The sequence below is a fragment of the Spermophilus citellus genome (genome assembly GCF_964194105.1).
Source record: "Spermophilus citellus genome assembly, chromosome: 4".
Taxonomy (NCBI): Eukaryota; Metazoa; Chordata; class Mammalia; order Rodentia; family Sciuridae; genus Spermophilus; species Spermophilus citellus.
In genome coordinates, this window is record NC_138185.1 from 169546280 (window position 1) to 170699712 (window position 1153433).

General features: G+C 33.9%; 2 protein-coding genes and 1 pseudogene across 4 annotated transcripts; all 3 read left to right on the plus strand.

Annotated features, from left to right (window-relative positions):
* Nucleotides 1-58897: 58897 nt before the first annotated feature.
* Nucleotides 58898-834796, plus strand: MDGA2 (MAM domain containing glycosylphosphatidylinositol anchor 2; the record flags this gene model as incomplete). Of its 2 annotated transcripts, XM_081292268.1 has the most annotated exons (17): nt 58898-59183; nt 408197-408336; nt 494169-494343; nt 559308-559504; nt 569098-569230; nt 593022-593291; nt 628822-629151; nt 652792-653085; nt 715643-715912; nt 750219-750367; nt 798277-798454; nt 802534-802554; nt 805768-805923; nt 806413-806571; nt 821980-822110; nt 832044-832149; nt 834708-834796. In XM_081292268.1, the coding sequence occupies 17 exons, from the start codon at nt 58898-58900 to the stop codon at nt 834794-834796; spliced, it is 3084 nt and encodes a 1027-aa protein (XP_081148394.1). The 2 variants fall into 2 exon arrangements, with proteins under 2 accessions (XP_081148394.1, XP_081148395.1); XM_081292269.1 differs by lacking the exon at nt 802534-802554.
* On the plus strand, nt 815596-816569 carry LOC308648664 (aminoacyl tRNA synthase complex-interacting multifunctional protein 1-like; annotated as a pseudogene). Its single transcript has 2 exons — nt 815596-816102; nt 816254-816569. The product of its transcript is annotated as an aminoacyl tRNA synthase complex-interacting multifunctional protein 1-like (transcript).
* Nucleotides 834797-1015092: 180296 nt separating the features above from the next.
* RPL10L (ribosomal protein L10 like) lies at nt 1015093-1015737 on the plus strand (the record flags this gene model as incomplete). The annotated part of the gene is made up of 1 exon (XM_081292358.1): nt 1015093-1015737. One exon carries the CDS (start codon nt 1015093-1015095, stop codon nt 1015735-1015737), a length of 645 nt encoding a protein of 214 aa, XP_081148484.1.
* Nucleotides 1015738-1153433: the final 137696 nt, after the last annotated feature.

Below are 1153433 nucleotides of genomic sequence, written 5' to 3' on the forward strand. Positions count from 1 at the left end.
CCATTTTAGACCACAGATATATTTCTATCCAAAAAGCTATAATTCATTTTCTGAATGAAAGCAACTTAATACCTTAAAATAATGGAAATTAAAATGCCCCTTAATGCAAATAATATTAAAAAGTTTGATTATATATATATATATATATATAATATATATATTATATATATATTTACACACACACATATATATATGCGTATACATATATCTTATATCTTATACATATTTATATAGAATATATGGATTTCTAAGCAATTTTTTTTTCATTCTGGTCAAACATTGCTTTGTAACTTTCTACTTGGGTTTAACTAACTGGACTATACATTGATATGATTTGCAAGCAAGTGTTCAGCTGATTCTCATTTGCTCATGTCTGCATTGTTCCTGACTGATACTCTTAGAATGAGATAATGTCATGGGCCCAGAAATTAAATACTTACTGGAAAGCCCAATACCCATGAATGGGTATCCCATGCCTACAGTAAAATCTCTTCTCTCAGGCCCTGCTCATGTGTTTTGCTATTGTTGTTGTATTGGGAGTTGTTTGTTTTTGTTTTTTCCATTTTATGGGCTTCTTTGTTTCCTGCTGATACATTTGGCTAATCCCAGCAGCTGAGATTCCACTCAGAGTTTATGATTCTCTTCTCCCAGAGAGATGCACTAAACTTCCGTTTTTTATTTGTATTACCTTCCCTAGCCAATGACCCTGATGCAGCCAACAGTTCCATCTATGCTCTCAGTGATTTCTAATCTATAGAATAAAATATAAACACTTTCAAAGAAGAAGTCATGGAACATAAAAGAACACACTGATTTTGAATTGGGCAGTATGAAAAGGCAGATGTCAGCTCTCAAAAGAGAGCTTTTAGTGGCTAAACCTACCTCAGATATAATGAGCTAATCCAAGAACCAGTGAGTAAGTGTGAAGATAGTAAAATACAAATTTGGCAGTCACTGGTAATGATGAAGTGTGAATTAAACCAGAACTAGAATGGTTTAAAATATGATGCCGAGGATCATTCCCAACTCTATGGTTTTACAATATTGTGTCATGGCAAAAGTTGCATGTAACAAGGTTACAAACCCAGATCTTCCCATGTGTCACAGATCCTCACATAATTTGCTGAACTTTCTAATCCTCAGTTTTCTCATGATTTGGGAATACTCATGCTTTCTTTCAGTGTTGTAAGAACTAAAGAGTGTTTATAAACTTCTTGGGCACTCTACTTGTAGGCAATGCTGTAAATGAATTATAATTATTATGTAAATAGTATTTGATTCAAAACGTGGATCAAAGACCTAGGAATTGCACCGAAAACTGCAAATGCTAGAAGAAATCATAGGATAAATATTCCAACATATTACCTCAAGCACCAAGTTCCTTAAGAAGACCCCTAAAACTCGAGAAATGAAGCCAAGACTCAATAAGTGGGAAGGCATCAAATCACACAGCTTGTGCACAGCACAGGAAATAATTAAAGATCATGAAGAGAGAGCATACATAATGGGAGAAAATCTGTGCCAGCTGCTTTTCTGACAGGGGATTATTATCCAGAATATATAAAGAACTCAAAAAACTTAGAACCAAAAAAAAAAAAAAAACCCAATAAATGGGAAAAAGAACTAAACATATCTGATTTCTTAAGAAAATATTATGTGAAATGTAAGTCATTTGAATTTGGATAAATATACTAATTGGAAAACACCATGAATATGTACAATATTTCTACAAAACATCATGCTCCACAATTTTCACTGATAAACATTCATTGTGTTCAAATAAAAGTAAAGTAAAACATTTCTGAATTAACTAATGGTCAGAATGGAAACATAGGTGTCTGGGCTTATGATAACTTGTCAAAATCCAAAGACAAGCCAAAAGTTTTCAGTGCCCATGTTTTTAGTGCCTATGTTTTAAAATCACAAGGGAAGCCTATGGAATTGATTTCTCCTGTATTATTAATTCTCTTTATCCATAATTCATTAAACAAGATAAAAATCTGGGGCTGGGGATGTGGCTCAAGCGGTAGCGCGCTCGCCTGACATGCGTGCGGCCCGGGTTCGATCCTCAGCACCACATACAAACAAAGATGTTGTGTCCGCCAAATACTAAAAAATAAATATTAAAAAATTCTCCCTCTCTCTCTCTCTCTCTCTTTAAAAAAAGATAAAAATCTGAATCAAACTTAATATGTAGAAATTCCATATTCACTTTAAAATTTAGAATGAAAAATTTTTATAATTTTCAATTTTATTTTTAAAAATGTTACAAATTTTGAATTTAATTTCAAAAACATTCAAAATGGCTTCATCAACATCATTTTATAAATGTACTTACCTAAGTATGAACATACATTTAATTTATTCTTCTTTCATTTTTCAAATAAAAAAAGAAAGAAAGCTTAAAACACAATCAATGCATTTTTTTTTTTTTTTTTTTTTGTTACTGGGGATTGAACTCAGGGCACTTGACCACTAAACCACATCCCCACATCTATTTTGTATTCTATTTAGAGACAGGATCTCACTGAATTGCTTAGCACCTCACTTTTGCTGAGGCTGCCTCTGAACTCATAATCCTCCTGCCTCAGCTTCCAGAGCTACTGGGATTATAAGCCTGTGCCATCGCACCTGGCACAACCAGTGAATTTTGAAGTGAACAGTTTCTCAAAGTACTGACTGCTACCTTGAATACCTTAAATAATAGTTATCTGTTAGTTCTATAAGCTTTTGAAAGACTTATTTCGAGAAATAATTGACACTTCATAAAAGTATACAAATTACTTCAAATATTTTTTCAATTTTTAAAAAATTACACCATAGAGAATTTTTATGATTGAATTAACATGTATTTATTCTTTTTCTTATATTTATTAAATTAAATTGAGTCAGTAATTTATTTGTTTTTATATTAGAATAAAAATTTAAGTTTATGCAATTTTAAATAAGAATTAGATATCTGTTTAGTTTCCTTATTTAAATTATTACTGAAATGAAATTAAATATTTTAATGACCTTCTGAATAATATGTTCTAATATGAACTATTTTCAGCCTACTACAACAAGATTTTGTTTTCTAATTTTATTTTTTAATAATCCAAAACCAGACAAAAATTTCAACATAGTAATTTTTCACCTGGAATTTTATTCTAAATCCTATATTATAAAATCTATTTTATTGTAGTAGGCTATCATCATTAGATTGAATAAATTGAGTGCCACTAATAAGTGTGTATAACTCCAGGAAAGTTGTAGGTGGATTAAGGAAAAAAGACTATGATGTGAATATTTACTATTTTTATTCAATAGCTTCAAGAAAACTATTTGGTAACCAAGATATTTAAACTGCCCTCTTTGTGGTCATTTTTAATAAGCAACAATATGGTATAGTGCACATAAAAATTTGAATATCATGGTATACTTGTCTTGAAATTTCATAGTATTCGGAGATAGTTCAGTGAGGACACATTTAAAAACATTGCAGCTTTCCATCCTACATTTGCGTGTTTGAATAGATGAGCAGGAGGTGGATGTGAGCTTCTTTGAACATGGTAGATGTTTTGAAGCCATTGTGAGCTTAACATTCTTAATACAGTCTCTTTTGGTTCATCTTCTTTTCAACACTCCTTTTTGTTTTTTCTTTCTATCATGTTGATTCAAGTTTTCCTTGCTAGCTCTTCTTTCAATACTTCAAATATTGTTTTTTCCTAAATTATGTCCTTTGGTTCTCTCATGCCTCTCCTTTACCCTGATATTCCATTCACTCCTAGTGCTATATCCACAACCTTTATGTGCCTGATACCCAGTTCTAATCTGTGTGTGTGTGTATCCACATGTATGTTATTTGGTATGTTAATTATATGTATACATATGTGTGTATATGTATACACTTATACTTTACAGATTAGCTATATATAAAATAACAGCAATAATATAATCATTAAAATGTCTCTCAATATGTGATAGGTAAGGTTGAAATTAGCAATCCAATTACAAAACTTTACAATGCATCAATTATTAAAAATATATATTTGTCTAATATAATGAAATTAATTGAAAATTCTATTTGCTTAAAAAGTTTTAAATATTATAAACAAATAAAAACATAATATAGAAAACAAAATATTTAAATATAAAATTACAAATTAAACACTGAGATAAATTACAAATTTATCTTAGCAATAACTTAAAAATATTAACACATCAATAAATAGAGTTCATTATTGAAGTCAAACAAATATTTAACATTATTCATAATGAATGGTGAATAATAATTGTTGATCACATCTTCTCATAAACTGGTGGCTGCAGCCTTTAGGAGTTAATTTTGAGATTCAGTATTTGAAGGAGTATTTGGAATACCCAAGCATAGGGAGGAAGGTAGACTAGAGAATAACAGGATCCATTTTGAAGACTGGTCCCCTTGCCAGACCTCATCCATGCTAGACCCTTAAGGAGACAGCAGTATGAAAGCTGAATCTTTTTCCGCTTTTATGTGGAGAGACTCTGACACCCAGGGATAGCCACGAATGCTTCAGTGTTGTGGTGACAAAGTTTGAGAAATAGTGAGAGATTGAGCTCTTTATGTGTCTGCCAAAAGAATACATGTCCTTAGCCGACTAGGAACTCTCAGCATTTGATCATTGTTCTAGTATATTAAGATCTTCATTTTCACAAGCAGTAGTAGACATCATTCCTAGCCAAGACATCATTGTTATCAAAAAAGACTAAGGAAAAAATAGGAGTGGGTGCTCAGAGCAGTTAACACCCACCATCAGCTCTCAGTGAGGTAGAACTAGTGCACAGAGATAAGGAGGCCAAAAGCTTGATGTTAAAACATTTTAAAACTTAGATGAAATCAACAAATTCTAACAAAATGTCAAGTTAACAGAATTGCCTCAAAAAGAAAGAAATGAAATATATGTATATGTATATGTATATATATATATAGAGAGAGTATTATATATATATATATATATATATATATATATATATATATATATATGGTTTATAACTATACTACAGAAGCCCATAACTACTACAGAAGTTAATATAGCAAGCTGACATTTTCCCACAAAAATACATCAAGCCTAGAAAGTCTCTTTGGTAAGTCATTACAAATACTGAACCAAAGACGAGTAACTTTTCCATAGAACAAAAAAGGGGAAACATTTGCAAAATTTTTCAAATCAATCTCACTCTCGAATATATAGATATAAAAATCCAAAAGAAAAATCAGAACACAATATACAGAAAGATAAAGAATTTGGAAATAACACAGAATTTCAGAGTTGTTTTAATGCCAAAGAGTCTATAAATGTAATTCATCACATTAAGAGATTAAAGAAGAAAGTCTAAATGATCATTTTGATAAATGCAGGGAGAAAAAATATAAGTCTGTAATCTTTCATGTTAAATCCCTTAACATAAGGAAGAAAAGTAAACTTTCAAAATATGATAGAGAATATTTATCCCAAAATTACAGCAAAATATATTGAAATCTCATATTCCTTTTAAAATTCAAATTATACTATAAATCTAGAGTGTGCCTACTGTGAACAATTTTATTTCATCTTTTATAGCATAATGTCAGTGTAACAGAGAGGATAGAGAAATAATACACAAGCGAATGAAAAGAAGAATCAAATATTTCACAAATAAGCATGTGGTGCTCTAAATAGGAAGCCAAAAATATTTATAAATATAATTAATATGTAATTCAAACCACAGTCAGGAAAGAATAAATAAGAAAGGGATTTAATGCCAGTAATTATGTAACAAAATTATTAGAAAGACTAAAGAAGCAAAGAGGATATGTGTAGTATTCTGGAGATTAGGAGAGATAGGGAAAGAGAGCAGGAAACAGAGGGAGCCACCACTGTCCAGAACATCAGGCAATCCATACACAGCAGTCACTACTAGAGCAGACCCCAATCCTTTGCTGGTCACCAGTCTCTAAAACTTGTTTTCTTCAGAGTTCATTTGTTTCTATCCCAACTACAACCTAGTCACCACAGAGACCAGCATTTGCTTCTGCTTAACAGCACCACCACTACTAGAATCACTTGTCTAAAGCCACTGCCTCTGTACTTGAAGACAAGGAGAAAGCCACGGTTGCCTGTGGAACCCACAGGCCCAATACTTCTCATTCAACAACCTACTTTGCAAGGCATTCTGGGAAGCGTAGTTTTTCAAGCCTATAGCTCCAGCTCCAGTCCTAGAAGGAGCGAAAACTGAGTGTGGGCCTCAGAACCAACAGAAAATATCAGTTGATAACAATAAGAAAGATGAACACATTTTCTTAATATAAGAACTAGATTTGAAATCACTGTTCAAATGTAAATTGAAGTTTCTTACAGAGCAGAATCAAAGTAAACATTAAAACAGTGTTTGCAATATTAATAAAATTAGGTTAAATTATTCTGAAACAAGATTAAAATATCTAGAACTACAAAATAAATTAAGTAAAACTTTATTATAAAATAAAAATAGGGGCTGGGGATGTGGCTCAAGCGGTAGCGCGCTTGCCTGGCATGCGCGGGGCGCTGGGTTTGATCCTCAGCACCACATACAAATAATAAAGATGTTGTGTCCACCGAAAACTAAAAAATAAATATTAAAAAATTCTCTCTCTCTCTCTCTCTCTCTCTCTCTCTCTCTCTCTCTCTCTCTCTCTCTCTCTTTCTCTCTCTCTCTCTTCTTTCTCTCTCTCTCTCTCTTTAAAAAAATATATGAATAAATTAAAAATCCTGACAAGAGTGACTCAATATGTCCTGTATGTCAAAGCTTCCCAAACTGATATACTCAATGTATAAACGTCAATCGCCACTATACCATCTGTTTTTTTCTTTTTGTTTTCCATTAACTCTAAAATTTATAGTGAAAATCTAGTTCCAAGATGCATCTGAAAAAGAATGAGTATAAAACTACAGAGATTACAAAAATTTTATCATATAAATATAAATAATTACTTCAATAGAAAATCAAAATAATAGAAATTTTACAGAAAATATATCCATCTGATAAATGCATGAAATGATAGTCAAACCGAATTATTCATTAAAAAGTATTTTTAACAATCTCAATGTAATCAATTGTACATCCATCAGAGAAATGTCCCACAATATTAAGAGTTTTCAAGGATGTGGAACAAATGCTGATAGAATATAATTTGATGCAATAAATTTGGAAAATGATTGTAGATAATCTGGTAAAAGTAAAAGATATGCATATTTGAGAAACTGTTGCACATATACAGATGGAGAGATTATAAGAACTTTTACAACTATCTTGTTTACCTCAATAAAAACTGGCTACAACCATAATATTCACTGAAAGGAAAATTATTAAAAATATTTAGTTAGTATATCAAATTTGCCTAAATCACAGAAAATTAAGGATGATATATATTTCCAAAACCTGAAAAATTCAAATACAGGTTCAGAGAAAATATATTTTTCTCCCACTAAGATTTTAAGGAAACTCAAATTTATTTTTTATAGATAAGAGAAATGTGACCTATCTAAACTGTCTAATAAAAATACTAGAATGACAAATTGAGAACAGAAATGTAATAGATCTCTGAAACAGGGTGGCATTCATCTGAGAGTTTTGAAGTTTCTAAAATACAAACCTCCCACAGAAAATAATTAATATCAAAAACAACTGTTTTCCAGAAACAAAGGAGTTGTCTAACTTTGTCTTGAACTTAAAAAAGCTCTTAATGGCTATTGAGGGGTTTATGGAGTAGTAGGATTGACATCAGAATTTCATCCCTCCTATAGAAAAATCAGAAGGTAAATACAGAAAAAAAAATTGTTAGTCACAAATCATAAAAACAAATTTAATTCTTCAAAATAAACCATTGTGTTTTCTATGATGATATAATAAAAAATGAACTTTTGTTTCAACAGGTGAAAACTAGTCCATTAGGGGGTCTCAAAACTACAAGATATATTTGGAAGGGGTGAAAACACTATTGATCAAGGGAGAGAAGATGGTTTTTAATTTTCTTTAATTTACAATGTCTTAATGAGACTATGAGATAATAACATAGTGTAAGAGAAAGTTATGAATTGAAATCTAAGTGAGAACTCAAACAAAACTCAGCATGCATCTCTCAAAATGAATATAGTAACAATGGAACCATAATCTTCATTTTAGGACTACAATTTCAATATACAATTTTAACAATTATACATTGGTCTACAAGGTGTGTTAGATATGTTTTAATATACAGAGTAATATTTATTTAAATATTTAGGAGACATTATCAAAAACCATCTAATTCATTTATTTTTTAGTGCATTAAAATCAGAGTAGCAAATGCAACAAATTTAAATTTTTAAAATGCTCATTAAATAGAGACATTCTTGACTTGTGGTGGAGTTCCATTGTGATAAATCAGTTGTAAGTTGAGAATATCGTAAGTTGAAAATGCATTTAATACATCTAATGTACCAGACATGATAGTCTAGCAACACAGTATACATTACTGCTGCCCAGAATTGGCACAGATTGTCAATCAGGAAAAGATCCAAACTCCAAGTACCCAGTTTCTTTTGAATGTGAATTACTTTTACAACATTGTACAGCTGAACTGTCTATCATAATTTAGGAGACTAGCTGTTTAGAAGACAGATTTAGAAGGACCTCCTGGCATTCATCATCTCCTTGGTAGTTCTGCCTTCCTCGTATTCAGTCAACTCCTTTAGATTATTTCACTGAAGTGTTAAAACAGTTAATTTTTATTTCATTGAACTGTTAAACCAGTTAATTTCTTTAATCTAGTTTAAAGAAAGATGAAGGCCCTTGTCTGTCTGATTTCAAACTGTGTTTTAAGTTACAGTAATCACAATAATGTGGTAATGGTATAATTTAACAGATCAATCAGGAATATAGACATGAAGTGACAATGTACATGTATAGCTGACTTTTTACAAAGACACCAAAGGAAGTCAATAGGGAAAGTCTTTTCTACAAAATATACTTGTAAAGTTGGATAACTATGTGGAAAGAAATCTTAGTTTTTTACCTAATGTAAATACTAATTTAAATTCTCAGTTTTTTACACTAACTTACATACTAATTTAAAAGAGATCACTGACCTAATGTGAAAGTTAAAACTACAAATTATTCTAAAAAGAGTGACAAATGTCTTTGCAACTTTGATAGACGATGATTATTTTAAATGCTAAAAAGTAGTTTATCACAAAAAGTAAGAAATAAGAGGTGGAGAGAGACAGGAGAAAGGGAGGAAAGAATAGGATAGGAGGAAATAAAGATGAAATCAAGGGAGGAGGAGGAAGAGTCAATAGACAGGTGCCAAAGGAGAGATTGTGAGAGGCCAGAAATAGAGAAAGAGATGGGAAGAAAGATTTTATAGAGAAATTCATGTAAAAACCGAAAAAATAACATTGCACTGTTTGCAGCTCAGAGGGACCTTAAATCCCCAGATGCTTGCCTAGTTCCTCTATGCTACAGCAGAGTCTAGGCCTGCAGATCTTATTCACTCCCAGGCCAACACGTGTATCCCTGGACAATATCCAGTGTTATCAAGACTGATTTACATGCATGTTCTGATCTTGAGAAAGTCATATTTGTAACTGGTTACTCTCTGTAAGCACATTTTCTATTTTAAAATTAATAAATACATGGGGTTCATATGTACTTCATGATACTGGGAGCTGGAGTGGGGAAGGAATAAGATTTGCTATAATGAAAATTATAAATTCCATAATATAGCATCTAGTGAAAAATTCCATAGAGGTAAAAAAATCATTGTATTTAGTTATGAGGAATACATAAGTGAGTACTCACTAGCTATGTAGTCTTTTGGATTTTTATACTCTGGATATTTCTAGAAAAGTAAAGAGAAAAAATCCTTCTCAAATAAGTATGTAAACTGGTCATAAACCTGAATAATCTGAACTTTCTGATATTTTTTGAAAAACCTATAGAAAACTCTCTTTTGGAACCAATTTATATAAGGGTCTGAGAAAATTCCCTAGAAAGCAGTCATTCTGTGGAACTACATGTTAGTTTTTTCAGTAGCCTGCCAGATAAGTATCTGATTGTGCCTGGGGAGGTTGAATCCATTTGAAGTATCAGTGGTAGGTAGCCAGTGAGATCATCACTTGGCCTGATCTCTTGTGTTCCTGCTTGATGCTTAGCCCAAAGAGGCTGCAATAAAATTTTAAATAAAACTTTTGAAACCATCGACATTGTAAAAGCAAATCATGAAATAACCTTAGGTATAATCGGCTTCTGTCGCAAGAAGTGATGGTGCTGAGATATTTGCTTTAAAGGAAGTGTGTCTAAAATGGCCAATGACATCCAAGCTTCAGTTATGGATGGGCAGAAGGAGGGGTAGGACCAATGCTGTGATCATCATTTATGGGATTTACAAGAGCAATGACTTCACCACTTCACCGTATCAATAGAAACAAAAAGTATCACCATAGATTGCTGCCTTAATAAAGGAGTAGATTGATAGGTGCTAAAAATAAATCAAAAACTGACATCAGGATGATTTAAAGAAAGGCAAGGTACCTTTCCAAGGAATAGAATTTAAAAGATGATAGAGGTATAGTATAAGGATGGGGATCGATATAGGAGTAGGGATAGATATAGAAATAGAAAGACAAATGAATATTATATAGATGGATATAACATTAATTTACATAAGAAAATGTAAACCAGCAGAAGAATAATAAGCAACAGAAGAAAAAATGGATAAAGATAGAATGTTTGGGGTAATAATGTACAAGAAACATTAGAGTGAACAAGAAAGAATTTGTTAAGGACTTGTAAGCAAAAAAAGCAATTAATGAGTGATGATGTCTTATGGATACCTTTATTGTCCTTTTTTAGTCAGCTTTTTCACTACTGTCATTAAAGAACCCGATCAGCACAATTTTAGATAAAGAAGAGTTTATTTGAGGGCTCATGGGTTTAGAAGTCTCAGTCCATAGAAGTCCAGCTCCGTTCCTCAGGCTCGAGATGAGGCAAAACATCATGGCAGAAGAGCCTGGCAGAGGAAATCAGCTCACATGACCCACGGGAAGCAGAAAGAGAAAGACTTCACTCTCAAGATACAGAATACATGCAGAATATATACAGAATCAGCTCACATGACCCGCGGGAAGCAAAAGGAGAGAGACTTCACTCTCAAGATATATATACCCAGTAGCCACGTCCCCATAAAATACTTCCTCCAGCCACAACCACCTGCCTCCTGTCGCTACTCAGTTAATCCCATCAGGGATCAAGTCACTGATTAGGTTAATGCAATAGCCCAATCATTTCTTCTCCAAACTTCCTTACATTGTCTCACACATGAGCTTTTGAGGGATACCACATCTAAAACATAACATGTCCCCAATAGACTAATTTTTAACTGAATGTTGGAATTCTTGATGCTTAACTTAATGTTGGAATTCTTGATGCTCTACTCTCCTCTTTCTGCACTCAACTATTTTTATGTCCATGCTTCATCTGCATTGTGACTCGAAAACTCAAATCTTCAGTCCAGTTCTGTAAGCAACGTGCTGGTGGCTATTGATAATAGCTGTCCCTTGACAGACCAGAACGTTCATCATTGCTCCTCAAGACAAGAAGCTGCTGAGCAAGCTCCATGGCACTAGATGATCTAAAGATGTTTCAATTTCTATTCCATTGACTGAGAAAAAGAATGTATGTGTATGTCTCAGTGCTGACTGTCTATCCACACAATCACAAACATTTCCTTCATTTCCAGCCCCACTGACCATGCAGAACTCACCACCTCCCAGGTTGATGATGTTCTGCTTTCACTGGGGTCACTCTGGCCTTGTTTGTATTCCACACTTATTTCCAATCAGTTAGAAAACTGACGTTTTTATTTTCAAGGGCATTTTTTTCTCCTAATCAAATACTTTTTAATCAAAAGCTTTGACTTTCAGAATGATTTACTGTTGTGACTTTCAGAATCTACTTTGTAATTTTGAAACAGACTACTCACTGGATCTTTCTCTTTGCATTTCTGTAACAGCAATCGTGTTTACCTATAGATAATGTTGATGTCTCTGAGCCCACAGAGAAAGAAAAATGAATGCCTACATATTTCTGTAGATCGTCTCACTACACACATATTAATTAAGCACCCATTCTGTGACAGGGGAATGGAACCTGTGTCTTGGGAATTCCCTCCCAGTGAACACATCCTTCACTCACATAATTTATAAGAAAATATTTGTATGGATCACTGGGAATATAAATGTAGTCAGCCGTCATGTATCACACGTCACACGTCAATTATGAATAAATGAGAGAGATTGGGCTGGTTGTGGCTCAGCAGTAGAGCGATTGCCTTGCACTTGTGAGGCACTGGGTTTGATCCTCAGCACCACATACAAATAAATAAACAAAATAAAGGAATTGTGTCCATCTACAACTAAAAAAAAATATTTTAAAAGAAGATATTAGGGGGCTGAGATGGTGGCTCCGTAGTAGAGCACTTGCCTATCATTTGTGAGGCACTGGGTTCGATTCTCAGCACAACATATAAATAAATAAAATAAAGGTCCATTGACAACTAAAAAATATGTTTAAAAAGATATTACGTGAGTACTCCAACCAAGAGAAACCTAAAGACCATTTAAGTTACCATAAACAGAAAAAGTCACCAAAACCATTATAATTAGATTATCAAGTATGCTTCATGGGTTTTTCTTCTTTGTTTCATTATAGCTTCATGTTAAAATTAATTTTATGTTCCTGCTTTTTTTTCTTTTATATGTTTTCCTGTTTCAACTATTTCTGATGTGTACTATTGCATGTTTCTATATTCTGTAAATTGTAATTTTTATTTATATATTTTAGAAATAGGATAGTACCTAAATAAATAATCAGGCCTTTGATACTTAACTAAGGTAGATCAAAGAAAGTTAAAGGAATATTCATGCATGTTGAGAGTATAGCAAGTACAAGAGTGATCCAGCAAATTTCTGGTGTATCTTAAAGTTATTGCCCTTATCCCCAAAGTTCTTGGTATATATTAAAAGTCATGTTGGTGAATGCGGGCTGAAAAATGCGGAACATATGGGTTAAGAGAAATTGTCACCACACTGGAAACCTGGCAGCAGCCATGAGTACAACTATTTGGATAGGAGTTTAGGTTAAGGTGAAAGTGAGATAAATTTTGACACCACAGAATTGATAAGAAAGACATCAGCACAGGGAATGTACAGGAAGGATAAAATGAGATCCTCAAACTGCTGACCAGGAGGATATTTAGACTGTGTGTGCCATTGTAAAGATCAGAATAAGTAAAGAAACAACAAGAGAAGAATAAAGTCTCTATTTCTGTATTTTTAATTAAATCACAGGAGATTCAACAAAGGCCTTAAAATGGATAATTAAAAATTGAGAATATCACAGGGCATGTTACAAGGACATTGGGGAGGGAGAGTGCAGACAAGAAGAGAAACCTGTCAGATGCTCACAGAGAAGTGCATTGGGAAGGTAACAAACCCAGGTAAGATGTCACAGGCTACTGGCAGCATGGAAACCTGAGAACACAGCCATGTCTTCCAGTTGACAAAGAGTTCAAGAATGAGAGCAGTACTTTTGATCCTAGAGCATTAGAGAACTGCAAAAACTTACTTCAATAACAGTAGTTTCCCTGGAGTGATTGAGGAAGTAGCCAAACTGAAACACTACAACTATGAATTTGGAAACGAAAAGACAAAAGATGCAAATAGAGGGTACAGTTATCAATTAACTTTTTTATGCTATGTTGTATGCTAGATACTCTGCCTGTGTTTTTTCATTGGAGGCTGCAAATATAGTGATAATAAGATAAATCAAGCAAATTCATTTACAAACTAGGTGACTTCAAGAAAGACATTAATCAAGAAGGGTTTTAATCATTTAAAAGAAAGTTCAGACAAGTGAGGTTGAGAGTCTGCAAAGTAATTGGCCTATACTCCACAAAAATATTAAGGTCAAGAAAGATGCAGATGGACTGGGAAACTGTTCCAAAATAAAAAAGACTAGAGAAATACAACAACTAATAGAATCAGAGTGCTACAAGAAAACTAACTAATAATAATGGTATTCAAGTTTCTGTGATAATAGTGATATTTTTTCCATTTTTAAACACTTAAATTTTTAAGAATTTATTTTTATTTCCCAGTAAATATTCTCTGTCAGGATTTTTATTTGTAATGCAATAAATTTGCACTATAATAGAATTACAATATAAAAAATATCATTTTTTTTCTCTGAGGGCCCTGAAAATATATGAGCTTAAAGTCCCACAGAGCCTTGAGTCTGATGCTAGAAGACAGAGAATTCGTATTCAGAAATTAAAGTGGGTATTTATAGAGCAGACATGTGCTATATAGTAAAAGAAGTGGGGATATTCATGTAAAATATATAGTCATATTTTGTCTGAAATTATTGCAGACCACTTTATATGGATGCATATAAACTCTAATGTTTAAAATCAATATTTAAATGGTCAACTAATGTATATAGCAAATGTACACACACAATAAATTATCATAAACTATCTATATTATCATAATCAGAAAGCAATTTTGCAAAAGATTGGCATTTTCTCTGAAGCAGAATGAATCTGTAGAACCCTACTAGAATGTTTAAACTGTGAAAGAGATAAACTAAATTAAGAAACGTAGAAGTTAAAAATGAACGACTTTAAGTCTGTATTATCCCAGACATTTGCATTCAATTTTCTAGGCTCCTTTCTCATCCTGTTGATCTAGTAATAGTCAATTTTGTGATGTCAATGTGCACATCTACACAGACCAGCCTTGGGCAAGAGTTTAGTTATCTAATATTTAAAAAACTAAAAGTACCCATCAATGGATAGGACTGTTTGCTTCTCCTTTTAATATAATAATCAAAAGAAGCAGACTGCCTCTCCTCAAATATAAGTTATTTCTTAAAAATCAACATCTAACATGGGTCTAACCTTTTATGTATTTGGATTATCTTCCGTCCTCAAAATTTGGATTTGCTTCTGTCCTCAAAACTGAACACTATTTTTATTCATTAAGTTTACTCATTTAACTTTACTCATTAATTGTATGTCATATACATTGTACATATATATGATAGAAGTCTGTGTTGTACAAAATCTATTATATACACACATTTGTGAGATACGTGTGTGTGTGTGTGTGTGTATTTGTACACAGACTTGTATCATTTATAAAAGTAAAAAAATATATATTTTGAGTTTCAGGACTTATTTCAATGCTTCAGAATGACATGTAAGGCCCCCAAAGAAATTCTTACGTGGTATTATGTGTTATCCAGCTGAAAAAGTATTAAAGGAATTTGAGTATAATTTCTTAGTAACAGTTGCCATCATTTTAAATACATGACACTAAACTTTAAACTCATCTGCCACTCCGTGAATGTTGTCTTGTTTGAAGAGTATCTTGTTCCTGTCTTTTCCCCTGAGTAAATAAGATAGCAACAGGGTATTACTTGCACTTATCTGTGACATCAGCCATCAGACTCACCAACAAACTGTGACTATGAAGCAAGAGATGAGCCTTTAGAAAAAAAGCATTAAAAGCCTGTCAAAGATCCATTTACTACTGATTCCTCTGGGGGAGTTGCCTTCTTAGCATCCACTCCCTGACATTGATTAGAGCATGTGATCTGAAGACAAGTCACTGTTTGTTAGCCCCAAATTACACTCTGCAAAGATACATGGCATCTGGCTGAATTCTGTTGTCAGAAATTCTTTTATAGCCAGGCCAGAAAGAGAGATTCTGTATCTTATTTTTGTGGCCAACACACTGTTAATTTCTAATCTGGTACAAAGATCTGATTAGTCAATAAACATATTTTGTTGATAAAAGCTCCTGAAAACAATTAAAATGCAAACTACTTTGTTTTGGAAACTATTAAAACTGTCAAAAAGACTTACATCTGGCACCCAAAACATTTCAGCTCCCATCGAACTCTGCATGTCCCAATTTTTGGCCATCCCAGTTCATGATTATTCCCAATCTTTTTGGAAATAACCAAAGGACTAATTGGGTCACTTGTAGCTTGGCTTTAGTGCCAGGTCCAGGATCCCAGCTGGAAGTGAAGGCACTTAGGAGAGCAATCACCATGTCCAACACTGCTGCTTGGCTTTGGGGATGATTGACATTTCAAGAGCTGAACAAGCTTAACATTGAATGAAATGCACTGAGGCAGAGCTGACACTAGGAAATGAACACATTTGTTCTACAAATATTTGCCTAGCATTTGCTACATGCCAGCTATTGTGCTAGGTGCCGAATATAGCAAGATTAAAATGAAACAGCCTCTACCCAAAAGGAAACATAGCCTATGGATTCAGACAAGTGTGTGATTTACAATATTATATGATGAAGGTCACAACAGATGCAAAAAAAAAGAGGGGCTTGCTAGAGTACAAAGCAGAAGCATAAAATGAGTGTCAAAGGAACAAGGATGAAGGTTTTGAGGAGGAAGAGATATCTAAATAGGAAAGAATAGCACGGGCAAAGCAGTGAGACAATAGAAATCGTGGCACCTCCAGAGAACTCAAGGCTCTCATAACATACTACGCCAGCCCATTGCCATGGCCCTTGATACTGTTTACAACTTCTTCCTTTCTTCACATTCTTAAGGTGTACACTACTCTCTGGGTGTTCAAGCCTTTGTTCAGATCCTTCAACACTTTTTCCTGGCTCTTCAAGAGTTCTTCAAGCTTTTTCCTGACTCAGTCTTTACCCATGTGGTTCCGCCACAGTTGGATCAATCTTATCCTTGATTTCAGCTTATCACCTCCTCAAAGATGTATGGAAGTTTTCACATATCCCTTACAGCATTCACCATGATAATCTACAGATCCCAGGACTAAATAGATGTGACAATGTATATCACTTATTTTTACATATACTTGTATGTCTATTGAAAAATCTCTATCTCCTTAACATTTTATAATTTTCCATTTTTCACTTTTCTTTCATTTTTTTTTTTTTGGATAATGTGAATGATATCTCATCAGCACCTAGACCAGTGCCTGGAAAATAGCAGATGTTCAATAAATATATGTTTAACAAAGAAAGGAATGGTTGTGTCTTCTTCGTTCTGCTTCAAGATAGCAAAGATAATACATTTTATTTACCCTTGTATCCTCAGAGTTTGAAATTAGTTCTTTTTTTTTTTTTTTTGTACTGGGGAATGAATTCAGGGGCACTCACCACTGAGCCACATCCTCAACCCGTTTTTTGTATTTTATTTAGAGACAGGGTCTCACTGAGTTGCTTAGCGACTGGCTTTGAACTTGCTATCTTCCTGCCTCAGCCTCAGAGCCACTGGGACTACAAGTGTGCACCATAGTGCCTGGCTGAAGTCAGTTCTTGACACAAAGTAGACCCACAAAAGATAGATATTGGTCAGGTGAGTGAATTAATGAAATGTGGAAAGCTGTAAGAAATTAAATTGATGAGGTAAATTGGGAGTCAAACTCTGATGGGTTCTTTAAGCTTAATTAAAGAATTTAAATTTTCCTCTGAGGGTAATATGAGTAAATGAACAGTTTTAAAATTTGGAATGACATAAGAACTTTTGTATAAAGGTTCCCCATCTGAAGTTTCACAATGAATCAAGGGGATAAAATTATAAATGATCTGGGGAATAATTTCATAGAAACAATCCACATCATTAATCTTTGTTGTTGGGATTCAAAACACTGGCATAAGAGAGATCATGCTATCAAAAAATTGTCTCTACATAAGCTTTTTATCTGTGTCTGGTATTGTAAGCTTTATAATAACTTTCATATTTGTGTCCAAATATTCATATTCTTGGACATGAAAAGAATGTTCTGAAAACAAAGCTAATTTATTTTAATACCAATGGGACATATTAAGAGGAGAAAGGTTTAATTTTCCTCAAAAATATATAGATTTATCAATACTTACCTCCTTTTTATAGGTTTTTGTTTGCATTTTGTTTGCTAATTTTTTAAAATAGAATATCATACTAGCATCTTTAAAAATTTATTGAAAACACTCTATGACTATCTCTGAAAACTTAACCTCCCCTTCATCCTCACACAAGAAGCTGCATTTGTCTAACATTGAGGGAATAGTAATTTGCCAAGAGAGACAGAAAAATGAATGACTCTCTAGTATACCTTGGCCAATCTGCTTCGAACTTGGTGGTATTTAGATAAATCCAGAAACTGTTTAATGGCCCCAATGAAAGCAATTTAATGATTTATTAAGTCTGACATAGATGACATTTCACTTATATGGTTTAATACTAAATGCATTTTATCATTCAACGTAATGAAAAATAATGATAGATTCCCTAAAAGTTGATAAATTTTTGAATATCAAGAGAAGCATAAGGAGAAAATTATACAGATTGTCACTTTCACTTTCTCTTTAGGAGATAATGTAATACCACTAAATGTGATCACAATTTCATATCAGGTCAGAGTAGAGCTCACATTTGAAAACATACAACTGACATACATAGCCTTTGATTTAGTCTGAAACCACACTTTATTCCTCTACATTCCCATTTGCTTAGTATCTCACAGGTTCATCAGTTGTAAATTTGTTTTTCAAAATATCCTTATTCAAAGAATTTCCCTTTGCATTACAGATCTAGATATTTGTACAGAGCATCCTGTGTGAGTGATATCTGATAAAACTGAATAGCAACATGTAAATCTGATCACATAAAAATCCAGATGTCCTAAAATATGATTCAAAAACAACAGAATGAATAAAATGTTCCAATAAATAATTTTTAAAAAGTGAGGTAGCAAGTGACAAGTAACAAAGAAGAGAAATATTCAATACTATCAACTTAAACAGGATAAAATTTAAAACATGTTTAAGAAACAATACTTTTAATATCTGTTAATTGATAGGCATATTCTGGCAACAAAGGATATTTATTTATTTATTTATGCTTTTATGATCTCTACAGATTCAATTCTACATTGAAATCTGCTTTCCTTAAGCTAAAGAGAATTAATGTAGTAAAATATTATGACTGTGCATTTTTGATGTCCAATAAACTTATTAGAACATTCTAATTCTGAAAGGTAGTTTATTTGCATTTATTAATATTACTTATGCATCATTGATTTGACTTAGCAAAATGGGGTTAATTGATAAAAAATCTCAAGGATAGCTGAGATACTTTCCTTAAGAATATAACCTGAAGTTTATCCTATAGTTCTAGCACAATGGATATACTGGAAAGACTCTACCTAAATGTCTAGATGTCTTCTTTATACTCATTTTCCATTGGTGCATTACAGTTTTACATAATAGTGGAATTTATTATGCCATATTTGTACATGCACATAACATTAATTGATCTACTGCATTCTTCAGTATATTTCTTGGCCACCTTTGCTCTCTCCCAGGATCTGCTTGCTCTACTCTCCTGATATCCCTTCTTTTGTTATTATTAACATTTTAATTGCTTCACTATAATTATATACAAAAACAGGACTCATTGCAGTATCATAATGCATGAACATAGTATAATTTGGTAGATTTTTGCTCCCCAGTACTTCTCCATCCTTCTGTCCCTCCCAATCAATCCCTTTCCTCTACTCATTAATCTCCCTTTTATTTTCATGAGATCCTCCCCACCTTATTATAAATTCTTTGTTTTTTCCTCTTTAGATATCTTATGCTAGGAACAAAAAAATCAAAAGACAAAAAATTAAAATCTATGGAAGCAGTAAAGAAATTACATTTTTCACCTTTACAGAGTCCACATCTATAGTCTAAGTATTTATAGAGACAAAAATACAGATTGGGATTTATAATATACATCTTTATTGCATTCACATTCCAGATTTTTCATAGTAAAATATAAACTTTTAGTTCCTCTTACTAAATAATAGTCTTCAAACTACTTTTAAGAAAGACATAATTTTCCAAAAGTATTCTGAAAAAATTATTTTAATTGGTTGTTTTACTATGTCTCTAATAATCTTAGGTTTTGTTACATCATTGGTTATTGAACATAAAAGATACTAGGAAAATCAGTTAATAATGTGGTTTATTCAGAAGAGAATATATATATATGTATATATATACATATACATATATATACACATAATTATTCCCTCAAGACTATATCATGGGTAAATTTTCATGTACAATAATATGTAATTGAATCTATACTTAAAATTTTGTTGTCATTGCTGTTGTTATGTTGTTTGTTTGCTTTTTAGTGGAATCTAAAGTGGCAGAAGGCAACAACTGGATCAGTTCCTCTCTGTAGTATGAGCTCCACTATCTTCCTGGGAGAAAGGCAGAGCCCAACCATGTCTCCCCTTATGTCCTTTCTCAACCCTCAACCCCTCTGTCAGCAGCGCATGGCCAAACACATCATCAGGCTGACAGCAACCTCAAAAACAACTGATACACTTCTTACTGTTTAACAACTGCGGGGTTCAGATGGCAGCTTAGATTAAACAATCATGGAAATATTAATGTTTACTTCCACATTAGAAAGATTAATAAAGCATACCCTTCTCTAATTGATGAAGGTGACTCTCTTCTTTCAGAATTGAAATAAACCTACTGGTGGAGTACAAAAGGGTTTTGTTTTTTAACCAAAGGGAACATTTAATACTGTGATTGCTATATTGTTTAATATAGGTGTGTTCTCTTCTTTCCTCTCCACCACCACAACACACACAAATACATGCATACTGCTATTCTGTGGCCCATGTCAGGTTCCATGAATCAGAATTTTAATAAATCTGAAATTTCATCAAAGGAATAAAATTTGAAAGTCCACTGTTCCAAGCTCTTGATAGATAATAAACTATATGCTCATGTCCACATACATAGATTTACTATAGACACAGAGGGAAGGATAATCTTATTTACAGTTAAGCTCAGAGAATGTTCTAAAATGCATATCATTGATGAATAAATACAGCAATTGGGCATGACAGAACAATTTATTATATAGTTTATATATAATTTTAATAATAGCACTACAAGTTATAATCTTTATGAAAGTGTACCAAAATAAAATTGAGTTACATGTTCTTTTATTTTATTTCACAGTTAAGATCCTTTTAATTTTGAACATTTTATTATCAGAAACAACTCAAATTAAGCAAAAAGAAAAGAAAAAAAAAACTGCAGGAGGAGAAATGCATTGGCTCTTGCATTCAGGCATTCAAATAGCACCATCAGCTCTTGATTGGCTTCATTCTCAGCCTATGCCCATGCAATAATGTCTATCAACAGTTTACATGAGTTCCAGAAAATATGGGTTCAGAAAACGAGATGTTGGAAAGTCTACCACAGGGAGGTCTGACTGGTCTGGCTTAGGTCATGTGCTCATGCCTGAAAACTCACTGTGTCCAGGTGGGCAAAGCCATTTGACTGGCCAGGGCCAGGTCTTATGCAACTACTCAGGGAGGGAGGTGACCCTGGTCAGCCCTCCCTCTACCTCCTTTTACCATATGAACTGAGAAAGATGCTATATCATGAGGATCCAGTAGTTTCCTAGTGGAAGAGATCCTGGGCTAACACACATGCATTTCATAAGCTTGATGTTAAGACATTTATAGTCTAAGGTAGAGTGCCTCTCTTTTCTGTAACCTGTAGTTTGTCTCTTTAAAAAGTGCTTTTATTCATTTATTTTGTAGGCATGACTTCTACTTTTTTATTTAATTGATTTTATTTTTTTAAGTACATGACAGCAGAATTGTAATACATGTTCTTTTAATACAATAGAAATGTAAAAGGTCACATGGTAGTTGTTAAAGTCTTGTAAACTTTTGATTTTGCACACCTAAATGTGATCTTATCCTTTTGTCTATATTACTTCACTTATTCACCATCAATGTAATACACAAGTCCCCCTTTTCCTTAGAGACTATGGTTCAAGAGTCCCAGGGGATGCTTGAAATTGTGGATACTATTGAATCCCATACATACTATGTCTTTTTCTATTTATACATACCTATAAAAAAGTTTAATTTGTTGGTTAGGCATAGTAGGAGATTAACAATAACTAATAATAAAATAGAACAATTGTAACCAAATATAAAAATTGATAACATCACTGTTCTTGCATTTTCGGGCCATATTATGCAAAATAAGGATTACTTGAACACAGGCACTGGGATACCAGGACAGTTTGATCTTACTGTCCAGATACTAAGTAACTGATGGGTAAGCAGCATATACAGCATGAATACACTGGCAAAGGGATGATTCATGCCTGGATTGGGACAGAGCAAGACAGCACATGATTTTACCATGCTACTTGGAAAGTGTGAAATTTAAAATTTATGAATTATTTGTCTCTGGAATATTCTATTTAATATTTTCAGAGCACAGGTGAATATGGGTAATTAAAACAATAGAAAGTGAAACCAATGTAAAAAGGGGAATACCGTGTTCCTAAATGAATGACCCTAAAATATTATTTTCAATAATTTAACATCACAAGGCTCATTTTGTTTGTAACTACATGTGTTGCTAACGGAGAGTCAGGGTTTCAAAAAAAAGAACAAATTTGGAAATCTGTTTTAAATTAATTAGATTTCATTTCATTTAGACAAGGAAGTTAGATTAAAAATTTTAAAGATGACTTTCATGTTTATGTGAATTGTCAGGAGAGGTGAAAGTTAACTGACCTGTTTAACTTCCTTTCTGAAATACACTGATAACATGTTGTAGTTGGAATTAAATTCTTGGCAATCACAAGAGGGTCATAAACTTAGGGTGACTTGAGTTCTTCTTTTAAAGACAGCAAAAGATAATGTAAAATTGAAGTCTTGTCAGCATTTCAGTATAGATTATATGACAGATTAAGAACAAGAAAGAAAAACTAATTATAAAAAAATTGCATTCAGAAAAAAATACATCATAAAGCAAAACCCACCACAAAAGTGCTAAATAATAGTTCTCATAAATTGTGGTAAATCAAATAACACTCGTAACTTGTATGAAAATAATTCTGCCTTATGGAGATTATATATTATTGAACTTCATGTTTACAGGAATTGTCACATTACTATATGTATCATTGTGCTTTGCTTCTTTTTGTTTTTATTTGCATATCTGAGAATAATGCATAAAAGTATGTCATTCAGAAACTCAGGAAAACAGCTATGAATAGAATAGTCTTTACTGTCAGAATTGTGGGGTAGAGGGCTAAGGGTAGAGCTTAGTAATAGAGCACTTGCCTTGGGTTCAATCCCCAGTAACACACACGCGCGCGCACACACATACACACACCACAGAGATTTGTAGTGTTTAAAAGATTATTCTCTGAGCAGAGTCAAAATTTGAAAATTATATAAAGCATAAAATCAAGTTATAAAATCCTGGGTATGAAAAAGAATAGTTGTGATAATATGTGAATTCCCATAAAAATCATGTGCTAAAGCAATTTTTGAGGAGCGCTAAATCATAGCAGAAAATGCATAGCATGAAAATTATGTTTTTGCTCGAAACCCCACAAATTGGAAAGATTTACAGGAAGGTAACTCAGTGGTTGCTTTGATCATCTCACTCTACATCTGGGGAATATTTCTCAGTGCCATCAATGCCAATCACAATATTTCATTCACCTGTGAAACCAGTCAGGCTGGGCACAGTGGCACATGCCTATAATCCCTACCACCCAGGAGGCTGAGGTCCTGGGATCCTTAATATGAGGACAGGCTCAGCAACTTAATGAGATCATGTATCAAAATAAGAGTAAAAATGGATGGGGATGTAGCTCACTGTATGTGCACAGTACCACAAATATATAAATACATACATGCATACATACACACACAAAAATAATCCAGTTAGCCACTAATCCTACATTTTGTACCTTCATAATTCATAATTTCAGCCCTTTTCTAAGAGTTTCACTCTATCTAGGTTCTGTATAATTGGATTATATGCTCAATTAACCTATTCATCATCAGGCCCAAGATCAGCTCCAATCTGCTTAGACCCTTCCTCTAATTCCTTCTGTTTCCCATTCAGGTTACTACTTAAGCATATGTACCAGATAAGTTTGTGCACATACTGATGCTGTATTACTAGACAGTGTGTAATCTTCACAGAGAATGGGGAAATGTGTCCTTTAACTTAATTTTGGTCCTCAGATTAATACAGACATTAATACACAGCTCTTTCAACATTTCATACAACTGTGTATCCCCAGAACATGCACCTGCTTCTGGAAAGTCTAAGTCAGGTCTTCCACATGGTACCAGCAACCTCTATGGTTAAAGCTTTCTCATCATACCACACCTCACACATTCCCAAGTAAAATTCTCTCTGAATACTCAAAGTACTGCCATCCAACTCCATTCTCATATCTCAATCTATTCAGTTTATCCATCTAAATACTTCATTCTCCCATGAGACATTAACGTCCATATACATCATAAGACATACATGAACTAGAGGCCAGTGAAATGGGAGAGAGAATGATGTTATCGATTTCTCTAAGTGATGCCTAACATTGAACTACTCTAATAAAAAGAATTTAGCTAATACACTGTGCAGATAATTGCTGTACTAAGAAATGATATCAATTTATAAGATCCAAGTTCTTCTACACACAATTTCATAATCATTTATGAAATGTTTATTTTTATGGTGTACGACCACCATGTGATTTTGATCATCCTCTCCAACAACAGCAATGACAATAACAAATTCTCAAGTTTCTTTATACTCTGTTCTTTTTATCTGTGATACTGACATTACACATACATTTAACAGGTTGCCAACATGTTCTGCTTTGTTCAACATTTCATGCCAAGGCACTAGAAACACATCTGGGATAGAGTGGACATTTGTAGTAAATATTTGTCCAATAAAGAATATCAGCTTGCTAGGGCTACCATAGCAATATATCACATACTGGATGAGATAAACAATAGGAACTTACTTTTTCACAATTCTTAAGGCTAAAGTTCAAGACAAAGATTTCAGCAGGATTGTATTCTCCAGAGACCTCTCTCGTTGACTTATATATGATGCCTTCTCACTGTGTCCTCATGTGGTCTTTTCTCTGTGTACCTGCATGCTAGCTGTCTCTCTGTACATCCAATTTCCTCCTCTTATGAGGACAGCAATCAGATTGGATTAGGGCCCACCTTAAGGATCCAGAGAAACAAATTGAAGAAGTCCATTATTAAACTATTTAAATATACAGTGTTAAAGTTAATCTGAGCAAAGAAAAATATCAAATGTTTTCTCTTGCATCCAATTTTATAAAGCAAATGTACCTTCCAAGTAACCAAGTTAACACTTTAGACATATCTGCAAAGATTAGGGCGCACCTGAGCACCTCATCATAACTTAATCACCCCTTTCAAGGTATGAATATAGTTAGATTTAGAAGCACTGTGGGATAGGGCTTCAACATATAATTTTTATCAGGCCACAGGTCAGCACGTCATGAACTGTGAATATTTACATCACCCAAAGTTCTAAGTACAATAAAATAGGAAATGCCAATTTATTTACTTGTAAGTTTCATTATTATTTGTTTAGTCAGTAAATACCCATATCCTAAAAGTCTAAAATAATTAATGGAGAAGAAATTTTTAATAAAAAATTTAATAGAAAAAAATTACAATTGTATAAGGATTACACTGAATAGGTTACAGATTCTCATGAAAACCCCTTCACAGGGACAATCCTGAGAAACAGTTCGAAGAATGAAGAGACAAGAGAAAAGGTGTAAGTAAAAGTCAAGTATCCAAACCGAAGGCCAGCATATATAGTTTACAACCTAATCACACAGATGGTTTTGTAAAAATATATTATAAAAGCATTGAAAAAGATATGCAGAATCCTGGTGTAATTAAAAACAGAGTAAAGGAGAGCTGCACCTGATTCCTTGTTGCTTCATTCCCTGGGTGTGATTTGCATGACTTATGTAATCTTCCTGAACCTATTCTCTCTTGAGTAAAACAAGTAATAATTGGGAATTAAAAGAAAGAAAGTTGCTCAACACCTAGAAAATAATATTTAAATAATACAAGAAAAAGAAGAAGTATATAAATTAAATGGAATAACATATACTCAATTTACTCAGGTTAATATATGGCTGTGGACATGTGGTTCATTTGGCACATATTTAGTGTTATGTTCAGAGCAGTAGATATGAGATCACATAAATGTCTTTTTCTTCTTGATCGTTACCAACCTTTCTGTAATTTATATTTATTGAAAACATGGTCTGTGAGACAATATACTAGACAAAAATGTCTAGTGTTACATAGTGTCTAGTGTTACAAGCATGATCTTATTTAATGACCCTTCTAAACATATGCTCATGGGCATGGGTGAACACACACAAATACTCCTTCCTACCATTATTCACCTTTTATAAATGATACAAAACAATTTCCCAAATGTCATACAGTTACCAGTAAATTATATCTGCAAGGAGGTATCTAATCTATCAGCCACCTCAATTTGTAGAGTGGACCATGAAATAATACACAGAGGAATTATTTGCTGCTCACCTTGCAAAAGACAAGTTCTTCCTTGATAAACAGTTCCTTGAAGGGAACCCAACCCCTCTCTTTTGGCGTGTGCGTGTTGATCACTGATGCAGAAAGATAGGCTACTTGGAGCAACATGAGTGATCTTGTCATAAGAATTAAACCGAAAGCCTCCTTTGAGGTGTTGAATTCAGCAACTCTGGGACAACAGATATTTTTGATATTAATATTCTTCTTGATATTTTCCTTGATATTTGTGTAGTTTAAGCCATGTTCATTTGTGCTTTGTCTTATTGAAAGTCAAAAACCTACCTCAATGACCCACATGCAAATCTTTTATATATATATATATATATATATATATATATATATATATATATATTTGCAGATGGACACAATACGTTTATTTTATTTGTTTTATTTTTATGTGGTGTCAGGGATCAAACCCAGCGCCTCTCATATGCTAGGCAAGCGCTCTGCCACTGAGCCACAACCATGGCTCCTCATTATGCAAAATCTTGAATAATTAAATTTGAATTAAAAGTGATAATACCTTATATTGATAAAGTTTTTCTAGGTCACCTTTAAGCTTAATATATACTTTTTGGGTGGGAAATAGATTATAATTTTACAACAAAAATATGAAAATTTGTTTTTACACCCAAAATACTTTTGCCTATTATTAAATTAACAGAAAAGCCCTTGGCAAAAATTAAAAAATTCCAGCAAGAATAATTTCACAGATGATACAGAAATTTTCATGAAACTGTGTAATTATGAGTTTATTGCCCACAAAAGTTGTTGTTATTTATATTCATATCAATAACATGCCAAAACATAAAAAATAAAGGAGGCCTTGACATCTTTTAAATGATCATTTTGCCTTAAAAATGTACTTTTTGTATATACTGTTCTATCATCAGTGATATAAGAATTCATTCTATCTTTCTGCAAAAGCTGTCACACTATATATTCTCAGTGCAGACTATTTATTCAAAATGTGGAGACTTGGCTGGCTGTGAACCGTATGTAACACGGCTGCCTATACTCTCCCTGGTACTTATTATCCCTGAAATGCTTTCTGAAGTTTTCAAGCTATCATCACAGAATCACTCAACACTGTGGCCTCCAGTCATCTGTGCCATCATTGAAATTTCTTTAAAGAGCAATAAAAAGAACAAGAGAAAATATTCAGAAGCCAAAAAGATCTTTCTTCTCCCCTAAGAGGCTTATGAGAGTCTCATGCAGAACTGGGCATCTACATAGATGCAGAAGCTCAGAAATGCGTCACAGATTAGAAATGTACCTGTACCCACAAGCCACATGAAATAGCTATTTTTTTAAACAACCAGTTAATAACATGGTGTAACAGATTAGAAACCCATGAGAAGCTTCACATTTTGTCACTGTTTAAAAATGAGGAGGTTCTTCTTTCTTCTGAAAACCTGTCAGAAAGCATGTCAACGGTATGCTATAATATCCCTAAGGACCAATGATATGATATAATGCAAAATGAAATGTTATGTGTTAATATAGCTGTGATAAACACTTAAACTTTTAGGACATAGCTTTTAATATCTTGTTTAAGTTTGAGAGTTCGTTATCAGGAAGGAGTTTTCTTTGTTCTGTGGTCACACTTGTTCTATAATACATTCAAACATCATTTATTTTATGTTAATGATGCAATGCTAGAAGGTAGTCTGGGGGGATGGAAGCCTGTCAAAATCATACAAACTTGAAAGCTGATTCTTCAGCCCTAATTAAGTCTTGAATTGACTGCAACTCTGGCTGATAGCTTGACCACAAGCACAGGAGAGACCCTGAGTTTATATCACGAGGTTAAGCTGTTCAAGGATGATGGACTAAGATGATAAATATGTTAAGCTGCTAACTTTGGAGGCGATTTGTTAAATAGCAAGAGACAACTACTACAGATACAAATTACAAAGAAACAATTTCCTCTGCCATAGGAGTTGAGAGTAAATAGAAAGAACTTATAAAAGATATAGCACTATTCAATTTGTAGCATTTGTAAATCATGGTGTATGGACATTGATTAAAAGTATGTATTTCAAAATGTAGATTTGACCATTATCAATATATTCTTAGCCTTTTTTAAGTTGTTTTAATTTACTTTTTTAATTTATTTCTTACATACATGACAATCTTAGCCTTTTTATAACAAAGTCCCAAGATAATAAGGCTTCATGTCTGCTTATTATCTAGATAGTTATCTGTATTTCCATCCATCTTTCCATTTTTCTACTCGTCTATCTAAAGATTTGAACAAACTGAACCATGCCTGATTTTTAGCAGTCAAGATTATTGAACACAAAGGGCAATTTTTTATTGCCTGATTTTGTATTTTAAAAAATTAATTCATTTTTAAGGTGTTACTCATTATATACTATATGGTATTTAGTGGTAAAGTTATTATAATATAATCTAAGGTCATTTGATGCTAGAAAACATCTTTGGACTAACCATGAAGATGTGTAAATATGTAAAAATTATATTAAAATAAAGTATTTGAAAAAATATACTTTACAAAAATTTAAATCTTTATGTGAGCAAATAACCTTTATTATAGCAGGACTCAGAATATATGATCCTCTGGTTTCCATATCTGCTAATTGCTTTAGAATTTATAATATATATATATATATATTATATATATACACACAAAAGATATATACATATATATACATATATGTGTGTGTATATATATGATATGATACTATACATATATATCACACATGCACACACACACACATAAAACTAGAAAGAGAAGTAACCCCCAAAACCATTTCACTTATGGTGATCAATGATTTTTTTAAAGGAAAATCTTATTTGTCATCATGCTCTGTTTTACATAATTGGTCTAGATGATCAATTTAATAGCTGCCAGGTGATATTTTTTATTTAGTCCACAGGTGTTGGAAATAAATCTGGAAAGTTGTTTTAAGTTACTTACTTTTTTTCAGTACTGAGAGTCGGTTGATTTAAAAAAAAAATCTTCACTATATTTGGGAAGTGGCTCTGCTAATACAATATATGACCTGTTTGAAAACATATTAACAATATTTGAGGAATATGCACCTATTCAAAGATGTATCTTGAGAGTACCCCAGTTACATATTTTGGATTTTTTTTAGAAAATGTGTTGCAATATTTATCATCATAAGTAATATATATTCACAATATTCCCTTCCTTGATGAAGGTGCTTAATCACCAAGATCAATTACTCCCTTGTAAGAATATTTAGATAATGCAAGGTCTTCCTTCATTCATGTTTCCTTTTGATTTTGATATTTTAAGTCACTTTCTATATTTGTTATCCTTTCTCTACTTATCCTTTCCAGTTTCTTTTCCCTTGTGATCTGCATGATTTGGAAAATAAGAATTTTGAACTTAATGAAATTCATCTCAACTCATTTTAAAGAGTGTTAATTGAATAGTTAAAAATGATCTGTAATAATAACTGGCCCTGAGTTTTTTGAGGTGAATAAGATAGAAAATAAGCAGAACTTACTATCAAGGGCAGGGTTCCTCTAACCATATTCAGGAAGGAAACAGCTTTTTATTACCTTCCAAATCTTTGTAGACTAATAGTTTTAGAAAACACAATAAAAATATGATGTTTGGGGGCAGAGAAAGATAGCTGCTGAGTAAGCTCTTCCAAGGAACTCTCCCCACAGGCACACCAAGTTGAACAGCTATGCACATAATAAGCTACCTTCATGAGAGCCAAGGAAATCAGGTGAGAGACAATAGTGTTTGCTTTGAATATAGTAAAATGAAAAAACAGACTAAAGAAGGAAGAAACAAAAGAGTTACCAAAATCACCTCTCCCCAGACTTCAAGCTGCCCAGCATAGAGAGAGGTACCTTCTGCTTACAAGAAGGAAACAGAATTAAATCCAGGACTTGAAGCCCAGTACCAGCCTTCCACGGTGAAACCCATTGATGGGAAAAGGCTTATAACCCCTACCACCAGGACAAGACCAGGAAAATGAGCCACAGAAATTACCTAAGGCTAGGTAACTGACAGCCCCACCACACCTACCCTATGATGGGCAGCACAACAGGGAACAGGATTCCACTTGCTGTGGAGGTGGGGCATGAACTAAATTAGCATGGGCTTAGTCTCAGAGCCCAGTGTGAGGCCCATCACAGTGAAACCAAGTACCAGTAGAAACTGAAGGCAGCACACTATGGTGTAAGACCCCACTTATTAGGAGTAGAGCAGGGTAGTAAGCACAACACTTTCCCCTTAAACTTAGTTCTGGACTACAAAACCTGACACAGAGTAGATCGTAATAGCCTCATTACCAGGCTGACCTGTGAACAGATAAATACCATATCAACACAAATGGAGGACAAAAATAAATCATATGACTATCTCAGCTGATGCAGAAAAGCATACAATAATTTAAGAAAATTGTGACTCAAAAAAAGAAGGAGGACATGTGGCTCCAGTCTATCAGACTAGTATCTGGGGTTAGTTTCAGTGGTTCTTGGTTTGCAAGTCCAACTCAGAAATAGGCAGTCCATAGCAGCATGGGTCTTGGTCCTAACCCAGTGTTGTATTGGTCTTGATGGGTTGTGGGCTTAGTTTATACCTTTGGTGGCAACCAGATGTGATCCGAAACTGTGGAATGGGGTTCATCTACAATGACTTTGCCCAGATTTGGGCAGAATAAAGTAGTGTTTTACCAAAGGGCTGTAACTGTACAAGGAATTCAGACCTTCCCTAGGCCCAGGGAGAAGCTTGTTGGGCCAGAGTCTGCTCTCTATGTACTCTCCTGTTTCTTTCTGAACAATATACCAGCATTGTTATTTGTGACAAACCTGGGATTGAATTGTCCTTTACTACTGAAACAGTAACAACACACCAACACACACTTCTGTCAATTCAAACCTGTGTGCCAACTAGTTCTGAAATAGTGGAAAAATTAAAGGATCAGAAATAAAAATAAAAACAAAAAACAGCCTGCTCAGAATTTCTTCAAAAACAAACACAAAACCAGATTAGGAAGACTCTAATAATTACTTAATCTGTCAATGACAAGATGATGTTGCAAGTCAAAAAAAAAATCAAGAGATTTAAGAAAATTGTGACTTTTCTTGTACTCAAAAAAAGAAGCCAGAAACAATCCAGGCATTAATCAGAACCAGAATGAAGGATTTTCAATGAATTTAAAACAGCTATTTTAAAGAAACACAATGAACTTAAAGTAAACAGAGAGAAATGTTTCAATACTCAAACAAAGAAACTTAACAGAGATGGAAGCAATTTTTAAAAACCAAATAGTAATTCTTAAATTGAAAAATATATTTAGTGAAACTTAAAAGATAATAGAAGACATCAATTGCAGGATAAATCAAAACTACAGAATTAGTGATCACAGAGTTGGAGGAGAAAAAAAAGAATGAAGAAAGCTTTTGGTAACTTTGGGGCAATGTTAAGAGAAAAAATATTTTGGTTTGGGGGTTCAAGAAGGACTTGAGAATGCCAAATGGGAAGAAAGATTATTCCAAAAAATAATAACAGAAAAATTCTCAAGCATAAGAATGGATAGAAATTTCCAGGTTCGTGAGGTCAAAGGTCATCAGTCAAATTTAACTCAACTGAGTCTACTCCAAGATATCTTATAATACAGAAAAGATCAATGAAACAACAATAAATTCTGCAAAAAGATAAACAAAATTGACAAACTTTTAGCTAGACTAAGAAAAGGGAGAGAATATTGAAGTAAATTCAGAGATAAAAAGAGAACTATTAAAACCAATACCACAGAAACACAAAAGATCAATAAAGATTATTACAAACAACCAGTTAATATAGAATAAATAGACACATTCCTACATTCATGTACCTTATCAAGATTTTATTGTGAAGAAAACCTGAACAGACCAATAACAAGTAATAAGATTGAATATATAATAAAATTTTTCTTATCAAAGAAAAGTCCTAGGCCACGTAGCTTCACTGCTGAATTTTATGCAACATTTATTGAAGACCTAACATCAATTCTCCTTAAGTTGTTCCAAGAAAAGGAAAACAATTATTCCAAATACGTTCTTTGAGGCCAGAATTACTCTAAAACCAAAACCAGATATGGAAACTTCAAAAAGAGAAAACTATGGGCCAATATCCTTGATGAATATAAGATGCAAAAATCCTTAACAAAATACTACCAAACTAAATTCAATAACACATAACAAAAATTATTCACCATGATCAAGTGGGATTCACCCCAGGCATGCAAGGATGGTTCCACAGATGCATATATGCAAATCAATAAACTTGAATATGAGGGGTGGGGATATAGCTCAGTTGGTAGAGTGCTTGCCTCACATGAACAAGGCCCAGGGTTCAATCCTCAGCACCACAAAAAAAAGAAAGAAAGAAAAAAAAGAATTAAATACCATATCAACACAAATGGAGGACAAAAATAAATCATATGACTATCTCAGCTGATGCATAAAAGCATTCAATAAAATTCAAAATTCTTCAGGATAAAAACAGTGAACAAATTGGGCATCCAAAGAATGTTCCTCATCATAATAAAAGCTATTTATAGTAATCCAACAGCTAACCTTACATTAATTAAAGATAAAAAGTACTGTCAAAGATATGGAGAAAATGGAGCACTGCACACTGTTATTAGGAATGTGAAAATCCAGCCATTATGGATTTATGGATAGTATGGAAGTCTCCCAAAATTAAAAATAGAATTATCATAGGATCCAGCAATTCCACCACTGGGAATATATCCAAAGTAAATAAAATCAGTATGTCAAAGAAACTTCTGTCCTCCCTGTTCATATCAGCACTATTCACAAAATCCCAGAAATGAAACAAACTAAGTGTTCATCAAGCAATAAATGGATAAAGCAAATGAAGTACATATACACAATGAAATTACTATTCAGCCATAAAAAGATCAAAATCAATGTTCAGAAGGAGGTAGAAACTATATTAGCAGTTTGACTAGGAAAACATAATATATAGGTCAATTAACTAGTAAAATGGGGTTAAGGGCCAAAATAGTAAATATAGATTCAAAATGGCTTAAAAGCAGCACAGAAAGCTGTTACTATGTTAGGAACAAGGGAGGGAGAATGTTATGGGTAAGGTATGAGGTGTCCCCCAAGAGGTCACATGTGAGGCAATGCAAAAGTTTTCAGAGGTGAAATGATTATGAGAGTTGTAACCTAAACAGTGATGTGTTGTAATCTAATCCACTGATATGGATTAATTGGGCAGTTGATATAAGAAGATAGGGTGTGGGTGGAAGAGATAGGACCCTGGGGGCTTGCCTCTGGAGTTTATCTTTTGTCCCTGATGAGTGGAGCTCTTTTTCTGCTTCCTGATTCCCATGCCCTGAGCTTCCTTTCCCTTCCATACCCTTCTGCCCTGATGTTCTGTCTCACCTCAGACCCAGAGTTACAGAGTCAGCTGCCACCTATGACCACCATCTATGAACTGACTCCTCCAAACCCATACGTACAAAATAAACTTTTCATTCTCTGAAATTCTTCTTGTCAGACTTTTGGTCACAGTGGTGAAAGCTGACTAAAATAGAGGACAAAATTACTATATATTCCAACCTGACAAGATGCAGCCATACCTCATACAAGCAAAGAAGTTCTCAACTTTTTCTCAAAATAAGGAGACAGATTGTCCTAATACAGTTGTCCTGATACAGTTATGGTGTCAATTGTTGGTTATATTAATTAATCAATCCTCAAATTCATTCATAGTCTATTGGATTTACCTTAAAATTGTGCAAAGTAAAAGAAGGAGTAAAATATGTATGTAGTTTATATGTATGTACACACACACACACACACACACACACACACACACACACATATATATATATATATATATATATATATAATTTATAACATATCAAGCAAAGAGAAAATTTGCACATCTAAAATAACCCTTCTTTCTATAATTAGTCAGGAAGTGGTATCTATGACATCAATTTCCCCAATGCTAATTTATATTTTAAGTTTCCTTTTGCAATCTGGAATAGTTGTGTTTTATCTATTATTTTTAAAAGTTTGAGACCTTGATAATTTTATTTGTTCATGTTGTCATTTTCAATTAGCACTTACAATGGTCAGGAAAGGACTTAGCGGTACCTCAAAATATCTTTTAGGTTCTAGACATAATCCTCCTTGCCCAGTGATGTACCAACAAGTCCAATTTCTCCTTAATAATTACTTCACTCAGTAGAGTAAGTCCTTTGTCTGATCAGAAACATGAGAAACCTCAAAATGTGTATGTAACAATTTGTTCTTCAAAGTGATGAAACTGCTATTATGTTTCTCAGGGAAACAGTCCCTCCTTGGGAACTAAAACTTCTATACCAATAGACCTCCAGGTTTTCAGGATGAGAAGCAAACAACTTGAATTTTTTAGATAACATAGTGAGAGTCTACTTCCTACCTTTGACTCTCAGACCTGTTTTGACTATGTGGGAGAAAGAAGCATTCAATATTTATTTTCTGATTCAAAGTATATGCTGCATCCTATGATATAATGTCATTTCAATAGGGTGACTCACAATCATCAACATAAATGTCCCTTTAGTAAGTCATTCCAATTTTCATTAGGCCAACTATTTCTGGGTGAGAGATTTTGTAGAAAGACCAATTAACTCAGTACAACTGTTGCAACTGAGAAATTAGTTTCTTGATCAGAATCAATGCTGTGCAAAAATCTCATGACAGTGATTAAAATACTCATGAGTGTTGATGATGGAGCTAGGAGAAGCATCATGGTCACTGAAGAAAAATCCATTTCATAAAACACTTTTTTGACAGGAAAGTTAAATTCTACGTCTTCCCTCCTAGAAAAAGGCCTTATATCAACCTGCTTCTAAGTGTCATGCTGAAAAGTTGCCATATAGAGAACTCAATGTTGGTTTATGCTACCAGCAAATTAAGCACTCAGCAGTGGCACTGCCCATACCAGCCTTGGTAAAATGAAGTCCTTAGGTTCAGCCTATATTTCAACACTAATTGCTGTAGGCTTGTTGTTCATGCGTCTATTGAATAAGAGCATGGCTGGAGAGCAAGGCCACAGACATTCACAGGGTCATTTTTCTACATTATCATTTAAACTTTTCTTCAAAGTACATGACTTTTGGTAGGCATTGAAGAGAACTAAAAATATCTTTCCCATGTATGCCCAGTCAAAGATGTTCATCTACATACCTCCTTCCCAAGGGAGTGTTGAAACAATCTTCCATTTCTATTTTATCAAGTCTATAACCACCCAACCAAATTTCTAAAAACTGTGCATAGGTCAGCATATTCCTTATTGCCAGAAGCCACCCAGGAAGTGTGCATGAACTAATCAGCATAGAAGCCATTGGATAGGAAAGTCTGGTATCTGGGAACTCCCAGCAGCATCCCTATTGGTTTGAGACTGCCTGGTACATATGACTTTCTATTCAGCTCTGCCACAGGTTCCACACTGCACTGGAGATGGGGTGACCTGCTGCAGCCACACAGCCTCTCAAAGATGTGCGAAACTTGCCACTTGCACATATGTCTTTTCTAATATATTTTCAGGAACTAGGAAATGGCTGTGGAATCAAAATATATAAATATAATTTTTTGTATAAATGGATGTTTTAATACTTTATATTGTGTCTTTGATTCTAAAGTGAGTCACTTTTTAGACAAAATGCAGTAGATGATTTTTAAAAATCCATCTTTGCCATTTAATTTGAAGAATATAATTCATCAACATTTAATGTAATTTCTGATAAGGAAGAACTTACTTCTGTAGGCTCCTGTTCTTTAAATGTGATTAGTGATAAAGAAGAATGTCTTTCTGCCATTTTGCTTTTTGATGAGCCTTACTTTTTAAATTTTTTTTTAGTTGTAGATTTACAAAATACCTATATTTAATTTAAATTTATTTTTATGTGGTGCTGAGGCTAGGTCTTCACAATTCTGAGGCGAGCACTTTACCACTGAGCCACAACCCTAGCTAAGTTTCAACAATTTTTAGTTTTTCAATTCTTGTTATTGTTTTATTTGTGTGAAATTGATGTCCCCTAATTTACCATATTATTTTGTCACTTGGGAGTTGTGTGGAGATGGAATAAGTAACCCTCAGAGGTATGGGCCTGATGGAAATAAAAAATCTGAAAAGTTGTATTAAGAAATAAAGCAGAGGGTGGGGTTGTGGCCCAGTGGAAGAGCTACATTGCCTAGAATGAGTGAGGCACTGGGTTCGATTCTCAGAACCACACACAAATAAATAAAATAAAGGTCTATCAACAATTAAAAAATATTTTTTAAAAAAGGAATAAAGCAAAAGACGCAAAATATGTATATCGAAAGTGGGGGCATAACAGGTGGAAGAGACCTGATGGGTCTGATAATAACAAACAAAAAACCCATGAATGCTTTATAGTGAAACACACCAAAGGAATCTATTCTGAGGTAGGGTTCTTCAAGGTAAACAAGAATCCAGTGGCTTTGAGGAAGTTGGCTGTTTAGAGACTTATCACTTGCACAGTAATTCTTCTTCCTTTAGGCAGCTGGTGCCTCAATGCTAGTTGGGACACTGATATTTCTCTCTACCTGCAAGGGGTTATGTTTTTAACTAGGTATGTCTGAGCTAATAAACACTGAGGTATCACAGAATTCTCTTTGAGCAGGATTTGCCAAGGCAATGAAGAGTCTCAAATAAATGAGATCACACCAAGAGTTCTCTGAGGGGCACACCTCCATTTCAAAATGGCCTGTCCCACCCACAGTTCATTTGCAGCTTCCAACAGAAATTCCCTTGGAATTTCTCTTACTGTATTCTTTTTTGTTATTTTCTTAGTGGTTGACTAATAAAGTATATCAATAGAGCAAAAGGAAAGTCCAGATGATCATCTCAATCAAATAAGAATTGTTCAAAATCTAGTATTATTTTTTTTAATTTTTATTGTTGATTGTTCAAAACATTACAAAGCTCTTGATATATCATATTTCACACATTTGATTTAAGTGGGTTATGAACTCCCATTTTTACCCCGAATACAGATTGCAGAATCACATCAGTTACACATCCACTATTTTACATATTGCCACACTAGTGTATGTTGTATTCTGCTACCTTTCCTATCCTCTACTATCCCCCCTCCCCTCCCCTCCCCTCCCATCTTCTCTGTCTACCCCATCTACTATAATTCATTTCTCCCCCTTGTTTTTTTCCCCTTTCCCCTCACTTCCTTTTGTATGTAATTTTGTATAACAATGAGGGTCTCCTTCCATTTCCATGCAATTACCCTTCTCTCTCCCTTTCCCTCCCACCTCTCATCCCTGTTTAATGTTAATCTTCTTCTCATGCTCTTCCTCCCTACTCTGTTCTTAGTCGCTCTCCTTACATCAAAGAAGACATTTGGCATTTGTTTTTTAGGGATTGGCTAGCTTCACTTAGCATAATCTGCTCTAATGCCATTGATTTCCCTGCAAATTCCATGATTTTGTCATTTTTTAGTGCTGAGTAATACTCCATTGTATATAAATGCCACATTTTTTAATCCATTCATCTATTGAAGGGCACCTAGGTTGGTTCCACAGTCTAGCTATTATGAATTGTGCTGCTATGAACATTGATGTAGCAGTGTCCCTGTAGTATGCTCATTTTAGGTCTTTAGGGAATAGACCAAGAAGGGGAATAGCTGGGTCAAATGGTGGTTCCATTCCCAGCTTTCCAAGAAATCTCCATACTGCTTTCCAAATTGGCCGTACCAATTTGCAGTCCCACCAGCAATGTACAAGTGTACCCTTTTCCCCACATCCTCGCCAGCACTTGTTGTTGTTTGACCTCATAATGGCTGCCAATCTTACTGGAGTGAGATGGTATCTTAGGGTGGTTTTGATTTGCATTTCTCTGACTGCTAGAGATGGTGAGCATTTTTTCATGTACTTGTTGATTAATTGTATGTCCTCCACTGAGAAGTGTCTGTTCAGGTCCTTGGCCCATTTGTTGATTGGGTTATTTGTTTTCTTATTGTTTAATTTTTTGAGTTCTTTGTATACTCTGGATATTAGGGCTCTATCTGAAGTGTGAGGAGTAAAGATTTGTTCCCAGGATGTAGGCTCCCTATTTACCTCTCTTATTGTTTCTCTTGCTGAGAAAAAAACTTTTTAGTTTGAGTAAGTTCCATTTGTTTATTCTAGTTAGATACTCTTGTGCTATGGGTGTCCTATTGAGGAATTTGGAGCCCGACCCCACAGTATGTAGATTATAGCCAACTTTTTCTTGTATCAGACGCCGTGTCTCTGATTTGGTATCAAGCTCCTTGATCCATTTTGAGTTAACTTTTGTGCATGGTGAGAGAAAGGGATTCAGCTTCATTTTGTTGCATATAGATTTCCAGTTTTCCAGCACTATTTGTTGAAGATGCTATCCTTCCTCCATTGCATGTTTTTAGCCCCTTTATCAAATATAAGAAAGTTGTAATTTTGTGAATTGGTCTCTGTGTCCTCTATTCTGAACCATTGGTACACCGGCCTGTTTTGGTACCAGTACCATGCTGTTTTTATTGCTATTGCTCTGTAGTACAGTTTGAAATCTGGTATCGCTATACTGCCAGATTCACACTTCCTGCTTAGAATTGCTTTTGCTATTCTGGGTATTTTATTTTTCCATATGAATTTCATAATTGCTTTATCTATTTCTACAAGAAATGCCATTGGGATTTTGATTGGCATTGCATTAAATCTATAGAGAACTTTTGGTAATATCGCCATTTTGATGATGTTAGTTCTGCCTATTCATGAACAGGGTATATTTTTCCATTTTCTAAGATCTTCTTCTATTTCTCTCTTTAGGATTCTGCAGTTTTCATTGTATAAGTCTTTCACCTCTTTTGTTAGGTTGATTCCCAAGATTTTATTTTTTTTTTTGAGGATATTGTGAATGGAGTGGTTGTCCTCATTTCCATTTCAGAAGATTTGTCACTGATATACAGGAATGCCTTTGATTTATGCATGTTGATTTTATATCCTGCCACTTTGCTGAATTCATTTATTAGCTCTAGTAGTTTCTTTGTAAACCCTTTTGGGTCTGCTAGGTATAGAATCATGTCACCTGCAAATAGTGATAATTTAAGTTCTTCTTTTCCTATTTTTATGCCTTTAATTTCTTTCGTCTGTCTAATTGCTCTGGCCAGTGTTTCGAGAACTATATTGAATAGAAGTGGTGATAGGGGGCATCCCTGTCTTGTTCCAGATTTTAGAGGGAATGCCTTCAATTTTTCTCCATTCAGAATGATGCTAGCCTGAGGCTTAGCATAGATAGCTTTTACAATATTGAGGTGTGTTCCTGTTATCCCTAGTTTTTCTAGAGTTTTGAACATAAAGGGATGCTGTACTTTGTCGAATGCTTTTTCTGCATCTATCAAGATGATCATATGGTTCTTATCTTTAAGTCTATTGATGTGGTGAATAACATTTATTGATTTCCGTATATTGAACCATCCTTGCATCCCAGGGATGAATCCTACTTGATCATGATGCACGATCTTTTTGATATGTTTCTGTATCCAATTTGCCAGAATTTTATTGAGGATTTTTGCATCTATACTCATTAGAGATATTGGTTTGTAGTTTTCTTTCTTTGAAGTGTCTTTGTCTGGTTTAGGAATTAGGGTGATGTTTGCCTCGTAGAATGAATTTGGAAGTTCTCCCTCTTTTTCTATTTCCTGAAATAGCTTGAAAATTATTGGTATTAGTTCTTCTTTAAAGGTTTTGTAAATCTCTGCTGTATACCCATCCAGTCCTGGGCTTTTCTTAGTTGGTAGGCTTTTGATGGCTTCTTCTATTTCCTCAATTGATATTGGTCTGTTTAGGTTGTGTATATCCTCCTGAGTCAATCTGGGCAGATCATATGACTTAAGAAATTTATCGATGCCTTCACTATCTTCTATTTTATTGGAGTATAAGGATTCAAAATAATTTCTAATTGTTTTCTGTATTTCTGAAGTGTCTGTTGTGATATTGCCTTTTTCATCCCGTATGCTAGTAATTTGAGTTCTCTCTCTTCTTCTCTTCGTTAGCATGGCTAAAGGTCTGTTGATCTTATTTATTTTTTCAAAGAACCAACTTTTACTTTTGTCAATTTTTTAAATTGTTTCTTTTGTTTCGATTTCATTAATTTCAGCTCTGATTTTAATTATTTCTTGCCTTCTACTTCTTTTGTTGTTGTTTTGCTCTTCTTTTTCTAGGATTTTGAGATGAAGTATGAGATCATTTATTTGTTGGTTTTTTCTTTTTTTAAGGAATGAACTCCAAGCAACAAATTTTCCTCTTCGAACTGCTTTCATTGTGTCCCATAGATTTTGATATGTTGTGTCTGTGTTTTCATTTATCTCTAAAAATTTTTTAATTTCTTCCTTGATGTTTTCTATAACGCAATGATCATTCAGTAACCTATTGTTCATTCTCCAATTGATGCATTTATATTTTCCCATGTGAGTAGTCTAAGAATTCCAAAACCATCAAACCATCAATCCTCCTCCTCCTCTCTTTTTTCCTTCCCCGCCCCAACCTCCTCCTCCTCCATGTTTTCAGTGCTGGGACTCTAACTGTAAAGAAAGCTCTCTACCTCTGAATTATGTCCCCAAGTGCACATTTCTTTTTGCTTAATACCTCTACCTGAAATTTATCTCTCTCCTCAAATTTTACTATATGCACCTAAAATAAATGAGGTCAAAAACCCTATGGGAAATTGCATAGCTAAATATTGTTCCATAGTTCATTCAAGTTCTATTATTGTATGATTGGGTTGCATTTTATTCTTCTGCTATTGTTAATAGCAGTGCAATCAGTTTCCTTGAACAGGTCTTGTACATACTTTGCTAGTGCATGTTTGGGATAGACTCTGAGAAGAACTATGAGATTAGACAGAAAATACATATGTGATTTTGCCAAATTGCCTGATTTCTCTCCATAGTTGTTGAGCTGTTTTGTTCTATGCAAGAGTGCCCATACCCCATGTCTTGCTCACAGAATATTTTCAGATTTTTGAACTTTTGAAGCTCCAAAAATTAAAAATGACATTTAGTGCCACTGTTTTTTGCATTTTTTGTTATTATAAGAGTGTACATATTTTTTTCTGTTAAGAATTCTTCATTTCATTTTGATGAATATTTTCTCTGGGTATAGAATACTTACCTTCTCTTCCTACTTGGAAGATATTTGTTCAATGTCACCCAAGTTCAATTTTGTTTTCCTTTTGCAGAATCTGTCTTCAATCCTATTGGATTTCTTTTTATAAAATTCATTTTTTGTCCCTGGATGCTTTTATGATTTCGAATTGGTTTTTCTTTGGGTATTTTTATTTTGGTTTTGTTTTGTTACTGTTCCAACAGCACAATTATCTTTTTGAATGTGGATACATTTTCTTTATTTGCTTCTTAATCTGAGGCTTTTCATACAATTCAGTTCTAAAATTCTAAGCTATTGTTTTTTCAAATCTGTACTGTTTCTCTTTTCCTACTTTCCATTCAGTAACTACATAGACCTTTTCATAATTTCTTTCATATGCTCTGTTTTGTATTTTCTATCCTTTTAAAAGTTTATGCTTCATTTGGGAAATTACCTAGTTCAATATTCTATCTATATTATATATATTAAATCCATCTTTGAGTTTTACATTTTGATTTCTGAATTTTTCAGTTAGAGAGTTTCAATTGAGATTACTATTTTAGTTTTTAATTTTCATGTAAAATCCATCTTTTGTTTGAATCTTGTAAAAATATGCTTTGTTGGGGCTGGGGATGTGGCTCAAGCAGTAATGAGCTAACCTGGCATGCGCGGGGCGCTGGGTTTGATCCTCAGCACCACATAAATTAAAAATAAAGATGTTGTGTCCACCGAAAACTGAAAAATAAATACTAAAAAATCCCCTCTCTCTCTCTCTCTCTCTCTCAAAAAAAAAAAAAAATATGCTTTGTTTTTCATTTTAAGTCAATGATCAATACCACCACTATTTCCTTGGGGAAACAAATTATAGTGACCAAAGGGTCACTATATTAGTATACCAGGGCTCACAGTTTTAGAAGTCTCAGTCCATAGACAGCCAACTCCATGGTTCTGTGCTTAAGAGGCAGAGAACATCATGGTGTAAGGGTGTGGAGGAAGAATGCAGTTCAGGACAGGGCATTAAGAAGCAGAGAGATGTTGAGAGCCACAGTTTAGTCGGAATGACACCTGGCATTTTTGCCAGAGGGAATGGTTGAAAGGTGACCCTGCTCCGGGATTAGGGCGGATCCTGCTGCCTCTGGCGCCTGCAATTTAGGAGTTCCATTTGAGTTCTTGCGCTGGGTTCCAAGAGATTTGGCGGGCAAAGCCCGGTGGAGGGAGTATATTCCCAGGAAGTGTGCATAGAGTGCCAGTGAGAGTTCAAAAATAAAGAGTTGCTGTTTGAACCTACCAGGCTTTGTGGCAGCTCAGTTATTTGTGCCCAGCCAGACTGCGGCAGAGAGAGACTAAGCTCAGCTCACTAAATGTATACCCCAAAGTCAGGCCCCCAGGGCCTCACTTCCTCCAGCCACTCCAAATCTGCCTGAACAGTTAATTCCTATAAGGAGATTAAGACACTGATTAGATTTGGACTCTCATAACCAAGCAGTTCACCTCTAAACTTTCTTTCATTGTCTCACACATTGGTTTGGGGTATACCTCATATGTAAACCATAACAGACTTCAAAACATGAGTTGGATGGGGGTGTTTCCTCCCATAGAATTTGCCTTATTCTTTATATCTTTAGATATCTTGGATTGTATCGTCAATATTTATTATTTTTTTAAAATTAGGATTTTTGTTGACACTTAAGATAATATTACCTTTCTTTAGAAATTACTTCCAGTTATGTCTGGCATATATCGTGTATGCTAGTAATTCTTGATCACCTGAATACAATAAGTGCTGGAATTGACTTAAAAAATGTGATTCAGACCCAGTGAAGGCTGGTCTATTTTAGTTTAATCCTTAATCCTATGTTGTAAGTCTTTGGAGTTTCAAATCAAAGTTGGTATTTAATAAGGCTCTATATTTTAATGGGTCCTGAGTCACAAATTCTGGCCCCTAAGTCCTTGAATTTGTTTAAAATTTTAATTTGTTTTTCAGCCTCTCAGCCACATCTTTAGAAACATGCTAATTCTTCTTCAAGAAAGTTGATTTAAAAATGTTGTGTTTGTATTAATAGATGTTTATCTCCTTTAGATTTTGGACTTGCAATTTTCAGTGCCTCCTTAACACTCTCTTGTATAGATACATAGACAAACAGAAAGGTAGATAGAAACAATTAAAGGTATAGATACAGAGGTATACAGAAATTCCTGTTTGAACTTTATGTTTTTCAGTGGAAAAGTTGATCCAAATTATCTACACTGTCATTATTAAGAACAAAACTGCACCCACTGATAATTTTTAATGGATTCAACAAGTCTTACAAGCAAAAATAAAGTAGAAAGGAAAAAAAAGACATTTAAAAGTATTTTTATTTTTTCACCGATAGATAATTCAAATCCTTGTAATTATTATTGGTGAGTTAAACAATTAATTCTGGGTATTTTTACTCTAATATCCCCCCCCTTCTTTTCACAGAAGCCTGGGAGATAAATGCTTTCAACAATTTTTTTTTCCAAAAATTGATTTAGACAATTGGAAAGAATATCTTTGAGTAAATCAATTTGGTTAAAAAATGCCTAAATTTTAAAAGCTTGATAAATTATAAAAATGAATGACAAGTATATGAATACAGAATAACAATAGAGAAGAGAATTGCAGTTCTGTATGCTGGAAGTTACTGTTTCAGAACATGAAGTCTGTAGATACTTAGTTAGGTTTTTGATTCAAAATACCTGATCAGAACAACTTAGAGAAGGAAAATTCATTTTGAGCTCATAGTTTCAGACGTTCAGTTTATGGTTATGGGATTCCAAAGCTGTGGGTCTGAGGTGAGGTAGGGCATCATGGCAGAAGGTTAGTGGCAAGGAAAGCTGCTTACCTTAAGGTAGAAAGGAGCAGAGGGACAGAGAGGGAGGAGCTAGGGACAAGATATAATCCTCAAGGGCACACCCTCAATTACCCACCTCCTCCAGTCACCCCAACTGCCCAAAGTTACCTCTCAGTACAATAATTTCAAATTATTAGTTCATCATATAGATTAATCTTCTGATTAGGTATGGCTTTCACAATCTAATCATTTTATCTCTGAACATTGCTGCATTGTCTCATCCATGAATTTTTGGGGGAATACCTCATATCTAAACTATCACAGAGTTGAAAAGACAAAACAATGATTATTATGAATTATTTTTATAATTTGTCACATTATGAGAAACTAATTATGAATGAACATATCTTTTTAACGATTTCCTATTGAATTTTTTTCTTTTTTTTAAATTATTTATTCGGTATGGAAAATCCATGTGAAAACCAGGGATTATTTTGAAATCCAAAGACACACTTGATGAAGTTCATAACTACCTCTTTATTTTTCGTTAGCAATAGGAGGGCTACATTTAGAGAAAAGAGTACACTGAGCCAGACACTGAAGCCATTGTCTCCTTGGGACTTTTGTCTATCAAAAAGAAAGTATCTCATAAATATGGTGTTACTCTGGATTATGAAGAAATACAATACATTCAGATTGCATTACATTATGTTACTATTAAAGTTAATTACTTTGAGCATTTTATAAATTAAAAACTAGATTTATAAAACAACATGTATATCTAAAGAGAAAGAAAACTATCATTATGAAATGCCTCTAGTTATCCTAAAATAACTGTTCAACATAGATTTTGACTTATGTCCAGCAAAACAATTACTTTTAAATCTGGATTAATGTTATAATAAAATGATATAAGGATAATGTTAATAAAATTACAGAGTTTTATAGCAAAATAGTCCAATTCAAAATGGTGCAGAGTGAGAACTCTTATTAAAAATTCACTGTGTTTATTTCACATCTTTGAGCACAGGACACCATTTCCCTACTTAAACCTGAGTCCGTAGAGTGAAGGCATGCCTTTTAATCCCTCATTATGCATCTTTATTTAATTCAACAAATCCAGGCTTATAGCTCATTGCTACTGGAAGACAGAATTTTCCAACCTATTTGTTTTTTGGAAAAACTATGTATGTTTGTATGTAAATCATGGTGGGTTTATGAACCAATTTTTCTTTAGATTGTACTTCATAATATACAATAAAACAGGAGAGATGTAGGGGTGAAAAGACAAGAGTTTATGTTATTTTTTTCAAAAGATTCATGCAAGTTAGATGTTAAAATAATATTTGCCTTTATTAGTATGAGAAGTAACTGAAAAGGAGCTTTTAAAGGGAGAGGTCTCAGGGTTCCTGGTAATATCTATCTTATTTGTGTGATGATTGCACTGACATATTCAGTATGAGAAAATTCATTTTGCTGTATACTTATAATCCAAGCATGTTTCTGTGTGTATAGTCAATTCCATGAAGATTTTTTAAAACAAGTAGAATAAGACACATAAAAAGCAAACATAGAAGATGTTTACATTTATTGAATTTGGATGACAGGACATGTGGGTTTTCATACTCTTATTTTTGAATTAAGATTTTAAAAATAAAGTTAAGATGATGCAAGATGGATAGCCCATTTGGTGACTGTTGTTGACTTCCTGATGCACACCTTTGCATGGATAACTAGCAATATTATTATTATGTAAAACAATGTCTTGGAACAAACATTTTGTTTGCACACTTATTGAATAGAATCCAATCATTGAAAAATTATCACTTATGCTTATATGCGTTTATTGACTTCTCCTGGCAAAAGAAAATTTTTTATGGCTACCAAAGACAGTATAAGGAACAATACCTCTCATTCTATGTTGCCTAAGACTGCAAGTAGAAAGAATGACTTAAACTGAAAGTGACCTAAAAATTTAAGTGTGATAATCTGCATTCAAATGACATCTGGCAGAGATGCCACTAATGTACTCTTCTCTCTGTAGGAAATACAATGTAGAAAAAGACAAAAATTAAAAAGCAAGTAAAACATCCTTAACCATAAGCTAGAATCTGGAAGGGATTAATATACTTAAAATATTAATAAAAATTGTTGGAGGTAGGGTAAGGAAAAAGAAGATAGATAAGAAAGAAGAGAAACCAACTCATCAATCTATTCTGACTTCAGCCCTTGACTAAGGTCAAGAGATTCCTTATAAAAAAACTAAGGAAGGAGCTTTATACATTCCCTAACTTTGATAGTCTGTACTAACCAAATATTAAGCAGCCTTCCCTCCTCAGTTTTCAAGAACAATTTGCAAAGAAAGTAACACAATGCATAATTTCTGAAAAGTATTATCATTACAAATGAGTACTAAAGAAGGGACAGGTATAAAAACTTCTGCTGCAGTATGCTGAGAATTATATTTGCCTACTATATTGATTTACCAAAAAGTCAGATTATTCAGAGAATAGGCAATAAAGCCCAGAGGTAAAGATAATTGCATGGCCTGCTCCTTGCTAGAGCTATAATAACCTACCTTTAGTTTTGGCTGTCAGAAGAAATTTCAGCACCCCAAAAACAAAAAGAGCATAGGATATGAGAAATCCACTTGTTCTGTTAACAAAACTTAAGTCTTTGTAGATATATGCTCTCTTTTAAAAAGTAATAATTGTAATAGGACTAATAAAAAATTTCTGTGGCAATCTGGTAAGGGAACAACACCGAGAAGAACTCATCACTTACAGTAATTTATTGCCAGATCTAGAAGAAAATTAGAGTTCTTAACAGGGCTGATGACCTCCTAAGAGACAGAGGAGGATATAAACAGAAAACAAAATGAAGTAAAGAAAGCAATCAATTCATTATCAAAGGGCTTCAAGAAAAGTTATAATCAGTGATAACATTAAAATTTCCATTTGACTCTGGAGTGAATTCTTACTTCTGTGGAAAATTAAAGAAGTATGTTCCAAAAGCATGGGAATCTTTCCGAGAACAGAGAGGAAGAAAGAAACAGAATAAATGAAAATATATAAATGTATGTAATACAGGAAAATAATATATACAACATAAAAGCAGATATCTGTGTTATGATTTAGATATGAGGCATCAAAAGCACACGTATGAGACAATGCAAGAAGTTTAGAGGTGAAATGATTGGGTTATAAGTGAACCATTTAGTGAATTAATCCCTTTATGGGGTTTAACTGAGTGGTAATTGAAGGAAGGTAGGGTATGACTGGAAGAGATTAGGCCACTGGGGGCATGGTTTAAGGGCATATATTTTGTCCCTGGAGAGGGCAGTCTGTCTTTCTGTTTCCTGAGGCCATATTCTGAGCCACTTTCATCTGCCACACCCTTACACCATGAAGTTCTGCCTCACCCTACCCTCAAAGAATCCAGTCGGCTGTTGACCAAGACCTCTGAAACAGTGAGCCCCCAAATAAACTTTTCCTCTTGTAAAATGTTTCTTGTCAGGTATTTTAGTCAAGTCTGATTAAAACTACCTCTAATGGACAAAAAATAAAATTGGCCTTAAACCTGTCATCTGTAATATGTGACACAATACATGGGTGTAGCAGGCCTCAAAATATATTAGGATACAGAGCATATTGATAGTCTAATTATGGTTATTTTTATGTATTTACATTTATATATAAAACTTATGCAAACCTATAAGGTATTTTCAAAGTCCATAAAATATTTACTTAAGGGAAAAAGAGTCTTCTAAAGGGCCACAGGGAAAAATGCCAGAAACTTCCAATCAGAAATGGTATCATCTACATTTCTCCAGTTTGCTATGCTTAATGCAGCAGGTAACTAATAACAAGCAAACATTTAAGAAATTCTCTGTGGCAAGCCTAATTAACCAATAATTCACACCAACAATTATTACAGTGTATATGGAAACTATTTAAAAGAAAACATATGTCAAAAATATGATGAAACAGTAAATTCTACATTTAGGACTGGAGGCATAAGTGTGAATACATTCATTGGTAAGCAGTTAGGAATTTAAAAACCTAATTATTTGATATAAGAACTTATAACTGGAATGCCAAACTTATCCCAAGGAAACTAAAAAATATAGAAATAATTAGAGACGAAAACAAACAAAATGATTAATTAGGAAAAAAGGAATCAGTATAATTAAAAGACACATTTGAAGAGACAAAAAAGAAAAAAAAAGATGAAACTTGAAAAAACAGAAAACATATTCCCTGATACATACACATAAAGAAAACAAAAGTGCTATTTTGAGAATAAGAAATGTGATATGGGCTGGGGATGTGGCTCAAGCAGTAGCGCGCTTCCCTGGCATGCGTGCGGCCTGGGTTAGATCCTCAGCACCACATGCAAACAAAGATGTTGTGTCCACCAAGAACTAAAAAATGAATATAAAAAAAATTCCCTCTCTCTCTCTCTCTCTCTCTCTCTCTCTCTCTTTAAAAAAACCCAGATCTTTTTTAAAAAAAGAAATGTGATATGACCACATTTAGAGAAGATTTTTATTAAATTTTATTAAATTTTAAGACTATACTATTCATAAAACTATATTTTTGTAAATGGTAAGGAATACATGATTTACTAGTATGGAATATATTGAACAGGACTAATAATGTTTTCCCAAAGCATGCAGGCTCAGATGATGAATGGGTAAGCACCTGTGAACTTCTTGTAATAATGTATGACATTCTGGAGCTCATAAAACTTGGAAGCTTCCCAATTAACCTAAGTATTATGGCACACTTCAGATCAATTTAAATAGAAATACAATAAATTCTAAATAGAATTATTAGTAAATTCAGCATTTTATTAAAGACAATGTATTATTACAAGTATGGTTTTTTTTCTATAAATGCAAAAATATCTTAACATGTCCTCTGTGCCTTAGTTTCCTCATTTTGAAACTGTCTATCTCACATTCTTGCTGGTTAATCCACACTGGGTGACTTTGGCTGTTATTCTCTTTTGGCTTCTAATTTGTTGATACAATAGGACACTTGTCTATCTTACCTCTTAATCATCAATTTCCTGCCTATAGGTATTTTTCCCCTCCTTTCAGGTGGTTTTTTCCACTGATTTCCTTCCATGCCCTCAACCCCACCTTGCCCTCCCTTGGATCTACTCCTGAGCTTCCATAACCATATTTGACCTTCATAGGCCACCGCAAACAGGGAGGTCCTGCTGCTTCCAGCTTTCTAACTTACCTGTAGAAGGCTAGGATGTGCATCTATAACTAATAGTTTGAAAAATTATCCTGTGTTCCGTTTATTGCTGATTCAGCTCTAGGGGTGGTTGTACATTTATTAAAGGCAAGTATATCTTCAAAGTGGAAACCAAGGGGGAAAAAGAAAACAAGTGTTAGACATTGAGAAAAAAACACAAATTTAGGGGGGACCTCTTAACCCATGATTTAAATTATTATGCTGTGGCTTGGAGGATTTAAACTATAGCCATTATTTTTTTTTTCTGTATACCAGTGAGTAGGAAAGATGAAAGACTGGAATAAGGTCCATTTTTCTCTTTATTGGAAAGGTGAAAACTGCTTTGGTGTGATGGGGGCTTGTAAAACATTTATGGTGAAGAAGAAGCCTGCAAGAGAGAGCGGATGGATGGGTAGATAGACTGGGAGACTGCAAAACTGGAAGACAGAAATGTACATGTGCCTTACACACTTAATAATTCCATTTTATAGAAAGTTTGTGTTTTTAAATCCTGCCTTAACTCTTTTGTTGAAGTTCCTTAAAGAAGGCAAACAAAGAATCTACAAAGGAAAAGAAATGTCAAGCCGTGTGTGATGGTGCACACTTGTAATCCCAGGGGCTCAGGAGGCTAGGCAGGAGGATGGCAAGTTCAAAGACAACCACAGCAATGGTGAGGCACTAAGCAACTCATTGAGACCCTGTCTCTAAATAAAATATAAAATAAGGCTGGGGATGTGGCTAAGTGGTCTAATGCCCTGAGTTCAATCTTCAGTAGAGAGAGAGAAAGAGAGAAAGAGAGAGAGAGAGAGAGAGAGAGAGAGAGAGAGAGAGAGAGAGAGAGAGAGAAATGTCAAATAATATATTCAGTAAAGAGAAACTAAAACTAGTGCTGTTTGGTTTTTCAGTGTGTGTGTGTGTGTGTGTGTGTGTGTGTGTGTGTGTGTGTGTGTTTTCCAGAACTTTATGGTGACCCAGAGAGGAAGGAGAAGGACTTTAGGGGCTGGAGGGATGGTCAAAGATGGAGGTTAGTAAGAGTAGGATGTTGAGTTTTTCACACCTAAAGCCAGTGGATTCAGCAGGGTATGCTGTTACATCTGAAGATGCAGTGGGGGTCAGCAGTTCTGGGTGGAAGGGGATATTGCAGGACAAAACATGAGCCAGCCATCTTGAAACCCAGAAATACTGGGCAGTTATATAACCCAGAAGAGATTGTGGCTTTTTTTTTTTTGGCTGTTGTTTTGTTTTTCCTTTTTTAAACCCTTAGCTCATAGGAGAGCAACCTGTTAGCAGGTTAAGTTTAATTATAGAGAATGTCAAAAGTCACATTTCTATATATGGGTTGTGATGGCAAATTTCAAACCCACCACCTGGTTAGGACCAAAATTTCTTTCCCTTTATTTCCTATTAGAAGCTCATCTGTAAGTTGCTCCAATGTATAATTGTGAAACAATTTTGTTCTACTCTCTTCTAGTCCTTTATATCTTATCTGTGGGTTAATCGAATCACTTGTTCATCAGAAACAGTGGATTTCTTTATGATTTCTAATCTAACTTTGATGTTGATCTTTAATCTGGTCTTAATCTAGTCTATTGGTGACCTAAATGTGTAAGCATCTTTTCTTTCCAGTTTTTAAAGATGGTAATCCAAGCATCCTGATAAGAAGGGACTTCCATGCCTTAATATTTACATAGTGGAATTCCCCAAGAATACAACCTGGCATATAGCACTTTCAAAAATAATCTTAAAGCAGTACTCTAATCTCACATTTTCAAGTTTTTCAAAGATATTAAGCTGTTCCTGAGTACTGAATTACCAAACTCTTACAGATAAACTATGGAAAACTTCAGAATTCAATGTGACTGGACAGAAATAGGGCAGATGAACTTTAGAATAAAAGAAAATAAAGCAAAGCTTCATCATATTTACAAAACTAAATGTTCTAAACTGTCAGCTAATCCTGAAATGGAAATCACTCAAATTATTAACCCCATACAGTAATGATCTGCTACGATGATCAAATGATATTGAGAGAAATATCAAAAGCAATGATGCTATTTTTTGAGGACTATGTGCCAGCTGCTGAGCCATGGTATCTCACATGCATTATTTTATTTAAAACCCTTCAGCAAATGTTTGCTCTTTTCCTATCATGGGATAAGGAAGGTGTCAAGGTCACACCCATGAGAAAGATTCAAACCCAGGACAGCTTGATGCCAAAGCTCAGATGTTGACCTTCTGTGTTATACTACTCTGCACAGAATATCCACTCTGAACAAATCAGCCTTGTGTCTGTTCAGGAAATTAGGGCAGGCTACTAAAATTACCAAAGCTATAATAACTAAGGGTAGATTTTTAATTATGTTTTCCAGATAAAAACTTGTATAGAAATTGTGAGTGGTCCACAAAGTCTTCAAAGTCCAGAGAGCTAAATACTACAATGTTGGTTTCAAAGAAATAGAGCAGCTGAGAAGTAATGCACTTACTGAAGGAGTGCAAATTCTCAGAAAGAGGCAACTGCTTTCAAATGGAAGGTAGATTATCAAGAAAACCAAGGCATTTGCTTGTTGTTTCTAGCCTCTGCCCCGACTTTCCTTGCTGAGGGCCATTGCCAAGTAGGAATGACGCATCGAAATTTCCTTGCCAGCGTACCCCATGTTAAATGGACTTGCCTTGGAATTTCGCTGTTGACACTGCATGTAAGGTGACCTTGCTCAAGGACCAGGGCAGATCCGGGTTTAGAGCTGATCAGGTTTGAGGAAGTATCCCGATCCTTGGGTTTAGGGCGTTCCCGGTTTAAGATAATATGGGTTTTAGGGAAGTTGGAGGTTGAAGATTATTGCTGCTGGAAATAGGGCGTTCCTGCTGCCTGAGTTCCCATTGAGTTCTTGTGAGATTCAGAAAGAAAGTATTAGGAAGAAAGCCTCGTGGAGTAGGTGAATTGGGCGGTGGCAGAACTGGGATTTCCCCAGAACGTGTGTAGAGGCCGGTGTGAGTTCAGGAATAAAGATTGCTGTTTGAATCTACAAGGTGTGTGGTGGCCCGTGATCTTGTGCCCAGCCAAGACTGCAGCATTTCCTCAGTTTGTCAGATATCCTCAGAAGCACCCACAATATCTCTGAGACCTTAGCCCCATCATCTGGTTACCAATTACCTTGGCATCCTCTGAAAAGGGCATCCACATATTCAGCCTCTGCTGAGCAACTCCATCTCTAATTGGATCCTACATTTTTGATGTTTAGGAATTATTCTTTGGGTATTTTTTACATCCTCAAGCTACCTCTCTCTCTTTAACCTCTTAGTCCATACAGTGGGAATATGACATGCTTCCTTATTTCAAAAATTAGCAGTTACTATTCTCATTCCCCTTTTTGTTATCACTAAAGCCCTGTGGAGGGACAACTCTGATCCCAATACTAAATCCTCATTTCATACCTAATACCAGTGTCTGAGTCCCACTGCTTAAGAGCAACTGGCCCCTGCCCATCTTGTGCAAATGACCAGCATCTGGAATCCCCAGTGCAATGCTATGCTCCATGCCTTTCATTATCATCTGAAACAGTCAATTCTATGTGATGTTGCTAAAACTTCTAAATTTGCATGTTGTAAGCCATTACTAAGTAATAGGAAATAAAATGAGGTAGGGATTTGGCTAGATAAAATGGTTATCAGGACAGCATAAATGGTGCACTACAAGTGTGGTTCCAGTTTGGGGCTTTTATCAAACTGTATAATAATCTGAGTTAACTTTTAAAAAATCTGGTCCTTTGGACAGAGATCAAGGAAGTGACACTTTGAAGCCTCTGAGGTATATGTAAGCCATAGAACAATGGAGCATACCTTAGCAGGCTCTGGAACTTCCAGAAGCAGATAGAACAAATGGACTAGGTCAGGGGTTCAGATATGTAGCTACCCCACTGTGGGATATAGTCCTAGCAAGCTGCACTTTGCCCAGGTATCTGTGACTAATAAAAATAGGGCAAATGCAAGGAAGTGTGGAACAACAACTTAGTGTGTAGCATTTCCAAGAGTTTACCTATATACCACTAAATATTTTCACATTCTTGTTTGCTTTTGCAAAATGCCCAGGCAATAGTGTATATGGGAGTCTGTGTGATTTAACTAGCTGGCAGGGAAATTGGAAATAAATGAAAATAACATACAAGGTTTGACATTTGTGTTGTGTAAAGAGGCCAGATTGAAAAGAAAAGACAGATTTGTCACTGATAGTCTGAATTTGCCCTCAGCTGTATCTCCAGAGTGACTAGTTTTTCCCGTTTCTTTCCTTTTACCTTGGGTGGATCTTCACAAATGATAATGTCCATTGCTGCACCTATGAGAGAGGATGCTCTTGAATGGACCCTGGAAGTAACACAATTTGGGCTTCCTTATGGTGCTATGCCCCAGGTAAAATCCATATTCAGTGTGAAAATCCAAGAAACTGGTTGCCAATGTCTTGGCTTGGCACAAGATCACGAGCCACCACACACCTTGTAGATTCAAACAGCAATTCTTTATTCCCGAACTCACACCGGCCTCCACACACGCTCTGGGGCAATCCCAGTTCTCCTGCGGCCCAATTCACCTACTCCACGAGGCTTTTTTCCAAAATCCCATTTGAATCTCACGAGAACTCAACGGAAACAAGCAGCAGGAACACCCTAATCCCGGCAGCAATAATCTTCAACCTCCAACTTCCCTAAAACCCCTATTGTCTTAAACCAGGAACGCCCTAAACCCAAGGAGCTGGATACTTCCTCAAACTGCAGGATACACCCTAATCCTGGATCCACCCTGGTCATTGAGCAGGGTCACCTTTCTCAAACACACATGCTGTGTCACAGCAAATTTCCAAGGCAAGTCCATTTAACATGGGGTACGCTGGCAAGGAAATATCGATGCGTCATTCCTACTTGGCAATGGCCCTCAGCAACTGGTGACCTCTGAAATTATTTATATACTACTTCTGGAGGAAATTTCTCTGATTGGGCCACATAAAATATGCTGTGTCTGATTTCTTAAGAGTCTCTGGAGCTTTGAAGGCAAGGAACACTTGTCTTCTCTAAGGTAAACCATCTCTGCTTTTCTTAAGGCTTAGCTCAGGGTCTCCACCTGGAGGCCTTACACAGCCAGTGCTAGGTGTGGCTACATACATCATATCTGTTGGTCAGTGAAATCTAAAACAAAGTTGAATTTCAAGGAAAAATACCTTGGGTTTATTGAACTTCCAGTTATTTCTATCAGTAATATGCACAGTATTTTCATAGGAACAAAAACATTAAATGTAGTACAGTTTTTCTTCTGTTATATAATCCAACTAAAGGTTGCATGTAAAATCTGCCTCACCTATGCCCAATACTTTATTTATAGTACTTATAATGTTAATAGAAGTAATGGTGTATGTGTTGACCAAACATCCTGGTCAATAGAATGTGTGCTTCTTAAGGGAATTATGTTTATAAATCCATAAATGTGCAATATGTAGGATAAAACCTGGATCAGAGTAGATGCACCTGGCTATTTCTTCAAGTTTTATTTCAACAAAAATTGAAAAAATTGCAAAATGACCAGTTTCCTTAATGTTTTTCCCAAGATTCAAATATTTCACTCAGGAATTGTTGAGGGATCTATGGCAAATGGTTCTTCCCTGTGCAGAAATATGCACTCTATGGAAATGAAAGTCCCTATGCTCCTGAAGCTTATGTCCTAATGCTGAAGGTTAAGAAGAGTAATCTACCATATGACCCAGCTATCCTACTCCTTGGTGTTTATTCTAAAAAAATAAAATTAGTATACTATCATGATATAGGTACATCAATGTATATAGCAGCACAGTCCATACTAGCCAACTTATAAAACTAGCCTCAGGTGCCCACCAACAGATAAATGAATAAAGAAAATGTGGTATATATACACAATGACTGGAACTGGAGAACAGCATGTTAAGTGAAATAAGCCAGATTCAGAAAATCAAGGGTTGAATATTTGCTCTCATATGTAGAAGCTAGAGAAAAAAAAAAGCAGGGGGTGGGGAATCCCAGAAAATTTTAAGAAAGTTCATTGAGTAGAGGAAAGGAATTGAGGGGGAAGGAACATGGAGAATTGAGGGTTGGGAAAATGCAGGAACTGTGAAATGAAATTGAACAAATTATGCTAGGTATATACCACAAAGAATTTCACCTCTATTTGTATCTCTAAAGCACTGATTAAAAAAAAAAAAAGAGCTGTAAATAAATAGAAGGAAGACCAGTAGAGTAAAGGAAGGGGCACAGAGGAAGGAGGAGGGGAGAAGAAGAGAAAGTACTAAGGACTGAAATGGAACAAATTATATTTCATGCATGTATGATTAAGTAAAAATGAATTCCAATGTTGGGTATAACTATACTACACTAATGAAAACATTTAAAAAGAGTAATTTACATTAGGTATACTTACTTTGTCTGGGTTCCTTTGTTAAAATTATACACTGGCTTTTGGGGGAATGATAAAATATTCCAAGCTAGAGTATTGAAAACACTCAAAAGAATCTATGATTTCATAACTAAGAGTTGAAAAGGACAGTACAAATATAGAGGTAAAGTACGGAGCTCCCATCTGAGAGAGTAGTTGCAGTTAAGTGGCTCATGAAGCTACTGTGCTGCAGTGTGCAGGAATGATCTACTTATAAAAGGCAGAATCATAAGACAAATTTTCCCTACAGGTGACCACTAAGCCAGCTTCAGTCATTTCCCTTCAGAAATGCCTTACATTGAATTTTGCTTCTAGAGATACTTCATGCCATCTAGTGAAAGTGGAATCTCATAAATAAGGGGTCCTCAAAGATGTGAGAGGCATCCTCTGGGACCCTTTCAAATTTCTTGGTTGCTCACATCTTGCAAACCTAGAAGGTAAGCACAAGCTCACACCTTATAAAAATAATATGCACAATTCACTTAAGTGAGAAAAGGAACCTGGGTGGAAAAAGGAGGGGGCATTCATTTTCTAGTGCTTGGGGTCCCTTCCCTCCAGCAGAAGCAGAGTATGAAGAGAGGGACCTGCAGTGTGCTATAGCAATCTGTTATGGGGACCGAGAAATGAATACTGTGTTCAGATTTTTCATAGTAATTACTTTTGTAACACATGTATAAATGCACGTTTTAAACTTTGTCAGTCACTGTCCTTCTCTGAATTATATTCAACAAAGTGAATTGCATAAACACTAATTATTTTGATTAAAGAAACACATTACAGCCCCTCCAATGTTCCTAGATTTTCCCTCTTGTTTTTTAGTGAAGGAGTTTTAAACCTGTTCTAATGTAAATTAAAGATGCTTTGAATTTTGTAATCCTTGTGTAACCATGAATTTTTTAAGCTCCTCAAGTTAGCTCTGCTTCAATGAAAGCCCTTTCTTTCACAAAAGGGAAAATATTTTCCAAGCAGTTAACTTTAAGAGACAGTACATATAAAATAAACTAATCTCTGAACTCCTAGTGTCCCACCCCCCACCACGAGCCTTCATCCGTTGTCACGTCCATAAAAAACACATTAAAAAAAAAGATAGAAATGAGGAATAAACGATGCCACTTCCAAGTGCTGTGGCCTGTTCTGCCCTCTAGCCAAGCAGAACCGATACTAGAAGACCTTGGGCTGCGGGGAGGGGATAGTGTGTCCTGTAATTACCGGGAGTCTAAGGTGGTAGCTGGCCCTTCCGCGTGCAAACGCAAACAGCAGCATCAGAAATAAATAACAGGCACTCGCCCCCACGGAGCTCCGCGAGAGCCAGGGAAGGGCCTCGGCAGAGTGGGCTGGAGGCCGGACGCCACTGGCCTCGCAGAACCGCCCGGCGCTGTCCATACAGATGAGCTCCTCCGCTGATACAAGAAAGCAGAGCGAAGGAGGAGCGGAGGAGGCGCGGAGGAAGGCGGCAGAGCCGCGCACCCAGCTTTGACGTCGCCGGGCTGCGGCTACCAGCTCGCGCTCTCAGCACGTAGCACACAACGTGACCACACACAGCCTTCCTCCCCGGCAGCCCGTCCGCCTGCGCTCCGTTCGCCGCTTGGCCCTCCGCCTCCTCCCTCCTTTCGCCTCCGCTGCGCGCACCCCCGCGCAAACCCAGGGATTCCGGCCATCGTCGGCCCCGGGCGCTCGCCGCCCAGCCCAGCACCTCTGCCGCAGCTACCGCCCGAGCGGCGGCCACGCAGCCTGGTGTCCTCCGCAGGCGGCCGCTCCCGCGTTCACCTCTGGATGCCAGCACTACATTAGCCCAGGCGGGGAACCCCTTCTGCGGCTCCCTCCTCTAAACTCCCGCTTGTCCCGACCGCCCCCACCCCCTCCACCTGACGGGGGCGGCGCGGAAGCGAAGAGGACGCGCGCAGTGCCGGTGGGCACGCGTAGACGTGTGTGCGGATCGGTTCTGTGCTTGACATTCTCCCTCTCTTGCAAGTGGCGTTGCCTGGACTCTGCTTTTGGCTCCTGGAATTGGTGCGGCCGGCCAGAGCACCCTCTTCGCTGGCGGGGCGCTAAAGGCTATCTTGGAGAACAGTGGCGGTGGCTGTAGCGGCTGAGGCTGGTGCCTGGTGGAGCTCCAGACGCACACTCCGCTCCCTGTTGGACCCCTCTTTTCTCCCCTCCTCCCTTTCCCTCCTCCCCACCCCCGTTTCCCTAGCCTTACTCCTCTTCTTCCTCCTCTCCGGGTTCGGAAATGCAAGTCTGTATCGTGTAACAGGATTGGCGTTGCAATGGCAACTGATGGAATGGGGGAAGGCAAGACAGCAGGGCTGGGGGCTCCGGACTGCAGGCGGGCGGGCCGCTGCCGCCGCTTGACGCTCCTCTGGGGACCTTCGCGAGTTACTTTGTAAAGGAGAACCCAGGCGAGATAGCCCTGCTTGGTGCCCGGGGTCAGAGGCCACTTCCTGCTCCTCAGCTGTTCAAGCCAGGCTCCACCGCGCGGTACCCCGGGCCCCCTGCCCGCGCCTGCCGCCAACCCAGCGCTCCGCCGCTGCAGGCGCTGCGGAGACTGGAGCCCGCTTCCCTGAAGAACACTTCGCCTCGCGGCTCCCCTTCCCATCACCGCCCCCTGCTCCTCCCCGGCGTCTGCGATTTTCTCAGGCGCCCGGTGTGAGTGCGGCGTGCGTGTGTGTCAGGGTATTGTGTTTGTGTGTGTGTGTATGTGTATGAGTGTGGGGTGTGCTGGGCTCCTGCGCTCCGCTCGCGGCCGCCGCCTGGGAAGGACGGACGGACCGCGCTGCTTCCTTCGGCGAGCGGTTCCCGGGCACCTCGGCTCGGCCCGGACGCGAGTGGAGCGCGCCTGGCTGGCCGCCGGCCTCCGGAAGGTCCCACTGCATCCCCCCTGGGCTGGATATGTTCATGTTCACGTGAAGATGGATTTAGTGTACGGTCTCGTGTGGCTGCTGACAGTCCTCCTGGAGGGGATCTCTGGCCAAGGAGTGTACGGTGAGTGGAATCGCGACGCTATCGTGACCTTGTGATTCTTGGGCAAGATAGGCTGGTGAGCTAAAAAGCACGATTCGCGCCGTTCCAGGGCCCCTCCCGGCGTGGCATTTGATTTACACTTCATCACGTTATTGGGAGCGATAAGGAGGCAGCGAGCGCGCTGCGGATTGGGCTGCTAGCGGCTCCCCTGGCGCCTCGACTCGGGGCTCAGAGTTGGGTCGAGCCGGCAACATCGCACTTCAGCGTATGAGTATCTTTGCACTTGATTTATCCCCGCGGGGGACATGAGCTTTAGCAGTCTTCTATTTAATAATGCTTTGGCTCCTTGCATGCCGCGGTGTCGTTGCCGCGGTTTCCCCCGAAGGGAAGCTTCAAATGTGACCCCCGTAAGTCTCCCCACCCCTCTCCGCCCCCCACCCCCGCCCGCCTCCTCCTTCTCTCCACCTTTTTCTTTTTTCTGTGAATGCCTACATGACTTGATTTTCCGGCTCAGGAAGTGGGGTGACAGTTGAGTTGCGTTCTGCACCAGCCGTTGCCATGAGCACTGACTTGGGGAGGGGAAATAGCAGGCAAGATTCTCAGTGCCAGACACAATTAAGGGACATGTTTGTGTGAATGGATGAGCAAATGCATGAATGAACGGACGACCAAGTCCGCGCAGGACATCAGCTCGCTGTAACCAGAACACTATCTCAGCTCTTCCCCAGAAAATCCAGATCTGGAAGGGTTAGGACATAACAAGCGTGAGCTTGTTAATTGGAAGGTTTTGAAGTCCTCAGAAGCAAATTCAGGTTCCTTTGCCTGTCAGCAGTTGGCACTCTTGGCTTTCGGCATTGAAAACACACACACACACACACACTCTCTCTCTCTCTCTCTCTCTCTCTCTCTCTCTCTCTCTCTCTCTCTCACACACACACACACACACACACACACACACACACACACAGGCTAGTAATGGGCTAAAATGTAAGTCCTCTCCTGGGACAAGCAGGCGGTGCCCCAGAGAAAAAGAACTTTTATGTCCTCAAGTTATGGTATGAGGTTAAGGTTAAGGGGCAGCCCTATGGAGGATAGCAGGCTAAGACTCGCCCACAACTCCCGATCCTGCTTCAATACCCATGGAATGTGTGCTGGAAATGAAGCCCACATTATCTTTGGTTTCACTCTGGGGTTTAGATTCCAGCAGTGCAGGGCTAGGTCAATAACTGCCTCAGGGCCAAGAGGCAGGAGTATTTGCGGAAGTGTCAGAGTTTTCCCCGCAGACCCTAGAACTGACTGCGGAATGGTCATGGGTGCAAGTGGACCTTGAGTCCTCAAACTCTCTGATAACACGTAGTGCAGAGTGGGCGGATGTTTGAGGAGGAATGCGGGTGAGCATTCCTGTGCGTTATGTCCTGGGCTGAGCGGTGCTGGGGAGTGGAAAGGGGTGGTCTGCTGCAGAGAGCTCGGGTCCCTCCAGTGCTCCATCTGCTACTCCTCTTTCCTGCCTTCTTCCTAGGTTCTCTCCTTGGCTTGGGTCTAGAAACCTTCACTTTCTGCCTCCTCTAGGCATCTTAGTTTCGGCGCCCCTCCCCCACCTTCCCAAATGAGAGGACTTGCCTGACAGCAGCGGCGGTTGTAGCAGCGGTAATGGTGGTGGGTGTGTGTGTTTTGTGGTACTTGAGTGCGGGAGCCAGACGCTCAGTCTCCTCAAAGATTGACTGGAGGCAGGCGGTGGGACTTGAAGAGAGGAGAAATTCATTTAGTGCTCTTGTGACTCTGCTGGACTCTTGTCCTCTGAACAGCTGTAAGAGGCTGGTATTCTTGGGATGAGGATTGTTGGTGATAAAGCCTTCTCAAAGGGCTATTCCTTGGTCTTGGGAAGTCTGAATCCCTCTCATCCATGCCCAGGTCTGCATTTCTCTCCCACTGGTTCAGATCATCCTAGCTAAAAGGAGTTTGTTTTGCTTTTAAAATTCTCTCTCTCTCTCTCTCTCTCTCTCTCTCTCTCTGTGTGTGTGTGTGTGTGTGTAGAGGGTTAACAAGAAGTGACAAAAAAATGGGAAGAAGTGGAATACTGCAAGGGTGGCTGCAACTGCAAGGATTAGAAGGGAATGGTACCATTTTCCTGTCACTTTTGGTTAGATTGTTTGTCTTGATAAATCTCCTTTTGGGCAGTGGGAACTCATAAGGTCCAGTAGTGGACATAAATTGAAATCAATTTCATTAACATACTCTTGAGCCTGTGTCACTTAACAATAAAGGAGAAGGTAGTTCCACAACTGAACTGGTGATTATGAATAAGGTTGGTGGTCTTTGTTTTAATATTGATGTGGTTATTAGTCACATAACTAGGAATAGAATTGGCTTTGTGAAAAAAAATATATTAATCACCTTCCCTGGCCATCATAAATGTTACCGATATTAGGTGGGCTAAAAATTCATTTATATATTTCTTTTCAAATTTGTTTTACATATCACAGTTGTTAGATTCTTAAACTGTGGCCTGGAATCTTCAGCATCAGCATTATCTTGGAGCTTGTTAGAAGTACTAATTCAAGGACCTCTTCTAGACTTTTTACATCAGAAATTCAGAGTGTGCTACTGAGCAATGCCAGTTGATCACCAGTGGTGATGATCAAGATGCACTCTAAAGTCTGGAAACCCTTGCCATGGACTTAAACTTTCATTGCCTTGACATTGTAAATCATTACCTTTCTTAATCCAGAGTAGTTTTATTTTTTTTTATTTATGGGAGAATTTATAGGGAGAGAGCAGTTTGCTTTTATTTAGTTAAAAAAGGTCAATTGTAAAAAACACAGATATAAGATTTAGTTTTAGGTTAGAAAATGGTTTTTGAACATCTTATATGAAGATCTTCATAAATGATTAATTTTAAAATAAAGCAATTTTAAACAGAGACTTCAAATACCTGGATAGTAAATTGGCTAGTATAAAAGTTTTATCCTTTATTTGCCCATATTTGTCATATGTAAAACTTATACTATACTACAAAACATTATTTCTTAACAGTATTTTAGGTAGGTTCAAAAGGACATAAAAAGTAATTTCTAGGTAACTTAGGCAATTCCTTACTCTTTTACTTCCTGGCTGACTAACTCTGAACATGAAATTAATATTTTAATTTTTAGTAAATTTAAAATATTTATATAAACATGTGGATTATATTGTCAATATAATATTCCTGTTGTGCTCAATCAGCTTAGGAATTATGGGCAGCACTTAAATGTAAAAGTTTCTGTTATAGCAAGGAATTTTTTTTTTCATTTTTCTTGGATATTATTTAGCAATCTAACCATATGATGGCTTACATTTATATGTGATGTAGCAGTTGGTAAAAAAGATTATCCTTTAACTGCCTATCCAACAATAATTCTGATGTCATACTTTTTGAAAATTGGATTTGTTCTGTATATTCCGTACATATTTCATTTCAGATGTGATATTGCAGTAATAATAATTATTTGAAAACATTTCTGAGGGATTGCAAAAATCTCTTCATAATAGAGCAACATAAAAAATCATGTTCTTTTTAATTTTTTTCCTGATACTTGGAGATTAAACCTCACAACATTTAATCACTAAGCTACATCTCTAATCTTTTTATTTTATCATTATTTTTAGACAGGGCCTTGCTAATTTGCCCAGGATGGCCTTGAACTTGTGATCCTCCTGCCTCAGCCTTGTGAGTTACTAGGATTTCAGCCTGCACCACTATACCTGGCTAAGTTCATGTTAAGCAATAGATTCTTCTTCCTTGAATTTTAAAATAGTTATTTACATTAAGAATTTTCCAAAAATACTCTTATAACTTTCAAGTTTTGCTTGGAATTTCTTTTGGTTTAAACACAACTGAAAACCAAAAGTCATAAAACAAGCATTTCTGGCCTTATTAATTTGCTGCACTCACATTGCATTTTATTTATGATAACAAATTAGACATAGCATCAAGGATAAGAATACAAACTCCAGTTTATATTCTTAGTGATCTGAAGTATTTTACTGATATCAAAATTTTCCTTCATTATTTGTTATTAAATTGTTTGGACTACTAAATTGTGTTTTCTAGAGGTAATGTTGATAATAACTTAAAATTAAAAATCATACTTCCTGTAAATTGTTCAGTTGGCTTCCAAAAAAGGAAAAATTCCACTGATCCGTACTGTATTTTCATTTCTGGTCATTGTGTTCTTAATGTCCAAGGCTGTTACTAAAACCTTCTGATTACAGTAGCAAAGAAAATCCTCACTACAAATGAAAAACAAAATAAAACTCCAAGTCTGGATAGTTTTTGTGGGAAACAAACCAAACAATTACTTGATACCCTGAAATAGTTAATATGCTGTTCAAAATTGCTTCCAGTATATATATTGAAGGAACATATAGAGAAATTTTATCAAACACGTGTTTGACGCATTAGCAATCTTTATTATTCCAATAACATCAATAAATCTCCCACAATTTAAGCATGACACCCTACGCAGTAGCTGGACAGAAAGGCTTGGTGGAATTGAGAATAAGGAGATAAGTGAGATCAGAAGGATCTCAAAGAAATTTCAGACTGTGGGTGGGTTGAATTTGTTCGACAGATTGTCTTTGATGGCAGGATAAAGTTACTATCAAAGGTCAGTGGGCCATCATGGCTAGTCTCAGGATTTTGCCACCAATATAGCAAAGTCATCTCTGGATCCATTGTTGGGGATTTTGTCCAGTTTGGGTTTGCAAAGCCTTGAGACAGGATACTGCTTTTAAATGAATCATCTTTAGGGCATGAGCCCAAAGAGGAGGAGGAGATGACTTCAATAAACACTGCTAAAAACAATGTGAAGCTTTGTTATACAAATAAGCTCTGACCTCTCTTCCCACACCTCTGTCCCTACACCCAAACAGACAGGGTTATGTTGCACCCTCCTTGGCCACTTGAGCTGCCCACTGAATTTTGTTATTATTTTTTGTCCATTCAAGTTGGTTCTTGCTAGTTATACATATTTTCACATGCAAAATCGGCAGTTTATTTTATTCCGTGTTACTGGCTCATGTCCTAAAATTCCCTGGGGAAGCCCCTAAATTTGATAATAAGTACTTTAGACTGAGGAGGTTATATGTCAAGGCCAAAGAATCATTTAAAGTGAATAAAGCAGTGATGGTGCCAGGGTTCTGACAATTAGTCAGAGGTAAAGGTTTAGAGATTAAATAATTTTGATGAGTAGATACTACAGAAGAAATTCTACAGAGGCATTTTTTCATTTTCTTACTTTCTTTGATTAATTATATTGTCTCTGAATCTGATTCTTCATATTTGTACTGTGTCATTATAATGATTTTTGTTTTACAGTTTCTGGACCACCTTACACATTTCTCGAGAGGCAGGGTACCAACAAAATTTTCTGCAAGAGGGTGCTTTGTATTCTTTACAAAAATGTGTTGTTTTAATGTGATTTGGGTAGAGCCCATGAGGAGGCAACTGTAGCATGTGTCTCATGGGTTCAGTTTATGTCTTACTAAGACTATGCTAGGAACTGTGGTCTAGGGTTGCTTTCCAGGTATACAGGTGATTCATCACTCATGTTTTCTGGCTTTGTCTTGGAGGTTTGGGAAGAGACTTCCAGAAGTTGAGTTTAAGGCTTGTGACCCATAAAGGCAACTGCAATGAGCCAGGTATGCTAGCCTCAATATGGAATTGAACTTCAGAGCTTGTGGTCTTTGGCAGGTAAAGTTGTACTATTTGCTTCAGGTTAAATTGGGGAAGATCTTCTTTACTCTCCTTGTTGGGTATTTTGCAAGGATATGCAAAGTATTATATTGAATGTATTTCAAGTATGAATAGGTGAGCATTTTTAGCTTCATTATAATTGCTATTAACTGAATAGTCCCACAGAATGAAATTTCATTTCTTTGCTTCAGTGACTGTCAATGTAAATATATTAGAGAAGGCTGAATAAATGGTTGCATTCATAGAGACCCGTGTCCTATTTTTATTTTCAAATCCAATTAATAAACTTTTGACCCTGCCAAATCATAAAGTTATGAGAAGAGACTTTAAAATATCATTAAATTATCCCACTAATTTAAGATACAATGGTTTTACCATTATGCCAGGCAGTTGGAGGTCTTATGCTGTATGTGAAATATCTTTTTTGTAGAGTCCAGGCACATTCATTGGATTTTTTTCAAATTACTGAAAGCTCTCATGTTCTATTGTTGGGGTACTCATGTATTTTCTGGTTTATACCAGTACAGATCTATTTTCTTTCCTTATTATCCTACCCTTCACCAATCTCATGCAAGATCTTTTTTATATCAGTTTCTTGCTACTGTTCCAAGACACTATGTCATTTCTAATCTTATATTTTAAAATACTATTTCCCTTCCTGTTGATGTCACCGATTGAATTGAGTAAAAAAGATGATTTCCATTTCATCATTTGAATCATGTATTCTCCAGGAGTTTATAATCACAGAAGAAAACTTCAACTATTAGGTACATACCTTTTGACTACCACACATTTCCTGTAAGTTTATTATTGAACACATCTTATGGTAGGATGAAAGATATTAGAAATTTTATCTTGTAACTTATTGTCTTTGACTTTTAGTATGCTACCTCTATAACTTTGCACAACAATGGGGGCGGGGCTGGGGTTGTAGCTCAGTGGCCAAGCTCTTGCCTAGCACATGTGAAACATTGGCACTGGTTTCCATCCTTTGACCAAATAAAAATGAATAAAGTCATGCTGTTCATCTACAACTACAAAAAAAAAAAAATTAAAGAATAAGGGACATCAGTTTGTTTTTGGCCAAGTCTATATATTAAGGAGTTGTGTTGTTGCTAGATAGGGTCAAGTATGTGATATACTTCACCATATCTGTAAGCAGTATACTTTTTGTCTTACTTTGTTGTAATGAAAATAGAGGAAAATCAGATAATTGAGAGGTATCATGGAAAGGTAAACACATCTGCCTCAAGAGAAAGGGTTGGTTCACAGCTAGTGTCCCAGAGTCCTACTGGACAACACATAAGGCAACTGAGATCTGAAAGAAGCAAGTGGAAGAAAAATGCATCTGCCCTTTAAGCAATGGCAAAACAGCAAAATCATATTTTATTTTCTGATGTAACTAGAACTTTGCTCAAGTGCATCAGAGTAAGAAAGAAAAATGCCTGTTGTCTGGCTGAAGGACATCTTCAGGGAGATTTTTCTGGTCTTCCGAAGGGAAAGATGAAGGTATGTGGAGCTCTTAAGTAGAACTTGTGGTTATTGAGACCGGATAATTTTTCCTCATGATTAATTGTATGATTTGGGAATGTGGCACAGATTAAACATTAGGGCCTTCTGTTTTTTGCTTCTGACTGTACCTGCAGTCCATACCACTCCTCCTGTGGCCTTCTCACTATAAGGCTACAATGAAGGATAGAAAATACTTGAGGAAGACATGCTGCTATCCAGATATTGTTACCAGAGGGGATTTTACACAAATTAAATGTTAAAGTCGAGTAATTGAAAATCAACAAATTATTACATAGCTGCTTTGTATGATTCATGTAGCTATACAGTAAGGACTATAAACTCTAAGACTTAGAAGTTGATTAAGGAGATAAAATCAAGTGGAAACAAATAAAATAGGGCTCTGTAGGAAATATACAAATGTTCGTGCCTAAGTAAGAGAGGGCAATTACAGTTGCTATTAGAGATAGAGATAGATAGAGGAAACTTGAAATAGCTGGCAGATATGTGATTCTTTGATACTTGGGAACTTGCTCCTATATTTATGTCCACCAATATTCTGAGTTGGTGTGTATCCAGCAGGAAGCCGACTGACCTGTTCTTTAGCAGAGAGGATAGTATCTCAATCTGTGAGATACTGAACCCGCCCCATATCCATATGGATTTGGCAAACTTGAAACTGCATGGAGGCTCCTTTTGGAGTTAAAAGTAGAAAACTTTCCAAAGTTTTAGAGTGCTAAGAAGAAGTGCTGCTTAGAAGCAGCAGAGCATGTGTCCAGAATGACTTAAAACATCATGTTGTTCTTTGCAAAGGCACAGCCACTAAGATGAATGCATTGCCCCCTTGAAAAGACAGATATATGCTTTCATTGTGGTTTTTTATTCCCCTGCCTGTGCAGCTGGAAACAGCTGGGTAAGTTGGGCTTTCTTCTTGTTCAGCAGCTACTTTACTGTGTTTTCCCAGGCAAAACCTTAATACCTGTACCCCAGTTTCTAAATCTAGTAAACTTTTAGAATAGTGGGCCGATGTAGAGAGGAAATGTAAGAAATAGCAAAAGTTTTAAAAGTGTGTCTGCATTTTTATACCTGAGATTGAGGAGGAAGAGCATGGAGAGGTCCTCTCTTCTTAAAAAGTTATGCTCAGATGCTCCAGAAAGTGAAATGCACAATGAAATTGCCATTTTAGATTTTAGAACAGAATAAAGGACTACAAAGTAACAAAGAGCATGAATAATTTTCTCTGGAAATAATATCCAGTGTGTCGGTCTCGCAGAAAATGACTCAGGAGGTGTGTTTTTAAACACTGTATAAAGCATTAGTAGGTGCATGAAACTTCTCTCTGGAATTGTATTTTGTATGCACATGTAGTTGACATTGCTTCTGAAGGAGCTAGCTGCCAGCACTCAACCCACATGATCCAAGGATTTCTCCTGCCCCTTAATAGTGCGGGTCAGCAGGAAGCTGGTATTCTCCCTCATTTGAGAGCTCCAAAGAACATTATTGTAACACAAGATTATGGTCATGGGTAAATTTATGCTTATGTAAGTATACATGTGTGTTGAAATATATGGATAAATATTTGTATATCAAGAAGCAACAATATTTTTGATATCCTCTATCCTGAGACTAATTGAAAAGTAGAAGTATATAAAAACAAGTCATTTGGATGAGAAAAACGGGAATATATTTGTAAGAATACTTAGTTGTACTTTACAAATAAAAGCAGAAAATAAGGAAAAATAATTAAATGAGATCATCATAAATTTATTGTGTAACATCGTTTTTTGATCTTACAGTGAACAAAATTACTGATTCCCACCTACTCATTTAAAAATCTTTTAAAGCTAAGAATTAATTGAAAATGCTGGGTCCTCATTCAGTGTTAAACTGTGACATCCATATACATAAGAAAGCATTATATATATGCTACACTTTAATAATCTTTGGAAAAACACTTTCTACTTTTTGAGAATGAAAGAGTTCATTTCTATAATTTATGTTCATATTCATAAAATGTCAGGATATTAGCTGTTTATTGGTTGTGCTTGTGGATCAGGTATACCTTTAATCAAACCACGTGATCTTACTCAGGACTGTGAACAGATGACAAGATTAATTGAGAAGAATGTCTCCATTTTATGGAATGAACAAAATTGACTTTGTTTAAACAGGTAACCTTGAGCATACAGTAGACCCTATAACATGTCCAGATAGAACAGCCATGTAGTTTGGGTGTTCATTGTCAGTCTTAACCTCAGCACCTCAGAATTTATGAAGCTATTATCAAGAACCAATAAAGTTAATATTTTTATTCTGTTTCTGTATTGGTTCTTTGCTTTTCATGACTTACTCTAGACCATTATTGTGATTCTGCCTTATCCTTGTAGTTATTTTTCTTTTGGTTCATGTTTCACACTGATTTGGTCCACCTGCCTCCTTTCCTGTATCAAAGCTGCTATATTTATTTTAAAGTTTTTCATCTGAGTCCATAATTAATCAAAGCTCAATCTTTGGTTAATCATGGATTCATCTAAAAATGTTTTGATGAAATGGCATCTCTTCTCCGTTATGACCTATTCCTATGGGGTTGTCAGTTATATAATGATATCACCACTGTGAAAACAAGGGTCTGGGAACCTCCCAGTCTTTCCCTACGACAAGAATGATTCCCAGTAGGCTGCAACCTGAAATAATCTGCCTTGTTACTCAGAGGCTGCTCATTCTGATTATTTCCTGTGCCTCGCTGGCACATCCCTCCATTTGCAGCAGCTGGCTTTGACAGTAGCCGTCTTCCCGCTCACTGTGATTTTGCTGTTAAACTCTAATATCATTATATTTTGTTGGTTAATATTTTGAAAAATTTGTCTGTCATCATTGAAATTCACTTGTTAATGTCCTTTCCCTCTGAGCGTGCTATGACAAGAAGTACTTTGAAACCTTTATGTTTAACCATGTCTCCAGTTTCAAAGAAGGGCTAAAGAAGTTACACAGACACACAGGCAATCTATAAATATGTATTTGCATATAGAGTGTATGTATATTTACTGTAGAATGTATTCATAAATATAAATGGCTTAACTATGTAAGTATATACGTATGAATATGTATGTATTCATAGAATGGGTCTCATGGAGTGATAGCTGAACTTTATTTAGGTTCAATTCAAGGAACTGGGAGGATTTCCTGCTTCACTTGCAAAGCCGACCCTGATTTAGTGTTGGCAGCCGGGTATGTAAGCCCTCACCTGACCTTCATTTTTTAAAAATATCTTTTATGATACACTCACGTTTGTATTGTTCATGAGTTTAAAATATTGCTGTTAGAAACTCATATTCCTTGTCTTTCCTTCTTTATTTGAAGGAGAACTCTTTCTTAGCTGCATAACAGCAATCCATGTGGAGTTATTTTTTGACCTGCACTGTAGTGATATATACATTGAAGCCCAGCATCACTTATATACCGAGAACACTATTCCTGCTGTTGTATTAGTTAGGCCTTTTTCATGGTCTTTCTCTTTTTCAAGTGAGTTTTTAGTGCATCAAGTGTATCTGTGTTTCACACATGGGTACAAAAATACACCAACAAACCAAATTAAAGTGACTTTTATGGAGATCATTTTTTTTTACTGAAAACTAATGTACCATAGGATATAGTGTATTTTAATAAAATAATTGCCATTTAGCAAATCACTACTGTATGCCACAGCTGTTAGGAATATTTTATACATTATGCCATAATCTCATCTTTGAATGAGAGAGATTCAAAATCTGAAACTCATAAAGTTTAAATAGCTACCATACAGGTGCTGGTAGCTAATTTAGAATCAAATCTGACATGCATATTCAAATAATTATTTATACACCTTATATGTATTATTTAAATTATATTAAGATATGAGTACTTTATTATGATTAAAATATACAAATTAGCAAGCTCCAATTGTGCTGTGTACAAAACTTATCTGAACAGCATATGTTTGAAATACAATTTGGATGATAAACTTTACCTTTTTGCCCAAGAAATATATATAGGTAGCTAATGTCAGCACTTTTCATACCTAGAGTTTTCTTTCTTGGAATAGAAAGATATGATTCATATATATATATATGTGTGTGTGTGTGTGTGTGTGTGTGTGTGTGTGTGTGTGTGTTTTGAGCATTAAAATGCCCATACTGAGGATTCTGTCTGGTATAATGTATTTTGGACTGATAGATATTTTAAGCTTATTCATAATTAGTAACCCATAAAAATGAAGAAATGGTTCTACTATGTATTTTGCAGAAATGGTTATATTCCTCCATGTAAAATATCAGGCATGTGCTTATAAAAAATAACCACTGTCAGGTGTACTGCTTTATGTCCCCCAGGCTGATTAACAATCACTGGCCTTGGAAAGATTGATAGTTAAATGTCATATTTGGCCTGATTTTTGCCTTGAGCTCCCTCTGGGTATTGCTTGAGCATTTTTCGCACAGAGTTAATTGTGGAGACTGTATCAGCGCATTTCTTTTCTTGAAAATCTTGTTGTGTTCAAGAGGACAGTGGATTACAAGTTCGGCCCTTCTCTTAGCCAGCGAGTGAGTTCCTCAAACCTCAAAGCTTACAAATTAGTACAGTTTAGTGATTTGTTTTAGGCAGTTAGCGACAGGATCTGCTACTATAAAAGTCATTTTTCCTATGCTTTTTGAATGCAGTTATTGTGTTATATAGTATAACCCTGTACCATTCCAGCTATTGTGTGATTGATACAGAAACTGCTTCGATAGGAAACCATTTCAAGAGAGAACAGGAAAGGTATTATATTCAGCTGTAGTGCCATGCATTTCTAAGCAGCTGATGTTTTCTTTAACTGATAACCAACCCCCAAATTTTCAGAGGCAATTGACTCTTTAGAACTTTAACTCTTAATTCAGTCTAGCTGCAAGAGCAGTGCCCTGAAATTCATTATACATTCACATTTCACAATTGGGTATTCATTAATTCTGTAGTGTAACTATCTTGATACTGTATTTTAAAGGCAGATCTTCTTATTTTAAAAACATGGAGTAGCATTGCTTTTGTGAATTCCTTCTCTAAACAGTGACTTCTTAATACCTGAGCCAAATACTTAAAGCTAGTGGGATATACTTTTTGCACATTGAAATTGTGATAATATTGTCTAGTGGTGTGACTCTCATGTCTTTTGTAAGCAAATATTACAAATTAAACTGCAAGCATTTGTGAAGGAATAAAGTAAGATGAGTTAAATCCAGGTTCAGAAGTGTTTAACAGATTTCATGTTTCTACTTTTTCACACTTTTAATTCTATGTTTGGAAGTACTTACCAAATATAGTACACCCCCTTTTTATGTCTTGCTCCATTTTCAATTTTTTTTTGTTTTATTATGCCTTATATTTATGCTGTATTTGGGGTGAAGGAGAGTAATGACTTGATCACTGAGGTATAAAATGATATACCTATGACTTAAGTGTATCTATATTTTATGATTTATATAACTACAATATTAGTTATTAACAGTAATTTAATTGAATGTTTATAAAATATGGAACAGATATTCTTAAATAAAATAGAAGTTGAAATATCTTATACATCTGAAAATGCCATTTATATATATTTGGTTTTGACAAAAGTGAAGATTCTAGATAGTTTTAAATTTTTTCCTGAATTTGATCAAAAAATATTTTCTGGCAGCTTAACCATTGACTACTCCTCATTCATATTACATAGGTCTCTTCTTTCCAGTAATTACTATGACACTGTAGTGATTTTCATGTCATTAATGAAAGACTCAGACTTTCTTCCAATAGGAAGTTATTGATAAAGCAAATGATGAAACTAGTAAGAGACTTCCAACATACTCTTGTGCTCTGGCCTGGGAGACTGGACTTGAAGTTGCATGACAGGTGCACATGTGTTGGCCTGGCCATAGTCTTAGCTCAGAGAAATAAACAGAATGGCAAGAATTGTTTTATATTTATCACTGGGAGATGATAGAAGGCTCCCAGCTCATGAGAATTGGTTGGATAGATGATGGTAGGATGCAATGTCTGTGTGACGTAGATTGGCTTCTTCAGAGAAGGTGTACATGCAGGTGGGTACCCTCAAAAACCAAAATGCTTTTGAAGTATAGAGAGAGCCCAGGATGAGTGAAGGCAAAGGTGAACTGAGAAAATGGCAACAAAATCCTAACCTGAGTGAATGGGGTACTATGAAGCTAAGATGGATTGGCAGACATGTCCCAAATAGAGAAAATTGTTTATTTTCCTCCCTTTTGTACCAATCACTATACACAGGCTGCTCCGGGGAGGCACAGTATTTCTGAGTAAGACAAATACCTTTGGTTGAAGGCAGGTTCTGGGAGGAACTGCGTGGAAGCAGTTTTCAGGTAACATTGGAGAATGAATGTGTTCTGAATGATGCATCTCATCTTCTAAATTTCACCCTTTAACTGCTCACATTTTCTTGCTTATATGTGTTTATCTCATCTGAAAATTCATTAGCTAGAAGAAGGCTTCTTAGCCCTTAGAAGAGTTTGTGGGGAGAAATTCAGCACCTGCTGTTGTACCTGGTCTCAGAACTGTGACTGATGTCCCTCACCCCTCACCCCTTTTCTAGTAGCCTTTCTAGATCCTCCTTATTCTCAGCTAGTGACTCTGATGGATGAGATGGACTCCTTGATGGAGTGACCCAGAAGGGGTCTTCTCAAGCCACAGTTAGCTGATGCCTTTGTCAATTTTTTTTTGGTCATAATTGGGAAAGGGAGCACTAATCGATATGAGTGTGGGTCATCTGGGCAGCTTATATCTTCTCCCTGCTCCCAGTGTATAACATGGGTCCTGACTTGTACAAAACATCAGGAATAATTATCCCTGCAGGAAAGGGAACACTTTTCTTTCCCTGCTGTCTTTTGTGAAAGGAGCCTAAACTGCACAAGTGATCTTGCAGGAACTGTTCTCACTCTGGGAATCCAGACATATTGGCCATGTAGAGCCTAAAATTTGAGGGCCAGAAAGTACAGATGCTCTCCCTGACTTAATGGGAGGTAACTGAGGGCCATGTGTACTTCCAACTCTTAACTATTAGACCTGTGTCTATACCTACTGGGGACACAGCTCTACAGAGTGGTTGCTAATTAGGGCTGTACCATATCCTGGAGTTGTAGTGTCCAGTCCACTTGAGGTATCAACTCCAAGATAGTGTATCAGCTGCTCCTTCCAGAAACTTCTATCATTGTGTCAGGCCAGCAGCTTTTGAGTACTATGTGATATTATAAAACCAGTAGGATTCTGTGATCACATATCAATTGCTGCATTTTCTTTTCTCTTCAGATCCCTTTGTATAATGTTTTGGTAGATTATGTTTTCAAAAGCCCTTGATTTGAAATTTTTACTGAGGCCTTATAGACAGGTAAGGTAAACCCATACCCAGAATGTGTTTCAGTTCCAACCAAGATGAATGCATATTTCAGGTATAAATGGAGTCCAGTGTACTCAGTTGCCACCAAGTGGCTGACCAGTCTCCTTTAGAAATGGTGTGTATCCAGGGTCCCTGTGGGTAGCAGGTTGTAAATTTAGCAGCAGCATTGGCTAGGTCAACCTTGATGAGTGGGAGCCTTGCCATTCAGTGTAGGCACAATGTCCATACTTTCCACTGTGGTTTCTTCCTTATTGGAACCAGTGAACCAGCATTAAAATGGTTAGTTTGCAAGCTGACTAATGTCAACTGGTCACGTCATTCTGTATGCTTAGTTATTTATGGCTTCAGTCTAATGATCTTAGTCTGTAACAAGCCACCCCAACAAAGTTAGTGGTATAAAGGATCTGTGTGTTATCATGGATTATGTGGGCCAAGAGTTCATATCTGGGATGATCAGAATGGCTTACCTTGCTTCATAATTTCTGGGAATACTTAAAGTTGGATGGTGACTTCATATTAGGAGACTGGAGTCATTTAACATCTTAACCACTCACATGTGTGGTGCTTAAGATGCTGGCTGATGCCTGGAATGTCCACTGAGTTGGAAGGTGAAACACGTGCATATGATCTCTCCAATGGGCCTTCCCATGGTTTGGGTTTCCCCAAGGCATTATGGCAGGATCCTAAGATCATGTGACTTAAGAGGTTGGAAGCATTTTCTTGGGATTGTGCTTTGGAAGTCACGTGTATCAACTCTACTGTACTCTTTTGTTTGAAGCAAAGGTCCACCCAAGTTAAAAAGAAAGGTATATAGATCCCATTGCTTGATGGAAATAGTTTCAAGTTCACATTTAAAGAGCACTTGTGGACTCTGAGAAATTGTTTCAGCCTTTCTTAGAAAGTACCATCTGCCACATGCCACTTTCATAGTAGATACTCTCTGGGGGCAGTAACATGTTATATAAGCCCTATCCACTTTGTGCTTATTCTCTAAGAGGTCTATTTCTTGGCTTCTTCCCCTGAGTTATTGTTGCTGGTCTTCTTCTGTTTCTCTTTTCAGGCCTCCAAATGAACAACCAACCAAGCTGTCCACTGCTTTACATATGAGGCATTATATATTCTTACCTCAGCCTCTTCTTACACACAATATGTGATCCCAGCAATTCTGATCTTTGGGTGGGTTTTCCCTTCATTGCTGTCTTTGAAGGCACCCTTTCATGGACTGCAGCAGAGGTGCAGTACTTTTTTCATTTATTCATGCAACACAACCCATCTGTGAATCTAGTTAGAACTTAGTGCTTATAAGTCATGAGTATGGGCTGAGGGATGTGAGTAGGTGCCACAGGGTCAATGCAGTGTCTGGACCATCTCTGCATATGGTTTATCTACATATTCTCTTTCTACTTGTATTCCATCTCAAATATACTGCTTTCATCTAATAATGGACTGATATAGGACCTGCCTGATCTTATGAATTAGCCAACATAATCTGGCTCATAATGAATATTTTTGGCAACATGGTCTCTTAATAGCCTATTTGCAGGGCTCAATAGAATGCTATAAACTGCTTTTCAAATGATTTGTAATTCCCTATTGCAAAAGGCTTGCACATGATAAAAAAAAAAAAAAACCTTCAGAGTTTATGCTGTGATATTCCTATTGGTTCTTATCATGAACACAAGATGCTATATTGTCCCACCAGATAGTTCTAGTATCATGGAGTTTGTGGGGTCATAAGATCCAAGCTGCTGGGTTTCTGTAGTGGAACCTGTGTACTTCCTATAAAGAATTTTGCTGCTGTAGTCCTTATCTCTATCCAGCATCCTTCTGTGGCACAGGGTAAATAGGTTAGAGAAGTACTCCCAGGATGGGGTATGTCCTCTCTGGAATCCAAAGAGGCCTGCTAAGGAGTGTGCTTCCTTCTTATTGATGGGTAATGTGAGATATAATGGTGCGTCTTTTCCTTTGGATGCATTGTCTTCCCATGACTCAGGCCTTAGACCTAAAATATTCACTGATGAGGATTTATTTTATGTCCTGTGAGCCCTTGTGTCTTACTAGTGCTTCCAAAATGCTTGCCCCTTTTTGCTTGTCTGGTCCCCTTTTGGATGTCCTTGATAAAATGGAATGTAATGTTCTTTATAATATCCAGTATGTTTAGTTTCCAGACTGCCAGGCTATTTTGTGACAGAGAACAACAACAAAAAGTGATCAAAAGCTTGGTTAGGAGGGTAGATGTGTATTGCTGCCTGTCCCAAGTGAATGGAAACTGCTTCTGACTCCCCTTCTTGATGGAGATGACAAGATTGCTTTTACTAGTTCAGTTGACCTGAAGTTGTATTAATCTGCTCTAGCACATACACCACAACCTGCTAAACACCCACAGTTGGGGCTCCACGGTTTCAACCCAGCTACTGACATAGTTAGTTCAACTTCCTGTATCCATCTGTCTGTTGTATCCATAAGACTGGTGAAAAATTGGAGGTAATAGTGGGACTACATCTGTCTCATTTAGGTCTTTAAGGTGTTATAATATCTTCCCATTACTCTCTGAATGCAGTATTGTCTCTGAATTGTGGTCTTGTCTTAAACTGCTAAGTCCCATTATCACAGATATGGGACACCTTTAAAAACTTAAACTGAACAACAGATACACCACTTATGGTAACCTTTGCAATAAATGTTGTGTTTTTAAAGAAAAGTAATAGGTGCTAATTAGAGCATTTGAATATATATATATATGTATAAAATTCTGATTATATATATTATATATTATATCTGATTAGAGCATTTGAATATATATTATATATATAAAATTCTTTTATATATGTGGAAATAAATGTGAAGGGTAAAAAAGCTCTAAATTATGGTATACAACATATTTTAATGAATCTGTGTTGGTTTCCTTTAAATATTCATAGAATCAAAAACTTGAGACTTAATGAGTTCAGATGAGACTGCAGATAATTTAGAGAGTCCCTCACCCTGGCTGCCACTTCAACTGTGTACCTTCTTATGATAATTGTGCCCACATTGTATCTGTTGGTTTAGAATCTAAAATGACCTCTATTATTTAGGGATCCTGTCATTCCCACTGCTATCAGGGAATCCAGACCTGCATTGACATCTCCTGCTGTGATTCCTGGCCTCGGCAATATGGAGATTCCTCTTACTGATGCCGATATAGTCAGCTGGTAATTTTTTAAAATTGGGTTTAGGGAGTATATATACTCAAACATTCCCACTTATCTTGATCTTTAAAAACGTTCTTAGTCCTCTGTGATAATAGTGCGTTCTTTGGTCTGATTAAACCCAATTTTTTACGGAGCCTCATGATAAAGAACAATATTGACTGACTCCCCATCCCATGTAGCCATTTGCTTTTGTAAAATTTTAAAATGCTCCATTGTCACGCCCTGTATTTCTGCATCTTGCCAATAATATGTTTCTTTTCCAAAGTGGTTGTCATGCACTGAATTATGTCTTCCCATCAAGTTAAAACCTCCATATGATTCGTTTTGGATGTGGAGCCTTTAAGGAAGTAATCAAGGTTAAATTAGGGTGTTCCTCTAATTCAGTGGGATTGGTGTCTTTATCAGGAGAGGAGAGACACCAGGATGGTATGCACAGAGAGAAAAGTCCAAGGATGCACACAGGGAGAAGACAGCCAATTGGACATTGAAGTGAGAGGCCTTTGGAGAAACCAATCCTGCTAGCACCTTGATCTTGGACTTCCAATCTTCAGAATTTTGAGGAAATAAATTTCTGTTATTCAAGCCACCTACTCTGTGGTATTTTATTATGGAAACAAAACAAAATAGATGAATACTTCACAGACTAATACTAGAATCAGTAATAGAGTGACTATAATAGCACAAATCCACCTCCCTTTCTAGGAACAAAATGTTTTCTGTTTCTCAACCCGCTTGTCTCCTATATGCCATGATATTTCTGTCATCTGTTTCAACTAGTAAGAGGTGTAATTTATAACCAAATCTGACCATTCTATCCTAGTAATGTTATTTCATCATTTTATTTTGATGTGGGAGATACAGGATTTAAGAACTCCTCATCAGGGTGTTCTTAAATCCCGTATCTCCCACATAAAAATAAAACCTTAGGTATCCAATTTTTTGTCCCTTCCCATCTTTTTTTTTTTTTTTTTTTTGGTATTGGGGATTGAACTCAGGGACACTCAACCACTAAGCCACACCCCCAGCCTTATTTCATATTTTACTTAAAGACAGGATCTCACTGAGTTGCTTAGTGCCTCACTGTTGCTGAGGCTGGCTTTGAACTCCAGATCCTCCTACCTCAATCTCCTGAGCTGCTGGAATTACAAGTGTGTGTCACCACACACAGCTGTCCCTTCCTATCTTAATTCAGCATTCTCAAAGTCCATCACCTACCTCCTCCTCCTGCTCCTATTGGTTCTAATTGGCTAACTCCATCTCTTCGGAGTGTCTCTCTTCTTCCTGGGTAATCTGAGCACTGTTGCGGATACATCAGATTGTAATTGTATCCTGTTTATTAGTTTGGCTATCAGTACAAGAATTGGGGCTAGATTCTAAGAATGAAATGCGTTATTTTGCTGGGCAGAAGTTTTTGCATCAATGAGCTCTCGTTACTCAACTTTCTGTTCATTCTCTGTCAATCTAGCATCCTCAGAATCTGCCCAAAGCAATTCTACTGATTGTGTTTGGACATGTTGGACAGGTCCTGAGGCCTCTTTAGACCACTGTCCCTTTGCCTCCTTTGCAAGTTCAGCACTTCCCCAGTGGGTTATGACTTTCCCCTAGTTATTGATCTGTTAGCCAGGAGAGGAGGTGGTAACAGATCCTGTGTGGGGCTTATGTCCTCTTGCAGGGAAGAGTCATTTACCTTGTCTTCAAGCAAGGGCAAAGAAGGTAGCATGGGTCTCTAACAGGGGAGAGGCTTTCTTGGGCAAATAGTCTAGGGAACCTTGATGATCAAGACTTCTGGATGATCAAGATCTCTACAGCTTCTAAAGTTAGGCTATTACTGTGATGTAGCTGACTTTGCAGGTGAGTTTAACTGTATAGAAAGCTCTTGCTCTTTTAATTAAGTTCTGTATCTGATCCTATGGATATTTTTAACTCTGTTTTTTGGAGAGATGAGATTCTTTTCATTTATTAAGAAGGAGGCTCTTTGTCATGTATTACCTTGGATTGCTGATTGTATTACTTTTCTATTGCTCTTGTAATAGATTACCACAAATATTGTGGTTTGAAGCAATACCAGTTCTCTTACGGATCTGCAGGAAGGAATTCTTTTATTTTATTTTATTTATTGGTTGTTCAAAACATTACAAAGCTCATGACATATCAAGGAATTCTTACGTGGGGTCTTACTGGACTAAAATCCATGAGTCAGCAGGGCTGTCTGTTTTTTTTGGAGGCTCTAAAGGAGAAGCCATTCCTCTCCCTTCCCAACTTCTGTAGGCTTCCTTATCTATGTTACCTGTGATTTTCTATCTGCAGAGCAAATAACATCACATCTCTCTGTGTTTTTCTTCCATATTTATATATCTTTTTGACTTTTCTCTAATTCCTGCTTTCTTCTTTCAAGGACTCTTATGAGTATATTGGGCCTACCCTGATAATCTAGGGTATTCTATTTAAAATAGATCTTAAAGATCAACTGATTGGCAACCTTAATTACATCAGTAAACTTAATTCCTGTTTGCGAAGCAACTTAACATATTCAGAATTTCTGGGGATTAGAATATGGATATTTTGGGGAGGGAGAAGTGGGTATAATTCTGCTTGTCACCAAATAATGAGTCTATTTCAGATCTCCATTGTTTTTATCAAATACATGTGTACCTTCATAGATAGCCATCCAAATTTGCAGTTCTTTTCATTATTACTTTGCCCAACCTCTCAAACACCTGAGATTTTGCATATACCTTCCCTGGTATACAATCCAAATTCACTAGGGAAGACACAGAATCCCATGAAGCTCAAGCAGTGTTAGTCATAAATCTCAGCAACACATCAGAAAGAGCTATTATTTATTTCCATGGTATATTCCCTTGATGAATGAATTGTATTCTGAAAGGTTCATTGCTTCTGTCTTATTCTTTTTGCTTGAGTTTCTTGTGTTCCATAGAAAACGGGTCTTTATATAGAGTCCTTAACTATGGCAATTTTATGTTGCCTTATGGTAAACATCATTTTCTATCCATCTAGATTCTTATTGGATATTGAGGTTCTATCAGGATAGCAGTCTTATTCATCAATGGCTCCATGAATTGGGTTTTAGAAGTTAGGAGGATGGAAATGGAGAAGATAGTCCACTGTGGAGTACTTCTTTCTTGTTATCTAAATTTAGCTCAGACTTTCAGGTACTTCTCTATGGTGTGGCTAGATTCTTACCCATACATGCCAACTCTGGGAATTTGAAATCTTGATTTCTAAGTCTGAATTATAGCCCTTATTAATTTTTTTCTCCTTTGAAAAAAGATTAAAAATGACATTTTCTTTTCACTTTCAATTATCCATTACTGGAGAAAATAGAGAAATTATATGTATGTGTGTATATATATTTGTAATTATATGTATTATAATATGGAGATATTGGACAGATCTTTGCAATTTTAAAATTTATTAAAGAATTGGAAAGTACTGTTTTCTTACCAATACCTATTTGTCTGGCTTGCTAATGTTTATAATGCTTGTTTTACCTTGAGAAATATTTATATAATCCAGAAACATTTTTAATGTCAGCTTTAAAAGTTTGTTACATTTGAATCAAAGTTTAATTCTATTTAAGAATTATATATAAATATTATAAATGTTGACTAAATGAATATTTGAGGGTAAAGGAAAATTACATTGTGATTTTTTTTTCTACATCATTGGAGTTAGTCTCATTTCGAGAAAATTTAAGAACATTCATGTGTTAGCTGATATTTTTATTGCTTGTTATGTATGTATAATGAAAGTTCAGGTTTCTCTGTGAATAATTTATAAGGTCTGTATAAAATTTTGTTCTCAGGAATAATAAATGAGTGGAATATTGGTCATATTTAAGTTTTCTGTAAATAACCTTCCATATTCCAAAAGACATTGAGTCGTTTCAGTAGTACTTTATGGTAAAAGAAAATAATAATGCTTTCTAAAAGAGAAACATGTTTGCCAGATAATGCTTGTCTAAGTCCTTTAGTAGTTTATCCTCTACTCCTTTATCAACAGATGATGAAGAACCTCAGAGTTCTGTCTTTGTCCTTTTGTTCTCCATGGTGCAAGTCTTACCTTAGGCAATTCAAATGCCATCTCTCTCTGATGAATTTCAAATTATACTCCACATCAGGTCTTTGTTCTGAGTTCCAGACCACTATGTATAACTGCCTCTTTCACATTTCCACTCAAAGGTATCAGAGTTAATATGTTAAAAGCAGAGTTTCACTGTCACATAATTTTTTTTCTCTTCATCCTTCCCTTCTCATTAATGTTACCTGGCCTACACAGTTGTTCCATTATCTATCTGGAAGTCATGCCTGACACTACATACTCCTAAAACTAGCCCATCATTTTATTGTAGATCAGGCCTGCAGAATAGGGCTTGGATATGCCTCTGCCACCACTCTGGTCCATGCCATTTTAAAATTTTGTCTCTGTGAATGTAGTAGTCTCTAAACTAGTCTCCCTTTCTCTTATTTCAAAGGTCCTCTTCATATTACATACACATATCCATACATCAAATTCACATTATTAAGAAAAAAACAGATTTTTACTCCACTGCTTTTTAGAACTATTCTGTGATGTCCCATTCCTCTGAACAAAAATTTGAAACTCTTCTATCATTAATATAAAATGTGGCTCCTTTCTACCTTTTCAGCCCTCATCTTGAATTGCTTCTTATTTATTTAAGCATTATGGAGATACAGTGATTTTTATTTTATTTCCTATGATCTGTATGTTATTTGTTGCCTCAAAATATTTGTACAGGTCTAGCTGTTCCTCTGAATTTTTTTGCCCTGTGTTGGGGTTCTCCAGAGAACAGAACTGATAAAAGGTTTTTTTTTTTTTTTTTTTTTTTTTTTTGTGTGTGTGTGTGTGTGTGTGTCTATGTAAATAAGGAATAGACTTGTGCCATTATAGAAGCTGACAAGTCCCAAGGTCTGCAGTTTGCAAACTGGATGCCCAGGAGAGATGGTGTCATTCCAGTCAGCAGACCAGCATACAGATTCAGAAAGGGCTGATGTCTAGGTTGGAGACCAAAAGCAAAAATAAACAATGTCCCAGCTTAAAGACAGATAGGCAAAGGCTGGGGATATAGCTTAGTTGGCAGAGTGCTTGCCTTACATGCACAAGGCCCTCGGTTCAATTCCCAGCACCACCACCAAAAGGAAAAAAAAATTGGCAAGAGGAATTCTCTCTTATTAAAATAGAATTTTTTTGTTCTGTAAAGGTCAACAGAGTGGATGAGACCCATCTGTATTAGAGAGGTCATCTGCTTTGCTCAGTCTTTTGATATAAATGTCAAATTCATCTAAAAACATCCTGACAGAAGCACCTATAATAAAGTTTCACCAAATATCTGGGCACCTTGTTACCCAGGAAGGTTTTATAAAGCTCTATGATCACATTTCCTTCTTCCTTCCCACACCTTGAGCTGGTTTTTCAATTATCAGAGTAAAAGTAGAGCAGCTTTTTATGATCACAACTCAAAATATTAAGCAGTAGGAAAGTTTTCTAGTGTTATCATTTTATACCATATCCATTAAGAACAAATTATGCTTTACATCTTTTTGGTATTAACAGGAGCTTTTGGGGACACCTTATATCCAAACCATAACACATAATTAGATATATCTTTTTCAAAATCCAAACAAAAATGGAGAAAAGATATTGTATTTTTTATCTAAAATTATACTAATAACAATTATACCATATTAAATGATGTTTTATGTATGAATTCTAGCCTCATGTATTAAACCTAGAACACTTATTTAGCAATGGCAATTAATTTAAGAAATACCCCAAATTAGTCACATAAATATTTGTATGCTCATTGAAAAATTTAATCATTATTTCCAAAGTCAGAGTGAGTAAATTTTCTCCACTTTTGTTTGAATTTTAAAGAAGATATGTCTAGTTATGTGTTATGGTTTGGATATGAGTTGTCTTCCAAAAGCTCCTGTTAATACAGGAATATTCACAGGAAAAATGATTGCATTAGAAGAGCTATAAACTATTCTTTCCATCCCACTCTGAAAGAAATGAGTGGTAACTGTAGGCAGGTGGGGTGTGGCTGGAGGATTTAGGCCACTGGGGGTGTGTCCTGGAAGGGTGCACCTTTCCTGGGGCCCTTCCCATGCCCAGCTTCCTCACCCAGCCAGTAACTGAGTAGCTTTCCTTGGCTGGACCCCCATGATGTGCTACCTCACCTTGGGCCCATAATAATGGAGTCAGCCATCCATGAATTGAGATCTCGGAAACTGTGAGTCCTAATTAAAGTTTGTTTAAGTTGTTCTTGTCCAGATTTTTTGGTCACAGTGATGAAAAGCTAACTAAAACAATTTGGTTTAATAAAGCAGTATTGAACAAACATGAAGAAATCACAAAATTAAGTGATTTGTATTAACTTTATGACTTTTCAATTAGGTCAGAATATATTTCTGAAATGGATTCTGCTGAGACTATCACCTGGTTTTATTTATCCAGAGGTGTTTCAACTTTTTCTTTCCAGTTCTGGTGCCTTGTATGCCACTGATCTTTCTCTGACTGTACCAGCTCTGTCAGATCTCCTTCTTTGAAGCTGCACTGTTTTTTTGTACTTGCATTTTTTTGTACTCGTACCTGATGATTTTGTACTTAATTACTCTCTATTTTTGGTTAAAATCGAGCAAATTATTATTAGTGCGTACCTAGTATAGTACTTTCTAGACACTTAGGAAACATTTAAAGAATTAGAAGGATGGCCTTTGTCTTAAGAGAATATATACTGTTGTTAAAGACTCAGGAAATTCATAATGATGCCATAAATACCATTTACTGAGAATGTGTTTTGTACCAGGCACTTTGTTTTATTAGTTCTGAAAATATTCCCTTAATAGTATCCCAGAATTCTGAGGAAGAAAATGAGTCTCAGACGGGTTGCATAATTTGTGAAAAGTTATGTAGCTAATAAGTGTGAAAGCCCGGATGAGAAGCCAGAAATTTCTAACTTCAAATCTGTATTCATGTTTCAACATCATATAGCACATCATGACATAGAGGATCGGATGATTCATGTGCAATATAGTTTGAAGTTGTATGTTAGTGGATAATTTGAAGACACAGTTTGAAGTTGTTAGACTGAGTTTATTGTAGTTGTTGTATTGTGGGCTGTAAGAATGTGCCTATGTTAATCACAATAATTATTTTTTAGAATTGAAGAGGAAATGAAATGACGGCAGAGATACCACAGTGTTTATAGCTGATTCTGTATCTCATAGTATTTCATGTTTAAGGTTCTAAAATTATTGAAACAGCTATAAAACATCCACCTTTGGGATATAAGGTATTGAATTTCTGTTGTTTTGTTCTAGAAGAAAAGAGGCAAGTCATCATACCACTCTAATATAACTCTACTCTATAGAAGGGATAAATTAGGTGTCAACATGGGTAATGTGACAACACTAGCCACAAAAGAAGATCAGCACTGTCTGCAGTTTTATGATAGGTTGAAGAAGTTTGCTTCTCCATTTGGACTTTAATCATCTAAGTTGAGAAATCCATGACAATCAGTCCCTGAGATAGTTGGTGAATTGGAATTACATTTTAAATTATACATTTTTGTACCTTATTAGCTTGTATCTAATGTTAATACATATGATTATAAAGTCCTCAAAAAAATGACATTACAATGATGCATTCTATAATAAGATGAATAATTCATTTGAAATAGGCCATATATATATTACTGCTGATAATGTAACATAACACACTGTAGTTAATAGAAAACCTTTGAAGTGAATTTCATAAGGTCAGTCTTCAAAGTACCCTTAAACAATTGAATTTTAGAGTCAATTTTTTTTTTTTTTGCAATGTAAGGCCTTGGGTTCAATCCTCAGCACTAAAAAAAATATTTCTGACTTATGAGTGTATGAGTGTCATGTGTTTTGGCAATGGATAAAAGGTTTATGTGTTCACTTGAGCTATTAGTATACCATATGTGATATTAGAGATTAATCTTAAACAATATTTTCTATAGACCACCAATTCCTAGGGAAGGGTGATGGGTTTCATTAGTAACTCAACTCTTGGATATTCGTGTAAATTGCAGTGTGGTAGAATGCCTCTAAAGGGTTGAGATGACCTTGATCCAACAGATATAGAAAATTTAAACATTATACAAAACTCTAGTAACACACATTGAAGAATGTGGACTTAAAGAGGGCTGGTAAACATCAAATTCAAATTTCAGATTCACAAATAATCTCATCTGACATAACATCTCTCTGTGATCCAAATTCATTCCTAAGTCAAAATGTCATCTCATTTTTGCTGAGTATCAGACCTTGTGCTAAGAGTTGTAAAGCATAAACCAAAGTGTAAAAAAGACTTTTAATAATAGAAATTGCACACCAAGGATCCAGACCAAAGAGAAATGACTTTGAAGCATGTATCAACAATCAGAGTAAAAAGTTGGTGTAAGTATATTTTAAGAAAACTACTTTGGTTTTCTTTAGCAAGTGAAAATAAATTATCAATATGTCGTATATATTTAGAACTTAAACATGTTTAACATGGAGCAAATTTCACTAATAAAAGTTTCAGGAGTAGGTGATAAAACAGAAAAATTATCTTTATCATTTATGTTGGGTGTTTTATAACTAAAACATGTTCTGAAACAGTTTACAGCAACATAGTTATATTTTGGTGGTTGGAGTTTGTTTTAATTAGTTACATTTTTTTGTTATGGCTAGTAGTGGATTTATGAAAATGAAAATATTATATAATAATACAACAGACTCGTCTGCCTTAAATTGTGAGAATTGTATGTGAAGATGGTAGATATATTATGGTATTTTTGTTCCGTATTGATGGTGTAATAAATTGTCATAAATGACATAGTCTAAAGCAAGTTAAATATGGTATCTTACAGTTCTGGGGGTCTGAAATCAGGAATGGGCCTCTCAGGGATAGATTAAACCCATTCTTTAGAGGCTCTGGGAGAGGCTGTTTGCTCTTCCCAGCTTTTGGAGGTCACCTGCCTTCTTTGGCTCCTGACTCCTTCCCTGTTGTTCAAAACCAGCATAGCAGGATTTTAAAGTCTTTCTCCTATTATAAAGCTCTTCTCTAACTCTTGTAAGAACTCTGTGATTCTGTTGAACCAATCTGAATAACCCGGAGTGATTGTCACATCAAAATCTTCCACTTAATCACATATACAGATTCCCTTTGCAGTATACATTCATAACTTTCAGGTATTAGGATGTGGAAATCTTTGAGGAGCCCTTACTCTGCCACTGAAAGCCAGATGCTAGTATATAAAGTGACTGTTTTCCTATGAAAGCATATCTTTCTTTGTCTCGCTGCACATATATAGTTGCTTTAATAAAGTAATTTAAAATTAGCTGTGAGAAAACTCACCTGTTCCCCACTCTGTTCTACTGAATGACCTTTTAATGGCTCATTTCCTCCTTTTCACTATGTAAATTATACTCAACAAGGAGAGCACTTAGTAATGAGATTTTAGAGATTACTGCTTTAAGAAAATACTCATTTATTCAGTAACCCTCACATTTTTTTTTCCATCTAAATGAAAAAAAAAAAACAGAAGGGAGAATCTAAACTACTACATTTTTATTTTAGCACAGGTTGTTCCTGAGTTTGTCTTTCTGAGTAAAATGAAAACCTAAAAAGCAACTTGGTTATACAATCAAAAGACTATTATCGTATAAAGAAAATGCCAATCAAATTATAGCTTCTTACTATTTTTATGTACACAGAAGAACTTTTAAGGAGAGATTAAGCACTTTCATCAGGTAGGTTAACAGTTGGCGGCTGCTTGCTTCCTTACATTTGAACTGCCAGTGATTAAAAAGTTGCAAGATTTTGTTTCAATAACTAAAATGTTATTCTTTTGCAAATTAAACTACTTCTAAAATATGGGTATTGAGGAACATTGGCAAGCAATCACCAGTATGGCATTCTCTTTACCTCAGGAACCCAAACCTAATGGGCTTGGAGAAATCAGTGATTTGCATATTCATGTCCAAAGATGATAAATGTTGGTGATTTCAGCATCATTTTAATGATTGACAGGAAGCACCATAAATGCTAAAACAGTCTGCTCATTAAATATTGTCAGCTTTTGATAGACATTATTAGAATGGCATAACAGTGCTTTAAAATGTTTTCCTTTTTTAAAAATTTGTTTTATGGGCAGAATTTAAAATAAATATACAGCATCCATTATATATTTTTGTCCCTTAGAGTAGTATATGACTTGGGAGGCCAAAGCAGGAGTATCACAAGTTTGAGGCCAGCCTCAGCAACTTAGTGAGATTCTGTCTCAAAATAAAAGATAAAAATGGGCTGGGGATGTGGATCAATGGTTAAGACCCCTGGATTCAATCTCCAGTACATAAATAAGTAAATAATTTCTCATCAGCATAAGGAAGAAATAGAATTTTTGAGCTTCATCCAGAATAACAACAATTATAATAGCAAATGCTCACACCGTGCACGCTATTTGCTGCGTAGGATTCTAAGTGCTTTATGTACATATATGTATACATGCATGTGCTGTTGTTTATTCTCATTTGACATATGAGGAGAATGAAGCAAAGGCAGATTAAATCCAAGTCCCATCACTAGTAAATAAAAGCTAGGGTTTGAACCCAATTTATCTCCAGAGCCTGAGCTCTTAACAAAATAAATCATATTGGATTATTAAAAATATCATTAAGCAGTATTCTTGATGAGTATACAAATAATTCACTGCACTTAGAAATTTTCTGAAGGTACAGTTGCAAAGTTATCCTATTTTCATTAACAGAGGTTGAGGTATGAAATTTACAATGTTTATGACATTGGTAGATATTTAGGTGTTGAAGTATGGAAGTCTCTAGGACTTCTAGTTATGCGTTTAGGAATGGGGTATGTTTGAAAGATGTGAATCAATGATTGCCTTGCAATGTGTGTGAGTCTATGAAAAATGTCAATTTTTTGATACAGTTGTATCTAATGAATAATGTGTTGGAGCTAAAGGTTTCTTCAAACCCTCCTTGGGAATGCCCATGGGATGTACGTTTTATATATGTATATACATATATATGAAAGTCTGAACTTATTTGTTATCTTAAAATGCATACATGTTTATTTAACATATAGTTATATAGTGCTTATTATGAATCAGGCCTTGTTCAAAGTGTCTTGCAAATATTGATTCATTTCATTCTCTTAACAGTGCCATGATATAAGTAACAACCTAATCCTTATTTTACTGGTGGGGGAGATGAGTAATGAGAAATGAGCTAACTTCCCAGGCTGTTGAGACACTATGGGGTCGACCTAGGATTCAAATCCATGAAACTTGTCCTCAGAGTTCATTTTCTCTTCATAAAGTAACTCAAATCTATGAGAAAAAATTCCCTTTGGGAGAGAAGCCTGTCCCCTTCTGACTTTAGCCCTGTGCACAATATTTTCTATATTTCTGCCATCATCGGAATGAAATAATTAAGTACTGGGCAGTCCTACCCCAAATCTTCACTATAAAGTTTCCTAGGATTGTTGCAGTGAAATTGTACTGAGTTTCTTTCTGTCCCTCTGCTCCTCTTATCAAATAAGTTCGATAGACAAGTGGTGTGGCAAGTGAATTTACATAGATCTAAATTGGCTGTTAGTGTAGAGTGCCTGACAACATGGGAATGAAATATTGCAGAAAAACTTTCTAATTATTTCATATCAAATTGTAGTGTTATCACAAATGCTTAAGATGTATTCCAAGAGGATTATATCCTCATGATGACAAATAACAACTCATTAGAAAGTAGCCATTGTTTATTACTCTTTCTATTGAGCTCTCATTGACTCTGGTCTGGACTTCTGAACTCTCAAATGTCATTCTTCTCCTTATTTGTATGCTAGTTCCTACTTGTATTTTTTATCCACTGAATTTTCTTTCTCCCTTCCCTTTTTCAGTAATACTTGGCCTTTTATATATTTTCATTATGCCACTTTATCATTATATTTGTACTTAGGATCAAGCAAACAGGTGAGGTGTCTCTAGAGGTATTCATTGAATCAGAGGTTGCAACTCCTCACACTGAGAGAGTTGATACATAAGTGAGGAAATAATCATGCTTTGGAATCAAACTCGAATATGCTTGGCCATCCTTTAGAAAAGATGTAATATTAAGAAGTAAGGTATCTTTGGTTAGATCATGAGCTTCTTGGCTTACTTGCAATATATCAAGTTTAGATGTATGTAATTAACATTGTGTTGTGTTATTTACATATGTGTAGTTGCATAAGTAGGGTTTTTTTTTTTCTTAAAGGATATAACAAGAAAAATTGAATGCCTGCTATGATTCGTTCACTGGGAATGAGATGAATATCCCTTCTTGCAGTTGAGAACTATTCGAGTAGGGAAAACAAAACAAAAAATGGAAATAATTGTGAACTTGTTTATTCAAGAAATATTTGAAATGAACTTGTTAGAAATAGGTCATACTGAGCTCTCAATATGTAGTTGTAGACACAGGAGAGAGTGCTCCTGCATATCAGGCTCATGCTGTGATCTTATATGAAATGTGAAAGGAGAGAAATGTACAGAAGAAATGGTGTTTGAGTGAGTATTCATAGAGGCACTAGAAGTATTTCAGGCAGAGAGACAAGTGTGTGCAGAAGTCTGTGTTTCTTATTAAGAGAAGTTGAAATAGGAAAACTACTGGAGTCATGAGACACAGAATATATTTAAAGAAGAGGGATGGCCCTTGTCATGTGGGACAGTATATGATATACTATCAAATTGATTTTTAAGCATTCTGTAAAAAATCTAGGAAGACCTCCACAGATTTTTACTAATTAATAATGATATAGTTAATTTTATCTTCAAAAACAACCTCATAGGGCAGCCATAGGGCAAACTGGAGGCAAGGAAAAAACTGATGTAAAGTCACTGAAGTAAATCTGATAATAAATAATGAGAACATGGATTGGCATAATCATGCCAGTGTTAAATGAAGAAAAAGTCACTGAGAAGACAATTAGAGAAAGCCTACAGAATTTAGATTTCATATGCATACATGGCGAGGAAGGTTGATTCTTACATGTTTGGCTTGTGTGGATTTCATTTATCAACCTATGTAACATAGAATAAGGGGATTATTTGGCATTTAAACCTGAGGGTAAAAGAAGGAGGGGTGGGTAAATATGTGACTTGTGTTTTTAGCATAGTGTGCTCTAAATGCTCAAAGGCACTCCAAAGTCAGTTCAGCATGCCTCACGGTTAGGTTGAGATGTAGTTCTGGATCCTAGGAAGGGAGATACTTAGCGTGACAGACTGACTTGCAAGTAATCATTTATTCAGCAGATATTCACTTACCTTCTGTTTCATGCCAAGCACTGTGCTTAAAGCTAGTGATTCAATAAGGAGTAGATAATGGCCCCTTCTCTCAAGGAGCTAAAATGGAAGAGTCAATAATGGATATTTGGGAATCCAGCCTGGGTAGATATCAGAGATTATTCAGAGAGTACCTGCACTGCAGAGTCTTAGGAACATCAACATTTTAATGGATTGGTATTGAAGGAGAAATCTTTGAATCAAACTGAGAAGCAGAAGTGTGAGTGGTAGGAGATGAATGGCAAAGATATAGAAGCAGAGAACAATATATAATATGAAATGCTATATGTGTCTTAATAGAAAAATAACAAAAATAGCATGTTTACTCAAAATCCTAAAAGGTTATCTGTGACCTATTTAGAGGAATCACAATGTAATTCTTAGTAAAATTCAACTGGTTGTAATCTGGGATGAAATGTGAGATAGAATGGAGATCATGAGTGATTGTATAAAGAAGGAGAGATAATTTGTTAGACAAACCAAAATAATATACTATCTCAGTTGTATTTGGTGTGGAAGGATGTGGAGTAATGAGGATGGATTTATTTCTCTCAGAAACTGAAGTGTATTGAGGAAGGATGTAATGATAAGAGATGTAGCACCTAAAGAATATGTTCATTCATCAAAATTTTAAGTGACATTCTCAAAAGACACTAATAGCTGTTCTTATACATATTATATTCTAAAGGATGAATAGACAACAAATTTACATATATCTATACATACACATTCAGGTGATAAAAGTGCCGTGAAGAATATTAATGATGCTGAGGAGTGATACTGGCTAAATTATGTTGTTATATTGTGTGTATGTATGGATATGTAACAACCAGTCCCATCATTATGTACAACTGGAATGCATCAATAAAATGTGATAAAAAGTAAATAACAACAAAAAAAAGAACTTTAAAAATAACATAAGATGGAAAGATAAAGAACATTAGCAGGTGGTTTCTATTGAAGTAACTGGGTGTTCATGTGGTAACAATTCACCAAAGACATAAATTATATGAAGAAGTTAGGATAGACCACTCTAGACTGAAGGAATTCTGATTGTTAAGACCTTGATATAGGAATATGACTAACATGTTTAAGGAATACTGAGAACCTCTACAGCACTAGGGAGAGTACTATAATAGAAGGTAAAACTAGGGAGGTAACCAGGATCCCCTCATGTAAACTTTGAGGATCATAGAAAATATATTTACATATATTCTGATTAGATTAAGTGAAAACCACAGGGACTGAGCAGAGATGTGAGAGCCTCTCTCAGATCACTCTTGAGTGAAGGTAAAGAGTAGATGACAAAGGGTTGATATTGGGTCACAGAGGTTGGTTAGAAGGCATTTGCAATGGCTAAGGAGAAAAATTATGTAATTTGGGCTAAGGTGGGAAATGTGCAAAGATTCACAACGTATTTCCAAAGAAAAGTCCAATAGAATTATATATTGGACTGTGAGGGGGTGTGGGAGAGGAGAGACCAGCACCTCCTTGGAAATATCAGCTGGAGGAACTGTGCAGAATTATGCTGAATAACTCTGCAGGTGCAATAGATTGGGAGATCTGTGATTCCTGCTCCTTCACTAGCGTTGGGGAGCACAGGTACTGGAAAGCCTCACACATGGTAGGTAGTTGAAGAATATTGACCTTAGACTCAGTTCCATCTTCAGGATGCATGGAGAGTAACTTTCAAAAGGTCTGTGTGCTAAGAATCACTCTAGGTACATTTGCTGCATTAATCTCACAGCAAAACTAGATTTTTAGTTTGTCATCTCCCTGCAGATTTTTTGTGCCCCTCACTCCTACTGCATGCATTAAATTTATTTTGAATGACTTCAGTTTCAAAAAGGATTTTATGTTTTTACATAGAATTGTGTGTCAGCACATATATTCATGTGCATCAGCCTATTCTAGTAGGGTCAGGCCCAGATTCATCCACAATGACCCCTTCACTGAGTACTTCTGACTCTGGATTCAGGGGCTTCATCCAAATTCTTTGTGTGAGCCGTCGTTAGTTAGGTCAGCTTCTTTGACTGTTGTAGCTTTGATGACCATAATCACATGTTCAAAGCCTGGCAGGATTTGACTGAAAATGATGACGACAAAGGAGAGTTCAGAGTTGTGTCCTTTCATCTACTTGGGTAACCACGTGTTAATGTTTGCCTGTCCAAAGCCAGTGTGGGAAGACAGCCATGCAATTAGCTGATAGTTCATTCAGGAAAAACAATGAAATGAGATCAGCTAACGTTTAGGATTATATATATTACATCTGAAATGTGACACTTGGCTCTGTCTAAAACTATCTTGCAGTCAAAATTTGGATAACATTTTCCATGCCGACTTCGCACTGGTTTGTGTTTCATGTAACATACTACTTAAGGGTGTTTCTATCCAGAACCACACACATTTATAATACCTATGGAATTTAGAGGAGGAATAACCTATCTTGGAAAAGCTCTAATTCTCAAAAATTATTTCCTTAGTCTTCACAAGAATATCGTTCTCAGAAAGTTGTTTAAAATTAGGTTCCATACTAGTTCTTTTAAGTGACCATTTGGCTATGTTATCTTAGAGGGAACTCAAACCATAAGAGAGAATGATGTTTCTCTCAAATTCACTTTCTTTTATTGATATTTATGCCAAATTTATTGGTTATTGAAAATAACTTACTAATTTACTGCTAAAATAAATAGTTTATTCATGCAGTTAGAATTTGTTATGCTGTATTTTTAACTGTGGGCATTCTAACCACCCGAAAAAACAGCACCTCAAAATGGTTAAAATTTGAAGTTTTAGACTTACTCTGTTTGACTTGAACCTTGTTTGTACCTCTAGCCTGATGAATGATACTGGGCAAAGACATTCAACTATGAACATACATCCAATGCATAAGCATATCTCATGAGACCTTTTCTTTTATTTATAAAATGTGAATGGAAGACCAGCTCTTAAAGAGTTGTTTTGGAAATTGAAATGATGGAAGATATATGCCATCCTTATGATGCTTAGCCCATTATGAGTACTTACACATTTTTTAATTGCTTAAAGTTGTTGGATTTACACACACATTAATGTGTTTATTCCTTTGGGCGTCTGGACACTGTATATCTTCAATTGATGTACCTGTTTCTAGCCTTATAACAACTTTAGTGGATTTTGCTCTGATGATTAATTCAAATCTAGAAACCAACAAAATCTATTTATCTCCTTCATTTGCGTCTGGGGAAGACCAAAATTATACTGCATTGTGGTTTTGGAGATTTTCTTTCCAGTTACATCTCATTGTTGTTTTCTACAGTAAGTATGATATCCTATGTTGTCTTTTTGCTGAAATTCAAGTTATGCCTGTAGGTTTGTTTTAGGAGTTTTTGAGTTGGGGGGATAAAAGTGTTTGAAAAGATCAGATGCAGTGATAAGATACCCAGGTTAAAAGAAATTATTGTCTCTTTCTATCAAGCCTTATTCCCTGAGAAACTTTTCAAAAATGCTTCAATTTATCCTGCTTCCTTTTAGTGTCTCAATGAGAATTTTAAAGTGAGCAAATTTTAGAATGAATATTTGCAGGTGCTTATTTTTTTTTTGGTCATAAATTTAGTATCTGATCCTTATTCTCTTGGATTATGTCTTGCATGAGGTGTGTCTACTTTCATCTTTTTAAAATTTAATCTTTCCACAGTATTCTTGGATATTTCACACATTGGCTTTGGACAAAACCTCCACTCATTGGAAGATAACAATAAGCATAGTTTTTTTTTTATAGAAAATCATTACTTAAGGGTATAGGTATCATTTCTGAGAGCTTGAGTTGCTTCTGATTGTAAATAACATTAAACTTTGAGGGCTACCAGGCACAATGGTGCACCCTGTAATCCCAGCCTCTCAAGAGGCTGAGGCAGGAGGATCTCAAATTCAAAGTCAGCCTCAGCAAAAGTGAGGCACTAAGCAACTCAGACCCTGTATCTAAATAAAATACAAAATAGGTTTGGGGATGTGGCTCAGTGTTTGAGTGACCCTGAGTTCAATCACCAGTGCTCCCCCTCAAAAAATTGAGGGTTGTTTTCTGTGAAGATAGAATTAAATCAAATCATGACCATACTCCTTTGTCCCTACATGCTGATATTTTTTTATAGTCTTGTGAAAGGTAGTTGCACTCTGGCATCAAAGTACACTTAATATGTAAGGGATAATGACGATTCACGACATTTAGCCGGTTGAAATTATTTTTTATAAATTAACTTCATATACCCTGGAGAAATATTTTTGCAGGATTACACCCAGTTTTTAAAAGTCTTACTTGTAAGCCATCTAGTGTATTAGATACTACACCAGGCCATATAAAATTTAGGAGAGACTAAATTGATTATATTGCCTTGAATTCTATTGTATGTCTTGTTCAATCCTATCAAAAATTTATAATGTAGGTATTCATCCCATTTTATTCATATGGAAGCAGATATTGAGAGAAATAAATGACCTGCCTAAGGTTAAAATTTCTAAATTTAGAATTTTATGATTTTCTCTTAGGAAAGCAATATAACATTTATTTGTTGCCCTGCTTTGGAGAGTACATTACATAAGAAAAATATGTATAAATCCTAGCTCTGATTAAAGTTGAGTGATGATTATATAAATAATGTACATTTATATGGTATTGCCTGCCAACCACCATTCTAAATGCTTTCCATCTATAAGTACATTTAGTACGACCATTCTATTGGGTAGGTATTGTTATTACTTATGATAGTAAACCAGATGAGCGATTTAAAGCACAGATGTGAAGTAAATTGCCTGAGGTCACACAATTTAGTAGGTGGGGAACTGGGATAATTTCAGAGTCTGTCCTTGAATTCAGTTTTCTTTCACTGGAATGGCCTCTTTTAAAAGTGATCTGTTAACCTGTACATAATGTTGATTAGATGAAAGAATCTAAGAACAGTATACCTTTTATATATCATCCTATATATTCTTCATTTGTCACTAAATCAAAAAACAAAATATTTTTATTTGATATAAACCATAGCTCAAGAACTCAGTAACAGGACTCAAATTAACTGGATTGAAATGAGTCAGTCTTTCTAGCTCAAGTCTGTGGTTTTGGCTGATGAGATGTAGAGATTATCATTTTGAACAAAATGTAGTCCAAAATACAGTTTATAAAAACTTAAAAAAATAGTGATTTACTTATGATCTGATTTGTAATCACTATTTTTTTAAAAAACATTTGGGGATTTTTATAAATGGAGAGGTACTATAACAAATATGTATAGTTTATAGAATTTATTAAAAAGTGAGTATTCACATTTGTAAAATATCAGTTAATATTAATATTAACTAGTAAGTTATCATTTACTAGTTAATCATGTTCTTATCTATTCCTTATTGACATATATAATTTCTATATAATTGAAATAAGTGTGTAAAAATGTGCTTTTATTTTATATTTTATAGCAACACAGAAATGTCTCAGTAAGTTATAATTTTATTTTTAAGGGTTGCGTATGATCTGTAATAATACACTACTAACCTTTTTCTTATTTCAAGTCTGCATAGTTTTTAGCCTTTTCCTATGTTTTGCAAAATACTACAATAAACATCTTGATGCATTTGGCTTTTTAAATTTTTTTCAAAACATTTTTAAAGATGTTTCTAGAGGAGGGATTATTGGGTCAAACTACAAATATTTTTCCAAATTACCTTCTGAATGATATATATCTTATTTTTTTTCTAAAAGGATCCATTTACTGGTTAGGTACATATTGCTCTATCCTTCGTCTTATGAAAGGACAGTCTGTTTTAAAAACTTTTACCATTCATAGTATTTCAGCATAGATAGTTTTCCCTCTAACTCTAATTATCCTGTTCCTACAGTTTACAATCTTCAGGGTGCAAGAAATCATTGTCTTGCAGCCAACCATGAGAGTGGACTTTGGGAGCTGATTTGGGTGAGAGATCCAGGGGATTTCTTTGTTTAGAGTGATTGCACACTAATATCTGCATCGTTTTAGTAGTAGCAATAGTAGAATTCTACAGCTTTCACATAGCATTTGTCAAATAAGCAAAGTATGCAGTGTAGTTCACTGTGGATATGCTTGATAGGAAACTAGTTATTTCCAAATGTTGAAATACTCTTTCCTACACTAAATTTGGTATTTCTTTATATATGCCCATTTAGTGTTTAATCATATTTATCTAATAATTTATTTATACTTTGCATTAATCATCTCAAATTTAAGACTCATTTCAAATTTAAATAATTTACACTTAAAGATTATTACTGAATGCTTTAACTTTCACACAGTTACACATGCATACACTCTGTGATAATCATACCTTCCAGAAGCAGTGTGCTACTTTGAAAAATGTATGACCCGTGTAGTTGGAAAGGGTTCTTTGAATTCTGCAGCCCTGCTCTTTTATTGCAGTAATGTTTAACTGGTACTATTAAAGACTCATCCCTGTGCCAGATGTCAGGAATTCAGTAGTAAATAAAATGGATATAGTCTTGACCCCAAGGATCTTCAGTATAGTGGAAGATATAGAACAATAAAAAAAGATAGAGTCATTCCATGTAATGGGGACAATGACAAGAACAGTAGAGGGCAGGTGAGGGCAGTTAGGGTTTTACTAAAAAATATTTGTAGAGACATATAAGCCTCCCAGGAGCATGTGAACAATAAGATTTGTCAACAGTATGTAGCAGGCAATGTGCCAACCACTTTACAATATTATCTCACTTAATGCTCACAGAATTCTATGAGATGCACATTTCTATTATCCTCATTTTAAACAGGAAGCGACTGCAAATTAGAGAGCTTAAGCAACTAAATTCATGCCGAAATTATAGAATCTCCATGCCAACATAGGGTGAGTTCAAAATCTGAGCCTCTTCTTTTCAACAAACACCTGAAAAATGAGCAAAGTGTTTATCCAAAGGGTAAAAAAAAAATGTTTATCCAAAGGAGAGAGATTGGGGAAGGAAGAAAAGAGAAAAGAACCTTTGCCAGAAAGGTTCTGGAAGCCAGAATGAGCATGCTAAATTCAAGGAAATTTAAGAAATTTATTATGTTTCTTTGAATAGCAGGAGGAAATCATGAGAGAGAAAGCTAGAAAGTGAGGCAGTGATCAGTCCTTAAGGGTCTTTTAAAGTAAACCAATAAGTTTGAACTTTATTCCAAGGGAAATATGGGGCCATTGAAAGGTTTTATTTGGGAAAGTGACTTTTTTTATGTTTCACCTCTTGTAGGAATCTCCATGACTGCCATGTGTAGATCGGAAAGAAGGAACAAAACTGGAGACAGAGGGAACAGTTGAGAATGGTAATCCAGGTGCTAGAGACTAGCAGCCAAATTAGGGGACTGAGGATGATGCCAAGAGGACTATTTGAGAATGAAGAAGAGGCTGCCGAGATGGAATAAAAGGAAAAGGTTCAGAGTCAAAGGAAAAGAGTCAAATGCTGGGGTATTAGATAAAGTGTGATATCTGTGATTTTGGCGAGAGTAGATTCTGTTGAGTGTCGGTGTAGAAATCAGACTGACACGTGGATGGCAGGAAATGTCACCATCCATTATGGATAACTTCTGAAACCGTGAGCCCCCAATAAACTTTCTCCTCTGCGATTGTTCTGGTCACATCATTTAGCAGCAGCAGTGAAAAAAGCTGACTAAGATGGGGGGAGACTGCACCCAGAATTCAGGTTGAAAGAATACATATTGGGTGGAGTGCAGAGAGAGGGAGAGCAGAAGAGAGAATGGGACAGAGCTTACCTCTGTGACATACAGCAGAGGAAGGAGTGGAGAGCACAAGGACAGGGGTCAGTGTCTAGGCCTGGTGGAGACAGTTGGGAACCCCCACTTGAAGCTTCTGCTCTCCTGTGAAATAAAAGATGAGGTCATCTGCTTAACCCTGAGGGGAATGGGGGAGAATGGAGGGATTCAGTGTCGTGGAGTCTGGTTTTTAGCTCTGAGACACATTAGGATCACCGGAGGGACTTATTCTCAGTGTGAAAATCAAACCCAAGACTACTTAAGTCAGAAGCATTAAAAGAGCTAGAATCCAGGAATTAGGACTTTTAAAAGCTCTCCAGGTAATTCCATTGAGTATTCCTAGTTAGGAACCATTGGAACATGGTTACCTGTCTTTTCAAAGGAGAGTAGGAGCCACCTTGCTGTAGGACCAAGGGCAGGTTAATACACTCCTGATTCATTTTTAAAATGAGGATAGGAGGACCTACTTCACAAGGTCACTGTGATGAATAGCTCAACGAAGATATACAGAACAATTTCCCAGTAAATATTGATTCCATTGTTTGTATCCAGATATGAAAAGGCTCTCAGACGCGTCATTTCTAATATATCGTGATTCCATGTGCCCTGGACAATGTTGGCTTCCTTGACATGAAGAGAACAGATGTGCTGGTTATCCTCCTTTTCTAATTCTCACTATCATCATAATTCATTTTCAGACTTATATAATGCATGTGTGCATGTAACTTGTTTCATGTTTGGATTTTTTCCCCAAGGAAAAAATACAGTTATGTTTGTCTGCATAGCATCTTTAATATAGGGCCATACACACACACACCTACACTTAACATATATACATAGTACATTCAAGTGTACCCAAATGAAAATCTGGAATTTTGTTCCTGCAGTAAAAGAGTAACCTAATGAAACTTTTAGTGCCCTACGTAGTTCATACTTTAAAAATGCAAAACATTTTGTGGTATATATTGCAAAAGTGGCTTTCATTTGCTTCCCACAAGTACTTGTTATTTTAGTCAGCTTTTTCACTGCTGTGACATAAAGACCCGACCAAAACAACTGTAGAGGAGGAAAAGTTTATTTCAGAGCTCATGGTTTCATAGGTCTCAATCCATGTACAGTCATTTCCATTCCCCAGAGGGTTCAGGTGAGGCTGAACATTATGGTGGAAGAGTCTGGCAGAGGGAAGTAGTTCACATGATTATCAGGAAGCAGACAGAGAGACTCCACACCCCAAAGCCTTGCCCCCAATGCCCCACCTCCTCTAGCCCACACACCTGCCTTCAGTTACCACTCAGTCAATCCTATCAAAATGTTAATTCACTGATTGGGTTAAGACTCTCAGAACCCAATCACTTTTCTGAACCTTCTTGCATTGTCTCACATGTAAATTTTTGGGAGACACCTCACATCCAAACCATAACACTTCTTAAGGCTGGCAGGGTTTTGTTGGTGTGTTCATTTTCCAAGTACAACAATTAAGAGGTAAGTGACTTTTTTTTTTTTACTTATGCTTATTTGTACTTGTGTGTTTGATTTTATCCTTTCCAGAAATGGGGTGTGTGTGTGTGTGTGTGTGTGTGTGTGTGTGTGTGTGTATGTGCATATATATATATATATATATATATAATTCCCCCCCCCCCACTGAATGATATGTCAGAAATGCTGGCTTATATCTAAATCATTTTCTGTGCGCTATACTCAGGTTTTTCTGGAATTTTTTTATAGCTTGCTGCTCAGTGTAGCCCATAGACCAGCAGCATCAGAATCACCTGGTGCTTGTTAGAAATGCAGACTCTCAAGTCTCAGCACAGAACCCTTGAATTAGAATCTGCATTTTAATGAGATCCTTTGGGTGATTTGTGTTCACAGTTAAGTTTAAGAAGCCCAAGGGCCTCAAGGGAAACCCGTTCTTCTCTGGTAGACATTTTCTAATGAACTGCTGAGGAAAGAGCATGTTTGTTCCTTTAGAGCAAGGTATGTGCCTAATTTTAATTGCTTAACTTTGAAATATGCATAATTAAGGTATAATGAATGAAATAGTAAGGGTTAAGTTTTAGCTAGCTTGCTGAAAACTGCCAGTCAGCTAGATGATTCCTTTATTCTAGTAACAAACATCCATGTCTTCTTTCTGTGTGGGACATCCCTTCTTATCCTGAACTAGTTACATGTTTATCCTGTAACACTTACTGGCCTGGCCGAACCAGTGCACTTATAAAGATTCACTTCCTTCTTTTGTTAAACAGAGACTGCCCACACTCGTGTGGCCCAAGCATCATCATGCACCCGCTCTCCATCATTTCCTTCAAGACTTTCTTTAACAATGCATATTGTTATGGTTTAGATATTACATGTTCCACAAAAGCTCATGTGTGAGACAATTCAAGAAAGTTCAGAGGAGAGTTGATATGGTTGTTAGTCTTAACCTTATCAGTTCATTAATCCACTGATATGTATTACTGGGGAGTAACTGTAGGCAGGTAGGGTGCAGCTGGAAGAAGTACATCACTGGAGTCCTAATTTTGGGGTTTTTATTTTGTATCTGGTGAGCAGAGAGGGTTCTTTCTGCTTCCTGATTACCATGTCCTGAATGCTTCCCTCCCTTGTCCTTTTCCTCTGTAATGTTCTGTCTCAGCTTGGGCCCAGAGGTGTGGATTCGCCCATCTATGGACTGAAATATTAAAAATCATGAGCCAAATAAACTTTTCCTTCTCTAATTTTTCTTGTAGGGCCTTTTGGTTACAGACCGAGAGGCTAAAACATATGTGTTCTCTTCAGGTAAATAACAGACCACAATGCTAAATAATATTTTAAAAACCTAAGGCAATGTGTATGATCTACAACAGTGGTTTACCACATTTTCTTTATCTGTCATTCTTATCCACTTAGACTTCTGAACTACTGTTCCTCTGGTCATGCATAGGTTTGCCATTAAGCACGATTTGAGATGGATTTTAATATGCAAGAATTTGTTGTACACGCATCAACAAATGCATGTACAAGTGAAGGGGATAAGAAGGGGGAGTGGGTGGAGGGAGAAGTTGAGTGATTGTACAGCACTCTGAAACCCCTGGTGAGCTATGGAGGTAGGATGGCCCTTTAATATCTTGTCTCAAGTTGGAGTAAGGGTGACTGGATCTTTACATTTTCTAAGGATGAATGATGCCCCTGAATGAAGCAAGATTTCAGATGCAGTGATTTTATTCTGCTGAGGCAATCTACAAAGTGAGTTCACAGGGGAGGATCATTTTCTGTAACATTCTCACCAGCTGGAGTGATTCCTGAAGGGGGAATCACATTTCCTATTATAGTGTCAGTCTGAAACAACGCATCTTCAGCATGTCCACATAAGCAAAGAAAGGCTAGTGCTGTTCAGCATGGTTTAAGTCATAGTAATTTTGGTTTGTGTTTGAAAATTGCCCGTTCGCTGATCTATTCAGTGAGAATCCTCTATGAGGAATTCATTTTGCACAACTCTTTGGTGCTAGAATGTCATAAAAATCACGATTCCTCTAAAATAGTATAGCTTCATGAAAGACACTTTATCATTTAATAAATATTCCTGAACATAGCACTGTACTAGTCCCTGTGCCAGGCACAAGTTTACAGTGGTGAACAAGAACAATGTGGTGCTGGATCTCAGGTAGCTTATGGAGTATGCAGAGACAGACATCAAACAAAAAGTCATGGGATTAATAATGAAATTATAAATTTTGGCAAGTGCCATGAAAGAAAAGAAAAATAAGCCATGAGAGAGAAACCTGACTTAAAAACAAGTGAGGGTACTGACTCTCTGAGGAAGTATCATCATATGAGCCCTGGGAAAAAGCTAGGGCAAGAGTGGGAAGAGGGGAACTTGAGACAGAAGGAAGAGAAAATGCTAAATCTTGAAAAGAGTTCAGGCTCCCCCCTACCCCCCATGATAAAATACTATAGTAGGTAGCATGGTGTTTGGAAGAAGAATATTTCCAGGCTGATAACGATAAGGCTGTAGATGAGACATGGGCTGGACAGTTTCAGGAGGGGCTAGAGAGGTTGCTTAGAATTCAGGAGGCATGACTTCATTTTTAAAAATGATGTTATTAAGTTTATGTTCCTTTTTAACTCAACATTCTATCTGCCAGGCAGAAAATGGATTTCAGTGTAGATTACTGACTGATAGGATGAATATTCAAAGGATGCTGTGAGACTCACCTAGGAGAGCATCTAATCAGGAGTAAAGTAACACCTGAGCAAAAACTGTCCTGAGTGAGCTTAGCTGTACCCAGGAAGGGGAGGGAAAGGGTCCCAGGGTGAGGAAACAGGGTGTTGGAGTTACAGAGACTAGAAGGTCTGTCTCCTGCCCTGGGTTCTGCTTCACCATAATTATCTTCCTAAGTATAGCAGAGAAGTGTGGAGCTGAGGAGAGGCCTGAGTCTCAGGGCTCCTGAGGTTGAAATAAGCGATTTTCCTTCATTCATAAAACTCTGATGCTCTGTGAAGTCTAGGAAGAAGAAAAATGACAGTCTAGTGAAGATATTAGAGAGCTCAGTCATGCAAAGTAAAGATTGGAGAGTGATATGAGTAGAGCTAGGCAAGTGTTTAGAGAGATGTTTCTATAATTCAGATAATAAATGAAGAAGGCCATTTTTAAGGCAATGAAGGTGAAGGAACAGAATCTAGAAGTATTAAGTATGAATCTGTCTGTTTTCATTTACCAATTTTATTTAATATCAAAAGTCAATGGGCAATTTTGGTAACCAGAAACCATAGTTACTCTATTTAAAAACTGAAAACTCAGGATAAATTTTGTATAACATTGTTTTTATAGGAAGTTGGGAACATTAGCAGTGGTATGTGATTAGGAGGAACCATCCAAGAAAAGGTTTAATAGGAGAGGAAGTAAAATGTATTATAAATCTTTTTGTGAAATAAAGAATCTTGTGCTCTTAAATGAGATGATTGTTTTGGGATCAACACATTATTTAGGATCATTTGTGTTCTTTATCCCTAGTACAGATATAAGAAATTTGGTCAAGCTTTATCAGACATCACTGTAGTGCTCTTAAAAGAGGCTGTTGCAAGGTGAATTAAAAAAAAAAAACATTTTCAGAAACAATTACACTGTAATTTGTTGTTGATAAAGGAAACATAGATTTCAGAACACAGGGCTTAAAGTTTTATGCTTCTTAGTTATGTTATTTTGGGGAAAACTATTTAATTTTTAGGACAAATGAATTTGTCAACGCAAGTAAATTAACACACACTCTACAGATAAGAAACTTTAAAAGGGGGAGTCTCTGACTTTCATGTTAAGTTAGTGGTGGAATTAGATCTCAATGAAGGTTCTATGTAATTATGATTCTTAAGTGAATGTTCATATGAGCAAACGTTAAAAAATATGTATCATATTATCTTGCATTTGGAAAAAAAAGTTTTATAGGGTGTCTTCCATAAAGTCCCCTTATTTCTATGCAGTACAGTCTGTTTTATGTGAAAAGCATTTGTTCATTACAAAGAAAATAAGCAGAAGTGTATGTTTCCCCAGGTTGAGATCAAAGGAACTAAATTGGTTTTGACTTCCACCAGTTCAATGTGACCTCAATTTTAATTTAAAATTAGAAGCACATAGGGAAATTGTTTACCATTTATCACATAGCCTAGAGCGTTTTCTTTGTTTCTTAACTATTTGTATGTAAGAATATTCATTTTCAGGTCCTGGAACCAACCCCTTGGCTCTATTTATAGTCTTATAATTTCATAAAATGTATAGATTTTTTTCTCAAGGGTAAACAAAAGAAATTTGTCAAACAAAAACAACAAAGACCTTTAACCTTAATAAGTTGTAGATGCATCCGTTAGTTTACAATGATTAAATTAAAACGGTATTTCTATCATACAGGTAGACATTAAAGGAAAATCAATGACTCAAAAAAGGGAAAGTCAAGGCTGACATCACCTGAGGATATAATGTAACTGAGCACACTTCTCCCAGAATGCCCAGAATAAGTTAGCCTTTGGCCTATAGGTTTGGGAATCAAACAAAATAACCTGTTTGAAATGATGGGTAATTTCAGTATATATTAGGGTTTTTGTCTTATCTATAATGTTTCTGTCTTTTCTGGCTTGGCTGTCTAAGAGGCAGGCATAAAAACAATAAATTGGGTTCTAGCTAAAGGGATTTTAGGCAAGTTTTAAAATTTGCCCAAACATCAATTTTCTCCAATTATAAAATGAGGATATTAATAGTGATTTTCCATAACCTAAAAAAGTGTAATGGCTGTCATTTGAAGGGAAAGGAAATGCTCTGCAGATGAAGTAATTATAGCCCTTAGCTGCCTTAAATCATGTCTGTTTGGTTGTTCCCTGAGTGAAGTGTTTTATGTATCCTGATGATACAGACAGGTGGTAATTGCATAAGATATTGCATTTGACCTAAGTTAAAAATATCCATCCATCCATGAGTTAGCTTCACTGAGGCCATCAGTCCTCTGTTTTTGTAGCATCTATGAGTAGAGGAACCGTGACCACCATCATTTCATATTCCTGACTTAGAGTCTATTGCAGTAGCCGCTGCTGACTCTTTTCATGAGTCCAATTTCTCATTGTTTTCACAGAAACTATCTGGCATCAGATGTAACTCTGGCACAGGCCACCTACCTCCTAGTCAGTCCAAGTCTCCTCGTAGAAAAATCACCCAGCTCTCAAGATCCAGGCCACCATGTGACAACAATGGCATACTCGGCTTCATTGCTTGCTTTCTGTGGTGGCTGCATCAAATGCCATCGAACTTCGCAAAGATCAGTTCCCTGCCACCCCTGTCACTGACAGTGGATGGCTTTATTTGCTTTCACTGTGGAATAATCATCAGTTGTTTGCTCTGCTGGACATATTCTTTGTATGCCTACATTTTCTCTCCTTCATTCACCTGCCTCTCTTGATTCTTGAGATCACAACTGAAGGGAAATTCCTTGACCTTTCTCCAGAGGGGAAAAAAAGAAGTGCACTTTTCTCCATTAGAGGATGCCTGAACTTGGAAATGCTGTGTACTCTTTCATTTTCTCTCCATATTAACAAAAATAGAATTACTTCATTTATAGGAGTTTCCTTACTGCTTATCGGTGTCTCTGGTTCACAGTTAAGTTCACTAAATGTTTATTGCAAAAAAAAAAAAAAAAGTGATTCTATTCATTCTCAACTCACCTCTCCAAATCTTATTCTCTTTACTGTAGTTTTCTGCGGGTTCTATTTATTTATTTATTTTGGACATTTTCTTTTGACATAATATAATACATATTTTAATCTCCAATCATCTTTAAAGCATAATGAAAATTACTATTTAGAAAACAGTGTTCTCATTTAAAGGATATGAGAATGAAACAGATACCTGTGGAATGATACCTGAATAACATTCCATCCCGTGTTGGCAGTTGCTTTGTAAGGAGCCCCGGGGTTAATCTCCACGTGTATTATCTCATTTTCTTATCACTATAAACCTATGTAATAGTTTTCTTTCAGTTATACTGTGTAACAGGTAATCTAGAATTTCAGTGACTTCTAAGAATGTCAGCTTATTTCTTTTAATACATGTTGGCTCTGGTTCAGCTTTGACTCTATCCCATGGCCGCCTCATTATGGAAACCAAGCAGAGGGGCATTCTGTATTTGAGACATGACTTAGTCCATTTGTAGGTCACTAACATTCAGACAATAGCAAGACATGCTATTATTGTGACAGAAGGAAAAGAAGTGTCAGAACCATTTCTTGGTTGTAGAAAATATGTAATTTTGCTCTCATTTTATTGGCCAAAACAAATTACATGATGCCCATGTTCTGAAGGGTTGAACATATGAGTAAAGGCTATTTGCTATGGGTATGCGATTGAGAGAACTGTGGGGAGCCGCCTGTGAGCTACTTGAGGAGTCTTTACTCAGTCCCGAGACATGGAGACTTAGGTTTTTTCCTTGGGAACTCTCCCTTCTTTCCCATTCATATCAGATTGCCCAAGGATTGAGATCTCTGTCTTTGATCTACTGGTGAGACAGCTCTCCAGCTTGGATTTGGGCCTAAACTGTTGGGAACTGGACAGCCCACCTCCTACCTTCTTTGGCAAAGAACATTCCATCAAACACCTTTGATATTCTCCCATATAAATAAAGGAAGTGCGGGCTCCGTTGTTCTTTCCAGTGTGGAAGCTCCATTTCTAAGATTGAAGAGCCATCCTGCCCCCACTTTCTAAAATTACATCCTCTGTACTGTGGGTTTTTTTTTTTTTTTTTTTTTTTTACCGTTTTCTTTTTCTTAGCTTTTATTCCACAGCCAGCCCGCTCCAGTAAGAGGGACCCCAATTCCATTGCCTGTGCAGGACGCAGGCGAGAGAGAATTATGTGAAAAGAGGCAAGAATGTGTTATTAATGAAGGATGGGCAGGATTGCCCAGGGGTGTCTGAACATTGAGAAAATTAGATGGACGGAGGAAGGGAGAAGAATAATTACTAAGGACTACATCTTCATTGTGTTTAATGAAGAGTTTAGGGATTTGTGAAAGGACTTGAGACTGTGGATGAAAGGAAAATAAGGTTCTAATATGCAAGGCTGTGAGTGGTGTAAAGGGGCTTGGGAGTTAATGAGAGTGGTCACTAATGCTAAATGAATATGTTCAGACATAAACTCATTTGGCAAGTTTTAAGATGATGAAGAAAATTTCCAAGGATTTGCTCTAAGTAATCTTCAAATACTGTTGTATTAAAGTATGTTAGAGGCAAATGACTGAATCTAATTTCCAGTATTAGGGATGCTCAATGATTATGGTTGTCATTGTGACAAATAGTGGGCACACTTGCTAGCTTATGCTTCCCACTGTCTTGGTAAGAAAGACCGTGTGCCTCAGGCAGCCTGACCCAGGCTCGGTGAACACAACCAATCTTGTACTGCTAGGGGGAGTCTGTTGTCCACCCAAACTGAAAGCTACTTCCCTGGCCTCTTTTATTCCTCTCCAAAGCTTTATTCTGCATCCAAGCCATAAAATGGCAACCAGATTCCTATTTCCTTATAATATTTTGGACATTTTTAAGAGTTCTGTATTGGCTAACCTTATAATAGAGAAATAAAAATATACACATTTTCTGAGGCAAAGTTTATGGCATCATAAACTACGAAAGCAATTAGTTTCTCCAGTTTTCTTGTTGTTTGAATAAGAAAGAGATGTATTAATAAGAATACACAATATATCTCTGATGAAATGTACTTTCATGTAATCGGATATTTAGGACTTAATATAGTATTCAAATTCGATAGGTTTTAATTTTTTAATCATTTATGTAGAATCAATAATTCTTTCCACTGCTTTTGAGAAGCGTACACTGTGCAGATTTCATTTGATACGTTAGGAAAGTAAGAACTAGATGTTTTTTCTTTGAAATTTGGAAACTTTAACATCATCAAATAATTCAACTTGCCTTTACCACAGATTTCCCCCAAATGGTTTTCTTGGAGTAGCTCAGCTACCATCACTGTGTGTCCACTGTGCATCTGTCATTTTGTTTCACATGTCCTTGAGCAGGCCATGATATCTTGACTGCTAGTTATTATTCCAATTTTAAAGCTGTTGTCAATATTCTGTTGACTCAAAAATAATGATTAACAGCATGATTAAATATTTTATTGCTTTTAGCTTCTTGATGATTCATTACTTTATAAAAGCTCTTTGGTGCTTTGGTATTCATGATATATGCACTGTTAGATCTCAGTTTCCATCCTTTGGGTTTAACTCTTGATCTCATAAATACCAGCATTAATCCAAGGATTGTGTGTACCTACAGCCTGGAGCCTTCTGTGAACCTTTTGTTCTTGGCTTTCTCTAGGGAAGTCAAGATGTGAAGGAGGGTCTGGGCTATCATATTCAAGTGGATGGCTGTGTGCTCTGCTGAGGACAGCAACAGATCAATCTGTGGGTCAGTGGGGCTCCACTGTTGGGAGCAGAGCAGCTGTTGCTAGCCAAGTAATAAGTTAAATTGCAATCACACTTAGGATCAGTGTTGAAAAGCTGTTCAAATATTGTGTATGTGTAGTAATGAAAGTGTCCAACTGGATGACTGAATTTATTGAAGGAAGAAAAAACATAAAATCCACATCCTTTCTAAATGTCAGGACCAGACTTGGAAAGGGCAGTATAGCCTTATGCTTGACCTATATCCTTGTCTGTGAGTCCTGTAGTGCAGTCTCCTGAGAGCCTTTAAGGCTACTTCTGTCCTGGGCAGAAGCTGGGGTGGTATTTCTCTGTTGTCCTCATCTCCTTTTTCCAGTGCATTCTGAATGAATCCATCTGGATTCTGGGCAACTTGCACCCTTCACTCGATGTGTTTTGAGAAGCTGTTGATTTAAGAATAAAGTTATTACTTTTCTTATTCATTCAAAAAAAATCAAACAACTATTCCTCTATTAGTGGCCTACCTCATAGTGATGATGATGATACAGCTCAACATTATTGGATGAGGAGTAAAGTTTTTGTCCATTTGATGTATATTTTGAACATATTTTTAGGCAATAAAACTATTTGGAACTATTTATGAGTTCTATTTAGTATGTAACACGGTGGAATTTGAGACATATATAAAGTACCTATTAGCAGATGCTAAAACTAAGAAACTGAAGTTCAGAAATTATGCTAGTATATCAATATATGAAATTGAGTATAACCCAGAGATTTGCTCTCCAGGGCTATGTGCCAAGATCTTAATTCTGTGAGCATTTGGACCAGCAAAAGATCCCTGGAGAAGTTAGAGCTCCTGCAAAGGCCCGACTAGTATGCCTATACATGTGGTCCTTCTCTGAGTGCAATCAAAAGAAAGTGTGGAAAGTTTAAAAGCCTACTAACTTGTGGTACTGGAGTTTCAACTCAAGCCTAGCCTGCGTAAATCCAAAGCTGTATTATTTTGCCTCATTATGGATCACTATTTTTTTTTGTTTGTTTTTAATCTGAAGCTAATTTTGTTCATGCTCTGAGCATAGAGATCTTTTAAATTTGTGGCCAGTTAAAAATACTGCAGTAACAGTTGTAGCAAGCCAAATGAAAAGAAACATAAGGTTAATAGGATATCAGTATTTGACATTCAGAAAGATTGCAAAAAAGTGAATAGGATAACATGCTTGCTCTTAATTAATTTAGGGTATTTAATATCATGTTTATTACAGTAGGAAGGTACAAATGACACATATAGAGAACCTTCAGAAAGGATGGGTCACTTTGTGATTGAAACTGGTGAAAACATCCTGATTGACATTCATAAAGCTGGCTTTTGATAGTGAGATACCGATGGATACTTGGCAAAAGGAACAAAGCCACACAAGTGTAGATACAGTATGGGAATGTCTACTAACTTTTGCAGAATTCATTTAATCTTTCACTTTGAACTTCATGCACCAAAATGGCACTAAAGTGGGTCTTCACTCCCTCACTACTTTGTAGATATCAGAACGAGACTTATGAATTTGATACAATTTACAGCAGATTATTTTGACTGGAAGAAACATGTATAGTTGAAGAAACTTGTACAGTGTGTGTTTGTGCATGTGCTTGTTCTTGCCTCCCTTTTAGAAGTAACAATAATAGTTTGTTCTGTCAAAATTGTTCTGAGTTTCTCCATTTTCACCTCTATAAAAGACTGATGTGATTTATCAAAATAAACCTGAGCTCTTAGCCAAATTCAGAGTCTAAGATTCAGATTATATTAAAAGCTTTACTCGTTTACTATATTGGGGGTTCTTTTCAATTGCTGGAATTATGTTGATGTAAATATTTTACTAATTAATTTTTTGCAATGAACGTGAAAGTACCCACCACTGCCAAATTACACTTTCTTTCTGAATTTGTCTTTGTCTCTTGAAAGTATTGTACACACAATGTCTGTGTGTGTATTGTGTGTATGTGTGTGTGCGTCTGACCCAAGAAACAAAGATTAACTGCAAATGACTTTGTACCAAGTAATCTAGAATCATTTATATTTTTTCAAGCAACCTGATAAGGAAATTGTGTTAACAGAGTCAACAAAGAAACTAAATATATATGAAGCCTAATAACTATAGCAAGCTGGTAGTTTTATTGCAGAAATAATGCTTTAAGATTGTAGTAACTTATTGCTAATAGCACACAAGTTCACCAGGTCTTCATTTAAACAGGACCAGTAACATTTATATAGTCGTAGAAATGCTTTATTATTCAGCCAGTTTACCAGATTATATTTATTCTTCACTCTATGTGAGAATGTTAGATTCTTTGGAAGCATATAAAGGTAGTCTTTTTAAAGTCCTTTATTTTACAACAAGGTTAGTGCAAGAGTGCTATTCTAAACCGGTGGAACTTACTTGGGTAATGGATGTTTTACATTAGTGCTTGCTGCAGTCTGGCTGGGCACAATTCAGGAGCCACTTGTCAAAAGAAACTAACTTTATTTTTAGAACTACAAGCGCCAAACAAAACCGCTCCTCAGGAAAACACCCTCAGAGCCCAACTGCCACCACCGGCTTCCCCAAGCCTCTCACCCCCACACAAACCTCACCACCTCCCACAATCCTCCTGCTCTTGAGGCTGATTGGCTGGGTCGCGTGGGCGGAGCCAAAGAAGTCCCCCAATGAGCAGCTCCGTGGAGGAGCCAATCAGCTAGATGTTGCTGGGGACGCTGTGAGCCAATCATCAGCTGGCAGTCTGAAGGGCAGGGAAACAGCCCAATGAACATCACCGCAGAGGAGCCAATCAGCTAGATGTTGCTGGGGCCACTGTGAGCCAATCATCAGCCGGCAGCTGGAAGTTTGCTGGGGCCCCTTTGGCTGTGGCTCTCAACAAGTGCTGCATAATAGGCAGTTGCTAAGCACATTTGATTTTTGAGCACTTGAAGTTAGTGAGAATTAAGAAATGAATTTTAAATTTTGTTTAACTTACATCTGTATAGTCACATGCGAGCAGTGACTACCTAGTGCCCAGTTCAGTTTTTCTAATGTTGGGACAAATATGTCATGTGAAAATTCCATGAACTTATACAAATATGGATAAAATTTACATTAATAGTCTATTCTCTTAAAAAGTGCTCTTTTTATTTCATATTAAGTGCAAATTTTAAAAGTCTATGGAGTTTTAGTTCTATTTGTGTGACAACCTCAAAAGTTAGAGAAGACACCTCTTGGCCCATTCCATTTTGCCTACAGCAGACAGTAATTAGCAGGGGAAGCATAGAGAAGGATGTTTGGAAATTTTTCAGGCTAAGACATGCCTCAAGAAAAACCTTTTTGAAATAAAGTAGTACCTGCCTCAGAACTCTATTGGCAGGTGAAGAAAGAGGAAGCCGAATTTAACAGCATCTTATAATTCAGATCTTGTTTCTTTGTCATGTTAGCCTGGTACAAGGAACAATTGGAAGTGCATAGGCGGACGCAGTTAAAATAAACCCTCTAACTGGCCAACTCGGATTTCACCACCAGGAACAAAGTAGTCTATGAATGTTAGAAGAACATCAAGGAGGAGCAGACCATGCACAGACAACCACTTTCTTTCCTCAGTTAAATCTAACAGTAATGACTCTTCCTGTTTTACTGCCTGCTTCAAAATTCAGAGTCAGGTGTATTTTTGTTATAGCATTGAGATGCGTGGTGGTTACTGGCTGCATGCTGAGGTTTCATTGGTCCTGATCACTGCTCTTCCTGCCTCTAGCTCCCACTTGTTCCTTCCAGCAGAGAGATGGATTCACTTTTCTATTGAGTGAGAATGGAAGGAAGGAAGGAAAACTTTGGTCTGTTAGTGTTTCCAGTCCCACCTATGCCAGTGCCAGAGACCTTGCTTATAGGGTGCAGCCTTACATTGTCCCAGTGCCCAGTGGGCATGGCCAATTCGTTCAGTTCTGGGGTCAGTATCAGAAATCCTATTTGCTAATAGATGTACACTACAATTTAAAATTTAACCTTATCAGTAGTAAAAGTTATATTCTGGCTATAATTGCTAGTTAGTTCAGAACTCAGATGGGGAATAGGGCAATTATTTATTGGACTCATTTGAAATCAAATCCAAGTGGGTAGTAATTAGATTGAAGCTTTAGAGTTTTCATTAGAATCTTCAGGGTAGCTTTGCAAAGTACATTTTCCTTGTCCTTCTTTCTTCTCTCCAACTGACCTTACCTCATGACAATCTCTGATAGTAACCTCAATGAGAACTATCCTAGATGGTAGAATTACCCATTGTGGTTTTGGTTAGGGTACATATGTGCCCCCATTTCATCCTTTACTATACCAGATGACTATACTGTGAAACTTAGCCTATTTGGTTTTTGGCCTAGAGTCACACTTTTTTTTTTTTCCCACATAAAATCACATTCTTTAGAATTATCTTATTTGTTTTGTCAATATTTAATACAGCCATTACTATGAATAAATTGAATCACCCTTAAGATGTCCAGGAATTTCAAATGCCACATTAGTTTTTAATAAATATGCATTGTTATAGAATGGTTAAAAATCAGTATTTTGATAGGAATTGAAAGCACAACTAAATCATTTTTTATCCAAATGATATCATTTTATATTAATTCAATGTCTGTTGTTTAGGAGGTCAAGGCTTATAATATGATTTTTGATGGCCATATATTCATGAGAAAAGCTAAAAACAAAAATGAAATGGCACACAGTAAGATGGACCAAACTAGTTTTGGACATTTTAAAAATTAAATAATTATTCCCGGGGAGAGGGGCAGGGAAGGTCTTTAATATGCTCACCAATGATAGGATCCACTTTGTGATTAATAAATAAGGATAAGTCAAATTCAAACATTTATTATGTACCAGATGTAGAGCTACATCCTTCATAGATACTCTCCTTTAATCTAAATCCCACTTGAAGTGGATACTGTTATTGGCACCATTTTATGAAAGGATAGTAAGACCCAGAGGAGTTATATCATTACTAATCCTTGGAATCAACATCTTAACATCTTTTGATGAAGAATTGGTTGATGTCTGGGATACACTGAAAAAAATTGGTACACTCCTTGTTTTCTTATTTTATTCAGTTAAAGCTCCGTGTTAGCAGGGGTTTGATCTGATCAGTTAGCATTTGGACCCTGTCCTACCAGTGGTCTTTAAATCAGGGAGCATGGAGGTTTTTTTTTTGTTTGTTTGTTTGTTTTTTCCTTTTTTTATCCATAGCCATTTCTAAAGCTCACTTAGTGGTGAACACTTTTAATTAATATGGATCCAAAAGAACATTCTGTTAGAATTAACCTGTAACTGCTCTGTGAGTTAGCATAATGAATATGAAAATAAATAAAATGAATGTGTGTGCATGTACCAGTATTGGCTTATAAAATAAGTAGGCCTTTTGCTGTATAAAACTCAGAATTCTGACTTCATCTGAGGGAAACATTGATTTAAAAGGTGAATAACCTACCTCTGGGCAAATTTAACCAACTTCTTTATGAGAAGGAAAATGTTTTTTTATGGGGAAAAACTTTAGTATAACTTTTAAATAATGTATATAAATTTCCTCCAGTATGGCACAAATTCTGCTGACAGTCCCTCAAATAGAGATAAAGAAGCCATACCTAACAAAGCTCCAAATACAGCAAAACTACTATGAATGAAATAACATCTAATGCAAGAAATTAAAAGTATTTCATGTAAAAATGAAAGTAAAATATCCTAATGAGTGTATGGAATCTTTTGGGGCATTGTTTTTATTGCAACTTGGAAATTAACCACTTGAAATCTTTTTCTAGTAAACAAAACTATGTTGTCAGAAGAGATAACTGAGGATTTTAGATAGAAATTACTTGCTTAGGGTACTTAATCAGCCACTGGCAAGGGTCAACATGAGCTCTTTGACTTTAAAAGCCCTGTTTTTCATCATATGGCAAACAGCTTAAAGTATCTATATCCAAATGATTTTTGCATCTTAAACCATTAGCAAGATCTTAAAGAAATAAAACAAGTTACAAGGTGAATTTCAGACATTTTTGTTTAATGAATGTTGACATGACAGAAGAGATTATTCATCAAGAAAATGAGGACAGCCATATGTAAATGTATGCTCAGATAGCACGTAAGTCCATACTCTAGACTGTTTGGGTATTATTAGATATCACATTTTGAAAGGAATCCCTCTTTTATGATAATATTGTAGGAAGTTTAGGGTTTGTTTTATGAGGTGTGTGTGTTTGGTTGGAATATGTGTAAGTAAAGTTTCCTCCAAAGTGTGAATTCAGAAACTGTCTCCCCAAATATATATTTGTATCTCCTGGTTAATGTCTGAAATCCACCTTGTGATTTGCTTTATTTATTTATTTATAACTCTGCTAATTGTTTAAGATGTGAAAAATCATTTGGATAGAGATGCTCAGGTAGTTTGCAATATGATGAAAAGCAGAGCCTTTAGGGTCAGACAGAGCTGAGATTGACCCTTGCCAGTGGTTGGTTGGGTTCCCATAGGCAAGTTACTTACACTCTGAAGTTATCTCTTCAGGAAAGTACGGTAATAGTACTTACTACAGAGTTGCTGTGAAAGAGAAAGAAAACCAGAGCGATTATCACAGTGGCTGGCTTGTGGAATGTGCTTAAAGCTCCATGGGAATGGCTGGTTCTTCCTGACTTTAGTGTCTGTGTGAGGAAATAAGGGAAAGAAGAAAAATGTATCAGTGGATTTCTAGATGATTATGAAATATCAAGGGAACCCAAGAATGGAAATCCTAGATCCTCCAGAAAAACTTGGTCTGCTTTTGAGTATCATCATGTTTTTATTTCTGGGATACATTTGTCTACATTTTTAATTAGCATTGGTGTTTTAAACTGGATGTGAATTTTACTTTGTATATTTTTACCTGTGGAAATAGAATTTATTTAAAGTACACTTGACTTCCTGTATTTCCTGTAATGACGCTATATTCATAATTTGTGAGGGGAAAAAATTACAGATAGTGTTTAAAGAGCACTTACAGTAGCGCATTATTTGGAGAAGGCTTAACACTTTTCAAGTAGTAGCATATCTAAATAGTTTTGCATGGCCAATCATGGGAAAAAAAATTGTAAATGCTTGTTAAGAAGCTTCAAGACAGCGAAATAAACCAAACTCAGAAGATGAAGTGTCATCTGTTTTCTCCCACATGTGGCAACTAGAAAAGAAAAAGAAAAAAAAAAAAGGTGGGTGGGGTGAGGGATCTCATGGAAAGGGATCAGGAGGGAAAAAGGAAGGGAAAGGGGAAATACTGGGAAATGATTAAAAAAAACTTCAAGAAAGTTCATTTTTGAATTTTAATCACATTTAAAATTCATATGCCAGCAATTACAACCTTGGGCACCTAGAACATTGAACAGCTTTAAGAAACTTAGTTTGTATAGAACTTAATTTTTTTGATTATTTTTGTTAGAGCTTATATTTAATAAACATTTTAATTTTAAAGTATTAATAATACTTTAATAACAATGATTATTATTGTTATTATATGATGTGTCTGGTCAGTATACACTACATCTCAGACAATCTTATTGTTCCCACTGGCTCTGTAATGCTATATTTGGCACATGAATTTCCAGCCACCTGAGACTTGGGGCACCTGAAACTTAACATCAGAATTTAGTACCTGATTTTTCCCCAATGGACCTGATTTTCTTGGGTTCTTTACCCTTTCCATAAATAGAAACTTCCAAAGGGGTGTGGAATCTATTTACTTTTATGATTTCTTTACAATAAGTCTTCATCTTTCACCTTCTGTCGCATCATGCCAGACACTAACACATAATGCAGTACAGACAAGAGATGCCTTAATATAGTTAAGATAGAAAACAGAACATGGTATGCGTACTGATGAAGTAGAATTGGGGCATAGATAAGGGGAGGTGTTTTGGAAACTTGAGAAATATTTCTGAATAAGAGGCCAGTGCTTTTCTATTCATACATTATGTTCAAGATTCCCATTATTTTATGTTGACTGTTCTATGCTGTCTATACTTTGCTGAACACATCATTCTACCATAGGGTTTTAAGAAAGGGCTTCTGGTGCTTTTCTCCTTGTGGGGCAAGTAAGTCCTACTGCATGGAGCTGAGTCACCTGATGTTCTTCCTTGTGATTGTTTTATGTACATGCTGTGCTGTGCTCTTGGCCACTGATGTGTCTGGTCAGTATACACTACATCTCAGGCATTCTTCTTGTTCCCACTGGCTCTGTAGTGCTATATTTGGCACATGAATTTCCAGCCACCTGAGACTTGGGGCACCTGAAACTTAACATCACAATTTAGTACCTGATTTTCCCCCAGTGGACCTGATTTTCTTGGGTTCTTTCCCAAGCAACTTCATTTTTTCCAGTTGCTTGGTACAAAAACTGTGACTCTATTTTTTTCTTCTTAGACTGGATTCCATCCTGTGAACACAGCTCTACTTCTACATGCAGCCTGAATCCAGCCAGTTTCCTTGCGACTACCCTCATCCAAATGACATTGTCACCTGTCAACTGAATCATAGATTAGCTCTTAGTTCCCTGCCTCTGCCTTGCATCCCTATGGTCTATTAATATTTCCTAACTTTTTAACTGACATATGATGGCACATATTTATGGAGTCCAGGGTAATTATTTGATATGTATATATACCATGTAATGAGCACATAAGGATAATAATAAGCATATATATCATGTCATACATTATTACTTCTCTGTAGGAAGCACATTCAGAAACCTTCTTGCTGTTGTGGAATATAAATTATTGTTAAAGATAGTCACCCTACTGAGCAATAGAAGACTACCACTTATTCCTCCTACTTACTTGTAACTTTGTAACTGTGACCCAACCTGCCTCCTCTTTTCCTCCCTATGGCAGTTATTGAACATTAAGGCAGCCTCCATGATTTTTTTCAACTTATGTTTGATATCTTTCTCCTGCTTAGAACTTTTCAGGGTTTCTAGTTTATTTAGGGAATACATTTTGACTTGGGGAAAAGTCAAAAGTCTCTTGGTGGCATACCAGGTTCTACATGCTCAGGCCCCTGTAGTGTCTGCATTTATTTCTTATAATGCCTATCTATCCCTCTTGGTTTCAGCCATCTGGACATTCTGTTCATGGGTCTTCATGTATGGACATGCATTCCTACTTCATAGCCTTTATGTTTACTATTCTATTTAGAATGTTCTTTCCCAATAGTCTCATGCCTTACTAAAGTCTGCTTGCCACAGTCTTCCCTGACTACTCTAGTAAAAAGTGCACATTCCTGCATTATTTTTTTTAAAGAGAGAGAGAGAGAGAAAGAATTTTAATATTTATTTTTTAGTTTTCGGTGGACACAACATCTTTGTTTGTATGTGGTGCTGAGGATTGAACCCGGGGCCGCACGCATGCCAGGCGAGCATGCTACAGCTTGAGCCACATCCCCAGCCCAAATTCCTGCATTCTTATCAATATACATTTCCAATCACCCTGCTTTATTAATCACCCTCAGATACATTATATATCACCCTGAATACTTATTTCTTTATTTTCCTACTCCTCTAAGCTTCATGGGAGCGGATTACTTTTTTATAGGTTCTATTTACTTTATACTGTGCTCAGAATTTTCTCTGAAATATTATATGCTCTCTAATATTTTCATATGAATGTATGAATTTTGTGGATTCTACAGAGAATTTGGCATGTAACTTGCCTAGTTACATCTGTCTGAGGACTTTCCTATTTAATGAGGATGATTTATTTCTCATGGTGCTGATTGAAAAGAAGGTAGACAGATCTTACTTAAAAAAAAAAAAAGGATATGCCAGCTCACCAGCACCAGGTAGTGCCCATCAGCCTTTCCAGAATGAGTGTCCACAGGCCATAATAAATGCTGTGGTGCCTTCCCCAACATGAGTTATAGATGTTACTAAATGGATGTTAGGGTGTGTATTTTATTGCACTTAACAGTGAATCTCTCAAACCATTACCAATGTCATTATGGACTTGGAATTTTAAAAGAAAATGATGGTAATTTAGATAATGGAAAGTATTTTAGATTTTTGTATTTTTACCCATTGGGAAAAAAGCAATAAATACAGTAAGTATTTGAGAATAATTTTGACAGTGGTGCAATCCCAAGTCTTGCTTCAAGACTTGATCTTATCACGTTATAAAAACAGTTTTCCCATGGAGACAGATTGGGTCATTCTTGTATACATTAGACCATTAACCTGTTTTAGGTAATTGAGTAACTATTGACTACTTATTTGAACATACTGAATTAAATTTGTTTCTTATCTAACATAATTTTCCTATATACATATACGAAAATACCTAGGTGAATCCCACCATTGTGCCCACACACAAGAATGGGGTCCTAATTAGAATTATATCCCAGGCTTATATAATTTTATCAAAATGGATTCTACAGTTATGTATAACTAAATAACAATACAAATTCCATATCCTCTGTGGCCTACATGATGAAGTCAAAACCAATTTTCTGAATGTAGGGCCCTTCCTAATGACCCCCTCATGCTCTTCTTCCTTTCCATTCAACTCATTGACCAAAATTGCCCACATTGATTCTTTCTGCCCGCCATGCAATGACTTAAACCATTTTCTATTTAAGCCTGACTATCTTAAATACATTTTCTATACCTTTAATTTTAAGTTTTTATATTGCCTGAGCAATAGTTCTGTTAACAACAGCAACTAACATAACTTTGTTTTTCCCTCTTAGCTACAGTGAAACTCAAGAAAGGATTAAAATAAGTACACGAACAAGGTCCATTATGACTTATAGTGATTCCTTGTTCTTCAAATGACCTTGAAATTCCCACCTTCACATATATAATACTTTGTTTTCTTCTTTAGCACTCTGCCTCTATTATAAGACAGTAAAGAAGGTACACAGATTCAGAAGCAACATGTATCTGGTGACAGATGTCATGCAAATTATTTTCTACTGAAATATGCACTATAACAAAGAAATGTGTTTGTTTTATTGAACACTGTATTTATTATAACAAATCTTAACTTTACATTTGATTTTACCCTTACTAGTCTTCTCTACCATGAACAAATAATACTAACAAAAAATCTTTAAATTGCTTTGACTCTTCTTTTATTGATTAAAATTTATAACAATTTGGTCATACTGATACACGCAGTTTTAAATTAAAACATACTCATGTTATAACCTTTCTCCACATAAGATATCCTTTCTTATTATTCATGAAATTGTTAATAAAATGCAAAAATGATAGAGAAAACTGAGTTATTTTTTTGAATTGTCTGTGGCACATGGAATGAGGCGTTTCAGTTTTGCACTAGATGCAGTCTGACTCTCTCACAGCAGCTCTTTTTGTCCTACAAACCATTTCTTCCCAGTGGGAAACAAATCATATCATACATCTTTATAAGTGTACTGTGCACCGTAGGGAAGGGTGGTGCATTTTCAAAGTGATGTGGGTGGATCTGCTGACACAAGGCAAACAGTACCTTTAGTGTTAGCCACAGATGTAAGGTTTTAGCTGGAGGCAAGGATTTCAAGATTGCTAAACACAAGCAAATCTCAGTTACCTCCAGTGATGGAGAAAGAGGGGGAGCTGTTTCTGATCCTGACATGATGATGAATAAAATACATTTTATAGAATAGATATTTTTTGGATTAAATTATGTTTTTTCCATAGCTAACATTTAAAAATAGTTTTATTAGTTCCATATTAACATTTAGTTTTCTTTTCTGAGTATTGGTTTTGATGGAAAAGGGAAGAGATTCCAAATTGTGTCATATGGCAAGAAGTATTTTTTGCTTGGCCAGGCATTCAACTCTGTAGTTCTGATCAAGTTTATTTACTCAATTCATTCATTGAAGTCATATATTCTTAGTGCTAAGGACATAATAGCACATAAAGGAAGGTCCTTGATCTCACGGACTGTATAAATTAGTTGAGGAAAATAAATAAGTCAACAAAAAACATAAGTAATTTCAGTTAGTGCTTTGTGCTATCTGCAATTATTTAATATTAATATGAAAAATGCTCCCTTGGGGAAGGGACACCATTAGATACAGAGTTTGGAGATGGCCTCTGTGCGACCTTACTGTGAAAGGAAGACTTGGAAGAGGATCATGAAATAGCACTGTGGGTGGGCTGTACATACTGGGGGCGGGGGACAAGGCTATAATACAGACAGAGAAAATTGAAGGAGAAGAGTAGTGATGTGCTAGCAGTTAAATTGTTTACAGTGTACATTATCAGATATGCAAGCATTACATAATTGAATGACAGAGATTATGGGAATTTAGTGTAAATTTCTTTTTTACAGAAATTTTTTTCCTTAGATTGTGAGATGGAATTTCACAAACCTCCCTTAGAACCATATTGAAGTAACTAAAATTTGGACAATTCATTTCTTTCATCATCACTGGTATGAATCTTACCTATAGGACTCTAGGAACATTGGGCAACAACTTGGTGTTGTTTTCTTATTGATTTGATATGATTTTTTTCTCATTCTAGTAAGTGATGTGGTTCTCTCTGTAGTTTTTTTTTTATAAAAAATAGGAAGGATACAACAGTGTCTAAATTTCTCTCTGTCTACCAGCTGACTCATCCATCCCTCTGTGTACATATGTCTCTTCCATAGTTAGGATTTCCTGTATTTTAGTAATAAGATGCTTGTAGCTATAATAAAAAGTGTATATGCAAAAACATGTGTTGCCTCTTAACTATTGTGCTGCTTATTTATAAGTGAAAAGTAATGACTGACTGACTTCTGTTCCATTGGAAAATTAATTCATGGATTTTATCAATTGCTTATCACTAAGACAAAATGATTTTCCAAGTGCAAGGAAACCCTTAGGACTAGACAAATACAATACACTTTAAATTTTACAGGAGAAAGGAGTGGCAGAAAATGAGAGAATGAAAATTGAGTTTATCATTTGTGTATTCCTTCATAAAAATAACCCCAAATTTGTTAGCTCAAGTACAATTTATTCCTAGTGATTTTGTGGATGGTGGGATGATTCTGTGGGTTGTGCCTTCATTCTTTCATGAGGATTGATTCGTTCATCAGTGGGATGACTTGACCTACCTACCCCCCCCCCCTCTCTCTCTCTCTCTCTCTCTCTCTCTCTCTCTCTCTCTCTCTCCTTGTTCTTATTGGTGCATGATAATTACATATAAAGATGGTGGACCTCTCTTAATGCTGCCTTTTGTCCTCAAGGAAGCTGGATCAGGATTCTTCAGTGACTTTTAGGTTATCAAGAGGGTGAAAAATAGCCTTGGCAAGACAGCAGTTTCATCAAACATCATGATATACTGTCTCAGCTTCAAGAAGTGGAAAAATAGATTCCTGTTCTCAAAGGAAGGGGTTCCGAAGAATGTGTGGTCAGTTCTCAGCTGAGAAAGAGTTAGATCAAGAATACAAAGGAGGAGGAAAGGGCGAGGGTGGTATAGGAGAAGGGAAAAGGAAGGAGGAGGAGGAAGGAAGGAAGGGAGAAAAGTGACACTTGAAATGCCAAATTGAAGGTTATAAATAATCCTTCCAAGTTTTATCCTGATTTGGCTCTGGGAAAGTCAATTAGTCACATGGGTTTAGCAAAGTCTTACAAGGGTTTGGAGCATTGAGCAAGAGAAAAAATGGGGCAGGGGGGAGAGATTGGGATGAATGAGGGAACTGGAAGTCAATCCACATTCTAATTTTAGCATAGTCACTGGACAGAATCAAAGCATTTGCTAATGCACAGGATAGATCTCTTTTTAGTTCAAAGGAACAATCTGGCATCGGAGCAGTTTTCACTGTGATATCAAATAGTATCCCTTTTTGAAGCAGCGCTTCTTTGAACAGTGATGATTTTGTGTCTATTGTACATAATTTGAGGATGTTCTCTGATGCTTTGGACTAATACTTCACTATGTGGAACTGATACAGACTGTTGTATTAGTTTAAATAAAGCATTCAACTGAAATCTGATTGCTACATTAATGGCTAGAACAGGATTGTAGAAGCAAAATCAATTATCAGTGAGACAAGAAAAATTAGAATACCTTTATTTAAATCATTGAAAGTGGAAAGAGTACAAATGTTGCATGGTGCTGCATCTTGGCAAACTATTATTGCTTGGAGATCTGTGGCCCCAATTTCTATTGGAGTAGATGACATACATACTCACCTATGTAAGCCCCTACATTGGCCTGATAAATTTATAAGGACAAGCAACCCCTTGTGGCTTTGTGTGCATTTTAATGCAGAGTCTATTTAATATATGACTTGTGGTCCATGTGATATCTGTTCTTATTAATAACTTGAAGCTTCCAGACCAAGTACCTCACTTGGATTCCCATGATACATTCAATCAGAACAAAGATCAAAAGTGTTATGTAGCATTTGTCCTAACCCTCTGCACTGTGGAGACACTTTTATCCAGTGAAATGCTATTCATTCTCTGAGCCCCGAACCAGGGAAATGTGGGTGTTGTGCACATTAGTTCCAAGGTCTATATTTTATCAAGTGTGCATGATAACCATGAACCCGTAGTGTTTTCCTGTCATTTGTGACCTTGTGGAAAATGTCCGGTACTTTTCTTCATCACTTTTACCCATCAAAGAGGCAAAGAGAAATTTTTTTGTTCAAATTCTCTACTGTAAATAGTTTTTCATAAAGAGAGGGTAAGAAGCTAAGCATATGCAAATTTTAACCTAGTAAGAGAAGAAACATAGGTGTTCTCTTTTTTCCTCCTGATTTTAGAGGCATTGTAATTGTTTGTATTTTACAGAGCTTCTGAGCTCTGTAAACACTCTCTAAAAATAAAGTGGAATTATTCTCCCATTTAATGAGTGATTCATCTGATCAAAGTTAATGCTACTCATCTCTCTCGGCACTCCCTAATCTAAAAGCAGGCACTAATGAGTGCTTTTAACACACTGATTCTCTGCTGGGCTTCTTGATCTCCCGTCTTCTCATATTTTAGAATGACTGGCACTGTAGGGCAAGTTGTGACTGGGTCTTTGTTAGTTTTTCAGTGCTGGTAATAGAACAGGGCATTGCACATCCCTAAGCTATATTCCTATCCCTTAACATGGTCATCTTATAGAAATATTTAATTAATGTACGAGATTGAAATAAAAACAAGTCCCACTTTGTGGTTTTTTTTTTTTTTTAACTGTGCCCTGTTCAGCTTAGTCACAGGTTTCCAAGGTTCTCAAAGGAACTTTCTTAATTAAGGACATAGTTTGTAGTGTCCCTCTTGTTCTGAATGAGTGACTTTCCTAAAATGGTTGTATCTAAAATAATGCATAGTAACCTCAGGAAAATAAACTTAAACCAATACCCCAAAGCTGAGGGTGAAAATGTAATTTTTCTATTTGCATACATTCAAGGGAATTCTTTGATTATAGAAAGTTCAAGTTTGATTAAAGAATGTCCACTAGTACAGGTCAATACGTACATGAGCTTGCTTTCAAACACTGTTCATGATGATGTGGCTAGAATATGACTCTTTGACTTCATCTCAGATGATTCTGAAACTGGTACCAAAATATCTTTTGCCCACATTTTAAAGAATAACAGTTTAAATTTATTTCAAGTGTTTATGGAACTCTGACCAAGTATTGTCATTCTTACAATTTTTTTATAAAACCATTTAGTTTCAATCTTGAATTATGGAAAAGGAAAGTGAATAGAGCTGTCTTATCCTAGATTAGTAATTGAAAATGGTTTATATATAAATATCCTTTATAGTTTAAGGGCCAAATATTGGATTCTTGTTTTTTAATCCCTTGCTATCTTCCAGAGAAATAACTGTCCTGAATCAGTGTAATTTTTATTTTTTATTTTATCTTAAATTTTTGCTTCTAAATTTAGGACATAAAGTAGGAAGTGTTGATTTCAGGCACAGTAGATTTATGGCTTGTCAGCTTGAACTTCCCTATAATCATACCTTTTGTAAACAGCCTCTACCAGTTAATTTCTGTAGATACCAGAGAACTTCACTACTTTCTTCCTGCCTCTGACTGACTCCTCATGACTAGGTGATGACATGAAATAACCCTGATCCCACAGAGCGTAAGGAATATACAACATAACCATCAGCATATAATATAGTCATTGATATATACAATATAGTTGGTGCTCAAAAATATTAAGGTCCTTCTTATTCCTTTTTGACTTGATTTATCAAATATTCTGTCAATCTATACTCTCCTTGAAAAACCTGTGAAGACAGACTTTTACTCTTAAGTTATATAACTCTACTCTCTTACAGACATTAAAAAGATATTTTGTGTCATATATCCATCCCTGCATATTATAAAAAATTGCTAGTAATAACAGAATATAATTTGGGTATCACTATATTTAAAATTCTTGTTGAAGTTGCCCAGTAAGTCAGGGAAAACTTTATTAGCTATCATAACTTTTCAATATATGAGAATGGCTTTTATTCAGCTTTCAGACAGACACTTAATTGAAATCTGCCTTTTAGCAGCAGTGATGAATTCATACCAATTTAAATGTACTCTTGCCTGCTCTTTTTTCGTGTTCTGAAAGTCAGACACACACCTCTGATGGAGTTTACTAGGACAAGGATGACGGGTCATGGCTGTGGACCACAGGTATCGCCACCTGTGGGTTTCAGTGTATTTCACTGAAACTCAGCAGCCCGAGACTCTTAAGAATTCACCTTACTTGAGAACTCTGGAAAAGGTGTTGACACAATTTGTTACATCCCAAAGGAACTATGTATTCATAAATTCAGTTAGAATTCACTAAAGTATTAAAATATTCTGAGAGAAAATCTGCCATATCCATGCAAACTGGATGTCCACCAAACATGCATGTTATTTCCTTGTAAATTTGAATTAGTTCTTTATTATTTGTAGTATAAATTGACAACCCTATCAGTTTTTATGTTTTCTTATATGGTAGTGATATTATTGAGCATATACCAAAGGTGCAATAGGTCATCCACCCTAAATCTATATTAAAATCTTTATGCACACACACACACACACACACAAAATTATATCTCAAACAGACCTCTCCATTTCAAAATGAAGTGGGTTGAGGTTATAATGACATAGGATAATCTGCAGCAGAGTGGGATCCCAGTGTGGCTCTAGCTAGGTGACTTTGAAAATGTAATTAACACTCTCCTTGCCTGATTCATTTGTGAGAGGAGGAGTTGAGGTCAAGCTTTTTTTTTTTTTAAAAAAAAAAACTTGTTTCAGATTTAAATCAATACAATTTTAGACTATCAACCTGAAAAATGTATTGAAGAGGTATCATATTTTCCAGATAAGAATATAGAGGCAAACAAAACCTTCAACTTACTTGAGCCCCGTTCTTTGGTAAGGGGTTAACTTCATTGAGGGAGTTAAATGAAAAACTTGTGACTCCTTATTCCAAGCACATGCTACTTTCTATTACTTCTTTGAAGAAATAAAGTACTGAATGCAGTAAAATACTCAGCTGTGTTTAAATGTTTTGAGTTTTATGTATTCTCTTTTATTTTTGTGCCCAAGTATATATAAGTAATTATCTTAATTTGATTTGCTACCATTTGAATAAAAATGGAAAAAAAAAACCTCTAGCACTCATCTTAGTTTTCAATTGACTTAATTCTTTCCTGCTAGCAGATTTTCTGTCTAGTTATGTTTCAGATGGAATGGCTTGACAGATTCTTTGAAGTTAAAAATCATTGACTCAATTATGGAGTATCCTCTGTGTGCATTGTGCTGTTGTGCCTAGCAGAGGACAGATGTGTTGTCTTTCCAAACTGATTGTATTATCTAGTTTAGGTGATGAAATAAACCAATGAGAAACAGAGAAAGACAGGACATGGGTATAGTACCCTAGCTTCATAGATTCTTTCTACCAAAACTGTATCTGTCTAGATTTTTTTTAAAAAACAACTCTTCTTACAATATATTCAATAGCAGTTCTCCTACTTCTTGTTTCTGTGGAGAAAACATCTGGACAATATTTAGGTAGGAAAGACCCTAGAGATGATTTCAGTTTGTTAAATCTTTTGTTTTAGTAAAATGTAAGTAACATATAATTTTAACCATTTGTTAGTGTACATATTTAATGTCATTAAATGTGTTCACAATGTTTTGTACCCGTCCCACTATCTACATTCACAGCATTTTCGAAATATCATCCCTAGTGCAAACCTTGTATTCACTGAACAATAACTCTCATTCCTTTTTCCCCCCTCCTAACATCTGCTTATCTCTATTCTACTTTGAATTTGCTTATTATAGCTGTTTCATTGAAGTAGAAACATACAACATTTGTTCTTGTCCTCTTTCATTGAACATGTTTTCAGGGTCCATTCATGAGTTTGCATGTATGAAAATTCTTTTTTGCCTGAACAACATTCCATTGTATGTATATGCCACCTTTTGTTTCTCCATTTGTCTCTAGATGACGGGCTCTCAGGTGGTTCAGACCTTTCTGCTATTGTGAATAATGCTTCTACAACATCAGTATACAAATATCTGTTTGGATGCCCGTTTTCAGTTATTTTTGGATACAGCAAGGTCGTACAATAGTTCTATGTTTGACACTTTGAGGAGCCACCGAACTGTGTTCCATAGCAGCTGCGACACTTTTCCACCAGAAAAGCATGAAGCCAGTAATTTCTCAAGATCCTTACCAACATTTAATATTTTCTATTATTTATTACAACCTTCATAGTAGGTGTGAAGGTATGAAGTCACATCTCATTGTGACTAATGCACTTTCCTAATGATGAGATTTTGAGAGCCTTTTCTTATGCTTATGGCAGTTTTTCTTTATTTTTTTTTCAGCATGTGGATTAGAGCACAAGATGTGTTTATGCCTTTTAAATACTTGCTAGTTTGCACATACCTTTGATGGCCTAGTCAATCAATATTTCTCCTTTCTCAGGGCTTATTATATCTGGAGGAGGCAATTCTAAACTCCGTGTGTTTGTCTGCATGTCGTCTTAAGGAATTCTTCACATATTTAACCCTCTCTGTAATTAACTTTATTTTTTAATGGAAGCTGCTGTAATGACTATTGAACCCAGCAAATGTTTAAAAGTATTTCCAGGTTGTTATGATAATGATGATCAGAGAGAAGAATATAAAGCAAGGTCACTGTGATTCAAACGACTGTCAACTTGTCATATTTATATTAATAAATAATCTCTTCAAAAGGAAATACCATAAAATTATTTCTCAATTTTTTCATTTTCTGAGGCATAAAAATACAAGGTGAAAGAACTTAATGAATATAAGATACCTTAAGTCTTAGTCATATTATCAATTATCAACTGATGACTTAGTCAACATTATCAATTTATTTTCAGTATTGGAAATGAGTGTGGAAGTAGAAAAAAAAAGACTGAATAATTTCACCAATATTTCCCCAATTGATATTGTCTTATTGAAGTAAAGTATTATTCCTTTAATTGAAACATTTAGTTTGTTTAAAAAACAGACTACTTCCTAGATGTTATTTTTTTTGAATGTGAAAATACAGTCTTGACGAATCTATGAAAATTAGTCTTTGTGAATTTTTTTTGCTGATTCCCTTATATTTTTCTGAACTGATTACCTAGGCATTTTAACCTTAAGGTTTCATAGTTATGATCTGAAGTTTTATAATGAAAGTGCCTCAGGACTCCCTGTACACATTCCTCTCTCATAGAAGTTTTAGCCTTCAGTAGAAAGAAAGCTTTGATGGGATTTTAAGTATGTGGTCTGGAGCAACACAGTGAATCAAGATCACATTAGCATGAATCCTTTATTTTATTTAGTTACCACTTAATGCAAAGAAGAGCTCTGACAGAATTGGCTTATGCACCAGCCCATGTTGATTATGGACAACAGCCCCTGACTTGAACTTGAATTAAGATTCTGAGTTATTAGCTTTTAGAAGTTAGGAAAGTAGACTATCATGTCCAGTGAAATAAGTCAGTCCCCAAAAGCTAAAGTTCAAATGTTTTCTCTGATATGGAAGCTAATCCACAATAAGGAGTGGGGAATATAAATTCAGTAGATTAAACCATGGAGAATGGAGGGAAGGGAAGGAAATAGGAAAATTATGTCCTATTCATTCAGCTGTCTTTCCTTTTCCTATGTGCATACATGAAAACACCACAGTGAATCCCACCATCATGTACATCCAGAAGAATGGGGTCTTAACTAGAATAAGGTTAATTCCATGCTTATATAATTATGTCAAAATGGATTCTACTGTCATGTATAACTAAAAAAAATATTTAAACAAAAAGGAAAACTTCCTGATCTCTACAGGACTGATTTATTTTTCATGTTAAAAGCATTGTAAAGTAGTGACCATTTTGAATATTTTTAAACTACTTTTTTAAAATCTATTTGTTCTTTTTAGTTATATATGACAGTAGAATCCATTCTGACATAATTGTAGAAGCATGGAATATATCTTTGTTCTAATTCAGGCCCCAGTATCTCTCCTTCCCCTCCCCTTCCCCCACCCCTTACTGCCTTTCCTCTAATGATATTGCATTTACCCATTTTTAAAAATTAATTTCTTGTGGATGTGCACAGCGGTGGGATTCACTGTGGTGTATTCACATATGTACTTAGTGGAATACATAGCATAACTGTCCTATCTTTCCTTTTGCTCTTGCCCCACTTCCCTTCATTCCCCTTTTTCTAATCCACTGAACTTTTATTCTTTTTTATAATCTACCCCCTTATTGTGAGTCAGCTTCCACATATAAGAGTAAACATTTGACCTTTGATTTGGGGGGATTGGCTTAACATGATAGCCTCCAAATCTATTCATTTACCTGAAAATATCATACAGTTTCTTCTTTATGGCTGAGTAATACACCATTGTTTATATATTTTTTTAAAATTGTATTTATTCTAATTTGTTATATATGACAGTAGAAAGCAATTCAGTTCATATTACACATATAGAACACATTCATGTTTCTGGTTGTACACAAATTACAGTGAATCACAACATCTGTGTCTTCATACATGTACTTAGGGTAATGATGTCTATCTCATTCTACCTCTGTTATGTATATTTTGAAAACTAAAGAGACTATTACTTTAGCAGAATGCCTGGAAAATGTCACATCCTTAAGAAGTATCATGTATTAATACCATTGGTAGTAACTTTTGGTAAGGTTATGAAGAGAGGAGAAGAGTACAACTTCTAGGCATTTGTGATAGATGAACCATACAAAACAGCGAGAGAACAGATGAGTTTTCTGAGAAGGGACAGAGTGAGTGGGGAAGGTGAGGCTGAAAGTGGAACTAGACGATGTTTAGAAACAATATTCACAGGGTCCCCAAACATAGACCATCAAAGGGAATCATAAATAAAGGCATACACCATTAAAATTGACTTTTCAGGATGAGTCAGAAATGCTTTCAGAACATGAAGAGTGAGTAGTTACATTTCCAGATTACCGTTCTTGCAATGAATCAACTGCTTACATTTTGTTAATTCTCATGAAAGTTCTATTTCTTGATTCTAGAATTGATAGCACAAAACTGGATGCCTTTGGGGTTCCTTTTTATTTAATCTTTAAATAGGTTTTATTGAGGCATAATTAACATGCAATAAAATGTCTGTATTTTTAAGTTTGCTGTTCAACTAAATATATACACCTGTGTAACCACTACCACAATCAAACTATGGCATGGATTCATGACTCCCTCAAACCATCTAGCTTTTCTATGTAGCCATTCTCCCTGCCCTAACCATGGTTAACAACTAATCTACTCTCTGACTTTATACATTAGTTTTATCTGTTCTAAAAATTTATATAAATGGAATTTATATAAAATATATTTCAATATATTACCTTTTTTTTGGTACCAGGTATTGAACCTAGGTACACTTAAACAATGAGCCAAATCCTCAGCCCTTTTTAGTTTTGATTTTGGGACAGTTGCTTAGAGCTAAATTGTTTAGGGCCTCACTAAGTTGCTAAGTCTGGCTTTGAACTCATGATACTCTTGCCTCAGCCTCCCTAGCTGCTAGGATTACAGGCATGCACCACTATACCTGGCATGTAAAATATATTCTTTTGACTTATTTTATTCGGCATGGGGATCCTATTAAAGTCCTATTTGAGATGTATAAAAAAAATATATATCTTCTGCAGACTGTCTGTATCATTTTAGGGCTTTGGAAACTACCAGGCCATGTGGGGACTTAGAGGGCAGAGATCACTACATGCCTACATACTTTTGCCTTGTGTGGGCACTGCCTCAGTGACTCATTGGAGGTGATAAACATTTAAGATGCATGGCTGAGGGTGGCTCCTTCAGAGAATATAATTAATGCCTGTCACTTCATTAAACTGTCATGTCCTTGAGTGAATTCGTCACTTGGATTCAATTAGAAACATGGTAGGATAGATTTTGTGGGTTGCTTTTCTTTTTATTTCTCAAAGTATATCAGTTTTTATATTTGTTCTATGTGGTGCTGGATAACGGCAAAGAAAGATGGTTGAAAATCTCTAATGAATCTTCTTTTGAATTTACCAATTATTTAATTAGCCACATGATCTATCTATAATTATCAGGTCCCTACAGGATGCACACCTTTTTGTGAGTCACTTTCAGGAATGGGAGAGAACCTTAGGGTTATAGGTTTCATTCTAGAGAAGCATGTAAATATGGAAATAGTGTTTGTGGAAGAAGTTAGGAATTTAGCTGTACCTTGAAAGTAGATAAGATTTCAGTGGTAGGGTGGGGAGGCATTTTCTCACTTGGGGGGAAACATGTGCCAATAAAGGCTAAAGAGTTGGAGGGATGTCAAGGAAATTGGGGAGACAAATAATATATGATCTATATCATATAATCAATCTCTTTTATCAGGTGCATTAGAAGAAACCTGAGAACAGAGATGACATTTTGCTTCACTGTTTCCAGCACCCAGAACAGTACTAGTTGCACAGTTGGTACTTAAAATATCAGTGGACAAATGAAGAGCTGAATGGTGGGCAGATGGGGCCTGGTAGAAAGTGGCTCTGCATGTACCTACCTGAACTGTTAAGAACCACCATCAAGTCCTTGTTTAAGTGATGAGCATAATTGTATCTAACTCCTGAGAAAAATATGGACCACTTAGGACCTTTCCTTCTAAGCTTTGAGGAGCACTGAACCTAAAGGATCTGCTCAATAAAAGTGACACTGTCTTTTGCTCCATTTTAAACTTTCTGTTAATGTATTCTTTTCAATGGAAAATACTCTATGGGCTCCTTTAGAAGCCTCTGTAGAAGAATCTGTCCTTCTGTGGGAATGTTGCATTTGCTTGCAGGCTCTCAGACAGTGTGCTGATACTTTGTGATGAAAGAATAGGATCAGTTATCAAAACGAGAAACCTACTATAGAGGTACGGGAGAGAATAAGGTAAAGTAGGGAATAGCATTTATCTCCATCTCCTCATGGTGTCCTAAAAAATAACTTTGAAAAGCATGACCACAGTGGGAAATGTGGTGAACACCTGTAATCCCAGCAACTTGAGAGGCCGAGGCAGCAGGATCACAAGTTTGAGGCCAGTCTCAGCAACTTAGCAAGACCGTATCACAAAATAAATAATAACTAAGTAAAAATAAAAAGGACTGGGGATGGTACTCTGTGATAAGGTGCTCCTGGGTATAATAATCCCCAGTACCAAAACAAAAACATGACCATCTAATGTAATCTCAGACAAAACCATGAATCCTTTGAAAGAGAGTGACCCTTTTGGAGTTAAATTTACTTTGTACAAGGACTATTGTGCCCAGTGCACACTGAATCTGACTTCCTTTCTGAAGGAGGAAGTACATTGATTGATTGATTTTTTTTTTTTGAATAATTTGTAAGTTTTATTCTAAAAATCATACCATTTTAAAAATTTCATTAGTTTTGAGTTAATGATATTTAAATGTCATTGGAATGTACAAGTCACTGACAAAAATCTCTCTACCAGAAAACTATTTGTAGTAACTGAACTCTCGAATAATTAAGCAGAGTCTTAACTTAATTGCTGTCTTTGCATGGCACTGAGATTTTCAGATTATTTGATTGCTGCCAAACTTTAACAAGGAAGTGAGAGAGCATGAATGGCAGATATCTCATCCCAGCAGTCAGACATGGGAATTTTCACATTAGATTAAGCAGCACTTCTTCTCATAAGGATGAGCAGAGAGATTCCTTTTTGTGAAACAGGTACTGAAATTGAATAAGTGTGCTTAGGATAAAGCCATTTTTTTAATCATTTATCAAAGTTCTATTTATTGTCAGTATAAAGATTAAATGTCCTGTTTTGTTCCAAAATTAAGCCATAATTAAGTTAACTAGACATTTTCCCCCCAACAGTTCATTATTATGTGTTTACTAGTCATCAATTTTAGAAAATATTTCTCTGTGAGGTCAATGGAAAACCTTCCTTATCCTGACTTGGAGTAGTCAGTGAATATATTACAAAATATTATTCAAGTAAGTATTATTGTAGTTGTTCTGGGGTAAATACTTATGAAAATTTCTTGGTTGAACTGATCTGTGTTACTTCTTAGAATTAAGTAACTAATTAAAGTCTATTTTCCATGTTCTGTTTAAAAAATCGGCTATACCTAGTGTTATGTGCCATGTTTAATCTCTTTTTTACTTTGACTATAATATATCTTTCCTTGTTCAACTATAACTCATCCTTCCAGATACAGCAAATGGATGTGCTTTTTTATTGGAAAGGAAGAAATAAAAACATGTCTTAGTTTATAGAATACCTGATGAATATATGTGCACATATACATATACACAAACTATTAGAACTAATAAACTAATTCAAAGTTGCAGATTATAAAATCTATATATAAAAGCTAATCACATTTCTGTGCGTTGGCATTGGGCAGTCCAAAAGAAAGCAATTCCTTTTGTAATATCATCAAAAATACTTAGAAATTAATCTTACAAAAATGCAAGATTTGTATGCTGAAAGCTGTAAAACATTATTGAAAAAATTTAAAGACCTAAATAGATGGCAAACATTTCTTATTAATGAATAGTTTTATATGACAGCAACAATACAATCCTTCTTATAATTCCTACTGCCCCCCTCTTTTGTAGAAATTGACAGAATAAGTCTAAAACTTGTAGAAATTTATGTGACTCAGATTAGCTAAAGCAGTCATGAAAAAGAAGAAAGTTGGAGGACTTAAACTACCTGGTATCAAAACTTATTACAGGGGGCTGGGGATGTGGCTCAAGTGGTAGCGCGCTCGCCTGCCATGCGTGCAGCCCGGGTTCGATCCTCAGCATCACATACAAACAAAGATGTTGTGCCCGCCAAAAACTGAAAAAAATAAATATTAAAAAATTCTCTCTCTCTCTCTCTCTCTCTCTTTTTAAAAAAAACTTATTACAGGGCTGTAGCATACAGAACAATGTGGTATGACTTGGGGCAGTCTGGCAGTACATTTATATATTTATAGTAAATTGATTTTTGATAATCTTTTGACAAGGACTCGAAGATGAAAAACTAGTCTTTTGAACTAATGGTGCTGGGACCACTGGATATGTATATGCTGAAGAATGATGCTGGGCCTATCCGTCATACCATAGTAAAAAATTAATGTCAGATGAACTATAGATGTTAATGTAAAGGCCTAAGTAATAAATCTCCTTGAAATAGAAAAGATAGGTCTGAATTTTCATGACCCTATGTTAGGCAATGATTTTTTTAGAAATGATACAAAAACACAGGTGATAGGTAAAAACATAGACTGTGACAGCCAGAATAACTGCCCCACGCTCAAATCTCTGAAGCCTATAGTTATCTTTTGTGAAGGGACTTTGTGGATGTGATGAAATTAAGGATCTCAACATGAAGAGATGACCCTGGGTTATCTGTCTGGGCCCAGTGTATTCAAAAGAGTTCTTATGAGAAAAAAAGAGGAGGCAGGAGAAGTCAGTCAGAAGGAAATGTGAAGCTAGAACCAGAGGGTGGAAGGATGTGAGGCATGAGCCAATAATGTGTGCAGCTTCTGGAAACTGAACAGGCAAGGATATGTTCTCCCTAGAGCCTCCAGAAGGGATGCTCTCCTGCCAAAACCTAGTAGAACCCATTTTCAGTTTTTGATGTCTAGAACTCTGATGTTCTTATTTGTGTTGATATAAGCCAGTGAGCTTGTAGTCATTTTTACAGAAACAAAAATAAATAAATTAGACTTCATTAAAATTTAATGTTTTGCACTTCAAAAGGCAGCATCAAGTAGTGAAAGAACAGCCACAAAAATGGGAAGAAGTATTTAAAAATCATGTATCTGATGAGAAACTTGTATCTAAACGATATGAAGGATTGTGAAACTTAAAAAGAATATTATCCAACTTAAAAATGGGAGACCTTTTTAAAATGCCTCAAAAATAAAAGTAGTTCAATAATAATATTTATAGAAAGAACAAAATTAGAAAGACATTTTCAGTTTTAATGAAAAGGTGTCTGTCTAAAAATGAGATACATCAGGTGACAACTTTTGGACTTCTGCTGAGAATCTGTTTTAGGGGAATGATGAGACAGAGCAACCAGTTATCACCATTTCAAGTTGATTAATTAATGAAAAAACTCTATAATACACCACTACTTTTGTTGTTGAAGCATTATTCGTGTAGTGCTGGGGACTGAACCCAGGGCTTCATGCATGCTACATAAGCAATTTACCACCCAGCTACATCCCCAGGTCTGGAAAAGTATGTTAATAAACATTTCTCCAAGAAAGATATACATTTGTCAATAAGCATATGAAAATATGACCAACATCATATCATTAAGGCAAAGAAAAACCACAATGTGAGAACATTTCACAACTATGATGAATATAAAAAATGGACAGTAGCAAGTGTTGGTGAGGATGTAGGAAACCGGAACTTTCATGTGTTGTTGCTGTAATATAAAACAATTCAGCCATTCTGGGAAGCATTAGTGTTTTCTGACAGTGTTAAACACAGAATTACCTTAAAATTCCCTAGTTCTTTGTCTTGGTATATACTTGCAAGAAATGAAAGTTATTTTATACAAACACTTGTGCACGAATGTTCACAGAAGCATTATTTAAAATACACCAAGTGTGAAACAAACTTAAAAGCCCATCAACTTATGAATGGATGAATAAAACATGGTATGCTCATACAATGAAGTTTTGGTTCATAATAAGAGGAAATTAAGAATGCATGTCACAAAATGATGAACCTTGCAAACATGCTAAGTGAGCAAGGCCACAGACAGGCCACATCTTGTGTGATTCCATTCATCAAAAAAGTCTTAAACGGGCAAATTCATAGAAAATGTATATTGGGTGCCTGGAGCATGGGTGGGCAAAATGAAGAGTGATTGTTATTGCATACGTGGTTTCTTTGAAGATGATTTAAAAAAAGTTCTAGAATTAGATTGACAATGAAAGTAGAATTTGGTGAACACACTAAACTGAAAATGACTGAATATTACATAAAATAGTGAGATTTGTATTGTGTGGATTATATTTCTCAAGCTGTTAATTTTTTAAAAAAAGATAAAATTAGGAAGGGTAATGAATATGGAGAAGAAGAGAGAAAGTGCTGCTGTAACCTAGGAGTGTCACCCCAAGATGATTCTGGTGTGAGGGGAAGGCTTCATGACAGAGATATGTCAGAACATGATTTGTTTACCCTTCTAATGATGTCCTGGAGCTAGTGACTTTCCTGAGAGGACTGTAATTTCATAAGACACAGTATTGAGAGGGGAGCAGTTGAAAGGCACAGGAATGACATAGGCAATCAGCAGGAAGAGCTCGATGTCACTGCTATTATGGAAGCATATGGTCTAGATTCATATGGTCAAATCTAAGGAATCTAAGACATGTTATCTATGGTCAGGAGTACTAGGCTTCAAAAGAAAGCCAATGTAGTGTAGTCAGTGACTGCCAAGGAAGTTTGAACATGACTGGGTTCAGGGATAGGATGATCATCAAGAAAGGGTTATTGGATAGAGCAAAGCACCTGTCATTTCCAAAATGGACATAAGATAACACAGAAAACTGTGTGTACTCCAGTCCCTAACCTCTTGGTCATCTTTGTTTTCTGTTGATGTTTTGCTACAAGTTTCTGTGGCTTTTGACTCAGTTTCCTTAAGGGAGGATGTAAAGAATGCTGGAGGATGGACATGCCTCAGAGCTGCCTCATCCACTGACAAATGGATGTTGGACATTGGAGGATAAATATTCCTGTTTGTTTCAGTTTTTGATAAAGACAACTCAGAGCCCTGGCCATCTGAGAGGTGTCCAGTAGACTCAAGTCCCTGATGCCAACAGAAAGAACCTGTACTTCAGTCATACCATACTGGATTATCTGTTTGATACTTTATTTTACTCCTCTGTTCCATACCGATGCTTCCTATGATCTGTTATGAAACATCCTGTTGTAGTGCAATCCCTGTGTCTACATCTAGTAAAACAAAACAAGTTTTAGATATTACTGAAAGAGGAACTGAATTATGGCATTAGGCAATAGTCTGTATGATTAACTAAATCTGGTCGCCTAACACAAGTGGCCAGATTAGAGCATGAAGTATCATGCCATTAGCTGGATTGGTGGCAGATGTAGTACTAAGTACAGTCTGATGCCTGTATATAATGTTAGATCCCTCTTCTTAGGGAATAGTCAATTAAAAAGAAAAATCAGGGGCTGGAGATGTGGCTCAAGCGGTAGCGCGCTCGCCTGGCATGCGTGCGGCCCGGGTTCGATCCTCAGCACCACATACCAACAAAGATGTTGTGTCCGCCGAGAACTAAAAAAAAAATAAGTATTAAAAATTCTCTCTCTCTCTCTCTCTCTCTCTCTCTCTCTCTCTCCTCTCTTACTCTCTTTTTTTTTAAAAGAGAAAAATCAAAACAAAGTTTCGTTTAGCTAAGAACAAATATTATTTAAAAGGTTAGTGTTGTAACTGTGGTTTGCATCTGTTCAATCTACCCTCTCTCCTGTTTTGATGATAGACTTCACCTTCCTGAGTTAAAGAGTAAACACGTGACCTAGGTTGTACATGTTGTAATAGTGACCCCTTCCAGCTAGTGATTGGTCCCAAAATGGAACTTCAGAAGGCTTCCCAGAGATTGTACAGACTGTGGTATGAGAGGTCGTGTTTCCTGTTTGCTCTTTTACTGGGTGGTTTGGGAAGACCAAATGGACCTAGAGAACTGAAGAAGGCCATATACAGTTGAATATCCTATTGCATACTGGGGTGACTGTAGATATCATGATGTACAGTATATTTCCAAAAAACGAGAGGAAAGGATACTGAATGTTTCAATCACAGAGAATAAATATTTGAAGAGACAGGTATTCTTACCTTGATTTGAACATTACCAGTATATAAATGGATGGAAACACCATGTTACTCCATAAACATAAAATTTTTATGTGTCAACTATGTTTTAAAAAAGTGGCACAATGTTCATAGAGATATTGAAGAGAGAAGAGAGAGAAAGATTGAGTTTGAAAGAATTAATGAATTATGGCAACCTATTTAGGGCACCTAGTAAAACTTTATTTTTGGCTTCAGTTGACTGACAGCAGAACTACACCTATACCCAAGAGTCTTAACTATCAAGTAGCTGCCTTTACTGAGTACTTTTGTGTGTCAGGCTTTGTCCTAAGCATCATGTTTGTATTCTCATTTCATCCTGACAGCAGTTTTGTGAGATGGATATTGCTATCTCCATTTTATAGGTGGAAAGAAAAAGGTTTGGATATGAGGAATTTGCTTGAGTCAGATAGTTGTTATTGGCGGGAAACAGGATCTTAAATATGGGGTGAAGCTTCTGAGATAATCTAGCATTGTTCAGGGAGCCAAGTACTCTCTGCTGCAGAGAGGCTATTGGCAGTCTGCATCTCTGCATCTGGAGTTCTGGAGAAGGGACTGCCATCACATGCCATACATAATTTTGTTTTCTACAAAACATGTATGTGTCTTACAAATATTCAGCATTGTTTTCATTGAGTACCAAATTACCCATTTATAATCAACTGTAAAGATTCTAAACCTCATCAGATTATTTTCAACCAAGAATAGAGACCCCTGTATACATAACATTTCTAAAAGTTTATTAGAGTCTGGGAATATAAATATATATTAACTGTTATAAGGGACGATACAGAGGAAATACATTTCTTTTTTTTTTTTTTAAACTAAATGGGGAAGCGGGATTTGAAAAAGCTTCTCTGAGTGGAGTCTTGGTATGAATAAATGTGTGTTACTGAGGATGAAGAGGTAGGCATTCCAAGAAGAGGGAGCAAATGAGGAAGGTGTGAAACCGTAAAACACAGTGTGAGTTGTAGAACTGTGAGGAGTTCTGCCTAGCTCGGTATGTGGCATTGATGAGATGTAGGTCAAGAATGTCTGTGAGATGCTGTGGAGTTCTAACTTTATCAGTAGGAAAGAAGGAACCATTAAAGGTTAGTCACAAAAATGAAACAAGATGATAGACTAGTGAAGGGAAGGTGGTTTGATTTGTGCAAGAGGGGAGATTTAAACTTGCTGATAATCCAGGCAGGAGGCCCCAGATTTCTGAACCAAGGCCATAGCAGAAGGAACAGGGAACTGTGAGGGCACCACTATGAATGTTAAGGGATTTAAGAAACACAGAATTTAATTGTCTGTATCCAACAATGGAACAATGCTTTCCTCCATATAATAAATGTAAGCAAAGCTCTGTCTTATTTATGGTTCTGATCCTTAGATTGAAGTTATGTAGATATAACAACAACTGTTGATAGAACAATGTGTCCAGATTAAAGGTTAATTTATAACAAATATGATTATTCACAGGTGTGATCATGTTTTACATTGTGTGACATATTCCATGAAAGAAATAAGTGACTTGATTGTCAGAAGAGACTGCATTTGATTGGAATTTGTGTCTTTGGTGCCTAGCACAGTCTCTGAAAATGGAAGTTTCAAACAAAAGCTTGTTCAGTAAATGAGAGGTCATTACGTTTCATTGAATCACTGGATTAAAATCATGAAAGATTTTATAAAATGCAGATGATTTTATTAGTTAAATGTCTATATGTTTCTCAAATATCCAACTTCTTAGCCTTGGGGAGATAATTAGATAAGGTGGTCACATTTTATTCATATTTTTGAGACCATAAAATTCAGACTAGAGAGTAATCAAGAACAAGCAACTTATTTGCCCAGTGCCTCAGTTTACTGATGAGCACAGAAGGGATAAGGTTGTCTTCCCTTTACATCACTGAGAAGTATTGAGGATTATGTGAGTTTAAACTAATTAAAAGTAAAAGTCTAAAGGGGTAACTGAGCCCTTCAGAGAATATGCTGTCTATACCCAAGGTGATCATGTAAATTTCTAAAGACAGCTAATAATGAATCTGTCTTATAAAGTAATTGCATATTATCTAGGGATCACATTTTGACTTGAAGATACATTCAGCTTTAGATTATTTTAATCCAAGATCCAAATATCAAGATTTAAGTAAAAAAAAAAAAACAGGTGGTTATTAATAAACAGATATATTTAAAATCTACCACTTTCTTCACACTCCTGGACATGAAAGGCAGATGATTTTGGTGATGAGACCTAAAATAGTCATTAACTTTCTGATGCAGAGAGGAGTCAATATATGTATTGAAGTATACATACCTTTCGATAAAATCATGATTATTCAACACTCCAAAGTATGGTGCTCTAAAGTTTCTGAAAATAAATTAGAAATCAATTAAATAGCTTTAAAGAGAATTGTCGGGCTGAATCAAGGCTCAAATTCCCATTTAAGCCAGGAGTTGTAAAGCTCTCAGTTCCACTGGCTAAGGGCTGGCTGCTTGTCATTCGGAGTTCAGTTTGAATCTCATCTCCTGAGAGAGAAGTTCTCCCTATCCACACGATCTAATATAGCCGTTCCCTCTCCCATCATTCTGCCTTAAGTCTCTCTATCACACTACTGGTATTCATTTATTTACTTTCACATTATCTGTTTCCCCCCAACCCTGGTGAGATTGGAGACCTTGTCTGTTTTACTTACATCTCTCTTTCCAGTGCCAGCACCAGTGCATGGTAGGTTCAGAGTAAAGGCTTATTGAATTTGTGAGTTATGGATAAAAATCACAGTTTGTATTTATTATATTTAGAATAAATATCTTATGTTTTCACAAGATAATGCTAGTATTCATCAAAGAAAATGCTGTGGCAAGCTCAGGTACAGACTTTGCTGTACTTAGAAATTTATGCAAGTGAGCCAGAGTTGAAACTGACAAAGAATGATGAGTGATTTTTGAATTAAGAGAAGATTCTTTGAATATTTCCATAATAACAAAGGTTACTGATAAAGTATGATTTTATTGAACTATGAAAACTTCAGGAAAATCTATTGCATACTTTTAATTTTTTTCTTTTTTGCAATTATTTTGGGTAAAACAATGGTCATGTCACACAAGCCTAGCAACTATATGTGTGATACGCTACTGCTAGTTAAGCTCCAAAAGGTGAAATATATTATGTGATTGTACTTAAGAATGTAAGTCGTAGTTTTTATCCCCAAATCATTACTGATACCTCTAATTTATATTGAAAATCTAAATTTTTTTATAATTACTAAAATAAATAAGAAACTGCTATGCAGTCATCCAAAATAGATTTCTAAGTATAAATATGTGTGTGTATTTTAAATTCTGAAACTTATGTTCTTCCCATATTACTCAGCTAAGCTTATTTTAAGGTGTATCGTATCGATCTGCTGTTTTAAAGCCCCTATACATATTACCATAAATACTGGGTTGTTCTCAATTCTCATAAACTCAGTTAATAAAAATAGTCATTTTCAACCAGCTCTTGAGTTATTGGAAACTTGAGGACCCAGCCAAGTTAGCAGGCAGAGGAAGTGTGAAAATGATGCCTTTGCATCTTATTCCTATTCCCCAATCCTGTTGGAAACGAGTTTCTTGAAAACAGTGCTTTCTTCAGTGCAGGAAGTGGGCCAAATGCAAAAAGAAATATAGAAGAGGTTGGACAGAGAATTTTCTTTCCTATATGACCATGAAAATACATGTTTATGACTTTCATGCACTTAAAAGCTGAATAAAGGGATAAAAGCTTTCACAGCAAATTGCTGAAGTGATGCAAGGCATTGTGACAACTTGTAAGTGCTTCCTGATTTTACATGATTAACATCTAGCTCTACCAAGTGATTGAGCTATTGAAGCTTTAAACTTATTAGCAACCATTTTTCTTTTCTAAAACAACATAAGTTAGAGAAGTTGCTAGGCCAGGCAACCACAGTTGAGGTGCACCCTTTGATGTGTGGCCTGTGGAGAGGGCCATTGTCACCAGGATGGCTGAGAGGCATCAGGCAGCATGGTGTGCAGCAGGAACATTATTTTCCATAATTGCAAACCATGTGGCAAGAACACAAGTGCCTTGTTTCAAATTAAAGCCTCAGGAAAATGCAAATACATATTGTTTAAAAAAGAAATGACTTCCAAAAGACATGCTGACAATTTTTTTCTTGTGCTTCCAAATATATAGAGACCTCGTTTATTCTTGCCTTTTCAGAGATTATGGGTAGGTGGAATATTTCCTCTCTGTATTCTTGTTTCCACAATCTCAGATCGTCTGTTGATATGGCTTATACTAGTGGCTTGAAAATTATACATATGATCACATTTTATAAATACTAATTGCTACAGTGTGAATGTTTTTGTCCCTCCAAAATACATATGTTGAAATCTAGTCCCCAATAGATGGTACTAATATTTGGGGCCTTTAGGAGCTGAGTAGGCCTTAAGGCAGCTTGTTTGCTCCCCTCACCACACATGAGGATCCATATGAAGCACCCTCTATAAGGGGTGGGCCCTCATCATATGCTGAATCAGTTAGTTCCTCCATCTTGAATTTACCAGCCTCCAGAATTGTGAGTTATAAATTTATGTTGTTAATAAATCTCTCAGGCTGGGTGCGGTGGTGCACGTCAGTAATCCCAGCATCTTGGGAGGCTGAGACAGGAGGATCTCAGAGTTCAAAGCCAGCCTCAGCAAAACTGAGGCAATAAGCAACTCAGTAAGACTCTTGTCTCCAAATAAAATACAAAATGGGGCTGAAGATATGGATCAGTAGTTAAGTACCCCCTAAAAAAAACCCCTCAGTCTAAGGTGGTTTTTTTATAGTAGCAAAAATGGACTATATTAAGACACTAACTCACATGTGAAAACTTGAGCATTAGAGCACATAAAATAGAGATAGTTTCAAATTCTTGCTCTGCCATTTAATTCTGATTAAGTTTGATAGAGGAAGCAATTTCTTTACATCTGCTTCCTTACCTGCAATATGGGAATAATTCTTCCCTCTTTGGACCTACCATGTAAATTACATGTATAAGAAATTTATAATTCTATGTATGTGTGTGTATGTGTGTATATATGCATACATATAAATACAAATATATATATGTATACACACACACACACACACCCATAATGACTTAGGTTATAGGTACTCAGTAGTTTTTAGTGATTTCTATCTGTTTTTGAAATTTTTAACTGAAACATGGATACGTGCCAGGAACAGTCTGCCCTCTGTATACCATCCAGGCCTGTTGGATCCAATTTTAGATTTTCATGTCTTTTGAGAACAATTCTAGCTCTCTGTAAGGATTGATATGTCATGAATTTTATTATTTCTTAGAGGCCTTCCAAAGGACAAACAGGACATTTACTACTGCTTAAAAATCAGAATGAAACTCTCTAACTTTTAATTATCACATGGTCCACTGGACCTTTTTATAAATCTAAGATGTATTATGGGTTTTAAATGGTATTTTTTTCTGTATCTTGAGAGTCTTTACCATTTCATTATATCTAGGGATTATTTCTTAATTCATTATTCATTGAGAACCACTATACAAATTCTAAGAAACAAAGATATTTCACAATTAAGTGAATCAGAAGTTGAATGAAAACAGAGGAACACTCTACACTTTGATGTTACTGATATTTTTGGTGGAAGTGAAATCTCAAACTATGGCTCTTAAGATTGCGAATCCCTATAGCTTCTCAAAATCAAGAAGTACATGAATAATAGTCTTAAAGGACAAAAATAAATATGGCATCCTAACATCTTTAGTCATTAAAGTGCAAGGGCTTTATCATGGCATACCTTACTATGAAAACTCGATCTATCTTATTTGGATAATTATCACTGTAACATTTGTATACCAATATTAATTGAAATATGTTGTTTTAGATGTTTAAATTCTTACTACAAATTATATCACTATATCTTTTCTCTTCTTTAAGTTATTCATGAACTTTATAATATATGTGAACCCAGGGCCTAAAATAAATATTTAAAAAATATGTATGTGAAAAGTATTTATATTTTTTTAAAAAAAGTATTTATATTTAAAAAAAGAGGCCTGGGGCTGGGTTTGTGGCTCAGTGGTAGAGAGTTTACCACATTTCGAGGCACTGGGTTCGATCCCAATACCTCATAAAAACAAACAAAATAATGATATTGAGTCCAACTACAACTAAAAAAATAAAAATAAAAAAAGAAGACCCAGATGATAAACATTGATTATTTTTCCTGGTATGCTGAGGGTAAAATATTCATGTTCTTTTACCTACTGTTGGACTCCCAGTAATTTGTCCTCAGAAAATGTTTCAATTTAGGCTAGAAGAAATTCATTGAAACACAAAACTAAAATACACTAAATGCATAGCTTACAGAAAGCTTTAATAAATTATGGCTTGTCCAAAGGATGGCATATTATGTAGCCTCTAACAATGACAATTATGAAGAACATGGGAATTTAGAAAAATATTTAAAATTTTGATGGAAAACAATAGAATATATTAAAAAGATTAACCATATTATCATTCAAATAAGAAGGAAACAAACTATCAAAACTAATTAAGCTTAAGTCTGCCCTGCATTGGTCATGTCTTTTACCACAATTGCTTGGGTAAGGAGATGAACTCAGATTTTGATATGTTTTACATAGTAATGTGGATATGAAGCATGCTTTGGGGACATCATGAAATTATTTTGCTTAAGCAGGTTATTGCTAAGTTCACTTCTTTGTTCTGTCTCACTGAATTTCCTCCTTCCCAGAAATATGCAGAGTAGCATGATTATGATTACCAAATTTCTTCAAAAATACTCTGGCTAAGCAGGAAAGTAGATTTTTCAAAGATGTCCAAGAAAGTTTTATTCTAAAGTTTGGGAAAAGAAAAAATTCCATTCAATGGTCAGTTATATGTTCTGACTTGTTTTCTCCTTCCTAATTGGGTTGAAAGCTTCCTGGAAGCAGACAGAGTTTCCAAGTTCATCTCTAGCATATGATAAAACCATAAAAGTACTTCTTAGATTGAATGAATTTAAATGCTTCTTTGAAAACAAACCTAGGGCAAGAAGAACAATATATTTTGAGAGAAGGGGAAGGGATTAAAGAAAACAGATTTCTTGAGTACTTGAAATGTGCTATGAATAGAGATAAATTTCTATCTCTGTTCTAATAATAGTTTCATATTATTATCCATACTTATAACATATGTAGGCTAAATTTTATAATCTCTTATATGTTGAAGGTCACAGTGCTTGCTATTCTCTGAGTCAGAATTTCAGCACTGGTCTACATGTTATCTAATGGGTATTCTATACACTAATCCATATTGTGGAAAAGTAGGGAGACAGAATAATATTGTCTACTGCATAAGCTGTTTTCTAATGCTTGGGAACACTTGTGCATAGTTTTATGTAAATATGGCTGCTATCCTGTACTAATGATGAAACCTAGAGAATATGTAATTAATTATTTATATGATCCAACAATTTACAACAAGCCAAAGGTAAAGAGTAAAAAAATAGCCTTTCTAAGCTTTTCATTCTGTGTTTTGTGTCCCATGAAATCATCTGTTGGCCTTATCACTTACACACACACACACACACACACACACACAGAGAGAGAGAGAGAGAGAGAGAGAGAGAGAGACACCAGTATGATCCTTGTATAATGAACTTTGTTGTTATGGCTTCAAGCTGTTGGGCTAGATAATGCAGCTATATTGGCATATGTCATCCTGTGATAAAGCTCACATAAGTGAGAATTACAATATAGCTATAACTAGGTTACTATAAAAATGTTACCAGACATAGTTTTTGCTTCTGTTTTTATTAGAAAAAGGTATAGCAGGTCATGGGTTTGTGTTAGCATGTTTATGATCTGCTCTCTACATAAATCAAGCACAAATTTACAAAGAGACTGACTTTACAGTGGGTTTGGGGAATGTGTGGAACTTCCTTTGTAAGGAAGAGAAAAACTAAAAATGTCAATGAAACCAAATGAAGACTGGAAAATATAATTCTCAAGTTAGTGTGCTGGGATTTCTTTTCCCTTTGATCTCACAAAAACTTATTTCTGTTTTCCCATAGAGCTTTAATAATGCTTCCCAGCTTCCATTTGCAAAAGATGGAACTTGTGAGGTGCAGAATCTCTGTGACGTTGAAAGGATTAAAGAGGGCATATTGATGGAGGACTAGAACTAGTGAATGTAGCTTGCTTTTTTTTTGAGGTTGGATCTAAGGGATTATTATCAGGTAAATGAATATTGGCCCATAGTAAGCTGTCAGTACTTTTAGTATCATAAAACATTTTCCTCCCTGCCGTATAATAATCAGTTAGTGTATTTCTGCAAGACTCTCTTATCACATTTGATCCCCACTGGTTCCTTTGGTTTATATTTTTTTAATATTGTCATATTTACTTTGGGGCTTGACACATTGGTGAAATATATTTTTATTTTTGCTTTTATAGTGATTTGATATTTGCACCATTAAGTATCACTAGATTTTATGATAAGATCAAAACAGGAATGAAAAGCCAGTCATAAAGAAAAAAAAAATCCCTCTATTTCTAGTTGTTCTCTATATTAATATCTGCATTAAATGTATATTGTAGCAGGAGTTTTAAAGTATTGATCTTTGCTCTTAAGAGATACATTAGATTATTATATGCTAAACTTAATTATTTGTTAATAAGATTATTTATATTTATAATATCTGTTTTGTAAGAACTTAGATAATGGTTATAAAATAGTAATCTGTAATGAAACAGTAAAAGAAAAATTGAATTAGAGAATCTGTTCTGAATGTAAAGATGCCAAATGATAAGCATACAGATAAACAGTTTCTGTGATTGATGCTGATCTTTGGCTCCTAGCTTCCAGAAAGCTGGAGTTGGAGTTCAGGAAAAAGCAAACATACTTTAATTATACATTTTGTAATGCTTAAAAGGAATACACACACATACACACACACACACACACACACGCACGCACACGCACACGCACACACACACACAGACGTTCTTCAGAGGAAACCTATGTTTCTCTTGCTCTGAATTCCAAAAAGTATTGTGTAGGTTTTTATGTGCTAGATATAAATTGATATAATATAAAATGTCCTAAATTATATTTTTACTTATCACTATTAAATTATATATATATTTTATATGACCTTCATAATTAGGGACACAGTTTAAAATGTCTTTTAGGAGAATAAAATCATGGCATTTGCAGGTAAATGTATGGAGTTGGAGAATATCATACTAAGTGATGTAAGCCAATCCCCCCCAAAACCCAAAGCCAAAATGTTCTCTCTGACAAAGGATGCTGATCCATGATGTGGGAGGCATGGGAAAAAATGGAGGAACTGTAATGGGGCAAAGGGGGGGATGGGAGGGGTAATGGGGCAGGAAAGATGGTGGGATGAGATGGACATAGGGACATGTGTGACTGCATATATGGTGCAATAGTACATCATGTAAAACCAGAGAAATAAAATGTTCTGCCACATTTGTGTACAATGAATCAACATGCATTCTGCTGTCATATATACCTAATTAGAATAAATAAATAGATTTTTAAAAATAATAATAAAATGTCTTTTAGTAAAGTTGTTTCTGTTACAAACAAAGTGAATGGAATTCAATTGATGTATTGGTAGTAGCTTATCTTAATCCCTAATAAAATTTAAAGTACTGAGAAGAAAGGATGGCTCATATGATAGTATCTGTAAACATCACTTTTTGTCCTTGATGGATAATGCTGGCAGAACGTGCAAGGCATTGTTTTCTGATGATGACCTATAAGGTTGGTATGACAAGTAATTTTTGCCTGAAAATATTTTAAAACCCAGATCAGTAGTTACCATATCCAGCCAGTTTGGTCAGTGGGGGATTTCTGAGGCTACATAATATTTAATGTCAACTAGAGGATTTTGGTCATTTGCCAAGTATAATGGTTTTACTTTTGGTGGAATTAAAATGGAACTCTTATTTCTGGGAATATTTAGATAATAAGGGCATATAGTTTTGTTGTTTGCTATTTTCTATGAAAGCATTACATTATAATAATTAAAAGGTATATCAGTGTTTCAGAGTGAGTTGCTTTTCACAGTGGTACTGAGGTTTGCTTTTTACTATTTTCCTTAGGTATCTAATAAAACATTCTCTATTCTTTCATATACTATGGTGGTGGACATGACAATTAGAAATCCTTTAATCTGTTTAAAAGTAACTTGAGTAAATTTAGAAGCTGCTTGCTTGCCCTAATATGTAATGGCCATGGGCCATTGTTGTCTAACAAGAGAGAACTTTTAGCTTGGTACACAGACTGACATTTCCTCCTGCACTTGTGTCCCATGGTGATGTAACACACTCCTGGCATTACCCTAGCTGCAGTAAGCACTAGGAGTGAGGCTGTAGGAAGCCCAGTGCACATGGTGGCTTGGAATGAAGTGGTAAAAGGTACAGACTCTGGGGCTAGACTTGCTGGGTTCAAATCCAGCTTCACTTCCTGGACTGAAACCATTGGGCAGCTTATTTACTCTCCAGCTCCTCAGTTTTCTCATCTATAAAAGGTAATACCAAGAGAGTTACCATCCAGATTAAATAACTAACATATAAACAATTGAGAAGGTTCTTATCCATAGAAAGCAATGAATAAATCTTAGCTATCATTTTAATTTTGGGTAGTAATAATAGTATTAGAAATTAAGGCAGGGAACTTTCCTTATTATAAAGGAAGAAATCAGATACTGGAGTGGACCTGCTGTGACCAAGTTAACTCAAATTGGTATACATTCATGTATAAGAAAACCAAATCAAATTGTTGAAAAGAATCTTGTAGTTATTATTCATGCCATCAAGCTGTAGTAGGAAAGACAGATTTGAGATGTAGAACTAGGAGTGGTAGGGCATGCCTATAATTCCAGTGGCTCAGTAGGCTGAAGCAAGAGGATCCTGAGTTCAAAGCCAGCCTCAGCAATTTAACAAAGCCCTAAGTCAGTCAGTTAGACCCTGTGTCTAAATAAAATACAAAAAAGCGGATGGGGATTTAGCTCTGTGGTTAAGTGTTCCTGGATTCATTCCCTAGTACTAGAGAGAGAGAGAGAGAGAGAGAGAGAGAGAGAGAGAGAGAGAGAGAGGGAGGCAGGCAGGCATATGGAGTAGGCTGAGAGGCCAGTCACAAAGTAGATGAAAACTTTGTTTCTGAACCAAGGCCAGAAACCCAGGAGAGGATAAGGGCATTTCCAAATTAGTTTATAAAGAGGATTCAAGCATGGGGACCTTAGCAAGAAACCCAGGAAGAAAGAGCATCAAGTGGTACAGCATCATAACTTAGCTTGATGGAATGAGTTGGGTCAGAGATGGCAGTCTCCAGGAGGGACATCAGTTCTTAAATCCCCTATTATCTTTGTGGGTTTAATCTGCTCTCTTCCTTGGTCTTATTTTAGCTTCAAAAACCAACCCACAGTTGGCAGAACCCCTTTTGCTCTCCGTAAGAACTTGCTGCTGTCTAAGCTAGTTTCTCTGCTCCTCCTTGAATAGATCATCTATATTTTATTAATAGAACAACAACAACAAAAAAGAATAATGTGGGAAAGAAAGTCAATTTGGATTCAAAAGCACTTGAATGCAGTCTGTGGAGTTTATTTTCTTATCAATTTCGAAGCTTTTACCCTCTGTAGTTTTCTCTTCTTAAAATACAGACGGCAACATTCCACAATGAAATCAATTATTTAATTTTAATTTTGATATTATCATTATTCATATTTTGACAGGGATCAAACCCAGTGCCTCTCATATGCTAGATATGTGACCTATCACTAAGCCATACCCCCCAGTACTCACTTCTTAATTTTTAAAACAAGGTTAACAAATTCATGAGTTGTAAAACACTCCTTCCATGTCATTTCCTCCAATCAGCTCTTGACATGCTTTTAGCTGATTTTCTCCTGCTTATTAAGAGCAGCTGTGTTTAAGCATCTGGAGCACAAGTTGGCCAGTAAATGCAGGCTGTATAGATATTTAATACCATTTGGTGCTTTATCAGGCTTTATAACCTCTCATTAGTTAAACCACAGAACACCCCAGCACATTAGGTAATTATTACTTTCCCCCCATTTCACAGATAAGGAAACTGAGCATGAGAATGATTTGTTTTCTACTAGCATCTAAAGGTTAAATGAAGATACATGTAAGCTGAACATTGTTTTTGTGGGGAAAAAAAGGTGCTATCCTCAGGACTGTGGCAATGAGAAATGTAATAACATGTCATCCAATATTATCCAAAGGGTTATAAGGTGGTTTATAACAAGCTACTTTCTCTGAGCTAGAAATAGTCTATGAACATTATGCTGGATTCTTTAACCAACAACTTATGCTTTATTTCTTGGAAAACACTCCCTAAAAGAATAATGTTCAGTTCCTTACTGTTAATATCTTAATCAAGTCTCACAGTATTTCATATTTTCATAGATAATATGATATAATTGATGTCTGTTAATGTTTCCTGAGATAAAATGAGGCAGAGAAGCAAATTCCTAAATTTGGTTATGGAATTATAGGTTAAGGTTTTGGAAATAATTAGTTTCAAGAGGGGTTGGTCGTTGGTATGATTGCATGTTCAGAACAACCAGAAATCCACAAGATTGTGGTAGATGAATTAAATTGAATCTTAGTATAATTTCTCTCTGTAATTATTGTTTTCACTGAACTACAGATAAAATATGAAAATAATTAGAAGATAAAGAATATTTATATAACATGCAATTTGGGTAAATCTGTTTCTTATATGAAGTTTTAAGGTTGTGGTCTGAATGGTTTTCACTATTGGTTGGTGTTGCCAGGCAAGAATTTCTGGTTTCATTTCTTTATAGGCCAATGATTTTTATAATGACCATTTTTTTAACTTTTGTAGATTGTATTACCAGTTCCAACTTCTTTCTGAAATTAGGCTGCCTATTTTGAGTAGTACCTAGGGTGATCTCACAACATCCATATCAGGAAATTTAAGGCCAACATATGCTACCTGCTGTAGGTAGAATTTCTACCTGAAAGATTTTTTTTTTTTTTTTGTAAACCAATTCAGCAACACCTGAGATTTGAGTGTGAAATATGTTAGTCAGTTTTTTGTCACTGCAACAAACCTCCTGTGATAATCAAATTAAACGAGGAAAGACTTGAATCTTAATTTTAGATATTCAGTCTGTAGTCTGCTGAATCCATTAATTCTGAGCCTATGGTAAGGGCATCATGCAGAAAGTGTATGGTAGAAAAGAGCTGCTTATTTCATAGTACTAGGAAGCAGCAGAAGAGAAAGGGACTGAGACAAGATATAGTTCCCAAGGACACATCCCCAAGAACCCACTTCCTCTGACAAGGTTCCACTCCCTACAGTTTGTACTGTCATCCAATGGATTAATCCATTGATGAGGTTGGAGCCTTCATAATTCAATCATTTCCCCAAAGCTCCACCTCTGAACACTGCTGCACTCAGGACAAAGCCTTCAACACATGAGCCTTTGGGGGACATTCTAGATCCAAACCATAACAGAGTTCTACTACTTCATTATATGAATATAATATCTTTAACGTTTGGTTTGGATCCGGGTCATAATTTTTAAAATCATTAAAAAAAATTTTAGTAATCACATTCAAGTAATTATAATAAATAACACAATCCTAAATACTTCTAATTCAAACAGGATGTGTGGTTAGGAAATATGAGGATTATCATACATGAAATAAAACCCCCTTATTTACATAAAGTCTATAAAGGGACATTAGAAATTGCCAGGTTCTGTGGCACATGCCTGTAATCCCAGTGGCTTGGGAGGCTGAGGCAGGAGTATCACAAGTTCAAAACTAGCCTCAGCAATGGCGAGGCACTTAGTAATTCAGACCCTGTCTCTAAATAAAATACAAGATAGAGATGGGGATGTGGCTCCATGGTTGAGTTTAACCCTGGTGACAAAGGAAAAAAAATGAGAAATATATTAGTGATTTTTATAGAGTAATAAGAATATCATATATAAATCAGATTATTATTAATGGTTACTGCATGAACATACTTTTTGTTTTAAGAAGATTAAAATTAGAAAAATAAATGACTAGCAGTATAAGAATTTGGAAGAGTATGGAATGAGCTTGGTTAGCCTAAGCTTCTCTGGAATTTCTTATAAAATAGTACAGAAATGAAAGATGTGCTATTCAGAAGGAATAAATAGTAAAAGCCCAAACTGGATCTTGTATTCTTGCTCCATTTACTTTTCTTTAATAGTTGAGAAAAGTGTGCATGTGTGTGCATATGATTGTGCTAAGAAGGTGGGGTATATGTGTGTGTGTGTGTGTGTGTGTGTGTGTGTGTGTATGTATCTTTTTTAAAAGAAAACATGTCTGGTTGAAAATTTGAAATGAAATGAAAGAAAAAATATTTTGTCACATAGAATGTTATATGCCACTTAATTTTCTGACAACTCCATAAAAGGCATATTATTATCCTCATTTTGAAATGAGTATGCAGAGTTAGGCTAAGGAACTTGCCTAAGTAGAATAAATATGTCTTACTCTAAAATCTGTGTTTACTTGACTATGGTATTAACAGTTTAGTTTTGAAGTTCACACTTGAAGGTGACATATTTAGGAAGCTCATTCCTTGAATTTATTGTTTCTTAAGAAAAAATATTCTGTTTGATTTTAATTTCTGTGTTCTGTGACATATTTGAGAAGGAAGATAATATCTAATGTTAATTTTTACAACACCTTAAAGGGACATAGTGTAATGATACATATGGATTAAAACAATGTTTTTCTTTATTCATTAAATTTTATCAGTGCATGAAGTTACATTTAATTCCATTTTAAACATTTTTCTGTATTCATTCATAATGATATGTTTTCCCCGAAACGTTTTTGTCAATACTTTATTAAAGTTTTTGCTTTGTGAATATAACCTTGTATCTTCAGGGCTACATTTTATGGTTTATTTATCATGGTTATGATAAATCTTTTCTTAAAACCAACCTTTTTGATTGAAGCACCTTAGAAGTTATTAACTGTACTTTATTTAGAAGATAAAGAATATTTATATAACATGCAATTGTACTTTAGTGGAATACTAAACTATAGAAGAGAGATCAATATCTGAAATATACTTGTGCGAATTCTCAACTAATATATTCTTTTAGTATATTGAATCAGTTATGATGCTATGGAGCTGTAAGTCATGGGAATTCTAAGGAAACTGGCCTAAGCAGTAAGGGGATTTCTTATCTCAAAAATTGACTGTTGATGGAGCCAGGCTATCAGAGACTCTCTGCCCCACTGCTGTGCCATCGTGGGTGCATAGTTTTCTCCTTAGGCCTGTTTCTGTTATGGTTTCAAAATGGCTGAGAGCATGCCCTGGGCCTGTGTGGGGTTGTGTTCATATTCGATGAGGGACAAGAAACTATTCCATAACCACAAAATGTCAATTCTCTCTTTAATATGACTAGGCCAGACATTGCCTATAACATTGTCATATTCTTGCCATGTGCTGGTTAGTACTCAAAATCCACCCTGTGGAGGCAGTGATAGGGAGGATGCATGAACAAATTTTGGATTTCACAACTCAGATTCTGTCTTTAAATAAAATACAAAATAGGGCTGGGGATGTGGCTCAGGGGTTCAGCACCTGTGAGTTCAATCCCTGGTATACACCCCCTCCAAAAAAAAATGGCTTCCAAAGAGGAGAGTGATTATTAGATTTTTCCTTGAAATACTACAAATATGTATTATTTCATAATCGAATATCAATACCATTCACAATTCAACTCTTGTTTTTGTATAAGATCTTTCAATTATCAGAGATATTTCACAAATCAAATAATGGTATTAGAAAAAAAGGGAACACAAGGCTAGGTATTTTATTTCAGTAATCAGCCCATTGCATGTCAGAAGGCCAAAATAGTTTAATGTTTTAGTTAAATGTAATGGAAGACACTTAACTACAAAAGGAAGTAAAAAAAAAAATCCTCAAGTGGAGGATTAGTCCACAACCATCAGTGCTAATTAAAAAAATTAAAGTATATATTTCATAACTAGCAAAGTGAATGCTATCTAAAATTTGTCACATGAAAACCCTGCATTTGAAAATCTTATTTTGAATCCAGCAATAATTTCAAACATGTGAAATATAATCTGTACTCATTGGTAGAAAGATACTTTTATCTGCAAAGAATTTTAACAGCAATTATCTAATTCTTCTTCATCTTTAGTTTCTCCAGAATATGAGTTTATAGTGTTTGAGTAAATGGCCAATTAAAAAAAAACTCTCGGGATCTAAATCATCCATGCTACCATCTCCAAAGACATATTTATAGTTTTTCTGTACCATGAAGAGAATATTCTCTTTTTCTGGTGACACATTTTTGCTAAAATTGCTTATTAATCCATATCCCACACTGTCACAATCAGTATTTAGATGTAGTTGTCACAAAAACAAATTCCAGAATAATTGCACTTGGTTAAATTAGAATGATTCATTCTGTTTTATGCTTTATTTTAAAATTAAAAAAAGAAAGACTCCTGGTGAATGCTTTGGAATGAGGGAAGCCAAACAGCCTTAACACTCTTTCTTGTGGTACTGGAGTAAAATCCCCTGTTAACAGCAGTTGGTTGATGACTTTCGTCTATATAGACAGCATGAGGTCCATAAAATCCACATGTGGATTTTAAACTTTTAACTTTAATAACCTTGCTTGTGTCATAACTCAGGCAGGCTGGAACATAATCCATACTATTAAGGCCCCAGTAGTACTGACTACTGAAAAAAAGAAGGAAAATGAAATTCTGTGGCTACAACTATGGAACAGGCTGTATGGTGGGGGAGCTAATAATGGCGTTGACAAGAGCCCAACACAGTATCCAGGAATTTGGAACATGCCAGTAAGCCAAGAGACAGAAAAAGGACTTGGATACTTTGACAATTTGTAGTAAAATTCAATCCATTCCTGTAAGTTTAACAGAGTTGTGTCCCTTTTGTTGGTGAGGCACTTATTTTTTTTAATTTTTTTTGTGCTGCTTTTTAATAAAGTAAAAAGGAGGGGCCCCAAATTCAAAAACAGACATTTTAATTGATAATACTTTTTTAAAAAAAATCTAGTCAATTTGTAGAAAAATCAAATCTTCGCTTACATCTAAGCACTTTTTAAAAATAAACCCCCTTTAGTAATAAACTTGAGGCTCTAATTAAATTTTTCTACAAATGTAACTATTCAATGTGTTTTATAAATATGGCATAACCTACTAGTATAAACTTTTTTTAAAAAAAAATTGCTTTTATTTTTTTAAATACATGACAGCGGAATGCATCACAATTCTTATTACACATATAGAACACAATTTTTCATATCTTTGTTTGTATATAAAGTATGTTCACACCAATTCATATCTTCATATATGTGCTTTGGATAATGATATTCATCACATTCCACCATCATTGCTAACCCCCTGCCCCAACCTTCCCCTCCCACCCATCTGCCCTATCTAGAGTTTGTCAATTCCTCCCATGCTCCCTCTCCCTACCTCACTATGAGTCAGTAACTGTATATCAGATAAAACATTCGGCATTTGATTTTTTGGGATTGGCTAACGTCACTTAGCATTATCTTCTCTAACTCCATCCATTTACCTGCAGATGTCATGATATTATTCTATTTTATTGCTGAGTAATATTCCATTGTGATTTTTGCCACATTTTTTTTATCCATTCATTTACTGAAGGGTATCTAGATTAGTTCCACAGTTTAGCTATTGTGAATTGTGCTGCTATAAACATTGGTGTGGCTGTGTCCCTGTAGTATGCTGTTTTTAAGTCCTTTGGGTATAGACTGAGGTGAGAGATAGCTGGGTAAAATGGTGGTTCCAATTCCAAGTTTTTCTAAGGAATCTCCATACTGCTTTCCATATTGGCTGCACCAATTTTCGGTGCCACAAGCAATGTATGAGTGTGCATTTTTCCCCACGTCCTTGCCAACACTTATTGTTGTTTGTCTTCATAATATCTACCATTCTGACTGGAGTGAGATGGTATCTTAGAGTAGTTTTGATTTGCATTTCTCTAATTGCTAGAGATGATGAACATTTTTCATATATTTTTGATTGATTGAATATTCCCTTCTGAGAAGTGTCTGTTCATGTTCTTGGCCCATTTATTGATTAGGTTATTTGCTTTGTTGGTGTTTAGCTTTTTGAGTTCTTTTATACCCTAGAGATTAGTGCTTTATCTGATGTGTGAGGAGTAAAAATTTGCTCCCAAGATGTAGGCTCTCTATTTACCTCACAAATTCTTTCGTTTGCTGATAAGAAACTTTTTAGTTTGAGACCATCCCCTTTATTGATTCTTGGTTTTAATTCTTGTGCTATAGGAGTCTTATTAAGGAAGTTGGGGCCTAATCCCACATGATGAATATTAGAGCCTACTTCTTCTATTAGACGCAGAGTCTCTGGTTTAATTCCTAGGACCTTGATCCACTTTGAGTTGAGCTTCATGCATTGTGATAGATAGGGGTTTACTTTCATTTTGATGCAAATGGATTTCCAGTTGTCCCAGTACCATTGTTGAAGAGGCTATCTTTTCTCCAATGCATGTTTTTGGCACCTTTGTCTAATATAAGATCATTGTAAGAGTTCTACAGTTTGTTTATTCAACTTTTTTCGAAGATCTATCCAGTGGTGAGAGAGGTGTGTTAAAGTCACCCAAGATTATTGTGTTGTGATCAGTTTGACTCTTTGAACTTGAGAAGAGTTTGATGAACGTAGCTGCACCATTGTTTGGGGCATATATATTTATGATTGTTATGTCTTGTTGGAGTATGTTTCCCTTGAGTTCCCTTTTGATTAACTTTGGCTTTAAGTCTACTTTATTTGATATGAGATGGAAACCCCTGCTTGCTTCCGCAGTCCATGTGAGTGGTATGATTTTTCCCAACCTTTTACCTTCAGTCTGTGTATGTCTTTTCCTATGGATGAGTCTCCTGGAGACAGCATATTGTTGGTTCTTTTTTTTTTTTTTAATTCAATCTTCTAGCCTATGTTTTAATTGGTGACTTTAAGCCATTAAAATTCAAGGTTACTATTGAGACATGGTTTCTATTTCCAGCCATATTTGTTTATTTTTGTTACTTTACTTGACTTGATTTTCTTCTTTCATTAGTTTTTCCTTTAGAGTACTGCCTTACTCTGCTAATTTTCATTGTTTTTTTTTTTTCCTTTTCATGGAATATTTTTCCAAGGATGTTTTATAGTGTCCATTTTCTAGCTATAAATTCTTTTAACTTTTGTTTACTATGGAAGTTTTTTATTTCATCTTCAAATCTAAAGCTTACTTTTGCTGGATACAAGATTCTTGGTTGGCACCCATTTTCTTTCAGAGCTTGATATATGTTGTTCCTGGACCTTCTAGCTTTTCAGGGTGTATATTGAAAAATCTGCCATTATCCTAATTGGTTTTCCACTATATGTAATCTGATTCCTTTCTCTTGTGGCTTTGAAAATTCTCTTCTTATTCAGTATGTTAGGCATTTTCACTATAATGTGCCTTGGTGTGGATCTGTTGTGATTTTTTACAGTTGGCATCTTGTAGGACTCTTGAATTTGGATTTCCAATTTATTTTTCATGTTTGGAAAGTTTTCTAATATTATTTCATTGAATAGATTGTTCATTCCTTTGGTTTGGACTTCTTTGCCTTCCTCTATCCCAATAACTCTTAAATTTGTGCTTTTTATGCTATCCCATATTTGTTGAATATTCTGCTCATGGTTTTTTACCATTATTACTATGTGGTCTATATTCTTTACAAGATTATATATTTTGTCTGATGTCCTATCTTCCAAGTGGTCTACTCTGTTGGTGATGCTTTCATTTGAGCTTTTAATTTGATTTATTATTTCTTTCATTTCAAGGATTTCTGTTTGTTTGTTTTTTAGGAACTTTATCTTCCTGTTGAGGTGTTCTTTTGCATCCTGTATTTGTTTATGTAGCTCCTTGTTGAAGTGATCTTTCACTGCCTGTATTTGCTCTCTTATATCTTCCCTGAGTTCACAGAACATTTTAACAATGTACATCCTAAACACCTTCTCTGTAATTTCTTCTGCTGTGGCTGCCAATAATTCTAATGATGTGGTGTCTTCATTTGTTTGGGGCACTTTCTTCCCTTGTCTTTTCATGTTTCTTGTGTGTCTTCCTTTCCAGCTCTGTGGGTCTAGATTATTATTGTTTTTATCCTATAGGGTTTTAGTGCTCTTGTAGGGTTCCAAGACCTCTCCTTTGTGGGGAAGGACAATGTTAACAGATCCTAATATCAATATACCTCCTATGAACAATTTGTTGTTATTAAGACATTTACAGTTTAGTCTCAATGTACAGAAATGTTGGATTTAATTATTATCTAAAATATAATCAGTAGTTTTATAAAAAGGTTTACAGTTTCTATGGTGGACAATAAATTGGGGGTGGGGCTTAGGTGATATGCTGAGTAGGTGGGATGTGAGGATATAGAGTTAATACATCTTAGGAAGTGTGAAGGAGAAATCTAATGAAGAAGGTTAATAGCAAGAGAATAAACGGGAAGTAATTTAGGGTAGGCATGTATGTGGGATGACAGTAGAGTACATAACACAAACACATATAGGAATTTAGAAAAATACAGATATTAAAATAGTAAAATTTGGAGAGGGAAAGAAAAATGAAAGAAAAAAAAAAGGAAAAGGACATATACAACACTTCTATATTATATTATTCAGATGACTCAGACCCCAAAGTCCTATTTGATGCAATGTTCTTGGTTTCACATATGTTGAGGATGTGAGGGCCGGAGGATAGAGGTGTAGAAAAAACAAATAAATGAACAAAAAAAAAGAAGAAGCAGGGTTGTAGCTAGCTTTAGACATCCATATCTTTCCAGCTTCTCTTCTCATCCACTAGGTGGCGTCATCTGTTGTAAGCTGGTGTCTCTGTCCTCTGGATGGTGGAGGTAACCAGGGTGGGAAGACTGGTCTTGGTGCAGGGTGCCTGGATGCCGGGAGTGGCACCCACCAGTCCCCTGCAGAAAGAGTGTACCTCATGGGTCTCTTTTTGGGACCGCTTGCATGACTTAAATGCCTAGTACTATCTTCCTTTCTTGCCTGGAGATTTCCCAGTTCCTGGCCTCTCTGTTAGGCTCCAGAGAGGTGCCCCGTCTCCCTCTCCCTTAGCAGTTCCTAATTGAGGAAACTCTCACCCATGTCTCCTGTGGGCGGTTCCCTGGTGGCACTGCACAGCTGTGTTGGGAAGCTACTGTGTTGGGTTACCACAGCTGGGGAGGGGAGAAGGTTGGAAGGTTGGAAACCTGGTACCTGGCTGCTGGAGATCAGATCTAGGAACTGCCCTCACCTAATATGGCGAGAATGTTGAGCCAAGATGGCAGCAGTCTGCTTTTAGCACCAGTGTGCCTGGGGAGGTGGGGGTGGGGAGCCTGATGAGGTGGGGGGAGCTTGGTGAGGTTCCGGGAGCTAGGCGATTTCCTTGTGCTGTGGGTAGGTAGCAGCTGAGTGACTTGCATGGGAGCAGAGCCAAGTCTTGGCGATATGCAGATGTGTTGATAGTTGATTCTGCTAAGGCACTCCCTGAGTCTTGGTGGGCTAGAAGTTCAGGCTCTGGGTCCTGCTCCAATGACAGATGTCTTACTCAGCCACTGAGGCCCTGAGCCCTGAGTGGGGTCCCAACACTGGTGATTTCTGTGGAGAGCAGCTGTATAGGGGTCCTCTAACACTCTCAGAGATGAAGTATTCTGTCCAGGTGAGATCTGCAGGCACGGGGACACAGGGCGGCTCATTCCCTTCCCACTGCGGTGTTTCCAGCCTTGGTGAGGCACTTATTGAAAAACAAAACGAATAGTGTCAAGGCCTTAGTTAAGTGTAACACTCTTGAGTCAGGTCCCTACCCTGGGAAGAACAAAGGTGTGAGGGAAGTGACATTAGAAGCCTAGGCAGTCTGTGAATCCTGTAAATCAAAATGTAGTATCTATCTCCAAGGGTGCCTGTGACACCAAGCACTTCTATGAGTACTGTGGACATTGTAAGGCAGGACTCTTGATTACTCCTTACCTACTGATGTTTAGTCCTGTCATGGTTGGATGGGTGCAGAAAATGATGCGATTTAGCTTCTAGAGATAGAATATTGCTGCTTGGGCAAGCAAATGTTGAATGATTGCTGGAGTGTGTATTGCAACATTTGGCATCTCTGGGATAATGCATGATAAGTATTTGTCTTTCAGCTGAATCAGACCTTATTTTAGCTTTTACTTTAGTAAGTAAAGCTTACTGTCTATTATAGATACTTGTGTGCACAGATTCTATAATGAAAATACATTGCAAATTATTGCATGTGATGAATATCTGGATGGATACTTTTCAATTGATTTAAAATGTGTATTTTAAAACTTTTTATCTAATTTTATTCATGGATATTTTAAAGTGCTTATTTTTGGAGACACTTATATAAACACTTGAACAGTTTTTTTGTAAAGATCTTTCACAGAACCATATGCATATAACATATATTTAAAGTAGTATATTATGCATCTGTTTAGTATATGTGTATATATACATATATAGATATACATGTTTTTTAAATGAAGTAAATTTTTATAGATTATAACTGCCTATTTTTCTTCCTTAAAAAAATGGTACTAAATGGTACTATCTCCAAGCAGGAATGATAGCAGGTTTCTAATCAGGGTTCTGTTGTTAAAAATGATCATTTGTCATTATAAATTCACCCAGAGATTTCATTATAATTGTCATTATATCTTCCTTATTTGCCCCTACAGAGTTATATTTATATGTATCCAAAAAAGTGCAAGCATATTACCATTGACTATCAGACGACAGTTATTGTATTAAAAGTAGAATGTTCTCAGAAAGAACGGAGAACATATACATATTTTCTCTCTTGAAAAAGCTAATTATGAAATTCACCTCTTATGCCCTGCTGTCTTTTGTTAATTCAGATCATTTATTTATTTCTGAAGTGCAGAGACGTTTACTCATTATTTTTAGAATTTTGACAGTTGTTCTTCATTTTGTTTGGGTACAAATAACATACTCCCCCAGAAAAGTGCATAGTGAGTAAGTCATTTCCAGTAAATGTTACTTTTTTATTGAAAATATAACTTCCTCCAGATGCTAGGTTAAGTCAAAACTAGTATCATACAGTCTAACCTGAAACCATCTCTAGGATATCAAAGTTGACTTTTTTTTTTTTTAATTTTAACCCCTGGTTTATTCCTTCCTACCACAGGTCTTTTAAATCTGGGATTGGAATTTCTGTGAAAAGTAACTTCATTTTAAAAACCCTCACATTTATGAAGGCATAAATGGAAATAGTCTTCACTGATCCATAAATGTAGTTTGAGACGTGTTGTAATCATGGTCTCACATAACTATGCCTTCTCCCTGCCACAGCTCCACACTGAGTATAATATTCACTGTTATTCCACAGGATTCTTTTTTTTCATTTAAATTCATGGTGATTTGTATTTTTTTAGGGGCGAGGCCATTCAGAATGATAACTATGTAAGTGAAGGTATTGTTATGGAAATGTGGATAATCAAAAAATCAATTTACTTGGCTGTTGAATGTCAATGTGGAGAGGTTTGTTTAGCCCCCATTCAAACCTGTGTTAAAAATGACTTGTCATTCAAACATACAAACTAGTTGTAGACCTAGGTTTAAGCAAATACTATTTCCTAATAAACCACAGATCTTTTATCTACCATAATATCCATAATGCCTGATATAGAACATGACACAGGTAAGTATTTATTGAAAGTTTGTAGAATGAATAAAAGAAGAAACATCTGGGTATGGTGGCCCATGCCTGTAATCCCAGTGGCTCTGGAGGCTGGGGCAGGAGGATCTTGAGTTCAAAGCCAGCCTCTACAACCTAGGTGCTAAGCAACTCATCAAGACCCTGTCTCTAAATAAAATACAAAATTGGGCTGGGCATGTGGCTCAGTGGTTGAGTGCCCCTGAGTTTAATCCCTGGTAACAAAAAAAAAAAAAAAAAAAAAAAAAGAAACAGATTTAACTGGAACAATGTAACAATGGTGGAAAACTATCTATTGAAATTTTGAATGGTGACTCAAGCTCCTTAAGGTAGTGTTTGCCCTCCTTTCCTCCCTCTCCCATTAAACCCTTCCCAGATATTGGAAATGCTATATCTCATTCTGTTTTTAAAAATCTGGTTAAGGAAAGATCCTTTCTCACAATTGATTTGTAACCCTAGACTATCAGGAAGTTTTATAGACCTAAGAATTCAAATAAGATACTATAAAACTAAACATATTTATTTTATTTTAAAATTGCATACTTCTTGTGAATTTTCCCAGATATAAGATGAAAAATACATATTTGAATTGTTCCTGTTCTTACTTGAGTGTTTATAATCAGTCATATACTAAAATGTGTACATCCTCAAATACTGTAAATTTTACTTCCATTTGATTTATAAATTTTACATACCACATAATATATTTTTTCTTGATGATTTGTTCGAGGTACCTTAGGCATTCTGAGAAAAAAAAATGCCATTTTACCATTGAATAATAACTTACAAAATGTTGCTGGGCATGGTGGCACATGCCTGTAATCCTAGCAGCTTGGGAGGTTGAGGCAGGAGGATCACAAATTCAAAGCCTCCCTCAGCAAATTAGAGAGGGCTTAAGCAACTTAGTGAGACCCTGTATCAAATAAAAAATAAAAAGGGCCAGGGATGTGGCTTAGTGGTTAAGTGTCCCTGGGTTCAATCCCTGTGCCAAAAATAATAATAATAATTCATGAAACGTATTTCGTATACATACTTTGCACAAAACAATTAGTTATGTGATCTGGGGAATATGAGGATTCTGAAACATAATCATGCCCTGCAGCCTGGAAGCTGTGCCCTTGTGCAGTTTGTTGATAGCGGTGTCAGAGAGGATGGCATTTAATAGATATATGTGTATCTTTGGGTCAGTCTTTTCATCTCCCAGAATCTTGTGTTTTTTTATTGATGAAATTAAAACTTCCAGATTACTGTTATTGTATTGATTTTATTTTTAAATACAGAAGTTTTGGTAAGCTATAAAACATCACATAAAATTATTAACTATCCCAGAAAATCTTAAAAGTATCGTACACCTTTAGATGTTTTACTATTTACTGCAGTAAAAAGTACCTTAGAGAGATAACACAGAAGCATGAATTTATTGGGCATCTGTTATATGCCAGACACTTTTTATTTTAAACTCAGGTAATCATCCCAGTGATGTCTCCTGTGCAGATTAGGGTACAGAGGCTAATGAAATGATCCTGACCAGGATTTTCCATTTGGAGAAGGGAGATTCAAATTGAGGAAGTCTAGTTCCTTTTCTTAAGTTTAGGAAAATGAGAGTTTACATCTAACTACACTCTGGAAAAGTGGCCTTTTAAAATCTAGCATTGAAAAATGTGTAGATTCTAATACATGAAGAGGGGACTTCTGGCAGTAGCTTTTCCAATTTAGGGAGTTCTGTGAGAGAAGCTTCATGGGTAGGGAAGCATTGGGCAGGGTTTGGCATGACTTGTGTAGTTGTCTGAAGAGATGCGAAGAGCCAATGAATTATAGGTTCTGATAGTTGGGTTAGATTAGATCGTGGAGCCTTAAATGTCGGAGGATGGAGTTTGTATTTGATTTAGTGTGCAACAGGGTCCCATAACCAGTGCTATGTGGCACTTGCAATTGACAGAAATAGCTTTGAAGCTAGAGTTAGGGCACTGCCTAAGATCTGATACCAGAATACACACAGTGTGCCTCCTGCCTGAATGCAGCCAGAAAGAAAGTAGAACAGGGGGTCAGGTTTCTGGAAAGAAGTCCTCAATTAGACTAAATGCAAGAACCTCAACTCAAGATGGAGCTTAAATTCAGAAATTCCAAGACACAAGGCAAAGGAAACTTTCAAGACTAACAGGCGATTTTGTTAGGTGGCAGCCTGTCTGAAGAAGCTTGTTTTCGGTGGTGGTGGTGGTGAGGACGACGGTGGTGGTGGTGAGGACGACGGTGGTGGTGTTCCCTCGGGGTTTGAAAATGGGGCTGCCATGAAAAGGAGAGTAAATGATAGATTTTTGTTTGTAGAAAAATCAATGTGATTCAAACATGAGAAAGAAGAATCTAGAGATAAAGGCACAGGTTAAAACATCGTATACAACCAGAGAAATGAAAAGTTTTGCTCCATTTGTGTACAATGAATCAAAATGCATTCTGCTGTCATACATACCTAATCAGAATAAGTAAATAAATAAATTGAAAAATAAATAAATAAAAAGAAATCCAGCAATGTTTTTGGCCCACTGAATTATTTCATTGTGGAAGGTAGAGGGGTGATAGTGGCTCTCATTCTCACTATAAATAAATAAATAGTGGCTCACTATTTCTAAATTTTCTTTTCTGAAAAAAAAAAAGTCTGCAATGAAGAAAATAATGTTTTATAACTTCTTAGAACATCATTATGATAAATTATTACATGCCCTCCGAGTCTTCTTCCTAAGGATACAGGAGGAGTAGGACTTCAGGTTGAACATACATGGTGATTTTATGTCAGCACTGAGTACAGCAGCATCAAGTGTCCCAAGCATACATGTTGATCGGCACACAATGTGTGGTACCCCCACCAGAAAAGAACATCATCCTGTCTTTCCTGTCTGTCTCATATAGAACTCACAAAATCTACATCTTCACACTCCCAGGCTCGTAAGCACAGGACTCCAGTGATTGAGAATGTTGTAGCATTGATGAAAGTAAAGCAATAAAAAGACAGTTTCTGGGTTATAATTCTGTTGCTGTTGCTAGCTAGCCATGTAACCTCAGTTAAAGAGATTACAGAGCCATTTGTCTTCAACTTGCCAAATGAAGTCAGAGAGAGCACTGACAATCTGTCTTTCAGTCAATGAGAACAGACATGGTATTAAGCCTATCTCTGGTTGTCAGCTTGTACTTTGACTGGGTAACTGTCCTGTTCTAATGACCTCCTTTCCTGTAATATTTGTAGGACAGAACTCTATTCAAAATGTGCTTGACTAAGTTGAACTTATTTACTTGTGTAGATTCGGCTTTCCTCTAACTCTGGGGGGAGGGGTTAGAAAAGAAAAACATGGAAATGAAGGAAAAAAAGGCAAAATAGTGCCAAAACACGTTGTGGCAAATAAATTTTGGCCTCAGTTTGCACACAGGTAAAAGAAAGCAATCACTTTCTTTACCTCCTAAGTTGCTTGAAATGTGAACTACCTTGTAAAAATAAAGTCCAGTCCTAACTACTTCATTGCAAAAGAGAAAATGGATTATTTTGAAACATTTAAAACACATTAAAATATTTTTATTAATACAGTTAGGAAAATAAATATTTATTTTAAATTAGAGTAGAATTAGCCTGCTCCTTGGAAACCTTCCCAAAGAATCATTAGCTTCTCAGGTGTCAAGTCTACCTGTATGTATACATACATCTTCATCCATGTAGGAGAGTTTAGTTTTAATGTTGCCACAGTGGTCTATGAAGACAAGATTGTTTTTTTAAGGTTTTCCTATTCATTTGAGGATATGTTTCTGTGCTTGCACACATAGTCAAAAACATACATTTCAAAAAATAATCTTCAAGATTATTTTTTCTAGCAGCAAAATTCATCCACATATTTGTTTTTCTGTGAAATAAAATACAAATGACTAGGTGTGCTATATACTCATCATCAAGACAGTCAGATGGCAGATGTAGACTGCAGCTCAGAGAAAGGAACACAGCCCAAATCAATAACACTGTAATGGAACTCCCACGCCAAGAGCCAGCACATAGGCATCCAGAGACTCAAATGCTCTTCCATAATGGAGAGTGAGTTCAGCAACTGAACACATGCTGAAAGCAAATGGATTTCTTAAATGATAACAGAGAAATAAAAATAGAAGAAAGGGTTAAAACAATACTTAAGTCCTATAGAACTGCCATTTCCCCACCTGGAAAACAAACAGAATGCTTGGCCTCATTTCATCTGTGCCTTTGCTATTAGGAAGGTAGAGAGTATTTATATATTATCTTCATTATTAATAAATTTTTAGAGAACACATAATGTGTAGAAAACACCAGCAGCTTCTAGAGACACAATAAAGTATAAGACAACTTGTATCCTCATGCCATCCAGATATATTTTGGTTCTGAGAAGTCTTTGAATCATTGAGTGTGGCTGATAGTTCAATATAGAATGAAATAGTTATCAAAGTTTTGCAAAAGATAATGGACTTGAACTGGAACTTCAGCTAATTTAAATTCCAGTTACGTGAGATTTACTAAATAAGTTAATTTATGAGCATACAATGGACTATAATGACACTATTAATGTTTTTCACACACAGTTAATGACCTTATAAAATATAAACACATATGTACACATAAGAAAGTAGCAGGAATACATATTTCAAAATATTAGTATCATGAAGATAGAGGTTGACATCATATTCACTTTTAATATTTTCCACAACATTCAAATGACCATACCAATTATTTGAAAAGGACGCTGTTTCTTTAAATTTAAAAATAAGGTATCATACATTTAGGTATTACTTAATGAGTTAATTATTTCTATCAACTAACAATAGACATTACTGAATACCTAACAGGTTCCTAGGGGCCAACCACAATATACAAATATACATGTTGATTTGCAGATGTCTCCAAGCCTCATCGCCACAATTAGAATATATTTATCATGCACCTACTCTGTGCCATACACTTTTTTTTGTTGTTGCTAAGGAGCAATAAGAATAAACATAATGATATATATATATATATATATATATATATATATATATATATAATCATTATCATTATGTATTTTATATATATATGTATTTTATATATATCATTATGTATTTTATATATATATGTATTTTATATATATATAATATATGTATTATATATATATATATAGATATATCTTTTTTTTGCCATAATACTGTTCACATTCCAGTGGGTAGAGTGGCATGAAGCATGCGAGGGAAGAAGTCAGGGCTGCAGTTTAAAGGGTAGTAAGGGATGAGAGAGTAGGTAGTATGTAAAGGACAATCAGAGTGAAGTGAAGGAGACAGTTCAGCACTCTCTGAAGAAGGGCAATCCAGGAAGAAGGAAAGAAGTGCAAAGATCCTAAAGCCAGAACTGCCTAGTGTGTTTTAGTGTACAAAGGAACCAACTGCAGACAGGCGAGAGGTTATATAGTCCTTTGTAAGCCACTTTAAAAAAATTATTCAATTTCAATAAAAACAACAGCAATAACAAAAGGCAGCAGCCGCCATGGTGGGTTTTGACCAAAAGAGTGACACACTCTGACTTTTTTTACTTTTTCAATAAAAGATAAAAGGCTATTTGAACATACGAGTAGAGAGTGCCAGATGAGGATGGTTTGAACTGATGAAAAGGGATGGAAAATATGAGAGGAATCTGAATATATTTTGACGATATGATAAACAGTACTTGCTGAACGATTACGTACTGTTTTATGAGAGGAACCAGGAATTACTTAGTGTATTTGACCTGAACAAAGCAAAGGATATAGTTAGTTGTATTTGAATGAGGGAAGTTTAGACTATGATAGGGCTTTCTGTTTTTATTTTTGTTTTCTGTTATGTGAATCTAGTTTTTGACCATCTGATTTAGAAATTGCCGGGTTTCTGTTCTCGCGACTAAAAGGCTCAGGGGTCACTCTAATTAAACTGGGCTAACTGGGCTGCATGAAATAACCACACAAGAGACACAGATACCTTTTTCTTTGGGGTCGCTGTGAGGCTCCTCTGACCTTAAGGGTCCACAGAAAGAGAGAGAGAGAGAGCGAGAGCATGCGCTGACCCCTTTTATTGAGGAGAAGCTATTCAAATGAGGCCAGGGGTCAGGTTTCAGGGGGCTGAGTCTATTTTCGTGATGTCCACTGTCAGCAGGTTGACTGACACCTGGGTAGGCCACACCCAAGGGCACAGTAAGAGGAGGGGACACACACAAGGCACTTCCATGGAAGATTCTATCCCTATGGGGCAAGGGGTTATATTACAAAGGAACAGGTGAGCATAGCTCCACCCATGGGGCTGTAGCAAGACACACCCATTTCTGTGACTGAGCACCTCAGCACCCAGCTGGGGAGTGTAACTCAGTCACCCGTAAGATTGGCCTCCCACAGGAAATGCCCATTTAATATCCAGCTAGATATATTGAATAGATATTTGGCTAGTCAAGCCTGGAATTCATGAGAGTCTGAGGATGGAAAGACATATTTAGGAGTATTCAGTCAGAGATGGTATTTAAGGACAAGGACCATGGTAGAATCTCTGGAAGACTGAGTTCTTTTGTAACAAAGAGGAAGGTCAAGGGATGACCCTGGAAGGACTGCCTTATATAGGGTCACTGAATTGAGATAAAAGCAAAGGAGACTTAACATGGAATGGCAAGGGAAGAGGAAAAAAACCAGGACTACCAATGTCTTGAAATATTATTTTTAGTCTAATTGAAAACTAAACCCCAAATGACTTTGGTTTTCCAATAAGAAAGTATACTTTCTTATTGGAAAACCAAACCAAGTGACTTGGTTCCTTTTGTAATATTACCACTGTGGTTGTTATGTTTACTGTTGTTTTTCAGTTTCCTTTGTCACATACATAATTTTCTCTTACTGCGGTACCAATAATAAACACAGGACATACTGGGAAAGGACAAAGGGAGTTGATTTGTACATCAAAAGAATTCCATGAAACAGTTGAAAATTTTTAGAAATATGCTTACAATTCTTTTGAGCTTACATTTGTTGCTTTCCAATATGTTGAGGAATAGATGTGAACAGTGTCAAGGTCTTAGGAGACTTGGCTATTCCAACCAGCCAACTAATACATTATATGTTGTGTCTTGATTCTTGGGAGTTGTTAGGTTGTAAAATAAGCTAAATGTCTGGTAATGCAGAGACCTCTTAATTGGAGAACAAAAAGAGATCAGATCGGGAGAGGGGTTAAATAATTGAAGTAGGACACTAGAGACACACTATCTTACACTAAAAATGCCATCAAGGGTGTTTTGTGGTGACTTGGAGGAGCAATATGTACATATACAGGTGTGGAATGAGGAAGTGTGAGCATCACGACATTTAGCCTGAAGTGCAAGTGCAGCTGCATGCAATAGAGATGTTCTGATAGATCAGAAAAGCAGAGAAAGCAAAAGTGTTTATCCCCAGGCAAAGAGCAGGCTCAGTGCTTTCTGAGTTGGTAATCAGAAATCACTCTAATAAGTTATAGGCTGGACTCTGATAAAAAGCAAAAGGAAAACCACCTATCTAAGCAGTCTGGAGGCAGACTTCAGAGCTATGTAAGTCTTAATGTATTTGTTGAATCAAAAGGAAATATTATCTTCTGAAGTATACTAGACAATTATTAACTATGGTTGTAGGTTAGTTTGGACGATGTTATATTGTGCCAGCTTTTTTGTTGTATCTTAATATTTTATTAGTATATTTTAATCAGTTAATATTAGAATATTAATAATATTCTCATTTCAGAATGCACTTTCACCTTCGTTAATAACATCAAAATCATAAATGAATGATACTCCATATGTGCTTCCAATAGTTAGGTTGGCTTGCCTCTAAAAATATCTACCGCCCATTTAATAAGAGAATACTGGAAAAAACCACCAAAATGATCTTTTTTAGAATTCTAGAAATAAATAAAAAATTGTAATAATCCCAGGAGTATTTAAATGACTAAATACTTGAATTTCAATAAGAACAGAGAACTATGACATTTCTTATCATTTCCCTATTCGTCCCCCTCTCTCTAGCTGCAGTGTAGTTAAGAAAGCCATCAGCTTCTTGATTGCCTTAGCTGTTAAAACCAACATCCTATCAGCCACTATTGAGTGAAAACATGTAGAGCCCCTCAGAAAGCTCCTTCCCCACAGAAGTGTCAGTATTTGACCTATCTGGCAGATCCCTGGAAAAGTCCCATTCAAAGGGCCTGTTTTTATTTGACCTGACTGGACGCTCACTCAGTGAAGAAAGCACTATCATCAGGCAATTTATTAAATTAAAAACAAACAACAACAACAACAACAAAAAACCCAGGAAAAACCAAAAACAAACAAAAAAACTTAGCTGTAGTTCTTAACATGAAACTCTCTGATATAAATGGGACTAAACAGGTTGGCCATAAACTTAATAGAAAATTTGAGGAACAAGAAGTCCATAGGAGATATGAAGATCTCTGCCATGCTCCCATGGAAGGACTGTGGAGGACTGTGAGTATGCTAAGAAAGAAATTCAGAAGGCCATAATTTCTCACCTCTGGCTGATCTTGAGGCTTTGCACAAACAAAAAGAGAAGGCTAAAAAAGAGTTTTAAAATGCTGGAGATTTGAGAGCATGCCTCCAACACATGCAAAGAGTTCTTCTTCAAAGGCTTAGAAATATATTTGTTCAAAGCTTTAAAGGAAATTTCTGTCAATTGATGCTATGATAACTAAGCAGAGACTTCAGAGGCTGCACATGATATTACTCAGACTTCTAAAAGCAGTCCAAGGATATCATTAAGCAAACAGACAAATCTTGGGTATGGGAGATCTCATTTCTTAAATTGTCCAGTTTTCTACAACAATACACACAAAGGAATGGGAGAGTATGGCTCATGCATAAGACAGAGTGTCACATTTTCCCTGAGGTAGCTCAGATAGTGGGCTCAGTAGAGAAAGACTTCAAATCAGCTACTGTGAATATGTTTACCAAACTAAAGAATATACTATCCAACCAAAGGGACATTTGGGGCTGTCACAAAAATGAGGAATGTCAATAAAATAAAACCTTTGGAAATATTGCAATCGTGACATTGAAAGTGTAATAAGTAGTATAAAAATTCAGTAAGGACCTTGATAGCATATTTGATCTGGCAGAAGAAATAATGTGGAAATTTAAATACAAGTGAATTGAGATTACTAAATTTGAGAAATAAAATAAAATGAACAGACTCAGAGGCCTATGAGATGAGAGGAGACATCTTCAGGTGTTCTTAAATACACATAATAGAAGTCTTATAAGGAAAGGAGAAAAACAAAATAGCAGAAAGAATATTTGAAGAAATGATAGCTTCAAATTCCTCAAATTTGATGAAAATCCTTAATCTGAATATCCAAGAAAAATAATGAACTCCATGAAGGATAAACTCAAAAGAAATCTATGCCTGAAAACAACATATTTAAATTCTGTAAAGACAATGAGAAAATGTAAAACATGGTAAGATAAAGTACCTTATTATATGCCAAAGATTTTTAGTAAGATTAACAGCTGACTAAATCAAAAATCATGGAGGACAGAGAGAGTGGTGACTTTCAAAGTGCTAAAAGGAAAAGATTATCAACCAAGAATTATATATCCAGACAGACTACCCCTTTTAAGAAATAAGAGAAATTAAAAGATTTCCAGATAAACAAATTGACAGAAGTTGTCAATAGCAGATATGCCTTAAAAAAAAAAAAGAGAGAGAGAAAGTAATAGAGTCCAGTAGGCTGAGATGAAAGAGTATTGGGCAGTGATACAAGTCCACAGGAAGAAATAAAACAAAAGTATTCATGCATATAAAAGAAGTATTTTTGTTCCTCTTTTATTTCAATTTTAAAGGGAACTACATGGTTGATGGATTTGTAATATGTGAATTGTAATTTGCATGGCAATGATAGCACAAGGCAGGGGAGTAGTAAATAGCTATATTGGAACACAGATTTTATATATTAGGATTAATACCAAGTGAATCTCATAACTAGATGGTTTTAAGATGTTAAGTTCATACCCGAAGGCAACCATTAAGGAAATTATTTTTTAAATGTAGTTAAAGAGTATCAAGAGAATTAAAATATTATACTAGATAGGTAACTATTCAACACAGAAGAAGGCAGGAATAGAGGAACAAGGCAGGACTTACAGAAATAAATAGGTGGCAGTCCTTATCAGAATTACATTAAATGGAGGAAAGGAGGGGAAGATGGCGGCGAAGGGAGTGCATCACCCCAGTGCGCCGCGTCACTGTGCGGGAGAAAGACGAGGTGAAACAGCTGAAGGCTATCTTGTTGGGAATTTCCAGTGAAATTGAGGTGCTCCAGAATCTAGTGGACGGATTTCCATTGCGCGAGGTTCGGCTGTGGGGGCTCGGTGGCGGGCGATTTCTCCGCACGGAGGGTCGCAGTGCCTGATCTGCGGACCGCCCCGCAGCTGGAGTCTGTGGCGCGCGCTGGGAAGCGGAGAGTGCCGGAGCAGGAGTGCAGCGATGCGGATTCTGGGGGCTCCTGCCAGTGGTGCAATGGCCGTGCTTAGTGCTGAGCTCCGGCTTTGAGACAGAGGAGAGAAGCGGTCCAGTTTGGTTCTCGACACCGGTCAGACCATGGAGGAGGACAGCAGCTGCCATCTTGGAGAGCTGATGTAATCATCCCTGTTTTCTATTGATCTCAGCTCATTCAGCTACGGAACAGGTGATTTCAGGCTGGTACTTGGCTGCGTCTCGCAGACAGATCGCTCAGGCTCGGGGCGGGAGAACCTGTGGAGAATACTCCTTGGGGCTCGCTCCTGGCAAGGCGTGAGCCGGGCTTTGAGCGGCCGGATTCTGGTTCCCTGGGCTGCTTTGGCCCAGGGCTGGGGAACCTGCGGAGACTGCGTGTTGAGGCCAGCTCCAAGTGGAGCATGCGCTGAGCTCGGGGCGGCTGGGCTCTGACTCCCGGAACAGTTTTGGCTCGGGGCTGGGGAGCCCGCGGGGACTGCGTCTTTGATCCTGCTCCCAGCGGAGCGTGCACCGGGCTCTGGCTCCTGGGGCTGCTTTGCCCTGGGGCTGGGGAACCCACGGGGGTCGCTCCGTGGAGCCTGCTCCTAGTGGAGCGTGGCCGGGATTGGAGAGGCCGGGTTCTGGCTCCCGAAGCTGCTTTGGCCCAGGGCTGGGGAACCTGCGGTGACTGCTTCTCGGTCCGGGTCCTGCTGGGTGCTGTGGGGGCCAGGGGGGCAGAGTGGAGCTGCCGCCTGCGCCCAGAGCAGGCCAAGTGACCCGCCGGCGTGGTATCACGACACCCCAACTGCAGCTGGGGACGAAGAGAGTAGCTGCCCACGCCTAGAACAGGACCAGCGACCCGACGGCGCGGTAGCCAAGTCACCCCATTTGGAGTAGGGGCTGTGCAGAGCCGCTGTCTGAGCCTGCGAGGTAGGCAGACCTGCGACCCACTGGCAGGACAGGCCCGGTAGCCTGCCAGCGTGGTGGACAAGTAGCACCGAGGCAGTCACGTCACACTGGTTGGAGTGGGGGTGGAGCAGAGCCACCGCTCGTGTCCGGAAAAGGCCCAGCGACCCTTTGGAGAGGCAGTTAGGTACCCCCACTGGGAGTGGGGGCTGAGCAGAACTGCCACCCGAGCCCGCAAGGTAGGCAGACCTGCGACCCACCTGCGGAACAGGCCTAGAGGCCTGCCACCATGGTAGACACGTCACACCAATTGGAGTAGGGGCCGAGCAGAGCCGCTGCCCACATCCGGATCAGGACCAACGACCCGAGGGTGTGGTAGTTACGTCACCACAATTGGAGTGGGGGCAGAGCAGAGCTGCCACCCGCGCCTGCAGGATGGGCAGACCTGCGACCAACCAGCTTGGTAGACAGATAACCCTAATTAGAGGAGGAGCACAGCCACTACCCGCCCTGCAAGGGAGATTTCCCAACTATACAAGAGCAATATAAATAAATAGGGGGAAAATTTCAAAAACACAACAGTTTCACCAAGCAGAAAGAAACACGAACAGTATGAAAAGACAAGGAAAGAAAGGACCAAAAGCAATGCAGGTCAACTCAACTTTAGAAGAGGTAATAGCTGCAACAGATGGAATGTCAGATAAAGAGTTCAGGATATACATGCTTCAGATGATCTGGAGTCTCAAGGAAGACATGAGACAGCAAAATCAGACAATGAAAGATCACTTTGACAAGGAACTACATAAACAAATCCAGGAAGTAAAAGATCAATTTCACAGGGAGATAGAGGTAATAAAAAACAAACAAATAGAAATCCTAGAAATGCAGGAAGCAATAAACCAACTTAAAAACTCAATTGAGAATACTACCAGCAGAGTAGATCACTTAGAAGATAGAACATCAGACAATGAAGACAAAGTATTTCAACTTGAAAAGAACATAGACAGCTCAGCAAGTCTGCTAAGAAACCATGAGCAGAACATCCAAGAAATATGGGATAACATTAAAAGACCAAACTTAAGAGTCATTGGGATACAGGAAGGCACAGAGCTCCAAACCAAAGGAATAAACAATCTATTCAATGAAATAATACGAGAAAACTTCCCAGACTTGAAGAATGAAACAGAATCCCAAATCCTAGAAGCCTACAGGATGCCGAATGTGCAAAATCATAAGAGATCCACACCTAGACACATTATAATGAAGATGTCTAACATACAGAATAAGGAGAGAATTTTAAAAGCTACAAGAGAAAGGAAGCAGATTACATTTAGGGGTAAACCAATCAGGATAACAGCTGATCTCTCAACTCAGACTCTGAAAGCTAGAAGATCCTGGAATAATATATTTCAAACACTGAAAGAAAATGGGTTCCAACCAAGAATCGTGAATCCGGCGAAATTAAGCTTCAGGATGGAAGATGAAATTAAAACCTTCCACGATAAACAAAAGTTAAAAGAATTCGCAGCTAGAAAACCATCTCTTCAAAAAATCCTTGGCAAAATATTACAGGAAGAGGAAATGGAAAATAACATTGAAAACCAACAGTGGGAGGTAGGACAGTAAAGGGGGGAAAGAAATCAAAGAGGAAAACCAATCAGGTTTAGTAACATTAATAAACAAATATGGCTGGAAGAACAAACCATATCTCAATAATAACCCTAAATGTTAATGGCTTAAATTCACCAATTAAGAGACACAGGCTAGTAGAATGGATCACAAAACAAGACCCAACAATATGCTGCCTACAGGAGACGCATTTGATAGGAAAAATATACATAGACTGAAGGTGAAAGGTTGGGAAAAATCATATCACTCATATGGACTTCGGAAACAAGCAGGAGTGTCCATACTAATATCTAATAAAATAGATTTCAAGCCAAAGTTAATCAAAAGGGATAAAGAGGGACACTGCATACTGCTCAAGGGAACCATACACCAACAAGACATAACAATCATAAATATATATGCCCCAAACAATGGTGCAGCTATGTTCATCAAGCAAACTCTTCTCAAGTTCAAGAGTCTAATAGACTACCATACAATAATCATGGGAGACTTCAACACACCTCTCTCACCACTGGACAGATCTTCCAAACAAAAGTTAAATAAGGAAACTATAGAACTCAATAACACAATTAACAACCTAGACTTAATTGACATATATAGAATATACCACTCAACATCAAGTAGTTACACTTTTTTCTCAGCAGCACATGGATCCTTCTCAAAAATAGATCATATATTATGTCACAGGGCAACTCTTAGACAATATAAAGGAGTAGAGATAATACCATGCATCTTATCTGATCATAATGGAATGAAACTGAAAATCAACGATAAAAGAAGGAAGGAAAAATCATGCATCACTTGGAAAATGAACAATAGGTTACTGAATGATCAATGGGTTTTAGAAGACATCAAGGAGGAAATTAAACTTAGAGTTAAATGAAAACACAGACACAACATATCGGAATCTATGGGACACATTGAAAGCAGTTCTAAGAGGAAAATTCATTGCTTGGAGGTCATTCCTTAAAAAAAGAAAAAAAACAACAAATAAATGATCTCATACTTCATCTCAAAATCCTAGAAAAAGAAGAGCAAAACAACAGCAAAAGAAGTAGAAGGCAAGAAATAATTAAAATCAGAGCTGAAATTAATGAAATCGAAACAAAAGAAACAATTGAAAAAACTGACAAAACTAAAAGTTGGTTCTTTGAAAAAATAAATAAAATTGACAGACCCTTAGCCATGCGAATGAAGAGAAGAAGAAAGAGAACCCAAATTACTAGCATATGGGATGAAAAAGGCAATATCACAACACACACTTCAGAAATACAGAAGATAATCAGAAATTATTTTGAATCCTTATACTCCAATAAAATAGAAGATAGTGAAGGCATCGATAAATTTCTTAAGTCATATGATCTGCCCAGATTGAGTCAGGAGGATATAGACAACCTAAACAGACCAACAACAATAGAGGAAATAGAAGAAAACATCAAAAGACTACCAACTAAGAAAAGCCCAGGACCGGATGGGTATACAGCAGAGTTTTACAAAACCTTTAAAGAGGAACTAACACCAATACTTTTCAAGCTATTTCAGGAAATAGAAAAAGAGGGAGAACTTCCAAATACATTCTACGAGGCCAACATCACCGTGATGCCTAAACCAGACAGAGACACTTCAAAGAAAGAAAACTACAGACCAATATCTCTAATGAACCTAGATGCAAAAATCCTCAATAAAATTCTGGCGAATCGGATTCAAAAGCATATCAAAAAAATTATACACCATGATCAAGTAGGATTCATCCCTGGGATGCAAGGCTGGCTCAATATACGGAAATCAATAAATGTTATTCACCACATCAATAGACTTAAAAATAAGAACCATATGATCATCTCGATAGATGCAGAAAAAGCATTCGACAAAGTACAGCATCCCTTTATGTTCAAAACTCTAGAAAAATAGGGATAACAGGATCATACCTCAACATTGTAAAAGCAATCTATGATAAGCCACAGGCCAGCATCATTCTGAATGGAGAAATATTGAAGGCATTCCCTCTAAGATCTGGGACAAGACAGGGATGCCCTCTCTCACCACTTCTGTTCATTATAGTCCTCGAAACACTGGTCAGAGCAATTAGACAGACGAAAGAAATTTAAGGCATAAAAATAGGAAAAGAAGAACGTAAATTATCACAATTTGCAGATGACATGATTCTATACCTAGCAGACCCAAAAGGGTCTACAAAGAAACTATTAGAGCTAATAAATGAATTCAGCAAAGTGGCAGTATATAAAATCAACACGCATAAATCAAATGCATTCCTGTATATCAGCGACAAATCCTCTGAAATGGAAATGAGGACAACTACTCCATTCACAATATCCCCCCCAAAAATAAAATACTTGGGAATCAACCTAACAAAAGAGGAGAAAGACTTATACAATGAAAACTACAGACCCCTAAAGAGAGATATAGAAGAAGACCTCAGAAGATGGAAAAATATACCCTGTTCATGGATAGGCAGAACTAACATCATCAAAATGGCGATATTACCAAAAGTTCTCTATAAGTTCAATGCAATGCCAATCAAAATCCCAACAGCATTTCTTGTAGAAATAGATAAAACAATCATGAAATTCATATGGAATAATAAAAGACCCAGAATAGCAAAAACAATGCTAAGCAGGAAGTGTGAATCAGGCGGTATAGCGATACCAGACTTCAAACTATACTACAGAGCAATAGTAACAAAAACAGCATGGTACTGGTACCAAAACAGGCGGGTGGACCAATGGTACAGAATAGAGGACACAGTAACCAATCCACAAAACTACAACTATCTTATATTTGATAAAGGGGCTAAAAGCATGCAATGGAGGAAGGATAGCATCTTCAACAAATGGTGCTGGGAAAACTGGAAATCCATTTGCATCAAAATGAAACTGAATCCCTTTCTCTCACCATGCACAAAAGTTAACTCAAAATGGATCAAGGAGCTTGATATTAAATCAGAGACATGGCGTCTGATAGAAGAAAAAGTTGGCTATCGTCTACATACTGTGGGGTCGGGCTCCAAATTCCTCAATAGGACACCCATAGCACAAGAGTTAACAACTAGAATCAACAAATGGGACTTACTTAACCTAAAAAGTTTTTTCTCAGCAAAAGAAACAATAAGAGAGATAAACAGGGAGCCTACATTCTGGGAACAAATCTTTACTCCACACACTTCAGATAGAGCCCTAATATCCAGAGTATACAAAGAACTCAAAAAATTAGACAATAAGATAACAAATAACCCAATCAACAAATGGGCCAAGGACCTGAACAGACACTTCTCAGAGGAGGACATACAATCAATCAACAAGTACATGAAAAAATCCTCACCATCGCTAGCAGTCAGAGAAATGCAAATCAAAACCACCCTAAGATACCATCTCACTCCAGTAAGATTGGCAGCCATTATGAAGTCCAACAACTACAAGTGCTGGAGAGGATGCGGGGAAAAGGGTACACTTGTTCATTGTTGGTGGGACTGCAAATTGGTACGGCCAATTTGGAAAGCAGTATGGAGATTTCTTGGAAAGCTGGGAATGGAACCACCATTTGACCCAGCTATTCCCCTTCTTGGTTTATTCCCTAAAGACCTAATAAGAGCATGCTACAGGGACACTGCTGCATCGATGTTCATAGCAGCACAATTCACGATAGCAATATTGTGGAACCAACCTAGATGCCCTTCAGTAGATGAATGGATAAAACAATGTGGCATTTATACACAATGGAGTGTTACTGTGCATTAAAAAATGACAAAATCATAGAATTTGGAGGGAAATGGATGGCATTAGAGCAGATTATGCTAAGTGAAGGTAGCCAATCCTTAAAAAACAAATGCCAAATGACTTCTTTGATATAAGGGGAGTAACCAAGGACAGGGTAGGGATGAAGAGCTTGAGAAGAAGATTAACATTAAACAGGGATGAGAGGTGGGAGGGAAAGGGAGTGAGAAGGGAAATCGCATGGAAATGGAAGGAGATCCTCAGGGTTATACAAAATTACATATAAGAGGAAAGGAGGGGTAAGAGAAGAATAATACAAGTAGAAGAAATGATTTACAGTAGAGGGGGTAGAGAGAGAAAAGGGGAGAGGAGGGGAGAGGAGGGGAAGGGGGATAGTAGAGAATAGGATAGACAGCAGAATACATCAGACACTAGAATGGCAATATGTAAATCAATGGAAGTGTAACTGATGTGATACAGCAATCTGTATACGGGGTAAAAATGGGAGTTCATAACCTACTTGAATCAAACTGTGAAATATGATATATTAAGAACTATGTAATGTTTTGAACGACCAACAAAAAAAAAAAGAATTACATTAAATGGAAATTGAAGATCCCAAGCAAAACTAAAAAAAAAAGAAGAAGAAAATACACAGAAAGTTAGAAATTACTATGAGATGAATGAAATAAAGATATAGCATACCAGAATGGATGCTGCTAGTGTAGTACTTATAGGAAATAACTTACATCTACAAGTATCTAGTATAAAAATATATTCTTAAATTAATAATTTTACATTTCACTGGGCATGGTGTGCATTCCTATAATCCCAGTGGCCCTGGAGGCTGAGGCAGAGGATTTCGAGTTCAAGGCCAGCCTCAACAAAAGTGAGGTGCTAGGCAACTCAGTGAGACCCTGTCTCTAAATAAAATAGAAAATAGGGCTGGGGATGTGGCTCAGTGGTGGAGTACCCCTGGGTTCAACCCCTGGTACCAAAAAAATAAACAATAAATTATCTCCATTTCACCTTAAGAAACTGATGGGGGAACAAAAAGACTAGAATAAGCCCAAAGCAAGGACAATGGAGAAAATCCCATGAAGATTAGAATAGAAATAAATGAAGTAGAGTATAAAAAAACAGAAAAAGTTAACAAAAGCAATATTGGTTCTTTGAAAATATTAACAAAATTGAAAAACATTTAGCTAGACTAAGAGGGGTGGAAAACCTGAATTAATAGAACAAAGAAAGAAAAAAGGGCATCATTATTAATTGTATAGAAATTAGAAGTATTACAAGGCACTGTTATTATAGATAAATACCACAGTGCTTGGATGTTATAGTAAATTACTGCAAATTTAGTGACTGAAAACAAGGCAAATTTATGGTCTTACAGTTCTTTTCTCCAAAAGTCTCAAGTAAGTCTTATTAGGTTAAAATCAGGGAATCGTCTAGGCTGGATTCCTCTTCAGGAAGTGAAACCTTCCAGTTTCCTTGCTCTTTCAAATTCTGCTCATATTCCTTTACTTGTGATCCTCTTCCCCCATCTGCAAAGCCACCACAGCAGGTAGAGTTCTCACTGACACCATCCTGATCTCTTTTTCTGTCTGCTTCTTCCTCACTCAAAAACCATTCTACTTATATTGGGCCCACTTGGATAATCCAAAACACTTTCCCAATCTCCCAAAGGAGCAGCAACCAAAAGAATTAAAGTCCGTATACTTTAGGGATGTGCATGCCTATGTTTACTGAAGCACAATTCATAGAAGCCAAGTTACACAATTGGCCTAGGTGTCCATCCACAGGTGAAAAGATAAAGAAAATGTAGCATATATACACAATGGAATATTACTCAGACATATAAAATATGTCATTTTAGGAAAATGGATAGAATTGGATACCATAATTTTGAGCAAAATATAAAAATGTTTTATATTTTCATCATTAGGATAGATGAAGGAGATCAGGGTGAGGAAGTTAGAGATGGAGATTAGCTTAAATCACAAGCACATTGTATAATGTATAGACATTTTAATTTTTTTGTTTTATAAGACTTTCTATTTTTCAAAACTTTCTTTGATTTTTTTTACTTCCTTTATATTTTTGGACCTATTGGGGAATGAAATACATCAAATTATGTTTTTAATTATGTATGAATATGCTACAATGAAACCCACCATTATATTTAATTAATATGCACCTATAGAAAAAGAAATGCATCAGTAGGAAAGCCAAGTTTTAAATGACACATTAATCACCCTCTCTTAAATTCCTCACATCACTCTGTCCTCTTCTGCCTTCTACATTTTATGATTGGAGTGATTACATTGGATCCATCTTCAATATCTAGGCTACTGTCCATATGGTAAGGTCAGCTGCTCAGTTAACTAATTTCTACCTGCTACCTTAATTTCCCATTTCGAGGCAAGGTAAGAAAGTCATGTAAATTGAGATATGAATATCTTTAGAGGATCTTTATTCTGCCTACCAAAAACTATGAATAATTTATGCCAATAAATTAGATTGCCAAAATTAAATAGAAAAATTCCTAGAAAGACACAGACTACTGAAACCGACACAAGAGGAAACAGAAAGTCTGTGTATGTATACTACAAGTTAAAGAGCTTTATCTATTTTTCAATTTGTGGTGAGGGAGAGGAGATTTTTTAAAACTTTACTCAAATAAAAGCTCAGGTATGTAGGACTTCACTGATGAATTATACCAAATTTGTAAATAAGAATTAATAATATTCCATAATAAATTATTCCATTTCTTTTCAAGAGTAGGGGGATACTTTCAAATGTATTCTTTGGGGTCACTGTTTTCATTATATCAAGAAAATTAAAGGCCATTACTCTTATGAATGTAGATTAAACACATTAACAAAATGCTAGCAGACCAAATCTAGCACCATACATAAATTACATGGTCATGCTGTATAATCTTTTATCAGAGTTAAAGACTGATTTACTATCCAAAATTCAATCAACATTAATAGAATAAATGCCAAAATCACATGTAATTTCAATAGGCACATGGAAGCACTTGACAAAATCTTAAGCATTCAACTATCTATAAATGAAAGTGAACTTCTCCCACCTGATAAAGAGAATCTATGCACAAAAATAATCCAGAGGTATCATTATGGTTAGTCAACAACAATTGATTGACTTTTGAGATCAGAAGCAGGGACAAAAATGTCTGCTTTCACCACTTCTATTCAAGTTTATTGAAGTCCTAGGCAGGGCTGTTAGGCAAGATAAAGAAAATGCATCTATATTGTAAAGGAAAAAGTAAAACTATCTCTATGTATAAGGTGTTCCAGTTCATGGAAAGTCTGAAGGATACCTTAGAAAATATGACTAATACATGAGGGTAGCAAGATTACAGGATACAAAGATAACTGTTCAATCAGTTGTTTGTGTACTAGCAGTGAACATGCCAAAACTGAAATTAAGAAACATTTCAACTTAATTAGCATAAAGACAAAGACAACTAATAAAAGAAGTACATAATAACAAAATGTCTTTGAAAGAAATTGAAGACAAATGTATTCATAATTTTGAATGGTTTATTGAAAGGCAGTGTTCCCCAAATTGAATTACAGATTCAATGTAAGTTATATAAATATCTCAGCTGCCTTTTTGTTTTTATAAATCAACGAGTTGATCCTAAAATTCATTTGAAAATATGAGGGTTGCCATAGCAATATTGAAAAAAATAAAGTTGGAGGAATCACATTTCATGATCTCCAAAATTTACTACCAAGCTACATAAATCAAGATTATGTGATATCAGCATAAGAATGGGTGTATAGAAAAGTCAGTGGCATATGGAATAATCCAGTGAATCTGTGAAACAGTACTGAGATTTCAGAAATTAACCTTCACCTTTATTGCCCAATGGTTTTCAGCACACATACCAAGAAAGTTCAAAGGGGCAAAGGACAGACTTTTCAAGAAAAGATGCTGGAACATCTGGATACCCATGTTCAAAACATTATTAATAACACATATAAAAATTATTGCAAAATGTGTCAGAGACTTAAATTTAAGAGAAAATACTATAAAAGTCTTTAAAAAGCAAAGAAGTTAACCTTCCCAGACTTACATTTAGAGGTAGTTTATCCTAGGTGACACCGAAGAGCACAAATAACAAAAGAAGAATTAAATATATTTCATGTCATTAAAGTTTTGTCCTCTAAGAACAATTAATAAAATGAAAAAACAGCATACAGAAAGGCAGAAAATATTTTAAAATTATATAACCAATAAGGAATTTGTGTACAGAAAACATATGCATTGCATAGTAGCTACATAATATATATTATATATTATTTATATTACATATTATAGTTATTTTTATGTTTATATGAGGGATTTATATATGAAATATATACACACACATTTCATGGTAGCTATAGAATGAATAATAGAATATAATTCTGTTTCTATGGATTTGCATATTCTGGACATGAATGGTATCACAAATTATGCCATCTTATGTGTCTTTCTTTAATTTGTATGTCTGAGAAATTAATTTGTTTGGCATGTATCAGTACTTCATCCCTTGTCCCTATTATATATTCTGTTATGTATATTATAAACATTTATACATTCTATTAGGTACTATAATAGAATTGGGATATATATATATATGTGTGTGTGTGTGTGTGTGTGTGTGTGTGTGTGTGTGTGTATTTTCACCAACAAAAGGAGAAATAATCTAATTTAAAATGGGTAAAAAATTTGAAGAGATTTTTCTCTAAGGAAGATGTGTATATAATCAATAATATATGGAAAAATGCTGAACATAATTATTCACTAGGAAAATTCAAATCAAAATTGCAATGTGATATAGGAAAGCATGCATTTTATTGTATGTAAATTAGATGTTGAAATTGATCCCAGATAAAATATAGTTATTCCTTTCAGAACAATTTTTTTTTCTGTTAAGGAGTGAGGACTATAAAATTTATGAAAGAGAGGAAAAGGATCATTGATAAATCCTGTGAGGATTGAAATGTTGGAAGATACTATGAAAGAAATTGAGATAGAGACGTGGAAAGTATAACTGAGAAAGCATAATTTGATAATTGTATTTCATGTGAAAAGTCAACTTTTTTTAAGGCCAACTCATTGCTTCTAATCATGATTGATTACTGATATTATCAAATTAAAACTATCTGATTATCCAATTTATGTACATCCTTGCTTTTCCAGCTCCAAAGTTTGCATGACATCGTAACCTGAGCCAGCTCCGTGAGTTAGGTCTGTGCTGATATTGTTACTAGAAAAATATCAGAACTGAAATTTTCCATTTTGACCATTTCACTCATCATTATGCCAATTTGCTCATATTTTGGACCCGTACTAATAACTTCAACCTTTATGGAGCAGTTGACAGTTGTCAAAGTGTTGAAAATATATGAAATACATGCATTGGAGACATCTGTCTCAATAATTAGAGGTTGGTTCTAAAATTCACATCTCAAAGTTGTTATCTGATGACCAATTCTAGGTGAAAGATGTATTAAATATGCATTATCCTATTAGGGAATTTTACTTTTATAATCTCTTCATTAGTATCTAGAAACCATAAACTCCTTGAAATCCAAGAAAGTATTATTGAAATGTTTCTAACAATATTTTTTAATATATCTAAAAAACTAGTGGAAGACTACATTGTCTCATGATAAGGCTACAGAAGACATCGGAGGTATTAGATCATTCATTTGAACTGAAAACATATCTAACAAACTAAAAATATAGCATGTACAATAGAAGTCCTGATACTCTGTTCCTATAGGCTAGACAAAATTATGAGGTTATAATTAAATAAGTTAGTGTAAAAAAATCTCTAAAAAAATCTGTCTGTTAAAAGGCTGATGTGGAAGTTGTAATTGAAGGACTTCACATATTGCAATGTTTTCCTTCTTGTTAACTCAGAAAATCATTCCAACTGCCTTGTAATCAGATCAGACACAAAAGACTGGGGAGGTAAAGGGGTTTGCAAAGGCATACAGCCAGTACCCAACCACGCTGAGATTGAATCCAGGGAACCAGGACAGCACTTTCATTCATAATCACTGTGGTACACTACAGTTTTTTCTTTCCTTTTAAAACACACAACATTTTTCTCAGTGTTCTTTCCTTTCACCTTTACCTACATCCCCAAAGTAACAGCATTAAAAACAGGTTACAAATATGGTTATGTATTCTTATTTTGGGAAGAATATAGTATATCTAGATTTTATTCTGTTGAATTTGACAGTTATTCACGTGACTCCTTTTTTCCTGTTTAGCAGACTTGTATTTAATGCTTAAATTCCTCAGATATAAGTAAGTTCAGGCATTTTTTTAGAAATATATGAAAATAGAACTAAAAAATAACAACTTTCTCATTCTGCATACGAAAGTCAAACTCACTGGTAGCATAGTTGGAGCAATAGTTGATTTTAAATGGCACCACAGGTTATAGCCATATTTTTACATATTAGCTTCCATTAAGAATTACAATTCATATCATTTTAAAATGTAAAATAATATTGTTCAAACTTACTTAAAAATTACCTGACTCCTTTGAAATAGAAGACATTGTTATTCAAGGAAATGAGGGTATATTGCTGATAGTATATTATTATCACATTTTAAAGGCTATTGAGAGAATAGAATTTAAATTAATTTATTTGGCAGTTAAATATTAAGGTTAATAAGGTCTAAATTCTTATGTTATTCTGAAGATTATGAATGTATAATATAGCTTCTGAATATCTGTACCACTATGGAGAGTTTTTATTCTATACATTTATAATTTAGATAAAGATAACTTTCTAAAAGGCCAACCATTCTTTTAAATCATTAGAGCTATGAATTTCATCATAGAACTTCATAGAGTGAATTATGATTTAAGGTTTTTGTTTTGTTGGCTTTTAAATCCAGTTCAAACTTGCTCTATGACAAGTGAAATCTCAGAACATGAAACTAAGGATGCCATTTGTAACATATAGAAAAAAAAATCAGTGTCCATCTAGTTATTTAACCAGTTTTCTCATCATCATTTTTAGTGAATATATAAATGTTTTATTGAGTCTGTAATATATAAGATATTGTGTAAGGTCCAGGTTTCATTATCAGATATGAATATTCATTTAAAAAGCATTAATTTAATGTGTTTCCGCCTTTAAACTAAAGAATGATGATATGCTTTAGTAATGGATAATAATAGAAATACAAGGTAATACTCAATAATTAGTGCATTCTCTCCTCAGTGGTAATTTAGACTAATCATATTTAATAATGATAACCACATGCAGAGTGAGGGATATAACATATCCATTTACAAATGTCTAACTGATGTTTATAGAATGTAAATAACTTACTCATAATCACGCCAAGGATAAGCATAGATTTTTAATTGGATTTCTTTCTTATAACCTCTGTGTTCAGGATATTTAATCTTTGAAAGAATTTTTTGTAGCCAACTTCCTTGCTTTTACCTGGATACACCTAAGAATGTCAAGTCACTATGCAAATACTATTTTCTTTTGTCCATTTGCAGCAGTTTGTCTGTAACTGTCACCTTCACTTGGCATCACTGACTCCCAACTCCTACTGTCCCACTATGTATTTTATTCAGGTCCCATCCTAGGGGGAAACATAAGGGCCCCTAGGAACAAAAAAGAGGAAGATAATGAGGAATTCCAAGAGAGTAAATTCCTAGACTTGTCCTGTTCAGTTTGGATTCTGTTGAGCCCACAGAGTGGCACAAGGTGGTGGTACAAATAAAATATATGGGACCAGTATCCAAAGGTTTCACAAATTGTAATTAGTGCATATAACAATTGATGACTACAGTTCTGCCTACTACCTTTTACTCAGGCCCTGTTTCTCTCCTGTCATGAAAAGTCTAGATTATACTGATCACAGTGTTTCTCTAATATATAGCTGGTCTTAATGAATTCTCTCATATATGAAATTTATATTTTATTTTTCTTTCACTATCTTATTGATAAAGAAAAAAAATAGTCTAGGATTAAAGTGCAATAATTTTATTCTATATTTTCTTTTAGTACTTTGTGTGAGACACCTCATTAGGAACCTAAAGAGCTAAGTACATCTTTCCAGAAAATATACATTGAGGAGGATTTGTGAAAACCACCTGCTTAATTCCTTTGTGAGTACAGAGGATAGATAATGGTCAAGATAAAAATTTACCATGAATTCATTTGACTTATTCACCTAAAATCAATCAGGAACTAGTTTGAAGCACTAGGTTACAAGTGAACTGTACTCAACTCCCTGGCTTTCTGGAGGTGCACTAGGAAATGAAATGGGATAGCATAGGAAGTGGAGGGTCTGAGAAACCACCCTAAGGTTTGAAAGTTATATAAAACTGCAGACACTTAGTCCCTGTCCCAGGAACTTCTTTCCACCTTTCCTCGATGGCTAAATCATTTGTCAAAACCAAAGGGGCTTTCTTATGTGGCTTACTTTGGAGAATTTCCATTTTTAATGTCTTTCAGGTAGAGTTGAAGGCAAAGAAAAAATTCTAACTTTGTATGGAGTAAGTTTCTGATGATCCAAATAATGTTTTTAAATTTGTTTCCCCAAAAAAAATATGATGATGGTTCTCTTGACATTGAAATATTGCAGCCTAATTCAATAATATTATGACAGATAAATATTAAATTCTGTAAGATAATGTGTTTCTGAATATACATACTAACCCTCAAGTAAAGTGTATGTGTGTATATGTACATATATACATACATACTTACATATACCAATAAACCTCTACATATGCATAAGTTTATATATCTTGGTATCTTATAACCAAATGAAGATATTACCCCAAATCATCCTGTATTGATACAAGCCTTCCCCATTATGATCACATGATGCCCTTTAGAATTATCTGTCAGGACTTTTCTGTTTCCTACATACCTATTTACATGCTGCTTTCAGATTGTCTTGTTCCCTTTGTTTCCTTGTTCAGTGTTTCTTCCTGTTAAGCTTTATCACTGTGCATAAACCATGCTTTTCTACCTTGTATTAAAAGTAATATATATATAACTGCTTCTTTTCTGGATAATTATAAAATTCAATTAGTATAGCCAGGCTCCATAGCACACTCCTGTAATAGCAGCAGCTTAGGAGGCTGAGGCAGAAGGATCTCCAGTTTAAAGCCAGCCTCAGCAATGGGGAGGGGCTAAGCAACTCAGTGAGACTCTGTCTCTAAATAAAATACAAAAAAAAGAGCTGAGAATGTGGCTCAGTGGTTGAGTGTCCCTGAGTATAATCTCTGGTACCAAAAAAAAAAAAAATAATTGGTATTTATTTCAACATGCCAATATACAATTTGGAGTTATAGTTTTGTTTTTCTCTTAATATAGTATGCTCTTTCCCCTTCTACCATCATACCAGTCAATTTAAAGGCAGGGATTATGTGGTAAACATCCATATATTTCCTCAAAATTCCTACCACAGTATCACATTTTTAGAGGAACACTTGAAACACAGCCTATACACGAATGGGGCTATCAATATCTCGGATGACCATCTTGATAGACTCAGGCTATTTTAAAGTTGTTCACAGTGCACTTGATGGACATTGCTTTCAAGCACACATATGCTATTCTCTTTTTTATTTTCGTTCTTAGCAAACTGCTATATCTGAGACTACTGCTGGTTTATTAGTAGTAGTAGTACTCAATGTGAGGATAAAAACAGTTCTTCTTTTTTCCTTTCACCATGACAGAGTTCTTAAATGTCATTGATTGACACCACAGAGTTGAAATGTATGTTAGAGAAGAAATCTTTGATGGCAGAAAGTCACTCTTGTTAATAATACATTATAAGCAGCATCCTGTACAGTTTTCATTTGCTTTTGGTTTACACAGACCTTTAATCTATCTGTGGCTTTCATTCTTGTTTACAATGTATACCAAATCATGAACAAATTCCTTTTTGAAGTGTGTCCTGTACCTTTCACATCATCCCTGCCCCTCTCTCTAATCTATTCTAATCTATAAAAACATGAGATGTTTTAAACCAAATATTGAGTCTATTTGACCACAAATTGGAGATTTCCTCTTTAAACAAAAGTGTGTGTTGATGGATTTTATGGTGTGCAGTTTAAACTGCTTCTCAGCCATTAAATGTGGACACTTAAATATATTTAGAGCTTAGCCAACAGCTTTTAGATACATTGGCCTTTCTATTTTATTCTTTTATTTACATAACTATTATTAAACACAGCTGATGGACTTACAATTAATTCTTAAATATGAAACCCATTTGTTACAGAACTTTACAAATTTTCATAGCATTAATCAAGGCCAGTATGTTTCATGTTAGTATTGAACTTTATGTGCATAGTTAAAAATGAAAATAATTCTTCCCTTCTTAAAAGAATTGAAAATCTATTTCAGTTGCCACAGAATATAGGCAATTATTGTATACTCACCTCTATATCATTGTGTTGGCAAACTACATTAAAGTAGAAAAGCATGGTTTGCTTTAAAGAACAAACCCAGTTTTAACCTGAAACATCTCTGATGACCTAAAGTAGTTTTGAGGGTCAGGTTTTCCATACTGGCCCTGTGACATCACTTTCATAGTATCTTTATTTCCCTTCAAGTTGTTCGTGGGAATAGAGAAGTTTTTCGCAACCTTTCCTGACAAATATAATTGGAAACACTAGATTAAAAGAAGTTAATCATGTTTGCTTTCCACAGGTTTTTCATCGTTTCATGTTTCTAGCCCATTAAATAGTCTTCTTGGTGTCTTCCATTGCAGATCTGGTGGGAGAACTGGTGTGAGTGTCTTTGCTAATTAGTGTTACCTGTGGTGAGAAGACAACCCCCACAGTGCTTTACTTCATAGCTCATTAGCCCATTCACTTGAAATTCAGTGCACACCTCTGGACCAAAAAGCAACCATCCCTCCTTACAACAAAGAAAACAACTAAGAGCAAAGCAAACACAAAGAACACATAGCATAGGGTTTTTGTATAAGGAAGCATCTTAGCTGGCCTGGTGTGGGGAGGATATTAGTCTTTACAGGCATCTGATTGACATCTGACATCTCCAAGTGTATAAATTCATTCAAAATTGAATCTGAAGTGTCAGTGTTTATTAATAAAGTACACTTTAATCTAGTAATGATTTTGCAAAAATTGAAGGAGCTTAAACATGTAGTCTTATAGCTGGGTAGGTCTGAAAGCAATTAGGTTTTTGATAACTGCTGTTTTCTCATTAGTAATATTATTCTCAATATTTAGTCTCTAACATGTGTTCTAAAGTCTTCATATTTCAAACATAGATTTTTGTCTTTAGCTTTTTTGAGTACATTTATTATTATAACTATATGGGAATCAGTCTCAAGCTTTCAAGGTATTCCTGGGAGTACCGAAATTTGTCTAAATGTTTCCTGACAAATTTAATGGGAATACACTAGATTAAATGAAGTTAATCATGTTTACTTACCACAGGTTTTTCAACCTTTATATGTTAATATACTTTTGGACTGTCAGAGAAAGGGCTAAGAAGCTGACATACTCGACTTTCTCTTTAAGAAATCTCACTGGATTAATCCTGTGCAGTATTCACTTTGCTGACTGATATTTTAGAGCTTAATCTCTTAGATAGTATCTTTCAAACACATCCCCTTGATGATATATAGATTTTTGTGGCGTCTGGTGGGTTGGATTAGATGATTTATGACTATAACTAGCAGAGTGCATGAGTGAACACAAGATATTTTTGAATTATCCAAGTAAATTCATTTGAAGTGGCAAGAGCAAGGGTCATTAACTTATTAACCATGGGGAAAAACTGAGAAATTGATGGTGTTACCTGTTCAGAAGTTACATGAAATTCTGTTCTTTGAATCCTGTCTATATCCTTAGGTCTCTTAATTCTGCAGTATTAACAATATAACCTATGATCCCCATGTTTTGGGGTGTTTACTCTGATTCCACATAATGGGCAAGAGGGTAAATTATAATCATCCATGCAATAGTGAGTTTTGTGCCTGATGTGGTTTGTTATGCTTTCATGATTGCAGTTATTATTTTTTGAATTTTTGTTTTTTCTACTTCCCATGCTTTTTTTGAATTTTTTATTTTTTATTCTGGGGATTGAACTCAGAAACACTCACCCACTGAGCCATATCCTCAGCCCTGTTTTGTATTTTATTTAGAGACAAGGTCTCGCTGAATTGCTTAGCACCTTGCTTTTGCTGAGGCTGGCTTGGAACTCGGGATTGTCCTCTCTCAGCCTTGGAACCAATGAGATTACAGGCGTGTGCCACCACTCCTGGCTTTCCATGTTTTTTTTTTTTTTTTTTTTTTTTTTTTTTTTTTTTTTTTTTTTTTTAAAGAGAGAGTGAGAGAGGAGAGAGAGAGAGAGAGAATTTTTAATATTTATTTTTTAGTTCTCGGCGGACACAACATCTTTGTCTGTGGTGCTGAGGATCGAACCCGGGCCGCACGCATGACAGGCGAGCGCGCTACCGCTTGAGCCACATCTCCAGCCCTTTCCATGTTTTTATAAAGTGTACATGAATTACTTTTTTTCTACCAGAAAAATAAAATACTTGAATAGATCTGTTTTCTCATTCAACACAATATGTACCACATATTTGCATTAACTAGTTGCCAATATCCAGAAATTAGTTGATAATATAAAATGTAAAAGGATAGGTGAATATTATATAACATTTTAGAAATTCTCTCAAATTCTTTTTAATGTCATGCATTTTTGTCCCTGTTAACTTGTGGATAGATAGTCATTTTTCTTACACTTTTTTTATCAGCACAAATTTATTCTTGTTAAACCAAATCTAAATGATATTTTTTATCTTCTAGGAATTATTTTAAATGCTGTCCCTTTTAAAACTATACTTGATTGTAATCTACAGGATGTGTTGACATTTTTGACAGAATTTATCAGTAAAGATGTGAAATAATATCTGGGTTAAAGCAAAAAACTGAAACTTCAGATGGGCAGTTTTTAATCAACCTCTGAATTCCATCATGTGGTAGCAGGTAATCAAAAGTGACTCCCAGGGGAGTTTCTACAAAAATCATGAAAAGTTTACTAACGGAAATTCTTTTCAGAGTTTTCAAATGTCCTTTAAAGACATAATAACAAGAGATTGTGAGTAGAATATCCTTTTATTAACACTAAAAAAAAGAATTAACTGCTTTTTAATATGGATATTTTGATTTAATATAAAATATTCTTTTCTCTCTTAATTATTTATTATGACCACGTAGTTCAAGAATTATGGATCACATGCTGTGCTTTAAGATTAGGTGATCCATTCTTTTACCTCCAACATGGGATAATGTGTAACAAAATAGTTGTTTCTCATTCCTCCTCTTCTTACTCTTCCTGTCTCTGTGCCTTGTGTCCACCCTGCACTCCCCCACACATATACCCACTGTCCCTCTTTTGTGCTAGCTAAAGAAAGCAGGTGATATTGAATTGAGAGAACAGCTCATAAACCAGAACATTATGTCATTGGTTAAAGGGAGTTTACATGAAGTTCTAGCACTCGTACTTGTATTTTACTGTCTTAGGAAGACAAAGGAGACTTGTGTGATCCTCCCTTTTAAGCAGAGATGAGAAGAGCAGCCAGGGCCCTTGAGGACAACCCAAGGGTATGCCGGGAAGTGATGGCAAGGCTTGTGAAGAGAACAAATGGAGTGGTTGCCAGGGGAACTCTAACACCGTGAGAACACTAGAGGTGGAAGATATAGAAATGGGTCCAAGTTCTCACAGCAGCCAAGAGGTAGAATGGAATCCAGCCCCTTCCCCCACCTTCTCTCTGTTTCCAAACCAGATGCTCCTTCTGTGGACTACTGGAAGAGAAGACTGAAAGAATAAAGGATGTAAGGAGGGCAGTGGGGGGAGGGACAATAATGTCTTTATGGAGGCAAGGCTTATTTCATAGGAGAGGACTGCAGCATTTAGAGTTTGAGCATCAGTACAGGAGGAGCAGATTTAGAAACCTGGCAGAGCATTTCCTAATAGTCCAGTCAAGCAGCCTCCTCACTGCCGGGTTTGCAGTCAGACCTAAGTCCATTTTGTTGATCTTGCAAAGTGTTTTGGGTTTTTGGATTCTTTGTTTTTTTGTTGAATCAGTACCAGTGTGTACAAACTAATAGAATATACCCAACAATTTTATTTTATTTCTTTTGAAATGTCTTAAAATGACAAAATTTGATTCTTATTCCTGTGTGATCCCAGTTTTTAAGAGAGATGTTGAATAGCTACTCTCTTCAGATAAGTCATGAGTTTTCTTCTTCATCCAGGACTCTGCCCAGGCTACTTCAGTTATGAGTATTAACTGCTTGGCATCCATAAAGGTTTGGATATTTTACACCAAAGGAAAGAGTGAGCAATAATCTGATCCTGTTGGGCTGGGGATGTGGCTCAAGCGGTAGCGCGCTCGCCTGGCATGCATGCAGCCTGGGTTCGATCCTCAGCACCACATACAAAGATGTTGTGTCCACTGAGAACTAAAAAAAAAATAAATAAATATTAAAAAATTCTCTCTCTCTCTCTCTTTAAAAAAAAAGATAAAAAAATAATAATAATCTGATCCTGCACTGTAGAGTAAGACTCATTTCACAAATATTTATTGTTCATCTAGTAGGTGTCAGGCACTGGCCTCAGACCTGGAAGGCACAAAAAGTAAAAATCACTGATGGAGATTATTTATTTGGATGTCTGACAGTAACCAAAATAATCAAATACAATGTAGAGTGTATTGATGATGAATGTGAAGGGAAAAAATAAAGCAGGGAAGGGGATGGAATGTGTCGGGATATTGCTATTTCAATAGTGTATTAAGGGAAGTCTTGAGAAGGTGACATGTGAAGAAAATGAGTGGATAGCATCTGTGGCTCTAGGGAAGGTATTGTGGTAGACAGGGAAAATTTAACTGCAAAGGCTTTTTTGGAATTGCTAGTGTCTTTTTAGGATTCTTAAAGAAACCAATATGGGGGATACGGAGTGAACCCATGACAGCAGTAACAAGGGTACGGATCTGTAATGCCTTGTAGTTGATTGGTAGTACTTCAGATTTACTCTGGGTATGATCTATACAACCATAAATAATAGGCCTCAGAGTAGGCGAGTGTATGTCAAAATACACTAAGCTCTACCTTGAGGATGGATATGATCCACTTTATCTAAATATTCTTCAGTTCTTGCAGATTAAAGTAACTTGTGCTCTTGAAACCACCTATAATTAATTGAAATGGATGGGTTATAAGAAAAAGTATGAGTAGGACCAGAAACAAGAGAAGACAGGAATGATCAGGTACTGAATGAGGATAAATTTCTTTTTCGATTGCCAAATGATATTTTCGTTATCAATTAATTACTTCTTAGCTCCAAAATCGCCCTTCATTATCTGCTCTGGTGTAATGGAGTTAGACCCTTTAAGCATTTCTTCTTTCCAGTGATCTTGAAAGTAATCTTTGCCAATAGAGGGCACTAAAGCAACAGTTCAGGGGGAAACTTCCAGTTCTTCTATGATTGATTTTTGGTTTTGCTTCCATTGTAAGAATGCTGCGTGGGGATATCTGGTGGCAGTCACCCAGAGCATCCTGTCTGGTGTACCATTTTGCCATGGTTCTCCCGGTTCAATGCCATATACCATTCTCCTGCTGCTCTTCTGGTGAGCAGGCTCCAATGTCTGACTCCTTCTGTGTGCTCACCAACCAGCTATAACCTGTCTACACCATGTGGGATATTTTATGCTTGCCTACAAATTGTGGACCAGTTATAGTTCTATGCAGCTTTGTGTACTTCTTCATGATCTGTCAGGCAGCAATCACAATTCCAGTGAGATCTGAATCTTAGAATTGGAGAAGTGTCTTTACTTATCCAAGGTGTTCGTCCCTTGAGTAGTCTCCCTCAGCCCTGGAATATTCTTTACACTTTTCATTATACCTTAATATGTATATAAAATATATGTTATAAACAATATATCCCCCACCTTATTTAATATTTCTTTATATTAAATTTTTCTTATTCAAATCACAACATGGTTTCTGAATTCTGATTTGACCCTAAATGATACAGGTGGTGAGAGCAAGAGAATTAATTCTGAAACTTAGTCATTTGACTATCTTTCAGTGTTCTCAAGAATGTATCAAGTTGGAAAACTCAGCCAAGTTGTTGAGTTTCAGTAGCCAGAAAACTCAAGAGTGAGACCAGCATGACAGTGAAGGAATAGAGGTAACTGATAGAAATGAAAGCACTTTTGACTAGCAAAGCATTGGGGACTTAATTAGAAAGATAGGGTTTGAGAGCCACACACAGTTTTTGAAAGAAGTTCACATGCCAAATGACATGGACACTTGCCCTGAAACACACACACACACACACACATACACATATAAGAAAATATGTTCTCTCAACATGCACGTGTACGCATATGCACTCATCACTAATGCAATAATGCAGTCCTGCAATCCAGATAAACTAATCCAGATTAGTCAGGGAATTTTTAACTTAGAAATAACTTAGAATTCAATGAAAGTGTGTGAGAGAGAAACACACTCACACAAACAAATACACACAATCACATCCTGATGTGATAGGACGCATGATGGAAATACCAAGAGTACAATGTAATAGGAAGGTCATTCTGTCAGCACACATAATGCTCCTGGAATAATTTACTGACCAGATTCTGCTAATTATGAAAAAAAAATTCACAAAGTTAAAACTCGTATGTCAGTCGAACTGTAATAAAACATTGGTGCAGAGAAAGTTCTTAGTCCTTTTTTTTCATCATTAAACCATAAACCCAGTGCACATATTTGTATGAGCTGAAAATGTGTTAACACAGATTCAAAACATCATAAATTTTTTTAAACTACTGACTCTTTTTAAGTAATTTGAACTTAAAACACTCTAATATGTTATTTTAATTACAAATAGAAAAACATAGAGGATCTGTTTATCTGAATCTGTATTCTCTTAAACACTGGTGCTGGTGACAGTACTTTTTTGTTTAACAATATTTTTCCTTATTATGTAAATAGTGCATTAGGATATAAAACTGCCTACCTGTGCTGAACACGTTGTTATTCATAATGTTGTCCTTGGAAAGTCTAATTCCTAAATATTTATTAGTATGAACTCATTCAATTGTTTTAATACATGAGGAATATGTTGAAATCTTAATTCTGTTCTTTTGAGACTCAGCAAACCCTGGACTTAATGTGGTAACTAAAGTAGAGGAAAGTTTAAACCACAATTTTTTGGCACAAGATCAATGGATCAGTTCCAGTGTAAACAAAGGTTGGTTTAGTCAAATTAGCCATCTGTCTCTGATGAATTTAAATAGTAATATGACACATTTACAACTGTAACAAGCTTTTGTTATTTTTAAGTTTTTCTTACAGAGAGGAGGTATCAGTGGATAATAGCAGCCCCCAGGTTTCCTCTTCAGATTAATTCTTGAATTGCCTAGTAACATCTCCCTTCTGTGTCAACAGCTGGTGTAATTTGTAATGGTTGCACGTTTGAAGGAACTTCCATTTTTGGATCCTACAGTTCTTAAATTCTTCCACAGTCACTTGACCTCTATTCAAAGTATTTTTTTCTTCATGGATTAACCAATTAAGTCTGTCATTCTTCCATCGAGTGGTCTATAAGCTTTAATTACATGCTTAGAGTTAGTGCCATATTTTACTTTTGAACAGATGGCAAGAAGGTGTCTACTTCTTTTGTAATGTGACTGACTTTGGAGTAAAATCATATATTCTGGGAAATTAAGCCAATAAAATCCCTCTCGATCGTAAGGCTATGTGGAATAATCATGCTGAGCTATCAATATTGTTGGTTATTTAAAGCAAAGTCTTTGCTTGTTACAAAGAAGTGATTAGTGGTTTTGAATTGTCTTGCTGGAAATCTTCACTTTTTAAATTTATTTAGATAGGTAGTTGTGTTGGGAATAGAATCCAGGGGCTTGTGCATGATAGGTGAGCACTCTAGCACTGAAGTATAACCCCAGATTTTCACTTTATTATACTCTCAATTATGTCTCACAATGGTGTGAATATATATATGGGTACTTATTTTTCTCCAAAGTTTCCAGTAGTTAACTTTTTGACTGATGTGCAGTCCTTGTGAATTCTCTCTTTGAGTGGCAGAAATTTATGAAACTGATTCAAAAGAACCTCATGCATCAGGATAGGCAAAATGCAAGACAATTATTACCTTTTAATTTTTTGTGATAATGTTTACAACACATTTTTGCATACTTTTCCCAGGATTACAGATGTGTTTCATAAATTCTGGACCACTAGCTGAGGAGGAACACACATTTAAGTTTGTATTTGATAATGCCATTTTCATACACTGCTCTTAAAATTTTTCATTTGTTTGGCTGGTTAAATTATTGCACAGATTAAATTATTGGCCTTAATAGTTCACCCTTTCCCACCTATACACTTTGTCTCCTGTCTTTGTCTTTCATCTAACAAGAGACAGGAATTTGTCTTGATTTGGGTTCAACCATGTCACTTACTTGAATCAACAGAATGTCAACAGATGGGGACACTTGAAGTGGCTTTCATTGTATGGCTGGGCTTGCCCCCTTGTGCTCTGCCATTGCCCAGAGCCTAATTAGCCTGAAATTCCAGAAAACAGAGACCTGTGGAGCCAATTTGCGAGGCAAGGCTAGCTGAGAGCAGCATATATCAGCCAATTCCCAGCCAACTTGAAGATATGGGCATGAGAATAAATTGACTGTTTTAAATCATTGAGTTCTGGAGTGGTTGGTCATACATCATTTTTATAGTTAAAATTTTAACTGATACAGTGGCTCTTATTGTGAAAAACTTTTAATTTAGAACTGTTCTGGAAGTTAAAGAAGATGAAAAATTTCACTCTGTACCTATTTCATATTTAGTTTTTGGTTTTTAAGTTGTTTATATGGGACATCATCATCCCAAGCATCCATCATCTGCCTCTGTTCTTCAACTTGTCACTATATTACTGAAATCTACAACTCCCCTGCTCAGAGCCACATCTTCACCTTCCTTTCTCGCACAGGGTTGATAAGCCCTGATCTATAGTCTTGGGGAAAACAATCAATTCCTTGTAAGGATTACCATTTCTATCACAGTCTTTCAGTAAAGCAACACCATCTCCATACTACAAAGTAAGATATGACATAAATTCCATTCCATTTCAACTTTACATTTTATTTAACTTTATAACTAAAGGAGTTACCTTAAAGAAACTCAGTACATGATGTATCTGCATCCCCAGGAGAGAAAAATAACTTCTTCCAGAGCAAAGAAACTATCTTAGGAAGGAAATCCTGTTTCTACTATTGCTGCCATCATAAGGGAGGAACTGTCAATTTTAGATATAGCAGGTTTATTTCTGTTTGCCAAGTCCCCAGGAATATGAAGGGTCAGTTTTAGAGCTTCTTGTTGAATGAAAGTAATTATACAAGTGATATAAATGGAATTTATTTGACTGATTTTAAAAAATTTTCTAGACAGGAATTAAAATACTATAGACTGAATCAGTGGTAAACACTTGATAATCCTAATGATGGCAAATATATTCTGAAGAAATAAAAATGAAGACCATGTTGATATACTGTTAGGTTTTTCTGACACGTGACTATTGGACTCAGTTTCTAATTTTGAGGCACACTGTTTATCCAGTCTTTGCCTGTGTCATTCGAAAATGGCAACAGTAGGTGGAGAAATACTATGCACCTTCAGCTGAACTGATCTAAACTGATCTATACAATATTTAGACTCTTTACTTCCTTTCCAGATAATCTTGAAGTTCCTGTAGAGTTTAAAGGATATGCCTTGATGTAGACTTCACAGGTTCTGCACATGTCCACTGACAGTTTTTACCTTTTCTCCTGTTGAGGCCTCAGTGTGTTTCTGAAAAGTCCACAGACCCGATTCAGAGAGCCAGTGTCACCAAGGAGACCCATGCTCATGAGGCTACTATATTTGTTGATTCCAAAGCCATTGGACACCAAGCCCACCCTTTCACATCACTTGCTATTTTATTGAGGCCATCGGCCACTACTCATACACTTCTCCACTCTGGAATTTATATATGAGTTCATAAAGACTGGACTATAGATCAAAAAGAGTGATAGATATTTTCCTCATGATAAAGCACAAACCTCTTCAACACCAGATCACTGGCTTTAAACCTCACGCTTTACACATAGGACACTTTTTTTTCAGTCGCTTTTCACTTACATAAGTATATTCTGAGTTAATTGGTCATTATGGTAAAAAGGGTGGCTGCTAAATCTACAACTTTCTTTTACTTACAAAGAATATTTCATGAGATAAATTTGACCAATTCAGTTGTGTTTATTGTGACAAATGGGATGTTGGGATGACTTGTTCCTGTTTTTTATCTTTTGTAATTGAAAAAAAGAAAAAAAAAACATAATGTAGTAATTAATGCTATTTAACAAATACGGATTTGGGACCACCAATGCAGAATCATTTGCTGAACTTGAGCTAGTAAATGGTTCATAACAAACTGACTTATTTTTCTAAATAAGTGTCCAGTCTATTAAGGACATATATATCCATGGTAGGAAGAGGGATCGAGACGTGAGCAATGAATGTCATAATTCTCAGTGTTTTAAATTAGGAAATAGGCATGATAGCTTATGTTGATTTCAAATTATATTTTATCTTCATAAGAGTCTTCATTTTAAAGTTTCTTATTCTTTAGTTTCCACACATGAAAGAAAACTTTTGGTTCTTGACTTTCTGAGTCTGGCCTATTTTACTTAAGTATAATGTTCTCTAGTTTCATCCATTTTCCAGTGAATAAGTTAATTTTATTCTTCTTTCATGGCTGAGTAAAACTCCACTTTGTATATAACATGTTTTCTTTATCCACTTTTCTATTGATGGGGACAAAGGCTGGTTCCATAACTTGGCTATTGTAAATTGCACTTCTATAAACATTGGTTTGAGTGTATAACTATGATATGCTGATTTTAATTCTTTTGGATAAATACCAAGGTGTGGGTTAGCTGGGTAATATGGTAGTTCCATTCCTAGTCTTTTTTGAAATCTTCATACTGCTTTCCAAAGCAGTTTTACTAATTGGCAGTCTCACCAATAATACATGAGTATACTTTCCCCCCTACAACCTTGCTAGCATTTACTGTTTATATTCTTGATGACTGCTATTCTAACTGGAGTAAGATGGAATCTCAGTGTTTGATTTCATTTCCCTGATTACTTAGAATGTTGAACATTTTTAAATATATTTGTTGGTCAGTTTTATTTTTTTTTTCTTATCAATAAACATAAAAATCAAACTGAAACTAGATCTTAATTTTATTTGATATGAGCCACTGAATTATTTTAATAAAGTGGATTTGGATTGATTTTAGTGTTATGTGCAACAATAAGTTTAATATGAATAAAAGATATTCAGAGGTGTAATGGCAAAGAACATAATAGTGAGAAAATAGAAGGAAGTAGTACTTATGGTAAGGATGGATTAATTTTAAGGGGGTAGTATAAAGAGATGACTATCATGTAATTGAAATAAAGTGGATTTGCTTTATTGGCTCCTGTAAATATAGTATTCGTAAAGTGATGAGGGAAGATCTAGATATAAATATATTTGGACATTTATTAGGATGAGAGTTAAATTCATTAACAATGAAGTAAAGAAAAATTAACAGTAAAATTCAGTGGACATAGAGAAGAAAGTTCACTGGTGAGGCAAAATGGGAAGGTGAGAAGATCCTTAAGACAATAAGGGAAAGAGACTGGGTCAGAGACTGTCAAAGTTATGAAATCCAAGGAAGGAGGAATGTTAATAATGTCAATGAAAATAAATTGATATAATGCATTTCTTTAATAGTAACAACTATAACAGTAGTTAATTTGTAGGATAAATACTAGAAATTTTTATCTGCCTTTATTTAATTATAAGTATAAAGTTCAAAGGCTGCCAGTTGATTATAGTTATATGCACCATTTCTCAAAATAAGTGAAAAGCTTAATACCTTATAAGGAGATCCTTATGGTGGTCAATAACCCTTATGGTGGTCAATTTTCCATAATATTTGTTATAATTATTGTGATATATTTGTTAGTCTTTTCCTCATTTAAATTTTTTCTACAGAGCCCTTTCCCTTGATTTTGCCTAGTCCCTTGAACCACTTAGGATATTTAATTCTAAATGTAGATGGCATTTATCCTAAATAGGGATAAATGCCACAAATAAGAAACCATTATTTCCTTAATTTCAAAGGGTAAACGTATCCAATATTGTGGTCCACATTTGACAAGTCCTTACATGTTTTGAGTCTAAAGAAGAATAATTGCAACTATGATGAAATAACTCTGGTTTAGAATGATAGCAAAATGTGTGCTATGATCCTAGCACTGTTTTAATGGCTTTTCTATGAATTTAATTTAATCCCAATAACAGTTCTATGTGGTGCAGTTACAAGCAAAGGACTGAGATTCAGATAGGTGAAGAAGTTAAATATCTACTAGTATTGTATTTACCTAATGACTGCCTAAATCAATTAAAATACTTCCCTTTTCCTTTGAATACTGGTCTTTGTTAGTATTGACTTTTGAAGGACAGCATAACAATGTACATATTTTGTGATCATACATTTTTAATTCTCATTTCAAAAATGATTGTGCTTGGAATTTTGCTGAAAGAAAGGTACAAAATCCAAAGAATTTCATTTTCCACCTGAAATGTAATGTTAATTTCCTAGGCATTTTTCACTTCTATTAGAGAGTTAATTTTAGCCTAGAGACTTAATGTAGATTATATGAGCTTGATTAATTTATAGTTTAGAAAGAGGAACCCTAGAAGAAAATTACACTTTGTTTTATTTTATTATGCTTTTTTAGTATTGCACCCTCATATTTCTAAGTAGCGAAATGTTCAAACTAAGGAAAATATGATTCATATAACTGGCTACCAGAACAGTGATGAATGGTGGAAAATGCTCAGAACTATATAAACGTCATAGTCATACATAACCTGCCACAACTTCTGTGCAACTATAATTGCTTCAAATGACAAGATTTCCAAAATAGAAGTCTCTGGCTGTGACGCAGATAATGGCATTTAGTCAAACATGTAGGCTTGCCCCTTACCTTCCAGAAAAATTAGACCTCTGGGTACAGTTCTACCTGACCACTCTCAATGTGTTTTAAAAGAAAAGAATTCAGAAATTCAGATCAGGAGTTCAGAATGCTGTGCTGGAGCTCTCCTAAAGGTCACTACAAATATGGAAACATGTGGCACCTTTTCCATTTTACCTTTACAAAAATACATCTTTTTAATACAAAATGAAACCTTCTCTCTAAAAAAGCACCAATTATAAATGCTTATCCTAAATTTTCTAAGAAAGGATGGCGTAAATATCTGTGTCAGATTTGTAGAAGTTTTGCCAGGATGGTTATCCAAGAACAGATTTACTAAGACTGTGCAATGACTGAGCTATATTCTAGATGTAGTTTATGAGAAAAAAAAAATCTTTAAAATCTTCCTTGGTTTTATAGGATTTAATAATATCTGAATTTTCCTAGAAAATTTTCTGAAATTTTTCTTAGAATACATATAGTTTATACCCAAGATTGTAGGTTTAAATTCTTGTCTCTGAGTGGTAGATGGATTGTTTTATAAAATAAAATGTCTCAATAATCTTATTTATGAGTTTCACAATCAGATGCAAAAAAGAGAATTTATCAAAGGCTATCTAAAAATTAAAAGAACATTATTTGATCTGGTCAATTTAATCTATAAATAATAGATCTGAAAGAAAATAAATCTTAATATAATCAATAATTTCAAGTACATAGATTATTTTTAAGACCCTAATGAATCATAACTTTACATATACTTGTTTTATTCAATTTTGCTGCTATAATGTATCCATGATTTTAATGAATGCTTGCTTTCTAGTCTTATTTTCTGAAAATAGATTGGAAACCTATGCTCATTTGGTGGTAGTAGGGAACAAGACCATCTTTAATGTAAGATGCAAAGTTGTCACATTTCCAAAACCACTAGCCAAAAATAACCATACTTTGGATCCTAGAATACATGATGATGACTTGACGGGACTTCTAGTCAACCTAAGCACTGGGTAGAAAAGACCTGATATGGCAGCAATTCTTGTGAAAAAGATGTGGTGGTTTTATTTGACCTTAAATATAATATGTGCATGCTCTGCAGTGTGCATACAAAAAGGTCAGAGATAATCATATTCTACAGTACAACTTCCAGACAAGAGATCTCCTATTAACTTCATGCTCTTTTGCCATCTCCTTCAGTATTAGCCTTCTGATTATTCCTTGCCTCAGTTTCTAAACATGCTCAAGCTCAGAGTTAAAACCATTGAATTTATTTGGATCTCACCACAGGTTTATCTTTTTCTTCTCTGTCGCTCCAAATTATTAAGGAGAGTAAGTGATAGTTGATGTCTGTGTCTGCAGTTTCTCCTTTTGTTGTCTTGACCCCTCTGCAAGTCTGGCTTTGCCATCACTCCCCTGTTCAAAGTAGTTCAATTTAAGCCACTGATGCTGATATAATGGGGCTCAAATGCAGAGGAAATTTGCAAGAAATCTCTACTATACTTGAAACTCCCGTTCATATTTTCCTCTTGAAAGTCTATTATCTTGCTCCTAAGACTTCAGTTTCTTATTTTCTAACTATTCCAAGCTCACTACTCCTTGCTCTAGATTGGTTTTCTTCAAGGTTTTGCCATCAGACCCACTGCTGGTTTCTTGTACACACACTTCATAGATAATCCTTTCAATGGCTAGTAGTTTTAACAGGCTATATTTGGCTGATGATGTCAGCCTTATTCTTTTTTTTCTGACTTTCAAGGATACCCTTTTCCCTTCATTTCATCCTTCTTTCTTTTGTTCCTTCTATGCATCCATCCATAAAATTCTTGGTGAATATACAATAAAATAGTAGCTATGTCTTGGTGAGAATCAAGAAGTAGTTTCTAGTTTCTTTTTTAATAGTTTTATTTATTTTCTATTTTTTTAAAACAATGTGAATTTCCTATAAGAAAAGTAGAAGCTTTCTGCCAGAGGCTTAACAGGCTTGCTGGTTTGGAGGGAGAGACTTTAGCATTCAGGGCTGCAGAGTAGATCAAGACTTGAGGGTGAGGATGAAATCGCAGAACACTGAACCAGAAATGATATAGTTTCCTCTGAAGGCATTTGCCATTTCTTAAGCTGCATTAGTGCATGATGTGACTCCTAGAAATCAAGTAAAAACCTGTTCCCCAAAGACTAAGGAACTGAGCAGAGATATGAGCAATCTGATGGTCCTAGGGGAGAATGAATTTAGAATTTAGTGCCCATGAAACTGGAGTGGACTTGTATATTTTACAGGCTTGAAATTTCAAACCCAGTAGCATTATGACTTAGGAATAAGGGCAAACTGAAATGAAACATAAAACAAAAATCAGACTGCACAAAACCCAAACCCACAAATTAAGGTGCCAATATTCTATCTGCCTTCCAGAATAAAATAAAATTCTGTGTATAAAGGAAGAATATCAACTAGAGCCTGTGCAATATTTTATATACCTCATCTGGTATCCATGTAAAATTTCCTGGCATGCAAATAAACATTTGGATAACTAGCAATGAAAAATGAAAGAAAAAAAGAATCAGTTCCAAAAGTTGGTTTCAATATAAAGTTTTTAGGAACCCATAAATAACTAAAATTTATATTTTCAAGAAATAGGGGGAAAGATAAGAGAATATTTCCCCCAAACTGGAATCTGAACATTGCAAACACTGAATATTAAAAACTCAATAGATTAATAAGTTTGGCAAGTCAAAAGAGAAGGTTAGTGAACTAGAATGGCTAGAGATATACAAATTAAAGCCCATTGAAGAAAAAGGTTGGAAATTTAATAAGAGTATTAAAAGGTATGATATGTGCCCAACCTTCATATGATTTAGAGTTCAAGAAAGGAGGAAGAGAATAGGACAGAATCATGAGAAACTTAAAAAATGGATGATTAAGCCACAGATCCAAAATCTTCAGACCACAGTAAAGTATACACAATGAAAACTCACTTTTAAATTTGTTATGCTTTGGCTCTTAATGTCCCCTGAAAATCCCATGTGTTAGGTAATGCAGGAATGGTTGTCAGTGAAATGACTAGATTATTAGAGCTGTAACCTCATTAGTGGATTAATCCATTTATGGATTAGTAATGTGAGTAGACTGCTAGGTGGTAACTGTAGGCAGGTAAGGAATAGCTGGAGGTTGTAGGTCCCCAGGGCCATGGCCTGGACTGTATCTGCCCATGGTCTTTCTCCTCTCCTCTCCTCTCCCCTCCCCTTCCTGAGAACTGCTTTATTCCTCCATATTCTTCCACCGTGATGTTCTGTCTTACCTCAGGCCCAGAGCAATGGAGCTAGCTGACCATGGAATAAACCTCTAAAACTGTGAACCTCAAATAAACTTTTCCTCTTCTAAGTTATTCTCGACAGGTATTTGGGTCACAGTGATGAAAAACTATCTAGCAAAAGTTCAACATAAAAAAAAATTCTACAAAGTAAACAGGAATAAACAAATGTTAAAAGCGGCCAAACTACATTTTAATTTTCTTCTTATTTGAAATGTGTAGAAGATATATTAAAACTAGAGCATATGCAGTGGCAAGTGTCCAGAGATCACAAAAGGACTGGAAACTGGACCCAGATACCAGAAAATAATAAAAAGGTGAGAGGAATGGGAGTGTTAGGCCAGAAAAGAATAAATGAGACAATTATGGTAATCTTAAAAAATCTGAAGTGTTATCAGGGTGAAAGGCAATTTTCTATCCAGAGGATAGCACTCCGATGCAAGAAGCCAGGAAGCAATTTGTGACTGAACATAGGAAAGCCGAACAAATGGAGCTGAATAACAATGGAACACAGGAATCCAATCACTGAAATTTTAAAACTTGGATTTAGATGACCAAACTTCACAGTTGTAGAAGATATTCGTAAATTGAATGTGAGTTTAATGAGCTCTCCTGTAAGACGTCTTATAACTCCAAGGTTAAATTATTCTGCAATGTAAATTTTAGTGATTGGTGGTTGTATTTTCCTGACTGCAACTGACTTAAGTCATTCATTTAATCATTAATTCGGCAAATATTATTTAGTACCTGCTTCATAGAAGGTCCCATTAATGGGCATTGAAGCTACCAAGAGGCATAAGACACAGTCCCTGGCATCATCTTGATTGTGCACACGAGAAAGCCTATTGTGGAGCATTTTATAACTTATTCAGGTCACTATGATATAACAGCACAAGGGACGACAGGACATATATAATTAAAATGGAACTCAATAGTGTAAAAGAATAATTCATCTCCACTAAATGGGTATTTTGTTCCTTTTTACAGAGGAGATTACATGCTGTTTGTCATATATTTAACAAAACTGCCATAAATAAAAACCCTTTCCAAGACACTGGATGATCTTAGCATGTCATAGCTTAGTGCTTTAGAAGCCATGCTTGGAACATCAGTCCTTAGCCATGATTTGCATTTTCTTAAAGATCCCTACTTTGCATTTTGCTCATCAATAAAATGATTACAATTTTTCGGGCCTGAAGTGCTCAAATAAGTCTTCACATAATGGCAGAAGAACAGTGTTGATAGTAATTTTTAAATGCATTTTATGTACCATTAAATTAAAATTCTCTACACTTACTTTCTACCCCAAACATTTTCTCCTGCTAACACTAATGGGTTTGAAAATCTTTGATCCCATCACTTTAATAACTCAGGCTGAGGGGTTGCCTTATGCTCACTGTTGTCTGAAATAATAAAGATGCATATCTTCAACAACATACTTTTCATACCAGAGTCCATTTAAAAAAAAAAATCTCATCCTGTAAAAAAGATGCTTTATTTTTAAAAGCATCTTTTTAACTGGAGTGGGGGAAAAAGAAATACCTCATAACCAAGGTCTTTTTATATGTCCTTGATTTGCCCTCAAGCATTTCTGAAATATGTTGTTATTTTCACTGACTGAAGATTGTTTGGGGGGTGGGGGAATAATGTTTCAACTGCCATGTGATGTTCCTATTTGACAGACCTTTCAACTTGTAAGCTGCTCAAGGAAGAAATAAGGACATTTTGTTTCACTGACAAACTAAGGCAAAAGCAGCTTCTAATATGATGAATAGCGAAATATAAAACCTAGATGTCTCTGTTGTGATCGTGTGCGGAAGGCTTAATGAACCTGTGCATGGTCTAGCCATAAACTCTTGTTCAGGCAAGCCTGGAATCACCTGTAGTCATCCTGAGACTGAGCCTACCTGTTGATTACGGCACCTTTATCCTTCCCATCTCCCTGAATGTTCCTTCCCTTAGTTTCATTCCTCAGAGTTTCTTATGAATTTAAATCCAGGGGAGCTGAGCTGTCTATGGACCAATTACATATGTGACCTTCATACATTCCAAATTTCTTCTTTCAGTAGATTATCTTAAAAGTACACTGCTCAAAGGAGGTTTTCTCTAAATGGCTTTACAATTTTGAATTTCAAATGAATACTTAATAATGTAAGGTTAATATCAATTAAATTATATTCAACCCCTCCTGTTTGATTAAACTCCTGTTGTGTACCCAAAACTGTTTTGGTGATTCTGATTAATATAGGTTTTTGTGTACTTATGGAGTATTTTGGACATTTGAAAACCAAATACACAGGATAAATGTACTTGTTGATTGTATTTTTATTATTTTTTCTCCTTCTTGGCTTTTGCTTCTCTGGCATGCCCACATAGGGAGGACAGGCTGCTTCCTATTTCAGGAGAATGTTGTTAGTATTTGATAACTATATAAATGTACACAACAATACTGATGAGCCAGAGAAATTAAGCTTTGCAAAGGGCAGCTTTAATTTGTTGATTTGGAGCTTGGAAATGTGGGTTATTTTGTGATTGAATAACATTCTTGAATGTTTAATGCATGGCTCCATTTACCTTGATTAGCTCAGCAATTCACTACACATTATTTCCAAAGATGCTAATCAATTTTAAATCAAAATAGATTGAATTGCCTCTAAAATTGTGGAGATTACCCGAAAGTGTCAATCTCTTTGGGAAATTGAAATTCTGGCATCTTAATACAACCTAGTTATAGAAGTACTATACAAGAATAATAGGTTTGGGAAATTCTGTAAGTTAGGAACAAGTTTCTGAACATAATAGTTACTTGGAAATTAATTAATTTAGTACTGGAATTATCGGCAATTCCATTCTGTTTAGAGAAACTACTTATGGTATTATTGCAGATCCTATTTTTTTATTGATAGAATTTGAAGCATAGGTTTACTATCTCACTCCTTATTACCTATCTCACTTACTTCTTGAATGTTCAAACTTCACAATTTTGAAGAGTCTTTCTGTTCAAAAGGCAATGAAACTGCTCAATACTGTATGAACAAAACTAAGCAGAAAGAAGACATTTTCTTCAGTGAACATAACCAACTGAATATAGCATTTCTGCACATATTTGTTTATGTACATATATAAATATATGCTGGAAATTTAAGTATGAGAAGAAAACATTGCACTGTTTTTATTAACCTGTTTCACACACGAAGGGCAAACATTCATATTGTGAGAAAATCATTAGCTTGCTTTTATAAAGGAACTGAAATGCCGAGAGTTCTGACCATGGTTTTATATTAGTTTGTTTATTTTAGTTCTGTGGAGTATTAAAAATAACATGAGAATACAAAGGGAATGTATATTCCCATACAAAAGTCATTTAGGGGCTTGCAATATTAAGCAGTGTAAAGAGAGAGTGTTTTGGTCCAAAAAGAATATATAAATATGCCTACGGAGATTATGTCCCAGTTTTAAAAAGCATAAAGATATCCTGAAAAGTCATTATAGCATTCTGGAGTTCATGTGATCCCATGTCAATTTCAAGCTCTCCTCATTACTTACAATCTTTGTTGCTTTGGACAAACTTTAAACTCTCAGGGCTTCAATTTTTCTCATCTATAAAATGAGACTAATTCCTGCTATTTTATAGTTTATTTTGGGTAGAGAATCCTGGTGAGATTGGGATTTAATAAAATACATGGAAAGAACTTAGTACTATACCACTGTGCCTGGCGGATGCTTTTGTTGAAATTGTTCTTTTTATAATTATATATGATTAACATGTATTAATTGTACATATTAATGGGATTCAGTTTGTTATTTTCATACATGCATACTGCTTGCACTGATCAACTTCCCTTTGTCCCCCTCCCTTCCCACACACACTCTTATTAACCTCTATTAATGATTGTTCTACATTCAGGTGGACAGTTTTTTAGCTACCACTTGTAAGAGTGAACATGAGCTATTTGTCTGTGTCTGACCTACTTCATTTAACATAATATCCTTTAATTCCATCTATACTTTGTATGTGTCAGGATTTTATTCTTTTTATGGTTGAATAATATTCCGTTGTGATATATAGTACATTTTCTTCATCCATCCATCCATTGACAGGCATGTAGGCTGGTACCATATCTTAGCTATTGTGAATAGTGCTGCTATGAACATTGGCATGCAGGTATCTCTTTTGTATGCTGATTTAATTTCCCTTGGATATATAACAAATAGAGGAGTTGCTGGATCATCTAGAGGCACTATTTTTTAGTTTTTTTTTTGTTTGTTTTGTTTCTTGAGGAAACACCTAATTATTCTCTGTAGTGGATAGATGAATGTCCATTCCCACCAACAGTTATAAGAGTTTCTTTTCTCCACATCTTTGCCAGCAGATGTTACTTCTTTGTTTTAATTGTTTCCAAATAACTACTATTTTAACTGAGGTGAGATGATATCTCACTGTAGTTTTGATTTGCATTTCCCTGGTGGCTAATGATATTCAACATTTTTTTTTCATGTATTTGTTGGACATTTGTATTTCTTTTGAGAAGTGTCTGTGTCGTTGGCCTGGTTTTAAATTGGATTATTTTCGTTGTTGAGTTTTAGTTCTTAATTTATTAACTCTTTGTCAGATGAATGTTGGCACAGATTGTCTTGTTTCTTCACTGTAAAACTGCTATTAATACATGAATGATGAGTCAGGGAACATTTCAAAGTACACCGAGGGGGGCCAAATGGAGGTCAGGTGAGGGCATCCAAAAAGAATCCTCTCCAGTTTCCATTTCTTTATTTAATAATTGAATACTAACAATGCAGTCAATGACCCAATAAGCAACTTCCCCTCGAAGGAGGAAGCTTGTCTTTCCATGCAATGATTGAGACTTATTCCTAGGAGGTGGGAAATCAATTTAGTTTCTGTGTATGGGGTATGCCAGCAAAGTAAGTTATTTTTGTTAAGAAATATCCTTGACAGGTTTTGCTGTCTTTAAAATTGAACCAATGACAAAATATCAATGTTCTTCCATAGGCATTAGAAAATAAATAAAACTCTTCATAAGTTGAAATCATTTTATTAATATTATTTTATAAATTTTATTTTATTATTCCTTAATTCTGGACAAACAACATTTTTAAAATTTTTCTTCCTTTTTTTTGTACTAGGGATTGAACCCAGGTTTGCTTAACCACTGAGCTACATCCTCAGCTCTTTTTATTTTTTGAGACAGGGTCTCACTAAGTTGCTTAGGGCCTACGTTGCTGAAGCTGGCTTTGAACTTGCAATCCTCCTGCCTCAGCATCCTGAGCCGCTGAGATTGTCAGTATGAGCCAAAAGGCCCAGCACCATTTCTATAATTTGAGAGGAGAGTCAATATTAGTTTTAATTTGGACACATCTTTACCTTAAGGAAAATTTGAGTTTTTTTGTGTAATGAATACAATAATTTGGAATCATATTTCCCGTAATGGTCCTTACCTAGTTTCTTGGGTGTTCTGATGTGTATATTCATTTCCAACACCTCAGGTGCTTAATTTAAAATACTTATGGATTTTTGATTTGGGGTTGGCTGTGAGCTCAATTATTTTACAGAATTGTTAGTAAAATGTCAACTTTATCCTGTTCTATATTCTATATCTATTTTCTGACTATATCACTTATAGTCTGTCATAGAAAAAATGTCTAATGTAATTCCTCAGGCCTTGCAAACTACATAAGTAGTTTAATATCCATATTATAGATTTTTACATTAGAAGGTTCACACACGTTCATGCTATGAAGCTTGCTTATCATTAATATCAGCATCTTCTGGGAAATTAATTGCATAATGGCTTCTAGTGGGATAATAGCAGCAACTACACTTTTAGACAATCATTTTCAATGTTTTAGGATTTTAGACAACATTTTTTTTTTTCTGTAGGTATCCTGAGAGCACTGTTTAGTTTGGTATCTGAAAATGCTCACTCATTAAGTTAGAAGCAAAGGGTGACTTTTAAAAAAGGAAAGGGAGACACCATTAAAGAGAGAATAATTCAGAATGAACTCAAATCCTTAGGAAACTCACAGCCTACTTGTGAGAGTAAGTAAAAGCAAGTGATTTCATGATGTGGTACATCCTAGGGAACACGGCTCAGGTATGCACTTCCCATGACAGATATTTGGAATCTCTCTACTTAGCTGGTTAGATAGACATAGCTATTGCTAATAAATCAGAAATGGATTTTTTAGGAAAACGAGGTAGTTCCAACGCAGTTCTCCTCATTCTCAAGCAGTGGGCTCTGCTGATTTAGTACCTGGCTTCATGAAGAGGGAGCATTTGTTATCCAGAAGCATGATGACCTTCCAGCTCAGTGTGCTGAGGAAAGGATCTTTGAACTCTTTCTCTTCTTATATCAGAAAAGAAAAAAAGAAGTAATCCTTCCCGACTCAGAAATCATTATCTCACAAAGTATAGCCAGAGGTGAGAATGCCTGTGGTATATATGTAAACTCACCACCTATTTCCTGCTGATGGGGTGACTGAGAAGAAAAAACTGAGAAGTGATTAGGAAGAATCATGAGGGATGGAATTCTCCCACTGCTCTTCTGATGAAAGAATCAAATGGAAACTTAAGAGAATTCAACCTTTGCCATTTTCTATAATTGTATTCAACCTTCATTTTCCATAGATAGCCATAAACTATTTCAATTAATCATTACTTGTAAATTAAAATATTTCCCTAATATAGAGCTGTTATCAAATTGCCCAAATGTGGAGTGTTTTGAAGTTATACACTGTATACAAGGTCGTAATTTAGAAGACTTACATTTTGGGTGAGGGGGGCAGGCTTAAATGGCCTAAAGTAAGTAAATCTTCCCTCTGTGGGATCTGGGAAAACATGAAGCAAAAATCTAAATCAGGACCATAAATTAGACCATAGTCATGCACGAAATATAAACTAGGTTAAGAGCTAAAAATAAAATATTTTAATTGGAAGGATGTTAAAATTTCTAAATTAATTATTCTACAACTTTTAACATTTTAAATGAATATTTCATAAAGATGCCCATCACTACTTGTTAAGATATAAAGCAAAATACCAATGATAAAACATTTGGACATAACAGCTTGTTTTTCAATAACAAAAGAGATGGGGCTGTCAAAATAGGCTAAATAGTAGAAATGATGATGGTGTAGGACCTAGCTGATTCTGCCTGTCCCCTGAATGTGTGCTTGACAGCCTGAAGTGTCACTAGACTATATATTAAAGCAGAGTGGTGCTATTGGTGGTTTATGGGTCTTAAGTACCGACACTACAAGTTGCTTTAAGTGGTTTGTTTATTAGTCCTTCAACTTTCTTTCAGAAATCTTTCTCCATGGAGGGTATCTGTTAGAGATTATTAAATTAAATATAAAGCATAAAGGCAGGTGTAAGAGAAAAAGAAAAGATTTTTTTGGCAAGTATACTGTTCCAAATTATGTATACATCCCTACCTGTTTGAGCATGTGATGTGTAGATCAATTGTAGAAATGTTAAGTATTCTAAACAATTCATTAGTGTCATACAATAGTTTGCACCAAGTTTTATAAACACACACATAGGCATATATATAATTTTAGCATAAATTTTCTCAAGAAATTAATTATCTGTATATAGAAATGTTAAAGTTTGTATGGATGTTTTCTTCTCTGGAAATTTAGCAACTTGCTTCTACCTCAGCATTTCTGAAGTCTGTTGATCTCATGACCACCTACCCATCCACCTCCACAAATAGAGCACGTTTTTGAGGTTAGAATATTCTTCTTCTGCAGTTTTAGAATACCATAGGTCAGTTGCTGGAGAATAATTATTTATTTGCCCAACTTGATGAAATATCTGCTTGTGCTCACTTAGCACGCCGATACCACATCTTTACTCTTTACGGCTTCAGTCACCTACAAAATAACACATGCTGGTTTCAATCCTATATCTTCCTGCCCCAAACCACCCCACAACAACAAAAAAATGTACTTACATACATTTTACTGTCCTCTTTAGGGGCACTCAGCACCTTAATTTTTCACAATATTAAGATTAAACAGAAAAAATAGAAGCAAGGTAATTTAAGATGTGCAATATGCTAAATCCACATTTCTTCAGTTAATCGGGACCAGTGAACTCATATAACTGGGTTAATTGGCATTTTTGTAATTTTCACATATTCAAGCATGTCATTCTTCATGATGCTTGGATGATGTCATTTCAGTCGGCAGCCTTGTGCACAAATGTGAAGAGTAACTGACAGTAGGAAGGAGTCAATCAACTGCCCAAATTCACTGAGATGAGTATATGGCAGAATCTAAATGCAAGTTCATTGCTTCTGCCTCTATGGAATAGTCATCTAATATATTTTGCATTCGATATAAATTTAGCACATATGTGATTTTGTGATCTTTTTCAATTCTCTCTGGTTTACATGTTGCATTTTTAAAATGAAGAGCTAAAATAATATTTTTGGAAGTTAATCTTTCTAAATATTTTGCTCTAAATATCCCATTTTCTTCTCCCTTTTTGTACTCCTGGGTAAGTGTACACATAGTGGCACACTAATATCTCTTTATCAACTTTTGCTATAATAACTATTTTGACAACATGATTTCCCTTTGGAGCTCTGTCATATTTTAAGCTTGACTTTTCTTGGTTTTGTTGAAAGATTTCCATGTTGTGTTCAAAGTTCATCTGTAAGACTCAGCTATAAGCATTTTTTTACAGACATGATTTTTTTCCATGTAATTGGGGAAAACAGTCAATTTATGTGACTTTTATCAAATTGATATTTTTCAGTCTAAAAGGAGGAGAGTCATGTGTGAAAACATTTGTGAAAATATTTGTAAACTATTTGTTGACATCACAAATATGGTGTTTCTATCTGTAATTCTTTGCTCTTATTTATTCTTATTGATAAATTTGTAGTTCACTAGGGTATGTTCTTGTAAATAACAATATCCATATTTTTGTTTTTATGAGGAAGAATATCTTTTCAAATCATTTTCTGGTTTTTATTTCTGAATTAGGAATCTTTCAGATACAAATTGCATAAAACCTAAGTTGGCTTCAAAATTAAAAACTGGCTTATGTACCTGCAAAATTACAGATTTTCTGACTCCATATACAGTTGGAGTTAAAGGTTTTAATGTCACTGGACTTTGGCTTGGATTCTCTGCAGTTCTCTAACAGTGTTTTACCCTCTGAGGCATATCATCCAGGTTGATGTCCCATAAGGTAGCCACAGAGGGATCAAGCCTCATAAGGTCTTGACAATGAAAGGAAGGCAGTCTTAAGAGGATGAGAAAGAATTTCTTCTGGCACTCCCCTTAAAAGAGGGGGGAACTGCACTCCTGGAAGCCCCAGAAAATACCTCTTTTGGATTTATTGGCTTGGTCTGGGCTGTTCTATCCCTGAAATTTGCATTCAAGAGTATGTTAAGCCCCTAGGTTAAGCATGTGCCCTTCTGAATCTATAGGTCAAAAGATTGAGGATGAGGTCAAGAGGATTCACCAGGGGAAATTCTAAGTGAAGTTGGTGAGAGAAGTGAAGATTAGTTGTAGAGGAGATAACCAATAAATTTCTGTTGTATATCTTTGTGTAAAAGACCATTTTCCATCATTCCCTCTGGAAAATAATCAAAGATGCATTTTCAATTTTGTATAAGCTAATATTTTTCCTTTCTAAAGTCCAGAGTAGCAGAAAAATATCATCCTGGATAGGTACCATGAAGAAATGATGATTTTGCAAATGAAGGCATACCAGATACATAAGCATCATTTTTAAGCCAGTCACCTTTCCAGAAAACTATATATTAATGAAGCCAGGGCATAAGAAACTATACTGAGCCTTTGAAATTGAGTTGAATAATTGATATGTGGTTATTTTCCATTGGTTCATGAAATGAAGAATCCCATTCTCTTTGGTTAGGTTCCTTACAATGGAAGGCAGGCAGTCTTCAACTAAATAACTGCTAGTAAGTGATTCCAAAATTAATTGGGTGGTTCAGAACCTGAAATGAACATGCAGATATTGGTCTGCCTTAATCATAACACATCATGTCCTTTAAACTATTCATGTTTGCAACCTTACCTACCATGGCTTATTTATCTCTTCATGCTGCTGAGCAAATATTCTGAGATGTGAAATTACCCCTCCAAGAATAGGTGATTTCCATCCCATCTCCATCTTAAGGACTAGTTGGAATTTGGCAACCAGCCACTGAATATTCATCTATATCCAGATTGAGGAGATGGTGCATTTTCCAAATATCAGCACCCCACTTATCCCACTATGCAAACAAAGTCAGCAGACATAGTCTGCTCTCTTACCATAGCACCATCAACCTGTGATACAGGCTCAACCCATAGGGTGTGAGCTTTGATGTTGATGTGTGCAGAGTATTCATAGATTATTCACAGTAGTGACAACCAAATAAATCTAGGAGCACTATTGAAAATCACTGTAATAGTGCCAGGGGCAACATCCTTAATATTTATTCCTGTGTTATCATCTCTCTGTATAATCAACTAGCTAGCCCCTTATCCAAACCCTTTCCCTATTCTTCTGTGCAAATCTATAAACCATTCTAAATCCTAAAATAAACTTTTGCAAAAGGTCATCATGATTACTTTCTAACTCTGACTGGCAGAGCCACTTTTTATACTCCCTATTCTTCCACTGATTTTCTATTTAGTCGGTAAACTTTACAAGAAAATGCAAAGTGATATAAAGTTAGAATTTGGGGTATATGAAGAGATAAAACATATTTAATCTATATTTTATAAATAACCATGCTTATGTTATCTAGAGATTTCCATCACAGGAGATGGAAGGGGACCTCTGGTTTTCTGCTGGCACAAGAATAAAAGAAAAGTGAGAAAGAAGAGAGAATATTATTGTAGTGTGACCCCCCCTCCCAAAGAGGCTAATGGGTGTCTTTTGTGTAAGAGAGGGTAATGTGTTCTTTTGATAACCTGTGGAGAGGGGAGATGAGAAGAGTAAGAGAAAGATCCGTTGGTTAAGGCTGTTATTCCTATGTGATCTTTCAAATATGTAGGAAAATTTGTCATATACAAATTAGTCCATGTCTGGTTTAATGTTCCACAATATATAATGGAAGTATACATATAGACATACAAGATGCCGCTCTAGACTCAGTACCAGTATTAATAGGTTTCTGATCTTATAGAAAACATTTTAAGATTTTCCAAAGTTCTGATTTTTAAAATCAGTATTAGGGGCACTTAAAGAATCTTCCTTTTCTATCCATGCTGGGAAACTCAGGAGTAGGACAGAAATTCATTTTAGTCTGGAGTGACTTTGTGATCAAATTTCACTTGCTGAGATTTTCATTTGCTGAATCCAGCCAGCAATTCACAAATGAAGGATGGCTTAACATTTCTCAAGAACTTGGGGACATTTTTAATTTTTCTTTGAGATTTAGAAGAATGATGTACACTGTTTAAAGGAAGAAAAATGTGCCAAACAGTTTTCTCTTAACCTGAAGTTGATAATTCTAGGAATTATTCCCTTCACCATTTTTTAAAACAAACCCAACAAATGAAAACTGGGCCAATGGTATGGTAGTCACCTTGCTAAAATTAAAATTGAAATTAATTCCTTGTTAAGTCTGCTGTTGGTTACTTTATTGACCACTTCTGAGTTATAACTCTTCATTCTAGTGTTACTATATTTTAGTAGGTGTTTTAGCCCACTAGACTATTTCTAGAAATCTACAACAATTATTGCGCATTTACTCTATTTTAGGTATTACACATTCTTCTCAGTGCATCACACAGCGTATGAGTAAATTAGAAAAGGGGAAAGGTGCACTTATGAATACTTACTGAATCAATTTATTGAGTGTTAATTTGCAGAAACCATTTAATATTAATTTTTATAACATTAGAAATGGAGGTCAATTAATTTTTAAATAAGGTGTGTAATAGAGAATACTAGTTTATTTTATTTCCTGTTCTTTGACTTTCAGACATTCTGCAGCTATCATTTATGAATGGTTCTTAGCCTTAGGGATAATATCAGAATTTCCATGCTAGAAAATATTTACATTGCAATTCATTCTGCTATTACTAGTAAAATGCTTATTTGTGGATTTTTTTCATATTCTTAAGTTATTTTTCTATTTCTCTAATTAGTAGAAAAAGGTCACCAAAAATACCAAGTAGGAAAAGGTTAAATGATCCCACACTTTTTCCATATCAGGAGACCAAACCAAAATATTAAATATACTATGTACATAAGATTTTAATATATAATTTTGAAAATACTAAGTATACTATGTGTATAATATTTGCCCAGTGCTGAATCAGGCATATATAAAATTCTCAATATTTGAGGTATTTGAGCAAATAATTCTACCACAGTATTTGTTTAATTTTTTATTTTAAATTAGCTAATGCTTTCTCTCATCCCACACCTCAAGTTTTTCTGTAAGTCATCCAGTATTTTTATAGATTTGATTAAAATAAATGCATATATTATAAATATGGAATAACTATATATTAAGAATATATAAAACAAAACTTACTAAAATGTACATGAAACAAATTATAAGATAACTAACACTGGAAATATATAATATTATTAAGATTTTCCTTGCACTCTATTTGGTCAATTTTGTGTGTGCATTGTGTAGAAACAGCAGAATTTCAAAGTTTAGCCTTGAATTGTGATTGAGATTTAGAAAAGAACACATATTTAATGAGTATGATGCATGGATTCTATTTTCTTTCCATTCTTTCATCCAATTCAAAGATGGCTGCCACCTTCACAGTGAAATCATGAATTTGAGTGCCTCCCCAGGGAATTTGCTTTGTAAGAGACTGACATCAATAATTTCAACATTATGCTGTCATCTCTTAAGAAAATCATTGAACTGTGGATTTAAATTAGCATTCACAGTTGAAGTACTGTTAAGTATGGACCTTGGCATGGACTATGATAGATTTATGATGTCGATAGAACAAGGCATCTCTTCATAAGTCATTCAAATCTTTGGCACTTGAAAGGTTGATACCATTTCAGTAAGTACAATGGAAATTTTGATTTATGATTTTATGATTTTATGCTCCTATAATTTGGGGGTCTCTGAGTCTTTGAGTGATTTTGAGCTGTGGAGGAATTGAGATCATATGAAATGTTTATGTCCAGTGAATTATTGTATAGCAAGAATTTTAGTGACAGAAAAATCAAAAGAAAATTCTAGAATGAGTAGTTTCAAGGGCACTATTGTGTTTTCATCTGACATTTAATTCATTTTTGGAGGTTCAAATCAGATATAAGCAGAAAACATTTTATATATTAATATTCTTAGTCCTTCAAATATGCAACCTGAATTTGCAAAGAATATGCACTCTTAAGTCAATTCATGGCACTCAGTGGGCATTTTCCAGTAATTATCACTGTTTTAAGGCAGTAGCACATATCAGTTCTATGACTCTTAGCAAGACTTCAGTTTACTGAACCATAGTTTTATTGTGGGTTTCTGTGTTTATGTGTTCAAATGGCTAGAAGAAATTAGTGTATATAGGCTTGCAGGTATTTATCAATAAATAAATAAATAAATTATATATATATATTTATATATATATAAATTATATATATATAATTTATTTATTTATTTATTTATTCATTCATTCATTCTTTTGGGGGTAGACCCAACTATGATGGCTGTAAATTTTTCAGCTATACTCTTTATCTTCATGTCTTTTTAATTCCTTTTCATGGTTTTCCTGCTTGTTCAATACACTGAAGACAGATTCCTGATCTGGATGCTACATTACTGTATTGGTATTTCTTGTTTAAAGATGTGTTTATTGCAGGAAGTAGTGGTGCATGCCTGTAATTTCAGCTTCTCAGCTCAGGAGTCTGAGGCTGGCAGATAGCAAGTTTGAGGCCAACTAAGCAAATTAGTGAGGCCCTAGGTAATTTTGTGCAATTTGTGCAATACACACTAAGTTAATGAAAATAGTTTTTATTCTCAGGAATATAATAAGTCACATTTAGGGCTACTAGTGTCAGAACTATCAAAAAACAACAAAAAGAATCAAAAGAAAGTCCTCTTATGAGTTAACCATTTCCACATAAAAGAAAATTGTAAAACGTTTGATTATTTCTATATCTTTGGTATTGTAAATGACCATATTTCTTCCTGTGAACATATTTGATGTTGGGTTTATGTTACAGTCTCTCAAAATTCAATTTCCTTTGTTTTTTTGTTTAGTATTTATTTTTTAGTTTTCAGCAGACACAACATCTTTATTTATATGTGGTGCTGAGGATGGAACCCGGGCCGCATGCATGCCAGATGAGCACTACAGCTTGAGCCACAGTGCGCTCACCTGGCATGCATGTGGCCCGGGTTCAATCCTCAGCACCAAATACAAACAAAGATGTTGTGTCCCCCGAAAACTAAAAAATAAATATTAAAATTCTCTCTCTTAAAAAATATTCAATTTCCTTTACATTAATAATAAGGTTTCTTTTAGAACAAAATATAACTTGTCTTCATTCAATCATTAATTCATTTTACTGAGGTTGGTATACTGAGGGCCTTCTTCCTGCCAGGCATTCTACCTGGACCAATAGGTCCATGAAGGAAGGACACAGTCCTTACCTCCATTGTGTTAACATGTGGGTGGATCAGCACATACCATAGCAGCACTAAAAACAGGAAAATGAAGATAGCATTGTTTGCCATAAAGAAGTTTAGACTGGGCAATGAATAGAGAGTAACAACTTTGTGGAGAAAGGTTACTTTATCCAAGATAAGGAAGTCTGTGCCAAGAAAATGGCAGCTGAATCAAGATCTGAACTATGGGAACAAAGCACTCACATTCCAGGTAGTATAAGTGACAAGAGCAAAGTCCCCAAGGCAGGATGATGCTTGAGCAGGGACAGAAAGAAGCATGTTGAACGGAAGGTAAAATGTGAGGAGGTCAGAAGCACAGAATCCAGCTCCTGTAAGACTTATCGACCACTGTTAGGAGATTGGACTTCCTTGTAATCACCATGGGGAATCACTGGAAGGCTTCCCAGTTATCCTTATACCACCTCAGTGATATTGGTCCTTTGTTTCAGGAAGAAAAGGGGCAGGAACAATAGCAAAGGGAATGGCATGATTATTTGGAGCTGGGCTGTTTATCTCAGGTTTTTTAAAATGACATTGAATTAAACAATAAAAACAAATGAAATTACACAAAAACTCATGCTTATTAAAGAAAGGCCAAAGGCCAAAATAAGGCAAGGTTTGTAAAATTATTAACACAAAGCTTTCTTAATATTATTTTGCAACAACAAGTTAAGCAAGGAAACTTCATACTTCTGTTTTTTGCAACTGTGCTTTTCTGTTTTAGATTGAGTTTCTGTAGCAAAGATCCACCAAAGATGGTTTTTAAACATTCATTTCTTACATCTCTCCAGGCTGAAGTTTTAGGTCAAGATATTGCATGGTTTCTGGTGAGGCCCCTCTTTCAGATGGCCAACTGCTATCATCTTGCTGCATTTTTACATGATATAAAGGCTGGTGGAGCTCTCTGGGGGACTGTTTTATATGGGCACTAATTCTATTCATGAAGGCTCTGCCCTCATGGATTATGTCTCATAGGCCCAACCTTTGACACTATCATAATTCATAGTTAGGAATTCAGCATATGGATTTTGATGAGACACAATGAGTCAAGCTGTCACATTCCATGACTAGTCCCCCACCCCAGTTCATTTCTTTATGCACGCAAAATGTATTCATTACATGCCAATAACCCTAAACGTCTTAGCTGCTTCCAGAATCAACTCTAATATCTAAATCCAAAGTCCCTCCTGAATATCACCTAAATCAGATATTGGTAAGACTCAAGGAAAGTAGATTCATCCTGAGGTGAAATGCAATATACATGTGAATCTGTGAAATGAAAAAAGTCGCATGCTTCCAAAATTCAGGCATAGGGAACAGGCACAAGATAGACTTATGTTTTAAGAAGGAATAATGGATCCTAAGTCCTAACTTTAAGACAAACTGCCTGAGATCTTAAGGCTCAGGGATTGGGAACAATCCTCTTTGGTTCCATGCTGTGCTTCTCAAGCCCTCTGGAGTGACAATGTCATCTACATATCTTGGCAGGAAGCCCATTGCAGTGGCTTTCTCTCTGGTTCTTGCAGCTCTCCCTGACTAAGGTCACACATCTGTAATTCTGGTAGGTGGTCCTGTCCTTTGAAAGCTAATGGGAGCAGCCATGGCTTGGGCTCTGCTGGGCACAGCTTTCCAGGTCCAATTGCCCCCACACTCAGGAATAGGTGGGTTCCCCAGATGTGTCTCCTCTGTATTTTTATCCCACTTTCCTTTGAAGATGTGATTCACTTTGATGGGTCACCACCATGCTTACACTTATCAAACAGAGCTCTTTAATTTTTTTCTCCTTAGTTCCAAAATAAATATACCAAAGGTTTTACTAGATATAGCCATATACAACCCCACTCATCCCAGCAAAGATTTTTCTAGCCTTCTATCTTTTCCATATTATAATCTAGCCTGTTACTCAATGCAGACTAAATTCTCTCTCATCTGGACATTTCGATTTTTCTCTGCCACCTTGTAAAATTGGCTGTAGCTTTCCTTTGTATGTGTGTGTGTGTTGCCCTTGCTGACACAAGTTCCCTCAAAGGAAACTCTCCATCTGCAAACCTCTTCATTGCTTCCCTGTAATCCTGTAGCAAGTGTTGATCTTTACTATTATTTATAGTTCAATACTGTCCAATACTATTACTTATATATGTATGTATTTATCTTATTTTTTCCTATATTACTCAGGTCCCAATTTCTAAGCTATCTACCAGATCTCAGTCCATATAACAAACAGCAGTGAAGAAACAGTAACAAAAGAGCCCTCACTCACTTGGAGACTTTAATCAGCAATAAATAGAAATGGAGGCAACACCACTCTTTTTTTGTTTCTCACCCATAGTAAACAACAACAACAACATCATCAGCAACAACAAAAATAAAACAGAAATAACTACTGGTAGGAATAAGAATTAAGACAACCAGCAAATTAGGAATACCTAACTGGCACTAATTACTTCTCTGTTACTCAAGTATTTTTAGAGGAATTACTTAGGCATTGGTGAATCAGAAAGTTGTTTTTTAATGTTCAAGAACAAAAGATACAATCTCAAAGTACTATTTATCTCAGATTTCAGAATTATTCTAATTAATTCAATGATTTATAGTTCTTAAATTTATCACCTGAAACAACATATATGTACTAAGAAAAACTCATGGAACAGTACTCCAATTTCTTCTTATTTTCATCTATTTCTTTGTATTTTTGTGTTAAGTTTTGTCCTTCCTTGCCCAATACTATTACTTGTATGTGTATTTATCTTATTTCTTCCTATATAATATGGGTCACCACTGTGCTTATAATTATATAAGCACATGTTACATGTTATAATTTCCAATTAGAAAAGCTGAGATTTTTTTCCCCAGTAGTGGTATATTTGGGATATCTTTGTTTAAGCACATTTTACAACAAAGTGACTTTTGACATAATTTTGACTAATATGAAGAAATAATGCCCAGATGATTCCATAAATCATGTTAATTTCATAAATAGTGACTTTCCATTTTCTGATACTATGACTGAATACCACAGACTGGATAACTTATAAGGAATTGAAGTTTGTTTAGCTCATGGTTCTGAAGTCCAGGAGTTTTCTTGCTGGTTTACAATATGGCCAAAGTTATTACATGAGGAGACAGAGCAAAATTTTATAAAAAAGTCACTCCCTAGATAACATATCCATATATTAATCCATGGGTGGATTAATCTTTTCACAAGGGCAGAGCCCTCAAAATCTAATCACTTCCCAAAGGTAATATCTTATCACTGCTGCACTGGAGACCAAGTTGCCAGTGAATGGATTTTAGAGGAACACATTTAAAGCACAGCAAACAGACTGAATAGATGGACATGAGACCTTAGTAATGAAAATATATCACTCCTGAAGGAGGTGTCTGGTAATGTTCTGCTTAATTTAGAACCTCATCCTTTAAAATTTTTTTATTGTTTTTTGAAAGGATGTTAGATAAAATTCAAAGATAAGCAGTGATGTGTAATCTGGGTCCAAACTTGGGATGCACAAATTTTTTAAACAGACTGGACTAATACAATGGATTAAAGTGATTTTTAACAAGAACTAATATAAAACTTTTTACTTAAAATATTTTACTGTGCATATGTAAATTAACAGCAGCATGTTCTGCTAATTTTGACTAATTTTCTTGTGTTGATATTGTTTGCTGTTACTGAGAAAGGGCCCATAGTAAATTCTGAGGTGAGCAAAATCCAGTCTTAATATAATAGTTTGATTATAATAGATGACAGTTCTGACTCTCGACCACTGATCAAAGTCAGTTTAATTTTGTAATCTACACTAGACGTGTACAGAATATAGGTATATAAAAACCTGTTTCAAAATGAATTACCAATAAGGTCAAAGTAATGAAAATAGCAACACGAGGAATTTTTTAAGGAACTGGAAATTTCTAGAGTAGAAAGAAATTTTATAGAAGACATAGGTTTCTTCAAATATTTGAAGTGTAGTCATGTCGAAAAAGAATTATCCTTACATTGAGAGTCTTCTACAGAGAATTGAAATGATTACACTACCATATCAGAAGGCTTCCTAATGAATAGAGCCATATAAAAATAGATTTCTCTTTCAGGGATGTCAGGAAGTAGCTGGTGATATTTAGTTAGAGGAGAGACTTGTCAAGAGAGGTGTAGAGGGATTCATGCAAGGGGATGTGTTGGACTACATTAGACTTACAATCCCTGTTTGAATCACTGCTTCCGTACTCAGATTCTGTGCTGGAATAGAGTAAAGAGCATCTTGGGTAATCCATTTAGAGATCTTAAACCAAAATTTAATTTTCTTCAGTTACTGACGTAATCTCGGCAGAAACAAAATTTTTATATGAATTATTTAGGCAGTTCTGACAGTGAAGATAAAAATCCATGTAAGTATTATCTGAGAAGGTATAAAGAAAAATGTTAAGAGAATAATGTATTACTTTTATCACTAGGGAAAAGTTGAAATCACTATTCAAAGCCTTTCTTCTAGTGTCTGATAATGTATAGCTAACATGTTACTGCCACTTGAAAGGAACTTGGAGAGGTTTATCAGTTCTTTTTTATTTAGGATCAAACATGGGTTTGTGAAATCCTGTCCTCTCCCTTTCTATATCTGATCTGTTTTGTACAGTCTATATGGTCGGTATTACACAGTTTATTTTCTCATGTAGTTTTTAAGCAAATGGCTTTCTAAACTGAAGATTCAGTTCTACTCTCTGGCTGGTTTCTCTTCTAAATTTTTAACTTGGCATTGAATGTGCGTTTTTTCACAAAGTGTAATTCTATCTTCCAAATTTTCTTCCTTATTCCATGACTTAATTTTGAAAGTATCCCATCCCCGCTATTTCCTGGGCTGATAGAACAGCTGGATGATCTGTTATAAACACAAATTTTCATTCTCTACTATTTACCTATATATTCTCTTTTACATTTTCATTCATGATATTAGCAGGTTTGACATTGTTAACTATACACACTTCAATCCATCAAACACAGCTGCCAACAAATGCTTCTTGTTGAATTGTAATGATATCATGGAAAAACAGTGATGGCATGAGGTTAGCATACAACAACAAAACTAGTGCCCTCTTGTCTCTTCTTCCAAGACCATAAAAACACAAAAAGTCCAAGTCCATAACATAAAATCTATATGCTAGAGGTCTATCCTGGCTCTGCCTCAGAAAATCTTCAAGGATCATCTTTCTGATGACCCCACACCTTAGAGCTCTGTGCTCTCATGGATATTTGAAGCCTAGTAAACTGTCAGAAACTTCCAGCCTGTAAGAAGGGAAAGCAAGAAACAAATGAAAATCCAGGAAAAGGAATTTAAAGAAGCAAGAAGTGACTTGCACAAAACACTTCATTCCTGTGTCATTATCAAGAAATTGGTCACAGGATCTAACTGTAGGCAAGCATGGGGAATAAAATTTCTAAATGACTAGCCAAGAAAAAAAAATAGATTTTTGAGAGGCCAACGAACTGTGTCCTTCATCAATGGTATTTTCCGTATTTTCTCTTATATCTTATACATCAGCCTCAATTGTATGCCTTTGCTCATCCTGGTCAGTCAATTTGGATTTCTTCTCTGACATCCAAACTTCATTTGTCCAAATACTTCATGCTCAAAAGTTACTTCTCTCCGTAGAGAATATGCTGATCATGTCAGGCAGTAGGAATCTACTGAACTCCCATAGTTCTTTGTACTCTTGTCACTAACAACTTATTCATTTTAGTAGTTATTTATGTCCATGCATTTCCTGTAAGCTTTTTCTTCACAGAGAACAGATCTGTGTCCTATTCATAATTTTCTCCAACTTCTCTGAAATGTGTGCTTGTATACCATTTCTACTCAGTATTCATTCAATGAGTGCATGAGTAAAGCAATTATTATTTTTCTAGAGTTGGATTCAAAATGGAAAAACTAGCAAATGAGATGTATAATGGAACTATGCAGAATATGTTAAGATTGGAGCTTAGTCTATAGATAAGTGAACTATGGATTTAAATTTCAAATTGTATTTCTGTATTGAGTTTGTATTAATGTTATGGGTGACTGCAATATATGTTGAAATTTGGGGGTTAACTGAAAATAAGGGAAGAATTAACCTTCACTTTACAAATAATGCTATAGTGCTTAATACCACAATAGGTATTATTCCTTTTTATAGTTACTAATAATTTTGTACAACTTAATGCCCACACAGGCATATATTGTGCTCTGATCTCATCATTTTCCCTTCTACCTTCTTTTTCGCTCCCCCTTTGGTCCCTGTCCTCTGTCCCCTTCCCTAATAGTCCCTCTACTACTTCCAAGTGATTTTTTTTTTTTAAGTTTCCTTATGTAATGAAAATGTGCAATACTTGTCTGTGCCTGGCTTATTTCACTTAATGTATGTCCTCTATTTCCATTCATTTTTTTCTACATACAAATGAAAGGCTCTTGTTCTTATGACTGAGTAAAATTTGCTGTAAATATGTACATATTTTCTTTATCCATTCATCCTTTCACAAGTATGTAGGCTGATTTCATATCTTGGCTATTGTGGATAGTGATGCAATAAACATGGGAATGGTATGGCTGGTTTATATGGTATAGTTTTAAGTTTTTTTTTTTTTTTTTTTTGAGGAAACTCCATTCTATTTTCCATAGTGGTTGTATAAATTTATATTTCCACTAATAGTGTATGTGGGTTCCTTTTTCTGTATATCTTGACCAGCATTTGTTATAGTTTTTTGTGTTGTTGTTGTTAATAGACATTCTGATTAGGGTGAGATAGAATTTATTGTATTGATTTTCATTTCCATGATAGCTAAAGATACTGAGAATTTTTTCACATATTAATTGGCCATTTTAAATTCTTTTGAAAGGTATCGGTTCAGACATCATTCTTAAACTGATGAGTGGCTAGATTCTCTGGTTGAGTTCTTTGGTGTTATGCACATGAAAACAGAATGTAGTTCTGGAAGACAGTCCTAATTTTTTTTTTTTTTTTTTTTTTGAGAGAGAGAGAGAGAGAGAGAGAGAGAGAGAGAGAATTTTTAATTATTTTTTAGTTTTTGGCGGACACAACATCTTTCTTTGTATGTGGTGCTGAGGATCGAACCCGGGCCACACGCATGCCAGGCGAGCACGCTAAGGCTTGAGCCACATCCCCAGCCCAACAGTCCTAATCTTAACTGTATGTTCATGTTTAAACCTAAACATCGATTTCATGCATTCATTTCCTCATTCCAACCTTTCTTCTAGATCTTTTATGTTCTACCAAATAAAGAAACAAGTGAAACATGTACCCTTAAACTTTAATATTTGTGAAGAATTCCTATTTTTTTTCATTTCTTCTCTCACTTTGTTTTTGCACAGTAATTTTAATGCAAATCTCTCACCTGCTTTTTCACATATAAATACTTCAGAATGTATTTCCAAATAATACGGACATTTGAGTAGCGTATTAATTTTCTAGGGCTGCAATTTTGAAAAGTACCACAAATTGGTGGCTTAAACAACAAAAATTTAGTTATCTCACAGCTCTGGAGGCTAGAAGTCAGAATTGATGCTTTTGGCAGAGCCGTGGGCTCCCAGGAAGGTTCCAGGGAAGGGACTGTTCCTTCCTTCTCTTCTTGGCTTGCCGATAGTGTTTTCTCCATGTGTCTCTTCACATCCTAGTCCTATTTGTGTCCTTTTGTCTGCCCAAATCTTCCTTTTATGGGATGCGTCATATTGGATATGGGTCCACCCTAATGACCTCATTTTTAACTTGAGGTTAATGGACCTCACTTAACATTACCTCTGTAAAGCCTTTATCCAACAAGGCCACATTCTGAGGTATTGGGGGTTAGGCCTCTGACATTTCATTTTTGGGAAATGAAATTCAACCTGTAATAAGTGGTATCCCTTTAACCACATTATCATACTAACAATGTCCTTAACAGTATCTGATACCCAGTTCTTATTCCAATTTTCTTGGTTTGGTCTAAGATATATTTGTAGACTTGTTGGTTCAAATCAGGAGCCAAATAGGTCCCATTTCATTTTTTTTTTATGTCCATTTTATGAGTTATGTATAACTTAGTATATATACATATTTTAAAATTATACCTTACAGATACATAAAACAAAATAACATGTATTAATAGGACAATATAAGTTTATATACAAATATATATTATGCGATATTTAAATCAGGTCAAATATATCTATCTCTTCAGACATTTATCATTTCATTCTAATGAAAATCTTCAAAAGTTTTTCTTTTATTTGGTACTGGGGACTGTATCCAGGGGCTTTATTGAGAGTTACATCCCCAGCCCTTTCTATTTTTTATTAGATAGGGTCATGCTAAATTCCTTAGGTTTTCACTAAGTTGATAAGGCTCACTTCAAACTTGTGATCCTCCTGCTTCAGCCTCCCGAATTGCTGGGATTACAGGCACGTACCATGACATCTGGCTCTGCTTGCTTTTTAAAATGTACTGTCTAGTGGGGCACAGTACTGCACACCCGTAATCCCAGTGGCTTAGGAAGCTGAGGCAAGAGGATCATGAGTTCAAAGCCAGCCTCAGCAAAAATGATGTGTGAAGCAACTCATTGAGACCCTTTCTATAAATAAAATACAAAATAGGGCTGGGCATGTGGCTCAGTAGTCAAATGTGCCTGAGTTCAATCCCTGGTATCCCACCCTCCCTCAAAGAAAAAAAGTTATTATCTGCAGTAAGTATACTGTATAAGAGAACTCCAGAACTCCTTGCTTCTATATAATTGTGATGTATTTTTATTGTGCAGTGAACCCTGTCCCACCCTTTTCTCAGTAAATGCCACTGAATCATAAAGAAGCAGATTATTTCATCCTATAGAACTCCCATTTTTTCATCTGACTGGCTCATTTCTCATGATATCATGTGACTTCTTCTGTTATCTCCTATCACCTTTAAACTAAACTCAGATTCAGAGGTTTGATCATATTCCTGTTTAGGGTATTTGATTTTATATCATATTGAGAGGCACCTCTTTTCCTGGCTGTCTCCCTTTAGGAGACATTAAAATTCATTAGTAGTTTCAAGGTGTTTTTTTTTTACCCATTTTTTCCTGCATTGTGAATTCTCCATCAATATTTAGTCTAACAAAATTAATTGATCATTATCTGGATCTATTATTTAATTAGGGTTGAAGCAGTCACTTTCTAATATTAGTACTCCATTTATATCATCAGCTAGATCTTTAATGAAGAATTCTATTGTGTTACTTAGAAAAAGCACCATAAATGCTTGCAGTTTTTTTTTTTACCAACTTTTGATGTAAATGTTGATTCTAACTAACTTGAGTTGTATCTATTAACTTTTGTTAATATCATTGTTGATAGATGTATTTTAAAATATTGAATGTATTTTGATCATTTATAGTCAAGTTTATTTTCAATGCTAAAATTGTTGCAAGATGGACCAGTAGGAGTCCCTTCTGCTTGGTTCTTGGAGTTTATATGCTCACTGGCACATGTCCTGGGCTTATCTATAGGTATACATCCATAGTCCAGAAACCAGATATTTCTCCTAGGAGCTCTGGTTTCTTAAAGTAGAAACTAATATTTGGCCAACACAACGTCAGCATTGGGTATCAAATTTGATTTGTAAGTAAGTCTCATTTCAGACTTTATAGCTCATGTATCTAAACCAGTATACTTATCTACTAGTTTTAATCTTCTACTGTGATTTTAATGTTATTCACAAAAAATAGGAAAGAATCCTAGTTGAAATTGTAGTATACAAAATAGTATAAATTTGGCAAAAAGTCCTGTTACTGGTTTAGGTTTCTAAATCTGCCCCCCCCAAGATTAGTTTAATGAAATTATTATTATTATTATTATTATTATTATTCATACCAGGGATTGAACCCAGGGGCATTTTACCACTCAGCTACACTCCCAGTCCTTTTTTTTAATTGTGTTATTTGAAAATAGGGTCTTGCCAAGTTGTTGAAGGGCTCACTAAATTTCTGAGACTGACCTCAAATTTGGGATCCTCATGCCTCAGCTTCTGGTCACTGGAAATACAGGCATTCACCACTGCACTGGACTTAATTTAATTCTAAAATCAAACAAACAATTTTTCAAATAACTAAGGAGTTCAGTTATCAGGATAAGAGGAAATGTGTGCAACATAATTTTTGCTCTAGTTTAAAGGGTACATGCCATAGACTTACATGTAGGGATTTTATGTGTTTTCATGTATGTTTATCATACTGTTTGTGAAAGTCTACTAATTATTTTTGAGAGAAAGAAGATATGTAGGTTTTTTTTTTTTTATCACTTTAAGCACTTCTAATGATGGTATATTTTTCCAACAATGTCTACTACTAAACTTTACATTTTCTTTCATCTTCAAGTTAAACAAAGACATAAATTCCTATGGTTATCTCGACAAAGATAAATGTCAAGACACAAAATGATTAGAATACACTGTTGTAGTAGATTAAATTAGATCTGATTGAAAATGAAAATCTATTTGTCAATTCTCAAGCTTGGAATTGCTAGGCCTATGAATTGTCTCTTCTCTGGAGACAGAGCCTGGCTATCCTGATTTAGTAAATGCAAAAACCCGTCAAAAAATAAGTGTGGGTTTTGCTCTTGTTGTGTCACTTATTCCCTTCATTATCATTGAAATAACCCATTTGTGTTCATCTCTACTGCTGGAAACTATAGATATATTAGTTGATAGTTGAGGACTTCCGGTACAACTGCACTTTTAGGATTCTAACAATGTGCATTAAAATAGATTAATTTTCTGCTTACAATTCATAAAATGCTTTCTTGGTCTAGAAGAATAGGGAAGAATTGTGATTATATTGTGGCTGTCAGTAAAAGTGCATTATTTTGATTGAGTGGTTGTACTTCTGTAAAAATACTAATAAGCAAAATTATATTTGCATATCAAACAAGAAATAAAATAAGTATTTTAATAACATCCCAACAGTAAGAAATAGATATGCAAAATCCACATATAAAGGGTGAAGTTCAGCTAGCTATGCTCAATGCTATAGGATTTTCTATGGATCTAAGATATCTCAGCAAAGACTAGTCAGTAGGAAGATGGCCAGGTACATTTTATGCAGTTTTGCTCCATTATATTATGGACCAGCTCCAGCTGGAATAATTAGGAAGAAATATGCCTAAATAATGAACACATACCTTTCATTTCACATATAGACTAACATTATCTTTCCTGGAGAAATATGAACATATGAGCACAGGATATAGTCCTACAGGTGAGAAATAGTGCCAAGATTGTAAGTTTTAAAATCCTGCACGACTACTTCCCAGCTATGTGAGTCATAAACTGTATAGTTTCATAAACTATAAATGGTGATATGATGGCAATGAACAAGGAAAGTGCTTTTTTTCTTTTCCAGGTCAAAATATATAATGATATACAGGTTTTTCTATTTTAGAAACTGCTGTGTGAAATTCTTCTTATGATTACTATATATTTTCCATTTTTCAATATAGACTTGGTATGTTTTAAAATATCTTTACTTTGCTAAGCACTGGGCCCCTTTACTTCATGTGTTCCTATGGTGAAAAACTTTCTCAAGTGCTTTTCTCATACTTTGAATAATGTCTTTTTTATCCTGACTTGGGAATATATTTGAAATATATCATTTCTTAGTGAATTTCTGAAGCAATGGGTTCTTATGTTTTCTGAAAGCACTGTTTCTTTTGTACCTCCATAGTGGAAAGGCATTGGAATTACACATTTATTAATGCTAGTATAAGGGTGACAACTCCTTCATAAGAGCAGAGACTGATGAAAGAATTAAGGCAATCCACATTGTTCCAGTAACAGCATCATGAAGGGAAAAAATTTGTTCTTTGCCCAACATTTTACTGTAAGAATATCAGCTCAGTGAATAAGTTGCACCAATAATTAGAGTTGATAAGAGGGGGTAAGTGCCTCAGAATACTCCATGGAAATGAAAATAATTGCATACAGCAAAAAAGATCCATTTAGAAGATATTGGTGTCTGGATGTGGATAGAAAGTCAGGGGTTTATAATTAAGATAACAGGTTTCCTATCCAGTGGCAGTTTTTTCATCTCCTCTGCTTCTGCTGTTTGCTTTCTGCCTCCCATATGGAACATCTTGGATAATTACTTAATTTCTAGAAAGAGTACCCAGAATATAAAATTACACCTGATTCTTAAAGACCTACCAGAAAAGTAATGTACAAATGAATTACTGTGTATAACATTGTATCTTTTATTGGCTTACAGTAACAATTTTCAGATATATTCAGTGTTTAGATTTATGTTCAGTAAACTTTGAACCTCTGAAATTTATAGTCTCCCAGATTTTCATATATCAAAAATTATTAATCTGGTAACATACTTTTAACTGTATCGTAGATGAAAGTTACTCACAATTAAAAAGGAATGTTCTGATAAAATAATTAAAAGGAAACTAGGAACACTGGTAATTATACACTAATGCACTTATTTTTAAGTTTTGGTTTCAGTGTCATGTTGTTTTAACTTAAGTGTATCATATTAATAGAATATAAAGTCCACTCTGAAACCTTCTATTAAATTGAAGCCAGGCAGATTCAAAGAATTATCCAAAATCCCCTACTCAGACAGTGAGTGGTAGTGAGAAACTTTTTTTTTAAACTGAATCTGTATATTAAAAGACAATATTGAAAACATCAATATTACTAATATCTTGTTATCAGTAAACATTTTTTGAGGTTTCTAAATTCATGAAAAGCATATGACAGGTGAAAAATGATGCAAACTCATATTGCTGAGATTTGATATATATACGTATATAGATATGTGTGCACATAAATATTATACATATATACACACATGTATGTTAAAGAGAATGTCAGTCTTTTAAACTTCAATACCGATGCAATTTAGAGTTCTTTCTTCTAAAGTACTTTAGATAAATTTTCTATATTCGGGTTGGGATTGTGGCTCAGTGGTAGAGCGCTTGCCTAGCATGCATGAGGCACTGGGTTCGATCCTCAGCAGCACATTAAGTAAAATAAAAATATTGGGCTGGGGATGTGGCTCAAGCGGCAGCGCGCTCACCTGGCATGGGTGTGGCCCAGGTTCGATCCTCAGCACCACATACAAAGAAAGATGTTGTGTCCGCCGAAAACTAAAAAATAAATATTAAAAAAATTCTCTTTTTTTTTTAAAAAAAAAATTGTGTCCACCTATAAATAAGAAAAGAAATACTTAAATTTTTTTCTATATTCATTTTTTCAAAATTCAGTTAGAATTTTATATGAAAGAAGAGTTTTTAAGAATATTATTTTTCCCTATTTGCACATGCTTTTGATGTTAAATGTTAAAATTTCCTCACAAGCATTCATTCATTCATATGGTTCAAAAAATTTTGCCAATTATAAAAAATGACAAAATTATAAACATTTTGCTATAAATATGAAAATATGTTTCAGTTATTAAATATTAAATATGAAGAAAGGGAATTTATAAAAATGCCAATGCATAACAAACCTTGGAAAAAATATTCAATCTCACTAATTTTCAAACCTAGGTTGAAATAACTTTTTACTTACTGAATTAACAAGAATTTTAAAAATGAGAGAACCCAATGATTTTGAAAGAACAGTGACATGAACATTTATAATTGCTGCCACTGAGAATGCAAATGTGTGCATCCATTTTGAAAAACAACTTGGAGACACATGTCTGAGGAAATGATAATTTCTGTGTTTCTATTGAATGAATGATTGCCATCCCCATCACTTGGGCTGTGGAAATAGTCAAACAACCAAGTATATTAGATGTAAAAAAAAAAATCATAATTACAAATAACATTCTATAATTTTAGAGATATAAAACTCATTTCCGTTTCAGAAGTTTTGTCACTGATATACAGAAATGCCTTTGATTTATGCGTGTTGATTTTATATCCTGCCACTTTGCTGAATTCATTTATTAATTCTAGTAGTTTTTTTGTAGACCCTCTGAAACGGAAATGAAGAAAAACACCCCATTCACAATATCCTCAAAAAAAAAAATAAAATAAAACACTTGGGAATCAACCTAACAAGAGAGGTGAAAGATTTATACAATGAAAACTACAGAACCCTAAAGAGAGAAGTAGAAGAAGATCTTAGAAGATGGAAAAATATACCCTGTTCATGGATAGGCAGAACTAACATCATCAAAATGGCGATATTACCCAAAGTTCACTATAGGTTTAATGCAATGCCAATCAAAATCCCAATAGCATTTCTTGTAGAAATAGACAAAGCAATCATGAAATTCATATGGAAAAATAAAAGACCCAGAATAGCAAAAGCAACTCTAAGCAGGAAGTGTGAATCAGGCGGTATAGCGATACCAGATTTCAAACCATATTACAGAGCAATAGTAACAAAAACAGCATGGTACTGGTACCAAAACAGGTGGGTGGACCAATGGTACAGAATAGAGGACACAGAGACTAATCCACAAAGTTACAATTATCTTATATTTGATAAAGGGGCTAAAAGCATGCAATGGAGGAAGGATAGCATCTTCAACAGATGGTGCTGGGAAAACTGGAAATCCATATGCAATAAAATAAAACGGAATCCTCTTCTCTCGCCATGCACAAAAGTTAACTCAAAATGGATCAAGGAGCTTGATATCAAATCAGAGACTCTGCATCTGATAGAAGAAAAAGTTGGCTCCGATCTACATATTGTGGGGTCGGGCTGCAAATTCCTTAATAGGACACCCATAGCACAAGAGTTAATAACAAGAATCAACAAATGGGACTTACTTAAACTACAAAGTTTTTTCTCAGCAAGAGAAATAATAAGAGAGGTAAATAGGGAGCCTACATCCTGGGAACAAATTTTTACTCCTCACACTTCAGTTAGAGCCCTAATATCCAGAGTATACAAAGAACTCAAAAAATTAAACAATAAGATAACAAATAACCCAATCAACAAATGGGCCAAGGACCTGAACAGACACTTCTCAGAGGAGGACATACAATCAATCAACAAGTACATGAAAAAATGCTCACCATCTCTAGCAGTCAGAGAAATGCAAATCAAAACCACCCTAAGATACCATCTCACTCCAGTAAGATTGGCAGCCATTATGAAGTCAAACAACAACAAGTGCTGGCGAGGATGTGGGGAAAAGGGTACACTTGTACATTGCTGGTGGGACTGCAAATTGGTGCTGCCAATTTGGAAAGCAGTATGGAGATTCCTGGGAAATCTGGGAATGGAACCACCATTTGACCTGGCTATTGCCCTTCTCGGACTATTCCCTGAAGACCTTAAAAGAGCGTACTACAGGGATACTGCCACAGCTATGTTCATAGCAGCACAATTCACAATAGCTAGACTGTGGAACCAACCCAGATGCCCTTCAATAGATGAATGGATAAAAAAAATGTGGCATTTATACACGATGGAGTATTACGCAGCACTAAAAAAATGACAAAATCATGGAATTTGCAGGGAAATGGATGGCACTAGAGCAGATTATGCTAAGTGAAGCTAGCCAATCCCTAAAAAACAATTGCCAAATGTCTTCTTTGATATAATGAGAGCAACTAAGAACAGAGCAGGGAGGAAGAGCAGGAGGAAAAGATTAACATTTAACAGAGACATGAGGTGGGAGGGAAAGGGAGAGAAAAAGGAAATTGCATGGAAATGGAAGGAGACCCTCATTGTTATACAAAATTACATATAAGAGGTTGTGAGGGGAATGGGGGAAAAACAAGGAGAGAAATGAATTACAGTAGTGGGGTAGAGAGAGAAGATGGGAGGCGAGGGGAGGGGGGATAGTAGAGGATAGGAAAGGTAGCAGACTACAACATTTACTAATAGGACATTATGTAAAAATGTGGATGTGTAACCGATGTGATTCTGCGGTCTGTATTTGGGGTAAAAATGGGAGTTCATAACCCACTTGAATCTAATGTATGAAATATGATATGTCAAGAGCTTTGTAATGTTTTGAACAACCAATAAAAAAAGAGATATAAAACTAAGGCTATGTGAGTAAAAAAAATGCTCAGAGCAAGAATGTAGAAAACAGGAATGAATAATATGAAAATAGGATTTTATGAGCCCAAACTTTAATTTACAAGTAATTATATGTGGATTTATAGAGAAAATCAAAGTAACATGGTAGCTAATTTGTCACGGCAATATTGCCATATGTTTCTAAGGTCTTTGTTCTAGTTTATCTGAAGGAATGTAGCTTTGGTCATCCTGTATAATTTTAAAATAACAGGATAGTGATCTGATTTGTAAATATGAAATAAATTTTAGAAAACCTAAGTTTATATAACACTCTCTGACAGAGGTTTCTGTGAAACAGTTGAATGTGTTATGTAGCAACTGATATCTTTTCTGTTGTGTGATTGCTTGCATAAATTCTTTTCCTAACTTTGAATGTTACGTTTTATGTTTTTATCAAACATTCCACTGGGCATAGTATATGCATTGGTAATGACAAAAAGAAACCAAATATTTAAATATTATCTGCCGCAGTCTGGCTGGGCACAAAATCATGAGCCACTCAAGCAGGAACAAACTTTATTTTTGAAACTGCCGCCAATGCCCAGTAAGCGCCCCTGGAAGATTGCTGGTCCACACATGCGGTGTTCTCCCGGAACCCCAGAGGAAGTTCCTCCCTCAGAATTCCCTCCTACTGCACTTCCCCAACCAATGGCAACTCTCCAGGAGTCCTGTAGCAGGCTGAGGTGAACAGCAGGAGTCCAATATCCATATGAATGCAAATCTTAACATAATCATATCATCTCAATGGCTAGCTGGTGTCACCTTTCAACCAAAAATGCCATGCATCAAGTTACTTGGCTATGGCTTCTTGCAATTATCTTTAATTATCTATGAGATAGGAAAATATTCCAAAATGAAATTTAAAAAAAAATACCACTGTTACTTTTGGAAGATAAAATTAAACAGATACTTAAAATCTATTTTAGGTGATCCAGAAACACCTTAATGGGAAAATAGTGTACATACCTAGTAAAATATTTCAGAGATGAAAAAGTAATTGAATATGTGGTTAGTAATCTATATTTGGCTTCCCATTAGAGGTGTTACTTGAAAATATTGAGGTAGTTATGTTAAAAACTGTGTAGATAGTTAAAATGCAGAATTAAAAAATGTAGGAGAAATTTATTTATTTATTTATTCATTCATTCATTCTTTTTTTTAGTCTTTATTTTTTAGTTGTAGTTGGACACAATACTTTTATTTTATTTATTTATTTTTCCATGGTGCTGAGGATTAAACCTAGGGTCTCGCACATGCCAGGTGAATGCTCTTCCACTGAACCACAACCCCAGCCCATGTGTTCATTTTATTTATTTTTTATTAGTTACACATGACAGTACAATGATCTTGACAGTTCATACACTTATAATAGCTATGTACTATATTATCTTGATTCTGGTGATAATATGTTATTAGAAGGATAGTGTGTTAAAAGTTGCTGAGAGAATATAACAAAATAATTAAAAGTAAATATCCATAGTTTTGGAGACAATGAGAAAGTAGAGCAGTTTCTCTTAATTAACATGAAGTAACTCTCACTTAGGTTTGTGGTTTGATACTTTTAGTATATTACCAACTTGAATTATGAACTAAAAGACTATATATCACATAAGTTTAATGTCATGGAAATTATAATTGTATTGCTGTGCATATTTCAGGTCTGGGGGAGACAGGTTCAGGACATTTTCTTAAGTTCCCCAAATGTTTTGATAATGTTGTAAAAATATCTTTAATGACTTCTTAAAAATATTTAACTGTCCTATCAAAGTAAAAATAAGCTCAGATAATATGTTCTGAAATTGACCATAGTTTAACTTACCTGTGATGATGTTAATTCATTTCTAATATAACCTATATTGAAATGAATAAATTAATTAACCATCCATGAATCATTTTTCCACTAAAGTATCAAATATTTTCTCTATGTATCTTTTGTCAAGATTTTTTTTTTCAGTTTTCTGTCCTGAATCATAATTTTGTACACGTCATGGCTGCTTATATCATAAACCTACTGGGAGCATGTTCTTTGTCTGATTAATGGTTGTACTATCTTCAGGAACCAGCTTGAATAGTACACTTAAATATAAAACTTGATCAGTGTTTGTTAAATGACTGAATACACCATCTCCACCCTCTGCTTATGTCTCTTGTGCTACCTGTACAGAATAAAAACCATCGCAAATTTGACACTCTGTAGTTCGTGTCTACCGGTGACAACTCTTCCTCATGCTGATGTTATTCCTTTGGAGACGAAAAATAATTATTTGATCATGGCTGTAGATCTAGGTCACCAGTTTATCTTAAAATGAAAACAAAAGCAACTGTACCTTTTTAGGTCCTCATTTTGAGCTCCACATCTGTCACCAAGGTGTCTTTAAGCTAATCTGAAAGTCTCCTGCTTAAGCAGAATTTCTAGGTGATAAAGTGATGATCTCTCCTTCCAGGAGATACCTCAATTTTCAAGTGGGGTTGTGGTGTACTCTGGTCATTTGAATTCATGTGGGGAAAGTTCCCTTCTCTTTTCCTTACAGGACAAAGGGAGTCTTCATCACTGTGAAGTGCATACTCTTTTAAGTGCCTTTTAAGAAACTCTGGGGAAGTGTTGGTACATTGGTATTTGGTGGTAGTAGGGCCAGTTGTGCCCTAATCAGTAAACTCTGGAGATGTCAGTTGGTCCCAACATGAGGGTCTTGCACACTGATTTAAAATTTAAGCTAATTAATTAGTTTCATTTTCAGCTAAGGGTCTTAGAAATAATTATAGGATAACAGAAAAAAATTCCACTCAACATTCTGCTCTATTTCCTAAAACTCAATTTTTCTTTAGGAAGTGATTAGATTTGATTATCCATCTGTCTACTTTCAGGACATAAAGGGCTGATTCTTCTCGTTTTTAAATAGTCAAATTTAAAACCAAGTAAGGAATAGTTTCTGAAAAAAAGAGAATTTTAATAGGAATCTCATCCCAGGTTCTGTGAGACATTCTGCCTTATTACATAGCTTTTAGCTTATTGCTGGAAGTGGCACCTGTACTATACCCAACCACTTGATTCTCACAAAAAGGGGGAGTCATTCTATTAGACAATCTGTGATTCAAAACCCTTGAAGAGGCTTTTACAGAGTTTCCCATGACAAATTGATATTTGCATATTATATCTAATCTGAGATTCTTCATTACCACTTAAAAGATTTTCAAAGTTTTCTTTGTAAATTCTTATGCCTTTTAGTTCAAATTCTACAATTTAACACTTCTAATGTTGCTTCTATGATTGCTTTGTAGCACCTTCTTTTATGCCTAAGAATACATATAACATTGTGGAAGTGGAATTTGGCAATTACTGTGTTAATGTGATCTGTGTGGAGGAGACAGATATGCCATCTGATTTGGTTTCAAAAGGAATCTTCATTTAGTCCTCAAAGAGGTATTATATGATGCTGTCATTCACCATTTATTGAACAGAAGCTTATTTTCTTGAAAGGTATTCAGGGTAAGATTCTTTTTCCCAGCTCTTTTATTTCTTGAGCTTCTCTGGTAGCATTTGATTTAAATGAAATGTTTTCAAATTATGGAAGATGATTCTTCTGTATATGCAAACTATTGTTAGGGTAGTCCGTAAAGTTCAACTTTTTCTGCAAGTAGGAAAGTGATTTTGTATAAATAACAGTAACAAGCACAGAAAATAGGATTCAGAAACATTTCATATTAGCTAACCCCATGCATTGGAATTTCTACACAGTTGATGAGCAAAGAAAGCTCACTAGTCTCTATGCTGTAGGCATTCGCTTGGGGAATAGATTTTATCCTACTGTTGACACATTATCTCTCATTAAAGCAGCCATCACTGTCTCATTTTCATTTTCCAAATTACAGTTATGTGCACATAGTCATTCTTTGTTAGAATCCCTACAGAAAACAACCTTCCCACAAAAGTATGTAAGTGTGAGCACTACTGAGTAATGTCTGATCCTGAAAATAGCATTGTTTTCAGGAATTAGCCACCAAGATGTGAAAGAATGCTAATGATTATCTTGAGCTATATAAGAAAGAAAAACCTGTCCCATAGAGAGCAAGAGAACTGCAGGCACTGAAACTGATAAGCTGTGCAGAGAACCGAGTGCTGCCCTGCTCTTTCAGGGAGCATATGCACAACGTTGGTAATATTTTATTTGTTACTTGTTTTCTCTTTATTAGGTAGAGATGTAAGTGCTCTGAATTCTGATAGGCTTTTTATTGGGTAAACTACACACAAACCAAAAAAAGAATGAAAATTTTTAAATGTGTTATACAAATGTCATATATACAAAATGTATTTAGATTGTCAGTGTCCTTTCCTTTATTTAGTTTCTTTTATTTTGACTGCTTGGTTTAGATAGTTCATGAACCTTAACCAAACAGATGGGGAGAAGAGAGTAAAAATGGCAGCAACAAAAACCTGCTTTTAAGATATGTCTTGTTTAGCCAGACACAATGGTGCATGCCTGTAATCCCAACGGCTCTGGAGGCTGAGGCAGGAGGATCATGAGTTCAAATCCAGCCTCAGCAAAAGTGAGATGCTAAACAACTCAGTGAGACCCTGTCTTTAAATAAAATACAAAATAGGGCTGGGGATGTGGGTCAGTGGTTGAGTGCCCCTGAGTTTAATCTCTGTTCCCCACCTCCCCCCCAAAAAAAAATAAAAAAGAAATTTCTTGCTTATTCATATTGATAAATTTAGTTGTCAATTCTTTGAGTAAGATGACTAGGGATGAATCAAAGTTGAAAAGTCTTATTCAATTTAGTGAATGAATGAAACCTAAAGTATGAGTCAAGAAAACATTATCATGAATTCAACACAAACTATAACTTGAAAAACTCCATTTGTAATTTGGGAGAGAAAAACAATTGAAATATGTTTGAGTTTTCTAGATGCTGGTTCTCCTTAACATTGTACTCCTTTGATGTTGTTGTTATTGTTGTTGTTAGTGTCAGAGAAGCATAAGATTCTCTTTATCTATTTATACTGTTAAATCCTGTCAGTCCTCAAAATTGTTATAGCCTCACAAGGAATTTTACTTGTTCACATCTCTAGATATAAATTTTCAGCAAAACCTACATCAGAATAAATGCCAGGACTGGTATACATAGTTGAGAGAGACTCAAAGTGGTGTTCAAGGGGAGTAATATTTCTGAATTATGCTTTTTTATCAATTATCAGGACATAACTTCATCCTGTCTTTTATGTGAGGGATACCTCTTCTTAGCTAAATGAAACTACTACAATCATTGCTTTTTTCAGCTGATTATGACCTATATGTTTAAAATTTATTCCACTTAAACTCTGTTGTGCTGAAGTTCATTATCATTCTTGGCTCATTACATATGCTTAATGTTATTTTGTGCAGAGTCGCTTTTATTTATTTATTAGGTGCTACCATATTTCCTTACAAATCTCAAATGAGCACTCAATAATCACATTTACAATGAAAACGAGGACCTTGCCATGACTTGTAGTTATGTGGTCTTTCCTCTTCCCATTCCTTACCTAAGTTCATTTTTTTGCTTGTTTTGAACCTAATGGAAGGAGTAAAATGCGTTTTCATGAAACATTATCATGAAACCCCTAAACTGGTCACAAAGTACACATGTAAAATAGTACAGTAGGTGGGTTTTAATACAGTAATGATTTTCTTAAGTCTCCTCTGTGAACAGAATGCACAGGCCATCTCTTCATTGGGGAAGGAAATAGTCAACATTTGTCTCTTGTTTGGCAAAAGTTTGCTTTGTAAGGAGATTTTGAAAACTATAGCATTGAAATTTAAGTAGTTCTAGGTCTATTTTGTTTTGAAGTATTAATTGTCAAGTGATAACTTCTTATTGGCATAACAACTCATAGGGTGACCAACTGTAGTCACTAAAATATACATTTATACCTAGAATGCATAGTAACTAAAGAAAGTAGAAAATTAACATCTTGGGACATGGAGAGAGCTCAGAGAGCCCCTGCGCTCTGTAGAATTAGTATTTCCTATCAGGTGGTACAGGTAGTCTTCATTCAAACAGTCATTCCTAACCCACCAATAATTTTATTTTTGTATTATTGGAATCAATGCTCCATGGGCAAGAAATTCCTTATATGATATATGAAAATAAATGACAATCTAAATTGTTTTTCATTTCCCCAAAACCAGCATGTTATAAAGGATATATTTAAGGTCATTGCTAAACTTAAGTGAAAGAAGATTTCTTGGAAAAGTTAGGGGGAAAAGTTCATTGTCAAATGATTCAGATTCATGAAACAGCATGTGAAGAATTATGTCTTGTCTATTAATGACACTACTCCCAATTTTAGAAATAAGCAACTGATAAAAAGCAATATTAAGAGATATCGGACTCATTTATATTATTTTCCATTCTTTCATTCTGTGATGTGGTCATTGAGATGACATAATAGTAGAGCTAAAGCTCTAGAAATATGTGAATGTTAGTAACAATTGTGACTATTCATTAAAGGAACGATAATAAAAGTTTTCATTTTCAGTGAGCCTCCTCTGTGTGACTCTTTCATTTATTTCTTTCAACCCATATGACTCCATTGATTGTGTTTTACAACTTTTGTTTTATAGATGAGCTGATTGTTTTTTGAAATATTATCTTTGCAAGATATAAGTTATAATAATGTATTGCTCCTATTCATTTTTTTCCTTTTTTTATTGTTGGTTGTTCAAAACATTACATAGTTCTTGATATATCATATTTCACACTTTGATTCAAGTGGGTTATGAACTCCCATTTTTACCCCGAATACAGATTGCAGAATCACATCAGTTACACTTCCATTGATTTACATATTGCCATACTAGTGTCTGTTGTATTCTGCTCCTATTCATTTTTATAGAAAAATGCTAAATCATCTTTAATTCAAACTGAGATGCACTAGCCTTCTATCTGACTGAGCATGAAATACTAAACTCCATTGGTGACATTCACAGTAGTGTCGATAGACCTGGACACAGCTCAGGAAGAGTATGGCATAAGGCTCTTATATCCCTTGTTTTGTCCAGGGACTGTTATACTATTTGTTTTCTCAAATTTTGGCTTAGGAAGAAATAATGAGATAAGATTAACAATCACTGAAAATGAGCAGTTATTTTTCATAGCTGGAGGGAGAAATTATTATGAATTAATGATGAATGCGTAAACCTCAAACACATTTACACGTAAGAGTGATAAAGGAAAAAGACAGTGTTAATTTGGCACCCGGTGTCAAATTTGAACAGCTGTTTTGGACTGCAGAAATTTCCACAGCTTTAACACCAGGAAAGAGCAAAATTAACAGCTCTGCACTTTTTCACAAATGTGTTTGTGGTCTTAAGGCATTAATTCATAAAATGTTCCTTTTGAGTAAGCAATGGCCATCAAAGTTGCTCTACCGGATGGACTTGAATGTCACACTTATTTGGAAACCTGGTGAAACATTTCTCTATATGTGTATGAAAACCAAAAACCAGTATGCATTGGTTTATGTCTGATTATGTCTATGAAAATACATTCTTTGGGAATACATATTTTAATTCCTGTCCCATGTTTTTGTATCATAATTATGTTATGGCTTGTTAGAATAAATTCATATCTTTGTTAAAAAAACTCAAAAAATATAAAGTTATAAAATGTTATCATAAAGTCGATAAATTGGAATATGTGTGCACCCTTTTATCCTTGAATTTTTATTAAAATAATTATGCAAAAATTATTATAACTATGAAAATAAGATGATAAACTCACCAGTCACAGAAAATTTGTATCATAATAGTTTTGACATTTTGACACTAACAGACAGCAGGTACATTTTTCACCAATACTGAGCAGTTAAACTAAAAATTGCTGATAAGTGGGAATACTCAAATGCTTCTCAGGGCTGGGATGTGTCCTAGGCACTTGTCTTTATAATATCATGCTGTTTAGAAAATGGAGACTTGAGAACTACTACAAGATGGAAATGGATGCCAACCACTAGCTGCCTGCTGAGAGTTGCCAGTGTGAGTGGAAAGTAAAGAGGAGTACTTATGGGAAAATGAGGCAAATCTGAATATGTTAGCAGATGGAAAGCCACCGTGCTTCTGACTCGGTGATGCACTCTTGAGCTTTCAGCTTTATCTGTCACCATCTGCGCTTCCCATACAACATGGTGGACCCTGATGCAGTGAGAGAAAAGATTGAGAGTGGCTCTCTGTTGTGACTGCTTGAGATGTAGGGTTGCAGATAGATAATTAGAATGGTTCTTAATATTGAAGCTTCTCAGAGTCGAAGTTTAGCTTTGGACATGAGAATGATGGGGCAGGAAGAGTAAAAAGAAATGAAAAAGGCAGCTGCAGTGATCCTGATTATGGTGATTGTGTGGTCTGTTTGAAGCAGGCTCTCACTCATCAGTGTTTCTGGTTGAAAGCATGACAAATGCAGGACAATTGACGGAAAGCGAAGAGGGAGTACAATGAAGAGTATACGAAATACATGGTCATTGAAAGGGAACATGGTGTACAATAGCAGCAAATAAAAGTTAGCAAGCTTAAAAGGTGTTTTAGAATAGTGGAGAGGGAAAGATGGGGTCAATAAAAGCACTTAGGATGGTGTTCTCATAGCTTTGATTGCTATGATCTGAAAAAATATATACATTAGAAACCTTTTTAAATATTTCTTTTTATTTTTTAAAACTTGAAAGCATGTTGTAAACTGTCAGTCATGTTTGAAAGTCACTTTCATCATCTTGTGGACATGAAAAGGAAAAATAAATGTCTTTAGAAGGGGAAGAGGTGAGATTGTAGCAATGGAAATTGCAGAAACAGTGCCTCCCTCTCTCCCTTCCTGCTTCTGTCTCTCTCTCTCTCTCTCTCCTTCTTTCTCTCTCCTTTCTTTCCCTTTTAATTTCTGTTTGCCTTTCTTTCTCCCATGTCTGGTCCTTTATCAAATCCTTTTGTCTGTACCTGTAGAATTTACCTAGAATCCAACCACTTTCTCACCTCCTCTGCTACTAATATCTTGTTTTAGCTCCAGAGTATTAGTGTAGTCTCCTAATAGGTCTTTGATCCCTCCTTACTTCCTATAGTTCATCAACACAACACTACAATATTAACTAGCAGGTGATCAATCACATTGAATGAATTAATGAATGGTTGAATGGAGAATGAAAGGAAAGATCATGTTTTTTTTTTTTTTTTTTTTGGTGCTGGGGATAGAACCCAGGGCCTGTGCATGCAAGGCAAGCACTCTACCAACTGAGCTATATCCCCAGCCCGAGATCATGTCTTTTATACAAGTTTCCTAATAGAATCTAGAAAGTTAGATTGTTTTAGAAAATAACACTACATTTCAAAATTAGTGATATCTGGATTTTTTTCAGTCAAACCAAACATTAGTCTGTTGTTCTCTATGCCGAATGAGGAAGACAAGGCCCAGTGAAACTGTCACCATTCATTTAGATCTACATCTAATTTCTAGTCCATTTTTCCTTTTATGCAATATACCAGACCACCCTCACTACAAATATGAAAACTGTTAGCAGTAAATTGATTGGTGTCCTGTGTCATGCAATAATGTTGTTTTGCAAATGGTACCATAGAAGACACTGTTATTCTTCCTAGCCTTCTTTTTCTTAGGGAAACTTCCCTTTGTTTCTCCCCCTTTTTTTAAAATACCTATGTCATTCCTGGAATCATATAATTTTCTCCCCTATCTGGGAGTCAAGCTTCCAGAGCTAAAGTCTCCTATCCTTGCTTTTTTGCCTAGAAGTTATAATGCCTATGAGAGCAAACTATGGAGCTACAGTCATAAATATGTTAAAAACCTCTGATGGGCTCTTGCTGTTAAATCTGGGTTCAACCTTCAAAGACAGTTGATTAATTACAATACATTGCTAATATTGTGTCAAATACCACTTCTGTATTATAGTCTCTCTCTCTCTCTCTCTCTCTCTCTCTCTCTCTCTCTCTCTATATATATATATATATATATATATATATATATAATCTCAAATTTAGAAAATTTGGAGTAGCAATAACATTGTTAACTTCTTAGTGGTTTCTTTATTTCTGACAATTTACACAATACCTCAGAGGATGTGCACTTTGGACAATTTTTTCATGAATAATCTATGGGGTTTTTTGAAAGCTTTGTACTTTTTATGTAGTGCTTTAATTTTCACCAGTGGAGAAATAACCCTGATATGATTTTATTGAAAAATTTCAAAGTTAAATATAAAACATTTCTAGTTAATAAATGTTTCTCTGTCTTTGAAGGCCTTCTACCTAGGATTGGGGAAACAAAAAGAGCATGTGCTTTAATTTATCTGATAATAAAAAGGATCTGAGCCATTTGCTCACTGATAAGTGATTATATGACTCTGAGATAATTTGATTACTTTTGTCTGTAGGCAAAGATGGTTTTTTTTTTTTTTTTTTTTTTGAAGCAGAGCTATTTTACACTCTGCATTAAGACAGAGAAGCATTATACTGGCAGTTCAGGATATTAGTGTCTGTTCAAACTCACTCCTTTTGTCTATTAATATGTTGGGTAAAATACCTTGCATCTGTACAGCTTACTCTGCATTACAGGCAGACCGTACCATTTGCAAATTTCATTTCCTGTAAACCTGTGCATCTTGTAAATGTTGTCAAACAAAACTCTGATAGTCTCCTCAGATGTTAATTTAAAAGTTTCTAAGCTAAAGCTGTTTTCTTCACTCTGAAAATAATCCCAATTCTTTGCCAAGTCAGATTTGCTCCTACACTTATTACTTTGTACATGACAAAGAGAGTCAAAGAATAGGGGAGATAAAACTAGTATCTTTCCTTAGTGTCACACTACCTTGTGTAAGAAATTGGACCTTGTTAACTCATAGTTGCAATGACGATGTCATTACATATGTACATTTTCAGGATATTACTCGTTATCAAATTTTAGAATGTTCTTATAGAAAAACTTCTAATTTCTCAGGATTTTTCCCCTTTCTCCATTTCCATTTCATACAGTGTGCAGATTATCATTATAATAGTGAGATAATTATTACTATCAGAACAATTCTCTAGGGTTCCTTTCCCCTATCACCATAGAAATGAATCATATAGTTAGAGGATTTTTAAAATAACATGTTGCTCTAATTACTACAGAATAATTTACAACATCACATTCTTCTTAAACATGCCTATTTAATGTAAAAAAATTATTTTCTCATTTGCCTTCAATACTAGATTTTAAAAGCCAGAATAGTTATTCAGAAAGTAGTTCAAATGTACTGTTTATTCCTGCCGGTCCTGTGAAGAGTAGTTGAAAAATGAACTACATTTGTTTATCACTTATGGGGGGAAAATATAGGCAAAAATGTGAGAAAACAGTATTTTTTTCACTTTTTCATAACATAAAACACAATCTAAACAATATTTTTGATAGGAAAAATAATGGGTTATTGGCATTTGCTTCTTTAAATATTAATTTGTATAATCTTTTTTTTTTAAACCAAGTGGTAAAACAAACTGGAAACTGAATGTTTTTGTTTTGGTAAAAATCATTTTATTGCAGATAAATTTAAGTATTACTTTCATAAAAATATTGTTGCTACTAAAATATTCATAAAATATTGTGCTACAATATTTTAATAATATTTTTCACATTAACTTAAACCTTGGAATTACTTCAGTTGAATTCATGCAGTTCTTAAATAATAAATATAAATGTGTATACAGCTGTAAACACTAATATGTTCAGTTCTTTCTGGAAAAGTATGTGTACACATGTATTGTTTGTGTTTGAGTTAGTCAGCATTCTGTCACTATAACACATGCCTGAGATATCAACTTATAAAGAGAAAAGGTTAATTTGGCTCATGGATTTAGAGTCCAGCCTATGTTCCATGGCTCTATTATTTTAAGGCCTGTGGTAAGGCAACAGTCAAGCTGGGAGTACATGATGGGTCCAAACCACTTACCCTGTAGCCTGTGTTTTAATTAGCTTTTCATTACTGTGACTAAAATACCTGACTAGAACAACTTAACAGGAATTTATCTAAGGCTCGAGGTTTCACAGGTCTCATTCCACAGATGGCCAATTCCATTGCTTTGGGCCCAAGGTGAGGCAGCACATCATAGGGAATGGCCCAGCAAAGGAAAGGTGTTTAGTTCATGGCAAAGTCAGGAAGCATAGAAAGAGAGAAAGAAGGGACCAGAGGAAAAATAGACTCTTCTATGGCATGCCCCCAGTGACTAACCACCTCTAGCCACATCCTACCTACCTATAGTTACCACCCAGTTGTGGTCCATTTAAACTAGGTTTGACCCATTAGGTTACAGATCTCATAATCCAATCTTTTCATGCCTGAATATTTCAACATTAACAGAAGCTTTAGGGAAATGCCCAATAATTAAACTGTAACAGCCAGGGAGCAAAAGAGGAAAAGGAGGGGCCTAGGGTCTCATTGTCCTCTTCGAGGGCATGCTTCCAATAGAAGTAAAGACTTTCCACGCAGCCCCACCTCTTTAAAATTCCACCACCTCCCAGTATTACCACTCTGTGGAACCAACCTTTAACACATGGGCCTTGGGAAGACTTTTAAGATGCAAACTATAACAGTATTTATAAATCAGTTGTATATGTATTAAATTTTGACTAATTATTGAGCAGTCCATTAGAACCTTTTAAATCTTAAAGAAGAAAATTATTAGATATGAAATAATTTCTAAGAAATTAAAACATTGAAGCTTTCATTCTGTAAAGAAATCACATTAGTTACAATATTAATGCCCAGTGTATTATATGAAATTTGAAGATATTAACCTGGAGAGAAAAAGAACAGAAAGGATGTTTTTGCATAAATTTTAGAAACTGAGATGTGAGCTTGAACAGTGGCAAGGTGGGAGAGATGAGGCACACATGATTGACTGAGGTAGTATAGTAATTGGAAGGTTTACACATCAAAGAGACTATGGCATTAAAAGTATTACCAGAGTGTTCCTCACTGTAAGACCTTGCTTTGTAATGATTTGAGATTTATTTAAAAATTACATAATTACTTTTAGCATCGCAGACTTTCTTTTAACTCATCATCACTCAATTCTATGTTTAAAAAAATGAAAATGTTACTGATTTCAAATTATTCCTGAATGTATATCAGGGTTTAGATTTCTACATGCAGATCACCTTGCAAATTTAATTTTATAGAGAAAAATATTATGTTTATGGGTCTATTAAAATAAAGAATATGCTAGTGTTACTCTCAGAAACAACTGTTTTGAAGTGAGCATTGTGAATATTTCCTTTTGATTGACCACGGAACTGCAACATTTGACTTGTCTATAAAAAAACAAAGGCAAAGCTCTTTAGAAATTAGTTACCAGTACAAAGTTTCAAGATGTCCAAAGATTTCCAACAGTACCAAGCCTTGTCTTTTCCTCATCTGCTTGGCATGATCTGTCAACCATTCATTAAATATTCTCCACTGAAATCCTAACTTGCAGTAGGTGTTTTCATAATGTGTCCTCCCCATCAAAGGGGGGTCACTAGGTTTGAGACCACTGGAGAGATAATGCTCCTATATTTAAAAATATATGCATAATAAGATTCTTAAATTCAATGGTATTAGTAGAATTTCAAAGATTGCCACACTTGATGTTATGTAACTATAAACGTTTTGACTCTCATTTGTGTTCATTCAGAATACAGGCAGTATGTGTGTATTTTGAAAGATGTGCCTCCTGCAAGGAAGCTTTGCACTAAACTTTGATTAAAAACCAAACTATCATGTGGGGGACAAAATTTCTATTTAGTTATATGCAGCTTTTTAAAGCTAAACTTTTGTTTTCTTTGGGAAATAAATATATTGAGTTTTGCCTTAGGTATTGTGAACTAGAATGCTAGAAGTCTTGTCCATTTTAAAAACAAAAGCAATGTGTTTTAGCAGCATTGCATCTCTTTTTAAGGTCCTTATAAACACCAGATATGGTGAGGGGGCAGTGGCCTGGGAATAAGAAGATCTAAAGGGAATTCTCATGCTAATCATGTATTTACCCATAGTCAACTGCCCTGGACTTCTGAGGCAAAGTTTCCTCCCCTGTGAAAGGAGAAGATTGTGTTTAATGACTTCACAGGGTTCTGAGCCCAACTCTAAATCACCATTCCACTTTTGAAAAATCTTAGATATTCTAGTTGAAAGGTTATAGATTAGTTCTTTGACAGAACAGTATGTAGTTATTACTAATGGCATTAGAAAATGGAAAAATCATGATAGAAATGTTAACTAAAAAAATGCAAAACTATTGTGTGTCTGTATATGTATGTATATGTAATGAATATGGCTATTTTATAGCTAAAATATACATATACACATAGCTCAAAATAGAATAAATAATAATAAAATAATTGTTCTGGAATAGTGGGGTTGTATATGTTTTTTTCTTCCCTTTTTATGGATTATCTTGGCTTTGATATGCTACTTTTACAATTGAATGGAAGAAAAATAGAATTACATTGTTGTTTTTCTATTTATTTCCTGTTCCCTAATATACTTTAGTACTTTGAATAAAAATCATTTTATTTGATATTTGTTAAGAATATAACACTGTAAACATTCTATTTTTAGAAGCTTAGTCTTCTAAGAGGCTTAAAATTATTTGCAAAGAGATAGAAATATTTCAGATATCATCTTCCAATTTGATCAATTATTATTCTAACACAAGGGAGGAATTCTTACAGAGCACAAAATTGTTGTACTTGCCAATATTTCAAGCTTTTTACTTTCATAGAATTTTCTACTAAATTAATTCCCAGAGGGTGAATATATAAGTAAAAATATTAAGGGAAATTTTATACTTTGGAATTATTTGAAAACTATCTAATATTAGTATTTTTATTTGATTTTTAATAAATCAATTTCTCCAAGATTTGGTATTTCTAAATTAAAAGTAAATAGTATTTTTCCATAGATTAATTATATAAACAGGAGAAGGCTATCCTAATATAATTGCTTTTTGAAGAAATAAGCATTTTGCTAAACTTTGTTTTGCAGACTTGTTCCCATTTTGATTTAGTTGATTTTAAAACATGTCTAACTTGTTTAATCTAGACTAGAAATAAGGTGGTACTTTTTTAAATGTCAAGACAGTTTTATAGCTTTCTCACTACTAAGTGATTTAGCTTAGACTCTGTGTAAAAATGGTAATGCGATGACATTCAGTTTTTGTTAGTGAAAAGAATGACAAAATCTTCCTTTAATACCAATAATCACAGGAGATAGAAGAATGCTTAAGAATATCTTTCTTACCCTGCTATTTCATATTCTGAGAGCCATCTGATATTAAAAGAAAACAAAACACATATATCTTGCACTCTTAATCCATAATATTTTGGAACCCTCAAAATGGAGAGTTTTACCTTCAGCCTCCTCCTCAATACCACTCCAGGTAGAGAAGAACAATAGTTTTCCCTCATTGTCCCCCTTTGTCACCAACCTTGAGTTGACATTTGTGTATAAACTCACTATTGCTGGTAAGTTATAATGTGAATTTGCTCTTTTTCCATTATAAACTTTAGGAAAAAATGCTGTCTTCATCGTGGCGTATAAAATCAATCTCACTTCCATGCATTCATTAATTCATACTTAGTTGGACACTGGAAATGGCTACTCCTGGGAACATTTTTTATTCTTCATTTTGACAGAAATGGGTATAATCATTTAGTGGAAGTCCCATTAAAGTGGAAATGATAGTGTTTTATTGCACAGCAGAGTAACCACAGATAATGACGCACTGTATATTTCAAATCCTGTAAGAAAGTATTTTGTTTTCAGCACAAGAAAGTCCAAATATTTGAGGAGATTGAGATGTTTGTTCTGATTCAAACATTCTATAATATATACATATATCAAAATATCACATGGTAACTGATACTATGTATAATTTTAATATTAATTTATATTAATATGTGTATATTTAAAAATCACTTGGAGAAACCAATCCCATGGAAAGCCCTATAAAGTTTGTCATCTGCCACTGTGATAGAGTTGTACATTCCAGTGAATCTGCCTGTGCTATCATTGACTTTATTCTTGGCATATTTTATTTCCTTTCATGTAATAGAGAGACAGGAGGGGTAAGAAAGAAGATCTGCTAAGTGTACCTTAATAGACATTAGCCTTCATCCCATTATGACTCTATAAACTAATACAACTTCTAATACACACAAAGGTGCTAATTTGTTTCTGAATCTAATCCAAAATCATGCTAAATAAGTCTGCTAAGGTAGAAATTTTGAATATTTATGTCATAATATGCTACAGGTCATTACATATGATTTTTCACAATTCCCTGGGATATTTCATGTATATAATAGTCACGTAGAATAGAATAGAATCAGATTTATTTCTAGAGCTTTCTCGATATAAAACCTGAAATAAAAAACAACTTTATTTTTTTCAAATTTCCAACCTTTAGTATGAAGCAGATTTGACATTTCAAAGGCAATTTTAAGTGATTATTATTTGCATAGTAAATTCTCAAGATTCTCTATATGCTCAGACACTTTGCAAAGAGCTGAAGTCATTTGAAAAGCAATGCACCTGGCATTTATACCCAAAAGAGGTGCCAAGTTTAGCTAGAATATACTTTAAAAATGTTCTCCATTGGTTTCATCTTGATTTTAATGCTATCTTTACTCCTTAATGAAAAAAAATAACCATAGGAAATTCAGTTTATGAGGTCAAGAGAAGCTTTGCTAGGCATAACATAGGACTCCAGTCTACATTTGTTTTGTCTGATTTATTAATTAGATTAATTTTGGCCACAACTGCCAGCCCTCATCACAGTCAGAGTTACTATCCACAAAAGTCTTTCCTCAAAGAGGCTTCAGAGAGAAAAACTACTTCATCCACTCAGCTCTGATTAAGAACTTTCTAGCACCAAAAGACAAATATTTGGTGTCGGACTTTTCTTCTTAGATACAAGATAAAGGGCAGCAAAACTAATATGAGTATCCCATTTATTTTCAAACACTCATAATTAGATTCACTTTGTAACTCCCATAAAGTACAGATCTGTTTATCTCTTTTCTTTCTTGGAGACATCTTTGTAAATCACGAAGAGCAGGACCATAAAAATTGAGCCAGATCTCATGAGGTTGGTTAGAGGCCCTGCAAAAACTGCCTTTGTCACCATCACCCACCTAGATTGGATGGCTAAGCTTTGTAGCACTGTCCCAATTGCCAATTTGCCCATTGCCCTAATTCCTCAGCTCTTTCTCTCCCCTGTATTCACAAGAGAAATGCAAAATGAGCATCATCTTCAATATGTGCTCTCAGGAGCCTAACTGCCTATTACTGTAGGTCCGAATTTAATTTCCTTAGCCTTTTGTTTAGTATTTATCACTATTTTCCCCCCTCACTGCTCCTGACATCTCTTCATACAAACATGGTTTTAAAGTAACAAACTGTTCATAGAGTTTTTGCCTTACTCTTGTTTTAAGTATGGAATTAAACTTAATTGCATATGAGTTGCTTTATGGAAGAATTCATTAAAAGGTTAAAGTACCAAGTGACACTAAGCAATGCATGTGGTGTGGCATATGTACTGAAGTCTGTTCATATATATATATATATATATATATTCATGAAATCATCAGAACAATTTCATTAATTCCTTACTTTACACATCTGGAAACTGAGGCTCAGAGGGCTGACTGACTTCTCCAAGGGCAAAGGACTGAAAAGTGAGAGTGAGGAATCACACCAAGCATCATGATTCTAAAACTTTTCATTTACCCACTTCATTCTGCTGCCTCTTTAGCTGCTTCTGAATATGGAAGATTATGCATGCTATCAAAACCTTTAAAAGATGCCCTTGTTCATGTGACTGTGGTGTATATTAATGGAAGGAGGCAGATGAACGTTGTCAGGTTCCCTCTCTAGGACCCTTATGCAGAACCTTTATTAGATATTATGCTACATAAATTCTTTTCTTCACTCTGGATTCCCTTTTGCCTAAGACTTTCACTGTATTACCTTTTCACTCCTGCAACACATGTACTTTATATGCTATTGTTTTGATCTTCACTACCCGCAGTCAGCAGTTGATAAATAATAATGCTTAGTCTTTGATGAGGGTAAAAGAAACCTTTCTCACATACTAAGAAGCTCTATTTTTTCCTGTCTCTTTAAACTGCTAGCTTTATTTTGGCTTCTCCTCTTTACTCTTTTGGCAGGCATTTATCATAAATCTTTGTGGCTTTTTGTTGAGAAAGTAGTAATTTATGATGGTGGGTCCATTTTTAAAGAATAGTTACTTCCTTATTGGCGCCTTCCCTATCGCCCTTAGTTACAATTGCTCTAGTCCACTGCCTCTGAGTTGGAGATGTGTCCCAAACACTTGGCCTTGTTCCTTCTAGATGTAATTCAGTTGCCCCTCCTTCTTCCTTGTATAATTCTCTTCAGTATTCCGTCATGTACAGCAAGGTGCAAGCTTCAGAAAGTGAAATGTAAGGTATGTGCAGAGTGAACAAATAAGGGTGTGTATAATTTGAAATTTATGCATAACCAATGAACTTATGAGGGTTCACAATCTGGTACATGTATCTGGCGTCTAATGGTTGAATCAAGATAATTGGTATATCCATAACCTCAAACATGTATCATTTCTTTGTGTTGAGAATTTTCAAAATCGTTTCTACTAGCTGTTGTAAAATTTGCAAAATATTAATTCATTTATATATTCAATTGAAATAATTGCAAGAAAGAGAAGTGGATTGAGCCTTTTCCTAGCTCTGTGTTGCTTTCTTCTGCGTCTTAGGTCCACCTTTGGCCCATTGCTGGTCTCCGCATTGCAGCATCGGTTTGTATCTGTTGACACCAACAAAGCAACAGAGGCACTGTGTGCACGTATGCGTGTGTAAACTAGAAAATAATAAATTAGAAATAAGTCTTATAACTACACTAACTACTTTATGTTGCCCTAGGGAAAACTTATATTTTTATGACATACTTAAGTTATGACCATTTGTGCCCTATCCCAATCAGTACTTTTTTATTTTTTAGAGACAGAGAGGGGGAGAGAGAGAATTTTTTAATATTTATTTTTTAGTTTTTGGCGGACACAACATCTTTGCCTGTATGTGGTGCTGAGGATCGAACCCGGGCCGCACACATGCCAGGAGAGCGCGTTACTGCTTGAGCCAAGTTCCCAGGCCCCCAAGCAGTCCTTTTGAGGAGGTTTTGGCTACTAAATCAAAGTACTATCTGGGAATCAGACTCGGGGCCTCACAAATGCTAGGTAGCTGCTATAACAGTGATCGACACTCCCAGTCCTGAATTTCCCTACTTTACAAAGTTCAACTCAATAACCACTCCCTTTGCAAAGACTTAGCTGAAGGTCACTCAAGGCTTACCCATGATGTTCAGTTCATTTCACTTTTCCTTAGGTGCCTTACTGGATCATGTGCACTGTTCACATACTTGTTGGCATTCCATGATTTATCATCTTGTTGTACTCTCTTTCTGTTGCTTTATTTTTTGTATGTCTGTGACCCCTGTTACTATACCTAAAGTACTAATATCCTGAAAATAAGGGCCAAGATATATAGTCCAAACTATATCCACCATTGTGCCATATGCTTGAGGTGACTATTTATTTGATCAATATATTTTCAGTAATTTTTAGACAAAGAATCTTCAAAGGAGTATTTCAAGTGGAAAGAGACAAGGAAATATGAAAGTAGTTTTAATAGAATTTCAATTTAAGATACAAATTTGACAAAAAGTATTTTATGACATAAGGTTTATTTTCCTTAATTATACTGTAGGATTTTTTTGAAATTGTGAAACTATGGAATATTCTTGTTCATGTCTTAGATTTTATTTTTTTTTCAACACATGTACACACTCACACTCACACACATGATTTCTTTCCTAAAGTAAATCTTCACTCCTCCAGATTATTTTGTGGCAAGCCACAACTCTGAACAAAGACTTTGGTTTTAGTGGTAAAACCTCCCCTTTCTGTGCTCAGGATATCTAATGCCCATTATATTGTGTTCATTATAGAGAGGTTGATGAGAAAGCGGAAATCCAAATAACAGTGTTGCATTGAAATCTAGGCAAAATATGTAGTAGTTTATTTTAGTCAATTATTTCTCTTTTAGAAATGCCCCCTTGTTTGTATCATAGTGTTTGCAAACCTTTCTTGTTTGACAGCAATCACTTGGAACACTGATCATACAATGTCCTGTCTCTTTTTGGAAGATTGTGTGTCAGTGGCTCATAGTTAAAAGATATAATTTTAGCAGGAATTAGTATTTGTCACCATAACTTCCACTCTGGAAGGATTTTATACTTTTAAAAAATATCTCAGAGAATTCTTAACATCCAAGAAACTGGGGAACACATCTGTGTAAAAAGAGTATCCTTCTTGTCTGGCTTCCTTTTTTTCTAGTTACTAACTTTTGCGGGCATCAGCTAACATAATCACTGGTTTTATTGAGAACTTCTCCTGCAAGTTGGATTTAAAGGCAGCAAAGCAATTAGAGTTTATTAAGTTTCTTTTAATGGCAAAGAGAATCACTCACCTATGAGTATCATTAGCTGGTGAATTATCTTCATGGCTTATAAGAGATTTGAAATTAAAACAATTTATTGTCCTTAATCAAATATGGAAGGATCCCACAGTTTTAATTTCAGGGACTGTGCTGAAAGCAAGTTACTCATCTGTGAAACTCCTTTGTTATTGTTGTTTCAGTCCTTTCAAAGTGTCCTCCTATGAAATAAGTTGAAATTGGGTTTCTAGGAAAAGTGAATAGCTTTCAACTTCAGCAGTATCGTTCACTTCACATGAAAATAAGAAAACAGGAATTATATTTTATCTTTTTCATTAAATACCTATCTTTGGTCTCCCCCTCCCCAGTTTTGATGGCTTATTATGTGCTTCAGTCTGTAGTCCACAATCATTACAGGTATTCTCAGGCCTCGAATATATTCGAATCGCAGAAGAGAGTCTGTGAAGGACAGAATGCTCACAGTGGGAAGCCACTTTTCTGAGAAATAAATGTACCACAGAAAATTTAAATTGCTTCCAGTTTTTCACAGTGCTATTCTGTTTATAAAACTCAGATATGTTTCTGTTATTATTTCCAAGTTTGAATCCTCTCTGGTTTGAGATCTTCACAATTCTCTTTCTTACATGAGTCATAAAAATAATGGTAGGTAACCGCTATACCAGATTTTCTTCCTGACCCAGCTGACTGACCCTGCTGGTTCTGTGGTAAAACCTCCCCTTTCTGTGCTCAGGATATCTAATGCCCATTATATTGTGTTCATTATAGAGAGGTTGATGAGAAAGCGGAAATCCAAATAACAGTGTTGCATTGAAATCTAGGCAAAATATGTAGTAGTTTATTTTAGTCAATTATTTCTCTTTTAAAAATGCCCCCTTGTTTGTATCATAGTGTTTGCTAACCTTTCTTGTTTGACAGCAATCACTTGGAACACTGATCATACAATGTCCTGTGAGATTGTGAACTACATCATTACATCATATATAAATGAACACACACGTATGTACCACTTAAACACATGTACACATATGCATGCATATACATATGCTTACATACACATATACATTTAACTTGAGCTTCAGAGAGCCATGAGGATGCTTAATTTTGACTGTTTCATTGAAGTAATTAGAAAATTTTGGGGTTATATTAATGCAACTCCACAGTTAGCCTCCCATCCTCCTCCTCTTGGCTGGCAGTGGATATAATGTTTACATTTGTGTAGGTAGAATTCTTAAAGTTGTAACTCATAAGAACTTTTACACTTGTATGAGCCAATTTCATCACCTTAATTTCAAAAAGCAAAAGTTGAAGATTCTCTAACTCTTAAAAAAAAAGATGCAGTTCTTTATATAAAGCTGTGTGATATGAATGACATGGTACAACTTTCTTATATAAATCAATTCATGTTTAGACAAGTAGGCATATAAAAATCAATAGATACTCTATTTACATAAGAGGAATTAAAATCACCTTCTGGGAGTTGCCTGCATTTTGACCAGTGGGACTTGTAGAGCTATATAGTTAGCTTTGAAGTTGTTTCAAGGTTAGTGATGGATCAGGAATACTCGTGGTTTCCCTTTGCTGTAGTCTAGTTGACAGTCTCCAAATAGAACCAGGGCCTTTCTGGGCTCTTTTCCCAGTGTACCACTGCATGTGATTATGTAATACCTTGTCTTTTAAAGAGGGCACATCTTTGGATAAGCTGCATGATGAGACCTGGAAGCCAAAATGTTGTATAAAGTTTTATTTACTGTATTTCATCACTTAATGTAACTTTAGTTTTTGTCTTTTGTTATGAATTTTGCATGAATTTTTATAGTTCTTTCCTCTTTTGTAGAAATTCTTTCCTCTCTCCTCTTTTTGTGTGTCATCTAAATGAATAATTCTAACATATGAGGCTCTAATATCAGAAAGGTGAAAGCACACCAAACTGTAAACATTGTAATATAGTATTTGTTTTTTTCACACCTTCCCTTAGTTTTTTTTTCTTTGTTTCTGTTTAATTTTCAAATTATTTCAAAATTATTTCCATGTAACCAAGTAGTTTTTTTCTTCCTTATAAATATCTGTTTGCAGGCTGAGCAGGAAAATATAACTTATGATTTATGATTAAAGAATCACATATTGTAACATCCAAGACAGGAACAAGATGTCCTCAGAACTTATACAGAATTAATTATGTATTATTCATATCTAGAAGAATTAAATCTCTTAGGAGTCAATTTAAATACTGATAATGATAATGAAGAAAGTGGTATCACTTCTTTTCATCAATGATTAGAATCAGATCAAGTGGAAATATCTGTCATGTGATTTTTGAAGTTAAAAACTACAGATTCAAAATCATGTACACAGCCACCACTATATTAAAAAAAATCCAGCCTAGTTCACAAAATAATAAATCATCTAGTTTGTGGATTATAAATGCATTCTCTTCTTTCCCTATTTCTTCCACTTCTCTGAAAATAATTCTTCTTCTCAGACTTTTTAACAACTTGGAAGAAGTAGCTAACATATCGTGTAAATCAGTTCATCTTGGCATTAATTAATTTTCCTAAAATTTTGATAAGAACAATAGTATTTGATACTTACAAAATTAAAAAACAAAATACGTTTTTTATTTAAAATTTTCATTGGATTACATAATTTTACTTTAGGGTTTGATATTAACCTTTCTACAAATTTCTCTTACAGGTCAATACACACACACACACACACACACACACACACAGAACAGCACAAAATTTAAAAAAGGAAATAAAAGGGAAAGGAAGGGACAAGGATGGAAGATAATATAGATCTATCTCAATAATTAAAAAAAAAATTAAACCAACGGTTAGACCAGGACCACAATAGATGAAGTATTCTTTACCTTATAAAATAGTAGAGCCCATCCTCATTTTCTCCTGGGGAAGCCTGCAGAACCTTTATTGAGGAGAAAACCAGGTCCTTGAACTTCACCCCCAACTTCCAGGAAATCTTCTAAATTCTGGTAGGTAATTCTTCTTGGAAAAGCCAGGGTTGTTTTCCTTTCACCCATTTTCAGTAAGTCAACAATTCAGAGACATTGAGAATAATGGAGGGGGATTTATGGCACCTCCTTGCCTTGTGCAGGTATTTCTAGCACACAGTATTCTGCTGAACAGTAGAAATAGTCTGAGCCATAGGAACTTAGAGATTTTTGTGGTCCAAGAATTATAGACTGCCACCAATTCACTAGGACATAAATACTTCTCCTTCTAGTTAAGGAAGCATTCGAGGGCAGATGAAAATACACTTTCATTCCATAGAACCATACTAGATAAATTTCTGGTCATTACTAGAAATTGAACTGGAAGCTGTGCATATTAACCCTTCCAAAAAGCAGTATATTTTTTTTTCAGTCCTAGAGGACAAAAGGAGTGGAAAATTATCTCCACACATCTTCTCCTTCTCCAAGAACATTTTGTTTATTCACTGTATATATTTAAGTTTTACTTTAACAATTTTATATTTGTATACATTGGGAAGTAATTACCACACCCCACCTAATCAACCTATTCATTACCTCACATAGTTACCTTCTTTTTTTTTTCTTTTGCTGAGAACATCTAGGATCTATCTTCTTCTCACATGTCAGATATGCCGTGAAATATTTTTAACTATAGTCACAGCACTGTATATTTGGCTTTCCAGAACGTAATCATCTTGCACAATAACTTTTGCACTGCTTGACAAGGTGTTCCCAGTTTTCCCTCTCACCAATCCTTGGAAACCACCATTCGACTTTTGTTCTCACCATCCCCCCCCCAAAAAAAATATATATATAATCATTATACCATTCTCAAAATGAATTGAAAACTTAAGTCTAAGACCTAAAACAGTAAAACTCCTGGAAGGAAATGGGGAAAGCTCCTTGACACTGGTGTTCAGTGTTTTTCTGCATATAACACCAAAAGCACAGGCTACATGAAACTAAGATTTTTTTACACAGCAAGGAATACAAACAACAAAAGGAAAGATACGCAAATAGTAGGCGAAAAAATTTGCAGATATACCTAACAAGATATTAATATAAAAAATAAGTAAAAAACACATACAACTCAATACCAAAGGGGGAAGAAAAAAGTAATCATGATTAAAAACACGGACAGTGGGACCTAAACAGATGTTTTTCCAAAGAAGACATACAAAGGACAAACATGTATATGTAAAGACATTTTACAATGTGCTATTAACCCAGGATATCATAATAAGATAGCAAAAGTGGGAGAGGTATTTTATGGAAAATATAACAATTTTAAAACTAATTACATGGAAATGAGCCATATCCTTTTAACCACTTGGTAGTGTAGGTAATTGTGAAAATAGTTTATTATAATAACAGTGAATAATTTCAGAAATTATCTGCTATTATCATTTTAAAAAATTAGAATTAAAAAGCAAAGCATCAAAAAATGATTTTGTGACCTGAGAAACCATAATAAATGATTAAATTATGTTTAAAAACAGCAAGACTGACTGAAACCAAGAGTTAAGAAGAAATATGCTAAATTTTAGTTGGCAAAAAGAAAAATGAAATGGTAAAATTAACTCCAAAATTTGAAGTAATAAATAGCAGAATTAACAATGCAGAAAATCAAACCAATAATATAGAAAATACATGTTAGAAGATATCTCAGAATGGTTTCTTTGGATAAAATATATTTTCTCCATTTTTTTGTACATTATATCCTTCCAAAATCACTTATTACATGGTATCTTGAATTTAAATCACTTTTGTTCATATCTCAATTCTCAAACAGAATAGATGAAGAGCAGTGAATTTGAATCATTGTAGTTCTCACTATGTTTATCAAGCACTTGCAGAAAGCATGCTTTCTAAAATGCATGCTGACTGCTAATAAGTGATTATTCTTCTTCTTTGTGAGAACACATACCAAAAGGAAACACTAAAGCTTTTTCACTCCAAATTGATAAGACCTATATTGAAATATTTACGTTAATATGATTATCTAATTCTACTGCGTAATGCAGACCATTTGACTAAATGACCCTTTGTTTGTTCATGTGTGTTCCGCTCTCCAACATTGGATTCGGCCATTGGTTGTAATATGTCAGCTTTGGTTCTAAACATATTATTATACTTACTAACCTAGAATACTTTCAGTGTTGAAATATTTTCATCCAGAGTCTGTATTCAGCATGACATACTTTATTATTTCTTTAAATATATTATTTGGTAAGTCCTAATGCTATTTTTAACTAAAACATATTCACAAATTTCTATTTCTTTTTTATCTATAGCTAAGTAAGAATGCCCTTGTCATTTCAGATATCATAATTCTTATTCATAGAGGTAGGAAACATTTCTAAATTGGTACTAGGTTAAAACTAAGTTGGAATAAGGAGTTTTGGTGTGCTATTATACAGTAGGATGACTATAGATAATGATGATGCACCATATGTTTCAAAAACCTAGGAGAAAGGAGTTTGTTTTTAACAAAAATAAATGACAAATGCTTGAGGAGATACATTTAACCTGATTTAAACATTACATAAGGATTACATACATCAAAACATCACATGGTATGCCATAATATGTGTAAGTTTTATATATCAGTTAAAATAAATTTAAATATAAAAACAGCAACAAAAGAAATTCAAAGAGGTTACTCCATTTAATCATTTGTACATTTGGCTCTCATATAGGGACATTCTAATTTGATGTTTGTATTCAGATTCATCTCCTACCTTTTGTGTTCATGTCACTCTAACTCTAAAAAATGTATACTACTTTCTTATTAAAAGTTACTCAATGGTCTATTTTAGTATAATTGTCATAGTTCATTCTTCTTCTTCTTTTTTTTTTTTTTTTTTGGTACCAGGGATTAAACCCAGGGGCACTTATCTGCTGAGCCACATCCTAGCCCTTTTTATTTTTGATTTAGATACAGAATTTCACTGACTTGTTTAGAATCTCACTAAATTGCTGAGGCTGGCTTTGAATTTGCAATCCTCCTGCCTCAGTTTATCAAACCTCTGGGATTACAGGTGTGTGCCACTGTGCTCAGCTCATAGTTCTTTCTTGAAAACTTTTTCATTGGCACTTAATAGTCTAAAATCTTATACCTATAAAAGCTTTATCAAAGGCCCAGGAATGAGGGGACTTCTCCTATACCATTTATCTTCCTTTTATTTACAACATTTGTTGTTTTTTTTTAACCATTCAAGCAATCTAACACTTTTTTTTTGTCCACAGTCTGTTCTCCTATTCTGATATTTAACCTGTAATTCACTTTCATTTGTAAATGTGAAGCGTTTTTAAAAATACTCCGCTTCTGTGGCTAATATTGAAATTCCTAACTTTGTGTATCAAAGTTCTTCTTCAGAAAGTTTTTTTTTTGTCTAATATTTGACAGAGCATTTTAAGGTTAATCTAGTTAATATACCCCTCTTTAATACACTTCTGTGCATTCTGGAAAGCTAAAGAACACATATTCACAAACACCTTCATATTCATTTTGGCTCATTATTTAGTACAATAGAAATGTCATAATTTGCTTTATCATTCTTGTCTCTACATGTTAATAATGCTCTGTGTCTCCTAATGTTCATATTTTAAAGGTGTTACACAATCTTTAGATTGTTGAATAAAGCTGAATTAAATGGTAACATGCATGCTTTTTCAGTACTTGCTTCTCTTCTACTGGTATAGTGTTCATTTGTTAGTGCTGTCTTCTCAACATTCTCTGTTTCTAGGAGTTAATGTCCCCTAATTCATCATATTCTATCTTTAAGGTTATCTTTGCTTGGAAGAGTGTGCAGTCCTTTTCCTCAGAAAAGTATATTCTAAATTGAAGGAGACTCTAAAAGACAACTTTATTAACTTAATTATCTATTTATTTATTTAAACATTAATTGCTCCAGGCAGTAATTTCAGGTTGTCTAATCTCAGATGTAATATTAGGGGTCCACTAGTTCACCTCTCCATTGGGATGTTTTTATCTAGAATATACCACTCTCAAAATCGAGAAATAATTACAATCTTAGGGAATCTGGTACATATCTAATGGCTTATTATGACTGAGTGTCAAAATTCCTATACAGAGTTTTAAAAACAATGGGAGAATGGGAAATACACTTAACTGATCCCTTAAGGACATGAAGTATTATAGAATCAGCTTGTGGATATTTTTGGTTCTATATTTATATGTTTGAAGTATTAAGGAAATGTTGAGGTTATAAATATGCCACAGACTAGTCATTCCTCTTCCTACAAAGCAGAATGTAAAACTTCATGATTTATGGTAAACAATATTGACTCTTTTCACCCAGCTTCTGCTTTATCATAAATAAATGTTGATGCAGTTTGCAGGGGAAGAGAAAGTCTGTTACATGAATGTTATTTGCTCTGTCAAACATCAAAAAAACTGAAGTCTGCTGCCTATGACTCTCTTCTACTGCCCTGGATGAGATAGAAGCTACAATCAATCTCATGGATCAGCAATCTGAGGAACACAGAGGCTACATTTATGAATCTAAACCTCCCTATTGGGGCTCATTTTTGCAATTCTAGTAGCAGAAGGAGTATATAGACTCTAATATGACAAATCAAAGATTTCAATGTACCACATGCTATAATTTTAGCATGACATTTAGCATCTGTTACCCCATCTTTTTAAATGTTCATCTATATAGTTTGATTTTCCGTGAAATTAAAAGTCTCACAGATCTTACCACCAGTTAATGCTGGTTCATATAACTCCTGACACCTGATGGCTATTCTTCCCAAAGTCAGATCTGCTCAAAATTTCCAAGTCTTCCCAATTCTTTATCTCTTTTCATGACTTGCTCTTTTTATGATAAGGTAGGATATCTCTTTTCATGATAAGGCAATTGTTTGGACTTTACATATATGCTGCAATTCACAAATTTATTTCTTTTGTGATCTTAAAGACTATATATAACTTTCCTGAATATTCTAACGCATCATATTGAAGTCTGTTCTCAAAAAAAGTAGGTGAATTAAGGATAATTCCAAATGTCAGCTGATAAAAAAAACTGCTATTTTTTGATATTGGTATTTTAAAATTTTCTTTGCATTGGTTCTGGAGATTCTCATCAATACCTTTCCAGATACTTAATAACATGAATGTGAATATATTACTCTTGGGAACTTGTTTTCAAATTTCTGAGTCAGAGGCTCCCCTCTGCAGTATTGGGCTGGAAATAGATGATGCTCCTAAGTCTGATCTGAGATACACCTTTTCTGTGATTGCCTTGGCTTGGAGGAATTTGGTGCACTTGTTTCAAAGGATTTTGCTCAGAGAAAAGTAGAAAGAAAAGTGACGGTTCCATAAAGCTATATTTAAACACATTGAGGGTCTTGTTTTTGCTAGTAATGTGAAGAAGCTTATATGTAAGCAAGATGGGAGTAATTTTCAAAAAACAAAACTCGAATAACTGATTATTTTCAAAAGACCTTCAAAGAAAGATACAAACTAACAATGTAGTTTTTGCAGTTCTCATCTTTCAAAGGACTGCAAAAATATAAGAAATAATTGAATTTATGAAGTCCTACTTGGGACTTCATAATGGGACCAAGTCAATATTTTCACACATTTTTAGGTAGCAATTGTTTTTAAATCACTTATTTATTTTGACAAAAGTAAACACACATTTAGAGGAACATTCTGTCCAACATATAAGAATATTTTTATGAAGAATAAAGGTGTTGGTCAGTGTACAGCTAGGCAACTTTACTACTCTGCATAATTATATACATCTAGGAAAGCTGAAACTTTATAATTTTTCTATTATGTTTTATTTTGGTTTGTATTTTTAATTACAAAATCAAGTGTGCATATTATGTGGCTCTCTCTAGCTATAATTTATTATTAGTGACAAATTTTAAGAATGCATAGCTTTCTCAACTAACTCTAAATAATTAAAGAAGGTAAATTAGATGATCTCTGGGTTTACTTCTATTTTTGAACAAAGAAGTTATGCTCCTTTGAAATGACACAATCACCATTAACAATTCCCATTGGTCTCTACTGCATGAAAGGACTGTGTTGGTCACAAAAATTAGTTAAGAGTCTGTCCTAGTTTAATTTTTAAAAGAGGTAATTCTAGCTTTGTTTCTATAGCAAAATCCTCATTTATTCTTGCTTAAAATCCTGTATAATATGAATTTAAAATATGAAATACACTATTGTGGGTGAAATTGAATTTTTAGGGAAATAGATTCATAAAGACACTGATAGGGCTGAGGTTCCATGAGTAAAGAGCAAAACCTGTGCCAAGTACCTCCTCAGCTTTAGGACAATGGTAGACTACCCTGCAGGACAAGCCGAGGATGAATCTTCCAGGGCATACAAGGAGCTGAAGAATCAAACGGAGTTCAAATGCCTCTGGAAAGAATGAGGAGATAGTTTCTTCTCACCCACTGTGATCTATTTCTACTCAGAAAACACTTCTGACACCAAGTGGATGGGTTTTTCTTTATACCAACAACCAGTTCTCTCATTCTCCAGACACATCTGAGTGTCCTAAAATTTAGTTCATTTCGGACCCTACATGGAGTTACTATCAGATCACACAAGTTAAGGACTGAATCCCACAAAACTGCTCCCATTTCATCCACCAGTTACAAGTCCTGGACCAAAGTGACTTTGACCAACTGGCTATAAACTCAGGGTGGCCCAACTTCCTCCTCAGGTTCAATAATTCTTTGGAACCACTTATAGGACTCAGTCAAAAACTTTACTAAAAAGATGAGCTAACAGTTGAAAAGGGACTTAGGGTATGGTCCAGAGGGTCCTTAGTCCAGGAACTTGTGTCCCATGAAGTTATGGGGTTCTGCCCTCTTGACATGTGGCTGAGTCTACTAACTAGGAAGTTCTCTGAACTTTGTCATGTAGGCATGATTATTATTAACTCTAACACTTATCCTCTCTGCAGAGGTTGGGAAAGTGGGGTTGAAAGTTTCAGGCTTATATCAAGAATATGGAAACTGTGGAGGTTCTCGTCAGGAGGGCACTCATTATAACCAAAGAGGTTCCTGTCAACCTGGAAATTCCATGGGAGCCAGGTGTTCTATGGAGTAGTGAAAGACATGCCTATCACTCCCATCACCTCGGAATTTACAAGAGCTTTGGGGGCTCTCTTCCAGGAATGAGGAACAAAGATCAAATATGTATTTGTTATTTCACATCTCCCCAAGTGATAGAATTATAAGAGATGGCCATTTTTTTTAAGCTGACAAATTTAGAGGGCATAGGCTTTGAATTAGAGTTGCTGGTCTAACAAAGCAATGCTTTAGGAATTTAAACCGTTTCTCCTGATGGTGAGAGCAAAACTCCACTTTCCCTGTGGACCATAATAGATCACAGGGGAGGACACTGCCTGGAGAACTGCCCTGGTAGAACGCTGAGAACTGACATCAGAAATAACCAGCTAAGTAAGTGTATTGCCACACCTTAGTCATTGTGGAGAATTTCATGCCACCCATATAAACATCAACAAGAGAAATTATTAGTACCAGGAAACTGCATATAACACCCCACTCTACCCCAAGCCTAAGGCATGGGAGGAAGGCTTCTCCATTGCCCTCTGTCCCTTGTCCCCTCTGTTTTGCTCTAACTCCTTAAATGGATTCAGAAACGATGGCGCTAAAGAAGAGGGAGACAGTGGCACAGGAATGAGATCAGAGTCTGACCTTTCCCTTGTTCTCAGCAAGACACTTCCTGGGCTGGCAGTACCAAGCTGAGCTACAGTAGGGTATGAGGGAAAGCACTAAATTCTGTGAAGTTAGGCGCTCTCTGGACTAGACATTTTTATTACCAAAATGATGATATTTAGCATGTGAGAGCAACATGAAAATATTTTATTATCTGGAAGTAATAGAAAAATATTTCATCCAGGGGTTAGGGAGGAATGAGTCTATGGGTCAGATTTAAGAGAACAGTGTGGGAAAAAATAAATTGTTTTCTGATTACATGCTATTGTGTTCAGCCCATTCAATATAATGATTAGAGTCGCAGCAAAGAGACATGGAATTCATCCACTGTATGTGAATAGAATTCTAGTTTGCAACTAAAGTCTGCAATAGAGGCAGGCTAAAATAAATAAGTTGAGTATTAACAGCATGCATTTACATTTGATTTTGGAAAGTGGTTGCACTGCTGTCTGTAGTATCTCTGTACTATCTTTACCATCTTTGTTTTTGTTTTCCACATGCCGTTGTGCAATTTTTTTTTTTTTTTTGTAGTGGGGATTTAACCCAGGTGCACTTTGCCACTGAGCTACATCCCCAGACCATTTTTTTAAAAAATTTTTTATGGATCTCAGTAAGTTGCTCAGGCTGGCCTTGCAGTTGCAATCTTACTGCCTCAGTCTCCTGAGTTGCTGAGATTATAGGCATGTGCCACCAAGCCTGGCTAGTGGTGCAAGTGTTTTAATTTAATTTAATTATGGAAAAGTGTGAAGGAATTGCAGAAGTAGAGTCTGGGTGATCTCATTGATTAGTGGGGAACAAATTCTCTTATTCAATGTTATACAAAATTAGTATTCTAAGTCTTCGTGAAACAAATGTTCTCTTTTTCCTTACTCCCCACTTTTCTTTTTACAAAGAATTATCTTTTAAAAGAAACCACCAACCAAAAAATACACACACACACATATATGTATATATATATATTTTTTTTTTTCAGTGTTTACCTTCCTCACATTGAGTCACACCTCAGAGGAAGGGAAAAGCAATAATACATCTGCTTAAGCTGCAGCTTTCATTTTGTCTTCTAAGCCTTATGGCTATAATGAAATCTGTATAAATTCTGGATCACAAACATATAATCATTATACTAATAGCTACTGACTATGTAATCTTCCACTCACATCTTATAATAAGCTTACACGTAATTCCCAAGGTGTTTTTGATTGGCTACATCAAACCAAGTACTCATATATCGCTTAATGTCAAATTTCTCTGTGGCAAACCATTTCTATCAAGAATTCTACACAGGCTAACTCTGTGGTAGCTCTTTTTATTTTACTTTTATTAAAAGAAACAAGTGTAAAGTTATGGAAAACTATTTTAATACATTATTAGTAACAAAGATAGAAGAAAAGTCATCATTCTTTTCCCTTCGGTGGGCACATGGAGATGAGCCCTAAGGAAAATAGTTTTGTGCATGCTCTTGAGAATGAAAGAGCATAACTGTGAACTTGCCACATAAACAGAGTTCTGACCCACACTGCTTCTGCATCCCTACAATAGTTAAGGACTAAAATCTATTTTGTCCTATTGTGTTTCTTTCCTGCCAGCCATCCTACCTCCACTGTTGTAATATCAAGAAATTGATTCAATTTCTGACTCATTGCTTTTCCTATTTGAGCTTATCATCATCCTGGACCATCTACAAAGAAACCGCATGACTTTCAACAAAGCTAGTGTACAATGATTCTGCTGTCTTTTTCCTTCCCTTTCCTCTCCTTCCCCAAAGTCGTCTTTGTTTTCTGTATTTCTTATTGCCATCTCTCACTGGATTTTTGTGTCTTATTGTGTTTTATGATCTCAAAGAATGAGAGAGAACAGATAAAAATGCCAGCCGAGAAATAAACTATACTTTGTGTTTTAGTGACTTTTTTTCATGAAGGTTTTTTTTTTATTATTACTTAACAATGATAATAAAAAAGGAAGTTTGTGGAAATAAACTCACTAATTGAAAGGAAAAAAAGACCCTTATTGCATTTTAAATTATTAGAATATTATAGGTATGATTTGTGGCTTTAAGAGTTGCCCTTGTTGTTCTTTTGAACTTCAGGAGATGCATGAGAGAGAAACATTACTTAACACACAGATGCTACCTCCCTGCCTGAACTACATGTATGAACAGAAAATGTAACTACAGCCAAGTGATGGAGGCAACCAGAGGCAGACCTTCCATGACCACACTCTTGTTCCCAGTGTTTTATTCTTTTCTCTCTCCCTTCTTCCCCATCTTCCTCACAGTGAATACCCATCCTGGTCATCATTACATCATTATAAAATATCATACCTTTTGACAGATACTTATCCTCCAGAAAGGCAAAAGGTATGGAGTAAAACTGAAGAGCCAGGATCTATATATCTGAGAGTGAGCACCTCTCAACATCTTTCCCAACTTTCTTCATGCTCTCTCTACATGTCTCTCACCTCAGAGCAGATATAGGGGCTGTTGGTTATCTGAAGTATTAATCTTCTCCAATGCATCCTTGTATATCTTATAATTCTTTTGAATATACAGGACTTGAAATAGGTAAAATACAACATTATTCAATCAAATTTTGGCATATATAATGATTCAGTGTTCAACTCCTACTTAAAACCTGAACAAGCTGATGTTTACCTAGTAGACCCAGTCTCCGTGATTGCTCTTATAGTACATGATTGCACTACTGTTAAAGGCTGAGACCATAAGGCTAAGTGCTGGTTGCATTTAAAGTTCTGTGATCTTCAAGTTAGCCTTCCTTTACTCTGGAAGATCAAGGGTTCTCACAGAAGACAACTCTACCAAACCCCCAACATCTTAAATGCCTGCTCAAAGAGAATAAACTAAAGAAAAAAATTTATCTTCAGCAGGGGCATATGGGCAGGGAAACCCATGACTTTCCCACATTTAAGCATCAACGTTAATGTTTCGTGTGAGAGAGCTTGTGCTATGGAAAATAAAAACAAGAGAAATTAGTTAAGTAGTAAAATTAGCCTTGGTAAAATTATAATCTAGTAATTGCAAAGTAGAGTTGAGCAAAAATGGTAATCCCAGAACCTATGTAGTGGAAAGAGTTAGCCTTCTAGGGGCAGGACTGGTGTGGGAGAGTAACTTCATGAGTTTCCTATCAGAAGGCCTTAGACCCTCTGTTATACTGTGTGGATACCTGAATTCTAACACTCAGATGAGATGCAATCCCCTGCAGGGAAATCCCTAGCCATTTGCAGGTAAGAGATGTCTTCCCTTGCTGAAGGTGGCTTATTATCATCTCAGTTTTGGTTCTGGATTTACTCCCCATTGAAACATTGTTTTACATAATTTATAGTTCCTATAGAATTGCCTACACTGAATTCAACTTCAGGCATTGCAGAATTTAACAGGTTTTGGGAATGAAATTGGACAATTATAAAAGTAAAATACAATTTATATACATAATTCATGGACTTAACCATGCAACAGTGAAATTTAGAGCAATATGAGTATTTATGTAATAAATGTACTCATACATAGGAATGCAATTCCTTTAATTTTATAGCCAATTAACACAATTATCATTTTCTCAAGTTTTGATGCTAGAGATCTCTTACTGCTCTATCCACAGATGTGGTGCCTGCGGGAGGTGGTGAATATGGGGTTTAGGGTACACATTCTGGCCTCATGCCTCCTGCATGCCATTCACGTGTCCCACATTATCTAATTTCTTCAAGCTTTTATTGGTACCTGTGGAAAATGATGGTTGTAATCATATCTGCAAGGTAGAGTGACTCTGAGGAATGACATGTTAAAACACAACTCCTGCCTTCACTGCTTACCTCATCGCAGGCCACTCTTGCTCACACCACTCTGGAACCAGCCTTTTCCTAGCAAACTTGTGGCCAAGCCTGGTGTGCAACTCACTGGATCCCCAGCTCCTCCCCTTTTTTGGGGAACTCTGAGCTGCTAGAAAGCTATCTGCCTCACTTATTTAGGCCTCCAAATCATCAGAGGCCTCCTAGGCCAGAGTAGCTAATGGTAGACTCATTAGCCTCTTATTCTGCTGATTTTACATTCAGTGCATGTTCATCAGAATTATGTTTTATATTTTTCCTTTTTAAAAATACCTTTGTCCTCCCACTTGTAGAAAGTAGTCTCTGCAAGGACAGGGACAGTTACTATTCATTCCCCATGATGTTTGGCAGCATCTGGGACAGTACCTGGCATTAAGAGACAATAAATACAAGTTAGATGATTAAGAGAATGAATAATTATTTCTAAATTCCTTAGCAGGCTACACTGCTCACCACAAAATAAGGACTCAAAATGTGCTACTACTTTTATTGTCACTTTTATTATGATAAGTTGATGTCAACTTAGGATAAATCATACAATGAATGGTGTTTGATTTTTTTATATTGGGGATTAAACCAGGGGTTCTTAAACACTGAGCTATATCCCCAGCCCTTTTTATTTTATTTTATTTTATTTTATTTTATGGAGGCAGAGTCTCACTAATTTGCTTAGGGGCCTTGCTTAGTTACTGAAGCTGGCTTTGAACCTGTGATCCTTCTGCCTTAGCCTCCTGAGTCTCTGGTATTACAGGCATGTGTCACCATGCCCAGCTGATTCTTAATTTCTACAACACAAGCCAGTTTTTCTTTTCTGCTACACCAAGTTTTTTTTTTTAATTTCTCATATTTAAAAGTATAAATTTGAATCAATACATTTGACTGGGTTATCTATTTTCTGAAATCAAATAGGAAAATATTTGTTCTGTCGCTCACAATGTGGGCATCTAATACTGTGATTTTTATCCCAGGATACAGTATGGCAGTTTCTCATCATTCTCAGCTTTGCTCTAGTGGTGCTAGTTCTAATTAATAAGTTTCAGTGAAACATAACACTCCTCTGCCTATTAGCATGGTAGCAGGTGTGTTTATCTATCATTTATATAGTTTACCTACCAGTTACATATTTTGCTACCTTGCCACTTGTGTTTTGCTATTCTGCTTGTTTGTCCCCATCACTGAACTGATTTTTCGAAAACTGTAAATTCCACGAGGAAAGGAAGTCAACAATGTAACTTTTGTACATTGTTGTGTATAGGTGCTAAATATGTTAATAAAATATCTAGTAGTTACAACTATATTATCCTTTAATTTTCTTAATGTATTTGTCAGGTCTTTTTTTTTTTTTTTTTTTGTCATTGTGAGCAGAGTACCTGAGAAAAACACTTAAAGGAGGAAAAAATGTATTGTGGCTAAGGATCTTAGAGGTCTCAGTTCAATAGTCAGCCAGTTCCATTGCTTTGGCCTGGAGTAAAGCAGAACATCATGACAGAAAGGTATGTAGGCGGAAAGACGCACATGCTGTGGCAGCTGGAAAGTACAGAGACAGAGCAAGTAAGGGGCCAGGGATAAAATATACCTTTCCAAAGCACATTCCCTGTCACCTACTTCCCAGCTAGGCCACACCTCCTGTGGTTTCCACCACCTTGCAGTGTAATGCTATTGAAGGATTGGATCAGATTCCTCAGGATCCAATTACTTCCCAAGAGCCCTAACATTCAATGCTGGTGCATCTGGGACTATACCTTCAATACATGCGCCTATGGCGGACATTCCAGATCTATACAATAACTAACACCTAGTAAGTATTTCAGTATGTCTAAACCAATGTCTTGCTTCAGTTTCTTATTTGACTTTTAAGCAAATTTCTAGTTATAATTTTTCCCACACTTATAACTGATTAATTCAGTAGTTTGTTATATCCAAGAACATTTCAGTCTGGAAAGTTTGTTAACATAAATATCACATTTTTCACTGCACCTCTTTTCTTTATTGTGAGGAAGACTGTTTTATCTGTGTGTCTTGTTCTGTTGTTCACTTACATTTTGGGCTGTTCCGTATGCCTATATGAAACTAAAAAGTTTTATTTTTTATTTTGTTGGTACTGAAGATTGAACTCGGGGTGCTTTACCACTGAGCCAGGTCCTGCCATCACCAGCCCTTTTTGTGTTTTAATTTAATTTAATGTATTTTTTGAGACAGGATCTTACTAATTTGCTAAGGGCCTTGCTAAATTGATGAGGCTGGCTTTGAAATTATGATTATCCTGCTTTAGCCTCCCAAGCCACTGGGATTACAGGCCTGTGCCACTACCACTACACCCAATGAAACTTAGAAAGTTTTAAGTGAATGAAGTTTAGACTCTCTACTCTTTATTTACTTCCTCATCTGCCCCTGGAGGTAATGACTTGACTTACCATCTTATTCATCTTCCCTCTATCAAAGCCAGCTGTGAATCAAAATTTTTCAGAAATCAATCATTCTAAGATAACAATAACAGCTATGCTAAAAGTGCACGTCTTTGCAAATTAGTTTGTAACTACCTCAGGTGAGTAGAATTTCAGCCACAATGAATTCTAGCCAGTGGGTCTTCACTGAAAGTTCAGAATTCCTCCTGCTCCTGCTCATCTTGTTTAATGCTGCCAGTGTGAGCCGCTCATTCTATCTCTACTCTGTGTTTGCCTTCCCTGACCCATCGCCCTACTCTCTGCCCATCACAATCTGTTCTCAGTCATGTTGTTCTCAATCTGGACACCTTCTGCCTTGACTTTGCTTGACCAAATCTCTCAGATGAAAAGATCATCTCATCAAGAGGCATTTTGGCTGTGCTGTTTCCTGACCACTCAGTGCAGAGTTCACCTTTCTGTTCCTACAAATTTTATTTATCATTCTCTTTGAGGCATGATTTTCATCCTTGCTTTCTATTTGCTGTGCACAGATCTGCCATGCTTCTATACCATAATAACAGCAGAAGGAAGAGAATTTGTTGGACTGTGTACATAAAATTCCCCAAAAGAATCAGGGCTTGCCATTTATTTAGTCATTAGGTATACTACAAATTCATTTTTACCTTTAGAAAGTATAAGGGACCAAGATGGGAGAAGTGAAAATTTTCTAAGTGATACCTTGGAATCCAGAGATCACCTTCCTGTGATCTAAACACAATTATGGGGGCAAAGGGCACCCCCAAAGAGAAAGGACATTGTTTTTATTTTTATTTTTTATTTTTGGACACTTCACAGGGAATCTTTCAAAGCCTACAGAAAGGCTAGCATCATGTTGAGTAACCATGGGGTTTCTGTTAGTTTTTCTTTTATTTTTTCATGGTTTTCTCCAGAGTTACCAGGCAGAAGAGTCTTTCTTTTCACTCTTCTCTGGAAGAGAGCCTACAATTGCCCAGTGATTCTCAGTTTCTGCCAGGTTTAACAATCGCCAGTGGCTTAGGTTGCCCTCACTCTCCTCAAAAACAGACTTCAGGGCAAGGTTTTCATGAGAAAATTATTTTATTAGAAAATGTTTCTAGGAGTGAGAAAATGACACAGAAAAGGAAGGACAGCAAGTAAATATGGGCTAGGAACAAAACCTTGTGGACTCAGTCCCTCAGGGTGACTCTGGTGATGGTGAAGTTTCACACTTCAGAGATGACACATCCTAGGTGTGATATTTGAATGTCCTGTTGAGTTCTGCCCCAAAGGTGCACTTCTTGTGTAGAAGCAAAGCAGACTCCAGCTGTTGGAAGACAGCTGGCCTCCAGAGAGCCACAGGTGTGAGCTACTGGAACTGATAGCACTCTGGAGCCAGGGTACATGATTGTGATTGGAATGGGGGTAGAGCAGTGTCTTTGCCTCTAAGAAGCTGCTGTTCTCCTGCAGGTTTCTGGGAGAATCCTGGACCCAGCAGGTTAGGTGACAGGAGCAGTGTTCCCAGGCACAGGCAGTACACAGGTGCATTGTCTGTATAGAATTTACAAGCCAGACACAAGGACATTGGCTAAAAGACAGTCTTGTTTTTTCTCATCACACACCAACAATTCTGAGCACCTGACACTGATGATGTAAACCAAACCTCTCCCCTTGTGTATGCATGCAGGTACAGGTACACACACACACACACACACACACACACACACTAACACTCACACACACTCTCATTTTCTGTGGTACCACTCTCCTGGCCAAGTCTTAGGTCCTCAAGTACATAAAATTGTAATTCTTGCCATGTTTAAACAATAATGTTTAGAGAAGTTATCTTTTATAAAAAGCCAGTTATTATCCCCAAAGGTATAAATCATTTAGTATTTTTAAACCACATGAAAACAAAAAACCTGAGAGAATGGTTTTCTACATCTGTGAAGTATAGATGTGTCTTTCTGCAACTGTAATGGCACTGGCACAGAGGAATCAGGGGGCAGCAGCGAGGAAAGTTAGCCCAGTACTTCTGCTCATTCCACAAATGCTTCTTGAACTAATGTGAGGTGCTGGATATTGATTGCTATGCATGTTTTGTGATAAATGATAAGAATAAAATATCCATTAACATGTATATATGTATAAGATGTATATTATGTGTATATGTATATTATGCACACATGAGCTGTGCACAAATAGATCTAATCTGTGTTTCATTTCTTGTACTTAATTCAATCCTCTCTCAAAGTAACTTGATATATAGATAGATAAATAGATAGGTATGTGTGCGTGCACGTGTGTGTGTGTGTGTGTGTGTGTGCGTGTGTGTATTTCCATCATATCAAATTCTTCTAAAGACTCTTTCTACCCATGGAATAACCTTTTTCTTTTTTTCCCCCCTTTATTAACCAGAGCACTACTACAGTTCATCTCAGCCTTCTGAGCAAGACAAAAGGACCTAATTCACTAGAGAGGCCTAATGCATAGTTAAATTCTGCAGATTATTTGCTAGTGAGTCAGCCTATTTATCAAGATAATTCAACTTGCAAATTAGTCATGTAGAAAGATTTAGTTGGCGAAGATAGAGTAGGCACATTTGCCCTAAAAATAGACACTATGCTTGTTCCTAAAGCAGTACAGTAGCACCACACATAAAGAGACACAGTGAGGCAGCAAAAGACTTTTTTTTTTTTTATTTCTTATCCAAATGATCAATTCCTTTCCCTGATAGAGCTTGGAGCACATTGCCAAGCATTTGTGCCAGCTTCTTTCTGCACTGGAAACTAAACCCTGGCCTATGCTAATGAATCAGGCAATAGCAGCACCAATTGGTCTGTTTTTTTCTTTTGCTTTTTGCATTGCTGACATTTCCTCTTTCCAGCTTGGGAGTCACAGCTGCAGCGATAGAGCTGCAGCATATTTCTGGCTACTGTCTCATTAAAATGGCATCGAGGAGCGAGGTGAGGGAAGTAGCCGTTCTGGTTTACTTATATAAAAGCGGGGGCTGTTTAGGGTCTGATCAGGAAAATTTGAAATCTCTTGAAAAATGTACTGTGCTGGGCTACGAGGATGGAACACAGTGATGCCTATTAAGTTCCATCTGATGATCATTCTTTCCGGGTTGTAGGGTAAGTCCACAACAACTCCATAGACGTCCTCGCCTCCCCTTTCTGGAGTCAATGACTTCTGGTATGATGCTGGCTGTCCTCCCACTGCTTCATTACAAAACCCTCTCTCCCTCTTGTGTGGAAGATGAGCTAAAATTGTTTTCCCTTTAGATTAGTCTATTTTTAGACTTGAAGTTTGCAAATGTAGTAGGAAGTTAAATCCATGCACAGACAGCTAATAACAGCACAATTCTGAAATGGATAGGTTGTACCCTGTTCTTCCTCTGATGTTTCTGAATTGGGCCCTAATGTAGAATGGATGGTTCTAGAGAAAGTTTAGAATGGGGTGCTGAGAATGACATGGCTTTGTGTGTATTTGACAAGCACCTATAAATGGGAAAATTTTCCTGACTGAATAGTCAATACTTGATGGGGATAGATACTTCACCTAAGACATGACCTTATGTAGTACTCAGAAAAATGCTTCTCTATTACAGTATAGCATGACACTGCTCAGAATAAACTGGTGCTAGAGCTCATTAATGAGGCTTCTTCAGCAAATTACCCTTACTGTAGATATGCTTGTATATTGCTGGACTGAAATACCAAAATTTGCATGTGTTTTTCCAGCTGTGCTTGTTTGTTTAATTTAAAAGATCAGCTGCAGAAGAAATTCTGATCATATTCTTAAATTAGGAGATGGCCCCAGTTCCCGGATCACATTTGAAAGCTGAGTTGTTTCACAGTCACTTCCTGTCATTTGTTGCCTCTACTCTTCCCCCTACTCCTTTTGAAATTTGGTCACCCATTTTATTTACAAACTGGGTGGATTTGAGTAATAGACATGAGGAAATATTATAGACATTAAAGAAATGTAGGCATAGATATTGCATTCTAGCAACTTGCAGTCTTTCTAGAGTGGCAACATATAGTATTCATAGATGGTTGGAACAACCGGAAGTATGTCAAAGATATGAAATAGGATACAAATAAAAACTGAAGCTTGCTGAGATTTCCCATATGCGCTGGAGTAGGCTAAGATTAGGTACATTATCACATTTAACCTCTCAGTCATGTATTGTAGGAACTCATTCTCCAATTGAGATATCTGAGGCACAAAGAGGTTAAATATCTTGCTTTTAAATTCAATGCTTACTTCATACAGTTAGCCATTATCCCAACATAAATAAATCATTTCCTTATTTAACTTATTCAGAATGGAAAGGAGTTAATCTAAGGTCATTTCTCATAGCGCTACGTTTAGAGAAATTTACCAAAAATAAAAGAACAGGGGGTTTTGATTTTAGATTAAGATAGAAAAATGATTATTGCGTTTACTCTTTAGGCAACTCTGTACAAGCTAGTGGAAATAGACAAGTCCAACAACAACTACACTGCAGAGTGAGAAATGTCTCAGTTGGTATGTGCTGAACACCCAGAGGAACACATGAGACCTGGAGTCGGTTCTGATTGTCTTCCAGCCGATTCAGGTACAGCAAGTGTAGATCAAAAGTTCAGACTCTGAGCCAATGCTTCCTCAAGAAGTAAACAGACCAGTGGATGTTCTGTATGGTTTCTCTGGAAGCATGGGATATTACAGAAAAATATGACGGTTGCCCCAGAGAGTATGGTGCCTGCACTTCCTGTTTTTCTCCTTTTCATTCCACCTATGAACCTCAACTGGGGTCCCCTCTAAGGAGGTTAAAAGGAAAATGACATTTTTCTTACTTGTCCATACTACTAGAAATGTAATAGATGTAGCATGTATATAATTCAGTTTGTATATAAGCATGAAACGTATGTAACTTAACATTATCAGCCCCCATTCCACTAGAATGTCAGAAGTATTCTTCTGGGACTAGAAACTTCATCCATTCCCTGAATCCTGAATTTCTTCTTTGCTATTTATCTTTACAAGAAGGGGGAACTCTCAAAAAATCTGTGAAAATCATAGACATATTCATGGGTAAATTTTCTTTGTAAATTTTACTATGTAGAAAATCATAAGTGATGCCTGTTAACTACTGAAGTGTGGAGTGTGTGGAATGCATGTGTCCAGCCTGAAGAGGCCTTTGGTGATGAAAATGGGCTCTCTAACGAGCTGTAAGAAAGACAGAGGAGGAAAATGGCCCTAGAAAAAGGCTGAAGGTTTTGGATAGGTCAGCTGAGAACACTGTGTAGGTTTTCTAAGAAGAAACTGAGTGATGTAAACATTCATTGATAAGCTACATTCTGCCAAATTCATGAAGGAATGAATTTGAGAAAGATGAGCCCAAATGTATAAAGTCCAAGAAGGGCCCTTTTTCGGTAACCTGGTCATGAGGGAATGGAATCATCCAGCACCACGTTTTTGGCAGGAACATAATGCCATATGCTCCTCAGTACAAGAGAGGTTTGGCAGGACTGATATTCTTCAATAAGCCCTTAATATCTGCAAGTCTTTGCTGTGAATGAAAATTATAATTTATGGTGACGTGGGGGGATTTTAGAGAATAAATTAAAGATTTTTGTGAATGCGATGATAGTCATACCACATAAGTCATAGACAATGCTAAACCAGGTAGTTAAATTGGGGGTAATGCGTACTGTGAGTGAAAACTCCTGATGCTTAAGAATGCCAATTTCTAGTTTGTGCTCAGACTTACTGCTCTGGTCCCCACTCCAGAAACCAAACCCTCATTGGCATGTATGCCGGGGCAGAAATGTGCACAATGCTGCATTCAGGATATGATGGAAAATCTGGGGAAAACATATAGCAGCCCAAAGTACTTGCACTGCAGAAATGCAATTCAAGAAATGCCTGGTAGAACAAAAAGAAAATATTGGCTTAGTTAAAAATTAAGGGAGTCTGATAATTTTAGGAAGGTGCAGCTGCTCCTCCTTGTGAATGGAAGTTCCTCTACAGCTAAATATAGTATTGATTGTATCATGTATCACCCACATGAAGTACAATTGTATATTGAGGTATTGGTTTTAAGTAGAGCATTACAAGTTCCCCCATCTTGAAATATTAGAGTCTTGAGTAACCAAGTCCACCTCATGCAAAAATATCAATTTGAACTAAAACTAGACAGAACTATAAAGGAGCCAGACATAATCAGCCAACTCAACACAAGCTATTTTACACTCCTCATATATCTCTGTAATGTACTGATCATCTTAGCCATCATCAGGGTATCCTGTAATTACATGTGAAATACTTTGGTTTAAGTAATCAATATAAAATTTTGGATTAGTTCTATCTGCATACCAAAGATGATTTTTCTATTTTCTTTGACTTCCCAGAAATAGTCTAGAATTATTAAAAACCATCTGACCAAAACATAGATTGTATGTGACATTTCCAATTGAAAAGCCACTTGATAAGATAAACTCAGAAGACAAATTCACCCCAGTTCTATGAGATATAGTATCTTTAGTTTGTTTTAAAAATACTTGAAAGGGCAACATTGATAGTTTTAGCAGCATAAAACTCTCATATTTACAAGTTATTGGACACTGCTTAACACTTTCAAGAGTCTGTATCTGAATACTATTGTGACTGTTGAATTCTGGCCAAAATTGAAAGTAGCTCAGGGAAAGAGTTATGGCAAAGGACACCTCTTCAGTAATTGATAGGTTATTCTTAAATCACTATTTCCTAAAACATTGGGTCTGGACATATAGTCATAACAAAAATATTGCTTTTTGCTATCAAAATAACTCATTCATATTTTCAGATACCATTTTTTTATTTTTAGAGAAATGTTTACCTCATATTCTCTTGATTAAGCAATGGTTCAGAAATAATTTGAGAATGTTACATGGATAAATATGCTCACCATGAATGAATTTACAAACAAACACATGCAAAGTTTTAGCACTGACTGATGATTGTTTCACTGACCATATCTCAGCCTCTGTTGTCTGAAGCTTCAACTGATTCCTGAATTAGCACATGCATTAGCTTCCTGCACAACTAGATGAGATACTTAAATAGCAGAGAAAGTTCTGTCTGCTTTGAATAACAAAGAGATGATTTCATTTTTCTCAGTGTGCTTACAATTCAAGTCTACAGACTTATTCCATTTTCATGGAATAACAATGTAAATGGCAGCATCCGCCCCACAGCACTTCAATTCTCTGACATCCTGAATCCAGAATTTCTTATTTCTTTTAGTGAATAGTTTTCCAAATGTCTCCACAGTCTGAATTTAGGTTTTATTAAGCTTCAGGGAACATTTCCATTAAGACATGGGCTACTTCAAAACTGGCATTAGTCATCTTAATTATTTTATAGGGTATAAATATTTTTTCAAAATGATCTTAAATTAGTTTAATTCTCTTGTCTTCTCTATTTTTCTATGCATTTTGTTTTGAGAATCAAATAGTAGTTTCTCCAAAAAAATTCCATCATATGGAGGTTACTTACTTCTTTTCTCAATTCAATTCTTAGTGGTTTCAGAAGACAGTCTATGTAAAAAATCAGGTAGAATGGACAGCTGCTTCTACTTCCCAGAAGGATAACTGCTGATTCTAAGGTTTCTGTATCTAATATTACCAAAGCGCTTTCAATGAAAAGTTATTTATTGTGGTTATGACCATTTTATAATTACCTATATTAGTGTTTCCTCTCACTTTCCCCCTGAAACTTTCTCTGCTCTGTTTGCACTCTGCCCTTTCACTTTGGGCAATTATGACTACTGTGTCAAAACAGGACTTTCCCATGTAACCATGAGGCAGCTTTCTGAGAGCATGGAGACTAAGTCATGCCTCTTTGTCTCTGGATCCTGGTAGTTGGCACAGCTCCTGGCTCATGCCAAGTATTTGATAAGCATGGAAGACTGAATGAAGCTATATTATTAGTGTTTGGTTCCTGACTGGCAACCAACCTCTAAAATATTCTTTATGCAATCTTTATACCTCCCATCTGCTTATACCTATGTCAACCAACAGAGTAAAATAAAGATGATGGCTGCAAATTTAAACTTCCAAAATGTTTTCTTAAAAAATATCCATTAGAGTTTTTTAATTAAACTATGTGGCATTCACAAGTGATATCAAGATGGAGAGGGTGATTTTCAAAGGACTCAGTTTCTTTCTGTCAAGTTTTGTATTTGAGATAATCATTTTCTGTTTTGTTTTTGTTTCTTCTCTCCCTCCCCCACCACAAAGGGTTACAGAAAATATCAGGTAATTCATAAAGCATTTGTTCATGTAAGTGAAACTAGTAGTAAATCAGCAGACTGAGATCTTTTAGCATTGTTTTCAACTAAGTACACCATGGAGAAAATGCTGTACAAGTGAATAAGATAAAACAGGAGCAAGAAAATACACATGAAATAACTTGAATATATAGATGCTTATCCCAGGGCTTGTAAATCTTCATTTGGCAAGTACATATGAGATATTTCAACTGCTGGACAAAACTGACAGAGCTGCAACATTATATATATGCGGGATATTTCCACAGTTATCAAAATGGATATTAATTCAGTAATATCTGTATAACTCTGAACATTAAATGCACCTTTATTTTGTGTACAGACTTTTCATACATTTTTTTAACCACAAAAGCATGATCTAAAAGAAACCCAATAACAGACCCAATTATCTTATGAAGTCTTTAAAAAACAAACACATTCACAAACATCCATAAATTGGCCTAATCATTTATAGTGCTTGGACCTCATGGATAATCTTTTCAAAGAATCGGTCACTTATGTTCAACTTCATTGGATTATCAAACTGATATAAACCAATGTGCTGCCTACATGTATAACTCTTAATTTCATTCCTTTAAATAAATAGGTATGCCTCAGATGTTAATAAGGGGCTTTAAAAGAGAGAAGGCTTTATAGACGAATATATAACGAAAAGCTGCATTAGGTCAATTTAAAAACGTTCCTTTAGTGCAGAACCTTTCAGATCTTTTAGTTTACTCAAGTATATTATGAATTAGTATTCAAGATTAATAGAATATAAACAAATCCTGATTTTTCAATGACTTGTTCTCTGTGTTTATACATTTTTAGTTCATTTTTACCATGAATTTCAAAAATTTGTGTAACAAAGTACAATTTATTTTTATAATAAAACAATAATATTAGTTCAGAAATGTGTTATGCATGGAAAAAAAGCATTTCAGGAAAGATTTTATGCATATAAGTGTCTTATTTTTTTAAATAAATTTGAAAATTTTGTATGAGTTTATTTTTCCCATATAAACTACATGATTCAAACATATATGGAGTCTGTTGTCCAACACTGAGTTAGCAGTCTTTGCCTATAATGATCATTGTAACCTCCAATTAATTGTTTAAAGATTATATTTCTAACTAGGAATTAGTGTGTGTGCACACACATATGTATGTATATACATATAAAGTATATACATTATATGTATGGAATATATATAATATGCACACATATATACACCTATTAATATAAATATGGAAAAGAGGGAATTATCTACCTGATTGTGCTTTATCACAATAGGGCTAATCCTGCCAAATCAAAACAGATAATGATATAAAAGCAATAACAACTATAAATAATTGATAAATTCTTAATGTCTGAAAAATTCTACACTCTACACCCTATATACTTATTCATCCTTCATTGCATTTTACAGTTGTTGAACCTAAAACTGAATAAATTAACATGCCCCAGGTCAAACAGCTGGACAGGTGGCACCAGGATTTGAATTTAGATGTCTTACATGTAGACATTTTGAATGCTGCTATCATTTGAATAAACAGGTTTTCATCATTTGGAAGGCTTTAAACTGCAGCAGAGGGTACTATTAAAGTGCATACTGGATATAGGATCTTCTATGCATAAAAAGAAACAACTTTTGATTTCCTCTGTGAAGAGTAGGTTGGAGCTGGATGTGTAATCATGCTTCAATCAAATAATATTATGACACCCCTTGTTTTTCTTTCTCATGAAAAAATTTTATTTATGTATTTACAAATTTCTAATCCCCAGTAAAAATATTCTACCCACTCAATTTATATGTACTTTCTTTAATTTAGCCTAAGGAGCACAGATGATAGCAGATAAATCTGTTTTAATGGTCGAACTTCCAAATATATTCTGAATCATGATACATCTCTGAATTATCTCCTAGACTACTGCAACGGTCTCATATTTTCAACGTAGTAAAGGCTTTTACAAATCTACCTAAGATTTTGCCACTGTCTTACTTTCTTATTTTTCAGTATCAATCAAATCCAAACTGTTTAGCAGAGTCAACAGGGCACTTGGGATATTTGCCCTGTCTTCCTGTCTGTCTTCAACTCCATTTTCCCATGTACTCGCTATACTCTGGACACAACTGTGCTTTTCCCTCCTACCCCAGGGACTTTGAATTTGCTTTATGATCTAAATGCTCTTTCTCATCATTTTTATCCAGGCCTCTCTTGCAATCCACAAGATATCTATGCAATTTCCTCATCTCTTGCTTCTTCTTAACCACAATATCCTATCACACTATTTTACTTTCTTCTGAGAACTTATCGTTATATGAAATTATTGTTTTCACTCCATCTTTCCCATAGAATGTAAATCTTATTTTTTTCTTGATCACTAACTTATCCTTAGGTCCAAGAGATATTGTTACCTGAGATATTGAGGTATTCAACAAAAAGTCTTATAATGAAAGAATAATGCACAGAATCATGATTAATTATGGCATTAAGCATGAGCGCATGAAAAAGCCAATGGACAAAAATTGATGTGTAAAGTTTGTACCTAAAGTGAATTGTGAGCATTTGATAATTCACAGCACAGAGATGGAGATGATGATGAATGCTTTATAACAAGAGCAAGACTACGCCAGAGCAGAATGCTGTAAGGGAAGAGTGCCACGAAAAGACGGGTCTGCAGAACATGAATATAATGTGAATGAAATTAAGGAAAATTCCAGAAGATGTAAACCATTATGTGAGTTATATTTAAGAATGACTGTGATTTTCTTGGAAAGAACTGGAAATTAAATCAATATCTCTCTGTATGTGTATATGTGAATATACACATATTTAGTCAGATGTATATAGACATACAACTACATAAACAGGTAGACATTATATCCTTTAGCAACAAATACATGAACATAAATATTACAAATGCAATACCATTTACAATCACTTAAAAACAAATATATATTTTTTATATAGAAACTATATATTTTATGTAGAGATACTATTTTTTACTTTTTTCTTCATTGTCAGTTTTGGTAGGCATCTGTCAGTTTTGTTTTTCTTTAAAAATAAATATATGATGCTTGAATGTATGTGTGTGAGTGTGTGTGTGTGTGTGTGTGTGTGTGTGTGTGTTTAATTTATCTCAAAGTGGGAGAAAGAGAGCAAGCAAGAGTTCTCTGTTCATAATAAAAGCTCAAAGTAGAGCAGGCTGTACCAGTAGGTTTTATTATTTGCATTTAACTGATGATACTTAGATATTAGAATACAAAACTTAGGTGTGAGAGTTTTGAACTCAAGAAGCTTGACATTTATGTCTTTATATGATAGCATTTTTCATGTTGAAATAGAAGCATGGTCTAATTAGTAGGAATCAAATAAACACTTGATTTTGAATTTAGTCTTCTTTGGCTAATCAGGGTTTCCTTAGTTTGTGGTGAGAATAAAAAGTCCTATATTTCTTTTAATGTAAGGATATGATACCTAATTGAAATCTTAAAAACAACCTATTTCAAGAATTTCAGCAAAATATATTAAAAAACTTAGAATTGCACCTTAATCTTTTCAAATGTGAGAGTGACTGAATGAAACTGATAAGGTATTCTCTGGATTAATTATCCTCACTCATAAGTAACATACATGACAAATTGAGCTAAAAAGTGTGTTTTTAAATTTTTTTTACTGTTTTCCAATTCTCTATTGGGTTTTAAGTGACACCAACAATATAATGATGCTTTTTTTTTTTAAGGCAAGATATCTCTAGGAAAGTTTCCCTGTGAGCTGATCAGCAATTTGAAATAGCTATTCAGAAAAAGGAAAGAAAAATCTGGCCAGATCAATAAATGTGCTGCAGTGAAATCAAGGAATAATTTATCTTTCTTAGAAGTTTAGTACCAGTTTCTTTCTTTCTTAGGTTGCAGCTAATCCATAGATCTAGACTAACTGCATGATAAATTTTAATCTTGGCATGTTCACACGATAGATCTCTTAATAATGAGAAGCACATCTCTCACACAATCTGTGCTGAATCAAATGTTTAGCTGAACTAGGTAAAGCTTTCCCTAACTCACTGCTCATTGACAATTTCTAAGAGAGAAAGAATCGCTAGACAATTGAAACAAATGCACCACTTGAGAAAGTATCTGGCATCACATTAAGTCCCAGGAAAAAGAAAAATGTTTCTGCTTTTCTGACCTGTCTCTTGGCTCCCACCACCAAGCTTAGTGATGATTACTCATCTGCAGTTAATTTTTGCTTCCACTGAAAATGTGGTGAAAACTGCAGAGAGTAGGGGTGGTTATGTGTTTGTGTTATTTGAACAATAAAAAGGGAGGGCTTGGCATAAAGATTTATTTTTTATTAATAATCTTAATTAAATTAGTAAGTACTCAGAATATTTAGAATATAGTAGTCTCCGGTTTTGATATTTTTCAAAACCTTCAGTGGATGCCTGAAACCATGGCTGGTACTAAAACCTATATATACTGCTATTTTTCTTTAGATACATAGCTGTGAGGAGTTTTTTTCATAAATTAAGCTCTGAAAGAGACAGATAGAAACAATAATAGAAAAGTTATCACAATATATCAAAAGTTATGTGAAAGTGATATGCATGTGGTCTTGCTTAAAATATACTGTACTCTAATTCCTATTGTAACAATGTGAAATGCTACCAGGCTTATGTGAAATGACTAAGTGAGATAGACTGATGTAGGCATTGTAACCCTTGAGATACAGCGTTAGGATTCCTTGATACCACAGCAGGCACTCAGATGGCTGCCATGGGTACTAAGTGACTAATGGGCAGGTAGCAGATCAGTGTGGACACACTGGACAAAGAGATGATTCACATCCCAGGTGGGATGGTGCAGAGTGACACAGGATTGCATCACTCTATTCAAAAGAATGCACAGTTTAAAACTAATAGAAGTTTTATTTCTACAACTTTCCAGTTAATATTTTTCATATAATTGACTTCAGGTAAATGAAATTTCAGAAAGCAAAACCACTGATAAAGGGAATCTATTGTGGTATTGAAAATATAGTATTTGTATACCCTAACAGCTGAAAATCATTGTAATCCTTCCCTTCTTTTTATTTACCATGCCCAAATTCTCACTGTTTGGTAGCCAAAGATCACACTAATATTCTTAATTCCTTCTCTGTGTTACATCAATTTCAGTTTCATTTTTTGGTAGGTAGGTGGGGTTATTATTTTCATTCTGCTTACAGAGGACACAGCCATTTTCAAAATTACCCCAAAACAGTAATGACTTTTTATACCACTTTATTTTATTGTCAGTTGAGACTTGTAATAGTTTAAGGGAATTTTATGTCTATTTCGACTGAGCAGATTTATTTGAATACTGTCAATCTAGATATTTAATCAGTAGTATTTGCTTTTAAATGGTCACATAATTTTAAGGATCACCTCATATTCACCACCATACCTTCCTATTATAACTTTTGTATATTTCCTTTTAGAAATTTTTCTTGTGGTTAAAAAATTAACTCACTATATGTAGAGAATTCCAAAGCTTGCTTTTATTCACCACGACCTGTATTATGTATGTCCTTTCTCCTCTGCACATGTGGCTGTCCATCATAATTTAGAGGATATGTGCATCAAATTCTCTAGTTTTGTTAACTTCTGTTGACAACTAGGTTATTTATTGTATGTGTCTGCATATGTGTATTTGGATTTTGTAAAAGAATTACAGTTTTGCAAATATTGATCTACTTTCTAGAAAATTATTTTATTTTTAAAAACTACATTATCTGATTATTTAGTAAGACATTTCATAGTCAGCATATTTCATAGTTCAAAGGGTCGCTATAATTCCATCAAAAGCACCATCTTGTAGTCAAAGTTAAGAAATTACCACTCAAACTGTGAAATATGATATATTAAGAACTATGTAATGTTTTGAACGACCAACAATAAAAAAAAAAGAAATTACCACAAAAGAAAAAACAGGGATTTTAAAAAAATTGTGTGTGTGTATATATATATGTGTGTGTGTGTGTGTGTGTGTGTGTGTGTGTGTATGGCATGGGGCCAATCTGAAAGAGATCCTCATGACCAAATTTTGAATAACTTGATCAACAAAATAAATGATACTATTTCACTATAACCCAAATAATAAAATATATCTCCATGATTTTGTACATATAAAAATAACTAATTGAATAAATAAATGAATTGGGTAAAAGTAAAAATTATTTCTTCATTAATTGTTTTAGTTGTTAGTAAAATATACAGTAAATGAAAGAAGTAAAAAAAAATCATTAGCTCACCACTGTAATAAATACCATAGATCAAATCCCTGAAGGAAATCAAATTAGTGAGCAAAAATATAGAGGACAGAAGCAGGATTTCTCCACAAACACTGTGCAACAGAGAGAATAATATACTGCCAAAGATGCCTATGTCCTAGATAGCAAAACCTGTATGTAAATGTTACTTACATGCAAAGAAAAATTAAGGTTGGGAGTGTATTTTAAATTGCTAATCTTGCTAATTGGTTGACCTGAAAACTAGGAGATCATCCTAGATTATCTGAGTGGGTACCCTTTAATCATGATGAAGAGGAGGTCAGAGCTAAGCAGTGTGAGAAGGGCGTGATCTGTGATTTTTGGCTTTCAAGATGGAGATTCTCCCTGAGCCTGCAGAAAGGAGCTGAGCCCTGCTGTACCCTAATTTTCTTCCAGTCAGACCTGTGTCTAAAAATACAGCACTGCAAGATAACTAATGTACTATTTTAAGCTAAATTTTCTGTAATCTATTAAGACAGCAATAGAAAATTGACACAATTATGAATTACATGAGAAATAAAGGTTTATGGTAGAGAATCCTGACAAACACCACCTTCGCTAAATGATCCAGATTAACATTGCCATTAATGTGTCACCATGATGCACATATGTATCATGTGCTTAGAGTCCCATCATGTCTGTGGCATTGTTCTCAGTGAGACAGGACCTTTAGCCATAAGAAAACAGCAGACAGAGCAATTAAGAGATATTCATAAGTAAATGGCCAGTATTCCTTGAACATACCAAGGCTATGAGAGACAATCATCATAGACTGAAAAAGACAAGGCAGACATGAAAACTAGATCCAATGTGGAATCCCAGAATGGATTCTAGAACAGAAAAAGGGCATGACATAAAAAAAAATCTATATTATTGTTCACTCAGTGTAGTAAAACATTTGATCTTAGTTTTGATAAATGTTCTGTAGCCATGTTATATGTTGGCATAATGAGAAGCTGGGTGGAGGGCCAATGGGAATTCTATATTCTTTTGCAATTCTTTGGTAGTCTAATAGTGTATCAAAATGTACATATAAAAATATATATATTCATATGCACATATATTAAAAGGCTCAGAAACAGTATAGTAACATTGGTCTAAAATTAGCATTATTTTCTTGTGCTTGCTAGAGAAAGTGTGCTTTTAAATTACACTTTAGTGAAAAATATCCTAATACTCCTCAACATCCCTGAACAGTTAATTTTACTTTCTATTCCTGGAAGAGTCTAAGCCTCTTTGGTTTTTCTGTGTGTTTAAAGTTTTCCTTAGTCTTAGCTATTTCATTGATGACATAATCACTAGTACTTTGAACGCCTCCCATTAGAAACTTTTTAGGCTTTGTTGGTGATGTTTACTATTATTTTGTACTTTTAGGTGATTTTTTCCATATTATTTTCTACTAAAATTATATTTTTTATCTGACTTTAATTTATTGTCTGAGTGATTGTGCATTATTTTTTTTCCAGGTAGAACTAAAAGTCACAACCCCCAAATCTGAAATTTGTAATATGAATATCAGTCTTGGTGCAAATTCTCCCTATAAGACTTTAACATTGAACCATATTTTTCAAGGACAAGGATTTTGCAAATTTACAGAAATACACAAAGGATTAAAGAGACTTATCAGATAAGCTAAATTTAAATTGCCTGATAACTTTAAATGAGAAATTCTGTTTAAAGGTCTACCTTGGGAGCTGCTCTAATTCCCATCACACTTGGGCCGCTTCTTTGCTGGATCCCCATAACTCTTTGCTTTCAAATATACCCCAACTTTCTCTCCACAGCCCAGTTGCCTTCTCCTACAACATGAGATGCTTTTTTGTCATCTGTTTCCTTGAGAGTTACAAAAATTAAAAATGAGATTATTGGTTGTTTGCTTTGGATTGTTAGTAGCTGGTCAATGGGAGAGCACGTGGACCATGAAAGTATTCATCTGAGGCTATGAAATCATGACATTTTCCTTGTGTAAAACAGAAACATGAAGAGACCAACATAGACATATAGTGCTCCTGCATAAGGATCTCTAGCTCCACTTTGCCTTAATGTGACAATATGAGGGATCCCATGTAATATGTAGAATTTCACCATTTGCTTATATGATAACCAGAATCACTGTTATCATAATCATTCATGTCTAGGGATGATGTACTTTAATGGACAAATGAGTTTAAGTGAGGATAAAGTTCTGACAATAGTGGAAAGAGGCAGGGTATTAAAATAACACTAAATTCAAAATAAATTGGTTCAAATTTTGCATGTTGAATGAATTTGGGGAAACTGAATAATCACTCTGGACCTCAATTAAATTGTGTCTTAAAAATTAAGAGATGAGGGGCTGGGGTTGTGCCTGAGTGGTAGAGCACTTGCCTTGCATGTGTGAGGCACTGGGTTCGATCTTCAGCACTACATAAAAATAAATAAAGATATTATGTCCATCTACAACTAATATAAACAAAAAAATTAAGAGATGAGCTGAGCATGGTGGAGGAGAATTGTAAGGCACTAAGCAACTCAGTGAGACCCTGCCTCTAAATAAAATACAAAATAGGACTGGGGATGTGGCTCAGTGGTCAAATACCCCCTGAGTTCAATCCCTGATAACCCCTACCCTCCAAAAATTTAAGAGATGATTAATGAAATAAATTGTGTGTTCTCACAATACTGTGTATCTACACATACATCTTTTGATATTATTTAGCTTTGACAATATCTATAAAAATTCAATAGAAATATTATGTTGAGTTCTACACATGATTCATTAAAAGGTACAGTAAGTAAGAAAATAAATCATCCTAGTACAGGTAGAAAACATCTTAATTTTCAGTTTTTGTCTTAAGAGCATAGGGATGAAGGGAGAGAGGGAGAAGGATAAGGAGAGGAGATGAACAAGAGGCAGAGGGGGAGAGAGAAAGGGGAAAGAGAGAAAGGGAAAGAGAAAATGAGAATGAAAGAAAGCCAGCTCTGAGTTCAAATCAAGACTAAAAATTTGTAGCCACATGACCTTGGGCAATTTTTTTTAAACAATTCTGTACTTTCTTTACTGGTCAAATGAGTCTCTGATGATTGAGATGAGCAATACATGTAAAGCATCTATCTTAGTATATGATACATAGAACCCAGCTTTAATAAATGTTAGTTTCATCACTATTTCTAAGTAATGGTAATAGTTAATCTCAGTATGGGGGAGGTAGAAAATTAACACAGAGAACTTAATTACATAGGATTTAAAACATTTTGAGAACACTTTTGCTTTTTTTCTAGTCAATACGGACAAAATGATTAATTTAGATTTAATTCATAATAACAATAGATAAGAAATGTATTTAATATATAAATATGTTATATACGTGAGTCATTAGAATGAGAAAAATACAGAAAACAAAGATGTGTGTATCTAGATACTGGAAAAGAATTTATTTAAGCATGAAAATATCCTGCACATACATACAAGAGATTACAACTGGCAATTTAATTATGAGTGGGAAGGAACTGGCAACATAATTACTTAAGAGTAACTGCAGGTAAAATCTGTCTCTCTGAGTATCTATTGCTCATCTATCATTTTTTTTCTTTTCTATTCCAAATGATTATAAACCCTTTAACTGAGCTGACATGAAAAAGCCTTCTGTCTGCCTTTCAAGTTGTAACATTTGAGAAAAGGGGACATATTTAATTATGCAAAATTTTAGACACATTTTTTTAACATTTGGTTTTAATGTTGTCACCACTTAAATGGATTTCTAAAAATAGTTTAGGAATGCAGACAATGCAATAGCAAACATATGTACCATGGGAATGATAATGTTAAAAGTTAGAAAACTCCAGATTTAATATTTGAATGGAGGAAAGAAAACTCAATGTAAATATGCCTTCAATTTAAGCTACTTTCTCATATTAGACTTCTCTTAAGTTTGCTTTTTTTCCTCCTCCCCTCAGAGATATCAATTGATATATATTTGGTGTCCACTAATGGTGGACAGTGATATATCTGTGGTTTGTACAACTCAAAGAAAGAACTTTTATGTAAAATAAATATTTTCATTAAAATCAGTGTGGTATGATTTTTTTTTTAATCCAAAAAGTCACTTGTAGTCCATGCAGCACTGTTTCACTTTTCTTTTCAGCTTGGTACAGGGATAGAAGGTAATAAAATATATGCCAGTACCCATCTTTTCCTGAAAACACATATCACAGTGTGCAAAGTTGCTTGTCTTGTTTGAGGATTCAGGGAACCAAGTAGAGAAGACAGGGTTCTTCACCACAGTTTGCAGTTTGGTTTAGGTCAATTGGTCTTGGCTCCTTGATTCATTCAATTACACAGAAAAAGAGATTTTAAACCTTTTACACCTTTTGCAGAACAGGATTGACATGTTTTCCTTTTATCTATAAGGATGCAAAACAACAATAACCAAAAGGGTCTCCTGAAAGCACCATTCATACATCCTGATAGAAGAAAATTATCCTATGATGCCTGTTTTAAAAAATAAATTCTCTCTCCCCTAAACCCCCTTTGCACATTGGCTTTGCATCAGAGGAAAATGGGAGTGCTTATATAAATGAATGTCTTACATTAGCAAGGTCTTTTCTACCTATCAAAGCCTATAAAACCTATGGCTTCCTGAGATAAGGATTATAATGAGAAAATGACTCTTGACAATGGTCAGTGTCTTGCATGCAATTTAACCCATCTGGCCTAATGTGTCCCTTTCCATCAGCTCTAAATTTCGGTGTCTATGTTTTATACCACCAAGAAGAAAATGCCAACATATTTTTAGAGGAATGTTCTCTTCCTCTCCCTTTCCCTCCTCTCCCCTCTCCTCTCCTCCTACTTTTCATTTTTACTATGCTCAGAGTTAATTAAAAGAACTTTTTACTAACTCAGTATGTAAATGTTACCCAAATGGAGAAGTTTTGGAGTCACAGTAGATACTGGCATGATTAAAATAGAATACCAGGAGCTATTTTAGACCTAGTGTGTTTCTTTCCTTTCACATTTTAATCTTCATCATTCATCTTTATCTTGTCACATGAGCATATTACTGTGGCAGACTTGTTCCTGAAAAGATATAAATGTGAAATGGTGTCTTGTCATTACCACGCTTAAATTGTTTGAGTCTCTTTCCATCATCATCATCATTTAGGAAAAGTAATTTAAAAAAATGATTATAAATGTTAGGCTTAACCACACATATGTTTGTTTATGCATATCTGCACATATGGGGGCAACTTATGAATTATCTGATTGCATTATCTGCTCTTTGTTAATCTACCATCTAAACCCTACACTTGTATAAATTTCACAGTGGTTTTTATTTTATAGTTAGAGCTCACCACCTTTTTATTATTTAAATCATATTTTTGCTAGATTTTATTCACAACAGGTTTATATATTATTATCTTTTTGCAATTTTTGTATTATCTTTCATATTTTATGTCCATCTATCTCCTTAAAGAAAATTTAGCCTCTGGTAAATATTCCTGGCCCCAGAGAGGACAAAAGCCTCTGTCCCCTGAGGAAATGGTCCTCTTGGAAAAGTATTTCTTATCCCCAGTTGGATTATCAAACCAATTCCATAATTATCAATTTAAATGATAAATAATCACCATGCTTTATGAATGATATAATATATATTCAGGTATATAGTATGCTTTCTTTACATGATTGCAACACAAATTAACTCATTTAGTTAAATAAATGTACCTGATGCTAAACTAAGGGTATTTAAATAAGCCCTGAACCTGTACAAGGAAAGGGTAAGGAAATGACATGACTGGTAGACACAATACTATAAAAGCAATAAATCTAGTGAATTTAGTTCATTCTTAGGTGCTTGGGTATGTTCTCCAGGAGAAGGCTAATGGACAGAGATGTTTAAAACATTTTTTCTCATAATTATTTGAAATATATTTAAGGTTTTAGTTATCTTTCTTTCTTTGGGTCATTGACTTCTTTTGGGTTTATTAGCCTACCATGAATAGTTTTTGGCATTTTAATAAGTAAATCTCTGAGAAAACCAATATGGGAAAGTTCTCTGCTAAATTCTTCTCTGACATGTAAGCAATATTGATAATATAGGGACAGTGTGATTATGTCCTGTGCCTTTGCATTACATATCACTTCAGCCTGAAATCCTCCTTCCTTGCTGATACTCCTTTGCTGGTATTATTTCCCAAAGTAAGTATCAATATAAATCCAATTCTGTCACTAGCAGATGGATAAATGATACAGCTGTGTAAAGTGAATGACTTGCTCAAAGTTGCACATCTAAAAATAGATGGGAATTATTTAGTTATGTGCCTGAATCTTCCTTGAATTTAATCTCTCTTTAATTTTCTTTTTTTTTTAAAGAAGGAATTTTTTTAATACCTTTATTCTATTTATTCATTTGTATGTGGTGCTGAGGATTGAACCCAGGGCCTCACATGTGCTAGGCCAGCACTCTACCACTGAGCTATCGCCCCAGCCCCTCTCTTTAATTTTCTAATCTACAATCTTTCTGTAGGTAAGAAACTGAATATAATTCTACTTTTTGTATCCAAAATTCATAGAGTGTTTAGAGTTTAGAAGTATTTAATAATGTTTGTTGAGGAACTCTTTACAAGGAGCTGATTTAGATAACAACACTTCTGATGTCCTCCTTGTTCTCTCAGACCAAGTTTATATCACTGTCATATTTGCTAGATATAGTGCTTGGAAAGTGGGATAGAAAGTAAACTGCAAAGAGATGCCAATAAATGATATCTGAATATGTATTTTTGTTGAAGTCATGAGCTATGTTCTGAATATATGCGTCCCTCTCAGATTCATGTGTTGAAATTCTAATCTCCAGTGTGATGGGATTAAGATGTTTTAGAGGTGCTTAGGTCATGAAAGTGGAGCCCTTATGAATGGGATTAATACCATAGTAACAAACCCAAGAAGGTTTATTTGCTTCTTCCATCATGTGAAGATACAGCAAGAAGGCACTTTTTGACTCTCTCGATATTCTGAAACTTTAGCTTCTTGATCTTGTACTTTTAAACCCTTAGAAATTTAAGAGATAAATTTCTAATATCCATAAACTGTTCAATCCATGGTAATTTGTTAAAGCATCCCAAATAGACTAGGACAGAAAATTGATCCACGGAGTGGGGATTCTGCAACAAATACCTAAAAATGTGGAAGCTGCTTTAGGGCTAGGTAACAGTGGAGGCTAGAAGAGTTTTGAGATGCATTTTAGAAAAAGTCAACATTGCTGTGAAAAGACAATAATAAGAATAATAAGAGGGAAGCTGGAGAGAAACCTTCAGTCATCTTAGAGAATGCATGAGTAATCCTAAAAAAATGTTGGTGGAAATGTGGATAGTAAAGGGCATTCCATGACATCTTAGACAGATATGAAGAACATATTATCGGACAGGGAGGCAAAGGCCACCCTTGTCATAAAGTGGTTAATAACTTGGACCAGTTATGTTTACATCCTAGTGTTTTGTGGAAGGTAGAACTTGTGAGCAATGAAAGGCTATTTGCCTAAGAATTTTTTTTTTTTTTTTTTTTTTTTTTTGGTACCAGGCTTTGAACCCAGGGATGCTTAATCACTAAACTGAACTACATCTCCAGCCCTTTTTTATTTGTTATTTTGGGACAGGCTCTTGCTAAGTTGCTTAGGTCCTTGCTAAATTGCTGAGACTTCCTTTGATCTTGTGATGTTCCTGCCTCAGTCTCCAGAATCTCTGGGATTATGGGCGTTCACCACCATGCCTGGAGTAATTTCTAGGTGATGTGTTAAAAGTGTTGTCTGGCCTTATTTGAATATTTGTTGTAAAATCTGAGAGGAACAATTCAGGGTGGAAACTTAAATCAAAAGATAAGAAGGATTTAAAAATCTGTAAAGTTCTCTGCTTATCCATATTGACGGGGATGAGAAAGGGTATTTGGGAGAGAACAAGGATATGATGAAGCAACTGCTTGATGAAGTTAGTGTGGATCTGCTACATCACCAGAAGCCTGGTGCTATTCATTAAGACAATGGAAGAAAGACCCCAAGGGCATTTCAGAAGTCATGAGGAAGGGATTCCCTTCCCATTACAAATCCAGAATGCAAGGTCCTGGGAGTGGGGAGGGGCTAGGAACAGTTTCAAGGCTCCACTCACTCAATTATAGCACCACACTGTGCTCCTTTTCCACCCCACCTGAAGCCTCAGTGGGCTCCTGGGAGCCAAAGGATGCAGGATGCAGGAGCCATAGCTCCAGAGAGCACAGGTGGGCAACTTTGCATGGTACATCTACTGTGGCATGCAAAGTTAATGAGTTGTGGGTATTGAAACTCTCACCTAGATTTTAAAGGATGCAGCCACTCTAGTGAAAGGTTCACTACAGAGAGTCTCTAGTAAGTGGAGTTGTGTGACTGTGGCCATCCCTATAATTCCAGATTGATAGAGCTACCTTCATATGACTCTAGCCTAGGAGGGCTTTGGGTACCCAGGCTCAACCTATGAGAGCTATAGGGTGGGCTCTGCCCACTATAGCCATAGAAACAGGAGGACTGGGAGCCTTAGGGGACTCCCTACTCCTATGTGTCTAGAAAGCTGGTTATTGTGTCAAATAAAAATATTCTTGAGCTTTAACATTTTGAACTTGTCTTAGAACCTATAGCCCTTTCCATCTCTTCTGTTTTTCCTATTTAGAAGGGGAATGTCTGACCTATATCTGGCCCTCCATTATATTATAAAAGCATATAATTTGTTTGATTTCTCAGATTCACAGCTGGAGAGCAGTTTGCCTCAGCATGAAAATGTACTTTGAGTCACACCCAAGTCTGATTTAAATGATATTTAGATGAGACTCTGGACTTTTAAATTTTGAGTTGATACTGGAACAAGACTTTGGGGGGCTATTGATATGGAATGAATGTATTTTGAATGTAAGAATGACATTAATTTAGGCAGGGATAGAATGCCATGGTCAATTGATTGTGTCCTCATGTCTGCCCCAATTCATATGTTGAAATTCTAAACCTCAGTGTGATGGTGTTCAGAGGTTGGGACTGGATGCTGATTAGGACATGGGGATTGAGCCCTCAGAATTGAGATTAGTATTCTTCTAAAAGAGCCTCCACAGTATTCCATATCCCCTTTGCCTTGAAAGGATGCAGTGGGAAGAGCACAGTCCATAACCTGGAAGAAGTTCCTCACCATGCACCTGATCACAGTGTATGAGAATAAGCTACAAGATGTCAGGAGACAGAAAAGTCAGACAGTTATAGGATTGCACAGAGTGAAATTTATTTGGGGACTCATGTCTTGGGTGACAGAAAAACAGGCAGAACCCCATGATTTGGGTCAGAAATAGCTCACATAATAGTCAAGGTAAAAGTGACTTAATCCAATCTTGAATTAACTTGATTAGCTCAAGCTGATATCAAAGATGACAGGCACATTCCTGGATCTGGCAGTGCCAGGGTATGGTTGCAAAAGTCCACATCCGACTCCGATGGTTTTGTCTATTTTTATTATGCTTTGGCCAGGGTTACACAGGAGCCGGAATGATATTCCAGACACAAGATGGCTATAGTCACATCAAGTTGGGTACCTACATCTCAGCTCCAGAATTTCTGTTGTATTTTGTTACATGTTTTGAGTTTATTCTGTTAAGTTTTATACAGAAATTTATAGTGTTAACAAGATTATTGCTTATGGAATGAAATAGAGTCTTACTGAATTAAAACAAAAATCTAAAATAAGCCTAAAAAATAAAATATATTAATCCACTCTGTAATGTTGAGAATAAATATATTCATATTTTATGGATATACAAATTGTATATTATATGTATATAAAACCATTTTAAATAAGGTAGAATAACTAAAATTGGTTAAATTATAGAATATAGGATGATGTTTACTACCTGTGTGACTATGAGACAAAAGTCATTGGGTTTGTCACTCAGAAAACAACTCTTGATTAATCCAGGTTTCTTCTTTGTATGGCAACAACCAAAATTATATATAGTCTAAAAGAGTAATTGGTATGGTAATTGCTCTGCATTTGGATCCAGTTGGGTTTATCCAATCAAGATTCTCCTAAATAGACTTCATCATGTTAGAATAGTGACATTAATTCATTAGTTTTAAATGAAATGGATGAACTAAACAAGCCATCCTGATGAAAAATGCCCAAATTTACATGTAAATATATATAACAAGTTATACTTTAACTAAAGACACTTTCCATGGAAATGAATCCTTCCTTTAAGTTCTTTTTTATTTGCAATAGAATTAAATCTGAGTTTGCAATGTTAGTAAAAAGGACGATTACATTAATTTTATGATTATTCTTTTGACTTGCTTTGATCTCTTTTTAAATATCTGTTTTGTTGCATCTAAATTTTTGTTGAGTTCTTGGTTACCTGGTTTGAATTTAAATTAGGGCATGACTTCATAAATCTTAATAATGGTCAAATGTTCAATGTAGTGGTGATGTACAGAATGAAATATGAATCAGAGAAAGAAATATTGAAAACTCCAAACTCGGCAACTTTTACATCTACAAGCACAAATGTATGTTACCATTTCTTTAACACTCTGGCAATTCAGTGTTTTGTTTGTTTTTTAAATTTCACTTGAATTAATGAACAAGCCCATGTTTAACATGGTCTTATTTCCATTTTCTTTTTGTGTGTGTATAGATGCACACACATAGACATACATTCTTTCTCTCTCTCTCTCTCTATAAACATTAGATATCTATCTATCTATATGCAGTATATAGATATATATTATATATATATAAATTTATATATATTTATAAATTTATTTAGAGATACTGATTTGTAATTTACCAAAGAGTATTCTTAATACGAGTGTTTTCCAAAGTACTAGTTCTATTTTATTAATTATATACATGTAATTCTCATGATTAGTTGATAAAGTGGTCATTTTATTATACTTATACTATGTTAAATATCCTGTCTTAGGGTAAGTTCTTAGGCCAAGGCCATATAACTTGTAAGAGATGGATCTTGGGTTATAGCAAGGTGATATCTGTTTCTAGGCAGTTTTCTTAATTACAGTGTCACAATCATGGAGATGAAGAAGTGTGATTTAGTATAAGCAGCTGGATAATGCCCTAGGAATATAACTCAGTGTCACAGAAAAGTTTTTCCATGGTATTACATTCCATTGGAATTTCTGCCTTCTCTAAATTCTTGTATGACTTTTTTTTTCTCTTTTATTCTTTCATCCCTGAATACATGTATGTTACAGATTTAAAAATGCAATCTTATTCTGAATAGACTTTCACATCCTAAGAAGCCTGCATCTGCTCCTCTCCTTTTCTTGGAACTCAAAAGGCAGTGAACATGGGCATTGGGTAGGGTTATTGACACTGATGACAAACCTGAAGCTTGACTTCCACTCCTTGAATCCTAATACATTTCAAACCTTGCTGTTTAAATGACTCTCTATCCTCATGTTTATCTGACATCCTTTGTTGACTTACAATTCTTTGCACAAGGAACATGTCACTCTGGGTTTAGTCTAATCCCAGTAAGGTGATAAATGTTTTTTCTTTCTCAACTTTTTTTTTTAAATTGACTATTGCTTTTAATTAATAGATGGACAAGAGGGCTGACCAATCTTTGTGATATATAGATATTTACCTTGTAAATGTTTATTATAGACATTCAAGTTATTAATGTGTGTTTGACTCTAACCAATTATTTCATCAAAATAATTTGGAACTCTTGATCTCCCAGAATCTTTGAGGATATAGGAAATAGCTGTAGGTAATTTTTCTTTCCCCCTTCCACACTGCCATCCCTTTAAAAATAGAGATATTGTCTATCTTTAGAAATTCAAACTTCTAACACAAATCATAGTACCAAGTCACTACTTAGTGATTATCTAAGTTGAATTTTATTAAAGAAAATACTCTCAACCTCAGAGATTTACCAATTTCAATCTATGTATGAATAATTTACAAAAGTACTTTTATTTGTGTCTAATGCTTACTTGGAGTCAAATATTTTACAGACTGTTGAAAACTTTTGTTATTTGATAGATGTTTAATATTGATAGGCTAAGTTTAATAATGCCAGTTTGAAACACTGAAATATGGCTCAAATGAGTAAACAACTTGATGGAATGATATAATTCATGTGGAATAAAAAGATCTTGAAATTACACAATTTTCTGAATTAAAATAAAAATGGTTATGAAGAAAATTATAGGAAATTTTGATGAGATGTTGATAGTTTTCAAAAACACATTAATATCTCTCTGATACTCAGTTTCCTTTGTTTGTAACATATTCAACTTTCAGTGAACACATGGATTAAAATCATTGACTTTTGATTAAGGATGTATAAAAAAATGTTTATCTAACAGGGCTTTCCCCAGAACCTCACTTAGAAATTGCATGAGCAACATGTGGTTTGAATGTGTATACTAGTAGCATCTGAAAACCTTGGGGACTCTTTTCCAGGGAAATGTATGAGTATGATGTTGGTGACACCCTGGAACAACTCATTCATTCCAGTCTGCATTCCTCTGCAAGTCTGCTGTCAAAATAATTTATTTTACCATGGAGTTTATAAAGTATCTTCAATCTATAGTGCTTCAATCAAAAGTGCTTTTGCAACTTGAAATATTTCCAATTTAATTTAATTTTTCTTCTAAATAGTTGTCTATAAAGTTCCTGTCTCATGCTTTCCCATGCCTCACATTGTTCATCCTTCCCTTTCTTCATGAAGATTGACAGATGGTTTATATCAGATAAATCAAAGACAGTTTTGAATGCCTTGATGGTTGCACTCTTTCTTCCTTCCAGAAAATATTACCAAACAAAATGGGTGCTACATCCGTTTACTAGCAGCAAGACTTCAGGAAAGCTTGTTAACAAAGCTCCATCAGGTTTCTAGTTATGTCAGCTGCTAACAGTCCTAATAGGAGTCCCCTTTTTTCAATATCATTGTGAGGAGTGGTTAACATAGCAAGAGTGCCTGGCACATAGCACTCCATAGGCAATGTTCCAAACCTTTAGGGTTTTATCAAATGTCCTATTATGTCCAAGGCTCTGGTTTCAGGTTAAGAACCCATAATTGATGATCCATCCTAGAACATACTTTTGGGAAGCAGAATTTGTGGGTTTGACAGACCAATGAGTTTTTTACTGTGAGCTTTTTGCTTTGCACATATTGACACTTTCCTTATCTGCTGCTTCATGAGCCTACTGCCAATTAACATTTTTAATTTCCACAAGCTTTATCTTCCCATCTTCTGTTCCTATGTAAGTTTTCCAGTTTATGATTATTGTTTCTTATTTACCAAGACCATGGTTATGTTCCCAGGGATGAAATGGAATTGCTTTGGTAAACTTGTCTTAATCATTTCTTATGGCATGCAAGTTTGGGGCATATCCGCCCTACCTGAATAAGGAAATAAATGGCTTTAATTCTGTCTGTGATGATTTTTTACCAGAGTTCCAGGACATTCTAGCATGTCCCAATCCAACCACAAACACCACTAGTTCTTATGCCTCTTTTTCCTTTTTCCTAATAGCACTGTACTCTCTATTATACTCTCAAGGCTTAGAAGTATTTTTTGACTGTTGTTTAACCACTAACTCCTCCACCCCTGTGGTAAAACAAGGAAAAAGATTTTTTTATAGTGCTCATATTATCTTACTTTTCTCTCTGCAGCCTCCCTTTTCTGATAGTCCTTACTCCCACAAGAGATTGCCTTTCCTTCCTCATAAGGTGTGATGTTCCTCTGTCTACAGGAAAGTGATATCTCCCTGCACATGAAAGAGCTCTATGCTGAGCTATCCATTTTACCAAATACATTCTAGTGAGCTTTCAAGACCTGGAAGATATGTGTTTCACACAACTGAAAGGGAGTTTAGCACACTAAAGTTGAACTGCCAAAGTATATAAGATCTTCAAGGCAAGACCTGTGTCTTAAGCATCTTTTGTTTCTAATGACTGATAGAGTGCTTGATGAACAGTAGACATTATATAAACACTTGATGATTCAATGAATAAATCAGTAAATTTAATTTTAAAACAATTTTGCCTATAAAATATCAAGTTCATTTTAGATTAAATTTGGGTAAAAGTAGATTTATTTACATAGGCAATAAAATAGGGAGTGAGGACAACCTACAATTATTTTTAGAATAATAAATTTTTGAAAGGTTACTTATCAGAGAGAACATTGGGCCTTTGTTTTTTGAAATTGGCTTACTTTACTCTGCATGCTATTCTCTAACTCCTTCTATTTACCTGCAAATGCCATAATTTTATTCTTTTAATGTTGAGTAATATTCCGTTGTGTATATATACACCACAGTTTCTGTATCCATTCATCTATTGAAGGGCATCTAGGATGCTTCCACAGTTTAGCTATTGTGAATTGAGCTACTATGAACGTTGATTTAACTGCATTACTATAGTATGCTGATTTTAAGTCCTTTGGGTATAGACCGAGGAGTGGAATAGCTGGGTCAAATGGTGGTTCCATTCCAAGTTTTCTAAAAAATCTCCATACTGCTTTCCAGAATGGTTGCACCAATTTTCAGTCTCACCAGCAATGAATGAGTGTGCATTTCCCCCCACATCCTCCCCAACATTTATTGTTATTTGTATTCTTGATAACTGCCATTATGTCTGGCATGAAATAAAATCTTAGTTTTAAGTCACATTTCTATAATTACTAGAGATGTTGAACATTTTTTTTATATATTTGTTGATTGAATTTATATCTTCTTCTGAGAAGTGTCTGTTCAGCTCCTTAGCCCATTTATTGATTGGATTGTTTATTTTCTTGGTGTTAAGTTTTTTGAGTTCTTTATATATCCTGGAGATTAGTGCTCTATCCGAGGTGTGTGTGGCAAAGATTTGTTCCCAAAATGTAGGCTCTCTCTTCATCTCATTGATTTTTTTTCTTTTGCTGAGAAGTTTTTTAGTTTGAGTCCATCCCATTTATTAATTCTTTATTTTATTTCTTACACTTTAAAAGGAAGATTAAAAGAAGAGTAATCTTTGTAATAATTGTTAATAATAATCTAAGTAATAATTGTTAAGGAAATCTGGGACTAATCTATGATGAGAGACATCTCTAAAGCAAATATTCACTCCAGGCTAATTATGCATCTCTTGGTGCAAAATGGTTAAAGCTTTTAGTACCCCTGATTAATTTTAGGTCTGTCTTCTAACCAGTGATTAGAATGTAAATGGTCCTTGCTTAGGTCCTGACTAGCTTCCTGTGGAAGACAACAAATGTTAGTTGGCTTTTTTGTTACTTTTAGAATGTGGGCCAAAAAAAAAAAAAATTGTTAAACAAATTGAAGCTCACAGGCTATAATGATTGCAGTGCTTGTTATTCACCAGAAACCGGTTGTTACAGGTTGCTACATAATTCCCAGGCTTTATATGGTTTTTGCAATTTACTCTTCATAAACATTGAGTCACTGCCCCCTTTTTAAAAATCTTGGGTTGCTCTAGACTCTTTAAAATGTTCCAACCCAAGGAAGTATGAAAAAAGTGAATTAAAGTCCAAAAAAGAATATCCCACAAGGACTGTCTTTTCACTGATGATGATTCTAAATTCCTGAGGTTTTATGTCTACTAAAAACAGAAACCAAAATATGAAACTGGTTTTCACATCTAGGTACCATCTAGGTGGTTGGAAATGATAGAGCCTTTGAGCAAAATGGCCTGGAGGACCTTTGATGTGTCATGAAAGATTACTCTTCTTAGAAGACTGAACTGTACCTACAGGACAGATTGAAAATGGGGAAGACAATGTGTAGCTTTTTATTAGGCTCACCTGAAAATATATAGGTTGCTTTTCTTAAAGTCCGATTTGCAGTTTAGAAAGAAAGAAAAATAAATATGTAATTTTAGACCAGTGAGGTAAATGTTTTGATGGCCATGTGATATGTTATGATAATTAAGTGAAGCTGTCTTGGGGTGTCATGATGGCTTCCTTGAAGAAGAATCCTTCAAAATTTCGAATGTAGGTTTTAAAAATTATTTTCGAAAAAATGTCCCTTCTCATCACCTCTATTTTTGGCATCTTAGTTTAAATCTTCATCATTTCTTACATGGATCAGTGAAATAACCTCAAAACAAATGACTTGGTTTCTTTCTCTCCTCCCATCAGCATCTGCCACAATGATCCTTGAGACATTTAAATCATATCACATAATTTTGCACTCAAAATCTTTCAGTTTAAAGTTAAAGTTCCCAGGGCCAAGATGGCATTTGATGGGAGTTCCCACAGCTCTCTGACTTTGTCCACCTACCATTCAGTACCCTAACCTCCTCCTCTCCAGGCGCACAAGACCCCTGTTGTTCCTCAGAGATCTCAAATCTGTTTCAGTGTCCTCCATCAGGTTCCTCTGCCTGGAGAGGCTTCTCTCATACTGTTCACCTGGTCACTATCCTCACCTTCTTCATGTCTTTTCAAAAATATTACCTTTTTGACGAGGCTCAATCTTACCATCCTATTTAATAACCTATCAGCCTAGTCTCCTCATACAGGCATTCCTGAACCTTCAGATCTTGTGCTCATTTTTTTTCAGAGCATTTAATACCCCATAATGTTACCTACCTTGTTTATTTTGCATTCCATATTAGGTTTCTTTTGATGTTAGGATATATTACACAGGTGTACTGGCACCTTTGAACAGATAAAATGTCTCATTCAGAGTGCTGGCAAAATCTAGCTCCTAGTGGAGATCTAATTATCCTTGTTGGCTGTCAGCTGTAGCACCTAGAGTCCATTCTTCACTTCTTGCCTGTAGATGTGCCTACATCTCAGAGAGCAGCAATTCTCATCAAATTCTCTGGTGTGGAGTATCTTCAATTTCCTCCTTCTACCTCTCCTCTCTTTCAATTCCAGGAAGAGAGAGTTCTCCACTGTTATAAGATCATATGACTAGGTTAGGTTCACCAGATGTATCTGGATAATCTTTCTGTCTTAATGTCTATAACCTCAATGACATCTACACATCCCTTTGCTAGGTATGGTAACAAATATTTTAAAATATCACGGTAATCTATAAAGAACTCACAAAAGTTCAGTTGGAAGAAAGGCAATGTAGATGAATATACAAAGAATAAAGATAGCTAATAAAAGTAATAAGTGATTAACTGCATTATTAAGAAAATAATTAAAAATAAAGCAATGGATTTCATTTTGTGTTTCAAGAGTAGTAAGCAGTGTTTAAATAATTATGCTAAGTATTTGTTAGAGTGCCATGAGTTGGTGATACAGGAACAACCAGAAGGTGTATAAATCACTGCAATCTGGAAAGTGAAAACACAACTATGCTAAACAAAAATGCATATGCCAGAAACTTTCACATAGATGCTAAGTTTTAGTCTATTAATGCACAATGGAGAACTCATGCCTAATGAAAGAGAAACTTGAATCAAAATTAACATGCAGACCTATTCACTACAGTGTGAGAAGTAAATTGGAAAAAATCTATATGAAATCCTAATAAGGGCCTTGATGGCATATGACAAATCATATTGTAGTTTTAATTAACAAGAAGATGTTCACAATATGTTAAATGAAAAAAAAAAAAAACTTAGAAAGTTCACATATAGTATGTATTCCTAAATTTGTACTTTATATACAACAAAAGAAAAGCATAAAAATGCCAAATAGTGAGTGAGTGTCCCTAGAGAGAGTGGTTATATATGAATTTTATGTTCTTTGTACATTTATGACATATTATAATTCTGTTCAGCCAGGATGTATTGCTTTAATATTCAGGGGGAGATTATTTAAAACATTATGGGAGAATAAATATTATGTTCAACATAGAATGAAAGGTTCTCTCATTGGAGCATACTTACTTCTTTAGCATCTATTAAATTCAAAGAATAGAGAAATGAAGAGGAAACAAGCCAATTATTACTTGGAAATTTTCTGTCTATTCCTATTTACTCTTTTTGATTGATGCTTGGAAGAAAAGAAAATAGAAAATTAATAAGATATGAAGTTGAGTATGTCATGTTTTCTTTGTTCCAACCCTTCCTGGTTAATTCTGTTTCTTAGTCATTTAATTTTCTTTGTTTCCATAATTACTGCTATTTTAGTGTCCTCTTAATAAACTGTCCCGAATTTGTGCCATAATTAATTAGTTACCAATTTGCCAGTCATTTTTGCCTTATTTAATAGACACTTGTCATAATTTCAGAATTTTTTATTATTTTCCTATTTTGAAGGCTGCTTCACTGAATGACTTAACTCTATTTATTAGTTTCTAATTATTTCCCTGGGACAGATTTCTGACTGAACTGAGTGAAATTTATTAGGTTTATTGAAAATTATTTCCAAGTTTCTTTCCAAAAGGTAATGTCAATTTGCCCTCTTGCCAGTAATGAGAGTACAAGTTTCTTACCTATATGAATCCCTAAAACTAGGATCTACTCCTGTCTTGCTCTTGAACTTCCCTTGTATTAAACTACTGTATAGAATTTCAATAAAAAGAAATCAATGAATTTCAGTTTCCATGGATCATTACCTAGGCTTGGAAATTTATACTTCACAAGAAAAGTTTGGTCACATTGAAAACTATTAAAATGCTTAAATCCCAATTAATCCTTGAAGTTCTCAATTGTTTCTGTTTTACTCAAGTATTGACTATACAGGTACTGTTAATAATGTTGAGTCATGCATGAACATAATAAAGATTCTTGGCAGAGGTGAATCTATTGGTTGAATTTATATGATTGCTTCATGTGTCATTTATACTCCAGCAATTCAAGCACTTTAAATCTTCCCCTTATTGTCTTCATGCACCATCTGCTTGGAAGATTATGCAAAATTAGATGACAAAAGGCACAAATTCTAAAAATAGAACATGTAACTGTCAGAGTGATTTTGCTTTTTCTAATTCAGGAAAGGTATTTGGAAAAGACTCTGAAATTGTACATACTACTACTGCACCTTCAAAGTCAAGTACATAGCCTTGAGGGGGTGGGGATTGATAGTTTTTTACTATACTGTTGAGAATGAGATGTTAACATTGCTTACTCTTACTACTCTCCTTATCTTTGAGAAACATGCAAAGCATAAAAGACATGTCAGGAAAGGGAAATAAATGACTATTTCTAAGACATTTTAAAAAACAGCATGTAACCATCTTTTTCATGGCTTAAGACTTTGTGGAATTTATAGATATGACAGAATATTGCACTCTAGCAGAGATGCATCAGAGTTTATGTTCATCAGGAGAGAGCCAAGTAAAAAAACATAAAACAAGGATATGGCTCCAGTTTTATTTAGGAATTCAGTTAATAATTATAAGATGAAGGACACATTATACTTCCTTGATTTAAAAGGCGTTTTAATTAATTACTTTGTTCTCTTGACAAAGCTGTTTTGAGGCATGCTTGTTATTAATTATTTTTCCATAAACATAATGCATGTATACATTAGAGAGAATATGTAAAATAAAATGCTTTTTGAGGTTTTGCTTAGAAGGCACTGACTAATTAATTAGTGCTATAAACTTCTTTCATTATTTCAGACTCCAAAACTTAGAAATGGTTTTTCAACGTGTACAAAAGCTGAGCTGCAGTTTTTCATTATCGCCATCTTGGCTAAAGACATCACAACACAGACAATCTAATATTCATTTCAGGGGTAAGAGAAGATATTTGCTTAAAATATTTAATAGATTCGTGTCACAACCAATCTCATCAAAATTGATGGGAAGACAAACCAGTAATCCCGCAACAGCTTAAAAAAGATATCAAAGGAGAGAAGGTGATTGAGACCTTCCATTGTGTTCATAGCTGAGATCCCAAAACAAAAGACAAATTTATAAGACAAAAGCATATAAGTTTTATGTGATCCAGAATACTTCATTCACTAAGGAAGGCTCAAACTGGCAACCCTATGTATTTTTATGCTAAGTTTGATGGAGCATGGATAGTTAAGCAGATGTATATTGGGCAAAGGGTTGTGATCTAATGATGATAAAATGGGAAGCTTAGAAAGACCTGTATGTTTGGATTCTCCTCTATGTCCCTGTGTATTCAAAGATTAGAATATTTCTTTCCTCTGGATATTGGGTGGGCTTCAGAGGAAGGTCAGAGAATGCTTTTTATGGTCCGTTTGGGGGATGAGGGCAGGAGAAGGTGATTGTGACCTTCCTGCTCATGCTGTTATATCAAATGTCACAGTGTCATATTTGAGGTGACCTGTCCTGACCCAATTGTTATAGAGAGTTAAAGGACTCCAATTCAAATTCAATTAAGAAAGCCCTGTGAAAGCTTTCATGAGAAGATAAGCACACATCTTTGAAGACAAACAGCAAAGAGGAAATTTCTAATTAGAGGAGATAGTGCCACACAGATCTGAAGGTCTGAGAGGGTAGCATGCCTCTCCCAAGAGCCAGATCTTTGTGCAGACTGGAACTCAGAATCCATGTTGCAGATTCATAGAAGATGAAGCTCAAAGGAGACAGCAACATCCTTAAAAAAGAATCATTCTTACAAAGACTTGCCTCTTGTCAAGTAAAATTTGAAAGCAAAAATTCAATTTGCATATTCTGGAAAATAAGCATTTATCCTTGTAGGTGATGGTATTGATGATGGCAGAAGTAGAGAAAAAGCAGCAAGAAGTATTAGCAAAGTATGTAGGTCTTATAAGTAATAGAGGGCAAGGAAAGGATCTAAGTCAAGGGCAGTGGCAATCAAGAGGGAAGACTGGAATTTGTAAGTGTTGAGTCAGTTGGATGAATAGTCACTGGTAATCAATTGACCACAGTGGGAAAAGCAGATTGCAGTATTAACCTTGAAGATGATCATCTAACATCAATTGAAACAGTGGAGAAAAGGGAGTTTGCAAAGAAGACATAAAACACGGACAAGAAAGGAAATGAAACAAGTGGTGTTCACATTCCAGAATGGCAAATTAAAAATAGTTATTCAAGAAAGTGAAGACAGTGTCAATAGAAGTAGAAATATTAATTTGGTCCCCAAGAGAAAAGGACCAATTAAATTAGCAGGTAGGACTAATTCAATTAGTCCTGGCAGGAGTGTTTTTATGGAGTTTGGAAGGAGGAAACTAAGTTGCCAATGGATGGTGGTGAAGATGGAGGGAAGTGACTAGAGATGCATCTTAACCAAGGCATGAGGAAGGCAGCAGATGGAGGGCAGTGACTAGAGATGCATCTTAACCAAGGCATGAAGAAGGCAGCAGAAACTGGTAGCTAAGGAGAGACAGTGTTGAAAGAGATGTCTGTTTATTGTTTTTTGTTTTAAATATGGGAAAAGCTAGAGAATGATTTTTGAGTTGAGGGGGGAAAACAAGTCAAGAGGGAGAGATTCCATATTGGTGAGAATTAAATGATGGTGCCAAATACCAAAGGAGATGAAAATATTGAGAATTCACAGCCTAGGTGGGGAGAGAATAGTTGCATACAAGATTAGAAACTCATTGTTAAAGGAACAGAAAGGAAGGGTTTGAAAAATTAACTAGTTTTTAATGGACACACATGCTTTAAGTTCTTTGCATTCTGGTTTCCTCACTTGTAATTCCCTTTTTCCATAGCTTTTAAGGCACAAATGAAATGCATTTCATATAATGTTTTGTAAAATTCATAATCCTATACAAATGCAAAATACCATCTTTAAAGGAAAACAATTCATGCTTCTGTATTTTTTTTAACATTCTCCTCTGCTACTTCCCTTTCCATATTGTTTCAGGAACATTACAGAATAAGCATGCTTTGTAGCCTATAAAGGGAACTTATGTATCATTTATAGCATTGCAATAGAGTGATAATGTACTACTTAGTGAGGTGGAAATGTGGCACCTGAGGGCAAGTTTATACCTTTGCTTATAGGCTTATAACAAATAAAAAGGGTCTGTTAGAATAACCTGTCTTTTCCTTTGTTACTTCTCCTGTTTTTTGTTGTTGTTGTTGTTGTTGGTGGTGGTGGTGGTGGTGATAAGGGGTGTGTGTATGTTTGGTCTTTTTCTGACCTACCATAAACCAGTCATTTATTTTCAGGTTTCCTAAATCAGATTTGTGGAAACTGGCAACAATACCACTTAGTTTTAAAATTGTCCTATCTTCCCAAATGTACCGAAAGCTCACTGAGGTCTGAAACTGCATCCTTAATGCCTTTTAAAGATGGGCTAATGCTACATGTGGCACAGCTGCAAACATGAGCATGGAAAAAACTTGTTTGCTGAACCAGAAAGAAAACCTGAATAAACTATTTCTCCTAGACCATCTATAGTAGAAACGGACTAACCATGTATGTGTAACTTTTTGACCACAAAGTAAGATTCAATATCCACTGATTTTCATGCTTTTAGACCTCATATTCCCAATACATACCTTTACTTGTTATGAGGTACTTGACTGTTACTTAGTTTTTTGGTCTCTCACCTGTTTTTCCCTGGAGAACCATTGCATTAATCTACTTTATAGTGAAGGAAGCTTATCACATCAGTAATCATCATTTATCTTTTAATTTATTCAGAAAAGATCTGTTGTCAATAGCCCAGAAAGACCACACCCTTGCTGTCCCAGAAGAGCTCTGAGATAATTGTGCTGGAGACATTCCTCTAGGAGGCAGGTCTCACATTTCTCTTTGAATTGATCTGAGTGCATAGGGAGAGCCACACAAAAGCCTTGGGTATGGCCCAGCTAATCTTTGGCTGCCAAGTAGCCTCAAGTCAACCATATAGTCCTGAACCAAACTCAGTTTGATTTCATCTCATCCTTTAATGTAGAGATGCAAGCATGGCAAATGCAAACTATACAATAATTTGTTGGTAAAAATTGAGAATTTTGGTGAATACCTAACTTAAGGTTGACCATGCTAGTTATTAATAATCAGGCTGCATGTTGCTTTTCTTGACAAATGGAACAGAATTTGGTTTGCTTTCTTCCTTGTCTTAACTTCCATGCAATATGCTTCTTATCTTAAGGTGCCTGGCATTTTCAATGTCTGCTTAATTATCCATGTTTCCTTCTTCTTCCCTAATTAACTTTTACTATTTTCAAGATGTCTCCCATTCTACTCTTTAATCCTCAAATTGCCTGTTAAAATAAGTGGATGCAGAAATTAATGATGAACTGAATACATAACAAACAGAATGAGCAGTGGATTTATTATTGCATTCAGTAGTTGTTCATTTATTTGGCATTTTTCTTGAGGTTTTACCATTATTTAGGCTTATTTATTGTTTCCCTCTAATGTTTTGTTCATTGATGATGTTATCCAATCCAACAAAGAATATCTTAATATGGGTTAAACACATAGCTGGTAAGTTTTTGAGAGAGGATGATCTAAACATTCATTCTACATAAATAACAGAAATATAAGTTGCAAGAAATAATAAAGAAAAATTGCAGTCATGAAAAGAAGACAATTAAACATTGAACATAAAAGTTAGCTGATTCAGGTTAGAATTTAGACAAATGTTACCTCTGATAACTTTTGACCATGAGTATGTATGTGGAAGAATAAATATTTGGACATAAAATTGTATATGAATGAAGATAAGAAAAACCAGAACAAGAATATATGGCACAATGTATCTTCTTTATTTTAAAAAAATGCACTTTTCAGTGCGCTGCACTTTGAATTTTTTTCTGCATACGATTACTCTGTCAACAGTCTATTTTTACCAGAACATTATGAATTCAAACTAGAAGAACATTGTCAGAAATAACGGGAAGGAAGTCAGAGGTATGTGCTATTCTTGGACCATGGGTCAGCCTTTTAGGTGTCACTGCTTAATTATACATTCTCAGTACTGCACAAAAAGACTTGGATGATAACCAGATCCACCTCCTTATGGCTGTCTCTTTGACCACATCAATTGACCCATGGTGCTTTCCTTTCCTCTAAAATCCAAAAGCTAGCTATTTGAATATGCCATATTTGCTAATTACCACATATAGTTAGGTAGCATCATTTTTCTTATAAACCAGACATAATTTGTTTTCTGAACTTTTTATAAATGACAGAAGAAAAAGAGCATCTATTGAGTGTGGTATGTGTTGGGCGTGCATGTACACTTTCATGCATACTTTGTTTAGTCTGCTCTGGGAATCTACATGCTTCCTGGAACAGAAGAACATTTTCCATAGAGCTGGATAATCTAGTCTCTTCTGTAATATTATACAAAGGGCTTTTAGAATCTGATTCAATCATATTAGGGTTTTTCTGAGTTTTCAAAACAGATGGAAGTAAATCTACTTTTAAGATGGTCAAGAAGTAGCTACTTATTTTGAGAACACAGAAACAGATGTTGTAGTATTATTCCAAATTCTCCCAATTCTTTACCCACTCTTCCTATTTGAAAATCTCTGTTAGTCTTCTTTTTCCCCACACATTTGGGTATCATGAAGCTTTGTATCAGAACCATCATTTCTTCCATCCTTCCTCTATTTTCTTTGCTGTGCTCCTTTGTTTGTGCTCCTTAAAAAAGAGGCTGCCTTCTTCCTTTTGTATTATTTTTGACATCTTTCTTCTGAATGTTTCCATATTTATTGCTCGTGAAATTCATTTTTTCAGAAAGTATCTATTATTTTTCAGTTGGCCCAAAGTTAGTTTTCTTTTTTTAGCTGGAGAAGATAAAAATTCTTGGAGAGGCAGAGGGAATACAAGTAGACCTGGCTATTTGTTGAAAGAATAAGCTTTGTTATGTAATAAAACCAAGTAAAGTTACTTATCAAATACCCAGGTATAGATAGGTGCAGTTGTATATAATTTTCATTATTCTGCTTTCAAGGAATTCTCAGTTTTGTTTTTTATTACACGACTGTATACAACAAATTCAAAAATCAAGGAAAAATTTTAATCATTGAAAAATCTCAGATTCCCTAGGAATCTAATAACTAAATGAAACAACTGAGAAGATGTCATTTGTACTGCATACAGAAGGAATGTCTGAAGTATTGTGTTGCCTTACTAGTGGCTTAAAATATGTCATGAGAGAATCTGTGTTCAAGATCCACTTTATTGCTCAAACATTTTTGCCCTTGGGGAAATCCCTTGCACTCTTGATCATCCATTTTTTTCATCTGTAAATTGAAATAATAATGATAGTTTAATAATGTTATGGCTTAGATATGAGATGTCCAACAAAAGCTCATGTGTGAGACAATGAAAGAAAGCTTAGAAGTACAATGATTGTGTTATAAATCAATGAATTAATGTCCTGATAGGGATTAACTGGGAGATAACTGGAAGCAGGTAGGGAAAGACTGGAACAGGTGGTTCACTGGGGATGTGCTTTTGAGGTATATATTTGGTCCCTGGTTAGTGCTTGCTCGCTCCCTCTCTCCCTCTCTCCCTCCCTCTTTCTCTCTCTCCCTCTCTCTCCCCTGCCTGCTTCCTGATTGACATATCCTGAACTACTTTCCTCCTCCATGTCCTTCCACCATGATGTTCTGTCTCACCTCAGGCTCAGAGCTATGAAGTTGGCCAACCATTGACTGAACCTCTGAATTTGTGAGCCATAACAAACTTTTCCTCCTGTAAATTATTCTTGTCAGGTCTTTTGGTCACAGCAGGCAAAAAAGAAAATCAACCTAGTAAAACAAATGATAATTATCATTTATGAAATCTTTGTTGTTTGCCAGAAAATGTACGTAAAGTTTTTATAATCTCCTTAACAACCTATATTTTCTCACATAATGTAAAGTAGTAAATTAAAACTGAAAAAAGTTAAACCACTAAGTTCCCTTGGGCAAAAATTAGTAGAGATTGACTATGACCCAGGTCTGTCTACTTTGATGTTGCCTCTTACAAATCTCTTAAGTGAATTAAGATAGATGAAATTGAAGCTCTCAGAATAATCTCCATTCCTATACTTCAGTTATTTCTGAGTTATAAGAGAATTTCAGCTATCTATATCATGGAAAATTAGGGTTTAGAGCTTGGAGACAAACCACTCTCTATGACTTCTGGTTCTGATTCTTTAACAAAAATGTGACCTCAGTAGTGCTGTTTAATTTTATGGTGCCTCAGGTCTTCCTTTGTAAAAAGAGGACAATAATGGTAGCGTTCTTAAAGAGGTGTTGTAAAGCTAAAATGAGAATATATAAAATTTCCTAGAGCATTGCTATGTAGCAAGTGCTATGTAATTGTTAGTTACCAGATAGTTCTATGTAATTACTTACTACATATTGCTAATTATTGAAGAATCTCAATAACTAAGGTAAATATGTGCAACTGTTCTACAGCATTTGTAGTTTTTCTTTCTTACTCTGGTCTCTTTAAGCAGCCCCCAGTGCCATCATTGCATCTAGGATGCCATTATACCAATTGTTTCTCAAATATATGGATTCATTTTTACTCAGCATTAAAAGAGAATAAAATTATGGCATTTGCAGATAAATGGATGAAGTTGGAGAATATCATGCTAAGCAAAGCCAATCCCAAAAGCCAAAGGCCAAATGTTTCCTCTGATAAGTGGTTACCAGTCCATAATGAGGGGGTGGCATGCATGGAACTTTGGATTGGGCAAAGGGGAGGGAAGGGATGGGAGGGAGCTTGGTAGTAGGAGAAATGGTGGAATGAGACACACATCATTATCCTAGGTACATGTATGATTGCATGAATGGTGTGACTACTTTGTATACAACAGAGAAGTGACAAATTGTGTTTCTTTCATGTACAATGAATTGAAGAGCATTCTGCTGTCAAGTATAACTGATTGGAACAAATAAAAAATATGGATTCATGTGTTTGTGTGTGTATTCACATTCCCACCTATATTTGCATGTAGTTTTTTTTGTGTTTATATAAATGTATACACACATATAGATATATCCACATTATTTACGGAGAAAAATCTATATAACTCTCTTTTCTATTTATAGAGATATCTATCTATTGATCTATAAAGAAACCTTTCTAGTTCACATATACTTTTATTTTGGCTTTCAAAAACTTGGTTATTCAATGTTAGGTCTCAGCTTAATCATGAGCTCATAAGGTTATGAGTATAGATGTGACTGTAATAATGAACATAAGATACACTAGAAAATAAAATGATTTTAAAGTTCCTTAACATTGAAAATATGCTTATTAGGAAAATTTTGCTTTTTCTTTTAAAGTAGTATTCTATGTTTGTTATGGAAAACTGCTATTGTCCTCCCCTTATGAATGTTAATAGTTTATAACTACACCTCGATTTTAACCATCAAACATTTATACAGGGTCTAAATTGCCTTGCTGATCTGTTCAGGGGAAGTTGTGGCATAAATTTCTACTTACCTCCCAGTTAAAGGAGAAAAGATTACTTATTTATTTTAAGTTCATATACATTTGAACATTCGGATGACTGTAAGCACTAAACTTAAAACTGTTTTTGCACACGAATATTATTTAAGAATTAGAATTATGTGAACACATTCTCAACTCCTATGCTTTTAAAAAATCTAAATGAGTATTTCTGATCCCATCATATATAATAAGTTAACTATTAAATGCATATTGTTCATAATTTGGTCATGCTCATTGTCCTACCTATGAGCATTATGTACATTTTAATTGTCTTATAGTTTTCTCTGTAACTCCCTACAATCATATTTATATGGAATAACATAATTTTCCAAAAACTTTTTATTTACTTTGATTAATATATTTGAAATTATTTCTAACATATTTATTATTATGTTTCCTTATCATTTTATGTACTGGGGATAGAATCCAGGTACAGTCTACTATTGAGTTATATCTATATCCTCTTCTATGTTTTATTTGGAGACAGGATCTCACTAAATTATTGAGGCTGGCCTTGAACTATCCTGCCTCAGCCTTCCAAATCATTGAGATTACAAGCATGCACCACTACACCAGAACAATGTCACGTTTCTATTTGCCATAAAGACAGAAATGTAATATATTACAAATAAAATGTATTATATATCTGTGTATATAAGCATACACATATATTTGTGCACAGAATACTATGAAGAAATAAACAACTACTCTTTGAGTATGATTCTTCTTTGAAAATGTATTTCAGAATTGGTATAAACAACTGAAAATACTCTTTTAATTTTGTAACAAACTTTTTCATTGAAGACTAAAGTGTTTAAGTCTGAGATTTATGTTGCAATATATGAATGTCTAAGCATATCTGAAATAGTTTTAAGTCATTAATATGTAACATTATATTTGTCATAGGAAATAATTTATTTTAAAACTATGTAACAATTGTGGTTTGGGCCATAATTGTTCATAATATATTTTATTCTAATTGGACTCTTTACATTTTAATCCTGTAAGTAAATCCATGTATTTTAATAATTATGAAATTTTCAAATTAACCTGGTATAATTTTAAAGAGACCCTTAACTGCAAGTAGAAAGGAATCCATGCTAGGAGACGTGAAGGGAAACTTTAAATATTATTTTCATTCTGTTTCATATGCATGAACCTAAAAGGAAATTCAGTAAACTCTCTGCAGTGGATGAAGATAGTTTTTCTTTTCTAGTTATAATTAAATAACCACTCATATAAGATAAGGTGTCTGATTGGTCACATAGCTATGACATAAATGAGATTAACTTGAAGATGGCTCTGACTGATAAATTGTTGGAATCTGGGGCTTTTTATAGGAAGCCACCCATGCCTGCTCATTGGTCTGTTGTGTTGTAACTCAAAAAGCTCTGGTTCTGGTATAGGCTATAAAAACAGTGTGTCTATTAGTGGTTCATTCAAAACCTCAGTGGCTTAGTTGATTTTGTATTTTTAAAATGTAAAAATATTGCTTCTACTTTCAAGGATTATTTAGAAGTTCAAAGGAACCAACAGATTAAAAAAATAGAAAAATAAGATCAGAGGCTAAAAAATACATATTATTTTTATATATATTTTTCTTGTGATATTATTTATTCTTATGTTGGTAGAAATGATGAATGTGCATTTGTATTTTCATAAAGAGAAAAGTTCAGAGAAATTCAGGTTAACAAGCAACTTTGTCTTTGCAGGTCATGATTAAATTTAATTTTTCTCCTTATTTTGACTAAACACCTGTCTATCTCAAAGTTCTAGTGATCAGTTGAGCTAGTTTTAGCATCAAATATCTCTTTTCTAAGAAAATCCTCAGTTCCATCAACCAGTATGATTAGTTAGGTCACAAATGCTTTTCTTCATTTCCTGTGGTGGAGTAAATTACAGGATTTTCTTGGCATTGGAAGATGGGCACATAGCTGAGGATCATGTTGAGGCAGAATGTTAACTGATTATTAATATCACATTTATACTAAAAGAAATAGTTATTATCTGTAAGATTTTACTTCTTAAATGACCAATATATTCATGCATTAAATGACTAATTCTACTTTAGTTTTTAAATGAAATAACTGCATTTAAAAAAATATTTTTTTTGAAAAACACAAGTAGGGATTCCAGTCTAAACATCCAACAGCACAGTGCTGCAAGCATACATAGATTCTCAAAGATGTAAAAGAAATGTTTCTTTTAGATTCTACAGCTGAAGCAACTTAAAGAGTTCTTTCTATACCTCATGCCTATCAATCTTAGAGAATAAAGATATTTGACACAGCTACGTATTTGTATCTCTTTTTGCAATTCCTTTTTATTATCCAGTCTGTTTAGCTAGCAGCAATTTAAGGTTCATAGAACAAACACATTAGTTTTTAAGACTTTGATAGACTGTAGCCACAAAGTAATCTCAGAAATCTGGCCTGACCTAATATTTCTGTTTGAAATTTCCTTGGCAAATGAAGAAATCAGAATACTGAGAAATCTAAATTCACATTATTCCCATGCTCCGAAGATTTTTTATTTCTACATGTGACCTTTATTTTCAGTCAAGCAGTGACAGACTCATGTGCTTTTGTTTTCAATTCAGAAATCTCATAAGATTTTTTTTCTTAACTTTTTAATTTAAAAATATATGTACCTGTGGACAGCAAGTTTAAGTGGAAACATAGTCTGAACCACATCAATATGCAGGGCAGCTCCTCAGCTCTCAGAAGGAGACAGGTTCCAGAAGCATCACAGGGTGAGCGAGCACAGATCAGCGAGGTTGTTCTGGACTTTTCCCCGTCAAAGTTAGCCTGCTACTTCAAGGCATCATTATATCTTCTACTCAAAGACATTTGTTGAATAAAGAAAGCTTTTCCTGAAATCTGGCCTAACTCAAAGGCCTAGTTGCATGAGTCTCTATTGTAATAAACATTTTGTGGGTCAGCATGAGACATCAGCAAGAATTAGATCTTACATTATAATGTTCTACAATTGTTATCACTGTAATTATTGCATCATTTGTGTCTTGAAATGATGTGAATTATTGCTAAGCTTCATTTTTCTCTTTGCTTCTTAGATTTCATCCATTACAAATTTTTCTTCTCTTCAACCTCAAGCTACATGATTTATCTATTCATTTATTTATTTTTTTTTATTCATTCATACACCCTCTATTTGATGCTTTCCTTAGGACCTCTGGGAGTCAAAACTCTGAAATGATTTGACAATATAGAGGAAAACTTATTTTAAGGTCACCCTCTTTCATAGGCAAGTATGAGGATATATACGGCTTGGCTCACATGCCCAAAACAGCCTCTGTTTTCCCTCTAGCCTTTTGAGTGATTCATATATAAATAATGAACAAAAAGAGAAGAAAGTTTAATAGAAAATAGGAAATAAATTTTAATTTTAGATGAATAAAATAGATCCAGAGATCTGGTTTGGAACAAAGTAAGTGAAAATTTAACCTTTAATTAGTGCCCTTCAGCTGCTTGTATGAGATATTTGAGATATCTCTGTTGATGGGAGCTCAGGGTCATAGCAACTCAGCAAGGAGGAAACAATGTCTGATGATGAGCATATATACATACCTGGGCATTCCCAATATTTGCTGATGTAGACATTACAAATTAGGGAAACATTTTCAGCTGCATGTACTTTACTGTGGGAATGACTTGTGAAGATAATCAGAATGAAACCTGACATTTTAAAATGGACGAAACTAAGATCAGAGAAATGAGGTGTCATTATTAGTGTATTATATTTATATGAAGACTTGTAAATAGAACAAGTGCAATTCAAAGAGATGTTCAAAGTGAAGGGAAGTTAACATAAAGTCAAAAAAGCCCAACCTGCTGGCATCCAGCCTCCCAGCAGCTGTCATTTTGTTGGGTCTGACTTTCACAGCCTCAAAAACCTCAGATACTAGGACTAAATCATTCCTGTTCATAGAGGCAGTTTTACCCTCACCTACTCACAGAAACTGATTCGTAAATACTGTGGTAAAACAAGGTAAGAATATTTTATAATGAGAAATCAAAACAGGAATTCGGGAGCAGACTGGGGCATTTTCTCCTTCCAGTAAAAATCTATACTACATGCAGTAAAAACAGGGCAGCATGAAATCAGAACAGAGTCTTCACTGAAGGGAATGATAAAACTGTTACTAGAACCTGATCCAGAAAGCTTCAGAGAGGATGTCATAGCAGATCCCGGAGAATGGGGGAGATGACTACACACACACACACGCACACATTATGAAGGAACAGAGGTAGGAGAAAAATCCAGGAGAAACTGGTATCCCAGAAGGCAAGATCAGTTGTGGGGCAATATAATTAAAAACAAAATATTTCTCCCCCTCCAGAAACCTTCACCACAAAGGTAGAAGAGAAAGAAACTAATTTAATTACTGCACAAACCCGAATGTAGTATGCATCACAGCAATCCACTAAAGAGATTGCAAATATAGAAAGAAATCTACTGCTTTGATATATAGACAAGGAGATAAAACCTATTGCATATGTGTTCTCAAGCTAAATAATACTTAGCCCTTAAGTAAGAGAATTTGACAGTACCATTGTCTTAACAGAGTTAATCTTTACTCACTTGGTAATTGAGGTGACCACCATATTAGCTAGTTGACTTTATCCAGAGGAAAACTAAACAGAAGCAGGCATAGGCCAAAGTTCCGATCCTACCCTCCCAAAGAAGCCAGGAGATGGGGATGCGATCCTACCCTCCCAAAGAAGCCAGGAGATGGGGATGCTATCTCTCCTGATGCTTATATTTTAGCTACTTTCTGGGTGTTTAAGAAAGACAGGCCTGGTGGGTAAAACTGGAAAGAAGCTAATCATCATTTCAAAAGAGTTACACATTTCAAAGGGACAGAAAGCTTACAAGTTTACTGAAGAAAACTAAGAAAGAGGCAAGATGTCTCTTCCCTAATTTTTAATAGGAGAGAATTAGGTCTGTTATTTTAAATTTGTATTTGCCCGTAGGGACATTTTTAAATTGAAAGTGATAGACTACCTCAAATGCTGAAGTTCCCAGGATTATAAAAAAATGGGGGCAGGGCACAACATAGAGTGCCTGAGGAAAGTGGGATTGCCCACTCAGGAGGTCTGCCTCTACCCATCCACTGGGGGAAACAGCCAACACTGTTCTAAATCGGGACTTCTGCTACTAAACAGTTAAGTGGCCTCTTGCTTACTATCCTTTCAAAGCCATTTGACTTAGGACTTAAAATGTTTGTATTTGAGGGAATTATGTTGGAATCCTCTACCCCTAGGCATTTTAAATTACTTGACTGTGACAATAGAATTTATTTACAACTCTCTGGGAAATTCCTCCCTCCCTCACTTCTTCTTTTTTTTTTTTTTCTTTTACCCTGAGGCCCAAGGACTGAAAAGTAGGGCAGCTTGTCTGTGTGCTTCTATAGTTGCAGGTGAAGAAGGCTGGTTGTTATCTGTTTGTTGTTGTTGTTGTTTCCCAAAAGGGAAATTGACAAGTTATCTATAATTATTCACATAGCTTTTTTATTTCTCATTAATTCCATTATCTGAGGTCATTTCTAGAAAGCAGATTTTTAAAGTGTGCATTGTACTTTGAAGATAAATGACTATACATTCATACAAGTATTTCCATGTCATTTAAAAATCACAGAAATTAATAAGTTCAGCCTAAGAAACATAACTGTATTAAATGGGTTTTTTTAGTCATTATATGTTAGCTTGGAAAGTTTTTTTTAAATTTAATTACACAATACCTAGTCTATTTTGGGGGTCAACATGTTTGCATATTTGTACCTGTATTTTCTCTATGAAAAATTTGTGTAACATTTATGTTTCCATTTCATATATTAAAAATGTGCATGGTGTTATTCAAAGCTATTATTGAAGCACCAACTGCTTGCGATGGTTATTTGGAAATGAAGAAAAAGTAAAGAATTATTTCTTATCATGGTCTTAGTGCTAAAATATGACCAAAGACACAGATAAGGCATGATTCTATGTAATTAGTACATTATGACATATAATGCATAATCTACATAATTAGTGCATTATGACTCAAAACCCGTTTTGTGGGGAGATTTCTGGGATTCAGGAATCAATAAGTAATAACCAGGGAAGATATTTTACAGAATATAAAACATGACCTTTAGTTGGAGTGATAGTGTCTTGCTTGAAGTCCACACGAGTGTCATACCCAGCTTAGGCAGAAAGCACCTGAACTGGAAAGAGACAAAATATGTCATTGTCTAATCAGGGGTTACACTCGGGCATTAAGAGCTGGTAAGAATCCAAGTGACTTTGTTTTGCTCTTCTCTTTATTTGTGGTCACTTATTTCCTTCACTAGGCTTCAAACATGTACCTCCATTTCTCTTTCCATTTCCTATGAAATTAAGCTTTGTGTACTTTTCTGTACATGATGGAAAATTATAATTCACACCTCAAACTCCCAGGTTTTTGCATCCTCAAACATAGTGCCTAGCAAATGGTTCCTGGCATCTCATAATCCTGAATTCAATATTCTAAGAAAAGGAGAGGAGAGCCTGACCCCACTGAGTAATATCACACATCTTCTCAGGTCACAAAAGGTGTCCAGCTTGGATAAATGGCCCTGAAAGGATCTCCTAAGCAAAGGAGTAGTCCAGTCAGGTGCAGAACATTCACTTGGTGCTTGAACAGGTAGTAGCAATGCAAAAAAGCAGATGTCAGAATTGTGAGAGGAAAACATTAATTTGTAAAATTGTGTGTGCCTTTCTACAATTGGTAAATTTCTATCAGAGAATAGTATCTTATTGAAAGGTTTGAGTCTGACAGTCTTCCAAGTTGAAAAACCAGTAACCAAAGTCAACAAGGAATAAGAGTGGTAAAAATCCTTGCCTTTATTTTCAGCCTCCTATGAATCATTTAATACTGCTCCCATGTCCTGTTCAAAGCAGGAGCATTGCATTGAGCTGGAGTCTAGAGGTCAGGGGTCTGAGCATAGGGCTCTTCTCAGTGTCAAAACAAAGACAAGAGCTAAGTCAGGAATCCAGGCAGATCAACAAGGCTTGAAGGATGGAAGTGGACTCTGTATCAGGTCAGTCACTGTGTGAAAATAAGGGATTTCAAGCTCCTAGAATTGGCAACTGATATGAAGGACTTTGTCTGAATGGGGGAGAATCCAGGTCAAGATTAAGAAGCCTCTTAAGTGGTCCAGGTCAAGAGAAGGAGGCAATCTTTATTGTAAGAATGGATCTTTGACATGTGGTTTAGTTGGCTAGAGAAGGAAAATTGAATGGGTGAACAGCAGGGTAGATCCTGAGAGTTGACAAGTTCCAACCATTCAACAGAGAAGTCAGCAGCATAGGGGAAAAGTTGGAATCCTAAAGAAAAATAAAATATGCAATATGAGTGAGGGCAAACAGAGCATGAGGAAAGAAAGGTCTAGAACTGGCCTTAAGGAGTGTGTGTGTGTGTGTGTGTGTGTGTGGTCAAAAAGTGTAGAACACGGATTTGTTTCCCTACAAATTAAATGGTGGGTGGGGGTAGGAACATTTCAAGGAAGGGGAAAGAATATGTCAGAGATAGTAGAAATATGAAGACAAATGAGTCTAGAGAAAAGGCCATTGCATTTAGCAATAAAGACGCTATTAGTGACCTTTGAGAAAGCAGAGACAGGAGATAGGTTTGATTAGAAAATAGATTTCAAGGGGTTAAAATATTGAGTGGGTGTGAAAAATCAAGGCAACATTCATTCATCAGTCATCTCAGATGCTTGTCAGTGAAAAAGGAAAGAGAAGGTATCTAGAGGGATACAGGGAATTTGTTTTTAAGGCTAAAGGAGACATAAGTTTTCAAAAGTGATGCCTGTCACCAACTTTCATAGTCCTTAGTCTCAGGTGTACTATTTCTCATTAGTCCGTTGAGCACCCTCCCCCTGACTTGGTAATGCTCATTTTTTTTTTTTTTCCTGGATAGTATGACCTTCACTTTTCCATCATTGATACAACTTCAAAGGAGTCAAACTACAAGTCTACACATTTTTAGGAGATTTGGGGAAACAGCCTGGAAACAGTTGATTTAGTGCCACCAAGGAATTGTCTGAGACTTCAATTTCTATACTATTCTTAATGCAGATAACAGGGGATGGTATTTAATTTCAGACTTGATTTAGGGAAGAGATGAATAATTTGCGTCACTATTTCTTACAATTTCTATCTCCATAGCCAGTAAAATTTCAACTAGCATTCTAACAGAAGAAAGGAAGCAAACAATAAAAACAACAAAAAGCAGACTCCACAAAGCTTTCAAAGGTTGAGTTGTCAGGATTAAAGTAAAAGGAAAATAGAGAAATAGGGTTTATTATCCTTTTGTAGTTGGTGGATTCTCAATAACCTGATGTTGAAATTAGAGGAAAGCAGGAAAATGAGGTTAGTGAATATTTAGGGGCTTAATTTATTAACCAAAAGGTATTTCCCGGCCACATATTAGCATTTTCCCTGACATCGACATTTTACTGTCTTGTTTCCTTAGATTGCACAGTAACCAACTCTTTTTAAAAGTTTTTGTAAAAATAGTAGCAGAATTAAAAGAATCGCTCTCTCTGGTCTGACCCAGCACTTGCATGCAGACAAGTCTGGAAATAGGCAAGGTGCCTGCTTGCAGGTATACGTATCCTCAGTCTAGAGGGGTGTCTAGAGGGGTGGTGATGTATGTGTATCCTTAGTCTGGAGGGGTGGTGAGTTATGTGACCCTCAAGGTTGTTATCCATTCTTCAGACCACCTAGAGTAAGCCAGTGAATGATATGCTTACCCAGACACACAGATATTTAACAACACATATAGTTAATCAGAATTATGCCCACATGATGCTATTTGAATGAGGAAAGTTTTTCCCTGGCAAAAAAATAAAAAAATAAAAATTGAATATGTGGTTGATTAACTAAAGAGCACAACTTCTGATATCACTCCTTTTTATTTTATTTAGCTGCAATTACTTTTACCTAAAGAGTATAAGAGAAAAATAGAGAGGTTGAGTAGACATAAACACCACCTTCCCTCCAAAACTAATGGAGTGTGTGTGGAAGAGGCTGGAAATAGTGGGAACAAAGTAACCTATCCTCTCAGTCTTACTCTCAGATTACCTATTTATGAATTGAAGAAAAAAGCTGATTGTAGGATCCATGGGCCAACTGATTTAATTTTTAAACAATATTTAGAAAAATTCTTCATGTTTCCTTAGATTGCAGAGTGACCAGCTTGTTTTAAAAAGTGGTTCTAAAAAATAGTAGCAGAAATAACTGAATCTCTATCTGAAGATAAGTGAGAATACATGGTAATGTGTAGTCTGCTCATATTTTTTTGTTATTTTAGATTCGTTATATATGAGCTGCCATTCGTCGAGACCTGACCATGTGCCAAACATGATTTTAAATACTTTTTATTACACTCATCAACACCAAGAGAAGTAGGAATTAAAAGCCTTATTTTTCAAATGAGGAAAGCAGAGAGCTTTCTAAGATGATATACCTCATTGATGGAGCAGGACTAAAGCCAGACAGTTTGCCTTGTGAATTAATTCTCACAAACATTCTGCATTCTGCCACACTGAGCCACGCTGAGGCTTCTGGGTAATCCCCTGTATGCAGGCCACAGTTGTGGATCATTTTATCTATTTTTTTTTTTTTAACAAATTGCCAGAGGCTAGCTTCAACAGGTATTGATAGTGTTGGTAGTTTTCTCTCCAGTTTTCTTTTTAGATGTTTTCCCTCTGCTTCTGTAGCTAATCAGTACCTTTCAGCAGGAGTCACATTTTATATTGTCATTTCTGGAGACCTCTTTCACCTTGTAATTGTCACTTTGTGCCATTTTTTTTCTGAAATAATTACCATGCTTCTATCTTTGAGAAGTGGTGGCCATTTTGCTGTGAAGCTAATAGTGATTAGTGTATGTCTCTATTGGCAGCAGATTACCAATCAATGGTTGCATTTTTCTTTGACAGAATCCATCATAATCACTTCTTGTGAAATCAGAATCATTGAGAAGGCTAAAAATGAAATATTATATGTTTTTAAATTTAAAAAAAATGACGTTAATGGATGTGATGTGGGTGCCCTTATTTCTTTATGCCACTCTGTGTGATAATCTGCATTCATTATTTTCCCCTCTCATATGCATGTTAATGTTGACCATTCTGGGATTTGTTGATATTACAAAAATGGCTCAGCAGCTGCCTGTAAATTGATATTATTGCTGACTTTCCTTAGGACATCTTAGGGATCATTTGGTCATTATGTTACCAATAATGGTAGCCATTCCTTCCTTCCTCCATAGAGCGGGAAAGATGACTTCTCTGTTTATGGAATTTAGAGAGAAAAAGTGACAGCGTGATAATAGGTGGAGAGGAGTGATGGTGGAGGAATTGGCACGGATGCTTACTGTCTCTGTCTTTGAACTATCTAAAACTTTGAAAGGGAAAAGGAACTTTAAATTTTCAGTGTCTAATTATAATTATCCATTTCTTAAATAAGAATATTTTGACTCCATTTTTAAAAAGTAACCCCTGTGCTATTCCTAAAAATAATTCTGATTGTTTGAATTTTTAATTTAATATAAAATGCATATGCAAAATGTATGCTAGCTAACATTATTTTTTTCATTTATTTGTCATTTATTTTCAGGTTCTTTTTAATTTTATCTAAAGTTACTTTACTCTGACTATGGAATGAATGTCAATCCCTAAGTTTGATAAATGAGACCATTCTTAATGAACTTTGGGACCAGAAACTACCAATGACAAAGTAGATAATTATAGCTATGTAGTTATAACCTTTATGCTTTAACATAATTTTTTTTAAATGTAAAACACTTATTAGAAATAAACAGTATATTTATACTTTGAATTGGTTCACACATATTATCAGATATATATCATAGATATGAGGTGGGTCAGTATTATTTTTTACTAGGGCTTTAGAAGCAGTTCAGTTGCTTTGCCCAGGCTATATAAGCAGCTGATAATAACACAGTTCAGACTTGAAAATATGTCTGCTGACATCAAGGACAAAGTTTGCTCCCCTTTCAGAAACCCTGGCAAGACAATTTGAAATAGCTGAAGGTATCAGAAGTGTTCCTTTTCTGGTTCCTCCACTGTTGCGGGCTCGGCTATCTTGGTGTTCCCAGGTTGCAAGGTTTCCTGATTAGCTCTGCAGTGTTCTGTTCATCTGGTCCACCCCACTGGGCTTCATACCCTCATCTGTTCAGTGATTTCAATTTGTTTTTACAATATTTTGTTCTCTACTGGAGAGTCTCTAAGTGGGTATATCAGGTGGGATTGAGCCACTGGGAGCTGTATGGGAGTACTGTGGCACCCACCCAAGCAATCAGGAGCAGTGATTTTGATGGCAGTATGTGGTAAAGTTGCCCTCTTGAGCCATACTGCAGAACATAAAAGTATGAAACATGCTAGGTTGGAGAGGAGGGAATGCAAATAATGGAAAACTTGAGGAGTAGTTCCAAGTATAGTCAACACAGTACCGGGAAAATAACAGAAGTGTCAGAACAGGAAAGGAAGAGTGATACAGTGTACAGTTCTGTGATACATGATCCTAGAAAAATAAATTTGAATAAAAAAACTAAAATAGAACCCATGCATTCAATTTCCCCAGAATTTAAGATTATAATGAGGTTTAATAGTATGGGGTTACATTAAACTAATTAAGAAAATATAAGACACCTACTTGGCCTCCTGCAGAACTTTGGAGTCCTCTGGCTGTTAGTGCTTCCCTTGTGTCTTGGCAGCAATTCACATAATGGTAGATTCTCTTGACTCAGTCTTTTGCCTCTCCCAGTGCTACCTAGTATGGGACTCTACCTTACTCGCTGCCCCCTGGGCTTTTTTATGTTGTTTGTACAATTATAAGATTCTCCTTTAATAATTTAGAAGCTATGAATATATTTCTTAAATTCAAGTATATGAGAGAGTACTTTGATTGTATTAGCTTGTTATAATCAATATGGAATACCATTGTGATCGATCGATCTATCTATCTATCTTTCTATCTCTTTTGAAAACCACACATAGAGGCTTTCTGCTATGCTGCCTTGTAGCAGGCAGTCCCTAGATGACAAACTTTGTTGTAGGCATTATCACAATCAGCTGGTCATACAATCCCAAGTACAGTTCTTCCTACATAAGAAATCCTTAGGAATCTCTGTTCAGATACATGATGGGATATAAATCATTTGCTTTCTTCACATAATTGTATTGATCACCTTATTCAGTAATCACCAGTTGGATGCTGGATGATGAGTCATACCTTGCTGGATGAGTGTCTAATATGTACTACAGAGTCATCCAGTATCTTTTTCTTCAGTTGTATCATCTTTAGTCTTATGACTGCTTTGCTTCACCTAAATCACTGTGTTGCACACTTTTAATTTCTATATGCTGTGGTTTAGATATGGTTTGTCTAATAAAGGTAGTGGTCCCCAGTGTGAGAGTGTTGAGAGGTGGTGTGGAAACTTTAAGATGTGGGACCAGGGGAGACTGCCCTCAGAGGGGTGTGTGGTAGGTAGTTTTAATGGGACCCTAAGCTAGTTTTCCATACAGTAAGTTATCACAAAAGAATAAGACTGGCCTCTCCCTACTCTGTGTGTCTTCTTTTCCTACCATGTGATTCTCCTCACAGTCTCCCATTCTTGTGCCATACACCAAAATGTGACCTAACTGAAGGGATCCTTGGCAGAGCTGATGTCATGCTATTTGGACTTTCCACCTCCAAAAGTGTGAGCAAAATAAAACTCTTTTCTTTATAAAGTGTCCAGGTTCAGATATTTTATTCAGAAATTCTCTTCTCTGCCTTTTAATAGACTACTTTTCTCTGAAAAGCTCTCTCTTTTTTTCTCCAAAGAAAACTACATGTTTTATCATGCTAATTTGTTTCATTAATGCAACACTCACTCTACTAAAACTTGCCTGCTTGAAATCCAAAGAAATTAACCTTTCCTTTAACTAGAACTTTGTTCATATTCCCTCAGCCCTCTTGCTGTTACTCTATATTGTAGAATGTTGATCATTTAAATTAATTCAAGTAATAACAATTTTTATTCTTTAGGAAATTTCATGCTTTACTCCCCTTCTTTTCAGCTCAAGTTGAAAGTGCCCCAAGCTTGGGCATTTCAATATTTTTTTGTGCCCTTTATAGTACTTTTAGTTCCCTGTAAAAAGTGCTCAGTAAACTCTTTTATTTATTTATTTATTTTTGTGCCAGAGATTGAATCCAAGGACACTTAATCACTGAGCCACATCCCAAGCCCATTTTTGTATTGTGTTTGGAGACAAGGTCTCTTTGAGTTGCTTAGGTCCTCACTAAGTTGCTAAGGCTGGTTTAGTAAACTCTTACAGCACAGCTAATTACATGGCTTTGCTAGACTGACATGGTACCTGTACCATGAGTCTATTTGGCAGTTTTGAGATATATGATAATGATGAAGAAATGAGTATAAGAGCATCACTCAGAAATAAAGAGCTGAAGAAAATGAGCAAATATTTCACAAATTTTAAAATTCCCCACTGAGGCGAGAAACAACAACAAAAATCAAAACAGAACAAAAACAAATAAACAAAAACAAAGAACATAGGGCTTAAAGCTAGCATTGAATTAAAATTATTCCAGAAAATAAATTAATGCTTGTGAGAAATTTGTGTTGTATAAATTATTTTTCACAATTTGAATGAGACAATAAACCTAGATCTGAATTGATCCATATGAATTGTATTACACAATGTAACTTTAAAATTAAGTCCTATGTAAAATGGACTTGCAATTGTAAATGATATTTTCCAGAAAAACATGTATGGAAGGAAATTGTGTAATCTGGCCAGCTCCAGCATTGGTTGCATTTTAATTTAATTTATTTTTTGCAATAACTCTTAGAACTGTTCACATAGATTTTCAAAAATAATTGATCAAAAATACAAACCTTATTAAAATGAAATTGATATGAAATGAAGATTGATGAACATTCCTTGAGACTGAAGCTTTGCAATAAATTGCATTCTCTGTTTAAGGAAAAACACTGAAATAAGAGTTTTCTGTGATTTGAAGATGTTTGGCAGGAATCTTTTCTGTCTTATAAAATGAACAAAATTAAATTTTATTTTCTTCATGATTCAGAAGCATGCATTACATCAAACAAGTTTGTAAATGTAAGTAGAGTTTAGTTAGTCTAGAATGTGAATAGAGAAGATCAAATCAAGTTTTCCAAATGATTATAGACTACAATGTTCAAGGATACGTTTTTGGAGAGTGATGTTCCTTTTACTTATATTCCACATATAAAACATGCAAATGAATACAAATCACAGGAATTAATTTCTGAGCACTTCATTAAAATATAAAATTAATCACCTTATAAACTCTAAAAGCCATTATTTTAGAGGTTAGAGAAAGGGAAATACATCTTTAGAATAATTAGAAATATTCTTACAAGGTAGGCAAAAATTTAAATCTGGTTAGTTGTGAGGACTGGGACTAGTAAAATGTCATTTGATAGTTTAATTGGAAAAGCAAATTGAAAAATATAGTCACAGAGTAGGGGAAAACCAACTAAGAAATAAATATTATTCTTTATGTTTAAGAATGACATTAGAAGACTGGCAGATATAGGAATAACAAGTTATTTCAAATATCATGAGTACATCAATTTTACTAGTCTGGTAGGAAGATGAGATCAGATTAAGGAGGAATTTGAAGGTCAAGCTAAAGCATTTAGAGTTTATTTGGAAGTTGTTTCTATAACCCAGCATTGAAAACTTCTGAGGAGTGAAGACATGGAATGGGTTTTAGGAAGATAAAGCTGGCAGCAGTGCAATGTTTAGTATAAACTCTAATTCCAGTAGTGATGAAGGATTCATGATTAAGATGAAGTTATAAGCCAAGAAGTTAAGAACAGAAAATGAACTATTATTGAGTGCATTGTTTTTGTAAGAAGCACCATTTGAAACTCTTTATTAAAGGCAGCTAGAAAATAAATAATGAAAAATAAAGAACTAAAAAATAGATACAGTTTTCCTATTTTGTAAGTGAAAAAGTAGGTTTGGAAAAGGTTAAGTAATTGACCAAGTAAATGCTTAAAAATTAGCTGAGCCAGAATTCAAGACAAACTTTATCTGACTTCAAAAATTGAAGCTCTTAATAGTATAACATAACAAAAATTTTTGAAAATGTTGGTAAATGATTAGCTATGAAGTTGTGGGTAGGTGGTCAGATTAAAAAAGAAAAAAGAAAAAAACAGAATCAGAGTTAACTGTGCCTGAGAGTAAGCACACTTGCACAAGTAATTGGTTTTATATTTAATCCATCTCAACATCTAATAATATATTGGTTTAGGTATAAATTTTGGAAGATATATCACTACAAACACTAGATTGGAAAACGAAGGATCACAAATATTTTAAATTCTAAATAACTTTCATCAAGAAGAAATTTGCAGGAAGCTGAAGAAGCAAATCCAGCATTTTCTTGCTCTGGTATAAACCCTAAGTTGACCTGTCAGTTTGAACTTAGATGATACATGTTAGATGTTAGAAAACATCTATGGCTGCATTCATGGATGACAACCACATTTATCAAATTTTAGACTGAAAATAGATATGCATGCTGTAATTTAAATCCCTCCTGCAGTAAAAATATGTAGTAAATATTAATAAATCAAATATCAGATAAAGAATATCAGAACCCCTGCCCAGAGTGAAAATTGGGATATTAATTTTACATGCGTTTTATTGTCTGACAATCTTACACATAAAGAACAGAGTAAAGATCTAAAAATTGAGAAGAAATACATTTGCTCAGAAATTGCTGAGAAACTGATCTCACAATGTGTAAGCATTAAGATGAGGTATATTGTTCTTGAGAACTCAGACCTTCTCTTAAATGAGATTTATTATTTTCCTTTTGTTTAGATGCATTTTTGAGGGGGGTGTGTACCAAGGATTTAACTCGGGGGCACTCAACTACTGAGCCACATGCCAGCCCTTTTTTATATTTTATTTAGAAACAGGTTCTCAAGAAGCTGCTTAGCACCTCACTTTTGTGGAGGCTGGCTGTGTCTCAGCTTCCTGAGCCACTGGGATTACAGGCATATTTAATGACCTTTACTATCAAATAAAATCAATGAGGACATATATTTCACCTTATTAACTCTAGTATTACATATAAAACATATTACCTCATAGTACCAAATATGGTATTCATATTGACTCCCATTTATAAACTGCTTAAAATGTCATATTGGTTTATAACAAAGTTTAGAATTTTTCTCAACCACATGATTTAACATTGAGGGAAAAAATGTTGACATTTAAATGAAAGTTTCTAACTCAACAAGAAATTTCACTTACACGCAGTACCTTAATCTTGTCTGGTATCAGATTATAATGTGTTTAGTGTAATGAACATAACATTTAAAAATTAATTTGTTTTGAAGACAACTTACATGTTCCAAAACATGGTCATTTTGTTTTTTTCCCCATTTTATTAATATATCATTCTGTATCATACAATTCATGCAATTAAAAAGTATACATCAATTTTTGTTTATTATGTTCACAAGGTTTTGCAGGTATCCTAAAAACCTAGTTTTAGGACCCCTTTCCCCCTACACATGTCAGAGAAAGTAAAGAATCCCCTCATCCAGCAGTGACTGACCACTTTTTATCTGAGCCCCACTGCCACAGTCAACCACTAGTCTACTCTCTCTATAGTCTTGTCTTTTCTGGACAATTCATATCAGTGGAATTATGCACCATGTAATCTTTTGTGACTACCTTCTTTTATAATATGTTCAGGGTTCATTAATGTATCATGTATTAGTACTTCATTTTTTAAACCAAATAATGCTCCATTATATGGTTATGCCAAATTTTTCTATCCTTTCATGAGTAGATAGGTATTTAATTGTTTCTACCTATGGACTATCATAGATAATGATGCTATGAATATTTATTAATGAGTTTTTGTGTACGTGTATGCTTTCATTTCTTTTGGATATATACCTAGTAGCATTAATATTTTTAACTGGTATATTGGGATGTATTTATGAACTTTATCAATTACTAATCTTAAATTAGTAATTGATAAAGTTAATTGTAATTGATAAATTTAATGTACACATGCATATGAGGCTTGCATGACTTATATAAATGGAATCATGCTAATATTCGTATTTCTCTGAAATGCAAATTATTTTTCTCATTTAAAAATATATCATGAGTATTCCTCCAAGCCAAAAGATATAGCTTTGTGTTATTCTTTCAATGACACAACATTCCATAACATTACTCTAACAAAATTTGTATACACATTTGTTTGTCATTGGATATTTAATTTTAGTTATTTTCTCTCCAAATCTTTTGTGAGTACAAAGATATAATAATTATCCGTATACACATGTTGATTATAAATAATACAATTTCTATGGGCTACATTCCCCAAAGCAAGATGACTCAGTATTAATTCTTAATTTTAGTATAGGTTGCTAAAGTTATTTTTTAAAAGTACGTAGTAACTCATACTTCAACCAGCAATTCAAGAATAACTATTACATAGTCTGTCACCAGCACTGGATATAGTAAATCTTTTTAAATTTGCCAATTTTATGTGTATTTCATTATTGATTTAATTTGCATTTATCTGACTAGAAATGAAAGACAATATCTTTTCATATGTTGATTAGCAATTTAAATTTCTTCTGTGAATTGCTAATTCTCTCTATTCTCCTTTTTCTTTAATTTTTAATTATTTATTTACTTTTTTAAATTAGTTGTTCAAAACATTATAAAGCACTTGACATATCATATTTCATACATTTGATTCAAGTGGGTTATGAACTCCCATTTTTACCCTGTATACAGATTATAGAATCACATCAGTTACACATCCTCTATTCTCCTTTTTCTATCAAGTCGGTTTTCTTTAGACAACTTATTGGAACTCATTAAACATTAAGAACATTTACAGTTATCATTTGTATTGTAAGTATTTTACAATTTATATTTGTCTTTGTGTTTATTGTCTTCTACCTATAAATTGTTTACAACATACTCAAATGTATCCATTCTTTTTCCTTTCAGTCAATGCTATGTGTTTAGGAAGCATTTTTCTTCCTGCTAGTGATAGAAATACTTTCATATTTTTTCTTTCTTAAATGCATTTCAGCAAATATTATGTTCATGCAAAAGTACATATTATTTCTATGGCATTCAGTAGTACTACTGGTGTTAATGTAATGTTTAGCATTTTCTTCATGAATCCCTTTATAAATATTACATACTATATAAAATTTCAAATATTTTATAAAATGAAATGTTACTTCAAAATGAGTATTGAAAATTTTTTGTGTGTTATACACATTTAATTTAAAACACAAAAGTTACTTTAAGCATTATTAAATATAAAATGAAAAACAATGCTAAGATATTTTTATTAAAAAGAGACAAATCTGATTCATATGACACTTTGACATAAAACATCTCAATTTATAAACCTAGAAATTATTTTGGTGCATTTTATTTATTTGCACTTTCAATGACAATGGAATCTAATATTCTTCCAACTGTAAAATCTTTAAGCCTATGGAAAATTTGAGACCTGTGGATCTCTGGAAATTACTTTTTTGGGATGAGAGAATTGCAGGGATATTACCACTTCAGAAACTTTTTGCATTACCATTCTTGATATTTTTAACTGAAGCTGTGCTTTCCTTGATTCTATTCAGAATATTAAAATATGCCTGGGGTTAAATGATTAATTAATATTGATATTTTATTAGAAAATATATTAAATTATCTTAAATACAACTCACAGAGTCAGTACATTAATTTAGACAACTAGGAGATATTGGTTCTTCCAAATAAGAAACTTGGGTATGTATTTGAGACTTTAAACAGTGCCTTTAGGTTCTTAAATTTTTAACTAACATTTAGTTTTTCCCTTCATTTTACTGGAAAGATAAGTATTTGAAATGGCTTATGCATACTTTTTAAAAATATCATAACTTTTGCTCAAATAATAAAATCTTTTAAACAAAACTCCCTATAAAAATACAATGGCCTTAGCTGGGGATATAGCTCAGTTGGTAGAGTGCTTGCCTTGCATGCAAGGGGTTCTGGGTTCAATCCCCAGCACCACAAAAAGAAAAAAAAAATCCCATGTCCTTCTCAAAAACACCGAAAGAACCACAAAATAGCATCAACAATAACACCCCCTAAAACCATTCATGTCCTATCTGTGACTTGACACAGAAATTTGTTTGAGAGAATAAATGAATCCCCTACTTTTCAGGTTATTTCAAAATATAAAAATTATGATTATTTTATATGACTCATTTTCACCCATTTTATTCTGGTGTCTTGCAAAAACTTTTCAAATCAAGTATTTTAAAATTCTTTTTGTGCTGTCTACTGGATATAGAGTATATCTCTGACTCTTGGATGAATTTGTAATGAACTTGGAGACATCAAATGTAAGTTCCGAATGGTATTAAGTTGAAAAATAGGAGAAAAATGTAAAAAAAGTTGTTAGGTGTTATAACATCATCTATGAAAAGTAGAAATACAGAAAAGGATGCAGCATTTGAAGTTTGATAGTCATTGAAAACTTAAAGCAAGTACATGATTTGCATTCTGAGCTTTTTTACTTAAGGGGTGGTTTACACAGCCGGTAACACCAGAGCTAAAGGAAAGAATTGGAAATGAATAACAGTTATGTTTAGAAGTTGGGTAGTAGATATTTGAGACTAAGGGTTTACAAAATTATTGATTTTTATAGGTTTCACAAGAGGATGAATATTTCAATAATATTAAACAGTTTGAATTATATACAATATATACTAAACGTTTTAGGTGACCACTGCATTCTTCAAATTTCTACATGGTTATCATTTAAAATAAAATATGACACATTTTTTCATAATTTTTTCCTGAATGACCAAACTCAAAAATCTAACACACATGCATACACATACACACATTAAAAGGGCCCATAAAGAAGCAATTCAGATAGAGGTCTCCAATCAACTCTTATGTTTTTTAAGACATAGGGAAAATTTTATTTTGCCCACAGTATACTTTATTTGGTCTACAGTGAACTACCTATAATTTATCCTTTATTTGCTAAAACACAAAATTTAATTATCTAATCAGCTTTTCATAACAGTGACCCTTTGTCACCCATCCTACACATCTCCTCTCTATCCACAAGTGTTTTGTCCTTTTACTCTATTGTTTTTTCTTCCCCCTTCTTCAAAGCATTTGTCAACATATCATTAGAGTATATAATTTTTAATTTTATTTTCCCTCTCCCTGGAGAGTAAATATCATGAGAGCAGAGGCTTTGTTTCACCACTGGATCTTATCCCCAAGAGTATGAAGCTCATGATAATGGGGAATAACCATTGAATGCACTATCAAAGGATTGAATTCTTTATACATTGAGTGATGTTGAGAAAATAAGGTTACACTTGGAAAAAAATGAAAATCAAAAAGAGTAAGGCTCTTACCAACTTCATATTTCAAAATAAATGCCAGAATTATTAAAGTTTTTTTAAAAATATGATTATGAAATAGAATAAGGAATCACATTTTGGACATTAAATAATAGAAATTCTCACAAAAGTTCTAATACTAAATATATGAAAGCCTGCATACCCAAACATACTATAAACAAATTAAAAACTAAGTACCTATCTGATGTAAATATGTCCTATAAATATATAAAAGTGATAATATTCTTAAATAAAATTAGTTTTACAAATCATGAAAAATATTCAGTCTATCCAAATGGGCAATCTAAATATTAGGTACAAGTCTTTAAAATCCCTAAAGGCAATAAAGATGACCACTATATGTATGGAAAAAATATTATATCTTATATGTCATGAAGTCAAGTGAAAATAAAACCTTATTGAGCACCATTTTTTGTCTGTCATTATGACAGTGTTTTGGGAAGATTGTGAGAAAACTGATTTCTAATACATTGCTGTGAGATGATGAATTTCTACATTTTAAGGAAGGAAATTGGAAATAGTGTCAAGCTTAAAAAATATTCTTACCATTTTGGTCAGGTACTTTCAATTCCAGAATCAATTGAAGGAAATTTTTGGAGAAGTGGAAAATAACTGTATACATAAAGTCTTCCTCAATGCACTACTTTTTAAGGTTACAAAAGTGTTAAAATATGGACTGAAATTACTTAGCAATAATAATCATTGGGAGACAATTACATACCATAATACACAAATAAGCAGTTTTTGAAAATAAAACTATTTGGGAACTTTTACTGTTACTGGAATTTTTTCATGATCTAATATGATGTGGGAAAATAACTGCAATTCAAAACTATGTATCCCCCATTTTATCTGACTACTCATTTAACTACCTACCTATTTTTCTAAGCATTATATATATATATATATATATATATATATATATATATATATATATCACAGATAAAACCATGAATTTTAATATTTATTTCTGAATAATGTCATTGTGCATTGATTTTTTTTTTACATTTTCTTTTATGATTTGTAGAATCAAGATTAGTCTGTTGGGTATATACTATGCTTATACTCTAGAAAAGAATTAGTAAATGTTACTTAAAATTATGCTGCATATTATATTTTGGATGTGAGGTGTCCCGCAAAATCTCCCGTGTGTGCAAGAATTTTTGGAGGTGAAATGGTTGCATTATGAGACCTGTGACCTAATCCGTCCATTCTATTAACTGTTTAGTAACTGTGGGCAGTGGGGCATGGCTGGAGGAGTTAGGTCACTGGGAACATCCCCTGGCAGGGTGCATCTTCTCTGCAGCCCCTTCACCTCCCCACCCTTCTTTATCTCACTATGAGCTGAGAAGCTTTCCTCTACTAAGTCCTTCACTCATGATGCACTGCCACTATGGATCTCTGAAATCATGAGCCCCAAATAGTTTTCCTCTTCTAAATTATTCTTATCAGGTATTTTGGTTATAGCAATGCAAAAGCTAACAAAATACTATATTGAAGAATGCATATAAGGCATAAAAATAGTGGACAGCATTTCCAGATTTTTGTGTTATAAATTTAGCCTTAATATTTTTAAGACATAAGGCAAGAAAATTAATTTTTCCAAGAATATATATAAACTTTTAATTGTGTGTTTTCTGGTAAAACTCTTAATTTCTGAATATAGTTTCACATTTAGGACAGTGTAAAATCCGAATAAATATAAAATGTGATATTATTCTTTAGAATACATGGTGCTATAATAGAATTTATATATATTAACAGCTTTAATTCAGAAGTTTTAAATTCCATATTCTTTATTTATATATGGACTTCCACAAAAAAATCCCATTTTATAGTATTTTGTAATTATCTGATTCTGTTTTTTTATTACTATGTAATCAAGGTAGCAGAAATATTAATGTGTGAGTATATATATATCAAAGTATATACTAGCTCTATAGCACCAATTATTTTCCAGATTATTGTAGTATATCTTCCTTTTTTGAAAGAGTGTGACTCACAAAGTGTACTTTGGTATTTTTATGGGAAGAAATTTTGTATTTTGAGAACATTTTCTCTTTGAAAAGATCTAATTTTACTAGACCACATAAATAGTAAGAATATTTCCTTAATAATTGACAATCTTATTTAGAGTCACCTAAAATCAAATTTGGAAAAATGCCAAAAAGGACATTAGCCAAATAAGGGAATCGATTAAAGCAAAGAAAGCTAAATTTCAGAAGAGATTTAAGAGGTCAAGAAGCATATGTTTATAACTGTTGATCTTCTTTAGGTTTGGTTTGTTTTGATTTCAACAAACTGGAAGAAAAAGAGTAACATAATTTTTAGAATGGGACCCATAAAAGTGTTTGGAAGTCAATGGCCTATAGTTTTATTTGAAAAAATTTACTTATTCACAATAGAAAACTGTATTTGGTTACCTGGGGAAAAGGATTTGGGTAGTACTAGAATCAAAATTGTTTCCTGGATGCTACTGAAGAGTTTATTATACGTTAATCCCCTATGGGCATTTTGGTTACACAAATTCTCAATTGATTTCTTACTTTTTAATAGTATAGCCAAAGACAAAAAAAAATTAGAGATATACACCTACAGTAAAGATTTAATTGGTTTTGAAAACTCAAAAACTTTATCTTACTCTGAATCCAAGATGGCTGGGTACCATTGCAAGAACATATATATATATATATATATATATATATATATATATATATTTTTTTTTTTTTTTTGTAAAATTAGTCAGAAGTGTTAGTGGGTGAATTAATCTCACTGTATTTTAACTGCTTACTATAAAATAAAGCACAATTAACATAGCTCTATTATACTTTTTTTCTCTGAAAATGTTATAGTAATTGGTTAAAACACTGAGTTCTTATTTGCAACTGTCAGTATTTTATTTTCTTGATAACTGCCATTCTTTTTTTTTTTAGTTGTAGTTGGACACAATAACTTTATTTTATTTATTTATTTTTATGTGGTGCTGAGGATCAAACCCAGTGCCTCACACGTGCAAGGCGAGTGCTGTACCACTGAGCCACAACCCCAGCCCTGATAACTGCCATTCTGACTAGAGTAAGAGGAAATCTTAGAGTAGTTTTGATTTGCATTTCTCAAATTACTAGAGATGTTGAACATTTTTTCATATATTTGTATTGACTGTATATCTTCTTCTGAGAAGTATCTAGTGTCTGTTAAGTTCCTTAGCCCATTTATTGATTGGGTTATTTCCTTTTTATTTTTAAGATTTTTGGGTTCTTTATATATCCTAGAGATTAATTAACATTTCATCTGAGGTGCATGTGGAAAAGATTTTCTCCCAGTCTACAGGCTCTCTCTTCACATTATTGATTGTTTGTTGAGAAGAAGATTTTTAGTTTGAATCCATCCCATTTATTGATTCTTTTTTTTTTCTTTTTTTTATTGGTTGTTCAGAACATTACAAAGCTCTTGACATATCATATTTCATACATTAGATTCAAGTGGGTTATGAACTCCCATTTTTACCCCAAATACAGATTGCAGAATCACATCGGTTACACATCCACATTTTTACATAATGCCCTATTAGTAACTGTTGTATTCTGCTACCTTTCCTATCCTCTACTATCCTCCCTCCCCTCCCCTCCCATCTTCTATTTATTGATTCTTAATTTTTTTTCTTATCCTGTAGGGGTTTTGTTAAAGAGTCAGATCTTAGGCTGACATGGTAAAGATATGGGCCAACTTTTTCTTGTGGTAGGTGAAGGTTTTCTGTTGTAGTGCCTAAGTCTTTGATCCAATTTAGGTTGAGTTTCATGCAGGGCAAGAGATAGAATTTTAATTTCATTTTATTATATGTGGCTTCCTACTTTTCCCAGCACCATTTATTGTATAGGCTATCTTTTCTTCAGTGAATATATTTGGAACCTTTTTCTAGTATGAGATAACCGTATTTATATGGGAACCAAATCTAACAAAAAATGTGAAAGACCTCTACAATGAAAACTACAGAACACTGAAGAAAGAAATTAAAAAAGAGCTTAGAAGATGGAAAGCTCTCCCATGCTCCTGGATACGCAAAATTAATATTGTCAATATGGCCATACAACCAAAGTGTTATGCAGATTTAATATAAGTCCTATTAAAATCCCAACAATATTCTTCATAGAAATAGAAAAAGCAGTCATGAAATTAATTTGAAAAAATAAGAAACCCAGAATAGCCAAATCATTCCTTAGCAATTCCTCACAATACCAGACCTTAAACTATACTACAGATCTATAGTAATAAAAACAGCATGGAATTGGCACCAAAACAGACACATAGACTAATGGTACAGAATAGAAGACACAGAAACAAATTCACATACAAATTTGATTTTCTTTTTCTGTTATAAGTGAAACTAGTGGACTGAGTTTCAACTAAATATGATTGCATTGTATCTAACCTTTGGTAAAACATAGTATCATACATAAGCTTTCAAAATTTTAGCTCTGCTTACATGTGAGTTCTGTTATATGAACTGAAGTATGTATAGTTGATTTTCATTTTTGTTTTTGTTTTGCTGTTGAGAATTGAACCTAGGATCTTTTGCATGCTAAACATGTGTGCTCTACTACTGAGCTATATCCCAGCCCACACATAGTGTTTAAAAATATCACTTCTAAAAATATGACATATTCCTTTGGGAAGAGACAAATAATAATGATAAAAATTGGAGTCAATATGTACTTATTAATAATAATGGAGAAAGAAAACAAGATTTTAATAATAAATACTTAAAAATATGTGATTTTTCAACAGATGAAAATGTCATACTGTCTATTTTATTGAGTAAGTAGAGAACTTACTACAGTATAACTTCCTGGTAAAAGTAAGTGGGTAAAGAGGAAGGAAAAATAGTGAGAAATCTCTATTTGTTGTTTTGTTTTGTTTTTCCAATACTGGGGATCTAATACAGGGCTCGGTGTGTGCTAAGTGAATGGGCTACCACTGAACTACATCCCAGCCTTTTGGCTGTTATTTTTGCCCTCACTAATTAAGACCATGAAGAAACCAGTTCACTCTGAAAAACTAGAAAGAATTGACCCCTCTGTAAGGAACTCTAGAACATTTTCCTTCTTGGAGCAAAAAACAGATGTTCTTGGCCATTTATTTATTTTAAAATTCTACCCTTTCTGCACAAAAGGATTGTTATGAAAGGATGTTTGGCACTTGTGAACCTCCAGTCCAGCCCTCTTCCAATAGTTTTTCTAACCTTCTTCCAACATCCAAAGCTCAAAGGCCCCAATCCAGGAAGTTTGTTACATGAAAGAACCCTGAATGTTCCTTGCACTGGAGCAAGAATAGACCCTACTGTGACAATTGCAATTTTTAGACATATGCCTTATAAAAGATGGTTTGTAGTTGGATTTCCTTCTGTTATTTTTTTTCCCCTTCATGCATGGTTATTGAAATTGCCTTTGTGATTGAGTTCTTGGCACCTTAGCTCTAAAAAAGATTTAGATAAATTAAAGGAGCTTCCGAGAAGAGCCACACAAATGATGAAAGAGTTAGAAGTATTGATTTATGAGGAATGATTAAAAGAATTACTATGCCTTGACTTGGCATCCAATCAAGATGTAGTGGCACACAATAGCTATAAATATTTGTAAACAGAGATAGAAGGAAAAATTCTTTACATTGGTCCAATGTTATGCAAGAAAGAGAAAGTTAATTCTAGATATTAATGTCCCTCCTTCTGGGTTTCCTCTCTAAATATTCTGACCATATCTCTACTTAGAAAAGAAATAAGTTATTGACTATTTAGAATACTTCACTGCCTTATGCTGGTTAGTATGGAGGAAAAAGGAATAAAAATGAAGATTGATCTTTTTTTCTGTATCGGTATTTTGGAAACATACAATGTCTCTGAGTTTTCTAGGCCTTGGGGGCTTCTTTCTACAAGGACTCACCATGGTCTCTGTGTAGTTTAGAAATGGCAAGGGTTTGAGCTGTCAGCAGCATAGCTGTGATGATTCTGCCCACCCCAGCACAATCAACTCTTTGTGTTCCAGGGAGTAAAGAGCTCTACTCATTTATTATGGGCATAGTTATCTCCGCCTTAGCAGCTGTGCATACTGCTAGCTGCAGCTTCTATGGGTGAGCTTAAGCAGAAGGGAAAAGCAGGGATGGGACACCAAGATGCACATTTCCAGCTGTGCTCAGAAAGGCCTGTCTTCCTTCTAATCCAGAAGGATGGGGGGGGGGCGGGGGAAGCAATTCCTATCTTCAGTCTTTTAGAAATAATATACTATTGAAAAGTGAATGGAGATGAAGGAATTGAGTTTTATTTGCTTTCTGTGATACGCTTGAGCACCTGTTTAGTTCTGATACCGTTGCACAGTATAGGAAACAAACCACAAATTTCCCCCAAAGGAACTTTATTTTATACACATGGGTTTTCTTCAAATTGACTTTTTGTTTCTTAGAACTCAGACATATTATGTGTTAAAAGCAGTGTTACAGTTGGTGATTCAATTTTAGATGAGACCACTAAATTTTGTTTAACCAAAAAGTACTAATAATTTTATTTGGCTATACTAGGCAACTTTCTCACTTCGTTTGTATGAGAAAATGAACTCTAAGATTTAACTTATAATACCAGGAGTACATTCTTCTGGAGGGCCAATTCCCTCAGTAAAGATTTGTGCAGTGCAGATTAGCATCAATCACTTTAAACTACATGCATTTGCTTTAAAGGAAGGACCTCATCTGTCTATCATTCCACAGGAGAACTGTTTTCTATTATCTAATATAATTCAGGATTAGCAAATTAGCAGAGTCAATATTAAAGAATTATATATATACCTACCCAGTGGAGATGACTCAGATATATTGTTGAAGTAGAATCAGTAAAAGTCAGAAAAAAAAAATCAGGAATAATTATTTGAAATAAAGATGACTAAAATAAACATCTGGGAATGTCAAGCTTCTATTTATAATTGATTTGTAGTCATGGGTCTGGTGCAAGTACAGTTTTATTCTTTTTCCTCAGATATAGAATTTTCAATAATCTCGTTTTTATGCCAACCGTTACTGTTTAGAAATATATGAATATTTTTCAGTATACAAGCCTATTAAATGAGATGCAAAGAAAATAAAGTATATATATGTTAGCATGCATTGACTATTAAAGTACATACATTCCAAAGTAGATTAAATACTATTTAGAAATACTCCTTGCAATTTATCTATTTTGGTTTTGTTATGAATCTAGATCTGTCTGTTTCTGGCTCTCTCTCCTTCCCTCTCACCCATCGTCTTTTCTTCCCTTTTTTGCCATCTAGTTGTCTTTCATCTCCTTTAGTTCCTTCTCTTCTTTTTTCCTTTTTCTCCTTCTATTCCTTATTGATAAAAGAATTTAAAAGTTTACCAATTAATTTACCACACTGTGTGACTTTCTGTTATAATTTGAAGGAAAGGAGCTGTTTAGAATTGTAGTCAATATTTGAAGATCATACAGATCTGATACAACTCAGATATTCAAACATTGTTACTAGAAGGTCTGAAAGTGTGTGTAAAAGCTACGAATATGAGGTCTACACAAGTGAGAAGACATTCTCATATAGATTATTATATTGCCCTGAGACTTTTTACCTCTTGGCTTTTCCTAAGGGAGAGAAAAGGGACTGATTTAATGGGTATATGAAATTGTACTATTACCAAATTATGAACTATTTTCAAGCTTTACTGTTGTTTGTGCATTAGGAAGATATACATGCAATTCAGAAATGTCAATCATTTCTATTTCTACATGCTTTTACAGAAAGATATTTTACTGACAGCATTCAACCCATTAATACTGTAGCTTTCAGTGAATTTATTGGGAAGTAATTCAGGATAAATAAAATAAAATAATACCTATTGTCAAAACCATCTGAAAAAGCTTCCATTTGAAGCATAATAACTGCAAAAAAAAAAAAAAACTATCAGACTAATAGGACAGAGCAAAACATTAAAACAAGTTTTTTTTTATAAATGATGAAATATTCCTTTATAGTTATCAGGACACTCTAGTAACTGATGATTTTTAGTTTAAACTAATAATTTTGTAATAATCCTATGTATTCAAAGTAATTGTTTAGAAGAAAAAGCAATGGAATGAAAATCTATATAAGGCAAATAAAGAAACAAAAGTAAATGCAAATGATATAGCAAATACCTGGATGAAAATAAATATAATTACAGACACCAACATCTCAAATTTTCATTTATCTTTTAGAATGCATAGTATAGTAGATCTATGTACTATAAAGGCAATAAACATAATATAAGCAATAAATACATTAATTGAAAGTAGAGGAAATATGTAACTGTATAGATACACCCTAAATACCTCTAAAATTATTTGACTTTTATTTTTTTTTATTTTTTTTAAGTGTTTTATTTTTTTTTATTTTTTTTTAATTTTTTTTATTGATTATTTATCGCATTACATAGTTCATGATATATCATCTTTCATACATTAGACTCAAATTGTGCTTTGAACTCCCATTTTCACCCCAAATACAGATTGCAGAATCACATCTGTTACATATTCACATTTTTACATAATGCCATATTAGTGACTGTTGTATTCTGCTACCTTTCCTATCCCCTACTATCCCCCCTCCCCTCCCCTCCCCTCCCATCTTCCCTCTCTACCTCCCCTGCTGTTGTTCAATTCTCTCCCTTTTTTTTTTTCCCTCCCCCTTGCCCCTCATAACCTCTTATAATTTTATGTATCCTTGAAGGTCTCCTACCATTTCCATATGCTTTCCCTTCTCTCTCCGTTTCTCTCCCCCCATTCGTCTTTGTTTACTGTAGTCTTTTCCTCATGCTCTTTCTTCCTGTTCTGTTCTTAGTTGTTCTCTTTATATCAAAGCAGACATTTGGCATTTGTTTTTTAGGGCTTGGCTAGCTTCGCTTAGCATAATCTGCTCTAATGCCATCCATTTCCCTGCAAATTCTATGATTTTGTCATTTCTTAGTGCTGCATAATACTCCATTGTGTATAGATGCCACATTTTTTTTTTATCCATTCATCAATTGAAGGGCATCTAGGTTGGTTCCACAGTCTAGCTATTGTGAATTGTGCCGCTATAATCATTGATGCAGCCGTATCCCTATAGTGCGCTCTTTTAAGGTCCTCAGGGAATAGTCCGAGAAGTGCGATAGCTGGGTCAAATGGTGGTTCCATTCCCAGCTTTCCCAGGAATCTCCATACTGCTTTCCAAATTGGCCTCACCATTTTGCAGTCCCACCAGCAGTGTACAAGTGTACCCTTTTCCCCACATCCCCGCCAACACTTGTTGTTGTTTGACTTCATAATGGCTGCCAATCTTACTGGAGTGAGATGGTATCTTAGGGTGGTTTTGATTTGCATTTCTCTGATTGCTAGAGATGGTGAGCATTTTTTCATGTACTTGTTGATTGATTGTATGTCCTCCTCTGAGAAGTGTCTGTTGAGGTCCTTGGCCCATTTGTTAATTGGGTTATTTGTTATCTTATTGTTTAATTTTTTGAGTTCTTTGTACATTCTGGATATTAGGGCTCTATCGGAGGTGTGGGGGGTAAAGATTTGTTCCCAGGATGTAGGCTCTCTATTTACCTCTTTTATTGTTTCTCTTGCTGAGAAAAAACTTTTTAGTTTAAGTAAGTCCCATTTGTTTATTCTTGTTGTTAACTCTTGGGCTATGGGTGTCCTATTAAGGAATTTGGAGCCTGACCCCACAATTTGTAGATCGTAGCCAACTTTTTCTTCTATCAGACGCAGTGTCTCTGATTTGATACCTAGCTCCCTGATCCATTTTGAGTTAATTTTTGTGGATGGCGAGAGAAAGGGATTCAATTTCATTTTGTTGCATATGGATTTCCAATTTTCCCAGCACCATTTGTTGAAAATGCTATCCTTCCTCCATTGCATGCTTTTAGCCCCTTTATCAAATATAAGATAGTTGTAACTTTGTGGATTAGTCTCTGTGTCTTCTATTCTGTACCATTGGTCTACCCACCTGTTTTGGTACCAGTACCATGCTGTTTTTGTTACTATTGCTTTGTAGTACAGTTTGACCTCTGGTATCGCTATGCCTCCAGATTCACACTTCCTGCTTAGAATTGCTTTTGCTATTCTGGGTCTTTTGTTTTTCCATATGAATTTCATGATTGCTTTGTCTATTTCTACAAGAAATGCCATTGGGATTTTGATTGGCATCGCATTAAACCTGTAGAGAAGTTTGGGTAATATCGCCATTTTGACGATGTTAGTTCTGCCTATCCATGAACAGGGTACATTTTTCCATCTTCTGAGATCTTCTTCTATCTCTCTCTTTATGGTTCTGTAGTTTTCATTGTATAAATCTTTCACCTCTTTTGTTAGGTTGATTCCCAAGTATCTTATTTTCTTTGAGGATATTGTGAATGGAGTGGTTTTCCTTATTTCCATTTCAGAGGTTTTGTTGCTGATATACAGGAATGCCTTTGATTTATGTGTGTTGATTTTATACCCTGCCACTTTGCTGAATTCATTTATTAACTCTAGCAGCTTCTTTGTAGACTCTTTTGGGTCTGTTAAGTATATTATCATGTCATCCGCAAATAGCGATAGTTTAATTTCTTCTTTTCCTATTTTTATGCCTTTAATTTCTTTTGTCTGTCTAATTGCTCTGGCTAGTACTTCGAGAACTAAATTGAATAGAAGTGGTGATAGAGGGCATCCCTGTCTTGTTCCAGATTTTAGAGGAAATGCCTTCAGTTTTTCTCCGTTTAGGATGATGCTAGCCTGAGGTTTAGCATATACAGCTTTTACAATGTTGAGGTAAGTTCCTGTTATCCCTAGTTTTTCTAGTGTTTTGAACATAAAGGGATGCTGTACTTTGTCAAATGCTTTTTCTGCATCCATCGAGATGATCATGTGGTTCTTGTCTTTAAGTCTATTGATGTGGTGAATAGCATTTATTGATTTCCGTATATTGAACCATCCTTGCATCCCAGGAATGAATCCTACTTGATCATGGTGCACAAGTTTTCTGATATGTTTTTGTATTCGATTCGCCAGAATTTTATTGAGAATTTTTGCATCCAAGTTCATTAGAGATATTGGTCTGTAGTTTTCTTTCTTTGAAGTATCTTTGTCTGGTTTTGGGATCAAAGTGATGTTGGCCTCATAGAATGAATTTGGAAGAGCTCCTTCTTTTTCTATTTCTTGAAATAGCTTGAAAAGTATTGGTATTAATTCTTCTTTGAAGGTTTTGTAGAACTCCGCTGTATAGCCATCTGGTCCAGGGCTTTTCTTAGTTGGTAGTCTTTTGATGGCTTCTTCTATTTCTTCTTTTGTTATTGGTCTGTTTAAATTGTGTGTGTCTTCCTGTCTCAATCTGGGCAAATCATATGCATTAAGAAATTTATCGATATCTTCATTATCTTCTATTTTATTGGAATATAGGGTTTCAAAATACTTTCTAATTATCTTCTGTATTTCTGTAGTGTCTGTTGTGATATTGCCTTTTTCATCCCGTATGTTAGTAATTTGAGTTCTCTCTCTTCTTCTTTTCGTTAGCATGGCTAAGGGCTTGTCTATCTTATTTATTTTTTCAAAGAACCAACTTTTAGTTTTATCTATCTTTTCAATGGTTTCTTTTGTTTCAATTTTGTTGATTTCTGCTCTAATTTTAATTATTTCTTGTCTTCTACTACATTTGCTGTTGTTTTGCTCTTCCTTTTCTAGGTTTTTGAGGTGTTGTGTGAGTTCATTTATTTGTTGGTTTTTTCTTTTTTTGAGGTAAGAACTCCAAGAAATGAATTTCCCTCTTAAAACTGCTTTCATTGTGTCCCATAGATTCTGGTATGTTGTGTCTGTGTTGTCATTTGACTCTAAGAATTTTTTCATCTCCTCCTTTATGTCTTCTACAACCCATTGATCATTCAATAACATATTGTTCATTTTCCATGTGATGTAGGATTTTTCCTTCCTTCTTTTATCATTGATTTCCAATTTCATTCCATTATGGTCAGATATGGTGCATGGTATTATCTCCACGCCCTTATAATTACTAAGAGTTGCCTTATGGCATAATATATGGTCTATCTTTGAGTAGGATCCATGTGCTGCTGAGAAGAACGTGTATCCACTTGATGATGGTTGATATATTCTATATATGTCGGTTAAGTCTAGGTTATTGATTGTGCTGTTGAGTTCTATAGTTTCTTTATTCAGCTTTTGTCTAGAGGATCTGTCTAATGGCGAGAGCGGTGTGTTGAAGTCACCCATAATTATTGTGTTGTGGTCTATTTGACTCTTGAACTTGAGGAGAATTTGTTTTATGAACGTTGCAGCTCCATTGTTTGGTGCATACAAATTGATGATTGTTATGTCTTGTTGGTGGATGGTTCCTTTTAACAGTATATAGTGACCTTCTTTATCCTTCTTGATTAACTTAGGTTTGAAGTTGATTTTATTCGATATGAGTATGGCCACTCCTGCTTGCTTCCGAGGGCCATATGAGTGGTATGATTTTTCCCAACCTTTTACCTTCAGCCTGTGTATGTCTTTTCCTATCATATGAGTCTCCTGAAGGCAGAATATTGTTGGATTTGTTTTTTTGATCCAGGTTACTAGCCTATGTCTCTTGATTGGTGAATTTAGGCCATTAACATTTAAGGTTACAATTGAGATATGATTTGTATTTCCAGTCATGCTTCTTTATTTATTTATTTTAGTTTGGCTAGTTTTGCTTTTTGGTTGTTTTCCTCCCCCTTTACTGAGATACCTCCTGCTGTTAGTTTTGGGCACTATTTATCAAATCCTCTTCTTGTAGTGTTTTGTTCAAAATGCTTTGCAGAGCTGGTTTTCTTGCTGCAAATTCTTTTAGCTTTTGTTTATCATGAAAGATTTTAATTTCATTGTCAAATTTGAAGCTCAATTTTGCTGGATATAGTATTCTTGGTTGGAATCCATTATTTTTCAGCGTTTGAAATACATTATTCCAGGATCTTCTCGCTTTCAAAGTTTGTGATGAGAAATCGGTCGTTAACCTAATTGGTTTACCCCTGAAAGTAATCTGCCTCTTTTCTCTCGTAGCTTTTAATATTCTCTCCTTGTTCTGTACGTTGGCTATCTTCATAATTATATGTCTTGGGGTTGGTCTATTATGGTTTTGAATGTTTGGGGTCCTGTAGGCTTCCAGGATTTGGCAATCCATTTCATCTTTCATCTCTGGGAAGTTTTCTAGAATTATTTCATTTAATATGCTGTCCATTCCTTTGGTTTGAAACTCTGTGCCTTCTTCTATCCCTATGACTCTCATATTTGGTTTTTTTATGACATCCCATAACTCTTGAATAGATTGTTCATGGGATTTAAGCATCTTTTCTGTGTTGACTATATTCTTTTCAAGTTGATAAACCTTGTCTTCATTATCTGATGTTCTGACTTCTACTTGATCAAGTCTATTTGTAATATTCTCGTTTGAGTTTTTAATTTGGTTTATAGTTTCCTGCAATTCTAGGATTATTGTTTGATTTTTTTTTAAGATCTCTATCTCCTGGTAGATCTCGTTCTTTGCCATTTGAATTTGTTTGTTTAATTCATTTTCAAAATATACTTTTATTTCTTGGACTTGCTGTCTCATGTCTTCTCTAATATTCCTTTCCATTCGAGTTAGGTATCCCTTGAGTTCTTTCCATATCCCTGTTTCTGAAGTTTCTATGTCCTCCTGTAGAATTGAGTTGTCTTGCATTGTTTGAAATCCTTTTTTCCCTTGTTTTCTCATGTTGTCCACGTTACTTTCCAGCTCTTTTTGATTGTCGTGTTTCTGCTCTCTTCTATAGATTTGTTTTGTTTCTGTATTACTCTGATGTCTCTCCTTTGTGTTGTTGAACTATGCCTGCTAACGTGGATTCTGCTGGGAAGGAATTCCGACGTCCGAGCTCCAGTGACGACACTACTCTGCTATGCCGTGCCCCAGTCTCCTTGCCGGGGTGCCCTAATGGGGGGGTGTGACTGGACTGTCTCTGTTTGGTTTCAGCACCCGGTCATGGCAGGCGGGCAGACTCCCGCCGCCCAGTATCTCAGGCCGTGGGCAGGTGATCCATCGCCAGCGGGAGGGCGTTCTCCTACCGCCCAGTTACGCTGGCAGTGGATGAACTGTCGCCGGCGGGCCTGCAGTTTACAGCTTCCCAGTCACGAGAGCCTTGCCTCTAGTCTCCTGTTCTGATAATTTATAACTTCATTACTGTAAACATGTAGAAATGAGTTGTACTTGAAGAAAAGGAAAAATCAACTGAAATTACCTCAAAAGGCATGGAAATGTCAAAATTATTTTTATGAGATTCAATTAGTGATAAAAACATATTTGGATGAGAATATATTAAATGTAAGGCAAGCCAGACTTCTAGTTCAAGTTTTAGAACAGTTAATAATAATAATAGTTATATATATTATATATTATATGTATATTATATTTAATAACTATATATAATTATCTTGTCTGATCTGAGGTCATGAACTTTATGTTGAAAAGCATGATATGAAAACAAGTCTCCTATCATTTGCTTATAAAGGAAAGGTAATATCATAAAATAAAAAAGAGATTTTCAAATTGTGTAATTCTAGCCTTTTAAATATTACATTCCATTTTTTTTTTCTGAGCTGGAAATCAAATTGAGATCCTAGGCTTGATAATAAAGCATTTTACCACAAAGCTATACTCAAACCCTCATAGTGTTTTCATAATTTTTCTGTGTCCTGATGAAAACTTTTGTGGACTGTCTGGGTATGCAGATTGCTGTTCCATCAAACTACTGATTTCCTAGTTGAAACTGAAAAGATTCATGGATGTGGACATGTGTAATCAGCCTGAGACACATATTTGGTCCAACCTCTTATTTCTAAGGATGAGGAAGCCCATTAGAAGGAATTCAATATCAGTCAAGGTTTAAATCCGAATGTAATGAATGAATCAGAAACTTAGGGTTGTCAGCAGCATTAGTTACTTTGGGGTAAAGGCAACATCCTTTTTCTGACCTGAAATCATGGGCAACACAATAAGCATTTTAAATTGTCTTACAGTTTCATTTCATTTAGGTGCAGTCAGTGTACTATAACTGGTTTAAAATACTATGGTCTGGTTGTTCAAAACAACGGAAATTTATTTTCTTACAGTTCCAGAGACTGGAAATTGAGCAGAATTGATTTCTCCTGAGGCTTCTTGGATTGTAGATGGTCAACTTTTTGATTCCCCTTCACATGATGATGCTTCCCTGCACTCAATACCCGGGTATTATTTGTCTGGCCTAATTACGGTCCTTTTAATTGTAAATGTAAAATATTAATAGATTTTCAATATACACATATAGTAAAATTATTACTATAGTCAAGCTAATATTTACTTTTTTTGTGTGGTAATGGCACCTAAATTCTACTGTATTAGCAAATTTCCATTGCAAAATACAATATAATTAACAGTAGTCCTCATGCTATATGTTGAATTCTTAGACTTATTCATCTTATAAAACTACAACTTTGTACCCTTTGACTTACATCTCCTGCATTTCCCTATTGCTCTTGGTAACCACTGGTCTACTCTGTGGCTCTGTATTTAACTTAAAAGAAATGTTATTTAATTCACTTAGTGTGTGTCCCAGGTTCTTCTGTCATTGCAAATGGCAGGATCTTTTTTCTTTTTAAAGGCTGAATAAATTTTTACTTATCTATATATCTGTCTCTCAATTTTTTCATCCACTTACCATTCCATTAGGGTCTTCCCATACCTTTGCTGTTCTGAATAATGGTGCAGAGAGCATGGGAATGGAAATATATCTGCAAGATGCTGATTTAATTTCCTTTGTGTATATTCCTAGAAGAGTGATCACTGGGTCATATGGTAGCTTTATTTAGATTTCTTTTGAACTCCCCATACTCTTTTCTATAATTGCTGCACCAACTTACATTTCCACCAACAGCATAACAAGGATTCCATTTTCTCTATACCTGCAATACATTTTATTTCGTTTCTTGATAATCATTCCTATTACATATATTAGGAAATAATTTTAATTTTTATGATTAGCAATGTTGACTGTCCCTTATGATTAGCAATGTTGACTGTTTTTTCATATATCTTTTGGCCACTTTTTAGTGAAATGTCTATTTAAATTCTTTGCCCATTTTAAACTTGTTTGGTTATTTTTGTTTTTTAGATTTGTTTTTGTTCTTGAGTTGTGCAAGCTTCTTATTTAGTTTGGAATTAACCCATTATCAGATCTATGGTTTGTAAATATATTCTCCAAATCTGTAAGCTGAGATTTAATTTGATTATTATTTTCTTTGCTATGCAGAAGCTTTTTAGTTTGGTATAGTCCCTGTTTTGTTTTGTTTTTGTTTGTTTATTTGTTTTTATTTTTATTTTTATTTATTTTGTTGTTGTTGTTGTTGTTTTGATTGCCTGAACTTTACATGTAATATGAAAAAAATCAGCACCAAAGACAATGCCAAGGATTCCTTCCCTGTCCCTGTTTTCTTTCAGATCTTCTATATTTTAAGGGTCCATGTTTGGGACTTTCATCAGTTTGTGGTGATTATTTTTATGTGATGTGCAATAAAGTTTCACTTTACCTTTTTGCATGTAGATATTTTTCTCAGCATGGTTTACTGAAGAGGCTTTCTTTTCTGTACTGAGCATTTTTTGATGTCTTTCTTGAAAATATGTTGACATATGTGCTTGGGTTTATCTCTGGGCTTTTCATACTGTATCATTGTTTATGGGTATGTTTTTATGCCATATATATGGCATTATATATATATGGCATTATATATATGGAGATATATATATGAGAATGACAGGGTCTTGCTAAGTTGCCAAGCCTGGCCCAACTTGCCCTTAGCTTTCCCAGTCACTGAGATAATAGGTGTGTGCCATTGTACCTGACTGACTACCATGCTACTTTTTTGATTAATGTGTCATTGTGATATAACTAGAAATTAAGAATTGTAATGCTTCCAACTTTGTCACTTTTTCCTTAAAATAATTTTGGCTCTAAGAGGTCTTTTATTATTCACTACAAGTTGTAGAGTTTTGTATTCTATTTCTATAAAAAATCCCATTGGAATTTTGGGACATATTACATTTAATCTGTTTATTGCTTTGTGTAGTGTGAATATTTGAACAATATTAATTATTCTCATCCATAAAAATGGGATACCTTTCCATTTTTGTGTCTTTAATTTATTAGTGTTTTAAATTTTCAGCAAATTTTTTGTATTTGATTATTTTTGATGGAATCATAAATGTCATTGTTTTGTTGATTTCTAAATGCAACTAACTTTTGTGTGCTAATTTTGTGTCCTGCAACTTTAGTGAATTAATTTGTTCACTCAGAAATATTCAGTTTTTCATTGATGTCTTTAGGGTTTTCTCTATATAGGATAATGTCATCTGTAAATGAGGAAAATTTTACTTCTTCTCTGATATGAATATCTTTTATTTCTTATCTGATTGCTTTTGCTAGTACTTCCATTATTGAGTAGGACTGGTGAGAATGTCATCCTTAAATATTACTATATCTTAGAGAAAAAGTTCTCAATTTTCCACTATTGAGAATGAAGTTATCTGTGGGCTTTTCATACTGGCATTTTTTTATGTTGATAAAATTTACTTCTAAAACTAATTTGTGGAGACTTATCATGAAAACACATTGGTAGATCTTTATTCTGTATCAATTGTGATGATCCTATAGGGTTTGTTTGTGTGTTTGTTTTATTGTTGTTTTTCATTTATGTAGTCAATATGGTATATTACCATGATACACACACACACACACACACACACACACACACACGTGTGTGTGTGTGTATAACAAATTATAGTTTTAATGATGGCTATTTTTTGGTACCTGTCAGTTTGGTGCTAATCATGAAAATGACACCAATAATATATATTAAACCAAATTTGATTCCTAGGGATAAATAGCACTTGTTAATTATATATAATCTTTTGGATTTGTTATTATGTTTGGTGTGCTAGTATTTTATTGAAGATCATTGCCTGTTTTTTTTTTTTTTATTGGAGATATTCCACTGTTTTCTTTTATCTTGTCTTTGATTCAAGGTGATACTGGCCTCATGCAATGTTTTTGGAACTATTCCCTCTGCTACTGTTTTGTGAGAGAATTTAACAAGGATTGTTTTAGTTTTACTTGAATGTTGAGTAGTATTCATCCATGAAGGCATCTGGTCCTGGGCTTGTCTTTGGGGGAGGTGTTTATTGCTTCATCTCTTTGCTCTTGTTCTGTTCAGGTTTTCTTCTCCTTTTTCTTATAAGGGCATTTCTTGCACTAGAACTCACGCTAACAGAGTTTTTAATAACTTAATCACTCCCTTAAACATCTTTCTTTCCAAATGTAGTTACATAGTGAGGTCCTGGTGGTTAGGTAATCAATATATGAATTTTGGGGTGACACAGTTCAGACAAAACACATAGGTTATCAGGCCATTTGCTAAAACATTGTAAAAAAAAGAGCCCTCAAAGGGCTCTTCTAATATTTATGACAAAATAAGATTAGTGAAAAGAGGGGGGATGTTAAAATATGGGGATAATATAATACTTATTCAAAATGCTAATTAATATATACTCAGACATAATTTATAAAGAACATTTAAAAATATTGTATAATTGCTTCTGACAATAAACTTAGAAGACAAGTAAGATAAGTCATGGCAACTAGGTTGGTTCCACAGTTTACGTATTATGAATTGTGCTGCTATAAACATTGATGTGGCTGTGTCCCTGTAGTATACTGTTTTTAAGTCCTTTGGGTATAGACCGAGGAGAGGGATAGCTGGGTCAAATGGTGGTTCCATTCCTAATTTTCCAAGAAATCTCCAAACAGCTTTCCATATTGGCTGCACCAATTTGCAGCTCCACCTATAGTATATGAATGTACCTTTTTCCCTACATCCTCGCTAACACTTATTATTGTTTGTATTCATAACAGCTGCCATTATGACTCAAGTGAGATGATATCTTAGAGTAGTTTTGATTTGCATTTCTCTAATTGCTAGTGATGATGAACATTTTTTCATAAATTTGTTGATTGATTGTATATCCTCTTCTGAGAAATGTCTGTTCAGGTCCTTGGCCCATATGTATGTGTGTGTGTGTGTGTGTGTGTGTGTATTTTTAAGCAATAATATGTCACACATTGTGCCGGATATTTTATAAAAGTTACCTCAATTCTTGTAATTCTTTATCTCTACTTTGGATAAGAGGAAACCAGAAATCACAGAGGATATGAAGCATTAGTTTTTGTAAAAATCCTTTGATTTTAACTTTTATAGAAGTATACATTTGTATCCGCAGATGTATGTATGTACACAGACACACACAAACACGCTACATACATATACATACTTTTCCTTCTTTAATAGGCATCTATAAATCCTGGAATAAATTATTAGTTTTACTGTGAAAACATGATGAGGTTTTGCTAATTATTCTTATAATTCATTGTTTCAAGTATTTTAGGAACTTCTGATTTCTCTGAAATGAACTATGAAGCCATTTCTGTTCTAAGTCAGTTGGTAACTCATAATAATTAAATGGATACATAACTTACTTTCTTAGGTATTAACATGAGACCTATTTTGGAATGGAATAATCAATATAGAAATTTTCAGCAAATTTGATGGAGTGATGGTTATATAAGAAACTCATCAATGATTGCCCATGAATCCAGGAAGATAAATTTTAGATACTCTATGGTCATTTAACATTAATGTTTATTGTTCATTGACTGAGCAAGTAGATTTCTTAAACGTGGTGAATCCTTGTCCTTGAGTTTACAGTTTGTTTTCTGGGAAGGAATCAAATTACAATTTTTAATGATGGCTATTTTTTGGTACCTGTCATTTGGTGCTAATCATGAAAATGACACCAATACTTGATCATGTAACAGAAAGCCACATGCGCAGGAAACCACTGTTTCCTTCCTAGGGCTTTCTTGTCCAACTGTACTCAGAAGTCCCTTGTCTTCCATTGAAATTTCCCATTAATCTTTTTATGTGTCTGGATTCAGGCACCAAAAACACCAGTGTCTGTTAGAACTACTGAAATTGAAACTCATTAAAATGTGAGTAGTATATATTTCTGCTTCAAAGATGCATTCTCACACATTTTCCCAGTGGGATTTCAGACTGCACAGATTCCTTCTAGGAAGAACAATAGAGTAGAGGAAGGGGATCAGTGAGACAGAAGAGTTTGGGGGAAAGAAAAAAAAAACTGGAGATGGATTAGAGCAAATTATATTTCACACATGTATGAATATGTCAAAATGAATTCCACTATTATATATAATTATAAGGCACAAATAAAACATTAAAGGTTTTCTTCAATAGTTTTCTGATTGGATTACTATTTATATGGTTTTATGCATATATGTGTGCACACACAGACACACATGATGACTCTTACAAAAATGATAAATTCATTTTGCATATTTAGAATTTATGATATGCACCTTTAAGTATGTAAAGTAGCATAATTCAAATATTATCTCAATGTTGTGGCTCCCACTTAGAGTTCTGATCTCCCCACCCCACCGGCTTTTTTTTTTTCCAAATCCCTACTGTCTAATTGGACAGTTCTAATCCCTTAAGAATTCCTGCACTCTTTGGTGTTAATATTATTCTTATCCCAAAAGAAAGACCAGCCTACAGAAATCTTGCATTTCTATTGGGCTAGGAAGTGCACTGATATCCTTGGGCAGATTCCCAAATTGAGTTGCAGACATGGTATGGAAAAGTGGTGGATTTAGGAGAAGTAAAGTTAACCAAAATATTTTCAGAATGTTGTCAGAGCAGAAAGAGTCTTATTCCAAGCCGATATGCAGAGATCAAAATAAACACAAAGTTAGATATACGCTGGCTTTAATATTTTAAAGGTCAAGTCTCATTTCCTGAAAAGAAGTTTAAACCAAGCCAGGTTCTGTCTTTGAAAAACTGATGTATCTGACACAGCATCAAAGCAACAAAGTGACCATAGGGCATTATGACAGAAATCCATCATTGCAAGATAGGTCTAAATTGTCATTTTGGAATAGGTTAAGTTATGATGAAATAACAATGGCGAAACAAAGTAACACTCTCAACTAGATAAAAGTTTTTCTTCTGTTGAAGAAGCTGGAAGTCTCTTAAGGATTAATTTGATGTATGATGTCAGAAACCAAGAATTTTTTCCTTTTATTTCAAAGCTATATATGGTCCAAGGTAGTTGTGATAACTCTCTCCATTATTGCCTATTTCTTTCAATAGGTAAGAGGATGTTATGAAGGACCTTCTCTCACCGTTAAAAAAACAGTCTTGGGAGCTACGTATCAATGTTCCTTATTTTCCTGTTGGATACAATTAAATTTTATGACTACAATTAGCTACAAGGGAGACTAGAATATGTAGTCACCCAAAGCCTTTTTTCCCCAGAAGCTTTGTTGCAGTTTTAAATATTTAAAAGTACAACCTAAGGACAAATGGATAGAAAATATTGAGGTCAATTGCAGTTGGTCTTATAAATGGGACCGAAATCATGCTTCTGTGGCTGAGATGTTAAGTAGAAAAGGAAATTAAAAGTAGGTAACCCAAAAGTGAATTTATTTGTTTACTAATCAAATTTCTTATAATTTTCCCAAGTAGCTAAGGACTAGTCTTTGAGCTTCAAATATGCTGAAGTTGTAATCAGAATTCAAATGTCTGTAATTGGAGACTAGAATTTTGTGGAAGCAGGGAGTCAAATGATCTACTTCCAAGATTTTCCTCTAGGTATAAAATGATCAGAAATAAAAAATGGTGTTGGAAAACTGTTATTTAAGTACCCCCCAAAGAGTATTTTTTGGTAAATACATCTCAATTAATTGTGTTTTCTAGTCATATCTGTTAATAGAATTTCTCACTAAATTCTATATGGTGTTCATCAAAACAGCAAGGATAGGATCTCTGCCAGAAAATGGTTAACCTTGAACAAGGTCTAGTTATCAAGTCAACATATTTCACGCAGTTGACCACTGGTCTCTAGGTCAGTGTGACACACTTTCCTGGATCATTTCTTAATAATAGGAAGTGACTATGTTAATAAGAGTTCCAGTGAGATGAAACACTCAAATAAGGAAGAATTTCCACATAGAAACTTAAAATATAGGAAGGTGCAAGAGAATCCACCTGAGTTGATTACACCCTGGGGAAACTGCCAAGGTCACTGGAACTAGATGGACAGGGGAAAGAAGTGGTTCTCTCTGTAGTATGGGAGACATAGGTTTAGGAAATGATTGCCAAGCAGGAGCTGTGACTTTTGACAGAGAAACACAGCCACTACTTTACCTTTTCTTGGCAGAGAGGAATCGAGGGCATTAAATCACCTGGGAATTTCCCTTCTGCCCTCTCATGTCCTTTCAGTGCCCCTCCTTGGCTGTGATCCAGTTGATTTTAACCTTAAAGGTCTGTCTTTCTGGAGGTAAGAGTATGAGGAAGGGAGAGAATGGATTGGCAGAGGTTAACAGCTAATTTGCAGCTCAGGGACAAACACAAAGGACTGACTCATTGATTTTTTTAATATAACCATATTGCCATTAGTCACCTAAAATTAATGTCTTTATTATTAGAAAATTAATGATCAAATGTCCTTGTTTTTTTTCTTTCCTTTTCAGTTGGTTTGTTAGAAGCAGAATCTAAAGTTCACTTGTTTTGTGTGGTTGCTATCTCCCTTGCTTCTTATGATCTGTAAAAGTCTCTCCTCTGCTGACTCTTTCTCTTTCTCTTCTTCCTTCTACTCCTTTGCTTTCTTTTTCATATATTGTTGAAGGGCCTGGGTACTTTGCCCTTTAAATCTTCTGCTAGATTCTGTTGATGGCATCCATGTGAAATTTAGCAGGTTCTTTTACCTGCTGTATTTTCTATAAATGGGTACATATATAATCATGAAGAGAACTGGGTTCATAATTTACCAATAATACTTCACAAAGATTGTGCCACACCAGCAGACAGATGACATCTTGTTATGTCTGAGCTCTTAACTGTAAGACCTCATACACTATCACTCCTGACAGTGGGAGATATTTGGAGATAGTGACCTTCTCAGATCTCCTTATATTATACTGCATGAATTACTTGCATAGTTTTGTGGTACCTAAGAAGTGGGCTATTAAAATGTTGTTTGATAAAACTTAATTCTAGGTGGAAGCTTTCATATAGAGCATCTGTCTTTGCCACTAGCAGATAGAGTAGCAGGGATGGGGTTAAGGAAGTGGCTAATGAGGTTTAAACTACAAAACATCTCACTTGCACAAACCTCTTTAAAGATCATGTACAAAGCACATGTGTACTTTTGAATATTTTCTTAAAGAAGACTTTGAAGTCTTAGCCTCCAGAAAACCTGGAACCTCTCTTGGATGTTGTTGATATGATTGAAGTGGATAAACCCAAGCATATTTCTTTCTGTGATTCCCTGTAAATGAAAAAGAGCTGCTTTGCCATAAGGTCCTCTGGGTCTGGAAAGAGTCCCATTGCAAATGCTTAAAGAGGGTTGTTGAGAGAATTCTGCTTATGTTAAGAAAGAAAGAAAAACAAAACTAAACAAAACAAACAAAGAACACCAAAAAACAAATGAACAAACAAACAAACAAACAAACCAAAAAACAGCATTTCTGTTGTACAAAACTCTTTCAGAAGGCGGTCCCATCCAGCCTTGACATTTTGGCATCCAGCTCAGGCATGATGATCCCAACTGACTTTGCCTTCTGTAGTCACACTTCCACCATGCAACACAACACACCAACTGCCTCCTTCTCAAAACAGGGATTGGATAACAATCAAGGATACTTGTTAGGATTGCCGTTCAGTCTGTGAGAACATGCTGAAATCCTACCCTTGCTTCATCCCTTTTCTTCACCACTGAAGAAAAGGTAGACTTGGCACTTTCTCTTTTCTTTCCAAGGGAGGGAAGACATCACAAGTTCAGAGTCTTCATCAGTTTTACACCTTCACTTCCTACACTAACATCAGTACATTTTATTGTGAAATACATGTTATTTTAAAAATAGATGTTTTAAAAGCAGATTCAAAAAGCAATGAAAATTAACGTTCTTCTAAAAATTTTTTGTGCTAAAGCAAGAAAAATTTATCATTTTGAGGAGATAGCATAGTTGTTGTGATTAGTAACACATATATATATACACACACACACATACATATATATATTTAACATATATTTTTATAAGGAACTCTTAGTTCCTTAACTAACTCCATTTGAAGGTATTTTTACATGATTTCTATTAAATGCCTCCACTTAACTACAAATTTTTACTTTGTAAATAACAATAATGGTAATTATTAATTTTTGAGTGTTTAGTATATGACAAGCACATAGCTGTTACTCGCCGCCCCCCCCCCCTTTGTTGAGAAACTTCAGGAGCCCTGTTTCAAGAAGTTATAGGTTAATTAATCACTTTATTAACAAGACCATGTTATGTAGGAATTATTAGTCCCATTTTTCATATCAGAAAATTAAGGAGATAAAACCTACTTGCTTTCTTTAAATTTGATTCATCCTAGGTCAAAATAATAGGTGGAAAGGAGCCCTTTGAACTAATGTGTAGGTCCAGTGCCACGACACTTTACTGCCCTCTTGTAGACCTCTCCTGTCTCCTCCTGTCTCCTTAATGGGTTTAGCTTTTCTCATTAATCACTTTAAGTAGGTTCTTTGGAATACTTTAAACTCTGTTTCTGTTTTTCATTTTCCCCCTTGCCATACCTGTTTATCAATACCTCAATCCTGTATCAGTATAAATGTCTCCTTTCTTCACTCCTACACTCCAAATTCTGTACATTACCAGAAAAGACAAAACTGAAGTATTGACTTTACTGCTATACGTTTATTTTCTCCTTGGAAGCTATTTCAAATGTCTTCAAATTTTCTCTGCTTTAAAACTAGCTCCCACTTCTACCAATAAATTCAAAAGATGACTTTTAGATGAGTAGAAGCCGTCAAATTAGAATTTTCTTTTTTTTTCTAATTTTTTTATTAGTTGCTCAAAACATTACAATGATCTTGACATATCATACATTTGATTCAAATGGGGTACATAATCTTAATCTTCTTTTTCCACGTGTACAGATTGCAGGATCACATTGATTATACAGCCACATTTATACATAGGGCCATACTAGTGTCTATTGTATTGTGCTGCCCTTCCTATCCCTCCTCCCCTCCTCTCTTTCTACCCAATCTACTGTGATACGTTTCTCTCTCTTTCTTTTTTCTTCCCCCTCACACCATCTTATATGTGATCTTGCATAACAATGAGGGTCTTCTACCATCTTCCCTGAAATTCCCCTTCTCTCTCCCATTCCCATGTACCTCTTGACCCTATTTAATGGTAAACTTCTCATGCTCTTCCTCCCTGCTCTGTTTTGAGTCGCCCCCCTTATATCAAAGAAGACATTCTGCATTTGTTTTTTAGGGATTGGCTAGCTTCACTTAGAATAATCTGCGGACACCTATAGCACAAGAGTTAAAATCAAGAATCAACAAATGGGACATACTCAAACTAAAAACTTTTTCCTCAGCAAGAGAAACAATAAGAGAGGTAAATAGGGAGCCTACATCCTGGGAACAAATTTTTACCCCTCACACTTCAGATAGAGCTCTAATCTCCAGAGTATGTAAAGAACTCAAAAAATTAAACAACAAGAAAACAAATAACCCAATCAACAAATGGGCCAAGGATCTGAACAGACACTTCTCAGAGGAGGACATACAATCAACCAACAAATACATGAAAAAATGCTCACCATCTCTAGCAATCAGAGAAATGCAAATTAAAACCACTCTAAGATACCATCTCACTCCAGTAAGAATGGCAGCCATTATGAAGTCAAACAATAACAAGTGCTGGCGAGGATGTGGGGAAAAGGGTACACTTGTACATTGCTGGTGGGACTGCAAATTGGTGCAGCCAATTTGGAAAGCAGTATGGAGATTCTTTGGAAAGCTTGGAATGGAACCTCCATTTGACCCAGCTATTCCCCTTCTCAGACTATACCCAAATGACCTAAAAAGAGCATACAACAGGGACACAGCTACATCAATGTTCTTAGCAGCACAATTCACAATAGCTAGACTGTGGAACCAACCCAGATGCCCTTCAATAGATGAATGCATAAAAAATGTGGCATTTATACACAGTGGAATATTACACTAAAAAACAACAAAATCATGGCATTTGCAGGCAAATTAGAATTTTCATAAGTTCTTGATCCCATAGCTATAAGGATTTTTGCTTCTGAACTCTCTCTCTCTCTCTTTCTCTCTCTCTCTCTCTCAATTCTTTCTAGGTTTGATACCTCCAATGTGCTATGGATTTTATTCCTTCTTCTCAGGATATGCAAGTAATTAAATTCTTGTGTTCCTGATTTTACAAGTAGCATTTAAACATGTTAAGGATTTTTCCATTTTAAACAGAGAGAAAGAAAGCAAGTGCGAGAATAATTGAATTTCTTCCTTCAGTGCCCAGTATTCTCCCACTACTGTAGATAAAACTCTTCCTTTCACAGCCAGGCTTCTTGTGAAGATGTTGACTTATATTCCTTCATGCTTGATCCACTGTTCAATCTATTCCAGTCAGCTTTCTCCACCCAAACCTGCATCTTGCCTTCTTCCACATCACCTTTCTCAATTCTGACTTTTCTTGACCTTGTCCCAGTATTTAATGTTGAACATTTGTTTATATCTTATATTCCAAACCATTATACTTTCCCGTGTATAACAATATGTCAGCTCATTCCCTCAGAGTCCTTTTTTAAAAATAATTCTGTCCGTACTTTACATGTTGGTATCACTCATAATGGTGTCCTCAACACTCTCCTCAACTTTTTCATATTCTTTCAAGTATATATCAAACTCTCATGGCTAATTTGCACTGTCTGTTGATGATTCCCTAAGTTTTGTCTCTAGTCAAGTTTTCTGTCCCTGTGCCTCACCTCAAAGTGTTACAAGCATCTTTAATTCAGGATGTTAATTTGGAACAAACTTTTAAAACCCATTTTTCCTCTTGTCTTCTCTAGTGCAATGATGATACCACTAACTGCCTGGGAGTTTAAAAAAAGGCACCTTGAAGTCATCTTGTCTATTTGACTCATAATCGATTCTTCCTATTCCTTTATGCCTGTTCCCACTCATGAGCCTGTAAAATGCCAAGTTTTTAAATTCTATCATCTAAACATCTGCTACATTTATCACTTTAACTCTTCCCGTTAACGCTTTTTCTACCTTTTTCTTTGGTATGAACACTCATCTCCTACTGGAATTATTGCAACCTTCTACTGAACAGTGTCCCTGTCTGCTCTTATCTGCTTAAACTATTACTCACAATTACTCTCAGAATGACTTTTAAAAATGAAAATCTAACCATGTCACTGACTGCTTAAAATTACGGTTGCTACAGAGGTCTACTTAAATTGTTCCCTAACCACATTTGACCACTCATTTCTCTACTCCTTGAGGACCAGCCACATGGGGATCTGAGCTTCTGAAACACACATTCTTACTCTGACTCTGCCTGGACATGGAGGGCTCTCTGGGAGTTTTGCTCCTCCACCCCACTTCTCTTTCCACCAGCCTCAGCTTTCCATTTTCAGATTTGTCATCAGTTTTTCTCATCCTTCCTTAAATTCCTACACATGTTAGACTGCTTCTATCATGTGTGTGTCACCATCAACACAGTTCCTGCTTTATAATTCCCCTTTTCCTTTTTATAATCTTCTACAAATTATATTGCTCAAAGATTATAAACTTTGTGAAGGTAAAAAGCATATCACTTTCATCCATTATCATCTCTAGCACTTAGAACAATGCCAGGCATGGTAAATTATACTTAACAGTCTCTTGAATGAATTAATAAAAATCAAATTTGTGTCCTAAGTTACAATGAAAAGGAAGCTTCACTTCAGTTGGAGGGAGTATTAACCACCTGCCACATATTTTCATATATGTGACATGATTTAATCCTAAGAGGAACTTTCTGGATAGGAGGGTTATTATTTTATACATGAGAATTGGGACTTAAACAAAGCCTGGTGATTTGCCTAAAGAAAGAAAGAAGGGACCTTCAAAAGTGCAATTAGAATGAACCCACTTCTGGTTCAGTTTTGCTTATACTGTTCTAACATTAGCTAAAACTATGAAGTTCTAAAAGTACAAAATTTGCATACATTGTTAGATTAGACACTAAATGAATACACCTAATAATAAAACAAGAATAATAGTTACCAATTATTGAATGTTTGCAACATTACTTACAAGTTTTCCTTTAATTGCTGTTAGCTTACAGAACTACTTTTGACTCAACTCAAACAATGTTCCCAAATGTGTTTGTGTTTATAATGAAAACAGCCAACACATATTATACTTCTATGGAATATAAAATATCTTGTATTTGGGTTAACTAATTTCCAACCATTCTTTGAACCTCATTGTAATTCTTGTTCAGCCTTAGCAGTGGAAGAGACCTCATGCCAGACGGAATTGCCAGATCTCTGTGGTTTTATTGTTTAACCAAGTAGCTTGCTTTGGAAGTTGGAAGTGTCTGCTGGATGGATGGATTTAAAGTTCCAAATTGTAGAAGCACTATATGGTTGTCATCCAGAAATTGCTAGAAGTAAAAATAAAAAAAATCTTTGAGGGTTTTTTCTCCATCTTTTATTCTCTTGATACTTTACTTCCAAATAGATATGAAAATTGGAGTGATATTTATTTGCATAAACAATACTGGAAAAGCCGTTCAACTCCCATTGTTTTCAAAATGAGCCTATAATTCTTACCTTCCAATTCATAGCATGTGTGAAAAGTATATTTTAATAGAAAAGGGACAGTTTGAAGACCATCTTTGTTTCCTGTTGGGGCATTTCCAGATTGGATGAAATCTAAGAAGAGCCATCTGTTGAATATTTAGTATTCAGAACTGTAGAACTACTCATGGCATGTGGTTTTGCCAAGTCCTAGCTAAAAATAAATATGAAATGGGCTTGCTTCCTTTTTTCATTGGTTTTGAACTCTCTTAGAAGAGGTTTTATATTCCTTAGGGACAGAAATGTAGGAAAAAGAAACCTACAGATTTATTTTTCATTTTCATTCACAAAACATTAGGTATAATTTTAACATCAAATATGCCAAGATATTTCTACTTTCAGTTTTCTCATTTCCAGGTTCTCCTGTTTCTTTTCATAAGTTGTTATAAATTAATGATTACCAATTCATTGATATTATGTATATCATACACTCATCTGTTTTATATTCACATATTAAGTTGCCGTCCTATGGTAATAAAAAGTCAAGTTACAGTATTTTGCTTGCTCTTGGGAAACTAGCTATTATATTTCTTTTGTAACTATTGGTGACTATTGGTGCACAGCCCTTAGCTGCCATCCAGCTTAGACAGGCCCCCTTAGACATGAACAGTGCTCTGTTTGTTCACCTAATACTAAAAGTATCTCACCATATTTGAAGTTACATAAAAAAGAGAGAAACAGAATTAAGACATTTAATATAGCTTAATAAATATTAATGAAATTCCTCTCTGCAGGATATAATCTTATGTGTTAGGGAAAGTTTTAGGAAATTTTATAGATATTAACTATTCTTAAGGAATCAAGGGGAATCTGACTAAAAAAAAGTAAACGATCACAAAAATTTGTTTTATTTTCTCTGTTTTCTAATCTACCCAAATAAGAGATTATATTTATAAACTTATTTAATTAGCCATCACATACTGTTATGATTTGGATATATAACCAAATCCCCTGTGTTAATGCAGGAATATTTGGAGGTGGTACTATTAGATTATGCAACCTATAACCTAATAATAGTCTAACCTAGTTTGAATACATTGAGTGATAACTGTAGGCAGGTGGGCCATGGCTAGAGGAGGTGGGTCACTGGGGTTGTGCCCTGGATGGGTGCATCTGCTCTGTGATTCCTTCTTCTTTTCTTTCTGTACTTCCTGGATACCTGGACATGAGTATTTTCACTCTGCCATACCCTTCTGCCATGATGTTCTGCCTCAGTTACACCCAAAGCAATGAAGTCAGCCAACTATGGACTGAACCTCTAACCCAAAATAAGATTTCCCTACTCTAAGTTGTTCTTTTCAAGTATTTTTGTCACAGTGGAAAAAAAGCTAACCAACACACATACCTTATAAAAACAATTTCTAATATTGAGTAGGGCTTTGAAGACCAGAGTAGGGGAGCTTCAGATTCTTTAATCATCTTTCTGGCACAGAAACTAACATTTAAGGGAAGAATAAACTAGTTTCATAATGGGCTGTTTTTTCCTTTCAAAACATTTTATCAAACTGTTTGTTTCTGTATTATGGAGAGGAGGTTCTTCACACAAAAAAAAATGTCAATAGGCCCCACTCTGGCCAATCTTTAACAATAGGATGAGAGGCAAAACATTTGTCCTGACAATATGGTATTGTGAAAAACTCTTGGCTTATGCACATGCCAAAACTAAAGATGCTTTCCTCTTCATGGAATAAAGAAATCTCTTTTCCCACAGAAGAAATGTTTTTGATAACTGCCAAGGATAAAGAAGGCAGAGGGAAATTGTGAAGAAAATGAGGGAAACAATTGCAGTTGAGCATAATTGTGTGGTAAACAATGATCAGCTGTTTGTACTCGGAAGGGGCGGCAGTGATGGTTGAGTTAATTCTAGATGTGGAGAGGTACCTCTTCTGATTTTTGAGAGTCAGTATAAATGAACAAGCGATGAAGTGGTGAATCCCGCAGCTGAATTGAATGCTGAGTAACTGTTGAGGTTTCAGATACATATGGCTGTTTCATTCTGAATTACTTCATGTTACCTTAACTGTTTCTATGTATTTTTAAATGCACAGACCCCATAAAATTGTGCAATGTTTGAATATGTAAGGAAAAACAGACATAAGGCACTAGGAAAAACAAGGAAGGGAAGGAATGCAGTGTCTATTGGAGACCAATAAGGGAAGTTTAGTGAGTTGGATGGAAAGGGCACAGACATCTTCAAGCTTGGCTCAAAGTCGGCCTTCACACATTGGCTCATGCCCTCCCTTGAGCTCTGGGAGTTGGGAGTTCATCACATTCTCTACATCTCATCATTGCTCAGAGAGCAGGTCACATTGCATTCCTGATGCCAGGCAGTGCTCAGGGTTCAAAAATCTATCCCTAAAGCCAAGGCCAGCTTTTCTTACAATGGCCTGATATTTTACCATAAGGATTATGAAAAATTACTTCTTTTCAGAATAACCTTGGCTATTTGATTAATCCGTAAAGTGTCTTCAACATCTGTCCAGGTGTGAATCCTTGGGTTCCATCTCTGCTTCTCCTACTCCATTGCTAGTGTCCCTGAGATGGTGTTCAGTCAAACAAAGCTGAATTTCCTTGCTTTCATGACTGATTTCAGATGAGAGAATGTGACTTCCATGACTCCATAGGAAGTATGAAATAAGCCCTCTTTTTTATCTTCACAGCAGAATCTGCCCTTTAAGTCTTTAAGGGCACTTTCTATGTGTAATAGAAGTGTAACTTGGAGAAGAACTTATATCGCCACTGTCACTGGCTCCTTTCATGAAACCCCAAGCAGATCCCTTATCATGCCATCTCCCAAGCTGTTGTTCAGCTCGCCATAATGTCAGTTTCTGCTTAGGTTTGGGGAAGTTTATCTCCTCTAGGAATGTGCTCAACCAAGTACCCATTTTTCTGAACTGCTGGTCTACCTGAAGATCCTACCTCCCTTCTCTAAGTCCATATCCTCACAAGATAACACATTTTCTATTCTTCACAGGACCATACATAACTGCATTCTCTACTGCCTTTATGGGAACACACTACTAATCTCTTGCACAGATATAAGGAAACAATAATATGAAAGAAATAAACTTCTGTAATTCTGGATTATTCAATGTGAAACAGTTAAGAATGTAAGAACTTGGGCTGCAAAATAAGAGAGATCAAGGTTTGAGTCTTTGCTCTACCACTCACTAGCTATAAGCCTCTATGTCTTCCTTGTGTAGAATGGAAGTAATGAGTGTCTATGTCATATAGGAATTAAATAAGATAATATATAACACATTTTGCCTGTGATATGTATACGTATAAAAATTTTGTTTTCAACAATTATTAGCAAGTTTAAATAAAGGAACAAAATCCCAATGAAGGAACTCACAGCCCACTTTTGAATCTCTAAATAGTCCAAGTGTAAGTCCTCGTCATAGTCTCTTCTCAGAATCCTTCTGCTGTCCTCTCCACTTTAGCTGCCTGTGTTTTGCAAGTAGTTGCCTGGAGCATAAAACAGTCAACTGCATGATAAGAATAGCCCAATTTATGTCTAGGGAAAGGGAAGAAAGGGACACTGTTTCTGAAGAAAAGTGAATGCTCATAGAGATCATTTTAAAACTCTGAAGACAAAATTTATTTCTGAGATATATCCTTACATAGGTAAACCTAACTTTATTTGCACTGAGATAACTTCCCTACTTTCAAATTTTCTTGAAAAACAGCCTATTTATCTTGGTATCTAAAAAATATGACTTAAAATTTTTCCCAAATTAAGAAATCATTCACCAAACAATAGGCTTTTTTTTTGTACCATGGATTGAACCTATGGGTGATTAAACACTCAGCTGAATCCTCAGCCCTTTTTTATATTTTTATTTTAAGTCAGAGTCTTGCCAAGTTGCTTAGGGCCTTGCTAAATTGCTGACGCTGGTTTTGAACTTGAGATCCTCCTGCCTCAGCCTGCAAAGCTGCTGGGATTACATTCATGTGAGGCTGCACCCAGCGATTTCTTACATCTTTAATGTAATTCATTTTGCATTTATTTATCATTGATGTTAGAAAAATAATACAATTTTAGTTACTTAACTCTATGACATCTATAAAATTGGTTTACTTGGCCATATACCATTGTGTCAAAACCCCAGAATGCTTAGATTCTTTATGATAGATACTATTTATTTCACTTGTATTTCCTACAGATATAGTTTCCCAGTTGAATCTACTATGTAGATTTCAACTGTTCCTTTACATGTGTTAACTGCAACATTCTATAAAAAACATTTAGAATAAGTTTTATATAGGGGGAATGCAACATTATGGGATAGCAAATGGATTAAGTGCAGTAAGTACATAGAATACAAGAAACTACCCCCAAACCTGAGGATAGAGATTCACTGAAAATGAAGATATGAACATTAATGGAGTGTGAGATTGATTATCTTTAGAAGCAACCTACATGAATCAACAGTCACTAAAAGTGGGGTGTGAAATCATTGGCACAACATTTCAAAAGGAGAATTCCAGGTCTTTGAATTGTGCATATTTGAATATATAACATGTTTGAACATTTATTCTAATTCTGAGATAGCAAAGAAATTTTGTGTAAAATAACACTTTTAATCAACAAGTAGTGATCACTTAGGCTGATAAAGAGTATAAGACTTGGTCCAGATTTATCAGAAAAGAGGGCCATAATTAACACCTGCCGTCCTATTGCAGTGGGGGATAGCAGCAAACAGTTTGCTGATCCTCTTGTTATTCTGTTTTGTTGAAATCATTATTCATAAACCTTCAGATGTCAGTAAGACTGTGTGTGTGTGTGTGCGTGTGTGTGTGTGTGTGTGCGTGTGCGTGCGCACACACAGGCATGTGTGTATATGTGTTTGTTTTGCTGGGGATCACACCGTAGCTTTGTGTATGCTAGGCAAGTGCTCTACCATTGAGTGCTCTACACCAGCCCTAGTAAAACACTGTGAAAGACAATTTTAAAACACATTGTTGTTTGGGTTTTGGTGCTCACAAGGAATGCATCCACCACTATCAGAGTATCCTATAGAATGCATATTCCTGTAATTGAGGTGAATTCTCCAAAACAGCATTATTAGATGGCATTAGCTATTGATGTTATGTATATAATTATTCAGTATCCTGAAATCATGATTAAGATTAATATTTTGTATATTTTTTTAGTTTTCATTATGCCTTAACCACTGGGAAGGACTCCACTGATGAAGGGTATATAAGTTATTAGGTTTGTTTGGTATGCATATTTCTCATTATAAATTAATCAGTGGGGAATTTATTTATTCACTGATTTACACACTGTTGTCTTGGAGTTTAGTTAGCCAAAATCATTGGAATTGAGTATGCCCTGCTGTAGTCTCTAGTTGTGCTGAAAAAATTAAATGATTAACTATGAAACTGAGGACCGTAAACTCTGAGTATCAGAGCAGTCCCATTAGTCCTTCCTGAGTGTCCAGCCAGCATCATTACATCATTGTATTATCTTTAGTCTCTCCTTCTCACACAATTCTAAGATCAAAAGCAAATTATGACCTGTGTATCTAATTTTAGAAGGAATATATTTGATACATCCTATTATTTTTGAGAATTAGAAGTTGTGTATTTTTTTTGAGAGAGGGAGGGAGAGAGAGAGAGAGAGAGAGAGAGAGAGAGAGAGAGAGAGAGAGAGAGAGAGAATTTTAATATTTATTTTTTAGTTTTCAGCAGACACAACATCTTTGTTTGTATGTGGTGCCAACCCGGGCCTCACGCATACCAGGCGAGCGTGCTACCGCTTGAGCCACATCCCTAGCCCAAAGTTGCGTATTTTTTAAAGTTCAAAATCCTGACATTAGTAAGATTTTAATATTTGAACTCATAATTATATATGAATATGTACATATGCTTATGTAAATTGTCTCAGAAATCATGCTTTCTCAGTTATAAAAGTTTTGAGGTGTACCATATAGTATGTCATTTTCAAATGTTTATCACTTGACTTTCATTGAGAAACATAGAATCTTTTTCAATATTATTTGTAATTAAAATTTTTAATTATTAAAATCAAATAAAATTGTTCAACAAAATAGTATTTCATTTTATGACTACTCATGCCAAGTTCTCTCTTTCCTTTATATTCCTACAAGGAATGGCACACATAATCTTGTACTTGAAGACTATATGATTATAAACGAAGACATTATAATCTGTTTTAAATGGACTGTCCCTACAAAAGATACAAATTTATTACCACTGATAAACTTCAACTAAAATGAAAATAAACAGAGGTTTTTTTTCTTCCTAAATACTTAATAGGTCCATAGAAGTTCTCAAAATGAGCAACTCCTAATGAAGGTAATGGCTAATTGCACTCTCTCAATTAGATTAGAATTTTGTGAGCCAGTTAGAATGAACTGAACTGTAACATCATATGAACAGAAACACATGCCCTTAATGTTGCTTAATATCAAGTTTTTGGACTCAAATACTCACTATTGTGTCTCACAGTATTTGTAAACATTTTAGACTTGAGAAAATATATCATTGTAACTGGTAGCTCAGAAACATGACTTCTGAATTATATTGCTTCTGTGAAATATCCTTATTAGTGTCTACACATATCTTTTATTTCTAAACAAAAAATGGTCATGCTGTGGGTGCAATTTTGAAGTAAGCATGAACCTACCACTGCACCACCACAGGACTCCTGACTCAGTGTGGTGACTACAATGGCCACCTCTGTTCACCAATCTTCTGGAGTTGTTGTTTGGTTATTGAGTGAACTCTGCCTTCAGATAATTCCAAAGCAGAGACTAATATTTATGACTCTCAGAAAATCATAAACTGGGTTATAAGTATGCCATATTACTGAAGGACAAAACCATTTGGGTAATGCTAAAAGGTTTATTGCTTTGAGTAATAAGTCAATTGATTTCTGAATAATAGCTAACACTAGTATCAGAGCCTATGGATTTGCATAAGTCATTTATGATGTAATCAAGATTTTTACTATTGTATTTTAAAACCAGAATCTAATAAATGTGTCAAATTCACCTCTCTTGCATACTTGAAAGCTTTATAAGCTATGAGGCACTTAACAAATTTTGTGGGTATTTAATTACACTATAAATTTGCATCGGGGAGGATGTGATCATACTTTTATGCTTGGCATCAACTATCAGAAGCAAACATATATATGTATATTTTATGTGTATATATAAAGACATCATATCCCACGTTACTAGTGAGGTATATAACCTTTCCAGATAGAACTTTTGTCTTTTCAGCATCATATTCCTTCCTTAAGATACCATAATAGAGGTTTTTTTTTTTCCAGAAGCTACATATTGAATATTTCCTATCTAGATAGTAACATAACTTCCACAAACTTTCACAGGCTCTCTGTTTAAAGCAGACCATATCAAATACAACAAAATATCATTCACTCTAATCTTCATGATCTACATTGATTGCATACTAATTACAAAAAAACAAATACACATGGCATAATAGCTATTGAAAAGCAGGGTTGTCTCACCCAGTTTATTTGAAAGAGTAAACATATAGATTAATATACTTTCAGAACAAAATTATTCTGTTGCACCACATATTTACTTAACCAACTCTCACAGGAAAAATAAGTCTATGCAATAAAAATGTCAGTGTGGTGTTCTAGTACTTGTGCAGTTTTTTAAACCATATCATGCAGTATAAGACTTTTAAAATTTTGAACAATGTAGGGAATGTACTGACATGTAGTTTTTTTCCTTGATGACTCCTATAATATAATAATACAATTACATGTTAAACTTGATAATGTGTTATTAAATACTGTGTAATTCTATATCTAGAATATTTAACATCATAGATTATAATACTAAGGCAAAAATTATTAATGGCATCTAGACAATGGCCTCCATCTAAACCCTATCTTGCTCTTTTCTTTGTTTCATCTGCTTTATAAAATTTCTTCTGATTTGCTTTAATTTTATTTTTGGAGTTATACTCCCAGTAACCTGACAGTACTATCAGTTGGTAACATTCATATCATGAGAAATTTTAAAGTCTCTCCTCTTTTCTATTCCTTGCCTTGTGGCCATTTCTTTCTGTTTTCGTTTATTTTTTTTTTTTTTAAAGAGAGAGTGAGAGAGGAGAGAGAGAGAGAGAATTTTTAATATTTATTTTTTAGTTCTCGGCGGACACAACATCTTTGTTTGTATGTGGTGTTGAGGATCGAACCTGGGCGGCACGCATGCCAGGCGAGCGCGCTACCACCTGAGCCACATCCCCAGCCCTGTTTTTGTTTAATTTAATTGGCATGACCAGTCTTGTTAGTCTTGCCAAATTAATCAGATAGTAGATATTTTAAAAAAATTTTTATTTAAAAAATTTTTAGTTGTAGTTGGACACAATACCTTTATTTAATTTATTTATTTTTATGTGGTGCTGAGGATCGAACCCAGTACCTTGCACGTGCCAGGCGAGCGCTCTACTGCTAAGCCACAACCCCAGCCCTGTGAGCTTTAATTTATAAGCAAATTCGTATCAACATTACTTGAAATGTTTTTCTCATCAGAGAAAAGGCCAATAAAGCAAGCTGGTTCTCATTTCTGTCCTAATAACAAGGCTTAGGCCTTTGATCTGTCAAAGGTACGCAAACCTCTTCTTAGCTGCCATGCTATAACTGAAGGTTGTCTAGGTGGTGAACACTCTAGGTAGAGAATGCTGAACAACTAATGAATTGTTTGGTACTAATATGATTCTTCAAGTAGGTACCTCGTGAGAAATATCTGTGGCTAATGATTTTCGTGGTTATGTCTATAATACACACTTTAAACTGTTTCCATTACTGAAGTTTTATGAAAACTATCATTTCGAGGTTTCAAAACATACTATTGTTATTTCATGCATTTTATTTTGCTTACTTTATTATTTAATTTCATTGTACTTTTAAATGAGAAACTAAGTGAAAATATATTTTGTGTAAAGTCGGTATAACTATAATTTAATGTAATGTCACATTCATAACTAGTATTAAGGTTGAAATGTAAGTAGAATCAGATTTTAAAAGAGAATTAAAGAATATTTATAGTTTTGCTGCTAAGAAAGGGAAATATATCCAAGAAGATATACCCAGATGATATATATTTCTATCCTTTATATTGGTACAGATATGCAAGGGAGAAATGAAGGGAAGATAGTCATTTACTCAGCAAATATTTATGGAGCAAGTACTAGGGTGGCACTCTTCTGGGTACACAAATGATAATGAGCAAGTCAGAAAAGATCCCTGAACTCTTTTGTACTTGAGAAACAGAATAATAATTAAATATATTTAGAAATATCTACACATTTTTGAGTACTTTTAAAGGTGCATACCCTATGATATGGTAGAGATCTTGAGGGCACCTACATTTCTTTGGGGTGATGGCTTCAAAGCTCAGACCTTAATTTTAAGGCAGTGCTTCAATATAAAAGCTGTCTCCTCAGACCCTCAGATATTAAGTCCCTACATAATTGATCTAAGGCAGTGACTCATAATAGGACTTTAAACAAAAATGGTTTATGGTTACATATTATTGCAAACTTACTAGTTTTCTAGATCAAGTTAAACTTTGTAAAATATAAAAAATAACACCAACGTCAAAAGATTATTGTAAGGATTCTATTTTCCCTTCCTTTCACAGATACCCCCTTCCTATGTTCTCCCTACTGCCACTTTTAATTTTCCATTTTCCTTCTCAGCTACATTCTTGACATGGCTGTATGCTTCCTGTGGCTGATTTCTCTTGCTCCCTTCTTTTTCAAAGCTACTATAATCCTCCCCCTGCCCAACCCCAATCACTGTCCACCAAAACTGCCCCGTTGAAGTCAGTGATGATCTCCGTGTTATTATATGCAAAGATAAATTCTATTATAGGTCTAGGTTTTATTGGATTCTCTATGTGTAATCTAAAAGCATATCCTGATGTCAGTATATACAATTTCTGACCTTTTCTTTAGCCTCAAATCTTCTGCTATTATACTTTTTCTTCTCTAAGTTAATGGCAGCTCCATCACTGCATTGCTCAGATGAGAAACCTGCAGGCATCCTTGAACTCTCTCTTTGCAGTGTTCTACATTCAGAAATGTGCAGTGCTTGGTTTAGGATTCTGCTATGATTGTATCAAGATCTTAAATTTGTGTTAAAATGTCAACAAGGGACCCCACATGATTTTATTTATTGTTAGATCCCACACTTAATATAACTGTCCAGCTCCTCTCCCTCTTAACCCCTCCATTTCAGTCCATATGCCCAATTTCATCTCTTGCCCGAATTAGACTAATTGTATCCCGAATGGTCCTACCTCAGGTTTTGTCCCCTCGAGTCTAAGGAAACTAATGAGCCAGAGGGACTCTGTGTGTGTGCGTGTGCCACACACATGCACATGTATGTGCACATGTGTGTAAATGTTTATTTTTATATATGTGTAATACAAGTATATATACTCTGACATAAATACATTTGCATATATAATATATATTTCATGACACTTTATAGTAATTCATGGTTTAAGATCATCAGATCACTTCCTACCTTATATAGATTAATGAAGTCCTACATATGCAGTCCTCCTGTGATTGTAGTCCTCATTTACCATCACTTTCCCTCAGTCTGCCCCATCCTATCAACACTCTCCACCTCACTCTACCTCAGGGTGTGTGTATTGCTACTTTCATAACCTGGTAGCTCTTCCCTGAAATACCCATATGGCTCATTCCCCATCTATACACAAGTCTCAAATACCTTCTTTTCAAGGCAGACTTCTCTGACCAGTCTGCTGTATGTATAATTGGAACCCCTCAACTCTCTGAAATCCTTTTCTACCTTATCCCTTTTTCTTTCACAGTACTGATCACCCAATAATATAGTACACATTTTATTTAAATTTTCTGTCTCTGCTACAACAGTGTAAGAAACAGGAGGGCTGAATTTTGCTTTTGCTTTTTTTTCTTTCTTCATTTCTATACCGGGGATTGAACCTAGGGGTACTTAACCACTTAGCCAGATCCCTAACTCTTTTTAAATTTTATTTAGAGACAGAGTCCCGCTGAGTTGCTTAGGGCCTCACTAAGTTGCTGAGGCTGGCTTTGAACTCGAATTCCTCCTGCCTCAGCCTTACAAGCTGCTGGGATTTCAGGCATGCATTACTGCACCTGGCCTAGATTTAGCTTTATCACTGATGGACCTCATCATTATTGTGAAGATTAAGAGGCTAGTACTTAGTAGATGAGACAATGGAGATAAAGTGCACGATGTTTGGTAAGTCTGCAAATAATAATAATTTTTCCACACTGTTTACGAATACTTTCCAAATTTAAAGTTAGACCAGATCCACTTTAGCATTTATGAAGTACAGTTTCTCACTGTTTTTAATGGGAAAACCATGGCAGATTTTAAATGCTAATTCAGCACATGTTGATCTTTCAGTGTAAGGACAGATCTAGTCTTAACCTCTCCCTCAGGGATCCTTTCACCACATCACGTTAGCTTTCTGAGAAGTCACAGTCCCATATATTTCATCCTACTGGAATTATCAATCCTGCCATAGTCTATATGCTTCTCATATTCAAAATGTGGTAAGAAAGATAGCATTAAGATGTTTGATGTGCCTACAGAGTTATCAGGAATATATTAACTTACATAGCCAGATTTTTACTTTTTATTCATTGAAATAATAAAAAATAGGGAGAGCAATATATTTAAATAAAAATAAATTATAGCCACTATTTATTTACTACATGTGGTTTAAAGAGATGATCTTGCCGATCCTCTGAATAATCCTATAAGATACCAGTATACTCGTATTGCAGCTGAGAAAACACATACTTAGAGGGATCAATGACTTGCCCATAATGAAGCCAGTAGAAAGTAAAATACAAACTCAAAAATCCCCTTACTTTAGAACCTTGCAATTTAAAGATGGCACTATTATAAAATAGATTTTGTCCACTTAAGAAGAAAATTCTACTAAGAGGAATTTTGAAAAGGCATGTTTGTAATTCTTGTTGAGTCAAAATCATATGGTCTGTGGTTTAAAAGCAAATCTGATAGATCTCCAGTCTGATAGTTTATTTTTGTTATTATTTTACTTTTTCTGCAGTGAGTCTGTGCTGTAGAGTTCTCCTCAAAAATCCAGGAAGCTTTTTGCCTTGTTTTTGTATGTTGTTTGAAGATTTTACACAGTCCTAGATTTCACCTTTTTGAGTATGATGAGACACAATTCCATTAAATACTATTTTTAGTTTGTCATTACTGTTGTGGAGAGCAGTACAGCACTCCCCCCAAATTTGAACACCAACATGTTGCTAGAAAGAAGTTCTTAACCATAACTTAAAATTCTTAAGTATTCAGAAATATTACTGTTTGTCACTGGAAACTGAGAAGTCATTTTGAATAAACTCTGCTACAGTAAAATAATATACATTTTAAAATATGGGCTCAGGACATTATTGCTTCTGATTCATTGGTGAAGTCAAAATTAACATTAACAAATATTACTCAATAAAATAAATTTATAATCATTTAATCTGTGAAACTATTTTCTCTTTTTGTCAAACAATGACATTATATTGTGCACATGAGAGTATGAAGTTCAGGGTTAGACAAGATAAATGAGGTAAGAAGGTATATTTTTGTCACTTGAACTATTTTTGAAGAAACAACAACTAAATTTTTGACTCTCAAAAATTATTTCCATAAGTATGGTAAATTTAAATTTACTATTTAAAATAAATGTATTTCTGCTAATACAAAATTTATTTTGCTGAAACAAATATCTCTACATCATTTCATTAAGATATCATAGTCAAAATAAAGATTTTCAATAGTTGATGAAATTTGGTTTACAACATTTATTTTATACTGTACAAATCATCTTCTGTGATTACCTGTTAATTTGTAAGATTTTATGAACTATTAAAATAGTACTCATATTTTTAATTAAAATATTTGTTTTTAAATCTAAAAGTAGAAATGTTATTTGAAAGATATTTTACATTAATATTGTGTCAACTTAGTACCCAGTCCTGACTTCTTAAGTATCTTGCATTTTTCTTTAAATAGGAACTAGTGATAATCAAACTTGTCTTTCAGCTGCATTGGGTATACAGAGGCCTTTTTCCTGATAGAGCTTAATTTTCTGTATCAACTCAAAATGAATACTTAGATTGTTTGTGTTGCCATGTTTTCATGTTGTTTGGGTTCTCCAGCATGTCTGAATTTTGTTGATTGATGTGCCATCGACAGGCTTGACTGGAGTAAGGCCAATGGTCACTTGGTTAGTAGAATGACAACCAATTACTGATGAGTTAAATCTGTGAGCTTATGGGAGACTTCAGACATGATCTCTCTTAGTTTTTCTTCATCTGAGAAAATTAAAACTTAATGAATATGACCACCATGTTCAGGACTACCCAGAGTTAATTAGGGGGTTTAGAAGCAACTTCAGAAGCCTTCTGTGATAAATAAAATGGTCCATGTTATCAGACTTAATATTGCTATTTTATGTATGTAGACATGTCTTCATTTCAAAGACTTTTATTATGACTTTTATTATGAGAATAACTTCTAACGATAATTTCCCCTTCTTTTATTCCTCTTTTCCTGGTTAGATTGTTTGATTCCTTTAGGCTGCAATGTCTATAGGTACTAAATAAGAGTTGCTTTATTTCCTCTTCGAACCATCTATAGTTAATTACCATGGAGAACACAGTGCCACTTCTGAAATATTGGAGACTTAGAAGTGAACGTTCACTGATAGAACATGTTTAATCACTAATAGCAAAGGTATCACTAATGTAGTTAAACTAATGAGTGAGTACAAAATAAGGCAACAGTCTTTATAATCCTATTATCACATAATCTAATAACCTTCTCCCTCCTTCAATTCCAACAGGCTAATTTGTTAACAAAAAAAGCAAGATATGCACTTTCTGTTTAAGTATCTTTCCAGACAAGTATGAAAATAACCCAGAAAAATATCAGACAATTTGAGAAAAAAACAGAAGTATGTTTGCATAAAGTATTGTAGGAGACAGTGGAAGAGTTTTCAAGGCATTTGTATCAAGAAAAACATTGTTGTGAAAGAGCTTTTTTCAGATGTCTTTGTTTATGAATAAACAATAAAAACAGATTAAACTGCTAGTTTCTGCAGAATGGATTTTATTTTAGCACCTTTGTACTGCTTGGCATGATGACATGTATAGTAATTTTTCTGTTGATTTTTCTTTCTTGTTTCACACCAAACAGCTCAGGGCTAAATATAGAAAATTACTTTTTTTCTTTCTAATCTCAGAATTTGATGGAAGAACCATGTCATCTTTTGTATTATAATGAGAGGAGTTCATAAAAATAAGTTTTTCCTTAATGCTGAAAACAGTATTACTTTTTAACTTTTTTAAAAAAAATGTGTTTATGCAAGTTTGTATTCATCTTTAATATTAACCTACATGTTTTCCATTGATCTCTAATGAAATTTTTTATAGACTGGTATTAGAAATCACAAAAGTTTCATCATAAAAATATTTCTGAACTAGAAAAACTTTCTTGTATTTTGAAGAATTGAATTTTTGAACACTGATAAACTCAGCTAACTCAATCTAAAATTCAATAATATAAGCAGGTCCACACATCACAGAAACAGAGATAATAGTCCATAAATGTGTATTTCTTTCATAGAAACTGCTTTTAACCTTTACTGTTTGAAGATATTTAAATTTTGATAGACAAGGACAATATTGAAAAATATTGTCCAATAAACTGTTTCAATTGATTCCTCATTTTACTCATATATATTTTAAATGTCAAAAGGAACATTACCTCTGTGGTATTTTACAAGACCATTTGCATAGGTTATTGAGTTGAAGTATGCCATATCTGATTTTGTTTGCTGTGGCTACAGCAGGAAGATGAATCATGATCTTATGGCTCAGTATTTACCATGGTTTACTACTTCAAGTCCTAATTGAAATTGACTTGAGAATACAATAGGAGATCTGCACTGTCTGTTTAAGCTCTCTTTTCAAGATTGCAACTTCATTTCTACTTTTCCAACTTAAAATTTACCAAGTGTTTAATATGTTATTTTCTCAGGAGTTATATTGAATTATGAGACATATAATATAAATACTGTTTAAAATATATATTCTTTCTCTGCATTTCTTTGTGTATCCCCACTGTTCAAAGCAGACACCTATCCTAAACTATGGCATTTGATGTCTTAAGTAGAAATTGTACTTTAAACTAATGTATCATTAAGATGTGCAAGAGTTATGATAGTTCCCAAAGTATATGTCAGATTTAGGTATTTGTAAAAATAAATCAGATTGATTTATATCTGATGCCTTATATAAATTGCATTTTTATTAGATAACCTGAAAATCACTCATAAAAAAAGAATAACGGTATTAAAATTGCTGTCTGTGCCATGTATATAGGTGTGAATACATAGATTTTTCTGTTCTTCCTTTTAAATTGCTTTACTGTAATATTTCCAAACTAAGTTGTTTCCTTGCAGCTATTTCAAGAATATAAAATATTAAAATGTCAGTTTTTAATAGTATTAACACTTTTTGATTTGTCTATTAAAATTATTTACTTTCTTCCTCTATAAATACAGAGGATTTTTAAAAAATTTCCTGTTTAGTGATTTGGGCTAAATTTTAAAGAATCACTCTAAAGTCCAAAACAGTGGCTTTGGGGAAATTATTTTATTTTTCTTTAGTATTCTTATTATAAAATGATTGGTAGAATAACTGTAGCTCTGTGTCCCATGATTTTTATATTTGTCTATCCCTTGATAGCAGATTTCACAAGTTCCCATACAACAGTTTATGCAATTAATTTACAATAATCAGTATGGCATTATTTAAGAATTTGAGACTTGATATAGTTTGTTCATTTGTTTTTTACATTTCTTACAGGTAGGAGAGAGAAAAAAGAACTTAAGAGAAATTAACTTTTCAAAAACAACTTTATCTGGTATTTGGAAGAACAGTAACCACATTTGAAACACAGAAAAATATTGTGTTTATTAGTGGGAAGTGAGAAACTTTTAAAGACTATCCTCCTTGAGAAGCACCTGTTTGTATTTTCTAGTAACTATTGAGTTCACTGGAGCCTTTCTCTGGTGGACTGTAATCCTCCCATTTCTTTGTCTTTCCTCTTATTCTTTCTTTTTTCTTCCCTTCTTCTCCTTCTTATTTAAATAAGACATATTTAAGAAAATATGGCCTCATGGTTTAGAAGTTCTGATGGATATTTAAAAAAACTAACTAGACTCTTGGGCTTCAGGTAGTTTTTAAACATAAAAAACACCACAGTAAATAATGCTTACCAAATTCAATGACAACCACAACAACAACAAGATCTTACCTGGCTTTATCTTTAAATATATGGACAAATGAATTAGTGTGGTTAAATAATTGTCCATGCAGAGAGAGGAGAGACTGTTAGAATTTGTTTCTGGATGAAAAGTTACCTTAAAAATCATCAAAGCAAGCAAAATCATATCAGAGCAACTGAGGATACAGAAAATAAGTGCATAAATAAAAATGATGTTCTTTATTTGTAATTGATACAAGTGGTGCCTGTGGGCTATTGTTGACCTGTGGCTGTTGTACATGGCTTAGAGTGCAGGATATCTGCATATTAGGATTTCAAACACATTTGCATAGCTGAAAATGTTTAAAAATAAGGTTTCACAAAAGAATATATATAATACATATAATATAATATAATATATATACACACACATTAATATATTTATTTATTTTACATTTTTCTTAAGAAAGGAAGAGAGATATCACACACATCAGGCATCAGCTAGAATGACATAATGGAGTCACAAGAGTCCTCTGCATCCCCACAGATTGGGCCAATATATTCTGGTTCTCAGCAAAGTCTACTCTATTCTCTCGATTGTTTCTAACATTTGATATGCTTTCAGTGATACTTCATATGTCTCCCTTAGTCTTTTGAATTTATTCCCACCCCAGTTTATGCAAAACATACTATTTAAAAATATGGATTGGTTAATAAGCTATTACATACATAGTGTTTATTGTATAAATAATTAAGATCAAAACCATATATATATTTTTCACATTAATACTTTTGTGACACGTGCTCTGTTCAGTTTATCAACAACATGAGAGTAACCAATGTTGCTCTCATTCTCATCTCCTTGTATAGGGATGCAACACCCTCTACATTTCCACAATCCTAGTTGACTAGATGGGCAGCAGGTCCTATAAAAGAATCCACCAATTAAATTTCAGAAATACTTTGTCTGATTTGTTGTTGTTGTTGTCTTATATGCACAGTGAGAGCTTCCTTTAGTAAAACATTCTGTGAAAAACCTTTTCTCTTGAAGGTTATTTGTTATCTCTCACATTCAATACCTGAAAAGATAAAAATAAATAAATAAACATCCAAACCTGCTTCATACATATACATCAAGGACAGGGTTCTTTCAGACAGATCTGGGAATTCACATTTGTGTTTGTGTTGCTGGAGTGCAGGACAGAGAAATAAGGTTCAGTGTGAATGAAGTCTCCTCTGATAGTGCATACATGTGCACAAGGTTAAAAAAAAAAAAACTTACATCACTTAGGATTTACTGTCTTTAAAATGCAGTGTGATATTAGGGTAAATTTTGGTTGTGTGCCCTGAAAGAAGTCAGAACAATAGATTCCCTAATATGTAGTCTTCTTTTCTTTTTTGTACTAGACTTAGCTGATCATTAAAGTTTCCCTGGGTTGGTGAAACATAGGATTTCACAGTGGGTGACAAACACTAGTGCAGAAAATCTTTCCCTTTATATTTCTGCAGGAATTTGTGTCTAAATGCACATTTCGTTTCAGATAGTAATTTGATTCTTCCCCCTTTGCCTACTGTGGAGCACTCAGACCATAAAATTATATAGATGGCAAGTGATGCTTAAGTAATCACCTCCATCCTTTGATCAAGAAAATGAATTTAGGGTTATCATAGGGTAAGCAGTGTTTTTGTTTGTTTGTTTTCCACAAACAAAATTTGTAGTACTACTTTCCTCTGTGTGATTCAGCAATTGTAGGCCGTAAAATTTGGTGAACCTAACTTCTTAACAGATTCCTGTTATTTACACTCTGGTTCTCTCCTCCTTAATACGTAAACTTTTATTAGTCACTTCTCTCCAGGCTTCAGTGTCATTCTGTGTAAATGACCATGAAACACGTTGTCTAGGGTCATATGAGTTTAATGAATCAAGGATGTGAAATATGTGTAACAATGAGCCTGTTATATTATAAAACATTCATTAGTCACACACATATATTCATATGTGTATGTATATACATGAATTATATTTCTACCTTATGTAGAAATTTACATTATACATTGTAAAGTTAGAATGGAAAGCAATTCTAAGAGCCATAGGAGAAAAGAAAGATATTTTCTGGGAGTCATGTGCACTAATGTGGCCTTGCTCTGCATTAATGTTTATTCTGTGTCAATAGGATTTACAACATCTCCACCTGTTGAAACCCCTAATTGTTTACCTAAGAGGCAGGGTTATGCCAGCAGTGAGGTGAGGGAAACAGGACCCAGCAAGCATTCTTTTCTCCAGGATATGCTTGTTTCTTACATTTCACAGGATTTAATTTATATTGTGTAATGTCAGAGTCAAGACTGTCGTGTATGAAGGCACACAGATGCCCTGGACCTTGTCTCTTTGTGCTTCCATAGTCACTCCCCACCTTATCTGCCATCCTTTCTTCTTGGCAGACTGACATAAATGAGCCGATTCAACTGGGTTCTGGTTCCACTCAGTCAGTACAACAAAGAGGGAAGAAATTGGATTGAGGGAAGAAACTGGATTGAGGGAAGAAGAGATTGTGGATTTTATTTTTCTAGCTCCTCTTTAAGGCAGTCATAGTTTGTCAATAATTGTGGTCCTCTGTCAAAATAGTGTGGCTGTCTGGTGGTCCTCACTGGTTACCATCTGGCTAGATCCATACCTATCTCTTCAGGCCCAGAGTGGGAGGGCTTGCAGCCCTTGCCCTCTTCCTTAACCCATCTGCTCCTGGGTAAACAGTCCCTTTGTTAATAGACCCTCAGTCATGCCTCTTCAGTGTGCCACCTGATTCCTGACAGGACTTTGAATGATAAAAAATGTCTTCAATGAAACAAAATTAATGATTTCTTTGTAGAGAGGAAGGAATAATAGATTATTCAACTCCAGGAATCAATAGCACTTACTGTCTCTGTTTCTAAAGCCAAGACAAGCTGTGATTTGCTTGAATTTCTTTCTCTTTGTGGTAAAGAGTTTATAAAACATGGTACAACTATGTGGTGTATATCATCCTTTGGGCCTAAAACCAGAGTAACGTATGGCTTCCATTTGAGAATGACTGGTGTGACCCTGTAAGGAAGAATGGCTTGAGAAGGAATTAAACTAGAGGTGGAGATATTCATTTGGAGACTATTGTGTAATTTAGGTAAGAGATGAAAATAACTTTAACTAGATATGTGGGAGGAAAGATGTACTAATGAGGAGTAATTTAAAGTTATTTAAGGGATATTATAATACAAATGGTTAAGAATGTTCAGTTCTTCGCAAATTTGTGAATCTGGGCAAATTATTTAATCAAATTCTTCTTCATCTCTTTAAAATGGAGAGAATAATATCTCTCTGATAGAATTGTTGTAAGGAATAGATTGATATGTGTAAAGTACATATAGTAGTTCTTTCCTCATAGTAAGCATAATATACATGCTAAAAATTATTAGCAGTATATATGGTTATGGGGGGATGTGAATTGAGAGAACATGCCTGGGATTACTTGCAGTGTGGGGTTTGGTGGAGTCTGTGGATTCTGGTGCTATTTACTGAAGAACATCTTCAAGTTTTTCTGTTAATTACTCATATTTAAAAAAAAATGTATATTGCTTTTGTTTTAGATTAATATCTGAAATCATTATCATGTTCAAAGAAATAGATAATAAAGGGCCAGATTGTTTGCCTAGAATTCCAAGTATACTGTAGTTATCTTCCACTATATCCTTGGCTTAAATTGATCAGTTTATCCCCAGTAGAATCATATTTATAGTGACCTAGTGGAATTTTCTTTCTCTCCATCCCACTCCAAATATTTCTCTGTAATTTTTTTTTTGGATTTCATTTAATGAGTTCTCAAAATCCCTCTGTAATTCCATATTTTCTCTAATGTACATGGCCTTACTTTAAAATTCAAAGCCCTTAATTTTTTTTAAAGAGAGAGAGAGAGAGAGAGAGAGAGAGAGAGAATTTTTTAATATTTTTTTTTTTTTTTTTAGTTTTCGGCGGACACAACATCTTTATTTTATCCTTTATTTTTAAAGAGAGAGGAGAGAGAGAGAGATTTTTTTTAAATATATATATTAATTTTTTAAATATATATATATATTATATATATATATATATATATATATATATATATATATATATTTAAGTTTTCAGCGGACACAACATCTTTGTTGGTATGTGGTGCTGAGGATCGAACCCGGGCCTCACGCATGCCAGGTGAGCGCGCTACCGCTTGAGCCACCTCCCCAGCCCCTCTATTTTATTCTTATGTGGTGCTGAGGATTGAACCCAGCGTCCTGGCGGGCATGCCAGGCGAGCACACTACCACTTGAGCCACATTTCCAGCCCAAAAGCCCTTAAGTTTTCACACACCTATTATATTGTTTTATATCATAAATCTATTCTGTTATCAGGTATCTAAATATTCTTGAGAGAGTTTTGATTTATCTCACCCCTGAGTCTTGAAGCATTTCATTACATCTAACATATATTCTTTTCATCTGTATGTAACTGTTTTGGTTATGGTATGAGGTGTCCCCCCAAACCTCATATGTGAGGCAATGAAAGATATTCAGAGATGAAATTGTTAGATTATTGTAGCTCTAGCCTAATCAGTGGATTCATCCACTTGAATGGATTAACTGGTTGGTAAGGTATGGACAGAGGAGGTAGGTGAGTGGGAATTGTCTTAGGGGATTATATTTTGTCCCTAGTATTTCTCTCTTCCTCTCATTTTCTCTCTCTCTCCCTCCCCCCTCCCTCTTTCTCTACTCCTGCTCTTTCTCTCTATCACCACTATCTCCCTCTCTCCCTCCTCCACCTCTCTCATTTCTTGGCTGTCATAAACTGAACAGCATTCCTCTACCATGCCCTACTGTAGTGATGTTCTAACCAGACCTATGGAGTTGGCCAACTATGAACTGAGCCTCTGAATCTGTGAGCCGTAACAAACTTTTCCTTGTGCTTGCCAGGTCTTTTAGTCACAGCAATGAAAAGCTAACGGATACAATGCCCAATAAATTTTAATCATCTTACAGAGCTCAGCTCAATTGCTTTTCAAATACAATCTTTAGATTCTCTCTTCCTACCTTGGTTGTATTATTACTTCATTTCCTCACATTATGCTAAGTGAAAATCTATTATAGTACTTTTCAAAATATTTTTTATATTAGAAAAGAAATCCTCAGATTTTCTTGTGAATGTCACTATTGCAGCTTCTTGGGGCCCCTGATCCAAAAGGTTCTTTGCATAGGGTCTTCAGATGTTAATGCAGATTCTTATTTTTCAATTATCTATAATCAGAGAAAAGAACTGGCACTGCATATCACCAGTCCTGCAGCTCCTCTCGATATGAAGCCATGCTTCTCTCATGATTGGGATATCAACCATGGGATGAGTGGATGGATGCAATCAGCCCTGCTAGAGCTGATTCATGACTTGAGTGTTACTGAATTGTCAATTTCAGTTTCATAGTTAAAAATGTCTTCAGGAATCAAATCGGTTCTTGACTTTACGACTAGAATAAATCATAATATGCAACCTCATACCTCTACTTTCCATGCTATTTCCTGATTTCCTTCCTATGCATTCTAGTTATTTCTTATTTCTTCTGCTTTCTCAAACTTTTGGTCCCAAATTTGGGATACAGCACTGTAATCATGTCCTTTTACCAACCTTTATAACACTGTTCTATTTTTGTTACTTTCATTTTTCATTTGATACACAGTATTTTTTTTTTGTTAGAGCACTATAGTTATATACAACAGCTGGGTTCATTTTGACAAAATCATCTGTGCATGGGATTTAGTTTTCTCCATTTCAGTTCCCAGTTCCTCCCTTTTGATCTACTTCTCCCTTCCCCTATTCTCCTTCTTCTACTCTAATAATCTTTCTTTCATTTGTTTACTTTTTTTTTGGGGGGGGGGACTTCATACATATACATAAATGTGGAATTCTCTCTGGTATTATTTATATATGAACAGCATAGTTTTGTTAAAGGCATTCCCCATTCTCCATTTTTCCATCCATCCTCCTTATTATTGATTTCCTTATACTCCACTGACTTTCCTATATCTTTATGACATGTATTCCCCTTATTTTGGTTGTTATCCAAATATGAAAGAAAATATTTAATCCTTGACTTTGAGATCCTAGCTTATTTCACTTGGAATGATGTTCTCCATTTCTATCTACTTACTGGCCCATACCATAATTTCATTCTTCTTTGAGTAAAACTCCATTGTGTGTATTTACCACAGTTTCTTGATCTGTTCATCTACTGATGGGTATCTAGACTAGTTCCATAATTTGGCTATTGCAACACATAATATTTGTATATTGCTATGAGGTCCAAAAATAATGGTGCTTTGCTTCATGTATGCATTGGGTAATGACCAAGTCAGGATAATTAACATATCTTTTACTCTAAACATTTAACATTTCATTAACTGAGTATATGCTCATCTCCTCTTCTGTTTTGAGGTATACAATGCATTTGTTAACTGTATTTATTTTATTTCTTCTGTCTAACCTTAACATTGTACCAGTTGACTGAGTTTACAGTTTGTTCAGATCCATATACCTATTTTTCCTTGATCCATAATATATAATTTCACTGTGAAATATATGGAGTCTGCAACTTTATTTAATTATTCATAAGACTGCTTTACAACCCTGTCTATGCCTCTCCTTTCCCCTCTTTCTCATTTTCTTCATACATCACTGAATCAAAATATCTATAATACTTATGCATATTCCTTTTTATTTTACCAAAGTAACATTACCATCAAACATAAATCAAGAAAAACTTTTGCTTTTTTAAAATTTCAAGTTATTTATAAAAGATGAATGGCCTATATTTAAAGTGTCTATATAAAATACAGAGACAAAAGAAAGCATAAATGAATTGTTACATTTGCATTTTTATCATATTTTACAAGTAAACTACAAAGAAACAAATTATGAAAGCACCTCATAATTTTGATAAAACTGTGATTTGGCTCAATGGTTCAGAGACTGGAAAGTTCCCTGGGGAATACCAGGTTAGGGATGAATTTGCAACAAAGAAAGAAAATGTTCTGACTTTCCCTGGATGGAAAGTAACTTGACATTTTCTGACTGATCAACAAAATATGCACTTTTGAGCATGGGTTCCTTATGATTCTGATACAACTGGGCCATGGGCAACACAATGTATCTGACTCTCCTAATTGTACTTTGAGATTCTAGAAGAAACTAAAAAATGTTTTGTATACTTTTGTTTCACTCACAGATCTTAATATTTCATATAGAGTATCTACTCAATATTTTTCAGATTGAGTTGAATGGAATTACTTGAGATTGCCTTTCCTTATCACTGTTTCCTCTGTAATTTCATTCTTATCACATTTGCATTCTAGTTTACTTCAAGATTTTTCCATCCCTTCTATGCTGTTTCCAGCTTTCACTTTCAAAGTTGTATTGCAAACGAATTCTAGCTCAGGATGCCATTCTAGTTGATAATGATTAGTAACTCTTTTTCTTTTAAAATATTTTTAGTTGTAGATGAACATAATACCTTTATTGTGTTTATTTAGATTTATGTGGTATTAGGTAGGAATCAAACCCAGGGCCTCTCACACATGCTAGGTAAGCACTGTACCACTGAGCTACAACCCCACTCCCTTTGGTAACTCTTTTAAATTATAGACAGTTCCATTTTCCTCTGGCTTTTTATTCTCTTATGTGGGAAACAAATCATCTATCAATCAAGCTAGCCACTGTCATTTAAAAAAAACAACTACAGTTGAACCATTTATTTGTAATTTTTATATACAGCCATTCAAAATTTCATCAGGGATTATATGCCTTATACATATGATTCTTTTCTTCTGGAGCTAGAGTTATGTAGTAATCATAGAAGGCATCATGGGAAAATGGACAAGGTTAATATTTAGAGAGGAGAGAGACCTCCTAACACCTCAGAATTTGTCCTTCTGTGACAGAGCCTTAGGCCCCTTTATTATTTGTGGCAAAACCAGCTCTCTATCAACATGCAGCCATTTCCAGAAGGAGAGTGATTGTGTGCCTGTGAGTGGGGCTGGTAGTGGGGCAGCAGTCATAGCAGGGGTTAGGACAAGGGCATTCGACGTTAGCTGATTCTATCCGAATCTCATTAAATACTTGTCACATTTACATCGTGGCTCCTGAATCTGGAAAAGCAAAATCAGGTTCTGGGTAGATAAACAGACTTTTCTAAAAAGAGTAAAACTACTTTTCACAGAATCTGCATTGATCATGGTGACTTAGAATCTTATACCCACACATGATAAATGTAATCTGACATATGATTTGGCCACAGAATTTTTTTTCTTTAAATGCAGGTCATGTTTTCTTCACTCTGTCACATTAAAATTCCAGCCCCCTCTCTTCCAGCTCTGTTCCTGAAGGATAAATTCAGATTAAGCTCTGTTATTGCAAGATCTGCAACTCCTTGTAAGGTTGTTTGACTTCATTAAATTTTAGCAATAAGCTTCATTTTTCAGTCTTTGTTATGTTCTTGCTAAAGAGCATTGATTATTAAAATAATAAAACAAAACAACAACAAATTGCATCATGAAAATACTTCCAAAGATTATTGTTGGAGGATACCTAAATTTTGACATTTCAAAACTTGTCAGCAAAATACCTACTAAGGAAGAGGAAACATTCTTTTGCATGTAGAAGTCTGCTATGTTAATTCCTGCTGGGGAATTTTTGAAAACATATGCTCTGTAACATATGGCCCATGTCTGTCAGAGTCTGTTTCTCCAAAGATAGGGAATCAATCCAAATAGAACAGTGTTAATAGAAAATGCTCTTTATATGGGAGAGTTTAGACTCACCATGACTCTGTCTCTCTTTCTTCACTCAATTGAGTATTTTGATTAAAAACAACAACAAAAAAAAAGAACTATTTTTGTGGTACTAGCAAATGAACCTACAGGTGCTCGATCACTGATCCCCAGCCCTTTTTGTGTTTTATTTGAGACAGAGTCTCACTAAAGTGCCCAGAATGGCCTCTATCTTGGGATCCTCCTACTTTAGCTTCCAGAGTGGTTGGGTTCATAGGCATACACCAATATATCTGACTCATTTTTAACATTTAATGACAAATAATCTAGTTATTTCTTTCTAAGTGGAATGCTACATACAGTTGTAATATCATAACATCTAGAACTAAAAGGGACTATGTTCAAACAAATTATTAAAGGTGAATTATTAAATAAATGCTACTTTTTTGAAAATATATGATCAATAGTTACCAGTGTAAGAGTAGATGAAAATAGTGGCATGAAACAATTTTCCAGACAAAAAGATCATGGGCATTTGGTTTAGTATCACACTGTGACTGCCTCTTTACTAAGGTCATTGTATCCTTCATTTTGTCAGCATCTTTAGCTTCTATAGTGAAACCATTACTTATGAACAGTGTTTTAATTCTTTTTTTTTTCTCTAGCTCAGATAAAACCACAGTAAGTTAAGTACTACAGGATAGTATGTGACTGTTAATTGCCTTTAATAGTTCTTACTAATTCTGCTTGTAGCACAGAAGAAACCACGGAATAGGAGAAGGTAATTGCATTCTTTTGCTGAGACAACTCCAACTGACATATTGAATACTGAAAAGCTTAGCAAGTAGAGGTCAGGTTTCAGCCTGGGAGGCTGAGAGTTTCAATTACCAGTCTTTAGGGTAATCAATGAATGACAGCCAGAAATGGAATGTATCATTCAGTTAAGACATTTCTTTTGAAAAACAAAATCTGCAGGAATTATTATATGCAATGTTAGTAATGCTATATTGAATACCAGTGGTATCAAATGCTATTAGTTGAAAGACAAATAAAAATTCCAACACACTCTTCCCTTGTTTCAGTAATCTTAGTTAGACTTGCCACACAAGAGAGAACCTCAAGAGCAAGTGTGTAGGATCATCCAAAAGTGATTGCAATGTCACTTTCATGGATATGTGTGTGTTTGTACTCTCAAGAAATAGCAGCCAACTAATCACTTAGGAATTACAACGTACTCAGTCTGCCTTCAGTCACCTTCAAATATACCTTTCCAGTGACATAGGTGCTTTATGTGTGTTTCCTGGTGAGGTCACATCCTTTCTGTGGTATCCTTGAAACTCCTCTGCCAACAAAGCCCTAGCTTGTGTCCCTTTTGTCCATTATGTCTGAAAGGCTTTGGTTCAGTGTAATCTAGGTATGGCGTTTCATGGGTAAATGGCAGAGACAGATAGCTTTCTCCTAATACTGGCACAAATACAGAAAGTCATAGCAATCCTAAATCTCTTTAGTCATGGCTCTTCCTCTCCAAGAAAAGTAGAGAGATTTATATTTTTGATTTAAAAAAAAGTTCAGATTTTGTTACCTTCCTTCTTTTGCTTTTGCTGTATTTGAGTTCAAAATAATGAACTTTTTTCATTTGGAAAAGTCAAGTTTTTTGTTTGTTTGTTTGTTTGTTTTTGCTAGTATTCTACATGGAGGTTGGGATTTTCATCATTCATCATGCTGTCTAGAGAAATGAAGGAAGGAAGAATTAAAATAGGAGAGAGGAGATAAAATAGCAAAAGAAGGTTAGGAAAATAAAAGGGAAAGGTTGTAAAAAAGGATGTTAGGAAATAGGAAGAAGGAAGGAAGGAAGGATAGATATGCTGCTACCATTCCTACTTGCATTTCAATTTTAGTGACTGTATTGTATTCTCTTCTCAACAAGAGAAATTGCTATACTCTAAACATTCCATCTTTCTCACTTATTGTTCAGCAGTGTATTAATATGCTAGGTCCGCTGTAACTAATTTCCACAAACTGGGAGGATTTAACAACAGAAATTTATTTTCTAACAGTTCTGAAGACTAGAAGTCCAAGACCACTGTGTCTTCAGGGTTGATTTGATCTGAGACTGTAAGGAAGAGTCTTTTCTATACACCTCACCTCACTCTAATGGTTTTCCAGCAAATTTGGGTGTTAATTGACTTGGCCAGATATATCACCCCAACAGCTCTCTTGATGCTCATACAGCAATCTTTTTGTGTGTTTGTCTGTATTCCATATTGCCTCTTAAATCAGGGACATATGCATATGGTTAGGACCCACTCAGATGAGTTCACTTCAACTTGAGTTTGTAAGGATTTAAATAAGATCACATTCTGAAGTACCAAGAGTTAGACTTCCAACATTTCTTTTTGGAGGGATATACGTGATAACAAGTAATATGTCTTCTTTAGTAATAATACTTAAAATATTTGAAGTATGTTTCTTGTGCTACTGCCATAAACAAACAAACAAAAATCCAGATAGTAGAGGCCATACTGTTGCCTTCCCCCCAAAAAAAAAAATTAGTAGGTGAGGAATACTGTATCAGAGTATCTCTCATCATGGGAAATAAATCTTTGCAAAATATCCTTGACATTTTTTTTCTATAGGTTGGGGTGTTTATAGTATTGACTGAAAAATATTATTTTAGTTTATAAGAAATGATATAATAGAAAGAGGAGCATAAGTTTAATAGATCATGGTGAATAAAGATTTAGAGATGAGTAGAAATAGTTTCATTATTTAAAAGGCAAATAGAATTTTTCTGATTATAATAAATGTTATATAATGCAACCTGCCTGCACATCATAAATGTACACTCACAAAACATGAATGAAAAGAGATGGTTTGCTTGAATTTGGTGGAACCCAAGGACATTCTTTACAAATGTCAGTATCTGTAAACTGTCTGTACAAGGCAGAAATCTATTATTCTAGTCTAGAACAACAGAATAAAACTGAATATCAGTTTACCAACCAGTAAGAATATTATAATAGAAATAAACAAAAAAAGAATATCATAATAGAGAAAATATTATAGTAAAAATCACAATATGTTTTTTAAGCAAACTACTTTCAGACATTTTATATGTGGAATTACCACATAATAAATAGACCATGAGAAAGGAACTCGTCTTTCCTGCACAAATTACAAGAAAATATTATGTAACTTATCTTACCATAAATGATATGGACTTAGTCTCATTCAATGGAGTAACAATGAATTACAAAAAGACAGGAACTTTTGGAAAAAGGCTTGCAAGCAATCTGTAAAATTGGGTTTCAGGTGTATGTGAATATTCAAGAATTATGTTAGCTTCCCTTTCCATAAACTAACTTACTTGTTTCCTCTTCTCATTTCCTCCCTTCCTTTTTCTTATATGTATTGGCTATTTTTTCTACTTCATTACTTTATTCAATAAACACTTAATGAGCAACACTGTGCTTGACACAGAGCTAGGTGCTTGGTATATAATGCTGAGTAATAGGAGGCACAGTTCCTGTCCATATGTCGTTGGCTTTTGACTGGAGGAGACAAAATTTAATATCACAAATATGTATATAAAAAGGTGTCTGTGACAGGCAATATGAAAGAGAGGCTCATGTTGCTCTGCATGCATATAAATGAGTGACTTATCCAGGGGGGTCATGGAATGTGTTCATGAGGCAGTGACAGTGGATTTGAATTCTCTATTCTGAGTAAGCAACACCTAGGTTAAGAAGTGTGAAAGGACTTTGTAACCAGATAGAACAATACTTGCAAAGAACTTTGGTCAGGATTAAACAGAGCAAGTGAGAAGGACTGGAAGAAAAGGGTGTTTGAATCCCATGAGAAACTAGGTGAGAGAATAGAAGGTATTCAAGTGATGCTAATGGAAGTTACATTTTAAAAGTATTAGGCAACCATTGAAGGGCCTAAGTAAAGGGCTAATGGGGTCATTTTGTAAAGATCACTGGTGTGCTGCCTCCAGGCCCCATTAAAAGGGGCCATCACTCATGGGAGTGAGAGAGGATAGCGTGATTGTGGTGAAGTTCAAGGGAATGGACCAATTAGAGGGTAAAAACAATAATGCTCAGTACTGATGTAAAGGGAGAGATTTTGTGTGTCCGCTGTAATAAGTGATTCTTATGGCACTGTCATTCAATGATGTAAGAAAGGCTGAAAGCAGATATCCCGTTTTCAATAGAGAGAAGTGTTGAAACATGAGTTTAATTTTGGATATATTGGGATGTATTAAGACAGTCAAAGAAAAGCTGCCAGGTAGATATCTGGGTTCAGGGGCCTGATAGGTAAGGCAAGATCTATGTTGAGAATGAGTTCATGAGCCATATAGATAGTGACTGGGTCCTTCTACAGCTTAATGTGTATGTCTTCTAGAATAAGAATGGATGGGAAGAACCTAGAGTTTCATAGGGACAGTCTTGTAATTTTTTACACTTTCCACTAAAATACCAAATCGAGGCAAGCCTGGGTCCCCTCCACACAAATCAGTGGGAGAATGTGGTTTTCCTAGGGGAAAGTTCCAAAAGTATTGGTAAACATTACAGGAAGTTTTTCTTGAGAAGTTGAAATTAGGAAATTTAGGCAAACTGTTCCAAAGAAAGTATAAAAGCCTTTGGTTTCATAGCATCCTGTTAATTGACTCTGCCTCAAGAAACAGAAAACATATTAGAGACATATCATGCTAACATGATATGAAGTTTTCATAAACATATACACACATAAATTATGTCAAAGACTTTGCCCTTGGGTTTCTTGAAATTAATAATCTCTTGTCCTATTTATTTAAAGAGGAAGTATATTTCCAGGATTGAATGATATAATCTCAGTTCTAAATCCTCAGTAAAAAAAAAAAAAAAAAAAAAGATCTTGAGAGGTTGTAGAGCTATTTATCATTGTGTTCAATTATTCTTTAGTGTTTCTCATCAAATGAGTAAAGTAGAAATAGATATAAGGTGCTCTTATAAATATTTGGTTGGAGATTGTAATTTGAATTATTATGATGTTGATCCTTTAATTTGCTGTCATAATTTGATATACTAATGTAGGTCAGTGACAAAACACCACTTAAAGGTCCTGATAGCTAATATAAGCACAGCAACATGAGAACTTGTCAAACAGGCCTTTCATTGTAAATTAAGGTACATTTGATAAATGTCGAAATAGCTCTGGAATTAGACCCTCAGGTCTCTCATTCTCAGCCCTTAATTAAAATGGAGTCTTCATCTGCATAATAACATTCTGGTTTATGTCATATAGTGACTATTCATTTTGGATATTGAAACTTCAGTATGAAGAATGTTGTTTTATAATAGTTTGGATACTTTCTTGAATTTTCTACACTGTTTGACTTCTTTTGAGGTATAGTAGGAAGCAGATACATGCTTTACACTCAGAGGGTTGAAATGTTATTTCTTTGAATGCTGGTTTTAATGATTAATGAGAAAAAGCCTTCCTGAATTGCTTCTCTGTTGACAAGTCTGCAAGCTATCCTTAAGTATGTTTTACTTTCCATTAATTTAAAAGTGTTTTATGACAATAATTAAGTAAATAACAGTATTGACTTAAATCAGTTATTTTCCACATATATTTTTGAAAAGCCTGGTTTTATTTAAAAATTTCAGCATTAACTTTTCATTCATTTGTTTTTTACTAATCTCAAAAAAAAGAATGATAGATTTGTTGACAAAATTGATAATTTTACTGAATGGGCAATTTATATAAATTTGGCATCATTTTTACAAATGTACATTATTTCTAGTTTTCTTGTTTCATAATAAAATTTATTAAGAAGAGTATGTAATACTTTTCTAATTATTAACAGTTTTATTCAATAAACGTTTACACTTTCCGTAGAGATTTCAGACTGCCAGAAAAAAAGGTAATTTTGATTGATTAGTCCTATGAACCAGAAACTGTGATAGAACCTATATATAAATTAGCTAATATGATTGCTATAGCAGTGTGAGATAGAAAGGCATATCATCACCATTTCATGAAAAAAAGAAAATAAGATTATCCAAAATTAAATGCTAGGATTTCTAATACAGGAAATCCAACATCAAACCCAATACATTAGCAACATTGGGAAGATCAAACTCTCACTGTCATACATATATGCGCGTGTGCGCGTGCACACACACACACACACACATATGCATATATATGCACACACACATATATATAGTATTTAGTATAATCTATTTATGTAATTTATGTATGTGAGTACACATATATATTATTCATTTGAACAATTATGTGTTTGCTCATTGTTTACCAATATCATTGAGCAAATACAGAAGAAAATTATTTGTAGCAGAAAATTATTATTTAAAGAATTATTTACATGTTCTTTGGCTTAAAATTTTGGCTATTTTTGTCAGCTCTTTAAATTATATTGATGATATAAAATGCAATTTTGACATCTGGGAGACAAATCCTTCAGACTGGGCAATAAAACGTGGGTGGGTAAGATGATGCATGAGGGTTGGTTCATTTTAGGGGGCCTGGGGAATTTGACAGGGCTAGAGAGTTGAACCATAATGAGCTTGATCATTCATTGGAATTTTATTTATTATCATCTGTGCTATACAAATGAGTTGAAAAGAGTTAAAATGAGGTTGGAAGAATGCCAGAAACTAAAAAGAGTTTCATTAAGAAACTTGGGAATAGGAAGAGCAGAAATCGACATGGATATCTTCAAAGAGTACAAAAACACATGTCATACTCCAGTGATGGTAACAGATTTCAGTATCACATGAATGCTTACTGAGACTAAAACTGTTGAAGTTTGCCTCAAAGTTGTAATCAAGGATGTGGGCTGTACTTCACTCAAACTTGGTAGGGCAAAGAAGAGGTCAAGATTTTTGAAGTAGAGAAAAAATATTAAGAAAAGTCAGAAGATATTCTATATGAATAAAAAGTGGCCTGAAATTATGGGGGAAAATATGGTAGGGCCATATAGCTAAGTCTCTCCTTTTTCCATCTGGCTAAAAGAATTTGGGCAACTCTGGAGTGAAAGTAGAGAAACTATTGTAGTCAGAGAGGTACAGCTTGACTCTGAAACAGAAATATGCTCTACGATCATTTTACTAGTTCTAAAAAATAAAAAGTACTTCTTGTGAAAAAATTGAAAACATAGAATCATATTAAGAAAAAAAGCAAAGAAAGTCAGGAAAAGATGTGCCCCCAGACATTACCATTGTTAACATTGTAGCCAGTCTCCTTCAGGCATGTATTTAGGCTCAGAGTATATAATAGTACTTGAGCAGGATCATACTGTACCCATTATTCTTAGCTATATATTGTGGATTATTTTTCTATGTCAATAATTTGAATCATTTTGTATTAGTAATATGATCTATTTGTGGGTGTTTCACCATTACTTAAGCCAGTGCTTTATTGTTTGATATTTACATTATTTATAAATTTATCATTTTCAAAAAATGACAAAGTTATATCTTTTCCATATTTTGTGATTAGATAATCTCTATTATTGTTCAAGAAAAAAATTCAGAGAACATCTTCATGGTGCTCGTCTTTGTACACCGTCTCTATGTATACAACGTTTCCACATACATTGGAAAGTATTAATGGCTGGCATCTGCTGCCAGCTCATTGACAGTATTAAGCATTAATCGTCACTTCATCAGAAAATCCTGAAGAAGGTTTGATTACTACTCAGTTTCACAGATACAGAAATATAGACAGAAAGGTCAAATCATTTGCCCAGTATCACTTAGTTAATGTCACGCTAGGGATTTGAAGCTGTGTACCTGGAGTTAGAGCCCTTGTTTCTAACTATAGTGCTTATTCAACCTCTCAATGATGCACACTCTTCTCAAATTATGTTTAAAAATCAGATTTTGCCAATGTTTTTCTATATCAGTTTATTTGGAGCTATAAATATAGTTTTCTGTATATGCAATTATTTTCAGTTTTTCCCCTTATAAATATTGCAGTGGGCATATTTGTGAATACGTCTTTTGGTAAGCTGTCTCCTCAGATTAGTTCTTTAGAGATGGATGGAAAGTTATGAATTTTTGACATTTGGATCTACAGTAACAAACTACTTCCCAGAAAAACTGTGCTGGCTCTATCCAACAAGCATGGGTGTACAAATGCCTCACACTTACTCCCCCATTAGGATAAATTTATTAATTAACTTATTATATTTGTTAATATCTGAGACAAACTATTAAGCTACTTAATATTCTTTTAAAATAATTTACATTGAACAGCATTGAACATATATATAAACCACTTAATTTTGGAAGCATAATTTGAAAGATAGTGATCTGTTTTACGACTTGCATTGATTAAAATCCAAATAGTTTATTTGGTTTAACATCTAATATGGACATGATCATGGCAATTCTCTATGGTAAAATTATAATAATTAGAATTACTGGACAATTTAAACCAAATAATTTTACATTTACCAATAAGCGGCTGTGGCTAGGAGTAATTATGTACTTAGTTACTTTTTATATATTTCCTTGTTTATTCAAAAAAAATTGCAGGGACATGCCATTAATTAGAAATGTGTAATAGAAAAAAATAGGTTAAAGATCTAAATATAAAATTAAATGAAAGCATCTCTTGTACCTGTTGTGTTATGAGTCAACCCTTAAATTTGCTTTTAAGGAATTTTAAGATGTTTTGTGATACAGTAATTTTTATATTATTTGCTTTGTTAATAAAATCTCACATTATTAATAACAATCATGACAATTCTTAGAAGAGCTATTTATTAGCTTTTTTAGGAAAATGTGGAAAACATTTAAATTTAAGAACTGTGTTATGCCTCCATGGCCAGCCAAAGGTGCGGAGATGCTCTGGAGGCCCAGCCTCTGGGGTGTGAAGTGACAGATGTGAGAGGTGGCAGGTTTAAGAGTGCCTGGGGAGTGTCATGCAATGTGGAAACAAAGAGATACCTACAGGATGGATTTAAAAACTTTGTCCTCAGTAAAATGAAATCAAATTGTTTGAACAGGAATTTTGGGCTATTTTTTTTTGAAATTGTCAAAGACTAATATTAAAAAATTGAGAGTGGAGTGGTAATATTTACTGACAATTGCTTATGTTACACATCATGTGACTTAGACAAAGGTTTTTCTTTGAACTCTTATGGCGCCAAGCAGTTCAATAAAATTTCACTTTGCTTATCAGAATACACATAATTGATAATACTTTTTTCTACATTCTATTCTTATCAACTAAATCCCAAAGACCTAATATCTAAGACTTCATAAATGGGGAAGTAGCATGGTAAGATGAAAAAAAAAAAAAAACACATACCTCATAGTAAAAATTGTGAAAAGTAGAACAGTCAAACCAAGCTTTCCAACTCATGAACTTTAACTGGTGGTGTTCTTGTTTTCGGATGCAGCAAAAAAAAACAGTGATTTTCAAGATTTGCGGGAGAACTAAGATCATTGAAGTACCGTTGCACAGGCACTGCCATTCCTAAGCGTATTGCCACTCGAGTAAGAAGTACCCTCACTTCATGAAAATTGCCCTTCTGCTGGTCCACAGGGGAAAAGAGCCAGATGGGGTGGACATCATCACTGCCATCACTGCATTGATTCCTCTCTTCTGGGGTTTAAAAGAATTTGTCATATCCTGCTGAGGACCTTGTCCTCTTGGGGCCCACAGGCAGCAACAGTGACATATAAGTGGAAAGAAGCAGTGGGGAAGTTGTCAGACCAGATCCTCAATAATTCTCTGTCTGCCTTTGCCACTCCAGGACAAGCAAATTGAAGTTTTCATTTTCGGCGTATTTTGTAGTAAATTTCATTTGTTTCTTGGTGAGCTAGGCTGGAAGAAAGAATAGCTTTCTATAAATCCCCGATTTGTGATTAAGGTTCGAACACATTGGTGACACTGATTTCATTCTGTTTAGTGTGCACTGAGGTTCTATAGTTATTTCTAAGAAAGATGCAAAGCTCTTAATTCTAGATAAGAATGAATATATTCAGATATGCATGTCAGAGTGGGGAAAAGATGTGGTCACTACCTACCTGGGCCTTCAAGAGTCGTCAACTCACCAGGTTTGGTGATAATTCATAAGAGACAAAAAAAAAAGATTTGGTTCAAGAAACCTTGGCTAGCTGATTGTGTGATATATGGTTTCTGACACTATCAAGAGGGAGCCGTTTCACAAGTTTGAGTAGGAAGGAGACCTGGTTATAGACTCAGGATTAAATGCTGCCCCCTCCCACAGTGCTGTAATAGCCTCTCTCTCTTTTACCAGGCATGTGTACAAGTTTCAAAAGCCTTAAAAATGCAACCCTAAAAGCAAGAGGAATACTCTCTTGTGTTTTTCTCACATTTTTATTTTTTGTTTGCTTTTTGTTTTGTTTTAATTTGATAGTCTATGGCATAGTCTCCAAAATTTCTGGCACTATTTTTTTTTCTAATCTAAAATGGACTGGTTATGTACAGACCTGATTCAGGCTTTATTTGCAGACACTTCAGGATGTGTCATAAAAATAGCAGGAGCTTACAAATAGAATGTCACTTTCCTACCCAAGAGAGAGGAAGCTGAGTTCCCCACATTATTTGCCTCCATGTCAGGGTACTCTGATTAGTGCACACAAGTTCTATTGAGCAAAATAGGAGCATAATGAAATATTTGATGGACTTTCAAATATTCCTTATCTTTAGGCCAACTATTTCTCCTGAGAAATACAGGAAAGAACGCAGGGAAGGGTTTGGGAGGGAAACATCCAGGTAGAGATGATGACTAGAGGCCAGGTATGACTGTGTCAACCTTGATGGCCCAAGGTTCCTCTCTGACATGTTTTCAGAGTTGTCAAATACTGGACTTGAAAGGAATGTAGAGCCTTGCATTTCATGAAACCTTCATGTTTTTCCATCAATAAAACATATGGGACTCTGAAGTTTTAGCTTTAGATATTAATAAATAACACTTTCACATGAAAACAAATAAAGGAGGTATTTATAATGAAATTTGAAGTTGCAAATGTGGAAACCTTCATGAAATAAAATTTTCAAAATGCACAGAGCTTTCATTCAAAAGGAATCATACCTGTCATTTCATGGAAGATAATTCAGGTTGTTATTTTATAATTTTGTATTCAATTTTCTATGAATAACTTGATTCAAGAATATTAGCAAAAATAGCATTTTAAGAGTTTTTAAACAAAAACATTGTTGCTTTTATCATTGTTTTAACATTACAATATAAATTGCATTTTTGTCTAATGCTAAAATTTAATGTACATAATTAAATTGTTACTGAATGCCACTATTTTCTCTTGAGGACAGGCTTTCTTCTTAAATAATATATATTGTATACAAACAGATGATGTCCTTTAAACTCTTGACAAGCCCTAACTTAAAATACTATGGTGGCTTTTGTTATTAGAGATGCGTTGATGGCTGTCTTCTAAAGCCATGAATTTTAGGGTTGAATTTCTTACCTTTACCTAAGACTTTGGAGAGTCTCTCGGGGTGACTCAATTTATTACAGTGCTGCTCAACATAGGCTGAAGAAATAATCAAGAGCATTCAAAATCTTTCATAATCAAAGCCTTTCCCCCAAAGTCATGCAGTGTAGTTATGATCTTCTTTTGATTAAATCCAGTTTAATCAATAGACTATTACTACTTTCATTTTATAGCTCATCAAATCAAAGATAAAAAAGCATTTCCTTCCAGAGTGTCCAGGAGAACATGTAGAGGACTGTAGAGGTAAAATCACATTGATACTGAAATTGTAGCTATTTGAAAATGACCTATAGAAACAAACAAGGCAAGTGAGTTGAAGGCTGATTTCAAATGATCTGTATGTTGCTTGTCTACCAGGATATTGCCCTGTGGAGGATTATTGAAATGATAATTTTAGATTTTAGTTCTATTTTAAAGAAATTATTAGAATGGACATACATATTGAATACTTTGCTTTTGTGCATGTTTGAGTGTAGGTGCAAAGAATATATGGCAGTGGGTTGTAGGAATAATCTATATTGTTTTAAAGTGTAGGGTAAAAGGACAATTTCAAAAGGTTTTTGCTTGGGATGCAAAATCAGAAACACAAAGTCTGAAGGAGAGGTAAGAGATCAAAATAATGAAAAAAAATAGCAGCTTGTGAAAGTGGTCTTCTATTTGCTTGCCCTATTCTGTTACAAACATAAAATGATAGGGTAGAATTCAGACTACTATGGCCTGGGGACTGCAAAGCAGGTGCTGACATGTGGCTAAGAAGGTGCACTGTAATTTCCTGTCTCTAGACTGTAAAGGAAAGTCAGGAGCAGGCTTGATAGCGCCAGCATAAATGCCATGGTTCTGTCTTTGTTCTTTAATATGAAAGAGATGAAGCATATGTGTATCCTGTGGGGATTTATTCTAATTGGCTATAATTGTACAGAAGAGATTAAATCCTTTTGAGAGATTATTTTGTATGTGGTAAGGAGCCGGCAAAGTTGAATTGATAAAATAATAAACTAAGAGAAAGGGAAAGAAAAGAAAGAGAGTGGACTTTGAGGGAAATTGATTTTAAAAGAATGATGAAAGACACTAGAAAATAGTATATGGGCAAGAATTTACAGTTGTGTTGGAAGTACGAACATTATGGTCCACTTCTTATAAAAATTTAAGTAATTATTTTTATGCATTCCTGTGGTATGATATTATTGAAATATGATTTGTCTCCTCATCAATTGTTTTTACATATGTGTAAACCTCAATATCAACTTTGCTTTTAGCTCTAAACTTGTTTTAATGTAAGATTTTTCTCCTCAAACCTCATTTATCTATCCCACTTCTCAATCGTCATGTCTCACTCAGATTCACCAGTGCTATCTAAATTGTCAAAGGCAATGACCTTTTGTCTGTGCTCCTCTTAAATGACAACTCTGTCAGAAGAGTTCTGCAGCCTCTTTTCATGCAACTTCTAAAATGCTGCATTTTCTTGTTCTTCTTCTACTACCTCTCAGCCTTTGTAACCATATTAAGGCTCTTTCTTTGGCTTCTCTATTTAAGAATTCATATTCACTATAGTATTGTCATCACCCTCTTAATTTCTCACTCTAATGCTCTGCTGTAGAGATGTCATCTATGCTGTCACTTAAAAGCTCTAGATTTTTATGTCCCTCGATGACTTATTAGCCATTGGTCAGCTCACCATCAGTATCCAAAACTGAATTCTTCACTTTCTCCCCAAAATCTTTATATTCTCCCTTTCTGGTTCTGAGTTCGTGCTAAGAGACCATGTAATATAACTAGGCTATGGAAAGGATGCCAGGCAATCATCAACAGTACAGGAATAACTGTGGAGAAGGTCTGTGTACACAACACTTAATTTAAAAGCCAGATTGGGAAATCACTGTGGAAATGAACAGGGGAGAGGACTCACATTGTTTATTAAATGAGGAAAGAGAAAATAAGAAGAGAGGTCATAGAAATAGTGTGCATATGTGTTGTATTAGAAATTGAAATAAGCAGAAAATACCAATTATTGACAATGGTGATTAAGTATGAAATGTTATAGGAAATGAGGTAAGTTTTATGAATGATTATGACAACTTAAATTAATCAAAAAATGAAAGATGGGCTGGGGCAGTAGCTCAGTGGCAGAATGCTTGCCTACATGTGTGAGGCACTGGGTTCCATCCTTAGCACCGCATAAAATACTGAACAAGGCACGCTGTCCATGTACAATTATAAAAAAATTTTAAAGAAACGCAAGTTTGATTAGTGTTGTGTTTGCTTTTATAAACAAAACTGAAAGATAGCTAAGAGAAAGGCGTAAGTAATACATGCTGTGTGTGACAGGAGGGGCAGTAAGGTGTGGATGACTTGCTCTGTCTCTCTAGACTCTCGACTGCAAGAAGGATGCTGGTGCACAGCGGTTTAGCAATCTCTCCAGGAGAGTTTCTAAGAGAGGGACCGGGGAACATTTGTCTCCCCACATTGTCCATCTCAGGAGCTCTGTTTCCTCCACCAAGAACATAAGTTACTTTGATCTACGGTAAAAGTCTAGCAGCCCTGCAGAGGTAACCTGAATTCCCAGAGAATAAGCACAGGAGGAATTTGAAAGATTTATTAAAGTGCAAGGCTCTTTCTCAGAGCTCTCAGGGAGAGAAAACTCCTAAAACCAAAACAATTGCTGTCTAATAACAGCACACCTTTCAGGACATGTGCCTGTTCCTTGAAAAAACTTCTCTTTTAAAACCTTTCTCATCCAAGTCCTCACTGTAACAAATGCCCCTGTGACTTGGGCTCAGGGTCCTTTTCCTCAAGCCTCTCCACACAAACTGCATGGTGCTTAAGTGGTATCTTCTACTAAAAAAAAGTCATCTTTGATTTAGTTAGCCAAGGCATCAGATTCAGTGTCACCTTGCCTCCTTCTCCCTCACCTCAACACTATTATGTCCTGTTTAAGCAGACTTCTAAAAGGCATCTTTTCTTCATGTCCACTGCCACATCTCTGCAGTGTCTCTCCTCTGTCTGAAGACTACATGGCAAGTTGAGAGGGTGGTGCCAGTGTCAAGATGGGGACTATATTTCAATGTAGTTATTTCAAGAGCACAACAGACACTGTTATAGGTGTACATTACTTATACTGTTGGGGCTCTCTGGAACGTCCTCCTCCTTTTGTCCCCACACCATCTTTTCAATTGTAGGTTAAATGTCACTGAAGTTGTGTCTCCCAGGAAGACTTAGTCCTCCTCTGCTTTGACTTCTGTTAGAGTACCTCTTCTTTTCAGTTAAATATATTTTTTATTTTTAATAAATTGGACATATGCAATGGGCGTTAGCCTTTAGATGTCACAACTCATGACATTAATCTTTTGGATAGCCTTGGGCCTGTATAGCAGTTGCTCAATAAATGTATGCCTAAAAGTCTGTATATGACATAAAAGAATAAAAATGCTCCTAGTTCTTGCTGTTGGAGAATAATTTATTTGTGTTCTTTCTCCAACAGAGAGAATTTGGTTTGACTTTCAAAAGTGTATTCTAACAAGATAAAAGAATGCCTCCCTTTTGCCCTTTTAGATTGACCTCTTGAACCCAAGGCCAACTTGCTCAAATTAAGGCAGCTGATATGATTAATGTTAGGAAAGTAATGAGATTTGGTTTACTTCAGGAAAATTTGGAAGAATATGAGTCTTATGCAATATTTTAACATTTTAATTCATTGCTGACTCTACAGGGCAAAGGGGAACATAACCCTTGGTCCAGTTTCAGGATGATAAATTGAGGATTTTTCTAACAAAGCAGAGGATAAAAGATGTCTTGCTTCTGCTATACTAAGGAAAATTGCATTTATATGTAAAGTAAGTAAATTCAGTGCCATGATAGTTGCTATTTTGCTAAAAGAAGACATTTGTATCATTATACTGTTAGTGGCATTTGCTAAGACAGAAATTTTAAATTAATTATTAAATACCTATTCTATGCTGTGAGTAATATGATTTGAGACAGGTGTCAAATGTGATGCTTATCCTGGCACTGAAGTGCTTAATATCTACTTAGAATGTTTAGAAAAAGGAGGCAATACATGTCTCCTGGAAAAAAAAAAAACAGGGCAGGAAAGTAATTGTTAATAATTCAAGTAGGTGTGAAGAACATAGTCTAGGAATTCTAGAAGTATGGCATCATGAAGAGAAGCACTTAAAATCTTAGTGTTCCTTATGTTCTCGTGGATGATACACTGATATAACAGAAAAATGGGATTTTAGGCTGAATAGTCAATAAGGGGACCCTTTATAGAGGACTCATTTGCCACCCAGGAAAAGGGAATGGGAAACTTTAATGAATCAGGGGGAGGTAGTATAGGTTCTTAGGCAAGAAATCTGATGAAAATAGAAATATCAAAGTAATATTTAATAGTTGTAAGATGTTACGGATTTGGAAGGGTCTGGAGGTGGGCCAGTGAATTGGGACAATGTTATATGAGTTTGGAGAAATTTTACTAGCTATATTGTTGACCTAGTTTTTGTAATCTATTTTGTTTACAGTTTCTCAATCTTTTATTATTCCTCCACTCTAGGTTTAGTTGGGGAGTTACTAAAAGTCCTCATTTAACTATGACAGATGTAGTTTTAGTAGCCACCATGAAGGAAGGAAAGAATGAAGCACTGTCTTTTGTCCATTTAGGCTACAGATAGCCAGGCCACTGGAAGTTCTCGAGTTTTCCTTCTCTCACCTGGAAATAAGACAGTGAACAGAATGAGCTCTAAGGCCCTTTCAGGTCTACTTCTTAAGATAAGTGTTCATCTTATTATTGAGCATCTTAAGTGTGTTATTTTGATGCATACCAAGAAGAATATTTATTGGAAACTAAATTTGGTGAAATATTCCACCCTCTTATAGGATAGGTGGTAGGATCTTGATGACTATAGTACATAGGCAATTACCTTTTCCAAGAATGTGTTAAAATATAGAAGAAAATAGCAGAAAATTAACCCTTGTAAATGTCACAATTTGCCTACTGTATAATTTAAATAGTTTAAATAAAGCTACTTATTTGCATAATGATGCATTTGAAAGATGTATCTTAAAATAACAATACTATGCATTTATTTGATATTAAAACAAAAATAACAAGTATAAATTAGTCTGGGAAAGATGTCATGTAACAGTATAATTAGGTATACTAATAAACATGAGCTATCACTTATTAAGCTAAATTTAGCATGAAAGTTTATTTCAAGGTAGAGAGCTATATTTTCTATTTGACTTTTTTCCTATTTTTATTTTACAAGCATTTATTCATTGTCATTAGTTTGTTAACTTACTATTATCTGTACATGATTATATAAGACAGATGTCTTAAAATAATTACCTTTTTAGAATGACTTATCTAAATTGAAGTCTAAATTTGATCACTGTTGGAAATGATTTGTAGGAAACACTTTGTCAAACATCAGAGCACTAGAGAAACACCAAAGATAAGAATTTCTAATGCCATAAAACCTAACAAACTATTACAATGTCTAGACAGAGTCCAAAAACATGGTAAATAGTTTTTGATAAATTCGTTTTATAAATCAAACTAAACATTTGATTTGTTTAAGTGTCACTTAATTTTCAAACCAATGAAATGATGTATGGCATGAGTTTTAGTTATTTAAAAGACAAAGGAGAAAGGACTTTTTAGCCCTTGGACTTTTTTCCTTGATTCAACAAATATTTAAAAGACCCAGAAAAAAAGGTTTTTATTAATCTATTCTGTAAAACAGTGTCATTGTAATCACTGGTGAGTTTGGTAAAAATGCAGATTCTGGGAGTTTTCTGTGGATACATATAGTCTCTGTGTTAATATCTGAGTTTTGGGGTGTTTATTGTGCATATAAAACATACTTTTCTTGATGCTTTTTTTCTTACCCCTCCTTGCAAAATATTTATCTCATTTGATAATTGGTATTAGAGAGCAAAGTCCTGAATTTTAAGATTGAAGAACAGGACTGTTCTCAGGTGTATAGAAAGAAATAGAGATGCCAGTTGTTTCATTATATATTAACAGGCTTTTCCATCTTCATTTCTGCTTGATATTAAGAAAGATTACAAAAATACATCCTTTAAAATTATCCAATTCTATGGGTGGTCTATGCATTTATGCTATATAAAGCAAAGAATTACATATTGGAAAATATTGTTTTACTTTAAAAACACATATTTTCCCAGAAGGGATTTTCCCATAATTTGACCTTAAACTCTTTTTTTCCCTTCACAGACATTAAATTCATTTTCAAACTCTATAGGATTTATAATCTTCGTAATGCTAAATAAAAATTCCAAATATTCAAGCATTAATTTTCAAGAAAGTGAAGCAACTGTTAAGAATATTGCTTGTTAGCCAGTTGTAGTGGTGCACTCCTGTAATCTCAGTGGCTCTGGAGGCTGAGGCAGGAGGATCTCAAGTTCAAAGCTAGGCTAGGTGACAGTGAGGAGCTAAGCAACTCAGTGAGACCCTCTCTGTATATAAAAATACAAAATAGGGCTGGGGATGTGGCTCAGTGGTTGAGTTCCCCTGAGTTCAAACCAAAAAGAATACTTCTTTTTAGGCTCAATATTTTTTCCCAGTAAATCCTTGACATCACTATCCTTTACATTTACATATAGCCATTAAATTTTCCTTTGGCAAAAATATCTGTTTCTCTTCTACCCCCAAATGTATTGCAAACATTGCAGTGATCATAAATGGAGATGGTCTCCACTCTGCAGTAGTAGCTGTCATCATCTACTTTGTTTCAGGGAACATGTCTTAAAGCTAAGCGTTTCTCATGACCTATGTGAGTTTGCATGTTGAGTGCTTGTCAAGTTTTATTAGACCTGGAGTGCTGAAATAGAAAAAAATTATATTTATGAATTTATACAGCTTCATGAGAACCAAGATTCTCTTGAATCAGAATTTTAGACTTAGGCATCAATGATTTACTGCCTTCTTTAATGCCTTAATTCAGCGATAATCATTTGTTCACATAAACAGGGGTCTGTAATTATCATAAAGTAAGTTGGTGTTCAGTTCTTATTTTTGGCTTCTTACTTGCCTCAAAGGACTCATATAATTAATTGATGAATGCCAATGTCTTTAATTCAAATTCCTTCCCCCCTCCTAATTGTCTTTTTTTTTTTTTTTTTTGCACTACCTATTTTGCACTAGTGTTCCTTAGTATAGTAAAGCTTGTATTTCATGAAGGAAGAAGCTTCATATCTTCTAACAATCTAATTTTACCGTGTGGCTTTGTATGCACAGTGATTTCCATAGGCATCAATTTCTCCCACCTTTCTGTTTCCCTTTACCATTTTCAGAATGTGTTGGTGACTGTTAGATAAATTTGAAGCTTTCTATCTAGCAAATTCTTTAATCCCTGGGGAAACTCAAAGTATTAAGAGTGATGAATCTGACTATGGTGAAGTCTAGTAAGAATTGCTCTTACAATCAAGATGATTCAAGGGAAGACAATTTACTTAGCTTTTTATGTATCTTGTCTCTTTTCTTCCTGACTCGACAGCTCCCCCAACGGTTCGTATTGTGCACTCAGGCTTGGCCTGTAACATTGAGGAGGAGCGCTACTCTGAAAGGGTCTACACTATCCGGGAAGGAGAAACGCTGGAATTGACTTGTCTGGTCACAGGACATCCACGTCCACAGGTGAGTCCCGAACTGTGACATTGGAGAAAATTCTATGACCTTTATTGGAAGTCAAAAAGTATATATTTTAGAAAGTTAGGTACAACTGTGTGTGGGTGGGTATGTGTGTGTGTGTGCGTGTATGCATACTTGAGTGTAACTCAAGTACAAGTTCATGTGCAATACAGAAAAGAGTGGTCATCTCTTAACATCGAAACAAGTATTCATGTGCATGAAACAAAATAAGAAATCTTTGTTCTATATTGTGAGAAATTTAAAAGACACATCTAAGGAAGCTGTTAAAAAGACAACTACAAAAATAACTCCACACAATAACAATTCATATGGCAATGAGCTTATTTTAGAATGTGGAACATGATTTCATGATGACATAATTGCAGCCAAGGAGGCATTTGTTCTGAAGAATGTGATGCATGAGGTCACATGTACCTTCCTTATTCCTAGTCATTATATTCATAGAGAACTTTTAAAAAAATAAATGTTTGCAGGTGCTATGTGCATTCAGGCTTTCAGAGTCATCAGTTTCTTGCTTCCTAAAACCAATTTAATAGCAGGCACAAAAATTGAGACCTTCAAAGGGTACTAAAATTACCAGTAATATGCAAATAAAAAACTTGCAGGAGCAAAAGAAAGGGCTACATATGATGTAATCTATTTAGGTTACATATTTGTGTATAATGAAGAAATCTAATTTAAATAAAGAATATTCAGGATGTTTTACTCATTAATTAACAATTCTTATCATTACAGCTTTAACCTGACAAGTTGAACATTCACATTGACAATCAACTATGGCAGGGGAAAAATTCTCAATTAGTAAAATTAAAAAAAAAAAAAACACAGCTGTAGGAGGAAAATGAAGAACAATGTGGGAATTTCACAAATCACCATTTTAACTTTTCTTTTGCTTCTTGCATACTCAAATCTTAATTTTTAAGGATCTTTTGATCCTATTGTATTGACCCTGGAAAACAAATGAAAGAAAGCATATTATTCTTCACAGAATGAAACAATATATAGATAGATACAGAGATTCACAGACAGACAAGGTCATGGTTCAAATGGAAATGGTAAAATACATTTTATAAAATTAATCCTGTTGGTAAACTGGAAAGTGGTAAATCTAAAAATTATTTAAAAAAATCAAAACTCACAAGAACTAAAATTATAAATGATAATATTTGCTACTAACAGAAAATGAGTTAAAAAATGGCATTCTCTTAATAAAATTAGATTCTACAAAACTTGACCTGATATAATCAAAGTTGGTAGGAAAAAAAGATTCTGTAATAAAACAAAGACAAAAGCAAAAATTATTAAAATTGATACAAAGAAATTGATAAGTAAAGCAGTTTTGTTTAAATATGTATACAGAAACAATTGAGTCCAGTGAAAATAGTTTTATTAAAGTTAAGAAAAATTATAGAATTAACTTGAATATTAGCTCAGAGAAAATTCAGTAGTCCTATAATTTATCATTATTTAAAATTTGAAGACATAAAAATTCTAAAAGAAAAATTTGGAATAAAATAGGAGGGTCCAAATTAAAGAAGCCACAAGGAGCTTTATAATAGGCAGTTTATAAGAGAAGACTCACTGAAATTCCCGTTATCCCCAATATTCTCACACTGAATTCGCAAAACCTGCTCCTTTAAATCCCAAATTTTACTTTTTTTAAAAAAAATTCATTTTTTAGCTGTAGTTGGACACAATATCTTTATTTATTTATTTTTATGTGGTGCTGAGGATCGAACTCAGGGCCCTCACACATGCTACACGAGTGCTCTACCGCTGAGCCACAATCCCAGCCCTAAAAATTTGACTTTTTATCTAACTTTTCCCAAGACTTTCTCTCTCTTCATTTTTATTCCTTCTTAGTATCAGAATTTTCTTATTTTCTCTATCAACACTCACAATCCGGAGTACTATCTTTGATCTCCAGATGATCCAAAATAAGTTCTGGAACAGAAGAATAGATCATTATTTTTTTCTTATGCATTTTCATTTTGGGAACTATTTCAATGTGTTTTGATCCTAAGAAAGACATAATGCTTCAGTATCATTATTTTTTTTTTCATTCCTAGAAGTAATTCTGGTGTTTGCAGGTAAATTCGTTTCAGCTTATATTGCCTGTTTGAAAAATTAACTGGGCCTCTTCTCGGTTAAAAAACTGTGTAAAAAAGGATGACAGCACAGCTGGGGCTTGGCATCCTGGCCCAAGACTAAAGGGCATGCTTTTGGCAGCTAGTCCTGAGGATGATTTTTCCTGGCTGATACCATGAAGCTTTATGACTTGCTTACTTTTCTAATCTGAGTGTGATAATACTTGGAAACACTGGACAAGGGAGAAGTTTCACCTCTCTTCATCACAGTATTTCTCCATCTGCAGCCTATTCCTATGGCCATGAGAGTCACAGAGATTGTCTACTTCTAGAACTATTCTATGGCAACATTTCTTTCTAGGCTCTTTAGATTTTTCTTTCAAAAATATGTTGTTTGGTTATGGGCAGTGCCTGAGGGTTTGATATATCTAAGGGATAGAAATGTAAAGTCCGTGTAATAAAGTGGTTAAGAGCATGATGTTGGAATCAGCCTACCTGCACATAACCTTGGGTTCCCGACAACCAACAGTGTGTATGACCTTAATGTTTCTGCTCTCTGTGCCTGTTTTCTTACCTGTATAATAGGAATTCTAACTATCTCAGAATAATTTTGATGAAAATTTATATTATATATATATATATATATATATATATATATATATATATACACACACACACACACACACACACACACACACACACATGGGTAGAGTCTTATTACATTTGAGAAAATAAATTACATTTTGTTGTAATTTAAATTTGAACTGTTTAATCACTAGTCCGTTTGATCATTTTCACATGTTTATCAATCATTCTTACATATTTGTTTATTGGTTTTTCATATTTTCTATTTTTACCTAGTGTGCTGATTGTCTTTGTTTAGACTCTGAAGACTTTTATATACCACATAAATAAATTTAATTGCTGAGAAATATGTTGCAAGTTTTACTTGACAGGGTGTTGTCTTTAACACTGGTTTTGCTATTTTTGTTCAAGGCTTAGTTTTTACTAGTTGTCTACTATTTATTGTACCTTAACCCTAGTAAATGTTTGCTTTTTGCATAATAAATAGGCAAGGCCATCTTTAGATTTTATAATACAATCACAATGAGTTATTTGATTACTATATAAATATGATCTTGACTAGCAAGGCTTTTGTAGTCATTAAAGTTTTTATTCTTGTTAATCCTCTACACAGATTCCAAAATGATAATCTTACCAGTAATAAAAATCTTAGCAAACCCTGGTAGCCAATTCTTTATTTTGAAATTATTGGTGCTACCTGTGTATTGTTCTTTGCAAGTATTTTATATGCCTTTGTATATATTTCCATATTATTTTTCAGATTCAGTCTATTAAAATTTCTTTAAAAATTCTAATATATTCATATGAAAAATACACATACTAGATTTTGGGTTTATGGCTAAATAACTCAGAAAAAAATCAGATTCCACTATTTATCAGAAATTATCAAATAATATATGTACTTTTAATTGTGGATTATGGAACTCAGTATAGCTTACTTTTTTTCATCTGTAATATATATGTGTGAACTGGATATGTCTATCAGCATGTGAGAAAATCTCCAACTAAACTAAATATATTTTTAAAAATTAATATTTAGATATAATATGGGAAGAGTTTAGGATAAACATTCAGAAATTTATTGTCTAATATTCCACATCAATAGCTTACTTTCACAATCTCCCCCTCACCGTGTGTTCACATGCGAGCATGCGTGCGCGTGCACTCACACACCCACACACACACTCTTTCTTCTATAGATGAGACAGATATTTACTAAATTTATGCTAACATGGGTAAATGTAATCATCACAGCTTGTTTAGGAGAAAGCACTTATTGTTTTTTGCTGCTTGATATTGTAACCTCAAATAATTTTGTTTCCATTGATTTTAGTTTAGTATCAAGTTATTTTTTAAAAAAAAAACAACACATTTATATACTAAAAAAATTGTAATGTGTTTTACTCTCAATGCATCAAAATTAATCAAGAATTTAAAAAAATTAATTAAAACACTAACAAATACAAAGTCATTTTTGTTTCTCAGGAGATCTAAGCCTATTACTCTTTTTCAAGAATTCATCCTTTGTTGAATTCTGTGTATACCCTTTGTGCCTGAAAGAGACATCACACATTCTAGAAACTTTCTAAAAAAAATATCAGCACTATGTACTTAATAACATAATACATATAGATTATTTAACTGAGTACATATAATATAAATGCTTTATAAATAATAAGCATATTTTTGATTAAGTTATAGACACAAAATATTAGCTTCTTTTGTAAACTCTGTAATTCTAAGCTACTACTGTCTTCAGTATACAATTACAGTTAACCAATAGAGTAGATGGAGTATTCCCCCTTATAATTTTGAAGTTAGCTGGGACCATATGCAAATAGATTTAGGCTGACAAATTATGGGTCCAGATTTCAGTGGTGTTTGGCCAGAAGGATTTAATATGAAAGCATTCTTACTTGACTTGGGCTTAATTATTCATGAGACTACCTGGAGTCAGTTTTAATATGCTGCTTTGATATTTTTTGACATTCAGACATCATGATGAGTTACATTAAGTAAGGTAGAGATACAGGAACTGCCTTCATAAAATATGAAAAGTGCTCAGAAAGCTCAGAGAGGTGGGTATGTTAACATAAATTTATTATATAGGAGTTATTTTTTAGCAAGTTCCCAAAGGATATTCACTCTGAGAAATGCACTGACCAGATGCACACTGGCATCTTTTAGAAGCTCAGAGATTACTGTTGACTACAGAAAAGATCTGCAACAGGAAATTCTGCCATGGAAATAGGATCTTTAAAATCAAGATTATAGAATTCTAAAATGGCAGAATGTGGTAGTAGCACTTCACCAACATTCTCCATGCAGATATAAATGAGCAAAAATGTCAAAGTTGTAGCCAGAATGCTTTTATCAATAGGATTTTATGGTAATGGATAATAGATTATGATGACTTTCAAAGTGAAATTTGGAAGTAGCTGGGTAGAACTAAGCAGACAAAAATGTTACCTTGCAGAGGTTGGTGTTTTCCAACACAATGGAAAATCATGGCCATTTATCAAATTTCAAAATCTAAACTAGTTCATCAGGCCAATATTCATTGGTTAAAGGGGAAGCCAGGTTTAGAGGAAAGGTCTAGCAATATCAACAAAATTTACACAAAAATAGTGATTGTTTCCCCAAAAGTTTCTGTGGTCATTTTTCATAGCAGTTTACATGAAAGAAAAATATCAAGACTTTTGAAGATTTTTAAGGTACAGAGTTAGAGCTAGTATTGAAATCAAAGGGCTTGTGGTATTGTGTGGTTAGAATGGGAATTTATACAAAGCAGGTTACACATGGAGTACTAGCCCAAATAAGGTGTCCCACAGATATTTATCCCAGACTCTCAGTCCTGATAGGGATGGACATACTGATCAATTGGCAGGATCCTTACACTGGTTTATTTGACCTTTGGAATAATTCATAATCTTTCTGGTAGGAAAGACCAAGTAGAATTCCATAGAATTATACATCCCAAACAAATATATTAAATCATTAGTGATGCTACATCATAGGGGAAATACCAGATTATATGCTACCATCAAAGACTTGACAGTGAAGAGTTAATAGTCTTTATCATGTACCATTTTATATGTGAGATACCTAAAAAGTCAATTGGGTCATGACATGTGATGGTAAACTATGGTAGACCACTGGACCAAACAGCTGGACCAGATATGATAACTTCACTGAAACCAATCAGCATGCCTCTATTCCTCCCTGGTATCCTACTAATATTTGGGGAAAATGTGTGCTTTTCAATTATAATCAAGAAAGGAAATTAAAATATTGCTTTTATGTTGGACAGATAGTAATACATATGTGTGAGTCTGCCCTAATCAATTTAACTCTCATTCTCTGTAATTTTAAAATGCACAGAGAATTTTATTATCTTGGTAATTGTTTTAGTTGGGTTTTCATTAGTGTGACAAAAATACCCAACAAGAACAACTTAGAAAAGGGAAAGTTTATTTGGGGCTCATGGTTTCTCAGGTCTCATTCCATAGAAGGCCAACTCTATCGCTTTGGGCCCCAGGTGAGGCACCACATCATGGGGGAAAGATCCAGTGGAGGAAAGCTACTTAGCTCATGGTGGGGTCAGAAAGCAGGAGAGAAGAGGGGAAGAGGTCATAGAGAAGATGCACAGTTCCAGGGAATGCCCCCACTGACCCACCTTCTCCAAAGTTACCCCCTTGTCAGTCCATTCAAACTAGGATGGACTGATTAGGTTGTAGTTATCATAATGTAATCTTTTTACCTGTAAATATTCCTATATTAGTAGGAACTTCTGGGGGACATCTCACATCCACACCATTACAATAATATGCAGAACACTGTACTTGTCTATGATATTTATAAAATCATGGCACGTTTTAACTTGTGAATAGGAATTAGTATGTGCTTTGGATGCCTCAGTAAGATATGTGGATGCCAGAGAGTGATAGAAGTTGATGCTCTTCATAAGCCCTACTACTGTGGATTAGATCCAGCATAATATAGGCCTTTTTGGATTCTAGAGGCTGCCTATACTACATTTAAAATATTCTTCCAAGGGACTCAGCCAATTAACTGTAAAGGATGTCAGTTTCCAGTGTAGCTCAGAGGAAGAGAGGACTCAGTACCAACTTCCTTGCTGCTCAGGCAAAATGATCTATCATATTTGATGTTGAATATGGATGCTCTATGGATTCTTTGTTCAATCCTATGAGGAGAATCACAGCACAGAACTTTACATTTTTGAAGTGATACTGAACTTTCTAAGCAGAGCACTAATTACTGTTTAAAAAACAGCTCTTTAGTAAACAGAGAGTAGGATCCAGTTGCTATATATTCCTTTCTTTTGTTCCATGATCAGGTAGTTCTGGGACACATTCTACGTGACTTCTCAATGGGTTTCAGTAGAATAGAGCCCCATTCACTCTCAGCAATGACCAACGCTTATATTAGTCTTTCTTCCTCCCCTGTGTTCCTGTTCCCAATCCCCTGCTTTGTTTCTCTGGGATTAGTTCCCAAAATAAACTTTCTACTTGTAATGTCTTGACTTACATTTCCTTTTCTGAGGCAGGATAAAAGTGTAACTGGATCCATACTTAATAAGGAGTGTAGCTATGTACCTGACCTTAGTGTCTTCCTTGCTGCACATCTTGTCCTCTTTAGCTGTGATCTTAAAGTATTGTACTAATATTTTTTTCCTTTACACTTTGTAAAGGAGAGCCACAAATTATTAGCTAAATTTTGCTTTAATTTCTTGACTTTTACCTTACATAATTAGCAAGAGTATATGTCTTAGTCCACTTGAATATTAAAACAAAATGCCATAAGCTGGGGGGTTTATAAACAACATGCATTTATTCCTTCCAGTTCTGGAGGCTAACAAGTCCAAGAGCAAGGTGCCTGCATATCTGATATACTGTGGATGGTCTCTAACCTCACATAGAGGAAGCAGCAAACAAGCCCTCTGGGGTCTCATTTTATAACAGCACTAATCCCATTCACAAGGACACAACCCTCATGACCTAATTATTCAAAGTTCCCATCCATTATACTGGCACCATGGGGGTTAGGATTTCAAGGTATGCTTTTGGGAAGAACATCAATATTCAGAGTCTTGCAAGATAGTCTATGGATTTCCAATTTTTCCCCTCAGCTCTTAAAAATATATCTTTACTTGAATTAAATCTAAGTACTGAAAGGTTACAACTTTGTGCATAAGGAATTTTGTGAGAGAGGGATTTATGATATAAATTATGGACTCAGGATTTGTTTGGGTGTGACAACTTTGCCTCTTACAATCTCGCAGAATTGCATCTTTTTAGAGATCACAAAATGGGTGTCAAAATAGAAAATCAAAATAATTAGAAATACAACTTGAATGGAATTTTGAAATTAGATGCCTCCTTCAAAATCTATAATTTTAGTGAAATATATTGTTGGTATGAGTAATAAAATCATAACCATGGTTTTGCCAAAGCAGTTGACATAAAATAGAATGACTAAAGATTATCTTGGTCTTTGAAGAAGAAAATACTGCCTATCAATATATAATTAAGATACTCTTGATTGTACACTTCATAGCTATAGATGATTAATTTATTAATTCTTTAATGGAGATGTTCTGATTACATAGGCATTGATTAATTGTATTTTGTATCTTTATTATTAGAACAATACTCTAATAGTAAAATACTAAAATACTCTAACATAATTAAAATATATTTACTTAACTGGGTAGATTGGTAAAAGTAGACATCCAACAGCATAATTTTGTCCTTACATTTTTAATCTTTTTTGCTTAGTAGTTATTGAGCTGTCAACAAAACCTTAATATACCAATCCTAACAAAGCCTGAAGTGAATTTTTTAATGATGGAACATCAAGTTAATTGGTAAATTTTTATGATTCTGATGTTATGTGTATGCTCTCAGTGTGTGTGTATGTTTGTGAGTGTGTCTGTATGTGTGTGTGTGTGTGTGGGGAGAGAGAGAGAGAGAGAGAGAGAGAGAGAGAGAGAGAGAGAGTGTGTGTGTGTGTGTGTGTGTGTGTGTGTGAGAGAGAGACAGACTATGTGTGAGTCCAGAAATCAGCAATTGTAAATGATTTTTTATGGTTAAATCCATTTCTAAAAACTAGCAATATGAATATAGTAGTGGTCTATTTGAATCAACTTTATCATTTTCACTTGTGGTTTAGTACATTAAATGTGTCAATTAAAACAATTATATTTACTTGAAATTTCAAATCCCATAATGTAATGGAACAATCCTTGGAATGACTTTAAAATATAATGGTGTGAAATTTAGGTTTAACAGTTTCTTACAATTATAGACAATCCTATCTGTTCACTTACATGCCCAAGAACGTGCTGTCAGTGTAATTAATAATCTATAACTGTACTGGTTGTAAACATGACACATTTATTTTAAATTAGTCTTATCACAGCTTTTCTTGAAATGCTCAGAGATGCTTCAAACAAAATCAATCAGAAATAAAAATCTTTCTATGATCTGAAAAAGTTAACTTATGCTCCATAATGGATATGCGAGTATTTTCAGGACTGAAAAATGATAAAACAGTTATTAAGAATGATTCTATCAATTCAGTTTTAGAAATTCTTAATCTTCTGATCTAAGTGCCAAAATCTTGACAAAAAACTAAAAACAACATTTATTTACCTGACAGTTTTATCTTTTTCCATCAGCAAACATTGATTTCTTTCCTTTTCTGCTTCTTATGGTACATGAGAAAACATTATCCTGTACAACTTGGACCCTTTTTTACTTAACTTGCCTATGGCAAAAATCATTAAATGATTTGGATAGGTTTGAGCAGGGCAAAATCCTAGTTAATTAGTACCTTCTCTGTTGGGTGTCATAAAATTCTATATTCTTTAACTTGTAGGCATTCAGGTTTGCAGTACTGTAGCAAATAAAAGTGATCTTTTGCATTGACAACATGTAGAAGTAGAGCAACTGATCTTTTTGGATAACTCTTTGCAGAGTTATAGCCAGTTGAGCTTACAGATTATTTTCGAGTTTTTTGAAATAGCACAGAAGAATTTATTTGTTACTATGTAAATATAAACATATTTCATCATGTATAAAATCTTCATCAGCCAACATGCAATACTAATCTGTCTTGTTCTCTAACTAAAAAAATCATATAAGTACCTAAATTACATCATTGCATACACACTAGTTTTCTAAGACTTCTTTAAGAAAGTGTCTCAAACGAGGTAGTTTAAAGCAACAGAAATTTATTCTCTCACAATTTGGATGCTAGAATCCCCAAATCAGAGTGTCTGGAGAGCCATTCTCTCCTCTGAGATTCTGGGTAGAAGCCTTCCTTGCCTCTTGCTACCTTAGGGTGGTAGCCTCCAGTTCTTGGTGCTCTTTGGCTTCCTGCTGCATGACCCCAGCCTCCACCTCTATCTTCACATATTCGTTGTCTTCACCTGGTGTTTTCCTTGTGTAAGACACCAGTTGTATTGGATTATGGATTCACCATACCTCAGTATTCTCATCTTAACTAATTACAACACTCTTTTTCCAAATGTCAACCCAAATAATAATCAGAGATTCTCCCAAGAATAATAATATTCAGGAGAGCATTACAATGGGAATATGTGTGATATTGTAAACTATGGTTGTATCCAAAGATTATAAGGTAAGGAAGAGTTTTTAAAGGTGGCATGAGAATTGCATAAGGTATTTTGAGGCAATGATCCTCTGCTACAAAGACTGATAACAAGGGTGGTGTCAGTACAAGATTAAGCAGACATTTTTTGCACAGATGTCATTGTAGAAATCTATTTTGTGAAAGGTTGAAGTGGTCTTGTGCAAGGTCATGGTTCTGGCAGTCTTCCATGAATAGTCCTTGCTATCAAGCATGTATACATAAGATCCATCCCCCACTTTATAGTTTTCTAGCTAGAGTTTCTTCCTTCCTTCATTTATTTTTCATTAGGGCTTGAAAAAAGTGACTCCATTTTGATTCTGAGAGCTTCTGGGGATTAGGATTTCAAAGTATTTGGAGGGGAACATAATGCAATCCATGACTCATATCATTTGTTCTTTTAAATTAAATTATTCATAGCCTTTACTCTGGGATTACCATTGAAGACTGTTGTACAACTTGGTGACTCTAGTTAATAATAATGTGGACTTGAAAATTGAAGAGTATATCTTGAACATGCTCACAACAAAAAAAGTGTGCAAAGTCATGGATATGTTTACTTGCTTGATTTAACCATTTCAAAATACACACATACATCAAAACATCACATTGAATACATGAGTATATATGATTTTATTATTTATTATTACTTTAATAAAGGTAATAAATGAAATATCATCCATGTAATGATTGTTGTGCCTTATTAATCTTGAAAGAAGTGGCAGTACTTTTCCTACCAATTTTATATTTCTTTGTCCCTTCTAATTGTTTCCACCTCTTCCTCTTGGATCAGTGAGTGAGTAAACAGCTTGTCACTGCCTCTAAAAGCCTTGATTGGTCTGACAGGCTTACTTAAGTGCCCCTTATTTGTGGTCCCAGAATAACTGGCCATTTCCCTACCATAATATATCACAGTATGTTGCTTTAGAGAGTAAGTGAGATTGTGAGCTCTGGAGTCAAACTGCAGAGTTTCAAATTCCACCTCTTCCATTTTCTATCCCTGTGAATTTGGGTAATTTATTTAACATCCCTTTTACTTTTTTCCATCATGTACAAAACAAGCCTAGTAATAGTAATTATGGGCCAAATAATATTATGCAAAAAAGACATATTAAAACAATAATGGTTTTAACCAAGTAATAGAATATTCATATTTTAAAAAATGTCTTGCCTCTCTCTGAGAGCTTCATACTCCCAGAAAGCAAGGACTGAATTTTGCATTCCCATTTTCTATCACATTAATGTGCTTGAGAGGGTGACTTGCCTGAGGCTGTCCTTGTTTGTGGTGGTGGTTCTGCTGTACTTGTTAATACTGTCCTCTCTCTAGAGCAAAAGTGTCCTGCTCTGGAGGAAAAATATATGGGATCCTAAACATAAAAGCTTCACATATAGAGGGTCTCAATTGTTTATTCAGTGAGTGAATGTGACAGACATTATTACTTTAAGTAATTGTTCAGTAATCTGATTATGTTGCTTTTAAAAAGTGCTAAATTTTATTTGCCTCTGTCCATGCCATTTACCTCTCAGCACTGAGCATTTAAAGACACCTTGGGATTCACTTGTGTTTCTGAGGCACTGTTGGAAACTGTATACCTCTATGCCTGTAGGAATGCATTAAATGTTCCCTTGATGGCCTAGGAGACTTAATGCATCTTCCTATTTTACTATTCAGCCAGGACTTAAAGACACTTAGGAAATAGGATCCAGTAATATGAATCCATTAAAGCCCTTCAGTTAGAGAGAATTCTAACTTTAAACACTCCACAATACTTTTTTTTAGAGAGATAGAGAATTTTTTTAGTATTTATTTTTTAGTTTTCGGTGGACACAACATCTTTATTTTATTTTTATGTGGTGCTGAGGATCGAACCCAGCACCCCGCGCATGCCAGGCGAGAGCGCTACCGCTTGAGCCATATCCCCAGCCCCAAGATACTTTTGAAAATAGTACACTTTCCAGTGTAGACAGAACACTGAAACATTGGCCTCTCAAGGGACTGTAGCAAGTTCACATTGTATCAGACAAAAACATGGAGATGCATTGCTTATAGCAAATTACAAAATCCTGATCCTCTGTTTAAACAATGTTGAGATAATGGAAACCTGGTTTTCATCAGGAAAGTTAAAAAAAAAAGTATATCATAGGAAGTAGAATGGAACTAGACAAAGTATACACTAAGACATATTTGACTTCATATCAACGAGTAGGCATGGTTCATTTTGTGAAGAGATGGCCTCCCGATGATGCTCATCTGACACAACGCCAAAAGCTCAAACATAGTTCCTTCACAAGAGCAGGGTATGTGGATGCCTGGGTGATCTATAGGTGATTTTTTCTATGACGTATTAACTTTTCCTCATCTGTCTTTCAATCTCCTGATGGTGAATGTTTATTGATAAAATTGGTAAATGTTCCAATGATATCCTGTAATATCAAGCTTATTAGTCTGATCATTACTAAGCATTCTAGCCTAGCTCTAGAGTAGTTTGATCTGCTCATTGATTCAAGTGAAAGTTCCACATATAATCTCTTTCTTTTTAGATATTCATATACACTAAGTCTACAACTCCCCTCACAGCCATTTAGATTCTCTCCTCTGTCCTCTGACAAACACAATAAGTCATTCACTTGATTTGTGACTATGGAAGTTGGCTGCTTAATCTAACATCCAAAACAACAACAAACAGTAACAAAAAACCAACAGTAAAAACCAACATTTTTATTGGGTTTTGTAATTTCATTATGAATCTTTATGTATGTGATCATGGTTCATGCTTAAAACTCCTTGAATAAATTGATGCATTTAATAGTGAACCCTTATGTCTTGTGATAATTAGCACTACACTGGGAAAAGATAAACCATTTTGATTATTTAAAACTCTGACTTTAAACAGATGGATTTAATGTAGGTAAGGAGTTTTACTGGGGATAGAAGCAGTAAAGGAGATAGAGAAATGCTTGTCTCTTCCTTTTATTTTGTCACTTAATCATATTCATCTCTCCCATTGGTTTCAACCAGTGAGAGCTTGAGAAAAGTTACACAGGACTTTAGCTTCTCCCTATAACACAGAAGCAAAGAGGAAGGTTTAAAAACATAATTTTGTGAGCAAAATACGCCACAGCACCCCTCATAGCCAGTCAACAAGGTACCACCTGGGGAATGCTGGCTCACATTTTAGGCAGTTATGCACAGAGGTACATTTACCTTAGTAAATAAGGACATTCCAGGTCTAATTCTCATTTTTGCAGGCTCATAAACCTGGTTTTGTTAGTATAATGAAAGTTGATTAGGATAGGCTGCATTTTCCTATCTCATAAAGGCTAATATACATACAAACAATCCACAAAATCAGGTTGGGTATTTATAATGAGAAATTCAACTGTAGATATAGCAGATTTTTCCACTTGTAAATCTATGTAGGCAAGCCACAAATAAAGCTAAGTTATAATCAAAATGCCAATATTTAAACTCATACTGGCAAATAGATGGGACATTGCTCTTGTCTAACAGGATCACTCTCCCAGTAGGAAAGCCAACCAAGAACTCAAATAGAAATCAGGTTGATGAGCAAGGACTTTGAACTGAGGTACCTGAAGGCCATCTCACCAATTATGGGATAGTTAACCATAAGGTTTGAGTTCAATAGTAAAGATTTCCTCTCTTAGACAGTTCCCAAATGGATACTATTTGCCAGGTTGTTCTCTTAGAAGCTTGTTTTTCTGTTTCCAAGGCTGAACAATTCCTATTTTGATTGACACACTCTTCCTTTAGCTGTATTAATATTAATACATTCCCTCATATTATAGTTACGTCCCAGATATGTTAATGTTTTAGTTTCATTAAACTGACTTTGCACATATCTATAATACTGAGTTGTACTTAATTAATTTTAACTGCCCTCTCTGAGGACATTCTTATTTGCTATATTCCTGAATTCTTTGGGTGGGTTGCATCTTATTATATTTTATTAGAAAGATAAAATCTTGATGAATCTTTTATTATATTTTTTCTTTTCCTCTATATTATCACAAATTTACAGATTTTATTTTTGTCACCAATCATAGGCATAGACCATGCAACTATCTGCAGGATAATTCTATTCTGTTGCTACTTTTTTTCTTCTTCTTTCTTGTGGTGTTGGGGATTGAACACAGAACCTTAAGTATTCTAGGCACGTGCCTTATCCCTGAGCTACACTCCTACCCGTCTTCCTATTTCTTTTTAAAATTACTATAAAAAAGGAAAGCTGGTGGTTAATTTAAATTATTAATTTGCTGATGATTAATTTTAAAAAAATAGCACTGGAGGAAGATTAGCTTCTTTAGTTTCCATATATAAGTAAGGACATGTGGGATATGCCTGTGACTGGCTTATTTTACTTAATATTCTTCCGTTCTAATTCCATCAGTGTTGCCACAAATGACAAGATTTCCCTCTATTTGTATGGCTGAATAATATTCCATTGTATATATATGTTTCATTATCCATTCATTCATCAATGAATACCTTGTTTGATTCCACATTTTGACTATTGAAAATAGTGCTGCAATAAACATGAGAGTGCAGGTATCTCTTTGATATATTGATTTCATTTCCTTTGGATACATTCCTAGGAGTGACGATGCTAAATCATGGGTTGCTCTAATTTTAATATTTTGAGGAACCTCCATACTGCTTTTTATGAAGTCAATCCTAATTTATATTCCCACCTACAGTGTATAATAGTTTGATAGTTGCTAGGAAGAGGAGAAGAAATAGAGGTTTCTTAATGGGTAAAAACTAAAGTAATAAGAAATCAGGGCTCATGTTTTATAGCATAGTAGGGTGCCTGTATTTTGCAACAATTTATTATATATTTCAAAATACCTAGAAGAGAGGAGTTTCAACATTCTTAACACAAATACTGATTATCCTGATTTGATCATTACACATTTTATTGGTGTATTAAATCATCACACTGTGCCCCATAAATACATACAATTATTATGTCAACTAAAAATAAATTTAAAAAATTATTAAAAATTTTAAAATAACACAGAAAGAAGGGTTATTGGGTTTTCTTAAAAGACAAAAAAACCCAAAAGACAAAACTTAAAAGACAAAAAAAAAAAAAAAACAAAAACAATTTACCTGATAATGAGGTTTTAGAATGTGACAATGACTTATGCCTAGTATTAAAAAGATTTACTTATGGTATAATACACAATTGTTTCCCTCTTTAGAATTTTAATTAAATTTTATGTGGTTGCTTTTTTAACTTACATCAAAAGTAAGAAAAGGATATTCATGTAATGTTTATTCTTAACTTCATGCAGAGGCATGGAGAATATGTATTAACATCATGTTCTAGGTGCTGTATGCAAAACAAATGCAAAATGTCCCATCTACCAACAAACTACTAAAATTTAAAATTTTACTGCACTGAATAAAAAAATAAAAATTAGAGTTAAGTAAAGCATCTATCAGAATAGTATGCCTGTACTTATGCTATCCCTTTCCAAATTCTACTCCTTTCCACTGTTTTTGGGAAATGGAGGACTGATTTAAATTCTTTTCACTCTTACTGATTTTTACACTTATCCACCAAATTATTGCCCATTTTCAGTATCTTTTTGTCTTCTACTTTCTTTTCGTCTCATAAACTCCACATCCATTCCCTTCCTCTGTTATCACACCTGTACATTTAAAATGATTGCTCAATATTTACCCAAGATTAATAGTCATTAAACAAAGTAGTGTAAAAAAGACCTCTGATATGTGATTATTTTAACACAAAAAGGATTCTTCAGGTGTACATTTGAATATTTAATTTTTCCTTTCTTTCCATTCTTAATATTCACATGCATCTTACCATGACAGCTTGTATAGGGCAGAATATCTGTTTGAAGTTGTGGGCACTCAACTTGCACCAGTGACTGCTAAAACCATAAGGTGAAATAGGTTGAGGGGTTCCAAAGTGGCTGTATCAATAGGACAATACCTAGAGCCTTTGGTAAATCTTATCTTGGCTAAGAATGCTACAACCGGATATCAGGTGCCTCCTGGTAAGCACTAACACTAGAATGTAATCTGTGAATTATCTATGCTCAGTTCCCAAATAAATTTTAAAAATGAAACTAGATACAATGAAGCCTCTAGAACTAACTCGCAATTTCAGGAAACTCTGGTTAAACAAACATGTTAAATTTGGCATGGTGTCATATGCCCATAATCCTAGTGTCTTGGGAGGACTGCAGTTTTGAAGCCAGCCTCACCATCTTAGTGAGGCCATAAGCAACTTAGCAAAGATAAAAAATAAAAAGGGCTGAGGATGTGGCTCAGTGGTTAAGTGTCATTGGGTTCAATCACGAGGGAAGGAAGGAAAGAGAGGAAAGGAGGGGAGGAGGGGAGAGGAGAGGAGAGAAGAGAAAATGAAAATAAAGAAATAAAGACATTAAATGTCACCAGGATATAATCACCTAAATACATAATATAGGAAAATCTAGGACCATTACCTAATAGGTGACATGAGATGGCAAGGGAAATGTTATAGACTAAGATATTTAAGGGTCATATAATACTTTTGCAATGGATAGACATTTCCTAATTTCTGATTGGAGAGACGATTACTTAAAAAATGTATTTTGAGATAATAGATACATCTTGAACACAGCCCGGTCAATTTATATTATCTTAAAGATATTTTTGTTAACTTTACCAGGTGTAAAACGTGGTATTATGATTGTGAACATTTTGAAAACAGTGTTTACCTGTTGGAGATACATATTGGAGTATGTACAGAGGATATGACATGTTTTTTGGAGTTTAAGATACTGCAGAAAAACAAAAAAAATATTCTAATAAGTGAGAGAGAGGGTAGAGAACTATGTAGAGCAAACTATTAAATGCTGAAACTATGTGGTATGTATCCAAAGGGTTAATAAACCATTCTCTTCTGTGTAGGTTAAAACATCCAGGTTTATCACATCCATGTGATAAACATTAAAAATTAATATGGAATAAGTTCTGGAACACAGATGAGCAGGTCCTTGAGTCTCCAGAGTCCTGCACAATAGAGCTGGGTAGCTGGAGTTTTAGTCTGGAAAGAATTTAAGGCAGATAAAGCTAAATATCTAGAAAGTGTTATTTTAGTCTCAGTAAAACAACCGTAAGAACTTTAAGTTGGAATATAGAAACTCTCTATTAATTTCATTATGAATTATATAATATTTAATGAACTATATACAAGAATTGCTTTTTTATTTTGATGATTACATAGATGAATGTGTGAAATAATTATTTAAAAAAAACTAAAGCTTGAGGTTTAGACCAATATTCAGTAGTCGTCTTCTCTCTCTCTCTCTCTGTTTTTTAACAAGTAATTAAATACCAGTGGGGCTGGAGGTATACCTCAGTGTTAGGGTGGGGTCTTAGCACATGGTAGGCCCTAGTGAAATCATGTGTGTAGGTGCATGCGCGCGCGCGCGCACACACACACACACACACACACACACACACACACACATAAATAAATAAATAAGTAAAAAGCAACTCAGTTTAGCTATTGTGAATTGTGCTGCAATAAACACTGATGTGGCTGTGTCCCTGTAGTATGCTATTTTTCAGTCCTTTGAATATAGACTGAGGGATGGGATAGCTGGGTCAAATGGGGTTCCATTCCCAGTTTTCCAAGGAATCTCCATACTGCTTTCCTATTGGCTGTACCAATTTGCAGTCCCACAAGCAATGTATGAGTGTGCCTTTTCCCCCACATCCTCACCAACACTTATTGTTATTTGTATTCTTAATAGCTGCCATTCTGACTGGAGTAAAATGAAATCTTACGTAGTTTTGATTTGCATTTCTCTAATTGCTGGAGATATTGAACTTTTTTTATATATTTGTTGATTGATAATAAGTCATCTTCTGAGAAGTGTCTGTTCAGTTCCTTGGACCATTTATTGATTGGGTTATTTATTTTTTTGGTGTTAAAATTTTTGAGTTCTTTATATATCCTAGAGATTAGTGCTCTGTCTGATGTGTGAGGGGTAAAGATTTGCTCCCAACCTGTAGGCTCTCTATTCACCTGTTTCTATTGCTGAGAATAAGCTTTTTAATTTGAATCCATCTCTTTTATTGATTCTTGATTTTATTTCTTGTGTTATAGGAATCTTATTAAGGAAGTTGTTGCCTAATCCAACATGATGGAGAATTGGGCCTACTTTTTCTTCTATTAGATGCAGGGTCTCTGGTTTAATTCCTAGATCCTTGATCCACTTTGAGTTTTGTGCATGGTGAGACATAGGGGTTTAATTTCATTTTGTTGCATATAGATTTCCAGTTTTTCCAGCATCATTTATTAAAGAGACATTTCTCCAATGTATGTTTTTGGTGCCTTTGTCTAATATAAGATAACTGTAGTTATGTGGTTTTGTCTCTGTGTTCTATGAGGACACAGCCACATGGATGTTTATAGCAGCACAACTCACAATAGCAAAACTGTGGAACCAAATTAGATGCCCTTCAATTGATGAATGGATAACAAAAATATGGCATATATACACAATGGAATACTATTCAGCATTAAAAGAGAATAAAATCATGGCATTTTCAGGTACATGGATGGAGTTGGAGAATATAATCCTAAGTGAAGTTATCCAATCCCCAAAAAATAATGCCAAATATTTTCTCTGATATAAGAATGCTGATTCATAATCAGGTTGGGGGTGGGGAGCATGGGTGGATTAGACAAACTCTAGATAGAGCAAAGAAGAGGGAGGGAATGGGAGGGGGAATGGGGATAGGAAAGAAGGTGGAATGAGATGGACATCGTTACCCTAAGTACATATATGAAGACACGAATTGTGTGACTCTAATTTGTGTGCCACTAGAGAGATGAAAAATTGTGCTCTGTATGCGTAATATGAATTTTAATGCATTCTACTGTCATACATAACAAATTAGAATAAAAAATCTAGATTACAAAAAATAAATAAACCAAAATATAGTGTAACTAAAAAAAAAAATAGCAACCCAGGACCAACTGTCCAGTAAAGCCACATCTAGGGGGCACTGAAAACCATATCATCTGAATTTTTATAAAAGAGAAAGTGTGTATGTGTCTTTGTATCCCAGACTTAAGAGCTAAAATTTAAAAAGAAATAGAAAGTAATAAGAAAAACATGTAATTCTTTTTTTTAAATAAATAGGAAACCTTTTTGAAGATGACATCCTAATGTCATTAAGACTAGTGTACTTAAATACATTAGCTAATAACAATCAAAAGTAAATCTAGAGAAAATTCTAGGGAAAATTATAAACAAATGTAAAGCTGAAAAGAAAGTACAACATTTTTATAACTCATATCCATGGCAAAGAGAACAATTTAAATTTTAAACTTTAGTAATTTAGATAAATACATCCAATAAATGCAATACTGTGTAGTATTTTAGTTGGCTTGTTCTTTGCTGCAACCAAAAGACCTTACAAGAAAAATTAGAGGAGGAAAAAGTTTATTTGGCTCTTAAGAGTTTCAGAAGTCTCAGTCCACAGATGTCCAACTCAATTGCTTTTGGCCCCAGGTAAGGCAGAACATCATGTAGAAGAGTGTAGCGGAGGGAAGTGGCTCAGAACATTGTGTCCAGGGAGCAGAGAATGCTCCACTTGCCAGGGACAAAGTATATATAACAAAGGCACACCCCCAATGACCCACCACCCACCTCCTCCAGCCACACCTCTCATTGCCTTCAGTTATCTCTCAGTTACTCCCTATCAGGGGGTTAATTCACTGATTGGGTAAAGACTCATAAACCAATCATTTCACCTCTAAACCTTTTTGCATTGTCTCACACAGGAGCTTTTGAGGACACCTCATATCTGAACCAAAACACGTGATTATTAAAAGGAATAAAGCCTTGCTATATATATTCTGATGTCAAACTGTCCTAAAGATATATCGTTAAATTACAGGGTGGAATGACAAAGCTATTTGAAAAACAATGCTAACATTTGTTTGAAAAATTCATGGAATATCCCCGAAAGAACATACAAAAAGATAATAAATAACATGTGCTCTTTTAGGCAGAAACACTGGAAGACAGAGGGCAGGGGGGGAAACGATACTTATTTCCGCCACAGCCACAGGTTCAAGCACCATAGAATATTTTTCCCATCAAAAATAGGCAGGGGTGGTGGCATACTCCTGTAATGCCAATGGCTAGGGAGACTAAGACAAGAAGATCATGAGTTGAAAGCCAGCCTCAGCAATAGCAAGGTGCTAAGCAACTCAGTGAGACCCTGTCTCTAAATAAAATTAAAAAATAGGTCTGGGGATGTGGCTCAGTGGTCAAGTTCAATCCCTGGTACAAAAAAAAAAAAAAAAAAAAAAAAAAAAAAATCAGCAATAGAAATTGTATCTGTACTCAACAGATATAGGCATTCTTTTTTCCTTGTTATTATTTCCTAAACAATAATAAAAACTATTTTATATAACATGTTCATTATATTAAATGAAGCATTTAAGTAATCCAGAAATTATTTAAAATGTAAAAGAAGATATGCATAAATAATATGCAAATATTATGCAACTTTATATAAGGCATTTGAGTATCCATGAATATTGTTATCCAAAGGGGTCTGGAACAAGTTTCTCTCAAATACAGAGGGATGGTTGTATTGATGGTTCCATACTTCAAAGTAGAATAGTATTCCTAAGGGGATGGTGAGTACTAAAAAACATAAAAAGGACCTCATTCTAATCTTTCTTCAGTAAGCTTCAGTACCTATTGTAGGTCTTTACTGAATCATAATTTTGGACCCATTTTGAGATCTCTCCAGAGATCCCATGGGCCTGGAAAATCTGAGTCTGTGGCTCAATTTGTCAATTTGTCAGGGAAGTTGGTCTCCCTGAGCACACATGGCACCTCTAGGGGGCAGTGTTCCCGAGAGACACAGCCAGCTTTAAAGTCTGTTCTGGTCTCATTAAAATAACAATATTTTAATTACCTCTATTTTACATATTCAATTTGATCCCTTTTGTGATAGCTACCTATTTTCCTTTTCATTCTTTTAGCCATATAGACTTTAAACCTCAGAAGTATTTTTCTCCTTTTTCAATTCTTTTCTCTTCTTTATCCCTAGGTGGGCAAATTTTCCCTTCTGCTGGCTGCTGCCTGAAATTCCTTTGCCCTTCTTTTGCTTCCCCTTCATTTAACTCTGGGACAACTTCTGTTCACTTTATCACACAGCAGCATCATTATAAAGAAATCACTTACTTGGTGGGGGGTGTCATAGTTATCAGAATTTCCTGGAAACTGGAGGGAGGCAGAGAACAGGACTGTCAGTATGCTCAAGGCTAAGTCCTGTTACTAAGACATTCAAGAGTGGTACAAGAACAATTTAGCCTTCTTGAGCTTTTAATTCATCTTCATTCAACTCCCACTGTGTTTCTTGATCTTCTCATTTTGGTTGGAGAAACATTTCATGGTTTTGGCACATAGATTCAAGTGACCTATGTTCTTTTCCTCAAATGACCCATTCAACTTCTATTAATGAGTATGAACCCTATTTTACTTTCCATTTGTGATTAAGTAACTTTCTTTTTTTTCAGTCCTGTTCTGCTCAATATTGTCCAATCAAAGGCATATAAATTAGGCAATGTATATATGTATTTAATAATTGTTGGCTTGTTTACCCAACAGGTATTTATTTATGGAGCACCTACTACTGTAGTGCTAGTCAAACAAGATGATAAAAATGATCTGTGAGTGTAGTTAATTATTTCTCTCTTAAAAAATATAAATCTGTCCTGTTCTTTGTTTATCCTAATTGCATACATTTTTATTATTTATCTTCTAGGAGAGTGTCTTAGGTCAGGTACTCTGGCAACTGTTTTGGAGCTGAGGATTGGCATGCTAGAGACTGCTTATGGAAGAGTTCATACCATACTGGAAAGGGAATGTGCGAAGGCAGGCAGAGCAGAGAAGAAGCAAAATAAGGGTGTGATTCCAGACTGAGGTCCTTAGAGGATGACTTCAGCCTGAACCTTGAGGAGAACTTTGAAGTCTAAGTAGTAGTTCATAGCCTTCCTGTCCTGTGGGACCTTCTGTCCACTGCACTCTCAATCACGGTCAAGCCCTGCTCCTGGAGAAGAGAATCTGGCTGGCAGGGGTACAATGAGGGTATTTTAGTCTTGGAGCTTTCTCTGACCTTGCACCCCACACATAGCAACTTAGACCCACTCAATAAATATTGCTTGGATAAATGAATGGAGATTAGACTAGGGAAGTAATAACAAGAGGCTTAGGTCCTGGTCATAAGAAGACGATGGAGGGTGTGATCCAACGTATGAGCAATAGCAACTATTTTCTGTTGGAGTTCAGAGAATGAAAAAAAAAATGAGTATTTTAGACCAAGCTGAACAGACGCATTGGCCACATGCAGTTCTCTTTTTACTATATTTTAAAGAAAAAATATAAAATTCAAAAAGTACTTAAATTTGAGGAAAAAACCTACAGCTAGTGATAGAATAGTGTTTACAATATCGATCTGGAAACATTACAAAACTGATGGTATGCTAAAATTGCTAGATATGGTTCTGTGTGAGATTACCCCTTCTAAAAAAGGAGGAGAGGAATTTGTGTTAAATTCATATTAAATTAAATATTAAAATAACATGATGTCCAAATGGACAAAGGATCCAAACAGATATTTCTCCAGAGAAGATATATAAATGGGCAACAAGCATGGGGAATATATACTCAATATTTTTAATAATTAGGAATTTACTAAATGCAAATCAAAACTAAAATGAGATACTGCTCCAAAGCTATTATAAGGCTATAATCAAAAAGAAAGGCAATAAAAATTGTTGGTGAAGATAAGGAGAAAAAGGAGCCTCAGACATATGCAAGTGGGAATACAAAACGGTATACTTACCTTGGGAAATAGTTTGATAGTTCCTCAAAATCCAAAATTAGAATTTACATATGACCCAGTTATTTCGCTCTGTAGTATACATTGAAAAAAATGAAAATATACTTTCACACAAAAACTGATACACACAAATGCTTATGCAACAGTGCTCATGTTGCATAATCATCCAAATGTGGATGGGCCACATATCCATCAACTTAAAATAGATAAATAAAATGTAGCATATACATACAATGGAATATTATTCAGCAATAAAAAATAAATGAAATAATAATACATACTACAGTAAGGATGAACCTTGAAAACATTATTGTAAGTGAAGAAACCAATCATAAAGACACATTTTTTTTTTTTTTGTAATTCGACTTATATTCAGTGCCTAGAATAGGCAAATCCTTACAGACAGAAAGTAGATTGGTCCGGACTGGTGGGCTGGGGACAGGGACAGTAAGAGGATATGATAAGTAACAACTAATGGTCAAAAGATTTCTTGGAAAGCTGGGAATGGAACCACCATTTGATCCAGCTATTCCACTTCTGGGTCTATTCCCTAAAGACCTAAAAACAGCATGCTACAGGGACACTGCTACATCGATGTTCATAGCAGCACAATTCACAATAGCAAGACTGTGGAACCAACCTAGATGCCCTTCAATAGACGAATGGATAAAAAAAAAAAAAATGTGGCATTTATACACAATGGAGTATTACTCTGCATTAAAAAATGACAAAATTATAGAATTTGGAGGGAAATGGATGGCATTAGAGCAGATTATGCTAAGTGAAGCTAGCCAATCCCTAAAAAACAAATGCCAAATGTCTTCTTTGATATAAGGAGAGTAACTAAGAACAGAGTAGGGAAGAAGAGCATGAGAAGAAGATTTACATTAAACAGGGATGAGAGGTGGAAGGGAAAGGGAGAGAGAAGGGAAATTGCATGGAAATGAAAGGAGACCCTCAGGGTTATACAAAATTACATACAAGAGGAAGTGAGGGGAAAGGGAAAAATAATACAAGGGGGAGAAATGAATTACAGTAGAGGGGGTAGAGAGAGAAGAGGGGAGGGGAGGGGAGGGGAGGGGGGACAGTAGAGGATAGGAAAGGCAGCAGAATACAACAGACATGAGTATGTCAATATGTAAATCAATGGAAGTGTAACTGATGTGACTCTGCAATCTGTATACGGGGTAAAAATGGGAGTTCATAACCCACTTGAATCAAAGTGTGAAATATGATATATCAAGAACTATGTAATGTTTTTAACAACCAATAAAAAAAAAAGAAGTCTCATTTACTTACACAATTTTTTTTTCCTGAAACTGAGTTTACTATGGGTTTTTAAATTAAATTGATCATTAGATTTCTTTAAATTGAAAATGAAGTTCTTAGGGCTGGGGCTGGGGCTGGGGCCCAGTGGAAGCGCTCTTGCCCAGCATGTGTGAGGCACAGGGTTTGATTCTAAGCACCGCATAAAAAATAAATAAAATAAAGATCTGTCAACAACTAAAAAAAAAATTTAAAAAGAAAAAAAAAAGGTTTCGTTTAGAGGAATCTAAAATGTCCTAAAATTTGATTTCAGTGACAGTAGTTCAATCATGTGAATATATTAAACATTGAATTTTAAACTTTAAATCTGTGAATTGTATCTCAGTGCAGTTGTTTTAAAAACTAAAACCCACACAAATGTGTGATCTCTGTAAAAATTTCCCTAATTCCTCAGTTTAAGCCAATTACCCATTCTTCTCATAGCTAGTGTATATAGTTATGTTAACATTAAAATTCTTCATTGTGTGTCTTTACCACTAAACTGTAATTTCTCAAGGTCAGAGACTAATTATGTATTATTTATATTTTTGGAAGTCTAGTATTTCTTGTGTTTAGGAAGCATGTACCTTCACGTAACCTTCTATGATTATCTAAAAATTTAATACTACAAAAAGAAAAGCACTTGTGGGAAGGAAAACTTCCTCCCTAAATACTATAAAGTGTATGTGAAATATTTTTTTTCAAAGAAGGGCAGGTTTTTACCCTGAATACAGAGATCACAAAGGTAAATTCCAACAGCAGACAATCCAGAAAGTGACAAAATGTACTGGCTCTTTAATATGAGTTGATAAAGGACAAATGGATCAGGCTCATTTTACTTCTCTTCTCATTATATAGATTTTATAAATAAAAGAATCTCCATGATTATCATATTCTCTATTGAAGCACAATTAAGCTCTTCAAACATTGTTAATTGGCAGTCTTTTCCTTGCCTCACGTTCTTGAGTGAAAGAGTTACAATGAACCCCTAAATCCGATGATGGAAATATTATATAGATTTATTAAAATATTTTGTTGCCCTCTTCGCTCCATTATTAATACTCAAATGTAATTTGACACGAGTTTGAAGTTTTAAGGTTTAAATCACAATTATAAATTGGTTTTATATTTAAAATTATGCTTAAGGAAATTGAAAAGTCCCATTCATTTGTGATTTGGAAGATATTTTTTTAAATCAAACTCTTTCTCAGGCAAAATTTTATTCAAATCCCAATATATAAATCATATAAAACAGAATTTCTCTTCTCATTAGGAATTAAGAAAAGGGGTCAAAACACCCAAATTCTAGCCACCTTAATCCCTGGAGTCATCTCCAAAGATTGCTTAAAGCTCCTTAGGGTGAAAGTCAGTGTTTTAGTTGAGTGGAAAGTAGGTCTACCCAGTCCCTTGTACCTTAAGAATTATTTTTTATAGTAACCAATTAATTTGAGCTAATCTAATCTAATGCCATTAGCTACCTGATTAGCAAATAGTAACAACTCAGTCTCTATCTCTATCTATGTCTCTCTCTTTCTCTCACAAACACCACACACACACACACACACACACACACACAGACACACACACACAGAGTGTTTTATAGAATATTTTAATAGAAAGTCCTGATAGTTTAACTCAGTGGTCACACAACAATGTGATGAAAACAGCTATGAACTGTGTGCAATTTACAATCAGTGTCAAGATTTGCAAAGAATTCACTTGGAAAAAAAGAAAAATTTGAGGCCATTTCCATAGTAAAATTTTTCAGTTCTCTTTGTTTGATTTCATTAAAAGTACACACTGGAGTAGTTGAGAATGGAGTGGAATAACAGGTAGCATGATGATTGATTGTAATGCTGGACTTGCCCTTAAGAGGCAAACAGGGTGAGGTGAACCCATTCTGGAAGGGAGGAAGACAGAGGAGAACCTTCCTTTACCTTCCTCCTTTGAAGACTCATCTTCCCTCCATTTTCTTCTTGCTCCCATCTCATCCATTTCTGTCCTTTGTAGTGGAGTCACATACTTGGGTACCTTACCGGTCCCTGTCCCATCCCACCAGTCCTGACTTACCCTGTGACCTGAATCTTTCACTTCAGCCTCCTCAACCATGCCAGGAAAGTCTTCTGATGCCTCCCTCCATAGTTTCTGTGACCACTAAATGTGAAGGTCCTTGGGAAGCTCTGAGCTTCGGACAGCTTAGGTAGGAGGGCTCAGTGAATATTAACAGTTGAACTTTTAATTAGTTGTCTCCTTTTCCTCTCTTCCCTTTATTTCTTATGTTTAATCTTAATATTTAATGGGTTATATTTTTTAATGAAGTAAGAAATGTTGAGCCAATTTTGAGGTTTTTCAAGGTTTTTGCTTGAGTGTGCTTTAAATGAAATAAGAGCTTATGAAGGAAAAACAAAGCGTGGCTACTCATGAATATCTAAAGTATAAAACTGGGGTCCATAAAACAGCAAACTGCAAATATTTAAATTAATAAAGACTTCCAAAATCCTGCAATTTATCAAGGATGATGTCCTTGATTAAAATAGTTTTTATAGGAGTTAATCACTAATTATTGAGAAATAAAATTATTTTATCAATCTAAGGCAAAAGAAGAAACTAATATTTGACTTTTGGGAGATCATTTATACACATTTTGTTTTGGTATGGGTATCTCACTGAGTTGCCTAGGTTGGCATCAAACTCATAATCCTCTTACCTCAGCCTCCAGAGTACCTGGGATTACATATATGTGCTGCCACACCTGATTTTAAAAAGCAAAATTTTATTAAAATTTAAAGTTATTTATAGTTTTTAAAAGTTGTACCAGTTTATTTTTTAACATTTTTGAAGTTGCCATACTTTTTTTTTTTTTAATTTTTTTTTTTTTTTTAAAGAGAGAGTGAGAGAGGAGGGAGAGAGAGAGAGAGGGAGAGAGAGAGAGAGAGAGAGAGAATTTTTTAATATTTATTTTTTAGTTCTCGGCGGACACAACATCTTTGTTGGTATGTGGTGCTGAGGATCGAACCCGGGCCGCACGCATGCCAGGCGAGCGCGCTACCGCTTGAGCCACATCCCCAGCCCGAAGTTGCCATACTTTAAGGGAAACAATAATCCTTCCCTTAAGAGATTTATTCAAGATTAGCAACCTGTAGCCAGCCCCAGAAATGGGTTGGGAATTCTGACCTTCATTATCCTTGTTATTATTTTATGACTCTTTCCAGGGCAGCATTCCCAGGATCTGTTCAAATCGTAGTCTTTGTATTTTTCCAGGTTCTAATTGTACTCATTTCTCATCCTCTGCTGCTGAGTGGCCTTTGGTACACGGGCCTGATATCTGCTTTAGACTTGAAAAACTTCATCTGTATCTGCATCTTTTTTGAAAAACACAAACTTTGAAATAGTCAACTTATGGGCACACAACTTCCTTCCTGTACTTTGTAGGTATTTTCTTTTCAAAATTGGTGGCGGGGGCAACAGGGTAGATTCACATTTGTGACTTTTCAATTCAGTGTGTTTAAAAGATTAAAAAATAAAAGGAAGGAAGGAATTGAGAGGTGAAGCTATTGCTAGTTTTAGAGCAGTGTGTATTCAAAGGGAGGGAGAGCAAAGCCTTTCTGGCAAGAGACCGTTAAGGGTAGAAATGCCAAGGTTGAGAAACATACAAAGATCCCTCCCTCTTGGTGAGGTTCTGAAACCTTGCACTCAACAGATCATATGACTTTCCGACTAAAGTTAGGGCTCCTACACAGGAAAAATGCAGCCAAATAAGAGAGCAGAGTGTCTTCCCTTTTATATGGTGACAGCTTCTAGGGACAGCTTTAATTCTGCCGAGTTCTGATTTTCTCTACAAGATTACTGCAAAGGAAATCCTGTGAGTAAATAAATCTCCCTGGTTTTGAAAATCAAATCAAGAAATTTATCTTCCTCAAGTCTTTCTGTTATTTTGGTTGCATATTTACACATACACACACTCACCTACAACATGCACACACTTTTAAGTTCATTGTGTCCCAAGCATAATTTAAAAACTGTTTGCAGTTTTCTTTAAATGATGATCATACCTCTGCAAATTATTTAAGCAGTTTGATGGTTTTTTTTTTAATGTCCGTATTTTGTCTTGAAAACACCGTGAAAGAACTTCGTGATATCTCACTTCTCATTTCAGGGCACTTATCAGTTGAACCACACACAAACCAAGAACAGATGTAAAATGGTACTATCATTCCTTTTCCCTGTTAACATCAATCTATATATTTTTAATACATTTGACATTTTTTTACTTTATATTTTCTGGATCTGTTGAGACAGCAACCCAAATTCCCTTTTCTCTGACTTTTCAAATGGAATATGCCCCTCTGACCAACATGAATATACATGCTTCTCTTCTCAGTCAAGCCACTTAATATGACTGGCATTCTTTACTTTATGGAACCACTTCGTGTTTTAGGCAAAGTCAGGTAAAATCAGGATTGCATATACATGCAAAAGAAAAATTCTGGTACTCTGGAAAATGAGTAGAAAAAAAATTGCATTGCTTTTTTTTTAAAGAGCACAAATAACTTCACTATAGTGTTTAAGTGTCTAGCATTGCTTAATGGAAAAATCCACGGTACAGTTCAAACTAAATGAAATAATGATGTAAGTTATGGTGCTCCTTCAAACAGCATCTTAAGTAGATACTTATGCTCTTTTCAGTTCAACCCCACAGCAGCCAGGCAGCCTCAGAGCTTGTTATGGACTTTCATATTCCTTTAATGGAAATGGCCCCTTGCTGTGCTTTCACTTTTCCAACTGTGGCAATAATAGTTAGTAATCAAGCCATAATGTAATAATAGCAACTAAGGGGAAATGCTGGCTGTTGTAATGGGTTGCAAGGGGAAAACACATTGCTGTTTTCCCAGACTTTATTTATCAGTTCTTTTGCTGTATGTTGAAAGAATCTAGGCTTATAGGTGGAAACAACCCCTCAAAAGGGGGCTGACACAGATAACTTGTGTTGAATTCTGTGCTCAGTTCTTCTCATCTGGGTATTTACAAAGAGTTCACAGACTTGGGAATTTTATGTTCAAATCTGAAGAAAGCACTGTAGTCTGACCAAGACATTCCTAATTCTGAAGTCCCTTGCACAGTTAACTGATATTTTAATGAGGCAGGCCTCAGCAGAGCATATTTATAGTCCACAGCTTCCAATTATCCAATATATTTCAAAAATGAATTATTTACAATGTTTAGAGAATTTTCATTAAAAAAATACCACTTGCTTCTTAGAATGAGCTATCATCATTGCTTCTTTTATTAATTATGGTATCTTAAATTGTCTCAGTGAAGACACAAAGCCCTCTAATTTAGAAATACAGCCAGGTGTACTGGTGCATGTCTGTAATCATGGGAGGCTGGGTAACTTAGAAAGCCTCTGTCTCAAAATAAAACATTTAGAAAGGACTGGGACTTTATCTCAGTGGTAAACTACCACTAGGTTCAATCCCCACTATGATGGGCTGGGTAAAGAATATGCTCACATTATTTCATGAAAAATATTTGGCCTAGTCTTTTTACTTTTTGGCAAGGAAATTAGTCTCTAAGAAGGCTATTTACTTTCTTTGTGCTCTTTACATGCAGGGCAGTATGAATGAATGTAATTAATGATGACAAAAGATCATTTCAAATGACTTATATCTTCTTTCTTATAAGAATAAATATATAACACAGCCTAGCCAAAGAATGTGTTTGTGCAGAGACCCATGAAGTCCTGCAGATCATGCAGAACCAGGCAACAATCTTAAGGACTAAAGCATACTTTCCTAAATTATTTTCTTCACTCAGCCCATGTTACTTAATTGCAAGAGATCCTCCCTTTGAACATTTTCTTGTCCTACAAGGACTTTTTCTCAGTTTTACCAGCTCTTTGAACATAGTGGTGAGTCTATCTTCAGAGTACTCTGTCAAAACTATAACCTCAAAAGTGTTAAGAATTTTTTTTTCAATAGAATGCAAGGATTTTTTTGCTGCCACTTTCTAGCAGGCACTAAGCCTTCCAATTTGACCCCCCCCAAAACAACAGCAACAACAAAACATAAAGTGTTTCTAGAAAATTCACAGATGTGGAGAAGTGACTTCAAGATTCAACTCAAAACACACTCTCTGGAACCAAGCCCAAGATTCACCTATCCAAATGGCAAACATCTGTTTGTCCTTTAGCATGGGAATTAAACTGAGCAACACTGATGCCTGGTGCTTGACTGAAAGTCAAAAGGAGATTCACAGGGGCTGGGGATGTGGCTCAAGCAGTAGCGCGCTCGCCTGGCATGTGTGCGGCCCAGGTTCGATCCTCAGCACCACATACCAACAAAGATGTTGTGTCCGCCGAGAACTAAAGAAATAAATATTAAAAATTCTCTCTCTCTCTCCTCTCTCACTCTCTCTTTAAAAAAAAAAAAAAAGGAGATTCACAGGATCATCTCTGTATTCTCAAACTTGTAGTCTTTACTTACTAAAAGCAAAACCAGAAAACAACAAAGATACCCAAGGCTACACTGTCCTACAACCAGAACTTTCTGCTGGTCACTTCCAATCTATCCCATACCTTTGGAATTGATTGTGTTGTTTTTCCATATTTGTAAAAATAAGTTTTATTTATTTTGTGTTGATAATTGCAAGTGGGAGAGGGGCATCCTATGTCTTTCAAGCACCATGTCCACCCCAAATTTGTTGTTGAACTACTTTACAGTGGCCAAGAAACTCAGGGGCTCCTGGTAGAGTGTGCAGGTGGGACATGGAGGGCATGAGGGGGATGGGGTCCTGAGTGATGTCAGGTTTTAAGAGAGATTTCAGCAACCCATTCTTAAGGTACTTCAGTCTGCTCCAGGTGGAAACACAAATGACACAATGCTGAGAGAGGGAGGCAAGAATGCTGCTCTCACCCAGCCAGGGTTTCCAAAGTTTTCAGCATTATTTCAAAGGGTGAGGATGCTAGTACCCTCATCATTTTGAATGTTCTCATATATATTTGATAGATTACAATCATTTGTTCTTTTGATATTGTTCTTCTATAAGTAAATCATGATGAATTTGCCTATATATCAAAAGGATATAAAAATTCACATAAGCAGTTGTAGCCTTTGCCATACTGTATTAAGTACTTAAGAACACAAAAATTATTGAAACTCAGAGGAAGGACAGAAAGAAGGCTGCTCAATACTCCCAATATTTTTCAGTCTAACCACATTTTGACTTTCATGTTGATCCCAGAAGGTATTCCTTTGACCCACTAAAGGGCTTCAAATTATTTTAATTTAATTATTGTCATTCATAACATATAATACTGATAAAAACAATAGATAATGAAACTAACAATAGATAAAACTGAATAGTTTAAATTCTGTAAAAATTAAAAAAAAAACAGAACTGTTTTCTCAGATGGGATTTTAAAGAGAGGTATGTGTGTGTGGGGTGGCAGTGCATTAGAAATAACCTATGTAAACTGGTATTGTTCAGATAAGCATATATTAAAAACAATATCTAAAGAAAATAATGGAAAAATAAAATTAACCTGAGAAAAATTCTATTTGCCAAATTTGACCTGAGAACTCAGGAATCAATAGGTACAATGTTCACAACAGGAAAAAGAACAAAAGAACAAATAATTTAAATTTGAATGGGGCTGGGGATGTGGCTCAAGAGGTAGCGCGCTCACCTGGCATGCGTGCGGCCTGGGTTTGATCATCAGCACCACATACCAACAAAGATGTTGTGTCCACCGAGAACTAAAAAATAAATATTAAAAAAATTCTCTCTCTCTCTCTCTCTCTCTTTCTCTCTCTCTCTCTCTCTCTCTCCTCTCTCACTCTCTCTTTAAAAAAAAAAGAAAAGAAAACACATAAATTTGATATATATAAAATCAAATGGAGGAATCGAATACTTGTTAGTAGGAGTGATAGATACAAAGGAAAAATTCATTAAAATGAATGTTAATGGAATTTGAATCACTTAATTTCCTCCTCAAGGAATTAAGTTTTCTTCATGAATTTAATTTTAATGATGGTTGTCTCATTTGAAATATACCCACATTGGTATATTTATGATTAAAAAATTTGTATTTATGAAAACGCTCAAACATGAAGATCAAGGTAGAGGTGTAAAAATATCCTACCCACTTTCACACTGTCTGTCCTTTGTATTTATTCTTGTGTATTTAAGTTCTGTTCGTGTTACCAAGTACTTCACATCAAAATCCCCTTGTAATCCTCAGAAAAAAAAAGTATCCATGATTACCATTACTATTTAAGCTACTGTATTTAGGAGTGGTTATATTAACAGAGAAATAAGACACATATAATTTCTGACCTCACAGAACTAACAGGATAATGGTGATATAGTACAGAAAGAGTTTTGAAGGGAGAAGTTCTGGATATCTTGAAATAGGGCATCGGTACGTAGATTTTAAGAATCCAGAAAGACGTACCAGAGAGAATGATTTTCAATTTGTGAATTGAATAATTGATCAGAGGACAATGGAAGTGTTGAAGAAGTGTAGGAACACAAGATCAACTCCTGAGGAAGAGAAAATCACTTTTTTCAGAAGCCAGGTGATGAGAGTTTGACACTTTAAAGGTAGAAGTTGGTCACCCTAAGAGGGGAAGTTGCAATTTCAGAGATTAAAGAGGTACTGATAAACGGATACCTATCCATAAAGAGCTGGAGTAGGGAAGAATGAAGGAACTTTGGATTGTGCAGAGGCAAGAGAGGGGATGGGTGGGGCTCTGGGGATGGGAAGGACCATAGAATGAGACAGACATCATTACTCTATATACATGTATGACTACACTACTGGTGTGACTGTGCACCATGTACAACCAGAGGAATGAGAAGTTATGCTCCATTTGTGTACAATGTGTCAAAGTGCATTCTACTGTCATGTATAACTAATTAGAGAAAATTTAAAAATTGAAAAAAAAAAAGATATTAGCAACAGTTCCTGAAGTCCCTGTGAAATTCCTGCTGAGGACTTTGGAGTTAACTTAAGACCTCTGAAATATTTTAATCAAGACACTTATAGAAACAAACAGTGTAATTTTAGAAAGATTATTCTAGCTACATGTTAAAGAATGATTCTTCTGTAAACATAATACTAGTGAAGATTTACAGGGGTGGGGGTAGGAGTGGGGGTGGAGATTATGATTTCTGTATACCTTATGTGGTAGGCATTGTGATTTGTGATTGGCTTTTTAAAGGCCTGGGAAGATTTGATTAGACATTTTTAAACTTCTGTGTTATTGGGAACTTGGTCTTATTAGTTAAGTCAGTATTAACATAAAAGACGTCTAAAGTGAGAAGCCATGACAATAATATTACTGGCACCTCAAGTGGAGTTGTTATTGACTTTTCTAGGAGTTTCCAGAGATTCATCTGGTTAGTTTTTAAATAAAATTATGTTACCCCAATGGTGAATCAGTAAATTTTTAAAAGCAATACAATTGCAAAAACAAAACCAAACAACATAAAGTTTGTGACTCGATGTTTAGGTTCTTCATGAGATTAAAAGCAAAGAAGAGAGTAGCATATTCAACTCCCAGGAATATAAAGTATAACAAGCTATCAAAAACCTGAAGAAATTTCTTATATCAATATTTAAAAAATGAATTTGCCATCATGGAGATTGTAAGACTTGTTAACTGTTATAAAACAGGCCAAGGTGTCCTGGAGCCAGTTCTTATAAGAGGCGACTGTTAAACAGTTCTTACGAGAGGTGATTACTAAAAATTAAATGATAAGATCTTACAATTAAATAAGTTATTTTAAGCCAATAGTGATAGTCAAATTAATCACTTCATAATTATTTTATTATAGCTTACATTATCAGCCTTGGAATTATGTCTGTTGCCCCTATATGTAGAAATGCTGTGTTAACACTACACTGAATGCCATTATCCTGGCAATTTGAAAACAGCCCTATCAGGAATATTGATACAATAGAAATTGTCATATGCTGCAAATCAAGGCTATTTGTTTTGCTTTGTTTGGAGAGCTAATTGCTAAACATTTACCAGTACACCACTGAACAAACATACCCAATTTTCAAAATAAAACTATCATAACATTTTTGGATGAAACAAAAAATCACAGTATTTTTTTTTTTTAATTAAAGGTCTTGACTAGGAGTAGGACAATGAAAAGCACTAACCACAGAGGGAAAAAAAGATCTTGACAAGGAGTGGGACAATGAAAAGCACTAACCACAGACAGAGAAAAGCCCTAACTGCAATGAAAAGCAATAACCACAGAGGAATGGCTAGAGTTTCATTAGAAGGTAAAACATAGACTGACAGTGCATTGCCTATGAAAACTTTTTTTAAAGGTACCCTTTTTTAGACCATGTCACAGAGGACAATTTTACTGTGTTCCAAAGAATGTGTTTTAAAAAATAAATGCAAAACTTCAGTTGGCCCAATACTTTTTAGCCCACATGAAATAAAGAATTATGCATTTTAATAGTTGTGCTTACTTAATCACGTTTTGCTTACTACTTTGTAATGATATCTTCTAAAATGACATGTTCATTCGCCAAAGACTTGGCAGCAGAAAAACTGATGAAATTTTCAGTGATGTTGAGTGAGTATATTATAAATCCCAGAAGTACAAATACAAGAGAGGTTTCAGAAATAGCACCGCTCTTCTCCTCAAAATTACTGCAGTTATTATTCTATGAAGACACCTTGGCTGAAAGAGCCTGCTTTTTGATTTCCTTCATGGTTTCAAGAAATGCTAATAGAGGAAAATTTTGAAGAGTAAAAAGTGATTTGAATATGATCACTTCAGTTAAACCTGTAACAACATGGAACATGACTTTGAAAGCTCATGGCCCTCTACCCAGGCAGGCTGGTGTGGTCACAAGCTGGTACTAATTGGGGTGTTTGATCGGGGTTGAATTGTTATTTTTCTTCTTGAAAGAGAAAAGGAGATATATCATGACAATGACAAATGGTAAAAATCTGGATGAGCGGAATGAGTTAGTTTTGTCATCTTATTGTAAAGAATGGCTGACAGTGTCGGCTTTTAAATGAATATTTACCAAGGCCTATCACCTTTAGAGAATTGCAAGGCAAACTTGATGTTTTTATTATTCAGATGTGATCACTGCAATGAAATGACATCTGACAGTTGGACTAAGAGAGTCTAATACTGTAAAGGTGTTCGTGCTCTCTAGATTGTATGAAAGTACAACAGTCAGAATCACAAAATAAAGAACATCATCAGTTATCCTACCCTCTAGTGTTCAATGATCACCTCCCTGAAACACAGTAGTATGTTGAAATCTTTCTAATTCAAATAATGACCTTTCCGCCAAAAGTGAAAATATACCTTTATGTGCATATCACATTTTTTTCTAAGAGGAGCTTGAAAAATATTAATCTCTACTATATCTTGCATACTTTTCTTCAGTGATTATTTCAATGAGACCACAAAACAAAACAACAACAACAAAACTCATGTAATTTGAAATAACATGCTTACATAAGTCAACCTTCTTGAGATTTGTTATGATGTGGAAACGTTAAGGAGAAGTTTCGTATTTATTGGGCCAGCTATGTAGTGCCAGGTGTCTGTGCTTGAACTTCCAGAACTTAAAGCATTGGCATCAGACAAGCAGGAACACACCAGGATGGTGCAGTCAGGGACATTAAATGTGGAAGGAATGATCCTGGTGAATTTGCCTTGTCAGGATCTGCCCCCAGAGCCTGGGAAGTGATAGAACTCAAACTTTTGAATAAACTTAGGAGGCCAACTCATGCTGACAAAATCTATCAGGATTTTGTGAGTTTACAAACAGAATGATTATTTACTAATTCATGATGAGAAATGTGATTGTCAAGGAAGGTATCTTTTTGTTCTAGAAAGCTATAAGGAAAGTTAAATTTGAATAAAGAGAAGTACCTATATGATTCAATATATAATGGCTTTAGGCTTTCAAAGTCTTTTCTGTTCATATCCATGAGACTGAAGTCCAAGAGACCAAGACCTATCAGGCCAAATATTGGGACATTTGTGGGTTCTCTCTTCTTTGGTCTGTGTTTGAAAAGGGACTGCAACCTGTGTCCTTTGGCTCCACATGGCTCAAAAATTTCCCTATTGATCTTCTTTCCTTTAGATTCAGAACCTAGGTAGTATTGTGGAAATAAATCATAGGGCAAGGGATTAAAAATACTAGAACTTGCATTTGAGCATATTTCTACCATTTTTTCTCTTTTAGGTATTTTATAATGTACATAATACTTAATAATATCAAGTAGAATATGGTGCAAATTATGTTTCAGTCCCTGCTGTAAGGACTTTACACAATTTGGTGCTTAGCCCTGGAACAAACTATAAATGAAACCAAAGTTAGTAATGTTAGTTGTGCAAAGTACAAGAACTAAGACCCAAATCTAGGTTGTCTGGCTCCAGATTCCATGCTTCTAACTCTTGTATGCTTCCTGGGTCCCAAGGTATAAGTGTAATTTACAGATGAAGTGTACTAAGTGTAATTTACAGATGAATGACTAACATACATTAGTGAACAATATTTATTGATATGGCCATACAGGTGGATCCATTTGTCAGCTTTGGACTGTTCTTTCAGATTTGAGATTCTTTTGCACATCTTCAATTTTCCGTGCTCTGATCTGCTTTTTGTGTGCTGTTTTATAGTTGAAATGCCCATAATTAAAGCTCCCTTTGTACACCCATGTTACATCACCTTTAATAATCTTAAGATGACTCAAGCAATATTTAGTGTCAACCGACAGAAGTCGTGTTTCTTACCTCAAAACTAATTCAGAGTCCAATAAATTCTATACTCCACTTGTTTAATGTGCAAAGAAAGATTCTCTGTAAGTGTATGCAGAATAGTACAGCCCTTCTTACATTGTTGCGTTAGTTTATTCTCATTAATCTCCATCATGCAGGTGGGCTCATAAGACAAGGAGGCCTCATTTAAAAAGAGGTTAGTTTCTTTCTTCTGAATGTGGTAAGAGGTTAGTTTCTTTCTTCTGAATGTGGTTTAAAAGATGTTTAAACATACACAACTGACTGAGAGTAATTCAGAAAACAGCATCAAGTGTGAGGAGGAAAAAACTCTTGAAGTGAGATTTCTTCCTAAAGGTATTTTTGCTGCTGCTCTTAGCATCTTGATAATAAAAATAATTCGGCTATTTTAGTTCTAGTCTTCATACTTGTGTAATGTAGCACTATGACTTAGGCCATCTGTTTTAACATCTTATGATATATCATTCTTTGCTGTTTTTAGATAATGAATGTTTCAAACAGCAGTCCATGGAACTTAACTCTTATTTCCTTATTGTATCATTTTCTTTTTTTTCATATTGAAGTCTTCTGGATATTCCAGATGTAATTTTACATTCTGCTCTTAACCATGTGTTGGAGATGGAAAGGGGATAGTTAGTTAGATGGAAACTATGTAGTTGTAAAAGATTTTGGCTATATATCAATTTCTCCATTTCCATTTGACTTTCTATTTTGTTTTGGATCCAAAGTTCAGAATTTTAAAAAACTTAAAGATCATTATATTGGGGAGGCATAAGTGATATTCTGCTTGTTTTAAATAAGATTATTTATAACATGCTGATTGATTTGTCCTTTTAGCTGTGTTTTTCCAAGCCCTCTGAACCCTCTTAAATCTTTGCAGCTTTCATTGACATTGCTATGTGATATGACATTGAAGTAATTTTCTTTTGCTCAACTTTTATGCCATTCTTGTCCATGTTATTAGCTCTGTGGGCTAGAATGCTGACAACTTTAAATTGCCCACTGGTTGTCATAGTAACTAATATTAACACTATATATAAACTATCCTTGGATTTCACATTTAAATTATTGCTGGTATTCTTTAGTAACTCTCTGGACTGAACAGAAGACTTTGTACATGATGGGCCTTGAAGATTTAGGTTTGGTTGGGAAATTGATTCATTGGCATCTGATTCCAGTCACAGTTTTTAATTTGTTCAGACCTCGCCAGTTCCATTGGATGTATGTTCATAGAACCCAAGAAGGATGCTTGTCTAAATATCATGGGGGATGAAAAAACAAAGTTTTACTTTTAAAGGTTATATTTATTCACTGTGGGTATTTTCCATGATGTTCATTTTTCTTCTTTACTTATCTCTGCAATGTTTTCTATAATGTTTCTAAAATTGTTAAAATTATACCCTGGGTGCTGAGGATAGAAAAGACACATTATAGGAAGGCTTTTAAGGGAGATGACACGTAGACACAGCCTGTAACCCACTCTGTTTTGGGTGACTTTTGTTCCTCTAGCCAGGGGCTTAGTAAAGATTCTACCTCCTGCTTAGTGCCTGGCTACCCTCTTTTACTTCTCTTGCATGACTCTTCCCCCCCCCCCAAATACCTTCACTGCATTAAGCATACAGAATTTGTTTCTTAGAATGAGAAATGGGTATATATAATAAAAGAAAAAAAGAATCTGGGTGTGGTGGCACATTCCTGTAATTCCAGCAACTTGAGGCTAAGAGAGGACAATTGCAAATTTGAGGCCAACCTCAGCAACTTAACAAGATCCTGTCTCAAAGGGAAAATTAAAAGTGCTAGGGATGTGCCTCAGTGGTAGAGTGCCTCTGTTTCAATCTCCAGTACTAAAAAAATAAAAATAAAATAAAATACAAATTCTCCCTCATCTCACATATAAAAAGCCATATTGCATTGAAGAATTCACTGCTCTCATATGAACTTTGTAATCTTTACAGGTAGGTCACCTTTCTACAGATCCTTACTTTTGGGCCATGCTCTCCTTTCCTCTTTCTCTCCTCAAATCACTGTTTTTCTAGCTAACACCATTCAAGGCTGGGTGAATATGCTTAACCCCCTTGGTTTCTGAAGTTACATAATTATTTTCTGTCTGGGTTCCCTATTTACCACTGCTTCAAGAAGAAAGAATACTCTATTAATTGAAGCAACCTATATGTTTCATATGTATCCAGTATTCTTGATGTTGGATCATTTATTTGTCAAAGACACTTATATAATAACTTGATGGTGACACTAAGTCCTCTTCCTCTCCCCACAACTTAAACTCCTCCCTTTTCTGTTTTGAATATACAACATCCTGCTTGGCTCCTGGGTTTCTCTCCAAGATTCCTTGTTTATTAAAATTCACTTTCTTTTCCTGGAGCGGTGGTATACACCTGTAATCCCAGCAGCTCCTGAGGCTGAGGCAGGAGAATCTTGAGTTCAAAGCTAGCCTCAGCAATGGCAAGAAACTGAGTAAATCAGTGAGACCCTGTCTCTAAATTAAATACAAAATAGGGCTGGGGATGTGGCTCAGTGGTTGAGTGCCCCTGAGTTCAATTTCTGGTACCCCCCACCCCTCAAAATTCACTTTCCTATTATTTCAATCCTCTGTCTCATCAGATCCTTATCTTCTAAATCCACTTTCCTTCTCCTTTTAATAACAGTGTCTAGCAGGGTGTTAAACAAATACCAATGCAATCTTGTATTTTGAGAGTTGTTAAATTTCATCACAAGGGAAAAGTGACTTGGATTCAAATATGACTTAGCCTGGGTTCAGCAAAACAAAACAGGTTTCTGCATGAAAGAAAATCATGGGTATATTGTATACCAATGATGAGCACTGTGAGTCTCTTAAGGGGAAAAGCCAAAACAACATTTCTCAAACCTCTGTACCTTGTAAATATTTTAGGACTTTCATTTATGGGATTGGTTGTTCTGGTTTGCTTTGCTGTTTTTATTTTATTTTTTAATTTTTTTTTTTTAAGCTGTGACCTTTCTTTAAACAAGGGGATGCGTAGAAGGATGGTTGTAAGGAAATCAACCTTAGCATCTTCAACCTCCAGGCATATCCTTTGCTAAAATCAATCAACTTGAGAAAGAGCTGATGGGATTTAAGTTCTCTTTCAGATCCTTTATAATCACTCTTATCCTCCTATACAAGTGACACCCCTCACTTAGCAACCTTAATCTTATTACTCACATATTACTCCAGAGTGAAAAAGCTGGCAGAACACCAAGCAAATTGAAATTGGTCTTGGTGTGGATGAAAACAGCAAGTGACTTTTAGGTCTGAGTAACAGATTCTTCGACAACTAAGGTAGTTTTCATTCTTTCTATTTTCAACAAAATTTGAGAAGGACCTAATGGAGTAGTTAGCTGGCTGGTTATTAGAGATAATTTTTGATGACATAGATGATGCTATATAATATTCTTCACATTGTTTACAAGAATTTCCATGAAGTAAAGTTTCCATGTTCTTATTAATGTGAGCAAATTTCTCAGATTTTAATTAGAAAAATGAAAAGTGGAAATAAGTGTTGTACTGAATCCTGTAGATCATTCCTGCAATAAGTGATGGTCATCCAAGTACATAACTTAATTGGAAAAAGTATATATCTCTCTGAATAGGAGATGCATTTCTAGTAAGTACTTTATAAATACAATGTATTTATTTTGTTTAGCTCAATTATGTACTAGTATATCTTTAGTGATAATTCAAAGATGAATATCTATCTCAAAATAATTATATTTCTTCCACGTGAAATGTGAAAATATTATCACTAAACGATTTTCAAACATTTCAATGTATTGCATTAGTTAAAATTCTGTGGAGAATCATGAAGCATAATTCAAAGGAAAAATAAATGATAAAAATTTCTATTAAAGGCCATATTTTCAGTAGATGATATTGAGTATCAAATTGTGGTATATTCCATTTACTTATAGAAGCCATAGAACAATTTCATTTTCAAATCTCAGTAATTAAAATGGACCATTATAACTAAAGTTTATGAGAATTATTTTAGATGTTAAATGAAAAATATATGAAGGGTAGCTAGTTGTTTAAAAGTCTTCTAGGATATATGTGATCAAAATTCTACAACTCCACCAAACACTCAGAGACACACTGACCTAAGAATTTAATTTTTCCTCTGATGCCTGGGTTTCCCTGTCCTCTTTATCTAAGACCAAGCAGTCCTTTTTAAATAAAGCTCATGACCTATAAAAAGTGTTTAATTAGCTAACTAAAATAGTGAATTTAGATAAGTGATAAGGGTTTGGGGGTTCAACCATTACTGCACATTTTCTAGGCAACAATGCCAAACCCCATGCTAGGCACCACCAGTGAACAAAACGACATGAATCCTTGTCCTCACAGACTTCCTCATGAGAAATTGTAGACAGTGGGACATATTTAATGTAAGACTAGTAGATGGGGAGAGTTGGAGAGCTAGTCATGGGCATTTGACAGTTTCCATAAAATGAAGAAAGCCCTCATGGGAATCTGAAATTTGAAACTAGACATTAAGGGGGTAAGAAAGTGAGACATAAATATCTGAGGTAGAACATTTCCAAAGGAGGAGATAACAAGGAAAACATCCCTGAGGTGAGATCATGGCAAAGGCTACTGAGGAAAGTGATAGTGTGCATGGATGGTTGGTGCAAGCAATAAGGGTGGATGATAAGAAGAACACCGGCCATGTCATCTGTGGAATAGAGATCGGGAAGCAATTTGGAATGTTTCGAACAGATGCCACAAGCTACCAAGTAAGGAGGGCCCCAATTGAAATCATTTCCAAACCTGGGCTCTCTTAACCTGTCACTGCATCTGGTCTTTTCAAAAATCTCCCCCTAGGGCTGGGGATGTGGCTCAAGCGGTAGCGCGCTCGCCTGGCATGCGTGCGGCCCGGGTTCGATCCTCCAGCACCACATACACATACAAACAAAGATGTTGTGTCCGCCAATAACTAATAAATAAATAAATATTAAAAAAAAAAATCTCCCCCTAATCCTTTGGCTCCTGTCTCCTTTTGTGGCTCTAATTATAACTAAATAACAATTCTTGTGGTTTCTAACACATAGTAAACTTTTTGTACCATTTCCTCACAAATTGAAAAGTCAACCCAATTAAACTACAGTCAAGAAAGAAAGTATTCTTCTTAAAATTCCAACTAAATAGAGTCCTTACTTCCCCTAATGGACTATCAGAACATCCTTCCAAAGAAAGCACTCTTTGTTGAGCATGATATCTTCTGTACATGCAGAAGATGCATGTTGCGGTGGAATGGAGAGAAGCAAATAAAAAAAAACTGTTCTAAAGGACAAATGTGCTGAAATTTGTCTCAGAAGACATCAAATTAAAGGGGATGGAATATGTTATGTTGGTTGATGAAGGACATTAAAAACGAGAGAGAGAGAGAGAGAGAGAGAGAGAGAGAGAGAGAGAGATCAGTGTGTCAGGGGAAGAAAATAAACACAAAAGTATGGAAATGTGTATGTACACACACACACACACACACACACACACACACACACACACACAAACACACACCAAGCCTTGAGAAACCTGTAGGAATCTAGAGGTGAGCATCACTTGTTTTCGACTAAATGTAAACTGTAGGGGTAGGCAGGAAGGGGTCAGTTTATTTTTATGTAATAATCTCAAAGGACTTTTTTTGTGCTATTTTCAGGTTTTATTTTTTTATTAGTTGCTCAAGACAATACAATGATCTTGACATATCATACATTTGATTCAAATAGGGTATGAATTCTCATTTTTCCACGTGTACTGTATGACATCCATTGGCACCTCAGCTATAAAACGTGCACCATACTTGTTTCCTGTAACACTAATTTTCTAATCTCATTTACCAGACAAGCAGGACTAATGAGCACATAGAACTCAGATATGAGAGTCGTATTCTGGAAATATGATTTTGTGTTAGGAGTGCATTAAGTGGGATGAAGAATAAGAGGTGGTATGACTAGAAAATGCTAAAATAAAAACTATGCAGCTATTAAACCAAATTGTCATTTTTAAGTAACAAGGCAAAGATGAAAAATCTAATTGCATGAAAATTTCACGCTACAAAAATTGGCAAAATCAAAAGAAAAATAAGGGATAAAAACAGAAGGGAAAGGGTCTAGAAAAATTTTATTAGAGGAAGATAGCTACAAATACATTTTTAAAAGCTCATATATATGCAAACATAGGGTAGATGAACAACGCTAAGGCTTAACAACCTGGACCTAGACACATACACACAATGAACACACAAATCTGATCATGTTATCCCCTGGCTTAGAAACACTTATTGGAACACGTGGCTTATAGGACATTGGATGGGACTCTCATCTCCCAAGACTTTGGGAAGGTGTTCTGTGCTCTTGTCAAACACATTATAGGCTCTCCTGACACATGTTCTCCTCCATACTACCACATTTTGCCTAGGGTTTGGAATGCCGTCTTTCTCTTTGCCAATGTACAATGTTTCTGACTATAATTGTTTTAGACTTTTGAGATATTTTACTACTTTGGAAACTCCCGTATTTCCAATAATCCAATCATTCTGGAGGTTTTAAAGATTCTAGTTTGACTTTTCCCTACTAATTACTAACTACAGTCTTTCAGCAATTTATTCAGTCTCCATAAATCCCGTAATTTGACCACTATCCTTCCCCTGAAAATTCAATTTTACCTTTTTATTGTTTTAAGATGATTAAATTAGATAATCTATTTGAGATCCAGCTAACAGGGTGCTGAGAAAATACTAACTGCCAAATATATTAGTTTTCATAAACTTATTTAAATTTGAAGAGATATTTCTCGAAAGATACTTTGCAAATATGGCCAAGAATAATATGAAAAGATGTTCCACATCACAAATTGTTGGAGAAATACATATTAAAACCACAATGAGAAATTACCTTACATCCAACAGCATGAATACTATTGAAAAGCCAGAAAATAATAGTATTGCTATGGATGTGAAGAAATTGGAACATTTATAGGGAATAGAAAGCGATGCATTTGTTATAGAAAAGAGAAGAGCAATTCCTCAATAAATTAAAAATAGAACTACCACCAGTAATCCCATTTCATGTAACATCTTTATATTTGCAGCAGCATTAGTCGCAATAGCCAGGAGGTGAAAGCAACCCTGCCATCTATTGAATGTTTTATATGCAGACAATGCAATATTAGACTTTATAATGAAGAAAGTCCTGCCATATTCTAAACATGGATGAACCATGGGGACATTTTGTGAAGTGACATAAGCCATGTCCTAGACATACACTGTATGATTGCACTTACATGAGATATGTAAAGTACTCAAATTTATAGAAGCAGGAAGTAGAATGGCTGTTGCCAGGGACTGTGAGAAGAGAGAAGGAGGGGGTTGTCATTTAATGTGCATGAAGTTTAGGTTTTGCAAGGTGAAAAGTTCTGGAGGTTTATCATGCAACAGTGTGACACTACTTAACTCCACTGAACTGTACACTTCAAAATGGTTAAGATGGTTAGGGGGAAAAAAAAGCCACAGAAAAAAATATTAGTTGTTTAGTTGTCTTTTTTTTTTTCACTGAGACTTTCATCTGTCCTTGCCCTCTCCTAACAATTGCTTATTCTTTCTAATCACTATTAGTAATTGTCCCAGTGGCCTCATCATAATAAAATTGCTCTTTCATCTGTTTGCCTTTTTTATAATAATGTCTCTTGAAGGCAGAATCTTGATCCTATTCTCCCTTGCTTCTCCACCGTGAGGTGACGGATGCCTAATATGTCTTGCTGACTAAATGGATGAATAAAGAAGAGAAGCATAGGACATTTGCTATATCATTTATCAATTTTAATCCATTTTCCATCTTAAGAAAGAAAAATTCTTAGCAGGGAATAAGACACCAAAAATTAACCCACATTAAAGTACTCAAAGACAATGCTCCTTAAACAGCAGAACCCTGCCCTGCTAACATGAGTTCTCTGTCCACAAAATGAAAATAGGACAGACGTAAATTTTAATTTTCATGAACATTACTTGTAGATGGCTGAGCTTGAATAGCAAATTATTTCTCAATTTCATAAAGAAAAGCTGCCAAAGAAGTATTGACCGAGATATTGACCACATGTTAGATTTTTCCTATTTTAGACATTTCTCTTTTTAAACAGGATATTCCTGTTAGAAAAATGGTTTTCTTAATTCTTGCAAAATTAAGATGTGACATGACACATGTGTTATTTTCCTCCCTTATTGAGACCACCACTTGCACCTTATGCTCCTTTTTCATTGTTAACTCTTTTTCTGTATGCAAACACGCAGATATGTTTAGCATTTTGTTATATGTCCAAGTGGAGGTTGTCACTCTCAAACTGTCCCAACTGATACTTGTGTTACTACTACCAAAATACAATAATGGAGGTTGTCTTAATTGGCAGGAGAAACAATGTTTATTGACAGATTGAATTATCTTAATTCTATGTATTTCTTCCATAAAGAATTTTGAACATTTGTGTCATTACTAGCTCACTACATTATGAAGGAATAACTAGCAAATCCCTTTAATGGAAATAAATTTTTTACTAATTTTTTGTTATTTTTTGAGATGTGACGTGTGTGTACATTTTAGTAATATTTTATGTGAAAAAAATGACAATGATCCTACAATTAATCTAATGGTATGATCCTAATTCTGTAAGTACATAAGTTTGAGGATTTATTTGTTGTTTATTATAGGAATATTTAATTTTTAACAATGTTTCTTGTTTCATGAGAATCTAGCATTTAGAAATTATAGATTTTCTAAGCTTTAAGATAGTAGGCTCCTTCTCTATAGCTGAAAATGGGCCTTATAAATTAAAAAAAAAAATGACACTGTCTTACCCTTGTACATATCTGGGTTGTATGGATTATGTTGGTGGAAGAAGAAAGAACAACAGGTAACTCTAGAGGGGATCATTGTGGCCATTGACCTCTTTTCCTATGACCCCTTCCCTCCCAACATCACAAATTAAAATAATAAAAACAATAATGACAAATACGTGGGAAACCAGCCTTACTCTGTGAGTCAGATTCTATTACTTTCCCCATTCTTATAGGTGGGACTAACTCCAAAAGTAGTTGATGTCTGTTTCAAGGGCACCCACCTAATAAGCAGAGATAGCCAGTGTTGCACAATAGTTTTTTCTTTATGTTTGTTGTGTTCTTTTGTTGTTTGATGCTTGGTACTGAACCCAGCACTTGCTTATGTAAGCATGTCCTCTACTACTGAGCTGTCTGCCCCCCAGATGCTAGTTTAAAGTGTTTAAAGAAATATAATTTTGGGGGGTATGTGTGTGTCTGAAGTCCTATATATATATTTTTACTTCCAAAAAATTTGGTATCTACTAAAGTGAATCTTAATAGTTTATGGGGAACCTAACATTTTATTTCATCTTTTGTAGAACAATGAACTAGCTACAATGACAGAAAACAATCATGAAAGGCATGTATGGTGATTTATTTATCTCCAGTGAAAGTATGTACAAAATATGCTACATATATTTCAGGTCAGGGTTCATGAGTCAAAATAGTCAAGGCCCTGTGTATCTTTCATCCATGTAATAAGTATTACAAAGTACCTACAGTGTAATGGGATTCCTCTCATTTGGGGATAATATAGCAGTGCACAAGATAAAATCTAACTTCTTAGGGAGCTCACATCTTAGTGGAGGAGACAGAGAAAAATGAATAATTACCATAAATCAATTAACTTCTAGTAGTGATAAACACAATGGAGGAAGAAAGTTGACAATGAGGTAAGAATAACTCTTAGGGACCAGCAGGGCTAGGTTAGATGGGAAGGGTTAGAAGGCTTTCGGGAGAGTATCATCTTGCTGTTGAGATCTAAATGATGAGTAGGAACTGAACCATGTGAAGATTTTGGTGGGACCTATGAGGCAGGAAATGGAAAGGGAGACTTTGCAGGTAGATGAGATAGTAGATGGAGGCACAAGGGCATTAAGAATTTTAAGAACAGAAAAGCAAACACTTGAAAAACAACATTGCTGTGGTCATTGCTCATTGGTAGATAGGAGTAGTGGAAAGCTAATACAGCCATTTAAGAAGGGTATAATTATTAAATTTTGATTCATGTTTTAACATTATTTTTCTTTCTTGTTATAAGAAGAAAGAACCATAGAAGAAGAAAGAATTAAAGCAAATTCACTCAGTAAGAGGTTGATAGGTTTCAGGTGAAATGATAAGCGTGGCCTGAATCATACTAACCTCCTTTGAGACTCGAGAGTCTGCTTTTATTCAAGTGGTGAAGATGTAGACTCCAGTTTTAATGGGAGGAAGATCAAGGAACTTGTTAATATGCTTTAAAATCACCACAGTGTCTTAAAATATTTATTTATTTTATGTTTGGCAAGATAATGTGTGTGGAATAGGTTTATGTCTCTGTGAGTCAGTCTGCTCTAATAAATTCATGAACAGAAAAAATTTATTTCTCACAACTTACGGGCTGGGAATCTCAAGATGAAAGCATATTTGTTGTCTGTTGAGGGGTTTTGTGTCCATATATGGTGGAATGAGACACCTCTGGTCTTTTTAGCCCCTCTTAAGAGCCCTAATCCCACTCCTAAGGGATCCACAGAGTGGCACCTGATCACCCCCCCCATGTTCTCATCTCCTAATGCCATCACAATTGGGGATTATGTTTCAACATATGGATTTTGGGGGGTTCACAAATGTTGTCCATAACAAAAGGGATAATGTATTGGTTAAATGGTAAATAAGGAGATAAATACATAAATGGTAATCCTTTAAAAATACAGTTCCATCCAGAACTCACCAATAACCCTCCTCTTCCCTGAATCCAGCATGGATTGCCCCATGCGATCTATTGCAGGTTTTGAATAGTCTGCCTCCTAAAACTTCCAGAGTTGTTCTGGCTTCACCAGTAGAGCATTCCCATGAAGGGGACTATGCTGGTGTTACATCTTTTGCTAAAATCTAATAAAGAGACAGTGCAAACATGATAGCAAAGGAGACCCTTCACCTGTACCTTGAATTTCCCTTAATATCTGTGAATCCCTGAAACATTTTCCTGAGACTTTGGGAAGCATATTTTAGGCTTCCTGGACAGAAGTATAATAGATAGTGGTGCTGTATTATAGCTGTCAACAGTGTGAAATTCCCTTTCCCTGCTCCAGAGGTGCCAGGTTAGGGATGCAGATTTTCCCATTCCATTCCTAATCATCAATTCCTTCAGATCAGAATCTGCTACACAAAGGAAAGTACAAAAAGTACCCTAATAGAAATTTTTCCCCCTAATAAATTAGTGTTTTATTCTTTAGCCCTTGAACTCATTCATATCTTACTATTTACAGCAATATCTAAATCTGTTCCTCTAAGAAAATAAGTTAGCATCTCATTATTCCTTGTCTTACCTTAAAAAAAAAAACTCTAAAGAAGATGAAGAGATCATGAGAATTGTGGTCAAGATGATGAATTTAAACATAAATAAAACTTTTGAATTCAGGAAATTATATTAACACCCAATATACTAATATTTCTAAGTTCTGACAGCAGTGTTAATTGAAAATATTTTAGCAGATCAATCTAGCTAAAGAAAGAAAAACAAGATTTTAGAAATTACTTTGATAAGCCTGATCCTGTATTGCTCCTAAGAAAACTGTTTTGCCACAGACAAGAGTTATAATTAGTCTGATGTTCAGGGATTATATTTTTTTAAGAAAGCTATCCAAACCTGACCAAAATAAAACCCAGACACAAGAGTTTATGTGATACCAACCATCTGTCCATTTTAAAACTCAATGTATTACCATAAAACTGTTCTACATTAAGAAGACATTAGTATTTTTCCTATATCTTTTAAAAAAAATTAGTTGTAGATGGACACAATATCTTTATTTTAATTATTATTTTTTAATGTGGTGTTGCGGATCAAACTCAGTGCCTCATGTATGCCAGGCAAGTGCTAAACCACAGAGCTACAGTAACCCCAGCCCTTTCCTATATCTTTTTTATCCTGTCTGAAAATCCCTTTCCCTGCTCCGGAGCAGGGAAATTCACTATCCTGTCTGAATCATTTCCTTGTGGAATCTTCCTATTTTTCAAACCCAGGTCTGAAGCAGTACTTTGTGTCAAGTGTTATACTCTTAGGCATCCTCTGGCTTTCCAGTGATATATCTAAGACTGTTTATTTATTTATGTTTTCACTGCTTGCTCCCCAAACTCAGGTTTCTGATTCTTTCTTATATTTTTCTTCTTACTTTTCTTGGAAGTCCTAATATACTTTCAAATTAAAAAATCAATAATGGGAATTATAAATGAAGAGAGGAATGTGTGGTTCAGCTCCTACAGTTTGTTGATGGTATTAGGAGGCCTCATTCCTGGAGAAAGTGCTGTTTTTTTCACAATAAGAATTATGAAGTAACATTATCCACATTTTTTGGTATGAGCTCCTTTTCACAATTCACTGTAGGTATGCATACAGTATCTTTCTGAAACATAACCCTTGTGAGTAGCAATGTTGGAAGTTTGGGAAATGGTATCCTCGGGCAGTGTATTCAAGTAGGTGTTTCTACATCTTACAGAGCAACTGTTAAATTCCTCTATTTTTCTACAAATTATGATGATATCATAAGTAGGTATGAATGATTGGATCAAGATCTTGAGAGCTGATACATTTTGAGCTAGTTATAAGTAAGATCAATTACCAGTAATAGTCCATCAAACTTTGCATATAATTGATGCTGAATGTATCTTTGTAACAAATGGACAGAACTTAAATATAAAATCAAAATACCAATCAGCATGAATATAAAGTTAATTCTTGGAGAGCAAAAGAGAGAAGAACATAGAACAGCCCATTTAGTAGGTGAACTTAGAGAAACCTGGCCTCTGAGGCAAGGTGCCAATCCTCAAAGCCTAGCTCCGTTCCTAGCTAGGTGACCCCAAACAAGAAACTTGATCTCTCTTTATTTCAGTTTTCTCATCTGAAAAATAAAGATAATAAGGGCAACTACTTTGTAGAATTCTGATGAGAATTAAATGACTTAATGTCTGTAAAGCCCTTTAAGAAACATGCTTGCGTGGACTTAAAACCATGGAAGTGATTGCCATCATTATTTTCTTAAGCAAATAAGGGTATGATGTTATAATATTTAAATGAACTTTTAAATAGGCAGTGGAACAAACTGTGGAAGTATTCTCTATTAGAAATAAGAATAAAATTTAAATCCTATATATTTATGCTGTGCACCTACAGTTTTTCACCTTGCTTTTGTCATTCAAAATATATTTTGGATAATTGCATATTCTAGAGCACATAAAATTTTCTATTATTTCATCATTGTTTAGAGTCAGAGTAAATGCTCTCAAAGTTCTTTCCTACCTCGACAGCAGAACTCTTGGAAGGACTACAGCTTTTCAAATGCCTTCTTATAATATTTGGTCTGTGATCCCATACAGTGTGCCATAGTTAGTACCTGGTTCTTCTGTTGTTTTGTTTAGAGTGACTCCTCCTCCTACTTCTTCCTGGAAAAAGAAATACTCATATTAGTAATAATTCCCCCATGGTTTTCCTAGTAGATAAAGCCTAAAACCTGTGTAATCACCTGACATAGTGCATGCAGATAAGTGTCATAATTAGATATAGACTAATACAGTATTTTAAAACTCAGTTAAAAATAATGGATTCAACAAATGCATTAAGACTGTTATGTTATAATGTTGTAAAGATTATGACCAGAATAGGGAAGGAGACTTCATTAAACAAACTGTTGGAAGATAATTAACAACTGGTCAGCAGAGGTGAAAATAAAGCTGAATTCAAAGCCAGCATTGTTACAACAGAGAAGAAATATGATTTACAGCATAAAGGCTCTCCTTTCTACCACTTAATGCTTATGAATTTGCAGCACCAGGTGTATCTGCAAAGGGAGGGGGTGGCAAGGGTGTAAAACTGGGAGAATCTGTGGAAAGTCTGTTTATTTTTTTTATTTTATTTTTTTAATTTTTATTGTTGGTTGTTCAAAACATTACATAGTTCTTGATATATCATATTTCACACTTTGATTCAAGTGGGTTATGAACTCCCATTTTTACCCCAAATACAGATTGCAGAATCACATCGGTTACACATCCACTGATTTACATATTGCCATACTAGTGTCTGTTGTATTCTGCTGCCTTTCCTATCCTCTACTGTCCCTCCTCCCCTCCCCTCCCCTCCCCTCCTCTTCTCTTTCTACCGCATCTACTGTAATTCATTTCTACCCCTTGTTTTTTTTCCCCTTTCCCCTCACTTCCTCTTGTATGTAATTTTGTATAACCCTGAGGGTCTCCTTCCATTTCCATGCAATTTCCCTTCTCTCTCCCTATCCCTCCCACCTCTCATCCCTGTTTAATGTTAATCTTCTTCTCATATTCTTCCTCCCTACTCTGTTCTTAGTTACTCTCCTTATATCAAAGAAGACATTTGGCACTTGTTTTTTAGGGATTGGCTAGCTTCACTTAGCATAATCTGCTCTAATGCCATCCATTTCCCTGCAAATTCTGTGATTTTGTCATTTTTTAATGCAGAGTAATACTCCATTGTGTATAAATGCCACATTTTTTTAAATCAATTTGTCTATTGAAGGGCATCTAGGTTGGTTCCACAGTCTTGCTATTGTGAATTGTGCTGCTATGAACATCGATGTAGCAGTGTCCCTGTAGCATGCTCTTTTTAGGTCTTCAGGGAATAGACCGAGAAGGGGAACAGCTGGGTCAAATGGTGGTTCCATTCCCAGCTTTCCAAGAAATCTCCATACTGCTTTCCAAATTGGCTGCACCAATTTGCAGTCCCACCAGCAATGTACAAGTGTACCCTTTTCCCCACATCCTCGCCACCACTTGTTGTTGTTTGACTTCATAATAGCTACCAATCTTACTGGAGTGAGATGATATCTTAGGGTGGTTTTGATTTGCGTTTCTCTGACTGCTAGAGATGGTGAGCATTTTTTCATGTACTTGTTGATTGATTGTATATCCTCCTCTGAGAAGTGTCTGTTCAGGTCCTTGGCCCATTTGTTGATTGGGTTATTTGTTATCTTATTGTCTAATTTTTTGAGTTCTTTGTATACTCTGGATATTAGGGCTCTATCTGAAGTGTGAGGAGTAAAGATTTGTTCCCAGGATGTAGGCTCCCTATTTACCTCTCTTATTGTTTCTTTTGCTGAGAAAAAACTTTTTAGTTTGAGTAAGTCCCATTTGTTGATTCCAGTTATTAACTCTTATGCTATGGGTGTCCTATTGAGGAATCTGGAGCCCGACCCCACAGTATGTAGATCAGAGCCAACTTTTTCTTCTATCAGACGCCGTGTCTCTGATTTGATATCAAGCTCCTTGATCCATTTTGAGTTAACTTTTGTGCATGGCGAGATAAAGGGATTCAGTTTCATTTTGTTGCATATGGATTTCCAGTTTTCCCAGCACCATTTGTTGAAGATGCTATCCTTCCCCCATTTCATGCTTTTAGCCCCTTTATCAAATATAAGATAGTTGTAATTTTGTGAATTGGTTTCTGTGTCCTCTATTCTGTACTATTGGTCCCCTGTCCTGTTTTGGTACCAGTACCATGCTGTTTTTGTTACTGTTGCTCTGTAGTATAGTTTGAAGTCTGGTATCACTATACCGCCTGACTCACACTTCCTGCTTAGAATTGCTTTTGCAATTCTGGGTCTTTTATTTTTCCATATGAATTTCATGATTGCTTTATCTATTTACATAAGAAATGCCTTTGGGATTTTGATTGGCATTGCATTAAACCTATAGAGAACTTTTGGTAATATCGCCATTTTGATGATGTTGGTTCTGCCTATCCATGAACAGGGTATATTTTTCCATCTTCTAAGATCTTCTTCTATTGCTCTCTTTAGGATTCTGTAGTTTTCATTGTATAAGTCTTTCACCTCTTTTGTTAGGTTGATTCCCAAGTATTTAATTTTTTTTTTTTTGAGGATATTGTGAATGGAGTGGTCGTCCTCAATTCCATTTCAGAAGATTTGTCGCTGATATACAGGAATGCCTTTGATTTATGCGTGTTGATTTTATATCCTGCCACTTTGCTGAATTCATTTATTAGCTCTAATAGTTTCTTTGTAGACCCTTTTGGGTCTGTTAGGTATAGAATCATGTCATCTGCAAATAGTGATAATTTAAGTTCTTCTTTTCCTATTTTTATGTCTTTAATCTCTTTCGTCTGTCTAATTGCTCTGGCCAGTGTTTCGAGAACTATGTTGAACAAAGTGGTGAGAGAGGGCATCCCTGTCTTGTTCCAGATTTTAGAGGGAATGCCTTCAATTTTTCTCCGTTCAGAATGATGCTAGCCTGAGGCTTAGCATAGATAGCTTTTGCAATATTGAGGTATGTTCCTGTTATCCCTAGTTTTTCTAGAGTTTTGAACATGAAGGGATGCTGTACTTTGTCGAATGCTTTTTCTGCATCTATGGAGATGATCATATGGTTCTTATCTTTAAGTCTATTGATGTGGTGAATAACATTTATTGATTTCCGTATATTGAACCATCCTTGCATCCCAGGGATGAATCCTACTTGATCATGGTGCACAATTTTTTTTGATATGTTTTTATATCTGATTTGCCAGAATTTTATTGAGGATTTTTACATCTAGATTCATTAGAGATATTGGTCTGTAGTTTTCTTTCTTTGAAGTGTCTTTGTCTGGTTTAGGCATCAGGGTGATGTTGGCCTCATAGAATGAATTTGGAAGTTCTCCCTCTTTTTCTATTTCCTGAAATATCTTGAAAAGTATTGTATTAGTTCTTCTTTAAAGGTTTTGTAAAACTCTGCTGTATACCCATCCGGTCCTGGGCTTTTCTTAGTTGGTAGTCTTTTGATGTTTTCTTCTATTTCCTCAATTGATATTGGTCTGTTTAGGTTGTCTATATCCTCCTGACTCAATCTGGGTAGATCATATGACTTAAGAAATTTATCGATGCCTTCACTATCTTCTCTTTTATTGGAGTATAAGGATTCAAAATAATTTCTAATTATCTTCTGTATTTCTGAAGTGTCTTTTGTGATATTGCCTTTTTCATCCTGTATGCTAGTAATTTGAGTTCTCTCTCTTCTTCTCTTCATTAGCATGGCTAAGGGTCTGTTGATCTTATTTATTTTTTCAAAGAACCAACTTTTAGTTTTGTCAATTTTTTCAATTGTTTCTTTTGTTTCTATTTCATTAATTTCAGCTCTGATTTTAATTATTTCTTGCCTTCTATTTCTTTGCTGTTGCTTTGCTCTTCTTTTTCTAGGATTTTGAGATGAAGTGTGAGATCATTTATTTGTTGGTTTTTTTCTTTTTTTAAGGAATGAACTCCAGGCAATGAATTTTCCTCTTAGAACTGCTTTCATTGTGTCCCATAGATTCCGATATGTTGTGTCTGTGTTTTCATTTATCTCTAAGAATTTTTTACTTTCCTCCTTGATGTCTTCTATAACCCATTGATCATTCAGTAACCTATTGTTCATTCTCCAAGTGATGCATGATTTTTCCTTCCTTCTTTTATCGTTGATTTCCAGTTTCATTCCATTATGATCAGATAAGATGCATGGTATTATCTCTACTCCTTTATAATGTCTAAGAGTTGCCCTGTGTCATAATATATAATCTATTTTTGAGAAGGATCCATGTGCTGCTGAGAAAAAAGTGTAACTGCTTGATGTTGGGTGGTATATTCTATATATGTCAATTAAGTCTAGGTTATTAATTGTATTATTGAGTTCTATAGTTTCTTTATTCAACTTTTGTTTGGAAGATCTGTCCAGTAGTGAGAGAGGTGTGTTGAAGTCTCCCATAATTATTGTATGGTGGTCTATTAGACTCTTGAACTTGAGAAGAGTTTGTTTGATGAACATAGCTGCACCATTGTTTGGAGCATATATATTTATGATTGTTATGTCTTGTTGGTGTATGGTTCTCTTGAGCAGTATGTAGTGTTGGAAAGTCTGTTTAAAAAGATTTAGAGCCTGATCCTGATCCAGTTTCCTGGCCTCTGTACAGTTAAGTGGTCACTTCCCCAACATTTTGATAGAAGATTAAGGTTTCACATTTGGAAAGGATAAATGGGATGATCTCTTTCCAGGAAAAAGAGACACTAAATGAAAATCAGGTAAGAAAGCAAACATTATCCTGTTGGAGTTGAGTTGCTCTGTGCTCCATCCTAACTTCCTGTCTTCTCACATCAAGAATACTGGATACATCTTAATCCTCCAGATATAAAATGAGAATGTGGAAAGACTGAATCCTAAAATTACTGGTATCAGAAGTCCCTAGGAAAACAACCCATTATTCTTCTTATAAGGAAAATCATAATTAGCAAATCCTACCCACTGGCATAGAATTTCCAATCAGCTTTTTATTCTTTTACTTTTAAATAAGAGTATGTAGCTATGGATCAATAGATGTTTGTGGAAAGCATCCACAAATGAAAGATGGAGGCAAAAATAAACAAAATCAGATGAGATTTGAAAGTTCAGGTACATGTAAAGAAAATCTCAATAGGAAGTTTGGAAATTAATAACTCTCTCAGAAAGGAGAGAAAGCAGACAACAAAGTGGAAATCAGGAGGCAAAAAAAAAAAAAAAAGAAAAAGAAAAAATTGTGGTCCATCATATGAGTTCTAGAAAGATATGAAGAGTTAATACTAAAAATTAATAGTCAAATAATTTAGGCCAAGAATTTTCCCATAACATGAGAACCCAGGAGAGAAATAACTGAAAAGGAGTCCTTGTGGTGATGGTGAAAGGACATTGAGATGATCACTGCCAAGCAGGGTCTGAAAGCAACCTCTCCAGATTGGAAAGTGGTAATTTGGGGCAGGAGTTTCCTAAGAGGAAGGAAATGAAGTGCTAATATATTTGTATAAACTTGGATAAGTTCTCTTACAGGAGAGTTAATGGTAACTATGTACAAAGGGATCAACAAGAACACTATTATTACTTCAAAAAAAAATCCAAAATGGTGGGAAAATAGGAAAAAGTGCAAGGACCCTAAACTGTTCAGTAGTTAATATTAACCATCAAATTTCTAAACACTGCATAGTGATTAAGCTAAACTATGACATAGCTCCACTGAGAAATTTAAGGGATTTGGAGGATGGTGTATTTCTGTCCATTTATGTGTCTGTGGTGGAAGCCATGAGTTTGAAGGAGGGGTGGGTAGAGCTTCATCTCCATGTTCCACAATGGAAAGCCCATATGTGGAGTCCCCAACATAAAAACAGAAGAAACAAGAAAGCTATTTATAGATAACATATCATAAATAACATTATTATAAAATATGCTAAAAGTATTGAAAGTCATTCCATTAGATAAGCAGGAAATATATTCAGAGGGTGTTACAAGTTTGGATCTGAAATTTTCCCCAAAAGCTCCTGTATGTAGGTCCCAGGGGTGGTGCTAATGTGAGGTGGTGGCAACATGAGGAGGTGGGGCCTACTTGGAGGAATCAGGTCACTGAGGGTGTGTCCATGAAGGGCATATTGGACTTCACTCCCTCCTCCTCCTGCTTTCTGGAACACACAATCCTTGGTCCTCGCATCAAGTGGCCTCACCACCAGACCACAGTGATGAGTCCAAGCCACTGTGGACTGAAATCTCTGAAACCACAAGGACAGAAGGAATATTGATTTTTAAAGAATTAAAGCAATTATATTTGTAAATGTATAAATGAGATTATTTGGATAAACATTTTCTGATTAATCTAATGAAGGCAACCAAAGAATATCTTAGGCACTGGAGGCCAGAAATTATCTTTAAAGTAGCTAAGAAGGTCTAGTAGAAAATATACACATATAAATAAAACTTCTAGGAATCTAAAATTAGCTGCACAGAAACTTCTTTAGTTTCAGAGGGTGTTAACATACTGAAAAGACATTGCTTTAAGGCAAATAGAATTTAAATATGATGAAATTAATAGCATTACATTATCTTTTCTACTATAATATCTTGGGCATTTGTTCATTCACTAAGCCCATTCATTAAAATTCCACAGTATTTAAGAGCCTACTGTGTGTCAGGCATTCTACTAGCTTCTGGGCAAAATAATTAATGAGACAGCTAAGTTTCTGCTCTCAAAGGCAGAGACTGTCTTGGGAAAGATAGATGAATAAAGAAGCAATTGTTAAGTGCCAGCAATGGAAAGACCTCAACATTCTTTATAGACCATCAATTTTAGAGCTATAAACATGGAAAGAACTGCAGTGGTCATCTGATTTTATTATCTGCCAGTTAACTGAGATCCAGAGAATATAATGCTACAGCTAGAGGCAGAGGCAAAACAATAACACATATGTTCTGGTTTCCATTGTGATGTGGTCTCTAGTCAGAACATGAAACAGTTTTTAAGTTTGGGCTCCAAGAATAAAATATGCTTTAAGCAAAGCAATATTTCTTCAAGACCATTAGTAACTATATATTTATTTGAAAAACAGAACTTCCAGTATGTGGAACATGGAGGTTAGAGTCTGAACAAGTATTCTAAATGAGATACATTGATATGGTTTGGATATGAGGTGTCCCCAAAAGCTTCTGTTAATGGAGGAATGAACAACAGTGCGATTATTAGATAATGAGAGCTGTTACTTCATCAGAAAATTGAACTATGTGATGAATTAATGATTTGAATGGACTGACTGAATGGTAACTCTTAGCAGGTAGGACATGGCTGGAGGGAGTAGGTAAGCAAAGGCATGCCTTTGGGGTTTATATTTTATCCCTGACTCCTTACTTACTCTGCTTCCCATATGTCATAAGTTGAGCAGCTTTCCTCTACCACACCTTGCCACCATGATGTTCTGTCTCACCTTGGGCCAGGACAATGAAGTCATCAGGCCATGGGCTGAATCTCTGAAACTATGAACCCAAATAAACTTTTCTTCCTCTATGTCATTATTGTCAGGTATTTTGTCACAATGATAAAAAAAAAACAGACTAACACATACATATAGTAGCAATAGATTCTAGAAGAAAACACTTACAAATTTTACCAAGTGCTAGGGAAGTAGCTGAGATACTAAAATGAATAAAAACGTTTCCTCTATTATTTCTGTATGTACTATTTCACTCTTCCTTTGCAAAGGCCTTATGTATTGAATATAGTTATCTCTGTTTTACTCATGTAGAATGTGAAACTTTAGGGAAAAAAATAGTAACTTAATCAGGACTGCAAAACAGATTCATGGTAGAAGAAGGATTCCAGTGTAGTTATTTGGTTTTGTTTTGTTGGTGATATACCTAAAAATATTATTGGAAGGTAACAATCACTTTGTTAATTTGAATATTATACTTATTTGTACTCCAGTAAGAATAACCATAGACTATGTGCTAGGCTTTTATGATATAATGAAACATCTCAAGAGTAGGATGGTCAATAAGGGAAGAAGAGGTGGAAAATATTGAATTTGAAGAAGTCCTTTTACTTCCCCTTCTTAGGAATTCATACACATATATACAGCCACAAATAAATATTGGAGATCTAACTGACCCTTTGCTTGAAGGATAGAAAAAAGCAACTACAATCTTTTCTATCAATAACAAAATAGTCCTCCCTCAGAGTACTTGGGGAATTGGATCCAGAATGTTCCCTATATACCCAATTTTTTTTGGTGATTCTCAATCTCTTATATAAAAATTACATAATATTTGCAAAATCTATGTACTTCTTTCTAGATACTTTAAATCATATCCAGATTAATTATAATACATATTACAATATAAGTTCTCTGTAAATAGTTCTGCAATTTTTAGGGAATAATGATAAGAAAAGCAGCTTGTCCATGTTTCAGACAGATACACTTTGTGAGGGGCATTTTGACCTATGGTTGTTTGAGTTCGTGGATATGAAACCTGTTGTTATAGAAAGCTATTTTCATCTTTCAAAAAAAATATTTTTTCCCCATTTCATCTGTGAAGAGACCAACATTTTAATAGAGAAAGGTTTTCTGGAACTGGATGGGTGCCCTTGTGAAGACAGACTGAAGCACTGTGAGGATGGTTCCATATTATCTGAAAGGGAAATGGGCGTTGAATGACAGCAATAGTGTCACCATTTTGCCTGTTGTGAGTCCAGCTTTAAAATAGACTCAGTTTTTGTTAGATTACTGCTCCAGGCCGTAGTTAGATGCCCAAGAGTTGAGTTACAACTCTTTTAAGGAACTGTTAAAGTAGTATTTTAAAGATGCAACCTTTCAATATCAGGTAAATTTGTAAACCCATCTCTTGGATTGAGGATCCACTTCTCAAGGTTAGGTGAGGAGAATTTTTAAAATCTTCAATGATTTCAACAAACATAATTAGGATAGGTTTCTTTCCAATAATCCAATTTCTACAATTGTAAACATACCCCTTTTCTTACTCTCCTTGGTATACTATATCCTAAATTCAGCTGGTTCAGCTGAAGGTATGAAGAAAGAATCTGATTAAAATAATTGGCAATAAGGTATGAATAATTAACTGACACCACCCTGCTGACGGGTATTTGCTTTCAAGAGTGTAGGCTAAGCTGTCACTAATTGGGATTGAGGAAAGAGCAGCAGCAATTTAGCACAGTGTTTCAGCTTCACAAGTTCCTTTCTCAGTAAGGTATTTTTATCTCAAACCTCTCAGTTGAGCATATTCTAAAGCACATATTACCTCATAGAAATAATCATTAATCTTCTTTTCATCTATGATTCCTGTGACTTCTTTTCTGATATTTCCTTTTCTCTCCACTACCATACCATAGTGCTTTTCATCTTGGATATGTACCTTCTCACACAGGGGACGGCCATACAAACAGGCCATGTCCCCTTGTGGATGCTGACATGTACCATGCTTCTTAAACTCCTATAATTATCTATTAGCTCTTTATTATGATGATTATTATTTTATTGAATGTTCACTAACTTAACACGCTCCCCAAACCAATGGAACATTACCAGCACCATATCACTCCTTTTGAAAAATGTTTCTTACCAAGAATAGCATCTCTCCTCCCATTATTTTTGGCGAAATCACTTTATGTTTTACCAGACACTTGAGAGACAGGGTTAGAACACTGAATGTACTCAAGAACTGAAATGTTTAGAAAAAAAGAATTGCTGTTTCACACCAGGAAAAAAGTATATATATGTGTGTGTGTGTGTGTGTGTGTGTGTGTGTGTGTATATATGTGTGTGTGTGTGTATATATATATATGTATATATATATATGATCAAAAAATTAACAAAAACAAATGTTTATTAAAAATAGTGACATTTTAGACAGATAATTTAGAATGAACTGATTTGTTAAGCATTAAGATTTTTTCTTTTTTTCATAAGATGCATTATCATGTTATTGTAAAGGTAAAAATAAATGAACATTTTGGTATGAATTCTTTTAAAAATATTAAAAAATTAACAAAACTCCTCTTCAATTAAAACTTGCGCCTGGTATCTGTTTTCTATGAAACAAGCCTTTTATATCTCATATCAAATCAATCAAAGCATATTAGTTGCCTTTTTCTATGCAAATGTTTTTTGAGAAGACTAATTTTCTCATCAGTTTATAAATCATTTTATACAATATAGTAATTTACATTAGACATGGTAAGATAGATACTTATACTAAAATATTTATCATTAAAATAGAGTTTTTCTCAATTCGGTGATACTCTTCCATGAAACTAAGGCCTTATCGTCAGGAGTTTTTCACAACTTAATGAAGCATGTATCAGGTTCTCATTTTCTTATAAAGTTGGGCTTCCACAAAGATTGGGGTTCTCATAGTCACAGGAAAAAGCTTTCTTTCCTCCAAACTGGTGGGAGGTTCATATTCAGCTCTCAGGAAAACTTTGATAGTAATAGTTTTGAAAACAGTCAATTTTGTGGCAGATGATACATACCTGATAGTTATTCAGGAAAACATGTCTCTGCTACATAAATGTTGGTCATGGAATCTTTGGTAGAAAATAAATGGAGGTTGCAGGGCTATTCACAATTTAATTATAGCTAAAATCCAGACCTTCCTTCCTGTTTTAGACTTTCCATCTTTTGGCTCAGTTTTACTTTCCCTTAATAGAAAAATATTTTCCTAAATTATTTGTTTTTTGGGGTTCTGTTGGTTAATCATCTTTTAGTTTAAAATAAAAAAAGGTTGTTTGTTTTGGTTTGTTTTGTTTCTGTTGAAATTTATTTTGTTTTTATATCATCAAGTGTGACAGAGTCAGTGGACACATTTCCTTTTGGTTTCTGAACTTTCTTTTATTTACTTTTCTTCCTAAAACTGCTGAGTTTTCAAGTCTCTTTCTAACGCCTTTTCTCTGAATAAAATGGCCTTTTGGAAACTCGGGTGTTTCCACATTTGGAGAGGTCTACCACGTAATTTGAACCACAAACATTTTAATTGGTAATGTTGATGTTTTCATTGTTGCTGAAGGGTACCCTATTTGGGGAGGGGGTTAAGAGCACTTATGCAAATTTCCCTCAGAAGGGCATGAGGCATTGATGAAGTTCTTTCTGTTTTCTAATGCTTACTAGAGAGTGGTAAAGAAGTACAACAGTACTAAGTGGTAACCAGGGGAGTGTTAAGCACCTACAAAGTAGGAGGCACTATTTTTTTTTTTTTGCGGGGGGGGGGGGCACTATTTTGATGATACAGCAGTGAACAAGACTTACTAGATCCCAGTCCTCATAGAGTTTATATCTATTTTTAGAGAAAAGCAGGCAATAAATAAAATAAACACACATTTTGTTTCTGATATTGATAAGTCTCCTGAAGAAAATTGAAGTGGCCAAGGTGATCCAAAGTAACAGATATCACCATTGTGTACAGAGTGGTCCAGGAAGCTTCCTCTGAAAAGGACACTTAAGCATAGGGGTTGAATGGAGTTTAGAGGAGAGGGAAGAGCAGAAGGTACAGGTCCTGAAGCAGGAGGGCTGTGGTATATTTGAGGAAGGTCAGATTGGTTGGAGTATAGTGACAGAGTGTGAGTAAATGAGACAGGAAGCAGGATACAGAGGGTAAAGACGGGGTGAGTTCATTCTATGGGGAATGGGAAGTCAAACAAGGGAGAAGCAGGTGACATAATGTGGCTTGTGTTTCAGGAGAATCATTTTGGCTGCAATTTGGGAACAGATTAGAGGGATTGAGAATGGAAGCTGGATGTCCTGTCAAGAGAGAGAGGGAAGGGAATTAGAGGTAGTATAAGTCAGTACATCCAATACATTTGAGTGAAGGTTTCTCCTGAGGAATTGGATGTGAGAATGAAAGAATAGTAGTCAAAAAGTCAATGATGGAAAAATTTTTGTCTGAGGAACTGGGTGAATGGTGGGTACCATATATACACATGTGATTTTAATGTACTAATGTTGACATAAAATCCCACATATCTTATCAACAGAGATATTCACAGAATAAATCTTAGGTTTTTTAAAAATTTTTGTACTACAAAGTGACTATCTGTGATGATTCCAGGAAGAATATATTGAAGTTGCTTCCATTTTACCTATGTTTTCGTGACTGAGGAGAAACATCATTTTACCTGTAAAACCACATTACATGTCCTACCTTCATTCAGGCTAATTTCTACCATATCGTGTCAGGTGAGTTCAGAGGTATAACAGATGCTTGCATTAAGAGAAAATAGCTAGAAATATTGCAAATCGGTTTATGATGTTAGCATTCTTCAATTTACTTAACTTTTTTTTAACTAGGGAATTAAGATGCTTTAGATTTTAAGACCTTATCTTTTTTTGGATCAGACCCAAGAAATGAGGGGCTCCCTGCCCCCTTTGCAAATCTCTCTTCTTTATGCACCAGATTTTCTGACATTCTGAATTAATACTAAGCCTGTCTAAATTTGACTTAGGTTGGGGGATAGGGAAGACTTACTTTACTCCAGGGAAGGCAATATCTACTTTTATAGGAAACTGAATGTTGTAAATACTGCATTTTCAGGGTATTTGTACTAGTTAGTTATGTTAACAGATAACTTGATAACAAATATCTAAGAACTGGGTCAGAGGGAGATATTAAATTTGTGCTATATAAGGTTTCCCAAAGGCTTGGTTTATTTTGCAAATAAAGTTAAAAATGCTTTTTCTTGGTGGCTGTCTTTATAGTTTATGATTCTACTAAAGAAAGTTTCTTAAAAATTGGCTTTTCGTTTTTTAATTTAGGAGCTGATATTGTATGTTAACTTATTTTAAACACTTTTTAAATAGCTGATTATTGAGCACCTTTACACTTTGCTAAATATCTTTTTATAAATATCTTTTTATGCTCTCCCTGAAGGTACCAAAGTGGCCATTCACTTAGCAATCATTTATGGGGTGCTAAAGGCAACAGCAGTCACTACAATATCAACCCTTATCCAGAAACTAGGGAGGCATTTGGGAAAATATCATTAACCAAATTAGGGTTGATGTGTTTGTTTAAATAATTCTTACCTTTGAATGAAAATATCTGTCCTAATTAGAATTTCTTTATTTCTTAAATGGCACGTGACTCTCAATGTCCTGCATCATTTTTTGTCCCCTCAGGAATTTCCTCAAATGCAAACTGCATCTAAACCTTTCCTACTAAATCCTCTTTGAGGATTGTGATCTTTAATCTTTGTATCTGTTATCTGGTACTACCTCTGTTGCCTCCCCACAGTGGATTCTTCTCTTGTAAACCCACCATGTTCTCTGATCACACTATTAACTCTCTATTGTCTTTTTGGGGGGACTGTTGACCCAGTCACTGGTAATGATCACATCCTTGATTTTCAAAGATATTTATAGACTTTCAGATATGGCTTTCAAAGAAAGAAAGAAGTGAGGAAACTCAGATGTATGGTACAGTTAGTACTTATTGGCATCAATTTAGATAAATAGGAAAAAGGAATGGACAACACAGATTAATTTCTTTTTGTTTTGCCCATCAGCTGCAATGTAAGTAGATTTCCTTTTTGCAAACCTTTATGATAACTGCATGCAGAAGAAAGGTGCATCAAAAGCAACAAACCCTTTGCATTGACTTGTATCATTCCTTCCCAAAATCATTCCTCCTATTTTTCCCCTTCATCTTCATTTTCTGGGCTTGCAATTCCCAAGACTATGTCAATACTATAATCCTTGCCTTAGGCTTTCCTCTTTTTAAAGGACTCAAGACTAAGAAAGCTGGTATTATTAATCTATTCATTTAGCTAAGATTGTGAAGACTAGAAAGGTTTATAGGATCCCTTCTGCCTATAATATCTGAATTACTACCAGTTATTCACATTGTTCTTTATATGATGTTTCTAAAATAAATAAATGAACAAAACAACAACAGATTCCTCTTTCGAATGACATGGAAACTTTCTTTTTTATTTTTCTATGATTATTCCGAGATTTAAAAAAATTTTCTTTTAACATATATATTTATATGCATATATATATATATATATATATAGTCAATGGACCTTTATTTTATTTATTTATCTGCAGTGCTGAGAATCAAACCCAGGGCCTCATACATACTAGGCAAGCGCTCTACCACTGAGCTACAAACCAGCACTCAAGATTTTTAAAAAAATCTCTCTTTGTTAAAACTTATAATAAATATATCATAAATTAATCTATTGAATGAGTGAATCAAGAAATGGTGAGCTATCACTATTGCACATGCCATAATAAGTAATAAAGAAAAACCATTATGTGGCCTGAAGTGAACACCTAAAACTTATGTCATTTTCTGCTCAAATCTTAAATTAACTTTGAAAAATTAGCCATTTTAAAAACAATATTATAACTGATGTGTGATCCTTTTCCCTTTCAGATATTTAATAAATATTATACACTCTTAAAATCAATAACATAATGAAGATTTTGATCATTTTGTTATACTCTACAATTATGTAATTAGATGTCATAATTACATGTTCAAATGATTACACATATGAACACAAATTTCTTAATTAGCAATAATTATACTAATGATCTAAATTCACAGAAATTGGCTGAAGTGACTAAATCAAGTAAATACTTCCATTCCAAGAATGATTTGGGAAAATAAAAATGTGTATCTATCATAGACTGTCTTTCCACAGACTCTAGCTTCTGCTATTTATAAGAAAGCTGATGTAAATTGTATTTGTTTTGCACTGAGAATTGAATTAAATATGTCTTTCCTGCAATAAGAATTACATAAATTTATTGAGAGAGGCAAAATACTTTTCATATTGTCTTGGGTATATTTTGGAATCTGTGTCGTTCCCTGTTACCTGATAAATTCCCCATACATTTATCTCTCCTTGGTTTTGTATCCTTAACATATACTGTTGTAGGAAAATAATGACTATTTGAATATATTTTATATCTTAGAGTTTCTTGGACATCAAGCACACAAGTAGCATAGGTAGATATACATTTACAATAATGATATCTTAGCTCTTTATCACTTTATTTATTTAAGGAATACAATATATGAAAACCATTAATGATCGACTAAAGTTTCAGTCTTGTCCAAACCTTAATTAATAAATGATGTCTATAATAATTATGTATACTGGAGGGCTTAGGATGGTAGGTTCACATATATGTATATGTTGAAGATATAAAATAGATTTATATGTAGTATAAATATTTCATACATGTGTATGTTTATATATATATATATATATATATATATATATATATATATATATATTCACATATATATTTTTTTACTGGGACAGTATTCAGTAACTATATGATTACTATATCTCTTTTACTATGTGATTTGGGTTTTTATTGTGTATGTGTGGAAAATAAAATTAGAAAAAGAAAAAGATATGTAAATAAGATATTTTATAATACTGTGTGTACTGGTCTTATTTTGCATTCAGGTAGATGAAATCATAGCTTCAAGCTCAGCAGCTTCATCTGTTTTACCTATTTCCTTAATAAACCTGAGTTCAAGTTATACAATTACTGGTGAGACATTGATGGCATCCTCCTTCATGATTTTAAAAATGTTTGAACTCCTCTCCACACCTGGGGTGAGAGTAAAAAGTTCTCAGAAACTTCTCTACATGTATCTGAATTTTATCACTCTAATAGGCTGTTAGGTCAATACTATAACTGTTGATTCTGTTTCTTAACCAAGTACACTAAGAATTGCATCCATAAAAATTGATTCCTCACAAAATACATGTCTTCCCTTCTGAGTTAATTTGGTTCTGATTCTATTTATTTATTTATTGAGGGTGTGGGGATTGAAGTACTGATCTATATCTCCAACCCTTTTATTTATTTATGTATTATTTTTGTTTTTAGACAGTGTCTTGCTAAATTCCTCAGGCTGACCTTGAACTAGAGATTCTCCTACCTCAGCCTCCTCAATAGCTGGGTTTGTGGGTGTGTGTCGCTATACTCAACAGATTCAGGACTCTTATTGATAGATTCAGATTTGTAACACTAATGCAGTAGAGTCTTGTAAATGTAGTTTTTGGTTTTGGACTCTGAATTTCAAGAAGTCATCCTAGTCAAAAGTTGAAGGTGTGTGAGTAACAAGGACTATATCCTGTGGTCACAAGAGGCAACTGTATGAGGAACTTTCCTACATCTACCACCCAATAAAGCATTTGATACTTATCATATTTAGACAAAAGTTATGGTTTCTAATTTAGTAGTGAGTATATCTTGAAACTTCCAGAGAATTGAAGATAATAAATTCCCTATTTTTTGTGAAAACCAGTCTGTTTTATGAAGACTTCTCTTATATACCTTTCTCTTTTAACTTTCAAATTCCCCATCTTCCCCCTTCTTTGCCCAGGTACAGATTCAAGGTTCCTTTTCTTAATATTTTTCCTGTCCCAGGAATAGTCACTCAAGAATCCCAGGTAATATGATACAGGATAATTTGTGTTTCATTCTTCATCTCCATTTCACTTGGGAAACATAATTTTGTAGAAATATAAATATGCACAGGAAATTTTACAATGGGTCAGTAAAGTTTAATAATGTATACTCTCTTTTTGTAGAGTTAAAGTGTAGCCATTTTTTCCCCTTGTTCTTAGGGAACAAGTACTTTAAAACCACTGAAATCAGTGTCTTTTGATACCACAGTAATACTGAACATAGGTGCTGGATTTAGAATGTGCTCACAGCTGTATGTGCTAGTCATGGGACCATGGGAAAATCATTTTTCTGCTGAAGCATCAGTTTACTCAACTGTAAATTGGAAAGTAGTAATTAAACAACATTATTTTTTGAGGATTAAAAGGGATTCATTAACAAAGAAATTGCTTTAGCAAATACTTGTGACTCTTAGTAGAAATATAGTCAAAAGATGATTGCTAGAATGTTGGAGCCACTACTAACAATGTGGTCTTCAGAAAGTTAATCTTTCTGAATCTCAGTTTAGTCATCTGCAAATTGAGCATCACAATGTTAGCTGGTCGGATTTGTATGAAGACAGTGATGCAAGACTGTTGCTCATTTTGTATCTTTCTAAGCTTGTTTCAAAATCGAAACAGGTTAAATATAAATTCTTGCAATATTTAACCCAGGCATTAATCTAGTGGGCTGAAATATTTCAAATGTGTCCAGGAATAGAATACTGTTAATATCCTGTGATCCATGAGTTCTGAAATTAGGGCACTTAAATGGACATTTAAAGTAATACTATTTCAGGGATAACATTTCTTACCCCTTAGTTCAGTTTTACATATTGTTGATAGCGTTCGATCACCTGGATGTTGAATGGAGTTTAAATTATAAGCTGACAGTTAAGTGTAAACATCTTTTATACTACCTCCAAGGATTTCAAGGTGCCCAGAAAGTGTGCTTTTGTTTTGTTTTTGCTTTTCTGAAAGGTGTTCAAATATTTTGGAAGCAAAGTATAAAAATTTGCCCAGAATCCTGAGAATGAAACAATAGGAATTGAGGATATTAATTTGCTTTTCAGGTTTAGGTACCCAGAAAAATGCACACAGACGAATGATTCACTGCAAAATATTTCTGTGGCCAATTTGATGTCTCCTGGGAGTTCTTTAGATGAAGCTTTAGAAAACATGAAATAGAATTGCATTGCATTACTCATTTGGCACATTCTGGCTAAATTTGTTAGGAGAGTCCTAGAATGTCATAATCAGAAATACTTTTTAAGTCTTTATACTTCAAAGATACTTCTTTTTTTTATCAGTATGCTTTAAAAAAAATCTCTTAAGTAGTACTCATTTATTTGGTTACCTTATAAACAAATGTAAATACAACTTTAGTACACTGCTGTCTTGGAATGAAAAGAACACAGAAATTTATTATTTCTTACATTTTTAATACTCTGCTGTGTCTGCAATACTGTTAACTTAGATTATATTCCATTATAAAAGGTACTAAAGAAATTACTGCTTCACTTTCAACAAAATCAAAAATGATGGTGAAAACATTCCCATAATAAACCCATAAGGAGAAGATCGAAATATTCAGCGCTAACACTCCAAGAAAAATCCTTGATTTGTAAATTTTGTGGTCAATCAATATTGATTAACAAGTGTAAAAATGCTAAATTTTAAATCAAGGAAGACTTTTAAAGTTCTAGAAGAATCAGTATAGTAGCACTTGAATTTTACCTGCGTTTATTCACTTGCATGATTAAAAAAAAGTTTGGAATATACTGTATGTCATTATAGCACCTTACCAGCATATAAATGAGATATTGACGACTGGTTTAATGATGTTTTTAGCCAATATTTTATTCTTCCTTTTATTAGGTGCTACTCAAATCTTTTAGATGGTTAACACAGTGTTTCCATGCATGCAGTTTCCTTTATTTCTTTCATTACTTTCAGTTGTTTCTCCAAGGTTACTACTTTCATTATTTTTCATTTGGTAAACAAAGATCTTTTATTTATAGAATCTTCAAATGTTAAAAATGTATTTCTGATGTTTTGCTTCAGTCTTCCACAACAAATGATATTCAACTGCTGATTTCTGGACCCAGAAAAAAAATAGTAGCTTAAACAAGATAGGCATGAATTCTGTCTCCCAGAAAGAAGTCTAGTTGTAGGGAGTATTATTGAGATGCGATGGTTGTTTTGTGACATCACCAGGGATCCACCCATACATAACATAGGACTTCTACTTTGGAGTTGGCCCACAACCCCCCTCTTCCTCTTCTCTCCTCCTCCTTCTCTTTCTTCTTCTTTTTCTCTCCTCCCTCCCTCCCTTCTCCTCCCCTCCCTTCTCCCACTCTCCCTCCCTCCCTCCTTCTCTCTCTCTCTGTCTCTCTCCTTTCTGGTTACACTTAGGTGAACATCTTTCTCTACTATCCCTTCTCCTTCTGCCATGGATTTCTGCTATATCTCAGGCCTAGAGATATGGAGTCAGCCAACCATAATTGAGACCAATGAAACCAATATTACCTCCACTAAATTTGTTCTTGTCAGGTTTTTGGTTATAGTAATGAAAAGCTGAGTAACAAAGATCCTATGATTCTATTATATTCAACTTCAGGAAACAATGAAGTAAAGAGAAAAAATGAGCCCATTCCATTCTATTTTAAGAAATTTATCCACAATGCCCTCTTAATATTTTCAGTTACATAACATACATGTGTGCAGAAAAAGTTAACCTAGTAGACCTGAGGATTCTATCCTCAGGAAAGTCAATTTTCAAGGTTGGCCTTTGGCTGGAATCTAGGAATTTGAACTTCAAGAAGGATCCTACCATTTCCTAACCAGTAGAAGTGGCTCACTATTCCTAAAGTTGTTTTTTTTTTTTTTAAATAATAATATGGTTTATACTGAACACTTGCTTTACTTTTAGGCTGCTGGAATTTTGATATTTGCTAGAGGGTGCTTAAGTGACCAGTGGCCAGTGAAAAACTTGGGTGTGGGGTCTTCAATGAGCTTCACTGGTAGACAACATAGCATAAGAGATGTCATACTTTAGTGCTGGGCAAACTAAACACACTGTGTGATTCTATTGGGAGGGGACTCCTGAAAGCTCGAGTCCTTTTTCCTCCCAGAATTTCCCCATATACATTTATCATTTTGTTAATTTTGCTTGTATCCTTTCACTATAATATGTCATCATGATCATGATGATGACTTTATAATGGATACATACTTTTTTATTGGTATAGGAATATACTTAGATGGATTAACAAACTCATTAATGATTATAGATTTTAAAAAAATCCCACTGTGTATATTCCAAAATGAAAACAGATAAATAGACTCAACTTTCACTTGAAGAAGTATGTGTCAAAAGATTAACATCTCAACTGAAATTCCTTATATTGTGGGTGCCTTGTGGAGAGCTGTTTTATCTAATTCATACTTGTATTATCAGAATTATACTATCAGGAATTCATTCAAGCAGAAGTTATTTTGATAATGATTTCCATTTCAGGTTTGGTTATTTGGACTAGAGATACCAAGATCAAGAACAGTCCTTGACATAATGAGTTTATAGCTTAGTAAGGCAAAATAATTGTATTTTAGGACTGATTTCTAAGAAATAGACAGGGAGAAGAAAGTTCAAGTACTACTGGAGCAAGAATGCAGGAGAGGAAAAGAAAGAAGATGGGTAAGGACATGATTTTGAGAGGTTAGCTCCCATCTGGCACAGCAAAGGAATTCTGGGCTGCAAATTATGGTTCAGAAACTGTCCTAACTGGAGTACAGTTCACACATCAATCATTAATGGGCTAAAAGCCATTGAGTTGAGGAGTAATCTCAATGATTTCTAAGACTTCATCTTTGAGTGTAAAGTGACTCCATGGCCTAAGGACCTTCTTTGAGAAGCAAGGAATCCTTAAGAGGTACATATAGAAAGAGCAAAGAGTATAAGGGAGTCAGATGAATACATGTTACTTGCTCTAATTATAACCAGCTACTATTGCAATATGTCGAGTGCTCCCTTAGAGGGAATTATCAGTGCTATGGCAACAAAGAGAGCAAGGCATGATAGGTCTTTGTGGGAGAGGGAACGCTTCCTAATAAAATTATTTATAGAGTATTAGAGGACATTAACTAGCTACCAAATAAAGGAAAAAAAGGAGAACTTTCAGGTCAAAGGAACCCAGTGTATAAAAACACAGTCATAAGATCATAGAAGAACTGGAACTGTTGAGAAGAAAAATTCCCAACATTAAAGTCTGTCTTGGTTCTAATATCAGGGGATGAAGTATAAAAACATTCTGCAAACTTCTAAAGAAGTAAAATCCTCTTGCGGTTGTTTGAGTTCCTGTGGTTAAATTCTGTGTTGTGTTTTAAAACCAAACCCTTTTACCATGGGTATACATTCAGCCAAGCACTTACTTACTTATAAGCATTTGTCCCAAGATGTATTTTTTTCTTTCACTCTGGTTTGCATTAGTGCTAGCAGGCCCTGTCCTAATTCTCCATATGCACAAAAGATAATGCTGTTAAAGATAAGCATTACATTTATTTGATTTCTTTCATAGTTTATTTACAAAAGAGGTGAATCAATTTAGCTTAACTCCAAAGAAAATGCCAAAGGAAGCATTTGTGCATATTTATTAGTTATATGTGTTGATTCTGTTTTTTAAGAGATCTAAACCTTGTGTTCTCTGCTTTAAGGCCTATCTAGTGTTGGGAGTACATAGGTCCTCACCTCATCATTTCCCTGTTTCCAACTCCTCTGTCACTATGAGTTGCTCTTCATCACCATCTTTGTTCTGACTGGTGAGAAGACCGACCTTGAGTCCCCCTTGCTATTCTTCAGACTCCTTTTTTAATTGTTCCCAGGAACTTCTTATTTATAATTATCAAATAGTAGCTCTAATTTATGGGAAACTTTTAAAACTGTATATTATTATAATTAGTGGTATTGGTGATGATGCTAGTAATTATGATCCCTAATAATCACATTAGAAAAAACACTGTACTAGAAAAAATGTTTTATTCATAGACTATAAATTCTTTAATGTTAAAATTTTATTGCCTTGTCCAAAAATTGTGGTTCTTTTGATAAAAGCACATTTCGAAGCAAGTGTAACATGTTGTTATAATTTATTATAGTCTGATACAATTTATTAAAAATTTAACCTGTCTGATCTAGAGCCTGATGCCATTCAGAATTTTCTTTTTTCTTTTTTTTTTTTTTTTGTATTAAGTGATTTCAAGAAAAACCGTTTTCCTCTCTATTTTTCCCTGGTATCAATGCAGGAGATAAGAATAAACTTTATTTTCAAAATACTAATGAATGCTGTCTGTTGAAAGGTACTAACCACATGCATTCTTTTATACTCTTGCAAGTAGATACCTGTAGCTGGCTTTTCAGGTTTACCTCCCAGTGGTTCTGGAGGCAGATCATCCCAATAATTATAGACAATCCAGTAGATGATGTTTATCTTGTATTTTACTCTAGCTTCCTTCTATCAGTGAATGATTTTCTTTCAAAGCACAAATAAGGATGGGACAAAGTTCAGATTTGTTTCTATAGATCCACCTGAGTATGTTTGCTTTAACTCCTTGGTAACTGATAGAAAATATCTTCAACTCATGAATCTCCATTCACTAGACATTAATTAAAGGAGGAAATCAGAAGTCTCTCATCATGGTTAAGCTGCAAGTCCTGATTGAATTTGTAACATCTGTGCATCATGCTTTTAGAATTCAATCAAGTTTGTCTGTGAATTATGCTCTGGGTTTTTAATGTTTTCCTAAGATTATCTCAGTCAACATTGATTTTATTTAAAGCTATATAAAATCAGTCATGTTTTAGTAATATGATTTATCAAAAATCAAAATACATAATCCTCTTTCAAGAATTGGATAGCCCTTAGCTAAGAGTTAGGTTCTGTAGTCTAAGATGATCTCCATTGTTATTCCTTCAGTTTACTAGAGAATTAAATTAAAACAATATGTCCTAAATTTCAATATTTTCTCTTTTTGTTAATGTTATTTTTATGGAGATGACTATTTAATGTTTAATAGGATATAAACATGTATATTTAATAATTTATATCTAAATATCAGATATCTATAATTCCTACTGTGGGACTAGTAATTATCTCAAATGTCTACTCTCCTATACTTTCAAAGTTGTGGAACCATCGAATTACAGCAAGAAGATGCCATTCAGAGTAAAGAGTATCCTTCCTAGTCATACTTTCGACTAAGGATGGGAATATAAAAATGATGTAAACAGAAATATTAGGAATCCCAGAAACTTCTGTGAAAGACAACTAGCAGTTGCTTTTTGTCCCTTTTCTTTTCTTCTGCTAGGATATGGAAAGTGGATCTGTGATTGCTATTGTGGACCATGAGTTCAAGCAACATCCTGTAGAAAGGCTCTCAAAAGAGAGTGCATACCTGAGTACTCAATGAAGCAGGACTAATCCATCAGTGAAGCTAGCCTGCCTCACTCTCTAAATCTTTTACATGGCATAATCTAACTTTCCTCTTGTAAAAGTCACCATAAATATCTCTATCTTACTTATGATTCATCATTAGCATTATATCCCAAAACCTCTCAACTTTCAACTCAAGTACATTATTTTACACAATATGTGTACATTATCTATAGCACTAAGTTCTGGGACTTCTCTGTTGAATCATCCATGAAGTCTTGCTGTGGTACTTAACTTTTTTTTTGCTTCTTCCAAAGTTATCCCATGGCAGCATAGCTCAGAAGAATCTCTAAGAGAAGACATTAAAATAGAAAGAGGAAATGGTAGTTTAGGGTAAAGCCCAGAAAAATTAAACTAAAATAAATTTAGTGTATTACATTAATTCATACATATATATGATATTTAAGCTATATATTTATATAATCATTTCAGTGTAGTTATAGTTTAATCTCTACTGGTTTTCTACTCATAAGTTTCTCAATAAGAAATTCCCTTTTGGGGCTGGGGATGTGGCTCAAGTGGTAGCGCGCTCGCCTGGCATGCGTGCGGCCCGGGTTCGATCCTCAGCACCACATACCAACAAAGATGTTGTGTCCGCTGAGAACTAAAAAATAAATATTAAAAAATTCTCTCTCTCTCTCTCTCTCTCTCTCTCTCTCTCTCTCTCCTCTCTCTCTCTCTCCTCTCTCACTCTCTCTTAAAAAAAAAAGAAATTCCCTTTTAATTTTCTCTTTGAGCAATGACTAGGTTTCCATGTATTAATAATCTTTTGTTTATTTATTTATAACTATACTGATTTAATCAAGATAACATGGCCTGTACTATCTCTAAACTGAATCCCTTTCTCTCACCATGCACAAAAGTTAACTCAAAATGGATTAAGGAGCTCGATATTAAATCAGAGACACGGCGTCTGATAGAAGAGAAAGTCGGCTATGATCTACATACTGTGGGGTCAGGCTCCAAATTCCTCAATAGGACACCCATAGCGCAAGAGTTAACAACCAGAATCAACAAATGGGACTTACTGAAACTAAAAAGTTTTCTCTCAACAAAAGAAACAATAAGAGAGATAAACAGGGAGCCTACATCCTGGGAACAAATCTTTACCCCACACACTTCAGATAGAGCCCTAATATCCAGAGTATACAAAGAACTCAAAAAATTAGATAATAAGATAACAAATAACCCAATGAACAAATGGGCCAAGGACCTGAACAGACACTTCTCAGAGGAGGACATACAATCAATCAACAAGTACATGAAAAAATGCTCAACATCGCTAGCAGTCAGAGAAATGCAAATCAAAACCACCCTAAGATACCATCTCACTCCAGTAAGATTGGCAGCCATTAAGAAGTCCAACAACAACAAGTGCTGGCGAGGATGCGGGGAAATGGGTACACTTGTTCATTGTTGGTGGGACTGCAAAAGGGTGCAGCCAATTTGGAAAGCAGTGTGGAGATTTCTTGGAAAGCTGGGAATGGAACCACCATTTGACCCAGCTATTCCCCTTCTCGGTCTATTCCCTAAAGACCTAACAAGAGCATGCTACAGGGACACTGCTACATCGATGTTCATAGCAGCACAATTCACGATAGCAAGATTGTGGAACCAACCTAGAAGCCCTTCAATAGATGAATGGATTAAAAAAATGTGGCATCTATACACAATGGAGTATTACTCTGCATTAAGAAATGACAAAATCATAGAATTTGGAGGGAAATGGATGGCATTAGAGCAGATTATGCTAAGTGAAGCTAGTCAATCCTTAAAAAACAAATGCCAAATGTCTTCTTTGATATAAGGGGAGTAACCAAGGCCAGGGTAGAGATGAAGAACTGGAGAAGAAGATTAACATTAAACAGGGATGATAGGTGGGAGGGAAAGGGAGAGTTAAGGGAAATTGCATGGAATTGGAAGGTGAGCCTCAGGGTTATACACAATTACATATAAGAGGACAGGAGGAGTAGGATAAAAATTATATAAGTGGAAGAAACGATTTATAGTAGAGGGGGTGGAGAGAGAGAAGGGGAGGGGAGGGGAGGGGAGGGGAGGGGGGGATAGTGGAGAATGGGATAGACAGCAGAATACATCAGTCACTAGAAAGGCAACTTATAAATCAATGGAAATGTAACTGATGTGACACAGCAATCTGTATACGGGGTAAAAATGGGAGTTCATAACCCACTTAAATCAATCTGTGAAATATGGTATATTAAGTTCTATGTAATGTTTTGAACAACCAACAATAAAATATTATAAAAAAAAAAAAAAAAAAAAAAAAAAAAAAAAAATTAGGGTTTTCTTTGTTGTCAATGATGTGATTAATTTTTGCAAATGTTTAATACACATGAGATAAAATCCATTGTTCTATGAGTGGAAGACTATATATTTCTTGGTTAAATATTTTGTTTATATTTTTTAGCACTTCCCTGGCTTTTTAAAATTTTAATTAAAAAAAATATTGTATTTTCTATAACTGCCTAATTCTCAAAGAGATATACTGGAATTTCCCACTGCAATACATTATTTTTCCCTTTCTAATTTTATTTGCTTTATTTATTGTACTGAATACCAATTAATAGAAATATGGTTTTGTTTTTTAATTTTAACATTACATAAAGCAATGGTTTTCTTTTTGTGTTAGTCTTAATATATGTAAAGAATTATTTCTGATTGACTCATCTTATTTTAATAACTATTACCATTCCATCCATGCCTTCTTTTCCAATCTTGATTTCTAATCTTTTATTGTTACCTCATATTTTATACATATATAAGTATGTATATATGTGTAATACATATATAATGAATTTGGAATATATATATGGCATATACAAAATACTATATGTACATTTTTTTATCTACATGCAATGCAAACTTCATAAAATCATGTTTTAACCTATTTTGTGAATGGGAGAGTTGGGAATCAAACCCAGATGCTGTACCACTGAGCTGTATCCACAGCCATATTTTAACTTTGTAATCCAGTCCAATAAGCTTTTTAAAGGCAAATTCAATGTAATCATATCTAGTCTATGACTGACATACGCTATTCTTAGTTTGTAGTGTCAGTTGCACAGAATGATGGCAACAGTACTTAATAATGCACTGTATATTTCAAAATTGCTTTAAAGGTAGATTTCAAATGTTTCTACCACACACACACACACAGACACACACACACATACACACACACACACAAATAAAATGGTACATGAGGTAATAGATTTGTTAATAAGTTTGACCTAATCATTTCACCATGTAAATATATATCAAAACAACATATTTTATTTGATAAATATATATTATTATTATTTATCTATTAAATAATACTAAAATGAAAATGTTTTATTAAAATAAAAGTGAAATAAAAACATTCTATTTAAAATTATATACTTCCTTTTTATTTTCGCCATATTTTTGCTTATTCTTTACACTTTTGCCCCCTTTATCTCATTTTTCCTTCCATTAATGAAATTATGCCTTTTCCTATTATTTTAAACATCATTTATGTCTCTGGCTATTAGTAAAACAGATACATACTATTTTTCCACAGAGACACATTCTTCTCCATTTAACTATCCCAATGTTTAAGATTCCATCTAACCATCCCAATGTTTAAGATTCTATAATGTTATTTCCTCTTCTTCCTTCCCTGTGACATTAATTTTAGCTCTCCTTTGTATTCCATTCCTACCCAAAATTTTCTTTTCTACTTTCTGTATGTCCTGTGTTTCATTACAAAATTCTACTTCATTTTATGAACTTATTTACAATAAACCAAATATTTTTTCAGGGTAAAATAAATAAAATGCAAGTAGGATTTCAAAAACAATTTTCAAAAAGGAAAACACTTTTACTGTTCTTACTCTCAGCACCATTCATAGTGTTTCTATTAAATTTTATGTATCTCCTTGTGTGATTGTAATGAACATATTATCAATATGTTTATAAACATATGATCTTTTATATGAGTGATAATATTCTCTTCTGTTAATTTTTAAAAATATATTTTTAGTTGTTGATGGACCTTGATTTTATTCACTTATTTATATGTGGCGCTTAGAATCAAATTCAGTGCCTCACACATGTGAGGAAAGTGCTCTACCACTGAGCCACAACCTCAGCCCTCTTCTGTTAATTTTTAACATAGTGATACACTTTGTATTTAAATTTCTTAAATGACTAATTTAGTTCAGTTTTAGGACTCATCAATTTTAACCTCCCCTCCATTATTTGATATTTACATTGTTTGTCATGTTATACGGCAGTATGCTAATTTTTCTGCATTCTGTTGCAAATATATAAGATCAATTTTACCAGAAAGCTAGTCTACTTCCATAACTATTTTTATCCTGAACTTACTTTTGTATTCTGAAATTTTTCCAATCAACTTTAGGATTATATTGTAATATACAAAGAAGGCATGGTATTTTCATTAAAATTTAGCTATTTCTTAGATGGTATCTTAGATATCTGTTTGCTTAAAGAGCATTAAGGGGTGGAAAAATGGTAGACTAGAGGGAAGCAGTGATTCCGCCTGGGATTCAAGCAAGGGGAATACTGCTTCTCAGCAAGGTGGGTGAAAGGGGGACTTCATTAAAACTCAACACTAGACAGCAAGAGTGCCTTAGAGACTTAGAAATTTGGGGTACATTAAATAAGGAAAAGGGACAAAAATTAAGCTGAGCTGCTAGGGGGAGCAGCAGAATTGGCGCAAATGGAAGGAAAAAGTCAAGAAACAGGAAGGAGAGTCTTAGTGTGGAAAATCCTGAGATCAAAGAAGCAGCCTGTCCAAGGCTGATCCAAAGGCTGTGGAGCACATAAGTTGGTACATGAAAGATGCCACCTATTTAAAATGGTCTGTGGAAAGCGGAGGCAAAAGCCACCATGAGCTAAGAACACTGTGCCATCTAACAGATACAGGAACCAAAACTCGGACCTGGGAAAAAGGGCTGGCTCCTATATACAGTGTAGGCAGATACCACCCACGTGACCTAGACTGAGCTTGGCAAAACAGGGAGAAAATTGGGCATGGATAATATTTTGCCTACAAGTTGGGGAGTCTGCAGAGAATCTGGCTTTCTCAGCCCTTTGAATCTAGGGGATTAATAATAGGACCAGCTGCAGGTTTGGAGTCTGAATAGGGGCGGGAGTGTATATCTGCACTCAGAGACTAACTTCAACCCAGAGACTCCTGGAAACTGAACAGGAGAATGTGACTGTGCTTGTGGGTGGACCACAGGAAGCCAAGAAGGGTGGTATCCATGAGCAACAGAAGAAGTAAGGGACTAGCTGCCCATCTCATGAGTGGATCCCTGGAGAGACTCTGGGGAGATCCCTGGTACAGTGTCCTAGCTTAGATTGATACCTGAGGGGCTCTAAGGTATATTGATTTAATATCTTCAGATAACTAGCCACTCAAATAAATCACGTGGGGCCTCACTAAACTTAAGCCCTGCCCCCAAGACTACCACCTACAGGAACTCATCTCACAGAACCAAGCTGCAGCTTCACCCTGGTGTGGAGCTGACAGTATTTCCTATCCTAACTTCATCTTACCACCAAGAAGGGAAGCAGAGAAATTTTTGAACTCCAGCTGGCATCTTGGTGAGCAACCAAAAAAAGAAAAAAAAAGTTTGACAGCTCATGGCCTCTACTCTTGTAGCCAGTACATATCTCAAGAAGAAATGGAAGGAAAGAGTAGGACACAGTGAACAAATATTCTCATTAACTATTTTTATCTATTGCAGTGAAAAAATGACTCCTTAATTTCATCAAGATTATTTTTCTCTGTGTATGCTGAAAGATTCATGGGCACATATATATTTATACATATTTGTTTCTGTTTTCTCATTTCCTCCATTTTTTCAAGGTAGTTATTTTTCCTTTCTTTTGAGAGGTAGTGTTTTTGATTATTATATTTTGGCTTTGTTTTGTTTCTTCACTGTCCTGTTCCACTTTTTACCCTTCCCCCCCCCCTTTTTTTCCTAACACCAAATTCTATTGTTATCTCTTTCACTCTTCTTTTAATTCGTTATTTCTATCTTTTCTCCTCCCCCCATAACTGTCACATCCTATACAGCTTTTGCATGTCCCACATTCACCTATCAAAATTGCAAATCCTTTTCTGCCCACCTATCTCTTTTTTTTTTCCTCTGTATTCTTTACATCTCTTAGCACTAATTGGTCTGTGCAATGCCAGCCCCTATCACTAATGCTGTAGCAATAATACTATGGAAGTCAAATATCCCATCTATTATCTGATTTTATGCCTGACATAATATTGATCCCTTACTGTTCTTACTGATGGAAATTGCTAGTCCTACCAATTCTGTTTATTATGCCAATTAGCTCTGTAGATGGCATAATGGGAACAAGAACTTTATTGTTATACAGGTTGTTACTACTATTTGGTTCCAATTAGCATTGTAAATGCCATAATAGGAACCAAGAACTTAGTTTATTCTTAGATAGGTTATTACTATTATTAGGTTCCCCCTAGTCTGTGAAAAGGGACACTAGAAGTTAATGGGGTAGAAACTCTGCTGCTTCTGATGCATTTGGATAGGTGAATAGACACACAAACAATATGAAAAAGCAATGAAACAATCCACCCCAAGCAACACAGAATGCCTCAACAATAGACTGCATTGATACCACAGTAGAGGACATGTCAGAAAACTAATTTAGAAAGTGCATGCTAAACTTATGTATGAGGTAAAAGATAATGCAAGGAGTGATATCAGAGAGAGAATATAAGAAGTGGAAGATCACTTTAATAAGGGGGTAGAGATCCCAAAGTAGAATTAATCAGAAATCCTCAAAATGAAGGAATAAATAAACCAAATTAGAAATTTAAAGGAAAACACTACCCAAAGAATACACCACTTGGAAAGAGTTTCAGGCAATGAAGACAAAGTATATGATATTAAAAATAAAGTTGATCATGGAGAAAATAAGAAACTATAATTAGAATTTTAAAGAAATAATGCATAACATTAAAAGGCCAAATATGATTTATAGGGATAGATGAAAGCTATGAAGTACAAACTAAAGAATGAAATATTATCAATGAATATTATAATATTTTCAATGAAATAATGTCAGAATTTCCCAAACCTTAAGAATGAAATGAAAAATTAAATATAGGAGGCATACAATACTTCAAATACACAAAATTATAGCAAACCCATTCCCAAGTCACATAATTATGAAAATGCCTCACATAAAATGATAGAAGTTTAAATGCTGCTAGAAGAAAATGACTGGTCACATTTAGTGGTAAATTATTCCAGCCCTCAGCTGATTTTCAACCTAGAACCTTACAACTAGGAAGGAGGTCTTGGAACAGTATATATTAAGCTCTAAAAGATAATGCATGCCAACCAAGAATACTGTATCCAGTAAAATTAAGCTTCAGAAGTGAAGATGAAGTCAAAGACTTGCATGATAAACAAAACTTACAATGAGTTAAAAACTAGAAAGCTTCACTTCCAAACATATTCAATAAAATATTTCATGAAGAAGATTGGAGAATAAAATGAAAACCAGCAGAGAGCAGAGGGAGAAACTACATTAGAAGAATAGTCAAGCAAAACAAATCTAATTCAACTTAAAATCTAGAAATAAAATAATAGGAAATAAATATCTCTTAATAATAACACTGGATGTAATTGGACTAAATTTGTCAATCAAAAGACATAGGCTAGCAGATTTAATTTAATCCATTAAAAAACAAGACCCCAAAATATTCTGTCTCCAAGAGACTCATCTCATGGGCAAAGATATCCACAGACTGAATATGAAAGGATATAAAAATATTCTTCATGTGGATTCATAACAAGGGGTTTCTGTTCTCATTATCAGATAATGATGACTTCAAGCCAAAGTTAATTAGAAGAGACAAAAAAGATTACTTTGTACTGCTTAAGGAAGCATAAAACACCAAGAAATAACAATTGTAAATATTTATGCTCCGAAAAATGGAGCATCTACATATATCAACTAAACTTTTCTCAATATAAAGAATCAAATAGACCACAACACAATAAAACTGAATGACTTTAACATGGCTGACTTAACAGTAGATAGATCTTCTAAACAAAAACTTAATAAAGAAGCTACAGAAATAAAAAATACAATAAATAATTTAGACTTAACAGACTGATATAGAATATTTCATCCATCAATGACTGAATACACTTTCTTCTCAGCAGTACATGGAACACTTTCTAAAATAGACCACATCTCCAGCCATAAAATAACACTTAACAAATACAGAAAGAGAGCTAATACCCTGTATTCTATCAGATCAAAATGGAATGAAATTAGAAATCTATGGTAAGATAAAAAATAGATACTACTTTAACAAGTGGAAACTAATTCACTATTGAATGATAAATGAATATCAGAAGAAATCATGGGCAAAATAAAAAATACTTAGAAGCAAATTAGAATATGGATACAACATATCAAAATCTTTGGGGAACTATGAAGATAATTCTAAGAGGAAAGTTTCATAGCATTGATCTCATACATTAAAAGAATAGAAAGATATCAAATAAATAATTTAGTGTTATACCTCAAGTCCAAAGGGGGAAAACAGAATCAAAACTGAAATCAATAGAAGATAGGAAATAATTAAAATCAAAGCTGAAATCAATGAAATTGAGTTTTTAAAAAATGCTAAAAATTAACAAATCAAACTTTTGGTTCTTTAAAAAAATTAACAAAAATTGATCCCTTAGCTAAGCTAACCAAAAAAAAGGGAGAAAATTCCAATTGTTAAAATTCATAATGAAAAATGAAACACCACCATAAACACTATTGAAATACAGAGTATAATTAAAAACTATTTTAAAAATATATACCCGAATGAGATAGAAAATCATGAAGACATTCAGAAATTCCTAGAAATATAGGACCTACCCAAATTGAACCAGGAGAATACAGAAAATTTAAATAGAGCAATTTTAAGTAAAGAAATTGAGGTAGCCATCAAAAGCCTACCAAGAAAGAAAAGCCAAAGACTAGACAGATTCTCAGCAGAGTTCTACTAGACCTTTAAAGAAGAACTAATACCAATCCTCCTCAAATTATTTCATGAAATAGGAAATGAGGGAACTCTTCCAAACACTTTCGATGAAGTTAGTATCACCCTTATATCAAAACCAGAAAAAGACACACCAAAGAAAGAAAACTTCACACCAATATCCTTGATGAACACAGATGCAAAAATTCTTAGTAAAAGACTGCTAAATCACATACAACAACACATGAAAAAGTGCACCATGATCAAATAGGTTTCATCCCAGGAATGCAAGGTTGGCTCAACATAAGGAAATCAATAAATGTAATTCAGCACATCAATAGACTTAAAGACAATAATAACAACATAATCTCAATAGATGAAAAAAATGACAGAATACAACATCCATTCATGCTTAAAACACCAGAAAAAAATAGGTATAGAAGGAACATACCTAAACATGATAAAAGCTATATATGATACACCCAAGGCCAATATCCTTCTAAATGGGGAAAAAATTAAAGCATTCCTTCTAATAAAAGGAAGAAGACAGGTATGTCCACTTTCACCACTTCTATTCAAGAGAGTCCTTGAAACTTCAGCCAGAGCAATTAGGCAGAAGTAAGAAAGTTAAGGGATATAAATAGTAAATGAAGAACTAAAACTATCTATTTGCTAATGACATGATTCATATATAGAAGACCCAAAGAATTCCACCAGAAAACTATAACTCATAAATGAATTCATTAAAGTAGCAGAATACAAAATTAACACCCCCAAATCAATTATGTTTTATACTTTAGTGACAAATCAACAGAAGAGAAATTAGGAAAATCCATTGCATACATGATAGCCTAAACAAAACAATGCAAAACACAAACTTGAGAATCAATCTACCAAAATAGAAATACAACCTCTACATTGAAAACTACTAAACACTACAGAAAGAAATTGAGGAAGACCTTAGAAAATCTATAAACCTTCCATGTTCTTGGATAGGCAGACTCAATTTTGTTATAATGGCCACACTACCAAAAGCACTGTGCAGTGTCAATAAAATTCGCATCAAAATTCCAATTACATTCTTCAAAAAATAGAAATAGAAGTCATGAATTCATCTGGAAAATTAGAAACCCTGAATAGCCAAAACAATCCTTAGCAAGAAAAGCGAAGCAGGAGACATCACAATTCCAGATCTTAAATTATACTACTACTATAGTAACAGAAACAGCATGGTATTGGCACTAAAACAGATAAGAAGAACAGGATAGAATACACAAAGACAAATCTGCAAAAACTACAGCTGTATCATACTAGAGAGAATCACCAAAACATACATTGGAGAAAAATAGCCTCTTAAACAAATGGTGCTGGGAAAACTGGAAATCCATATGTAGTAAAATGAAATTTAGTCCCTATTTTTCACCCTGCACAAAACTCAACCCAGAGCATCAAAAACCTAGGAATTGGACCCATAAACTGTACATACTAGAAGAATCCCAACATCGTGTGCATCCATAAAAATGGGATCCTAATTAGAATAAGATATAGTCCATGCTTGTATAATTTTATCAATATAATTTCTACTATTATGTTAAATAGAATCAAGAAAATAGTTACATTTAAAAAAGCATTAAATTCTCTTATAGGAAAAACAAAAATGTCACTTATTTACATATTTCTTATTTGTTAACTTGTGGAATTTGAAATTAAATCAAAATAGAACCCGGAATTTCCCAGTGGAAATATTGCTAAAATCAAAACATTCTTTTTGCTATGCCTTTTCTTTTTAGGGGCCTATAAATGATAACTTTATAAACTGGCTGGTTAGGAATCATGCCATTTTTTGTACATCCCATGCACAAATAAATGTTGAGTAAATGTCTGATATTTCTCACTTTTAATCAATCTCTTGTTAAAAATTACAATTCATTCACAAGTGAAAACCTGGTTACATTCGTAATTATACTTTAATGATATGGGAAACTTTTAAAAGACTTTTTCATTGTCATTAGATCACATATTTTAATGCACATTCTGTGAAAAGAAGTACAATGGTGGCACTGTAAGATTTCAATAGTAAAGACTCAAATATTACTTTCATTCTCCGTGTTTCATCACATTTGTTTGACCAGAGGATTCTACCTACTATTTTTCAACCTTAAAATAAAAACAAGTAAAGTTATGTTATTCAGCAGGGACAAAATGTAAATCATTTTTACTTTCTATTTTGTATCAATTTACATACAGCATAAGCATGCAGTTTCACCTCCCCACCCAGTTTTATAAACTAAAATACACAAGATTTAAGTTGAATGCCAGTCATTATTGCTAGTAAAAATGAAGTCTTTTGCACACAGCTGTGTTTAAAAGAATGGTATTATTTGTAATGAATTTTCTTAGATATCTAATGTATTTGGGTAGTTCAATAGAAATGTGCTCCTTGAAAAAATTTACATATTTTATGAATTTTTTTATGTAAAGTGAATTATAGTTATCAAAATAGATAAATTATTTGCATGCTTAGCCATTAAAGCATAGCCATTAATTAAAAAAATTCTTTTAATAACCAGGTATATCAAATTATACATAATCTAAATAAACCATTATGGTAACATGACTAAACTCTCCAAGTCAAACAGGAAATTTGAAATAAAATAATGAAGCATGTCCAAAAAAACATGAGAGTCTTCCCAGACTAATTAAGTAAACAGTGTCTAACAAAGTTTGGAAAATATGAAAGAAATTTTGAAGTGTTTAACAAAAAAAGAAGGATATTCACATTTCTAAGATGCTACTGATATTTAACTCCCTTTATATTATAATTTAAGTTTCTCTCCACATTGATTAGACTTTTGATCTTAATTACAAGCACTGTACAATAGTATGGGTACACTTAAAATTTTATAATTTAATTGTGCATATAGATTTAAGAAAGCCTTCTCATTAATTAGATAGGAAAGGCAGTGTTGTAGCTCTGAAAACAAATTTCTCGAATGAGTAATTGCTATCTGATTTTCTGTGGGAAAACCAACCTAAAGTAACAATCTTTGTTGATGCTTGCTCAGATCAGGTGGACCAAAACAGCAGGAAGTGCCTCTGACAGATTCCAAGACTCCAGTGTCTTCAATGAAACTTTGAGGATTACAAATATTCAGCGACACCAAGGAGGCCGATATTACTGTAAAGCAGAGAATGGTTTGGGGTCCCCAGCCATAAAGTCAATCAGAGTGGATGTATACTGTAAGTACATTTCCCAGAAAACTGTAAGCCCAACGCAGATTTCTTTTGTCCAACTTCTATGGCTTTCTCAAAAACTGTAGTAGAGCTCTATTTGAGAATGCAAGTATATAAGATATTGAAAGTTGTTTTAATACATTTCTGAGGAAAGAAATCTTCATTCAAAATTTGCATAATTTCTATGATATAATTGTACACATTCATTATAGAACATTTAGGAAATACATTGATAAGATGATAATAAATATTACAGATAATTCCATCAGTAGCTTAGTGTTTGATGTATAATCTTTATATATATTTATGCTTATATTTCTATATTCTTATGAAACCAAGGTTCGTGCTCTATGTCCTTTAACTTGTATTTATTCACTTTGCTTATGTGTGAACACAGCTATTGTTATCTCTTTAATGCACATCATATATGTAAGCAAAGTTATCTGAATGGGTCTGTGAGAACCAAAAATCTGTGTGGAGTCTTTTTTTGATCAAACCCTGTTGAACGCAATCAGTACCAACCTACGACAATGCTGTGCCACCTGAAAAGTGTTTGACTGATTTCTATTTGTTCTTAGTTGTGTTTTCCTACTTGGAAAATGTATTTAAAGTCTTCTTGGTCTCCTTACTTCCTTCCCCACCAAACAATGGTCTACATTCAGTTTGGTGTTTTGCATGGGTATATCTAGGTATCATTCTGTCTGTTATCTTTCTATAAGAAATTGCATTTAAGTCTCTAATATTAGAATATAAGGGAAGGCTGGGTTTGTAGTTCAGTAGTAGAGTGCTTGCCTAGCACATGTGAGGCACTGGGTTCAATCCTCCGTACCACATAAAAATAAATGCAATAAGATATTATGTCCATCTACAACTTAAAAAAAAGAATATAAGTTTTTCTCCTCATACATAAATAACACATGAAAAGTTCTTTTTTTAAAATCTATTTTTCTTCTTTTCCCCTTGCTTTTCTATCTATGTGGGATAGGGGCTACAGAGTTACAGGGTCTGTGTGTCTGACCTATCATCTGAATCTCAGTTATCCAGGTGACTGGGAAGTAGGTACCTGAGCAACACTTGTGATTCATCTTTCACATTAGGATGGTTGTTGTTTCCCTCAAAGGTAGAAGTCCATATTTCATTCTCTCTGCTACCTTTCAGCCCCTGAGATATCACCTGGTATAATTCAGCCACTGTCATCCCAGGCACACTTTCTCCCTATTGTCTGGGTACATGGGTTGTAAACTTTCAAACATTGCCAAGTCCCTAGCCTCCATATATTTTCAGGAATATTATTCAGATATAAATTTAAATTATACTAAATTTTATTTAAATGGATTAAATAGTTCTGTAACATAATTTTCTAGAGTACATACCTCTCTTTTCTTGTTATTATAGTTTAGGTCATGAAGTTTTAAATTACACATCTCAATACCTTAAACACAGTTTTAAAATCTAAAAAAGTCTCTAAAAATGAATAGATGGTTCTTTTGGTAACTTTTTCAGCAAAAGCTTATGTGAACTAGGTTGGTAGCAAAATATGACCTGAAATGACTTGAATAGAAAAATAGATATTATACTCCTTATTTACCCTACTTTGTATAATAGTTACATGTGTAGCTAAGAAACTGTTTGATCAGAGAGTTAGGCACAGATCCTGCTGGGTGTGTTATATAATAAGTGGTATATGTACTATATCATCTTTCTAAAGTCTAAAAACTTCTGAAACACATCCCCGATGAACTGTGAACTGTATTGCTACCACAATAAGTTTCATAATGAATAAAAAATTGTATTGTTGGGTTAAAAATCAAATACAAAGGGGGGAATCACTTTTTAGAGATTTAGAAAATAATCTTTCTTTTTACTAAAATGATTTTCAGCATTATTCTGCATTACATCTACCCCTTTCTATCTCCATATCTCTAACTGTTCAGATTGGGTTGTGCCTGAGTAGTTTATATTGTACAAATTGCTGGGAAGATAACACTTTTCCATCTTCCCAGCCCTGTTAATCTCATAAAGCTGGTATCATGCTCCATGCAGCCATGCCTGAAGGCATCAGCTCTGCTACCTTCTTCTCTTTTGACTTCCCTTGGGGTTTTCCCCACACAAACTGGACTTGACAAACAACTTGTGTATGTTATTTAGGTGAAATGTCACTATGATGCATACCGTATTGAAGTACTATTTTCAGTACATTTTTGGTGGCTAGGATTTATTAGAAAGCTATATAAAATTTCAGTACTATAGAATAATATGTTAAATTTTGGACTGACTGTATAAATGTGACATCTCTCTAACATAAATTTCACAGGGAATACCTTCAGTTCCAGTTAGACCTTTTCAATATGGGCATATAAACATACTTTTTACATAGATGTTCTTGTCCATGAAGGTTTGAGATTTGAATTATTTCATATAGTAAATTTTCAAACATGTTTGGATGGAAAAATGCTTTTGCAGTAGAGACAACTCGACCTATTTAAAGAATCCACGTGCTATAAGTATAACCTTGACTAAACAACAGAAATTTTATGTTCCAAATATATTTTCTGAACATGAGTATTAGTAATTTAAAACATTCCATATCATCATTGATAAGAACATGGATAGCATATTAATGCTATATTTTTATTTTGTCATGTTTGCTGTGTAAAATTGGTTAATAATACTTAAAATTCATCTGTGTTTTGATTTTGACTTGTTATTGAACTGCTTAATTGAATAGATACTCATTTTATAAGCTTTAAACAAGAGGACAACTTTATTTTACATAATTTTGTTTGAACTATTTTAGGAAATGCTAAAAAAAATGGTATCAGTTTTTTCAGTTTGGAGTCATGGATTTAGAATCAACACCTGCACCCTGCATTTCTATTTATTTTTCTAAACTGATTCCACATGTGAAGCTTTCATCAACATTTGTAAAACTAGGAACACAAGAATGGGCATAGGATATAAAATTGTTTTTGAAGTCTATAATAAGGATTATAACTTCAACACCAAGCTAAGGTAAACTATGGCTTGGATTTAGCAAAAATGAAAATAATTATTATTAGAATTTAGCCTTGAGTTCCTTGCAATAGGTTAGCTCTAGAAACTGCTCCATGATGTATTCATGCTTATTTAATACAAAACATATGTATTAATGTAATGCCATCAATAAAGCATTGTTGGAAATTTTTTATAAAGAGTGAAGTGAATATGTCTCATTAAATCTCAAGGTCTGATCCAAAGTTTCTACATGTTAGAGCTAAAAGCTACCTAAAATAAAATTTAGTGTTAACCATTCATTATTTTGATTCTTCACATCTTCTTCCTGAAATCATAATAAAACCACAGTAAAGGAATATAACAACAGCAATGGAGTAAATAAAATTCACACTAATCCATGTCACCATGAAATTGTAAAACATTGGGAATAACTACTTTTTGATGTATTTCACCAAAATTTGTAAGTAAACCAGAAAAAGAGAATAATTTTAAAAATAGGAGATCATGCATAAAATCATTCCAGGATGATAATGAAACAGGACACTGTGATAATAGATATATGTCTGACTTTGAAAGCAACCAAAACAGGGCTCTCTTTAAGGAAATGACCTACATTTCCCCTCCAGTGCATATTTCTTGTTTTATCCCAAAGGTAGCTCTCTCTCTTGAGATGGCCCACATTCTCCCTTGAATATGTATCTACTTTACTAAATAAAAATAAATCTTTTGTGCCTTTGATTGGCAACTGATGCAATTCTTTTCCATCACATATGTGAAGAAAGCCACTGGTCCTGAGTCAGGTTCCCCCTTCTCTCTGGGAACTCCTTGGACCCTTCTTTGGAGACTTATTTTCTCCAGTGACATCTCTTGGTGGCCCATATGGAGAACTTTAGAGATATTGACTTTGTTTATATTTTGCAGATTACAACACTTCCTTGTTGAAGAGAATGGCAACCCAAGAATTCCAACCAATCCATACAGTTGAGACCAATGTCTATCTCTTTTAGAAAGTCAGGATGAGACTTCTGATCCCTGACTAGTCAAGGTCTTTGCCCCCTGCCATCCTGAAGCAACCATAGAAGATGGGTCTTCACACAACATCAGCCTTTAAGATTATGGGAACAACCTCTGGATAGAGGGGCTGAGATTTTGGAACAGAGGAAAAATACTGAATCTTAAAGGAAGTATCCATGAACTGTTGAGATACCAAAAGCACCTAGAAACAATTCTCATTCCTTACCAACATTTCTTTGGCCATGCACTTGACTCATGCCCTTGAAACATAAGGGCAATGCTCAAGCCTAGGCAACACTGTCAAGAAATTGTGTAGCTGTACTCTGCCTTCACCTCTAGTCCAGTCCCTAGAAACCTCCCTCTATCAATATTAATACCCCACCCCAAGGGTATTTGTCTGTCTCCCTCTGGAGATGGCACTCATTCTCCCTTGAATGCATATCCCTAGCTTTACCCCACAGGCATATCTCCATATGTTCCCCATTCTCTCTTAAATTTATTTACTTTCCTAAATAAATCTCTTTCTATGCCTTTGGAAGAATATAACAAAACAACCAAGAGAGTTTGAAATTGGAAGAAAAGTATGTCTCCAGGAGAGAGATGCAACTACTGGGCTACTTGTTGCTTTAGAGAGAAATTGTAGACTTTTCATGGAAATTTTAGTAATATGGAATGGTAGTGTATACAAAAGTAAGTGTACAAAATATGGAAGTTGTTAACAGGAGGCTGAAAATGTTATATACAAAATGAAATGTAATGATAATATAGTCCAAGATTCAACTATAAAGAATACCTGCATAAGCATGATAACATCAGCATTTTACCTAATAAATACCAAGATATAAATAAAAGAAGAATGGGTAAGGGTTAGCATAAGAAAGAGTTTATTGCCAAGCAAATCAGTAAGACACTGTGAAAAAAAAATCTGTAAATAGCATTTAAATATTGAAAATATGAAGGCAATACCAAATATGACTATTTAAGAGATGAGTTAGAAAATGTTGCCTCTGGGTATTGGAAATACTAGAAATTATTTTCTATATAATAATATAGAATATTATTTGTCTAAAATGTATACACATGTAGTTTGATTTTTTTTAAGTTTATAAAGCACATTTGAAGATTTTACCTTAGAAATTCTTATTATGTAACTTCTAGAAGAAAAACCTAATTTTATTCCAAACTTTATCAGAAGATTGTCAACTCTAAAACTGAGAACTATAGCTTTATACCCTAATTTTTCTTAATTCTTCATAAGAATTGATATTCCTTAGTATCTGACTCTCAAAAAAAGGTGAGCAAAAAGATTTTGCCTCATAAATAAAGACTAGGCAATAATATAGGGAATGTTGTTGCCAGATTCTGAAAACTAATATTTTTTCCTAAATTTGTATTGATAAACCCTTTAGATTAATCACCCCCATTATGTTTTCATGTTTTCTAGGATGAATTATTTTTTAAAATACCTTTGATTTTTATCTTTATTCAAAAAATATTTGCATGCTTACTCACAATATAGCTCCACTGAATTCTCTGAGATTAAAAAGGAATTTGCTAAATAATTAGTGCCTTCAATGAGTTTCAGCTATTTAAAAAGACAATGTGAAATATGTAATTCATTTAAATGGAATACAAATGTTAAGTAATAAGGGTAACAATAAATTAAATTACACAACAGTGAATAATGTGCCAGTGTCACAGAAAGTGCATGCCAGGAATAAAAGGTTACTGTGGCCTCTGAGCATGAAAGAGGTAGCATTTACATTATAGTCTGAGGGATGAGATCTAAGAGAAAATGCTCCTTGGCATTTCTACATGTCTTCAAATAGCTTGTGTCCTGAACTCTCCTTTTCAAGGATGTTTATGTAAGAAACAGCCTAGGATGTTAGTGATAGAATCTTTCTTTCAGGGCAAAGGGCAGGTTTGTTTGTTTGTTTCTTTTTTTAAAAATAATTTTTAGTTGTCAATGGACTTTTATTTATTTTCTTATTATATACTGTGCTGAGAATCAAATCCAGTGCCTCACACATGCTAGGTAAGCACTCTACCCCTGAGCCACAACCCCAGCCCCAAGTTTATTTCTTGATAAGAATAATTACAGTTATATCCTTCAGAGGCAAAGATTAGACAGCTTTTCTAAGAGGACTTTAGTATGATGGGATGTTTTCTAAGCTCAGATTTCCTTAGCTGTATTACAACCTGTGTGCATGACATTTACCTGGGTTGACCCACATTGCCTTGATGAAGACTGAAGTAGAAGAATAATCATGGAAAACATGCAGTTTAAATTTTCATCTGACACTTCACTGATATAGTCTCTTGTCTCTGACCCAGGAGTCTTCTGTTTTCTATCAGCACCCATGAATCTGTGATAGGAAAACATAGTAACCAGCAATTAGGGAAAATATCAGACGCCTTACAGTTCTTGACAGAGCAGTGTTTAAATAAGTAGAGGCAAAAGCCATAGGTCTCCTTTAATGGATGAATAGTTTGATTAAAGACCCAGGAGGGAGACTGAAAGAACAGTGTTTGGAGGAATAGAGATTAAGATGGGTGGGAGGAGCAAGATCTTAATTTGAAAGATGGGTTGAACATTTACAGCCAGGGATGTTACACCATATGACTGATGATCTGCCATTTATGGGAGATGTGAAATAAAGAAACTGTGACTTCATGATTGCAGAACAACTTATGAGAACCAGCATTCTCCTGTTACTGCTGTTTCTTTATTCACCCTTTCTGTGAAGCAATTGCCACTCACTGAAAGCCTCAGCTTCCATCTTTGGAGGAACAAAGAGTATATTCTAGGCAGTAATAGAAAATAAAGGTTCTGAATTTTAAAATTCTCATCTTCAAATATATTTGTTACATATATTCTACAAGATTCTTGAAGACATTTAAACAATTTTCTAAGAATATGCCCACCTAATTCTTTCACTTATTCCCAGCCCTGACTGTGTTGCTCACTGGGTAATAGAGGTCAGACTACTTTAAAGGTTAAGATTTGATTAAAACTTATTTTTAATTCAAAAAGAAATTAGATTCAGAGACATTAGCTTAATAAGTTTTCATGTGTGCAGACACTGTTCACACATGAGACAAATCTTTTCCAATATCCATTAAACATTTTGTAAGCATTCTTATTTCTGAAATATATCCCCACTTTAATTTCACTTAGGTAGATTGCTGCATTTCATTATATTCAGATCAAGCAGTCATTTCTTTCTTTTCTTTTTTTTTTTTTTGTTCTTGTCTGCAATAGATTTATTTACTATCTCTTTACAGGAGAGAAATTAGTGGAAGCTTAGGATAACACATTATCAATTTGTTCCAGAAACACAATTTTCCTGTATTAGAAGAATTATAAACTGTGAAGTTAAAGATGACAAGTTATCCTCCCCTCTACCCCATCCACTGGACCCATCAACATGACTTCTGGACCGAAATTTTTAGAGAAAGGAATAGAATGACTGATGGGAATTCTGGAAGTGTGGCTAACCCTGGGAGAAAACTAAGGCCCTAAGTCAATTCCATTAAGCAGAATTTTCTCACCCCCACCCATCCTCCCAAAGCACCAGTCCTGGATTTAGAAAGTCTTAATAATGTTTGATATGGTAATTACAATGCTTATTAAAAGGGGTGGCTCTCGTGGTAATTACTCTATTAATAAGATTCAGTACAGGATTTTTCCATTTTGTATATACTACAAATGGAAAATGCTTGTTTATCAGTGTTATTTACTTGTGGGACACACTACCAATCTAATTTCCAAATAATATTAGCATTTCTAATAAAAAAATCTCAGGGAAAAAAAACCCCACGATTTTGGGCTGGGACATAGCTGAGTGGTAAAACACTTGCTTTGCATGCATGAAGCTGTGAGTTCGATCCCTATTTCCAAAAAAGAAAAGGAAAATAAATAAATAAATCCACCACATCACATCTCCCCCAACACACACACACACACACACACACAAAACATCATTACATACTTTTTTACTGCTTTTATTCAGAAGACCAAATAGAAAAATTAACTTAAAATCAGGTTAGGCCTATCCTTTTGAAGCTGATTATTGTCTATTTACCACATTCACTGTTGGTAAAATGCACCTCTTCAGATGTATCCATAGAGCACCTACTGAAATTTTTCCCCGTTGCACATCCCACAGATACACAATCAGAATGGCAACCACCTATTTAACTGTTCCTACTGCCTCCAGGCTACCTGATTCTGAAATTCCTAGACATTTCTTCAGTCTTTTAGACTGAAGTTCCTGGAAGACTACTTTCAATTAGAGTCTGTTATTGTGCAATGTTAATTGAGGAACAACTATTTGCAGAACACTACTGGGGACTCTGGTGAGAGAGAAACATTTCAAATTCTCAACTCATTATAAATTCCTTTATGGTAAGGACCATAAATGAATTTATAAAGAGTTGAGGATTTGAAAAATATACATAAAAAAGAACTTGGTTACAAATTAGATTAATTTGTTTAAAAATATTTTTTAATAAAAGGTGATATAATTAATACTAATAAAGTGATATAAAAGATGGCATTAATTAGAAAGTCCTCCTATTAAATTTATTAAAGAATTCAAGAAAATAAATATAATTATAATGGTGTACAATTCATTTCTACATTGTTACTTGGGTAAAAATATCAACTCCTGAGTAACCTTATTAACAGAAAGTTGTATTGTTTCCCAAAAAGGTTGAAAGCTATTCTGATACGCATCTATGCTTATATGTTTGCGCTTGTTGTTACCAACAGAGAAAAAAAGTTTGCATCTTATTTCAGTGAAAATTCTTCATCTAAAAAAAAAAGATATATTTTATTATTATCTTACTCTCCACTGTTATATCTAGTTTTCACTTATTTTGTAGCTTTCAAGATTTCTTGCTCACTATGAGCTCTTTATTTTCTTCCCTGGGAATTATAACTTACTTTCTAAATTTTATACCTTGAAAATTTGGTGTGATTACCTGCCTTATAATTTTTTATTGTATGAGACCACTTTATGATTTAGTTTTTCTGATTTTAGAAAAGTTTTGTGAAATGTAAAATATTCCTGTAATATTGCCAGTGAGATCTAGGTCACTCTAGGATTAAAGCCACAGATATTGAGTAGTTCTGTCTATATCCTATGTCATATCAAACATGAATTAGGCTCCAGTCACTTTAGATAGTGTTTATCATTGACAAAGCCTCACTCAAGCCAAGTATGCTTCTAAATAGGTTTTGGAATAATTTTCTTTTGAGAGGTCTTTAGATTTCAAAATCATATAGAAGGAACTGTGGGATTATATATAGTTGAATATAAGTCAAATGTAGACAAGTAATTGTAAATATTAACCAAAATTATGTGATTCGTGCCTCTAAATTTTGTTTTCATATAAGTCTTATAAACTCCCAGAGAAAAGAGATCAACTTTGGTCATTTGGTCCAGATGAGCTGCTTAGTGATGAACTTACAGTAGGGGACAAGAAATATATTTAGGGAGCTAATGTCATTTACTGTAAAATTCTTGGAAGTAAATTTAACCTGATTATTTTCTCTTTATGAATGTGCATTTGAATTTTTATCTTTATTTTTCATAGGATCTGTGGCTTTTCCTTTTGATCTTTGAATTCTTAGAACTAGCTTATGTATTTTAAGCCAAAATCTATGATTTCCCCCCATTTCCAATCATAACCAAGTCAAATAACGATGTATATATTGCTAAAGGCCTCAAAAATATTCATTTGCTATAATGCAGTCAGAATACATCCTCAGGAATTGTTGCTGGAGGACCTTTTTTCTTTTTTCCCAGCTTTGAAGCCATGTTGTGGTTTTTAATCTCTGTTTTTACATCCTAATCTCTTGGGTATCTGTTTTTGTTTTGTTTTGTTTTTAGATATATGTGACAGTAGGGTGTATTTGGACACATTATACATACATAGAATGCAATTCATTCCAATTAGGATGCCATTCTGTGGTTTTACATGATGTGGAGTTATACTGGTTCATATATGAGCATAGAAAAGTTATGTCCAATTCATTCCACTGTGTTACCTATTCCCATCCCCCCTCCCTTCCCTTCATCCCCATTTGTCTAATCCAATGAACTTCTATACTTCCCCTTCCTCCCATCCCTTGTTATGGGTCAGCATCCACATATCAGGGAGAAAATTCTGCATTTTTTTTTGGGGGGGGGGACTGGCTTATTTCACTTAGTATGATATTCTCTAGTTCCATCCATTTACCAGCAAATACTATAATTTCATTCTTTTTTATAGCTGAGTAATAGTTAATAATAGTAATAGCATATATATCTGCATATATATGTATATATAATAGTAATAGCATACACACACACACACACACACACACACAAACACCACATTTTCTTTAACAACTCATCTGCTGAAGGGCAAATGGGTTGGTTCCATAGTTTGCCTATTGTAAATTGAGCTGCTATAAACATTGTTGTGGCTGAATCACCAGAGTATGCTGATTTTAGTCCTTTGTGTATAATCCAAGGAGTAAAATAACTGGGTCAAATGTATATCTTTAAAAAAATCACAGATCCTTGGTCCAAGCCCAAGGTTTCCTGAGTCAAGACTAGGCATTTCATTTTCATACTCCATTCAAGTCTAAAAAAACTACCCTGCTTTATAAAACCTTCTGCCATTGGGGACTCTGTCCCTGAATCAGGCAATTCTGTTTGACCCAATCATGATTCACGGTGCCATTTGATATTTTATTAAAACTCTACAACTACCAAGACTCCATGAGCACACAAGGGTCTTTTTGAAAGCTTCCAGGTATGGTGGAGGTTGATTTGCACCCCAGCAAAGCACACACCTTTGCCTGGACCTGAAGGAATCTTTGCTACCTGTGTTCTTTCCATATCTTCAAATGTTGCATATATTCTTGGTGCCTTTATTCCCTGCATTCTTCTCTCTCCTTCCTTTCCTTAATAGTGCAGTAGATCTTTTTTCTGATTTCTATCAAATTCAACTCAGGAAAAACAGCATTATCACTCTTCAAGGAGAGCCTTAGCTGGGACCTCCCTCTAGGATTCCTAGATCACCTTCAGCCTGAATACTTTAAAGTGTATTTTAAAAGAGTAATCTCCTCGGGGGAACCAGTGCCAGACACTAGATTAATAAACTCTGTCATCTCTGTAACTATGCAGGGCCTAAGCACTATCCTTGATAGCGTGTATTTGCTAACACACTAAACATAAATAAATATGGGCTGGGGATGTGGCTCAAGCGGTAGCGTGCTTGCCTGGCATGCGTGCGGCCCGGGTTCGATCCTCAGCACCACATACCAACAAAGATGTTGTGTCCGCCGAGAACTAAAAAATAAATATCAATATTCTCTCTCTCTCTCTCTCTCTCTCTCTCTCTCTCTCTCTCTCTCACTCTTAAAATAAATAAATAAATAAATAAATACATAAAAATAGGAATTTGTTGAGAAAATAAAGGCATATACTTTTGCTTCAAATTGAACATTATAGTTGAGTATTCTTTCTAGATATTAAAACCACCACAAATCAAAAGAAAATAATTATTTTCTAGTATTTGAAAAATTCCTTTAACATTATTTTCAACTTCTTGTTAGGATAATTCTATTATCTAAAGGATTTATTCAGTATGTATGTGTTCAGCATAAATTATATACCATCCATGTTCAGCATAAATTATACACCATCCATCCAGGTATCTTGGGCATTGAGTTTCATAATTGTGACCATAGGCATTGTTCTAAGCTTCTGGGTTCCCGTCCTGGATCTACACATTGCCAGGTACATAATTTGTATAGTCATGCAATCAGTATATTTTCATTTTCTTAACCTGTGCACCTAATTTTACTGATTTGTTAAATGGAGATTATAATAATGATAATAATGCCTTATAGGGTTGTTTAAGGATGAAATTAGGGCATGTATAGGTCTAGTTCAATGGCTGACAGGGCTCTGAGCTGCTACTGGCAGGTAGCATGCTAGGGACATATGAGACTGGGGGAGTTGCAGAAAGAATAATCTTCATGGATAGCATTAAAAGCATTATATAGGTCAATGCCAGGAAGAGGCTCTTTTTAAACAAATCGGGAATTTAGTAGAGAGCTTCCAAGTGTAGGGACTGTGAAGCAAAAGTATGTGAATAAATTAATCTAATTTCAAGAATCCATCTCCACTTTTTACTACATTTATGACCTGAGGCAAATTGCTTAAGTCCTTATCAGAGGACGATAATATCTAATCCACAGTTAGTATTATCTGATCATACAAACTATTTTCACTAACATTAACCAAGTACTTGTTGTTTACCTCAAAAAGTGTTAAATCCATTATAATGATTTTGTCATTCAATTCTTATAAATATCAAAAGATTGAGACCAGAGATGGGCACAGTAAGAACTCAATAAAGGTAACTTAAAGAAACAGTGCAGGAGTAAAAGGAACGCACAGTGTCATATATCATAGTGATTTTATTTGTATACATGTGCAAGAAACTTCAGATTATATAAAATTCTATAATTATTAATACTATTATTGCTCTATTAACAATAATAAAAGATAGTAGTTCACAGCATTACTATGTTCTGCATATTGTGTCAAGTACTACACATACAGGGCCTCACATAATTCATTACATAGTCACAAGTCCATGACTGATTAAACTGAATAGAAGGAAAGATGAATGATGTAAAGTAGAGAGGATATTTGATAGGAGCAAGAATATGGGGGAAATAGAAAACAAACAAACAAAAAGAAAAACTTAGGTGACTTGAAGAAAAAGTGCTTTCTTACTTTATAATCTCAATGCATGCAAGAGAGAGGTAGAAAAATGAATGAAGCCAACAGGCAAGAGCTGGGGAGTTGCAGGAATTCATATATTTTCTGTGTACATAAGATAGAAGGGAAAACATTTGCTGAGAATGTGGACAAGGGCTAGGTTAGGGGCTGTAAATTCTTCACAGTTGGGCATTTATTGTGGGGCTATTTACTGATGGCAGAGGCTTGTGAAATAGCACTAAAGCTTTAGTGAGTTTGATGAGTAGGCACACTAGGTGGGGAAGAGAGAAGAAGGATAGAGGAATAGAAAGGGAGTGGTCTAGTTTATACTTACAGAGATAGAAGGTCTTCTGTGCTCTTAAGGTTCAGGAAATTATCTAGTAAGAGTTGCTGAGGTGGATCTACAGTAACTATCCTTTCAGTAGATGGTACTAGGGAATACAGAGCTAGTGAAGGTGCACATGGTATTGATGCAGTTATTGAAATCAGAGTAGCAGCAATCACTTCACCGTGGAGGGTTGGTTTGCAAGAGTAATTAAGCAGGGTGTGGTGGCACATGCCTGTCATTCTAGTGGCTCAGGAGCCTGAGGCAGAAGGATTGCAAGTTCAAGGAAATTTAGTGAAGCCCTAAGCAATTTAGTGAGACCCTGTCTCAAGATAAAAAGAAAACCGCCTGTAATCCCAGAGGCTCAAATGGCTGAGGCAGGAGGATTTCAAGTTCAAAGCCAGCCTCAGAAATGGCGAGGCATTTTGAAATTCAGACCCTGCCTCTAACTAAAATATGGCTGGGGATGTGGCTCAGTATTGAGAAACAATGAGTTCAATCCCCGGTATCCAAAAATAAATAGTTAGCCAACTAGCTAGAAAACTAGATAAATAAACAACAAAAAGGGCTAAGAATGTGATCCAGTGATAAAGTGTCCTTGGGTTAAATCTCCAGGACTCCCCCCAAAAACTGTGATATACGAATTATGGTAACTATTTATTAAATTTTTGCTTTCAACAAACCAAACCCTATCTATAGAACCGTGAATAATTTTAGAAATATTATGTCTTTCTATATTGTTTAATTCATTCTGTTTTTAATCATCAATAAATATTTTTAATTATGCTTAGCACTATTGATTTTTAGTTTTTATAGCTGATATATTTTTTTTTTCTTTAGAGAAAAGTAATCTAAAAATACCATATGTGGTAACAGTTGGTGATATTTTTTAGTCAGGGTATGTGACATCATTTATAATCTTTCTTGTTCATTTTTATTCCTTGGCTATACATGTTAGTTATATATATTAGTTATGTGTGTGTGTGTGTATATATATACACACACACACACACACATATATATGTGTATGTATGTGTGTGGGCATAGACACAAATATAAAACATATAGTGATAATATCTGTTTTCTGTTTTCCTTTCTATTATCAGCTTAAACTGTTTTCTTTCAATATCCTTATATACTCTTTCCTTTACCCTTGTTTCATTTTACTTGGGTTTCAATGATATAAATAGCATGTATTTTTTATACTACTAAGATCCATATTATGGTTTTATATTTTTCATTTATTTTAAGATACTTTTTACTATTGGTAAACCATTTAAGCCAGCACAATGGAGTATAAATTTCTTATATTGTATGCTGTTCTAAAATTTCTTTATCTTCTTTGCAACTGAATCTGAATTGTTACTTACAAGTTGATGTAGTGAAAGAAGACACTGTTTACCTATCATCATTTTCAATTATTCAACAAATACTTGCTTTGTAATTATTTATTGGGCATAATGTATTGTTATCTTCCTTGAGTCTGTATATCAGTGTAGCCCCTTACTGGGAATTAGAAAGGTAGACTCATCCTGTTACATTGTTATTTGTATGAGGTTAGACAAACAACTAGTGAGAAATGAAGGAGTTGGAACAAATATTTTTCTAAGGTCCCAGATAGTACTGAAAATCTACTACAACTAATCATTTCTGGTAAATATATATATATATATATATATATATATATATGTGTGTGTATATATATATATATACACACACACACACACACACACACACATATATATATATATATTTTAAATATATATTTTTTAAAAGCAACATATTAGCAGAACAAAAAATTTATTAGAGTGAATTAAAAAAATTTTATTGCTTTTCTTTGAAAGATACTTTGTTGTAATGACTCATTAAGGAAACAATACTGTATAATTGTGTTCTTAGGACAAATAATCAAATTTGTGGAGATGTGAAATTAAGAGATGATAAATTGTCTGGACTATCAGTCTTCATTTTAAAATTTAATGTGAAAATATTTTCAAAATATCACATCTATCTATATACTTAATGTGTGTGAGTGTGTGTGTGTGTATATATGTACATACTATATGTACATACTATATATGTGTGTATATGGGGAGAGATAAAGGGGAAAAGAATATTTTTAAAGATTGTGGGAACTGGACAGTCTGAAATTTGTGGAGCAAGCTCATAGGATTGGGATTCTGGAAAGAATTGGTATTTCAGACTTGACTCTAAATTTTACAGGGCTTCAGGCTAGCAATAGGTAGGGTTTGTATGTTGCAATCCTAAAGAAGATCCCTTCTTGTCCTGTAAACATCACACTTTGCCTAAAAAGCTTTGACTGACTAGATAAGGCCCACTCACATTATGAAGAATTACCTGTTTTATTCAGTGTCTAATGAATTAAATATTAGTTAATGCAAAAAATAACTGCCAATCACTGGTGTTTTGTCAAACATGCACCACAGCCTAGCCATTTTGACAATAAAATTAGTCACCACAACTCTTTTAATCATTTGAGATTTTATTCCTTATCCTAATGCCTCATGAGTTCTTTTAAAATGTAAATAGAGGAATAAACTCAAGAGATTCATTTTATAGCATGGTGAATATGGTTAACGATGATATATTGTGTTCTTTAAAATTCTAAGAGAGTGAATGTTAAATGTTCTCACAACAAAAATAATCATATGTGAAGTGATACATATTTTAATTAGGTGATTTAATCATCCCACAATGTGTATATCTTTCAAAACATACTCTTATATATGATGAATGCACATAATTTTATCTATGGATTATGACAAAATTGAGTTTTGAAAAATAAAAATGCACTTTGAAAATATTGAACAAATAAATGAAGGTGGTTGAAAACTGCAATGAGTTTTTGTAATTTTTAATTATAATTGTTCTAAAATTTGGGTAGTAATTATCCCAACATCTTATCAATTGTATTTTTATAAGGCAAAGTAGACACCACTAGCTAAAATTTGTAAAGTAAAAACTAACCATTTGGCCTATGGTATTTCAGAAAAACTGCTGTTTCAACCAGTTTTTGGATTAAGTCACATAAAAGTCATCCAATGTATACATATGGAGACAATGCATATATTACACAAGTTTACGTACCTATAGCTAGATATATAATAATATAAGTAGGGACAGATTTTTAAAGTCAGGATTATAGAATAAGTGCATACCTGTTAATTCCATGACTAACAGTATTATTTCACAGAAAAACTAAGGAGTACATCTACCATAACAGCATAATACTTGGATCATACCACCTATGCCTGCCACCATGGTAATTTTTCTTACTATCATCATTTCAGATACATCAACAAGACCATTTTTGTCATATATGCCTAGATTTTTGAAAAGCCATTTGTGTTGCTTTAAAGAATATCCTGGACAGCATGTTAATATATAATTATTTTTATTTTAGATTGAAAAATCATCTCACCTAATTGTATCATTTTGCTATGTGAGTCCACCTTCCAGTCTCATATTTATAGGTTTGTATATTTCCACTGTGAATCAGGCTTTATCAGTGTTGTGGAATTGATTCTAACAGCAGTGGTTCTTAAGCACTTTTCAGTTACCCTCTTTCCCATACATACACATTTCCCATTTATAAGCACAGTAACAAAAGTTTCATCAGATTTTGTTATTTTCCCAACACTTCAATTCATTGAAATTGCTTGGATGACTCCACAATGTCTCAGTATGCTCCTTAAAAAGAATTCTTTGGAATCATCATTAATCGTGGCACAAATTTTACCCAAGATTACTTACATATGCAAATACTAAAAATTACTTTAAAAGTTTTGCTACCAAAATCAAGGGCCCAATAATAGCATTCCTTATCCTAAAATCATGTAGCATGTGGTTTATGACAATCCTGGAAGGGCAGTTGACTACAGCAGATACTCTAGGTCGAGTGGCTTAATCAATGAACATTCACTTCTCACAGCTCTGGAGGCTGGGAAGTCCAAGTCTCCAGCAGATATACTCTCTGTAATACCTGATTCATGGTTTGAAGATGACTGTTTTCTTGCTATGCCCTTGCATGGGAGAGATTAGAGAGTGATAGCAAGCTTGCCTATCTCATAAGGGCACTAAATCAACTTATGAGAGCTCCATATTCATGACAGAATTACCACTCACATGTTCCATATCCAAACCTTCTCACTGGAAATTAATATCTCAAAATGTGAATTTGGGTGGAATGAAATTCAGTCCATAGCAGTAACAAAATCTTGTAAATATGTGTTACAAAAATGACAATGTTGTAGATTATGGTACACAAATCCCAAGTTGAACTTATTAAGAAAGTGCAAATCAATTCTTGAACAATATATACCATACAGTAAGTGATCAGTTAATGCTATTCTAGAGTATTAAGGTAATTAGAATTATCACTTTGGGTTATATAGGTTAACAAAACACAATTATCATCATTTCTGTTTCTGCTATTATACTATTTTTTACAACTACTTATTACATCTCCTATAATATATTTAAATAGTAACAACAATTTCACATAGCATACTGGTATTTTTCACAAATTTCTCAACTAAAAAGAAACTTATTTAGTTTATCCTAAGGTATTCTTGTGTTCTCAATTTTACCTGACTAGAAGTAGCTAACAAAAGAAAACATATTTATTTTTTTTTCTGAATGAAATTTTCTTAGAAATTAAGTAGCTTATAAAGTCATTACATAGGGGCTACATATGTTGAAAACACTTCATATTTTGAAAACTTGTATAAACCTAAGATCTAACTCATGATTCACACAGCCACTTATCCACATGCCAAAACAGTATATATAAGAAACTGGCATTAAAATAATAGTTTTATTCTTTCTCCTATTGTGTGGATATTCGCTTTATTTTAAATGCAGTTTTTATTTTATTTATGTTTTTCCTTTTGATTTTGTAGAGTGAATCCAGAGCCTCATTCATGCTAAGCATGCACCCTACTACTGAGCTATATTGCCAGTTCCCAAATGCAGCAGAATTTATTTTCCTTTACTAGGCCTGGTTTCTGGATGACTTTCTACAGCTATTTGCAGGTCTCAGGCTCTTAAGATATAATCCACAGATTGCAGGGAATATATAATCTACTTATAAATTCCTCAACTGCCTTTCTGACTTCAGATTGTCAATTACAGACTGAAGTGCACTTTAAATCCTTGATGCAATAGCATTTTAAATTCCTATTCAAGATATATAACAAAAGTCAATAAACTTTTTGAACTTATCTCTCCTCATAGGCTCTTTATTTTTTAAAATAACCAGTTTATTTCTTTATCTGGATATCAAAAAAATCCTAATATGACTAAGCTGTGCAGATGTAAATCTATATTAATTCTTTTCCATTTTAACAAGGCCCAGTGAAACTGTTCATCAAATAGACTATAGTGAAATGTAGTAGATGATGGGCCTTAATGTCACATCATTCTGACACAAGGTATTTTCAGGAGATTAAAAGTGTAAATTATTTTAAGGTTTGAAAGTGTTCCTTGGAGATCAAAGAATATCTTCTTTAGTTCCTACTTGAATTGCAATATTACTATCTGAACAATTTTGTTAAGAATGGGATGCTTTCATGGTAATTCAATAAATGTAAAAACTATTGCCCGCAATAATGGTAACTCAAAGAATGAAATATAATCATTAAAACTTGAAATAAAAGTCAAGTTCACATGAAAAGAATACAATTTGAAGATGAATGAAAGAAAAATTTTGCCCACTGATTTTAAGTAGAATATTTACTATCTTTTAACTGATATACTGAAGCTTATTATGAAATGTAGAAATTGTACTTTAAATTCAAAGGAGAGAAAAATATGGAAGCCTGTGTTTTATGTCAAACACATTCATATCACAATCATTGCATAGTATATAAAACAAGACAGTGGTATGTTTGTGATAGAAAACACAGACAGTCCATTTGGTTGTCTCTGCCCTTGATAGTTAAATGGCTCTGAGAAAGTTATGAAGTGTTCCATGAATATGCATTTTCCATTGCTAAAACTAGACTCATTATAATAATAACTTGAAAATTTGTATGGAGGAGAGAAAGGGAGAAAGAGAGGAAGAGAGGGAAGGAGGTGGGGGAGAGGGAGATAGATCCATTTAATTACCTAATTGCAGTCCTAGGATAACTTAAAACATCTTTATCTGTGTGTCATCCCTAATCTTCAGTTTGATAGTACAGTTTTATTGTGGGTTTCTGGTTTATTATGAGCTGATTGCTTTACTTCATCAGACCCAAGTGCTTATCTTGAAACTGTGCTTCCTAAAGAGGGCCCGAGAGGCCTGTTAACCTGGTTGAATGAGAACTCTTCAGTGCTCCCTCCTCTGTAAGGGAATGGTCTAAAGATTACTGGTTTTTAAAAAGCCCCATGACTTTCAGCCTAAATGCTGTTAAAAGAAAATATACAAAATTAAAATTTCTCATCAAAAAACTATGGATAATTAAATATCATCTATTCAATATATACCTATAAAATGAAGCTCATTTGAAAATACTTTTTGAAAAAAAGACTATTTATAATTGGTGATTCAGCCAAGAAAAACAGATAATTAATAACCCACATTTTTTCTGTAAACTTGAGCCTGAGTCTTCTTAATTTGCTATTGTTTTATTAAATCAGACTTTTATCTCAAAATATTTGAAATATTTTTTTTCTCTGTCTAGATCTTATTTCAGTTAAATTTTAACTCTGTTATCAGAATACAGTTTTGCTGCTCAGTATTCAGTATAATAAAATGGATATAGATATACAGAAATATCTTAACATTTTCTAATATACCCCTAGAAGGACACTGTTTTGATCAAGTGACTGTTGAGTTACTTATCCTGATGAGACTTCAGAAAATTTATTCTGCTCTCTATTTGAGTGGCTAAATAGATAACTATTGTATTCAGATGAGTCTTACTATGTAGACCATTGGATAAACATACCCTAAAACCAAATAGATTGAAGCTTTTAAGAAAACTGCCTTCTTACTGTTGACTTCTCTATCATATTTAAAGTAATCTTATAATATATGAGAAATAAGAAATGACTTTTTCAGGAGCTATCTGAATGAGCCACCTAGAAGCAGACAGAAAAAAAAAATAGTACAGTTTTGCTTTACTCTGAGTTCTAAGTATGTGTGTGAATCCAAACTTGGAAACATTAAGAATTTCTGTCATTCACAGGTTCCTCAAGTACTTATGAAGAGATTTGTGTCTATTAATATGGGAGAGCCCATGTGCTAAAGCCTTCAGATGCATTATCTCACTTAACACCCCTGTGAGGAAGTTCTGGATAACCACTATTTCCCAGTTTAATGTACACAATGAGAGACCAAAGATGAACAAAATTCCATATTACACCCAGAAAGTACTCATAGGACTCCGCAATAAATTCAGAATGAGGAAGTATTTGTGGTCACATGGTTAAGATCACTGGTTCTAGAGCTGATGGTTTCAATTCTTAATTTCACCTAACTAGCCATGGGATCATGATCAAGTTTCCAGATATTAACATACCTCTCAGTGGTATGATACATGCCAAACAGTGTGGTTATGAACATTAGATGAGTTACTATGACATGATAAGTGTCACATTAAGTAACAATCATGTTAGTTGTTGGTCCTACCATTGCTGTCCTCATTGCAATGGCCATGCCACCACTCTAGTTACTACAGTCGAAAGACAAGGTCACATTAGATTACTGAAACCTCACTCTATCAAAGAGGACTGGGAAAGGTTTTCAATAAAGATAATGTTTAAGCTAGTTCTTAAAATGTGCTTAGGAATATGGAGGAAAGAATTAGAATCACAGGAATTCCTGAACTTGAAATTTTTAAACAGTAACGTGATTGGGTTTCTGATAGCCATTTCTAGAGATTTACTTGAAATCTGAATTGGTAACACTGGCCTTGGAAACCCAGGATTGTACTGCTAGTGAGTTCAGTGAAAGTGTTTGTGGCTAGAAGGGATTATCAATCTGATTTTGGAGGTGGCTGGTGAGAAGGTGCCATTGTTAAAGTCAATAAGAATAAATGGCTTGACCTCTTTAATTTGAGATATTTAATAGCTGGGGAAATTGAACACATCCTATGAAATAATTGTGTGTAATTTTTTTATTGCAGATAAATTAGAGATAATGTGTTTTTTGGAGTCAAGGGTGCCAGGGATTGAACTCAGGGGCACTCAACCACTGAGCCACATCCCTAGCCCTATTTTGTATTTTATTAAGAAATAGTATCTCACTCAGTTGCATAGCACCTCACTGTTGCTGAGACTGGCTTTGAACTCACGGTCCTCTTATCTAAGCCTCCCAAGCTTCTGGGATTACAGGCATGTACCACCTCGCCGAGCTAGAAAAAGTATTTTAAAACAGATTCTAGACAATGTATTTTGAGTATATACTATTATTAACGTTTTACATCTTCCTAAAGAGTTAGGAAAGAATCATTTCTGATCTGTCACAAATTTCTCTAATCTTCACTGGGAGTGTCATTGTCTTGCAATACTACTAATTACTAATCACAAAGTGTTTTCAATGTCTGCATTTATACACAGTTCATACTTTAAATGCAGTGGTCCCATTAATTTACAGGGCTAAGGTGGTTGCTTTCATTAGTAAAGTATAAGTCTTCAGTTCCTCCTTGTCTGTGATGACTTTGCTCATTTACATTAGTGGTAGTATTCTACACCTTGATTAGCATCTGTGTTTCTGTCTCACTATTCACTTACTATGTGCTTATCACAGGTAGGTTCATTTTCCTTGGTTCTGATTTTGAAAAGGAAAGCTAAAATTGAACTGAGATATTACTACATATCTCTGACTGCAGTGCATCTGGAAGTTTACTGTTTAATCATGGTGTGCCCATGGATTGCTAAGGTTAATTAGCAGATGGAAACACAGGTAGATAAGTGACAACCTACTGCATGCTGGAGAATTCAGTGAGCATTTATATTATTCTTTCTTCGATAATTTTGTTGTTATCGTGGACCTAGAGCCATACTGGGGATTGAATCTAGGGGCATTCTACCACTAAGCTTCATCCCTAGCCTTTTTAATTTTATTTTGAAACAGGGTCTTACTAAGGTATACAGGCTGGCCTTAAACTGGCAAATCCTCCTGCCTCAGCCTGCCAAGTAGCTGGGATTAAAGGTATGCTTCTAGCATGGGGCTTTAATAATATTCTAATAAAGAATAAATTTCTTTTTTGAATGACGATGTTAAACTATAGATGTGACAACTAAAACTTATTAAAATAAAGATAGCCACTAGTATTAACTAATGAAAACTATAGGAATTGGTGACAATATTTATTATTTTCATATATAATGATGTACATATGTATATGTGTGTGTGTGTGTGTATATATATATATATATATATATATATATACACACACACACACACACACATGGATTTATAAGTTATTATTTTAAATAGAACAATTTTTGTTACCTTGAAATGAAATAAATTGTACTATTTTATTTTATGGGGTCTATGAAAAATACAGCAGTATAAAAGAAGTATTAGTAAAAACATTATGGTAGATTTCTAAGATCTTTATATTATTTGCAAATATTTGAAGTTCTAACATGCACATGTGCACACACACATACACATACATGTGTGTGTGCATGTAGCTAAATTCAAATGCTACTAATATTTAAAAAATTTTGAAAATGCGGTTTTTTAAACAATTTAATTTTAAAACTACCTAACTTTTCTATATCAAATATAACTGCTTGTAGGGCAAGTCTCAACCTGATGCATTTTGAAACAGTTGAACGAATGAATGCCTCCTCAAAAACTGAGCTCATATAGAGAATAATCCTGCACTAACTGACCCCAAATATATTATCTCAAACAAGGTGTGTAATGTGATTGGAAACTCCAGTGCACATATGAGTCTCCTACACTGGATTTTCTACTATTTCAACCCATCCTTTCATACCTGTATTCAGCTGTGGATGTGGGCAGAAAATTGATTTTGATAGTTCCATACTCCCCATTTTTTCTACTCTAAGGATTTCTGTTGATAAAATTCATTTCATTATGAGAAAAGAGGTAAGAAAAATACTCTTATAAAATCATGACCTCTAAACATTATTAGACTTAAGTGTTATATAATGCTAAATGGATATGGCAATCTTGTGGCGATGTACTTTTGAAACACATGCTCAAAGGCGATAATTTAAGAATCGTGTCATTCTGGGAACTTTTACCTTACATTCAGATCAACCTGTGAAGCTCCTTATTGAATTTGCTGATATTTATATATTTCCACCAGAGATGAGAAAAATTCCAAAGAACACAAGCCTCAGGAACAGATGTGTTAATACAGTACAGCATGTCCTGACTGCCTAAATATTTAAGTGCAAAGAAACAGGTCCTTTCACCCACGTAGTTGATTACAACCTGGTTTCTACCTTGGGAGGCTGTGCTATTTTACCATAGCAGCATTCAAAAGGGTCATTGGGTTTCAACTCCTGGGTTAGCAAAGTGGCCATTTCAGACACTGCATGAAAACCAAGAGAAGATACCATTGTTTCCATTACAAGGATTAACTTTTGCCTCATTTGTGTGCAGAGGCAAGTCGATTGATTTAAATTTATCATGACCTGTTTTTATTTTTTTTAAGTATATACGAAGACCAGAAACCTGATTGCTTCTGTAAGATGCTGTCACTACTCTACAGCTAAAGCAACAGACAAATGAGAGAAAGGATGGGACTTGGCAGACAAGTGAAATTCCAGAGAAGTAATTGAAAGAGTGATGTTTACTAGGATGTTGGAACATGGACTCATTACTTCTTTGTATTGCAATGTAGAGGTGTTAATTATCACCATATCAGTGAGAGAGACCACCAGAGATGAGTTCAGAAATACTAAGTCTGTCTCCTATTTGACAGAGTGAATGCTCCTTTAAGTCCATTCCCTTAAAAAAATTACAGATCTTAATTCTGTCTCTTGCCTTAAGGATTTAAATATAAATTGAAATCCAGTCGCAGTTTTTATGATTTAGGAGACAATTCTAGGATTAAAACTAAATGACACTTGTTGCCTAATGGCACAAGCATGTTTTTAGTTACCATGTAACCTGAAAATCAATTGTAGCATTTTTGTTTAAGATAGGGAGAAGGAAGAGGAAAAGTGGATGAATTCCAACCATCTCCATGTTATATTAGGAAGAACAGAAATGACAGCTGACTCAATATCGGCAGCTCTGCTTGCCCTATATAATAGTCGCCACCTTTTACTTAGGAGTCTGGTTTGTCTTGAGGATAGGTAGTTGAATCAACTCTATTCCTTAGTGCTGGATCAATAGTCTGCATGATTCCTTATCCAGTCACTCTGGGAGAAACCTTTTCACAGAAAAGCAATATAGTGACTCCCAGCTATCCCTGTACCTTGAGCAAGTGATGCAGCAGCCCTGATAATTGTTATAAACTTTGTGTGTGTGAGAGAGAGAGAGGAAGGAGAGAGACGCAAAATGAGGAGGAAAAGTGGAGAAGAAAAACCTGAAGGGAGAGGAAGAAGAGGAGAGAATGAGAAGAGAGCTGCAAATTCAGGATGTGGGGGCTGTTGACCTTTCTCTCAAATCAAGTGAGATGTCTCCAATAGCAACCACAAAACTAATCAGTTTCTAAGACCCACGTAGACTATAATGCTGACTGGGCCCAGTTAGAGATATGAAGTAACCATAAGCATGAAATCTACAGCTCTGCCTTGCTCTTGTCAAGTTTAGAAATGCTTGTGAATAAATATCTCTCAGGTTATTGTATGACCAGGGTCAACTTCTAGAATGTTGGAATGCATGTTGCCTTTGGGAGAGAGTATTTGAGGATTTGTTTATCTCCTTGCTCTTTTATGTGGGAAATGAATTTCTTTTGACTCTCCCAGCCCCATGCTCTAGGGATTGAACCCAGTGTCTCTGCACACTTTTATCACTGAGATACATCTCCCAGTCATCCTTTTTTAAAAACTATATCAAGACTAGTTCATTTTCTTCTTTTTAATTTTAGATTTCATAATCTAGTTGATATTCTTTTTCTAACAATGGAGTCTTTGACTTAAAATAATAGCCATTTATTGTATCACAGTGTGATAAGTGTGCAGGAAAATCCCATCATGATTTAGCTACATCTTCACGTAAGGATCTCACTTAAAGCTGTCATCAAATTGTCATCTAGGACTGCAGTCATTTAAAAGTGTGACTGGGTAGATTCACTTTCATGCTTACTCACATGATTGTTGGCAGGCTTCACATCCTCACTAACTCTTCTCAAGGAACTTAAGCTCCTTCTCATGTTTGCAGCTTACAAGATAACAAGATGCCCTTTGAACAAGCAAGCAACAGAGTGAGAATGAGCCTCCGGGAAGAATACCATAGTAACTGTGTGACATAATCTTTGAGGAGGACTCCTATTACTTTTTCTGTATTTTACTTGTTAGAAGTCCCTTAGTATGTCTAGCTCATATTCAAAGGAGAAACAAGGACCTTGTTTTGATTGTGATGTAAGGTGTCCTGCAAAACTCCTGTATTTCTTTAGGAATATTCAGAGGTGAAATGATTTCTTTGTGAGAGCTATACCCTCACCAGTTAATCCTTTTTTGAATGGACTGGGTGGTATAGGTAGGTCACACATAGCTGGAGAAGTGGGAGACTGGGGACATGCTCTGGAACACTCATCTCCCCTGTATCTCCTTTCTCTCTCTTTCTGCTCCCTAACCCCACCATAAGCTGAGTAGCTTATCTCTGCTAGACCCTTCTTTCATGATATGCTGCTGCTTTATCAAAGGCCCAGAGCAGTAGAGTTGGCCATCTATAGACTGAGACCTCGAACACCGTGGGCCTCAAATATACATCATTTCCTCTAAGAAAGATGGCTAAAACAGACCTGAATACCAGAAGAAGGATTATTTGGGATTGTTTTATGAGATATTTACAACATGTGGTTACATATAACCAATGATTTTATTAAATAATAAGAAAAAAATGAAAACCAACAGAGTTCTGACTCATTATTATAAAATCTCTAATAGGAAAATATTTTTACCTTTAGAATATTTTGTCCTCATATTTTCACCTAGAGGAATCAACTTCTGTAAATTGAAGAAGTAGGCTATGTAGACAGAATAGAAGGAGACATACACACACACACACACACACACACACACACACACACACACACACATACACACACACACACTATTTTAGGAAGAAAATGGTGGCACATATAGTTAAAATACCCTATGGTCCCTTCGTTTCCTAGACTAGTTGGTATCCTGACTTTGATGGTTTTAATTTTAACATATTGGTCTGTAATATCACTATGTATCATAATTTATAACAAATAATTATTTATAACCATAAGTTATTATATATAACATTTATAAGTAATATGTGTACTATAATATATATTGTTTTTCTTGTTTTAAAGCTCTTAATGTAGTTGAAAACTGCTCTCTTTGTTTGAATATCAGTTTATTGTTTTTTTATTGTTTATGCTGTTGGCAACTGCTGACCTTATCATTCCTGTTTTTGTGGTAATTAACATTGTATATGTCATATTAGGAACCAGGTATTTATTTTAATGCTGTATGTTGTTTGTATCAGTTGTTGCTATTGTCGATTCCCGCCTATCCTGTGAGGTGCTGGGTATCTACAGTGATACCACAAGTTCAGGGTGGAGACTCTGCTGCTAAACAAAACTCTGAACAAAGACAGCACACCTTGCCCTATACCCAAATTAATGACAGTCAAACTTCAGCCTATACTTTAATAGAAAGAATAGAGAAGACAAAAATTCATATTAACAACGCAGATAGAAAGAGCTGGGGGTAGGCACGCAGGTCCCACTTGCCAATGTCTTGGCTGGGCACAAGATCATGAGCCACTCACAGCTTTGTAGATTCAAACAGCAATTCTTTATTCCCGAACTCACACCGGCCTCTACACACGTTCTGGGGCAATCCCAGTTCTCCTCCGCCCAATTCCCCTACTCCACGAGGCTTTTTTCCAATATACTTTCTGAATCTCACGAGAATTCAACGGGGAGCTCAGGCAGCAGGAACACCCTAATCCCAGCAGCAATAATCTTCAACCTCCAACTTCCCTAAAATCCATATTGTCTTAAACCCGGAACGCCTTAAACTCAAGGAGCGGGATACTTCCTCAAACCTGATCAGCTCTAAACCCGGATCCACCCTGGTCCTTGAGCAAGGTCACCTTACATGCAATGTCAACAGCGAAATTCCAAGGCAAGTCCATTTAACATGGGGTACGCTAGCAAGGAAATTTTGATGCGTCATTCCTACTTGGCAATGGCCCTCAGCACCTACTCATGGACATCCACTGCTACAGCAAAAACAGAATTAACACAAAGGTTGTAGATACCACACCTCTGAGGGGTTTCAATGTAGATTACTGTAAAGACACTTTGGCAAGTGAAGACTGTGTCCTTAAAAGGCCCACACATGAAAGTGGAAGAGACATCTATCCAAAATGATGCATACAAACATAGGAATACAATGAATATTAAAAAAAAACAAGGTAACATGATGCCTCCTAAAGTTCATAATGTACTAGCAACTGACCCCAAGGATATCAAAGTAGAAGAAATATCAGATAAAGAATTCAAAAGAATGATCTTTTTTAAAATGAAGAATGAATTCCAAGAGAAGGTAAACAGAATGTAATTCCAAAAATGTAAACAGAAAAACAGCAGAATGAATTAAAGAAGTCATACAGTATTTGAATGAGAAATTCAATAAGGAGATAGAGACATTGAAAAAGATTCGAACAGAAATCTTGGAAGTGAAAGAAATAATCAAATACGATGTTCAGTTGAAAGTCTCTTTAATAGAGTAGACCTTGATGAAGACAGAGTTTCAGAACTCGAAGACAAAGGGGGGCAGCCTTGAATATTCAGACAGCATTAAAGAAAAGAAAATAAGTAACCATGATGTACAAGGATTCTGGGACAAATTAAGAGAACACTTTTAAGAATCATTGAAATTGAAGTACATTGTGAGATGCAGGCTAATTAAATGGATAACCTCTTCATAGAAAGAACAAAAAAAAATCTCAAATCTTGAGAATTAGATGGACATCTGGATTCAAGAAGAATTCAGAACCCTAAACAGACAAGATCAATAAAGAACCTCAGCACATTAAGATTGAATTGCCAAACACACAGAACAAGTATAGAATTTTAAAAGCATTCAAAGGAAAAACATCAGATGACATATAGAGGCAAGCCATTCAGAATTACTTCTAATATCTCTATATAAATTCTAGAAGCCAGGAAGGCTTGGAATGTCCAAACCTAAATGTTCTATGTCCTAAAGAAACTAATTGTCAACTGAGATTACTCTATCCAAGAAAGTTATCCTTCAAACTTTAAGGAGAAGTGGGGTGCAGTGGTGCATGCCTGTAATCGCAGCAGCTCAGGAGGTTGAGACAGGAGGATCTCAAGTTCAAATTCAGCCTCAGCAATGGCAAGATGCTAAGCAATTCAGTGATACACTGTCTCTAAATAAAATACAAAATAGGACTGGGGATATGGCTCAGTGGTTGAGTGCCCCTGAGTTCAATCCCTGGTACAACCCTCCCCATAAAAAATCTAAGGAGATTACAAACCTTACAAAATAAGCGGTAACTAAAATAATTCATGAACACTAAGCTGGAACTGCAGAAACTACTTAAAGAAATATCCCACTGAGAAAAAGAAGAAAAGAAAAGAAACAACAACAACAACAAAAGCCAGAGCTCACAAAAGAACAAATTTCATTTGAAGAGTAGCTAAGAAAATGAGAAACAGGACCAAATTAAACACTAGGAAGAAATACCAAAATGACAGGAATTATTAAATATCTCTGCAAAATAACATTGAATGACATGATGAAGTGGCACACACCTTTGATCTTGATAGCTCCGGAGGCTAAGACATGAGGATTATAAATTCAAGGTCAGCTTCAGAAACTTAGTTAGGCTCTACAACTTAGTAAGACACTGTCTTAAAATGAAAAAGAATGAATACAATTAAAAAGGTGGGTGTGTAGATTGGTGTTAATTGGACCTGGGATAAATTCCCAGTACCTGTGAGTAAATAAATTAATTAAATATAACATTGAATATAAATGTTCTAAACTTTCCAATTAAAAGACATAGGCTAACAGCCAGATATGGTGTCCCAAGACTATAATCTCCATGATTTGAAGGGTGGAGCCAGATGATTGCATGTTCAAGGACAGCCACAATTTAGTGAGGCCTGAAGCAAATTAGTGAGACACTGTATCAAAGTTTTTAAAAATGAAAAAAGATGGGGATGTGGCTCAATGGTTAAGTTCCCTTGGTATCAAGCAAGAAAAATAAAAGACACAGACCTGCAGAATAGATTATAAAGCATGACCAATTATATGTTGTTTGCAAGAGACTCACCTTAAAGGAAAAGACAGCCACAGGCCAAAGTCAAAGAATGTAAATTGATATAGTATCAAATGGAGCTTGGAAACCATCAGAAGTAGTTGTTCTCATATCTAACAAAGCAAACTTCAAACCAAAATTAATCAGAAGAGACAGAGAGTGTCGCTTCATACTGGTAAAGAGAACTTTTCATGAGAAGATATAATGATAGTAAATATTTATGCCCCAAATGTGGGTTTAGCTAATTATATAAAGACTCTGCTTGATTTAAAGCCTCAGATAAACCCCTATACAATAATACTGGTTGATTCAAACACACTTCTCTCACCAATAGATAGGTTTTCAGGACCTAAACTCAGTAAAGACTCTTTATATCTGAAAAGTATTGTAAATCAAATGGCCTTATATAGACATTGATAGAATATTTCATCCAGTAACAGCTGAATATACATTCTTCTCAGTGGCTAATAGACTCTTCTGAAAAATGGACCATATTTTATGGTACAAAGAAACTCTTAGTAAATACAAAAAAATCATGTAATTTTTTTCATCTTATCACAATGGAATGAAATTAATAATAAACAACAAAACCATTCAAAAACTCTATCAGCACAGCAGATTGATACTTTTGAATGATAAATTGGTAATAGAAGAAATCAAGGGTGAGATTTAAAAATACTTAGGCTCAAATGAGAATAATGATGCATCATAACAGAACTTCTGGGATATTGGACCCGCCCTTTGACAGAGGTTGAGGAGAATCACTAGACCAGCTAGTGAGTGTCTCCGGGCTGAGCGAGAGGGTAAGGGTAAGTATCGCAACCTGGCCTGCCACCCAGCCTGGCAAAAATCACACCGAGTCGGGAGTTGAGTCAGCTGAGATGGCGCAGCAACTCAGTTTATTGTGGAGGGAGAGGACTTATATAGAGAGAGGAGAAGGGGGGGGAAGGGAGGGGCCAATCAGAGATCAGAGAGTCCCCCAGGTTGGGGTAGCCTAAGCACGCCAGCTATAGAAACAGAGCCCCGTTACCCTAGTTACAGAAACAATACCCCATTAGGTATGTGTGCCCCGTTACTTGGGAGTTATGCTTTGTGTTTGCGGAAGCCATATATTGAGGCCATTCAGGCACATATAAGGAAGCCATTTCTCAAGCTCTGTCACGTACATGGAGAATCATAAAACCAGAATCAAAAGACTGGGGATTTCCCAACAGTGTTTTTTTTTACTCTTTCCCCAGCGATTGCACTTCCGTGGTCAGTAGAGGTCCCAACACTGGGACACTATAAAGTCAGTTCTAAGAGGAAAATTTGTAGCCATGAGTACCTACATAAGATAACCAAAAAAACAACCTAACGTACATATCAAGACCCCTGGAAAAGAAAAACAAACCAATTGAGATCAGAGCTGAAATCAATGAACTTGAGAATTAAAGAAAACAACATAAAGGATCAATGAAATGAAGAGTTTTTCTTTGAAAAGTTTAATAAGATTAATAAGCCCTTATCTAAACTAATCAAAAGGAAAGGACATATGATCCTAACTAATAAAATTAGAGATAAAAAAAGGAAAAATCACCACAGACATAACAGAAATTCAGATCATTAGGGACAATTTTGAAAACATATACTCCAATAAATCAGAAAACCTAGAAGAAATTGATACATTTCTAGATACAAATGACCTGTCATAATTGAATCAAGTTGACATAGAAAATCTAAGCAGACCAGTATCTAGCAATGAGATAGGAACAGTAAGAAAAATTCTTCCAACAAATCAGATAGATTCTCAGATGAATTCTACAAGATCTTTAAAGAAGAACTCATGCCAATGCTCCTCAAATTATCCCATGAAATAGAAAAGGAGGGAACACTTCCAAATTCGTTCTATGAAACCAGTATCACCTTCATACCAAAATGAGATGAGCGTACATAAAGGAAAGGAAACTACAGAACAATATCCCTGATGAACTTAGATATAAAAATCTTAAGAAAATACTAGCAAACCAGATTAAAAACATTTTTAAAAGATTGTACTTCATGATCAAATTGGTTTTATCCCAGGAATGCAAGGATGGTTTAACACACACAAATCAATAAATGTAATTCATTACAAAATAGAATTAGGGAAAAAAATCACTAGTCATTTCAAGAGATGCAGAGAAGGCCTTTTAAAAAATTCAGCACTAAAATGTAAAACCCCAAGTCAACCTCATAGCAAATGGGGGAAAACTGAAAGAATTTCCTTTAAAATATAGGAGAACACAAGGATGTCCACTCTGATCAATTCTATTTAACATAGTACTAGAATTTCTAGGTGGAGCAATTAGGCAAAAGAAGGAAACAAAGGGATAAAAATAGAAAAAAAATTCAAATCATGACTGTTTGTAGATCATATGATTCTATATTTAGAAGATCTAAAAAGCTCCATTTAAAGGCTGCTACAGCTAATAAACAAATTCAGCAAAGTAACAGGTTACAAAATCAATAGCTTTTCTACATACAAACATTAAACCTGAGAAAGAAATCAGGTCAATAACCACATTACAGTAGTCTCTAAAAAATACCTAGGAAAAAATCTAACAAAGAATGTAAAAGATATCTACAATTAAAACTACAGAACATTGGAGAAAGAAAAAATTGAAGAAGACAGAAAAGATGGAAAGACCTTCCATATTCATGAATAGACAAAAATTAGTGTTGTTAAAATGGCCATGTTACCAAAAGTAATATATAGATTCAGTGTAATCCCAATCAAATTGCCATTGACATTTTTTTCACAAAACTAGAAAAAAGAGTCACAAAATTCATTTGGAAGAATAAAGTACCCAGAATAGCCAAAACAATGATAAGCCAAAAAAAGCAATACTGGAGACATAAAAATACCTGACTTAAATTATACTGCAGATTTGTAGTAACAAAATCTGCATGGTACTGACATAAAAACAGACATGCAGACCAATGGTATAAATAGTAGACACACAGACAAAGCCACACAGATACAGTCTTTGTGCTACAATGATACATTAATACCCATGTTTATAGCAGTACATTTCATAATAACCAATCTATGAAATCAGCCTATGTGTCCATCAATGGATGAGAGGAAATAAAATGTGGTATATATACACAATGGTGTTTTACTCAACCACAATAAAATGAAATTATGTCATTTGCAGGAAAATAAATGAAATGTAAGACCATTATGTTTAGCCAAATAAGTCAAACTCAAAAGGTCAAGGGTCATGTGTTGTTTTTTCTCATATGTGGAAGGTAGAGAGGAAAAAGAAAATTGAGGGATCTCATAAAAATAAAAAAAAAAGATCAGTAAAATAGAGGAATAGGACTGGGGGAAGGGAGGATAAAAGAGAAAGGGGAAGTACTAGGAAATGATATTCACTAAATTGTATTTTTATGTTGTTCATATGTATGACTATGTAAAAACAAATTCCACCTGATGTACAACTATAATGTACCAATTAAAAGTGTAGACTAAAAGAAAAAGCATATCCATTAATAGAATTTATATATAAATTATGTTATATTCTGATTAAATTGTATAAAAATGAAAGTCAATGAATTACTCACATATTAACATGGATTCATCTCACAAGCATTGAATTGGGAAAAAATATTTTTATTATTAGATACTTTCATTCAACTAATTTTTAAGTTCAATAAAATTCTAAAGTACTTTTTTAAAAATAGGTGTAAAGAAATTTTTCTAAAACTTGTTTGTGCTTTAATTTGCCAATTGTTTATAGGGGAAATTTAAACAGAACATTTCTGCAAAATCTTATGCAAGTATTATGTTTTTAATTGCTAGTTCCTTGTCTATTGTATGATTGTGCTCATTGTATGTGTTAGGCTTTGCTAGGATTTTGCCCATCCAATTTAAAGGACGGAAACAAATTATTCCTTATTATTAGTGTCCTGGAAGCAAATTATTCCTTATAATGTTTTTCTTTCGCATTTATTCTGCATATCTACAGAATTGAGAGATGTTTTTGTGCCCTGTCTCCCCACCTCACTCCTCTGTCTTACAATTGGGAAAATTGCAGCAGCTGTGGCTAACTATTTACATTTAAAATAATAACATGTGTAAATAGCATCTTTCTAATTCTTCATTATTGGCAGCAGAAATAAGTGGGAATATTGGCCCAGACTCATCATAGAAACAGAACTACATTCAGAATAAGATGAAACAAATGATTATAAACTCATAACAAGAGAACAAATTAACAAAGAAGGTGGTAGTAATGATAATCAAGTATACATAATAATCCCAGAAAAATCAAAGGATTCCAGGAGACATACTTCTTTGAAGAAGACTGATCTCCATCTGCTGATTTACAACTGTTGAGTAATTTGGGAAGCATTGAGGAACTAGAGGTGCCACTGAAAATTATATGTCAACCCATGTATAGTTAGAACCACATAAATGTTAGCTTTTATTTTAGTTAGAAGTCAAGGATGTGAAGATTTATAATTATTTTTAAAAAATATTACTTTCATTGAAAAGTGTTATGGTACTGTAATAATCTATGCTTCAGCCACACTGAATATCTATCAAATAACTCTATGTATGAGGTTATAATATCTAGAAATATTAGAATAAAACTTCTAATTTATAAATATAATCACACTCAGCAACTCATCAAAATTAACATGTTGTAAAATATATTATTTGGTAGACTATCAATATGACAAAAAATGTTTTTATCCATGTTTTGTTGCATGTATACAATATTGTATAAAAATATATGTACAATATCTTTGTATTTTAATATTTATAGAAATCTTATAAAACTTCACCCTTTTGAAAGTATTTTTTTTAAATTTCACATACATAATTTGGAGTCATACTAGTTAATACATGCAGATTTAGTTCATTCATTATAACTGCAGTGTAATAATCTCTTGAATGAGTAGTGAAAATAAAATTTTGTCTTATTTTTTAAATGGCTATAATAAATACATATGTATACAAATCTGTGCACATTTATGTATTCTTAATGATATATATCCAGATGTGAAATTACTTGGTCTCAGTACATCTTTAACTTTACTCAGTACAATGTCAACCTTGCCAAATGCTCATCAAAGTGGTGGTATCAAATTTCACTCCAGTGAATTTATTAGTTATTATTCATTGTGTCTTTCTCAACATTTTTGTATTATGAAAACTTTTAATCTTTACCAAGCAAAATTATTCCAAATTATATGTAATCAAAACTAAAATGCTATCTTGCACATTTCATTTGATAATTTTAAATAATAATAGGGACAAATAAAGTTTTTATAATCATTAGGATTCAGGTCTCATTTTTCCTGTAAATTTTCTTCCATACCATTCCATATTTTTTCTTAAGAATATGTGTCTTTGCTTACTTAAAGAAACACCTAATATAATCTTGACATTAATAATTGTGTATGTATTACAAATACTTCCTCTCAGTCTATATATGACATTTATATTTATATCTTTCAGTTTATAGTTTGAAAATATTTTTTATCTAATTTGATCACATATTTTCATGGTTTGTGAATTTTTGCTTAGTATGAAAATCCTTTTTTTCCTACTCCAAGCTATTTCAGTGGCATTTGTTCCTTTTTTCTTATATAACATCATAAGAAATTTGACATTTCACAGGACAAGTCCTTATTCTCCTATTCCTTCAAAATTGTCTTATACTTTTGACAGTTTATTCCTTAATATAATTTTAGGTGTTAATTATCTAAATACCATAATATTACCTTTCAGCACTATATTACATTATAAAATTATTAGGGAAAATCTTCTTCTTTAAAAAGGTAACATTTCTTTTTACAATTATTTTTAATTATTTAGATCTTTTCTCAACAACATTAATAAACTATTTTACTTTTCTCCTTCATAATTTTAAATTTATTGTGTTTAATTTATCCCCTGTATTTCTTATGAATTGTGTTATTTCTGTGAATGAGGGTTTTATTCTTTTATTTTTCTAAATGAGTATTGGTAATATGTATATATGTTACTGATTTTTATATATCAAGCTTTTATATAACCACTTTAATGAACTTCATTATTTCTAAAGTAACTGTAGATAAATTTTTTATCAAAATGCAAAGGATACTGCATTAGATTAGTTTCTTTCATTCCTATGTCTGTATCACATATTTAATTGTGGTAGTTTAAGTTTTGAAAATATAGAAAGATATTGCTGGGAGATTTTGATAGTTCTGCATTCAGTGAGGGTGATATCAGTTGTGTATTTCCAATAACAGTTATTCTTAGTCATGTTAACAAATGGTCTTATATTCCTATTTTAGAAAATGTTATTTTTTCACATTCATAAATAAGTATTGAATCTTATTGAGTGCTTTTTATTATCTACATTGAGGTATCTTTTAGTTTAATGCTGCTAATTATAGTACTTGAGATTTTGAACATTAATTTTATTTTTATTTCTGTGAAAAAGACAATCAGAAATTATGGATTAAGAGAATGTATTATTAGTTTCCACTTCCTGGAATTGTAATCTTTTAAATATTTTTAAAATAATGTAATGTTATCAATGAGATTAGCCAAAATGCCTCACTCTGTTTTTATTTATTTATTTATTTATTTTTTTAACCTGTTTTACTGTTGAGACTTTAGCAAAAACATTAAAAAAACAACAACAATAAAAAAAAACTGGTGGCAATGGACTGCCCATCTTTTCCATATTCTAAGTTTTTTTAATATATATATAATATATATTATATATTATATACATATATTTGTTTTATATAAATAATGAATATTTTTTTGAATTTTGTTTTATATAATATATATGATTTCTCTCCCCTAAATAATTTAGTAAACCATCCACTGTAAAAGGTTGTCATCAGATGAGTCTTTTTAGTTTTGATTCTTGTTTAATTTCAATGAGTTATAAGTTTATGCATGCTTTCTGTTTCTTCTTGAGTCAATTTCAATGGTGTGTACCTATATAAATAAATAGCATTTGTATTGCTATTATATAATAGTGTGCATTCATAGGCAAATTTTTAACCTTTCTATTAAGCTTCATGATCTACAAAATGGAAATATTAATAGTATCCAAATCATAGGAATATTGTTAGGATTTTCCAGATGCAAATACATCTTCAATGATATTACGTGTGTTAATATTTGCCTTTTTCTTACACTTTTTTTTTCAAAAACCTTATAACATTATGTTAATGTTATGTTTTATGTATGTCTTCTATAAAGAGCACATTAGATTTTTTAAAAAGCAAGAGCTTTTTATTGTCAGCTTACATTGTTAAGATTAAAACAGATGTGACCGATTTCTAGGATATCTATTACTGTTTTATATGATTTCTTTGCTTCTTTATTTCTTTCATTCCCTTTATTACATATACTTTCAATGAGTTTTAAATTTACACATTCTATTAGCATGTATATTCAAACTTCTAAGTTCAACTTAATTGATATTCCTTTTCTTTCAGAATTTGTGTATTTTAGGTATTTTTAATTCTTCACCTCAGTCTTTAATGTGCTACAATTTCACTGATAATTCTTAACAGAGTGTGGTTATTACTGAAAGTTAAAAGGAATATTATGCTCTATCTTTCATAAAATATTTCTTAAGTATTTTCTAATTAATGATTTTTTTAAAGTGGGTGGATAATGCCACACCATGTATTTATTCTACATAGCTCAGATTGATATTAATTAGCTAAATATCCTTTGAAAATGCAAATTTTGCTAGTCTTATATATTAGAAAATATTGTATCAAATTTGGAGAATATTGAAATATATCTGAACCATATGGCTAATTAGTAAAATAACCCAATTTATACCAGTACCAATCTGTAAAGTTTGTCATTATATGGGTTGATTTCTAATTAACTACATGAACAAAAAAATGTACTAAAATATCCCAATAGCAGTCTAATTTGCAGCTGGTTGATTGTTTTTCCCTACTATTATCTACAAAGCAATTATGTATGAATAAAGACCGCTTGACTAGCTTTCAAGGAAATATTGACCTCTAATACACTTTAATTAAGGAATATTGAAACTGAAGAATATAAATCAACAAGATAAACAATGTTAAAACAGAGTGAAATAGTAATAGTAAGCAATTCTAAAACTTAAGAATAAATTATTCTGTCCTACATTCATACACACACAAATATACACATATACATGCATATATAATTTATAATTTATTATATGAGATGTATATAAAATTAATACATATAAAGTATAGAATCTTTTTCCCCAAGTCATGTAGGAAAAGGATCTTGCCACTGTATCTTGGGAGAGAAAATTATTATGGAAGGCTTATTTGTTGAATTGCTGTCTAAATTGAAACCTTAAACCTCAACAATATATTAAGAGTTCAAGATGCAAAATGGATGATGGTAATTGTTAAAAAGAGGAAACCATATAAGGCACATGGCTAGAAAATGCATGTGTGTAGTGCATACGTTTTGGTTTCAAGAAGACCTGAGTTTGGATTATGGTGCTGCACCATATTGCAGAAGTGATTTTATATAAACTTGTGTAAATTTCAATGACAGTATTGTCTGTTTCACAATTGTGTTTTGGAAATTCTCAATGCTTGTATATATGTGTGTCATGTAGTTCCTATCCAAAAGGAAGCAATCAATAAGGGTTTTATAATTATTATTATCATATTGACTACATTATTACCATTGCTCATTTAAGACACTGGAATAATTTCACATTTATTATTGAGCATATATTAAAAGAAAGAGTACTAAGAATGAGGGTGGGAGACAGATAATCTATGAGATAATGGACCATCTTATAAGGTTTATTAAAGCATGAACATTATTCTGTGGTAGTAGGAAACTACTAAAATTAGTGTCAGAATTGGAATATAAAAATCTCTCTTTGGTTATATTGTGAAGAATGGATATAGGGGCACTTGGAGTGAAATTGGGGGAAGAAATGCTATTAACATAAGTTAAATATGGTATGTGACTAAATTTTGGTAGATACAGTAGGAACAGATAAAATTTGAGATATATTTTGGTTGTAGATTATGCCAGGCTTAGAATTTTATCAAGTTTAGCAGCTGAAGAGGAATGAATCAAGATAACACTGTATTAACACAATGGATTAGATTAATAATGGTACGATTCCCTGGAATAATAAATATAGAAAGATGAGCCCCTAGGAGAAGGAAGATAATGAGTCCAATTTTGCACATATATAGATATAAATATCCAGATAACCGCCAAATGCATGTTTCCAGCACATTGTACTGGATTTCAATTTAGGGACTATGTCAGTTGAAGATAAAGAATTAGATGTTATCACCATTTAGATTAAAATTAAAATCATGGAATAAATTAAATCTGAGAAACTGAAGAGAGAGAACATACCTGAAAATACCATCCACATTTAAATATCAGATTGAATAAAGAGAGTTCACCAAAATACTCAAGAAACCATTTTGATTTGTTTGAGAAGTACAAATTTATATGTGATTTTTCACTAGGTAAGAGGGATGCATAACTCTATGAATTACAGTTTTACAATGTGTTAGTGTTGTTTTCAACTTACTGGAAATGTCAACTATGATGAAGGTCATTCTCTTAATTTTACATTAAACTGTGCATTTTTCTTACTGTCTTAGTGTGTTTAGATCACCATAAGAATGCCACCCCTTAGGTGAACTGAAAATAGCAATTTATTATCTCATAGTAATGAAAACTGGAAGTCCAAGATACATGAGCCAACATGGCTCGCTTCTGATGAGGCCTTCTCCTGACCTTACCTTCTCACTATGTCTTCCCCTGGCCTTTCCTCTAGTACATGCACTTCTGATGTCTTTTCCTCTTTGTGTAACTACATTTGTCTTATTGGATTAAGTTTCCATTCTTATATTTTTTAACCTTAATTACCACCTTAAAAGCTCTTTTCCAAATACAATCACATTGAGGATTAAGAAATCAGCATATGAATTTAGTAGTGTGGGGAGAGGGTCTTAATTTAGTCCATAACAATCATAATGTCAAAATGAGTTGAAAATTCTAATGCACTCTCATATTCAGACTGTCTTAATAAAAAAAAAAAAAACAACCCCTTTAAGAGCACTCAATACAGAGAGACAAGAAGAATACTACTGATATCTCAAATTAAAAGAATCAAAAATCTTACTTTGATGTTCCTCTTTGCATACTTGGAACAATTCTTGGCATAGATTAAATTGTTATTCCCTTAAGTTTTTAAATGAAAAATGAATGAAATAGCGACTGATTAATTCACAAAAAAACATATGCAGACAATTAGAGGCTTATATGAGAGAAGTAATATATCATTTAGTTTTAACCTTTTAACATAAATATACATGAAATGAAAATAGAGAAAATCTAAAAACCCTTTCCAGTGTTGCAGTTATTTAATAGAAAAAATATGTGATTGTAATGATCCTTATAATTTTTATTCCACCCATAGTGGTCCATGACATATGATGATTTGAAACAATGGGTATAAAATGTGATCTTTCACAGCAAAATGAGAAATTAGAAAAAGAGAGAAAAGGAGGGGAAATGAAGTGATGTGCATTTCCTTACTATGAAAGAAAATTAAAACATTGAATAGAAAATTTAAATTATGTCTCAACTAAACTGGGCTGTAATCTATGAATTTGAAATAAGAAGTTAAACAGTAAATATCACAAATCAAGAATCACTTAATACATTCATGGTTAAATAAACAGCAAAGTGAAATAAATTTAAAGAAAAGGCTAGAATAAGGTAGTGAGATAATAAATAAAAAGGAGTAGTTCATTAGAACACAGTAAAATACAATAGGTTAACTAATAAAAGAATGTTTCTCAGTCCCAAAGTAGTCACTAAGAAAATATTATCAAATAAAAGAAATAAAATTATTTTAAAATATGTCCTTTGTTTAAGATATAATAAAAATAGAATAATTCAATATCTTGAATTTGTAACTAGACCAGAATACCTCGATGGCAAGTACTGAGTTTGAAATATGAATTTGACAGTTCAACCTTTCTCATAACTATTAGTACAAAATTCTTCACCTGACACTGTGTATGTCTGAACCTATGGAGCTGTACTTTAATGCTTATATGTGATATGAGTGTGTGTATATACAAATATATGATATCCTATATTATAATAGGCTATTAGAATATATAATACAATATGATTTTCCAAATCTATAATGATATGTAAGTAGGACTTGAATTAATATAAATGTGTATTATGAATATGGCTTAGGAATTTGAAAGATATGGAGATGTCAGTTACTCACAAATATACTGTACTTTATTTGGAATGATAAATTTTTAAAAATAAAATGTTATGAAAACAAAATGAGAATATTTGACTTCAGGAATTATTAAGCTAGGATGAAAAGAATCATGAGGCACTCTTGTAAATAGAAGATATATAGTAAACATTTCAAGTGATGTTTCTATATTAAAGCAGAAACCACATATATCAAATTTCCATTCCATATTAAACACCTTATGGCTCCTCTTGGTTTGACTTCCTATATAACTTTTTACAACTATAATAATTAATTGTTTATAATTTTTAATATCCATATTTTCTTTGAGGACAGTCACTATGCCTTGGTCACAGTGGTTTCTCTGTGTCTAGCAAAAGCCCAGGAATGGTATTTCAATATTATAATTGTTTTGTAAGCAAGATAACATTCTAATATATAGACTTGCTGTCATAATAGACCCAAAATGCCCGGTGGATATTTATTGCTTCTTATACAAGTGCTTCTATCTGTTACTCTGATAATTTTTAACTCAGTTTATTGTGAGTTAATGTACTCTCATATTCAAACTGTCTTAGTCGAAAAATCAACTCCTTAAGAGAACTCAATATAGAGAAACTCTACTGATATCTCAAATAAAAAGCATCAAAATCTTAATGTGATGTTTCCCTCTGCATGCATGAAACAATTTCCCCTGAATATACAACTTTTTCTTATACCTCCAAGTATTCGCTGCTCTTCTCCCTGGAACAGGTTAGTGTCTGTTCAGTTTTCTAAACTCAGCTCAGGTGTACTTCTTTATATTCACTCTTCAGGCAGAATTCTTTGCTATTTCTGCCTTGGTCTTTGTACAAATTTGGATAGACTGTGTAGCTAATTACATATCTATAATGATCTCAAATTGTTCCCATAGCATCAACCACATGAGATGGTGATGGTTATTTTTCTGTCTTTTCTGTCTCACTGAGCTGTAGAATTAAAGTAGACATTTTCTTATTTTTATGTTCCGTGCCTAGCTCAGTGACTGGTACATTAATGATTGACATGAATCCCTTTTATGGATTAGCTAAATTAAGTGAACAATGTATTTTGTAAAATTTCTTAGAAAATAGATTGGGAAGAAGATACTTTGCATCTCTTAGATACTGCAGTTAGAAACAAAAGATAGTATAGTCAAAGGTTAGTGGCACAGTCTATTACCAATAAATGTCTATTATTATGGTCTATTATGAATAGCAAAAAAAATGTCCATGTCAGAATGGGTGCTCTGGTGCACACTTATAATCTTAGAGGCTCAGGAGGATGAGGTAGGAGGATTGTGAGTTGAAAACCAGCCTCAGCATCTTACCGAGGCACTAAGCAACTCAGTGAGAACCTGTCTCTAAATAAAATACAAAAAAGGGCTTGGAATGTGGCTAAGTGGTTAAGTGCCCTGAGTTCAATCCCCAGTATAAAAATTTTTTTAAAAAATAAAACATCATATCAGTCTGGTGGCTTTGGATCAAGTGGAGACACTTTTGAAGCTTCTTCAATTATGAAAGGGAATAGTAGCTCTGGAGAAGGCTTGGGAATACAATGGGTTGCCAAATGTGCATTTTCTATATTAAAGCAGAAAGTGACAGCTCCTTGTCAGTTATTTTTAAATACCATGATGGTTTTGTAATTAATTTTAATACCATTTAATGCCTTTTGAAAAATTTCTTTCAATCAAAATTGAGTAGTCCTAGACTATATTTTTGGAATGCAGAATTCACAACACTATCTCCCATCTCCAATGTGAGTTCAATAAACAATATATCACTGGGATGCATTCCAAGGGAACTATTCTTATGACATTATTAGCCATGGAGCAGAATTAATTATGATGGAATATTATTATGTGTATTTGTAGTTAATAGCTAAGCATTTCTGTTAACCTTTGCTCCTAAACAATCCAAAAATGCAGAATTAATAAAGCAGGTTTAAAATTATATACTTACATATAATAAATTGACATGAAATTTCTGAAGTAGAATAGATTCTGAAATGGATATTGATACTGAAGAAATTATCTCCTTTGAAAAATAAAACACCACATATAGAAATATCAATTTTCCATTCCATATTAAAAAAAACTTATGGTTCCTCTTGGTTTGGTTTCCTATATAACTTTTTACAACTATGCTGATTATATTATTTATCAATATAAAAGATGGAGGAGAATCCTAAAAAAATCCTAGCTATACTTGTCATTAAGTTGCCTTTGCTTTAGACTACAAATATAGATAACTTCTTAATTTTTCTTTCACTAAACCCAAGGATTTACTCAATTACTTCATAATGAAAGCAGTGTGATATTATTTTATATTTATCATTTTTATTTATTTTTTTCTAGTATTTGTTATTAAAATAATTTACAATATATTCATTTATGCTTTGGGCCTTAGTATTATTAATGTAAAATCCTATATACTTAGGGTTCTCTTATAGCATATACCATATACAGAATTATTGCACAATCTCTTAGGAAATTTAGTTTTTTTTAGAATACAAAAACTATAATATTTATCAAAAATAAGAAATTCTTTAAAATAAACTATTTAAACTATTCAGAAAATGACTTATGAGAAGAATATGACTTTAGATTTTCATATATATTTTAATTAAACTGCATGCATTATGCCAAAATGAAAGGTATCAGATATAGTATCTTTTGATATTTCAATTTAAATATATGTTCATATGCTCTGTGAACCACAAAGGAAAAAAAATTTAAGGTTATGACGATTTAAAAAAATCACATCTTCTTTTCATATAGTTAGCTCTTTAGACCAGGCTAGTCACCCTTAGATTAGTTACTTTTCATATAGAAGCATAAAATAGTCTATAGAAATGTCCTTCATATATGATTTGGTCAAAAATTTTTATGGGAAACTTGTTTTATCCTTTGATTTCTCAATAGGATAAGTCCATCAAAATGTATTATTCAAACTAATGCATTGTAGTTCAAATAAAGTACAATGCATTAGTATGTGTACTAGTATACTAGATACTAGTACAGCTCTATTTCCCCATATACAAAATGGATATAGTGTTTCTGAGAAACTATAGATGCATAGTTTCTTTTCTGTAAAAAGGCAATGGTAGAACCTAGTTCAAGTCACTCTTATAAAAATGGTAAGGATTGTCAATTGCCTGTTCAGTGTCTGGCACAGTAGGCTCTAATAAATGATAGGAAATAATTTAGTCCATTTTTATGGTTTTTCTTATTGCTGTTTTCATTCTTCCTTTTTAAAAATTAATTTCTGATTAATTGAGAATTTAGTAATTTAAACCAAGAAGCAATCTATTATTGTATTTGAAAGCACAGAGTAATATTAGAAGCCCAAAGAAAGGTGTTGATCCCTAGGAGTAATGTGTATGGACTTCTTTTTGCTTTGTCAGAAGAGTTCTGTGCTTATGTATGGACACAAGTATTTATCTTTATCGTTGACAGTGTTGGCAGATATATTGGTATAGTTGAAGTACAGTTGACCCCTGAACAACCCTGAATTCAATGGGTTTGAATTGCTACTGCTCAGGTCCACTTATAGGCAGAGGCTTATTTTTTGCAGGGTGGGCAGAAGAGTCTTGTACTGTGTACCCTAGAAATAGATTTTTAAAAAGTTAGAAAGGTCATGACTAAATATATATGTAAAATATATATGACAAAAAATATATATATATATATAAAAATATATATAAATCATAGTCTAATTTATCATTTATTGCCATAAAATAGATAACCCATTATAAAAAAGTAAAAGTAGTCAAAACATCCACACAAACACAGACTATACATGGCCATTCATTCCAAGTCCAGAGAAATGTAAATATATAGTACTAAATACTGTACAGAAAGAGTATTCAATCATAACTTTGCACAATTAACTGTTGTATATACTACTGTAATAATTTCATAGGCACCTCTGGTTTCTATTTTGTTGAATTCAATTGCTGGAAATATCCAAAATACCCACTTAAACACAGTTTTGATGCTGATCAGCTTCTCCTGAGCAGTTTTTCTCTCCAGGAAGTTGCATATCTTAGTAAAAACTGATCTTATGTAGTTCTTGCATATTTATAGTGCCTATAATAATACATATAACACAAAATATGTGATAATGCCTCTGGCCAATGGCAGGCTGTTAGTGGTGTGTTGGAAGAATCAAAAATTTATACATAGATTTTTGGCCCTCCTGCAGATCAATACCTCTAGTCCCATGTGATTCAAGGTGAACTATATTATTCTATTAACCACTAATAATTCATTTGCCTTGTCTTGGTTTGACAGAAATGTTAAAAATATAGAAAGGAGATTTTTCTGTAATAATATAAAAATTTTTTTCAATTTCTGAATGAGTTTTCTCACTTAAATATTTTATTTTGAACTAAAAATAACTTAAAGGAATCGTTGAACTATCCTTTAATCAAGATAGCATCTAATTAATATTGAGAAACAAAACTACAAAAATTGTTAGTCTTGATAAATTATAAGGAAGTTTTTTTTATTATAATTATCATTGTAACTGTCAAATAAAAATGTTCATTTTATAAATAATATAGAAAATCTCAGTTTTTAAACTAATTGTTTAATTTTTCCTAATTAGATCTATAATTTCATACCTTAATAACTAACCTTTTGTTCATATTGACATAATAGTTTACTTTTATGTTAATGATATTTAGAAAAAACATTACTGATAAATATGATTCTTATATAACCATTAAGGGAAGGCAACAAAATTACTTTTCCAAAATTATACATTCATTTATATTGTAATTATATCAATATCTATGAGTATTATAAGAGCACAGAAGCAAAAATTCTAAAAAGAAAATCAGTTGGACTGGGGTTGAGGCTCAGTGGCATAGTGCTCACCTGGTACATGAGAGGCCCTGGGTTCAATCCTCAGCACCACATATAAATAAATAAAATAAAGCTTCTGTGTCCAACTACAACTAAAACATATGTATATTTTAAAACAAAAGAAAATAAGTTAAATTGGAGTTGTTGAATGTTATTTTTGTTATATTGTTGAACTCATAAATATGGTGGTTTTTAATTTGCTCAGCATGCCCATTTTGATGTATGTAAATACAGAAAAGTAGCTTTCTACCTTGATTCCTATCACCCTACCATGCCCATTTGGAAGGGGAATTTGGGGTAGTTTCATATGGAACTTAATGCCCAGGAAAGACCAACTAAATAAACAAAATTAATTAATTAAACTTCCATTTAAATATTTCTGAACCAGCCCAAATTGGGTCACCTAATTTTATAAATAATGTGACAGCATAAGAATATTGTTTAAAGCTTTTATTATTTTACATATCCTTTAATATCATGTCTTAAATGTTGCTCAAGTTTAACATATTGAAATACCTTAGGTGAATCAGTTAATAGGAGTTTCTTTCCCCACATTGGTGTCTCAAGGCAGAATTTCTTTCATTAGCCATATTAACATTTTATTACTTTGCTGTGAAATTCAAACTTCTTTAATTTAATATAAAAATACAATTTAAAGTGAATTAATTTATGTTTGAGGCAGTTCCTTAAAACTGAACATGGTTGACAGCTTAATATTAGACTATGGAATTTAGCACACACATTTATCTAGCTTATCTCTTTTTTTTAGAACTTAGTATGTAATATTGAGTTGTTTCATATTCTAAACTATAAAATATTTTAGTTTTGCAACCCTTTGTGGTAATAAGTTGACCATTATTTTTCATCAATTTTCCATTGAGAAGACAAGTAGTTTAAGGAAGGTACTCAAGCAAAAGAAAAATATTAGCTTAGACCAGTCAAGAATATTAAATTTTAAAGAACTTGAAGAGTTATATACTAATTTGAAAACATTTCACTCAAATTATTATAAATAAGTGATGCAAATTATATGGAGTAGAGAAGTTATAGAAAACTACATGTAAATTTAAGTATAGCCAAGATGTTAAGGTTTTCTGATGAGACTTTTCTCTGATATAATAGACTTTCTGCACATACCTGTACACAGATCCACACACTAGTAGGCAATTTCATCACAGAACATTAGACAGCAGGTCTACTTTCCTTTGCAAGCAGAATCATGGCTTTGGTTATTAATCCAAAGTAATAATGAGGAACCTCTCCAAAAAATAAAAGAAGAATGTATTTTTCTTGCATGTAACAAAGTGGTGACAAAATAACCCCTTATTTTCTGGTAAAAAGGCCTTATCTTCTATATCTGCTTAAGTTGTCACTCAGTGTTGAAATTATAAATATGAAGTTTCAGATATTTCCTTATTTTATAAAATTTTAATAATATCTGCCCTTATTATGGCTTCTTTATTACAAATTTATTTGTAAACTTGTATGGAAGTATCATAGCAAGTTTTGACTACCTCATGAATAACTGGCCATTTATCATTTTGACTGACAGTTTTCAGTTTCACAAAAATAATAAATTTGATGAAAATAAATTATTGGGTTCTTTTGGTCATGAAACAGATTTCATTGCTTTCTCAATAGCAGAAAATCAGTCCCACACTGTACCCCCTCCTTTTTTCTTTTTGTAATAGTTTTTTTTTTGGGGGGGGGGGGATTTGAATGGTAGGTCCACACATAATCACACAGCAGATAACAAGAGAATGGAGTGGAATAAGCTGGTGAGGTCATCCCAAGCTGGTCACATTTTGGAGACATTCATGCTAGTGTTCCTAAAATTCCTATTTTGATTATGATTCTTATATAGTTCTTGTTTAAAAGCAAGAGGTTGCTGAGGCTTTAAAAAGTGTTTAAATTCCATGAGGTAAAGCAAACTCAAATGGGAGAGAGGTAGACCTAATCCCACACTAGCTAGTCCAGTGACAGACACACAGCTCTCAATAAACGTCTAATACACTGACAAGAGTCCATTGAAAATGGAGAAATGTTGGACACACTTATTCATAAACAATGTACAAATGGCAATCTAATTGAACTATAATATCTAACTGAAATATGCAGTAAAATAGATGCCACTGTGATAAAAATGCAAGTTCTGTGCTTGGGACATTGCACAGAGACAGCTTCTACCCATTATTCCCAAGCTGGTCTATGAAAATTCTCAGGCTGATCTTGATTATGAGTATGTATAATTTCATTCATAGTAAAATCCCATTTTGTTCGTATATACCACTCAAATGTTAAGTGGGGATCTAGATCTTTTTTCCAAGATTGACCCAAGTATTTACAGTAAATTTCAGATGTGTTTAAATGTATTGCTGGAAAATGATTTAGCTCCTTTAATCTGATATCCCAACAAGAAATGACTTTATCAAAGCACAACCTGTAATTTGAAGTCCCTCACTTTGGCTGTTATTGCTTCTTGTGGCCTCTGCCACTTTACTTCTTGTGAGAAGAATGCTCACTGCTCTGACTTCTTTCTGATCAATCATGTTGCTTTTCTCCCTCCTCATTCAGTTAGCAAGTGCTTTCTACTTTTCACATCAACTGGCCCTAAGTTCCTCCCAGAGCAGAGCCTTTATAAAGAGAAGACATGGGTGCAGAGGCAGGTTAAGTAACTTGCCTCAAATTACAATAGTAACAAAGAGCAGAGCGAAGATCCTGGTATTTACTTGGTTCTTGTAACCAGAAAGTTAAGTGATTTCTTATACAAATTTAATGAGAATTACTCCCAATTAGTTACTTTTCAAAATACTTATCCACTTCAGAGATAACAGTAGTTGGAAAAACAAACAAAAAGAATTAACCACGTCTAGATTTAGAAAGATCATCCTAGAGGCAGTAGTGAAAAACACAGTGAACGAATTCTTCGTGCATGTGGTGCTTGCCAGTGGTGATTGGTGAGGGTCTACATTTGAGAAAGTTTCTAATTATCCTCAATTTTCTGAGAGCTAAGCCCAGACCATTAGGTGATGGCAGCTGACAGCCGAATCCTTTTCTGGGGACTTGGCCAAATCGCCTGATGTATTCTAGCTGACACAAATTGTCTTGTCTGCCTGTGTGGGGCCCCTGTTGATCCAGCCTTTAAATTAATAATTAAAATGAGGAGCATTTGGTAATCAGTAGGAGGTACAAAGCTTTTTTTTTTTTTTTTTTTTTTTTTTTTTGTACCATCAGGCTAGTACTAGAATCCTTTGAAATCCTGAAAGGGGAATGACTGCCTGATGATAGTGAGAGTCCTGCGTTCGCTTTACATCATGTGAGATTTTTATTGTAGTGTGTCATTTTTTTTGCTTTTGTTTTTCATTTTAATAATCATTTATTTCAAGTTTTATTCCTTCATGTCACATAGTCCTGGGGTGTAGATAAAGATCCCTATTGGTTGTATCTTATTTTGAGGTCTATGTTGAAGACTCATTCTTAGTTGAAGTACTACTGAGAACATCTTCCCAAGACCAGAAGATACTGATGAGGGTAATATAGATGAGAGAAAGTATTGCTAACATCAAGAAAATGTAAATTGCATTTTGTTTGAGAATATAGAAAAAAATAATGAATTAAATATCATGAAATAAGTAGTTTTTTATTGATAAGTGTTAGCTGCTATTGTTGAATTTTTTTAGTTTCTTATACTGAATTAAAGGTTAAAGTAACAGAGTTGACTATAGAACTGAAGAAATCAATATACAGAGCATAAAACATATGACCCTACAAACATAGAAAATATATAGAATTATCTGATATTTAGCAACCAGTGCTCTTCTTTAGTACACAAAGAAAAGCCATATAAAATGTGCATTTTTGTTTTCACTGTCAATACAGAAGGAATTAACTTAGACAAAAAAAAAAAAACTATATATAAGAGATCATAGTTCCAAGGACAACAGAATATTTTTTGTACTGAGCCTTTTTGTGTATCATTGTAGTGGAGACCACCCAAAGGCAGAGGTAAATTTAGAAGTTGTTAAGTACTTCTGGCAAAGTGAGTTGTCTGGATCATCTATACCAGCATTAGAGAACCCCTCCTCTTTCAGTTTACACAAGCAGTTAAAATTGGAACTAGGAATGGAAGCAAAGGAGGGGACCCCAAGATCTGCACACTTTTTTTTAATCTATAAATGATGGGGCTGCATCTCTTAACCTCTGCTCCTTTAGTTATTATTTCTACAATCCAAAGGGGCTACAACTGATGAGAATAAAAGGAAGAATTAAAGAACAAAGTAGGTAAAGAGAAAAAAAATTAAATGTTTAGTAACCCTTGCCTCCCACTCTTCCTCCCTCAGACCTTCAGGACATCAAGTATGAACTAGTACACAGCTGGAGGGAATGGAGGAAGTCTAAATTACAGTGTTCACACGTCTTTTTTTCTTTAATTATTGAAGTGGACATTTTAATTACAGAAATGGTATTGTTCTTGTGACTGACTACAGGGAACTAGAAAAGCTGTGAAATGTGCCTAAAATTTAATCCAATAGCAGGATAAGAAATAGCTTACCACATAGGATTTATGGACCAGTAGGAGAGGGAATAAAGTAGATTTATAACAACCTCCTATTGAGGAGTGCTAATTCAATAAATCATTGAACACAAATGGCAGACTTCAAATCTGGCTGATTTAAACTACTTACCTATCTACCTAAACAACTAAGGAACTAACTAACTATATATGTGAAGTCTAATTTTATGGAATTGCTTTTAGATTGCAGGAAAACAAAACTGGGAAATCTAAAGCTCAATCTGGAGAAACACAACCCTGTGAAGGCAGGGCTATTCCTTCTGTAGCCTGTGTGCTCTGAATCTCCCACTGTGCACTGTTGCTGTTCACATTAAGTGCTGGGTGCTATCACTGGCACAGTTAACCCTGAATACCAGGAAATCAGTGTTGTTGCTCTGAACCTCACCATATGCCTCTGGAATAGATTCTCCATGGCCCCTATTTCTTTGCATAAATAGCTCCTAATTCAAAGTATAAGTTGGTAATCTCTAACTGAACAAGCCTGAATAATGTGCCTTATACCAGGCTAGGAAAGAAGGTATCTAGCATTTTCATCCTTTTTGGTGAGGAATGATAAACACTCAAAATACAAGAATAGAATTCAAATGTTAGTCCCTGTCTTTCATTATAGTCAGCTATTTACTGGTTTATTTAGATTTTACAGATCTTAAATTTGAGAAGCATCATATAAAAGGTCATTTTTTGAGGATTTCTTTGATATCTCAAAATTTTAAATCTATGTATATTTAGCTTCATCTCACATCTTTTACTGTTAGAATTTGCATATTATATAAAAAATCTCTGTTTTCATTAATGGTCACTACAAAGAATAAAATCAGATTACATTTAGTTCATATTGATAAACAGTTTTTTGACTTTTTTTTTAATTTTATGAAATCAACTCCAAAGTGTCATCTCTACATAATGAATTCAGTACAATTTCTTTCTTTAGTTCTTGTTTTTCCTTTGTTTTTGGGAGACTGGCAATTGAACCCAATACATTGCATTTGTGTGCAAGGCAAGTGCTAATAAGCTAAGTCTTGAACACTTTTAATTCTTTATTTTTGAGATAAGGATTTACTAACTTGCTCAGCCTGGCTTCAAATTTACTCTCCTACTATCTTGGCCTCCCAAGTGTGCCACCACACTGGCTATTCTAATTTTTTTTCAATTTTGTAATTATTTTTTAGTTTCGTTGTATCTACAATAAATGAATTACTATATTGATGTTTATTTTAAATTACTTCTATTTCTATTGATATCACTCCAGTCATCTGAACTCCTAGACACCATTTAACAGATATTCACCCATTCATTGTTGTCCCTGTTCAATAAAATCTCAGCACTGCAGCTGTAACAACTTGTATAGAAGGTCAAATCTGCTTATGCAACACTGCTTGAACCCCTTCAAAAGCTTCCCACTGCCTGAAACTACAAGCCCCTGCTTCTGCGGAGCTTTGATTATTGATGAGCTTCACTAGAATTGTGGCTTCAGCCATGTTCTGTTCATGGAATCCATATACCAAATCCATCTTTATGCACCCTCTTTCTCAGGGAATCGTCCCTGATGCTGCAGACTGGCACATGTATTTGCTTCTTACTCATTCTCATTCTCATAGCATCCTATATCTTCCTTCCTGGTGGCTTTTATTATAATTATAATTAATTATCAGCAAATAAATATTTAATTGGCAATTCATTATTTAATGTTTACTTCAGCAGAATATAAGCTTCGCAAGGGCAAATCTGTCTTCCTTCTTTGCTCTCTTTCTCTCTTCTCTCCTATTGAAAATTCAATGCCTAAAATAGTCCTAGGATATAGTACATGTTGATTAAGTTGGACTTGAATGAGGAAAGGAGGAACAGAATGAATATTTATGAAGAACAAATGATGTCACAAGAAGATGTTCGGAATATAAATAAAATCACAAGATTTAAAATTATATGCAATTTCATTCTTGTACTAATAGGAAATAAATCCCAGATGTTAAAATTTTAGCCTAGGTAAATTTTTAAACGTCCTTTTGTGGGAATTTTTTTTCTATTTTCTTAATTATGTTTAATATATAGTTATTTTTAAAAGTGCTTAAGAAAATATACCTTCTTATCTTTATTCATTATTACTTGCCAACTTGCAAACATTTGATTTTATTTTTTTAAAGAGAGAGAGAGAGTGTGTGTGTGTGTGTGTGAGAGAGAGAGAGAAAGAGAGAGAGAGAGAGAGAGAGAGAGAGAGAGAGAGAGAGAGAAAGAGAGAGAATTTTTTAATATTTTTTAGTTTTCGGCAGACACAACATCTTTGTTTGTATGTGGTGCTGAGGATGGAACCTGGGCTGCATGCATGCCAGGCGAGCGCGCTACCGCTTGAGCCACATCCTCAGCCCCTTGCAAACATTTTAGATCAAGAAGTCTCACAAGTTTGATTTTGCTATCCTTTAAGCTTGGTGACTTAAACCTCTTCACTAATATTGTGTGGTGTTAGTGATAGGGAGTGTGCACTCATGTGTGTGCACCTTCCTGGCAAGAAGCATGCTATCTGCTCTAGTTATTATTTTTTTTGTACAATATGTAAGGCGATATGGAAAATTCCTTTATGATTTTTTTCACATAATTCACTTCATAATAATTACAATTGCATTTATTGTTAAGTGCATGTTTTTCAGAGTCCATTATTGAGATAACTAATGGAGAAAATAAAGGAATTATATAATGTACATTATGATTTATTTTCAATATACATTCGTTTTGTATTAAGAATAATAATTGTGTTTGTATAATAATTAAAATTTTTAAAAAACATAGTCAGCATACAATGCCATATTTACTAAGGAAGAGATATTATGATAATGGAATTGAATTACATATTCACTATAAGTATAGGATTAATGAATAATGCATTCCAACTAGAAATGTAACCTTTATTGATACTTTCTTTATGTATAGATTTTATAATTTTGAATATTATGTGTACATTACACTGTAAAATATTTTTGAAAATATCAAGACTATCTAAATTCAGGAAACAGATTTATGATTTTCTGAATTTCTTTAAGAGAAGATTGAGTTTGTATCTATCCTGTTTCTTCAAAAGGTATTCCATATTTGTATGGACTCTAGAATACTATAATTTAAAAATAAAACATTAATTTAGTGTGAAGTCTCTAGAAAGAAGAAGCATGTATTTGTAAGGAGATAAATACCTTTAAAGCATAAGACATATTAAAAATACATATTTTAAGAGATTTTTTTTCTTAAATGTAATTTCAAAAAGCATCATGTAGTAACATATTCAGAGTCAGGGCACAAAAATGTATAAGAGTAGAAAAAAATATCAAGACAGAGTTGCAAGAATGATACTCACGTGCTTTTGGTAATATGTACATACCTGTCTAATAGTAACCATACAAAACCAGTTACAGTTACTTACAAGGCAGTTTCCCATTTATAATAATTTTTTCCAATAAAAATAAAGCCACCGTTCAAAACATTACATAGTTCTTGATAAAAAAAGAAAAAATAAATAAAATAAAGCCACCAATTTAAAGGTATACATTTAGAGATAATGAATATAACATTATATGTAGAGGCAAAACAACTTAAAACATAAGCTACTTTCATAATATAGGAATGACTGACGAAATTATATATATATATATATATATATATATATATGTACATATGACTATAGATATGTACAACTATTTTTATAAAATGGTAGGTAAGTATTTACATGAGGAATTTAGCATAAGAAAAGCAAAATTTTTAAAAAGTGTTACATGATTTAATTAAGAAAAATAAATCTTACATACAAATATACAAAGGTGTGTGTGTGTGTGTGAGAGAGCGAGAGTTTAAAGGAAAACAGAATAATAGGACATCAGCACAGGTTAAAGTATTAATAAGAAGAAGGCTGGAAAGTGATACTAATTTGTAATGTATGAAATAAATTATATATGAAATAAATTATAATTAATTAGGCTAATTTATATCTGTGTGCTGTATGTCACTTTTACACACACACACACACACACACACACACACACGTTTATACATCCATACATGCACACATACACATATATAAGTTTTTTGAGGGGGATACTGGGGATTGAATTCAGGGGCACTCGACCATTGAGCCACATCCCCAGCCCTATTTTGTATTTTATTTAGACAGGATCTCACTGAGTTGCTTAGTCTCTCACTTTTGCTGAGGCTGGCTTTGAACTTGCAATCCTCTAGCCTCAGCCTCTGAGCCTCTAGGATTACAGGCGTGCACTACTGCACCCAGCTTTACATTTAAACTTTCTTTAAAAATTTTTTTTTTGTTTTAGTTGTAGCTGGTCACAATACCTTTATTTATCTATCTATCTATTTATTTATTTATTTATTTTTTAATTTTTATGTGGCACTGAGGATCAAACCCAGCACCCAGCATGTACTAGATGAGCGCTCTACCGCTGAGCCGCAACCCCAGCCCCTATACTTAAACTTTCATGTCCTCATTTTTTAGGAGTTTGGTAGAAAATGGTGAGAAGGTGGTAAAGGAAATATCCTAGAATTGTTTTCTATATCATTTGAATGTTTAAAAAGTCTTTCACCACAGTGATATGCAAAATAATTAGCATAGTATTGCCTAAGAACTAAAAGACATGTAGTTACAGGTATTTTAAAAAACATAGAAATGCCATGAATTCTAAATTGGGTTAGAGGATGGCTAAGAGCAAAGTTTACAAATTAGCCTCATTCTGATATATATCTTGCTTTCAGAAGTTGTCTGTGAATATTCATTTTGTCTGTTTTCTTTAATGAGTTATAAGATAAAAATAGTTATTGTTCAAAAATCACTGTGCAGAAGAAGATACAAAACATTTCTTATCAACATTTGCACAAAATTTCCCATTGATGTATTGAAGAAAATAGCTTTGAAATTGATAACTGCAGTGAGTCCTATAAATCATTGATACTGATGCTTTGTTTGTAATAAAGTGCTTTGTTTTTAATTTCCGATATATCTAACAATATTTAATTAGTTTCTTTTTAGTATGACTTCAGGGCAACTTAATTTCATTCAGGTTGTAGCAATTGGAAGACACAAGCATATATTTAGCTTTATCTCTTTTATGTGCATTCTTCCTATAGTTATAATAATAATGTAAATTCTTGTCCCTAAATTGGTAAAATAATATGCTTGACTTGTTTTAGTGCCTGCAGTTGTATTGAGTAGCTATTTTTTAACACATTTGCATATTTTCTGTATAAGATTTTTGAGATTTATGGAAATTCCCAGAGGGAAAGATGATATCCAATACAGTATTTAGTGTGTCTTTGCCATCTGGGTTTTCAGATTCATTTGGTTTAATTCAAAGATTAAAGGCAGAAAAATTGGACCAAATGGTGGAATAAACCCCTGTGGAAAACATGCTTCTGCTGTGATTATTTTTGAGATTAATTGATTCTTTAACTTGTAACTATACCCCATGACTTCAGCTGTAGTTAATAACTGATTCATCAAAAGCACGTAGATTCATTGTGCCAGTGCATGCTGGGAGGCTAGTTAACTGTTTTATGTCACTGGAGTATCCTCCATAGAAATGGGACATAGACTATAACACATGTCTCCATGATTTAGTGAATAAAACTCAAAAGGTTCTTAATGTGAAAGAACTCTATTTGAGTGTTTTTAATGTAGAAAATATATCTATGCCATGAGATAAATAGGGAGGGGTAATCTAGGAGCCTGAGAGTTTGAATAAAAATCCCCTGAAAAACAGACACACCCCACTAATAAAATAAATCTTAAGTAATGTTGGATTGTAAAAATCCATATAAAAACTATATGACTCACATAATCATTATTTACTAAAATAACAATTTCAAACATTGAACAATTTTCTGAAGCTTCCTGCTTTATTTTTTGCTTTTAAATTCCTGGTTATTTCCTCTTTTGGATTTAAGTGTATATCTCTCAGTTTATGGAAAAACAAAGCAAGGTGGGGGGGAAACAACAAGATTCCTTTGATCACGTGTTATCCTCTAATTACTCTCCTCTGTCTTGTCAGAGCCAATTTTTTCGATGGGATTATTTCCATTAATCTCACTGTGATTTTACATGACTTTCACACCATACAGTACAGAAAAATGATTGTTAGTGCCACTCCACTGACAGAACTCTGGCAAAGGTTAGCAATGACCTATTTCTTGTCATATTTGAAGTCATTTTCTAGTTCTGTTCTAACCTTGACCTCTTTTCATTATTTTTCCTGCTTTCCAACCTCTCCATGCCAGTGGAAGTACTTTTAAGGTTTATTTTATCACAGATTAGTTTTGACTCTACCTCTCCCACCACTTTTTCCTCAGTGTGTTTCAAAGATTTCCCTTCTTTCTGGCTGCCCTTGGTGCTATCCAGGGCTCTCTCCTTGATCTTTACCTTTTTTCACTCTGCACATTACTTGAGTGGTCCATTTCTCACATAGCATACTGATGAATCCCAAATCCATACCGATAGCCTGGATTTCTTATTGTGACTCCAGGTCATGCACATTGTTACCGGACAAGCACAGGTTCCAGGCATCCAGCATGATCCATGAAGAGCTCATCAATTTCCCTACCTTTCCACCCTCCCTGTGGCAGACAGTTCTCATTTTCCACTTCAAATTGCAGTGAATACACTATCTACCCAGCGGCTAAATCCAGATTTTGACACATTTTCCAACATTTTCCTCATCCTCCTAGCTAATCTGCCACCCAATTCAATCAGTTCACTTAAACTTTCTGTACATGCTCATAACCACCACCCTATTTCATATCTCTTAGCACTGTTCATCACAATTATTGCAGCCAGTTTCTTACTCATTTCCTTGCCATTATTTTCTCACCTCCGAATCTCCGATCCAGACAGAAGCACCTAAAGTCTAAAATGAAAGCTCACAATGGCCATTTATGTATGGCCACTATATAATATATATAATGAAATTAATTTTCTTTACCTTACCTGGTGCTACTAATAATTTGGTCCCTTTCTGTGTTTCAAACATCCTATCCTAATATAATTTCCTAATACACAAAACTCTTCTCTAACATTGGTGGATATGTGATATCTAGTATTTACTCTGTTATCTTAGAACTTGATACATGCCACTTCCTGCTTTTCACCTTGCTTACTGTCTTTATAGTTCAGAATCTATCTCACACATTAACTTTTTAGAAAGCCTATACTGTTCTTTAAAGATGGAATTAGTTCTGTCTTTGATTCATATCTCTATTGGATGCTTTATTGAACCATAATTGTGTTGTGTTTTGACAACTTCTCTTTCTTTCTTTCTTTCATAGTGAATTACAGGTGAGTAACTCATGTAATGTTTAGCATAATGTATAGCATATATACAATTTAGTATGAAAATAATGGCCTACAAATTTCAGATTTAAATAAATTTGATTATAATATTAACTCTGGTAAATAATAAACTGACAAATTACATAATCACTCTGAAACTTGACTTCCCAGAAGATTAAAAGATACAAAACTGACATATGTAAAGTTTCTCCCCAAAGAAATTAGCTCGGAAGATATACCAACTATTAGATCTATCACCATTAGTTGGATTGGGTTTTGTATCATGAATATCTACATGTTGAGGTCACATAAGAAATTGGAAAAAATGCTTGTAAAATGAAATGAGGCAAGTAGATAATTCTTATAGGTACACAAAGAAACATGGGGAGAAGTTCAGTATGTGTTGGAACATTTCCCTTACCATTGTATCAAACGTAGGTTAAATTTTTCATGATGTAAATGCTTTTGGGAGACATTATTCTTTCTGGAGTTAAGAAAGGTAGCACACATCTTTTAAAACAATTTTCTTAAAATTACTTTAAACTGTCAGTGTCTGATATATTTAATCAACCATAAAAGATTTCCAGAAAATTATTTGTTAAAACGGAGTAGCTGCTGAGCTTAAGGGTAAAAATTAATTTTCTGAGATCATTTTTATTATATATATATATATATATATATATATATATATATATATATATATATATAAAGTATATATATATAGTTATTCTTGCTGAAAACTGACCACATTAGTAACAGATTAGTCTTCCTTTATAGTAACTTAGGAGGTCATTATTGATAATTTATGTACATTATGTTGGTTTTTAGGTATACAAACAAAACTAAAATATGGGTCCTATGCCCACAGGGATATACTTTATAGAAAATCATGAATTATGTCAATAAAATATATTTAAAACAAATATTCATATGCCAAATAATGTATTCAGTGATTTCTATCACTTTCATATGTGTAAAATATGGCCACTCTTGACTAATAAAAATTATATACTCTTTATGTTAAAGAATATTTTGCTCAAGTCATTGAGTATAATTTTTAAAGTTTAAATTTCACACATCTAGAATATCAAATTAAAATAAATTTATTTAAAGAAAATAAATATAGGTGTAATATCAGTTGTAATAGAAAACAATCCTGTGTGAATTTATAAATGTCATTTAGCATTACTATTGATTATTGAATAAATACAGAAGCAGATGTTATACTTTCTGAACTATAAATATAAACTAAAGGAAATCACAAATTTTAATATCCAGATCCTTGGATAAAACTATGTATCAGTTACCTGTTTAAATTCTGGAGGTACTAGAAATATAGTCTCTCAAATGAGTCCCTCTTAGGACTCAGCCAGGAAGGGCTACCTAGCCCAAGATCAAGCTTGCTCATGAGGACAAGTTCTAATATAGTGATCTATCAGTGTACATTATAAAAAAGCTATTCAGGACAATTCTAAAAGGTTTTCAAATCAAGAGCTCTGTCTAGGTCATCTAGATGTTTTGTAGTAATGCCTCATAATTTAATTTTCCCATTGCCTAATCCTACTCTTCTTTCTTGAACACCACATGAGTTGATGTTCATGGCATTTTTAAATAAATTTCATAAATTCATGTCTTCATCAATCACATTTTTAAAAATCCCATTTTGAATGATCTGAAGAATTTGCTTCTAAAATGGAATTTCAGAGACACATCACCTAACTAGTGTGTCTGACACTAAGGGCCCCAATATCTACTAAGTTAATATAAAGGAAAATGAATCTGTTACTGATATTTCAGTTTTTAGCAAGAATATACATATATATATACACATATATGTATATATAATTTATATATATTATATTATCTCAGGAAATTAAGTTTTACCCTTCAGTTAAACAGCTATTTCTTTCAACAAATAATTTTCTGGAAATCTTTTTCCTTTTTTTTTTTTTTTTTGGTGATTATTTGTAAGGGATCGTAGCCAAGAATTTGTCTTGAATATCAGAGGAGACTTTGGAATTGGACATTTGTGCAATGCTGGGACTACTAGAATTATGGGGACTCCTGTAAATGAGCTGAATACATTTGTATTGTGAGATGGACATAAACTTGGGGCCCAGGGGTAGAATGTTGTGGTTTGGATATGAGGTGCTCCTCAGAAGCTCATGATCAGATTATGAGATATGACCTAATCAGTAGATTAATCCATTTGATGGATTAATAATTTGAGAGAAATACTAGGTGATAATTCTAGGGAAGTAGAGTGTGACTGGAGGAGGAAAGTCACTGGTGGTCTACATCAGTGACCCCAGTACCTTCCCTCTCTCTGCTTGCCGGCTATAATGAGCTGAGTGTAATTTCTCTGACTTGCCCTTCTACTATGCTATTGTGCCTTGCCTCAGGCCCAGAGCAATGGAATCTGCTGACCAGGGACTGAGACCTCTGAAACTCTGAGCCCCAAATTAAACTTTTTTCCCCTCTAAGATGTCTTTGTTAGGTATTTTGATGAAAAGCTGATTAACATAAGTTTATTTATATTGGAACATTATAGCCTGGTGTAGGATTTAATATCTTTGGAATATGGAATCTTGAAAAAATTAGTAGTCCCCACTAAATTAAGTATAAATTCCAGTACTGCTATGTAGATATAAAAAAAAGACTCAGAGATTTATCGATTTGAGCATGATACAGTGAATATATCAAGTCACATCCAGAAATATCATCATCTTACTGTCTTGGAATGGTGTGGAGGACATTCCATTGAAGTAATGAGGACATGCAGATAACTGAGACATGAGAATCATTAAGAAGCTCAGTGATGACCGTCCTCTGTAGAAAAATATTGATGGACAGGAAATGCTATTAGATAATTGGGCTCTCTTCTTATAGAAGAGGTGACAGTATCTCAAAATAATAGAGGCTAGGAACTTAGTTGACATATGAAAGCTGGGCACAATTATCTTAATGAACAGCTAGTTTATGCATTCAGGACTCCAGATTTACAAACATCTATGAAGACTGTTAATAGGACACATCACTCCTAGGGACAAATTACATGGATAGCTAACAAAGTATTACATAATCTATAAAATTAAAACAAATCAAAGACACATGATCAGGAGACTGAACATAGTCATCTAATAACTCCTGACTCCTTTTCTACTTTCTGAAGCTGAGCCAATTTTCATACTTTGAACTCATTGACTGAGGGCAACTAGATCACTGGAAGAACTTTGAAACTCCACTTCAAGTACATCTAGTAATGTTCTAAGTTCTTTCTATAAGAAACATACACCCATTTACTGGTATATTCATAAACTGGGGAAAGGGTACTCCTGAAACATATTGAGGACTGTCATACACAGGATCCAAGGTGACCTGGATATCTAAAATTCTGTAGTGGGAATGATGCCATAGGATTATTTTGTCATAGTATATCTTACATCACCTAAAAATTCTAGCTTAAGAGAATAGTAGAATGATCTTTTGAAAGGGAAAATGAATCTTGCAGATATAATATGTGAAGAAAGGGTGCTATCCTCCATGATGCAGTTAAGTCCTAAAGCATTGACCATTATTATATGAAGTTTTCTTCTTTTTATGTAGGATATATAGGTCCAAGAACCAAGGAGTGACCTCATTTACTACCATCACATCCAATGACCCACTTGGGGAATCGGTGCTTTTCTTCCCGCAATTCTGAGTTCTTCCAGTTTAGCAGTCCCAATTCCCAGAAAGGGAAAAAGCTTTTATTACATGACACAGCAAGATCCCCATTAATCTTTAAACCATGGCTATTACTCAGTTACTTTACATTCCTGTTTCACAAAGCAGTGGATAAGAAGAGTCACTATCATTGAAGGAATATGTAGTTTATAGGAGCTGCTGGTGGTAGGACTGTTGTTACAAGGTGAGGAAGCAGTGAAGAATGTATGTAATACCCTATTGATACACTAAGCCATTTGTTGTTATTTTCTTACCTGGTTTTGCTGGTAAACCAATCAGTGTGTGAGCCATGGCTTGAAAAAGATGTGGTGACCAAGATTTTAATTTTCTCATGACAAAGCTCCTGTAACCCCACTAGGGCATCTACCTATAGCACAAGATGTACTATCCCAACATGTGTGCAATCTAGAACGCTAATTGTAGAAGGAGATGATGAATATCGTCTGACCAATTTTTTTTTTCTGAAAGTCTCCCCAGGAATGGAGACTGACCAGAATCCTGTACTAGTTTTTCCTAGATAGAATCATCAAACCTAACAGGTAGATTAGAGTGAAATGTTATAGTGCACCTGCCATATTCCCTCCTCAGCCCTTACTCATCCAGTCGCTGGGACAATTAGGCTGTTAACTAAGTTCCTTTCTAGAAATAGCCCTACCCAAACAGAGATTCCCTTTCCAATGTCCTACCCCCTAGTGGGGAGCACCAGTTGATTCAACAGGAGCTACATCTGTGAAGGCTTAGAGCTCCCTTGCCTCAGGGCAGGACAACTCTAAGGGCATTGAACAGATCCAAAATTTCTTCCAGAGCTAACCAGACACTTTTTGCAACTGTAGTGCAGCTTAATCCCTCTCATGACCAGTCCTCCTCCCTTCACTCAGTCATATTGTTGACCTAGAAAGTACTGCCCAATACATTTGCTGCACATATATCTCTTATTGTCTCTTTTCCCAGACATATCACCTAAGATAAATACACATATTCAGTATATATTTAGGAATATATAGGATGTATATTTAAATATATTTTAGGAAATATATATGTATGTAAACTATATCTCACATTATGTATATTTATGCATATTTATACACAGCTACATATAATTTCCCCTAGAATTTTTTTAGCCATGCCTTTGACTTGTCTAAAACAAATCTTGTTTAGCCACATTAGTTTTTAATTCTTAAGAGAAAAGAATCACTTAAGAATTTTATGAAGTAGAAATTCCTAAACATGAGAGAATCCGACAGATGACTTAGCCAATAGAATTTTCAGTAAGCTGTTGTCACAGAATTTGATTTTCACAAGTCCAGTGACCCAGAACTTATTCAGTCCAGGGAGGAGCATATTTAAAAATTGTTGTTAACTGAGCCTCTTGATACCCCCACTTAGCCAGAAAAGAGATAGGGATATATCAATAAGTGTATGTTAGAAAGTATAATACTGTTAACTAACTGGAACCCTGGAAAAGTCACCATTTTTAATCAGCCAGTTGTTGACTAGCTAATACTCTTTTGCTCCTGAGCTTTCTGTCTTCAGAATTTTGTTCTTAAAGTATAATTCAGTTTATGTCTTCTAACAAAGAAGCCCATCACTAAGCAAAATTATGTTTTGAACAAGAAAGAAAATAAATTGTTTATAATCAGCTTACACTAAACTTTTTGAAGTCACCAAGGCTGTTCTCAGTTAAGTAATCTACTGTAGGACTTGATTTATAGGTGAAGAGGTAATCATTAAATCAGTGAATGTTTGGTAGATTTGAAAAACCTATATACATCTCAAGACAAATGATTCTAGAATCCCTAAATATTCCAATTTATTAAAATCAGGCAGAAGATATCCCTGTACAGCTAATAGAGTGTATTTAAGTTGAAAGTTCCTTAAGTTTTACCAAAAAGCAGCAGTTGTTCTGTGAATTTGCACTACTATAATTAGAGGATTTTGAGGTAACTGTGAAAAGATGCTAATGTTGGAAGCAAAAAAGACCTCAAAATGTTACAAAACTAGAAATCAAAGTATAGTACTGTGAAGTAATTCATACTGATTTAAAGAAAAAAAAGGGGTTTAGAAAGTCTGAAATTTTAGATTTTTTTTTTCTTTGATTCCATGGAGCAACTATTACATCACTAGCTTTGTTGGCTTTTTATTATTTTTACACATCAAAAAGAATCTTTTCCATTGTTCGTTGATGTCTTTTAAATATACAGGATGCCATACATTTATATACTTCCTTATTCTTCTGTCCATATAAATATTGTAGTTTTTGGCTGGGCACTATGGCATATGTCTGTAATCTCAGCAGCTCTGGAGACTGAGTCAGGAGGATGATGAGTTCAAAGCCAGCCTCAGCAACTTAGTGAGGCCCTAAGCAACTCAGTGAGACCCTCTAAATAAAATGCAAAAATAGTGCTGGGGATGTGGCTCAATTTTTGAGTGTCCCTGGGTTCAATCCCTGCCATGAAGAAAAAAAGTTGTAAATTTTTTTTTTCAGATTTTCACATAAAAGTGTTTGTCCTGTAGAAGTATTTGATAGACTGAAGAAATGGGCAAGACCAATTTGCACTTTTTTATAATGACAGTTGTACACATTATGAATTGATGAATTAAAGAAAACAACATGTAGTAAATGGGAGTTATTTAAATGCACACTGATGATGAAAAAATAATAGTAATATTAATAGTAAAAGCTGTTATTATTCACTATGAGTTCAGGGCTTTATGAGCTATCTCATGTAATCCTTCAAATGCCTCAATAGTATGGTGATATTATTATTTTCATTTTATTTAAAAGGAAATTTAAAATCATAAAAGTTAAATGTTCTTTCATAATGATAAAGATAAATTTGAAAAAAACCTGGATGAAGGTGATATTTGATAGCAAGTGTTTGCATTACCTGTCATAGATTGATGGTGCATTTCTTAATTTCTTATCTTAAGGAAAACAACCCAGGATAAAAGGTTTAAAAAAATAATAGATATTTACAAATTGGCCTCTCCCAGAAAGTAGCAAACCCCATGGGGTATAGTCCTTTATAACACATGTAAAATGATACATATTTCTTTCTAATATTCAGTGGTAGAAATATTAATGCCCTTTAATTGTAGTATATTTTAGTACATTTCAAATTAGCAGTGAATAAAATGAAGGCACAATTTAACAATTAAATATTTTACCTTATAAAAATTATAATAATTTATAAACATTGTTTTGATTTTAATGTGTTATTAATAATTGTTTAAATAAGAAAATTTTTAAAAAGAGTCAATTGGACTGCATGATATTGATTTCTTTGTTACTATTAGTTCCTCTGGTTCATTATTTTTTCTAAACTTTTGTATACTAGAGTTCTGAATTTTGATCTCTCTCTTGGAGTTCTAATACACATGGCTATCAGCAAAGAGTAGGAAATATATAAGGTCATTTGTACTGTCTCATTTGTACTACTCTGATTAAAATTACTGTCACATTTTTTTGACTTCTATTCATTGGAAATTTCTTTGTAAATGAGTATAATTAGCTCAATGAAAAAACATGAACCTACTGATAAGTAACATCAATTAAGAATATGCATCTTTGGTTAAGTCATAAATGTGCAGTGATTTAAAAGCCATGCAATTCATCACATTGTCACTTGGTTGTTTTTATTTTATTCTAGATTTGGATGACCCAGTAGTAACTGTTCATCAAAGTATAGGAGAAGCTAAGGAACAGTTTTACTATGAGAGAACTGTGTTCCTCCGGTGTGTTGCCAATTCTAATCCACCTGTTCGGTATAGCTGGAGACGAGGCCAGGAGGTTTTACTACAAGGATCTGACAAAGGAGTTGAAATTTATGAACCCTTCTTTACCCAGGTAAGAATTAAGATACAGTATTTCTACTCACTGTACTAGGACCCTTTCTTAATTCAGGCAGCATGCAATCCTATACCTATTCAAAAGACAGTTTTTCCAAATCTATTCCTTTGAAAACCAATGTATTTGAAAGACCATAGGACAGAAATATGAGTACAACTTGCATTATATACAGTAACTATATTTAAAAGGTCAACTTTTGAAAACTATTTTTTAACTTACTATATTGTAACATAATACTCTTTACCCATAGTATTACCTAGGCTTCATTATAAAATACATAATTATAAATATTGCTGATTAATTTGGCTCTTATGGAAAATATTTCTTAAAATAAGACATTTTGATTCCCAATTAGCAGTGGTAAACTTTTCAAGGAATTAAAGAATCTATTTAAAATATATTTGGCTTTGGTTTTAGGATAAATCTGTATTTGATTTCTTTGTTCATTTTGTTTTTTATTTAGTTTAGGAATAGAGCCTTAATTATATTAAAAATGACTATCTAGTAAGTCATTAAAACTTATTTAAGAAAACTTGAATCAATTTTACATATAGTGAATAGAGTATAAAATACTATATATATATATATATATATATATATATATATATATATATATATATCTTAATTATTTTCCCCTCCTAAGATGACTTTGTTATTCATAACAAGATATAAATCATTTTTATGCTTATTTTTGCTTATTATGCTAGTTTTTTATGTTTGTATATATTTTATACTTAGGTGTTATATATTTATTGAACTATTTTTTTTCCCATCAACTGCCATAAATACCTTATAATTTAAAAACTTTCCATGTTAACTTGTTTGTATTAGAACATGTTTTAGTTCATATCTGCTGCTACAACAGAATATGATGGACTGGCTAATTTGTAGGTAGACACAACACCATTATTTTATTTTATTTATATGTGGTGCTGAGAATTGAACCCAGGACCTCATATATGCTAGATGCACACTCTACTGTTGAGCCACAACCCCAGCCCCCGGACTGGCTAATTTATAAAGAAAATATATTTATTTTCACAGTCTTGGAGACTGGAAAGTCCAATATCAAGATGCCAGTCTCTGATGAGAGCCTTTTTCCTGTGTGCTAACATGCCAGAGAGGATGAAAGAAAGGTCATTTTTATAACAAAGCAACTTCTACAATAAACTAACTACTCCTGAGATAACATCATTAGTTCACTTATGGGGACCAAGCCCCCACTGCTTAATAACCTCTTAAAATTCCTATTTCTCCAAAATGGCACAGTATCAGTTAGAATTCAACTCAGTTTTGGAGTGGACATTCAAACTATAGCAGAGGACTTCAATAATAATTTATGTTCATGGGTCTGTAGCCTATGTATTCCATCACTTTGTAATGTAAATAATATCCAGTTAAACTATCTGAAATCTACAAAATAAAAAAACTTTGCTTGAAATAAAGAAGTGTTCTACACAAGGCTCCTCCTTTACTAACTTTATTAATATATAAAGTAAAAGAGTGACTATTATATGAAACAAAAACTTTTGTCAAAATAGGGGTACAAAATTCTGTGATAGCGAACATTTCCTAGGAAGTATTAACATCTGCAGGCAATACAGAAGGAAGACAATGACTGTGAGGGCTCACCTATGTGAAAAATGACTGTGGTTGCAGGAACAATAATTGGTACATGCTGAGAACAGTGTGCTATGAAACTAGGAGGGCATACTGGGACAAAATTGCCTAAGAATTCAGATGGATCACATGGCTGCTTCTTCTTTTAATGTTAGAAAATTAAATTTCTTTGAAGGATATTAGATTTTCAATAATAATGCTATTCAATAATAATGTCTTATTTTTAATAAAAAGAGCTTCTAAGACAATGAGATATCTCTATCTTACATGCCCATTCATACTAGGTTAATAACTATATCAATTTGGATTGTATATTTATTTTACAATCCTATTGAGTGACAAAATCTTGTTTATAACTTTTTATAGATAATGTTTCCAGAATGAAATTGGTTTGTGTTCCTGAGGCTGATATGAAATCATAATAAGTCTAAAAGAAATAATTATGTTTTTCATACCTCTCTATTCACTTAATACTGAGAGATATAGGCAAGTATATATTGCTATTTATGTACAAGTTTATAGAATAAATTAGAGTTACAAGAATGAATGTAAACTGGAAGCCTTTATAGTTTTCTAATATCTAAGCATAATTATAAATAACTAAAATAGATATTTTTGAAATTCTAATTTATTTTAAAAGTAGCATGGTATTATTGCTTAAGGTAATGGACAGTATTTAACTATAGCAATGGTAACATCGATAAGGTCACTGACTAATATATAGCGTACTTTTACTTATGTATTTTATTTAAAATAGTCTTAGAAGTTTAAATATACTTGCTACAAATTATTTTGTAATTGTTCATTAAATATACTTAAATATATAAATCACATATTCATTTTCCATTTTTTATAACTTTTGTGAAGATGTTCATAACATCTTCTTGTGTATTGTAATTATACCAGCTAATTACATGACTGAACATATTTACATCAATTACATAATTAGTTATAATTAGACTAATTAGACTAATTATATGATTACACAATAATCAACTCAAAATTTCTTTTAAAAAATCATGGAAATTCATATTCAAAAAGATTTCCAACATAACAGAATATCAACTTTATACGATCAACAAAATAATATTAACGTGTGATAAAGCAGGTATAATTGGTAAAGTTTAAATTCTGTATACATATATACATACATATATATCTAATACATATATATTTATGTATATGTGTATATACAGACCTTCCATTTGACAGAATGTGGATAGACAGATTGACATGTACATACATTTGTATTCTCTGTTATACATTATACATATTTAAAAAAATAATTTTCACTATTTCCTGAATGTGGTGAATTACATGATAAGGTTTAAATTCTTTCATAATTCTGCCTGTAATTATTTATATTTTTTCAGTCCCTCTTGACATGGATAATCTCACTTGGAGACTACTTCACATGGCTTTTGTAGGTCCATGCCTTTTGATATGGAACCTTTTGACTACAAGAGTAATCATCTAAATTCATCTACAACAGCTTTTTAATTCCATGATAATAGCAGAACCATTGAGAAATAGTGGACCTGGAGTCCACTATTATGGTATCTCTCTTGAGTTCCCTTCTCATATGCCCACTTTGCTGCTCTGTGCTAAATAATATTTAACAAGATATGCATGTGCAAATCACTGTACTTTATTGGGATATAATTTTTGGTCTTGAGGACTGGAAATCATCTCAAATGGTAGCATTAATTCTCATTTTAAGCCTTAAATTCTCAATATTCTCACCAATTTATTTTCTTTCTTTTTGGATGATCTAATTGCCAAAATTATTCCTCATCACAAAGACTCAAGTATACACAGTATTTCAAAGATACATCTATTGCAAAAGTGACTTCTGAATTTTAATGAACAAACCTCCATTTCTATTGGATCAGATATACTTGATTATTTTATATATTTCTCTGGAGATTGCTTTCCATTTGTATTCTCTTGTCCATAGTGGTAGTTCAGTTCTTCTATGGATGGTCCATGCCTCAGGTTCATAAATCCATCTTGTAGCTTTCTTTGATGTTACTTTTGTATTCCTGTTATTACTATTAGACTCAAAATAGTTCAAAACTATTTATTGAAAAATGTGCAAGACAAGCCATTGGCTCTCTAACCAGTAGTCTTTACTGATTTGACAACATGTGAAACACGGCACAAGTGGCAGGAACTAGAATTTAAAAGGAATTTCCCCATAAAATGGAAAGGGCAAAATCAATATAAATATGCAATGCAAATGCCAGAAAACATATATACACATGCTCAAATATTACTGACATAAATAGACAAAAATATTAATTCATAAAACAAAGAAAAACATGTAGGAGGACCAGACTCAGAGGTAACAGCTTTTGGGTTGAAAGTCTTTTTTGAAATAATGGCTATCAGGCAACATTCAAAATTACCGAAGGGGTACTTGCTGTTTGGTGGATTAAACAATCATGATAAGGCTGAAAATCAGGTTTAAAATAGTTATAAAAAAGAGAAAGTTAAATTTGATGGGATCCTTCTTGTTTCAAACTCAAATATGAGCTCCTTAGAGATAACATCTCAGAATTCCTATCTGATTATATTTTCATCTTTATCACCTTTTAAGATTATATGAATTATTTGCTTAAATATTTTTTGTTTCAAACATAAATGATCCATGTCTTTTTCATGGCAGTGCTAGTATTTGCAGCAACAAGTACTTGACACAGGTTATGGACAGTGATAAGCTATTCAATGAAGTGAGATTATCATTAATTTTATATAAACATTTTAATCAGAAAGTAATATGCATATAGAAAAGTACATGAAAGATAAGTACACAACTTGATGAATTTTTAGAGATCATACCTCTCTTAGTAGTATGAAGATGAAGAAACAAAACTTTAGACCAGGTCACTCCTTTCCTTGTTTTAGTTAATTTTAATTCAGCTTATGGCTGTTCATTAAGCTTTGATAGCAATTGACTTTCTTTGCTATATGAAAACTAGTCTGGTTGTAGAATACCTAATGATTAGGGTAAAGAAGAACTGTGGTTTTTCATAGTAAGCAGCATATTACTTTAGCCAGAACATATATACCCAATCAATATTTGTTAAATCAATAGTTGATGATAGGCTGAAGCATGTACCATGCCTGTGAGAGTGGAAAGGAAAAGTCATTTGTGAAAGAAAATTGAATAATGAGTCAAAAAGCACTGTTGTTATTGCATATGGGGATGGAGAGACACCAAAGAATGAATGATAACATAAATTGTGAGTCTGAATGGGTGGCAGGAAACTATGGTGGTTGCCTTTATAAATGTAACAACATCCAAAGAAAAAACTGATGGGAGTTGGCAGGGTCAGCAATAGAATAGGATAATGAACTCACTAAGTTTATATGATTTTGAAAATGCTCATCAGATAGTTATCAGAGAATGTGAGATGAGAGTATGGGTCAGAGTAAGGTAGAAAATGGTGAAGTCATGCACAGAGAGGTCAAAGGAAAACCCAGGAGGGGAAATAAATAAATATATACATATACATATATATATAATATATCCATATATATATATATATATATATATATATATATATATATATATGAAACAAATTCTGTTTATTCTTTGTTGGAAAAATACGATGTGTCTTGATTTTTGGAGAAGACTGTGTAATGGTCGAAAAATAGATGTCAATGAATAGCTTTAAAAAAATCACCAAAGGGAATTAAAAAAATGAATAGATTTACTTTAGAGATCAAGAATGAAAAATAAAAAGAAAGAAAATAAACTAAGAGAGAACAAACACTAGCAAGTATTGCATATAAAAGGAAAGGAACTATTAGGAAAATCAAGAATTATTAATTATAGTACTCTTGGTGATTTTTCCAATATGATATTTTTCTTTTTCAGCAGAGATTTTTAATTTATCTATGCATAGGTATTAATTGATAATATGATAATGCATTGGATTCTATGAGGAGTGTATTAGCACAAGATTGAAGATTTAAATGTGTATAATATGGGCTGGGGATGTGGCTCAAGCGGTAGCGCGCTCGCCTGGCATGCGTGCGGCCCGGGTTCGATCCTCAGCACCACATACCAACAGAGATGTTGTGTCCGCCGAGAACTAAAAAATAAATATTAAAAATCTCTCTCTCTCTCTCTCTCTCTCTCTCTCTCTCTCTCTCCTCTCTCAAAAAAAAAAAATAAATAAATAAATGTGTATAATAGATAGTGAAATGGAAATCAACCAAGACATGAATAAATTATTGGGATCATAACTGCCTATATATGAAGGGTTGTTATACTAGAAAAGATAATCTAAAATGTTAAACACAAGTAGAGAAATTTGGAAGCATTAAAAAAAGATTTATTGAACTTTGAAAAAGAACATCGGCAATGGCATTACTAGGTTCAGTTATAATGAAGTGTTGGAAAAGTGATATCCATAAAATATAAATTAAGAAAGAATTTGTCAGTGAAAACAGAAACAAGATGTACTATGGAGTATAATTAACTCTATGTTGAGTTTAGTGACTGTATGTTTAATTATACATCTAAATGATAATGTTTATTGTATGTATTTGAGAATCATTACCACTGTATGATTGCTTCTAGAGTTTGAACTACATATAATAAAATTTCCAGAAATATTAAAGGTTGTTCTTTTCAGAATTGGAAGGAGTAATTATGCATATAATTATACGTAAATATTTAATTGCATATATAGTATAGTATTTTATTACTATCTATATCAGTATGTCATTTATAGTTCTATTGATTTACATTTAAGTTTTATTTCTTGTGGTATGATTCAATTTGCACCTGATTCTTATTTTGTATTATCTGTGCAAATTTTCTTGCCAAACTAAAGTGTAATCTAGATAATCTGTTACTAAAATAATATTATTTTTTTATTATATACACAAATTTCTATTGATTATTTAATATAGTCATTACATTTTTCCCTGTGTTTAATCTCTGATTATATTTATTTAACATGTATTCAACTCATAACAGGTGCCAACTAGGTAGTAAATTCTGCAGAAATAATATGCACTAAGAAAAGCCCAGGATGGTAAAGGGTAATTAGAGTATTTTCAATTAAAAAAAAAACACATTGATTTAAAAGAATCTTTTATATGCTAACTCGTGTGTGTGGTACTGAAAATACAATAGTGGGAGCAAGCATACATAATCCCTACCCTCTAGGTGGTTACTGAAAAAAAGGAGGAATCTAGCAGAGGATAAATCCATTGCCCAAATAACTGAGACCATTACAAAGAGATAGAAATAAAATTCATTAACAGATTTCTCCTGTATCAAAAAGTGAGGGAAGACTTACTTTTGTAACTTAGCAAGAACTTGATGGAATTCATTAGACATAGAAGTAAATGGTATGCAGAAGGAGGACCCTGGAAGTGTGCATGTACATTAGACACTAAGAAAATGGAATGAGACCAGAAATGCAAGGAAAATGCAGATCACTTAGGGTTTGACAGTTGAGTTAATAGCTATAGACTTTATTTGGAAGAACAATATCAAGTGATTCATGTGATCTAGCAGGGAAATGACATTGATATGATTGGTTTTCATATTTTAAAATAGGGAAATAAAACAATAGCAATGTGAGTGATGGGTATGTTAATTACCTTGACTGTGATAATTATTCATAGTGTGTAAGTATATCAAAACATCAAGCTATATAGCTTAAATACACACAGTTCGTGTCAATTAACCTTCAATAAACATTTGCAAAAATCCTGGATAAAGTGAAGTTTATTGTACTTAAACTATAATAAGCACAATAAGGAAATATTTTTAGCTGAATATTAGTGCTTAAAGCATTACGATTAAAATTTAAAATAATTATTCAGATTAAACATGTTTAAAGGTCAATAAAAGGATCTAGCTGAGAGAAAGATAATGAATACATTAATAGGAAATTGTAATCCAACCTAAGAGTCCAGTTATTAAAGAAGAAAGAGTGGGTCTAGAGGTATAAATTTGAAATTTAATTTGGGAAATGTTGAGTTCGGATGTCTCAGAAGCATCAAATGGAAATGCTGGTTCAAAAATTTTGGTAGTAAGAGACTAATATATATCTGAAACTTAAGGGAGAATTCTGTATTAAGGATACAGCATTTGAAAAGGGCAGGAGAATAAGGCTTGCAGTAGAAATTCATTAGCAAAAAATAATTTGTCACCTAGGGAGATTTTATAAAGCAGGTTAACTGTGCAACAAATAGAATCGCAGGGAATACCTACTTAAGTTCTGAGAGTAGGAAAAACAAAGAAATCTTCAGCAGTTCAGTATCACAGAGGGAGAAGATGTATGACCTCATTCAAAATGTCTGAGTAACCTGGTTATAGGATAACATTTTCTTTCAACGACTCTAAGCATATTTTTTTTTCTAAGAATTTTATATATTTAATTTACAAGAGTTCTATAACACAAAAGAACATGTCTTAAATGTATTCTAAGAACAGTCTTATGTATATTTATTTGTGTGGGATACATTTATATTTGTGTGTATAGGAAAAATCTGCAATTACAAACCATTCTTTCGTACTTTATCAGGGAGACAATGCAATGAGATTTTATATTTTTTAGAAGTGAAAAGAAACAGTAACTATATGAGGTGATGCGTATTCCAGTTAATTTAATCATAGTGACTATTTCACAATGTGAAAAATAAAAGTTTATTGTTTATTCTACTGAGGAAAATGCTGAGATGTGACTGATTTAAAAGCAAATTTTTACAGTGAATTGAAAAGATTACATCTACAATGGCATGTATATTGTAGTGTGGATTCATTTGACACATTTTGAAGACTGTGTGCTCCTTTCTGACTAAGCTTTATTGCAAATGAACAGTGGTGCCTTTATGTATCAAATTACTAAATGTTCCACTCCTTCTTAATAGAATATTAATTATTGCAATTTGGGGAACTTGACTAATGTTGGGGAACTTGACTATGTTGGGGAACTTGACTAATATTACCCAAGTAGAGTGAAAACAATACAACAACAACAACAACAAACAACAACAAATAAACCACATTGTTCTGGACAAGATGTAATCTGAGAAAAAAATAATCTAAAACTTATCCCAAATATGAAGTTATTTGGGACACTGTTTTGCTATTATCCTAAGTAAATTCCTTATGAGAAGTATTGTTTTAAGATTCACTAATGACTTTACAAAGGAAAGAAATTTTAGGGAATCTAATTTGAACAGAGTCAGAGGATTTTTTTTTCAGTTATTCTTTGTACCTTTTGAACAGTTTCTTTCTAATGTTTTTCCTTGGTCCTTCCTGGCTCATTTGGAGTATATGATACTTCTGGCCACTTGCCTGATTTGGGTCTAACTATGGCTTCATAGATTTACCTAGAAGACCTAGTGCTTGAGCTTATGAACATAAAATACAGCAAGAATAAAAATAATAAAAACACTCACAAATTCTTCTTCCATAAAGTTTTGATCTTTCACCTTTCATTGCTCAATTTACACAAGATATTAATGTATGTAAATTTAGTTATCCATCATTAGATTTGCTTCATTAGCTTTGTTCTAAAAACTCTATTTATTAGCTCTTCTTCAGGATCTTCTTTCATAATGTTTTTATGTCGAAGTCTGCACAGATTGCAGTGTTTGTCGAATAAACTCAATTATTAAGTTTACTGTTCAGATCTTTGCATAATGATTTGCATAACTACCATCAGAAATAGATTTTTCTCCCCGAGGAAGTTAGTTTGCAAAGAAAATGTTATGAATTTTCATTGTAGTCTCTTAGTTTTTACCTCTAGGCAAATTACAGTATTATTTTAAAATGCAGTGTTTCTTTTTTAATTTAGGGCATGTTCCTTAAGAAAATAAGACAATCTTCCATATTTTAATAATAATAATATAATTTAATACAATAGAGTGCCATTCTTTGCTCATTCCCTCGGGTTACAATAGAATTTTTTAATGACTCCTTTCTACATTTTCAGGGTGAAACAAAAATCTTAAAACTAAAGAATCTTCGACCTCAGGACTATGCTAATTACAGCTGCATTGCTTCAGTGAGGAATGTGTGTAATATACCTGATAAGATGGTGTCATTTAGACTTTCCAACAAGACAGGTATGGAACTCTCTGTTATATGTTTACTGTCTGTAACTGATTTTTAAAAGCATTCTTCAACCTTCTTATAGACCAAATGATTTCTACCATATATGTACAATAAGCACCTTTTTTTCCCCAGAAAAATCTGGGAAATACTAAAAGCTTCTGGTAAATAATCGTTAAATTTTAATTGCAGTATGCTCTATGAAATGTGTTTATATATCAAACATACAAAATTATAGTTCCTTAAAATGTGTTCATGAATACCACAAGCAAGCCTATATCCTATTCACAGAGATTTTTTAGGAATATTAGATTTTTCATATACAAATTTGTGATCTAAGTTGTTAAAAGTGTGTTGTGATCCCAAAGCTAAGTGAGAATCATTCTTTTATGTAAAGAAAGCTAATTGCTAATTTCAGCTAGGTGTTTTAGGACAGTATTTTTGCAGGAAATGTCAAAACATTAGCAGGATTGCTACTCAATATAGGCTGTGTTTAATAACACAGACCTCAGAATAACTGCAAACAAATTTAGAAGAGATTGTTAAATGAAAGAGTAAAGAAAAAGCCCATGAATTAACTATCTTCTGTATGATTGTATATAAACAATCACCTTCACAAATCAGTAATTGTATTGGTTTTGAAATTCCAACTTTCAGTGGTAGAGGTAATTTTTTATGATTCAATACATATATTAAAGAGTTTAAAAGAGCTCCTTTCTAAAAATAAAATCAATAAAATAAAATAAAAGAGCCCCTTTCCATTGCTTTTGTTGTGGCTAGGTCTAGATCTTAGTTCTGTCTCTTACTTGTTGAGCAAATTCCTTCACATTTCATTGCCCCATTTCCTCATAAACTTATAAAGCAGTAGGAACTAAGAGAGAATAAAATCATGGAATTTGCAGGTAAATGGATGACATTGGAGAAGATAATGCTAAGTGAAGTTAGCCAATCCCAAAGAACAAATGCCGAATGTTTTCTTTGATATATAAGGAGGCTGACTCAAAATGGGAATAGGAAGGGAGACCATGGGAGGAATAGATGAATTCTAGATAGGGCAGAGGGTTGGGAGGGAAAGGGAGGGGGCAGGAGATTAGCAAGAATGGAATGTGATAGACTTCATTATCCAAAGTACATGTATGAAGACACGAATTGGTGTCAACATACTTTATATACAAACATAGATATGAAAAATTGTACTATATATGTGTAATAAGAATTATAATGCATTCCACTGTCATTTTTTTAAAAAATCAATAAAAATGAAGTTAAAAAAATAAAGTAGTAGGAAAGAATTAATGGGTTGATATGTCTCAGGCATATGGAATATACTTTATTATTTCTTCCAACAAAGAGCTGGTCAGCAACTCTAATCAGTTCATTTTGATGAAAAGATGAAACTTATGATTTTATTGGAAGAAACAAAGAAAGCTCATACATTGAATTATCAACATGTTCCATTGAGTTTCTAAAATTTCAAAATGTTTAATATTTTATCCATTTATTAATTTATTTATCAGAAACTTCTTGGGCCCCTATCATGAAATAATAGATGTAGGGATATTAGCAAAGTTGCAGATTGCTTTAAACTGGATAGTGTTCTATTAAGTAACACATAAAAGTCATTATAAGAAAGTTATAAGAAGAAAGTAGGGAAAAAAGTGAACATAATCAATAGTGGTAGAATTATGTTGCAAAAAAAAATGAAAATGTAAAATTATAGCAGTTCTAAGACAGAAAATTTAACAATCTCCTATTCTTTTAAAGAAAGGAAATAGGATATTGTGAAATAAAAATAAGATATTAACATAAGAAAACTAGTTGTAATTATGTGGTTATTGTCATGAAATACATTATAACAATTATATGAACAATTATAACTAATTTTCTTAGCTTTGATATATGTTTAAAATACAGATGATGCAGAGAGGAAAAAATAAAGTAGAAGAAGTTTCTTGGATGGGGAAAGGCGTTGCAGTGGAGTTATGAAGAACAGAAAAGTTTGATGAATTGTTACTTATGGGTACAGCTTTCTTGAAGTGCTTTATTAATTTTTAAAGTCTTTCATGTTTATTATCTCAGTTTGCCTTTATAAAAATGGGATATAAACAGGAAGATTTTAAAAAGTTATATATTTTCCTATCATCTGACACATAACCATCCTTCAGAAATTGCAGTATTCCTTTTGGTTTGTTCTGAGAATAAGTAAAAATAGCATACACACAAAGAAAATATTTAAAGACTAAGAGGTGAAATTGATATTTGAGGTGCAAATTATTTTTGATATTTTTATGCTGCAAAAAATATATGGTCTTTTGTCTGAAGAACTCACAGCTCATAAAGGATAGGGACAAGGTTGATCCTAATGTGAGATTAAATAGGAGCCTAACCAGCTCTTTAGTTTTCACAGAGCTAGAGAAAATGAATTGAAAATCAAGCCAAGGTGTTTTATTAGAAATACATAAAGACTTTTAACTTTAATTTTAATGGGGACAATTGTCATGAAAGGTGACAGAATTCCTGAAGTCTGTTGAAGAATCTAGGTGATTTTAACTTTGAGGTTATTTTTAATAATCACCAGCTCAGAAAGAATCTGGACTATCTTTATAGTGGGCACAGGTGTGCTATAAAAACAAATATTTTGTTCAACCTTTCACAATTCTGACCCATTCTTTATTTTTTCTAGTTAATATATACCTACATTGATCAAACAAGGAAAACAGTTTTTTTCTCTTGTGAATTATATGACAAAAATTTCAGATTGATGTTTATTACAAAATGAATTATAGTAAATAATCAGGTTTAACATATAAGCTAATATTTGTTTGACTCTTCAATAACTGCAATCAGGCAGGCATGTAATATGCCTAATACTTTACATATTCAAACCAGGTTTGCTTCAGAACTTTTCCCATCTGGTTGTGCTCATAGTTGGAAGGGCTTGTGCATTTCAAATAGGTGAAATCATCTAGGTAACTCTCAAAGAGCACCAGGAATAAATTAAACATGGAGTATCTTCATGAAAGCTGTTCTATAAACTGACAAGTGCACAAAGGCTACTTCATTGCTTAAGTTACCATTGTCATAATCCATGTGAAATCAAATACTCCTTATGATTCTCATTATCATAAATCTCTAAGGGACATGATAAAATGCCCATTTTTTTCTTATTTTGTATTGTTGCTGGTGCATTATAGTTATATGTAGTATTTATTATGTATAGAATATCAGGGTTCATTTTGGCATAATCATACATGCATGTTATATTATTTGTTCCACTTTAGTCCCCAGTACTTCCTCTTACCTCCCCAATGCCCATATTCTGTAGTCTTGGTTTACAAAATGTAAAAGAGAATGTGCACCTTACTGAGATGGAAAAAACATATTATAAACCTTGCAATATGTTTTGTTAACCTCCTCTATAAACTAATTTGTTTATAAATGTGCTAACTTTGGAAATGATTTTCATAAGGATGATCAATTAATTCACTAATATACTTTTTACACAGAAAAATTTTTACTGCAACATCTCTGCAGTCAAGTAAAGTTTTTAATTGTAATAAGTATATAGTACTTAGAAAACTAGGGTCTAAGAGTCATTTTAAAAGTGAGTGTCATCTATAGATGTCAATGTGTTTTGTCAACCTTTTCACTATGAATTGGCATTGTAGCTCATAATTTTATGCCCACGGAGGAAAGTACCCAGTAATTTATGTGCCCCATTGATTGCCTGACAATGAGAATATATCTCCTGTCACAGAAGTGTCAGTATGCATCACACCTAATCTAGTGTCTTAAAGCTTATCATGACAATTTACAACATTATATATGTGTGTGTGCTCGCGCATGTGTGCTGGGTGTGTGTGTGTGTGTGTGTGTGTGTGTGTGTGTGTATATATATATGTATATACACACATACATACATACATATGCATAGATATATATACCTATGAGATGAAGTGCCAATTATTTGTCTCCTGTTATGCATATTTATCAATTGACAAAGTGCTATGGCAGGGTCCTAAAGTTATTGTGGTTATTCTTCTACTTCCATTTGGAAGAAAAAAAATTATATTAGTTCTTGATTGATAAATTATTACTGTAGTATTATTTCTCATAGTTTAAAAAATAAACCTGTCAAGATTTGTAAATTCAGAATCTTAATAAGAGTACGTGTATTTTGAAGTGATCCTAATTATGGCAACTGATCATAAATTATTTAAAATTTTTCAGATTATGTGTATTTACAACATAAAGGTATATATAGAAATTATGAGAAAACAAATTTCATTTATTTTAATGTATTTCAAGCACTTACATGTTGATATCTCATAATTTCAAAGGCAAATAAGAATTAAGTAGGTTACCCATATTAGGATGAAAAACATATTTTGTACCTTCTTGAGAGGTTATGATGAATTCTATAAAGAAATGGGACTTGTGGGGCTAATTTTACTTAATTATATAAGTGCCTTGATTTAGTGTGTTCAACCTTAGCAGTTATAAAAAATATATAATTGAGAAGTCTTCCTCCAATGCATGTTTCATTTAGAAACCAACTCATCACACAAGTATACTGGCCATAGAATTAGTAGAGACCTCCATCACCTTCTTTTTGGCCTGTCCCTCTCCCTACTCTTCTTTCTCTCTTTCTCTCCTCCCACCCCTCCCTTCCTTCTTGTCCCTTCCTCTCCACCTCTCTACAATCTGTATTAATAACTTATCATAGAATAAGAGTCAAAAAAACTCTCTTCTTTATGCTGGGCTACTATTTATTATCTGTTCTAATTTTTATAACTCATAGGGAATTGAAGATAAATGCCCAGCAATTACTGTGAAATTCAATGTAAAATGTTTTGTATGCTCTAGTCATTTTATGACAGTCTTCTTCAAGGTTAAAAGAAATGCAACTTACTTATCTAGGTGTTATGAAAAATAAATAATATTTTAATTATAGAAATGTTGATAGATGGGGGCATGAAACACAAATACATGAACACTTCCTCCCGTGACACAGTGCCTGTTGTCACAGAAGGTAAGTTCAAAAGCAAATTAGGAAGCAGCAACAGAAACTCTCCTGTCGCCTGTACTTGAGTACTAACCTCAATCATTTTCCTTAGTTGTATGGATTTTTTAGCTTCCTGCCTATAGAGGACAGCCATAGAATCTAGGTAATAGTTGACATCACTTATTAGAATGTATTATGTTATTTAACTAACAATCATAAGAAAGACTCTCTAGTTTTGTGAGAAAATACATATTGAAAATATGATGATGTCTAGTGTTAGTACAGTTGGGTTGCCATAGCAGGATGCTATGGACTGGAAGTCACAAACGACAGAAACTTATATTCCCATAGTTTTAGAGGATACCCATGCAAGACAAAGTGCCATCTGGTACAGGCTCTCTTCCTGCTTTATAGATGGATGCTTTCTGGATTTGTCCTCCCAGGGCCTTTCCTCTGTTCATGCATGGAGGAAGGAGAGAGACCTCAGTGGACCTTCTTCATGTAAGAACAGCTTCCCTCTGGAATAGGGTTCCATTCTTAAGATATCATTTAACCTTAATTACCTCCCTACATGGCCTGTCTCCAAACATAATTACAATGGAAGGTAGGGCTTCAGCATACCAATTGAGAAGGGGACTAAAATCATGCCCTAACACTTTGAATTACTAAATGTGCTTTTTTGTGTGTAGTATTGCTTTTCCTTTAAAAGGTCAGAAATAAGTTCATCTCATGGTAAATCAAAGCAAGAAAATGAGGAACTCATTCTTCACTAGAAATTAACTTAAGAAAGGAATTATTTTGAGAGTACATATGGTCTTGCATTCTTGGATTTGGGGTAAGAGAAAGAAAGCAATTCTAAAGGAGAAGATGAAATTTTAGTGAGGGACAAACATCACTTTTGTAATAGTATCATCACTGATTTTTAAAGACATGGTCAAAATACTAAAATAGGGATACAAATGATGGGTCAGCAAACCTATGCATTGTGGGCTTCTCTTTTTATTTCTGATTTTCTTGTTTTTATGATAGTGAAATTATTGTGTGAAATATAAGGAAAAGACACCTTCCTTTCACATTTTCATGCACTAACATAAGAAATGAAAATGCTTAACAATGTTTTTTAAATCATAGATAAATCACGTTACCTAAACAACAGTATTTATTACTACAGACTCCAATGGAAAACAACAATGTTATTAGAATATTGTTGTGGAGAAGATGTTTTCTATAACTCTTTCTTTTAGAATTCATATAATAAAATTCAAAAGTTTAATTTTCAAATTTTGGTTCTGCAATTTTTGGGGTGTTACTTGGATTCCTTGATCTTGTTAAATTTCTATTTTAAAAAAGAGTAACAATAATAATAATAATAAATACACAGTATTTGGTTTTGTAGGCAGTAAATTCTAGAAATATAAAACTTAGAAGTTTTGGGGAAATACTAAACATTCAGTAGACACCAGTGATAATTGAATTATTAACCTAGATAATAGAAAGAAGGAATATAATTGATGTCCTCAACCATCATTGTAAGATGATAACAAAAATCTCAAACTTTGGCTAGAATACTGTGTTCATCATTTATGACTCCTTCAAAAAATAAATTCATAATCGTGGATTTAATTCATTATCAATGGGTTAATTAGCAGCATATTAGATATTAATATTTTTCAGAAATAATTTATGAAAATGAGTGCATACTCCAGGTGTTTCTGTATGTAACTATTATTGCTAGAAATATTTAGTGTAAAACATTTTTTGATGAAATGGATAACAGTTTGTCAAGGAAATTGAAATAACTTGCATAGTTGTTGATATGTAAAAGACTCTTCATTTTTAATTGCTTTGTCGCTTCCTCAGATAATCAAGCATATGTGCTCTATTCTCACTAATGTAACTTCAAAAATGTGAGAATATTGGTGATGATTTGGCAGAGAATTGGAGACAACAATGGTCATTATGGAGTTTCAACTCTGGTCTTCATGAGACAGTTTCCAAAGCAACAAGATGACCCAGATTTTCCAAAATTCTATTACCATAGTAAAGAAGTTTGCATGTTGCTGGGATCTCCCTATACCTACAATATTTTGTTATCCTAGCAATGCATTTTTTAGGTTTATGGTATTTAAGTTGATTTTGATACTATGAATTTTTATATAAAATACCCCTCAAAAACTAGTAAATCTTCCAGAAGATGTTATATCTCAGAAATAATGGATCACTAAAAACAAGAAGATAAAAAGAGACATTATTAGTCAGATGAAGAAAAACATTACTCATTATTTTTAATATTATATTGTGACTACAACACTTGAGTTATTTGTAAGAAAATTTATAAGGTCAAACCATTCCTTTTATAGTTGTTTTAGTCATTTAAGTGAGAATATACTAAAATAAAATAATAGGATTTTTACAATTATAAAAACAATTGATTTTTATTTGTTGAACTGCTTCTAGATTATAGATTTGTAGACAATGACTTGTTTCTTTTCAAGGCTTTATTAGTCTGATGATGAATCTGTAAGAATTGTTTTATTGTAGGTAATTATTCCATTGGCAAAGATGCAGTTCACGATTTCTTCATGGTTTTTGAATTCTTCACTCAAGAATATCTTCAGGATTATTTACTCTCACGTCTATGAAATTTGACTTTAGAGATTAATGGCTCTGATAATAGAGATACAATAATTCCCATATGTGTATGGAGTTAACTCAGGAAAACCAGAGTTGAACTATAATCAAGTTACTTATTTGCCAAAATTCTGGCATAGATTATATCAAAGTCTCATCTCTAAGATAAGCAAACATCCCAGTTTGCCATGGACTCAAATTTACAGGTCCTAGTAAACCCATAGTTCTAGGCAAACAAGAAAAACCAGATCACCCAGTAGTTTAATTCACCATCAAGCATAGCTTTATAAAGAATAGTAATGTCCATTGTCTTAATGTAATGTCTTAGTTTCTATTGTCAATACTGGTTTATATAAAGACTTAAGCAACTAAACATAAAGAAGCATGAGTGTGAAAGACCTGGTGTGGATTCTGGCTCTCCTCATACTATGGTGGTTTGTCAGATCCTTTAACTGTTTGAACTGGCTTTGCTGCTAATCACACTGATAACCTGCTATAGGATAGATTACAGATTGATGTGATGACATCATCATTTTTTAATGATGCAGGACAACAATAACAGCAGCAACAACAAAACAGTAAAAATGAAGTAACTACAGATAAATAAATACATAAGCACAAAGCTAACCTATAGCTCTAAGGTCCATGCAGACAAGATCAAGTCTTACAGAATTTAAGAATATTAAATCCTGATTTTGCTATTGTCCTGTGATATATGGATCTTCAGTATTGTTATCCAACAAATAATCTCTTAACCTAACACACATATTTTAGAAAATATGCAAATCTTTTGCTCTCAGTGTGTCAGCTTCCTATGTAAGAGAAGAGGCATACATGGGAACTGATCTCCTTCAAGCTCTAAGGCATTTAGATTAACATTTTTAACATTTTTCCCAGAAAAACCTTACTTCATTATTATATTGTTAGAAGGAGATGAAATTATGTTTAAAGTGGTTAGTAAATGGGAGGTTCTTAGTTGTGGTGTGGTGGTTAGTAAATGAAAATGTCATTTTTGAAGAAGCAATGTCTATACAATCTCATCTAGCACATTGGCTTCAATGTTTTTTGTTAAGTATAAAATAGCAGTGATAAAACTTTTCAACAGAAATGTTAAATTTAAGTTAAATTGTAAATATTTTCAGTAGTTGGAGAAATGAGTAAATATCAAATATTGTATATTCATTAGATATGAATTATATTGCTACTATGTATATTAGAGTGAGCATGCTCATTATATTAGTTCTGTTGGATTTCCTGTGGTGGTTTTTTTTTTTTTTTTTCATTTGTTTGTTCCAGTGTTTATTTGTTTTAAACTCAGGGGCACTTAACCACTGAGCCACATCCCCCCCCCACTTTTTTGAGAGAGAGAGAGAGAATCTTTTAATATTTATTTTTTAGTTCTCGGCAGACACAACATCTTTATTTTATTTTTATGTGGTGCTGAGGATTAAACCCAGAGCCGCACACATGCCAGGCGAGCACTCTACCGCTTGAGCCACATCCCCAGCACCCCCCAGCCCTTTTTAATATTTTTATTTCAAGTCAGGGTTTCACTGTATTGCTTAGACTAATTAAGTTAACTAAGGTAACTAAGCAACTAAGTTACTGAGGCTTGTTTGAACTCTCAATCTTCCTACCTTGGCCTCTAGAGCTGCTGGTGTTATAGGTGTGCATCACCATGCTAGTTATATGGTCTTTTTGTAAACTATAGTTGTTCCCATAATGAAGAAATCTGAACATATTTTTAGTGTTCCTTAAAATAAAGCATCCTAATCAAGATTATGTAAATATAATTTTTAAAAATATTATATTAGTGAAATAGGAATTGATTATTATTTCACCACAGAACACTAAAAAAATACATTTTCAAACTTAAAGAATATACAAAATGCAGTTTTCCTTCAGGTTATGTCATAAATATATTTTCTTCCCTGATATGCTCATATGATGAAATTCACACCATTTTTTAAAGTCTCCTTGCTAAGATATTATGTCTTCAAAGCATCTTCTGACCAGGGCATTAAATCTTAAGACTGAGAATTAGTATAAATTAGTGCAGACTTGTGATCACTATTAGGTAGAAATATATGTGCTACAATTAGATATGAGTTAAAAGATGCACATTGGTTCATGTGAGCTTTTAGTTAAATTTGAAAAAGAGTCCATGTAAGTTAGTGGATAGGGAACCCAGGGCATTGGTACAGGGAATGCACAGAGAGAGAGAGAGAGGAAGGTTGGTAGAATGGGAAGAAATGAATAGACAGCATCACAGTGATTTTAGCTGTTTCCTCAATTTATAATTCCTGAAAAGTCTGTTGTAATAGTTACCTTTTTGTTTATTTATTTTCTGGATAACAACATTGCTCTTCTTGCTGCTGCTCTATTGCTATAGAAATAAGGTATGTCCAGTTGTTTAGTAATATGCTTTAGCTTGTGCTTTGAATGCCATTCCTTTATTCTAGCTCCTTTTAGTCACTCAGCTTGAGTTGCTGTATTTGAGCATTTTATTGACTGATTATTCAATGACATACTATCTAGTGAATCTGCAATAAAGTCGTCAGCATTGATTTCTGATAGGCACTCTGTGTAATAGGAATCTGTTGATTGTAAACTTGCCTTCTTGTTCTCTTAATGGTGCCTATCATCTCCATTTTTGGAGAATAGGTTTGAATCTATTGACAATTACCTAACAAGGGTCAGGGGATGGCACATGGACAGATACACACACATACACACACACACACACACACACACACACACACTCACACACACACACACACACACACACAGGACTAAATTCTTTCTATTCTTATTTTTTTTCTTCTAATTTTCTTGATCAGAAATACATAATAACCAAAGGCCTTCCTATTTGAATATTTTCTTTCAGTTTTATGTTTAGCTCAGTCTGATGATACACTGTAATGTCTTTTTTAGTTTGGAATACCCTCTGACAACACAAATAATGTGGACCAATAATTACCTACAATAAAACAACAACAATAAAAAGCAATATGTTATGATATTCATATGGAATTATGATGCTATGAAATGTGCAGATATGATACTGCATTTTAAGAGACTTAAAAACTCAGTGAATATGCAGCAGTATGCATGCTAAACACTGAATGTTTAATAATCAAAGTTAAATATGATACAGGTTTAGAAATGCACCATTACACGTATACTTATCCAGAGTTGAAGGTTATGTAGTATGGATCTGACTTCCGAGTCGCCAGAGAGTTAACTAGGGAAAAACAATAAACAGAAAGAACTTTAAAAAAATCTATAATGAAAACAAATAGTGTTTGCTCTGAAAAGATATTTCAGCAAATCATTGATCAGATAAATAGGGAAATGTTGTTTTACCAAAATCTACATAAAAATTTCCAGAATTAGAATGGGAAAACTATATTTCCAGTAGCTTTGAGAAATAAAATATTGACAGGATATTCTAAACAAGTAAGTTATGTTTAGAAAGGAGATAAAATTTAAAAGACTCAGTATTCCATCATTCATTAAAAAGTGTTAAAAAGATTTATTACCTTTTAATATTTCCTTAAGCAACATTCCATTTTGTGTAGCTTGTTTACATCCTCTCTCTCTCTCTCTCTCTCTCTCTCTGTCTGTCTCTCTCTCTCTCTCTCTCTCTCTCTCTCTCTCTCTCTCTCTCTATATATATATATATATATATATATATATATATAAGTAATATCTCTTTAAAAATTCCCTATTATCATATAAGAGCATATCAAGAACATGGTAACAATATATTTAAATATTACCTTCTGAAATCCCAAGGAATGTAGTTAACTAGATAGCCTTGAGTTGACTCTTACTGAATTACATGAGTAATAACAGTATGAAGCAGCAATTAGTATTTATAGGAAATCAAGCTGATACTTTAGAAACATCTACAATAAGGTCAATGGTTTAAAATTTTCATGTTCCCCATTGTAAAGCATAATTTTATGACTTTGCAATTAAGTTCATTAAAATGAATATAACACACAACTTGAAATAAAATCCATCTGTTTAGTATATATGTTTAGTTTTAAAAATATGACTTTCATTGGAGAATAGAATTGAACCTACTAAGACAATTACCTAACACATGTTGTAGAATTTCCTATCTTCCAAAGGCTTAATATCATTCCATAATGTGTGTATCTCTCATTTTCTTTATCCATTCATCTGTTGATATATACTTTTGTTTTCTGCTTCATGGCTATGGTGTTTCAGTTTATTTAGGGGAACTAGTATCTTGGATATCTTCATTTCTGTTCTTTTATATAAATACTCAGTTTGACAAGTGGGCCTCCTGGGTTATGTAATGGTCCTACTTTTAATTTTTTGAGGAACCTCCATTACTTCCCATTGAAGCTGTACCATTTTGCACTCTGAACAATGTGCAAATCTTCCAATTCCTACACATCCTTACTCACTTTATTTTATTAAAAAAATAGTAACCATCCTGAGAGGTATGAGTTGATATTTTAATTGTGGTTTTTTGAATTGCATTTCTGTGATGATTGATAACATTGAATGTTTTTTTTTCATATACATGTTAGTCATTCATTTGTCTTCTTTGGAGAAATACCTATTCAAGTATTTGGCCCATTTTCAAGATCAGATTATTAATTTGTTTTTCTGTTGAGTTGTAGTTCTTTATATGTTTTTTTTTTTTTTAAAGAGAGAGTGAGAGAGGAGAGAGAGAGAGAGAGAGAATTTTCAATATTTACTTTTCAGCCCTCGGCGGACACAACATCCTTGTTGGTATGTGGTGCTGAGGATCGAACCCGGGCCGCACGCATGCCAGGCGAGCGCGCTACCGCTTGAGCCACATCCCCAGCCCTCTTTATATGTTTTGAAGATTAACTCTTAATAGGATATTTGATTTACAAATATTTTCTCCTATTCCATTGGTTGCCTTTTCAATCTGGGGATTGTTTCTTTTGTTATTAAGAAGCAATTTAATTTTATATAATCCCACTTGCTTATTTTTGGTTGTTGTCTATGTTTTTTTTAATTATTTTAACTGGTAGATAAAACTACATTTATCATGTACAATATTAATTTTTGAAGTATATATACAATGTGGATTGACTGAATTTAGATAATTAGCATACATATTGCTTAACATAGTTATTATTTTGTGGTAAGAATACTTTATTTCTACTCTCAGTAGTTTTCAAGAATATAGTTAATGATGATCACAATGATATAAAATAGTTATCTTGAACTTGTTACTCCTTTCTAACTGAAATTTCCCTTAAGCAACATATTCCCTTTTGAGAAATGTATATTCAGGTTCTTTGTCCATTTTTAAAAACTGGTTTATTTGTTTTCTTGCTATTAAAGTGTTTGAGACCCTTATGTATTTTCAATATTAATTCCTTATTTTATTATTATTTATTATTAATTCCTTATTTTATTTCATTCTGTGGATTGTTTCTTTAATCTGTTAATAGTTAATAGTTTCTTTCCCATATTGAAGATTTCAGCTCCAGTATTTAGGCTTTGGGATTAGGACTTAAGTGAATCACAAATCCATTTTACTTCTAGATGGTCAGTGTTTCTGAAATTCTGACTTGCTAATTTTTCTGGCATAAATATCGGCAAGCATTTAATTAAACTTGGAAATAATCAACTTTAGTTTTTCATTCAAGGGTTTATCTACAATACTTCATATCCATCACAAGCTGTACTGCCTAGATGAGAATCCCAGTTCCATCATTCACTGTTATTTTACTTTGGGAAAATTATATAAACTGCTTCTAAACTTATGTTGAGTTTGGTGATAAGTAAGGTAAAGTAATAATAATACCTACCCCATATAGTTAAATGAGTTAATTGATATACAGCTTTTTTGAAGGGTGCCTCACACATATCATGGGCTGTAATTGTCTCCATCTATTTGCAGACTTCACCAGGACAGAATTTTTGTTTGTTTTGTTCTAATACCCCAATGCCTATAACAAAGCTTGGTTTATAGTTGACAACAAATATATCTTGATTTAACATTTTTTTTCCTAAATTAAAACATCACATACATTCCTCTATTTACAATTTGTTATATTACTATCATTGATTGAGCTAATTAAGCTCCTGATGTGATTCTTAATATTTTATGTATCATGGGCCCAATTTAGACATTTGAGTAACCTGAGCACAGATATGTAATAAGGTAAGGCTGTATGCCCAGGTGTTTTCCTGATCATGGTAGAAATTTGCTGTTAGGAAGTCCTTAAGAAATTATCTAACAGAATTCTCTCATTGGCAAGAGGGAAAACAGAGGCTCAGGAGACATCTATTAACATTATTCTCTAATATTAGTTATGAGCAAACCTCAGCCAAAATTATGATAAAATGAAGTTAGAGAATCATAAAGGCATTCAAAACATAACCCTGAAATAAATTGTTCCCAGAATAGATTTTAAAAAAAGAAAAATTGATCTCTGTGTTAGACAAAATCTTTTAACCAATATGAAAATACCTTTTCATAGTGTACATAGTTAAAATAATAAAGAATATGTCTGCAAAATCAACACCAAATACCTTGGAGGTAATGTATTTATCTGTTCTGTTCTATGGTTTAAATACTCTTACAAAAGAGCTTTAAATCTTTACTGCTTTGTAAATCTGCATTGAATTATCTACATACTGATTCTCTTCTTTAAAAAATCCATCTACCCTTTATTTTGCTTTTAGAGACATAATTTGTTTTAATTAACTTTTTTAATAATAATATTCAGATTGGGCATGGTGTCACATGCCTGAAATCCCACCAACTCAGTGATACCCTGTCTGTAAGTAAAATACAAAATAGAGCTGGGGATGTGGCTCAGTGGTCTAGTGCCCCAGTATCCTGGTACTCTCCCTGCTCATATAATAGTATTCCCAGTATCCCCCCATATAGTAGTAGAAGTAATAATAATGATAATAATAATAATATAGCTAAACAAAGAAGTAAAATAAATAATATATTTGTGAGTAGTGTACAAAATTTTGCTAGAGGATTTCTTTGTCAATATTCTTGTTAATACCATAAAATAAAGGTAAGTTAAATGGGTGAATATGAAAGAACTGGTAGGTCTTTATAACTAGTATTTTTCAATAAATAACATAAACACTGAATCCTATGTCACATTCTTTCACATTATTTTTGTTTTCCTTCAAATTGTTTTCTGTTTAAGATTTCCGATGAATAGTGAGGCATAGGTGAAATTTCTGTTCTCTAATTTTAAAATTCAATGTTCTTTTATTCAATAAGACTTTATTGAGCACCTAATTCTTTGCCAGATTTTTTTCTTGATCCTGGTAATACAAAAAAATGAAAATAGTGCTATGTATGTGGCTCAGTGGCAGAATGCTTACCTTGCACATGTGAGGCACTGTGTTTGATCCTCAGCACCACAGAAAAATAAACAAAATAAAGATATTGTGTCCATGTGTAACTAAGAAAAACTTTTTAAAATAAAAATATTACCTTTTTTCACCCTATTGTCCCATTCCTAAATATTTTACAGTGTAAAGGTAGGTATTCTAATGAACTATATTTATAGAAAAGAAGGGAAAAAATCAATATTCCTATACAAAACTTAGAAATTTGTGTGAAGAATTGATATTAATATATTAACATGATAAATTACTTGATGACTAGTTTACTAAATGGATAAGCACCTGAAGAGAATTTCAGGCAACAGAGAAATAGCACATTTATTCTCTCCTAATCTACTGATGAAGGCATCTTCACAACCCAGAACTACTCCTAAAATTCTTGTTATCTTCTGTGAAGACCAAGAATATTGTATGTACCACAGATTTCTTAGTTGGGAAAATTTGACTTGGATGATCTCTCCATGAGTGGTGGCCATCTGGGATTCTGGAGCAATAAATGAATGCTCCATTTCTTGTAAGTGTGGGTGAGCCACATCTGTCAAGACCTTTTCTTTTGCAGAATAGTGAAGGACTATTGTCTAGAAGAGGGAGAGATGTGTGGTGCTAAAGTTCATCTTCATCTTATCTTTGTAGCACTTATGAAGACCTTTCAGTCTGTTAGGATTAGTTTGACAAATATTAGCATAGCTTATTGACTCTGATTATCTTTTTGCTTGACTTTTCCTCACCTTAGAACACATTTCTATTTTTCTATTTATCTTGTCAATGATTGGATCCAAATGTGTCATTTCTTCAATTTGTAAAATCTCATTTGACTGACAGATATACCTCCTGGTAACTTCCTTTACTTTCTGTGCTCTAATGATATAAACATTTAAGTCAATGATCATAAATCTATGTGATTGCAGAGTAGAGGCAGGTGATATCTACATGTGAATAACTAGGGACAATGGGAATCAGGAGGAGAAGGCTGACTTGCTGTCAGTTTGTAGGATTCTGAGTGCAGAAACTTTTTGATTGTTTTATTCATTGATATATCATAAGTGCATATCATGGGGCCTGATACATAGTAGATGCTTATTCAATAAAATTTTGTATATTTTACTAGGTAGAAAAAAAGCAAGGCCTGAAATCATGCATTCACTGATTATGATAATACAATGATAACAAAAGCAAATGCTGTACAAGCTAAAACCAAACTAAAACAAAAAGCCTATCTAGGGTTTCTCTGGTGTGAGATCCATGGGCATATGAACTGCGTCTTTCCTGGACACTTTCATGAGATTTTCCATGAAGGAATGTACTGTGCCATCTTAATATATTCCACAAGTATGCATTCTGTAAACATTAAAATAATGAAAAAAGTATGTTGGCTTCAATATTTGTAGCAAAGTTTCACTTCTACATTAAAAATTATTTATGAATACTATTTTAAACATTGCCATATCCTGAAGCATCATTTTAAATAGAATTTCCCAGTATGATATCATTCTTGGGTTTCATGAGAATTAATCAATGTGAATGATAGTATTTAAATAATAACCCCACATAAATCAGTAGGTTATTTTGAGTTTTCAAATCAACTTTTAATAAATTCTCTCATTTTTATTTTGTGAAAAATATGCTGCTGCACAAATAGCATAAAATACCTTTTCAAAATGGATTTCAGTGAAAATACAATGATATCTTTACCTCAGTGAAATGACTAGTTCTTCCAAGATGAACTTTTTCCTATTTTTTTTAATCAATAAGCATGGTTTAAGCATGTTCCTCTAGATATAAGCTGGACTTGTATTGTTTACATCTATATATGATATGCGGTTTTGAAAATGGAGGCTCATAGAACAAAAGCAGAAAGTTAGTTTATTATTATCTTCTTTCTGTTCAATATGTATCATGATATCGTTCTTTTCATTTTCACTCCTGGTTGATAAAGTTGTCTCTTTCCTTGTTCTTTCTTTCCTTATCCCTTTATCGTGATCTGCAGGTAGCCAAATATTGATCATTGAATTCACATGGAAACGATATCATGCAATACCCCTAGGGTTCTGCCTTTTCTTCTAAGCCTGTCCTGAAGTTTACTACAGTTTCTCTGGACAGACTTCATATTCAGTATACTCCTAGATTTTAGGATGTAGCCAAAGTGTGAACATGGGAAGTTAAGGGCCACCCAGAGACAGTTGTTAACAAACACCCCAGCCAGTCTCCCTGCTCCTCAGAGGGAGAGGTCTGAGGTGTGTTTTACTTGGCCTTGCAGAGGGCACCCATCTACAAAGAGCCTGGTTTCCCACAGCGGTAACCCACTCATTAGTACCCTTTCTGTCATTCTTCCTTTCCCCATCTCTCCCTCATCTTTTACAATAAACCAATGATTTACGCTTGGAAGAACTTCTGAGTCAGGACTTATCTAGTGGGGATTTAAACTAAGCAAATATTGTCTGTCCTGAGCATTTAACCTCTAAATTCATTCTCATTTATTCTCTCTCTCCTCCCTTATGATTTTATCTATAATTAATGTGGTTTTCCAATTCTTAGATTACTTCTATTCAAACATATTTTATTCTCACTCAGGGCAAATGGTAGGCTTATACAGTAGTTAAATGTTAAAAACAATTTAACCCAAGAGTCTGGCTGGAAGGCTAGACTTCTTTTCTAGAATTAAAAGATCTAAAGCCATAGAATGCCAAAGTCTGCCATGACCAAAGCGGCCAAACTAGTGAAGATTGGAAAAAAACAGAGTTACACATGCAGATCTTGAAGATAAAGGATCAAGTGGAGCACTGCCCTCTGAAGGAGAAGGAGGTCAAAAGAATTACTCCAGCAATCTTTATTATATCTGTCTCATTAGTCAGATTAAAGACTATGCAAGCATTATTTTTTGTATTCATGAAAGTTACAGAGATAGCAACAGTAGGCAGCTATTTCCTCAGTTACGTTCTACAGTTGCAATGTCCAATGTTAGGAGCATTGTGCAACTCTCAAGAAAGTCCATTGTTTAAAGTTACTAATTTGTGGGCAGATTCAGAAGCAGTGGAACTGGTGAAGCATTGTGGTTGTCTAGCAAGGAAGTTCCTTCATTCCCAGGAGCTGAATGCCTAGAGCAAGGTCAAAGCTGATAAGACTCTAGCAACAGAGTGTCCCTACAGAAAGCATTGCCATAGCAACCGGGCTTCCTATAACTTTGCACAGAAACTTTCCCAGTCACCCAGCATTCCACAGCCATGAACTCATCAAGGACACTAATCTCAGACACTGGTCTCCAAATCACTATCACCAGTCTCCACAAAAGCCTATGAGAATATAAAGATGATTGCTCTATGTTTTCAGAGTTTTAAAATGATGTTTATATTCAATATACTTTATAATGTTACATAGTGATAAAAACCAAACCAAATCTACTACCCAAAAAGTCATTGGCTTCTGCTAAAATAGTATTCTCCTCCTACAGAATGTACTTTTGTTAACCCAGATGAAGTTTTTCATTATACCTTCAGAGGATGTGATGGTAGACGGGGTCACTAAAATTTGGAATGAGCATGAATCCCAGTCAACAAACTCAAACTTGAAAGAAGTGTATGCCATACTTTCAGTAGTGTCCATTTTCTTATTTCCAAAATACTAACCTCTTAATAGAAATTATATTTGAGGAACTGTCTCTGAAAACTGGAATCTTTCCTGTGTTTACTTTAGCACCTTTCTTCCTAGCAAAGAGAAATTTTCTTAGGCTGAGCAATAGATACTTCAGTGAATTCAAGGTAACTGGCCATACTTTGAGTTTTATCTCAGTTAATTAGCAGTTCCAATTTTGTTTAAATTGAAGGGAGGCCATGCCGAACCACAGCTTGGAGTATGAGGCCTTACTCTGGATAGACCTGTTTGTTGGAGATCTGTCATTTCTCTTGTGTTGGTATGTTCTGTTCTAGCTGGCCTCTTTGCTCTTTGCATTTCACCAATGTCGGGGCTGAGGGCCCTTTCCTAGGACCATGGAGTCTTCCCATGAGAATACTATGTCCTTGTTTGTCTGGCCAAAAATACTCATAGAAAAAGGGGATGCAGAGATCCCCTCTGCTTATGAGAATCCAAACCTTTAAGTAGCCCAAGAGACCAGTTATCTTAGATTCACTGACGTATCCATTGCTTTGCCTAAGAAAAGTTGTCTTTGCCAGGAAGAAAGGTGCTAAAGGAAACACAGGAAGGACTCCCTTTTTGAGAGATAGTTCCTCAAACATACTTTCTACAGTTACAGAAGTTCTATTAAGGTTTTGGCATTTTGGAAAATAAGAAAATGGACCTATTTACTCTGCTCTCCCTTCCTCTTCCTTTTTCTCTCTGTCTTTCTTGTCCTACCACATCACATCCCTCCCACGACCAATAATAGCTATCTATTTATCTATCATTGCTTTCCATTTTTCTAATCTGTTTTGCTAACTATCCAAACATGTACCTACCTGTCAATGTATCAATGTATTTATCTAGTGTTTCCAGCACAGAGAACAGGAAGCATGCTAGAATGTTGCATGCTTTTCTTGATGAGAAGTGTCAATCTCTGTGACAACTGCTATAGTAACTGTGCCTGCCATCATGAAATCCTGGAAAATTACCCATCTGAAATTCTGACTGGCACCATAGTCACTTGTAAGCACTATGTGTATCATACATAATGTCTATAAATTGGTGGGTTAGTTGGAACTCTTTTTATCTGATTTGAGCTATGTTTTGGCAATAATTATAAATCATGTTTAAGATAATCCACAATTTGGTAATAAAAAGACTTCATGTAATTTGAAGGATTTCTTTTGTTTATGTATTTCACTTTTTATGCTTTTCACTTTGTTTTTCATATTTAACACATAATAATTATACATATGCATGAAGCACAATATGATAAGTCCATATATATATATACGCAATATGTAATGATAGAATCAGGGTAATTAGCATTTTCTATTCTGTAAACATTTATCATTTTTGTGTGTGTGTGTGTTTGTGCTAGGACGCTGTGAATTTTTCTAATTCTTTATAAAATGAATAATGGTGTGAATTCCAGTATCACACTGCTGTGGAACACTGGCCCTTTTCTTCCTGGCTGGCTATGTTTTGGTTCATATCATCTAACTTGTCTCTGCCACCCTTCTTCCCTACTCATCCTAGTCTCTACTTTTATGAAATAGTTTCTCCTTATTTATTTATTTATTTTTTGGCTTCTACATATGAGTAGGCAGTTTCATTGGTCGTTCTGTTCCTGTTTTCTTTCATTTCTTATAAAATTTATGTTTTGCCTTTGTCTGATGAGCATCCCAAATGGTAATACTGTTCCATTTAGTGTTTCTCTTGTCTCATATCAGCCTTCCTATTTATTATTTAAAATTCAACTTAAACGTATAATCTGTCTCACATGTTGCTAGGATGAATCAATGGGCATCTGAGCCTATAACTGTTTTAGAACAATTATTTTTATGGTAATAAGGGAATTTATACCCTCAAGGATTTTCATGTTTCTTCTTATATGAAAATGTGGTAAGTCCATCAGTATATGCTCTAGACATATACATATATTCTGCTACATCATGATTTAGTATAATGAGCTTTATCTTTCTTCATGTCCTATATGCCTACATAAGTACAGGAAAGGAAGTCAGTAGTTCATGCTCTCAGGGTGATTGAACAATTTCAGGACACCAAAAACAATAGCATATACCCACAAAGCAAATGATGGGAGATCAATGAGCTTTTAAAGTCCTCTGAAATGTTGAAATCTTATAAAAACAGTTTCAATTTACAAATAAATACATTATAAAATGAAATCAATAAGTGATTGTTTATTCTATAAGAATTTATATATTTAAATGTTTATACAATGTGGTATAGGACCTCTAAAATATCAAAATGGTCTTAAAATATTTCATCCATATATAATCATAATAGTTTTGTTTTGGTAGTGATTGTGCATTTTATACTGCTCATTTGTGCTTCAATTTATTGCTTTTGCCTAATAATATTTATTAAGCACCCACTGTATACCAAGCACTAGGAAGAACTATGAGGAAGGTAATTAAAACAATGAGCAAAGAAAGAAATTTATTCTGTGTGTCTTTTGTTCTAGGTACGGCTATAAGCACTTTAAACATGTTAAATGACCTCAGTAAGATAATTACAATTATTTTCTCTATTTCAATAATAGGAAAATGAGGCACTCAGAAATGAAATAACTCACCCTAGTTCATATGGTTACTAAGTGACAAAGTTAAGACTTAAAACCAGGTTTCAAGTCTTCCATGTTTGTGCTCCTGCCATGTAACTATCACACCATACTTCAGATAGTGAAATCAGGACACTGACTGAAAGCTCTAGTGGAAGCCTAGGTAATATTCTGTAGTATGATGCAGAAGGGAAAATATGGAGACCATGGAAACCTCTAAGAAGAATTAACTCAGAACATTTACATCACTCTTGATATACCTCCAAATTAGCAAATGATCCATCCAATTTGATAAATATTTAAATATTGTTAATAACAGATTAAAAAACTTCCCACATTAAAAATTTTCCCATGTCATTTATTTTCCTCTAGGATATGATTTAAGCTTAGGTTGTTAAAATTTCTATATTTCTTAAGCAAAATATTTAATTTTCAAAAGGCTGATTTTGGGGAATGTAAAGTAAGATGCTAGCACAATGTTGAGAATGATTTTATCTTTTGACTTCTTGGGTTTAAAAGCTATAAATTTTTTATATTAAAAGTGCTTACAAACATTGATAATTTCTTGAAATTGTTAGCCATTTTATGGTAAGCTAGAACTATTTTTAATTTCAAACAAAATCAGAGAAAATAAATGCCATCATTAATAAAACTACCTTGGACAGCACTGCATTTTCAACTCAGATTTGGGGGAGAACATAGATATAAGGTTGTGAGTGCAGCTCTGCAATGTACTATAGGTAAAAGAGAGATCTTCTCTCTATATAATATTATGTTTTGAGCTTTTAAATTCTCTTGAGCTATTTTCTTTAGATAATCTCTTATTAAATTAAAAAAAACTCATCTTACACAAAACAATTATGGGGACAAATATCCCTTGACTAAATATCACCTTAATGTGTTTCTATAGTCCAAAATTATACTACTAATTATCTTTAATCTTGTACCTTTCAATCTTCCTAAAATGTGATATTAAACAAAAAAGCTTTGTTAGTATGATATAGCGTTAGAATCAATATAATTATATTTTAACTAAATAATTTTGTAAGACTATGCTATTTACCTCAAGAAGTCTTTCCTTTATCTTTTCATGATGGTATATTCATGATTAAGTGTATTTTCAGAATATGTAATTAATAATATCTTCTTTAAGTTTGCTAACATTAAATAATTCTTTTAAACATTTTATTGTCTGTCAATTTGTGGTGACTTCTCTGCATTATCTTCACTATATATTATATGTCATTTTTAATCATAAATCTTTATAACTTAATGTCAGCACCTTTAAAGGGCTAATATTATGACATTTTGAAAACTCCCATATTATTTAAAATGATGTTACAAGAGCCAGCATGGAACAATGATGTTTAAAAAGGTCAAACAGGCACTCTGTGTCTATCTCATGAAACCATAATGTGGAATTATTTTCTTGTTCTCCTCTGGTTTTCTTTTTTAAAACAAGACAGATTATATTGAACCACAAAAGCTCCTATTAAGACTCAACTCTAAACTGGAGTTAATATTTTAAAAAATCATGTAGAACTATTAAACAGTTTAAATATTTCTAATATAAATTTAGTTCATATTTTTTAGCTCTGACTTTGACTAAACTGTTTCTGAATGTGTAAACTCAAATATCAGTATAATCTATACCCCCTGGTTTTATTTAAGGATGCATTATTTAGGGTTGTACTGCACTGCAAGCACAAAAATATTTGCCATATATGAATATAATTTTTGTGTGACTTTTATTTTGAGAGTTTGATGAGAAGGCTATAATACAGATTTTTTTTCAATTTAATGAGTGTTTTTGGTTGTGCTTTTAAAACATGAAATATGAAAAAGGGCTGAATTTCACTGGAAGAGTTTTAAAACCTGAACATTAGAATAGAAGCAGAGTGGTTTAATGGCTATCTGAGCCCTCATGTCTTTGTTTCTTTCTGAGTTTTGAAGCCGTGCTTATGAGAACACACTGCCTAGACCTTTCTGATTGATGGGATTACAACTGTGCTATGGGACTGCATTGGAATTAGATGATTTTGTTATTATTTTAAGGACAAAAATTGAGCCCACTGCCTGGGAATAGACTGGGATGATCTATGCCTGGAGTTGTGTTCTATTTATCAGAATTAATAACTTCACCTCTGAATGATCCCGAAGCTAGATAATAGACCAACTTCAAAATAAAGTACAAGGACTAAACCACTGTAATATCTATACTGGGATTGGCAAAAGCAAAAAGTGCTTCACTCAAAGAGAAAGAAAGAAATATTTTCTTTTAAAACTTTAAGCACTATTGTGTTTCCAATTTAAGAGCATTAATCTAAGGAAACATAAACTTGAATTGCCCACTCTAGTGCAAAATTTTTAATACAGTTCTATAAGTTTATATCTTTAATTAAAATTAAAAATTATTAAATCTTGCTTAAATTTGAGCCATATATTTGGATGTTAGTATAAGAGAATATTTCATCTTAATGTGTGAGTGGATGGATGAGATATAAAGCATGCTATTGAATTCCAGTTGTGCCATATTAAAATAGGTGCATGTTCTTTTGTTTATGTTTTTTAGCATCTCCGTCAATTAAACTCTTGGTGGATGATCCTATAGTTGTAAATCCTGGAGAGGCCATAACATTAGTGTGTGTTACAACAGGAGGAGAACCTGCACCCTCTCTCACCTGGGTCAGGTCCTTTGGGACTCTGCCTGAAAAGACTGTTTTGAATGGAGGAACTCTGACCATCCCCGCAATCACCTCAGATGATGCTGGTACTTACAGCTGCATCGCCAATAATAATGTGGGGAATCCCGCAAAAAAGTCTACCAACATCATTGTGAGAGGTAAGTTTGCCTCTAGACTGTTACAGCATAGATTTCTAGGTTAGCCACGCTATTCGAAAGCAAATACTGAAACATTTAATATAAAACTATATCCTCAAATATGGTATATATATGTAACATGCAGAGAATGCTGTTTTTAAGTAATGAGATAGTGTCTAATTATAAGTAGAAACAAAAATTCTTAAATGCTAATGACAATGCTTTATATTTATATTGAGTAGTTTTCATACATTTTCAGTGATACATTGAACAGTTTTTATAATATTGTTAATAGAAATACATAATTAAAATGTGGCTGGGCATACTGGCACATACCTGTAGTCTCCTCAGTGGCTTGGGAGACTGAGGCAAGAGGATTGTGAGTTCAAAGCCAGCCTCAGCAAGAGTGAGGTCCTGAGCAACTCCATGAGACCCTGCCTCTGAACAAAATAGGGCTGGGAATGTGGGTCAGCACTTGAGTGCCTTTCTGTTCAATCCCGGGTACCCCACCCCCCAAAATGTGAAGATTGGAGGTGCAGCTCAGGTGGAGTGTTTGCTGAGATATGTGCAAGGTCCTGACATCAATCTCCAGCACCTCAGCAGGGGGGGGGGGAAGTAAGTAAAGAAATGAAAATATGGCATAGAACATAAAACAATGTTACACAGATTCTATATTGTAAACACCTATTACAAACAGTGCTTTATGTTGAGAGGTGATACAGAGATCTATAAGATATTATCCTATACTCAAAAGATTCTACTGTCAGTGAAGATAAAATATATTGATGGTTCTGTCATATGATATAGCATGAACAAAAGGTTTAGAAAAATTTAAAAAGAATTTCTAATTATTTCTGCCTGAGGTTATTAGGGAATAGCCTACTAACCTGGTATTAGGTTATTTATGGTATTTATACTTTTGAGTAAGATTTTGACATGTTGAAATTGAGCAAAGACATGGAAAAGTCAGAAACAGAAAAGGCAACACTTATTCAAGGAATTTAAGTAAAATGTGGGACACTAATCGACACCGGCAGTATACTAAGGTATAGCCATAACTGCCTTCAGTCCCCTAGTGCTGCATATGCAGAACCTCTTACTCCATCCTTTTGGGGAGACTGGAAGGAGAGGAAGGAGGGTGTGCAGAGAGACTATCTGTTTCTTCATGTCCAACTTCATCTGGCATGGTCCTGGGTTGGCAATAGAACCTGAAGTCCTAAGCCTCTGAAGTCCAAATTCATATGCCCAGGAAGACCTTTGGAGCACACAAATGTGAATCACTCATGATGTCAGATTCCAATGGAAGGAAAATATAACTGAGTATATCAGTATCAACATGTGACTTTATAAATAAAGATTGTAGCAGTTTAGTGCACACAGTTATCTGTTATCATCCAAATTATCAGCAATATTATATGATGAAAATATATATTACTCATAATATTATCATGTAAATCAAAACACTATGATTAGCAAACCCTCTGCCACAAAATTGTAGGCCATATGAAATTTAATGATTCAAAATGTGTCATCATTTTATCTCTCACTTCAAAACGAAACACAGTGCCAATTAAAGTACCACAATGCTTTCCTATGAGATGCAGTATTATTGAAAAAGCTTTTTTATATTTATGTTTATTTTGTTTCAAACCATGTATCACAAGTTGGCATACATATAAAGATAAATAAAAGCAAAATAAATAGATAATCATTCCCAAAGCTTCATAACTTGGATCCCAATTTTTAATCGGTTTTTATTCCAGAGTGCTTGATGACCATGGTTTTCTCTTCAGTATTATCCTTTATGTCATGAGGAGTATTTATAATTCAGAACTGTTGAGAAATTCTATCTCTGAGATTTTCTCTCAAGTCATAACATGCTGCTTTGGTCACCTAGTCAGTAGCAGCTCCGAGAGGCTGTTGAGTATAGGATGCATTCTCATTTCAGAACTGTTAAGATAGGCAATTAGATCTTTAAAGGATTTTATAATCAATGATATGATCTTTATATCAATTATTCAGTAAGTTTCTCCTAGAAAACTACCACATGCTAAGGACTCAAGGATGCATAAGGGTAACTACAAGATCAGAGACCACATCCCTGCCCCCAAGAGCTCACAGTTCTCTAAGCAAATTAAAAATACAAGGAATGACATACAAAGTAAAGAGAGGATTAAAAAATGCAAGTACCAATTTGGAAAGCAGTATGGAGATTCCTGGGAAAGCTGGGAATGAATCCACCATTTGACCCAGCTATCGCCCTTCTCGGACTATTCCCTGAGGACCTTAAAAGAGCGCACTATAGGGATACGGCCACATCAATGATTATAGCGGCACAATTCACAATAGCTAGACTGTGGAACCAACCTAGATGCCCTTCAATAGATGAATGGATTAAAAAAATGTGGCATCTATACACAATGGAGTATTATGCAGCACTAAGAAATGACAAAATCATAGAATTTGCAGGGAAATGGATGGCATTAGAGCAGATTATGCTAAGTGAAGCTAGCCAATCCCTAAAAAACAAATGCCAAATGTCTTCTTTGATATAATGAGAGCAACTAAGAACAGAACAGGAAGGAAGAGCATGAGGGAAAGACTAACAGTAAACAAAGACAAATGGGGGGAGAAAAAGGGAGAGAGAAGGGAAAGCATATGGAAATGGTAGGAGACCTTCAATGATACACAAAATTATAAGAGGTTGTGAGGGGCAAGGGGGAGGGAAAAAATAAGGGGAGAGAATCGAACAACAGCAGAGGAGGTAGAGAGGGAAGATGGGAGGGGAGGGGAGGGGAGGGGGGATAGTAGGGGATAGGAAAGGTAGCAGAATACAACAGTCACTAATATGGCATTATGTAAAAATGTGAGTGTGTAACAGATGTGATTCTGCAATTTGTATTTGGGGTAAAAATGGGAGTTCAAACCCCAATTGAGTCTAATGTATGAAAGATGATATATCATGAGCTCTGTAATGTTTTGAAGAATCAATAAAAAAAAAGAAAAGAAATGCAAGTACCCACACCTCCTGTTTTAAACATTGGTATTAATGCCATGTGATTCCTTTTAAGCCTTGTTTCAGTGAGCAACCAGATACTGACCTCCTTCTACCCCAAATTATAAGAAAAAAAACTGTATAGTCTCCACAGTTTATTTTCTGTTTTTATTTGTTTGTTTGTTTGCTCTCAAAATATACTTGCTCTCCCAAGAAACTAGGAAACAATCTGCTAAATCTCCCTATAATGATGGTGAGGTAAGGTAAAGCATCCTGGCACCTGTCCTTAAGTGTCATAGATGCAACATCAAATTCTTTACTCCATTATTTTAACTAAGACAGAAACTCACTAGAGGAAAATGATGCATTGAGTCTAATTAAAACAATAGAATGATTTGCAATATTCAACCTATGTTCAGCTGGCAAAATGTACAGCAGAAAATATAGCTTAGTCCTCCTCCATAAAGGAACTATTCAGTGCATTGCAAATACATGCTATGCTCTGATGATTTACTCCTTCCTACCTTCCGTACAGTTTTCATATGTTTCCTTCAAACAAGTTTCCAATTTTGACACAAATGACCTGAAATAAAGAAAGCCTTAAAGGTTTATTTATCTGATCTATTACTTCTTTTTATGCCTTAATTTTTTTGAATTGTATATTTGCATAATCATATTATATTACCAGTGGGGCGTCTCAGCAGTGGCATTCACATAATTCATCAAATTGAGTTTGTATATAATCTTGCTGAGTAAAAAAACAAGTCTTGGTTAACAGGTTCTATATTGAACTTGAGGAGGGGGAAGAAAAGCTACTATATTAATGTGAGGGCTTTTGATTTCTGTCCACTGAGACCAAGACATTTAGTTCAGGGAATTTATTTTCTTTTCATTATATCAAAGAAATTATTTTTAATTCTTCTGAATTTATAGAGCTCTTTGGGGTCTTAGATTAACTATAAAATAGATACAATCTAAATAGAATTTTAGGGTAATTCTCTCTTCCCCCACTATTTTCTGTAATTAAATCAGGATCCATAGACCAGGTTTCTGAGCAAGTACAAGAATAGTTTCTGCATAGAATCACCTTTCCAACTGGTGAATGTCTATGCACAAAATAAGCATATAGTATCAACAGGAATAAAACTCTAGAAACATTTCCAAACTCTTCATTTGAATTCCCCAAAATTAGAGGAAACTTATAAATCTTTCATACACACACACATTGCATGTAAATAGCAAGCTCAAACTAAATATGAATCTCACATGCTTCACTACATTGGTCAAACATATGTAAATACAGCAGCAATATCTTCTCTTATGATCATTTAAGAATTACAGTGATTGAGCCACATTTCACCTAAATCAGGAAAAAAAAAAAGATGTTGCCTAATGTATCTGAAAAGAAAATTACTTTGATTACCTATGTTGGGTGACCTGAGTTCAGTGCTTTCCAAACTCTTATTAGACAATATGTCATTCCCATTTGAAGACTGTTGTTGTGATTCTCTGTATTTAGAATTTTTTTCATTTTTCTTCTATTAGAAATAAAATAATGTTGAGTAAGCATGGCTTATAACATGATCAAAATATTAACATATTTTAGGGTACTGTAGCATTCTTGAATGTTTCATGGTGTATTCAAGTCGCAAATATATATTTAGTTCGATATTTTGGATGCATGATGCAAAATAGTAATAAAATTCTAAATTTGATTTAATGCAAAATATTCTTCCTTCTCCAGCTTGGGTCTACTATGAACTGGAAACCTGCTATAGAAAGGGTAGATGGAGCATGGGTTGTTTTTTTCTTTTTGTCTATCAATCATTCAGATTCCTCTCTACCTACCCCTGGCTTGGTGGCTAGGTTCTGGAAACCTGGGTTTGTGCAGGATATAAAGCATCCCTTTGTGTTCTTATGTGACACTTGGAATTTTTATATGAACTTTCAAGAGTTTTTTCTTCCTAGAAGATATATTTATCTGTGTAGATGAAGAAGTGTCCAGCAATAGGAATCTCCTAAGAGTCCTTTAATACGCCACATTCCCTGAGCATCTTGTGCTTTGCCTCTCCCCTCTTTCTGCTGATCTCCCTGTCCTCCAGGCAGCCACCCCAAAAAGCCCAAGATGAGCCCATGTTCCTTCCACATGATACTCCTGTCTGTCTGGTGGAAATGCTTACCAATCAGCTTTCTGAGGAGACACAGATCTCCATGTACCACCTCTATTTTAGAGTCTTCAGCTTATGCGTGAAGCACCAATGCAGTGGGATATTTCAGAACTCTGGTGGATCCCAGAGGATTGAGATGAAAGGAATAGCTTCTCCTTCTTCCACCTTTGGTTTGGAAGGAACTTCATTTCACAGTTGTTTTTTTTCCAAATATGACCTAATGATAGAATTTCATCTATGACCCTTCTTCCCCTAATTATCTACAATGTCTAAGAATTAGCAATGGGGTTTCTTTGACTTCTTCAGATAATTATACATAAGAAGAGTTCTTTTCAGCACTCACTATAGAATTGTATGGATTCTAAGGCAAAAGTGAGTCAGAAAAATCTTCTATTATCTAGTTTCATGAAAATATGGATTAGAGGAATAGAAAATTAAAAAATTTTTAAAAAAATTTAGCTTGAATTTCTTTATGTTGTGGATTGATCAAATCCTCCTGCCTCTATCTTCAAAATATACTTTGAGTCTGACCTTATCATTCATGTTCAATGTTACTGACTTGGTCCAAACCATCAATGTGTCTTTCCTGATTGATTACAGTAATCGTTTCATTGTTATTCTTTCCACATTAGCTCCTCTTTTGGACATTCACATACGTTATTAGATAAGGAAGAATAGATTGAGTTAATGAATAGACTCATAGTTGTTAATTACTAAGAAAGAAGAACTTGTGTGTTCTCCAAAGGCTCATTAATAGTGAAGGCTTGATGTCAGGATCCCAATGGTGGCACTGTTGAGAGATGATGGAACCTTTGAGAGGTGGAACCAAATGGAAGGTCATTGACAGTGTGTTCTTTATAGTAGTTCTCAGAAAATCCCTTAGTAATTCTTACAATATAGTTCTTATAGAAAGAGCAAGCCTGGCCTCTCATATCTGTCTACTTCTTGGATTGAGCTGTGAATTCTTGCTTGGATATGCACTTCTACCTTTGGCACCTGCAATTTGCCATGAGGGCCTCACCAGAACTGAGGTGATTCAGGCACTATGCCCTTGAATTTCCAGAGCTATGAGTTAAATAAATGTTTTTTTCTTTATAAAGTTAGCTGCATTGAGTATTTCATTATAGTTAAAAAGAAATATGACAAATACAGAAAATTAATACTGAATAAAGGGGATCATTATCCTAATTATAGATAAACCTGAAGATGTGGAGGAGACTTTAGAATTGGATTATAGGAATATTTGAAACACTTAGGAGATACAGGCCAAAGAAATCTGAGAATTCTGTTACAGAAGTATTATGGTCTATTCCTGTGGGGCATAGAAGTCTAACTTAGGCAACAAACATATCTGAGATGGAAATGAAGATTCTTTGGCAATGGTTCAAAAGACTATCCTATTACACTGTGACAAAGAATCTGGATGAATTTTATTAATATCATAAGACTTTGTGTAAAGCCAAACTTAAGAATGATTGCCTAGTTATTTGGTAGAGGAGATTTCAAAAGAGCAAAGCATTGAGACTATTGCATAGTATTATTGGCCTCTTCTAGTTCGTTTCACAGTGATAATTTGGAGAAAAAGAAAGCAGAGTAGAAAGATTTGAAAAAAGTCACAGCCTAGCCAGGAAGGAGCAATAAACATGTAGGTATACAAATAAGGAAGATATTGTTGAGCAGTGGCATGATACAGAGACTAAGAGATTTAGATATCAATCATGAAAGAGTTTAAGAGTGCTTCCTAGTTGATAATACTGCTAGTAGTTTTGCATGTGTAATTGGTATATGTATGTGTGCCTGCTCCATGAAGTCAATCAGTTGTCTAAGCTAATCACACTTCTGCCATCGTTTATTCTGTGGCTACTCTGCCTTCAGTGTTGCCTTCATCCCTGTCTGCCTTAAGTAATAAGAATCTTCAGTGAACACACATGGCATATTAGTTTCAGTCATATTAGTTTTAGTCATAGTCTTATTAGCTTTAGTCAAATTCTAATTAACTAGAACTCAGACATATGGGCATGCCTAACAATTTAAAGGTTGGGTAAGGTATTCTTACTATGTTGTAAGGAAAAACAACACATGAATTTTTGTCAACTGTTAGGCATCGCATTCACTCAAGAGCCAGCCTGAATAAAATCATCCCAGTGTACTGATTAGTTTCCTCCTATATATTTTTAGCTCACCCAGAATGGAATTAAAATTCATCCTCAATATTTCAAAGACCACTCCTCTTTATTCACTTTTGATTCACTGTCCTTTTTTTTTCTCTTCTTCACAACTCAAGACTTATGCTGTTCATTCTGCTTGGAATGTTAATTTTCAAATACTACCTTGGGAGCTGTGCATGGTAGCACATACCTGTAATCCCAGCAGCTCGGGAAACTGAGACAAGAATATTGAGAATTCAAAGCCAGACTCAGCAAAAGCAAGGCAAGGCACTAAGCAACTCAGTGAGACCCTGTTTCTAAATAAAATACAAAATAGGGGTGAGGATGTGGCTCAGTGGTCAAGTGCCCCTAAGTTCAATCCCTAGTACAAAAAAAAAAAAACTACCTTTAACTACTCTATCTTAAATTGCTTACATTAATTTTTCTTTTTATCATGTAGCTCCCTGGAATAAATATAAAAATATTTATAAATATCCTTATTTAGTATCTATCTCTCATGTGACTACAGGGGCAAACAGTCTTCTGTTTGTTTTCTTATTCATTATGGTAGGCCTGGAGCCTAGACCCAGCATATAGTAGATGCCCAACAAATACTAGTTGAGTAAATGTATTTCACAAGTTCAATGTTTTACATTGGACATTTCTTCTAAATATCACACTTTGATAGCCTAGTACATGTTAAATGTTGTGAAGCAAAATTGGAAAATTCTATGTGCATGTGGGAAATTCTATGTGTAAATTAATAATTTGTATGATGTGATTAACTCATTGGAAAGGTGACATTGTTCTGATTATCTTTAATGTGTAGCAAGTACCACAAAATAATACCTTAAAATATTAACAGTAATTTGTTTTGCTTATAAATCTGAGAGTTGAGAGGTTCAGTTAAAATATTTAGGATCCTTCATAAGGTTTCAGTTAGAAGTTGGTTGGGGCTGTAATCATATTCAGGGTGTTTCCCTTCAAAACAAGCTGGTGCTCAAACAGCTGGGCTCCTCTCTGTATCTGTCTGACTCAGTTTCTCTTTCTTGCTTCTTCCTTAGCCACCACCCCCACCACCATGTTCATCTCTCATCTCTCTAAATTATCCATGTACTTGGCAGCTTCAAGGTAGCTAGATTTCCACAAGGCCCCCAGGTGGAGTGGCCAGGAGATGCATGGGCTCATCTAACTTAGCCTCATGGTCATGTACCATGGTCATTGCACTCTCTTCTTCAAGGCAGTGACCTCTTCAAAGTAACAGTGTAAAAAAATGTTTTTCCTTTGAATTTTAGAATTATTTGAATTTTTTTTCATTGGCTATGATCTCAGCTTTCTAATATAGGGAAATAAAAGAAAATGTCAATATTGAAATAGAGTTAACCTTTATGGAAGAAGTCAATATGTACTCAGTGGGACATGGATTTACACGTTCCTAACTGCACAGAAATATAGCATAACCTCAGAAACATCATAACTCTCTGTTCTGAAAAGTGGTGATCTACCTAGCTCCAGTTTATACACATGAAAGGACTGCCTATAAAATCTGAATTTTAATATTGAACATATTTGTTCTGAAGTCACTTTGCTGAAAGACATATGAGCACTGCAAATACTTCAAAATGATCATTTTTTGCTTATTACAAAAAACATGCATCTAAAATTCTAGGATAAAATTTTTTGAACATTTAAATGTATCATTTCTGCTTAAATAATTGTAATAGCTAACATTTACTGAAAATTTATTATATACCAGACTGTTAGGCACTATTAGGCATTTAACATTTTAATCATCTCAACACACTTACGAGGTAGAAATATTGCTCCTATTAGAAAGAAGTAAAACTGAAGGGAGAGCTATTAAGTAACTTTCCCATAACAAGCTTCTTTTAAGCATCAGAGCTGAGATTTAGGGGAAAAAAAAACATACACACAAAAATATAGCTTCAGGATCAATATCTTAAGATGCCTTTTAGAATTTAACCAGATACTTTACAAATATTTAATTTCTTTCCAAGTATTTGAACTGACCAAAGTTCTTTTCTGTTTCATGTACTTCTTTCATTTTGTTTATTTATATATTTACTTATTTATTTTTATGCTGGGCATTGAATTAGGAGTACATGCACATTCTACCACTGTGCTACACCCAAATCTCCCAATGACCTTTTCTATCTCTTCCTTCCTTTTGTTACCAGAGATTTGCTAGAGATTCTTTTTGGTTGCAAATATGTTTTCTGTATACTTATTTAAAAAACAATCCTCAACAATGCAAAGTCCTAAGACATTTTTTTATCACACTGTTTCCTTTGTAAATATACAACTTCTTTTAATTGGAGGACATTCTCTGTTTTTGTTAATCAGTATTTGTCTTCTAAAAACAATGGCCATTATTTTACTTAGTTTCAAATTCTAGCCAAGATAGATATATATAACATATATAGTTTATAATTTTTATATACATTTTGAAGGACTTGGTATGATTGCACATTCACTGGTTGTCTTAAAATAATTGTACAAAAATTTTCAAAAATTTCTAGCAATATGAAGAGATCAATGGAGTTGCTAAATGCACAGAAAATATCTGCACAATTAAAACTTTCATTATAGCAAGAAAAATCAACTAACCCATATTTATGAATATATCTTCATTATTTTTTATTGAAAGTTATATATCTTCAAGCTATGGATCATAAAATCAGTTAATTGGCAATTTCTTAGAAATAATTGATCAGATTTAGCTTCAGTCCATTTCTGAATGGATATTATTTTTAAACTTTATAGGTCAGGAAAGATCTTTCCGAGCATTTACAACTCATCAGATTTAATTTTCTGTCATCAATATCTTTGTTCCACAATATTTCATTAATAAATACTAATAGCTGAAATGATAGCAAACCAATCCTTTGACATTCCCACAGAGAACTGTCTGCGGCATGCAGGTGTCCCGATTACTCATGCAGATTAAGTGCTCTATTTCTCTTTTCCTAATTTAATATTCGGTAGTAATTACATATCCCCCAAAACACCAGGGATAATTTTATTATATTGTTTTGTAGCTCTAAAATAGTTTCATTATTTCCTCGTTTAAAATTAATCAGGGCCATATAAAATCTAGAAATTAACAAATTCAGTAGTTTTTATCCAAATATGGATAGCTCAGTTTCCTTGTCTAAATAATAAATATAACTTATCCTTGTTCATTGGAATAATACATGAAGAATTTCATAAAATATAATCTTAAATGAAAAGTTTTATCTAGATAAGGCATAATATTATATTTACTTTAGTGATATATAGAAATTTTACTTTTACATGTTTATTTTATTAAAACTTAAATTGGTGGCTGGGGATGTGGCTCAAGTGGTAGCGTGCTCACCTGGCATGTATGAGGCACTGGGTTCGATCCTCAGCACCTCATAAAAATAAAATAAAGATGTTGTGTCCACCTAAAAAACTAAAAAAAAATATATTAAAAAAAAAACCTTAAATTGTCATGCTTAGTGGATGGAGTCTCTCTTGTTATATTTACTCTGATCAGAATGATATGTGCCAAATGATAAGAGTACTCTAAGGTCAATACTGGTAAATATCCAGAAACAAAAAAAGTCTTATTTAAGTAATGTTATTTTTTAACATTCTCTTATAAGTTCCTTTGAAGCTGTTCTCAGTTTTTCTGGATTCCCTACAGTAATGAAATGACATCAAAACAATGGGTACTAACTTGAAGGTCAACTCTCTCGACATTTTTGCTTATTGTTATGGCAGCTACTTAACTCCCAGGCCCATAGGCTCACCACACTTGGTCTGTGTGGGTTCAATGACCTATAAGCAGCAGGGTGTAGGGCAAGAGATCTGTGATCTGGCTAGGACTTCTTAAATGAACTCCTATATCCTAAGTATATAAATAGGCCTACCTCACTGTTGTCTATATCTGAGAAATTATAGGATATAAACTCTAAGATATATTTGCTCTAACTGTATGATTCTCTAATACCACAATGTCCCTCTATGCATTCCCATTTTTAAGGTATTTCTAGACCTAACCAATCTAGTTTTATTAACAAACTCACCCCCAACAAATTCATGAAAACACCTGGCTCTACAGTTTTGCATTTATGAAAATGTTCTTCAATATAAACATTAAAGAACACTGAATTTTAAAACAAAGTTATTTTCTTAAAAATTGTGCATTAGTGATTTATCTCAGGATATATTAAACCAGGAAGATAAACATTAAGTGATGCTTTTAACAGGTGTTAGAAATTTTCTGTTCCTTGCTAGATCTGTGTCAGTTGGTACAAGGGACAGAATGGAGTTCCTACCCTTATGGAAAAGAGAGATGTTAGGGCAACTGTCTCCATGCAGCATAGGGAAGAATGAGTTCACTTCATAAAAGAAAAGGTAATGTGCCAGTGGAAGCTCAGAAAGAGAAGGTGGGGATGCCCTTGGTGCTGGACTGAAAAGTCAGAGTCCTCACATATTCAGAAGTGAGGCATCTCTTTTGTTTGCTGCCCAAATGTTAACCTTAACTAGTCCCTTGAACTTATCCATTTTCTTATGAATGAAATATTATGAACTGTTGATAGTACTCTATAGAAAAATCTATGTTTAACTTCCATCTTCCATAATAGAATATTTTCAGAAACCAAGCAAATAAACATTTTATTCTATGATTTTAAAATAATGCTTAAAAGTCCATTTCTTATGATTTTCAATTGCATAAGATTTTCTATACAATTAAATATAAAATTGTATATATAAGAATTTATATTCAATTTTCTATAAGCTGTCTTTGTCTGTTTACCTTAAATTCTGTCAAATATTCTTCCAACACCAGTGCTTATTCTAGATGTTTCATGGTATTTCTAGAGTCAATCAAATTTAATTCTTAAACTGATCATTTTCTAGACTTCATTATTTCTTAGTTTTACATTTCAAGGAAACCTCCCTCCCTTATTTTGTTCCTTTTCCTTAGTGTTTCAAGAAATATACTTATCTGAAAATTTCATGGCATGTAAATCACTAACCCAGTAGTTCAAATCCATCTTACCCAAATTTATCTGCTAAGATCAACCAGGAATTAGCAAGTGGTAAGAAAAAAACTTAGATGCTGAAAGTCTAATTTCACAATGGCATGTATTAGTTAAAGCTGACAGAACTGTACAATTAAGATATAAGCTTATATGAATTATATTTCAGCAAAAAAGGGTAATTAAAGAAATCAAGTTGTGGTATAGTTAGGTTTGAAGTTTATATAAAATTAGTGTCACTTTCTTTAATTGTTTGAAACAATTCTCAGGAAAAGACATCTGGAATTACAGGTTGTTTTGTACAAAGATTTTTCAATTACAGATTTAATCTAATAAATATAAGTGTTATGGTTTGGACATGAAGTATCCCGCAAAGACTCATGTGTTAAAGTCTGGCTACCCCATTTAGCAATGTACAGAAATGAGGATTTCAGGAAGTTATTGGATCAGGAGGGCTATAACTCATCAGTGGACTAATCCATTTGATGGGTTAATAATTTGAATGAACTTTAGGGAGTTGGTAGATACTCTAGGAGGTGTGGCCCAGTGGAAGGGAATAAATTCTTAGGGACGTGTCTTTGATGATTATGTCTTGTTCTTGGCCCCATGTCTCTTTGCTTTCCATCTTCCATGGGGTAATCAGCTTTCCTCCACCATACCTCTCTGCCATACTGTTCTACTTAGGCTCAGTCCCAGAGCAACAGAGCCATCTGATCATTGACTAAACCTCTGAAACCATGACACAAAATAAATATTTCCTCTCTAAGTCATTTTTCTCAGATATTTATCACAGAGATGAAAAACTGACTAGGCCTATTAAAACATATATTTATTTTTCCATCTTTGTTTTGTTTTTCTATAAATCTGAATATCATTTAAACTGTCAAATTAATTGTCAAAGTTTTTTTCAGTAATTTCTTATATATTTTAGGTTGTGCTGTTAAGGAAAGATTAATATTTGTTAGTTTCTTTGGTCTATTTAATCAAATTATGGCCAATTTCTAAGGTTTGTAGTATGGAGGGGATGTACATAATCTGCCTGCCGTCATGAGCAGGTAGGTATAAGGTAGTTCAATATATCACTATTGTAATATGTAATGAAACCATGATATTGGTCATTTATATCTTTATTCATGGTTTTTTAAAAATAGTTTTTTCTGGATGTCTTTCAATTTCCTTAGTTATTTTGAAGAAACAACTTTAGAACTTTTAGTTTTCTTGATTTTGTATTGTTTTCTATTATAATGATTCTGCCTTTTATTTTCATCCTTCTATGTCATTAAATTTTAACTGCTTTTTTTTCTTTTCATTGCTACTCTTTATCTCACAAATATGGATATATTCTGTTTTTGTTTTCTTTCAGATCAGCATGTGTGTGTGTGTGTGTGTGTGTATGTGTGTGTGTGTGTGGTTTTAATTTCCGTTGAGACTTTAATCCAAATACTATTCTTAAGGGTATTGTTCAGTTTCTAAAACATTAAAGATATATCTGTTATCTTTATTTTACTCTTTTATAGTTTAATTATGTTGTGTTTGAAGAACCCATTTTGCATAATTTCAGCTCTTTTAAATATGTTGACTTTTTTAAAAATAAAAATGGTATCATCTATTGTTATGATTTAGATATGGTGTCTCCCAAAAGCTGACAGGTGGGACAATTCAGGAAGGTTTGGAGGAGAGATGATTGGGTTATAGCCTTAACCTAATCAGTGAGTTAATCCCTAATGGGATTAATTGAGTGATGACTGGAGCCTGGTAGGGTGTGGATGGAGGAGGTGGACACTGGGGGGGGGGGGGCATGTAGCTTTGGGGTATATATTTTGTATCTGGAGTGTGGATCTCTCTCTCTCTGCTTGCTGATTGATCATCATGTGGGCTGCTTCCCTTTGCCGCACTCTTCTGCCATGATGTTCTACCTCGCCTCAAGCCCTGAGGAATGAAACCAGCCTTCTTTGGACTAAGTCCTCTAAAACTGTGAGCCCTCAAATTAACTTTTCCTCCTCTACAATTATTCTAGTTGGATCTTTGAATCGCAGCAGTGAAAAAGCAGACTAAAACATCTTGTTAAATTTTGCGAGTACTAGAAAATAATATATATTCTGCTATTGTTGAAGAGAATATTCTATAAATATCATTTTGATCCTGTTAGTTGATGAAGTTCTTCAATATACTACTAACTAGCTATTAGTTGTTCTATTTTAAGAGAAGTTTCAAGTAAAATGGTGAATTTGCCTGCTTTTCCCTTCAGTTATATTAGTTGTTTTTACTTAAAGTGTTTTCAACTTTTTTGTTGTTGTTGTTCTAGAATTATTATGTCTTTCATGATTGGAACTTTTGACCTTTTGTCCATATATAATGTCCTTCTCTGAGTCTGGCAATTTTCTGTGCTCTAATGTTCACTTTATCTGTTAAATATAGTCTTTCTCACTTAACATTGATATCTGCATTTTTATTATTTTGTTTTTATCCTACTTATATATTTGAAATGAGTTTTTTATAGATTATTAATAAATTCATACTTTTAATCTATTCTGCCAATGTATGTTTTAATTGGTGTGTTTAGACCTTTACATTCAGTGTAATTATGGAAATGTTACTTATTTTTTGTTTTCTATTTGTTCTCTGACTATGTTTCCATTTTCTTTAATCTGACTCTGGATACCTGTCTAAGAGTTTCTCCTTATCTGTAGATAGTTTAATAATTTTACTAGTATGTGCTTGCTTTGTGTTTGTTGTATAACTTTCAGAAAATCCCTGGCCAAAATTTCTGCAGATATTTCCATCTCTGTTTCATCTGTTCTATTTTTACTTATTTTTGACCTTTCAATGTTGCTATGTTCATTTCTTTTTTTCTTTGATCTCCTTGTCTGAGCTTCAATCCATACATATCTTATGGCCCCATCTTCTGATTTACCTGTCATATCTTTTGTTACTTCTTATTTACTTTAAGTAAATTCATTGAGTTCTTTATTTCATTTATTTTATTCTTTTAAATTATAAAATTTACATTTTATTTAGTTCTGTACATTCCAAATATCTGGTAAAACCTTCCTTCTTTTCATTTAGCATTTCCTATCATTTATTTTCTAAGCATTTCAATGATGGCTATTTAATAAATCCTCTGTCTTAATTATCTGTGGTCTGTTAGTATTCTGTTTTTCTTTGTCAACTCCTATTTTTAATTTCATGCCATTTATTCCATATGGAAAATTTGCTGAGGATTATGTTATTTTTCTTTAGAAATGTTTCTTTGTTCTTGTTTTCCTTGTGTATGTTTTATTTTATCTTTTGCTAAGCAGATAGTAGTCTTATTGCCTCAATCCAATCAGGGGCCGAGCCGAGTCAAGCTGGAATAGTAATGTTCTACTTGTCTCCTATTTGCTGCACCCTTAAGTAATAGCTGTTCAGAGCTGCCAACTTAGTATTATTGGTTATTTGCTGGAGATTTTGGCTTGGATTTTCAGCCTTCTGCTATATGTTTGAAACAAATAAATGACTTCTAAAAGAAGGAACCTGTAATATGTGAATTTCACCTTTTTGTTTTTCTACCTGTGGAATTTTGACCTCTTAAGTTCAGTTTGCCAGAATTGATAACTGATAGTTTCAAAATGGACTTTAAAAAAATCTTATTGGTTTTATAATAAAAAAACAAAAGTGTTGGTCAGTTGTAAAAAGCTCTAATAAAATTTAAAAACAGAAACTCATTTTATTATACTTTATACATTAATGTATTTGTAGTAAAATAGACTGACTTTCAATTTGAGTGCTTGAAGGACAATAATGATAGGACATAGAAAACAAAATTTTATAAGCATATAAAATAGAAAATAATGAAAGAGTTTAGATTGGTTAATTTTTCCACCATAAATTTGATACTGTTTACGGTAATCTAGATATAGGAAATTTTTGCTACTGCTTCACTATTTAGGAGCAAATTGTAATAGAATGTAAATAGATTGATATACTTATATATTTACATTACAAAAATGCTAACACTAGCATAATTTAATAATATAAAAATCAGCAGCACATAAACAATAATTGACTAATGGCTTAATCAGCAATTAATGAAAAATGTAAATTGAGCAATAAATCTGTAGTCCTTTCTTCTTTAATTGGATATGTCTTAATTGTAGGCATGGTGGAATGAAAATAATATGTTAATTGATATGTATTTTTCCAGTGATAATTTAGGAACCATTCACAGTTACCAGTTAATATATGATATGGCATTGTGTGTAATTCAGTCATTTAAGGAACATATATATCATTTCCAAAAATAAGATCACTATGATACCTCTTGCTGACTAAATTCAAGATTTTTTTTAAACTTTTATTTTTAAAACATGTTGTATCCAAATTCTCTGCTTGACTTCCTGGATGCTAACACAAAGACACAATTATATATAAGAGTAGAAACTGCATTGATAAGTGAGCAATATATTAGTTTATAAAAGTACTTCTGTGAAACAATATTTAAAATATTACTTGACTGTGAAATTTGATTTTTTATGATTTTGAAACTTAGAAACATCTTGTCATGAAGTTGTTCTGTGCCTGTGTTTCAACATTTAAAAGCTAAATCATTAATATCATTAATGGTTTATAGATTAAATTATAAAATAATTTATATGATATGAAATAAATTATGTGGAAAGGAGACTTTAGAAGAGGTCTATATGTAAGGAATAAAAACAATTTTAAAATATTGAGAAGGAGTTTTCAGTTAGGTATAAAGAGAACTCACTCTTTTCAGAGATTAAAAAAAAAATTCAAAAATAAGGTTTGGCTACAGTACAAGTTGCCGGAGAGTGCCCAATTCTGAGAATGACGCTGCAGTGTAATGTAACAGAGAGGTGGCTCAGAAGCCTGGTGTCTGCAGATTATGGAAATAGCTGGCATTTGAAAAATACTGTGAAGATGAAGAAGTTGACAGTGAAGAAGAGAAACGGAGGAATGTGGGAAAGATTGTTTTTAAGATGACAGATACCTGACCATGTGCAAAAGCTAGAGGTAGTCCATCAGTGGCAGGATGGAGATGAAAGGGCTGAGAGAGAAAGGAGCGGAGGAAGTGCCTGAGCAGGCTAAATCCAAGCCCCAGTACAAAAGCAGCAGAGAAGACAAGGGATCATTTTGAGCCAGAAGGGAAAAGAGGAGAAAGGGATGAGGCTATTGATGAACTTTGATTGGTATGAAATGCACTTCAGAAATTTATACCTGATGCTATTTATTTTTCTCACTGAGGTAGGAGCCTGGCTTTTGCTGAGACCCTGATGGACTGGCTCAGGTGCAACTTTGAAAAGAGGATGGTAATACATTGTGGAGAAAGGGATTAGGGCATGAAAAAAAGAAGATACATACAGCACAGAGGAGCAACAAAGACCTAAGCATTTCAAATAGCCATGATCTTAGCATTCATTAATAACTAGCACAGATTACTAGAAATTAACCTTTCTTTTCTTTTCTCAGTAGTGCTGGGGATCAATACCAGGGCCCCACACATGCTAGGCAAGTGCTCTATCACTGAGCTACACCCTCAACCCCAAATTAACCTTTAATTACCATTTAATCATGGAAATGCTTGGCGACTCTTTCTTCACTTGAATGATTGAATTAAACCAGGATATTGATTACTGCATTTATTATAATATAATTACAACAGGATTGTTGACTATTTAAAATGGCATAATGCCTACTTTTAAATTGATGTATTTTCATTCTATTTCTTAAAAAGCAAAACTAGCAAGTTGCAATAATATACATTCAATGAGGCTTTGCAAAAATCATAAATGATATAAAAACAATTTTTAACTCAATATTTATTTTATAGAAAAATATTTTAAAACTGATAGTCAAAAATTGCATTGCCTCATTGACATAAAACCCTTCCAAAGCCTCTGTGGGGGGCAATTAACTTGATTTTGTGTCCTTTTATAAACTGGTGACTACCTATGTAAATTGAGCAGACATCTTTTCAACCACAAATTATTGCATTAAACATAAGTACAATATAAATGTATTTCTGCCATCCTTAGTCTCTATGATATGCAAGGTTTTTTTTCCTTTCCTATCTGGAATGAAGGGACTTTCTAATGCCTGCATTATATAGCTGATACTCTTTAAGTGTGGGTTTAATTGAACCAGACAGTGTGTTAACCTATACCTTCCTATAGTTCCCTCATTTTATTTGATTGAATTCCATGTGGACTGCAAAGAGAAATTAGGAGCTGATCCAGACAACACAGTACTTTTGGCAACATTCATCTTTTGCCTAAAAGCACTTCTTATCAGAATTGTTACTTAAGTTTGAATGTAATAAGTGTTATTCTTGAGTTAAGCAGCATGCAAAGGGATAAATGACTTGGCTTTCTTATCATTGAAACTTATCACTAAATTTAACTATACTAACAGAAACTATGTTTTTCATGTTTGATTTGCCTGAATTTCAATATTATTTTGTGCCAACATGAAAAACATAGTTTCTGTGAGTACTATTTTAAATATTATTCAGAATGAGAGAATGCTTAATAAGCATCATTTCTTTGAAACTCTGATATCTAAAAGTTTCAACTAATGAAACTAATGCAGTTTCATCAATATTTTGGTTCTAATTTGAGGATACAGGAACATTGGAGCCATGACACAATTAAACGTATGTTTTTTTTATTTTTTGGAGCACTTAGTAGTTTGTGCATTTTTCAATCTGTTCATCAGACATTGTCCATATAATTCTTCAGTCATTTATTATCCTAATTTGTGCCTTCTTTCATGGCTAAAAATATCATCCAAACACTCTAGAAACTACAGAAGGTACTTCATTAAGGAAAGTTTGTGTCAAGTGAAGATTACATAACTGTTGAAGTTCAAAGAGATCTTCGTTTCCCCCCCTCCCTTTTTCTTGTATGTTGAATCTAAAAAGTTGAATCCACTGACATATAGAATAGAATGGTAATCACCAGGGACTGGGGAAGGAATGACTGGGGAGGTATTAGTCATAGGATATACAATTTCTGTTGGATAGGAGGATTGAGTTCAGAGGAGTGTCTCCATGCATGTCAAATGCTGATCAAATAATAGTGGCTGTCTAGAGAAGTATGTCCTAATGATTTTGTAGCAAGGATTATTAAATTAATCCATGAAAATGGCCATCAATAGATGAAAATTTTGGAGTGGAAATGTCACATTTGCGGTACTGAGTAGATATCATTTTCCTCCCCAAAGTTTCTTTTGAAATGATTTATTTCCCTAGGGGAAAACATGTACATGAAGTCATGTAACTCTATCTTAATCATTTACAAAAGAATTTGGGGGAAAAAAACAAGGTACATAAGTCGTGGATTATGCTGTCCTAACATCTAAATTGGATTTATATTTTCAAATGTTGATATGGATTTTTGTTTAATTTTTTTCTTTCTAAGAAGTTGTTGTTTACCAGAACTTTGAACAAACTCAGGGTAACCGTAACTTGGTCAGATTTAAGCTCCATTGTATTTATAGGTTGCTGACTTCATTTGACCTTCTGTACTTAAAACCATCATTTTTAGATTAATTGTCCTGAAGTTACCCATCAGAAAGAAGGTTCAGTCATTGCTACTCATTATCTTCAAAGCCTTAATTAAAAATACTGAGCATATGGAAGAGAGCATGTGTGATGTTTTCAACTGTCCCTCCAGGTCAGCAGTTCTCCTCCTGAAGCTCAAATCACAATTTGTGTTGCACAATGAAAATCCAGATTCCCAAATTCTGCCCTGATATAATGTACTTGAAATTATTAGGGCATGTGACAGGCACTGTAGTTGATGTTTACTTTTAGTAAGCCACCATGCTCAATGTGCTAAAATCTGTCCCTAAATTGACATGTCCTACCTACCTTGTCATGTTATATCATTGACTCATTCTCTCCTTTGCTGAATTTACCTCGCCTTGATATTTTAGCCTGAACTGAGGGGGAAAAAATTGTGGGGGTAGGGTACTGGGGACTGAACTCAGGGGCAGTTGGCCATTGAGCCACATTCCCATCCCATTTTGTATATTATTTAGAGAAAGGGTCACACTGAGTTGCTAAGCACCTCGTTTTTTTTTTGTTTTGTTTTGTTTTTTCTGAGGCTGGCTTTGAACTCCCAATCCTTCTGCCTCAGCCTCTTGAGCTGTTGGGATTGCAAACCTGTGCCACTGTTCTAGGCTGAGGAAAATGTTTAATATATAGCCCTCCAAATTTGTTCCCTGTGCTTTTGGGAGAAAATGTTCATATATATTGTTCATTACTCCATACTGTGGCATTTTTCTGAGTACCACAGATATTCTCTTGTACACCTGCATTTTTGGTACTATGCAGGTACTGTCAATTTCATAACCCATCATATTCCCTTATTATTTTGGCTGCTAAAATACTTAGTATGAAATTTCTAGCTTACGTCTATCAAAAGAAAATACATATAAATTTATTTTGTTTATTTTTTTGCATCAAATAAGATCATTTCTGGCTTTGCCTTATTTTCCTAATTTGATATTATCAGTGCTTCTTCAGTTATTTTTACCTGATTATTTATTTTTGCCAAATGTTAATAATAAATATTGAAAGCCTTTTAAATACATCTCAGAATATGGTAAGGCATGAATTAATGAACTGCAGCTGCTAACTTTTATGCTAAGTCCTATTAGAGAGAGTACAAAGTAATACCACACATATACAGAACTCTCATAAAAAGCCCAAAGGAAAAAACACTGAGAATAAAGTGCAACTAAAGAAAATCAAGAATTGCAAAAATATAAGTATGAAAAGGGATACAACTATACATAATAGAGTTTGTGTTCAACTTTCATAACAGGAAGTATAACCAATTAGGTAAGAAGTAAAGTAGTTGCTTTAAGCTGAACATGATAGTAAGAAATAAGAGCTGATAAGTTACCAACAAAGAAATTGGGAGAAACCAAAAAGCAACTGATACCAACTAAAAAATGTATGCCATTTAGTCCAGGCAGGGGAGGCATTTCAGTCACAGTCAGAAGGTACCTAGTACCTAGCTGTGCAGCTCAGTAGAGTAATTTCATGATTAAAGTGCTTGAAAATGCTTAATCTTTTAAAGTTATGGTCTTAAAGTGATGTGTTTTCAATTTCATAAAGAGACCTTTTATAAGTACATAATGTTTTCCAACTAGATAGGTCTTAATTTTGTTGTGAAGTACTATTAAATGAAGAACGTTTATCTGTTAAAAAAAATCAGTGGATAAAATTATGTATACTGTTTAAGAAAGTATTTTCACTGGGCATGGCTGTTCTCACTGTGATCACAGCAGTTTAGGGGGCTGAATCATGATGATCCTAAATTCTAGGCTAGCTTAGGCAACATGGAGAGACCCAGCTCCAAAAAGCAAAATTAAACAAAAAGTTCCAGGTAAACTAAATTCCAATTAATGCTCTAGTTTGTAATCATGAATGATAACAATGAAATAAAACATATAAAGGTAACAGAAGAAACTCAGGAGAATTAATTTTGAGATAATCTTTGAAATAATAGTCTTAAAAAGCTATCATTGTTTGTTCCTAAGTTTCATGCAGACCCAAAATAAATGTACCTCATTCATATAACATGAGCTCAAATACATATTAATTTTATTAATTTATATTTATAAGTAACAAGGAAGTATAAAGGGAGAGTCTGAGTAATTAAAGTTGTTTAAAATAGTTCCCATCAAAAAAAATATACACACATACACACACACATCATATATAATTGTATGTTGAAATATGTTTTACCTTGATAGAGTATGATAAACCATGGCACTTTACTTTTAGCAGCTCCATTTATGTGTCTTCATGTGGCCTAAGTTTTTACAGAGTTAGATGTGGCCACATAGGTATAAAAAAAATAGTAAAAAATCCTTTATATTATAAATTACATGAAATTATGGAAATATATACAGTTTCAATGAAGAGTATCTTATGCTATATATTAGATGGCTCCACATTTTAATCTTTTATCTTTTCATGGTATCTAGAGAATTATTATTCAAAACATGATATGTTTTCATTTATTTCCTATGTTATATGAGTTTTTGCAGAATGGCAGATCATGTGTTTTAGTTTAACTTAAACAAGTTCTCTGTAATAAGATTCTACAATATTTTATAGCATAGTTTATAAAAGGCATTGATGATACATCATGCTCCATCACTAATTGGCTTCTACCTTTGCATGGAGGATTAATCTCTTTGTTTGACAAAATTTTATGAGTAAAAGTCATTTTCTCAGTCTGGTTTTATTGCTATGTTTTGTTGTTGTTGTTTTTTTATGTCATTATTTGATAATTTTTTATTGTTTATTATTTAAAAAAATATAAAATTTCAGTTTAGCTTAATATGAAGATAATAATCCAGAGATAGGCAACACAAACTCAATGTTATCACTGGGGGTAGAAATTTTAAATTTGTGAGTGTAAATAGCAACACACCTGTTGATTTTTTTTCCACTAATTCACCAAAGAACTGATCAACTCATTTTTTTTTTTTTAGAAAAACATTTCAAAAAATGTGTATGTGGATTTTTTTATAGAACCACTTGAGAGCAGTTTGGAGACATTGTGCCACTTTACACAAAATATTCAGTGAACATTTCCTCATAAATATTGTGCATCTATTAAAATTTGGAAATTTTACTTTGACACAATACTATTTTATCAATAGCCCATATACAAATTTTGTCAGTTTTCTGATAATTGACAATGTTGATTAAACTTGTTCAAGTTAATGATTAGTGATAATAATCAATGTGCTGACTACTTGGAAGTAGCTTCAGACAGGTCCCTATGTTTAAAAAACTTTATCCTTTCTTTATCCTGTTTGTCCTTCCTTACCACCAACCTAAGTGTTGTGATTCCTACCAGGTGGAATAGAGTATGCTCAGGAAGACAGAAGTATGAAGAATCTCTGTTTTCAGGAAGTTTGAGAGTCCAGAGCATACAAAATATTTTGGAAAACAATTATGCAGAAGAGGGTGGTCTGACAGACATAGAACAGTGGAATATTTTTTAATTGCATGAATTGGGATGACATTGGATCTGGATTTGTGTACCTGGATTGGACTTGAGTACACACTGCGGAGAAAATGCCACAACAGATGAAAGCAACAGCAATGTCAAATTGTAGTAAAGGGAAGAAGTAGATCATGTGTAGAAGGAGGTGGCTATTGACGGAGGAGAGAGAAAGGGAAAAAATTGGTTATAGCAAGACGTTTAATTGTGGTACACAAGCTCCAAAGTGCTACATCAAATAAAGACATTGAAGGTGGTTGGAAATAAGCAACTGTAATTCAGAGGCTTAGGACCAGAGGGTTTTACTAAAATGGCATTTGTACTGAGACAAAAACTATGGGTATAAAAGCAGGTTGTGAAAGTAGAGAGGGGACCGAGGAGCCCAGTTGCAGGTCAAAGAAAGTAGAAATAGAATCAGTCTGGAAGCTAGAAACAAAATAAGGTCAGGATAAATTGTACATAACAAATGTATTGGAGAAGTTGACCCGAGCTCCTTGGAACATGTCCTCATTGGCAGTTGTTACAGGTTCTATCACTGCTGGGAATCAAAGCCATTGTGGAGAGGTTAAAACAAATGAGAGGCTTATATGTTACTTTTTGATAAGAAAGGTAAAGTGGGTAAATGAAAAATAACTCTAGGAAATAAAGAAGAGAGGGACAGCTTTCTATATTATGTAGTAGTTTTTGCTTTGCTTTCTAGCTCTTAGTCACCTGGCCAAGGATTAAATCATATTATAATTCAGGCAGTCTAATTAGGAATATTTGCTCTTCACTGTTATCTATACTGATTCTATAAGAAACCATTGGCACTCAATAACACTGGTGGATATTAATCCAAATTATGAGAATGCTAATTATTATTAGATACTCTCTAATGAAGGTGGGTACATTACTCTAAGAGTTAAAATTTCTTAAAGAAGAGTGAGCTTTAAGTAGTTTATATTGACCATTCAACCTTTCTATCATTTGGTGAAGAAATATGGAAATAATAAATGCTTTTGGAAACCTTCCTTGGGTTCTGGCTAGATAGATAAAATTTGGAAATTTTACCTTTTACCTTTTACCTTTCGTCTATAGCCCATAAACAAATTTTGTCAATTTTCTGATAATTGACAATGTTGATTAAGTTTGTTCAGGTTAATGATTGGTGATAATAATCAATGTGCTGACTACACACATGGATTACATGTCAGTCTCTGTGAGATCAATTGAGACCATCTTCTTATTGATATTTATTGGAGGGTATTCCTTATTAATATTTCAAAATTATATTTTAAGTGCCATAATCCATTTAAAGAGATCCTTGAGGGCCATATAGAGCAAAATCATGTGATATGGACACTTTATATTGTATGCCTTAATAACCTGATAATCCTTCCAGGTGAGCTGATGTCCTGTCCAACTGACTCTGGTCCTGAATTTCTAAAGGATGGCAGGATAACTGTTTCCTAAGGAAGAGGTTTGCCAGTGTGATAGTACATCAAAATCCCTCAGAATACTTGCTGATAGGCAGAGAGGATTTGTTTTGGGGAAGCACTCAAGAAATTGTATCACTAAGTGACATTGCTCGACAAGGGGCCACAGCTGGAGAACCACGGCTCCAAACTGTAGATGCTGTAGTTTCAACTTCCAAAAAATAGGCATAGCTGACCTGAACACCTAATCATTCTGTCTAACAATGAGTTCAGATAAACTCTAACAACACAAAAGTCATTTTGTCTGGTAAATGTGTCTTAACATCACATTGTCATATTCAACAACTCACTAGGTAGCATATAAAGTTGACTTAACATGGGGGCATTCGTGAAAACAGTTTTTCCTTGAACTTCCCTTTCATAGTTTTCATTTTAAAGTTATATATATATATTTGATTTCTGTACCGTATGGACTTCCCTGTCTTATCTACCTCATGCCAGAGTATGGTCCTAGTTTATTTTTCTTTACATGTTATAAATCTTGTCTTATGTTCTTTAACTCTTTTATTTATTTATTTATTTTAGTTGTAGATGGACTCAATACTTGTATTTATTTATTTTTATGTGGTGCAGAGGATCAAACCCAGGGCCTCATGTATGTGAGGCAAGTACTCTACCACTGAGCCACAACCCCAGCTCGTCCTATTTGTTAACTGTTAAAACACACATTTTCATATGTCCCTCAACATATACTTCTTGCAACATGCCTCTCCTCCTTGATGCCACAAACACTACCTCAACAATAACTTTTCTGGGTTGTTTCTATAAAATATAAACTTGTATGCACGTCTACTTTATTTACCAACACACTATTTTTGGATTTATTCTTGAATTAAGCCTGATCATATTCCTTTGGTCCTTGTATGAAATTATTGTCATTAGCTTACCTCAAAGGATAGCTGGTGACTAGTCCTGAGAATTTCATTGTTATGATCACCATGAGAATATGGTTAAAAATACTCTCACTTCCTGTCTCCTTTATGTAGGTCTAGAATATAATTTCCACTCAGATGACTGAACCAGGAAGACTATTATTTGACTGTTGTTTGAGGAGTTGGATATTTTAAACTCACAGATACTGTCAATTATGAAATTAGTGTTTCATTTATTTGTATAGTCTATAATAGCACCATAATTTTTACTTTCCCATATTTGTTATAATTTTTTTATTAAAAAATAAAAAAGCTATATTTATTTCTAAAATCTGACTTAATGACACAGTAAAAGAAATTTATATTTTAAAAAAGAAAATGTTACCCATTTCTCTTTATGGCATGTATATTAAACATTAAGTTCATTTTGGCTTTAAGTTTCTTACACTTAATTTTAGTAATCCTCCCATTTGTTGGTAACCAAGGAATTTGGATTCTTTTCCTATGGTTTATTATCAGAAGCTGTAGAGCAATAGGACATTAAAAATTAAATAGAGTTTATTACTTTGTAGAAGCAAAGCTTTAGAAAGAGATTAAATTAACCTCTTTAATTCTTAAATGCTCTTGTACTAATGTGAGATTTCATCTTGAAGCAGTGTGTGTGTGTGTGTGTGTGTGTGTGTGTGTGTGTGTGTGTGTTTCAACCATAAAGTTTGTCTTATTGAATTTCTAGACTGGTTCATCTATTTAAGTAATGCAGAAGACTAAATCTCATAGTGTAAAAGCAAAATTACACTGGACTTTAAACAATTACACTTGTTTAAGAAAGAAAGGCTGAACCTTTGCAACTGAGAAGAGTGATTAAACTCAATGAAATAAAAACAAAGGATTTTTAAATGGATGAAGGAAATAATGGAAAAAGAGAGAGGGATATTGCTTGATTTGGTTAAGCCATCTGTCTTATTGTCTTCTTTCACTTTCAAAGTTAGTTTTCTACCCACCAGAAAGACTGGGAGACAGGAGCATTAACTCAGAACTGGATGACTACGTTTCAGAGATGCCTCCTAGGTCCTTAGGAAAGACATTTCTGATTTGTAGATGATTTAAATTTCAAAGAAACAGAGAAAGTATATAGTTTCTCTAAATTTCTAAGAAGAGGAAGGTTCAGGTCTTTTGGTCAGAAAGAAGGCTGTGGGGACTGTGTAGATAGTCTCTGAATGACTCTTCATCTTCTCACCAAATGGGATACTGCAGTTAAGACAATGTACATAAATTCTAGTGAATACAGATATTTTGCATTTAGTTATTTAATATACCTGTATTATTTTCATTGCTCTTTAAAGTTAAATGACAGGATATATTTAAATGATATATGCATATTCTTCCTTTATATTGAAATATGCATTGGTATGATGTTACGCTTTTCTTCTCAAGAAACAAATAATTTCATGTTCCTGGGCAGCAAAATGTAAGGTAGAAAGTTAGTGAAAAACCCAGTGGTCTGTAATTAGATCAAAAAAAATTTAAACAAATTCTGTGTTCTCTACAAGCCTGACTTCAATTGCTGTTTGAGAACTTGAATGAGATAAGAAGAATGCCATGATAATTGTGATGCAAAGGAGAACAATCCATGCATTTGTTTTATGAAATATTATTTCATAACTTACTAGTTACAGAAACCAGTATAAGTGGTTTACAAGGAGGACAATGCCACTAATGTAAAGTGATGTGAAGTACAAAATGTAAATGATATAAAAATGCATAAGAACTAGAAAATATCATTGGGTTAATTGGTCAAGAGATCTTTGCAAACCCATAAGCCCTTGCTGCCACAGTAGTACCATGCACAGTATTCAAGTGGGGCAGGGCTGACAGAAGAGTGGAGCCAGGTGGCACCCCACCCTGTTACCCAAAAATGGGCCCCAAGTATTGTGAGAGTTAACAGAGTAGAGAGAAATTAAGTTCAAGTGTCACCTAAACATGTTTCACTGTGAGGGAAAGACATATGGAAGACAAAACACACTGAAATTTCAAAAGAAATGGATAACTGAAAGAAAGTAGGACATCAGGGTAGTGAGAAAGGTTGGCAGATGGAAAGAATCGTTTAGGAAAGAAGAAGTCCACAGCTCTTGAAACAGAAAGGAAGAAAAGCAAGAATTCATCTGTCATACAATTTTTTTATTCTTTGTAGCTGAGGATAAAGGAACAGAAAATTAATTTGTATTTATCTAATGGAAGATTTTTAGTTTGAGTTAGTCTCATTATTTTCACCTACTTTCCAATGCTATATGATCAATTCCATAAATATTAAGGATATATTATTTTTAAAAATATTTTAAAGAAATCATATTTAGGGCTGGGGATGTGGCTCAAGTGGTAGCGCGCTCGCCTGGCATGCGTGCGGCCCGGGTTCGATCCTCAGCACCACATACAAACAAAGATGTTGTGTCCGCCGAGAACTAAAAAAAAAATAAAAAATATTAAAAATTCTCTCTCTCTCTCTCTCTCTCTCTCTCTCCTCTCTCACTCTCTCTTTAAAAAAAAAAAAGAAATATATTTAGCACCAGTCTTTCTAAGCTGCAGTTTACTTAATAGAATTATATTATTTTTGACAACTAATAGAATTATATAATTTTCCCTGGATAAATTCTAATTCTGATAGTGAAGGGGTATTTTTAGCTTGATAGGAATATGAACTTAAAATACTCATTAATTTTGAATATCATATGGCCTGAAAATTGTGTTGATTAATAGTCACCTAATCAAAAACTAACTGGTACTAAGACATCAAGCTGTGATTGTAGCCATACTGTGACATAGTCATTTTATTTATGGCACCTAAGTGAACATTTTGGTAATTTATGAACAATGTATGTTTTCTCTTAAGATTGTGGGGACATGGTAGGAATGGCAAAATAATGATGATATTACTATTATTAATTTAATTCATTTCTTTTCCCTTCAAGGAAGAGCTTACTCCAAAAAGCATAATTTACGCCCATCAAAAATATCCTTTTTCTTAAGTTCCTGCCCCTGATACTTACCTATGGTTGTTCTCTTCAGGACAGTCAAAAGAACATTAAAATTCAACCATGCTTTTCTTAAGCTGTTTGAATGATTAACTGCTCTAATTAGCTTTCAGTAAATTCACAAAATAAATTGATGCTTTATAATTAAATACAAACCCAACTTCTTTTCAGTATCTGTTTCTACATTGAAATTATCAGAGGTGCTGTATTAAAGCTCTTCTAAGAAAGGGGGTAAAGTGTTTCTGTTGATGTTGTTCTTCTTTGTTAATGAGCTTCTATTCAGGCCATAGATAGGCCATTGTAGTGTTAGATAAAGGGAAGTGGGTATAAAAATAATTAATTTTATACAAGAACAACATAACAACAAAAAATCCTTACTTTTCCCATCTGCTGGAATCTTTAATATGTCCATACTTTTAATAATAAAACTTCATACTTTTTAAAACATATGATGTAGATTATTATTTCAAAATATTAAGATCAATTGTCTAAACAGATGATGTCAATGTTTGAAATTGTACGTAAGCCAACACATTGAGTTTCTTCTTAATACTGTTTGCATGTTTCAAAATGTCCATTTCAAAAATAGGATCAAACTGATAAATTAATTGTTAAAAAAAAATTTCAGGTAGGTTGAGAGGAAAGAAGCATGCTGCCTTCAGTGCAGATAGGCTTATTAAATAACTTTGAAATGTTTTTGAACTTCACATACCTTTGTATACTTCTTAATTTAAAAACTCAAAATATTCCCCTTTCACTTGGCCTTTTTAAATTTTATTTCTACTGGAGTGTTGATTATTCTGTGGTGCTTTTAAATGGAAATGCCTACATCAGCAATAATATAACCCAACTGTAAAGTCTTTTCATTGGTACTTTTCAATTGATAGTTTCCCTTGAGTTAAGATATTCTACAAATAAAGGGTTCTGTAATAAATACAAGAAGCCTGTTTAGAAATGTGGCAGTGTGTATGTCCTCATATTCAATGCTCTGAGAAGTTCTGCACAAAAACAATATTTTACTCATATAGTCAACTCCCAAACTTTATCTGTTCTACTTTGCTCTAACAATACCCTTATTCACCTATTTCTGAAATATTTTGGCAAATAAGTTTTGGATGGTTTACATGTGCTAGATGCCAACTTTCCCCTTCTTCTCCCATCTTTCATCAGAAATGATTATCAACTGAGCCCACAAGTATGTAAAGAAGCAATTTGGCCTGAAATGCAATCTTATTTACAAAACAGGATGTTGATAGGTAATACCCCTGGAGCATTATATTGGTTATTGCACTGCAGTGAGACCTCCTGTATTCTGTACAGAATCTGCATTCTCACATATGTCTCTATATTAATACTGGTTGTTCAAAAGTATCATTCTGCTCCCACAACAAATCCTCTGAATTCTAGAAGACATCGTATCTTCTCTCTACCTATCCTGTTTCCCCCAGTGCATCTCGGCACATGAGACTATGAAACAAAATCAAAGACAAATGGACATATCAGACTGATTGGAAACAATTAGCATCTGTAAAGTTAATACTTTGAAATGTCAATATTAATTAAAGTAAAATTATTAGGCACAAATTATAACAAGAAACATATTTAGGATTTGGGGACCATAAAGAAGAGTAAAATGTGGCCCCACTCCCCACCTGTTAAGTCCCCATAAGGAGATAGGTGCCTAATCATGATGGGACACGTTCTATATACTCATGTTTACTATCTTTTAGGTTGCTTTGCTGATATGGTATGTTTCAAACTGTCATTCAAATGGCATCTGGTGTTACTGGAAAATACTTCATTTCTCACACAAATATTTTTATTCTTTTTATCTGAGGATAAATGAACAGGAAATCAATTTGTATTTATCTGATTACACTGATAATGATTTCTAGATCCATTTCTTTCAGCAACAGTTCATAAGTTTTTCATATTTCCAGAATGCTTCTGACATTATAAAACATGATACATGAAGGCTGGAGGAATAGCTCAGTGGTAGAGGACTTGCCTAATATATATAAGTCTCTGGATTACATCACTAGCACTGAAAAAAAAAAGAAGGAAAGAAAGAAAAAAGAAATGAATAGAGAAAGAGAGACCAATAGTCTTTTCATTCATTTATAAACTTGGAATGGTAATCCATGGTCACTTTGTTTAATTCTTCTAAAACAGATTCTTGCAGAAGTCCAAAAACTGACACCTAATAAATCATACTTCCAAAAGAGATGCTTTTTCATTAAAATTGAAAAACACATTTTTCATTTTTTTTAATTCTATCTAAAATGTTTTTAATTTTCCTATTGAAGACTATATATTGTTTATGGAATAGTTTAATGAAAAAGTAATGTATTTTATAATTTTAAGGCTACATCTACAGTCAACATATATTCTCACCACCTCCTACTTGTGGAAACCACAAGTCCTGCCTTCTCCAGTGCCTGTGCTGCCTCTCTCTAGCCTAAGCTCACAATACAAATCTAGTTTTAAATAATGTAAGTCTTCCCTATAGCCATCAACATTCATAGGCACAAATCTACTTCTTACTTTAGGGAAATTTCAGCAGCAAACCCTACTCAGATTTTACAGTGAATGGCCTCTGCTTTCCATGTATGTTTTAATTCCATTCACAGAGAATCTTTATATATCTCAAATTTGAGAGACCTCAGTAAGTGCATTTAGAATGTTCTTACAAGTAACCTGTCAGAAATGAATGTGAGCCAAGTTTGCACTCAATTCTCAAAATATGAGAAAGGGAGACTATGGCTATACTGCAATGTTTCCTACCTGATTATTCAGAACAGAGGCTTAGCTTCATGCCAATCTTTTACATGCATTGCCAGACTAAACAAGTACCTTCTGAGGTTCATCCATCACAATTTATGATACATTAAACCAAATCTAATGTTCTCTCAGGCTGGTGTTAGGGGATTTTCAATATTCAAGCTAAGAAATTGCATTTGGGGAAAGGGATTTCTCCTCTATTTTTCCAAAGAATGTCTTTAGTTCTATAGTCTCTTTGAGTCTATTGGACCCCAGTTATACTTCAGCACTAATCACAGATTGATTTTAAGAGTCTGAAATTGTAGCAGAAAGTGACTTTAAATTAACATTGCATGAACTACTAGAAATTGTTCACTGAAAAAGAGAGTGTTTAATTATAAATGAAGGAACCTGTTTCCCAGCTGATTAACTATATTAAACACTTTATATTTTCAAAGCTCAAACACAATTGTTAATAAGCTATTTCTCACAGTGGGTCTCTGAGGGGGCCTAATACTATCACCTCCTATTTTTAAAAATGACACACTTGACCTATAAGAATTAGATAGTTCATCTTGGACCACATAGCATAGAAATGAAAAACTAGAATTAGGTTGCAAGTTCTCATGTACTAATGTCTGGTTTACAGAGCTATGTTTTTGGTTTTCTGAGCAAAGTCAGTGAAAAGACTAAATAAATTTCATTGTCCTCTATTTCTACAGATGTCATCCACACACAGAATTTTATTTTCCTTAGACCATTTCATTTCTAGTTATGTTGTTACAGGAATAACAAAACCAACATAGAAAAATGACTCTCTGGTCAAATTACTCACACCCCTTGTTCTGATATTCCTTAAATTGAGCTCAGTTAGCAGATTGAGTTGCCCTGCTTTTCTCTTTAGAATCAGTGTCAGTTGAAAAACTAGTATGAATGGTTTATGCCAAATCTTAGAATTGTCTGATACAGAGATCAAATATACTTATCAATAAAGTTTCTTTTTAGTTTGTTAAAGTACGCTTGATTATATTTTCTTCTCTCAAACATTTTTATTCTTATTTATTGACTGTAGCTTTATAATCAGTAATAATGTTTTATTCAGCATTTTCATTGCTACAACCAAAAGGCCTGACAAGAACAATTTTAGAAATGGAAAAGTTTATTTGGGGCTTTTATGGTTTCAGAGGTCTCAGTCTATAGATGGCTGACTTAATTGCTTTGGAATAGAGGTGAAGAAGAACATCTTGGGGGAATGGTGTGGCAGAGGAAAGCAGCTCAGGACAGGACACCAGGAAAAAGAGAGAGAGAGAGAGAGAGAGAGAGAGAGAGAGAGAGAGAGACAGAGAGCGAGCGCATGGTGTGTGGACCCACCTGCAAGTATACTCTGCTCACAGAAACAAAATATATACCCCAAAGGTACACCCCCACCCCCAGTGACCCAACTCCTCCAGTCACAACCTACCTGCCTACAGTTATCCAGGTTAACCCATGTAAGTGGACTAATGCATTGATTAAGACTTATCCAACCAATCATTTCACTTTAAAATTTTCATGCATTGTCTCACCCATGAGCTTTATGGAGACACCTCATATCTAAACTCTAATAAATATCTTTTCTTAAATATTTTGTCTTATGAATTATTTTCCAGGAATAAAAGAATAGGTAATTCTTGCCATGGATATATATTCATTTCACATTTTTTATCAGCAGTTGATTTGTTTAGCAGTGTAAATCTAATTTGGTTGATTAATTTATAATTCTTTCAGTGTCAGTATCACTTTAATATGTTCACTATGCACAGCTCAGAACTACAAAATAATGATTGCATAGTAAGTAAATGTTAATCACACAAGCATTCAAGCTTTCTGATGTGTGTTTTTATCTGCCACCAACATAAACTCTGTAATGTAAATTATTCTAAGTACCCTCATAGTACCCTAATATTAATATGAAGTTACTAGTAAGATAATATGTAAAATCCAAAAACTTTTTAGGTTTATCTTTTCTCTTTAGAAACAGAATAAGGAACATTCTTAGAAAAGAAATCTGCATGCAAGTATTATGATACTGACAAAAGTAAATGCTCTTGATACAATATTGTTTTAGATCTTTTTTTAAAGGATATTCTGTGCTCTTATACGCTTTAGAACTGTGAGTCCATTGAATTGTATGTGCACACTATTATTTACCATGAATGTTTTTATCACATTTCCCTTTCTGGATACATTGTGAAGTTGTACTTCAGTGCCTATGAATATATAAGTACTTGACTCTAAGTAATAGAAACCACAATTTATCCTAATTTTGTCCTATAGTAACCTTCTTAGGGATAAATAAGATTCAAAAGTTGATTTTTTTATTATGGAAAAATGTAAACAGTATTAAAATATTCATATCCTGGTGTTTTCATTAAGACTGAAGCTTAGTACATTTTCTAAACAATAATTTTGGGTGTTCTTTTCTGTGATTCAGACTTCTTTAAGCATATAAAACATTTCTTACATTTACATACAAGCATCACAAGCATTTGGTAAATAAATGGAGCCATAATCTATGACCATGGACCATGTTTTTTTCTTTGTTTGTTTCTCATCTCACAAATCAGGGCCTCATTTAGTGCCTAGTCCCGAGAAGCACTTCCATAAATATGTCTTGAATAAAATAATATAAATGTTAAATTTGATATTCATTTATCTCTCCTCATATGCTAAGATACAAACAAGCAAACAGATAAAAATATTTGAGACTATAAAGAAATTTAGAATCAACATTTTTTTTTTTAAGATTTGAAAATGTCTTCATTTCCAATTCATTCTTCTCATGTCTACAGAATTCTATGGTGTTCCTTGACCTTTCTCAGACTGAGGAAAATCTGCTTAAATTAAAGAGAGTTTGTCCCCAATTGCAGTTAGAAGGCCTCTGTTATCTCCAGGTCTATTGAATTCATGTCTTTTTTCACGGTATCATTATGTTGTAGCTTTAATGGTAAAAATGATTTATCAATATTTTATTCTGATAATTGTGTTTCACTACATATGCTATATTTCATCATATGAGAATAATGATGTCAAAGGAGACTGAAGAGGTTGTTGGAAAAAAATGAAAATGTGGGTATAAAAGAATCATTCATAAAATGAAGCAAACTCTATTCCATATTGAGTCCCGCCATGTCATTCAAAGTTCAGGCTCTAAAGAAGCCTATAGATGCAGCTCTCTAACAGTCATTACTACTGATCATAGTGTCAGCACAGCAGTGACCTGAGACCCAGAAAACACCACTTTTAGGATTCAAACATGGCAGGTATTCCAAATCATCTGCCAGAGAGGTCCATTTGGTCATCTGTAGGAGAGATCTAGCAAACAGTTTTAACTGGAAACATCCATTAGGGAAGAATAAAGCAGTTCATATAAGATGTTTTGAAATTTTTTCCAGTTTTTCCTTCTTTTCATTTTCTTTTTTAGTTCACGTTATTTCTACACCTGAGAATGCTTCATAAATACGAAACAACTCAATTCTTAACTGGTTTTGGTCATTATAAGATACAACCTTAGAAGAATTTGTACAATATTTGTTGTACAATATTTGAGTTGTTTAGAAAATTATGGAATAATTAAAAATAGCATAGAAATGGTATTAGACTAAATGATCCATGTTATTACTTTTAACTTTAATATACTGTCTTTATGTAAACAAAGTTCATCATTTGTTCAAAATTCAATTGCAAAAATATAATAGTAGCATAGTATATTGAAATTTAATTGCACATAGACTTAAAGTGTACTTTTGTATCACAGGAAAACATTATCTGATTTATAAAAACAAGTGTTTATAGTTTTTAAATGGCTTATTGTTTTAGATTATTGCTGAATTACCTAACTCAGGTTTACCACAATATTTAGAAACCTAAAGAAGCCTTATGCACATTTTATATTGTTTTGATTTACATCATTTCAGCCCAGGAATAATTACCTAAAGTGAAATTAATAATCCCTAAGGTTATGAAAGTACCACTAACTCCTCATGGAATTTTTATATTTTAGCATTAAAAAAAGGACGATTTTGGATCACCCCAGATCCTTATCACAAGGATGACAACATCCAGATTGGGCGAGAGGTGAAAATATCTTGCCAAGTAGAAGCTGTTCCTTCTGAGGAGTTGACATTTAGTTGGTTTAAAAATGGTCGCCCGTTAAGAAGTTCTGAGCGGATGGTTATTACACAGACTGACCCCGACATCTCCCCTGGAACAACAAACTTGGATATCATTGATTTAAAATTCACGGATTTTGGGACATACACATGTGTAGCCTCTCTGAAAGGAGGAGGAATATCTGATATCAGTATTGATGTCAATATATCCAGCAGCACAGGTAAGAAATATATTTACGATGCAAATAGTGCTCATGTTTAGAATAATTTCTTTAAATTTGGCGGACAAAATAGTCTTTAGTCAAGCTAAGGACATTTGTATTTTTTTAATTTCCTAATATTAAAATCCTATTGTTTTGAATGCCCAATAAATATCAGATTGTGAGACACTGTTACTTCTATATTGATTTATGTACGATTTTGCAGAAATCATGCAAATAAAATTAATAGCATTGACAAAGATAGGTACAGGCTTCTGGGCTAAATAATATCATGCTCTCATTAACAATGAACCCTGTGTAGACTTAAAAATTATATTTATAAAATTAAAAAAAAAAAACAAATAACTAGAGAGTTGAGACAATTTACACAAATTTTAACAGAAATTATTTAGTTATAAATCCAAATCCTGAGAGATAATATTAATTATATATTAATTAAAAGTAATTTTAAGTAAAAGTATGTAAGAAATTTAAGTAAAAGGTATGTAAGAAATTTCTACTAACAAAAAAAGTGATTAATGTGTTAAAGTTGCAGTTGGATGTGACATTTTGGAAAAACTCTTTGCAGAATCTGTTCTCAATGAAATTAGTTAAAACTAAAAATATATTGAAGTGAAATTCCTTCTTTTAAATTTAAAAATGAAAATAGATTATTAATTTTCTCTAAATTAAATGTGGATCTGTAGATGAGTAAAATCACAGCTGTTTGTTATGGGAGGAATCTTCAGGTGAGCTTTGAATGTGTTTTAAAGCCCGTTATCAGATGGAATTTCAATGGAAGATTCTTATATAGCACTAAGTAAATAGTGTGTGTGGCAAACATAGAGCGCTATTGTAGTGGCATGCTCTGTATTGATGAATGCTTAACAGTTGGCTCTTGGTTTCCAGTCAGACAGCATTTGACTCTTGTGTGTTATTATTCACCTGTTGCACTGTGCATTCTCATGGCTCCAAATCACAATACACACTGAATTGATTTTACTCCTGAGGAACATAGGTCCATACTTCAGGGTAACAAAATGTGCTTACTTTTTACAGTTCTGCTTTCTAAAGAATAATTTTTATCCACTGAAATTAATGTACAAGGAAAGTTGGGTGACAAAAAGTATGTGTATTTGGACATTATTCCTTTTCTATTAAAAAAAGGGTGTTTTTTTTTAATATAACTGATCTTTAGATATAGGTGCCAACATTTTCAGACAAATTCATTTAGGATATTTTGTGGAAATGTGTCAATATGCCCAGTTATTGATTCATGTGCTCAATCGGCAAATACAAACCAATTACCTTAATTAGTGTGTGAGGTGACACTGCACCAAGTGACAGTGATGTGAGATCTTTCCTATAAGGGAAAGAACAAGACAGAAGAACAGTATATCCAGGATTGGTTGTCCTTATTTCTTGAAGGGTACTTTTCCAGAATTTAATACATAATTATAGGAATCACGTTGGTTTTTTGGTTGCTTGTCTGCTTTTGTTTGCCTATTTCTTTTTCAGAAGCGGTGACATAAAAGCTGTATCCAAAGAATCAGGGCTTCTATCTAAAAGGACTCATGTGATGAGACCATGTTTCACATACTGTTAAACAAAAGGGAATCGCAGAACAGAGAGGAAACAGAGAAAAACAAATAGGGAAAAAAAATAGAAAAAAGGAGCATTACAAACTTACTCCTAGAATGAACCCCTATATTCACTTTTAAACACACTAGTTATATTGTCTATTTGAAACTGTGTATTTTAAGTGACAAAGTAGAAAGGAGGACCGACAGTGATTCTTGAAATTTCCAAAATCCCTAAAAGGAAAATTCAATATTACCAAAGAGCAAGTTTTACTCAGGAAGTGCCTCTTATTAAAAAGAGATTAGTTATATAATCAAATTGTCTTAACTATTATTAGTTTGCCTCGTAAACAAAGGTTACAATACTGTAGATAAAAGAAATACATTGAGTCTTCTGCCAAACACTACCCCATGAGTCTCCCTACCTACCATGCATATTGAGCCGCATCCTAGCCCTTTTTACTTTTAGAGACAGGGTCTCCCTAATTTGTCTAGATTGGCCATGAATTTGTGCTCCTCCTGCTCAGCCTACAGAGCAGCTGGGATTACAGGTGCTCAGATGCATGCCAGCTCTTAATATTTTTAAGCCTTTTCATTTTTCATACAAATTCTTATATTGAATCTCAGAAGTTACCATGTCTTAAGAGACATATGATGTGCTACTACAAAGCATTTCTGCCTAATGTAGAAATTCATTATTTTAATCCCAGAACCATATTTCAACATATATTTTAGATGTCTTTTAAAACAGAAATATAAAGTATCCCAGAAATGTAAATCCTGGTTTAAATCGTCACAAATATTTTCAAAAGACTGTGATTTAATGTTAAACTGTGGGGATGCTTCATGCATTTTGGAGTTTGCTGATGCATTTGATTGGATAACAATAACTTTATATCTTCATGGATCTTTGAATCATTTTCACATTAGTTCAATATTATAGACTTTTCCCTCCTGTTTCTATAATCATACAAGTCATCTTTAGTAGGAGAAGTTGTTGTTTTGTCAATCTAAGATTGTTTCTTTCAGATTCCTTTCTGAGTTATTTCTATGCACCCAGCTTTCTATTCTATAGTGATAATAAAAATGTGCCTTGCCCTTAGGCAGTTTTAATCTGAGTTGTCAAAACAGATCATATGGAAACTAGAGGTTATATGTAGCAAATGCATAGTGTGCTTTAAGTTTGTTTCAACTTCCATAGGTATGTTGAATGCTTTTGCCAATGTAGATGTAGGAAAATTTCAGAGAAATGGCATTTGAGTTAAATCCTGATAGAAGCAGCATTGTGGAACTGACCATGGAAGATATGTTGGACAAAATATGTAGGATGTAGAAAGTTCCAGGAATATTCAAGTACTTATTTTTTGCATCTATTTTAGGTTATTAATTAATATTACCATAAATTATATTGATTTGTTCTAATTTTATAATGTTCATTACTGAAAATATCTATTATGTGGGTAGACTGCCAGTAAAGGGAAAACTACAGTATAATAATTGTTCTAAACATATCAAAATTAAATAATTAATTTTTAAACAATTATAATAATTCAATTTTGTAAAATAAAATTTCTTCACATACTTAATTAAAAGTGCTGATGAACCTTAGAATAAAATGTTTGTAACAGTTAAATTTAGATCCATAAAGTATCATTACTTATTTGTTATTCATTGTGTCAATGTAATTTGTATAGATTTTTGATATTTTGGAGGATTTGCTGCAAAATGTAGTACTGCCCCATAGTAAAGTCCTTAGTTACTCATTAGCTTTCACGTATTCCTTTGCATGACTCAACAAATGTGCAAGTTTATAGTAAACTCAGAAGTATGTGCATCATGCCTTGAACATCTACGCAGTCAGACTGGTTATCTGTGGAACTCCCAGGGTGAGACAGCTGGTGGGCAAATATAGCAGAAGACTCAATATAGATTTTATGATTTTTTTCCTCCTATGTTAGAGTACACAGACATTTTATACACAAGAAGTGGAGCAAGATTTAGAGGATTTAACAAGAGTCTCAAACTTAAGCATTAAGAGCACTATGATGATCAACTTAAAAAATGAGTTCAAAATTGTAGCTTTGCTACTGACTACCTGTCTAGTTACTATAATTATGGTAGTTAACAAGTGTCTGTGCAAGTATTCACATTTATGAAATGAAATTCTTGATAACACATGACTTGATAACACAGTTCAGAATGAATAAGAATTGATAATGAGCAGGAGGGCAAATTGGAAAAAAACAGATTAAATCTACTTAACTGGATTTTTCCCCTTTTTCATTTAAAGAGGAAAGGTAACTCGGGATATACTGCTGATTAAAACTACAGTTCTACAGGGTGACTATAGTGAGGAATGTGTTGGTTTCTGTAAGAGGAAGGGGTGAGTGTAAGACTATCATGTGAAGCCCTAGCAATGCCTTGATTAGAGGAGGCTTCTGTACAGCCAGGAGTTTCTATATATTTTTAAAAGTTCTTGAATGCCCAAAAAGGCATACTGAAAAAACACAATTTTATAAAATATGATACAGACTCTGAACTTTACAGTTTTCTGATTAAAGAGTCAGCTTCCTCTTGTCTAATTGGCCACTTTACATACTGGCTTTCAGCAGAATTGGTTTCATATATAAGTTTACTTTTTAATAAGTCTTGAAAATTCCTTTTCTCAGTTAACTCTTATGTTTATTGAAAGCAATGTTGTATCTGTCCTTGATATGGAGCAGGAAGAGCACAGTGTTTGAGTACAGTGTCAGAAGGAACACTGTCCACCAAAAAACAGTGGATCATCTCTTCTATAGCCTCACTTATGGGTTTCTGCTTTACCTTTAGACTAAGAGTGGAACTTAAGGTGGTTTAGCAGATATATTTACTATATTAGTGTTAAAACCTTGAGAGGCTATTGTGTTTAGTAAATACTCAGTACTGTTGTCATTGAGGATATGTATTTCTTTGAGTAAGTGCATAGACTCTAGGAAATTTTGGACTAAGCATAATCATAGAGATATACATTTTTTTTCATTTTCCTTTTACTGTAGAATGATGTTAATGTTAGCTTATGTTATATATATTCATATTTAGAGATATAAGAGTTTACCAAAAAGAATATTTCATGGTTAACATTGCTTATTTGAAAATAAGTATTGTTCTTTAAATATATTATTATTAAAATTTGACAGGTTTTTCTATCAAAACTTCAAATGCTTTCAAGAATTTTTAAATGTTCATTGGAATTATTATTATAATATGCAGTGGCTAGGAGACTTATCTGTAATCTGTGTTTGAATAGATTTCACACTTTCATACAGATCAGATGGTTCAAATAATAAAGGAAAAATTGCAAAAGTAGCAATCTTTTATAAAGATGTTTTTCTCATCCTAAAATAAGGTTGCAAAATGGTAAGTTGTCCACATTAAATCTTATGGCTTTGCATTATTCTTATTTTGATCACTGACAATCAATTAGCATCAGTGGGGACTGTGCAATGTGGAGCTATTGTCCCACTCCTTATTTTCTTTAACATCAACTATTCAAATAGTATAGAATATTTTGAATATTTTAAGAATAAATCACCTTCAAAACTTTACTAAATGCCATATTAAAATATGCTGAATTATTTAAGAGAGAAATTGCTAAGATAACACTAAAATAAAGTGTGATGTAGTGAATGGGAACAGTTCAGGAAAGCATACTGAATTTTCTGGTGTTAAAATGAACACAGTACATATGACTCTGTCCATTGGTACCTTTTCCTTCAATTTGCTAATCTGACCTTTAGTAAAGAACTCTCAGCCCCTGTAGAAACTGCCCATACTTCAAGAAAATTGAGGCTTGGAAGTTCAATTTGAGAACCTAGGCTAACTGAAAATGCAAGTGGAAATGACACCAAATGATTTACAAGATCAAAGAAAAGCCATCACCTGTAATTGTGGAATTTATTCATAAATACAGTATACGTTCAACAAAATTTTTATTCAGTAAGCCACTCTAGTACGGGGATATAGGAAGAAGTAAAACCATAATAAACAATAGAGTATATCTTCCAGTGAGATTATACTTTAATGACTTTACTGAGATGAAGTCTAATGCTTACTTTAATATATTATCTGAGTACTATGAAAGTGCATAGGATAATGTTCTTGAATCTGGTCAGATAGAGTTCCAAAGGGCAGGTAGCATCTTAGCTAGATTAAGAATAAGGCAATAGACCTTAGGAGGAAAAATATGTAACACTGGATCTTACTAGCTGACATTCACACAATCAGAAATAACCAAAGGCTGGCACAGTGGCACATGCCTGTAAACCCAGAAGCTCCACTGGCTGAGGCAGCAGGATCCCAAGTTCAAAGCCAGCCTCAGCAAGTTAGCAAGGCCATAGGCAAGTTATCGAGGTCCTGTATGAAATTTTAAAAAAGGGGGCAGAGGTAAGGGACCGGGAATGTGGCTCAGCAATTATGTGTCCCTAGATTCAATCCTTGGTACCAGAAAAAACAACAGCCAAAGGATTTTCTCAGGGGAGCCTGTTCATTGGATGAATCTACAGAGTTCAAAATATAGACAGAAGAGTGGTAGAGAAATAAAGTAATTTTAAGAAACATTCCAGAGACCTAATCATCAGTTGGGCAAAGAAAATATTTTCTTTATTTTCCTAACGGTGCAGACTACTTTTGCATTGTAAGTATTCAGTGAGTAATTTAGGGATTACTTGAGAGAAAAGGCAGAAATTATTAAATAGAAAGGAATAGGGAATGTGGAGGAACAAAACATCATGAGAAGTGGGCAAATGAAACAGGAAAAGATATAGGAAGCTCAACTACTGGGAAAAGCTTGAGACTCACTCATGAACTACATGGGAGAAGTCAATGAACCTTTGTGCATCTTACATTCCTTCTCACTCACTACAATTTTGGAATATTTTCAAGGTGGACTTTGAAGAAATAGGATGAATGAAAAGGAACACAAGAAAAAAATTACAGATTGATTATGTGTATGGAGGTATGATTTATTCAGCTGGAGAGATTGATAGGAATCAATGAAGTGCTGAGGACCACTCACAACCTCTCTTATTAAAGGGCAGTTAAGTCAATGACCAGTGCTCTCAAGTCAATTTAAGAAAAGAGCCCAATTGGCATCAGACAATGTAATAAAGTGCAGGCCCTAGACATGGGTCCTAAATTTACCACTTAGTACCTTTATGATATTAGGTTTATCTGGACCTCAAAGCTTTACATCTATAGAATAAAGGTATCAGTTGGGTAACATTTCCAAATGGTATTTTAATGGAAATTAGAAATTATTTGGAATATTTTCAAGAGCAATTGAACTAGAGAGAGAAGGCAAATACATTTCACCACCCTCCATTTCTTCTCCGAACTTCAGAACAAAATATATTTCTCTTTTACATATCTTCTGTGTAAGCAGATATTACACAAATGATCTGACTTTTCACATATACACATGCACACATACCATTAAACATGTATAATTGAAAACTACCATCTTGGATGAGTTTTTCCATCCTTTCTAAAATGTTGATGTTTCTGTGATTATATCTTGCATTTTTATTGTGGTAATGCCAAGTACTGAGTTAGGGATTGTAGGTAATGAGATAGATATAGATATATAGACATGCAGATATTTTTTAATTTGTTATTTTTACATACACATGACAGTTTATTATATTTTTACATACTCTACATACATGGAGTACAACATAGAGCATGATAGTCTCTACTTCCATCCATTTACCAGCAAATGTCACATAGTTATTTTTCTTAATGGTTGAGTAATACTCCATTGTGTATGTATACCACATTTCCGTTAAGCCATTCATCTTTTGAAGGGCACCTAGGCAGGTTGTGAGAGATGTTTGAAAGAACAAATTGGTTTGGTATTAGTTGTAGCTGAGGGTATGGTGAAATATTCTTCTGTTTCTGGTAACCAATTAAAAAATCAGTTCTGATGATCAGGAGAAAGGTTAGAACAACAACAACAAAAAAAAAGACTTCACAAGTAATTTCATTAATTAAAAACAGATGGACTTATCCAAGAAGACAATAAATAGCAAATCAAAATATGTTCGAAGAAATGGTGGAAAAAGCAGAATTCATGACCATGAAGAAAATAGAGCATGACCCATGGCAGTCAAGGAAATAGAGCACTCCAATTTGTATAGTAAAGGAGAAATCCCATTGGAAAATTTTCTGTATTTATAATGTGTTCATTGCTTTAAATACTTCTTCATCAGCATTAAAAAGCACATAAATGTTTTATTTGTCCCTCATATGTTAGTAGCAATACTTATATTTTGACAATAGAAACAGATATTATTTTACTCCTAAGTGAAAGAATGAGTCTTGAAGAAGAGAGGGAGGGGAAAAAAGAGAGAAATTGTAATGGAAATGGTGGGAAAGAAAAGGGAAGGGAGAGATTAGGAAAGAAGAAAGAAGATTATCAGATTTTACATATGGCATTTTGATATGAAGAACATCTGTCCCCAGATTGTATGGAATCTTCTTAGGTCACAGGTGGCTTTATAAACAGAGGAAGTAATGATTGTATCAATCCTCTTTTTAAATGACATTTAAAGGAGTTAGAGGGAATATTTAAAACATTCTTGATTGCAACTTGTTTTGGGATCCATAAGTTTATTACCATTTTTACTTTTATTTTAGGGGAAAATACAAATGCATATGCAATTATTTATTACATTAAATCATCTATTTCTATAATAATTCAATAAACATTAGTTATATTTTCATCTTATAAGTTGTTCACATAAAAGAATCCACATAATTATGGAAATAACATTGAATTTATAATTTTCTGCAACTATTATTTTACAATACCCAAATATCACAACAAAGGTTCTCTTTAAAGGTAATAGTCTAAAGGTGCCTAAGAGCTTTTATTCTTTCATTAATGAGCCCTTTCTTTACTGGGTGAAATTCAATATGTTTTAAAACTTCCATATTTTATCAAAGTAATCAATGAGACATTAGTATGTACACCTAATTTATGCTTCCTGTTCCTTTTATCCCTTTCTAATACAAGCAAGAGGAATAAAGCAACTATTTGAATTTAAAAATGACTGAATATAGATTTCTGTAATAGAGGACTGAAAAATCATTGGTTAGTTCCCTGATTTGCATTTAAAATTACAATAACTAGAAATAATTTACTAGCACTAAAAACATAAATAACTGATAAAGAATTAATTTCTCCTTTAAATTTATAGTTATTAATGAAATATAAATTAATTTATATTATTTTTAAAATATAATGCCAGGATCACCCTGGCTCTTTTGACTGTAGGAGAAGATAAAGGTTTGGGAAGTGCTATTATTTTCATCACATAGGCACTTATGACAGCATTTCAGGTTTTTATGTTCACAGATGACACTGCTAATTTACCATTAGGCAACTGGAGAAAAGAGAAGTAAAGAGAAGTAGCTGTACTGACTGGGTCCATACACAAACAGTTTGATCATCATGTTTCTCTGTCTTAGAAAAATCTCTAGGACCCTAGATCTTATGGCATCAGATGGAATAGTTATTAGAGTGATTTAATTTGTGTGTGATGTCTTTAAGTTTCACTTTACAGTTTGAAATGTCTAAAATCAAAGCCATTTACTTCTTGGATTCCAAAGTAGAAACTAGAATATTAGTGAAAACATCTTTTCCCCTAAAATCTGCTTGCAAATATATACATTTTCAATGTCAAAAGTGACTCATTAATTTTCATAATATTTAAAATTATTCATCTTTCATTGATGGATATCAGTGAGGTTTGGAAAGAGAGTTTAGAAAATTTGGAAAACCATTAAATTAGAATGTGTGTTGCCCAATATTGGGATATTTATATATTTTGAATAATTTTATGTTTGGTTGATTTATTCATTCTTTTTGTAGTGGTAGGAATACCACAAAGAATTCAGGACTACTTTACCCTTGAACTGCATCCTGAGAACTTGTTTCTTTTTATTGAGACAGAATCCCATCAATTTGCTGAGGCTGGCCTCAAATTTTCCAATGGTCTTAAACTTGTAATCTTTATGCCTCAACCTCCCAAACAGCTGGAATTATGTGCTTGGGCCACCATGCCTGGATGAATGTTTCTAATTAGGTTTTCTTGTTGTTATTTGTTTGTTTGTTGCTGTGCTTAGTTTTACCACTGAGATTCAGCCCCAGCCTTCTTATTTTGAGACAGGGTCTTGCTAAATTGCTTAGCCTGGCCTGCAATTTTTGATCCTCCTACCTGAATTTCCTGAGTTGCTGGGATTACAGACGTGTATCACTATGCCAAGATATATTATGAATATTTTTAAATAGATAAAAATTACTGGAGTCAGTCCCCAGATTCCTATTTCATAAAACATTTTTAAAAGACTTATAAATGTCTTAATTATTTGCATTAAACACAGAGGGCACTTACAGATTACCTATTACCTTTAATTTTCTAGAGAAGAAAATGGGACCTCTAAGATTGTTCGTTTCATTTTATACAGCTATGTCCAAACTTGAGTTTTCACTTTCAGGTTCTATGAGAGCCTTCAGCATGTACCAAGATCTTATATTAAATGTATATTTCTCTTTACTGTCTCAGGGTATTCTGATATCTGTCCCATCTGTTTGACAAAGGCTTTGTTTCAGAGAGTTCCTATGAACAGGTGTTAGAATAGTCTGGAAGGAACGGGATCATGTGACCACATACACTGTTGTGGAGCTTATAAGACTCTCAGAGTCCTAGTCCAAGAAGACCACTTAGAAGATTATTAGGATGATAGCTTATGTTTGCAAGTCTCATTTCCCACCTACAAAATAGGGGAGAGGCCTTATGTCTTCTAACCAATGCAAAAAGATTGAACAATAATAATTTCACTAAGGAAGATCATTTTCCACATTATGCTCAGTTAAACTATCTCTATAGGAATTAAGACAATGGTATTTGTCTTGTCCTACCTGCCTGAAAGCAATGGATGCATGGTTTAGGTCTGAGTAGCATAATTTAAATATAAACAGTATTCCTAAACTAACTTAATACTATATTAAAACTCACAGCTCACTAATGGAGATCACATTATTTATAGTGAAGTTTTTTTTTCTTTTTTAACTTTTGTACTAGCATACCAAACTACAAAAAAATGCATAGGTATAAATGCAGCATGAACAGTGAATGAATATGTCCACACCCAATTTAAGAAGCAAAACATCAAAATACGCTAAAGCATTTCAAAGTATTTACAGTCCATATAATGTACAACACCTATTCACACACACACACACACACACACACACACACACACACACAGAAAAATGAAGGTGTTTGGCATGTTTACTATATGGTATTCAAGATGTCCTTTAAGTAGGTACTATGACTATACTCACTTTACATACAATTGAGAAAAACACATAAGTAACTTTTTACTAAGTAGAGGCATACAGTATGAACCATTGGTCAATTCAGGCTGTCGATCCTGAGTTCTTCACACAAAACTCATGGTCTCTTAATGGATTCAGCTCAAGTAATGAGGTTTCAGGCTCCAGATATGCACTGTAAGAAGGGAATTTTTTAAGAAATATTTTGTTCTAGTTGTAATAGAACAAAAATACCTTTATTTTATTTTTATGTGGTGCTGAGGATGGAACCACCTTCCCTGCATGTGCTAGGCGAGTCTTCTACTGCAGAGCCACAACCTCAGCTCCTATAAGAAGGTCATTTTAATGAGTGAATCCATGTGAGAAACTTCAAATCATGGTGTGTCTGTCTTCTCTATTTGACTGAGGAATTGGAACCTGGGAGTCCTGTGAGATGACAATCAGCCTACCAGAAATTTAGGATCAGGACAGAAAGATGTAGAAAAGGGTCCATGACAGTGATTTGTAGGGGGAGGGAATGACTTAGAACACTAGACTCCTCTCAAGTACATGACAGGTTAAAACATTCAGAATTTCCCAAATTTTATAGAACTTCTGTCACTAGTAATGACTAAATTAAAAATATGTAAAAAAGAGAGGGGCTGGGGATATAGCACAGTTGGTAGAGTGCTTGCCTTGCATGCACAGGGCCCTGGGTTCAATCCCTAGCACCAGAAAAAAAAATGTAAAAAGAGAAAAGTGTCACTGAACTTTCAAAAAGTATTTATGTACAATATAAAATAGAGGGTAATTTAAATATGTGAAGTAGAAATAATAAAATGGTAAGCAGTTCAAATGTCTGTGTCTAAAATGCATTTAGCATAAATTACTGTCCACTATGAAAAACATAAGTAGTCCACTTTTACCAAGTCTATCTAAATAATACTTGTAAACAAAATAGATTTTGTTGATATTTAAACAGAAATATCCTTGCTTGAAAATAGAATGCAATATAAAACCATATTAATAAAATTTCACTAAACTCTATTCACATTCATATATTAGTTCAGAAATGTATCATTCCAATTGATACCATTGTGTGAGCTTTTATGTGGTTTTAAAATTATGCCCATATTTTTATTGTAGCATTTTATACTTCTCAGATCAGCAAAATGGATCATAAAGTGCAATCATGCATCAGTAGAATATTTGTTAATAAAGACTTCATGTGTTACAAGAAAACCTTGCTCCTATTTTTTAATTGACCAGTTATCTACTAACGGATCTGTTAATTAGACCTCATTTGCTTTAAAGAACATGTGGCACTGATTTGATGATGGAACATTGTGTTCACTGGTTGTTTCTTTTTGCTCTTGATAAAGCATGAAAGAGCCAGCTTCATTTTATGTCTAAATGTTTATTAAGATGGTGATAGTGTCTATTTCCACAGGATAAGACAGCTTCAGTGGTGCACAATCAGTGGTGTAATTAGGGAATTTGTAAACCACAGGCATTGTCCAGAGCGATCATTTATAAGAGGCCTAACAATGTCACATGGGTTCTATAAGGAGACAAATGGCCTTTTCATTGTAGAAGTAAATTGATTTTTCTAGCTATTCTGCATGGAAGAGTTTACCACTGTAAGCAACAGTTGCTCTAGAAAGTAAATTGCAATCACTTGAAAGCATCTTTGCTTTCATAAGATGCATTTGCTATACAATTTATAGCTTATCTTCCTTTTAATTTAGAATTCCTTCATCCACAGGAAAGCAGTTACATAATTACCATGATCAGACAGCTCCTTTTACTTTCTGGTCCCTGGTTTTCATGGTAACACCCTGACCTTTGTGAAAATGGACAGCACTGACATTTTGTCATCCTCATAAGAGAGGAATAGATGTATTTAGGGATGTCCAAACCTCATTACTTCATAGAAATAGAATGAGAACCGGGATATCTGTATTTTGTGCCATTTTGTGAAATATCAAAATATATTTGTCTAGTGGCAGACAAATGCAACCTGCTATCCTTGGATAACAACTTCAGAGGTCCCTCTCACTATTCAGATTATGAAAGTTTATCTTTTCCCCTTCCCCAAATGTTATTTTCTTTTAACAGTGTCCTTATCTAAAAAAGTATATGCATCTTCTGGACACTTGATAATGGCATTGACATTTATCTATATAACTATATTTGTATCTTTCACTTATATGAACATTTGCTTGATGTTTTATGTGTGTACTGGGGATATAATAGATATGAGCAAAACCTAATCTATGCCTTCAATGTATAAATCTATGCATAATAATCAAGTACAGTAATTGATATTAATGAAGGACGTTGATAAGAAAACAATAATAATTAACATATATTTTGTGTTTACTATAACCTATAACTTGAGTTTAAGATCCTATGCATATGAAAGAAAAAATGGAAAGTAGGTATTATTTTTCTTACTTTACATATACCAAGAAATGAGATGTAGGCTGGATATCCTACCCAAGTCTCCCAGCTGACAGGCAATAGAGCTGAGGTTTGAATTTAGGCAGCCAGACCTATGCATTGATCTTTGCAAGTATATTTCAAAACTCAAAGTGCTTTACAGTTTATTGGACACTCTCCTATGCATTGTACCATTTTATCTTTAAATTCTTATTAAGTTTTTCCTTCCATCATTAGATAGCTTTTTAGTAATGTTTCTCTTGCCTATTATCTTTAGTTTGAATAATATACTATTTTTGTATAATATACTAATTTGCAAATGAGGAATCTGAGTTTCAGACTTCCCTTTACCAAGATTATACAGCTAATACGTGGACTAGGTCCTCAGTCTATGTCAAATTTCTAATCTTATACTCTTAGAGTTCTTCCAGACTCTTTAAAAAGTTTTTCTAATTAAGAAATAACAATGGGCCATTACCAGCTACTAAGAAGCCTCAGTTTCCATAATGCATAGTATAATTCTTGAAAGTGGTGAATGGCTTATATGTCTTGATCCCAGTCTTAAGCATATCTGCCTATTGAAAAGGCTCAAAAATGTCTGTTAAAATACATTGATATTGACTCTAGGTAGCATTTAATATATGGAGTCCTGCCATTTATTATTCCAAGAGTGCTTGCTAGTAATTAAAGAGGTAATGTATGTGTGTGTGTGTGTGTGTGTGTGTGTGTGTGTGTGTATATATATATATACACATACATATATATATATATATATGTATATGTATTTGGATAAATCATAGGCACCATTTTTAAGAAAAAGTAGGTATGGATGCAAATATGTTATGGAATATTAAAAATTGTAGGAATTTGGAACTCTTAAATAGCTTTTTAGCTATATGTCTCTTGCCTATTATCTTTTTGTATAATAGTTGGAGTGTATTAATCAACTTATAAGTTCAAATTAGTTAATTATACCCACATAAATCAGGTTTCAGATTTACTCTGCACTATTATTAAAAGAATACCAAACATGAAATGAATAAAAATGATAAGTTTAGGCATCGGTCCCTTTATCCCAAAAATGTTTGAGGTTGATTATTTCTTTAGGAAATGATCTAGTTATAGTTTGATAATAAAATACTATAGGACCTTATGTGGTGTTTTGACCCTTGTAAATGCTCCTTCATTATTGCAGAAATAAACAACTGCCTGCCTTGTACTGTCCGTATTCCCAGTCTAGTTCATATTCCTTTCTGCTAAAATTATAATGCAATTTGAGTCACTAGCAAGCTGAAAGATCTCTCTTCTTTTTGCTTATTTAGTTGTTTAAGAAATCTTTTCTATATGTGAGACTTGATGTACCTAATCAGTGACTGTTGTTCATTTATGTATTTTAGTGTCTGAGAAACATATGCAATAAATCAAGGGAGGGAGATTAGAAAAAAGCAAAAAAAGTATACTTTTAATCTCCTTCCAAAGAGGTTAGTAGAAGATGATATTACTAATAGAGATTTATTGTGCTGTTTCCAGAAAATATTTTATTATAAGCTCAAGTTAGAAAACCAAATTATGTGAAGATCATAACAAATCACGTTACTTGAACACTTAGCCAAATGGTACTTAAGTAACCTAAGCCAAGTCCCATTCACTTATCTGTTGGTGAGGCATCAAGAATAGAACCTGTGCTTATTTGTGACTGGTCTTTCAGCTTGTGTAGCAGGGAAAATATGAATGCCATGCAGAGAATGTTTTTCTATTTTGTTCTTTCATCTTACACTTTGTGTTCTATCGAATCCCTCAGAGACTATTCTTGTGCCATAGCAACACCTGCTGGGAGAGGGAAGTTGGAACAGCCACAACTGTTGCCTGCCAAACCTGTTTTCCTGATTGAATGGCACTGCATGTCCTCCATCCTCCAGTACCAAACCTTCAGAGTTGCTACCTCCAGGATCCTGCCTCTCCCCATATGTTTCAAATAACTAACAATACCATTCTAATAAGGTTTCCCAACTCTATGAAAAACAAGCATTGTGCATGTGTGTGTATGAATGTACATTTCCTCTTAGAGTATCCAGATGCAAATGCTGTGGTATTTTAACCTCATGTTTGTTTTCAATGTGGCCTTTCTTCCTGCTCTGTTGCTAGATCTGTAAAATATTGTCAATCCTATTTTGTTAGCATCTTTTGGTTTATTATGGGTGAGATACTTACAAGTGTGTGTTGGTGCAAAAATAAAAGGCAATTCTTATTTACAGAATATAATAAGAGATGTATTTATGCTAATTTATATCATGGACAGAAAGAGTAGGCATACCATCTGGTATGAAGGCATTTTTATAAATAAGTGCTTGTTTTATATGTAATTTACCCATAGGACTCTCAGTTATGAAGTTTTTACGAGATGAGTCCACATGGACATTCTATTATAGAACAAACAAGTCTTTCTTTAATTGCTAAATGAAGAAAGTCATAGAACAAACAAATTGCTCAATACTATCAAACGATTCCATCTTTTAGAATATTATCTTTATCTCCTTGTGTCACTGCTATTACCAGAAAAAAAAAACTGTAGTAGGAATGTTAACATTATAGAAATATTTTTGTGTGAATTTTTTAAATTAAAAATTGAGAAGTAAAAAATGATCTTGAAATTTGTGCTTAATAATTAAGCTTTGGATAATCAAAAGGTAATCACTCACCAATAGTTTTCTTACTTTGATTGCTTAGTAACTCTGGTGTTCCATCTATCATTCAAGAATTTGTTAAATTAGCTCATCGCACAGTGTGGAAGCTACTATAGAAATAGAAAGACTTGGGTGCTGACATTGGCATGCTTTAGTATATATGGAAGGAATTTTACACTTCAACATGGCTTTAATAGAATACATTGGACATCCTGTAATTCATAGACATGGATGCAGAAATCAGGAAAGACTACATATTTCAGAAAGCTTAAACTGAGCCTAAAGAATGGAGGAGAATCATTGAATGGTTATGGTAAGATCAAACCCATTTCTGTTTAAAAGGAAGAAAAGTGAGCTGTTGAGAATGAACCAATTGTGTTAAACAGATTGGACATCCTCCCTCAACTGAATAGAGAGCTTTCCGTAGAAATACTAAGCTGTATTAAGAATTGGCAGGTAAGATAGAAAACAAGCACTGTAATTTAGACCTTCAATACTGTAAAATGAGGAACTAATGTAAATATGCCAATGATAGACTGACATGATTTTTATGAAAGATCAGTTCAGAAATGGTAAGCATTGCTTTTTTTTTTTCCTTTTTCTCTTTGGAGGCAAATATGAGCTAATAAGTGAGGGACCCTTAGCATTTTTCACCCTGAATATCTTCCCAGCTCATTTTATTTATACTGTTTTCATTGATACATAATTATTAATCTGACTAAAAGTAGATCAAGTTTCTTATTCAAAAATTATTATCAACTTTTGGATCTGTATTAGATTTAACCTGAAGGAAATTCTTGAATTTGCCTTATATTATCATATGAATATTTTTCAATGGCTATTGAATGTGATCTTATAAATTAGGGGCTTTAAGGCAATTAATCCCAATTTAGAGTGGAATGTTCAAATCAGCTGTGAGGTATGTGGTGATTAGAATATTTTTAATATTTATGTACGGAGATTTTAAAATAGAAGTTACAATAATGACATTTTGCTCTTTACACTGAGTAGGTTTTCTTGATTAAGAAAGGAATTAGTGGAGCTACAACAAGCATGCTGATAGTTTTATTTTACCCTACAGTCCATTATGAGATGTCATTACTGCTATTCCTTTGACAATCATTGTAACTGCTAAGTATTTTAGTTTCATGTAAAATGACTTTATGACTTATCAAAACCTCAAACTCTGACTATACCCAAGTGTGTATCTCAGGCATCTAAAACTAACCTGAAAGATGCCAGCAAATAAGAGATTTAGAACTGCTGACAGACCCCGAGAAATCACCCACATGTGATGCAGTATCTTTTCTCCAAAACTAGAAAATCTTCAATGAGAATGTTTTTTACCTTGACATCTTGGTCAGTAGATCACTAAGAATGAAATTCACAGTACAGGAAATTCAGGGTATAGTAAAATTTTTAAACCTATCTATGGTTTTTGAAGAAAACACACACATGCACAAATACGCATTAGATTTTGTTCATTTGGAGTGGTTATATCTACAAATTGATTATTTGCTTCTTTTTTTAAAAAAATGCTTATATCTGTCCAAAATGTGAATTCTGGAACTTTGGCCTTTAATGGTCATTTGCATAAACCCATAATTTTCTTGAAATTTTATTTGTATTTTTAGTATAGATTTTCATTCCACTTTAGCACACATATATATTACTAACAATTTTCCCCAAAATCCAAGTATAATTGGATTAGTGCCATACTTAGATTTCTTAAAGAATGAGTTCTGGTTGACTTGATGGAGAAAAATTTTACTTATTACTTAGCTTTTTAAAAATTACAATTTGTTTTAAACTACAATTTTGCTTTCATATTTACTACTAAAGTAAGCTAGAAATGTTAATATATTTTATGTTATCTATTTATTTTGTTGGTTCTTGGGAGTTGAACTCAAAGGTACATTACCACTAAACTATATCCCCTGTCCTGTTTATTATTTTATTTTCAGACAGGTCTCACTAAGTTACCCAGATTTTCCTTGAACTTGATATCCTCCTAACTCATCCTCCTAAGTAGCTGAGATTACTGGTGTGCTCCACCTTACCTGGAAAACGCCAATATACTTTAAATCAATAACTGAATAAGCATATTCTCCTGTCTTTGTTTAGCAGTGTGGTATTTTCTCACATAGTTCAAATAAATTAAGCTTCCCCCAACATGTTTTCAGTAAGGAAAATGAAACAGTCATTTTCCAAGTAAAGACTAAAGATTTAATTTCCTCAGCTTTCTTCTCAATGAAGAAATGAAAATATTTTCCTTCTCTTTGCTTGTTCTATTTTACAGTCTGCGATACAATGGGAAAGTTCACAGAAAACCAATTTGTTCAAATTGCCTATTTTTTATGTTTGGAAGGAGAAACTGGTTTAATATCATGTTTTTCAAGTTTCTCTGATTGCAGGACCTCCTACAGTACCATTTCAGACAAGAAAAATCAAAGCAAGGGCTATCTAGACTATATGTCAGAAAAAATACCTATATTTTTATTTGATGGGACTTTTTTTTAGCAAGTACATTATGAGGAAGTGTGGACCTCATGAGGTGAAGACATTTCACATTTGTGCTTAATTTGGTAATGTTTTCATTTTGAGACAACATTTTAAAAATAAAATCCTAAACCATTCTTAGTAAAATTAAATGACATGTCCTCAAATGGCCTTTTCCTCCTTTTTAAAAAAATTCATTCCAGAGCTTGTCTATACACATATTAAAGTGAAAGAAGATGTAAAAAGACACTGAAAGAATCCTCTTCTGACTCTGCTCTCTCACACCTCACAAATCTCAAGAACTGAACCACAAATCTAATTACTAAGTATATTCTATGACTCTTCCCACTTACTTGCATTATTAATTGGAGAATTATTATATTGTAATATTGTTACTTTTGTTCTAAATGGTGTATAATATTTATTTATTGTGTTTACTTCTGGTATCTAATATATTTACAGCTCTTTCTCTTTACACCTTTTTACCCTTTACTTTCCCTCTCCCTTTTTCCCCACTTAGTGATTTCGCACTTATCTGTGCCAGGCAGTACAGCCAGGCACCAGGGTTATGCACTAAAGTAAGAGACCCTGTACCCTCAAGGGGCTGTCTTGCCAGACAGAGATACATGGGAGAAAATGCAGAGGAGGGCCACAGATGCAGGTTAAAGCATTTTACAACTCTTACTGTAACGTGGTAAGCACTGTGAATGACTAGGTCAGCCTAGGGGAGGGCAGTTTCCACAGTAGTAGGGACATTATAACTTGGTTTCCACACTTGGGAGACTGGGAGTCAGCAAGGGCCAGAACTACTTTTTCATGAGCACTGGATTAACTAGGCAGTGAAACTTGAAGTCAATGGGTGTTATTAGGAGTGAGCCACGGAGGAGGAGCGTCTCTGACACTTGATCCTCAGAATATCATTTCCAGATGGATATATTTGTGTAACTAAACAATGAAGTTTTTATTGAACAAGTTTTGGGAAATAGATCAAGTTAATATTTAAGGTTTCTCTGTACTTCTTGGAGCCTGAAATATGCCAATATGCATTGTGTGTATTATAGAAATTGAAAAATGAAGGAAAATATATAAAGAAAATAAAATTTATCAATAATACTGCATTTAAATAAAACTACTCTCAGTGTTTTAGTATAGCTTCTTCTAGAATTCTTTTCCTCTAGATATTTTCCCATGTATATCTCCTTATCTTTCCTGAGTCAGTTCCCAGCTACCTTACTGTACTAATTTATATATTAGGTACAAATTTTTCTACTAAGTTTCTATTATGTGAGAGATGTATACTAAATGCTGATAATATAAAGATGAAGGATATATATTCTCTCCTTCATGAAGCTCCCTGCTAACATTCACTGGTATATTTTCTTTAAAATCTTTCTACTATATAGATATTTGAGATTTAGAATATGATGTTATGGGATACATATAGATAGTGAAGTGGCTATTACAGTGAAGCAAATTAACATGTCTGTTATCTTACAAACTGTGTGTGTTTGTGTGTGTACATTGTATGTGTAGAAGAGGATGGGGGAAACAGCTAAAACCTGCTTATATAACATGTAAGAATTATATACCACTGTTCATACTGCAGGAAAACATGTTTTGCTCAATATTAGTAGTTATAGCTATTCATACTATTTACTAACATGCTCTTTTCATTTAATATAAGCATCTTTATCAATAAATAGAAGTCTATTACATCATCATTTAAAAAGGCTCTGTCATATTCTATTATATAACTGTTCCATGAATTGTTTAAGAAATCCATTAGGCTGTTTTCAGGGTGTTTTATTATTATTAAAGCAGTGCTATGATGAGCACTCTCACAGAGATTTGTAGTCTTCATAGTGACATGGACAAAATTGCATTTATGATGATAAAGTTTATGAGAGGGTAGCAGGAGACCTAGAAGAATGAGACTGGTGACAGATACTACTTAGGGGATTGTCACAAGAAAGAAAAATAATTTCTACTGAGAAATCTGCTCATGTACATGAAAAATAGGCAGGTATGACAATATACATTTTTTAAAATAAAAAAATAGTTTGATGTCTGATTGGAAGTGGTGGACAAGAGGATATGTTGAAACAAAGAAAACTGTGCTTTTTAATCAGCAAATGTGATGTGTTGACAATTAATTATTAACCAAGTTAAGAAATAAATGGTGATTTATTTTGAAGATTTGACTTAAGGAATATAAAAAATAGATTGTAATCACAGACTGGAAGAGGCTTGAGGTGAAACTTAAAATATGTATTATCAACACAAAAATCAGATAAAAATCCATTAGACCATGAACATTTGTAAGATCTCCCAATGGGAAACTTAGGATAATAATGGAGAGTTTAGTGTAGAATTTTAGCAAGTAGAAAATTTATTGTGTATAGGGGGGAAAAAAAGCCTATTAAAACCTTTGGTAAATTTTAAGTTCTTTTGAGCAAGAGAGTTGTTCAAAAGAGAGTTGTGGAGAAAGGTTTAACTTTGATTTGAAGATTTAAAGTCATATAGAAGAAATATTAAAGCATATTTTAGTTAGATTTGCTATTCAGAAAAACCTGTGCTAATTTGTTAATTTGTACAAAATTCTGCATATTAGTTATGAAGATTTAAACTGAGGCATAAATTTCTGTGACTTTAATTAGGGAAAAAATTATCTAAATAAATGAATATCAAAAAAATTGCAAAGGGAATTTTTGAACTATTTACATGAAAATCTTTTAAAATTTAAAACTAGTTGAGAATAGATTTTTGTTATTTTTATTATGTTTAAATATTCATCTTATTAAGTCAGGAAATAATTATTTCCAAATGCCATCATTTCTTTCATGACCATTTTAATAATTTGTTCCAATAATCAGAACATCAGTAAACTTGAGGCTCATGCCCAGAGTGCAAATTCATAGTTCCAAAACTGGATAAATCAATACTGAGAGTAGTTATTCTTGGCCAATGGTCATGTGACTTGCTTTTGGAACTGATGTAGATTAAAAATTTCAAGAGCTAACACTGTCAAAAAGTCTTTAAATTTATAATATCCTTTTCATTTAATTTCTAGAAATTTATCAACATTTGGGTATTTATGTAGGTTTGTATATAAAATAGATAGTTTTCCGAATATGTGTCAAATATTCCCTCACATTTCTGTATTGATCCTCTTTTGTTGCCCCTAAGAAAATCACCAAGAAATGGACAAGGATTTTTTCCAACGCTAACTTTTAAGTTGTTAATTCCAGACACCATCATTTCTTGGAGCCTACTGCAGGAATCATCTCTACTTGGTTATCTGCTCTGAATTGAACTGGATTTCTGTTCTGTTTAAATCAAACTATTAATGATCTCTTATTCTCAATATTCTCATTTATTAAGTTATAAAATATTTTGCCTTTAAGACTATTAAGGGAATTAGACAAACATGTAAAATATCTATCTGTGCCTAGAATATAATAAGGGCATAATAAATGCCAATCCTGTGTCACAATCATGAAGGATGAATAAATACTGTGGTTCCATCCCAAACATATTACTACAAAATGCTGCTTAGATTTGCATAATTGCTTTGGGTTCACTTTAAAAAGAACAAATTATTTAACTAAATTACTAATTATTTATATCTATAAAATTAGAAGTTTTAAGAAATAATTTAAGTTTTTAAAATGTAACCATTTATAAACATTTTTTAATGTCAGTTTGTACAATGTATATATCTCCTTTAAGGAGATAGTAGTTACTGTTTCCAACTTTCTAAATTCTAAGGTGCTATGCAGCCTGTAACTAGTTTTTCTTAACTTGAAATAAATGAAAGATTTAAATGAAAATATTTCAATAGTAAGATAACTTTGGTATTCTTTTAGACTTGTATGTAGTTTGTGGTATAAGTTGGAAAATAACTGTAAGCCTATTTTTTTGTTTGTTTTGTTTTGTCTCTATCTGTAATCTGCAGCAAAGTAATACTAGATAGGAGAATGAAATGCTTTTCTTTTAATGCGTATGCTATATAACTTCCAAAAAGAAGCATGTAACATAAATTAGAAGGACAAAATTATTCACGTTTCAGGTTATTCTTATTTCTAGCATTCTATTTTGCTCATGATTTTTGATAGATAATGTTATATAAACCTGCATGAATGTATTTACAGATATATAAAAAATTTTAAAATCTTCTAATGAAATAAGTGATAATAGAAAAATCATTATGTAGTACTTCCCTCATATTATTTCATATTTTTCACTAAGTCTTAACATGCATATACTGCAACACAGCAATTTCCAATAAAATAAATTTAATTTTCCCTAAATATGTTCAGCAATGTTAGAAATTAACTTTTAAAAAATTCTGATTTTTTTTATTCTTTCAGATATAGTTTGAAAACTTATTTAAAATTAGTTTCATAGAAATACTGGCAATAAAATGGCAAATTATTCATATTCACATGATTTTGTAATATTTTAAAGTAGCATCATATGAAATTCAAATGTTAAAAAATGAAAATTCTAAAGTGGTACATATGATGGATTATTAAAGAGTAAGAATATGATCTATTCAGTTCCATTCCTTTTCCACAGCAAAAAAAAAAAAAAAAAAAAAAAAAAAAAAAAAACATATTGTTAATCTTAGCAACAGTTTTTAAACCAGGGTCAAAATTTCTGATTTTATATTCCAGATTCCTCTTTTTCATTTTTCTAGGATTTGCACTTATGTTGATTCCCAAATCTAGGCAGGTGAATCCTACCCTACTGAGTAAGCAGGATCACTCTTCTATGAAAAATAGATATAAAATACCCAGCTAATGACTGATAGTGAAAGTCATTGAGTGGATTTATTTTCTTATACTGACCATTTTCCAACTTACTACCTTATTTATTGTGGTAATGTTTTAAGCCTTCTTTTGGGGAATGTTAAACAAAAATAATTTAGAATCATTTTAATTGAGGGTGTTCCACTATTCCAACACTCTCTCTATTGTTTGTGACCCGAATTGTCACATTTCTTCAACAAGCAAAAATTGTTTCCTTATTATTTTCTGTGCCTGGATATGTTTTACAAGTTTATACTAACCTTGAAAAATTTTCTTTTTCCCATTTCAAGTTCCACCCAATCTGACTGTTCCACAGGAAAAATCACCTTTGGTCACCAGAGAAGGAGACACAATAGAACTGCAATGTCAAGTCACTGGAAAACCTAAACCCATCATCCTTTGGTCTAGAGCAGATAAAGAAGTTGCAATGCCTGATGGGTCAATGCAAATGGAGAGTTATGATGGAACACTGAGGATTGTGAATGTGTCTAGGGAAATGTCAGGAATGTACAGATGTCAGACCAGCCAGTACAATGGATTCAATGTGAAGCCAAGAGAAGCTTTGGTGCAGCTCATTGTTCAGTGTAAGTAATTTCCCTTCCTATGTGTTTCAGTTTGGGGATAAGGGAAGAAATGATACTGTCAGTCTATGGGTAAATGGAAGTGAGCTTTGAAATTGGATTAGGAGGAAATATTTCTACCTCATTGCTACCAATTTTGTAGTGTTCCCTTAATATGCTTACTGCTTAGCTATTAGAAAAGAGTTGTATTTTTTGTGTATGTGATGATTGCAATGCTATTATGTGGTCGGTTGTTGCCAAAGGATCACAAAACTATTGGTGCTGGGTATACTGGTACATACCTGTAATCCCCAGAGTTTGGGAGGCTGAAGCCTCCCATGTGGGCTTTATATTTCCTCTTAAGAGGATCACAAGTTCAAACCCAGCCTCAGCAACTTACTGAGGCCCTAAGCAATTCAGCAAAACTCTGTCTCTAAATAAATATATTAAAAAAGGATTGGAGATGTGACTCAGCTATTAAACACCCCTGGGTTCAATCCCTGGTACCAAACAAAAACAAATATTAAAAAAAAAACCCACCAGATGCAATGAGGCAATGTGAAGACTGAAAATAATGGCTAATTTGGGTTATGACACTCTTATTTTCACAGTTTATGTTTCTACTTCAGGCAATTGAATGTTCTTATTTTAAGGAGTCCCTTACCTTAAATTGTGGAGACCTAATCATTGAAATGCTTTGTTTGCATATCAGAAGTTGTAACAGTAGATTACATAATTACCTGGGAATATGGAGATAATTCAGGCAGCTCTTAGGTGCTGAATCTCTGCTTGATTTATCCTAACAAGTGTTTAATTGTAAAGTTGAATAAGATAATTTTTAAACTGTTTTGCTGAAATCTCAATTACATTTCTGGCAAAAATATGGTAGACGTGTGGGCTTTATATTTCCTCTTAAGAGAAACTAAATCCAAAAATTTAAGAGCTAACAAAAATATAGTGATGTTACCTTTATTACTGGTGTTGACAAAATGTCATATTCAGCACAAGATATTAAAATTCAGTCCTACAATAGTGGATGATAGGAGTCACTGCACAGTTGCCTCTATTGTGTCAGGGATAAAAATGATAAAAGACACTAAGAGACACAGGCAAAGTTTAGTTCTTTTAATGTAGGTAAAGAGGTATGATTTTTCGGTATCCCAAATGGACTTCATAGAGCAGGGGTATAAACCAGCAGCATTCCTCTGAGAGGCAAGCCTCACTGCCTTGCCCACAAAGGTGACCTTTCCAGCTCCAGGTGAGGATGTCATCAAGTCCTTCAGGACACTCCCTTTTATGTCCTTCCAACTCTTCTGAAGAATCTGGACTTTTGTCTAAGTATTTGCCAAGTACAAACAACTGGTAACCATCCTAGAATATTCCTGAGTGAATCAGAGGTTTATGATCCAGGACTGTGATCCCTGCCAAAATGACCAGAATCCAGGCCTACCTAAGGACAACTGATTCTTGCCAAACTAATAATGCAGAAATCCTGTAATGCTTTATAAATGAAAAACATTTTTATAGTGATTTTTTAAATATGAAATGATATGCTTCAACTAATTTGGATATCCATAACATATGTAAGAAATATTGATATGAGATATAAAAGTTATTTTATACATACATTCACATACATGTGCATGCATACTTACATGTGTGTTTATATCATCCTCAGAAATTAGTTCCATCACTATAGCTCACAAGCTATGTTTTACATATTTTGTATTCCCAGGATAATATATTTTACATTCTAGCTCTTCAGTAAGCTTGTTGAGCAGAGGTATGTTTAGATAAATAACAAAATAAGATTATCATATATATGTGTGTGTGTGTATACAAATATATACATATAAAATACATATGTAAATAAATAAAATTTTGCTTCTTGCATATCTTTTTAAATGTGTTTTCTGTGTATCTGAGAACTTCTCACATGCAGTTTGATGTGTAAGAGCCCAAGTGTATTGAGGAAGAATATGTCAAATTATTTTTACTCTTGCTGGGTGCAGTAGTGCCCGCCTGTAACCCCAGCAACTTGGGAGGTTGAGACAGGAAGATCACAATTTCAAAGTCAACTTTAGCAACAAGGTCAGAGGCAACTTTGTGAGACCCTGTCTCAAAATAAAAATAAAGAAAGAAAGAAAAAGAACTGGAAATGTGGCTTAGTGCTAAAGTACTCCAGGTTCAATCCCTAGTACCAAAAAAAAAAAAAAGAAAAAAGAAAGAAAGAAAGAAAAAATATTAAATTATTGTAATTCTTAAGGAAACTTTTTAAAGACTTGAACTCTGCACTATAGTTCAGGATTTGCTGTCTTGAAAAGTTAATTACACTGGTAAATTCTAGAACTGTTTTACACACAAATGCACATCTATAATTTTATAAATAAAAAGAAAATTAAAGACAGATTGAAAACTAATGTAGCTGTTATATGTTCCCTATTAGACAAATTATGGAGCAGCTTTCTGTACTACTGAGATGTATATAATCAACCTATTGAACTAACATAATTACTATTTGGATTTTTTAAAAAGGAAAATTATTCTGGAAATATATGTGTTACTAGAGACTGATATAAAGCTAATATTAAAAAAAACTTTAATAATAGCAAAAACAAGAGGGCAATTTGCCATATGCACACAGGAAAATGTTGAAGCCTACCCAAAGGAATTCATAAGTACATAGAAAAAATATTAATTTATAAACAGAGCAGTAAAATGGCTTTCTGCCCTGAATCCTGGAAAGCCCTACTTAACTAGCTGGGTTTCTTATTTTCCTTAATAAATCAGTCCATCTGTTCTCAGTCCATCTCTTCTCATTATAAACATGATAATTCAATGTTGTCTCTCAGGCTAGACTCCTATAGCTCTTTTCCTGTTTAGGACCATTCTTCAAGTCTTTTTTACCATGTAAGTCCTGTTAAGCATCACCTCTTTAGAATGCCTCTCAGTGACTATTGTTAAGGTCTTTCCTTGACAGTTCTGTAAACACTGCCTGCTGTTAGTCTGTGCAGGACAATTTACAACCTCAAAGAATTGCTGGTAGGTAGAGCACTTGCTTAGTGTGCACAGACCCTTGGTTGAATTCCCAGCACCATGAAAGATCAACAACAGCGACAATAAAAACAACCTAGAATTTCAAAGAGAAACTTCATTTTGAACACGCACATCAGATGTTATATTTCTTTCAAAATTATTGGTTTTTATTTCACTCTCGCCTTCTGTAGAGCTCTCCTGGAATATTTATTGTCTATAGAGTTAGTTTGAGCAACACAGATAAATACTTCCAAACACTTCTTGTACAATGTTTACACTAAAGTTATCATTTTCTAATTGAATACACTTCTTTCACCAAAATGACTTGATTCTAATGGCCTCTGGTTCCATTCCATAAAATGAATTACCCTGGTGGGATAATCAAAAACTATGCCAGAAACATTCATGTTAAGTTCAAAGTATTTTCAAAGTGTGCCAAGGGATGATGGCATCAAGACTGTACACTCAGTGACACTGTAAAGATAACTTTGAAGGGAGCATTCACGTAGGGGATTTTCTTTGACCAATAGAATCTTAGTTTTACCACTTATTACAACATATATGCTTACTGTGCAAGTATCTTAATATCTGAACATGAAAAAATGTTTCTGTTTTTCAATTAGTATTTAAGATTAAAATACTTTTGTAAAATAATGGAGACATTGCTTATTATATAGTACATAATGGACATCACTTATTATCATCATGACTAGAATTTCAATACCTAATTTCCAGTATCATTTAACCAAAACATTCATATTCTGACTTGCAAATTATTTCTTATATACCATATGTCTTAATTCATTCAGGCTGCTATAACAAATATAGCCTACACTGGGCAGCCTACAAACAACAGAAATTTATTACACTTATGAAGCTAGGAAGTCTAAGATCAAGAGCAAGCATACTCTGTTTCCTAGCTTGCTCTCTAGCTAATGACTTGCATGGTGGAAAGGGCTTTCTACCTCTATGGGCTATCTTTTAGAACTATACTTATCCTTTTTATTAGAGTAAATTTTTTTTATTAACTACTTACCTCCCCAAAGTTCCACTTTCTAATTGGTCATTAGGTTTAAATTTATGAATTTGAGGGGGCAGAAATATTCAGACTATAGTGCCCTATTTTATTGTCTTTATTAAAGATAGTTGAGCCATTTCTACTATAATTTAAGTTCCTTGCAGGTGAAAATAACAAGCAATACTTGACAAATAAGTAGATTCTTGATTTACTGATCCATTGTCAGGGTCTCTGTTCTAGGAGAAAGTTATAGCTGAAAGTATTTGGTAATAAATTCTTGATTTTTTCTCTTCTCACAGGGAAACTTTATATTATACTCTAAAAGAATGTAGGTTGAAGAGAGACTTTAGTTTACCAAGGATATACTTAATATTGTAAGCATTCATTTTTCATATTTTAATGTTAATTATTATTAAATAGAACCCAGTGTTTATTACACAGTATTTATTTGAATTAAATGGCCATATTATTAGTCCCTTTGTGGTTTTTCATAGTTATTACAAACATTAATCAACTGAACCCTGAGGAAATGTTAATATTTCAAAACTTTAATATTTTCCCATGGAGTACCCTTTCCCTCCTCCCTGTACTTAATATCTGTTTTCTTAAAAAGTAAAAAAATAATAATAATTATAAGATGGTGTTCAATTTAAATTCTGTGCAAAATTCTAGAATTATGATTTCAAGTCATCATATCATACCCATATATATTACTTAATTTCCCCAGGTAGTCTCATTATTCTGAAAATTGAACTTTTAAATATACATGCTGTTTTCTAGTAAGTTCCTAGAATGAATTCACTTTAGCTGAAATGCCCCTGCTATCCTGGGCATCCTCCTTGCTCTTTGTTTCTTCACTTTTCCAGAGAGTAGAGTACCATCAATAACCATCACAGGGCTGCATAAGCATCTAAGAAAATTGTCCGAGGAAATAGAAAGGAACTCTCCCTCTGTAAGGCATTTCTCAGTGAAGAACACAGACATTTTCCATTATATATCACCTGGAAAAAGGATGAGTTCATAAAGCATATGGCTCATGTAAAGAAAATAAGCACATTATTTTTTCTCTGGTTTCATCTCTGCTGCTGTCTTAATGTAGGCACCACTATAGCTTACTGTTAAGAAAAAGCTTGTCTATTATAATTTTACTTTCAACGTCTATACAAAGAAGTGCTAAAGAAACCTGCTACTTTAAAGAGGATGATTAAAAGTACAGCCTAATCTAGCCACAACTTGAGTGTATTGATCTTGTCAGTTCAGTACTCCTGCTCACCTCCAGGGATGCAGAAATGAATGCAAGTGGATAATTATGGCATTTCCGTAATACTTCAAGATTGGAACACTTCAGATATGGGATTAAGTTAAATGTATTTTGAGTGAAAGAATTTAGTGTCTTTTTTTTTCTGGGGCCTTTTCACTTTATTAGAATATATTCTCTTCTAAAAGAAGTAAACATATACATATATAAGTACATACATACAAGAATAAAACTTCTGCTCCTTTATAATCTCTCCTATTGAAAAAGGGATTTGTCTTTCTTCCAAAAATCAGTGTATTCTTCAAAATCAATTTCAGGCATTTCCTGAATACATTGATGTATCTCATGAAAATAAGAAGATAATAATAAGAGACCATTAAAATAAATCACACAGATGTGAACAGTAATACATCACATGAACACGCTTGTCATGTTGTCAGTTTATTTTAACAACACCACCAAAATATACTGATTGAAGACCAATATATGAGGTATGAAGAAAACATGGGTCTGGGTAAGAAAAAAAATAAACACTTCAGATATTAGGTAACAATGTAAGAATCTGAATGTCAGAAAGACACCTTTTGGGGCTGGTAGTGTAGCTCAGTGGTAGAATGTTTGTCCAGGATATGCTAGGGTCACACTTGGATCTCTAGCACTGAAAAAAAATCATTTCAGTCTGTGTACAATAAGCAAATCAAGAAGTGATAAATCAAAGGCTATTTCTAGAAAGGAAACACACAATTTTCTAACCCTCCAACCAGAGACATATTCACGGGAGTATTTTACCCACCTGTAATCATTTTTCATGTAAAAATTTCCTTTTATGTTATTGTGAACAATGTTATCTTTCTTGATCATCAATTGTTTAGTGCAATATCATATTTTAATTCTTAATATCAGCCACTTATATTTTGTTTTGATATCTATTGGATTATATTATCATATATTAATAACTTTTACTTTGTAGTACTCTCCTCTATCCTATAATCTTTCAAAGATATTAGTTTCAACTACTTTCAAACTCATGGGACTACTATAGGGCACATTTGGCATCAGACTCACTCAAAAGGATATAAAAAAGAAAGCAAAACTTACCAACATGTCTTCCAAATCCTATCCCCTGGGAATTTTTAAAAATAATGGAATATATTTTCTATTTTCATGACTGGAGGAGAAGGGATGCCATTGTCATCTAGAGAATACAGGCCAAGGATACTACTTAATGTCTCAAATGCATATGGTAGTCTCCCAATATAGAATTATTCTGCCAATATATAATTATTTGTTAGGGAGTGAGGGCCTAGCCTGCCAATTGTAGGATGTTTAGATGCCAGTAGCATGCTCCTTTCAATGAAAAGTATCTTCAGTTATTGCCAACAGACTGGCAACAAGGTCATATACCACTGCCGAGAAGCAGGCTCATCTACAAGGAGACAACATCTACCTAGTTTGGGGATAAGAACTGTGGCAGAATGCTCTGCCCTATTAGAGCCTGTATCTCTTGTAATCAATCTGCAGGCATAACATCCAGAGTCCTTAAAAAGAAATGTCAGTTAAAAGAACCAATACAATCAGCTCAAGTGATGGTTTCCTATCAAATATTAACATTCTTCCCTATCCAGAAACAGTTAGTATAGAAATGTCGTCCAAGATCAGAGCTGACATTCTTTCCTTGTCAGGTTATTGTGGGGATGAGAACTAGAATTTTATGAAAGGTCAAATTCTGATGAGGTGGAAAAGTTGGTTCTTTTTTTTTTAAAAGCACTCTAAGTGCATCTATTGCTTCATCTGCCAAGCTAAGCATACTTACAGTTATTTCACTCTTGTATTGTTCTTTATTTGACCATAATTATAGTTGCATGAAATAGGAAAGTATATTTAGGAATCACCTGTGCACTGTTGTACCTCTTTCCTTGTAGGTCTTTTGTCTTTTTATCTGGGTTTGACAAGGCATGTCTATATATCCTGCTGTTCCATTAGTTCATTTAGATCCATCTTATGAATGTCTTTCTTCTAAAAAGAGTATTTCACTGAAGTCTTAAAGATTGTACTAAACAGAAGCAAAAGTTCTTCAAAAGGAAATTTTAGAATTTCAGCTGGTCATGCATTATAAAATTTAAAAAAAAAAACATCTTCCTTGATTTTACATTTACAAGACATGTTTCAAATGTGAAAATTATTCTTTCTCATTAAATTCAAACTATTTTTGAAGAAAAAGAAGTCAAGTGCTTTTCTTGAAAATTAGTGAATATATGTATCTCATTATTTAATATTTTCTTGAGGAATGGAATACAAAATGTTCTTATTGAAAAAAAAAATTGTTCTCTAACCTAAGGTATATAATTATGCAAAATTAATCAAGAAAGAAAAATATGAAAATGAATGGGAAATTTGATGGTATTTAAGAAAAATGGAAAGTGGCTTCTCATCAAGTTTGTTTTTTTTTAACAATGAAATGTGTAGATGAAATGCCTGAAGTTTCTGATAACTCTTCAATATTCTCAGCTTCTTTTTATACATCAATGACAATAATTTCTCTGATGATTCCACTGTCTGATGATACAAGTTCTTATTCACAAGGTAACTGCCTAGTATACAACATAACATGATGTATATAGTATTTTATGTAAGTAATTTGGGTATGTAAACTTTTCACTTCAAATAATCACTAGAAACCTTCATGCACAAATGTATCAGTCAATAAATGACACACATTTACACACAGACATAAACAAGCACACACATACAGATGCAAAGGATGCAAGATTTAGAGAGAACTGAATGCTTGTGATGTATATCACCCTATTTACGCATCTTTCCGTACATCTCTCTGTCCATCTCAGCATTAGCTCCATGTTTATTATTTATTGGCAGAGGACATGTTTATTGAAAAAACACTGGTTCCTGTTAACGCATTTTTCTTCCTTGCCTTTTGACTCTCTGCATTCTAATTCTGTTTTTATCTTGAAGTCATGTGTTGATTGCTACTTATTCTTCTTATCTCCAAATAGATTGTCATCCTACTATCTTCTTACTCTCCATTGACTTTGTTGGCAATATAATGACTCATATTGTCATTGCTGTATAGATATGCTCCAAGAATTGTATCTGAGTTGCTCAGCTAGCTTTTGAAAAATGCCAGTTCAGTTTCCTGATGAATTTAAAAATTGAATGTGTCTAAAATTAAACTTACAGTGATTTCTCTGAATTATTTTTTCTCCTCCTGAATTCTTATCCTACCTAAACGGATGCCTCTCTTCCCTGTTTACAGGCTCTGAGTCAGTATTCTCTCTTCCATTTTACCCAGCATGCACTGAAATTAGGATATTAGATTCTGAAACGACAGACATGGTTTTAATTCCAGCTTTTCTACTATTACCATCATTTCTTAAAATTGATTTTTTCATATACTTTATAATATAAATAAAGCTGATACTATGCATTTCTCTAAGAATCAAATTATGAGAAAAATATGAGAATTATCAAATTATGAAAAATTATCAAATTTTTTAGTTCAGTGTTTAACATGTAGCTAGAACTCTCTTTATCTTGTTTTGTTTTTAAGAACCTTCCCTATAGCACAAGAGTTAACAACAAGAATCAACAAATGGGACTTAATTAAACTTAAAAGTTTTTTCTCAGCAAGAGAAACAATAAGAGAGGTAAACAGGGAGCCTACATCCTGGGAACAAATCTTTACTCCTCACACTTCAGATAGAGCCCTAATATCCAGAGTATACAAAGAACTCAAAAAATTAGACACTAAGACAACAAATAACCCAATAAACAAATGGGCCAAGGACCTGAACAGACACTTCTCAGAGGAGGATATACAATCAATCAATAAGTACATGAAAAAATGCTCACCATCTCTAGCAGTCAGAGAAATGCAGATCAAAACCACCCTAAGATACCATTTCACTCCAGTAAGATTGGCAGCCACTATGAAGTCAAACAACAATAAGTGCTGGAGAGGCTGTGGAGAAAAGGGTACACTTGTACATTGCTGGTGGGACTGCAAATTGGTGCGGCCAATTTGGAAAGCAGTTTGGAGATTCCTGGGAAAGATGGGAATGGAACCACCATTTGACCCTGCTATTGCCCTTCTTGGACTATTCCCTGAAGACCTTAAAAGAGCATGCTACAGGGATACTGCCACATCGATGTTCATAGCAGCACAATTCACAATTGCTAGACTGTGGAACCAACCCAGATGCCCCTCAGTAGATGAATGGATAAAAAAAATGTGGCATCTATACACAATGGAGTACTATGCAGCAATAAAAAATGACAAAATCATAGAATTTGCAGGGAAATGGATGGCACTAGAGCAGATTATGCTTAGTGAAGCTAGCCAATCCCTAAAAAACAAATACCAAATGTCGTCTTTGATATAATGAGAGCAACTATGAACAGAGCAGGGAGGAAGAGTAGGAAGAAAAGATTAACATTAAACAGAGACATGAGATGGGAGGGAAAGGGTGAGAAAAGGGAAATTGCATGGAAATGAAGGGAGACCCTCATTGCTATACAAAATTACATACAAGAGGTTGTGAGGGAATGGGAAAATAAACAAGGAGAGAAATGAATTACAGTAGATGGGGTAGAGAGAGAAGCTGGGAGGGGAGGGGAGAGGGGATAGTAGGGGATAGGAAAGGTAGCAGAATACAACAATTACCAATAGGACATTATGTAAAAATGTGGAGGTGTAACCGATGTGACTCTGCAAGCTGCATTTGGGGTAAAATTGGGGGTTCATAACCCACTTCAGTCCAATGTATGAAGTGGGTTATGTCAAGAGCTTTGTAATGTTGTGAACAACCAATAAAAAAAAAAAAAAAAAAAAAAAAAAAAAAAAAAAAAAGAACCTTCCCTGATCCATTCCTTTTTCCCAATTCCAACTGGTAAAACAGTTCCAAAGGTAAAACCCTTTTACCTCCTTTAAGAAATTCCTACCATTTTCCCCTCACCTCTGATAATCTCTTTCCCCTCCCAATATTGCTGGCAGAAAAATTCCTTTTTCATCAGTAGGAAAACATTCATTGCAATTGAAAGGATATTCTTGTTTCACTATAATAGGAAAAAAAAGTTTAGTGGTTTCTAATAGCTTAAACACTGACATCTTCTCAACTATGGATGCAATTCCAATTCTGTGTTTGCTCCATAATTAGTGGTTCTCCTTTCCAGGTCTACTTGAAACCAAAGCTTGTCCCATTTTACTGCTCACCTAAGGAATACCTCCAGTTGAATATGACTGGCTTGGCTTAATAAGCCACACTCTGTAGCAGAGGCCTGAAGGTAGGGCTGTTTGTTCTTTGGAAACACTCTACAGCTACTCACTACCTGTGATTAGGAGTTCCATTTCTGGAACTTCCAAACAGTATTTTCTATTCTTCATTAGGTCATGTTCAGTGTTCTAATGAAGGAGAAGTTCATTATCCTGTGATTTTTTACCTCCTTGCCTTTTGTAATTCCATCACCTTTCTAATAAATACCCTCAAAGTCACATCTATGAGCCCACTCTTTACTGTCTTCAAGGCATCACTCAAAGACCATTTCACCTTTGGTATCCTTCAAAATCTTCAGCTATGTGAAATAGTATTTTTCAGCTGCAATTTTGTTAATGAAGAGGCAATGATATTCATGAAGTTTTTGTCATAGGTACAACTATAGGCACTTTCTAGAATAGAAGACCTGTAAATATATAGGGGAGCTTCTAATTCTGGTAATAGATTCTAATTCTAGCAGTGCCAATCTTAATGTGTGACTTGTCTTTACCACCAAAATTTCTATGTAAATGAAGCCTATAGTAAGATGATCTCCCTTAAATAAGCTTCAAGTTTGAAAAATGTTGACAACAAAATTATCTTGTTTGTATTTAATGTGTATATATATATATATATATATATATATATATATATATATAACAAAACCAAATATCCTATTATTTATAACAGCAATCTCATAGAAATTGCATGTTTGAATTAAAGAGAGGATGCATGGATGGCAAAATTTCATTGCAACAAGTTCCCAGTGTTAAAATAACTCAGATGTGTATTCTAACAAAAGATACAGATTTTTTAAAAAGATAGATTTTTTTTAGACCAAATCATATTTTGGTCTACAATTTTATGTACTTGTACATTTTGAAATGATTACATCTAGAGAAAATTCAGCATTTTTGAGATCTTATTGAAGAAGCATTGTTAGTGTAAAATTTCAGTGTCTGGTAAATTAAACATTTTGAAGCTTATAAAAAATGTCCTCTTATGAATTTTACTTTCATCTTTTCCATTGTTTGTTTTATGTTTAACTCTTATTTATAGTAGGAACGATCACTAAGTAGAATGCAGATTCCATATACTAGTTCAAATATCATAACACAAAAATATATTATTTTGCAATTACTTATTTTAAAGACTATGGTGTATTTGCTATCTTACTTAGGACACTTCCGAATGGTCCCTCCTTGATGTAGCCAAACATCTGCATAAATATGAAGATAAAAATTATTTTTTTGTGGTAATAAACTTAAATTATTTCATTTTTGTTTGCATGTCTATTTCTAGTAGATATTCTATGCAGTTTATCTGTAAAGAAGATACACTTTGCAAAGCAACAGAAAGATATGGTAGCCCACAAATTAGTATGTCTCTTTCAAAAGACATTTTATGTTAAATGCCTAATTAAAAAATTATATTTTCTTTTTTCTCTAGCAAGTGTCTGTTTTAAGAAGTTTCTAGAGATTTTTTTCTCCAAAGCAATCTGTTAAAAAGAAGTCTTTATCCCAATGTTTGAAATGTTTCATATCCATTCATTTGAATAAGACAAAACTAATTTGTTCAGCATATACACATTAGAATTTGTCCACAGTTTTTTAAAAAAATTGAAGTAAAATGCTCATTTTGATCTTGGGAAAAACCCTTAGTCTTGGGGAAATATGATTATTTTCTTAGGCAGCTTTTCAGATTCTTAATTTTGGAAAGTCCCTCAATCTCTCTCCTCCCTTCACATTTCCTGTCCACTCCTCTCCTTTTCTATCTCTCTATACACACCCCCAACACACCCACACATACATGCATACATATATACGTACTTTCAGTAGGGTATAATTTGGATATCATTTTTGTTTGAATTTGGAGCATATATTGTCACTTATTTTAAAATAACAGGCTGTTTTTTTCTAAAATTCTACATAAGAAACACATGATGTTTTTTTATTTCTTTGTGCTTCTTAAGATGAGCAACAGACCATCCCCATCCTTGATCTCAAATTATAACTTCACCATAATTCCTGGGTTTTGACATTAATGACTAAATTATCCAATGTTGTTAAAGAGTCATGTCTAACCTATGCCCCCAAATTTAGGCCTTCATATTTTGACTAGTTCATCCAAGAATCACTTAGCACTGATGCATTTATTCATGTTATTATTACGTGAAGAGGTTCACATAAATGAAAAAAATAATGATTTGCCTGTACATACTCTTTGTTGACATTTGATCTTAAAATGTTAGTGCCTTACACTTAATATTTCAGACTTTGTTGACTAAATTATTCTTTGTTTTATTGAGCCTGCAAAATTGGACTCAATATGTATAATATTCAAATATGAGCCTGTTTAAAATAAACTTTCTACATTCACTGATAATAACATTAACAAATAAAAAAATTATATAATCTCCTCTAAGCAACAATAATGCTACATAAATTTAATTTATATTTGAGAGTGGTTTTCTAAAATATTTCATCTTTTTTACCAAGTAGACAATATTTTTCTTCATTTGTCCATATACAATGTTGAATGTTACACATTCTTTTACACATTTTTTGAAAAACAAACAGCCAGGTATGGTGGTTCATGCCTAGAATCCCAGAGATTTTGGGAGATTGAGGCAGGAGGATCACAAGTTTGAGGGAAGCCTCAGCCTTTTAGCGAGATCCTGAACAACTTATAGACTTATAGTATATATCTTTTTTAAACTCAGCTTGATTATTTTGTGTAGTTTCTTATTTCTTCTATCTTGACCAAAAAATAATTACATATTTAAATTCAAGACATTAGCATTGTTTTGATTCTTCATTTAGTTATGCATACTTTATTGCTAAATACTTTGTTCTTTTCCAAGATAACAAAACTATTTCTTGTGATTTTTAAATTATAATCAGTATTTAATTTGAAAAGCTATAATTAACCCTGGCAATTAACATTTACTTTAATCAATTCATTTAATAAATATTAATTTCTCCAATAAAAATGGGCCAATTTCTGTGCTAGGATAAGGGGAATTTAGATAAAAATTAAAAGTACTCTGTAAACTATCTAAAATTATAATCTGGAAGCAGAAAAAAATCTTTAAGTGACAAAAAAGGACCCATGTGAACTCAGATGAAGGAGAAGTGATAGATAATTTATGCTTTGTCCTTACAATAATATGTGTTTGCATATATTTTTACGATTGAGTTCATCTAAATCAGAAGATACATAAGTGCAAATATTTAAAAAGATATTCCCCAACCCTCTTACATTGTTTTTATTTTCTCAATTTAGTCTTCTTTATAAATGCCTTAAGCTTTACAGTTGATTGGTAAATTTTCCTACCCTACGTACCTCCCTATATTTCTGAGACTTTCTGGGAGCCTCAGTGTTCCTGAGAATCTCTCACTGTGATGTTTTCTTAGCATCTACCTCACTATCATCCCTCCCTTAATAACTGTAATCGTTCCCTCATATATTGGACATAACCTCTTTTTATAATTTTTCTAAAGCAGTTTTAACTTAAGGCCAAGAGGCAGAATGGATGATTAAAGGACTCCAGAAACTGGGAGAGGGGGTGGATAAGAAGAGATACTTAGAAGGAATTATCAGTGTTCCTAGATACCCACCATTAGCCTTTCTCTCTATAAACAATTTCTATTTGATAGAGAGAAAGCCTAATGGTGGATACCTAGGAAAATTTCCACTTAGGTGAGAACTTTAGTTCTTAACTCTTAGCTTCTAACAGAAGGCCCAACTCATAAATATATTATTATTTATGGTACTTTAGATTTTGATTGTAATGCTCTCTAATTGCAATGCTCTCCAATTTAGACTGTCCTGTCACAATCACATGAATTATTAAAGAAATTTTTTTTAAATTTTAAAAATTATAACCAATAACACATGTCAGTTGTACACATTAATGTGATTCACTGTGGTGTTTCCATATATACATATACATACATTGTATATTGATTATTCATCCAACCTTCTAATCTCTCACCCCCTTATACCCTTCTAGCACCTTTTCTTTTTTTTTTCTTTCTTTTTTTAATTGATTGTTCAAAACATTACAGAGCTCATGATATATCATCTTTCATACATTAGACTCAATTGGGTTTTGAACTCCCATTTTTACCCCAAATACAGATTGCAGAATCACAACTGTTACATACTCACATTATTACATAATGGCATATTAGTGACTGTTGTATTCTGCTACCTTTCCTATCCCCTACCATCCCCCCTCTCCTCCCCTCCCCTCCCATCTTCCCTCTCTACCTCCTCTGCTGTTGTTCCAGCACCTTTTCAAGTCCCTAGAAATCCTTCTTCAACCTTCAGGTTGTCTTTTTATCCCCACAGCTTCTCCATATGAAAGAACAGGCAATACTTGCCCTTCTGAGGCTGGTTTATTTTGCCTAAAATAGTATCATCTGGATCCATTCATTTTTGGTGCACATGACAGAAGTTCATTCTTCTTTAAAACTGAATAATATTCTGTTGTGTATATGTACCATATTTTTTATACATTTGTCCGTTAAAAGGTATCTAAACTGATTCCATATGTTAGCTACTATGAATAGTGCTCAATAAATACGGGCATGCAGGTTCTCTCTTTTATAGGTCGACTTCATTTCTTTCAGATACAGACTTAAGAATGGGATAGTTGAAAGGTATGATAATTCCATTTTTAGATTTTGAGAAACCTCTGTACTGTTTTCCACAAGGGTTATATAAATTTACATTCCCACCAATAGGGTATAAGGGCTCCTTTTTCTCCACATCATCACCATAATTTTTTTTATTTTTTTGTTTTGTTTTCTTAATAACAGTCATTATACCTGGGGTGAATAGTACCTTGTTGTTTGTATTTGCATTTCCCTGATGGCAGTTTTTAGTATTTATTGTCATTGTATTTCTTCTTTAAAGAAGTTGTCTATTAAGATCATTTGCTCATTTTTTAATTGGTATACTTGCTTTTTGTTATTTTTTGTTTTTGTTTTTGTTTTGTAATAAATATTGGATATTAACCCTGTGTAAGATAAATAGCTAGAAATTCTTGCTTTCCATTCTGTACATGTATCTCACTCTGTTGATTGCTTTCTTTGCAATGCAGATATTTTTCAGGTTGACTCTAATATCTTTTGTCAATTTTTACTTTTGCTTCCTATACCGATGTCTTAATTTTTATGCCCCCTTGATGTCCTCTAGTAGTTTCAGAGTTCAAACTCTTTCATTAGGAACTTTGACCCATTTTGAGTTGATTTTTGTATAGGGTGAGAGATAAGGGTCAAGTTTAAACCGCATGCATGTTGATGTCCATTTTCTGCAGTGCTACCAGTTAGAGACTATTCTTTCTTTAATGTGTATTTCCAGCACCTTTAGTAAGAGTTAGTATGCTGTACAGGTGTAGATTTGTGTCTGTTCTCTATTCTGTTTCATCGGACTGTGTCTGTTCTATGCCAATACAATGCCATTTTGTTGCTATAACTCTGTAGTAATTCTTGAAATCGTTTCTTGAAATCAAGTATTATGATGCCTCCAACTTTGCTTTGTTTTCTTTTGCTCAAGATTGCTTTGGTTGTTTGTGGTCTGTTTTCTTCCACAGGAATTTTAGGAACTTTTCCCTAGTGGAGTAAGAATGTCATTAGTATTCTAATGGGAATTGCATTCAATCTATAGATCCTTTGTATTCGGTATGTACATTTTAAATGTATTAATGCTTCCAAATCTTGAGCATGAGGTTTTGCCACCTTTTAGTGTCCTCTTGAATTTCTTTCTTTAGTGTTTAGTTATTTTCATTTTAGACATCTGTCTCTTCCTTAATTTAGTATGTTCCTATGGTTCTGTTTGGGATTTATTGTTTATTTTGTTTAGTTTTTTACTTGGTATTGTGAATAGGATTGCTTTCATGATTTCTTTCTCAGCAAGTTCATTGTTAATGTGTAGAAAAGCTACTGATTTTTATATGTTGATGTTTTATATGTTTATATATTTTATATGTTGGTTTTGTATACATGCAAACACATATATGTAATCATATTATCTGCAATCAGAGATAATGTGATTCCCCCATTTCCTATTTGTGCTTTTTATTTTTATGCTTTCTCTGTTAATTGCGCTGGTTAAGTTTTCTGGTACTACATTGAATGAGACTGGTGAGAGTGGACAGCCTTGTATTATGCCTAATCTTAGAGGAAATGCTCTCGATTCAGTATGATGTAAGCTATGGGCTTGACGTATATAGCATTTATTACATTGAGGTATGATCCTTCTGTACATAATTTTCTCAGGGGTTTTAACATGAAAGGATATTGGATTTTATCAAATGTTTTTTTCTGAATTTATTAAGATTGTCACATGATTTTTATCCTTCATTCTATTTATGTGATGTATTACATTTATTGATTTACATATGTTAAACCATCCTGTAATCCCTGGAATGAAACTGACTTGATCATGGTGTAGGATATTTTTGATGTACTCTTGAATTCAATGGGATGGTGTTTTGTTGAGGATATTTGCATCTATGTTCATTGGGGATAGTAAATTTATAGTTTTATTTCTTTGTTGTTTCTGTGTTTTGGGAACAGGATAATATTAGCCTCATAGAATGAGTCCCTTTTAATTCTGTGGAATAGTTTGAGAAGAGAAGCTGTTAGTTCTATTCGCAAGTTTGGTAAAATTCAGCAATAGAGTCATACAGTCCTGGCCTTATCTTTGATGGGATATTGAATTGTTGATTCAGTCTCAATAGTTGTTATTTGTATATTCAGGTTTTTTGATTCACTTGATTCAGTTTTGATAGGTCATATGTTCAGAAATTTCTCTAATTCTTCTATCTTTTCCCATTTGTTAGCATATAGTTTTTTAAAGTAGTCCCTAATGATCCTTTAACTTTCTGTGGTGTCAGCTGTAATATCTTATTTTCACTTCTAATAGTACATACTTGGTTCTTTGTTTTCTTTGGACTCATGTAGCTAAAGTTTGTTAATTTTGTTTAACTTTTCAAAAAAAATTCTTTTTTATTGATCCTTTGTATTGTTCTTTCGACTCTATTTCGTTTATTTCAGTTCCAATCTTTATTAATTCTTTCCTTCTACTAATGTTGATATGATTTTTTCTTGACTTTCTAAGTCCTTGGGATGTATCATCAGTTTATTTATTTTAAATCTGTTTTTTTTTAAATGTTGGCAACCACTGCTGCAAACATCCCTGCTAGTACTGCTTTTGCTGGATCCCATAGATTTATATTTGTTGTGCTTCTGTTTCCATTTGTTTGTTTCAAGGAATTTTTAAATTTCCATTCTGATTTCTTCAGTGGCCCACTGTTCACTCAAAAGCTTGTTTTCTGGTCTCAGTGTATGTGTGTCATTTCTAAAATTTCTTTTGCTATTGATTTATAGTTTCATTCCATGTGATTAGAAAAGACACAGAGCATGATTTCATTTTTTTACAAATTTGGTAAGAATTGTTTCATGTTTTGATATGTGCTCTATTCTAGAGAAAATTCCAGGCCCTTATAAAAATAATAGGTATTCTACTTCTTTTGGATGAAATGTTCTATAAATATCCGCTAAATACATTCGATTTATACTATAGTTTAACACCAATGTCTCTATGTTGATTTTTTTTTTTTTTGGTCTGGTGATATATGGGTTGATGGCTTACTCTATGGGTTGATGGCTTACTGTATTGATAATATTTTATTCTTTTATTATTTCTCATTTATCTTTTGGGATTTATGCTTTCATATGCTGTTGTGATAGTAGTTTTCTTTTTTCTACTTCTGGGTAGACTCCTCAAGCATCTGTTGCAAGGCTGGTCTGGTGGTCATGAATTCCCTTAGTTTTGCCCATCTTGGAAGATCCTTCTTTTCTCCTTGGATTCCAAAGGTTCAGTCTTGCCCTCTTGGCCTGTGGGGGTTTTGTTCAGAAATCTGTTGTTAGTGTAATTGGACTGTTCTTTAACACTACTTGACACTTTTATCTTACATATTTTAAAATTCCTTCTCCTGTTCTTTTGACGTTTGACTATAATATGTTAAGGTGAGGATTTTCTCTGCTCATATCTATTTAGGGTTCTGTAGGAATCCTGTACTTGTGTGTCCACATCATTCCCAAGATTAAGGAAGTTTTAAGCTACTATTTTATTTAATATTATTTCTATTCCCTTAACCTATATTTCTTCCTTTTGGGGGATGCTGATGATGGAGATGTTTGACTTTTTTTTTTTTTTTTTTTGTACTGGGAATTGAACCTGGGGGTGTTTTACCACTGAGCTGGGGATGTTTGATCTTGAATGGTTTCTTCATTCTAATTTTTCTTTCTCTTTTTTTTTTTCTATGTGAATGTGTTACTCTGAGAGACCTGTCTTCAGGCTCCCTCTCCTCCTTTGTGCATCCCAACATCTGCTCCCCACTGTGTAGCACTCTTGGTATGTTTGAGAGTCAATTCACAGAACCAAGTCTGGTTAGTGAGGCAGCCACATGCTGAGCCAACCCAGTAAGATGTCTGTGGTGTCCCAGAGACTGGGATATGAAGGAGTTTATGACTCTTAGAGCACTCTAAATTCAAACACTAGTTTCCTTGTCAAGATGGCTCCTGTTTATAGAACCATTTCAGTCAGCTTTTTCTTAGCTGTGACGAAAAGATGACAACAACAACATAAAAAAGGAAAATTTTATTTTGGCTCACAGTTTCAGAGGTTCAGTCCATGGTAGTCAACTCCGTCGCTCTGAGCCAGAACTGAAGAAGAACATCATGATGGAAGAGAGGGGCAGAGAAAACACCTCAGGACATGGCAAGGAAGCAGAGAGAAAGAAAGCTCTGATTACCAGGGAGAAAATATAAAGCCCAAGGCATACCCCCAGTGACCTACCTCCTCCAGCCACACCTTAACTACTTATACTTACCACCTAGTTAATACATCATCAGTCACAGTTCTCATAATCTAATCATTTTAATCTAATCTGATCACACACCCATGAACACTCTTGCATTATCTTACATATTTTGGGGGGGACGTGGACACTTCATATGAAAATCATAATAAATACCATTGGGATTGTCTGGGAAATCAAGAGATTACTTGGAAAGCCAGACTACTGTGCAGTTTTCAGGCCTATTATCTGTTTAGGCTATAAGCCTGCAAGGGCCATTAAACTTTCCAATAGCTCTGTACCTGTGCTTATAAATTTGTTGGTACTCTCTTTTTCATCTTTACAGTTGCTGCAGAGGAGTGACTCTTCTTCCCCAATTGATGAGTTGGTAGGCAATGGCATACTTTGTTTCTCTTGCTATACCACAGTCTCAGGTCTCTGGAGTTTATAAAGAGTTTCTATTTTGCTACTGATGAACCCCAGTATTCTCCCCCAGGTCTCTCACCTCCATAAGTAGCTATGCATCTGTTTATTTTGATTCTTTATGGAAGAACAGGTGAGTGTTGTGTACCTGTATTCATCCATATTAAAGGTGTTTCTTTGAGTAACAAGGGGAGAGAAAGCCAATCACCCCTGAAGAAAACCACATTTTCATGATAATATAGTAAAATTGGCTTTAAAATAGTACAGTTTTTACTGTTCTTCTCTATATAGTATGTGAATATGTTTGTTTCTTCTTGTAGTTGTGGGTATGCTGAATATATTTTTGTATAGTGTGTGTTTATGCCTGTAGGAGTACATATCAAAGATAAAACAGGCAGAGTACCCAGGGATAAAGAACAAAGAGTATTAAATTCCGGAAATATTGAGTCTAAAAGTCACAGTGATAAAAAGCACACACAGGTATTTTGCATGAGGGTCCTCTTTAATAGCTCAACATCATAGGTCTTGTTCTGTGCCACCATTTTTAAAGGTTATTAGAAGCAATATTCAGATCTAAAGGAATATATGATGGTAGTGTTAATTCATTTATGTGGAATGTTTCCTCTAACATTTGAGAACATAAATTAAACACCTACCAGAACAAGAAAATGGGCCTTGTCTTTCTAATAAAAGAGGACAAGGGAAGATTTTTTTAAAAAATAGCTGTATTTTTTAACACTATCTGGAATTTTAAAGTCATTCCCTCAGAAATCATGAGAATGTATTCTCATGTCCCCTCCCACACACCAAAATGTTGAGAAGTATATGTAATAAAAGTTGCAGAGCCAGGCATAGTAGGGCATGCCTGTAATCCCACCTGCTGGGGAGGCTGAGACAGGGGGATCACTAGTTCAAAACCAACTTCAGCAAATGGCAAGGTGCTAAGCAACTCAAGAGAGACTCTGTCTCTAAATAAAATACAAAATAGGGCTGGGGATGTGACTCAGTGGTTCAGTGCCCCTGAGTTCAATCTCTGATACAAAAAAAAAAAAAAAAAAAGTGCAGCTCTGATTTCATGTTTTGTTTTGTTTTTTTGTTGTTGTTGTTGTTGTTTTGTTTTGTTTTTAAATCCTGAAGCTCTTTCATTCTCCAGTCTCCTCAGTTGTCTTTGGATATGTACCTCTTTTGTAGCTGGACACCTTATGGAATTAGAATATATTTATTTCTTATTATATGAGTTTTCTACATGATTTAAAATACACATCAATGGAGTATTTTATATTTCTCACCTAAAAACAATACAAAATAAATCTAGATTTAAATTTCATTTTCTTTTTTGTATGTGAATCTAGATTAATTCTTTTTGACCCTTTGGGTTAGAAGTCCTTAATGGATCTGAGCCTTCCTATCTCGATCTGAAATAAAACCTGTCTTTATGGGCAGCAAGGGAGCATGAAGCCAGAAAAAAATGTTTTCCTTTGATAAGCTTGAAAAGTCAATTTCAAGGATAAAGCACCTTGATAAAAGTGAATCAGACTAGATAAACACAAATGGAAACCAGGGAAATAGAGACATAAATAGATATGTGATCTTCTACTTTTTCTAAGTAAGAAAGGCAGCTACTTGTAGAGTTCATGTACTTTTCAAGATGGAATGCAACAGCAACAATAAAACAGGAAGACAGAAATTGAATATAATGAAGAATATTGTAAAAGCGACTATGAATGTGAGATGAAAATAATTTGAACAAATATTTTAGAGACATTTGCCTATGAGTTATGAAGTATACCTAATTTGAACATATCTCATTAACTTTGAACATATCATAGGTGTATTAGTGAAGATATGAGAAATAGTCAACTATTAATTTAATTGCTTTGATTTATTAATTATATACATACATTTACAAAAATATTAATATTTGTATTCACTATGAATTTTTTTTGGTGGGATACTTTTCACAAGCTCTGAAATCCTAGCCCAAGTCTCATCATCACAGACTCCAAATTAATAATGTAATGAGGTTTCTGGCTTTATTTTTTTCAAAAAGAACCTTGTATAGTTTTAGGTGAGTTGTTATAATGCATAAAGTCACAGGTTCGTGTTCAGTACATTCGTTTTTAATTTACATATTTAGAAATTATTTTTATGTAAAATGGTAAATCTATATTTATTATATAAAGTAGAATATAAAGAACAAATATTGAGTGTTTGAGAAATTAACTCACCTAGTCTACAATGTGACTCTTGCAAATTTAACTAATTCAAGAAAGTTGCATGATGATGGTTTCCATGTTACTTGGGAAAGCCATATTTAGATACTATGCTATGAAGGACTTTTTAGTACTCTTGAGAGTGATTCTGTAAAGAGTATATATTCCACCTTCTGTTTTTATTTTATTTATTTATTTTTTTAGAGAGAGAGAGAAAGAGAGAGAGAGAGAGAGAGAGAATTTTTTAATATTTATTTTTTAGTTTTCAGCTGGCACAACATCTTTGTATGTGGTGCTGAGGATCTAACCCTGGCCACACGCATGCCAGGCAAGCGCGCTACTGCGTGAGCCACATCCCCAGCCCTGTTTTTATTTTAAATGATCAGTTGGTTCAACTCTCTGCCTTGCTCTTTTACCTGAAATGAATTGATGCATGCCAACTCAGATTATTTGTATTGAGCCTCCCACTGACATATAACCTTCTGCCTCTAAACACAAGTTAACAATAACAACACCAGTAACAAAAAAAAAAAAAAAAAAACAGCATTTGTGAAATACTTTTTGCTAAATGCTATAATAAGTGATTTAGATGCAATATGTGATTTAATCTTTATGTTGTTCTACAAATGTCCATGTCATATTTTTATTCTGTTGTATGCTTATTAAAGCCCACTATGTTCCTTTTTCTAATCTAAAAATTAAGTGTCTTATAGCTTGTTAAAGGTAAATTTTGATTGATACACCTTTGTACTTTTCTCGTGTAGACATTTTGGTGCTTAATTGGTATTTGAAAACAATATATAAAATGATCAAATGGTATAATAAGTCAATGAAACAATCCACCATAAGAATTCAGATGCTAAAGTATACATTTGAATTTATTGACATTTGCATCATCAATGTTCATTAAATTAACCATTTGAATGACAAGTGGATTCATTTTGTGTAGTTCCCTGTCCTCACAAACAGCTATTTTCAGTTTATAGAGAGTAGAAGACATTTGAATGAATCTCCATCCTTTATAAAATCTTTAATGTTCTATTACTTAGCTTTTGTACTTTTTCATTAACCTTATCATTACATGGTATTAATTTAACGAATCAATGTATACATGGAGATTGAAGAAAGCACCTACATCTTAATGTAAAAAAATGCAAATGCTTAAAGAGCTAATTATAACATCATAATTTGGGGAAAATGTGAGGAAAATAATGTATATTTAACTGAGTACTTGGCATTATGGTTTTTCTTTATTGATTAAAACTAAAATTCAGAAGAAAAGGACAGAGACAAAGTTGAGAAAAATATTATATTTCATTGTTTCCACCTTTAACTGTTTTGCAAAATATATCCCATTGACAAAAATAATTAAATTATAATTGATTTCATTCTATAATGAAATTATAGAATGAAATCAATGAAAATTTCATCCTATGATAAATAAAATTTAAACTAAAATATATTATTATCTTTCTTGGCATTTTTAGTTTTTTCCTAATGGATATTACTGATCTACAAATGATATTCTTTACTTTTATTTGGCCCTTTTACACAGAGTTTTCTAGCTCTTATACAGTATTCAAAATAAACTGCTAGTACAACCTATAAATATTATAAGAACCTACTATAACTGTGCCTTTTTCAAAGTCAATTATTGTTGACATTAAATACATTTTTAAAAATATGCTATAGTGTGGAACTAATAGACTCTACACGGTAGCTAGTGGAAACTGGGGAGAAAAAATCCATCTCTCAAATTCCTAATATACTACTTTGAAGGATATTTTATTGAACTGTTCTATAGGGCAAACATAATTCAGCTGAACTTATTGTTACCTTCTCAATATACAGGCAAAATAGATTCATTAGATTACCTCCTAAAAGTTTATTTATAATTGAATTATTTAAATTTCAGAACATAGGTCATCATAGAAATAAATTATGTAAAGAGCAGTATATATAAACAAGGCAGCTATGAATCATAACAAGAACATCATCATTCCAAGTTCCTGGTTTTAATTTAATATTATGTGGAAGTAATTATTTCCCTAAGTACTGATTCCATGTAAAGTTTTTGCATGGAATTCTTCACCCTCCTTTTTGATTACCATTCCCTAACTCCAAATTTCATTTCCCCAGTGTTGCTAAAAAATTATCTACTTCCTGATTCTTCCGAGTAAATTAATAACCAGTCTGAAATACGCTCTGTATATACACAGAATATGAATTATAAATTAAGAAAATAAAACTGGTCTCTTCTACTCTTCATGACTATTAGTAGGAAGTTCTGGTCAAAATAATTTATATTCTCATGTCCATTATTTATATTCAATTATAATGAGGTTCAAAGTTTAATTAACACAATATTTAGTTTATTAACTACAGGAAGTTAGACATTTAAAGTGGTGGGGAAGTTAAGACATTTCTAAGTAATTCTTTCTATTTAATAATGCAAAATATTTTGCATTGTGTTCATGCCATAAGCAGTATACACTTATTCGTTTACTTTCAATGTTTAAAATATTGTAAGAGGCAAAACTAGGTTATAACAATAAAGATTTTTAATTGAAGTAAGTAATTTCATAATATACAGATTTTTTAAAAAAGTTGATTTGTTTATTGGAATATTCCAGAAAGGTGAATTCTACCAGAGAGTTCCCTCGATATTCTTCCTCAGATTGTAAACATTCAGCTGTAATGTACTAGAAAAATTTTGTTATTCTTTTAAAATCTGAGCTTTTTCCTAATACATCAATTTTTTTCTGATTATCAGTAAGTTTTTCTTCAGATAAGTTCAGAAAGCATATTTTGTGCATCTACATGCCACTGATTGCACTAAGTGCTGAGGATATAAAGATTCTGAAGATTTTTTTTCATATCCTTAGGAATCTTCCTGTCTGGCTGAGAAGTCAGAAATAGCATCGAGTTATTTCCATGCTGTTCAATAAAGGAAAAGATACCACAGTTCTCATGGCTACTAGAATGTTAATAGAGAAAGATTCTTTGCTACCTCGTAGAGTGGAAAGTCAAAAATTTTCCTAAAGGAGATGTCTGAGTTTTGAAGAATGGCTAGGACTTACTCAGTTGGGAAACATGTGAAGAAACAGAAGCCAGCATGGATGAAGGCTCAGAAGACTAGAAATAGGATGCGGTGTGTACCGGTGTGTACTGGTGACAGAAAGAAACTCAGTATTGCTAGAATGGAAACGACAGAACAGGGCTAATGTAGCTGGAGAAGTGTATGTAGAACAAACTACAGAAAGAATCTTCTGGTGTCTGCTTTCCCTGAGAATCTAACAATTCAAAATTCTTACCTCCATCCAGTCCAATTCAGCAAGTATGTACAACATTTTTAAGTACACTGCTTTACCATGAAAAAGGCGGAATCACAATTTAATGTACAAATAGTGTTCATATTCTCAAATCCTAGTACTTTAGGTTTGCTTTTCTTCCCTTTAACTTTGTATTGTTGATGCTATTTAAAACATATATGATGAGAAAAGTGAGTATTGATTGGTTTAAAATTTTGATGATTGGGAAGCAAAGGGTCAGAGAGGCCAGCTAACATGTCAAGATTCCATAATTATGAAAGGACCTGGAAAAGGTTCAGATAATCTTATCCAGATGGCATATATGAAAAGAATATTCAAATTGAAATCAGATATGGTTGTTTTTCTCATGATAGTTAAGTTGAGAAGCTATCACATACTAAAATGGCTAAATATTTTTCAACATATAATTACTTTATTAAAGCCCTTTTATGGTGTACTATTGTTCCAATGTTCATTCTAGAAAATAAAATAAATTTGTAAATGAGTTTTAAAAAATGGTTGCTGATTTATATAAAAAATGAAAATTAGTCTGTGGGACTATTTGGAGTGCCATACAATACAATTCATTAAATTGTACTACATTAAATTCTATTAACTAATTTAAAAAGTTAGTACTAATCACTAACAATAAATATGCAGTATTTTATTTATGAGCTAGGTAGTGGGAGCAGTTTTGTATGGTTTCCTATTATTAGGTTAAAAGAGGAACAAAAGGGATCGTAGCTTAATTTGCTGAATAAGATTTAATGATTAGAATAAAGATCTCTATTGAAGTGAGTGTGAGATCTGATAGAATGATCTATAATTATATTTATGGAGTGTTTTAATTTTTAAAAACTCCTGCAAGCACATTATTTCATTTTATCTGTACTCTCAGAGAAGATATTTTATAGATAATGACATTGTAGCTTAAGAGGTTAAGTGACTTAACTAAATCACACACCTGATTAGTGACAGAACTGGGGCCAGAAATTCTAGTCCAGTGCCATTTTTCACTTCATGCTGCCAAATTATGTAAAAGATTTAAATATTTAAGTCTGTATAAAGTAGCTTTGTAGGGAAGAAATGTAAAATATACTTTGCTGATTAACTGCAGAACCCAAGGGATATGAGTTCTAGCAAGTGGTACCTGTTTAAGAAATAGTTAGGCAATTTTTTCCAAGACTGACTTCACATGCCAGCTTTACAGGGGGAATTGCCACTGTTTAGCTGCTTGCATAAACCAACTACAAGAACAATCACAGTAAGGCACTGGTCAGTTTCTCCAACACTATGAATGAAGAATCTTTAATCCACCTTTGCTTTGAATATTATTTTTTATAGTTTATGCCTTTGTTTTATTAATAATCCCTCTCTCCTCCTTTGTATTTATCTAGAAGACCTCTGAATTGTTTTGTTCCTCTAATATGCACATATTTCTAAAACAAAGGTCTCCTGCCTGCAAAATGTTTGTATAGAAAGAGACTTCATTACATAGTTATTCATTATGGACTACTCAAAGACATGATTATACAGTGATGGTTTACTATTTGCCATTTGAGATTCAGTAAAATTAAAATGTGAATTGTAGAGACAAATAAAGGTCTCAAGTAAAATAAACACATTTGGAAATTGCATGCTTTCCACAATAATATTTGCCATGTTACAATTCACCCTAAGCTCATTTTATTTCCTTATATCATTATTAGAAAAGAATATAATTGAATACTTTCAGAATTTGATTCACCCAAAATTAATATAATTCTAGCAAAGAAAACAACACACAGCATTAAAATGAGTATTATTAGCATGAGAGGCGAAACAATCTGATACATATTGATATTAGTAAAAGATCATAGCTAATCAGCAGGATAATTGTGGAACAAGAGAATGATCTAGAGACAGTGAAAAAAAAATCAGTGCTTTTGCATTGCTTTTCATTTCCCTTCCTGTCTTATTTTCTAATCTTAGAGGAGAAATAAATATATCATAATTATAATGGTAACATTCTTAATAGTCTATTGTGAACGTCTAGAGCGTTCGGGTCCCTGGGTAAGGGTCGCGAAATAACCGGGACACAGGGGATGCAGAGCCAAGGCAGCAATTGCAACTGCATGCTGAGGTTTATTTGCAAGTTCCTTTTATATTCTTCTTCTAACGTACTGTTCCCAGGTCCAGTATGCAGGAAGCTTCTTCCTCTTGGCCAAACCTTGCAGAACTTGTGACTTGCGATAAGGGGAAGAGAACTTTTCCTCCTCCTAACTGAGGTTTGCCTCAGCTGACCTAAATCACAGCCACAGCTCTTGCAAAAAGTCAGGCCTGAGGGAGCTAAACTCTGCAGACTCAAACCCCAACAGTCTATGAAAAGTTTTATTTTTTATCTCTCAGAATAGTGAGGTAGTTTTACTGTATTTTTATTAAGTGATCCATGTTTCTCTCACAAGTAACAGGATGCCATACAATTTTATTGTAGAGTAAGATAGCTTTTATATTGATGTGTAGGTATACTGTGAGCACTTTCCAACTGCCAGAATCATTCACTTACCAGACTCATCAAACCCTAGACCAGACTCATCAAAACATGGAAGGAGCAAAATGTAAAATATGTGCATTCAGCTAATTGTTTATAAGTGATGTTGAAAAATTGTAGGGCAGCAATAATTTATGATGGGCATTTACTTTTTCATGAGAGCATCTGTATTAGACATATATAATTCTCTTGATAACACATAATGTTCTCCATCACCTACCATACCTAAGCATCAGTTCATCCTTTCTCTAAAACCCTTGGCCCAGGAGTGGAGTTTCACTCACAGTACCAGAATGCCAACTCCCATATGATACAAATACTACAGGAAAGCCTCAATGGCCAGCCCACTGGTTACTTCATTGGATGTTATTGCAATTTATTATTTATCCAGGATTTTGAACTTTCTAAAGAAAATGTTTTTTTTTTTTAAGTTTCTTGGTATTTACATAAGTTTGTGGAGGTAAATAGCACATTGGGGAAGAACATTGCCTAAATTGTCTTCCAAAAAGCTTATCGAACAGTCTCCAGCCTGTTCCAGGCCAAGAATTATTATTCTCCAGAATAATGTGTACTTTCCTCTTTTATGTCTACATCACTAAAATGAGATACTTAGGTCATTATTTTCTGATGAAATAACTTGTTAAGGATGATTTGGCAATTGCCCATGTAAAGAAAGAGAAACAGTAAATTTTAAGTGGCATTCTTTTAGATTAAATATAATAATAATTTTTTTTCTGTTTCCAAGTCTTGGATGATGATATTGTAAGCAAGTTATTTCAAAAAGAACTAAATATTAGAGATCATCAGCATCCCTAACAATGAAGAAATTAAATCGTTTTCCTTTTCTTTATCTATACTTTATATATTTTTAAAAAATTCTCTGATGTGATAAAATAGTTGGTTGGGTGCTCAAAAATTCATATTTTATATTAAAATTCTGGAGTGCTGCTTCTTCCTAATGTCACTAATGATATCTCATAATTTTTAAGCATTTATGACATTTTATCTTTTTTAAGTTGTAATTTACCACTTTTACAACATTGTGTGAATTGAAGATTAGACATTAAATTTAGCTATCATAAATAGTAGTATATAAATATACTGACAATAAATGTAAGATAAAATAAATTGTATACTGATAGTTAAAAGATAATGATTACTGACCAGAAAAGTCTTTGCAATGTATTTCAATCCTTTAGAATAAAATTATAATCAGTAAAATATATTTTTGAAAATAGTTACTACTAATAGGTTTGAAATTGGTAAACAGAGGTGAAATATTTTGACTTAACATTTATTTCCCAGAAACAACCACCCTCACTGATGATCACTTTACAGGACTCTGAATAAACCAGGGGTTCTGAAGGAAACATATTGAAAATAGTCAGTAGCTTAAAGTGCTAACAGCATCAATTTGTTTAATTACAGAATACTGTATTAATTTTTTTGTTTTTAATTGATAGATTCATATGGTTATTAAAATACTCCATGTGGTTATATACATATAATAAATGTACGAATATATATTTAGAAAAACAAATTGCTCTATTTACTACCACCCAGAAGTTAGTGTAGTATAAATACTGTTAGATTGAAAACAATGTTTATACATGATAAGTGATGAAAAACAGATAAATTAATGTGTACATTTTAAAATCAGAATAAGATGATATTATATACAAGATCTTTCAGCAACCTGAAGCATAGGAATACTTCCCATCACATTCTATAAGGCCTACAGTACCCTGATATAAAAAAGACAATAACAGTATAAGAAAATAAAGCAAAATACAAGTATAAACCAATATCCTCATGAACATCATCATGGAAATTCTCAACAAAATTTTAGTAATTGAATCAATAAATCTATAAAAATAATAGCTAATGATTTGGGGTTTAGCAAAGTTGGTTTAGACAAAAAAAAGCAAGCAATATAATCACTATGTTAGTAAACTAAAGAAGAAAAATAATGTGCTTCTTCTAAGAAATCACAATAAGTCTTTATTAAAATTCAACAGAAGTTCCTGGAGGAAACAAATCCTAAAGTCAACATTATGCTCTATGATAAAAGACAAAATCACTTTCCCATAAAATAGGAACAAGGCAAAGGTGTTTTTTTTTTACCACTTATATTAGTCAATGTACTAGATGTTTTAATTTGTACAATGAGGCAAGGCAAAGAAATGCCATCTATATTGGAAGGAAATAAACTCATATTTCAGAGATTGTTATTATCATTGCCCTCCAATAATCTGCAGTTAAGGGCAATTATTCTTTGTAAAGAATCTGATGGAATCTACAAAAGATATTAGATCTAACAAGTGAGTTTAGCAAAGTTGCAGAATAAAAGATCTATAAGCAATAATTAATTATAATTCTATATTTGATCAAAGAATGATCACATTTTCTCACAGATTGTGGCTTATCTTTTCATTCTTTTAAATATCTTTCAACAGAATTTGTTTTTAATATTGATAAAACATTATAATTTCTTTCTTTTATAAACTGTGATTTGGAAATTGTGTCTGATCTTTTTGCCTAATTCAAGGTCTCAAACATCTTCTTCTATAAGTTTTTTAGCTCCATGTCTTAGACAAAATACAAAAAACATGATCTGGGAAAATGATAAATTGTACATTATCCAAAAAGTACCACAATCTTCTTTTGTTTTTGAAACACACAAATAAAGAATGAAAAAAAAAATCCATGAAAATCCATTCATAAAGCCATTTAAATCCACTCATAGTGTAAGAGGCATGGAAAGAAACACATGTAGCACAGACAAACAGAAATTTATTGAAATATATTTTTTAATCTATAGTTTTGTCATTGTTTTCATCAGCTTTTCATTGTTGTAACCAAAATACCTGTCTAGGAAATCTTAGAGGAGAAAGTTGGCTCATGATTTCAGAGGTGGAGTCCATGAATAGCCCTCTTCATTGCTCTGAACTTGAGGTGAGGCAGAACATTATGGCAAAAGGGTATGACACAGGGAAGCTGCTCAGCTCCTGGTGGCCAAGTAAGAGAGGGAAAGAGAGGGGATAGGAGAGGGAGGGGGGAGGAAGGGGTAGAGGGAGGAAAGAAGAGCAGCCAGGTGGAAAAGTCAACCATGTTCATTTTTATATTTGTACTATGTCTGTCTGCATCTATGTATTTGAGAGATAGAGTGCACATATAAGAGCATGAGAGAGAGAGAGAGAGAGAGAGAGAGAGAGAGAGAGTGTGTGTGTGTTTGTTTTCCTTTTTGTTTATGGTACACAAGCACTTCTGCCTGGGAGTTAAGCAAAAGCAAAGTTCAAAAACATACTCTTCTGCAGACGCCCTCATTTGTGACAGAAATCTAAAGACTGACTTAGGCCATCCCCCAAACCATTCTTAAATTTGACAAATTGTTAGAAATAACTCATTTGAAATATACTGTATTTAAAACTGCAGATTATTGAAGGGCAAGGATAATGATTAAAGCCAGTCAAAGGAAGAGATACAGAAGGTAGTTTACGGGGATTCTAAATGTGAAACTTCCACTGTGTTCTCTATGGTCAGGAAGGGTTTCTTGCCTACCACTGATTCATGACAATATGTACAGAGCATTGTCCATCAGAGAAATATCTAATATCTACATTCAGAGATATTTTGGAGGCACCATCACATAGGCATTACTGATTGAGTCTTTATGATTGAACTCAATCACCAGGTTGACTGATATATTGATATATCTATCAGTTGGGTTTGGTGAGCTCCCATTTTGAACGAAGATTCTTCTATTTGGCATAGCCTGAGAAGGAAGCTGATGGGACAGGCTGCACTTCTCTTTGAGCAAGGGCAAATTCTTTATTACACAACTTTAAAAAAATTGTTTGTTTTTTTATTTATATATGACAGTAGAGTGTATTTTGACATATTTAATAATCAAACATGGAGTATGTCTTATTCTAATTAAAATCCAGTCTTGCAGATATACAGGATATGAAGATTCACTGTGGTGTATGCATAGGAAAGTCAGGCTAGATTCATAATTTTTAAAGGAATAAAGATAAAAAGATTGAATTAATTAAATAGAAAGATAGTCAATATGGATCCTAATATGTAATTTATAGGAAAAATTAGTAAAGGTATAAAATTCATAAGTATTATTTATCATTGATGATTTAAATGGACAAGATTTAGAGTTAGTTATTCAGTATATTGAATAATTATTGAAAACCAATTAAGATAGAGAAGAAAACTTCTGGAAGTAAAATGTTGATAGAGTAGGTAAATGGTTTTCAGGTTTTGTTTTATGATTTTTAATGGATTTAATGTCCATTTATGTATAAATTGAATAACATACACTTAACAGTAGTGTGAATGCTATTTTATTAAAAGAATATATCATCATATATTATGGTAGTAAAATATATTTTCCTAATATTCTATTAATAACTTTTTCGTCATAGGTAACATTATTAGTGTATAAGATTTTTTTTTTTGTTATTTTTGAAAATGAATATGGCAAGCCAGGTGCAGTGGCACATGCTTGTAATCCCAGTGGCTCCAGAGACTGAAACAGGAGGATCACAAGTTCAAAGTCAGCCCCAGCAACTTTGAGGTACTAAGCAACTCAGTGAGACCCTGTCTCTAAATAAAATGCAAAATAGGGCTGTGGATGTGGCTTAAAGGGTTGACTGCCCCCAAGTTCAATCCCTGGTACCAATAAATGAATAAATAAATAAAATATGTATGACAACTGAGAGAAAGTAAAACTTCAGACAATAATTCATAGTTATTGGGGAAGCAGAGTTACAATTTCAGAACATTGGGTCGTACATGTTTTCACATTGTGTACTTCCCCTTGTCAATATTAAATAACATGTAAGCGATTAGGTTTGGTCAAGGCATGTTGCTGTGTTATTAATCAACTTCATGCATGGCTCAGGATTCATCAGGACAGTCATGAAAGCTATTTTTGTTTCATGATTCATTTGTAGATCTGAGCTCAAAATTTAATTTCTCTGTATATCAAGAGTGAAGCAATTTATGTAGCTATTCTTCTATGTAGGAGCTTTTAGCAAAGTATAAATAAGTAAGTGATTGCTAGGAAACTCAGGTCTCTATTCAAGTACTGTGAAAAATGTACAAAACATTGTCTTCCAGAGTGAAAAGCATTGCACAAATAATAATCAGTATACTGAACTATTCTTCAAAGTAGGTTTAAACATAAATGATTACTACCAGCTAATATAGTACACAAATTGCTAAGAAATTTTTCAGTAGCATTTTTCATAACAAACATGGAACTGCAAATAATTGCTTCTCACAAGAAGAATAAAATTGTGAGATTTTAATTTTTTTAAACTCTTGGCTAATCACTTGAAAAGAAAATAACCCCAAACAACTTCTGGTAATTTGGGTAGATTTTTACCAATCTTTGAGTTCATATTTTGAATAAAAAACATATATAATTTCAGAGTAGACATTTTAATAATTTCACATCCAAATTTGAAGTTCCAAGTTTGATTTTCAGAAATATTATTCTCCTTTCCCTTTCTCTGTGTTTACACTAGGTATTTGAACAGTGTGGTAATTTCTTACCACATTGTCACTGGAAGAAGTTTTATTGCCAGGGAATATTCCTCAACTGTTGATAACATCTGTTAGTTTTATTCTTTTGGCAGAAAGATTATATTTAGGGCTAGCTTTCCTCACCAAATCATGAAATTATGGGCTTGAAATAATTATTCTCCTGTTGAGATTACACAACGGGCATTTTGCTGGGTCCGTGACAAAAAGCTAACCTGTAAACAAGGCCCTTTTTGTGTTTTAACCTTTGGATGGAATCCAAAAGAGTCTTATACTGAGTTCTTTATTAACAGAAAGCGATCTAGCAAGGTTTAGTGTATGGAATGAATGGAGATATTTAAATTCTCTTTTAATTTTGAGGCTTTATTATAAAACACAATTGTATTAACTGTTTTGACCTCTTGAAAGACCAAGACAAATTTATTACCTTTTGGTTTCAGTGGATAAAGGAATTTCACATTTTTTTTCCCTTAGAAATATTCAAGTCTGAGATAAGAGAAATTAACTATTGATATAAGCTATTTGGAAATCTCCTAACAGACATCCTTAATATTTTTATGAACAAATATTGGTTTTTATATACCATGTACTGAGTATAAAAGAGTCAAACAATTTAAATATCAAAGCCACAAATTATTTACTTTGCTGCTAAAAATCTTAGCCATGAACAGGAAAAAAAGGAGGTATCGGAGACTATTAATATAAATTATTAAGTGAAAGCCATTGTTGCTATCCGACAAGTGTTCTCTTTTATAAGTAGAATGGGCAAGTCACTACTTAACACACACACACAGCAGATGTGTTCTAAGGACAAGATGAGTATATTATTTCTTTTTTTTTGAAAACTATACAATTTTTATATTTCATAAAGGATTTAAATAATTCTGAGAAGATGACCTTTCTGGAGCAGAGGATGTTTTCCCTATTATTATTCTCTATCCTGAAGTTCCTATTGAAAGATGTGACATTTCCAAAGAACTTTAAGCAAAAATATGAAAGGACAGAACAGGAAGTACAATCATGATAAGAAAATAGTTTGGCTATATGACCCCAATAAGACAAGTTAAATATATTAACACTACTTATTTTATATTGAAATGCCAGATGGTAGCCAGAAAAAAAAGAAATCACTAAACAAAGCTGAATTCGGAGTGTGCTTTGACATTTGTAGTCATAATCTCATAGTCCTTTATGTAAGCAACCAACAATGCTTATATTTTCCAGCTCTGGGGTTGTGTGTATTTGTGTGTGTGTGTGTGTGTGTGTGTGTGTGTGTAATTAGTTACATATATGAAGACAAGTAAATAACTAGAAGCTTGATGCTTATACCTTCTTTGTATTTTATTACATTGTTGAACATATTGCTATATATAGTAAAATAATCTTTGAAATAGTTTCCAAATAAAATTTGTATTTTGCTATTTATACATACTATCCTTACTAGAAATTATTTTTAATCATTGAATTTATTTATTAAAAAGAGCATAACATCTCAAAGGCATTTTTTCAAATATGTGTTACATGTAACTTGGGATATGGCAGAACCTCAGAAATAAAAGAAATGGATAACATTTTTGGAAAATGTGTATTACTAATGTTAACAAGTTATTTACTTGTTACTTGTACCACTTTACATAGTTCTCAGTACCTCTTACTTGTTAAAGTATATCATGGATATTAAAAAGTAGCATAGAACTTGTGACATTTTCCAAACAAATTATACTATGAAAATTTTTATATCTAAGAATTTATTCAAGAGATATTAATAAGTACTAGAATTATCATAGTAAGTGAATCTGGAAAGAGTTCATATTCCAGTAAAAAACTCTCTTAGAACTATACCTTCTTTATAACAGCTGACAGGAACTAAGAGATTATATCAATGCTTCATAAACATTTTCAAAATAATTTTAATTAATAATTAATAATTTTAGTTTTCAAAATAAAGGTCATGTATCTAGCAGTGATAAAGTCTGAATTTGAACATGGGGACTTCTGGTGACACTACATTAAATAGACCACTGACCTTTTATCTTGGCCTTCCTAAAGTAGGATAAAGAAAATATGTTGTCATCTATGTGAAATTCGGAGCTGTAATTTTATTTCATAATAGGAATAAACCAAATGGTGTGAAACTAGTAGCAGGAATTGCATTTCAAACAAACAAAAAATGTGATGGGACTGCTGACTTTGAATGTTTTATCAAATTCAGATAATTCTGTGTTTTTATGAAACATTTATGACTTAATTAGTGGTCACTGTCACCTGCTGAGTTCCTAAGAGACTAATCACACAAAGCATGTAAAGGTGCCTATGTGTATTTCTAGCTGAAAAGAAAATAATTCAGTCTAAATAGAAGCCATTTTGAAAGTAGGAGCAATGTACTGTTTTATGTCATCTGTATCTTTTCATCTTCCATTGGCACCATCACCCAGGAGTGGTGCCAGCTCTTGCCAACAGTTGAATCAAGCTGATGTTATAGTCCTAGAATTATTTAATTCCAGCCATGATAATCTAAAAAAATAGATTAGTCACAATTTATCACTTACCAAGATTAAAAACTATGAGCTTTTCTGTTTTTAGTTCATTTTCCAGCAAGAAACCCATCTCCCCCAGTCATGTCTGTATCTTGTTCACAAATGTGACTCTACTTATACTGCAGTTATTCTGTCCTGATATATTTGGGGGAAGTTCCATTTTCCCTCCAATTTCCTACATTGTAGTCTTAACCCTTATAGATGTAGCAAGCCATCAAGAGCCGCTGCTTGCTAGTAGAATCAGGAAAAAGTGTATAGGCACAGAAAGTATAAGTTTGAGGTGGGATTGGAACTCAGAGAGCTGTCTGAACAGATACAAAGGAAAGTGAACAATGGGCAGAGAACCACAGTTTTTTATAGAATAATTTTCTATTAGTGCATGATACTAAAATTCATAATGTTGGCTTATTTTTAAAGTATTAATTAAAGAAATTAATACAAATTGGAGGCTATATCTTTACTGTTCCTTCTTTAAGATGAGGGATGAAGTTCACTCCAGTAGTCTAGGAATGGCACATGACATGTTCCCTCCTATAGTCTTTGCCCTAGACCTGAGAAAACACAGGATTCTGTTATGTGGGGTAGTATTTGCGAAATAGTATGGTGGAGAAACTGTTGGAACATCACTCTTAATGAGATGCATTCTAAAATGTTTGTCTGCCTTGCATGCATAAGGCCCTGGGTTCAATCCCCAGAGCCACCCCCCAAAAAACAAAACAAAACTATAATGGTTGTCAATCACACTGGACAAGTCATTATGGAACATGAATTTCAGTTCTGAGAAGAGAGAAGTGGATCATGTCAGACTAAGACTTCTTAAAGCCATGCTACATTCATCCCTCTCTCCCGCTCACATACGCCCTCCTGCTGACATATCTGCAGCCTGTACCTGCTCCTTCTCTTCATCATCATTTGGTTTTCTATGTGCTCTTGCTACCCTTTAGTTTCTTTCTGAACATAATAATCCTATTCTGGGAATAGCAGCTGTAGATTTTTTTGAGAGCTGAAATACTCCTGTCACTACACACTGCTAGCAGGTTTCTATCAGCTAACCGGTCAGTTTACCTTCCCTGTTGTCTCAGTCTTTATTAAGTTGTTTGTGTTCAAATTAGACTTTCCAGCAGCAGTTGTCTGAGATGTGACGCCCAAATCATGCTTTTACTTCATTATTTTTTTTTCATTGACCCTCCTTTTCCTATTCATTCTGTATTTGACTCTAGTTTGCTATTCCTATTCTTAATAACTTGTGGAATGAACAGCATGATCCCCCTATTTGGAATCTGACAGTAAAATAAAATATATATAGCAAGTAGAAGAAAACAGCCTTTGTCTCTCATTCCTATGGGTTTGCTAGCTGGTTCCATCTTAAGAAGCCATGCTCACTATGTTCAGAAGTCAGTTTCTGTCATTTATAATGGAGTAATAATGCTTATGGAATTTTCAAAGTTTTCATTGCAATTTACTCTTTTTATACATATTTGATCATGTGTCTTTACATTTCCTTTTTTCTTCTGATGCTGGTGTCATTTTCCACTGAAATTGTATATTGCATTGAAAGTTGAAGAATTGAGAGTTGTGAATGAAAGAATAAGGATTAAGCAGAGGGAGCCTGGTAAAACAATAGGAAGTAAAAGTGGGGAGAGTCAGCCTGAGGAATAAGGGAGTGAGTAGATGGAGGAGTATAGGCTGATGTGATTGAGGAGGGTGCTAGCTGAGAGACCAGAAGGCTTCACTGGAAAAAGAGCTCTTCAGTTTGCTCCGCTCATAGTCCTTCTATTTTAATAATTTGAGTCAGAGGGAGGAAGGTGCAGGAATGGTTAGGACAACTAATGACAAACACAGGGGTGTGGGTATATTCAAATAAATGAGTTCATTGATTTGAAGTATTAGGATCCTCAGCTTTTAGCCCATTAGTTTTTGATATGACTTTGATGCCCATTTATATTACAGTTATTACTTGTAAATGCTTAGTGTTCTTTCTGTGTTTCCTTTCAAGTAAGTGTTGGAAAAATATGGAACAATTTTTATTTGTGGTTATCATGACCTATTCTCTTTTATGTTTTAAACTCATATGCTTCTCAGTAGCTATGATGCTGTGTTGACAGTATTTGGCTTTACTCTGAAGGCTTTGGAGTATATTCTTGGTCAAATTCTTCCAGGGAGTTGGTTGGAATAATGTGAGAGTCTAAAAAAATCAAATAGGTGGGGTATTCCTCCTCATCTCTACTTTTAAAGTGGAGACCTTTGTCCGGGCTTTTTCTTCTTCCTCTCCATCTCCATGACTTACCCTTATCCCTCAGATAACACCAGAATTAAATATTCCTAATTGTTTCTTACTCTGGTTTCCATTTTTTTCTTCTCAAAGATGTTGCCCTCTCTTAATCATTATTTTAAAAATATTTCTTCGATAATTTTAATTTTAGCTATTATTCATATTTTCTTTAGTTTATAACTTAAATAGTATAGTTGATATCAAATTATAATTAGCACACATGTGCATACACACACACACCAGAGTCCTCAATCCTACCACCCTTTGACATTCATATTCTTTAGGTCTCACAGTTTATCAGTAAGAAGATGTGCTTTTTTGAAGCTCTGAGTGTTAAATTTCTGTAATTTGACTTCAGTTAAGTTGCCTAGTATACAGTAGCAACTGAGTAAATTTCACTGTCATTCATTTCCCAAACTTTTTGTGAGTCTTATGCATATTTAGACTTAAGAAAAACCTGTTTCTCCTTCAAATTACTTTGCTTTCAGATCATCAGAGTAAACTCTGTCTTATTGTGTCAACATGGTAAGGGCCATGCTGTTGTATTTCACTCCAGAGCACAGAACATAGACCCATGCCCACCTGCAGAGGAGGGCACAATCTGTTAAGCTGCTCCATGGTTCCGGACATACAATAGCTCTTGTGAATAGCATGAAGAAATAATGACAGTTTCCACTTGGGCATTTTCAAATCAAATTCTTGGTTACATTTTGATGGGACAAATCACAAAAAAATTATGATATTGCCACAGTAGATTGACTTATCACATGGAATAACAAGCTAATCATGACAAATCCTAGTCTTATTTCCTTTGACCAGCCTTTTCCAATGATTCATCTTGGGTACAATAGTACTTCAATTGCTTACTTGAAAGAATTGCCATTTGAAGATATTTCTTCAATAAATTTCTTAAAACAACTTGAGATAAATGCCTATTCTTTGTCAAGTTTCTCAGTACTTCACTATCATGAACTGGTATAGTTAAGTAGATGCATACATACACATATGTATGTATACATGCTTAACTGGGACAGAGTTGTGAGTGCCTCTGTAATGGCTTGAACTCATACTAGGGTCACTTTCAGTAAATGTGAAAAGCTTTCCTTCCAGAATGTCCCTGAAAACCAATAAGCATTCTTAACCCAGCTATCTAGGCAATTTCTGATAGAAATTCAGGCATACTTGACAGGTTATGCTAAGAAGACTGGAATACGTACATTATGTTACTCAGTTCTGACTTTAACAATTAAATCAGTGCTAGCCAATCAAATCAACTTACTGCTGATTTGCTGGCAAGTTTATAGGACATTTAAGGAGAGCATGCTGAACACCTAGTGATATCTTTTTATTGTTTGTTTACTGTTGAAACTTCAAGAAATTCTTTAAGAATTTTCTCTTTAGAAAATCTCTTCAATTGTCTGTTTAAGATTATCTAGGCCTGAGAAAAATTAATCATGAATTTAAACAGCTTGTAAATGACAATGGAGAGAGAGAGAGAGAGAGAGAGAGAGAGAGAGAGAGAGAGAGAGAGAAGATAGAGAGTGTGTGTGTATTCCCAAGGAAAGAGGATGGGGTATTCCGGCGGTGTTGGCAGACACTTAGCTTGTTATCCTGCAATATTGTTTTTTCATTTTATGTGGTCATTAGTGTAGAGCAAAGCACCCCAGTGCTTTATAATTAAAGAGAGTAGCTTTACCTCAGAAAGAATCCCTGAAGAGGCTTTGTTTGTACAAATAATAAAGACACAGATGCAGAGGTAGCTGATAAAACTTCTTGTACAAAAAGCATCTGTAACTATTTGTGCATGATAGAGTTCTGTATATGACACTGTTCTTGAATGGATAACAATTGATATCTTTGTGCCATCTGTTATTTTGTGTCTGTGCCAAGTGCCAACACCATAAGGTAAAACCAGTGGTTTGTGAGCATTGTGGTATACTAGTACTCAGTTGGAATCTGGTGTTCTAGCAAGCTTCCTCAGGCTTTCAAAACTAAGAAAATACAGTGACACATTTCAGAAGATAAAGATAGTCCTCAGAGTCATTGCCTCGTGACTAATCACATTATGGAATAACCACAATAAAAAAAATGGAGGGTTGAAGTTTTATTTTCCCCTGTTGCAGATAGCTAACAGCACCTCTCAATAGGATAAATAACAAAAGTTTTAAGGCAATTGGATAAGTCAGTAAGGTCTCATATTCTTACATTGAATGTCTCCATTTTTACTTGAGTACCTAATCACTGAAATTATGTAAGGTCCATGAAGATTGGTCTTTACCTCTACCCTCTGTTATTTGCATAATTAATATATGCCACCATCTCAGATACGTAACTCACTGTTGCTCAACTGTTGATTATCTCCACAATAAATCACTAGAGCAAAGGTTTGCTCAGGTATCAGGAAAGGTGCAATGTTTTTTTGCTTAACTCTGAGAGTATATTTTATTACTATGGTCTGGACTTTTTAAGTTCATAGTATCTTTATATTCAGCACGGGTTATTTTGAGTAACAGTAAGTGAAGTAAAACATAAACATACCCTGAAGAAAGCTGATATTTCTCCAAAAATTTTAGTGGCCTAACCATACTACACATACCGTCAAGCATTAAAGGAAAGTAAAATATTAACAGGAAGTTATTCTATATAAAACAATTCATCTCACAATATCTCAAAATTTAAATGTATAATTGCATATAAATGCATAATCATCTAGGGTCAATTCAATTCTTTTCACCAAATTTATTTTGTAAAAAGTTTATGTTCAAGGACCTGTACTGGATTTGTCAAAAAATAAAGAAATAAGTTGAAAATAATATTGATAGATTTTTCATTTTAGACTGTAATTTTGTGTTTATTACTTGTTTGTAGCCATTCTCACATCTATTTCATTTAACTTTCATGAAAACTCACTGATAAAAACATGGGAAGTCTACATCTAAAATTCCCCAAATAGGAAAGGTCAATGAGGTAGTCCCAGTCATCTAATCTATCAGTGTCAGCTTTCCTCTTTTCTTGTTGCTTTATAATTCTCCTCGGAAACCCTAAAGGAGAAAAGGAGGGAGAAAATAAAGTAATCTGTACTACTCGATAAGGAAAAATTCCAAATTAAAATAATAATATTAAGGAAAATCTAGTGACTACCTACTTAGAAATTGCAGGAATAACTGTATATAGAATGACTGTTATTAGATCTAACCTAAACTTTTGCCAGTTCTAGCAAAATTAGGTGCTAGATATGAATTAGCAAAATGGAGACTTGAGCTATATTTAACTTTTGTATTTTTACTAGCAGAAAATTAGAAGCTGGAATTAATTGCTAGCTCTTCTGCAAGCTGGCAAATTGTAACTATTTGTCTATCACAATATTTTGATATGGTTGCCAGGGCAGATCTGGTTCAATAGTGAAGGAGAAGCTGTGCTACATAAATTAACCGTGTCAGATTTAGACTGGTAAGAGGTTGGACTAGGTAACTATTCTTGAGAAATGTAATGGTGATGGCTAGATACAAGTATCCACTAAAAACCACTGTCCTGATCTGGGTCTATGGAAGTTAATTTACCAATTAGAGACATGTGATCAGCAAGCACTTGATTTCTATTTGAAAGTATTCTGATTGTTTTGATTATATTTTGCATATTGCATGATTAATAGGAGCACTTAATGATTATAACAAATTTATGTCAAGGGAGACAAATCAGCAGAAGATATGTCCTGTATTACATCCCTTTCCTTCTTCCATGAGGCCTCTGCCTAGATATTAACCTAAAACCTAGGCCAAGGTTAGTGTTGTAAGATCATTGCTAGATAATGATCAATAAAGAAACCAAGGAAACAAACCCTGAGGAACATTTTTTTTTTAATTTACTAAGAGGTAGAAAAAAATAATTAAAAATGGAACTAGGAACTAGAACTGTTAACACTTCTCTAGAGAATTCAGTCCTAACTTTTTTCCCGAAAACAGTTGAGGAATTGGAAATTCATGTCATTTCATTTGATATACCAGGAAAATGAAACCTCAAATATAGTTTACTTTGTTTAGTAACATAAAAAGCAAGACTGAGTATGTAGGTTCTGGTCGGGATGGCTGGAGGTTAAAATGGAGAGTTCCAATTTTAGACATACAGTCAAATAATTCAAAATATATTGACATGTTTGTTAGAGTAGCATACCAATACTTTCTCATTAGTAGACTTGTATCACATTTATATTTACAAATATTAATAACATGATTAATTCTAGCCACTTAAATTCATATTGAAACTAAGTTTACTGAGCACCTCAGTAGGTATTATGAAGGTAATAGTTTGTTGGATTAGTTATTCAAAATTTTCATCATATTTTTCTGTTTTGAATAGCAAAGACAAAAAATATTAGGTTAGTGGGAGGTCACCACATAGTCAAAACTGTTCTCTCTCAATCTGTACAGTGCCAATAAACTTCAAATTCAAGGCTTTCAATACATTGCTATTACTGAACACAAGGCTTGCAACCAGGAAGATATTAAAATCCATCCCTACAAAGCAAGGGTATATTATCAATTATACAAGTATCCAATGTCTGACAATTTTTAAACCTCTAGTAGCTTTTGGAGATAACTCCACCTTTCATAGGAATCTCAATGCTGCTTCTCTGGAAGCACATTTAAAGACAGTATTTTCTTCCTATAAAATTATTGTTGACATACATAAAAAAAGCAAATTGAAAATTCCATTAATTTCAAATTTCTAAATCATGAAATACAACTAAAAAAATTATAGGAAACTAATTAAGTGTTAAAAATTATATGACCACAGGAAAAAATACATTTATCAGAAAATTAGTAATGTGATATTTGAAAACAATTTAGTTTCAAAACTGAATCAGGTACAGGATAATATACCCAAAACAATTATTCTGTTTATTCTACTTGTGGTGTAATTTCAATATAATTTTAAAATGTTTCTTTATGAAATTACACACTATATTTTACTTTTTCAAATATTTTAATTAATTTTATTAGTACATACATTAGTAATTTATTAAAATTAATTTGTCACCAAATACACACTTCAAAAATACACCCTTGTGTTGGGGTTGTAGCTCAGTTGGTTTTGCAAATGTGAGGCACTTGATTCCATTCTCAGTACCACATAAAAACAAATAAAATAAAGGTATTGTGTCTTCTTACAACTAAAAACATTTAAAAAATCATTTAATCAATTTAGGGACCTCTTGTACAAGATTTGGAAAATAAATTCTACAATCAGTCTAACCATGTTTTGTAGATTAGTACATATACACATGGTGTTTTGTACTATAGTACTTACATACATAGCTTATCTATTAAGGAAAACTGAAAACTTGTTAGTGTAAGAACTATGCCTTTTATAACCCTAAAATACTACAGCAGAAAAAGGATTTAAGATTTAGACAGTGCTCAAATACCTTGGAATGAATGATAGGTGCATGAATCTGGTTCTCTGCATATTACTTACTACTCAACTTCTGAAACTCTGCTTAGCTGACAATGATATACTTCTATCTCTCACTGTTGTCACCATGCTTTTTAGCTTTCCACTTCTGTGAATTTGTTTTTAGATTCATTTACTTTTGTTTTTACCTTGTAAGAAATTTTTTATTTTTTTTATTTTTATTTTTTTTATTGGTTGTTCACAACATTACAAAGCTCTTGACATATCATATTTCATACATTAGATTGAAGTGGGTTATGAACTCCCAATTTTACCCCAAATGCAGATTGCAGAATCACGTCTGTTACACATCCACAATTTTACATAATGCCCTATTAGTAATTGTTGTATTCTGCTACCTTTCCTATCCCCTACTATCCCCCCTCCCCTCCCCTCCCATCTTCTCTCTCTACCCCATCTACTGTAATTCATTTCTCTCCTTGTTTATTTTCCCATTCCCCTCACAACCTCTTATATGTAATTTTGTATAGCAATGAGGGTCTCCCTTCATTTCCATGCAATTTCCCTTTTCTCTCCCTTTCCCTCCCATCTCATGTCTCTGTTTAATGTTAATCTTTTCTTCCTGCTCTTCCTCCCTGCTCTGTTCATAGTTGCTCTCATTATATCAAAGAAGACATTTGGTATTTGTTTTTAGGGATTGGCTAGCTTCACTAAGCATAATCTGCTCTAGTGCCATCCATTTCCCTGCAAATTCTATGATTTTGTCATTTTTTATTGCTGCATAGTACTCCATTGTGTATAGATGCCACATTTTTTTTTATCTATTCATCTATTGAAGGGCATCTGGGTTGGTTCCACAGTCTAGCTATCGTGAATTATGCCAAATTCCTAGATTCATTTACTTTTGCAGTGAGTCAAAATCTTTCAGTTCACAGATGCCCAGATATATTAAGTGAAAACGCACACTCAGCAAGTACACAGTACCATGGTTTTGAATCCCAGCCCTTCTCCACAGTAAATGATACTGTCCTGAAATCTTCCCTATTTCCTTCTTCCTAGGCACTCAACAAGGTTGTTTCAAAATCAGGTCATGAAAATTTTGATCACTCCATTCTGCAGTAATACTTTCATCTTGGGAAAACTTGCAGCATTAGTACTCTGTCATATTCATTCCACACCTACCACTTGACATTTCTAAAATTTCATTAAATTAATCCTTTTACTATTTAAAGATTCATATAGTTACACCTTATCTTTCTGGGCAAAATCTTAAACCCTTTGGGGAGAACAGACCTCATATTATTTCCTACAATACCTACAATGCTGATTTGCATATAATAGTACTAAAATATGCAATTTTAGTTGGGCCTGGTAACACATACCTGTAATCCCAGCAGCTCAGGAGACTGAGGCAGGAGAGTTCAAAGTTCAAAGCCAGCATCAGGAAATTAGCAAGACCCTGTCTCAAAAAAATCAAAAGGGGATATGGCTCAGTGGTTGAGTGCCCAGTACCACATATATATATATAAATAAATTATTTCTTCTCTGCTAGTTCAGACTCCCAGATTTTCTTGATGTATATAAAAAATGTCTTACATTAGTGCTATGCAATCTCAGTAAGTATTTATTTGTTGGCATAAATATGGGTTTTTTAAAAAGAAAAAAATAATAAGGATGTTTTAAAAATCAGGAGTGGTCAGAAGTTTTCAGATTTTTGAAACACATGCATTTTTAACAAAGTGACCATGTCAAACACTAACCCAAATGTGGTTACATTTATAGTCAGTGACTCTATATATAGAAAGTCTAGGAAATGACCTATTTTGCAAACTCAGTATAGAAAGTAAATGTACAGTAACTAAATCACTGAATTTGATGGGTGATATAAATATTATCTTGCCTCTCTGAATCATTCTTCAGGAAAGACTTAATACTTTTAAATAGGGAATCCTCAATATTTTCCTAATATTTGTAAATGCAGCAACTATAACTTGGCAGAGGCAACTAAAACAGCTCTTCCTGTTACCAACAGTGATCTCCAAAATCTGAAATTTCAGCATTACAGTCACTCCATACAAGAGAATTTGTAGTACATCACACATTACTTTGCTTTTTCAGTCATTAGCTCTTTATGAAAATACACTGAAAAATGTATATTCTCTTTTTGAATAGGTGTTGATTGTTTTGAAGTGTATACAGAGGGTATACACCTAAGGGCCAGTGATGTCATCAACATAACACACTGTCTAAATCACTACCTCTAATTTCCATTTCTACACCAATTTCTTTAACAAACTGCTGAACTATTAACATATATGTTAAATGTTTTCCTGTAAGTAAGTAAACAGAGTAATATTTTACACATATCTTATATATGTGACTCCTGACAATCTCTCTCTTCCATTGTTGATCTTTGTTGTAATAGGCAAAATAATAAATTAACACAAAGCTAGCACTATATCTGATGACACAATTTTACTGCCTTTGGAGTTATTATTACTTGGTTTTATTCCCTTGCTCTGTTTTGTCTGTCTTCTTGTAGAAAATTTTATACAGAATACATGAAGAATGTCTTTCATCCTCAAAGAAAACAAAACACCTACTGAATATAAAAACACTCTTTGAAGAAAATTATAAGCTATGAGCAAAAAAAAAAAAAAAGAAAAAAATCTTTATTCTCTCATATTTTGGGGGATGGAGTCATTTTTTATAGTCCTTACTACTGAGACCAAAGCAACATATTATCCCCTATTTTAGCCTGAGAATCAACTTTCATGATTTTACCAGGAAGATAATCAAGAAAACTTTGCTGAATATCCCTATATTTTCCTTGATTTTCGTGGTTTTAGAAGTGTTTATTTAAAAAAAAAAACTTCTATATCTTCTAAAATCCTTGTATCTGATTTATAAAGGATAAATAAATTTATATTCCACTGTCCTACTAGGCATCTATTTTCTTAAATAAAATTCTATGATATAATTAGACCTATCAGCATATAAAATGATTAGTTATAACTAACTGCCTTTCAGGTGTAAAAGAGAGCATTTTAGCTATATTTTTGTTAGGCCAACATTTTCCTCATGGAGGTTATTATCAAATAACTATATCATATTGGAAATATAAATATGATTAGAAATAAAATAGATTGTCTAATTATGATCATTTAATTAAAGCATAAGCAATTCACTTTCAATTAATTATATTAATGTTGTGTAACCTTTTGAAAAAAATATAGAAATTTAGTTTTCTTGTTTCTACTCCTTTATTGTAGCATTTTCAATAACATCTTAAATTATCCTTCAAAAAATAAGAAATGATGGCCATGGACTATAGAATAAATAGTAAAATAAGCCAAAAAAAAATAAGCCATGGACTATAGAATAAATAGTAAAATAAGCCAAAAAAAGGACTTTTGAGAAAGAAATTTAACAATTGATTTTTTATAAATGAATTAATTTTTATTCTATAAGTTTGATAATACATGCCACAGATGGTCTTATTTAACACAGTATTCCAAACCTCTCAAATGTGATTTTCTAGATTAGAACTATCTTTTAAAAAAAAGGAGAAAAAAAACTTCTAATTTTTTCCTTAATTCCTTTACAAACTGTACAATGTCTTAGGAAATTCTTATCACATAGAAATTAAGTTATCATCTCCTGAACATAAACTAAATACAAAATGTAAACCCTTCTAAATTTTCAAGAATGGGTCCATGATCACCAGTAAGTTACTATGTCTTCTGCATGCTTATCCATCCTGTTGCAGATTCATCTTTAATTGTATGAAAGGAAAAACTAGACGGTTTCCCCTGTTCCTTCATTCCTAAAACAATTCTAAAATGTTACTTGAAAAAAGCATTCTAATTTATTTTCAATTTTATTTTCGGTTGATTTAATTATGAAAATGAAATTTTATAGCATGTATCAATTCCAAAACTCAAGAATGGCTCCATGACATCATGGTCTATAGACCAAATTCAAAACTTAATTGTAAAATTTAGTCTGTTATATTTCATTTTCCCTGAATTATAAATTATACACAAGTGCAAATTATGGATACTGCAATTTCATTTTCTGAGAAAGTTCTTTGACTTTATTGAACTTCCTGGTTCACTCCAACTGAAAGAGTAATTTTAACTGAAATAATACTTCCTTTTTACAAAGTTTCTCAAATATCCCTTACATTGCTGAATAAAAGAACAGAAAGGGTTGAAGTTTTAAAGGCTTACTATGTCTCTTTGAATGCATCCTCTCTTCTTTACTAAAAATTTAATCTCAAATACAGTTTAACTTTGTTTCTGTCAGTCAATTTTCCAGTTTCCATCTTTGTTTGTTTCCTAAATCCAGCTTATTGAGTTATATGGGCACAGAATAAAATTCTAAGAGATTGTAATGGGGTATCAAACCATATTTTCTTTTAATTAATTTTTTTTTTAGTTGTAGGTGGACACAATATCCCTTATTTTTTATTTTTATGTGGTGCTGAGAATGGAGCCCAGTGCCTCATGCGTGCTAGGTGAGGGCTCTACTGCTGAGCCACATCCCCTGCCCAATCAAATCATATTTTAAAACTGATTTCATCAATAAGAATGTGTTGCATAATTGATCCAGCAACCTTCACTAATTTCCTTCTCAAATCTAATGTACAATTAATTTTTATGAAAGCATACAATTCCCTTGATCAGTAACTTTAAACTTTTCACTCTTGCCTCGGAATGGAGTCCATACCCGATTCTCCATATTTCTACAATGTAATTCCCATCTTATGCTTGTTCTAAAGAAATTGAAATAAATCTTTGATCTATCCTAGCTATTAGTCTTTGCTTTGTTTTTCTGTGCTTTAAACATATTTAGCCAAAACAGCCTTTTGCTTTTTAGAACTACTTACATAATTTTGATAGTTATATTTGGAATGCATGTTTTCAATTTCTATCATTTTTTCTATTTCATAGCAGAGTGAGGCCTGTTATTATAATTGTGTTTCCCATATAAAACCTCCTGTTCTTCTACACATTTACCAGTTGTCTCTTCAATCTTTGAGTCAAGGTCAGTGTTTCCTAGAGGAGCTGGTCTGTGAATCTGTGCAAGAGATATGATAGGAAAAATGTTTTTATCCAATGTAAGGCAGTGTAGTACTTCCTTCATTGAGAAAGACTTCTTCAGAAAAATCATCAGTTGAACTTAGTACCCTGTGATGTTGGTTTACATTTTGCTGCTAGGTCCTTATCTCATCACAGTTTTGAAGGAATGCTAAACCTCAAACCACACATTAAAACAGCACCGCAATGGATGATTGAGGCGGGAGGGAAAGTGAGAGTTAAGGGAAATTGCATGGAACTGGAAGGTGAGCCTCAGGGTTATACACAATTACATATAAGAGGAAAGGAGGAGTAGGAGAAAAATTATATAAGTGGAAGAAACGATTTATAGTAGAGGGGATGGAGAGAGAGTAGGGGAGGGGAGGGGAGGGGAGGGGTGAGGGGACAGTGGAGAATGGGATAGACAGCAGAATACATCAGTCACTAGAAAGGCAATTTGTAAATCAATGGAAATGTAACTGATGTGACACAGCAATCTGTATACGGGGTAAAAATGGGAGTTCATAACCCACTTGAATCAATCTGTGAAATATGGTATAATAAGAACTATGTAATGTTTTGAACAACCAACAATAAAATAATTAAAAAAAAAAAAAGAAACTATGCAAAAAAAAAAAAAAAAAAAAAAGAATAGCTGCAGGGGACTAGAGATGTGGCTCAAGCGGTAGCGCGCTCGCCCGGCATGCTTGCGGCCCGGGTTCGATCCTCAGCACCACATACCAACAAAGATGTTGTGTCCGCCGAGAACTAAAAAATAAATATTAAAAATTCTCTCTCTCTCTCTTTCTCTCTCCTCTCTCACTCTCTCTCTAAAAAAAAAAAAAAAAAAAAAAAAAAAAAAAAAAAAAAAAAGAATAGCTACTGGAATGGGTAGTTATATTGCAAGTGTATTTTGATTGTTTCTTTTAGTTCTGCCCTTGTTCTTATTAAGCAAATAATGAGAGGACCAAGTTAACTGAGGGTTTCAATTAGATCCATGTTAAAAGAACCTTTCCCCAATAATGGCAGAGAACCTGGGATAACATACCATTTTACATGAATATGTATCATATTACTTTTATTTAAAAAATATACATTTTACATTGAGATGATTGTTAAACCTGTGTTTCCAGGAGTTCCTTACATTAAACTTTAGAATATAAAACATAAATCATTTCAAAGTGACCACCTCTTGTTTCAAATGTAGATAATTATGTAATTCATTTTGAATAGAAAATCTGGTATAAACATATGATTCTATGTTTTCTTGTCCTAATATTAGAAAAAGCACAAATAATTTTTCATTGGATATATTATATTAGTCTAATTATATTTATGCCTATATTTTAAGAGTGATATAATAGAATTTACTTGTTCTGTGTTGGTTTTTTATAAACTTTACACTTTACTCTTCTTTGGTATATTTAAAAAAAATCAGTTTGTTTTCTTATTGTGGGTTTTAAGAATCCTTTCCATATTTTGGATAAAAGTTCTTTATGGCATGTCTTGGCAAATATTTTCCCCCACTTTTTAGTCTGACTTTTAATTTTCTTTACAGTGTATTTGCAAAGCAGAACATTTCAATTTTAATAAGTACAAATTTTCAGTTGTTTCATGGATCTTGCCTTTGCTGTTTTAGATAAAAGCCAGCACCAACCCCTAGGTCATGTGGTTTTTCTCCCAGTTATTTTCTATGGGTTGTGTAGCTATGGATTTTGAAATCATGTGGTCTAAATGTGGAATTAACATCTGTCACATGGAATACATATGGGATGCTTGAGAATTTAACATCTCATATTTAGTTTCTTTTATTTGTAAACATAAATGAATAAAAGGAAATAATGGTAATATTTTAAAGTTGTAGGAAGGACTAAGTAAAGTAATAAGTATGTGAAATATGCTAACACATTAATGAAAGTTTATGAAATAAACCCTAAAACCTTCCTGTCTCAACTTTTTCTTCTATATCCATTCAACCAGATCCTACAAACTTCTCAATATATTTTTCCAAATATTCCTTTTTCATATGTTCTATACAGAATAAATTGGGATTAATTTAAAACTTCATTAGGGATTGTCTTCTTTCAGACACCAAATAGATGGTGTTCTGTACATCAATTATTTGATTCTCTAACTGGATTTATTTAAAAATCCATTTTAATTCTCACATTAACTACCTGGAATCAACACAGATTTCACAAGCTAAAGGTTTCAGTCACAAAATTACCCTTGCTTTAGATGGCAGTCAACATCTCAGCTTGCCACTGTAAAATTTTAGTGATAAATTCAAAGGTAATTTATTAGCGAAAAATTAAAGGTCCTCAGGACCATCCCTAACTTTGTATTGATAATTTCTAGAACACCTAAAAAAAACATTTCATTAAGTGTATTGGTTTATTATAATGAATGAAATTTGCCAAGCATGGTGGCACATGCCTGTAATCCCAGCAGCTCGGGAGGCTTAGGCCAGAGCATCTCAAATTCAAAGCCCGCCTTAGCAACAGCAAGGCACTAAGCAATTCAATGAGACCCTTTCTCTAAATAAAAGACAAAATAGGACTAGGACTGTGGCTCAGTGGTCTAGTGCCCCTGCGTTCAATCCCTGATACCAAAAATGAAGAAAGAAAGAAAAAAAATTAAATTTAGTGACAGACAAATGGAAGAGATGCATTAGACAAGGTATGGGGGAGGAGGGTAGATTTTCCATGTCCTTTTGGGTTGTACCTCCCTCACGGTTCCTGTATGTGCTCATGAAAAGATAAATTGTCATATATTAAGTGCATACTATTTTTGTTGGATAATGAAATAATTTAAGCTATTGACTTAATACTCTTAACTCCTGGATTTTCTCTTGTAAATATTGGATTTATTTAATATTAAGAACACAGTATTCCTTGTCCCTTTAAACCCAGAAAACAGCAGATGACAAGTGTCTGGGGGTGGTCTTTTGAGAAGAAATTACTTGAGAAGCCTGTGGCACATACCTTTAATCCTAGCAACTAGGGAGGTTGAGTCAGGAGGATTGTGATTTCAAAGCCAGCCTCAGGGACTTAGTCAGGCCCTATGCAATTTATCAAAACCCCATCTCAAAACAAAACATAACAAGTGATGGGGATGTGTCTCAGTGGTAAAACACCCTGGGTGCAATCCCAAGTACAGTACCAAAAAAAAAAAAAAAAAAACTTAAGAAGAAAGGACTCTAATAAGGGCAGGCTTAGTGTTGTCCCTTCTACTGGGTAAGTAATTAGGACTGTACTTAAACTGGTATCCTCCATATAGGTGGGCAGTTTTCATTTTTAACTCTTCAGTGACGGGACTGAAGACAGTTCAATGCATGTTTTTTTGTTTGTTTGTTTTTAATAAACAAGTATCATTTTTAAAAATTTTTAATTTTTTTTGTAGTTGTGAATGGACAGAATGCCTTTATTTGTTTGGTGCTGAGGATCAAACCCTGTGCTTCACACATGCTAGGCAAGAGCTCTGCCACTGAGCTACAGCCCCAACCCCCAATGCATGTTTAATGTATGTCTTCTTACAGATGCTTAAAGATTTAAAACTAATTAATATTACTTTTTTAAGGTTTTTCTTGTTTAGGTATTTTTTATTATATTTTAAATCAAAACTATATTATTTTGCTTATGATTCTGGGTCTTATCTGAAATGGGCAATTGTTTTCAAGAAAGAAGGGCAAAAGCTTATTGATATGCAATGCCAAAAGAACACATGAACTGGTCTCTGATCCACCTATTAAGAAAAAACACTGACATATTTTTCCCAATAATTTACTGTTTTATGAATTATTCTTTCCAAATAAATTAGACATCTGTATATGTATTCAAACATTAGAAGAACCCCTGACCCCATTCAGAACATTTGCCAGATATCTTGAACATATAAGAAAAGAAAATGTTAAGTTTAGAATTAATTTTGAGCACTTGTTACTTAATGGCTTTATTCTAACTGAAGTCCTTAATAACTTTAAAAGTTCACATTTCTACCTCCAGACACCTAATATTCTACATGTCCATATACATTTAAACATGGGTAATACATAAATGCATTCACAGGGAGTACTTTGCTACATAAACTATAATTTGAATGTGGTTAGAAATCCATTAACAATATTTTTTCTTTAACCTCGAAGTTTTTTTACAATTATTTTTTGCTTCCCTCAAAGCATGATTTCTATTTTTTTTTACTTACACAAATTGTTGAATTCTAAATGGTACTGTGAATAGTCCAAACTCTATTTTAATTGACTACTTTAAATATTTAAAGATTTTGAAAGCCCTTTTTGAGGGAAATGGCTAAATTATGAAACATAGTAAAGCATAAGTTGTTTTGGGGGGTGTTTTTTAAATAGACAAGTATAATTTAAAAAAAATTTATATAGCCTATGCTGTACATAGTAAAGCATAAATTATTATTAAGAGTACATTCTGGAATCACATTGCCTTGTTTCAACTTTACTTTGCAAAGTTTTAGATGTGTGACTTTGTTTAACCTCTTAAACACTTAAAAGAGATGATCTATGTGAATGTCTTCACAAATGCCTTGCATTCAGTAAACATTTATTATCAACAAATGCAATTCAATTTGAATCATTATTCTTCAGGTTATGCATAGTGAAAAACTGACTTTTGAAATAGAAATTTTTAATAAAAATGAATAAATTCCATAAAGTATATTTTAAGAATCATTTAATTGACTAAAATCCTAACACCTATTTATTTAAGTAATCCTACTCTTAAGCATTTTATGTTGAAGTGGCTTTTTGGATAATATTTTTATTTATTTAATTTTCTTAATATAAAATATTTCATAATAAAGTATACTGAATAATTTATACAATGTGAAAAAAAATGGATTCTGTGAGAACAGTGAACTCTAACTTCTTTTAGTATCTGGAGCTTTCTTTCATCATAATCCAAAGTGTTCACGTTATACATTTAATCATGACTGCAAAGGCCGGTTCTTCTCACTAGGTATTTCAAAGAATGAAATGTTGAGCTCATTAATAGCCAGCACGCTAAAAGTGAACCCTACATCAGGAGAAATTTTCCACAGACTTGATTGGACTCTAATGAGTGCACTCCGTTTCACATCCTCTAGCCTTTTGAGGTTAGCAAAATCTCGAAATCCAAGTAGTTTGGACAGCCTTTTACATAGAATAAATGATTACTTTAATTTAGGCATGCTTTCCAACTCAGACTCTATTAGTCGTTTTGCAAACACACTATATTTGAAGAATTTTAACTCAATGTTATTGGACATCCATATGGCCATTAATAATTGAATAGGCTGTCTTCTAAGTGTAGACAAATGACACATTCAGTAGATAGTGTCTGAAAAATCATTATTTGAAATAATCTGATAGGTCAAATACATTCAAAGAATTCTCACAGATTATCATCCATTGAAAAAGTAAACATATATTTTAAGGATATATCCCTGTAAAACTAATTATGCTGCCACTTAAAAAATTCAGAAGAAACATAAGCAGTTACAAACACTTTTAGTTTTGCTACAAATACAAATATAACTTAAGAGAAAATGGGATTCACTTAAGTTATCTGCATTTAACTCCATTATTACTAATCCATTATTACTATCCACCTTAGCATTTCATTCCAATGGCTATACCTTTCCTCTTGTAGTCACTCAAAATTTCCTGCCTCTGAAATATAAAATTCCAACAAAATCCTGTTAATTGATCGAAACTTTCTGGCTTCCAGACTACCAGATTTTAAATGTGATTGCTTTTCCAGTTTTCGAATTTTCCCAGTGATTCAGTCTGTGAAATCTGAGTTTATGACTCACCCCATTAGTTTCCTTCTGAATTCTTTTCTTTCCAGAACCTGCTTGGCTGTGCTTCTCAATGTCTTGTCACCTTGTCCTTTTACCTCACTATACTGGATCTCCACCCATAATATCAAACTACTGATTTTTTGATGTATAAAAGATATATGTTTCAATTAGTTATTGGTGTATAAAACAAAATATTCCAATTCTAGAAGCTTAAAAACACATTTTTTAAAAAGTCTGATTCTCTGATATCTAGTCAGTCAAGCATTTGAAAAGTTTGCCTGGGATGCTCTTTTCTTCAAGTAACCTTGATATTAGCTGGATCATTTGGTGGAATTTAGTGGGTGACTAGTCTGGTTTGAAAGACCAAAATGGTTTCACACATCTGGAATGATAGTGGGGACAGCTGGAAGGCTAAGTTTATCCCTGCTCTTTTCTTCTCTATCTAATATCAGGTCTACTTCTTATGGTCTCGACAATAGAATAGTTGTGTTTATGAACATGGGTCAGGCTTTCTTGAGTGGGTGTTTCAAAAGCTAAGAAGTGGAACTAACAGTCTCTTATGTTCTGGGCTCAGAAATTGGTACAGGCTCAATTCTTTCATATTATGGTTTAATGAATTTACAGACCCCATCCAGATTTAATGAAGTGGACATATACCTCACTTCACTATAGGAGCAACTTTGGAGATATTCTGGATATCTTTATTCCTTTATATCATTAATGCATAATTTACTCAATCAATAATGGTTTGCATCAACTATAATACCAGATACCCTGATGGGTTTCTGGGCTGAAGCAATGAATGAAGATATTTAGTTGTTTCATAGAGGAGATTACAAAAACAAGACAGGAACAACTGGAAATTATATTCAGGAATACGTACAGTGATTTTTAACATTTAAATGTAAGGGAGATAGTTTATTAACTCTTCATTAGAGATGGGCTTGCTGAAGAGGTAAAATCAAAGAAACGAGAATGAGCCAACCATTGAAAGAGCAAAGGAAAGAACACCTCAGGCAGAATAAAGAATCTAGAGTCCTGTTGAAAGGGCTTGTTTTGTAGCACAGGAAGAAAACCCATGCGTCTGGAACATAATGATCAACATGATGATGGTTGAGAATAAGAGCCAGAATTTATAAGTCCTTCTACACCTGATTAACAAGCAAGGGTGAGTCAATAGAGTGTTTTGAGAAAGAAAATATTATAAGATTTCTCTTTCAAAAGGCCATCTGCCTACTATTTTAGTTAGCTTTTTCACTGGGTGACTAAAAGACTTGACTAGAACAATTTTAGAGGAGGAAAAGTTTATTTGAAGGTTTATGGTTTCAGAGATCTTAGTCCATAGACAGCTGGCTCCATTGCTCAGGGTAGAACATCATGGTGAAGAGAAGAGGCTCACATGATGTTCAAGGAGCAGAGAGCAAGATTCCACTGGCCAGATACAAAATACATAACACAAGGGCACAGGTCCAATGCCCACCTCATCCAGCCACAGCCCCGCTGGTTTAACTCCATTCCTGTCAGAAAACTAATCCACTGATTGGGTTAAGGCTCTTACAGTTCAATCATTTCACTTCTGAATGTTCTTGCATTGTCTCACACGTGAGTTTTACAGAAACATCTAATTCCTAAACCATAACACCTACTCTAAGATTAAGAAGAGGCTAAAGAGGAACATGTTGGCCTTTTAGAAGGCTGTTGCAGGAGCTATGTGTGATGGCACACACCTGTCATTCCAGCTAGTCAAATGGTGAGGCAGGAGGATGGCAGAAGCTGAGGAGTTCCAAGCCAGCCTAGCCAACACAGAGAGACCCTATCTCAAAAGGAAAACAAAAACAGTAACAAGAAAAACAGTAGGGTATTGCAGAATATCCATAGTAGTCTATGTGATAGACAGTGGTAGAAGTAGTAGAGAAGGAGAGAAATACCTGATCTTTTCATGTTTTTGAAAGATAGAATCAATAGAAATAATTGTTTTCTAATTGTAGTGTTCTTGAATAACAGTTATTACTTATCTCTAGTGTCCATCCTCATATGCCTCAAACTTACATAGCAATATTATATATGCTTCACAGAAAATGCTTTCAATGCAGTTAGTTTTGGTATCCAGCTTGTCAAAAATGTACATGTTAGATATACTAGTTTTTAATTTGTTTCTTGCTAAATCTGATATTTTAGATCACTGCATATTCTTTGAAACACATAGCTTCTTTAATTTTTATAACATGCATTTCTGGATCCCCATTTCTCTCTGATTATTTATATTTATTCTCCATTAGTAGCTTTTATTTTATTGTAACTGTATAAGCGATTATATTCAATAGCATATCCAAATTTGATATTTGGTTTTATGCTCTCAGTAAAACTCTTACTTGCAGTAAGCCTTTTCTTATGATCCATATTTCTACTTGCCTAAGATGTGTTTCTGAGCATATAAAAAATAAGACAGTCTACAAAGTCTTTCCAGGAGAAACAAATGAGAATGCTGGGAAAAATTTTTGTAAATATTATTAAAATCGTTATAATGCTTTTTAAAAAAAACTTGTTAAATTTAAGTGAAAACAGTACAGTGATGCTACTTTGACCCTAATGAATCTTCAATTCAATTTTGCAGACCTGGAAATTTTTAGGTTCTATTTTTATGACATCTGTGGGCACAAATCCAACCCTAGGGTATTGACTGTGGGAGGGTCCTACTGGTAATCCCTTTTCCCAAGCAGCTGGAATTCAAAGTTGGCATCTACATGACAAGATTAAAGCTGAAGTAAACACAGTCTACACATTTCCACTCTCAAGGGAGTAAAACGAACTTGCAAGTTTGATGTAAGGAAGTTGACAATGATATGGAAATTAATACTTGAAATTATGGTTACTAACTGGCACTTGTGTGCATTTTTAACTCAAATTCATGTCATATGAATGTATAAAAAAGCCTCGAGCCAGGAATTTAGATTATCGTGATCCTAGGCAGCAACACTAATAGTTGCCTATGGATGCAAATCTTCATTGGATGAAGAAGAAACATTCATTTTCAGCATCAAAGTTGAAGGACAATCAACAACAAAGAGTAAAAATTAACCAAGAACTCACAGAAGCAATGAACTTTGAGAGAAAACCAGCAGGAAAACATTCTCAAACTTCACTTGTCATTATCACATTGTATAAAACAAAACAATTACTTTGTTTAATGATATAAAAGTTAAGCTTGACTATATTTTTGGGAATGAGGACATTCATTCTCTGTAGAAAAGAGGTATAGCAGGTACACAAAAGAACTATGCAGAAAATTTATAAGTTAAATCTATGGTATTGGAATTAAAAACACAATGAATGCGTTAAGCAGATTAAACAGAGTTGCAGAAAGAATTAATGAACTGCTGGACTTGCTGGTGTATACCTTTCATTCCAACAACTTAAAAGGCTGAGGCATGAGAAACAAAAGTCAGAAGCCAACCTCAGCAAGTTAGTGAGACCCTGTCTCAGAACAAAAAAATATATAAAGGACTAAGGATATAGTTCAGTTGTAAAGTGTCCTTTGGTTCAAACCCCAGTAAAAAAAAAAAAAAAATCTGTGCAGAAGAATTTATTAATAATTTAGTACAGGGCAAATAAAAAAATGAAAAACTTGGAAGAGAGGTTAAAAAGTATGGAAGATAAAAAGGATCAAGTAAGGTTTTAAAGAAGGCAGCAAGTAGACTAGTTGTTTGAAGAGCTAATGATGAGAATTTTCTACAGTTTCTTCAAAGAAAGACACCAATTTAAATAAATAAATTTAAGAAGCCCAGTACATCTCAAACCTATAAATAAAAAGAAAATTGTGCCTAAAATTATTGTATGGAAGCTGTGGAATACCAATGGCAAAGATATTTTGAAGGTTACTTGAAGAGAAAAATATTTTCACTTCATAATGTAAGAATTTGGGCTGACCCCTCCACAGAAATAAGGCCAACTGAAAATAGATTATATTATTGATGTGCTTAAAGAAAGTAATTGCTGACCTATGACACTATATGCCTGGGGAAATATTTTAATAATACAATTAAAATATATATTTTAGAAATCAAGATTGAGAGTTCACTAAAGATATGATAGAGATTCTAAATGATTACTTCAGAAAAAAGGAAAGTGACCACAGATGGAATGTCGATAATGAAAGAAGAAATGAAAAGCAAATAAGCTAGTATATGACTAGATAAATTTAAACATTTCAGGTAGAAAATGATAATGTATAATAGGAATTTTAAAAAGCAGTAGAGAATCAACATCCTTGACCCCTTAACTTATGTCAGGATGAGAGTCAAAGGGACAAAGTATCCTCAGATTGTTTTGTCCATAAACGTGGTAAGAATATCAACTGGAGTTTTTTAGAAAACCTGTATATGTATTTTGCAATTTTTAGAACAATCAACATAATAGAAAAAGTATATAAATAATCAAATAGTAGTAACAAAAAGGTAGGGATAATAATCTAATCCATCGATCTAAAAGAAAGCAATGAAAAATTAAAATCAGAAAAAATAGAAAGCAAAAAATAAGAAGTTACATTTGTATCCAGATATGTCCACTATTATAGTAAATGTAAGTGTAAATGCTAAGTGCTATGGGTAAAAATAAAATGATTGTCAGACTCTCTTGAAATAATAACACAAGCACGTGCTGTTCAAAAGAGATGCCTGTAATATATAAGGATACTGAGGGTATAATAATGAAACATGGAAGAATATAATATGAAAATACTAATTAAATAAATGCCTAGGTAACTGTACTAACATTTGGCAAAATAGACTTTAAAAAAAATAAAGAATAAAGATTAGTTTATAGTGATGAAGTCTTCATTTCATGCAATTTTTAATTTGCATGTCCTTAATAGCACAACCTAGAAATAGATAAAGCAGCAAAGAGATGGAACTACAAGAAGAAATTTTAAAATAACTAATACCTTTTAGAAGATTTTAACACTTTTGTCTATGTTAACCCAACTAGAATCAGTAGGCAAAAATGAACACCTATGTAGAGTATCTAGATAACTTGCTTATCAGATTTGACCCCCCAAATCCTAGTCACATTCCAAAACTGATGCTGTTTCTTTTTTGTAATCATACTGGGGGGAAAAATCTAGTATATATTGACCTATAGCAAATGTCAACAAATTTGGAGGTTTGAAAACACATGTACTTTTTCTTTCTGACCAAATTCAGTTAAATAAAAAAAAATCAAAAGCAAAAAGACAATCAAATATGACCTGAATGTTTAAAAATGAAGCAACTCTTTGCTTACTGGGTTTTCCTACTGTGTGGCTCATATGTACAGAGTCAAGATGTTCACCATACCCCAAATTGCCTGTCCTTTCCCCACTCTTTGTTGGAAAGCATTATATGCTGACAGCATTGTCTACCTCCTTGCCTAAGGTATCATTTATTTTCCCACTGACTTCACCTTAGTTTAGGCTTTCACCAATGGTGGTATTTTCTGTGTAACTTCTCTTCCCTCTGTGGTTTCTTCCTACCTATTACCGCATTTTTCCTAAAATAGTAATAACAGTAACAACGATAATATGGTTAAAATCTGGAAGGTCCCCTCAAAAGATGGTGTGTTCTGTAAATCAGTTGTGTTCAGAGGTGAATAATCACATTATAAATGATGTAATCCCATCAGTAAATTAATTTGATGGATTAATAATTTGAATAAACTACTGGGTGAAGAAACCAAAGTCAGGTGGCATGTAGCTGGGGAAATAGGTCATTGGGGATATGGCCTTGGACTATATCTGTCCCTTTCCTCCCCTTCTCTTTCTCTCTCCCTCTTTCCCCCACACCCACTCCCTCTCTCTCTGTCTCTCTCCCCCTTCCCTTTCTCCCTCTCTCTCCCCTTCACCATTACCCTCTGTCCTCTTTATCCTCTGCCATGCCCTTCCACCATGATATTTTTGCCTTCAAGTCTGCCAATCATGGACTGAATACTGTGAAACTGTGAGCAAAACTAAATCTTTTCTTCTAAAATGGTTTATGTCAGGTATTTTGATTATAGTGATGAAAAGCTAACACAAACATCAATAATAATGATTTTATCGTGTATATCTTTTATTGATTTTTATTTTAGTTTTGCCAATACAAACAGGATAAAACTCAAAACTCCATAGCATGACACTCAAGATTCTTAAATAGACTCTCTGCCTCTCCTTGTTTATTTCTTTCCAATACCTCATGGTCTTTTGTGCATCTACTATACTACTCCACTTGCATTTTTCTGAAATTCTCTCCCTTCCCCCTACCTCCTCAAGCACCTACTGCTCTATCAGGAAGGCCCTCTCTTACTGAGTACCTATCTGACTACGCCCTGTGTATCTGGAAGACACAGCTTGAATATCCCCTTTCTTAAAATTCCTTGCTTAGTCAGTCCTCACGATATCATTCACTTCTTCATTACTTTCAACCTGGAATTATTTTCATAATTCAATTATGTACGTTTTTAAAAAGTCTCCTTCTGTGTTGTCGTGAAGTATGGGAAGGCAGGATATTTTTGTTTGTTTTTGTTTTTCCTTGCACATTTTTTGAAAAATTCTTAGCACTTTTTGAAAAAAGGCTTAAAGAAAAAAATTGAGAGAATAGATAATATTGAAATGAATAAGGTATCTTAAAGTCATCTACTGAAAGTAGTAAGAAAGATAAGTCCAAGATTGAAAATGAGAAGTGATGCCAATATTACTTAAAACAAATAAAAAACACGGATGAAATAACATGTAAAGAATTTTATATTAGGCACGCATAGTGTTGTAGTCTTAAAACCTTTTAGAATTTTGAAATAAGGCCCATTGAATACAGTTGTACAGATTTTATACAACATAACTCACAGGGGAGGCATGTACATCTAATTAAGGAGGGAATTTTGAGCTGAGCATGGTGGTACATCCCTGTAATCCCAGGGACTGGGGAGACTGAGGCAGGAGGACCACAATTTCAAAGCCAGCCTCAGCAAAAGTGAGGCGCCAAGCAACTCAGTGAGACTCTGTCTCTAAATAAAATACAAAATAGGGCTGGGGATGTGATTCAGTGGTGGAATGCCCCTGAATTTAATGTCTGGTACTAAAAAAAAAAAAAAAAAAAGAGGAAATTATGTTGTGAAACGTACCCCTTAGTGGTTGTAGAGAGATTGATAGAATGAGTGAATATCATTATTACAGCTCAGGAAAGAAATTTAATTTATTATGACAATTGAGACTTTTAAGACAAGGACTATTACATTTTAAATAATAAAAGAAGGGTATTTTATATACTTTAAATGGATGCAATTTAAATATTGGAAATCTTAGCATCAAAAAAAAAAACAAGGTTAGGTACCTAATATAGCAAATTTTAATTACTTGAAAAAACAAATCACAACTACACCAGCTAAATGAGCCATTGCAATGGGTTGAAAACCACCTCCACCTGTGGTATGATTTGCAAAGTTTGCTTAAAATTTACATATGAATATTATGACTTATAAATAATATCATAACAAATAATTTAGAAAATAAATGTATATAATTGTGTTGCCTACTTTATTAAATAATGAGTATCCAGAAGCCCATGGACTGTTCCTCACAGAGGAATAATTAGAATTCACAAATGCTTATATTAGTTTGAAGCCCCAGCTTTATTCTGTATTTCATATCAAGAACAACATTTGGTGGCTGGTAGTATAAATAGTCATGACAATTTTTTTTTCTGGAAAACAGAAAGAAAAAAATAAATAACTCTGCTTGTTTCACCTGCAAATGCTTTTGTAAAGCAATGAGGCTTATTTACTGCCCACACTCAGCAAATCACATTTCCCAGCCATAGCCAAAATTCCTGGGCCTAAATATGTTCTCCACCCACCTCTTATCCTCCTTCTTTGCAGACTGTATTCTTAAGAATAGATTATCATAATAAGAATAGCCAATATGAATGGCTTATTGCAAGACTCATTCATCTATTTTAATATATCTTTTCTATAGATCCCCCTGCTGTGGAACCAGCATTTCTGGAAATCCGGCAAGGACAGGACCGAAGTGTGACCATGAGCTGCAGGGTACTGAGAGCCTATCCAATCCGGGTGCTGACCTATGAGTGGCGCTTGGGCAATAAGTTATTACGGACGGGTCAGTTCGACTCTCAGGAATACACAGAATACCCAGTGAAGAGTCTTTCCAATGAAAACTATGGGGTTTATAACTGTAGCATCATAAATGAAGCTGGAGCCGGGAGATGCAGCTTTCTTGTTACAGGTAGGATTCTAAAGGTTTGGCTTTTTTATATTTTTTGTATTCTTAGAACAAGAGATCTTAGGTCCATATCATTGTAAGAATGAAAACATTTCATAATGAGCAGTTTTACCAGGAAAAGTGTATTTCTTTAGTTAGAGCTTCTGTTAGTTTATTTTCAAGGCAAGTATATCATAGTAGTTAAAATTGTACCTGTGCCAATAAAATTGTATAGAAATTTATTGTAATTCAGATGAAGTGAGTAATGAGATTGATTACTTTTAGTATATTAGTAATAAACTGGCAAATTTTGTAACTAGCATTATTTAGATCAGATTGCAAAATGTAAACAGAAATCTGCTCTGATTTTCTTAATAGCAGGATCATTTTGTTTTGTTTCTTATTTATTATTTATTATCTTTCAACATAGAATGACTCTCCATTTTATCCTTCACTTACCAAATTTTCACAAATATGGTAGAAAAAAGGGAAAATAATAAGGTGTGTCTAGTATACAATAAATTAGGAAGAAGTGCAGATAATTTTGATGTCATTATCTTCTGAGTATTTCCTCTGTATTGTCTTCCATACTTTAAAAAAATTATTTTCATAAGCTATATACTAAAGTGAATGTTATTTTTGAGGCAGGATTTGAGTATATATTAAAAGAAATACTCATTTTCATTGTTATTTTGTCCTAGGTAACATTAGTTACAATAGTGTGTATCAGGAAAAAAAGAAACTGGACATTAAAATGTTTAAAATATTCCAGACATAAAAAAAATGTTCACTAATCATATGAATTCTTTGTTATTACTTATGAGAGAACTCTCTGAATAAAATTTGCTTTGAGCCAGTTTTGCCTCCTGAAATGAAATATTAGAGAGGTAAAGTGCCTGACTTACCAAAGAGCATGACTATATTTTGAGCTGAATCTTGCCACCTCTCGGTTTCACAAAGCTTTTCATTAAGGTTTATTTCACTCCAAGGTTTTCCTATTTTGATTCTTAAAGTAGACTACTAATGCAAAACCAAAAGATCCTAGGACACTGCTGTTCATCTGATGATCAAACTTCCAATTTAGAAATATTTACAAGGGAAAAAGAATGTAGTTTATTACTCAGTGGGTATTTTAAATGCCTCCTTTACTTTCAATCTTTTTTTATGCATTATTTTCCATACCAATAAGAATTTTTAAAAGACAGTTATTTTTTCACAAAAGGATCATCATCTTGCTTTCATTCATGAATTCTCTAAAAAACATATATACTCCTTAAAATTAATTACATTCTTTTCTTCAACTTTTTGGCTTTAAGCAATTCATAATTCTCTATAATTACATTGTATCCCACCTTTTGGCTAGAAGGTTTATGTCCATGCTCTTCTTCAAGATTTTTATTTATTCTATATTATGTAATTCAAATTCTAATTTTTAACTAGAAGACAATTTGAGACCAGAAGAAACACTAAGCTTCATTGTCCCATTCACAATCTATAAGACGCCACAAGTAGATTTGATAACTACAGAATGGAATAAATACATTCTGCATTGCCTCATGTAAAGAGAAGGAGACTCATGCATTAACTTATTTCCAGTGTGCACTTTTCAATCTTTAGGCCAACTTTATCGTTTCAAGGTGTCCACATAAATGAAATATTGTTTTAAAAAAGAGAAAAGGAGGCAATTGAATCCCAAATATAATATAATCCAGAAAAATATATATTGGAAGAGATGTTTTCTTAGGATCTGGTTTTCGGAGTATCTAGAAGGAACTTTGAAAGACTATTTATTTCCTCTACCAAACTATATCAGAAGTAGTATTCCTTATGAATTTCCACAATTCAATACTCTTTGAAACTAACAGTTATTAGAGAATAGAAAATATTCAAAGATTCTTTATCCACAAAATAGATCTTTAAAGATAATTTCTGTACTTCTTAAAAACTAAATTCATGAAGAAAAATTAAGTTTATTTTTATAATTAATTATCAAGATCATTTCTTCACTTGCCATATATGTTTTATACTGACTTGATCTCAGTGCACCCCAGAATGTACAGAACTGAACTATAAGGCACTAACATCTATGCTTATTTTAGTTTCCAGGAAAGCTGAAACATTTATTCCCATTTTTATCTTATTTATCATGTGTGTGTGATGTGTCAGAGTAGGGGGTGAGAAAGTGGGATTGTGCTTACTGAGGCATTAGAGGGCATGTGAAAATATTTCCCTGGTAAGCAAAATAAGATGGTAGGGTAAGATATTTGGGTAATATGAAAGTAGAAGCAAATAACCAGCCTAGTTTTTAGAGAATATTTTCTACAATTCTACAAAATATTGGGTTTTGCATTTTATATGATAATATTATAACAATTTTGTACAGTTTAAGTAAGCTTTGTTTGTTATGGTAGGAACCCAGAGACCATTCCCCTATTCCTCTGTGGAAATCTTTACAAATTCTAAAGAGTAATGTGATATATTAATTTATTGGAATTAACCTATGAACTTTCAAACTTATCCAAATGTGCTTATGTATCATACAAATAAACATTTGTATTTTAATAGATAGATTTTTACCATTACAGCACATTTCAACTGCAGCATGAACTCACTTTATGACATGTTCAAAATAGCCAAATATTCACCTTTTGAAAAAAAAAATCTTAAATGCTCTCAAAGACCTAAGTTTATTCTTATTTGGCATGGTTGAGTATCATTCTATGGAATATGGTAATACATAGCTTGATCCAGAAAAAAATACAGCAAAACAAAACTCAGCAGTCTGAAGCAACTAAATGGATGAAGGCTGGAAAAAAGATTTACTGATTGAATGAAAGAAAACTGTCTGAAAAAAAATTAAATGAAATGTGGTGAGGGTGAAAGAGTAGTTCAAGTTGGAAACAAATCATGTATTTTGTAGTGAGCTGAGGACCCCCAAAACATATGCCCGTGTCCTAATCCCTGGAATCTATGAATATCATATTACATGGCCCAATGTGACTAAGGTAAGGATTTTAAGAGGAGAAGCATCTCGTGGGTCGTCTGTGGGCTCTGATGCTGTAAACTGTATCCTTAGAAGAGAGGAGCAGATGGAGCTGGAGGGTGAAGTAGGCAATGTGATCATGAATGAAATGGTGCAGCTGTAGCTCAAAGAACCCCTGCAACCACCTCAGGCTAGAAGAGGCAGCAAGTTATTCCACTCTGGAGCCTCTGTAACAAGTCTAGCCTAGTAAGACCCTGGCTTCAGACTTCTAGCTTCTAGATCTGTGAGTGAATAATATCTTATGCCACCCAGTTTGTGGTAATTTCTTATGTCAGTCTTAGATGACTAGTAGATATTGCAACTCACTATTTCAAAGGACTCCTCCCTTTAAAATGCTGCAAGATGAATAGAACTGCTTTACCGAGTATCTGCCCCTCTGTCAACCTAAGCAGGCTAGAGTGCTGAGCCCTGGTGGCACAACTTTTCACAACTCAGCATAGATGTAGGCCATGGTTGCTCATGGTTCCTGAAGACCTAATTGGAACAAGCTTATAGATGCAGGAGGGAAAGCCAGTGAGGGAAAATGACCTGGGAGGTTTCACTGACCACCTCCATCAGTGCTGGGTTGGTTTAAGCTATCCATTAGCAAAGACCCACAGCAATGCCACGGAATTGAAACAACAGTGCAGACAAAAAATTTCCAGAAATTGATTATCTATAAAACCAAATGAGAGAGGATCTGTGAACAGATTCTATTGACATTATCAGAAATTGAGATGAAGATAAACTTTTATTCTTTTTTTCAACATAAAGAACTAGGATATTTGTAACAAAATACCACATTGATTCATAAAGTAATTATGTCTTGAATTGTTCTAATCAATATTCTTAAATATTTAGCAAGTGAGAAGTCAGTTCTAAATTATTCCAATTATGCTTCCACTAACCATTCTTTCTCTATATTTCTTCCTTTTAACCTGCTGCTTCTGATAATGTTTCTGTTAGAATTTTTATGTGTCATTGGATAAACAAGTTAGACAAAAAAATGCATGATGTTAAAAAGAATTTTTCTTTTATGGTTTTTGATGAGTTAACTTAAATAAAATTTAGAAACTATCCAGTGACAATATTAGCATTGCTTTTTATTATACTAGATTATATGTCAAAGAAAATAAGTACAAATAAAATTGCAATCAAAGTTTCCTATATAGCCCAGAAAGTAAAAGTGAAGTGCCCTTCTAACTTCCAGATAGTACATGCATAGAGTTCAATTAAATTTAAATTAAAATATTAAATAATGATGTCCTTTCCAACAGTAAATATGTATTCTAATAATATTTTACTGTATAAACCACAAATTATATTAAGTATAAAACTAACACTATTTATAGGTACCTACTAGATGTGAAGTACAATATTGGAAACCAGTAATAGGACAATATACACTCTTTTAAAAACATCGCCAGTTTTTATTTGCAAAATATATTGCAATTATTATTTCATTTTTATTTCTATTGCTCTTTTTAGGTCTTCTATACGGTCTTCTGAGATATAAATTTGTATCTGATTTTTGAACTTGCAACCTCATTCTCTTTTAGTCTACTTTCTATATTTTGGGGATGTTTCTGGACAACCTATCTTACACTTAAGTCAGAAACAGTCATGCTCAGCAGGCCAATAGGATGATATGCAAATTTTTCAATGTCTTCAATCCATTCTTTAATAGCCTACTGAAAACATAACTCTTCAGCTCTCACTCCGTTTTACTAGTTAAACCAAACTCAATGCAAATTAGGTTTGCTGCTCTCTACCAAATCATTACATATCTTTAAACTCTGTGCCTTTGTACACAAGGTATTTTACTCTGAAATATGGTCCTTTGGGTATTCCTCTTCTAGGGTTATGGTGACCTTTGTGTATGATTTTATCAGAGTTATGTTGCTCTTTAGTCAGGTGACTGGATGCAGATTGTGGTAACATTATTTTATGATTCACAAATTAATTATATGTCAATATTTGCAGAGCATCTGAAAGTATCAATAAGTTCCAAGTAATCATAATTTAAATATGACAAAATTATTTCACTCAGATTAAGATGCCAATGAATCATTTCTGAGACTACTATAATGACTCTGTTCCACAAAATCTGCAGGCATTAGGGCTCTTCCATCTCATAGCCCTAATGGCTACTGAAATTCTAACCATTACTTCCACAATGCAGGCAGAGTAAAATAATATTCATGCTTTTTTTGGGGAATGCTTCCCAATAATTTCAGACATAATTTAGGCATATTGTTTTATCTGAAATAACAATGGGTATAGATTTTATTATAAAAAGATTAAATCAGACTTTATCTCATCTATATTTTTAGTTCATTTTAATTGAAAACATTGCAATGAAGACAAATTGAGATCATCAAGGAAATTCCTGGATCTATGGTTTTATCTCTGTAACCATTGTATCACTACTGATATTTAAACTTCCTTTTCAGGAGCTATGAACATTTAGAGTCAGAATAATTTTGAAAGATAAGAAAAGAAATTTAATCATGGACTCTTAAAAGATTTTATTGATAACCACAATGAAATGGAGGATACAATATTGCTTACTAATTTCGCATAATAAATTAATATGAATTTAACCTCTTAAAACAACAAAATTTATCATCTTGTAGTTCTGTGTGTCAGAAATCCAATAGTGACTTAGCTAGATTCTCTGTTCTAAGTCTTACAAGACTAGTCAACCTGTTGGCTGGAGTATGCTCTTATCCAGAGGGAATGGGGAAGAAATCACTTCCAAATATAGAGTATTAAAATAATTAGGTTCCTTGTGGTTGTACAATAGAAAATACACTCAAGTAGAAAATGCATAATAATTCCTAATAAATCTTAATGTATAACAATCTATACTGTATAATGTGATTCCACATATATCCTTCTCATTTTAACAAACCCTGATACATTTGCAGAACAGATGGGATTGCCCTCCCTTGGTAGGTTAACCAAGCCTCAGAAAACCAAGATTAAAATAATTCAAGATCTTTTTGACACAACTCAGTGATTATTTTATGAGTGGTGCTAAATAAATTTTTGGATAAGTAAGACAGATGAAACATAGGTGAACCTATACAGAATTATAAAAAGTAGTGATAAAAATCTAAGTATTAATCAAAGAAGTGAGGCATATCACTTAGAAAAATGTACTAAACTAAAACATATACTTTTATTATATATTTAAGTTTATATGATATTTTAGACAAATTTTATTTTCTTTCCAGTAAGCATCTCATGAGTAATCAATATAACACACATAAATGAAAACCCCAATTTAATTTTGTAATATTGTCACAGCAATTTGATGGCTTTTTTAAATTCCCTGTGTCACTCATTTTCTTTGTTATAAAATTATGTAACTTCTCCAGTGAAAAATTCAAAGCAATGTGGTTATCAAGATCTATTACTGTACTCTTTTAAAAGCAAAGCATTACAATATCAAAAATTAATCTAATGTAGAGTTGAAACATTTATATTGTATTAACTTCAGATGGTTTAAAATATTGACAAATTAAGAAAATCATTGATTCATCTGATATGCTAATTTCTGAATAACATTTCAATGGGAAGTAGTAAACCAGAGAGAGTTTAGGTGTAAGTTCTTTTGTAAGAGTTAAAGAATATGGTAAATATGCAAATTAACTCAGATTAGCAAAATTGAAGTAGATTTAAAAGAGTTAAATATAAAATTTGGTAATATGGCCAAAGGCAGAGGGAAGATAACAAAACTGATGATTGGATTCAGGATAAAATTGGCTTAGGATGACTCAGGAAGAAATAGAGTTAAAAATCCAGGTGCATCCAGAAATAAAACACAAGACAGAAAAATTGGGATGGCCTCTTCTATGTATTGACTTGCATCCCCAACCAAATTCATATGTTGAAGCCCTTATTCCCTATGTGTTGATATTTGGAGAGGGGCCCTTTGGAAGGCAATCAGGGTTAAATGAGGTCATGAGGGTAGGCCCCTGGGTTGATAGGATTAGTGCCTAAATAAGAAGAGACACTTGATTTCTCACTCTTCTCAAACATGTGACAACACAGTGGGGAAGTGGCTGCCTGCAAGTCAATAAGAGAGCCCTCACCAAAACCAACCAACCTGCAAAATGTGACAAAATAAATTTCTGTTGTTTAAGCCACCTAGTATATTATATTTTCTTATGGAAACCTGAGTAAACTATCATAGCCTATAGCAGTTGTAAGAGAAATGTCATATCAGAAATCATAGAATCATATTAAAACATGGAGCGTAGAAGTGAATTATCTTGGTTCTGATGGAACTCTTCTGGATAATTTATTGTGTTTGTGGTTTTTATCCCTTGGTCATTGCCTAAGGATAGTTGTCCCTTAGGTGAAAGCTATAGATGGCTTCTAACAGTTCAGCCTTATACAAGCCATTTAATTTGTGACCTTGGTTAATTTAGCTATAGAATTGGAAATGAGAAGTCTGCTTCACAAGATTCACATAATTTTAAGAGTATCAGTTAAGCTAATCAATGTGAAATGACTTAAATGAAAAACATTATGATTATAGAAAGGTAAGAAAAAAGGATTTCCATATTTACCCATAGAGAAGTTTCCTTCTATTTCAGTAACACAACACAAAAAAATACTACCGAAAAATGTTGGAGATTGGCTAGGGGATGACTGATCTCAGAGAAATAGTCGGTACTCAATACACACTTGAGCTCTGATTGGGAGAGAGAAGTGTGATGAGATTATTAGACTGATACAAAAGAACAAAATAAGCTATTCTAGGGGTAGTCTGAGAGAGGACTTTGTATTAAACGTGAATTTTTTTCCTTCTGTATGTTACTCTGGGTAAGTGATTGTATATCTCTAACATGGAGCAGGAAGGATCTACTCTAACTTGAAATATTAGTCAGGGAAATTGAGAGAGAATAGAGCCTGGCTAGAGAACACAGTGTGCCACAATAAGGGCAGGCAAGGTGGTTGGCTCCTGGAGTTCCTTCTCTTCCTCTTCCCCTATCCCAACACATACTCTTTCAAGCTGACCATTCCTGAGAGAAATGCTACCCTAGGATAACAGCAGTAACTGAAGCTGGGGTATTAGAAATTTTGAATACTGGATGGAGAAAACTTTTGAAGGGCATAGGGGAAACCAAAGTTTTTCTACTTCTACTGGTAGTTGGAGTCTGCCTAAATTACAGTCCTCTGGAACTGAGAAAGCCTGTGGTAAGGTATTAACAGCTAATCAAGGAGAGAGATGCTTGCTGACATCTGATCTGAGGGGCTAAGCTGGCAAAGCCCTTTCATTCTAGTACCATTGATTGACAGGGATTGTATCTCTTCATGATGGGCTATGCCCTCCAGCATTGTCAAAGAGCCAGAAGCTCACTGCCAATTTCTTCTTTCTGGCTTCTTATCTCCCAAACTTGAAGAATGAAATCCATAGACAATTGAAGAGTGAGTGCAGAAGAGTAGAATTTATTCTTATGGGGAAAATAAAGAGATAGAGCTCTTGTAGGGCAAGAGAGGACCCAACAGGGGTTGATACTTGAGTGTGCCAGAGATTTATATAGCACTAGGGTCAACGCATTTGGTCCATATTTATGCTAATAAGGGTTTGGGAAAGTATGGTTACACATCCAGGCTTGCATACCTCCTGCCCATACTACTGTGGCGCATGCTTGCCCACCCTGTTCTAGTCCATGAGTGTATCTCCCCACCACCCCTTGTAGCTACTGGATAAGAACTTAGCTTCAGAGGTATAAGAAGATAAAGAATGATGAAACTGATACTGCAACCAATACCTCACATTCTGAAGCACCCTTTCCCTTTCCCTGGAGGAATGTAAGCAAGAGCCTAGGCCATCCTCACTCTTGCAGGCAGTGCCAGCCAAGACAGATGGAGTTCTCCTAGGATTAAGACACCAAATTCAGAACAAAATATTATGAGAGAAAGAAGGTGAATGGAATTATCTATTTCAAATTGGATAGGAGGAATAAGAAACAGAATAATATTTTTAAATACATAACATTCATCCTCGAGGAAAGCAAGGAAGATACAAAAAATATGACACAGGAAAAACAGCAATGAAGACAAACCATTTAGTGATAATAAGCTTAAAAATATAATTGTTGAAATTAATAATTAATTTGCTAGATGAAATTTACAGAATAAATGTAGCCCAGGAGTGTGGAAGATCTGGCTGGGGAAACCTCCCAGCAGAGACCATAAAGAGGAAGTGACTTGAAGGGACATGGAAGATGAAAGCGGCAGGATACATATCTGCTGAATAGGATTCCCAGAAGGAGGAGATCAAATAGGGAAATAAAATGAAATGAAGACAAAATAAATTTTTTAACTTGAAAAAAAAAATAAAAAGAGCTAGACCTTTGTGAAAGGGCTCACATGGTAGCAACAATACATTAGGAAGAAAAAAACGTTTTGTGCTTTAATGATTTTTAATGAGATTTAAGAAGACCAATGACAAAAAGAATTTCATAAAGTTTCTATAGAGATAAGGAATTATATTCACATCAGACTTCTGACAACTTGATATACAAGAAGATAATGAAGTACTATCTTCAAAATATTTAAAGAAATGTATTTTAAAAAGGCAGAAAATTTCTCCAAATTTATGAAACACTTGAACCCCTAAGCATATCATGGTACAGAAAACAAGAAAAGTACAAAGAAAATCAGATGAAGGTATATATAAATTTTATTACAGGAAAGACCAAAGAGAAGATCAAACCCTGAAAGCAACCAGAATAACAATGATATTCCGATGTTATGCATAACAATTATCTTCTCATTAAGAATAATGCAAGACAGAAGGCAAAGGAAAAACATCATTAAATTTTTAAATATCTTTTGAAAAGACCATCAATTTTATAATCCAGTAATTCTGTATCCAGTGAAAATATACTTGAAAAATTAGAGTCACATAAATATATTTTCATGAAAAATTAAAGCTAAAGAATTGGTAGTTCATAAAACTGTACCATTAAAATACATTGACAAATGATAATTGTATAGTGAAGGCAAATGTTGTCAAAGAAAACATGGATATATAAAAACAAATGCAGACAAGATAGAGTAAATAAATGGGAAAAGATAAAGAAAGATATTTCTTTTTTCTTGTGATTTCCCTAATAACATTTGCATAAACAGTGCTCACAGCCTGAGGTCTGTCAACTGTGTTTATGAATAAAGGTTAGTTGGAACAAGATTTCCACACTATTTATATAGGGCCTATGTAGCACAGCAGCCCAGGAGAGTTGAAGCAAAGCAATCCTTTGATTCAAGCCTAAAATCTTTAATATCTGTCCCTTAAAGAAAAATGGTTTTTTAACATATTAGTTAGAGTTCATACATATTTAGAATTCAAGTCTGATGACAATAGCTCAAGTAACGAGATTAATTTGAATTGTGCTGTTAACATTTGTGAAGTGGCAAGTGAGAAGTGAATGAGGACCTTAGAGAGGTGTGAAGTATGATATATTAAGAGGTACAATATTGACTCTAAATAGAAGGGATATATTAAAATTGCCTGGTTTAAGCTACACAAAAACTTCTTAGACATTTCTTTTAAAGCGGTTCATCAAAGCAACTTAAATGTAATTGAATTTATTCAAAATACCAATTCAAAATACCACAGGAAAAAAGCAAGACACAAACAAAATGCTGAAAGGACCAAGAAAACAAAAAGCAAAATGGTAGACTCTGATTTAGCTTTGTTACAGATTATGTTAAATGTAAATGAACCTTAACATTCCAGTTAGCAGTCAGAAAATGTAGGACTTGATTTTTTTTAAAAGTAAGCTATCTATAAGATACCTCCTGCTGTTCACCAGAAATACACTTCAAATACAAAAAGACTGAAAGGAAAAGGATGAGGGAGTACATAACATGCAAACAAACAGATAAAAAAGTGGCTATCACTATCTGATTATCAGAAAAAGTAGACTTCATGATATTGAGAGCCACATTTAATAATAAGACAAGAATTTACAAAGAAGACATAATGGTTCTAAATATGTATACACCTAGTAATAGAGCTTCAAAATTTATGTAAAAAGAACTACCAGGAGTAATAGACTTTCTTAATTTTAGTTGAACATTTTAATACCTATCTATCAATAATTGGAAGAATTATATAGACAAAAATCACAGAAGCTTTAGAAGATATTAACTACTATGAAGCAAATTATATTGATTTACTGTACTCAACATTATAAACTATACATTATTTGAAGTCCATATGGAATGCTCTTCACAGTGGATAATATGCTGATTGAATACTTTCCTTCTAGGATTAGGAGTAAGACAAAAGTGTTCAGTCTCACCAGTCACAGAGGTTATTCTGGAGGTCTTTATTCTGCAAAAACAGAAGAAAAATGTTTCAGATGCATTGGTAAAGAGGAGTAAAACACTATTTACAGATCATATGGTTGTTTTGGTAGAAAAAATTAAGGAATTTATAGGAAAATCTATTTAATTTAGCAATGATGTAGTATGAAATCAGTATGAAAAAATAGTCATATTTCTAAATTCTATTGTTTCTCCATATCTGAAAGGGAATGGTTCTAAGGTTCCTATAGGTACCAAAATCTGCAGACGCTCAAGTCCTTTATATAACCTATGCACATCTTCCTTTATGTTCAAAATAATCTCTAGATTTTTATACTGCTGAACACAATGTAAATAGCTACTATACTATGCTATTTGTGTAATAATGACCAAAACAAAGTCTGTACATATTCAAAACAGCTGCAATTTTTTTCCAAATATTTTCCAGTGATGGGTAATTAAATCCATGAATCTACAGGGCCAACTGTGATATCTACAAGTATTTGAAATTTAAATGTAAATTTTTTTTTCTAATGATCCCACATGTGAATAAATTTAATAAAATATATGTTTTCTGAGGAATATTTACTCAGAAATAAAAATTATTCCTAAGTAAAGTAAAATAAGACTCAAATTAATGGAGAAATATCACATGCTCATGGATTGGAAGAGTCAATATTGTTTTGATATTTATTCTATCCAAATTGATTTATAGATTCAATGTAACCCTAAACATACATCATGTTTTTTGGTTTGTTTTTGTAGAAAGTAAAATGTTTATTCTAGATTTTATGTGGAAAACTATGACTCAACTCTAGGTAGACCTATGTAGGAAAAAAAATGAACCAAGTTGTACTGCCTGACTTCAAGGCTCACCAGAAAACCACAATAATTCAAACACTGTGGGGTATCTGTGTGTGTGTGTGTGTGTGTGTGTGTGTGTGTGTGTGTGTGTAAAGAAAGATAGATCAATGGGACAGAATACAGAATGCAGAAATAGACCTCTATGGATGCACATATCACTCATATATGATCAAACGAGATTTTTTTCAAAGTCTCCAGTACCATATATTGGAGAAAAGAGAGTTGTCTGAATAATTTGTGCTGAAACAACTGAAAATCTACAAGGAAAAAAAATACATCTAAAATAATTTCTCACACTACCTGGGAGTACATAATTGATGATAGATATACATGTAAGATGATAAATTATAACATTCTAGAACAAAACACAAGACAAAATACATACAAATTTGGAAAAGGCAAAAATGTCTTAGAAAGCAAATAAAAGCACCACTCATAAAAATATTAGATTTCATTAAAACCCCAGTCTTCTTTCTGTTCCTGCAAAAATATCATTAAGAAATGAAAAGACAAGACATAGACTGCAAGAAAATATTTGTGGGCTGGGGTTGCGGCTCAGTGGTAGAGTGCTTGTCTAGCATGTGTGAGGCACTGGGTTGGATCTTCATAAAGGTATTGTGTTCATCTACAACTAAAAAAAAAGCAAAGAAATATTTGAACTACCTGTATTTGTCAAAGGACTTATATATCTAAGGACCGGGGTGGGGCTCAGTAGTAGAGCACTTGCCTAGCATCTGCAAGAGCTTGGGTTCCACCCCAAGCACTCCAAACCAAACAACAAAAAAGGACTTCCATCTATAGTATATAAATAATTCTTATAAGTAAATAAGGGAAACAATCCAATTCAAAATTGGAAAAGATTAGAATGTATATTTCTCAGAACAGAAAATAATTGACCCATAATCTTATAAAAACGGTTACCCTCACTAGTTATCAGAAAAATGCAACTTAAACTACTATTATCATGTTACACATATGTAATAATGCCAAAGTTAACAACTGACAATACCAAGTGTTGGTGAGGATATAGAATAACAGAAACCATCATACACTGCCAGTGGGCATGTATAATGAGGTTACTTAAAAAAATGCCTGTCATTTTCCTAATAAACTTAAATATACACTTACCAAAGGATTAGTTCCTCTCCCAGATGATTACCCAACAGAAATGAAACTGTATGTTTATGCAGAAACATACATACTTTCAGAGTAGCTTTATTTGTTATAGTTTCAAACTAGAAACAACCCAAATATCTATCAACAAGGGAAGGATAAACAACATTTTATCTATTCATGAAGTGGAATTTTACCAAGTCCCATATTCATAAAGAACTTCAAACACATGCAATATTATGGATGAACAGAATTAGAAAACAATATGTTAAGTGAAAAGACATAGACACAGAAAGTACATATTTTGTCATTACCTTTAATATTTTTTTTAAAGAGAGAGTGAGAGAGGAGAGAGAGAGAAGAGAATTTTTAATATTTATTTTTAGTTCTTGGCGGACACAACATCTTTGTTGGTATGTGGTGCTGAGGATCGAACCCGGGCCGCACGCATGCCAGGCGAGCGCGCTACCGCTTGAGCCACATCCCCAGCCCCTTGTCATTACCTTTATATGAGTTTCCTGAACAGATAAAACTAAACTTAGTAATAGAAAGTAGATTCTTATTTGCCTGAGATTGGGGATGGAGGTGATTTATTACAAAGGGAAACATACTAACTTTGTGCAGTGATGGAAATCTATATCTTGATCGGGACACTAATTACTTAGTAATATATATTTTTCCAAACTCATCAAAATCTATACCTAAAAAGTATGCATTTTATTATATGTAAATTATGCCTTATTGAGGTACTACTGAATAAATGTATGGTTTTACCAACTAAAGTAGGCTCAGGAATAGAAAGTGTTGTATAGTATCTAGTGCTAATTATGTTTTACATATATATGTTCTAATCCATATTGTGTTAATAAATATGTGAAATAACTTTTAAAAAGTGTTTTACAAGAATCCTTTGTTTTTCCTCTCTAATAACCTTCAAAACACTTTCCTTTATTTGGGGCTTTAACTAGCTACTCCTCACAGTATTTTCTCTTATGATAACCACCATTCTCTTTTGTAAGTTTTATTCCTAGCTTTAAGAGGTAATGACTATTACACAAAGAATATAGACAGACTAATATATTGGAAGTAAAGGTTGCATATAAAAGTTAAATTAGAAAGGCATAGATCAGGTTTTGGGTGCTTACTATTTTGTAAGCAGAGGCTTTCAGTGCTGATGGAATAAAGGGCAAGCACAGATATTAGTATAAGAAGTAAGGGTATAAAAGTCCAGTGCTATTTCTCACAACTCTCTTACAGTATTTGAATCTATCTGTATTAGATTTGATTTGAAGAGGATAAGAAGCAACCTGAAATTTCAGTTTCCCCTGAGGAAAAACAACCTTATTTAAAAAGGTACTAGAGAATAATACAATAAAATAAAACTCCATGTGAAAATTCACACATCTGTACATGTATATTACATACGTAAAGTTTCTGTTCTTTTTCTTAAGGTCCAGTTTAACACATAGTATATTTGGATTTTTCAACTGATATTGAGTGGTTATAAAACCAATCTGTGAAAGAATCAGAGGACTTTTTAGTTCAGTGGAATCAAAGCCATCTCCCAATCCTCCAAGCATCTATTTAAGCACCTGGCCTCTGTCCATCACCCTGAAGGGATGATTAATGGATGAGAACAGTGCAGAACATGTTCCAAAGGCATGCCAGAAACCAGACTTAAAAGTGGTCAGGAGAGAGATTCCATACATGATAGCCCACAACCTGATCTGGCATCTTTTCTCCAGGGATATTTTGTGATGGGGCTGTAAGTTGAGAAAATCAATAAAGACTTTCCTTGTGTAATTTCTTTTTCAGTTGAAAACTAGAGACTATAATCAAAGTTTCATAATTTCACATGACTTAAGTGAGTATTACTTACTAAATCACCTTTTCTCATAATTCTAATGAACTTTGTCTTTTTAAAGAACTCATCAAAATAACAGTTCCTAGAAGCCCCAGAATCTAACTGCAGACAGGTTAAATTCTGTTTCACAATGAGAGCCAGACCAGTGCTTCTTAGCAATATGATAAGAACAGTTACTTGTGTTCTAATCTTTTTCCTACTCCTGGAGTCATTTTCACGGATCTCTTATTTATTCTTAGAGAGTCACAATGATGCAGTTTCAATAACTAGTTTTCTTTATTCACATCTAAATCTACTTTATTAATTCAAGTTATATGTTTTGGAGAAAATGAATGTTCCTAGAAGATAAACATCATACCTTCTGGGCTTCTTTCCAGATCACTTGAACACCTCTTTCTCCCTGCCTAAATGACATTCAGTACATTCATATTCAGTGATGGACCACCCACATGTGCAGCACCAGCACTTGCCAAGAAGTTAATGCGGTCTCTGAGTACACCATTGAACATTCAGGCCTCAGCCTGGGAGCTGCTGGGTCACTTCATCCATCTGTTCTCACTCCATGCACACACCCCAACAAATGGTCCTTTAAATGAGTACAAAGCTTTTAGATACTGGGGAACTCTTCAGTTTCAAGATACCATATAGCTTTAGGAAAGACTGGGTGTATATATTTTCAGCTTGTTGTATATTCACTATTCCTGAGTTAAATGTTTAAACACTTGTTATTCTCATTCTAGAGATTTAGTCAGTCAATCCTTATCTGTATAAATTCTTGAGTTGATATTACTTTCAGATAATGATATAATATGGCAAATATGGTTGAGTTCCAGGGATAAAATTGTCATTTAGGTTTCTATACTCATAGAGGATAAAGTAGATAAGCAGAGGTTCTTTTGCTGTTAGTATAATCCACAAGTCTATTGAGTATTTGTGTGTGCATTATGGAAGAGAAAAGCTCCTTTCTTTAGGTAGATGTAGTTCCTGTGCCAGGGTACATGTAATAACAAGAGTAATGGAGTCGGGATTTTAGCCCCACTCTGCCCTTTAGCTGGGTGACAGTGAGGCATAGCCATACCAGAAGTGTTGAATATTAGTGTACAATAGGCTCTGGACAGCCTAAATTCAGAAGATAGCTTTGTGACTTGATTATAGGGCAAGGTGCTGAACTTGACTAATGTTCTATTTCATCCTTTATAAAAATGGTAATAAGAATATATTATCTTGCAGGAGATGGTAAATATTAAAAAATATATTATTCAAGTTGATTAACATAGTGCCTGACAAATAAAAAGTAGCAATTGACAACAAACTTCCTTAAAATATTTTATTCTTTTCTAGGGGAAATCAAGCATCTTCTTTTAGCCTAGGAAGAACTGTTTTATTCCCCAGATTTGCTTCCTTATAATGCTTTAGAAGCTGCAATTAGCATATTTTCTGTGACCAGGTAGGACATTGAAAGCAGGCTTACATCAACAAGAAGACCCCAGTGGAAAGCATTTCATGAGAATTTCATGACAGATTTTCCACGACATACATATATTTGTTGTATATGAAGGGAAGGGAAAATCCTTCAATATCTAATATCACAAATATGACTGAAAATAAATTTATTCCTTAATGCCACATTGCCTCTGAGATTTTCTCCTGCTTCAGATGTAGTCTATTTCAAATTTTATACATCTATATTTTTTTCACACACTATTTCAGTTACCTAATTCAAATTCACATAAAATTTTCTCACATGGTACCAATATACAGAAATCTCTGTTCTCATCAATATAAAATTTTTCTTTAATCACTGGAGAATATGAACAATCAGTTCCTGGAAAGGGAAGAAAAGGCCCAGTAGAAGAATAAAAGTGATAAAAGAGAAAACTATGTTGTCTTTTCTGATTGTCCCCATGCATCTGGCTTGTCCCTGTATTGGGGGCTGGTGTTATTAGTGCAACTGTTCGAGAATCAAACTGTAGACATAAGTAGTAGCTTGAGTGACTGAGTGACATGTGATGACATTTTGAGCTGCAGGCACTTCTGTCTTCGTGAACCACTCATCAGTCAAAAAAATTAATAAATTAAAATGTAAAAACTTATGATTGCATTTGTATAAATAAGACATATAATCCCTGTTACTAATTATATTATTTATTCATTCTGTCCTGTTCTATTCATTTTTTCTTCTGATTGTAAAAGAAATTAAAATTAAAACATTTCCTTGGGACCCTAAACTCATGGACCTCAGGTGCTGTGACTCCTTTGCCTAATGGACAAATCAGCCCTGATGTACAAGATGGAAGTTAAGCATTTTCCCCAACTCTCCATGTCAACCCAGTTACTTTCTGATAACGTTCTACCCCCTTTTATGTCAAGAGAATGTTGGAGGTTTTTAGACACAGAACTCAGTCATGGAGAAGGTGATGGAGGAGATAGCTGTAGTTAGCTTTCTTTAGATAGTTTCATGGGCATCTACCATGGCCTGGCGGAAGGTGCAGCAAGAAAAGAAGTCCTTGGATTACATATAAGACATCCTTTGGGGCCCACAAAATCAAAGGAAAATTTTGGGGGCTTAGCAATCTGTAGACTCTATTAATTAACAGATTTTAGTTAGTTCATACATGGGCTTATAAGTGTTCCAATGTGTCTTGTGTTTTTAAGGGGAATATAAATAACATGTGTTTCTTTTCTGAACCACCTAAAAATTAGCAATTGAGTTTCTAAATGGTTGGGAGATACTTCAGTAATTTGATTCTCCACAGAGAACCCAGCAGAATGTCTTAGAAGTGGAACATATAAAATAAGCCAGAAGCTATGGAATTTAAAGAGAATACAATGTCTTCTTCAATGTTACTGCAAAATGGGAGATTTGTAACAAGGGTACCCTCACTACTGTGCTAATCTCAGGAATTGGACACTATGTAGATTTGTTTATTTATTGCTTTCACTTCTATCTTGTAAAATTTTATGATGTAAGAAATTACCTGTCTGACCTCTATGCAACCACACTCTCAGGTATTCTAGAGGTGCCTCAGTAGGTAACACTAGTAATACATTAAAGAAGTGGCAAAACTCTGGAAGATAAGCCTGTAGAGCTTTACATCCAAGTAGAGGAGAATCACATCAACCTAAAGCCATAACTATGTGCTGCCAGATGCAGCATACTAGATAGTTCTTCTGACCTTGTGCTTTTCTCAGCCACTAACATGAAAGTGGGCAAGGCAGTTGATGTGCACCATGTGTTAATGGAGGTAGAAATCTTAGGCTCTGTTTGAATGCTCTCTTTCTTGTGTGCTTAGGTAAAATGTATAACCTCTCTTCCTTCTGATGAAGTGTACTTTTAAATCCTCTTGAGGGTGGATCTGCAGACCAGACAAGAGCAGTAGTTTTGTCAGTTCAGTAATTATGATACTCTTGACTTTTATGATTTGCCATACAAACCATGTTAATATCCTTCCAAACATTTGTCCTTCCCCACTTCTAAGAAGACTAAAAATAAGTTAATATTTGTGAAATTTGGGGGGGAACTGTAGATTTATATATAAATTTGATATACAATTTTTATTTCTCAAGGTTTTTTTTTTTTTGCTCTGTGAGTCCATGTTTGGAGTGGGAAATTTTTTATAATTTTATAATTTTTAATATTTTTTAAACAACAAGCACAAACACGTGTCTTCTATGTATTTTAAATACTCAATAAAGTGGTGGTCATAGATGAAGGGCCCTGCACATTACAAGGAAAAAGATAAATGAAATATGCCTTCTCTCCTTCTCCTTTGTACATTTTCTTCCCTTCACCAGTGGTCAATCATCTTTATTTATAGAATAGCTCTCCAGATTGTTTTGGCTTCAAACATCATTTTAATATGCATAACATTTACTTATGTATTTCCAAGTAAAATGTCAATAGAATTATGTATATTTTTTATTTCCAAATTTTCTTTAAGTCCTATGCAATCTCCTCTTTACATGCCAAGTGTTGAGTGCTAATTATTTTATCAAATCCAAATCATCTTTTTGAATTTTTGGACTAGGTCCTGAAGTAAGCTTATTTTGAAAACATAAAAGACATTACTCATATTTTACGTCTTTTTTTTTTTTTTGCAAAGTATACTCAGGGTTTTAGAGTAAAAGTGTTATTCATTTAAATTGAAATGTTATTCTTTTGAAAATGTGTGTTTATTTTATATTGCCCAAGACAACTATATATATTTGTAAGCCAATAGTGTTTCTATGAATATTTTGTCTTTATGGATGATGCCAAAAATGGGTTAGAGGTGAATCAATTGTGTTAAAAACTGCTTCATTAAAGCTTAAGAAACTAAATGAAAACAATTTAAATATTTAGTTTAAGAATTTCTTCAAGTTCCTGTGCTAGTTAACAATTCAAAATAAAACTATGGACTGGGGATATAGCTCTGTTGATAGAGTGCTTACCTCACATGCAGGAGGCCCTGGGTTCAATCCCCAGCAATGCAATAAATAAATAAATAAATAAATAAATAAATAAAACTATGTTATACAAATTTTCCTACAGAGGCTTTCTTTTCTTTCTTTTTTGGGAGCAGAGGAAATTAGGTATGAGGGAAAGGGGATTTGTATTTATTAAATACATATTGATCTGGCACTGTGATAGGTATGTTGCATAAAACTAATTGAATAATTTAAAAATAATTTGTATAGTTTGGTTCAGTTGAACCTTCACAGATATTTCTGTGAACTTCATAATATAATTGTCATTTTGAAAACCAAGAAAACTCAATTGAAAGAGTAGTAACCACTAATGATTTTAATTTATTTTGTTATTATTAATTTTGTTATTATTTGCTGATTATATATTTACTAATTATTGCTAGAATAAGTAAGGAACCTTGATTTTATATGACAGGGTTCTTCTCAAATGATGTCATGGATTCTTCTGAGAAGTATTTTAAATTGGGGGAAAATTCTTGATGACAAACACATTACCTTCCAACTGATGTTGTTTGGTAAAAACAGATCTTTTTTCTTTTTTTCATAAGATTGATAATTACTAAACCATGTTACTTCAGAAAGCCCTACTTATTTTCCCACCTATTTTGTTCTGAGTATCTTTTTTTCTTAATAATCAATGGCAGGATACTTGGTGAATGATAGTTTTTGGGTCTGATCTTCTTTGTCAAAATTTCTGCTTCTTAGCAATGGGCCTTGAGACCATATTCTTCAATCTTATTTTAGTCATCTCTAACTTCCAAGAGTTTAAGGGAAAAGCTAAAATTTTAATACAAGAAAATGATTTTAGAAGAGTTTATAAAACTAAATATTGTGTTCATTCTGCATTTCAAATTTTGTAGTAGAATGATGTTTAAATATAGACAATTTGAGCTCATGATAAAACAGTTCCACAAGTAGAAGTTTCTATAAATATACTTTTTCTAAATATCTAATTATTAATTATCTAATTATTTTAAAAGTTGCCTGAAAAGGAAAATTATATTATATAATCAGATATTATTTGCATGTGAACTTTAAGTTATTGAAATAAACTATACAAAGTCTAAATTAATAGTTTTCATACAGTTCTAAATACCTTCTTTCAATTTTTTAATTAGGAAAGAAAATTGGCCTCTCCAAAATTTTAATTACTTAATAACCATCGTACTTAATGCTAATGCATTTTAATAAAGAACATGAAGTGCATGATACCATCTGATCATGTGAATTCTGTGATATGACATTTTCTCTAAATGTATCTTTGAAGATTGTATTAATAGTCCCAATCAATTTTGAACTTGGTTGAGAAAGTTGCAAGTAGAAAAGCTTAATGCATGATAATTGAGTTTTGTGAACTTCTGGGTTGTATACACACATTAATTCATTTTGCTCTATATAAATTTTATTATTATAAGATATGTTCTGTTCATCAATGATCATTCAAGCAGCTTTTATTTATTTAAGTAAAACTTTAAAGAAAAATTTTATAAAGACTTTCATTGATATGACTACAATCCAATTGACATTATCTCATTTGCCATGGACAAAAGTAAAAACAAACCAACAGATATTGGTATAAAATATTTTCTGTAGTACACCTTGAACTAATAAAATAGATTGTCTTCCAATTCTGCTAAAATTGATTCAACAGTTGAGTGCTCAATAGTATTGAATCTAAATATATTTCTCCAATTAGCAAAATTTTAATTGATGTACTTTTAATGACATCTCTGTAAGCAGTATGCAGCTGAATTATTCTTCCATTCCCCCAAATAAAAACCCAGACAAACTGATTCGTCAGTGAAAAAAGCATAGTGTTTTGTTTGTTAGTGTTTTGGGTTTTTTTTTAAGTTCTATTGATTTTCTGCATATTCTCAACTGATAGTACAATACATATGAGGAGAGGTATCTGTCCCAGGATTTATAGTTTATTTTAAAAAAGAAGAAGATCAAAGCAACTACCAAAAGCATGATAAAATATACTTTGGGCAGTGTATAAATGCAATGTAGTCTATAACAGCAGTCCTCTTTAAAAGTGAAGGAAGATCTAGAGATCTGACTTCTATGAATAATCCTAAAGAAAGAAAAGATGTGCCAGAATGGTTACTCAACATTAATTCTCACAAAGTATGTGTAAAATTTGGATTCTTGAAACTTAGACATTGTTTGTTATTAAATAAGTTCTTATGAAATCATTTAATCAAAAGAAATATTTATATTAATTGAAGTTTCTTTGAAAAGATTTAAAACTTGTGATAATTTTTAAACATTCATTAATTATCTATTTAAAATATCATTTTATTTATCAACATTTGTTTGTTATGGTTTGAGTTTTTAATATTCCCCCCAAAAGTTTATCTGTTAGAGCAGGAATGTTCAGAAGTGAAATGATTACATTGAGTGCTATAACCTCATTAGTGAATTAACTCATTTGATAGGTTAATAATTTGGATGGGCTACTGTGTGGCAGGTGGGTATAGCTAGAAGAAATAGGTAGCTAGGAGCATGTCTTGGATTATATTTGTCCATGGTGCCCCCTACTCTTTTCCTTCCCAGCTACCTTAAACCAAACAGCCTCCCGCCACCAACCATGATATTCTGTCTCATCTGGGGCCCAGAGCAATGGAGTTTTCTGACAAGAGACTGAACCTCTGAGACCATGAGTCCAAAATAAATTTTTCCTTCTCTAAATTGTTCAAGTTAGATATTTTGGTCACAGCAATGAAAAGCACCAACACACTGATGTTGCTTTATAATACAGTAATGTCTCAAATGCTGAAAAGGTTATGAGAATAATTGGATTTTTCAATACATTTATGACATCTTAAATCCATTTAATTTTTTTCTAGGGGACTTTAAAAAGGTATTGTTTGTAATATATCTGCGATCTGGAATTGGTACTTTAGTTTTAACCAACTATCTGTAGAAGACAAAATAAATTCAGTTAAAATATATTAAAATCATTTGTCAACATCTGGCTATCACATTTGAGAACTTTTAAACTTCTAATCCATTTCATTTTTCCCATAATTTCTTTTCTTCTTTGGATATTGAATACTCATGGAAGAAATAATTATTTAGCTATACTTGAATGCTTCAAATTCTAATGACCTGGTCAAGTTTGAAAATTGTAAAAATGAGAACATAAGAATGTGTAGGCTTGTTGTGTAGCTGAATGTATTTTTCATTTATATTACATTACACTCAAATTATGTCATCCCTTACTATATGCATTTTTAAAGATCTGTTTGAGTGTTAGGTATATTTTAGGTCAAATTCTGTTTAGGTATTTATTTTATATATATATATATATATATATATATATATATATATATATATATATATATATAATTGACATTTAAAAAGATTTTGAAGCATGTCTTCATTTTGTTTATTCAATTATCAAGCTGACTAATTAATTAAAAGTGGTATACATGTTTTCTCAGATGTTGTATGATTCAATTAGTCATTTGCTCTAATAAGGAAGAACTGTATTGTTAAAACAAGCTCACAATGATCATAAGTCTTTCACAACCTCCACCTTTTTAATAATTAGCAAATTGCACAAGTAAGAAATTGCCATAGACTCAGCATTTATATCTAAAGGGTCCCAAACCTATCAGGGGCACCTTCCTTTTCTCTTTAGCCTTGGTGTGTGTGAGAGGTATATGCATTGTTCAAATTAGACCAAATAATCTGGGTTTTGAGACCTTCAATTTTCACATTCTGAGATTAAGTGTAGCTAACTTCCATTATTTATTGCAACTTTGGTTCATAAATAAATAAATTGCATATTTATTTAAAATAAGCCATTTGGCAGACAGAGCCTGAGAAAGGCATTTTTTTAAAAGATGAAAACAGTATATCTTGAATTCTTAGATAAGAACTTAATACATTGTAAATCCTAATATCCTCAATGATTTAGAAAGAGCTTAGCAAACTATAGCCCAGGAGCCAAATACAGCCTTCCAATGTGTTTTGTATGGTCTGTGAGGTAAGCGTGATTTTTCAAATTTTTATTTTTTTGTTTTTCTTTTTCATGGTACTGGGGATACAACCCAGTATCTCATGCATTCTAGGCAAGCACTCTATTATGGAGCTATAATCCCCAGTCCTTTAAAATTATTAGGGAAAAAAAAGAAAAAGAAAAATTCAGTACATCTGAAATTCATATGAAATCCACATTTCAGTGTTTTTAAATATTGTTTTATTGGAACATAACATTCAGTGTTATCTAAGGCTGCTTTTTCTCTATAGTGGCATGGTTGTGTAGTTATTCCAGAACTTTATAGCTCATGATTTAAAGCTTAAATTATTTACTGTTGGACCCTGTTTGAGTCAGCTTTTATCACTGCTGTGATTAAAAGAACCCGCCAGCGGAATTGTAGAGGAGAAAAGGTTTATTTGAGGGCTCACAGTTTCAGAGGTCTTGTTTCATAGAAGGCTGGCCCCATTTCTTTGGGCTCAAGATGAAGCCGAACATCATGGTGGGAAAGATGGCAGAGGGCAGCAGTTAATATGGTGATCAGAAAGCAGAGAAAGACTCTTCTTGCCAGATACAAATATATACTCCAAAGCCATGCCCCACAATGAACTACTTCCTCCAGCCACACCCCACCTGCCTCCAGTTACCAGTTAGTTAATCCCATCCTCTAGGGACTAATTCACTCATTTGTTTAAGGCTACAACCCAATTATTTCTCCTCCAAATCTTCTTGCATTCTTTCACATGTGAGCTTCTGGGGGACACCTCACATCCAAACCATAACAGACACCTTATTGTAAAAATTTGTGGAACCCTGAGTTAGAAGCTGATTTGGTTGAGATCAAGACCACCTCAAGCATCCATGAGGAAAAGGGGAGCAAATTAGAGTCACTTGTTAATGTTTTCCTTCCTAATATGTAAATATTTATATTGACATGAGCTTATTAAAGATTTCTGATGCCTTAAGATACAATCAAATATAGAAACATATTAAGTGCTATATTACTTTTATATTATTGACTCTATTTTATTGTCTTTTTGCAAAAATCATCCAAATGCCAAATGTTTCATTGTTGTACTAACATTATTAAAAACACAGGCAGGCCTGAGGAAGTTTATACTTGGTCAGTACCATTATATCTCCTTAGTAAAGGTAATTAAATAAAATAATGGTTTTATTTAGAGACTTTTTTTCTTACACTTCTCTCTAAAAAAATTAATGTAGATGAGGATTGAAACATTAGAATTATTCTGAAAGAACAAGCAATAATTGTTTTGCATTATTCAGCACCATCTATTGGCCCCCACTTATGTCAAAATTTGTAGAAGGGTCTTAGAAATAAAAATTATCATATTGAAAATATTTTGTGGAATTCTTCTTACATATCAGTATAACATTGCAATGTATTTTCCTACTTAAGTGCATAATATTATAGTATAACTGATTATCCCCAGAGAAAGATTAACTAAAGGAAGGAAGGATAATTATAATTTGGGTATCAAAAAGAAGATAAAAATTGAAACACAAAGAGTAATTTCAGAAAGATAGCATTTGGTTTATGTAATGAAGGTGTGTAGGGTTTCAGAGACTTTTTGTTTTGGCAATCTGAATCACTAAAATGTGAGCAAGAGAAATGTAATCAGTCAGAAAAGTTCACTGATTCATTTATTCAATAAATGCTGACTTACACAGCTTCGTTTTAGTACCATTAGATGTCATTAGAAAAGAAACTGTAATGATTATAAACAGTAGAGAATCCAAAAGATGAATCTGCAAGAGGGGGATTAGGCAAAGATGTGTGGGTAACATTTCTTTTATAAATTATTTTATTAATTATTAATTAATTAACCATCATTTTATAAATTTGGCCATAAATACAATAAATTTGGTTTCAAATTTTTATCAGCTTATTTTCTTCATAAAAATGTTTTGGACATATTACTAGAAACCTATCAGTTCATAAATTAAAAACATATTTATTGAAAGCATTGTTTTGGTGACTAGAAGTTTTTACTGCAACTGATGCTAACATATTTTTTTTCCTTAACATTGTTTGCCAGATAGAAAATATGAATACTCAACTGATGCACAGTGTTTTAAATACAATCATTTGTGGAGAGCCTAAAGCCTATTTCTGTAGCAGTTTTAGTTTGAAAATGCATAACTAACAAATGAGAATGTTGTTCCCAAAGCAACTGTACTTATTTCTGAGCAGATTTAAAAGTTTTATATAGAGATCTCTGTAATTCATTAAGATGGATAATATTTTCAATAATTTTATTGTTTACCCAGTCAAGAAACCTGTGTTCTAGGGCTATAGTTTGTGATCATGGACTGAGTGCTAATGTGGTGTGCACAGCTCTGACTCCAGCAGAAGAACATAGATTTATTTAAGCAATGAATAAAACCAGTTATGTTGCAGTTTTACAATAATGTGGTGAAAATAACCAGTCAATTTAAAATATAAAATCAAAACTTTACTTCAAGAACAGGGGCACTCCTTCTAAATGATTTAGTTGGGTTGTAAATTGTTACTCAGGTCTTGCTTCTTTTTAAAAATGAACTCTCAACAACTTTTAAGTAAGAGATATTATTCTTGACTTCACAGTTGTATTAACAGTTGTTATGTTTTTTTCTTCCTACACACATTTTGACAAATTATCAACTGTTGAGCACTCTTGAAGGCACTCAGTTTCAGGGCTGCTGTGATACCTTAATCCTCAGATAGTGTGCTCTATCAGACACAATGGTTTTCTTTATTAGGTCCTACTTCAAAGTTTTCTATTTTAAAAAATCTGTTTTCAGGCTGGGGATGTGGCTCAAGCGGTAGCACTCTCGCCTCCCATGCGTGCGGCCCGGGTTCGATCCTCAGCACCACATACCAACAAAGATGTTGTGTCTGCCGAGAACTAAAAAATAAATATTAAAAATTCTCTCTCTCTCTCTCTCTCTCTCTCTCTCTCTCTCTCTCTCTCTCTCTCTCTCTCTCCTCTCTCACTCTCTCTTTAAAAAAAAAATCTGTTTTCATATTTCCTTTCAAGCCAAATTGGAATAGGGAGAATCCATTAAATTGGTAATAATTTTTATTACCTACTTCTAATATGATAAAGCCTCATGTTAAATATCACAGAACTAAATGCTAAATATAGGTGACAGAGAGTCCTATTTTATATAACAAAGTATGTTGATTCTTTTCTAAAATTTTCCCTTGACTTCACAGAATGAAGTCTTTTTCTCCTCAAAGTACTCTCTGTACCTCCAATCTTGTGACAATAGCTTTCACATGGCTTTGAATCAAAAGAATAAGTTTTCAAAAGGATAGGAACCCAAGAGGTAATGTCATCCTTTCCTCCTCTTCCAGGGTAAGGTGCACAGAGTTATTTTCCATCTCAGTTGGAGATTCTCATATCCAGGTAGTCTCTGAAGACTGGAAATGTACTAGTTCAACCTCAGTATCCAGTCAGAGGACAGCACTGACCATTTGCTTATTTGCAATCACTTTTGACTTCATCAGCTTTTCTTCATTCTTCAAATCACATGTCTTTTTTTTTTCCATAGCAAGTATCAACTTACTGGTTTCCTGCCTAGGGCTGCTCAACCATTCAACCCATTCTCCTCTTTCCCACTGGGCATTATTATAAAATGTAAAATGAATTTATATCATTTTCTATATTAAAAATTAGAAAAATCCCCATTTTTATAGGATTCTTTTTTCTTTTTTTTTTTACAATCTTAAAGTTTATTTTGTTTTTAAATTGATAGATAAAATTATGTATACTTATTTTATGCAACATAATATTTTGAAGTATATATACATTGTGGACTGATTAAATATTGCTAATGAACACAAGCCTTATCTCACACAGTTCCTTTCTGTTCTTTCAAAACTAATATTCATTAATTCGAAGGAAAAGTAATTCTGGCTCCATCCATTGCATATGTTTTCTTCTATTCTATGGAGAGATGACTGAGATTTGCATATATTTTTTATATTTAATGTCTAGCAGATTATCATTAGTAATCCACTGGCTTAGATGGTCTCTGTGTATAAATAAATTATGACTTGACTCAAAAATCACTTGACCCATGGTTAGCTTGTACTAAAAACGCACGTGGGCAGACAGCTGCAATTCCTATGATTTTTAGAAGGCTTTAAAAACAATCAGTGCATCATTAGTGTTGTTTGAAGTTTGCCTTGGGTTTTTTTAATAGTTATTCCATTTTAGTAGTCAGTAGACTTTTGAGAAGTTTCAAAGTACATTTTATTATTTTTATAAGTTGCAGAGTGTTTTATGGAATTATTTCTTTGCTACCATTTTGCTTATTATAATTATTTGCCATCATAGAGATCTTTTCACACAGGGAAATTACAAACACAGAATACACTATAAAATCTTTTCTCCCACTTCAGGAGTATTGATTAAAATAATTTCTGAATAACTTTACAATGGCATAAATATTCAATTCTTATCATTAAAAAAAGTACTCCATATGTTGCCTGTGAGCTGTTCTTCTTGTGTTAGCCAAGTACATGAATTATGTCAACAGTCCTAGTAAGAGCTAATGATGTTGCTTGTTCTTAAGAAGTGTACAGTTTGATAGGGAAGATGTCACTACATGCTATAACTATATGAGATACTGTGGTAGTTTCAAAAGTATTATCTATAATAGATTCCTTTTCTCCACCTATAGTCATGCTTTATTTCTTCTTTATTCTGTTTTGAATTGGATCATTTCTTTAAGATCAATAAAAATAGCAGATGTCCCCCTCTCTCTTTAATTACTCATATGAAATCTACTTGTAGTATAAATAAAGAGTATTCGTTTGTTTCATAGAAAGTCCCATAGGCTTGTCTACTGTATGACTTCAATTGCTTTAATTATATTTATTTCTGAATTTTATTTCATGTTTCTGTTATCTGAGGTCTAATATTGCTGTTCATTGACCTTGATGGTCACACATAAACTTTTCTTGTGTGTCCAGGATTAGAGGGAATTTGATTTGGGGAATCACAGCATTTTAGGTTGAGTGCATGTTTTTACAGAACCATGTGGTATTGGCTCACCTCTGATATTCTAGCAGTATTACTAGCCAAGAACTTTTTTTTTGTTAGCATAAATATTTCTGTTATCTTCCTGTATGGATGAGAGGCAATCTTTTTCTAGTACACTGAAATGTGTGAGATTATATCATTCACTAATTTTGGTCTAATGTGGGGCATCATTTCTAACTTCTTATCTTGCACTGGAAGATTAACCTCATCTCTGTAGACCTAAAAATCCAGCTCACAAAGTAGATTGCCAAGACCAGCAACACTTTTCTCCCCGCTCTTATTCATCATCTATTTTTCAGTTCTCTGTTTACTGACCCCCTTTTATTGTTTAGGAAGCTTAGGTACACCTCTGAAAAGAGGTTTGTTATAATGTTATCTAACATTCTTAGGCAAAACTTTGTATTTGTTATTGTTTTAGTTACACTGCTATAACAAGAAGTATATTGGTGTAGTGGCTTATGTACTTTTCTTTTCTATATTAAGCGGCCTGAAATAAAATGAACTTGGTTTTATTTATCTAGATTTTGTCAGCACTTCCTAGGAATTAACATGAATTAGTTAATCAAAATCACTGCAACAAAGTAAAAAAAAATGACAGCTATCACTCATATATGTAGACTTGTCCTATAAATCTTTTTCTAAAGTAAATTTAGCTATTTCCTTTACCTTCCTATAGCTATTTTCCAAAGTAATACTTTCAAAGAGCAACATATGTGATCTTGATGACTGTTATATCCTTTAACTTATGGTTTTTATTAAAAAAACTGTACCGAGTTTACCAAAATCAATTCATACAGTCAAGTATATTTTAGTTCTCAGTGTAATTAATTTAGTTTAATTTTATGCATGAATTTATATTTTCAAATTGCAATTTAATAATTTTAAAAGCTATTTTGCAAAACAGAATGCCTGTATTGTATAAAATTCTTTGCAACATTTTGAGCAGCACAATTCTTTTCCATCTATACATTTTCAGAATATTTTAAAATCTAGGACCTAAATATAATGATGCATAATGTTTCTAAAAATAATCTCCCAGTTTAGATAGGGAATGCAGTTCTAGGTCAGTTAATCTAAAATGATTTAAACTGGAACAATTCTGTATAAAAATAAAACTAGAATGTAAAGAGTAAAAAAAAAAATTCTCAGCATTCTTGCTAGAAGTAGAAGAAAACTGCCTGAAGTATAAAAAAGAAAAGAGGATTATGAATTCTTTCTCTGTTCAACCAGCAGATGTCATGTTTGTTTGTCAGAGCCTGAGAGTATTTTAAGATATTTTCTGTGTATTATTGTGTACTTCTTACAAATAAGAGTACATAAGCATTAAATATAATTGCCTTTGAAATTAGAAAGGAAAATTAAACCTGTGATTTTAAATTATAATATATTTCTCAACTGAAATTAGAACTCGTCATTCATTTTTAAAATTTTGTTCAAAGAAAATTTAGTACAAAATATGCCCTGAGATGCAAGCAAGCATATATATACTACTCAAAATTATTCCTGATCAGTATTTATTACTAACCAATACTGTCTATGCATCATATAATTGTTTTTCCCCTTTAATCCTAAAGCAGTATAATTACCTAACAAAAAATAAAACTTTCTCTATTTTTTAACATTCATGAACAAAATTAAGATTCTAGCAGATTATTACTGTATTTGATTATTTATTTTATCATCTTCTATATCATTACCATCTCCACTGTATCCATAACTTTGTCTATGAGACATTTGATTAATCTGTAAGTATTTCTAACATGATTTGCCATAAAGATTTTTACATATAATTCACCCAGTGCAGATAAAAAAGTATATCAGAAAGACTTTTTAATAGTCTACAATTAAAGATAATCTTGAAATTTTATAGTAAAATCACATCAATTTGGAATATTTACATGAGGGTTAGATTTGAGCTTAATTTCATCACTACCTTGAATATCAGTTTTCATAAACAAAATCATATTTCATTATTCACAAGATTTAGGAGCATCTTTTTTAACTCAAGGTCAGACCATTAATCACTTTAAAATTGTTCATTTAAGATGAAGAATCTTCCTAGACTTAAAGTAATTTGTATTTCTGACATGTAGCCCATCACCCACTGGTAGTCAACTAAATACTCCACAAGGATATAGACTTGCCAAAAGCTCAGAATATGATTTCTTGTCTTCATCCCATCTTCCTTCACTCCAGCCTCCTATATGACCCATTTCAGTCTTGGCCCAGAGAACTCAGCTGTTGGAGAAAGCATGCAGCTGCTAGCTTCAGAGGAGGAAAAGCCCAAAGAGATATTTCTGAGTAGAATTAATTATGATTTCTTTTCTTACACAGACTTGGAGATAATCTCAGGAAAGAAATTTTAGCCTTTTTTAGGCATTTCAAAACGTATGGTCTGCATCCTCTTGCATCAGAATAGAATAACCTTAAGTATTTATAATATATCTGGATGTCTGGGCCCTGCCTTACAAATGAATGTGTATTCATGCATACTAAATTTGTTGAAACATTATTCTTTAAAAAAAATATGGACTTTCAAGAGTAATACTTTCATGAAGTTATGAGATAATTTATAAATAATAGTTCCTCCATATTTAAGCCATATGTAATCTAAAATTAATTAAGGAATCAAATTCAACTTGATAGTAGGCAAACATGTCATCACATCCTGCAAATTTAAGAATAAAAGGTACCTTAGTGCCTGTCTCTGGTGGGCAAGTATTCATATCAGTCCTGCTAAATGGCTGTTTAAGTATTGACTAAATACTTCTACTGAAGGGAAATTCATGATCTACTCAGATAGGCAATTCCTTATTCAAAAATCATTAGTAGAATATTTCTAAGTCAAAATATGCATCCTTCTAATAGGAAATCACTAGTATTCATCTTATTTTATAACTATTCACATTTAGTCTGATTTTCATCCTTTGATAGATTTTCAACTATTGAATAACTATTGAATATATTTTAAGAATATATTCAAGTGTATGAACTTCAAGTTTCCTTAAAATCTAAATAAAAGTTATCTGAAAAGTCTGAGAACAAAATTTATCTGTTAGGGAGATTTGTTTTCTTTCTTTGCTAACCGTACCTAATTCTGACTCTGTGCTCTCCTTGCTTTTCTTTGAATACAATATTCATTTTGTTAACAAAGTGCTACAGTAGAACTGAGTCGAATATCCATGTGTTTCTCGTTGGCTACATAATAAAAACAACTTCCAACCCTATTAAAAAGCATAGTTATGTACTAATGACCTAATGAAAACTATTGCTATAAATAAATGTGGGTGTTTGGACAAGGAGCCACTCTGCCACCTTCCCTACCTCTGCACCTTGCCTCTGTCTCCTCTTTATTATTATTCTTTACACAACAACACTGGGCTCACCTCTGCAGTACTCTAAATACTGCTCTATAACAAAAGCAGGCTAGGTTTATATTACTCCCGTAACCTGCTCATTAATTCATCTGCAGGTACTGGCATTGATTTTGTTGTTGCTGTTTGCAGAACTGAGCATGGAACCCAGGCCTCACACATGCTAGGCAAGTGCTCTATCACTGAGCTGTACCCTCAGCCCTGGTTACTTATATCAAACCCTGAAGTTCTTTATATGATCCATTTTCAATTAAGTTATTCACAGATCATTTTTTTAAAATGCACACGATGTTGATGTAGGAGACTTTGCCAAGTGTTACTAAACTTCGTATATTTAATTCAATGTATTTAATTGTACTAGTAAGCCTGTCAAACATTAAATTCCATTCATCTGACATCATTGGTGAAACGTGTTTTATCTTAAAACTATCCTTTATCTTCAGGGGTGATAGAGACTATTATTTCCATTCTTAGTGTTCAAAATTTATCCTTTAATCATCTGTTATACATTTTTCTGGATCACCTTTTCCACAACCCTTAGGTGATAATGATTGATGATGAGGAAATGTACCGAATCATGTATGAGAATGTTCTGCACACAGTTAGAACCCATGTAAATATTTTATCTTTAATCTAGAAAAGAAAAATCAGAAAAGAGGTTGAATAAGTGATGATAAGTGTACAATTTATTTTTTTCCAGCAAAAATTGCAAAGAATCTCAAAGCTATCTGAAAAGTCTGAGAACATGTGACCAATTTCCAGGAGAAATAAAGCCAGGCCTCCTCAATCCCTGTATGGGGCAGAATAGTTGGCACTAGTAGGCTCAAAGTATTGCTGGGTTATTAAATAAATGTATTGTTGGTAATAAAATAGTCTATGTTTCAGGATATTAGAAAATTGGATCTATAATTCCAAATGGTCTGCATAACTTTTATTTTGGCAATGGGGAAAAAATAAAGTGATATGGTTTGTGTTTGCTAAATCCACTTTCAAGTGTATGGACTTCAAGTTTCCTTAAAATCTAAATAAAAGTCTCTTCCATATTAACCAAAATTCCTTTGTTGTTGTTAAATTATTGTCTTTTCAATTAAATAACATAAATAAAGTCTCCAAAGAATAATGATATTTATTTTAGAATTGCCAGTATTGCAATGGGAATACACTCCATAATAAATTGTAAGTGAATTCAAAGAGGTTGAGGCAAGGTAATTTTTTGAAGGCAAGATGAAGGGGAGTGCGTAAGATATTTTGAAATAAGAATACTTGGCTAGAAGGATCAATATCAAGGGCTGAATCAGGTCACAATTAAACAGACAGCTGTGGGGCAGACATCCTTACAGAAGTATTTTCTATGTAAGGTTACAGTGGTCTTTGTGCACGATTGTAATTTTGAAAGTCTTTTTATGAAGACTATTTTTAGGAATTCAGGTATAAGATACTCTCTTTCATAAGCTTCTAGTCACTTTATTTATTTGGGGGCCAGGGCTTGACAGAAGTGTCTCCATTTTGATTCACAATTTTAAGTTCAAGTGTATTGTACAAAGCCACAGATAACACAAACCCAGGTTTTTATTTTCACTAATTTTTAAATAAAGTTAACCACTTATTTTCTAATGCACTTGTTTGGACTTCCAGGATAGCAAATTTTTTGCTTTCTTCCTGTCCACTGGTTGTTCCACCAGAGGTCTTTGTGTACCTCTGGTTTTTTCTTATAACTCTTAACCTTGAGTAGCCCCAGTGCTTAGCCCTTGTCTTCTCACACTCCATTGGTGATCTCATATCCTTATCCCTTTTAATTTACTCTGTATTTATGCCCATGGTCAGCAATGTTCTAGCTCCAATCCTGACCACTCCTGTATTCCAGATGAATATCCTACTCCATACTGTATGTCTCCATTTAAATCACTGGAATCATTGAAAAAGTATTTCCTGAACTTCTCTCCCTAATTAATCCTCCCATAGCTTTCCCTTGCAGTCAATAGAAATTTTATTCTTGGAATTGCTTAGGCCTAGAACCTTGGATCACCCTTGATCTTTCTCTTCTTCATAACAATGCTCATTCCATCAACCCTTCTTGAGGCTACTCTCAAACATATTATAAAATTGATTAGATATCAATAGTATGAATTTTCAAATAGAAGAATTGTTTATAAAATATGGAGTAGAAAGTAACACTTGGGCCAAAGATAATTTTGAGGATGTTGACAGTCTATTATGTCATCATTCACATTTGAGCACAATTTCTGTTTTCAGGAAAGGCCTATGCTCCAGAATTCTATTACGATACCTATAATCCTGTGTGGCAGAACAGACACCGTGTTTATTCCTACAGTCTGCAGTGGACACAAATGAACCCAGATGCAGTGGACCGCATTGTTGCATACCGGTTGGGTATTCGGCAGGTGAGAAATTTAAGTGGTGTCTTTTTTTTTTAATTATCTCCTGTATAGACTTTGTTATTATATCTTTTCTAATCATGTCACATGAATTATAGAATATAATTTCTATAATTATAATTATGATATATCATATATGATATATATTATATCAAAGGTAATATGACTTTGTATAACCTACTCTGAAGTACTTACAAATTTTTGAAATTAATGTATGCTTTTTCCACCATGGTGGAAAACATATTAAAGTTATATCCTTTGAGTGCTTTGAACTCCTTTATCACTAGACATACTTGAGAAATTATATGGCATAATTGCCATGAAAGGAGCTTATTTAGGGTGTGCTCACACTTCCCTAAACTTTGTAACCATTTGCCTTGGTTCCTATGAAGCTACAAGTCTTCCATATTTTTACTTGATCGGCTCAAGGTATATACAGAATGTTTTAAATATATAACTACTTTAGTAAAATGAGACGAAATAATAAAGTATGATGATTTCTTAAGATTAATGGGTTACATGGAAAAATTTTTATCTTTTCCAAATTAACCACTATTAAAGTCACTTATCCTTTGTGGTATAATGATATTTTGAAATTTAAAAATAGGTCTTTACATTGCTTGTTGCTAGACAGTGTATTATCTGGGTGACTATTTCAGGATAACAAAAAAGTTTTGAAGATTTATCTGATTACCCCAATATCTATTAGTTTTCTTCCACAATTTCACATGTTGCAAATTTTCAGTATGTGTTCCATTTCTTAGTTAAATCACAGAGTACATTTTTAGTTAGACCATTAGAAAGGACAAAATTTTCTTGGAGAAAAAGCAATCAACATGTTTTATCTTAAAACCATCCTTTCTCTATCTTCCTCACAAAATTTTAATAAAGAACCTTTTGAGATATATCATTCAAATTAAGACACATTATAAAGCAAATAGTCTCATCCTGCCAACTTAATAATCTCAAAAACATAAACTGGATTTTCCTAGTGAAAACATCTGGCACTTGATAATTACTGCTTTTTTGTCTAAGTGTTCCTAGGTCTCTGATCCAGCAGATCACAGTGGACCTTTTGGAATTTTTCTCTAATTGCCTATCCATCACTTACATTGGTCCTCGGGTACAATAGTAAATCCCAGATCCACATCAAAATAGTTTGTTCTGCTTGTTCTTATTTGATGAATTTTCTTGATAGGGAAGATAAAAAAAAACAATAAAATCAGTCTAACAGTTCTTTTTCCCTCAGGTGATGGCATTATTTCTTTTCTCAGCACAGCTAGTACTGTAAAATCTTTTTTATTTGGAGCATCTTAGAGTATTCTTGAATTCACACCTCACACTGTTTTTTAAAATGCTTAATACATTGTTTGGTCATTCATGCTCATATTTTATCATACATCTTTTTTAAATTAACCTATGGACCTAAAACCATAGCTTTTTAAGATGATACCCGTCTGTTTTTGTAATATTCTGCAACAAGCAATGTCTTCTACTATTTTCTGCTATAATCTATTTTGAATGGTAGAGTCAGAATTTTTTATTCAGTTTCTCATGTTCTTCCTCAGTTATTGTCTTTAAGTAACTTGTCATTAAAATCTAAAGAGGTACCTATTTAAAATCTATGGAATGCACCCAACTCTGCTCATCATTCTCATCATTTCCTCTTCCCTTATCTCTCCCCAATGCTTTTTTCTTTCTTTCTTCCTTCCTTCCTCTTTCTTCCTTCCTTCCTTCCCCTTCCTTCCTTCCTTCCTTCCTTCCTTCCTTCCTTCCTTCCTTCCTTCCTTCCTTCCTTTCTTTCTTTCTTTCTTTCTTTCTATCTGTTTTAATTCTAAGACAGGGTTTCACTAGGTTGCTTAGGGTCCTACTAATATGCTGAGGCTGGCCTGGAACCTTCCTGTCTCAGCCTTCTGTGTGGTTAGGATTATGGCATGTGCCACCAAGCCCAGTTTATCATTTTCTCTCTTTAAAATGGTTGAAATATTTGTTTTCACCAAATGTCTCTGTGGTGCATGCAATGCAGAATTGTTCTCTATCAGTCAAAGTTGGCAGAAAAGTAGTTACCAATGAAGTGTCTCCACCACCAAATTAGAAGATAGATTTTGGTAGAGTTGAATTCCTCCCAAGAGGGAAACAATTAATTAAGTCCCTTCTTTATCGTCCATAGTTTTTACCCAGTATTAGCAAACTGTCTTCTTTAAGGGGGGTTGAAGGTTAGGATTTTTGGGGAGAGGGAGATGGAGGTTAAGATTGCTATGCTATTTTCTAACAATTCTCTCTTAAAATGTTTCATTTCTGCCATGAATAGCTCAAAATTCCTGTGTTTACTTTTTTGAACATAAAATTAATATATAACTCTGATATTCAAGGATACATATTTCCCAGTCAGTGTGTTGTTATTTTTAAACAAGTCAATTATTGTTCTCCTATTCTGATTCTTTGTTATACATTATGCATGTATGATATGTGCATATAAAACCCTTTTCTGTATTCTATTAAAATAATGAATTCCAAACCTACCTGGCTTACAAGTCTAGACAGTCTACCCTCATCATTACTTAGCTATATAACCATGAGATTGGTTCTACACATATGTAAACCTGATTTCCTATCCTGTAAACTGAAGATCATGATACTCATCTAGCAATTGGAGTTGTTTTTGTAAAGTTCTGCAAATGTGAACAATAAGGTAATGTTTGTAGATATCATGTAAGAAAAAAAAACAGCATGAATATACACTTCTCTTTCTACTACCACCTTCGTTGTATTCAGTCCTCACATCAGAAATTATTACATGCAAAATGGCCTCATTAAACAACATTTCTTTTGAATTTTGACTTACATATAAAATTTTAGAGTGATAGGGCAAATGCATTTCATATATAAATGTATATGATCCTTTTTTAAAAAGTTCCCCGCTTCATACAATAAGCAGAGGTATTACTCTGAATAAGTTCATTTTTCTGTATCATCTTAAAAATTTTAGATTCCTAATATTCCATTTATGTACATTTAGTATCAAGGGCATGTGTCTTAGGATACAAGATAGCAGCATTTAAAAATCATTCTTAAATTATGTTCTGATTATCACTTTAATTGATATTTTGTCTTATATACATATGGCCCTTTTTTATTCCCCAAGCTATCATAGAATCTTGAATCAATGAACTTTTTAACATAGTCAACGTAACTTGAAACGTTATCCATAAACATGTTAAGAAAGTGGCCAAAGCAACATAAGTTTTTCCTTTTTTTCAAACATTGATTTTCATCCAATAACTAGTGTTTATGTGTTTGACTATCAGATCAAAGAATTATTAATTTATGTTACATATTTTATGATTTTTTTCTTTTTTGCAGTGCCTGGGCCTCACTTACACTAGGCAAGCACTCTACCACAAATCCACACCCCACACTAATTTTATGATTTTAAAGTTATATTATTTTAGGCCATTTGCCTATATTAAGCCTATTGATCTAAATAATTTTTCCATCCTTTAAATAACTATACTATCAAAAAATCTCTTCCCTTTTAATATCAAACATGTTCTTAATTACACAATATATTTGTATATTAGTAGAAGTCTAAAAAAAGGTTTGATCCTTTAAGACAAATGGAAAATTCATTTCTAAAGATCCTGTTTTGTTTTTAATCTATAAACCTTTATATCCTCATTACCTATTCTTAAATTGAATATGATTGTAGAATTATTGTGGTATTGTTAAATCCATGGCTGGATGAAGCTGGTAAGTTGAAACAAGCATTCTTTTCAGTTTCCTATTAATATTAGCTAACTATTTTTGTTGAACTATATGGCCTATTATTAAATGTAATGAGGAACATTGTCTCAGACTTTAAGTAGGCTTATTCATTTTATTAAGAATAATTTCAGTGTATCTAGGAAAAGGCACTGAAATTCTAGAATTATTGCTGTAAAAGACTTAAGAATAACAAATATATCACAAGAAGCCAAAAAATTAATTTGTATAAAAAAGTTTCCCCAAAATATGAATGTTCTTAGGTTATATTTTTTAGGTTCAGCCAAGCAATTGTTTAATCTCCTTAGACAGCTACCAGCCTCCAATTATTTGCTTCATTTGTTGCTTAAGAGGAAAGAGAAAAAGTTTATTTGAATGTCTGCTTCCTTTGGTATCTAAGGAATTAAGAACAAAGCAAAGCTCTTCCTGAATTATCCAAATATACTGAATAACATAAACATCATTTTGATTCATTTAAAACACACTCAATTATAGTTTCTGCTACAAAAGAATTTTAGAGTTTTATGCAGTTTCCTTTTTTATTGTGACATAGAGGGGCACAATGACTCTGACTTTTTGACTGTCATCATTGGAAAGAAGATTATTTTATTGACTACCTTAACAGCCCCTGTTCTGAATTTGTAAGTCATGATATATTAAAATGCTTGCAGTTAACATATTAATTTGCTTACCCATCCAGACAATAAAACTTTGGGTAAATTAATCATATGATAACTGTCTGAAATTAAAAATGAAGTACTGTCCTCAATGTCTGTTAAAATAAATAAGTTCTGCAATAGAAACACATAAAAAGTGCCATAGAAATAGATGTAGGAGCAGTTAGTGCAACCTGATAGTGGACTAAGAAACATGAGTGCCAAGATAGAAACAGTTGGTTTTAAAGGTTTTCTTTTAAGTTTTCCTTTTAGACACTAACTATGAATAACCACTATCAATAACTCTTCAAAAATATGCATTTTGGCATAATTATTAGATGAATTGATTATAAAGTCATATTGTTCTACATCCACATGTAATCACTGAACTGTTCCTAATCTTTCCTACCAGTTAAAACATTTAAAAGTTATTTTAGTAAATTATTCATTTCCTACTTTTTTGTTAAAGGATTATTACTATAATAGATTGTGGTTATTTTTGTCAAAATTATTGTACATAATTGACAGTAAGCTTGATACTTGAAATAATCACTATTCCTAAGTACCTAGTTGAATACAATAACTGAAAAAGAGGGAGATTTTGAAGAGAATGTGCAATATTAGTTGATTCTGAGGAATGAATTTTTTATGCTTTCGCAAATAATATGACATGTACTTTGTCTGTGATACAGTCTTCAGATGCTAAAGGAGAATGGTAGGATAAGATAGAAGAGGAATTGAAATAATGTATGTGCTTGACTTAACCAGTTGGGCAGGTTGTTCACAGAGACATTTGGAAACATTTGACATTGGTTATTTGATGCCATTTCAGGGAAATCTGTGGAAATCTGATAAACAATCTAGATTATTTGCGTAGTTTTAAATCTTGAATAAAATAATGTCTTTTATAATCTGATAATCTTAAGTAGAGTGTATTGAATGATATTACAATAGACAACACAGTAGGGCAGCTTTTGAGGTATCTGTGACTTAGGTTGGAACAGTGAAAGAGGAAAAGAAAGAAATATTGAGTTGAGAAGAGATTGGACTGAGAGGAATTTGAATATTAATTTAATTTTGAGGAAACATTTTGAAAAGGGTCATGACCTTGTATTCTCTGACATTCATTTCAACTTCTTTAATGAATTTTCTGGAAAGCATCAAATACGGAGATAAGAGAGGGAGCCAGCAATACAGAGAATTATAGGAAAAACATTGTTTAAATGGGCTCTTTAGCTCTGGAAAAGAAATAAGCCCTAAGCCAGTTATTTAGTGAAATTATTACCAAAAAAAAAATAACACTATATCAATCTGCTTCTTTCCTGTAAAAATAACTTAATAATTTATGTATTAGTAAGAAAAATTATGTATAGTCAATTGGAAAGAGCTGGGTAAGGTATGGATCTTTGACTGATACAGATAGCTATGTTAAAAGGGTGCCTTATTTTAAAATAACCATGTCTAAGAATATTCCATGTTCTTTCTGAGGAGTTTTCTCAGTCTTAAGTCCTTTGTTAAATTTTATTCTTTTTAGTAATGTTGCCTGGGCAAAATAATTAGAATTTTCCTTTTTATTGACCCTGCACAGGGTAGAAAGATTTTGGAGTTGAAGAGTATTGAATTATTGACAGAAATAAGATACTGTAAGCATGTTCATATTTTCAAACTTAGATTTGTTAAGTTAGAATGATATAAAACAAGTAAAGGTACACTAGGCGGGAACATACTATTAGAACCATGAACACTTCCCCGTGAATGTGTAAGTTTTTAGGTCAAAAGCACTAGACTCCATAGCTGAAGTTGGCAGAAATGTGGAAACATGAACTTACTACCCAAATACTGAAACAGAAGAATTTCCATAAAAGAGAGAGAAGGAAAAAACAAAGTAGAAAAAGATGACATTTAAAAGGAAAATTAGGAAAGAGTCTATGATTTTCTGTGTGTGTGTGAAAAGGGTCAGATTTGTACTTTCAAACAAAATTGTAAATGATTAGAAAATCATGAATATTTAAATTACCATATATCAACAAATCAGTTTTAGTTTTTTTTTATTGAAACTAATAAATTTATTTAATTTTAAGAGGCAGATAGAAAAAAGGATCTTATGTGGGTTTAATATTATTCTGAAGTCAACTGATTCCAACCTAATTAAATTGATCTGATATCCTGGCTGTCCACTTGAATCAATGTTTTATCAAAGAACTAAAGAAAAACTGATATACATAGATGAAAGAGCATTTCTTAAGTTTCTGTACTATTTTGTTTACATAAAAACAATAAATGCAGAATAATTATGAATTCCAATACTTTGATTCATGTAAAATAAACTCTCCATTAGACCAATAGAAGTTCAGTGTCTTAAATCACTAGGGGTAGAGAATTCATTGGATTACAGTCATTCATCCAAATAACTGTGAAGAAAAAAATAAAATTATCAGAAACTTAAATGGAGTATGGTGTTCAGATTAACAGTTGCTTTTTTTTCTTTTAGACCTCAACACCATGTAAGTCAGTTGTTTGAATAGACATTTATAGATGGATTTATAGTCTAAATGTTCATTTTATTTACTGCACCTATTCACAAACTGAATACATTATTTTCTTTGTGTTGTAGCATTGCCTCTCATACTTCAGTGTTCATCAGATTTATTGAAAAGATTTGTTAAACCAGTTGCTCAGTTAGTGGATCTGGAGTCAGACCTTAGGTTTCCCACTGTCATTTCTTTTTTTTTTAATTGGTTGTTCAAAACATTACAAAGCTCTTGACATATCATCTTTCATACATTTGATTCAAGTGGGTTATGAACTCCCATTTTTACCCCAAATACAGATTGCAGAATCACATTGGTTACACATCCACGTTTTTACATAATGCCATATTAGTGGCTGTTGTATTCTGCTACCTTTCCTATCCCCTACTATCCCCCCTCCCCTCCCCTCCCCTCCCATTTTCTCTCTCTATCCCATCTGCTGTAATTCAATTCTCCCCCTTTTTTATCCCTTTTCCCCTCACAACATCTTATATGTAATTTTGTGTAACAATGAGGGTCTCCATCCATTTCCATGCAATTTCCCTTCTCTCTCCCTTTCCCTCCCACCACTCGTCTCTGTTTAATGTTAATCTTTTCCTCATTCTCTTCCTCCCTGTTCTGTTCTTAGTTGCTCTCCTTATATCAAAGAAGACATTTGGCATTTGTTTTTTAGGGATTGGCTAGCTTCACTTAGCATAATCTGCTCTAATGCCATCCATTTCCCTGCAAATTCCATGATTTTGTCATTTTTTAGTGCTGCGTAATACTCCATTGTGTATAAACGCCACATTTTTTTTATCCATTCATCTATTGAAGGGCATTTAGGTTGGTTCCACAGTCTAGCTATTGTGAATTGTGCTGCTATGATCATTGATGTGGCAGTATCCCTATAGTACGCTCTTTTAAGGTCTTCAGGGAATAGTCCCAGAAGGGCGATAGCTGGGTCAAATGGTGGTTCCATTCCCAGCTTTCCCAGGAATCTCCATACTGCTTTCCAAATTGGCAGCACCAATTTGCAGTCCCACCAGCAATGTACAAGTGTACCCTTTTCTCCGCATCCTCTCCAGCACTTGTTGTTGTTGGACTTCATAATGGCTGCCAATCTTACTGGAGTGAGATGGTATCTTAGGGTGGTTTTGATTTGCATTTCTCTGACTGCTAGAAATGGAGAGCATTTTTTCATGTACTTATTGATTGATTGTATGTCCTCCTCTGAGAAGTGTCTGTTCAGGTCCTTGGCCCATTTGTTGATTGGGTTATTTGTTATCTTATTGTTTAATTTTTTGAGTTCTTTGTATACTCTGGATATTAGGGCTCTATCTGAAGTGTGAGGAGTAAAAATTTGTTCCCAGGATGTAGGCTCCCTATTTACCTCTCTTATTGTTTCTCTTGCTGAGAAAAAACTTTTCAGTTTAAGAAAGTCCCATTTGTTGATTCTTGTTATTAACTCTTGTGCTATGGGCATCCTATTAAGAAATTTGGAGCCCGACCCCAATATGTAGATCGGAGCCAACTTTTTCTTCTATCTGATGCAGAGTCTCTGATTTGATATCAAGCTCCTTGATCCATTTTGAGTTAACTTTTGTGCATGGCAAGAGAAAGGGATTCAGTTTCATTTTGTTGCATATGGATTTCCAGTTTTCCCAGCACCATTTGTTGAAGATGCTATCCTTCCTCCATTGCATGTTTTTAGCCCCTTTATCAAATATAAGAAAGTTGTAATTCTGTGGATTGGTCTCTGTGTCCTCTATTCTGTACCATTGGTCCACTGTCCTGTTTTGGTACCAGTACCATGCTGTTTTTGTTACTATTGCTCTGTAGTACAGTTTGAAATCTGGTATCGCTATACCGCCAGATTCTCACTTTCTGCTTAGAATTGCTTTTACTATTCTGGGTCTTTTATTTTTCCATATGAATTTCATGATTGCTTTTTCTATTTCTACAAAAAATGCCATTGGGATTTTGATTGGCATTGCAAATTAGGAAAACCACTCCATTCACAATATCCTCAAAAAAAATAAAATAAAATAAAATACTTGGGAATCAACCTAACAAAAGAGGTGAAAGATTTATACAATGAAAACTACAGATCCCTAAAGAGAGAAATAGAAGAGGATCTTAGAAGATGGAAAAATATACCCTGTTCATGGATAGGCAGAACTAACATCATCAAAATGGCGATATTACCCACTGTCATTTCTAACAGTATCCCTCAGGATGCTGATTTCAGGGGTCTGGGTTTATATTTTGAGAACCACTGTTTCATTTAGTCATACTGTCATGAAAAGACTGAAATCTGATCCTGTTTCATTTTTTACCTTTTTCATATACTGACACTCTTGTATTATATCAATATGAAAAACAATACCATAACATACTGTTTTAAGCACAGCATTTGGCATATGGTTCTCAAAAAACATTAGTGGAATAATGAATTTGAAATTTGCATGGTAAGTGGGCAACTGTTGATTTCTCACCAGAGAGATGCATTTCCCTGTTATGCTTAAATGATACATTTGGAACAACATTGATTATTAAAATTAAGTTTTGGGTTCACCTGATAGTCTGAGAACTATTATAAATGAAAGTATTTTCTTTACTGTAGTCAAGGTGTAGTTCTTTAGTCTTATATCTGTGTGCATCTCTATAGATTATTTAAAAGAAATCTCAGTGAACTATAAAAGTTCCTGATTTGTGACATATGTAAAGTAGAATTTGTGTTTTGTAGTGCCCTGATGATTAATCTAATGCTTTAGTAAATTGCATTACTAAGAAGTATGACTATCAAACTATTATACTCCTGAGTACCATTCTCTTACATTTCACAAAGAATGAGTGATGGCTATCTGATTCATCCTGAATTGATCATCATTTGCAATTGCCTTTTTCAATTTTTACTTATAAATTATTATTAGTTCAGCTGTAACATTTTAGGTGTATTTATTTAAGTTTCTTAAATTATCTTAGATGTGAAATCATCAATATTTTCACATTATTTTATATCAAAATCTGTTTTTCAACAATTAAAATACTTAACTAAAATGGCTGAAACAATATTTGCTTTTGAATAAGAAATGTTGAACATGACATATTCCAGTAACATTGGATAATAAATACTGCATTACAATTGCTCAATAATGAATTGCTTGTTTTCCAAGCATCTGTTCTCTAATTTACAAAGTTTAAACATGAAATGCAAAAAGATCAGAGTGCTTGAGTTGCTTTAGTATAAACCTCAGTTTTGGGAAATAATTTCTGCAAAGATGGGAAAAATAATTTGGATAGAAATTCAAATACAATTGTTTGAATTTCATAGGCATTACTTCTTTTTAATAGCTGAGCTTAAATTATATATCTATCTATTGATCTATATATTATCCAGCTTGATACTAGTATAGTTGATTCACATGTGTCACCTTTTAGTTCTTAAAACTGCACAATAACTGTTATTATATCTTTCTTACATATTAAGAATTCAAACAAATAAGTAACTTACCTATAGGTCAAAGAGTTAAGGAAAAGATAAAGCTGGAATTTGAACCCAAGGCCTCTTATTTAGACTCTAACAAAGGTAATTCAGCTGACTGCCACCTGAGGCTTGCCCTTTTCTATATCTTTCTTCTTCTTCTTGAAATGGCAGAATTTATCATTTTGTTTTTCAATTTCTTATATAGTTGTTGCCTTTTGATATTTTGTACCATTTTATGGTATCAATTTTAGATGCTATTTGAATTTTTAACTTACATACTCCTGTATTTATGAATATATTTCTATGTAGATGAATATTATATTTAATTTTAAAAATATTTTCTACATGGGGGAAATATATATGCTTTTCCATTCACCATGTATATATTTTTGTGCTTCTGGATGCATTTCCCCTATTCATTATTTTATAAATCATTTAATTATAGTACAATATTAACATCTCCATTTCTTCTTTTTCCTACAGTGGGAGTGGGTGTATGAGAGAGTAGTTTTTATTCTGATAAGGTTTAAAACATATCAGGAGATATATATCCAAGCAATCAACAAGAATCTAATATGCTAAGTATCACCATAGGTGTTGGAGAAATTGGTTGAGAATCTAATATAACCTTGGGAAGTGAGGAATGCTAACAGAAAATGTGCTAGCCAACTACCACTTGAGGGCTGCATAGAAGTTATCCAGATTGAGAGACATGGATGGACTTAACATGCTTTGAACTCAAGCCATTGTTATATCCTACATCTGGAATATCCCTAGAAGACTCATGTGTTGAAAATGCTTATTCCCAACTGGTAGCACTATTGGGAGGTAGTGGAATTTTAGGAGGTGGTGCCTAGTTGGAGGAAGTAGGTCACTGGTCACTGGGAGAGTGAAGTGACAAGGACACTTGTCCTTGAAGGGTATGTCTTCTCCCTGGAACACTCTAGAAAGCTCATTCCCCCCTCCCCCCTTCCTTGCTACCATGAGGTAAACAGCCTTGTTCCATCATGTGCTCCCCTCCATTATATTCTCCCTTGTTATGGGCCTGAAAGCAATGGAGCTAGCCAACCATGGACTGAGAATTCCTTTTGTTGTTGTTTTTAAGCATACATGACAGTAGTGTGTATTTTGACATATTATACATAGATGGGGTGCAACCCAATACAACTTTGATTCCATTCTTGTGGTTGAATAGATGTGGAATTACACTGGTTGTATATGCATATATGAGCATAGGAAAGTTATGTCTGATTCATTCTGTCTTTCCTATCCCCCCGCCTTCATGCCCTTTTGTCTAATCCAGTGACTTTCTATACTTACCCTCCCTACCATCCTTGTTATAGGTTAGCATCCACATATCAGAGCAAACAATTGGCTTTTGGATTTGGGGGACTGGTTTATTTCACTTAGCATGATATTCTCCACTTCTATCCATTTAGTGGCAAATGCTATAATTTCATTATTTTTTATGGCTGAGTAATATCCATGGACTGAAAATTCTGAAGTCATGAACCACATAAGTCTTTCCTACCTTTAGTTATTTTTATGTTAGACATTGTATTGCAGCAATGGAAAGCTGATTAACATAGTATCATGGTAATTTCAGAAATCTGAAAATTAAAATATATTTGAATCATAGTTCAGGAGAGAAGGTGAAAAACTAACTTGGAAATATGGTGGAACAAATATCATGAAGGGTCATGTGAAATGTTGCAGAGAATTTCAACTTGAGATGTGGGGAGATATTAAAAGAGTCAAAGCAGTGAAGTCAAATAGCCACTATTGTGATATAATAGTGGACAAGCATAGAGTAAAACTTTTGCTTTATTTGAAATGAAATATAAAGATTGATATCATGATGCTGCATTGGGTATTGTAGAGAAATATCTCTGGCAGAATCTTTAGGATTTAATGATCAAATGGAGGATAAGGGAAGGGATAGAGTAAGATCACAGGAATGGAGGCAATGTTAACATTTATGTGATTACTGTCAACAAAATATTATGCTAAAACTTATCAATATTTATTGTCTAATATATTAAGAACATATTCTTCAATATGATTATTTATATTAGATAGTAAAATATGGCCTGTTGCAGTGGTGCACATTTGTAATCCCTCTGACGTGGTAGGCTGAGGCAGGTGGATTGTAAGTTTAAGGACAGTATCAGTAACTTAGTGAGGTGCTGTCTCAATAAAAACACATTTAAAAGAGGTAACTGGGGATGTAGCTGAGTGTTACAGTGCTACTGAATCTATCCCCAAAATTTAAAACAGAAGAAAATGAACTAAAAAAGAAAATGAGCCTGCTGAGTTGCATGCATATTTTAAGGACTATTACTAAGGGTATGTGAAATAGAAAAATTTAAAAACAAAAACAAAATCTTAAGAAAGCATCATGTTATAGTTTAAAAGAAACATACTAATGTATCTGTGTATTTCTTTTATTTTATATTCTAAAGATCATAAACTTGCTGGGCATGTTGGCACATGAGTGAAATCGTAGCAGCTTGGAAGGCTGAGGCAGGAGGATCCTGAGTTCAAAGCCAGCCCCAGAAATTTAGTGAGGCCCTAAGCAACTTAGTAAGACCCTGTCTCAAAATAAAATATAAAAAGGCTGAGGATTTGTCTCAGTGTTTAAGTGCCCCTGGGTTCAGTCTCCAGTAAAAATAAATAAGTATTATAAGCTGAAATTTTTCCTTCAGAAATTTATGTTGTAGCAAATGACACAATAAAAGCCCTTAGATAATTTTCATATATTTCTTATAAGCAGCTTCTCTACTTATGGAAACTAATTTGAATATGCATGTATTTAGGATACAAGGTACTGCAATTATAGTTCTTAAATTTAAAAAAAAATGGAAAAAAATTTTAAAAGGAATCATTTGAAATTAAAAGTAATCTTTAAATTTTTCCCTTACATTATCTCCTCTAAATTTTTACATAAGCCTTTCCTTAGTTGAGGAGTTCTCTTAGGCCAAGTGTTAGTGTCTATTGATACAATTCAATCTTTACAACACACACCAGCTCCTACATCATCTTTTCAAAGGGTCATTGTACACTCTGCTCACAGTTCCTTGACTAAAGAAAGACACACAACCTGACCAGAGTTCAAATAAAGTAAAGTGGTATCCTCTGTGTTCTTCAAAGGAATGAGGGAACCCAGTATTGTGAAGAGCTCACATTATTCCCAAAGACCTTTCTTTCTGGTTAGCAGTATTTGATTGAATATATTAATACCATTTGATTTTGTACTGAAAATATAATTTCAGTAAGATCTACTTCTTGAGTTTACTTCTAAAACATTTTTTTTAAAAAAGAAAATCAAATATTTTATTATGAAGTTGTACTATTTATTTTAAATAACAAAAGAACTGAAAGGAAATTATTGTCTTGAGAGTGACTAAGTTAATGAATAAATTATTAAATAAATACTGTTGTCTACATATGATTTATGTTAAAGAACAATAAAATATAACACATGCTCATATAAATAATTCACCAAAAGTATGCTCTTTGGTTCTTCTTTTGTAATTACATGTAGCATAACCATTAGATGTATGTGGAATAAGAATGAAGTCTGATGGGTAGATGTCCATGATCTCATGGAGCTTATATTCTGGCATGGAGTAGACAAAATAATTAATAGGATAATTACAGAAAGTTATTTCTTTACTCCCAGTACCCAGGAGTGAGCCCAGGGCCATGTACATGCAGCATGTGCAAGTGCTCTACCACTGAGCTACACGCCCAGCTCCTCAGGAAGTTATTAGTGCTATGTAACAAATAGAGCTGAGACAGAGGGAAAATGGCTATCATTAAAATTCATTCTGTATCTATAATAAAAGTTTGAAAAGGTAGCAAAAGCCTCATCTTTATTTTTCTATATTTTCATCATTTTGACACAATTTTCAAACCATATTGATGGGAAGTAGACTTATATTATAGCCCATTCTGGGGGAAAGAATGGATCTAATTATGGATAATTGAGAACATTAGCTAAAATGAAAGCATAATAACTTCTCCCACACTTATCACATTTTACCCTTAAAAATCATATGAGGTAAAGTAAATGACAGAATTTCAGTGACTACATTTATGAGCCTGAATTATGCTCAGGAATAAGAAAAAAAATCTCACTTGGAATACAGTTTAAACCTATATGCTACTCTATGTAATATATTGAGGATATGATGTTTGTGGATATAGAAAAATGTATTGACAATTCACAAGTCATATCACTTGCATAAGAACAAACCATTAATCAGTAAGGATTTATGAGAGTTTTGGAGGCATCATTGTGGAGGGGAGAAGTCTTGCCTTAATAAGAATTGAGGCTATTAAATAATTCAGTCATAACTGTATTATTTTGAGTTTTTAAATAATTAGTTTGAGTTTTTTGGAAAGTAATCAAAATTCTTAAGTACCATGATCCAAAATAGTTCCAAAAAGTTGCACAGAGGTTAGAGTGCCACAATGTTGAGGGAGATGTAACAAAAGAAAAATTTAAAGGGAAGAGTGTCTAAGTCAGCTGAATAGTACTAAAACTCAACAACTAGAGCCCAGCTCTCTCTCCCCTTGATCAGACTGCTGTATCACTGCTCATGCCCTTTTGAAAAAAAATGAAAAAAATATATATATTTAGTTTCTGTAATTAAAGATGAGGTTTTTATTGCTATGAATTTTTAACTTCATTTTCATTCAGAAAATGATACATCTTTCTATTGAGTAGTGGACTCCATACGCTGGTTAAATAATTAATGGACTAGACTGTGGGAATATTGTTATCCAAAGAAAGTTTTATTTCTTTGAGTTGCATTAAAACAAGTTAGCCTATTGTTAGACTGTTATAATGAGCAAATTTCTAGCTAATGAATAACAAGTAAATGGTGTATAGCTGTAACACTCATCAAAGATAGAATAGTGGAATCTCCCTGGATCTTAAAACTTGTGCATAGAGTTTTCATCATTGATGGTTTTACTAAAAGGAAGCATGAGAACTTTTATAATTCATGACTATAACAAGGCCCAATTTTTATGTCAACATCCAGATTCATTCAGTGTTTATTATATACCTCTGTGTTTACTGACAAAAATGACAGTAAAATGTTGGCTCAAATAATTATTTTATTTTTTAAATATTTAGAGGATTATAAATTTAGGAGCACAGAGTAAACAATTCACTATACACATTGTTTTTATTATTATTTTGAAGAAAGACTGGTCTCATTTTAAGATAATTAAATGTAGGCGGTCATTGGGAGTATAAAGTGATCTGCAGATGAATGAGATATTCTCAAAAGCAGGAAAAATTTTATTGTTTTATGGACCACTTCTCTTTCTACCTACTTACTTTATGATGCAGTATCTAAGTGTACAATTTTTATGCTCAATCTACAATATCAATATTAATCATATAATATTAATCAATATTATTTTTCTTTTGGTACCAGGGACTGAATCCAAGTGCTGTTAACCACTAAGCCACATCCCCTGCCCCTTTTTAAATTGCTTTTATTTTGAGACAGGGTCTTGAAAAGTTGCTTAGGCCCTTGCTAAATTGTTGAGGGTGGCCTCAAACTTGTGATTCTCTTGCCTCAACCTCCAAAATCACTGGGATTACAGGATGTACTACCATCCCCAGCATATTAATCAATTATTGATGCCCCTTTAACATAATGAACTTAATGTGCCATCCTCTTAATTTAAGAAAATTTCATTGATTTTATTAATGTTAACAAACTGCTATTTTTAAACCTTCAACAATTTTACATATACAGCTGTGCATATTTTCCATGACCATTGTGTAATTCTCGACTCTTAGGAAATTTGGAAATACAAAGAGTGCATTCAACAAGTGAAAAAAAAGAAAGAAAGAAACACAGTTTTAACATTATTACCTAGTATTCTGATGTGAATTTCAAGAAGTTTCATTGGCTTGAAAGTAGCTTTTTCTGATCTTGAGATTAGACAACTGAGAATTTCTTTGAATATTTGAATATTTTCTGTTCATACTAGTATTCTTATGTATAAAGTGAAACTAGGGAAAGTTAAATCTTGGGTTTTTCGTCTACATTAAGGACTCTGTTATAGAAACTCATAGATAATAACATTACAAAAATGAAATGTGGGCTGGGGTTGTGGCTCAGAGTGAGAGCGCTCACCTAGCATGTATGAGGCACTGGGTTCTATCCTCAGCACCACAAAAAACAAAAGAAAGATGTTGTGGAAATGGAGGGAGACCCTCATTGCTATACAAAATTACATATAAGAGGTTGTGAGGGGAATGGGAAAATAAACAAGGAGAGAAATGAATTACAGTAGATGGGGTAGAGAGAGAAGATGGGAGGGGAGGGGAGGGGGGATAGTAGGGGATAGGAAAGGTAGCAGAATACAACAATTACTAATAGGGCATTATGTAAAATTGTGGATGTGTAACCGACGTGATTCTGCAATCTGCATTTGGGGTAAAATTGGGGGTTCATAACCCACTTCAATCTAATATATGAAATATGATATGTCAAGAGCTTTGTAATGTTGTGAACAACCAATAAAAAATAAATAAAAAAAGATGTTGTGCCCCTCTATAACTAAAAAATAAATATTTAAAAAAATAAAATGTGATGAAAGATAAACAAGGATAGAAAAGAGTCTTCTGGGATATTAAACGTGCTTGGTTGTCTGTGTGCGGTAGGGCTGTCGCGCAGGGGACATTACTTTTGTCTTAATATGACTTCCACATTTCTTCTCATAGCTGCAGGGAGATTTCTAGTGGTTGCAGAGAGACCTTCCTGGTAATAGAACTTCAGAAAATGTCCTATAGCCTCCCAAAGATGAAAATGTGAATTCTCTAAGAAATAAGTTACACTTGGGGCTGGGGATGTGGCTCAAGCGGTAGTGCGCTCGCCTGGCATGCGTGCGGCCCGGGTTCGATCCTCAGCACCACATACCAACAAAGATGTTGTGTCCGCCGAGAACTAAAAATAAATATTAAAAAAAAAAATTCTCTCTCTCTCTCTCTCTCTCTCTCTCTCTCTCTCTCTCTCTCTCTCTCTCTCTTCTCCTCTCTCACTCTCTCTTTAAAAAAAAAAAAAAAAAAAAGAAAGAAAGAAGTTACACTGAGACACTAAAGTTAGATATACCAAAGCAGAACTCGCCTGAGCCCAGAGTTTCTTGTCAATTTTCATCTTATGAGATTAACAACTTATTTCAGAACTATACAAGTTTTTCACTAATAATGTACTTCTACATCTTTAAAAGATGTGAATACTGAAGGACGGTTGTTTGTGTATTAGAGACATCAAAAGGATCTGAAGGCTCTGAATGTTACTCAGTGTAGGGCACTTGCTAAGCCTGGGAGACCCTGGCTTTGCTCTCTCTCTCCAGCTCCACAAAGCAAACAAGGAAAACAAAATCAAACAACTACAACAAATCTGAGGAAAGCAAAAAAAAAAAAAAAAAAAAAAAGCAGATTTAAACTAAATAAATGATGCTTGTCTACATTTTATCAAATATTCTTAGTCTAATTATATACTCATGAATACTTCTTTAAGATTCCTCATCTGTGAATTGTATTAAGTTCAAAAAAGTACTTATTCTTACTATATCTCTGTGTACCTGTATATTCTTTTGTAGATCTGGCCCAGTTTTTATAATTAGCATTTTAGTGATGCTAGTGTAGATAATAATTCATGCTAACTTCAATTTCATAACAAACTATTAACAAGAAAATTTTACTTCTTTAAATAAATCATCCTTTCTTGAATAAATACATTAAAACCAGCATCAACAAATTAATCCTATTAGACTCAACATTGTTTAAAATCTTTTTCCTTCTAAGTTGATATAAATTATTATTACTTTTAGTTTTATTTTCTTTTTAATTGACAAATCATAATTGTATTTATTTAGGGGTATAATGTGATGTTTTGGTACATACATTATGGAATGATCAAATTGAAATAATTTCATTATAACTTCATAACCATTGTAGAATTATTTTCAAATTTGAAATAATGAGTTTGAAAATTCTAAATACAGGAGCATATAAAAGAAATTGCTATATATAAAGGTATTTAATTTCATTTCATCCCCAAAAAAACTGTCATTTGCAAATCAGGCTGTCATATAGTAAATAATTAATTAATGCTTAATTAATAGGCAAAAACAAAACCCAAGATGAAGTAGGGATTTTTTTGTGGCAGAGTGAAATTAACATTCCAATATGCCATATATCACAAATAATATGCCAGGCACATATATTTAGCTATCAATATGTTCCATTAAGTTTTATTGGGAAAATACGTAAATTATATTGGTTATCTGACACAGTGGCTCTCTAATGGAGATTAGGAGGTTGAATGCTTTCTTTGGAAACAATGAAATCCCCTCTGGTCAAGTATAGGAACCATTAAGATCAGAAAATAAACATTTTGGAATATCAACAGAAAATATATTGCAGCAAAACGTCAAAGCATATAACTAACTGTAATTTTATCTAAAAAGTTATAGTAGGCTGATTATGCCATAACACTAAAATTAAAAGAGTGTATTTATTCATTTTTTTAGTTGAAGATGGAAACAATACCTTTATTTATTTGTTTATTTATATGTGGTGCCAGGGATTGTACCCAGTGCCTCATGCATGCTAGGCAAGTGCTCTACCACTGAGGCATAACCCTGGCCCAAAAGAGCGTATTTCTTAATATATACCACATACCTTTCTTTTCTGGTGAAATCTATTCAAAAAGGGAAACTAGATTGCATAGCCCAAAAGAGAAACACTGAGCAATCTGGATATTAAACTAGTGTACTCTCCTCCTGCTTAGAAACTGTAGCAAATGAAGTATTGGCATGCCAAGTAGTGTAAATCTTTAGAAAATGCATTATTTTCTCTATCATAAAATGCTATATAGCATTACCTTGACCATAAAACAGATTCTTAGTCATTATTAGTTGAAAGTATGAGAATATCATGACTATATGTGAAGCACTAAAAATAGATAGAAAAATTCTTGGTGTAACCCTTGTATTATGCACATTTACACCATACAATGTCATGTCCACTTGGTGAGATTGCTTGGAAAAAAAATCAAACACCTCAGTTGTAGAAATATTCCTCTGAACATAGCAAAAACCAAATGTTTTGGAGAAAGGAGACAGGCTTTTTTTCCCCTCAGAAAGTATAATTTCTATGTATGAAAGCAGATACTGAAAAAGTGTAAAGCCATATTTGAGAAAAGATTAAAATGTACATTGAACCTAATTCCTCCACACATTGAGGAAGAAAGGAAATAGATCAATGAAGACATAGATTGGGAGTTCTACATATTTGTGAAGTTTAATTTATTTTAAAAATCAAGCTGGGAACAGTGATGCATGCCTGTAATCCCAGTGGCTTGGGAGGCTGAGACAGAGGATTGCAAGTTCAAAGTCAACCTCAGCAATTTAGCAAGGCTCTAAGCAACTAATTAGGCCCTAAGCAACTCAGTGAGACACTGTCTATAAATAAAATATTTTAAAAAGATCTAGGGATGTAGCTCAGTGGTTAAGCACCCCAGATTCAATCCCCTGGTATCAGAGAGAGAGAGAGAGAGAGAGAGAGAGAGAGAGAGAGAGAGAGAGATCTCTGAGGAAATATGAAAACATATCAAGTTTATTTTATTGATAAATACATAAATAATTATTTTATTATCTTATCTACTGCTGCAGCATAAATTTTTTCCATGGCTTTAAATCAATTTTCAAATTGAGATACTTCTGTACTTCCAAGGTTTAGTTTTTTTTTCTTTTTCTTTACTGTGTTATTCTTAACCTGCAAGTGCTTATAGTAAACATTCTAGTAGATCCACTACAAATAGAATGGGAAGACTAATAATGGATTATGATGTCCTGTTAATACTTCATTGCATCTACAGAATTAGATATTCCACAGTGTTCAAGTACTCATCAATTTAGCACTACAAAGGAAGGTTTTAAAAACTTTCCTTATAATACTGGTGAGAAAATTGTAGCTCTAAAATTTGTTGAGGAGCCGAGACTTAGAAATTAGTTTTTAACTATCCTGGTTCCTATTGCTTGTAGGATATTTCAACTCAGTTATATACCTTTCTGTCCTAAATCTTCATTTGACCAATCTTGTTAAATAATGCATTTATGTTTTGAAGAGATGCTAGAAGTATGTGAGCTATATTTCAGCTTCAAACACTATCAGGTATCTTAATAAATATTGAAAAAAAGGCACACTTGGAATAAAAGAAAAGAACATGAAAAAGTACTTTACATCCTTACAAGTCTGGAAAGGTTCACACGGGGTCATATTCTACTACAGCACAATCCAACTTAAATGCCAAGGAAGTGTATTGAAAACAACAAGGAATCTTTGTTTCCACCAGAATTTTCTCATCCAACTTTTCTGATTTGTGTTCATATTACTTATCACTCTCTGACTTGGCATGCATTTGATTTTCATTTTTTTTTTGTTTGGTGCTGTTTCCTTCAACCATGTTAATTTGTGAGAGTGGGACATGTCACTTTTAATATTATTGTCAATATTGCAGAATTTTTGCTAAGGATTCCAAGTATATGAATGAAGGATATCATATATACCTTGGTCTAGAACTGCCTGACATATAGGAAGCAATTAGTAAGTAATTTGTAGTCAATTAATGTTGAAATAAGGTAAATAACATTCCATGAATTATCACTTATGTGAATAAAAAATGTAGTATTCTGAGTTAAATATTAAGTGAAAAATGTAGTAATCTGAATTAAATATTAAGACGCTAACATTAGAGAAAAATGAACTAAAATTAATTTTGAAAAAGACACATTACTATGAAGACATTATATTGTTCTACATTTGCATATATTTTACGTGAATTTTTTTCTTGTAAAGTAAGGGAAAAGTGAATATGAGTAATGTCATGATTGTATGTCCTGGAAAGAGAGTGCAAGACAGTGAGGGCTTGGTCAGTGACACCTCAATTGAGACTTAGAGGCATCTGTATATACCTTTTGAAGTTATTGCTTAAAAGTCCTTCACTTTCCCAACAACATAGTTCATGAGGAGGAGTGATTGGGATCCCCATACGCACCACACATTTGTCCTTTCAAGTTTACTCCAAACTTAGGCCATGTCACAATGGTCTACAGAAAGCTCTAGTCTCAGCTCACCATCTGTAACTCCAGTAGTGAGCCTGAGTCATTAAGCCAAAGGAATTCATCCGAGCAAGTTTGTCCATAGTGGCCAGGATATGTGAGGACATTTAGATTAATGAAGTTGTATTTACAATAGAAACATTAAATAAGGGATTTTGGTCTGTTCTATTCCCTGTACTAGTCTCAATGTCAAGAAGTACGTTTGTCACATAGTGGTTGTGTAATTAATGTTTGCTAAATAAACAAACAAATGCATGCATGACATTTAAGCTGGACATTCATTTTAGTCCTGATTTTCTTCTGTTATTGTTTGAAAATATTTTTAAATTTTTTGGCTCACACTGATGGTTTTGAGAAGTATAATGCCAATCTAGATTTCCATCCTTTGTTGTTAAATAACTCTTGCTTGCTAGAAACTTGGATATTTTTCTTTTTCTTTGAAATTCTTCAATTTTAATATAACAAGCTTATATACTTATTTGTGTATATGTGTTTTTTCCTGCTCTCCTTTATCCTATTTAGTAACTTACAAGCCTTCTCAATATAAGGTTTTTAACAGTTTTTTAAAACTTTTATTTTTGAAGTAATTATATACTCACAGGAGGTTACAGAGAAATGTACAAGGAATTTCTATGAATTTCTCCACCATCCTACACCAAAATCCTGCACAAATACAGCACATTGTCAGAACAAAGACATTGACATAGGTATAATCCAGTATTTAATCAGTGTTCATCAGTTGTATATATGTATCTCATATTTTATGTGTGTGTGTATGTGTGTTTGTGTACAGTGATCAATCTCTTTGTCTTCTGGTGTCTCTCATGTTAGATTTAGAGACAATAAAAAGCCTGTAAGATTTCCTTTTTATTGAGAACTGAATTATGTACGATTAAATCTTATCTTTGCTTATCCTGAGTTTCTTTTCCTTTTCCAATACTTTGTTGATTCCATCTGTCTAATTAAAATAACTGACACACTTTGTTCTTAATCAGTTGTCTGACTTTGATGGAATGCTTTATTCTTCTGCATAGGCTCACTACCTAACCCCCCTCCCCCATCACCACTCTTGCAGGACTATCCTATTAGTATTTATTTTTAATGTCTACCCCACCAAGTCTCCCCATTTATTTTTAAAGGAGCCAGTACATATGGCTGTCATTACTTTGTATTCCATTTGCTTCATTCATTTGTAAAATACCAATGAACCTTGTGAATAAATGAGGTATAAATGTTTTAGTATTATGTAGACCCACCCATTTGAAAAGTCTGTACTTGGATGCCTCAGTGGCTTCTCAAGGCTAATATCTCTCAATCTCAATGTATTCTGTCTCAATCCTGTTTCTCTGCTCCGGTGTTACAAACTATATACTCCATGGCCATCATGGGTCCCATTTCTCAAGCCAGAAAGAAACTGGGAATGGTTCTTGATACACCTTCTGCTTCACTCCTCATATCCAATTCATCTTCCTAACTATTTAATCTCTTGAATATCCCTCAAACAATTCCACTTTTATCCATCTCCACCAACATCATCAAGTTAGATTTCTCTCCAGAGAAATTACCAGAGTATCTTTCTAAATAAACTCCTGCCCTCCTGAAAATTGTTTTCAATAATGGGTCATTACATTTTCAATGGCTGTTTTTTTTTCTTATTGGTGATATAAACTATGTACACATACATATATATAAATAATTCTATTGCATATTCAAAATAGTCTTTGAAAATTTACCCTATTTTTATTGTGCATAGTTTTAAATATTTTATACAATTGAATTTTCTACCTTATGATCTCTAAATTTGGGGTTCTCTTGGAAAAACTAATACACTCAAATATCTAAAACTTCTCAGATATTTACATGCTTTTATTTTAGGATCAAGCCATCATTTCTTTTGGTAATTTATCTAATTTATAGAGATATTTCCAGATGATTAAAATACCCCATGCTAGGTCAGATTGTTATAGGGGTAGGGCCTTCCAGGAAACTGAGACAGTCAGAAGACCCCTGTCCCTTTCAAACCCTGGTTCTTGTGAACAAGTCAGAAAGATTTCAGACATGTCACTCAAAGCAACAGGCATGATTTTATTGGAAGGGATAGGAAAGGGTAAGGGGAACACTCTCAAGGGAGAGACTGGGTCCTTTCAGAGAGGAGAGGGACAGGGTGCCTCTTCTGCACCCCAGTTTTATTGGGGATCCCAGAAAAGTTTCCAGATTCCCACCCAGGTCTACCTCTCAATTTTTGACTGACAGTAGGAGGCCATCAGACTTTCAAGTCCTCACTGTCATGAAAACTCTAGGTCACTGTGGCCCATATTTACCAGTTCTAACTGGATACCTAACCATAAATTCTTACAGAATTTTATGGTCAGAAGGAATTATCCTCATCTCTCTGTGTTCCAGGATCTGTTCTTTTAAAAAGGTCACAAAATCTTCCACTTCATGGTAACTTGGGTTCCTCTTATTGACATTATATCTGACCTGCATTTCTCCTGCAGATAAAAGGTAGTTTGCTGAGGAATGTGACCTATCCAAGCACTTAAGCCAGACAGGGGCTGGTAAATTGCTTCTTAGGAAAAAAACAAAAGCATGTGAGCGTCAGCACAGTGGATGTATTTTATAGAATTAGTCCTTTAACCTCATATTCCCACCACTCATATTGGTCGCCCCTACAAAAATCCCCATATTATTTGTTATACATTATCAATTTATACTTAAGTGATAATTATACTAATCTCTCACTGCATCCTTTCCAAACACATGCCAATAGCCACTCAATAATAGTGGTCATAATAGTAATAGGGAAAGAAGATATTATTACTGTATGACATAAGACTTATATAATGCTTACTTTGTGTTAAACATTTTTTAAAATATCCTTCTTTAGTTGTAGTTGGACACAATACCTTTATTTTATTTATTCATTTTCATGTGCTGCCAAGGATTGAACCACACATGTGAGACAAGCACTCTGCCACTGAGTCATAATGCCAGCCCTGTGTTCGATATTTTTAAGTGCCTCATATGTATTCAATCTTTTAATCTTCACAACAACTCAGTGAGGCAGGTAGTATATTAGACTTTAAACCCTATAAAGAACAAAGACTGATAATTTGCTTAAAAAGTAAGCCACCAATAGATAGTTTTCAATTAGTCAATAAATGATGTTGTGCAGTGTTTTCCATTAAAACAGAATAGTATGAATATTTGCTATTCAAAATATCAAATGAGCTGAACATATACTTTGCATTAGATGTTATATTTCAATTAATTTTCTAAAATAATATTTTGAGAACAGTTTGATGATTAAAGTTTTTTTCTGGAAATTGAATATAGATATGAGGATCACAACAAATTGTCATCATAGTTGCCTCAACTATCAATTTTTTGGCCATTTTGTGGGAAAATTTATTTAATTTATTTAAACAAGAAATTGCTGATAAATTAGTTCCAGTAGTTAATACTAAAGTGTTGAGAATGATTTCTGCAATTGCCCCTTTCCAAAAATTGGAATTTGTCTCATGTTATAAAATAGAAATGTATCTTGCTAAGTATTTATAGTTGGTAGCAATTTTAATGTAAAGCAGATGATGATATCTTAAAATGTTGCTTTAAATTATGATATATGAAAATTATTTTAAAATATGACTTTATATGACCATATCATCTACCTTTAGGTTAGGTACCAAGGACTTATATGTTTTGATACAGTCTGTTTAAAAATAAAATTTGTGGTTAGAAATATGTGATACACTCAAAGTTCTGCTAGAATCTTAGATAATTGTTCATCTAAGATTTGTTTCTCCTTAATTTTGATCTCTTATGGAAGGAATATATCCCCTCTCACTGATGTTAAGATCAGTCATGTGATTTGCTTTTAGCAAAAGAGTATCTGTAAAAACAATAGCTGCTAGTTCTGAGTATAACCAATAAGAGGCCTTGCATAATTCTGCTGACCTCTCTGGACCATCTGGCCTTAACAATGAGAAGAACATATCTTAGGTAGCTTGGTGGTCCAAGAGGAATGAGAGCCATGTGGGCCCAACCTGAATATCCTTTACTAAAAAGAAAGCCAATCAAACTTAGCTTTGATTAGCTGAGCCTCAGACAATTTTCACATGCACAAAAAGAAGTATACGCTTGTTACTGTGTACCAGCAAGAGTTTCTGGTTGGTTGTTACACAGTATTTCTGTGGAATTGATAAGTGAAACAGACACAGTATTATTTTTACTTTGATGTGTCTTGAATTGCGATTTGTAAACTGATAGAAAATAATATTTAAAAAACTGAGAAAATAATGTTAACAAAACCATGATGTAATTTATTAAAATTTGTAGAAAAATTTATAGTTTATATAGATTAAACTCAATAACCACTTATTAATATTACTATTCATCCCTTAAAATTATATATGGGTATATAAAACTGAAAAGAACAAAATAACAGAAGCTTCAATAAAATTGATGTTTATTTCTTTTTCACATAAAACCAGCTTAGATAATAGGGGTTCACTGTTGACATGGTGCTATACTGTATTATCAAGTACCTGAGGTTACAGCTTTTTAATTTTTAAAATTTTTATTTATTGTGTGCTTGACTTTAATGCTTGAGGCTATCTTATGATCTAAAATAGCCCCAGGCCAGAATCAAGAGTAAAAACAGAGCATAAAAAGTAAACTCTTTGAAAAAACATGCTTCCCATTTGTTTAGGCATGCTGTGCTAGCCTTCCCAGAAGCAGCTTGGTTATGTTACCACACTAAATTTAAAAGGATGCTCAGGAAAGTAACACCACTAAAATTGGGTTATTTTACTAGAGAAAGTAAACTGGGAATAGATTGGCTGCATCATTCTTTACATTCATTAAGAAAAAAAGTTGTATCTCATTGACCATGCAAGTCACTAAAAAAAAAATATTTTATATTTCAGGTGATTTAAAAATTTATTTTCTAAGATTAAAAATTATATAGTTTAAAATTATATTAAACTGTGCTTGAATATGTTTACCTAATATCCTCACATTCTTGTCTGTTCTTCATTTCATTCCTAATTTTTTAAATACTGATATAATACAAAAAATTTACTCTGCTGAGTTTTGTATTATTTTTGTTTATCATGCCAACCCAAGTTGGATGATTTTGAATGAATATATAAATGTGTCAGTAAATGTAGGATGATGTTCATGAAAGGAAAAATTATTGACATTTTAAATTTAAAATGCCATAAATGATGCTAATTCCTATTCATTGGAACAGCTTTTAAAAATTTTTTCCTAAGTCTGCAGTTTTGAACACTGATTATTAATTTAAGCAATGTTAATAATTGAATTAAACTATAATAAATCAATAAATCAATATATTTAAATTTGCAAATCAGTGTGCTCTGCTATATAAAATCAGTGAAAGTATACTGAGATTACTCCCTGTAAATGCCACATTGATTGCACAAATGGATATCTATTTAAGTAGTATCAAGCTAAAATAGCTTGCAAATCTAGACTATATCTGTGGTGACATTATAGATTTTTATGAACTTAAAGTACATTAATCATTAAAGTAACAGTGGGTATTCGATGTTGGCCTTTATAATACAAAATATTACAAAAAAGTAACCACTCAAATAATTTGAGGAGAAGAATGATCTTAAATTATTTTAGTGGCAATATGCAGGATGGTTGATAATCATAGTTCACCAGAAACAAGGAGTTTAGTAAAACGGAAGTTATCAATGAGATATGGAAGAGACAGATGACATTTATAGCATCAAAATAGAAGACTGCTAGCAATAAATAAAAAAATAGCAATAGTAACACATCTTAGAGATATAAAGAGGTATAGTTATCTATTCATAAAAGTCAGCATCAAAATTAAAAGTAAATCCTTTAAAAAATTTAAAATTAAAAAAAATAATTTACATTTTACTAATTCTGTTCAGTTGTACATGACAGCAGAAAGCTTTTTGATTCTTTGTACAAAAATGGAACACAGCTTTTCATTTCTCTGGTTGTACACCATGTAAAGTTATACCACATGTACAGTCATATATGTACCTAATCTACCATCTTTCCTACCCCCATGCCCCCTCCCCTTCCATCCCTCCCTTTGGACCAACCAAAGTTCCTCCATTTTTCCTACGACCCTTCCTCCTCATGGATCAGCATCCACTTATCAGAGAGAAAATTCTGCCCTTGTTTTTTGGGATCAGCTTACTTCACTTAGCATGATAGTCTCCAACTCCATCCATTTACCTGAAAAAACCATAATTTTATTCTCTTTTAATGCTGAGTAATATTCCATTGTGTGTATATACCATGATTTCTTTATCCATTTATCTATTGAAGGGCATCTATTTTGGTTCCACAGTTTAGCTATTGTGAATTGTACAGCTATAAACATTGAAGTGGCTATGTCCCTAGAGCATGCTGTTTTTAATTCCTTTGGGTATAGACCTCAGAGGAGTGGGATAGCTGGGTCAAATGGTGGTTGGTGGTTCCATTCCAAGTTTTCTAAAGAATCTCCATACTACTTTCTAGATTGGTTGCACCAATTTTCAGTCCCACTGGCAATGTATGAGTGTGCCTTTCCCCCCATATCCTCGCCAACATTTACTATTGTTTGTATTCTTGATAACTGCCATCCTGATTGGTGTGAGATGAAATTTTAGAGTAGTTTTAATTTTCATTTTTCTAGCTACTAGAGATGTTGAATATGTGTTCATACATTTGTTGATTGATTGTATATCTTCTTCTGAGAAGTGTCTATTCAGCTCCTAAGCTCATTTATTGATTGGGTTATTTGTGGGTTTGTTTTTTATTTTTTATTTTTTTGGTGTGAAGTTTTTTGAGTTCTTTATATATCCTGGAGATTAGTGCTCTATATGAAATTAACATATATTATATCAGAGAGATCAAGATTAATCAAAACTAAAAACCATAAATACTCAAAATCTAACTACTCATCCATTTGTACTTTATGAAAAAGGATGCTGGCAGAGCTGCTTTATTCCAATTTATCAAGGTTAGTCTAAAACAAATTAATCTTTAGGTTGAGGTGTCCTTTCACCTGCTGATCCAAGCATGAAAAGAAAATGATTTTACTTGTTTTATTTCCAAACTTGATTGGACACAAGTTTTACTTTCATAGTAACATCTAATTTTCTAAAAATGAGTATTTTTTTACTATTATACATAGTCTCTTGGGTGGTTTTCAACATTGTTTTAACAAGTGGAAGTTATAAACACATGGTTGAGGGGATATGTCAATTATCAAACACATTCTATCCTGAGACAATATGTTATATCCTGTCACCCACTAATTTATGTAACAGTTATGAGTACAGACTCAGCATAAACAGAGAAAATATTTGCAGATTTGAAACAAACTGTATAAAAATTACAAAATAGAGTTGGAATTCACTTGAATTCTTAGGTCTTAAAAAATCAAAAGCTTTTTGAAGTACCATTTTAGTCAGCTTTTTGCTGCTTTGACCTCACGAGTACAATTTTAAGGAGGAAAAATTTATTTGGGGACTCATGTTTCAGAGATTCCAGTTCATAGACATCTGACTCCATTCCTTGAGGCCTGAGGTAAGACAGAACTTCAAGGTGGAAGTATGTGGCAGAGGAAAGCAGCTGGGGATACGGCACCAGGAGACAGAGTTTCGCTCTCCAGAGGCAAATTATAAAGCCCAATATGGCCGTCTCCTAATGATCCACCTCCTTTATCCCCTCCTACCTGCCTATAGTCACCACCCAGTTAATTCCTATCAGGGAATTCATGCTCTGACTAGGTTAACACTCTTATAACCCAATCATTTCACCTCTAACCCTTCTTGCGCTGTCTCACACATGAGATTTTGGGGGTTTCATATCAAACCATTAACATAACCCTGAAAATAGATTTGTTTCATTGTCTATCTCCCATTACTATGTAAACATAATTAGGTCTTCCATGTGGAAAAATTTATTATGATATTTCTAAGGTAATGTGAGTAAAGTTCATCTTGCTCAGGAAAACCTATGAAAGCAAAACATTAAATGTAAAAGTAGGAAATGAAGAGTCATGGTCAAAATTAAGAGGGTGGCTTTGAAATTGTCCAGTTTTGCATTCCTGAATCACCTCTTTATTAGCAATTATGTGACCTGAGAATGGTAATCAGTTTCCTCAACTGAAAAACTAAGGATAACAATATCACCCCAATGAATTTTTAGAAGATTACATTAAAATAACAAGTAAACTCTGGAGCAAAATACTGGTAATAATGAATCCTAAAAAAGTTGATAACTATTTTTTTAAACTTCTTAGTAAATAAAAATACTTCAGTTGAGAATTTACATTATTCCAAACTGCAGTTCCATAAATTGTGTAAAATGAATCAAGTTTATCCTTAAAACATTAGCCTATCTGATGTCTGGTAGTGGAATAAGGCCCGAATGTGTTACACGGAAGTGATCACTTAGGCAACCTACTAGCTGTGGTTACCTTGAATTGAAAGGAGCCTGACAGTATCGTTTGCACAAAAATCATAAAAGAGAATAGTAAATAAACTCAATCTATTTAGGTATTTACATGATTGTTTAAAGAAATGCAGCTGTCAAATTTGTTTCTAGAAATTTAATACAGAGCAATAGAACATGACTTAGAATGCTTTGACTTACGATTTTTCAACTTTACAATGGTGCCAAAGAGAGATACATTCAATAGAAACAAAATGTTGACTTTTACCATTTTCTGGGATTGCAATGTGCTATGTGATACTCTTTCATGATGATAGGATGCAGCAAGGAGCCAAGCCATGAGACCATGAGAATAAATAATAGCTGATCTTCTATAGTATTCTCCATTGCCAAATATAACATTAGGTAGGCTAGGTTATGTTAAATGTGTTTTTTACTTACAATATTTGTATTTACAAGAGTTTATTGGGATGCAACCACATCATAAGTAAAGGAGAACTTTATTAAAAGGTGGATGTACTGTTAATACATTTAATGTGTTTGTAAAATATATATTTAAGGAATAAAATATAATGTTTTGATATGCATAGTAAAATGATTATTATAGTTTAGCAACTTAACATATTCATCATCTCACATAGTTACTATGTGTGCATGAGTACATCTATGTGTCCAGCAAATTTCCAGTATACAACACATTATTGATTATTGATTATTGACCTCATATTATACATTAGATCTATTTATCACTGATGGAGACTTAGGTTGTTGCCATATCTCATTTATTATGAATAATGCTTCAATGAACATGGGCATGCAGGTGTCACCAGGTAGTGATTCTATTTCTTTTTGGTATATACTCAGAAAAGAGATTTCTAGGTCATATTATCTATTTTAGCTTCTTTAGTAACCTCCATATTGTTTTTCCACAGTGGCTCTACCAATATACATTCCCACTAGTAGCACTGAAGTATTTCCTTTTCTCTAAATCCTTGCCAACATTATCTCTTGTGTTTTGGAGAGTAGCCATCCTAACAGGTGTGACATAATAGCTCCTGTAGTTTTGATTTGGATGTCCCTGGTGATTAGTGATGTTGACCACCTTTTCATAAACCTTTGTCTACTTTTATTTATTTGTTGGGGAAATGTTTATTCAATCTACATTTTTTGCCACATTTTTGTTGGGTTATTTGGGCTTATTTTCATTTTAGCTATTGAGTTATGTGAATTTCTTACATAATTTACATATGTACCCTTTTGTCTGATGTATGGATTACAAATGTCTTTGCCAAACCTTTCCATTTTGTTTATTGTTCCCTTTGCTAGACATAATATTTTTATTTTCATATATTCTCAGTTTTTCATATAGCTTGGTGATTTTTGTGAGACATCCAAAAAGTCCTTGCCAAAACCAATACCAAAGAATTTTTCTCCTATTTCCTCTTAGGACATGGGTTCAAGTCTTATGTCTTTGGACTTAATCACTTTTGAATTGTTTTAATAGATCATATAATTACTCAGTATCTTCTTTTTTTTTTTTTTTTTGCATAGTGAAAATCCAGTTTGCTCAACTCTGTGAACTGAAGAGATTATCTTTTCTCCATTGTGTCTTCTTGGTGGCCTTGTAAAATATTAGCTGTGTATGCTTGAGTTCCTTATTCTGTTTCACTAGTTTATATCTATTTCTATGCCAGTTGCATTCTAGCTTGATTGCTATTTCTTTGTAATCATACTTTTTCCATTATATTTCTTCAAAGAATCCCAGATGCCCTTTTTAATACAATCATCACTTCTATTTTGAGACTTCCTACAGGTGGGGGTATATTAGCCTGCTTATGACCTAAGTACAGTTATTCTGAGCCAGAGCCACCTGCATTCTGTTCTACTCCATGACACATTTCCTTGTTTAAGTTTAGATAGGAAGCTTGCAAAAGTTCAAAATTGTTTTTTCCATTTTTAAGTCTTAAAATGTTTTTCTATAATTATAGTATGCTTACAATGAAACTTGAAGTTTCATTATTGAAAATATCCATAATCAGAGAATGCTTTGGATGATGAAATTGTAGTTATTGAAATTGTGTACATGTCTTATTCTTTACACAAAAGGAAACTGTTCTTTTCTAAACTAAATAAAGATAATTTATTGAAGATTCATCCTCATATGCCCTGTTTATTAAAAGCCTAAAACGCTCATGCCATGTATTTAAATAATGTTACAAATGTAGTCTGCATAATCATGATTATAATTTATCTTGAAATTTGTTACTCATTAACTACATAAAACAGAAAAATATGTTACTATAACTTAAGACAAAAAGTATTCTGCAAATTAAATTTAAAAAAAGAAGTTTCCTCAAGCATTTCTAATGTTTTAATCAGCTTTTTTTAATGCTATGACCAAAAGACCTGACAAGAACAATTTTAGAGGAGAAAACATTTATTTTGGGACTCATAGTTTCAAAGGTCTCATTCCATAGACAGCCTGATATGAGTCTGATATGAGGCAGAACATTATGGCAGAAGTATGTGGTAGAGGAAAGTGGCTAGGGACATGATAATCAGAAAGCACAGAGAGACTCCACTCACTAGGGATAAAAATATACATCTCAAAGTTACACCCCCAATAACCTACCTCCTCCAGCCATACCCTACCTTCCTTCAATTACCACTCAGTTAATCTCTATCAGAGTATTAATTCACAGATTGGAATAAGGCTCTCAGAGCCCAATCAGTTCACCTCTGAACTGTCCTGCATTGCCTCACACTTGAGCTTTTGGGGGACACCTAATATCCAAACCATAATAACATCTAAGCTTAGTGTTCTTAAATATATTTCAAATGTTACAAAGGACATAAAATAGTCATGTGAAGAGACAGGAAGATGTAGGAATAACAAAATTCATTTGAACATTGTTCTATATTCTTCCCAAGATGTAATCTTTAACCTTATTCTCCTTATTTTTATTACTTTACTTCTGATAGAAATTTTTATATTTAGAAACAAAAATCTATACATTTTAATAGAATGGGTTAAAATATAAGAATATAAGAATTAAGTTTACTAATAACTCGCTCATAACAGATCCCAGTTTATAGTAATCACTAAATAAATATTAACTATATGTAAATTATTGCCATACAGCTCTTCTAATATGCTTCAGACTGTCACATTTGGAATGTAACTTTAGGTCACCTAACAGTTTGTACTAAACACTATAGAATAAAATGCTAGGCTCATTTACAAGAATGCAAAGCCCATAAGTAACATTTTTACTTAACTTTTACTTATTACAGAAGCAAGACTTTTTTCACATGCTAAAGGGCCACCTTTTGTTCAAAGTTCTATTCTAATATTTTTCTTCATTTTCCTGGAACTGAATTTTTAACATTGTCACATATTCTACATATTTAGAGAGCTTTATGTTCTATTTTTCTTCTACTTTTTCTGTCTTTTTTTTTTTTTTTTTTTTTTTTGTTCTTGTTACTGAGGATTGAACCCAAGGACGCACAACCACTGAGCCACATCCCCAACCCATTTTATTTTTTATTTCGAGACAAGGCTTCACTAGATTGCTTACTGCCTCAGCTAAGTTGCTGGGGCTGGCTTGAAACCTGTGATCCTCCTGCCTCAGCCTCTGGATGTACCACCACACCTGGCTCTTTCTATTATTTCCACTCCTATGCGCACTGAGCAAGGATATGACACTAGTTTGTCACAGATAACTGCTATGTGTACATGATGCTTAAGTTATTTTTTTCTTTAAAATAATGTTTATTTGCAAGGCATTTCTTTTATCTACCAGTGTTATTTGCTAGATCTTCTGCCTGCATATCTAATTTACGTCATTATTGATAATAGAAAATTATTGTAATTAGTGATAAAAGAAATGTAAATAGGAAATACTACAGGGAATAATTTTCAAGATACTCAGCACTTGACCACAGTTTACTATGTAAGTTAAAATGTTTGATTGCAAGAGGCTGTTGGGAATTTGAAATGCTATTATTGTTCTCTTGATCAACTGCTCCTTCATTATTTAAAAATTACAACAGAGAAGGCTGTGGTTTATGGGCCAGGAATGTGGATTTATCTTCCACAGACAACTACCTGCACAAAACAAGAGGCAAATAAGTTTTGAATAGATTTCATAAAATTCAAGCAAAAAACCATAGCCTTCAAAGTACAGGCTTTAGCCAAATGGAGGTCAAGGTGGTGGAAGTAAGCAGAACATGAGTGAGGTAGAAAAAAAGGTTGAGCTCCGAAATTCTGTATGTCAGGAATAAAAATAGTGAATGAAATTCCTAGTGCAAACACAGAGTCCCCAGGCATGGTAAAGGGAAATATGTTAGTAAAAGGAAGAGAAGAGCAACAGAGTGAGTCCAAGAACTATTCTCTGAGAAAGGCATCAAGTTCCCTCTTGAGGGTGGAAGGGGTGGCTTGCTTTCCAACCTATAGGGTTAGGATGATTTAAAGATTAGCCTTGGAGCTTTGGCCTGCACCTGGGGGTTCTCAAGTAGCATAGTAGGGTAAACAGAGTCAGATTTTCAGGGAATGGTACCTGGTCAGTTCTTTGCAACTCTGTGGTACTAGGGAAGCAGACAGGATCCACCAAATATCTTAAAAAGGGCAGAGATAATGCTGTTAGACCTAAAGGTCTTATGATTTGCCCAAGAAAGACATAGACTGAAATGAACTACTCACCAAGAGCCAGGCAGTGTCAACAACGCAATAAACAAACATTAAGTGCTAGAATAGATCAAGGAAGACTAGATAAAGTTGGATAAGTCTGAGAGAATATCAATAGGAATCTCAAATCATAAACACCCTTTATGCCACCAGGTTGAGATGCATTGCAGCTGGGCATTGTGCTGCCCCTGCTTCTCTAGATACTTCTTTGTGCTCAGAGTGATTGAGGTTAAAACCTGAGTTTATCAGGTTGAAATCTCAAACATATAGTTTACATTGAATCAGCAAGAATTCATTTTCTGACATCAGAAATGAGATAAAATTTAATTTTAAAAATAAAAATATTTTTTCTTAGAAGAAGCAAACAGGTGGTTATGAAATCAGTACCTTCACTAATTGCTACTTAATATAGCTCTCTACTGCCCAGTAATTTTATGTTATATTCTTTCACTTTTGGAATCAGGAATTCTGGATATTTTACCTTTCAATTTATAGATCTCAATAGCAAGAAAATTATGGTTTGAACTCTCTTCAAATAATGGATGTAACTAACTAGCTGTTTAGACTTATAAAAGGGTTAATATTACTTGTCAGTTGTATTACCTTAGCTGCATTTTTTTATACTGGAGCATACTACACTTTGGAATTTTGGTTAAATGTAGATCCTAATGCTTTTTTATTGCAATCTGATATACAATGCAAGCTGACAACTGTTTGCACTTGGCAGTGACCTATCACATCTATGACAATGGAAGTACAACAAAAAGCAAGGCATATTGCCCTCATATGTTTGGGGGGATAGCATCTAATTTTTTCTCAGTAAACATCAAGGCAATCTTTTGAGGGACTAGTCATAAATCAGTCTGTCAAAACCTAAGGCTGACTTTCAAGGAATGCTACTTAACTATAATTTAGGTATGATAATGAAAGCTTCCAAAGACATAACAGATCAAAACTAATAAACAGTTGTATATCTTAAAAAGACACTGCCTTCTCTAAAGGTATAAAAATCTTGAGCAAAATATGATAAGCAAAATATTTCCATAATTGCATTAAAGTAACTCTTCAGAAGAATTTAAATGGACTATGAAGAAGATAATACTCCAACATTTGGTAATGAAAGAAGAAAGGTATGTAATTAGATGGATAAATATGTTTTAATTCATTTAAAATAGAAATAAAGTCCATTAATGATATGTAATTTATTATTTCCTTTCCCCCAAAAGGAGTTATTAACACAATACTCCATCTTAAATCTATGTCATCTATCTTTTATTGGTGACTATACGGGAATTTTATTATAACTCATAAATGTATCTTTAAGAGTTTATATTCTGTGGGATAGTCATAAGAATACAGGATTTAGGGTCTATAATACCTGAATATCTAATATCCTCCCTTAATTTTTCCTAGTCATATGGCTGGTAAAGAAGAATAGCATTTTCTTGTAAAAAGGGAATATCAATATTTCTCTTATAGAGTTATATTAAAATAAGGAGAATAATTATGGGTATATATGTCTTGTATTCACTTGGTTTTTTCCCTTTTCTCTTTGAGGTTCTCACAAATGCAGTACTTTTCAATGTACTTTGAGATAGTTCTGAAAAGAGCCACAGTCGGAAAGAAAAGATGGCAACTGTTTTCCCTTTGACATTTCAAAGTCTCTGGTCAACTTTTTGCTTAATTTGCTTTAACAAGCTATATTTTTTTGTAAAATTAAGGGAAAATTCGGTATGATTTTTCTTCCTGAGAATTTTTCAGCAATATCCTTTTTTTATCCTCTGTGATAAAAAATAATACATTACAGCTTTTAATAAAAAGCCACCTAGATTATAATTTGGGGGCTTTACGTTTAGCCCCTAATGATATGAAAGGAACAAATGTCTTGTGAGAAATTTAAAAATGGAATTTTAATTGATATAAAAATATTTTAATATTTGCTTTCCTATCACCATGCTTACAGATATGATCTGGGACTGTCATGTGTAGTTAGGTTTAGATCCCACATTTTTTGAGGATGTTACAGTTTTACATTATTGAAGTAGAATGATTTTGCATTTTCTTTTGTGCATGTGCAAACATTGCATTTAGTTTTCCATTTTTCCATTTTGCACAGCTCACTGATATACAATATGAAGTATTTAATTGCTTATTTCTCCAACTACTGAAGTATATACTTTCATTACAGCTTTAAATTAAAGACTTGAAATCAAACTTATTCCTTTTTTTATGCACATATGAAGTTATGTACTTTGGAGTTTGTAATAAGTAACAACATCAATGTATCCACCAACTAAAACTACTTGAGTAGAACATTTCATTATAACAACAGAATACCTACAGTCTCTCCCTTAGGATGTAATACAAATATTGAGTGGTATTAAACCTATATTAACACAGAAAAATATACCTTGATTAAACCTGCATATCTTTAGATAATAGTAAAAAGTCAAATTATTCTTTATATGTATTTATGTTTAAATTTCTTTTCTCCATCTTTTGAAATATCAGCACTTTGGCTTTAGCTCATATATAAATTTTTTTAAAAAATCTATAGACAGTGAAATAATTATTTACATTATTTTTTAGAATTTTTAGCTTCCAGAACTGACAGAAACTTTGCAGTGTCTACTATTAATTATGCACAATTATCTATGAAAGATAAGTACTTTCTTTGGAATTAGGTTTATATCCTTCTCCAATATGTATTTTATATTCTTTACCTGAATTTTCCAGTAAATTCAGTGACTATATGTAGTTATCACTGAAATAACTTAGCAATCTGGCTACACTCCTGGGAGACCGGTTACATATATACACTGTATTCTAGAATTTAATCCAAACACATCATGATAAAGTTAATGACCAGATACTATAAGTATAAAAATTAATAAGAAGTTGTATATGGCTAGTTACCTATGTGGGAAAAGAACTATTGTAAGTGTATTGTAACTAAATATATAATAGCTATGGTAAAAACAACTAGGGGAGCAGTAAATTTGGGGTATTTTGCAAAGGAAACTGATATCCCAGAAAAAGTCATTTGGAGAATAACAGGTTTTAGAGCTGTACTCTGCAGCTGTATAGCCTTACAGTTGTTTAGGGTTACTTTACCTTCCCTCTGCTTTAGTTTTCTTATTTGTAAAATAAAGCTACTGTACATTCCTACCTACTGGGATTAGTGGTGGATTGTTAAGTATGAAACAATTAACATAGTAGCTGGCACAGAATAAGGAAGGTATATATAGTTTATTTTTATTATTAATTACCTAATCTGAACATACAGTTGATCAATGTAGAAATGTTAGAAGCTGCTACTAGTAGTAATGAGATGATCTTGCAAGACTAAGCTGTGCTTCACAATATGTAGCTTAGGCATCATTGAAGTACAATTCCATTGGTTGACACTTGGCATTTTGGTTAGTAACAGGTCACCCAGTGACTCTTATGTATGTCCAAATGTAAGAACCATCAGAAAAAAAAAATCAGAAACACCAAACAAAAGATCTTAAAGGTTGTTAGCTCAGAAAACTGATTCCAGAAAGAAAGAAAAAAGTATTAGCCAAAAAGTGCCCTGTCATCATAGAATTCAAGGGAGAAAGTATTCTAGGAAAATTCAGAATTGCTCATCTATAACTCTTATTCTTCAATTCTCTTTTAAAAAGAGAAACATTTCAAGCACATATAAACTAATATAATCTCATTTTATTGCATATGGATTTCCAATTTTACCAGCACCATTTGTTGAAGAAGCTATCTTTTCTCCAATGTACATTTTTGGCACCTTTGTCAAATATAAGATAACTGTAATTATGTGGATTAGTCTCTGTGTCCTCTATTCTGTAACATTGGTCTATAAGTCTATCTTGGTGCCAATACCATGCTATTTTTGTTACTATTGCCCTGTGGTATAGTTTAAGGTCTGGTATAGTAACGCCACCTGCTTCACTCTTCTTGCTAAGGATTGCTTTAGCTATTCTGGGTCTCTTAATTTTCCAGATGAATTCCATGACTGCTTTTTCTATTTCTGTGAGAAATGTCATTGGGATTTTGATTGGAATTGCATTAAATCTGTACAGTGCTTTTGGTAGTATAGTCATTTTGGCAATATTAATTCTGCCTATCTAAGAACAAGATAGATCTTTCCATCTTCTAAGGTCTTCTTTAATTTCCTTCTTTAGCATTCTGTAGTTTTCATTGCAGAGGTCTTTCACCTCTTTTGTTGATTTCCAAGTATTTTATTTCATATTTTTTGATGCTATTGTAAATGGAGTAGTTTTTTTCTCGTTTCCCTTTCAGAGGATTTATCACTGATGTACATAAAGACTCCTATAGTGCAAGAATTAATATCAAGAATCAATAAATGGGATGGATTCAATCTAAAAAGCTTCTTCCCAGCAAAAGAAACAACCAATGAGGAGAATAAAAAGCCTACTAATTGGGAACAATTCTTACCACATGCACATGAGATAGGGCACTAATCTCTATATAAGAATTCAAAAATTTTAACACCAAAAAAACAAATACCCCAATCAATAAATGGGCCAAGGAACTGAACAGACACTTCTAAGAAGAAGATATATAATCAATCAACAAATATATGAAAAAATGTTCAATATCTCTAGCAATTAGGGAAATGCAAATCAAAACTACTCTAAGATTTCATCTCACTCCAGTCAGAATGGCAGCTATCAAGATTACAAACAGCAATAAGTGTTGAGAAGGATGTAGGGGAAAAGGAATACTCATACATTGCCAGTGGGACTCCAAATTGGTGTAGCCAATATGGAAAGAAGTATGGAGAATAGTTGGAAAACTGGGAATGGAACCACCATTTAACCCAGCTATCCCTCTCCTCATTCTATACCTAAAGGACTTAAAACAGCATACTACAGGGACACAGCCACATTAATGTTTATGTCAGCACAATTCACAATGGCTAAGCTGTGGAACCAACCTAGATGTCCTTCAGTATATGAATGGATAAAGAAAACATGGTGTATACACAATGGAATCTTACTCAGTATTAAAAGAGAATAAAATCATGGCATTTGCAGGTAAATGGGTGGAGCTGGAGACTATAATGCTAGGTGAAATTAGCCAGTCCTACAAAACCAAATGCCAAATGTTTTCTCTGATTCACCCATGCTGATTCATAATATGCTGCAGGGGGTAGGGAGGATGGGAGGATTAAGTGAACTCTAGATAAGGCAAAGGAGAAAAGGGGAGGAAGTGGAAGGGATGGAGAATAGGGGTAGGGAAGAGAGTGGAATGCAATGGTCATTATTACCCTAAGTATGTGTATGAAGACATGAAGGATGTGACTCTACTTTGTGTACAACCAGAGATATGAAAAATTTTATTCTCTCTATATTTTATGAATTATAATGCATTCTGTTGTCATATATAACAAATTAAAATTTAAAAGCAATTAAATATTTCCGTTTCAGAAGTTTTGTCGCTGATATACAGAAATGCCTTTGAATTATGCATGTTGATTTTATATCCTGCCACTTTGCTGAATTCATTTATTAGTTCTAGTAGTTTCTTTGTAGATCCTTTTGGGTCTTCTAGGTATAGAATCATGTCGTCCTCAAATAGTGATAATTTAAGTTCTTCTTTTCCTATTTTTATGCCTTTAATTTCTTTTGTCTAATTGCTCTGGCTAGTATCTCAAGGACTAAATTAAATAGAAGTGGTGAGAGAGGGCATCCCTGTCTTGTTCCAGATTTTAGAGGGAATGCCTTCAACTTTTCTCCATTCAGAATGATGCTTGCCTGAGGCTTAGCATAGATAGCTTTTACAATGTCAAGGTAAGTTCCTGTTATCCCTAGTTTTTCTAATGTTTTGAACATAAAGGGATGCTGTACTTTGTCGAATGCTTTCTCTGCATCTATCGAGATGATCATATGGTTCTTATTTTTAAGTCTATTGATGTGGTGAATAACATTTATTGATTTCTGTATATTGAACCATCGTTGCATCCCAGTGATGAATCCTACTTGATCATGGTGCACAATTTTTTTGATGTGTTTTTGTATTCGATTCGCCAGAATTTTATTGAGGATTTTTGCATCTAGGTTCATTAGAGATATTGGTCTGTAGTTTTCTTTCTTTAAGGTGTCTTTGTCTGGTTTTGGAATCAGGGTGATGTTGGCCTCATAGAATGAATTTGGAAGAGCTCCCTCTTTTTCTATTTCCTGAAATAACTTGAAAAGTATTGGTATAAATTCTTCTTTAAAGGTTTTGTAAAACTCCGCTGTATACCCATCCGGTCCTGGGCTTTTCTTGGTTGGTAGTTTTTTGATGGCTTCTTCAATTTCATCCATTGATATTGGTCTCTTCAAATTCTGTGTATCCTCCTGACTCAGTCTGGGCAAATCATATGACTTAAGAAATTTATTGATGTCTTCACTATCTTCTATTTTATTGGAATATAGGTTTTCAAAATAATTTCTAATTGTCTTCTGTATTTCTGTAGCATCTGTTGTGATATTGCCTTTTTCATCCCGTATGTTAGTAATTTGAGTTCTCTCTCTTCTTCTCTTTGTTAGCATGGCTAAAAGTCTGTCGATCTTATTTATTTTTTTGAAGAATCAACTTTTAGTTTTGTTAATTTTTTCAATAGTTTTTTTTTGTTTCAATTTCATTGATTTCCGCTCTGATTTTAATTATTTCTTGCCTTCTGCTACATTTGCGGTTGTTTTGCTCTTCCTTTTCTAGGGCTTTGAGATGAAGTGTGAGCTCATTTATTTGTTGGTTTTCTCTTTTTTTGAGGAATGACCACCAGGCGATGAATTTCCCTCTTAAAACTGCTTTCATTGTGTCCCATAGATTCCGATATGTTGTGTCTGTATTTTCATGTATCTCTAAGAACTTTTTTATTTCCTCCTTTATGTCTTCTGTAACCCATTGATCATTCAGTAACATATTGTTCATTGTCCATGTGATGTAGGATTTTTCCTTCCTTCTTTTATCATTGATTTCCAGTTTCATTCCATTATGATCAGATAAAATGCATGGTATTATCTCCACCCCTTTATATTTACTGAGGGTTGCCCTATGGCATAATATATGGTCTATTTTTGAGAAGGATCCATTCACAATATCCTCAAAAAAATAAAATGCTTGGGAAACAACCTAACAAAAGAGGTGAAAGATTTATACAATGAAAACTTCAGAACCCTAAAGAGAGAAGTAGAAGAAGATCTTAGAAGATGGAAAAATATATCCTGTTCATGGATAGGCAGAACTAACATTATCAAAATGGCGATATTACCAAAAGTTCTCTATAGGTTTAATGCAATGCCAATCAAAATCCCAATGGCATTTCTTGTAGAAATAGATAAAGCAATCATGAAATTCATATGGAAAAACAAAAGACCCAGAATAGCAAAAGCAATTCTAAGCAGGAAGTGTGAATCTGGCGGTATAGCGATACCAGATTTCAAACTGTACTACAGAGCAATAGTAACAAAAACAGCATGGTACTGGTACCAAAACAGGACAGTGGACCAATGGTACAGAATAGAGGACACAGAGACCAATCCACAGAATTACAACTTTCTTATATTTGATAAAGGGGCTAAAAACATGCAATGGAGGAAGGATAGCATCTTCAACAAATGGTGCTGGGAAAACTGGAAATCCATATGCAACAAAATGAAACTGAATCCCTTTCTCTTGTCATGCACAAAAGTTAACTCAAAATGGATCAAGGAGCTTGATATCAAATCAGAGACTCTGCATCTGATAGAAGAAAAAGTTGGCTCCTATCTACATATTGTGGGGTCGGGCTCCAAATTTCTTAATAGGACGCCCATAGCACAAGAGTTAATAACAAGAATCAACAAATGGGACTTACTTAAACTAAAAAGTTTTTTCTCAGCAAGAGAAACAATAAGAGAGGTAAATAGGGAGCCTACATCCTGGGAACAAATTTTTACTCCTCACACTTCAGATAGAGCCCTAATATCCAGAGTATACAAAGAACTCAAAAAATTAGACAATAAGATAACAAATAACCCAATCAACAAATGGGCCAAGGACCTGAACAGACACTTCTCAGAGGAGGATATACAATCAATCAACAAGTACATGAAAAAATGCTCACCATCTCTAGCAGTCAGAGAAATGCAAATCAAAACCACCCTAAGATACCATCTCACTCCAGTAAGATTGGCAGCCACTATGAAGTCAAACAACAACAAGTGCTGGCAAGGATGTGGAGAAAAGGGTACACTTGTACATTGCTGGTGGGACTGCAAATTGGTGCGGCCAATTTGGAAAGCAGTTTGGAGATTCATGGGAAAGCTGGGAATGGAACCACCATTTGACCCTGCTATTGCCCTTCTCGGACTATTCCCTGAAGACCTTAAAAGAGCATGCTACAGGGATACTGCCACATCGATGTTCATAGCATCACAATTCACAATAGCTAGACTGTGGAACCAACCCAGATGCCCTTCAATAGATGAATGGATAAAAAAATGTGGCATTTATACACCATGGAATATTACGCAGCACTAAAAAAATGACAAAATCATGGAATTTGCAGGGAAATGGATGGCACTAGAGCAGATTATGCTTAGTGAAGCTAGCCAATCCCTAAAAAACAAATACCAAATGTCTTCTTTGATATAATGAGAGCAACTATGAACAGAGCAGGGAGGAAGAGCAGGAAGAAAAGATTAACTTTAAACAGAGACATGAGATGGGAGGGAAAGAGAGAGAAAAGGGAAATTGCATGGAAATGAAGGGAGACCCTCATTGCTATACAAAATTACATATAAGAGGTTGTGAGGGGAATGGGAAAATAAACAAGGAGAGAAATGAATTACAGTAGATGGGGTAGAGAGAGAAGATGGGAGGGAAGGGGAGTGGGGATAGTAGGGGATAGGAAAGGTAGCAGAATACAACAGTTACTAATAGGGCATTATGTATAATTGTGGATGTGTAACTGACGTGATTCTGCAATCTGCATTTGGGTTAAAATTGGGAGTTCATAATCCACTTCAATCTAATGTATGAAATATGATATGTCAAGAGCTTTGTAATGTTTTGAACAACCAATAAAAAAATAAAAATAAAAGCAATTAAATAAAATAATATAATCATGATTTGTATATCTATCATTAACCTAAAAGAAAAATCACCAAACTCTGTTTCCATCTCACAATTGCCCCTTCTCTTGACACTCCCCTAACCATGTAACCAGTGTCATTTTTTCCTTTAAATTTTTAATGTCTTTATTAATACATTATAGTTATACATAATATTTAGATTCATCCTAATGTAATCATACAGTCATGGATTACAGTTTGTTCCACTTCAGTCTCCAGTACTTCCTCTTCCTGTTCCCCTTTTTCTCTTTCTGTTTCCCTTTGGTTATTCTATTGGTCTTCCTACTATTCTTTATACTTTTACTTAATTAGGGAATTATAGATATACATAAAGGTGACGGTGACCATTCCTTGTGGCATATTAATTTTGTACATAGTATAATTTGGTATCAGTCTTCACCATGCCTCTGCATTTCTTTTTACTTGAGTACTTATCTATGTGTCCCTTTTCAAAATATGTGATTTAAAATTAAATTTTATCTTATGTTTGCTTCAAAATAAATGCAATCTCAACATTACTTTTCCAAAATCCAAGCATGTCAATATGTGCAGCTTATGTTCCTTTTCTATGCTTTATTTTGCAGCCCATCTCATAAGCTGTGTATAATTTGATCTTTCTACCTGGTTGATGGATGTTTAGATCTTTTTTTTTTGTCTTTTGTGTCATGAATATCCCTAATTGTAAATATAAGAGTTTATATAACAGCGTTGTTTTTATTGATAAATTGCTCTGAAAACTTATAGCAGTTTACATATTCATCAAGTATACTTTTGGAAAACAGTTTTTTCTCATAGTTTCTGTATATCTTGTACAGAGGCTCTATTTGCCCTTTCATGGCAGCCTATCTTTTCAAGGTCATTTGCACAGAAAGAATCCTCCAAAATTCTAAATGAAAGTGGGAATCTAAAGGAACAAATGAATTTCCTACTGAAAAATCTGGAGTAGAGGACCCTGAGTGACTTTGCTGTGCCATGAATCTTTTTCCTTGAGAGAATTGTCTCCAGTCTTCTGTGTATACTCACTATTCTATTGTAGGCTCTTTAGCTTGTAAGTGGGATAAAAACTCACTCATTTCCCATCCTTTACACACTGGCCTGACAGTCATAAAAAGTCTGATTAATTTGCATATATCTATACCAAACTTGAATATTGTTGCTTTTAAATTTTTTTTTTGTTTATCTGATGATGGAAAATAGTGTTGTTTAAATTTCTATTTCCTTGGGGCATTATGGGAGTTGAGACTTTTCCCTAATTAGTTATTGGAGTTTCCTCATCTATGAAACATCTGTTCTTCTTTGGCTTCTTTTGCTACTGAACTCTTTGTCTTATTTACTTATAGGAGTTTTTAATATATTAATTTTATGTTACAAATATCTTCTTCAGTGTTCTGGCTTGTATTTTTCCTGTTTAATGGAGAATACTGATGAAAACAAATGTTTAAATTGAAATTTTAAATTTAACATTAATTTCATGTTTGACCAAATTTCTAGCTTTTCTTTATGATCCACACTTTTCTGTTCAAGAAAACAATCTATTACTTGAGGTGATAATGATATTCTCTTTGGTTTTTCCCAAGTGATTTATCCATTTTAATTTTTTTCTTAAAATAAAAAAATTGCTGGGCATGGTGGTGCAAGCCTGTAATCCCAGCTACTCAGGAAGCAGAGAGGATCATAAGTTTTGGCAATTTACTGAGATCCTGTCTCAAAATAAAATTAAAATGTGTGAGGATATAGCTCTGTGGTAGATCACTTGCCTAGCATGCATGAAGCACTAGGTTCAATCCCTAGTACTGCAAAACAGTTTTTAAGTTTTTTATGATACATAAAAACACTAAAAATGTACAAATTAAAGAGGTACCATGTTATGTTTTAATATAGGTATATGTTGCACAATATTTAAATTAGATTAAACATATTTTCCTGTGTTTTGCCTTTTAAAATTATGTATTTGATCTTCCTGAGACTGAGTTCTTTGCATAAAATGTGAGAATAATTTACATATTTGAGATTTTTATTTCCAGATAGAGAACAGTATAGATTATATAAGTAGGACTACCTCACCTTCAGAAAACAAATATATAGATATATGAATACATACTTACATACACACATACATACATACAGCATGTATGTGTTTGCCTGTGTGTCAATGTGTGTACATATAAAGTCTTACGTTTATGTGTGCACAGAGAAAGACACACACACACACGCACACACACACACACACACACACATACACACACACACTCACAGAGAGAGAGAGAGAAATTACCAGGAAAAAATCTAAAGGAAAATGGAAATCTAAAGGAATAAATGAATTTTCTACTGAAAATGCTTTTGCCCTCAGCTGTCCACCAACTCACTCAAACTTGAACTTTGATTCACAATGGTTTGCAGTTTTGAGGCAGACAAGAATGAAAACCCAAGGCCCGCTGAAAGCAAGGCATCATTTTCTCCACTTTAATCTGTGATACCAAAGGGTTTCACAATCAAAGTAAAAGTGAACCACACTGTTGATGCCCTCAGGAACGTGTCAGAAGAAAGGAACACCTCTAAAGCAAATGTCTTTGTCGTAATCTCAAAGAACCATCCGTGATAGAATGTTAAACCACATGATCAGCACATAGCCCAAAAAACCCCAAGTAAATACAAAGAACAAAACATCAAGAAGAACATCATCATATATTTAAAATATGAAAAGTAGCATAAAGCATATTATAAAACAAATATATTTAATATATATCTAAATACAGAGAGTATTATACATGCACACAAAATGGGGACAATTCTTGCCTACTTGTAAAGTTAATCAGCTTGGATGCATCATGCATGGCAGCTAATAAATTTACATTTCCAATCTTACATGGATAAATTTGGTTTATATGTATGTAATTGTTTTTATTATACTGCCTTTAAGGTTTTTTATTTAAATGAAATTAGTTAAGGAATTATTAATATATTTTTTAAAATCTCTGGAAGGTTTGTATAAGATCAGAATGACTTGTTTCCTGAACAGTTTATATAAAGAATCCTGTAAAATTTCATGAGTTCTGAGATTCTGTTTTTTTAGTGTGGAAGGTACAGTGACACCCATTCTTCTTCTTATTATTGTACTTGGATTGAACCCATGGGTGCTTAACCACCGAGCAACATCCTTCTCTTCAGCCCTTTTTTGTATGTTATTTAGAGAAGGGTTTGGCTGAGTTGCTTAGGGTCTCACTGCATTGTTGAGGCTGGCTTGGAACTCACAATTCTCATGTCTCAACCTCCCAAGCCACTGGGATTACAGGTGTACGCCACTGTACCTGGCTCCTATTATTCTTTTCACATGTTGGTGGGTTTTCATCTTCATTACTCCACTGGCATCACTTATTTCAAGGGCACCAATGTGTCTATCTTGCAGATCCAGTGATAAATTCCTAACTTTCATCTTATGTAATGAAACTCCCAGCATCCTTCTTATAAAGGTGTCCTGGGCACAAAATTCCTCACACCAATGTTCCCTCATCACTCTTGATCTCATTGTCATTTTTCATATTTTCTTCATTGCTTATATGACTCTGAAATCATTGTAGGCTATATAAGTTTTTCAATATTTATTAACTCTTTTTAATAGACTGGAAGAAGTCAAGGAATTGGTTTTGTTTGTTTTATGTTCCTAATGTCTACAATACATCTTAGCAACTGTTATGTATGGAATACATATTTTGTTTATATAATAAAGAAGTTGCAGGTATTCAAGAGTCTAATATTCTATGAATATGTTAAATAAGAAGTAGATTTAACATTCCTCCAAACTTTCGGATCAAGGATTTTTGTTTGAACTCTCCAATTTTACTTACTATTGGATAGCTTAAGGACTTAAGTCCTTTAAATCTATTTAATTTACCTTTCATAATTTGGCAGTTTTTCTGCTCATTATAGAAAAGCTAGACTTTAATAAAATATGTTTATCTAACATAATATGCTATTTAATAAATTTCCAGACTGTTTTTCCATTTACCTAAAACACAATAAGTACCTGTAAAGAAAAATACTGGAAAAATTATTATATAATTGCTTTTATTTCAGGCTGGACAGCAGCGTTGGTGGGAACAGGAGATTAAAATAAATGGGAATATTCAAAAGGGAGAGTTAATTACATATAACTTGACTGAATTAATTAAACCAGAGGCTTATGAAGTCCGACTGACTCCTCTCACCAAATTTGGTGAAGGAGATTCAACAATTCGAGTGATCAAATATAGTGGTAAGTGGCCTCTTATTTAAACATATTTATTTATATATAAACTGCCTGTAATATTAGTTTTATACTATCCACCAAATTTAGAAACAAAGTAAAACTTAACATATTGATTTTTCTGAATTATCTGCCAGGTGAACAAAACAAGCAAAACCCAAACAACTTAAAGACCTTAATACCATAAATTTTAGTATTTGTTTATCAATGTTGAAATATATTATAATACTTTAGTTAACACTGAACCTATGTGATGTCAATAATCTCTTTGTTTTACAATGCAATGTATCTGCATGCTATCTTTTCAAATTTTTGATGACCTTAAAACTTATACTATTAAGAAGTTAGGAAATAGATCAAAATTGTTTGTGTGTTTTTAATAATATTAATACACTTCATTTTTAGAGCAGTTTTAGGTTTACACAAAATCAAGTAGGAAGTAGAGTACTCCCTCCAGACCCAATTTCCTCTATTGACATCTCACATCATTGTTATATTTTGTTGCAATTGATTAATGAATACTGATATTATTAAAGTTAATATTTACCTAAGAATTCATTATGTATGTTTTATAGTTATATATGTATTTCAGGAATGCTTAGTATCATTTCAGTATCATCCTGAGCAGTTTCAGTGCCCTAAAATTCCCTGTTGTCTACCTACCTGTCTCTCCCACTCCTACAACACTGGCCAATACTGATCTCTTTTTTGTCTGTGTAGTTTTTCCTTTTGCATAATATTGAACAGTTGCAACCAGACAGTACATAACCGTGATAAGCACTGGCTTATTTCACTTATTACATATTTAAATTTTCTCAAGTCTTTTATGGCTTCATAGTTTATTTCTTTTCATTATTAACTAATATGCCACTATCTAAATATAGCACAGTGATCTCATCTGTTGAAGGGGACTGGGGGCTGTTGGTGGTTGTTCTTATGGTTGGTGGTCACTTTTTTCTCAGTTTGTTAATGTAAAAAAGTGAATGTGTATGCGTGTGCTAGTTGACACTTTACATTTTTAACTATATGTATGATTTTTTTACTATTTAAAAGTCCTATTTGAGTAAAAATAGGAAGCTAGTATAGAAATGTGAAAAAAATTAAAAGTTGATCTTAAACATTTTTCCAGAATAAGCGTTCTAGGGAGAACAAAAGTAATAAAATTTGGAATTATTTTAATGTATTAAAGAGATTAATATTTTATAAGTTGAACTTTGCATGCATTTTAAGATTACAATGTTCAACGAGACTATCTGCCTCAGAATTTTCAATGTATTTTTCAGTGTTGAGTGAATCATTGGTAAAATGTTTCATATTTGTTTCATTCTCTCAGTGGAATATTATTCTTTTATATTATTTATTATCAGGGCTTGACATATGAAGATAATAGAATGTTTTCTTTGCTGCTGAAGTTTTCTATTTTATTTAGCACTAAATATATATTTTTGCACTTAGGAGGGAAACAGTGAATACTGTCAAAATAATAAATAAAGTGAAACTATTAAAATTTTATTAAACTCTTTTGCATCCACATTCAATTTCCACTAAAAATTAAGAAATATAATGTGGATCAGAATATTTGTAGGCAATCAAGTAATATAAAAGCATTAAAATCATTGTAAATCTTAAACAAAGTCCTCAAAAATTTGTGGATTTTTATATTAGTGACATAAATATGAGCTCCATGAGTCTATGAGATAGACAATTATAAAACCCCACTGTATTTTTCTAAGGTGTTTCACTTCATATGTTTTATAACATATGAATAATTACCTCCTTTTATCTAACATTAATGCTTCCTGGCCCTTAATTATAAAATAACAGTTTTATGGTGGGGCTTTAGAAACTTCATTAGTAGCAATTTCTTCCAAAGATGCAGTTATTAGGACACAGAAAGTATTGATGTCCTGCACAACTAAACAATGGTAAAGTGACCCGGGTTCATGCTCTTGTAACAGATGATCTTTAGCACTTTCCTCCAAGTTTAGGAGATGAGTATCACTTTTCTTAAAGAGAGAGAAAAAAAATTCATAAGCTTATCAATTTTTACTGAAAATTCTGAGATAGCAAACTAAAATGAATAAGAGATATAGCAAATACATATCCCTTATAGTTCTGAGTTTTAAAAATTACATTTATATTCTTAGGCATGCATATAAAATATTAAACATTTTAATTAAAATTACATTTATATAATAAAGATTTGGGCAAACCATATGATGTATAGGCATTGTATTAGTCTTCTTGGGCTGCCATAATAACATACCATAGGCTGGCTGTATTAAAAAAGCAAAATTTTATTACCTCTTTTTATAGTTCCTCACAGTTGTATACGCTGGGTGATCAAGGACAGTGGCTGGTTTATATTGAGGCCCCCCCTTCCTGGATTGATGATGACTGCTTTCCTTCTGTGTCCTCACATGGCAGTTTCTCACTGACTCCTCGTTTTCTTTTAAAAGACATCAGTCCCATCAAGTTAGGGCCATACTATGACTTCCTTTAACCTAAATTACCTCCCTAAGTCCCCTGTCTCATATATTATCACACTGGAGATTAGCTTTCGACATATAAAATTTGACTGAATACAATTCAATCTGTGACATGTGTTTGTAAGAACTCACCCATGTAAATACAAATGAAAGAGGAAAATATGGACTCACTGACACATTTAGAATTTAAAATTTTCACTGTTAGCCGTGTTGTTTATATAGTGAATTTGGGTGATAAAATATTGTAGCAAGAGGCAAACCTCATTCTAATCAGAGATTGCATATATACAAAATATTTCTTAGAATTAATTATAATTCAAAGATACTTCTTTGAAAGATAGTACATAGAATTTTTTTTAGTTTATATTATTTTCAATATAAAATAACTATTTTTTACAAATTTATTTTTCAAATTTAATATACATTGATGACTTGCAAGAAAATACATTATTTTAGTTCAGTTTTAGAGTAACTACTGTGTCATTCTCTGTATCATTTATTCCATAATTTTGAATATGAAATATAGAATAAGCAAAACAACAGAGGTAATGGGAATTACCTTTTATGTGTAGAAACAGTGAAATAATTGGAAACTCAATTTTTAAAAATTTATCTAAATGTATTAATGTAACAATGAATATCCTTCATTCATGTATATGTGTTTTGACCTATTATTATACTTTACTAGTAATGTGCAAATTTTCATAAAGGTGGTCAATGGCAAACACTAGAAAAATGATAATATAGCATTCTTCAGGGTAGATTAACTGCCCATTTTCATTATGGGGGATATAATTTTGTTCTGCTTCATCAGAATTGAATTTTCCCTCAGGGTGATACATGCCTAATCAATATATACAGATACCACTTTATCTTGTAAGTTAGATATGTTTTTGTTAATGTTTCAGTAAAATTTAAAATACAGTCATTTCTTTTTTGGAAGAAGTCTACTCATACATATTGCAACAATTTTCTGAAACACATATTCCTTTTGGTACACAGAAATACAAAATGAATTGGTTATCACTTGAGAACTTCCTATGTGCAAAGCATTGTGTGTGTGTGTGTGTGTGTGTGTGTGTTAATTTAATTAAACCAAATGACTTGTAAGTACCTTTTGTTATAGAACACGACATGATATGAAGATTATTATTTTTGTACATGCCAAATTATTCTCAGTAGAAATAGATATAATAAAAAACAAAGGCATAGTCTCTGTTGGATAATTATTTTCATTGTTAAACTATCTAGATAACAGGTTGCCCTACTGTCAGCCTGAGTTTCAATTTCTGGATTTTGTACAATTCTGGCTGAGATATGAAAGGTCAGCAACTCCATTCCTGGAAAAATGAACAAATCCCCCATGTTATTTAGCATTGATCTTTAGTACTTTGAGATTGTTATTGCTGAGATTCAAACTAGATTGCATTCAACCCTCCAGAAGAAAATGGATTGCAAATATAATTCTCCATGATCACAGTAGGGAAGCTCATCAAGTTTTGGTAAGGAACTACGAGACACTGAAAAGACTGATCAGATTTTATTTATAAAAGACATTCAAGTCTTGCTAACATTATCTTTTTTTTTCTTATCTTATAGCTCCAGTAAATCCTCATTTGAGTAAGTATATTTTTACTTTAAAAAATGACAATGTATTTCATAATGAAGAAAATAAAACATGTATAAATAAATATGCAACGACTAATAAATATACAAAGAGTATTTAGCGACTGTTCTTATTTGATTAAAACACAGTCTGTTAGAATCAGTGGAACTGGCATTATATGTGAATTTTAAATTTCAAAAATATGGTATAAAAACAAATTAATATTGATAACTTCTATTTATAAATATTCCTAAATATGTAAATATGAAACTTTTTCTTGGATCTGCTTAATATTTGCTCTTTCTATAACTGTGAAATTATTTGTTTTTCTTTATGAGATTGCATTGTTTTTATAGGCTCATTTGATTTTCATTCTTTGAATTTCTATATTGCAGCCATAAAAGAGTGTGGTTATGTAGAAAGTTGGTATTTAGATGGTTTGATGTTTTTTCACGAATAACTGTTTTAAATCTAAATATATTTGTCTATTTTAAGTTATAAATTTTTAAAATTTATTAATTTTTGAAGTTTTTGGAAATTCTTTTTCTTTTTTCTAAGGAGTGCAACATGAAATACAGTATGTATATATACTATAGATGTTTCCTAGATGTGGAAACATCACTACTTTCAGAAAACAACTTTGAAATAATAAAACAATTTACCATGAAACCTTACTCAAACACATCAATCATTGAGAGCTTTATATTTTTAATATAAAGTTAGATTTTTGAAGGTTCTAAGAAATGAACAAAGAGGGTAGGTGGGTGCAAGAGGGTTACTGGGTACCAGGGTTCTTATTCCTGGGTTTTTATTCTTTGTTCTCCTCTTATGGAGGAATCTGGGAAATACAGTAAAATTTTGGAACTCATGTAACACAGAATTTTGAAATATCTTTACTTCTATGTAGCTCCTGAAACTCTGCCAAAATAGTATTGTAATTAGGAAACTAGTAAGAATTCAGGATCCAGTCAATCCTCAGTTCTATATCTTTGTGAAACTCATGGATTTTATTACTTTCCATTTTATGAAATATTTTAATATTTAATATTACATTGACTTTTGGTAAGTTTATACAGCTCAGTGCATTTTTATTATCTATCAAAAATTCTTTATTTCAATAAACATTTTATTAATAAGCTTTCTTGTATATATTTATAATTATCCCATTTAAAACAACAGAATAATCATAAAATTATCATGGTCCCAAATCATGTTTTTTTCCCCTTTTGTCATTATATGTGATAACTTTGATAAAGCCTCTCCAGTAATAATCTACCCCCCATAAAAACGTATGAAGGGATGTAATTAAATATTTATATTGCACATATAGTTTTATCCCATCTGAATTACTAATTATAATATTGCAAACAACCTATCACACATTAAATATGCTAAATTATGAATAATTTTAGTCATATATAACTTTCTGTTGTTTGTATAAGCTATATGATTACTTAATTTCACTATGAGAGTCATATATTCAGACTTTAAATATTCTTTTTCATTTTTGAAGAACAAATATAATTTAAACATGTCAAAATTAAATCACAAAAAGGAAATATTAAACAGTGTTATAAAAATTATTATACATAATTTTAAATAGCATATATTGAGTAAGATTGATCAGCAGACCTAATACTGAAATCTTCTATCTTTATATATGTGATTTGACCTCTTTTTTGTATATATACACTATGCAATTAAACAATTAAGAGCTTTTAAAATCAAACAGTGCTCTGTAATTATCACAACTCTAAAGCAACAATTAAAAGAATCTCAGATTGTACCTAAAAAAATTTTTTTAATCTATTGCATATTTCTGCTGTCACCAACATTGTGTCTTTGATTACTAGCTCCTAATGGTTGTGTCTTATTTATATCAGTGACGTAAACATGTGTCTAATAGTTTATGTGGAATATTGTTCATCTATAAATTTATAGATTTAGATTCCCTTAAATACTTACATTCCCTGTAAACTACCTACACAGAATATAGAATATTAATACAAAGAGATGGCAAATCAATGATTGGCCAGACCAAAACAAAACAAAAAGTTATTCCTTAAATTTATAAATAAAGCCTTCTCTTTTATGTTTGTGTCAGTAGATTCAATTAATTCAGGGATAAGAATAAAAAGGACTCCATTCCCATGGATATCTAATAAATCTAACCTATTTCAAGGGTTGGGAGGGACTCAAATTGAAGTCTATTAGATGTTTCTCATCTGTGAATTGCCATGAATCTGAATTCTGTTTTTACTTCACCATGTTACAGCTGACTTAGTCAACATTTTCTCTTCTGTGAGCCTCATGTGTAAGGATTGTTGTGACTTCTTAAAAAGTTGTCATTAGGTTGGATGAAATAACATATATATTGTTTAATGTGCTCAATTAATCATATACACTATTTAATTATGTTTCTAGTGGATCTTATCCAGCTTTTTTATCTACACCTTATTTCAAGCAGAATATATCCCAATAAGAAAACCTTTGATATCTAGAAACATTACTACCACCCATATTTTAGAGAAAGTTCAAAATGTCTGTCTCTGAAGTTGTGTTGGATCTGAACTCAAAGTATAGTAGGCATCCAAGAATTCCCAATCCCTCTTCAGGCACATCATAAAGTTCTTTTTATTATTTTACTTCAAGTAAATTTCAAACATTTGGCAAACCCACATTCAAATAAATATGAAAGATGACTGCTTTTCAAAATAATTTGTTATTATCTTGCCCTAAGCTAACTTCCACTTGTGCCAATGGGTAAAAAAAAAGCATCTCTAGACACTGCATGAAAACTTATAAATGCAATGTATAAGTCTATCAAATGCCATCAGGTAAATTAATAAAGCTCATCTTCTAATTTGCAATTTTGTTTTAATTTTCCTTTCTATACTTAAAAAAGGAAAGTTAGGAAAAGTCTCCAGGCAAAATTCAAGCATGAATTATGTTTCAATTATCTGGATATTTCTGAGGAAAATGGTTTGAGTTTTAATTATTCAGTATAATACTGATCAACATATAAAAATAATTTATCCTTTTTATTAAAATTGCAATAGTTTTATGTTTAGTTATAATATTGTCTATTAAGGCTCTGATGTTATTATCATGATCTTATATTTGTCTTATTTTTATTGCTTTATAATGTTAGAAAAGTTTTTAATATAAATATTGTGATGTTATTAATTTAAATTAATTTTAGTTAATTTAATTAAAAATTTTAACAGGAGAATTTCACTGTGGATTTGAAGATGGTAACATTTGTTTGTTCACCCAAGATGATACTGATAATTTTGACTGGACAAAACAAAGTACTGCAACAAGAAATACAAAATATACTCCTAACACAGGACCTAATGCTGATCGCAGTGGCTCCAAAGAAGGTATGAGGGTATGCAGTGTAGTGTTCATTACAATCAGAGACCTGAAAAATGTTATAAACGTGAACTATAACAGTATGTAGCCATATATATCACCATTATGGAATAAAACATTATACCTTAGTTATAGGATCAATAATTTAGATAATTCCAAAGTGTGTAGACATTAATTTTTTTCTCAGAACTCTCTGACATAAATAGATGAGAAGTCAGAAAGTTGTTATTGTTTTGTTTTGTTGCTAACTCAATTCTAAAATTCTAATTTTCCAGAAGCTTTTGTACATTTTAATTTAAATATTTCTATTTAGAGATTGTTTAAAGATTATTTATTCTTTATGCTAACACTGCCATGGGTCGTACATATGTATGTATATGAGCTATAAATTCTCCTATTGATCTTTATTTTGTAGGAAACTCAAAAACTTCTCAATGGTTTGAAATTCATGTTTCCCAGTAAGAATGTGCTTAAATACTTTTTTTGTCTGTTTTAAGGTTTCTATATGTACATTGAAACATCTCGACCCAGACTGGAAGGTGAAAAGGCTCGACTTCTCAGCCCTGTTTTCAGCATAGCTCCAAAAAATCCTTATGGACCTACAAACACTGCATACTGTTTCAGCTTCTTTTATCACATGTATGGACAACATATAGGTGAGATGGCAAGAAGTTCTGTTCTTGTAAAATAAATAGCAAGAAACTGTTTCACACCATGTGAAAATAATTTTTAGTCAACGAATGCCATCATTGGCTTTTTAAATGACTTACCTACAAATCGCAAAATAAGATGCCAAGAATTTTCTCCCATCATTTAGTTTCCAAAATTCAGATTTTAATTTGAAAATTAGAGTATTCCTTCACTCCTCTAGAATGGTAGTTCAGCCAGACCATCAGTGAATTTCATTCCTCAGGAGATCTTCTGGTGAAATTGACATAGCATAATTTAGGCTGTTTTTTTTAAGAGAAATTGGATTAAATAATGACTCAATGCATCTTAATGATGATGAAAGGGAATTTTGTCATGTTGATAAGTAATTTTGCTGCACCCATGTATTTGGAATATTGACATGATAGCTTCTTGTTGATAAAGTATGCTTAAAACTTAGAATTTAAGGCCATAGTAGATCCTGAAGAGAACACAAGGGTGAAGACACATCCTTGCCTTTAGAGACCTAACAGAAGTACTAATGAAAGCTGAGATGAGTAAACGCACAACTGTGCTAAAAGAACACATAGTACTGAAAGTGGATCTAGCAAATCTCGATGGGGGAAAGATCATGATGCAAGTCTCCAATTCTGGGGTTTTTTTGTTTGTTTTTGTGGACTACGGATTGAACCAAGGGCCTTGCATGAGTCTCCAATTCTTATGTGTAATTGTAAAATTCAAAGAACTGAACACCAAAATTTTTTTAAATTAATCATTTAACAGTACATGTTAACTTGTTCTATGTGTGTTAGAAATAGGTAATATGAACTGTTATGAACCTATTTTTATTCTTAATCCAAATGAATGTGAAAATGTATACTATTTGCGGCATAAATGTTACTGTTTATTTATAAGATTCTGTTCCATACCCTACAAGGCAATATCATATTCTATAAAAGCTATACTCCATACACATTATAAAATAAACTGAAACATATCTACCCTCATAGAAGTTAGACAAGGAATTGTGGATTTGTATCTAAGTGAAGAAAGAAGCAATGTTTTTAAAAAAAGTATAATATTTCTCCTAGATATGCAAAAAGCATATATTTTCAATGGGCAGAGATTATCTCAGGAAGGAATAAGGCTTTGGTAATGAAGAAGTATACTTGGAAAGTTAGGACATTAGTTTCTTGATATAAATTAAGTTATAAGTTAGGACATTAGTTTCTTGATATAAATTAATAAAAATAATAATATATATTTGCATTCATAAAATTTGGTACATAAAATATATCAGCTACTACACTATTTAAGTTATCCTCTTATTTGAGTTTGTAAAACTAAGCATCACTGCCCATCTCTTGCAGTGGAGAAAAGTGACCCTCAAGAAGTTTATAAGATTTGCCAAGTAATCCTGTGCTGGGATTCAAACTCATGGCCACTATTCTTCACAGTGTAGCAATAGGTGACAGTCTGGAAAGATAGCTTTTGTAAAGTTGAAAAGCATTCTCAACACAATGTAAACAGACCTGGGCTGGATATTGGCTGTAGCACTCAGTCACTTTACCAAAGTCAGTTAGAATGCCTGACTATTAGTTTCCCCATCTGCAACATGGGAATAATAATTCATGTTTCAGAAAACTGTGGTTAAATGAGAAGGCATAAGAACTATCTGCTGTCAGAGGCAGACACACAATCTTGTATTACTTTGAATCATGAATAGCAGTAATAGCAATAACAAAGTAGTAGTTGACTTTTTTGTAGCACTCATTATGGATCAGGACACCTCACAAATAAATTTGTGCTCATTAAAGCAATTATCCTATTTCACAGATAAAGAAACTGAGATAGAAAGAATTTTGATTATCACTCTCATAACATAATTGATAAGTAGGGGCAGCAGAATAACAGCCTGGGGAGATGAACCCTGAATCTTCCTGTTCACCCTGCAGGAAGGCTGATGGGTGTGTCGTGAAAGCTCAGCGGAACATGTGACACTTGCTTAGTGGTCACAGTGAATTATCATAGATTCTGTGCAGGCATGGAGCACAAGATCTTTGATTTAGAAAAATACATCTATCTGTAGGAGTGAGTAAATTATTGAGAAACAAAATGTAAACAAGAAAAGCCCTTAGAAAGCTAAGAAAGCATACCTGGTGTTATGATGGCATAAACTATGAAAGGAAACTAATCTCCACAGAGTCGTTTATTATCTGATGACTGCTTTATTAACAAAGGTAGGATTAGCTCAACTCCAGTTCTTCTTAGTAGTTGATCATGTACATTTTATTTCACTTACTCTGTTTTAAATGTATTTTGTGGACTTTCATCTTTCCAAGTTTACTTTAGAAGAGGTATATTTTTTTACTGAGTTCTAAGAATAGTTTGATTTATTTTAAAGTATAAAATAATATCTTTATATGTAAGTATGAATCTTTTAGGGCTTTCTTCCAAAAGCATATTTATGCTAAATCCCAAGATAATTTAAGATATTTTTAATCTCACAATTTTTATTCATATCCTCTTTGTTGTCAGTCAGTGGATGTATAGTTGACCTTCTCCTAGCATTTTTTAGATTTTTTTCAGGGTTGGAGCTCAGGAGAGCAGTTCTCTCTCGGTCAACTAATTTGAACCCTTTAGTACCATTTCTCAACTTTATCAGCTCATTGACAGTTGTAGTTTGGGTATTGGGTCTGTTACATGGGTCCCACTCAGCAGAATATAGGCATGCTGCTAATTAAAAATCTAGCAAGCCAGGCACTGTGGCACACATCAGCTTGGGAGGCTGAGGCAGGAAGATCGTGAGTTCAAAGCCAGCCTCAGCAGAAGTGATGTGCTAAGCAACTCAGTAAGATCTTGTCTCTAAATAAAATAGGAAATAGGGCTTGGGATGTGGCTCAGTGGTCAAGTAGCCCTGAGTTTGATCCCTGGTACCTCCTGCCCCCCCCCAACAAAATCTAGCAAACATAACTGTTCCATCCATTGAGTAATCAATTAGGAATAGATGAGAATGGGTGTACTCATTTTATTGCAGTACATTTTATTACATTTCCCAGATACTGCATTTTTTACAAATTGAGATTTTGTGGCAATCCCGCATCTAGAAAATCTGTCAGCACTATTTTCCCAAAAACATGTGCCTCTTTGTTACATTTTGATAATTTCTACACCATTTCAAACTTTTTCATAGTTATTTTCTGTTATGATGACCAGTGATTTTTGTTGTTATGGCTGTGATTCTTTTGGAACACCACAAACCACACCCACATGAGATGGGAACTTCATCAGTAATGTGTATGTGCTGACTTCTCCAATGCCAGGCAATTCTGTCATCTTTCTCTTTCTGTACTTGGGCCTCCCAATTCCGTGAGACACAACAATAGTGACATAAGGCCAACTGATAATCTTACAAAGGCCTCTAAGTGTTCAAGACAAGAGTCACACATCTGTCACTTTCAATCAAAAGCTAGACATGATCAAGTTTAGTAAATAAAACATATCGAAAGCTCAGAGAAGCAAAAGCTCTGCCTATTGTACCAGTTAGCCAAGTTGTGAATGTAAAGAATGTAAAGAAGTTCTTCAAAGAAATTAAAAGTGCTGCTCCAATGAACCTACAAATGCTAAGAAAATGAAAAGCCTTATTGTGGATGTGGAAAAAGTTGTAATTATTTGAATATAAGATGAAACCAGCCTCAGCATTCCCTGAGGCCAGAGCCTAATCCAGAAGAGGGCTCTAACTCTCTTTAATTCTGTGAAGGTTAAGAGGAAAAGGAAGTTTTAGAAGAATATGTAGAACTAGAGGAGGTTGGTTCATGAGCTCTAAGGAAAAGAGCCATTTCTATAATATGAAAGTTCAAGGTGAAGCAGTCAGTACTGATGTAGAAACTAGGGTATGTTGTCTAGAAGATATAAGATGTCAGATGGAGGAGGTTTCACTAAACATTAGATTTTCAATGTATACAAACATTAGATTGGAATATAAGGGTATCTAGGTCTTTCATACCTAGAGAAGAGCAGTCCAAAGGGTAAAAATTAACACTTTGTATTAAAAGCTAATGCAGTTGGTGAATTTACAATGAAGCCAATGCTGATTTAACATTCTGGAAATCCTAAGACATTTATTTTTGTGCCTACAAACACATAATCCACTCTGAAATTCATGAATCCAGGTGTAATTTTTTACTTTCAATTGCTATTATTTAAAAATTATATTTTATAAAGGCTTTAGTTGCCATAGATAATGATTCCTCTTTGTACCTGTGTGAAGTAAATGAAAAACCTTCTAGAAAGGATTCACCATTCTCAATGCCATTATGAACATTCATTATTAATGGGAGGAGGAATATTCATTATTTATGTAAACATTAACTGTTAGCTTGGAAGATGTAGTTGATTCCACTCCTTGGGTAAGAAGAGTTCAAGATTTCAGTAGAGGAAGCAACAGCAGGTATGGTGGAAATAAGAGAACTAGAATTAATAGTGGAGTCTGAAGATGTGAATGAACTGCTACAATCTCCTGATAAAACTCCAATTGATGAGAAGTTGCTTCATATGAATGAGCAAAATGGCTTCTTAAAGTGGAATTTATTCTGGTGAAGATGCTGAAAAATCACTGGAATAACAAAAAAGATTTGGGATATTACAAAAAATTAGTTGATGCATAAGGCAAGGTCTGAGTAATTAACTCCAATTTTGGAAAAAGTTCTGTTATAGATAAAATACTATCAAATAGTATCATATGCTATGGAAAAGTATTTTGTGAAAGTAAGAGTCAATAAATTTGGAGAACTTCATAGCCAACCCAACTTTCAGCAACCATCACCCTAATAAGTCAACAGCCATCAATATGTTGGCAAGATCCTCCACCAACAAAATGAACATGTCTTGCTGAGAATCAACTGTTCATATTTTTTAGCATTAAAAAATTTAAGGTATATATGTTTTTACATGTAATTCTGTTGCACACTTAATGAGCTATAGAGTGATGTAAACAACTTTAATACACACTAGGAAACCAAAAAATCTATGTGACTCTCTGTATTATAATATTTGCTTTATTGTGATTGTCTGGAAATGAACCCACAACATCTTTAAGATGTGCCTGTACTTCATTAAGGAGATGTTGCTTTTAGTTAAAAACCTTACCCCTTAGACTGGGTTTGTAGTGGTAGAGCGCCTGCCTAGCATGTGTGAGGCACTGGCTCAATTCTCAGCACTGCATATAAATAAGCAAAATGAAGGTCCATTGACAACTTAAAAAATGTTTTAAAAATACCGAAACCTGCAATCTTTGCATATATTATTCTCAAACCTTCATTTATCTGTAAACTTATAGTCACTGGTTTTACAAATTGCATTTTAATTGTATTCTTTCTTTTGGAAATCCAGATTCAAGAGTGATTTTTTTCTGGATTTCTAATAGCTCAATTTCATTTATTGCTTGTGGATAATTTTGAATAAGTCTTGTGGTTTTGACTGTGAGTAAATGACAGCATATCATTAAGAAGAATAATCATTGTCTAATAATACAAAAATGGGTAATACATTACCAGCAAGAGAGTCCTATTTGAAATAAACTCAAATATACTATATTACTTACATATTGCTGCACAGCAAATTTTCCCAAAATTTTATAGCTTAAAATTAAAAGTACTTCTTTTTAAAAAAAATTTATAACTCTTTTTCCAAATTTATATGTGACAGTGGGATGCATTACAATTCTTATTACACATATAGAGCACATTTTTTCATACCTCTGATTGTACAGAAAGTATATTCACACCATTTTGTGTCTTTATACATGTACTTTGGATAATAATGTTCATCACATTCCACACCCCATACCCCCATCCCTTCCCCTCCCACCCCTCTGCCCTATCTAGAGTTCCTTTATTCCTTCCATGCTCCCCCTCCCTACCGGACTATGAATCAGCCTCCTAATATCAGAGAAAACATTTGGCATTTGGTTTTTTGGGATTGGCTAACTTCACTTAGCATTACCTTCTCTGGGGATGTAGCTCAGTTGGTAGAGTGCTTGCCTCTCACGCACAAGGCCCTAAATTCTAATCCCCAGCACCACCACACACACACACACAAAAAAAAATGTACAAGTACTTCTTATTTCAGAGTTTTTGTGGGTCCATAATATGAATTACTTAACTGGGTGGCTGAAGCTCAAGATCTCTCATTATATGGCTGTCAAACAGCCAGACAAATGAATCCAGTCTAATTTAACTCAACTTGCGGGGATATACCTCCAAGCCCACTTGCTGCTTTTATAAGGCTTCCTTTTACTTTCTGGGTTTTGAGGTCTGTTTCTTGATGGCTATTGAGGAGAAGCCTCTCTCAATTCCCTGACTGGCAGATCTCTCCACAGAGTTGTCTCATGACATGGACAGCCTTCTTTCAAGTCAAGAAATGAACATGAGAGAGCAAGCAAATGAATGCTGAGGAATTTTTATAACCCAATCTCTTAATTGATATTCCATAATATTTCTGCATTCTAATGATTATAACTGAGTTGGTGATTCCAGCCCATACTCAGGGAGGAGATTACATGAGTATTAATGACAGGAAGTTGAAATTATTAGGAGACAATTTAGAGTCTGCCATACTGATATAATTTATGTTAGTTAAATGCTTTATCAACATTTACTAAAGAAAGAAACATTTCCAAATGAAAGATAGATGTGTTAACCTTTAGCTGTTGATTTACATGTAAATGATATGACAGTTGGCTATTGATAATAATATATCAGTATTCCTATAACTCCTACTGGGCATTTTAATTCTTAATAAATCAGTTGAGTTTCTAATGTTCTTGCAAAGAAATTGAATCTCATGTGAGATCACTAGATATGACATAAGCTTATCAAAAACCAGAAAGAATATATACATTATTAGTTTCTACAGAAAGGGATGTGAGATTTAATCATCATACCAAAAAATTAGAAATAAAAATACAAAAGGCATTCATTAATATATTCATTGAACTTGATAAGAATGGTTCAATAAAGTTGTGCTTCAAGAAAGTTAATCTCACTGGATCAAATGAAAAGGAAGGGAGCCCAGTATGGTGGTGCACACCTATAATCCCAGTAGCTCAGGAGGCTGAGGCAGGAGGATCGTGAGTTCAAAGCCAGCTTCAACAATAGTGAGGCACAAAGCAACTCAGTGAGACCCTGTCTCTAAATAAAAAACAAAATAGGGCTGGGGATGTGGCTTAGTGGTTGAGTGTGGCCCTGAGTTCAATCCCTAGTATACCTCCCCCTCAAAAAAAGATGAAAGAAAAGGAAGGGAAAGGAGTTCATTAATGAATTCTACTCTTCTGTGAGAAAAAAAAAGAGAAAATAGAGAGTGGAGTTGTGGAAGCCTGTTGTAAGAGGAAAAGAGAAAAGAGTCAATACAGTAAGTTTAATGACACGAAATTCAGGGGTAGAAACTTCTGGGAACTTAGTACTCTGGTTGCAAGGGTCAGCCTTGAAGAAATAAACTAATGTTACTTCCAGTGAGGTGAGAATCAAAAAAAAAAAAATTAGTAGATAGGTAACTTTTGACACATTCCTGGATGGAAGAACAGCCAGCAAACATAAATACCTCTATTTTATTTACAAAAATATATATATAGAAGTGAATGTTTGAAGGGTAGATAACTTTAGGAGAGTAGTACAGGGGAGTACAAGCTCATTAGGAATATGAAGATTTGAGAGGTTACAGGGGAGGGTATTAGTCCTCAGGGAATTGAGATGAGTTTTAGGATATAATGTTCAGCTTCTTGTGCATAGTGCTGCTTATTGGTCCACAATTCCAGGGTAAATCTCTAAAACCAGTAACATATGACCTCAACGATATATCATCCTAGGACTTCTCCTTGTAATAACTCTCCAATTCATTCCAGTCACAACTGAAAGTCTTCAAATTGAGCTCTATTACCTGGGCCTTTTTATAGACTCTTTTGTCCTGCCAAACGGATTCATGGTTGAGGCAGAAACAATGTCTGTTGGTACCCTGCATACACATATTTATTTGAGCACTCAATATCTATTAAAACTAGTTTTTTTCCTCTTAATTATGTGATAGAATTAAACATATTCTCTCCTTTTTAATAATCTATTAACATATTTTTTCTTCAAAATACAACTGAAGGAGACTGAGACTACTGTTCCTAACCCTTTGTTTCTTTTGTTCCCATGACTCCTGGTACAAATATCTATGTTCACCACACTGAAATCTTCTTGTTTATAATCTTTGAGAACAGTGAGCATGATTTATTTATATTTGGCTCTAGAACAACAAAGGGTGAATAGGTTTTAAAAATTATACAAACTAGATACTCCAGCTTCTGTGTGTAATAGAAATACAACAAAGGGATTGAAGGTATTCAGTTGACGGTGGAAATGGAAGAAATCATGAAGACCTTATAAGTTATAAAAATAAGAAAAAAAAAACATAGTTATTAACTTAAATTGAATTTGTTTCTAAGTGCTCTGGAAATTAAAGCAAAACATACTTAGTAATTCCAGAAAGATATAAAACTTGCTCAAATAAAAATCTCATGTATTGAAAAATCATAATGTACCAAAGAATAAAATTTTTATTTTGAGTTGAAATATTATGATCCAGATAGGTATTATAATTTAATATAGAAATGGAATTTTAGGAATCTGGAGTTAACTTGTTATATAGCTTATCTTAATACAACATTTCAGTTTATTCCTTAGAAAGAATTGGATTAGAAACAGGAAACAAAAGGTAGCCAGAGGAAGAGGTGCTGGGGAGTTAGTGATATTGGATGAGGAATGGAAGCCTGAGTCTGGCTGAGCAGAGATTAGGACTGTGACAGGAAGGAAAAGATAGATTGTGGGCTTGGATCTTGGAGCACTCAGGCCTTTAGTGGGGTTGTGGCCTCCTTGGGTCATTTCACACTGCCTCCCTGTGCTGCAGGCTATCCTTGTTTGCTTCTGGCTAGGGTGCTGTCCTTGGAGCTGTTCTCTACCACTCCATGATTTTTCTGCCATTTCTTAGCAAATATGGCAACTGGTAATGCTGTTCTAAAGAGACTGAAATGGAACAGTGCAGAGGAGGATCAAATTATTGAATAGCTTGAGCAGCAAGTGGTTCTTCTTCAGGAGCAAGCAATTTTGCTGGCACTATTGAGAAAAAAGAAGAAACTTCTAATTGAAAATACTAAACGGAAGAAAGAAATGAAGAACTGAAACAAGAGCTAATTCAAGCAGAACTTCAAAATGGCGTGGAGCAAATACCATTCCCATTTGGTACTTTACTGCAATTCCATGATTTCTGAAAATGTGATACAGTCTAAACCAGTAACAACTATATCTTCTGGCACCAAAGAACAGATAAAAGGAGAAGAAGAAAAGAAAGAGAAAACTGAAAGGAAAGGAGGGAAGGAGAAAAAAAAAGAGCAATCATTAGAAGAAAGTGCTCACTCTAAGCCTATAGATGTTTCCTATCTGGATCCTCAAATTTGTTGCATTATTACTGCCAAAAAAAACACCTGATACAGATTTTTGCATGTAGAAAAAGTAGATGTTGGGCTGGGGATGTGGCTCAAGCAGTAGCGCGCTCGCCCGGCATGCGTGCGGCCCGGGTTCGATCCTCAGCACCACATACAAAGATGTTGTGTCCGCCAAAAACTAAAAAATAAATATTAAAATTAAAAAAAAAAAAAGAAAAAGTAGATGTTGGAGAAATAGCCCCCAGAACAGTTGTCAGTGCCCTGGTGAATCATGTTCTCTTTGAAAATATGCAGAATCAAATGATTTCACTTTATAAACTGAGACCTGCCGAGATGAGGGGTGTACCATCTCAAATAATGGGAATGTGTGATGTTTCACCAGAAGTGGATAGTTTGGCTCCTCTTAGCAGGTCTCTTCCTGGAGACTGAATGACTTTTGATACTTTCCCTGGAGAGACTGACAAGGACCTGAATCCTAAGTAGATGATTGGAGATCAGATCAAACCTGACCTGCACACTAATTAGTAGCATGTGGCTACAAAAAAGAAGCTCCCTCTGAGGAGAAAGGGAAGGGAGCAAACAGGGCTCAATTTATGACCAACAGTGAAATCAAGTAAGATAAAGTGCTTCCATTAATTAAATACAGTGGGAATATATTTGTCACTTAAAAAAAAAGAGTTGGATTAAATCTGGACAAATATGCTGGTGTTCAAAGATTTTAAACTAGGGAATTAAATGTATTTTTGGTTTTTGTGGGTTTTTTTAATAATAGGATATAGATATAATCCTATTAATGCAAGGGTGCCAATATTTTGAATTGCTTTAAGGTCCTCACTTTTATTCCCATTTTGGTTAAAGACCATATTTTTTTCTGTTTATATTTAGAAATATCAAAACTCTTGCTAATATCTTGTATTTATTCCTCAAAATTTTTGGATTCTGTCCACCCTTTGAAATTTAACACTGTATGAGAGAATATTTGGGATTGAAAAATAATGTTAAGATAATATATCCTCACAGACTCAGAGCTTTGAATGCATCGATTCTAGAAGAGTCTTGATTAAATAAATGTGTAATTTAAAAACTCTTGCATACTGATAAATTCTCAAAATTAAGTTTCTTATGAAAGAAGATATCTGAGGGAATAGATATGGATACTTATTATTCTCCATTTAAATATCAGAGATTAACAACCAAACCCTGGGGTATTTGGTAATTAAAACTAAGTCACTCTTTCTGTTAAAAACTACCCGAAGATTTCAAAGTTCTATGTGTTTGTAATACTGGAAATACAATGTCTTCCATATGACAATACTGAAGACACTGGTAGAGTAAACTGCTTTGTTAAATGAGATGTGTTTAGAAAGGGAGAGGAAAGGTAGAATTTAGCCATCATTTATTACCAATCATGAAATAATCAAAATCTTACTACAGACACCTATCACAAACCCTCTCATAAAGCTGTTCTGTAATCCCTAGTTCATTTGCCTACAAACTTATTGCCTATACAATTCTCCACTGCTGATGGTTACTTAAACAATATATAGTAGAAGCTAATATGTTTAAACAAAATTAATGGTATGAATTTATTGAAAAAGGCTAGTGTTGCAAAATATAGAAGTATCATCTCAGTGTAAATAGTAGTTAATGTTATTTTGTCAACTGAATAAATGGAAAGAAAGTAGCAGTTTTTTCATAAAGTAAAAAATATGTAACTATTGAAAATAAATACTTGTGATTTTTTTAAACTACAGGTCTTAACAGTCACTCATTTCTATTCAGTAAAATAAATTGTACATGCTCTGTGCCTAGTAGCATTTAGGGTTTCATAGAAGATAAGAGGATTATAGTGAAACTTTCTTATCCATCAAATAGTTTATTTTTCATTTGGGGCAATAAATTAGTAACAAAATAAAAGTTAAAAGTAATACATGACAAAATGTATGTCAGAACAAGGGAGAGAATACAGAGGGTATTTTAACCCTCTGTATTAAAATAAAATAAAAGTTTCTATGGAAGAGAAGAAATGCAAAGCATCCATCAGAAGAGGTAAGTAAATAGAAAATGGAAGACAGTTTAGCCAACACATGAGAATGGAGGGTGATCTTCTCATGGGAGAGTGGGGAGAGTGATGGAACCAAAGAGTTAAAGGTCTAAATAAGTGAATTGATATAGATCAGGGAAGCAGACAAGCCTGATGAAAGCCCTGCTTTAGGAAAAGTTCTTGGATGCTGATGCAAATGCAACTTGATACCAGAAGGTATTGTAACAGTTTGAAAAAAATGAACTGACATTGTTTGAGATATCATTGCAATTATATGTTGAAAAATAATATCAATGGATGCATGTAGTCATTTCTATTCAAGCAGAAAATAATGGTTTTATAATTTCCCACTTTGTATGTGTGTATAAAACAAATGATGCTAACAATTACCTATCAATATACATAGATCTTGCCTAGAGCAAGATAATTTAGACACATCCTCATCTTTCACGAAATGTGCAACTCAAATTAATGAGTCTGTGTTACTGATTATAATAAAAATTTGATTTATATGCAAGTGATCTCCAGACCTTGGAGTAAACCAAATGACAAATTAATTCTTGTGAACTTGATAATTCCAAGTATCTATTGGAAATGTGTATGCACCTTTTAGGACATATACTTAAATTACTTATCTAAAACAAATATAATACATATTTATAGTAAAATAATTAAAAGTAAAATTATGTTAAGGACTTAATGAAAGGTCAGAAGTAGGCAAAAGTAATGATAAGTAATGTTTAAGCAAATTATATTTATACTGTAATTTATATGAAATAATATTAAGAATCATGCTATTGCAAAATGCTATGAAAATTCAGAATATGATCATTATTCATGATATAAGAGAATGTCTGAGAGCACTTTGGTCATTTAGCCTTTTTTCTGTAATCATTAAGCAAAAGACATGAGGAAAGTCCTCTTAAATTCCCTCACCTGATTCTTGGGGGAAAGTGATGAGAAGATGAGAATTTTCTAATTTCCCCAAGTGGGGAAAAAGAAGAAAGAAAGAAAAATGTCAATTTTGCTTGGCTATTTCCAGCTGTACAGCATTAGAAATTCCTTGGGGATGATTAATCTTCTATATTTTAATATCTTGTGCCTACTAAAGAATAAACAAAATATCTCTGAGGATTTAAAATTACTTTTGAAGAATATTACCCTATCCATCATATTCGCTTAAGGAATTTTTTACTATAATAATAATGTGCTGAATCAGCTTTGCTGAATCTAACTTCTCTTGAATATCTTCATGCTATTTCACAAGTTTTAATTTTGTTGACCAAGGTAACCTAACATAAGTTTAAATATCTTTTGACACTATATTAATTGTTTTATAAATATTAAGAGCAGAAAATCCTACAGAAAAGGTTTCAAAGTCATTTGCCCAGTAATATAGTTTTTGTCATCACTTCAAAAATACATTAATAAATGAGTAGTTTGTGTTCATTGATTGAGACAAATATTGCTATGTACATAAGACATTCAACTTATTTGAAATTTGGAAGCTTTATTTCAATCAATTCTATTGTATTTTTCTTATAAAACAAATAGCATTGCCTTTTAAAATCTAATCTAACCTCAGTTAAATATCATTCATTTTGTCTATGCTATAACCCAACTATAATTCTGAGATAATTCATACCTGGCTTCTATAGACCTAGGCAAAATATTGTTTACATATTATGTATTCAGCAAACATAGATTGACGTGATTGAAGTCTGAATTTATGTTACGTATTTTAAAAGGAATTGTTAATTGAGAAATGCAAGAATAATTGCAGGCAAAGTATATTCCCTGGTTGAGAAATAACTTATTAAATATTGACACAATAATCTATCATTATTGATATAATAACTGATATATGGTAATATGCTTTTTATTGAAACATATATTTTTTACTTTAAGAATATTCCTAAAGATGCTATGCACTATTTGGTTTGAAAATTATAACTTGGTGTAAAAATTATGATCACTCTTTTAATTTTAACAAAATATCCAATTATTAATTTGATTATAGAATCAATTTTCTGTTAACTCAATCCAAATGGTCGATTCATGCTACCTAAGAGAAAGAAAATTTTTCTATAAAATTGAACAAAAGAAGCTCCAATGGTGGTTGAAGAAAAATACCACAGAATTACTTTGTATTATATATGAAGTAATAGAGAAAATTGACATAGAGAAGAGAGATGCGCAGACAGAGAAAAGGGAGGGGAGAGAGTCCAATGAAGATTCCACAGAATACAGAGTCTTGTGAAACACATAATAGAAAAAGCATAAGCTGTTGGGAAAGACTAACTTCAGGTGAAAGTAAAATTTGTACAGTATATACCTTAGGTTTATAACATACTTAAAATATGACCTTTGTCAAACAATAAAAGATAAGAAACTAAAACAGTGGATCAAGAGGAACTTAAAAAAAGAAGAAGAAGAGCTCAGTGAGCTCAGGAGAGAGTGCAACATCCTAAGAACTAAAGTACCAGGGTAAAGGTTTTAGAAACAAAAGAACAGAATCCACACCATGCAAAAATAAAGCCAGCACTGTGGAAGAAAAACTGGGTTATGTCTTACATCAAAGGGGAAAAAGATACAATATGATAGATTTTTAAAGCAGAACCTGAAAATGCAAAAAGAAAATGTATAAAATACAAAAAAAAAGACCTATAAAGTTGTATGGATAAATATACATCATTCCTTCATTCAATATTAGCTAAATGAATCAGCCTTATAATTAAAGAATAATTGTCTGTTACCAAGTAAAATTTATTCCTTTAATACAATTTTAATTTAATATTATGAAATCTAATATAACTTACCATCTCAGTAAAGTTAACTTTTAAAATTTTATCTACTAAAATATTGCTTTCATAGTGATTATGATATAAAACTCAAACTCCGATTTCAAATCCTACCTTTACTGTTTTCTTGCTGTATAACAGATCAAATTACTTAACTCCTTTAAATTTTCTAATCTATAATGTGGGATAATAGTACCAAATACTTTATAGGAGTTAGAAGATTAATTCTTTATCTGCAGTGTCTAACATATATTATTGTGTTAATATTATTATCATCCTTACTATCATTTCTATTTACATCATATGAAACTGTTGAAAGAGCTGTATCAAATGATGAAATAAAAATGATCTTAATTATATGTTCAAATAACTCTTTTAGAAGAACACTGAGACTTAGATGAAATTAATCTGAAAAACTATACTAAATGATAACATAAGACAAAACAATTAGGGTTAAACTATGAGCTAGTCAGTACATGATTATATGCTATATTTGTTTCCTATGGCCACTGTAACAAACAATAAATAATCACAAATGTTGTGGCTTAAAGCAGTACAAATTTATTTTTTTATAATTATGGAGAACAGAAATCCAAAATACATATTATGGCAGGACAAAATCAAGATGTCAGTAGACTAGTTCCTTCTGAAAATTCAGGGGGAAAATCCATTTCCTTACTTCTTATAGCTTCTAGAGGCTGCCTGTATTATTGACTTGTGGAACTTTCCTCTATCTTCAAAAGCAGCTAATATCTTCTCTACTATGGCCACCTTCTTTCATGTATTAAATCTACTTCTGTTTCATAAAGATATGTGTGATTGCATTTTGAACCCACTTGGATAAATCTAGAAAGTTCTCTCCATCTGAAAATACTTATTAATTCCTGCAAATTCACAGATTCTAGAAATTATAACACAGTTGCCTTTGGATCATGTCATGAAGAGCAAGTTAGGAAATGAAAAATGAAACACTGTAATGTGCTGCAAATTTTTATTAACAAAAAAAAAGTTGGAAGTGTTTGTCCAGGAGAAGCAAAATTGAAACAAAACCAAAAATATACAAAATAAAATTTCATGGTTTTATTCTTAGGTGTTTTAAATGTGTATCTACGATTGAAAGGGCAGACAACAATAGAGAATCCATTATGGTCTTCCAGTGGGAATAAAGGACAACGATGGAATGAGGCTCATGTCAATATATATCCAATTACTTCATTTCAGGTAAGAAAAGAAGTCATTTCTGATCATAAATTTCTGTGTTTGAGTGTAACATCAAAGGTAGATTTTAAGAAAATAGTAAAGTATTCAGAAATTCTGTGATTTGAGTATCACACAAATTACATGGATAAGTTTCTCTTTAGTTCTAAAACCTCTCTTAGAAAAAGAAATGTCCCTTTCCCTTATTAATTAGCACATATTAAGTAATATGTTTGAATAATAATCTGTAAAAATTCAAGTGATTTTCCTGGACAAAATGTTATATATTTCTATAAAATCACATGTGTATATTTCATACAGTGAAGAAAAACAGTACTGGTTTTTATAATAATAGAATGTGGTAATCAATTCTCAATTAATCTGTTTGAATTTTACTTAATGGAATTTTATAGACTTTTAACAAAATGCATCTCTTTGAGATAATGCCCTTTCATTATTTTTTCACTTTTATCATCCTTGTTTTTCATAAAGAAAGGAAGTAAGGCTTAGGTTGATTATAAGAGAGTAATGATAACAGAGCACTTGTGTATCAGGTATGAGGCCCTGGGTTCAATCCCAGTACCACAAAAAAACAAAAACAAAAACAAAATAAAAATAAAAATAAATCATAGAAGTTTCACTGACTATAATAGTGGCCATCATAGCTAGAAACAATATAGCATAAAACTCTTTCCATAAGTTAATGACACAACTTTAGTGATTCTAATAACTATATAACATATATACATATTCATATTTATATATGCATATCTACATATATAATATCCAAATATTTATTTATTTAAAATATCGAAATATTTTCATATCTTTAAAAGGTAATTAAATATCTTTAACATCTATGAATTCATTAAATATAATCTAAAGTACTATTCCTTATTTTGAAAGGATCAAAATGCATTTTATGACAACATATTTATACTCATTTGCGTATATTAATAGCATTGAATGTTTTTTACTATCAGTGATTCATTAGGTGCATTTCATTGCTTATGTGGTAAGAGTATAGAAATTCAGAGACTACTTCAATTATGCTAATTTTTAATTAGTAGCACATCCTTTCTTGTAATATAACCTGTAAAAATCCTAATTGCTTTAGAGGTTAACTACTAAATGTAACCAGGATGATAAAAAGGCATACATTCCTTCACAGTAGTAAAGAATAAGAAAGTAAGTCTAGCTAATTATCTACAAATACATAAAAGTAACTCAGATCATCTGACTATGGGAAAATAGCAGAATTATTTATTTCTGTGTAGGACAACACAGTTGTGAAAATTGACTCTATCAATTTAGTTATCATTAAACTAAATTCAAATGGGAAGACCGAACCCCAAAGCATTACTAATAAAGGTATCCTTAATATTAAACTGTTTATATATATATGTAAGAATCGAAGAGACTTTCTTTATAAAGAGTTGATAGATGTTCTTCTATATATAATTTTGCTTCCTATATGATTGCCTCCTCAAGGCAAAATTATTAAATCAAATACAGATAAAACAAGGACTTAAGAGAATAGTTATATTAATATTGCCTTCAGGATAATCTTGTATTGACATTTCTATTACTTTAATGAACATACATGGGGTGCCTAGATAAAAATCATCTACTCCCATAGACAAGAATTCAAAAATACCTTTGGGGTTTCTACAGGTACATTTTTAGGATAAAAAATTGTTTATCTAGATTGGTGGAAATACACATCTAAATACATAAGTCATATGCTGTAATAACTGCAGTAATAGAGATATACCTAACAACAAAAACAGGGAGGAGAAACAAGAACATCTTATTGTATGAGGTGAAACCTGAACTGAGAGGAATTGCAAAGCAGAGAAAGGAGTTCACTCAGCAAAGTGCTGAACAAGTCAGGGTCATACTACAGAATCTGCCAGAGAGAAACAATAATGTTTGTGTGGAATCAGTACATAAAAAGTAGTCATGGACTGGTGAGTGATGAGGTTAAGGAACCAAAGGAGATTAGGCCGTGAGGAGTCATGAAAGATTTTACTCAGGAGATGACATAATACATGACTCAGCTTGTTGTTTTAAGGTAATGTGGTGCTTAGTATGATGGCTTGTGCCTATAATCCCAGCTATTTAAGAGGCTGATGCACGAGGATCATAGATTCAAGGCCAGTCAGGGCAATTTCCTTCATTGATTCAAAGAGGGAAAAGGGGCTGGCAAACCAGGACATCTTTGTAATGTACAAATAAAATAGGTTGAAAGGATAAACTAAGGAATTGGTACAGACAAGATGATGAATTTCAAGATATACTTGTATGTAAAACCTAACAGAGCATTTTTGTTTGAAATTTTGGAGGTGGAAATGTAGAAATGCATGAATAACAATTTTCAAACTAGGGAGTCTTGAGCAATGTTCATGCTTATTATTATTATTATCACTATTATTTATTTTTATTTGTAACTTGTTACTGGAAAATGAACCCAGGGATGCATTTTTATTCTGAGACAGGATCTCACTAAATTGCCCAGACTGGCCTTAACCTGTGATCCTTCTGCCTCAGTCTTCTAAGTAGCTGGGATTACAAGTGTGTACCATCACATTCAGCAACACATTACCTTTAGGAAAGAGAGAGAGAGAGAGGATTCAAGGATGAATATGTTTACTTCTATATTAGACATTTTCTAAAATTGGTGGAATATTATTTTTTAAACCTGCAAGGGGTATTGTAGTTTATGATTATCTGAAGTTTAGGGAAATACATATTTGTAAGTCTTAAGATTATATATGCTAACAAAGATACAAGAATGGTTGATATTAACAAGGAAAAGTATACACATGAAAAAAGTGACTAAAGGATAGAACCATATATAGCGCTAACTAATCATTAATCATTAAGATGAACTGAAAGAGCATCCCACCAAATGGTATGTTTTAGAGTTAATTGGAAAAAAATTCAGACATCCATGAAATTTAAAGAAGATTATGGAACTCAATTTGAAAAGCAGATTTAGTCTAATGGGACTGTTCCTTAGAATGTAACTGGTAAACAGAATGGTCTCATCTGAGTCATAAACATAAGAAATCTTTTATAAGTGGATACAGTGTCCAGTCTTCTGAAATTTGGATAAAGTTGTAAGGAAACTGGAAAAATCACCATATTAATTAAAATGGTTTCACTGTGCAGAATCAATAGCATTACCTATAGGTGAATATAAAACTATTGCATTTACTCAAATAGTTTTTTTTCTATCATTTTTTTTCATATTAGAAAGAGTTCCAATTGTGTTTATTTTATTTTATATTGTTTTTGCAAGTGAACCAGGTTCATTATTCAAAATGAAAGAGGAAGAATCCAGAAGGAAATGTCCTGGAATATAAATAATGAGAGGGTTTCTATAGGGGAAAGAAATAAAAGAGGCAAAATGCTACATTCAAGTTCGATGTTGCAGACTTATACAAAGGAGTTGCTTTTATTTGTGATTTGGCCCATCTTATTCCATTCTGGCCTGTTTCCAGAATTGCTGATATAAAAAGTTAACTTTTTGTTACCAGGAAGTATTTTTTAATTTATACTGGTCAGTATAAATTCAGAGCAGAAAGTTCTACACTTCACTGCAAATGGCAATGTGTTTTCTGTAGCCACAGGTATTTGTGTACTCAATTACAAAAAGACATGTATAAGAAGGAGATATTCAAGAATGTTCAAATGTATAAAAATTTTATTCATAATGGTCCAAACTTTGGAAAGCTCCTCTCTGCTGCACTCAGCCCTTCTCATTCCAACCTTGAACTCAGAGTGGCCTTCCATAGTTGGTTCTCAGCATGATTACCATTTCTGGAGCTTTTTGTTCCTGTTGATAGTTTTTTAGAAATGAAAAATTTACTTTCACTTGGTATCAATTTTGTTTTGCCTAAAGGACATTCCTTAGCATATCTTGAGGTACAAGTTTGTGAAAGATGAATTCTTTTCACCTTTTTAAAAAATCTATTTAAACTGCATTTAAAAAAATATATTTCCTCTGAGTACAACATTCCTACTTTCCTTTCAGAATTTCAAAAATATTCTACTTTCTTGTTGATATTATTTTCAAGTATGTATCTGTGGATATGCTTGCATTTATTCTTCTGTATGTCGTGTGAGTTTTCTTTGTGGTTGCTTTTAAGATTTTATTTTTATCACTAGTTTTGAGAAATCCAATTATCACATATATGTTTTGGTTTATTTTTAATCTTTTATTTGCTTGGAGGTCATTGAATTTCTGGATCTGTGGGCTTATCATTTTCATAACAGCTGAGGATTTTCTAGTTAATATTTATTCACATATTTTTGCTCCCCCTCTCCAAGCCTCCAATTATACCTATATAAAGCCACTTAAAGATGTTAAACAACTCATGGACTTTTTCTTCCAGTTTTTCTATTTGGTTTTAATTTGGGTAGTTTCTACTGTTTTTATATTCACTAATCATTTCTTTTATGATATCTATCTTTAATCCTATTCAATGTTTTCTTCATCTCAACCGTTTGGCCTCTCACCTCTATAAATTCAATTTGAGTCTTTTTACAGAACATCTTTATGTCTTTAGTTAATGTTTTGAGCACATGAAATCCAGTCATTGTAACTATTTTAGTTACTATCTGCTAATACTAATATTTATATCAATTTTTAGTTGGTTTCAGTTTATTGATTTTTCTTTTCTTTATGGGTTATTATTTTCTTGATTTTTGCAAATATGGTAATTTGGGTGCCAGACATTATAAATTTTACATTGATGGGTATGGGATATTTGTTCATTTCTCTAAATATTCTGGAGCTTTGGAGGAGTGTGGTTAAGTTACTTAGAAACAGTCTAATTGTTTTAAGTCTAAATTTCCAAATTTAAGTGAAACTAGAGGGTGACTCTATATGTGTTTCTGTCTCTCTCTAATGCTTTCTTTCTGATATTTTGTTCCCTGGATATACTCCATCTGCCTTGTCTTCTGGGTTCTCAGCTCTATCTTCTCAAGTCAGATTTGCTACCATTTTCACTTTGGTTATATCTACTTACATCATGGTCTATAAACAGCAATTATGAACTCACATAGTTTGATTTCCACTTCTCAAGGATCATTGTTTTTCATTATCTCATGTCCAGTGTCTAAACACTGTTGTTTCATATACTGTCTAGTTATTTGATATTTCAGTTTGAAAGACATATCTGGTTTTAGTTACTCTATTTTGGGTGGAATTCAATTAAAAAGTAAAGATTTCAAATAATCACATTTTAAGCTATTTAAATTACAAAGGGAAGTAAGGGCAAGTAAAATTTTATTTTTTTTTTAATTTTGTCCTCTATGTTATCTTATTTCTCAACTAAGGGCTTTTAAAATTTCATAAACCTTGATTATGCAAGGAAACAAAATACACTACTCATCCCATGCCATATTTTTTGTTTTAATTTTCTTTTTTTGTTTTTGTTTTTTTTTATTTCAGAATTACTTCAGAAAACATATTTTTAATTCAAAAAATCATTTACAAACTATCAAGGTACATCTTTTACATTTTGGAATTTTAAATGGCCTATGACTTTGAGCCTCTGTTTCACTAATACTTATATGTTTTCTTTGTTTGAAATTGCATGCCTTTAAATTAGTTTGATCTATAAACCATTTAAAAAACAATTACTTGCAGTACTTTGAGTGTGGCCAACTAGATTAGTTAACTGAAAATAAATTATTATGTAAGACAAATAGAAGTTTTATTCTACTGAAATATCTTCAGGGGGCTTTTTTCCCCTAGAATTAGTTTATCATTTCAGTGCTTGTGATAAAAATAACTTTTGCCCTATTTGGAAGGATTACAGCAAAAATTTCCAAAAAATAAAACTAACTAAGGTTAACAGTGTTAATCTTATAATGTTACTTAAAGTTTATACCATACAGCACGGAAAATAGCTAGATTTTCTCCATTTAGTTGAAAGGGATTCTTGTAGATTGACTATTCTTATATCTCTTTTAAATAAATTGGTTTTAAGACAATTTAGATACAAATAATTAACAATAAATATGTACTGGTAAAGAAATGGTAAGCATTCTCATTATATCGTCATGGCTTTATGTTCTAACTAATAATAATATTAATAATGTCAAAAACACTGTAATCATTAGGAGACATTCCATGCTCATGTAGTTACATATCTGAACTCCTAAGCCAACTTTCAGGGCAATTATGTATAGACATTATGATGGCTTTGGTTTAACCACTGAAAACAGTTTTCAATTGCAGTTCACAATGTGATCTATTTCTTAAGTCTTCAACAGGATTCAAAAGCCCGTGTATTATTTCAGATTAGAACTTTGATAACCAATTGACATTTGTCCAGCAAACTGAACTGGCAGTCTTGTGAGTTATACTCATTATTAAAATTTGAGGCAGTCTCCCTATGGAAGATTAACCAAGCTATGCACCTGGTCTGTTGTGCTGCCCCAAAACTCTTTTATAATGGTTCAGAATAACTCAGTTATTTGCTGAACCAATATTAAAATAGAGGTAACATCATTAATTCTGATAGCTGTATTTTCAAATTTATTTATATCCTGATGTTTTTCAAAGTGATAAGCACAGTCACTCCTAACACTACATTTTTCAACTTTTAAACTTGGCTCAGCAATAATGATCAAGAACAATTTATCTCTTGTCAGTAAGAAAATATGTTGTGAATATTTGCAGAAGACACCAAGAACATTATATCAGATCATCACAAGAGCCTTATATTCTGGGATGCTGTCACCTACTTTCATTAGTGTTGTATGTAGCTCTTCTCCTCTTGCTGAGAAATTATGTTTGAACACAGCTTTGAGAGCATCATCTACTCATATCTATATATTGATATCTATACTTACATACTTTCATGAATTATGTTTGTATGAAACTGTCAGTTGATTAATTGAAATAGTTTTGTGTGGTAAATTTCACTGTAAAAGTCCACAAGATTGTTTAATCCCCACTTGAATTTACCTAGCAAGAGTTAATTGTCTTATTATGATGGATTTCTTGAATATTAAGTTGGCTGAACTGCATGCACACACTTTAAACTTTTATAGTTTACATTTTAAACTTGTTACTTCTGTTAAGAGAAACCACTTTAAACAATATTAATGTGGTTGTGTGGGAAGAACACAGATTTTGCATAATTTCCTCCTCTTTGAAGAAACCTAAATTTCAACATTTTCTCCCTGGGTATCCAGCTGCTATTAATTCCTTCTTCAAGTCAATTAAACCCAATGCCTTTCAAAAGTACAAAGAAAAACGGAACATAGTTTTAGCCCTGTAATCATGATAAAACTTGAGATGAAGTCAGAATCATGATGAAACTTTATAAACATACAATGTAATTTAAATTTTTAAACAAGAGAGCCTCTTTTCTCAAAGCAAATACAATTCACATTTTTTCAGTATATGTAGATCACATCTTCCATGTTGAAATACATCATATTTTAATGAAGTGTGAACAGTTTCTCATCTTTATTTTTGACGAGAAGTTATCAATCAAGTTTTTTTAGAAAGGCTTAAAAGTTTAGTTAAGGAACATTTTTTCAATTTAATACCAAATTTTATTCTTTAATCTACCTCACAATGTAAAGAAAGAATTATACTTAGATCTTAGTTGAGAAGCCATTTATAAATATATTGGAATAAATATAGAATTTAATTATAATAATTCAAAATAAAATTATAGTCAAAATTTAGAATATAAATGAAAATGCAATAAATATATTTCTTGTGAGACTGAATAAATTTTAAAAGAATCCATATCTTTTCAATAGCAGAACTGCCATGCAAATTAAAAGAAAGAATCACACTGTGCAGGACCTTTCTCTGAGGAAGATTACAGTATTTTTCTGGCCTGTCGAATTGGATTCCCTATCATCACAGCATTATAAATAAATGTTAAAAAGGTGAATTATGAATCTTCCAAGAGTTTAAATTATCATAAAGTATTTTTATCATACTAGTAAGTAACTACCAATTCCTGGATCTGTTTCCACACAATGTCAAAATGCACTATCAATGCTTGTCAAAGTAAACACATATGATGGCTTTGCAAATCAGTCAAACTTTTATTACTGTCCAGCTTTATTCAGTGTCACTAAGGGCTAAACTGTTCGCATAAGGGAGGGTCCTAGGTATAAGCAGCCCTCTGGACACAGGAAAGTTCATCTTCTGTTGATCTGTAAACTGCACATGGGTAGTCAACACACTGCCAGCAGGAAGCAGCACATACATTACCTTGCATCAGACCATCTACTTCCTGATGTTCACCACCATCTGCTCCCAGCATTCCCTGTCAATCCAACCACAAAAGTAGCTGTTCTTCACCCTTCTCTGTTTCAGGACTTAGACCTTCAGCACAAACCTAGATCCAACCTTGTCATTTGATCAAAGTACAAAGGGAGGTAGGAGGAAGAGAAGAAAAAAAAATTAATAGAAAAACAAGGTGATGAAACATTAAAGGCAGTAACAACACAAGTTTTAAGTGCTTTGAGCAAGTGGTAGTATTGTTCTAGTTAACATATGGATTCCCAAGGAAAGTGACTGTGAAAAGTTCAGGAATGATTTTGATAATATATACACATTAATTTAGATTTTAAAATATAATCCCATTCTATTATATTGATTCCTGACTGCAGATAACAAGAACCTACTGATGAAAATAATTATGTACCATAAGAAAAACTAGATAATTTTATCAAACTATTCACCTTTATACAGCTAAGGGAAATCCATGTACTTCCAGGTCTGTTTCTCTGGCATCCTTCCCAAGGTGAGAAGATTCTGACTTTGGCTTCACATGGGTAAATTTAAATGGTTACAAAATCACAACATTTTAATTACTCCTATTAGGCTCCATCTGAATGTAAATTGTCTTTCCCATGACTACACTGCAAGTTCTGAATCATACTCTACAAGCAGTATTCCCTTTCTGCTTCCACTTCCCACTACTATCTATTAAAATTAAAAATTTGGATAATTAAGAAGACTTTTCTTATACTGAAATTTCCATGCTAAAACATTCTGTTACTTTACTCCAGAATTAAAAACTTGACTTGCATGCAGAAATCTACACTACATGCCACTCAATCATTTAAAATACCTACATAAGATAAAACTTATTGTGATGATAAAGTAAATATTTTATTTTTAAATCTCTCTGGGAATATAAGCTACTCAATGCAAGGTTACCTTTTATTATCAAAAGAATTAAAAAGTTTGCTGGAAGCAAGGAGTAATTTGGAGGTTATGGAGAAAATTCCAGAAGATCTGGTGTCTTTAAAAAAGGAATAATAAAAATTTGAACTGTGTGTATATTGTCATCCTCTCCAGAATTTACTAATAAAGACAGTCAGATTCATTCTTCAATACTTTTTTATCATTAAGCTTCAATGACCATCTCTATTGTAGACAATGGAAATTCAAATGTTTGTCATTAAACATTCTACATAAATAGAATCAAATATCTTCAGGTTTTAAAATTAGAATATAAAAACTGAAATAATACAGGTAAATCACAGGTAAATATAAGAAACATGATGACCCTATTCAATCAACTTGCAAAAGAGCAAACTATTTCAGAAGTGGTAAACCTCAACTCTAGGCCTTAATAAGCATAATAGTATTAAAAAGAATTCAGAACTGACTTATTCCTTAAAATATTTCTGGAAAACTAGTGCTGTAAGATATCTTTAGAGGAAACCAGAAGGAATCTATTTCAGAAAAAGATTGCTCTAATAATTTTTTTTCTCACCACTGAAAATTAAAATAGAATTTTAAGTAGTTACTTTTATGGCATTATTGAATTATATATTGTGTATGTATTATATTATGTTATTGACTATTGACAAATTTACATTTTTCTCCTCAATTTCTGAATAAAAAATCATTTGCCAATCAAAACTCCACATTTAGGTTTGTTTCCTTCATATTTGTAGCTCATTTTTGAAGGTATTCGAGGCCCTGGGATAGAAGGTGATATTGCCATTGATGATGTATCAATTGCAGAAGGAGAATGTGCAAAACAAGATCTAACAACTAAGAGTAAGTGTCTTTTCTTTGGATTCTTTTGATATAATGCTGAAATACCATAACTATTAAATTAATGTAATCTAATTGTAATAGAGAAAATTTTATTTATTTACAAATTTCTTATATTTAAGTGTGAAAGATTTGAAGGTATTTTTAATTAAATTTTAATATAAAATAAAAATAATTTTGATATAAATTACATTTTTACTATTAAATAAAATTTAATCTATTTAAATTTGTACTATTTATTTCAGAGGGTTTTTTTTAGAATTTTATTAAAGTATTTTGGAATTCTATATACTTAGTACCACTTTATATAATTACATTTGGTTTTTATCCTCAAATAGTTTAAACAATATATTCCCTATATCTAAGTTTTGCCAACCATTTTAATAGATTCAGTATTGGAAAACAAAAACAAAAAACTTTATTATATGTGTTTAGTAATGGAGTAGCCCCCTCTTTTCAGGTATAATTGCTCTCCTCTCTGCCCAGAATCTTATTTAGTAATTTGGTCTCTGATTTTTACATGGGTTTGAATATTATGGTTTAGTGATATGTTCAAATTTAATTTTTTACTACAGGTCCACTTCTTAATAGAAGAAGGATATATAAAAGTGAAAAATAATGCAAAAATCATTAGAATTATGTGAACTGCTTCTTAAGATCCTCAACCCTTGGAGATGTAAATGTAAAATTATTCCTATTAAAAGTTCCTCCAATTCTTAGGCACACCTGCAATCTTTAATGTTATGGTCATATAAAGAAAGAGCAATCAAATTAAATTTACACAAATAATTCATCAATAACTTAGCACATATAAAATCCATATTGTACAAGTGTAGAGCAAATCAGAGTCTTTGTTAGCTTGTATATTTAGTGAGAAATTATGTCAGTCTAGATGTTGAAAGTCAAATTTGTACAACTACCCATTGATTGCTCAGATGAACTGAATTGCCTCTATTCTTCAGCACTGAAAAAGGACAAAAACTAAGATTACTTGTAACAATAAGCCATTTTGCTCATAGTTTCTTGTTATTGCACTTAGCATTTAAAATACACATTCAGTAAAGACTTTTCCATGGATCTGGATAATTTTGCTTTAGAAAAGCAAATGCACCAAATAAACCAGGTTTGTCTAATGCACACAAAAAATTTCATTTTCCTCAAAGAATGTGGTGTATTTTGAATTCTACAGCTTGAATCAGTGGCAATACATTATATTAACTCAATGTAGCTACCACTTTATTAAAAAGTTTTACATTTTCATATTTTAATCATTGAAAATTATAAATTCAAACCAATAAATTGAACTGAACTTTCCAAAAGAGGAAAACAAAAGAACATAATTTACTCTCTAGAGTAGATAGCAGAAATGACTATGGCAGCACACTGAGACTTCATTATTACACAATAGAACATTTTTATAATCAGTTTTCTTCTCTTGAATTAGAAAATTCGGTGTGTCTATTTTAAATAGGTTAAATATGAATATGCTGTGTATTCTTATTTTGCCTCTGTAAGTCAGGGGAAAAGTATCCCAAATGAACCCAGATATTCTATTTGGAATGGGAAAGTATTCTGTTACATTTGTCACTATTTAACTATCACTTATTAAGTGCAGTTTGATAAGTGAATTTTGATTGTTTGATGAATATTAAATTATTGTTAATTCATAAGTACAGAACAGCATGAAGTTCAAAATCCTCTTCCTAATCCTTCCCAGGCAATAAAAGGTGGTATGGCCCATAGCACCAAGAACTAAGGTTATAAGTCTCTACTTTCCAAACCTAGCTCTCTCTTAGACAAAAACTATTTTGTAAACTTAGGCAGACTAATATATTATCAGGCCTACTATTTGCCCTCTTGAGTCAGGTATGCATTCTAAGAAGCATCACAAGGACAGCAAGCTTTAACTGAAGTATCAAGTAGAGGGATAAACTCAAGGCAGATTGGTGGAAGGAATTATTTAGTTCCAGTGGACTTCAGAATACTTCAAAAAGTTAAGCTAGAGAGAAATTTATTTACATAATTCATAGATAGTTAAACAATGATCTAAATATAAGCAATGCACTGGTATAGTAGTGAAATTTCTCTAACCATAACCATTCCTTCCAACTTGGCAACAAGAACAGTTTTTCTCTCTGTCTTCAGGCTTAAGTCCTTCCAGAAACTGGAAGGGGGAAAAAAAAAGAATCAAAACACAAAACGTCTTTTTAGGATTTCTGAGAATTTTCTCCATGTGATTGCTTTCATAGGGCTAGCAAAACTGGAAGGTGGAGCTCAACCATAAACCTGTGTGAAATTGTTCTGAAAAGTTTTTATAGAATATCATGTCAATTTAAAATCTGCAAATATTTTTATTTTATCAAATGATTGTTTGATCAAGTTTATTTCTTTTTTGTTTACCTTAGAACTAAAATTGATAAACAAAACTATTTTCCAAAAATTTTCCCTATATCTAATTTGTTTTTGCTAGCTCGCTGAAGTTGTATTAACATTACATAGAATGCTTATACTTCTTTATTTTTTTATTTATTTTTTTTGGCATTTATTTTCCTTATCTCTAGATTCCGTTGATGGTGCTGTTGGGATTTTAGTTCATATATGGCTTTTTCCGGTTATCGTCCTCATCTCTATCTTGAGTCCTCGAAGGTGACCTTATCCTGGCAGAGGCTATAAAAGATTCACCAGGCACTGGCATGAAGAAAGAGTCTTTGTAAATGGACACTGAAAAAAACAAACTACCAAAGATTCCTCCACTGACTACTGACTCAAAAATAAAATAATAGAAACAAATTTTTTTAAGCACTGGGGATAAAAAGACATCATGGAAGTATAACTTATTCCAAACTACATATAAATGATAATCTTGACCTGAGTAGAAAAGAGACCTTCAGGTGCTTTTGTGGCTAAAAAGATTACAGCATCATCTGGTTGAACTCTGGAAAAAAAAAGAAAGAAAGAAGAAGAAAAGAAAGAAAGAAAAAGCGCTATAGAAATCCTCGTCAAAGCACAAAGTCATGGCTGGTTTTGTTTCAAATGAATAGTTTGCTTGTTACCATGGAAACCTAATGGCCTGCCAACAAAAACCTCACTGTAAACAGGGTACGTGAAGAGCTGGCATTTATTTTCCTTTCAAGAAGGTTTTACGTATAGAATTAAATAAATGTAGGCCCTTTTACCTTTGGCTGTTACCCTTCCTTGAAAATAACCCGGACTCAGAATTATTTAAAGCATTCATGTTCCTTCCCACCTTATCCCCACCCACTTTAATTACTATTATTTTTTCCCTCCCATGGCTAAACTAGATAACTGTATGCTGTCTCTTTTTGCATGCACTACTATCCAGGACGGTAAACCTGGGCTTACATATTACACAGGCTTATCGGAGTTTGCTTGCAGCCACTTGAACACCCAAACTACGTCATCTGTTCCAATGAAGAAACCAAACCACCATCTTTTATAAATTGCCATGGAAACCAAGTGCCTTCAATGAAACAAGCCTGAATAATTTTCAACTCAGAAGCTTGCACTGCTAAGAGTGGTTTGTGTAAAACTATTTTGTAAACAAACTACAGAGCCTAAATGTGCAAATTACAGGCAAGACCACAAAGCCGCTTCTGAAGAAGAAAGGACCGAAGCTGCTGCGTAAGCCCATGCAGACAAGATATGTATTGTTTAACCTCCTAGACAGCCATGGCCTTTCGGCTTATTGTCCATTCGAGAATAACTTCCATTGAGACCAGACAAGGGAGCAACACTGTTTTCTTCCAGGTTATTAAATGGGTCAACCAGAGCAAAAGGTTGTTCAGATAATACTTAGCGCAGAAGGTGGTACAATACAAAAGAGATTTTTTTTTTTTTTTTACTCTAACCTCCATTTGAAATGAAATTGGCCCTAGCTTTAGAGGGAACAAGAAAATGTTTGTGATTGCAGTGCATACAAACTCTACAGCGGAACTGGGCCTGAAAAATCTGGCTTTATTCTAAACACTGAGGGTAATATGCCTCTGCCCTTTAGTCAGACTCTGTGCAAATTGTGAAATATTATTTTATTATTTTACCAAGATTAAAAAAAAAAAAAAAACACTTTTACAAAAAAACAAAAACCTGTAAAAATGATTTTGAGCTACCTGAGGACAAATCATACCTTGAACCAGCCAGTTTTCCAATGCATTGTAAATTTCACTTAAACCTGTTGGTTACGAAAATTTGAAGATCTTTTTCCTTAAATTATCTCAGCTTTTAACTTCATTTAAAAACACTTTTGTCTAAAGAAGAATATTATTATTATATGTTCTTTCAACACCCCAGGATTAAAAAAAAACTGATTATGCAAATAATTGGGATATAAGTATTAAATTATAACATTTGCAAATATCAATATAAAAAGCACAACAAAATGTAGTGGAAAAATGACAAAGCTTGATTTTTTAAAAAAAAACAATCTGTAGAAATGTTTGTGCAAATTCAGTAATTCAACTTAAAATATAATTTTACAGCTATGTTCAATAAAGCCTCTTTCCAGGTAAGGTCTGATGAGCGGTATGTGTGTTTGTTGAGCAATGTTCACTGATCACTAAAATGATATTAGTTTTACAGTTTACAGGTTATGTTACCATGGGATAAATTCTCAGTGCTGCACACACCTTAATGTCTGCAGGGAGAAATTTTAATAGGAAAGCCCTGAGCATTCTCCTATATTTATAATACATCGAAAAGAAAAAGTTTTAAATCATTATAGATAAAATATGAAACAAATGTGAACTTGGAAATTAATGTATTTTGTCATCATTCAAAAGGGGGCCCATCAGAATATTTATGTAGCTAGTGATTATACTGACCTAAACCAAATCCTTTCATTTTAACCAAGGCCTTTAAACAGAATAGCAAATGAGTTTTATAACTTATTTGAATGAATTAGGCATATTGAAATTTTTTCAAAAATTCCATGTCACCTATTTTTTGCTTTGTTTCATTTTATATTTTGTCAAACCAAAGAAATTCAAGTAAACAATATTTGGGGCATTTAGGTTAATATTTGAAAAATCTATCTTCACTCTGACTTCCATTTTATAGAAACTAAACACTTCTCCTCTCTAACCCCTATTAGATTATTTGTCACCCTTTTTTCCTGCACTCACATTGCCAATAATATCAATAAAGATGTTTTAGATCTAAACAGAGGCTTAACTTATTTTTTTCAATTATCCTTAAGTTGATTTGAGTGAAACTTTGACAAAAAGAAAAAAAAAAAGATTTAAAGGAAATGAAACCCTAAGTTTAGAATATTTGAATATATATGTGTCTTTTCCAAGAATCAGATTTTCTTTTCCTTTAAGTAATCCTGCACCATTAAAGTGCTATGAGTGAAAGTTTTGATTAGGCTATTAAGTATTTATAAAATACTAAAATCTTTTTTAAACTCATACAGTAAGAATACACAAACTTCAGAAGTTCACGAGAACTGGCTGGTACTTCAAAATTAATTTTGATTATTTTTTTAAGAAATTGCAGGTGATTTTGAAGAACAAATGGGCAATCAGAACTGCAAAGCAACCAGATTTATTGGGTTAATAATAAAGTGAAATGTACATCTCAAGTGAGTTCTGGAACATTTATATAAAGCAGCAAACTTAGAATCAGTGTTGTATCAATTCAGATCACATGTTTGGTTGCTTTCATTGAAAGTAAATGGATAAAAGTGAAGAAAATTTTTAAAGGTTGGGATAAATGAAATGTAAATTGTATCAAGTAGCCTCTTCTTTAATTCTAGTTATAATAATGAAAACACCTGTTTAGCAACTGCCTTCCTTTTCCTGATATATTTTGTTTTTATTATAAGTTGGACTACCAACATATGTCCCCTTTTCCATTTTAACAACATATTTAAAGTATAATCAATGCCAAATTTGTTTGTTTTCTTGTTATTTTATAGGAAATCATGAGGCAAAGGAGCATGTAATTTTCTGTAAGAAAAATTCCATGTAATCTCCTATTGCCAGAGATTGATACCAATTAATTAGGAGAATTACCCAGTTTCATTAGTTCAAAGATACTTGTTTCTCTGTTTTAACATCTCTACAATTGGGCCTATTTTAATTGCAATTGGCAGCTCTTCTGTGTAGTGATTTATAAATAAGTTTCAGAACTGATGTCATCTTAGGATGAAATTCATTTAAGTTTCCAGACAAGGCACTAACGTGTAATGTTATTACTTTTCACCAAACCCAACAATGAGAAAAAGATTATCCAATCATATTTTAGATTTGAATATAAATGCTCATTAACTTCACAGTATTTTAAAACGGCATATTTATTTTGTTTTTTTTTTTTCAAAAACCTGAGTCCTAGGTATTTTATAGACATAAGAAACCTTGCTTTCTCTCTCTCTTTTCCTTTTCTTTCTTTTTTCTTAATACCTATTTTTAGTTCCATCTCAAATAGCAATATGCTCTGTATCCCTGGTTTAAAATGTTTCCTGGTTTCAATCACATGATTCAGTCATAACCTACAGTATTTAGTAGGTCAGAAATTTGACCTACAATTAAATTTTCTTTAAGAGAATTGAAAGATGCATGGTACACCACAATGTCATGCAATTGACTTTGAAACTAATGGTATTTCATTTCACATATATCACAGAATTGACCTTGGCATGGCAATGAATTAGAATATTCAGAAGTAGAACCCAGCTAGTTGGTTATATCATGTAATAAATAGCAAAAATAATCCCATTCTTTACTTTCCTATTTTAAAATATGATGAAATACAGATTACAACTGTACTAACTTTTCACCAAACATGCATTTTTATTTTAAAGACTTTATAATAAACTTATCTGTTAATAAAATGTGTAATTTGAAGAACAATTAATTCATTTAGTTCTGTACTTAAGACTGATGAAACTGTAGCATTTTTCATGATCTATTTTTGTGTGTTTTATTAATGATTTGAAAGATGGTGACAGATTAATCTGAATTTCATAAGACTGATTTCAAAGGATTCCTTTGAATACATGTTCTTTAATACAATTTTTTTTAATGTGCCTTTCAAAGATCAGGGCCACTCAACAGACATGTAGATTAGAAAAACTTTACAACCCCAAATACATTTTCTTCCTGGTTGATGAATACTTCTTACAAATTGCTACATCTGTCTCAACAAGACAAAAGGTATACTCTTTTTGCAACTGGGGAGTTGATGTCAATGAGAAGTTATTGCATTTTCTATGAAAACAATAAAATCATAGGATTCAATCCCCAAGTTATTTCCTTTCCTCCAATGTTCCCTTTGTGGCTAATCAGTTCGTTTTCTTAGTGCTTATTTTTAAAAAGCAATATTTAGCATTTTCTATGACTTTGGAGAGAAAAGCTACCACAAAATGATCAGAATTTGTTTTCACATCTATTATAAAAGTTCTTTGCTGAATATCCATAGTTTGTTTAAGTAAACGTGTGTTGTTATTACAAAAAAAAAACTTATTAAAGACTTGAAATTTTAATCTGAAGTATGTTGATGCAAGATAAATATATATTCACATCTGTTTAGAAACAGAAGTGAGAAGGAGATTAAATATTCCATATTTGTATATGGATTACTTTATTTATATATATTAAGTTAAATCTTAATAAATTATTAGTAGTGAATGTACTACCCTGAACCCATGTTGAGTACATTGAAATTAAAAAACTGGAATTCAAAATTTGGAGTAGGGCAGAGGTTAGACTCTGGGTAGAAATTAAAGTAGTTTTTTACAAGTGACTGTTTAGAACTGATTGAATTCAATTTCAATTATACTAATTTTCCATGGGTTGAACTGAAATGTATTCCTATTTTTCAATAAAATTATGGGAAATTCTATAAAATAGGGATTATCTTGTTAGTTTCAGTTTGTTTTTCTATGGCTTTTAATTGTTGTCCTGGATTTCCAGGATGTCATTTTTATTTTTTGAGTCTCACCAATATATTCAAATGTATAGTTTAATCCAACATATATTGTGTTAAATTTATATAGAACATTAGTTACACTGGAAATCTGAAAGTTCAGATGAAACCTAATTTTCCTTTTGCTATATATATAGTTCAGATAGCTGTATGTTATTTTCCCTTGCATTTTTTTTCAATAAATAAAATTATATTAAATACTCGGCTAGTGTTTTGGGGAAATTTCTGCTGTCAATAAGCAATTAAGTTAGAAACAAAAAGATATTTAGAATGCCAATTATATTCAAAATTTAAAATGAAAATGCCATCATTTCTCTCAGTATTAAGAAGCTTTCATCTATTCAACACTACAGTGAGCACAATTAGCCCATTAAGAATGCGTTGATTTTTACATCCTTTGTGAGAGATCATTTATAAGATTGTATTAAACGAGGCATTAAAATCTTCCTGAATTAATGTTATTTAAAAATTATGACTCAGTTTAGTAACTCTGGACTTCTGCATGATATGTAAAATAATTGAAGTTTGATGGTGCTAATGTTATTCAGGAAGATAGTTCAAATCACATATTTCATAGGGACACTAAACTAAATTTGAGTCTTCTGAGGGGATCAAATAGCATTGTATGACACTGAGGTCTATGAATCAAAGTGTGAATGGATACTAAAATTAACTTGCTCATCCTCTTTTCCCTACTGCATATTTAGCTTACATTTTACTTTATCTTTACTATTATAGCTCTAAATAAATCAATGAAGTTTTGGAAATGCAGATACAATTAACATTAACAGGTCCATTAACTATGTTTGAAAAGAAACCTCATATGCCATTTTAGTTTAATATCAAATTAAGAAACTTATCCATATTTTACTCCTTATAGTACTTAGAAAGTATTCTTTAGTAACCTGCATATGTGCTTTCAAAATGAAATTGTCGTCTCCTCCAGGCAAGGGTGTGTCTACTGTATCTTCAATAGTCTTTATAAGACTCAGGTAAATTGTAAATCTAGGTTCTGTGGAGAACACACAGTGAACTATTACTGAACTAATCCATGATTTAGAGCCATATTGAGAACAGAACTTATTCGATGAGCCTAGGAAATTTGCAAAACTTTCCTCTTCCATTTATAAAATCAATGATATTTTGTGGACAGAAGATATTTCCTGTGTACTCAGAAAAGGAGAAACTAATCCAACTGATCCAACAGTTTAAATGTTTGTAACAGTTTTCTGGCCCTTCTTAGTTTAATGAAAAATTATTATATTTGTTAATAAAAGAGTAAATATGTCCAATGTCTTTGCAAGCAAAATTATTATGTGGTTAAACTAAAGAAAATTAGACTAATTCTATATGCTTGTTGTTAGATGCCAGAATTGCACATAAGAATAATGTTTTATAGGCTCTTTTCTTTCAACTACAATGTATAAATAATAGAAAGTTAAATTTATTTTTGCTTTTTTGAGGTCATATGAACTCTTAATTTAAAGTCAGCCATTTCTAGAGTTTGTTGCAGTATATATTTGTTGACATCTAATCAACTAAATTTGAAATAGAGAATACATAGACATGCAAATCTTTTTAAGAATTCTATAAAAAAATTGAATTGTAAAACAATTATAAAAATAAGAAGACATTTAGTTCCAGGTAATATTTTAGGTATCAAAACATGTATGAAACAAATGGAACAAAACTAATGAGAAACAAGTTATTTTTCAAAATTAGAAAAAGTACCAAAGATGACTATTAATTTTTGTTATTTTGTTTCTACTTTTAATTGTGTGTCTTGGCTCCTGAAATTAACAATATTCAGTCCAATAAACTCAAAAGAACAGTACAGTGCTAACATGTGGCAGTAAATTAAAAAATAAGTAGTACTTATTTTTGTTTATAAAAAAATGCAAACTACTTATTTTTGTTTACTATAATATTTTAGTGAAATAAACATGAATATTTCCTTCTCCATTGATTTAGGCTTTGACACTATGATGTACAAGATTAGGGTTATATTCTGTGTGCATCCAGATGGTCTTTACAATTCAGGGGTGTATGAGGTTACTAAAAGGTCACCTATTCTGGGGGCCTGAAATTCCTCAACTCATCTGTCCATTTTGTCATGCTTATCATTGCTTTCTTCGTTTAACCATTCAAGTTACAAACACTCCCATAGGATAAACACATGTGTTCCTAATATTTTGGTGTAACAGTTATCCCCTCACACTCTACAAACATCTATAAAAATAGGCTGAGAAAGTCCTGGACTTACCGATAAGGGATAAGGAAGAATAAGAAGCAACATGCAAAGAGAAAAAGAGAAGTAATTTCAAAGACTGTAGTTATTTCTTACATTTCCTGAGTACAAGGTCAGATTACATGTCCAATACAGAAAATGTAGATGAGAAATGAGAAGGAAGGTCAAGGTGTCTGATATATGCAAAGCACAAACAACAGATAGGTAAAGCTTGTAGAACAGAAACATAAACAATGAGGCCACAGAGAGGGCTTGAATAGATGTGGATAATGCATTTCACAATAAAACTAGTGAAACTAGAGTGTTCATATGGGTAGAAGGTAGAGGAAAAGAAATTTCATAATCAAATGCACTTGAGATGCATAATTTTGAAAAATGAAAATGAAGTCTTTAAATCAAGTAAGTTTGAAAATGAATTGCAAAAAAAAAACATATTTGCAAATATTCAACACATGCTCCCCTTGCTTTCTCTTCTTTTCAGTGACTGTAGCTACAGCTTAGTTTCTCTGTCCACCTTCTTCCTGTGTTATGTGAATTCAGAGCATGTAAGTCGAATCTAGAATAAATTTTCCTTTAAGATTTACTTCAGCGAGCAAGTTCTTTATCTCAAATTGCCTGATCACACTTTTACTCCACCACATTCTTATTATACAATTTTAATCAACTATTTCATATCTCTACAACTCAACTTTGTCTCCTGTAAAATAGGGATGATAGCAACAGTAATGATATGGTGTTTCCTAGGATTGGTGGGAGGCTCAAATGACACAATCTGTGTAAAGCATTTAAATGGTTTCCTAGAAAATAGTATTAACGAGCATCAACTTGTTCTTGATATATATACTATTCTTAGAGGAAAAAAGAGTAGTATTGAAAATCATATTGTCTATTACACTGCACATGTGCCAAGAAACAAGCATTTTCATGTTATTTCCACTTTCTCCAATTGTCTTGCTTCAGGAACATGCTTGCACACACATTCATACAGGTGTGTGGTTTATGTAAATGCTTAGCATTTTCAGAGTGTTTTCAAATACATCATCTCATCTGTTCTAATTCCCAGTGATTTCGGACTTGCTTGAAGCACATATGAATGCAGGTATGGTGGATGACTTTTGGTCCGTGGCATGTAGTTGACACCCTAGCACATGTGATGCAGGACTAAGAAGAAGAGTGTTTAATAAACAAGGTTTTATATTTTTTATCCAGTGAATTTCCACATTTTAGCAAAACTAAAGATTATTTTATGTACCACTGAAAATAAATATATATATATATATATATATATATATATATATATATTTATGTGCTATATATATACATGTATATATATACATAAATTATGATTTCAAGATTCTACCAGTTATCAGAGGAAGTCCTATTTCAGAGATGTTAATGCAATATGGCATCATTTATAATTATACCAGCTATTTCATTTGAACCTAACAGGAAACCTTCTTTTTATATAGGAATGCAGGTTGAACTCAGATATTTATGTTAATCATAAACTCCTGGGATAGCTGTTCAAAACTGATTCCATGGTCTTGGAATCAGACTTTTAATTCAATAGATTTGGGCAGAGGGAGAGGAACTACATGAAGGTGTAGTTTTAAATAAGTGGTTAATATAATGGCAATATGTATGATCCCAAACTCCTAAGCCACCTCAATTTGATAAACATCAGTGTAATGGGAAGAACATCTTTTCAAATCTTCATTTTACCCCTAGTAGCTGTGTGACTTTGATTGTTTAAAACCTCTGTGCCTTAGTGCCCCCTACAGGCAATGTAAAGGAGTCTGAGCTACACTGTCTGGGGTGTTCCCTATATGTCTCCCTCAGATTCTTTATTTATAAAATGGAATAGTATGTATTTTAACTAATAAACTGACAAAGTACTGAGAATATTACTAGCATATAAAAAATACTCTGTGTTTGCTCACCTGTGAAAATAGAAAAGTACACAGCTCATAAGGGCATGATGATTAAATGCAAGTATTACTTATCAAGTATTTAGCAAAGAGAGAGTGTGCATTTAAAAATATTGACTTAGTAAAATAACATCTTGAATAACTTCAAAAATTATTTTGATGTACAACCCCTATTTCCTTTTCTTTGTTTTATCTTGAAACTGGACAAGGAAAACTTTTTCGTAATACTTTAATGATCCCAAATTTTAGTGTTCTTAGTTACCCAACAAGAATCATATTGGCCCCTAAATGAAGTAAGTTGTCTGATATCAATATAAATTACTTTTGGATAATCATGCTTATTTCAGAATTTGTTAGAAAAATTAGGATAAGGTCAAGTTTGTAGTTCTTCAAATTTTAACCATTTATATGAACAAATGTACTTATAGTCCAGATAGTAGTGTTTTGTTTTCTAAAAATTAAACTTTATTTTTGACATAATTAGGTTCACATGCAGTTGTGTAAGAGATAATACAGAGATCCCCTGTGCACTTTCCCACTTTTCCACAATGATATTTTTAAAGACTGTAGTATAATATCATAACCATATTCCTGACATTGATATAATCCACTGATATTGTTATCTGATTTTATTTGTACTGGTTCAAATGTTTGTCTCTTATTCCACCCATTTTTATCATGTCTGTAGTTTTATACACCTACTGCCACAGTTCAATCTCAAGGGTTTCTTTTTTGTTGGCTTTTTATAATACATTACCTTCCCTGCAATTCATCCTATACTCCCAGCAACAATTAATCTGCTCATTTCTACAATGCTGTCATTCAAGAATGACACTGAATACTGCATACACTGCTTTTTTAAATCAGTGTAATTCCCTGGAGATTCATTCCAGTCGGGGTATGTAGCAATACTTTGTACCTATCTGTTGTTGAGTTGAGTTGCATGGCAAGAATGAACTCCATTTGTGCAGCCATTCTCTCACTATAAGGCCTTTGAGCTGTTTCCCACATGGAGCTATTCCAAATAAAGCTGCTCTACTCCTTCATGTACATCTTGTCATGTGAACAGAGGTCTCCACTTCTGCAAGACAAATGTCCAGAAGCGCAAGTGCTGGGTGGTATAGTAGTGGCATGTTTATATAAGAAGCTGCTGAATGGTTTTCTGGACTGGGTCTACCATTGTACAATCCTATCAGCAATAACGAGTGATCCAATTCTCTACATTCTCATGAACACTTGTGGTCATATTGTATTAATAAATGTAAGGTGGTTATTACTTTTCTTATGGGTTTTAGTGATATTTTATTGTGGTTCTTGTATTTTCCTAAATGCCGATAAAGTAGAACTTGATCTTATTTGCCACCTGATGATCCTTTTCTGTGAATTGTCTAGCTATATCTTTTGACTGTTTTCTAATTATACTTTACAACAACAACAAAACAAAAACACTGTTGGGCTTTGAGAGCTATTTTTGTCCACATTTTTATCGGTAATTATAGTTGTGCATATTGATGGAATTTGTTGTTTCATATTTACACATGCTCACAATATAACAATATAATTTAGCCAACATCATTCCTCAGCACTTCCCCCTTCCTCTCTGCCTCCTACTCCTTGGTCCCTTTCCTCTACTGATCTCTCTCATTTTTTGTTTTCGATTTTCCTCCCTAGCTTCAGCATATGAGAGAAAACACAGGACTCTTAACATTCTGAGTTTGACTTTTTTCACTTAACATGATGGTCTCTCATTTTCCTGCAAATTCCATAATTTCACTTTTCTTTATGACTTAATAAAACTTCTTTGTGTGAGTATAACCCATTTTATTTGTTCATTCATCTGTTGAGGAACACCTAGGTTAGTTCCAAGTTTGCCTGTTGTGAATTGTGCTGTTATAAACATGAATATTCATGTATTTCTATAGTAAGATGACTTCCACATTGAGGCCCTTTATTAGATAAGTGGCATTCAAAAATTTTTATTCCAGCACGTATTTGTCTTGTCATTTTCCTCACATGGTATCTTGCAAAGAAATTGTTTTCCGTTTTGATGAAGTCCAATTTATTATGTTTTCTTTTGGGGGGATTTCACTTTTGGTGGGGTTCACTTTGGGGGTAAAGTCGAAGAATGCTTTGTCTAAGCTAAGAAACTGAGTGTTTTCTCCCTGTTGTTGTTTAAACTCAAGGTTATTCTTAAGCTGGAAAATCACACAAATGTGCAGTACTGCTGTAGTGTTAGACACATTTATTTTAATTCAAAATGATGAAATTTTCTTATAGCAATAATTGAAGATATAGAATAATGAAATAAGTATGGCTAACAATGCATTTTGATTTTAAATCTAAACTTAGAATGTAGCATTTAGATTTAATTACAGGATATTATCTGTATATTCCATAAAAAACATTCATATAAGCAGAAAAAAAAATTGCCTATCTTTTTCCCAAAACACATCCAAAGAATAGCCTTTAACTTTTAAAATTACTATTTAATTTCACTTATAGGAAATGTGTAATGGAAATGCTCAGACAGCCATGCCAATAATTATGTATGGGGACTTTGAGTTAGTTTACAATGGTGGAAACACTGGAAACCATCCAAGTGTCCATCAGGAAGAGGAAGTTAAAGCAGTGTTGTGCTCATCCTATGTCTACTCTAGCTTCCACAGCTTAGCACAGCCTGAAGAAAGTCACTCGGTAAGACATTTGTTCAGGAGCCAGGGCCTGTCCATGGTTGTAGTTCAAAAGTGCTAGAAATTTACCACCACCACAAGCAGACACTTTGCCACCATGCTGTCCTGACTCCTAGCCCTCAACCAATGGCCCAGTTTTCTAGCCCAGAAGAATTACTCTGAGGAGCCTGGCTAAAGACTCCCAGAGTTTTCCGGTGGAACCGAATTGTTACCCACATTGGTCCCCGAATTAAGAGCAATATTTTATTGGTTGTCTTAACTTCCTTTCTTACTTCCTAACATCCCCACTAGAATTTCCTGGAATTACCATTCAGGTTAAGTACTGCCTCGAAGCCTCTGACTCAAAGATTGCTTTGAGAAAACCAAGCTAAGACAGTGAGTGGTTCATCTATAGAGGAGAGAGAATGTGTTTTGAAATAGGCTGGGTCTGTTATACTAATTTAAAATGTGTTCATTAAATATTTTTGGTTAAAAAACACATTAGATATCATGCATTTATAAAGATGTATACTTCAAACTGCTAGCTTACTAATTTGTTTCCTGTTAAATTCCTGGATTTTTTTTTTTGTTTGTTTACATTAAACATATGTTAATTTGGTAGTATGAGAAAAAACTGGAGAGAGAAAAAGAAGGAAGGAAATGGCTTAGTATAATGATAGGTCTTTTTTTCAGATTTTTTTTTTATTTAATAGTGATTTGTTTCTGGATTTGGGTGGCCTAGAAAACATAGCCCTAGGCATTCTATAAGAAGGCATAATACAGTGGGGGAAAGTTCATGTATGCTTGGCCAGGTCTTAGGGAGAAGCTGGGATGATGGAAACAGAATAATACCAAGGGAAAATGTCAATCATGCACATTTGACAGAGGAAATCAAGTAATCTGAAGAGTCAAAATATATTCTGCTTAGTGAGGCAAATTAATTCAAAGTATACTTTGGAAATATTAACTTTAGAAAAGAGAAAATTATGTTTGTAAATTAAAGACAAGGAAAATATGTATATTTAACAATGGGTAATAATGAAGAATTCACATGCCCAGAGAAATATGCAGAATATCTGCATTAGAAGATAATGAATATGTTCGTTAAAACATTTTTTCCCACTCCCATCACTTCCTCCCTCTACAATAATTATCCGTTAATCTTAATTATAGTTTCTCAATTGCACTTATTTGTTCTAGAAAATAGTAGTTTGCACATGAAGGCAATCTCCACCACAAAGTGTGTCTTTCTTTTCATCTTTCTACCCTGGGTAGCTCTGCTGATTTGGTCGTGTGCTAATGAGGCCAGTGCTGTAGATTCAAACTCTATCCTAATCAGCTGTGCATAGATAGACAAACTCCATGGATACTCACTACTAGTCTCAGCAGGATATCTAAGCAATTCTTTTTATCTGTCAGAAATGGGACTAGGGTGACATAAAATCTAACAGTAGTTTTGATTTGCATTTCTCTAATTGCTAAAGATGTTGAACATTTTTCCATATATTTGTTGATCACAACATTAGATATCATATATTTATAAAAATATGTATACTTCAAACTGCTAGCTTACTAATTTGTTTCCTGTTAAATTCCTGGATTTGTTTTTGTTTGTTTGTTTGTTTACATTTCTTCTGTGAAGTGTCTGTTCAATTCCTCAGCCCATTTATTGATTGGGTTATTAGTTGTTTTTTTTGGGGGGGTGGTTTTTTGAGTTCTTTTTATATCCTGGAGGTTAATGCTGTACCTGAGGAGCATGTGGTAAAGATTTTCTCCCATTCTGTAGGCTCTCTCTTCACGTTATTGATTGTTTCTTTTGCTGAGAAGAAGCTTTTTAGTTTGAATCCATCCCACTTATTGATTTTTGATTTTACTTCTTGCACTTTAAGAGTCTTGTTAAGAAAGTCAGATCCCAAGCCAAAATTGTGAAGATTCAGGCCTACTTTTTCTTCTATTAGGCACAGGGTCTCTGGTCTAGTGCCTAAACTAGACTTTGAGTTGATTTTTGTGCAGGGTGGGAGATAGGAGTTTAATTTCATATTGTTACATGTGGATTTCTACTCTTTCAGCACGATTTATTGAATAGGCTATCTTTTCTCCAGTGAATGTTTTGGTGCCTTTATCTAGTATGAGACGTGGATGCTAATTCACAAAAAGCGTGGGGCTAGGAAGAATAGAGTTACTTTAGGTAGAGGGGAGTGAAAGAAGGAAAGGACGTATAGGGGTAGGAAAGATAGTAGAATGAATCAGACATTATTGCTCTATGTACATATATAACTATATGAGTAGTGGGATTCTACATCACGTCCAACCAGAAGAATGAGAAATTGTACTCTATTATATATGATGTAACCAAGTGCATTTTACTGTTGCATATAACTAATTAAAACAAATAAAAAATTTTAAAAAAGAAAAAGAAATAGGACTGGGAATAAATCCATGGTTTTCATTCTCACTATTGAATAAAAATTTCAGAACTTGTTTTTACACTGCTGTATTAATACCTGCTGGGTCTCCAGTATTCCTTATGTCTAGAATGGCATGAACAGTGGGTAATGCATAAGTCAGAAACCTAGGAACCAACCATGATTCCTCCCCATTTTTCCTCCCCTCTAGTTTGTTATTATATATTATTGATTTTTATCTTTTGAATATATTTCTGCTTGCTTCCATCTCTAATGTCACTAGAGCAGACCAAGTTACCTTGAACTCTCACTGGGATACTGCAATCATCTCTCATTGTAAACCTCCATTTCTAATCCTGCAACCTTCAGTTTTCTTCAGATAACTTATTTGATGTCTTTTAAAAAAATGTATTCTAATTTGTTTTATATGACATCAGAATGCATTGCAATTCATATTATACATATAGAGCTCAATTTTTCATATCTCTGGTTGTACACAAAGTTAGAATCACACCATGTTTTCATACATGTTGATTCTCTTAATATATAAACATAAGCTTGCTATCTTTCTCAAAACCTTGTAATAGCTTACCATTGCTTTCCAGATAAAGAGTAAATTCTTAAAGTAGATAAAAAGCCTGCATTCTCTAGCTGCTCACCATTGCCACCTCATCTCCTCTATCTGCTGGGTTCCGTTACTCCTCAGTGCGTACGTTGCATTGCCTAGCATCAAGCTTACATGGAGGAGCAAGGCGTTATCCTTGCTCTCCTGCTCATGTTTCTTCAGAAACCAACCTTTTCTTCAGTTTCTCCAGTATGGATTCCATACACTCAGAATGCTGAGTCTACTTTCACTTTGTTTCAAGGGCCTATGCTCTCCTTCTCTTTGCCCAGTTCATACTGATCTCACCTTATATGTGTGTTCCTCTGGGAATCCTTTCTTCATTCTTTACACCAGATCAGTTTATTCTATTATATGCATCTCTACTTTCTCTTTGAACATTTTTCAAAAGTTTAATTGAATATTTTTGTGTTTTATTATTATGAGTTTCCCTTACAAAAATGGTGTAGGCTCCGAGAAAGCAAATCAGAGGAAATACATTGAAACGAGAATCTCAAACACTTGTTAAGCAAAAATGAATGGCTATACACCCCCACTGCTGATTCCCCAAGAAGCCAAGTTCAAAGATTCCCCCAAAATTCATTCTTTTAATGATTTTATTCCTTTTGATATTGCTTACTACACTTCTAATTTTGAAATTAAAAACATGGAGATATATATATCTCCATGTTTTTAATATATATATATCTCCTGAGTATTTTGGGTACTGGCTTCTCCTGAGTATTTTGGGTATTGTCTATTGCCTCACTTGCCACCTATTGCATCTTTAGTTGAAGCAATTTCCAAAGGTCTATTTTTTGTTTTTGTTAAATCTCATCCCATCCACTAAAAGAACTCTCAATGGATAATGTCCAAACTGACCTCTTTCTCCTATTGTGCATCTGTTATATAGATTCAAAATTATGATGAATTCAACACTCTATAGTCCAAAACAGAAACAAACTTCCTCTTCATTCCTAAAAAGCCATTTTTTTACCTCCTGAATTCTGAGATTCTTCTGAATTATCTCTTGGTTAATATGACCACTATTATGCTCCAATAGTTTTTCCAGTCAGCTGTATTCATTTATATTCAAAATCTGAAGAATCATCTTTGCCTCTTGAATTTGTGTCTTAAATTTAGTCACTATCACCTCTTCCTTTCTGTCATGTTTAACCCTTTTTAACTCCATTCTTCTGTAGGAATTCAAACTTAAATTTCCACATATCTAGACAGTGTAACAGCATCTTAATTCATGTTATTTCTTTGTACCCTATTCTCAAATTTCCACCACAATCCTATCTAATTAGTCTTCTTAAGTACACTTGTCCTATCTTATAGGAGTGTGACACCTACAACTTATTGGTCCCCTGCTCAGGGATCCATAGTGTCTACCTATTGTGTACTGACAAAAATCCAAATGCCTAAGTGTGTACCCACAATTTTCTTAAATGTTTATAATATGTATTGCAAGATTGCTACACACTGTGATTTTACTGGAAATTATATATTCCTGGAACATATTTACACTTTCTAAATTCTTTAAGTTTTATCTTACTATTCTACTTTAGTGACTCCTTCTAGATTATGATCCTGGGGCAAGGGAGAGCCCCACTCACTCTTTCAAATAATATCTATTTATTTGGTAAGCATTTTGAAATCTATAACAACTTTTAGCACCTCTTTTATGAAAATGATATTTCGCTTCATAGCCCAAATATCGAGTCCTTCTCTTGTTTCCTTAACAGAAATGTAAGCTCCTTGAGAGCAGATATTAATTTTTTTATGAACTTTATGTTCCCTGCAATACAATGCCAACCTCAGGTATGGGCATATACTAGGTGCTCAATTAATATGTTTTTAATTAAACTCAAAACTAATAAGAATGTGTACATGAATATATAGATATATATATATATATATATATATATATATATATATATATATAAACAATTCAAGAAACCAATAAAATTTGTACTTCAGAATGTGTAGAATAATTTATTGTTCCTACTGTATCATTTGTTTTATTATAATATTTAATATTATTCCTGTTTATAGGATTTGTCTTCAAATTTTCTAATAAATCTTTAATATGTAGATTTCAAATGATCTGTAAGATAAGATAAATAATAGACTACTCATTCTATGGACCAGTAAACTGGAGCAGAGATTTTATGATTGACCAACATCAGCTAATATGATTGAAAACAAAACCAAGAATCAAACCATGGGCTCTTGACATATGTTACCATAACATACTTTCTTCTAATCTCAGTATTATTTGTTTGCAAGCATAAAGTCAATTACTATATTAATGGTGTTTGATGGTTAAAATGTTTTATCTATAACTACAATATTTGTAGAACATATGCTGATGTTCTGGAAGACAAGAAGACTGGCAAAAGACTGAATGCAAAAGTAATAAATGCCAATAATCACAATTTATGTTTGCAATTCTCTCTATACAGTTATAGATAGATAAAGATAAGCATGAAATTTTTCTGTATACATTTTTATACACCTGAAATAATTATTTCTCCTAATCTTCTTACGATTTTAAAATAAAAATGTGACTGTCTTTCAGAAGTTATGCTGATCTCTTTACAAAGAATAATGAATCTATTTATCATATAGTCACTCTAGGAAATAAAGTTGGGAAAAAATTTAATGTCATCCAAATTAAATTACCATTGTTATTTTGAACTTATCTATTACATATCAGCATAAAATAAGGTTCCCATAAAGTGCATCTACTTCAATTATGTTGGTGGTGTTTGTACACATGGTAGTCTATACATGAACAGGCCTAATTTGAGTCTTCTGTGACACTCTACAATTTGGATCTAGGATTACATTGGAAATTGTACAAGGAAGACATGTTTAAACTCCAGTAGTCTTCATTCATCCTTAGCACTGAACACAGGCTCAAAGGAAAACTTGGAAAAGTCATGGTGAAAACATGAAGTGTTCTAGTGACACAAACATAAAAGATTTTTTTTTTTTTTTCTGGCACCCTCACACTAAGAATCCTGTGTGACTAAGAGGTTTAGGTGCAAGTGCACTGATGTCGCTAAAGACATGACGTGACTTGGTTGTAAGGAAAACCTATTTCTGTGATTTCTCTCCCCAAAACCAGTTTGTTGAGAAGCTTATGGATGTTTTCACTCAGTTATAAATACCAAAAAGGGCTTTCCAGATAGTTAATTCTTTGTTGAAATTAAGTGGAGAGAAAGTTTATAAAAATGGAATCTAAATAAGTCAAAAGACTGAGGAAATGCTTTATTTATAATGGGGAGACTAGAAAGCATGTCATGCCTTTTCTTAAATGATATCTTAATATTTTACTACTATTCCTTTAAAAATCTATTTTTCTAAGATTAAGATTAAAAAAATATCAATTTTGCAACTTACTAGGATAAAAACAGTGCCCTCTATGAAATGTAATTCCTTCTGTCAGAAAACTGTGAGCTAAGAAATGTTCAGTGAAAAAGGGAATATTTCAGATCTTAAAATTAGTTTCAATAATACAATTTAGTTTGTCAAATTTTATTTTTTTTAATTATAAGTTAGTTGGGTCTTTTGTCTTGATGGAAAAGCAGATGAGTTTTGTGTATTAACCAGGCTTTACAATTCAGTCATGCTGAGTTTAAAACTGTTCTGCTTCCTGCTCACTCTTGGATTCATTCCTTCAAGCATGCATTCATTTAACAGAACTATATAATGTACTATTAGGAGCTAGGCATGTTGCTAAGAACTGGGAATACAATGTGAACAAGGTGCATGACACCACCCATTCTAAGTTAATGTCATCAGTATGGATATGCTTTTGATTTTTTCATATTTAAGACTATCTAGACCAAATCTTCTGGATGGGAAACAGTACTAAATCTTGAGTAAATGATCTGTGTATATGCTAACAGTGGCTCTATTCAAGTCTCAGTAAGTCTCTCTTAAATATATCCTATTTATCCAGGATCTCCGAATGTGGATTCCAATTTGTTTTGTACTACAAAATTTAGGAGGATCACATTGAAAATAACACTCCATTTCCACAGACCATTTTTAGCTCATTAACCTAGCATCCCTTCATAGTATGAAACTACTCTAGTGACTAAAATCGGGTGACCATGAATGGAAGGGAGACTGTAGATTTGGAGCAGCAGTGCTATGGGGCTCTGTGTAGCTCAATTGCTCAAAGAGCCTTATTTTTTCTCAAATCTGATATTTTACAAGTTATTAGAAAATTTATAAAGTAAAAGTATTAAAAATTCTAAAGGTATAGCACAAGCAAACTATCTTTATGTGAGATTAGCTCTGATTTGAAACCTAAATTTAATTAAAGAACTCTCCTTAGGGAATAATGAAATCTGTGATGCTGTACAGTCAATTGAGAAAGAAACAATATTTAAAGAGTCTTTTATTAAATATGCTCATTTCTAAAGGCATTATTATAAGCCTGACATTCCTTATCCCTATGTAAAGTAATACTTAACTGACTAGCTACTATAAGCAAACCTTTCAGAACTGAGTTGCAGGTACAAAGTAAGAACAACCTAGAAATAGAATCACTGAATTTGGAGGACCGTCTATAATCTGTCACAACTATATTCTGTCCTCAAGCTATAAATATTTCTTCAGATAAATGGTTTTGTGAAGTGACAACTTTCATAGTATATTATAGTCCAAGTCGTTTACTTTTTTTTTGATTAATTACTAAATGGTAATAAAATGTTTCTACCCACAAATATTGTGATGAACTTTATTAAGTTGATATACACTCTTGTATATCTATCTCTCTCCACTTATTTAACATGAACCACAAGTACTTAACTGCAGAGAGCCAAGTACTATCTTATGTACTAGAATACAACAGGGTTAACAAAAATACACACCTTTATTTAGCTTGTATTCCAGCAGAAGTAGAAGGACAACCACCACTGCCTTCACCACAATCACAAAATAAATTGTATTGAGTGTTAAACAGTGTAAAGTGTTTTTATGGAGGAAAAATAAGAAAGCTGGTGGGAAGGAAGTGTTGGCATTGTAGGATGCTGGATATTGTTTGCCCTTGATAGTTTTGAGAATACACTAAGAAACAAACTGGTAATCAATGATAAAGAAATAAAGAGAGAAAAAAAGCATTCATCCTCTATTCAATCCACCAAAAAAAAGGAACATTACCTAAAATTTCATCTTTTTCTCTATTCCCTGTAGTAGGAAGAGCAGAAAAAAGAAAGCTAAGACTTACACACATTTAGGACTAAATAAAAAATCACGTAGCTCTCAAAAGATTAAAGAAAGCTTGAATTTGTTTTTAACAAATAGAATTTTTAAAAACATGAAATCTTAATGTTGAAATGTATATGATTTGAGTTTGCTATTGTTCCTATCTCCCTTGTGCTGTGTGGCATATTTTCCTTTAAATGAATAAAAGTAGATGTTTTCAGGTAAGCTCTCTCTTTTTGACCATAAAAAAATCAGAGATATAGTAAAATTATTAAAACTTCTGAAGTGTCAAATTCATTCAGAAAGAAGGAAATCAGTACAACAAAAATTGAATAGCTGCCTACTTATTATAAGGAGCTTCAACATTCAATTCAATATTTAAATCATTGGGTTTTATTTGGAATGTTTGGGTTTAGATAATTCTGTGTTGCCTTTACTACATATTGCTTACTAGGTGGGTGTTCACATTATTCACTTAGACTAACCTAAGTTTTCTGATCCTGCCTCCTTCTCTGTGTCTCTCCAAAAGTACATGAATGTGAGAAAGAAGGCTCAGAATTTTAACACTATTTGACTTCTGCAAACACACACACATCTTGCTTTTTATCTTTAAACTTTTCTTCAATCTATATTTCTGGATAAAACCTTCCACATTTTGGAAATATTTCTACTCCTGTCTTTCTTGGCTTCATAACATCACTAGCATCTAGTCAGAAAATTCTAGAAATTTTTTCTTCTTTCCATCTCTTTTGTATGACTGATTTTATACCCTTTGTTCTCCTTAAGTAATTCTGCTCATGCTATTTTCCTCTCCAAAGCATCCTCTCTTCCATCTACACAAAATGGGCTCATACACACTTTTACTCAAATGTTAGGTTTTCATGAAGCTGCTGTCTTCCCTGTCACCCACTAAACTGTTCATTGTATTTCACATTGGGCCTGTTTCCTCATTACTTATGACCATAGTTGTTTATGATTTTGTCATGTTCTAATTAAATAAATCAGGGTTTCCAAAATATATGGTATATCCACCTAAACTGTTTTATGAATATATATAGTTATAACTTCAGTTATATATATATATATACAAACTCCTTACTCATATTTGTCCCAATAACATAAGCTGTGCCAGCCAAATAGTGTTTATTAGATTATTAAGATAAATTCCTTTGAATTAAAAAACAAAGACCTAGCAGAATATGGCGGCACATGCCTATAATCCCAGCGGTTTGGGAGGCTGAGGCAAGAGGATCTCAAGTTCAAAGCCACCTTCAACAACTTAGCAAAGTGCTAAGCAACTCAGTGAGACTCTATCTATAAATAAAATACAAAATACAGCTGTGGATGTGGCTCAGTAGTTGATTGCCCCTGAGATCAATCTCTGGTACCAACACACACACACACACACACACACACACACACACACACACACAGATCCAATTGGCAAAAGCATTAATTAATGCTAAGCCCCAAAACATGGCCGAGTCAGGATTCCTTGTCTCTTTCTGTCTTGTATCATCTTGGGATACTGCTAAGTTTAAAACCCATGGTTCCCCATTGCAGGAAAAGGTACACTATAGAGAAAGTCTTCTACAAAGAGAAAGAAGCCTTAAAATGGGGAAGGGGGGAGATACTAAGAGTAAAAGAAAAGAAGTATCATAATGTATCAGAAGGGAGAAGACATGTGGACAGATGCTGAGTCATATAGAAGATAAATCCCAGAGTTTGGCTGCTGCCCTGGAATCACAACCAGTGCTCAGAAGGCCCAGCTTTGGGTTATTATTGTCCCATGAGTTTTATTGTTCTTATTCCAGCGCATATCCTTACAGTGAACCATCATTTTCCCTTAACAAACTCCTCTAGGGGAACTCACCATATCACAGTCTTAGAACCACTCACCTGAGGATATTGACTGCAATGTTGAATAAAAACTAAAAAGCCAAACTTCAGAGATGCTCAGAGAAGCACTAACTTGCAGGGCTGTGAGACACCATTCCAGCCAGGATGATTTTAGTAATACCTTGAGTGAGACCCACCATGATTGGGAACTCTCCTGCCAACTGAGGATTCTCAGAGTGGAGAAAATAGTTCTTGGTGTTTCCAGGACCCCAGATTTGGGATGTAGGAAATAGATGAGAATTCTAGAGCAAGTTTACATCACTTACTGCAATGGGGGGAAAATGATCCACACAGTGGGAGGTGGGATGCAGCAAGGGAAAGCCCCCAGCGGAGGTCAGCTGAAACATGTAACACAAGCAAAAGAAATCCCTAATAGGGCCACTGTTTACAATTGAGTGTCTCAACAATAATATTTTTGCCTTTCTTCTCACTGATTCTATAAACTTCTGTGTTCTATATACAAAATAGATGATATATGAGATAATTTTATTATCACCAAAAAAGGACCACATCTTACCACCTGCAATGTGTGGTTGTTCAATGTGTGGTTATATGTTTCAAGGAATCAGCTTATTTCCACCTGCATTCAAAAACAGTTAGCTTTCCCTCTTCTTTTTTGTACCATCCTCCAGATCAAGCCTAGAGAAAAGTTCAGGGCAGGGCAAGTTCCCCTATCCCCTGCAATGCAGAATACTGGGATCTTACTGAGTCTGGATTGGGAGAAACGGAGAAGCATGAACTAAAATATGAATCTGCATTTTAAAATGTGTGGAATAGAATCTCAATAACTGAGTCATGCTGTTTTAATAACCCAAGGTGAAGAACACTTTGTGGAGTTGGACTGAAATATCAAAAAGTGATCTTGATACCGAGCAAAAATTGTGGCAACAGAGCCAAATAAGTAATAATAATAGGGTGAATAGAGTTTTTCTTTAGAGTTGAATGAGATTAAACTTTTTTATAGAGCATCGCAGAAAATTTTAAAAAGCAAAGCATTAACAAAGTGGTGTCGTGATCAGGCATGAAAGCTGACTCATGGCCTACAGAGGCTACAGTTACTGACAATATGATGGACTGACACCACAGCTCCAAAGCTAGCAATAATTTCCAAGTGATTCTAAACCACCAATTAAACCCAGCTTTTCATCAGTTACCCTTAGGGAGGCTTATAGAGTCTGGCCTACCTCTCAATGACTAATTAAGAAGTGAACAACAGGAAATTAGGATGCCTGAAAACATATGCTCAATTCTGCTGAGCTTGTAGTATTGGAATGTGGAGCGTGAATTAGCTCTTCCACAACACTTACTAATGCTTTGGAAAGTGCAGGATCTTAAAGATGCTCCCTCTCTGATTGTCACATTGACAGAGTTGAGACCCAGTATAGTGAGCGATAATGGGTGCCTTTCAATGAGCCATAAGGCAAGTCTATTGACTAAAACTAATTACTTGGCACCAATGATTGACTTTGATACCTGGGTACTCATTCAGTGCAACACAGAAAACTATATTATGTGATTATGTTTTCAATTTGCGTGAAAGAAAAAAGAAACCTTAACCATTATTTCTATGATAAAAAAAATCGGATACCTACCAGAAATTCCCTGAAGAGTTTCAATATAGGATTCTGAATTATCATTGTGAGATAGAGTCATTTATCTGTCAGAAGTTTTTGTTGAAATTACTTCTATTTCTATGACTTAATTTTTTCCAACATTTTATCAAGGTAAAATTGACAAATAAAAATTGAATATCTATAAGGTGTATAGCATGATGTTTTGATATACATACACACTGTGAAATGATTAACACTATCAACTAGTTAATATATTCATCACCTCACATAGTTACTTTTTTGGTGTGGTAAGATTTAATATCTACTTTTTAAGCAAAATTTCAAATGTATAATGCAGTATTACTAACTATAATCACCATGTTCTCCATTAGCTCTCCAGAATTTATCCATCCATCATGCATAGCTGAAACTTTGTGCCCTTCCTTTTCTATGTGTATCATACAATTTTTTTTGCCTTTTACATTACATTTTAAAGTGATAGCTCAGTTAAATATGAAGGGAAAAGTGTAAATAAAGCACTGAGATATATTGTACGTGGCTTCTCTTATTGCAGAGAAGAATAAACTTTGCATTTCAAGAAGAAACAAAATATTTGGAACGTCTTCTGAAATATTCATTATTTAATATTAGATGACAAAGGGGTCTATTATAAATTGAAGAGAGCCTGTATAATTCTGATGGCTAACCACATAATTCTTTGGGCACAAATTCTTTCTTATTATCATTACTGTGAAAATCTGAAAGCAAATGTACTAACATCATTGGCAATTACAAGTGCCAAATTTATTAAGTGCATTAACGATTTTTAGGCCAGCAGAGTTCCACTTAATGCACTGGGGTAGCAATTTGCTAAATGGACTCAAGTAGCCTGAAAGATCTAATGCACCCCACAAAAAGTAAGCATTTGATCATTTTTTTACCATTTGGATCATCTGTATATTCAAGAAGAGCAGGATTGTGACAGTGAAAATTTGTCATTAAGAAGAAAAAAAGAAGACGTGCTATAACATGAGCAGTTCAGAGACTGCATTTTCTTGAGAAGTTAGAGATTTTAAAATGCAACTTTTAAAATATTAAATTATTAAATTTTATATGACAAATAGTACTTGACAAATGCAGGCTTTTTTGAGTACTTAAGATGCAAAGTAAGAACTATTCTGAAATCTTCCTGTAAACACTAAATGTTCTTTGTGAAGTTATTCAAAGTAAAAAGAAAAACCACAAGGTCTCATGAGTAGAGAGCTGAACATTCAATATTATTCAACTAACAACTACAAAATATATTTGACCTAATAGACCTAATGTTAACTCATGGAAGGATATGTAGAGTATTAGGGTAAAAATATACCATAATATTTAAAGCAATTTCAATTAATTGGTTTGTTTTAACCAATTTTCATGGTTTCATGTTTCAACTCATATTTCAAAGAGAACATCACATGAAATCTCCCCCAAGTTTGCTTTTTTAACTGAAAATAAGTTTAATTTAAGAATTATTGATTCTGAATTTTGCAACTAGTTATTTTTATGCATGCCTATTTTAGAATTTGGTCATAACTAACAAACATTAATGAACAGATTTAATAATTAAACCTTTTGCATGAATGTTTCTCAGTTATAAAGGTGATCACATATTAAATGAAAGCAAAAATTTTGAGGATATTTTGTAGATCCTCCATTTTGTAGTCTAGGACATTTTCTTGAGTGTGTGTGTGTGTGTGTGTGTGTGTGTTTACATGTGTGTGTATTGTACTTTATTTAATTAATAAATTACTTTTTCTGACACCATCAATTGTAAGAACAGTTGTTTCAGGTAGTACAGGATAGGTTAAGGATATATGTGGGCAGAAGAATTTCATGTCTATGAAGAAGCACTTTAACATTGCTGGATACTAGAATTCTACCTGAATTCAAGCCTCAGTAAATAGCAGACCTTTAAGAATGTGCTGCTAATGTTTCCCACTCACAGTGACTCAACACTTCCCTGTGTGTCTATTTCTATTACCAATTTGTGCAATGAATATTTACTGAGTGCCTTCTCTATGCCAGAAGATGTTCTTGTATTGAAAAACATCAGTGAAGAAAACAGCAAATATTTATCCTGAATATTTACCCTACTTGTGGACAAATTGACAAACACATATAACTTTAAAAATAAATAATGTATTGTGTTAGATGGTGACATGTCCCTTGGAGAGATGGAATTAAGTATAAAGCAGACTAACTGGAATTTAGATTTTTACTTTAAAATTTTTAAATTTAAAAGAGATATAATTTTGAGAAATTTCTCTTGGTAAGGTGAAATTTCAGCAAAGACTAAAGAAATCAGCTTCATGAATATCTGCAGGAAGAATATTCTAGAAAAAGAGAGTTAGAACAAAGGTCTGAGTTGGAGTATGCCCAGCATGTCCCAAGAACTGTGAGATAACCTCAGTTATCAGGGACATTAGTAGAAGATGAGGCCAGAGAGATTCTGATGGAAGGCAGAAAGTGAGGGGCCTTATAATTCACTTATAAGGGGACATATAGAGATTTTGAAGAGATTTGAAGAGAGCTTTATCTGCCATGTTTTAAATAGATCACATTGACTACACTATTGATAGCAGACTGTAAGGGGACAAAAAGGTTGAAATAAAAGAATCAAATAAAAGGCTACAGTAGATGTTTGAGTAAAAGATAGTATTGACCAGAATCTCCGGAAATAATAGTGTCAAGTGGTTGAATTTGGGTATATTTTGAAGACAGAGGCAATATTTCATGGTGGTCCTCCCAGGTTTGGGCCTGGGTACCTGGAAGGATGGAGTAGCTATTATCAAAGAGGAAAAGGATACTGGTGGAACAGTTTTAGGGGTAGGGATAGTTAACTGAGGAGTTCTATTTTGAGTATATCTTGTCTTTGAGATACATTTTTTTGCAGATGGCATATATAAGTCCAGAGTTCAGGAGGTAATTCCAGGCTGCTTATCTAAACATGGAACATCTCAGCTTCATTTATCTAACATAGATGGTCCTTTTATAAATTTAGTTGGGGTCCAATCATGCCACAGTAAATCTATATAGAAAATGGATCTATGCATAGATATACAGAAGCACTCACAGCAAGGAAATTCAATGCATAAGTATGATGAAATGAATGAGCTAAAGTGAATATTAGTGATTTCTGGGGTCTCAGTTTTCCATCTTGTTGAAAGAGCAAGGCTTAGTTCTTACTTCATAATATATTGGAAGACTGATAGAGATATAAATATTATGGGATGCATAAAGCACTCTTAGTCTTTCTTAGGGATACTCATAGATTGTGCTATGCTGAATTATGATCCAATTGTTCTCCTATATTAATTTAGTGTGACTGCTGCCACCACTGACACATTCTTGCCATCATTTGTAAATCTACATTCTGAAAGTTAGAGTGATTGGCATAGCTTCTTCCAAAGATTTATATCATAGCATGTTACAGAACTCCATATATTGGTAGTCCCTCCATCAATCTACAGTTTTGTACAGTTTCAGTTATCCAAACCATGTCATCTGAAAATATTAAAAGGAAATTTGAGAAATGACAATTTGTAAGTTAAAAAAATACCATGTTAAAATGTTAAATATCTTATGAAAAATTCCTGAAATAAGCATTTGTTTCACCATTTAATCCTCAATTCGGCAAGCATGGATTAATGAGTAATACCTTTGGAATAGCAATAATGAAGAAAGAAGATCATTGAGCAAACAAAAAAAAATGGAAAGAAATGATATCAAAACTTTAAAAGTCTCAAAAAGTACCAAAGCAAAATTTAGTAGGAGGAAAAGGACCAGATGAAGAAGCCAGAAACCTCAAATGGGTGCATCCAACACAAGTTGCACTCAAGACTCAAGAAGAGGAGGGACATCACAAGTCTTAGGAAACCATATAGGTTTAATCTAAAAGTTAATTACTGTGTATCAAATTATGGACTTTTATAGTTGCTTTTACTCCTCTCAGAATTTCCAGAATTACAGTTGTCTGCCTTCCTTATATTTGTCACATGTTTAATATTTTTCTGTAGATTCACACTTTTTAAGTGAATTTATTTTTAAAAATTCTCCATTATATTCAATTTTTTCTTTAAGCTTCTCTGACACTCTCTGAAGAAAAACTGGATTTCACTCTGTATACTTATTCAGATATTTATCTTCAATTTGTTGTATTGTTTTGTAGTTTATTTTTATATCATTCTGTAAGCTGTTTCTGAACCAAGACTGCCTTCTTCTCTCTTCTTTTTTAAATCTTTGCACCTTCAGATCCTATTCCTACTAGAAATTGATAGTACTTAATAACTACCAAGGAATAACTTAAAGACCATTATTTAACCAGGCCAAAGCCCTCCTCAATTTACTCTGTCAGGAAATGAACAAGGACAATCACTGAGTATTCCTGTAATGGAGTGTTAAGTCTTACACTGCAGAACCTTCTGGGGATTATCTGACCAAATAAGTGTGTGTATCTTTCATTGATTTGACTAGGCTATTTTACATTCTGAGGGATAAAATAATTTAGGTTGTAGAAAATTAATGCAATGCAAATGCTTCTCTCCTATATTAACACAAATACAAATATCGGTTCCACAATAATCAAGGAGACAAAATCCTTGACATGCATTAATTTTTTAACTTGTATTAGAGTCTCATGGTTTGGATATAAGCTGTTCCCCAAACATTCCTGTCTTAATGCAGGAATGTTCACAGGTGAACATTTGGATTATGAGAACTGCAACTGAACCAATGGATTAATCTATTTGATGAATTAATAAATTGAATGGACAAATTGGGTGGTAACCCTAGGTGACTTGGGTGTGGCTGGAGAAAGTAGGTCATTGGAGATGTGCTTTATATTTAGGAGATGTGGTTTATATTTGTCCCGGATGCCTTGCCCTCTCTCTGTGTCTGCTTCCTGTCATGAGCCGAGGAGCCTTCCTCTTCGTGCCCATCTGCCATGATGTTCTGCCTCATGCCAAGTGGTGGAGTCAGACGACCATGGACTGAACCTCTGAAACTGTGAGCCAAAATAAACTTTTCCTCCTTCAAACTTTTCCTTCTCTAAATTGTTCATTTTTTTGGTCACAGTGATATAAACCTGACTAACCCAAACTTATCCTTTTACCTTTTTGGAAATTATGGAAAATAACTCTCCAGGAATTTGCAACACTAGCAAAGGCAACAGCTTTCCTTATTCAGAAATCAGCTAATGGCTGATTGGATAAGAAAGTCCTAGATGTTTTCTTTTGGGAACAGTATAAAGATGTTCTTGTGAAAATTTTCTGGAGACAGAGTTGTTAGGTTCTGTAAACAAGTCAAGATGGCGCCTGGCATTTTGCCAGAGGGAGTGGTTTGTGAAGCAAAGCCAGGGAGCCATTAAGTGTGGAGATTCCTTAATGACTGACTGCTGTATCTAGTTTATGTTAATTGAGTTAAGCTGTGTGTAATTAAGATGATGAGGATTCCTTGATGGCTGATTGATGTATCTGGATGATGTTAATTGAAACAAGCTGTGTATAATGAGTTAGGTATAAATACCTCTGCTGTCCGACAATAAAGCGGCTCCTGCTGTATCAATCTTCACAAGTTGCTTGTCACCTCCCCTCCCCCCCACCCCGGTTATTTTGCCCAGACTGTGGCACAGAGTTAATGCATAATAGAAGGGAATGATAAACAACCTTTTAGGAAATCAACTATAAGAATGATCAAAGAATAATAAATCATTATTTTTTTCATGTCAATTTAAATACAGAATGTACTTTTGAGAATAAGGTGAATAACTATTCAGTGGGCATAGAGCCTTGAACCATAAACACCTATTAAGGCAGATGGTGAGATCTGTGAATAAATTTCTAAGTTAAAATAAATTAAGTTTCTTTTGAAAAATTGAGATGATTATGAAGGTAGCATGCTATATTCTACTGAGCTATGTGATTGTCACCTCTCATAATGCAATACTTCAAAGCATGGTGGCTGGGTATGTGGAATACTTTGCACTGAAGGAAAGATCAGAAGCTAGATCTTTCTGTTTTCCTTTTTTCTTCCTCTTACCCCTCTTTTTACTCAAGGAAGGCTATAGAGACTCTAAGTACTCTTTCTCAAAGTGGGTTGTAGAAACTAGAACACCTTTCCTCTCAAAGAGCCATAAAAACCTAGAAATTTTATTCTCATCTTCCATTTCCTTTCTGTCTGAGAGTTAGCCATAAAGAAAATCTGTGAATTGCATTGTCTGATAGTAGATCACAAGACTTTCATTACAGATGGGTCCTGCCCTATATATAGGAGGAAGGAAGGCCACACAGAAAGACCAAAAAAAAATATTTGAACCCACAGGATTTCCCACTCAGTCTATTACCCTTTTGCTTAATCATATTTCTACATGGGGGTCTGTTCTTCTTCAAACTTAAGCATAAAAACTGTTCACACTGAGTTTTTAAATCTTAATTTCCAAAGTCTCCCTTATCACATAAAAGTTTAAGTAAATACATTTGATATACTTTTCTCTGTCAATATTATCTAAATCTAGCCAGGAACTCTAAAAAAGTTAAGGAAATTTTCCCTTTTCTACATTATTGATGTTGATTTTTAAAGCATTTTTTCTTATTAAATTGCTTTTTTTTTTAAACTGCATATGTCCCTTTCTTTCTCACCTAAAATAGAAATAATAGAGTTTGGACCTTTCAGTGTTTAAAATAGGTATGTTTGTATAGAGTAATTGAATATATTTATCTGAAAGCAAAGGGTCCAATAAATAGGAAGGGAAAGCAAACATTCTTTGAATTAATATATGAGTGACAAAATGCTGGCTTCAAAGGTTTCTTTGATGTCCAAATATTGTATTTGCATCAATGAACATAAGCCAGGGCTTTCCAGAAGCTGTTAGTTGAGTTTCTGTGCTTTTGATTGCTTCTCTCTAGTTCTCATTAAAATAACCATGAAAGTGTCAGAAAAGTTAAATGAAAAACAGATAAACAAACTGTGAAAATTCTTTTTTCAAATAAAGACACCTGTTAGGATATAATTCTACAAATGTGCACAGGAAACAGGGTTAAGGAAGAGGCACAACACTTGTCCCACTGTGAAGATCTGGACTGAGAAGAGAACATTGTCTCCACAGTGCAATGGTCTCCTTAAAAATATAGAATTAAAAACAAAAACAAAAACAAAACAAACAACAACAAAAACAACAACAACAAAAAAAACCCAGGCATTCTCCTGACTGACTCCTTTTTCTTTCTTTAGTCATTGCTTCTTAGCTTATCTCAGGTTCCAGAAACATCAAGCCTTATAAGCATATCAACCTTACCATAGGAACCAAATAAACTCCTTGAAAAATAAAATTTTTCCAGCAGCAGCAGGGCACTGCAGAACCAGACCTCAGATAATAATTGACAAAACTAAACTTGATCCAGACTGCTCGACCATGTATCTTTCTTGTCCTCTACTTTTCTTCTTTCCCTATGTGATTTGGGGCTTTTGCCAGCCCCCAAGACAGGATCTAGATTTGGAGTCTCCTGTTCTTTCAGTATTTATTCCTACTGAATAAATACTTTGCCTACTTCACCATCACTCATCTCCCTGGTTAGAATCTTGAGGTGACAAGTGGCCAAATCTGTTAGGACCTACAGAGTCAGGCCTCATGCGTAAGAATATGGTAACAGCAACAGGGACAAATCTGACAATGGCCAGATCCCTTAACAGTTTCCCTGGATGCATCTGTCAAGTGACTATGGTGGTCAGGAAGATAAGGACACTGAACTGCTTGTAACTTCTCCATTTGCACATTTCTCCCATCTCACTTAGGTTTAGGTATCAAATAGGGCAGGAAGACAAAAAGTGTAAGGGGACAAATTGGTGTGATGCATAGAGCCAAATTCCAAAGAGTGTTCCCTGGACTTCCCACTTAGACCCTTCAGGCTACAGACCTGATACTTGGACCTGAAGGCTTAGGATTCAACATTACTAATCTTTGGCATTCCTGTTTTCCAGAAGAAATAATTCTTCCTTTCAAGTGGACTAAAGAAGGGCACCAGCAGTACTTGAATTAAACAGGCCCCCTGTTAATGATTTATAAAACAATAATGTGAATGGTTGTAGAATACAGGTTGAGGATTAAAAGATCTGAATTTAAAAGTGAGAACTTCCATTTTTTCACAGAAACTCACCTATGAAAGTTACTTAAAATCACTTATCCTCAGTTTCATCAGCTGAAAGGGAGTTATGCCAATTTTATATAATTCTTTTGATGTTATCATAAAATGATTAATTCAGTTTACTCAGCACTGAACCTAGTGAAAAAAATGTATTATTACACCTAATTTTTAATGATTATCAAGGTAATTGCAAACAAACATTAGCAAAATGAAAAATAAATCAATTTGTGGACTTTGATGAAAATATCTACAGTATTTATTAAAATAAAATAAAAACAGAATGCATAAAAATCTCACCCCTTAGAACTCTCAAAGGTAATGAATGATCATTTTAGGAGACAGAACCTTTGTCTATTCATATGCAAATAAAAGAAATGTCCGGAGTAGGTTGAATGTTACAGTAAAACAATTAATATAAGCAATGCAAGAAATACAGAAAAGAATTGAAGCTGCATAAAATTTGATTTGTGAAACAAACAGGACTCTCAAAATGTGGAAGACATTAGCAAAGGGGAAAATTAGCTAGAATTTGACATATTGAAAACAAGCTAGATAAAGAATGGAGATATACACAGAGAAAAATATAAGAGCTTTAAAACTACTTAAGCAAAAAGGAATGCTAAATCAGGTAATGAAATACCTGGATGCTACAGAACTGAAGCTAGGAATGGAAAAGGAAAATTGTCATAGGCAAAATTAATTATGAGGAAACAATACTGAGACATCGTCTAGATGAAATTCAGTCCACTTCAAGTAAACATTTATTGAACACTAACTAGGGAAAATATTATGAGTCTTTTTTCCAACCAAGTATCATAAATGGATAGAGTTTCAAAGGGGTTAGTTTTATATTCTAATAATGCATGCACTCTGTGGTGCTTTTACTCTCCCCCCCCCCCAAAACAATGAGCAGTTTCAATGCAAAAGTACTCATGTATATTTACAGTACTTCTAGACACTTTATGGTCAACACACAAGTAACTTTTTATATAGAAGTAGGAATCACAAAAAGAAACTTCACTCATTCATGCACGTTAGCAGGTTCTCAATCTCAAGGAACTTCAGATTCTCTTAAATAGAGTTCTTCAAATTCATCCTAAGGAAAAGAGGAAGTATTTATGTAAAAATGATGTATGTAATAAAAATAGTTCCTTGAAAACAGCCATGAATTTAAAAATCAAAATATTTTACAGTATTGACTGCAAATACCTCTCTGAGCATGCCCTGTTTTGATATCTTTGTTTCTGTGGATGGGCTTCTGCTGCAAACCCTGAATTTTGAGTACTTGTTTTAGCTCTCTTTTGGTGAATACATTCAAAATGAGAATCAGTGCTAAGAAAAATTCTATATTTTATGTATCTTATGACCATTTAAGAAATGAGGTTTAATAATGTTTACAGAATTTTGTTCAACAATGAAATGTTAAAGTATGAGGTATTTATTTTTGAGGTTATCAATCCTAAAACATAAAAGGAAATTGACATTCCCTATTAATATAAAGTCAAAACACAAAGTAAGCAAAAGCAAACTTAAAATTAAACATAAAATTATATGGTACATCACAAAACTGTGAAACAATTACAGATACCTGGACTTAGTAATACATCTGTTGATATTAATTGTGAACTCTCTATAGATGAGAAATTAGTTGTCCATTTACTTCTTACTCTTTAATGTAGCATTTGATAGAAATTGTCTATAATATCAGGGGCACTCATCTGCTTCACTTAAAACTTTTTAGTGTGAACTAATTTTAGACTTACAGAGAATTGCAAAGGTAATATAGCTATTTCCTTTATATCCCTCATTCTGTTTCTTTGAATGTTAGCATCTTTTAAAATCACAGTACAATTACCACAAAAGAGGACCTGAAAAATAAAATTTAAAAACATCTCTGACTTGAGCAAAATGAGATATTTCATAATTTTTATTATTATAACACATATTAATGGTACAAATTAATGAATTGCACTGTGATATTTTCATAGATATTTTGTGTTTTGTTTACGTCCACTCTCCCTGCCTTCCTTCATAGTTCCTTTTCTACTTTCAGTCATCTTTTTTGTTGCTGGTTTTTCCATGTATGAGAGAAAGCATGCAATATGTGTCCTTCTGTGTCTGGCATTCTTCACTTAACATGTTTTCCTCTAGTCCCATTCATTTTCCTGTAAATGACAGAATTTCATTATTCTGTATAGTTGAATAATACAACATTGTGTATATGTATCATATCTTTATTCATTTATCTGTTAACAGATAGCTTCACTGATTGCATAACGGCTACTGTGAATAGTGCAGCAATAAATTTGGATACATAGGTATTTATTTTGTAGAGTGACTTCATTTCCTTTATATATATACCCAGGGGTTATAGAGTTGGATCATATGACACTCTTATTTTTAATTTTTAGAGGAACCTCTATGCTTTTTCCATAGTAACTGTTCTCATTTATTTCTCCACCAACAATATGTAAAAGTTCCTTATTCCCACATCCTCTCCAGCTTTTATTTTTAGTTGTTGTTCTTTTGTTTTGTTGATAATAACTATTCCAACTGGCTTAAGATAAAACTACTGTGTAGTTTTGATTTGCTTTTTTTGATGGCTAAAGATGTTGAGTAGTTTTTCATATACTTTTTGGACCCTTACCCCCTTTTTATTTTGAAAAGGGTTTATGCAGATAATTTTGCCAATAATTTTGTCCAATTTTTGGCTGCATCACTTTTTGTTGTTAAGTTTTTTGAAGACTGAATTCAGTTATCCAAACTTCACATAGTAAAAGAAGGAAGAAAAGAATTGGGAGTCTCACCTAAGCCAAACATTGTATAATATAGTGTCCTAAATGTGTTAACCAGAGAGCATTACCCTTCTGCATATTAATTTTGAGAAGTGAATTACTCCATCAATCCCTTTCTTCTACCAACCACTAGTTTACACTGAGAAGTATCATATTTCTCTCAGTGAGTAATAAAACTAAAGTGTCAATTTAAATGAATTCCAAATGCAAAACTAATCCCTTAAAAGTATTATAAGTTATTTGTTCATCTAATTATCTCAAAACCATAGTCCAGGTCTTCTGAGATCACTTGTCTCTATTATTTATGTAGAAATTCATTTAAAAACAGACATAAAATTCCACTTAAGAAAAATGGACACTTCATTGTTTTGCTTAATATAGAAAGCTAAACATCACTTAGTTTACTCTTTGCATTTGTAAAGATGACAATGTTAGGTTACATTATTATCCAAAGAACCACTCACTAATTAATAACCTCAGAAATATCTAATTTTAATAAAGGTTAATTTTTTATTTGATATTAAATGTCAATTGCCCTTGAATTAACAGTTTCATCTTCTCCAAGCTACTAGCCAGCTTTAATGCCCCTAAAATATATATCTTCTCATTCTATACAAAAAAAGAGGAAGAATATATTTATTCAGAAATGAATTAATTCTCAAATATTAAAGCATTTTATTTCTGAAAAATAATAAAGAATACTTATATGTGTGCAAAGGAACAAGAGCCAAATAATTTAGACAGAGTTACATTTGAAACATAAGAAAAAATGATTTTTTTTTTTTTTTTTTGGTGCTGGGGATTGAACCCAGGGCCTTATGTACGCTAGGCAAGCAATCTACCAACTGAATTGTATCCCCAACCCTGAAAAAAATGCATTCTAATGTGTATAAAACTAAATTTGTAAAATTTAACTGATGAAACTGGTCCTCATAAATTATTCTGATATACAACTCAAACATAGAAAGCCAGACGTATAACTCTAAATATAATAGTGTTTTTGCCCTTCCTATCCCCATATTATTGTAAAGTACTTTCAACAACAGAAGGGGTTACTTATGTCCTACATTCCATTACCACCTACATACATTTTAATTTGGGTGTAGCATTATTGATCCACAAGTTTTTGTGAATTTACTATAAATTTATATCAACATTATATTATGGTTAAAATTTTTCAACAAAATGCTGAAAAAAGAGGAAATATTTATGGACTCTACATAGATCAATAATTACATTTTCTTGTTCATTTTTTCAGAAACCTACTATATATCCAATACTCTATTCATTATTTAGTTAATTAGTATACTTTATGCTAAATACTTCAGTGTAATAACTTGTTTTCAATGTTTACTTACAATTTATTTTGAGATAATAATTATTTGAAATGAATTATAAAAAAAATAAGTGCACATTTCCTGCATGCACACATGAATGGATTCACATGTGTATATAATCTTAAAAACCATGAACATTCGAAATTTACCATAATTCCCCAAGTATCACTCCTACTCTGTCTAGTAAAACCTTGCTCCAACTTTTCATTAAACAACCATTGTTTTCTTCTGTTATAAACCTTGATTTAAAAAATATTATATCAACATATGTATGCATAACTTATTTTGTTCAGAATGTACACATGTACATATTTGAGATCCATCTATGTACATGCATCAGTATTTCATTATTTTTCATGGCAGAGCATTTTATATGCATGTACTATAGTTTCTTAATTAAATCACTTATTGATGGATATTGAACTATTTCCAGTTTTTACCTGTTTTTAATAAAGTTGTAATGAACAGTGTTTTGCAAGTTTTTATTGAACATTTCTTTAAACTTCATTTGCGTTGGGGCTGGGAATGTGGCTCAGGCGGTAGCGCGCTCGCCTGGCATGCGTGCGGCCCGGGTTCAATCCTCAGCACCACATACCAACAAAGATGTTGTGTCCGCCGAGAACTAAAAAAATAAATAAATATTAAAATATCTCTCTCTCTCTCTCTCTCTCTCTCTCTCTCTCTCTCTCTCACTCTCTCTTTAAAAAAAAATTTCATTTGTGTAAACACTGAGAAATATAATTCTTAGGTAAAAGGGCAGGTATATGCTGGACAGTGTAAAATGTTATCTCATTTTTTTATTATACATTTTAAAACAAAATATATTCAAATAAAAATCTTTATAAAACACAAATATAGAGAACAATAAAATTATAAATAATAGTGCTAACCATTGTTAGTATGTCAACCTATGTCTTTCAGAATTTCATCTTGAAATATATGAAAATTTCTTTTTGTACTGTTTTAATTAGAAATCATCTAAAAATGTTATTGAAAGCCAAGGATACAGTAGGAAGAAAAACTAAATGTGTATGGAGTTTACATGAAGAATAAAAATGAAAAAAAAAAATATATCTATAAATGAATATTGAGTAAAAGTTATATGTTGTGCTTAAATTGCCTCATTAAATCTGAATATCAACTCCTTGAAGAAGAAATAATGTATCCAAGTTTTTATAACTGCATTATGGTGTTAATAATAAGAAAGTTAATGTTTTCTTAAATAAAGAGTTCCTGGGCTGACCTCAATTTTATATAAAGATATAAGGATACAGTTAGTATAAGTAAGCTTCAAACATGTAGGAATTATTTCAACATTATTGAACAATTACACTAGAAAAATTAGGGATAACAGGAACATATCTCAACATCATAAAGGCTAAGCCCCAGGCCAACATAATTCTAAATGGAGAAAAATTGAAGGCATTCCCTCTAAAATCTGGAAAAAGTCAAGAATGCCCTCTTTTATTTAACAAAGTTCTTGAAATACTGGCCAGGGCAATTGGACAGATGAAAGAAATTAAAGGGATACACATACAAAAGGAAGAACACAAACTGGCATTATTTGCTGATGATATGATTCTATACCTAGAAGACCCTAAAAGTTTCAAAGGAAAACTTCTAGAACTAGTAAATGAATTCAGCAAAGTAGCAGGATATAAAATCAACATCCATAAATAAAATGCATTTCTGTATATAAGTGACAAATCCTCTGAAAGGAAAATGAGGAAACCTACCCCATTTACAATAACCCCCCAAAATAAAATAATTGGGAATCAGTTTTTAAAAAGACATGAAAGATCTATATAATGAAAATGACAGAACCCTAAAGAAAGAAACCAAAGAAGACCTTAGAAGGTGGAAAGATCTACCTTGCTCTTGCATAGGCAGAATTAATATTATCAAAGTGACCATACTACAAAAAGCACTATACAGATTTAATGCAATTCCAATCAAAATCCCAATGGCATTCCTCACAGAAATAAAAAAAGCAATCATGAAATTCATCTGGAAAAATAAGAGACCCAGAATAGCTAAAGCAATCCTTAGTAGGAAGAGTGAAGCAGGTGGCATCACTATACCAGAACTTACACTATACTACAGAGCAATAGTAAGAAAAACAGCATGGTATTGACACCAAAATAGACTTGTAGACTAATGGTACAGAATAGAGGATGCAGAGAATAACCCACAAAATTACAATTATCTTATATTAGACAAAGGCACCAAAAACATGCATTGGAGAAAAGATAGACTCTTCAACAAATGGTGCTGGGAAAACTGGAAATCCATATGCAATAAAATGAAATTAAACCCCTATCTCTCACTGTGCACAAGACTTAACACAAAGTGGATCAAGGACATAGGAATAAAGCCAGGAAACTGCAACTAATAGAAGAAAAAGTAGGCCCTAATCTCCATCATGTGGGATTAGGCCCCAACTTCCTTAATAAGACTCCTTTGGTGCAAGAATTGAAACAAAGAATCAATAAATGGGATGGGCTCAAACTAAAAAGTTTCTTTTCAGCAAAAGAATCTGTGAGGTGAATAGAGAGCCTACACCTTGGGAGCAAATTTTTACCCTTCACACATCAAATAGAGCACTAATCTCTAGGGTATATAAAGAACTCAAAAAGCTAAGCACCAAAATAACCCAATCAACAAATGGGCCAACGACCTGAACAGACACTTCTCAGAAGATGATATACAATCAATTAACAAATATATAAAAAATGTTCATCATTGCTAGCAATTAGAGAAATGCAAATCAAAACTACCTTAAGATTTCATCTCACTCCAGTCAGAATGGCAGCTTTTTATTATGAAGACAAACAACAGTGAGTATTGGTGAGAGTGTGGGGGAAAAGGTACACTCATACACTGCTGAAGGGACTGCAAATTGGTGCAGCCAATATGGAAAGTAGTATGGAGATATTTTGGAAATTGGGAATGGAACCACCATTTGGCCCAGCTATCCCTCTCCTTGGTCTATACCCAAAGGACTTAAAAACAGCATATTACAGGGACACAGTCAGATCAATGTTCATAGCAGCACAATTCACAATAGATAACTGTGGAACCAACCTTGATGCCCTTCAGTAGATGAATTGATTAAAAAAATGGGGCACATATACACAATGGAATTTTACTCAGCAATAAAAGAGAATAAAATCATGGCATTTGCAGGTCAATGGATGCAGTTGGAGAAGATAATGCTAAGTGAAGTTAGCTAATCCTAAAAAACCATGTGCCAAATGTGTAATTGACTCATAGTGGGGTAGGTAGGGGGAGCATGGGAGGAATAGAAGAACTCTGGATAGGGCAAAGGGGTGAGAGGGGAAGAGAGGGGGCATGGAGTTAGAAATGATGGTGGAATGTGATGGACATTATTATCCAAAGTGCATGTATGAAGACATGAATTGGTGTGACTATAGTTTGTATACAACCACAGATATGAAAAATTGTGCTCTATATGTGTAATAAAAATTGTAATGCATTCTGCCATTATATATAAATAAAAATAATAGTAATAAAAAAAGTTTTGAGGTTTTCTTCTTTGAAGAAAAGTTGAAATATGGTAAAACAAAAAAACTCTTAAGTGTTTTTATTATTTACTTAACATCTGTTAAATTATTTATATATTCTTTCACTTATATTATTTATCATCTATGTTTATATTTTTTGATCATTAGAATTTGTCAATTTTTTTTCCTTGTTGTTAGGAATCAACTCAGGGCCTTACATTCTCTAAGCACATGCTCTAACACTGAGCAACACCTCCAGCTCTGAGTTTGTCAATTGTATTAATACTTTTAAGGATACAAATTTTGTTTCTATCAAGTTTATCTCTTCTAGTTTGCTAATTTTTACTTCATTACTTTTTTTTCTGATTTCATGTTCATGAATTTTGTTTGTCTTTTCTAGTTCATTGGTTTTTACTTCATCATTTCTTTTATTATATATATTTTATGTCTTATTTGACTATTAGTGAACCACCTTTGCATACCCAGAGTAAATGCTAGATGGTGATTTTGTGTTTGATCACATGGTTGAAACCAGGGTACTAAAATTTTATGTAGAAATATTGCATTAATATTAATGAGATTGGTCTATAATGGTGGGCATCCCTAACACTTCAATATTAGTATCTGTATATTAATCCCTATTAAAATTAAATAAGACCTGGAGAAATGATTGACAAAGCAAACATGGCAAAACTTAATTGAATCCAGTAGAAGGGTATACTGGTGCTAAGTGGAATATTCTTGAAATATTGTTGTGGTATGAATTTTTTTGTATAAAGTGTTGGTAAAACATGTTCAAATATTTATCAGCTTTAAAATATAGTAAATAGGAGTATGAATTATCTCTTTATGTAGTGCAAACAAAAAAATTCGAAAGGAAGGAAATTGTTTTAGTCAACTTTTTATCTCTGTGATCAAAATATCAGATAAGAAAAACTTATAGGAGAAAAATTTTAATTTGGCCTCATGGTTTCAGATTTAGTTAATGGTTGACAGACTCCATTGCTTTAGGCCTGCAGTGAGGCAGAATTCACAGTGGAAGGGTGTAGTAGAGGAAGGGTATTCAGGGTATGTATCTAGGAAGCAGAGAAAGAGAAGAGGCCCGAAACAGATATAGTCCCTATGGCCACACCCCAGTGATCTATTTCCTCCAGATATGCCCATTCTGCCTATCATTTTCACCATGCCCAGTAAATTCACTAAAATTATTAATCCATCAAATGAATTCAGCCACTGATCAGATTATAGCTTTCCTAATCCATTTTTTAAACCTCTGATTGTTGCTACATGGCTAAACACATGAGCTATCTGGGGAACATTTTTAGATCCAAACTATAAGAGCAATTAATTCAGTATCAAGTTTAAAATGTTATGTATTAAAGCAATTACATTACCATAATATAAAGAATTGGATCATTTATAGTATTACTTTTATGCTGATTACTAACATGCAAATCATTAATAATGGGTGCATTTTGACTTCCATTGGCATTAGTTATGTCCACATCTGTCGCCTATAGTTTGAGAATCAAGAAACAAAAATTAAGAATGTGAGTGCCATAAATTTGTTTAATTTCGTTTCAGGGACTTATTCATTTATTTGTATTCATTGAAAGCTATTGTTCACCATGCACTATTCTAGGTGTTGGGTATGCATCAACTAAAAAGAAAAAAAAAAACATTAAAAATCCATATCCACAATGAGTTTACATGTTAGTGGAAGAAAAAAGAGGTTAAGGGTGCTAAATAAATAAATAATGAATAAAGACGTTAGATAAACAAATTATGAAATAGTGTATAAGTTAAAAAGTACTCCAGGAAAATAATAACAGTATAAGAATTAGGAATTCTGATGGAAGTTAGAATGATAGTAGGGTTGTGGTTTTAAGTAGGGAAAGTTAGAGAAGGTCTCAATAGTGATTTTTTAGCAAAACTCAAAGGAGGCATTTTATAGGATGTGTTTATCAAGGGGTGAATTGGTTTATTGATCTACTTACTTGGGTTTTTGTCATTGCTGTGTTTATGGTGAAGACAGGTTTTCTGTTCTCCAAGAAACATTTATCACATAAATATTTTAACCTCTGCCTCTGGAGAGCAGTGTTATGCCTTTTAAATTCTTTAAAATTCTTAGAGAGCAAAAAACGACAAAAAATTCTATATTTCTGGATAATATGCCTTAAAAAGAGTATAATTATAATGAAACTCCCAAACCTTTCAATATATTTTTTCACGCAAAATGCATAGAAGTAGTATTGCTTTATCTGTTTTTATGACAACTTTTGACTTGGGTGAAACTGTTGAAGAATTCTCAGTAAAAGTATGTTTTTTATTTAAAATATGTTCACAGAAGCATGTTCAAGAAGCAATTTGTTATGAGTTACCCTTTTCAAACTGAACAATAGTGAATACTACTAGCAAATCCATCATGCTTCATTGCATACAAAAATCCATTTAGCAAACTCAAATGGTAATTTTAAAGGAAATATATACTATTAAAAACATTCTATATTTGTCTTATGTTTTAGAAATTCTATAACAATAGTGCATTTCTTTCTGTGTTTCCTGGTTTTTCTATTAAAAAATAGTAACAAATACAATTTGAAGAACCATTTAAATTTTTTGCATAAATTTTTATTCTCTTTAATTTCTGCTAATGAAAATTAACATTTAAAATCAAATGAATGAAATTCTAATCTCACTTTTGCATGTTTGTAAAATTCTTTGGGCTCTTTTAGTATGTTGGCATTATGAAATAAAATACTATGTAGTTTTACACAGTTGAAAAAGGATTTATGGGTTATGATTTACTGGAGCCTACAATTTGAAATTAATTTATATAAGTTTGTTGTTCTCATGCTGCAATGCTGAAAGAAATGACAATTATGAAGGGGCAGAGGTTATATCCTTTCAAGAAAATTAAACACATAAAAAATTTCCCTCCCACTCCCAAAAGTTAGAAATTTTTCAAACAAATGAGTAATGATTGAATTTTTATACTTTACTTGTTTAATACAAATTAAATTCACTTAGGTATCACCTACTGCTTAATGAAAGAATACACTACCACCTCTGAAGTCATCTTATTAAACTGCCCATTTATAGAAAATGCAGAGATCAAGAAAACCTATTAAATACCACCCAGAGGAAAGCAATCAGGAAAATCTAGACAGTAGAAAGTCTGCTGGACAAAAGAACTGGTTTCTTCAACCTGTAATTTGCAAGAAAAAAAAAAAGGACATGGTGAAATTATAGCTTAATAAAAACTTACTCTTCATTCTTTATATGGATTATGACTCAAATGAACAACTGTAAAGATAACATTTTCAAGACAATTGGAAATTTGAACACCAGGAATATGTTGGATGAAAGTACTGATTTTAGAAGAATATCACAATAATATACTTTTAAAAAATTAGCAATGCATACTGAGATATACATACAAGGATATTTATGCTGGAATTCTATGAAGTTGGAGGAAATGGGTGAGAATGTTCTAGGAGCAATATCAGCATGAATTCACAATTACTGAAACTGATAATTTGTTTATAACATCTATTATATTATTTTTCCTTTGGTCTACATCCAACACTTTTTATAATAATTTGAATTAATTAAAGGCTTTATTATGGAGCAAACAATGCCATATGGTTAAAATGTGAGATACTCACAGAAGAATTAAGACTTTACTATGCCATACATTCCAAAACAAGAAAGTTGAAAAAAGAAAATTTAAGAGCAAATGCAAATTTAGAATATACCTATTTAACATCATTGACACAATGGAACTTCAGGATATTACCTGCAGAAAAATGCATCCCAAGAACCTCTATTATCATATACTAAATTTCTTAATGAATCATTTTTAATATAATTTGGACGAATTAGAAACAGTTGTTTAAAACTATATATGTTTGAGTGTTACAGATTATGCACCACTTTTCTTCATTATCTATATAATTTGATTATATGATCTGTGTATTTTGTTGCCTAATTAGAATACAAAAGAATGTTCAGTTCTATGGATGGAGTATAGCCATAATTACACAAATAGCTGCATTGGTAATCTGTTGCTAGGTAACAATATAACCATAAATTTCATGACTCAAAACAACATGTATTTATGCCTGTGATTTAGGAGTCTAAGCACAACTTAACTGGATCAGGTTTTCAGCATGGGTGGAGGTCTCATCTGACACTTGTCTTTGAAGGGATTTGTTACTGCACTCATTTATTTTCAGAATTCAGTTTTTCACAGACTGCCAGATGAAAAGTTACTGCCAGTCAAAGGGAGAAACTCTAGAGTGTAAATACCAGGAGCCTATAAGAAAGTAGAGATCAGGGACATTGCCCTAGAATGTATCCACTGTATTAATCAAATCAATAATGCTTAAAGAACTATAATAAAGTTTATAACACATGGTTTTCCTTATTATATTTAATATATTATATTTCCTTATTATATTTATATATATTTCCTTATTATATTATGCTTCCTTATTTTTTATATATATATATATATATATATATATATATTTAATTAAATCTCTTTCACATTGAATTGATTTTTGAAGTCAATTTTTACATTTTTATAAGCCAAGTATGATGGCCAATGCCCATTATCTTGGGTGGCTAAGACAGGAGGATTGCAAGTTCCAGACCAGCCCAGGTAACTTAGCAAGACCCTTTTTTGAAATGAAAAATAGAACAAGGGCTTTGGAGATTTGGTTCAGTGGCAGAGTGTCCCTCAGTTCAATCCCTAGTACTGCAAATAAATAAATAAATGTATAAGGGGATTTTGCATATATGTATATCACTTAAACTATGTTGTGGGATATCATTTAATCTTTTTGTTTCTTCTTAATTTTATTTAATGGAAGGGGAGATATTTTTCATTAATTTTTTGTTTTTCTTTTTTTTTTTTTTTTTTTTTTTTTTTTTTTTTTTTAGTGAGAGAGGAAGGAGAGAGAGAGATAATTTTTAATATTTATTTTTTAGTTCTCGTCGGACACAACATCTTTGTTTGTATGTGGTGCTAAGGATCGAACCCCGGCCGCACGCATGCCAGGCGAGCGCGCTACCGCTTGAGCCACATCCCCAGCCCTAATTTTTTGTTTTTCAATCAAATTATTATATTTTTTCAAGGAAATTATTTTCACTTTTATTTTTTATCCAGCTGTGATCATGACCATGAATTATTGTTTACATTTAGAGTATGTTCAATATTAATTGTAGATCTTCAATGAAAATCTTTAATATTCTTGTTCACTATATGCAACACATATTTGGTTGTAAAAGTCTAACAAAGACAACAAATCTGTATTTGACAAAATAATAACTTCCTAGTCTTTATATTTTCACAAGGAAGAGAAAGAAATGTAGAGCCATGAAATATGGCCAAGGGTCTAAAACCATGTGTTCAATGTTTCATTTCAGTTTCTGTATGAGATTGCACATGTCACTCTATAATGTGTTTTTGTTAAACCGTAAGTCATATTCTTAGAGAAATTTGGAATAAAATGGTCTATCATGAAAAGTCATTCAGAGGTGTGTGTGCATGTGTATTGTGTAACCACTGCATACATCTACAAGTCCAATATCTATAGAGATGTATATTAATGAAAATATTAAAAACTTATAAATTGCTCAATTTTCAATTGCAGTCAAAAGAACTACTCTAGCTAGTCATAGCAAAAAATATGGAAACGTACGCATATCATTTTGAGATCCCAGGAAACATTTCCACCAACAAGAACAATTTTGCATCTCCCATAATTTGGAAAATTTCAAAAACTGATTAATGGGAAGCTATTTGCTAAAAAGAAAGTCATTGATACAACTTCTTGCTCCAGAATATAACCACCTCACTTAGAAATTGCCTACCAAATAACCCATCTCTTTCCCTATCTCATTCAGTCTGTCCACATTAAACTCTGTCATAGATGCACCTAATTGGTGGACCAGATGATAACTAAGAAGGAATTTTAAAAAGTAATATTACAGTTTTCCTGCTAACGGATTTTCTTCAAGCTAGAATGGAATATCATATCGAGTAAGCTACTTTACATATCAAACTATATCTGTGAACCAATTCAATAACAAAATAAACAGTATTATATCTTGTATTATAATTTCAAATAACTTCACTATACTAACAAAATCTTGAAAGAATTAAACTATGGAGTTAGCTCAGAACTTTGCAAATGATGATTATTCACATAATAATGCCTCATGTTATATGTTACTTTATTGTCTTAATGTGCATTTACTTCAATTATAGCACATATTCGTCACTACTGATTATATATCTATGAAGTTGGAACAGTTGGTGTAAATTCTATTCTATGGATAGGGATAGAGAGGCATTAAAACAAAGTATTTTAGATTCTAAAGCAGTACTCCTTGTCCTAAAATTTACTTTCTCATATTGGGAAAGTATAATTATCACTGAAATTCTGCTTTCCAGCTGACTTCTAAAACAAGATGTTAGAATATGAAGTTTGTTGTATATGAGTGTTTTAGTTTTCTCATTGCTGTGACCAAAATACCTAACAACAAGAACTTACAGATGGAAAAGCTTATTTGGGGATCGTGGTTTTAGAGGTCTCAGTCCTTAGACAGTGACTCCATTTCTTTGAGCCTAAGGTGATTACTGCAGTAGACAAATTAGACTATGGCTCTCATAATCCAATCATTGAACCTCTGAATATTTTTTACATTAACACAGGAGCTTTGGGGGGAACATCTCATATCCAAATCTTAACATTCCCCCCTAGCCCCAAAAGCTCATATCAATCTTACAATGCAAAATTCATTTAGCACATCTCCAAGAGTCCCTATAATCTTAACAGCAATATGATTGCCCAAACTATAAATTTTTCTCTGAGACTCAAGACAAACTCATGACTTTGAGCCTTTATAAAAGTCAAAAGTGAATTACATAAATTCAATATACAGTGGCACAGAGTGAACATTCCCTTTCCAAAAGGGTGGGATAGGAGCATAGAAAGAATGGATGGGACCAAAACAAGACTGAAATGCAGTCAAGTAAATAGAATCTATAGACACATGCCAGTGAAATACATTTTTCAAGGATTTGTGGAGTCCCATATTTTGGCTTTGCTAGTTGCAGTCCATAAGCTCTCCTTTTTTATTGGTTCTATCTGCAAACAGCAACTTTCCTCAGTGCACAGTCCACATTATTGTCAAGCCTTAATTCCTAGATTCTTCATTCCGGCTTTGGCCTCACTTCCACAGCTTCATACATTACTCTCTCTGGTTTTCTGACCCTGGAACACTTTGGCCTCTCAGGCCTTCCTCTTGGTGAAAGCCTCCATGCCTGGTTATCTATAGCAATTTGCATTGTTGTATAACCAACACCTCGTGGATGATACCAAGGTCTACTACCAGCTTGTGCAGTATCTGGGGCCCCTGGGGTCATGGCTGCAGTGGCCTCCAAATGCATAGGTATATGAGAATGGTGAAACAATTTCTTAGGCTCCCCTGTACAAGCAGTTGCCCTAAAGGTCTCTTCTCAAAGGAATTATCCTTTCCTCACCCTTGAGCCTGCAATACTTGTAATCTTACAAATTATTTTTTTAATAAAAGTTTTATTTATTTATTTATTCTTTTTCTTTTTTCACATTCACAGAGTAAATGGTTTATTGAGAATGTGAACCCAGACATTCTGGTATAGTGTCTGTATTCTCCCACTACCCCCCCCTTTTTTTTAGATTGATTTATTTATTTTAATTAGGCATATATGAGAGCAGAATGCATTTTGATTCATTGTACACAATTGCAGCACAACTTTTCATTTCTCTGCTAGTACATGATGTAGCAAAGCACCATATGTGCACTCATACATGTACCTAGGGTAATAATGTCCATCACATTCATCCATCTTTCTTGCCCCCATTCACCCTCCTTTACCCTCCCTCCCATGTGCCCAATAAAAGTCCCTCCATTTTCCCATGCCCCCCCCCATTATGGATCAGCATCCACTTATCAGAGAGAACATTCAGCCTTTGGTTTTTTTGGACTGACTTTGCTTAGCATGATCTTCTCCAACTCCATCCATTTTCCTGCAAATGCTATGATTTTATTCTCTTTTAAAGCTGAGTAATATTCCATTGTGTATATGTACCACATTTTCTTTAGCCATTCATCTATTGAAGGACATCTAGGTTTCTTCCACAGGTTGAAGCACAACTTTCCATTTCTATTCATTTCTATTGTAAAAAGAGCTGCTATAAACACTGATGTGGCTGTGTTGCTATAGTATGCTGATTTTAAGTCCTGAGGAGTGGGATAGCTGGGTCAAATGGTGGTTTCGTTGTTTTCCAAGGAATCTCCATACTGCTTTCCAGGTTAGTTGCACCAGTTTTCAGTCCCACCAGCAATGCATGAATGTGCCTTCCCCCCTACATCCTTGCCAACACTTATTATTGTTTGTAGTCTTGATAACTGCCATTCTGACTGGCATTAGATGAAATCTTAGAGTAGTTGTGATTTGCATTTCTATAATTACTAGAGATGTTGAACATTTTTTCATATATTGGTTGATTGATTGTATATCTTCTTCAGAGAAGTGTCTGTTCAGCTTCTCAGCCCATTAATTGATTGGTTTTTGTTTGTTTTTGTGTTAAGTTTTTTGAATTCTTTATATATCCTAGATATTTGTGCTCTAATTGATGTGTGTGTTGTAAAACTTTGCTCCCAAAATGTAGGCTCTCTCTTTACCTCATTAATTGTTTCTTTTGCTGAGAAGAAGCTTTTTAATTTGAATCCATCCCATTTATTGATTCTTGATTTTATTTCTTATGCATTAGGAGTCTTGTTAAGGAAGTTGGGGCCTAATCTGACATGATGAAAATTTGGGCCTACTTTTTCCTCTATTAGGTGCAGGGTCTCTGGTCTAATTCCTAGGTCCTTGACCCACTTTGCATTGAGTTTTGTGCCTGGTGAGAGGGGTTTAGTTTCATTTTGGTGCATATGGATTTCTGGTTCTCCCAGCACCATTTGTTGAAGAGGCTATATTTTCTCCAATGTATGTTTTCAACTCTTCTGTCTAGTATGAGATAACTGTATTTATTGGGTTTGTCTCTATGTCTTCTGTTCTGTACCATTGATCTACATGTCTATTTTGGTGCCAATACCATACTGTTTTTGTTACTATAGCTTTGCTTTATAAATTAAGGTCTGGTATTACGATGCTTCCTGCTTCACTCTTCTTGCTAAGGATTGCTTTGACTATTCTGGGTCTCTTATTTTTCCAAATAAATTTCATGATTGCTTTTTGTATTTCTATATTGAATGACATTGGGATTTTAATTGTAATCACATTGAATCTGTATAGCACTTTGGGTAGTATGGCCATTTTGACAATATTAATTTTCCCTATCCAAGAGCATAGGAAATCTTTTCATCTTCTAAGGTTTTCTTTGATTTCTTTCTTTAGTGTTCTGTAGTTTTCATTGTAGGTTTTTTCACCTCTTTTGTTAAGTTGATTCACAAGCATTTTATTTATTTTGAGGCTACTGTGAATAGGGTAGTTTTTAAATTTCTTTTTCAGAGGATCCATCGCTGATGTATAGAAATGCATTTGATTTATGGGTATTGATTTTATATCCTGCTACTTTGCTGAATTTATTTATTAATTCTAGAAGTTTTCTGGTGGATTTTTTGGATCCTCTAAGTATAGAATTATGTCATCAACAAATGATAGTTTGAGTTCTTTTGTTCCTATTCATATCCCTTTAATTTCTTTTGTCTGTCTAATTGCTCTGGCTAGAGTTTCATGGACTATGTTGAATAGAAGTGGTGAAAGAGAACATCCCTGTCTACTTCCAGTTTTTAGACAGAATGCTTTCAATGTTTTCTGCATTTAGAATGATATTGGCATTGGGTTTAGCATACATAGCTTTTATAATATTGAGGTATATTCCTAGTATCCCTAATTTTTCTAGTGTTTTGTACATGAAAGGGTACTGTATTTTGTCAAATACTTTCTCTGCATCAATTGATATGATTATATGATTCTTCTCTGTAAGTCTACTGCTGTGATAAATTATATTTATTGATATCCATATATTGAACCAACCATACTTCCCTCACTTGATGGCGGTACATTATTTTTAATATATTTTTGTATGCAATTTGCCAGAATTTTATTGAGAATTTTTGCATCAATGTTCATAAGGAATAATGGTCTAAAATTTTCTTCCCTTGATGTGTCTTTGCCTGGTTTTGATATCAGGATGATACTAGCTTCATAGAATGAGTTTGGAAGGGTTCACTCCTTTTCTATCTGGTATTAATTCTTCTTTGTAGGTCTTGTAGAACTCAGCTGTAAATCTGTCTGGTCTCAGGCTTTTCTTGGTTGGTAGGCTTTTGATGGTGTCTTCTATTTCCTTGCTTGAAATTGATCTGTTTAAATTGTGTGTGTCCTCTTGACTCAGTTTGGTTTGATCATATGCCTCTAGAAATTTGTTGGTATCTTTGAGGTTTTCTATTTTACAAGAATATAAATTTTCAAAATAGTTTCTAAATGTCTTCTGTCTTTCAATAGAGTCTGTTCTTATATTTCCTGTTTCATAAAAAATTTTAGTAATTTGTCTTTCTCCTTCTTTTAATTAGGGTGGCTAAGAGTTTGTCAAGTTTCTTTAATTTTTCAAAGAATCAGATTTGTTTTGGTCAATTTTTAAATTTTTTCTATTGTTTGAATTTCATTGATTTCTGCCCTGACTTTAATTATTTACTGTCTTCTACTACTTTTGGTGTTGGTCTGTTCCTCTTTTTCTAGGGCTTTGAGCTGTAATGTCAGATTGTATATTTGTTGACTTTTTCTTCTTTTAATGAATGAACTTCCTACAATTAAGCACTGCCTTCACAGTGTTCCATAGAATTTGATAAGTTGTATTGGAGTTCTCATTTAACTCCAAGAATTTTTTTATGTCCTCCCTGATGTCTTCTGTTATTCATGCATCATTCAATAGCATATTGTTTAGTCTCCAGGTGTTGGAGTAGCTTCTATTTTTAATTTTATCATTAGTTTCTAATTTCATTCCTTTATGGTCAGATAGAATCCAGGGTAGTATCTCTATCTTATTATTATTTTTGTATTGGCTAAGACTTGCTTTGAGGCATAACATAGGTCTCTTTTGGAGACAGATCCAGGTGCTGCTAAGAAGAAAGTGTATTCACTCATTGATGGATGGAATATTCTATATATGTCTGTTAAGTCTAAATTATTGATTGTATTACTGAGTTCTATAGTTTTTTTTTTTTATTCAGTTTCTTTTTGAAAGATCTATTCAGTGGTGAAAGAGGTGTATTAAAGTCACCCAGTAATAATGTGTTGTGATCTATTTGATTCTTGTAGTTGAGAAGGTTTTGTTTGATATACATAGATGTCCCATTTGGCGGGGCCATAGATATTTATGATTGTTATGTCATGTTGGTGTATGAATTCCTTAAGCAATATGAAATGTCCTTCTTTATCTCTTTTCACTACCTTTGGTTTGAAGTCTACTTTATCTGAGGATGGAAACCCCTGCTTGTTTACGTGGTCCATGTGAGTAGTACATTTTTCCCACCCTTTCACCTTCAGTCTGTGGATATCTTTTCCTGTGAGATGTCTCTCTCTCTCTCTCTCTCTCTCTCTCTCTCTCTCTCTCTCTCTCTCTTTTTAAAGAGAGAGAGAGAGAGAGAGAATTTTTAATATTTATTTTTTAGTTTTCGGCAGACACAACATCTTTGTATGTGATGCTGAGGATCGAACCCGGGCCGCACGCATGCCAGGTGAGCACTCTACCGCTTGAGCCACATCCCCAGCCCAAGATGAGTCTCTTGAAGGCAGCATATTGTTAGGTCTTTTTTAAAAAATCCAATCTGTCAATCTATGTCTTTTTTAAAAAATATATTTTTAGTTGCAAATGGACACAATACCTTTATTTTATTTGTTTATTTTTATGTCATGCCAGGGATTAAACCCAGTGCCAGACACACGCTAGGCAAGCATTCTACCACTGAGCCGCAACCCCAGCCCCAATCAATGTCTTTTAATTGAATATTTTAGGTCATTCACATTCAGGGTTATTATTGAAATATGATTGGTATTCCCGGTCGTTTTGGTTTATTTTTTATTTTGACTTGGTTTCTCCTTTGATTGACCTTTTCTTTAGTGTAGCTCCTCTTTTTGCTGATTTCCTTTCCCTGGAATATCTGTAGTACAGCTTTCTTGCTGTAAATTATTTTAACTCTTGTTTACCATGAAAGTCTTTTATTTGTCATCATATGAAGCTTCATTTTGTGGATATAAGATTCTTGGTTGGCATCCATTTTCTTTTACAGCTTGGTATATATTGATCCAGAATCTCCTGGTTTTGAAGGTCTGGGTTAAAAAATCTGCTGAGCCATTAAGAAATCCAACAACAACAAGTGCTGGCGAGGATGCGGGGAAATGGGTACACTTGTTCATTGTTGGTGGGACTGCAAAATGGTGCAGCCAATTTGGAAAGCAGTATGGAGATTTCTTGGAAAGTTGGGAATGGAACCACCATTTGACCCAGCTATTCCCCTCCTCGGTCTATTCCCTAAAGACCTAACAAGAGCATGCTACAGGGACACTGCTATATCGATGTTCATAGCAGCACAATTCACGATAGCAAGATTGTGGAACCAACCTAGAAGCCCTTCAATAGATGAATGGATTAAAAAAATGTGGCATTTATACACAATGGAGTATTACTCTGCAATAAGAAATGACAAAATCATAGAATTTGGAGGGAAATGGATGGCATTAGAGCAGATTATGCTAAGTGAAGCTAGCCAATCCTTAAAAAACAAATGTCAAATGTCTTCTTTGATATAAGGGGAGTAACCAAGGACAGGGTAGAGACGAAGAGCTGGAGAAGAAGAATAACATTAAACAGGGATGATAGGCGGAGGGAAAGTGAGAGTTAAGGGAAATTGCATGGAACTGGAAGATGAGCCTCAGGGTTATACACAATTACATATAAGAGGAAAGGAGGAGTAGGAGAAAAATTATATAAGTGGAAGAAACGATTTATAGTAGAGGGGATGGAGAGAGAGTAGGGGAGGGGAGGGGAGGGGAGGGGTGAGGGGACAGTGGAGAATGGGATAGACAGCAGAATACATCAGTCACTAGAAAAGCAATTTGTAAATCAATGGAAATGTAACTGATGTGACACAGCAATCTGTATACGGGGTAAAAATGGGAGTTCATAACCCACTTGAATCAATCTGTGAAATATGGTATAATAAGAACTATGTAATGTTTTGAACAACCAACAATAAAATAATTAAAAAAAAAAATCTGCTGAGATACAAATGGGTCTCCTCCTATATGTGATCTGATTCCTCTCTCTTGTAGCCTTTAAGATTCTATCCTTATTCTGCATGCTAGGCAGGCGTTTTCATTATAATGTACCTTGGTGTAGATATGTTGTAATTTTGTATATTTGGTGTCCTGTAAGCCTCTTGTATTTGATTTTCCAATTCATTCTTTTTTTAAGTTTTAATATTTATTTTTCAGTTATCGGTGGACACAACATCTTTATTCTATTTGTATGTGGTGCTGAGGATCGAACGCAGCACCCCCGCGCATGCCAGGCAATCATGCTACGGCTTGAGTCATATCCCCATCTCCCAATTCATTCTTTATGTTTGGAAAATTTTATGATATTATTTCATTGAAAAAATTGTACATTACTTTGGTTTGAATCTGTATCCCAATAACTGTTAGATTTGGTGTTTTGATAGTGTCCCATAATTCTTGGATATTCTGTTCATGGTTTCTTACCATCCTCACTGTGTGGTCAACTTTATTTTCAAGACCATATATTTTGTCTTCATTATCTGATTACCTGTCTTCCAAGTGTACTAGTCTGTTGGTGATGAGTTTTTATTTCATTTATTGAAATCTATTTCTATATTTCATTTATTGAAATCTATTTCAATATTTCTTCTATTGAGTTTTTAATTTCATTTATTGTTTCCTTGATTTCAAGGATTTCTGACTTTTTCCCCCCAGAATCTCTATCTCTTTCTTGAACTAATCTTTTACTACCTTTATTTGCTCTCTTAACTCTTTGTTGGTGTGATCATGGTTGCCTGTATTTGCTCTCTTATCTCTTTATTGGAGTGAGCAATTTTTGCCTGTATTTGTTCACATAGGTCTTTCTTTAATTTGTAGATCACTTTAATTATGTACATTTGTCTGACATTTCATCAACTGTACTGTCTATGGATTTTATTATTGTAATATCTTGGTTTGTTTGGGGCACTTTCATCCCTTGATTTTTTACGTTATCTATGTGTCTTCCTGCTGATTTGAGGTATTACAGTTTCTACCCTATAATCTTCTAGTGTTTCTGAGGATTACCTGTACCCCACCTTGTGTTGGGTTGCTATTCTCAGGCCATTTTCCCACAATACACACTACTGCAACTAAAGGTGGTGGTAGCAACAGCAGAGTTAACTCAAGATAGCAGTGGGGGTGTCCCAAGATGTCTGCAATCTCTTTCAGAGATGGGGCTAAAATGAGGGCTGCCTGTTCGGAGATGCAGCTGCCTTCAGGCCCTATCTTTTCTCCTAAGGCGGAGGCTACTGTATGGAGTGGGTGATGACTTTGGCTGCTGTGTCCCAAGATGGAGATGGGTTAGACTTGGGCTCTAGTGTGGGTCTGCCTGTTGGTGGGGGTAATCCTAGGCATGTGCCTAAGCTTTGGCATAGGTCTGCCAGTAGGCAGGCAAGCCAAGGTCTCTGGAGTGGGTCTGCCTGTCAGCAGAGTGGTCCTGGACTTAACCTTAGCCTGGGCTCCTGCCCAAATTCTTGGAATGCCCTCTTTACATCTTTCCTATTGTGTCTGTGCAAAGTACTTAGGATATCTTTAGTAATGATAGACTTTTCAACAACCATAACTTTCTTGGCTCCAGTTTACATACACTTTTCTGACCAAACTAAAAGTTTTAAAAATCCTTCATATCTACTTAGCTCCTGATTCTCACAGTAAAACTGGCTAAAAGCTCTCAGAAAATTTCATGTCATTGCCTGAATGCTGTGCTTCCTTGAAATTTCTTCTGCCAAATTAATTAGTCAATCACTTTTAAATTCAGCCTCACACAAAATCTAAAGATATGTCTGAAATGTAGAAAATTGTTTGCCAGAATATAACATGAATGACCTCTAGTTCAACTCCCATTAGAGGAATGAGAGAGAGAGAGAGAGAGAGAGAGAGAGAGAATGAGAATGAATATGCAAACACCCTCAACTTTTAACTTTTCTAAAGACTCTTTAAGTCTTTTACAATTGTACACAACATCAGTTCTGGAAATATCTATTTCCTTTAGATGTTTTCTAAAAGTTTTTTCTTTTTTCTTTTTCTTTTCTTTCTTTCTTTCTTTTTTTTTTTTTTTTGCTAAAACTTCTCTATATTCCTAATTTGTAGAGTTCTTATCATAAATTACAGTGAAATTTTGCCATTCATTTTCTTTATTGATTGATATGCCATTTCCAACATTATGAAAATGTCATATTCTGATAAAGTTTATCAGAATATGACATTTTCATAATGTTTTTTGATAATTAAATTTTATATGTATGTTTTGATTTGCCTACCTATTATAAATTTTATTTATAATACTGTTTCATGCTATTATACTTCCCTAATTCTAAATAAAGTATTATTTATAAAGTGATAAATCAGTTAGTATTATTTATGGATATATAGCATGGAACCAATATTTTAGAGCTGAAAGATAATTTAAAATTTAGTTATATCAAGGCCACACGTCTTCAGATCAAATCTAAGATCAAAATTTTTACACTTTTTAAAAAGCTACTATTAAAACTGAGACCTTGTGATGAATATTTATTATTCTCTCCCAAATTTCTTATATGGGGGGTGTTAAGGGTTGACATGAGATAACTTGACATGATCAGAAGCTAGTTTGAACCCTAAATGGTAGTTAGCAAATAGTGTTGCATGGTTAACTTGGAAGTATAATTAATTAGGGCTATTTGGTTTTTTTTTTCTTTATGAATTTCAATATGGTTTGAATTTAATAAACAAAATGTGGGATAACTTAGATTTTGATTAAGTGTATTGTTTTTAAAGGGGGACTGAAAAGAATTAAGCTGGTTTTGGTTTCAAAAGCTGCTCCAGTGTGATTCATACAACTCCTCATTGATTTCAATTCTTAGAGAACAAAGAAGTCTAGATCTGTATATAAAAACTAGTCAAACCAATACTCAGACTTTAAAATAGCTTCATTAGGATCTTCAAATAACCAATTCATTCTTTTTTTTCCAAAATATTTTGGAGTGAACATATAAATTAAGCTAAAGTATAACATACACCTAAAACATCAGTGTATATATGTCAGTAATTTTTTATATTAGAAAAAATGTTTCCAGAAAAAAAAATTTGTTTCATTTATTATATGTATTAGTAAAACTTAGGTAAGCCTTCAGTTCTTATTGTTTTTTATCAATTAATTCATTAAATTATATAGTAAAAATATGTAGCATCATGGGAAATAAATTGTCATCACTATTCTCTCTGTTTTAATGCCTGTCCATGGATCTAATCTATCAATTTCACAACTGATTCAGAGTCTCGATGTATGAAAAAAATGAAGAAAAATATTCATTAGGATTTGAAATAACACATTTTTCCAGAATTGTTGTTTCTCTTCAGTAAAGGGATATATTTAACCACTATTAAATTAAAACATAATTAATACTGATTTTTTTAAATGACAAAGTAGCTCATTTGTTGCAAAGATCTGTAGTCTCTCAAGGGATGGAGATGCTAAAATCAAGAAGTTTCTATCAGAAATAAGTTGTGTGTATCTAAACTAATTTTTATTTTTTGTATAAAATATGAAAACTAACTCCAATACATAGGGGGAAATCATGTACATACATTTAAATTAGTGTAAAATTTTTGTATGTTTCCTGTGCAAACTGCTATTGTCTAGAATTATTTCAATATCACTGAATTTCTTCCCACATGGCAATTGAAATGATCAGGACTTTCTAAATGTATTGCAAAGATATTCTAGTTTCATTTCCCACCATTGATTTCAGATTGGCCATTATTTCTTGGTGTATTTTCACAGTTTTAGATTGTTATGAGAACCATGCAATATTTAACACAATAATTTTTATAAAATGCAATTATGAGGTAACAGACTGGCTACTGAATTAATCAATAATACTATTTTATGTAAATATTTGCATATGACTTTTTAAAAAACTTTAAATTTAATTTTATTCTTTATTTTACATAAAAGGATTGAATAAATAAAATCATTTGCTCAAAAAGATTTCCTCAGTAATTTTAAGGGGCTGAACTTGGATTTGAGGTTACAAAAATTAAAAAAATAATATCGCAATTTTTCAAAGTTATACTATGAATACATATATTAGAGTAAAATATGTAGAAATTTTAAAAATTCTAGGAAATGGTAATAATATGGTTACCTTTCAAGTTGACTTCTAATTATGAAGTTTTTTTTTAATTGTAGTTGGACACAATACCTTTATTTATTTATTTGTTGAGATTTTATTAGTATCTACCTAACCATCTTTTTTAATTGATTTATTTTTTATATACATGACAGCAGAATGCATTACAATTCTTATTACACATATATAGCACAATTTTTCATATCTTTGTATATAAAGTATGTTCACACCAATTCATGTCTTTATACATGCAGTTTGGGGTTTTTTGTTTGTTTTTGCATTACAATTCTTATTACACATATATACCACTATGTTTCATATCTCAAGTATGTTGACACCCAATTCGTGTCTTCATACATGTACTTTGGATAACGATGTCCATCACATTCCACCATCCTAGCTAATCCCCTGCCCCCTCCTTTTCCCTCCCACACCTCTTTCCTATCTAGAATTCATCTATTCCTCCCATGCTTCCCCTCCCTACCCCCCTATGAGTCAGCCTCTTTATATCAGAGAAAACATTCCACATTTATTTTTTTGGGATTGGCTAACTTCACTTAGCATTATCTTCTCCAACACCATCCATTTACCTGCAAATGCCATGATTTTATTCATTTTTATTGCTGAGTAAAATTCCATTGTGTATATATGCCACATTTTTTAATCCTTTCATCCACCGAAGGGCATCTAGGTTGGCTCTGCATATGACTTCTTTTATCCCGAGAGGATGTCACATATTCTAAATAGACACTGTTAAAGAAAAGTAGTTATAATTATTCTGTGCTTCTTAAAGTAGTTGACTCTCTACAAAAATCTTTTTCAGAAATCCATTAGTCTTTTCTTTTGGTTAGGTAGATACTAATAAAATCCTACAGGATTTAAACACCAACATTGCTTTTTTTATGATTTTGACTGATTGTCTTGAAAAGAGTGAAATTTAAAAATTAATGTGGTTTTATTTCCTAAAGGAATGAAAATATTATTTCTATTCCTTATTCAATTTTATATATGCTATAAATGAATCATTTAGTAGCTGTCTGATTTAGTCACCTTTTTTTTTCCCACTGTGAAAGACCTGATGAGAACACTTTTAGAGGAGGAAAAGTTTTTATTTGGGGCTCAGGGTTTCAGAGGTCTCTGACTATATATAGATGGCTGACTCCATTCCATAGGGCCTGAGGTAAGAAAGAACATCATGGTGGATGTGTGTGGCAGAGAAAAGCATCTGGGAATGTAGTACCAGGAAACAGAGAGACACTACAGATCAGGAACAAAATATGTATCCCAAAGGCATTCCTCCAATGACTCACCACCTCCAGCCATACCCACCTGGCTACAGCTATCAGAGGATTAATACACTGATTAAGTTAAACTTCTCCACTTTTAATCTTTCTTGCATTGTCTCACACTTGATGTTTGGGAGGAGACCTAATATCATAACAAGGCCATATAGGATGGTAGATTTTAGTGATAAAAGAAACTGTATATAACCCTGATAGATCATTAAGAAAGAGAGAGAAACTCCTCACACCACATGTAATTATGTCACTTTAAAATTTTGAAGCATTTATTAAACTAACACATATTCTCACCAGAAATACAAAATAGTACATATGTGTGTAGATAGATATAGATATATACATGATATATATATCCATGATATAGATAGATAGATAGATAGATAGATAGATAGATAGATAGATAGAGACATTTGTCTTATAGATCAGGAATGGGTCCTAGTTCCCCTGTTGCAGAAGATTAAACACCTCAGAAACGCAGAGGCAAGCATAGAAACCAAGTTTTATTTAAGAGACAGAGGTAGCAAACTTCTCTGGAGAGGAGGTGCCTACGGAAGTGAATGTGTCTTGTTCTTTAGGGACCCCAGAATCCCCCATCTTCTCTTTCTTCTTTGTTTATGTGCCTAAGGGCAGGAAGGAGTGCAATATTGCTTGTGGCTGAGAAGAGCAATCCCCAGAGGTGTTAGCAACCTCTGGGGCTGGGAAATGTGCTTCCAAGGTTAGCTGTTAACAACTGAGTGACAACCGGCCATTATCCTCTCTCTAGCCCCATCATTCATTATCTACATACATACATACATTATCTATCAGGCCTTCTGTCCCTTGCCTCAGTTTGTTCAGGAATGTGAAACTTCCTGTCCCCTCAAGCCAGGCAAGGCTGCAGGCAGATTGCTCTTTGGCAAAGAAAGCTTGTGGGGAATCAGAACAGTGAGTTCATTTTCTTCATCTATTTGTTCCCTTACAATATCCTGAATCCCAACCTCAAAACATAGAGTTTATTCTACTTTTTCCCCCTTTCAATACTTGCAAGTTTTTTTCCCGGACAATGAGGAATAAGTTCTCCATTAATATTAAATTAACTTGTTTCTATGTTTGACATTTCCTTCTATGAAACCCATCTCTTATCTCTGTCTCCACATTTCCCACTGCAAGAATTCCTTCATTTCTGTTGGAAACCAGTACACTACTCTCTAAGGAGCCCTACATTACACTGCTTGGCTCTGATAAACTATGCTGGGCTATCTGCTGGGAGAAGGCTCCAACACTCCAGGAAGTATCACTTCTGTACAGTAGTGTGCTCTTCACACTGTTCTGCCTTTGGTCCCACATCCCTGGCCCATGATTATCATTATCCCATTTATTCAGTAACATCCTAGACTCACTGTGGATCTTCTCACCATCCCCTAGCCCAGACTAGTTTGGATTCCTCCATTGTGTTATTTCACCTGATAGCTTTAGCACGTAATTATTCAATTAAGGAAAATAAGGGAGAGGGAGAGAAAGAGCTCAAAGCCTATTTTTGGAGTTGTTGATATGGTCTTCCATACATATATATTGATGCATGAGGTGAACATAATAACAACCAAAAAATCAATTATTTTATTTTAATTTTTCTAGTAGGCTCTAAGAAAGTGAAAACTTTAAAACACAGAATTATGTGTACATGTATTTTATATCTATAGGTGATAAATAGATTGATATAGATTAATATATTTTCATTAAAATAATATGTAGCAAATATGTCATTATTTTACATATAATAAAATAATGTTATAAATAATGATTATTAAATATAAAAAAAACAGAATGAATTTTATGCTGTCAATATTTTGGGGAATATTAGAAAACACTTTTAGTTGATTCTTCTGTCATGGGCTGTGTAAGGGGTTGAAGGGACTTGAGGACTGATCAAAGAATAAAATTACTGCAAAGTGGCAGTAACATCACACACACACACACAAACACACACACACAAGGTTTTCTGGTGGTGGCCTGATGGGTTTTTAGGTGAGGAAATCACAGCTAAAGTCCCTCACAGCATGAATCTCTCCAGGGGAAAGGATATAGTAAAATAATTGATTCTCAGAAGAGAAGGGCTGGGAAGCTCTTGGGAGGGGGAGATGAAACAGGAGGCTTCCAGGTGATGTCACTCAGGAGTATCAGGATAAAGGGATCTGGATCAGAGAGTTCTGAAGGGCAGTAGCAGCTTGTACTAGAACCACAGGCTCTATCAATGGCCAGCAGATGCTACTAGAGGTTACATTGGGTGTGTGCTACAGGAACACTTTAAATAGCTTCCAAACAATCTGCTTGTTCCAGCTATTTTTAAAATAGTTGGATGTATAAAAATGTAAGTCTGGAACCAGTGGGAACTTGAGCTAACAGGTCGTAGCCTGCAATGAAGAAATAAACACCTTAGGGCCAATTCAATGTGGTCAATTTTGGTTTACTTAAATAACAGGTTGTAAGACTTCCAAGAGGCAGCATGTATTAATCAGGGTTCTCTGGAGAAAGAGAAGCAGCGTGCACGTACACACACACACACACACACACACACACACACACACACACTATTTATCCCCTGAAGTTGGGAGCTTGCAGAACCTACTGCAAATACCCAAATCCTAGATACTCAATTTATTTATATATGTGTGTGTGTGTGTGTGTGTGTGTGTGTGTGTGTGTATGTATAAAAATGGTGTGGTGTTTGCACATAAGCTACAAAATCTGCTCATCTACTTTAAATCAGATCTAGATTCCTTAAAATACTTAATACAATATAAACACTATGTAAGTAGTTGTTACACTGTATGGTTTGAGGAATAATGACAAGAAAAAGGACTGCATATAAGTTCAGTACAGAGGCGGTTTCTTTTTTTCCCTGAATATTTTTGATTAGTGGTTGCTGGAATCTGTGGAAGTGGAACTCATGGATTCAGAGGGTTAATTCTGTGTATGTGAGTGTATGTGTGTGTGCACGTGCATTCTTTTCTGTAATGCATGCACAACAATATTGTAAGGAATTTAAAATTACTTTTTTCTTACAAAAACGACTAAACTTATGGGCATGTCATTGAGAAATTTACAAAGATATATGATAGAGATTGTGCCTGATTAAAAAAATACAAAACAAGAAAACAGTAATTTTTTAAAAATTTTTAATAAAATTGTCTTTTATTTTTTAAAAAATATGAAAAGTTAAGTTAGCAATATGTTGCTTAATGAAAATTAGAGGGAAGGCTAGTGGAATTTCTTTTACTGCTGAACTACTATGTTTACTACCAGTTAAATCCAGTTATATTTTATTATATTTCTCAGGAGATATTGGGATGCATGATGCATAATCCATTGGATGCTACATTTTTATGCAATTTTATGTTTCAGATGCAGTGATAATTATGCTAAAAATTGCAGCAAGAGTTCATGATACAACTGTAGTTCAAAACATATTTCACTTGCTTACAAAGCTATTTCATTAAAAATAGGTAATGCAAGAAGGATTTTCTTTTACTTTTTTACAGTGCTGGGGATCAAACCCAGGGTTTCACAGATGGTAGGCAAGCCTATACCACTGAACTGTATCCCTGGCCACTGAACTCTACCTTAAATGAAAACATAACAGCTGAAACCTTGCCTAAAACAGCTTATCTCCCTTCTCCCAAATAATTTTATTTTCATCATTTTATGTTACCTCTTGACATCCATACTAATTTAATATAAACCAGTTTTAAACAATTGTAGCTTTGTTTTGCCGCTTTTGCATTCCCATTTCTCCACCTTTCTCATCTTGCTGATGCAAACTAACTCTAAAAAATGCAGAAATCAGGACACAGGATCCCTTGCTCATGAATCTGTTTACCCCATGCCTGGAGAATCGATACACAGTTCTTAAACATAACATTTAAGGCTTCTTGTTGTTTGGATTCAGCATGTCTATCTGATTTTTTCCTTCTTCTTATATTCCCTCTATGTTGGCACACTGGATTACTAGTAATTCCTAAGTCACCAAGGTACCAGCAGAACCCTGGATGATCCTTGAGATGATGGTGTACTGCCATTTTGTTCAGTTTAAGTTCATGGGAAACACCTTAGAGTTGTAGCCCACATCTAGTTTATTTCTCTCAAAGCATCTGTGTGTCTCCCTTTCATTTGAATCAGACCCTGGTTTTATGAGTCCATGAAACTCAAAGAAATCATAGCAGCCTTGATAATGGTCCCTCTCACTTGGAAAAAAAGAAAAGATACAATGCATTCTTCCACATGGGATGGAGAAGGGGGCTGTTTGTGATGCACAGGAACCAGGCAGCTCTCCCTAATTATTCTTTTCACAAGTCTTTGTTATATTTTATTGAATCTGAGAAGACAGTAATTGGAAGATTGTCTAATAATTTATATTCCATTAAGGAAGACAATATATTGGCAAAACATACCTGATTTTAATATATACCTTGATTTCAGAAATGTCAAAACCCCACTTAACTCTTTCTTTTAGTGACATGAGGTTGGAAGTGGAACCCAATTCTTTCTGCAGAAACTCATTTCCATAACTTTCCTCCAAACCTTGACCATTTCATGCCCTGGATGGAGTTAAAGACTTAAAAGTTGTGTAATGGTCTTTTCTAGTCACCTATTTTTGCTTGAGCCAAATTCTAACATGATGCTACAATTATCTTTTTGCATAGCAGTTTCTCCCCTCGTTTTGTAAGAGTCAGATAAAACATTATTATTTTTTTTGTAAAAGTTTCTCTGATTCTTATCCTCCTGAATTCTTCTTGCTGCCTAGAAGAGTAAACCACATTTAAATTTAAAATTTCACTGTATTTTGTTAATATTTATTAAAAACACTTTACTATTAACTGTGAATATGTTCATGTCTGCTAGTCTTTTTATGTATTATATTCATAAACTACTGACTGGAAAACAGGCACTGTATCTGTTGAAGGATTTAATGCATCAAATGTTAAAAAATAGGAAGCCTTCTTGTTATGTCAGTCAAGACCCAAAAAGGTTGCAGTATTTTTTCGTGCTGCCTACACAATTAGTGTATAGTCTTTAAGTGTATGAATTTACAAAATTAATTTTAATTGATCTAGAAACAACCAGGTTTTTGACTAAAGACATAGCAAATTCAACTCTAAGGACTGATTTTTTAAATCCTAAAAATGCATTAATATACACAGCAAAGTGGAACTGCCATGCGAACAAAAAATCCACACAACATTGCTAGACTAGTTTTTCACTTTTAAGGATGTTGACAAAGGAAACAAGATAATGACAAGAAGTTGTTTACCAACCACAGCATCATTATGCATCCCTTCTAATTTGGAGTCATCTTCTATCATGGATATAGCTAGAGAAGTATTAGTGTCTCTAACTAATCAGCTATTTCTTATTCATATTATGTTTTACTCAGCTGTTTCATTACTGTGGCCAAAAGACCTGAGAAGAACTATTTTAGAAGAGAAGTTTATTTAGCGGCACACAGTTTCAGAGGTCTCAGTACATAGATGGCTGACTGATTCCATTCTTCAGGGCCTGGGATGCGGCAGAACTTCATGACAAAAGAGTGTGGTGGAGCAAAGCAGCTGGGTACATGGTGCAAGGAAGCAAAGAGAGACTCCACTCCCCACGGATAAAATATATACCTCAAAGTCACGCCTCTGATGACCCACCTCCTCCAGCAGCATCCTACCTCCCTTCAGTTACCACTTAGTTAATCCCCATCAGGAAATTAATCCACTGATTGGGTTAAGGCTCTCAAAACCACTAAACCTTTCAGCTCTCAACTGCTTATATTGATTCACACATGAGCTTTTGGGAAATACCTTATATTTATACCACAACATATTACTAGTTCTAGTTCTTTATAAAATTTACAATTATCAAATTTATGTTGCTAACTACTTTGTTGCTCACAGTGTTCTCAAGAACCCCCTCCCGCAATTGGATAGAGATAACAAAACATTCTCATTAAGAATCCATTTAAAGACTGTTACTTAGAATGTGATAATGCTGGAAGCATGGTCATTATATCTTTATGTGTCACTTTTTATAGTATCTAGTTTCAGAAAAATATTCTATCTTGATATTGTTTCATTCTAACTCAGAGGTTTCACAATAATTGCCTGCAATGCACAGCCATTTAAAATTCTGCTCTATAAAGAAGAAGGGTGGGGGGGGCTTTATACTGTTAAGACAGGGTTGCAGTATAATTGAGTATTATGGGGTAAAATGACTAAGTACATATTTAGAATAAGTAATAGGATATATTTCTTTCTTAGGAAATTTATAGGACCATAGAATAATTTCTCCTGGGAATTTCTGTGGAAAAATTGAGTATATTTGCAGTATTGATTTTATTTCAACCTAAGCAAGTGACTCACTGAATTCTATATTAAGAGAGAAGTAATCCAAGAAAAAGCTGTGATAAATCTAAAATTTGATTGCATCTATAAGAGTAAAATGATTCACTAGAAAATAAAGTAGACTGTGATAAAAATTCTTGATCCTACTTAGTTATATATATATATATTCTATGGTTTCTTCAATAACCAACCAGATAATTATTCCTAAACCAAAGTAGTTTTGTATTTTATTTCTTATGAATTTCTTTATTCTCACTTCAAAAATTGTATTTCTAGTAAATGATAAGAAAATTTTGCCAATATATATATTTTTTTAGATTTTTCAGTTGAATAATGTTGTCATTTATTTTTGATATATTACTACCTAGGCCAAATCATCAAATTAAGTTATGATAGCTTCATCTAAAGACAATTACATCCCAACCTCTTCTTTGCTTGATTAAAAAAAAGAAATTTTATTTTATTTTTATATTGTGTATCTATACGTTTTACCTATGCATTTCTTGTAAAAACTAGTGTGAAGATGAAATTGGTCTACTGCTGAGGTTTTAGAGAGGAACGCTGTTTTATGTATGTTCTAAGTTACAACTAACCATATGCTTCTGGATAGAAAACTCCTGTGGTCACAGCTGGAGCTCATCCATTGGGTGGCAGTTCCCCAAATGGAAAGTGGAATATTTTTTTATTTCCTCTGCATGAAATCTCTCTATAATTTTCACATGAGAGATATTTTTTTCCTTAACTGACACTTAGTAAATAGAGTTTTTAAAAAGCAAGTTTCTACTATTGTGCTTTAAATAAAATTTCAGGAGAAAAGATAATCATTGAAAAACAGTGGACTATGTAGGAATGAATTCCATAGCTTATCATCAGTTCCTTTTCTTTCCCCAATGTTTTGATTATAAACTAACTCTGTTTTCTTATTACTTGGTGAAAAAGTAATTTCTTCCAAAAATGTGGTTGTTTTCCAAAAATATATTGGGTTTTTTTTTTTTGAGAGATAAAAGGAATAAAAGATGAAAGAGTGTCACTAATCTTGTTAATAAAATATGTGTAGGGGTGTCTGTGTATAAAAATATATTCCACCATTGAGTTTGGTTCTTCTTATTGTAATAGAAGGATTTTTAAATCATTTTATCTTCCTGTTTATAGAGTCACTATTTGTAGAAAACAATGCTTATTATTCATTTTATATGATTATATATGTAGTCTTTCAAAAATATTAAATTTGCCTGAAGGTCACAAACTGATCTCTTTTAATAAAATATGCTACCGATGTTATACATTCATGAAATGTTACACCCTGTTAAAATAGGTATGTCCTATCTATGTTTTATATATCTAAACATATGTCTCTGTTCTATAGTAAACTATATAGTTGTCAGATATGTGATACAGTGAAATAATTATGAGGTACCTTTCAGAAGTTTTCAGAGACCACAGTGTAGTTCAGTTTTACATTTTTGTTCTCTTGCTTTTTGTACCTAATGTTCTTACAAAAGGTAGAAAACTCTCAATTATAGACAAATTATATAAGAAAGTGTTTCTTTTAAGAAATAGGATTCCTCAAGTTTCTGTCATGTTAGATATATTTTCTAGATATTAAAGCAAAGCATACATCTTAAAGTTCAAAATTGGCATTTAAAATTATTGTCAAGGGCTTGGGGGTGTGGCTCAAGTGGTAGCATGCTGGCCTGGCATGCACAAGGCACTGGGTTCGATCCTCAGCACCACACAAAAATAAATAAAGATATTGTGTCCACCTAAAACAAATAAATATTAAAAAAATATTGTCAATGTTTATAAGATCTTACAATAAATTAAAGAACATAAAAAGTTATTTAAGACATTTGATGGTCATAGATAAGAAATGATGCTATTTGAGTTCAATAGTTTTAAACATAAATATATGTTCACTCAAATCTTGAATTTATTGATATAGAAAACAGATAAGTTCACGTCTCAAGTTTAGAAATAAAAAACTAAGTTAGGATGGCTTCATAAAGATTAGCATTATGACATTAATCTAAACGGTGTATAACTATTTCCTAGTATTTGTTTTAGTGCTTGGATAAATTTCAATATAAAATAAATGTTACTCTCTGATCTGGTGCTCACTATCTTCCTGAGAAGTAATACTTTTGATAGACAACAGAATTTTTGTTGTGCATATTAATTCTATAGAATTTTGTGTTTCTTTGTGGCATATTGACACACATTATAACATAATCTCATCAATTTCAGACTCTAATATTCCCCTTACTCTCCTCTCCTCACTGTCTTCTTCTTATATTCTGTTGGTATCCCATCTGCTTTCATGATATTTTTCCCCACTATATTTTACATATGAGAGAAAACATAAGATATTTCTCTTTCTGAATCTAGCTCACATCAGTTAACATGATGTTCTTCAGATCCATCCATTTTCCTGAAAATTAGATAATTTTATTCTTCTTTATGGTTGAATAAAACGCCATTGTGTATATACACACCAAATTTTCTTTATTTATTCATCTATTGAAAGATACCTATACTGTATCCATAATCTGATTGCTATGAATTGTGCTACAATAAAAATGGGTATGCATATATCTTTAAAGTATGTTGACTTTAATTCTCTTGGATAAATACCAAGCAGTGGTATAACTGGATCATATGGTAGTTCAATTTTTATTCTTTTGAGGAAACACCATCCTGATTTCTGCAGTGGCTATCCTGATTTATATGCCCATAAATTTTTGTATGCATATCAAGTATACTTGTAAACTTTTGTATCCCCCCACATCCTCACAGCAATTATTATTTATATTCTTGATGCTTGTCATACTGACTAACTCATTAGGCAGTCCATTCATGGCAGGGATTCACTACAGTGAAAGCATGCAAAGCAGCAAATAGAAAAGGTATACCAGGTGAAATCTAGAAGAAACAGAAACAAAAGATCCTCTCCCAGTGGAAGTCTTGTAGAAAGAGCTCAATTTTTCCATTAGCTAGTAGTGAACATATGTGAAGTGTGGTTTCTAAGGGAAATTCTCCTGAGTCTGGGAGTCCAGGGATTTTATCAGGGCTTGGTCATATGGTTGACAACAATCACTGAAATTCCAGTGCCTCTGAAGGAAAACAAATGTTCAGCAAAATCACAGTTTTGTTTTTTTTTAACAGAATAGACATGCATAGTGAGCTGCTTTTATTATTTGGCAAAGTTTTATATCATTGTAGGAAATTACTTACCATCCAACTTTTCAGATACCAACAAAGGGCCAATCTGGCAAGTAGCCTTTCTGAGGATGTCTCAGGTCTTCTATGTTCATTGATTTTTTTCCCCACTAGATACAAAAGAAAAAAGCAAATGACAACATTTGTATCAAAGTTTATAAGAAATATTGTTAGGATTTTCTTTTCATGGAAGGAATTGAAGGACAGATACTATGTTTATATAGTAGGTGTGTTAGATAGAACTTAAATAGTAAGTTGTCTTCCATTTTTCCCATCTCTGCTATTTGTCTCAGGGACATCTCTGAACTGCACCAATTAGGTCTCCTACCCTCTGGCTTCCACTTGAATTCAAGAATTGGGAGGCAAACCAAAAGACTGAATGACAGTAAGTAGAATGAGCTCAAATTTCTACTGTATTGAGTCCACAGAACTTCTGTCAGGGGCACACCTAATGTGAAAATCAACAGTGGCTCCAAGACAGTCCTTCAGAAGATTCTGGAAACCTTCTTTGAGAAACAACATTGATAGCCTCCTTCTGTGAGAAATAGAAAGTCCGGTAGTCCATTTTAAGAATATAGTATTTAGCTTCATTGGGATGTAACATCCCACTGTGGCTGTGGCCATTTGGAGCTCTCCAAATTGTGTCCAATTGTAGCCATTTTTTTTTTTTTTTTTTTTTTTTTTTTTTTTTTAGTTCTCGGCGGACACAACATCTTTGTTGGTATGTGGTGCTGAGGATCGAACCCGGGCCGCACGCATGCCAGGCGAGCGCGCTACCGCTTGAGCCACATCCCCAGCCCCTAATTGTAGCCATTTTAACTACAACCCCTTTCCTTTTGCCCTCCCTGATTTTAAAGTTAGCCAATTGTGTAGACTGTAAATCTGAGCTGGTCCTATCAGAGCAAAGAGGCAGTGTTGCCTTAGGGGTAAAAACAGGCTGATTCTTGCCCAAGTGTGTTTGCATGCCAGACTTTGTTCAGTAGCACAACCTTCTGCAGAAATAAACTTTGCCTTGCCGGGCTGTTTCTAAGCATATGTTTGATTCCTTGTGGACCTTTGGGAACTTCTGAGACTTCTGAGGGATAATGACGTGTTTATAAATCATGCCACAGAATGAGATCATTAATATTCATATTATCACTGCTTGTTCGTGGGATGCTATAGGATGTTGAGTAGATGGAGGACAAAAAATGGAGAGGTCAAGTAGTTGTGGCAGTTAGTCATGATGGTGACACAAATAACTATATCAATATCATGGTTCCCTTTGATGACCCGAGAATATACAGAAAAAGAAGAAATTAAAGGCTGTGAATATCCAACTCAGAAAAACAAATGGAATATCAGTAAACTTTGAAGGTACGTTAAAGAAGTACCTCATCTTCTATTATACTAGGGCATACGTAGTGACAATCACACCTTTGTCTTGGTTGTAAGAGTTGCAGAGTGGCAGACTTATTTAAATGCTCAACCATTCCTGGACAAGAAAGGAATGAAGTCTGAAGATACATTTTGATGGGGACATCTCAGGAAACAAAAAAGTGGTTGAAAATTTTACACTCAATTTCCCTGCAAGCTTTCCTGCCAGAAGAAGCAGCTGATATCCTCATCCACCATTTTAAGAACACCAACCTTTCCTGTGTATGCTTTTAAATAAAAGCGACTATGTCATTTGCCACACATGGAGACTTACACTAGCCACAGGACATGGCCCTTGGTCTTCTAAAAGAGTTATAGAACCTTGCCAATCTATGCATGCAGAAACTTTGGAAACAGACATGGGATGGATTCTAAGTGTGTTGGACCAAGAGTGGTGAGTTCTAGACCCATTCAGGCTGAAGTTATCTACTCTACTCTAGTTAGTTGCTATTTGAATTTTCACAGGTTGGCTTGAGTACCTAGGAGTAACATTAATAATCTGATAGACCGACTATTTGAAGCCTGAAACAATTTGTGGCCTACAGTCAGTGTTCATGAAGATATGGAACTCCTCTGGCATTCTGTCGAACACTGCCTTTTGAAGATTAATGGGCACTGGAATTAATGGAAGATATTTTTTCAGATGCAGTTCTTACACAGTAGGCCTCAGGTAAGGACTGAAATTCTGCATTTCTAGAAGAATTCCCAGGTGATCCTCAGGTGCCAGTGTTGAGCTCACACCTTTAGTACAAGATTTTAAACTGCATCTTAAGGACAAATAGAAATTAAAAATAAAAGTTTTAATTCTCCCTGTTGAAAAATAAGAAAAGATATTCCCCTCTCATCCTTTCTCTTAGAGCATCTACTTTAGAACACTTACAAGTCATTTTTCCTCTCTTGGAAATGTATCTAAATCCTGTTGAAAATTATCCTCAGCTTTATGACCCAGGAACTCTTCCTCAATAAGCCTGGGACCCCTTTTTGAAATGTAAATATCAAAGGAAAGGGCAACTCTATCTCTCCATTTCTTTGAGAGGGAGAATCTAACTTGGGTGGGCATTTTGATTCAAGCTGCAAAACTTCCTCCTGTCATAAAGATATGAGGAATTTATTTATTTTTTTCTTTTTTTAAAGTCAAATAGCTAGCACAGATGGCTACCCCACTACCAAGGGAATTTAGGAAAGGCTGTGCCTGATGAGAGCTGTTATCAAGTCCTCCTACTGGAGGATTAGTTATTGTTTATCTTTAGAGCATGAATCTAATGACTTGTATCTGCATAGGGTAGATTTCTGTTTTAGCAATCTCTTTGTGGACTGCCTACCATGTGCACCACATTCTGCTTATTCAATAATAAAACTATCTATTACCTTTGTGGAGAGGTTTTTTTTTTTGGGGGGGGGGGGGTCAGAGAAGATTTTGATTTTTAATTACATTTTCCCAACACTCTCTACACCATAACCTGTGGACACTTGTTGCCTGGTTTATCATCAGTAGGTTTGACTTACATCTGTCATTTTTTTTTTCTCCAAGGCAGAATTAAAAATGTTCCTAGGTTAAAGCAGTAGCATCAAATACTCCTGGTGCCAAAATGTCATATGCCTTCACTTTGTCACACCCTTACAGGATTTCTTTTATTCTTCTGAGCTTCAGATTAGTGCTTCTTATACAGAAGCTGCTTTTGCCAGTGCTGAGCATGCATTCAATTTAGCAAAAATTTGCCTATTCAACATCATTGCACTTGACAGCAGAGCATTAGGAAGATGTGTCTAATCCAGGAAAACATGTACATTTTTAAAGAATCTGGACACAGGAGGGGTTCAGAATCAGATTATTTTAAATGAAAGGAATGCCAGTTTTAGATTCAGAGAGAGAGACATTATTCATTAGTACAGAGACTATTATGGGCAGGAAGAAATAGGTACGTAAATGACAGTTAATGAAGTAGCCAATCCCAAGGTCAAGTAGAAAATCCATAGAAAAACAGAGGTGACAAGATATTATAAGTCCCAAGTTCTGGACAAAAGACTTTCTAAGTTTAAATCCAGGTTCAACCATTTACTTTGTGACATTATAAGCGTTACCTTATTAAATGCTCTAAAGCAGAATTACTCTTCAACATCTACCAAGATAAAATCTGCAATGACTAACACTAAAAAAAAAAAAAAATACTCTGCATTTAAAGAAGTAGCAAAATAGAAATTCAAATTAGGAGAAAACTCAAAACTAAATTGAAATTAACCCTCAAACGATAAAGAATCAATAGTTGAAGAGAGTGAAATAGTCATTAAGTTGCATTATATGTTCAAGAAGCAGTTTGAACGTATCAGGAGAGATATGAAAAATATTAACAAGACTGGTGGAAAATAAAACAATAAAACCTCCCCCAAATGAAACAAAGAAAGACTTAAAATTGATCAGAAGGTGATGTGGTTACTCAGATCCAGGGCTCAGTCTCCATGTTCATAGTACAGTCCTCTAGGCTTCAGCTTGAGATGTGTCATCTTCAACTACATCTGTATCCAGAGAGAGCTTGGAATACTAGAAGGAACATGGCACCATATTATGGGCTGTTCAGTCTGGAGGCCCTGAAAAATAAGATTCAAGACTCTCATTCACAGCCAGGGAGGAACTGAATGAGCTTGGATGCATATTCTGTAGCCCCAGGTCAGCCTAGTGAGGATGGCAGTACTGGTCAGCACTCTGACAGCAGACTCTTGAGAAACTCTGAACCAGAGCTAGCCAACTGCTTCCATATCCCTAATGCTAAGAAATGTGTAAGGCAGTACATATGATCAAAAACTTGAACAAACTCTAATTTTTAATAGCATCAGAAAGTTTGAAATCCTTAGGAATAGATCTGGAAAAAGATATGCAGACTCTGCACTCTGAGAAGTACAAACCTTTTGCTGCAATATAGGAGATTCAAATAATTGGACTGTTCATTAATCTCAAGATGCTGCCTCCTTAGATTTCTCTCTCATGTATTGGGTCCCTCTGCTTCTGTGTCATACTATAATTTTGCAGGGAAGTGCTCCTCTTTGCCACTTGTAGACCATTTCTCTCCTCCTTTCCCTCCCACACCAATCCATAGCATTGAATTTCTTGTTTCCAGTCTATATCACAGGATGAATCTCCTTAATGTGGTCATCTACAGCAACCAGTTCCTGCCCCTTGACTCCTTGAAGATTTTCACACTATATCTCTGACACAATTATATAATTCTTAAAAATTTTGAATCAAGTTTGCCTTTTAGTTCCTTTGGCAATATCCTCATCATTGCAAAAACAACCAAACAAGCAAACAAAAAAACTCACCTCCAACAACAGCTCCTCCCTCCTCCATCATATCTATCATCTCAATTGCAAGTATTTCTCTCTCTGAAGCATTTCATCTCTTTATGGATCACCTGTTTTAGTACTGTTACCATTGGGATGTCCAATGGAAGTCCAGGTCCTTTGTGTCATAAACAAAGAATTGAGCAAGACACACAGAAGATAGAATAAAGATTTATTGAAGGTGAAGATAGTATTCCATTCGGTAGAACACAGTGAGCTGAGCAAGAGAGAGAGGCTCAAAGCCCCAATGTCTGGAAATTAGGGTTTTACATCCTGAACTGTGGGACATTCTCTTCCTTATACAGACCTAATTGAAGACTTTATTCCATTTTCTCCCATTGGTTATCTTATGATACCTGATTAGAATACTTTCCAATTTTTCCCCTATTGATTACTTTAGAAAACCTAATTAGAATACCACCCACTTTATTTCCATTGATTATTTTAAAATTTGAACCTGTGGTGAGAGTTGTCATTGTGATGCTATCAGTGATGAAAGTTGTCATGATAATAGGATTTACTGTAAACAGGGACAGGACTTCTCTCCTTGTCTTGTCCTCCAGTGGCTTCTTTCTAATATCCTTTCTCTACCATCTTGGTGTTCCTAAACTCCTACCTGACATTGAGCCCTGAGAGACATGATCCCAAAATTATTTTTCGGTGGCTGAGGGGCAGACAATCTCATCTTCTTATGACTGCTTTAGGTTGACAATAAACTACTGCCTACTTAGGATTCACAGAACTCTTACCTTATCTGGTCAAGATGAGACAGGGGACTACTGGTGTCCATTTGTAGGACTGGTTTGTAATCTTGCCATGATATCAGCTGGGGTTTGAGGGCTTCTAAATGAGAAAAAAGTCTTGTTAGTCGATTTAAAAGGCAAAGTCTGAACAAAAAAAACACAAGGAGCGTCAAAAGGGGTCCCATCAGGGGCAGTATCCAAGACATCCAGTTCCACAATTTTGACCATAATCCCCATGACTCTGACAATTGTTGTAGGATTCTGGAGGCACAGTCTATTAATAATTTTGCTGCATCTATAACAATTCCAGAATGGTTTGCATAGAAGCAGCATTCATTCTCCAAGAAGAGATATAATCCCCCTTTTCCCACAGTTAGCAAATCTAGTCCTTCCTGTTTGGGAGAATGACTGCTGCTAATGAATCTATCTGACTTTGGATAGTAATTATGCTTTTTGCTATTTCCTCTAGGCTCTCAGAAAGATCTTCAGACAAATTCTAAAAATAAATGAGGGAAGTAGTTACCCGATACCCCTGTGCCAATTCCCATAACTATTCCCAATCCAACTAGGAGGGGAATCAGTTGTATATCTCTAGTAAATGCCATTAAAGATATGATTGGAGAATGATTGTTAGCAGCTTTATCTATATTTGGGGCTACCTCTACTAGTATACATATACCTGTCCAGTTGTCTAATACACAGGAGTAAGAATTTGTTCCACACAAGAAGAAGATTCCAGATATTTCCATATAGAAGCCAAGATTGATAGAAAACATATGAATTGTTTTATTATTTTGGGATTCCCATGTGGATAGGGTTCCTGATAGTACAACCCCTGTCAGAGTTTGAAAGGGCCCAGGGGGCTGGTCTGGATTGCCCCCAAGGTTTTATTTTCCCAATGCAAAAAAAAAAAAATTTCTTTTTAAGTCAATGATTTATTAGGGACAATGAATCCCTTGATAATTAGGGACAAGTAAGCACTCAATAGTGGCAGGGTTGGAGCAGACTTCCCAAGGGAAGATGTCTCTACAGGTAGAGGGTCTATTTTCACTATAGCCTGGTAATTATACATTATTAATAATGTGTCCTTCTTTATAAAATGGTTTACATGAGAACCCTCCTGGTTTACTAAAGGTGGCAGCTAGGATTACCATCACCATGGAATTAAAGTGCCCATTCTGTGGGGTAATTTTTAAAGTATGGTTGCAAAGATGGCTTTCTAATGTTCCCAACTTATACCCAGGATGTTGTTCCCTCTGGATACACAATCATGCCTGGAAATTGGGCCTGGTTTGGGTTGTAATAGGATGAGATGAAGTTTAATAAGATTATTTTGATAGGACTGGAGGAACTGAACTGCTCTTCCAGTTATTGTGTTTTTGGTCATCTCTGTAATCTGGAAGTTGTATAAATCATCTAAATCTTTATCTGGAATTCATGACCACTTTCATATTTAGGATGTAGAGTCATTTTGCTAGTAGTCCATAGTTGGGCAGGAATAAAGATGGTGGTGTTTTCTATAGAGGTTGGTCCAGGCATATCCAACAGTCCTTAACCAACCCAGGATTTAATTGGTTTAGGAGATGGAAGGTAAGGTTTAAGGTTTTAAAAAGGTACTTGGGATCCAAAAATTCTCCCAGATGTTGGCTTGAGCCAATTACTGGCCATAAAGTGAGAATCAGGGTGAGAAATGGGGAAAAACAGAATGAGGTTTTTAATATGATAGCAGTCCTCTGGAAAAGTAGCCCCATTTTAAACAGACAGCAAAGGGCCTTATCCTTGAGAATATAGTCTTAGGAACAGCAGAATCCTAAACAGAAGAAACACTTAGAGAAAGATGACTTCCAGAATTGGAGTCTACCTCAGGTCGGGTACAGGATCAAGATATTCACTTACCTTGTGGTAGTTGCTTCTTGAAAAGGTACTTAAGGTTTTCAGCAGGCTCACCGGTCTGAGTTTCCTCAAGTGGGGTGTGATGGCCAGGCAGTGCTTGCTTCAGCCTTGACAGATTAATCCATGTTTTGACCTCCATTACGTTTATAGCTATGTGGGTAGCCAGAATTACCTGGTAGGGACCCTTCCATTTTGGCCTCAATTGATCCTCAGGGGATCCTTCCTTCCAGGTTTTTATTAACACCTGTTTTCCGAGTATTACTTGAAGGATACTCTACAGAAGTTGGAAGAAGGTGGTTTCCTATGATTTAAATAGCCAGTTGGAATTTGCCCAAATTGGTTAGATATTTAACAAGTTCAGCAGTTTCCAGATCCACCACAAGTTCTTTTGATAGAAAGGGCTGCCCATATAACATCTCATTACCTGGGCATTGGATGCATTTCAGATTCTCCTGAGAATTATGGGACATAAGATCACTCATGTTTCAGAAGTTTCTTGACAGAGTTTAGCTAGGGCCCATTCCGGGGTATGGTTAATTCTTTCTACATTCTCTGATAACTGGGGTAGCCAAGCTGAATGTAGATGTTATCTAACTCCCAGGCCTTGGCAACCCCTTTTGTGACCTGGGACATGAAAGAATGTCCATTATTACTCTGTAAGCTTTGGGAAAGTCCAAATCTAGGAATTATTTCTTTTAGTAGGAATTTTGCTAATTCGGTGGCCTTTTCTGTTCTTATAGGCAGCCTTTAACCTATCCAGTAAAAGTGTCTACTAGGACAAGTAGATAGTTAAATTCCTGGCAAGCAGGCATATGGGTAAAATCCATCTGCCAGTCTCCTCCTGGGTATGTTCCCCTGAGTTGTATAGGTTCAATCAGTGGGAGAGTGTGGGCACAGGTTTATTATAAAAGCAAAGAGAACAAGCCCTGAAGACATACACTACTGTTTTATTTAGGTATCACCCAGAAAAAGTAGCCTCTTGCCTGAGGTGGAAAAAGTCATGTAAGGTTTTAACGGTCTTCCATTGAATTGACCTGGGCTGTGGAAGCCACTCTGAATGATTTGTGTCTTCAGTCTTGGAGCCAAGAGGCTTTGACCGTCACTACAGCTCATAGTGATGTAATGCCAGATTCATGGGACCTCCAGGAACTGAATCCGGTGCAATCACACAAGAGTTTTTATTGCAGCCTGGACTCACAACCGATTCCAATGCAGGGGTCCCAGTGAGATTTTATTTGGGGATACTCTATGCGTCACAACATCACACAGCAAATCATTCCATACTGCGGGAAAGTCAAACAACAATTCTTAACACTGATTAGCATATTCACTGGCAAGAACAAGTTGGGTAGGGGTAATTGGTTAGTACAAGAGGGGGGTTCCTTTGAACTGATTGGTTTAGGCCACGAGGGGTGTACTCGCTAAACTACATGGTTTTCCAACAATTTATCAACCACCATAAACTACTGGGGGGGTCATCTGGCATCCCAGGTATTTTCCCTGTCTCATGCTGATTGGAGGTTGCTAGTGGGGTTGCTATGGGTCTTCACCTAGCCTGACTGAGTCAGGGACACCTGGCACTGCAGATCTCCTGTTATTTGCAGATAAACAACTCAGCAGGGTGGGTATGTGCCTAGAAAGCCTCTGTGGGTTTTTCCCAGGACAAGGGTCACGCCCCCTTTCTTAGGACAGGCTTTGCTTTGAGGTAGAGGCTGGTTTCTCAAAAATGGAGTCCCATCAGTTTCTCAGTGACTTGGAAATTGCCCTAGTCCTGGAAGTTTGAGTCTTAAGATGTAGGAGTTGCCCTACGCCCTTGGGTCGAATTACACTCACATGTCCCTTGTAACTCCACGCTTTCTTACCTTTTTTGGATGGAACATTCTAATAATGAGGATCCTCCCAATAAAAGCCCACTTCCAAATGTTCTCTCTCTCTCTCTCTCTCTCTCTCTCTCTCTCTCATCTCTCTCTCTCTTTGTCTCCCCCTCCCTCCCTCTCTCTCCAGCCTCTTGTCAGCCTCTCTAGACCATCCCTTGCTCTCCCATTTGGGGAACTTGACGCCAAGAGCAGAGAAGCCATCCTGAAGCTTGTTTACAGGTGAAGTGTGTGTCTGTGTTTTATTTGGTGTCCCTGGAAATTCACAGGAGAGACCTTAAGTTCAGCTGCCCCCGCAGGCCAGGGGCAGCACTGGGCAGATAAATTTGTGTGTCCTTTTCCCACCATTTTCCTTCTTTAGTAACTCCTGCCCTGAGAGCAGCCTGTCCCTCCTCTGGAGCATAGATTGTGTGTAATTTGTCTTCCTAGAAGGGGAACAAAGCCAGAGCCAGGGATGGACCTACTCTCATGGCTGCCTCCTTTACTATTTGATCTGCTCTTTTATTGCCTCAGGGTGCTTTTGACATATTCTTTTGATGTCCCTGGCAGTGTAGGTCATCCACTCTTTTGAGGAGAGTCACAGTTTCCAACAGCTGTAATATTTTTTCCTTATATTTAATGTGGAACTGTTGACTTGTCAAGAGGCCTCTGTTCTGATTTGGATGTGATTTGTCCCCCAAAGCTCAAATGTGAGACAATGCAACAAGGTTCGGAGGAGAAATGATTGGGTTATAGCCTTAATCTAATCAGTTGATTAATCCCTGATGGGACTTATTGAGTGATAACTGGAAGCAGGTGGGGATGTGGCTACCGGGTATATACCGAGTCTCTCTCCCCGCTGATCAACATGTGAGCTGCTTCCCTCTCTCATACTCTTCCACCATGATGATCTGCCTCACATTGAGCCTTGAGGAATGAATCCAGCCTTCTATGAACTAAGACCTCTGAAACTGTGAGTCCTCAAATAAACTTTTCCTCTCCTAAAATTGTTCTGGTCAGATCTTTTATTCATAACAGTGAAAAAGCTGACTAAAACAGTCCTCTTTCTTTCTAAATGGACATGTAACATTGAAAATGCGTTATTTGGATTTGTGTATATATATATATATATATATATATATATATATATATATATATATATATATATGGCACTGTATCTCCTCTTTTTATTAAGGCTCTAGTTACAGCATTAGCTCAGCTTTTTGAGCTGGGGTCTCTGAGGGCAAGTGGTGAGCTTCTATTAATTATTCTAACTAACTACTGCACATCCAGCCTTCTTTTGACCATTTTAGACAAAATTACTATCATCCATGTACCATTCTTTCTCTGGGCTAGGTAGAGATTGGTCAGATAGGTCTGGGTGACTGGCATAGGTCTGGAGGATTACTTTCTCACATGAATGTTCACCTGGGAGGTCAGTGGGATTTTGAGAGGCTAGATTGAGAATATTACATGTCCTGATACTAATGTTAGGACTATCCAAGAGAATTTCCTGATATTTTGTGATCTTTCTCCTGTCATCCATAAATGCTCTTTTATTTCCAAGGTGGTTTTAACCAAGTGTGGGGTGAAGACCTTAAGAAGTTGCGCTAAAGTAATCTTACTAGCCTTTATTACAAGGAGAGCTATTGCTGCTACCATTCATAAATATCCTGGCCACCTTACAGTTACCCTGTATAGTTACTTGGAGAAATAAGCCAGTGGTCTTGGGTTAGGATCCCTGTGGCCATTCCTTTTCTTTCTGCCACATAAAGAGTAAATGGCTTAGATATTCCTAGAGCTGGAGCCTGGCCAAAGACCTGCTTTAATACCTGCAAGGTTGCTTCTTTTTCTGCATTCCATTCTAGAAGCTCTGAATCTGGCCCTTTTATGCTTTGATGGAGTGGTTTTTGCAATAAGGCCTAAGTTTGGGATCCAGATTCTACAGAAGCCTGCCATTCCCTAAAATACTTGGAGCTGTTGCTTATTAAATGGTGGACCCAACTCACAAATGGCCCTTATCCTGTCTGGGGAAATTTGTCTGGTCCCTGTTGTAAGTATATATCCCAAACATAATAGCTTCTGTTGGAAGATATGGACCTTCTTTATTAGATACCTATATTCTCTTTCTGCTCTCCTGATACTAATGTTAGGACTATCCAAGAGATAGTCTACTAAGAAATTTCATCTTTGTATAGTATTTTGTGTTTATATGATATATTATATTGGAGATCTCCTTAGTTGGACTACATATTAGCAAGTCATCTGCATATTGAAGGCTCTCTCCTCATTTGAGCTTGAGATCTCTCAAGTCCCTTACCAGGGTCCCACTAAAGAAATGAAGGCTATCCCTAAACCCCTGAGGGAGGACTGTCCATGTATATTGTCTTCTTTCCTTATTAAAAGGATTTTCCTATTCAAGAGCAAAAAAGATATTGGGATGACAAATGCAGTGGAATTAAAAAGAATGTGTCCTTGAAATTCAGCATTGTAAAACAAATAGTGTCTCCTGGTTTTTGGAGACAAAGATATATAAGTCTGCAGCTAAGGGATGTACAGGGGCTACATTAACAAGTAGCTTCATTAACAAGTCTCAGGTTTTGTACTCTTGGTGTTCCCAGTTAGGTTTTAGGATGGGCAAAGGCAGAGTCTAGTAATTGTCTTCAGTTTGTGGCTCCATTTGGAGTTTTTGTAATTTTATCCTAATACCTTGGACCAACTGGCTAATGAATTATTGGTCCAATGGGGCAATGCCTTCTACAAAGGAGGGGTTCATATTGGTATATTTCTAGAAGGCCTCTTCTAACCTGTCATAGAACCCTGCAGGGTTTTCACCTTTTCCTTGAGTAATACTTCTTAGTTTATCATAATTTATTGGGTTTTGCATGCCCTTTTTCATCTCTTCCAAGAGGGCTCCTATCATCTTGGTTTTTTTTTTTTTTTTTTTTTTTTGTCATTCCTGCAGGAATATTATGTCCCCAAACAGGTTCATTTACTGAAGCTGTTTCCGTCCTGGGTGGTTTCCCTCTGGAGTATGAACAAAGATTTCATCAGCTTCTCTGTTGATTCCTTTATGATTAATTCCTTCTCTAATGGGATGCAGCATACTGTTAGGATAAATTGAATGCCTACACAAGACAAATCAAAGGCATTGGTTAGTGCCTGAAATCCATCCACAAATCTGTTTAGGTCTTCTGAATATTTACCTAGTCTTGACTTACACTATTGAATGTCTGTAACAGAGAAAGGGACTTGAACCTTTCAGTACTCTCTGCTCCAGTCACCTTCCTGAGTGGCAGCATGACCACAGGGGAGTCATAGGGACCATAATGAGTCCAATTTCTAGTATGTTAAGAGCTTAGAAGCTTTGGGGAATGGGGAGGCTTATGAGGTTCCTTCCTGGAGGATCCTATGAAGGAGATTACCGTAGCTGGTCCTTCTGAGACACAGGAGGGCAGGGTAACAACAAGTCATCTAGGATATAGGGGTGGTTTCCTTGGGAGTTCCTCATGAGGTCTTTTCATAGCATAGGAATGGATTTGGAAACAGGGCCATGAGGGCCAGGACACAGGGGACTTCTGAACACTTGCCTTGTTTCCTGCAATAAAGGTCTAGTTGCAGGATTGTATTATAATTTTTGCTCCCATTCCAATTCCATTGTTCAATATCAACTAGCTCATATTGGGGCCAAGCATTATTTCAATAAAAAATGAGTCATTTTTTCCCCTCAAATCCTCAGGGTTGAAGCATTTCCTGTGATAGAGGATACATCTAAGCTGAGAGTCTTGTGGAATAGAGGTGGTCCCTTCCATGTTGGTTATTCTGTAAGAAGGGACAGTTTTTTAGGTCCTATAACAAGGGCCCTGAGACATCTTTCTGGGGAATTAGGGACCTTGGGATTGTATATTTCCCAGGTGTCCCCATAGAAATCCCACAATAACCTTTGTAGCCAGATGTCTCTGTCCCCTGTGTTGATTGTGCACCACTTTCTTTGAGCCCCTATGATCAGGACCATGCACACTCTCTCTCTCTACCAATTCTGGGACACAGTGGTATTTTATTTTGATCCAAAAGAAATTGGTAAAAATTTCTTCTCCTCCTCCTCCTCCTCCTTCTTCTTCTGTTTAGTCTCCCTACTCATAGAACCAAAAAGAACCCATGTAGTTCTATTTATGAGGGGCTATTAAATGGCACCCCAGCTTGTCCCTATCCTACCTTTTGTAATGTTATTAAGCCCATAAAATGGGTGGGGGGGGGGGGGGTTGAGGGGGGGGGTGACCTAGTTTTATTTTGACCTGCTGCCCTTTGATTGAAGGCTGAAGATATGGGTAATATCCACAGTTAGTAGCTCCTATTCCTCATAGGGAATTTCAGGAGAACATTTAAAGAAAAGACAATAGGTTTTTTGATGGAGGTGATGCCCTCAGCCGGCAGAAGTGATAGACAGAGAAGAGGGAGAGTCCATAGGAGATAAGCAAAGGCTGGCAACTGAGCAGAAATGGAAACAGCACTGTGTTTATCTCTGATTCAGCTAATTTCCTTTTGGAGAAGCCATAGATTTGGAGTTATTGGAAGATTTTACAATGTGCCTACACTGGTGAGCTTTGTCTTGTGTCTCACACAGAATAAGTCTAACTGTGGCTCCTCATTACTGGATTATGCTGTCATAGGAGTCTTCAAGGGGTGGGCACCAAAGTGGCTTTTAACTGCCCAACTTGTGCTTGCTCAGAGTGCAGCAAAGAACCAGAAGCTTTGACATGACATTATGACCAAGTAAAGTGACTGAGAAGTGGAAGAACAGCACACAGGCTCATGAGGATATAGAAAACACAAACAATGAAACAAAAAATCCCCACAAGCCAGGTCAAGCATATGGTGGTGTAAAGGTAAAATTTCTAAACTGATTCCAAGCTGCAAAAGCTTGAGTTAAAGTGTAAAAGACTGAGCATTGTAAAGCTTCTAGATTACAAGGCCTGGGCTAAAAAGTAAAAGACAATTGTTACAATTGTAAGTCTATTGTTACAATTCCTCTGCTACCCCCAGGAACCTGTAATCTCTGTAAGTTGTTAGGACAATGCGGGAACTGCCCAGTAAATATCTCCATTGATTCCCTGGTTGTTTAATAGCTAAGGGCTCCAGGTAGCATGGCACGTAAGCATCTAGGCCCCAGAACCAATCAGTGTAAATGTGTACCCCACTTAGAAGTGACCAATCACCCCTGCCCAAACTGTTCCCGCCAATGAATGGACTAATCATGTATCAGAGTTGTTGTTCAATTTTCCTGCGCCTCATGATGATTTGTTCTGATGTATGCAAAGCCCACTGCCCTCTCCAAAAAGTGTACTTAAGCTCTGCTTGATCTCTGCTCTGGGCTCTGGGCTGCTCTCCCTTCTTGAGTGAGCACGGAGCCCCAGCGCGCTGGAATGGATCCCCAATAAATCCCCCCTTGCCAATTGCATGAAGTCAGTCTCTTGTGTGGTCTCTTTCTCTGACGCTCCGCCGGACCCTTACAGTGGGACGACTGAGCAGCACTATGGAATTCCCTGTGGTCTCAGCATCTCCACCCTTCCTGGCTATAGATTTCCCATTATTCTGAACAGAGGTGCCTTCTGATCGCCCCAGGGATGCCTCCTGGGAGGTCAGTTGCTCCTCAGTCTGTATGTGATACTGTTGGAGGAGAACCTGATAAAAAAGAGAGGTGAACTTATGAGGGTACTATGGAGTGTCCCTAGAAAGTGGCTTGCCTCCTGCTGGACTTGCCAAAATGTTATCATTGGGATGTCCATGGTGTCAAGATTAAAAAATTGAGCAAGACACACAGAAGTAACAGGTAGAATACCGATTTATTGAAGGTGAAGATAGCACTCCATTAGGTAGAACACAGTGAGCTGAGCAAGAGAGAAAGGCTCAAAGCCCCAATGTCTAGAAATTAGGGTTTTATATCCCAAACTGTGGGGTGTTCTCTTCCCTATACAGACCTGATTGAAGACCTTACTCCATTTTCTCCCATTGGTTATTTTATGATACCTGATTAGAATATTTTCCAATTTTTCTTCCATTGGTTACTCTAGAAAACCTAATTAGAATATTTCCCACTTTACTTCCATTGGTCATTTTAAAATTTGAACCTGTGGTGGGAGTTGCCATGGTATGGGATTTATTGTAAATGGGGACAGCACTTCTCTCCTTGTCTTGTCCTCCAGTGGCTACTTTCTAATACCCTTTCTCTGCCATCTGGATATCCCTGAACTCCTCCCTAAGAGTATTTCTTCTCTCAGAATAATTTGATCCCCTACCAAGCTTTAACTCCATGGCCAATCACATTCACCACCCCATATTCTTCATACTCCATTCTCTTGCAACTTTATTTATTTATTTTTCTATTAGCTCTATAGAGGTGTGAGACATTCATTTAGCTTGAAGGTTTGAACTTCTGTCCCTGGTGTATCTCTTAAAAATCTTGCCATGATGTCTTGGTAGGCACTATTCATCAAACAACACAATTTCTCCAGAGATGCTATCCTTCTTAGTTACTATGAAGGCAATATTTGGGAGCTCATACTAGTTTTATCCTATTGGTATGTAGTATTTGAGAATTCCCAGTATTTATTCCTGAACCAATCTGTGGCAGGAGACTACTGTGAGACTGAATTCAGGCATGCCACCTGAAGGGTTCTGTTTGCTACTCTAACTCTACTTTCTAGATGTAAGACTTGAAAATGCTTGCAGTCCATTAGAATATACCTTCAAAATCCAATCCTTTATGCTCTAGTACCTATGCCCCAAACAGTCTGTCTGGAGTATTTATTACTTTAAACCCCATACCTGAATTTGTATTCAGCCAAGATATATGTATGATTCTCTTCTAAGATAAATAATATCATCTAAACCCTGACCACACACCCTGAGTTAAATTGAACTTTCAATTTCCTTTTCAGGGTCAGAAATATTCCTATTAAACAATCTTGGATGATATTCTTCTCCCCCTTCATGGTTTCTACTATACACTTCATATTCTAATTTTTTCACTTGTAGTTTTCTTTGCAAAATTTTGTCAGTGTATGTGAAATTTGTACTCTTAAGAAGCCTAAGTTTTACATTGAAAGTAATATTTTTCAAAACTTTTTTTCAATCAAGGATTTAATTCCATTATTTACTGGATTCTTCATGTTATTTTTAGCTACAAAATATATTCAAATAGTGGAAAACCTACAGGTCAGCAGGATTAAAAAGGCAAAAACTTAACTGATGATAGATAGAAAGACTATTCTACTAAACAAAAAAATTAACAAAAACCAATTAGTCACAGGTTGAAAGGACCTCTGTTCCTTTCTTTCAGGGGACAGACGTGACTAATCATCTTATATCCTACTTGCAGGGAACGTTTCCATCCTTTTGCCATGCTCAAATTTTAGACTAAGATTCTTCTATAACCAGACACAAAAAGGAGCTCTTAGAGTTTTGCTTTTGCTAGTTCAAGAGTTTTGTTGACCACATTTCTTGAACTTGAGTTATCTCAGTTTTTAGCTTCATAGAACTCATGCAGGTAATTTTTTGCTTCTGGGTACTCTGAAAAATGCTTCTTTCAGTGAATGATTTCCCAGAAATGATGTCTACTAAGCTAGCACTGTGGTATTTCTGTTCTCTGTCTCAGACAAATTTGTGCCCTTGGCCAGATTCCTGTGTGTTGTGATGGCGCTGTAGCAAAGTGTGAGATTATAATTCAATTTCTTTTGACAGAAAGATTAAATTACACATTGGGTCCACACCAAAAAGAATCCTTTCATGTACAGAAACATAAACTCCATGTTACTTTCTGTGTAACGCCATTACACACTCCTTCTGACTATAGCAACCTACTGTGCAACCCTTTAATCACTGTCTTATTGGCTAGTTTTTCCTTACACTGGGCAAATGTTTCTTTTTAGACTTTATAACTCCCTGAAGTTATCAAGGCCACAAAAGAATATCCACCTAAACATTTCCCCTTCTCTGTCACAGATTGGTTTTAGCTTATTGTAGGCACCAGAGAACTCTCTGCCCATTGAAGTAGTGGTGGATCAGAATTGCCTGGATGCTTGTTAAAACACAGATTCTTTGGCCACACTCCTTGAAATTTTGATTCAGGAAGTCTTTGGTGGGGTCTGAGAATTTGGGCTTCTAGCAAGTTCTCTGATGATGCTGATGTTTCTAGTTGAGAATCACAAATGAACAGTTTACGCTCTAGAACAATGTCTCACTTCAGCTTGAAAAATGTTAATAGCATCCATTCTGCCTGATCAAAGTAAGTTTCAAAATTAAAGCAGGCCCTTCCATCTTGCCACAGAAGTGTGGTTAAAATGGTGTTAAATCTTTTTTGAATCTGAAAATTGGTCAGGGAGGCATCATCAGGCTCTCTGTACTATCACGAGAGGCAACCAGTCATGAGGAACATCCTTGAGAGGTTAGAGACATTTCTTTCTCTGTAGTTATTCTGAGACACCTATTCCTCAGCAAGTTTGTGAGTCTCACAGTGCTAAAAAGTGCTTGTTAAATTCATCAGAAGTTTGTAAGAAGAATATACAAGGCTTGATAGAATGGTCATCGTGACACAAGCAGTTGAAAGTTCAGCCATAAAATGGTTTGAGTAATAAAATGGCATTTGGTCTTGTCAATGTGGTTATTTTAACAAGGAAGATATTATGGCTTAAATACCATGTGTTATGGTTTGGGTATGAGGTGGCCCTCATGTGTGGAATGATGCAAGAAAGCTTAGAGGTGACATTATTGGATTAAGGGATCCTTAACCCAATCAGTGTTTTAATCCACTCATAGGGATTAATTGGGTAGAGACTGTAAGCAGGTAGAATGTGGCTGGAGGAGGTGGTTATTGGGGGTACATATTTTGTCCTTGTTAAGCATAGCTCTCTCTTTCTTCTTCCTGGTACCTTGTTCTAATTGCTTACCTATGCCACACTCTTCAATGTCTTGTTTTCCTGTGAGCCCTCAAGGAATGACATTAGCTATCTATGGACTGAGACCTATGAAACCTCGAGCCCCCAAATAAACTTTTCCTCATTATCTTTAAGTCACAGCAGCAAAAAATCTGACTAAAAAATCTGACAAAAAATCTGACTTATGAGAACGGTAAGTCATGGATATATTCAGTTATATTCAATATGCATAACTACAGGTACTTGGAAATAGTAGGATGAAAACCTCTCCTCTCACTTCCTGCATTTCTCATATGGTTTAAAGAAATGAGACAATCAACAAAGAGAGCCAAACATTGCTGATATCAGGTTTAAAAACAGTCTTTAACCTCAATCCATTCTTCCTGTTAGTCAACAGATTTATATTCTTTTAATTCATGAAATCTGAAGTGAACATCTTTTGTTTTCATCCATGAGAGAAAATAAGAAGTAATAGGGTATTAATGAAATTTAATATTCCTGGACTAGTGCAGTGGCTTTTGGCTATACACTAAAATAAGCTGGGAAAGAGAGAAAAACAAAATCTCCATGTCGAGGTAACACCTCAGATCAATAAAATCAGAATCTCTACAGATGGGACCAAGACAATTTTTTTCCTTTTAATCTCCCTGGTGATTATAGTCTGTGCCAACATGGGCAACAACACCTGTTTGGTCTTCTGTTTCTTTGTTTAATTTGTTTTCAGCCACTTGCGATATATGTGGTAAAACAGAGAACTTGAAAAAGCACAAATATTTATATAACAATATGTTTGTAGGTAGGGAAGTTGATAAAGTTTAAATCATGAGTTGTGGATCTTCTAGTCAAATGTCATTTCTTTTGTTTTTCTTGAAGTACAGTGTCCCCCACCCCCTTATTTGTGGTTTTATCTTCTACAGTTTTAGTTACCTGAAGTCAAATATAATTTTAAAAAATTAAAAGGACAATTGCAGAAATAATTTATTAATTTTAAATACTGCACTGTTTTGAATAGCATGATGAAACTTTCTACTGTTCTACTCCATCATGAATGGGATGGGAAGTATCCCATTGTTCAGCGTATCAATGCTGTATATGCTACCCAGTCTATAAACAACTAATGGCTGTCTTCGTTATCAGATCAACTGTTACCATCTTTGTATTCAAGTAACAAGGTGAAGAATAGCCCATTACCAGATCACAATGCCTTCATCTCATAGGGTGGGCTTTGTATCATCTCACATCATCATCACAGGAAGGGCGAGTGTAATATGTCTGGATATCTTGAGAGACTGAGAGAGACCACATTCACATAACTTTTACTACTATATATTGATATAATTATTTAATTTGATTATTGTTGTTAATCATGCCATGTTTAATTTATGAACTAAAGTTTAAAATAGATAGAACAAAAATAGAACGAACAAAAACATAGAATATTTTGTTATTTTCTAGGGATTCATGTATCCATGGAGGTCTGGAAATATACCCTCTGTGGATAAAGAGGAACTTGTATACTTTATCAAGCCAGCTTTTAATCCTCCACTGGTGTTCGGTTTCCTTCAGCCTAAACTTTGTACCTTTATTTTACATGCAATAAGCTTTTCAACAGATTGAAAGCTGACACATTTTAAAACACTTAACTGGCTCATCACTTCCAAATATCAGGTACCTATATGTCTCTTTTAAAAGCAATTTCTAGAATCACATTTTTTCCTTAATGTGTTTTCACAATGGAAAATTACTGTTTGAGAACTGAAAATGTGTTTTTCAATAACTCATATCTGCACAATCAATTCTTTTCAACCATTTGTAAAAGTTACTTTATTCTATCAGTAATGATGAAAAAGTTATGAACATGTTCATAAGTGCTTTTGAAAGTAATTGAAGCTTGCTTTCTAATCCCAAAATATTTTGCTGCTCCTACAAATGACTGAATGAGTCTTTTATTTTACATATTATGTAACAAATATTTGTTAAATATTTATGTAAGCTTTGAACCAAATATTATAGAATATTAAAAATCTAGCTGGCTGTATTATTTTCCTTAAAGATAGAGGAAGACATACAGAAAACTGGTTTTTGCCTACAAAATTCTACAGTATTGAAAGCAATTATTTCCCACCTGGTATGAGCAGAACCACTTTTCTGTATACTCTCAATTGTTTTTGGTGCTCATTGGTGATTAAAAATACTGGCACTCAGAATGTATTCTTTTTTTAAAAAAAATTATTTATTTACTGGTATGTGGTGCTCAGAATAGAACCCAGTGCCTCACATATGCTAGGCAAGCGCTCTACCACTGAGCCACAACCCCAACTCCCAGAATGTATTCTTAAAACTCATTATAGTTTAGATATTTTCTTATCCAAAAGATTAGTGTTTATCTACTCCAGGCAAAATCATCAAACAATTAATAGCATTCTCTGTAGCTCCAAAATTCTGAGTAATAATCTACTGCTACAGAGCTTTATATTTAAAGGTCACAACCTAGAATTCCTATAAATATAAGACCAGTAAATTAAACAGGTAGGAGACAATAGAGAATGTGGAGGCTGTGGCAAGCTAAAACCACAGGTTGTTACATGGGAATATAAATACCATGTTGCCAGATATTCTGCTTTTTATAAATCAGTAATAATCTGGACATCACATTGGAAATTTAATAATTTTTCAAATGATTTATAGACCAAACAAAGATCACCAAAAAGCAGTATTTGGTGAATCCCAAGTTTATGAGTGTTGGCTTAAAACAATAGTCAGCTAAGAACGAAAGTAGATATAGACAATGAGAGTAACTTGCAATTGGACTGTAGTTATAGACATGGAGAGATACAAATGACTTAGAGAATATTTTTGAAGATAAAATTCACTTTATAGTAATTTGAAAATGTATGATGGGTTAGTATTATATAAAATCTTCACAGTAACCCCATGAAATAAGTGCTTATTATTATTCCCAATTCATATGTAAAGAATCAGTGTACCAAAGATTTTAAACATTTGGGTGCCATGGACTACTTTGGCCATCTCATGAAGCTTATGAACTTCTTCCCAGAATAATCATTTCTAAACACTAAAATAAAGTGAGTGCAAAAGGGAAACAATTATACTGAACTATAAATAACAACATTTAGTAAAATTATAACTGCTTCTTTATAAATACATTAAATAACAAGATGGGTAAAATATCTAATGATTCTTGTAATTCCAAAAGAGTGGTGATCAGAAAATGTTTGGGACATCTGCAACCACCATGGGACTATATGATATTATTAGTAGTAGTGAAATCACAAGTGTGGGGAGACACTCTGAATGATTCCAGTCTTCTGTCTTGGAGAGGAGAGGCTTTGACCTTCACTACACCTCCTAGTGACTTGAACATTGCCCTGGTCCTGGAAGTTGGAGGACAAATGTTCAGACATAGGTGTCACCCTACAGCCCTTAGGTTGAATTACATTCACATGTCCCTTGTAACTCCACTCCTTCTTACCTTTTTTGGATGGAACTTTCTAAGAATGAGGGTCCTCCCAATTAAAGCCCACTTCTGAAGGTGCTCAGTCTCTCTCTTGCCAGCCTCTGAGCAACTACCCTTTGCTCTCCCATTTGGGGAGCTTGAGGCTGAGAGTGAAGGAGCCATCCTGAAGCTTGTTTAAAAGTAAAGTGTGTGTCTGTGTTTTATTTGGTGCCCCTGGAAATTCCCAGGAGCGTCACTGCTGTTGACTGATGAGGAGTCCTTGCTTCCCCAATGTTGAAGAATAACACCAGAGAAGCACGCCGAGGCAAGGTCAGAGTGGAAAATTAGAAGTTCATTAAAGGACAGCAGAAAAGACTTCTCCCAAGGAAGAAGGGGACCCAAGAGGTGGAATCTGTTGAAGGGTGAATGTGTTCCCCTTTTTATAGTTTTTGGTGATGGAATGTAGGTGGGAAGGGTTGGGACACAGGTGGACAAAGAAGTAATCTGGGCACTTAGGAGTCAAGTTTGCTGTTCATTAACATTTCTTTGGGATGGGCTATCTTCAAATCTGTTGGGGGCTATTTCCTGGGCTTCATTAACATTTCTTTGGGATGGGCTGCCTTCATATCTGTTGGGGGCTGTTTCCTGGGCTTCATTAACATTCCAAGAGTTGCTCAACTTTTCCGGAAATTCATTCTCAACATGGCCTCCATTTTAGATTACAAATTAGACCTGATTTACATAACTACACTGACTACCTAATTTTAAATCTGGCTTCAGGAGCGACCTTAAGTTCAGCTGCCCCTGCAGGTCAGGAATGGCACACAAGCACTATTTTTACTACTTGAGCATGTTTTTTTACATTATAATGAAGAAAATAATACATTTATATTAACTATTACTAAACTGAAAGTTAATTTTGTTCATTAAGCTTATTGACCCTGCATATTTCATTGAAAGTCTTCTCCACATAAGAAATCTGAATAAACCACACCCTTCCCCAAATAATTAAATAACCCAAGGTAACAATGCTCATACATCATATTGATATATCATATATATGCTAATATGTCATGATATTAACTGTTACAATCTGTCTTCCTCTAAAGAATATGTTTTTAATTTAGTCACTGGAAAGGGGAGAGTTTTCATGGTGGTATAATTTTTAGGCACAGAGGTTCCTGCTTTTTATTTAGTCAATGTCAAAACTTGGAATTTCTTCTCAAAATGACTAAAATTCAGATAAGAACCAAACTTTGTTGTAAAACTATATTGTCTATATAAATCTTACCCCCCATGATTTATTCACTGACTTAACATTTTTGTTTCCCAATAGATATTACCTGAAGTGGCGACTATGTGGTGGCACCCACTCCTCCACAGAAAATCTTAGCTAAGCTTCTCCAGAAGTCTTCACCATAATTGATCTTAGAACTATCAGCAAAAGGATTTGTACAAGAGTTCAATGTAGTTAAGATTCCTGTTTCCTGTTGTTCTATCTCACTTGGCCAAGAATCTGAAAGAGATCAGCACTCCAGGTGCTGAACACCCCTTGAAAAACCAGCCTCTATCTCAGAGCAATGCCTGTCCAAGGAAGGGACATGGCCTTTGTCCTTGGAAAAACCCACAGAGCACTCCTAAGCACATTCCCACCCTGCTAAGTTGTTTATCTACAAATAACAGGAGAGATCTGCTGCGCCAGGTGTCCCTGACTCAGTCAGGCTAGGTGGGGATCCATAGCAAACCCCTAGCAGCCACCAATCAGCATGAGACAAGGAAATACCTGGGATGCCAGATGACCCTCCCAGTAGTTTACGGTGGTTGATAACATGTTGGGAAACCATGTAGTTCAGCAAGTACTCCTCTCTTGGCTTAAACCAATCAGTTTAAATGAATACCCCTTTTGTACTGACCAATCACCCCTACCCAACTTGTTCCAGCCAGTGAATGTGCTAATCATGTTTTAGAGTTGTTATTTGATTTTCCCGCAGTGTGTGATGATTTGCTAAGAGATGCTATGATGTATGTGAAGTCCCTGCCTTCTCCAAAAAAATGTATAAAACTGCTGCAAACCCTGGGCTGGGGGCCTCTTAGTGTCACCAGTTGCTGTGTGTGCTCGAGGAGGACCACCGAGCTAGCTCGCAATAAACACCTCTTTGCTGCTTACATCGATCTTGGGTCTCTGGTGGTCTTTGGGGGTCCCGAATTCGAGCATAACACCCTTAACTAGTTTTTCACAACTATGAACTATCTAGTATTGGATATATAACAGTTTGTAAGAAAATTTCAAGCCAGGAAGTGTGTTTGTAAATGCAAAGACAGATCTTTTAACAAGGCCTCTGGCCTTGGGCCAGAGCCTCACAGAGATGTTTACATTTCAAAGATAGGAAGTTACTAATTGGGCTCCATGGTAACAGCTGGTAGGTAGAGGGAAGAAAGGGAAGAAGCAGCTCTCCCCTTCTCAGGTGCTGTCCTTGAATGGTTAACTTGCCCAGAACAGTGAAAGAAAAAGTTGCTTTTGTGTGAACTTTTGCAGATCCTGAACTTCTGAGCCCCTCCTCCTACACACTGGGTATAAAGTTCTGAAACTGTCTGAACTCAGGGTTCAGGAGGATTAATTGTTTACAGTGAATGCTATTCCCTTTGAACCTGGTTGCAACCATAAATAAACAATAAATATGCTTCCTGCTGCCTTTGGTGTCTTGCCTCATCTGTTCCCACAACAACTATAGTGAAGTATCCAATTATTCATTCTCTTCATTACAAAAAAAGTTAGGTGACTACCCACTAGGAGAACAACTGACCATACTAATGTGATAAATCATTATAAGGAAACACATACTTAGTTCTTTTTATTTATTCTTTTAAATATTTTCATATACCTCTTGCTCAGATTTCTCGGTTAATTCATCATTTTGTTATGATTTATTAATTTCCGCCTTTCTCTTCAAAGATAACCTGAGTCTAGATATTTCATTAGGAAATTTACAGCAAATGAAATATATGTATATGTATGTACATATACCTATGTTTACATGGAACACATTAAATCAAACTGCTGTCAAGTATATAGTAATACTGTTATAATCCTAAGGATCCTTCAATTCCCAAGTTGAGGTCAGTGGAGGTCTGACAATTATTGGGGATCATTACTGCAGTGAGTTTTACCCATGAGACAATGTACTTGAGGGAATGTGGCAATAGTGACATAGGTGGATAGAGAACACTTGGTAGGAAAAGCATCTGTTTTGAAGTGAGCTAATGAGAATAACTCCCTGCTCTCATGTTGTCCATCACTGACTTTTGTTATTGGGTATATGGAAATAGACACTTAACCTAAAAAATACCTTTTCTTAAAATCTTGCTATGAAATTAGGAATAATCTACCAATATCTCTATTGGTAGAGTGCTTGCCTCACATGCATGAGGCCCTGGGTTTAATCCCTAGCACTACAAAAAAAAAAAAAAAAAAAAAGGAATAAACCTTAAGAGGATTTTAGCTGGGTGAAATGGCACACAACTGTAATCCCAGCAGTTCAGGAGGTTGAGGCAGGAGGATCTCAACTTCAAGGCCAGCCTCAGCAACTTAGGGAGGCCGTAAACAACTTAGTAAGACTGTGTCTAAATAAAATAGAAGAAAGGGCTGGTCATATTGCTCAGGGGTTAAGCACACCTGGGTTTAATCCCTGGTACCAAAAAACAAAACAAAACAAAAAACATCCATAAGTGGGTTTTTAAAATAATGTTAATTTTATGGAGAAAAAACAGATATATATAATGAAAGCGAGTTTATTACATTTTATAAACAAATACTTATATTTGATATTTTATTTTTATCCAAAATTGAATCTCATTGAACTGCTCATGTGAATGCAGATCACATAGCTCATGGCCAGTTAAGATGGGGAAGCAGTGAGGTCCTTCCAATAATTTTGAAATTAAGACTTCAGGTGAGGACCATGATTTGCATTTTACTAAACTTTTGTCAGGGTAAATAATATTTTAAAAATTACTTCTGCATAGTCATATAATATACTACATGAATTCGTCTATATATTGTTTAGCAATAAATCCAGACCTTAGTTATCCAGTCTCTGCAAGAATAATTGACACAAAGGAATAATTGTGTGCTTGTTTCATTACATTCTAAAACATTTCAACAATTATTTCAGAAAATATATGTTAGGCTTGCTTATATACTAAGTGCTGTGTTGGATACTAGGAAATTAAAAGGTATGTAAGTCAGAAGTTCTCATCCTTACAGAAGATCACAGCCTACATCCATTTTGAATTCATTTTGTTAATTTGCCATGGAGTTAGAAAAGTCCTTATATTACAGAAAGACTACTGAAACCAAAAGTCATGTATTTCTGAACTGACAGAGTTCTCTATTAAATACAAAATTTATCCTTCAATTTTAATAAAGTTTTTGATATATCTGATAGGGACAATTATATTCATGTCAGCAGTATATTGTAGTATCAGCAGCTGGCAATAAAGATATCACTTTCAAATAGTAACAACTTTACATATCCTAGAACTATTATGTGTTAGCCAGAGCACTATTCTAGACACTGTTGCCATCTGCCTTAAAAATGGTTTAAATGAGGAGAAACTCTTCTAATCACACCATGTTGGCATTGCAAGTTTTGCTGTCAACTCTGAGAAAAAAGTATGAAGTCTGTGAAATCTGTCTCCTCAGTCCTTTACTTATTGTCCTCCAACTTTCTGGTTCCTCTACCTTTGTATGCTTAGATTTATCACAAATTACTTCTACTCTCCTAAGACAGTTTTGATCTCCTTAGCAGAAATCATATGAGCTTGGACTAGCTTTCTGTACTCCATAGCTCAGAACTATCAACAATCCCAGAGAGGTTATCTCCATCAAAGCATCAAAGAACTCTTTCAGGTTAGAATTCTAGACACTCATCCTTAGAGTCCTTCTCTTCTTATGAATCCAAAATAGCCTCCAAGTTACAATCTATTATAGCCTCCAAATTACAATCTATTACATTACTGACTTGCATCGCACTTTTCGTTACTGAAATGCTTTTATTTATGTATATATTTTTTCATAATCTATTAGAAATCAAATTCTAGTTCTGAGGATTTCATATAATGCCAATATCATTGTTTCCCTGAAGTCTAAAATGCCATCACACGTAAGTTTCTCAATACATTTCGTGTGTTAATGGCTAAAAGAATAACACAGATGGCAGAAATGTGCTTTGTTTTATTACAGGCATACATTAACCAAGAGAGAAAAAGTTATCAATGCACAAGTTCACATATGACAGGGCTGAACCAATGAAGATTAAAAGGTTCAGGGATACTAATTACTAATATAATTCAAACTTGGATTTTGTGTTTCTCTGTTTTCCAACTTAAATTTTACACTGAACCACAGCTGTGTTTTTAGTGTCCATGTCCTCCTCTGTATGCTAGTCTTTTAATTTGGATATGTACAAAAATGTTCTACTGGGTTCATCAGCACATGAGGTTCACTTTATAACGGATGACACGTACAAAATGATTTGAGGTACTCAGAAAGTTTGATGCAACTAAATTTCAAATGACCCAATGGAAGAAGTAGGTCCACTTGGGAAGCTTAATATACCAGGGCCTCAGAGTGCTGGTAGCCTTTAAAGATAGGGTCTACTACAGAGATTCTGTGATCCTTCTGCTGCTCTCTTCCACCTCTGAGGAAACAGAAACAGATTTCCAGGGAAAGAATTAAGCCAGCTTCTGTAGTTATCTCAAATACCTATAATTAGCAGTGATTATATTGTTTCAAACTCAGTGATTGGAGAGGCTCTTTAAAAACAATAAAGTACAATAAAAATTTTTAGCATGATAAAATTTATCTCAAGCAAAGAACCAGCTTTCTGTTTCATACTGAAAAACCCTACAGCTTTATACAATAGGTGGGACATCAAAAATAATGACCATTAAACATATTTAATATTTTTCTGGACATACTAGTTCATAAGAAATAATAAGAAACCAGTAGGAGAAAAATGATATAAATTAAAAGTGATATAAATATAACATGATCATATATTAGGAATTTTCATGAAAATGTAACAAAAAAACTGAAAATAGGAATTCAGTAAACCAGCAATAACCAATCGAAAAATTTAAAATAGAATTATTTTACTTATAAAATAGGAAGCACCAAGTAATAACAACTCACAAAACTATGCAAGACCTGTACAATGAAAAGTGCAACATTTTAGTGAGAAAACTAAAAGAAGTTTCTGTTAAATATGCATTTCATCTTCTTGAGTGCAAAAATTCAATATTAAACAAAAAATGTCCCAAATGAATCCACACATTCAATATTATACCAAATGAAATTGCAGAGATTTGGGGGAAGATTGCTTAATAAAAAAATAATAAAATTTGAAGGAAAACAACAACAAAACTGATAGAAGACTTATTTTTTTTTTATGACTAAGGTGCTTGATGCATGAAACGAATGAGTACTGTAGACACTTTCCAACCTACATGAAGTTGTGTGGGAGGACATAGAAGGAACTACAGAGGGAAAAAGGTACTGGATTTGATGTAGAAATAAATCAATGGGATAGAAAGCCCAGAATCCATTAATACAGACAAATTTGACTCAAGATAAATTGGCATTTTAAATAAGAAAGGAAATGATAGGTAATAAGTGATTTAAAGACAGATGAAAATTTCATAAAAATTAAGTAAGTACTAAAATGAAAGAAATAATCTACATGCTATTTGAATTGCAGGGAACAAACGCTATCAATTGGTATGAGTGAGACTAGCATGGTGAGGATGAGAATATGACAAAACATTTCAAAAGGCTTATCATCACCGTTTTCTAGGTTATTGATTTTTTATTTGTAGAAACCAAAACTGTTAAAAATCATGCAGGTACAAACATATCTGTTAGCAAACATATTTACCAAAGAGTTAATAATTGGAAAGAAAAAGGAAATGGTTTATTTGTCCAGCAGGAAAAGTTAGGATAACTCTATACTGGTACATGATTTATTTGTGGAATGAACTACTACACAGTGATCAAAGAACATTATGAAAAAAATATTTACTCTCAGGTTTTACCATGAAAAGACATTATAAAATTTATAAATTAGTAAGCATACACTCTGTTTCAAAAATATATAAATGGCTATGCATATGAATGTATAAAAGACAGATATATACCAAAACATAAAAGGTGGTTATCGCTGAAGTGAGATTACTATAAATTAGTAAACTTTAATTTTTATTTATATTTATCAAATTTTTATAGTCAGCATATATTAATGTCATTAGGAGAAAAATGAATTAGGAAAAAATGGTAAAAGTTGATACCATATAATTATACACACACACACACACACACACACACACACACACACACACATATATATATAACAATTATTTTTTTCTGAAATATAATTTTAATTTTGTTTTTAGGATTTCTTTCTCAGCCCATCTTTATGAAAGTATACATCATAAATTAGATGAGTATGCTAAATCTTGAGAGCAGAATCAATTAAGAAGTAGTATGATTTAAGAAATGGAAATGGAAAAATCGCACTTGTGATATGCTGCTTATAATCATAAATAATGTTATTTATGTTTTCTAGATGTTTGATGTTTGTTTTAATCTACATTAACATAGAGTTTGAATTCAATAGTAAATGGGTCTCTTTTAGTGCAATGGGACTTTTAAAGTGATCCTTTACAGAGTTCCTTAGTGTTTTAATCAGCTTTTGCACTGCTAAACTGAAAGACCCCACCAGAACAACTGTAGAGGAGGAAGCGTTTATATAGGGGATCTCAGTTTCAGAGGTAAACAGCATGCTCCATTTCCAGGGGGCTCAAGGTTATGACTTAACATTATGACTGAACATTATGACTGAAGAGTGTGGCAGAGGGAAGTAGCTCACACGATGTTCAAGAAGCACAGAGAGAGAAATTCCACTCACCAGATACAAAATATATTAGCCTAAAGCCATGGCCCAAATTCCCACCTCCTCCAGCCACACCCTACCACTTTAGTTGCCACTCAGTTAATCCCTATCAGGGGATTAATTCACTGATTGGGTTAAGATTTAGGACTCAATCTTGTCTCACATGTGAGCATTTGGGGAACACCTCACATCCAAACCATAACACTTCCCACATATTTCAAAAGAACATAAATCAGTTCAATTTTTTGTGCCATAGAAGCTACTGAAAATTATTAATGTATTATCAATCAACATTTTTAAAATTATCTAATTTAAATAGATGATTTTTATAACTGCTTTGGTTCTATTTCTGTTTCTTTTGTTAATATATACTAGCTTGAAAAGCTATGTAATTTTTGAGATCTTATACTTAGGAATTTGTTTGTCTCCATTTGGTATTCTTCTGTTTTATTCACAGGTATCTATAGGCTATATGTTTATATTGAATAATATCTCAGATATTAACAACGAGTTAATTGTATTTATGAATTTCAGGTAAGGGATCTGATTACACCAATTATGTCAGAAATATTTTGTTAGGTTTTTAATTGATTCTACAGTAAATATTTTAGGAAACATAGAACAAGATCTTTTTTTTTTTTAACTTTCTGAAGTATATATAACACTTGATAAGTTGCAGTACACCTTGCGTGCATGTGTCAACTGGAAATATTGTTAGTCATTATACTAAGAAATGGAACAGGAAAATTATCTACTTCTTAGGAATCCAGTGTAAGAACTAAATTATGTTCAGTGACTAGTTGTGTAGTCAGAGAAATAAAAACTTAGGCGAATGTTGTTTGAGGCATCTAGTTACTTTGTCTAGACTTTTGAGTTTACGTAATTGTTCATTACTTAATTTCTAAAGCAATCATAAGTAAAATTCAAATTTGATATTTGCAGTTTTAATTCCATTTTTAGCCATTTTTATTGCTAGATGATGCCTTGATTATACTTTAGAGGCAAGTAATTTTGTTTTCAAAAGCTGATTTGGGGCTTTTCTTTTAAGTAGATTTTTAAAATGTTTGTTTTTTTCCCCAATGTAGATATTCAGTTTTATATTTGTGACCTAGCTTATTCAAGATATATACAATATTTATCTAAATTTAGTGAAAATATTATACATCAACTTCAGTATTTTCAATATTCTTTCAGTTATAATAAACTATTAGTTTAACAAACAGGTATAGTTTAGTATATGCACATTTGGAATAATATGACACTCGCCACCTCATTAATGAAACAGTTAAACTGCATCTCTGGGACACAGAAATCCCACTTTTTATTTTAAAAATATCATTTAATATTTAATTTTAAGAGTAATTGCATATCATTTCATATATATTTTTGATGTCCTCATAATGATTTATACTTGATTAAGTAATGATATATTTTAGATTATAAAATTAATTTTTGATGTTAGTACTCTTAACTATGACTTTGGAAAAATAGCAACTTTTATTTCTATACAGAGATTTTGTAATAAATAAATGTATAATATTATAGAGGAACTACAAGAACTTCAAATAGGAATCCAATGCAATCTCTTGAGTATTTAACCTGATTTGATTTTTATCTTCAGTCTTTTCCAAGTTTTTACAGGTGGTACAACATTTTCTCCACTGTTGACATTTTTAAAATCATATAATTTTATATCAAAAGACTGGAATAGGGGAAAAGATATAAGTGACAAAATGAAGAATTTAAAACATTGAATAAAAATTAAGTATAGAAATATGTTTGACAAATATATAGTATATTTTAAAAATATTGAGTTATTGAATAAATTAATAAATGTTGCAAGTAAAAAAGGAAATTTTTAAAAATAAATATTTATTTTGAACCCAAAGTTTTTTATTCATTTTTTCGCTTAGTTAGTATATAACTTTTCATTTTGAAAAATTTTAGATATTCAGAAAAATTGTAAAGATGGTACACAGAACTTTATACCTTTTTCCCAGCTTCATTTCTATCATCTATGGCCAGGATATATTGCTCAAATCTAAGAAATAAACATTGTTACTGTAATATTAAGGAAATTATAGTTTTTATTTAGATTTCACCCTTTGTTTGCTACTAATGTTCTTTTCTAATTCAAGACCAAATTCAGGATCAGAATACCACATTTCATTTACTCTTCAGGTTTCCTATGAGTCCCTGATCTATGACTATTTCTCAAGTTTTCCTTTTTGGTTTATGAACTTGGTATTTTTTAATAATATCCATCAGGGTAATTTGTAGATGTCCCTCAATTGAGTTTCTGTGTTTTTCACAATCAGACTAAAAAATGATGAGTATTTAGGAAGAATGTTACAGAGAATGAAAGGATCTCCTCAAAGCATCACACAATGATACATGAACAAAACTAATTATTTATCACGTGAACCTTGATCATTGGGCGAATGTAGTGTCTGCCAGAATTCTTCATTGTAAAGTTAAGACTGTTCTTAACTCTTGATTAGAAATGGGTCCAGCCCAGAAGCCAAGGGAAAAGAATCAGGCTTCCTCTTCTTACAGGATTAGTATGCACATATATTTTTTGAGATTACTCTGTAATTGTTATTTTTTCCCACTTATTGATGTGTTCAATCATTTTATTTATTGTCAGCATAGGATTATAGATATTTATTTTATACTTTGGCATTATAATTCAGTATTTCAGCTTTTTATTTTGTTCCAAATTTGACCATCACAATCTAATTTTGAATATTTTTTTAAAATTTGTATTTTAAAATTAAACAAAATTAGAAAAACACATAACACATGACATTATAGATTAAGATAAGAATACCTGTATATATTGAAAACAAAAAGTAGAATTTTTACAGATTCCCTTTAAGTCTTTCCATGATCCCTGTCCCAATCATAGCCCCTTGTTTTTGAAGTAACTTTGATTCTAACTTTGTTGTGATCTTTTCTTTGCATTTCTTAATAGTTCTATTATTAATATGTGTGTTTCTGGGCACTGTACCCAAGTCTTTTTCATTTTTAACTTGATATATTTTTAAAAAGTTTTAAACAGGCCCCATGTGATTTCTTTTAAATATCATTTTACCTAATGAGAAACACAGAACATTTAACCTATAGAATTTCTCCAAATTCAGATTTTTCCTGATTACACACACACAGTACAGCTCTACACGCTTGTTGGTCCTTTGTATACCAGTTAATGGCAACAGTAAACTAGTAGAATTTGTCATACTCATATTCAATTCCTTAGCAAAGACTATACTATACATATGTATGCATGAACAATACATTACAAAAAGTAAAATAATAATGAATTCACAATAATATTTCCAATTCAAATTTAAGACTATAGGGTTTTATTTATCTTCTTCATGACATTTTTTTACCTCTTTTATGCCATGAAAATCTCAAGCTCATAGAATTCTGATTCTCAGAAATGTCAGTTATGATAGAATTAGAGAGTACATAAAAAATAATCTGCTTTATCTTGTTTTATACATGGAACCATTCTTATTGAAGATGCTATTATCATCCTTTAGTTTTGCTATCTAGATGCCATTTTAATTTAAAAAAAAATTTAAAGAGATAGATGAGAGAGAGAGAGAGAGAGAGAGAGAGAGAGAGAGAGAACTTTTTAATATTTATTTCTTAGTTTTCGGCGGACACGACATCTTTGTTAGTATGTGGTGCTGAGGATTGAACCCCGGCCTCACACAAGTGCCCTACCACTTGAGCCACATCCCCAGCCCCAAGATGCCATTTTGAGTTTAGTTTAGTGTTGTTTCTGTTTTCAATGTGGAGACTTGGGGAGATTCAAAATCTACATTGTAACTATTTTTTATCCTCCTTGAAGAATATTCCTAGTTCTGTTTGAAATCAATATAAATTTATGTTGAAACAATATTAGTGATGAAGGGCTCAGAAACAGGAGTTATCTTATGGTGGAAGTAATGTTCACTTGTCCTCTTTTGATCTCTGGAAGTTCTTCGACCTTCATTATATTTCATTTTCTCATCTATATAAAATGAAAATTATGTTGGTATCTAAAGCAGGGTATAGTTGTGAAAACTGAATGAGTTAACAATGTAAATCTCATAGAATTCTAAATAAAAGCTAGTGATTATGATGATGATGTGTACTGCACTAAGTTCCACAAAGACTACAGAGAAAATAACAGATATAGTTTCTGTTTTCATAGACTTGCCTAGTGTAGTTAAAAATAAATTCATGAAATGGGAAATGACAGTACAGTTATATGACAAATCCTACATATTATACAGAAAGTATAGAATGTGAAAAACAGATGTACTAGATAAAAGAGATGATTTTATTGAGGCTATTGCTACTGAGAAATGGTAAATTAATGAGGAACAACTTGAGGACAAGGAACAACCTTAACCCCATGAGGTTTCAAAAAGGCAGAGAATCATTGAAGAAGGGGGGAAGGTGGATTTATCCAGAATATGACATGGCATGGTGGTTATTTGCAGACAGAAAATTTCCAGAAGAAAGAGTCCCAGGAAGATTTCTTAGAAATCTCTTTCTGTGAACATAGGCTTCAGTTCACGTTGAATAGTTTCCATAAGGTACAACACCAAACACAGTGATTTAATTTATATTTTGAAGGTCACAGAAGGCTTCTCAGAGTATGTGAACCTTGTGTGAAGTTTTAAAAATGTATTCATTAAAATTTATTAGCTAGATAGAGGAGGTGGAAGTAAGAAACATTTAAAGTCCTGAAGGCTAGCAATCACAGATAATTGGACAAAATAAAGTTCAGTACAACTGAAATTAACACAAGAATGGTAGAGATGGGAAGGATGAGGTACATGGTATTGCGTAGGTAAGTAGAAACCTGAATGTTCCAGGACTTGTTGGACATTCTTAAGGAACATAAATTTTAGTTTTGGAAGTGGTAGCACAATGGTAGAGTGCAAGCCAATAATGCACAAGGCCCTCATTCAGTCCCCAGTAGTGTGTGTTCACATATACACAGTGTTAGGACAACAGGCCAATTCTAAAAAACTTAAGGACATTTAATGATAGATAGATGGATCAGAAAAGTCATTCTGCTAGCAAGATAGGGAATCAATCAAGTGCCTAAAATTAGTAGTGCAAGTCAGGGAGAAGGGATTTGTATATCCATGTGAGAAATTATGAGGAATATGAGAGAGAAATAGTTTTCATAAATATTGGTAAGTGTGATTTTGAACATTTTGGATCTGAGGTACCTCAGATATTCATATGGAGAAATTCAGTAAGTAATAAAGTGCACAGGCTTGAAAGTAGGTAGATAAATCTGTAGTGGAGATACAGATTTGGTTACCATCATGTATGAGTGACTGTGTCTCCCTCACTTATACCTTTTTTGACACACACACACACACACAGCATCATCACTAAAGAAAAAAAAGGAACAGTAAAGCACTATTTTCTATATGCCCCATTTTTGTCCCCCAAATTCTATTCAAGTTAAGAGAACAATGAGAGCAAGACTGGACCCGAAAGTCCAGAGAAGGACACTGTGTTTCTCTTAGGCACACTAGAAGCTAGGGCAAGTTACTTGGAGAAAGCTACTTTATTGCATGTTCACTAGGACAGTTGCTCCTCAGGATGCTGGTCACAGGAGCAAGCTAATCATGCTGATGTCACTGATTCTGCAGCCTAACATACAAAACCTCTCTCTGAGTGGGGATGGGCATGAAACTGGGGGTACTGTGAGAAGCATATATATACTTAACCAGTCAGCTGCCACTGGACAAAGTTTTGTGAGGGCCAGAGTTGCTGTCTGTCTGTCACCAGGGAACTCTTTTTGGAACAGTCACTGATCTCTCATAAGTTTTCCTCAATAAATCATCTCACCATCGCAAGCACTTCTTTGGCCTCTCCAAAATCTACCCACTGTGCCCTGCCATGACTTGACTGTGGATCTTGATCTCGATACCCCCAGTCTCCCCCCACATTCTCTCTCTCTCTCTCTCTCTCTCTCTCTCTCTCTCTCTCTCTCTCTGGTTTACAATCCTCTCCAGGACATCATACCTAATCAAGACTATTCTTATAGCATCTTTCACATTTAGAGAATAAATTCTAAAGATGAGTCATGAAAGTGAATATAACTTGTCTCTACTATGGAGACCCATTTAATATTATAAAAATACATTTTAGAGCAAATAAAAGAACATAACCAGAAACGTGCCACTTTAACATGCCCTTAAAATTTTCTGTAAAAGGAAAAATGACTGGTATTTTATTTTCATCTTTGCTTTCTCTAGCTAGGTGCGGAGTTTTTTGGTATGTTTACCTATTATGGCACAGTGAATCTGATTTTAGTTTTATATGCTTATAAATTCATTTTATCTTTTTCGTGTAGTGAAAGTGCATAAAAATCCTAAAATAAGTTATTTTCATTATAAAAATATAGCAGTAGTTTTAAATGTTACTACAGGAGTCTAGGAGAAAATTCTTGGAATAAATGAACAATTATTTCTCCAACTATTGGTGTTTGAAGAGACCTAACAAATAGTTCCTCTTTCCTCCTTCCAAATTCTAAAGCATTTGAGAAGATGAAAATAGGTCAGAATGGAGCTCAAAATATAATTTTATTCCTGATAGCATTGGTATGGAAGAAACTGTCTTAGCTATATGATAAGTCTTTTTCATCTTGAAACCCCAGAATTAGGGAAAATTACTCAGCCTGATACTGGTAGCACCAGTAGACTGTGGGAGTGCTCCTATGTGGACTTCAAAATATTTGATGTAGGTGAAATGGACCCCAAAAAATGACTTCTAAAGGACACAGGTATCAAAGGGGATGAAAGGAAGGAGCTATGCAGCCTCATCCAACTTTCTAATAGATCCACTCTTCTTTCCCTCAGGATATGAGTACAAAAGAGGGAGGTAAAAAAATAAATCGATTGATATCCTTCACAGAAATGTAATGGTGAGTGCCTATCAATATTTTGGTCCACAATAAACCACATACCCCATTGGGATTATATAAGACTAGACTGCCCAGTAACACTGTAGCCATCTTAATTTATGGCTACATGATGTTCCCACAATGATGAAGTTGCCTAACTGTGCGTTTCTGTCTCCGAATGGATCCATATTGCTAAAGCAAGAGGAAAGGAAATTTATCCTCCTCCAAAATCAACTCTAGAGGACCACTTGTACCCCTTGGATTACTGTGGAACAAATCTAAGATGGGTAGCTAAGGAAATACTTCGTATATGTTTTTAACAAAATTGTCTTTGGTACCTCAGAGAAACCATATTGTTATCTAGGAGTTTTCTTGGTCTCTCAAGTGAATAAATAATAGACACATAGCAGACTTAGCCCAGTAGTTCTTCAGACATTCTCAGACATGCATGAGCACAATAGTGCACACACCTTCAATCTAAGCAGAAGGGTTTTTCCCCAAATATTTCTATTTGGCTCATATTTCTCATTCATTTGGTCTATCCTCCTCTAAGTCAAAGATGCCTGAATATTACTTATCCTTCCATATGAATTCCAATTTCAAATTCCTAAGATTTTTCTGAATCACATAATTGAATATCTTAGAAAATAAAGACTCAGGGTCATCTGGTTCCAAAACACATCTGCTGATTGAAGTCTCTCTGTGATTTCACAATCAAATAGTTATCCTGTTTCATTGCAAAATATTTTTCTTCTTCCTGAATAAGTCTGTTCCTCTTTTAAACAGTTTAAATTTCAAAAAGTTATTTCTTACTTTGAGTCAAAGTATAATTCTCTATAGTTCACATATATTAGTTCTAACTGAACTTGTAGATACACAGAACAAGTTTATTTTTACTTTCAAGTGATATTTTCACAAATGTTTAAACATATCCACCATGGTTCCTTTCTTTACTTTAAAAAAAATTCTTTTTCAGAATGATTGATGTATAATTAATGGACAGAAATAATTGTGTTTAAAGTGAATCACCTGATGTTTTGATATATAAATACATTGAGATGATTAATACAGTCAACATAGTTAACATTTTCATCATCTTACATAGTTGCCTTATTTATTTGGTGAAAACACTTAAGATGCATTCTCTCAATAAATGTCAAGTACAGGTATACCTCAGAGCTATTTCAGGTCTTGTTTCAGACAACCACAATAGAGTGAATATCACAACAAGGTGGTTTATTTTTATTCCCAATGGACATGAGTTATGTTTATACTATACTGCAATGTATTGAGTGTGTAATATAAATATATTTAAAAATATATACACCTCAATTAAAGAATATTGACAAACAAAATGCCACCAATCATCTGAACCTTTGGTGAATTGTAATATTTTTCCTGGTGGAGAGTCTGGCCTTGATGTTGATAGTTAATGACTGAGCAGGGTGATGTTTGATGAAGATTGGAGTGATTGTGGCAATTTCTTAAAATAAGACAATAATGAAGTTTACATATTAATTGACTTTTTTTCCCCCAAAGAAGATTCCTGTGTAGCATGTGATGTTGAATGGCATGTCTGCCACAGAAAAACTTCTTCAAAATTGGAGTTAATCCTCTGAAATCCCCCTACAGACTTATCATCTAAATTCATGTAATTTTCTAAATCTTTTGTTGTTTATTCAACACCATTCACAGCATCTTCACTTAGAGGAGATTTCATCTCATAAATCATTTTCTTTGCTTATTCATAAGAAGCAACATTTTGCTTGTTAAAATTTTATCATAATATTACAGCAAATCAGTCACAACTTTAGGCTTCACCTCTAATTTGAGTTCTCTTATTTCCTCTGTATCTGCAGTTACTTCCTCCCCAGAATTACTGAACTCTTCAAAGTCATCCAGGAGGGTTTCATTAAATTTCTTTCAAACACTTGTTAATATTGATATTTTGACCTCCTTTAATTAATTGCAAATGTTCTTTTGGCATCTTTGATATCAGAATAGTTAATCCCTTCCAGAAAGGTTAATCTCCTTCAGAGGGGGTTCAATTTACTTTTTTCAGATCCATCAAAGGAGTTACTGTGTATGGCAACTATAAGCTTATGAAACACATTTATGAAATAATAATATTTATCAAGGGTCATATGTTTTCTCTCATATATGAAAGACAGGGAGCAAAAAGAGAAATAAAGGATTTCATAAAATTATAAAGGATACCAGTATCATAAAGGAAGGAGGTTAAGTGGAAGGAGAAGAGGAGATACTGAGGAAAGAATATGACCAAATTATATTATGTGCATCTAGAAATATATCAGAATCAATCCCATACTTATGCTTACTTAATATACACCAATTTTTTTTACAAAAGACTTGAAATTTAAAATGACTCCTTGATCCATTTACTGCAGAATAAACGTTATGTTAGGAGGCATTAAAACAACATTAATCATGTTACATTTCTAATCAGAGTTCCTGAGTGATCAGATACATCTTCAGTGAGTAGTAATATTTTCAAAGAAATCTCTCCTTTGTTTCTTCTGAGCATTAGTACTCCACAATGGGATTACAATATTCAGTAAACTGTGCTGTCAAGAGATGTGCTATCATGCAGGCTTTATTTTTTCATTTTTAGAACACAAACAGTGTAGATTTAGTAGAATTCTTATGGTCCTAGAATTTTCACTGTGGGAAAAGAGCATTGCCTTCAACATGAATTCATCAACTGCATCAGTACCCCAAACCTAATGAGTGTGCCGTTCTGTCCTTTGAAGCATTAAAGCAGGTACTGGTTTTTCTCCTCAAGCTACTGAAGTGCTAGATGGCATCTAGGTAGATGGCTGGTTTGTCTGTATTGAAAATCTGTCAGTTAGTGTAGTCACCTCCCTCAATTATCTTGGCTAGGTCTTCCAGATCTTGCTGCATTTATAATATCAGTACTTGTTGCTTCACTTTACACTTTTATGTTACAGAGGTAGATCCTTTGCTGAAGCCTCATGAACCAACTTCTGTTAGCTTTGAATATTTCTGCTTCAGCTTTGCCCTCCCTCAAGTCTTCACAAAAAAGAAGAGAATTATGGCCTTGTTCTGAATTAGGCTTTGGCTTAAGAAAACATTGTGGTTGATTTGATCTTATATTCAGACTATGAAAAGTTTTCTATATCAGGAATAAAGCTGTTTTGCTTTGTTATCATTTGTGTAATCACTGAAGTATCACTTTAAATTTCTTCAGGAATTTTTTCTTTGCATTTATAACTTGGCTTATTGTTTGGGGCAAGAGCCTGCCTTTCAGCCAACCCCATCTTTCAACATGCCTTCCTCAACATGATTAATTAGTTCTTAGCTTTGACTGAAAATGAGAGATACTAACTCCTTTCACCTGACCACTTAGAGACTATTATAAGGTTATTAAATGGCATGGTTGCACTATTCTTGAGTCTTAGGCAAAAAAAAAAAAAAAAAAAAAAGGCCCAAGGAGAAAGAGAGAAGGACTGAGACTAAATAAAAGGCCTGGCAGTAGTGCATTCCCAACATGCACAACATTATCAATTAAATTTGTCATCTTATGGGAGTGTGGTTAGTGATGCTTCCAGACATTTATAGTAGTAACATAAAGATCACTGATCACAAATTACTATGACCACAAATTACTATGACAGATATAATAACAATGACAAAGCTTAAAACATTGGAGAATTACCAGAATTAGATACAGAGACATGAAGAAAGCACACATTGAAAAAAAAAAAAAAAAAAGCTCTGAAAGACCTGTGTGACACAGGGCTACCACAAACCTTCAGTTTATAAAAACAATATCCACAAAGTTCACCAAAGTGCAATAGGATGAGATAGGCCCGTATACAGAGTAGTATTCTTTATTAGAGTTACCATGTAAGACATTAGACTTCCAGAATTTACTAATCTTGCACATTTGAAACCTTGTTCCATTTCACCAACATCTTCCAGTTTCCCACACACACTCCAGGCCCTGGCAACTACATTCTACTTCTGTGAATTTGACTGCTTCATATCCTCCATGTAAGTGAGATCATGCAGTGAAATATTTGCCTGTGCCTAGTTTCTTTCACTTAGCACATATTATGACAAATGACAAGAATTCCTTATTTTTTTTAAGACTGAAATACATATATATACACACACACACACACACACACACACACATATATATATATAATATATGCATTTTAAGTGAATATATATATTCTAAATATATTTTTAAAATATGTATTTTTATTTATATGTATATAAATAAAAATTTAAAAATATATATTTCACTTTCTTAATTTATTCATCTGCACAGCCCCTTTTTTGAGTAAAATGTTCCCATTTATTTTACTTTTGCCTCGTACTTCTTTTTCTTATTTCTATAATAATTCTATATTCTTTATTCTGAATATGCCACTTTGTATACCTTACTGTGATTCCTACAAAGAACTTTTAAATACTCTGATTCTGAGTTGACAAGTACAGGTAATTACTCTTTTGAACTTTGCAACATTTTCCTATACCTACAGTAATACTTATTAATGTCTTCAATATACTTTTATTCGCTTCTATAATTGTTTTTTCAAAAATTCAGAAAACTTTATTGACATTTTAAACTACAGAAAATTCTACGTATAAAGAACTATTAATATTTGTTGTTCTTGAAAATGCTTCTGATGAGTTACACAAATATGGGCCTTTATGTACAGGAATTTAATGTAATTTGCTGACACGTTGGTTCCAGAAGTAAAAGTTGAATTTTTGTCTTTTTTTCCCTCTAAAATGTATTATTTTTCATATATGGTTATACATAAATGTGACACCAATGTATGCATCTAACATAATTTGATCAATTTAATTCCCCAGTACCTCCCATTTCTTTCCTCTTTTTCCTCCACCTGATCACCTTTCTCAATTCTTCTGGTTTCCTTTCTATTTTCATGAGGTCTGTTTTTAAGTATTTTTCTCTCTCTAGCTTCCACTTATGACAGAGAACATATGTGGAGTTTCCGAGATTGACTTATTTTGCTCATCATGATGCTCTCTAGTTGTTTCATCCATTCTCCTGAAAGTAACATAATTTCATTCCTTATCACTGAGTAAAACTCCATATACCACATTTTCTTTATCTATCCATCTGTTGAGAAATCCCTAGGCTGGCACCATACTTTGGCGGGTGTAAATTATGGTGCTATAAACATGGGTATGCCTGTAGCACTATACTATTCTGATTTTAATTGTTTTGGAAAAATACTGAGGATTAGCAAACTTTTAAATTTTGAAGAATCTAGTTATTTTTCAACTTTATTGCCTAAAACATCAGTGAATTTATAATTGGTCCCCAATGATATCGAAATCCTTGCCTTTGGAACCCATGCACATGAACCTTACATTGGAAAAAAAAAAACCAAAAAACTTTAGCATTGTCATTAAGTTAAACATCTTGATGTCACGAGCTATCCATGGACTGTGTGTGGATTGTGTTGGAGTAGCCTCTTGAAGGGACAGGCCTGGCTCTGCTAGCTCCCTGTCAGGAATTGAACACATGATGCAAGTGTGCCTCCCCCTCTAGCTCTGCCTAAGATCCCACAGAGCACCTGAGATGGGTGTGACACACCAAGATGTCAATCAATCTGCTGACCAGGACACATCACAAAACAAGACTCCCCACTTGAAACCTTATCCCCCTCTGATGTCTCCACTATAAAGTAAAGGAAACCGTGGGCTCACACTCTCTTTTCCAGTGTGGAAGCTGACCCTTAAAGTCACAGAGCCATCCCTTCCTCAATCTGAAAAACTAGTCTCTGTGTCGCCTGAGTTTTCATAGCTTTCTTAGCTTAATGTTGCAGCCAGCTCTTTTGAACCCAGTTCATCTTGTCTACGTGGGGCGTTGGCAAGATCTTGAGATGGAAAAATTATTCTGGATTGTCTAGGCAGATCCAATGTAACCACAAAACAAAGACAATGTAATGATGGAAGCAGAAACCAATGTTATTCAGGGCTAATATTTTAGGAATGTTGGCAGCCTCTAAAAGATGTAAAACACAAGGAAGTACTGCTTCCTACCTGAGAGGGAGCTTATCTCTCTGACCTATTTTGAACTTCTGACCTCCAGAACTATAAAATAATAAACTTGCATTATTTATTACCTAGTAAGTTTGAGATCATGTGTTACAGAAGTAATAGGAAACTCACATAGAATAGAATAATAAAGACTATAATTTCAGGGGTCATCTCTATAGTTTGTTACCAGAATGAAGTGATTAAAAAAAAATCACTGTTAAGTCTGTCTGGTTGAATGTTGTTCTGAAGTAATAACTTTAGAAAAAGTTTTTGTTTTGTGGATTAATAAAATACACAATAATCAAGATGACCTATATGATACAAATGCTGTTTCTCTAATTGTGATTATGTAATATTTAACTGAAAACAAAAATTTTAAACATATCATAAATTTCTTAAATGTCTATTTCAATGAATTTTTCTTCTTTTCTTAAAGAGTATCATTTTATTGAAAATATTTTCACTTTGCAGAAAGAAATATAGTGAATAATAGTGAAATACTCAAGTTCACCAATTCTGTTAATTAAAAAATAATAACTGTCAAAGTGAAACTAAAATAACCAAGGCTTAATATTAAAAATAACTACACTAACAGATTATTATAGTTCTAGCAACCTTTTCACTAATTGGTTTCTCCAAATATACAAACAGAAGTAGTGTGTGACTTTTTCCTTGCTTATCAAATTGCTTTTAGAGTAATAATTCCTCTTTTGTGGTCAGAATACTTCACTCAGTGCATCATTCATTTGTCGTATCTCTCAAGAGGGTATTGATTCTAACAGCTTTACATGAGGAATGGAAAGTCAAGAGGAAACTCCATCCACCAACAGTCTATTATGCAGCCAGAGTCTATAAAATTCCTTTAACTTATTCATAGTTGCATTTGAATTGCAATGGAAAATCAATCAAGATTTTATTTTCTAATTTACAGTTCATATTAGACCACATTAGTCAATCATTCTCTTAGTGTATGAGAAAATATATTCACACTAGATTGTATAGTGATATGGAATCAATTTCAAAATATGTAATCTATAAACAGTGAAAGGCAAGAATTTACTAGTAATTATCATGTGTTTATGTTTATGCTTGGTTATCCTATGACTTAGCATTATTTCCAAATTTTATGACATGGAAGAAAAAGTGAAGGAATCATTTGAGTAATTCAAAACTTGCCAATGTTTTACTAACTTCTTAAATACATTATACAGTATTGCATTGATAACACCATAAGGTCAAATCATATTCTCAATTATTAGAAGATTTTTATGGGATGAAATAAGTGAAGAAAGTCTTATAAATGTAAAGCTAATATTTACTATATTTGCAGATGTTTAGAAAGCTTTTGAGAAAAAAAAATTTGGTTTAACCTTTAATTGTTTGAGTTTTATCGAATTTTTTAGCTTGTTGGCAATCATCTAATCATGTATGGAATAAGCATCACCTACATTACCTTATCATGATGACTACAAAGATATGAACAAGAGCAGGACTTTGTTCTGTGCTGTTCACTGCTCCATCTGCAGGGACTAGAACCATTCAAATAGTTGGTTCTTGTTTTAATATTGTCAAATTAATTTACGAACAAATGATCATCATGTAGGTTACTCAGTAAATAGAGCTGCTGATAATAGGCATATAACTTAATTAATCCTCAGCTTCCTTATGTTTCATTCTGTCTTTGGAGATACCAAATATCGGAGATAAGCACTTGGTTCATGATTATTACCTGATTTCCTACATTGTTTTGCATATGAACATGAAGAGTATGTGCTGTGTGTATTAGAGTAACACTAGGTGATGTAATATGTTAAGCTTGAAGTTTCATATTTTGCAATACAAATCCAATATGTTCTCTTGTAAAGTCTTATCAGTGTGTTGGGGGAGATAGAAGAATAATCCTTAAATATCCAGTTTCCTTCCTGCAGGTGGGTCAGCCCTTTTGTATACCTTCACACTCTTCTCCATTCTCCCTGTGGCTGAGAAGTAACATTTAAAAATTCCATCCAATTTCCATGTTGGTAATTTAGTATATGGCCATATTTAACTCCAAGGGAAGATAGGATAAGGAGTATGGTTCTGTCCCGGACAGAAGAACCAGGTTTGGTGAACAATTAATCATTTACTATCAGAGTCTGCCCTTATGGTCAACAATTATGCATTCATTTCTCCTTCTACACACACTCATAAGAAACACAGTTTTTTTTTTCTAAATAAAATGGTCAAAATCTCCATCTAGTCATACATCAAGAAAAATTCCAGATCTCTTTTTGACATGCCCTCCTTTCCATAAAATCTGGATGTTCTTCTTTAGATCTAATGACTTATTAAATAAAAGAGAATGCCAGACCTGGTGGTGCACAAACTCCGTTGGCTTGGGAGGCTGAAGCAGGAGGATCGCAAGTTCAAAGCCAGCCTCAGCAACTTAGTGAGGTGCTAAACAACTGAGTAAGACCCTGTCTCTAAATAAAATACAAATAGGGCTGGAGATGTGGCTCAGTGGTCAAGGGCCCCTGAGTTCAATCTCCAGTTCAACCCTCCCAAAAAAAGATTTCTCCTCCCAATACCTTATATGAAATGGTGAAACAGAAATAGAAAAATTGTAATAAAAACTCATTCAGAAAGGAGATAAAGGAGATACCCAAGTCATCACTGTTTCCTATCAAATATGATATTTTGGTGGGCAGCCATTTGGCATATCCTCTGCCCTAGACCTAGTGAAGTTTTGTTAATTCTACTCAAATTTTTATCTCTGAAAGTTTCTTCCTTTTCCATTATCTCCCATGAACTTACCAGAAGTAAGTGTTGGGGATTTTATATATATATATATATATATATATATATATATATATATATATATATCACACATACACACATTCACACACTCGTGAAAGTATCCCAGGATTCACAGCTGGTTTCCTACTTAAATGAGTTTGGGAGTTTGAGTTACATTAAATTCCAAACAATTTAATATGTTTTATTTGGGTGTGTATGGATGTGCACCTGTGAGCCTGTGTGTAGGCTTGTGCATATGGTACAATCCCCTCAACTCCTTATAGTTAGCTTCTCTTCTATTTCAATATATTTGCAGGTACCAGTAGCTACATCTATTTCCTCTTAACATAATTGTCTTTTTTTATTGCTTTGATTCCTTGCTTGATGTTATCTCTTTAAACTTAATGAGTTAATTCCTTATTAAGTTGAGAAGGCTTACTGTGATATTATAGTTCAAAATTTTTTCATCTTTTTTTTAAAGAGAAAGAGAGAGAGAGAGAAAGAATCTTAATATTTATTTTTTAGTTTTCAGCGGACACAACATCTTTGTATGTGGTGCTGAGGATCGAACCTGGGCCACACGAATGCCAGGCGAGCGCGCTACCGCTTGAGCCACACCCCAGCTGTTAGAGTCTGTAAACAAGTCAAGATGGCGCCGGGCAATTTGCAGAGGGAGTGGTTTGTGAAGTAACGCCAGTGAGCCATTAAGTGTGGAGATTCCTTATTGGTTGACTGCTGTATCTAGTTTATGTTAATTAAGATAAGCTGTGTGGAATGTATATATACCCCTCCTGTCCTACAATAAATGGCTCCCACTCCTGCTGTATCAATGTACACACCCCGGTTATTTTGCTGCAGCCAGACTGCCGCACATGGTGGCCCATACCGGGAGCCTGGGACACTCGGGGGTAAGTGAAAAAAAAAAAGCTGCCCGTCCCAAGAAAGATAGGATGGGAGCAAATCTGCTCATCCCTAGATAGGGTGAGAGGAAAAATGGCCATTTCGAGAAAATGGAGAAGATTGATACAGTATGTTTGTGTCTTGTTTTGTCTTGGTGTATTGTATTGTCTTTGTGATGAAAATATGGAAGGGGTGTTAAGTAAATTGATAGGGGAAAGAGGCACCCCAGTGGAACCAAGAATAGTTAGAGCATGTGTTGATGGAAGCCCAGGAACTCTAGTCAGAAAGAAGAAAGTTCAGAGGAGGAAGGATTATCAGGAAAAAAGTTGCAGCAAAAGGCTATTACTGAATACTTTTCGTTACCAAAGGGTGCGTGAATCTGTGCGGTGGCTGCCACATGCACGTGAGCCGGTCATAGCGCAGCAAGGACTTTCCAAGCGGCAGCAGCCGGCTCTTCCCTGGCCCCCGCCCAGGGAGCGGGACGCCACTGCGAGAGCCCAAATCCAAACCTGACCCAGAGGCACAGTCTCGCAGGCTACCTGGACTGTGATTTAAGCTAGCTACCTGCAGAATTTACCTGGACTGTGATTTACCTGGACAGTGAGTTAATCTATTGAGACACTGCTTTACCTGGACTGAGACAGCAAACCATAATCTACAACAAATTGTAACTCAGTATCTTTGCTAACGGTGTCATTGCTGGTATAATTTTTCCAAGGGCTTCTTGCATGGAGCCATCAATTGGCTTGGTATTGTGGCATTGTGTATCCTCCCCTTCTGCTTGTAGCAGATTATTTATGGTGTTTGTGTAAAAACCACACAAGTTGCTCATCACCCCCGGTTATTTTGCCCAGCCAGCCGGGCTGCAGCACCCAGCCCCCAAATTTTTCATCTTAATATTCTTACTGCTTTGGTTCCTATAGCGGAAGGCTTTGACAAGCCTTTACAGCCCAGCCTATATTCTCTCAACTCTGAAAATCAGAAACATTTTATGTTAAAGTGTCTCTTTCATGAAAAATATTGCCAAAAGAATAAATTAAAAGCCACACATGTTATACCTTGACTATTTCCAAAAGCTATCACTTGATAGGGCCAGTTAGCTAACACAAGTATTGCTCTTTATAACTTACAATATCAGTGTCTTTATGGCTTAATTATACAAATCAATATTTGTCAAGGTCTACTATAAAATATAACCCAAAATGTCAGTGGCTTAATACAACAAAAATCTATTTCTTGCTCTGATAAAGTCCAAACCTTGGATGATGGTGTGAGCAGTATTTCACTCAATGAGACTCCTCTTACTTACATATTGTGAGACTGCCATTCTCCATATTTATGGATTTTTTTAATATCCAAAATAATACAGTTGAGAGGGGAGAAAAGGAAGACTTATGAAGAAAAGTTCATGGGCCATACCTGAAGGATTTATATTACCTATTTCCACATCACAATAGTCAAAGGCTACCTGGACAAACATGACTGCAATGTGTACTGGGAAAGTTGGCCTAGCTGTGTGCTCAAAGGAAAATAAAAATGGTTTGGTGAACAGCTAGTTAGTCTCTCCCACCACAGTGTGTATGTAGAATACATTTCAAGTAGCTTAGAGTTATTTGAAGTTTGACAAGAACACATTGTGATAAGTTGTGACCATATGGCTTTCAGTCTAATAACAATTTTTCAAAGTCTGTAGAATAAAAATACAGTCATTATGAGAGTAAAGAAGAACTTAATGAATTCTAAATTCTACCAGCATAATAAAATAGGACATCATATTAGTATCTAATTTTTAATTTCACTCTGAAATAATTTATTACTGTTTTTCTACTATAGTATTTGTTGTTGCTAATCTATAATAGCAAAGAGGCAGAAACACATCCACTTCTATGCTGTTAGCATATTTGTTATTTTGATCCAGAAGTTTGAGGAGCATCTGGTGGTGTTGCCTAACATTGGCAATGAAGAATAGCTTACCATCAATGACACTAAAATTTACCAGTGACAATGTCAAATATAAAGTGTAACATTCAATAAGTTTATTCTGCAGTGTCAAGATGTTATTATACATTTCCAATTCACCCAGAAAGCTCATTAATGTAATTTATATTGAAGGGCGGGCAATCTTAAGAGATTTGGTTTTATTATTGACATACCCTTTGGTAAAATCAAATCTTTACATTTCCAAAGCTACTATGTATGTTTCACAATGCAGGGTTCAAACAATTGATCATATATACAAATGACCTCTATCTGAGTGCTGCATCTGTAATTTAAACCAAGCACAATGGAAAACATTCAGAAGAAAAAATGTCAGTGCTGAACAAGTACAGACTTTGTTTTCTTGACATTTCCCCCTAAATAATTCCAGTATAACAGCTATTTACATAGAATTTACATTGGATTAGGTGTTATCCATAATGCAGAGATTTAAAGTACATGGGAAGATCTTCATAGGTTCGATACAAATACTCATCATACAAAAAGGACTGGCATTCACAGATTTTATATTCTATAGAGGGTCTTGGCACGAACCTCTCACAGATACTGAGGAACAGCTACATTAGCCTGTGTATTTGAAAAGGTAATATTGGTTTATAAATATAGAAAATAAATATTTAGAATGACTTTGCTGTCATTGATGACAATTTGGGGTATAGTTCAGCTGATATTCAATATGAAGGAAAAGATGAGCTAAATATCATATTTTCACTACAAAAAGGACAAATCTTCTATATAAGCCTAATAGTAAAGCATGCATCTTTTATATTTAATCATGAAATATAATTTTCTGCTTTCATTTTTCAAGAAGCATTTGGTATTCAACTTTACCTCTCATTGTAAACAACTGTAAAAGTAGAACAATATGAAAACACAGTTTTCAGATACTGAACAACAGTCAACACATGACTGAAATTCATGAGAGAAGGGAAACACTTGAGGGATTCCTACTAATGCCAATTTTCTACTGAGAAACCATTATTCTTACAGGGAGGGAAAACCCAGAAAACCAGCAAGTCTTGATAAGATAAGGAGACAGTGATCAGAATTTAGGAAAGCTAACAGAAATGGGATTTTTAGAGCAAGTACCAAGGTTGGGGATATATTCTAAGAAAAAGCTTCAGAAATTTATATGAGATCTCTTTCAAATTTTCTCCTAAGTAGTAATCTGTACACAGGGTCAAACTCCATTAGATCAAGAAAAAAATAATTTCCAGGAAACTTCAAGCTTAACAATTTTCTGAGTTCACATAGACATAGGAGATGTTCAGATTTTGACCACCCAGAGAGGAAAGAGATCTTGAATTCTTGGGGCAATCAGAAGAACTTGTAAATTCATGCCTTTATAAGGTGTGAATTAACATTAAAATGAAAAATATTTTGATTCACTCAAACAAACTGGAACACAAGTAATTACCTGTAACTAACTTCAGTACTCTATAAACCAATAGAAAAAAATGACCTATACCTAGTTAGAGAGTATTTGTAGTGATTTGTCCATTATGGGCTTCATATATCAATTTTTCTCACTTCACTTTTAATTGTAGTTTATCTGTAGTAAAATTTTAAAATAAGTATTAATGTTCAAAGTATAAATGATAATTAAATGTAAAAAAGATTTTGTGCAGTCGTTTTTCTCAGAACATAACTAAATGTGTGACCATTGGTTTTAAAAAATATTTTTACAAAATTTTTCTCAACATCTTTAAGATTATTCAATTGTATATTAAAATATTTTATAGGCATAACCACATATTTTAAACAAAAATAAGTAAACAAAAGAAGTAATAATTAAAACAGTTGTTTTCTCACTCTATTGGTAGAGTGTTGTTTTTCTCACTATATTGTTTTTCTCACTCTATGGCTAAACTATGGAACCAACCTAGATGCCCTTCAACAGATGAATGGATAAAGAAAATGTGGTACAGATACACAATGGAATATTACTCAGCTTTAAAGAAAAAAGAAATTATGGCATTTACAGGTAAATGGTTGGAGCTGGAGAATATCATGCTAAGCAAAATAAGTCAAACCCAATAAACCAAAGGCTAAATGTTTTTTTCTGATAAGCGGATGCTAATCCATGATATGGAAGTGAGTGTGTGGGGAAGAATGAAGGGAATTTGATTGTGCAGAGGACGTGTGGGGAGGAGGTGTGGTGATGGGAAGGATGGTGGAATGAGCTGGACATTATTACCCTATACACATGTATGATTACACTCTGTATTACACTACACTATGTTCAGTCAGAGGAAGAAGTTGTGCTCCACTTGTGCACAATGTGTCAAACTGCATTTTACTGTCATGTATGAAAAGTTAGAACAAATTTTTAAAAGGTTTCTTAAAGGTGCCTTTTAAAAGATAAACTTTAATTTGCATATGCAGTATTGTATTGGTGTAATTATTTACAAACTCCATTTTGGCTTCTGGCCCAGAAACATATATTAATGTTATTCACTTACTGACTTTTTGTAAATACAAATTTGGGGATTATTGCTCCCAAATAATTACTGTTCCTAATAAATGCATAAAAGACCACCCATAAATTTGCTAGAATGAATGACTACGTTTGAGTTTGTTTCTCAACCACTGATTAATTAAAAATCTGATAGTAAAGATAAACAGGATCATTTAAGGAATTATTACAAGAATTTCATGCAAAGTATTCACTTACAAGAAGAGCATGAACTACTGGCACAGTGATGTAATTTGCACATAGTAAGTGGGATCCATGCTCCCTGAGATTCTAAGAAGGATAATAGAATCAGCACTTCTTTTAAATTTGGTTTCACATTAATTCAAGCATCACTTATCACTTTCCAGATAAAGTCAGGTACTTTAAAGCAGTGTGTAATAGTAATGGTTGGAATTGGTATATAATTTTCTTGAAAGGACCATTTTCAAGTACTATACTAGCACATTTTTCTTAATATCATTTTCAAGTATTTTAGGTCAAAAACTATTTCAAAAAGTAACACCATACCAAAAATTTCTAGGTAAATAGGTTTTTAAACCTGATTCATTGTCCACTTTTCAAGGACTATAACATCAAATAAGAGGAAAAAGTCTTTAAGTTTATTGCAGTTGGTTTTAATTTTCATGTTCAGTTTCCCAGGAAACATTATATATATATATATATATATATATATATATATATATATATATATATATATATATATATATATATTCTTAAAACTCTAGGGAAAGACCAGCATTTGTGTGAGGGGTGTGTGTGTGTGTGTGTGTGTGTGTGTGTGTTTAAATTTTTGATTTTAAAAAAATTACTTTTCTACAAGAGTTTAACCTTAAAATCCTATAATATTTCCCTTTAAAAATATCTTACTTGTTCATGCTAACACAGAAATCTGGTAACCAATGGAAATAGAGGACATAGATTATAACGTGGACGGTAAAGTTGGAAAGATGATTTAAACAAAAAAATGTTTAAGGTCAAATCTAAAGTAGGGATGGTAAAAGCGATAGATACACGTGGCATATTAAAGTTTTAGTTACTAGGGAATTAAAACTATGAAGGGTGACTGATTACTCTCAAACCTAATCCATTTTACAACTAGATGGCGCTACAGAGCTCACTTTAACCTCTTACACATTTACAGATGAGAAAAATGAGGACCAAGCTAGGTAGAGAATCCTGCAAAATGTAACTTATTTATTTATTTTAGAAACTGAAATAGTTATAAAGTCAAATGTCCAGTAAGTGTGTAAACTGGATCTTGGGAATCTCAGTGTTAAATTTAAATTTTTATTTACTTGAAAATATTTCACTTCAAAATACATTTCTTAGTTCAATCTATCATTTTTTTTTTTTTAGATAGGACAAAACACCACAGAATGAATGCTAGACTAATAATGATTTTTCAGTCCCCATTCATTCGTCAGCCAGTGTAGTGACCTTGCACAATCTAGTAGATGGTTTGCATATGAAAATGAAATTTTTAATGAGTTTGAGTCGGTAAATTATCTGAAAGTCTAAAATTTAATGTGTGTATTTAATAAATCTTCACAAATAAAAGCATTTATTTTATAAATTCCCTTGTTTACTTTCTCCAGAAGGATAATTTTGCAAATGACAATTTAATTTTCTAATAACCAATGGCTTATCTAAATATTAGTACCCAATAAATATCTTTAAGATTGTAGATTTTTAGTTATATTTTGATTAAGATAATTAAAAGAAAAAAATCAACATTTATGTTATAATCTTTATATATAAAATATTGTACTTTTATTTTTAGAAATACACTCTTTCATAAATAAGCAAGTGATTTTTGAAGAAAAAAGCAGAATAACTGTCATGTGTAACTAATAAAAAAATATTTACATGTTAAAAAAATAACACTTATTTGTTAAATATGGAAATGTTATGACCAATGGAGGGATTTCTTAGTCTGTCTGAACTATTGCTATAACAAAATATCATAAATTGGGTGGTGTATAGACAACAAAAGTTTTTTTTTCCCACATCTATGGAAGTTGGAAGTGCTAAGTCAAAGTTCTAGCAGATGTGCTGTGTGATGAGGTCCTGCTTCCTACTTTGTAGACGGCCATCTTTATTGTTGTGTTCTTACATGGGGACTGGAAAAGCCAGTCTCTGGGAACTGTTTTCTAAGGGCACTAATCACATTCAATAAAGCTCTACCCTTGTGACTTAATCACTTCCCAAAGGCCTCACCTTGATACCATCATTGAGGGGATTAAAATTTCAGTTGAATGTGGGGGGAAAACGAAGTTAAGAGGTAATGTCAGTGTCACTGATTTGACTGAATCAAACTAGTGTGCATTGTCCCAATGTATAGAGTTTAGGACTTTACTATTTTCTGAGGAATTAACATGAAATTCTTATCTGAATCCTAAATACTAATACTAATACTACTACTACTAACAATAATTATAATAATAATAATAATAATAAATCAAAGACTATAATTGCTTAAGCTAAAAAGTAAGAAGACCTCAAACGCAGAAACCATTTCCAATTCATACAGAGTGTGATTCAGTTTTACGACATACACCTTTAAGCAAGAATGTTGCTCAAGACAGGCGAAAATCACCTGTGGATATAACAGAATTGCTTACTCAAAAGTGCTGATGGAAAAACCTAAGTGATGGTGTTTATATTGACCCAAAGAAATATATCATTTCCCACATGTCTGATTTTCAAATAATTTCCAGGAAGATAAATTAAAAGGCAGAAAGGAAGAGGCATTGCACTAATAGCAGACACCTTTTTATTATTATTATTAATATTATTATTTTCTATTGGAATAACTCACAGAAAATAATACAAATTCAATGCAATCCCATACAAATGACATTCTTCACAGAACTATTTTTAAAAATTCTAAAATTCATTTGGAAAAATAAGAGACCCAAATTAGCTAAAGCAACCCTGAGCAAAAAGAACAATGCTAGAGGCATCACAATACTAAGATAGGAAAGGATAGGGAGTGGAGAGTAGAGAAGGGACAGTAAGGTCCACAAGAGGGCAGGTGCAGGGACAGCCATTTTAACATGTCCAAACATGTTATAAGAGTTCCTGTTCCTCAGAAAGGGCATAAATCTCCATCTTGCCAAAAGCAGCAGCCAAATCCATAATCTGACCTGTTCTTCCTGTGGGACAATTGAAATATCAAAAATCAATCAAGAGGAGCTTAACCGGGCTGGAGTTGTGGCTCAATGGTAGAGCGCCTGCCTGGCATGTGTGAGGCACTGGGTTCAATTCTCAGCACAACATATAAATAAATAAAATAAAGGTTCGTCAACAACTAATAAAAATATTTTTTAAAAAGAGGGGCTTATCTACTTCTCCTTATGAGCTTTTAAAAGGAGGAGCACTGAAAGATTTATATGGCACTCCTTTCCCTCTCAGAAATAATTCAATTAATAAGTGGGCAAGAGTACTAAGTAGACACTTCTCAAAAGAAAAAGTACAAATGACCAAAAAATACATAAAATATTATTCAATATCTTTAGCAGTTTGAGAAATACAAATCAAAACTACATTGAGATTTCTTCTAGTCAAATGGTAATTATCAAGAGTATAAATAGTAAGTGTTGGAAAGGATATGGGGCAAAATGTATACTTACATATTGTTGGTGGAACTGAAAATTAGTGCAACCACTCTGGAAAGCGTTTTGGAGATTTCTCAAAAAACTAGGAATGGAAACACCATATGACCCAGGTATCCCACCCTGTATATATTCAAATTATCTAAAATCAGCATACTATCGGAATGTAACTACATCAATGTTTATAGCAGTATAATTCATAGTAGCGAAGCTATGGAACCACCCTACATATCTGTCAACAGATAAATGGATGAAGAAAATGTGATATAGATTCACATGGAATTTTACTCAGCCATAAAGGATGAAATTATGGCATTTGCCGGTAAATGGATACAACAAGAGACCATCATGTTAAGTAAGATAAGCCAGCTCCAGAAAGTCAAAGGTGAAATGTTTTCTCTAATATGCAAAAGCTAACACAAAACAAGGAAAAAAAATAGGAAAGTAGGGGAGAATTCCATCAAAATAGAAGGAAGATCTATCTGTGGAGTAAAGGAAGGGGATTGAGGAAGAGGGAGGATGAATAAAAAGAAAGAACAGTGGAATGCATCTTACCTAACTTCCCTATATCCTATTCACAATCACTTAAAAACATACTTATAAGCAATTAGTAGAAAGATCAGTAGAGGGAGAGGGAGAGGGAGTGAGGAGAGAAGGAAAAGGGAAGCACTGGGGACTGAATTAGAGCAAATTAAATTCTGTGCTTTTATAATGATCTCAAAATCAATCCTAATGTTATGTGTGACTAAAAAGAACTGAATAAATAAATAATAAAAAAAAACAAGATAACTGTGAGAGTTAATCATTGTTGAAACTGATGACACAGGGGACTTCATTTATCTTTCCAATTTTATATGTTTGAAAAGTTCCCTAATAAAAAGATAAAAGTAAAGAATAAAAAGAAAACACAACTAATATCAGAAATCAAAAAAGTATCTTTCCGTTGACAAAACGGATGTTGCATGGCCTAATAAGTCATAAAATAGGTTCCAAACTCAGTGTTTGAAGCTCAGACTCCAACAGCTTTGGGTTTCCAAGCAGATCTTCCATCTATGACTGTGTGAGTTTGGGGAATTAACATCTACCTGTGAAGGTACTCATATACAAACAAGGAAAATGTTGCTGCCAAGACTGGCGAGGTATATAAAGAAATTTGTTCTGCATGTGTACTTAATAAGTGCTTCATATCATCATCACTAACAATGGATAGAGGCACCCATCCAGTAAAGAAGATCATCTTGAAACTGGGAAGGCAGCAAAAATTAAAGCTAAAATTTATGTTTTGATGTGAGGAGTAAGAGTTTTCTTCTCTCCACCCAAACATAATTGATTCACAAAAATAAATAAATAAAATAAATAAAATTGGACTGACAAAACAAAGGTGACTCACATAATCTATCACTTTTACATGATGAGCTGTTATTTCACTAGAACGTGTGTGCAATGGGAGAGATGATGGTATACGATTGCCTTCAAACAGTGCACCACTGTTTGAATGTGAGTGTGGTACTCTCAAATTATTTTTTACAAAGTATTTTCAGCTTCATTGGACTTGTGGTGAAGAGTAGGCTGTGCTCCAATTAGGTGCTTTGCAGGGTGGCTGCTGTACTTATGCCTGTAGTCCTTTGGAGAGGGTTGATGCTTTAGAGGAAAAGGCAGTCTTGATTCTGACGGTTAATTTCTGTGTCAGCTGGACTGGGTTAAGGGATACCCAGAGAACATTAAAACACTCTTTCTGTGATAGTGTTTCTGGAAGAGACTAACATTTGAATCAGTAGCCATAATAATGACCCGCCCTCACCAATGTGGGCAGACATCACCCTGTCTGTGGAAGGTCTAGAACAAAAAGACAGAGGAAACAGGAACCCACCCTCTCTTCTGGAGCTGGGAGGTAATGTTCTCCTTGTACCTCAAGATTGCAGATGCTTGGCCTTCAGAGTTTGGCACTTATACCAGTGGCCTGAGTTTCCTCAGTCTGAAGCACACAATTACACCTTTGGCCTCCCAGGCTTGCAGGTCTCCAGATTCAGATTAAATTATACCAATGACCCTCCTGGTTCTTCCATTTACAGAGAGCATATCATGGTAATTCTTGGCTTCCTTAATCACATGAACCAAAACGAATTCTTTTTTATTTATTTTTTATTTGTTATTTTTTAGATATACATGACAGCAGAGTATATTTTAGACATACTATACATACATGGAATCCAACTTCCCATTCTTGTGGGTGTTTATGATGTAGAGTTACATTGGCGGTATATTCATAAAGAACTTAGGAAAGTTATATCTAATTCATTCTACTGTCTTTCTTATTCCCATCCTACCTCTCTTCACTTCCTTCTCCTTTGTCTAACCCAATGAGCTTCTATTCTTTCTTGTGCCCCTTATTGTGTGTTTTCATCCACATATCAGAGAGAACATTTGGCCTTTAGTCTTTTGGGATTGGCTTATTTCACTTAGCAGGATAGTCTCCAGTTCCACTCATTTACTGGCAAATGCCATAATTTCATTCTTCTTTATGGCTGAGTAATATTCCATTGTGTATATATATCATACTTTCTTTATCCATATATCTGTTGAAGGGCACCTAGGTTGGTTCCATAGCTTATTGTGAATTGAGCTGCTATAAACATTGATGTGGTTATGTCACTGTAACATGCTGATTTTAACTCCTTTGGAATATACTGAGGAGTGGGATAACTGCATCAAATGGTCTTAACACTAAAAAACCAAATTACCTGATCAATAAATGGGCAAAGGAACTGAATAGGCACTTCACCAAAGAAGAAATACAAATATTCAACAAATATATTAAAAAAATTTCAACATGTCTAGCAATTAGAGAAATGCAAATTAAAACTACACTGAGATTCCATCTCAGTCTGATTAGAATGGCAATTACCAATAATACAAATAACAATAAATGTTGGGAGGATGTGGGAGAAAAGATACACTCATACATTGCTGGTGCAACTACTATGGAAAGCGGTGTGGAGATTCTTCAGAAAACTTGGAATGAACCAATTTTTATAATACATCACTTCTCATATATATGTGAATCTTATTGGTTCTGTTTCTTTGCAGTGCCCTAATATACTGTTTCTATGTTAAAATTGAAGGGTTTTTGTTTGTTTGTTTGTTTGTTTTGTTTTGTTTTTAGAAAAGAAGACTTCCAGTATTCTCTGGACCTGGGACGCTAGCAGTCAGAAGTGGGAGTAGATATGAATAGGAAAGAGGGTGACTAAGGCACCTGGTATTTCTAAGATTTGCCCCCGTAATACCTAAATCCCAATCTCCTTCAGTGGGTCTATATTCAAGGCTTCCTGTAATCCTGGTTCTTGTGATTTGGATGTGGTTTGTACCTATTAAATTTGTGTTAAAATTTGGTTGCAAATGTAGAGCTGTTGGGGGTGAGGCCTTTGAGAGGGATTAAAGTCTTTCTCATAAAACTGGATTAGTTTTTGTGAGAATTTATTAGTTCTTGCAAGAGTGGGTTGTTACAAAATAGCTCAACTCTTTGACCCTCATCTTACCTGTGTGTCCACACACACCCATTTCTTCTGCTGTTTGTCTGTGAAGCATGGAGAACCATGTGTCTCTCACCAGAAACTGAGAAGATGCAGCATCCTCCTGATCTTGAATATCTGTGCCTACAGAACTGTGAAGCTCAGTGAACTTCTTTGCTTTATAAATTATCTGATCTCAACTGATAAATCCTCATCTTCTATATTTTTCCAAATTTTATTTTCCCCACTTTATCTATGTTCCAGCAACCTGAACTTAATTTATTCCTCATTGATAAATCATTGCTTATATTCTCTCTGCCAAAATCAGTTGTTCTTTCTTTATAGTGTATATAGAAATCTAACTGAATATGAAGATTTAGATTAACTTTGACATTTTCTATGATCTTTCTCTCTTCCTGGTCCCTTCCTTTCTTCTTATTCCTATAGTGGCCTACAAATTACCTAGCAGGAACACCTTATGCCTTACCTTTAATTCCATAACAGTTCACCTACCTTTCTGAAGATGCTTCCTTTTCTTTATTAAGATCCTTGAAGTGTATGCATGAGTTTATGAAATTAGAAAATTGATAAATAAATGAAAAGACGATGACCCTATTTTTGGAGAAAGAAAAAGCTCCATGGAAAAGCTGGATTTTGACCTTTCACCTAGGTCCTTTAAAGAATGAGGATAATTTGGACTAATGGAAATGAGGAATAAGCCTGTTTGGCTTAAGAAAAATCACATCAGTAAAGAAAATAGACAAGGGCAAGTGGGAACCAGAAAACAGTTGAATAAATACAGAGTATTGGTTGGAGATCCAGGAGACATAAAACTAGAATAAGAATTCAGGGTTAGAACTCACACTGTAACACCAGACCTATGTGTTTAGCTCATCTTTGATTGCCTGGAGCTTTGGCAAGGGTCATCTAACGACTCATACCTGGTCTCTCAATTCCCATTTTCACACATTTTCCTCCCTTTTTTTTTGATTACATCCATGATTCATCTAAGAATGAGTGATTTTCTAAAACATAGGTCTGATCATATCATTCCTCTGTGTAAAACTCTTAGTTCTTTGTTTAATGTTTCATTGTATTGATTTAAATCCAAGCTGTTAGGCAGGATGCATGATAAATTATTAGTTTATGCAATATTTTTCAGCTTTTTCAGAGTTTCCCAAACCAAAATTCAGGTTTTGCTTTTTTTCTTTATGAAAAAATTTTCAAATCTTTAACATTGTTTTAGTTAATCTTTAAATATTTTTTGTCTCTTTGACCAAAAATACTGACAAGAATAACATACAAGAAGAAATCTTGGAAGTATATGAGTGCATTCTACTGTCATGTATAACTTATTAAAACAAATTAAAAAAAAAAAGAAGAGGAAATCTTGGTTTCAGAGATCTCAGTTCATAGATGGCCAACTCATCAGCTCTGGGCCTGAGATGAGGCAGAGCATCAAGGCCTGAGGCATGGTGGAGGAAGCTGCTCAGGACAAGGCAACAAGGAAACAGAGCTCTGCTCACTAAGGACAAAACATTAACCCCAAAGGCACTTCCCCCAATGACCTTCTTCCTCCAGCCACACCCAACCTGCCTGATGTTTCTGCCTAGTTACTTCATACCAGAGGATCAATCCACTAGTTAGGTCATACCTCTCATGATCTAATTATTTCACCTCTGAAAATTCTTGCATCATCTCACACAGGAGCATTTGGGGGACACCTCATATTTAAACCACAACACCCATTAAGAGACTTTAGATGCTCTTTACATTAATCCCTTTGCCTTTAGAACCATGCAAGCCTATGTATTGTTGAACTGGTAGCACATTTTAGTACTCGCTTTCTGGTTTTTCCTCTTTAACGTAACAATAATCCTATTTGTTTATTTTGTTCTAGCACTTGGATCTGAGAATAAACTCAACACAATAATAAATACTTGCATAATTTTAAAAAGTTCATAAAAGTAACATTTTAAAAATTGATCTTGAGGGAGATTTCCCTGCCAGGAAAAACTTGAGGTCAAGAGCCCAGTTGTAGTGGAGAGTCTGGGTGAATCAAACTAATTAATTTGAGAAGCTGGTTAGCATTGTTAAATATAAATACAGGGAAACAAAAAAAAAAAAGATGGGAATTTTGAAAGTTCAAGTGATTTGTTATATATTTCATGAATTGACACTAAAACACATTTCTTACAGCAAATTCTTCTCAAGAGCAATGAGAAAACATTCCAAAAAATATTCGAAAGAGATCATTTGCTTTTTCTTTAATGCAGGCAAATATAAAAATTTAACATTTTATAAGCTGGAGATAGGGCAACACTTTTGAGTTTCATTAATTCCACAAAGTGCACAGGTTAGGCCAAATAACCTTTATCAATAACATAAATGACAGCATTTAGAGCTTAAGCATTTGAGCATATACCCAGAGGAATATGATGTGCCACACCCCTGCTAATTACCTGCAGGAAGCCTACCCATTCATATAGAATCATGTAGAATGAATATGGAAAACATTTACATTCTTTTTTTTTCTTTCTCAATTCTTTTTAAAATATTTTTTAGCTGTAGGTGGACATAATATCTTTTTTTTAATTTCTTACATACATGACAATAGTGGAATGCATTACAATCATAATTATTCATTCACAACACCATTCTTTTTGACAGCTTGCTTTTAAATAGTGGTCCAACACTTCAAGTCAACAGAAATAGTCTCAACTCATTTTGTTTCTCAGATATATGAAAGTCTAATACTTAAGTGAAATAGAAGCTTGATGACAGGTCCAGAAATGGGTTTTAAATTGAGTACAACCAGCATCACAATTGATAACACTACCATAGCCTATTCTCTCAGTCAATAAAGAATATTTGAAAACACATCACTGCTATTTTCTCAGACATTTAAGAGGATTTTCTAAGTGTGAACTAGAAGGGTATTAGACAACGTGCTGTTTGTTCTCACTAAAACGGGATTGAATTGGCCAAACATATCCCCAATGGGACTGCAGAATAGCTACTACCAGAACATGGTGCACTAGCAGTTTTAATAGCTCACTAAGTTAAAAAAAATAGTATCTGTTAAAATAGATATTGGGAAAAGATAATAAATAAAACATTTTCTGTTCTAGGGGTATATTTGAGAAAACATAATTTTGATATATAAACAGAAAACACAGCTAATTTTCTAGTTTCATCAACGAAAGCATATAATGGATGTTCCACTGAAACAAAGTAGGCTTTAAATAATGGCCACTGAAAAAGATATAAAGGACATATATCTTTAGAAAAAAGAGAAAGCTCAAATTTAAGTAGGGTTTTTTTAAGAGAGAGAGTTTTTTAATATTTATTTTTCAGTTTTCGGTGGACATAACATCTTTATTTTTATTTTATGTGGGGCTGAGGATCGAACCCAGCGCCCTGTGCATGCCAGGCGAGCGTGTTACTCCTTGAGGCGAGCGTGTTACCCCTTGAGCCACATCCCCAGCCCCTTTAGTAGGTATTTTGAGTGTGCTTTAGGAAGACTGAAGGAATTCTATCCATTCACTATTTAAATATATTGAGGATTATAATCATCATCATTATCATCATTATAGTAATAGAAAAAAAAGAAAATAAAACTATCTTCATAATCCTTGGCTCATTTACAGAGTTATACTATTGAGTTGCACAATATAAGCACTCATTTTGGGGGACAGCCCACAATATTTTTCTCCATCACACAGAAGTATGATGGGTCTCGGGGTGCTATCCTTGGGGTTGTTCCCTGATTTCTGCACTCTCAGGGGTCCTTTCCATTTATAGCAGATACTTCAGCCTCTGTCCTTTGGGTTTACTTCCATTGTCTAGTTGACATGCTAGCTTTAATTAAATATTTCCATAATAATTCTTAAAATTCAGTTTTTATTTCTTCAGATCTGTTTTGTAGAGAAAACCTGGAATTTCCATGTACAGATAGAGTAGGATTTCTTTAATAATGTTACCCTCGAGGCTTCAAGTCCATTGCAGCATCTCAAAAGAATAAGAGTCTTGCACTCTCAGAATTCTTCACAAATCTCTGCAGATACTCCCTTAACATCCTCCAGTTTCCATTGCTTCTTTCTTGCTGTGCCATGAGCTTAGAGCAGGGACTCCTCCTCAGCCTTACCTCCCATAATCAGAGCCAGTCTACAACATCTTATTCCTTGCTGAATCATCAAGTTTGTCATGCTATGTTACATAATTCCGGCCAACGAGATATGACCGTATTGGAGGGTTTCTCATAGAGTTTCTTGTATTTAAAAATAGTTGGATAAGGTCAATATCTTTCTAACTCTGCACATTGTGATGAGGTGATATTTGGAATCATGGAAGTCATCTTGGAACCTGAAGAGGCCTGCTAAAGAAGAAAACCAAAGCACAAGACTGGCAGGGTGAAAAAAAACAGGAATCACTTTTGTTTCTTCTTGACCCAAAGTGTTAATATCATTGAATGTTTTTACTTCCTTCTTCCTGTTTCCTTGTTAAGAAGGTAAGTACCTAAGCTGCCTTTAATCAGTTTTTTTTCATTGTTGGTGTTATTAGAAATGGAATGCCTCCTAAATCATATTTAATAATTTTTCTCATAGATATATTTTACCCAGAGCCTGTGCGTTTTTCATTATAGTTATGCAATTAACTATATATCAGCTTCTTTTCCACACTTACCTTTTTGACTGGTTATGCACTATGTATTTGAGAAAATTTAACTTAATACAGAACCTAATTAAATTGTTGTTTATTACAGAAATTCTTTTAGGGATATCAGCAATACTTTTCATTTACAATATCTTCTTAGTCTTAACATAATTACTTTCTCTTGATTTTTACATCCCTTATATTCAAATAATTCATATTTCATCTGTATGGATTTTCAGTAACAAAATTACAAATATAATTCTTAAAATTTGATAGTCTACACCTATCCTTAAGACAACTCCGTTTTTGAAGAAAAAACAACCTTTTAATATTTTACATAAATTCTTAGGTATATCATGCATTTATTTCTTCTTGATGTAATTTCAAGGAAAGAACATAACGAACCATCACATTTTATATAGCTTTGTACATTAAAATAATAATTGAATTACTTTTCTAATTGAATTATTGAATGAAAAACTAATCAAAAATAAATCATTACTTTGATTCTCTATGTATAACTAATATTTTAGATTTTAAATGAATTGTGTTCTAAGTAGATACAGAATTTCAAAAATCCCAGTAGGATCTAAAGCGAGGGAATCAATCACTCTCCTGCACACCTCTGTACCCTTGTACAAATTACACAGATGGAATCACTTCAGATTCATTAAAATATCCACATAACAAGGAGTGGATTCTTTCAACTTGGATATTTTGCTATGAAAAATTTCACAAATGAATATTTACAAATTTGTTCCAAGTTGCATTGCCTTGTATTTTATTCCTTTGTTGAAAATATGTTGCAAAATAAATTCTTCAGCAAATTAAAAGTATCTCTAAGTAAAAATTTTACCATCATTGGGCCATCAGTACCTATACCATATACCATATACTATGTACTTTAAAAAAGCAATGGTTCTGGTTATTATAATATAAACCAAAAAATTCAGTGTCTCATAGTTAGTTTGATTGAAATTCCTGTTGGTGGAAATGCAACTTTAGTTCGGGCTTTCTATAAACATATAAAGTATTTTTCATAGTATTCTCATAGAAAATGTGTTGAATTGAAAATTGAATGTTTAGGGATAATGATTTTCTATAATCTGGGGTATAAGCTTTTATTTACTTTTAGTAAAACTATTTTTTTTTACTAAAAACACATGCTCCCAATTTAGTTGAATTTTTTTGGAAAAGTAATTTTATGTCTTTATATTTGCCTATAATTCTCTGATGCACACAAATGTCTTTATATTTCTAAATAACAAATCATTTTCAGAATCTTACAAAATTGAATATTTTAAAGTAGTTTCTATGTTGTTAAAGTACCAAAGAAAACAGTACAAGAATTCCCAATTTTTTTCTAGGGCCTTAAAAGTAAATATACTGTAAATTTATAATAATGTGGAACTTGTTTTAAGTTTAAATGAGTAAAGCAACATTTAAAAAAAATATTCAGCAATAGAAAACTGAGGTACAAATCTTTACCTCAATATAAAAACTGTGACACTGTGGAAAAATTTTGCAGAGAAAGTTAGATAAAAAGTAAAATACATATAGTTGGAAGGTTAAGAGTACATTACCCACTGTAATTCTAGTGGCTTTGGAGGCTGAGGCAGGAGGATTTTGAGTTCAAAATCAGCCTCAGCAAAAGCAAGGCACTAAGCAACTCACTGAGGCCATCTCTAAATAAAATACAAAATAGGGTTAGGGATGTGGCTCAGTGGTTGAGTGTCCTGAGTTTAATCCCCAGTACCCGACCCCCCCAAAAAAGAATACATTACTAATGTAATAATGTTTGAGATATTAATTTTATGTATCTCAATGAGCATGTTATTAGTTACAAAATTATTATAGAATGAGTTAAATAAAACTCATGTATTACATAATTGGCATCTGAATGGATGATGTTATCCAAATATACATCCTATAGCTGAGATCACTACAAAAGAATTAAATGAGAAACAAATGAAGCTAGATGCTGTGGTACACACCTGTAATCCCAGCAACTTTGAAGGCTAAGGTGGGAGGATTGCAAGTTCCAGGCCAGCTTCATCAATTTAGTGAAGCTGTAAGCAACTGAGCAAGACACTGTCTTTTTTTTTTTTTTTTTTAAAGAGAGAGTGAGGAGAGAGAGAGAGAGAGAGAGAGAGAGAGAGAGAGAGAGAGAGAGAGAGAGAGAGAGAGAGGGAGGGAGGGAGGAGAGAGAGGATTTTAATATTTATTTTTTAGTTTTCGGCGGACACAACATCTTAGTTTGTATGTGGTGCTGAGGATCAAACCCGGGCCGCACGCATGCCAGGCGAGCACGCTACACTTGAGCCACATCCCCAGCCCCAAGACCCTGTCTTGAAGTATAAAATACAAAAGGGTGGAGGTGTATGGGGGTATAACTCAATGGTAGAGCACCCATGGGTTCAATCCCCAGTAAAACACATACACAGACACAGAGAGAGAGAGAGAGAGAGAGAGAGAGAGAGAGAGAGAGAGAGAGGGAGGGAGGGAGGGAGGGAGGGGAAGAGAAAGAGAGAGAGAGAGAGAGAGAGAGAGAGAGAGAGAGAGAGAGAGAGAGAGAAATGAGTGAACTAGTTCTCCCTTCTAGCTTATTTAAATAATTAATGTGATATAAGAAAGAAATTATGACCTGAAAGTTTATTTCTTTAATTTTGATCCTTTATTGTTCAATAGTAGTAGCTCCTTGTTCTTGTTCACTCTCTCTCTGAATAAATTTATCAAATGTCATAAAGGATCTAAAAATAGAATTGTATCCAAATATTATAACTTCTTCACATTACCTACAAACACAGCATAAATAAAAACTATCTAATAAGTTAAACCATCTTGATCTCATAGGCAATTAGATTTCAGAACCAAATATAAGACACTAACTGGTCAAACTAAATAAATTTCATCAAAATGTACTAATTAGTATGTTGGAGAATCACAAAAATACTTGAAATGTTTGAGTGTATTTATGGCACAATTATGATAAGGGACAAATACAACTAAGTTCTTAATATTGATTAACCAGTTTATCATTTTATTTTTATTCAAAAGAGGATATTAATTAAGACAGACTTAAATGGCATATACATTTTTTTAAAGACAGAATAAAAATACTTCCATGCCAACTTTCACGTTGGTCATGCTATGTTCAATTGCTTATAACATTTATTTTTTATGTAGAATCATTTGAATAGTGAAGATCCTTTTTGCATTCAAAAATTTTCAGTTTAACAGTTTTAACAATTTTATCTTAGTAAAGTAGACATTTGAATAATTATTCAAACACATGAAATCCTCATGACACTTTCTTTCAACTGTGTTCTTATATCAGGACTTATTCTTAGAGGTTTACTCTGAATATTGACTTGAATTCCAAACTTTGTGGATAGGTATTTATTAATTCATTTTATAATTATTGATTTCCTGCCCTGCATCAAGAATTGGAATATGGACTATTTTAGAGGAGAAAAAAATGCCCTCTGCTCAGAATTACCTCCTAGTCATAAGACATGTTAGCAGAACAGTTACAAGAGAATGAAGTAATTTCCTCTGAACACAAAACAATAAATTATACCATCTCAATAGGTGCACAGCTCTGCCTGGAGGAACCAAACATGGGTTTACTAAAAAGAAATCATTTGATCTGATACATGTGAAGGATTCTTCCAGGTAGAGAGAGAGAAAAACCGGAGAATTCTAGACTAAAAAAAGTTATATCTTATAACTAAAATGTGTAGATGCAACATATGCAGTTTGAAGCTTTTATCTTCATATAACATGTACCTTTTTTCAGCTAACCCAACTTATGTATTTGTAATACTATTTCTTTTTAAATTAATTTTTAAATTTGTGTATTTCTCATAATATTTCAAAACTTGCCTCTATGCAGTCATTTTGGGGTGAGTTTTCCATCCTCTCCATCCTCTGCTGCATGATGGGACTTGTTCCATATCTTTATTACATCCTCTCTCACATTATGCTGTAGCTGTTGGGGTACTTATTCCTACATTGTAATAGTTATCCATATTACCAAAGCACCTACCTAAGTCAGAGCCTTGGTCCCATTAGAAAATCAGCCTGGGGATGTTAAATATATGCAGGACTAATGTCAGACCCTATAGAGAGAAGGAAACATGAAGTCACCTCCACAGTTGCCAGGTAAACCCAGAAGAGAAAGAAGAACAACTCTTTCTTTAAAGCAGGAATGAAAATTCAATAATAACTTATTTTTAAAAAGTAAAAAAGTTCATGATGCTGTTCTTTGCAATTAGGAGACATATTCGTTGCCCAAATGTGACAAGGACAGGAGCTTAGGCAGTTGAATAATGGTGAAATAAAGACTGCTGAGCAGAGATGTAAGCTGAGCTGAAGTTGAAAAAATCATTACTCATAGCACTATTATTCATGAGAGGATATTTTACTCCATTAATGCTTGACAATCAATTCACTCTTTTATTCAAGCATGTTAATGAATTCATCATGCTAAAAATATTTTAAATAGAATACATTAGCTAAATATAACATATGTCAAATAAAACCCTAGTACCTTAAGATAGCTCTTATCCTAAATTTTCTGTTGGGATTCAGGAAACAGTTGGGTCCTACTTGGGTTATTCTGTCTGAGAGTCTCTTATGTGGTTGCAGTCAGGATGTTGGTAAAGACAAGGGTTCATTGCCAAGATGGCCTTTGTTATGATTTAGATTTTAAATGTCTTCAAAGGCCAAGAGTTGATGGTCATCCTGTGGCAATACAAGGAGATGGTGGAGCTTTTAGAAGATAAGGCCTGAAGGAAGTTAGGTCACTAGGGGACATGCCCTTGAAGGGAATATTGGGACTGCAGCCCCTTCCTTTCTCTGTCTTTACTTTCCAGCCACCATGAGGTAAATAGGCTTCCTCCATCACACATATCACGACGATGGGGTCAAGAAATCATGGACTGAAACTTCAGAAACCCCAACCCAAAATACAGCTTTCCTCCTTTTAAAGGTTGTTTGTCTCAGATATTCTGTCACAGTGATGGAATGCTGACTAACACAACTCCTGTAAGTGACTTTTACTACATGTCTCAGTTCCTCACCACATGACCTCTCTATCTGCTGATTATTTTCACAACATGACAACTAATTTTCCCCAAATTGAGAGAAGAGAGAGAGAGGTGGGGGGGAGCTATAGTTCTTCTATGACCTTGTCTCCTAAGTCCCACATTATCTACAGTAAACTGAATGTTTATATAACCCTCATTTATGTGTTTGAACTTAATTTCCAAAGTGATGGCTTTAAGAGGTGGTGTGTGATTATGTCATGGTGGTTATGTCATGAGGCAAAGCCCTCATGAATAGGATTGGTGCCCTTATGAAAGAAAACTTAAGAGTGATTATTCATCCCTTATGCGGTGTGAGGTTAAATGAGAAGATGTTCATCTGTGACCCAGGAAGGAAGTCATCACCGGAAACCAAATCTGCCAGTGCCTTGGTCTTGTACTTTCTGTCAAAACTTTGAAAAATAAATTTCTTGTTTTCAATCCACCCATTCTATGATATTTTAGCAGTTTTTGACATCATTTCTACTTTTTAAATATTTTATTGAAACCAAGTTATTACATCTCAGCTCTACTCTTTGAAGGGTTTGTCAAAAAATACATGGACATTTTCAGTTTTATTTTATTTTACGTATGAGCATTTAATGTTGATTAAGGCAGAGAAAACCTGGCCCTTATGGAGACTGTACTATTCTTCAGGAAGATAAAAATAAATAAACAAACCAAGAAATAAAATCTAGAAGCAAGCTAGTTTCAGATTCAGTCTTGTGAAAGCAATGAATAAGTGTTTATGCTGCTGGGGATTTAGGAGATGATGTGGGTCAAGGTAGATTGTTCTGTGGAGGTGAACTACCACCAAGAACCTAATAGATGAGGAGGGTGAGAAGCCAAGCAGCAGGCCTGTGAAAGAACTTTCTAGGGAAAAGAACATATCCAAGGAAACAGCTAGGCAGATGTGAGCTCAGAATTGAGGGGACCAGAAAAGATGCTGTGCTTGTGATGAATCACTCTAGTTGGCACCAAAAGGAAGAAGACAAAACTAATGCAGATATTTGATATCCCAGGGAGGGGGGTTGGGCTTTGAATATGTACAGAATAGACATTGAAGAGTTTATACAGGGGGATGATATGACTAGCAAACATTTTAGAAATCAAAGTAAGAATGACAATCATATAAGCATGGAGTACTCCTTGTAGAATAACATGAATATTTTTTATGAGAATTTTTGTGCAAAGTAGAGTGTGCTTCATCTCACTCTGCAGTTTCAAGGGGAGGCTTGATCTTCCCTTCAAACAATAACAAGGTGTTTTAGCTTGAGAAAATGAGGAAGAGTGGTCAAGTCAGATGTTACAAATACACACAGTGATCAAAAAGCATTGGGTAGTTGTCATGTATGTGCTTTTTAGCAAGAAAAGTGTTTTTATATTAAATCTGTTAAACTTTCAAAGTTCTCCTTTTGAATAGTTACTCTAATATCTGCTTGTAGCTTGTCTCAGTTGATGTATTATATTCATATTCAGTAAATATCTAACCTAAAATCACAGCAACCATAACAATTGTCTTCTTATGTACAGGATCTATAGATTTTTTTTTTTTTGCAGGTGAAACAAGTAAGCACATGAAAAAAGTGTTCGAAGTATGAAAACGCAACATATATGTGCAACTTTTTCTTACTTATTGGATATGGTCATGGAACTATGCCTCGCTGTGAACTAATAAGTTCTCTTAAAACTTTCTCTTTCCTCCCTTTCTTCTTCATCCCTCTCTCCCTATGTACCTCCTTTTTTTCCCTCTGTCTGTCATTTTCTGGTTAATTCTATTATTTTTCCATTCATTTTTTTTCATTGTATCCTGTTTCATCTTATTCCAAAAGCCTTGAAGTTAGAGTTCAAATTTCACTTAACATAAACAATATAAAAGTATTTCAAACAAAATAATTCCACATTTATTTATATGCATTTAACTAATAGTTATCTGGAGCTCATCAGGAATTTTGCTAGTAACTGGTGCTAATATACCATCAAAAACGGATCCCTATGAACATTACAGACTAGTGCAGCAAATGGAAATTAATTAATAATTCTAATTTATATATAATATCACATTCATATAGAGGTTCATGAGGCAAGGATCATACATGTGCATCCTTAAAATAAGGGAATCCTACCAAATTTGTAGATCATAGAATATATTGAGAAGAAGTACTTTAAGAATTGAAAAGTGAGTAGGATTTTTTTAGATGGAGAGAGAGATAAAAGCATTCTGTCAATGAATTGACATATATCAAGTCCTATGCTGCTAGAGGAGGCAAGTGGTGAGTTGGAGTGGTCCTGAGGGAGAAGCAGGATTAACCTGAGGAATTAAAGAGCCTGCAGGCAAATTAGAAAGGTATACATTTTTATGGAATAATTCTTGAGTGATTAGCACCAAGCACGTCTTACGGGGTTCTTGCTAGTGTGCTAACTTATCCAACTTCATTCAAAAGTGCTGAAACAACTGAGAAACAGACACAACTATGATAGGGATAAAATCTCAAGTTTACTGCTAAACAAGAAACTAGAAAGCCCAGTTTGAATCAGTTTCCTATTTGTCATATGTGGAATTATTTCCCCAAAGATTGTGCAAAGTGCCAGCCCTTGGTACCTAGAATTGTGAACTTATTTATAAATAAGGTCATTGCAAACATAGTTAATGTCATTGTGGAGTGGGGCAGGTCCTGAGCTCTGTATGACTGCTATTTTCATAGGCAGGAGAGAGACACAGAAGCACAATGGAAAAGCACCTCTTGAAGACAGAGGCGGGGACTGCAGTGATGTAGCTGCAAACCAAGGAACAAGAAGGACAGTAACTGCCCAAGAAATCAGGAGGAAGTGAGGAAGAATTCTTCCCTACAGTCTTCAGAGGGATCACTTCCTTGCCAACACCTTGATCAGGCTTCCAGCCTCCATATTTGGGAAGCAATACATTTGTGCTCTCCTAAGCCAGGTTTCCTTATGTTGTAACTGAAGATCAAAGTAAGCATAGGTAAAATAATAGGCCTTTGTTTCCTTACATAACATGAAGTTTAGATGGAAGGTCACTGACCTGAATTAGTTTCAGCTGTGATAACTCAGTGCTTTCTATCTTACTGTCCTGCCACATGTGAGAAGCCATGACATCCCACAGTGTGGATGCATGATGACTCCTACAATCCCAAGCATTGTGTGAAGACATAGCAACATCCAAGGGATTCCTGAGAATGTTTTCTTCCTATTTCTCTTTTTGTCTAGTGAGACACTTTCTAAAAAAAAAAAAAAAAAAAAAAAAGATATCCAATTTATCCAATATAATGATTGTAGCTAGTATCCCTACACAAGCCAATCAATGTTCAGAGTAATGAGGTTTTGTGACTGGTTTAGACTGTTCACACCTGTTCCTAGAGGAAGATGGAGACTATAACCACACCTGAGACTTTGATGGCATGGAAGAAGATTACCCAAGCATAATTAATGTGACTTTCTTGATCTTCTCATAGAAACAGTGGAGGGTGTGTCTGTTGGGAGGGCAACCTGAAGCAGCTGCCACAATGAATGAGACCATTCATAATAAGAAGTGGGCTGGAATGACATACTGAGGATTTCATACATGTTTTAATTTATTTATTTTATTTATTTTTTTTTATTTCTGTAGGGAAAAAACACAATCTAAGCTTGCTGGCTTTGGGAGATAGAGAATGAAAGTGAATCCAAAGGAGGGAATAAATGAATTAACTATTATTCTAGCAGAGTAGCCATGCCTTTGAAAAATAAAAACTAAACAAGCTCTTTGATAATTGCTATTATTGTTGCTGTTGTTTTGCAGTGAGGAGATGGCCTCTTGCTGATTGGAGGTCAGCCTTCATTGTGGAGAGACAGAATGCACTCTTTGTGTTTCCAGGAGTTGCTAGAAAAATGCCAAAACCCTAAAATGAATCCTGGAAGATTCAGAAAAAGGACAAAGATGATGAATATCATACATAAACGGTGGTTTCTGAGCATTTTGAGTTATGTTTTCCCAGGATATAAAAATCTTAAAAGAGAAATGATCCCAATCTAATCTGTTTTATATTACAAAAATTATTTTCATAGAAATTCACTAAAAATTTACTTTAACTCAATGAAACTGTATTAGGCAATATATGTTTTTTTTTTCTTCCTTTCCCTCAATTTTGCCGACTTTTGTAAATGATGTGAGTGACTTGGTAATATGTATTTCAATACTTGGGAGTTATTCTGTTTTTGTTTCTCTGAGATATTTCATGTGTCACAGAAAAGTCTGAAAAATTATGACTTTAGCTCATTTAGACATGCATGGAAATAAAGGGAATAATTTCCTACAGTGACTCAGGATAAGCAGCCTACTGTGATCAGGTACAGGAAGATGTTGGTCCCTGATTTCACTGGCTGTGACAAAATAGGTTGATTTGTCATTGTTGTTGTTTGGTTTATCCTAATCTATAATTGAATAGTAAACTATAGGTCCACCTTACCAAAACAGAAAAGATATTCAGATGTCTGATAACTAAAAAGATGACAAATATTCACTGTGCAGTAAGCCAAATTTTAACCCAGCTCAAATTAAATTTCATTCTATAAATATCAAAATGTTATCTTCCTCCAAATGAACAATATGAAATACTGGTTTATAAAAAAATGAAACCATTGATATCATTTCAAAACAATCTAGAATCCTGATTCCTCACTAAATCAGTTTAACTAAGGAGCCTTAACAGAAAACGAAGAAATACCTATCATTTTTTTTTTTTTTTTTTACAGAAGACAGTTTCCTTCAGGGTAAAAAGGAAATTATTATTTGCCAAAATTTTATCATTAGAAAAAAACTGAGGTGACCACAGAAGAGGTGTCTTCCTAGAAGAGTCTGAGGAGTACCTGGAGAGAGAGGTAACTTGACTCTGGAGCACCAGGGATCTTAGCTTACACAATGGATAAGCAACCCAACATGCATCAGTAGGAGGCATGGATGGAGTTCATTTAGGAAAGCAAATACTTAATCAAGGGAGAATGCTGAGCCTGTTGAGTGTGACAGACCTGTTTTGGGGGTTCTCTAGTCTTATTTTAAAGGAAACTTGGTGAAGACTGGGTATGGAAAGGTATGTAGGAATTAGATCAGATTGGTGATCTCAAAAGGTTTCTGGTTCATTTTCAGGATCCTCAGCCTAATATGGTCTTCATCATCTGATCAGTAGATAGTGCTGAAAAATCCCTTAAATTACACATTTCTCAAAATATTTCATGTCTCTGTACTTAAAACTATGTGTTGGGAGATAATTAATAGTGTCCAGGTACATTATAAATTTCCCAGGATTTGGGGTGTAGCTAGTCTGGGAGAGAGTACTAGACCTAGAAACTATATGTATAACTTTGGAATTGAAACCAACTTCTCCCTTCTACCCATTTCTTCTTTCTTCTATCCTATCTCAAAATGAGGATGAAATCATAAAATCATCTTTTTTTTCCTTTAATGAAATGTTCTACTTACTGAATCCAAAGGAGTGCCGCCCCAAATTTTATAATCCAATAAATCTTTGTCCTCTTGAGATTTATGAGAAGTAAGGAACAGCTTAGCATTTTTCTTCTTAGAAAAAAATTACTAAGATCCATTTTGCAGTGCATTTTGATAGAGGACATCTAACAAGGATCAAGAATGCTGTACAGTCTCCCCAGTACAGAGAAATTTGGGAGCAAGCCATTATTATCTCTTATATCTATAATAAGATTCACTTCTTTATAGATTTGAATAGGACAATAATCAAAAGTGCCTCTCACTGAGCACAGCCTCCTTTTATCCCTTAGAAGGAGGATGTTCTAATGAATCTTTCATATTCAAACCATTTAGCACATTCTGCTCACCAATTACCACAAAGGTACCCAAGAAATATCAAAACATCAAATTGAATAGATAGTATGTACAATCAGTACTTATCAGTTAAAAATAAAACTAAATAGAAGGTAATCCAGGCAAAATCCCCGATTATCATTGACCAACTCTTTGCATAAAATAATTTAAGGAATAGGTGAAATTTTTGTTACCGCTGACAGTTCTTCATGTCTATGCTCTAGATCTAAATAGTCCACTTGCCTACAGACTTATTCCCTTAGCTATATTCATACTGGAAGAGTAATCAATATATTTGAAAGGTTCATTTGAAACTGATATTCATTTGTTTAAAAAAGAGACACAATTATCCACTGTCATCATGATAAGCAAATAAATCCAGAGACCTCATTCTTGAATCTCTGTATGACATCTTCAGTACAGTCATTATCTTAAAATATATCTTTTAAAATATGTTAGTGAGTCTTGGGGATGACTCCAGAATTTTAAGGTAAAATTATCTTCCCAAACTAAAAAATGTAGAAAAATTGTCAATTCATGAATAGATGAGCCATCTGTGATGAATACCATCCTAACAATTTTCTAAATAGGGATACAAGAAGGTTCATAAATTCTTAAAAGTTATTTGTGTATGGCCTAAAGGGCTATAATATTTTAAAGTAACTAAAAGCATCACCTGATGAATTTTATTATATTAATCTGAATAATGTATCAAGAGAGAAATTCAATGAAGAAAATAAAAGTAATAAGTTCTGAATCATAAAAATTTGAGTAAATCAACAATAGCTTCCAGGTTATTTATCAAGCAGCAGACACAGAATTTCAGTTATTTTGGTAAGTATACTTCTGTACAAGAACTGGATAATTTAGATGAGCACATTTTATACTGCTAGTGTTAAAATAATCCATAGAAATTTCTCATTTTATTAGTTTTCTGATTCATACATTTGTCATGTATACATATGTCTCTTATAAGTTTTGTTAATAGGCATTAAGAGGCATTTATTGATTACATACAATCTGTGTCCTCAGAACTAAGAATAAACAAACCACGATACAAAATATATTCAATATGCATGCTGCCAAGAAATAGATCTCTAAAACCAATGGGTGAATGCTTTATAACACATAAAAGTAAGGGTTGTATGTAATTTATAGTCAGATAAAGTTAAAGAAAGAATACAGAAGAAATCTATTGAATTTATTTATTAAACAAAAATGAATATTCATATTTATGGCACAAGAGTTTTGAGAGTATAGTAGCAAAAAGAGCTCAGATGCTGCACTTTCTTTTTTTCTGTGGTGCTTCAGATTGAGATGCTGCACTTTTAAAGCTTATAGTCTAGGAGGAGTGCTTGCCAGGTTATTATAATATAGAAAGATAAGTGCTATAAATTCCATTTATGCATTCACATAAAAGATTCATGCATAGGCAAATGGAGATACAAATTCTAAGAAGTTTGAAGTATACTTGAAAGGACATGAGGACATGAAACATCATGGCACATGTATGGATAGGCAAGTAGTTTGATACAATTAGGTCAGTAATTCTTAAATTTTATTATGCATATAAATCACTCAGATAAAAACTTAAAATACAGATTCAATCCTCCTTTGATTCTGTAGGTCTCCAAGAATTCTATTCTGTAGGTCCAGAATAGAATCATCCTTTATAACAAGACCACTAAACAACTGATACAAGTGGTCAATGGATCACAACTGAGAAACAATAGGATGGAGTAAAGAATATAAAGTTTTTGATGGTGTTCAAGAAAAGATAAACCTGATCTTATTGTTTTATTTTAGTTTTATTATTTTTTTGTACTAGGGGCACTTAACCATGAGCCACATCCAGTCCTTTTTAATGTTTTTTGTTTGTTTGTTTGTTTTTGTTTTGTTTTTTTGTTTGTTTGTTTGTTTTGTTTTGTTTTGTTTTAGGCAGGATTTAGCTGAGTTGCTTTGGGCTTTGCTAAGTTGCTAAAGCTAACATTGAACTGAGATTCTCCTGCTTCAGCCTCCTGAGTCACTAGGATTCAAGGCATGCATCACTGTGCCCTGCTGATCTCTCTCTTTTTAATAAAGAATTAATATACATGTATATATATATACATATATATGTATGAGAAATTTAAATAATTTCATGAACAAATTATCATCGTCAAAGCAAAGTTTGATGATGATGTATATTGCAAATCACAAATTGTGTACTACTTTCCTGTTGCTCCTGTAGGAAATTATTATTAACTTATTTGCTATTATCATTTGAATCTTAAATGCCCCCCAAAGGCTCATATGCTAAGTGCTTAGTTGCCAGTGTGGTGCCACTGAGAGGTAGTGGAGCCTTCAGGAGGTGGGGCCTAATGAAAGTACTCTAAATCACTGGGCCTGTGCCTTGGAGCCTGGGCCCCTTCCTCTTTCTTTTTCTTCCTGTGCACCAAGAGGTGAGCATCTATCCTCTAGAGATTCTCTCCTGTCATGATGTTCTGCTTCATCACAGGCCCAAAGCAGTGTGGCCAAGTGACCATGAACTGAAACTTCCGAAACCATGAGCTAAAAATAGACCTATCCTACCTTTCCTTTGATTTTCTTAGGTATTTCAACACAGCAATGGGAATCTTACTAAGATGGTTGGTTTAAAAAAATTACTTTACAGTTATTTATGTAAAAACATGATACACAAACCTCACCAGAGAATCAAGGTGTTGGGCAGAACTGAGGTCTTTTCTGGAAACTACAGCAGAGAATCAATTTTCTGCTCATTCAGGTTACTGGAAAAATGCAGTTCTTTGAAATTATAGACCAAGGTCCTTGGTTTCTCATTGCTGACAACTTTTTAGGATATGGAAATGGGCACATATCCTTCCTTTCCTACAGACAGGTCATTCTGGTGACAATTTAAAATTTAGAACATTAAGCATTTCTGCTCCACTATGGTCTGAAAGCTTTTTCTCATTGCCCCCATCCCCTGCCAATGGATATGTTGAACACTAACCTGAGGGGATCATGTTAGGAAGTGGGTCCTTGGGTAGGTGATTACCTCATGAGTGTAGAAATATCATAAGTGGAATTAGTTCCCTTGGTGGGGGGTGGGGAGTGGAGAGCCTTTAGAAACTGCTGCTTCCTTTTACTGTCTGCCAGTGAGAAGATGGTCTTCTTTGAGGAAGCAGACCCCCATCAGACATCAAATCTGTGAGTTCCTTGATCTTGAACTTCTCAGCTTCTGGAAATGTAAGAAATTAATCTCTGTTTATATTAGTTATCCAGTCAATGGCATTTTATGATATCACACCAAAGAGATCATTTGCCTTCTCTTAAACAGAAGCGTTATCTGTCAATGGATGAGTAAGTCAATGACTTACTGGAGTATATAAAGAAAATGACATAAATCTGGAAAAAATGATAAGAGTGGGAAACAAAATCGACCAAAATAAACAAAAAGAATAGAGAATAAAGGATGCTACCAAGAATTTTTGGGACAATAAACTGCCTATTTGGAGACTTTTCTTAGCAACACTACCCTGCTTAGGGAGAAGTAGTTCAGATAGATTTTGAAAGTGAGTTGTTTTCAGAGTTGATATAGTGAGGATAAGGAAGAAAGGACTTTAAGAGATCTACTAAGGAAAGTCATTTAATTTAAGTGGTTAGTAATAGTACTAGGCTTTACAGAAGGGGTTTTCTCCAAAGAGGGGTAAGTGTGAAAATGTGAGAGATCAAGGAACTTAGTCTTGTAGAATAAGTTGATAAGGATGAGAAAATTGGACTGATAGGAGATTGTTGGGGCACAAGCTTTAGAATAGCAGCAATTGTAAGAAAATTGAAGTCTGAAGAGCAGTTGTTAGAATGGACTGCTGAAGTTGGAAGTGGAGTTTACTGTTGTTTGATGATTGACAGACTAAGAACACTCTTAATCTTTAGTCCTTACTTGGGTAGGCTCCAGGATGTTCATTTTCCTGGGGAGAAGAGTTCATAGCTATCACTACGTTTTCAAAACTTTTGGCTAAGCCTCAAAGTATAAAAAAACAAATTAGATAATCAGATGAGTCTACATTTAAGGAAATTGCTATTTCTAAACTCTTTGTGTGTGTGTGTGTGTGTGTGTGTGTGTGTGTGTGTGTTTTATGTTGTTTTGGGTTTTTTTTTTTTTTTTTTTCCTGCCATAGTGGCTGAAATTATCTCCTCTCCTACCTGTGCCTTACTCTTTGTTCAGACATGTGTGTTTTCCTTCACAAGTTTCAGGGAGAAATTTTGATCAGGGTCCAGGATATATTTGCTTTGCTTTTTTTCAGTAGTCAATTTTATTTTTCTAGGAACATAAAATATTATTAGTTGTGTTAGAAAAAATCATGTTCTTTTGAAATACTGAATTTTAAAGGAAACTATTATAATTTTATTTATGTGACTATATGTGATCACAAACTAGCTAAAATACCTTATTGAAAATGGAACAGAATCACATAACATCTTACATTTTCCTTTGATTATCTAAGTTTAATTGTTTGGAAGGTTTGTTCATAAGTAAGTTAAATGGTTATAATAAGACTATACAGGAAGAAATATGTTAATTAGATACTTCATAGAGATGTAGCTTAATTTTATTTTAAGAACTTTTAAAATAATTTTAAGTTTTTAAACTTGATTTTATGCTTTGCTAATTCACTGGAATCACCAACAAATGTGGGGCTAGAGTTATTTGGAAATGCACAAGGCATTTCTTTGTGCCTACCTTTGTGGAAGAAAAAAATAGGATAAGTCTGGATGCTATAAACTGTTTTATAATGAGAAGGAAATGATTCTCATAAAAGGGAAAGAACTGATCATTTCTAAGCTTGAAATGAAACATTCAGAAAGCTTACTTTTGTAACAAAAATGTAATCCTAAAATTGACACTTGATAGATTTTACAAATACCTCATTGTATGGAAATCCATCAGGAAAATGACAAAATGATAAAAGAGAATGTGGCACAGTAATATTAGTGAAGATTGAAACTTGTGCTAAAAAAGCCATCCTACCGCTGAGAACATCATTAGAGCTATTAACTAACCAGTATGCAGTGCCAAACCCACATACTTGGAGTGATTGATTAGAAAGAAACTGGGTTTATACTTTGTGCACTCACCCAAAAGGATGGAAATAATATTAGCCTGTGTAAAATACTAGGTTTTTTTAAATCAAGGAAATTGTATAGTTTATACAATGAAAAGCTGAAATATTTCTAGGGAAGTCACCAATATTTAAAAAGAAGAGGAAATAGAAACATAGATAGGAATAAGGACCAATAGTAGGGGAATTTAGCACCTTACTTGTTTCATAATTTATTGTTACTTCCATTATAATGCCTAACATTCATTGATCACACTTTCTTCTAGTCCTCACTCTAAACATGGCATCTACTATAAGTACCACTAAAATCCACAAAATTGTATTGGTTTGCATGTTTTGAAAACAAGGAATCAGATACAAAAATTAGATGTTGAACTCCCTCCTTAGTGCATAGTCAGAGAGTGGTAGACAAAGAATGTTCCACCAGTCTAATTGAAGAACAGGTTTTTATTTTCTAACCATTCAATAATGATGGGTTTGATGATTGCCAAATAATTTTACATAAAAGAACCTTATTCTTTCTGAATTTAAATTATTTTCAGTTAGAAACAGAAAAAATTATTGCAGATTTTTAAATTATTGTAAAGGATCATGGATAAAAGGCAGGCAATGTTACTTTTGTATGGAAGCAGTAAGGGAATTTTTATTACACTAAAAAATCAGAGCCCAATTTCTGTATTAGATGTATTCAAATCCCAGTTGTGCCACATAGAAGCTGTGTGGATGCTATTATGTCATTTATCTCATCTGTTCAATGGGGAAACTGAACTAATCTATTTAACAAGGTTATTTTGACAGTTGCATAAGTTAATGTATATTGAATGCTTAACAAATTATCTGGCAAATAGTGAATAATTAAAGCAACCAGCATAAGAATTTAAAACAAATAACAAAATACACAGTTGCTTCATTTTTACATTGTAACAAATTGGATTGAAAATAATTACAGGTTCATTTATGGAAAATATAGTATATTTTAGAGTAATGTATTACTTTTACTAAATTTTTCATTATATCTATCATTTAATATTAAACTTAAAGTAGTATAGTTTTAAAGAAGTGATAATGAAAGAAAGAATTCTAGTCTGTTAAAATTCTATCGATATGCTAGCAACATCAAAAATTAGCTTATGCACTTAGAGTTGAGAATAAGTCTTAGGTAATAAGAATTAATTTTAATTTAGTGTTTAACTTTGAATCAACTGCATATCTCCATTCACTACACAAATAAGGACTCATTGTCAAATTATTAATCAACAGGGTTCTAAATACATGCACAAATAAACAGATTTGTTTGGCAGTTAATAGTTTTTCAAGATAAGCTTTATTTTTATCCTTTATAGCCTTATTTTTAAAGTATTTCAGTCTGCAAATATTGACAAATGCTGACACTGAACATTATCAATTCAATAGCATATGCTTTACTTTGCTCTAAACATTCCAGTCTTTGAGTTTTGCTAAATTGAAATATTCAAAATTCTTTCAAATATTAGCTTGAAAGAACTTCAGCTGTTTAAAAATACTTTATACTGGAAATGCCCTGTAGCATATATTTTAATATATTTGCTTCAGAATTTTTGCCTTTTAGTTCCATTAGTGGAACATCAACTATTTTAAATAAAATAGTACTGTTTATCCTGTGTTGTGTCCAAGGTCATTGTATTTTATATTTTTACTTTGTTGTTGTTGAGGAGTTGTTTAATTGACATTCTTTAAATTTCCTCTTTAAACATCTGATGAAATTATGAACAATTAAATGAGGAACATACCATTTAGATACATAAAATCAACTTAAAATAGGTTAGAATGTGTTGTCAAAAATAAATCCTGGGGCTGGGGATGTGGCTCAAGCGGTAGTGTGCTTGCCTGGCATGCGTGGGGCCCAGGTTCGATCCTCAGCACCACATACAAACAAAGATGTTGTGTCCGCCATTGGAAATTCTCTCTCTCTCTCTCTCTCTCTCTCTCTCTCTCTCTCTCTCTCTCCTTTAAAAAAAAATCCTAATGCATTCAAAATTATTGTTTTGTATTAAAATGACATTTCAAATCAGTGATAAAACACCAGATTACTCAGGGCTAAAGACTAGACAGCTGGGTAACAGTTCTAGTTTAAATGTTTTTTTTTTTTTTCTTTTTGTTGTTGCTGTTGGCTCTTTTTAGTTATACATGACAGTGGAATACATTTTGATATAATTATACAAGCATGGAATATATCTTATTCTTGTTGATGTACGTAATGGCGGGATTCACTGTGATGTTTTCATATATGTACATGAGAAAATTATGTCAGATTCATTCCATTGTCTTTCCTTTTCCTATCTCCCCTCCCTTCTTTTCCTTCCCCTTGGTCTAATCTGCTGAATTTGTATTCTTCTCCTCCCGCTACTTATTGTGGGTTAGCATCCACATATCAGAGAAAACATTCAAATTTTGGCTTTTTTGGACTGACTTATTTTCCTTAGCATGATATTCTCCAGATCCATCCATTTACTGGGAAATGTCATAAAGTCATTCTTTAAAGTGGATGAGCAATACTCCCTTATATATATTTACCACATTTCCTTTATCCTCTCATCTATTGAAGGGAACCTAGGTTGCTTCCATAGCTTAGCTATTGTGAATTGAGCTGCTATACACATTGATATGGCTATGTCATTGTACTATGCTGATTTTAAATTATTTGAGTATATATCAAGGAGTGGGATAGCTGGATCAAATAGTGGTTCCATTCCAAGTGTTTTGAGGAATCACCATACTGCTTTCCAGAGTGGTTGCACCAATTGGCAGTCCCACTGGTAATGTAGGAGTGCACCATTTTGCTCATATCCTTGCCAACATTTAATGTTACCTGTATTTTTGATAATTGCCATTCTGACTGAAGTGAGATGAAATCCCACTGTAGTTTTATTTTGCATTTCTGTAACTGCTAAAGATATGGAACATTTTTTTTCATAATTTGTTGACTATTTGTGTTTCCTCTTTTGAGAAGTGCTTGTTCAGTTCCTTCACCAATTTATTAATGGGATGTTAAAAATTGTTGTTGTTGGGTTTTTTTTTTTTGGTATTAAACTTTTTGAGTTTTTTTTTTTTTTTGCATATTCTGGAAATTAATGTCTTATCTGAGGGGCAGGAGACAAAGATATTCTCCCAGTCTGTAGGCTTCCTCTTCACATTTTTGATTGTTTCCTTTGCTGTAAAGAAGCTTTTTAGTTTGATGCCATCCCATGTATTGATTTTTTATTTTAATTCCTGCATTTTTTGAGTCTTGGTAAGGAAGTCAGTTTAAGTAACATTTGTTGATTATCAACCCTAACAATAGTATACTTTTATACAATTAAATACCTGCATTCTTACACCTTTTCATTGTTATATTTTATGAAAATTTGGGAGATTTATCTGATTTTACTTTTTATAAATTTGTACTATTCCTATGACAAAGGGCCAGTTCTCTTCATTTATTCCTTCATCACATTGTCTATCCAGAAGTTATGTTTAACTTCTGTGAAAACCCTAAAAAAATTCCATTGTTTTCATTGATGGAATCTTCTGAAAATCCAAACACTGAATGAATGACAAGACCTTTGAAACTCAGTTTCTACATTATTTGAAAAGGTGCTGTCATGCTCTTTCTAGTCGACTTTTCCTAGGCAAACAATGGTAACTGATCTTGTCAGTTGGTCTTTCTTACAGAACCAAGATGCCTTCAGAACTTTTCATTCAAAGTGTGTAGGCTTTAGATGTCATCATCAGGCAGATAATCACCAAAGCTCATTTGCGTTCAAACAAGATTTTTAAAACAAGACTTTCTTTTAGAATTATGTACATTTAAAACTCACTGAAGTGTATTTTCCTAGTCATTGACAAAAGTTTGCCTTAAGAGTTTATTCACTGGTATGATGCAGAAACATTTCTAATTTGTTGGAGTGATAATGTGATATTGTTTTGCCAGGATGTTTACAAATAGCACTAAAGTAATAAATTACTTATTGTAAAAATTTTAAGTTATAACATTCTTTTAAGCTTTAAAAGCATCAGATGTTTTACATATAATCTCATATATTCCATTAAATTGGTGTAACATATTACTAAAATTAAGTTGATCTGATTTGGTGTCCTTAAAGGTTGGTTAGGTATTACTTGTGGCTCTTCTCTACGTTTTGTAATTGAATTGGGTATAAAGCCAAGGAGTTAGCTTTTTGAAGCACTTATTTCAGTTAATTGATACATAGCTAACAACTTTCACAATCTGTCAAGATATGTGCCATTCCTTGTGACTATACACCCATTTCAGTCTGCTACCACATTCTCTGAATAAGCTCCAAATCCCAAAGTCAGGGTACCTATGTATCTCACCTCTAATAGGTGATTTTCTTATCATTCTGATATTTTTTTTTATTGTTCTCTGGGTTTGGTATCAGAATTCTTTTCAGTACAAATTGAAATTTTAAATTGACTTCTCTTTCTCCTGAATAAGAGCTCTTTGAAGCCATTCTCATTCTAACAGCCAAATGACAGAATAAATGCTGTCCACACCAGGGTGGAAGGACTTGACTTTGTTAGAAATAGGTAACTATTAGCACTATTAAAAAGTCTCTTTCTCCCTGGCAGTGAGTCTAAATAACCTGCAGAGTTCTTTTCTGAACCTGTTCTTATTCTGAACTAAAAAGGATACTTTTTCAAATGTTGCTCCACCTGTTATTTCACCTTCCTTTAGCAGGGATGACAGAACACTTGCCTGCTGTATGCCAGAAGAGCCAAGTACTTGCTTCTTCACCAGCAAGTCCATTAGAGAAATTTTTTTTCTTAAAAATTCTGTTTGTGATTATCTAAGCTTGGTTGAAAGAAAATACATAAATTTCATACAAGTGTCAAAATATGTATGAAAGATTTTTTTTGTTTATTGAATATATTCTTTTTTGTTCCCTTACAAAATAATCATATAGATCATAATACATGTAATATATTAAATTACATTAAATAATATTATGTTATCATATAGTAAGATAATTGTGTTTGAAATAGAAAAGGTAGATATTGTGTTTGAAATGGAAAGAAAATAGTATTGGTTTTTATAATCTACTGAGAATAACATTTTGGTTTTGTTTTGTTTTGCTTTAGCCCTCATAAACTTGTTTCTCTACATCAGCTACAGTAACTAAAGTGGTAGTTACTAGGCCATCTTGACCATGTATGTTAGTTAGGGTTTTCCAGATATAAAATTAAGATCAACATGGGGGAGACCCAGGAGAGCTGATAAGTGTTTCATTTCAGTCTGAAAGCCAGTAGGCTTGAGATTCAAAAAGAGTAAATACTTCAGTTCTAGCCTGAAAGTAACAGAAGACTGATGTCGCAGCTGCAGCAGTCAGCCAGGAGGAATTCCCCCCCCCCCTTTGTAATATGAACATTTTAACATGAGGCCTTGAACTGATTGCCTGAGGGGTAAACGTATCAGGAGGACAACCTGCTTTATGTCTATCACTATTAATCTCATCTAAAAAATAAACTCAGCTAGAGTAATGTTTAACCAAGTATCCCAGTATTTCACGGTCTATCAAATTGCACATAAAACTGATCATCAGACCATGTCTCATCTGATCTGAGGGAAAGATCTAATGAAAGATAGGGACCTTGCTTCTTATGTAAAGGGACTTGGAAGAAAGGGTTAATGATAATTTCACTGTAATACAAAGGAGAAGAGCTGGGGGAGGTAGCACTAACAAAAATTTAGATCCTGTTTATAGAATGCAGCTGTGAAGACCCAACTTGACCTATCAGTATGTTCATGATTAAAACAACCACCACAGCTGGGCACGCAGCCACATGCGCATAAGCCCAATGGCTCAGGAGGCTGAGACAGGATGATTGTGAGTTCAAAGACAGCCTCAGCTATTTAGCGAGGCCCTAAGCAACTCAACAAGACCATGTCTCTAAATAAGATCCAGAAAAAAAAAAAAAAAGCCTGGGGATGTGGCTCAGTAGTTAAGTGCCCCTGGGTTCAGTCCCTGGTACAAAAACAAAACAAACAAACAAACAAAAAAATAAAACCAACCACTACAAATCACAAAATAATGTGGAGATCAAACATTGTCAAATTCTGATCCATCTGAGCTTATACTACTGGCCAGATGTACTTTAAGAAAGATGATCCAGTATTTGAGAATATCCTACTGTTGGTACCATGAGTGGAAGTTGTCATTGTTCTATATCTATCTATCTTACCCCATCCTACAATGGTGAAGCTTTCTCCATATTAGTATTGAATTAGGTGCTGAAAATACTAACGTAGAATGAAGTTCAGTAGCGGGCTGGAACTCTGTGTTAGCCAGTCAAGCAGGGCAGAAGCCATTCTACAGCACTGGCTTATCTCTCAGGCTTGAGATAGAGCCACAAAATCATTTATTTAGGGCACATGCACTATGCGCAGATGTGACTTTCCTTTTAAATATACTCATGTCATACTTTAAAAAAGACTTTTATTATTAGTCAGGGGATATGGCTCAGTGGTAGAGTGCTTGCCTAGCCTACACAAATCCTAGGTTTGATCCTCAGCACAGAAAAAAAAGAAACTTTTTATAGTTTATTTTTTTAAAAAAATATAAATAAAATACTTACATTTTTGTATTGATAATATAAAATTTAAGTATAGTATTCACAAGATAGGTTACACTTATAAAATGCAAAAATATTTTTTTTTACCAACTTAACATACCCTGTAAACATGGCCAGATAGACAAACAGAAGCTTTGTAGCCACCAGAGGTACAACTTTTGCCTTGCCCCAGTTATTAACCACCTTCTGATAAAGGTAAACATTGTTTTTATTCTAAACTGATAGATTCATTTTGAATATTTTTGTGCTTAAATGTAGTATGTTTGAATTTATTAAGAACAATTTTAAAAGCAGTATTGAAAGATCAACTTTTATATTTTGAAGCTACTTAATATCACAGTTTTTTAAAAACAAGTTCTTTAGCCCATATTACTTTTCTTGCTTTAGACAAGGTTGTCATTTGTCTGGATTAAGGTCTCAGTCCTATCTTGAGCACTTCCTTATTATTTTATTTACCTTAGAACCTGCCAGCAGAGCTAGAATCTTGACTGATGTTTCTTTCCTTTTTCACTTAACTACTTCAAACCCTGTGTGCCTCTATTTCCTAATACCCAGTTGAATCTCCATTGTCAGGAAAACTTACCCCACCAACAAAGAAAAAAATAAATTTTAAATTTTTAAAAAATATATATTTTAAAAAAATTAAATTTGATTTCAAATCTACTCATTTATTTCTTATTTTGTGGCACTAAGTTGTTGTAACCATGTTTTCTTATCTCTTACACCAAACCTAAGGGACATAAAACTAAGATAAGTGAAGTATTGTTAATCTCAAACTAAGCATTAGTTAGTTGAAGATTGAAGTATATGGGATATTTAGAGAGTATACAGGATATATACATGATTAGAGTATATACTATCTATTTAGTAGTTATCAGTAATTACAATCAAAACTGCTAAGATTTTTTTACTATATTTTATTTTACTTATTTTATTATTATTTTTAAATACATGACAACAGCAGAATGCATTACAATCCTTAATACACATATAGAGCACAATTTTTAATATCTTTCTATATAAAGTATGTTAATGTCAATTTATGCCATTATACATGTACTTTTTTTGCATTACAATTCTTAATGTACATATATGCCACAATTTTTCATATCTCTGTTTGTATATAAGGTATTTTGACACCCAATTTAAGTCTTCAAGTTTTTAACAACACTCTAGTGAGACAAAATAATAAAACAACAATGTGTAGTGGCATGAAAAAGTCCTAATGTTGAAGTTGTGGATTTGATTTTTATTAATAGTTTTCCAAGAGAAAGGAATAAAACTAGAAGAATAAGGTGCTTTATAAGTGTGAGAACCAATGTGTAAATGGAAAGATATGGTCTGGTGATAATTTAGTGTACCTGTTTATCTAATCCATTCATCTGCAAAAAGACTCAGATCCAGTGTAATGCCAAACCTCTTGAAAGTATAAGGTATGTCAGGCAGGACCAAGGGTGACAAATAGAAGTAGTTTGCAATTCTCCATTAAGAGGTGATGTGCTTAAATGGAAAAATATTAGCATGGGCTACAGACCCTTATGCTTGTCAAAGAAATGAGGAAGTATTTTCTAGCTTGGATAGTTTCAGAAACTATAGAAAAGATAAATTTTGCTCTCTGGTAGCAAATAAAATAGATACAAGGAAAGCTGACTTTCACTTTTCTTCCTACTGGAGCCTCTAGGTCTTATTAAATGTTTCCATCCTGAGCTTCTGGGAACTACCTGGATAATAAAGAGTATATGTGTGTACTTCTGAACAATCATTTATTATTAATGTATTGGGAACCTAATGTTTGTGCCTCATTGGTGATGCATATTAAGGGTTCTGTCTCAGCACCTCTATTGTAAAAGATTACATGCACTCCAGGAGTTGTAGGGTACTGTAACTGAACAAGAAGAAAGAAGGGAGGCTTTGTGAGAATATAGAAGATTTAAAAACAAGCTTTTTGTCAGATATTGGAAGCATCAACTTAGAAGAAGCAAAAGATGATGTTTGGATTCATGATTGGAACTTCTGTAGAAGGTTTTCTCAGAACAAAGAATAAAATAAGGGCTGGGGATGTGGCTCAGGCGGTAGCGCGCTCGCCTGGCATGCGTGCGGCCCGGGGTTCAATCCTCAGCACCACATACCAACAAAGATGTTGTGTCCGCCAAGAACTAAGAAATAAATATTAAAAATTCTCTCTCTCTCTCTCTCTCTCTCTCTCTCTCTCTCTCTCTCTCTCTCTCCCCTCTCTCACTCTCTCTTTAAAAAAAAAAAAAAAGAATAAAATAACATGGTGCCATCAGCATCAATGTGAGCCTTGTACAACTGTAACATTGTTGCTACTCTGTAGAATAGACATAGAATGCCCAACCAGGAATGTGTATTACCTTATATGGGAGACAAAGAACTGGTATGTAAAAGGAAACTAACAAAAGTATATAAGGCTATGCCCCCCTACACAACAGGCTCAGCCTTTGGATGAAAATCTGCTGAGTCAGTGCTGGCACTGATAAACACTGCTCCCTGCTAATAACCCTGGTATCTCCTGTCTCTATCTAGAAATCCCACAACACTTTCATAAGGTGTTTTTAACCATCTGTATTTGTCACATTTCCATTGCCATAACAAATACCTGAGATAGTCAGATAGTAAAAAGAAAATTTTGGCTCAGAGTTTTGGAGGCTTCATTCCAAGAATGGTTGGCCCTGTTGCTTTGGGGCCTGTGTTGAGGCAGCACATCATGGTGGAAGCATGTGGCAAAACTTTTTGCTTCATGACCCGGGTCCCAAAAGAGAGGTAGAAGAAGGGACTGGGATCCCAATATCCCTTTGATGACATATCCCCAATGAATGGAAGATGTCCTACTAGACTCCATCTCTTAAAGGATTCACTACCTTTCAATAGCACCATGGACTGGTGGACAAAGATCTTAACACATGAGCCTCTGGAAGACATTTATCCAATCCACACCACCACTTAAACTTAAAGAACTATAACTTTATACAACTTTCATCTTTCTAATTGTGTATACCAATTATATTACAATATAATTAGAATTATAGTTTGTCTTGAAGTTTTTATTTACCTTTTCAATTGCATATATCTCCCCACTTAGATTTTTCTGCATCTGTTCCTTTTTATACATTTGAAACGTGATAGAGTAGAAGTGAGCATTAAGTAATTAATAGATCTTTGTTGATTGATTAAATCATTTTAATTCCATAAAAATTAGTTTTTTAAATTCTATAAACATTTACTGATTTTAATTTGATTAGAATTAGAATGAACTGAAAAAGAAAGAAAATATTTTCAAACAAAAATGTTATAAAATAATTCTGTTATGAGGACATATCTACAGAATTAATCTGGTAGCATGGATTCTCTGTTCTTTCAAACTAGGATATTCTGCTTGTTGGTAAGTGACTGTTTTAGTCAGCTTTTTCACTGTTGTTACCAAAAGACCTGACAAGAACAATAAAAGGAGGAAAAGGTTAATTTGGGGCCCATAGTTTCAGAGGTCTCAGCCCGTAGATGGCAGACCCCATTTTTTGGGCTCTGTATTGAAGCAGAACATCATGTTGGGAGATGTGGCTGAGGAAGGTAGCTTAGAACATAGCCACAAGCAATCAAAGAGAGAGACAGAACTACCCTCACCATGAATAAAATATAAACCATAAAGGCACATCCCCCTAAACCACCTCCTCCAGCCAAACTGCTTAGAGTTAACACACAAGTAATACCTATGAGGAGATTAATGCACTAATTAGGTTAATGCACTCAAAACCCAATCATTTCACCTCTCTATTTTCTTTTTATTGACTTTTTATATATAACAGCACAATGCATTACAATTCATAATAGAGCACATTTATTCATATCTCTGGTTGTATACAAAGTATATTCACATCAATTTGTGTCTTCATACACGTACTTTGGATAATGATGTTCATCATATTCCACCATCATTTCTAACCCCCTGCTGCCTTCCTTCCCCTCCCACAACTCTGCCTTATCTAGAGTTAGTCTATTCCTCCTATGCACCCTCTCCCTACCCCACTATTAATCAGTCTCCTTATATCAGAGAAAACAATTGGCATTTTTTTTTTTTTTTGAGGGGGGAATTGGCTAACTTCACTTAGCATTATCTTCTCTAACTCCATCGATTTACCTGCCATGGTTTTATTCTCTTTTATTGCTGAGTACTATTCCATTGTTTATACAAGCCAATTTTGGTTTTTAATCCATTCATCTACTGAAGGGCATCTAGGTTGGTTCCACAGTTTAGCTGTTGTGAATTGCGCTGCTATAAGCATCAATGTGGCTGTGTCCCTGTAGGATGCTGTTTTTAAGTCCTTTGGGTATAGACAGAGGAGAGGGATAGCTGGGTCAAATGGTGATTCCATTCCCAGTTTTCCAAGGAGTCTCCATACTGCTTTCTATATTGGCTATATCAATTTGCAGTCCTACCAGCAATGTATGAGTGTAGGTTTTCCCCCACATCCTCGCCAACACTTATTGTTGTTTGTCTTCATAATAGCTGCCATTCTGACAGGTCACCTTTCCATTTTCTTGCATTGTCTCATACACAGACTTTTTGGGGCACCTCATAGCTAAACCATAACACTAACATAGGTAAACCACATGAATATCACAACCCAAGGTAATTAAACCTGAAGATTTTGTTTAATAGAAAAGGATCAGAACACTGAGATTTAACAAGTTTGGGGCTCACATGGCCACAGGTTGTACTCAAGAGACGGTGTTTGATTCACTTTGTTTTGGTTGTATAAGAAGTTGCCACTGTGGTGAGACATGATTATAATATTTCTTTTGATTCTTTAGATATATTTCCTTTAGTCTTTGAATATATTTATAGTAGCAGAGTTGAAGACTTTTTCTAACAATATTAACACCTAGACTTCTATAAGGGCCATTTCTAGTGAATATTTTACCCCTTTATCTATGGCATTACTGTTTCTTTGAGTTTCCAGAATTTGTTGTTGTTAAAAAATGGAAATTTTAAATAAAATGTGGCCACTTTGTATCTTGACTTTTTCTTATTGTTATTGATGCTTCTATTGTTGTTTATTTGACTACTGGCATCCCTAGGGTAATTCTTTACAGTTTTTATTTCATGTTGTCATTGCCTATTAAAAAATGCACAGGCAGGGTCTGTGGTGCCTATAATCCCAATGGCTCAGGAAGCTGAGGCCCAAGGATCACGAGTTCAAAGACAACCTCAGCAAACGGAAGCACTCAACAACTCAGTGAGATCCTCTAAATAAAATACTAAATCAGGGCTGAGGATGTGGCTGAGTGGTCAAGTACCCCTGAGTTCAACCCTCCCCAAAGCAAAACAAAACAAACAAAAACTGCTCCATTAATTTAGGTACGCTGATGTGTAGAATGATTAACAAAAATGTTCTTACTTGCTGTAAACCAGTATGTTTCTACTCTTGGCTGAGTGGTTTATGTATTTGGATATTGCTTTAATGTTCTATCAGTTGAAAGCTCTGTAACAGGTTCATTTCTTATTTTTCTAGGGCCTCAAAGCCAGCCAAAGGCTCAAAATTAGGGCCTTCTCAGGAATTTCCTTAGTTTGTGTGTGCATTCTTCTATAGACCTAGGGGATTACATTAGATTTTAAAGGCTCTTTATGAACATCTCATTCCCAATAATTTTCTCCCAACAGGTATTTTTTTTTTATTTTATCTCAAGTACTTTCAAAGTTAAAATAGTTATCACTGATTAATTATTTCCCACTGAGCCAGCTCTGAGATGGATCAAAAACAATGGCCCTGTGTATCAGGTTTTATCAAGGAGCCGACAAGTCAAATAATAACACTTCTTTGAAGATGAAGCTTTTGAACACTCACCTTGTTACTCAGTCTGCCCCATCTAGTGCTTGCTTGCCTCCTGGTTTCAGAGGAGGATCAGTGGTGGATCAGTGAAAAAGATGGGAATAGGAGAAGCTAAACCACCACAAAGCTCATTCTAATGAGAAAAAGCAATTTCTTTAGAATGTTCCTTGGACTACTTTAGCCTTAATTTTTTTTTTTCAAAATCCTGAAAAAATAGACTTGGAAAAATTATTCTCAATGCTTTATTGACTTTAGGAAAGCACATTTTCATAGGTTCTTTTTTCACAGTTCCAGAAGTCTTCCTGGTGACTAACCAAATATTGTAGCAATGGTACTGCATGATTTCTGAAATGAGGTCACAAAAGATCACCCAGGACATGCCTAAATCCTTTTCTTGGGATCTATCCATGGAAACAGAAATGGTATGTCAAGGAATCTTAGAACACATGAAGAAATTAACTGTAGAAAATTTGACCAACAGGTACAGTGGTACATACTTGTAAACCCAGTGACTCTAGAGACTAAGGCAGGAGAATCACAAGTTCAGGACCAACCTCAGCAACTAAGCAAGACCCTGTTTCAAAAATTTAAAAAGAAAGAAAGAAGGAAAGAAGGAAAGAAGGAAAGAAAGAAAGAAAAGAAAGAAAAGAAAGAAAAGAAAGAAAAGAAAGAAGGAAAGAAAGAAAAGTGCTGGGTGTTAGGGTCTTTAAACAAGTCAGGATGGCGCTTGGCAAATGTTAGGGTCTTTAAACAAGTCAGGATGGCGCCTGGCAAATGTTAGAGTCTGTAAACAAGTCTGGATGGCGCCTGGCATTTCGCCAGAGGGAGTGGTTTGTGAAGTAACACCAGCGAGCCATTAAGTGTGGAGATTCCTTATTGGTTGACTGCTGTGTCTAGTTTATGTTAATTAAGATAAGCTGTGTGGAATGTATAAATACCTCTGTTGTCCTACAATAAACGGCTCTCACTCCTGCTGTATCAATGTACACAAGTTATTCGTCCCCACCCCCCGCCCCGTTATTTTGCTGCAGCCAGACTGCGGCACTGGGGATGTGGGCCTGGGATGAAGATGTAGCTCAGTGATAAAACACCCCTCCTGGGTTCAATCATAGTACTTTAAAAAAAAAAGGAAGGAAGGAAAGAAGGAAGGAAGGGAAGGAAGGGAGGGAGGGAGGGAGGGAGGGAAAAACAACTGATCAACAGCTCCAGGTGACACCCTAGTCCACAGTCAGAAGCAACTAAAACTATATGTGTTAGAAGATGTCAAGTTGCTTTCAGTCTCCATCTGACAAATTGCATGGAGAAACCCTGAATAAATAGCTAGTAGTTGAACCTAACCAGCTATCAGAAATCTTAGTAAACAATAATGAAAAACGATTGTTTATGCCACAGAGTTTGGGGTCACATAGTAACATATTATTGGCAAAGATTTGGATATTAGAAGTGTAATGTGTAGCCAAACTTTCAATATGTGGCATTGCCTTTGTGAACCAGGGGTAGAAAAATGTTGGAAAAGCCTTGAGATTGTTGATGGAATTTGAAACAACTTGACAAAGCTTTTGATTCTTAATGGGAGTTAGAGGGAAAAAAAAAATCCATTGTTATGTCCTGGCAGAATGTTTAGCAACATTGTTGCCTTTGGGAGCATAGAAAATAGAAATGGGCTTAAGGAACTGGGTATCTGTTTCAAGAGATTTCAGGCAAAGTGTTGAGAATACCACCTGGATTAACCTATTTGTTTATAATAAAATGAAGAGAAAGATTAGTTAATGAACAGATAGTTAAATATAAAAGACCCAAAATTTGTGCATTTCAAAATAAAACTGTTTCTCATTCCCATATTCTCTAAATGGCAAACAATTTTTTAATTCAGAAATAGCTTCCAGGCAAAGATCAAGCCCAGAGCACTGCAGGGAAAACACATTGTCTCAAGTCAAGAAAGCATGACCATTAAACCCCTTGTTAAATCCCAGAACATGTTGCCTGAGACCCTTTCAAAAGAAGTTGTACTCTCCAAGGATTTTAAAGGTATGCCTTATTGGTCCTCTCAATGAAGCACTATGGTTTCCAAGAATCTTAATGTTGTTTCCCTCCATAGACTCTCAGAGAATATAAGGTTGAATAGGATTTATCCCAAAGAGATTTGTGAATGAAGCTGTTTCTCTTGGTGTGAATAGCAATACAACTCACAGAACCCCAAAAGTGTTTAAGTAAATTGGATCACTGGAAATACATCGGACTAAAGAAGACAAAGATAATACAAAAGGAAAACAGGTCTTTCGACCCTTGAAATTCAGTGGTCATGAAGAAGACTCAGAAAATACTCATCTGTAGGCACAAGACTCTTTGGGTAGAAGATGAAAGGATATTCACAGGGCAGACACAAGAGCCTCATAGCCATAGCCAAGATGTTTTGAAAATTATTCCCAAGAAGTAAGAACGAACGATGCGTGAGAACCTGGCAACATGTGTCTGGATGGTTTTCAAATTTTGTGTGGACCCGTGTCACCGTGTTCATGCATTGCGAATGGTAGTGTCTTCAGTAGTGTGATATACTTGCTGTACTATGGAATTTTGGTTGCTTTGAGGAACAGGGAACTTGCCTCTTTGTTCATGGATATTCAAGTTAAGAAAAAGAAAACTCATTTATACTTGGGTTTGGAACCTAAAGCATGATAGATGCATCTTTGGGAGGGGAATGTCTTAATGAAAGTAAGTAAAATTTACAGGTGGTAAAAAAATAAATTATTTGTGGGCTGAAGGCAAGTCATGGTGGTTTTAAAACATGTTTAGCAAATTTCAGCACCTCCTCATGATGAAATTGAGTAAAATTCCTCCACCCTTCAACATGGGCTAGCAATAATAATTCACATAGAATGAAACACATGTGACAAAAATGATGCTGTATTTCTGTGATGAAATTGTTACCTCTGTTTACCGGTGACGAGTCCTTGCTTCCCCGAATGCTGAAGTATAACACCAGAGAAGCACGTGGAGGCAAGTGTAGAGTGGAAAGTAGAAGGCTTTATTAAAGGTCAGGAGAAAAGACTTCTCCCTGGAGGAAGAAGGGGACCGGAAAGGCGGAATCCATGGAAGGGCAAGGTCTTCCATTTTTTATAGCTAAGGTCTTCTTTCAGCTTTCCCACACTCCTATCCTTTGTTTCCCTTTATCTTGCAGTGATAGAATGTGGATGGGAAGGCCCAAAAGGTGGGAGATAGATGGGCTGAAGGAGTAATCTGGGCTGGAAGGGCCTGGGGTGGCTTTTGATTAGCACCTCCCTGTTTGCTGGGAGCTGTTTCATTAACAGTTCCTTAGGATAGGTTCTGGACCTTGGAGACATTAACATTTCAATTTCCCCAAGTGCTACTCTGGTTTCCTGGACTCCATTCTCAATAATGGCCCCCATTTTCTTTATTTTACTCGATATTAGACCCGATATACCTAACTACACTAACTACCTATCTGTAAATCTGGAATTAAAATGATAGAATATGCACCTGGCTTTCTTTCTAGGAATTTGTGCTCTAAGGAGCCTAGTCACCATATTGGATGAAGTCTAAGTCACATGAGAAGATACATATTATCGTTCTACATGTAGGCTGCAGTTGAAATCCCATCTAATAAATAACATTAATAAATCAATCTGGAAGCGAGAAAGCTTTAAAGATGACTTCAGTCCCAGAAACCACATGACTTCAATATCACCCACAGACCTCAAGTGATAACTCATTTAATGAGACTTGTATATACAGATATATAAGATGTATATTTCTTATTTAATCTTACAAAAAATTTATATTTGTTTTGAAGTCACAAGTGTTCCTTTTATAAGCTTCTGGTTTTTGTATCCTGATTCAAGAGTCTTTCTCACTTTAGGAATTTAAATAAATTCATGTATCTTTTCTTCTATCATTTTATTTCATTCTAATCTTTAGATGATATATAATACTTCTGGCATTTTTTAAATAAAGATTTTAGTAAGTATCCAGATGCTTTTCAAGTGGTGAACTTCTTTTCTTTTTCTTTTTTTTTTCCCTTAAGTAACATCACCTGCTCAGAAATGGAATTAGTTCTAAAAATAAATTAATGGAGCTTCAGTTTGGGGGGCTTAATTTATACAGACCCTTTCTAGGGCCCTGGTATTTGGGGATCAGACTACAGGGAAGTTATAGGACAATGCATTTAGAATGGTCTTACTAGGATATATTTATGTGTTTAGTAGTCACATCAATGTATGGACAAGTTACTGCTAGTTGGTCTGGTGTTAGAATTGCTTCCAAGAGTATTATTACAATTCCCTCTGCTGACTAATCTAATATACATATGAATTGTAAAATGAAGATGTATAATCAAAGAGCTAAGTGTTTATTTAAATAATCAAAAAAGATGAAATGCACCATTTTTTACTGCAATTGAGAAAGACATTTTGGAACACTCTGCTTGAAGCAAATGAAAAATATAGACTTTTCATTTGGCAGTAATTTCAAATTTATTTATTAAATAACTGAGAGAAAAATTGGAAAAAACTAATGGACTATAAAACAAATGAAGATGAATAACATCAGCAGAAAGTATTTTGTAATCAAGATGCAAACTATTGTCAAAACAAATTTCAGATCATATCAATAGCTTTAATTAATTAAGCAAACATTTTAATTGAAGGTATAAATAGGCTCTTAAATTATTTTATAATTCGATTAATAGAGAAAAATTAATTGCTTGAGTTCATTAGAAAAAGACTTACATATCTGGCTGGCTTGACATGAAGTACACCAATAAAGGAAGCATATAACTTGGGAGAGGATATTAACAATGACATGCTGGTTTATGTCTCTCCAAGAAAAAAAAAAGTCCTGATTTGTAGTTTTATCAAATTCTGTAAACACCATGGCCAATTCAATTTCCCACACTGATTCAACAGCTAGAAAGAGATGAACATAACAGACTCTTTTGGGTACAGGTGATATGAGTGGTGTTTCCTCATAGCTCACCACTGCTATCACAGCAAGGATATCAACTGTAAACTGGTTCATGAGGATCCTCCATTGACATTTTAGAACATTTACTGTCCAAATAAATTTGAAATTCTTTAAAATGCCACATTTTGCATGTGGAAAAGAGAAGGTGGTCTCCATCTGAGAACAATCCTAGAGATACATGTGACACTTCATTACACTGAGTTAGCAGAGGAAATACTAAATTGAGATTTTATTCCTCCCACAAAGAAATTAGAAAGTAATGAGCAATGAAGAGGAGAAAAGAATACCATCCTGAAAATATAAAGAAGAAAGATTATGAGGAAAGGTGAAGCAATTTATAATTATGAACATATAATTTTTTAAATGCTCTTCATGTAAGTGCTGCATATTATTTATAAATTGCAATTTTGATTTATTTTCTTATGTTAAATAAATATTTTCTTCATCTCTAATTTTGAATTTATAATTTGCTTTCTTTTTCTTAAAGAAGACACACAGAATATCAGTTTTACACCCCCACTGACTCTGGTGTGCCCACAGTGGATTCCCAATTCTACTTAAATCCAGCTTAAATTTCAGATGCAAAGTGATAAAAGTGTTGTTGTCACATAAAAATGAATTTTAAAGTGAAATAGTCTTGAAAAGAGTACTTGCAAATTAACTGAGGTTTTTTCACCATCTGATACTCATATATTTTATTGTTGGTTGAGTGACTTTATGTTTTTATATTACTTTAGTCAGAAAAACAGGTTAAGAGTTTGGGATTTTGGGGGCATCATCCAAGGCAATTATCTTGGGTAATTAAGTGAAGGGAAATTTTTTTAGAGAGAGAGAGAGAATTTTTTAATATTTATTTTTCAGTTTTCGGTGGACACACATCTTTATTTTATTTTTATGTGGTGCTGAGGATTGAACCCAGCACCCTGCGCATGCCAGGCAAGAGCATTACCGCTTGAGCCACATCCCCAGCCTAAGGGAAATTTTTTACAGTTCAAAAAAGCACATATCATTCCAGATCCTAGTTTTATTCTGATTTTACAAGTGTAAGATATGCTGTAACTCTATGATGAACTTCAGCAGAATGAACTAGAAATTTTCTACATTTCTGGAAATAAATCAGGGATGTAATTTCATTATGATAAAATAATCTATTAAAATGAAATTGTTAAGTCACAAGTTTGCTAATTACAATGCTCACAAACATAGACCGCCTCAATTCAAAGGCGTAAGGGATTTTCATAAAGAAGTGACAAGATTTTAAGATATGCCCTGCTTTTGAATGCCTTGAAACTGTCCTCAGAAACTTTTTTTTAAAGAGTATTTTATGTATCTTGAAGAAGAAATAAAACTAGTATCTTCTTGATTCTGTCTGGAATTTTATGAAGGCCCTTGATGTCCAGTAAAGAATTAAGAATTCTTATTTCTTTGAAATCAGGATCATTACCAATATTTGTCAGATCATAGATTTATTTTGCTCAGTTTCATTCATGTTGCTGCCTGTATCATGGTTTTATTTTGGTTTTGACAGGGTTTTTTAGGCTTTGTTTTGTTTTGTTTTTTAATTATGGGCACTAGTACTGTTTCCACGTTTTGTTGCTTCGGTGATAGATGAGAAGCCTCAATCTAAAATTATTACTTTGTCAGACATAACAAGTCTTTATTTATGACGAGTTGGCTCTTGTATGTTGACCTCAAGTCAAATCAATATATAAATTGAAGGGTTCTTTTGCTATACCTCACTGGTACTGGCTCTTGAAAATATGGACAGAACAATGAAGTAGATGACCAGGAAGCAAATGTGCCTATCTGTCCATATAAAGATCAATAATTTAGCATATGAAGAACATATTTAGCCATTATTCAAATAATAAGAATATTTAAACTTACATAAAATGTTTAAGTAAAGAAAATTCACGATATAAAAATAATTCACAATAAATTATTGCAAGAAAACATGTCCAAATTCTAGCAGTTAATATTTGTTTTTCATCTTGATTATTTTTCAATAAACATGTTTTTAAGCAGTTAATAAATTTTAAAGAGATCTTTACATAACATTGTCAGCTTATTTCTATTCCTTCTGTTTCAGTGCCGTACCAAGTACATAGGGTTTATGAGATTAGTAGGATGTGGGAAGGAAATCATGGAGAATTTGAGCAAACTGCAGTTAGAAGCCATAGTCCCTAAGACTGCCCTCACTTCTCATACCAACTGTAAATTTGAAGGGCCCCAAACCATTTTCATATTTGAAAATTGATTTTATGAACTTATATAAATCACAAAAAGCTATTTTGCAAATGAATATGGTTTATTGCAAGGGAATGATACAGGTTAAAATCAGGCCAGAAAAGAAGTATAAAGGATGATTTAAGTATAATGGATGACATTAAAAAGTCCAGGAAAAATGCTTAAAGAGGATCTTCCAGTGTTCTCTCCCCATTGAACCAGCACATACTTCTCTTTAGCCATTAACTTGTGAGAATATTCATGGAGTATTGCCATATAGAAAAAAAAAAAAAAACAATTCTGAAACCAGACAAAGACACCTCAAAGAAAGAAAACTACAGACCAATATCTCTGATGAACCTAGATGCAAAAATCCTCAATAAAATTCTGGCGAATCAGATACAAAAACACATCAAAAAAATTGTGCACCATGATCAAGTAGGATTCATCCCTGGGATGCAAGGATGGTTCAATATATGGAAATCAATAAATGTTATTCACCACATCAATAGACTTAAAGATAAGAACCATATGATCATCTCGATAGACGCAGAGAAAGCATTCGACAAAGTACAGCATCCCTTTATGTTCAAAACATTAGAAAAACTAGGGATAACAGGAACTTACCTTGACATTGTAAAAGCTATTTATGCTAAGCCTCAGGCTAGCATCATTCTGAATGGAGAAAAGTTAAAGGCATTCCCTCTAAAATCTGGAACAAAACAGGGATGCCCCCTATCACCACTTCTATTCAATATAGTTCTCGAAACACTGGCCAGAGCAATTAGACAGATGAAAGAAATTAAAGGCATAAAAATAGGAAAAGAAGAACTTAAATTATCACTATTTGCAGATGACATGATTCTATACCTAGAAGACCCAAAAGGGTCTACAAAAAAACTACTAGAACTAATAAATGAATTCAGCAAAGTGGCAGGATATAAAATCAACACACATAAATCAAAGGCATTTCTGTATATCAGAGACAAAACTTCTGAAACGGAAATGAGGAAAAACACTCCATTCACAATATCCTCAAAAAAAATAAAATACTTGGGAATCAACCTAACAAAAGAGGTGAAAGACCTATACAATGAAAACTACAGAACCCTAAAGAGAGAAATAGAAGAGGATCTTAGAAGATGGAAAAATATACCTTGTTCATGGATAGGCAGAGCTAACATCATCAAAATGGCGATATTACCAAAAGTTCTCTATAGGTTTAATGCAATGCCAATCAAAATCCCAATGGCATTTCTTGTAGAAATAGACAAAGCAATCGTGAAATTCATATGGAAAAATAAAAGACCCAGAATAGCAAAAACAATTCTAAGCAGGAAGTGTGAATCAGGTGGTATAGCGATACCAGATTTCAAACTATATTACAGAGCAATAGTAATAAAAACAGCATGGTACTGGTACCAGAACAGGCGGGTGGACCAATGGTACAGAATAGAGGACACAGAGACTAATCCACAAAGCTACAACTATCTTATATTTGATAAAGGAGCTAAAAACATGCAATGGAGAAAGGATAGCATCTTCAACAAATGGTGTTGGGAAAACTGGAAATCCATATGCAACAAAATGAAACTGAATCCCCTCCTCTCGCCATGCACAAAAGTCAACTCAAAGTGGATCATGGAGCTTGATATCAAATCAGAGACTCTCCGTCTGATAGAAGAAAAAGTAGGCTCCGATCTACAGATTGTGGGGTCGGGCTCCAAATTCCTTAATAGGACACCCATAGCACAAGATTTAATAACAAGAATCAACAAATGGGACTTTCTTAAACTGAAAAGTTTTTTCTCAGCAAGAGAAACAATAAGAGAGGTAAATAGGGAGCCTACATCCTGGGAACAAATTTTTACTCCTCACACTTCAGATAGAGCCCTAATATCCAGAGTATACAAAGAACTCAAAAAATTAGACAATAAGAAAACAAATAACCCAATCAACAAATGGGCCAAGGACATGAACAAACACTTCACAGAGGAGGACATACAATCAATCAACAAGTACATGAAAAAATACTCACCATCTCTAGCAGTCAAGGAAATGCAAATCAAAACCACCCTAAGATACCACCTCACCCCAGTAAGATTGGCAGCCATGATGAAGTCAAACAACAATGAGTGCTGGCGAGGATGTGGGGAAAAGGGTACTCTTGTACACTGCTGGTGGGACTGCAAATGGGTGCGGCCAATTTGGAAAGCAGTATGGAGATTCCTGGGAAAGCTGGGAATGGAACCACCATTTGACCCAGCTATTGCCCTTCTTGTACTATTTCCTGAAGACCTTAAAAGAGCACACTACAGGGATACTGCCACATCGATGTTCATAGCAGCACAATTCACAATTGCTAGACTGTGGAATCAATCCAGATGCCCTTCAATAGATGAATGGATAAAAAAAAAATGTGGCATTTATACACAATGGAGTACTATGCAGCAATAAAAAATGACAAAATCATAGAATTTGCAGGGAAATGGATGGCACTAGAGCAGATTATGCTTAGTGAAGCTAGCCAATACCTAAAAAACAAATACCAAATGTCTTCTTTGATATAATGAGAGCAACTAAGAACAGAACAGGGAGGAAGAGCAGGAAGAAAAGATTAACATTAAACAGAGTCATGAGGTGGGAGGGAAAGGGAGAAAAAAAGGGAAATCACATGGAAATGGAGGGAGCCCCTCATTGTTATACAAAATTACATATAAGAGGTTATGGGGGGAATGGGATAACAAACATGGAGGGAAATGAATTACAGTAGATGGGGTAGAGAGAGAAGATGGGAGGGGAGGGGAAGTGGGATAGTAGAGGTTAGGAAAGGTAGCAGAATACAACAGTCACTAATATGGCAGTATGTAAAAATGTGATGTGTAACCGATGTGATTCTGCAATCTGTATTTGGGGTAAAAATGGGAGTTCATAACCCACTTGATTCTAATGTATGAAATATGATATGTTAAGAGCTTTGTACTGTTGTGAACAACCAATAAAATTTTTTTTTTAGAATGAGTAGACATTTGTTATGTGTCAATCAATATTTATTATATTCCAGAGAGTGTATCTGATTTTTAGTATAAAAATGAACAAGATAAATAAGCTATGTTTCATTTCAGATACATATATAAGAAAATGTATAATTATGATACACAGAATTTGCTGAATTGAATATAGACACTTATGATTGCAAATACGAGGGGGATCCAGTCTAATCCAGGTGTTTTCTAACTCAAAGCATGAAAGATTAACTATACCTAGCCAGGATAGGGTGCAGGAGTAGTGCACATATGAATTTAAGACTTTGTCAATATTCAAAAGATTGAGGGAAAAAGTAATAAGAGTGAAAATTTTTTTAATTGATTTATTTTATAACTACTAAAAATTAGAATTTGAAATGAAAAATAGACTGAGAAAAAGCCAGAGACATAGGTCAGAAAACTCATAGGAACATCAGAATTAAATGAAATATATGACATGCAGATAAAGTAGAGAGAGTAAGAAAATAGATTTAAAGAAACTACTAGTATTTATTTACTATACTATACAACGAAAATACAATGCACTTTTTTCAGTTATTAGTTTGTGATCACTGAATATAATTGCAAGAAGCCTCTAGAGTACTGATAAAATGTTGGAACAAAGGTTTGTCGATCAATAGTAGAATAATTGCCTAATAGGTGCAAGGCCTGAGTTCAGTCCCCAATTCTATAATGAGAAATAAAAGAGGAAAAGAAATAAAGAGTAAACCAGTAAGCCAATAGAAAATGTTTTTTTTTTTAAATTTCCTTTCTATGCTATACCAAGTATAAGCATTTTATTCTTTATGGAGATTGCAGTAATAGGTATCGTGAAAATTCCCCATTCGTGTTTGTTGTACTAGCTTCTGTTCATTTCTATGCCATAATTTTTGTACATTCTCAACAAAGATAATGAATTAACTTTAGATCTTAGTCATCTCTAATGAAGTGCTAGTGACCTGCAAGCTAATGTGTTTCTTCATTTTCTGTTTTGGGTAAGTCTTTCTACGAGAAAGTTCATGAAAACGTTCTAATTAATTCATGCTACTTTTAAATCCACAAATATTTATGGTTTTTCATTTTTAATAAACCTAAATCATTTTAAATGCTGGCCCATGGCACATAACTAAATTTGGGAGAACAGATTCATGCTAGAGATGGTTCATAAGAGCTTGTTCTTCAGGACTTTCAGGACAAAATTATCCCCTAAATACCTACTGAACCAGATAACTTATTTGCTTCCTGTCAAAATTTTAGGATTCATAGGAAGAAGAATACAATACATGAAATTATTAATCGTTTTTCCATATGTGAAAGATGCAAGTTACAGATAAGCTTCTTGACTTTAATAAGAATGTGACCATTATCCATCTTTTCCCCATAGAGTAATATCCAGTTTTCTATATTTCTAATTGCATTTGACTTTTAAAAATAAATGTAACTTCTGAAGTACTCCGCACCAAACCTTTGGAAAATTTTTTTTTGTATTGTCCATCCAAATTTATTTTCTTTAAGTAATAAAATAAAGACTTTAAATCTGAAAAAAAAGAAAAAAAACAATATCTATGCCTCAGTGTTCAGAGGTTTTATTGGTGTCCATTATATAGATACAGTTGATGAATAATTACCCATGTTGTTGGTATCTCTAGATGACTGATATTACTAATCCAAAGGACTGTTAGTCCCTCCCTGAATTAAATGGTTATCTGGTTCAGAATGAACAAAAGCCCTAGGCAAAGCTACTATTATATTCTAGAAGCCTAGGATCCACTTCCAATTGAAGATTGCTGCCTTCTCCTATCTTCACAAGGTAGAAGGAGTGCTAGAAAATTCTCTGAAATAGCTTCATAAAGGTACTGATCCATTTTTTAAAGAGATAAATATTTTATTTAAAAAATAGAAAAATATTTTGAAAAAAAATACAACAGCAGAGAATGTCTAACCCCAGAAATGGAAGCTGTTTCTGAATGTACACATGATAGAAAAAATTGAAATGGAAAATATTGTTAAGTTCATGCACATACAAACTTGAAATGCCATAAAAAACATAAATTAAAAACCAGAGGAAAATATGCCATAAAAATGACAAACAGGTTAATAGTCTTAAATAAGAGGTCTTACAAATCAGTGACAAAAATACAGACAGCCAATACAAAGATGTAAAAGATCCCAAAGATAAAATTTATGGAAAGAGGAAAGGCACATAAATATATATTTAAATGTTCACCTTGACAAGCAATCAGAATGATGGGAATTAGAGCAAAGCAGCTCTGCCTTGGCTTGTCACTGTGTCTGTCCCAGAGCTGGAGATCAACATGCCTGGCCCCGCCTAGTGCCCCTGGGACACATTTCATTCCTGGCCACATCATCAGGAATATCAATCAAGAGGCCTAGAAGATTTCACACCCTGTGGCACAATCATGGAACTTCATCAAAATTGTATTATTTAAACTCAAATCATAGGAATAATAAAAATATTAACAGAAGAAAACGCTTACTTCTATTGAGGCATGCCTAAAACTAAAAATAGTATGCAGCCATTGCAATTATGTGGTGGAGAATGCTTAAAGATGGGAAAATGCTAATCATATAATTTTTTACTAAATAAAATCAAACTGAAAACCACATACTTTGTGAATCTAATTATATAAACAAAGAAAAAGAGACAAAATAGCTCTCTCTATATAAAAATTAATAAATATTACTTATGCATAATATAGAGCATATAAGAAAATAAAAATGAGATGATTTTAAAAGCCCACCCCCAAGATGTAAGTAAGCCTCTTATTTGGGATCAGAAAATGTATCCCCAAAACAGCCACTTTGATACCTAGAGGCAACCCAGAAGCTGCCTCAGAATCCAGGTCCCCCTGACCTCATCCTGTTGCCCACCCACTATCCCACCCAAGTGCAGGTGGGGCTCTCTGGAACACCCTCCTCTGACCAGTGAGTGGATGGAGTACCATTATTTCAAGCCCCCCTCACTGGGAATCTCATCAGATAACCAAGAAAGACTAACTGGTGTGGGGGGGGAGAGACTAAAGGTCTCCAGGCCTAGGACACCTTACCCAGAGAGATCTTCATATATTCTTCTAAGGGCATTCATTTTATTACATGTGGATTTCCAGTTTTGCCAGCACCATTTGTTGAAGAGGGTATCTTTTTAACTCCCATAAATCAATTGGATTCCTATACATTAGTGATGAAAAAACTGAAAGAGAAATTAGGAAAACTATCCCATTCACAATAGCCTCAAAGAAAACAAGATATTTGGGAATCAAACAAAAGAGGTGAAAGACCTCTACAATGAAAATTATAGAACACTAAATAAAGAAATTGAAGAAGCCCTTAGAAGATGGAAAGATCTCCCATGTTCTTGGATAAACAGAATTGATATTGCCATAATGGCCTTACTACCAAAAGAACTATACATATTCAGTGTAGTTCCTATTAAGGTCCAATAATGTTCTTCATAGAAATAGAAGAAGCAGTCATGAAATTCATTCGGAAAAATAAGAGGACCAGAATAGCCAAAGCAATCTTCAGCAAGAAAAGTGAAGCAGGAGGCATTAGATTTCAATGCATATTCTTTGAGAATAAAGTCAGTTTTTGCTAACTTAGTGAAAAATCTGAAATGTGATATCAAAGAAAAAGAAAGTGCTGCACTAAACTGATACATAGAACTGGCTTTTCTTCCTTCAAATTTGATGACATTTCTAGCACGGTTGGGTGCTAATTCCACATACTAATGGCAGACTCAATGCATAGCTTATGACCCTAAATTATACTACAGAGCTATATTAACAAAAACAACATGATTGGCTCCAAAACAGACATGAAGACTAATGGTACAGAATAAAAGACACAGAGACAAACCCACATAAATATAGTTATCTTATATTAGACAAAGGTGCCATGAACGCACTGATCCATTTTTGAGGGCTCCACCCTCAAGAACTAATTATCTTCCAAAGGCCCCAACTCTTAATCATCACCTTGGGAATTAAGATTTCAACATGAATTTTGAGGGCATACAAATAGTTGGGGCACAATAATAAGTGAAGCACAGTTTTTTTCTTTATAAAGCCTTCAAAAGTCAGTTCTTTCTCAGTTGGAATTAGTGGTTTCATAAATATAGACTCCTCTGATCTAATTATTAATGTTGATGTCTCAATATATAAAGAAGCCCTGTGCAATGGATAAAGTGGTCATTTATTAAATGTACAAGATGCATTTAACCTGAAAAAGAATTAGGTATTACAATACAAATACCTAAAAATAATCTGAACATTTAACTAAATATTTGCTTCATTCCTTTTTTTAAACCCCCAAACTACATATTACTGGCAAGGAACTTGTTTAGTAGGGGGAAAACATTGCTCCCATAATTACAAATTTTAAATAAATAGATGGGGATTTGAATCTATCAGACAGAAAACGCAAGCATTCAATATGTGAGGCATCCAGCCCCCTAACCCCAAATTATTGTTTCTCAGATTTGCAAATTGGACCAAACACTTTTTAAGAGAAAAGGTTTTTAAAATGTAGATTATATTGATGCAAGTCATCTTTATTATAAAACATATCATATACCATAATTATAGCATTACATAAATATTTATAATCTTAATACTACATATCAATTACTTACTATATAAAAGTAATTAATGACTTTTAAGTTTTATAAAATGAAACATAAATAAGTAAACTGAACATTCACAAAAAGATGTTGGGGTTCATTTCAGTGCTAGAGTGCTTGCCCAACATGCATGAAGCCCTGGGCTCAAGTCCCAGTACTGAAAAGCAAAAAAGTCTACAGGAGAAAAAATCCAATGCAAGTTTCCATATTTGTAAACTACCTTTCCCTTATGCAATCTTCACCTTCTCCCATTTCAGGAAAAATGCCAAAAGTCATTACTTTTGGAGGAATTCATTCTATACTATCAAAGAAGTACATACTCAATTTCTATATCCAAAAAATTCAAAGGAAGGATTATAGTAATGGAGAAATCATCGGTCAAAAAGAAGATGCCCTGGGTCTCCTGGAACTAAAGAGTTAAAATTATCTGACTATATTCCTGTTCAGAAAATGTGCATTTGTCAAAAAGATAAGGAGACTACTGTGAATCAGGTGTGTGAGAGACAGTCAGCATGACCACTCATTAGCCATGACAATAGGCACAATTGGCTGACTTTGAAGCAAGGCCAGTCATAACCATGACTCTTTTACATTCACTACTCAGCTCCAGGAATATATAGTCAAATTGCTCACCTAGGCTTTAAAAAATATTGAGATTGCAGTCCCCATGAAGTTACTAAGAAATGTAGATGAAAATGACTGTTAGTCATCAGTGGAGCGTTCACACTCATTGAGAGCCCAAGTGGGAACATGATCTCTGAATCATAGCATATTGTCAAACACCAAATAAAAGAACACTATATAATGACTGAGTGATCAACAATGCAGAAGCTTCCTGCAGAAGGAGAGGGTATCCAGGGTGTGAGTCACACAATACATTAGATTTCAATGCATATTCTTTGAGAATAAAGTCAGGTTTTGCTCTTTGTGAAAAATCTGAAATGTGATATCAAAGTAAAAGAAAGTGCTGCACTAAACTGATACATAAGAACTGGCTTTTCTTTCTTCAAAATTGATGACATTTCTAGCACAGTTGGGTGCTAATTCCACATACTAATGGCAGACTCGATGCATATATTATGAATATGAACAGGACAGTGCAGGCCTCTTAGATCAAGACTTATGAACTAGGACAGAGATATAAGAGAAAGAATTCTTCAAAGCTGAATCATTAAGTCTAGATATGTGGGCCTACCTGCATTCGAAGGATGCCTCTTTGTGCCTCTTCCCAAATCTCTTATTTCAAGGTATGTATGCATTGTTAGCATTAACCAAGGTTGTCTTTTCCATTTTTCTTGTGTAAGTATAGCCAAATGGTAGCATACTGCAGACAGTTAAGGCTCTATCTCTGTGCTCAGAAACATCATTCCAGTGTTTAAAATTGATGACGGAAGGGATATTTCTATCTCATAAGTCAGCAAACACTACAAATTATGGATTTCTCCTTTGCACTGTCAACTCCTCACATACCACTGCACCTCAGTAGTGTGTGCACTCATTGTGCCGTGGTTCACACAATTTGACAAAGACATGGGAAAAAACAGTGAACCAGACTGACATACTCCTTGTTCTCATAGACCTGAATAGTTTTATGTAGTTAAGATGCTGGAATTGCACTCAAAGCTAGGAAAGACTCCCTTCCCCTGAGATACACCCCTAGCTTGCCTTATTCTTCCTTTATTCTTTTTATCTACTTTTACATGTTCTATCCATTAATACATTTCTATTTTACATGGTAGTGCTGGTTCCATTTCCTAAACTTTAATTTTCATTTATCAGAGAAACAAATTCACTAAATAAGAAAAATCTAAACCATTCCCTGTATATTGTCTTCTCAATTATATTTCAAGCTTCTTCAAAGAAGCCAAGTTTCACACGTTTTGGGCAAGGTTTGCTTAACATCATGCACAATATGGATGACATAAGTAGGAAGGTAAGGGAACACTCAATTTTTTGGAATTGAGAGAAATGCTTTTAACATTTAAATGGAATACTTTGGTTTATGCATTTTCCCCCAGAGCCTCCCAAATATTTGTAGGGCTAAGAAAAGGAGTATAAATGGAGGGTCCCAACTTGCTCCCTTCTCTTCTCTTTCCTCCCTCTAGCTGTCCTATAAGAAGGAAGAGCCACATGCATGAGCTTGGTAAGGTAAACAAACCTCCAATTTTGTCTGACACTGAAGGGGTTTTGCAGGACCCAGAACTTCAAATACTAAAAATGGTACAGTCCCAAGCAAACTAGGATTGGTTACCTGTATTGAATAAAAGGCTTATGCAGGCAGGTCCTGAGAGTGACAGCATCTGTGGCAGAAAAAGTCAGACTCTGGAAATGCAAAGCATGGTCCAGTGAAGAAGAAATGTGTGGTACCACAAGACCTAGTACTGGGCATCTTCCTTTCATCTCATAGATCTCTCTCTGGGCATTATGATAGATTTTGGACAGGGAGTAGTAAAAAAAACATACAAGCACAATTTTTACATGAAAATTCTATGCTAAATTTCATTTTCTTTTCACATTTTATTGGTGCATTATGGTAGTACATAATGATAGGATTTGTTGTTACATATTCATTCATGCACACAATATAGCAATATCATTTGGTCAATATCACTCCCCAGCACTTCCTTCCTCCTGCCCCACCTCCTACCCCCTGGTCCCTTTCCTCTACTAGTCTCCGTTGATTTTCATGCGTTCTCTGCCTCCTCCCCACTTTTCTTTTCCTTTTTCCTCTCTAGCTTCCACATATGAGAGAAAAACACATGACCCTTAATCCTCTGAGTTTGGCTTATTTAGCTTAACATAATGTTCTCAAGTTCCATCCTTTTTTCTGCAAATGACATAATTTTATTTTTCTTATGGCTGAATATATTCCACATTTTCTTTATGAATTCATCTATTGATGTACATGTAGGCTGGTTCCATAGTTTGGCTATTGTGAATTGTGCTACCATAGACATGGGACTTCATGAATCACCATAGTATGATGACTTTAATTCTTCAGGACAAATACCAATGAGTTGTATACCTGGGTTATATGGTGGTTACATTTCTAGCCTTTTGAGAAACTTCCATACTGTTTTCTATACAGGTTTTACTAATGTATAATCACATGAAAAGTGTAGAAGTGTTTCTTTTTCTCTGTATCCTCTTCAGCATTTATTATTATTTTTATTCTTGATGACTGCCATTCTGACTGGTGTGAGATGAAATCTCAGTGTAGTTTTGATTTTCATTTCCCTAATTAATAATGATATTGAAATTTTTTTCATATATTTGTTGGCCGTTTGTATTTTGAGAACTGTCTGTATAGTTAATTTCCCCATTTATTAATTGGGTTCTTTGGCTTTTTGAGGTAGTGTTTTGGGATTTTTTAGTTCTTTATATATTTTAGGTATTAATCCTCTGTCAGAAGAGTAGCTAGCAAAGATTCTCTCCCATTCTGTAGGTTCTCTCTTCATGCTCCTAATTGTTTCCTTTGCTGGGCAGAAGCTCTTTAAGTTTTATGCCATCCCATTTATTAACTCTTGGAATTATTTCCCTAGTATAGAAGTCCAATTAAGAAAGTTGTTGCCTGTACCTATATTCTGGAATGTTCACTTTAAATTTTCTTTCAGGAGTTGCATAGCTTCTGGTCTAATTCCTAGGATTTTAACCTATTTTGAATTGATTTCCTATATGGTGAGGGATAAAGATCTAGTTTTATTCTGTTACATATGAATAACTAGTTTTTCCCAGCACCATTATTGAAAAGGTTGTTTTTCTTCAATGTATGTTTTAGGCAAATTTGTCAAGGATCAGATGACTCTAAATGTGTGGGTTTGTCTCTGTCTCTTCTATTCTGTACCATTGGTCTATGTCTATTTCTATACCAGTGCCATGCAGTTTTTGTTAGTATAATTCTGTAGTATGATTTGCAGTTAGTTATTATGATGCCTTCAGCATTTCTTTTTTGGTTTAGGATTATTTTTTGCTATTCTGTGTTTTTTATTCTTCCAAATGAACTTTAGAATTTTCCTACTTCTATGAAGAATGTCATTTGTATTTTTTATGGGTATTACATCAAATCTGTATGTTGTTTTTGGCTATTACAACATAAGGTCATTTTAACAATATCAATTCTGCCTATCTAGGAACATAGGAGGTCTTTCATCTTCTGAGTTCTTCCTCAACTTCTTTCTTAAATGTTCTGCAGTTTCTATTGTAGAGGTCTTTCACCTCCTTGGTTAGAATTATTCTTAGATTTTTTTTTTGTTATTGTTGCTTTTTGAGGCTATCATGAATGGGATTGTTTTCCTGACTTCCCAGCAGGTTCATTGTTAGTATATAGAAAAGCTATTGATTTATATACAGTGGTTTTGTAAACTGCTACTTTGAATTTGTTAACTCTAGGAATCTTCTGGTGGAGGTTTTTTTTTTTTTTCCTCTTCTAACTATAGGATAGTATAATCTGCAAAAAGTGATAATTTCACTTCTTCCTTTTATACTTTTATTCCTTTCATTTCCTTCTCTTGTCTAATTGCCCTGGCGAAAATTTCTAGCACTGTATCAAATAGGAGTGGTGAGAGTGAACATCCTTGTTTTATTCCAGATTGTAAAGGAAATGCTTTCAGGTTTTTTTCCCATTTACTATGACGTTGGTTTGGGTTTTTCATATACAGTGTTTATGATGTTGAAGTAGGTTCCTTCTATCTCATCTCTAGTTTCTCCAGTTTATGAAACATTTTTTAAAGTAAAATATCTTAAAGCACTTTCAAGTTATCATTTCTTTCTCTTTTTTGTAGTATTACAAAGCCCATCTTTCTGATATCTCCAATCAATTCATCATACTATAGTGAGATGATAAAACCTGTGTAAAGCTTTTCAAAAGCTTTGCTTTTCCTAACTTGATAAAAAAGGGCCCCAAATTACATGCTAAGCACTCTCACACATTCTGGATTCATGCTATGTCATTCACCTCTTACAATCACATTGGCCTTACTTTAGTTCTTTAAATGTTCCATACTTCTTCCTGCATCAGATCCTTTGTATATTCTAGGCTCCATGTTCCAAAGTCACTACATGCAGTCTCTTCCCTAAGGAAGTCATTCCTGTCCATTTCTCCATCTAGATCAAGACCTAATCCCAGGGTCTCAGAGAACACTTTGTTTTACTCTCTAGAATATTTTGTACATTGTAAAATTATGATATATTAAATAATATTTAGATTACCATTTAAATTCTCTCTTAGACTTGTAAACAAGTGAGGGATAAAATTTACTTGCTGCTTTAGCTCTGTATTCAAATAGTAAATAGAAGCTATTTGAGAAAAACAAGAAATAAATGAAGGAAGAGGAAGCAAGTAAGCTTCCATCCACTGTGAAAAAGTTTCCTATAATGGGAGTTTAAATTCTTCTATTCTAATAAGGTTCTTTTAAAAAGAAAACTTACCTCACTTTAATGGCAAGAGTTATTTTGTTACAACTATTTTTCTGCTCTGTTGAAGAGAAAGGATTAATAGAATATGTTCACGTTGGCAGGATTCTGTTGCATGATATGGATTTATGAAATAACACAAAGAAATAAGGAGAGTTAAAAAATTCAAGTGACATTTACAAACTATTTATAAATTCTCTTATCCTCTTTTTCCTCCTTCCCTACCTCCTGATCCAAGTCCTAATATTTTACAAAATCTAATAATAAGATTAAACTCATTTCCAGTAATGTAAAAGATGACTAAAACATGATCACTCTACATAATTTATAGCAGCTTTAATACTTTACAAAGAGTCCGAAGGGGGGGGGGGGACTTAGTTGGTATTTCACTTTCGTGAATACCATTTTGATAATTAAAACATCCCATTAGACCAAATAAGTTTTGTATCTATAAACAATTATTGAGCAACATATATAAGAACTATCATTTCTCTTTATTCCTGTTTTCATTAGAGCCTCATCAGAGCACTCATGCCACACAATCACTTTATCCAGAGAGAGTGGTCATCATATTTTTCAAGAAAGAGGAACTGCTCTACAATTACTGACAGCAAGATACATGCTGTGGAAAATGGATTATTTAGCCAAACCACAGAGTACATAGAATAAGTAAAGGGAAATTTTGTAAGCTCTCAGAAATGTGCACCTAAGGCAAAGCCTAAGGTCAAGGTTGCAAGCCCAAAAGCGCCAGCAGGAAGTAAATAGCTTCTGAGTGCTTGCAGCAAGTCAGGATTCCTTACCCTGCCCCCAACACCCCATCTGAGCGTCTGAAACCAATCCCACCAAGGCCGCGCGGCACTGTGACGGAGGTTGAGGGGTCACGTCTTCACGTCTTAGATAAAACTCTATGGTTCCCCCGCAAGGGACGATGGGTAACGTATATACTTCGCGGGCTCCCACAAGCCTCCTGCTTCAACCCACCGCCGAGATTCTTCAGGTAGCGATGGGCCGCCGCCCTGCTCGCTGTTACCGGTATTGTAAGAACAAGCCTTACCCAAGGTCTCGTTTCTGCCGAGGTGTCCCAGATGCCAAGATTCGCATCTTTGACCTGGGTCGGAAAAAGGCGAAAGTGGATGAGTTCCCACTCTGTGGTCACATGGTGTCCGATGAGTACGAGCAGCTGTCCTCCGAAGCCCTGGAGGCCGCCCGCATTTGTGCCAACAAGTACATGGTGAAAAGTTGTGGCAAAGATGGCTTTCACATTCGAGTACGCCTCCATCCTTTCCATGTCATCCGTATCAACAAGATGTTGTCCTGTGCTGGGGCTGACAGGCTCCAGACAGGTATGAGAGGTGCCTTTGGAAAACCTCAAGGGACTGTTGCCAGGGTCCATATTGGCCAAGTCATCATGTCCATCCGCACCAAGCTTCAGAACAAGGAGCACGTGATTGAAGCCTTACGCAGGGCAAAATTCAAGTTCCCCGGACGCCAGAAGATCCATATCTCCAAGAAGTGGGGCTTTACCAAGTTTGATGCTCACGAATTTGAAGACAAAGTGGCCAAGAAGCGCCTGATTCCTGACGGCTGTGGAGTCAAATACATCCCCAATCGTGGCCCCTTGGACAAGTGGCGGGCCTTGCACTCCTGAAGGCTTTGGCAGCACTGCCTCCATGGACTGTGCTAATTAATTAATTTTCCTGTTCATCAGTAAATTATATTCACTGACAAAAAATGTTTAAATCTTTGTTTTTAAAAATGTTCAATTTTTAAACTAGAAACTATTAGAGAAATAGTTTTTCATATTAATGCAGAATGTTGTAATTGAAAATGGAACTTTCCTTGTTTAAATAGAAAAAAATGCTGTGTGTAATTTAGAGAAATTTATTGCTATTCTGATCCAAACTTTAGGAGCCTATGAAGAAATATGTTAAAAGTTTTGTTGATAATAGAGTCATAAATTACACAGCTATTCTTAGATTAAAAATAGCTAGAGAAAACCCAAGATTTGTGTGGAAAAAAACCACTCGTTTATATCAAACAAATAAAGGTGAAAATAGTGTTAAGCATTAGTGATATTTTAACTACATCGTCTTTGAAACTGTTCTGTTTCTAAATTTGGTTGCTTATGTTTTCCTATAAATTTCTTTGCATTATTTTTGGAATTTCCTAAGACTCCAAATACCAGCCTTAGGACTATTGGGTATACTGAAAAAGGTTTTTCTAGACAAGTCTTACATTATCTCACACTCGGGAGACAACAGTCCAATCTTTTCTTCATCATAGAAAGGTCATAGGTGACAACAGAGTTCATATAGCTTGTATTTGGACCCCAGTAGAATCAACAAAAGAAAGAAAATGATACTTAATCTGTTAGCTGTACTCTAAGAGGACCCTAGAGAGAGTTTGCAATCTGTAGGTGTTTGCCCTACATTAGCGTTACATTGATCACAGGGGTGATTTTTGTTTTATTTTAGAAACTACATGAGCTAACATTCCTTGATCTGTGCTGCTGTTGTCTCTCTCTCCCTCTCTCCCTCTTCCTCCCTCCCTCTCCCTCTCCCTCCCTCCCTCCCTCTCTCTCTCTCTCTCTCTCTCTCTCTCTCTCTCTCTCTCTCCTGTTCTTTAAATTGATTTAGTCTTTGGAATCTCAATTTTGCAAACCCTGCCTTCAAATTTTTATACTGACCACTCATTTTCAGAGACAACACATTTAATGAAAGCAGTAAAAGGAGTTCTATACAGCATGAAAACATTGCTAAACAAATAGTTTCCATTTAAATTTCTTTTGTCAGTTCCAACATATTTGCCTTGATAATTCTTTCAGGTTCTCATGTAAGAAGTTTTCTATTGGAATCCTTTTAAGATACTATTTTAAGCTATAATGATTTTCATATAAGTAAATTATTAGAAATAAATTTGAGAAAGATAAGGTAAATGTATGGAAAGAGCTCTTTAGTCTAAGAAGCACTTTAATTGAGTTTTACTTGATCCTTGAAAACTCCTGAAATTATCTTGGAAATTGTTCTGAAATGGTCTTGGAAATTGTCATGGGAAAGATCTGTCCAAAGAGCCAGATTTTTGGACTCCTATCATTCCTGTTCACCTTATAACATATTGTATTTTAAAAAAGCTGTGTTAGTATACCCATGATCCAGCTTTGAAAATATTTTCCATCTTCATTTATTCACCCTTCTATTTGGTCTCAAAACAAATATTTTAATTTACACACTTGGAACACTTAATTCACTAATTGTACAAAGACAAAGAGACAATTAAGTCTCCTTATGAAATTGGACCTAAGAGACTCTTAACTAGGATTGTTTACATACATAGATAATGTGAAAATATAGCTGGGGAGATAGCATTAGAGTGCTTGCCCATGCACAAAACTCTGGGTTGGATTTCCAGCACCATAAAACATAATAATAAAATAATAATAATAACAACAATAATAATAGATATGTGAAAAGAAAAGATCTAAAAACTGATCATTGTCAATAATGTTTGTTATTTGTCTTGTTCCTGCAGGTTTACATTATAAACAAAAATAATATTTAGCTTTGACATAAGGATATTTTTACTTATTTTTTTCCTTAACAATCCTATGAACTTGTGTTCCATAAGCCTTGATTTTTTTTTCAGTATGTTCTGACTTTAGGGTCATTTTAGTTATCAAAAAAAATTGATATGACAACTGAGCTGAAAGATAGTTATATTTTGCAAAGCTCTGTTATTTTAAAATGTTATTCAAAATGGAAAGTTTAATTTGGGAATATCTGTATTCATATATTTGTATTCATGCATTACTACAATAAAACAACTCTTCGTGCATTCAAAATAAAAAAAGAAATAACACAAGTAAAGTTAATTGAATTGAAGAAAATACTGTCCAATAAAACTTTTGATTTGGTTAATAGCATTTCCAAATATATGTAAAATACTAAAGATGAAGAAAATAGAGTACTGTGTACTCTATCAATTAGTTGTGGAAGTTCATTTCACAAATGAACATGATAATCCACCATTTTTGGCCCATTAAAATACAGAATTATTTTAAGCAAACTTAGCTTCAAATATTTAATTTTTATAAAACTATATAATAGCTCTGGCTAACTAGAACTTCTAAAAGCTAATATTGGCATTATTATAATATTTGTTCCTGCTTCACTGCTACTTAGCTCCTGATTTTAGGTACTTGTATCATTTGTTATGATTTATGACCTTAATATTCTGTCTTACAACCATAACTTCCTCCACTTAAATATACTTTTAGTTCTAGATTTAATTAGATTTAGTGTTCTGGTTCAAGTTTTCGACATTTTTTATGATAAGTTGTTTAAATTTCATTTTCATGTCCTTCTATTTTTGTCTTCTACTTTTGGAGCTCCTTTAGGAAAAAACAAATGTGCTTTACCAAGTATTCTCTACATATGACTCAGTTATGGGGATTTGCTTTATTCTTCTCCATTGGATTTTTAAAAATCTAACTTACTCATCTCTCTCATTCAATATTTCAATATTTCTTTATTTCTGTCTCCTTTTTCCTCACTTTCGTTTTCAAAGATATAATTACAATCACACCATTATTTTCATAATTTTATATGATGTAATATGCCTTTCCCAGATCTTTTATTTAATTTGGAAGATTGGAGAAGAATCTTTGTCTCTTTCACTAAGTTTGATCATTTTCTTTTTTGTGGATTTAGTCTTCTCTGTGTGTGCTATAGTTCAAAGGCTGGATATTGTTTTCTATCTTCTTTCCCACCACCTAGAGATGAGAAAGAAAATAGATAATTTGAAGGGTTAAGGACAGCCTTTGATGGATGTCAGGTTCTGATTCTTTCTCTCAGAGTCCATTAAATATTCTATACCCAGGTATGTAGTCCATACTGGACATAAAAAAAAAAAAAATCCTTGACTTGCCATTCAAGGCAGAACCTTGAAAATGGTAAGCCCAATTTCTCTTGGGAAAGAGACAGAATCTTTTGTGAAAATACAGTTTTCCTGGAGGAGGAAATGTCCCCAATTCTCTAAGGATGGGGACCAGAGCATCAGATTGCTTGGAAATGATGATTTTTTAAATCTGAATAAGTACTGAATCAAAATGAAAACAAAACAGAACACAACAACTGATACTGATGGTAGGTCAGAAGAGATGGCAGAGCTGAGATAGAGTATGTCTGGGACAGCCTTTTTCCCTAGTCACTGGCATTTTTTGGATAGGATTTAAATTTCCTATCAGTGTTGGGCTATTATGGTGCTTTTAAATCAAAGAAAGTTGTTGGTTCTATGTTCTACTCCCCCAAAGTGTTGTTTATTGGAAGGGGGACCATAATAGCAAGAAGCTACAGAGGGGATTTCCTCCATGGTGGCTTCTGAAGGTAGAAAGTGAAAGATCCAGGATTCCTTAGCCAGATTTCCCTTTATGGGCTTGATCAGGGAGATACAGGATACTCCAATATTCCCTAAAGAACTGACAGACCCCTAATAGAATCAGCATATGACCAGCATAGGTACATGAAAAGCTAAGAGGTAGTCAGTAATGTGAAGAGGACCAGTAACAAGGAAAAGGGAATCTGCCTCCCATAATCTGGAATTCTCCACTTTCAGAAAATAATTTTATATTACATACTGCATATAAAAAGGCTTTTGTTCTAAGACTTGATAATATCACTTTAGATATCTATTCTGGGAAAAAAATAACCATATGAATCAGGAGACATATGAATAAAAGCTTCCAAGAATTGTTCATGAGAGGAAAAATATATTAAATTTTTTAATTTACATAAAACAATAAATATATCTATCATGATGTATTCACAATGGAAGATGCTATAAACAAAATAAATTAACCATAACCATAGCTACATACATGGATAAACCTCAGAAAAAAATTTTTGAATAAAAAGAAAAAGAAATTAAGACTTTAATTATAATGCCTTTTAAAAAAATCTTAAAAACAAGAAAATCCAGAGGAAATATTTTGTATATTTAAATAAATGTGAGGTAAACCTAGATAGCAAAGTAATAAAATCATAAAAATTTAGGAAACTGGTGGCATGAGTGGGACATATCATGGCCAGGGAGGAGCACAGAGGCCTGTGGAAGATACTTCACAGCAGCATTTTATTGTTTAAAGTGATCCTTTTCAGCTGATTACTCTTAATGTGTCAGGGCTATTCTTGAACTCTTCTCCTCACATGGATTCCAAATCAGAGAATCAGCTTGTCAAATCACCACTCTGTTGCCCTCAAAAACTCCTGATATGATTTTTATTGAACTTAGAATAACTTTGTACAGTAATCTAATGAAAATTGACATGTCTATGAAAGTAAGTCCTTCTGTTTACAGTGTAAACCTCTATATTCATTAAGTCGCCTTCAGTGTTTTTCGACATATATTTTTATAATTTTTCCACTACTGTTGTTCACATCTTTTGCTAGATTTTCTTCTAGATGTCATATACTTTTTGGCTGATAATATTTTAAATTTTCATTTTAAGTGTGCTCTTTAATAATCTTTCTTTTAGGAATTTTAATATATACCATCATATTCTCTGTATGTATTAGTCATTTGGTCTCTCCCTTTCCAATGCTTATTAATACATATTCTTGTTCTTAGTGAACTAAAACTCTTCAATATGACATTATCAGAAGTAGTAATAGTGAACAATATTCTTACACTAATCCTGAATTTAAGGAAATTGTCTCTAACTTATTTTTATGCCATAATAGAAATTTAAGCAATTTTCTAATTTGGCAAAACTTAATTTTTAAAAACTATTCTCTTTTTCTTTTCCAAATCAGGAATAATAGCTGAATTTATCTAATGTTTTTGTGCATATGTTGAGATAATTTTAAATATTTCTATAGAAATATATATGATTTATATTAAATTTTAGTAACACATTTTTGTCATGATAAACTGTCTTTGTATTTCTTGAATAAATCTAATATAAGTCAAATTTGGATGTGATATTTTTATAATCTACTGAAATAAGTTTTCAATTTTGCTATTATTATCATATTGCTTCAAGGATATTCTTGCCTTATATATCAAGTTAGAAAGTATTACTCATTCTCTTCTATTATGAAAAAGACTTATAAACGATTGTGAATAATCTTTCCTGGAAGGTTTGTTATAATTCCCTTTAAAATACTTGAACCTGGTGGGTTCTGTGTGTGTTTGTATGTGATGTGTTTGTGTGAAGATTTTAACTAATAATGTAATATCTTTAATGATCATGGAAATATTCTGACTTTAAATTTTTGTAGTGATATATATATACATATATATATAATGTAATGTATAATAAAACACATTTATAGCATATGTGCATATATTGTAAATATATGTGTGCATGGTTTGTGTGTTCCAGTCTGTTTTTGTTGTTTTTGATGTTGTTGGCATAAAGATGTTAAAATAATTCACTAATTTTATTTTGAAATTTTGCTATATTTATATTTAAATATAGCATTTTCAAACTTTATTTCATAAATAGATATCTAGCTACCATTTTTATGCTTACTCTTTGTTAAACAATCCTGATTGTTGTATCTTCTTTCTATATCTGCGTTTGTAGAGTTTTGCTCTTTTATCAAAGGTCTTACCTCTGCAAGATTTTTCATCTTCTAGGTTTGCTATTCAATCTTTCGGAAGCTCAGATTAAACCTTTGTTAGATCTCTCTGCATCCCCTCTGTAGCTCAATATTTCCTTCGTGATTTCCTATATCTTTGTATACGTGCATGGCATTTGAGTGATGTCTATATATCTATTTTCCAGTTAATCATAGACTTTCCAGCTTACTTTAGTCTGTTGTTTAGCTTGTACATGGACATTTCAATTTTTGCAATCGATTTTTCATTTTCAAAAGTTATATCCACTTATTTCATAAAATAACTACTTCATCTCTTTCTTTATTCTATACTTTATTTTTTATATTTACATATATAATTACATTATATTTTATAATGGCTAATTTCAGAATCTGAGGTCTTAGGAAATCTAAATTTATTACTTATTTCCTTTGTTTTTGTTCCTATTTCATAATGGCACATTTTCTTTTTACTATGGACTGTTTTGTACATATCATTCTCTGTTATACCAAGGCCTATTTTGGGTATTTTTTCCAATGCAAAGAATTCATAGTGTCTATTTTATTCTGCTGCCCTTCCTATCCCCCCTTCTGTAGTGTCATGTGCAACTAATAAAAAAAATTAATAGTGGATTTTGTCTGTCAACTGGATTGCTACCATCTTGTAACTAATTTTTCTTGTTAGGAAACACCAAGAACTTACGTTTCTTTGTTGAGCTTTCTTACATTACTGTACATTCATGTTTCACAAGGATTATGGATGGTTGTGTGTCCCGTGGAAGTACCCTTTCTTGTACTAACCATTCATAGCTTTATGCTTCAGTTTCAACTTGTTTGTTTCTGTTTTTAGTTCCTTAGAGGTTCCCTTATTTTCTCTTTAACCATGAAATGTATTAAAAGATAACACTGTAGGCAGAATCTAGTGTTTTTTTAGTATGAAGATCACTTACAGTACATATTCTTCCTTTCTGCTTAGTGGAAATTTTTTGACATTTGAAGTCTGGTACCATGGTAACTTCACCCTAGGATCTTATTAATATATACAGACTTCACACGTATTGGTGTCTCTAAGTCCATTGCATACTTCCAAATTACAGATCTAAAAATACTGTGTGAAATGTGTTTTTTTACTTACTCTGTGTGTGTGTGTTTACATAAGTTAGAAATATGTTTCCCAGAATTTCCTGTAGGGTGTTCTATCACAATGAAAATTCACATGAGATTTGGAAGACAGAGATGAAATGAGAACAACTATGGAGTTGATGCCCAGCCCAGGCACCAGGGCAGTACATAAATGTTAGGGTTGATCAGCTGGCTCACCTGCCTGAAGTATGGTAGCATCCTAAGGTCAGTTCCTCCAGTCCCTGCTAGGTGTCACCCTTCACTTTCTCTGAGTCCCCACAAGGCATGTGTGCAACTGGGCTAAAGTAGCATGGCCTTCTGTTCACTGACAGTGTTGAAATTTGATGCGCTGACACACCTGGATTCCAGATTATCCTCTTGGATTCCATTTTCCCTGTGAGACCCAGTTTTTCTATCCTTTCCTTCACTTTCCATGTGAAGTGACTTGCCTCCCCAGTTGCCTGCCCTATTGTCTTGTAGTATGTCTGGCTCACAGCTAGAGAGAACCAGAAGTTCAGTAGACTTCCTCCTTCTTCCCGCTTGGTGCCTTTGGTCACTTTTATCTGATCCCAACTATCTCCTTCAGGATTGTTTTTGTCCCCAGCATTTCCCACTGTTCTAAAAAGTCTAATTCCTGCAATAAATATCTTATTTCATATTACTCATACTACTAAAGTAAACTGTAATTTACATTATCATAAAAATCCAGAAAAGATCAAAATACAGTTTGGTATAATAATTAAAAAAGAAAATATTTTGGTCTACATAAATTTTTGTTTGGATCTTGATTCTTCCTTCTGCTTTCCCTTTCATCTTGAGCAATGCACTGATTCTTCCAAAGGCTTACTGAATTGTCTAAACTTTAAAACAATTCCAATGATGGAATGAAGATCATCGTAGAAATTATGACAACGTGCACTTAACACATCTTTTGGAATATAGTGCACTCTGGATTTTTGTTGTTTATTATTATTGTTATTGATTATTAAATGATTAGCTATAAAGGAGGTTCACTATACATTAGTTATGTTTATTATTAGTATTACTCTGGCTACAAACTGAAATCTAATGGTACAGAATCTCAAAACCTCTTCATGTTATCTTTAAAATTCATATTTAAACTATCTTGCTTATACTTTTCTAAGTAGACTCAATAATGATAAAGCATTTGAATTTATGTGTGGAAAAGTTTAGTAACCATCATACTCAGTATTACTTATCAGATTAATTCTGATTTTCTACTAAAGACACATAAAATTTCTGTGAAATAACTACTGCAGGTTATGAAATTCTGCCATATTTTAACTTTGTAGTACCTGTAAATATACACTTTAAGGCATTTGACTGTAATCTTAATTATACAAGTCATTATTTGCATGTTATAAAAATAATATTATAAATTATTTTTATGGAAGTTCAGAAAACACCAAAATATTTTAATATTTCCAACTAATAAGTTACAGAAGCATATTGGTAGATATTATTTTAGACTGAATGAGCTATGAAAAGGCACGATTAAGTTAGAGAAAGCGTTTTAATTCATTACCATGTATTTTTAAAAGTGTATTAAAATGTAAGAATGAACTGAGTAAATTAACTCCTTCAAAACCATAGTCTATGATTGTAAACTCATAAATGTTGGCCTAGAATTTGTGTTTCATTTTAGATTTAATGCTACCATTGCACTAAATTTACATATAATTGCAATAATTCTTCATGCTATATTTTAATTTGTAACCATTTTATCTCTCTCACTTCCTCTTTTTTGCTCTACATCTGTCTTTACTACCCATACACATATGAACACACATAAATACATACACGTGTATGTCTTTTTCACACACAGGTGAGCTGGTGGGATTTTGATTAGAATTTTCTTAAATTCATAAACCAAAAAGGATACCTATTAAGGATTTTATATCTATTTTTCCATAAACTTGTTACTTCTGTCCATTAATTTTGATTTTCTTAAAGTCATTTAATAAAATTTTATACTCTTTTATTAGGAAAATTTGTCAGATTTATTCCAAGAATATATAGTTTCATTGCTATTATAAACTATATCTTTTAATTCCAATTTTCTAATGTTTATCTTAATGAATTATCCTTTGGTTGTACACAGGCAACCATATCTTCTGTAAATTATTGTAACTGTTTTAACAATCAAATCATTTTGTGTGTGTGGTTTTCTTTTTTTCTTTTTTTTTTTTTTTAGTGTGCTTATGAGGAACTTCAATGTATTGGACAGAAGTGGAGAGAAGAAGTACTTTAGCCTAGGTCCTTCAAAAAGTAGAGCTTGAGATAATAACATTTTTTTGCGAAGTGAAGGACAATGTTAAGAGTGTGAATAAAAGCAAGCAAAAGTAAAGCAAAATGGAAAACGGTAAAATAGAATGTGTTACAATAAGCTGCAAAGAGGCCTAGAAGATTGCTCACTAGGTGCATGAGTTTAGTATGTGATACTGTTTCAGAGAAGGAGGAAATGCATGTTAAAAAACTTTTCCTGAAGAAAGAGTATAGGGAAAATGGATCTAGCTCCCTCTTGTTCCTCTCTATTTAATGGACAATGTCCATTAACAATTAACTTCTGAGTTATACCATCTGATGGCATGACCTTTCTCATTACCCATGGTGTATAGTATTGGGTCTAAGTATTAAAATGGAGGGTGCTAGCCAAGAGGGAAGAAGAATGTCAATGGAATCTGTTAAGTTCCACACATTCTAAAACCTAACAGAGCATCTTTGTTCTGCTCTTGAATTTATAGACTGATAATAACAATTACTTTTATTTTTGTTGTATGACTCAATAGATATATTGAATTAAGGAAGTTCTTTTCCATTAGAAAATAACATCATGGCATATGAACACACATAAATAATACATAAATACATACGAGTATGTCTTTTTCACACACAGGGAAATGGATGGCATTAGAGCAGATTATGCTAAGTGAAGTTAGCCAATCCCTAAAACAAATGCTGAATGTCTTCTCTGATATAAGGGGGGTGACTCAAAATGGGGTAGGGAGGAAGAGCATGAGAAGAAGATTACCACTAAATAGGGAAGAGAGGTGGGAGGGAATGGGAGGGAGAAGGGGAATTGCACTGAAGATGGAAGGAGACTCTCATCATTATACAAAATACATGTATGATGATGTGAGGAAGAAAAAAAAGAAATATGTCACATTAGATTGGGTAGAGAGAGGTGATGGGAGGGGAGGGAACAGGAAGGGGGGATAGGAAGGGCAGCAGAATAAAATAGACAAAAAAAGGGAAAGAGACCAGAGAGAGGAAAAATATGAACAAGGAGAAAAAATTAAAGACATAAGAATACCACAAAAATGGAAAACACCAATCATATATTATTGTCATCTACACACTAATGCATAAAAAATTCCTGCTCCAAATATGGTAGAGAGATTAGTAAATCAAAAAATAAAGTAAAATAAATATTGCTGGAAAGTAAAAAAAAAGAAAGAAAATTGTTATTAAGAATGAATGTTGGTCAAAATGGATCAAAGACATAGGGATTAGACCAGAAACTATGCAACTCCTAGAAGAAAATATAGGGTCAAACTCTAGTATTCAGACACAGTCAACAATTTTCTCAATAGGACCACTAAAGCTCAGGAAATAATGCCAAGAGTTAATAAATGGTATGGCAACAAATTTAAAAGTTTCTGCACAGCAGAATGATTAGAACATGAAGAGAGAACCTACAGAATAGGAGAAAAGTCTTTACTAGCTACTCTTCTGACAGAGGATTAATATCTAGAATATATAAAGAACTAAAAAAAAAAACAATTTTACACCAAAAACCCCACAAATAATCCAATTAATAAATCAGGAAATTAATTGAACAGATACTTTCTCTAAGAAAATGAACAACAAATATATGAAAAATGTTCAACATCATTAGCAAGTAGGGAAATGAAAATCAAAACTACACTGAGATTTCATCTCACACTAATCAGAATAGCAGTCATCAAGAATACAAATAAAGCTGGATGTAAAGGTGCATGCCTGTAATCCTAGCAGCTCAGGAGACTGAGGCAAGAGAACTGCAAGTTCAAAACCAGCCTCAGCAACTTAGTGAGGCCCAAAGCAAGTTAGTGAGATTCTGTCTCAAAATTTTAAAAAATAATAATAATAAAAATAAAAAGGTCCTGAGATGTGACTTCATGGTTGAGTGCTGCTGGGTTTAATCCCTGGTATCAAAAAACAAAATTCAAAATAATTATAAATGCTTGAGAGGATATGAAGAAAAAGGAACACTTTTACATTTTTGGTGGGATAGTAAATTAGCACAAGCACTATGGAAATCACTGTAGAGTTTCCTCAAAAGATTAGGAATGGAACCACCATATGACCTTACTATACCACTCCTCAGTAATTATTGCAAAATATTAAAGTCATCATACTACAGTGATATATGCATACCCAAATATACATGCCTGCTTGTAAATAGCAGAAATTTCACAATAGCCAGAGTATGGTACCAACCTAGGTATCCATCAATGGATGAATGAATAAAGAAAATGTGAAATACATACATAATGGAGTTTTATTCAGCCATAAAGAAAAATGAAGTTATGTAATTTGCAGAAAAATGGGTGGAACTAAAGAGACCATTTTGTTAAGTGAAATAAGCAAAATTCAGGAAATCAAGAGTTGTATGTTTTCTCTCATTTGTGGAAGCTAGAAATGAAAAAGGAAAAGAAAATTGGTAAGTAGATCTCATGAAAATCAAACAGAGATCAGTAGTGGAAAGGGACCAGAGAATGGGAGGAGGGGAGGAAGTGGGGAAATGGTAGGCAGTAATATTTGGCTAAATTGTATTGTTATATTGTGTGCAAGTAACAAAAAATCTCATCATTATGTACAACTATAGTGCATCAATAAAAGTGTAAAAAAATAAAATATTCAAGCTTCAAAAATATTTTTAACATAGAAGGAATATATTCTAACAATAAAATTTACAAACAAGTTAATAAAAAAAAGAATAAATGTAGGGTGAGTGATGTCAACAAGAAGATGGAGTAAGAAGCCCTAATCCATCCTTCATCCCCTCCCAAACCTACCAATCAGCATAATAACTGTACATAATTGGGACCCTACTGGGGTCACATTTATTAAATGTGTTGATATTGTTTGTGTTAATTTCCTGTTTATACAAAGTTATGTTTTAAAGTAAAGTAACTGGTCCAGAATGAGAAAGCAAGTGTAGGAGAAATCTTGAATTGGTATAGACAATTATATAAAGTTCACAGTAATCAGAGCGGTCATATTTGTTTACAAGTTTCACAAAAGGTGATTCTATTTACATTTTCACAGGGGTATTGCTCTGCTCTTATCAATAATTTATGAAAATTTACTTTCCCTTCTGAGTAATATACCTAGTAGATAAAGGAACAAAGTTTTATCAGAATAATTTCCTGCTATTTTTGACCTTTTTTTGTTCACCATTATTTAAAAAGCATTCTCATTTTTGAAGAACTGAGATTTTTTTGTGATTGTGTTATCTCTTATATTTTACTTTAAAATCTTTTGTAGTCACTTTCTTTCTATAAGTGGGCAAGTATTTTCCTCAATTACCCATGATCCTATCTTTAGCAAATATTCAAAACTCGTAATTTTCAATATTTTGCCTCCCTACAAATAAACTTTAAATTGTATCTTTTGCATGTCGAATGATCTTTAAGAATTTCTAAAGAATTCTCTGGAAAAGCACATGGGATTTGTGAAACAAAGAGGAGCTGGAAATAATTAAGCTGTTTGATTCACTATCATTGATGAATTACATGGAAAAATAGTTTTGAATTAGAAAACATGTTTAGCCTTCCATAAGTTACATTTTATGTGTATTCCATAAGTTGCATTTTATGTGTATAACTAATAATACAAATATTTCAGAAATTATATGCTCTATAGGAAACTCCTATAGATTTATCCATGCCCTTACTGTCAATAGTATGCTTCCATTTATCACAGTCCTGGTGCTGCCTTGCCTGAAATCAGTAAAGAGTATAGTGTTATCAGTCATAGTTTTCTATATTTTTAAAAATGCTAATTTGGCCAACTTGGCTTCTTTAATTTGAGTTATGAATATTCTAAACCAATGGTGTACAACTGGAGCTTTGCCTCACTTACAGTGTGGGCTGAATTTTGTACCCTCCAAAATTCATGTGTTGAAGTATTAACCCCTAGTACTTCAGAGTGTGATTGTATTTGGGGGAAAAAATGTTTAAAGAGACAATACACTTATAGTGAGGCTATTAAGGTGGGCCCTCATCCATAAGATGAGAGTTCTTATAAAAAGATAAAATTTCAACACAGATAAGTCAGAGAGGAAATGATGCAAGGACATAAAGAGAAGATGGCCTCTCTAATCCAAGGAGAGAAGATATCTAATAGATGCTTACCTCATGGACTTCAGAAGGAACCAGTGCTGCAATGCCTTGGTCTCCAGAACTGTGAGAAGATAAATTTAAGTGGGTTAAGTCACCTAGTCTGTGGTGCTCTGCTGCGGCATGCATAGCAAACCAATATACTTAAGCTATGGGATTTTACTGTTACACCGACATTTGGGTCTCCAAACCTGTGAATCCCTTTACTAGAAATTATTGGTTCATTTTTCGTATACTCTATATGCTTCGAATATACATGGTAACTTTTATATTTGATTATTTTGTATCTGAAAAATTTTTAACAAAGACTATATTGATTTATTTTTATTAGCATGATATGATATCTACTCTTCTTTGAAAGAAAGCTTAATTATTATGTTTATAGATATCCAAAAGCTTGAATGTTTTCTTGTATGCTCAAGACAAAGAAATTTTATTGTTAGTTACTTTATTCTTGTCATGAGCTTTCCTCAAGTCATAAAATTTTGAAAATTATATCAGCAATGACTTAACTAAAGTTGTCTTTGTTTTCTATAGGTGACCTTGTTGCTTTATTCTTATGTTTTGCAGTGAACTCTTGTAATCAGTGACATGACTGAGTGCACAGATTTCAGCAAAGGACAATCAGAAAGACCTCTGGAAAAGACTATGCAAGCAACTCTAGGGTAAAGACTTTTGATGGAAGCCCTTAAGCAAATTTGAGACCATACCAGTGGACTGGATAAGCATTTCCAGAATAGTAGCCAAGAAATAGATGATATTTATAACAGTGATTGATTAGAGCAAGAATTGATTGCATAGAACTTAAAAATTGATAAGGGATGATTGTGGTTTTCTTTGGAATATTTCTGAAGTTTTAATATTCTATTTATGGATATCTAAGGAAGTCTTATCTTTTAAGCTATCTATACTTCTATCATTTTAGTAGACAAGGCATCTCCAAACAAAACTATAACATTTGTAAATGATTTTCTCCCTAACTAATCCTTCCAGAATTTGAAAATTCTTACAGATCTTATTGAACATTTTATATTTTATGCCAACATAGTTATTTGAATAGGTTCAAAACAATATTCTCTGCTTCTTACCTGGACATAATTGAAAACACTGATTATGCAACCAGTCTAGCATGGAATATCATATTTCATAATGATATGGAACCAAAATTACTATGTTCTCTTGGGAAACTGACTCAGTTTCTAGATCACAAAGCTTCCAGCCTTCCAAAGGAGTAAAGAAGTCCCCTTCCCAATATACCAGAAACCTTAGATTTTTTTTTAAATCTTGAAAAGGATTTATTCAAATTTATAGATATACTAGGACATTCTGATGGTAACTTTTGCTTTTACTTTCTAGTCTTAAGTATTTGTCAAATCTGAGATACTTTATAAAAACATTCGGTATGACAGTAAAGACCAATTTGGTAAGTTAGCACTTTAGCTGGATGGATCTAAATAATTTGGCCAAATCTAATTAGACCAGTTATATTTTGTGATCAAGAATAATATTTATTTGAAATTATTTTTGGTTAAAATGAGGAAGACTATAGGGAAAAAATTGTTTCAATGGTAAACTATAGCACATCTTTTGGAATTATCAGATCCTACACTTTTTCATTTTCTTGAGCATTTTTCTTTTTTTTTTTTGTAAATTGCAGCTGATTGAAGGTTATGCAAATCTTGGATTATTTGGTAGAAATTTATTTTAATTCCCCATGACCACCACTGTGGAAAAACCAGTTTGTGTACCTGCTTTCAGTTTGTAGTGTATCCTGTAACTTTGCCTAATTTGTCAATCCTTACTATATTTTCAAATCTTCCACTATCCTTCAAAGTTAGGCCACCATTACTAAAACTAAGTTTTCCAATAGTAGTATATATGATGCTTTTCCAGCACTGTACAAATCTCATCTTTGGCACTACCGCTTGCCAGAGGGCTCAGCTGGCTTTCCAGTAGCAACACAGACCTGCAGAGACTATTTCTTACACCCTACCCCACCCCACAAAGACGTGCTCAGTGATGATATTCATGTTTAAAAGAGGGATCTAACAATGTTGAAAGTTAACTGGGCCATGCTCCTGGAAAGCCATTATGTTTTGGGTTGTGGCTACCCTACAGGATCAGTATCTTCAGGTACTTTCCTAAATAAGACCCACCTCTATCCTTATCAAAGATTCCTTTATATAACCTCAGGCTCCCTCCTTTTCTTTGAGTTTTGTTTGTATTACACAATGTTATAATATCATGAATAACATAATTTTGTTAGTGAGTACATTTTTGTCTTTTTTAAAACACACACCTCCACACATACACACACACACACACACACACACACACACACACTTTAAGGGAGAAGAGGGAAAAGACATGTGTTGAGCAAAAAAGGAAAAGAGATTCAGGTGGACTAGTAATGACTTTCTATGATTACTAATAAATAGTGTCAAGAGAGAATTTTCAAAAAAAGGTGAAATTATGACTCTTATGCAGATATAAATATAAGGTGAGATTACTACGTTATTTAATCATGATGAGTAAACTAGGAGCTGTTACAGTAAATTCAAAAGAAAATCTAAAGAACATTTACATTAAGCATAAATGGAGGCCAAACTAACTTCTTCCACAGTGAGGCAGTCAATTGAACAGGTACTTGACAAGCCAAGTTTTTATGTCTAAGAATGTACAATTTACAAATTTATCAAATAAATGCCATAAAAGCAACTTGAATTAAGTGGAATGTTATGTTACAAAAAAAATGCTCAGCTTTCATTGAAATGATCATTTTCTCTATAATGACATCAGTCTTTTAGTTCTGTTCACTTAAGTGATCAGTATTGTCACATGTAACTCAGAGACATGACTATGTGTGAGGGAGAGATGACATTGCAATGCTAATTTCCCCCCTTTTTGTTGCCATTGTCTCCTGAACCTTTGGAATGCTCATGTTAGCCTCTTTCTACCACATTTTTATAACATCTTCAACCTCATTATATCTCCTTTTACAAACCTATTCAGACTTGAAGTTTCCTTACACCTATGAATACTTTGTAGTGCCACAGAGCTGAAAAAGCAGAAAGACCTCCTCAATTAACAAATGATGTGTTTTAAGAAGAGAGATCTACTCTTATAAGATAGCTATGTGATTTGTAACTCTGGGCATTTTCAGATTGTGTTTTTTTGTTTTTAAATGTCAATATATCTCCTACTACAATTGCAGGACTTCTCTTTCAAGGAGAATCTTACAATTATTTAAAAGCTGTTTTATAGATGAAGACAATCTAATTTATTTTCTAGGAAAGGGTTTCTTTACAAAGCAATAGTTGGCCATTTCTGAATTTTAATTTGTCAATGTTAAGTAAGAATACCAATTTTACAAGTTAGTTTTACAAATTTATGGCAGGATCCAAGTAAAGGGCTAAATGGTGTGCATGAGAGGTTCTACCTCCTGATTCCCACATATCAAATGCCCTTCTGTCTGGTTTATTGCCTTGTTTTTAGCTGCTTTTTGGTTCATTTCTCACTTTCTTGTTTCAGTGGTGGTGTTATTTTACTGTTTTTTTTCTTCTTTTCTATGTAGCATTTGGTTGTTTATGCACAGAGCATATTCATGAGTCTCTATGATCACTTAGATAATGCAGATTATGGATTTTGTTTCATGTCTTCATCACTAAGTAGTTGCTTAAATTCCCGAATTTGTAGTTTCTTCTTAAGCAAAATGGACATAAAACTAAATTATAATTATAAATATATAATTATAATATCTGCAAAGTACTTACTATCATGACATAAGACACTCAATGCTAAATAATTATTACCTGCTGTTATATTAGAATTCCTTGCTTACCTTTACCGTGGCTCTTGGATCTTTTCATATCCTTGAATATAAAATTATAAAACTAACACTACTGAACAAACTCAATAATAATTATTATCCTTATTTTTAAAGCTAATGTTTATTAGGAACTTATTACAATCATGCCCCCTTAATCACAAAGGTTAAGGAGAACACCCTAAAATCCCCAGGGGATATCTGAAATAGCAGAAAGCACTGAACCTTATATATAGTATTTTTTCCCCTATACATACTCTTATGGTTTTGATGTGAGGTATCCCCAAAAGCTCATGTGTGAGACAATACAAGAGGGTTTAAAGAAAAATGAATGGGTTTTGAGAGATTTAACCCCATCAATGAATTAATTTCTTGGTGGAGTAAACTGAATGGTAACGGAAGTCAGGTAAGGTGTGGCTGGAGTAGGTGGGTCATTGGGGACATACCTTTGGAATATATATTTTGTATCCAGTAAGTGGAATCTCTCTCTGTGCTCTCTGATCAACATGTGAGCTGCCTCCCTATGCCACACTTCTCCATCATGATGCCTTACCTCAAGTCCTGAAGAATAAAGCCTGCTGTCTATGAACTGAAAGCTCTGAAACTGTGAGTCCTCAAGTAAACTTTCTCTTTAAAATTGTTCTTGTCAGGTCTTTCAGTCACAGCAGCAAAAAGAAGCTGACTAAAACATACATACCTATGATAATGCCTTTAATTTATAAATCAGGCATAGTAAAAGTTTACAAAATTAACAATCACTAATAAATAAAATAGAACAAATATAACACTGTACTATCATAAAAGTTACATGAATATATTCTCTCCCTTTAAAAATTATTGTAGACATTAGTAATCTTAGCACACAATTTTTTATTTTCTAATTAAGATGAAAACTTTCATCCTTTTATATGAAGGAAGCACTTTATGCTTCTCTTTGGCATATCAAAATTACCAACATCACCACTCTTGTACTTGGGATCATTATCAAATAAAATAAGAATTAACTGAACACAACTACAGCAACATGGTGACATGTGGGTTGGTGATCAAGATGGCTAGCAGGCATTTTGTATGTTTCGCCAGGATACTCTAAACAAGGGATGATTCATGTCTCAGGCAGGACACAGCAGGACAACATGAGATTTTATGATGCTACTAGAATGGGGCATAATTTAAACCTTGTGAATTTTTAATTTCAGAGATTAAAGCAGCTCCCACGATAATCAGAGAACAGAGAGTGACACAAAATATATACCCCATAACCATACCCACAATGAACCACTTCCTCCAGCTATACCACACCTGCCTCCAGTTCCCATTCAGTTAATCCCATCAGGGTCTAATTCACTGATTAGGTTAAGTCTTAGATGAATGAGTAAAATAGCACAAAAATCACTATGATAAGTCCCTTCATCACTATCATACTGTTATGGTTTAGATGTGGCATCTTCCAAAATCTCATGTGGGACAATGAAAGGGTTAGTGGAGGAATGACTGGGTTATTCATTCATCTAATATTACTTATTTAGGGCATTCCTCATCCTACTGAAGGTGTAGGATGGCACCCTCAACAGGATAGACAAAGTCTCATCTCTCAGTTAAACTCCAATAAGAAGGACAAAAGATCAATAATCAAACAAATGAATAACTATAAGAGCAAATAGAAAAAAAAAACTTTATAAAATATTGAAATTGAGAGTGAACAATTTGAGGCATTTTTAGTTTGATCAACAATAAAGGATTCTCCGATGAAGTGGTCTTTGAACTAAAACTTTAATTACAAAAAGAGCCAACTCTGTAAAGATCTGTAAAAACAAATTAAAAAGTATACTAGTACAAAAGTAGTACTAAGTTACCTGAGGTGAAGTTGCTGACCTAAGACTTCTTCTTTATGGATTGTAATGATCCAAGAACAATGATGGGTGGAAGATGATGCTTAAGAAACAAGAGTTTGATCACACACAGCCTTGAAGATGATGCTTAGGAAACAAGAATTTGATCACACACAGCCTTGAAGGGTTCAGAAGACGTTTAGGAATTTATTTGTGTAATGTAGGAAGTTATTGGTACCTTTTAAATAGGGAAGTGGCATGATCTGATGAAATTTTTATGATGCTTATGGTAGGATAGGATGGATTTTGAGGGGATAAAGTGGGAGGAGGGCAGAGCCTGTTTCAGTGGCACAGATGGATGATTTTAACTCAAAAAGCTGAAGGAAGAATAGTGTCCCTGCCTTACAAAAGGTATTCACATCCTAATCTCTCCTGTGAGCATTTTATGTCCAGTGGCAAAGGGAACTCAAGTTTGCAGGTAGAATCTAATTTAAAATTAGATTATTCTGTATTATTCAGGGTCCTTAATAGCAAAGAGAGAAGGAGAAAACTCAGAACCAGAGAGCTGGCTTTTTAATGAGAAAGACTCAATTGACAATTTCCATCCCTGAAGATGCGAGGTCCTCCAGAGGATTGAAAAGTTAAGAAAATGAATTCTTCCCTAGAGTTTCCTGAAAGGAACACTGCTATTGACACTAATTTTAGCTGGATGGAACCTGGCTCAGACTTTTTATCTCCAGAACTGTAGAACAATAAGTTTGTGTTAAGTCACTAAATGTGTAGTAAGTTGTTACAGGAATCTAGCTGTTACTAGCTCCAAGTTGAGCGAAGGCAAGACATGTGGAGTAGTAAAGCATTTGAGAAGTATTTTAGGGGCTAGGAACTATGAAACATGCTGGTGAATGAGACAGTGTGGGGTCAGAAGAAAAATAAACAAATTAAAATTTGCCTTAGGAAGCTGAGATGGGAAAGAGTGGAGGGAAATCAATGTTCAATATAAGGAGAACACCAAGAGTTCTGTTTCAGGCATGTTATTCTGAATTCCTTGACATCCTTTAGAGAAAAAAAAATCTGCCAATGATAAAACTTTGGTGAAATGCTGAAATTCCCATAAAGTTACTAAGCTTGAAAAAGTCCAGATATTAAGTATGTTCTAAAATAGGAATTGGCAATTTTATCTGCAAAGGGTGGAATAGTACATATTTTATGTTTTGTGGGCTATATGGTCTCTGTCACAACTACTCAACATTGTTGTTGAAATGGAAAAGCAATCATATACAATATGAAAACAAATGGGTTGGTTGTGTTTTAATAAAACTCTAATACAGAAATGCATTGCACTAATTTTCCATTACATTATTATTCTTCACATATGTTTATTTCATACATTGCACGTGGATATGGGAAAATAAAGTTCATCTTTAATAAACAACAACGACAACAACAAAAACTCTATTCAAAAAAATCAGCTGCAATACTGAGTTGGTTGAGAAAATGTAGTTTGACAATTTCTAATGTAGACTATCAGAACATTTATTTTAAATTTCCCATTTTCTTACAAAAGTATATGCCTTTTCATAGAGATGACATTAATATCACAGCCCGAGAGAAAAATCTCCATTATGACATGCATGGCAAGGTAACACAATAGATTATAGATGGCATTTACTATTAGTAGTAGTAGCAGCAGGTCTACCATTTGAGCATTTAGAATAATGCTTGTACACTTAAGAATTTTTCGCAAATACAATGTTACTTAAGCATCTCAAAACTCTATGAGTTACCTGTTATCATCATCCTTAATTTTATAGATTAACTAACCAAAGCTTAGAGGGTAAGTAAATAACCAAGGCTTGCTTTGGAAGGATGTATGTTCCCTATTAAACAATCCTTTATTCATTATTAAATGGCCCTTTTTAAGGCTAGAAAGTGGCAGAGCTGACTCTAATCCAAATCTACCATATCAACTCAAATGTCCCACCAGAGCATTGCAGCTTGTGCTAGTACTGTGAGGACGCTTGGCCAATTACCTCTAGAATTATGTGTTTATCAGGATGTACAATATTTAGATTTTGGAATTCTTATAGATGATTCTGATTAAAAACTGACAAGATCTCTTTTTAAAATCACTAATCCTGAACTTGTGAAAAACCCACACCTGATCTAATCAGAAAGTTACTTCCAATCTTCTACATACAAGATAACAAATCTAGCTTCACTGTAAGTTAAGGACATGCAGATCTAAGAAGTATATTGAAATCCAAGACACTGATTAACAGTAAAAAAGGAACATATCTCAGCCCATATTATGATTTAGTACTGTCAAATTCAGCTCTCCATTTTCAAGAGCTGCTCTGCTTTAAAACATTTTCCTGTTTAATTCTTTTGTTTGAAAGGAATGCTCTTAATGTATTTTTCAATGGTTTCAAATGCATCTCTGAGAAGTCAGTCTGTAACCCAAACACACTGCTATCATACTTCTTTTTAAAAAAGTAAAAATTTTAATTAAATATGTTGATTTTAGGTTCAAGGACAATATTAACCAAACTCTGTTCAAATATATTTAATTGTTGGTGTATCATTGGAGTTGATTCTTTTCAACTTACCTCTTAGAAATGAGTAATGTAGTGAAGGTATATGTTTTTCACGTAAGCAAAACTGTGATTTCTAATGTAAAGTAGCAGAGAGGCTGTTGACTGGTGAATGGGTAGAGAAGACTGTAGAAATCTTCTGGTTCTGGATTTTACCTATAGCACAGAATACACTTTCATGTGAATTTTGTATGAGTAAAAAATACTCGATAATCTAAAGTATGGCATATTGTCATCAGCAGTATCAGAACAATTACATCACTGCATTTATTTTCTATTCAAATACTCTTAAATCTGAAGCCTTTAGTATCTTATTTATTTCGTTGAATACATAAAATCCTTCATCTTTCTTTTTTTGGAAGAACAAATTCCATTGTGTTTGATAAACATAAACAAGTGCCAGATTATGCTCAATGTCATCTCCCTCTGTTAATCCCTGAGTTCTTCCCTCCAGAGGTTTTTGAGATCACTGTATATTAGAGGAAAAATCTCTTGATACAATGAAATAAACCTTTTCTTTCCTTTGAATAACATTACTATCCAAAAAGGCATTATTGTTTAAAAATGCATTAGCTTTGAAGACAAGTGTGACTTCTGTCTGAAATATAGATAAAAACTTTAAATCACATTTTCCTTTTAAAATGCAAAATTGGTAGACTATGAGTTATACAAAAACAGGGAAATAAAAATAGAAAAAGTCAAAAGCACAGATAGGTGGGAGTTCCACATTTTTAAGTTAGTTTTAAAGATGAAAACAAAACAGCAAAGCCTCCCATGTTCCTTGGATGCTCAGACTGCAGGGTCAGAAGGGTGGCGTATCATGCAATGGTACACAGCAAAAACGGGCATGTGGGTGAGTTAGAATTTAGTTCTACAAAATATCTAGGTCAGGGTTACTGTGAAAGTAGCTAAGTGAGAAATATATCAGACAAAGAGTATTTGCCTGGAACCAGCTAATATAGAAGGAGTAAAAATGCTAGGTAAGCAGAGGAGGCAAAAAACATTGTTCTTGCTCACAGTAATGGCTCAGCAGCTTTCTAGCACACTAAAACTAGCTGTAATCACACATTTTCGTTTGCTACTCTCCATCACCCTGATGGCCAATTTATCCACAGTAGCATATTTACAGGCCTGTTTACAGAATTGAAATTCTTCACCAGAGCTGATGCTACTTTGCCTTGGAGCACTATAGGATTTAATTGAACCAGCATGAAAGAACTGATGAATGGCTTTGCTTGCAATGTAGAAAGTGGTGCAGGGCAGAATTTCAATGGGGGATGTTAGCCCATACTTACTGGCTGGGATACAAAATTGCCAACTATTGAAGTGTTATCTTCTCTTTCTCTCCTAGTTTACATTTGCCTAATTATTATTTTCTTTGTCACATCCCTTGTTTTTCTTTCCATTATGTTTCCTGTGCAATCCACCCTCTGCTCAAGTCTTTGTGGCAGGGCCAAATCAGATATGATTGCAAACCTTGGATTTCTATTTTACAAGCCCTCATGAAAACACTCCGAAAGAATAGTATTTTCAGATTGCTACCACTCATGGAGTTATTGAGATGAAACATTGGAAATCAACTTTAACCAAATTAGGTGTACCTCTTATACACCTTGTTTTGAACTGCATGAATGTTGTGTCTCCTTAACATTCTTATTCATGCCTATTTCCTTCAGCTGCTTCTAAGTCTTTATTCTCCTCCTTTGTGTATAAAGACTTTTTAAAGTTGTTTATTCTCTTATTTTCCAAATTAAATATTTACTACTCCCTTGGACCTTTCCTTCCCTAAGGATCCTTATGCTCAATGTGTACCTGTACAATTCCCATGTTGCTGTTTTTGTTTTGCTATTCTGTGGCAATATTTACTCTAAATCTCATAAAGCCAATAATTTGAACAGGATATTTCCTTAAATCAACAGTTTTTCAAACATTCATTTCTAGCCTTGGGGTTTCAAAGTTTGGTCATCTTCCTATATTTTTTTCTCTTTCTTTTGTTTTCTCATGTTACTATGTAATAAAAACTATTTTCTTTCTTTTCAAATATTTTGTGGTTCACTCGTTGCCTTTAACCCTGACTTTTCAAATTTACAGAAAGTTAAGGTCCTTAGTGGAAGTGGTTTTCCTTACTTAATTTGATGAGCTATAGAACTAATTCATATTTGTTTCTTTCACTATCTTATTATAAGCAAAAATAACATGTCATTTGTATTTTCTTTCCTCTTTAACTGGATATCATTTTCTACTCTGACTTTTTACTTTGATCTTTTCTATTTTCTTACTCATGACACTTTAACTATAAAAGTTTTATTTTACTTTGATTTCATGATTCCAGGCCTTAGTCTTTGATTTTTCACTCTACTTGCTTACCTGTTGTTTTGGAAATGTCTCCAAAGTTGTTCTAAATAAGCACTGGTTTCTCTCTTTCTGTCTCACTATCTCTGTGCCCACACTCTCCCCCCCTCTCTCTACACACACACACACACACACACACACACACACACACACTTACTTATATATGTAAGTGTGTGTGTGTGTGTGTGTGTGTGTATGTGTAAATATTGTGTGTGTGTATGTGTGTGTGTTTCTTATCTGGATGTTTCTTGGTCAGTTATGGCTTGCTTTGTCCTCTTGACTGCCAGGTATGTCTTCTGATTTCTCTGTTTTCATTTACCTGCCTACATCAGACTCCATAATTTCTACCCTGAATTTTAAGTTTCATCAGTTTACATCCTGCTTTGTGTATTCAGCACATACACGTATTCTGTCAAGGAATGCATCTGCTAGACATCCATATGGCTCAATGGACACCATGGCCATTTCCTCTTCAACATTTATAATGATGCCCATCTAATACTCTGGCTAACTCTAGGAGTAGATATGAGGATAATAAAAAATAATATGTAACATAATATGAAATTTGTCTTTGCCTTAGAAATGATCAAAGTTACTTTTGAAGATTGTATTATCTGATATTCAAAAATTCATACTGTGCACCACCTTGGCTCTGATGGTACCTGATTTCTGGCATACTTATTTTGACACCTTCCTACGTCTTTCTATGGACAAACCAGAATATGAAGGGTCTAAAGCATCTTAGGAAGAGCTGACTCCTTTTAAGCCTCCACTTGAGCAAACAAGGTGAGATTTTACCTAAAATATCCCACCTTGAAAACAGGATATTCAGTACAATAACAAGTAATAAAATGATTTAGCCTTAACTCCCAATTCCCATAGCAGAGACAGAGAGAGAGAGAGAGAGAGAGAGAGAGAGAGAGAGAGAGAGAGATATTGAGATTGTGTGTGTGTGTGTGTGTGTGTGTGTGTGTGTGTGTGTGTAAATGGATAAGAGATTGTAGTGGCACCCCCTATATCCTCAGAAAAGTCTTAGCTTCTCCAGAAATCTTTACCATGGCTGATTTTAGGACTGTCAGCAAGAGTCTCTACAAAGAGTTCAATGTAGATAAACTTCCAATTTTCGTGTTGTCCTGTTTTACTTAGTCATTGGCTGGGAAATCAGCATTCCAGGTGCTGGACTCCCACTTACTAGTTTTTCACAAACATGTATCCAGTATAGTAGTTTGTAGAAATGTGTGAAAATGGCCTCTGACCTTGAGCTGGGGCTTCACAGAGATGTCTACATTTCTAAGATAAGAGAAGTTACCAACTGGGCTCCATGGTAACAGCTGGCAGGGGGAGGGAAGAAAGGGGAGAAGAAGCTCTCCACTTCTCAGGTGTTGTCCTTGAAGGGTTAACTTGCCCAGAACAGTGAAATAAAAAATCTGCTTTTATGTGAATTTCTGCAGACTGTGAGCATCTGAGCCCCTCCCTTTACATGCTGGGTATAAAATTCTGAAATTACCTAAACTCAGGGTTTAGGGGATTGATTGATTACCCAGAAGCTGTGCCCTCTGAACCTGGCTGCAGCCAAATAAAACTGTTTCTACTATCTTTGGTGCCTTGCCTCATCTGTCCCTACAACAAGAAGAATGGCAAAGGTAAACCAAAGAAAGAGTGTTTGAAAGAGGAGTGTAATTATATGTGAATTCTGGGAATTAAAGGGAAATACAAAGCACCAACTTCAAAGAGATTTTTTTTGAAGGATAAGGCAGAAACTGAAGTAAAGGATATGAAACCAGATAGAAAGTGAGTTCTGGGGAAAATCAGTGTGGAGAGTCAAGAAAGATCCTCTGATGTTTGAATTAAGTGGAGTTACAATGGTGAGGAGAGATTGTTGAAGGCATTATGCTAGTTTGGGCATTTCATATGTCATAAAATAATTGAATTCAATAAATGTTCCACGAATTCCTGTTAAAAATTGTGCTGGACAAGAGTGCAAGGATAAATGAATGAGGTGTGCTTTCTGTGCTTGAGTTGTTTATAGCTGCTGTGGGAGATGAGACATGCAGATGGTGAGGATATGGCAGAGACTGACAAATTCTATATTGCACATAATGTTCAAAAAATATTTTTCCCCATTGAAATAGTTGAAGAATAGAATATAAAGTAGAATGTGAGTTGATCCTTCAAGGATGACTTACATTTTGGTGTTGAGGTGAAAGGAAAAGTAGTCCAAGTTAAAGCTCAATAGCCAATAGGTATAAGGGAACTAAATGGATAAGGGACGTCACTTACCTGTGAAAATGTCAGTGAAAAGTTTGTTTCAACTATGCAGACCATAGAGGAGGGAGTGATTGGGATTAGATAATGTTACTATTTTTTTTATTGGGCAGATCAAAGAAAATAAAAAGCAAGAAAACTTTTTGACTCAGGGTATAGCTAGGATATAGTTTTTCACTGTTCTGGGCAAGTTAACCCTTCAAGGACAACACCTAAGAAGTGGAGAGCTTCTTCTCCCCTTTCTTCCCTCCCCCTGCCAGCTGTTACCATGGAGCTCAGTTGGTAACTTCTCTTATCAGAGTATAGCTTTAGAAATTAGCTTTGCTATAAAATGGGATGGTAAAGTATATGTGGAAGGAAATTAATGATTGGCTAATACAAAGTCAAAGAGAGAGACAAAAGGAACAAGATTGATTTTAAGAACAGGAAAGAAATAGAGTTTTAGAGACTGCAGAATTAATCGAGGCTTGACTATACAGAGGAAGTAAATGAAAAACAGTGACTCAATGTAACCAAGCTTGAATGACTGTAAAAATGCAGTTCTCATTATTTGCAATGGAGATCCCAGGGAGTAAAAATGTAGTTGGGATACAAAATACAATGAAATATTTCAATACATCAGATAAATATAAGATATTATCAATGCCTTGTTTAAATACAATTGTGTACTCAAAAGCACTTATTTGTTTTATTTTCTGTTTTGTATTTGGCATCATAAAAAGACCAATAAATATAGGATGAAATTGCCAAAAGTCTGGCAATTTAACAGATGAGAAGAATAAATATATACCAAACATCATATGTGAATGCATTTTAACATTAGTTGTATAAAATGTATTCTCTTTGTTGAATGTTATTATGTATGTTGAGAATAACATAAGAAAATGTTTCTTCAAAATTCTTTCATTTGAAGGTCATTGGTATATCTAGCAGTCAATTGTGCATATGAATTTCTATGTAGTGCTTTTAAAATATGTTTATTAAATAAGTGACTCAAATGCAGGCAAAAAAAAAAACAATAAAATAATCTGAGAAAACTTCCAAACATAGTAGACTGTATTACAACTTTCATGTTGAAGAAGGGTTTTTCCACCCATGAAGCCAAAACCAGAACCTAGAAAGGAAGCATCTAGAGAGATTAAATGTTCACAAACTACTCTTTATGTAGGAAAAGCATAAAAATAATAAATTCTAGGCAAACTCATTATAAATGCAACTTCTTAATGATATCTTAAAGTCCTTATTATCTGCTCGGTTCTTATATTAATAAGATAAATGTAACAACTTATTATAAAATGGAAATAGAAAATCCAACTCATAATTGATGAAAGATCTCCATGTAAAAATTTAATGAGGCTGGGGATGTGGCTCAAGCGGTAGTGAGCTCACCTGGCATGCGTGAGGCCTGGGTTCAATCCTCAGCACCACATACAAAATAAAGATGTTTTGTCCACTGAAAACTAAAAAATAAAATTCTTTCTCTCTCTCTCTCTTTCTCTCTTAAAAAAAATAAGAAAAGTGCTTTTGTTTTCATGGGGAAAGTTTTGTTGTTTTTATATTATATATATATATATATATATATATATATATATATTATATCACATATATATATATCATATATATGTTTTATTGTTTTTATACTATATATATATATGGCTGTTATATAGCTGTTAATTTTATCATAAAGCAAGCACATGAAGTTATTTTTATTTTGTAAAGAAACTTAATGTTCCAACCAAGAACTCAGGTGAAAAATAAACATTCTCAAATTAATAGTAGATGGCTAATATTCAAATGTTATAAGTAGAAATTACCAATATTTCCTCTATATGAAGTGTATAATGTCATCATAGTAAATTAAAACTTCAGATAATTAAAATATTTTAAAGTCAAATTTATAAAGCAATTGCTTTAATTTAATATTTTATATTTACATGTATGTAAATATTGACTGTATAGTTCTCAGTAATGATACATTTTCCAATTCCTGTGGGAGAGTATTCTGCATAGTATTTTAATATAATTTGCATATAACTTGCATCAATTTTATGTAAGATAGTGTAAGAAAGCTTATTTTCTTGAAAAGAGGTGAATATGTTTTAAACTTTAATAGAAGCCTATTTACAAAATTATAGATGCAAAGGAGCTCCATTCAAATCATGATTATAAAGTAATATAAGGCATCAATCCATTTCTCCTCAAAGAAAATTTGGAAAACCATGCAGTATTTCCCAACCTAACTGCATATACCAAGTGATGTTATAAATTGAAATTTGTATTTAAAAACTACATATGTATATTTATTCAGAATGTATATGAATAACATGAAGCATTTGCAATAATTTGGAACTGAATAAAACTAACGGTTTTACTTCTTCTCTTGTATGTATACCTCCACATGAAGCAAAATGCTTTCTGGTGTTTAAGCAATACAGTACTGTTCAGAAAATATGTATTTCGTCAAGATCCAGTCTTGAAAGGAAAAGCAAAAGGGGCCAATGCCTTGAATAGAATAGCTCCCCATAGATGTATATATTGATTACTAGTGAGCCACTGAGTGATGTGTCAAGTCACTCTCTTAACAACTGTGCAATATACATGACTGAAATACAGACTCCAGAACAGAAGCTGCTGCAAAGCAGTGGAGCCTGAGCAGTGAAGACCTCAATGGAGAGCTACTGTTGGCCCTGCTAAGACATATAAGCTGAAGTCCAGGACTCACATTGGCATATTGACCAAACTATGAGAAGGAACTGAGACTTTCTCCCACATGTGTAGAAAGTTATATAGATAAGGAGGCTCCTCTAAGAGTACTGAGAGTTTGCTTTCTCTTCACCTATGTCCTGAAGTTCTTATGTCCCAGAAATGACTCCAGGTAGTGCACAAGGGCAAGAGGGTTAAAGATCTCTAAAATCCTTTCTTCCTTCAATGAGAGAAAGCCCAGTTTTCAATCTCTTCTCTATATTTGACTTCTCTAAAGGATTTGTTTGGAGAAAGGCTTTGGTAGTTAATTTACTTTTCTTTGAGAGCTTGGTTTAAACAGCTTAATTCTGTGAAACGCAATCCTACATTTTGAAACGTAAAGTGGTAATATTTTCTAACCTTTTTATATTTTCATGTATCTGGGACTGTAAATTCTTTGGAGAAACAAATTAACCAGACTGAAAGGGAGAGACATCTGGTTTCTTGCATTTTATTGTACTTTTAAAATATTTAAACTATGGTACATCAGAAGAAAAAGTTATTATTAACTTGCAGGACTTTCTCCTCTGAAAATAGAAAAAGAAATTTAGAATTACAAATATAAACTGGTGAGAAAGTAGAATAAAGGGAAACTATGTCCACTTGATATTTGTTTCTTTGCTCTAAAGATAGCTGCTGCATCTTGTCATTTTTTAGGCCATGGGCTATTACTTTTTAGCTCCTCTTTGTTAATCAGTTTTTTATTTGCCTGTCTTATTTTCTTTTTTTCCAATGAGCATCCCTGCAGACATGAGGCAAGTACTGTGGAAAGATCAAGTCAGAAAAATATGTGAGTCCATGAATAATGACTAATAATTTAAGACAGATTTATAAATATAAAGCATAAATTTTAGACAACATAGAGAATCAAAATATATTTCCATCATTAACTTCAATCATTGGGCAAATCTATACTCACGTTTGAGTGTTTTCTCTGTATACATATGGAAAATATGCAATATGCTGTTTAATAAGCATGTACACAGTGTGAGGATTAGTACAGTTGAAGAAATTAACCTGTTCGTTGCCTTACATAGTTACCTGTGTGTGTGTGTGTGTGTGTGTGTGTGTGTAAGAATACCTAAAATCCACTGTTAGCATCTTTTAAGTATATATTATTTTTAACTACATTCTTCATATTGTATATTGTATCCCTAGACTTGCTCACCCTTTAATTCACCCTACCTATTACTTTCCTTTATTTCCTTCTCTTTTTCATCACTGGTAGTCACCTTACTATTCTCTGTTTCTATATACTTGATTTTTTAAAAAAAGATTCCACATATAAGTGAGATAATTTAGAGTTTTCTTTCTGTGACTGGTTTGCTTGGTATAATATCTCCTCGATTCACTCATATTGTCACAAATAATAATACTTTCTTTTTAAGACTGAAAGTATTAAATTGTATGTGTATGTGTATAAACATACACATATATAAAACATAAATTGTGATATACAAAAAAAGTTCATATATATATAACTGTATATTTTCCATTCAGTGGACACTTAGATTGCTTCTTTATCTTGGCTATTGTGAAAAATGCTACTATGATCCAGTGAACATAGGAAGGCAGGTGTTTCTTTGTTTCCTCTGGGTCCATATCCAGTGGGGGATTTTTGAGTCCTATGGTACCTCTGTGTTTAATTTTCTTGAGGAGCACCCACATTCTTTTCCATAATGACTGTACCACTTACATTCTCACCAATGCCAGAGGTGGACGTGGTTTCCCTTTATTCCACTTTCTCATCAACACTGTTATCTTTTTAAAAAAAATTACAAAGATATTTTAAAAATATCTATGTGAACGGTGTGAGGTCTCATTGTGATTTTAATTTCAGCTTTCCCTGATGATTAATGATGTTTAACACCTTTACATGGTGTCTATTGGTCATTTCTGTGTCTTCTTTGAAAAAAATATCTAATAGATCTTTTGTCCATTTTTAAAGCAGTTCATTTTTGAAAAAATCTTGCTCTTGAATTGTGAGTACCTATATATTTTGAATGTTAACCCCTTATGAGACCATCTCTTACTCTATATCTTACATAATCCACAACAATCAAACCAAAATGGACAAAAGATAGAAATGTAAGACACAAAAGAGAAAAACTACTTAGAAAAAGACATAGGGAAAACTTCCTTGATAATAACATTTTGGAGATCATGCTGAGAACTCAAGTGAGAAAAGCAAACTAGACAAGGGCAAATGCTTCAAACTAAATAGCTTATGCATAGAGAAAGAAACAATTAACAAAATGGGAGAAAATACTTGCCAATCATAGTCTGATCTTAAAACCTAGGGAAAAATGAAGGAACCTGGGAGGAGTTGCTGGGATGATGTGCATTTTTACCAGCCACATGTGCAAAGGTGTTTTAGAAAGGATATATGCATGTCTCTAGAGGAAAATGACAAGTGGGTGAGATCTCTGTTGTAATTACTGCAGTTCTCCATTTCAGTATGTAAATAGCTGCTCTCCAGACCCAATTTTCTGCTAAATTATTTCTGGTGGGATAAAACTATTAGGTATGGGGAGAACATAGATAAAGAGAGGTTGGATGTGAGCAGTGCAAGCTACATGCCTGCATATATACCAAATTAATATGTATAATTATTACATGTTATTCAAAATTTAAAGATAAAAACTAAAGTGTCCATTTCAGCAAATTAAAAAACAAAAAGAAATTCTTGAGACAATTTCCAAATTTCAAGAAAAAGAGGGGTGTATATGTGCCATGAGACTACTTCCAAAACAAACAAACAAACAAACAAAAAAACAGTATGTGTTAAATGCCTATTCAAAATATGGGCAAGTTAAAAAAAGAAAGAAAGTACTTCTGTTCTGTATCTACACTATCAATATCTCTTAACTTAGTTATCACATCTAATTTTTACAATCATTCTATATAATACATGTGTTATTGTCACTATTTTACAGATTAAGGCATGGAATTTCTGAGATGTATATTGCCCAGTGAAGTCCATTTCTAAGCAGAAACCAATTTTTAGTTTATAACTTTCTTAATGTTCTATATGAGCTTGTTAATGTTCTACATGGGCTCCCAGTTCCAATCAAAAATAAAATCCCACTGAAAAAGAAAACAGATAACTTCAATAACAGCTGATTTAGGCATTTCTGGTGATTCATGTTGATACATGTAAGTATCCCTGTAACAGATTTATATAGTTTCATCTCCCACTGGACATGCTATGTCAACTGGAAATGCTTTACACTGCTTAGAAATTATCAGACAAAGTTTTGCAACATCTTAGGAGAAAGAAAATTTAAAATGACACATTGTATCTTGTTGCTTTTTTCTTAAATTCATACCAGGTAGGTAGGTAAAAAATAGAAGCAAAATAAGGTTTTAGGTTTCTACTAGGACGTGATTGTCTGAAGCTTAGCAGTTCTCACTCTGGTACAAAATTGAGATGACATACTTTCATTAAATATAATAATATCTTTAAATTAAAAAATAAAGAAGTTTTATGCAGTTCCAAATTGCTTTCCTGTGTGTTTTCATCTTGAGAACAGTAGGTGAATATGAACAAGTTCAAACCTATTTTTATTTTCCAGTAAGTCCCAAATGCCTTAGCTTTGCAAGCTAATAGCATTAAAAAACATGCTGATCTTGGCAGTAAAGAGAGTCCTGAGAGAGACCAGGCTCAGTAAAGTAACACAGCACTGGGATTTTATGAGGAAATTTAAAAGCAATCAATGTAAATATGAAAACTTTAAGGTTCATCTCTTCCTAATCCCAAAATTTGAAAGAAGACATGTTAAATGAATTAAACTGAATTTCTTTTTATCCTGGATGAACATGCATTTCAGACTAAACCCACTTCAAGGAATATGAAAACAAACACCAGATATACAAACTGCAATAAAAGAATTTATAAATAAATAAATTTTGGTCCTCCAAGTACATGTGATCCCACTTAAAGCAGTTATGAATAATTATGAAACTGTGGACATAATCCAAAATTATGTTCTGTCTGAAGTTTGCAGTCTAAATATGAGATTTATACCAGGTTGCATTTTTTGAGAATGTATTACTGAGTTTTGCAATTCTGAACTCACTTTCTAAAGAAAAATGCTAAATAAAGATTTATTTATTTTCTGCCCCTTCGACCATGTCCTTAAAAATAACTGTCAGCTGGGTGGGTGGTGCATGCCTGTAATCCCAGAAGCCTAGGAGGCTGAAGCAGAAGGATCACAAGTTCAAAGCCAGCCTCAGCAAAGGCAAGGCACTGAGCAATTCAGTAAGAAGACCCTGTTTCTAAATAAAATACAAAATAGGGTTGGGGATGTGGCTCAGTGGTTGAGTGCCTCTGAGTTCAATTCCCAGTACCAGACAAACAAAAAAACAAACAACAACAACAACAATAAAAAAAAAAAAACTTTCATTGTAATTGAGCACTTGTACCTAATTTCGATGTTTGCTTGTTCAATTATTTGGGCACAGGAAAGATTCTTATGACTGCAACAATAATAATAAATTTTTTTAGAATGAACCTACATTCCTATTGAGATAATGAATGAATGATATTGTTTGCTGGGTTTTGCTTCATATGTGGACAGGAGATGAAAATTTTATACCTTATTATACTAGGAATGTTTCTTCTATTCAAAAAACACCACACTACTCTTAGTGACAGAGACAATATATCTTTTTCATATTTTTAATGAATAACAGAAAACCTTTCAAATAAAACTCTTTTACCATTTGACAAATATGGCAATAATAAGAAAAATAAAATTTCTCTGTGGATAGCCACATGAACTATTAGAAATTGATATGTCTTTAATAAAATATGAATAGTTGGAGTATGTAAAATTACAAATTCCCATAAGGGTTATTATAAAGAAAATTCAAAAAATATTAAAGGGCAGAAACAGTCATGGGAATATTTCAAGTGAAACATGAGATCTCTTCTCTTTCATCTTCATTTGGGACACCTTTGGGAAAGGTTTTAAAGAAAAGTGGGAAACCAGCAAGTTTTAATCTGCTGTTTCAGAAGTTAGTACCACCTTTTTATCAATGGAAGATTTGAGGCCACCCCTTACCTTTTAAAAAGTTAACAAAGGGGTGAGCCATGATCTTAGCAGAGTAATCTCAGAAGCTAACGATGTCTAAGAGCTCACACTGCTGCCCCTCAAAGAAGTTCCGTTTTTATTATTATCATATCTTTGTCAAAAAGAAATCAACTTGGGCTGGGGATGTGGCTGAAGCGGCATGTGCCGGGCGCTGGGTTCGATCCTCAGCACCACATAAAATAAAGATGTTGTGTCCACCGAAAACTGAAAAATAAATATTAAAAAATTCTCTCTCTCTCTCTCTCTCTCTCTCTCTCTCTCCTATCTTTTAAAAAAAGAAATCAACTTCCCTTTCTATAGTTTCCTGTTATACATTCAAAATATATTAAATATATGCTACTTCTTTCATCCAAATGTAATGTGTTGCTTTTAATAGATGAATTATTTTTGGTATAGCAAAAATAAAGAATTTCAATGTTTTAAGTTACATATAAAGCAAAGATCAGCAATATCAATACTATCCAATAGCCCAGTGGGAATTAAATTTATTCTAAAATACATTATTTAGGCTATAAATTCAAGAAAACGTCTTAGACAAATTTCAAAGGAAATGTCTTACGGTCAAATAGTTGCACAAGCCAGGTGTGGCAAGCGCATGCCTGTAATTCCAGTAGCTCAGGAAGCTGAGGCAAGAGGATCATAAGTTCAAAGCCAGCCTCAGCAACAGTGAGGCACTAAGCAACTCAGTGAGACCCTGTCTCTAAATAAAATATGAAATAGGGCTGGGGATGTGGCTCAGTAATTGAGTGCCCCTGAGTTCAATTCCCATTACCAAAAAAAAAAAAAAAAAAAAAATAGTTGCACAAACAATGAATTCATGGTTACATATAGAGACCAAAAAAGATACATATATTTGCTTTCTGGATTTACACTTTATGCTTCTGGGTCCTTTGTGACATTTGGGTTGATATTTGCAATTTTTTTTGGATATTCACTTATATATCTCAAATTTCAGTTCACCAATCAGCTAGTAAACATAACCAAATGTCAGAAATGCACCTGCCAAGATAAAGGACACTGGCGTACGCTATTTTTTGGCAAAGACATGGGGCCCTATATAACCTATAGGCTAGTGATGAAGACAAGACAATGATATTTGGGAAAAGTATTTCAATTTCCTTCAGTAATTATGTATTGTCAAAATGGTGAAAACATTGCAAACTATCATAAGACTTACTTCATCTTGGAAATACAGGAAGACATCTGAGAGGCTTTGACATTTACATTGGGACCTGAAAGGAGAAATGTAGGCTGCTAATGTTGGTGTGTGTTAGACAGTGAGGCCCCAAAGACAGGATTGCTCTGTGAATGTTCAGAATAAGAAAGAAAAAGGTTTAATAATAGAGTTCTTTACTAAAACCAGCATTATATGTTGGAGAATAAGAGTGCACAAAGGTAGACAACAGTGCCATATAATGAAGAGAACCACCCTAAGGAACAAAGACACACAGAGTGGAATTATAAGAAGTAAAGGAGTGGATAAGGAGGTGTGGAGTAACAAAGTTTAACAAAACTGGAAAGAGGCCATCTGTTTTCACAATTAGAAGATGAGCAATAATCCTAATGCTGAATAGGAAAGTGGGGGAGAGAGGGATGCTAAAGCTAGGTAGCACTGAGTGGGGAGTCGAAGAATAGAGAGGAAGTATAGCTTTTCTTTCTACAAAGTTGATTCTGATAAAGATGAGGCAGTGGTGTAGTAGAAGAAGAAAGAGATAGCAAAACTTTATCCCTTAATGTATGACAAACTTGATTTATATATATAGTAACATACTTCATCCTCACAGATGCAGTGTATTTAGACATGAGAAAACTAAGGCATAAAAATTTAAGCAGTTTATCCAAAAGTCATAAAGTTATCACTGTCTCATAATGTTTATTTCTTTTATTTTGGTGCTTTTTTTTTTACATTTCCTAGGTTTTGGTTTCCTTGACTTTGTGAACTAATGTGCAAATTCAGATAATGACTCTCTGCAAGGACACTAAGTTTCTTAGTACATCACACGTAGCAATCACTCTTGGAAACAACAGAACTGCTTCATATTTGTAATGGTTATCAAATTATCAAACATGCTGGGCTGGGCTTGTGGCTCAGTGGTAGAGTGCTTGCCTAGCATGGATGAGGCACTGGGTATGATTCTCAGCAAATTAATAAATAAAGTAAAGGTCCATTTAAAAAAAATTTAAAAAATCAAACTTGCAAATTTAATCCAATGTAAATTATGCAATGGGTATGATGAGTAGGTATCTAACACATTTATGAGCACACTCACATGAACTTGTGCCCAGTGCAGTATTTTCAAGTTGAGTAATAAAAAAATGCTAAGGGTTCTCCTCCTTCCTTCAAATTTTGAAATAAAATATAGTGAATGGAGAAAACTATAAATTTCAAAATAGAATTTACTTTTATCTTTGAAAAGCAACCATGAGTAATAAAAATGTGAGATAATATATTTATTTATGTGGGATTTGGCTTTGTTTTAATAGATAAATCATTTAGTCTTTGAAAAAATTAATTAAAACTACAAGGTCAGTGCCAAATCTAAATAATTTACCTTGCCATGAAATTATCACTTGACTTTTTAGAAAATGTGTAAATAAGATCCTGTTTACCTAGATAACAAGAGAGACAAGACAGAATATTTGTTAAACACAAATGTTTATGATGAGAGTAATAGTGAATTTGTCAGATGATCAGTTTAATAACATTGTTTTCAAGCCAATTAATGACATATCTATGAAGATATTTGAACAAATATGCAAATATAGGAATTAAAGCATTAAACTTAAGGTGTTTGTGTCTTCAAGAGGTTTTATTTATTTATACTTATGGGGACATGAAAGTCTACTAACAGGTGGTCTAAGAATTTTTGACAGGATTGCTAAGAAACCGTTCATTTTTAGTTCATTCTGGCTGTTCAACTGTACATAGCACAAAATTTACAGTATCATTATAAAGAATGGGATATGTATTCTTTCGTGTGTAACTCTTTTGGGACCATCAGAGATAAAGATTATAGAATCACAGTTTACAATATTGCTAAGTGGTGAGCTAGACACGCTGAGCAAGATGAGCTCTTCAATTAAAACATTAAGATTCTGTGAGAAGCAGGGAGTTGTGATAAAAATGGCATGGGCTTTGGATTATCTGCTAATTGCATTATCTCAGCTAGAAAAACTTTCGAGCCTCGATTTCCTTATCAATAAAATAAGATAAAAATAACTGCTAGGATTGTCATAAGTTTATAGATTCTGGTAAGAACTTAGCACTGGGTCTTGAATACTGTTTAAGGTAGCAACTATTGTATTTTAACCCACTATTTTAATAAATTTAATATTATAACTTGCATATCTGCCTGTGTCTATTTAATGCTGCTAGAATGAATAACACAGAGCAGGTTATTTATAATGAACAGAAATTTGTTTGGTTTATGGCCTGAACTGGGAAAATCAAGCTGGGAAATCCAAGAGCATGGTGCTGGTCTCTGGTGACGACCTTGGCACTGAATTCCCCCATGTGCAGCAGGGAGGGCAAAGAAGGGTAAGAGCAAGAGAGGGCTGAACTGGCTTCACAGCAAAATCACTTTCATGATAATGAACCCACTCCAGGGATGAAAGTCTTGCTCCCCAATGCCGTTGTGTTGGGTGTTGTTTCCAACCCATGAACTTTGGTGGACATAAATAAATTGTGGATAATTTTAATGCAAGCTCACACTATCTTGTTTTAAACTCAAGGTAATTTCTAACCACTGTTCAGAATTTTGAGTTGATTTTTTAACATTTCTTTTTATTTTGGAATAATTAAAGGCTCACAAGAGGTTGCAGTAGAGACTTCCCCAGTACCATCATTTAGTTTTGCCCAATGTGATAACTTACATTTCCATAGTATATTGTCAAAACAGTAAACTGATACTGTACAGTATTAACTCAAGTACAGAACCTTGAATTTATCTTTGCATGTCACATTTTCTGTTTTATTCTGCATTTACATCATATATGTTAAATGCATAGTCAGTGTGTAAATTAGAACAAATATTAAAAACAATTATTAACAAAAATGCAGCATGTATTAAGTCCAGGGTTTAGAGGAATCATTTAGGTAGACCAAATTATTTTTCTATCATGACTTAAAAAATCACATGTATTTTAACATCATTTTGGTGTTTCCATTCTAAGATATTGTGATGCTAGACATCAAATCTAAGCACTTTACTTTGCAGCTGTATAAATGTGGGCAGATTTCAATTTAACTTTGCCATAATTTTTTTTCTTTACAAATGAGATCCATAATACCACACTATCCTATCATCATGCTGGTAAGATAAGTTCATGTATGAATACTAGTAAGTTACCTATTGTCTTTTAGCTCCAGGCTTACTATTCTGGCCTGTGATCTGTGATGTGGAGACAGGGAATCTATAAACTAATTTTCTCAACACTTGCACATCCAAGAAAAGTGAAACACATTATTAGATTTTGCCACTGGAGACCCAAGAAGGAGATTGGAAGTGGGAGGATAGAAGAGAAGTTTTCTCCTATTTTCAAGTCCTGGACAGTATCATTTCACCCACAGTTTTTAAGTCTCACCTTGCACTGTACCTCTTGACAGTCAGAATGTATGCTTGGTCATGTTCCCCTTCTTGGAATACAAACACCTTCATTCTGAACATTTGTTGGTTACAACTCTTTTTCAGGTGTCTGAGTTTTAGCTGTATAATTTCCCCCAAAGAGCCAAGCACTATACCTACAGTTCTCCCCAAGTTCCAGGTTATGGTCCTCCATTCCTGTTTCCTTGTCTCTCCCCAGAGTTAGTAGTGATAGCTATCTCAAACAACATTTTAGAAAAGTTGAGCATCCTTTCTGACTTCAGCCTCCTAACACTTCTGTAATTGATTCTGTGCATAAAATCTTCCTTTTTTGTAAACCTAATGGGTCTTGTTTTCCTAAATGGACCTACAGTACTAGATACAGTATCACCACAATAGTACTGCTTCAATAATCAGGAGTAATTCAAAGGAGACAGACAAATATAGGATTCTTATAGTAGTTTGTTTATGTTTTTGATCTGGAGGGCAAGATCAGTTTTGGCTGAGCTCCTTGAAAAGAGAAAATAGTATTCTATGGATGAAGAAAATGTGGTATGTATATGCAATGAAGTTCTATTCACTCATAAAGAAAACTGAAGTTATGATATTGGCTGGTGAAATGGATGGAACTGGAGAACATCAAGTTAAGTGAAATAAGCCAGACTCAGAAAATCAAGTGTCATTTTTTTTGTACTTGTAGAAGGTAAAGAGAAAAACATGAATAATATGATAATATGAAGGAGGATCTCACAAAATTTGAAAGGAGAAGAAGGGAGTCAGAGGGAGGAGGATACTGGAGAAGTAAATGGAGCAAATTATGTGCTTGTATAATTATGCCACAATGAACCCCACTGTTATGTATAACTATAGTGTACTAATAAAAACATAAAATAGAAATGAAATAGTATTCTGATAATCCCTGCCATGCAGTGGAAAATGAAGTGGAATAATAGTTAAATCATTACTATGGTAGTTTTTGGTGGAAAATCTGTTAAAATAAAAAAATGAAGTGGCCACTGAAGTTGACTGTAATTGTAGGAATTCTGATAGTAAAGGCTATGAATCCTGGTGCCTATGCCTAACTACATAGAGGAGTTTAAATAAAAAGAGAAAGTGAGGATTTAAGTTATGTTAATGTCATATAGAAAAACCAGAGGAATAGAAACTTTAACCATTAATAGTTCTACAGCAGAGAAATGTCTTCTGCCCAACATTATTTTCAAATATCCTATCATATTAAACCCACTAAAAATATGAGTAACACCCAACTTTTAAATAAGTTTTTTAAAATTCCAAGACTTTATAGGAAGTTTGTTATGAAGATGAATGCTTAAATAAAATGAATGCTTAAAACTTGAAAAGACTTTTTCTCAAGATTATTTTATAATCTATTAACATGGAACATGCTGTTCATATAGTATAACATCACCATCTTAATAAAACATGAAGACTCATCTCCTAGTACACTTACTACAAAAATCAAGTCCTATTGAAAATATTTAACAAAGAAATATATTTCTTTTAAAAAAATTAAAAAGTTTTTAAATTTTTCTAAAAAATAAAACCCTGAGTTACTTTGGATTTTATGAATAAATATTATAAAATAAACATAATTAATATTATAGAATCATATTATTTCTAGCCGATTTCATTTTAACTTATTGAGAACTATGATCAAATATCTATAATGAGAAGATTTTTTTTCCCTATATTTTTCTGGTACCAGGAATTGAACTCAGGGGACTTGACTGCTGAGCCACATCCCAAACCCTATTTCATATTTTATTTAGAGACAGGGTCTCACTGAATTGCTTAGTTAGTCGCTTTTGCCGAGTCTGGCTTTGAACTCAAGATCCTCCTACCTCAGCCTCCCAAGCCACTGGGAATACAGGAGTATGCCACCACGGCACCTGGCCAAGAAGACTATTTCTTAATATTAGTTCTTAAAGTGTAGTTGAAGCTTTATGCTTTTAATTATTCAGGAAGTTTACATTATGTACGATTTTCACTTTACAGTTGTTAAAAGTCAAACTCTGTATTGAGCAGGTCAAGGCCTGTAAGTGTGCATGTAAGACTGCATTAGCATTTTAGAGCCCTTATTGCCATGCATAATAGTGTGCACAAAGACAATAACTTTTTTCTGTATAATTCTGTTGATTTTCACAACTAAAAATTTGGAATCTGGGCTGGGGATGTGGCTCAAGAGGTAGCGGGCTCGCCTGGCATGCACGGGGCACTGGGTTAAATCCTCAGCACCACATAAAAATAAAATAAAGATGTTGTGTCTACCAAAAACTAAAAAATAAATATTAAAAATTTCTCTCTCTGTCTCTCTCTCTCAAAAAAATGGAATCTATGTTTGTATTACTTATTTAGACTATGGGGCTCTCAATTATTGATAATACATCTTTAAACTTAACACATTTAAAACTAAACTTATTTCTTCCCCAAACTGACCATCTCAGTTACTGAGAACTCAATGCTCTAAGGAGAGATAAACAAAACTAGACATAAAACATTAAAACTGACAAACCAAAGACACAAAACCAAAATGCAACCATAGCAGTGCTTTAGTCTATCCTTAACATGTTTCTTATTGTCATAACTCAATCTACTAGAAAATATTATTGACTCTACTTTCAAAATTATACTCAAAATTTATCCAGAATCTAACTACTTCCCTACAACTCCACTCTAAATTAGTTCAAGAGCTATTTTCTATTTATCTCTATCTGTATGTCTGTCTGTCGTAAATTATTGCAATAAACTTAACACTTGTTTCTCTGCTTCTATGCTAGTCTCTGAGTCTGTTTTCAATACAGCTTTGGTCCTTTTATGACATAAATTAGGTCATGACCTGCACCTGTTCAATGCTTTCCAGTGAAAAAACTTTTACTTTGTTTTTGAGTAAAAGCGAGAGTCTTTGCAGCAGTCAGTGTGGCCCTATAACCTGGCCTCTGTGGCTTCTGTGATTTCCTTTGTGTTTTCCTGCCCCTGTTACTTTCCTGTAACTGCTACACTGTCCACTTGCACATTGTCGAACACATCTCAGGGCCTTTGAATTGACGAATGGCTTCTGTCTGGAAGGCTCTTTCCACAAAGAATAGTCCTTCCCTTGAAATCTTTTTCCAATGTTTGCCAAAATGTTCCCATTTCCTGAACTTATACCACCACTCTACTTACAGTCACAAAGACACACTCCTCACAATGCTAGTGCCCAGACTCTATTTTTCTCCCACAGTTAGCTTTGTCAAAGCAAATATTGCACAGACAAAGTTAAACAAGTGTGAAAGACTTTAATCAAGGCTACTGCAATAGGGGGAAAAGACCAAAACAGTGAACTCAATTTTACTGAACCAAAGAACTGAAGAGTTTTTAAGAACCAGAGTGGGAAGGATTAGATACCATCTGCATTTGCTAATTGGACTTGCCCTAAGGAATATTAAACTTCTTTAAATCTTTATGATAGGACCAAGATAGCCACCTAAGTTGGACTCCTACCCTCCCACAGAGATTGGAAGATGGGCTACAGTCTTTCTTGACAATTACATTTTAAAATGTGAAAAAATTATATCTCAAAGTAAAATAGTCCTGGGTTGTAAAATTGGTAAGAGGCTATGAGAGAAGATTTATATCTCTAAGGGGAAAAGAAAGAATTTATAAATGCATGTTTTCTAAAGTTTGCTATTTTAAAAAGAGGAAAGTAGGGATCTCTGAGATTAGACTATCTGGATTTTGTACCACCTGAGGAAAAGGGTGTTCAGGAACCTATAGGCCAGAAGAAACTATTCTGGAGTTTATTCAAGCTTAGGAAAATGAAAAGTCCATCTCGTTCACTTATAATTGCCCATTAACCTCCTCTAGAATGCATATTCCATAAGGACAGAAGTATCTGTTTTGTTTATTGCTATTTAAAAAAATCCTGAGAAAAATCTGTGCTTCTATATGGGACTAAGGTAGTGATATGATTCAGACATTTTTATATATCAAAAACTTTTGATGTTAAGAAAAAATTTGGTGATGAAAATGTAGTGAGTTAAAAGACTAATGTTAAAAGGATAAAGTTAGTTTAACTTAGGCATGAATAAACCCTCATAAACACTAGTAGTTATGTTTTCCTTAAAATTCTTTTTAGCCTCTTTGTCCACATGGATCTCTGCATTTGTTTCCCATAATAGTAGGAAATCAATGTGTGTGTTATTCTTGTTCTGACATTTATTTGTGTTTATTCCTTATGTGTTCTATTTTTACAACCACTGATCACCTGAGCACAATGAAATAGTGATGAAAATGCGTTTGTATTAACTAGAAGACTTCACTAGTGCAACCAACATAAGCAAATCTAAACTTCTCAGTGTTCATTGTACAGATGAGACATATTTATGGGCTGCTGAGAATCTAGTGATAAGACAAACTGGAGGGTGGTTATTGAAAAGTGGATACATAACTCTGACAGGCTCATCTTCAGAAAAAGGCACATATAAACATTAGGGGGAAAGTATACACTCCCTCAAAATATTCTTTCATTAATGAGTGAAGAAAGATATATTTTAATCAAATAAGTTCTATTCTACTCAATTAAAAAACCCTCAACTATTACCAAAAGATAAAGATCCATGTGGCCCAAATATTTAAGATTTATTTTATTCTCTTGATATTTATATATAGTTTTTTTAAATGCAAAAAAAATTGAAAAACTTAGTAAGTTATGATAATTTGAGTTTAAAATATGTGGAAAACATCCATCTTAACAATGAAGTACACTTAATATATATTTTAGAGGTTAAGTATTTATAGGAAAGCAGCATTTGTTTACATTTCTAAAACAAATGTAAATCTTGAACACCGTGTCTTAGTGAAAGTCCTTGGTATTTTCCAAGAAAGAAAAATGAGGCTCCTCCAGAAGATTAAGGGGTTTGCACAAAGTCACAAAACTCATTAAATGGGAAAAAAAGGAGTACAATACAGTTTTCCCAGTCTGGTGCTAGGGAAGTTACTGCATGGAGCTCTTGGTCAGTGCTGGAGCTCAAGAAATCTTAGAACAGTTCTGACTTCTCATTTATGTTTTGCCTATGTCACTTTTAAAACCTTTCTTCTGGTCCTCAAAGGAACGGCATACTTTGTTGGGGGAAGTTAATATCACCATTGTCACTTGCAGGAAATAAAGTTACCCTCTCAGATGTTTATAATTAAAGTCCTCAGATGTTTATTATCTTAGCATTATAAAGTCCTCAGATGTTTAGAATCAGAAGAGGTACATTTCAATTATCAGCAAATGGTTGACCTTATAAATTCCTTTATAGATGATCTTAATTCTTAATTAATGAGCTACAAATACTCAAGAGTTTTAAAATGAGAACTACATTTATTTTTTCCTTGAGAAAAAAAAGTATTTCAACACCATTTGACATGCTATGAAATATTTAGTAGCCTCTTTGCTACTAAAAAACAGAAAGAAGCTGAGTCTTGTATTCCATAGTTTAGCTACAGGAATAAATTTCAAATGCATTCCGAAATGCTTAATTTGAACTTTCCTTTATTCTCTGAAACCCTGTAGGGGAAATCTGAAGAAAACACTGTTTAAAAAAAAAATTACGAAACTGATCTGAAGTTCAGCAGTCGATAAGGCCTTCCCCTGGTTGCAAGCCACTCTCAAATTCACCACACTTTAAAAGGACCGATGTAGGGAACATTTGAGTAATCTATATTTTTTTCTATAAAAATTATTTTAGAACTGATTTCTATTGTTCGCATTTTGAGAAACAAAATGTTATCTAATAGGTGATAAAGGGACATATAGAAACAAATTAAATAAAACCATCAGAACTGAATGAATTTTTTATTAGATATATAAATCTTCTATTCTTTTATTAAGTCCTTCAAAGATTTATTAAATTTTCCTTGATTTGAGAAACACTGCAGAATTGTAATAAAAAAGATGGATGGATTTTAATTCAGTTTTTATAATGATCCAGTGGTTGATTGTAGCATTTTGATGTAGAGAATATAGAGATATTATAAAAAGATTTATTTTTGAATTACAATTTTTAGAAGTTATAGTAGGTTCTTCAGCACATTCAATTGCTATTAGCCACTGTATCCTCTCTTTAATATCTTCCAATCAATGACCAATTTTAATTCAGATGAATTATACAGAGAATATTTGTGAAAATATTCATCAAAATAGCTCAAAAGTGAATCACTTGAAATCATTTCACTCTTGTGATATGTGCAAATATAGGCATACTAAATAAAATAAAGTAATCTATATTTGCTTTATTATTCTATGCTGTTTATAATAGTACCCTCTTTATTTAGCCCTGAGAAAAACATTTTCTCCATTTTTGAGTCAAATTTATTGTGTTTTTCAAAAAGCTCATTTCTTTTATCTATGGACATTGTGTGTGTGTGGGGGGGAGGATGTTCATGAAAGAAGAATCACGTTTATAACCCATTCTAGAAACACTAAAGGACTATGATGTATGCCAAAGGGCTGGGGGGAGAATACTGCTCTGTTCCTGCTGTGCTCCATTGATCCCCCAAACCACTTGTGTTCCAGATTCCCTTGAGAACTGCCTCTCCTCACAATTGGCTTACTGATGCAGCCATGGGTTAAAATGAATCTGTCTTCTTTCATCCATCTCATTTTTTACTCTCAATAAATATGAGTAGGAAGACCTCTTGTAGGTCTTCCAGAAAATACCTTCCCCTCATAAGGCTTACAATTAGAGACAGTAGATAGACAACGCACAAATAGATAGGTCAAATGTCAATAAGTGCAATGACATTTGTTATTGAGGTTAGTGATCTACAGAGAGGCTATTACACAAAGTATTCAAGAAAGACCACTTGATAAGTGACTTGAATAGAGACCAATAGGAAGAGAGGGTTTGAATCAATGTGGATATCTGGGGAAATAAGATTGGCTTATTCAAGGAAAGCAAGGGATCAGAGTGGCTAGAATAGACTGAAGTGGGTAACAGTAATAAAGAAAAAGAATCTAGTCTTGTATCATTGTACAGACATTGTATAGATTTTGGTTTCTCCTCTGCATGCAATCATAAGCTATTGGAAGGTATTGTGCAGCAGAGTTTTAACATTTGATTTAGATTTCTTTATAAGGATCCTTCCCAGTGCTCTTTGATGAAGAGATTTTAGAGGTGCAAGGGTAGAGAATGAAAACCCAGAAGGATACTACTGGAATTATCTGAGTTGCTGGAAGTGAAGGTGATAAGATATGGTTGAATCCTGAAAATATTCTGAAACTTTGTTGATTAGTTACAAATAGGACAGAAAAGAAAAATGTGGAAAAGATCTCACCAGCTTTGGAGCTTGAGCATGTGAAATAATGAAGTTGTCATGAATTGTGTAAGGATAGAGAAAAGAACAAATTTGGTAGAGTTAGTAAGAATTTTTCTATTCAAATGGTACATGTGAGATTCCTATTAGACTGCCAAGCAATTTCAAGTAGACATTTGGGTTAAAAGTTTGGAATAAAAGAAAGAAGACCCAAGTGTAAATTTGTAATTACTCAAGTACAGATGATTTTGTTAGAAGATATGAAACTGCATAAAATCATTTATAGTAAGTAAAGAGTAGACATGAAAACCATTGAAGTTTAAAGTTGGTGAATAATGAGGAACCAGCACTATTTTTTAATTAAAGTCATTGATTAGGAGAAAAACTAAGAGAGAATGAATTTTCCTTATAAAATAATTGCTCAAGTGAAAGGCATCCTACTTTGGGTTCCCTTGAAAGGAAAACCTCAAATAAGTATTAAGAAAGGGGATTTTAATTGAAAAGTCATCATAAGACAAGCAAACTATCTCTCAGTCTTATGGGGTTAATAGACATAACAGAAAATTGGGAATTAAAAAATAGTAGACCAGTGTTCAAGGCTATAGAATTAAGATAATCAACTAGGAGATGGGAGGCTGAGAAGGTGGCTCAGCCTTTTGAGACTATATGGTCAGCAGAAATATAAAAAAGCCAGACAAATTCACTAAAATTAAACCCACTGAGACAGGACATTATTATGCCTAGTAGTAAAAATGATAGGGACTTTCCCAAATGATCAGGAGCAGTTCCAGGTGATTAGAGGCAAATACACACATAGGTCACTGAAGTAATCTGCAATTCTCTTTACTTATTAGCATAGCAAAACTCACACCCCTAGGTGAAGACTTCAAATGATATTGAGACATGAGGTTCATGAAGAAGCATGATGAAGAAGAGTGAAGGCTCAATTAAAACCCCTTTCCATATGATGACATCAAGAGATCAGAGTCACTGGTAGGGGTGTTTGAACCCAAACTAGAAATTATTGAGGAGACATTAAGAATTTTGAGAATCAGAGTTGTGAAGCAAAGATGAGATTAAGCTATAAACTATAAAGGACAAAATGAAGCTGGGAGTTTGATGGAAAATGAAGCTTTGTTCTAAATTAGGTGTTTCTGAGAATTTCAACCTGGATGACAAAGATAATGAGGAAGACAGACTAGATAAATTCAGATAGTTAAAAAAAAAGATGATGAAAAATGAAGCTTCACTTTCATTTTTTATAATGAAATTATCACTTCAAACTTTAGGATGCATCACATTGCAAGTCTTAACTTCCAAGAAGTTCATTAAGATATAAATCTTAAAAGCAAAACATTTCAGATTTAGGAATTTGTGATTTGAACTAAATTAATTGATAAAATAAAAAAAATAGCTTTGTAGAAGTCTGTTCTAACTAACATTCTTGTAGGGTATTTAATAAAAATTTCATCAAGGAAAATAAACTCCTTCTGGAAGAATCAGAAGAAGTTTTTTGCATAAGATACTCATGATTGACTAGTCTTTCAAAAATTTTTGACTGTAATATATCCAACTTATCTCACATAGGTAGTATTATGTTTCAGTAGAAAAGACAATCATTGGGGCTGGAGATGTGGCTCAAGTGGTAGCGCGCTCGCCTGGCATGCGTGCGGCCCGGGTTCGATCCTCAGCACCACATACCAACAAAGATGTTGTGTCCACCAAAAAAAAAAAAAACTAAAAAGTAAATAAAATTCTCTCTCTCTCTCTCTCTCTCTCTCTCTCTAAAAAAAAAAAAAAGAAAAGACAATCATCTATGTTTTTCAAAAATTAATCTTTCTAAAAATTAACTCAAATCTTATACTAAGTTTAAGAATTAAAAGTCAGGAATAAGAGAGTTTCATTAAGCCAGTATTAGTATAATTAAGTGAAAAAAATGAATGCAACATAAAATAGATTTGATACTCCATGTCAATATATGCTGGATGAAAAAATATTTGCATATCAACATAATTTAACAAAATCATTATTTCTATGGGAACTGAGTGGTTATTTAATTTTATTTTTAATGAAATAAATTAATAACTTAATTTATAAGTTTATAAAATAATTTTATTTTTAAAAATCAGAAGAATGTCTATATATCATATTCTAATAAAAATATATTCACGATAAAATGTAATGAATACAAATATTTAAAGGAAGAAAGAAAACATGGTAGAATCATAACCAAAAATAGCCTCTATCCAAAGATAAAAAATATATTCAGTGTGGTACTCTATTGGGAAAAATATATACTTGAAAAGTAGAAAAGGAAGAGTTTAATTAAAAAGTATACATATTTCTTTTTTTATGGTTTAGTTCCTTTAATAGCACATAAAATAGAACTTAATGCCAAATTTATACTGGAGACAAAATATATCATTATGTAATCATAAAGTATAATTTAATGAAGAACAGACAACAGTTCTAAACCTCTGACACCTAATAACACAGCAAAATGTAAAAAGCAGAAATTGACAGAACTCATAAGGAAAATAGCAAATCTACATTAGTATTGAAAATTTCTTCTATGTCTTTTTTACTTATTGATAGACATTTTTATTTATTTTATTTTTATGTGGTGCTGAGGATGGAACCCAGTGCCACACACATGCTAGGCAAGCGCTCTACCACTGAGCTACAACCCTAGCCCTCTTCTATGTCTTTTTAACAGTTCATGAAGCACACAAAAAGTTTTGAAAGTATATGCAACATTTGAATAACATGATTAACAAACATGAATGAACACATACTCAGCCCCACATTCAACATTTAAAGACTCTGCATTAGGAAAATTAGTTGCATTTAAAAAAAATATCAACCAAGTCTCAACAATGTAAAAAACTGAGTATCAGGTCAGGCATGGCAGTGCATGCTTATAATCCCAGAAACTTGGGAGGCTGAGGCAGGAGGATTGCAAGTCAAAGGCCAATCTTAGCAATTTCATAAGACCCTGTCTCAAAAAAACAAAATGATTTTTTTCTTGTGGTGCTGAAAACCAAACCCAGGACTTCATGTGTGCTAGGCAAGTGCTCTAACACTAAACTACACCCCCAAGATTATTACTAAGCATTTTTATCCCTAAGTCAAAACTATATCCCCAACATTATTTTTAAGCATTTTTACCCCTAAGTCAAATACAAGTTTAGTCAGGAAACAAAACAAGTTTCTTTCTTGTTCTTTATGTATTTCACTCTAAACATTAATTGCAAATTGATGATGTTTTCTGGTATTGTCATCATTCTCACCTTGAGACAGATGTTGGAAGAGCTACAATCAAACATTGACACTTGCTCTGATTTTTTTTTTCTAGTTATCTATTGGTTTGAATTTATTCCTCCTATCTCAGTGAAATTTTGTATCCTTTGGCCAACATCTGCCCTCATTATCTGCTTCAGCCCTTGGTAGTTGCCATTCTCCTCTCTGCTTCTGTGACCTAAGCATTTAGACTCTGCATAGTGATACCATGTGATATTTGTCTTTTTGTGCCCAGTTTATTTCTCTTAATATACTTCAGCTTCATCCATGTTGTTACAAATGACAGATTTGTCTTCATTTTTGGAGACTGATTAGTATGCCATTTTGTGTCTGTGTTTCACATTTTCTTTATTCATTCATCTCTTGATGGACACTTAGTTTAATACCATGCCATACTATTGTGAAACATTGTTTCAATGTGCTACTTTTCCTTTTTGTGGAGGGATTGCTGGATCATACAGTAGTTCTATTATTAATTTTTTGAGGAGTCTGTATATTGTTTTCCATAAGAGTTGTGCTAATTTGTACTCCCATCAACAATATTACCTATTCTCCATATTCTCTCCAGCACTTGTTGTCCTTTGTCTTTTTTTTTTACAATTTTATTTTTGTTTTATTGACACATAATATTTGTACAAGCTTATGGGATCCATAACAATATTTCACTACATACACATATATATATATAATGATCAAATCAAAGGGATCAGCATTTCTACTTCCTCAGACATTCATCATTTCTATGTTTTGGTAACTCTGAGTTATTTTGTAATATATCATAAGTTGATGTAGACTATAGTCATTCTACTGTGTTATTGAACACCACAATTAATCCTTCAGTTTAACTGCATCTTAAATACTTGTCATCTTACCTCTCTTATCATCCTATACTATACCCTATCCTTCCCAGCTTTTTTTTTAATAGTTGTTTTCTTTTTTTTTCTATTGTTGGTTGTTCAAAACATTACATAGTTCTTGACATATCATATTTCACACTTTGATTCAAGTGGGTTATGAACTCCCATTTTTTACCCCGTATACAGATTGCAGCCTCACATCGGTTACACATCCACTGTTTTACATATTACTATAATAGTGTCTGTTGTATTCTGCTGCCTTTCCTATCCTCTACTATCCCCCCATCCCCTCCCCTCCCATTTTCTCTCTCTACCCCATCTACTGTAATTCATTTCTCCCCATTGTTTTTTTCCCCCTTTCCCCTCACTTCCTCTTGTATGTAATTTTGTATAACCATGAGGGTCTCCTTCCATTTCCATGCAATTTCCCTTCTCTTTCCTTTTCCCTCCCAACTCTCACCCCTGTTTAATGTTATTTAATGTTATTCTTCTTCCCATGCTCTTCCTCCCAACTCTGTTCTTACTTACTCTCCTTATACCATTGCATATGTTTTTTTCTTTTTCTTTTTTTTCTCTTCTTTTTTTTTCTTTTTTTTCTTTTATTTTTTTTATTGGTTGTTCACAACATTACAAAGCTCTTGACATATCATATTTCATACATTAAATTGAAGTGGGTTATGAACTCCCAATTTTACCCCAAATGCAGATTGCAGAATCACGTCGGTTACACATCCACAATTTTACATAATGCCCTATTAGTAATTGTTGTATTCTGCTACCTTTCCTATCCCCTACTATCCCCCTCCCCTCCCCTCCCATCTTCTCTCTCTACCCCATCTACTGTAATTCATTTCTCTCCTTCTTTATTTTCCCATTCCCCTCACAACCTCTTATATGTAATTTTGTATAGCAATGAGGGTCTCCCTTCATTTCCATGCAATTTCCCTTTTCTCTCCCTTTCCCTCCCATCTCATGTCTCTGTTTAATGTTACTCTTTTCTTCCTGCTCTTCCTCCCTGCTCTGTTCATAGTTACTCTCATTATATCAAAGAAGACATTTGGTATTTGTTTTTTAGGGATTGGCTAGCTTCACTAAGCATAATCTGCTCTAGTGCCATCCATTTCCCTGCAAATTCTATGATTTTGTCATTTTTTATTGCTGCATAGTACTCCAGTGTGTATAGATGCCACATTTTTTTATCCATTCATCTATTGAAGGGCATCTGGGTTGGTTCCACAGTCTAGCTCTTGTGAATTGTGCTGCTATGAACATCGATGTGGCAGTATCCCTGTAGCATGCTCTTTTAAGGTCTTCAGGGAATAGTCCAAGAAGGGCAATAGCAGGGTCAAATGGTGGTTCCATTCCCAGCTTTCCAAGAAATCTCCATACTGCTTTCCAAATTGGCCGCACCAATTTTCAGTCCCACCAGCAATGTACAAGTGTACCCTTTTCTCCACATCCTTGCCAGCACTTGTTGTTGTTTGACTTCATAGTGGCTGCCAATCTTACTGGAGTGAGATGGTATCTTAGGGTGGTTTTGATTTGCATTTCTCTGACTGCTAGAGATGGTGAGCATTTTTTCATGTACTTGTTGATTGATTGTATGTCCTCCTGTGAGAAGTGTCTGTTCAGGTCCTTGGCCCATTTGTTGATTGGGTTATTTGTTATCTTATTGTCTAATTTTTTGAGTTCTTTGTATACTCTGGATATTAGGGCTCTATCTGAAGTGTGAGGAGTAGAAATTTGTTCCCAGGATGTAGGCTCCCTATTTACCTCTCTTATTGTTTCTTTTGCTGAGAAAAAAATTTTAGTTGGAGTAAGTCCCATTTGTTAATTCTAGTTATTAACTCTTGTGCTATGGGTGTCCTATTGAGGAATTTGGAGCCCGACCCCACAGTATGTAGATCATAGCCAACTTTTTCTTGTATCAGACGCCATGTCTCTGATTTGATATCAAGCTCCTTGATCCATTTTGAGTTAACTTTTGTGCATGGCAAGAGAAAGGGATTCAGTTTCATTTTGTTGCATATGGATTTCCAGTTTTCCCAGCACCATTTGTTGAAGATGCTATCCTTCCTCCATTGCATGCCTTTAGCCCCTTTATCAAATATAAGATAGTTGTAGTTTTGTGGATTGGTTTCTGTGTCCTCTATTCTGTACCATTGGTCCACCCGCCTGTTTTGGTACCAGTACCATGCTGTTTTTGTTACTATTGCTCTGTAGTATCGTTTGAGGTCTGGTATCGCTATACTGCCTGATTCACACTTCCTGCTTAGAGTTGTTTTTGATATTCTGGGTCTTTTATTTTTCCATATGAATTTCATGATTGCTTTCTCTATTCCTACAAGAAATGCCGTTGGGATTTTGATTGGCATTGCATTAAACCTATAGAGAACTTTTGGTAATATCGCCATTTTGATGATGTTAGTTCTGCTTATCCATGAACAGGGTATATTTTTCCATCTTCTAAGATCTTCTTCTATTTTTCTCTTTATGGTTCTGTAGTTTTTCTTGTATAAGTCTTTCACCACTTTTGTTAGGTTGATTCCCAAGTATTTTATTTTTTTTGAGGATATTGTGAATGGAGTGTTTTTCCTCATTTCCGTTTTAGAAGTTTTGTCACTGATATACAGGAATGCCTTTGATTTATGTGTGTTGATTTTATATCCTGCCACTTTGCTGAATTCATTTATTAGTTCTAGTAGTTTCTTTGTAGACCCTTTTGGGTCTTCTAGGTATAGAATCATGTCATCTGCAAATAGTGATAATTTAAGTTCTTCTTTTCCAATTTTTATGCCTTTAATTTCTTTCGTCTGTCTAATTGCTCTGGCCAGTGTATTGAGAACTATATTGAATAGAAGTGGTGATAGAGGGCATCCCTGTCTTGTTCCGGATTTTAGAGGGAATGCTTTCAGCTTTTGTCCATTCAGAATGATGCTAGCCTGAGGCTTAGCATAGATAGCTTTTACAATGTCAAGGTAAGTTCCTGTTATCCCTAGTTTTTCTAGAGTTTTGAACATAAAGGGATGCTGTACTTTGTTGAATGCTTTCTCTGCATCTATCGAGATGATCATATGGTTCTTATTTTTAAGTCTATTGATGTGGTGAATAACATTTATTGATTTCCGTATGTTGAACCATCCTTGCATCCCAGGGATGAATCCTACTTGATCATGGTGCACAATTTTTTTGATGTGTTTTTGTATTCGATTCGCCAGAATTTTATTGAGGATTTTTGCATCTAGGTTCATTAGAGATATTGGTCTGTAGTTTTCTTTCTTTGTGGTGTCTTTGTCTGGTTTTGGAATCAGGGTGATGTTGGCCTCATAGAATGAATTTGGAAGAGCTCCCTCTTTTTCTATTTCCTGAAATAACTTGAAAAGTATTGGTATTAATTCTTCTTTAAAGGTTTTGTAAAACTCTGCTGTATACCCATCCGGTCCTGGGCTTTTCTTGGTTGGTAGTCTTTTGATGGCTTCCTCAATTTCATCCATTGATATTGGTCTGTTCAAATTGTGTGTATCCTCCTGACTCAATCTGGGAAAATCATAAGACTTAAGAAGTTTATCGATGTCTTCACTATCTTCTATTTTATTGGAATATAGGTTTTCAAAATAATTTCTAATTGTCTTCTGTATTTCTGTAGCATCTGTTGTGATATTGCCTTTTTCATCCTGTACGTTAGTAATTTGAGTTCTCTCTCTTCTTCTCTTCGTTAGCATGGCTAAAGGTCTGTCGATCTTATTTATTTTTTCGAAGAACCAACTTTTAGTTTTGTTAATTTTTTCAATAGTTTCTTTTGTTTCAATTTCATTGATTTTCGCTCTGATTTTAATTATTTCTTGCCTTCTGCTACATTTGCTGTTGTTTTGCTCTTCCTTTTCTAGGACTTTGAGATGAAGTGTGAGCTCATTTATTTGTTGGTTTTTTTCTTTTTTTGAGGAATGACCACCAGGCGATGAATTTTCCTCTTAAAACTGCTTTCATTGTGTCCCATAAATTCCTATATGTTGTGTCTGTATTTTCATTTATCTCTAAGAATTTTTTGATTTCCTCCTTTATGTCTTCTGTAACCCATTGATCATTCAGTAACATATTGTTCATTTTCCATGTGATGTAGGATTTTTCCTTCCTTCTTTTATCATTGACTTCCAGTTTCATTCCATTATGATCAGATAAAATGCATGGTATTATCTCCACCCCTTTATATTTACTGAGGGTTGCCCTATGGCATAATATATGGTCTATTTTTGAGAAGGATCCATGTGCTGCTGAGAAAAAAGTATATCCATTTGATGATGGTTGATATATTCTATATATGTCAGTTAAGTCTAGGTTATTGATTGTGATATTGAGTTCTATAGTTTCTTTATTCAACTTTTGTTTGGAGGATCTGTCCAATGGTGAGAGAGGTGTGTTGAAGTCACCCATAATTATTGTGTTGTGGTCTATTTGATTCTTGAACTTGAGCAGAATTTGTTTTATGAATGTCGCAGCACCATTATTTGGTGCATAAATATTGATAATTGTTATGTCTTGTTGGTGAATGGTTCCTTTTAACAGTATATAATGACCTTCTTTATCCCTTTTGATTAACTTAGTCTTTAAGTTGATTTTATTTGATATGAGGATGGCCACCCCTGCTTGCTTACGAGGACTGTGTGCGTGGTATATTTTTTCCCATCCTTTCACCTTCAGCCTGTGTATGTCTTTTCCAATCAGATGTGTCTCCTGGAGGCAGCATATTGTTGGATTTGTTTTTTTAATCCATGATACCAGCCTATGTCGCTTTATTGGAGAGTTTAAGCCATTAACATTCAGAGTTACTATTGATATATGGTTTGTACTTCCATCCATGTTTGATTGTTTATTCTTTTTTTAAAAAATTTAGTTCGTTTCTTCATGATTATCTTTCCCCTCGCCCTCTGTCTTTACCGAGGCACTTCCCACTGATGGTTTTGGTTATTGTTTTTCACTTCTTCCTCGTGTAGAGTTTTGCTCAAAATGCTTTGCAATGCTGGTTTTCTGGCTGCAAATTCTTTTAACTTTTGTTTATCATGAAAGATTTTTATTTCGTTGTCATACTGGAAGCTTTATTTTGCTGGATACAGAATTCTTGGTTGGCATCCATTGTCTTTCAGTGTTTGAAATACATTGTTCCATGACCTTCTTGCTTTCAGTGTCTGTGATGAAAAATCCATTGTTAACCTTATTGGTTTACCCCTGAATGTAATCTGTCTCCTTTCTCTTGTAGCTTTTAATATTTTCTCTTTGTTCTGTATATTGGATATCTTCATAACAATGTGTCTTGGCGTTGGTCTACTGTGATTTTGTGTGCTCGGTGTCCTGTATGCATCTTCAATTTGTATATCTGTTTCCTTTTTTATTTCTGGAAAGTTTTCTGTAATTATTTCATTCAGCAGGTTACTCATTCCTTTGGTTTGAATCTCTGTACCTTCTTCTATCCCGATGACTCGTAAGTTTGTTTTTTTTTATGTTATCCCATAACTCTTGGATGTTTTTCTCATGATTTTTTACCAGCCTTTCTGAGTTGGCTATACTCTTTTCAAGATGATATATTTTGTCTTCATTATCTGACGTTCTGGCTTCTACTTGCTCCACTCTGTTAGTGATACTCTCAATTGAGTTTTTAATTTGGTTTATCGTTTCCTTCATTTCTAGAATTATTGTTTGATTATTTTTTATAATCTCTATCTCCTGATAAAGATGCTTAACTTCTTCTTTTATCTGTTTATGTAATTCATTCTCAATGTGTTCTTTTGCTGCTTGAATTTGCTGTCTTGTATCCTCTTTAAGGTTCCATTCCATCTGTCTAAGGTGTTCCTTGAGTTCTTTATATGACCATTTTTCTGATGACTCTAGTTCCTCCTGAATATTTAGGCTGTCCTGCATTGTTTGTACTCCTTTTCTTCCTTGCTTTTTGAAGCTGCTCATGTTACTTCTTGTTCTGTTTGACTGCTGAGTTACTGTTTACTCCTATATATTTATTAGATGCTTGGGAGGAAAGGTGTTACAAGGGAAGGGAAAAAGTCACTAAAGAGAATGAGAATAAGCAGGTAGAATTCAAGGAAGGGGGATAAGAAAAATGAAAAGACAAAAGAAGAAAAAAATAGGAAATAAAAAAAGAAAAAAATTAAAAATAATAATAATAAAAAAAATTAAAATTAAAATTAGAAGAAAAAAATTAAAAAAAATTGTAAAAAGAATTAAAAAAACAACAAGAAAGAAAAATGAAAATGAAAGAAAAACCCAAATAAAAAAAAAAAAAGAGAGAGAAAAGAAAAAAAGAAAAAAAAAAAACAACAACCAATAAATGGAGTCTTAGAGTTTGATTAACTTCTCTTCCAGTAGGTGGCGCTGTGCCCACCAGGTCAAGTTTCTCCTGTCAATACGCGGGAACCAATCACTGTGCAGCAGCTCCTCCTCCCAGACTGGGCGAGTCTCCAATCCTGAGTGTCTAGGGCCTCCTCTTGTGTCTAGTCACTTCCTACTTTTCCTCTAGCCAGGCCCCTCTCATGGGTGCCGCTCATCACAATACTGGCTACACACCAGGTCTGCTGCTCTCAGGAGCCCTGTTTTCATGAACGACTGGGCACGCTCTCCCTGTTTGCCGTTCCCTCAGACCCTAAGTTTGTAGAGCTTGGGGCTGAGAATCCTCAGCGAATTTTACTTGCCCTCCTGTAGCCACTCCCCCGGTAGCTGGTGCAAGAGACCTCAGCAGACAGCCCTGGTGGGAGCGGTAGTTCCGCGCCGCGGGTCCCGCGCCACCACTGATTCCCTCGGGCTGGCTGTCGCACTCATGGGAGAGCTGGGAGGGGCCCTTATGGGAGAGCTGGGAGGGGCCCTTAAGGTTTCCCCGATGTGTGGAGAGGGAAGGCTAGGGGATTACACACCTGTAGCCGCAGGTTTCAATGAAGTTATCTCCTCCGCCGCAGTCCGGTGATGTCAGTTCTCTGCCCTAGCGGTGTCTCTTGCAAATGGCGACAGTTCGTTTCCCTTTGCCGGGGACCAATGCAACGGGTGGGTCCTTACTGTCTCTCCCAAGCCCCGTTTCAAACCTGTGGCCACTACCTATGAAGGCTCGGTAGGCATTTACCTCCGTAGGATGAGAAGGGCTGACCAGTTGTTTCAACCGGATGGATTAATGCTGAGTCACAGCTGTTTGTCTGCCGCTCTGAGGGGCTCGCTGCACCTCTGAGTCAAGCCCCAGACCCCGAGGTCTCTGGTGAGAACCACGCAGCGCGTCCGCGATTCCCGGGAGCACCTCTCTGCCCTCCGACGTTCCGCCGTGGGTCTCTTTTTCTTTTTTTGATACCTGGATTTGAACCTATGGGCACTTAACCACTAAACCACACCCCAGCCCTTTTCATTTTTTCCGTTGAAACAGGGTCTCACTAACTTGCTTAGGGCCTCACTAAGTTGTTGAGGCTAACTTTGAACTTGAGATCTTTCTGCTTCAACTCCTGAGCCACTGGAAATACAGGAGCATATCACTGTGCCCAGCAGTGGATTTTATTCAATGTGTCATTATAAAGCTCTGACAGATTTAACATGGAGTGATGTAATTGCACAATTTAAAAAATGGCTTCCTATAACTATTTTTTTGCACTTAATATGAATATACAAGGACATTTTATTTTTCTAAGATTAAATAAACAAGTACCAGAGCATTTTATCTTTTTTTTTTCTAAGTTGGAAATAAGTAATAAATAATATTATAGTTATGGAGCTTCCTGCATATCAATCAGTAAACTATTCCTGACAGCACATCCATTGGATGGGTTCATTAGTCTCCTTTGTATATTGAAGCACGTCTCCCAACTTTACATTTTACAGTCTTCCAACTTGTGGCTGCCCAAAGTCCCTTTAGTTCTCTATGTGCCCAGCATCCAAACATCGACATGAATCAGCTCCCTATCCCTCTCTGACATCACTCAGCTGCCTGACACTCTATTTCAGGTGTTCCTGTTGTTATTGTTATCAAAAATTGTAGATGTCAGATAAGTGACTTGATACAGTTCCATTACATTGCTGCAGGTCTATCTATTAATCATATTCCCTGAAAAACAAGAACATATTTAGGTATTTCAATTCCAACACTCTTCTGAAAAAGATTTACTTTCCTTTTGTAACAAAAAGAGCCAACTTCCAAGACAAAGGTAACGGAATTTGTAGTACTCAGGCTTATCATTTGTTTAAGCAAGAATATCAATATCTCTTCAAGACATAAGATTTGTCTGATGTTTACAGAAATATGCCATGATTTAGGAAGAATTTTATAATAGATTATCTCCAGTGTTTTCATCATCTTTTTCATTTCAAATCTGCAAACCAAATCATGTATTCTGAGCCTTCCAATATGTTTCTATTTCATTCTTAGACATGGCAGAGCTTAGCTCCCAAACCAATTTTTTTCTTTTATTTTTTCTTTAATGTGAGAAAATAGAATCTTGTTCCTGACAGATTTTTATGCAGAAAATTTGGCCAATAGTCTTATTATTAAAGACAGATTTTAAAATTCATGAATGTAACCTTGGTTTTAAATTGTTATTGCATTTGCCCCTGTTGATTCCGAGAGTAGTATCTGACATAAATATAAATCAGGTTACTTTAAAAAACATTTTCTGAATTATTCATGCAAGTATTTTAAATAATAAAATGTGATGCTTATGCCTCTACTAATATTTAAAGTTTTTCCATCATCTTAGATTTAAAAATTTTGGGTAAGAAAATGCATTATTCAATTAATAACAATGAAGTATAAACTGTCATACAATAATAAATATAGGGGTTTATAATTTTCTATTGTTTTGAATATTATAAAATTAGACTATTAACTGTTTAGACACTGAATCATTTTTTAGTTCTCTATGATGCTCAATGTACCTGTTGCATATATTAGTAATAGGTTTAGCCTGCAGAGCTTCTAACTGAAAAAGCTTTGAGTATTTGTGGCTATATTAAATATTTCCCCTCTGATGGCATAATCACCAGTAACTACAAGCCCATTGCTTTTATCATTTTCCATGTGCCTACTTAGTTGAAATTCTTTAACAATCACTATAGCATCCTCCTTATATATACTCTCAACTTCCTTGTCATGTTCTCACTTTGCTACATTTTCTTGGAAAAACATAAGCCCTAGTTTGTACCCATCATGCCTAAACTAAAAAGAAAAACAAACACAGCCACACAGAATTCTTTTACTCTAAATCAGATGATGGTAACCTTAAAAGGTTTTCTGAGGCTGCCTAGGAATCATAATCACTTTAGTCCAATAGTCTCCCTTTGGAATTGACAAACCTTATGTTCTTTTGTTAAATGACTGGCACTCCCCTAATCCCATTGTCTTTTTGATAATCTTCTGACATTTCTTAGAATATGGAGGTAATTAGAAAATAATGTCAATGGGCTGGGGATTATAGCTCAGTTGGTAAAGTGCTTGCCTTGCATATACAAGGCCCTGGGTCCAAACCTGAGAACCACGAAAAAGAAAACAATGTCAAAACTCCCATCATCTTAGCCATCAAACTACAGCATGTGTGCCTGTCCTTCTTTCACCATGAATAACTACTGTTGCCTTTATGGAAAACTAACTGCCCATTATGTCCTCTCACATAGTCCAGCATATTGTTCAGCAGTCACCCTCCTCTTCTGTATTATCATTTTCTTCTTTCTGTTTTAGATCACCTCATCAGCATATGCAGATCTTGAAATTTCTCCCACCTTAAAAAAAGTCTATTTTACTCCGTTTAACTTATAACTACAGTTCCACATCACTGCTCCTATTTATAACACTCTTGGAAAGAGGGTTTATATTCCCTTAGATTTTTCTGTCCCTTCTATCTTAAACTGATACCAACCAGGCTTTTATGCTCACAACTCCACAGGAAGTGTTCTTTCCAATACGACCAGTGTCTTCCACCATAATAAATCCACTGAGTATTTTCCAGTCTTCATCTGGCTTGACCTTAGCAGTGTTTGACAAGAATGATCAATCTATTCCCTGAAACGTTTTCATCTATTCCTACACAGAGCAATGGAGCACATACTTTCACGTGGCTTCTGGTTTTACTTCATGAACTACTTCTTTGCAATATCTTTCACAGATTCAACCTTATCTCTCCTAATCAACTTACTTGATCAAGCTTCCCAGAGCTCAGTCTTTGAATTTCCTCTCTTTACCTCTTTAATGCTTGTAAAGTGGTTGATTGGCTTCAGTCCCATGACATGAAATGGCTTCCATTCAGTGGAGATTCCAAAAATTGTAGCTCTTAACTCAGACCTTGACTTTGGACTTCAAACTTCCATAGTTATATAACAACTAGGAAGTCCAATCTCCATCTTAATACACCAAATCCACAAATCTTGATTTTTCTTTCTCCTGCCTGCTTCTCCTAAAGATTTCTTCATTTAATGAAAAAATTTCTTTCTGTTACTCAGGTTTAAAACTTTACTTTCTTTCTTCTTTAATCCCCTAAATCTAATCTGTCATCAAAGTGTGTTAGCTATTTTTAGGAGAAGTAAAAAGTTAAAATATGAGGCTTATTTTTATTACTGTGTTTATATATGTGAATGCATGACCAATGTGATTCTGCAACCTGTATACTCAGAAAAATGAGATATTGTATCCCATATGATTCAAATGTATGATATGTCAAGGTCATTGTACTGCATTGTGTAACTAATTAAAATAAATTAAAAAATAAGGTAAAAAAAATTCCCCCTACTTTCTTTACTTATTTTCTTTATAAAGCTAAACTTGCAATTTTAAGTATTTTCCTCTCCTTGAAAATCTATTATGCATGTTAGATATTTGTTAGTTTTCTGTTTGTGTATGTATGTGTGCTTATGTGGTGCTGGAGATCAATCTAAGGCATTAGTTATGCTAGGCAAGTACTGGGCCACTGAGCTACATCTTCAGTTCAGCCCTTATTAGTTTTGTGGGTTTTGTTTTGTTTTGTTTGAACTAGTAGGGTTTTTTTTTTGTTTGTTTGTTTGTTTTTGGCCAATTTTATGACCTAGAACTTGGTAGCCATTTATTTTCATTGCAAATAGCATGAGAAAGAGAAACCATACCTCCCAGTTTCCATGGAAGTAGAAAAAAGCTAACTTTTGTTGGCATCTTGCACTAAGTTGAAAAAATATTTCCTATCATAAAAATGGAATGATATTTAGAGTAAGGACAAATATCATCTACCTCATTAACTTTGTAGTAGTTTTTAAATACCTATTAATAATCTTTTCCTATATCAGTTATTGCCTGGATGGAGGCAAATGGTTAATTCTGATAATTTTGTATCAGGATTTTACATGTGTTAGCATATTCTGAACATAGATTCCTTTCTAGTATCCCTGTCTCATTGGAGCACTTTGACTACATGAGTTATTTTTAAAAATAATTTAGTTCTATAATTCATTAGTCAGTATCTATCAAGGAATAAGAAACATATCAGATATTTTAACAAAAAAAATTGACATAAAGAATAATTAAACATATGAAGATACTGTCCAGGTATCTGAAACATCAAATCAAATGAACAAAATATCAAAGTATTCTGGAAGTAGTGACTATGTGAAGCAATAATCACCATAAAATCAAAGGGAATTAAATGGTAATTGAATAAAAAAGGAATCCAGGAATCCAAAGAGCTGTTTAACAACAACAACAACAACAAAAGGGTAAGTATAGGCATTGTGTTTTTATTGCAGAACAGTAGACAAAAATATATATGTAGACATTCCATTTATGTATGCTGGGCTAGCATATTGATAACATTATTTTGATAAAGTTTCATGAGAAGCAAGTCTCTACTATATAAACACCTTAGTGAAACTTATGCAATCTTGATAGTCATAGATAGGATTACAAAAAAATCAGGGTCCTTCACCACAGTGAACTGTCTGAGGTCCAATGGTAACAAATATTACAAAATAAAAAAGATATCACCATGTAAAGAGATAATAAAGTAAAAGTTCACGTGGAAAATGTACATTTTATGATTCATGGAGAGGACTCAGAAAGAGAAAGAGGAAAGTGCTGGAGTCCCACTTGACACTATAAAAGAACACCCTTTATTATCTAAAACTTCCCACTCCTAACATCTCTTAATAACACTGCTCTGGAGAACAAGTCTTTAATACTTAGGCCTTTGGGGGACACTTAAGATTAAAACTAGAGCAAGTATCCAAACAATGGAATATCATTCATTTCATACTAAAAAGAAAGGAGTTATCAATCCATGAAAAGACTTGGAGGAAACTTACATGCTTGTTACTAATAAAAGCCCATTAGAAAACCTGCCCATTGTATGATTCCAATGTTATGAGATCCTTGAAATGCAATATTATAAAGAGAGTAGTGGTTTCCAGGGTTTCAGGAGTGAAATGGATAAAGAGGCAGAGCACAAGAAATTTTTAGGGCTGTGAATATATTCTGTATACTGTAATGATAAAAACATTTGTCTATACCCACAGAACATACAATACCAAATAATAAACTCTACTATAAACAAAAGCAAACGAAAATAAAACAAAAGGAGACCCTGCATTCATGAACATTCCCACTCTTTATAGTTCTTTTTCACAAATAAGATATATGGGTAAGGGAAAGAGACAAGTGCCAAGGTTGGAAGAGGAAGTGAGAGAAACCATTATCATGATATGAGAATAGAATCTGTACAGTAGATGCAAAAAGGTCAATGTTGTTTGAACATGGTAAGTCAATATTATTCTTCTTTGTTGTCACTACTTAGTTCAATAGTATCAGTACTGTGTATTTTCTTTCTTTTTATCTTTCTTTTGAAATACCAGGGATCAAACCTAGAGTCTCATGCTTGCCAGAAAAGCTATATTTTTTAATTAAGTTGGATTATTTTTCTTTAGAACATTTCCTGTATGATAATAAAAGCAAATGTCCAAAAAATTATGAGTAAGCGGAACAATAAAAATGGCAAGTAATGGAATAATTTGCAGATCAACTTGATCTTATGATTTCTCTTGAGAGTTTTTTCACATCATTACAAACTGCTTTAGAAGTCATCTGTTAAAAACAGCTTTATTGAGATTTAAAAAATGACATTTAAATTAAAAGCAACCCACACAACATTAAAGAGAACAACATGAAAAATATGGGCCTATGTGTATACTCATGACAACATCACCAACACAACCAAACAATGGATATCATCCCTGAAACATTCCTTGTACCCTCCTGTGGTTGTAGTTGACATTTTTTTATGATTCACAATATTTCCTACTTGTGGACACTGAAGGAATGTACACTAAAGGAGGGTGCTTTTTTCTGGCTTAGGAAAGAATGTTCTGTAAACATCAATTAGGTCAAGTTGGAATGCTTTTATCTTTATGAAACAAGTTTCTTAATTCCTGGTAGTGTTCTTTGCTCTTAAAACTACTTTGTTTGAAATTAAGAGAGCTGTTTTAACTTGATTTTGTTTAGTGTTTGCATCATGTATCATTTGCCATCTATTTACTTTTGGTTTTCTTGTGCTTTTTATGTTGAAGTATATTCCACACAGAACTGAGACACTTTGGTTTTGCTCTTTTATCTATTTTCTCTGAAGGACTTTCTTAACCTGTCTTCTAGTGTGAGTCAGATGGTAAAGGATTCTATTCATTTTACAAATGAGTATGTCTTTATTTTATCTACATTTTGGGGAAAAAAAAATTTCCCCCATTGGGTGCCTTAGCTCGGGCTCCCATAATAAAATCCTGTGGACTGGGTGGATTTAACAGCAGAATGCTATTTTCCCATTATTCTGGAGATTGGAAATCCAAGATTAAGCTGTCAGCATATTCTGTTTCTGTTGAGCCCTCTCTCTTTGGGTTACAGATGGTCACCTCCTCACTGTGTTCTCAGGTGGCAGAGAAAAAGAGAGAGAGGGCAGGAGAAAGACAGAAAGCAAGCTCTTCAGGTCCCCTTTAAGGGTACTAATCCCACCATGAGGTCCCATCCTCGGGACCTCATCCAAATCAGATTATTTCCTGAAGGCCTCATAAGGCCTCACCTCCATGTACCACCACACTGAGGAGTAGGGATTCAACATACGAATTTAACAGGACACAATTCAGTTCACAGCACTGGGCATAGAACTCCAGATATACTTTTTTCTTTCAGTGCTTTAAATCACCTTGTGGTTTTCTTGTTTTCCTATATTTTAACAAGTCTGCTGTTTCCTTATCAATGTTTCTGAATGTAATATGCCTTTAATCCCTGATTGCTATTTATATTTCTTCTTTATAATTGTTTTTGAGCAATTTGATTAGTGTAGTTTTTATCCTGTTTATTGTGATTGGGACTTGTTCAGATTCTTGTATTTATGGTTTATATTTTTCAATCAAATCTATAAGATTGTCTGCCATTATTTCTTCAAACATGTCTCTCTCTCCACCAGTATCTTTCCTAACTTTAAAGGACTCCAAATAGATGAGTATCCGGCCCCTGGAAGTTCCACAGCTTTGAGGCTGTCTTTAGTTATTAAAACTTTTTCTCTTTCTTTGTTTAATTTTAAATAGTTTTCTGTTGCTGTGCAGTAAAGTTCACTAATCTTTTCTCTCATAATGTCTACTCTACTGCTTACAACATCTAGTGTGTTATATTTTATCTCAGAGATTAACTTGATTTCTAGAAGTTTAGTTTTAACCATTTATATAATTTTCATGCCCCTACTTAACTTTTTGAACATATGGATTACAGTTTGAATAACTAATTTAATATCCTGATCTGCTAAATTTAGTGTCAGTTTTGGATCATTTTTATATTATTTGTTTATTTTACTTCCATCCTCTTTATGGGTCCTATATTTCTGCTTATTTCAATGACTGTTACTTTTACATTAGATATCCGATATAAAAAAAATTGTCTGGTTAGGCTTCCAATATTTTTGTACACCCATAAATATTCTTCAGCTTTGTTCTGTGATTCAATTTCTTGGAAATAGTTTGATTCTTTCAACTTCGTTCTTAAGATTTTTTATGTGAGTCTAAAAAAGATTTTGATTGAAAGCTATTAACCTCTTTTGAGTATGTATAGTATAAGACAATAGCTCATGCAATATTTTATAGCTCAATCAGGTCCTGACCTGCTCCTGAGAGTTAGTTTAGACTTAGCATCATCACAACTAATTTAAAAGTCACCTTTACTGGTAAGTTATATAATTTCTGTCAAATCTTTTAGAGTTGATGAGTACTGCCATTTCTATGTGCATCTTAATAGAGAAGATAAAACAAATTTATTGGCATGGCACATGACAGATTTTTATTTCTGTTTCACAGTCTTAACTCATTTGATTTTTTTTCTTAATTTTCATGTAATGATTGTATGTGGAATACAGTATGATAATTCAAAACATGTACATGATGTTAATGATTAGGTCAGAGCAATTTGTATTGTGTTGTAAAGATACAAAATACTAATAGCTAACAAAATATACAATTAATTGTTTTCATCTAGTTACCTACTGTGCTACAGAGCATTAAAATTATTTCTATACAACTACATTATTATGGTTTAGATGTGGTATCCCCCAAAAGCTCACATGTGAGACAATGCAAGGGTTGAAGGAGAAATGATTAGGTTACAGTCTTAACCTAATCAATGAGTTGATTCCCTCATAGTATTAACTGAGTGGTAGCTAGAGACAGGTGAGTTGTAGCTGGAGGAAGTGGTTCACTGGGGGTGTGGCTATTGGGTATATATTTTGTATCTGGAGAGTGGAGTCTCTCTCTGCTTGCTAATCACCATGTAAGCTGCTTCCCTCTGCCACACAGTCAGCCATGATGTTCAGCCTCAACTTGAGCCCCAAGGAATGGAGTCTGCTGTCTGTGGATTGAGACCTCTGGAACTGTGAGCCCTTAAATAAACTTTCCCTCCTTTACAATTGTTCCAGTTGGGTCCTTTAGTCCCAGCAGTGAAAAAGTTGACTAAAACATATACCCTGTTACCTGTTAACCATCTACTCTCCACCCACCTCCCTACTCCTCTTCCTAGTTTGCAGTAACCACTATTCAACTCTCTACTTCTATGAAATCAATGTTTTTTGCTTGGACATACAAATGAGAGCATGTAATATTTGTTGTCCTGTGGTTGACGTTTTTTTACTTAATATATTGTTCCGTATATTTTACCACAAATAACAGTATTTCTTTCCTTGTATGGCTGAGTGACATTCTATTATGTATATATACCATATTTTCTTTATCTATGCATTTGTAAATGGACACAGGTTGATTCAGTATCTATACTACTGAGAAGAGTACTGCATTAGACACAAGTGTAGGTATCTCTCAGATACACTGAATTTTATTCCTTCACATATATAATAGGTAGTGAAATTGATGGATCACATGGTAGCTCTACTTTGGGCTTTTTGAGGAATTTCCATACTGTTTTCATAATGGCTGCATGCATTTATACTAGGTGAGTGCTGTGTCATTTTACTAATTCCACAGTGAAAATGCTGTTTTTCTGTAGGCGACTCTTATGGTTTAGACATCAGGTGTCCCCCAGAAGCTCATGTGTGAGACAGGAAGGTTCAGAGGTGAAATGATTGGGTCATAAAAGCCTTAACCTAATCAGCACATTAGTGCATTTGAATGGACTAACTGGGTAGTAATTATAGGCAGGCAGGGTGTGGCTTAAGGATATAGGTCACTGAGGGGGTGTGCCTTTGGAGTGTATATTTGGTCCCTGAAGAACAAAACTCTTTCTGCTTTTTTGTTGTTGTGACCTGAGTGGCTTTCCTCCATCACTTTCTTCTGCTATACTGTTCTGCCTCATCTGAGACCCAAAGCAACAGAGTTGGCAATCTAGGGATTGAGACCTCTGAAACTATGAGCCCCAAATAAACTTTTCCTCTTCTAAAATTGTTCTTATCAAGTTTTTGGCCACTTGAGTGAAAAAGATATAATCCTTCCTTATTGGGGTTTTTATTTTTGTTTTTGTTTTTTAGTACCAGGGATTGAACTCAGGGGCACTTTTTATGAACTTTACATTTAATATTTCAATTCACATGAATTAAAAATAAAAATCAAGTTAAAGAGTCATTAAAGATGTCCTCAAATATAGCCTCACTACTTATATCGTTTTATTAAAAAATAAGGAATATCTCTTCAAAAATACTTAGTGAGGTTTTGTTATCATTAAATTAATTCTCTGGTAAAAATGTATTTCTTTTTTCATAAAAGTTAAAACTAAAGGTCGTTATCTAAATAGAATATTATTACCTTCTTCTAAAAGAAATAATGAGCCTACTGAGGACTGACAAGGGCACCCTACAAAGTCAAGGGTATTAGAATTACCAAAGAGTGAAGTAATTCTTTTAGAGTATTCATGAGAGACATTAATGTTGCAAAATGATCACACAAGGAGTCAATCACTTTGCAAGTTACTGATGACTGGGGCCCCTTTTGTGATAAAAGAGAACTATGAAATATTCTTGAGTCCAGGATTATTTGGAGGAGTTAATCTTAGAATAAGAAAACAACTAAGAGAGGAAAAGTATGATATATATATATATATGTTAAACATCATTACATTCCAGTCAAATGAAAATGTTTGAACTGTTTAGAAGAAGATGGAGCAATGGATAGTCATAAAATGATAAAAATAAAGTAAGAAATAAAAGAACCATTACTATGAAAAAAATCAGAAGCTCAGAAAATATGCTGAGAACAAACATGATACTTAAAGGTTAAGTTTGACTCATGAGGATAATTTAAAAAGTATTAGACTAATAAACAAAGAAAAAACACTCTGAAAAAAAGTGACTATATCACATTGTGCTTGTTACTTTCTTCTTTTGGATTTGAAGTAGGGGGAGTGGATGTCATGCTCCCGAAATTTAGCAAGGTATTTAGCAAATACTTATGAACAAATGAAGAATCATGACCCAAATCCTAATATAATTGTATAAGTCAGTTTTTACTAAACCAGTGCCTAAATATTCCATTTAAAATTGAAAACCTATACATTGTCACTTTGGCCTTATCATTTCAATATTCCTCCAAATTGTTGGATGACTATATGAAATATATAATTATTAAAATTACGATGTCTCAAAGATTAAAGCATCACAAATATAGAATGAGTGCAAGTGTGAAACCAAAAGAAATTTCTTGTTTTAGTCATTTTAGGTGAAAGAAGTATGTGTAACATTTAAATTGACTGATTTATGAGTCATCAGACATTTCATGGATTTTGGAACTACATCTTTACAAGAGTACATCTAAAAACATGTTAGTGATTGCCTCCACTCTACCAGAATATACCATTTTTATACTTCATTACTGAATAGATGGTCTTAATGTTTCCCTCAGCTTGACTAAGCATTAAAGAGGTTTCTCCTAATTATGGGTTCATTATCTCTCTTGGAGCATTTCCTTCAGAAAACTTGAGATTATAATTTTTTCTCTGCTCCTTTGAAAGGCAAATCTTCTGATAGCCTCCTGCCAGTTTTACAATCCCTGAATACTTTTTGCAAGGATCTGGAAAATATATTTTTGAAATGTAATTATGTAACCATCAAATAAGATAGTGCCCTTATTTCCCAGACCCTGTAGGGTCAGATAATACCAATTGGATAAATACCAATTAACAAACCCAAATGGCCTACCAACATTGGTCCTGCCCAATAGCTTCCAGTGTTTCCACACTATTTCACCCCAGCACTTAGAAAACTTTATGTCTTTAAGTTTGTGTTTAAGCAGAGTTGAGTTCAATCTTCTTTACTATTGCAATTGTCTTGATAGTCTACCGTGACTGTCTACCTTAACCAGCGCAATTTTCAACAACATTTCTAAAAACTACACATCAACGATGTAGACAAACTTTCACATATTCAGACAAGGGACAAAAATGTAATGGAAAACTGAAACTGAAGTAGTAGTGGAAGTAATAAGTGTTTGGCCCTGTCTTTGCCAACCTTTTAGTTTTAGCCTAGCTTAAGGTATTTCAATTTTGTCAGGTCATTGCTCACCTGTTTCTAAACAACTTTTCCCCTCCAGGTGCTAAGATCTGATTTAGAATTCTATCTTAAACTACTATCGAGACCTATCTAGAAGTATCCTGAATGATCATTGGGAAACAATGTGTTCCTATGTGTTTGTAAACTTCTTTCCTAATCCATTAATTTCTTTTTTAAATGAGGCATTTTTCTTGATTTTTGTTTTGTGTTTCACTTAGAATTGGTATCTAGCCTTCACACTTTATCTGTTACCTACCAGCCTCCTATCATATAAAAAATAAATATATTCCCTTAGACCTTCTGCCCCTTTGGGGTACTAAAATATATTAATATGAAATGACCAAAATGCTATAAACACACCTCATACTATTACCTGAGACTGTGTCTACTTTTGTATATCACTCTTCAGATTAGATTTTGTCCCAGAGATTGGTAGCTTTGCTACCTGTTCATCAAAACAAAATTCACTTTTTGTTTGTGCAGGGCTACATATTCAATCTCCACTGCAATTTGATGTGGTCTTGTGACTAGCTCCTATCAATGGAATATGTCCCACCTCTAAGACACCAGTCTTAAGCTGTGAGAGATACTTACATATTAGAAGTTTACAGGTGTGGGGGAGGCAGATAAATTTTCTTTTAGTTCATATGTCATTGAACCATGAATGATGACATCTTAATGCAAAACAAACAAACAAACAAACAAAAAACTTGGAATCTGAACTGAATGCAGTAAATAGAGAGGAGTTGGGATGTCTTCCTTGACAAGGATATGTCTTGTATATTCTAGATGAAGGTAGCAAATAGATAATTAGTGAATAATAGCAAGTCATCTTCTAGCATCCTTTGCAGTTAGATGTAGCCATGCAATTTATTTGTACCACTTTTTTTTTTTTGGTTTAGATATTAGACATCCCTCAAAAGCTAATATGTGAGACAATGCAAGAAAGTTTAGAGGTGAAATGATTGAGTTATAAGAGTTTTAACCTAATGAGTGCAGTAACCCAATGTTAGGGATTAACTGGGTGGTAATTGTAAGCAAAAAGGATGTGACTGGAGGAGGTCTGTCACTGGAGCATTCCTTTGGGAATATATTTTGTGCTTGGTGAGTGGAATCTCTCTGTGCTTTCCAATTGTCATGTGCTGAGTTTCTTTCCTCCACCACGCCCTTCTGCCATGATGTTCTACCTCACCTTAGGCCCAAAGCAATGAAGTAAACCATCTATGGACTAAGACCTCTGAAACTATCAACCCCAAATAAATGTTTTCTTCTCTACCTCATTCTCATCAGGTCTTTGAGTTAACAGCAGCAAAAATGCTGACTAAAACACCAATTGAAAATATATTAAAGTCATATAAAGGTCAAGCTTCTAAGGAACTAATGTTTGCTTTTGGTGCTATCTTACCATTTTTTGTGGGTTAGCCAGAGAATACAAGACAAAATTGGAAGCCCTTATTGAAGATCACTGAGTCTCCTTCAGTCTGGATGCTTGAAAGAGTGTGTGAAGGAGAGATGACTCACCAATCTGTCTATCTTTCCAGATTTATTATGAAGTGAATTCCTAATGTGTCTAAACCATAATGTGGTTTGGAGATTCCTCCTGCAGTTAGTGTTAATCCAGTGGTGATCAAATAGGGGCCAGTTTTGTCCCCTGGGGATATTTTATAACATATGGAGATATTATTGGTTGTCAGGAGGAGCTTAAGGCTACTGATATCTGGCTAGTAGAAGTCAAGGAAATGAAATATCCAACCATGTGCTGCAAACTCCTCCACCTCCACCACTAATAATGATTTATCTCATAAAAGATGTCAATAAAATTTAGGTCTTCCCTAACTGAACATTATTAATCCATAGATTGATGCTGTTTTGAATGTGCTATCTCCATTTGGAGAAACTAATCAACTCCATTTCCAAAAAAATGCTTTACTGTGGATATATATGTATTTCTGAGCTTCATCCAAACGGTGGCATATCAATAATGTTTAAATGCCCACAAATCTGATATTAACCAAATCTGTATCACACAAATGACATTTTCAAAAGGCAAGCAAATATACTAGAGCAATGGAGAAGACTCATTGTACTTAGAATAACGTTAAAAACTAATATTTTATTGTTCTTATTTAAATTCCTGAAGGATATAATCTAATCCAACAGATTAAATATAACCTGTCTTTATAATGTTAATATGAAAGAATTCCTTTGAAAACCAACAGTACATTTTAAGGTAGAATGTGACAGGGATTATCAATGCAACAATATAAAGATAGGAAAAAACTGAAGAGAGAAAGAGTGAGATTGATAGATCTGAGTTTGGCACAATGACTAAAAATGGAAAAAAATAGCTTAAAATATGGAAAAGAATATGTTCATGCCAGGAATAACATGAATTAGGAACTTTTAGTTTCCATTCGATTCAGATTTATGGAAGTGGTGACAATTATTGAGCACCAACAGATACTCAATTTCATTGGAATCTTTGACCCCAGAACAAATGATGTACCTAGATTTACTAGAGGTAATTTTGGCATAGTGGGAAAGTTAGAGCCATCTCTCCTATTACAATGTGATGGCATTGAGGTCTCCATCAGAACTTGAGCAATGCCTAGTCTGAACAGAGACTACATTGGACTCCTATAGTTTATTCTGGGTCCTTCAAAGGTGGAGGGAAAAAAGTACATGTCTTTTATTTTTACTTTTTTGTTGTTTTGACTGTTTTGAAGCTGGAATGGGTTCTTCACGAAGAGAATGATGTAGAAAAATGATCATCCATCTTAAACTTATTTCCATTATGTGTGAGGTTATTTTAAAAATAGATGTTCTACATTCATTATAAATAGTAATACAAAGTTTCCTCCAAAGGGGAGGGCAATATTTCAGGAAAATTTGGTAAGTTGTAAAAATTAAATTATGATAATTATTTTTATTATTTAATTATGTTCAAGTCACTAAAACATTAAAACTTTCAAACTACTAATTTTTTTTTAAATTTCTATACCTCACGATGGAGCTTTTGTCATTTCTTCTGAACTCTGGTAAATATACATCCTTATTAATTTAATTGTTCATCCTTGCTTTTACTGTTTTAAAACTATACTGACTTTAAGCCACTGGCTATAAACATCAATTATTTTACTTAATTCATTTAAATGCACTGAAATAATTAACATACTTTCATGGGGCAATCATAAGTGTCAATCCAAGTACTAGACAGACAGGCAGTTACAGAAAGTGATAAGTACATGTTGTGAGTGACATTAAGTCTAAAATTTCAGGGAAAATGTTGGCAAATAATTTTGATGCTTTGCCAGATAGCACCAAAAACAAATACTTTTCAACACTTGGGTATTATGAAAATCAACTAGCTAAATAACTTCCACAATTATCTAGTATTGAATGGGATATTTGACATCTTTTGATGGCATGCCAGTAAAATGATAGGTATCACTTCTAGGCTAAGGCAGAGGGGTGTGGATGTGTGTATTTAGGAGCAGCAGATAATTCTGCCTTTAGTCACTAGCACACAAAGGAACCACATGTGAATCATGCAGATTGGAATCTGCAACATCCTGAGGCCCTGGGGTTTAACTTCACAGTGTATATCTTAGCGAGGGGATCAAAGTATTCCCCAACATCCCTTGTCATTCTGTGTGGCAATATCACTTGTAATTTTAAGGCATGGATACTCAGTGGCCAAGGCTTTTAAGAAGAGGGTGTTCTTCCTCCATATAATTTTTACTTCCTTGCTTATGTTTTGAAATTTCCACATTAGAATGTATTTATAGATTTATTGGATGTTACAATAAAGGAAAGGAAACAACTTTGTTTACTATTCTCCTAACTTCTCAGAAGTTCAACTAACTACTTAGGAAGAAGCTAATTGGGAAGAAAAGACAACAGAACTAATAGACAAAAAGTCATTTTAGAAGAATAATGGGAAATTGGTCTGATTAAATAACAGTTTTCTTATAAATGCAAAATACAAGGTAGAAGAAAAGCTGCAATGTGTAGCTAAATCATGACTATAAACATAAAATTCTATTCTATTCTATCTTATTTATGGTCTGACTTAGTATGTGCTTTGAATAACTCATAAAAGCAATAGTACTTAGAGGATAGAAAAAATACTTGGGAGTACCATAAACTTAATATATGTTAATAATTATCGAGGTGATTTTTCCTAAATGCTTATTCAAACAGTTATTAAAACAATTGTACTATATAAACATATGTACTTTATAAACATATGTACGCTATAAACTTGGACTCTAATGAAGAGTATACTATCATTTTTAACACCATTCAACCATTCAATATTAAACAACTTTTCTGAAAATATTTTGGAAAAGGCCCTTGTGGTTCTTTCATATTGCATATATTCTATTATTCTCAACCAGTAAAGCTTGGTTGAACATTCTTATATGCACAGCTGAAATACATCTTTAAATGATATAAACATTCTGTAACATAAAGTTAATATGACTAAAATAACTACTCACCTCTCTCTACTTCTTTATCACCCTATCTACTTAACTGTTTTTCCTTCTATCTTCCCCATACATACATGTATATAAGAAACAGATTATTACTTTCATTCTATACTTGGCTCTCCAATTTTAGTAATAAACAATATCCTATGTAGATTCCTTCATGGATTAGTATTTACCTACTTAACTTTTTCTTCCTCAGATACTTTATATTAAAACAATGTTTAATAGTAAATTAGAGATGCTTATTGAAAGTTTATCTAAAATAATACATTATTGAAATGTTTAATTAACTATAAGTAAAATAAAAATAAAAATGTATAAATATCAAAAGTATAAGAAAATATGACATATCTATGAAATTGAGTGGATAATACCTGAAAAATGTTAGAAAAATATTAGCATAATTCCCTCTTAGATTTAAAGTTAAAGCTGGATCCTTATCTTTTAAATTTGGGGCTATAAACCAGAATTATATGCGCCTGGGTTAATTCCCTTCACACAGTGCTGCACATTTTCTTGCTTTTTTTTTTTCTTTGAATCTCAATTCTGTTATAGTAAGACTCGCCTTTAGAGGCCTTTGAATGCAAATTCAGCAGCTCAGTAATGAAGGTTGTTTCTCTTGCTGATTCTTGTTGAAGTGTTCCCTGAGCATCATTTCAGTTATGCAACTTCAATGAACTGGTGTGTCTTTTGCAACTTGTTGTGGTAAAATGAAACCGATTAACTCAGTGAGCTTTAAAAATGTCTAGTACAGTTGTCTGATTTGCCTTTTCTATTTTCTGTCATTGTTTGCTACACAGCTTTGTTCCTCTAAATATCTTGCTAGGTTTATGTTGACTTGAGGAAGAAAATCTGCATGCTTATGTTTTGAATATGTCTAATTTAAAAAGAAAATAACAAAATCTATTCTTATATGTAAAATGAATTTATAGCAACCCAATTGAATATATAATTTCAATATTCTCTATATAATATATAATTTCAACATGTCAGTTTATTTTATATTAGGTGGTAACAATGATCTAGATATACAGATTCAAATCTGGTCTGCAAGAAAATACCTTTTTTTAAAAAAAATATAGCTGCCATATTTTTCAATAAGTTCAATTTTTTTATGATATTCCAGTTTGAAAGAGAGACAAAGTACGCCTCCATTTTAGTCAGAAAACTCACAACACTAGAGCCAAAATAAGAAGTACAGAACTGATTGCTTGAATAGAATAGAATAATCTGAAATTATTCATTTTAGAGTCAAGAAAGCTGCAGTATATTCTAGCTATTATAGTTTGCATATGAGCTGACCCCAAATGCTCTGTGTTAATGCAGAAATGTTCAGAGATGAAATAATTGGATTGTGAGAGCTGTTACCTAATCAGTCCATCTGATTTGAATGGACTGAGTGGTAATTGTAGGCCCATGGGGTGTGGCTGGAGCAGAGTGACCACTCACTCATTCCCCATGAGTTGGAAGGGTTTATTTTCTCTGCAGCCCTACCCTCCACCCCTGTTTTCTTGTCAGCCATGAGGTGAGCAGCTTTTCTCCCTTCTGACACAATGTTGTGCCTCACATAGAGCCCAGAGCAATGAAGTCAGCCAACAATGGACTAAACCTCTGAAACCATGAGCCAAAATAAACTTTTCCTTCTCCAAGTTGTTTTTGTCAAAAACTAACACAGTGGCTATTTATGCTGAAGGGGTTCTATCGGATTTTTTCAGAGCCCCAGTTTTCCTGAACTGATTAACTAATATTCGGGTATAAAGACAAACAGCAGCAAAAAAGTATTCCAGATGATAATACATACAACCAGCTGCCAAAGAGAGGTATTTAAATTGAAAAGGTGAGATAGAATAGTGGAGGTGGTATTATAAAATATTACAGAAATGTTACAGTTAAAAATTCAATACAGTGTTCATGGCAAAAAATATTGAATGCCTTTTTTATCATTGTATTGCAAAATCCAATGAACAATTGTTAATGGTATTCTTCAATATTTAATAAAGTTATACACAATTGGTATTGTGCTTAATTTCCAAGTTTTATTTGTAGGAACCTGACCTTAAATACATTGTCTTATACTGGACACACAAATTAAAGAATATAATGTTTTTGACCAGCCAGCTACTTTTAGTTGCAATGTAAGCAAAATCTACTACATATATTAATGACCATATTTTAATTTTTATTAGGACTACAGAAGAGGCACATATAACTAAAATCGAGAATAAAAACCTGAGAATAAAACAACACGGATTGAAGATAAGCTTAAAAATATGTACAGATAGAGCATTTCCCTATTAAAGATCTTGAGATTTTCCTTTAAAATATAAAAATAATAAGTCTAGAAATTAAGCAGGAAATGAAGCTTCTGAACCAAATGAGGATGCCCAAGTATAAATAAATTAAAATATCTATGACTAATCATCTATCTAAAGAGTTAATTGAAACAGTATGTGTAGGGAGAAATCTAAAAATTCGAAAGGTCAGCTTTAAATGAGGGCACACAGAGAACTAATATTCAATGCAGAAAATGGAAGCATTAAGACAACAGTTCCCACTGGGATGATGTTGGCTAGAGTATATTAAATAAGACAATAAAGTGAAAGAAGCTCTTGCAAAGGTCTCAGACAAGGATGAATGTGTTTATCAGTGGTCAGCAATGAACTGTGATGTGTCTGGAATAAGCTGAGAAATCATGTATAAAACATTAGGATCCACAGTGCAGTATACAAGATTTTGGTGTTCTTTCACAGCTATATTGCAAGTTCCTTGAATTAATCATTGTTGCTGAGAAGGCCATGTTAACAGGTATATATGGAAGTTTGAATGTCTTCTTCCTTTACCTATTTCATGCAAAACAGAATTACTGACTGAAAACAATTTATTAAAATGTATTTTAAGTATATGATAGACATACTGAAATATAAATTCAGCAGAGCTTCTGTATTACTTTGACAAAGATGACAAAAAAATATCCACCAATATAATTACTGAGCATATGCTCTGAGAAATTCTTTAATAGGTAAGTGTGAAAGGGCTTTGTAAGATACAAAGTTTTTTTTTCCAAACATTAGTTATGCTATTTAATAAAGCTGTAGTGACCACCAAGCACTGAGCACTGAACAGTGTGTCTGACACAAGAACCATAAATGTAAATGTGACACAGTCAGTGTTATCAAAAGCCTAAGAGAGGAATCACAGAGACATCAGCAAGTTAAATGATTGCAAGACCCTGTAAAACTTGCCTTTTTAGAAAGGTGCATAAGGGTGCTCTAGGGATACAAAAAGAATGTCTACCTTGGACTTGGAAATGAGGGAATGATGCTTTGGGGAGGAGTAGGTGTTTGGGAGTTCCAGGGATGACTCAGTCATAGATAATTGATGGGAACATTGGGTCAAGACCAAAATTTCTGACTCTAATATTTTCCATGTCATACCAAATATTTATTTAACCATAAATAGAGGAGCCTGCTGCTTTTTCATCATTTTCCATCTCACATTATTAAAACCAGCTAGATTCACAGACTTACTAAAATGCTACACAATGTGTGGAAAGGCACTTGCAGCTGGACTAGTGTGAATGGAGAGCACATGCAACCAGGGAAACACATCTGACCTACTGCTTCAGGGACCTTCAAGTTTCAACTCTATTTAGAGCTTGGACTGGAATTTCACCTACTACAACCAGTAACACCCACCCCAAATCACACCTCACCTCCAACACCACTTAACAACTAAATCTCCCTTCAAAGGAAACTTTGTACCTAAAATGACCCTATCTCCAGTTTGCCTAGAGAAGTCTTGGGGAACTTGTAATGTCCCAGCAAAATTATCAAAACATCCCCCCAACTCATCTTAAAGAATGTTCTGTTTTGGTCAAAAACATTACATAATAAATGTGTAAATTAACTTGAGTTCTTGTCTCTAGGATTTGGGAAAAACGTGTTATTTCACCCTTCTGATTTTGCCCTGCCATGCTCCTCAACTCCCAGGGATAATTCATCGTTCAGAGTATTTTATTTTCTTCTAATTTTATTCCAATGGCCCAATCTACACAATAGTCATAAATAATACATAATATGGGAGCAACACCTGGTTTTGCCTTAGGATAACAAACCAGTCAATTGTTGATAAGTAGTAAAGATGGATTTTGCAATGATGATATGGCTTAATCCTCTAGTTATATGAATTAAAAATGACACAACATTATCCTTTAGGCTGTTACATAGAATTTAGTGTTATGCCTGAAAAAGGAAATAAAGGGCACTAATGCTATGTCTGTTCCTTATAGCACTGCCATAAACTACATTTTAGTACCAGGTTTTGATGTACATAACTGCAAGAGAGAAATAAGGCAATAAATGTTAAGATTTTGAATTATTAGAAAGAACAAATAAAGAGGAACTGCCATGGGGAAATATATATATGTGTGTGTGTGTGTGTGTGTGTGTTATATATGTATGTATGTGTGCTCATCTAAAACATGAATATACATGTATTACATTATCAGTATTTTATAATAATAATGTCTTAAGTTTGTTTATACACCCTGATTTTTAATATTTTACAAACACATTCACATTTTTTTCCTACCAATGACCTTATATGGTAGTTGATACCGTTATTTCCAATCTTACCATGAGGAAACTAAAAAAGAGGAAACTAAAAAGAGAACAAGAAATTTGTCAAAGATCACACATCTCATGGCTAAGATGCAGAACAAGTCATTTGACTCCTAAAGTCTGTGCTCTAAAAAACATGCAAGCACAATATTTAAAAGTAAATACATGGAGTAGAAGAGACAAAGAAAAATGCACAGCTCAGTGATTTTTTAATTTTAAACAAATTTAATCAGACTGTACATGTCCAGCTATTGCACACCCATAATAACAATAGACATTTTTGGCACCTTAGAAATCATGCTTATCCTCATTTCTGTTGTTTTTGTACCCCTCTTCAAGTATAACTACTAGATTAGATATTCCAGATTTTAACCCTGTGTAAGTGGAAGCATATCAAGTGTGACTCTTTTTGTTGTTGTTGTTGCTTAAAATTGTTGCGACTCACTCACATTGTGGATCAAATGAGATCTTTAACCATATTTCTGTGGAATAGTTTATTAAATGATTATGTCATAATGTATTTTGTGTTCATTCTCTGGATACTCCTCTGAACTGTTTACAGTTTGAATTTATCACAAATGGTGTGTTTTGACTGTCTTGTGCATGAGAACAATTTAGGTGTCCATGTGCACTTCTACCATGTAGAGCTAGAAGCAGACTCTCTCAGTCATAAGGAATCATGGTGCCTGTGTCATGGTTTGGATGGGAGGTCCCTCCCTCAAATCTCATGTCTGAGACAAGGCAAGAAGGTGTAGAGGAAAAATGATTGAATTATGGGAGCCTTAACTGAATCAGTGAGTTGATCACCTGATAGGATTAACTGAGTGGTAACTGAAGGTAGGTAGGATATGGCTGGAGGAGGTGGAAATTGAGGTTGTTGTGCCTTTGGGGTATATATTTGTATCTGTCAAGTAGAGTCTCTGTCTCTGCTTCCTGATCATCATGTGAGCTGCTTTCTACCACCACATTCTTCCAACATGATATTTAACTTCATCTAGAGCCCTGAGGAATGCAGTCTGTTGTCTATGGACTGAGACCTCTGAAACTATAAACCCCCAAAGAAACTTTTCCTCCTCTACAATTGTTTTAGTTGGATCTTTTAGTTACAACCTGGAAAAAGCTGACCAAAACAGCCTGTGTACTACTGCCTTTAGTATACGCTGCCATTTTCCAAGGTGCTTGAACCAAAAATACTAAGAGAGTGCTCATAACAAGCAGGATGAGTCCTGCTTCCTTTATAACCTCCCAGTCCTGTGTATTTTCTGTCTTTTTCATTTTAGCCACTCTGGAGATTGTGCATTATGTTGTGATTTTAATTTCTCTGATGACTAATAGAGTTGAACTTATTTTCATGTTTATTGGGTATTTGTATATCTACTTTTGTGAAATGCCTATGTTGGGTTTTATGGCTTTTTGTTAATTATCTGAAGGAGTTCATTATACATTATGGATGCAAATGCTTTGTGGACTGCAACTTTAGAACATGCCTGTGAATTATAGTCTGCCCTTCCTTATGACCTGTCATTAGGACTCCTGGCATTGTGGTACAGCATTGGCTGGACCTGTCTTGAGATTTTGGATTTGCCTTAGCTGCCTCAAAATCACTTCAGAAAATTTCTTACATTTCAAGCACATATCTTCTACTAGTTTGTTTCTCTGGCTGAACCCTACTAGATACAATGTCATTCATTAGATTATAAAATTTCTCATCTATTCTAGTTTATTTATCATAAAAAGATGGTGACTTTTTAAATATATTTCTGAATCCTCTGAAGTGATTGTATGGCTTTATTGTATTAATCTGTTAATGTACCAAACTCTACTAAATGATTTCTTTTTTTTTTTTAAAGAGAGAGTGAGAGAGGAGAGAGAGAGAGAGAGAGAGAGAGAGAAATTTTAATATTTATTCTTTAGTTCTCGGCGGACACAACATCTTTGTTGGTATGTGGTGCTGAGGATCGAACCCGGGCCGCACGCATGCCAGGCGAGCGCGCTACCGCTTGAGCCACATCCCCAGCCCAATGATTTCTTAATCTAAACATTCATTTCTGAAATAAACCTCATTTGATGATTTTGATGATAACAAGATATTCTCTGTATAGGATTTTAGTGTCTATGTTCATTAGAAATATTAGCCAGTAATTCTTACTAATATCATTATTAGGTTTCATTAAAAATTATAGCATCTCATAAATGAGTTGTAGGTTATATTTTATTTGAAGGAAATCGGAAATCTTTGAAAGAGTATATTTGGAATGATTTATCAGCATAATCATCTATCCCTGAACTTTTCCTTCTTCTGGTTCAATCTAATTATTTGAGCTATCTATTCTGTATATCTTCAGTAGAGAGAAACTTGTTCATATTTGTTTTTCTTCTAAGGTCAGTTATAGTAAGAATGTTTTCCAGTTTTGTCACATTGTCAAATTTATTGGTATTTTAGATGTATTAATTTATTTATATTTTAGATATACTATCATAGTGGTTTCCATTCTTTCATTGACAGCATTAATAATTTGTATTTTCTTTCTTATTAACTTGAAAGAATTTCCTTTTTTATAAGCTGGTGAATTAAGTCAATTTTTACAGTGGGGGTCATAGCATAATTTCTAGGAGGCCTCCATCTTCCCAGCCTTTCTCAGGGCTGCCTCAATTCATGGTCGTGCTTACACACCAAAAACATAACAGCCCCCCAGAAGCCTTGGTGAGGGAGCTTCCCTATGGCCATTCTGGGCCTGCCCCAACTCCTTGCATAATCCCACTACAGATAATGAGGCCTCAGAAGACCTGTGCATATGGAGTAGGTTGAGGCAGCCATATTGCTTCAGGGCTTGTGTTGCACCAGACTGGGGCTGAAACAGTTCACTGTCTAAATGTTATACATACTGTTATATATACTTACATTCTGAAGACTTGGAGCCTCACCTGCTTAGGGGAGACATGTGTTGTAGTCTCCTCAGTTCAGTCATTGGAGGGTTCATACTTTGACTCAAGGCTATACTGGGAAAGTAATATATATGTGTACAATTCAATGTGATGGTCAGCAAAGGAATACTAAGAGAATAGCATGCACTGGTGGAAACAGAGAGGATGCCTTAAAAAAAAAAGGAAAGAAAGAAAATAAATCAACTTTTATTTCTATTGATTCTTTTGACCATACATTTTGCATCTGGCAGTATCTGTATATTTGGTTTCTGTTTTCATTTTATCTTCAGTATTTCTTCCTACTTTTTCTGATTTAAGTTTGATCTTCTTTTACTATCTTCTTAAGTTGGGAATTCAGAACTTTGATTTTTACCACTTTTTAGTGTAGATATTTGGAGTCATCAGTTTTCCTCCAAAAACTGGCTCACCTACATTTGTGCAAGTGGCACGATGCTTTTGTTTCCTGAGAATAATTCTAGGAAGTCACAAATTGACCTCAGCTATTTGTACAATAATAGATACACTTAAATGGCACCAATTGCTGGTCAAGTCATGGACTATATTGATAAACGCTTCTTTGTAATCATGTATTCAAGTAAAATTTGAGATGTGTTTTATCTGCTTGTTAGCATTGTTTATTGGTAATGGTGAGATTGATTATGTGCACCTAATGTCACTGAAACCTTGGAGATTTCTGGCTTTGAAAATGTCTATGCAACAACAACAACAACAAAAAAAATTAGTACATAACCTAGGGAATGAAGAAGCTGTAGTTCAAATTCCATTTTGGGCTCCTTGGTTCCACTTGCTGATGATCTGAGAAAGGATGTTCACTAGGACCCTATAGAGAAAAAAATATTTGGAGGGTCAGATCAGGGTCTCCAGACCTCTTAGAGTGAGGAGGCCTTCGCCTTACACTTATTTGTTGCTATTTTGCTTTAATTTTGTCTAAAATAAATTCTTGATTTATAAGTGTTGTCATTTGGGTTCCTGTGAAACTTTTAATAATGAAACTGTTTCACTGCTATCATTAGTGAAGACTGTTTTATTATCATTTGGTTCAATATTTTTTTCTGAATTCCATTGTGATTTCTTATTTGACTACTAAGATTTTTTTAAAACACATTTTTAGATGATGATGAACCTTTATTTTATGCATTTATTTATTTGTGGTGCTGAAAATCAAACCCAGTGCTTCACACATGCTATGCAAGTACTCTACCACTGATTTACAACTCCAGCTCTGATTACTAAGATTTTTAAAACAGTGTTCTTTAAATTCCAAATTTGGGGGGTTGTCTATCCTTATAAAATAATCCAATTCCATATATTCATCCTACCAAAAAAACTGAGAAATTTATTAAAATCTTAACTCTAGTTGTGGATTTGTTTGTATCTCCTTTTATTCCTTTATATTCTAAATTTTTTTTAGGTAGATACAAATTTAGCACTTTCACATTTTCCTTTGGAATCGACATTCTTATTACTATGAAATGTCCCTTGATTTTGGTAATTACATTTCTTAAAGTCTGCCCTGTATGAGTAAACTAGCTTTTCCTATTTTATCATTATCATGGTACCTTTTTATCTCTTTTTTAAAATATGTTTTTGGTTGTAGATGGACACAATATCTTTATTTATCTTTATGATATTGGGGAACAAACCAAGTGCCTCATAGGTGCAAGGCAAGCAGTCTACCACTGAGCTACATCCCCAAATAATATCTATCATTCCACAAATAGCTGAGGTCAATTTGTGACTTGCTAGAATTATTCTCAGGAAACAAAAGCATTAGTACATCCCCAAACCCCTTTTTATTCTTTTATATTTAATCTTTTGTCATTAATAAACAGTATAATAGCATATAATTTATGTTTTTCTTATTCAGACTAAAAAATGTTATAGTTTTAAGTATGTGTGTGTGTGTGTGTACACATATATGATAAATAGATAGTAGATATAGATATTGTTATGGTTTGGATGTGAGGTGATGAGATGTCCCCCAAAAGCTCACACATGAGACAGTGCAAGAGGTTCAAATGAGAAATGATTGAGTTGTAAAGTCTTAACCCAATCAGTGATTTAATCCCCTGATAGGGATTAACTGAGTGGTAACTAAAGTGGCAGGGTATGGCTGGTAGGGTGTGACATTGGATCCTGGCGTTGGGTATATATGTGTATCTGGCGAGTGGAGTCTCTCCCTCTCTCTCTGTGTGCTTCCTGATCACCATAATATGAGTTGCTTCCCTCCACCACACTCTTCTACCATGATGTTCTGCCTCACCTCAAGCCCTAAGAAACAAAACCTTCCTTCAATGGATTGAGACCTCTGAAACTATGAGCCCTCAAATAACCTTTTCCTCTTTTGAAAATTGTTCTGGTCAGATCTTAAAAAGCTGACTAAAACATATATATATATATATATATATATATATATATATATATATATATAATGGATATGGATACATATAAAATAAGTATATTTACCATATACTATAAGGTAATATGTGTGCACAATAGGTATATATATATAAATATACATATGTATAGTTATAATCATACAGTGATGTACAAGTCTAACACCTTGTTGATTCATTTTTATGTATCCCATCTATTGTTCTTTTTTTTTTATTTATTCTTTCTTTTTATTGTTCTACCTTCTTTACTAATATTTTAGTCATGTATTATCTTGCTCTTTTTGTAGTTTACAAACTACAAAAATAAATTCCTTATTTTCTACAGCATATTTATCATTTTGTAAATATACTATAATCATATAATTTAATTCAATTTATCTATTAATTAATTCTGTGTTAATTCTTATATCCTTTAGTCTTATATTATTGTTGTTATTTATTAAACACCAGTATAAGAGAATGTTTGCTATAGCTATAATATTACAATTTTCTTTTTCAGATTGCACATTTTACTAGTCATGAAATTGAGTGACAACAAGAAGTGATTTATCCAAAGTTATCCTTAATTAATCTTGAAATCTTTTCAGACTTTCAGCCAGTGCTCATCTATTTACAAAAAGCATTAAAATATTTGGAAATGGAATTATAGCTTTTGTAGCTATGGATATATGTATGGCTATGGATATACATAAAGATTAGTACTCATAAATTAAATATTTATCAAGCAACTACTAAGAGGCCAAGAATCACACAAGAGTTTTAGGAATGAATTACAACTCTTGTCCAAAGAGGGCATTTTTCTAATTCATATTGTAAAGTGAGGGAATTAAAAATATGCCACCTAAATTATGCCATTCTGGGCATGTGGAACAAGTTAAAGGCACTTGAAAAGCAGTTGATTCAAGAATATCACAGTAAGCTTATGTGGTTTCTTAAAAGCAAGAAATGAAAGTCCCATGTGAAAAATGTCCTCCCTATACTAGAAGGGAAACAGCTTTCTTATCATAAAAGAAAGTTGAGGCTGAAAGAAATTTGTATAAACACTGTTACCCTAATGCTAAATTTCCTATTTTCTTCTCTACCCAACTTAAGACCAAGCCCCTTCTCCTTATCACATTTTATAATTTAGTAGTTTTTATCCAAAGCAATATACATATAATTGAATATAATTGACTGTAATAATTTCTTTCATGAAGACTCTGTGCCACCAAGCCAAATTAAACCAAACCAAACCAAACAAAAACAAAAACTTCTCTTAAGTAAATTCGCCTGATTTTTCTCCTGTCATTTTGTTTTATATCTATTTAATTATCTGGACCTGGCACCCCAACAGGTTGGTGGTAGAATTCTGCCTATCTGTTATGATTAAGATGTGAGGTATCCTCCCAAAACTAACGTATGAGACAATGCAAGAAAGTTTAGAAGTGAAATGTTTGGGATATGAGAATCTAATCAATGCATTAATCCCTGCTAGATATTAAATGTGGAAACTGTAGGCTGGTAGGGTATGGATGGAAGAACTGGATCATGGGGAGACATGCCTCTGGGATGTATACTTTGTCCTGGTTGAGAAGGGCCCTCTCTCTCTGTTTCCTGGAACCATGTCCCTAGCTGCTTTCCCCTATCACACTCTTCTACCATGATGTTCTGTCTTGCCTCAGGCCCTGAGAAATGGAGCTGGCTGTCAATGTACTAAGACCTCTGAAATCATGAGCCCACAGATAAAATTTTCCTTCTCTAATTGTTCTTCTAAGGTCTTTTGTTCACAACATTGAAAAAGTGGACTAAAACACTCCCTTACAAAAATGCTACCAATATTCATTAACACCTACGATATAACAGAACATATGTTGCATCTGGAAATGTCTCACTCCAAGGACTTGATGTTTCATGTGATAATGTGTATACTCCTATTGTTCTTGTTTTGGGTACCTTTCAGAAAATAGCCCCAGGAAGTTTTCAATCTAAATTCTAGACTCCTAATTTTCAAATTTAAATTTCATGCAAAAGTACTTTCCAAGAAGATAAGTTCAGGGAATCAGGAACTACTTTTAACACTTTATAATTCAGCATTTGTTTTTCTCTTGCCAAGAGGAATTCAACTAGTCACCAAGTTTTACAAAATAATTTACCAAATATAATCTAAGAAAAAGTTGGCCACTTCACTTGTCAAACACTTCTTTCCCAGGGAGAGTTTGAGCTCTTTGGAGGCGGTACATTATAGATCACAGATGCCCAGTGCTTCTTGGTGCTGGATAAGCATATGTGCTAGTCTTGCTCTGTGCAGAGTCCCATAATTAAATGTCACATTTGACAATTTTATGTTGACTCTTCATCATAGGTATCAAATACAGCTCCATGTGAAAACTAGGATTTTCAATTTTAAGAGACAATAAAAACAATCAAATTGTAAAACAAAAACAAAAACAAAAACAAAACAAAACAAAAAAACACTCCAAGGTATTGCACTCTCTATAGACGCTACTCTATCTTAACATCATTTGTAACAAACATTAATCTAATATATGATTAAAGCACGGTAGCAACTTCTCAAAGGGAAAATATATCTTATTTCCTGAAGAGCTGTACAATATCTGAAAACGGAAGTTGAAAGATAAAGAAAATAAAAGAGTGGAAGACCATTTATAAAAAAAAAAAAAAAAAAATCCCTAACGAGGCAATATAAGAAAGCACAGTTTATTTGAAGAGCCTCAGGAGCTCATCTAGGCACTGATCAAAAGCCAGGTAAGCAAATGCGGAACTCCTTGCTTCAAGGCAGAAAAGCTGATTTGGTTTCAAAGTTCTATGTCAAGGGCTGGTATTGACAAAATGTGATGAGTTGCAACACTACAGAGAGGGAGGAAAAAAAACATTTTATTTTCAAAAGTTACCAGATTTTCAAAAGGAGAGCAAATGAGGTAATGTAAATGTGAGCTACGGTTTTGGGATGCAATTCGAGATCTTTGATTAAATAGAAGTATTGCTAAAACACACTTTGAATTGCAGGGGTAGACTGTTTCAGATATACTCTAAATTAATCCCCTTATATTATAAAGGCAACAAATCTTCATGAGAGCAAAACATTCCCTGAGGCTCTAGAACTCAAAAAAAAAAAAAAAAAAATCAAAACTCAGGTTAGAACTTTGGTTAATCTGAAATACTTCTTCATTCCTGTCATACATTCCAGCCTGGAGAATTTATAATCATCCTTTCTGGAATATATTAGGCCCTTCACCTTTGTGGGGTACTAGATATTCCCTCCTTTTGGATACCACTGACACCACAATGGTGTTTATGTTATTTGGCTTCTGATGTTGCTGGGAACTAGACTGTCTCTTGTTATCCATTCTGTGTTTCCCAACAAATCACCCTTCAGTTTATAATTATTTTATATTAGGATCTTGCAAAACAGCCAGTAATTGTGCTATGGAAGAAGAGAGTAGGGGTATTGTGTTGCATCTATATGAATCTCTGTCTATTACTTTTCAGGCTTTGTTTGATATTTTAACATTATATAAAATGCTCTGGAACTTCAGGTTCATTTAAATTAAACTACCTTTATTAATTCACTCTTCTGAAGAAATTTGGAAGTTGCCCTCGGCTAAAAGCTTATCTTCTGAGTCTCATTTATTGCATTTGAACAAGAAGTGTATTTTACTTATAAGATGGCTGTGTTAGAGATAAATTTGGGTTATAAATTATACAGCACAGAGATGTTATGCTAGTATTTTGTTATTGATTTTTCTTTTTCATTTTATCCTTCTTGTGCCATCTCATTTACTTTCAAGTTTTCAATTATACAAGATATGCTGGGAAATTATAAATATGTGTATCTCTCAAGACCACTCTAATTAACAACTTGTAGAAATCTCAAACCCTTGCTCAAAACAAAGCCAACTGTATTTTCATTTATCCTGGCCACGCTTTACCTCTCCATTTTATTTTATACAAATTAAAAATGTGTATTTCACCCTTGCCTTCTCTCTTGCTTATTCTCTAATATATGTTCAGTCACCAAATCCTGTCAACTTCACCTCATCAATAGTTTCTCAAGTCTGTACATTTATCTCTATTCCTAACACCTATTACTATTTCAAAGTTCAATCCTTCAAAGAAACATTTCACATGAACTACTTGTGCGAAAACTGCATGATTCGCATCTAATATTTCAAACAATCCTTCTCATAACAACCTTGATAAGATGGCACTTTTATTTCCAAGTTTACAGGTGATGAATCTAATGGGAAGAAAAGTTAGCTTTTCAAAGGTAACAGAACAAGAATTGTTAAAATAAAGTTTCAAATCTATAGTTTCCTAGCTGGTACTTGGTTTGTTACTGTTTTATACACCATCCTAAACACTGATAACAATGCTTTTATTTCTATTCCACATATTTAATATAATAAAATTCTTATTATACTTTTAACAAATTGGTATTTCTAGTTATGCTTTCTAAAGTAATAATTTAAAGTTTATTCTTTGAGTTATTCTATAAGTTACTTCATTGCTATTTTATTAGTTTATAGCTTTAATTTTTTACAAATAATAAGTACTTGATTATAATTAGCAATAAAGTTTAATATCAGAAAAGGGAAAACAAAAGAGTAAAAAAGTATTAATGCTCTATTAGCCTACAAAAATATGATCTCAATGTTCATTGCCTAATATCATAGTCAATGTCAACTTACAGCTCTTGGGCATTTGAAATGAGACTTGTCCAAAGTGATGTTTCTGTAGTCTCAACTATATCTGTATTGGAAAGTCTTCATATGACAAAAGTATGTTAAACACAAAGTTAATCATCCTTATTTGATTATACATTGAAATACTCATAGTGTAAATTGAATTATATTATTTTAACTACTTTTACCTAGTCTCATTATTTTAAATGTGGCTACCCGAAAACTTTAAATCACAAATATGGGTTACATTTTTGGCTTACTTTCTCCTACTTATATTTACCAAAAAACAGTTGTAAAGTATACAGAGAAACCGGAAGGAGCCCAACTTCTTCATTATGAAATGATAAATTCAAAGAAGTTAGTTTTTACCTTGGATAACACTGAAAATTAATGAAAGAATCATTTTAATGAAACTCAAAGCACTCTTTCTAAAGGAGAACATCTCTCTTTCAATTGCTTTTTTTTTTTCTCTCCCAGGCCATGTCTAAACTGCTTGCATACTTCTAGAAGCTGGAGCCTTGGAAAAACATCTCACAAACTGTATTGCCAGATGGCTTCTTATTATCTAATACCAACGAGAAAAAAGCTGTTAGATGAAAGAGTGAGGAAAAGGAAGACACCATTGCTTCTCCTCTTTGCCCTAAAACTGCCACACAACAGCAAGGGTGGATATGACCCTTGGTAGTTCAGCCACTTAGAACTGGGAAGCTATAAAAATAAATTTGTATGTGTAAGTTAGATGGCTATTTTTTGTATTATTAAAATGAAAAGTTTCTTTTCCAAAATCCCATTATATGACCTGAGGAAAAATGGTGATTTCACTTATTTTCACATATGTAAATAGTAATTCAAATATTGTGGTACTCACAATTTGAACCTTTTTAAAAATCTTGTATCAAATACTGTTTTTAGAAACAAAATACCAATAATATACCTTATATATGCAAATTGTTGGGAATTCAATATCTGAGTTGAGTAAAATCCAAATTTATTATTATATTTGATGTTTATGTTTCCCTCTGTACTCAACAGTTCTTTTTCTGAAGATTTGCTGCAGATGCTAAGTACAGAAGAGGCCTGTGATGGTTAGATAATTGCAGCCCATTCTATAAGCTCCAACAAATAAAGCTTTTGATTTAAGTTTGTTTCATCTCAGAAAGATCAGTATAGAAAACAGATTAAAAACATGCATGAAGTAGCTTTCAAAAAGAAGCTACATTCAGCTGCAAAGCTAAGCAATGGCAGTTCTCAAAAGATAGCTTCATGATGTGAGCTGGAATCAAAGGAATGACTCCATTCCTTTGAATTTAAGTGAGCCTTTAAATCAGAGGGTGAATGTATCAAACACTGTTCTTTGTGAAAGACTGAATATGAGCCAATGCTAATTTTATACCACTACTCTTTCAGGAATCTTACTAATGGTTATAGTGAAAAGAAAATGAAACTCTCCTTATATATTTATTTTATTTCTTCATACCAGTAATTGAACCCCAGGGTGCTTTGCTGCAGAGCCACATCACCAGCTCTTTTCTTTTATTTTAACAAGTTCTTACTAAGTTGCTGAGACTGGCCTTGAACTTGGGATCCTCCTGCCTCAGTCAACTGAGTCTTTGGAATCACAGGAATTGTGCACCACCTCACCTGGCTAAATTCTCCTATGTTTTAAAGACAAAATTCATTCTGACAAAATTTGTTTTTGTTTAACCTCTGTTTCATTGCCAAGCTACCTTAGTTCACAAGAATGACAACAATAATGACAGCAACAAATGAAAATATTTATTCAGTGCATGCTATGTAACAGGTACTCTTTTTAATTATTTTGCATGTATTAATTTAATCCTCAATATATCACTGAATAATTATCTCTATTTTATATAAAAAGAAATGTAGCAATGAGCATCTGCCCTAGATATTCTTGAGCTATATTCTTTTGGTAATTAACAGCTGAAAATGCAGCTTTCATCATTCAGAACTAGGATTATGTGATATGTAATATATGATTTGATATATCACTAAAAGTCTTTCACACAACATAGTAGTTAAACTAATAAATAGAAGAAAATCCAAATTATAGAAAGAAGTACATATACTTGGAATTAATATCATAAATTGATTTATTTCACACAATCTAGCTCTCCACACATAGCTAGACTTGTTATCTAGCTAAAACAAAACAAAAGACCCACTTTCAATAACACTGATGTCTTGAAATAAAAAGAGAAAATCCAAATCACAAGATAATTTACCCATATTAAATATATCAGTAGAACAAGAATTATTTTTACGTCTTGGCATTAAATTTACTATGTTTCCAAGATTCCATAGCAAAAATGTAAATCAAGGAAGATGTCATTCTAATTATCTGTCCAAGTCAAGTCATAAAAAAATAAAATATCTTCTAGTTTTAACCCTCAAAACAAATATTTCTGGGAAGATTAATTTCAGAATGTTACCATGAGAACTGCAGACATGTATTTCAACAAAAAAGTCCATTAACTGGTGAAAAACGCTTAAAATTTAAAAACAATCAGTTAAAGTCTCCAAAAATTGTTTAAAAAATTAAGAAAATCGAGACACATTTTATCATTAAAATTTATCTACTCTCTGTATCTATAACTAGTCTGCTTTACCTGAGCCACAGTCTGTACCTGTTCTGTATTACCAAATATCCTAGAGGCTGACTGAATAAGTCTATCTACAAATTCAGCGTAAGGTTCATTAGTTCCTTGTATTACCTTAGATAATTGACCTTGTAAGTCTCTATGCCCCTGTAAAGTTTTCCATGCCCTAACTGCATCTACAGCAATTTGTGCGTATACGCCAGGGTCATATTCAATTTGCTGTCTTTGACCCTCATATGGTCCCTTTCCCAATAGCATGTCCATATTTCTTTGAGGGTAACCAGCTTCTGCATTTTGCCTAGCTGTCTCTATGCAAAATTCCTCATTGGCAACCTTCCATAACAAATATTGTCCTCCGTTTAGCACAGATCGACACATGTTAGCCCAATCTGCTGGTGTCATGTCCAAGTTGGTAACAGATTCGACCATGCTTATTGTGAAGGGAGCTTGCGGCCCATAGGTCGTTATAGCCTCCTTTAATTGCTTTATTGTTTTGAAATCTAAAGCACGGTGAATTCGTTGCCTTCCTGCCTGCTCAAGTACAGGGCATGCTAATCTTTGGGGTCCTGCCTCAGAATTCCGTCCATCAACTACGGTAGTTGAGGGCCGCTCAGCGGTAGATGGAGCTGTTGGTTGAGTTATGCCCTCTGGTGATAGAACGGAGTTAGTAGCAACCTCCTGTTGTAATTCTCCACCTGATGGCTGCTTTTCCTCTAAGCTTGCTTTTTTTAAATTTTCCTCTGTCTGACTAGCTTGAGAGACCTTCTCTTTTGCTTGACCTAGCGTTTTTTCTATCATAGTCTGGACCTCTAACAATTTACTTAGCAGTTTTTCGGTTTGTTTTTTATTGGATTCTAATCTACTATAAAGGTAACGTAACCCAATAAGATAGGATAAAACAAAGCCGAAACAGAATGAAACAAAAACGGAGCAGAGAATGGTTGTATTGATTTTCTCTTTCTCAGGGCCGAATAACTTCAAACCTTGAGCCAACCATTTTTCCCAGTTTGCCTGAGAAAATTTTAGGGCTAGGGAGCTTGAAATAAAAACAAAATAAATCAAAACAAGAACACATTGTTTTTTGAGATGGGCACCCATCCTGTCGCCTTCCCTCAGGGGCGAGCAATTTTACTCACCTCTAAGTTCCAGGTGTTCCCCTTACGGGCCACCAAATGCCGCAGTCTTGGCTGGGCACAGAATCACGAGCCACTCAAGCAGGAACAAAACTTTATTTCGAAAAAACCGCCAACACTCTCAGCGCCAGCAAGCCAAAACCGGTCCTCCCACGCGGGGGCGTCTGACCGGAACCGCGCGTCTCTCGGAACCGCCGGTCTCCTGGGACCTCCCCTGGAATTCCCTCCTACTATCCTTCCCCAACCAATGGGAACTCTCCATGAGTCCCTGTAACATGAGTCTGGTAGTAGGCCAAGGTGAACAGCAGGAGCCCAATTTGCATATGAATGTAAATCTTAGCATAATAATACCTCAGTGGCTAGCTGGCGTCACTTTACAACCAAAGGTGCCATACATCATATATTTTGCTTGTGGCTCCTAGCAACAGTCACTACCTCTGTCTTCTAAACTCACTATGACAGACTCTCCACTACAGGTAGGTGAGAAGACCAGGCACCTTCTCTTCCCAGATCCTTTTCCATCCATTCTCACCAGGAGGAACAGCTTTCCAGCACTTCTCATTTCCTTAAGCTATGCTTTATATGACTGAACTCCAAGAGAGATTGGCCAAGATATCAGAATGGGCTTTATTCTTCCAACTGGCTCCTATTTAAAGGGCAGAAACTCTACCCCCACGCATCACAGACCAAGGAGACTAGAGCTCTAATACCTGTGCCCCAACTTTCTCATGATTTGGAGGTTCCATAAAGGAGAGGCAGGTGGGGAGCACTCTAGGATACTGCTTCTACTGCACATCCTACACATAAAGCAAGGATGTCTTTATCTGACACGACACTGTCATGCCTGTAGTTTTGGGGGAGAGGATTTGGAATTTTTACCAAAAGGCAAAGATATAGGAATAAAATGCACTGAACTGACTTTATTTAAAACAAAATATGGAAAATTTGTAGACCAATTGAACTTTCAAACACATTGGAGATTTTGGTGAGAAATCAGTAGGAAGAGACTGGTAGGTCCACGAGAGCAATAAACTAAACTGTAGTTACTATACCAGAGAATCATTACCAAGAAATGAAATGGTAAGAATTGTCCTTGGGGGGTGAGAACAAATTCCCCAAAATGGGATTTGTAATGGAGTCAAATTTTAATTGGGTCAGAACATGGAGTAATTTATGCTCCAAAGCAGTGTTTGCAAAGAGAGAACAAAAGAAAAACTAGCTGGAAATTTGGGAAATTTACAAATATGTATAACTTAAACAGTATATTCTGAAATAACTAATTAGTCAAATAAAAAAATCATATATTAGAAATTAGAATTCGAAAATATTTTGGTATGAATGGAAATAAAGATAAGCAGACAAAGTATCAATAAATGTTGTATATTTGTGCAATGGAATATTAATTATCAATACAAGCAAGGAACTAATGGTACATGCTGAACCATGAAAACGTTTTGCAAACTGGAAGAAATTAATCACAAAAGACTATATTGTACATGATTCCATCCATCTAAAATAACCAAACATAGAGACATAAAGTAGTTCACTAATTGCCTAGTGTTAGAAGTGTTGGGGGGAAATGAACAGTGATGTGGATGGGTACAAGATTTCTCTTCAGGTTGAAGAAAAATTTCTAAAACGTATAGTGATTATAGATATATAACTCTGAATATACGAAAACTATTAATTTGTATACTTTAAATGTTTGAAATATATGATTCTAGAATAATTATACAAGGGCAACACTAAGTTAAATTTTCAAATTTCCTAAAAATATTATTATAGCTATTACTGATTACACGAAAGAACTCCAAACACCACTTGATCCTAGAAAATATGTGTTTTCCACAACACATATACTTGTGGCTTTCTGAAGTTTATTTGTAAACCAATGTATTGAACCAATTAAGATTTCAGAGTTAAAATATAAAGGTATTTGTAAGAAACATAATGAAAATGAAACAAAATGAATTTTACCTTTCAAATGTTTCACATAGTTACAATGAAAGAAAACAAGTGGATTTAGAATAAAATTATAAGTTTTTTCATATTGTTCAAGAGGTAATCCTTTTTAATATTTTTCTGGGACTTTTGTAGACTTTCATGATTTTTATTTAATATTTATTAGTAATACTGGTTGTTATTAGTGATGTAGTTATGTTACAGACAAGAGAAGGATACAAAGCAGAGATACAGAAATAACAAATGAATCACACAGCAAGTAAAACATAGATGATAGGACACATAGTGAATCCATATCTCCCAAGCTATGCTGACACAACAACAAAATATTCAGAGTTAAACTCTTAAGGACAGGAAGATCAAGGAAGGAGAAAATGCCAGCAAACTTAGAATCCCCAAAAGAGGAAGAGTAGTGATCAATTTAGCAGACTGTGTAAAACTGAAAGTGTGATTCCCAGATCAGCAGCAGCATCTTCACCAGGGGATTATTAAAATGCAACATTTTTAGGCTCACTCTAGACCTGAAGAATCAGAGTCTTCGAGGAGGCTCAGCTTTGTTTTGACAAGCCCTTCTGATGATTCTGGTATACGTCATAGTAGGTGAACCTCTACTCTAAACCACCAGAAGCACCAGGTGCAAACAAGGTAGTGCTGAAGACAGAAGATTAATTGGAAGGATTAAAGAGGTGTTACATTCACCCTACTGACTATGGTGACAGGACATCTCTACCCTTGAAAAGGACTGAGAGCCATATTGAGTTTTAATATTAGGAGTCAATTAGAGGTTGAGCTTTTGAACTCTCAGAAAGATGAGAGCAGGAAAAACATGCTGTGCTGCACACAGAGAAGCTAGAAAACTCTAGGCACTTGTGCTTTTTATGACTCAGGGTTTCTAGTGTGCTACCATCCAGGCTTGTAACAAGCAGGCACAAGGAAACCCTATCAGCCCCAGCTACAGTTTGAACATTTTGTGCCCCTTAAAATTCATATACTGAAAACTCATTAAAAATGTGATGCTATAAGGAGATAGAGCCACTGGGAAGTGAGTTCTCGTGAATAGAATAAGTGTCTTTATACAAGAAGGTTCAGGGAGTTCATTTATTCTTTTCTACCATGTGAGGACACTGGTAGAATTCAACTTCAGTGAGCCAGAAAGTGGGCTATCACCAAACTCTGAATCTAACAGCATTTTCCATTTTGGACTTTTCAGCTTCCAGAACTATGTGAAAATTCCATTGTTTATAAGTCACTTAGTGTATGGCATTTTGTTGTTTAGACTGAATGAACTAAGCTAGCCCCTTACCTAAAAGTCTTGCAAGCACTGACAAGGTGGTCCTCCTGCACAAATGGCTAATTCCCCCATCTAATTGGTCTAGAGCAGAGATAAAATTATGTGAAGAGTGATTATTTAACTAAAAATAATATACCATAAGAGACTGAGAATGTAAAATTATGCATATGTGAACAGGGTTTAGGAAAAAATTCTAAATGCCCTTCTCCAGGATAAGATTTATATAAATTACACTTAGTAATCCAAAGCTGCTATAACTGAACACCACTGCTGGATACCACACTGCTTAGTCCAGTCACTGTAAATGCATCTTTTCTTTTTGTTATTCTCTTGTCTACTCAGACCTCATCAGTCTTAGGTCACATGTGCATGCCCTTGGTGCCAAGTAGTGGGCAAGGGTTCCAAGTGACCCCCATCAGCAGATGTACTTAGAAGCAAGATTATATCAAGAGTCACAAAAACAAGAAACAAGTGGATGCTGAGCAGGCAAATATGATAACAAACAACTGTGGCAGTGTGAAATGGTATGATGGAAAGAAACCCTCATCTGCTTTAATAATTAAAGATAATCACAGCAAATGTCCCTTTATCCAGTAATGAAATTGTGAGCTAGGACTGAATCAGAAACCATCTTCAGCCTAAGATCTTTTCATCCTAGAATACTGAATATTTTTTACTTGAAGAAGTATTCAAACTAGAAGTTCAATTCTGAAATAAGAATAATCAAGAAAGGAGCTGAAAAATTATACATCCTTCTTATGCTAACAATTAAAGCACACAGTTTAATATTTTGAATTTTATTGGATAGGACTACCTCCTTAGCAAATCTAACAGTGACATGAAAAATTCAGGCTACGGATAAAGATACAGTGGTAAATTTGAGCACTGGAACAAAAACCTTGAGACAAAGAATAGAAGCAGCACAGGGTGAAAGAACAGGAATCCATAGTGGGCCTTCAAAGATATTGGTCCCTAAGGATTCTTACAGATAAATTCCTTCTTTTTTTTTTTTTATTTTTGGTACTGGGGATTGAAACCAGGGCCACTTAACCCCTGAGCTATATACCCACCCCTTTTCTTTATTTTATTTAGAGACAGGGTCTCACCGAGTTGCTTACAGCCTCACTAAGTTGCTGAGACTGGCTTTGAACTCACAATGCCTCAGCCTTGGCCTCTCAAACTGCTGGGATTACAGGCATACGGCACCATTCCTGGCTCTTACAGCTAAATATTTACACCAAGCTAAACATTTTCGTCTGCTTCTTACTTAAGAGCTGGAAATTTGTTATTCTACCATCCCATGCAATCTTTGTTTTATTATGTACCGTTTATTGGTAGATAAAATTTATATAGCCAAGCCCAGTGGTGTACACCTGTAATCCCAGGGGCTTGTGAAGCTGAGGCAGGAATATTGAGAGTTCAAAGCCAGCCTCAGCAATTTAGTGAGGCCCTGAACAACTTATTATTTATTATTTAACTTATTATTTGTGAGACCTTGTCTCGAAATTTTAAAAATGAAAGGACTAGGGATGTTGCTCAATGGATAAGCACTCCTGGGTTCAATGCCTGGTACCCAAAAATAAAAATAAATAAATAAACAAACAAATAAATAAACTTATGGAAAGTGAAAGTAAGGGGAATAATATATTATTTGAATTTTTTCAATTGACCTTTTGGAGATTTTCATCTACGGCTACATACCACCCTCTCTTAGTGCCAATAAAAAATAGGAAATATTAAAACAGATGTGAAAGATCCCAAGGACAGCAGGCTTAGGGTCTTGCTAAATTGCTGAGGTTGAAATTGAACTCATGCTTCTCCTGCCTCAGCCTCCCAAGCTGCTGGGATTACAGGCATGCTCCACCACACCCAGCAAAACCATCCTCTTTTCCCACCACCTTCATCCTCAGCCAACTACTTATCTTTTTCTTGTCATTATTGGTTAATTTACATTTTCTAGAATTTTATGTAAATAGAAGCCTATACCATGTGCTCCTTTTCAAATCTGAATTATTTCCTTGAGAATAATTATTTTATGATTCATTAAAATGTTGTTTCAAGTGTTGGTAAACCTGTTTTGTTTCTCCCAGAAGTGTTCCATTTAATGGGAAATATTTTATAAATACATTGATTTGTGGAAGATGGTTGGGTTATTTCTAGTTTTGAGTTTTATAAATTGTATGGAAGTAAATATTTCTGTTTATCAGTATTTGTGAAGGGGCTGGAGTTGTAGCTCAGTGGTAGAGTGCCTGCCTAGCATGTATGAAGCATTTGGTTTGATCCTCAGCATCACATAAAAAACAAAAAACAAAACAAAACAAAAACCCTAACTAAATACATAAATAAATAAATCAAATAAAGGTATTTGTGTCTATCTACAACTAAAAATATTTAAAAATAATGTTTGTGAAGATGTATGGTTTGATCTTTCTTGGATAAATTCTTAGTAGTGAAATGTTGGATTATTTTGTAACCATATATTAAATTTTAAAATGACCAAACTCTTTTCTAGAATGGCTATGCCAATTTACATTTCCACCAGTAGTATGTGAGAATTCCAGTTGTTCTACTTCCTTAACAACACTTGGATAGACAAACTTTTCAATTATTTATTTGTTGAAAGATGTTTGGGTGGTTTCTAATTTTTTTGCTATTGCAAATGAATGACTATGAATACTTGTTTCCAAATCTTTGTCATTGTATGTTTTAATTTTTATTTTTCATTTAAAACAATAAAATTGTGAATGAGTCAGAATTTTATTGTTTTAAATATCAACAGTTTTGAATCATGGCATGTGGATATTGTATTGTGTTTACACCAGAATCTCTTTTTTTTTTTTCCTATCATTCATCTCTTTAGCGTTACAGTGTGAGGTGTAACCCTAAAATTGACAAATCTCATCTTCTGTGGGTGGTAATTCAAGTCTCCATTCCATTCTTTATCCTTTGCTGAAGTGCTTTGTGTTCCACACTTGGTAGGGTTCATGGATAAATCTGATGTTGTCTTCATACACAGAATCATGGGATCTTGTTCTCTATTTTTCTTTCCTGTAAGAATCTCTCTTAATCTCTGGTCAGGGTTATCAAGAACCCTTTTCTTTTTATAACCTCCAGAAATGAAGTGCTGTTTTTAGCAGAGGTTAGGTACCCGTGAGGTACCATTCTGCATCTGCAGCAGGCTGCCAAAGAAAGTTATAAGAAAATGGAAAACTGAAGCCATCCTTGTCACTTCTCCAAGTTTGATTCCATTACACAATCTTATATGAATACTCAGAAAATTGTTTTTGAATTTTTGGTTATCCAGATCTTATACTTGTTATCATTGGGATGGTTTGTATGATGAGGGATTATGCTATCATACTGAATGACAGTATTTAAAATCCAGTTGTAAGATCATCTCCTTCCCTCTCCTAGGGCAGGTTAAAGTATGACCAGAGATACTTGATGGTGGAAGAGACATGATCTCTTTATAAGTATCTTATATATTCTTTTTTTGGGTAATGGAGCAGAGTGGAGTGCAAGAAAGATTTTTAAAAATGGAAACTAATGTTTCTTCTTTATTGGGCATTTAGTCATTAATGTTTATTGGTTACTTTCTTTCTCACACTGGACAACTATTGACATCCTTAAATCCAGCAACTGTTGATTGTTATTCAGGCAAACTCTTTTCACACTGTGGTTAAGGGGGATAGGTGCTATCAAGGAGATGGCTTGAGGACCTGAGCATTAGCAGATGTACAGCTAAAAATAGGTGCTGATTTCCCCTTCAATGGGCATCTTCAAATTCAAAAAGTCGATTGTTTGGATTTCCTTCATGGAGTTGGGGATTATGCAGAGAAAGAAACGTTTCAGTACCCCTTTCTAGGCTAAGAGCTCATAATTACAACATTATTTCTTCCTCCACTTACTTAGTAGTCATTCTCAGAAAGGCTTAAGTTGCTTCTAAACAAATTATCAGGAAGACTGGCCCCAGGTTTTTGTAGTTGTCTTTGGAGTGTGATTTAGCTCTTTCTTGTTTCAGATTCACATCTAGACAATGGAAAAAGTCCCCCTATATATCATGTTTTGTTGCTCAGAGAAGTAATATGCCATCAATAGACATGGGTAAATAAACTTCAGTGTCTCAATGGTATGAAAGATTATTAAACAGTTAAAAAAAATCTCAGAAGGAAATGTCTATACATACATGGAAAAAATATTCATACAACATGATTAATAAAATAGCAATTTATAGAACGAATTGAGTATGTTCTAATTCTTGCAAAAAAGTCACTTGCACTTATATTCATGCATGTGTGCCTTCTTTCCATGTACCTGCCATGGGAATTTTGGCAAAGTACTTCATCCATTTGTGTCTGTATTATCTTGTCTATAAAAGAGTTGTATTTTTTCTCAAGATATAATAGTAATAATAGAAATCATTACAATAAAAGTGTTCTGACTTTTTATAATCAAGAATAAAGAAGTATAATCAAAAATCATTTTTTAAAAATAAAAGTGACCACTCAAAGGCATTCTAGTTATTTTATTTTTTTTACAATCAGCTGAATTTTAAGCAGTAGATATGTTCACATTACTTCAGTAAATGGGGGATTGCTTTAAAACCTCTTCTCCCCCAGAAAAGAAAGAAAGATCAATAGCATCTCAAAGGCTGCTTGGCTCCATGCATAATGAAGCTGTATAATTCCATTCAGGTTGCATTCAGTTCTAGCCACCTAGTAATGACAATCCTGCCCTACTCCCTCCAGCATGTGTCCTGTGCTTAAAGCTCTATAGTTCCAATTATGGTCATTCAGTTATTTCTGCTTTGACTTTCATGTCTAATGCCACTTTTCAGTGACCACATACTCTCTCTCTTTCCCGTATTGTTCCACTGATGGCTTTTGCTCACCCATGGTTTCTGTGGTTTCACACCTTCCATTTTTGCTCCCCTCTCTGTTTCTTTGAGTCAGCATCAATATAATTCCTGTTTAATCTCTGTCAACATTCAATCCCCACCCCAAGAGAGAAGACTCGATCAATCAATCCCTTGGTAAGGATTTCTTTGTTCACCTGTTAGGGAACACTTGGCTGCCCACATCAGTAAGCTGTACCAAAGTCACATTGTGAAATACACAACAACTTACATTTAAGAAATCCTTCAAAAAGGGATACAGGAATGGGAAATGGCAAAAGGTTCCTGAGAAACCTCTACTTGACTTTTCTTCTTGTATTCCATGGTAAAGGGCATATTATATATCATATTCACAACATCATTCTTGTAGCTCATGCAGAAAATTGTCCTGATGATTTTTATCAGCAAGACAAGAAGAATTTTTAAAAATATAATTCATTGGTATTTGACTTAGCTTTCTAAGCTAAAGTCAATGATAAAAAGAAATTCACTGCTTGTTATATTTCTGTATGAAAAAATTCAACCCCTACTAAGAGAGAGAATGTAACTGTTCAATTAGTCACTAGGTAGTATAGAATGTCTTTGTTAATCCAAGAGCTCACAGAAGTAATTTTGCAATTAATTGAATGACAATCTATTGAACTAAATTTTAATTACAATAAAAAGTCTAATGGTTTGCACATAAAAATAAGTCTCTCTTTTCTTTTTTTTGTGAATTTTGGGATTTTTAAAACTAATTTTAAATTCATCAGCAGGGATTGATTAGATAAGTTTTGCTAATATATATGTTTTTAAATGTGACATTCAAATTTTATAAGTCATTATTCCAAAATTACACTCTATACAACTTTTTCTATATAACATATTTAAATATATTTAAGATAAATATGTCTTTCTCTTTTAATTTCTTTCTTTCTTTTTCTTTTTTTTTTTTTGTGGTACTAGTTATCGAGCATAGGGTCTTACACATGATAGGGAAGTGCTCTACCACTGAGCCACATCCCAGGCTCTAATTAAATCTCTTAACTGTCTAATTTTGTTACTCAGCAACAAAACATTGGTAATTAACAATACCACTATATTACCATGTATTTCTGATCATTTATAAAAATGGCAAGAAATAATGTTTATTGATAAGGAGCACAAGAATGAGAATGAGTTGATGATATTGTTTCTTTAGTTTGGGGATCTTTGTTGATTCAGGGTTGGATTTGTTTCTTTAAAAAAATCATCACACAATAAGGCAGAATTAGTAATGTTATTATCAGCACACAAACATAAAAATAGAATGGAAACCACACCAAATCCTAGTTAGCACAATGGAAGTTATTTCTCATACTCGAGTATAATAAGGATAAGAAATAGGAAAGGGAGCCTGCAATCCAGAGAGACTTGACCATCAACACAGTATAACCCTGAGCGCATGTCTTCAAAATGAAGAGAGACATGAGACAGCAGAGATCAGTCAGGAGGTTTTTATGGGACAGGCCTCCCACTTTCTGTCACTCTCACCTTAGTGCATGGTTACATCTGTAAAATACTAGAAAGTGTAATTTTTCTCTGTGTCACAAGAAAAGGGAAATAGTACATGTTTCCATTTCATTCTCCCACTGAAACTTAAAAAACACTTATTTCCTTCCCAAGTAAGCCAGTCCAGAGAACCAAGCAATCATTAGATTAGCTCAATGCTCGGAATCTTCAGATCATTGACATGTCTCCTTTAACATGTCAAGGTATGGCTTTATACGCCCAGAAATCAGAAGTAGAAGGACAGGTGATCTGTCTCCCAGATAATAAACTTAATAATTCTATTCAACTAATTTAATATTTCTACTTTGCTTGAGTATTTAATAACATGGAGAAATGTTCATTTTCCCTTAAGTAACAATGAGTAACAAGGAATGATACACAACTCTACCTACAATATGAACACAATTTTGTTTGTATTAACAGGAAGAAAGAAAATTTTAAAAATAGGTAACATTTGTACTCAGTCTATTCTTTATGTAACTGGATAATAAAAGTGAGTGGTTCTCTTTGTTCAGCATTTTGAAAGAGACTCTGGAGTCTAGAAAAAAATATAGTCAGTTGATTCTACATACCTTGCATTTTTAGGAAATGGATTTGCGGAGGGTATAGTCACAATCAAGCTCTGCTGGATCTGACTTATCACTCAATCATGGCTTATGAAAGAGTGGTGTGTAGGAGGCCAGAGGAAGAGGAAATACTTTGAGGGACTTCTTGGTGTGCTTTACACATGGAGGCAATTTATGCTTACCTCAGGTGAAAGGATTCAGTGGGATCACTCAGGGAGCTTGGAAAGTGACCTTAGCATTTGGGGAAATAGGGACTGTCATTAGACTCATATTTCAGAGGTCAAGATGCATATTACATAGTTGGTGCCCAGTGTTGAAATGTGGACCCTGTAACAGGGAATCTGATTGGAGTCACCTTCTAGGCAATACACCAGTAAGAACTACTGTGTACTAAAGGGAACACAGTGGAAAGGGTTCTGACAGAAGGGCAGAAAGGATCAGGCTAAGTAGAACCTACATCAGAAATATTTGCAGCAGTCCTCTTCCCACAGAAGAAAGCTAGGAATTGTCCACAAAGGAACCAGATCCCAGACTGCAATTGATCCAGCTGTCAAGAGCTTTATGTTTTTACCCATTGTTCCAGTTCAACTGGTTGTCAGAAACAGTGGGAAGACAGAAGAAAAGCCCCAGCAAAACAAACCAGCCCCACCCTGCCTCAAGACCTGCTCTCCACTCAGGGACAGGCTGGCTCTGGCAGAAGAGAGCAAGCGTTTCAAGGAAGATGTGATTGGAATTTTTTATTAATGTATTGTATGGGGATTTAATTACTAGGGGGGGGGGAAGCTGTTTCTGCAATGAATAGCAACCAGAAGACTTCATAATTTCTAAAAATATTTTTTAAAGCATGGAATCTATCTGGTGTTTTATTATGTGTCCAGAAACTGAATTATCAGACAGTTAAAAAAAAAAGTGCTTTCTGCTTGAAGTTTAAGGAGAACATCTCATGTCACAAACCAGTTATATTCATAGTCACTTGGATTTTTAAATTTCCTACAAATACACTTTTCTTGTGAATAGAACAGTTGTCTATTGTTTAATAGTAGAACAATTGTCACTGTTTAACTGTGGATAAGGGTATGTGTGTGTTTGTTTGTGCAGGTGTGTGAATCCGAGATATATTAGTGTATCCATCTACCTGATATTAAGACAAAGGATCAATTCTGATGATTCAGAACCAAAATGTCAAATTAGATGTTTGGCAAGAGGTAGGTATAAACAGCATCAGCATTGACTGAATTTTTAACATTTCAACCAGTTATCTGAATGTCAGAGATCAAAATATGGAATGTGGTGACCCAAAATCTTTAGCAAAAAGGTTGTGCTTTTTAGACGCTTGCATTTTATGCATAATAGATTAATTTACTAACTAAACACTTTACCCTGCTTACCCTTTTACTCATTCAGAGGGAGTGCATTAGGTGCAGAGAAAAAGTTCACAACAATTAGTTTCAAGCAAATATTTTAGAACTGTATAACATAAGGATGATTTTGCAATAACCAATTACCAAAATGTGGAGTGCACCATTCATCCAAATATACTAATTAATTGTTACATCTTTTTCTACCCACAAACTATGTAGTCATTCTTGCAGCCCCTACTCCTCTACTTCTAAGACTTTAGCCATACAGACAGTGGTGGAGAAAACAGTAGCCATACATGAAGACATGCATTTGCTATGTAATATGAGCTCTTTTTGTGCTCTAACCTGTGTCTCATAATTCACAGCAAATAGGTGAAAATATTACCATTGGTAAGCTTCTCGGATCTCTCATCCCTTACATTTTTTATTCTTTACTTCTTTTCCATCTCTCTGTCTTCCAAATAAAATTTTTCTGAACTTGGAAAAATTCATGCAAGTAATTATAATTCAAACTAATATATGCTAAAAATGGGGTATATATGCATTTCTAATTATCACAATAAGAGCAAACTCTTGATGTTTTCCTGGAAAATTGAGGATAGCTCCATAAAAGATGTTATATTCTGATTCTATATCCCAGACCTTTTGAATAACACTTCCCAATTAAGAGAAAAGCTGGGCTTTCATTTTTTAAATTTTTTTATCAATGATTTATTTGCATAGTAAAACACTTATTCATTTGTTTACTTCTCAAACATTTATTCATTTTTCACTCCATCAGTATCTATTGAGTTGTTTACTCCCTACTCTAGGCTAGACAGATAACAATCTGAATTTTTATAGTCAGTTTCAGTAATAATGGATTCTTAATTTTTTTTTGAAAGAGTAATTCATGCTGAACAATAGAATTAGAAACTTATATAGGGTTTTGTTTTCAGGAGCCTTAAAAAATATTACAAACTCCTTAAATAAATTTAGCTTTTTAAAGAATTATTGATAATAGCTCTTTAGCATTTCACATGTTCTGTAATTCATTTATTTTCCTTCACAAGTGAACATATGCATTAAATCCCAAATACTTTCTGAAGTTAACAATTTTGATAAGCATGGTGTTTCTATTTTTGCGTAATTTACATTCAGTTTATGACATATATTTCTTGCCATTAGTATTACTCAAATTGAAAGAAAACATACAAAAATTGGCTAAAATAACCATGCAGATTCTGTTCTTTAGAAAACATGTTGACAGATTGAAATGGAACATTCTGCTGAGTGGCAGTGTTGCTACATATGGGGAAATCAGTTTGCCCCCTACTTATAACTACCTAAAATTCTTTCCCAATATACAAGATAAAAACATGGTTATCTTACATATATTAACCATAGTGTTAGATTCCTCTGCAAACAACCTGTTAATTACAGGAGAAATACAGGCCTCAAATGCCAATAAGAACACAAGTTACCTTGAAGGGCTGGGGGGATTGTATGACCCTTACACAGACCAGATTCCAGAGCTCAGGTAGTTAAAGATAATTTCCCCTAACCTTAAAATCTGTAAGAACATGTTTCAATTAGAAGCCATAGCATAAACCAAAGTGACCCAAGTGGCCCTGGGCTTTCACCATGTGCAGTGGAAGTTTAAAGCAAGCCAGCTATCAATCAAAAGTTAAGAGGTGGACCTGGGTGGGACTCTTTGGAAACTTCCCTGAGGGCCCAAATAAAACTGAAGGGCAGGTGGGGAGCATTGTCCCCCTCTCTGAGACAACCACTCTTTCCCTTATAAAATTTGCTATTCTTTTACTAAATCTCCTGTCTTGCCTGGAATTTTTTAAAGTAAGAACACAAAAATCCAGGCCCGGGGCCTCAATGTCTGCCTCTCTTGGACTTGGTCATTGCATCTCCTTAGCAACAGTAGTAAAGCATAATAAGTTGAACATAGAGTAGAATATAACTCCCAAAACAAAAATAATTACACAGGGGGCTAAGGATATAGCTCAGTTGGTAGAGGCTTGCTTACCAAACCAAGTAGAAAAATATTTTGTTTCTAAATATCAGGAGCTGTTCCATTAAGCTCTGTATTTTTCTGCCTAGGTTTAATCCCTAGCACCCCCACAGGAAGAAAATTATATACATCCAGATGATATTTACTACATAATAAGATATAAGGTGGTTACCAAAAAGTCTGTTTGTCAAAAACAATATGTATTTTGATAACCCCTTGAATAATGCTACATGATCTTAAAATATTTCTTGTCTTTAATATAGTAACAAAAAATAGAGAAACCTCAAAAATCCACTAAACAGATATCTCTTCGGTGCATTATAAATAGAGGTTTAGCTGAATAAGGAACATTGCCTATTTTCATTTCCAGAGAAATGTCAGAGAAGTGAGGGAAACTGTGAAGTGCTGGGATTATATGTTTCTTGACCTAGGAACAATGGAGAGACTTCTCATAGCGGCTGAAATGAAAGGAAGCAGAGGTCATCAAAGAGGCTTACTTGTTAACCACATTTATTTAGCTAAACTAAAGTATTAATATTATTTAAATTCCCTTCTCACAAGAAGTACATAAGCGACAATATGTCCATGCCATTGTATATTATTGATGAATAATTGTTAATTTGGAACACTGTGTCAATTTTAAAAATTCAGCCCATAAATATTGATAGAGCATGTTCTGTGCCAGACACTTGTATCAGAAAGAATAGGGAGCTTAATGGAACAGCTCCTGATATTTAAAAACTAAAAATTTTTCTACTTAGAAAATCCCTCAGAAAATGTATGCACAACACATATATTCAATGTCCTTTTACAAATTTAAAATAAAATAATGTATGCATGCCCATAAGTGTTATGTATACCTATAGTTACACTATATAAGCTTTGTATATATTACATAATTGTATAGACAGATACTTCATAGATGGTATTTTCTTTGTATTTCTACAGTTTTAAGAAATAAGATTGTTAGAGTAGTTTTACATATAAGACTATTATTTGTATTCCTGCTATGAATTAGAATCGAAAAGCTCATTTTGGTTGAGTAATCTTGTCTTCTTTGCTACATGTATATCAAGTATTTTTGAGGGCTAACATGATTTTTTAACAGAAAATTCTTCCAGAATATATAACCAGAACAATCTAAATTTCATGAGGATGAAATTAAATTTTATAACACTAAAGTTTGTTATACTACTGTATTTCATTTGTGTTTCAATTGGAGTTTAGAAATTACAGTTAAATTTAATGATGTGCCATTATTTTAGAGAGTAAGATATTTTAAAATCAACAGTCAATATAAACCTATTTTATGCTTTTTTAATTAAAATTTGGGCCAATATTTAAATGGTTTATAATAATCATTCCAAAATAATAACATTGCATAATTCAGTTAAGAATCCACTGAACTTTTATAGTTTATGGTTTGCTGTTAGGAGCACACTGATGACCTCTCTACTATAATGTAATCGTAGAACAACAGCATCCTCAGGGACAATTATGGGAAGGTAAATATATATACATATACATATGTACATATATGCATTTATATATACACATATATGCACAAATATAGAAGGTACATAGATAGACATATGAACATGTATACCCAAGAAATAAGCTATCTACACAAATAGATAGGTAATTACTGAAGCCATATCCACTTTTTTACCCCTTAAAATATTAAAGCATTTTTAAAAAATTGATCTTGAAGCCATTGGATTTACTTTCTATGTTCCTCTTCACACTTCCATCTCCTATCATTTTCTGAGACAATAATTTTGATATGTTTAATCATGCCCATTGTTCTTACTGCCTTAGCTCTTTTTTCCTTTTGATTAACAAATTATTTTCAAGTTGTATTATGAACACTTCCAAACATCTACCTCTCTATATTTTCCGACAAGAAAATAAAACAGTATCACCGGCTACATTTTTTCTCTTACCAAAATACTATAGCATTTGTCACCATAAAGCCCCATTCAAATCCCTTTATATACTACCTTTTGCACCCTCCCCTTGATTCTTTTCTGAAAAGATCCTTTATTTGGAAGGATAATTCTAATATGAAATGCTTTTTTCCTTCTGAGCCTTTATTCAGTAAACAATTCTAAAGAAAGATAAATTATCTGAAAAAAAAAGTTTTCAATTATTTAAAATCTAATGGTTTTCTCTTCAGAGGAACTTTTAATCATTCTATTCCTGAAGAGAGGAGGTATTTCATATGATGGATTTTTCTATCAAGAGTGTTCAATGTCATGAAATTTAGTACAAAAACTAAAATTAGCTAGCTTTTGCCTATTCATTAATCAGAACCCAATTCATTTCTTGAGGAAGATGTAAGTTTTCCTTATTTGTGCTGGCTAAATATCTGATTGCGTGTAGAACATTCTAAGTGACTAAAACTCCTAACCTCAAAAGGAAATGAAATCTATATGAACCTTCCTCTGTCATAGTTAACATTTATTCAGCTCTTTTCCTATAATGCACGAAACCTGAAATATCTCTTCCCCTTCATCACTTTCTTCACTCTCATTATTTTTCCCCTTTTCTGATAGTAAAAAGGGATTTTGATTTAGAAGGAAGATATTTCTATTTAAGTTAAGATAAAATTTTGAAGGGAATAGCATGCTGGCAACATTTTTAGAACTCATTAAAAGCATCTCATTGAATTGAGGTTGTCTTTTAAGTTTGTGTTGTAGTCAGATTTTCACTGCTTGATGGGCAAGCAAAACAACTGAAAAGAACAATGTAAAGAAGGAAGAGTTTATTTTGGCTCACAGTTTTATAGGTCTCAGTCCATGGATGGCCCACTCCATGGCTCTGGAGCCAAGATGAAGCAGCATGTCACTGGGGAAGGATGTGGAGGAGGAAAACAGTGCAGAACATGGCAACAAGGAAGCAGAATAAAAACTCTGCTCACCGTGGACAATCCCAAAGGCACACCCAGTCACCCACCTCCTCCAGCCACACTATACCTACCAATAGTTCCCACCCAGTTAATCCATTCAAGTGGACTAATGGAATGATTATGTTAAAGCTCTCATAACCTGATCATTTCATCTGGAATTTCTTGCATTGTCTCACACATGAGCTTTTGGAGCGAAGCCAGAATTAAAGATAGGCAATCAGTATAGATGATAATCAGATCGGATTGAGAAAATGGAGGACAATTTGGGTCTCAGAAGTTGGAGACTGCCCCCAGAGAGAGATTGAAGTGTTAATAATGCCTTCAGAACCCTTCTTCCACCCTTATCAAGATAACCTGCCCTTGCTCCAACCTGTTACTAAAGAAATCTGTCCCATGGATTGTCCCTCCCTGCAGGGAGTTATGAAAGTTGTTAATTAATGCATCCAGGGTGTCCTTCCTGACCAGATCACTTCACCTTGGGCCCCTCCAGCCCATCTGCTTCTCATCACTTACCAGTCTCCCAGAGCATCTCCTGGGCCTAGTCACATATGCAGGAAGAAGAGATAAGGGGGAAGAGAGCAGAACAACAACAACCACAACAACAAAAACAACAATAACAATTTAGGATGTATAAAAGAGGTAGAACACTCTCATTTCTTGAGATACCAGGATACCAGCTATGGCCCTCCCAGGAGAATTCTGTATTACCCCTTTTTAAATAAACCCTGCTTTATATGCTTGCCTCAGCCTGCTTCTCTACTTCAACATGTTAGGGAGCAGAACTCATCATCGATAACCAGTGGTATCACAAGGACACCTCATAGCTAAACCACAACAGTGTGTGACTAAGAAAGTTAGAAATTCAATGAGAGAATATTCACAACAACTTAGGTGCATACATTCATCTAGCTGGAAGGGATTTTAGAGCTGCCATTACATTGTTTTACAGATAAGATCCTGGAGGTTCAGGGCTGAGAGGTGAGGCTCTCCTTATTACTCTGTTCACCAGTTTCAACATCAACTGTTTTTTCTTTTGTCCGACCACAGGGGGAAAGGTCTACACATGCCCCTTAATCACAAGGATGCTTCTTCATGTCATAGTTCTTCCATGCATAGAAGCCACTAAGTGAAGAAGAATTTCCAGAAATGCACCCTAACAAAATATAGATAGATTACTTTTGTGAATCTATATAGATTTTCAAAGTTTGATTCTTACCACAGAATAGATGACAGTTTAATTTTTACTGACTATTTTGGTTAAAAACTGCTTAATTAAGAGTAGATGCCAGTATCTTCATTGTAATGAAGATGGTAATCAAATATGTTAACTAAAATATCTTGGGTTGAATTCTAGGTCTGACATTTAATATCTTTGTGAATTTTGGCAAGCAAAACTTTCTAACTCAATTTTCCAGTTTTAAAGTGGGGATGATAAGCCAGGCATGGTGGCACATGCCTGTATATCCCAGCAGCTTGGTAGGCTGAGACAGGAGAATGTGAGTTCAAAGTCAACCTCAGCAAGACATGTCTCTAAATAAAATACAAAATAGGGCTGGGGATGTGGCTCAATGGTTGAATGGTCCTGAGTTCAATCTCTGGTACCACCCTCTCAAAATGGAGATAATAAATATACCTTTATCTTTATGTTATTTTGAGCATGAAACAAGTCCATACATACTGAACTCTTGAAATAGAATCCAAGGCATATTAAGGCCTCAAACATATAAATTAGTAGTAAATTAATGTCACATTGAAAAATGCTATCATTGCCATATGTGTCTTATTATATCTTGTCCTCCAGTGATCCTACTTCCTGTTCTCTGCCTACTTCATTTTTCCCACAGTTCCAGAGTAAAGATAGTAGAAACCTAATTCTGTGGCTATTTTCTTGGTTGTACCTCTGCCTTGTATTTACCTTGCAGCTCTTTCTTCATTTTGCAACCAGCCCCTAATATTTAGAATTCTCTGGCATGAATTCAGTTTCATTTTATTATCTTCATTATTTTTATTTATATAACTTACTCAATATTTTTAAAATGTTCACAAGAACTGTGTATTACTTTTGTAATCAAGAAAAAAATTATATCTATCTAAATGGGCTAATATGCTAATTACTCATGATTTTGGAGCTTTACCTAGAAGTATTAAGCATATTTAAAGATATTATATATTGTCTATTAATGAAAATCTACCATTAATTCTAATGCAAATAATGCTTAGTGTAAAAAATGGTATCCTAATGACTCTATCTAGAGGAATCTTAAGTTAAAAGTTATTTTATTTAAAAATGTTACAAATTGAGAAACTTGAGTCTGGCTATTTCATTTTAGTTTTTGCTTATTTACATATAACCACAACTCATTTATGGTTCCTGTTACATCTAATCCTCAAGCAATATGATACTTAATGGAAGGCATTCAAATCTCTTACCATTCCTTCAAAAACTATGGCAATAATGTCAATAGTGATAATAATAAAAAGTAACACATATCTATTACCCATTATTACTTTTTTTTTTTGGTACCAGGGATTGAATCCAGGAGCACTTAACCATTGAGCCACATCCCCAGCCCTTTCTTACATTTTATTAGGGACAGAGTCTTGCTGAGTTGCTCAGGGCCTCACTAAGTTGCTGAGGCTGGCTTTGAACTTGTAGTCCTTCTGCCTCAGCCTCCCCAGCTGCTGGGGGCCACCGTGCCCAGCACTTTCATTTTTATTTATCGATTACCAACTATTATATTAGACATAGAACATCTCACTTAATTCTCATTACAACCCAATGGAATACTACCATCATTTGATGGACAAGGAATATGTAGAATACAAATTAATTTGGGTTCATAACTCATTAGGTGGAAGAATCTAGATTCAAAAGGATTCAATACACATAAATACAATATATCAAAATTCTTATCTAAATAAATACAGTATTTCTTCTTTTAGGAGAAACTTCATAAGAAAGGAGGAAACCGCATGTACTCAGGCAGGAATGCCCATGCAAAGGCATGAGTACAACACTAGATATAAGACTGTTCCTTTTAACAATGAAAATGTCCCGTGAGGTATAAAAACTACTAATTACTCTCCAGTTGCCTAAAGTCAAATCTGCCTCCATCTTTCACATTCCCTACAGGCATGCCTTTAGCAAACAGTGCAACTCTAGCACTTCAGAAAGAAAGAGTCTCCAAGGAAGAATTATAATGCTGTGTGTTAAGACCCCAGGCCCTTTAAAATCATTTCTTTCCCTAAATTAATGGCTGATATTTGTCTATGAGAATGTGCTATTTGCTATAAATGTATTGATCAGAAGAGACAGAAGAAAGTAACCTATGGAAGAAGAATAAGTCATTAGGAAAATTACTTTGCGCAGCATAGGGAGGAACCTAGACATTAAGGGTTGGCTTCCAATTCTCCCAAAGAATCCAAGCTATAATAAGTGTGTCATCATTTGATGGACGAGAAGCATGTACAACTAGAGAACCAGTTTATCTCTCTGCTTCATTAGCACCACCTCCAAAGAGAGAGAGGAAGATTGTGAGAGAGAGGGAGAAGAGGAGGGAGAGCCAAGAGATGAGATTTGTCTTCAGACCTATGCTGAAAGCTGCTTGGAAATAATTTTAGAGGCACCATTATCACTGAAATGTAAGCAGTACAGATTTATATGTTTAAAATTATTCTTTCATTTTTGAATCTATTGAATAACTCCCTCAGATAGTCTGAGAGTGAGACTTTTTCTTTCTTGTGGGACATAAAAAATTATCTTCCCCTTTAAAAGAAGAGATAAATAGACTCAAACACCAACAAATTGCTTTCTAAAACGTTTGTTATTTTACTTTCTTACAAATAGTATAAGACTTTTCCTGTCTCATTTAAGTTTAAATAGCAATACTGTTGTTAACCACTCTTATTTTTCTTTTTAACCTTTTTAAATTGATACATTATGGTATATATTTATGGGGCACAGTGTGATACTGTGATACATGTAAACAGCCTGTGATGGTCAAACCAGGGTAATCAGCATATCCTTCTTCACTTCTTTCTGTTGTTTCAAACTCTTCTGTTCTTATTATAAGTTATATAGTAAATAATAGTCACCCTACTGTTCTGCAGACCATTAGAACTAGTACCTGTTATCAATTTCCATCTACCCTCCCAAACCACTCACCTTCCTAGTTTGTAATGAATACCATTACCATCTATCTATTCTATTTCCATCTACTCTATTTCTATGCAATCAACATTTTTATCTTCTACGTATATGGGAAGATATTCACTGCTTGTCTTTCTGTGCTTAATTTATTTCAATTAGCATATTATCCTCCAGATTTATCATCTTGCAACAAATGATAGGGTTTGTTTTTCATGACTGAATAATATTCCATTGTGTGTTTGTAACACATTTTATTTATCATTTCATCTGTCAGTGGACCCTTCTGTTGATTCCCTATTGTAAATAGTAATGTGGTTTATTGCTATTTTGACAGTTAAAAATGATAATTAATTTATGCATTAATTGGCATTTACTTTTCTGTTACATTTGACACATTTTCATGCATTTAGCATTCATATGTTTTAATTCACAATTTCCTCTTTGTAAATTTTTTATTTTCTCAGTCCATCAAAAGCAGGTGTTGATATTTTGTTCTGAATGTTCTCATTTACTATAGATATTCCAATTGCCTTATTACCAAGAGTAAATAAATTTATTTTTCAGCTTGTAGCTTTAATTTTTTGATATACAGATAAAATTCTAATATGAAGATATCTATTAATCTTTCTTTTTAGGATACAACAGATCACTTTTATGCTAAGAAAGTAATTCTCATCCATAGATTATTCACTTTTTATCTGTTTTTTTTTCACATTTAGCACCTTAGTTTAATTGGAATTAATTTTTAATGCAAGAGAAAAAGTTTCATACTAATTCTTTGCTACCCTATTTTCCAATATTCCATATAGAGTAAAATTTTACAGTATGATAGTGATAATCATGAAATAATAAATATAAAATGAGAAATCACGGAAGAAAATCACATACACTCAATGGTCAAGATATCAGGAGAAGGCCAACATGCCACATCTAAAACTCTTCTTGGCAAAGCACTTTTATGATAAATGTCTAATTCTAGTCCAAATTTTGACTTGTCAACAGATTAAAAATAGATTTTTTTATATATGATGCATCTAAACCAGACTACCACATATTTGATATGCAAAGCCAGATGCCAAAGAATTCATGTTATGTCACATGAGAATTATAACTGCCATAGTGACCATGCTCAGTTTCCAGGATCATTATACTCTGTGTCTTTAAGGTAGTCTAATACTTAACTTGAATGACAGTCAAGATCCCTGGTGCGAATATGATTTGCTGAATTAGTCTGTAAAACTGTTTGATATTTTGTGTGTGTGTGTGTGTGTGTGTGTGTGTGTGTGAGATTAGGTTATTGATGCTTAAAAAAGTACACAATTGTTAGGCTCCTTTATGGTGGTTTTTATGCACAACAATTTTTTGCTAACTTAATAATTCAGGCTTCTGACAGCAAGTTCTTGTATTCCAAAGCTGCTAGAAATATGACTCACTCTAATACCAAGATGGTGATAACATTTCTGCTGCTCTTCTAAATTTGTTTTAGTCTGTCTGCTTATTCTTGTATCAATTCCACTCTCGTTTACCCTTGCTAATTTTAGAGTACCAGAGTTTTTGAATAAGAAAATAACATTTTGAGATTATTAATAAAATTAAATTAACTAAATAAATATTAGAAGAACTGAGATCCTTAGCCTTTCCAGCCTTCTGATTCACAAACACAATTTATTTTTGTTGACTAAAGGCTTTTACATTAATAAAATATTATTATCTACATCCAGGCCCTAAATAATGTCCTACTATTTTATATTTTCCATAGGGATTATGGATGGGATTCTTTTTCTATTGTCACTTAATAATACTGGTATCTAGGAAAGATATTTATTGGAAATATCCATTTGATCTAGTCTATATCCAGGAAATTTATTAAACTTTCTAGTTATTCTTTACCTTTATGCCCACCAAATCCAATTTTATCTAGGTGCTTTTATTAATTGAGGAAAGATTTACAACCATGTACTCAGGCACAGTGTGAAACTCTGAAGGTTCAGAGATACAGAGCTTCTAACCAGTGGTTGAAGGGAACTTATACTAGTGAATGGAAAGGATGAAAAAATAAAGTGGATGAGAATGTGTCTTAGTCAACTTTTTCACTGCTGGGACTGAAAGCTCCAACAACAACTGTGGAGGAGGAAAAGTATATCTGGGTGCGCACAGATTTAGAGGTCTCAGTCCATGGATAGTAGGCTCCATTCCTCGGGGCTGGAGGTGAGGCAGAAGAACATCATGGTGGAAGAGTGTGGCAGAGGGAAGCAGCTCACATGGTGATTAGGAAACAGAGAGAGACTCCATTCACCAGATAAAAAAATATGTACCCTATAGGTGTTTCCCCAAGGGACCACTTCCTTCAGCCACACTCCATGTTCCTCGAGTCACCAGTTAATTCCATCAGGGATCAATTCATTGATTAGTTTAAGGCTATAACACAATCATTTCTCCTACAAATCTTCTTGCATTGTGTCACCCGTGAGCTTTTAGGGGACACCTCCTATCCAAACCATAACAGAAAAATAAAATTGAAAAAAAGAACAAATATGGAACCTAGGGATTTGGCACATTGCCTTGTGGTGCTTCACATTGGCCTGAGGTCCCTCTGCTCATCTTTATTTGTCTATTTCATTTGTATGTACTCATGTTCATTTGTATAAGAAGTACTGCCCTTCTTAATTTTCATCAGAAACTATATTAATTTAAAGAATTATCATTCCAAATATTGACATCCCTATGTATCATTAGTTAGATATTTTTGAATTTTTGGACAAAGAATCAAATGGGAATATGAATAGATCCTATAAGAATGACAGAAATCTGTCTGGAATATAGTGGAATAATTGCTTCCTTTTCTACCATCAGCAAATTTCAAGGAATGATTGATCATTTGGGAATAAGGGCATTAAAAACATAAAGTCTAAGGAAATAAAACAAGCTCTGGGAAACCATGAGCAACAAATGAACCCAAGACAGTTGATGGAGAGGATGTTGCTATAATTAAATACCGATCATTTCCAAACAAAATAATACCAAAATTCATCAGATTAGCTGATGTTAACTTTTTCAAATTTCCTTGCACTTCTTGTCTGCAATATCTCCTATATTCATAAAAGAAATATATTCTTAACTTAGAAATTCTTCCAGATAATTTACATTCAGCTTTCTATTTTCACTTTTCTTTCTAGTCTTAGGTAAGTTGAATGGAATGCGTATTTTACATGGTAAGGAGAGGACTACTATACTTCTTTTGCCCTATGCCTTCTTTATTTTAGCTATAAAGCATGATTGAAAATTCACAAATAATTCCAGTAAGATTTGGGAATCACAGAAGCAGTGGAAAAATATAGTTGTTGGGTTCTTTGCTACGTTATTAGTGCTGCTGTGCTTCTAATTTGAAAAGAAAATTAAATAATGTTGTCACTCTGGCAGCTTTTTGATATATGGCCAATATCTTTTTTTTTTTTTTTTTTTTTTTTTTTTTTTTTTTTTTTTTTTTTTTTTAGGCACAAAGTGTAATCCTGGGCATTTTTTTTAATTTCCTTAATTTTTTGGAACCAGGGATTGAACCCAGGGGTTCATAACCACTGAGTCACATCCCTAGTCCTTTTTATTTTTTGAGACAGGGTCTAGCTAACTTGATTAGTGCCTCCCTAAATTGCTCAGACTTGTGATCTTCTGCCTCATTGTCCCAAACTGCTGGGATTACAGGCATGCACCACTATGCCACGCTATCATTTTGCTTTTGAAGTTTCTAGAAATGTGAGTATTTATACATGAACTATATAAGAGAATATAAACCTTTGTTATATTATGTACAAGGTAAGATTTTTGTAGTTTATGGGTTATTTTCAAACATTTCAAACTCTGTACTGAAATCACAAGGAACTAAATGGACCTTCAACTGAGTATTCTATTTATGCACAATGTTAGTCCTATAAGTATTTCCCACCATCAATTATCTGGCATAGACTTAACTAACCCACAGTTTTTGTTTGTTTGTTTGTTTGTTTTGGATTTTTAAGAATTACCTCTTTGTGTTACTCCACAAAAAATCCATTTATTAATTCAACAAGCAACATAGGAACTCAAAGAGTTGTTAAGGGACATGCGATGTAGTAGAATGATTCTTCATCTAGAAATCAAAAGATATTGATTCCAATCACATTTTCACAGCTGACTTACCTGTGTGACATTAGGAAAATCAGTCTTGGTTTTAAAAGTCTTGCTCTACAAGACAAAGTGGTTGGAGTAAATAATCAATGCAGAAATATTTTGATATTGTCACATAACCATGTTCAACGACTGTTGGATGTTGTAGATCAAGAATCAGAGGCAAAGTGTTGGTTGTTACATTTATCATGATGAAGAATCACATAAATGAAGCATGCATAAGGATCTGAGTTTGAATAAATAAAACTTTGAGATTTTTTAAGAAAATTATTTTAGCTCTTCTCATTTTACCTTCTATAAATATGTGGTCCCACAAATTATGATTAATTTACAAATAATAGACAATAGACTACACTATGTCACTACATAACCTCTAAGTAGATTTCCTCTAGCTGAGTATAACCAAAGACTGAAGTCTAAATGCATATTATTTTCTTGCATATAGAAATTGCCTTATAACAAAATAGCTTGGCTCCTTCGAGGCAAATTTTGTAATGTGTAGGAAGAAATAAGGGGAAGTTTTACTATTGCAGAGACCAAATTTTGCTGACTGGGACTCTGCCACTGTATCTCCTGATTCAGAAGAGAATAAGCAGTTTATAACTGGGCTCTGCTGAAGTAATCGCCTTCATTAGCACGATTTTTATCTGACCCCGAGTTGCCCCTGGAGCTCTAATTACTTTAAGTTTAAGTATAATTGTGAACATACGGTAAATGAAGAATACATGAACCTGAGTGAATTTACAAAGTCAGCTCTGTAAAAACAGATTCTTAGAGGTCAAACTAAACTAATATGTAAATCCATAATGATTTTCACCTCCAGAAATAGAGGTTATTCTTTCCCTCAAAATAATTACTATCATTCTGGCTTCATAAGTATGCCTTGTTATTACTGTGTAAGACAAGCTGATTTCAAATCTTACTTTTGCCTCTATTTTATAATCCTTATCATAGTATTTTTATGTTGATCTACTCTCGTTTTTAAAATGTTGCTATTTTTGTAACATAAGCACAATTGACCTTGTCAACAAAAATCCTGTTTTTATATAAAATTTCAAGTTGGTGAAAGCTTGTATTAAAAGAAAAATGCTGAGAGCAGGACATCAGCATCCCTAAATGTTCCTCTTTACCCCACTAAGTACCTCTCTTATGTTTGCTCTTTCCAAACTGCTTTCAGTTTCTTTAAAAATTCAAGTTGTGACTGCTCATCTGCAGAGCAGAATTCAAGTAAATACTGTAAAGGAATAAAGTCTTTGCCACAGACTTTTAATATGATTATGCAATGAAGTTCAAAATTATTTGAAATGCTAAGAACTGGGCATTAACCTAGAAGTTGACTGAGGAGGCTAACATCAGCAACGATTATTGTCATTTTATCTTGTAATGTAAAAAGTATTTACAAAAATATCATATATATTTTCTCTCCATTACTATTTAATATTAATAACAATTGGCCATGATTTATGTATTTTCTCTGACTGGCACTTTCATTGTGAATAATTCAACAAGATTATCTTTTACTTCAAAGAAATAGGCATTTTCCTAATAGTTTTTGTATTAACTGATGTATATGTACGAAAACCATTTTAGTAGCTTACAACCAATTATAGTCTGTTTTGATATAAAAAATAAAGACCAAGGAATGATGATAGAAAAGCAATTATAAGACATTTCAAGGTTAGTTTTTGATGAAATTAATTGAAAGTAAAGAAAGTACTTGATTTAGATCAGGCAAATAGAATCTTCTTTGCTCAAAGCTCAACCTTGTCATATTTGATATTAAAACATTAAAGGAAAGGATTAAAATTTCTAAACACATTTGCCAACAATCTAATCATTTTATATGTTAACAAAACCATGGCCTCAATTTTCTCCCAGATATGAAATCCACATGCTTTACTAACTCCTCCATACTTTAGCAAAATCATCTGACAACAAATTAGGATAAAGTATACTAAACCTCAATAAAATTAAACAGTATATGAATTTTTGAGAAGTAGGAAATATTAAAAAATTATAAGAAACCTTGAGTGGGCTCAAACAGAGTGGGATGGCAGACTGAACTGATGAACAATATTGATGCAATAACATGTATGAATGACCAAGCCCACTTGGCTATTGAGGATGAACCAGCAGCAAAGGCCAACACACTCAACCTCAATGTTACTATAAAGTCCAGCACCAAGGCATAAACATCATGAGCATGATGTGAATTACAATGTTACACACTTCACTCAAATTCTCATTTTGTTTATTAAATAAAGTAGTTTCTTCATACCTGGGCCCATTTTACCTACTAGTTTAGCCACAGATATCCATGATTCCTGTGAAACAACTGTGCTGTTCCTTTGTAGTCCTCACAATGAGCATTTCTATAAAACATCCTATTACCCAGATGCATAGATAATAGAAATAAAAAGGAATAAAAGTTGTGTGAGCTCTCTCTTGTCCAGCGAACAGGGTAGAGGATAATGTGGCTGCAGAGTCATGAATCAAGATCTCTGGAGACCAAGCTGGAAGCAGGTCTGATTTTATTGCGTAGTAACCATGTATATATACTTGAGCAGTAACTAAGCAGATTATAGGCAACCACCAATACAATTTCTGGCCAACTGTCCTTGCAGCAACCAATCGAGGAGCGGGCAGTGGAGCAAATGCTGGGACCCCAACATGTGGCCTCACGCTCAGGGTGCTGAGCCTCCTGGGTATGTAGCCTGCAGCTCAAGCGTCTAGCACACAGGGAGTGGGCTGCCACTCAGGAGCCCTTAACTTATGCCACTATGCAGTACTCCATGCACCTGTCCCCACAAAAAGTCATTTCTGCTACCTAAAAATGTACTGCATACAGATATTCTTGGATTTTAATAACCATGACTAGGAATTCAACAAGATTTAAGGCAAACAATATTTAAACTTTATTCACACTAACAAAAAATATTACATTGGGTATTTAGACTTCTCTGGTGAGATAAAAAAAAGAATGCTTTCCATAAACATAGCTGCCAGGTTTCAGTTCTAGCGACTAAAAGGCTCAGGGGTCACTCCAGTTGAACTGGGCTGACTGGGCTATGCAAAATAACCACACAAGAGACACAAATACCTTTTTGTTTGGGGTCGCTATGACAGCTCCTCTGACCTTAAGGATCCTCAGGAAGAGAGAGAGCAACAGCATGCCCTGACCCCTTTTATTGAGGAGCTACTCAAATGAGGGAAGGGGTCAGGTTTCTATCTTCATGATGTCCACTGTCAGCAGGTTGACTGACATCTGGGTAGGCTACACCCAAGGGCACAATAAGAGAAGGGGACACACAAAATACATTTCCATGGAAGATTGTATCCTAAACAGGGCAAGGGGTTATATTACAAAGGAACAGGTGAGCTTAGCTTCACCCATGGGGCTGTAGCAAGACACACCCATGCAGGAGACACTGACCCTTGAAACCAAGAAGGGTGGGGAAAACTCTGCCACATTTCTGTGACTGAGTGCCTCAGCACCCAGCTGGGGAGTGTGACTCAGTCAAGTGCAAGGTTGGTCTCCCACACATAGCATTTCAAATTCTATCCTGAATAGATACTTGCATACAGTGATGTGTCAAATTAAACTAAAATTTCTGTTTTCCTCAAAAGTTTTATTATGAATTCTCCCTGTTATTCATTCTTATTCCCTAAAATATGCAAAGTAAGGGTATTTTATACAAAGTGATAAATATTTTCTGCTTCTGGTGAAATTAATCTCTTTTGTCTTTCTGAATGTAAAATATCTGGTCATTACTCTTTATGATACAATCCCAAGTTCTTTTGTTTGGTGAATGTTATTAAGTACCACCTTAGTCCTATAATTATTATGTCTACAAATAAATATTTGGAGAATAAAATTAGTATTTAAAATTTTTTTCATTTCTTCTAAATTGTGTATTTTTTTAAGCTGTAGTGTTCTGCAATTATGGTATATATTTACCATTTTTTTTTCTTATTAGATTTGTTTCATTTTGGTCTTCTCACTGACTTAACAGTTGAATAAAAATTAGAAGAATTGTAAGAAGGCAGCCTAATAATTTATTACAATTCTATATTCCTTCAACTCTGTAATTTCATCCATTTAACAAATTATAGAAAACTTGGTATATAAAAAGTAATTCAGGAGCTTCTAATATTTTGCAGTTTATTTAATTGTTGAAAATTTTCAAATACTAAAAAAATAAAAATTTAGAAAATTAATAGGAATTAATTTTAGAAATTGAGTAAGGACAATAGAATAAATTCAAATGAAATTCAAAAAGCAAATAATACTAATAAAAACATATAAAATGGATTGGATCCAAACCAAAGATTAATTTGTGATAGCTATTTATTGAAAGAAACAATAAATTACACATATCAGTAGAAACAATTGCAGGAAATAAAAAGACACGAAGTATAAAATATAAAATTTGCAGTGAAAAAAGAAAGCATTACTGTGATTGTACAGAAATTGAAACATGTAAAACAGGAACCAGAACAATCACAGGCCACCAAATTTAGGAACTTAAATATAATTGGTAGTTTTATATGAAAATACTAATTATTAACTTTGAGTGTCAACACAAAGTAATAGCAAACTTTAATAAAATATAGTCACTAAAAAAATAAATTTGTAGTAACCAATCTCATGAAAGGTACTGGGAAGACTTTATTGATATCTCTTAGATAACGCACAGTTAGTTCATGTTGTTCACAAAATATTTCACACATATACAATGTTGGAAAGGTATCCAGCCTACATAGAAAGAGTAGTGTAAATTTACATCAAAATCAGAAAAAAGGCATAGAATTTTTAAAAACTTTTCACTTCTATTTAAATGCAAAACACTAAACAAAATCTTTGCAGGAAAATATCAAGCAGAATACTAGAAATTGTATATCAGGCCAAAGTAAAAATCCCTTAACAATGAGCCATTCACCATCACAAAAATCATGTATTTCATCCCATGAACAGAAAAAATCATTCTATAAAATCCAACACTTCTAAGTTTAAAAAATAAATAAAAACTAAAACAAAATATAAACCCTAGCAAATTAGGGATACATGAGAGATTTTCTATGGAAAATTGCAGCAAATATATTTTGGTCTATTTTGCATATGTATAATTTCTGTATGGATTAAGGTAGTTACAGGTTGCCCTGATTTATGTTTAAAAGTCATGACATGGAATAATTCTTTCAACTCTTCTACTTCATTGATTTCTTCTTTTATCTTTAATATGTATTTCATTATGTTCTTTAGTTGTTAGTACAATTCATTTTACACAATTTCAGTAATTAACTGCTTTTAGGCTATGAATTTCCTGTGACCGCTTGCTTTAAATCTAAGTATCGAATTTAATATGTAATATTTTATTTATTTTGCTGGCATAATGATTAGTATTTCTAGGGATATTAGTGGACTGATTCTCACAAAACGCTATTTAAATGGAAAAATTTCTGCAATGGTGTATTATATTGCCATAAATAAGAACAAAATTCTATTATTTGCAGAAAAATGGATGGAACTGGAGAAAATTATGTTAAGTGAAAGACAAAGAAAACAAATGCCATAGTTTTTTTTTTCTTAAATGTGGGAAATAAAAAGGCAACCTTAAAGTAAAACAATGATTATTGGAAATTGAGAAGGGTATTGGAGGAAGAGAAATATGTTATTAGGTTTGATCAGTGTACACTGTGTGAATATATGGAATTATACTGAAAGCCATTAATAGGTACAATTAATATGTTAATAAATAATTAAAAATCAAATAGCATTAATTAAAAAGGTATAATATTGGTTCAAATTCAGATGCATAAATAAATAGAATCTGAGTCAGAAAGACATGCATGAGTGTTTAAGTGAATTTAGCACATAATTTTTATCAGTAGAAAAATGGATTATTTAATAATTAACAAGGTTTGGATCTTTGATCATGCAAGGGAAAGCTAATCTCTATTCAATTATATACCAGCAAATTTCTTATGAATTAAAGATCTATATATAGAAAACTATAAATATCCTAGAAGAAAACAAAGGTTTCATTTTATTTTTTAATCTTCAGGTGTGACAAAATATGCATGTGTGTGTATATGTATATGTATGTATGTATATACACTTAAGAGTTTTTGCAAAGTAAATGTATACCATCTTAATGTGAAGAAAGGGCCCATAAATAAAATAAAAAGACTGGTGAGTCTTTTTAATAAAAGTTTTGAAATGGGCAACCACACAATTTATGTTCAGAATCTAAAGAGAACTTTAAACAATAAATTAAAAAGAACAAACAACTCTCTAGGAAAATGATATAGTAAAATCCATTTTTAAAAAGAAACCTTTTCATAAATATTTCAACATGTGCATATATATATATGTGTGTGTGTGTGTGTGTGTGTGACACATATAAGAATTTAGTGCTCCTGGTAGCAATTAGAAAAATGTCTGTGTCTGGTAGAAGGAAATAGAAAAAAATTAAAAGATTGAGGTTTATCTACATTAAAAGATTTCGAAGAAGTATATGTTTATTGTCTATGTGCCTGTGTAGTGATAATAAGAGAGAGAACTAAAGAATGATTATCTCTAAGGTATACATCAGGATGGACAAGGGAGAATGTCTCTATTTACATAATTTATTGTGCATAATATTTAGTGTTTGGTATTTTACCAGGCATAAAATTTTAATTAAAAATAAAGTATTAATATTAAAATACTAGTTTGAATTCAATTTTTTATTTATCTTACCTTTCATGTCTAATTGATGCCATGGTTTGCAATGCCTTTTCAGATGAACACCTATATTTCTAAAGTTAAAATTTCTAGATCATATCATTAAAGGGCAGGGGAGATGTTTAAAAATAATTTAGACATTTAAGGATAGGGTCATTCATTTTTGTATCCTTTGCAGAGTATTGTAGAAAGTTCTTTTCTATTATTTTACATTTTTGCTTTGCTTTGTTGCCTCCTGTTTTACAATGTATAAAATTATACAATTTAGGAGATTATGATCATTGATATCTTGAGACTGTGAAGTGAATATTTTGAGTAACTATGGAGAAAATTTTTAGGTAGAACTTTTGCTACTCAGAAAATGATAGAAGAATGCTGAAATAAAATATATATACATATATATGTATAAAATAAACATCTATATACATGCATATATATAATATAAAGACCTCTCTGTATATTTAATTTAGATTAATAGAGCCTAATTCTAATTAAGTATAAAATTATTGTTAAACAAATTTTGCTAAAATATATAAAATTAAGCATGCTGATATACAATTGGCTAAATAATCAAAGTTCAGTAAATTGAAAGATTTTATATAGCTGATTATTAAACTAAATTTAGATTAACTGATACCATGGCTGATAATGTAGCACATGTTTAATGATTTTCTATTTATAATAAAAACAAGGATTAGTATTTACTAACTGCTCATTCTGTGGTAGGGATTATGACAATTATGATCCATGTATTACCTTATTATTTCATCACAATAACCCTGGAAATTGACTATATGGATCAATGATTCCGACAAGGCTACCATCTAGTGGTGATTAATTCAAATTTTAAATACCTACCTCAGAATTGCTAGTCTTCCCCAGGGAAGAAAGCTAGGGAATTCTTATAGGGACAAAATTTAAATGGCTAAATACTTGATTTAAAATTAGCATAAAATTCTAAATTAGTGATATTATAGAACATTCAAATGTGCCCTCATCTAAGAGGTTGTGTTAATCAATACGAGTACTTCAAAAATGGTACTTAATTTTGTGGATAATGAGGAAAATAATTGACAATGTTGCTTACTATTTCTGAAAGAATGTTATTTTTATTAAAGTTTTATGTCATTAGCAAGCAGGTTAAAACTGTTCATGAGCTCTTGCACTCCAATATTGTCATGTATGTAAGAAATAAATTTAAAAAAACTGTTCAATTCACTGGTCATTATGTTAAAGAGGACTGAATAATTTCTTTTATAGATATGTGGAAAAAATCTAAAATAACTACTGGAAAAAATGAGCAGAGGAAGAAGTTGAACCTACCTATATACAAGGGATACTATCAATGTTTTCAAACCATGCTTCTTGAGTGCAAACTTGATGGTCTTTGAGATTTTGGATGTCACATCATATAGCAGCTTTTTAAAATGGTTTCCATAGCACAGTCCATGTCCCACCCAAACCTCCATGCACTTGGAATTGAGCAAAAGATCTCTTGAGACTTCACAGTCAATTACAAAATACTCTGAAGGGTGCCTTTATGCTGGCTTTCTCAATTAATTACAGCAAGTGTCACCATGGACAGCTTGCAGCAACTAATTGGATTTGACAGGTTAACTTGCAAGCCCTTTTTACTAAATGCACTAGGGAGTTGGGGCAGGCAAAAGGGCTGCTCAACACAGGAAACAGAAAACTCAAATGAAATAAAAAAGTAGCAGAGTCATCTTTAGACAATTTGTAAATACTTACTGCCAAAAGGAAGAGAGAGAGAGAGAGAGAGAGAGAGAGAGAGCGCACATCAATGAGATGCCAATTAATTATTTTTATATTCTATTAAGCTGTTCAGTTTGCTTCTATTTTAGGGTTTCTTTACTAAGATTTTGTAATTTTCAAGACGTTTTTGAATTATTTGAATATTCTGCTAATTCATACTTCCTACTCTACACATCCAAAAGCCATGGACACAAAATTTTAATTGAAAATTAATCTTATCCTTTTTCTTCTCTGCAATTTAAAATCACCTCCTTCATCTGTATTCCCATTATTTGTCAAAACACTATCAGAGTAGTCAGTCTAACCCAAATACCATCTTTAACTTTTTCCTTTCCTTTTATAAACCCTCAACTGAGTCCTATCAGTAATTCCCATTGCTTCTCTTCTTCACCTATCTCTAAAATCTCTGCTCTGTGAATTTCATTGCCATTTCTCTGGTTCAGACTCTCATGATATTTGCTTGTTTAACAATAACAATTTTTTAAAAACTGGTATCTGTTATCCCTGTTTTCATTTACTAGACATCTATGTGCTCCTGCACTTAGATGCATCTACTATGTAATAATAATGGAAGTTATTTTATTTTCTAATATAAAACATAATTATAGTATTTCCAATTTGAAGAAATATAGTACTATTATATTACATTTAATTTATTAATTTGAAACTTGAACAGGCACATGTAGGCTGGTGGCAATTGTAAATAGCACAGCTCTGAGAGACCTCTAAAAATATAAGATAAAATATAAACACTAAGCTATAGTTCTAAGAAAACATGCTACTTACCCAAAGAAAAGCAGAAAAAGAGAAACATAGGAATACAAACCTGAAGAGATAAATAGGAAATAAAATCATAGAAACAATTCATATGGATAATTACATTGTATGTAAATGGGCTAAACATTCCAATTAAATGGCAGAGATTTGGTGGCAGCATTTAAAAAATTTTACAAGAACAAAATAATTACACATATAACATTCACATCAGAAATAAATCTCAAAACTATTTTTCTGGAAAAAGAAAGAAGAAACAAAGAATAGAAAAATTTGCAAGTCCATATAAATGAAGTTCAAGGACAAGTAAATCTAATATTTTATTATAGAAATAAAAAAAGTACTTTCCTGTGGCAGGTGGAAAGGGAAGATTTTTAGAAAGTTAAATATTTTATATTTTATTAAGAAATTTTATTTCTTAGGCAGTAAAATAAAATTCTACCATAATTAAAAATATTTTAAAACTATAACATTAAAAGAAAAATCATAAATTGTAATAAGCCATAAACATGATCATGTTTACTTGAAATTAAGAGAAATGCAAATGAAACAAAATAAATATTTTATTTTTACCTAACTAAGGACAAATACTTAAATAGTAATGAAAATAATAACATATGCTGAGGAAGACATAAATACCTTTCTTCAGCTTGGGAGGATGAAGCAGGAGGATCATGAGTTCAAAGCTAGTCTCAGCAAAAGCAAGGTGTTAAGCAACTCAGTGAGAACTTGTCTTTAAATAAAATACAAAATAAGGCTGGAGATGTGGCTCAGTGGTCGAGTGACCCCAAGTTCAACCCCCAGCATCCTAAATGAATAAATAATAAGTAAAATAACTTCCTTGTGGGTTATTAAATTCACATATTCTTTCTGGAAAACGTCCTCTGATTCAGTGAGTAAACTTTAACAAATATAATATTCAGGTAGATTTTTGACATTTGTGCATATCCCTTGTGGTATTTTTTATAAACTTAAACAACTGAAATCATCCAGTATATTAAATCCCATTGGTTTAATAAGTAAATAATAAACTATTTAGAAACAGTCATTAAAGATTTTTGTTAGGGGCTGGGGATGTGGCTCAAGCGGTAGCGCGCTCGCCTGGCATGCGTGCGGCCAGGGTTCAATCCTCAGCACCTCATACAAACAAAGATGTTGTGTCTGCCAAAAACTAAAAAATAAAGATTAAAATTCTCTCTCTCTCTCTCTCTCTCTTTAAAAAAAAGATTTTTGTTAAAAAATACTTTCATTACAATGGAAAGACAGTCCTGAAACAACATAAGAAATAAAAATAACTTCATAATTCAATGAACACAATCAGGACAATTATCATTTATTTAAAAATTTACATTTTGATATGATAAAATTTAAAAAGAAACTATAGTAAATTATGCACAATATTTCTTGGGCGACAGAAATGCAGTGGATTTTATATAATTTTCTATATACTTTTGAGTTGGGTTTTTTCAATAAACATTAATTTTTTAAGTTTTATATTCATAAACCCTTTTAAAAATTACATTTAAAAAATCTTTTATTATCTTTGAAAAGATTTCTTAAATATTAAACTACCATTTAGAAATTTGTCACTGGCCGTTTTCCAGACAATCTGCTGTGATAATATCTATGATAACATATAACATTAGTGTTTCTTGAGAGTTAAATACACACATATCTCATCATTATTTTTTAATAAAGTGGCCTAATTATAAATAATTAAGAACAAGACAGATGTTTATTGTATCTATTACTCTTATCAAATATATAGTTTGCAGACCTTTCTCTCATTCTGTAGGTTGCCTTTTCATTTTATTGATTGTTGACTTTGCTGTGCAGAGCTTTCTAGTTAAATGTAGTTCTACTTGTTTAGCTTAGCTTTTAATATCCAATATATTTCACTTAGAATGATGTTCCCCAGTTCCATTCCTTTTGCTTCAAGTGACATAATTTCATTCTTCTGGCTGAGTAGAACTCCAATATGTGTATATATCACATTTTCTTTATCCCTTCTCTGTTGAAGGGCAGCTAGGCTGGTTTCAGAATTCGTCTATTGTGAGTTGTGCTACTATAAACATTTTTATATTCTGTATCACAATAGTATGCTCATTTTTGTTCTTTTGGATAAATACCAAGGAGTGAGCTAGCTGGGTCATAGGGTGGTTCTATTCCTAGTCTTTTGAGAAATATGATTTCTAAAGTGGTTGTACTAATTTGCAGTCCCACCAGCAATGAATAAGTATGCCTCTTTTTCACATATCCTTACCAGAATTTATTATTTGTCTTTTTGTTGATTGCCACTTTAATTGGAGTGAGAAGAATCCTTAAAGTAGTTTTCATTTCCTTTTTCATGATTACCTGGGATATTGAACATTTTTTTTTCATACATCTTTTGGCCAATTGCATTTCTTATTTAGAGAATGACTGGTACTTTTGCACATTTATTGAATGTGTTATTCTTGCTCTCTTGATGTTATGCTTTTTGAGTTCTTTATATCTTCTGGATATATTAATCCCCTGTCACAGTAGCTGGCCAAGATTTTCTCCTATTCTTTAGATCTCTCTTCACACTCATGTTTCTTTTGTTGTGTAGAAGCTTTGTAATTTAATTCCATCCCACTTATTCATTCTTGGTATGATTTCCTGAGCATTAAGAGTGTTGTTAGGGAAGTTGGTGTCTGCACCAATGTTTTGGAGTGTTTACCCTAAGTTTTCTTCTAGCATTTGCAAAGTTTCTGGTCTTACTCCTAGGTCTTTGATCCGCTCTGAGTTGACTTTAATTCAGGGTGAAAGATAGGGATCCAGTTTTATGTTTCTATATATAGATACTCAGTTTTCCCCAAACTATTTGTTAAAAAGCTTATATTTTCTCCAATATATTCTTTTAACAACTTTGTCAATAATCAGATTATAGCATTTGTGTGGATTTGTCTCTGCATTTTCTCCTATATTCCATTGGTCTTCATATTTGTTTTGATGCCAATACCATGCTGGTTTTGTTATTATAAATAAATAGTATAATGAAATCAAATATAATGATACTTTCAGCTTTGCTTTTCTTGCTCAGGTTTCCTTTGGCTATTTTAGGTGTTTTATTTTTACAAATGAATTTTATGACTTTTTTTTTCACTAGTTCTGTGAAGAATATCATTGGTATTTTGATGGGAATTGTATTGAATATGCATAATGCTATTGGTAATACAGTCAGTTTGATAATATTATTTCTGACTGTCCAAGAACATGGGAGATCTTTCAGTCCTCTAAGATTTTTCAATTTGTTTCGTCAGAGTTCTATACTTTTAATTGTAGAGGTCTTTCATCTCCTTGGTTAGACTTATTCCCAAGCATTTTATTTATTTTAAGCTTATTTTAAATGGGATAGTTTTCCTATTTTTTTTTCTCAGCAGTATGATCTCACTTACACGTAGGAATTCATAAAACTAGAAAGTAGAACACTGGTTGCCAGGAGATGAAAGGTAAGAGAAAAGGTAAGATATTGGCCAGATTATGCAAACTTTCTTTCTAAAATAAATAAATTCTGGGATTTTGATGGATAGTGTGTTGACATAGCTAACAATGCTCTATCTCTAACTTAAAATTTGCTGAGAGTAGATCCTAACTGTCCTCTTCATACACACACTTGCACACACACAATTGAATGTGGTCATAGATGTACTAATTTAACTGTGGTAATAGTTTCACAGTGTATAAATAATCATGTTGCACATCAGGAATTTATACAATTTTTACATCATAATTATATCTTAATAAACCAAGAATATTAAATGCTTATCTTGATTTCTAAAGTAATTCATATTCAATAGAAGATTTTCCTTCAATTTGCTTATAATTTAAATGTCTGTAGCATTAGATTGGCTTTTGTACTTGAAGCAGTATATGCGTAGTTCAAAATGAAGTAATATATTTTCTTAATGTAGTTTTTAGGTTTGTATTTAAAAATAATTATTCATGAGAATTTTCCTTCCACTCACAGTAAGATTTCTACATAGAACTCAAGAAATATTTGACCATGAATTGGTCCTACCATCAGAGAATTAGTTACTTAGCATTCATAAACTTTACCTGATAGAAATAACTTTTTTTTCTGGAATTATAAGAAAACTTTAAAAGAAACTTTCTGAATCATATATAGAAACAACAAAAATTTATTGACTTCAATGAAGATCAAATACTTGTGTACTGTAGAAGGGACTTGGAAAGTTATATATTGCTTACTTTTGAGAAATGTAACAAGAAGGTGTTTTAAGAGAGGATTTAAGTATAGAAGTTGTGTGAACAAAGAACATTGTTCCCTTGATGATCTTGTTGAAGATGTTGTATGAACATAGTAGTGTATAGCCTCTAATAAAAATATTTGCATTAAGACAATGAGTTTTAAATATAAAATCTTAGAATCGACTGGTTTTTTGAGGGGAGGTGGTACCAGGGATTGAACTCAAAGGTACTCAACCACTGAGCCCAGCTCAGCCCTATTTCGTATTTTATTTAGAGACAGGGTCTCCCTGAGTTGCTTAGCACCTCGCAGTTGCTGAGGCTGGCTTTGAACTCGTGATTCTCCTGTCTCAGCCTCCCAAGCCACTGGGATTACAGGTATGCAACGCCAAGCCTGGCAGTATTGACTCATTTTAAAAAATATTTAAGTGTCCTATAACTAAAAAATATTAGCATATGCTTCCCATATGAAATTGTCCATTAGTAAAAATAGATGTGGGCGTGAGTAACTAGTGCTAAGGCGATTAACTTAAAAGTGGAAAGACAATCAACAAGAAGTGATTTTTACTTAATCTAAATGAAAACAATGCTAATAGTATATATCATTTAATTTTCTTAAAATAATAATCAAGCTAGTAAAAAAAAGTGGACATTCTCAGGACTAGAAGTAAACAATGTTGAAGTCTAAGACTATTATGGAATCTCAGCCAACTCCTAGTACTTCTCATGGAGCACTGGAGAAAATGTTAGTAACTGAAAAAGTTCAGGAATTTGATCAGACATCCACATACAAACTGGTGGATTTCAAAGTTAAGCTAAAATTCATACAATAAACCACAAATATTTAAACAAATTATTAATAGGGATGAAAATGCTCCAAGTAAAGAATGACATTTTAAAAACTTAATATTGTCTTCATACCTCAGCTAGAAATAAATTTAACAAAGCTTATTCTGTTGGCCATAGAAAGAATAGATGAACTATTATGATTATATATTATATATAATTAATGTGTAATGTGTTAGCATAGATAACAGACAAGCTATTAACAAAAATATTATTATAGTAAGATAATTCTTCCATAGGAAAAATAGTAAAAACAACATCTCTCTCTCTCTCCCCCCCCCTCTTTCTCTCTCTCTCTCTCTCTCTCTCTCTCTCTTTCTCTCTCTCTCTCTCTCTAACACACACACACACACACACACACACATACTTTATTAGGCCCAAACATTTTTCACAAATTTTCAAACACCATTTAGTTCTAATGCTATAAATTATTCCAGAATACAGAAAATTGAAGAAAACGTGTCAAATGTATATATTAAAAAAATATCAGTGATGCATACACTTGATGAATTAAAAAAAACCAGATCAGGAAACTAATTAACTAATTCATCCCTCTTACAAATAAATACCAGCATATATATAACACCAATAAATTGATAAATTCATGCAATAAAACCATGGAGGTTATTTTCTGGTAATGCAGCAGTGTAAGAAGAACTCAATATTAGAATACCCATTAATATCATTTATCATATCTATCAAGGAAAAACATACAAGACACTATGTCTATTCTTGATTTTTTAAAAGTTAATAGAATAGGAATTTATATGTAGCCATATAATCTATCTGAAGCAATTAGAAAAGTTGTAAGTATTCAAGACTCAGAAATTAAGAAAAAATAAAAAAATTTATTTCTATAATCATTGATGGTATACTTGGAAAACACATAATTAATTATGAAACTAAATCAAGGCTAATAATTTTCAAAGTAACCAGACATATGTTTAACATATAACAAACTAGTAACCTTTATATACTCAAGCAAAAACCACTTAGAAGATATAAAAGAAGGCAAACTCTTCCTATATTGCAACATCCCACAATTGAAAAAAATTAAGATAGATAAAAAATTAGCCAAAAAAGTATAAAATCTCTCTATATTTTTTAAATTAAAACTCCCAATTTGTATGAAAACAATATCAAACAACAGAAAATACATTTTTTGGATAAAATACTTTATCATATTGTGAAATTAGAACACAGTCCACTTAGACACCTACTGAAGAGTTAGGCATTGGTAAGACCACGTTAATTCTCATATAAATTGGGAATTTTCTGGTTCCCAACACCACCATCAGCTTTGATAATTCACTAGAAAGACTCAGAGAACTCAATGAAATTTGTTAATATTTATGGATACCATTTCTCACAGTATAAAGATACCTATTAAAATAAGCTAAGGGAAGAGACACATAGGGCAGAGTCCAGGAAAGTTCTGACTGCAGGGTGTGTCACTCTCCCCTAAGTGGTCGTGCAAAACATTTTCTGGAAACACTGTATTATAATAGGTATCAAGTACTGCCAACAAGGAGCATTCACCTGAGCCTTGCTGTCCAGACAGACATATGTTGGTCATATAGACTTGGTTAGCTACCCATATGGCTGACTCAGTCTCTAGCACCTCCACAGGTTGAGCTAAAACTTTGCTTCAGGTCACCTAGGCTAAATTAAGTAGGATCTGAGGGCAAAGGTCAAACTTTTTAGACAAGGTTGAATTATTTAATACATAAGCATATATGTATTTATCCCAAATTAATTTTCCTAACTTGATGTAATGTCAATAAAATTATCAACCATTTATCTGAAATTAGAAAAGCTGATATTAAATTTTATATGGAAAATAAACTTTCACAAATTCTTGAAAAACAATGAAAAAGTAAAGTAATGAAAAGAGATAACCCTTGACAAATAATGAAACTTCTTCTATAGGTAGGTTCTCTGATAAAGCAGTCATTGGCTATTGAAATAAAAAAATCAAATTAATTAAAAGTAAATTAAAAATTCAGTTCATCAGTCATGTTAGCCATATTTTAAGTGGCTACCATATTCTCCAATGCCAATATTAATCATCTGAGGAAGTTCTACTATATTATACTTCCTTAGAGTCTCTACATATGCAGTATTGCTTTTTTAATAGAGAGAGGCATGAATTAGAGTCAACATATAGAATGACCAAAATATATGGACATTTAATATGTGATAAATATAAAATACTAAGTCAATGCTAGAAAATTAGATCCAAACCTCATATCAACAATATCAATATGAATTAGAATACACACACACACACACACACACACACAAACACACGCACACTCAAAAAATGATGGTGAATTTATCTAAAACCTGGGTGTAGCTAATGACTTTCAGCAATTAAAAATTAAAAGGTGCTTAAGAAAAAGAAACAATCATAAAAATCAAACACCACTAACATCAAGTGACTAAAGTTAAAATAAATAACTTTGTACTAATTTCAATACAAAGAAATTGTGTACTGAATTGTCTCATTAAGTTTCTTAACCATTACTTGGATGTCTATATAATTTTTAATCAGCTATGTGGTAATTCGTAGTCTGTCAACTTAGTCACACTAAACCTATGTTTCCCAGAATTTTATACTAATTTTTTTCTGTCTAGAGTTGGCCAAAACAGGAAACTGCTTGATATTTAAAAGGCAGAAGTGAAGTAGGTACCAGTACTCTTTGAAGGATGTCGGATTAGATAATGTGGTGGGCAGTAAAGATGGGTCCCCTAGTATTTTACTCTGCATCAGACTTGCTGTCTGCACTGCTGACAACCAGCAATCAAAGGCCACCATCATATGTTTAACTGGAGGCCTTTAGAAGCAAGAATTATGCAACATGAACTACTTGCCCTAAGCTTTCTCCTTAGCTTTGTGTTCTCATTTCATTTGTCAGCTGGATATTACTGCCTTCCCAGAATTTCCCACAATCCCTGACATTTCCCCACCCACTGCCCATTTCAGTATTTTTGTAGGCCAAATAGTAACTTTTTCTTTATTTCCCAAATCTATATTCTAGATCCTTCCTTCATTAGTCTCTCCCACAATTGTGTGAGGTCCTATTTTCATAAGAAACACTTAATTCAAAATTCTCATGGCATCTCTCTCTACTTGTTTGAGCTCTATGGATCATCATAAGCATAATGAACAACTCAGGATCATATACAGTGTTGATTTCTAAGATGCTAAACAATATAAAATAATGAAAGTCTACTATTTCAATTTCACCTAATTTCTTTAGAATATGGTTAGTCGTACTTTACAGTAAGTATTTGTGGAAATAGTTGCAAAAGTTTTGTTCCATACATATGTGTTTCTGCAATATAATTACATAGGGCAATAAACCTTATTTTAATTGTTACATGAACATGGAAACTTATCTTTGCATAACAAATAATTAGTTAAGAAAAATTTTACTTGATAAATAGAAAATGAATCCAAGTTCAGTTTTACCAAGTCTTAACAATTCTCTTCACTTTAGATAATTTAAACAAAAGAAAATCCTTTGCTGTTAAGCCCAAGTCCTTTTTTATTTTTTGCACTATACATTCCTTTGTGATTTTTTCAAGGTCACAGTTACTACACAATGAACAATGCCTTCATTTTACTAGAGGACATAATATATGATAGATTTACACTTAAAAGCAAAAGCTCTGGTTTTAGTGGTGAAATCAGCTCCCTTCTTTGTATTTCAATTCCCAGTTCTTGGCAGTTTCCTCTCCCATACAAGTGTTCATTATCACAGGCAGGAAGTCTTGTCACATGCAGTGACAAATTGTTTCATTTATTTAAGATAGAGCCTTTGTATTTCACTCCATATGCTAATGCAAACACATCTTTAATGATTAGGAAAAGATAAAACTTTTACCTACTAGGAGCAGAAATTTCTGTGTTCAGAAGCTTATAAGCTAACCACATACTGAGTTGCCAATGCAGCTGCCTGAACAAGTGTCCTTTTAATCACTAAATCACTATGCCAATAACAACATCAACAACAGAAAGTTGTTCAGTCTTTTGAAGGGAGTTTTATGTATTGCTTTGTACATTCACACATTGTGTCCCAGTCAAGGGTTTCTACCAACTAAAAAAATAAATAAATAAAATAACAAAAAAGACAAAAAGCACTTGGGAGTCCAAGAGTCCTATCCTTTCTCTAAATTAAGGCTCAAGTCACTTTGTCTTTGAATTTACTAAAACCTGATTGTCGTGTATTCCCACACCAACTGAGTTTTGTTGAAGGGTTGCTCCCCAGCTATTACCAATTTATAAAAATGGCAAAGTGAAGTGTACTACTTCCCGTGGTAAGGGAGAAAAACCCTGTGTGAGCTTTGTGTCTTGAGGCAAGAAGCAGAATGACACGAAAGAGAAGAAAAAAGTGATCATGATTAGTTTTGGTGTCCCCAGTTGATAAGACACCTTCTTCAGTCTAATGACGCTATGTTACAAGCATCATTTGAGATTATTTTTAATAATTATGACACAGAAATAATGGCTTTCATGTGCCACAATAAATTACAAAAAGGAAAAGGTTTGCTAGTGTATTGTTCCACTTAGCCTTAAGTACTTTCTTCCTACATACTTTGGGCTCTTTTTTTTTTTTTTCCGCTTCTGAATGTACCTGAGCTTCCCAGTGCCCCTGTTTTAAAGGTCATACCAGGTAGAAGACTGTAATGTGTCAAATTTGCCTCCTTTTTAAAAAATTTAAACAGAATTATTATTATTTTTTAGGGTGTACACAGTGGCCCAGTGGAATTCAGCAGTGAATGAATTTCTAATTGTCCCACAATACATTCCTCAAAGAGTTATTTCCTTCTGGAAACTTGGATCCTTCAGCTTGAATAAGGTATCATTCCTATGTTCTCTCATGCCATTAGCAAAGATCCAGTATCAAATTTTATATTTATAGTAATGTATTTTTGTTTATACATATGTCTGTTAGTCCTTAGGTGTAGAATGTACCTAATGAGGCTCTGTATTCACAATATCAAGAAATACCAGTGAAATAGTAATCATTTCCTAAGAAATCTCCTAGAGAAAAATACACCCAATGATTAGAAGGGGTAAGGTTATAGACAAATGTTGTCAAATAGTCTAAGATTATTGTTATCATCTTAACAGAAGTGTAAAAAGCATGATTTTCAAATTGCTAAAAGTTATTCTAATAGAAATAATCACATGTCAAAGGTTTTTTTTTGTCTCATAATTTGAAAACCAGCAGAAAGACAAGAATGGAATAGAGAATTTGATATTGATAAATCTAATGGAGAAGGCAATACTGAATTTAAAATGTCAAGTTAGATGTGACTGAACTATAGTTTACAATAAAACCAAAATCTTTAGGGTAGATATTTTCTCAACACTTTGAAAATTTATTTTTACAACTTATTTTGTCCTAATTAACCTCAAAATTTAAACAGCTGTACAAATTTTAAAACTTTTGTCTTTGTTACTCAAATATGGTTGAATTTGCTCAGAGAACTTGAAAACTAGATGGAAGTCTTACTAGAGCATTCTTCAGAATAGCAGAATACAAAGTACTGTTCTGTGAACAATTACCAGTCTGCCAAACAGAAGGAAACTCCTTCCAGATTGTGTATACTTATAGCCATTTTTATGGAATGCCCCCACTCCCCAAAAAGCTCACACATTGAAAGCACAATCCCCAATGCAGCAAGGTTCAGAAGTGGAGCTTTTGAGCAATGATTGGATTGTAGGGACTGTAACCTTATCAATGGGTCACACCATTTCCTTGATTAATAATTTGAATGGACTACCAATGGGAATTGTAGGCATGTCAGCTGTGCCTAGAGATTTAGGTCACTGGGGTTGTGCACCTTGGGACTATTTATTGTCCTTGGCTGCTGCTGCTGCTGCTTCTTCTTCTTCTTCTTCTTCTTCTTCTTCTTCTTCTTCTTCTCTCTCTCTCTCTCTCTTTCTCTCTCTCTCTCTCTCCCCCCTTTCTGACTGCCATAAGCTGAATAGCTTTCCTCTGCCACACCCTTCTGTCATGAAATTTCTGCCTTGGGCAGCTTTGTACTAAACCTCTGAAGGTTTGTAAGCCAAAATAAAGTTTTCTCCTCTAAGTTGTTGTCATCATGTATTTTGGTCACAGTGATGCAAAGCTGACTAACACAGGCTCTAAACATTTCATTTTAATCAGCTGATTTTTTCTTCCTAGCAAGACTTTTTTTTTTTGATGAGGATTTACTTTCTGGTACAAACTCCTTAACTCATTGTAAACTTAATTCTTCATGGACCACATAAACATATGGTAAAATTAGGAGGGCTTGTCAAGTATCATTTGCATATTCCAAGTATGAGTATGTCTCTGACAACTTTCAACTTTTCATAGAGAATCCATGTTAATAAAGAGCTTCATTAGACCT